This window comes from Drosophila simulans, chromosome X, assembly GCF_016746395.2.
Source record: "Drosophila simulans strain w501 chromosome X, Prin_Dsim_3.1, whole genome shotgun sequence".
Lineage (NCBI taxonomy): Eukaryota > Metazoa > Arthropoda > Insecta > Diptera > Drosophilidae > Drosophila > Drosophila simulans.
Genome location: NC_052525.2, coordinates 8,324,457 through 9,452,569, shown reverse-complemented (window position 1 = coordinate 9,452,569; position 1,128,113 = coordinate 8,324,457). Strand labels below are relative to the sequence as shown.

The 1,128,113-nt window shown below is 42.5% G+C and overlaps 107 protein-coding genes, 5 long non-coding RNA genes and 1 pseudogene across 227 annotated transcripts in view; 61 read left to right on the top strand and 52 right to left on the bottom strand.

Annotated features, from left to right (window-relative positions):
* Nucleotides 1-1,395, bottom strand: part of LOC120285309 (tyrosine-protein phosphatase non-receptor type 9-like) — a 2,411-nt gene extending 1,016 nt beyond the window's left edge. The window contains exons 1-3 of the mRNA XM_039297057.2: nt 445-1,395; nt 223-383; nt 1-157 (exon numbers count right to left, since the gene is read on the bottom strand). The exon at nt 1-157 is cut by the window's left edge and continues 73 nt beyond it. Coding sequence (XP_039152991.1) covers nt 1-157; nt 223-383; nt 445-1,097 — 971 coding nt within the window. The 5' untranslated portion in view covers nt 1,098-1,395. The remainder of the gene's footprint in view (nt 158-222; nt 384-444) is intronic.
* Nucleotides 1,396-1,857: 462 nt separating this feature from the next.
* LOC6740534 lies at nt 1,858-2,532 on the bottom strand. The gene has a single exon (XM_002077324.4). It carries the CDS (start codon nt 2,435-2,437, stop codon nt 1,949-1,951), a length of 489 nt encoding a protein of 162 aa, XP_002077360.1. The 5' UTR covers nt 2,438-2,532; the 3' UTR covers nt 1,858-1,948.
* A 573-nt stretch (nt 2,533-3,105) lies between these two features.
* LOC6740692 (bromo and FHA domain-containing protein DDB_G0267958) lies at nt 3,106-4,057 on the bottom strand. Its single transcript, XM_002077456.3, has 2 exons — nt 3,748-4,057; nt 3,106-3,628 (listed from the first exon to the last, which is right to left on the bottom strand). Exons 1-2 carry the CDS (start codon nt 3,998-4,000, stop codon nt 3,207-3,209), a joined length of 675 nt encoding a protein of 224 aa, XP_002077492.2. The 5' UTR covers nt 4,001-4,057; the 3' UTR covers nt 3,106-3,206.
* A 1,681-nt stretch (nt 4,058-5,738) lies between these two features.
* Nucleotides 5,739-7,952, top strand: LOC6740049. The gene is made up of 2 exons (XM_002076900.4): nt 5,739-7,605; nt 7,704-7,952. The coding sequence occupies exons 1-2, from the start codon at nt 6,606-6,608 to the stop codon at nt 7,766-7,768; spliced, it is 1,065 nt and encodes a 354-aa protein (XP_002076936.1). The 5' UTR covers nt 5,739-6,605; the 3' UTR covers nt 7,769-7,952.
* Nucleotides 7,953-8,419: 467 nt separating this feature from the next.
* LOC6740051 lies at nt 8,420-8,862 on the top strand. The gene is made up of 2 exons (XM_002076899.4): nt 8,420-8,717; nt 8,781-8,862. The coding sequence occupies exons 1-2, from the start codon at nt 8,487-8,489 to the stop codon at nt 8,787-8,789; spliced, it is 240 nt and encodes a 79-aa protein (XP_002076935.1). The 5' UTR covers nt 8,420-8,486; the 3' UTR covers nt 8,790-8,862.
* Nucleotides 8,863-10,259: 1,397 nt separating this feature from the next.
* On the top strand, nt 10,260-11,366 carry LOC6740050. The gene is made up of 2 exons (XM_016180847.3): nt 10,260-11,108; nt 11,221-11,366. The coding sequence occupies exons 1-2, from the start codon at nt 10,889-10,891 to the stop codon at nt 11,235-11,237; spliced, it is 237 nt and encodes a 78-aa protein (XP_016038715.1). The 5' UTR covers nt 10,260-10,888; the 3' UTR covers nt 11,238-11,366.
* Nucleotides 11,367-13,819: 2,453 nt separating this feature from the next.
* On the top strand, nt 13,820-14,650 carry LOC27206571. Its single transcript, XM_016180848.3, has one exon. The coding sequence runs from the start codon at nt 14,025-14,027 to the stop codon at nt 14,253-14,255; it is 231 nt and encodes a 76-aa protein (XP_016038714.1). The 5' UTR covers nt 13,820-14,024; the 3' UTR covers nt 14,256-14,650.
* Nucleotides 14,651-15,315: 665 nt separating this feature from the next.
* LOC27208586 (serine protease easter) lies at nt 15,316-17,268 on the bottom strand. The gene is made up of 3 exons (XM_016184157.3): nt 17,084-17,268; nt 16,874-17,022; nt 15,316-16,436 (listed from the first exon to the last, which is right to left on the bottom strand). The coding sequence occupies exons 1-3, from the start codon at nt 17,142-17,144 to the stop codon at nt 15,453-15,455; spliced, it is 1,194 nt and encodes a 397-aa protein (XP_016038713.1). The 5' UTR covers nt 17,145-17,268; the 3' UTR covers nt 15,316-15,452.
* Nucleotides 17,269-26,975: 9,707 nt separating this feature from the next.
* On the bottom strand, nt 26,976-88,169 carry LOC6725567 (carbonic anhydrase-related protein 10). Of its 2 annotated transcripts, none has more exons than XM_016173672.2 (9): nt 87,848-88,169; nt 72,713-73,091; nt 50,030-50,080; nt 46,226-46,362; nt 45,915-46,127; nt 36,146-36,241; nt 35,814-36,035; nt 33,376-33,559; nt 26,976-33,229 (listed from the first exon to the last, which is right to left on the bottom strand). In XM_016173672.2, exons 2-9 carry the CDS (start codon nt 72,768-72,770, stop codon nt 33,207-33,209), a joined length of 984 nt encoding a protein of 327 aa, XP_016038712.1. In that variant the 5' UTR covers nt 72,771-73,091; nt 87,848-88,169; the 3' UTR covers nt 26,976-33,206. The 2 variants fall into 2 exon arrangements, with proteins under 2 accessions (XP_016038712.1, XP_016038711.1); XM_016173671.3 differs by lacking the exon at nt 87,848-88,169 and adding an exon at nt 81,520-81,923.
* A 6,312-nt stretch (nt 88,170-94,481) lies between these two features.
* On the bottom strand, nt 94,482-97,667 carry LOC6740047 (obg-like ATPase 1). Of its 3 annotated transcripts, none has more exons than XM_016181064.3 (6): nt 97,547-97,667; nt 97,445-97,489; nt 97,112-97,302; nt 96,096-96,156; nt 95,510-95,891; nt 94,482-95,243 (listed from the first exon to the last, which is right to left on the bottom strand). In XM_016181064.3, the coding sequence occupies exons 3-6, from the start codon at nt 97,290-97,292 to the stop codon at nt 94,674-94,676; spliced, it is 1,194 nt and encodes a 397-aa protein (XP_016038707.1). In that variant the 5' UTR covers nt 97,293-97,302; nt 97,445-97,489; nt 97,547-97,667; the 3' UTR covers nt 94,482-94,673. The 3 variants fall into 3 exon arrangements, with proteins under 3 accessions (XP_016038707.1, XP_016038708.1, XP_016038709.1); XM_016181065.3 differs by having other exon boundaries at nt 97,557-97,647; XM_016181066.3 differs by having other exon boundaries at nt 97,362-97,489; nt 97,547-97,595.
* A 6,993-nt stretch (nt 97,668-104,660) lies between these two features.
* Nucleotides 104,661-106,112, top strand: LOC123327346. Its single transcript, XR_006542047.1, has 2 exons — nt 104,661-105,710; nt 105,768-106,112. It is a non-coding gene; the product is annotated as an uncharacterized LOC123327346 (long non-coding RNA).
* Nucleotides 106,113-120,623: 14,511 nt separating this feature from the next.
* LOC6725566 (transcription factor Sp9) lies at nt 120,624-146,787 on the bottom strand. Of its 2 annotated transcripts, XM_016173668.3 has the most exons (4): nt 146,523-146,787; nt 145,755-146,134; nt 123,450-123,769; nt 120,624-123,223 (listed from the first exon to the last, which is right to left on the bottom strand). In XM_016173668.3, exons 2-4 carry the CDS (start codon nt 145,866-145,868, stop codon nt 121,525-121,527), a joined length of 2,133 nt encoding a protein of 710 aa, XP_016038704.1. In that variant the 5' UTR covers nt 145,869-146,134; nt 146,523-146,787; the 3' UTR covers nt 120,624-121,524. The 2 variants fall into 2 exon arrangements, with proteins under 2 accessions (XP_016038704.1, XP_016038705.1); XM_016173669.3 differs by having other exon boundaries at nt 120,624-123,208; nt 145,755-146,787.
* A 30,626-nt stretch (nt 146,788-177,413) lies between these two features.
* LOC27206391 (transcription factor btd) lies at nt 177,414-180,796 on the bottom strand. Its single transcript, XM_039296955.2, has 2 exons — nt 179,546-180,796; nt 177,414-179,143 (listed from the first exon to the last, which is right to left on the bottom strand). The coding sequence occupies exons 1-2, from the start codon at nt 180,280-180,282 to the stop codon at nt 177,946-177,948; spliced, it is 1,935 nt and encodes a 644-aa protein (XP_039152889.1). The 5' UTR covers nt 180,283-180,796; the 3' UTR covers nt 177,414-177,945.
* Nucleotides 180,797-187,334: 6,538 nt separating this feature from the next.
* Nucleotides 187,335-191,901, top strand: LOC27206353. 5 transcript variants are annotated; one of them, XM_016172793.2, is made up of 2 exons: nt 187,335-187,485; nt 190,345-191,901. In XM_016172793.2, exon 2 carries the CDS (start codon nt 190,839-190,841, stop codon nt 191,547-191,549), a length of 711 nt encoding a protein of 236 aa, XP_016038700.1. In that variant the 5' UTR covers nt 187,335-187,485; nt 190,345-190,838; the 3' UTR covers nt 191,550-191,901. The 5 variants fall into 5 exon arrangements, with proteins under 5 accessions (XP_016038700.1, XP_039153261.1, XP_016038702.1 ...); XM_039297327.2 differs by lacking the exon at nt 187,335-187,485 and adding an exon at nt 187,732-187,833; XM_016172795.3 differs by lacking the exon at nt 187,335-187,485 and adding an exon at nt 188,587-188,977.
* Nucleotides 191,825-208,658, top strand: LOC6725563 (histone acetyltransferase p300). 4 transcript variants are annotated; one of them, XM_039297320.2, is made up of 13 exons: nt 191,825-191,966; nt 192,245-192,829; nt 192,942-193,310; nt 193,393-197,448; nt 197,514-197,803; nt 197,878-198,035; nt 199,611-199,691; nt 200,083-201,031; nt 201,167-201,397; nt 201,467-201,697; nt 201,768-202,165; nt 202,239-203,721; nt 203,997-208,658. In XM_039297320.2, the coding sequence occupies exons 1-13, from the start codon at nt 191,912-191,914 to the stop codon at nt 204,888-204,890; spliced, it is 9,780 nt and encodes a 3,259-aa protein (XP_039153254.1). In that variant the 5' UTR covers nt 191,825-191,911; the 3' UTR covers nt 204,891-208,658. The 4 variants fall into 4 exon arrangements, with proteins under 4 accessions (XP_039153254.1, XP_039153252.1, XP_039153253.1 ...); XM_039297318.2 differs by having other exon boundaries at nt 199,581-199,691; XM_039297319.2 differs by having other exon boundaries at nt 193,375-197,448.
* A 2,979-nt stretch (nt 208,659-211,637) lies between these two features.
* On the top strand, nt 211,638-215,319 carry LOC6740045 (nose resistant to fluoxetine protein 6). Its single transcript, XM_039297325.2, has 6 exons — nt 211,638-212,046; nt 213,010-213,412; nt 213,487-213,560; nt 213,626-214,155; nt 214,229-214,885; nt 214,950-215,319. The coding sequence occupies exons 1-6, from the start codon at nt 211,761-211,763 to the stop codon at nt 215,223-215,225; spliced, it is 2,226 nt and encodes a 741-aa protein (XP_039153259.1). The 5' UTR covers nt 211,638-211,760; the 3' UTR covers nt 215,226-215,319.
* A 172-nt stretch (nt 215,320-215,491) lies between these two features.
* On the top strand, nt 215,492-249,318 carry LOC6725561 (tyrosine-protein phosphatase non-receptor type 9). 4 transcript variants are annotated; one of them, XM_039297323.2, is made up of 8 exons: nt 215,492-215,594; nt 231,556-231,972; nt 232,042-232,272; nt 244,460-245,358; nt 245,420-245,580; nt 245,646-245,875; nt 245,939-246,146; nt 246,210-249,318. In XM_039297323.2, exons 1-8 carry the CDS (start codon nt 215,571-215,573, stop codon nt 246,434-246,436), a joined length of 2,397 nt encoding a protein of 798 aa, XP_039153257.1. In that variant the 5' UTR covers nt 215,492-215,570; the 3' UTR covers nt 246,437-249,318. The 4 variants fall into 4 exon arrangements, with proteins under 4 accessions (XP_039153257.1, XP_039153255.1, XP_039153256.1 ...); XM_039297321.2 differs by lacking the exon at nt 215,492-215,594 and adding an exon at nt 224,938-225,226; XM_039297322.2 differs by lacking the exon at nt 215,492-215,594 and adding an exon at nt 229,807-230,033.
* A 2,406-nt stretch (nt 249,319-251,724) lies between these two features.
* On the bottom strand, nt 251,725-253,672 carry LOC120285335 (cubilin homolog). The gene is made up of 3 exons (XM_039297326.1): nt 252,983-253,672; nt 252,239-252,914; nt 251,725-252,180 (listed from the first exon to the last, which is right to left on the bottom strand). Exons 1-3 carry the CDS (start codon nt 253,568-253,570, stop codon nt 251,927-251,929), a joined length of 1,518 nt encoding a protein of 505 aa, XP_039153260.1. The 5' UTR covers nt 253,571-253,672; the 3' UTR covers nt 251,725-251,926.
* An 830-nt stretch (nt 253,673-254,502) lies between these two features.
* LOC6725552 (E3 ubiquitin-protein ligase HECW2) lies at nt 254,503-268,749 on the bottom strand. 3 transcript variants are annotated; one of them, XM_016173664.3, is made up of 5 exons: nt 267,971-268,749; nt 265,426-267,911; nt 265,189-265,355; nt 257,217-257,405; nt 254,503-257,155 (listed from the first exon to the last, which is right to left on the bottom strand). In XM_016173664.3, the coding sequence occupies exons 1-5, from the start codon at nt 268,359-268,361 to the stop codon at nt 256,081-256,083; spliced, it is 4,308 nt and encodes a 1,435-aa protein (XP_016038695.1). In that variant the 5' UTR covers nt 268,362-268,749; the 3' UTR covers nt 254,503-256,080. The 3 variants fall into 3 exon arrangements, with proteins under 3 accessions (XP_016038695.1, XP_016038694.1, XP_016038696.1); XM_016173663.3 differs by lacking the exons at nt 265,189-265,355; nt 265,426-267,911; nt 267,971-268,749 and adding an exon at nt 261,063-261,586; XM_016173665.3 differs by lacking the exons at nt 265,189-265,355; nt 265,426-267,911; nt 267,971-268,749 and adding an exon at nt 259,567-259,716.
* A 37-nt stretch (nt 268,750-268,786) lies between these two features.
* LOC6725554 (lysine--tRNA ligase) lies at nt 268,787-271,293 on the top strand. Of its 2 annotated transcripts, XM_016172799.3 has the most exons (5): nt 268,814-268,944; nt 269,008-269,240; nt 269,367-270,030; nt 270,088-271,035; nt 271,100-271,293. In XM_016172799.3, exons 2-5 carry the CDS (start codon nt 269,110-269,112, stop codon nt 271,178-271,180), a joined length of 1,824 nt encoding a protein of 607 aa, XP_016038692.1. In that variant the 5' UTR covers nt 268,814-268,944; nt 269,008-269,109; the 3' UTR covers nt 271,181-271,293. The 2 variants fall into 2 exon arrangements, with proteins under 2 accessions (XP_016038693.1, XP_016038692.1); XM_016172800.3 differs by lacking the exon at nt 269,008-269,240 and having other exon boundaries at nt 268,787-268,944.
* A 348-nt stretch (nt 271,294-271,641) lies between these two features.
* Nucleotides 271,642-273,437, top strand: LOC6725553 (protein LST8 homolog). Its single transcript, XM_002106528.4, has 2 exons — nt 271,642-271,879; nt 271,936-273,437. Exons 1-2 carry the CDS (start codon nt 271,766-271,768, stop codon nt 272,761-272,763), a joined length of 942 nt encoding a protein of 313 aa, XP_002106564.1. The 5' UTR covers nt 271,642-271,765; the 3' UTR covers nt 272,764-273,437.
* On the bottom strand, nt 273,285-276,480 carry LOC27208613 (ADP-ribosylation factor-binding protein GGA2). Its single transcript, XM_039297965.2, has 5 exons — nt 276,324-276,480; nt 276,089-276,246; nt 274,915-275,509; nt 273,845-274,845; nt 273,285-273,768 (listed from the first exon to the last, which is right to left on the bottom strand). Exons 1-5 carry the CDS (start codon nt 276,358-276,360, stop codon nt 273,556-273,558), a joined length of 2,004 nt encoding a protein of 667 aa, XP_039153899.1. The 5' UTR covers nt 276,361-276,480; the 3' UTR covers nt 273,285-273,555.
* Nucleotides 276,481-288,428: 11,948 nt separating this feature from the next.
* On the bottom strand, nt 288,429-291,842 carry LOC27206589 (hexokinase type 2). Its single transcript, XM_016181063.3, has one exon. The coding sequence runs from the start codon at nt 291,471-291,473 to the stop codon at nt 289,848-289,850; it is 1,626 nt and encodes a 541-aa protein (XP_016038690.1). The 5' UTR covers nt 291,474-291,842; the 3' UTR covers nt 288,429-289,847.
* A 5,740-nt stretch (nt 291,843-297,582) lies between these two features.
* LOC6725550 (lysophosphatidylcholine acyltransferase) lies at nt 297,583-305,991 on the top strand. The gene is made up of 8 exons (XM_016172802.3): nt 297,583-298,118; nt 302,547-302,692; nt 302,763-303,248; nt 303,325-303,462; nt 303,726-304,002; nt 304,075-304,176; nt 304,247-304,388; nt 304,455-305,991. Exons 1-8 carry the CDS (start codon nt 297,918-297,920, stop codon nt 304,562-304,564), a joined length of 1,602 nt encoding a protein of 533 aa, XP_016038688.2. The 5' UTR covers nt 297,583-297,917; the 3' UTR covers nt 304,565-305,991.
* LOC27206354 (transmembrane protein 256 homolog) lies at nt 299,399-302,451 on the top strand. The gene has a single exon (XM_016172801.3). The coding sequence runs from the start codon at nt 301,740-301,742 to the stop codon at nt 302,283-302,285; it is 546 nt and encodes a 181-aa protein (XP_016038689.1). The 5' UTR covers nt 299,399-301,739; the 3' UTR covers nt 302,286-302,451.
* A 97-nt stretch (nt 305,992-306,088) lies between the features above and the next one.
* Nucleotides 306,089-319,035, top strand: LOC6725549 (cubilin homolog). Its single transcript, XM_039298002.2, has 15 exons — nt 306,089-306,305; nt 306,365-306,640; nt 306,845-307,028; nt 307,313-308,065; nt 308,131-308,883; nt 308,950-309,642; nt 309,719-311,455; nt 311,521-311,683; nt 311,863-312,227; nt 312,296-312,977; nt 313,036-315,362; nt 315,431-315,928; nt 315,984-317,777; nt 317,846-318,521; nt 318,580-319,035. The coding sequence occupies exons 1-15, from the start codon at nt 306,211-306,213 to the stop codon at nt 318,831-318,833; spliced, it is 11,250 nt and encodes a 3,749-aa protein (XP_039153936.1). The 5' UTR covers nt 306,089-306,210; the 3' UTR covers nt 318,834-319,035.
* LOC27206640 lies at nt 319,033-319,791 on the bottom strand. The gene is made up of 3 exons (XM_039298012.2): nt 319,463-319,791; nt 319,358-319,399; nt 319,033-319,294 (listed from the first exon to the last, which is right to left on the bottom strand). The coding sequence occupies exons 1-3, from the start codon at nt 319,607-319,609 to the stop codon at nt 319,160-319,162; spliced, it is 324 nt and encodes a 107-aa protein (XP_039153946.1). The 5' UTR covers nt 319,610-319,791; the 3' UTR covers nt 319,033-319,159.
* Nucleotides 319,792-320,365: 574 nt separating this feature from the next.
* Nucleotides 320,366-321,954, top strand: LOC27208196 (annotated as a pseudogene).
* A 365-nt stretch (nt 321,955-322,319) lies between these two features.
* On the top strand, nt 322,320-323,347 carry LOC6725558. The gene is made up of 3 exons (XM_002106533.4): nt 322,320-322,595; nt 322,650-322,721; nt 322,781-323,347. The coding sequence occupies exons 1-3, from the start codon at nt 322,420-322,422 to the stop codon at nt 323,112-323,114; spliced, it is 582 nt and encodes a 193-aa protein (XP_002106569.1). The 5' UTR covers nt 322,320-322,419; the 3' UTR covers nt 323,115-323,347.
* Nucleotides 323,348-323,780: 433 nt separating this feature from the next.
* On the bottom strand, nt 323,781-324,281 carry LOC6725559 (40S ribosomal protein S28). The gene is made up of 2 exons (XM_016172798.3): nt 324,063-324,281; nt 323,781-323,995 (listed from the first exon to the last, which is right to left on the bottom strand). Exon 1 carries the CDS (start codon nt 324,279-324,281, stop codon nt 324,084-324,086), a length of 198 nt encoding a protein of 65 aa, XP_016038685.1. The 3' UTR covers nt 323,781-323,995; nt 324,063-324,083.
* On the bottom strand, nt 324,181-325,542 carry LOC120285383. Its single transcript, XM_039298011.2, has 2 exons — nt 325,223-325,542; nt 324,181-324,465 (listed from the first exon to the last, which is right to left on the bottom strand). The coding sequence occupies exons 1-2, from the start codon at nt 325,540-325,542 to the stop codon at nt 324,429-324,431; spliced, it is 357 nt and encodes a 118-aa protein (XP_039153945.1). The 3' UTR covers nt 324,181-324,428.
* Nucleotides 325,427-327,846, top strand: LOC6725560 (translocon-associated protein subunit alpha). The gene is made up of 2 exons (XM_016173666.3): nt 325,427-325,559; nt 326,228-327,846. Exons 1-2 carry the CDS (start codon nt 325,496-325,498, stop codon nt 327,070-327,072), a joined length of 909 nt encoding a protein of 302 aa, XP_016038684.1. The 5' UTR covers nt 325,427-325,495; the 3' UTR covers nt 327,073-327,846.
* Nucleotides 327,847-328,126: 280 nt separating this feature from the next.
* Nucleotides 328,127-381,481, top strand: LOC6725548. 2 transcript variants are annotated; one of them, XM_016172805.3, is made up of 4 exons: nt 328,127-328,553; nt 377,365-377,867; nt 379,217-380,276; nt 381,422-381,481. In XM_016172805.3, exons 2-3 carry the CDS (start codon nt 377,395-377,397, stop codon nt 379,398-379,400), a joined length of 657 nt encoding a protein of 218 aa, XP_016038682.1. In that variant the 5' UTR covers nt 328,127-328,553; nt 377,365-377,394; the 3' UTR covers nt 379,401-380,276; nt 381,422-381,481. The 2 variants fall into 2 exon arrangements, with proteins under 2 accessions (XP_016038682.1, XP_044779618.1); XM_044923683.1 differs by having other exon boundaries at nt 380,335-381,481.
* LOC120285382 lies at nt 344,251-352,578 on the top strand. Its single transcript, XM_039298010.2, has 2 exons — nt 344,251-344,287; nt 351,480-352,578. The coding sequence occupies exon 2, from the start codon at nt 351,501-351,503 to the stop codon at nt 352,410-352,412; it is 912 nt and encodes a 303-aa protein (XP_039153944.1). The 5' UTR covers nt 344,251-344,287; nt 351,480-351,500; the 3' UTR covers nt 352,413-352,578.
* Nucleotides 347,553-350,698, top strand: LOC123327334. The gene is made up of 4 exons (XM_044923553.1): nt 347,553-347,763; nt 348,343-348,443; nt 348,576-350,509; nt 350,662-350,698. The coding sequence occupies exons 1-4, from the start codon at nt 347,553-347,555 to the stop codon at nt 350,696-350,698; spliced, it is 2,283 nt and encodes a 760-aa protein (XP_044779488.1).
* LOC6740043 lies at nt 354,375-354,901 on the bottom strand. Its single transcript, XM_002076891.4, has 2 exons — nt 354,661-354,901; nt 354,375-354,595 (listed from the first exon to the last, which is right to left on the bottom strand). Exons 1-2 carry the CDS (start codon nt 354,838-354,840, stop codon nt 354,422-354,424), a joined length of 354 nt encoding a protein of 117 aa, XP_002076927.1. The 5' UTR covers nt 354,841-354,901; the 3' UTR covers nt 354,375-354,421.
* Nucleotides 375,205-376,574, bottom strand: LOC27209427. The gene is made up of 2 exons (XM_016184862.3): nt 376,450-376,574; nt 375,205-376,382 (listed from the first exon to the last, which is right to left on the bottom strand). Exons 1-2 carry the CDS (start codon nt 376,531-376,533, stop codon nt 375,897-375,899), a joined length of 570 nt encoding a protein of 189 aa, XP_016038683.1. The 5' UTR covers nt 376,534-376,574; the 3' UTR covers nt 375,205-375,896.
* Nucleotides 381,482-386,084: 4,603 nt separating the features above from the next.
* On the top strand, nt 386,085-533,751 carry LOC6739860 (low-density lipoprotein receptor-related protein 2). 5 transcript variants are annotated; one of them, XM_039297999.2, is made up of 15 exons: nt 386,085-386,495; nt 421,129-422,345; nt 510,196-510,354; nt 510,796-510,927; nt 517,830-518,102; nt 518,225-518,479; nt 519,622-521,940; nt 522,024-527,681; nt 527,744-527,955; nt 528,015-528,421; nt 528,484-529,988; nt 530,074-530,386; nt 530,448-532,634; nt 532,713-532,960; nt 533,032-533,751. In XM_039297999.2, exons 2-15 carry the CDS (start codon nt 421,934-421,936, stop codon nt 533,250-533,252), a joined length of 14,301 nt encoding a protein of 4,766 aa, XP_039153933.1. In that variant the 5' UTR covers nt 386,085-386,495; nt 421,129-421,933; the 3' UTR covers nt 533,253-533,751. The 5 variants fall into 5 exon arrangements, with proteins under 5 accessions (XP_039153933.1, XP_039153935.1, XP_044779617.1 ...); XM_039298001.2 differs by having other exon boundaries at nt 386,086-386,495; nt 421,707-422,345; XM_044923682.1 differs by having other exon boundaries at nt 386,086-386,495; nt 421,704-422,345.
* On the top strand, nt 447,347-448,965 carry LOC27208089. The gene is given in 2 exon segments (XM_016183719.3): nt 447,347-447,847; nt 447,850-448,965. Coding segments are annotated over 2 exon segments (348 nt in total). The 5' UTR covers nt 447,347-447,762; the 3' UTR covers nt 448,113-448,965.
* A 1,203-nt stretch (nt 533,752-534,954) lies between the features above and the next one.
* Nucleotides 534,955-536,963, bottom strand: LOC6739862 (B-cell CLL/lymphoma 7 protein family member A). Its single transcript, XM_016180959.3, has 2 exons — nt 536,311-536,963; nt 534,955-536,004 (listed from the first exon to the last, which is right to left on the bottom strand). The coding sequence occupies exons 1-2, from the start codon at nt 536,654-536,656 to the stop codon at nt 535,886-535,888; spliced, it is 465 nt and encodes a 154-aa protein (XP_016038679.1). The 5' UTR covers nt 536,657-536,963; the 3' UTR covers nt 534,955-535,885.
* Nucleotides 536,964-537,111: 148 nt separating this feature from the next.
* On the top strand, nt 537,112-538,520 carry LOC27207817. 5 transcript variants are annotated; one of them, XR_001600580.3, is made up of 2 exons: nt 537,112-537,362; nt 538,438-538,520. It is a non-coding gene; the product is annotated as an uncharacterized LOC27207817 (long non-coding RNA). The 5 variants fall into 5 exon arrangements; XR_005544687.2 differs by having other exon boundaries at nt 537,112-537,491; XR_001600579.3 differs by having other exon boundaries at nt 537,112-537,577; nt 538,441-538,520.
* A 221-nt stretch (nt 538,521-538,741) lies between these two features.
* On the top strand, nt 538,742-566,567 carry LOC6725539 (palmitoyltransferase app). Of its 7 annotated transcripts, none has more exons than XM_039298006.2 (10): nt 538,742-539,138; nt 554,735-554,853; nt 554,933-555,075; nt 555,141-555,313; nt 555,482-555,676; nt 556,080-556,323; nt 559,548-559,786; nt 560,452-560,697; nt 564,546-564,784; nt 564,851-566,567. In XM_039298006.2, exons 1-10 carry the CDS (start codon nt 539,047-539,049, stop codon nt 565,861-565,863), a joined length of 2,703 nt encoding a protein of 900 aa, XP_039153940.1. In that variant the 5' UTR covers nt 538,742-539,046; the 3' UTR covers nt 565,864-566,567. The 7 variants fall into 7 exon arrangements, 6 of the variants coding, with proteins under 6 accessions (XP_039153940.1, XP_039153938.1, XP_039153939.1 ...); XM_039298004.2 differs by having other exon boundaries at nt 556,080-556,392; XM_039298005.2 differs by having other exon boundaries at nt 554,918-555,075.
* LOC27208242 lies at nt 545,865-552,052 on the bottom strand. Its single transcript, XR_006542094.1, has 3 exons — nt 551,845-552,052; nt 551,582-551,785; nt 545,865-546,545 (listed from the first exon to the last, which is right to left on the bottom strand). It is a non-coding gene; the product is annotated as an uncharacterized LOC27208242 (long non-coding RNA).
* On the top strand, nt 562,567-564,116 carry LOC27208497. Its single transcript, XM_016184048.3, has one exon. The coding sequence runs from the start codon at nt 562,889-562,891 to the stop codon at nt 564,014-564,016; it is 1,128 nt and encodes a 375-aa protein (XP_016038678.1). The 5' UTR covers nt 562,567-562,888; the 3' UTR covers nt 564,017-564,116.
* Nucleotides 566,568-568,643: 2,076 nt separating the features above from the next.
* On the bottom strand, nt 568,644-573,912 carry LOC6740042 (von Willebrand factor A domain-containing protein 8). The gene is made up of 7 exons (XM_016181062.3): nt 573,530-573,912; nt 572,595-573,022; nt 572,200-572,520; nt 571,570-572,141; nt 569,400-571,511; nt 568,912-569,346; nt 568,644-568,845 (listed from the first exon to the last, which is right to left on the bottom strand). Exons 1-7 carry the CDS (start codon nt 573,720-573,722, stop codon nt 568,746-568,748), a joined length of 4,161 nt encoding a protein of 1,386 aa, XP_016038677.1. The 5' UTR covers nt 573,723-573,912; the 3' UTR covers nt 568,644-568,745.
* A 31-nt stretch (nt 573,913-573,943) lies between these two features.
* LOC6739861 (protein CWC15 homolog) lies at nt 573,944-575,289 on the top strand. Its single transcript, XM_002076717.4, has 2 exons — nt 573,944-574,201; nt 574,264-575,289. The coding sequence occupies exons 1-2, from the start codon at nt 574,071-574,073 to the stop codon at nt 574,910-574,912; spliced, it is 780 nt and encodes a 259-aa protein (XP_002076753.1). The 5' UTR covers nt 573,944-574,070; the 3' UTR covers nt 574,913-575,289.
* Nucleotides 575,290-589,291: 14,002 nt separating this feature from the next.
* On the bottom strand, nt 589,292-607,607 carry LOC6725537 (protein lozenge). 2 transcript variants are annotated; one of them, XM_039296930.2, is made up of 6 exons: nt 607,386-607,607; nt 605,407-606,388; nt 603,678-603,917; nt 598,424-598,537; nt 596,771-597,127; nt 589,292-590,956 (listed from the first exon to the last, which is right to left on the bottom strand). In XM_039296930.2, exons 2-6 carry the CDS (start codon nt 606,254-606,256, stop codon nt 590,061-590,063), a joined length of 2,457 nt encoding a protein of 818 aa, XP_039152864.1. In that variant the 5' UTR covers nt 606,257-606,388; nt 607,386-607,607; the 3' UTR covers nt 589,292-590,060. The 2 variants fall into 2 exon arrangements, with proteins under 2 accessions (XP_039152864.1, XP_016038676.2); XM_016173662.3 differs by having other exon boundaries at nt 589,292-590,959; nt 607,386-607,606.
* Nucleotides 607,608-609,211: 1,604 nt separating this feature from the next.
* Nucleotides 609,212-616,676, top strand: LOC6725536 (maestro heat-like repeat-containing protein family member 1). The gene is made up of 9 exons (XM_016172806.2): nt 609,212-609,542; nt 610,705-610,882; nt 610,946-613,377; nt 613,428-614,073; nt 614,136-614,610; nt 614,667-614,870; nt 614,935-615,825; nt 615,888-615,990; nt 616,052-616,676. The coding sequence occupies exons 1-9, from the start codon at nt 609,386-609,388 to the stop codon at nt 616,192-616,194; spliced, it is 5,229 nt and encodes a 1,742-aa protein (XP_016038674.1). The 5' UTR covers nt 609,212-609,385; the 3' UTR covers nt 616,195-616,676.
* A 264-nt stretch (nt 616,677-616,940) lies between these two features.
* Nucleotides 616,941-618,895, bottom strand: LOC6725535 (aladin). The gene is made up of 4 exons (XM_016173661.3): nt 618,378-618,895; nt 618,033-618,317; nt 617,599-617,975; nt 616,941-617,362 (listed from the first exon to the last, which is right to left on the bottom strand). The coding sequence occupies exons 1-4, from the start codon at nt 618,773-618,775 to the stop codon at nt 617,022-617,024; spliced, it is 1,401 nt and encodes a 466-aa protein (XP_016038673.1). The 5' UTR covers nt 618,776-618,895; the 3' UTR covers nt 616,941-617,021.
* A 362-nt stretch (nt 618,896-619,257) lies between these two features.
* On the top strand, nt 619,258-621,573 carry LOC6725534 (CXXC-type zinc finger protein 1). Of its 2 annotated transcripts, XM_016172808.3 has the most exons (4): nt 619,258-619,412; nt 619,473-619,606; nt 619,669-620,356; nt 620,423-621,573. In XM_016172808.3, exons 1-4 carry the CDS (start codon nt 619,383-619,385, stop codon nt 621,515-621,517), a joined length of 1,947 nt encoding a protein of 648 aa, XP_016038672.2. In that variant the 5' UTR covers nt 619,258-619,382; the 3' UTR covers nt 621,518-621,573. The 2 variants fall into 2 exon arrangements, with proteins under 2 accessions (XP_016038672.2, XP_039152804.1); XM_039296870.2 differs by having other exon boundaries at nt 619,274-619,606.
* Nucleotides 621,574-621,714: 141 nt separating this feature from the next.
* Nucleotides 621,715-625,450, top strand: LOC120284213 (CXXC-type zinc finger protein 1). 3 transcript variants are annotated; one of them, XM_016172809.3, is made up of 5 exons: nt 621,715-621,969; nt 622,030-622,163; nt 622,226-622,775; nt 622,842-623,300; nt 625,233-625,450. In XM_016172809.3, the coding sequence occupies exons 1-4, from the start codon at nt 621,952-621,954 to the stop codon at nt 623,241-623,243; spliced, it is 1,104 nt and encodes a 367-aa protein (XP_016038671.1). In that variant the 5' UTR covers nt 621,715-621,951; the 3' UTR covers nt 623,244-623,300; nt 625,233-625,450. The 3 variants fall into 3 exon arrangements, with proteins under 3 accessions (XP_016038671.1, XP_044779692.1, XP_039152808.1); XM_044923757.1 differs by having other exon boundaries at nt 622,018-622,163; XM_039296874.2 differs by lacking the exon at nt 625,233-625,450 and having other exon boundaries at nt 622,018-622,163; nt 622,842-623,518.
* Nucleotides 623,660-625,450, top strand: LOC6725532 (CXXC-type zinc finger protein 1-like). 2 transcript variants are annotated; one of them, XM_039296873.2, is made up of 4 exons: nt 623,660-623,914; nt 623,972-624,105; nt 624,168-624,717; nt 624,784-625,450. In XM_039296873.2, the coding sequence occupies exons 1-4, from the start codon at nt 623,897-623,899 to the stop codon at nt 625,183-625,185; spliced, it is 1,104 nt and encodes a 367-aa protein (XP_039152807.1). In that variant the 5' UTR covers nt 623,660-623,896; the 3' UTR covers nt 625,186-625,450. The 2 variants fall into 2 exon arrangements, with proteins under 2 accessions (XP_039152807.1, XP_039152806.1); XM_039296872.2 differs by having other exon boundaries at nt 623,960-624,105.
* A 734-nt stretch (nt 625,451-626,184) lies between these two features.
* LOC6725527 (extracellular signal-regulated kinase 7) lies at nt 626,185-632,446 on the top strand. Of its 3 annotated transcripts, none has more exons than XM_016172812.3 (9): nt 626,185-626,709; nt 626,772-626,962; nt 628,338-628,598; nt 628,693-628,883; nt 628,950-629,156; nt 629,240-629,380; nt 629,445-629,541; nt 629,613-630,064; nt 630,793-632,446. In XM_016172812.3, the coding sequence occupies exons 3-9, from the start codon at nt 628,512-628,514 to the stop codon at nt 632,384-632,386; spliced, it is 2,769 nt and encodes a 922-aa protein (XP_016038670.1). In that variant the 5' UTR covers nt 626,185-626,709; nt 626,772-626,962; nt 628,338-628,511; the 3' UTR covers nt 632,387-632,446. The 3 variants fall into 3 exon arrangements, with proteins under 3 accessions (XP_016038670.1, XP_016038668.1, XP_044779691.1); XM_016172810.3 differs by lacking the exon at nt 630,793-632,446 and adding an exon at nt 630,201-630,575 and having other exon boundaries at nt 626,191-626,709; XM_044923756.1 differs by lacking the exons at nt 626,185-626,709; nt 626,772-626,962 and adding an exon at nt 627,224-627,279.
* Nucleotides 626,800-627,192, bottom strand: LOC123327376. Its single transcript, XR_006542112.1, has 2 exons — nt 627,108-627,192; nt 626,800-627,039 (listed from the first exon to the last, which is right to left on the bottom strand). It is a non-coding gene; the product is annotated as an uncharacterized LOC123327376 (long non-coding RNA).
* Nucleotides 632,447-634,431: 1,985 nt separating the features above from the next.
* On the top strand, nt 634,432-638,796 carry LOC120285294 (calponin homology domain-containing protein DDB_G0272472-like). Of its 3 annotated transcripts, none has more exons than XM_039296869.2 (2): nt 634,432-635,428; nt 636,713-638,796. In XM_039296869.2, exons 1-2 carry the CDS (start codon nt 634,558-634,560, stop codon nt 638,731-638,733), a joined length of 2,892 nt encoding a protein of 963 aa, XP_039152803.1. In that variant the 5' UTR covers nt 634,432-634,557; the 3' UTR covers nt 638,734-638,796. The 3 variants fall into 3 exon arrangements, with proteins under 3 accessions (XP_039152803.1, XP_039152801.1, XP_039152800.1); XM_039296867.2 differs by having other exon boundaries at nt 634,434-636,639; nt 636,970-638,796; XM_039296866.2 differs by having other exon boundaries at nt 634,435-638,796.
* A 185-nt stretch (nt 638,797-638,981) lies between these two features.
* LOC6725531 (synembryn) lies at nt 638,982-642,066 on the bottom strand. The gene is made up of 2 exons (XM_039296871.2): nt 641,832-642,066; nt 638,982-641,766 (listed from the first exon to the last, which is right to left on the bottom strand). Exons 1-2 carry the CDS (start codon nt 641,910-641,912, stop codon nt 640,126-640,128), a joined length of 1,722 nt encoding a protein of 573 aa, XP_039152805.1. The 5' UTR covers nt 641,913-642,066; the 3' UTR covers nt 638,982-640,125.
* Nucleotides 642,067-642,246: 180 nt separating this feature from the next.
* LOC6725530 (kelch-like protein 5) lies at nt 642,247-647,873 on the bottom strand. 2 transcript variants are annotated; one of them, XM_016173658.3, is made up of 6 exons: nt 647,159-647,873; nt 644,620-645,663; nt 644,342-644,549; nt 644,161-644,283; nt 643,855-644,091; nt 642,247-642,572 (listed from the first exon to the last, which is right to left on the bottom strand). In XM_016173658.3, the coding sequence occupies exons 1-6, from the start codon at nt 647,416-647,418 to the stop codon at nt 642,480-642,482; spliced, it is 1,965 nt and encodes a 654-aa protein (XP_016038665.1). In that variant the 5' UTR covers nt 647,419-647,873; the 3' UTR covers nt 642,247-642,479. The 2 variants fall into 2 exon arrangements, with proteins under 2 accessions (XP_016038665.1, XP_016038666.1); XM_016173659.3 differs by lacking the exon at nt 642,247-642,572 and having other exon boundaries at nt 642,636-644,091.
* A 352-nt stretch (nt 647,874-648,225) lies between these two features.
* LOC6725528 (dual specificity mitogen-activated protein kinase kinase dSOR1) lies at nt 648,226-650,884 on the bottom strand. Of its 2 annotated transcripts, none has more exons than XM_016173657.3 (4): nt 650,327-650,884; nt 649,076-649,715; nt 648,556-648,882; nt 648,226-648,484 (listed from the first exon to the last, which is right to left on the bottom strand). In XM_016173657.3, the coding sequence occupies exons 1-4, from the start codon at nt 650,434-650,436 to the stop codon at nt 648,371-648,373; spliced, it is 1,191 nt and encodes a 396-aa protein (XP_016038664.1). In that variant the 5' UTR covers nt 650,437-650,884; the 3' UTR covers nt 648,226-648,370. The 2 variants fall into 2 exon arrangements, with proteins under 2 accessions (XP_016038664.1, XP_016038663.1); XM_016173656.3 differs by having other exon boundaries at nt 649,076-649,706.
* A 165-nt stretch (nt 650,885-651,049) lies between these two features.
* On the top strand, nt 651,050-652,253 carry LOC6740040 (TM2 domain-containing protein almondex). Its single transcript, XM_002076889.4, has one exon. It carries the CDS (start codon nt 651,074-651,076, stop codon nt 652,028-652,030), a length of 957 nt encoding a protein of 318 aa, XP_002076925.2. The 5' UTR covers nt 651,050-651,073; the 3' UTR covers nt 652,031-652,253.
* An 86-nt stretch (nt 652,254-652,339) lies between these two features.
* LOC27206588 (la-related protein 7) lies at nt 652,340-654,544 on the bottom strand. Its single transcript, XM_016181061.3, has 2 exons — nt 654,153-654,544; nt 652,340-654,092 (listed from the first exon to the last, which is right to left on the bottom strand). Exons 1-2 carry the CDS (start codon nt 654,421-654,423, stop codon nt 652,576-652,578), a joined length of 1,788 nt encoding a protein of 595 aa, XP_016038662.1. The 5' UTR covers nt 654,424-654,544; the 3' UTR covers nt 652,340-652,575.
* Nucleotides 654,545-654,780: 236 nt separating this feature from the next.
* LOC27209433 (titin) lies at nt 654,781-661,448 on the top strand. Its single transcript, XM_039296865.2, has 7 exons — nt 654,781-655,149; nt 655,208-655,375; nt 655,435-655,609; nt 655,679-655,979; nt 656,084-660,020; nt 660,083-660,782; nt 660,872-661,448. The coding sequence occupies exons 1-7, from the start codon at nt 655,104-655,106 to the stop codon at nt 661,023-661,025; spliced, it is 5,481 nt and encodes a 1,826-aa protein (XP_039152799.1). The 5' UTR covers nt 654,781-655,103; the 3' UTR covers nt 661,026-661,448.
* A 170-nt stretch (nt 661,449-661,618) lies between these two features.
* Nucleotides 661,619-671,088, top strand: LOC6725524. The gene is made up of 14 exons (XM_044923552.1): nt 661,619-661,722; nt 661,782-661,931; nt 662,048-662,433; nt 663,596-663,775; nt 663,846-665,869; nt 666,269-666,302; nt 666,375-666,590; nt 666,664-666,774; nt 666,836-666,981; nt 667,043-667,850; nt 669,139-669,189; nt 669,248-669,381; nt 669,443-669,710; nt 670,032-671,088. Exons 1-14 carry the CDS (start codon nt 661,656-661,658, stop codon nt 670,617-670,619), a joined length of 5,163 nt encoding a protein of 1,720 aa, XP_044779487.1. The 5' UTR covers nt 661,619-661,655; the 3' UTR covers nt 670,620-671,088.
* A 106-nt stretch (nt 671,089-671,194) lies between these two features.
* LOC6725523 (gustatory receptor 8a) lies at nt 671,195-672,595 on the bottom strand. Its single transcript, XM_002106500.4, has 4 exons — nt 671,750-672,595; nt 671,537-671,688; nt 671,388-671,477; nt 671,195-671,330 (listed from the first exon to the last, which is right to left on the bottom strand). The coding sequence occupies exons 1-4, from the start codon at nt 672,588-672,590 to the stop codon at nt 671,256-671,258; spliced, it is 1,158 nt and encodes a 385-aa protein (XP_002106536.1). The 5' UTR covers nt 672,591-672,595; the 3' UTR covers nt 671,195-671,255.
* Nucleotides 672,596-673,100: 505 nt separating this feature from the next.
* Nucleotides 673,101-674,609, bottom strand: LOC6725522 (polycomb group protein Pc). The gene has a single exon (XM_002106499.4). The coding sequence runs from the start codon at nt 674,390-674,392 to the stop codon at nt 673,292-673,294; it is 1,101 nt and encodes a 366-aa protein (XP_002106535.1). The 5' UTR covers nt 674,393-674,609; the 3' UTR covers nt 673,101-673,291.
* A 1,968-nt stretch (nt 674,610-676,577) lies between these two features.
* LOC6725521 lies at nt 676,578-681,775 on the top strand. 2 transcript variants are annotated; one of them, XM_002106498.4, is made up of 8 exons: nt 676,578-676,883; nt 678,348-678,441; nt 678,544-678,647; nt 680,504-680,614; nt 680,680-680,914; nt 680,982-681,102; nt 681,172-681,288; nt 681,357-681,775. In XM_002106498.4, exons 1-8 carry the CDS (start codon nt 676,797-676,799, stop codon nt 681,649-681,651), a joined length of 1,164 nt encoding a protein of 387 aa, XP_002106534.1. In that variant the 5' UTR covers nt 676,578-676,796; the 3' UTR covers nt 681,652-681,775. The 2 variants fall into 2 exon arrangements, with proteins under 2 accessions (XP_002106534.1, XP_039152705.1); XM_039296771.1 differs by lacking the exons at nt 676,578-676,883; nt 678,348-678,441; nt 678,544-678,647 and adding an exon at nt 679,873-679,932.
* Nucleotides 681,776-682,898: 1,123 nt separating this feature from the next.
* LOC6725520 (sarcocystatin-A) lies at nt 682,899-683,406 on the bottom strand. The gene is made up of 2 exons (XM_002106497.3): nt 683,185-683,406; nt 682,899-683,128 (listed from the first exon to the last, which is right to left on the bottom strand). The coding sequence occupies exons 1-2, from the start codon at nt 683,352-683,354 to the stop codon at nt 682,930-682,932; spliced, it is 369 nt and encodes a 122-aa protein (XP_002106533.1). The 5' UTR covers nt 683,355-683,406; the 3' UTR covers nt 682,899-682,929.
* Nucleotides 683,407-683,742: 336 nt separating this feature from the next.
* Nucleotides 683,743-684,489, bottom strand: LOC6725519 (zinc finger A20 and AN1 domain-containing stress-associated protein 6). The gene has a single exon (XM_002106496.4). The coding sequence runs from the start codon at nt 684,375-684,377 to the stop codon at nt 683,907-683,909; it is 471 nt and encodes a 156-aa protein (XP_002106532.1). The 5' UTR covers nt 684,378-684,489; the 3' UTR covers nt 683,743-683,906.
* Nucleotides 684,490-684,549: 60 nt separating this feature from the next.
* Nucleotides 684,550-685,432, bottom strand: LOC6725518. The gene is made up of 2 exons (XM_002106495.4): nt 685,331-685,432; nt 684,550-685,082 (listed from the first exon to the last, which is right to left on the bottom strand). Exons 1-2 carry the CDS (start codon nt 685,361-685,363, stop codon nt 684,636-684,638), a joined length of 480 nt encoding a protein of 159 aa, XP_002106531.1. The 5' UTR covers nt 685,364-685,432; the 3' UTR covers nt 684,550-684,635.
* A 4,242-nt stretch (nt 685,433-689,674) lies between these two features.
* Nucleotides 689,675-694,000, top strand: LOC6725517 (SET domain-containing protein SmydA-8). Its single transcript, XM_002106494.4, has 2 exons — nt 689,675-690,822; nt 693,104-694,000. Exons 1-2 carry the CDS (start codon nt 689,971-689,973, stop codon nt 693,743-693,745), a joined length of 1,494 nt encoding a protein of 497 aa, XP_002106530.1. The 5' UTR covers nt 689,675-689,970; the 3' UTR covers nt 693,746-694,000.
* A 7,828-nt stretch (nt 694,001-701,828) lies between these two features.
* On the top strand, nt 701,829-706,763 carry LOC6725516 (dihydropyrimidine dehydrogenase [NADP(+)]). Its single transcript, XM_039296790.2, has 5 exons — nt 701,829-702,036; nt 703,378-703,441; nt 703,501-706,305; nt 706,364-706,521; nt 706,592-706,763. The coding sequence occupies exons 2-5, from the start codon at nt 703,397-703,399 to the stop codon at nt 706,677-706,679; spliced, it is 3,096 nt and encodes a 1,031-aa protein (XP_039152724.1). The 5' UTR covers nt 701,829-702,036; nt 703,378-703,396; the 3' UTR covers nt 706,680-706,763.
* Nucleotides 706,764-707,163: 400 nt separating this feature from the next.
* LOC6725515 lies at nt 707,164-708,863 on the top strand. 2 transcript variants are annotated; one of them, XM_016172816.2, is made up of 3 exons: nt 707,164-707,385; nt 707,443-708,028; nt 708,390-708,863. In XM_016172816.2, exons 2-3 carry the CDS (start codon nt 707,477-707,479, stop codon nt 708,690-708,692), a joined length of 855 nt encoding a protein of 284 aa, XP_016038657.1. In that variant the 5' UTR covers nt 707,164-707,385; nt 707,443-707,476; the 3' UTR covers nt 708,693-708,863. The 2 variants fall into 2 exon arrangements, with proteins under 2 accessions (XP_016038657.1, XP_016038656.1); XM_016172815.3 differs by having other exon boundaries at nt 707,165-707,385; nt 707,460-708,028.
* Nucleotides 708,863-709,709, bottom strand: LOC6725514 (COMM domain-containing protein 3). Its single transcript, XM_002106491.4, has 2 exons — nt 709,401-709,709; nt 708,863-709,339 (listed from the first exon to the last, which is right to left on the bottom strand). Exons 1-2 carry the CDS (start codon nt 709,570-709,572, stop codon nt 708,876-708,878), a joined length of 636 nt encoding a protein of 211 aa, XP_002106527.1. The 5' UTR covers nt 709,573-709,709; the 3' UTR covers nt 708,863-708,875.
* Nucleotides 709,710-709,956: 247 nt separating this feature from the next.
* On the bottom strand, nt 709,957-710,949 carry LOC27209326 (neuferricin homolog). The gene has a single exon (XM_039296834.2). It carries the CDS (start codon nt 710,902-710,904, stop codon nt 710,041-710,043), a length of 864 nt encoding a protein of 287 aa, XP_039152768.1. The 5' UTR covers nt 710,905-710,949; the 3' UTR covers nt 709,957-710,040.
* Nucleotides 710,950-711,148: 199 nt separating this feature from the next.
* LOC6725513 lies at nt 711,149-711,908 on the bottom strand. The gene has a single exon (XM_002106490.4). The coding sequence runs from the start codon at nt 711,867-711,869 to the stop codon at nt 711,210-711,212; it is 660 nt and encodes a 219-aa protein (XP_002106526.2). The 5' UTR covers nt 711,870-711,908; the 3' UTR covers nt 711,149-711,209.
* A 914-nt stretch (nt 711,909-712,822) lies between these two features.
* LOC27207087 lies at nt 712,823-714,097 on the top strand. The gene is made up of 2 exons (XM_016182838.3): nt 712,823-712,938; nt 713,311-714,097. The coding sequence occupies exons 1-2, from the start codon at nt 712,897-712,899 to the stop codon at nt 714,052-714,054; spliced, it is 786 nt and encodes a 261-aa protein (XP_016038654.2). The 5' UTR covers nt 712,823-712,896; the 3' UTR covers nt 714,055-714,097.
* A 1,049-nt stretch (nt 714,098-715,146) lies between these two features.
* On the bottom strand, nt 715,147-739,909 carry LOC6725512 (E3 ubiquitin-protein ligase TRIM33). 7 transcript variants are annotated; one of them, XM_039296831.2, is made up of 9 exons: nt 739,798-739,882; nt 738,825-738,910; nt 736,635-737,400; nt 735,999-736,496; nt 733,729-735,839; nt 733,015-733,534; nt 732,781-732,944; nt 732,480-732,712; nt 715,147-732,307 (listed from the first exon to the last, which is right to left on the bottom strand). In XM_039296831.2, exons 4-9 carry the CDS (start codon nt 736,490-736,492, stop codon nt 732,203-732,205), a joined length of 3,627 nt encoding a protein of 1,208 aa, XP_039152765.1. In that variant the 5' UTR covers nt 736,493-736,496; nt 736,635-737,400; nt 738,825-738,910; nt 739,798-739,882; the 3' UTR covers nt 715,147-732,202. The 7 variants fall into 7 exon arrangements, with proteins under 7 accessions (XP_039152765.1, XP_039152761.1, XP_039152766.1 ...); XM_039296827.2 differs by lacking the exon at nt 738,825-738,910 and having other exon boundaries at nt 739,798-739,909; XM_039296832.2 differs by lacking the exon at nt 738,825-738,910 and having other exon boundaries at nt 733,015-733,483; nt 739,798-739,909.
* A 91-nt stretch (nt 739,910-740,000) lies between these two features.
* On the bottom strand, nt 740,001-740,922 carry LOC27206713. Its single transcript, XM_016182525.3, has 2 exons — nt 740,771-740,922; nt 740,001-740,674 (listed from the first exon to the last, which is right to left on the bottom strand). Exon 2 carries the CDS (start codon nt 740,563-740,565, stop codon nt 740,014-740,016), a length of 552 nt encoding a protein of 183 aa, XP_016038652.1. The 5' UTR covers nt 740,566-740,674; nt 740,771-740,922; the 3' UTR covers nt 740,001-740,013.
* Nucleotides 740,923-740,949: 27 nt separating this feature from the next.
* Nucleotides 740,950-742,708, top strand: LOC6725511 (zinc finger protein ZPR1). Its single transcript, XM_002106488.4, has 2 exons — nt 740,950-741,769; nt 741,883-742,708. The coding sequence occupies exons 1-2, from the start codon at nt 741,088-741,090 to the stop codon at nt 742,581-742,583; spliced, it is 1,383 nt and encodes a 460-aa protein (XP_002106524.2). The 5' UTR covers nt 740,950-741,087; the 3' UTR covers nt 742,584-742,708.
* A 345-nt stretch (nt 742,709-743,053) lies between these two features.
* Nucleotides 743,054-743,614, top strand: LOC6725510. The gene is made up of 2 exons (XM_016172817.2): nt 743,054-743,219; nt 743,280-743,614. Exon 2 carries the CDS (start codon nt 743,289-743,291, stop codon nt 743,520-743,522), a length of 234 nt encoding a protein of 77 aa, XP_016038651.1. The 5' UTR covers nt 743,054-743,219; nt 743,280-743,288; the 3' UTR covers nt 743,523-743,614.
* A 134-nt stretch (nt 743,615-743,748) lies between these two features.
* Nucleotides 743,749-744,641, bottom strand: LOC6725509. The gene is made up of 2 exons (XM_002106486.4): nt 744,106-744,641; nt 743,749-744,046 (listed from the first exon to the last, which is right to left on the bottom strand). The coding sequence occupies exons 1-2, from the start codon at nt 744,503-744,505 to the stop codon at nt 743,910-743,912; spliced, it is 537 nt and encodes a 178-aa protein (XP_002106522.1). The 5' UTR covers nt 744,506-744,641; the 3' UTR covers nt 743,749-743,909.
* Nucleotides 744,642-744,661: 20 nt separating this feature from the next.
* LOC6725508 (dolichyl-diphosphooligosaccharide--protein glycosyltransferase 48 kDa subunit) lies at nt 744,662-746,196 on the top strand. The gene is made up of 2 exons (XM_002106485.4): nt 744,662-744,886; nt 744,961-746,196. The coding sequence occupies exons 1-2, from the start codon at nt 744,745-744,747 to the stop codon at nt 746,166-746,168; spliced, it is 1,350 nt and encodes a 449-aa protein (XP_002106521.1). The 5' UTR covers nt 744,662-744,744; the 3' UTR covers nt 746,169-746,196.
* A 242-nt stretch (nt 746,197-746,438) lies between these two features.
* Nucleotides 746,439-750,603, top strand: LOC27207833 (histone H3.3A). Of its 2 annotated transcripts, XM_016183480.3 has the most exons (3): nt 746,439-746,590; nt 748,432-748,741; nt 748,897-750,603. In XM_016183480.3, exons 2-3 carry the CDS (start codon nt 748,460-748,462, stop codon nt 749,023-749,025), a joined length of 411 nt encoding a protein of 136 aa, XP_016038650.1. In that variant the 5' UTR covers nt 746,439-746,590; nt 748,432-748,459; the 3' UTR covers nt 749,026-750,603. The 2 variants fall into 2 exon arrangements, with proteins under 2 accessions (XP_016038650.1, XP_039152770.1); XM_039296836.2 differs by lacking the exon at nt 746,439-746,590 and having other exon boundaries at nt 748,420-748,741.
* A 716-nt stretch (nt 750,604-751,319) lies between these two features.
* Nucleotides 751,320-754,044, bottom strand: LOC27206389 (formin-like protein 5). Its single transcript, XM_039296833.2, has one exon. The coding sequence runs from the start codon at nt 753,898-753,900 to the stop codon at nt 751,645-751,647; it is 2,256 nt and encodes a 751-aa protein (XP_039152767.1). The 5' UTR covers nt 753,901-754,044; the 3' UTR covers nt 751,320-751,644.
* Nucleotides 754,045-754,193: 149 nt separating this feature from the next.
* Nucleotides 754,194-754,991, top strand: LOC6725505 (frataxin homolog, mitochondrial). Its single transcript, XM_002106483.4, has 2 exons — nt 754,194-754,621; nt 754,688-754,991. Exons 1-2 carry the CDS (start codon nt 754,304-754,306, stop codon nt 754,940-754,942), a joined length of 573 nt encoding a protein of 190 aa, XP_002106519.2. The 5' UTR covers nt 754,194-754,303; the 3' UTR covers nt 754,943-754,991.
* Nucleotides 754,992-755,355: 364 nt separating this feature from the next.
* LOC6725504 (uncharacterized protein CG7065) lies at nt 755,356-760,662 on the bottom strand. The gene is made up of 3 exons (XM_016173652.2): nt 760,315-760,662; nt 758,139-760,240; nt 755,356-757,170 (listed from the first exon to the last, which is right to left on the bottom strand). The coding sequence occupies exons 2-3, from the start codon at nt 760,222-760,224 to the stop codon at nt 755,621-755,623; spliced, it is 3,636 nt and encodes a 1,211-aa protein (XP_016038647.1). The 5' UTR covers nt 760,225-760,240; nt 760,315-760,662; the 3' UTR covers nt 755,356-755,620.
* Nucleotides 760,663-767,321: 6,659 nt separating this feature from the next.
* On the top strand, nt 767,322-778,703 carry LOC6740037 (transmembrane protein fend). Its single transcript, XM_016180853.3, has 4 exons — nt 767,322-768,465; nt 775,168-775,215; nt 775,911-776,153; nt 776,579-778,703. The coding sequence occupies exons 1-4, from the start codon at nt 768,202-768,204 to the stop codon at nt 776,990-776,992; spliced, it is 969 nt and encodes a 322-aa protein (XP_016038646.1). The 5' UTR covers nt 767,322-768,201; the 3' UTR covers nt 776,993-778,703.
* Nucleotides 778,704-784,461: 5,758 nt separating this feature from the next.
* LOC6725502 (AP-1 complex subunit gamma-1) lies at nt 784,462-793,288 on the bottom strand. 7 transcript variants are annotated; one of them, XM_016173647.3, is made up of 16 exons: nt 792,198-792,544; nt 791,070-791,258; nt 790,932-790,993; nt 790,563-790,704; nt 790,311-790,499; nt 790,006-790,244; nt 789,858-789,934; nt 789,344-789,361; nt 788,272-788,528; nt 787,614-788,209; nt 787,412-787,550; nt 787,058-787,346; nt 786,480-786,995; nt 786,281-786,424; nt 786,111-786,218; nt 784,462-786,046 (listed from the first exon to the last, which is right to left on the bottom strand). In XM_016173647.3, exons 2-16 carry the CDS (start codon nt 791,084-791,086, stop codon nt 785,930-785,932), a joined length of 2,910 nt encoding a protein of 969 aa, XP_016038641.1. In that variant the 5' UTR covers nt 791,087-791,258; nt 792,198-792,544; the 3' UTR covers nt 784,462-785,929. The 7 variants fall into 7 exon arrangements, with proteins under 7 accessions (XP_016038641.1, XP_016038640.1, XP_016038643.1 ...); XM_016173646.3 differs by having other exon boundaries at nt 792,324-792,544; XM_016173649.3 differs by having other exon boundaries at nt 792,386-792,544.
* A 490-nt stretch (nt 793,289-793,778) lies between these two features.
* LOC6740038 (ADP-ribosylation factor-related protein 1) lies at nt 793,779-795,200 on the bottom strand. The gene is made up of 3 exons (XM_002076886.3): nt 795,012-795,200; nt 794,692-794,944; nt 793,779-794,558 (listed from the first exon to the last, which is right to left on the bottom strand). Exons 1-3 carry the CDS (start codon nt 795,102-795,104, stop codon nt 794,302-794,304), a joined length of 603 nt encoding a protein of 200 aa, XP_002076922.1. The 5' UTR covers nt 795,105-795,200; the 3' UTR covers nt 793,779-794,301.
* A 533-nt stretch (nt 795,201-795,733) lies between these two features.
* LOC6740039 (puff-specific protein Bx42) lies at nt 795,734-797,978 on the top strand. Its single transcript, XM_002076885.3, has 3 exons — nt 795,734-796,106; nt 796,340-796,900; nt 796,967-797,978. Exons 1-3 carry the CDS (start codon nt 795,884-795,886, stop codon nt 797,824-797,826), a joined length of 1,644 nt encoding a protein of 547 aa, XP_002076921.1. The 5' UTR covers nt 795,734-795,883; the 3' UTR covers nt 797,827-797,978.
* A 549-nt stretch (nt 797,979-798,527) lies between these two features.
* LOC27208971 (probable phosphorylase b kinase regulatory subunit alpha) lies at nt 798,528-808,500 on the top strand. 15 transcript variants are annotated; one of them, XM_016184506.3, is made up of 13 exons: nt 798,528-798,864; nt 799,233-799,838; nt 800,109-800,776; nt 800,974-801,297; nt 802,830-802,977; nt 803,942-804,271; nt 804,345-804,596; nt 804,869-804,973; nt 805,434-805,493; nt 806,201-806,775; nt 806,837-807,104; nt 807,162-807,759; nt 807,821-808,500. In XM_016184506.3, the coding sequence occupies exons 2-13, from the start codon at nt 799,262-799,264 to the stop codon at nt 807,924-807,926; spliced, it is 4,011 nt and encodes a 1,336-aa protein (XP_016038633.1). In that variant the 5' UTR covers nt 798,528-798,864; nt 799,233-799,261; the 3' UTR covers nt 807,927-808,500. The 15 variants fall into 15 exon arrangements, with proteins under 15 accessions (XP_016038633.1, XP_016038627.1, XP_039153931.1 ...); XM_016184500.3 differs by having other exon boundaries at nt 804,815-804,973; XM_039297997.2 differs by having other exon boundaries at nt 804,809-804,973; nt 806,345-806,775.
* Nucleotides 808,501-809,426: 926 nt separating this feature from the next.
* Nucleotides 809,427-812,941, bottom strand: LOC6740036 (T-complex protein 1 subunit beta). Its single transcript, XM_016181060.3, has 4 exons — nt 812,790-812,941; nt 811,081-811,770; nt 810,212-810,839; nt 809,427-810,136 (listed from the first exon to the last, which is right to left on the bottom strand). Exons 1-4 carry the CDS (start codon nt 812,790-812,792, stop codon nt 809,850-809,852), a joined length of 1,608 nt encoding a protein of 535 aa, XP_016038626.1. The 5' UTR covers nt 812,793-812,941; the 3' UTR covers nt 809,427-809,849.
* Nucleotides 812,942-813,057: 116 nt separating this feature from the next.
* LOC27206913 (pre-rRNA-processing protein esf2) lies at nt 813,058-814,041 on the bottom strand. Its single transcript, XM_016182692.3, has 2 exons — nt 813,542-814,041; nt 813,058-813,473 (listed from the first exon to the last, which is right to left on the bottom strand). Exons 1-2 carry the CDS (start codon nt 813,819-813,821, stop codon nt 813,169-813,171), a joined length of 585 nt encoding a protein of 194 aa, XP_016038625.1. The 5' UTR covers nt 813,822-814,041; the 3' UTR covers nt 813,058-813,168.
* Nucleotides 814,042-814,158: 117 nt separating this feature from the next.
* On the bottom strand, nt 814,159-815,103 carry LOC6725501 (pre-rRNA-processing protein esf2). The gene is made up of 2 exons (XM_002106479.4): nt 814,695-815,103; nt 814,159-814,621 (listed from the first exon to the last, which is right to left on the bottom strand). The coding sequence occupies exons 1-2, from the start codon at nt 815,026-815,028 to the stop codon at nt 814,236-814,238; spliced, it is 720 nt and encodes a 239-aa protein (XP_002106515.2). The 5' UTR covers nt 815,029-815,103; the 3' UTR covers nt 814,159-814,235.
* A 167-nt stretch (nt 815,104-815,270) lies between these two features.
* On the bottom strand, nt 815,271-818,088 carry LOC6725500 (anaphase-promoting complex subunit 4). Of its 2 annotated transcripts, none has more exons than XM_016173645.3 (6): nt 817,846-818,088; nt 817,528-817,770; nt 817,070-817,469; nt 816,845-817,015; nt 816,615-816,777; nt 815,271-816,553 (listed from the first exon to the last, which is right to left on the bottom strand). In XM_016173645.3, the coding sequence occupies exons 1-6, from the start codon at nt 817,955-817,957 to the stop codon at nt 815,321-815,323; spliced, it is 2,322 nt and encodes a 773-aa protein (XP_016038624.1). In that variant the 5' UTR covers nt 817,958-818,088; the 3' UTR covers nt 815,271-815,320. The 2 variants fall into 2 exon arrangements, with proteins under 2 accessions (XP_016038624.1, XP_002106514.2); XM_002106478.4 differs by having other exon boundaries at nt 816,839-817,015; nt 817,846-818,087.
* Nucleotides 818,089-818,675: 587 nt separating this feature from the next.
* LOC6725499 (chromobox protein homolog 1) lies at nt 818,676-819,830 on the bottom strand. The gene has a single exon (XM_002106477.4). It carries the CDS (start codon nt 819,705-819,707, stop codon nt 818,985-818,987), a length of 723 nt encoding a protein of 240 aa, XP_002106513.1. The 5' UTR covers nt 819,708-819,830; the 3' UTR covers nt 818,676-818,984.
* A 161-nt stretch (nt 819,831-819,991) lies between these two features.
* Nucleotides 819,992-822,229, top strand: LOC6725498 (U3 small nucleolar RNA-associated protein 6 homolog). Its single transcript, XM_016172818.3, has 4 exons — nt 819,992-820,208; nt 820,266-820,569; nt 820,629-821,813; nt 821,885-822,229. The coding sequence occupies exons 1-4, from the start codon at nt 820,117-820,119 to the stop codon at nt 822,110-822,112; spliced, it is 1,809 nt and encodes a 602-aa protein (XP_016038623.1). The 5' UTR covers nt 819,992-820,116; the 3' UTR covers nt 822,113-822,229.
* A 294-nt stretch (nt 822,230-822,523) lies between these two features.
* LOC6725497 lies at nt 822,524-829,758 on the top strand. Its single transcript, XM_016172819.3, has 3 exons — nt 822,524-822,708; nt 829,084-829,201; nt 829,274-829,758. The coding sequence occupies exons 1-3, from the start codon at nt 822,667-822,669 to the stop codon at nt 829,489-829,491; spliced, it is 378 nt and encodes a 125-aa protein (XP_016038622.2). The 5' UTR covers nt 822,524-822,666; the 3' UTR covers nt 829,492-829,758.
* Nucleotides 822,717-828,094, top strand: LOC120284224. The gene is made up of 2 exons (XM_039296310.2): nt 822,717-827,574; nt 827,632-828,094. The coding sequence occupies exons 1-2, from the start codon at nt 827,538-827,540 to the stop codon at nt 827,847-827,849; spliced, it is 255 nt and encodes an 84-aa protein (XP_039152244.1). The 5' UTR covers nt 822,717-827,537; the 3' UTR covers nt 827,850-828,094.
* A 595-nt stretch (nt 829,759-830,353) lies between the features above and the next one.
* Nucleotides 830,354-831,394, top strand: LOC6725496 (acylphosphatase-1). The gene has a single exon (XM_002106474.4). It carries the CDS (start codon nt 830,927-830,929, stop codon nt 831,236-831,238), a length of 312 nt encoding a protein of 103 aa, XP_002106510.1. The 5' UTR covers nt 830,354-830,926; the 3' UTR covers nt 831,239-831,394.
* Nucleotides 831,395-832,993: 1,599 nt separating this feature from the next.
* On the top strand, nt 832,994-846,092 carry LOC6725494 (mediator of RNA polymerase II transcription subunit 15). 2 transcript variants are annotated; one of them, XM_039296901.2, is made up of 7 exons: nt 832,994-833,481; nt 842,670-843,291; nt 843,401-843,740; nt 843,949-844,081; nt 844,145-844,307; nt 844,389-844,706; nt 844,766-846,092. In XM_039296901.2, the coding sequence occupies exons 2-7, from the start codon at nt 842,689-842,691 to the stop codon at nt 845,663-845,665; spliced, it is 2,457 nt and encodes an 818-aa protein (XP_039152835.1). In that variant the 5' UTR covers nt 832,994-833,481; nt 842,670-842,688; the 3' UTR covers nt 845,666-846,092. The 2 variants fall into 2 exon arrangements, with proteins under 2 accessions (XP_039152835.1, XP_039152836.1); XM_039296902.2 differs by having other exon boundaries at nt 832,995-833,481; nt 844,145-844,286; nt 844,766-846,091.
* A 94-nt stretch (nt 846,093-846,186) lies between these two features.
* LOC6725493 (nostrin) lies at nt 846,187-871,502 on the bottom strand. Of its 5 annotated transcripts, XM_016173644.3 has the most exons (8): nt 870,831-871,502; nt 861,526-861,804; nt 849,649-851,334; nt 849,464-849,549; nt 849,176-849,401; nt 848,366-849,115; nt 848,196-848,306; nt 846,187-848,133 (listed from the first exon to the last, which is right to left on the bottom strand). In XM_016173644.3, the coding sequence occupies exons 1-8, from the start codon at nt 870,855-870,857 to the stop codon at nt 847,321-847,323; spliced, it is 3,978 nt and encodes a 1,325-aa protein (XP_016038620.1). In that variant the 5' UTR covers nt 870,858-871,502; the 3' UTR covers nt 846,187-847,320. The 5 variants fall into 5 exon arrangements, with proteins under 5 accessions (XP_016038620.1, XP_016038619.1, XP_016038616.1 ...); XM_016173643.3 differs by lacking the exon at nt 849,649-851,334 and having other exon boundaries at nt 870,831-871,500; XM_016173640.3 differs by lacking the exons at nt 861,526-861,804; nt 870,831-871,502 and adding an exon at nt 859,180-859,369.
* On the top strand, nt 851,659-970,078 carry LOC27209327. 6 transcript variants are annotated; one of them, XR_006542064.1, is made up of 6 exons: nt 851,659-851,795; nt 851,856-852,171; nt 947,113-948,250; nt 968,714-969,096; nt 969,150-969,422; nt 969,529-970,078. It is a non-coding gene; the product is annotated as an uncharacterized LOC27209327 (long non-coding RNA). The 6 variants fall into 6 exon arrangements; XR_006542063.1 differs by having other exon boundaries at nt 947,118-948,250; nt 968,714-969,422; XR_006542061.1 differs by having other exon boundaries at nt 968,714-969,422.
* Nucleotides 872,260-983,078, bottom strand: LOC6725491 (eye-specific diacylglycerol kinase). Of its 19 annotated transcripts, XM_039296897.2 has the most exons (18): nt 982,353-983,078; nt 981,857-982,113; nt 973,190-973,195; nt 886,312-886,450; nt 884,963-885,166; nt 883,487-883,631; nt 881,692-882,079; nt 881,437-881,617; nt 880,379-880,788; nt 880,027-880,320; nt 879,724-879,950; nt 879,447-879,668; nt 878,338-878,389; nt 877,877-877,930; nt 877,527-877,590; nt 877,258-877,415; nt 876,913-877,076; nt 872,260-876,553 (listed from the first exon to the last, which is right to left on the bottom strand). In XM_039296897.2, exons 1-18 carry the CDS (start codon nt 982,380-982,382, stop codon nt 876,510-876,512), a joined length of 3,039 nt encoding a protein of 1,012 aa, XP_039152831.1. In that variant the 5' UTR covers nt 982,383-983,078; the 3' UTR covers nt 872,260-876,509. The 19 variants fall into 19 exon arrangements, 18 of the variants coding, with proteins under 18 accessions (XP_039152831.1, XP_039152830.1, XP_039152832.1 ...); XM_039296896.2 differs by having other exon boundaries at nt 872,260-877,076; nt 880,379-880,803; nt 886,312-886,453; XM_039296898.2 differs by lacking the exon at nt 877,877-877,930 and having other exon boundaries at nt 982,353-983,077.
* On the bottom strand, nt 901,543-966,332 carry LOC27208307. The gene is made up of 2 exons (XM_016183908.3): nt 964,515-966,332; nt 901,543-901,719 (listed from the first exon to the last, which is right to left on the bottom strand). The coding sequence occupies exon 1, from the start codon at nt 966,240-966,242 to the stop codon at nt 965,826-965,828; it is 417 nt and encodes a 138-aa protein (XP_016038611.1). The 5' UTR covers nt 966,243-966,332; the 3' UTR covers nt 901,543-901,719; nt 964,515-965,825.
* LOC27206355 lies at nt 916,608-917,699 on the top strand. Its single transcript, XM_044923624.1, has 2 exons — nt 916,608-916,699; nt 916,792-917,699. The coding sequence occupies exons 1-2, from the start codon at nt 916,634-916,636 to the stop codon at nt 917,314-917,316; spliced, it is 591 nt and encodes a 196-aa protein (XP_044779559.1). The 5' UTR covers nt 916,608-916,633; the 3' UTR covers nt 917,317-917,699.
* Nucleotides 926,336-927,459, top strand: LOC6725488 (farnesol dehydrogenase). The gene is made up of 2 exons (XM_002106468.4): nt 926,336-926,966; nt 927,188-927,459. The coding sequence occupies exons 1-2, from the start codon at nt 926,394-926,396 to the stop codon at nt 927,362-927,364; spliced, it is 750 nt and encodes a 249-aa protein (XP_002106504.1). The 5' UTR covers nt 926,336-926,393; the 3' UTR covers nt 927,365-927,459.
* Nucleotides 966,498-967,041, top strand: LOC27206356 (protein FAM136A). Its single transcript, XM_039296904.2, has one exon. It carries the CDS (start codon nt 966,599-966,601, stop codon nt 966,992-966,994), a length of 396 nt encoding a protein of 131 aa, XP_039152838.1. The 5' UTR covers nt 966,498-966,598; the 3' UTR covers nt 966,995-967,041.
* An 800-nt stretch (nt 983,079-983,878) lies between the features above and the next one.
* Nucleotides 983,879-985,755, top strand: LOC27206345 (protein enhancer of rudimentary). Of its 2 annotated transcripts, XM_016172544.3 has the most exons (3): nt 983,882-984,046; nt 984,518-984,603; nt 984,715-985,755. In XM_016172544.3, exon 3 carries the CDS (start codon nt 984,721-984,723, stop codon nt 985,033-985,035), a length of 315 nt encoding a protein of 104 aa, XP_016038609.1. In that variant the 5' UTR covers nt 983,882-984,046; nt 984,518-984,603; nt 984,715-984,720; the 3' UTR covers nt 985,036-985,755. The 2 variants fall into 2 exon arrangements, with proteins under 2 accessions (XP_039152839.1, XP_016038609.1); XM_039296905.2 differs by lacking the exon at nt 984,518-984,603 and having other exon boundaries at nt 983,879-984,046.
* A 943-nt stretch (nt 985,756-986,698) lies between these two features.
* Nucleotides 986,699-988,431, bottom strand: LOC6740034 (protein MAK16 homolog). Its single transcript, XM_016181058.3, has 4 exons — nt 988,297-988,431; nt 988,179-988,225; nt 987,303-988,113; nt 986,699-986,894 (listed from the first exon to the last, which is right to left on the bottom strand). The coding sequence occupies exons 1-4, from the start codon at nt 988,309-988,311 to the stop codon at nt 986,739-986,741; spliced, it is 1,029 nt and encodes a 342-aa protein (XP_016038607.1). The 5' UTR covers nt 988,312-988,431; the 3' UTR covers nt 986,699-986,738.
* Nucleotides 988,432-989,832: 1,401 nt separating this feature from the next.
* On the top strand, nt 989,833-991,317 carry LOC27207325 (uroporphyrinogen-III synthase). Its single transcript, XM_039298016.2, has one exon. It carries the CDS (start codon nt 990,050-990,052, stop codon nt 990,881-990,883), a length of 834 nt encoding a protein of 277 aa, XP_039153950.1. The 5' UTR covers nt 989,833-990,049; the 3' UTR covers nt 990,884-991,317.
* A 385-nt stretch (nt 991,318-991,702) lies between these two features.
* LOC6725483 (moesin/ezrin/radixin homolog 1) lies at nt 991,703-1,016,130 on the top strand. Of its 12 annotated transcripts, XM_039298013.2 has the most exons (10): nt 998,224-998,242; nt 998,356-998,417; nt 1,009,349-1,009,457; nt 1,012,837-1,013,016; nt 1,013,130-1,013,261; nt 1,013,478-1,013,504; nt 1,013,666-1,014,432; nt 1,014,607-1,015,003; nt 1,015,101-1,015,313; nt 1,015,381-1,016,130. In XM_039298013.2, exons 3-10 carry the CDS (start codon nt 1,009,443-1,009,445, stop codon nt 1,015,543-1,015,545), a joined length of 1,896 nt encoding a protein of 631 aa, XP_039153947.1. In that variant the 5' UTR covers nt 998,224-998,242; nt 998,356-998,417; nt 1,009,349-1,009,442; the 3' UTR covers nt 1,015,546-1,016,130. The 12 variants fall into 12 exon arrangements, with proteins under 12 accessions (XP_016038594.1, XP_016038604.1, XP_016038600.1 ...); XM_016172825.3 differs by lacking the exons at nt 998,224-998,242; nt 998,356-998,417 and adding an exon at nt 991,703-991,860; XM_016172835.3 differs by lacking the exons at nt 998,224-998,242; nt 998,356-998,417 and adding an exon at nt 992,179-992,200.
* A 571-nt stretch (nt 1,016,131-1,016,701) lies between these two features.
* On the bottom strand, nt 1,016,702-1,025,129 carry LOC6725482 (zinc finger CCCH domain-containing protein 13). The gene is made up of 5 exons (XM_016173637.3): nt 1,024,969-1,025,129; nt 1,021,472-1,021,780; nt 1,021,073-1,021,299; nt 1,019,460-1,020,154; nt 1,016,702-1,019,394 (listed from the first exon to the last, which is right to left on the bottom strand). The coding sequence occupies exons 2-5, from the start codon at nt 1,021,664-1,021,666 to the stop codon at nt 1,017,512-1,017,514; spliced, it is 3,000 nt and encodes a 999-aa protein (XP_016038591.2). The 5' UTR covers nt 1,021,667-1,021,780; nt 1,024,969-1,025,129; the 3' UTR covers nt 1,016,702-1,017,511.
* Nucleotides 1,025,130-1,080,984: 55,855 nt separating this feature from the next.
* On the top strand, nt 1,080,985-1,127,642 carry LOC6725480 (LIM/homeobox protein Lhx1). Of its 3 annotated transcripts, XM_039296469.2 has the most exons (7): nt 1,080,985-1,081,848; nt 1,097,534-1,097,729; nt 1,098,563-1,098,789; nt 1,116,844-1,117,034; nt 1,117,506-1,117,724; nt 1,126,560-1,126,821; nt 1,126,992-1,127,642. In XM_039296469.2, the coding sequence occupies exons 1-7, from the start codon at nt 1,081,806-1,081,808 to the stop codon at nt 1,127,366-1,127,368; spliced, it is 1,515 nt and encodes a 504-aa protein (XP_039152403.1). In that variant the 5' UTR covers nt 1,080,985-1,081,805; the 3' UTR covers nt 1,127,369-1,127,642. The 3 variants fall into 3 exon arrangements, with proteins under 3 accessions (XP_039152403.1, XP_039152404.1, XP_039152405.1); XM_039296471.2 differs by lacking the exons at nt 1,080,985-1,081,848; nt 1,097,534-1,097,729; nt 1,098,563-1,098,789 and adding exons at nt 1,100,945-1,100,961; nt 1,101,063-1,101,163 and having other exon boundaries at nt 1,126,992-1,127,640; XM_039296470.2 differs by lacking the exons at nt 1,080,985-1,081,848; nt 1,097,534-1,097,729; nt 1,098,563-1,098,789 and adding an exon at nt 1,100,851-1,101,163 and having other exon boundaries at nt 1,126,992-1,127,640.
* Nucleotides 1,127,643-1,128,113: the final 471 nt, after the last annotated feature.

Sequence of the window (1,128,113 nt, the reverse complement as noted above, 5' to 3'; positions counted from 1 at the left end):
TAGTCGCCAAACTCTAAGGAACCTTCTTCAGTCGGCTCCCAGTACTGGACGCATTTCACACATCCGCGCTCCACCACGCGCATCGTCATCACTATAAGTAAACAATGTTGTTCCCAGATCATGCGCCAAAAGTCCTTGCATGTGTTTGGTAATGGACCTGGCGGAGTTAACTCCATTAGCATATAGTTTATGCATATGATTTAGTGTGTCATCATCGCTTACCTTGAGTTGTTATATAGGCACTATTTTCTTTGTAGCCATCGACGAAGTTCGCATTTATGTAATCCGACGCCTCGTCGCCGTCTTCGTGTGTCAGAACCACTCGATTTTGATCGTAGCAGAGGACGTCTGCGAAGCGATTCTTGGTCAGATTGGCATGCATTCTGCGAGAATATAGGAACGTTAATTATCAGTGCTCTAGAATGAAGATTTCATTTGACCTACCTTGAATGCCAGAAGGTGCCCTCGGGCGGCCTATTCCGAATGACCGCGTACTCCTCAAACAGACCACGGAGTCCGCCCTGCTTCACCATCTGGACAATCTGATGAATGGACTTGGAATCGCCCTCCTGACCATCGAGACTATCATCGATACTCATGTCGGATGAGGAGCTGCTGGGCGGGTTCAAAAACTGTCTGCCCCCATTGGTGGTGGCGCCGTTAGCTGCTCCAGCGGCTGTGGTGGCGTACGTGATGGTTCTGTTGTTGTCCGCGGTATTATTATCGCCCAACTGGTGGACGGCGCTGATTATCCTGGTTTTTTGATTGTTGGACACAATTTCTGATCCAATTTCTGAACTGGATCCGGATCCATCGCTCACATCCATGATATTGGCCAGCAGCTTGTCCTCACGATTCATCATCGATTGGCGGCAGCTGAGCAACAATGTGTCGTGATCGACCTCCAGCGTGCCACCCAAGTGAAGGGGCAGCGTCTTGCGCGGCACGTGCAGCGCCAATTGAGGCACCGATCCAGTGAACACTCGCTCGCGCAGCTTCTTTCGCACGAATAGACGCAGGATCTTAATGAGTGCTTTGAACCACAGTGGCGCTGTCACGATCAGGACCTTCTTCAGACGCGCTGTATAACCGGCCATCAAGAATCAAAAAATTTAGACAGGTTTTTTTCTGTGGCAGCTACGATTTCTAACTAGCTCACTTTGTAACGTCTCAATAAAGAAGTATTGTTTTGACAGTTCATATATGGCAGGTGAAAATGTTCCTTAGATCTGAATTTTTTAGAATTTCAGTCGACTACTTTACAATCTGCATACGAAATCGAATTAAAGCGTTATCCTTTGAACAATTACTACTTCATTTACCGCCCCTATAATTATAAATAAAAATTTGTGAAGCTTTTACTTTAAAACCTTAATTACCTTAATTATTTATAAAATGCGTATTTATTTTCGAGGGGTTCCCACCATAACTTGGCTAAAAATGCTCATAAAGAAGAAAGAATAACTGTTTTGAGCAGCTAATTACCAGTGCTAACAATCCCTATCATTTTTTGAAGAATTTAGGAAAATTAATTTTTGGGTCAATTTTTACATTTTTTGTAAGGGGTAACATCATTAAAATTTGCAAAAAATTGACAAAAAAATGAATTTTCATTTGTGGATACAGTTCGATTGGAAATTTAAATACGAGCTCAACAAGGTATTGCAGTCTAGATTTGGACTTTTATTTTATAAGTTGTAGCTTAAAAAACCTATCAAATACCTAAAAAATCAAATTTAATTGGGTATTTCATTAATAACTCAACGCAGTATGGCACAGTTTATTTGGAGCATTTTTTGCAATGCTTTGTCCAAAACACTTTAAATTCACATACCACGAACTAAAGACTTTTCCACATTTGTATTTTTACTTTCCATTTTTATTTACACAAAAAAAAAATCATAAAAAAACTTAAGTGTTAACGGGAGGGGGTAGGACTCTTTAGGGACTATTTCCTCAACTTGCTGCAGTTGCCCAAGGCATCCAGAATGTGTCCATGCCCACACTGCTGCTCGCCCTTGAGGATGTCCGGATTGATAATCTCTACGTTGGCCAGGAAGCCGCGATCCTTGCTCATCTCCTCGGCGGAATCCTTGGCCAGCTTGTCGCGGAAGTCGTCGAAGCGATCCTTGAGATCGCTACCCAAGACCTTGGCCTTCTCGCCCAGCTTCTGGGCGCCCTCTTTGAGTTCCGTGCCCAAGTCCTTGGCCTTCTCGCCCAGCTTCTTGGCTCCCTCCTTGATGTGGCACCCCACGTTCTTGAAGAAGTCGCGCACCTCGTGCTCCGAACTGCTACTGCTGCCCGTAATCTCCGATATCTTATCGGTCACATCTCCAAGTCCGGGTATCTTGTCCTCGCAATCGAAGAGTCCCGCCTGACTTTGAAGAAAAACTCCGGCGAGCAGCAGGAGGACCAGCGATCCTTGCAAGCTATTCATCTTGATATATTCGGTTCCTTTGGCTTTATCCACAAAAACCAGACTGAACGTTGACTCCACTGATACTGGACTGACCTGGGGCGCTTCGATTTCCACCCATTTTATTCGTATCGCCGTCGCCTTTGTGTGTCACTTGCTTCGCATTTTCTTTAATTCAATTGGCGAACGGCAACAATCATCGCAATTGTGCGCTGATTTAAGCACAACTCGACAAAGATACAAATACACAATGATATGGATGGAGATACAGCTGCAGGCCGATGATTCCGTGATGGTCATCCAGATAATGTTGCCCTTTTAAATATATATCCCAGTATCGCTACGAATTCCCAAATAAATACGATTATTTCCTCGTTAAGCCGGAAGCTGTGACAAATATGGCATATAAATAGACCATATAGTATATATACTAGACGAGATCCGTTCAATTGGTATTTACACTCGACTCAGGCGACACAAATCTGGAAGTGACCTACAATGGCACGAGCTACTAGTGATTATATAACAATTGGCGAGGCCAGAACATTCTCGAAAACTGCAAATATTTGAGGGAGATGCGTAAAACTGATAAACTGATACTGAGTGTTCTAAAAAAAGTTTCCGATTTTTTGCAGGATTTTGTATAACATCAAAAAGTTACTATGTCAACCCTCGAAAAGGCATTTATGTAGCATTACATTATGTATTGCCATTTTATTGATGTTCAATTGAGTCAACAGATGAAATCGAATTGCAATTACCCCGATCATTTGCTGCTTTTCATTTGGATCTAATTCCAGGTTCCGTCATCATGAGCCCCAATTGAGTGGATTTTGCTATCGTAAGTGCCATCTATAGAGGCGTCATCCTCCTGATCCTCCTGATCCTCCTGATCTTCCTGATCTTCTTGATCCTCCTGATCCTCAATGTCCTCTTCATCGTCATCTAACAATTTGATGTCTTCATCTGAACTTGGTGCGTCTGTGGGTTCAGTTGTGACTTCGGGTGCCTTGGGGGAGGTGGTGGTTCTGAGAGTGGTTGTGGGAAGGTTGGTGGTTGTGGTGGGGTTGGTGGTTGTGGTGGGGTTGGTGGTTGTGGTGGGGTTGGTGGCTGTGGTGGGGTTGGCGGTTGTGGTGGGTTTGGTGGTTGTTGTGGGGTTGGTAGTAGTGGGTGGCGCGATAGGGGCCTCGGGATTCTTCACTAAATCTTCACCTAATATAGAGAAATCATTTTGTTTATGAAATGCTACGATGCTCGCCAGTAAAATTTGCGTAAAATCTAATTTCATGAGTGAATTGCAATTATGCAAAACTTGTTGTCTTGTTTCTTACACTCCGGACGGCTTGGATCGAAGTCACAGCGTATCCTCCAGTCGAATTCGTCCTCATCGAGCGGGACAACCACCTTCTTGGGCCGCCTTACGTAGAACACGTCCTTCACCTCTATAATTTCGAGATCGGGATCGTCGGGTGATGTGCGTCTGCGTATAAATCTTAGTTTTTTCCGCTCCGGGAGAGAGCGAGCCTGAAGAATCTCCAGGCAGGAGATTCCCAATAAAACAATAAGAAACAGGGATCTGCTCATCGCGTTGTCTGCAGCTCAACTATTTTGGAAGAGCTTCTCTTGCAAGCTTCTCGAATGGAATTAAAACTGTGTGGAAGCTTATCAAATTTGATAACCTTCAGACCTTGGACCCAAGAGTGGTCTGGAGGGGTTGTGTGTGGAAGAATGTTGGATGTGGCATACTTTCGGTCCGCTTCGCATAATTGCGGCTCACGCCTCGTGACGATGCATCAATGTCCGCATAAATTAGATTTCCTCCACGGACGCGCAACAAATTAGCCGCAAACATAATTGCCTCGAGCTTGGCTAAAAGCCCAACCCCCTCTCCACCCCCGCCTTTAAAAGTGGCACGCCATGGGAAGGAGACGAGAATCTGCGACAGATGGCGGAAATTGGTCGAGCAGTAAGACGCCTGTTTTCTTGGGCATATCGCAATCAGCGAGGCACATAATTAATAAATAAACAAATGTGTGGAACTATTATTGTAAGTCCAACCAAATATTCAGTTCGCTTCTGTGGTAAAAAATTGGAGACCGGCTGGAAGAAAACGGATATCCTAGAAATTGTAAGCCCTAGTGACACTGAAAAATAAAAATTATTTCTTTCGATTGTGAGAGATTATAACTGCACACTTGCACTCAGCTCTTTATCTTAACTTAGTCAACAGGCATAGGTTTACAAATGTATCTTACCTTAAATTGATGTGCTCTCGATCCGCTTCCTTGATCTCCGAATTTCCGAGCAGCTGACTCATCCGCAAGTGTCAGGACCTCGCACATCGATATGCTCGGCGAACTGATGAAAAATATGTGAAGAGTCATTTTCCCCAAACATATTTGCCCCATTCGCCTCACTTTCCCATCGTTTCTTGATGCCACTTTTTCATTTTGCCCCTGTTTGTTTGTCATTTTTCAATGGCAAAATGTTGGTGGGGCTGGCGAGGGCAGGGCGGTGCAAATTAGCCGAGCAACGGCGGCCACATATGTTTCAGTCATTTCCCAATAACATAACAGAATACTGTGTGTGTTTCCCTCGCCTCGAAATGTGGGCGGCCGCGGGGCGTGGCACGGGATAGATAAACAAAAGTGCTGCGTAGCAGCACACTGAAAATATTCATACGCTACACATTTAAGAGGCATTATCACTTTGATCTATGGTCGGTGACATCTTAAAAAAATATTCTTTAATTATTAATCGGTGACATGTTTTGTGAGATTTGTCGGATTGGTCTTGTCAAAATGTTGGAAGAACAGTCGTGTTAGGGAGAAACACTTTTCTGAGAAATATTACTTTTCTAATGCCTCATAGTTTTACTCTGATCTAAATTGGGATTCTAATCAAGTAACTGCTGTGCCTGGCAATGCAAATAAGCAATTTACAATGAAATTTATTTTAATTAACAAATAAATCTTATTCAAATTGTCATTGAGAAGATAGATAGTTAATTTCTTTGTAACTATGTTAGAATAACTTGATGTCTACCGTTGAATACTTTTTAAAAACCACGTTTCTATTTTATATTTTATCAGCTATGCAGCTTATCTGATTTTTCTTAATTTAAAAATTATATTTAAAATTATGAAACTGATCTGCTAGGGTATTCATATTGATATATCCTGATCTTTTACCAAAATGTTTTCCTTGTGAGAGCGTGAAATATGCAAATTGCCAGTGGGTCTGCCAGCGGGTAAGGGGGAGGGGCGGTTGCGTTTTCCCCGCTGCGGAAGGGGGCTGTGTGGGCGGGGCAGGGGCGGCTTTCTCGGCCCACTAGATGCGGCCAAGACGAACAGTTGGCTACGAGGCACGTTGGCGGGCGGAACACAACGCGATCGCAGCTGATCGCCGGTCATAGAAACGAGCGGGACGGCAGACGCGAGTCGGAGCGAGACGGCGAGCTTGGGAGCTGGGGAGCCCCAAGGGTGTGAGCGAGAGACAGCATTGGCACGTATATAATTGACTGTGGAAAATATCGCTCTGTTTTCCCACTCTGTTTTTGTTTGCCAGGCCATAAAACTCAGTTTTTGTGTGGTGTGTTCTTGGAACTTGTGGCACACTGTGTCCCACTCAAGTGTCACCATTGCGCGCGGGGTGAGGGGGAAAAGTTGAGGAAAATTGGGAAAGCGTTCGGGAACGCCTTTTGGGAGCGGATCAACTATAAATAGCAGAACATAAAAGAGAGAGAATACCGACAAAAAGAAGCCAAAAATAATTGAAGCGTGGGCAGCATTCAAAGGACAGTCAAGCCAGGCTACAGTGAACATGGAACAAACAAAACAAGTTGTAAGCTAAAAAAAACGCAAATAAGAATGAGAAATGCATATAAATACCAAAGAAATAGTAATAAAATTAAAGTCAAAGACCTTTTAGCGAGTGTCACCTATACAGACATAGTTGAGATAAACAATAAATTGGCCAAAGGCCAAAGCAGCAACCAAAAAACAAGAAGAAGCAGAAGATCAGCCGTGAATGAAGAAGAAGCAGCAGCAGATAAAGGCAGATCAAACAAGCGAACAACGGACAACCAACAGGTGGAAGGAAACAAAGACCCAAAAAGATCAAAAACCCATAGAGCAACCCCTGATCTTTAAATCCAAATTAAAAAGGGTGCCACAGCTGATGTGCCGCCATGTCCCAAGAAGCTGCAGAAGACGATGAGGCTCTGCAGGAGGAGGAGGAGGAGGAAGCGGAGCAGGAGGATGATCCGCTGGCCAATTTGCTGAGCTTGAAGCTGAAGAAACCACCCCACTGGAACTGGGAGCTGAGCACCTCTCGCAGCTGCAGTAATATTGCTCTGCCCAGGATCTTGTTATACGATCACACGGGCAATCTGCTGGTGGATGCCGATGGCCAGAAGGAGGAGATCTACACATCCAGGGATTCGCAGACGCGTCGCAAGCGCTCGGCCACCGCAAATTTGGAGCGCAATTTCCATGGCCTTCGAATAGCAGAGGCCACGCCCACTCCCACGCCCACCGTAACGCCCAGCGAGGCCACGCCCAGTTCGAGTCGGGAAAGTGGGCGGCGAAAAACGCATGGCAGCTGCATTGACTTCAGCACCCACGAACTGCCCAACTGGGAGCCATCGGTGAGTTCGCGGCGCTCCAGTTCGCTGCGTGGAGTTCGCTTCCAGGAGACGGAAGACCTGCCCGTTTATCCCACGCCCCCCTCCACATCCACACTGAATTCGTCGAGCTCGGGACCCAGGGAGAAGCGACGCTACCGCCGCTCGCAAAGCTCCATCCTGGAGAGATTCAGTCTCTCGAAGGGCCGCCACTCATCGCCGGAGTTCGCCCAGGAGGAGGATGTGGTCAATGCGCCGCGTTACTACCTGCGAACCAGCAAGGCGGGAACCCTGGTGATTCGCGAGGAGAGCTTCAGTTCCCAGAAGATGAGACATCGCCGCCGTCGTCCGCCGAAGCACTCCTCCAGTGAGAATATCCTGCAGGAGCAGGAGAAGGAACCGCCAGCCACCAGTGTCGTGCAGGCCACGACTCGCAGGAGAGCGCAGGAAAGGACACTCTCTACGTCGGAGGAGGATGTGCGGAATGCGGCGCAGGAGACACGAAGATCCAGGGGCAGGCCCAGGAACACAAGCCAACGCAGCTGCGGCAAGGATGCGGCTCAGGGTAAGTTTAATAAAATTGATTATTTGATCAAAATAAATATAAAAAATATATAAATATATCCATATTCTCAACCTTAAACTTTTATCATCCACTTGTAGAGCTCATCACCGTGGATCCCGATAATTGTGTATATCGAGCAGCGCCGGGCGCCACCGCACGATAGAAGAAGAGAAGCTACAAGACCCCTCCGAAACCAATGAAAGCCACCCAAGACGACGGGATTTGGTCTAGAAAACTGGACAAAATGCCTGGAAATGCAGGCAGTTCGAGAACAGATAACCCTAGAGTTCCTCCATGTGATGTAAGACGATTAAACATATGAAAATAAAACCAATGCCTAAAACTCAGCAGCAGCAGTAATTTTTTGCTACACGTTGCCGCAATCACATTAATTAAGGTGAACATATAATGAGCACACTATTAAATTGGTTTGTTGGTGCCAGAATATAATTTTATCAAAACCCATTTGCGAAAAGCTCTTACATTGTCATACTTTGACATTTGTCCCATTAAGCTGTTGAACATTTTTAAAAGTAGGTTGCCAAAAAGGTCTGTCAGCCTTTCGATCATTAAATATATAAATAAACTTAAGTGAGACTATTTAAAAAACATTAAAATATAATTTTTTCTTATGTTTGAGCTCATTTAAATCATAGTATAGCACGGCACCGAATTCGCAAATAGCCGAGACAGCCTAGAAGTATGCAGCAATTTTGCTCGCATACAGATTGAGATGATTTCGATGTGAGATTGCAGAGTGTCCAGTGCGACACTTAGCCACTCGTGGCTCCCAGTAAACAAGCTAATCAGCAAGTGATAAGCTGGTCGTCGGGCCAGTTTTAAATCAGTGAAAACAGTGCGACTGAAACCCTTGGAACGAGATGCGATCTGTACTGCCGTCGGTGGGATTTCTGCTGCTCCTGGCTCTGCTGCTCGGCTCCTCGTGCACTGAATCCGGCAGGGTGATATATTTCAATCAACTGAACACCACCCAAGCCCAGGAGGCGGCCAATAACAACACCCATGCCCTGGGCAAGGGAATGCTCCTCGATGTGCGGGGAAATCGCTGCCCACGCGGATTCGTTCGCGATCATCATGGGCGTTGCAGAAGGGTGAGTGCTCTACCGATCTCAATTAAGTTTATTTTGCTAATTCCAACTTGTTTACCCACTTAGCGTGTCTAAAATTGGACTCCCCCACTGGGCAAAGTTAAATTTAAATGCGTGTTTATTTTTAAGTCTGTTTGCCTCGCCAGATTAAAACTGTCTACGGATCTTGTAAAAACGATATGACAGATAACAGCAAATAGTATTTGTTTTTGCTTGGCAACAGCATCTTAAGATAAGATTATAGCTTCGTTCATATGGCTACTTTCTTAAATGTATAAGTAATTGGACAGAAAACCAATAATTAATTTAATATTTAATCCTTTATAGCAATATACAAATACGAACACATAATATAATCGTTAAGAAAAGTAGTTGTTCTGAACAGACTGCGTTCTAAGGGCTCACGGCTTTGCTAAAACTATGTTGGCCAATTGCATAAGTATGTTTCACATGTAGAAATCCCCAGATGGTACGATCCTAATGGACATTAACCCTTTCGCTCCGTCATGAAATCGAAACTACGTCACATCACGTGTCGTCGATCACGAAAAGTATGATGAAATACTGCGCTCTATGGGTTTCTGCAGATACAACGCAGATACAAGATACAAGATACTATACACAGAGCACTAGACCCAACAACTCCGGCGTCAATAAGATAACGATGAGTCGAGGAACGCTTCTGACTCAGCGCTATAATAATAAGTCAGTTGCTCTGGCAAAGACCATTATTCGGTCACATTTTCGGGAAATTTCAGCGGGTGTGCGGTGCGATAACGAGGGTAAATATGTTGGATCTGTGACGTCTCTCGTTCCGTAATTGCCGTTAAATGCTCAATGGGTTGTCGCGTGGTCAAAACACCCACCAACACCCCCTTCGCTTTTCCAGAAAGCCCCGATGATTGGCCAAAATATAATTTTACGCGGAATTTCGCATGGCTCACTTTGTCACGATCGTTGCGAAGCTAAATTGATACCGAGGATTCTTTTTGTCAAAGTTCAAAAAGCTTTGGGAAATGTGTGTGCTATCTATTCGAAATCAGATAGATAGTTATTATGGCTAACTCATCAAAAATACGGGGAGCACAAGCCAATTAACCAATGTTCTTACTCAGCTCTAAAAATAAGGGTTATCTATGTCAATGGGGTTTGTGTTCAGGGAAGTTTGGTTGCTCAATCGTTTAGTGATTGGTTTTACTCCGTGCTAATCTCGGCCGAAGGAGGGGCTTTTATTTATTTAGATAAGACATTTGGCGCCTTAAGTATTATATTTACCCATCAGTATATTTGGTTGTCAAATCCCAAAATTGTTTAAAAAAATATTTAGGCTGCTGCTCTATAAGAAATTTTGGTTTTCTTCTCAGCATTTTACTTCGTATATAATCCAATTTATATTCGTTAATTGTTTTTGTTAAATGCATATTTTTTTAATATTTTTCTGTCTCGTTTTTGCGTAATTTTAAGTTTGCATTTGTTTTTTTTTTACCTTATTTGAAAACCCTGGTTTTTCTAGTCCCTAAATCTATAGTTGATAGATATGCTGGTTCGGGTAAATCAAAGAAAATTCTGAGAAGAGTGGCGAAAATCCCCTATTCTATCTTCCGCAGAGAACCCCAAGAAATCGACTCGAAAAGAGTGTTGAGTATGGCCACGTCGAATGCAAATACAAGAAGCTCAACCATGACGATATTATCGGGTCCGTGTTGGAGTACATACGGTTATGAGAACGGGTCCCCGTGTCTTTAGATACCGCTATTCAACGCGCTCCCTAGGCAACCGCTCTATTTCGCATCGGGCGGGAATTGAAATCAGTGCTGGGCAAGCGAAGCACTCAATTACACAGATTGCAAATGGCATGGAGGCCCAGATAAGATTTTCCCCTGGTACCCCTTCGCGAAGAACAGGGTGATGTACTGCCAGCCGGGGAAATCTATGTGCCCTCGTACCGAAGGAGGGGCTAGAACACCCTGTTGCCAGTTTATCAACTCAATGAAAAGACAAGCGGGCAGAGCACTTAAGAAGTGCTACCCGAAACTTGTATAAAATCAGTTAACTGCCGGCACTGGAACAAGCCACTTGGTTAGCTCAACTTTTTGTTTACGCGCCCTTCGGAGATACGTTTATTTATATATATATATACAATATAAATATAACCCCGTTTAACGAGAGAAAAGATGTCGATGCACCAGCTGCTTCTGTACTCACTTTGCCTTTGGGCCGTGGTCGTGTTTTGTGCCCCAACTCCCAGTGAATCCCGTCGCGTGATCTTCCTGAAGCCGAATGGCATTCATCGCGGCCAGATCCTGGCCACCCATGGCATGGAGAAGTCCTGCCCCAAATGCCACATGCTGGACCATCGTGGCAATTGCCGGCGCATCATAGCTTACAATGCAGGTGGGTGTTGGATGTGGACGGATATCGCGGATACGCATTACGTATACGCCCCGTAAACGCCTTAGTCACGTTAAGGAGTGAAATATACTAATCTGTGCTGTGTGTTTTGCAGATGGCGTGCGCTGCTGAAGTGATCCGAAGTGAATCCAATCATCGAACGAATCTCGCACTCTCTCAACAAACCCTATTTATTTATCCTATTTATCTGCCTCGCACGCTACACAATTTAATAATAAAACGACATCCACCGTTTAGTAAGAGTGTTTATTTATTTTTTTCATGTGTCTGGTGTGAATTGCAGAATTCAATTTCAATTTATGGTCAGTCAACAAGAGTGTATGCATTCCAAGGATAAGCGGTTATAGTAAAGGGCTTTCGGCACTCTTTAGGCCTCCACTCTGTTCTCTTATCATTTAAATATGCATTGCGCTGGGAACTTCTTAGATTGCGTATATGATATCAGCCCCTCGAGTGGAATCGGAAATATTTGATTTAACAATTATAATGCCGACTTGACGCAAAACGCTTTGGTTGACTAATTATCAAGCATTAATCGTACTCACCTGCAACAGGTGGTGGCCAATCATTATTTTTCCCACAATGTATATCACCGTAATCGTACCAGCCGTAATTGTATCAGGAGGGAATTTTAGGATTCATAGGTGTCGTAAATTTGCGGAGAAACGTACTTTTTTTTATTCCAAAAACAGTTTCCAAGATTTTCTGTGAAAAAAATAATCGCTATTTTGATCAAAACATTGAAAATAATGACCCAAATATGGAATGTTATACCTCGTTGAGTTCGTAATTAAATTTCCAATCAAACTGTGTTCAAAAAGGCAAATTCTATTTTTTTGCCATTTTTTGCAAATTTTGATGATGTTACCCCTTACAAAAAATGCGAAAATTGACCCAAAAATTGATTTTCCTATATTCTTCAAAAAGTGATAGGGATCGTTAGCATTGGTAATTAGCTGCTCAAAACAGTTATTCTTTCGTCTATATGACAATTTTCAGCGAAGTTATGACGAAAATTCCGTTTGTAAATATCAAGTTTTTGGCAAATGTCGTGTTTCTGAATTTCGGTAGTCAAATAATCAGTTTTTTTTTGCCACAACTTTAAAAATAATAGCCTGAATATGGAATGTTATACCTCGTTGAGTTCGTAATTAAATTTCCAATCAAACTGTGTTCAAAAATGCAAATTCTATTTTTTCGCCATTTTTTGCAAATTTTGATGATGTTACCCCTTACAAAAAATGCGAAAATTGACCCAAAAATTAATATTCCTAAATTCTTCAAAAAGTGATAGGGGTCGTTATCACTGGTAATTACCTGCTCAAAAATGCTATTCCTTCATCTTTATGAGTATTTTTAGCCAAGTTATGACAAAAATTTCGTTTGAAAATATCAAGTTTTTCTAGATACCCGAGTTGTATTCTGTTTTTGCTTCCTAAGTCAACCTCATTAACAAAAATAGACCTCATCGATTCTCCAAATACCCCGATCATTTAATGCGAATAAACGTACTTTTTCATGCGTCAGAGACGTCGACCATCTATCGATCACTCGAATGTGCCAAAAGGCTCGTCAAGATCGGAAAAAGGTTTCACATACGTAGGTATTACGCCTTGTTATGTATGTATGTAGGTACACACGTTGTGAAGATCGGGTACCAAGGGCCGCTGGTCAGACGTCCACCCGACTTTGCACCACTACGTCAGTTGGGGGAGGGGCTGGCATCTTATCAGGTATCAGATGGCGCGGCCATCGGTCCGCAGGTGATTCGGCTTCGATTTAGATTCATCAAGCGCGCTATCGACATGTCAGCAGGTTAGGACTTAATTACTGAATGAAATACCGATTTCACAACTGACCACATATAATTTGCACTTGACCAACACTGAACGGTTTTAGTTTCGTAATGGGGAGATCGAAAAATAGGAGTGCAATAAATATACTTGATCGATTTCCCATCATAGCGATGCAATAATGTAGGCTATATATATCTAGCATGCCTCTTTAGACTATTTGGCTTAAACAAGCCTAGAATCCACAGTTGATACATTTTATACACTTATGTATATTTCTACCATTTTAAAGAGGTCTTAATTATCTTTTACTTGTCACTGTCCGATAAAAATGTACACTGGCTGTAAAGAATACTTGACAAGTCGAAAGGCCTCGAATTCTGATTTCTACATCATTCTAGACGGAAGACACCAAAAGGCACTGCATAATTTCAGGCTGTACCAGGAACGTTCCCTACCCTACCATAGATCCATAGATCACACCGGATGGGGCGTCACCGATAAGAGCGGTGGTCAGTGATCCACCCGATGACGAAGTGTCCCGGGACAATAACTCCCGAGTGCTGTCGCTTAGGGGGCGCCGACGCATGACGGTGGAATTTTACTACATCGACCGGCGGAGCACTCGTAAATTCCCCTGCGCTTTCGTCATGGCGAGGATCGAAAATAGCAGCCAATGGTGTTGGAGTACCATAGTAGCGTAGTACCAGGGGCAGCCCACACGAACCGCAGACCGCAGACAATAGGTATAGGTATAGGTATAGGTATAGGTACATATATGAATATGTATACAAATACTTATGGGCCCGAGGGTTGCGGCTATAGTGAAAATATCTTATCGCGTGCCAGCGGAATACCTTTGCGACTTATCTTATCAATATGCGGGCCGGCGGTCGCCGTCTTTGGCTATCGGCGTTGAATATCGGCAGGCACAAGCCCGGAGAGCAACGGCAGTCATAAAAGCGACTCCCAAGCGGATCGAACACCCACGAAAAATATAAAATCGCGACGAAAACTACCAACTAACTTCAACGAAAATTCATAGAGCAAGCAGAAATAGCAAGCGGAATACATTTTACAAAACACCAGCGAACATCTTAGTAAAATGCAAGTCCAGCGTCTGCTCATCCTGACCTTTGTCGTTCTGGCCATGATCTTAGCCCAAAGCCCCCGGATAACGGAAGCCCGCCGCCTGATCTTCTACAATCCGCATACCAAGCCACTCACCAGTCAGCTCCTCGTGTCCCGCAGGCTCACGAAACCCTGTCCCGCCGGAAAAATGAGGGATCACCGGGATCGGTGTCGTCGCGCCGTAATCTTTGGACGCAGCACCTGAACACCAAGCAGAAAAATCTCCCTTTTTTAGTAGTAGACATTTTTTTTTTTTGACCTAGTCGTAAACTAACTTATTTTAGTCGTAGTTACGTCACAATGTGACCGTCGAAGTATTTATTACAATATTTATTTTGTAGCTAGTAATAATGATAAGTAATAAACCGATGTCGATAAAGATAAAAAACCATGGTGTCGCCTCAATTGCGCAAAATGTTTGCTTAAACGTATTACATTACGAAAGTTTGCCGTGGCATAAGAAAAGATATTTATTCAATAAATAGATTGCAGAGAGAAAATTCTGTATAAGCTGCAAAAAAGTGACCAAGAAGTTGCAAAAAAATTGTGTAAAATGGCGTGCAAATTGCCTAATGTAAAGGGAATACAGTAAATTCTAAATATTCGAAATTCTAATGAATTCAGACTACCTTTCCACGTTACAAGTGTCTTTTATGTAGAATAACCTTATTTAATTCTAACTTAAAAGAAAAAAGGTAAAAGTTATGCCAAGGGAATTCCTAAGATGACTGGTTAATTTCCTGTAAAATTTCTTTGAATCCTATGATTCACTTGGAAGAGCAGAGTACGTTTAAATTAGTAATAGTCAGTTGTAAAAGAAAATCCAACGCTTTCAAAGTACACTTCATATGTCACCAGTATATTTTCGCTAAAAATCAGAGCAATCTGCAGTTACTGTGGGTACGAGCTCACCAACATCATCATCATTTTAAGCGTTTCGGTGTCATGGGCAAACAGTTTAATCTAGACCCAAATCGAGATTGTAGGCGATAGGTTGACATGTTTAGTAAATTGCACGCCGGAAATCAGTGACGTCAGTGATATGACGACCCGCAAAACGAGACAAATAAAAAGAGAGGGAAAACCTTCCTGGGGGAAACCCCTGTGGTAGCTGCTTTAGCATTTCATACGCACCGTTGCCAATAAGTCATATGCTCCCGAACGTCAAATACACTGTCTGCACAATTAAACAAGGGATTTCGAATGCTTTGGACACTATGGGATTTTTTTAGCTGGAAAAACAAATTTAAAAAAAGTCATTGCGCTTCATGTAAAAAAAACATATAATAAATATTGTATGTATTTTAAAAAAATTGCTTTTAATGTCATTGAAGGTCACAATGAGCTTGACTTTGCGTTATGGATGCCAAAAATGGGAACCGGAAACGGGAACGAAAGTATCTTAAATGCGATTGGCTCGAATGGTGCTTTCTATCCAGTCCATGTAGCTGCTGACCCGGGTGTAAATTCCGGAAAACAACGCCGTGCCACAGTGCTTCCGTCCAATGGAGACCACTCCGGCCAGATAGACATACCGATTGCCGCTCGCCGTGTTCGCCTCCACGGTCAGTGGTCCGCCGGAGTCACCACTGCAGGAGTCCACGCCAATCTCGCCGCCGGCACACATCTGACTATCGGCGAGCGTAATATTGGTGTCCTTGTAGAACGCCTCCTGGCACTGATCCTGCGGCTGGATGTGCAGCATCGCCTTTTGCTTGATCTTGCTGCTGCCGCTGGACTCGGTTTTGCCCCAGCCGGAAACATCGGCGGCTGAGCCGGCCAGCTGATTGGCATACCTGCCCCTCTGCGGTGGCAAACAGACGGGCTCCAGATACTGCATCTGCAGCCAGTTTACTGGACGTGATAAGCGCAGCAGGGCTATATCGTTTCTATAGTTCAATTCCGAGTACTGCGCATGCGGCAGTATCCGATCGATGGCCACCCGGATATGTGGCGGAGCACATTCGCGTACGCCATTCAGATCATTCTCGCAATCCGGATCGGTGTCCCGGTTCCATTCGCCCAGAATGGCTGCGGTAAGATTCCTGCCCATTGTATGGATGCAGTGGGCGGCCGTTAAGAGCCATCTCTGGCCGATAAAAGATGCGCCGCATGCATAGTCCTTGCCACCGCCCACTGTATCGTACTCCAGCAGAGTGGTCCACGGGAACTCGAAGAGTCCGGTATTATGACCACCGACCAGGCGGAACGAGAACGCGGAGCCGCAATACGGATGCTGGGGCAGCTGGTCGACACCGCTGGGTGGGCGTGGCGTGGTGCGGGGCAGCAGTTTCAGCGTGGTGGTGCTGCTCGTGACATTGGTGGTCTCATTACTGATCCTGAGTGCCAATGGCGGTATGATATTCGTCTCGCGTGGGCAGCAAACCTAATGGAAAACAAATAAGAATTATAAATTGTTGTATATTATTTATATAAACATTTTTGGAAAATAAAAACTATAAACTGAAGTGAAGATTGGGTTGTTTTATTATTTTGGGGCAAATAAGTCATTCCTATGGAGACGTTTTTGTTTTTTAATAGCTCTCTTATTTCCGCTTAAATCAAAAAATGCATTAGAAACATTTATGTACAAGTCGCAAAGTAATTTTTACTCATTAAGTTGAGAAGCACACGATTTTCTTTGCCTGCTCAGTAAGACGTAAATAAACGTGAGGCCAATACATTTTTAGTTAGCTGTTAATGCTAATAAATAGCATTATTCAGGTGAAGAAGATCTCCACGGAGCGTGGAAAACTGGTTGATGGTGGGAAACGTGTTTGCTGAACATCGGGCGAATCTATATATACTATATATACCACTTACCAGATCGGGTCGCTGGCGGGAGAAGCACTCTTGTTTGCTGGCCAATTCCATAAGCTTATCAACGGCATAAAAGTCGCAGTCCTTCTTCTCGATGCAGGTCCCCCTACCGAATTCCACCGAGTTGCAGTTGCCAAAATGCATGATAGCTTCTAAAAGATTGAAAATGGGTTAGGAAAGCTCCAAGATGCGGTGGCTTTGTGGAGAACTCACTGCCAAATTGCTGGGCCTCAGCCCCCAAAAGGGCCAGGAAAAGCGCTATCAGCAGGAGCATTTTGCGAGGTTTTCCTATTTCCTAATTCCTATCAATTTTAAATTTTCCTATTTTCCGCTCCGATTGATTCTCGAGTCGCTGGCAAAGCTGCGTCCCCGGTGGCTGGCAATCAACTACTGATCTCTGGCGATCGGCAATCTCAATCCGCGACCCTCGGAAGCTTTTGAATCTCGGAGATTGGCTTTTGATTTGGCTTTTCCATCGTCGCGGCTGCATTGATTAGCTGCGATCGGATCGATTCTCATTGATTGCGGCTGGGCGGGAAAACCCGTTGCCGCCTTCCAAACGCTCTTCCAGTCGCTCAATAAATTTAATAATATACTCGTAATTATATTCACCTACGTGTGCCATTTAACTCGCACCGCAAAAAGCCACAGCTTTTCGTTGCATATTTCTGTTTTTAGTTATCAGGTCGTAAAGCCGGGAAGTGTGAGCATTCGTACGAGTATTAGTAATTGCAGAATGACCGATTCTCTTTGTGTTTATTTAAAAAACAAACAAAAAATTGCAGTACAGTCGCTTGATAAGGCGGGTTAATGAAAAAACCTTAATGCAAATATTTCAAGAGCGAGATGAAAAGAAGAATTTCATATATTGATTTGTTTATACACTTGCTTTTATTATTTAATTGTAATTCTCAATACATAGCAAATAAATATTTTTGCATAGTTTGCTTGATTTATTCTATCTCTCTTGCTGTGCAACATATAACAAAGTAGGAAGAAAAATCATATTTAAATACACATTGATTTATTATTTGCCTGTTTAAATATATTGGCTGCTAAATCAGGTTTGATAACTGTTCCGAATAGATTAATTGGTGATCATGAATTAGTGATAGCTGCCTGGGAATCTCTTATTCTGGTTTTCCCAAGTCGGAGTCTTACCCCAGGAGACTTCTGGAGAAAACCCGGATTGGATGCAAAACCCAGACGAATCAATGCAGTTACCATTTAATGATATTGCTGCGGTTTTTAGGTCTACGAGGCAGCTACAAATATTACTAATTCGACTTTCGCTTTTAGCCAAGAGCGAATATTACTGCGTTCAGTCAAAATAAATTCGCTAAAATGTATTTCAAGTAAAATTCTGGACTATTTCCCTCCTTTCCACCCGCCACACTTTCCCCCGCAGACTCACAGCGAAATCTACGAAAATGTCACAGCAAAAACCGCATGCAGCACCAAAGTTGCAACTTTTAGCCCAGTGGGCGTGGCAGATGGCGCCTTCTCCTTCGGCTATTCTGCTTCTTCTTGGTCCACAGCAAGCTGTGCTCTATTAGAATCTTCTTTTTGTCTGCTGCCTTTTGCATAAATGCAAAATTGTCAAGGCTCAAACTGTGCCAGCTATGAAAATCTGTCTGGGAAAATGGGGAAAACCGGGGCGATATGTCCGCACGCAGGATACGAAATTTGAAATGTTGCAGCTGCATGGTCAACAGCAACAATAATTTAAAACTCTTCGGGGATACGCCACTTGTGCTACCTCTTTATAAGTCAGCAAAATATTTACCAATGTATATACATATATATATATATATATATTTATATTCAGTTAGCATTACATATACTTTCGAATGAGCCCTAAAATGTACAAATCGCCCTCAAAGTAGCTACACATTTTTCATCCTTTTCAATTCACGTTTGCATGCTATTTCCTGCTAATACACAGACAGATTAATTTCATATTTATTGGCCGGCTTTCGGAACCCACGACCGTATTCCATTGGATCCTTCCACTTGATTGCAGTTGCCAATTTCCAGGCCACAACTCGAAACGGAAGTTTTCCTGCCCACCGAGATGCGTCTGTCTGTCTGTGCCTTGGATTTTCTTTCCTGCGAACTGTTTTGTAGTCCTGCTCGTCCTTTATTATTATTTTTTCACAGCACGCAAAACTTTGTCCAGAGCTGTGACTTAAAAGTGGGCGGGCTTGGCTCCATTGGGCACTACGTGCGATGCGGGTGGGCGTGGCAGGCTAGGTGGTGTGGAATGGCGCTTGGGTGGCAGGAAGCCAAACTTGAGGCAGAGCAGAAGTATCTGTTGCAATGTCACCGACTTGAAATGGCCAAAAGCAGCGGGGGCTGCACGAAGGGGGCGGGGCAGCTGGTAAACGATAATGAATAATGTTGCTGGCGATAATGTTGCCGCCTCTGTCAGCAACATGAAAGTATTCGAGGCGCCAAGAGATGAAATCGTGAGTTGCACGAAGAGTGCATTAAAGTTGGGTCTAGTTACTTTTAGATAGCAAGTGAAATACTTTAGATCTAGCTAAACATTTATATATCTACGCATAAGAAAGAAAGCAGAACGGTTAATGTGTTTTAAATATTTTCTAAATTCTATATTTATTCTCAAAACTCGACGTGATTAAATATCCTTATCACGAAGGAAGTTCTGGAAGAAGCACGCACGGCAGCACCCACAACAACTCCTCGCCCCTGGAAGCCTAACCCTTGCGGGGCCAAAGTTCAAGAGAATACTGATAACATTTCAGTAGAATAATTTCAGCTACAATGACTGTCACTTGGCCAGACACCCTTCGCTTCCAAAACCCCTTCTGGACTTTGGACTTTCAGCATTGATTCATGGCCCGGCAGCGTGCTTATGAATAACCATTCAGAAATGTCTCCCCTGCCCACTGCCCCCTGCCCACCGCCCAACGAACACCGCATTCAAAGTTTTTTTTAATTGAAAATTCAAGTCGTCATCGTTTGCTGGGAATGTGCAAAATGGGTCGAAAGGGGGAAACACTTTTATCACCGCATAAACAAAAATCGAACAAAACGCGCCAAATGCGACAGCATAAATAGAATAAAATAAGAATGCGCAAAGTAAATAAATAAAAGTTTCCAATTCACTTGAAATCAACGTGTAATATTTATGCGCCAGTAAACAGGGGCACTGCACACTGAATACTCGGGTACTTGGGTACTTGGTGGGTACGTCTGGGATATATGCCCGTTTATGGCAAAATCGGTGGCAACATAAAGAAAACGCACAAAGAAAGCGAGCGAATGTTTATCGCACGCTAATCACAAATCGCGAATCGGAAATGCGATTATTTTCGCATAGGCAACTTCGTAATCGAGGGGGAGGGAGGGGGTTTTTGAAAGGACGACTTTTTTGTGGGTGGGGTGGCGTCAGGCAGAAGGTCACACATTTGCACGGTTGGATCACCTGGCGATGCAGTGGAAAGTCAAAAGGGGAACAAACTGCATGTATTGTAACATATTTGAGAACTTAAAAAACGAAAATAGTTATGATATATTTTCTTTGTGGCTCTGAAGCCTTGAGATAAAGTACTTGAAAGTCCGATTTCCGCAATTCGCTAAGCCACTCGTATGCGTATTATCATAATTTAATATTTACCATGGAGGAGCAAGGCCGCCGCTTAATCGAATCCCCCTTGAAACGACGCCTCTGGCCGCCGTTAAGCAGTTCAAACACGAGCGCACACACACAGAACATTTCAATTGTCAACAATGTGCTCAAATGTGAATGCATCAGCTACTGAAACCACTTCAGTCCGCTGCCCCCGCACCACTTGCCATTTGAGTGGGCACTGCGGGTGGGAGGGGTGTGGGTGCCAGTGCCAGTGGTGGGTATGTGGTGGGGATTCAATGGTGAGAGGGGGTTTCGGCGGAAACGAAAGGTTAAGCTCACTTCATGCGCGCTTTTTATGTTTGCCTTGTGCATAAAACGCGAGTCCCGAAATTGATTTCGCTTCGATTTAAATAGACACGACTCCCCGCTGATTCCGAATCCCAATCTAGGGGGTAAGCACCACCACCACCCAACCACCTGGTAAGGAGGTCCTGCATGACGCACACAAGTGTGTCCCCTCACACACCCATGCACGACGTGGAGACACAAAGGCAATTGTTGGGCCAAGTAAAAGTGAAAGTGTGCATAAAACGACGGCAGCTAAGGCGAAATAAATAAGCCAAATAAACAAGGAAAAATACGTCGGTTCAAGGGGCCAACAGGGTGTGAAGCGGGGGTCACCCCCCTTATTTTTTTTTTGGCTGGGTTGTTGACAATCGAGGCGGAACGCAAAATGTCTCACGGAGCTCATTTAACGGCCTCCCATCCAAGCAAACGATATTTATGTGCTTTCTACGCGTGTGAGTGGGTGTCTCTAGCCCCCAAACCAAAGACCCCCCACAGAAAGTACACCTTTGTGCGAGGTGTGCGTGTGTAAAATAATGAGTCATAAAATTAAATTTCACTTTCAGCGCAAACTTCGATTTTCGTCTCTTACATGGGGCTTTCCTCCAGGGAAAAGATCTCTGTGAAAAACTCATATTCTCTCCTGTTTCTGTTCTTCGAAATTTTCCTCCTTAACAGAAATGCAATTTCTTTTTTTTGTGCCAGGCCCTAATTGTCACACGCATCGATTATCGCTGCTTGGCCTGGCAAATAAACACATCAACCTATTGACACGCACCTTTGGCCAAGCAGCAGCTTTTCCGGCTTTTCCTCCTGCTTCCTCGCTTCATCCGCCGACTTTTCCCCACCCTTGGGCTTTCTTTTTGTCTTTGCTCATATTTCGAGGTGTGACAAAATGAATATGTTAACTGCGTCGGCGAACTCATAACAACCAACACTCCTTTGCACGTTGGGAAAGCAAAGGAAAGCTCCCCTTTTTCCCCCTTCCCCCCAAAAAAAAACGACTGTGTGCGCGTGCTTCTTTTGAGTGGGTGGGGTAGGGGCGGAAAAGTGTTTAGTAGGCCTTAAACTTTTGCCGTTTTTAATGAGCCGCCCCCAGTGGAAAAGCGGAAAGGAAAGTCAAAGCGACAATTGACATGCAACGAAGGGAGCTCAACCGAAGAAATTGAGATGACAGTTGAGAGCTCAGCTCAAGATTATTTAAAAACAAATCTTGGTGTTGATCCGATCCATATATGTAGTAAGTTTGTATAAGCAGCTACAAGTCTGTAACTTAATTAGTAATAAAACGTATGACAAATTGACAATAGTTGTTTTTTAATATATACAAATATTTAAATACTTTTATGCAAATTGTCGTATATTTAATTTACATTTTCATTTCATCACGTTGCCATCTCTATCGGTGCATCGACTTGGCCTGTTTATGCCCTCTTCGCTCCATTTCCTGCGTCAATTTGCGTTTGAGTAAGTGGCAGACAGTTCGGAGGACTCAGGATACAGGATACAGCTTAGGGGGTTAGCTAGCAAAGGTCATAATCAAATTTTATGGCAAACACTTGAACCAAAATAAGTGGAACGGGCTGAGAATTGAGGGAGACAAGTGACTTTGGCCTTTGCATACTTTGTGGCATCCAAGCGATTGCCAATTGCATAAAAGCCAATTTGCCATGGCTGCAAAATAGCCGCAAGTGGCAATTTATTAACACATTCGACACAAGCACTAGCACACCGATGCACCCGATGCTCACACACACACACACACGCACACACACCTACACACACAACCACATGCTCAGATATGAAGGATTTTTGCATCAATTGCAAGATGGCAACGCAGCTCGATCGAAACAATTTTATCTGGGAACGTAGAACGAAGAACCGCAACCCGAGCTGACTTCTCCATTTTCCAGGTGGCAGGCAGCATGTGCCAGGCTTTTCCTTAAGATACAACCCCATCCCCCCGCCCCATCACCAACACTCCTGATTTCCCCACCTACCCATCCGATTATAATAAACGCTCACCTGCCGCACACAAAATGAGCTATGCAACTCAGACGTGGCTGCTGCTTCTTCACCTGCCACCTGAACCCCTGGGGACGCAAGAGGGTTAAGCGGAGGCGACACCAGCAAGGGGTTAAAGTGGCTGTCGGGGGCGGGTGGGGGCGTGGCACCCGAGACTGGCCCCTCGTCTATATGAAATAAGCAAAACTAATATTTCAGCGCCATAAATTATAAAAAGAAATAGAAATTGCTGCAGCCATGGACTGTTTCTCCAATGGAACGCAGGCAGCGGGTTGCGGGGAATGTGCAGCAAAAGGGGGCGGGGCTACTCACCTGAAAATAGCTGCAGTCGTTCCATAGCCAAACAGTGACACTAGGCTACACGAAATGTACGATATTGATTTCTATAAAATAATTTTCAATACTTAGTTTAACTGCAAGCATAGAAGTTAGGGTTTCTATAGGTTTTTATACACACTTAAATAGTATCCCGTTTACGCCTTCGAGTATCCACTGTACCACAGCACGCTGGATTTGAACCTGAACCTTTCCTTGCTCGACTTCTGCCCCTCGGCATTCCAGGTGGGCGGTGCGAGCGTAGACGAGGGGATGGTGAGGGGGCGCGTTGGGTGGCAACCGGGTCACTTGTTCATTGTCATAAGTGCAGTTTACATTCAATCTAAACACTCACCACACTCCTCCTCCATCCACCCACATAGTTCAATCGATTTCTATCTGGCAGCGCATAAATCGCTTTGCCACATGCCCCTGGTCGGCCGCCTTAACCCTTGGCTGGCCCACTGTGTCGAAACGACCGAACATCGCAACATCGGAACATCGAGCACCGAGCATGTGCATAAATCGTGGCGGAATCTGGATTCCATATATATGTACATATAGCGACGGGGTGCAAGGTGGTCGTTTCCGTAAGGAAATTGTATTTGTGGTTCAATTTAATGCCAGTGTCTCAAGTGTTGCGAAAACTGAGAGTTCGACGGGGGAATATTATGTTTTATCGCTCTTTTGACTGCACATTTATTTTTAAATATAACTTATATAAAATACTATTGTGTCGGTAAACTTCTTTGAAAATCTGAAAATATAAACGGAACATTTATACATGATAGAATATCCATAATGCTTGGAAGACCAAACGTTTATGTGGTTAATTTGCACACTGGAAATATGTGCAGTTGTTCCAATCCGCATCACGGAAGTCAAGGAGCACCTCCTGCCCAGCCACCCATCCCCCCTTTTCAGCGACCAACACACCGCCACTGATTAGCCGGCAACGTGACCGTTAGGCGGAGGAGGGCTGAATGGTTATGGTGCAGCAGCTCGAGGCAATGACTTTTGGCCAACCCTCCTGCGAACCGAACCGTCGGCATTATTTACTGCTAGTAGTTCCCACGGGGCAGGGCACAGAAACGGCAAACAGCGATTCCTGAGTACCGATGCCCGACCCCTGACCCGTAACCCATAGCTCGGAGTCCATAACCCGTAAACCGTAACCCGTAACCGAATCGAGCGTGGCCGAATCCGAATGTCCCAATGTCCGAATGTCCGAGATTTGCATATTTTGATGATACATGACTCTCTCGCTCCGCTGATGCTTCGCAACCAAAAAGTGGGCGGCGAAGTGTACGCCCCTGAATTTATGCAAAAGCGGGGGCCCAAAAAACGCGCGCGAAAATTCAAAACGCGCGGTTTTCGGTCTGCATATTTTAATTTCCTCTTTTGTTTGGCTGGCCAGCAAATTCCCCGTTACCCTGCATGCGCCCGGATTTTTTGGCCACTTCCTGCTGCAACTGCAGCTGCTGGCCGTTAACATCCGGCTTGCCAGCCAGGAGCTATCCTGGTAGCCAGGCTTTGGCTCTGATTTTGATTCTGATTCTGCGTTTGCTCCTGGTTTCGGTTCGGCTTCTGGTGCCTACCTGACTGCCACCTGCCCGCCGCCTGAGTTCGATCGGTTTGTTGATTCGCCCCTCCGTCCGCCAGTTTGCCGTTTTCATATTTCCAATTTGCCGGCCACGCGCTTGACAGCCCCGTGGAGCAAAACTGGGGTCCATTTGCTTTGTGGTCCCCAAAGGAAGTCCGTCCTGATCGAAAGTGGAATGTGGTAGTGCGGACTAAAATGGCAATACCACAAACTAATCACCCAAGAAAAACCAAATCAGGCCTACGATAACTTGTTGCCACTCCTAATTGCAAATTGCTCGTATGTGGTTTAGGTTTTAATTTATTTTAAAATTGTCAGAGTACAAAAGCAATCTCTTTCGCTTGCCCATGACGATGTCTTTTCGACTTTAAAGTATGCGGGATTTCAATTCGCAAAGAAAAGCTAAAAAAAATTAAATAAATATTCGCTTAAAACTAGTTAAATCTTTACCAATAGTGTAATATAATATAATATAATCATATAATTTCCATATCTTTCAATATAAAACTACGCCTTTAACATAACTCCTTGCAACAAGTTGTCCTGCCCCATAGGTAATCTGATGCAAGTGCATTCACTAGTTTGGCTGCCCCAAAAATTGTTCGCCGGCCGACGACGAGTTTCGTTTTGATTCTGTGGCGCTTTTTAGTATCGAAATTGAAAATGCAGCTGGGCAGGATTCGTTTGTGTTTGTTTTTTCCGGAGGGTCTCTTCCTTTAATCTCGGCCTGCTTCTTTTTTGTTTTGCATGTGTAATCCGATTGCAGGCGAGGAAAAGTGAAATGTCTGGGAACGTCATCATCAAGCGAAGAGCACCACACTGGCTTCTCCCAATTTTTTGTTTTTCTCTTGTTTTTTGTTGGTTTTTGTGTTTGCCCGTGAAATTGAAAACGGCAGCCGCAAATTAGAGGGAGAAATCGAAGCGCGGGAAAATAATCGATAGGACGCCGAAATGGCCATTGAACCCGGAGGTCGGACTGGGAAAAAATCCAGCAAATCTATTAAAGCCAAGACTTAGGATCTCTAGGACTTAGGGGGCGTTTGTTTAACAAATTTGCTCGCTGCCCATTAACACGGCTGTTGCTGTCGCATCCTGGGGGCTCCAAAAAAAAAAAACTGAAACAGAAACGGGAGGAAGCAGCGCGCCAGAGCCAGGATATCCGGCATTTATTTCGTCCTCGTCGCTCTTCCGTTTTTTATGCCTTGATAAGACACCCTGATAACAGCCTCCCCGCGGACCCCGCCATCCGTACAAAACAAAAAAACCAGAAACATATGCCAGCAAATTCAAATGGGAAATGAAAGAGATTTTTATCGTCCGGCAGCACAACGCATAAACTCGGCCAACACGAAAATCCATTTTATCATCTTATTATTATTTTTATATTTATTTATTTTCCTGCCGACCGTCTTTTGTCCAGAGCAAACTATTAAATAAAATGTTGTTTGGCCTGCTCATCGCTTTTGATTATACGCCAGAGTCCTGGGATTTCAATGGGCCCAGTTGCATACTTTTGGGGGCTCGTTCTGGGATATGGATTACACAATACGATTCTGGGATTTTTGGCGGTGTAAATGCCAGTCAAAAACAATTATATGGTGATCCCAAGAATATGGATACTTTCATTGTTTATTGATTAAAATTACTAATATAAAAATTAAAACATATCGAGAAGGACACAAGTGTATTTTTGCAAGCTGCTGTAAATGTAAGCTCACTTACCTTTTATTTATAATAAAAATCGAAAATAAATTGATCTTTGTTATATATTTTTTGGCACCTAACCAGAGTATTCAGCAGTGTCCTTCTTTTTCCCTCGACATCATTTTTAATTTGTGCCCCTTATGGGGACGACAAAACAGCGTAAGTTTATTGTTGTTTGGTGGGCGTGGCGGAAATTAGTTTTTTTTAGGCAACAGCATGTGCCACGCCCCCGGATCTCCATTATCCTGCGCCTCCGTGGGCTCTTTTGTCGTTAAAGCGGCGAAAGCGAGAGGTGAAGGCTTTCGGAAATAAGTAATTGTTCTGCTGTTACAGGTAATTTCCTCCCTGGCCAAGGATTAGCCCCCGAGCAGAGACAAAAAACGGAATGCTTCTATATATACTCGTATATTTGTTGTCCTCATATACACACATATATATATACTCAGATATATATATATATATATCGCTTTAGGGATGTATGTATATAATTATATATAATTTGTGGCCTGCAAATCTTTTTACACATGTCAGTATATAGCACTATATTCGAGGGATTTCAACACACAACAATGGGGCAAGCTGATTTCTGGGAGTTATATATATATGTATATCTATATATATATATATATATACTTTTGCTATAATATTTAGCTGTCCTTTTTTTACACTACACACTTGGTGTTCGCCTTGGTTTCGCTACTTAATTCGTTAAACATACAAAGCATTTAGTTTGGTTTTCACTATGTGATGAATATATATATCATATTCGTATTGGTTTAATTACGCTATATGTTACTATATATAGGATTATTCGGTGGAGTTTCTGCTGCTCCAAAAAAATTTACATTACTACGCCGCTAAGTGAACTATTTTTGTTGCTTCATTGTTCATTATACATACATAAATCTTACAGCGAATATGTGTGTGCTTTTCTGCTTAGTTACATTAGGATATCGTCTAGTTCGATAGCTTATCATTGTTTATTGGATGCTTGACCCAAATTAATTCTTTTCCGGCTCGTTTGTGTGTTTGTGTGTGGATGTGGGTGTGCTGCTGGTTTGTTTCGGGGCCCATGAGTAAACAAGAAATCAACAAAATTTGCCCAACAATCAGCGAGTTGTGAGCACAACTCGAACCAAATTTGTTTGTGCAAATTAAACAGTTTTTTCTTTCCAAATTGAAATCCAAAAATGGGCGACCCTTCGCTCCTTTCGAAAGTCTATTATTTATTTACGTGTGAAATGGAAGCCAAACTCTTCGTACACTTTTCCGTCGACCCTCTGTTTACTGACCCTTGGTCTAGACTACACAGTAGATAATATGTTGTGAGCATTATTAATAAATTAAAATGTAACTAAAATCTATGAAGATAGGGATAGCAAAAGAAAATATAAGCACTGCTCACTTTATCTCTCTTTAATCACTTTAATTATTCGAATCGTATGGACTTGAATTCCTATGGTCTGCCTTCATTAGCTTGGCATTTTGTTGCCGTGTATGCCAAATATTTGATTTGGCAATCAGGCGCAAATACAACAAATTTGCCACAGAGTGGGTGGTGGGCGGTGGTTGCTGGGCAATTGCCTTGTCCAGTTCCTGTGTCAAATGCATGTCTCACACAAACACACACACACACGTGGACAAATGCCCAAAGTGTGAAATGAAAACACGGCAGCAACCGAAACGCGTTACAAAATGTTAATTTGCAGTGACATTGGCGGGCAGTCGGCGATGCGATGGGTGGTGGGTGGAGGTCGGAGGTCGGATGGCAGCGGGTGGTTGGTAATGGGGTGGTGGCATTGCGGCAGGTGCCTCACTTGACCACAAGGCAGCAGCTTTGTGCTCTACAGGCATTAACAAACAGCACCAGCAACAACAATTGCAGCAACATTTGCAATCAGTCGCCGAACGGCAGCAGCAACAACAACAAGCAGTTTGATGATGACGATGACGAGCAACCGCTAACACCAACCGAGCTGCAACCAAATGACCAATGAGCCAACCACTGCCCACACACACTCACATACTCAGCCACCCACACACACATGCACATGGATGGATGGACAGAGACAGATGGACAGGCAGACAGAGAGGGAGAGATTGAGAGTCGACCATGTGTCAGGGCAAGCTTGTCGCTCGTTATGCCCCTTTGGGAAAGTAAAAAAATAGGGTATAAGCGACTGTGGAAAATCGAAAAAATTATGATGCATATAAGTAATTTTTCCAATTGAAAAGAAGTACAAGTGTACTTCGGTTTAGCCATCTACAAAGTACCATTGCATATTCCTAGGCATTTGAAGTGGAAATTGTATGTGAGTTTGTTATTAAATAGCCAACGAAAATGGTTAAGACTTTAAGCATACAATAGGTTATGGTGCACCGGTTACTTGTACAGGGTATCAGTGACTGCCATCACAATTGCCAGCGATTGCAGCTGGATGTTGCTGTCGTTGGGTCAATGTTGATGCTGATAAGTAGCAAAACATGAGGTCGCCTGTAATTATGCGAGTGTTGCAAGTTAATTGCAATTGTGTGCAACTGACGGTAGCGAGATTAATTAAATTCATCCCATGCACGACACTCGCACTCGCAATTGCTGTTGCATCTGCAGTTGCTGCCGCTGTTGTTGCTGCTGCTGCTGCTGCCCCGCAGCAATATCGCTGCCCAACGGCAACAACCTCCTGTTGGCTGGCATCACTCAATGCCAGGACAAGGCAATGGGGACAGTCTATCTGTTTATTTGCTTATCCAGCCCAACTTAACCCATTGATGCACCCATCCTGACACTTACACCCACACACACGCACACACACTCGCAATCACACGCGCATTGTTTAAAGTTTACTAATTTCATGCATATTGCTGCTCTGGCGCATTTGTGTTAGTTAAGTGATTTATTGTCGCAAAATTGTCATTATTAAAAATTAATGATGTCATAATTAAGTGAGTTGCTGCCGTTGTTGCTGCTGCTGCTGCATGTTGCTGCTGCTGCGCTGTGCGTTTTATTGTGAAATGATTTACATGGCGTCACGGCCGAAGGGGCGAAACATTAGCTGCTCCGGACATTTTAGCAGCGCAAATTTATGAACTGCAAACAACAAATATGCTCGATTCAATTTAATTTCCATAATTTAATTAGTCTTGTGTGGACAGCAGCGATAGCCCCAAAGGGAAGTGGGGTTGGGCTGTGTTATTTAAGGTTCAAATGGTCAGGGGATTGGTTGGGCTGGGGATTGGACTGCGGATTGGGATTGCGATTGGGGTTTTGACCACCCCCTGTACTTGGGGCCATTTGCATAACTGGTCGGAAAAGTGGTTTGGCCTTGCTCATCTGCCGGTTCGGTTTCGAGTTATTAAAAACAACAACGAGATATGGTAATATGCCTCAAGGAAATCTGATCGGTCGGGAACTATCTATAGATAGATATATATCTTTTCTCATAGAATATTGTTACATCACTAGCTCACTTTCCCATTCATCGGATTGCTGCCTTAATCGGCTGACACTGCAATTTCCAATCGCTTGATGGCTGCTCATAAAAATTTTGCAACACTTTACACTTTTTTTATGCTGGAAACTGGAAATAGTAAATGGTGAAAATTGCCAATTCATGAAAATATTCCTTTTTTCTAGTTGTTATATCTACTAATGCTATGCATATGTTAATATAAGATAAAACATAAAAAATCAAATATTATTAACAAAATAATAATACCCAAGGTGTACACACATATAGCTAATTAGTAGTTTATATAAATATTTTAACAGGGCACTACATAGTCGGCACCCTAATTTGCTTGAAAGCTCACGCACACAGAAAAATGAATGGCTGCGAATTTGTCACTTTGTCAAATTGCAATATTTGCAGGTTCGTTCCGAATGGTTTTGCCCTCCTCTCGACTGTCATGATCGATGTTGTCTTTTATCTGAGTCCGAAATGCACACCAATGGAAACTCCATGCCACCCACAATTTCAATGTATTAAAAATAATCACCAAAATGGCCAATAGTCGAAATGGCCAACTGCAATCGCATATAGCGCATACAGCATGTACAGCATATTCATGAAAATGAAATGATGTAAAAAGAAGTACTTCTACCCCGTACATAAATCATCCAGCCACAATTTTTGGGGTGGCGATAAAATGGTAGTTCACGCTGAATAAGAAAGATCGCAGCATGAAACGGAGTGCATACCCTGTAAATTACGTGAATTTGATTAAAAATTACTGATTTCAAAAGGCGCATTCATTTAAGAGGCTTAACTGCATGTAATCCAGAAATAAGTAAATACTGCTACACCTGCACTTTGCATCCACTCACTCGTTTCCTGTCAATATACAAATGTGTCGGGTTAGCCCCATCTGTCCAGTGGTCAGCCACGCCCCCCGCCTCCACGCCCACTTGTGCTGCAGTTATGCAGCATCGTGCAGAACTCACCGCAAATCAGTTTGGCCAGAGTTGCCCCGCCTCGCCCAAACCATTTGATTGATTGAAAGTCAGCCAAAGTTGGAATTGAGTTTGCTGCAAATAAACTGATGGACTGCGTAATTCCCTGGCCAGGCTAATTAGGTCACTGCACTGGCTAAGTGATGGTATTTGCAAATACCATGTAAATACAGAAGTGTGCGAATAATCAAAAGAGAGAAGTTGGTTTTTGGTTGACACTTTAAAAACTAAGCTATACAAACTTGTCTTAAGTCTTTTGAACTGCGTTAAATATAATTGATTTTTGTAATTGTTTTTCTACCATTTAAAAACCTTAATCAAAGACAAAGTGTTTCCAAAACATTGCAGGGTATCAGCTTGAGGCAGAAGCTGCCGCTTGATTCACTCAAATAAATTGCACTTGCCATGTATTAATTTAAGTCATAATTTCCCATTGGCAAATCCCTCGATGCACAGCCAAAACAAAAAAGTACAGAATAAAATGGAAAAAAAAACAAATAACAATGCATAAACTGAAAACCAACTAAATGAAACAAAGAGCTCAAAAAGTTTCAGTCGAATGCCGACGAACAAAAACAAAACTGCAAAATGTCAACTTGTGCAAATAATGCAAATGTTTATACAAATTATTATGTGATTTTGCAAAAGGGGTATTTAGAGCTAGCCAGCAATACTAAAGCAAAAAACACACAAAAGTTGTACAGCTTTGGCCAGCTTTCGGCGACGCGGCGTATACGTAATCATTTTCCTTTCGGCCATTAAAAAGTTGATTTTTATACTGGATACTGGCCGAAAAACCCAAACGAAGCGAGAGACAGCCAGCACTTTCGTATTTAAACGTGATTTTAAATAACCGCAACAGATTTTGTGGTTTCATGTTGCATTTGCCGTTCGATAAGCGACAGCCCGACATTCCCGGGTGGTTTTTGGATGGGGCACGGTGGGGGCAGGGTGGTGCAGGGTGGCATCTGGGTGCTCGAGGATGATGCAGGATGCCGGGTGAGTTGGCTCGATAAGGTCCCCGGTTACACAAGCCGGTGGGGAACTGGCGGAACAGTGAATGCTCTGCGGTCAAGTGCATTTAAAATGCAAAATGCACGCGTTTGTGGCGACACTGCAACGTTAGTGGTGCCTCCACTTCGGAATTACGTATTAAAAATGCCCAAAATCATAATTTTAAAATTGCAATTAAATGTGCAAGTAAAGTCCTCAATGGATGTCTGCATTGCCCCGTGGGACCCTTTTTAAGCCCATAAAATTGGCCAATATATTAGTAGTTCGTCACGTTTTACTGATCGAATTTGAAAACAAATACGTATGAATTTAGACACTGAAATAATAAGCTGAAGCATTAAGTTAATGTAAAAAAAAGACAAAGGTAAATAATTATATTTTTCAATAATCCAAAAAAAAAAATGTTATTAAAGTACAGGATTAAATCTTAAAATATGAACCGCAAATTGTGAAAATATCAGACTATAAAAATTAATAGCATTGTGGTAGTTTTTTTTCGCATTGATGTACTCTCGCTCATAAAGATTAACACTTGATTATTGTTAATGTTATTACCTAATGTCCACAAACACACACGCACACACACAAAGTCCGCTCTATACACATTTAGGGGGCATAAACAGACTGTTTTCATACATCCAACGGTATGGGTATGGATTTAGGGTCTGTTCTTTGGGTGGGTTTTGCATAATGCCTGCCATAACACTTTGCCAACTATCGATACTCGTATTTTGTATGCTGTATATATTATTTTGATCTTTTCACGTTGTCCGGCCTAACTTAAAATATACAATAGTATTTGGTTTTATGGATTACGTTAATGGTTATGTCGGTAATTATGATTACTAGTCATCGCTGTTTTTTGTTTTTGATCGTTATTGTACTTACGCTATGCACACACAAAAAAAAGTAACCTCTGACTGCAATCAAGGTCTGATTGATTTTCGTTTCGGGGGAGACAAAAAAAATGCACATTTAATGCTAATTATCGTAATCGTAATCGCTATCCATATTATTCCTTTGCCTATTTATATTTATAGATGTGTGTATTTCCAATCGCCATTTTTTTTGGCCGCTGCTGCACTGATTCCTTTGTGATCCTCTACCCCACTCCTTGTCCCTTCCCTCTTCCATCTGAATCCTTCCGGTCCGTGTCCTTTTCCCTCGGCATCGCCTTGTTTATATGTATGTTTAGTGGAAGCTCCTGTTGCACGCCGCTCGCTACTTACGTCATACGCTTACGCTTACGATACGTTACGTTACGCCATCACGTCGCTGACTTCTAGTTCTGTTTCCAACTGGTCGCTGCAAAAGATATAGTAAATTGATAAGGTAAAAGATTCTACAATTTTAAAAACACTAAAACGAAAATGGAGATTTATCCTATGAAAAACTGATTTGGCAGTGTTTTGTTGTGCAGACCATATGTTCTTTAGTATCTATTCCATTACCTTTATAGTAGACCTCGCGGTACATGGTGGGGCAGGCGGCCTTGCCGTTCGACTTCGTCGTCTTGAAATCAATATTGGTGCGAATGGGCCGGTGCAGGAGCGGCTGGGGTGGCCGGTAATTGTTGCCCAGGGGCGCTTTCGGGTGGTCTGGGCTGCCCTGCATCAGGCGTCGCAGGGCGTGCAACTGTAAGGAAATAAATGAAATCTTATCAATGGCTACATCAATTACTTCAATCAAATTTACTTTCCCAACCGTACAGAATAAATACAAAACTTAATTAACTGAACCTTCTTAAGCTGCTCAAAACGCTTAAAATAATTACTGCCAACATTGCGTATGAGTAATGACTGAAAAATAAGTTTTCTGACCTCGCTTAGCTGCTATGCATTCATTACTATGATAACTATGTGTTCTTAGTTGGACAAAGTAAACGACAAACAGCAAAACTTAAAGCTTATCATGAGCCAATAATTCATTGATTTGGCTTTAAAGCAAACATAATTTCTGTAGTGCTTTCATCAGCATCGAGACACGGAAGTAGATCAACAATGGCTCGACAATAAGCCAAGCAGCCGATGGAGATAAGCCGGAGAGCCCATCGAACCGATTTTAACCGTCTGTCGAGCGTTTAACGTGCATAATTATAAACTTTTGCCCACACACAACATCATCGATCCGCACTTTGGCAAAAAAATCAAGCTTGACACAAATTGCTAATCCTAAAAATAAGCGCTTGCTGAACAAAAAACTGCAAAAAGGAAACACTAAGGACCCACACATACAGAGAGGGAAAGAGAGAGAGAAAAGCATCGATGAGACGACAGGAGCAACAACAACAACAACAACATCAACAACAACCACGACAACGAGTCAATAACACTTAATCTACTCAATCTGTTTATCAATTGACTTCCGTCAAAATCGCTTTTCACGACAACGTGGCCGGGTTGATATTGATTGAGGAGAGCGCGGGCTGCCGAGGGTTAAGGGTTCCGATTCGCCCCCCCAGTGCCCGTTCAAGTGTGAATTAAGTTGGGTATACGTGTATGCGCGCGTGTATGTGTGCCTGTGTGTGTGTGAAAGTCCCGAAAGTATGCAACACTAAATGGCACTCAAGGATTAAAGCCCGTTTCCGGTTGGATTGTATTGTGGTTTTAAACTGAAGGGGATTTCTTATAAACATGGAGTTATGGCCAAAAACATATGAAATACCGAACATAACTTTAGTACCTTTATCTCTAATCTCTTTGAAATTAGTAGTATGAACAACTACTGTCTGTGACTTTCCAGCGATCTGTGACTCGGCTTAACCCTTTGGACGCTAACGTTTTCCCTTTCCGCCTGTGACAGAGAGCGCACGTTAATGGGTTAATTGCAATTTCAGCTCATGTCTCGCAGCTTCCTGTGCTTTCGGCTACACCCTCCCCCCTCGCCAGGCCACTCTTCTCACCGGTGTTACTTTAATTTGGTAAATTATGTTTTGCCAGCAAGGTGCTGTCTTCTGCTCTCTCTTTCTGCCACACCTGTGCCATCTCTTTCTTCGCGTGCGAGTGTGTGAGTGTGTGAGATTGTGAGTGTGCGGTGCAGCCAGTAAATTACGTTGCTGGGAGACTCGTGGACCGGAGTCCTCCATGGCTGCCACAAGTTGTAATCATGTGCCCATGGGTGCCATTGAGCTTGTTGAAGTTTTTATGAGTCTGCCTGCTGCAGTCGCATGTGCATGTGTGTGTGGGAGTGTGTGTGCGAGTTCTCGTGAGTGTTGGTGTCTCTCTGCCTCTCTTTCCTGCCCGCCCTGTTTACATTGTTTACACGTATGCCGCTGGCCACCATTCAACCGCTCCAGAAAACCACTCATCCCCCGCCACCCATCGCCCACCGCTGGCGTCTTTATTACAGCGCTGCACTTAATAAACATTTGTGTTAAATTTTTTCTCCCTCTGTTTTCAACTGAACGCGTGTGTGTGTGTGTGCAGCTCGCTTTTCGCTGGTCGCCATTCCTTTGAGTTATGGACGCTATCCACTTTGTTGCTCCTCCAGCAGCAGAAGCACCAGCAGCAGCAACTCAATTTAAAACTTAAATGAAATTAGCTAATAAAACAGAAGAAGCCGGGGACCAGCGGACATCGTAGTACTGTATACTAATTAACAAACATTAAGGTGCTCATCGCTCAAAATGTTTTTTTTTTTATTTGGGGGGAACGGAGATTGGGCAAAATGGTGGAGCGACCAGAGCAACTTGATGAATTCGTTTGGAAAAAAATTATTCTCTTGACTTATTCACTTTGCGCTGGCAATTGTTGCTGACTGGGGTGAGCTTTATGTGGGTATTGTATTATTAAACAATTTTCAAAAAACAGAAAACTAGCAAGAGTAATGTTTTTTAAGGTACTTTACTTATCTAATATATTTTAAGTGGTAAATGTGATTTGGAACATACCTGTTGCTTTGTGATGTAGATGGGCTTGTTGAGCACCACCCAGGTGACTGTTTCGTGGCAGGCAGGTGCCGTTGTGGATCCATCGTAGGTCATATAGTGATCCGTGTCCGGGAGCAGTCCGCGGATGGAGAGACGCTTTACAAACGCCTCATCGCCGCCATAGCGAATGCGCTCCAGCTGATCGGTGAGCATGCGCAGCTCCGCATTCGAGAGATCTCCAAGCTATAGAATACAATATAATTGGAAGATCATTCAGATACATTATCCATAAGCTAGGTAGTTTATATCTAAAGAGGATTGCTCATCATTTTTGAGCACCTTGGGGAACTCACTTGCAGCAGAATGGAGACGCCCACGATGCCCTGGGCGCGATTGAGGGCATCTGAGAAATTTGCATACAGCTGGGAATTGTAGCCGAATATTTGTATCTGGAAACACAGAGAAGAAATGAAGAGTCAGCAAGAGAGTATGTGTATGGAGATAAAGACAGAGGGAGATATGGTTAAGGACTAGGGAACTCTTCTACTTTCTTTCCTTTTGGGTTGTCGCTTCTGTCTCCATTCTTTATTTCTTGTGTGCTGTGTGGCCAAAACTTTATTGTTGCTCAATTTAAGCCCAAATGCATACAGGGGCGGTGACAGCCAGCACACAACAGTGGGGCGTGGCATGGGTCAACGAAAGCTTTCGCCTTGTTTCGCATAAATTGCCCCAAAATAATCCCAACTATCAACAAAATGCACACAAATACAAACACAAACACTAGAACACGTGGGCAAAAACACACACACATACACATACGCACACAAACATTTATAGTTTGGAGAGAAGATCAAGCAACAAAAACAGCAAATATTTTGCTTTCAGCCAAGACACCAAAAGGGCCAAGATTTTTACTTACCACCCACCATGACACATACACATATACATACACATACAGCCTCATGTGCATTTGCACTTTTGTTTCATTTCGGCAACAAAACGCCTACAGTTGAAGAAGAAGTTGAAAGGGGTAAGCAGGAGTCGACACCACAAAATGAATGGTTAAAGCGAGGGTAGCTCGATGTATATTGAAAATTCGGCAAAATAAGTTACTTGCGATTAAAAACTTTCTCATAAAGTGTGCAGTTAAAATTGCAGAAAAAATTAACAGAAAACTTTTAGACTCTTATATTTCGTTTTACATTTCTAGAGACATTATAAAATTGTACTTCCTTTTTTTAAATGTTTGTAAATAGCATGCATAACTTAATCATTGCACTTTAAAATTTATTAGGCAATCTTTCGCACTAAAAATTCCTTTGAGTTTACTTTTCAGGCATCCTCTGCTATTTTTTGTGAGCTTGTGTAACATGTATACATAGATTTTCGGGGGGATTTGGGTCTGGGATATATTTGTTTCTCGGCCTGAATGTGTGTGTGTGTGTCCGTGTATGAGAGAGAGTTCCGTGTGTGTGTGCGTTGGTAAATGGCATAGGTGTGAGTGCATGCGCTGGCTGACCAGACCAGACGCACCGAGCGGAAGGAAATGCTGCAGACAATAGTGAAAATAATAATAATAATAGCAGAGAGCACACACTGATGGCCAGTGGGCGTGGCCGTAGGCGCTGGACAGTTAATAGTAGTAGTCCTGCCAGCTGAACTCCGTTCGCCCCCCTTCCCACAGGACTCCCCACATGCCCTGTGCCGACTTTTAACTCTTCTTTTTCCCTGGGAATTGCACGGACCGAAAGGAGAATGAATCGCTGGAAGGAGCAGGGAACGGAACAGGACGAATTGAAGGGCGGCGTTGGGGCGACGAGGCGTGCATTTAAATATTAAAAAACTACATGCTGCAATTTTAATGTGTGCCCAGCAAGGCAAATAAAAATTAAATTAAATTAAAATTTCCCAAAGTTCCTTTTCCCGAGTGTTTGGTGAAGTTGCAATTGCTGGAGCAGCGGAAACTGGGCGGCATGGGGGTGGCAAAAATGGCAACTAATGCAAATAGAACTGAAGTTTCTATCAAAACGAGGAGAACTCGACTGCAAACAGTGCGTTTCGCAAGTACACATCCACTTTCAAAGTGCTATATATATTAATATGGCTACACTATATAGTATATTTCATGCCCGAATGTATAGATCCGTTTCGTTTTTGGCAAATATTTGATGGTAAAGAAATCAGCAAAAACTCTTCACTTGCGAAACGCACTGTCCCTGCATGGGAATGTTCATATACTTAAGTATATTTGGTAGTGCTGCAGCAAATGAAAATTTGACGAGACCATGGCAAACTGAAGATGGGAAAGTCCTTGTGGCACCACCCTCTCATTTTCAACTTGAGCAGTGGCCACAGTCCGAGCAGAAGCTATACTCATTCGCACAAAAAAGGCTTCCTGCTCAGACACCCAAAATATGGGCAGATTCTGGGCGTTAACTGCATGAGAAAACCGAACAACTAAATAAGCCAGCAGCTTTGCCACTTGAACGCCAGATGGCGCACTTTTGGTTGGTAATTAAAAATTTAAGATAAAAAACTAGTTACCAAACTATAGTTTGTTGCTGCAGACGATTTAAGCTGCACCATCGTAGAATAAACAAATATTTAATAATTTATATGTGAGAAATAAAATCACATCAAATATCAATTCAAATAAACGCCTTCTTCGATTTGATTTTGGTTTGTTTAAAGCTAAACAGGCTTTTAACTGTTGACTTTTATCCTCCCTTAATCGGCCTCGAAATACGATTAGTTAATTGAATAAAACGTAACCTGTAAATAGACTGAGCCTGGGCGGTTACCCACACTGTCGACCCAATTAAATCTTCAGTTTTATAAATAGTCTTTAAATCACATTAAAATCTTTCTGACCAAAACAAATAAATCGCATTTCGTAATGCGTAAGCCCCGACCCTTACCCGTCTCCATTTCCAATGCCTTCACACCTTCGGCCTAATATCTATGAAATTGAATCATAAAGGCAATGAATTACCCCATCTATTCCTTTTGTGTGCTCAGTGGCAACAATGGGGCTGGTTGGGGCTGAGGCAAAATTATACAATATTTGACCGCAAACTAAAATGTTATATTTCCGTTTCATTAAACAGTCAAAGCCTGTGGCAAAGCAAATAAATACGAGCAGTGTGTCTGGACAGCAACAACAAATACGATACATGCGGATAAAGACAACCAGCAACAAAAATGGCAATAGCAACAACAACAGCAACAAGGGCAAATAGTGTAAGTACCAGCAAATAGCCGGACAACAAGCCGGCCAAAACGCAAAGAGCCAAAAGCCTAAGCGGTGTTGGGGGATGCCCCTTTCCCACTACTATTTGTTTGAACAAAGCCAGCTCCTCTGGCATATTTCTTGGCCAGCACATGCACATATATACAAACACACACACACACGCAGGCAGAAACGCTGGCCAACACACACACACATACAGGAATACCCACACGCAGAGCAAAGGCAACTTAATCAGATCAATTACACATGTTTTCACTGCATGGATTCCACAGAGCGGAGAGCCCCAGACTCAGAGTCAGGCCTAGTCGGTAGTCCTGTGTCGTCCTGTAGTCCTTGCTGTAACCCCCTGCCCACTTTAACCCCACAGCAGGAGCAGGAGTCAAAGCGACCAGCGCGACGCCAGCTGCTGAAACTTTGCCTGGCCAGCACAGTGGGTCCTTCTGCCTCATAAACCCCATCACACAGCCCCATCTGCAGTCAATAAGCTGGCCCGCACAGTGGGGTGAATCGCAAAAATATTCGTGCGTCCTTTCAACAAATTGTAGTATGTTCTCAACTATATCGATTTCTTTGATTTGCAGAGTACAAGTTTCCAAGTTATCCTAATTTAAAATTTATTAATTCGTATTAAATTGAAAAAAAAACTAATCGCGTAGTTAGATTTTAAGCTTAAAATCAAAATCTTTAGTACTAGTAGCTATAACCTTTCTATAAAAATACCAATACCCCACTGTGCATAAATATTTTCCCTAGCAGAGGTAGCAGTGGGCTTATTGGTTTGGCTGGGGGATGTTGATGTAGCTGCGGGGTGGAGATGGATATGGAAGGACTCAGGACGAGGTGGAGCAACATTCTTGGCCCTTCAGCCGCTTGACTTGGCTTTCGTGCTGCACTGACCGGGCACGATAATATTGGCCATGGCCAACAGAAGCAGAAGCAGAGGCTTGGTGGTTTAGGCCGAGAACATGGCCTCATGTCAACACTTTGCCGCCTATGTATGGTCTGCCCCATCCTCCTTTTGCTCTGTGTCAGTTTTCTAGACAAATGAAGCAAATTAGCTTAACAACGCACTGGGGACATTGTCAAACACGCACACCAACGGCCAAAAACAGAGGAGAGCCGAGGAAGGAGCCGATTTACCGGACCTACATCGCTCCATTTCTGGCCGCAGTTTGTCATGGTTGTCTGGAAACCCCTTCCTGAAGCACTTTTCCGATGCACTTGTAGCACTTTCGGCTAATTATGCCCTGCACTAGGGCAAAAGATAAAGAAGAGCAACTGGAAAACATGGAAATGAGCAGACCAACGCGATTTGCTGGCGTTGAAAACGCGACCAAATGGAAATGCTGAGAGTGCAAAGCTGGTCCAGCAGGATATGAAGGCAACTTGAGATGGCGACTGTAGTGAAATCAGTTAATATACCATAATGATCTTAAAACTAAAAGTAAGCAAAGAATTTTATCCAATATGAAAAGCCTTACAATAAATCTCATTCTTGTAATCAGACTATATTCAGCTTTTTCGTCCAAGCACTATCAGTTTTTTTCCGAATTTCGGTCTCAAATAATCAGTTTTTCGGCCATAACTTTAAAAAAATTCGCATGAATATTGAATGACATATCTCGTTGAGCTCGTATTTAAATTCCCAATCGAACTGTATCCACAAATGGAAATTCTATTTTTTGGTCATTTTTTGCAAATTTTGATGATGTTACCCCTTTCCAAAAATGCGAAAATTGACCCAAAAATTGATTTTCCTAAATTCTTCAAAAAGTGCTAGGGATCGTTAGCATTGGTAATTAGCTGTTCAAAACAGTTATTCTTTCATCTATATGACCATTTTCAGCGAAGTTATGACGAAAATTCCGTTTGTAAATATCAAGTTTTTGGCAAGAGCCGTGTTTCCAAATTTCGTACATAATAATCCGTTTTTTTGCCACAACTTTAAAAATAATAGCCTGAATATGGAATGTTATACCTTGTTGAGTTCGTAATTAAATTTCCAATCAAACTGTGCTCAAAAATGCAAATTCTATTTTTTCGCCATTTTTTGCAAATTTTGATGATGTTACCCCTTTCCAAAAATGCAAAAATTGACCCAAAAATTAATTTTTCTAAATTCTTTAAAAAGTGATAGGGATAGTTAGCACTGGTAATTAGCTGTTCAAAACAGTTATTCTTTCGTCTATATGACCATTTTCAGCGAAGTTATGACGAAAATTCCGTTTGTAAATATCAAGTTTTTGGCAAGAGCCGTGTTTCCAAATTTCGTACATCAAATAATCCGTTTTTTTGCCACAACTTTTAAAATAATAGCCTGAATATGGAATGTTATACCTCGTTGAGTTCGTAATTAAATTTCCAATCAAACTGTGTTCAAAAATGCAAATTCTATTTTTTCGCCATTTTTTGCAAATTTTTATGATGTTACCCCTTACAAAAAATGCGAAAATTGGCTCAAAAATAAATTTTTCTAAATTCTTCAAAAAGTGATAGGGATCATTAGCACTGGTAATAAGCTGCTCAAAACAGTTATTCTTTCTTCTTTATGATCATTTTTACCCAAGTTATGAAAAAAATTCCATTCGTAAATATCTAGTTTTACGCATTACCAAATTTCCATCATCAAATAATCCGTTTTTTGGCTTAAAAAATAATATTACAATTCTGGAATGCCATACCTTGCCGAGCTCGAATTGAATTTTCAAATAAACTGCGTTCGAAAATGCAAACTAAAATTTGTTGTAATTTTTTTCAAATTTTGATGATGTTACAAAAAATGGTAGAATTGGCCCAAGAATTAATTTTCTTAAAATTAGCTGCAAAAAGCTGTCATTCTTTTGCTGGGCGAGTGCATGTTATGGTTAAATAATCGCAACATCGAATGTCGTAGCAAAATATAAAACGAGCTTTAATCAACCGCCATGTAAGTACCTTATAGTTGAGCCAGCTAGACACGGAAGCCACTTGCGAAATTCTCTTAGCCAGCCGCTTTAAACACCGTCTGGGCACCTGACTTACCCGGCATCATAATCCAATCAAGAACTTCACCGAACTCATTACCCGCCCGCTGAAAATCCACTCAGTCCCCATTAACGACTTAGTAGCGTTTTAAAAGGTGGAAAAAACGTGCTTTAATCGCTGCCTGCTTGCTGGTTTGGTTATCCTTTAAACGGATTTTCCAAAAGGGGTTGTACTACGACATTTTCCGGGGGCGGACGGGGCTGTGGCTGCGGGAGGGGGGGACTGCTAAAATTACAGCACGACCTCATTAGCAGCAAATATTTTGGCGTTCGTTCGTGCTCAGTCACTCAGGCACACAGATAGAGATACAGATACATTTGTATATTTAAGTACTTCATGGTTAGCGCGTAAATTAATGGTTAAGCCATTGCCGGTTGTTGGTCGTTTGGGTTGTGTTGCCCGTGGTTTCCAACCGCAGTCAGGGGTCAGTGGGGGGTTAAGAGGGCTGGCTCCAAGCTGACCATAACGAAGGGGGTTAAGTGGGTTAAGGGGGACGAATCACAATCCATTAGATCGCCTACCGATGGGCACGTGTCTGCCGGATGGTAAATCGCACGCAGTGTGCGGTAAAAATCTGCTGCCAAATCACGAAGCAAATTATCTACACCGCTGTCGATAGTTTTGTTGCCTCACGCGGCCATCGCTAAATCACAACCACCGCGTGCCGAAAACCGAAAACCCCTGGTGATTAAATTTTAGCCACAAGACAAGTGCTAAATTACCGCGGCCCAAAACAAATCAAAATCAGGCAACTGTGCATTGCAAATAGAAATAACGCATATCTGGTTCCCACTTTCGGAAAAGCCCCCACCCACCGCCGGAAAACTACACCACCCACCCCCCTGCTGCCATTCCATTCGGCACACCTTTCAGGTGTATGCCACTGGCATCCAATGACAACAGGCTACCGAAATCCAAGACACGGCTGCAATCTTGTGCGGATTTCATGGGGATTAATTAAAATTGCCAATTACGAATTCATTAAGGCAGATCAAATTCCGAGGCGGGGCCCATTAAGGCGGCTTTCGTTACGGCCGGAAAATGCCTTACATTGGCCGGAGACTGCCGGCTTCCGGGGAACTGGGAAACGGGATCCCTTGGCTGCTTTGGCCATATTTCGGCGATGATTTAATTGAGCAACATTGCAACATGGTTTATATACTCGGACATGGCTCTGGAATTATTCGAGAGTGTACTTTTAGGAGCAATTTCGGGCTGCATCAAAAAATTTGTAAGCTAAAAAATCTCACTAAGCCAGAATTGATTGCTGATAGTTTATTTTAAGATTTCTTTTTCTGTTTATTGTCAGGCCCTTTTAAAAACACTTTCAAGTGCCTTCTAGTTTGCTTTTCAATCTCCCATTTCAGTTTGCCAATTGTTTGTCACTTTGGGCCTAAATCAAGCTGACAGACAGGCAGACTGCGTTTTAATCACCCGATTGTTTACACGAGAGAACAATTTGTGGGCTGTTGTCGAATTCTCGAGGTCCCGAGGCGGGGAAATTAGAGTCTGCGATTCCTTGGCAGTCGAAGTAATTTAAGCGAAATACAGGGCGTACTTTGTCAATCGCAAAAGAGTAACAACTTCTGCCCCGCGGCGGAATTCAAATTAATTCACACTGACATTGGTAGTCGTTGACAGTTGGTAGTCGCAGTCAAAAGTCGGCCGTGAGGGGTTAAAGGTTGTTACCAACTGCTGACATGCAACAGATTTATAACGTTATTTGCGTGTCGTCTGCAGTCGACGGTCTGCAGTTTGATGTGGCAGCTGCGGCTCACTTTTTGATTGCCTAGCAGCGAAAAGGAAAATCTGCTGGAAAATCGGGCGGAAAAGCAGACAAAAGCGCCGCACGACCGAAACGGCAAATGGAAATGGAAATGGGACTGCAAAAATGAAAATGAAAACTGTGTCGCACATCACTCAGGAAATCGCAACTCAACCCAACGCGACTCAACTGCTCTCGTCTCGTCTCAACTCAACTCAAGTCAAGTCAAGTGGCCAAGGATCAGACAGACGCACGACAGGATTAACCCTCGGGAGCGGAGGACTCTTTGCCAGCAGAGAGGTTCTTAAAAAAGCGGCAAGGAGTGTTCGTGATTTCGGGAAGACCTAATACTTACAACTTATAGCCATTATTAACTCTTTTCTTCTATTGCCGCGATATTTGCTTCTAGCATATGTAATTGCTGTTTCTCACGTTCAATGGAAATCAATGATATCATAGCTAGTTATAAATTTGATGAAGCCATTACGAAAGTAAACAAAGTGGTTGGGCTAATAAATCGCTCGATGTAGTTCCCCACCATCTAAGGTCAAACAAAAGTGATGGGTTCATTAACCATAGACAATAACTAATTTGTAACAGCAACAGCTGGTCCGCCAGAAGAAATGTGTTTTAATTAATGAACATCTGGCCAGTGAAATTTGTCAGAGATTACGGATTCCATCCACATACTCCAAAAGTCATTGAGTCAATGGGACAACACCACCACTTTGTTATAAATCTGGGGCAATAAATAACCAGCTAAGAACCGGCTGAAGACGGCGGTGGCAAACAGAAAGCCTTTGTTGAAAGTCGTGGGTGTTTACATATTTTTAATAACGTACTCGCAAATCAAGTGAAGCGAGCCTGTGTGTGAACTTGACATCAAAATGAACAAAACACGGTCTCCGCGAGGTTAAATCATATTTGACAAACAGCAAACAAGGGGGCGAGAGCACGCATGTGTATATTCCAGAAAATGCAGGGAGGGGGCAAAAGAGTGTGGGAAAAGTCAGGCAGAGCTGGGGCTCAAAGCGCAGACAAGGTGTCTGCGAGTCGCAACAACGCCTGCCATGTGACACATAAATATGTCCCTCCTGCTTCCCCAAAAACAATGTACAAATAAAACAATACAAAATCATCAGCCATCAGGAGCAGGCTGTGAAAAGCCAGGAGAAACGCGCTCATGCAAATCATTCACTCTCGTTAACTTTGGAATATTTCACAGTTTTCGCCATGTCCTCAATACGTTTTCGATGATCATATATATTATCTATTAAGCATCGATTTTTAATACACATTTTTCAACTTTAAAACAACATTTTTTGTGCCAAATCAAGCAATATTTCTATTTAAACAAATAGGTAACCTGAGCTGAGCTACCTTTGTGGAAATTCCGCCCCGCAAGAGTGTGAATGACGCGTCCGTGGGGGCGGCAAAGCGGAAAAGTGGAAAAGCGGAGGCTGGGGCTTCAAATCAAAGCGGCAGACAAGCGAGTTTCCAACATGTTGAACCTGGCGACGACGTCGTCGCGTTGATGATAACGTCGTCAAGAACTGCAGACAAAGACGTCGAGCTCTTGGCTTTTTTGACTTTGTTATTTATTTTATTTGCCCCATCTTATGTTTTATTTTTTTTCTGAGCTTTTTGTTTTTTGTCAGCGACAAATCGACATTTGCTGCATTAAATGCTGATCAAATACACTTCCGCTCGTTTATCTGTGTAAATATTTGAGCGGGCGGGCTAACAAGTTTACAGCCAGTGGCGTAGGGCCACAATGGATGTCAGGATGGTGGGATGGCAATGAAATGACGCAAGAAAAGTTGAGAAACTCCCCCACTCCTTGGCATACCATTGCCCAGAAGGAACACAGGAGGCAGCAACAGAAACAGACACAATTGAATTGTTAAAGAGGGAAATCTGTTGACAGGCAAAAGAACCGAAATAGAATCCATTGGAGGCCTTGAGCCCCAGCAAGTGTCAAAGTGTCCCATGCTAAATTTAGGCCTCACCCTGCACCGGAAATTGAGAGTGACACCAGTGGAAAAACAGCATAAGTAGGCAGACATGGGTATATGTATCTCACCTCCGCCGGGAACGTGTAGCCCTCGACACTGTGCTCCGATCCGAATTGGTCGTTCAATCCGTAGTGCATGTGGATCTCGTGGAAGCGGTAGCGGTACGACAGCGGTCCGCCCGAGATATTCACCGGCGTCTGCATACCGTCGTAGTTGGCCACCGTATCATTGCCGGCCGTGAAGATGACGCTGTGTCCCGTATTAGTGATCAGTCCGGATATCTGACGAAAATAGAGAATATAAAGAATACATGTTATCCAAGGAAACATATATTATCTTAAATGTTTGTTTTCATTCCCCAGCGGGCATTTCGACTCACCCTGTGCTTGTCTATGTGCATGGGCCTCAAGTTGGGATCAAATAGCAGGCGTTGGGGCTCCAGATTGACCGGCGACTGGCGACGACCCTTGTTGCAGAGCGACCACTCCGGATTGATGAGGCCCCAAAAGGCAGGTCCTGAAACGAAGAGTGAGTATGCTTTATTGGACAGTCCATCCAATCGATCCATGCCCAAAAACGGGCGGTGGTGGCAAGAAGATTTATGAACCCAGTTCGCCTCAAACTGTTTTCAAAGTTTCCTTGCCGACCACAATTGTGGGTTGTGCTGCGAAAACCTGCCACAAATTGCATAATGGCAAAGGGGGGAGGTGGCGGCAAAAAGTCATGGGGGCCAGAGGCCATTACAATATTTGTCTGCATCTGCATAGGTGTTGGCCTGCGTTGGTTTGGTTTTTGTTCATTTTTCCCTTTTTCTGGTTGGTTTTGCGTCTGTTTGATTCTGGCCACACAACTAAGCCATCTAGCCCTGCTGCCCAAAAAGCCCCCTGACTTGTTTAATTTCGTGCGGTTTACTTAGTTTTCCTACCCCCAATCACCAGTCCCATTTTTATAACCACCCCCAGCACCACCCAGTGTAACAGTAAAATTGCAGCTTTATCTGGCGTCTCCCTCGTCTATGTGCTGCTATCTCCCTTGCTCCTGGCTTTGACCAACTTTATCTGGCAGCTCGGGCAGCTTAATTTATGGCAATATGAAATCAAGCCGAGCTGAATCCGAAAAAACAATAGGCCAGCTTTTTTGTTGCCAGTTCCCAGGGCAAGTCAGTCGGTTCGGTCAGTTTGTTGCTATTGTTGAGTTGATATAATCTATGGTCCTTGTATTTTCAGCAATTGAAAGTGTTTCATTTTCAGTTTTGGGTGTGAATACCTTAAATCCTCCACGAAACGAACCGAGTCGAATCTATGATTCTAAATTCTTGCAATTGGATATTTGATGTTCTGTTATGCATTTTACTGCTTGTTTTCTGATGCAGTCTAACAAGTTTTAATCCATGTTGTTAAATATAACCAACTGCCAGGTGTTTCATTTCATTTAATATCATGAAGTTACGGCTGCAGTGCCTTAATTGAGTTTATGGTTTTTATTTATATTCCTCGCTTATCCTTTCATTCCACCCTAGTTTTTCGCTTGCTTTCTCAAGGATCAACCAATTATTAAAACCTCTTCTAGGGTGTTCCATTCGAGTCCGTTCCGTTCCAGCCACTTGTAATCCCATTTATGGCACACATTCCGAAACTTTTCCCCCACCACTCCTCTCCTCAGCACTCTGCATTCTCTGACGTATCCATAAAAATGCTTCGCCTGCAGTCGCATTGCGTATACGACACGTAGTACGTACGTCTGGCTGACTGGCTAGCTGCCTGGCAGGGGCGGCGTGAAAAGGGGGGTCCATGGGAATCAACACGTTCGCTGCGAGGCCGCAATCAGGAGCTTCAATCATAGATATGCCACGTACTCGCGTTTAAGCGATTGTTGACCTCAACGACGCCATCGCATTAGCCAAAAAGAAAAGCCAAAGGAAAAGCGGATAAAAAATAAAGGATGAGGAACGGGGCGAAAATAATCCCCAGAGTGGAAAGAGTAACCTGATGAAAAACTGGAGATGCTACGGGCATTAAATGGGTTAGGCAATTAACTCTCTAGAGCGTGGCGATCTTATAATTTTCATTTTTTTCTATTCGCTTAAAAAGATATGTTAAAATGCGGAAATACGGCTAAATTAGAGAAGAATAATTCCAGATTGTTATAGGACTTAGGTTTTTATTTGGTATAGCTAAATTAAAGTTATTCATTTAATTATTTATGGCTTTTCTATTGAAAGCTTTCCAAATAAGTTTATGATCAATATTTATCATTTTTATGCCAGTATTTTCGTCAGCAAATTGTTTCATCCATTCGCACGCATCCACTAAAACAATGAGAATTTAAGGACTCTTCACTCGTGTCACGTGCTCATCACCAGAGCATTGCGCCAAGAAGGATAAGTAAAATCGGTGGATACAAGTTGAAGACTTCAGATAACGCCGCGGAGGATGTTGCAGTCTCGAGTCTATTAAATTTCGGTCTGGAGTCGAGTCAATGAGGCAATTGCCAAACGATTTTAGCAGCCATTAACAACATTAGTGGCTTGGCTGACTGGATCCGGGATCTGGATGCATGGGCTGTTGGCCCAGTGGGTGGGTGGCATTCTCTTTTTTTTTGCCAAATAGCTCGGTGGTTGGGTGGTGCCAAAGGCAAAAGATGGTGGCATGAAGCACGCTTCGTTTGATTCCGTTTGGCCGCCTTTATTTGGCTCGTTGGGAGTGCAAATCACGTTAAACAAGTGGCACGTTGCAGCTGCAACTGCAGCTGAGGCTAAGCCGTCTTTTCGGGGCAACCTTTTGCCAATTCGAAAGCACCACCCCCCCCCCACCCCCCCTTTTTTTGGCAATTCCATAGCCCCTCTTACCCAACCCCTGGAGCCACACTCAGTGGTGCTCCCCTGACGAGGGATTTGAAGTTCTCCAGCCGACATGCATGCAATGCTTATGTAAATTTATTTATGCCAAAAGAGACACAAAGTTCGCCTCGGATTTCGGTTACAATTTGTTGACAACACGTGTTACAAGATACCCCTGTTTCCAGGCTTTTACACGGCGAGAAATGGGTAACTTCATGTTTAATACAGATCGACTGGGGCCACAGTCTATGCAACACATTTAAAATGCATCTTGAAAGGCATGTCCTGTATTAAATTCTTCAATTTATGAAAATCATCACTTTTTCTTTCAATCACGAAATTTTTCTGCTCGGCTTTCTTGACTTTAAGCTTGATTTTTTGCGATCTATCTTGCGCTATCCATTTATTTTTCTCCCGCTCGCCAAATTCAATTCAAAATTCAAAGCACTTGAACTTATTTATGCATTTGTCTTGTGCAAATGGCGTCGCCGTTGTGTCTCTAATAAGATTAAGAAAGATGCTTCCACCGAAGGCAGAATGCAGCAAGGGCGACGGCAGAGGCGGTGGGCGGGGCTGGGAGTGAGGGAGACGGAGCAACGCTTATCGGCTGTCTGCTGTCCTGTCTGGACATAATCTCCATGGACCTTTGCCCCGATTTCGCCGCCAGTAGTGACACATGGCGAACTGTTTTCCATTTCGGAGCTCCAATTCCCATCTCCTTCTGCTCTTCATATGCCCCTCTCTTTCGCTCACTGCTAGCGCCCTCTCTTTCCTCGTCTGGGCGGCTGCTTATCACGTTTCAACGCCAGACAATGGTGCTCAGAAAAAAAAGGAAAGTTCGCTCTCTTTCTCTGCCTGGGTTCTTTGAATACTTTGTCTGCCTTTCCATTTGACAGCTGCAAATCGGCTTCGTCTCTGCTTTTCCCCCTTCCCCTCCCCACCACACACCGACCATTTCCCTCTTCTCGTTTTCCCACCACCCATCAACCTCCCAAACCATTTTCCTTTGCCGCTTTTCCATGCATTTCACGCGTGCAGCTTCAGTCGCTGAGAAAATCGTTTTACACCAGCAGCAACAACAGCAAATGGCAATCGCCCTGGCTTTTCCGCGACCCTCGAGCAGGTGAAAAATATACCCGCGCTCCCCTGAATTTTCCCACCATTTGCCCCAACCAACTTTGTTGCTGGAGCGACGCGTGCTGCTCGTTGCCTGAAATTTTACTTTCCGCTTCCGTCCGTGGTTATTGTTGAGCTTTGATTAAAATTTACTTTGTTGTTGGTATTTATGAAACTTAAACGAAGGCGGTGAAATGGGGGCGGGCCGGATCAGGCGGAAAAGCTTACCTGAGATGCCATCGTATGTCCACCAATCCTCCCAGCTGACAGCAAGCAGAACTGCAAAGAGAAGGCGAGGGAAAGTGCATCAGATTTCGATTTTTGAGTAGATGAATATAAGCCGCGAAAATGTCAAAGATCTGATTGGGTCAATATATACCGAGCTTTAATACCTTATAATGTTTTTCGGCGGAAAAGCGCACATGCATGTACTTAAATATATGCTACGAAAATGTCACAAAGATTGTAGGGGATTTTATATTTTAATCACATATATACGGACCAGAGAACTGCAGCCCGCCACTCGCACTCTACGTCCACCCGATAAACACTCGGTACTCTAGGCACCCCGTTTTTTTTGACACCCTACTTGCGGCAACACAAAATACTCGAGTGTTTTACCGACGTTGTGTTTTTGTTACGAGTAAAAAAACCACCCGAGGCCTGCTGCGCAAGAGCCGTTTGGGTGAGTGGACGCACAGTCAACGATCGGCCGCACGTCATTTTTTGTATGCGGGCTGCAGTTCTCTGGTCATTTTTTGTACGCCTAAAATTTGTATGGGTGGAAGCGTGACGGGTATAAGAAATGAAGGGTAAAAGGGAATACCCAAGAAAAATTTCGTGCTCACGTCTTTGATGGACTCAATGGGTGCCACCCGTTTCGAATCATTCCGTTATTAATTTTTCACACGTCGCTACCTGAATACTCTAATGACAAATATTCTTATATAAAGTTATTTTTGAAATGAATTTTGTGACATTATGACTATAATCTATATTTAAATAATAATAACGTTAATAATATATATAATATATAATAATATATAATATAATATATATATATATATATATATATTATATTAATAATATATAATATAATAAAATATAATATAATATATATAATTATAATAATATATAATAATAAGATGAAGGGCATATTTTACAAAGTATTCGACAAAGTCTAGAGCCACGCCGAAAGAATAGTGTGTAAACGTATGGAGTGTAAAACGCATGGAGTTACGCATCTTGTCTGTGACTCGACTACCTACGAGACCACTCGAGTATTTTTGGAAACACCCGAGTATTTTTGGAAACACCCATGTGTTTAACGGTATACCCACAAGTGTTTTTGTCACTCATCCCTTTTTAGGCAGTGTGTGATCGGCACCCGCGACGCAGAGCACCGTATTTATTCGGGTGCGCGCACAACGGGGTGTCTTGTCTGCATGTTCAGATTTATACTGTGTGTTTGTAAGTACCCGCGATGTGCGTGGCGGGTAGCACCCGCACACAAAATTGTAGGGTGTGAGTCGAGTGGTAAAAAAGTGCCACCCTTGCAGTTCTCTGATACGGACACCAGTCGCATTCATATCAAATGCATTCTTATATATCCCAGTATTTATACATGAAACTTGATTTTAAAACCTTTTGATTTTAAAACTTAATACAGAAAATAAGTATAATTCCTATACTAAATCAAAAGACTTGTAGTGATTTTTCGCGTCAATCATTAACCACATTTCGCTTTTATAATTTATAATTTTGTCGTAAATGGAATATAATCCTGATTCAATGAATTATTCACAATAAAATGTTATTTTTATATTTTTGAGCTCGTTTTTAGTGCAGTTTTGCTGTTACAATGATAGAGCATCAACAGTTTGGCTTCGAGCTTTTTTGGCAGGTCCTTCGTGTCCTGCACTTTGTGAAAATGATTTTTGCTTACTTGCCTTTTAATTTTTTCGTGTTCGAGTTGGTTTTCGCTTTTTGTTCGCCGGTTCGTTGGCTCGTTTTTGTTTTGCGGCTGCTTTGCTCTTTTTGCTCGCCCCGTAAATTCACTTCCGTCACTTGTTAACTTTAACATTCATCGACACTTTTTGCCTTTTGGCCCTCTTTTTTTTTTTTTGTTCTACCTCACTTTTTTCTGGCTTGGCGAAGGGAATGCAGCTGAAGCACTTTGTTATTTTGACAGCCGACAAAAAGCGGGCCAATGCCTTTTGGCCAGAAGCAACCCCTTTTCGACCAGCAACCTGCACTCATTCTTTCCTTCCGCGACTCGAATCAAAGTCAAGAAATGTTGAGTCATTAAAACGCGTTACCAGCCCTCTGAACCCCGCATACCCCATCATCCACCGGCTTCCCCACAAAGTGCAGTGCGAAATGCACTGTAGTTTCCGGCAAGGAGTTCCTCAGACACGGCGAAAAACCTCAACGAACTCAAGTTCCTCTTCAGATATTCTTTTGAAAGTTGGCAAGGCGTGTTATCAGGTAAAATGGGGTATATTTATTAGGGAGTCTTTGGGAAAATTATTATAAATTACTGAAAAAATTATACATCATTGCAGAAATAAGTGCTAAAATCTAAACTTTTCCTGTGAATTTTCCCACGTAACTATTTCGCCAAACCAAACTTTGGGTCAAAACAACCCAGAGTTCTCTGCTTTTTGTTTCACCCCTTTGAAATACTTTATAAAAAGTGCAAAAAGTCGCGACAAAAAAAAACCTTGAAAATTTGTGACGTGGGAAAAGCGAAAAGTAAAAGGCAACGACAAGAGCAACATCAACGAGAGTAATAACAATAATAATAATAATAATGCTAAGTCATGGGCAATGATTGAAATTAATGGATTTCTAAATGCTCAGCGTCATTGCAGTCGCCCATACCCGGCTCTTAACCCTTTGGCAGCTGTAGGGGTTCAAGGAAAACAGGGCGACTTAACCCGCTGTCGACAAATTGTGGCTTTGGCTGAATGTTGCTCACTGCGCGATTCATGGAATCCCCATGCCCCCAATTTATAAGTTTTGCAACGCACTTGAAGATTTATTTAAACAGCACAGCTTAAAATAGAGATTATATTAAAATTATCAAAAAATAGTTACAAATTTCCTGTCAGTTTTCCATTGAACCACTTAGATTTGTTTTAATATTTACATGCTTTTAAGTACCCAAAAGCTAAGTTTACCTAATCACCTTATCTCGAATATCCCGTTAAGCTTTGGATGTTCTTATTCTCTCAATTTTACACACAAGTTTCTTTAAGCTATTTTCCGAAAAAAAAATAATAATAAGAGAAAACATCTCGAATAATTTCTATTCAATTTTCTAGTTCTCCTCCCGCCCTTCGTCGGTTTTGTTTGTTCATTGAATTCTATTTATAAATTTTCACCTGGCTGCACGCCCCGCCCCTTTTACACCTGATCCTTCCGTTGGCTTCTTCTTGGCCCTCTGCCATTCCTCCTTGGTCTCGCATTCGCAATCATAAAAGGCAACAAAATGTTGAACAAATTTTTATGGCTGCACAAAGCAACAGCGAGTGACAAAGCGAGAGAGCAGGGCAAAAAGTCGCCAGTTCAGGATGCACAGAAAGAAATAGTTAGTTTAAATAACAAAAATCATAGCAAAACATAATATTCTACGCATGTTGACATGTTAGTTAAACTGACTTATTAATTGATTATTAAACTGATTATTTACTTTAAGAACTCTTTTTTATTTGCATTTAACTAAAATTGCCTCTATAAATTAGATTTGTTGTAACTTAACTTTATCACTTGACATCATTTTGAGGTAGTTTCATTTTTTTTGCGTACTTTTCTCTCAGTGTAGGCAATGTCATGGCAGCATAGTCGTCGGAACGCCCCCGCCATCCCCCCCTCATCGCTCGTTTGTCGGCTTGTGGTTGTCGCTTTTGTGGCTGCCTGCCATTTTCCGTCCCGCCTAAAATTTTCTCTCCCTGTTTTCGCCGTCGCGCCTTTTAGTATTAATTACAAATGAAATTTTCTTATCATTTCTGTTGCCGTTGACAACTTTCTGTCTGCTGGCCCGTCTGGGTCACCATACCCCTCGCCAATTTGCCCCCGCATCCCGCCACGCAGGACCTCCTCTAGTTTAGGGCCAATAAGCAAAAATAGTTGCTGCTAATTGTTGTTTGCCGTTTATTGTTATGGCCAATGCGTGCTAATTGTCAGCAGCCATCTCCTCGGGCTTCCGTTTCGGCGTTTTCAATTTCAGCTTCGATGCTGAGCTCCCATTTGGAATTTCGTATTTCGTATTTCGCATTTCGTATTTCGTACTTTGTGTTTTGTATTGAGTTTCCTGCAGGAAATTAATGGCGACACTTTAGTTGCGCTCGATATTGTTTGACTTTCCCATCAGCGGAATCTTTTTCAGGCATGTTTAAGTGATAAATACTTAAACTTAAATAGTTGCCATTTAAAATGTATTTCTTCTAACCAATCCGTATTGATTTGTTGATAGGTATATTATTAACTCAAAATGTATTATAAAGGTTTAGGAATGGGAAGTTTAATATGACTGGTTTTAAGATAAGTCGAAATGATGGAAAATCTTCAATTCCAATTTTAGTTTAATTAAAACTGTTTTACTGTTAAAAAATGAGAATGATCTAATTTGACAGAAGTTCCTCATAAAAATGCCTTTTTTTTGAGAATGGCTGTTTAAAGAGTTTCAAGATCTTCGATCCATGTAATATATCCCTATTTTTCGGCTCCTTTTTATCGTATGTTTTCTTTGCTTTTTGTTCGCTTTGCTTTCCTTTTTTTTGCGCCACTTTCTATTTGTTTGCTGTCGTCGTAGTCGCTTGTCTATTTAAAAAGCACGTAAACATAGCCGACTTCTGGCGCGCCCAAATCAACAACAACAACAACAACAACAAAATGTTAAACAATAACAACAAAAAATTTTGAAAGGACAAAGAGGTGGGGATAATGGGTGAGGGGAATGTGGAGTAAAAATATAGGGGGGAAGAGGGAAAAAGGATTGACGTGCGCATTTTAGTCACGCTGTCGCGGCTTTTTTGCCTTTTTGCCATTTTAGCTGATTGTTTTTGTTGTTGTTCTTGTCCGGAGCAGGAGCACATTTGTTGTAGTTGTAGTTGTAAGCGAAAGGATATATGAATGTAAGCACGACATGTGTGAGGGACACGAGCATATCAGGACATCGAGACATCGGGACATCAGCGTGCAAAACTCTGCCCGCGGGTAACTTAATATTTTGTTGATGTTTGCCCAACTTGATTATATCTATCACTATCATAATATATGTGCCACACCGCCCGCCAAGCGGCTAGCACTCCCAGTTTCCGAGACATATGCAAATTTTCCCGAAAAAACAAAACAGCCCCAAAAAACAAGTGTCAACACAGCAGATTGGACGAAAAGGATATGCTTACAAAACGGAATTATATGACGAGTGATATGATGAACATGTATCTGTGTAAATTTCCCGCATGATTCGTGTGAATTATTTAATTGGTAATTTTTACCGGGGAATTGTTTTACGCATTTCGATACAAACCAATTTATAAATTCAATAAAATATAAAGTATACGTGCCGTTGCCGAAAACGATCATTAGGATATCACGTATACGCAGTGTTGACTATTTAATACAATGCACTATGGTCCAGAATTCGTTTTTTTTGGCATAAAGTCTAAATTTTTATGTCAATATATCGTCCTCTAGCAATTATTTTCTAATAGAAAATTGATCATATAAATAAAAACAAAAAACAAAATTGACCGAAAGCTTTACTAAATCGTTTTATGAGCTTTTAAAGTTGAAGTGTTAAAAAGCTGATTGAGAGAATGCAATTTCCGCAAAATTACTTGCTTACTTTTGCATGTGGTATGATCGTTAATACGCATCCAAAAATTATAGTAAAATATGGAAAATAAATGCCAAGGTATGATGTTTTTAACTTATGTAGGTAATATATGTATAGTTGTACTGTTTTTATGTTGTGTGACATCCAATTTATGTGTATTTTAACAGAAAATTCTAACGTGTCCCCTGTGTTTCGTGGAGTATAACTAATTTTCTGACAATTTCTGACAAAAGTTAAAAACGTCAGTTTGTACCTTTAACTATTGCCTTTCACGGTAAAGTAATATCTTTTGCCCATTTTTGCTCGTTTTCTTAAAAATTTGATTTTATATAGGCAATTTTGAGTTCAGACATAGCGACCTCCTGGACATTTGGAGGCGTAACAATAGGCAAAAAAGTTATGTTTCAAATTACGTTTATTCCGCAATCAACAACAATAATCAGGAATCGAAAAAGACAGAAGAGATTGACAAAAAATAGTACATTTTGAATTATTTATTAAAAAAAAACTGCCCGAGTGTAACAGACAACTAGACCGATTTATTTTCAAGCATACCAAGTAGATGGCGTCAAAGATAACAATTCTTGTTAGTGATTTTGAAAACTCCAAGACACCGAACCAAATGGGACGCCGAAACTTATCTTACCAAAATGAAGGAGAAAGATTAAAAAGGAAACTGAAAATACGAGTGAAGCCCGGAATAAGCTTTACAAAAGGGACCGACTATCACATGCAAAAAAAGATATTCGGATCAATAGGATGAGTGATATTTTCCACAGAGCGATTGATACATCGGACCTACTATTATCAACAATTAGTTTAAAAGAACGAGAGAGAAAAAATAGGAAAAACCACTTCCGAAGGCAGTAATAAGTCTTTTGGAAATACAGTCTAATTTTAAACCTGATCCATGAGACAAAATATTGGATTCACAATCTGATTCTGATTCGAATTCAGATTCGGAAATTTAAAATGTAGAACTAGAAAAAGAAAAGGGGGATTATTTTTAAAACAACAATATACACGACTTTAAAAAAAAAAAAAAAAAATTATATTTCGTTGACTCCTGAGCCATACCAGTAGTTAATATGGGAGGCAAGAGAGGGCGTGGTCGCACAGACTTCAAATTTTCTGTGCAAACTATTTGTGATTTAACAACAAAATGTACAAAGTTTCAAGTCTGTAGCTCAATTTTTAGACTTTATGCCAAAAAAATCGAATTCTGGACCACAGTGCAATGTGTGTAATACCTTAAATTTCAAAGGCAAATTGATAAATAATGCAGATCAATGTGTAATGATTCAGGTGTTTGTTGTAATTTCAGGCATTGTTTGCATATTTAAAAGGAATAGTTCATTTGTATTTTAATTGATTGTACCAAATGTCCCCCTGACTACCGCTGCACTTTGCTGCCCCGCCGCTTCTAATTCATTTGATTTTTATGAACCAAGGTAACGAGGACAGGAGTAGAATAGTAATATGCAAATAGCCCAAGGCGTGTTCACTGAAATCAGGAGCAAAAAGTCGAAGGATATGGTGAAACATCGTCGGTGTGGTGGGGGGGGTGTAGCACAGAGAGATCTGAAGGAACAAGGAACGTTGGTTCCGTTTTTAAAAGCGCAAGCAAGTGAAAGCTTTCAATCAATGTCGTTCGCTCGTCAGGCGACCCTGCCCCACCCACTTTTCGCCACCACCGTCCGAGCATTTAATACCCCTCCTACAGCTGAGCTTACACGCCTCTGTTTTTGTGTCCAGCTTTGGCTTTTAATTTCTATCGCTACGATTTCATTTTTTAGTTCCGTTCAGTTCGGTTTGGTTTGGCTTGCCTTGTCGGGAGCTCAAGTAACCATTTCCATTTGCTGCGACCCCCACCCGTCCGCCGCCACCCACTTGCCACCCCTTTTTGACACAGCCCACCACCGCCCCCCTTCCCACTTGGCCTCGCACAACAGAGCCACACCTCGTTCTTTGATTTTTATTAAGTTTTGTCGACTCGGTTTTTTGCTTTTGTGTGTCCGGGTCGTCGTGTCCGTTTGTCCATATCCTGTCCGCTGCCACGCCTTGCTACGCCCCCGTTACCTCTGACCCCCTCCCTCCTCGGCTGCCACTCCCATTGCCCTTCGCCTGGCTAATGGTAAATGCCATTTCAATTACGTACACAGTACTGAAATTTTATGCGGCCAGTCAACGTTGTTCGTCTGTTTTTTGCTTTGTCGATTTCCATTTGCGCTTTAAGTGCATTTGCACAATGCGAGGGGTGGATTTTCGTTGGGGTGTTGGGGTGTTGGGGGCCATGGGGTTGGTATATGAGGGGTGCGGCCATAATCAAACATCAATCGGACGCTATAGAGGCCGTTTTTCATGGTAAAACCACTAACTGAATGGCTCAAAGAAATTATGAAAAGTGGGGCGAAGATATTTAGTTTAAAAATGGAGTCCTTTAAATAGTTTTCAGCGCTTAGTTGTTGCCGTGAAAAATACGCTGATTTTTGTTCCGTTTAAGAAAATTTTGCAGAAACCAGAACAAAACCTTGGAAAAGAATACGCATTCACCAAAGAAAACAAATCAGAATTCATCTCTATTTTTTTGGATTTTTTTCTGGGCCTCATGAAATACCTGTTTTGTCTTTTTCATTTTTTTTTCCGCTTCCAAGTGACACCTGCACCTTTTGAGAATGTGTGTGTGTGTGTGTTGGAAACAAATGGCACGCAAAACACCTGTCAAAAAAACAAAAACAAGACAGAAAACTACGAAAAAAAGCGAAAACTTTGTGAGCTCATTTCGTTACCCGTTGCTTTCAACACTTTTCTTGCCTCTTTTTGCTTTTGTCACTACTCAAACTGCCAATAGGCGCGCCAGAAAGTCAAAAAGTCACCAGCGACGACAACGGCAATAGTAACAATAACCGAACACGAAAGGAACTTCGACGAAAAAATGTTGGCTTTGCAATGAACGACTTTGAAAATACCTTTAGCATTAAATCAAAATGTCAATCAAAATCAAAATAAATACAAAATAAATAAATAAATACATACTACATATTTTCACACTGCAACAATAGATATAAACATACTAGTAATTTAATGAACTAAATATATTTAATATACTATAGAAATATATTACGACAATCTTAAATATCCTAGTATGATCGATTTTCTGATTGTTTTCTAGGTGAGAAATGATATGAAATGTTCGTATCATTTCTATTGAATTCTGTTTTCATAGAGCTACCCAAAAACAGAGTATGAGAAACGGAATCGACTCAGATAAATCGTGCTGGGCTCAGCTTTTCGTGCACTCAGCTGTTACGTGCATTTGTAACCCTACCCCGCTACACCTCGCTTTTCCAGCCCCATTTTCCCCTCACTTTTTCGATCGAGAAGCAAGTATTGCAGCGAGGAACCGCAGTCACTTTGGCTTTGCATTTTTTGTGAGCTTGGCTTTTCCGGGGGCTCCTCTGTAAAAGTGTGTGTGTGTGTGTGTTGATGGAGGAAAGTTGTAGTTGCATGGGAAACTGCGAGAAATCGGGAGGAATGGAGCTGCCATTTGGCAACAGGTGGTGAGGCTTAGTCTTTGGGGATCTGTTCTCCGCCAGAGTTTCTCATTCGCTAAGCCCTCAAATAAACAAAACAAACGTCCGAAAAAAAAAACAGAAAATATAACAGCGGCCAAAGAAAACGCACCTCAGACGAAGAAAAGCTTAGAGAAAATGAATAGCCAAAAAAGGTTGCACTTAACTATTAGCAAAAGTTTGGCCGTCGCCACTAGAAAGAAAGAGTAAGAAACAGGAGCAGAGAGAGAGAAAGGGAAGACCGTCAGGTTAAAGCGTAAATTTTCCACTGACACTGATTTGTTGCCTTTGGTCACAGAGGAAAATGTTTGTAGGCAGATGTGGAAAAAAATAGAAAATTATGAAAATTAAAACCAAAAATATTCTATAATATTCGGAAACATTCAGAGCTTTTTCATTCTGTATATTTTATTCATAATTATTTAATTTCCATAGTACTTAAGTTGCTGCCTTAATTTTTCCAGTGCTCAAAAATAGCTGAACAACTGACTGACATTGCTTGTTTGCTTCCGAGAGCAGTAACTTGGCATCCTGCCGCCCCAGGACCTCCTCACTTGGCCCACCTTTCTTGCACTTAAACTTCGGCAAGTATTTGTTGCTGCTGCTGTTACTGCTGGTGCACTCATTATTGTCAAGTTGCCTTTTACACATTCTACTCATTTGGGTTACACAACTACACACACAGACACAACCACACGGGGAAAAGGACAATGAAAATCCCCTGGAAAATGAAGCTTTTGCTGCTAGTGGTGGTGGGTGGTGGTGGTACTGCTGCTGCCTACCTGCCTGCCTAAAAATGTTGTGCTGCATACTTGGGGGGAGCCTGCATCCATAGATGTGCCCCAAATCTGTGGATATAGCAGTTACTCCCCAAAAACGATCCAGTCCCCAACTTCTGGCAGGTGGGAAAGGCACTCAAATTGCCACTGCCAAATGGCCAGCAAAAGAGCAAGCAGTGAAAAGTTAAGCGGGCTCATTTCTGGTGTCATTTTCCCAACGTTCCCACTTTCCCGGACTTTTAATGATGTTGCTCGACTGTCTCCGGCTTCACTTGCAGCTGCACCGCTGAGTGACCGGATGACCGCAGCATCAGCAGGGAGAAAGTACCAGGAGAAAGCAGCAGCTAGCTCTAGCGAAGAGCATCTAATTCCATTGCTCTCATTTCGGTTGGCAAAAGAAGAAATCTAACAAAAAAATTATTTGCATTAATAAAAAAGGTTTTTTTAGTTTATACAATCTTTTAGTTATTTTGTTTTTAAATATAATAGCTGCAATAATAATACTAATATAAATAAAGTCTTTAAAAATCACAATAATAATTAAGGTATAAAAAGTATATTTGCTGTTTTTTTATTAAGGACCAATGTAAGCCTTATTCTCAGGGGAAGAAAACTGAGAGCTGGGCTCAACCACAATTTTTGCAACATTTTTGCCCTGGTGCACTTTTGATAGCCGGAAATTCCGACGGACGGACGGACAGAAGAACGAACGGACAAGCGGACAGCGGGACGGACGGACAGGGAGGGCAGAATGGCAGCAGCCAAGTGACGGCGCAGTTAATTAGTCTAAGTGGAACTGGGTGCACAAACTTCAAGCACTCCCCACTATCCATTGTTGCCCCAATTGCTACTTTCACTAGCTGCTCTTCTGCTTTCTCCGCCAGCTTCTCCACCCCTCCCCCTCCCCTTCACAGCACTTCTGTTTCCATTTTGTGAAGCCTCTCCTGAATTGGTGGCTGCTGCCAATTGCTGTTCACTTTTCGGCTGTTGCCATTTAAAATGGGCAGTGAGCGTGTTGCAGCTTCAAATTTTCACAGGGTAACTGAAATCGGTAGATCCTATGATTTTGTCAACCAAAGATGTTAGGATTACAAAAATTAATTTTAAAACAAAATAGGTTGGTAAATTGAATGCTGATTTAAGAAAAGTACGCATAATAAGAACCTTTAAGAAACCTTCATTTATTTTAAATCGCCTATCATCAATCTTTATAAAAATTAGTTTCTTAGACTTTTAAATACAAGATATGCAGCAGACTATTTCCATTCCTGGACATCTTCTCTACCAGTACTTATCCTTTATTATCCTCAACTTTGATTCAGACACTGAAGAGTATTGAAGAACAACTCTCGAGGGCTCCACAGCTGAAGGATCCAAGCTGGGTGTATTCATTTGTATTCATTAGAGTCGCCTTGCAAGTGAGTGTTCATAGAGGCAAAGAAATCCGGAAGGATTCAAAAAGAGCTCATGAATTTGCCTCTAGCTTTCAAACATTGCATTTTGTGCGATAAAAATATTGTATATTTATCACGAAATATATGATATGATATTTTCTGGGTTCTAAGACTAGTCTTTTACCGCTTTCACGAATTATTATTCACTTGTTACGTGGGTATTCAAATCACATTTTATACACAGACACACACATGCCATCGCTTCGATTTAAGCTAATGTTTTCCGAATGAATTTTCACTTTGCACTGCAAGCGGATTTTCCTTTCACCTTGAGGGGCCACTCATAATGCAGTTAACTTTCATCCCCCACACCCAGTAACAAAAAATAAAAACGAATGTGAATAAGCAGCGGGTGTGGAATGAATGAAAAAGAGGGGTTTTTGAGGGGAGACCTTGAATATCTCCCAACGGGAGACCCACAAACTGTTGGCCAAACATTTGCAATTCTTTCGAAATCATCATTACGCCAGGGACGGGGTGCTTAAATGGTTTTGGGGCGGCAAGGGGTTAAGGGTGCCCTTTTGTGGTTGGGTGGTGTCGGTGGTTCAGTGGGTGGTGTCAGGATGGTGGTGCAAAGTTTCCCGCAGCGTCGTCGAAGAACACACATTCTTCATTAGCCGCGCGGCACATTTTTCTCCGAGGTTTTTTCCTGCGGCAACCGCTGCAAAGTATGCTACCGTTTTCAAGGGCCTAAAGGGGCAACTGTATGCGTGTGCATGTGTGCTTGTGTATGTAAGCCAGTAGTGTGTTTCTGAGTGTGTGTGTGCATGTGTTGGCCATGATAAATGAGCCATTGGCATTTATTTTCGTTTCAGTTTCACTTCGTTTGGTTTGCTACCCAAGAAATCGATGTCTGCTGATTTTTCAGCCAGCCCGCTGAAAATTACATTTCGCATTTTCCGGAAGAAAGGAAAACGAAAGCGTCTGCTAGTTCATCTAAGCGCATACAGGTGGCGCTAATGTAGCCACAGCGCCTTGAACACTCTTGATTTGTTGCCGAGCCAAAGGAAATTATGCCAATTTTTTGTACCATTCCATCGGCGTGTGATTGTGTGTTGGCCAAAGCCACGACCTTGTGGCTTATTTATTTCACACAAAGACGGTTGGGATCTGCAGGTTTTGGCTCAACGATGTGGGAATTAAATGTGGGCTTAAAATTTAAGGTAAAAATAAAGTTTATAAGGTATACGAGTATAAGCCCTATTTCAAAATAATTATAAAAATATTATTGCTATCTTCAATGTGCAATTTGAGTTCAGGGATGCCTTAGCATTTAATTTCGTTTTGTTTGGGGACTGGCCTGTCATCACTTTTTATGTGCATTTACAGCAGAATCGCCCTCGCAATCGGAATCAGAATCCAGGAATCAGAGGCACTGAAGACACTTGGAAATCAAATCGCATTGCTATTAAATTTGACCAGCCAAGCATATCTTGGCCAGGAGGCAAAAAATCAGAAAAAAAAATAACAGAAAACACTAAAAAGACTTGACCAAAGTGGCCAATGACGATGACGTTGGCACGTCCACATTCGACCGAAGGAAAAGCCAAGGGAAAAGCTGGGAGGAAAAACACCCAACCCTTTTTTCGGTCAGTCGATGCTTCAATTTTACACATGTTTTGCATGCGAATCTCACCAAACAAACACGGAAACTTCTACAAATACTACAACATCTCGACTTCGTTCGTGCCGGAAGTTGGAAATTTTCTCAAGCAAATTTTTGGCATTTTTACAAAACGTACTTGGGCCAATTTTATTAGGCAGCCTTTCGCCTGTTTTCTTTTATTTTCCTCTTTTTTTTTGCCCTTTTTCTTCTGTCTTTTTTTGGGGGCACACGCAAAGCAGCAACATCGTCAACGTGCAGTCGAAAAGTTGTAATTTTAATTTAGCCTCTAACTGCTTCAAAGACACACTCACACACACGCACACACAGGGAAAATTGGAAAATGGGCGGCAGATTTAGAGGTCCAAGGCGTTGAAAAGCCACAAAGTTGCACGTTCGCCTGAGGGGCTGGAAAATGAGGAAAACTTTGACTCCTGCTCTCGTCACGCATGCCACTGCACCTGCAACCGAGTGTTGTGTGTGTTGGATGGAAGCAGGAAAAAGGGAAAAGCGAGTGGGTTTTTTGTCAAACGGCTGTAGAATTAGGTAGCCCAAATTAAATAAACGAATTTCATTTGCATTTTGGCTTCGTTTATGCTCGCCCACCGGCAGAAAATTAAATTCAAAGAATCCAATGGAAATGGGGATATACACAACGATAAGCCTTTGATAAGATGGTTTTACAACCTATGAACTTACCGAGGCATATAGAAATGCAAAAGTTCTTAGAAAATGTTACGATATTACCTTTGCAAGAATTGCGAAAGTAATCTAGAAAAACTTAATTAATTTGGTCTATACAAATAAAATATGCACAGAAATGTTAGCGCTCTTTTTAAACATCCTATGCACAGACTTGTAAGAAAACATAAAAAGCACAAAATAAAACACGTAATAAAATCTTCAACAAATTTGTCGAAAATCTGCATGTTTACCCAATTTGGTGAGCTGGCCAACAAAACCTGAACCTTTAACCGCTTTAAATATTTTAGAAATAGTTTTCTTCCGAATTTTCTTCAACACATTTTCGGCCAATCTGGAGAGAGTGCAAACTTTGTTTTTCTTACTTGTACTTTTTTTTTTTGTTTTGTCCGACTTCTTTCAATCGCCTGCCAATCTCAGACGCCTTACCCCTGATTTTTCTTCGCCCTTTTTCCGAATTTTCCAAGCTTTTCCGCCCCTCCAAGACCTCCATCCCTCCGGCTGTCTGCTCAATAATTTGTTGGGTCTGGAAATCAAAGCGAGCCTTTGCTGATCCCCTTTGAGTGATTTGCTTGCTCGCCTCACGGACATTTGAAATGGAGCGCAGGAAGAAAAGAAGCAGGGAAAACAGCAGCGAAATTGAAGGGTTGTAGAGGGGGGGAGCGTCGACAGGTGAGGAAAAGCGAGTGAAACTCAGCCGGCAATTAAGGGGCAAATCGTTTTTGTTTCCACACACCACGAATAATTAATGGCCCGCCTGATGGCCGGCTGCAGTAGTGCTCACTTAATAATTGAATCGGTTAATAATGCAGCATAATGCTGCATAAATGATGGCCCTAACAAATCGTAATTGGCCTGCAAATGAAAACCAGCCAGCAGAGAGCAATAAGGTTAAGATAAAATTGCATAAATACAAAATTCAAATTTCAATTCAAATTCAGCTGCAAAAAACAAAACACGAGAGCATGCATTTTTTACATCCACAATAAATGGCATGAAGTTTTAAATTTTTTGTGTTGGTTTTCCTCTTGGAATTGATTAAGCAACATTTTAGTGGAAATTTAAAATTATTTGTTTTCTCGAGGAAAACATAGATAAATGTATCGTGAAAAATGTTCGTGAAGTACCATTTAAGCGAACACACTTGATAGTAAAATGTAATTTTTACTTCACTTTAATGTTCTTAGCTTGCCGTACTAATTTTTCCGGTTAGTCTGCGGTTTTTCCAGCTCGCTTTGTGGGGATATTTTTATGGGCGGCAGCATTATTTAATGGTCGGTTTAAATGCTTACTCCATGACCAGCCACATACGCTGAAATTTGTCCCCTTGAGTTGACTTGGTTTGGCTTGGCACTCGTGTTTGACCTGCCAGCACTTTTCCTCTCTAGCTTTCCCGCTCTGCATAGCTTTTCCCACCGCTTTTCCCGTTGTGTGCCATTGTGCCAGTGTGCCGTGTCAAAGTCACACATTCCCACACACATTCCCACTCACACACACACACACACACACACACTTGGGATGCAAGTGCATTTGGGTTGGAAAACTGAGAGGGGCGGGCTGCCCATGGGCAAGGTCAAAGGGCCAACGGGCGGTGGGCGTGGCCGGTGGTGCAGATGGACCGCCATGTGTGCGTGCGAGCGTATTGTCAGGTTAATCACTCGTTTTGTTGGCAATTACCGTTATGGCCCCAACGAGAGAACAACAATAAAGTCGCAGTTTTGGGCGGAGAATCGGAGTGTGGCGATGGTGCGCGGCGGGGCGGGGCAAAGCCACTTGACCTTTTGTTGTTGCCAGCGAATATCAATGAGTCCATTATGTATGAATGTCAATGATTATGGCCGCCTGACATGACACAGTGGAAATGTGGAAATTCCGAAATTCCGTAAGGGACGTCGATGAGGGAGGCCCCCAAATGACAGTTGACAGCGTTTGGCATTTTGGCACTTTTCCGCCCTCTAAGGACGAAGGACCAAGGAGACGACGTCGCCCGTTGACAATAACAGCATCAATTTGCCGTCACCTGGGCGGCCCATTTCCCAGCGGAAAGCTTCGCGAGGGGGGAGTGGAAAATCCGGGGGGGTTTCGGGCGCCTGGTAAGTGCGCCTGGCCCACATCATAAAATTTTAGCAGCACGCACCGGCGAGGTATCAATGTCAGCATGCCAGATTCCTTATTCTATGCACATTGGGACGAAAAGCTGAGTAATATATTTAAAAAAGTTTAGCTTCACCTTTAACCAAATTTAATTATGCCTTATAAGACTCAAAATGTGTCATGTGTGATATAATTTTAGCTAAAGAAAAATAACTATACACACTTTAAAAGATACTTATATCCGTTGTCATTTTCTTAGATATCTACGACCAACTCAGCTAAGAACTTAAACAATTTTCGCGTGGCTCAGTTCCACTGTACTATTACGACGGACTTGTTTAGGGTCGTTAAACGACGAGGGGTTACTGTACAGGGGAGCCACTTCAGACTGTCTCTCACATTTTGTTATGATTATTGTTATGATTGTTGCTGCTGTTTTTTTCCAGCTGAAGTGCTTTTGTGAGCTTGACTGTGAGTTGAAAAATGTGTAGGCCGCTTTTAGGGTCACACACACGCATACTAATGCCTGAAAACCCACACAAATCGACAGAGACACACACACGTATACAACAGGTGTCTTGGGCGAAATGTTATCAATGCCAAATTAAGCGTAAAATGCTGTCGCACTTTTAAAGGCAAATTAGCCCCAAAGCCCAAGGCAAAGGCCAAATGAGGCGTGAATAATGCACATGTGTGTTTGTATGTGTGTGTGTGTGTATGGATCCCATACATAGCATGGCTCACACATACACACACATTTGCAGGCTAATGGGGAGTTGGGAAAATTATTATGTCTGGCCGGGATCATTTATTAGCCAAGTTTTTCAGGGCTCTTTCATTTCTCTGCACACTCTAACCTCACCCCTTCCCCATCATTCTCTTCTCCCATCGATGAGGCGTAAAAGAATTATGCAGGCTTCATAGCCACGCCCCCGCACCTCCGCACAAGCGCCCACTTCCGGCAGCCATTGTTGCCATGCCATTGTTCCAACCATTGGGAACAATTAAGCGAGCTTAGAACTCAACTGGAAACTCTCGGCCAGCAAACTGCCAACTGCCAATTGCAGCTGCCATTCAATAAAATTTAAACGTCAAAGCGGCATCGGGCCAATTATTTGTGACCGCACTGGACCCAAAACAGAAAGACAGCAAAATACAAAAAAAAAAAGAATCAAAAATTCCGGGGCAGTGTGGGGTTAAAAAAAAAAAAAAGAGAGGAGTACAAAAAAATGGGGAATAAAAGCGTCAAGAAGAGAAAGAAAGAAGCGTCCTGGCGGGTCTTTGTCTCTGCGATTCCTTTGTTTCAGCACGAGAAGATGACGCTGGTTCCGCGGGGAAATGGGAAAAAAAAACTATAGGAAAAACTGGGGAAAGCGGCGAAATGGCGGGGAAAAGCCCAAGGGGAGAGTTGGAAAAGCTACGGAGAGCTGGGGCATTGTGCAAATTAAAACTGCACTTGATTATTTCTCCTGCTAATTTTCATTGTTCAACCCGAATAAAAAAAATACCAAATGATGAAGAAAGCAAAGAAATAAGCAAGACTCCATTGAAGAAAAGTCCGGCCACAATATGCCCTTGATGCCCACATGACCTAACAACTAATGGGCTAAATGCGTGAGGTGATCGCGGGATACGGAATGATATTTTTAAAGACATTTATTAAATTATATAAATTCAAATGTTCAGATCAAATAACTTGCAGATAAAGAAGATCTGAAGAATTGATCTTGTCCAACAGTACTGAAATTCTGCTTAAAACTGACTATCTGCCTAAAACCCTTAACAATGGATTATTGTTAGCCAACTCCACATTGAAGTGGCAATACCTCGATAAAAAGCGAAATGCCATCCGTGGACAACAACTGGCAGTAGCTTATCATTAGCGCTCAAGGCGTGGCAACTTTGGCGATTTGTGGAGCAAAAGTAGAGGGGGGGGCGCTGGGTCAGAGGTCAGAGGACAGGGGGCAGGTCGTCTTGAAGGGTTGTTTTCTCTTTCAATTCTGGCCACAAATTGAAAGCAAAATGCCAACGATGAGGCTGATGATGATGACCGACAGGCCAAGCGACAGTAACAACAGAAGCAGAAAAACAACGACTTTTCGGCAACAATGAAACAAAAGGGGAAAAAAAACGGCAAAGGGGGGGTGTGGTCCCGCGGGGGCGGGCTGGAGTCGGAAAAGTCGGAAGGAAGGAAGATCGAAAGACAGCAGAAACAGATTGAAATCAGTTTGAAAACAAGCGAAGCGGAAAAATGCATGACCCGCTTGGACTTCGACCGAGGCCAGAAACCGGATGAGAGGACAAAGGGGAGGTGGCTCGGTTCGAGGGGGTGGAAAATGTCACCGAATGGCGGAAAGGGGGGTGGAAAAGGCGGTGGCGACGGGGTTCAACAGTTCAGCAGTTGGCCATGGTTAAGTGCTGGAAATTATGTTATGCTCGTCGGCCATTGTTTTATGTCTCCATTCGAGGATTATTGGTCATGCATGAGGAGTCAGCCTCCTCTCAACCATCACCACCACATTCACCCCGCCCCTGCACCCCGCATACTCCCTGATTAACTCAATAAATAAACAATTTCGATAGTGAAGAGGAATATCTGGACATTGTTTGGGCAGCAATTGAATTGCCACAACGAGAAGAATTTTTCGGAACTCCTACAGCTAAAAAAATGTTAAAAGATAAAAGACACGAAAGAGCAATGCACACAGTGAGAAAATATTGGTTATATGCAATCGATGCGTATACGTAATCTGTATGCAAAATGTGACCATTCACTAATTGAATCCATTATCTTTGCATTTATGTAAAAAGATGCTGTAATACAATCTAATAACGTACAAATCATGTAAACATTGAATTCAATTGTCTACACGGCGGCTACGTAATATTGCGTATACGATCCCCACGGAAGTATGCTACAAAAATTGTAATTTAGTTCCAGACTTCTAACAAGCATAGAAATGCCCGGAAAAATCAAGAAAAATTAAAACAATTGAATATGCAACAGCAATTATAATGTTTCTAAGTATAGTTTTTAAAACACTTCCCACCGTGTAGAACATTTTGCAATCATATTTCCATCTGCTATTTTGAAGTCTGCCCAACACACACACACACTCGCAAATAGCAAATCAAAACGATTTTCAAATGCAACACACACACCCACTAAAAAAGCAGGAAAATCTGAAGTAAGGCCAAAAAACAGGAACCACTGGCTGGGAGAGAATAACAAACAAGCAACAACAACTATAACAATGCGAAAATAAGTGAAGAAAAAGTATAATTTCCATTTCAAATTGAATTTTCATTTGCACAAAAGCAGAATGGAAATGAAAAAGAAGCAGCACATATACATAAGTCTGTATATATAGATATATATATATATATGAGGAGAAGGAGAAGCTTACCATGCACAGATAAGGAGCAGAGCTGGCTAAATATTGGGCAAAAGCGAAAATCAATGTCCTGACGCGGCCAGTTTAATGTTTTTGGGATTACAGCCTGCCGGTGGTCGAGCATACAAGCCGGAGCCACCCACCGATATTCCCATTTTCCGAAAAACCAACCTCTCTCAGACACACACACACAAATACGTAGAGAACACCCTATATGTTTCGACGTGCAGCAACTTAATTTAGCATTAACACACACACACACACGCTCACAGAGAAGCAAACACACAGACAGGGGTAGCAATGTTAGTGACGTTGTTGTTGTTGTTGTTGCTATAGCCATTGCACAGGAGCTAACAAACTTTGGAGCCTACCTTCATCCCCCCTTCCCCCCTGAACGACCAAAGATCCATTCCCCTGCTTGCTGCTACGTGCCACATTACGTAGCCGACTGGTGAGCCAGACTCCCAAAAAAAAAAAAGAGCAAAAATTTATAGGACTACAGAATAAGCCAAAAAAGACCAGGTAAGCTGCACTAAAAGAAGCAACTATCTCGTGTTGCTTATATTTATAGTCAAGCGACAATAAGTTATAGTAAGCAAAGGCGGCATTGAGTCATAACTTTCTAGGCAATTCCGAAGCACTTAAGGGTTAAAACTGGCTCAATAACCACAAATTACTAACAGATGGGCTAACCTTTAAGCAACATAGAAACAAAGTTTGCTCTTTTTACAATTAATATGCAAAATGCTAATAAATTAGTAATAGATTTAAGACTTATGAAAATTTTTCCATCCTTTTGTCTTATGAACTTATAGTATGGGCTTGACCAACATTTGTGCATCATAAATTCGATAGCGCATTCTTAAGCACCGCCTTACACTGCCGTAACGCACTGTAACGGGCATTCAACTTTTCGCTGGCAGCTTGTTGCCACTTTGGAATTTTGTTTATTTCCGACACGAACCGACAGCGGCAGCTGCGACCCAAGCAAAAATCATTTTAGAACTTGTTCTTTCAATTTCGCGTTTGCCATTTGATTTTCGCGGAAATTCAGCAGGAGGGGGGAGGGGGGTTGGAGTGGGGTCGCAAGAGGGGCTTAAGCTCAGTAAATTGCCCAATGAAGGGTATTATTTAGATGCATCTCGCTGAGAGCGAATTAATTTATTAAGCCTTAAGGGGATGCTGCAACTGCAAGAGATTCCATCTCTTTTTGCCTGTCTGGCTGCACTCTTTTGATTTCCCACACGTGCCAGGGGGGAGGGGGGCTGTAAGGGGCTAAGCCACCAACCTTTTTTCCAATGGCAAGGGAGGGGCAGCGGCAGGTTGCTAGCTGCAAGCTGCAGGTGCAACTGTCCCAACGCTCACGGCTGATTTATCGTCCATTAAATTTATGTTTAGTTTAATCGAATGGGGCAAACAAAAATTGTGCAGAGAGCGGCCTGCTTATCGCTGGCCAGCCGAGTTCGCCCAGCCGCCCAGCCGCCCATTCACCCATCCACCCAACACCACCCCCCTTTGGGCACCACCACCATCCTGCTAGGATGGAAAAGTTTACTTAAGCACAGGAGGTGCTGCAAAATTAAGCAGCAGCAGGAACCACTCAACTCAAAGTCGGATGGTTGGGCTGTGCGGGCGCGAGTGCGGAGGGGTGGCTTTATTTTTTAGGGGGCTGGTCGGGCTTAAGGGGTCCTCTTGCCACCCATCCCCCCCCCCTTTCCCCTTTTTATTTCCTCAAGCCGCCGCTGCGCTCTTCCTCTTCTCCTCGAGCGTTTACTGCTGCAACTCGCAGACGCAACTATTGCAAAATTTCAACGTGAATTTATTGCATGAACATTTCTTTTTCCCTCCTGTTTTTTGCATTTTTTTCGTCTTCCTCATCTTCGTGATATTTTCGTTTTTCCTATATATGTATATATATATATATATACTTATAGTATATATAGTTTTTTTTCTTTTTTTTTTTTTGTTGGGCCATCCTAGCTCTCATGCCGCTTTCAACGTGCTGAATTTTCGTGCGGCCGTCGGCTATATAGTTGTCTATATATCGTACGAGTATGAAATGCAGCGCACCTATATAGTATAGTATAGTAAATGTATGTCTGCGGCGGGCCTTAAAGTCGGTTCACGGTTATAAAGGCCTCTGGAAGTAAATATTTAGCAGCTGCAACTTTTATTAGTGTCGGTTGCGAGTCTGTAGGTCATAGCCAATGGTTTGAACTCTAAATCACCTTTTGAGCAGGCACAGTGCGATATTTATCACAAGTATGGTTACAATATATTATTGTAAGTGCCTATTGCTGAACGAGTTGCATAATTTGTCTGCTCATTCCAATTTATGATTTGCCAAAGCCATATTACCATAGCCTTCAAGTTCAGTGTTTAACCACCAATTGCCATTCACTAGCCACCCATTCATTTGATTTCAAATTTGATCAAATTTGAAACGGAATCTGATTTCATTTTTTTTATTGGCGACCGTTAAAACTTTTACGCATTTGCATCTATCGATTTGAGTTTCAAAATGCAAATGAAGATGGCCCTGTCGCCCGAGAAACCCTCTGATTTCCTCTTGCAACTTGGCCTAAGTAGCCTCGATTAATGTGCAAACTTTTTGGCCACTTGCATCCGCTTCTGGTAATTTGGGGGCTGGCTTCTCCGAATTTTAGCTGCAATTTATTTATTTATTCTGTTGCTCATTATCTGTGCCAAGGGGACTGAGGGCCGGGCTTTGGCCCACCGCTTCGCAATTAATGTTAAATTTACGATGACAGATCTGTGGCATTGATAAGACAGCAGGCGGCACTCCCAGGCCACAGAAACTAACCTCAAGTGCACAGGAAGCTTATCGGAGGACGTGACTGCAAGTTGATGCACTGCGCGAAAATGTGGAAGCCAGGGACAACGCTTCAAGTTAACAACAGCAAGACATGCGGGGGAACATAAGGGTATGTATCGAACTTTTAGATAAATAAAATCAAATTCTAGAGAATCTGGAGAATGCAACACTTGTAGACACATTTTGCAGTGTTTGATGTATGTTGTGTATTTTTTTCACTATTTTCTGGCAGTGCATTAATGTTGTTATTGCTACTGCTCATGCCGATGTTGTTCTACTTGTTGTTTGCCCAACTTGCAGTGTTGCAAGTTATGCAAGCTCGTGTCAGGTTGATGTGGAAAATTTGCATATCGCATATCGTTGACACGGTTGACACTGACCCCAAAGGGGCGTGGCAGCTGGGCGGATGGCAGGATGGTAGACGGTAGAATGGTTGGCATAGTTGGAATGGGTGCGAATTATTCAATTTTTGACTAGATCAAAGCGGATGCGCTGACAGCGGGCAAATATTAACCAAATGGCAGGGTACATGTCATGCTGCCATGAAGAAATAGACTACAGAACTGAGGACTGAGCACTGGAGAACTGAGGGCTCAGGACCCAGAACTCAGGACTCGGGAGTTGGACTCACCTTGCATCCGGGCCAAAAGCAGGAGCAGCGTACAGCAAAGGGCCTGCAGCAGCTCCATATTTCATCAGCTCTGAGTTATGCCAGTTGCGCCAGCGACAAGGCGACTCCGGCGAAACTTGGCCCGTAACTTACTGCCACTGTCAGTGGCACTTCTTCTCCACCTCACCTCGCCTGCTTAACGTTCGTCGTTTTTCCGCTTTTCCGCGCTTTTCCGCCTTTCCGCTTCTCAGCTCTACGCCACTCCACTCCACTCCACTCCAGTCCAGTTCAGTCCAATCCGCTCTGCTTCAGTACGCACTGCTCGCACTCCTCCTCAGATCGCCGAACAATATGCAACTTAAAAGGCAAACGGCATTCTGCGTAATTGCACGGCCAAGTACTGCAAAGAAAACCAGAAGAGCGATGGAAAATGAGTGAACGGTGCCTAGATTGCGGGGAGGAACTTAAATTAATTAGAACAACATGGCCACGAGCACTTTCGAGTGGTGTTGCGGCCAAGGGTGTACCCTGTAAAGGGCAACGATGTAAATTCAGGCTTTATGTGGCGTGAATAATTGCTAGAAGTCATTAAAAATACAAGTAATATAGAAATAGAAACTGCTTTCATTACATGGATTTTTATGTTATAATTTATATATTTTTCCCCTTAACCACAACTATCAAGTATTTGGCGCAGGGTATGCGGCAGATCTTGTATTGGCCATTAAATGGCGCAGGATGCGAGGTGCGGGGTCTAGTCCTTCGGGGGCATTACGTCAGAGATGGAATGCACTCGCTGCAAATGTTATTAACAAACACAATGCCGTAAATACACTACTCGCACACACACATGCACACGTGAGTGGGTGGGCGGGTGATAGATGGTGGGTGGTGTGGCAGCAAGGACACGGCAAACAACAACCAGAACAACAATGGCTTCAATGGCCACGGCTGAGTGACCTTTCTGGTCGTCAAGTAATCGCATTCGCAACGGTAGCCCCGACAACTTCGCATTTTTATGGCAACAAACGTCAGCCATAAACATTTTTATAACGCTGCAAGGCGGCGACCGATGGAAAAATGCGGAAAAGTGGGCGTGGCCGGCGTGGCAGCAAGGAAAGCGCATAAACCACAAGCAAAATGAATTGTGTTTTCACTTTTTGTAATTAGCCTGCACTAAAGTGCTCGAAAGAGAGCGCAGCGCAGTGTGAGTGAGATAGAAACGCCAATGGTCGTAGTATCCCTACACCGAACTCCGAAGTTCCTCAACGTCCGGATCTAAATCATGATAAATACACTCGGCTGGGCGGTGGAAAGTACGGAAAACTACGGCAAAGTACGCTGCCCCTAGAAACTTGGTCGTGGAAAACTTTACAGCAGCTGCTAATCGAAATGGGAAAAGGTGAGGACTGCAATCGATCAGCGATTAAGAATTTCCGTACAAAAAACTACGATTTCCGGATGAGGTTGCGGAACAACAAAAGAAGTTTTTCAGACTCCAATGCGATTTTACATTCATAGCAAAAAAAAGGAAAATCAACATGCATATTAATATTGAAAGATTTAAATACCAGCGAGAAACTATATATGCGTATCAAAACAGTGATTTTCTCGGACATCTGACCGGTTTTAGTCAAGTTTTTGTACAAACAGTTCGCATATAATGCATTTCTTTCAAAAATGAATTTTTGTGATTTTTCATCCTAAAATAATCAGTCTTTTGGCCACAACTTTAAAAATAATTGTCTAAATATGAAATGCCATACCTTGTTGGGCTCGTAATTAAATTTTCAATCGAACAGTATCCACAAATGGAAATTCTATTTTTTGGCCATTTTTTGCAAATTTTGATGATGTTACCCCTTCCAAAAACTGCGAAAATTGACCCAAAAATTAATTTTCCTAAATTCTTCAAAAAGTGGTAGGGATCGTTAGCATTGGTAATTAGCTGTTCAAAACAGTTATTCTTTCATCTATATGACAATTTTTAGCGAAGTTATTACGAAAATTCCGTTTGTAAATATCAAGTTTTTGGCTAAAAGCCGTGTTTCCAAATTTCGTACATCAAATAATCCGTTTTTTTGCCACAACTTTAAAAATAATAGCCTGAATATGGAATGTTATACCTCGTTGAGTTCGTAATTAAATTTCCAATCAAACTGTGTTTAAAAATGCAAATTCTATTTTTTCGCCATTTTTTGCAAATTTTGATGATGTTACCCCTTACAAAAAATTCGAAAATTGACCCAAAAATTAATTTTCCTAAATTCTTCAAAAAGTGGTAGGGATCGTTAGTATTGGTAATAAGCTTTTTAAAATTGTCATTTATTTTGCTTTATCACCATTTGCAGTCGAGTTATGATGAAAATCCCTTTAGAAAATATTGCATTGCCTCCAAATGAAAAAAAAACCTTTTTCCCACATTCCAGAACATCACCTAGCTGCAGTTAATTTTAAATGTCGGTTAGTTTTATTAGCATGTGCTTAACTTGTTCGGCTTGCTGAAAGTGTAATAAGCAGACACTTTAATTAAGCTCAGACTGCCGGCAGAAGTCGAAATATTTTCGGAAACCTCAAATTTGGTTTGGCTTGAAGTTACTTCATGGAGTCGAAAGTGAACTTGAAACTATTCTGGCATCGGAATTATTTACTCGAAAAGTCGACTTTGGGCGGTGGAAAAACATGGCAACAAGTTCTCTCTCCTCGTTTTTGTTTTTTTTTTTATATATATTTTTGTCCATTTTGTTTTTTGGCGAATGGAGCAATTTGGAGTCCGAGTTCGTAGTGCTTGTCCTATTCCGAATGTCCGCCTTTAAGTTATTTGTATTCAAAATATTCATTTCGTGCTAGCCACGTTCCACAGAGCCGTTGCGACAATTTGTAAACTAGGCCTGAATAAAACATGAAAATGGAAAACAACGGGGCAACGGCAGCGGGACATGTGACCGCTCTTTCTCCCGGACAAAACTGCACGGTTACATAAACAGGATAATAAGGCACTTAACATGCACTCGTCGCTGTTGGCCAACACACACACACGCACACATAGGCACAAACACATAAAGAGGCAAAAGACCACATAGACATGGCTGGGAAAACCTCGAGCAGCAAATGGCGAATGTTGAATGCCAGGAATGCCGGAATGGCTTCGTTGTAGGCGTAACAATAAGGCGACCAGCCAGTCCAACAACTCCAAACAGGACCTCCACTTATGTCAGAGCAAATCAAGCGTTACACCCCCCTTTGCCCATCACTGTTTTGACCGGGCTTTTAGACGTTCCGGCCTTAATTTACGTCATGTCACGGGCGTAATTGAAATTTTCCCTAGCTCCCAGAAGTTTGCGTATGGGCACCAAGTTAATTCCAGATCGAAGCTAATGAAGCCATTGTCCGAAATTATAAAAAAAAAACCAGTTTCAATTATAATAATTAAGAAAATAGCTCACTTGGAAATCAAATAATACGCTTGTATTAAATAGCAAAGATATCCAGTCTCTAACAACCATTTATTCAATAATAATGCTATCATTAAATAACAAAAAATTTATTAGAAAAAAATCGATTAAACAAATCAACTTAAAAGGAAAGTGAAAAAGAAATATTTAGGCAAACCAATTTTGTAAATTTGAAATGTATGGCAAATAAATAAAAATGTTTTAGTTCTGAATACATTTTATGAATAAAATAAAAATCGACAACAGTCGAAATTCATAAAGTGCAACGAAAACAAATTAAAAGTAAAGGTCTTTATTGAACAACTTGCTGTTGAAATTATTTCGTCAGATTGCCATTTTCACCAAACAAAACAAAACAAAACACTCTGCATTCCATTTGATCCGGCTCTTACGATAAGTGAAATTCATTTGGCCAACTATTGCTCAACGATTTCGCACACCAAAACTTGTAGGCCAAAAATTAAACTGCACTTCTCAATTCACTTTTTGTGCAAAAAACAACACAAAAAAAAAACTCGAAGACACACGAAGACGCACAACAACGGCAGCAGATTATGCAATTTGAATGCAGACTTATCTAGCATTTCAGGCATTTGTCGCACAGTTTACACATTTTATTTGAATTTTAATAAGTTGCTCGTGTGCCAGAGAAACGAATTTAAAATCCCCAGAATTAAAGCGCAATCGAGCTGCATTTATTCCATAAATAATTGAGATGTTTGCTGGAGTTGGCGACTTAAATGTATCGCTCTTTTTGGGGCTTTAAGACTACGCAGCATATGCACGAGTATGTTTTTTTAATCGAGCTATAAATATGTATATATTTTATAAATATATATATATATGTTTCAATAAAAACAATGGGTTTTTGACCTTTTTCTTGGCCTCGAATGATTGGGCCGACAGCAGACGCCACGATGAAAGCCCTAAATTATTGAAAACATTTAATTTCGGATTACTGACAATTGGGCTTAACTTGTAAATGGAACTTAATCCCCAGGGATATCTGCATGTGTCCGATTAGCCGCAGGCCGAAGGACGCAGGACACAGGTCCTCCGAACTCCAAGCTGGGTGGACACAAATCATTCGCAGGCCATTGGATCCTTAATTTGCTTTAAATAAATTTTATTGGCATCGCCATGCAGCTGAGCAGCTGCAGAATCTCCAGACCCATTTTTCCCCGCAACTAAATGACATTTATTGTCAGCTTGGCAAAAGGTTCGGAAAAATTGGTGGGCAGGAAAATGGTGGAGCGGGCGGATTGGGGCGATACGTTAACCGAAAATGTCTTTTCATATTTTTCATGCACAATTTCAGCCTTGTATGCGTTGCATTTTCATCCGCCTGTAGTCGGGGCATTTATATGTATATCTATATATATATATATACATATATATTTTACTTTTGCATATTTATTTATTGACCAGGTCGAGAGCCTTTCCATTCCATTCCATTCCAGTTTCATTTGCGGCCCGCGAAGAAGAATATTGCAATGGCTGACAAATTTATTTCGTTTGCCGCCGGCGGTTTTTCTTTTCCCCCTGCCCCCGCTTGGTTTTTCCGATCCCCACCATACCCACACACCCCGGGAAAATCCACCACCCCCATCCCCCCTGGCCCCACAGCTTTTGTTCTTTTCATTTTCGCAATGTGTCGGGCCCTGCCATGCATATTAAAATGTTCAAAAAACACACACACTGTGAAAACCACCTCTCGCTGGCCATTTACTGTTGCATATTCATTATTGAAAAGTTTTTCTGTCCCCGCCGCCTACAACTCATAATAAAAATGATAAGCAAATGTTTTAAAATCTACAATATATATAGTGGATTTATATATATATATATAGTTGTATAAATATATATATATGCATTACACTGGCTATACATGCCGATTTCCTTGAGGGATCAAATAAGTGCTGTATTTTATTCCATTGCATTGGATTTCATTTATTTGTTCGCCCGCACCGCACGCAATTATTTCAGTTTGAAATCAATTTATTTGCAAATTAGTCGACCAGAAGACCATTGTCCGCAAGGACGGCCTAAAGAGATCGTACTTTTAGTTGCAAATAGAGATTACAATGCTATATGGCAAATACAAATTGTTCATTTGCTTTTTTTGCCGAGCCGAAAGCAAGCTATTATAACTAAGAGCCTTATTTGTTGGATAGTTTTGTGAATAGTTGCTTAGGGATTAATTAAGATTATTCCTCTTGTTTTTCGAGATTATTTGCATGGGATATTTGTGAATGTTTATAAAATAATTTGGGATTAAATTATTTTGGTAGAGCATTCAATGCATGCAATAAATTTGTATGTATATTCTGCAAAAAAACGAGAAATTTCCCAGCAAATCTGTAGTTAAACTTTTAAAACTGAATCCTTTACTCCTCGGTTTCTCCCGATTTTTCGCAACTAATTACTTTTTCCGACGGCAGCCGTAGAACTTCGCTTTCCGGCCAAGTTGAGCCAACTAATTCGTTGGCTTCGCTTCAACTTACTTTTGGCCATTTTACGCTGGATTTACCACTTGGCCACAGATCGTCCAGATGATGCGCAATAAAATCGGCCACCTTAACAGTTGTAAAACTAAGCATTAAATATCGAGTTGACGCATTCCCGAAAAGTAAATGAAATGAAATAAATAAATAAATATAGCTACATAGCGCACATGGCGTGTGCGTTACGAGCTTTTTTTGGCGTAACAGTTGCGTGAAGCATTACGACAAATTCCTGGCGATACGTAAACCTAAACGACTGCTAATTGAAATATTAACACCTAAACGGACGAAATGACGATGACGACGACGATGTCACCACAAAATCCTCATGTGTGTGTGTGCGTGTGTGTGTTAGTAAATGTGTGTGTGAGTGTGTGCAATTAAACGAAATGCGCATAACAATTGGCCAACCACGATATGCGACCTCAAAAACATAAACAACCGCAAACGTTGCGTCATGAACACGCAAATGGCCAAAAAAGAGGACAAAAGCGGCGAAGAGGGTAAAAAGGTGGCATTTTGCCATAGAAGTACATTTGTAATATAGCCCGAAATTATCACAGCGGGCCGAATGGGTCGAATCGAAAGCACTCCAATTCCAGTTGGGCAAATAAATTTGATCCCTTCTGTGGCTGCAGAATTTAATTTGATAAATTGCAATTTTAGTTGAAATTTTCAATCAAGCTTCATTCCTACAAAAATATTTGATTTATAAACATTAAATCTCAACGAAAGCCGAAAAACAAAAAACGCATTAAATACAAATAAGGCTTTAGCTGAGTAAAAAAAAAAGTCAACAAAATTGTATTGATAAATATAAAGTAGGTTTCATTTAGAAAATATCAAATAATTTGATAATTCACACATTGTTTTAAATTGATCAATTTCACACACGTTTCCCATTTACATGCATTTTAATTAGGCTAAACAAAAAATAGTATTCCACTTGATACTTAGGTTATTAAGTTGAATTTAATATTTTACAAAATGAAGGAAAATTGTTTACCACCACTTGAGCCCAAATTGACCAAATAACTCACACAGAAGAAGTTGGCCAAAAGAAGTTGGCCAATTTCTTGTGCATATTTCTTGGCAAAAATCAGAGTTCAACCGCAAAATGTAAATCCTATTAAAACGTCCAACTCACAACCATTAACTTCTGCAAAAAAAAACTACAAATAAACTCTGAACTCGATTGGCGCTCAGAAATGGCATCCAAGTGCTGTATTTCCGAGGAGCTCAGTCGGTACAAAGGACTCCTAAGCCTGTGCCACCGATGCAGGATTCGGTGCTCCTGGTGAATGCAACTTGATTGGCGACTCCGGCGACAGACAAAAGAGCTTCAATTCGACGGAAGGATGACGGAGGCAGCAGGATGCCGTTCAGTGAGTTCTACATGCGCGCGCCAAAAATTGTTATGAAAATTCTTTTTATTAATTTCGTTTTGATTTCGTTTGGCTATTTTCGGAGTGTGAGCGTCATGGAAAACATGGAAAAAATCCCAAAATAAATTGCCAGCTTGATTTTATTGTCGGCAGACTGATGATGTTGATGGCGACGCTGTTCGGCGAAATTGTTGGCAAATATTTGTGCAAATTTTTTTTTTGTTTCCTGTTGTACCAAAATTGCTCCTCCCATGTGTGTGTGTGAGGAAAACGAGACTGTTGTTTGCTCAAAAATTGGCCATTTGATTGATGAAAATTTGATGGAATATATTTGCCATAAATATTCGCATGAAGAGCACCCCACCGCCGCTTTTCATTGATTACAATACCGCCGAGCGAACTAATCCGCGTCAATAAAACCATTACTTTGGCCATCAACGGAACTCGCGGCTCGGCCGCTTATCGTAATCACTCGTAATTAAGGCACTCATTTATATATTATAATTATTAAATTAAACCTCAAGTGTCGTGGCACTTATCAAGATGCATTTGTCCGATTCTGGCTAATCGAATTGGAATGTCAAATAAACGCGACTCCTAAGTAGTAACTACGATTATGTTATTAAAACATCAACTGTTTGTTTTGTTTATTTGCTACTGAATTTACTGAAATTTTTACAAATTATGGAATAACATTTCAAATTTAGCTAGCTATATTTTAAGCTACATTTTCTTAAGCTTTCTGATAGATCTTTTAGTGCATATTTTATTTAAAGTTATTAGCCCAACTATATACAAAACCTAGAACTGCAAATAAATCTAATTCCTTCTAAACCGTTTTAAAAACACGTCTTGATTTTATGAATTGCATAATTAATCCAAACTTAACTCATGCAAAATCCGCATATATAGATGACAGCATTAAGTATGTCAACGCAGAGGAAACACTTGAAACATTCACTTCACATCAAACAAACACTCTGGGCAGCGGAAATCTTGGATTTGAATCCTAGTTGCTGGAGCTGAGAAAGTGGCGGAGTTTGCGGGGTGACTGCACATCCGTTTCCGGCCACTCGAAGTTTCCCATTTAAAATGCAATCGAGAAACGATTAGTCAACAAACGTTTGGCTTTGTCTTCGATTTCCTGGCATTGGGAGAATCGCAATGGCTATGTCTGCACTACATCGAAATATATACATATGTATGTATGTGTGTTTCGAGAGCTGAAAAGTGGGCGTTAAGTTGGCTAATGAAAATTGCCAGGCAACGCTGAAAAGCATGTGAGTTTGTTTTGCCTGCTTGATTATAATGAGCACAAATTACGTTGATTCGGTGCCTTTTTGGCTTCGCTTTGATTCGGTTGCGGTTGCAATTTGTTTTTGACACAAGCCCCCCGCTTTTTCTCTCTGTGTGTGTGTGTGTGTGTGTGTTTGTGTTTTTGTGGGGCCTCTCATTAGTTGGTCGAGGAATTTCATTGGCTTTACCTTTTAATTTGATTAATTCAGCCGCCCGACTTGCCCTTCTCCTTCGCTTAATTCTGAATTTATTTTCTATTTTGTATTAATGCCGGCACGCAACAAAAACAACAAAAATCATTAATAAATCGGTTGAATTGGGTGCTTTGTTTTTTCCTTATTTTGTTGGTATTTCTGGAGGAGGCAGCACTTGAGACTTTATTCAATTGGATTCGATTCGATTCGATTCGATTCGCTTCGATTGCTGACTGACTGACGTGCACTTTTGCAATAAGTATATTTATTTCGCGCTACGCGAAAGTCAGCGAGTCCTTTCACAAAAGTTGGACAATATTCGGGTAGCAGGACCAAGGACGAGTGACTACCGCACGTGTTGACGCTTCAAACAAAACTGTTGCGCGGCTGAAGAAGACGCCACAACAAAGTCGAATCCTTGCCAGGTCTTGGCAGGCGGCCCTCGGCTCCGATGGCCACAGAGCAGCCGAAGGGTCCTTCGGCTGGCAATCGGATCCTTCAGGACTGCCGTTGGCTGTGGAACAGTCCGGCGGCCCTTGCTTTCGCATCCTGTTTACAAAACTGGCCATCGGCGCCTGCGCCCCTTCGACAATTTCCTGCCCGAAGGCCAGCCGAATGCCCGAAAGGACTCTAGCCGAATGAAAACGATTGCCAGCCGAACCGAAGCCCGAATGCTCATCCACCTCGTGGTGGATTTTCCCTTAGCCGGCGTTGAAGAGAGTTTGTTTACGTTTTGTGTTTACATTCCAGGCAAAACTGGAAACACGTGGCTGCCTTGGAGGAGGCAATGAAAAAAGTACGAGAAAGGACGAGGGATGGGGCTACGCCAGGAGTTCAATCCAGGAGTTCGTTGAATCCCAGCGTCGTTAGACGGAAATGGAATGTTGGCAAGTGCCATTGAGAAGCTGATTTTATTGACTGCCAGCCGAAAAGGGAGTTTCAAAACAAAAGATTAAATTCTAAGGATTCACAAGAAGTGGCTTTCCCCAAATATCCTTAAAATCGAAATCAATTTAATAATAGTACGTATAACCGTGCAATAGTATAGATAGAACTATTTTGCTTGTGGAATTAAAATAATTTAAATATTTATAATAAACATATATTTTAAAAACTGAAACCAACATTTTCATTGTTAGTACAACAAAATCACACCTATATACTTTTAAATAAAATCTAAGCCCCATTAAACTCGCACCCCAACAGCTTAAGACTCTGCTGAACTTTTTTTGCCAGCTCCTTCCGTATCCGGAAAATGCAAAAGTATCTGGCAGATGCAACCTCAGTCCGGGGTCCTGCTGCCCAAGCTTAGACTCCTGAGTCCTGAGTTCTGAGTCTCGGCTTCCGTTCTGCCTGCATTTCGTGCGCATTTTTCCATCTGATTTGACATTTGTGCTAGGTAAACACAAGAATGCCAGCAACTTTTAATAAGACCAAGTAAGTGGACGGTTTGGGGAGGTGTCGAGTGGAGTACCGAGTGCCGAGCGCCGAGATTCTGGCCAGTCTTGGCCAGAAACGCTTTTAAGTTGCCACACTGTGTGTGTGTGTGTGTGTGTGAGTGTTTGTTCGTGTGCCCCTGTTGGCTCTTTTGAGCAATTTAGTTTGCTGCCATTTGCCACAAGTGAAATTCGCTTTTTGGGCCGCCACGGCGTATGCGTCATGTGTTTGCACTCCACTTGTTCTCTGTGGCGGAGGATGAGTTCTGAAGAACTCCCCATTCCCCCGTACAAAAGCTACAAAAACCGAACTTAACTGAACTGAACTGAACTGGTCTAACTAGCTGGCCGTCGAATGTTTGTTTGTTTGCTCAATTTTAATTAAATTTTTAGCATTGCTCGTGTTTTGTTTGGCACGAAAATTAAAGCAAATTAATTGGCGCCCAATAACAGAGAAATCAAGTGAAATGTTTGCCAGTCGGTAAGTAATTTTAATTAATTTCCCGCGCCCCTTCTGCTCGGCCAATAGCTAAAATTGCAATTGCAATCAATGCGAAATCAAGTCAAAAGCCCAATCAAGTTGTTTTAATAGTGGGGCAATGGGTGAGTAGTTGGGTGGCTGAGTGGTGCGACCTGCAGGTGTTGGGCCCTTGAAAAAATGGTGTGGAATCGGAGGTACCCTGTAGATTGCAGTTTACGTAAAGTAGGAAATAAATCAATGATGAATGTAAAGAAAAAGATATATCGCTTGCAATTCAATTAAATAAATGTATATATTATAAACATAAAAGGAAACATATCACCTATAGAAACCTAATTGATTGAATATTGATATACGTTGTTTGAAAAGGCTTCCCCACTGTGCCCACATACCCCGGCTACCCTGGAAAATGGCACACGTGAGACAGGAAACGGCCTTCAGCCCCACATGTCCAAAAGTTCTTTATTACCTTCGTAGCTGGATTATTAAAATTTCATCGAATTACGTGCGAATAATACCAAATTGCCCTGGCACTCCATACGTCGCCCTGGCTTTATCTTCCGCTTTTCTATTTTCCTCCTCGCTGCCAGTCAGTGTACAATTAAGTTTAGCAGCCAAGAAGAGGAAAGCTAAGACAAAACCAGAAATCGGTGAACGAAACTTATCAATATTTTATTGCATTCCCGTGCCGAATTAAGTTCGCTCAAGGTTGCACTTTCCACCTTGGCAAAGCAAAAATTAATAAAAAAAAGAAAAACCAGCCACAAATACATGTAGAACTACCTACATAGAGATATAGCGAATATAGAATGCTATGGCATTCCTGCAGCTTCAATGATGATGATGCTGATGATGATGAGTGGGCTGCCCCACAATAAAGCAAAACTTTTTTGATTACTTTATGCTAACGGCAGCTGCGTCGTCGCGTTCACATTTAGTTTTAGGCTTTGGCCACAAAGTAATTGCAGGACCAGCACTGAAAAAAAAAATACCAACAACCCAAGCACGAGGGGCAGGGAAATGGCCAACCAACCGACAGATGTCTGTACATGGTCTGCCATGCGGCGACTTTCGGAGCACCCAGCTCCACATATTGAGAGCGTTATGAAACTGGGTAGCAAAAAATTGCATTTGATTTTTTTGGGTCTCAAGTGGAGCTCACAAATACCCTGTACTGTGAAAAATTCCCAATTTTATCCATATAGGATGCAGTTTTGAACATAACATTGAACTGAAATAGTATAACTAAGAAGCAAAATATAATTATAATTATAACATATAATATAATTATAACGAAAAATCATATTAAAAATAAAAAAAAAACAAATAACCTTTCAAAAAACAAATAAAAGCACGGCTCACATATACTCTTATCATATTTGGACAGGGTATTCAGCTAGGCGAATCGAATGTGCGGCAAATGTAATTAAACGAAAGACGCTTGAAATGCGCGAGCTTGACCGCTCATAAAACTTTGACAATGCTGACCAACGACGCCTCCTTCCGGGGAAGCTCCCCCACCTCCGCCTCTTCACTGTTATTCCGGCCCAGTGAATGACCGCTTTATTAGCCAAGTGACATTTGAATCCTGGCTAGCAGAGGCAAGGAGCAAAAAAACCGAAGGAAAATAACAAAAAAAGTGGCCTAAAAGTATATGCATTTACTCATACGACATTCTGTCGTTAGTCAGAAATTACATTTACCAAGCGCCAGCTGAAGCGACAGGTCGAGATTGGGATTGGGATTGAGATTGGGTTGGATTGGGTTGGTTCGGGTTTGGGCTTGGGTTGGATAGGGGTTATTCATGGGATATGTAGGATTCCGGATCGGAGCAACTGGATCGGAGCTGCTGGCCCAGAAAATGGAACTGGACTTGCCACAGTTGATTGGTTAGCACTAAGCGGGAAATTTGCTGGCCATAAATGTCGGTTTGACTCCAGCAGCCTTATGCCACATTCATTTTCTTTTTTTTTGTGTTTTGCCCCCTTGTGCTGCCCCTGTTTTTCCTGCCCCACAAAAATTTACATGCGCTCAAATTTTTCGCTGCCGCTTTTTTTCTGTTCTTTTGCCAGCCGCTGGTCATTGCCTGTTAAATATATATATATATATATATGTATATCATATATTTAGGGCCCCAAATGTATGTGTATGTGTGTGTGTGTGCAGTGTTAACTTGGCTAGCCAAAAATGTTCAGAGACGGCTAAAGTTTCGCCAGCTTCTCTGGCAGCTTCGTCTGATGCCCGAACCACCCCGTTTTTCCAGCCCTCTGCTTGCATATGTGCCGGTTAAGTGGTTTTTGTGGCTGAAAAGCAGAAAACTCATTAAAGTTTATTTCAAACAGCAACAACAACAGCACCAAATGGGGGGTTTTTAGCAAAGTTCGGTCAAAAATTAAGACATATGCTCAGGCTGAAACCGAAACTGAAACAGAAACAGAACAGCAACGAACTTCACAGTCCTTGTCCATATCTATCTAACTATATACATATCTATACAGTTATGCATGTCTCCGACTTGACACTTGAATATACAAATATATGTATATATATATATGTGTGTGTGTGCATAACGACATGCACTTCGATGGGTGTGTTTGCAAGGAGTATGGAAAATGAGTGAAGTAGAGGCGGTTCGAGGCTTGGGCCACTTTTGCTGCGGTTTTCTGGCCCCAAAAACTTTGCCAAGTGCAGCGAGTTTCGACGGCATGTGGAGCCCTATATCGCCAGGGGGAAATCGGTTGGGCCCACGAGGAGAGCCGCCAAAGAACAACAAAACTCCCATTGAGCGCAACCCACGAGGGTCAATTTACTCAATTCCGGAATTTCCACTGCCAGTGGAAAACAGAGAAAAAGATATTCACATAACTCATATCTTCGAATTTCTACTAGTATATTTTCTCTTAATTCTTAAATTTCTTTAAACCCAGCTGCATAAAACCATGTAGCTATGGTTATATTTTATAGTGCACATAGCCCCACGCTCAGGGACACCAATACAGACACAAACGTGTACAAGGAGCGCAGGACCTGCGTTAAATATGACATTATATTTCCTGTGTCGCAGCATGTGTTTGGTTAGTTGGTCATTTGGTCAGTGGGCTGGACTGCTTTGTAATGCCATTGCCGCCGCACTCGGCACAAATTAAACAATCTGTTGACAACTATTGGCCACAAAATCTTTGTTAATTGCCTTTTTGTCTGGCCTCAAGGCGGGTGTGTGTAACTAATGGACCACCCACAGTTTGCTAATTGCTTTGACCCCGCCCGCCCCTTTCGTGTGCTTGTGTTTTCTGTTTCTGTTTTTGGTAGCGCTGCAATGATATGCAATTAATATAATCGGCTGCTGTTTAAATTGCCATTTGGTGAATTTAAGTACACTTCAACCGCACACTGCCAACCAATTGCACACACATCAACCATTCGAGCGTTCTTTGTTCTCGAAATTAACTTAGAGAAGCATTCAAGCAAGCATGAAAACATATGCATATTGCAATGGGAAACATAATGAAAAGTTTAAAATGAAAAATATACATAATGCAAATGATAGTGCGGATTATGAAATAAACAAATACTTGTTATAAAACTTTGCAATCATAAAGATTACAGGCTGTTATCTCATCGGAGATCAAAGGTCAATCGAGCTACGAGACACAACTTAATGCACAAGTCCAACACAGTCACAGTAGGGACACTGAAATGAAAACATTGAGAAAAGAAACAATCTAATTTAAAGTTGCGAGCCAAACAACAAATGTACACAGCCCAGAAAGTGAAAGAGACGACGCGATGCAGAAGGGAGGGCGGTAGACAAGGAGAGCAAGGGATATGGCGAGGCGGAAACGACTTGCAACATGCAATTTGTTATCTCAAGTATGCAAAATTATGAAAGTTTATTTAAAAGTTATGCCACGGCCCGCTCTTTTGGCTGCCAGGAAAGCCAGCCAACCGAGCAGGATAATAATTGTGCCGCCTCCAACAGCAGACGCAGATACTTTTCCCACACAGATACTTTACCCACACAGACACTTGCCGCGCGCACACACACATACATATAAGCCGAGAGTCCTTCTCACACATTATTCAAGTTAGCGGCGACAATTTATTAGTTTTACAATACAACTTGGCAAATTGGTGTATAAATCTTGGTGCCTCGTGAGGCCACTTCTTTCTACACTCCTTTCAAAATGCTCCTCCGATCTTGGCTAGAGCTTCCAGAAAGAGGCTTTGGTCCTTCGAGGCGGATCATGGAGTGACATGGAGTGACCAATTGTAGATAATACGTCAAATAAATGTTACTAATATGCGATAAAACTTTAGAGCAGAAGAATCGTCGTGAAAATAAAGTAGAATCGTGTCACCATTACAAATAGACTGACATCTTGATGAAGTAGAAGATCGAGCTTACTTATAAAAACTGTACTGTAGACTTCAATTTATTAGCTTAGCACTTTAGCTTTCAGCACTTTGCACTTTTATTGTTTTATTCATCGGTTCGATATCAGATCTCGGAGTTGTTCTTCGAGGAGCACTTGGTAAACGTCCCTCCCATTTCCTAGTTGTGGCTTGGCTACCCAATGCAATGAAAAGTACTGGACTAGTAAAATTTTGGAGCTCGATAGGCTGTGTGTCTTGTCCAGCCATCCGTGCCAAGATAACCACAAAACTGATAACAAAGAATCCCAGACGCGATACGTGCATATTGAGAGATGAAAGTCGAGAGACTACGAATGCATTATCAATTAATTCGCCTCACAAGCGTTTCAAAAGTACGCAATCAATAAAAATATACTAAGAAAAAGGTCAAAACGAAAGATTATATGGTAAATCATTTTTTCATATAAATATATGTTTCTATAAGTACATTGCTATAAAGCCTTATTGCTTATTTTCCGATCTCGTATTGCTGAACTCGATTAACACTCGGAAAAGTGGGTTCTTGTTTCCTTATCTTTCCTACATAACAAAGTTTGTGATGCTCTCGATTTCTTAACGAAAACAACAACCACTTGCACAGTGGGCTAATTACAAAGATTTCAACTCATAAAATTTGACTTGAAAACTATACTATATGTCAGGTTCAGTTCCTTATGAATTTTACTCGGGATTAATTTCAAGCACACCCTCTATAAGCATATCATTGTTATTCGTTCTTTTCGAAGAACCCTAATATGGGGACGAACATCAGACGGCGGCGGCAGCTTGCGCTTTATGATTTAATAACGTTGCATGGGTGTGCGACCCCCGCCCCACCCCCTTTTTTTCCAGCCCCCTCTGCCGCCCATGCACATTACCAACAACAACGTGGTCGTTTGCTGGGCGCTGAATTGGTTGCACTGTGAAAAATTAACATCATGTATCAGGGAAAATGTAATAAAAATTTAAAGAGTATAAAACTTAAGGTAAAAACTTTTAAAATGAACTTAAAGATAGAAACCATTTTTTTATCTTCATTTAGAATTGCAGTCTTATTTTTGCCAGTGTTTTTTTTGAGCTGGTTTTTTTGGTCGGGGCGTTGTTTTCGTCTTGGGCCTCGTCGGGCGCTCACATTATCTGGCTCTGGTGCATGTCATCGCTGGGAAAAGTTGTCTCCGTTCGCCCTTCCGCATGCCCCCGCTTTTCCCGCCGCCTATCCCGCCGCTTTTCCCTCGCTTTTCCGCACAGTGTCATCTCCCGTTGTCCCTGTCGTCATCGTCGGGCCATATTAAATTGTGTTAAAACACTTGCGCCATGCATGTCACACGGCACCTGCCCCCCGTCCTTGTGAAATTCGCCGCCCCCTTTGGCCGCCCACCGCCCCCTGCTACCCTCTTTGTGTGCAATGGCGCGTGTTTTGCCATGTAACTCGTCTTGTCTCCCAGCTCCTTTGCTCCTTTTCTCGGCGTTTCTTTTTATATTTTTTTTATATTTTTTTCTTTTTTTTTTTTTGGGTGAGGTAGCTTTTTTATGCCCGCTTCATTTCCGGCAAATTAAAACGCATACGGCGCCACACGAGTAACATTCTGGTAGATCGCTGAGAAGTGAGCAAAAAAAATTGTACAAAATATATAAAGTAAAATAAAATAAACACTAATTTTGCAGTCGTGACACTCGAAGTTCTTCGTTTATTTTATTCTTTTTTTTTGGGACATTTTTCGCAGTATAGCCTCTAGAGTCACATAATTTCTGGTTCAGTTTTGCCCACTTTCCAATTTATTTGTTTGCCAGGGGACTTGCAGTCAGCACTATTCACTCCTGCACTCGCCTATATGTTTTTTATTTTTGCACTCTTTATTTGTATGTTGTTGTAATATATACACATTTTTCTGTTTGCACCTCGCCTCATAATTAAAAGCTGCACTACGAATTTTTCAATAACAGCAATAAATCAGGCATATGGAAGCCCAGGGAGTTGGCCATAAATAAACTTTACAGCCAAACACATTGGCCGACAAAGCGAAACGGCACAAACGACCCAAACGGTGGGCGGTGGGCGGTGCAGGACAGAAGTTGGGGGCGTGGCCGAGCGGACTCCACATCGATGGCCCAGTCAAGCATGAAAAGCCCCCACTTGGCTCCTTATTAGTCATGCCTCAGATCATCCGACGACACTCGCGGTAAATGCAATCGAAAGTCGAGGAAAGCGAATTAAAGCAGGGGAAAATTATGATATTAACGATGGAAATGGAAAAGCTTTAAAATAGTCATTGAAATACTGAAGAACTTTTTGCTAACTAGACAGCATCTGTTGGCATTGACATAGTAATTTAACACTTAAGCAAGCAGCACGATATCTATACTTCAAATTATTGTACTGCTGAGTTGTGGATTGATTTATTGTTGTAATGTCTCCTATCATATAAATAAGCAACGTACGGCTTCTCATGCCACATGTATGCATATCATGCAGCCTTAATAAGTTATCGAGTTACTTCGTTCTAGGCCAAATTGCATTGTTTCCATTATTCCCATTTCTCGGTACCTGTGCTGCTTTTAATTATGGGCTCCTAACCCACAAACATTACACATGATATGTACATAGACGTAGACGGGTGGTGTGGAGGGGGTCATAAGTATAGATTGCGGTTGCCGTACTACCCCTTTATTCTATAGGTTGCATATGTATAAGAGGAAATTAAAAATATATGCTGCATTTGGGCAGCTCTCTTTCGTTTGGCTGTGTGTGTGTGTGTGGGCTAGGATGTGTTGCCTACTTTTTGGCATTCGCCAGGCTCTTTTTGTCTGCTCACTTGTTGGTTGGGTTTTGTTTGCTTGTTTGCTTTGTTTTCCACATGGGCCACATTATTATGATGTCTCTTCTCTTTTCGCCTGAATGAAGTGCATCGCACATAAGGGAGTCAAGTGTGTGGGTGTGTGTGTGTGTCTGCAAGTCCTAGGGATGGCAAACTATTGCAACTCATTAGGGAATGGCTTATTGTTATAATAAACCCAAAGTGGCACAAAAATACATTTGAATATAATATATATAATATAACATATATATTTTTAATATATAATATTAGTAGGAAAAATGCATGCAAACAGGAATTACATTATTTGACTCATTGGTAACTATGACTTTGTTTATTATTCCGCATAAACGTATACAAAGTGTAACTTTGTCTCTAACCAACTGATTTAAGTTAAAGTATCGGTTAAGTATCGGTTGACCCTATTGCCCATCGTGTCACGCAGCCATCGCCGAGGACACACACGTTTCGGAGGTCGACTGGCAGCGTCAGCTTCGCGATTTTTCATCAAAGTCACGGCGGGCAAAAGTTGGCGAGATGCTGCCCCATTGTTGCTTCTGACACTGACACCGGAAATGAACACATTTTCCGGTGCCATACGTGTGCGCCTCTCCGTGTGTGTGTGTGTGTGTGTGTGTGCGAGTCTGTTTGCACTCAAACACACACACTCACACAGCCAGAGAAGCACGCACACTGAGAACAGACTGAGACCACCCACTGGGAGATTGAAAGTCGCTTAATGTATTGTTTTTCAGCGCTGACTCTCGCCTTTCAGCTTTTGCCTCTCGGATTTTAGCGTTCAGATTTCAGATTTCGGTTCCCAGAAGGCCAACGAAAATACTCGCAGACCACGGCATGATATCCCGCTTATTAGTGTTAAAGGCAAAGTCGAGAATCGGGAGCATCGGAAACCAACTTCCGCCCAGCGAATTTAATTACTCGAGAGAAGGTGTTGATGAAATTGCTCCGCTTGCAGCGACTTTGTCAAAACGAAGGCACCGGTAAATTCAAGTGAACTAAAATCGTGACAGCCCTGGTGGAGAACTTTTAACTTAACCCATCAGATCTTTTATTTAATGTACCATGCCTGCAAATGTTTATGATCAATTGAACTACCTGCTGCATTTAAAATAGTTCGATTTTATGTGGCAAAAATGTGAAGCTGCTGATGGCTCTAATCGTTGTTATATTATACTTTAATTTGGTCAAGTTTTTCCTAATCTTGAGTTGAATCTTTTTGATTTAGCTGCCATTGTTTCCCCTCACTCCCTTTCTCTAACCCAACAGCTTTCTCTACTTTCTCTAACCATTTTCCTGTGTCTGATGGCTTCTTAATTAGCTGTTAAAACGTTTCGGCAGCTGCCAAAACAATTACACGCTTTATTTCCATGAACGGCACGTTTTACCTTCGTTGCAACGCCAGTTAGTCCTGACCCCTGACCCCAATCCCCCAACCCATCTGGGTTGACCCCATACCCATACCCATACCCATTCCCATTCCCACACCCACTGGAAACTCCTGTTGCTGCAGCTGGGAATCTAATCCCGGGGACTCAAATCGTTTTACGCTGTCGCCGCATGTGGGCATTAAGTTAAATGCCGGCGTAGACGACAGGAACAATGATGATGGGTCCTGCCCATGATAATGATGATAATAAGGGGGATGCGGATACGTGATTATGACGATAAGGTTCCGGATTCCGGAGGAGCCCATCGAGTGAGTGAGTGCGGCGCAATCTGCTGATTTATATTATTGTCACGTTTATGGCCAGATTGGGATTGAAATTGAGACGATGGGTGGGCTTAAAAGTGGGTGGCACAGCTAACGGTGCAATGCACTTTTTACAAGCAATTAAAGGTAGTCGGAATAGATATATATATATATATCAGATCGTCGAATGTCTAGAGACAGCTGTAAATGAATAATGAACGCCAATTCAGCGAAAAATATATTCAATTCAATTTCGATGCGTCACTCCGGATTCGTCGCTCATTAATTTATGACAGTCATTTTTAACGCTTTGCTGCCCACGATGCCCTGCAAGTGACAGTTGATGCTGACGGCGTGCCACGCCCACCCCCTACGCTCTAACGCCCACCCATTTTGCATGCGTCAAATATTCAAGCGCCATTTTTCAATTGAATTGAATGAATTTCTGAATTGAGTGCATGAATGACGATGCCGCTGCGACTAGTTGGCTTTGTTATCGTTAGCATGGCAGGATCGGGCTACTTTTCTATTACATGGATGTTGCATGTTGCATGTTGCAACATTGCTGTCTCCTTTCAACATTAAGTGTCTAAGAGTATGCAACAAAAAAGAACGAAAGTGAATCCTTGGAGTATACAAATTAGACATATATATTGCTGCATACACCAGCAAGATCCATTGAAGATTCAAATTTACATACGTATAGGGTATTTTTCTATTCGCTCACCTGAAAGTCGTTCCCATCATTCCGAATTGTTCTATTCCGAATGATTTGTGTTTGGCCCCTTTGTTGGCGAACGTCGAGGACAGAGCGGCTCCACGGCGAACGGGCCATTTGGCCGGACTCTAAAGTGGCCATATTTCACGCTCCTCTGATGGGCCTTGTCAACGTGGGCACCCCGATGGCTGCAGCTCATGCTGCAAGTCCTTCGCTGGATGTGTAGCCATTCCTGGGGCAGGACATTACACTTTAATTAACTACACAGCCGGGGCAATTGGATTTCTCCAACTCCAACTCCAACTGCCACGCCCACTCCTTGGCTAGTTTGGTTGCTAATAAAACATTCAAAATATTTTTGTCGGCTCGTTTCTTGGACCGGAGGAGTGTGTAATTTTGCATTTCATATGAAAAGTTGTCGAGCTCACGCAAAAAACTTTTGCAGCCAACACACACAAGAATGCAATGCAGTTGCGCACAGTGGTAACATTAAACAAATTGCATATTTAATTTATTTTAAAAATAGATCAAGAATAAATTCACTTATATGTATATTTTTTATTGAGTTGATAAAGATATTTAAATATTTTGAGGCATACTTCTTGCACTCAAAATGTATAGAACATTTTCGAAGCTTTTCCTTACTTTCATTGCGAACTTTTGAATTATGCAACCCATTTCGAAGCTCGTCACACGGTGCACAAGAAAAGTTTCTTTTGGCAAAGATTAACAGAACCCAGAAGCAACCGAAAAAGGGTTTGAGATTGGGATTTAGGGGGAATGTGCGTGTTTCTGGCGGCGCATGTTTGGCAATGCGGTAAACCAAATTATGTGCTTAGCAAGTTGCCGCTGCGACCAGAGTCAGTGGAACCAGCCAACCAGCCAACCAACCAGCCAGCCACCTCAACCGCCCGATCCTTTGTGTACTGGATGCAGCTGCATTTGCACAGAGCAACCACCGCACAGCACTGCGCCTGCTCCCTCCTTTGAGTCTTTGTGGCACCGCTCCTTGCACTTGGCCGCTTTTCCTGGTGGCTCTGGTGGCAAAGAGGTTTGCACAGGTGTTTCGAGCAGCAACTTTGCCAGCATGATTAAAAAGTTTTGCAACGGCGCAGCAATAGAAATCTGAGACTTCGGTTACCAGAATGTCAATGCCTGACAAGGGATATGTCATTGCTTATTGTTTGCTGCTAGCAAGGAGCAAAGGGATAGCAACACAATACTAGCACTTTCCGAATCTCCAACCTGATTTTATTACTTGCATGTGTCAAAATCTTTTACCCATGGCTAATGACCATATAGCCACATAGATATTCAAGTATCACTGTAGCTTCAAATGGTGTTCAAGATAACCCGCCTGTTACCATAACAAACAACGACTGGGTTTGTGTGTCACAAGCGTGTTTACATAGCGTACAAAAAAAAGGAAATTCAAAATGCATTTTCAGGCCTCGAACATGAGAGTGAGGGATGTGGTAATGAGGAGCTAGCCTCTGGCGAAGCGAAACATCTGGGAGTACAAGATCAAGTTAATGTACAGAACGGTGGACATGGCGATGATCATGGCCAAACGGTATCATTTCTTCTTGGCATCCTTGAGGCCAGCTCCGGCGTTGAACTTAAAGAAGATGATGTCGCCGTCCTCGACGGTGTAGTTGCGTCCCTGTTGGCGATACTTGCCAGCGGCCTTGGCATTCGCCTCACTGCCCTCCGCCTTGAAGTCCTCGAAGTGCATCACTTCGGCCATAATGAAGCCCTTCTCGAAGTCGGTGTGAATGCGTCCGGCGGCCTGGGGAGCCTTGGTGCCCTTCTGGATGGTCCAGGCCTTCACTTCATCCGGTCCGGCGGTGAAGAAGTACTCTAGCTGCAGGCCCTTGTAGCCCGTCACAACGATCTTCTCCAGCATGCTCTTGCACTTGGTCTCCGTCTCGTAGGCCTTGCGCTCCAGCTCGTCCTTTTCGGTTAGCTGGTGCTCGAAGGCGCCGGAGAAGGGAATGAGCAGTGCTCCGGGATCGTTCTTGTCGATCCATTCCTTGATCTTCGGCAGCCACTTGTTCTTCTTGCGGATGAAGTCCTTGTCCGAGAGGTTCACCAGGTAGATGACCGGTTTGGAGGTCAGGAACAGATACTTGTTCAAGGCCTCAATCTGAAAGAGCAAAGTAGTGGTAGCGTCAATAAGAACGGGAGGGAAAATCACAAGGTCAAACGAAAAAATCCACAGATTTCGCTGTTTTGTTGGCAAACAAATAGGGACGATAATAACAACAAGGAATGAAAGCACGAATACAAATGCATACTTAATTAACAAATTTAGAATACAATATTTTATGGATATACTACTCTTTTTAAATGGTAAGGAATAACAAGAAGCGTTAATGCCACCTAGCGGATGTGGATTGTTTTCGTACTTACATCATGGGCATTCCAGTCCTCGAAGCGCAGATGTCGCTTTTGGTCGATGAGAATCTCCTTGATCTTCAGCATCGAATCGTATTCGGGCTTGAGCTTCTTGTCGCCGCCGCGGGCCACCACCTTCTCCAGTTTGTCCAAGTTCTTGAGCAGATTCTCCTCGTCCTTGAGGCGCAGCTCCTCGGAGATGATCTCCAGATCGCGCACCGGATCCACCTCGCCCTCCACGTGGGTCACATCCGGATCCTCGAAGGCGCGGCACAAGTGGAAAATGGCATCGCAGGCGCTGATGTGCGAGAGGAAGTCGTTTCCAAGTCCCTGACCCTCGGCGGCTCCCTTCACCAAGCCAGCAATGTCCACGACGTTCAGATATGCAGGAACCACACTAGTTTTTAAATATTTATTATTTTCGATTGTGCAGAACTTTTCTATTTAACTTAATAAGCAATTGGCAAGCATATAATGAAAACAACAAGTTCCGCAACTTGTTACGCGTTTTAAATGTGTTTCATGACGCAGGTTCATGATTTTCTTACAAGCAATGACAAACTAAAATTTTGATGAAAGGGATTTGTATGCTCCAACTCACCTGGCCGGCTTGTGGTACTCCACCAGGTAATCGAAACGCTCATCGGGCACCGGAACACGACGTGTGGGTAAGGCAAAAGCCATCGGCGGCAGCATCAGCAGGAGCAGATGAAAAGAAGAGGTGAGACGCATGTTAGTCGGGCTGACTTGGCTGGGCGCAGAAATGCAAAATACAAGAATATGAAAAACAAAAACGATTGGCAGCCCGGCAGCATCGGCGGCCAATCATGGCAATTTTCTATAATTTTGCGCCATCCGCAAAGGGGCAGCGAAACCAAAATGAAGTCGCTCACAAATAAAAAGCGCAGGGAAATGAAACCGAAGCTAACCGAAGGCGGGGGCAATTTGCATATTGGAAACTGGATCTGATAAAATTGCTAAGGCCGCGACACGCCCCCAACGCGAAGGACAGTGGAGCATGGTTAGCTCAACTGTTAAAGATGGCTTAAATGAATAGAAAAAAGGTTTCCTAGCTAATTTATAGAGTTCAGTGCAAGATGAAACTAAGAAACTATCTGTTACTCCTATAGTCCAAAAGGAATGGATACGTGAGAACACTCTGTATGAGATACTTAGTAAGGATAATCTAAGAAATAAATGGTTTTAGCTTAAAGTTTGCTAAAGTTAAGTTTTCGAGCTTTAAAATGGATCGGAATTATCTACAATTCAAGACTATTACCATAATTCATGGCCATAGCATGAAGATTGTCTAGATCTCAATTCCTGATACATAGAATGCCCTACTTAGCTGCGAATCTCAGAGATGTGTGTTCCCTATCGATGCTCCACTGTGGCTATTTTAGAAGGTCCAGTCGAGAGAGCAATTTGGAATTAGAAGCGGCGGCGGTTGCTCCTGGAGGCCATTGCTGCATCGCCGGCATAAAAATTATATTCCACGAGATGATTACAATGATCGAGGAAATTGCCACCGCCCGCAGGTTCGCCTGGTAATTGGCCAGATATATGTATATATATAAAGATATATATATGTATATGTATATGTTGGGGAATACTTATTCTCATTCGGCTTGATGGTGCAGAAAGGGAAGTTCTCCGCGGGGGCGGCACTTTGGGTCAGAACGTTGAAAAAAGTGGACTTGCCCACGTTGGGAACGCCAACGATTCCGATTCTCAGATTCGTTCCAATTCTGCCGATCAGCGGCTTGCGCTCCGGTTCGTCGTGCTTCTTGGGCGGCATCTTCGTTGATCTGCGGTGATATGGCAAGTCGTTAGAAACATATATCCGATTAATTAGGAATGTAAATACATATATATGCATTCATTCAAATAGATGGCAACTATTTTTATATGCTGCCGGACATAACCTCACTTTGCCGGCTGCTAACGCACCTTTTCACTAAACGCGTGGATGCTGTCCGCTGAACTCAGCTCCAGCTGTGGATGGAGTTTAGGTTAGTTATTGCCAAATGAACTTTAGCCCTTGTTATTTACAAATATTTACGAAAATTTAAGCGTCCGCTGGTTTTTGCGGCTGACGGCGTGGAAGGAAAGAGAGCGAGCGAGATGGGTATACATCAGTCAGCTGTTGTCGCGCAGGGTTGCATGGCGCCTAGCGCCCCCGGGCGGGGGAAATAAGCGACTCAGCTTGGCACCGCAGGCGGTAGGGGGCGCCAGCGGGCAGGGCGCGTAATTTGAATTTCGCTCGAGGGCTATGTTATTATCGTACTGGAATTTCAGCATTTTTCAACAGGTTTGACGTCTTCTACTATAATCATTGTGCGGGCATAAGTTTACTTGTGAAACTGCTTTACTCAAAGCGAATTGGTTAATAAGGGAATCCTATTTAATGCCTTTATATTATTATATTGCTTCCTTCAAGTCCTTCAAATTATACCAAATATATTGTTGTTATAATATTGTACCCTATTTTATGGAGAACTATGCAATAACTGACAAGCCTCTCAAGCAATGTGATCAATTTGATGGTTTAATTTTGTCTAGATATACTGGTCGTGTTCCTCTTTCCAACGCCTTTAATTTTAGACCAGGTTTTCAGGTAAAAGCGATCGAGTTAACTGTCAAGGTCGTCGGGCCGAGGCACGTACACGCAATTTGGCGGTTTAGTGAAAAGCCCGCAATAATCAATAATTTCGCATAATTAGCGAACCGATCGGCGGATCGATTCCCTGGCTTTATGGCCAACTGAAACGCAATCCGCGCGATGGGTAGAAAAACGAAAAGGCGTCGTGAGGGAAGACCAAGGGTGGTTTGGGGGATCAGGTTTGTTGATCTTTCGCGATTGTTGGCAATCGATTTGGATCGTTGGTCGATGCGCTTTGATTGATTCCCTGGTCCGCGTTTATGGCCCTAATTAAAAGATCCGTTATGCGTGATCGGTCTACCTTTCAGTATTCGAATATCATGTGCGTGCTAGAAAACTTACTTATAATTTCACGCTGTCTTGCCTCCTCGTCCAGTTTCTTTATTCAAGGCATCTCTTTGCGGTTGTCCGACCGTTTAAAAATCCATTTGCAACTGACCCTGGACAACTGTTTTTCGTATTTATTTTCTTTCTTTTTTGTCCACTGGAGCATGTAATACCTTTGTAATGTTTGTCCACAAAACCGCAGGAGGAGAGTTCCTTGCGGTCCACGCCTGCTGACGATTGAAAGTTTTTCGATCGATTTGTGGTTTTATGCTCTTATAAACAACCTGCATTCTGATCCTCAAATACTATCTTATTGGTTGTGTATGTTTATTGAAATATCAATGAAGCAACGATTTTAACAAAAATCAACAATTAAGATTACATACTTTCTTATATTAGATTACAAATAAAACACAAGAATGAAATCGACATATAAAAAGTATTCAACAATACGCAGCAAAGTTCCATTTTCACACATTTCCCAGAAATTCATTTTGAAATATATACTTTCGAAACAATTCCAAGGACTCTGCGCTGCGCCCAAAAGTTATTCAATTTCCAGCATGATTATTTAACGCTAAGCCGGCTTATTTTGCATATTGTTTGTTGTTTGGGTTAATTAAGCTGACTTTTAATTGCCTTTTATTGCACTTAATTATTGGAGTCGGGTAGAAAATGGTGCCCGCATAAGGTCGCTGGCGAAAGAACGTGGTTGGGGCACGTAGCGGGGGCCTCATAAATTTGTATACATATGACTGGCTAATTGCGGTTCCCGCGGAATTAGCCCAACGAGCCACCACGCATCTCGATTTCCACTCCCATTCGCACCCACATTACGCGCTGGGCGTGGCCACAAAAAAAAATGTGAAAGAAGGGGGCCAGGGCATTGGGGGGCGTGGCCGCGGGAGCAGGTGGAAACGGACGCCACCAAACAGAAATGAACTGAATGCATACAAAACATCGGCAGCGAGTTTCAATGAGCCAAGCTCATTCGTTTCCAGCTTGTTGCTCCAATTAAAAAAGTGGTAACAGAAAAAAAAAAAAAAACAACTGGAAATGTGGCAAAAACAAATACAACAACCAACAACAGCAAGCTATTCATATTCATAACCATTTGGCGGTTGGTTTTTTTATTGCCTTTAATTATAACGTGGCCCGTATTCAAATTGTTCTGGCTTGGAAAATTTTCAGAAGCAAACAAAAGACTTAGGAAACGAACTCGACTGATCTTTAAGCAACATTTGGTGGGTGGAGAAGTTCAATTGGGTGGAAAGGGATAAATATAACATTTTAATCTAGACAAGCCCGAAAAAACATACTAAGAAATATTTTTAAATAAAAGGTAAATTCTATTGTTATATATAAGTTATGTACATACTTTGTTTATACAAATGAAAGAAACAAAAATGAATTTAAAGTATTCGATTTTAACTACATTTCTTTTTACATACATTTTACAATTTATTTGTAATTTCTCTATTTTATAATTCGCTCTCCGATCAAACTTAATAAATCTGTTAACTTAACTTATCTTCAGTTATCTTCGGCATCGGATTGCTTCTTTGATCCTCCCCCATTCTCCATGTTTCACTCTCCTCGACCCACACTTATATTTTATCCAGACCATTTGCATAACGATCTTAACTAACTGGGGGTATCCATATTCACATCCATATCCATATCGGAGGCAACGTCAAGTGCATCCTCCCTAATAGCCGCGACCGTCATGCAAATTGCAACTGCTGCAAGACTTATAACGATGTGCCATCAATGCATCAGCTGCCAAATTACATGTTGCAGGCCACCGAGAGAAATTATGAATTATTACGGAAAATAAGAAAATAAGAAAAGCAAAGGAGGGAAAATGCATGCATGGAAACTAAGACAAGGATCTGCATGAGGATGGCATAGAGTTCAAAGGATGGGGTATAAATTTGGGGTATAAATTAGAGGAAGTGAAAAGGTGCCGCAAAGAGGGTCGATCGTGTGTCATTGTTATAGAAAAAGCCTGACACCGGAACGGACAAAAAATATGTATATATATTCGTTTATTTTTTTTTATTCCGAACATATGAAATATATAAATGGGGCGTTTCCCTGGCCACGCCTCCAGCCACACGGTCCGAAAATGGAAATCGTAATAAACGCAATAATAATCATGAGCTGGGAAAACAACAATGCGCTAAGGCAGAAATAAAAAATATATTTATATGACGACGAACCCAATGGATATGGTAAACGAAAGCCACCCTTATTATTTGATTTACTCAGCACCACCTCCGCCGGATAACCGAATTATAAACACATAGGTGCACCACCATATAGCATCCAGCACGAGATGCCCTTCCTGGCGTTTTCCTCTTTTTTTTTTTAGTTTTTGGCTCCTCTGAGTGCTCCTCCTGCTGCTGCCCTAGTCCTTCAGCCATTTCCCCGTTGTTGTATTAAGCGATTATCACCGCAGGACACTAATCGAATCGAATCGAAATCGGAATCGGAGGCGGGGTAATAGTGGAGCGTGCTTGGCCCTAAGTTATCGTCTCTTTTCTTCCCGTATTTTTCCGGCAGCTGCCATCTGAATGGCATTTCCCGGCTTCAATAGCGATCATTGGTTGGAAAGGAGTGGAAATCAATTGCCATTGATTCGCAAATGTCAGAAGATAAGCTCAAGAAAACGTTTGCACTTGGGGCACATTTCGATGCGCAAGAACAAGATGGAAAATCTTTGCACAAAGTGGGTAAGGAAATTTAGGCTTTTGGCTATTGAACATTGTTTTCCATTACGAAATAGAATATTCCTGAATAACTGCTATGTTTATATAGAAATAAAAGTACAAATAATATTGCATTTTCGGGGCTTGCTGTTCCTAACTTTTAAAAGGTTGTTGTTAATTCTGTAGGCAAACTTTATATTCGTAATTATTATTCAATGAAATAAACCATTCATTATTCATTAGAATGAAGAGTGCATCTGCTGCTTAGGAATGATTTTATAGCAGAGCTTTGCCGATTGTATTATAGATAAGTAAAGTTCAACTGGTTTATAAAGAAATTCCAGCAGATCTGGCGAATCTGCAGAGGCAACTACACTTCACTGAGAAACCCGCCTTATCTCCTGGGGGCAAATGGCGCATAATTTCCATTTGGAACGGCCATTTTTGCAACAGCAATTACTTTGGTAGCCTGAACCTGTCCCGGGGAAACCCCCTGCTCCCCGAACAATTTTCAGCGAACGCATTGCATTCGGTGTAGTTTTTGTTGTGCGAAAAAAAAGCGGCAATAAAAATTAAGTTGAAGTTGAATTTGAAATTCAGATGACGACGGCGACGGACGACGACGACTTGCCCAATTATTATTAATAATAGCAACAACAGCAGCAGCGGCAGCAACTTGAAGAAGCAGCAGCAGCAAGTTTCAGCAGGAAAAAAAGTGCAGAGGAAAAAAGTTAATAGGACCGCATTCATTAAATCCATTTAATGCACAGAGAGGCAAATTATTGCGCTAAAAGAAAAGCAACAACACACTTTGAAAAAAAGGCCAGCAGAAAAAACGAAATAATTGCAGTTGGCTGAACACCCCAAATGGCCAAGAAGAAGCAGAAGAACTACGAAACGGCGACGTTCGGTCGGCGGCCATTAAAATGGCCAACGAATTGGCCAAAAGTGGGTTGGAAAGGGGCATGGGAAGGGGGCGGGTGGAGTTGCCAAGTCCAACTGGCCATGTAAACTGGCTTCGCGGCCTGTGCGAGCGAGAGAGACGGACAGACGCGAATAGAGCGAGACCGAAAACCGGTAGCTCCACTTTAATGAGCGCCAAACGCAAAGAAACAAAAATTCCAGCCAAAGGAGCAGCAGCCCCCCAAAAAAAAAACATAGGGTACTCCAAGGGGGTATTCCTCAAGGTCTTTTCTAGATCCATCAACAAAACATCGTTAAATCGGTTTCACCAAAACTTATTCATAGCAAAAACACAGATTGAAGTTAAATACAATTGAATAAAATGGCTTTTTAATAGTAAGATTCGAAGTCTATTATTAATTTTCTTTAAAATTTTAAAATAATTATTTTTCAGTAAAAAAGTTTCTAGAATAATAGATTAACAGGGTACATCATGTTTCGGATCCCCGGAAAAATCGTAATATTTGTGCTACCCGCATTAATTACTTTCCGGGAAAACACGCGCGCCATTTTGGTTTGATGGATCTAGGGGGGCATTTCCTTCAGTCCATTTAAATTGTAATTTTCATTGACTTTCCTTTTGTGTATTTGTACCATTTTTTTTTTTTTGCTTTTCGTTAGCCCCAAAAGATTCGCCATCTCTTTCTTAATCGTCAAACAATTTGCAAATCGCATGCAATTTTCCTGCCTTCTGACTTTTCCTCGTTACTGCCTTCGTGCTGTTGCATTTCCTGTCGCCAGCTGAGCCCCCCTTTTCCCGCCGCCACTGACCGACCATACCCGCATACGTTTTGTATATTACATGATCATTAATGAACTGCTCCAATTATAGAGAGCGAGGAGAAAAATTACAGACAAAAAAGTACGTGAGGAATAAAAACATACTTCCATATCTGGATTTCCATATTGCAAGAGGGTTGGGGCTTCTGGGGAGGCGCCTTGGTCATTTAAATTGTTGTTTTGCATGTGAACTCCACATTTTCCACACCTTTTAATTGACGGGCCCAAGCGAATCCATTCGGAATAGGACGAATGGCCAACCAGCGCGAGATGGTAAAAGGAAAATGGGAAATGGACTGGGGAAATGGAAAGGGGAAATAGGAAAATGGCTGAGCGGAAAGCCCCAGCTGCCCGTAGCAATTTCTGAGACTTTCCGCCGCGTTTCCGCCGCCAACTGGGCCACGTCATCGGATTCAATTGTCCAACGGAACCACGTGGATCCGATAGACAGATTGGGTATCTGTATCTGTATCTGTACTTCGAGCACCTAGGAGAGGTTTTCAAAATAAATCTGTTGTCATTGGAAAAGCAAGTGGTAAATTACTTGAATTTAAACGAATCTTTCGCAAGCTAAAAATTGTTTTGAGCAGATAATTACCAATGCTAAACATTCCTATCACTTTTTACGGATTTTGGAAAATTAATTTTGAACACAGTTTGATTGGAAATTTAATTACGAGGCTTTTCTTTCCAGATTTGGAATGTTGGATGGAACATAAAAAATGTTGTACCTAAAAAACAGATTATTTGATGACGGAAATTCGGCAATTCGTAAATCTATGTAAATTAAAATTGTTACTCTTCTCCAAACGGAAGCTGTGTTTACGTTAAGTTTGTGCTGGCAAAGGCAATGACAAAAACAAAGACAAAGGAAATGCCGACGAGATGAAGAATTGAAATTGGTTTATAAACTGTGGAAGGGAGCTATGTTCATGGGTTGGATAACATGTATATTATTTACGAATTTAATTTTTTCATAACATGGGTAAAAATAGACGTAGAGATGCAAGAATAACTGTTTTGAGCAGCTAATTATCACTGCTAACGATCTCTATCACTTCTTAAAAAATTTAGGAAAATTAATTTTTGGGTCAATTTTCGAATTTTTGTAAGGGGTAACATCATTAAAAGTTGCAAAAAATTGACAAAAAATAGAATTTTCATTTGTGGATACAGTTCGATTGGAAATTTAAATACGAATACAACGAGATATGGCATTTCATATTTGGATAATTATTTTTAAAGTTGTGTCAGAAAAACTGATTATTTGACTACCGAAATTCGGAAAAACAGCTTTTGCCAAAAACTTGATACTTACAAATGGAATTATCGTCATAAAATCGCTAAAAATTGTCATATAGATAAATGAATAACTGTTTTGAGCAGCTATATATCACTGCTAACGATCTCTATCACTTCTTGAAGAATTTAGGAAAATTAATTCTTGGGTCAATTTTCGCATTTTTTGTAAGGGGTTACATCATTAAAATTTGCAAAAAATTGACAAAAAATAGAATTTTCATTTGTGGATACAGTTCGATTGGAAATTTAAATACGAACTTATCGCGGTATTGCATTCCATATTCAGGCAATCATTTTTTAAGTTGTGTCTAAAAAACTAATTATTTTATGACCAAAATCCGGACAAGCGGACTTTGCGGACTTTAATCATAACATAGCGGCTTTAAAAGCTCATAAAGATGAGACACAATTCAAACGGAAATTAAATATCGAGCTCAACGGGCTTTTACCAAATGTTTTGGTCAAAATAGTGATTATTTTGGGGAAAAATGTATACAAATTATTGCCGAGTTCCCAGAGGGCGTTACTTGGAAAATTCTTGTCAATCACTGCGGAGCTCTGGAATAAACCCACTGGCGCAACAAATTGGAAGGAGAGCGTTATGTAAGCCCAAGTCAGTAGCAGGTTATATTCGTTCGATTGGCACTCAATCAGCCGCCTGAAATATATCTGCCAGATCTAAAATCCCAACCGAACGACCCAATGAATAAAACGCATTCCGTCACGTAAGACGCGATTGGCACCTGCGTGGAGAGTCAATGAAATCGATGGAATCGACTTAATATTGGCCCGAATCGAATAGCCGGGCTAAGAGCGAACTAACGGTTAGCGGGCCATTTCGCAGGTAAGTTAATAATGCCCAGAGCCCCGCGGGAAATTGCAGAGAACGAAAAGCCAGCGCATTCGTAATTGAGCTTATTATTATTTTTTTTGTTTGTGTGTGTGTGTTGCTTGTATGATTACGTTTTAGCAGCTTTCTTTTCGCTCGAAATGACGCATTTTGTGCCGGCCAGCAAAATGGCAACAATCGCGGGAATCGCAAAATCGCGCGTCAGAAAGAGATGGCTGGCTGGCTAAAGCGGCGGCGTTTCGCGATTGGATTGGAAGAAACTGAACAGAAAATACAAAAAAAAATAACAAAAAACCCGCTGGCGCACACACATTCGCACAAACAGCAACATCCACAGCAACCAGCAACATGCACACCAGCAACTAGCAACTAGCAACATGCAGCAGAAGCAGCCGCAGCAGCAACACGCGGACAACGCCTTCCAACGTGACTGATTGCCACTTGGCACGCAAGCCAAAGGAAGCCAGAGCCACGTTGCCAAAGTTACTGCAGTCAGTGGTTTGGCTAAAAAAAAGAAAAAGCCCCCCACCTCCCCGCCTTCAGCGCAGCCCCTGTGAAAGCCGCGCCATTGTGGCCAAAAGCAATGGCCGTCAAAAGCCGCTGTTGTTTACCATTTTGTGCGTGTGTGCTGCGTTTTATTTGCTGCTGGCATGCAAACTCAAGCCCCCTTTTTTTCAGCCACACCCGATCCTCAGCTCTCTTGGGCGAAAAAAACAAAATAAAAGGAAAACTGGTTAGATAGCAGGAGTACACCGCCCCACGCCCCCCTTTTTGAGGGGGGAAAACTCGTTGGATGCTCCGCCAAGATGATTGACTTCTGCTGTTACACTTTAAGCAGCAGCCATCGCTGCCGATGGGTACTATATGCACGTGGATCGGCCAATTATATAGGTTGACTATCTACGGAAAGTGTGCAAAATGAAGCTTACTTTCAAGGTGTGAAATTAAAACTTTTCAAATAATATATACAAATAAATGCTTAGGAGTTAGGTAGCAAACGCAATTTGTGTGCACCTATTAATATTCAGAATATTCACAATTCATTTATAATATTTTAAAACTGCGCTTGATATCTAGTAATTATTTGTAGTACAGCTTTAATGATTATCCTGTGTGTTTTTAAGCAGTCGTAAGTAACTTTTATACCATAAACAGTTAACGATCATGATTTGATCTCTTTGTGGCAACAACTTTGGCTAAGAATATACTTTTCCCAGATCTGTCAAATTCTAGGGTATCAGCCGCTTCGTCTTGGCCAAGTTTTGATCGCCCTGGCTAGTGTGGCTTTTTGTCTCTGCCCGATGCCCGATCAAGTCAGAATCTCTGGGCCGACTGCAACTGGGGATCAAAATGCTGCCGTTGTTATTGTAATTTTTTATGATAATTTGCGGAATTTGTTTGCTGCCGTTGAGCGTGATTACAAGCATTGGACTCTTGGCCATCGGGCTGGTGTTGTTGTTGTTCTTTTCCTTTTTTTTCTTTTTTGGCCCGAAGGCACTGGGATCCGAATCGCAGGGGCCAGTTTCCAGACTTGGGGCCATCGAAGCATTGTTATTAGGCGCATCTTATCGACAGGAAGCGATCATCGCACATTGGAATGGCTTCGGTTTCGCAGCAAGACCTTTTCCCCCCCTCGCCGCGCTGAATGGCCGTGGTATTGGGAAAAACCCCCTTTATTAACCCCCTTTTTATGACTGCCACTGATTGCTGGCTGTGCACTTGTTGTTGCAGTTAGCTGCCGTTGCCATTTGCAGTTGCTTATTAAATGGATTTCGTTGTATTATTAAGTTCTCTGGCATTCGTGGAAATTGTTACTTAGCCAGCAACTGGTTGTGGTTGTTGTGCTACTGCATTGCAGTGATACTCGCAATTTTCCATCTCGATTTGGCATTGTTCGTGCCCGAGCAGCACCATCCACAATCCGGCAATCCGGCTAACCGACAAATCCAGCAATTCAACTGGGCCACAACAGATGCCCAGATACATTTAGTGGCTTTGTTTCCTTGGCTCCCCCGCCAAAGTGTGAATAAATGCATATTAATCTGGCGCTGTTTTGCCTTAATTATTTATCATTACTTGGTTTAGGCCAAGTAATTGCCAACTGCAAGTTTCCCTTTTTTTTTTGGTTTTTTTTATTTTTTCTCTGCACCAGCTGGCAAAATGGCAAATAGAGACGTTAGATTTGGACCAGAGATTTCGTTGGAAATCATAGAGGAAAGTTGCAACTCAATTTTAGCTTGACTGCGTTGCCTTACCCACTTTTTGAACACAATTAAGGTGCATTTTGCATTTTAAATTGTGTGAATCGAAATTTGAACTTTCATTAGGTATTATTAGGATTTTCTTGGCATCATAAGCTACTGGAATATATGAGTCTTTGAATTCTCGCCTTTCCAATATTAATTTCTACGTCGTAGGTCAGCCAAGATAAATCTGGAAAAATATGTTCCTCAAATTCTGGGTACCTTTCCATTATGACAGCGCCATTAGATCAATCATTCAACTATTTGCACACAGCTTGAGTTGAGGGAATTACGCTGAAGGACCGACCTCCTGACGACCTGAGAGGTCCTAGCACGTGCTCCTTGCCATGCCCCCTCCAGGGTAATCAATCTTTCAATTACTCAAACAGCGCGCGAAAATTACGCTTTTCATTTTTGGCAACCAGCCAGGATATATAATAATTTTCAATGTTTTTTTTTTTTGAAATCAAATTATTCGCCAACTGGTAACTGTTATTCCGGGCAGCTGCAGCAAGGACATCGAGGACATGGAGGACTCGGGACAGGATGCTTGAAAAACGATACTCGAGCGCATTGTTGCCGATAATTATATAGTGCGTCGATGTCGATCCAGCACCCAGATTCCGAATTCAGATGCCGAGGAGCGATTGGTGCGGCTCCTGCGCAATCCATCAGGAAATCGGTGAATCACCCAGTCGCAAGCACATGGCTTCCGCTCGCCAGGACACTCGAGTCGCTCGCAGCACCAAGTTTCTATGATGGCACACATTCCCGGCACCCCGGGCTCCGATTTTTTTCCCTTTTGGGTGCTGTGAAAGCGCTTCCGGCCGGGCTCTATAATTATATTAGTGCGGAATTCAATGCCCGAAAAGGGTGCACTACTCACATACAACACGAGCTGGCGAGTCCTGCGTCGAAAGTCCTGCGTAATTACGACAAATCACAGACAGCGTAATAGAATTCAAGAGCTAGTGCCAGATTTTACACTAGGAGAAATATATATTTATTTAATTCATTAGTTAGTTGAACAGCGTGCTTAATTAATCCGTAACCCCAATGATTTAAATATAATACATGATTGCTTGCTTAAATCAGTATGAATGCAAGTATTAAACAAAATATTTATAATATTACATTAAGATCAAGAATGGTTCAATATTTGCCGGCAGAAAACATGTCGTTTGTTTTTTATAAATATATTTACATGTTTAAATCCCTAAAGGATCTCTGAAGGACGACACTTCCGGTTTGCCCTAGAAATGATCTAATTCCTATTTGTTTTTGGTACTGAAGAGCGTAAAATCGCTGCACTTAGGCAATTGGCAATTGGCTCACCCTAAATCCATATTGCAGCAGTGTATTATTTGCCTTTGGTTTTCGCATACTTCCGGTTTGACATGTGACAGGCAGCGTGTCCTTGCCCCCCGCTCTCTCCACCTTCCTCGCCCGTTGCCCATGTGCCGAGTGGGCGTGTCACGCCCGCCCGTCAAATGAATCGCTGCTCTCCACCTCCTCTTCGGGATGCAAAAACAACAAAAAAGGAGGAAGGGAAAAAAAAGCAAAATGAAAGCAGGAGCAAAAAATAATAATGAAAACCCGCGCCAGAAATGGGCCGGCTGTCGAAGGTCCTGGCCGGGCTACTGCAGCTCTTTGGGGGCGTGGCAGGATCCGGGGTTTTGCACCTCGTCATCGTCCCGCTCCTGTTTTCCTGCTCCTGCTGCTGCTGCATTTTTAAAGGAGCTCGCTCGCGTTTGTCGCTCGTCGCACAATTGGCACGCCCGTCCCGCCTTCGCCGCCGCCTCCTATTCGACTCTCTGCATCTCGCTGCCCAGCATCGGGAATGTCCTTTGTCCTTTGGCCAGGTCCTGTTAATGGCCCGGTCCTTTGGCTGCACAGCAAGAAAATATCAGCACAAGCAAAGGACTCTATTCACTTTACTGCATTTTTAAAACATCTTATAAGTAAATATATTTAAAATCCAAGTTATAAATTAAAATTACAATAGATAAAACTGCTTTAAAATTTTAAAAAATAATACATCTAACAGCTAAAACAAATATTTGCATTTTGAAGGTTAGAAGCTGATTAAATTATAGGTTTATATTTAGGTACTTTAGGTGTACTTTCATTTGATGATCTTATTCCACGATTTACTTTCAATTGACTAACTGAAAAGTTTACCACATTTATTCCAGTGTATCCACACAAAATCACACGAAGTGAAGTACGCACAAGCGATGCCTGGAACGTGTCGACCTAATCAGCTGCGCGTCGTCCTCGTAATCCTTTTTGTGCATGAATACATATGGATATGGAATGAAATCATAATGCTGCACTCCCGTTCCGCCCATTTGGCCTTCTATTCGGGGGCGTGGCCAGTTGGCTGCATAATTGTGTGGGCGCTGATACACTTAAAAATTTTACTGGAAACCCATTTGACAATCTCTTCCGCATTCGCAGCTAATGCGGATCAGATCCTTAACAGCAATGCGTCCTGGGGAGGAGTTTCCATTGTGGGTGGGTCCCAGTTATGACAGCCTAATATGAAGGATTATTGGGGGATTCGCCGGAAATCTTTTACGAATTGGTTTACGATGGCATTTGGGTATTAACATTAAATGGCTGGTAGTTTGGTACTTAGAAAAGCGGGGGAGGAGCGAAAGGGGTGTGCTAATGCTGTTTCTGAGAGCTCTTAAATATGCTTTGCAATTTTTGTAATTATATGCATAAATCCTATTCAAAATAAAATACATTATGTTCCCACAAATTAGATCTTATTTGCACTTATCACAATCACTTATCACTAACTAAGCAGGTTTTAGTAATAAATCGTCTTTAAATTTAGTTCCCACAAAAATGAATAATTTCCAAAATTGAAAAAGCATGCCGAAATCCCAACAAATATTATTTTCTTTTAGTAAATATTTTTAATGTAAAACCTTTATTTTTTTTTTAAAGATAACTGACTGTTAAATAGAATCCAGAGCGCGAAACTGAGGCCATCTGGGGAAATGATGCATCCCCTTGAATCGATTCAGTGACTGCGGCATTTGGGCCAAGTTTTGTGGCCAATGGTTTCGACCTGGCCTGTACTTATCGCAATTACACGGTGGCAACTTGCCACAGCAAGTGGCACGTTGCACAGAAAAGTGCGTGTGTGTCGCAGCATTAAAAGTAGACAAATAGAACAAAAATATATTAAATGGTAAATGGTTAAAAAAAGGTAGAAAAAGGGTTGCCAGGTGCGTGACAACGAGATGAGAATGAAAATGCTCGTCTGCCCGTTGACGTTTTTCCATTGCACGCATATGGCGGTTATTATACTAGTTTACTACTTTTTTTTCGTACCGCACTCGAAATGCGTTTTTCAATTTGCAGTTAAATGGCAGTTAGAAAAGTACACGCGAACCCTGAGATACAGCCGCTTTTGACTTCTCCGTTGACCGCAAAGGCGATTACCAAGGTCCATCAAGCATGGAAAAAATGGAAAACAAAAAAAATAGTTTAAAAAAACTGGTCTAAAAAATAGTAGGCAATGGGGAGGCAGATGGCCAAACAGATTGGTGGGCCAAGAAAAAGAAGCCGAGCTAAGTGAAGCCAATCGGCGGTCGTTGTTTGCCACAACAAACAATCGTTGGTTGGCCAGCGGAGGGTTAAGCCATCTGCTCTCTCTCTCGCACCCTCGGCTAGGCCATCTCTTTCGCACACGGTCTCCAACTATGCGTATCATCCATGGGACTCTTGGTTGAAAAGAAAAAAAAAAAACAAAACGAAATATATAGATAGATAGATATATAAACTGATTATTAACTTTAACCGCGTAATTACAGGAGGAGGCGGTCCGGGGGCGTGGCACTCGTTCCGTTGACAGTTTTTTCTTCTATTTTTTCCCCATTTGTATCTCCAGTCAGTCATTGTCATATGGTTGGCTATATATATACTATATCTGAAAAAAGCCACTCATTGTCCCATTCGCATTTTTCACATTTTCCATTATAATTTTTGTATTCCTTTTTTTTTTTTTGTTTGGTTCGTTTCGTTTATTTGCCATAATCACATATGCGACGAGCAATGTTTATTTAATTTCGCTCATTGTTGTCTGTTTATTATTATTTTTTGTGCGCTATGCCTGTAATATAATCAGGGGGCCGTGGCACGCCCACTTTGGTCAGCGTTTTGTCGAACATTTTGCACACAAACGCTTAATTTTTTTTCGTATTTCTTTTGTTATTCGATTTGTTATGGTTTTTTTTTATTGCGATGTTTGCACAAATTATATGTTGTAAACAAATCAAACAAAAAGTAATACAAGCCTGCATTGGTCGTTTGTATATTTAAGGGTTTAACTAAACCTGTAATCAAAAAACATGGAAGAAGTCTTAGAACTTGGTATAAAAAGAAAATAGTCAGAGATGATTCAATTTTTATATATGATTATTCCAATAATGCTTCATAATTAAGTATTTAGATAATGAATATATGTGCATCATTTTCCTAAGCTTTTTCCTATGCTCACTTAATTTTAATAATAAATAAATATCCCAAGCTCGCTATTATAATTTTTTAATTATGCATAATGTTGCCAAAGTTTGGGCCACTCAGGCGATTCGCTTTGCATGCCAACAAAATCGAATTATGAATTATGCAAAAAATGAATAAAAAAAACTATAAGTTATAGAAAAGGGGAACGTCCGAATCAGTCAAGTGTTCATAATGCGTCGGTTTATTCAGGGGAAGTCGATTGAAAACGATGGATAAATGCCAATTGTGCTGAAAGTTCGTTAAGCAATTAAAAAGTTTGACAAAACACAACGAAATTAACGCACAAACACATCAGGCGCGATTTTCAATTTAAGCATTTGTGTTTATATCCTTTTCTGCATATTAAATAACCCCCCGGTTAAGTTTTTGGTTAAATTGTTTTGTTTGCATTTATAGGTTTCGGTTTTTGTGTACAGCGAACGAAGGACATTGAATGCATATGTGGGTACCACATGCTGTGCGTGCTCCTTTGTTTGCCACCGATCCTTTTCGGCCAGGACACTTCTGCGGTTAGCCAGGGGGGGAAAGGAGATGAGGAAGTAGCAGCAGCAGCAGCAGCAGCAAAGGATCGCAATCCGAGGGATGCAGCATCATGCCAACTGCAATCTGGCCGATCGATTCGATCGATCAGACAAATGCCAGGCGACCGAAAACTGACAGCCATTATCATCGTTTATGGGGATTTACGAGCCTCACTCAGCCATCGGCAATTGTGTGTCCGGAAAATGGGAAATGGGAAATGCACAAATGGGCAGAGGGGCAGGAGGGGAGGAGGGCAGGAGAGCCCGGCCAGAAATTTGTCACTGTGAAAATTTGTCAGCGCATGTCGCGTAATTAGAAGGCCTCGCACACAACAACTGCAAAAACGGAGTTTTGGTAATTCGGAATTTTCCTTTAATTGATAAATTGTGTCGCATGCTGCGTTGTCCTCGACGCCGACCGCACGGCCATTGTGCTGCTGGAGTCGGGAGACAGGGGGACGGGGATTCTGGATTCAGGATACAGGACTACGGGTTCCGAACTACGAACTCCGAACTCCGGAGACTCTCATTGTCAGTTGCGTAAAGTTGACATTTATGCGTGTTATTGTCTGTCCCCTCGACGATTGAGCGTATCAATTACTTGGGCAAACACAATCGAGTCCGCAGCCTTCATAAAGGACTTTGACTCCTGTGTGCCAGTTTGTCTGCCATTTGTCCTTTTTGTAACTTTTTATTATTCTCATCTTTGGCACTTTTTGCCTGGCCATTTATGGCCATGTCTATTGTGCGGCCAGCAGAGGAGAATCTGTATGTCCTTTTTAATATTTCTTTTCTTTTCTTTTTTTTCGATTTGCCCACCGGTAACTACTTCCTGGAAGTCTCTATTACACCGAAAACTTACTGTCTGGTCCACAAGCGGCTCCTTTGAGGGCATCTGCGAAATAAGAGTGGTCAGGTCGAACAAAAGGCTAAACAAACTTTGCCTCAAGTTGCAGCAGTTAACTGCAAAATCTAGACATTGAGTCAACAATTAAATTAACCAATTAAATGCATACAAAGTCCACTAATTACTGTGGAAAATAAAAACAAATAATATGTAAGATTTGAGTAAACATTTTATATTGATATAAAATATGAGTTACAGACATTAATTAGAGACAGCAAATATTATTATAAAAAAAGAAAACAAGAAAACCATTCATAGATAATTTTTAATATAGCCTTAAAAACCATTGTTAACAAGCACAACTCTTTAATGAAAGCCTACGAATCAATATTAGGCCATAAAAAGCCACAAAAAAAGCGTTTAAAATGACTTTTGAATAAATACGTGTGTGTATTTATTAGAATTTTCCACTATTATCATTTTCAGCAGAGCTGTGCATGTGTGGATAGTGGTTGGCCATTGTTGGATAGTTAGATACCAAGTTTCTCGCATGCGGGGACATTTGTACGGCGGCCTTTGGCAAATTGCAAGGCAAGTCCAATCGTATCGAATCGAATGGAATGGAATGGAAACGAATCGAATTCGATTTAACTACTGCCAGTGCACACAAAACGACAATTGCCGATCATTTTCTAATTAAATCATTAAACTTAATAACCACTTGTCTCAGAGGCGAGTGGTCGACCAGAATGCCAACGACATGACATGTTTAGAATGTCTAGAAAGGGAGTTTAAAACGTTGAGAAAGGGTTGTGAATAGTCCTTTTCGAGCACCCAGGACACTGGTCAACTGTATGTCCAGGTAGTTACACCCTTCTCGCCCCTTCCTCGCCAGATTTGTGCTTCTGATTAATGCTAAATGGATTATGTCAAATTGCGTAAATGCCACGGGGTTTCTTTTTTTCCCCTGCGGCTCTCATTGTCCTCTGTGTGACTGGCAAAATTCAATTACTGCAGTTTCAACCGGTCCATCGTTATGGTATTTTGAACTTTTCTTTAAATTAGCTGCTCGCTGGCACCACAAAATAGTTGACAGTCAGGGCACAGATTTCCGGCGCAAATTATTCTGCTCGAACGGCCAACGACAAATGATTTTCATTAGGATTGCAGAGTGGGGGAATGGGGAAGTTTTCCAAAAAGGAATCTAGAAGGTAGTCAGGGGTTATTGATTTTGAAATGGTAATGGTTAGGACATTTCAAGCAATACTGAAGGATCAACTAGATATCAAGATATAATTTTGAAGCGAAATGAAATCATATCAGTCAGAGTTATGAAAGATATTAAGTAGAAATATTCTAAGAAACTTTCCGTTTCCCATAATCAGCTAATTTGGCTGCTTTTTCCGATTGCACGATTTCTTAGACCTTAATGACACCACCACTACCAACTGAAATCAGGTGACCAGGTGGGCGGATTGGATTTTTCCAAGGGCTTTCCACCGGTCGGCAATTTGTTGCACAATTCTATTTACGTAAGCAGAGCCGATGACTGCAGGCGAGGATCGACACGCGATGCAGTGCAGCAGTGGAACCCACACATCTGTTGACACAACATACACACTGCCGGAATTACAGGGACTGCGATTGGGAATCGGACAACTGGCCAGGTTCCCCAGCTCAAAGGAGCAGACAATTGACGAGGAGCTGAAAAGCCGAAGCGGCATCGAAAACTTTTGCAGCTCTATAATTTCCACATGAAGGAAACAGAAAAATAATTATTAATGCGGCACATTTTTTATATATAGTATACAAGTATATATATATATATTTTTTTATTGTGGCACCTCGTTGAGGCCATCGAATCCTGTTGAATAATTGAGAATGTCCTGCGGCGTTGGTGCGAAAGGCATGTGCGATATGATTTAAAATTTCCCAGGACACTCTTTTTCAAGCGGAGTACTCGTATTTTTGTGATGGAAAATATTTCATAAACAAATGGAGGATAAGAAAAAGAAAGGAATAATCTCTTAAATCAACTACTTTCTTTGAAATAACTTTTTAGCCTAACCTTTATTATCCTTGCCTTGTTTAAAAAATATCATTAAATATCATTCCCTACTTAGATTCTTGCTATAAATTTACGCAAATACTCCCAATATTAGTTAGGGTATCAAAGGATATCCGATTGTTAAGACACCGAATGTTCACCTCAGTTGTTAACCACATTTACTTTTTTACTGTATTTTTGTTACCAACTTTTCTTTAGTGTTTTACCATAATTGTTGTTGGTCTTAACAAGCTACACGACAGCAGCGTCAAACCGCAAAATGTTCATGAGGACACATCACATGTAAAACAAAAAAAAACACAAGGACTACAATGAGATACCCGGAAAACTATAAAAAAAAAAACCAAACTAATTGTAATACCTTTCATTTGAAAAATATTAATTATAAAGCACGGAAATTTTTAACTGCCAGCTGTGGACATGTGGAATTTCTGATCCGCTTTTCCACTTTTTTTTCGGTTTAGAGTACTAATTTCTTTTGGGTTTTCACGAATGCAATGTTGACAAGTGGGCGTGACTCGATATGGGAAAAATAAGAGTAGAAAATGGAAACGGGGCTAATTGTGAGAATTCGGACAAGTTGTGCGCGGGGAAATCTGATAAAAACATATCCACAAAAAAACACATGTTGCCAACAACCTTTTTGTATTTTGTCCATATTTTCTCCTTTTTTTTTTTTGGTTTTTTTGAAACCGAAGACTTATATTAGCAAGGAATGGCATTGGGAATCATCATCTAATGTGCGGATGATGGATGATAAGCCGACAAAATAGCTCGACACTCTCGCACTTCCTGTGCTCCTTTTATTTTGGCATTCCCATCTCGCAGCGCTCGTCTCCCGTTTCATCAATGGAAACTATATTATTGCAGCGTGGGAGCTCCAGGATCCCGGGCAGGATCAGGACCTGCACCCAGACGAATGTACCCACTACTCACTATATGAATGAAGATTCGCCCTGACACACGATACTACTTCAAATGGCAAGGAGCAGAGAACGAAACGAAAAAATGAAAAGGAAGGAAAGGAAGGGAAAGGACAGGACAGGAGACACTCACTCGGGTGCAGAAAAAGGATAATAACGAGGCTAATAGACGGTATCGAATTTAACTCTAGCAGATAATCATCTCGGGCCAAGGTAATTGTCTAAAGATACTTGACGCTGTGCCGGCAAGTGTTCTCCGCCGAGGTTAAGGAACTCCCAGCTCCTTCTCAACTCTTTGTATATCCTTTGAAACTTGGGTGCCGGGTCCTTTGTCCTCTGGCCTTGCGTGTCCTTCGGCTCCTCGTCCTCACTCCTTCCTGCCAGTTGGCTGCAATGAACCGGAGCAGATCCAATCTGACGTAATTAAATGCAACTATCTGCCATCGATGGAGGCGCAGCTAGCAGGATCCTTTACTAATATCCTTTCCGCGATTGCGTGCCACAATTAAATGGCATTTGGAGTTTTGAAAATACGCGCTCAATTAGTTACACACAGAAGTATAAAGTAAAGATCAACTAAATTATTAAAAATATAACAAATATAGAATGTACTGATTCATACAAAAGAAATTGCTCAAGTATATCCTTAAAATATTCAAGATATTTGCTGAGTTTGGTGACCCCGATCTTGGTACGTTATGTATTCCTTTCTGTTCCGTCCCCTCAAGCCTAGCCCCACTGTACTTGCAGTTTCTCAGCCGAAAACCCGCCAAGTGCGACTGACAGGACTGGGAACTCAACCCTTTCGGAACTTCCGCTCAAACGCACGCAGTCCAAAATGATAGGTTCGTCAATTGGAGACGCAGTCGAAATTAAATATTACCATTCGAAGAGTTGTTAACGAACTTATTAGGAGCGAGGGGAGTGCCATGCCGAATAAGTAACTATATACATATATGTATGTATATATTATATATGGAATACTGCGGCATATTCGTGTTTCTAACTAAAGCCAACTAAAGTAGCTGAACTTTCCGTCGAATAGATAGGTACACTTCTCGAGTACATTAAATAATTGCCTTATGAGTGGAATGAGTTGGTGAAGGGGTAAAGGGGTGAAGGGGTGTGGGGTAAAGGGGTTCAAAAAGGGGGCGGACTGGGCTGAGGGGGGTGTGGCTACGGTCCGATCCAGGCTATGGCTATGTCATGTGGCTGGGCCAAGCGACTAATTGAGCAATTAGTGGCTAAAAAGGCAACAATTGAGGCCATTTGCTGGGAAACCTGCGGGGAATTCGTAATGACTGCAAATGAATGGGAGAAGCCTTTTCGAGCACACCTTAAAGGTCGAGAAGTTTTGTCGGGAAAGCGGCAGTGGTAATATAATATAACCATTTTAAACTCTTAGATAATCACAGTTTCAGAAGCTTCAAGTTAGTGGTGATCCTATTGTCAATATTTCGAAAAGGCTTCAAGATGGCATATCATGCTACATGTAGAACGTGTAGATGAACCTGATCTAGGATTTTCTATTTCGAAACTTAACCTATGCAGATAACCAGATACAGATACAGTCATTCGACATCTCTCACCGTGAAAAATAGAAACCGCAGGATAACAAATGCAATTTGCTTGAATGTTATTGCAGCCACAACAACACAACATTTGTAATCAGAGGTCACAAAAAGTCTATATGTATATATATGGGAATATAGACGAAGGGAAAGAGCGTCGAAATCGCGTCGACAGTTAATGAGATTAAAACACCCAGCGGGTATCCTTTTGGTCTTGGTCGGTTATCCTGGCCCAGCGGGATATAACCGAATTGCGCAGTGCCAGACCAAAATTGAGAAGTCAAATCGAGGAGTGTGGGTCAGAAGGAAGGAAGCGCGGGGAAGAGTCGAAAAAAGGAACCCGGAGGGAAGTAGGGAATGCCAGGAATCCGAGACGAGAGCGCTGCATAAATCACTGCCATAAATTAGTTGGCTTTTAATTACGATTATTATGCTGATAATAGGGCGCATTTAACGCGCGATAAACATAAATAATCGTGTCAAATGCAAACAGATGTCGAAACAAGATGACAACGGAGATGCTCCAAACAACTTCAGCAACTCCAAATCACGGAGTCTCCATTCAGGCGACGACTAAAGATTCGAAAACATAAAGACGAATACTATCGACTCCTCTAATGCCCTGTAATGTTTTAATGTTCCAAAAAGTCAATGGGATTTTAGAAATAAAATTTTGCGATGTTATTATTAATTTATAATTTGTTCCTTAATTTATAAATAGTCTTTCAATTTGAATATATTTAAATAATAAGTAACATTGCTAAGTTTCTAATCTGGTTATATATATTTAAAGATAATAACTTTCTTAAGTATCTTAAAGTATTTCTTGAGAGGAGAAATACAACTCAACACTATGATAAAAACGATGTTTTAAAAATCGGCATACTTCATTTGATCGAGTATTGCCTACAGGGTATGCAAATATTTTCTGTGCGCGGTTCATTTTTTTGCTTAATGAAAACAATGTGTGAACAAGATTTGTGAACGGGGGCAGTCGGGGGCGTGGCAACCATTAAATGATTCCGGGGATGCCTTAAACATCTCGACGTTGACACTGTCTTGGAGTTTTGGGGATTGGATACCCTCGGATACGAGGGATCTGGATATGGCAGTGGGAATGGGAATGGGAATCGGAATGGGAATGGCAATGGGTGTGGAACTGATGAGGATCTCGTTTCTGGCGCCTAACTCAGCTCAAATGTGTGAAAATCATATTTTAATTAAAGTTCGCTGCTAATGATTTTGTCAGCGCCGCAGTGTCGCTCGTTTATCATCGTCGCCAATCCTTTGGCCCCACTCAACTGCAGGTCTACCTTGGTCTTTTCTGATTTATTCAGTTCCAACTCTGCTCCTTTGCCACTATATATGTATATATATGTATGCATATATAGTATATACAGACAGCCCATGTCCTTTGCAAGGCGATGCCAAACGCATGTCCTGTCCTTTGTTTTATGTCGTTAGCTATCTCTTTTTTCACATGCCCCCTCCTTTTGTGTTTGTATTTTTCATTATTTTAATTTACAACTTGCTCTGGCACTCTTTTGAAATCCGAATCCTGCAGAGTGGGAGTGGGAGTGGTAGTGGGTGAGCATGAGCATGAGCATGAGGATGAGGATATGGTGCCCAGCAGGATGCGGCTACCATGTGACACACAATACCCAGAAAACAGGAGTCAAGGATTTCGAAAAGGAAGAGAGAGTTGCCTCATTTCAATTCACCACACTTGAGATTCCTTCGTGGAACACTTACCAAACGTTGCGTATGATTTATGCCACGAATACAAAACCTTTTTAACAAATTTGGGCAGATTATTAGAACATTGTGTCGTTTTAAAAGTGAAATACATAACATATAAATAGTTAAACAACAGCAGTAACTAAACACATTTAGCAGTCATTTTTCCATAAGTACCAAACCAGTAACAGTCCGACATTAATTCTTGATGGCTTTAAGTGAGCAGCCAGAGCTTTCCATTAATGCCCCGTAATGTGGAGAGCACTCATCGCCCAGTTTGCCCATCTCGGCCAGAACGTTATTCATTTGAATCTTGAATTCATTGCCCTGGCAAATTGTTTTTGGCCCCCGGGCGACCACACCCCCACCGAGGATGTCAAAACACCAGCGGGAAAAATAACTGCGCAGCTTAATCCACTTCTGAATGAAAAGGGGGATGATCGGAGCGATAGAAACAATCTGCACCCACTTGACGGGTGAGAATCTGTTCCAGCGGATTGCGAGGGTGCCTTTTAGCCACGGTAATAAAATTTAAATCACCCACACACATCAGGATATCAGGACATCAGGGCACCCAGGGTCGACCTTTTAGCCCCCGCACATCCTTCCATTCAGATTGAGAGCGTTAAAAGTCGTTAACGACCAGATGAATCGGCATGAGGAGATTTTGGAGGACAGGAAGTCCAGCAGTTCGGTAGCATCCCCAAAAAATCAAAACCGAGGGTAAACCACCCTCAATCAGATAAACATATTTTACGCTTATTCGCAGATACAAAGATTGATTTACCAAATTGATTCTGCCCATCCATGTCCACATATTCAGATACTTTCCCAGCCCACCCACTTTCGTCCCTCCCCTTTTTTTTCACTGACAAATAAATGGGAATCGCAGCGTTTTGTTGTACATTTATTTTGAATGAAATTTAAATAGTTTATTCGTATTTTAAATAATTAATTTACATAGACAAAAAAAAGTAATCGAAGATGATAAATTGCTGATGCGGCCCACGTTTCGCAGGACTGGCCAAATCCTTTTTGCATCCGTGCTTCATTTTTTATTTATTTATTTGTTTTTTTTTTTGTTTTTGTTGTGTGGTGCTAAGTATCTAAGTATCTGCTCTAAGCCTAGTTCAAATAAAACAACAAAACACATTTAGTTAAGGTTTAGCTTGGGCTCTCCGCCGGTTTTCCTTCCATCATTTGTTTTAGTTTTAGTTGGGATCGATTAAAGCACTAGCGTCTAAGATATCCTCGTTTCGATGGGGTTAGCAAAAATAAATGAGGGACATATGCTAATTTACAAGGGCTAGAGTTTAAGTTCCCCCCCTGCGTTTCCTCCTCCGTTTTTATTTTCTCTTTACAATTTTGGTTCGCTCACACTTCATAATTGGACTAGAAATATATTTATGATGTTCCCCCCGTTCAATATCCATATATATTTTATATCAATATTATTTTGTTTTAGGTGTCTTCGTTTAGAATTGCATAATGGTTCTTATCTCATGTTTTTATAGGGATTTTGTTTTTGTGGTGCTCGAAGCTTTTCTCTTGGTTAATGTCGTATATAATGCTTAGAACCTATGAAAAAAATTACATATCCATAGGGCTAGTAAAAAAAATAAAAAAAAAACATCGCTCTCCTTTATCCTTCAGTGTTGATAACTAGATAGTCTAGAAAATGGCTTAGTCTACAAATAGGCTATAAGCAATATATTTATATTTATATTTATATCTTGTAATATTTTACTTTCAGTTTTAGTTTAGTGCTGGGATTAGCGCAATAGACACATAGAGCGGGCGTTTCTTTTCAAATATATTTACAGACATCTGCTGGCTATATGTACAACCGCAAGATAGCTTCAAATCAAAATGATATCGATTTTATATAAATGTATTTATATACGTAGCACGTGGTACGTAGTATCTATGGTGTGGAACCCTTGCACTGCTTTAGTTGGTGAACAGGAAGGGTCCCAGCGACCCTCAAACCATTGGTGGCTTTATATCCACGAGGGAGCTGGGATCCAGACCGGGTGAGCCACCGGTGGCCAGGTGGTGCGAGTGGTGGGCATGGTGGTGCAGGTGATGGGCATGGGGATGCTGCTGCTGGCCAAATTGCTGGTGATGATGCTGCTGCTGTTGCTGGTGGTGTTGCTGCTGCTGCTGTTGCTGCTGATGTTGCTGCTGCTGTTGCTGTTGATGCTGCTGCTGCTGCTGTTGCTGCTGATGTTGCTGCTGCTGCTGGTGAAGCATCACCGGCGAACCGCCCGCGGCGACCATCTGGTGCGGCGTGGCCAGGTGCAGACCGCCGCCCAGCAGGCTGCTGGACGTGCCATTGGCGCTGTGCGCGTGCAGCGAGGTCGGGGTGCCGGGATGGCTGCCAGAACCGGATACGGAACCGCTAACGGAACCGTTTGAGCCACCGGAATTGGAATTGGAATTGGAGCTACCCGTACCGGATCCAGCTCCCGCTCCGGTGGTCACCGATCCCGATACCGCTAACGTACCAGCACCAGTTCCCGAACTAGCGCCACCCCCGCCGCCACCGGCCCCGCCCGTCTGTGGGCCACTGCCCACGCCGCCCAGCCCGTTGGACTCGCCCGACTGGTTGGCGGCCTCCTCCGAGTCGCTACACGACTCCGAGGAGCCCTTCTTCAGCCCACCATTGTGGCCATTGGCCTGGTGATTGGCCGTGCCATTGTGCGTCTTCACGTGCTTGGCCAAATGGTCGCTGCGCATAAAGCGCTTGTTGCACACGGGGCATGCAAAGCGCTTCTCGCCGGTGTGCGTCCTCAAATGCCGTTGCAGCTCGTCGGAGCGTGTGAAACGCTTGCCGCAGAACAGCCAGTTGCACACAAAGGGACGCTCGCCGGTGTGCCACCGCAGGTGAGCCTTCAGATGCGACGTCTTTCCATACACCTTGCCACAGCCCGGTATGTGACACGAATGGATGTTCTTCTTGCGCAGATGAACGCCAGCGGGACCCAGGCGTTCCGCCTCCTGGCAATTCGGGCAATCGCAGGTGGCCCGTCCGGCATAACGCCTCTGGGATCTGGGTGATGGTGTCGATGGTGAACCACCCTGCGGGGAGCCACCCGCCGCCGCTGCCGCTGTGGCCGCAGCTGCTGCCGCCGCCGATGGAGAACTGTGGGGCAGGGAGAAGCCACCCATGCCCACGCCCACACCAACGCCCACACCCTGGCCGGGCAACATGCTCTTGTAGGTGTCCTGCAGCAAATGCTGTCCCGATCCCAACAGCGAATGACTCAATGCGGAACTATAGTTCTCACTCGCATAATTGGCCATTGTGGAGTGCATGCCCGCACCACCCATATCCAGCCAGGATCCGGCGGCACTGTGCATGTCCCACCAGCCGGAATTCACGCTGGCGGCCTCCTTGTGGGTCACTGCATTGAAGGGCCAATCGTACGGATGACGCGAGTAGACACCGCCAAACGCAGCCGCGCCGGCCTCAACTTTACCCAGGAGGCCCTGATGCATGTGATGGTTGTCCATGTTCGAGGTGGAGGTGTTCGGAAAGTACAGATCACCGCCGTAGGCCGCTGCCACCGCAGATGCCGTGGAGGATGACTGTGATCCAGAGGCGGAGGAGGAGGAGCCGGTGGAACCCCCGCCCACCGCCGCGCAGGAGGAGGTCAGGGGGCGACTGTAAGGATAGATGCTGAAATTACTCGCGAGTCGTATAGGGCCAGCTGCTGCGGCTGTCCGCGCACAGCGCTCCAAGGGATCACCCCCCACAAAAGTGGTCAGCTGGTGGTGGGTGGATGGATGTCTAGTAAATAGAATATAGTAAACTCTAAACATTCCTAACCACCAGAAACCCCCATCCAACCACCGTCCACTGGGGCAATCCCTGCTGGATCGCTGTGCGCCGCCTGTCTGCTTACCTAGCTGTGATGTTCACCATGGTGCTGGCGCTGGAGGAGAGACTCCTGGAGGACTGTCCTCCGCTCGATCCGCTCGAGCTGGACGAGCTGGCCGCTGAGATGGCGCAGGGCGAGTGCTGACCGGCGCTACTGCCACCGCCGCCGCCACCTCCGCCGGAGGAGCCACTGGATCCGGCTGCCGGCGAATTGGGACTCCTCTTCCACGGATGGAAGCCCTTGCCCACAGCGGCGTCGGCCAGCGGGGGCGGTGATTTGTTGGAGAGCTTGTTGCACTGGGCGGCCAGCATGGCCAGCGGAGTTCCTCTCAAGCTGGGATGATCCTGAAAGGATACAAACGGATTATATTTATCACCTATTTATGTTACTTTGAATCATAAAACATAGTAAGTATATAAACATATTTTCCATTGATTATATGCACTTTATATCACGCAGATTGAAACCCACACACTTTGGTTAAATATTTCCCATGGGAATGCTTGCATTTCTTAATTAACTGCCGTTCGCGCGAATTTGCAAATTACTTAAATGCGAATTAGTCGAGCTCAATTTCGCTTCCTGCCCGATTTTGCCCTTTGTTTTTTTGCGGCCAACGGTTTCTAATGTCTGTCTGCTGAAAGAGGGCCAAAAGGGCAGGCCGAGAGGGCCAAGAAGCGAACAGCAACCCACAAAATTAATTCGCCACGTAAATCAAAACTGAAATTCCCTTTTAGCGCTGCGAATGAGCCGCGATTTTATGGTCTCTGGCGTTCTGGGGATACTCTTTTGGCACGAAAGGGTTGAGACGACTGCAGAAAGACCTATAATAAACTTTTAAAAATAATAACAAAATAATTGATAATTACAAAAAATCAATTCGATGCGTTATCAATGCAAATTGAACAACAATACTTTGTAAACATATTGTAAAATAGCATATTGTTGTAATAAATGTTGTAAGAACTTAAAAGAAGCTTAAAGGACTTTCAGCAGATACAAGCCTATTATTATAGATTTAATATCATTACAAATAAGAGTATTGATACTTATATTTGTCCAGAGTATTACACATTCGGCTATACGATGTATCCCTTTTCCCACAGACATTTATAATCGAGAGCTGCGTTTTTTGAGAGGAAGTCATTAAAAGTCGGCTCGATTCGGGGGTAGTCCTTGGTCAAAACTAATTTTCAATTCCGCTTTTTGTCTAGCGGCGAATGCGGCACTTGTTTTCGCCTTTTCTCCACTCGAAAATTGCTGCCTGATTGACGAAGGTCGAAGGATTTCTCTAGAGAAGGATTCTCACCCAATCTGTGGTCCCTGCGGATTGGATCCTCGTCAAACACATTTCATGCCTGCCAGCTGCTTGAGTTGTTGCTGCTGAATGCAACTTGGCCAAAACAACCGAGATGCCAACAATAACAACAACAAAGAAACAACAGCCAGAATTGTCAACAACAAGTTGAACAACTTTGGCAATACGGTAAAAGTTGTTCAATCAAGCGCCTCGATATATTCGCACATATATACACTGATCCGAAATTAATCGGCGATCCATCGATTACCTGGGAAATGAGTCTATTTGAATTTCCCCCCTGCGCTAAGTGCAACTTGTTCTTTGGCCGACACTTGTTTATTATTGGCTTTAATGCGAGCAAAACGAGTTAAGTTATGGGAATTATCAGATAGTAGGCAAGATTATATTTCCATAATATATTATAATAAATATTTATTACTGTGGAAAATGTGAGCAGTAATATATGAACTGTAATCAGAGTTAAATTGTTTTTTGGAAAGCACAAGTTCGCGCTTTTTTCAATCAATTATTTGTTCGAGTGCATTGTGGCCATTGCCCAGTAGTCGTGGCCTCGTCGAGTTGTCCAAAAAAATTAAGTTAATAGTTTACTGACTCGAGTCGGCCGATTTACAGTTGCCTAGTTTCGAGCTTTTACCGTTTTCGTTGGCCATTTTCATGTGGAGGGGGTGGGTGGTGCCGTGGTGCTGTGGTGCTGTGGTGCAGTGGTGCAGTCGTTTTTATGGTGGTTCAGCGGATTGCTTTGGCAACCAGCAATCAGCCGGAGATCGGGATCAGAGAGCCTCCGCGGAAGCTGCTATTTTGGCCAGTAATTGGCCACTCCAGAAATTGAGAGGAAAGGCAACTCTGGGGAATCCCCCTTACAACCGCCCACCTAACCATGCATACATATGTATATACTACACCTACATACATACATGCATACATATTGCATTTCCTGACTTTCTGCGGATCTGTTTTTGTGGCACGTTTATGTCGCTGCCGCTTTTTCAATTGCAAGTCTGCTCATCTCCTGCATCGGACAGGTGCTTTGGCAGCCTAATGACATCACCCATTCGAATCGTGAGGTTCCTGGATCTTCTGGATATCTGGATATCCAGCCACCGAACTACTTTGGCCCCTTAGTCGAACAAAAAAAAAAAACCAAGCCAAGCCGAAAAAAGCACACACTTAATTGGAGCAATTTCAACGTCGTGCAACTGCGCGTATGAGTAATGGCTGTTGTGCCAGTGTGTATGAGTGTGTGTGTGTGTGTGTATATATGTTGGATAAATTATACAAAATGATATCGGGGCAGGCAAGTCAGTTAGTTAGTTAGTCAGTTGGTCAGCTAGTCAGTCAGGAGAGTCTGGGGCAAATTAAAATGCAACTCGATTTGATTAATCGATCAGACTTTTGATTGAAGTGGCTGAAATAGGCATCAAAACAAATGATTGAGTCAGGCGATCATCTGTTGTATAAAATAATATCACTATAATTCTTTACGAATTTAAAGTCTTTCTTTTAATTGATTGATAATGTTTTCATGTTGCAGGAAATAAAGTTGGAATATATTGCTTATGGTTCTTCAATATTTGCGGAACATAAAATTATAATAACTTCATTAATTGGAAACTTCCTTTGACTCCTTTTTTCATGATTACCTCGGACGGATTTTACTACCACATTTTTTCTTGGCCACCTTAGGAGGGCTTGAAGTTGGCCTAATTAAAACAGTCGAATGTCATTTCCCGAAGGTGAAAACGGAATCGGGAATCTCGGCACCAGAAAGGGGATAACTTCAAAAGGCGCGAGCTAAACAAATTTGGCCAACGCAGCAGGTGATGTCCACGGCAGTGGAGGAGGGGAAGGGGGTGCCTTTTATCCCAGTGACCAATTCCCAGTTCCCCGTTCCCAGGTCCTCAGTTTTCGGATTCGGATACAGATACAGATTCCCCCGGACGAATTCACAGCGGGCGCTATCAGCAAATGGCGCTGCAGGTTCCTCACCTTTTATCTACCTCAGCTCCCGACCCCGATCTACCATCTCGCTTGCACCCGCTATGGCCATCTCCCTCCCGCCGATATCGCCCATCTCTTTCGGCGGCAACAAGTTGGGCACATCGATCGGAGGCGGTGTCATAATTTTCACAGCAGGTGTCGTCGCTAATGATTTACAATGAGCCAGGGAAAAATGGATAGAATCGGAGAATCAGAGAAATGGAGAGACAGAGACAGCGGGATAGTGTTAGAGAGAGAGAGGGGGAAATGCACTCCGTTTCATCGCCGTGTCGGCAAACAACAATAAAAATGTGAAAAATCTAAATTCGTTGTGGTCGACGTCGCTCTCCGTTTGAAGTCCACTCCAAAGACCAATTCATTATTCATCGGTTTGCATTGTATGCTGTATATATGTATGTGTGTATATATAGGGTCGACTCCTCATGGGTGGGGCGTTGCAGTGGCTAATTTGCCGCTGGGATCGATGGGTTTTCGACCCGAAGAAGGTACGCCGACTGGCGCCAAGTGGCGCCCCCTGGGGTGCCAGAGTGCCAAACAAATTGTTAACTATTGTGATCCGATTCGATTTGGAGTCGGTGGATCAAGGCGGTTTTTTGGATAGATGTGTCCCCGATCTGCATTCCTAATACCTCAGACCTAATACCTATGATCTATTGCGTTGCTTTAGCTTAACATTTTACTGTGATTTTAGAAAACTAATCTGCGCGATGTAATTATTTTTAAAGAGCTGTTTGTTGATTAGTACCTAAGGCAGGCTAAATATCTATTACAACATGGTTCAATATGGATCCTTACAATGGCAAATGGGAATGCCAAAATGGGCAGTTAAAACTTTAGAGTCCATCAAAATATGCCTATTAAATTTTGAATATTCCACACTTTTTGAATAACGAGCACACAGTGGAGGTAAATGGACTTTCAGTCTTTTCCAATTATCGCTGCCGTTTACATTGCTGATGAGTTTTCTCCGCCATAAAAGAGTGGACTCCTAAAAAAATCAACTATCGATGCCGACAATTATCGCCATCCATCAACGGGAATCAATCTCAGCTAATCCGTCGGAACGGCTAATCCCCAAACTTTGTGGCACAGTGTGTGAAAGGCAACAAAAACACACTCCTCATCAGCCAAAATATTTAACTTCAGCAAAAATGAGAAAATCAACTTCAAAACTCCGGCGCCAAAATGCAAATAAAACAAGAAACGCGAGGCAAAAACAAAAAACGCATAAAACGGCGCAACGCGAATATAAAAGATACTTTTAAATTGCAGTAGGCCTGCGCCGAAGTGAAGAGGAAGGAGCTACCGAATACGCTGGAGCATCGGCTGAAGGAAGAATCGCAAGGAGCAACGATGCAGATACAATTTTCATAGGCAATTAAAAAAAGTTCATTGGTTTTGATTTTATTTTCGACTGCAGAGAACTCTCAGCCATTCAGAAGCCACAACGCGCGGAGCTCGAGGCATTCGACTTCTTTGAAAACCAAAAGGATGGATGGCAGGCCATACAGAGCAGAGCGGACCAAACCAGACCATGTATCTATATATGTATGAGTGTGTACATATACCCAACAGAACCAGCCGGGACCCTCATCCTTCCATTAGCATGTAAAGTGTAAACTAATGGCTTTGATTCTGATTCTGAAGGAGAGCGAAAGAGTCTTGCAAATTAAAAGCAGCGTGGGAACCAAGTCGCTTCTGTCCCAGAAGTTTATTAAAAAAAACGCCTGGCCCCCAAGTAGTAGCATCGGTCAACTTTGTCTTCATCGGCTGGGAGTTCCTTGGAACTGGTCTTATGATGGTCGGTATGGTCCTCCGGTCCACTGTTCGGTCCTCTCACTTGAGGATCTGGACTACGCCTGGACGTGGACGTGGACCTGCACCTAAAACCAAAGACCCATAAGTAAGCCATACACGAAAACTCATTAACAATGACGCTCCAAAAACGGCGGTGCAGAAGTAGCCGGGTAAAAATTAATGGAGTTTCCAAAGCTCCAGACTTTTTCATCATAATTTTTATTATTATTTTTTCATCCTTCTTCGCTTGTGTGTTTCTGTTTCATCCTTATCTCTGCTGCCTCGTTGCTGTTCTTTTTATTATTTATTATATTTTTGAGAAATTTCAGAAAGATATAATAAAACCAAAAGTAGAGAGAAGACGGAAGGTGCTTTCAGGCCTAAGTGATCTATAAATACTCTATGATATTGTGTTCAGAAGAATCTTATAATATGCTATAATAATGGCAATACCATCGATAAAATCACCATTTGCACTTACTTTTAATTATTTGATTTGAAAGCAGCGAGGCACTGGACCACTTATAGGGTATGTTTTAGTCTATATAAGCGTTGATTTTCGGCTCGGCCCGATAATTACGAACTGAGAGATTCGTTCGATGGCGAAGTGGAGTCATAACCCAAATTGATGAAGTGCATTAAAGTGTCTTTAATGTGCGGCAATAAGAGAGAGGGCGAAAGAAGGGGCGCGAGGTGGCGTGAAAGAGACGAAGTTAGTGGGATGAAAAGAGAGAGATTGCTTATAAGATTTTAATTTAGGAAATGCTTTAATTCGATGTTCCTCCCATTTGCTGCTCATTTGGCTCTGGTGTTTGTTATCAACCCCCCCACCAGACCACATTTGTAACCCTTGGCGCTTTCAAGGGCGAATTGTCACGCCTCCCAAAAAACCCCACCCCTTTCTCCCTTGCTTCTTAAATATCATGATTAACTGACCGCTCATTAGAGCCACATGACATTCTCGAAGGCTAAAGGAGCCCCCCTTTCGAAACGGGTCACATTTAATGGGCCTCGGATTGCAATTAATTTGAACCCGAACTTCTGGCGAGTGCTTTGGCCTGTTTGGGTGTTTAAGTTCAGGCAGCAGACTTTGTGTTCCAGTAATTGGGGTTGATTATGTTTTCAATTTCGGAGGATTGGTTGGCAAGTTGGCCAAGAGGGAAAGGGCTAAACAGAAGGAGCAGGGTGCACAATAGACGCCATAAAAGCAAAAAGTGTGAAAATTTATAAAACTGTTCTGTTGTGTTGAAAAATCTCATCAAAAATAATTGGAAATACTAATCCTTTATTTCTGCTGCTTATTGTAGAGTATTTTGTTTGGCTTGACTATAAAATTCAACAAAATTAGCTTATTAAATTCACTCCCGCCATTCCTTAGCCTCTTGCCTTGAACCCCTTCCCTCTTGGCTTTGTTTTGTCGACATTAACCCACCACATCCTTGACTCCTTCACACATTTCCTCAACCCGAACCGCAGCACTTCCCCCCTGTTGACGTGTTCAACTCGCATTACACTTAGAGCCTGCTTAAAACTTCATAAAACTCACAACTTTCAGCACATTGGGGGGATTATTTGGTGAGGTGTGGGGAAGGGGGATGCATGGGGGTTACTTCAAACAAAATAAACGCTGACAGGCAACAGCAACAACATTGGCCACAAATTCGCAACGTCATTAGCCGGCAAAAAGCAACAATAAAAGATATTTGCCAAAAGCGGTGAGCTCACATTTTTAACCCCTTTTGCACAAAAAACAGTGGAGTTTTTTGTTCAACAATTTTTTTTTGATTTTTTTTAGAAGGGGTACTAAATTGGGGTGGAGCTGCCAATTGGATAGCATATTTAGGAACATAAATCCGCGTTTAATCCCCCACTCTATGGCACCATAAAAATGCCGTAATGCATCTAGAATATTTAGCTGAATATGGGTACTTTTTATGTGGTCGTTTAATTGCCGGTGCATTGCTCATTTCGTGGGTAATTTATGCAATTTATGCGCCGCTTTCATTGCGGCAATTAAATCAAATTAATTGAATTATGTGTGCAGCTCGCTAAGGTGTTGTTCCTGCAGTTGTTGTTTTTTTACCATTTTATTGAGAGCCCCCATAAGGTTTGCATGTCTGCCCATGTCTGCGGGCTAATTTGCAAAGAATAAAAAAAAATGAGCAACATAAAATAACAGAAAAACCTAAAAAAACAACACACCACGGAATAAAGACAAAACATTTGCCACAGGCCACAAAAGCAGCAGCACATTTAAGCACCACAGACAAAACACATTAAAAATGCAAACAAAATTTGTTTCTAAGCCGATTAATCAATCGGGCGTAGTCGAATACAAGATACTCTCAAATTGGTTAGCTAAAAAGCCTTTGAAAACTGTATTTTTCATTGCTAAACTGCAAAATGTAATGACAATATATATCAAGCCATCGCTGATAGCTTGTCACCACTTAATCGCAAACAAACGTATATAATTTTATCACTATGATCACATAGCCACCTCATGTGAAATCAGTGATCACCGCAATCAAACTGACAAATTAGCAAGCCCAACACAATGGCGATAGCTTTTTCTGCTCCCAAGTTATGGCATCTGATCTCTAATGATCACTCGTAGGGTAATCGCTTAAATCAAATAAAATTACCAACTATTAGACTAATCGTTGTCAGCTATAACTATCGCGGATCTATGGCATCAATCAGCCGTTGAGCTATATATACTATATATCCATATGGATCATGGCTGACAGCAAAGTGGATGGACCAGGGGGTTCAAGGTACCAAAAAAAAGGCAAAAAAAAAAGAAAAGATCGCTAAAAGATACGAAAATTACAATTTTTGAAACTTTTCAGTTGAAAGCTTAATTTTAACAAATATTTACACGAACAGATAGAATCTTCAGCTCATTTTGTTTATAGTATGAACAAATTTAAACGTCGCCGCAAGCTGTCGATGTTCATGTCGATGGTCAGGCATTGGCGATCATCATCACGATGATGACGTTGTACCCACCAGGGGACTGGTTGGTTAGTCGGTTAGTTCGATGTATCGATGGATGTATGGATGGATGGATGGATGGTTGGATGGTTGGATGAATGGCTGGTTGGATGGTTAAGCAGCCCCAGAGCAAGTTGGTCGAGAGTCAAGTCGTTGCGATCACAAGTCGGTATCGATTCACTCACTCACTTAGTCATCCACCGATCGTTTGCATCTGTATCTGTATCTGTGCGAAGTATCTGTGTGTAGGCGTGTGCAGCTGTGTGTCTTCATTAGCATAATGAGTTTGATTGAAAGCCAACTTGATATTGATATTGATATTTATGGCGAGACAATTGATTCAGCCTGTCTCCCTCGCTTCGGAATATATTATATAGATTTGTTTTATTGTCATTTGAGTTTTTATATTATTATTCTGAAAATATTAAAACTTTATTTTCTGACTTTTCTGGCAGATCTGTGAGTATTTAAAAGACGTTTTTGCGATGACTGTACTTTTATATCCCCGACTTCCTCTCACTCGCACATTAAGAGAGACAGAGACAGATACCTTAGAGGGGTGGATTAAAAGAGATGGGTTGATGGACTAAGTGCCGCTAAATGCTCGAAATGGCGCAGTAGGAGACGAAGGTCAAAGGGCAAGGCCGCCAGTGAATGAATGAAAGACAGAGAGAGGGAGAGAGGGAGAGAGGAGCGAAAGGGAGGGAGAAAAAGAGGAGGCAACTGCCAAATGGCGGTGATGGATGGGCCGAAATAAAAAAATTGGAAAGAGGGGATGCTGATGGGAAAAGGGACCGACCGACTGACACGGATTCTCGACCCCATGGCGCGAACATCGAAATGTGCAATTTTTGTAACAAATTAGCGGTCTACGGGAAACAGGGAGAGAGAGAGAGAGGCTGATCCTGTGATCCTGCCAGCGATTATCGCCGCAGGATGTCACAAGGAGAGAGCGAGCGAGCAAAAGAGAGAGCGAGTGAGATAGAGAGAAGGAGCGCTAGAGAGCTGACTGAAATCCAGCAGTTGATCCTGCAAATCCTTTAATGCCAGCACAGAGCGCCTGATTTAAGGCAAAAGAAAACACAACACACAACACTTATGCCAAATACAGGACTCTCCTTCTGCCACTCGTTTCGATCGAAACAAAGGACATTTGCTCTAAATCTGCGCTCTAATGAGAGAGTTCTTGTAAAAACAAGACACGGCGATCTGCATTGTCCTTTGCTGCACTTGACCACACAAAACAATGGCAGACAAAAGCTGACTGTCCTCGGGCCAACACAATATTTCCACTTGATTCCGAAACTATGCCAAGAATATACATACTTGTAGTAGGCCTAAAACAACATGAACCCAAAAGGGAAGTGGAACACAAAAAAAAAAAAATAATAAATGAAGAAAATACTAGATAAGTCCTTCGAGCGTTTTTCACTCGAAATTTTCGCGCATTTTCTGTGTGCAGACACACTTAAAAGCTAGTTTCCTGCCACGCCCCCTACGCCTATGCAGTGGATAGCCCCCTTTTGACACAGCTCCCCACACCCATGCGTTATCATTAAAACCACGCGAAAAGTGTTCTAATTGCAAAACTTTTGCCATGCAATGTTGCTGCCGCTGGTTTTCTGCGCCGCGTGTTTGTGGTAATTGCAAATTGCAGTGGCATGCAGCTGCAGCCCCCCGGAAAACCCCATGGAAAACTTTATGGTGGGCGATAGGATGGGGGGTTGGGCGCAGAGGGGTGTCTATACATATATGATGGTGCACACAACCCGACCAAATAGTCAGGTAGGACTTGGCCAACAACTCTCTGGAACAGGCGGCGACTTTTAATTAAAAGTGACGAGTGTTTAATAAGTGATGGTCTACACAAAAAACCACACTTCTTCGTTATTCTACACTATGCAAATGAATAGAAGTTCGCTGGTCTAGATACTCAAATCGATTTCGGTGTAACTGCATGATTGAGAAACTAAATTAGTAAATGAAATTATTTGTTCCGTTGAATTTTGTATATTTAATTTACTTAAAAAAGAAGCAATAGCAAAAAACTTAATGCACCTTTGTCATGTGGAAAGCCATTTGGTCAAGCCTCCAGTTGACGTGACTCGTTTAATGGTTGTACAATGTGCAATCAGATTTGTTTTACAGCTCCAATTCCCACTATATGAGTATATATATACATATATTTATATACTATAGCTAAATAGGGGCGATCGGGCGATATTTAAGTGGGACAGACGATGCCATTATCTGCGTCTGTTCTGCTCAGTTTAGCCAAGCAAATAAGCTGGCAAAAAAGAACAGCTAAATAACAATGGCTAAATAAATAGACAAAAATGCGGTTCGTGTCAATGGCAAATAAATCTATTAGTAACTATACTGCACATCCGCCTATTTAACCGTCCGTCCACATATAGATAGATATCCCCTTTTCGTAACGCCATTGTGGCCTTTGTTGTGCTGCTAAAGTGCGACAATTTGTGTTAAACAAAAGACTTGGACAGCAACAGTGGCGAAATCCACAAGAACAAGGATCTGGGTCCGGATGGGTTCGATTGGAGTGGTTGGAGGGTCCAACTCCTACGGAATGTGTTTATAATTGGTTATGCAAATCAATTTGTTGTTGCTGCCGCCGCCTACCCGAAATGTTTGATAAATTGCAAGACACATCCCATAAAATCGCTCTCAGCCGTTCGCTTTGCTTGGATGATGACATTTAAATACTCTATCGATTCGATTGCATTTGAAAAAGAATCTCATTCAAAAAGAGTGATAAATATATATGTATATATGTAGGTTAAATCCAATCATTTATAGTTGATATAAAAGCCTTGATGCGGATAATTTGCAGGGTATCCCCCATTCGCTTTTCCGCCACTTCATCTTCATCGCCGCTTGTTTGCAGCTCATTTAAATTAGCTAAATAAGAGCGAATGGGGCCTGGTTTGGACTGGCCCCCTGACCCTCCTACGGACCAACCTCCTCCATATCCATGCCCATACCCATACCCATACCCATATCCATATGGCCGCATCCGCTATCCCGCTGTGAAGAGGGCTTGTCCAGCTGTCTGGGCAGCAGCTCCAAAATGCTGCCGGTTTTTGTTCGTTCCCCCTGATTTTATATTTATTTATTCTCGCAGCCCGGCTCTTTTGCATATTCATTTCGAATGGCACTCGAAGGAGTCGAAGATGGCCGGAGATCGCAGATCTGAATGCTAAAAACTGAAAACTGAATGCTGAATACTGAAAAACTGTAGACGGGAGACAGAAGACAGAAGACCGGTAGCCAATTGCTTTGGCAGTTAAGGTTGCACCAATTCGTTTAATAATAAATAATGAAAATGCCCATGTCCGTAGCTGGCAATTTGACTTATTGATTTCTTTATTCGGCGGCAGTTTATTTTTTGTATTTTAGTTTTGTATTTTTTTTTTTTTTTCGCCGCCTTCGGTTGACAGTGGTGGACATTGAAATGCGACGATACGTCCAGACGAAGATTACCAAAAACGCCATGGGGCTGACTTTGATTAATGATGGCTAGTCTCGAACTAGTGATTCCCCGCGCCCCGCCACTCTCTCACCATCGATTAGTGTCTTTATAAATTTTAATTTCATAATCTGGCGAGCTGAAGATGTAACCAGCTATGCGGACTAGCATTGAACATATGTGTATATTCGTTTTGATAAATTGATTTGACTGGCGGGCATTCTGTATGGATTTAGAGTCTTAACCCCTCGCTACTAAGTGTAAACTAGACATTTGTGGGGGAAAAGGTGTTAAGCTTCTGCTGCGGCTAGAGAGAAAATTATAAAAATCATCCGCATAATCAATCAAAACGCCCAAAGTTATTTAAATAATGTTTACAAACATTTGGCATTCTCTCCTAGGCATTTTGGTTTGTTTCGTTTTTTCTAGTCGCATAAAAAATGAGGATCGGCGACTTGGCAACGCTTTTTTCCCTTTGGTGTTTATGGCTTTTTATAGTGGCTGCTAAACAAGAAAATTATGATTATTATTTAATGACTCAATAAATCAGAGATCGTGTTGTGACTCTGATTTTGAATCGGATTCTGGCTAATGGCCATTGCCATTGTTATTGTTATTGTTTTTACTGCCGCCTGGTTTTATTGGGCATTAAATGGCTAATTAACAAAACGCAACAAACACCCAAAGATCGTATCGCAGAGCTTATTATATGATTAGGAATTGATAGCACTACACGTAGCTAAGTATATGCATTATGGCGCTTTTTTTTCGATCTCGATTTCGGTGGCCTTTATGAGCAGTTAACAAGTCCCCCATGGAAATCCATAGACATACATAACACGATCGACTCTTGAAAGGTTTTCCTCAAACGATATTCCCCGATTTTTCCCCCGCTTTCGCTTCGTTTCGTTTCGTTTCGTTTTTCAGGCGCAAAGTAGAAAATTACAACCTGCACACACGCTAATGTTAACCGGGCGAAGGTAACCCCGAAAATTACCCACAATTTTCAGCCAGACAACCGGAGTCTGGCGTTTGACTTGCTGGCCCTCGGGGCCATTTTCTCAGTTCGGCTTTCCCCTCAGACATTTTCCCACTTTTCCCTCAGTCCATCCATCCATTGGCGGTCTGACGAATGTGGGAAAAACTCTCTGCAGCGTCGACTGGATTTTGAGTTTTCAATTTGATGTTGATAAACGCTTTCGATGGCCGAGCGTAACCGAGACTTGGCTCAAAATTCATTTAACTAATTGCATTTGTTGGACAAGCGACTGCATCCACACAAATTTGTCAAGTTAACAGGGCACAGTGGGCAAATGACCAACAAAAACTGGGGGAAAATAAAACCGACATAAATAATACTAAAAAGTACTTTCTATCAGATTGCGGGGTCAGCGAAGTACTGCCACCAAAGCACATCAATGAAGGTTATCACATTTAATGGGTTAAGTTCAAATAAGTAACTTGAGATTCTTGTTAAAAAATGATGCTTTTAGCATCATTTAATTGGCCAAGTTTGTGGGCTTTTCCATCCAATGTTGCTGCGGCAGCTTCTAGTTGCTGTTGCTGCTGATTCTGTTGCTGCTGTCAAGACAACTTGACAAACAACCCAGATGGTCAAAGGTGAGCCTGGTGATTTTCATCAATGGAAAACCCCGCTGCCAGCATTTTGCCATTGAGAAAATTGTGTGCACTGGAATTTAATTCATTGCATACAAATTGCTGCTGCCGTTGATGTTGCAGTGGCAATTGCTGCTGCCGCTGCTGCTGCTGCTGAATTTTCTTTGAGTTTTGCTGCTGCTGCTGCTGTTGCTATTTGCATGCAACTTATTTGTCAAGCGGCAACAATTTTCGCGTACACATTTCAATTGGGAAATTGTTGTGTGGCAGTTCCGCAATAAAAATAAAATCGAAGCGAAAAAATGTAAAAATAAATACTTGAACTGCATCCGAGTTGCAGTAGGCGTTGCACAATTTTCGTTGCGTTTCAATTGCATTTCGGGGCTTTTGCATTTGCATTTGCTTTGCTTCGGCTTGCTTTGCATATTTTGTCGCCATGTTCAGATAGTTTTTGGCACGCCAGCGCAACAAGAACGCCCACTTTTGGCTGACGCGAAAAACAAAAAAAAAATTAAAAATAAGAAAATAAAAATACAAATAAAATTAAATAAAATAAAATGGGTGGGCTGGCGAGGGAAACGAAGTAAAAATGCCTTTAAAATGAAATTGAAACTGAAACGAGTTTGCAACGTGGCCAAACGTCTTTGGCTCAGCTTCGTGCCGTGGCAAATCAATCAATTTGTGGCATATTTTTACAGCCCGTGTTGCTGTTGCTGTTGCTGTTGCATTTGTTGTTGTTGTCGGTGGGGATAATCGTTGCGCTTCATCAAGCCACAAACATGAAACATGAACATCATCAACGCCATTTCAACGCGCGCCTCGGCGCAAAGTTATAAACCCAATTTCGGACTGGGACTCCAGAGACTGAAGCGAAACTTGCAACTTGCAACCCGCAAGCCGCGATGTTGCACAAGGACAAGATGGCATAAAAAAAGCATATAAAATGCTTAAGTACACGCTCGCCTGGTGGTAATCACAGCAGATACATCTTAAGCAGGCAGCGCAGCGGCCACAAAAAGCAGCAACAGCAACAGCAACTCATGTTGCATGTTGCTGGCGGGCCTAACAACAGCAACATTGTTTCCCCGGAATATGTGTGTGTGTGTCGCGCGCTTTTAAGCACGAACCGCTTGCAGCGCTTAAGCATAATGTTGCTGCGCTACACTCAGACAAAAACGTGCCACAAATATGTTCCAGAATCATCAAGTTATGCCATAAATGTCTAATAGCTTGAATACGTTTTTCGGTAGCTTGCATTCAAATTTGAATAGCTTTATAATTAAGTGCTTGCAACTTAACAAAATCAATTGGTGATTTTTTCGAGTGTCGAAGTTATTGCAGATTTTCTTGCCGCTTCAGCGTTGATAATACGCGCAGTTTGACCTTATGACTAGAAGACCCCCAAAACAGTTTGACTTTGAGCAGCTGCAGCAACAGCAAAGGCAACACTTGTTGTAACAGCATTGGTGCACACAATACGGGCAAGGTAAATATTGGAAAATACAAAGAAAAGAACTTGGAAAGGCTTTTCCCCCAGCCCCTTGATTGCTAATTGCCACAGTGGAGAACAGTGGTATAAAATCGGAATGAAGCATTTGCCAATTGCATGGCAACTTACACGCAACAGCAACAGCAGCAACAGAAGTGGCAGCAACATCTCCGCACGGCGGCAACATGCGACTTTTACTAGCTATGAATAATGAGGCGGTATGCGCAAATGCGGCAGCCGAAAAGTGTTTTGCATGCATTTGTCAATTTAGCATGCCATCAAACATCCTTTCAATTCCTTTTGACAACAGCCGACTGAAGTCATGGCCCGTGATTTTGATGCGCCAGATTGCCAAGCAGCCAAAAAGTGGGAGGAGTCGTCATCCGAGTTCCCCAGTGAAAAAGGCCACCTCACTTGTCAACGCGACTGACTAACGAGTGCATCATTAAACGATTTTAACGACTTCATTTAATGTTTAACACAATATTTACAGCTGGGTCTCTGTGCGGCTGAGATTTTCCTTGGGGAAGTGCTGACAGAAAGACGGGTGAAAAACACACCAAAGAGTGGGAGCTATCAAAGGAAAGATCAGGGGGCGCAAACACTTTTGACTTTCATATGATATACCCAATTTAACAGCATTTTTCAGAGACTAAATGAAGTTATTTAGGTGTGCAAATATTATAGTAATGTCATCTTGCTTACTGACCATCGACTTAAGGACACAATCTCTGCATAAGGGACTGCAGTTACGGACAAGCGACTACAAATCCCAAAGGTTCTGGCTTAATTCAATTGGAAGTCCGGGAGTTGCTTACCCAACCCCTTCCCCTCCTCGTAAATCACCACCTACAACATAAATCAGGCGAAAGCGGGAAAATGAGCTGAGTTTTAGTGGGCTGCCCCTTTGACATTCGATGAGATATTCGCTTGGCGAGTGTAAAAACTAACGGCAATTAAACATGCCGAGGAGTTGAAGCGTTTTACGGCTCGGCGCTCGTTTCCTGTCATTCGAAGGGCCCCCCAACATATCCCAACCTAAAACAAAAAGAAAAAACAAGACAAGAAAATATCCCAAACATCCGAACTTGGGATGTCAGTCAGGCACACTTCAGCACTTGCAAGAAATATGACCACATAAAAAGTTGTGAAATGCACAGCAAACACAGAGGATTTTTGTCTCCTCTTTTTTTTTCGTTATGAGGAATGGGTAGGATAAATCCTCTGTGGCATTTCAGTCCTAAGCCGCCTAAGCAAATAAACCAAAAACCGAGGCGCTTGAGCAGGCCAAAGCACTAAATAGCCGTAACGAAAACAAACTGCATACCAGATACTCGTACATATATAGATAGATATATGTGGCATACATCATCGTCATCATCATCATCATCACCACCGTCGTCGTCGTCGTCGTCGTCGGCCACACATTGTTGTGCCTTGTTAAGTTGCCCCTGAGCCGAAAATCTCCTGACAAATCTGAGCGCTCTGCGCCTTTCTTTCTTCATAATTCCGTGTGTGTCGGAATTATCTCCGCTTTGGTCTCCTTTCATTGTCCTCGTTCTTTTCTCCTGCCTTTTTTCCCCGTTTTTGTTGAGAAATTAACAAAAATCTTTGTTATGCAGAATGCATAGTCGTAGGGGAATTAGACTAAGTGATACTCAGCTGGAAAGGGACTCATGTGTGTAAGGTGAACAAGTCAAAAAGGTCCTAGACAACACACATGTGAAGTAACAAGATGGAGACTAATATGGGTAGATGCAAATATAGATATAGGCAAAGTCGCTAAGGAAATTAGTTTCGAAAGAAAACATTTTCACAAACTATTGTAGAACATTTGTATAATATATGTTATAGTATACTTGGTATATTTTTCACATATTTCGAGAGTCAAAATTTCATAAATCCCTCTACCATTCGGCTGGCCGAAATTAAATCTTTTATGCATTTTAGACACGCATCTCTCCAACTTATATGGCTGCCTCTTCAGCCGCTCCCTTAACCCTTTGCAGCGCCCGATTTCTGTATCGATTCCAGGCCAAAAATAAGGAGACGCAACAACAAAAAAAAAACAAAAAAAACGCCAAAATAGCAAGGGACGAGAGCGAGAAATACATATCTGCGAATGCGAACTGCGCCCGAACCTTTTCGGTATGATTATCACAATTATCTGTAATTCAGACCATAAATCATTTCATTCTGCAAGCGCACAAAACTTTTAAACGTAACCCAATCTTGTGGCTCGGCTCAGCCGCCGTTGCTCGTTGCTGTTTTTTTCTTCGCTTTTTCCGTTTTTTTTTTTTTATCAAGTTATACAAGGCTTTATAAAAAATACATATAAATAAATAATGTCTTGCCCCGACTCCGGCGTCCGTATAAGGCCAGTTTTGCGAGCCTCGACTCCGGAGTCGGCCATCGCCGTCACCAAGTTGGAAAATACTTGGGTACGAGCAGAAATTTACAACACGATCAAACAATTCGATGCTGTTTTCGAGGCGAGGCGAGGCTGGATCGATTGATTGCTTAAGGAGGGTAGCTGCCTCGGGCAGGGGGGGTTGGTGGTAGAAAGGCGGTACGGCTATACTCGTACTATACTATGGTGTAGTAAGTATCTGGCGGCGATCGACGTGATCGGGTCCCAAACTTGTTGCCTGGTGTGCCGGGCATTAAAATTGATTAACTCATGAACTTGCATTCAAATCAACGCTGCTCGAAACGCTTTGACTTCGTGTCAACAAAATTTATAACAAGTTATTGTCGGCGGCCAGTGTGCAAAATCGCGAAAAGCAGATGAAAACTGAGCTCTGCGATTATAACAAAAATGTCCAAAGTTAATAAGCAGAAACTGTATAATCAGAGTTGTAGGAAGAAAATCATCATCTAGCTATCCTAGTAATGAAATGCAAGTGATTATCATACATCCGCATTACAAGTGATGATCATTAATTGACAGTACTCCATTTGATTACAAAAAATGCAGACCTGGTTGAAGTTAAACCATTTCGATAAATGTGGTTATAACCGAGGGTTGTAGTGGGCGTATCCCCACCGAAAGTTCCCTACCGATTGTCAGCGGTTGTCACCTGCAGTGTATTCGATGTCAGTTCAAATTAGTAGTGAATAATAGAACAGAGACACCGCGACGACGAGGGTGCCATTGGAGCCGCCGCATTTCACCTGGGAATGTTCAGAGAGTAAGGTGTAAAGCGAACACAACGCACACAGGCACACAACACACACGTCCCGTCCACCCTCCACCCCCGCCGCCGCACAACTCATTAGAAGCGCATTCAGACCATTCAGCATTGAGTGATTGCTGTTGTTGCTGGCGCTGTTGCAGGTAATTGCCGGGCCATCTAATATGCACTTGGCCCGGTAGTCAGTCATACTGTCAGCCAGTCAGTCAGTCCATCAGTCCATCAGTCCACCAGTTCAGTTCAGCTCAGTCCAGTCCAGTCAATCACTCCGCGGGGCTCCTGGGTATTCAAATTCATATTCATATTCATTAGAAACGAACCGAACCAAACCGAACCCATTGGAATGCCAGAGAAAGGGGTAATATTCGCGTTTAGCCATTTTATATCTATACATAAGTGCTTATATATATATAAATATGTATATATATAAATTCAATTAGTATTTGCATTTTTTAAACATTTCTAGAGAGCAGCAAATTAGCATAAATTCTATTTGGCATTTAAATTGTTTATTACACTGGCGGCGGGCTTATGAAAAGGGGGAGCGGTACTTGACTGGCAGTTAACACGTGTTGTAATCTCAATTATCCAGCCAGAACCCTGAGGGGCGTTTAAAGTTTACTCTAGAAGGGTTACCCACCGGTAAAATATGGTTTTAAAAGCGTTTAAAATAGGAGTCAGTAGTAGGCAGTTTGTCACCTGACACTCGATGCCATTCAAATGCATTGGTGCATATTGATGTGATTATTGAATTATTTGTCAAGCAATCGCTGATCTGAAATTTCGGTCAGGGTCTGTTCCAGTTTTTCTCATTTTGGCATGCAAATTTCGAGCTTGTCGCTGCGAGCGTTGCGTATACGCGGCGTGTTCTAACCACAGTTTTTCTTTATGGCCATGTTATATAAACTGCAAGTCAGAATGGCAGATATACTCATATGCATTTTTGGTGCGTGGTCTGTGTAATTGAAAATAAAAAAAAATGATAAAAGTCGGGGTAAAAAGGAAAAACCGAATTGAAAAAGGCTTTTCAAGCGGCACTTTTGAAGCGGCAGCGACCTTGTGCCGCTCGCACACCCCCTCCCTGGCGGCGGTTACCTTCTGGACTCCCTACTTTTTTTGCAGCATCATGCCAACTAATTTTCCAAATGACGCAAGTTAATTGCGACGGGCTCAGCCTTTGTCAAAGGTGAAAAATGCTCAGACTAGAAAAGAGGGGAAAAGAATGAAATGGAATGGCTACAATGTAGCAAAGGGGCAGACACAAAAGCCAAGGCGCATTCATTAAGCCAAATCATATTAAGTAAATATGTCGAGCAGCCAGAAGGAGGTGAGTGCACTGGCAAAATAATCGTGCTTGTAACTACATTTAAGGAATATCTCTGATCTTCCAATCGTATCTTCAAAGGAAGTCCCTTCATGAAGTTCCTTAAAGAAGTAAAGAAGTAATAATTAAAAATAGCAAATCTCGTCTAATTTGCAATGCTTAGTCAATCTGCTTTATAAAACGGCTTTGCTATTTTCTTAAGGAGACCATCTGGTCGTAGGGTCAGTTAAATTTCTCCGAGTGTACGATCTATGGGGCGCCTGTCACGGCTACCGCTGGCCACTCCCTACCTTTCAAGATCTCTGGCGCCTTCTTAACGGAGTGGAGAAAGATGCCGGAGAACCACAAACAAATTAGTCAATGACGCGGCGATCTTCTCCACAGTGTATTTTCATTAATATTTTATTGCTTAATTCCTTTTGTTATGCTGATTATGCCGACGCAGAGCGCTCACACTGAACAAATGAGGCTGCGGTTCATGGGAAAAACGCGCGGATCGTTGCATGATTTTCAATAATTTAACAGCGGCTTTCAATATATGTATAGTATACCATAGTATAGTATAATCCCTTCAACTCTGAGCTGAGCTTTTCTGTGATCTGCTAGCCACACGGCTGTCTCTTTGTTTCCCGGCACAAATGTTAATTTCAGTTTGTCTCGGTAATTTATCATCTTTCCTCTGCGCCTGCTGTTCATTTTTTTCCCTCTATGATGTCTTTAAACGCTTTTAATTAAAACCAATGCGCATGTGTAACTTTCTTAAGCAGGCCCCAAAGACGTAGTCAGTTTTATATATATATATATATATTTATATGGTTTTTTTCTTTTTGGTCTAGTCGCAGCCGTCGCTTTGAACTTGGCCGACAGGCGCGTTTGTTAAATGATTGATGTGGTATTAATTTTAATAAACGTTTCTCGTTCCTCGCTGCTCCATCAATATGCAGATCCGTTGGAGAACGAGAACGAGACCGAAAGACCAAGAGACCAGGCCAGTTTATAGGAGCCAGCTCGTTTCGTTATGCGGTTCTTGGCAAATACATTTATACATTTTTATGGGCACACGCAATTGCGTGGCGTCTGCACTTTGGTTCATAAAAAAAAGGTGAAAAAATCGGTGAAAAATAAACGTGGAAAAATGGGGGCGGGGCAGGGGCAGCAGATTGCCAGTGCCTCAATCACATTGCGCCCATTTGGCGTTGCTGACTCTATTAAAAGTGTCATGCGATTCGGGCTAATCCTTCAGAAAAGAGGTAATATATCTAAAGTACAACTAATGCTAATTTATTTAAAAAATTAAATAAATGTACATGGGTAAATTGTTTTAATTATTCCTTTTGCTAAACTTTAAAAGTATTCATTTCAGAACACTATATTCTTCTTGAAATACTTTGCAAACTCTTCTGATTATGATTTATATCACTTCTGGTGATTATTATTTTTAGCCAACTGATCTAGCCGCTGACCTTTGGCTGTGAATTACAGGGTTTTGAACCAATATCATATGATGTGGGGCAAGCGCGATGGGCTTGCATAATCAGCTAACTGAAATTCGAATTGAAATCGAGAGCAAAAGCCCGGAGGAGCCGTACAAAACGATCATTAGCGGAAATCTGTCTTAGTTTTTCGGGCCAGATCAAAGGCCGGACGAGATTGATGAGCGAATTTCGGATCGGGGCCAAAAGATCATTATGAGCGGCGGCCTGATGCGTTTTAGCCTTTAAGTGTTTGCTTCCGCCGTGCGATAAGCGATACGAGTCGAAAAGTCAGCGTGGAAATACGATCTCTACAGATTTGCCAAAACCCCAAAAGAAACAAAAAAAAAAAACAAAAAAAAATGATTTTAAGTAGACCCAGGAATGATTCCATCGTTAGCTTCACACCTCAAGTGAGCCTGAATAATTGATTTTGGGAGCGAGAAACGAGAAACGGCAAACGGCGCCTACCTGGTACCTCAGTATCTCAGCCTATCAATAGTATCTGTATCTGCAGCTATGTATCTGCGGCGCATACCGTGAAATTCGTTGGCACACAGAAAACAGTGAAAAAATCCGGGGCTGAACAAGCCGCGTCCAATCGATTTGTATACCGTTCCCCGGCATTAGATACTCCCAAACACTCCCGATGAGTTCCAATCATCATCGCCTCACAAAAGGATTCCAGCTGAGCCGCTGACAAAACGTGTGCGCTACTGTGAATTCCTCGGATGCGAAATCGTATCCGTAACTGAATACACATCGGAATCCGCGGCGTCTGTTGTCATTGTTTGTTTATGGCTGTTTATTGTCAATGCTAATGCCGTGTAAGTGGCTGATTTGTCCGATTACTGTACGTACATATATTTATTCGCGACAATTGGTAAGGATATTGGCAGCCGCATCTGTGAGATACTTGCTGCCACAAATACTTGCCGTAAAGCAACTTGACTTCTCTGCACGAATGATTTATGTCGAAGTGCACGAGTGTCTGCGGGAGGCATTCATCAAATCATGACTAAGTCGGCAAATGCCTGCCAGTCACTTGTCCGCAGTGAGCCCACATATGTATCTATGAGATACTTCGGGCTAAATTCTGCAGCGATATCTATGAAATGTTTAGCGAAGTGAATAGTGGGTGTAATAAATAGCTCTTAGTACCTTGTTTTTTTTTGTTTTTGAGTGCAGAAAAGACTAGTTTTTCTAGAACAGTTGGTTAAGACCCAATTATGTTTGTGGTATTACTGTGTACTACAAATATTCTTTTTCAGGATAAATTACATTACATTGGATGACAATAGTATCTAAAGTGATTGTATATTAATTGGCATAATTGTATAATTTCTTATACAGATAGATACGTTTGTATCTCAACACCCTGTAATTGTATCTATGTAATAGAATCTACTACTTTCCGGCTATGATGTCGATAGTTTTCTATTCGATGGATGGCAATTGTGTGTAAAGTGACGGTAAGTGTGCATAATTGAGGACCAGTGTTAAAAGAGATGCACTTCGATAGGAACGCTCTGACCAAATCGCATCTGGAGTGACCTATCTTGCAGATACATATCTCGAAGTGCGGTTTTGGGATCTTCGGATTTTGGATTTGAGATTTGAGATTACGGCTTACCGGATTAACTTGTGGCTTCTGCAAGTGTGTGGCGATGTTGCTGATGTTCATGCCCATGGCCGGAATCTGGGATCCGTAGAGCTGACCGGCGGTCGGTGTCATGTCCGTTAGCATGGTTGCTGTGGATGTTGCTTCTGCGGCTCCTGCTGCTGCTGATGTTGCTGCTGCTGCTGCAGTGGCAGTGGCAGTTGTCGTTGCTGCTGCGGCTGCTGCGGCTGCTGCTGATGTCAATTTGAGGCGCACAATGATGCTGTCTGTTTTGCTTTTGCTTTGTTTTGCGGCCACTTGGGTTTAAGGTTCGATTTTGTTTTCTTTTCTTTGCTCAACTCAGCTACTTTTTTTCTTTGTTGCGACTATTGTTGCAGGCCAGGCTCACTGATCTTGGAGAGTAAGGGAAAAAGATGTAAAGGACATGGACAAATGGATTGGCAAGCACAGCACAGCACAGCACAAGCACACACGCACTCAGAAAAAAAGCAAAGTGGGCTAAATCGCTAGAGAGGATTATGGCCCAGCTAATAGCCCAGATATGTATAATCCGTATCTGTATCTGTATCTTTTCTCGAGTCCGTCGGCGTTGCACTTTTCTTCACTCGGCCGTCGGCTGATGTTTGCTGCTGAGAGTTGCAATGTTTGACTGCTCTTATTGTCACTGGGATTTTGTGCCTATATATGGGTATATTTTTTCTTATTTATAGACTTTTTCTCTAAGGAACACAGGCAAAAAAAAATGAAATGTAAGCGATGGAAATTAAAGGAAACTCGAACCAAAAATGCACACAGTTGTTTTGTTTAGCTTGGCTGCTTGTTGGCTTGTTTATGTTTGTTTGTTTGCTTGTTGGTTTATTGTTTATTTATTTGCTTGTTTGTTTTTATGTTTATTTGTTTATTTGTTTGTTTGGTGACAGGAGGCGCCTGCCAACGAAAAAAAAGTGTCGCTGCTGTATCCGCGCCAAAAGTAACGCCGTCGTCGCTGATCGTTCAAAGGCTTGCAACTGTTTCACGCGAACAAAAAGCTTGTCTAAATGTCGCCGCTGCCACCAACGCTGCCACAGTCGCTGCCTCGGCCGGCGTAGCTGCCGCAGCGGTGCGAGTGGGATAGCACACGGTCGTAAATTCACTCCGGCCACCCGAAATTCAACGGGGGGAGCCAACGATGCCATCAGTGCAAGCGAGACGATCGTACAGACAATCCAAAAGCAACGACAACAAAAAATAAAACAACACACACCACTCTCTGAAGTGGTGCGAATGGATGCCAGGGGTAAAGATATATATGCATTCGTATTCGTATTTCGGTGGTGTGTGCGCCTTTCCCTTCCAGTTTCATTCATAAAAACCCCGGCTGCTTTGGGTAAAACCAGTTCCCAGAGCTCAGCCCCCTCTATATGAACGCTTTGGCCAATGGCAGATCGGACGGGCCTAACCTATAATTAGAGCGATGGCCGCTGTGCGAGCGAGATGGCACGCACACGGACACGTGCCCCTCGTGCCGTCTCTCTCGCCAGTCCTGCGGCCCTCTCTTTCATCGCGTGCCTGCGTGAAAAACTGAAAAAAAAAATGCAGCCAGGCAACACAACTACTATTGCGTTCAATTAAATGTTCGCCAATGTTGTTTTCCCAGAACTGAAAATCGTAGGAAAAAAAGGGTATACGATATATATGTATGGAATGGAAATGAAAATCCACGCAAGATGACAAATCGTTTTCCATTTCGACTTTTCGTTCCTATCGGGGTTTCAGCGAAAGGGAGTTTTGTGGGGGAAATGTTCGTGTTTTTACCTCGAAAACAACTAAATTAAAGAAAAGGAAATTTGGTCAGCTATTTGGAAAAGACCAGCGAGACTTGTATTGCAACAGCTTTGCCCCCAAAAGTAGACTAACTGTAAAGTGCAGCTTTAAAAGGTCTTAGCTTGAGCAAAATCACAGCTCTTAGAAATGGAAAATATTTTAAAACATATATATGTATATAGTTAAGAATGTTGGAAAATAATGTAAAATACTTGGATGGTTTTCCGATTTGTAAGGCTGCAGAAAAGGGTTTCACAATTGGAATTTATATGACATCTATGAAAATTCTGTTTCAGAAAATGCATCGAATTTGAAGTATTTAGCAAGTTATTTTAGTAATTTTTTTGGAAAACTAAAAACAATGTACTTATGTACTTAGGCTCTGATTCGGAAGATCCCACCAAGTCGTGATTTATTGGAACCAAATCCAGATTAACCCGTGCCAGTTAGGCCTCCCACAGCTGGAAGCTGCCGGTCGAGCTGTTGCATTTCAGGGCTGCAGCTGAGAAACGGGCTAATTGAACCACACCCCCTGTACCGCCCCGCCTCTCGGCGCCCCACCCCTCCGGCCTTTCTATGCAAACAAAACGCCCAGGCAACCGAAAAACGCCAGCCCCTGTGAGAAAAGCTGAAAAGTCCAAAAACCAGCTACGGACTGTCGATGGAGGTGGATGATGTGGCAGTGGAGATATGGAAGTGTGCCCAGCACAAGTCGCCTGGCCGCGGGAAATTCTCTGCACAGCGGGAAAATTGAGGAAAAATCGTATAGATTTTATTACACAAAGAGAACTTGGCTTGTGCCAATCAGTCTGCAATTGAACATAATAACTTGCTAATGAAATCACTTTTAAAGATAATCAACCCCTATTATTAGTTTTAATATAATTAAAAATAAAATAAATATTTTTCCAGTGTTAACTAGGGCTTTCCAATTCTGGTTTCTTGCAGTGACTGTAGTGCTTCCCAACTTCGAATCACGACCGTGCTGCAGGACAAATGCAACACATTAAGTGGTGGCGTTTGGTGGGTGGGTGTTCGGCGGAGTGGGTGGGTCCAAGGGGTGTGCCCAAAGTCGCAGGCAAGGCCAAGCCACTTCCTGACTCCTCATGGCCATGGAGTTGCGGTTGAACCTCATCAGCTGGGCAAACTGATAACGCTGACTGATTGCACGACGGCATCCCCGCTTTTCCCCACTACACTTTCCACCAGTCCCCTGCCCGTGGAAAACTGTCGGTTTTCATCTCTTTCGCTGAGATTTGTACGGCGAATCAGCTTTCTGCACTGCGTCGCTCTGTCTCACCGCCACTACCTGTCTCTTTTCCGCCCGCCGAGGGTGGGCTGCCACGCATTTTCCCGCCGCTTTTTCCCCCATTTTACCATTTGAGTGGGTGGTTACCTCTCGGCATTGTTGCCATTTTTGAGTGGCTCCGATTTCCTCACATCAAGTCGATACAGTTGTAAAGTGAAACAGTGCCACAAGTAATTTTTCGGACTTTCCGCCAAAAATTATTTAGTTTTTTTGTTCCTACATTAAAAATATTGGGCCAAATATAATGTGTCATACCTTCCTAAGCTCGTTATTAAATTTCCAATCAATCTGTACTCAAGAATAAAAATTTTATATTTTTGCCATTTTTTGCAAATTTTGATGATGTTACCCCTTACAAAAAATGCGAAAATTGACCCAAAAATTAATTTTCCTAAATTCTTCAAAAAGTGATAGGGATCGTTAGCATTGGTAATTAGCTGCTCAAAACAGTTATTCTTTCGTCTATATGACAATTTTCAGCGAAGTTATGACGAAAATTCCGTTTGTAAATATCAAGTTTTTGCCAAAGGCCGTGTTTCTGAATTTCGTAAATCAAATAATCCGTTTTTTTGACACAACTTTAAAAATAATAGCCTGAATATGGAATGTTATACATCGTTGAGCTCGTAATTAAATTTCCAATCAAATTGTGTTCAAAAATGGATATTCAAATTTTTTGCCATTTTTTGCAAATTTTAATGATGTTATCCCTTACAAAAAATGCAAAAATTGACCCAAAAATTAATTTTCCTAAGTTCTTCAAAAACTGAAAAGCATCGTTAGCACTGGTTATTAGATGCTTAAAACAGTTATTTATTCATCTATATGACCATTTTTAGCCAAGTTATGATGGAAATTCCCCTGGGATACATCGACTTTTAAGAAAAGTCGAGTTTCCATAATAAAATAATCAGTTTTTTGGGCATAACTTTAATAATACATAACTAAATATGGAATGCCATATCTCGTTGAGTTCGTAATTAAATTTCTAAGCGAGCTGTGTTCAAAAGTGGGATTCGAAATTTTTTGATATTTTTTACATATTTTGATGATGTTAAAAAAAATGAAAAAATTTACCCAAAAAATTTGTTACCCAAAATCTTCCAGAAACAGTTGAGGTTGCTTAGCATTGTTAATTAGCTGCTTAAATCAGCTGTTCTTTTAGTTTTTTGAACACTTCTGAACAAATTATTAGGAAAAAAACCTTAAGAAAATTAGTAAATTAGCCGAAATTTTTCCAAATACCACTTAGCACATTTCGTGGAATCCTTTTCAGTTGTCTAGTGCATTTTCGCCTTTATTTCACTGGCTTTTCCCTGTTCGTTGGCATTCCCATTTAGCTTCGAGCACGACTTTATTTACGATTTCATTAATTCAGTGCACGCACCGCTCGAAATCGTCTGCGTTATATTTCTCCTCCGTGTTCCTAACTCCCTCGCCAATTTTCCAACTTCATTTGGGGCGTGGCCCATTTTGCGGACGAGGTCCTCGACGAGGACGAGAACGAGAACGAGGGCGCCAAGGTCCTGGCGATGATTTGCACTTTCCTTCATTGTGCCTGTCAACAATTATAATGACACTCTTATTGTCAGCCATTCGAGACTTTCAGCTTTCTGCTTCGCTTAATTAAACCATTTTGCAATTTCGCTAAAGTTCTGCGCTGCCACGCCCCCGCGTCGCCTGAATGGCCCTCGAAATCATCATCGCCGTCATCATCATTGATGATAATCATCGTGGTAGTCGTCGCGAGTTTTATGCATTTAATTAAAAATTAAATTTTTAATTGCACTCAGTTGCGGACGATTTTGCTCCCTGTTCGCTAGCATTTATTGCGCTTTTTAATTAAATTGTTTGCAACACCCACAAGTGACAGGCGACGACAGGCAGGAGCATTCGAAATGATGATGATCATCACACGATTATGTTGATTTTAGTTTTAAGTTTCACTCAACTGCTGATGTTGCTCAATTAAAAATCGGTCAAATTGATTAGCGCATTGCCGATGATATAAGTCGTGGGTATAAATTAGGCGGCAATTGCCAAAAACTGATCCAAATTGCCTGATTTATGTGTTGCGAACGAAGGCATATTAATTTAAATTTATTTAGGTTTCGTTGAGTCACAAGTTTAAGTTTTCAAATGATTTATGGCCTTCATTCGAGGCATATGTTTAAAAAGGGCTATAAAATCGATTACTAACTAACTTTCCTTTGCAATCACTACCATTTCCCCTCCCCTTCTAATTGGATCCTTTAAAAGAAAACTCTTTGGGAAATTACACCATTAGTGAGTCCGCTCTATTCGGCGACTATTTATTTGGTGGTTGACTTTCTGGCCAAGTGAATTGGTATTCATTGCGAACGTATTGCGGGCATAAAATAAAAGTAACCCCCGAATGCACAAACTAAAACTACTCGAGGCTATTTTACGGATATCAAAATACGATTCAGACAAATCCAGTGGGGTGGCAAAGCAGGGGGGAGTTGGGGTTATGGGGTGGTATGGGGCGTGGGGCACCCAGACCCCAGGGCTCATGAATGCGAATGTAAATGTTGTTGGCAACGCGGTTAAAGTTGTGGTTGTTGCCGTTTGTCTCTCTGCTGCTTGAGTAAAAGTACAAGTTATGCGTCAAAACAACGAAAGCAGCCAAGAGCAAGCGGACATTGAGGGGGTGAAGTGGGGTGTCAGTGGGGGGAGCTGGGGTAGCAGGATTGGAAGGAAGAGGTTGAGGAGTCCAAGTTCGTTCCTCTAAATTGCTAGGCGAGGGCGTGGCCCAGAATCGTAAATCACTTTGAAGTGGGTCGTAGACGTCCGAGCTGCGTTCCAGACAACAAAAAGCAACAGCAGCAGCAGCAGACACTCAACCACTATTCCCCTTTACCCCCTTAAACCTTACCCTCCTTTAAAGCCCCCTTTTGGCAAACCCACTGGTACATCCCCTCCCCCATGTATCCTATATTTTTTTCGAAGCCCCGCGGCGACAGGAAAAAGCACGCTAGGCGCTGCCAAAGCTGCTTATCCTGCCACACGGTAGCCGTTAAGTGTCCAAGTTAAAAAACGGAAGAAGAATAAAAAAACAACAGGCAGCGGAAGGAAGAAAACGAAGATAATACCTTTCGTTCGTGAATCGATCGGGGTTGGCAGGCAAATCAATCAGCAAATTTATTGATATCACTCATCACCCCAAAGAAAACGGAAGAAAAAAAACCAAAAAAAAAACAGTTTTCGGTTTTCTGCGTGGCCCAGCCCATTTAATAACAATAATTATTCAGTAAATTAAGCCGCACGCATCCTGAAAGTGCAGGCTATCCGGGGGCTCGATGAACCATGATCATGTCGAATCTCCTGGCCAATCGATCTTGATCTGCAACGTTTCGGTGTTGATGAGTTGTCTTAGCCAAAGACGGCTGCCCCGGGCGACTCTTGGCCACTTCGTTGATGTTCTGGCCAATTTGGCTGTAACGTTGAGTGAGATGTGCCAAAAGTGCTTGAGCGGATATACCATATCAACCGGCGTTATAGATCAGTACAATATCTACACTGGCTTTAGATATATTATGTAGCTAGCCAATCAACTTATAGATCAGGTTTTTCAAGAATCATTAAAGATCTTAGTAATAAACATAAAACTCACCAAATAGTAAGAGATGTCGTAACCAAATCAAAATGTATCTCTAAGATTGCCAAGATCAGCGAACTGTTAATCAAAAACCCAAGGCATGTCATGCTTAGTGATCTTTCCACCGTAAACGATTGTCTTAGATGAGATTTAATTTGCGGGCGATTTAATAGAGCTATCAAAGTGAAATCCCCAAAAACCTGCAGCATTTCGATGGAGGGAAGAAATGCGCAATCAACGCCAGCATATTGTATACAATGCTATACATAAATTCCAGGGTATGGCCCAACTTACCATATAATGACTACCTACCTTGATTACACACTCCTTTGGTGTTGAGGGTGTTGCTTAAGCTCTCTACAGCCAACGTTGATGCCACCGATGCGCTCCTGGAACGATGCTGCATGCCCCAAAACTCAAGCTGAAACCTGTGTTTAAGCTGAAGAGGGTGCCAACATGCGGCGGCGACCCAGGAAACCCAAGGAACCGCTGAGGAACCCCAGAAGATACCAAAAAGGAAACCCATACGAAAAACCATGGTGCAAAAAAAGCTGCGTGCCAACTGACGACGCCTGATTGCTCTGGCTGCTGCTGCTGCTGCTGCTGCTTGATGCTGCTTCATTGCACTTAATTATTGTTATTTATTATTTTTATATTGTTTTGATGAGATGTTCAGCAGCATGTTGACGAAATGTCGAATTTGCAAATTGTTTAAATCAACTGCCGGCGCTGTTGGCTGGCCGTATAATTGATCGATTGCAGGCTCAGGGCGTTTTACGTGTGAAATTATCATAATTAGACTAAATGCTGGGCTACCGATGATGATGCTGCATGCCACATGCATACATACATACATGTCTGCCCATCCTTTTTTGACACTTGCCTCTCTCTCTCACACTCTTTTATCGATGGCGCCCGAGCAGGGAGCGAAACATATTTAGCAGATTTGTCGCCGTCATTTCGCATTTAATTGCATAATTGCTGTTAATTATATGGCAATATGATGTAGAGCAAATCGTTAATAAATGCAATCGATTTCAGTTGATTAAGTTGAAAATTAAGCGCATCATTTGTTGCTTTAGCCCAGCATGTCATTTTCACATTTTCCCATTTCCCATTTAACCAATTACAATGCGAATGCGAAATTCAAATTTAAACGTCGCCTATCACTTTACATTCCGTATGCATATGTACATATATTTTGGAAGACATTTAAGCCAACAGTAGCTGCAAGTGTCAGGGAAAACTAATGGAAATTGCTGTGGTCAAACCCGTTTTTGTCCCTCTCAGTTTGGCTCCAGTAATTTCTGTTTCTGTTTTTATTTCTCATTTGGTTTCCCAATGCCTTTAGTTTCTTTTTCTTTTTTTCCTTTTGGTTTTGGCGCGTCCACACAATTAATTACACAAAAAAGTCGGCAAAAGTCCGGGACGAGGCCATAAAAACATATATACGTGAATATCTAGAGAGTTGGGGATGCGAAGAGAAACATATTTTTCTTCTTACAGCGCAACCTGTAATTATCGTTCGATACAAATCGAAAAGCGAGAGACACAAAACAATTTATTATTGTGAATTAATAAATTTTATTTTTCATTTCGGCCTCTGCTTCCTACCATTTTCCTTTTTGCCTTTTCATTTCATATTTTTTCACTCATTTTTTTTTTCTTTTTTGTTTACGTTTTTGTATATGTATGTGTGTGCTTGTGGGTCTGACAAGGCGCATATATCTTGGGCATTATCTTGTCATACGATCTGGCAGCGGCATTAAAACGCTAAAATGCTAAAATGCAAAAAACCGAAAGAAACACAAAAAAAAAATAAACGAAAAACGAGAAACGACAAAAAGTGGCAAAGGCAAAAATTAGCAAATGCATTTTGAGCTCAACTGCAATAAAAGAGAAATTTTTACGTAATTCTTTCGTTGGGTTTTCCTTTTTTGTGCACATTTCTAATTCGCGCATAAAAAAAGTTTTAAGTTCACTTTAATCGCCCATTAGAAAAAAAACTAGTTAACGTTTTTTCCGCGAAAGTCTTTATGTGCGGCTTGCCCGTTTAAGCCAAGGCAAGCAGTTTCCACTAGCACTTTGCCCAAATTCAACATTTTTATCAGCGGAAATTCATTACAAAGATTACGCATACGCCGTGTTGAGCGCTTGCAGGGAGCTCTGTTTATCCTGTTAAAATCCAAATGGGGCGTGGTCGCGTGGTTTTTTTTTTTGCTTTTATGGCAACAACAAAAGGGAAACATTTAATGAAGTTTCAATAAAAACGAGAGAAAACAAGCAGATAAAAATAAACCGTAAGGAAAAAAGAAAACGGGGGGAAATAAAAAATCAAATAAAGAAATCAAGCAACAAACAACAAGGAGCGTTTGCTGATGACAATGACAAAATAAAAATGGGAAATGTGGAAATGGTAGATGGTAGATGGTAAATGGTAAATGGAAAATGAAAGAAAGGGGGGCGACTTGCTAGGAAGAGTTTCCCCCTTTCCCTCCTCACGGCTTTTCCCACCAGCCGCCTCGATTGAAATTAACGCAAAAAAGGCGTGGCCTTTGCCGTTGTGACAACAACAACTACAACAACAGCTGGGTGGTGGGTGGGTGGTGTGCCCAGGGCGAAGCAACACAACCGCCGATGTGCAATAAACAAACAGGCAAGACAACAACAACAACAACAACAACAACAACAGCAAAGGGGTTGGGCGGTGTGTGGTGGGTGGTGTGTGTTTTGTGGGGTTTTTAGCGCTGCCTTTGACTGCCACTCAATTAGTTTTTATTGCGCTGTCAGCAAACTAAGCCTGACAAAAAGAAAAAAAAGAGAAAAAGAAGGGAAACAAAACAAAAACCAGAAACGAGAAAGGAAAAAAGAGAAATGGGGCATGGCAAGGAGTACGGATCTACCTCGTTTTGTCAGCTCATAAAAATGTCACAGCAGCCAATTAAACGGAATGAGAAAAGATGCTGCCCTGTGTTGTGACAGCTGCCCGATAAAAGTTTGACAAACAGCTCGAAACAGAAAGCCCCAGCAAGATGGAAAACGATGGGCGATTGAAAAGCGTTAGACAAGATCCAAAATCCGATGATTGACAGCCAAAAACCTGACACCGATCGCATGCCCAGCAACATGGAGCAGGAACACCCATTTTCCCAACCCACCAGCTAATCACCTGTTTCGAGTGTTGCGCAAATTGATTTTCATTAGCGTCCGACTAATTAATTGGCCCAAACGAACGAGCCGCACCGGCCCCACTGATTAATTTGCATGTCGATGGGGCTAATACATACACACGGCGAAAAAAAATAAAACTAGTTCGATAGATCAGGGTAATAATAGAAAGAAATCTGTTGGATAAAAATTGATATTAAGGAAATTTTATGAATTATATTATAACCACACAAGTTTAGCTCATTCTAATTAATATATCTATTTAAAACTCTTAAGATTTAAAAACAATACAAAATATATAGAAAAAAACTGCTGTAAAGATATTACAAAGATAGAAAAACTAATACATTTCTATTATACATTTAAATTAATATTTTTTCGGGAAACTTGAACTTTTGAACCTATTTGTATGTAAATGGCACTTGTTCAAATTTGTTACTAACAAACTTATTTAGTTTCGCATGATCCAATTATCGAGTTTCGCTAAGATGTTCAACGAAGTTTTAGGCCGGCTTTCAATTTGGCCAAGTTGCCGCTTACTCATTAGCCAATAGCAATTATACTTAACATATATAGCGAAAAGTGGGCGTGTCGCTAGCCCAGTTGAGCGCAAAAAAGAGAGCTCAAAAAGCGAGAAAAATCCAATGCAGAACCATTAACGAATAAATGAATTATTTCTTTGCCTTTTTTTGATAATGCTTGTGCTCTTTTTCACTTTTCCACCTCTCCAATTTTTCCGCGTATTTTTTGGGTTGTGAAATTTAAATCTTGGCCGAGTGAAATTTCCATGTCAAAAGCGGCCTGGCCTCCACCCCATTGGCCATGCTAAATTTTCGTGATGCTGCGAAAGTCAAATAAAAGCCCAAAAAAGAAAAAAACACAAAAATAATAAAAATAATAAAAAAAAAGACAGCAGAAAACTTCAAAACGAAAAATGCCGACAAAAAAAATAATTTTGAGGGGAAAATATGCTAAAGAAAAGAAGCCATGGCAAAACGGGGTAAAAAAGAATGTAAAAGCCGAAACATTTTCGCAACGCTCTCGAAAAAAAAAAAAAAAAAACGAAAAGACGACGGCATTATCCAATGTCCAAATGGCCAAAAAACGGGGCCGAAAGGGGTAAAAGATGCAAGAGGCGGTGGTCGGTCTCACCTGCCTCAATCCGCAATCCTCGATTCCAGGCATCTGCATCTTTAACCTCGACGACTTGACGACTTTGACTTTTGTTATGGCAGCGCCAGAGTTTCTGATTTTCAGTGTCTCAATGTTTCGGAGTTCCAGAGAGTTTCCAGCACTCCATGGATGAGATGGCATGGCCCACGGGTACCGAGATACCGGCGCGTTGAAGATTTTGTGCCAACCCACTTTTTTCTTTCGCGTCCCCGAGTCCCCAAGCTCCAAGTCCCTAGCCTCTTTGGCAGACATGGGGCAGACCAGACCTCAAGGAGGCATTCTCCGGCTGAAAACTGCAAAGCTCCAAGCTCGAACTTCGGCCATTCGCTCGCTTTCTGCGCTCATTTATTTAACGTTGCCATGAGAATTATTAAAAATTTTATTCGCATAATTTGTGAATTATTTTCTGTCTGGTTTTAAGGTTTTCGGTTTTTTCTCTTTTTTTTTGGTTTTGGTTTTGGCTTTGGTTGTTGCTTTCGGTTTGGTTCTGCGCCTTCAACGCCAACGTTGTCATGGGGGCACCACCTCCTCCTCTTCGGTGGAACCTAAGCAAAAAAAAAAAATGGAAAAGAAACAGTCAAGATTTGCACTTGCCAAAGCTTAACCCTTATTATTAACCCGCAAATGACTGCGACAAGTTGTTATTTCATTTTGACTATTATCAAGCAAAAAAAGAACTAAATACTTGAGGCAAAACTTTATATGTTATCCTTTTAATCAGGATCTATTTTGCCCCTTAAGAAGCCTCTTAAGTTTTCTCACTTTATTATGGTTAACTGTTATGCAAACGGTATACAATGTTATGAACCTAAAATCTGCCTCAGATTGACTTTAGTGACCCCTAATCCCGATTAAGGGTTAAAAGATCATGACGACCCTCCCAGATTTCCCCCACCGTTTGAATGCCAGCCCACACAAAAAATCGCGGCGAAATCTCGTTGAGAAAGGGAGTTTGTTTAACCACGCGATAAACATTTTTTTAATGCATAATAATGGCGCAAAACTAATTAAATTGTTCAGTTAGAGCTGAAAAGCGGCAAAAGCGGATCGTGGCTATAATTTCTCTTTCTGGCGAATAAAGCAAAACAAACCTTTTTTGCTCGCAAGCGTGTTGAAAGTCGATCAACCTATTTGATATCTGCTTTGAATGAGCTAAAATAAGTGCATATTTGCATATTTTAAATAACCTGTACATCATATTGAGCCTAGTATATGGTGTTTTTCTTTTTCTTGTACTCACATTTATCATTTAAAGAGAAACCGATGGACTTCTTGGTCAGGTTTTTCAAGCTGCCTACTAATGCATAATTAGGGTGCTCGATTTGACATCATTTGCCAAAAATTGTTCAGCTGCCCGAAATCGGAATCGAAAATGGATCATAGAGCTGCGAACTGCAGGTGACCAGGTGACCAGACTTTGAAGGTGGCCGAAAAGTGCAGCTCATTAGCCGGTTGAAATTCGGTTGCAGTTCTTGGAATCGCACGGGCAAAAAAACCAAAAAAAAAGAAGAAAGAAAGGGAAAAACTGAAATGAACTGAAATGTCAGAAAGAGGAGCCGAGTATTCCGAGACTGCGAAAGGAAACACGAGCAAATTCATTCAGCAATTGCACTAATTACACAGTCAAGTGGCGCGGCAGTCGGCAGGTCAGTTCATTCATAGTACCGAATCCATTTATCACCCGATGCCTGCTGCGTTTAATTAGCCTTTAGAGGCAAAAAATAAAGGGGCAGGAGCAGCAGGAGCAGGAGCAGGAGCCGGAGTACCAAAAGGACCACGAAGGACGAGGCCCAGGGACGCACACACATACATGGCAACAATTGCTATGACAAATTGATCCGGGCTGACTGCAATTTGCTGCTGCTGCTGTTGCTGCAACAATTTTGTAATGAAATTAATTGAACTCCGGCACGGCTTGCTTGCTCCAATTTTGGGCGTACGCCCACCTAGCGAACCCGAAATAAAACAAAAAATAAATAGCCCAAGAAAATCTAATAAATGTTGTGCAGCCTTGGCCCCGGCAGACGGGCCACCTTTTGACACCTGTTTGTCCTGCGGTCTCAAGGACTCCGGCAGGAGTGGAGTTTTAAAGTTTTGAGTGGCCCGGAGAAACTGTCTACAAATCATTCATCATCGGTCTCCTCATCCTCTGCCCCAGCAACATTAACTTGGAACTTCTCACTCGCTCTGGATCCTTTTGCAACTTCACTTTGCTCATCTTTCATATAAATGATTTCTTCGTTTCGTGGTCCTTTTTTTCTTCGTTCTGTTTCTCTTACTGCCCGCTAACCCATAATTATGCGTCTTATGAAAAGCAATACCAAAAAAGTAGAAATGGGCAAAAGAATGAAAGAAAAAAAACTACATAAAAGGGGCAAGTATTAAATAAAAAGGGGCTGCACTTTAGCATTGGCTGTTGCTCCAAAAAATACTCGGAATTTTCAGAACCATATATATCACTGTGCCGAGCTCGTCCCAAGGATATTTTTTAGCCCATGTCAGGAGGCCAAAAAAAAAAACGGAGCAAATGATCTGTCTTCCTTCAGTCTTTGCCCACAGGTGCAATTCTTCTAATGCAAGTCTTCGATCGTCGAAAGACTATCTTCGTTGTCTTCTTCGTGGGAAAAGTTCTGCAGTCTTGGGGGTTGGATTCTCGAGCATCCCCTGACAGATATCATAAGTCAGGCTTTTATGCTTAAAGTAAAATATTATAATATTAATATAAGAAAAACAATCTCGGATTTTAACCGCGTTATATGGATTATTTCCTTATTTAGAAAACCTATGTAATAACCATAAAGTTATTGGCCAAATAAAGTGAATGTTCACTGACGTCGTGTGAAAATGTTGCGGGATACTATGGTCTAGATTTAATTATAATTGATTTTGGTTGCAGCCTCCGTTCGGCAGAGAGTGAAAATCGATTAATGAAGCCCGAAGGAAATTAATAAAACCCATTTTTCGTGCCACAGACTCTCGATTCTCAGTTGGCCATTGAGCGAGGGGATCGAAGATGTTGGCGCCACTTTGGTCCGGCGCATAATTAACCAAACAAAGAGCCGCACAAGCCGTTAAAGTGTCGAAGTTGAAGTTGAAGCTGGGCTCGAAAAGTCAGTCGTCAGACAAAAGACCTGGCCGGAAAAAATATTAAAAAAAAGGCAGAGAAAAAATCACTATTTTGAGAGCCGAAACAAAAAACCAATTCAAAAATGCGGCAAACTACAAAGTCGAAGGAGAGCATGAGGATTGGAAACTGTAACGAAACGACTGTGTGTGTGTGTGTGTGTGTGTGGTTGTGTGTGTTAACCACCTACGTACCGAAATACAAAAATAACAAAATTGATCAGAGGCCAAAATGCTGACGATGATGATGATGACGAAGGGCCGAGAAAGGCTCACAGGGTTCAGAAATCATTAAGCGTGATTAAAATGCGCGAAAGGATGAAATGTTTTCCCTCTTTTAGACGAAGGTGAAAGAGCCAACCAACCAACCAACCAACCAAACCAGAAACTCAATCAATATATCGCATAATATATTTCACTTTTGTTTTCAAGTCCTAAAAACTGTGTGGGAAATGAACAAATTTGCCCATTTGACGAGGGTTGGTGAAATGAGCCAGGATCTCAAAGGTTTGACGCCTTTTTTCGCATCTACTATAATTCAAAGAACTAGCGGAAAAGCTATTGTGTGGGAATTTGTTAAGCGAAATACACTGGAATTTAATTAAAACATTCGCTCAGATGATCTCTGATTGCAGTTTAAATGATGTCAAAATACTGAATACTATAATTATGCATTTTATGAGCTTAACAATTCTGGGGCAATTCTGTGAGCGGCTGGTTAACTGATTTTTTCGTTAGCTAGTTTTTAATGAATATTAAATGTGAAGTACGAGTAGCACCCCTCCCTTCCCCTAATATACCTCTCTCTATCTATCTCTATCACTCTCTGTGCCCCTCGCACACTCCTTGTTTTGCACTTGGGACAAATGCAAATAAAGCAGCAACTTAAATATATCATTTCTTTGGTTGTTGCTGTCGTTGTCGTTCTGTTCCTGTGCCCGTTGTTGTTGCCACTGGCAGCCTGTAATTAGCCGCAGACGTTGCCTGCCATTTGCCTTCATCTCTGGACCCTCTAAACAGCCCCGCCCCCTGCCAGAGCAGCTCCCCTTTTCGCCCCCACCCACCGCCGCCGCGCCACTGCCTGTGCTCTTTATTTATTTTTTTCCCCCCTGAATTTTGGCATCTACAGCTGCCGGCGCAAGTTTCTAAGTTTTCAAATCCAAGTCAAGACTTTGGGCCAAAAACTCAAGTCCATGGCCAAAAGTAGTTGTTGTTCTTGTGGCTCTTTTTTTTGTTTCTTTTTGGTTTTGTGGCGTTCTTGGGCTCGTCGCAACGTATTTGACGTTGCCCGTTTGACCTGCCAACTAAAAGTCCGGACAGGCTGCAGTTCTTGTTTCCCCAATGTTTTCTTTTTTATAATTCTTTTTTTTTCATTTTGTTATTTTTTTCCTTTTTTTTTGGTTTTGTAGGCGCAACTCGTAAAAGTCTAGACGTGATTGTATCACGATTTCTATCGCCATTTTTGTTGTATTTTCCCCATCTTCTTGTTCGCGTTTTGCCTCGATTCTTGGCCGATTCCTTTTTTTTATTTTATTTTTCTGCCAAGACTTGCGCCTGCGAAAGATTCCTGGGAATTCTTCTTTCGGCCGCCGAACACAAAATTTATATATAAATTTCTCATTAGCCAAACTTTATTCCAATGCGTGGGTCTTGTCGGCCAGGAGAAAAGGAGAGCTCCAGATCTTAATGAGTTTGTATGAAATATTAGTATGCCAGGAAACATCTGAAATTCAAACGGTAAATATTCGATTTTTGGTCTTTTAAAAAATTTCCCATGCCACTTAAACATACTACCATTTAATCAAACAATCAAATTTGTGTATAGATTTGTAAGCCCTTTGAAAACGTTTTCGATTTTCCATTTGACAAATTATTTATGATAGAAAATACCCTCGAGAATGCACATAGAACATATTCGATTTACGAATAGACGTATGTGAACTATTATTAAGCATACGCCATGGGGACCCAATTAGTGACCCAAACCCTTTTTTTGGTTCGAAAAATATATACATACATGCATAGATATGCACAATCGAATTTCCCATAATTAAAGGCTTCGATAAAATGTAAATTTAGAAAAATTCACAAGAGGCAAACGGAACCATTTTGATTGAGTTGTCACGGAAAGCGAAAAAGGGGTTCGAGGTTGGCCCAGAGGCCAAAGTAATCATTAATCAATAAGCCCGGTTCGGTCCGAAGCCCAGGCAACTTAACCCCTTGGCGGCCATCGCAGAAAAGCATGGCGCCCGAATGCATATACTTTAATTTATACAAATGACAAAATAATTAAAATTACCCAGCCGGTCGGCTCGAGCGTCAACTAGGCCATATATCATTAGCTTAACTACGATGGACAGTCAGTCAGTCAGTCAGTTAGTTTAGCAGAAACGAGGCATGAGCACGAAGGCCCCCGCACCTGGAAATAAATATATACATATATATTCATATATAGTAGTCAAGTACACCCCTCTCTATAGTGGTGTTTCTGTTTCCCAACCCCCGGGTGACAATTTCCATTATTGACAAATTAATTGTCACCTTTTAACAAAATGCAGCCAAGCGGCCACATCGGGGATCTCCAGTTCAGTTTTGCCGCCGAGGGGGCTCATTTCAATAAAAATTACAGTACAAAAGGAACACTTTCTTGGCCATTGTGGCATGGAGTGGCAAAGAAATCACATAATTATGATTAGATTGTCTAGATAGAAGTTCGTAGGTTGCAAGGAAAGTGGAAAGAAGCGGGGAAAACGACGTGGTAATACCCTGCAGTGGGAGAGTTCATTTTGCATGGGCTCATTACAGAAGGGGTTCATTTTAGAATTCTTCATTTTAATTATTAATTCATTTTATTTATTAATTCATTTCAACTAACTGTGGTATTTACAACCGATAAACGTTATAACTGTAAACAAATCAGTGTCGATTCGATTTCGATTTTCCGATTCACATATCACTACTCAAAACTGTCGTACAATCCGAAACTAACCTTCTGCATACCCTGCTCATTTTTCTTCCGCCTATTTTCTGAGCACAAAAAGCGTAAACGCCGAACACGTAAAACTTAGATTAGCGCCTTTTGTCGGCCCACAAGTGTCATTAGTTAGCACAGGATACGCTATATATACAGGCTATATGTATGTATATATGTGGAACAAGAGGTCGCGAAAGGAAGCCCGAGTGGAGTTCTAATTAAATAGACACGACAATGGCACGAACCGCAAAGTTAATCATATTTTAATGTTCCATCCAACCCCGAGAAACGCGATGGGTGGGCTTTTCCGTACCTTTGGAACCCCTTGGCTAATTACAATAACAAGGCCGTGGAACAGCCAACGATGGCGAGGTATTGTCATTAGCCAGGACTGTCAGGACTTCGATAGCCATCGATGGCTCCTTGCCATTCCAACTTTGACCCCAAGTTCTTTCACTCAATAATTGAACAGCAAACAGGACAAGCGAAGCAAAGCTGGAATGTAATTTATCTAATGCAGTCATTAATTTCGTATTAACAAGGTGTGGATGGTAAATTAAGCTAGCCGAGGCATGGATCTACATATAGGGAGAAGGGATAATGGAGTGGTAAAAGAAATGAGTAAATTGGAAAGGGGTGAATCCTTCAAGCAACATTCGATGTTTTCCAAGGGTATTTTCATCATAACTTGACTAAAAATGGTCATATAAACATAAGACACAGTTTGATTGGAAATTTAATGATGAGCTAGGCAAGGTACGACATTCCAGATTTGGAATATTATTTTTTAAGTTGTCGCCAAAAAACTGATTATTTTATGACGGAAATTCTGCAATTCGTAAAACTATATATTTACAATTGGAATTTTGTTCATAACTTGAGTTAAAACTGGCACAGGGATGCAAGAACAACTGTTTTGAGTAGCTAATTACCAGTGCTAACGATCCCAATCACTTTTTAAAGAATTTAGGAAAATGAATTTTTGGGTCTATTTTCGCATTTTTTGTAAGGGGTAACATCATCAAAATTTGCAAAAAATGGCGAAAAAATAGAATTTGCATTTTTGAACACAGTTTGATTGGAAATTTAATTACGAGCTCAGCGAGGTATAACATTCCATATTCAGGCTATTATTTTTTAAGTTGTGGCAAAAAAACGGATTATTTGATGTACGAAATTTGGAAACACGGCTTTTGCCAAAAACTTGATATTTACAAACGGAATTTTCGTCATAACTTCGCTGAAAAATGGCATATAGATAAAAAAATAACTGTTTTGAGTAGCTAATTACCAGTGCTAACGATCCCTATCACTTTTTGAAGAATTTAGGAAAATCAATTTTTGGGTCAATTTTGCATTTTTTGTAAGGGGTAACATCATCAAAATTTGCAAAAAATGGCAAAAAATTTAAATATCCATTTTTGAATACAGTTTGATTGGAAATTTAATTACGAGCACAACTATGTATGGCATTCCATATTCAGGCAATTATTTTTTAAGTTGTGGCCAGAAAACTGATTATTTCTTAAAGAAATATAAGAAAACCCGATTTTTGAAGAGAATGGTTATCTTGGCATAACTTTATCTAAGCTCCAGGATAAGATGTTAATAAAAACTCTTATTTTCCTCACTATATAGCGAGTAAAGAAGCCTGCCAGAAGTATTTAATTTCTGGGGAAAAATTAGCCTCGTTAAGGATAAGAGAGGACTTTTTGATCCCCAGTGTTAGTTCGGATTACTGACTCTTCCCCGGACTCTCCGTTTTCAATCATTAACGCCGGGCGCCAGTGGGTTTCAAGTTCAATTGTCCTTGGGTTGCACTGGCTGCGACCACACCCCTAGAAACACCCATCGCCGCCCAGTAACCACCCAGTAACCACCCAGTAACCACCCATGTAACAACCCAGTGCCACCCATGTACCACCCATGCACTCCAGTCTCATCTCACACTTTCGATGAGAGCTGAGCTGAAAGATAAATCTACAAATGTCGCAAACGAATGCCACGTGACCTTTGACACATTAGTGTCAGTTGTGTGGGTGGCTATGCGTGCGTGGGGAGGGGATTTTAAAAACAGAAAACCAGAGCAAGAAATCCCAGTCAAAGGACAAACAGCATGACGAGGCAATTTACACAATTGTTGTCAAATTAAAGTGCATCCGCTTCGTTGGTCATTTAAAGCCAAAAGTCGTGAATGGCTTGGGGTATTTATGGCCAACCCCCGATATCTAATGAGATCGCCACTCCTGCCATCATGTACGCTTCTCAAAAACAGTTTCAGCCTGATTTAGCCAAAACGAAAGAAATTGAAAAGGAAAAGGGAAGAAAAAGGGAGCCAGCCCAGCAGCAACAATGTTGACGTTAATAAATTATAAAATGAAACTAATGACAAAACACATAAGTAAAGACAGAGGCGGCGGATGGATGTGGATGAGGACGCGGGATTGGTTCCGGGTGGTTTCATCGACTGCTGCTGGGGAACTTTAAAATATCCTGGCACGGGGGGGTGAGTGAAAGTTGAAGTTGAAAGCAATTTCAACCGCGTAACGAGCGCAAATTGTTTGCCTCCTGGGAGGCTGTAAAGCTATCTACGAAGGACACGTGACCGAGCTGGAAAACATATTCAATGCACCACCCCCCCGTATACAACACCAACCACAGCCGCCCCCAGCCCCTTTTTTGTTGCTCTTTTCACTGATTATTGCTTTCAACTTTTCACTTACATATATGCGCCTGGGTCATCAGGCTGCTTTTTAGCGATTTTCCGAGGAAAAGTGTCAAGTCAACAGCAAAGTTAATTAGTTGTCTGGGTCTCGGTATCACGTTGTCCCTTAAAAATTATGTTTTGATACTCGCATCAAGTTTGTTAGCTCAAATACTTGTTATTTATCCAACTTTTTCCCCCGATAAGCTCTGAAGTTCTGAACATCCTGCTCAGTGTTCGCGCCTCTCTGCACCGCTCCTCATTTCTTACCCAAGCTAGGCAATGATTTAATATTACTCATACGCCATGTAAGTTAATTAAAAATTCTTTCGAACATGAAATTAATTTTTGCCGGCGCGTAGCGCATTGCCTCACCTGGCCAGTTGATCTTTCTAGTTGGCTGGCACACCTGCAAGTGTCAGGGCTGCAATGGAGCCCCTTTCTGCGCTTACGGAGGAGACGTCGCGACGTCGTCGAGATCCACACAATTCGATAGTGCAAAGTGTGCCGCAAACACACACACACCGTGCACAGCACTCGCAAAATCAAGAAATCAAGCAAAAATATTTTACAACGCAGCAAGAGCTGGAGAAAAAAAAGCAAGAGAAAAATTATTAAAAAATAATTTCCAGAAATTGCTTGTGCCTTCCCTCTCTTTCATTCGGCTCTCGCCGTCTTTCTCTGTTGCCGGCGCACTTTATTAGATTTTTATCGGGCCCATGTTTAAAATGACTTGAGGTCTTTGGTATGTGCCCAGCGCCTGTGAGGAACCTGAACGAAAAAAAAAAAAAACGAACAAAAATAAAAACAGAAATATAAAAGAAAAAAGTACAAAACAGAAACTTGCAACTGCATCAGAAAACATGGCCTCAACTTAGCCGAGGTGTGGCCGAAAAGTTATCACACAAAAAAAGAAACGATTCGATTGTGGAATATCCTTGCACTTTCCCATTTCCATGATCGTCAAGTTATGATATAGTCAAGATGACCCAAAAAGTGACTATGGTGTACATAATTATAATGGTAAATATTTCCATAATAGACACTGCTCCAGTTTCTGGCAGTGATCCGAGGACCTCCTTTCTCCCAGAACCTCTTTTGGTGGATCAAACCTTGGCTCCCACCCGCTGGACCGTTATTATTATCCGGTCGAGGTGCATTTATAAGGCATAAAGCGGCGCAAACGCTCGACAAATTGCATTTAAAATGCGAAGAAGCCCAGCGGCCTCATCGACTCGTCGTAATCTACGACTCATCCAATTTGCTGACACCCATCAATCAAAGCATCAAGCTCAAATCGCTGAGTGCTCGGTGGGCGGAGGGGGCGGTACTGGGGGAGGGCGCTGTACAAAATGATCGCCAGTTCATGCGCTCAATTGAGCATTCAATCAATGCGCACGCCCCAACGCCCAGAGAGAGTTTTTTTTTGTATTGTTGTTGTTGCTTTTGTATTTTTCTCGGTTGTTGGACTCTGTGGCTTTGGTTTGGTTTTTTTTTCGGCTATCCAGCAGCTGGCACAGTAGTCAGGCCTAGAGATGTGCACGTGACAGGCTCGTGAGGGGATTGTAAATGATTGATTTGTGAAAAATATAAACCTCATTGGACTTAGTATGTTCTCTAAATTAAACATTACACTTTAAACTTTAATTCCTGCAAGCTTAGCTGCTTAGCTACTTAGCTGCTGTTCGCGAACTACCACAAGCTGTTGCTTGTGCCACAAACATTTGGCGCCCAACGTGACGAGATCGATACTTCAGCCGCCCTTCGTGTCACGCGTGCAGCGCAAGCTGCTGATTTCCTATGGCGGCACCACCATCTGACATTCAATTAAGCCGCACGAAGAAAGCGACGGCTGCCAGCAATCTAAAAGATCTCCGGTGGGTGTTGCACTTCAGTGGTTCGATGGTGCGCCGCTTCGGTGGCTCAATGGCCCGGTGCACCGGGTGGTTTGCTGGATCGCTGGCTGCTGCACCGCACTGCACCTGTACGTAATTTGCCTATTCATGTATCGACGGCGTCGGCGGCTTTTGAAATCAAATTAACAGCCGCAATAACAGCAAAGATTTCTTGGAGAAATCCCACCGTTTTCTGTCCGGTCATCTTTACATCAGCAGTTTTGATGCGCGAAACTTAAAAGCATTTTGAGTGCGTCTTTAACAGAAGCCCGGTCGCCGCGCCGTTGATTGATGTCAAGTTAAAAGTAGCAAAAGCCACATCCAGGCGGCACCTTATCTCTTTAAAGATCGGCGATGCCGTCATCGTACAGGATTTGTTCCCAAGAAATTTTCCGAGCTACAGTCAAGGTCGCCATGGATTTGTTCGGTGAAGAACACAAGCATACTAAAAGGGACTCGTTTTAGGTAACAATGTTTAATAATAATCTCTGGCATATACATAATATGGTCAACAATTGAATTAAATTGATATGCAAGCATATTACTAGTTTCTTATGTTTTACATGATTTCCAAACTATCATTTTAAGTTGAGTACGGAATGGTCTCGAAAATTCGCATGTGGTCTACAGTGAACCCCTGCAAATCCGTCTGGCTGTGGCTGGCTGGCCCGGCAAATGAACAAGGGCCTCCTGGCCGCAGCTACTTATTTCTAAGAAATAAAAACCGCCTGGGCGTGTCGCCTCCGCCTGAACCGCCCAAGAATCCAGAATCCAGCCCCGGAATATCCACGAAGTCGCAAAGTTGAGGAATCGAGGGGTCTGAGTTGAAAAAATGGGACCTGGACTCTCGGTTGGCTGGCATCGCTCAACTGAGCTCGCTTTGATAGGCCTTTTGTGGCCCTTTGGCACTCATGCGCGCCACTTTCAATAAAACACCCACTTTTCAGGGTCGATCCCTCCCCCAATGTCTTGTATATTTTGGCAACAGCTATCCAAAAATGTTCACCGCAAATCAGTGGGAAGAACTGAAAGAGCAAAAAAAAAAGAAGAAAAAAATGGCACAGTGAATGAGCAACAGAGCAACCCTTTTTAAATTAACTGCCTGCTTACGCACTTGGCCAAGATGTGGGCGGCAAAGTCTCAGCTTTCGCTTTCGTTTCCCAAGGAAAACGAATGGGATATACCCTATACCCAAACAATTTTTAAGAAGCCAAACATCCATAAATTATTGAAACCTAGTTAGCTTAACCAACTTTTCAAATTTGAAAGTAAAACAAAGGGCTTGGCAACCACTACTTCCGTAGAACTTTTGCAACAATCCTGTGAAAATTATCAGATATCCATGCGACCCCTTCTTGTATCCTTTCCTTCTAGCATATTGCCAGTGTCTGAGGGATCCCTTTGAATCCACGATGGAGCGTGTGTGTGTGTGTGTGTGTGTCAAGTGAGTTGAAAAATGGGTGTCAACGCATGAAACGCAACAAACAGTCATTTTGTGTGCGGAGCCAGGATTATAAAAATAAAGGGGGGTGTGGGAGATGGCACAGGACTTCAAAGAGTTGGCAAACTCAAATAACCCATCGCAGGACCAAAAAAGGGTTCACGAAATTGCCGGGCGACGGCGTCCATTCATTTGAATGCACAGACGTTCGACTGATTTTGCGTTTTGTGTTCCAGGATGTGCGTGAGCAAAAAAGGATTCAATGGCTGGGGCCGGGCATGGACTCGCACCCAACTCCTCCCTCTCTAATGCTAATGCGAGAATGCAGGCAATTGGAAAATTTATTCAATTGCTGGCAATTCAACTAAATCACTCATTGGCTTTATTATGTGCGCCTAATTTAAATACACGCGCTGTGCTCTCTGACTTTGTCGCAATCAAACGCCCAACCACCCAACGTCTCCCAGTGGAAATGCCACCCAAAAACCACCCACACATTAGCATCGTGCCTTCAGCGTTTTCAGCTTTGGTGGAAATAATTCGAAAATTGAAATTACTTTGCGGCTTCGGCGGCTTGATTAAAGGCATATTGCGCCATCGTCAGCCAAGCCAAGTCGAAAGGAGTCTGCTGAGTCAGCCAAGCCAAGCCATTCAGACATTTCACAAAATTATTTCGAGGACGAGGGACCCGTTCAAATGGTTAATTCGGGCACAAAGAAGCAAAACTGAAGTCGTTTACTTCAGGTAGAAAGATGTATATGCAAATATCTTTGTATTAAACGCTTTAAATATCCCTGGCCAGCACTATTTGCTCTTCGTTAATACGAAATTCATTTACCCATACTGTTTAAAAAATAAATTAAATTAACTGCTACCTTAGTAAGTCTCAATTGTTTATATCAATTTGTACAAGTGGTTTAGGCGTAATTTGTTTTAACTTTAAAATTTGGTATAGCATTAACCAACACTGTTTTGAGGGATTGTCTCTTAATATTATTATTTATTTTTGTTCGCTTGCCCCATGCTCTGCTCACATTTCAATGTCCAAACAGCAGCCCATGGAAGACACATGAGAACCGAAGAGGCCGCGCCGAAAACCGGAGTGGGAACCCTTTTTCACATGTCGGTTATAATTCTCGGGCTCTGACTAATGCCGGACACAGAAGTTAAGAAGTTAAGACGCTGCGTTCTCTTACGAATGGGGGCAAGAGCAATGCTAAAAATATTTCAAATACGATAAATCAGTTGCCATTACACAGGCGGCCCGGGTCCAAGTAATCAGCCCGGGGGCATGAAATATTTCAACTTAATATTTTCTTTTCCTACATTTTTTTGCCTCGACTGTTGCTGCTGCTGCTGCTGCTGCTGCTGCTGCTTTGCTGCTGCTCGATAATTATAGACTACAGTTAACAGGCCACATAAAGCATAAAATGGCATTTCATATGCGAGTTATATGCGGCAGACGATCGGGCGGGCAGCTGGGCTAAGACTTCTTTTTCTGCCATGTCAATTGATATGAAATATAACAAAATAACAAAGCAACTAAAAAGAAACGAGAAATGGAAAGGGAGTGGATCCTTGAACTAAGGTTCTTGGAGTACCTGGGTAAGCCGAAACCGAGAACACTTCCCGTCAGGTGTCGCAGCGAAATCCGATCGGTCGTTTGCTTCGGTTCGGCGGGGCTAATCAATGCCAGAAACGATGCCAGATTGCAATGCAATCGCAATCGCATCAAATGTATCTGTATTCCGCAAGTGCGATACATAATACAATGCGACATGCGGCATACGGCGCACAGGATGTGTCAAGGATATCCGCTGACGCATAAGTCTCTCATATTCAACGCTATTTTTCCTCACTGTTTGCATTTAATTTTTCCGCTCCGGCAAGATGATAAATGCGATCCCATTCGATCCGAAACGCCGAAATCGCATACAATATTTATTCATTGCATCAGGGGGGAGGTGTCGCCGTACAGGAAGCCCAAGCTTGACACATGAAACGTCCTGCTCAATGAGGGGAAAAGGACTAAGGAGAAACAATTGCAGAAATGACATTATCATACGAATTTCGTATGCCCTTTCAGGGCTCATTTGGCTTGCTAAATTGGTCTTTATAGAAATTTCAGTCCTGTAATCATATTTTTTTTTATTATTATTTTAATTTTAGTTCTGCATTTAAAAATTATATTAACACTCAACAATTTCTGTTGCTAATTCAGCTAATTGGCTCCATTCGGCGCTGGCAAAAGTAATCGGAAAGTTGGAAAACTCTGCGCGCCCAGCGAAGCGGCGAAGCTCGATGATGTATACTGGTCCTTATCCGATTTCCCCATTGTTTGCCAATTGTTTGGCGTTGCGATTCACATTTTTATGCATTTTTTATGTATTTCGGAGTACATGATTGTGTTGCTGTTCGACAAGTTCATAAAAAATGCAAACACGCTGCTTCAACGGGAATGTTTGTCCGCCTGTCCGTCCGTCTGTCCGTTTGTCCGTGATTTATGCCTTCGCGTAGCGTGGCTCTCTTTTTGGCCCATTGTTGTTGGACTGTTGGACTGCCGGACCCGGCTATTGGCGCCAAGTTCGCAGTTCTGGATGCCCGATGCCCGGATTCCTGATTTCTGAATCCTGATTGCCGATTCCCGAGCTTATCGAACACCACTACCACTACTGACCGCGCGGCATCCATTTCCATTTCCGCTTCCGCTGGCCATGTTTTCCACTGCCTCTTGACGTTTTTTTTTTAGCTTTTTTTTTTGTTGCGGCAAGCGCATATAAAAAAGCTTATGCAAATTTTTTGCTGTTTACTCAGTCAGCTCTTTGTGGTCGTTGTAGCCGGTTGTTCAAGTGTCGATTTCGAGTGGCAAACAAAAATCTGGGATGGGTAGCATAAGTACTTCGAGAGCCAGCTACATATGTATGTACATGCATACACTATACAAAATACAATTTACATATATGTATGTATGTTGGGGTGGAAAAACCCAAGCCAGATTTTTGTTTTTAGTTTTAAATGGGGTGGAGCATTTTGTTCGTGAGCTCATCATTGGGTTCATTAGTTGAAAGTAAAGAGCAATCAAGTGGATAATAATTTAAAAATGGTAAAAGTTTAAATTTTGCAATATGAGTGTAACAAGCAATTGTCCAAAGCCACAAAAGCTTATGCAACTTCAGGGCTACCAATAAATAAATGTAAATATCCTAACAAAAACTTTTACAAATATTCATGGGAAAGTTTAGTAAAACGCAGAAAGGGTTTGAAATTAACAAAAGCTGCCCCATCTCGTAAATTATTAAAATTATTGGACAAGCTAATTTAAATTAAATACACTAGATTTTTAAGCCCTTATTCGAGACCGGGTTGAGCGAATTTCTATATTTATATACAGACCTTGTTTATTGTGTGCTATAAATAATAGAAATTGCACACTAGAAATCCATTGTTCGGCATCGTCGTTTGGTGTTTCTATTTTGTATTTCACACATTGTTGTTAGGTCGGTAGGAGATCTGAGGTGAACCTCTGGGTTCCAGATCCCAGATCCCAGACCCCAGACCAGAACAAAACCGAACCGGACTTCATGGGCCACACACTTTGTAAGTGTTTTGCGGTCGTAAATAATCTCGAATAGTTCGCATTCGTTGCTGAAGTTTGTTACATGGCATAAATCAAATTCTTGATTTATAATAATTGCAAAAACACTCACTCAAACCGGTGGAGCGACGGTAACTTGGAACTGTCCCACACATGTCACACCGAATCTGGCTTGCAGGAGGTGCCAAGGGGAGTAGGGATACTATATATTCGTAATTGTTGCCACACACGTCAGAGCCAGACCCACAAGTCAAAAAAAACAAACTTATACTATAACGAGGAAAATTGTGTAAAGAAATATGTGAAATATTTCTGGGAAAATTGCCAATAAGTAATGCGTATGTTAACAAATCATTATATTGTAAATAAATTATTTAAAAAATACAAGGAGTCGAAGTTGTGTTGCATATACCATATTTTATCTGATGTTAACGTTTTTTATTTATTAAAAAGGTACTAGGCACAAAATCAGAAGTCTATTTAGGAGTTATCCGGCTAATGACGCCCATATCCCTGCCGCTTTTGATACCCTGTATAAACGGAAATCACACCGAAAAGCAGGCGCAGCAAATCGATTTATGCCCTCCAAAGGGGAAATTCGGTAAAGAGGGAAATGGGAAAAACTTAATCAATTCGCAACGCTTTTTCGTGGTCATAATGCGGCATTCATACACATATACAACTCCCCTTCTGGGCTCAAGTGTGGGCGTGGCAGGTTGGTAGTGGGGGGGCGCTACACGGTGCAGACATTTAAATGCATTTTAATAGATTTTCCACTTTTCCTTTAATTTTTTTCTATGCGCACCAGGAAACGGAAAACAAAACACACACGCGTATTAGTTGGTGTGCGTGTGTGTGTGTGGGCGGAAATGGGGGCGGTGTGTAGTGTGGGGCAGTGGGCGTGCCCCATATCGATAAACCGCAGCAAACCGAAAGAAACATTCTTTGACACAAACAAATAGGCGAAGCGCGAACAATAAAATCAAATTAAATGCAGCAGAAAAGGAGCAATTTAGTCGAGTCCTTTTCTCTTGGAGTCCTTTACTTCATTTTTTTCCTTTGTGCCACTGTGAATTAAATGCGCCTGGTCATTGTGGAGCCATTAGCGGTGCTCGAGCGCCCCTGTCCCGGTTTTCCTTTTCGTATATTTTTTTTTCTGTGCTGTCAGCATGAAAAGTGGAAAATTTATTGACTGCACATATGTCGCACTTTTTCCATTGGCTCCTGCCACACATCAGTTGTTGTTGTTGTTGTTGTTGTTGTTGTTGTGTCCTTAATGTTTGCCCTCGCCTAATGCACACACATAAATATTTTAATTTGTATGCCGCAGATGCCGTTGGCCCGATTGAGTTGTCCTTCGATGGCCAGCGATGAGGTCCTTATCCCTTTTGGCCACTTTAGTGGTCGAATCGAATCGAATTGAATCGTATCGTATCGTACCGAATCCCCAATCCTTCACATATCCTTAACGATTGTCACGGTCTGATGTGAGCGACAGTGATTGGGTCACGTGCCGAAATCGACAAAGGACTCCTCTGATAGCAGTTCATCGATTGAATTCAACGCTGCTCATCAGGTACTTGATGGGTGGTATTCAATTGATATTCAAATGTGGTGAACCTGCACATAGTACCTGTCTCAATTCGGAGTTCATATATTTACTAATAAGCGCAATGAAACAATCTGTATACTTTTTCTTTTGCTCGATCGGCGCTCATAATAGGTGGCATAAATGAAGACGTCCGTATCTGCATTATAATAGCCAGCTGAAGGCAATCCATCGCTGAGCTGTTTATCTTGTACCTTTTGGCAATCGGTATGGCGATCTTGTAGCGCGATTATCCTTTAAACACATGTCATCTTAGCCCCCAGCCACTGAAAACTTGTATTTGTAGTCCTGCCGAGATCTGCACCCGCATCAAGCCAAAATACCAGGCCATATGCCGCAACACAACGATCTTGGGCCAGAACACAAAAGGCAATAGAACCCACACACACACACACACACAGGGAGAACTCGTCGGTGGTTTCGACCGCAGGACACAACCGAAATTTATAATCACCGATGACCATGTCAAGCACGCCCACCGCCAACGCCCCTCCCCCAAAAAAAGGAACCCGGAAAAAAACAGAGAGTATAATAGGGGTAAATGTGAAAAGTGAAAAGTAGAAACTAATAAATACCAAGTGCCGATGAAACATAAAACATTTTCTAGTTAAGTCATGTTCGATCATCTCGGCCGCAGGACCTTTTCTTTTTGGACACGCTTGCTTAGCGCAGGCAGTGAGATAATCTCAACTCAATTTGCTGTCCTCTCGAAGGACGAAGGCAAGTGCGGAGCACAAGGATCGCTCCTGCGTTGCTGCGAGCGCCGAAGATCAAAACATCGATTCTGTGGAAATGTCAAGCCAACCAAGGCGAGTCAAGTGGCCAAAGCAGGCCGATATTATTTATAGCTCCGATTAAAATTAGAACGATATCTGGTTACCCCAAAAACATCGACAGCGCCACTTGAGAATCTGAGATCCTTGAGGAGCGTGCCCAGAAGTCCCAGTTACTTGAGTCGAGTATGTGTGACAACACTTTCGGTTTACCATCGCTATTTCATATATGCAGCTTATAAATTTTTTATTTTTTTAAGTGGCCATAGGTGTGGTGTCAGCTAGCCACAAATTCTGGGAACTTCGCGGCTGCTGATCTAATTTTCTGTCGCTTTCCTAAGTGGTTAGTCATGTCGCAATATCGGGTTATGACTTCATTTTTGTGATGTGATTTCATAATTTGTTTAATTTGTGTTTGTCTAACAGGTTTTTGGACAAACAATCTTCGTCTTAGCCCACTGTATTGACCCTTGAAGAACTATGAAATCTCGAAAGATTGCTACGAAACATTATGAATTATTGTATTATATTTAAAAATATCGTTATGAATTATCTGTTTTACCTCCCTCGATTGCTGTTACTATTACTACTAACTTATTATTATTACAAACTGTTTGAATGAATTGAACTAAATAAGTCTCGCAATTAATCTCACATTATTTAGGTTTAAGTTCTGGCGATTTCGTGCATTCGACCTGAAGAGAAAATACAAAAGGCGAAATCATTTAAATAGTTCCTAAACAACTAACATTTCCAGCAATTCTGTAACCCATACTTAAAATTACACTTTCCCCCTGAACGAGAGTTGGTCGAGAGCACTTTTCGAGCCATTAAACCGACCAAAACAGAAAAGACGTATACCTCATGTTCGAGTTAACTCCTCTACGCAATAAAACAAAATATCTTAAGGGGGGATGGGGTAGCGGGGGTGGGGGGGGGGGGGGTAAAAACGAAGAGACGCGAAGAAAAATTAACAAATCATAACATCATCATTTATCATCATTAAGCTGCGAGATTTTATATTTTGTATTTCTTGTTGTACTCTTTTTATTTTGTGAACTTTTCCCTTTTGGTTATGTTTTATTTTCCCTGGCTGACCGCAGACTTCAGTTATAAATCAATCAGATTTTGTTTGCCATTTAGTGGAGCGCCCCGAAAAAAAATCAAGGTGGTGGTTGAGGGTGGGGCAAAAAGGGTTTTTGGGCGCTTGAGGTTTGGCATTCGGCGTCTTAACGCGGCCAACGCGGCGTATGATTAACGTGCGTGTGAAGTTGTCGGGCTGCCCCATCACACCCTCCTCCTCCTTCTCCTCCTTCTCCTCATTCTCCTCCTCCTCATCCGCCTCCTTCCCCATAGAAAAGTTTCTTTCCCCATTTTTGGTTTCATATTACTACGGCTCTACCAATCCGAAAGCAAGCGAGGTTGTCAACCGCTTCTTGCACCATTGCATCGGGCATCCAAAGATGGTGAAGACTTTGGTTGAGTCCAAGAGTTGGGGTCCCCATTGGAAGGGGGGCGTGGCACGTTCGGGGGCTTGGCGCTCACTCAACTTGAAAATTGATTGATGCCCGGGCTGGGCAGCATAAATCAATATTTTATATTGGCCGCAATCGATCTGCATCGCTATCTCTCGCATCGCTTGGCGGCGGATCGAATTGGATCGAACTCTTCTCTTTCTCTCTCTGGCGATTCGATTGCCAATCTTCACGCCATCATTGTATTTTTATTATTAGTTTTTTTTCCCTCCCTTATTCTGCTGGGACAAAATGTTTCCCGTTTAATTATAAACTCTGTGTTGGGCAATTCATTTTGGGCTGGCCAAAGTGGGATAGTCGCTCGAGCTAAATTGACTCTCATTGGTTGCCTAAAGATTGAATATGTGCCCCTTCTGAGTTATGATCCCCAGTTGAACTAAGGGGGGGTGGGGGCTGGGATGCTGGGATTAAATTAATTTCGCAGCTAGGAAAAGGACCGGGGATCTCGAATCTCAAAAGGATCTAGAAGTGGTAAACCGCTTTTAGTGAGAAAAACTACTATTAAATCACACCCGATTGTTATGAAATTCAACAACTATGTGTATCTTGACTAAATAAATCATTGTACATATATATACGTATCACATTCGTACCTATATTTATGCACACTTTAAAGGAAAGCAATCTATAGATAAAGTAGATCTCCCAAGCTAACAATGCTTTTGCAGCTTTAAAGCGATGGCCGACGTTGATGAAATTATAACTAGAAATGCAGACAGCTATAATGATTGCTATTGAAAAAGTTTCTATTATTATCCAAATACCGCCAAAGGTCAGCACCCAAAAGCAGATCAAGTTCGCCGGAAGTCGGGAAGCTTCCTGGATCCCTCGATTTATATGCAAGAAAGCAACCCCTGGAGGAGATCAAACAACCCTGAAATATAATCAAGCAAGGAACCCATAAACAAGGGTGCGTCGGGATCGGAGAGAATAATAAAAACTGGATTCGCTTTGTTTTCCGATATTATTTTGTTCGTTTTTTTTTATTGATAGGATTTCAGTGTGGGGATTTTGTCGCCTTGGATTTTTCTCTTTTTGTTGTTGTATATAATTTATCTTAAAGACAATTAACAATTATTATGGTACACAACTAGATGGTTTCTCTCATTCTATATGGTATGGCTTAAAAAGAACGCTATATATGTTTGTATGTACAGACATGCAAAAAAAAATGCCTTAGCTACTAGATTGGGGAAAAAAAATGAAAAAAATTCAAGTTCTAGTCTCTACATGTATAGTTAATATATGTGTATGTATATATATATATATTTATATAATATTATATAATGCCTTATACGGTATTTTGTGAATTCACATTTTTTTTCGATTTTCACAATTTTATATCAACAATAAACACTGAAAAAAAACACACACTAGATTTTCGTTCTACGCTTGCTTTGTTGCCTTTCTGGGTTTTGGGACATTATGGCATTTGTTTCATCAACTTTCAACTGTAACAATTTGGGAAGGATCAGGGGCATCCTAGGCGGTGGCATGTGGATGATAGGCCGCTGCCCACGCATTGTGATGGTGCGGATGTGGATGCGGATAGCCGTAACTGGCTGTTCCCGCACCAAAATCAGCCGGATAACTGGCCGCATACTCGGACTTCATGTGGCAACTGGAGCTGGAATCCTGGCTAGCTCCGCTGGCCAATCCGCTCATGGTTAGCCCATACTCCGCCGCCAGCTGGGACTCACTTTGCATGGCCAGCGCGGCATAATGATGCTGGGCCAGCGCCGTGGCTGATGCGGCTGGGGAAGATGCAGATCCGATGGCAGAAACGACCGCTGCCGCTGGGGAACTGGCGCTGGATGATGAGGATGAACTGGCTGAGGTAGTGGCTGGTTGTATGGAACGGCTGCTGCTACTGCTCCAGGGCTGCTCCACAAAGCTGGCCGCCGACGATGTTGTCGTTGTCATCTGCTGCTGGAAGAGCGGCGGCGGTGGCGGCGGAGGATTCACACTCGATCCCGCGGATGTGGAATGCTGGTAGAGATTGGCATAGGGCGCATAGTTGACCAGCGGTGTCGTATCCGGCTGCTCCTGCTTGAATTCCACGGGTGGCGTCAGTGGCTTACCCGACTTCTTCTCCTTCTTCTCCAGCTTTATCGCCGCAGCCGCCTGCTCCTTGGCCTCGGCGGCCAGTACCTTCTTGCTCTTCTTGTCCTTGAAATGGGTCTTCTTGTGCTTGCTGAGGTGATCGCTGCGCGAGAACTTCTTGGAGCAAATGGGGCAGGCATACGGGCGGTAATTGGTGTGCGTACGTCCGTGCCGCTGCAGCTCATCCGATCGGGAGAAACGCTTGCCGCACGTGAGGCACAGGAAGGGCCGCTCGCCGGTGTGCCAGCGCAGGTGGGTCTTCAGATGCGACGCCTTGCCGTATAGCCGTTCGCAGCCCGGAATGTGGCAGATGTGCTGCTTGCGTCCGCGCTCATCCGGACCCACAATCGGTGGCAGGCCGCTCATCTCGTTGGTGCAATTGGGGCACGTGCAGCGAACGGAGCGGCGTTGCAATTGCGTCTGGAAGGCGATGTCATCGAAGTTGAAGCCCGGATAGCTCTGTGAACTCCATGGCTGATAGAGGCGCTCCTGATGCGAGAACCAAGCGGCCGAAGAGGACATGCCCACCGCATTGCCGTAGTAATCGGAGGCGTACTGGGCATATGGGAACTGACTTCTAGATGGAGAAAAGAATTGAAGACAGAGAATGGTTAATTCGGTTTTTTAATCATTTATTTAATGGATACACCTGCTATCTGAATACTAATAAGTTTATGTGATTATTTGTATGCTAATCCATTTCAATCTTCGGGATAACGTGATTAATATATTCCCATGTACTAAACTGTATAATTTGCGAAAGATATATGACATTATCTCGCTCATGATCGAAATACAATCAGCCTGTAGTTATTTTATTAAGAGAAGATCAAATTCAGATCGAAATTAGTGTATCCCTAATAACCACAAATTTGAAGATCTATAAGCTTTGATCCATTGATCCCTAGCATTTTAAAGTTTCTGTCTTGCGAATGATTCCCAAGTCAACTTCTGTAATCCTATATATAGGGATATTTACCTCGGTGGCCCCAATCCGGAGTAGGCGGTATTCCAGCCGTAGGCGGCACTGGCGACCGCCGCTGCTCCAAGGTCCGCTGCTGCCGCCGCAGCTGCTGCCGCCGCCGCTGCAGCCGATGCAGCTGACGAGGATGGTGAGGAGGATGTGGGTGATCCCGCTAGGGCGCCCGCTGCCGCCGTTGTAGGTGGCGCCAAGGTCGTGGTGGGCGTGGATGGACTGGCCGAAATGGAGGCGAATGACTGGGCAGGTGATGGGAAGATGCTGGGCGACACGGAGGCCGATGATGGCGCCGATTGTATGCTGGAGTTGGGCGATGCAGTGCCCGTGGATGAGGCCTGTGGATACGGCAGTTCCAGCTTCATTGGCGGCTTTCCATACAGCGGAGAACTGCCGGAGCTGGAGCCGGAACTCGAGCCGGAGAGGGATGGGGGGGCGGACAGCAGGGTGGCGGCGCTGAGGAAGTCATGTTGCTGCTGTTGCGGCTGTTGTTGTTGCTGCTGCTGCTGTTGCTGCTGCTGCTGTTGTTGTTGCTGCTGCTGCTGCTGTTGCTGTGTCAAGTGTTGCATGTGCTGCTGTTGCGCCTGCTGATGGGACAAGTGCAGATGATGTTGCGCATGCTGCATGTGCAGATGATGTTGCTGCTGTTGCGCGTGTTGCTGCTGTTGCGCGTGTTGCTGCTGCTGCGCCTGATGCTGTTGCGCATAGGGATTTAAGTAATTGCAGGCCGCATCGATCATGTTGAAAACGCTTGCGATTTGAATGTTGCGCCGAGATTTGTTTGGATCCTACTGCTGCGATTGCTGCTGCGTTTTGCTGCTCCTGGTTGCTACTGCGTTCGTTAGCAATTTTCGCACATTGCTCTTGCACTTATTGATATTCGTTCGTGTAATTATGGCACGCTTTTCACTTTAGTTTTATAATTATAGTCTTTTTCTGCCGCGCACGTAATTGCGAGCACGCGGAGGAGAACACGGAAAAAACACAAACAAATTAAACGCGGCCGAAAATTCGCCAATGCTGCGTGCAAATATATATATATATCCCTCTATATATGCATATATATATATAGATCCGAAAACGAGCGAGTTTCTCTGCTGCCACTGCGGCTGGCTCTTCTGCTTCTTCTTCTTTCGTTCGTAGTGCTGCTGCTGCTGCGCGTGATGTGATGTGATACAACCACCGGTAATTATCGTCGATTGTCGACTGAATTCCAAAACGCGGCGAGAGAGTCTAACAACGTACAAAACGAATCCACTTGGCTGCGGGCAGAGGCGCGGGCAGAGGGCAGCGGCAGCGCTGCTGCTGCTCGTGCTGTCACATTCTCGCACTCGTCTATCGCCACTGAGCGCTCACCCAGCTCTCGCTCTCTCTCGCTCTCGGCACCATCATGGTGGTTGTTTTTGGCCGCAACGGTGTGCCTTCGGGGCAACTCTCTTCGTCTCGCTTGCACGTGTGGCGCAGAAGTGTCACTCCCGGCAGCAGCAGCCACTCTCCGTAGCTAGCTCACTCTCTCTCTCTCTTTCGCTCTTGCGGTATGGTGCTCTCTCTCCACGTTGCTGTTGCAGTGTTGTTTTTGCTGGCGGTGCTGCCGCAGGCGTTTTGTTTTAATTTCTATGTGTGGGTTTGTGTGTCAAAGCAATTGGGTGAGCATGCGTTTTGTTGTTGCTGTTGTTGTTGTCGTTTCAGCTAGTGCTCATATTGCTTATATTTGTTGTTATTGTTGGTTAAATCTAAACTTTAAGCCAAAAATGTTGGCTTAAATTTAATGCAAAGCTTGGATTTATGAATATGTGTAAATAATTTACATTATTAGCATTTTTAGAGAAGTATTTGAAATATTATATTAGTGAAGTATTTGAAATATTTTATTATTTAGTTGGTTGAACTGTATATTCCATAATTTATGTTTATGTTAACCCTATCCACACCTTAAAAATATTGTATATCAAATAAATAACGTATTCACGTACGTATCCTTTGCAATTCAAAACATAGAGCTTAGCAAATATTTTAGAAAAATTCAATATAAACATTAAGCACATACAAAACATAGGTATTTTTATATCCGAGCGATTATTAATGCCCATAAATTACTCGACATTTTACACATTTCAAGTACCGTCATTAAAAGCACGAATATCTGCTTAAATTCTCATTATCCCCTTGCCCACTCAGACCATCAATTTGTTTCGATGAAAGTAAGCAGACAGAGAAAAGTATGGCTCATCACTTTAATTAAATTAAAATTTCTGTTTAATGGCATTTTTCTCCAGAGGATCCCAATGATAAAAAGTAACGTTAGATGAGGCAGAGGGAGCGGGCATAATTCAAATATCAATACAATAACAATAAAAACTAATAAATGTGTGGTCGCGGCCCAATGAAATAACTGTATTTAAAGGGGCGTTGACCAAACACCACCACAAAAGAGACAGCAGCTCTCTCCTTCGCTCTCTCTCTCGCGCATGGCCTGCGCCCGTTTCGTGTGTGCGTGTGCTTGTGTATGCTTGTGTGCCGCATATTAATCACAATTGCTGTTGCTGTTGTTGTTTTCGCTCCCTTTTTATTACGCGGCGTCTTTTTTATTACGCATACGCAACGTGGGTCTGAGCCACAAATTTTACGACTTGCTGCTGCTGTGAAAAGATAATGATGACTCCCAAAACGGAACGAGCTCACGGAAGTGGATCTCGACTCTTAAGCTACCCTTTGTTAAGATGAAAATCAATATGTAGGAGATTTATTGGGATAATATGAGATTTAATGTTTAACCAACTGATATGAAACTTCTTAAACAGTTTAGTTATGACTAAATACTATTGCACCCCAAGTATTTCTGAGTTTCAGATATTACTACTAAGTGGTTTAAATAAAAGAAAAAGTTGTTGTTCCTGATTTGTCAGTATTATTCGTAAGTGAATAAGTAGCTTGTTACAATACAAACAATTGGAATATTAACTAAATATTTTAGAATACATAAAAGTCGATTATGCCCAACTTGGGCTTTACAGGGTACCAGCCGCACTTCTGGGCAACATGTAATGAAACGGAAGATACAATTATATTGAGGCAAGCAGGGCAACAACGAGGAGCCTGTCTCGTACTGGCAGTCTCCTCCTTGTCCCGATTCCCTCCTCCCTCCGCCCTTTGGCTCCTCTGCCCCTTTTGGCTACCGAAGATTTATGACAATGCTGAAGTCAACTAGACTCGAAGACCGTCTGCCCAGCCCAGACCCTCCCCTTGCTGTCCCACCCTCCCCCGTTCCCATCGCCGAACTAGCCTCCTTTGCAGAAACAATCCCCTTGCGCCTCCTGGCCCTTAGAGTCCGTGTCCTTGCTCTTGTTCTGGTTCTTGTCCTTGGGCCACAACGTCGCCGCATAATCAATTAGCAAAAAGTCGGCAGCAACAGCAAGGAAAGTTCCCACTATACCCATATCTACTCGACGCCCACGCAAAGTCACGCCCACTTTTTTGCACCACTAGGTCATGTCAAGTTGGAAAATCGCAATGGAAGAAAAGCCGGCAGTTTTTATGGGCCACATAAGGTTTTGATGTAAAGTAAATGGAGCCCAAAATATGTCTAGATATATAAACAAAAAGACATTCAATAAAAATGTTACCAATTATAAGATTTACCAAAGCCGCTTTTTAATGATATATGCACATTCCAATAAATCGGAAGCAGTGAACTGAATGTCGCCTGGATGTTTGCAAATCTCTCCAAATATTGTGAAAATTGAAGACTAATCTATTTTGAGGAAGTGACTCCAGCTAAGAGATCTCAACCAACTCGATCCATTCCCAACCGATCCGTGGCGATAATCAATTGATTAGCCGCGACGAGCCCACCAAACAAGGCGTGGGATCAGCGGATCTGCAGATCAGCGATGTCAGGTAGATCATGGAGTAGCAACTAAGCTGGGCTTAAGCTGGAAAAGTTTTGACTTCGCCGCATCAAAGCTCCTCATCCGCGGGATTTCTCGCTGGATCGCCACTAATCCCGAAGGGCGGACGAAGAAGGGCTCGGAGTCAGGATTACACCGTTTTGTTTTGCTACCTAGCCCCCGACTCGGTTACGCCTGAATCGTAATTATTGATTCTTGATCCTGATCGCGGTCCTTTGGCGGATTAATGCGACATCTCTTCGCTGCACTGAGAGAAGCCAGAGTGGCTTTTGGTTTCTATAAATTTTTACTTAATTTGTATTAGCAATGTTTTTTAAAGTAATCTATTCTATTTAAAGTGTTAATAAATAGTTGAATTAAATATATAAGAGTTTCCCTTCCTATTTGATTATCATTACATTCTTGCAATGCCGAACCCACTGCTACTTTCTCGCAGTGCAGCTATATGGCCATCCCATCGGTTTTTGGTGGTCTCGGATTAAACCGCACCCTCTGACCAAAGGTCCTGTGGGTTAGGCCTTCGGTTGGCCGGTGGTTGAGTGGGTGGCTGGGTGGTTTCCACGCTGCCGCGGGGTGCCATAAATGCATAATCCACGTTTTACGATCGCTTAGCAGGAAAAGTCAAGGGATCGTCTGCGGTAATCCGAAGGAGAGAGAAAGTCAGATATATGAATATATGTACATACATATATCTATATGCAAATCGGCGTTGGCCAGGTAGTGAGCGATCGAGAAGTATTCAATTGAAATTGCTGGGTGCACGGCATGGGCCTCGTAATCCTTTAGCCTAAACCTTAACCCGTTATGCAGATTTGTGTTAATTGGATTTATGGGGATTTTCGCATCTAAATCCTTTCACTGTCTGCAAATATTTTGGCCTTTCTAGCGTCTTCGGCCCGTTCTTCGTCGCAGATTAGATTAATCTCCGGGGTTTTTTCGCCAATTGACTTTGTATATCTCTTCTTGTATCTGAACCCCTACCTATCGCTAACTATCTATGACTTCTGCACAATCGCAGACTTTTGTTTTATGGCATTTAACCTTTGGTCTTCAAAATAGTTTGATTTTGAATACAGGAATTGCAATTCAAATGCAGTGCAATCATTTTTCATTGACCATCCGTTCCATATCCCATATATGTATCTTTTTGCTGGCATTATCCACGAGATGCAACAGATGGTGAAGAAATTCATCTGAGCATATCCACGAAACGCCCCCGATTTTCTTTACCCTTCTCATCCACACATATCCAAATTTATAACCAACTGAATCGATCGACAGATTGCGCAATACTCAGGTCACATTGCAAGGTCGTGCCACGCCCCCTTTGACCTTTACGCGGCGCACTTGTAGCCATCTCTCGGGATCTCGAGATCTCTGGACGACTTCCACTGAATTCTCTAATCAAGCGGCAACGATGCAAAAAAAACACACACAGTCGAACTGAGAAAAAACAATAGCACCAAACAATAAATTTTAATTTCAATAATAAATATTTCCCTCCCCTGTGTGTGTGTGGTGTTCCTTTTCTACTCTTCGTGTTTTTTGTGTGCTCTTTTAAGAAGCGTGTGTCGCAGAGGGGTTACAACCGCGAACAAGATATTAGAGATCTCCTCGGAAACCATTTTGCACTAAAAATGTCAACAGCCTCAATTTACAGCCCCTAAATAGGGGCAGAAATTGTGTGTGTGTGTGTGTGTGTGTGTGCGGGGGTGGGGGGGTGGTGAAGAAAGAGTGCCGAAACAAGGGGATCCTAACACTTCCCTGGAAATCACTTGGCCGAACCGAAGAAATATCCAGATATCTGAACTCGAGCCACTTGTTGCAACACTCGAAAAAATAGTCCAGAAATGCGGAATGTGGAAAATAATTAAAAGAAATATTACTGAAAATATTAGAAGGGTAAAATGAAAAGATTACAAACTAGAGTATAATAATACATATATATAATATATATATTATAATAATATATATATATATATATATATATTATATACATATATATAATAATGTTTAATAATAATATATATACAATAAATTTGGAACGCGAACATATATGCATCGTTTTTCTAGCAGTGTATGGATACAGTAGCGGGCCAAATGGAACCGAAGGACGCCGCATAAATGGGGTGTCGAAATGATCATCAGTTGAGGGCGCCCCGCGGCGGGCCGCTCCTCTGATCTTTGCACCGCACGCCCCGCTGCGCTCTTTCCACGGTTCAAAAGTGGGTAGAGAAAACCATCGAAAAGGATCCTCTACTCCGAAACAGGACCCGCAATGGCCAACGAAAAAACAGTGGCAAATGGGCCATGGTCCATGGGAAAAAAACGATATTTGCGAAATCCAGGCGACAAAGGTGCCAGCACAAAGGACAACTAATTGGTTCGATTCCAAATTGAGCGTTCGCTGTTCTTTTTTCTTTGGTGTCCTTAGATCCTGCCGCTACTCCATTGTCCTTTGGTTTAGTCGGTGGAAATACAAATATTTATTTAATATCTAACAAAGCGGATCGCAGTTGCTTACTGAAATACAGAAATAATGTTTTGTATGCCGATTAAAATAAATCGAATTTGTTTATGAATTTCAAGTTTAGTTTTAATTCTATGCACAACTTACCTCACTTTTTGGATTCTGGGATATTTTTCGAATATATTTGCGTTTCAGCGCATGAGAATCCAGTAACCAGTTCCTCCATATAGATTATTGCGCGGTCTCGTGACACTTTAACAGGTAGCGTATATTTCACTTTCATAGATTTTTGTAATGTTCCTTTTTTTTTTTAGTTGGTTTTCCTCATTTGATTTTCGTGTTTTCTTTTTTATTCTAAATTTTCTAAAAGTAGGACTGAGGTTTTTGCTTGTGGGTCGGGTCTCTTGTGATTAAAATTATGTTCGATGCCTACTTTGTAAAAATAAATCAAATCAAAATACCGAAGCACACTTTGTTGTTTTTCATTTATACAAATTGTCTTACATTAAATCTAAAATATTATTTGTGTGCGCAGCTTTAAACAGCGAATACAATAACCCAAAGAGCGAATAGCCATGACACCTACCCATATCTTATAGCTTTATCAACACCATCTAGCGGGAAGTTATGCAACTAAAGGCAACTGTTTCTCTTTTCTTAACCTAGGTGGCGCCAATTCTATTTCACAGAGAGCTTAGGCGCTACACCGAAAGAAATCAGTAGATGATCGATGATATAAAAAATAAAATAAATGTATTGCCTCAATAGGTAAATTTTGCATTGTATTTATTTATTAGAACGTTGTAGACAAGAGCTTAAATTATATAGATATCGGCTTTAGCTGCTGGGGCTTTCAGCCGGACTTCTACAATATTATGGACGTATTTAGTTACAATATTATTTCAAATTATTTACATTGTATTACTCAACTGACCTTATTGGAATATCTCAGATAGGTTTTAAAGCAAATAAACTACGTTAATGTAGGATAATTTTTTATAAAGTGCATACGCACTTCTACAAATATAGCTATTTCTTTACGCCTACATATGCGTAACCTGAACCTGAAAATTATGATTATGTTCCACTTGTAAACAGCAAATAGTATGCAAAATAGGCGTATTGCTCATTTTTCTAAATTGTACAACCAAAATTTGTGTTCCAATTAAGTATTTTGATTTGGACTGTTTTCTAATCTATGTTATAATCCACTTACAATAGAGATTTATCAAATTGTAAAACTAAACTTTATATTCCAATTATTTTGCAGTTTTGAATCTCTCCAGTTCTTCTTTCTGCATTGTTATTATAGCACGTTTTTATCCATATAAATACACAAGATTAAAGGCAAATGACAATAATATCCGAAAAGATAGCTAGATAATAAATAATTGCGCTTTTTAGCTACACAGCGGCCACAATGACAGCACTGTTCCGCGTACGAATGCTAGCGTTAAGAAGAGGAAGAGACGAGCGGTGCTGGGTTGAAAAAAACTGGAAAAGGGGGGAAATTGGCGCAAATTGTGCACGCGAGGCGCAGCAGGGACGTCGGATCTTAACTATCGGTTTGTGTTGCTTACTTTGCGGCAAATTTAATGAAACCAATTGCCGATATACTGAGAAAAATAGCATAATTAAATAACCAGATCCAACGCATCTAGTGTAAAAAGTCGGGCATTATTCCCAATCGCAAAAGAGAGAGAATCGGAATCACTCGCTGACCCGTCTCGTTCGAGTCTTAATCGCGGTATCTCGCTTGCACTCACATACCGGCCGCCAGCCATTCATATAGCCATCCCGTTCATTTCGGTGACAACGTGTCGGTGTGTGTGCATCAGTGTGCCAGAGTGCAAGCTTATATGTGTGCGCTGTGTATGTGCAACAAACAACGGCGGCCGCTAACAAAAAAAATTGTAAATAAATACGCTGCCGTTCGACAGCGCGCGAAAATCGAAAAAGTGCTCGAAAAGTCAACGAAAGAGCGCCCCCAAAAGAAAATCAAAAATTCCGCTAGCGAAAAGGGGGGGAAAATAAGAAGCAAGTGGGACATTTATTGAACAATTTGAAAATTAATTTGTTCTGTGCGTTGTTTGCATGACCACCGGTTCGTCGGACAAGGACAACGATAGTGTATCCTTCGGCGGCTGATTTTTCGGCTTGCCCCTTTCTCACTCACGTTCTCTTTGTCTCTCGCGGCAAGAGCGAACGGAAAACACGCTCACACTGGGCCCACCAGAGATGCGCAAATCCAATGACTTGATTACTTACGTGATCCTCTGTAAATAGTTTTTTCATTTTTTTTTGAAGAACTTTGAACTACATTTTTACAATGGACAAACATTTTAAAAATTAATGTCTACAAATACTTCTTAAAACAAAATATTTTAAACAACTGCACCCATTCAAGATGTTGATTTATTAATTCATATTAAACATCTTTTTAGAAAACCTATTCGATCTCAAAAACGCTGCAAAGAATATTCATTTCACAATGATGTTGGTCTCCAACCAAAGATGTTTCTTACAAAACTTCTTTGTGCGCATTTTCAAGTGACCGCATAAAAGTATCGGCGAATGTGTCACCGTCATCATGTGGTCATCTCTGGACTCGCTGGTTCGTTATCTGGCGCGCCATATGTGTGCGCGTGTGTGCGTATCGGCTCTTAGGGAGCGCATGGCGTGAGCGGGCTCGCCGACGCAGAGAGCGAGGGGCTAGAGCAAAACAGTGTTCGGACAGCGGCTAACAGCTGTTACGGGGCCAACAGACTGCTAGCAGAGGCATTTATATGGATTTCGGGTCGTAACAGTACGTCAACAGCGGCCCAACAGCACGCGAGAGCGACGAGAGCCCACTCGCGTGTTGTGTTAAACAGTCAATTTTAGTGTATTTCCGAGCTCGGTGGTGTATTTCAACGGCTAGCCGCGGTCACACTGAAGCAAAAACATTTTTGGCTCGGAGAACGATTAACACAAGCGGACTGAAATTTTTTTGTTTTAGTGTTGCGAAAAAGTTTGTGGGATTTTTATAAAATCGCCGGAAAATGTGAAAAATATATGGTATAAAACCGAAATTCGGCAAAATTGCAAAGTATAGTTAGAAATTTAGTGCGTGGCAATCGGTGACTGTGGAAAAATAAAAATACCGGCCAAAATCGGGCTGAAATTTTTTTCAAATTTTCTACGGCATTTTCTTGAATTTCGTATTTTCGCCAATTATTTTTGCGATTTTTGTGTGGGCCGGGAAAAATGAAAAACGCTCTGACGGAGACAACACAAAAAATTTCTGCAATAGAAACTTTGAAACGACGTGAAGAAGAAAACGAAACGAAAACGACGAGCGAACACAGAAAAAAAATGGAATATATTTCTGTCGTCTGTTTTTCTTTCTTTTTCCAATGCTCCTCGCACTCGTTGCCGTTTACCGTCGTGTGTATATTGCACACTAATGCCGCTTGGCACTAATACCATCGCACGCTTTCTCTCTCGGACTCGTGCTCGCTCTTGCACGAACTGGCTGTTTTCGAAGTGTGCGTGTGTGTAACTGTGTGGTGAAAACGGCGTTGGCGTCGCTGTGAGAATTCTGTACGCGCGCCCCAAACCCCAAATGTGTGTGTGCGTGAGTGTGTGAAAGCTTTTGTCAGCCAGCCCCACTGCACTCTAGTGTCATCCCGCTCGCACCCCACTCGCCACTCGCCGCCCCAACAAATTGAATTTCATATGATGGCCGCTCGAATGCGGAAGCAAAACCAAAATACGGCCACTTTTTCGGCCATTTAATTTATAAACTAGACTATAGAGCACAGCCGCAACTGGCTGATACTTCAATTAATTCTTTTAAGCAGTGCTCTGCCTTTTATTACCTGCAAAGGTGTGCAATTTTGTTTCTAAAAATTTATTTGTCATACAAATTTGAAGCATGTTTCAAAGTATATTTTTGCCAACGACGGCACTTGTTTTCCATATTTTTTCGGGGACTGGCGGCAAAATGAAATTATTATTTTCATTTTCGTGGTGTGCGCCGAAAGAGCGAGAAGCCAATACACACGTCTGCGAGTAAAATAGCGAGTACAGCGCTGGTAGTATTGGCGAATAAAATTGCGAGGCAAGAACAGACAAGAGAGAGAGAGAGAGAGTGAGTGGTCGTCAAGCGGCACACAGATGAGTGCAACGAGACCGAGAGAATTCTCGGTACCGTTCTCGTTGTACTCTTCCCTTTTCGCCCCGTTTTCGGCACGTCTCGTCGCATTTTAGTTTCGTTTTGTTTCCATTTTCCCCTCGGTTTCACTGTCCACTCGCGCGCGGCTAAATTACAAAAAAAGAAAGAAGAAAATAAATAAATATTGCTTTCGATTTGTGTGCGGTGTGTGTTCGTCCATTCAACATAATCTAATAGGCTGCGTATTATTCTTCTTGTGCATTTGCAGTTAATGTGTAATGCTAGAGCGGCAAACGTCGGCAGCAGCAGCAGCAGCAGCAGCAACAAAATCAGCATCGACAAAAACAACAGCAGCGCGCCAGCAACAGAAACAAACCGAAACACAACAAACCCAACAACAACAGCCAACAATGTGAATTGCTTTTTTTTTCCTTATTAATTGTAAACGATAACCGAATCAAGTGCAATCAAAATTAAACACAAACATATATAATATATGGTCAAAATATCTATATATATATATATATATATATTTATTTATGTGTAACAAAAAGCCGCCAAAAACAGATCACGTAAAATATGTAAGATAGCGGAAAAAAAAGGCAGAAAGAAAAGGAAGAGAAAGAGGAGAGAGCCAAAGCAAGAACCGTTATTTTTCTCTCAGTGGAGGCAGGCAGGCAACAACAGACAAACAAACAAACAATAACAAGAGCCGCCCAGCCAAGGTCAACTTTTGGTGTTTTTGGGGCCCAACAACACAAAATGCACGCGTGTGTCTGCTGCTGTTCGACAAACAACAATTGCAACAACAAGAACAACGACGGCAGCAGCAGCAGCAGTAACCACAACAACGACGACAGCAGAATCAGCAGCAGCAACAACAATAAATTGCAGCTAAGAAAGCGCAGGACAGAAGTTGAAGAAGAAGAAGAAGAGGTACTGGTCAAGTGGACGCAGGATAAGAACAAGCATCAAGAGGAGCAGAAGGAGCACCAGGCGGTGGAAAAGTTGTCTGCTGGCCAAAGCGCCAGTGGCGGCGACAACGATCTCAACGGCGCCGCAACGAGAAGGCGGTGGTGGCTGCGCGATCCTCCAGGATCAGCGGAAGCGGCAGAAGGAGAGAGAAAAGGCGAAGGAGTGGAAGTGGGTGTGGGTGTGGGAGCAGCAGGATCAGCGGGCACAGGTCCGACGACGTGGTGGTGGTCAGCTCCATCCGTTGACGTTGCGGTGACGATAGCGCCGGCTACGTTGTTGCTGTCGTTGCAGCGGCAATTAGCAAAGGAATTATCTAAACCAACAAGAACAACTGCAACAAGAACAACAACAGAAGCCACATCCCTAGCAATAAAAAGCGGAACAGCAGCGTTAATATCATCATTAAGTGCAAGCATCGCCAACATCATCGATTACAAGATCCCAAAACACCAACAATACCAAAACCAAATCCCAATCCTCGCCAGCCACGCCTTTTGAGTGCCTCTTTGTGTGTTGTGTATTGTGCGTGCATGCGTGTGTTGCAAAGTGTCCAAACTAATCAAGAAATCTACAACTTAAAACACTAAACACTTAACCAATCAAACAACCTGTGCAACAATTGTCAAAGTGCTAGGTGACAAAAGATTAAGATTTGACAAGTTCCAATAACGAGAATCAGTACACAATCGAGCTCCAACATAGACGGAGCTCGGAGAAGGGAAAAAAGTGAAAAACAAAAAAAAACCAAAAATCAGAAAAACTTTATAAACTCAGATTTTCCGAAAATTTTTCGTCTGGGTTTTTGTTTTTTTCTTTTGGATTCGAGTGCGTCCGAAACGGAAGAATCAAACTAATTCTATATGATGGCCGATCACTTAGACGAACCGCCCCAAAAGCGGGTTAAAATGGATCCAAGTGAGTACCGAAACCAAAATATTCGATTTCCAATTGTTTTTTTTTTTTTTTTGTGAATAACAACTTTTACTTTTACGATAAATTTATAAATTTCTTACGGATATAATTTTTTTTTTTAATCATTCTATTTATTTTGGTTCCAAAAGGAATCAATTCACTCAATTCCTCTGAACTTAACCTAATGTGTGTATAAAGGTATATGAGACCGAGTGGTTTCTTAATTATTTACGGATTTCAAAAAGCCTTACTAAAAACAATTCGGTTGTATCTTCCTCCAGCGGACATCTCTTACTTTCTGGAGGAGAACCTGCCCGATGAGCTGGTGTCCTCGAACAGTGGTTGGTCGGATCAGCTGACCGGCGGAGCAGGCGGTGGCAATGGAGGTGGCGGCGCCTCCGGTGTAACCACAAACCCCACATCCGGCCCAAATCCCGGTGGAGGACCCAACAAGCCGGCAGCCCAAGGACCCGGCTCTGGCACAGGCGGAGTCGGTGTTGGAGTCAATGTGGGTGTCGGCGGTGTTGTTGGCGTCGGCGTTGTGCCTTCCCAGATGAACGGAGCCGGCGGCGGCAACGGATCCGGAACGGGTGGCGACGACGGCAGTGGCAACGGCTCAGGAGCGGGCAACAGAATCAGTCAAATGCAGCACCAGCAACTGCAGCACCTACTCCAGCAACAGCAGCAGGGCCAAAAGGGCGCCATGGTGGTGCCCGGGATGCAGCAGCTGGGCAGCAAGTCGCCCAACCTGCAGTCACCCAACCAGGGTGGCATGCAGCAGGTGGTGGGCACTCAGATGGGTATGGTCAACTCAATGCCCATGTCAATATCGAATAATGGCAACAATGGCATGAACGCCATACCAGGTGAGTAATCGTTCCTCCTTGTAATTTGATATCCAAGGTTATCCAAGCAATGCAAGTAAATTTATATAGCAACAATTATCTAAAAACCCCAATTTTGTTATATCTTCCGCAGGCATGAACACCATTGCGCAGGGCAATCTGGGAAACATGGTGCTGACCAACAGCGTTGGCGGCGGCATGGGCGGCATGGTTAATCATCTTAAGCAGCAGCCTGGCGGCGGCGGCGGTGGAATGATCAATGCCGTTTCAGTACCCGGAGGTCCTGGAGCAGGAGCTGGAGGCGTTGGAGCTGGCGGCGGAGGAGCCGTTACCGCAAACCAAGGCATGCATATGCAGAACGGCCCAATGATGGGACGCATGGTGGGGCAACAGCATATGCTTCGTGGCCCGCATCTCATGGGTGCCTCTGGAGGAGCTGGTGGGCCAGGAAACGGGCCTGGTGGCGGAGGACCACGCATGCAGAATCCGAACATGCAAATGAGTGAGTTTCTAGTTCCAGATCTCGTGCATTCCCAGCATGGAATTGAATCGATGGCTAATGTAAGATTTCCGTCCGTTTGCAGCTCAACTCAACAGTCTGCCCTACGGAGTGGGTCAGTATGGTGGTCCAGGCGGTGGCAACAATCCTCAGCAACAGCAGCAGCAACAGCAGCAACAACTTCTCGCCCAGCAGATGGCCCAAAGAGGCGGCGTCGTACCGGGCATGCCGCAGGGTAATCGGCCCGTTGGCACAGTGGTGCCCATGTCCACACTCGGCGGCGATGGATCAGGGCCCACGGGGCAGCTGGTAAGCGGGAATCCTCAGCAGCAACAGATGCTGGCGCAGCAGCAAACCGGAGCCATGGGCCCGCGTCCTCCGCAACCAAACCAGTTGCTCGGTCATCCCGGCCAGCAGCAGCAGCAACAGCAGCCTGGCACCTCGCAGCAGCAGCAACAGCAGCAGGGAGTCGGAATCGGAGGAGCAGGCGTTGTGGCCAATGCAGGAACCGTTGCTGGCGTGCCGGCAGTGGCAGGCGGCGGAGCCGGTGGCGCCGTGCAATCTAGCGGCCCTGGTGGCGCCAATCGCGATGTGCCCGACGACCGTAAGCGACAGATCCAGCAGCAACTGATGCTGCTCCTCCATGCACACAAATGCAATCGCAGGGAGAACCTGAATCCGAACAGGGAAGTGTGCAACGTCAACTACTGCAAGGCGATGAAATCCGTGCTGGCCCACATGGGCACTTGCAAACAGAGCAAGGACTGCACCATGCAGCATTGTGCCTCCTCGCGCCAAATCCTATTGCATTACAAAACGTGCACAAACAGTGGCTGCGTCATTTGCTATCCCTTCCGGCAGAATCATTCGGTTTTTCAAAATGCGAATGTGCCGCCAGGAGGCGGACCGGCAGGAATTGGAGGTGCGCCTCCAGGTGCCGGCGGAGCGGGTGGTGGAGCGGCTGGAGCAGGCGGTAATCTTCAGCAGCAACAGCAGCAGCAGCAACAACAACAGCAGCAGCAGAACCAGCAGCCCAATCTGACGGGTCTGGTGGTGGATGGCAAGCAGGGACAGCAGGTTGCACCGGGAGGTGGCCAAAATACTGCCATAGTTCTTCCCCAGCAGCAGGGAGCGGGCGGTGCACCGGGTGCGCCGAAAACGCCTGCGGATATGGTGCAACAATTGACCCAACAGCAGCAGCAACAGCAGGTGCACCAGCAGCAGGTTCAGCAGCAAGAACTCCGTCGATTCGATGGCATGGGCCAAGTTGGACTATCGCCGGTGCCAGCAGGTGGTATGCAACAGCAGCAGCAGCAGGGTTTGGCTCCTGTGATTCGCATTCAAGGCGCTCAGCCGGCCGTCAGGGTCCTGGGACCAGGTGGTCCCGGCGGCCCAAGTGGACCAAATGTTCTGCCGAACGATGTTAACAGCCTGCATCAACAACAGCAACAAATGCTGCAACAGCAGCAGCAACAAGGCCAGAATCGACGACGCGGTGGCCTTGCCACCATGGTGGAGCAACAACAGCAGCATCAACAACAACAGCAGCAACCCAATCCCGCCCAGCTGGGTGGCAACATTCCAGCACCACTCTCTGTCAACGTCGGTGGCTTTGGCAATACCAATTTCGGTGGTGCAGCAGCCGGCGGAGCCGTGGGAGCCAACGATAAGCAGCAACTGAAGGTGGCCCAAGTGCATCCGCAGAGCCATGGCGTAGGAGCGGGCGGAGCATCAGCGGGCGCCGGAGCGAGTGGTGGTCAAGTGGCAGCCGGTTCCAGTGTCCTGATGCCAGCCGATACCACGGGCAGTGGTAATGCGGTCAATCCCAGCCAGAATGCCGGCGGTGGAGCTGGAGGTGCCGGCGGTGGCAATGGCGGAAACTCTGGACCTCCGGGCGACAATGAGAAAGACTGGCGGGAATCGGTGACCGCCGATCTGCGCAACCACCTCGTCCACAAACTGGTGCAGGCCATCTTCCCCACCTCGGATCCCACGACCATGCAGGACAAACGGATGCATAATCTCGTTTCATACGCGGAAAAGGTCGAGAAGGACATGTACGAAATGGCCAAGTCCAGATCGGAGTACTATCACCTGCTGGCCGAGAAGATCTACAAGATTCAAAAGGAGCTGGAGGAGAAGCGTCTGAAGCGTAAGGAACAGCACCAGCAGATGATGCTGCAGCAGCAGGGCGTTGCGAATCCAGTGGCTGGAGGAGCGGCTGGCGGAGCAGGCAGTGCAGCTGGCGTAGCGGGCGGTGTTGTCTTGCCCCAGCAGCAACAGCAGCAGCAACAACAGCAGCAGCAGGGTCAGCAGCCTCTGCAGAGCTGTATCCATCCCAGCATCAGTCCAATGGGCGGTGTGATGCCGCCGCAGCAGCTGCGTCCACAAGGACCACCTGGGATATTGGGCCAGCAGACGGCAGCAGGCCTGGGCGTCGGCGTGGGAGTGACCAACAACATGGTTACCATGCGCAGTCATTCGCCCGGTGGCAACATGCTCGCCCTGCAGCAACAACAGCGCATGCAGTTCCCGCAACAACAGCAGCAACAACCACCCGGGTCTGGAGCCGGCAAAATACTGGTCGGTCCACCAGGACCCAGTCCCGGTGGCATGGTGGTCAATCCCGCGCTCTCGCCTTACCAGACGACCAATGTGCTCACCAGTCCGGTGCCAGGACAGCAGCAACAGCAGCAGTTCATTAATGCGAACGGCGGCACTGGCGCCAATCCTCAGCTGAGCGAGATCATGAAGCAACGACATATTCACCAGCAGCAGCAGCAACAACAGCAACAGCAGCAGCAGCAAGGAATGTTGTTGCCGCAGTCGCCATTTAGCAATGCCACACCTCTACAACAACAGCAGCAGCAGCAGGCGACTAGCAACAGCTTTAGCTCACCAATGCAGCAGCAACAGCAGCAGCAAGGTCAGCAACAGCAACAACAGAAGCCTGGCAGTGTGCTGAATAATATGCCGCCCACGCCCACGAGTCTGGAAGCCCTGAATGCGGGGGCTGGAGCGCCGGGAGCTGGAGGATCCGCCTCCAATGTGACGGTTTCAGCTCCGAGCCCATCACCTGGCTTCCTGTCCAACGGCCCGTCGATTGGCACGCCCTCCAACAATAATAATAGTAGTAGTGCTAACAACAACCCGCCCTCGGTGAGCAGCCTAATGCAACAGCCGCTGAGCAATCGGCCGGGTACGCCTCCTTACATACCCGCCTCCCCAGTGCCGGCGACAAGTGCGTCCGGATTAGCGGCTAGCAGTACGCCCGCATCAGCAGCAGCCACCTGTGCGAGTAGTGGCAGTGGCAGCAATAGCAGCAGTGGAGCAACTGCAGCGGGTGCAAGTTCCACGTCATCATCTTCCTCGGCGGGCTCGGGTACACCACTCAGCTCGGTATCGACTCCTACATCGGCCACGATGGCCACCAGCAGCGGTGGTGGTGGCAATGCAGGAGGCGGATCATCCACTACGCCCGCTAGCAATCCACTGCTCCTCATGTCTGGAGGAACGGCAGGAGGCGGAACGGGAGCGACGACCACCACATCGACATCCTCGAGCAGTCGCATGATGAGCAGCTCCAGCAGTCTCTCCTCTCAGATGGCTGCCCTGGAGGCTGCGGCGCGAGACAACGATGATGAGACGCCCTCGCCATCCGGCGAGAATACAAACGGCAGTGGTGGCAGTGGAAATGCCGGCGGTATGGCCTCTAAGGGCAAACTGGACTCCATTAAGCAAGATGACGATATCAAGAAGGAGTTTATGGATGACAGCTGTGGCGGAAATAACGATAGCTCGCAGATGGATTGCTCGACGGGTGGTGGCAAGGGCAAGAATGTGAACAACGACGGAACCAGCATGATCAAAATGGAGATCAAGACGGAGGAGGGACTCGATGGCGAGGTGAAGATCAAAACGGAAGCCATGGATGTGGACGAGGCTGGAGGATCGACAGCCGGAGAGCATCATGGCGAAGGTGGCGGCGGCAGTGGTGTTGGCGGCGGCAAGGACAACATCAATGGTGCGCACGATAGCGGAGCGACAGGCGGTGCTGTGGACATAAAACCCAAGACGGATACGAAACCACTCGTACCGGAGCCACTGGCACCGAATGCGGGTGACAAGAAAAAGAAGTGCCGTAAGTACAAGTTTTTCGCAGTGAAAGGAATTCACATTTTAATATTCTCTTACTCTTTCATACAGAATTCAATCCCGAGGAACTGCGCACCGCTCTCCTGCCTACGCTAGAGAAGCTCTACAGGCAGGAGCCCGAATCCGTGCCCTTTCGCTACCCAGTTGATCCCCAGGCGCTGGGCATTCCCGATTACTTTGAGATCGTTAAGAAGCCCATGGACCTGGGCACCATACGCACCAACATCCAGAATGGAAAGTACAGTGATCCCTGGGAGTATGTGGACGACGTTTGGCTGATGTTCGACAATGCCTGGCTGTATAATCGCAAAACATCGCGGGTCTATCGCTATTGCACAAAGGTAAGAGCGCTGTCATACGACAAGATCCCCAAAGGATTCATAGTATGTATCTTTTCCACCTATCCACCCATTAGCTTTCCGAAGTCTTTGAGGCGGAGATTGATCCTGTGATGCAGGCACTGGGATATTGCTGCGGCAGGAAGTACACATTTAATCCACAGGTGCTCTGCTGCTACGGCAAGCAGCTCTGCACGATTCCGCGGGATGCCAAGTACTACAGCTACCAGAACAGGTATGTGTTGATCTGATTCGATTCGATACGATCCGATGATCCTCCATTCGAGACCCACATATTCTCCAGTCGAGGATCTTTGCTTGGCTCCGTTTCGTTTCGTTTCGTTTCTGTTTCTCTGTTTGATGTAAAATGTAATTTAGTTAAACCGCTTGCTCGTTTACGAATGTTCCCATTCAGCGAGTCCTTCAAAGTATTGAAAAATCAGAGGACTGTTTCGGCCTTTTTCAGACGAAATTCAGGCTCGTATTGAAATTGTGTAAAAAAATAAAAAGCCAGAACAACAGGTCCTGTGATTTAGTTATGAACTGCTTGCTCTTAATTACCGATCCAATATCAATGTTCGATGGCTGCTTTTAGTATCTTTACCGTATAAAAAGTCAGTTTTGTGCACTAATTTCATGGATTTGATTCCTGATCCTTAATCCTCCTGTCTATCCCTCCTTTCTCCACTGTGTTTTCTATGTGTGATTTAATGCAAATGTTTCTGTGTAAAATTAGATAAAATCACGCTGCACAAGGAAAATTTGTAATAATATCTTTAGATATTTAACTAAAACAAATAAGCACATACTCTTATTATCCCTTGAAATCGCCGCTTTTGCTGAGGCTTTTTGCATTTCCTGATCTCCTACATGGCCATTAAATAGTTTTGATTCAATCCATCGCAATGCGACTTAAGGTTTAACATTGCACATTTTTCGAATAGTCGGAACCGAGCCAAACGAAACAAAAACAGGGAATTTATTCATGAGATTAAATATCCCGAACATGGAAAACAGTTTTTGGGATATTTTTTTTCTCCTGGTATTTAAAATGCAAGATCTGTTTTAAAGTCCAAACTAGAACTAGAGAGAGATCCAATCTTATAGAAGTAAAACAATCTTATAGATATTGATATATTACCCGATGCATATTTGTATGTACATACAAAAAATGTAGTAAAACAGATCGTGTATAGTAAAATTGCTTAGAATATATCCCGATTTGTCTATGTAATTAATAATCGTAATACTCGAGGGATTTTAGAGCCTCTATATTGATATTGATTGTACCCCTTAAATGTTGTATTAATGTGACAAAAATTCTAATCCAAATCACTTTTTGTTTCTCTTCCTTTCTTTCTCTTTTCTTTTATTTTGATTTCTTTTCTCCCCCGGCGACAACTGCAACAAAAACAAAAATAATAATATAATACCTGTTAATATGTGTCACCTCATAACTGTATTATTGCGTGTCTTTATTAAATTGTAAATCTCTGTGTGTGTGTGTGTGTGTGACAACAAAAACATGGACAAACAAAAAAAATAAACCACCCACACACTCTCGCAATTGACTAAATGCATATAACCATCTCGCTTGCACGCACACTTGTACATCCGTACATCCGAACACCTGTACACCCATACACCTGTACACACGCCTGTGTTGTTGTGTTCCCTTTTTGGCTGCCATCTTCAAAATTCGCCCATAAATGAACTAAAATCGTAAACAAAAAACAAAATAAAAACAAACGCAATCGAACAATCGAACAAAAATCAACAGTCTAAAGGAATACGGTGTCGCCTCAAATAGATACACCTACTGCCAAAAGTGCTTTAACGACATCCAGGGCGATACGGTCACACTGGGCGACGATCCACTGCAATCGCAAACGTGAGTACCAAACCGATGAATATACCATTTTTAGTTAAGATTTTTATATAATAAAAGAGGGAAGTTGATACATAAGATAATTAAGTACATTATCATAGTATTGATGAGTTTAATTGTATGTTCTCCCAGATACAAAAGTTCTTAAAACTTGCTCATAAGTAAATCATCATAATTTGATGAGCGTAAAGATTCCATACATAAACTTCTTGAGAATTATATTATATTTGAATTTCGTTTTAATATTTTGTAAACATTCAAACCTGGTTTTAATTGATTATAAACCCAGAAGATGATATTCAAAGCGGGCCATTTATGAAAATGGGTTTCAATAGATTAGTAAGATGAATAAGATTATAAATGATGCAAAACCCATTACCATTCCCTTATCCAGCCAAATCAAAAAGGATCAGTTCAAGGAGATGAAGAACGATCATCTCGAACTGGAGCCGTTTGTCGATTGCCAGGAGTGCGGACGCAAACAGCACCAGATCTGCGTGCTCTGGCTGGATTCAATTTGGCCCGGTGGCTTCGTGTGCGATAACTGCCTGAAAAAGAAGAACTCAAAGCGGAAGGAGAACAAGTTCAATGCGAAACGCCTGCCCACCACCAAGCTGGGCGTGTACATAGAGACGCGGGTGAATAATTTCCTCAAGAAGAAGGAGGCTGGTGCCGGCGAGGTGCACATTCGTGTGGTCAGCTCATCGGACAAGTGTGTAGAGGTGAAGCCCGGCATGCGTCGACGATTCGTCGAGCAGGGCGAGATGATGAACGAGTTCCCATATCGCGCCAAAGCCCTCTTTGCCTTCGAGGAGGTGGACGGCATCGATGTGTGCTTCTTTGGCATGCACGTTCAGGAGTATGGATCCGAGTGCCCGGCGCCGAATACGCGGCGTGTTTACATTGCCTATTTGGATTCCGTTCATTTCTTCCGGCCAAGACAGTACCGTACAGCGGTATATCACGAAATTCTGCTCGGCTACATGGACTACGTGAAACAGCTGGGCTACACAATGGCCCATATCTGGGCCTGTCCGCCATCCGAGGGGGATGACTACATCTTCCACTGCCATCCCACGGACCAGAAGATACCCAAGCCCAAGCGCCTGCAGGAGTGGTACAAAAAGATGCTTGACAAGGGCATGATCGAGCGCATCATACAGGACTACAAGGATATCCTGAAGCAGGCGATGGAGGACAAACTGGGCTCTGCCGCAGAGCTGCCCTACTTTGAGGGCGACTTCTGGCCCAATGTGCTGGAGGAGAGCATCAAGGAACTGGACCAGGAGGAGGAGGAGAAGCGCAAGCAGGCCGAGGCCGCGGAAGCAGCAGCTGCGGCAAATGTAAGTTGTTAAACGGGAATAATTTGCCTATTATTGCAATTGGCTTGCGTGTTCCTTATAATCATGCAAATTACTGCATAGTTGTAGTTCAAGCTGTTTTTCAAATCTAACGTAATCTCTTCTTAACTCCTGCAGCTTTTCTCAATCGAGGAGAACGAAGTCAGCGGCGATGGCAAAAAGAAGGGCCAGAAGAAGGCCAAAAAGTCGAACAAATCGAAAGCGGCGCAGCGTAAGAACAGCAAAAAGTCCAACGAACATCAGTCGGGCAACGATCTCTCCGCCAAGATATATGCGACCATGGAGAAGCACAAGGAGGTCTTCTTCGTCATCCGTCTGCATTCGGCGCAGTCGGCAGCTAGTTTAGCGGTAAGTGTGCATGACTTCATTCCTGAGGATCCTTGGGTAGCTTGACTAACTTGCCATTGAATTTTACAGCCCATCCAGGATCCCGATCCGCTGCTCACATGCGATCTGATGGATGGACGCGATGCCTTCCTCACCCTCGCCCGCGACAAGCACTTTGAGTTCTCGTCGCTGCGGCGCGCACAGTTCTCCACTCTGTCCATGTTGTATGAGCTGCATAACCAGGGTCAGGACAAGTTCGTTTACACCTGCAACCACTGCAAGACGGCCGTGGAGACGCGCTACCACTGTACTGTTTGTGATGTGAGTATTGGACACAAAGAAGCATTTCTGTACAATATTTAAATTGACGCTGTTTTCCTCCACTCCGCAGGACTTCGATCTGTGTATCGTGTGCAAGGAGAAGGTTGGCCATCAGCACAAGATGGAGAAGCTCGGCTTCGACATCGACGACGGCTCTGCGCTGGCGGATCACAAGCAGGCTAATCCGCAGGAGGCCCGCAAGCAATCCGTCCAGCGTTGCATCCAATCGCTGGTGCACGCCTGCCAGTGTCGCGATGCCAACTGCCGCCTGCCATCGTGCCAGAAGATGAAGCGCGTCGTCCAGCACACGAAGAACTGCAAACGCAAGCCCAACGGAGGATGCCCCATCTGCAAGCAGCTTATCGCACTCTGTTGCTACCACGCCAAGAACTGTGAGGAGCCGAAGTGCCCCGTGCCGTTCTGTCCCAACATCAAGCACAAGCTCAAGCAGCAGCAGTCCCAGCAGAAGTAAGTTTGCATGGATTAACAGTTTTATTTATGTCAATCTTAACCGTCTCTCCTCTCTCTTTCTCCTACCCAGATTCCAGCAGCAGCAGTTGCTGCGTCGCCGTGTGGCGCTCATGTCGCGTACATCTACAGCTCCAGCGGCTCTGCAAGGCCCAGCTGCAGTAAGCGGTCCGACCGTCGTCTCTGGAGGAGTGCCCGTGGTGGGCATGTCCGGTGTGACAGTTAGCCAACCGGTTATCCCCGGCCAGGCGGGTATACTACCTCCAGGGGCGGGTGGCATGTCGCCATCTACAGTGGCAGTTCCATCGCCTGTTTCAGGAGGAGCGGGAGTCGGTGGAATGGGTGGAATGACATCACCACATCCGCATCAACCAGGCATAGGTATGAAACCAGGTGGCGGTCACTCGCCGTCGCCAAATGTCCTACAAGTGGTGAAGCAGGTCCAGGAAGAGGCAGCTCGTCAGCAGGTTTCGCATGGCGGTGGCTTCGGCAAGGGCGTACCCATGGCGCCGCCCGTAATGAATCGTCCAATGGGCGGCGCAGGACCCAACCAAAATGTTAATCAACTTGGTGGCATGGGCGTTGGAGTTGGAGGTGTCGGTGGTGTTGGCGTCGGAGGCGTTGGTGGAGTGGGTGTTAATCAACTGAATTCGGGTGGTGGCAATACACCGGGTGCCCCCATTTCCGGTCCCGGAATGAATGTGAATCATCTGATGTCCATGGATCAGTGGGGCGGTGGCGGAGCCGGCGGCGGAGGTGCCAATCCCGGCGGAGGCAACCCACAAGCCCGCTATGCCAACAATACCGGCGGCATGCGCCAGCCCACACAGGTGATGCAAACGAATCTGATACCGCCGCAGCAACAGCAACAGATGATGGGCGGACTGGGCGGACCCAACCAACTGGGAGGTGGTCAAATGCCAGTCGGCGGACAGCACGGAGGAATGGGAATGGGCATGGGAGCCCCGCCAATGGCCGGAACTGTTGGCGGGGTGCGTCCATCTCCCGGAGCAGGAGGTGGAGGTGGAAGTGCAACTGGGGGCGGTCTAAATACCCAACAACTCGCCCAGATTATGCAGAAGATTAAGAACAATCCCACCAACGAGAGCAACCAGCACATCCTTGCCATACTGAAACAGAATCCGCAGATCATGGCGGCGATCATCAAGCAGCGCCAGCAGTCGCAGATCAATGCGGGCGGAGGAGCTCCTGGCCCCGGTGGAGCCTTACAGCAGCAGCAGGCTGGTAACGGACCGCAAAATCCTCAACAGCAGCAGCAGCAGCAACAACAGCAGCAGCAGCAACAGGTGATGCAGCAACAGCAGATGCAGCACATGATGAACCAGCAGCAGGGCGCCGGCGGTCCCCAGCAGATGAATCCCAACCAGCAGCAGCAACAGCAGCAGGTTAATCTCATGCAGCAACAGCAACAAGGTGGACCCGGAGGACCAGGTTCTGGACTTCCCACGCGCATGCCCAACATGCCCAATGCCTTGGGCATGCTGCAAAGTCTTCCGCCCAACATGTCGCCAGGCGTTTCCACTCAGGGAGGAATGGTAAGTGCCCAGAAACAATAGTCCCTGAATGAGCCTTTTTATTTTAAAACTTTAATTCTAAATTATATTCTCTGTTTAAGCAATTTTAAATCTAAAGTGATATGGTCAAGTCTTTAAGTTAACCAATTTTTAGTAGTCTTATTTTATTACCATTTGCATTATTATTTGTCTTATTATTTGTTATTATTTTTTACATTTGTTATTACTTTTATTATTATTTGTTAGCCCTGTGATTATCCATTTTATACTGAGAAAACATTCCACCCTCAACACAGGTGCCCAACCAAAACTGGAACAAGATGCGTTACATGCAAATGAGCCAGTACCCGCCACCGTATCCGCAGCGCCAGCGTGGTCCGCACATGGGCGGAGCGGGACCTGGCCCCGGCCAGCAACAGTTCCCCGGTGGCGGAGGTGGAGCGGGCAACTTCAATGCAGGTGGTGCTGGTGGTGCAGGCGGCGTTGTCGGTGTGGGCGGAGTGCCCGGAGGAGCCGGCACGGTGCCCGGCGGCGATCAGTACTCGATGGCGAATGCGGCCGCTGCCTCCAATATGCTGCAACAGCAGCAGGGCCAGGTGGGCGTCGGAGTGGGTGTGGGCGTGAAACCAGGACCCGGCCAACAGCAACAGCAGATGGGCGTTGGCATGCCGCCGGGTATGCAGCAGCAACAGCAGCAACAGCAACCGCTGCAGCAGCAGATGATGCAGGTGGCGATGCCAAATGCGAATGCCCAGAATCCGTCGGCGGTGGTGGGCGGACCCAATGCTCAGGTGATGGGTCCGCCGACGCCGCACTCTCTGCAGCAGCAGCTGATGCAATCGGCCCGCTCATCGCCGCCCATTCGCTCCCCGCAGCCAACGCCATCGCCACGTTCGGCTCCATCGCCACGTGCTGCTCCCTCCGCCTCGCCTAGGGCACAGCCCTCGCCGCATCATGTGATGAGCAGTCACTCGCCGGCGCCGCAGGGACCACCGCATGACGGCATGCACAATCATGGCATGCATCATCAGTCGCCACTGCCAGGAGTGCCGCAGGATGTTGGCGTCGGAGTCGGTGTCGGTGTCGGTGTTGGCGTTAACGTTAACGTCGGCAACGTGGGTGTCGGCAATGCCGGAGGAGCCCTGCCCGACGCCTCCGACCAGCTGACCAAGTTTGTGGAGCGACTCTAGTGCAGCAACAACAGCAGCAGCACCAGCTACAATGGTTGGTAGCCGCCGTGGCTAGAGGGCTAGGGCTAGACTGAATGAATGAATGAGTGTCCAGTAGCCGCAGACAGGATGACGACGAAGACCAACCGGCAGGGATAACCAGTGTGTGTTAAACGAATTAACAACTATTAATAACATATATCTTTTTTTTTTTTGAAAACCACGGCACCACAAATAATTGTATATTATTATAATTAAAACAACAACTATCGCGCCTAATGTGTACTGTAGATTAAGATGACCCACCATTACAATTTGGACAGAGCATTATGATTCGATTTCCATTTTATGTCCGCGATTTAGCAAATATATAATATCATATATTTCATATGTCCCTAAAACACACACACACCATGTATTAATGAATGCGATTCCTTCGATTCCACTAAGCAGATATAGGAAAAAAAGCATAGGGATCGGGATTAGGAGAAGGAGCTACAGATAGACATCTCGATGTGACGACGTTTAAAACGTTGAGCGAAAGCTAAAAACCTTTCCTTAGTGACTTACATCGGAATGTTTAGTTAAGTAACATTATTTATTTCGTGACTCCGCCACTAGAAAGCAAACGCAACTCGCAAATCTGTTGAAAGTCTGTCATGATTGTGAGACAGACCAGACCAGATATAGCATGTTGTAAAGTTGAATTAAGTTTTTTGTACCCTTGTAGTGTTGTAAGCCAGTTGACCGATGGCGACAACAACAAACACAACAACGACGCGACCCAAATCTCCCGACCATTCGCATCTGCATCCGCATCCGCACAAGAAATATATAGCCTATAGTGAACATGTGCCTGTTGGCGATCGGAAGTTGATTAAGTGCTCCTTATAGGAGCTTCAAATTGGGAACACGCATAGAGTAAATACATATTTTTATACACAGATCGAACAGCAGAATAAGAATCTGAATCTAAATCTAAATCTGAATCGGAATCGGAATCGAAATCGAACTCGAAATTGAAATTGATAACGGGAATTCTCATACTTATGCCTAACCTCATCTGAGCCCAAAATCGAAATCCAAATCCAAAAATCACTTCCAATTGACAGACAACAATAAGTATAAATGATGGGGCGAGGAGTTCGATGACGAGAACGAGAATGACAAGGAGAAGGAGAACGCAATTAGGAGAATCAAGAATCAGGATACGATAGTAGCAAACAAAACACCAAACAGATGAGCAGAGGAGTAGGATGGACGGGTTAGCGATACGAAAGAGGAGTATGATGATTAACAAGTGCAACAAAATAGCAATAGCCAAAATGCTTTGAAAACAGTTTTAGGGTACTTGAACTAATTAAGGAACTAACATTTACAACATATATGCATACGTAGGACAACAAATTAGTGTTGTAATTTCTAACAAATTGTTCACGATTGATTGTTTATATTGTTTAAGGACGATTTTAGCCTAAGGACCCCGCCCCCTGTTTGTGTGTGTGTGAGTGCGTGCGTGCGTGCGAGTGTGTCTGTGCGCGTTCCTAATTCTTCGATTATTACATTCATTTAATTTTCGATCTATGTGTACATAACTTGACGTTTTACTTAGTATTTGATTTTGTGATAGCGAAAAGTAAAGGATATAGGGGAGCGCCAGGAACCCCATTTGTCTCAAAAGCAGGAAGCAGCAGGATATTTAACGGGGTACGCAGGATTGATTGCTATTTATTAACGCTAAAATAAAACAAATACCATCTAGGCTATAGACTTTTAGGCTTAAACGAGATTTAGGTTTATCACTATTTATTAGACGTAGCCTGTAGTTTTTAACTGGGTTTATTTTATTAATCGGATATATCATTTTTGTTTTGTGTCGTACATCTAAGATGGTATGTGGAAGCTATTGTTTTCGTTTTCAAACTGTTTTCATTCTACCAGTTGCCGCCGCCCAAGAAACAGAAAGAGACAGGAGACAGCAAGAGAGCGAGACAGTAGATGAGCAGGAGAGGATTTTGTAAATTTTAGATACTAGGATACTTATTCACTGCGCATAAAAATGCCTTCAATTGCGACATCAGCAAGTAACTAACATAACTGTAAATACCCAACACACACAAACATACGAATACAAGTAAACACAATATAAATATATATATATATATATATATATATATATATATATATACATATTAATAATAGTATATATATATTTACCGATTACTTACTGATAGGTGTAGTAGGTCACTCGTACGCGAAAGTTGGTAAAATCCAATGCCTAGTTCGTAAGCCGAGCATATTCATATATCGTAACAATCGGTTATATCGTTTATATAAGGATCGATCTACACCGCGACACACACACACACATATGGCAAATAAATACATATATATATATCGGGATATATACTTTTAGTTAGTGTTTTTAAACGAAACGCGCAGAGTTTCCTTAGCTAAGCGAAAGACAAAAACAAAAAAATGGGAAAACCAACTAAAAAAGCTGCGCCTGCCAACGATAAAACCGATAACAAAAAATATAAGGACGAGAAGGATGCGAAACCCACGCTGCGCTGCACACAATCAAAAAACAAAAAAAAACATTAAACAGACACCAAAAAACAAAAACTTAAAATAAAGCAACTTTAAATATATATTATTATATAGAAACGAAAACATACTCAAGTCACTGGGCTCTGCCGCCGAATGCCTTTGTACTTTTAACGTATGGAACAATGATCGGTAATTGATTATCGACAATCGTTGATCGGTAATTTTGCGATAACAAGACGCTGCCTTCAAAACGCAGTCGCCGCGTGCTGGTGCAAAATTTATAAATCACAAAAAATAACGGAAAATATGTTATCGGCTTAGCGGGCGCAGCGTTTAATTATTTATTAAGCCCACGATAGTAACCAAAAATAAGAAGGATCATGATAGAGCGAGGGAGAGAAAGAGCTGCTTGCCGTCTCTTTTCTGCAAATTGTTTTTGTTTTTTTTAAGCCCCACACAGTCAACAGCAATGAACAAAGTTATGTGTGTGAAAGAGAGCGAGAGAGAGAGTGAGTGTGCGAGTGCGAGTGGCAAAGACACATCAATTATCGTTTTTTAACCGTTTTGTGTGTGAGAGCGAAGGAAACAGCGAACGAAAGAGAGAGCATATTCCAAAACTATTTGTGATTACAATTATATATGAAGATGATGATGAAGAGGAAGAAAGCGGAAGTAAAAACGCCGAAAGCCAGAAAACTTAGAAGCAACACAAAACGCATTAACCGGATGATACCTAGACTTTAAGCCTTAGTCTAAAACCCGCGCTATATACACATTTATATACATATATAGGTACGATCGATCACACGAGAGCGGGAAATATATATATACATATATATATATATATATATATATATAACATAGTTAAGCCAACACTTGTAAATTATAAATGAACATTTATTCTTAATGCAAAGGAAATGCAAAAAAGAAACAAAAACCACAAGATAAAAACATTAACCGAAGACGAAGCACTTTGCTAAACGCGTTTATTATTATGCATACAAAATGTTATTTCTTATAACAAAAACACAGAAAACCCACAAAAAAAGAACTCGAGAGGGGAAATAAGAAAATGAATAACAAATACGAAAACGAAAAGAAAAACAAAAACACAAAGGATGCGAAGGATAGATAAGTCAAGTGTAAAGTAAACCAAGCCTTAGTAAAAACTAGTTCTAACACAACAACCACAACAAAAACAAAAAATCAAGAGAAAAGAAATGAAATGGTAAAACAAAACGAAAGAAAACGATTGATACTAATAACTAATATTAATAATAATGAGTACGATAATGTTTATGCTAATGATTACGATAACGATAAATGATAATGATAAACCGTTATGACATAATACCTACTTGTAAAATAGTGCGAAAGGTAAGCTAATAAGATGACTTTAACTTTTCTATCAGATTTCATTAATTTAATACCCCCCACCCCCAAGTTCCCAAAAAACACACACACTCGTGCACATCCATTGCACGGGTGTATGATTAAACGTATATATATAAATATTTTTTTTACTATTATTACGATGATTATAAATATTAATATTATTATTGTTTTCTACCAATCTCTATTTCCTACATTATTTCCCCTCTGTTTTTGTCGTATTGATCCAAAATCACAGCAAACCAAGCGAAACAAAAACAACAAAATAAAAAACCAACAACATTGTAATTAACTAAATACTTTGCTTGAAAGTGTAAAATAAATTAATTTAAATAAAAATTATGAAATTAAAATGAATGACCATTGGGGTTGATTTTTTATGGGCAAAAAGGTATAAGTGGATCTGAATACCACAAGTGGGTCCTTCATTTCTAACTAATCATCGATGATTATATAAATTGCCGGAATGCCCGATCATTGTCCAAAAATAATGCTCTATAATCGCAATATACTATGCATTTTTTCCACAAATTTAAATATAACCCAATGGAATCGTAGTTGCTGATAAGGCAGCAGGTGCGTCTATGTTTGGGGAATTCAGAATCGAGAGCACCATTGAATTATTGGGTCGATATGATTCACATTCGTTGAAGGATTTATAGCCCCTTAAGCTACGATTCTCTTAACTGGAACATAGCAGTTATATCGCCAGGCGGAAATCGGGAGAACCACGGCTGTTTGGGTGCGAAGTCCGTACCGCTCTTCCTACATATATGTACATATGGTGCGCTTTAGGGAATTATCCGTTATTATCAACCAGTGCCATCGTCACCTGGAAGATCTATAAATAATGTGTCGAAAACAGTTTCAAGTGCCGGCCAATTGACGTGCTAAGTCCGAGGGATATATGTACATATGTGTGTGGTGATCGCATCGAATCAAATCGAATAGATTTTGATCTCTGATATCCCCATCTAAGGTGGACCAAAGTTAGTTTTATGGAATCTAAGAAAATATAATCAATCAAATGCTAATTGGTTAATGAAGTTAAAAGTTTCAATTCCGTACTCTGATTTAACATATAGAATATCCATTAGATTTGACAGGTGTTTGGTGAAAGCAACGGAAGGTCCACCCTGAGTAGTACGAAAGACCTTCAGTGGGGGGTCGCAAAGTCCAAATCAAGGCAATAGAAAAGGAAAACTTACGATGTTCATAGCTACAATTGCATGGGCATTTGAGAGACTTACCCCCTTTAGATAATGTTGCCACAGATTTCAGTGATTCGTGACTTTATTTCAAAGATCTTTAGAAATATGATTACCTTAAATCAAAAGGTAACCATATTTTGTCATAAAGTGTAAGATTTTGTAATCTTTATGGGCTACACGAAAACTGAAGTTCTTTTCTTCATGATTTTCCCCGGTAACCGAATCCAGTGATTCATTCATATTCATTCATCGGACTCAAATTGGCAGTTTACCGCTCCAGATTTTGCCCCGCAGACGAGCTTATCAAATAATTTATGTTACTGAGATTTGATTCCTTTCAGGTGGAATAGTTTTGGTACACTTGCTTTACAATGATTTCCTGTGACGGTAAATTACGAGAGCAAGCCAGCTGGTCAAAAGGTAGTGAGTGAATTGGGTAATCTGCAAGCGGCAGATAAGATTCGGATTGGCAAGTTTAGGTGACAAGTACCCACCCAGTTATGAGTGTTTGCCGTTCAGGGTGCTCCCACACCAAGCAAACCAATTTTGGTTCCGCACTCCATCTGAAGTGAGTGTCATCCAATCCAAACGAATGCCACCAATCGATCTCAATAGACACGGGCAAGTGGCCTCTCTGATTGTAGATACGATTACCTGATATGGTAAATTAAATAAGGCTGATTATGCTCCTTCATCGGGTTTATCGACTCTTTTTTGTTTACCTCCTTTAAATGTGGCGGCCGTGTGCCTCGATTGTGATTATTCAAATTCTAGGAAGTGTTTAGACCATTTCTTCTGGGAAATCAGTTTACCACCTACCTATCTCAACAATTAAAATATATTTTCCTGAATTTCTGTAATTTTTTTTTCGGATTTCATTATATCATCACTAAACTAAAGTTACGTTTCATGCCTTATTTGAATCCTGATCAATTCACCATAATACCATTTTAATCTGTAACCTATTAGCCATTAATATTATATTTATTAAATCCAGTTTATAAAGACAGAAAGCCTCATCGGCATTCTTTTACATATCTATTGTTGTCCTTGGGAATCGCTTATCCAAATCGACCTTGACTTTCTGTACAGATTGAAATGATCGTATAATTGTCTGTGTCAGGTGTGCTGCTCGTGGAACCAAAGTCCATGGGCTTTGGGTAATTTAATTAAAGCAAATCTAACTTTTTTCATTGATAGTGGCATGATGAACTGTCTGTAATCTTGACCACAGTGCTGTGACTACTATTTTTTGTCTTTGACATGGATTTATGGACGGCGGACTGCGTTCACAAATCCGTTTGGAGAATCCAGCTCGCTTATATGAGGTAACCGAGTGGGTATTGGGCTGGATCGGATTGGGGGATTGGGCCAGATAAGACACACGCGGCGATAAGGTGTGCAATGCAAGCCATTTGATTAGCAGACGCTGGAGGCGACGAGGAGAGGTTACCCCTTATCGGGGGTTTCCAAGACCAGTAGCTACCAATATTTATAGACTCCAGGGGCGGGCGTTGCTTGGTCATCGCTAGCGCTGCCCACTCAAGTGCCCACTCCAGTCGGTCCTAAAACGGAATGGAACGGAACCCAAGCGAAAACAAAAAGAAACACTAGCCTATAAAAGGCAGGCGATCTTTGCGATCGGCCACTCAGTAACACAAACCACCCTCAGGTGGCCGCGGCGCGCACTCCAGATCCCTAGATCACTATACCCACCGACGATCCACGCAAAGGATTTATGATGGAGCATTTCGGTGTCCTGGCAGTCGCGCTGCTGATCGCGACTGTCGGTGCCCAGGATACTTCGTCCAACTACCTGCTCACCGGTCACTCCACTCCGCTGGCCAGCAGCTTTGCCCACCAGTTCTTCACCTTGGCCTCACAAAGCGCCGAGCTCGCCAATAGGACGAACACCCAGGTGATTCAGACCTACGAGGATCGCACCTACGACGATGAGCTCTGCGATCGGGATATCAACCTTATCAGGGATTCAATCAACAACTTGGAGGAGTGGGCTCTGGAATGTAAGCATGTTTGGAAGTGGTGTAGTTAAGTTTTTTTACGTGTTTAGTTATAGAGTGATCCCTATGCCAACTTTAGAAGTGATCGTTCCAATTAAGATTATTCCGAACCTATATTTAATTAAGTTGCCATCAATTTTACAATCAATTACAATCAGTATAATTCAAGCCTCACTCCCAATCTTCGCTTCACATTTCCCTGGTTCATAATCATAATCATCATTTCCCTGGTGCATAAATCCAATTTAGCCTTGATTTCACTTTTATGTGGGCCATAAATTTAATTGCAAATCAATTTCTATCGATTCAATTTCGCTGCTGAATTGGCTGCGATAAGATCTGGCTAATACCTGCGAAAATTCCCACATGATAATAGCATGGGAACATTTGTTATAATTTATTAAAAAGATTAGGAGATTAGGAACGAGACTGATCCGGCCACTTGATCTTTTGGTTCTCACGTTTCATTTTCTATATTATTTTATAAAAATCCCGTGAACTTTGATTGTGTTATTATTGCCCATTAATGGCGTTATCTACCCTGGCATTTCGCAATTCCATTCATAAGTGGAGTGCAATTTACGACACTCATATATCAAACCGGAATATCAAAAGTGAACGAGGGCAGCGACAAACAATAAAGACCATATCATATCGAGCCCCCTTAATCTGTATGCTTATCTGTGCTGCAAATCCCCAGCATAAAGCCTGCAGGTGGGGACTCGAAAATCTCTAGCTCTTCAAAAGTTCTTATCTGCGAAGAGTGGTTTCTTTTAGAACGCACTTCGGCACTTCTTCAAGCTAATACAAGTACTTGAAAACTCGAAAGTGGCTACTCCAATTTGATGGACTGTTATTAGATTGTCAATACCAACAATAGAAAGTGGTCCCTCGATCAGGATATCCACTTAACAGCTCTGTGACTTTATGTTTCCTTTACATTTACACTTGCACTTTTCCTTTCAGTTCCCGACACATGGGGTCGTTTGCCCATGGGTCTCTTCTGGGGACACACCATCAGCATGGGTCAGTACGAGGAGTGCGTAGCAGCAAGCTCTACCCACACCACGGAGATCCGTGGACAGTACTGCTTGGCTAGTTTGAACATAACCACGTTTTATCAATCGGTTAAGAAGCGCGGCGAAGAGTTCTCCCGTATTAGCTACAAGCAAACAGATCCGGAGGTCTTTGAGCTTGGCATTTGTGTTCCCAAGACATGCAGTGCTGCAAAGACCGAAAAATTGCTCAAGTACGCCATCACCCACTTTTATGGACAGGATGTGATGGAATCAGACTACACAATGGTGACGGAAGCGCGCTGCAAGTACGATGCACCCATCGAGCTGCGCGGCATTGACATATTCGCGATGTGAGTATGATCCTTTTTTCCTTTGATCAATCAATCAATTTACTGGAATATTACTTACTCAATGTTTTTCACAGCATTTTCTTCTCGCTGATCATCTTCTTCATGGTTGCGAGCAGTGTGTACGATTATATTCAGACCCGCAAAGGAGGTAAGTTAAGGATACTTCAGCCCCCAAGAACATAATCTAATGATATCCCTCTTTTTTTTGCGTAGCCCCCAAAAAACCCCTGCTGATTGCGTTTTCTGTTCTAACAAATGCCCCCAAGATTTTCACCGTGAAGAAGGTGAACAATCCCAATGTGATTCACTGCCTAAATGGACTACGTTGCTTCAGCATGATGTGGGTGGTATTTGGCCACGGCTACATGACCTTCTACGATCTGCCACACATCAACAAGAACAAGTTCTACACCTGGGTGCAGACCCCCTATTCGATGTTGGTCCAGAACGGCTCTCTCTGCGTGGACACCTTCTTCTTCATGTCCGGTCTGCTGATGTGCTGGGGTGCCTTCCGCGAAATGGAGCGCACCAAGGGCAAGCTAAACATCCCGATGATGTATTTCCATCGCTACATTCGACTTACGCCGGTGGTGGCCGTCGTCGTTCTGTACATTATGTCGCTGTATAAGTACTCGGGCGCCGGACCCATGTGGTTCAAGCTGGGCACCCAGGATAAGAGGTGTGCCGACACCTGGTGGGCTACACTGATCTACGTCCAGAACTATGCCTTCCCCTACAGCATTGTAAGTGGTTGTTGGTCCTTCAAGCCGAGCTTCCAAACTAACGAATCCTAACATCTCGTCCTCTTATCCTTAGTGCATATCTCAATCGTGGTATTTGGCCGTAGACACCCAGCTGTACTTCCTTTCGCCTCTGTTCCTCATTCCGCTGTGGAAATGGGGCAAGAAGGCCTTGGTGCCCATCGTGATCGTATTGATCTTGTGCTTGGGTGGAACCTTCGCCACCTTTATGTTGAATGACTTTACGCTTTTCCGCGTGCAGGACGATCATGTGGATTTGCGACAGCGGTTGACTTACTATCCAACGCACACTCGAATTCCCACTTGGTTGATTGGCGTGATCTTTGGCTACTTCCTGTTTACCCGTAACCGTGGACGCCAAATTCCGATGTCCAAGCCACTGGTCCTGACCGGCTGGTTCGTGGCCTTCGGAACGATGTTGGCCTGCATGTGGGGACCCTACTGGCGCATCCTGCCGGATACTCCCGACTCGCCCCTGATCGAAGGCGCATTCTTTGAGCCCCTGAGCAGAACGTCGTGGGCTCTGGCCATCGGCTGGATTGTTTGGGCCTGCTACAATGGTCACGGCGGTCTGGTCAATGACTTCTTGTCCTGGGGCTTCTTCACGGGCTTCAGCCGACTGTGTTACTGTATGTACGTCATTCATCGCATTGTCCAGCTGGTCAACGCCGCTCGTCTGCAGACAGACACCCACTTCTCCAACTACGATGCGGTATGTAATGAAATTGATATTGCTACTTGATGGGCTAATCGAAATGCTTGAACTTCCATTTCAGATCCTCCGCTGGTGGCACGACTTTGGCATCACCCTCACCGCCTCGATCTTCGCCACGTTGGCCTTCGAGGCACCCATTTTGGGCATCGAGAAGGCCATATTCGGCAAGCCGGCGCCCAAGAAGCCGTCTCCCGGAGAGCTGGCCAAGGCTGCCCCGGTGGCAGCTACTTCTGCTTCCCCTGAACCGGAACCGGAAGCCAAGCCCGAGCCCGTCGAGGGGACCAAGACGGAAATAGCGCCCGTTCCCACCAACGAAGAGAATCCATCCAAGGCCTAGACTCTGCAGCCTCAGAACGATTTTTTTTTTCACAATGCGAACCAATTTTTTGTGTGTAGTTAGTTTAATTTATTAAAAATTTTAAACAATCAAACGATTCATGTATTTATTTCAAATTTTAAGCCCACTGTTAAAAGCCCTGTAGCGTAACATCTCTGTTAAGGAAAGCGCCAATGCGGCGGAACGGGGAACTTTGCCATGTGTAACCAAAGCGCCACCTAGATAGTAACTCGATGAATCGCTTAGCATCGATAGCGACCGAGAACTTCGAAAGGTATCGACCCCACAAAAGTCATCGGTGCCCGATGCATCGATGGTTATTCACATCACTAGCTCTACGGTAAAATGGAGGCAGAACAACAAGAATTCGTAAGTTCCGTTCTCAAAGTAAACCAAACAAACACATAAATATTGTTTATACGCGTTACTGTGCCGCCTTGCCGACTGGCACGACTCGCACATTTACAAGTGCGTTATGGTGATCGTCATGGGTTAAGCAAAACAGGACTTGCAACGGGAAAACCTTAATAACAGAAAGGCTTAACGAAACGTTTACCGAAATTTTGCGTGCGTGTTTCAACCTGTATTCGTATGGCAGTGTGCTTGTGTGTTTTTCTTTATGCGAGATTACCTGTGTGTGAGTGCTGTTGGGCAAACTTTTTGTGTGGCGGTATTTGTGCGTTTGTTCCGCAATTGCAATGTTTGTATGCATGCATGTTTGTGCACTGCAAGTGTGTGTTTGTGCGTGTTTATGTCGGTTAACACGTGCCGTCCCAGCCCCTCTGCTAATCGTTCCGTCTCCTTTCCTCTCGCGCATTCCGTTGCAGCTCTCTTATCACTGCAACAACAACAAGAGCGCCTGCTTGTGCGTGTTACGTGTGTGTGTATGTGTATGTGGGTTCGCTTCATTAGGGAAAGTGATTTCCGGAGTGCAGTTGTTTTTCTTGTTGTTGTTACTGTTGCTCTTGCAAAAGGGTCAAAACCCGGTTTAGTTGCAAGCGCAATAGGAAAAACGCTTTCCCTTCGTTAAAATAGCAGCTTTTTTTTTACTTTTTTTTAAGTCGGCCAATTTTGCATTGCACAAATCTTTGCTCCCAATACCACTGTAAAACACACACACTGGTGCACAATTGTACTGCCATTGTTTGTTTAATCACTTAAAGGGGTGTGGGAGAGATGGAGGAGTGACAAGAAGAAGAGCGGAGCGACTGAGAGATCGTGTAAATATATTAATTTAATTGGGATTTTTAATTCCTCTTTAAAATGCGCTTGGTAATTTTTCAAAATATTCCATACGATTTTACGAATTAAAAATCACCGAAAAATAAACATTATTCTGTCTTTAAGCAATTCTAAAAAAAGGTAATATTTTATAAAATATAGTAAATATATAAATATATTTATCTTACATTTGGATAACCATTTTTCTACGGACACAGTTGTAAAACGTATTCAACTACATTTATAGCTTAAAAAAAATTTCAAATTGGCTAAAAATTTCTTTGAAATTTATTCTCAATTCTTGCATTAATGGATTCAATAATTTCTACAACGAAATTCTTTTGTAGTCGCCAGTTTTTCCAAATTTTCCTTTGCATTTTCCCCACGCCAATCGGAAGTAGCGTTGTTTATGTGCTTTCTCGATAATTTATTTATTTTTTTCTCGAGATTTCCCCATCCATCGGCATCGTAAATTCGTATTTCTTTGGAAATCTTATTTTGGGGTTTTCAAAATTGCTTTAAGGCGAAATTTTCATTCATGCAAAACGTATCGTTGTTGTTGTTGTTGTTGTTGTTGCACGTGGTAGTCATGAAGTGGGAAAAAGAAGAGAGAAGGTCAATTTGTGGTTTATTTTCTGATTTGCCATCCATATCACGCGATCTTACTTTGGATTGAAAATCCTATGTACATATAGAAATTGTTCTGTAAATGTAAATATGCACAAATGTACACATATGGGTATACAAATTCTAATCACTTAACTATCGACGCAGTGTTATAATTATTTATAATTAATCAGTTCTTTGTGCAATTGCCGTGGATTCTATTGAATGTGAGGCAGACTAACAAGCGAACTTCATATCCCAATTAAACTAATTGATACATTTCAAATATTATTGAATTCATTGGAAGCGAAATGAAAAATTCCCAGGACTCGGAATTCGATTGATGGATGGATGGGATAATCCTGACAGCGACTTCTCCTGCTGGCATCCTTTGATTGCTTACACCGCTTTCTCCCACACATTTTTTTTTCACGCAATTGATTTCACTTGAATTGACATTACTAACTACAAATTGTTGCGTTCTCATTGTTGCACATGTACTTTTGCCAGCCAGTCAGTTTGTCTGTCTGTTCGATGCATAAATCAAATTGCTCATAAAAGGGGCAGACAGTCGGGCAACAACAATGACAACACTTCAGCCGCCTCTCTGGTTCCTGGGTTCCTCCATTGCACTATGGGGCATTTGGCCTGTTTTTTTTACAAAAATTAATAACTCCTAAACTATGGGAGATATTTGGATGAATTTTTTTGTATGTGTTACATATGCCCCCAGGAATATTTTGGAAAAGTGGGCGTGCCCCCAACTCCGCCCCAATTTTTTATTTTTATTTTTTTTTTAATATTATATTTTTAAAGTTAATTTTTTATTTCAATATTGTATACAAATTCATAATCGTCTTCGTCTTTACAACCAATAGAGTCTGAAGAATCGGTGTCAGGTTCAAATTCGCCAGCTAACATTTGAAATTCAAATTTTGAATGACTTCTGGTGGAAGAGATAGTGGCTTATGTTTTCGAACGCGCCTCTTTATATTTATTGATGATATTATGGGATATTATTTATATTTGCCTTGGCTGGGTTCAAAAAAAGAATTTTAAGTATGTCTGCAAGATCCAGGAGGCCGCGCTTCCGTGCAGCTAGCATTGCAGCTTGACCCAAAAGACGTTCGTTGTGGTTCTGCGCCCATACGAGTTCATCTACTTGCTGTCTTCTGCCACTCAAACTTTTAAAATAATATTACGTTTTCGGGAATCCAGCTAATTGCCTTTCCTTTTTATTTTTCTCTTTTACCTTCAGGACTAGGTGTTCTTCTAACCACTTTGAAAAAACTTTCGAAAATTCATATATTTTTCGATTGCATTTTCTCCAATTTCGCAAAAGATTGACTGAAAACATTCGTTATTATTACTATTCGTTAATCATTCATTAAAGTCTAGCTTGCTATCAGAAAAATGCCCACTAATAAAAGTGCAAAAAGAATTTTCCTTTTGACGAACACCCTTTTGCTTGCGCCACACTTCCAGCAGGGCAGCATTGGCAATCGAGATGTTGTTCCCTAAAAAATGAAATTTCTCAAAAAACCGCAAAAAACGCACATAGAGACTACCTGATATGAGTTAGGAATTGAACACACTACAACATGGATATAAGCACATACTGAACAAATTTGAACAAATTTTTATAGCTCTATTCAAAGTTGAAATTTTTTTCTAACAGCTACATGTTGACACCACTTGCTAAATGTACAAATTGTTAGAAATAGACGCACACAATAAACAATATATTAATATATATACATAATACAAACCTGAAAATTGATTATCTATTTCAAATTTTACTCTTTTACGATCTTCTTTTAAAATTTTAACACTTTGAAAGTTAAGCTAAATTTTGCGCGTTTTGCAGCCACCTGGTATATGCTCGCAACAGCCGACTTTAACAGCTGTTATTATAACAGTACACTGTTAAAATTACTTTTGCCGGCTAAAACATAATAGTCTAACGTATTTCCAATGTATTAATACTAAAATACTTCAATTTTGCATACTTGTGAAAAACACATTTTTGCAAAAAAAACAGGCCAAATGCCCCATAGTGCATTGGGTTCCATGTCCACAAATACATTTATTTGTGCATTAAATTCGACAGTGGCGCGCTGTTTTCTGCTTTTGAAAAGGGGAATTCGTAATATTGGTTTTAGCGAATATTATGGAATATTTCCACTTATGGAAATAAAAGTGTATTAAAAGTATCATGACTTCCAAGCGCACAACATTTAACAATTATCCGTTGATTCCTTAGGCGCTTTAGCTACCCCCCACCCCCTTCAAATGCAATCCCCAAAACGAATTTTGTACGAACCCTTTGTGGAATTTTTTTAAACTCAACCTCTGCGCTGCGAGCGCTTACAAAGTTATGAAATATTTGTGTCCCATTGCAGTTGACTGCTCGTCCTTTTCATTCCCGCCGCAACTTGGCTTCCTTTTCTTCCTTTCCTGCCAACATCATCATCATTCTGCCCTTTTCGGTTGCCCTGGATTTATTATGGCATCCTTGTGCCGGGATTTTGAACCCAGACCAGCCCAAAGTACAATAACCCAGGGCAGAGCAGCCACAGCCGAAGGATGAAGATGTGGATGAGGATGAGGATTGGGGATTGTAGATGTGGGAATGTGGATGTGGTGGTGGTGGTGGTGGTGGTGGTGGTGGCGTCAGCGGCAGCCTGTTGCTATGCCTGTTCTTGATTTGACTGGGCTTCCTCATTTGCGTTGATTAAGCCGCGAGGGCTGTGCCACAGATAGCGGCCACAATAACTTTCATTAAAAGCGAAAAAGCGGAGAATATAAATAAAATGGAAAATAAACACTAGAACGTTGTGCAACTGGGCCCATGTGTGTTCGCTCGTTGGAAATGGGTCAGGCCCAGTAGTAGTCCTCGCCCATGCCCATGCCCAATCCTAGTGCTCTTTCTCTTATCATAGCCCATAGCCCAAGAACCAAGCCCACAATCCAGCCAAAGTGGAACAGCCGCCCGGACCGAAATCAAAACTGGAACGCTGTTTGGTTGGATTGGATAAGGGGTGGTGTCTGCAGCCTTTTTCTTTCCCGCCCATTTTCTGGGAGCCCCGAGCGCCTAGCTAAAATAATATTCCAAAAATAAACAAGCTGGCGAAGTAAAAAAAAATAATAATAATTATGAAGCGAAGAGCTAAGACAGGCTAACAAATGCGCAAAAAACTAGAAAAGGTGTGGACTACACACAGAATACCTTTAGAACCTAATGTCTGCCTGGCTTTAACCCACTAAACTCTAACTAAATAGCACTAAATATATTCAAACAACTATCTCAGAAAACGAAATAAAGACGCCAAGCAACCTAATCTCCTTGGGCAAACTAAATACTTCGCAACTCGCCGCCAAACTTTTGCGCTTCTCAACTCAAATGCTGGGGAAATGGAAAGCGTGTTAGCATATGGAAAATTCTGTTGCGCAATTTCTGCGATTACTGCTATACACTTGCCTGCGGATATTTATGGTATATATACATACATATATAAACATATAGGCAAGAATCTGATTGTTCGCGTATATTTCATTGATACTCGACTCGTATGGGTGCAAGTGGATTGTTTTGAATAGTTTGCGCTACCAACTTGTATATTATTCTAAATGTTATGAATATGTGCTCATTTTTTATATCTAAATATAGTTTAGGCTGTTTACCAGACGCTGAGCTTAGTTTATGTCGTATTGCTGGATTCTCGTCTCGAATTTAATTGGATAATATCTTGCATTAGAACAAAAGTCTTATTTTAAGAACTATTAATTGTGGCTTAGCCGTAATCTGCAACCTATTTGCCTGTGTAGCCCATGTACATATATCCCAGCAATTGACCATTAATCTCCGAGCTTACTGCATTGTTAACCCTTCGATTGTTTGCCAACCAATTGCTCCTCATCTCCGGGGATGTGTTTGCCACCAAAGTGGGTCAATGGATGGATGCAGTCTGGCTATCTGAGTGCGGCCATTTTAATCGTGGCCAGATTCCAGGTCCGAGGTTTATTACGATTTTCCATTTACTTATGGATAATTGGAACTATTGCGATTGCTTGCCAGCGCTTCTCCGGCCGCCAATGGTGAGGAGTAGAACTTGGTGTGCAGCTAGGGCATTGTGTTTCGCTTTTTGTTGTTCGCCTCCGTGCCATGCCTCCATGCCAATCATGCAGGTTGTTGAACTCCCTCGACTCGCACACTCGCATGTGACCGACCGGGTGAGTGGCTCTCAGAGACCAGAGGCACAGCTCTTCGGCTCCGTCGCTAGTTTATTCTGATTCTGATTCTGGATCCGAATCCCAATCTGGCGCTGATGATGCTCCTCCTCGGAGCTTTAGATGCTGGCGTGGATTTGGCCTGTGCTGTTGCTTCCGCAAAGATTTCTTCGCTAGTACAGTGGTAATTGTATAATGTAGTCTAGCTAAACGCAAAATTTGTAAGGAAAGATATTTGAAGTAGTCTTAGAATAATAATAATATTGTTTATATATGTACATCGCATATAGAGAAAGCTATCATTTCTTTTGTCTTCTAAAAATTGAAGGCATGTTGAAACTTATATGAATTTTAAAGTAGAAACAAACATTTTAGATCTTTTAAGAACTAAATTAGGTGCTTATCTTTACTATTCACTATTGTTAGGACTATCAATCAGGCTAAGCTAGGTTTGATTTATAGAGAATTTACTGTAGTGTATCTGATTTTTTTGGCCTTTCCTATATCCCTCTTTATTTCTTAGGCTCTTCTCAGTTCTTCGGCTTTCTTTTGCACAATTACCAGCATAGTTTGTGGCCTCGCTTTGCTTTACTTTTGCCTGCTGTTGGCTCTTTACACAAATATATAGTTTCTAATGCGAGGGCTCCCATTGTCTGAGTCTCCATTTCCGCTGCTCTTCACCAAGCCCCTCTCCGCGCCCCTTCTCTCTTCACCCTTCTTCGTCCACCCGAGCGCATTGTGTCGTGCTCAAGTCTTCATTGCGATATATTCTCAATTGCATTTGGACCACGGCCTGACAATGACATGTGTCCCCATCTCGTCGTCCGTATCTTTAATTTTCCATCTCTCATCTCTTGACTCCGAACTTGTCTTGATCCTATCCTCGACACTTTCGAATGCCGCGGGCTTTTAGCCATTTCTAACAAAAATCAAAACTAAAGGTACACGGAGAAAAATATTCAGATTTTCTTGACTTGCGAAAGTTAATTCAAAAGGTTTATTTAACTTATAGCTACGTTTTTGAAGTGAACGATTGTTAAGTTTATTTATTAGATGCTGACGTATCGTAGCGATACTTATATTTTCATATTTCATTTTTACACGTGTAAAATCTAGAAGAAAACGCAGAATCCAAGTTGAAAGAACTCTTAGGGGGCATTGTTGCTCTTTTTTCGCTTTTGATTGGTTTGACCGATTTACATTGTGCAAAAGAAATGAGTTTTTGGGGGAGGTACATATGTACATATGTATTTACGTGTGGAGGTATAGAGCGACAAATGCGAGGACCGAGGGGGCTTTTCATTTGTTTGGCCTACATAGGGCTCCAAAACACGTTTGCTGTTGGTTTCTCCCACATTTGGCTCTCCTGTTCAGAAGTTTTTAGCCATTTCTGATAATTAAAAAGGCAACATTTCATTTGTTTTGTTTGCCCATTTGCTACTCTAAAGCTGTTATGCTCCTCCCTTGGCAGTTTGCCCATCGGCTGTGCCAAAAACGAAATGGACAGGAGGGGAATGGACTGGATACATGTCAGACTTTATTGTGGACTCGGTCTGGAGTGGAGGGGGTACTAATAGGGGGGAATCTCACAGGGCTACCAAATACACTTACAGTTTATTTATTCTACTGTGGAATTCCAGATTTACCCTTAAACATTTGATATTAGTTTATAGTTATTTAATACTATGTTACTCCTTTATGGAACTGTTCACTTAAATAATCTCCAAAACTGTATCTAGTAACTTTTTGTTTAGTTGAAAATAAGCAAAGTAATATTGTCAAAGTACCGCGAATCTTGCAAGCACTTTCTTTGGACATATGTACATCTTGAATTTAAATTACTAACTTCGTAATAAAGCAGTTTTAAGTTGGAAGCATGACATAAGAAGTCTTCAGCTGGAGAAATGGAGAATGAGAAATGCTTTCAATTGCTCAGCTTAGTCACGTTCCACGGCCAACTGGAGAAATATGTCGCATCATCGAAGGCAGTTACCAGGTTTTTTTTTTTGTTCGTTGTTTTTCGGGGGGTTCCGAATCTCGCTCCATTGCGCAATCGTATAGATACTGATAATGAGGGAGGGTGGTGGTGGGGGGTGCGGGGTTATGATAATGCCCCTAATCCCATTTGTGATCACTTTCTATGAGGAATGAGGTCAACAGCAGTGGCTAATTTGTGGATCAAACTCGTTTTGAGGGCGCCAAACACAGTCGCAATACGCTAAATAGACGAAGCTAGCTAAAATTAAAAATATTATTGGGTAGAGCACTGAATTTAGTAAATTAAGCAACTTAACCAACTAGTCAGAGCTATACTTACTGCTGAGCCGTTGCCCTTACTGATGTCCCACTGTAGCAATCAGATCGATCCATTGGTATTAACATATGTGTGTTTAAGCTGCGGTGATTTCTTTTCGATGCGGATTTGTGTATAAAAACGCATTGAAAAGAAAGTTTTCTGCTCTACAGCTGCCACAACAATAGTAGTTATAATAGTTATAATATTATTATAACAACAACACCAACAGCGAAGCGTGATGCTTGAGGCCTTTGTCTTGTCTCAATGTCACGCCCCTCGGTTGAAGAAAGGGGGGAGGGGACCCCGTTTGGAGGTACAGAGACAGAGTTAAGCGAGCGTTTTGTTTAAATAATCGAGAGACAGGCGCGCGCAAACACAAGAAAGCGTAATAATAATGAAAAATAATAACAATAATCATGCGCAAATGGTAGAAAACAAAACGCACTCGCATATGCACATACTATGTATACATATGTACATATGTATGTATGTGATTCGTACGCGAAGCAAGTGAAATTTTAACCAGCGACACTCGAAACTGGCGAAATTTCTTAACACTTTCATAAGAAGTCATGAGCAGCGGCCAAGAAAATAAATTAAATTAAGCACAAAAGCCGCTCAGCGAGCCGTGCCTTTTGGCATTAAGATTTAAGCTTGATTTAGTTATTTTCCTCACATTTGATGTCCCCCATTTCCATTGTCGGTTGCCAGCTGAGCTCGCTGCGCACTTATGTTAGAATGCAGTGGGACCTCGCTGTGGAAGAAGGAATGATTACATTGATTTTTTTCATTCAAAAGTTATTATTAAACTACTCGCAGAATTCATAAGCTGATTTAGAACCATCATTTCAAGTCAGACTTTTAATAAAGAATGTTATTATTACGAGAGGTTGGGTTTTGGGCTTTTTTACTGTACTTGTTGGCAATTAACAGATCATGATCACTGTTAATGGGCATCCTTTTAATCTTAACATGGGCTCCCGTTTTCTCCTCTCTCTCTCTCTCTTATTCTCTCTCGCTCTTCCGCCGGCTGACATTGAACTGTGTCAGTGGCAGCGACAACGCCTTGTAATGGGGCGGACTGCGCAGCTCCACTCGCTCAGCCTCTCTTCGCAGCACAGTGGGCAAAGTGGTCTTTCAGATGGAATACGTTTTTATTAGGTAGTAATTCATACTTTTGAAAATGGCAAATATCTTTGCGTCTTAATCTTAAATGTGGAATTTGGTAAATGGTAAACAACTAGATTACCTGTTTGACCCACTGTGCGCTCCTCTTTCTCTTCTGCGCATGCGCAGCAGCTCTGCCGACGCCGACAGAGGCTGCTGGCTGCGTTTCTCGCTGTTTCGCCGTTTGCTGTTCATTGTTTGTTGTCAGTCGACGCGCGTTCATCTCATCTCATCCGCCTTGTGCGCTCGCGTCTGTTCGCTGTGATGTGGAATTAAATTATTATTATTATTTATTTATTTGTTTTTGTGCGTGTGTGTGCAATATAGTGTTTGTTCCAGCGTGTGGGTGTGTGAAAAATGCCGTAAAATGCAGCAAACGCAATGGAATAAGGACAGGCAGGAGGATAGGAACAACAATAGCGGCAGCACGAGCGAGCAGGATAGCGGCTGTCATCGGCGTCTCTTCCTGTGTATTGCCAAGGTGTGTGTCAGTGTGTGCGTGTGTGTGTGCGCACTTCCATCTCATTCTTACATATGACTTTGATTTTTAATTTCTAAGCTTTGCTTTATTTTTCTCTCACCTCAGGAGAGGTTCTGCTCTCTTTTTGCGTGGTTCTCTCTCTAGCACACCAAAAAAAAATGATATAAATTAAAGAAAGAATGAACTTAGTCAGATTACCCTATAATGTTGGGTTCTATTAAGTTTAAAGTTTTTTTTTGTCAAGCGAAATGCACATTAAAGTTACTTAAATTCTCTCAATATTATATATTTACTGCCAATGTCTTTTCCTCCTGTGTAGTCTCTCTCTTCTTGCATCGTTTTTTCTTTTCCTGCGCTATTTATAGATAGTTTTTCTTGCCTTTTTGGCTCCTTCTGTTCCTTTTCAACTTGTTGCGCTCTCTCAAGCTTCAAGATGTGTTCTTCTGCTGTTCTTTCTTCTCTAGTTCATTAGCATCGAACAAAGACTTCTGCGAAGTTGGTTTCTTTCCACCTGAAAATTACCGGGAAAGCGAGATGAACACACTCACTCACTTATCTCAGATGCTGTATTTGTCTTAAGAGAGAAAGAATGGATCCATTTGAGTTATACGAAGTAGCTATCTTATCTCAACTGGTGTTAAAAAAATCGAGTATCTAATTGCCTAATACCGAGAAACAAGAGAGTCAGATCTACGAAATTAAGATATGGCTAATGGTATTTTTTTCACTAGCCATTAAATTAGAAAAATGTTCAAGTACAACCATTTTCTATCAATTGCCCCTTTAATACTATATTTCATCAAGTTCAGTCAGAGTTGGCTTACTCATTCAAAGCCCTATGGAATTTGTTGTTATTACAAAACACCTACACCTTGCGTTTCCGTATGTTGCACTTAAAAATTCTAATTACTCATACGTTTCTTCCCATGAAATATGCTTACAGATAGTTTCGAAAATTCAAAGCAGTTGTTGTTTTTGGTAGTATGAAATCATGTTCCATTAGCTTTTTTAGCCGCGTAATCCAACAGCTGGTTTCTGTTTTTTCCACCTCGCATTTCTTTTGCTATTGGCCAAGTTCCGTTTGGAACTCGGATTCGAACCCATATGTAACACATCTCATCGCACAAGAAACCCAAGAAACATGAGGCGAACGGGGGACTCGACATCAATTCGCATGCAAATGAAATTTCGCCGCTTCTTCGTTGGATTTCTTTCTAAAAGCATTTGTTCATATGCAAATGGGCGTGGCGAAAGGGGGGGCTAGCTAAGAGGGGGGGCTCTGAGGATAGACAATGAAGATAAACCGTTTGAAAAGCATAGTTGTTGTTCTTGAATGAAGTCTTGGTTTTAATGAATCTTGAAATTGGAATTTATTTGTAATAGAATGTCTCTAATAACATAATATTTTCTTTCAAACAAAATTTGTATAGTCTTATGCGACTATTACTGAGTGGTTCGCCTTAGAGAGGTCATACTGTAGCGGCAACATATGAACTGAGCGGTCTTTTGTCCAGCTCCAAGTTGCCACCATCCGCCATGGGGTCAGCTCTTCTCCGCTCCGCTTGTCATCCCACAAACCCCACCATATCACGCCCCGTAAACCAATTTGCGACTGCGCATTCAGCGGAAGCATAATAAATGCGCTTTAGCAGAGCATTTCGAATCAATTGCGAAAGTGTGAAAGGAAGTAGCCCCTCCTGCGAAAAACCCCTTCGTTGTCCGTCCTTTCCTGCTGGAAACTGTGCAATATTCTCAGACAACAATCTGTCAGCAATATCCTGCATCCTGTGAAAGGAAATCGTCGAAAGGAGCCGGAATGAAGCCATAAATAATGGCGAAAGCCTCGTTTGATGATCCTGTGGGAGGGTCTGGTGCATTCACTTAATGGGGGTTAATATCCGAACTCGCTGAATGGCTACAGTAAGGGAAATGGAAATTCAAAACAAAGCGAAAGGGGTAGGTGTGATAAAGATGGACTTTTGTTTAAATTCTACTCTAAGCAATCTGTACGTGGCTTTGAAGTGTAGCAATTTAACTTTGCGGATGGTTAAATAGTTAATAATATACGGATTCTAAAGCTGTGTTTCCCCTTTTTCTCGTGACCGACCAACTGTTGTCAACTCACTGACCAAGTGCAATTCAGCGTTAAATATATATGTACATATTCTGATTTAATGCTCCATTTGCTACAGAGCAATTGTTTACGACCAGATTAGTCAGCAATGAAATCATAAATGATGAGTGATCTGTGCGCGGTAACTGCCATGTTGATCAGACAGATAGATATGGCTGCTGCTCGATGGTAGTTAGTTTCTCCAACCAATCTGCATGGTGTTTGGTCTATGGGCTTCAGTTTTTCCCCAAGCGAATCTAACTAACTATCTGGCTGACTGAGAGTTTTCCGATCGCTGATCGTTGGCTGATTTTCAGAACAAGCAGCAACCAGTGGCTTTCATGCTCAGAGTCCGTTAACAGAAGAGTCTTCTCCAGAGATCGGAGACACCGATTTAGCCATGGCCCCAAGCGGTTTTACAGTTTCCAGGTAGAACCGAACTAACCGAACGATCCGAACGAAACGGATTGGAACAGTTTTGCCAGGTCTGTCGCTTTTACTTTGCATGCAAACAGTTAAGAAGACTGGTCGTAGTTGTTGGTTCGTTGGTTGGTTGTTGCTCTATTAACTGGCTCTGGCCAAAAGATTTACGTTGACTGTAATCATAACCATAACCAGAACTCAAACTCGAACTGTGCACCGAAACCGGAAGTGAGTGAACCGCCTTCCGTCTTCACGAGCTGCTTTCTAGATTTCTTTCTTTAGCATCAGGCTAATTGACAAACAATCTTTTGTTTATGCTGATGCTTTAAGCGATATGTTAAGAAGTTATTCCTGCACCCGTACTTTATCCATTTTTAATAACAATAGGTTAAAAAATTTAAAAAATTAAGATTAATTATTCGTTTTCTTCAACATATTAAAAGCTCCTCCAGAACAAAACAAACTAATGATCTTCTGTAAGCGTTTCTCACTTGATTGATTGAGATATTTTCATGGAAATCAGCAGCATACACATCACGTATGTATGTCCACCCCCTGCTGACCCATTCCATTGAACTTAGTCACAAATCCGGGGCATTCGGGCGACTCTCTCCGATAAACCTTTTTGATTTCCAGTCCGGCCCCGCCCGCTCCGCTGCGCCCCCGTGATCCCCGCGTGCCAAAAGTGAAAGTAGCGCCCGCGGGGCCATTAGCGGGTATCCAAAATTAGACACGACTTGGTGACCTGTTGGCCTAGGCCAGCTACTAACTGCAAGTAAACAACAAACCCACAACCGACGGATGACACATCATAAACAAACACTGCATACCCACTTCCACTCAGTATGTGTGTTTGTTTTTTTTTTTTTTTGCTTTGCTTTGCTTTGCAAAGTAAATAGTCCAATTACGGATCAAAGGACTTGAATTTCGACTCCTGAATGGATTTATTTAGTCATTTCCCTCGAAACGAATGAATTGAATATCTTATGTCATAACAGGGGCTTAATGTTCCAGACTCCGTTGCGATAATGTATTCGTAGAAAGAGGCGAGATAAACAAACGTGATCGCTGTGAAAGAGGTGAGGATCATAAATACGATGACGCATAGCATCGCTCACCTCTCTTTTGGGTCCACATCATCCGAATCCGTTTCAAAGGAATCCCTGGACCCGCACAGTGGGAAAAATTAGATGCTAAAAACGGAATTACTTAAAAATTTGTAATGATTATGATATAAGTAATCCATTATCTTTAGCAAGAAAACATTTTCTACGAAAACATCATTTCAGTAACGGCCTTCGGTTTTCTCGTAAAAAAAAGCTTGCAAATTCCATTGCAAAAATTAATGACTATTTTCCAATATTTGTCGTGAACTTGCACTTTTTTTTCGTGTTGCAAAAAATACAAATTAATTGGTGACAATTCGCACGAGTACGTGAGCTGCTAGAGTAATTCATGCTAATTGATAGGCTGCGTTTCATTGAATGGGAACTTCTGCGAACTCTTCGCGCAGATAAAAAGCTCGAGTTCTCACGAACACAATTTGCTAGATAACTTATCGCTAGCCGCAGCACTAATCAAACATCGATGTTATCGCCGATCTGGCCCACTGTTCACCGGTCGAAGGGTGACATATGGTGGCTCCGGTTCCGTCTCTGTCTCCGCCGGCGACTCCCGCATGACTCAAATTGTTGGTATGCCTCCGCTGGCGCCGCCCGCGTCTCCGCTTCCGAGAAAACGCTCAACGTGTGCTCTGCCCCTGCAGTTCGTTAACCGCAGCAGCGCAGCGGCGGAGCACTTAGCGAAAAATTCTAGGAGTCTTCTTTAAATAAAATTTTCCTCCCAGCAAATTGTAAGCATCATGCTAGGATTCCATTTTGAACCGAAATGACTCACTGAAAAACCTGTTGGTCTTAACACAAGACGTGCGTTTCTCCCGGTGTAACCGCTATCAGTCAGTCGATGACGATGACGACGCCGACAGCGCTGTTTTCCGCTCTGCCCGACGATCGAATCCAAGTGGTCGCGACTGTTTGCAGTTTTCAGTATCCAAGAAACTTCGGACGCGGCGTGTCGCGAAAAGGGAAGTGCGAAGTGGCCAATAGTGAAGATCGATCAGGAGGGACTCCATATCTATTTCGGTGCCCAAAGGATATATCCTATTTTTGTTCAGGTGTCTTGATAGTGCGAATGATCTATATGTGATTTGAGTTGAACACTAACAGACAGACCATGGTGCATCTGTATCAACGACGTCGCAACCGCGAACAGGTGGGTTATGATCCGTTCCAATGGGCTCCAAACGGTACCATTCAGTTCCGTTCTACGTTTTGTAATGTATATATAGATACACATTGCTCGTGGTCGTGTCTGGCATATGGATTGTCTAATTAGTTGGTGCAGAAAATCGCTAGCATAGGGAAGACGCAGCTATTGTTTGTATTAAATGAATCAATTTTCAGTCGATGAAATTCGCACCTGTTCAATGGCAAGCAAAAAAGAAGCGGCGTACAAAAAACATTGGAAATCCGATAACAAGAGAGTCAGATAAAGAAATAATGCCTCAATTGGTTCCCCAATAATGACGAATTGCTTTAATTGAGCAATTCTCACAAGCGAATAATGTTTTAATTTCGTTGATCCGATACTTTCGTGGCGTGTATCGAATTGCATTAACCTTGATGGGAAACGGGGTCAAAAGACCTCCCTCCCCAGAATAACGATTGACCCATTAAGAAGCGAATGAAACTTGCACTTTTCACTAGGAGTACAAATGTATGTACACTGTACACCCAAAGATATAAAAACATTGCCGATTACTTGCGGAAATTGCCAGAGACAGAAGATTATTCGACTGAAAGCGGAAAAGCCAAAAGGTGGCACATCTGTTGATATTTCCCATTTACACACTTAATCTCGCCCCATTTCGAGGCAGATAAGGTGGGCCACAGTGCAATAGCACTGCACAATGTGCATACTGTATACATAGTGCAGTATATATATATATATATGTACATATATAAATATACGGCAGCATTATAGCCAATGATGTGATCATAGGCGTGAGGCATTAGCTTAAAATGAAGGATGATCACCGTGTTTAATTGCACAGCATCACGAAGTCGTGAGAACACAGAGTTTGCATCACTCCATAAACTGCACAAATTTACGATCCGCGGGCTCTGAACTAGTTCCGCTGATCATAAAGTCGGCGGTTTTATTGATCTGCACGCCGTTGGCAATCCTATTTAATGCCAATGCCCATGAATCAAATGGGCAATGGCAAAGCGGAAACCAGTTGACCACTTTATGTGTGTCAGAGTGACAGAACTAGTTCCGTAATTTAACCAATTGTCGTAAATTCACTTGGTTATGATGGAGGTCCCATCGAAGTTTAACCCGTTCTCTTACTGCAGATGCATTTAACGAGGCTATCTTTTCAGATCTCCAAGATATTTGCGAAGATACTGAATTTATGCGATAAACTTGCACTGTCATAGTAGTAGTAGTTATTTCCATAAATTCGTAATGTAATGGAATCGAATTAAAAATCGGTGTGTTTTTTTTTTAAATACTCATGTGGTAATTCCTTTTGATTTCCATTCTGGAAACTATTAATTCATTTTTTCGTGGAACATATGCAAAAATATTTATAGTATTCCTAGCTTTTCTCAGAAAACTTATTTATTAGAGGTCGTAATTACTACGCAACCTAATCAATTCACTAGAAGTGTATTTTGATAAAATTGATTTAGGACTCATAAACAATTAATATGTATATTTTTGCTTTCAGGCTGTGAAACAATTCATTGATCTCTGCAACAATCTAGGTGCTAACTGCAGCACGACGACAACCACATCCCCGTCAACTTCCTCCTCTTCAGCCAGCAGCACGCAGAACTTAATAGCAGTAGTGCCGCCACAGTTGCAGCAGCTTCAGGTGCAATTACCGGCGCCAGGTGGAGGTGGAGGTGGAGGAGGAGGAGCAGGTGCAGGAGGAGGTGGCGGTGGGGGAGCGGCGCCTGTGAGGCGCCACATCTCGCATACGACAGCCGTGAAGTTTCTGTACGCCCGTAAATTCGATATACCGCGAGCTGTCTCGCTGTACGAACAGCATGAACAGATCCGCCTGAAGGAGTATCTGTATAACATCGATCCGGATGTGGAGCCCTTGCGCTCCGAGTTGCAGACCGGCAAGTTCACAATCCTGGTGAGTGGTGACATATTTCCGCATCTACTCCAGGAATGCGTTGATAATCATTTCCGTTTCTGATTTCAGCCCGCACGCACTTCCAGTGGCGCTGCCATCGCCCTTTTCACCGCCAATCGACACAGTCCGCTGAGCGTTTCGCACACAACCACGCTGCAGGGCATCGTCTATCAGCTGGACAGTGCGCTCCAGGATTCGGAGACGCAGCGTGCCGGTCTCGTATTTATCTACGACATGAGCGGCTCCAAGTATTCCAACTTCGACTACGACCTCTCCCAGAAGATTCTCACACTGCTCAAGGTGAGTTTCGATCGGCCAGCGTGGCATACTTTTGGGCAGCCAGCGCGAAATTGCTAGAGGGATCAAGAAACTATATAAAAAGTGAATCTTTACTATGCATAGAGCTTCGAGGATGCAATCGCTAACTAGTTTTTAATTGAATGTCGATTTTAAATGACCATAGTTATCGGGTATCTACTTTTAGGATCTTTCAATGGTAGCTTTATACTAGCAGTTGGTTGGTTCCAAAAAAAGAATATGAATGAGTTCAGCTTAAGATTAACGGCTTATCTGTAATTTTTACTGTCAAACTATAGTTATCTGATTTCATGTAGAAGATGTTCTCAAATATTTTACGATTATGCGAGACTAGTTTCATGTACTTGTTGTTTAAGAACTGAGTCATTAGCCTTATATTATGGAGAATCCGACACATTTCCAGGTGGCTCGCATGTCATCACAGTGCCTGCCCCCTGCAGTTTTGCCCCATTGTGTCGCACTTCCGGCTCGTGGCAAGTCAAAAGTCAACGCAACCCAATCCCAGCTTGCCCCACAAAGGCACGAAGCGTGGCACACGGTGGTCTCTGAAATTAAAATATTAAACATGCCTCTATTAATGCAAAAGATATTTCCCATTTGGTATGTGCTTTTTTCGTGTGCCATATGCGGATTTTTTTTTTGTTTTTTTCTGCCATTTTTGTCGTATCTGTGAATCAGTATACGCGCATCCAACTATCCGTGGTTTCTGTGCCAAGTGGCCTGTGGATTCTCTATCAACGGAATGGAGGAAAAATGTCTTCAAGCTGAAAATTTCTGTCTCGTTTCGTTGGCTTTTCATGTCATGCGTCAAATGTATTTCTTGTTTTTTTTTTTTTTCATATTTACTTTGTGGTTCACGTTGATTGAAGGAAAGTGGGAGGGATCCATGAAGTGGGTATTGGGCAAGTTCCTAATTTATTTGGCTCTTTATTTTCGGCTGGTTTCTCAACAGTCTTTGTTTTATAGTTGAAAACAGAGGGAGCTTACAACACAACAATCATTTTATAAGTGAGCTTGATATCAGCTCAATAATAGATGCTATTATTTAATAGAGTAATGTAAATTATAGATTGTGTAAAAATAAAAAGGTATGACCCCTCTCTATAGGAATTTATTTTTTTTAATTGCTTTGAAAACTGTAAAGTGTGGGCCCTTTGAGTGCTGTTGTGGCGTTCTCTATTATTCTGCTTTTCCGCCCATAAAAGTTAGTTATTCGCATTGTTTTTTTACATGAACTCCCATAAAATATTACTGTCGTACCTGACTCGGAAATCCTTGTTGGAGGAAGAAGTTGAGTGCACACAATCAGCGCTGCAACAAAAAAACTAGAAACCTACTCTATATACACATACCCACGCACACACACGCACAAGGTAGAGATGAGTAGTTGCTGGTGGGCGGTGGTCCTGAGCGTGGGCGTGGCAGTCGCAGCATGACCGCGTGGGCGGAAGCATTCGTCTGCCCACGCAAATGAATGAAAGCAACTACGCCGGCTAAGTCACACACACAAAGTAAGACGTAATTTTGATTGGGGACAGCCCACTGTCACCAGCCCCTTTTCAACTATTTGCATTAAATAAATAAAACAACAACAGGTAGCTATCATCATCCCTGTTTTCCTTCCTTTTTTCCTTTTCTTTTATTGTTGCTGCTGTCGCTGCCTTGTTTTCCATTTCATTTGCGTTCCGTTTGCTCGAGTCCCACATTTTTGTGCTCTTTGCTGTTTTGATGTTTGTCTTGAAATTGCGTTCTACTTGTCGTCCAACTGGCTATGTACAGTTAACAGAGATCGTACCTCGAACGAAAGTATATATATAGATATATATATACGGTATATTTGTAAGTGTTATGGGGACCCAGAGAAATCGCCGGCCGGCATTGAAAGTCCGCGGACATTGCAGTCTCTCGACATATTTCGCTAAATTTGCCAAAAGGCCTCTTCAGGTGTATATGTATGAATAAACATTTACATTGGTGTTTATCTACCTACCCATATTTGTATACATAATCTTCCCACTCAGATGTACAGACTGCGTTAGACAAATGTCAATCGTTATTGGCTATCTAATATTATCTCATAATATTTTCATTAGAATTTCGTTATGATATTTTCATTAGAAGTGTATCTATCTTTATAATCCTTGATAAAGGTTATTACGATTTTGGGAGAAAATAACAACTATTACAAAAGATGCTTTCAAAAGTATATAAAAGTATACAACCCACGCTATATACAATAATTCATTTTAAAATGATGCTATTGTGGCGCTATTTTTCTGGACTCAACTGTTTAAATACATATCCATCTATATATATATGAATTCCATTCTGCCACGAAAATCAAAACGCACAAAATAAAGTTAACAATGAAAACGATTCGGCGTGGGCGAGCTCTTCCCTCGCAAATGGAACGCCACTGGTCAGAGGGAGATGGTTGAATGGTTGGAGAGGAGAGGAAGTGCGGGAGAATGAGAGTGTCCAATAAGCGTTCTCTTTGACGCGTGTCTAAGGCATTTTTTTTCGTTATTTCATTTTTGGGCTTAAGAGAGAGCGGGCGGAAGATAAGTTGCGTTGGCGGCAAGCCCGAATGCCGTGACGTCATGGGTACGGAAAGAGACGAGGAAAAGCGCGGCAACTCTGTCGTGTACCAAGGCGCGTATGCGCAATATTTTTAGGGCCATCACGCATACGCAGCGTTGTCCCAATGTGAAGATGGAAGCGATCGTGGCACGCACACACACCCACACTCGTGCAGAGAGTGGAATGTGCCCACGCGTTTTCACTCTCACTTTTACACAGAGAGTGTGGAAGTGTGAGAGAGACGGTGTTTATGCGTAGCACTGTTTATGAAACAAAAAATCATAAAAAAAAGGAAAATATTTTATATTTTAAACGTGGGACTTACAACGCCCAACTTTGATTTAGATATGTATGTCCGAACATGTGAATATGACAAATCCACAATGTTGATATTTAATAATTCATGAAATTTATGGCATAAACCTGGTGTGAGAGATATAGAGAGAGCACGTAGAGAGCAAAGCTTTAAAGCGCGCTCTTTTTCACTGTGTCGCTGGTGGCTATCTTACGCTTTTGCTTGATTAACTAATTCAGTTGGCGTGTTCTAGTCGAACGTTATAGATTGTATCCAAAAGCACCCACTATCCCAAAGAAATACAAACGGAAAAGAGCGGTTAAAATGTGCGTACACCTGGAAAAGTCATTTCCCATTTTCGATGCACGCGCGCTAAAGTTTTCGTGTTTAATTTAGTTTTTTTTTTTTTTTTTTTTGTAACATTTTTGTTGCCCCCGTTTTGTTATTGGCTGCTGCACTTGGCCCACAAACACTTGATCAAACAGTGATTGACGGCGGGATAATTTGGTCGTATTTATAGATCACATCGTTCGCAAGAAAATCGGCGGGCAGTTCATTCATTCAGTTGGGTTAAATGCGATGACGCCGTCGATATGTTAACGCTATTGTTATTGTTGGCCGCTCGGCTGGCTGACTGGCTAGCTGCTGTTTTGTGTTATTTTTACAACGTGCTTTTTGTTGCCACAGCCGTTCGACATTGACGCAAATGTTTAGACCAGATTCGAGCGTCTAAATGCAAATTTATACACCAGAAACTAGAGAATTGTACGCCCTCGGAACGTGGATTACTCTATTTCCGCATTACAAGAGTGGTTCCGGAAAATCCAAACAAAAATTCGCCAAAAAAAAATAGTTGATATAGTTCTAGTTAAAAGTAGTATGCCTTTAAACTTGGAAGTTGATTTCTGATTTATTAATTCTTTCAATGACAACATTTTAATACATATTAACTGACATTATTGCGTAATTCATATTTTTGGACTGTTTATAAAGAAAATACCTTCATTTCCAAAAGCCGTGCTATGGCTAGAGTAAAATGAACTTAAAGAACTTATCTTATCTAAGCAATTAGTATTTTTGGTTGATTTATGATAGCTATTTCCTTCTTTTTAGTCGGGTAATGAGTCCAAAGTGAACTTACTTAATCTGAAAACGAACGTCGGAGAATTCCGAAGGCACAGTCATCAATGCATAGGTCATTTTTGTGAGCATTTTTTTTTTTTTTTTTTTTGTTTTGTGACTTGAAGCACCTCTCCATATAAAGTGAAACGTATTTTGTTTAATCTTTGATGACTTAAACTCTTTATTTGGCAAACTACATCAATATGAAACGATGAAGACATTTAGACAAACTCAGAATTGTTTTCAAACTCTATCCTTTTTTAGTTGGAAAGTCTGTACATTACTTTTCGATATCACTTCCAAATGGACCTAATTTTATTGAGTGGTCTGAGGCTTCAAATATCCCTGCTTTCTAAGCGGGGCTGGCAACCCTGTTTGCCGACTTTAACCACTTGAGCCACCCACTCGCGAGCAATCGACAGCTGCATCGCATGCAACCTTGCACTCGCAAAACCACCCTTAGCGCTACTACGGCTCTCACCTTCGCTCTCGCGCTTCCTTTCTCCCTCGTCCCTCGCTCTCCCAACAACCCCCTGGTGTCCACCAGGGTTGCCAGAGAGAGGGCGAGCGCTGCCCACCGACCCGCTCGTCCGCTCTTTTCCGCCGATGGTGGTGGCAAAAGAAAGAGAGCGCGTGCGCCGAGAACGCAGCCGCAAAATAGCGAACGGGGAAAAAAAATAGCTGAAAAAACCAAAACGAAGCGAAAAAAATAAAATAAAGCAGCCGCAGCAGTCAGACGTAGTTCAGCTTTCCACGACGACGCGCAACAAACAAACGACATAAAGAAAAGCGAGAAAATCCAATGAAACGCAGCGGCCAAGAAGAGACAACTCAGAGGCGTAGGAAAATCGAAATATTGAAAAACTGAACTGACGATAAAAAGCCAACGAAATGCTTTCCAAATTGTTGCTCAATCGGAAAACCTTTTGCTAAAGTGCTTAAACATTCTTATCTTTTTTTCCAAGTGCAAAGAAAAGTGGAAAACTCTCGGTGCGTGAGTGTGCGTTTGTGTGTGTATGTGTGTATCTGAAATCAGCTTTAGTTTGTTGAATGTTCCACACGCAATTTGCAGCAACAAATTCGCGGATTGCAACCGGGTGAAAAACCTCGCAGAAATCTCGAAAAGTGTAGGGCATAAATTGACAACTGAATAATCAACTGAAATCCCTGGTTAACTTAGAAAATAAAACCCGATCTCAAATGCGTATTTTTGTTTTGTTTTTTCCCTGTTGAAACCCCAACAATCCCAACCCAACCCCCGTGTGTCTGCCGTTTAACCCAAAAGAAGATAGAGAGAGGATGTGCATCCATCCCATTGTGTAATGTGACAAATCGGCGAGAATCAACACGAAAAACAAAAAAGATATAGAAACGCAAGCAAAAAAGTTATGTAAAATTGTTCAATTGAAAGTGCACGCAATTAGCATTTAATTGTGCGAACCAAACTATATATTACAATAAAAATCTGAATAATTAGACAGCGGCGGTTGCGGCAACAACAATAGCAACAACGCGGCAATCAACAACAATCCATAACAACGCCAACGCGCGACTCAGGTACACGATTATACAGATACAGATACAGCCGAGCTGTATATACATACATATATGCACGTATATACATATATATATATATATACTGGGGATATGGACAGATATATGAACAATGATATATATGTACTTGTCGCCTATATGGACAGAGAGTCGCCCCCTGAATGATTTGTAAAGACCTCGCCAAAAAATGTATATTTGTTGTTTTCGCTGTCTTTTGTTTTCAAGGAAATCTATTTTTTTGTTTCTCTGGCTATTTGTAGACAGCAAACATTTAATTTTAATTTGAATTTTGCTTGTGATTCATTAGACTGGGCTTTCACAGTGAATCACGTTTTAAGCTGATCGCGGTGCTTAGGTAAATCACGGCTACTCCATCGTTATTAATCAATAAGCGGCTGAAATCTCGCGGCTTGAGCCCTTGTGCCATTCAATTAGCTAATGCCAAATGCTTTCGAATAGGGGTCGTTGTGTCAAAGTAGGTCACCTAATTGGGTTGGCCCGGCTGGGTGCGAAAATACTGTTGACAGGGGATACTTCCATTCACGAGGCCATGAAAACTAAATAGGGAAATCCAGCATGAGATAGCCAAGATGTATTTATAGTTTACAAATTGATAAAAGCGTGAATAGCTGGTTTATCTATTAAAAATCGAAAATATCGATGTTACCTATCGAACTAATCGTGTTATCTACTTCAAAAGAATGCTATTTAGCTTAGCCAGTTGTTGTTGAACACATTTGTTGATTGGCACTAAAGTTAATCGCTTAGCCAATTTATAGAAAGATATCTTTGGGGTTCTTGGTCGACCATCAATGGCAGGTGATATGCGACTTTTGTTTTCTTTGCGCTTACCTGTCCTCTCCGCTGTTTTCTTTGGCGCAACAAAAGCTGCTGCGGCTGTCATTCGCAGAGCTTGACAAAAATCAACAACAACAATGGCAAATATGCCAATAATACAGGGGCTAAAGCGGTAGAACTGGGTGGAGTACGACGAACGAGGAGGAACAAGTGGAGGCAATCAAATACAGCTGTTGGCGTTCGTTCCACGGCGCGTATACATTTTTTTTTTTGTGCTGCCACTTTTTACTTCTTACCTTTTGATTTATATCCCCCGATGTCTGCTCATATTTGAATGTGTGTACATGTCACAGAGAAAGAGACCCCCTTACAGTGCGTATCAGAATTTTAAGACAGTTGTTCATGCAATGAATAAAATAATTAGAATTGAGGACCTTTATGGATTAGAATTTCATGTTTCAATTGGGACCAGTAATCTGTAGTATACTGAATATATAAAGCTTTAATTATTGTTATGAAGTTATTTAGGAAGCGTATTATCTGAACTATCGATCTTATTTATCGATTGTTATATTTGGTTATTCAACTATCATTAATATTATACGCTTTTTTTTAACCACAAAGAAATTTCTTCGATGAATGACAAACTAGACTGCTTGCACACATGATGATAAATAGTACATTTATTGCATCGATTGCAACCCTTCGACCTTACTATGACAAATGTTTTAAGTATTTATGCCGTGTCTCGAAGGGATTTTCAATTGATTGGTTTGCGGCCTTATAAGCAAATAAGCCTCGCTTCGGTTGGGGTCTCCCACAAGTGTGTGTGTGTGGTGGTCTCCCTGCGTGTGCTTGTGTGTGTGTGAGTTAGTGCCGTCAGTCAATCAGCGTGAAGAGCTCTCCAATTAGCATGGCTTAGCCTGAGCTATCCAATATTGATTCCCCTTACGGATATCTTTGACTTCTCTTCAGTGATTGTTCCACCTGCAGCCGAATAATATTTATTATTTATTTTGTGTACGGCTTAAGCTTTTTTGTCATTTTGTGCCTTTCTACTTGGAAACCTTTTCATCGTAAAGATTTCTGGCTTGGCTGGTTTTTTTTTTTTTTTTTTTGTTTTTTAGCTGTACTTTATGATGAAAAAAAGTGTTAAAAATATATACGAATTTTATTCTTCAATTAGATAATTGAATAACGCTGATTAATCATAACTTATCGATGGCCATTTCCCATGATCTTTTGGCCCCACGTTCGCTTATTCATTTGTCTTTAAGTCTCTTCCTCCCTTTGCTTGCGTCTCTTTGCCTGCTGGTTTATCGGTTTGTTTGCTGTGCGTGCCGCTTTCGCCTTATTCGGCCAACGCCGACGACAAATTCGTTTCATGCCCAAAGACGGGAACAAGCTTAAAACGCATTACCAATTTTGGCCATGGCTAATTTCACATATTTATTTATTGTTTCGCCCCCTTTGAATATGTGGAATATGGCTGAGAAATGGAATGGGCAGAGAAAAGACGTTGTTTCTACTATACTATTTGTTGGGACCGCGTGGCGTATGCTTGATAACATTTTGAACTTTACGCGCGTCGATTCCGCAGAAATTTATGGCTAATTGGCTTCCTTGTGAGTCCCCCTTGACATTTGTATAGATTGCAATTAAATGCCATTGCATGGATTCATTGGAATATGTGCCATACGCCATTTCGGGAATTTCCAAAAGGCGTGGCTAAAATCGACGTCCGATCGCGTAATTCAAGGGATGTTACTTAATAAGCCAGCTTATTTCCATAATTCTCAGTACAGATTGAAAGTGGATTTTGGCACTCGAGCTGAGCTGTTATACACTAAAGTCAATTTTGTGGAAATCGATTTTTTCCACGTTACCCAGATGGTGTTGGAAAGTTCTGTTGCATCCAATGGTGACCAGGCTAATGTTATAGTGTTAACAAATTAAGATGCATACATTTGAAGATCAAATACCTGCACCGTACTACTTATTACTATTAATTTATTTCCGTGCATCTCGGTACCGCCAAAGTTACTAATTTTAGCCTTAGCCCGGAATAAACTTCATATAACAATATACAATTTCTCCGGCATCCCACACACTTTGGCAGCCACGTAACGAGTATGGGAGGCATAAGGACACAGCAGACATGTCGGGATGAATCGGGAGTGAAGCGCATGCCAAGGCACGTTAAGTTGCCCACTTGAGTCCCATCAGGAAAATTTCTCCTGTGTTGTTAGTGCCTCTTTCGGCTTGCCTACCCTAGACGACGGGGGCGTGGCATGTCGGCGGAGGGTGAAGCGGAATAGAAAGGGTGAATCCGGAGACGCGAAGGTGGATGCTTCAAGTTTGTCCCAAGTTTCGTTCAACTTTTGCGCAGACTTTTTGGCCCTCAGGGCAAATAATCTGGCCAAGAACAGCAGCAGTATGTTCACGGTGCTACCTATGCACCATTCCAATATATTTTTTTTTCTTTTTTGTTATTAGTATTTTCCGTATGCTGTGTTTGTCAATTAAATGTGTGCATGGATGGTGGGGCGGCTGACTGAACATTGTGATTGTTATTATTAGATTGCCTGCTATCTCAGCGCCGCCAGCCCCCCAATTGGATTCTAATTGGATGTGGGAACAGTCTCCTCAAGGGGGGGGGGGGGGGGATTCGGAAAAGCGGAAGGGCGCGGGGTGAACAGCTGGGCTTGTGACCCTGAAATGCCAGGCGACAAGTTCGATTTTTGTGCGTTCTTGGTTTTGGTTTCAGTATACATTTCAATATAATATTGTACGACACAAGAAATGAAAACAATCCAAATGCCCAATTATGACTCATAAGCACCCCCCAAAGTTCACATGCGAGAAAAGAATATGAAATGAAATGCTATACAATATTTCCTTATTACTTTTTGTTAGCCATTCAAACTTCTTGAAGGCACGCACCTTGGGCCATTTATTTTTTATTTTATTTATTTATTTATTTATTGCCTCTATTGAGTACCGCTGAAATGCAAATTTTACAAGTTCGGGACATGGGAACTACTTTCCCCTTGATAGACTGCCAAAGTAATGGTAATAAATAGTGTTGCTTACTTTTGAGTAATTAGGCACAAGCATTACTAATACTATATATGTATGGATTAGTTTTTGATTGCTTACTAACGAGCATGGGATTACTTTCATTACTTTTACCTGTGCCTTGTAGCGTAGCCTTGTAGATTATTTATGGAATTTATTGAATTTACTTATTATTCAATATGCAAATTGCGCCACCGAAGGACATGGGATAATATGATAGAATGGCACCTGATCCTTAAGGACAGAAATGAAACAATGATGAAAAGCGAGGCATGGTGATTATTACTGCAAGTATTGAATTAAGAACTTCAAGGGTCTATCGAAATAAGACAATCAAAAGGGAGATTTAAATGTCAGGTTAGAAATAAACTAAAGTTAAAGGCTTCAATTGGTATTATTTGTGTTCTTAGTCCTTCCTACAAGGAGCATTCATAATCTCAGATGTGTGTGTGTGCTGGGATCAAAGTGAAAGTGCACATGCTAACAAACCTAAATGCAAAACAAGAGCATAAAAAGCGAGAGAACGAGGGTTTGAGGAATGAACATGAATATGAAGGTAAAAATTGAGAAGGAAAAGCGGTAGATGAAAGGAAATGCCATTTCTTATACAGTTTTGTATAGGATGTCCGATACGATGCTTCGATGTTTCACCGGATATCCGACATGAAGTCAATTAAATCACAACTTTTTCGAGTCACATGACAATTGACATTCCCAACTGCAGGAAGGAGCTCAACTTCTTTATGTTTGCGTGTGTGTGTGTGCTGTTGTGTAAGATTTGATGATGCAATTCCCGTAGCCATAGAAGAAGAGAAAGAAATTCCACGAAAAAAGGGGTCAGAAGGGGGTGGGGTCAGCCGATGTAATTGAATATGCTGCCAATTAGGGCTTTAAACGGAATTTATTGAGCCAACAGCAGATGCACAAAGCGAAACAATGGGGGGAAAGCGGATAAACGCAGGAGAAAAGACAATATTTTTTAGGTAAACTGCGGGATGAACTTTTAATTAAATTTTCCACAAAAACACATGGATGTGTGTGTGTGTGCGTGTGCCTATATTGGTTGTGATTGTGCGTTTAATTAAAGTGCATTTGCTGTTCTTGTTGTTGTCGGTTGGTTGTAACGCATTTCGGTTGGATATACACATGTACACGTACTTTTTGCCCACTGTGCTTGCTGACCTTAATCTGCTTGCTGCACTGCTTTTGAGGCCAATAAACTAAATAATGATGGCATGGATGATATACATACCTATATACGTGTGTGCACATACTCCGAAAAGCAGAAATACATCGGGAAATAACGAGGAGCCACCCACAGCCCCTTTCTCTCCACCCATCTCTGTCTCATAACTATCTTTCTCGCTCTTGCGCTGGGAAATCACATTTCACCTTTGAGTGAAGCCAAGTTTTCCACTTGTTGTTTTTGCTCTATCTCAATGTGCCATCGACGAAAAATGCCGCAATGAAATTTTCTCAACATTTTCCCAACTGGGTGAAGGTTGCCGGTGCTTTTGCCCCAACAGCCAACCACCATCACCCACTTTTCCTTCTTGCCCACCGAACCGTTGTATGTTGACGCAGTTTTCTTTTAGCCACTTTACCTGGCGGCTTTTCAACTTCATCAAAGCTGCAGCAGTTAGCCAAAAAAAAAATGCACATTTAATCGGTCCTCGAGATAAATGTCCTAATGTATAAAATGTTAGCTTAATATACCATATGTGTTACTTAAGCTGGTTCAGGAAAGTTATAAGCCAATAACCATCAAATATTTACTATTTTAAATTGCTTTCATTTCACCTTAAATTCAATTGAGTGTAGAATGATTGAAAGCATCGTGAAAGGTTTCTCGATTTTTCCAAGAAGTGCGTATCTCTATGTATTCCAGAGCAAGTAATGATGGCTAGCTAAAACTAGAGCATTTCATTGGGGTTGCGTGTTAATTAATAAATGCAAAGTTTTTTAGCCAGAACTCCAACTTGCTTTATCTCACAAGGTTTCCCTGGAAACTGGGTCCCCATACGAACGTGGCCCAATTACAAATATCTCTGGGCTGTGCTATGCGTGGACTTTTGCATCCAGCCAACCCTCGTTTTGGGTCCAATGCACAGCAGTATGCAATATACGATTCCTGGAAAAAAGCTACTATTCAGATTTTAGGTGGACTAGAAACATTCATTAACAAGGGTGGGGAGGGGGGTGTGTGTGGGGTGGAGCAGTGGCGTTAGCTTAACAAAATCTAAAATCGCAATTCCGAATGCAAAATCTCAGCTGCCCAGTTTGGGGTAAAAGTGCAAGGGTCGAAACTGAATATTAAGCAAAAATGTCAACTGCCACAAATTGATTCTCAGTAAAATGAAATACGAGGGGTTTTCCGTCGACATACATACATACAATATACTTATATATTTGAAAACTTCCTGGAAAATTGCTGCATGCTCCTCTAATTGGTTGCTTACAGCTCGATGTACATTAATCTTACTTTTAATCATGCCGTTCGTGTGTCAATTAGTAAATGAAGTCAATAATAATTGCACGAAACTAATTAAAAATATACCGAGAACCATGGCCATTGAGAGATGGACTAGTTAGCAATTGCTCAAAGGATAGCGATTTAATTCCGAAATTCTGAAAAAATATCCATTTTGGGTTTATTTTAAACTAGAGATTATACTGCCAAAAAAATTTTTACACATTTAAGAGCCAAGTTCTAATCATCAAAACATTCTTTGATCCTTGCAGGGCGGCTATCCAGCGCGTCTGAAGAAGGTCCTGATCGTGACGGCGCCACTGTGGTTCAAGGCACCCTTCAAGATCCTGCGTCTGTTCGTGCGCGAGAAGCTGCGCGAGCGAGTGTTCACTGTATCGGTGCCTCAATTGGCGCTGCACGTGCCGCGCAAGGCGCTGCCCATTCACTTGGGTGGCACGCTGGAGGTCGATCACGCCACATGGTTGCTCAGCTGCCGCCAATCGATGACGAATCGTGAGGACGAGCTGCTGGCCAATATCGTGGGTGTGGGCGGTGGATCCGGATCCGGTTCAGCAGCTGGATCAGCAGTTGTGTCCACCAATGGCACGGAAACCGAGGCCGCAACAACGGCAGCCACGATAATCAGCGCCGTCCACCAGTTGGGCGATAACAATACCACCGTGGTGACGGTCAGCAATGGCGTCGGTCCAGCTGGATCGGCAGCTGGCGGAGCAACGGCAGCAGCGACGACGGCGACGGAACCCAACGAAAATATCACCATCAACGGACTGAGTCCAAGCCACCGGCAGGTGGCGAATCACAGCAGTAGCAGCAGCAGCAGTGCAGCCACAGTGGCCAATCCCCTCAAGCTCAGCACAAGTGGCTCCGCGGACAACAATAGTACCATCACGAACGCCACCACAGCTTCTGGAGCAGCCGGAGCAGCTGCTGGCACCACCACCAATGGCGGCGGCGAGTTCTGGTCAGAGAATCCGCCCAGCAGCGCCTCATCCGGCTTCAGTGATGATGATAGTCTCGCCGGTCAGGAGGGCGATCCCAAGCCCATTGATCAGATTGTTCAGATGGTGAAGCAGCGCGGACGCCATGGTCTGATTAAGGAGTACGCGGACATTCGGAATAGGGCGCCCGAGGGCACCTTCCTGCATGCGAGGTAGGTCAAATGAAATCCTAATTCTACATATCAGATAATAAACGTTCCCATATCCTTGCAGAATGCGGGCCAATTTGACCAAGAATCGCTACACAGACGTCCTCTGCTACGATCACAGTCGAGTGGTTCTGGCACACGAAGACGGCGACGAGCCGTCGGATTACATAAATGCGAATTTCGTCGATGGCTACAAACAAAAGAATGCCTATATTTCAACTCAAGGTAAGCGATGATGACACACTTAATCATATGTATAAACTGTATGCTAATGGAGTTCACGCCGCCAGGTCCATTACCAAAGACATCCCAGGACTTTTGGCGCATGATCTGGGAACAACATTGTTTAGTAATAGTGATGACGACGCGCGTGATGGAGCGCGGACGCGTGAAATGCGGCCAGTACTGGGAGCCGACTGAAGAAAGTTCCTTAGAGTTTGGCGACTACCATGTGCGAACAATTAGCGTTGAGTGCAATGAGGACTATATGGTTGCCTCGTTAGAATTGAGAAACATAAAGGTGAAGCTCTCTAAATAGGGCAACGATAGCGAATATTATAATCACTTGTAATTTTGCCAACAGACTGACGAAATTCGCAATGTCTCACATTGGCAGTTCACCAGCTGGCCAGACTATGGCGTTCCCAGCTCGGCCATGGCCATGCTGAACTTCCTGCAGAAGGTGCGTGAGAAGCAGGCGCAGCTCGTCCAAGGACTGGGCGACACCTGGGCGGGTCATCCCCGTGGACCGCCCATTGTGGTGCACTGCAGTGCAGGCATTGGACGCACAGGTGAGTCGCCAACATTGTAGACAATCCACGTCAGATTTACTGACTATTAAGAACTCTGCACAGGTACATTCATAACCCTGGACATTTGCATATCGCGCCTGGAGGACGTGGGCACGGCGGACATTCGTGGCACCGTTGAGAAGATCCGGTCGCAGCGAGCCTACTCCATTCAGATGCCCGATCAGTACGTGTTCTGTCACCTGGCCCTCATCGAATACGCATATTCGCGTGGAATGCTACAGACGGTCGATCTGGCTGGCTTCGATGAGCGCGAACCGGACTCGGAGTAGGCTAATACTATCAACACAGTCCTTGGACCGGAAAAGGGACGAGGAAACAACTTGTATACAGAATAATTTTATGTTTTACCATTGGAGTTGTAACTTTCTTCGACTAGATGCTCGTCCTGATATGATATAATATGGTATATATGATACGAGAGAAACGATCGGAAGCATAGATAGATTCCGAGACACGGACGAGGGAGATGATGTTGTAGAGAGTAGAGTAAACAATTTACGTTAATCTATTATTTTTTTTTAAATACTATTACACACCAAGCTATAGTTGTATAGCAAAAACATCTATATATAAACATTATTTAAATTAAATTTAAAGTAAATGAAAAACAAATAGCTAAAAATAAAGAAACAAAAACAAAACCAGCAGCATTAGCAAAACAAACAAAAGGCTAAACAAAAGCAAAAAAAAAAACCGAAATTAACAGCGAAGAGTGTTTAACCATGACAAAGTTAACTAGAGTCCGATAAAGTACGGAGTACAACGAAGGCATAAAAGATGAGGATGAGGATAAGGACGACGACCAGGAAGAGCGGGACTAGAGGCCACTCGTGGCGAGCAAACCAAACAAACCGTCCGGCGGACTGTCAAAATCGTAGACGGACCCGAGGCGGAGCGGACAAATTTTGTGCGTTTTCCCCCATCTCAACCGTGTAATCAGATGCAGCGGGCTGCGAATTTCCTAAACGCAACTAAGCAGCTGAAGATGGAGCAGCAGGAGCGGCAGCATCAGCGGCGCATCAGCCAACTAGTTACATAAAATTTATAGCATATGCCTAGATCTACGTACCGCATATAGGAATATGGAATATGTATAACGATTATAAAAATACCAGAAGAAATCAGATTTAAGCACTGTTCAATGTTGTTGCATACGAAAATAGACCAAAATGAACAAGAGAGATTCATCTTCGCCAGCCCAGTCTCCTGGCCGCATCTCCTCCAGATGTGACCGAATCTGATGCCCGAACACCCCCACCCACAAAGCTCTCTTCGCCCCCCTAAGCTGTTAAATGTGTCATTTTGTTTTGTTTTTTACCCTTTTTTTCTAATATTTATACATAGAGCGTAATTAAGTGTATCGAGCAGGAAGTCGTAGTGAATTTTACTAAAAATTATTTTACCAACTAGACGTGAATAGTTGAAAAGCGCAGAAAGCGAGTATTAAAGAGAAATGATTAAGAAACATATATCTAACATGCCTTCTTACCTACATTTTTCATATATGCCAAGCGAATCTAAAACGGAATAATAATCGTAAAGAAAATAAATGAAGGAAAACCAGACATATTTTGTATTACTTTTTTAAAATAACAAGGAGATCTATATTCAATTATGAATCAAGTCAAGAATGGCAGCTTTCTCGAACAGAAGTAAACAGAAAAAGAAGTAAACAGAAGTAAAATGAAAACATAAACGAAATCTTAAGTGTAACAACTATGTGTATGTAATGTCGGTCAGAATGCATTTTCTTCGTGCATCTTTGCGAAAGTATTATAAATATTTACATATAAAACAAATTAAGTGCACATACTGCAACACATCTGCTAAAAAAAAATAAGAAAGATAAATACGTTTTTTTGTCTCATCATGTTTGTATGCATGTAAATATAATACCTACGATATATATAGTATTTTTGGTGCTAACTTAAGAGTTGCCCGCACCGTGCTCCAAACACACAACCCATACACACTCTACCACTCACACGTATATATCATTAGAATTGTAAAAGCTGTGATCAAACCCGAATGAAAGATGCAAGTCGAAATTGGAGCCACAGACTCTCCTCGCACAGCCAGTCAGTCAGTCAGTCAGTCAGACCAGACCACTGAAGTCATACACTCCCTATACTATTTAATCACAGAACAGAACAGAACAGAACCATTTTCAATTCTTTCAAAGGCCTTTTCCTAGAGAAACAAAGAACAAAAAGCAAAAAAAAAAACCTTACCAGATTGCATGATGAATACTACTCACCTCCCAGATCAGATCGATGGATGCTCTATTTTTATAACGCTTGACACTCGGATCATACTGCATATAATCCAAAACCAATCCAAAATTGGGAAGACGCAAAATAATGCCGCGCAGATAACTATAAATATTTTTTGTAGTCTCCAGGCTCGGAGTGAAGGAAAGAATTTATTTAAAAACAAAAAAACAAATTATATATATATATATATACATATATACATATATATCTATATGTAATAACACATGTATGAAAATTAGCAAAATTTCTTCAAGTGTAATGTAAAATTAGCTAGAGTCACAAGCCTTTGTTTTCCGTTCAAACGAAGTGTAAAGAAAATTACTTAGTATGAGTACGCAAAATGTTGCATGTGTCACGATTGCTTTCAGAAAGCTTTGCAGCGCACAACATGCACCTAAAATCAAAACTTAAAAACAACAACAAAAAACCATTTACCAGATGATTGATCGATCGATCCAGCCCACCCTTAACCAACTCTTGACTAAATCTATCCACTAACACCTACTCCCCGCATATTGAATATTGAATACTCGCATTTGTCGCACTTGGATAAGCCACCACTAACCGACCGGAAGACCACTAGCCTCCACCAATCCACTAATCTCCACCCAATCCAGCTCAAAACCACAGGGAGACACTGTACATACACGCGGCAGGACGCCCGTCCGGCAAACCAGTCCACGATCCACACCCGAAACATGGAGATCTTAGTCTAGAGAAATGGTCGCATAATATTTAAGGACATATAAGTATGTGTTATCATTTCATAAGGAGAATCGAGAAACCAAAATACAACTTGATGTAAAAGCAAAATGCATTTTGCAGTTTAAAAAAAAAGCAAATAAAACGTAACAAATGAAAATTGTGTATAAAATGTATGGAAAACGGAATGCTTTTTGTTTAATTTAGTGGTGATTATCATTTTTTCCAGGACAAACTACCAATGGATCGTGACCTTTTGGAATGACCTTTTGGGTAGTAGCTTGGTAGTAGTAGCCTGGTAGCTTAAAAATAAAGTTAAATTTCCAATCAAACTATGTTCAAAAATGGGAACTCTATTTTTGTATGTGCAGTTAGCACTGAATTAACTGCTCAAAACAGATTCTTACATCTATATGACAATTTTCAGCGAAGTTATGTCGAAAATTCCGTTTGTAAATATCAAGTTTTTGGCAAAAGCCGTTCTTTCGAATTTCGTACATCAAATAATCCGTTTTTTTGCCACAACTTTAAAAATAATAGCCTGAATAAGGAATGTTATATCTCGTTGAGTTCGTAATTAAATTTCCAATCAAACTGTGTTCAAAAATGAAAATTCTATTTTTTCGCCATTTTTTGCCAATTTTGATGATGTTACCCCTTACAAAAAATGAAAAAATTGACCCAAAAATGAATTTCCCAAAATCCGTCCAAAAGTGATAGGAGTCGTAAGTATTGGTTATTAGCTGCTCAAAACAGTTATTCTTTCAGGATGCGAATTCGCCGGCGTCGTTTTGATCAAATCTAACTTTATTCCATCTAGTTGGCGTGGGGCTTGCCGTACACGTATACAGCTAGCAATTCGGTTTTTCGAACCCCATTCGTTACTTGGCACAGTTGTAAGACACATCACATTATTTAAAATTCTTACACGGCAAAAGCCGTGTTTCCAAATTTCGTACATTAAATAATCGGTTTTTTTGCCTTAACTATAAAAATAAAAGCCTGAATTTGGAATGTTATACCTTGTCGAGCGTCATGCGTTGCCCCCTGAAGGCCTTCTGCGCCACCATGTCTCTTGTCCGCCGCATGAACACGATGATCAAGCAGGGCGCCGCCCTGCCCTTCAACACCTCCTCCTGCTACGTCAATGCTACCAAGAGGTAGTCGACGGCTGCAACGCCTTCGTGCCCAACATCAATACCAGTATCGCCATCATGACATAAGCGCTTCCAAAAAATGGTAATAAAACCATGAAATTATAAGCAAAGCAGATGCTGTTTTATCAAGAAAACATACTGCTCTAGCAGTATCAATGGGGCTGGACACCAACAAAACCAAAAAGTAGAATCTGAAGTGCAAGGATTACAGATCACTTCAACCAACACCCATTTTGTCCAAGGTCACAACACCTAGTTAAGCACGTTACTCGTAGAGTAAAAGGGTATACTAGATTCGTTGAAAATGATGTAACTTAGTCTCCGACCATATAAAGTGTACAACACGTCGATACGATTCGACCAAAATTTCTTAGCCACACCGAGTTAATTAGCGCGGCGGCTAGAAATTTAAATAAGCTGAATATTAATATTTAATTTAATATGATGAACTTACCACACCGCCACCGGCAAAGGAAAACATGGGGGCGTACCCACCTAACAGAAGGATGTTTCCCAGGATGCGAATCCGCCGGCGTCGTTTTGATCAAATCTAACTTTATTCCATCTAGTTGGCGTGGGGTTTGCCGTACACGTATACAGCTATCAATTCGGTTTTTCGAACCCCATTCGTTACTTGGGACAGCTGTAAGACACATCAATTTGATAAAATAATCTAAAATAATCTATCTAAACAAAAAAAAAATGCATTCAGTAAATCCGTTTTTCCAATATGTAGCTACATTCCGTAAGGAACATCAAGAACTTAAAAATCAAAGTGTAATCGCACAAAGAGCTAGGGATTCTTGGAATCTTTTAACTACACAAGAGAAAAATATCTACCGCGAACAGGTACGTATTCATTTTTTAATTGAAAATTCATATTATGGAGATTATTAATTTGTATCATTTCAGGCGCGCGATGAACAAAATCGGCGTCGGAGAGTGGCAGTACAGGTACGCATTCATTTTTTAATTGAAAATTCATATTATGGAGATTATTAATTTGTATCATTTCAGGCGCGCGATGAACAAAATCGGCGTCGGAGAGTGGCAGTAATGCCAGCGATGCCGTGCCAACAATGCCGTTATTACAAATTAGCATTTTTTGCAGTGATATCGTTTGGTTTTCTTTTTTTGGTTTGGAAATTATCATCCTATGTATTCCCAATCGAAAACCGGGGAAAACCGATAATGGCAGTAATGCCGGGCCAACGATGCCGTTATACCAAATTAGCATTTTCTGCACTGCTTTTGTTTGGTGTTGTTTTTTTGGTTTGGAAATTATCATCCTATGTCTTTTAAGTGAACAAAATAATCAGTTTTTTGTCAGAACATTGCAAATTTTGAAGTTATCCCCACAAAATATGCGAAAAATTACCCAAAAATTAATTTCCATAAATCTTTAAAAAATGATAGGGATCGTTATTCGTTTAGGGCTGAACACTTTTATTGTCGGTTGATTAAAACCTAAAATCTGAACTAATCTTGACAGAATTATAGACATCTTGATCTTTAAAGGTGAGAAGTTGTCCTTACTTAGATGTATTTATTGCAATAAAAATGATTTAATTTTAGGAATTTGATTTCAAGCTTCCTAATACCGATGGCGGCTGAAGAGGAGAGGCGGTTAGGAACCGCTCAACAGGTATCTGGGTATCTGATGGTCGGAGTAGACACCGGCAAAGCGGATCACCCAACCGATACCGTCGTAGTTGACGGTCTTGTGGAAGCGGACGAGCACCTGGCTGCGCTGGCTCTTGTAGTACTTTGGATTGTCCTCGCCACAGAAGCGTCTCATTTCGCGCTCTTCGCCGGTTCCGTCCTGCTCCAGGATTTGCAGGTAGTCCGTGTGACAGGTGGTCTTGGAGCCCAGATTGAAGACTAAACGAGGAACGGATAATTATTAAATGCCATCGTTGTACAATTGGTTCCAACTCACCTTCAAATGTAAGGAATACAACGTTGTTGCTCGGCACGCGGACGATCCACTGACACTCGGAGTTATTGCGCACATTGTTCGGATAGAAGGGATTGGAGAAGATGCCCTCAGTGTTGTAGAACTGACCACCGCAACCAGGACCCTTCTCCACCGGACTGGCCAGATAGGTGAGATCCAGCGAGGTCAAGAACGAGCCAGTCTTCATCTGCAGCCGCAGTTCATTTGCATTGCTGAACAGACTCTTGCCCATGTCCACAAAGGAGCAGACGCGCTGCAGCGATCGATTCGTCCTGTCGAACACCTCCAAATTCTCCATTTCGCAGTCATAGGTGCCGAATATCAACTCGGTGTAGTACAAACTTAAGGTGTAATTAGGTGGTGCCCGGATAATGATGTTGCAATCGGCCGACTGTGATAAATGCACTCTGCCCTGCAGTCCATCGTAGTGGCGCTCTCGGTTGGAGTTCAGGGCGACCTGCAACTGGAATCCGCCACGCTGCTCCAACCACTTTGACCGGAACTTCAGATACACCTCGCTGGACTGGCCATAATAGATGTCCGGCTTCACATTGCCGCAGTACACATGCTCCGTGGCAAAGCCGAGACCGTTCTGTCTGGAGGTCTGGCCATTGAATACCAGATCGGTACCCAATCCCTGCTCCAACAGTGGTGCATCCTGGATAGGGGAAAATATGAGATAATTTAAATTAAAGATACAAATTAAACAAGACTTGTTCAATTCACCTCACTATTGTAGATTTTCAAATAGTCATCCACGCAGCTACCATTTTGATTCGGTCCGTGGAGATCAAAGTTGATGAACTGCACCCTCAGCAGGGAATCGCCCTTAATTTTCCAGAAGCACGACACTCCATTGGGGTAATTGCCACCTGGCGTCCTTGCCGGAGAATTAATGGTGACCTCCGTTGTGCCATCCGCACTCAACGTAATCTCTGAACTGCCGCATAGTCGGGGAATAGCATTGATGGTCACCTGGAAACCCGTATCCGTCACCTCATTATCGGTGACAAAGCGCATGTAGAGCGTATGCCTGGTGGATCTCAAAGTGGGCGGTTGATTCTGGCCACAAAAACGCCCGATGATGTCGGCAAAGGTTCCGCCACCATCGCGCAACTCCACATAATCACTGCGGCATCCGTCCGAGTCTTGGACATGGAAATTACTAAACTCCACGCTTATCTGCTGATCAGGATTCACCCGAAATACTATTTGGCAGTCCAAATCGTTTTGATAACCGCCAGCGTTGTTGAATTTGCTATAGACATAACGCGATGATCCGTTCAGCGAGATCTTCTCATCGCAATTTGGCATTACGCGCACCAAGGCACGGAATCCCCTCGAAGGATCCCGGTCATCCGAGAAGCTGTGTATGATGCCCCGCTCTTGCGAAAATTGACCCAAAAATTGATTTTCCTAAATTCTTCAAAAAGTGATAGGGATTGTTAGCACTGGCAATTAGCTGTTCAAAACAGTTACTCTTACATATATATGACTATTTTTAGCGAAGTTATGATGAAAATTCCGATTGTAAATATCAAGTTTTCGACAAAAGCCGTTTTTCCGAATTTCGGTCATTAAATAATCCGTTTTTTTGCCTCAACTTTAAAAATAATTGTTTAAATATGGAATGCCCTATCTCGTTGTGCTCGTATTAAAATTCCCCATCGAACTGTATCCACAAATGGAAATTCTATTTTTTGGCCATTTTTTGCAAATTTTGATATCCAAAAATTCGAAAATTGACCCAAAAATTAATTTTCCTAAATTCTTTAAAAAGTGATAGGGATAGTTTGCAATGGAAATTAGCTGTCCAAAACAGTTATTCTTTCGTCTATATGACAATTTTCAGCGAAGTTATGACGAAAATTCCGTTTGTAAATATCAAGTTTTTGGCAAGAGCCGTGTTTCCAAATTTCGTACATCAAATAATCCGTTTTCTTGCAACAACTTTAAAAATAATAGCCTGAATATGAAATGTTATACCTCGTTGAGCTCGTAATTAAATTTCCAATCAAACTGTGTTCAAAAATGAAAATTCTATTTTTTCGCCATTTTTTGCAAATTTTGATGATGTTACCCCTTACAAAAAATCCGAAAATTGACCAAAAAGTTAATTTTCCTAAATTCTTCAAAAAGGAATAGGGATCGTTATTCTTACATATATATGACCATTTTTAGCCAAGTTATGGTGGAAGCCCGTCGAATATATATATCCATTTTATAAATAATTGATACGATCAAGGTTTTGCTTTTGAAGTAAAAGGCTCACATTTATTTATTTGTAATTATAATTAATTTGTTCATAAATACACGCACATTAATAGTTCATTAAAACAATCTTCATTTATCAATAAGTAGTTCAAAAAGCGTTTTCTTTCTTTCTCTGTCTCTTTCACTGCCTTTAGCTCTGTCTCTCTCCATCTCCGTCGCTTTCCGTATTAACTAATGCCAAAAATACATGTAAACAAATCACCATTTAGTTACATTTTCGTTTCGTTCTTGCTTTCGATAAATACTTATCATAAAAATTTGTTTTCTTTTTTATTTGTTTTTGCTTTTGGTATTCAATTAATTAGCTATGTTGGAAATTTTGTGTTTTCGTTAAATATAATTCATATTATCGTTAATTGTATGCGCCGAAAAAACCAATAAAGCCGAAGCAACGCACTGGACCAATTCGTAATCGTTGGCAAAACAGCAGCCAAGTTTTGTATATATAAGCCCGATCGCAGCTGCCATGTGCAGCCTGTCCTGGCCAGAGTCAAGTCAGTTGGTCAAGTGGCAGGCGGGGATGCACACGAAAGCATCCACATGGGCCGGTTGTTAAGGGGTTTGTAAATTCAAAAATAATTTACATAGTTTTTGGGTAAAAGGAGAGGGGTAAATATAAATATATATACATACATATATATATTTATCTATATATGTTATAATAACTGACATCCACAATGCGCTTATTTAGAATGTGTGTTCAAATTTGAGTTTGAATTCGAGTTTAGGCTCAAACAACATTATAAGCTAATTAAGTATTGGCGTAGAGTTGCTCTGCTCTCTTTCTTTGGGAACTGCTTAACTGGATCTGGAGCAGCGTTTACGCGTCGTAAATTTCTCTAGAGGCAGTTGGCATCGTTTCGAGTGTGTAAATCAGGCAGAGTCAAGCGAAGGATACTTAGGCTTAGAAGTTATCCGGGGGCGTGTAGATCTTAGGACTAATGACTGGCGGCGCTGGCAAGCCGTTTTGCTCTTGAGGTAACTTCCATTCAGTGAACGGCAAACGAAGGCGAAGGCAAATTGTCTACGAACTAGTGGGATGCCATGCCTAAAGTAGCAAGTAGTAGTCTATGGCTAGGCTTTTAAGTATTGGCTTTACAAAATTGTTCATTTTGGAAGGGGGGCGGGTAACCTACGTATATAAATAACTACAGTACAATTATGAGTTTTGCAGAAATCCCAGTGGATTTTAATAGCATTTAGGAGCCTAGAAATAGCTAACAAATTCGAAGATTTATTACCTAAATGTATTCGTAACAAGTGCTATTTTTAAGAATAATCATCGGAAATTAAAATAATCAATAACGGTTAAGATTTAAAAAAAAGTGGACTGTAACTTTAAACCTAATTTACAAAGAATTCATTGCTATTTTTTAAAAACACCAACTTTTGGTTTCCAAATCCCTAGGATTTCTGCACAGCTCTCGAATTTCTAGACTTAGGCAAGTCATAAAAACTTCTAAAATCGAAATAAAGCGTTTAGGGGTGTGTTCTGTGTATGTGTATGTGTATGAGTGTGTGTGTTTGTGTGTGGGTTCCATATCACGTGTCTACTCAATGCCGAACGTGTTGGTCTCCTCGACGGCCAGCAGCAGCTTCTCGTACAGCAGTTCGGGTGTTGGATAGGGCGGCAGATCCAGCCGATTGAAGCAAGTGTGGGCACGAGGCAGTGCATTTGGCTTGCCCCACTTCTCGATGCAGAAGCGCCTCGGGCCAGTCGATCCGCGCAATGCCGAGAATCCTTCGTACGGGATGCTTGAGGTGCCAGTCACAAACTGAAGCAGACGAAGGCGCTGCTCGTTGCTGAAGCGCTCGATAACCTGCCAGAACCACACGATTACCTGGTGGTTATCGTGGTAGCCAGAACGATACTCTGTGTTCAGGCGCCAATCGTTTGTGTCTATTTCCGCAGTGCCGGCAATAACCAGTTCCAACTCCCGAGCATCAAAGACGGAAACGAGGCGCGAGTCGATCACCTCGTAAAAGCCGCGCACCAGCGACTCGGTCTGCTCCTGAACACCGCGCTCCAGACGCCACTTGATCATGCGCTCCAAGTACTCCTTTTTGTTCTTCTCGTTGATGATGATATTCTTGCCACCGGGCTTCAGTTCCCTGTCCACCACACTGCCAAGCAGTTCCTCTGTGACACAGAACGTTAGTCCAAGATCCACGCCCGTGCCGATGTCATTGTCGCGTATCCACTGGAGCGACTGATGGAACTCATTGTCCAGCGACTCCAAGTCACTGAGAGCCACGGACAGGCGCAGCAGCGCCTTATAAAAGGGACGCGTGAAGAAAGCGTCCAGTAGATACTGATGTACCAGTGCCAATCCCAGAACTCGTCCACTAAAGCGGAACCAATCGTGGCAGTTATCCACGAAGGCCGACAACGGCGACACCTGCACGGTGTACGTATCGTTGGCGGAGTACTCGAACAGTCCGTAGTACGGATTGAACAGCTCGCGCGAGAGTAGGAAGAAGAACTCGCGTGAGGGTCCGCCGTAGTCCAGGCCCTCCTCCGTATCCCAGAGCACGGCGAGTCGGCCGCGTTGCAGGTCCTTCTTGTTGGCGGACATGATGCGGCGGAAGGCGTCCTCCAGCAAATGGCTGCGACGAATGTGTAGTCTTCAAAATGATAACGCAGATTAGTATGGCTTAGTCAACAGTTTGGTAATGCGATTCTTACTTAAGCTTGTGTGGTCCTTGTCCGTAGCCTTTGGACTCTAGTTTTCGATAGAAACTGCGCAGCTTGGCCTCGAAATCCCTGCGAAATGGTGGCGGCGCACGCTGTGGCATCCGGGAGTTCAGGACCGGCGATCCCTGCGGACTGCGCTCTTCAATAGGAACAAAGCCCATGATCTCCTGCTCGAACAGGCTGTGTGAAACATAGAAATTCAAATTAGTTGTACTCGTCGCACACAGCGGTTAACTAACTCCGCTGATTGGTCATAAATCTACGGCTAGAACACTCCGCTATCGGTGGCGTCACTTTCGCCCCAGCGGCCCCAGGCGGTGCTATTGATGCTTCATGGCTAATCCGGCAATTGATTAGCCCACGCGGCAGAGCAATAGCACATCCGACAGGCCGGAAAGGACGCCAATCCGCATACGGAATGTGGGTTGATAGCGGATTAAGGAGATAAATGCGCTTTTGACTTGGGACTTGAGCATATGGGATAACTGAGAGAAAATCCAAGATCATTGCAATTTCTCTGAGTAAAGCCAATAAGACTATATTTTCGATACTGACGTGTCAAATCTTTAAGAACTCAATGAAGGAAGTCATAAAATGACAATCAATTAAAATTCAAGAACTAATTGATCTGCATAATTATGGCAACATTTGTAGCTTCGCATATGAATGTATATAAACACTTGTTCAGGCTGAAAAATCATGCGATTGCAGCTGGCTGATACGTCACTCGACGCGACATATAGAACCGATTCTGGTGTCGACCCATTTGCATCGAATTTAGCGGTGATGAAATCAGACCACAGATGAAAAGATGAAAAGGTCAGCGGGGCAAGTGATTTGTCATGGGCATTAATATGCGACTTGAATACATGCGACTGAAGAGCGATCGATTCATTATTCCGCCCCTGGATGGCCACGCCCACGGCCACGCCCCTAGGCATAGGCCAAAAGACCGTCAAAGTTTTCTCACCGCCAGGCGGAAGAATCGCTCGATTTCCAATCAATGCAATCGATTAGGTCAAAAATGCGACCTTCGCCCAAAAGCCAGAACACACTTTTCCTTCCCCGTTTGTTTTTGTTGTTTAGTTCGTTAGTTAGACCAATCGAATATTAACTATTCCGATTCTAAGTAGTTAATCCATAATTTAAATTGATATTTGGTTGCGCCTTTTGCTTTTGCTCCGCCGGCCTTCAACTTGAAATTGAAAATTGGCCAATTAATAAGGCAAATTATGGCGGTCAACCGCACTTGCGGCTAGGTGCTATATACACATATATAAATAAATATATATAAATATATATTTTCAGGGGATCGGATCGGTTTAGATTGCCTGCGGTCGAACGGATAGTGACAACAGTTTCGGCTGCAATTATCGCCCGCTCGGAAGTGACTAATTCCCCAATTGAAACTGGGCTCATTAGCAATACTTTTTGGCACTTTTGCGCAGATGGAAATGGAAACGGATCAATTAACGGGGCTGTACTGTACACATGCCGTGTCAAATTACTTTCAAATTGATTAAAATTCTTGCAAAATTATTGGAACAACAGGAAGCGGCAATTAACGCATATTAAAATTTAAATTAAACGCAAAACAAAAGTGACACCCAATCGCGCCCAACAAAGAATCACACAAATGCCATTGTGCGATGTGCCACCGAGCGATGCGATATGCGTATATGCCTATGTACATATGTGGGCGTTTTGGTCTAGGGGGCGTGGCTGGTACGTAGTAATATTTATAAACACTTAATGCAATCGCTTCAGACAGTCGGTCGTTGACTTGGTTTCCAAAGAAAGTCAACAAAAGTGCGGAAATGCTGAGGGATTGCCTTTGATAAAGTCATTATCTAAAGAATAACTTTCTTTGGCTTTGAGAATCTTTACAATATCATTACTCTATTGGATATAATGTAAATAGAATTGAATATAATCTATATAATATACATATATATATATATAAAATAAGCTAAATTGTATGGGTCGTTCGTTTGAAAATCCCCCACTTTGGCAAAAATAATTCGGTTTATGCGGGAAGGGAACTACAGTTCCCTCTTCACTTTCCACTCCACTATCATCCAGCAGACTTATGTCTTATGCATATTTAATAACCAATTTACGAATGCACCACACTCTCACTTCACTTCACCCACATTATGCCAGGCGACAACATAGGAAATTATTCGCTAAATATTCGGAATTGCCGCGAACTCATATGAAATATGATATGAAGGGGAAGTGCTTTTATGCTGGTCGATGGATCCATCAGTAGTCAGTTGGAATAAAGCAAATATTTACATAGGTTAGCGCAAGAAACCAGAATCTCTGGCGACTCACTCACTTTGCCCTGTTGTGGAAGGCTTGGAGTAACTTGGAAAATATATCCATTTGAAGGCTTGTAAATCCGAAATGGATTCTCAATTAGCAGCGCACTAAATCCACATAGAACCGAGCACCGAAAAAAAAAATTAATCACAAACTGCGGATATCGAGTCACAACAAAAAACTTTGGAATGGGTAAAACGATTCACAGTCGAACTTAAACAAACGGCCAACTGATTTGGATTTCCAGTTCACTTCGTACCCAAGCTGCAGCACCTGGTGCATTGGGTGGGGGCAAAAGGAAGGGGGCCACCGATACCACTCATAAGCTGATAAGACTGCTGGCGATAATGGAGCCTTAACCCATTTGTGTTTTTTCTTTTTCGGCTGATTATTGGATGAGTTTTTGGGGTTGATATGTATATAATTTGAGGATTGTTATATTTTGTCCCAGGAATAAAAAAAGTCCGCATCTTATAGTCCTTAACAAAAGATTTATAGCGAGCATTCTCAAAAAAAACTTTGGGACACTTGAAATCTAATCCGAAATAATTGAAATTACAACACTCGACGATTGACCAACCTGGCAGTTGGTAAAATCTACGCCAGATAAGCTATAAACAAAGTGCCCAACCGATCAACCACCAATCAATTGGGTAATATAAACAAACCACTTGAGTGGCGCGCATATCCTTGAGGTTTTCCGTCTCGCATAACATGGATCTCTGCAATTGGACACTCGGCATAGTAGAAGCAATGGGTTCCCACATACCCCAACAATAAATTACTCATAATTTGTGCTAACTGTTTACTTGGCATTCCGCAGCATTCCTGCAAACGAAGGGAACCGGAGTGGCATCCAGATCGTAATGCTGTAACGTGGGAATGGAATGGGAGCCGGCGATTGCAATCGGAGATCTCTATGCCACGGATAGGATAAGTGCCGGGCCGGCGGGGCGGAATGGTAAACAAAATCGGATGCAACTGGGGGACAGGATGTGATCTCGTTTTGCATGCGCTGCACTTTCGAGCGCTTTTTGCGGAAAGTGCATGGGAAACGGGAGACTGGTCACTGGATGAGATGAGTAAACACTTCTTGGGATGACTCAAAAACAAGATATAGAATGTTGCGAAATAGCAAAATAGTGCTTGAGTTTAGACATTAATCAGTTAGGTGAGGAGCTTAAATCACTCTCTTTTTAAAATGGTAAAAAAATGAAATATGGTGAAAAGGAAGCTTAACCATTAAAATATCTATAAAATAATGTAACTAATAGTCTTTCTACAAATCTTGATAACGATATCCTTTCTGTTCATTTTCTATATTTTTATTCTATTTCCTTTAAATATTTAAAGCCTAATGATTGACCAAGAAAAAGTACCCGAAACTGATTGATTGGTAATCGAAGGGTACTTCACCGCCAATCGATGAGTAAAGGTGGTAACTTAGCCCTTGCCGTGGGGATTTACTGGTTACTAAGATTACGAGGTTCGGTTAGCGATTGATCTACTTACACAGCCCACACGATGTAGGCAGCCTTCGATAGAAAGCCCATTTTGTTGTGCGTCCCAAGTCTTGAGCACCAAATAGTTAACCATCACTGAGATCACTCCGTGCCGTTAGAATATTCCGCTAACCGATACGGCAAAAAAAAAGGCTCGAAACGGTTGCGTATCGGGTGGTATCGGTTATCAAGCGGATAAACAAAAACAAAAAGCACATAAACGATAGACTGTGTGCTCACGCTCCGGCTGTTGAAATGCTTCTGGTGATAGAAGCTCACTATCCGACGAACGGAACGAAGTCGCAACAGATGCGACAGAAGCGGTAGTAGCGGTTGGAACGGTTGAAGCGGCAGCAGCGTCCAAACGAACGGAACGAAGCCGGCGGAGTCAACGATAAACAATAATGAAATAGTTTCACAAAGCAAAGCTTCCCAAAACAGGGTGGATTCGGATATATTCCTTGTCGATTCCTATATACAGCATATAGCTAATAGCTAATAGCATATAGCTGCTACCCGAATGACCGACGAATGCAGAATGCTGGCGTTTGTCTAGCCGCCCAGCCGATAAGTATGAATTTCGTTTCGATTCAATTTAAGCGGCAAAGGAAATTATTTAATTACTCGCTGGTTTTGTTTTCGATCGGCTTTTCGTATCGCCGCGTACCGCTGGAGTTCTGTTTTCAGCTCTTTGCCGTTCGCCGTGCAAGGCGGCGTCGCTCGGGACGGTGCAGCGCTGCTCCAAACGACGCCGCCGATGAGCCAGCAGAATCCGCCGACGCACAGTGGTCACGAGTGGGGTTGCAGATCAGGAATTTGCTTATAAGTGGACAGGGATTATTGAGAACTCGACTTGGGGGACTGAAAGTGATGGAACTAAAGAGAACTTCTAATATCTAGTGAAAGTATGTTCCAAACTTATGATATTCCCAAAGGATAAAATATGTTACAAACTGGTTGTCTTTAGACATAATAATAATGTATATATATAATATATAATGTATGTATAATATAATATAATAATGTATGTATACATAATAATGTATAATTCAATATTCGAAAGTTATGTGCTTGATTGGTAACGAAATAAGTACCTATTTTTAACCTAAGAAACTATATCTTTAGACCTCCTTGATTACTATAACTTCCTAGTTACAAACAAAAGATCTCGTTTATATTAGAATTCTTCTAAAATCCGAAAACTCTGCTCCACTGTACCGGCAGTCAGCTGTTGCCGGCATGACTACGGCTTCGTTTTGGGTTCGGGTATTGTATTTAGGTTTGGGACTGCGATTGAGTCACCCCCACGAGGAGTGCACTTCAAACGATCGACGACAGCCCCATCCCCATTGCATTACCCATACCCATGCCCATTCCCATTCCCATCGCAATCCATGGCATGTGGATGGGTGAGTGTGTGGCGTTGGTCATGGTTATAATTGCCCGCTCATCACTCCACCGCGACAACCACTCCCACTTCCACTTCCACACTCCGTTTTCAACTGGAGCTAACATTCATATGCCACGCCCTTTAGCACGCCCCAAAACGGAAGCCAGCCACAACAAACCGCAAACAGACGCCGGCCACTGTTTGGGTGTCTCCATGACTGCCGCCTGCCCCAACGTTGCCATGTTTCCATGTTCCACCGCCTCAATGCTCCACTGCTTGAATGCCTCAATGCCTCGATCATCCCATGTCCCAATCGAACTGCACGCAAGCGCAGCCGCCCAAAAGCCCAATGAACTGTAAACGAGCAGCAAACAATTGAGAAAAAAGCGAATGTTCCCTTCTACGGGTCAAATTTAAACGGCAAACAGCAGTTAGGCCAACTCCGCCGCCAACTTCCTGCTTCCAAAAATAGTAGATGAATATGCCAATACCCTGCTGAAAATATATATATATCTATAAATTCAAGCAGTTCTTGACCTGCTCAATCGGCCGACATCTATTTGAACTACTTTTGGGTAATCCACGTTTCTAAAACTATACTACTTTTTTTTGGTGTCTAAAGAACGTATGGCAAATTCTTTATACAATAGCGTCCATCTATTTCCCTAGGAAAACTAGATATACCCCCAGGAAGAGCACCCAAGAGACCAACTGCAAACTTGTCAATGCCTCGACGACAGCGAACGATGAAGTTCAACTCTGCGAGGGTGCCGATGATAATGATAATGATTATGAGGTAGTACAACTTGCTGATGACGATGACGACACACGGCCACACCCCCGCTGGAAAAATGAAGAACTGGGAAAAAAAACTTAGGATCGGACGGGACTCGAAATTCAAAATTGGAGTTGCTATATGCTATGTGCTATAAATTATGCTTGATTTGGAATTGGGTTAAATTGTGAACCGGGCGCGGGGAATTAGCGGATTAGTGGGGCGGCTGCGGAATTTATGGGGCAGCTGCTGCTAAAGCTTTAGGGCGTTGCCCTGCCACCGAAAGGGAGGCGTGGCTGCTGCGAAATCGGAATGCCCCAAGATCGCTCAATAAATATATACGCGATATATGTATGTACATATATATTTTAAAGCCACTCAGCTATTTATAATTCACCGGCAAAAGCATTTAGGCATTTAGCCAACTGTCGAAATGTGTAGATAAGTAAACGCGTGTATTTGTAGACTCTTGGTGGGCATATTAATTGCACTGGGCGGCGGGGTGTTGTCTCATCGCCACTTGGATGACTAATGGCCAAGTCCAGATTGTCTGAGGCTGCGGCGGATACCGATCTCAGCCCGCTCGGAAGCGGAGTTGTGCACTCTTAATTTCCAAGATTGTGTAAATACTTTCGCTAACAAGATCGTACGGGTGTCACTCTGCGCAATACAATATGCTTTAAATGAACCTACAAATTAACTTATTCGTTTCGTTTTAACAAACGTGTTGAACTAACGAACAAAACGGCAATTAATCAAACTTACTTATTTCTTGACTCTTTCTTTGCCAAAAGTTCTATTGAACGATTTCCTTGTTTCAAGTGGATTTAATTTAGGTGAAAAAATATACAATCAAATTATGGTTAGCTAAGTTATAACTTTTTGGCCTTGGTAGCCTTGATTTCCAGAAAGGCCTATAATTCAACCTATTAAAAGATCTAAATCATGCGTCAAAGTTTCGCAGGATTCTTCCAAATTCTTTCAAGTTTATCAACCAAACCAGATGTGCATAGTATACCCAGTCGAATAAATACGTTTGCATTGTAAAAACTCCCACGACTCGTTTGCCAATGAAGCGCGACAATTTGGCTAATTGAAATGCAATCAAATGGCTCAATCGGAATGGGAATCAGAATGGTTGGTGGCCAGCATGGCGGAGTAATCGACAGCGCAGTTTGGGAGAATGAGTGGCGGGGCGACTTAATCTCTCGACATCGATTTCCATTTTGCTGCCGCCGAGATTGGGATTAAGATTAAGGTCAGCGCAATGTGCATGCGGATTGACGTGCTGCAGTGCAGTTCCTCAATTTTTGTGGCAAATGTACATTGATTTCGTTGTGTTATGTCTCGCAGAAACACGGTCAATTAGACAATAAGCAATGGGATTAGAAGCCAAGACGATGGCGATGGCGAAGTGCTAGCCTTGCCTTGCCGTTGGTAGGTGGCTAGTCCGCTTGCATTGTTGGACGCGTTTGGCGTTTTGGAAAATTAGCCAGCGACCTTCGACACGATTTTCAAAAACAATTAAACCCACTAGCAGCACTCATATGCGGCGCACTCAACCAGGACCGCCGCCAAAATCGATTGAAGCCAACCGAACCAGCCAGCAGCTACAAATCAAAGCCGAAGCCAAAACCAAAACTAATTCGAGCCAAGAAAATGACGCAGCAATGCACTTTCAGGCCAGATGGATTCGGCCTGGCCTGGTGTGGAACCTTCGTCAAGTGCAGGTGGAGCCATTGGCTGACGGCCACCGGTGCGTCATGTGAGCGGGACTATATGGCAGTGGGTTCATTAGCACCTCGCCAGTTCCGAGGGCTCACCTCCACCTGTCTGGCTGGCGGAACAATTCGAGTATTACACTTAGCAAAAGAACAACAATTGGATATAGACGGTACACACGATCTATAATCTCCGGTACGGTCCATAGTCATGTTAAGTAACTATTTCTATTGCAATCAGGTCACTCACCTCAGCAAAATGGTCAGTTGTAGGTCATGGCCCAATCTCTCGAGAGCGGGAACACCCTCCACCCGCAGTATATTGATTTTCTCACGCAGCTGGCGGGACATTGTGTGCTGGCCCTGGCGCTCTCGCAGGATCTCCAGGATGTTCGGCTGGCGCAGGAAGGCAATAACCTGGAAACAAAGATGTGTAATCAATGGAAAGTTCAAGCTTTTATATTTGAAGACCGAACGCGAAACGCACCTTTTCGTTGTAGGCGATGGGCACATCTTCGTACCCGGCTGCAGTGGCGCCCCCGCCGGCCATTCCAGCGGCACCATACGCGGAACGATCGGCGTTGAGGGCACAGGAGATGGCTGCCGTTGTGGTGCAGTTGTGGCCATGTCCATGGTTACTTCTGGACGAAGAGGACGACGATGAGGGCCTCGGCGGAGGCAAGGGCGGCACACCGGACACCGAAGATGCTGGACTGGCGTTTATATGCCCACTGGTGGCGGACAGGCAGTTGCCATCCACCAGATCCGGATAGTAGTAGCCCACACCGGACTGTTGCTGCGGATGCTGTTGGCGATGGCGCACCACACGAGGACACTCCACGGGCAGACGAGGATCCATGAACGAGGTGCGACGGTGCTGGTGGTCAATAAAGAACTGCTTGCCCGATTGATCCAGCTTGGTCTCCCAGCACGAGGGCAGTTCCCTGCTCATCTGGGCGAATGTATTAACTAGCGCCACCAGATCCTTGTTGTACTGATACCGCTGGAAGCACTGCGGATCGCGTCGGATGCGCATGACCATGTGCTTCAGTGCGGCATTGCGATTGTAGATGGCCAATGCAGCTTCGTTGGTGTGCAGCAGAGAGTAGAAATCCGCGCGGCAGAGCATCAGGATGGCTGGATGTATAGCCGTGGCGGGCGGAGGAGGGACTGGAGCTGTGGAATTGGCATTACTATTCGCAGAGGTTGGCAGGTTGTAAAGCTGCGCAGCTCTACTCTCATTGGTAATGGTGCGTCGTATGCTTTGATACCGCCTATCCAGCTGCTGGCGATGGTGTTGTTCTCTGCCTGCTGGTCCTCCACTTGGCGCCGCTCCTGGTCGTTGCCAGGAGGTTGTTCGCGTTGTGTGATCGATGTAGAAGATGCGTCCGTGGCTGTCCATACGCGCCTCCCAAGCGGGTGGCAATGGTGGTTCTCCAGCGGCTCCAGCTCCACTAGACCCGGATACCGTACCCGATCCGGGTTCCATGAGAGCGGCTCCAGCTGCTGCTGCTGCCGCCGCCGCTGCTGCGGCTGCACTGCGTTCTGGAATGGAGGGCAGGCGGGTGCTGCTTATGTGCACAACTTCGTCTGGCTGCTCCTGACCCTGCTCCTGGCCACCATCTTGCAGATAGATGTAATCCAATTGACTAGAGACGGCTGGAGGATCCGAGGGGATCGCCCCTCCGCTGGCGAGGCTGGAATTGGCAGTGACGGCTTGGAGGCGGGCATGCCGCCGGGCATGGTGAGTAGGTGTTGGTGGACATACCAATGGCGATCCGGTTGCTCCTCCCGTAACACCAGCTCCTGCTCCGCCGCCTACACGTTTGAGCAGCCGCTGCTGCGGTCGCTGACCATGGAATGTTGGAGTTCCGGGCGGCACCACATCCTGCAGAGCTCCACCCACTCCTCTGCCTCTGGTGGGCGAGTGCTGCTCTGGACTCAGGCTGATATCCAATGGAGAGGCACTGCGCGTGGAACAGCCCGAAGGAGGACTTCGCGGACGTTTTGGAGAGAGCAGAAGGCGTGGCGAGGCTTGCTCCTCCGATGAACTGGCCTTGCCATTGGAAAGGGCACGGGTGAGCGGACGGTGCTGGCGCAGATACGGAAATTGCAGACTATTCGGCGACGAAGACGACGATCCAACTGCCGAGGAACTTGGGAAGGTGGGGAACTCATAGCTCTGGTGGACCGGCACCTTTTGTGTGCTAATTGTGTTGATGTAGCTATCGGGTCCGATCTTTTTCTTCAGCAGCGGCTTAAAGCGCACAGGCGGCGTGGCCAGGGGTGAATTGTTCGAGCTTCCACTGCCCTGAGCCATCTCCTCGGCCAGTCGCTCGTCCGTGTCCAGGATGTCGAACTGAAAGACATCGCCCTGAAGCTTCAGATCCCGACCAACAGCACGCGGCGGCCAAGAGCGTTCCAGCGGACGATGCTGTGGTGGCGAGGGCTGTCGAAGATGGTGATGCTGCTGCTGTTGCTTCTGCTGCTGCTGCTGACGGCGCTGCACATGGGCACTGGCCTGGAGGGCAGCAGCGGCTCCCAGAAGACTCTCCACGGCAGCCGCCTCCTCGTCCTCCTCCTCATCCACCTCCTCGTCCACTTCAGCCATGCTCAGAGTATCCACCATTTCAGCGGGCACTGTTTCGAAGCATTCGCGTGCTACCCACAGATTAAAACCGTCTCCATTAGCATTGGACAGTGTTGTGGTTGGCGCACCCGCCTTGGTCTTCTTCTTGGCTCCGCTCAGGGGCGTGGAGCCACCGCTTTGGGGCGACAGGGTCCAGGACTTGCGACGGGCGCCACCGCCCACACTGCTGCCGCCGTCACTGCCAATGCTGCCATTGTAGGAGTTGGTCGGCGAGAGCGTGGCATTGTTGGCCGGCGTCTCGCAGGATTTGGTGGAAAGCAGCGTCTGGTGGTGGCGCGGTTCCCTGGGCTCCTTTGAGCCTGAGGGCATTTCTTCTTTCGGAGCTGTTAGAGAAGCAAGTGGATGAGTGGATGAACTCGCTCGTCAGTCTCAAGTTACTTACAGGCTTCACTGGGCTGCGACAGTGCGCAGGCGCCCAGCTGCTGCTGCTGCTCCTCCTCCTCTGCCACGTCCTGATTTCGCGATGCCAAGGGCGGTTCCTGTTCCTCCACTTCGCTGACACTCACCTGGACATCGTTGGTCAGAGTAAGGGCACTCTGGAAGGCCTGTTCCAGCTCGTCACTTTCGTTGCCGTTGCGCGCCTCGTAGAAGGCCTCCTCATCTTTGGGATCATCATCATCGTCCTCCTCTTCCTCCTCCTCGTCATCTTCCTCTGCCTGCTCCTCCTGCTGCAGCAGCCTGACTGCAATGGGATCCACTGGACTCCTGTCTGCCAGGCAGGCGGAAGATGCTGCCAGTGGCTGTAAGGGTACCGGTGCAGCTGGTGGCTCCATTGGCTCGTTTGCCTCCTGGTCTCAAGATGTGCTCTTCCTCTTTCCCAGGACCCTTGCTCTTCTTCTTCCTGGTCCACTACCACCACTGCCACCCCGCCCCCGCTCCCCGCCCAGGGTTAACAGTTACAGTTACAGCTGCAGTTGCTCTACTTTGGCGTTCTGATGCTTGCTGCCTTCCGACCGGAGCATTTCGCGTCCTCCAGCCATTGAGTCCAGTTCTGGTCCGTGCTGTGCTGTGCTCACTGCCCGCAAGGCCGTGGCGCACACTTTAGTTGATCAATTGTTAATTTAAGGATTGCAAAAGCTAAATAAAATATATATTTCGGGTCTAGTGCAATGTGACCAGATGCCAATGGCATAACAATGCCCGCGCGCCAGACTGGCCATCTATCTGGTGCCGCAAAGCCAGTTGCATCGATTTCAGCCCATCTGGCAGCGCTGGCCGTGTACTTTTTTTTACCTTTGTGGCGCTTTCGCATTCGCATTTCTTTTGGGTTTCCATCGCTTCTGAGACCCCCGGATTAACCAGCGAACAACGCAACCGCATCAGCATGGCCGCTGCAAGTGGAGAACTGTCCAAGAAGTAAGTGCCGTCGGCTCCAAAGCGTATCCATTTGACCGCAACCATTAAATCCGGCCAACGTAGCTGACCATTTGTAGGTTAGGGCGAAGCGGCAACGTTCCAGTTCGCATTATTTATGTTGCATGTGTGCAGCTCTGCTGATGAAATACGCTGCTTAAAATAAGCATGTTCGCCCACTGCGCCCTTAGAACCGTGCAGGGGGCGTGGCACCGATGCAGATACACCGGAATTCGGCCACTGGCCGCCGGTTTCCACGTGAGCGCCCCGCAAATGGAGCCAAGCAAGCAGACCAAACTGTGGGTTACTCATACGCACCGTTGGCCAGGCTGGATATATGCATATATATCCATGCGTGGTTAGAACAGCCTTGTGGCAACATCTCCATTGTCGGCTAATACCCAACTGTTTCTCTTCTCCAACAGTGAGCTAAAGCGTCGCCTGAAGGCCGAGCAAAAGGCCAAGGAGAAGGCTGAGAAGGCGGCCGCTGCGCCGGCTGAAGGTGCTGCTGGCAAGAAGAAGAGCAGCGCTGCAGAGGAGGAGGAGATCTCGCCGAATGAATACTTTAAGCTGCGCTCCGCCGCCGTCCAGGAGCTGAAGCGTTCGCCCGCAACGGATCCCTATCCACACAAGTTCCATGTGAGCAGCTCGCTGGAAGACTTCATTGCCAAGTACGAGAGCAGCCTCAAGGAGGGCGAGACCCTAGAGAATGTGAAACTGAGCGTGGCTGGGCGTGTGCATGCCATACGCGAGTCGGGCGCCAAGCTCATCTTCTACGATCTGCGCGGCGAGGGCGTCAAGGTGCAGGTGATGGCCAGCGCTAAGTCCTACAAGTCGGAGGCGGATTTCGAGACCGATACCTCCAAACTGCGACGTGGCGATATCATCGGCGTGGTCGGACATCCCGGAAAAACCAAGAAGGGTGAACTGTCTGTGATGCCCAGCGAGATCAAGCTGCTATCGCCCTGTCTACACATGCTGCCCCATCTGCATTTCGGGTTAAAGGATAAGGAGACGCGCTACCGCCAGCGCTACCTTGATCTCATTCTCAACAACAAAGTGCGAGAGAACTTCCAGATCCGTGCCAAGGTATGAATTGAACTAAGGAGTTCAAGCTGAATAACAAACTACTCCCGTTGCCCGCAGATCATCTCTTACGTGCGCCAGTTCCTGGATCGTCTGGGTTTCCTGGAGATTGAGACGCCCATGATGAACATGATCGCCGGTGGAGCCACTGCCAAGCCCTTCGTGACGCATCACAATGACCTGAAGATGGATCTGTTCATGCGCATTGCTCCCGAGCTGTACCACAAGATGCTGGTGGTGGGTGGACTCGATCGTGTGTACGAGATCGGACGGCAGTTCCGCAACGAGGGCATCGACCTCACCCACAATCCCGAATTCACCACGTGCGAGTTCTACATGGCGTATGCCGACTACGCCGACATTATGGACATCACCGAGCAGCTGGTCTCGGGAATGGTGAAGGCGATCCGTGGCTCCTACAAGATCATCTATCATCCGGAGGGTCCAGAGGGACCTGAGCAAGAACTTGACTTTACGCCGCCCTTCAAGCGAGTATCCATGATCAAAACGCTGGAAGAGAAGCTGCAGGTGAAGTTCCCCGCGGCCGACACCTTTAATTCGCCAGAGACGAATCAGTTTCTGTCCCAGCTGTGCGCCAAGCACCAGGTCGAGTGCCCAGCACCGCGCACCACTGCCCGCCTGCTGGACAAGCTCGTCGGCGAATTCATCGAGGAGTTTTGCGTGAATCCAACGTTCATCTGTGAGCATCCGCAGATCATGTCGCCGTTGGCCAAGTACCATCGCAGTATTCCCGGCCTGACGGAACGCTTCGAACTGTTTGTGGCCAAGAAGGAGATCTGCAATGCGTACACCGAGTTGAACGATCCGGTTGTGCAGCGCGAGCGTTTCGAGCAGCAGGCCAGCGACAAGGCGGCCGGTGATGACGAGGCCCAGCTGGTCGACGAGAACTTCTGCACGTCCCTGGAGTACGGACTGCCGCCCACCGGTGGTTTTGGCATGGGCATCGATCGCCTGGCCATGTTCCTCACGGACTCCAACAACATCAAGGTGGGTCTACACTTGGGCTTTAACTTATTGCAAGCTTTGCTAAATGAGGTTTCATTTTTTGTAGGAGGTTCTGCTGTTCCCCGCCATGAAACCGGAGGATGCCAATCGCACGGCAGCGGAAACTGCTCCCGCCGCCCAGCAGTAGATGGCCACCGCCGCTCACTCCACTCAGACCCAATCCTTGTACGTTACGCTGGTCCCGGACTAGTCCCAGTTGCTAAGTTATTCAACCAATAAACATTTTTTCCAATAACCAAAGCTGAGTCAGTTCTTTTTTTATTTGCTGCTTATTTCCGAGTTTTGGGATAATAAATATTATTAAGGTTATTCTATAATACTTTATATAGAATATATCTCAATGATCAAAATTTTTGAGTTAACATTTTTATGATTTGAAATAAGTTTTGTGTTATAGCATGATCTAATGATTATCTATGCGGATCAAATAAAGAATTTATATGTTTATCACTACCATGAATTTTTTGTAATAAAACTTAAAATAATACCGATACCTGATATCAACTAATAGTGTTTTTTTGAAAATCATTTTGTTGCGACGTTTTAGGTTTTATTCTAATAAGAATATATTTTCACGCTTACCAGCACCGCCACACTTATCGATAAGTGCGATAGGCAGGCATCGAGGACCAACGGACCGATAGGCTTGGTCAAATGAAAACATTTGGCGAGAAAAACGCGGAAATTGTCAATTAATCCGTGCAATCACAGGATGGGGGACCAACAGCAGCTGATCCTGGCCACCGGTGGTTATGACCACACCATAAAGGTGTGGCAGGCGCACACGGGCAACTGCATAAAGACGATGAGATTCGTGGAGACCTCGGTAGGATTAAACCGATTCGTGCATTTTCCGGTTAAAGAACATAATTTAACTTGCAGCAAGTGAATGCGCTAGACAGGACACCGGATAAGACGCGACTGGCGGCGTGCGGATACCAGTGCATCCGGCTGTACGACCTCGAGTCCAACTGCACCGCACCGGTGATCAATTTCGATGGCGTGCAAAAGAATGTGACGCGACTGGGCTTCCAGGAGGACGGAAATTGGATGTTCACCGCCGGCGAGGATCATCACGTGCGTATCTGGGACATGATCGCCGCACCGCCACACTGTTCCCGGGTCTTCGATTGTGAGGCGCCGGTGAATGCCGCCTGTTTGCATCCCAACCAGGTGGAAATCGCCATGGGCTCACAGAATGGCAGCGTCTTTCTGTGGGACGTCAAGTCGGAGCGGCACGAACGCATCGTGCCCGAGGTGGACGCGTCCATTCAGGATGTGGCCATCTCGCCGGATGGCAGATACTTGGCGGCGGCCAATAACAAGGGCAACTGCTACATATGGTCGCTGACCAGTCAGGATCAGAAGATGAGCACGCTGCACCCGACGAAGAAGATTCAGGCCCACTCGCGATACATACTGCGCTGCAAATTCAGTCCCGATTCCAGGCTACTGCTGACGACCTCCGGCGATGGCACTGTGTGCATTTGGAAGACGGATGACTTTAGCAAATGGCGCGAGCTGCGCATCGAGAACTATTGGGTGTGGGATGCCGCCTTTAGCGCCGATTCCAAATGGCTGTTCACCGCCTCATCCGACGGCATTGCACGACTGTGGAAGCTGCAAACGAAGAGTACCATCAGGGACTATACCGGTCACACCAAGGCCATCACTGCCTTGTCCTTCAAGGACGAGATCGTGGGCAAATAGCATTAGTTGTAGTAGTAGTAGAAGCTAGCGTCTAGAGTATAGGCACATTGTAAGTGGCTCCTGGTGGCGGATTTTCATTTGGCTTTCCCCAAAGATTGGCCTACTAATTTCAGTCATTCTACCAATTAGCTGGCTAAAATCCACACAAAATTGATGGCAATTTTAATGTTTGTGAAGCAACGCGGTTTTAGTTCTGCTTAAGTTTCCAATTGGGTGCACATTTATAAAATGCTAATTCATAGTCTCAAAATTTATATCCAAAATGTTTGAAAAACTGCCAGCAGTGCTCATTAAATCACTTCCGAACCTATTACGATCTATCTTAAGCCAGTTATATCGACAATTATCTCAAATGTACAATTATCCGCAAACCGCCAACCCAGCGAGACAATCCGCCAGGAACAAATAATGTGGCATTTTTTTAAAGCTGTGGGGAAAGTAGCAACACGACAACTGAACTGAACTGAAGCATCAACTAAAACAACATCCACAACAATTGAACCGATTAATGAGAATACCTCTGAAAATGCGCGCTTGGCTTTTGTAGCGACTTTTTCATAATTTATAAACCTTTGATACATAATTATATTACGACTAAATCGTTTGTACGCAAAATGCAATTTGAATAAAAATCTTACCAGCGTACATATACATACAATACAGAAATTGAAAAAGCAAGTGTATCTTTAAGATAAAACATAGATGCGGAAAATTGACTGTCTTTCGTTCTTTTCATTTTCATCCTGCGCTTTCAGTGGACGGGAGCGGGTGATGCTTGGATGCCGGGGTATTTTAGTCCACATAGTCAATGCCTTTGGCCACAATCGATTCCTTGATGGGATCCGGATCGTCGCCCAGCTTGTAGCCCACAATGCATGTTACGTCCACGGCCTTGCCCGTCGGATTCAGCAGGAGCATCACCTGGTTGATGGGCGTGGCCGGGCGGAAGGGCTTGTGAGGCGGCATCTGGCTGTCCGTCGGCGGCAGCAGGCGCACCTTGCAGGGCTGCGGAATAGAATGATAGCTTGTTAGTCCGGTCCCCTCGATGACCAGTAATCTTATCCAGCTCTGACTCGCTCACCTTCTTTACGCTGGCCTCGAACTGAAAGTCGCGCACTGGCTGACGACTCTTGTTCTGAGCCGATATCACAATCACCGACACACGATGGCCGGGCCGATCGCTGGTGAAGTTCAGACTGAGCTGCATGTCGTCGTCGTCGAGAACGATGCGCTGCTCCCCGGTGGCCTGTATGTTGTCCAGTTCCACATTGATTTCGCTTAGCGGCTTGGCCGGCGGTACAACTGTCACTGGAGCTACGACGGCTTCATCCTTTTTTTCCGCATCATCGCTGAGTAAAGGAACATCGTCTATGGAATCAGCAGTAGCTGTAGCAGTGGCAGTAGCAGGAGCACTATCAGAAGCTGGATCATTAGCTGTCTTTGGCTCCTCTGGCTCGTTCATGTGCATTCGTTCGCGTGCCAAGTCATTTAGCGTGATCTTCTCTGGTTCCCGTTTGAAGCTGGGCATCCGATCCTGGGTGGGCAGGATCTGCTGGAACAGCTCCTCGCTGAGCATATCGATTTGCGGCATCTTTCTGATTGTTTCCGGCACATTGCTGGCGCTGCCTCCGTTGCCATTGGCCAAAGTCTCGGTTGTGGTGCGCTGACTAATGACCTGCGGCTCCAGCAGCGTGGTGGCATTCTGGAATGGCTGGCTCTGCTGCTTCGCTTCGCTTTCGGCCAGAGCGCTGCTGAAGATGTCACTTAAATCGGCCAGCGGATTCGCCCCGATGGCTGCGGCATTGGAACTACTGCTGGCGGTATTTGGTAGGCTTGTGGTGGCTGTAGTGGTAGCTTCGTTGCTTCCGTCGATGAGCAAATCGCCAAGCAGTTCGTTTAGCAACTGGGCGTTATTGGAGCTAGTGGTGGCTGTGGTCGAGTTGGCCGTGGACTTCGCTGAACCAGCTACTGTTGGAGCACTCGTGGTCAAGGCAGAAGCGGTGTTCCTTGTGGACGATGGCACCAGAAGCTTGTAGCGCTGCATGGTGGCCAGTAGAGCGCCATTGGCATCCAGAGTGTCAGCTGCGAAGGGAGGTAGACGTGTTATATAAAGAGCTAAATGGTGAACCATTCAAAAGGGACCACACCCACCTACGAGCTGCGCATCGGAGTCATCCAGCAGCTGCGGAAGATGCTGAAAGATGGGCTTGTGCTTCTTGCAGCTCTTGTACAGCTCGTGCAGCGTTTCGCTGACGTCCTGGTTGGAGGGATCGTAGGTGTCCAGCATCTGGTTGAGCAGCTGCATCGTCTCCTGCACCTCGCAAAGGACCAGACGATGCTGGGCCAGCAGATCGTTGCGACGCGCCTCCTGCGCCATCCGATACTGCAGCAGTAGATTGGCCCGCTTGAAGTTCTCGGGATTATTGCTCTTGATCAGCTTAGCGAACATGGCCTCGTCAATGGTGCCCAGTACGCTCTCCCTTTTGGCCACCGCGGCCTCCGTGGTGCCGTGTTCGATGTCCCCCTCCTTGCGCAACATGTCGTAGGCATCGCGTATCTTCTGGCGCTGCGGGAACTCGGTGGTCCACAGCAGTAGGCACTCCATGATCCGCTGTTTCACTTCATGTGGCGTCTCGGCGCCCTTGTACTTCTTCGACACCAGGCGTATCAGTTCGTTGAGAAAGCGGAATTTGGACGCCTCGTCCTGGAAGTCGTCGCCGCACTGCGTCATGCACTCCTCCAGCAGCTGCAAGCGGTTAATGGGTTAAGTCAACATTTACTTTAATTTAGATTAGTCATGTTCTAATGGGATTTTACTAATACTAGTGTTTGGATTACTAATGGATGTCACTTTCTATTCATTTAAGTAATCAAGTAATGTAATGTATTTAAAAAAAAACCAAAGATAAAAGATTAGGAAAACTGACAAGTGCAAGCGAAAAACTAAAATAAGCACAATAATAATACTAAGCAAATTAGTAACAAAGCGAGTTAATTTATGTTTTGAAAGTTGACCGCTTCCAAAAATGCAAATACCGCTAACTGTTGCATGTTGTTTTAGCTGCTTTTGCGCCCAGTTGGGCAGACAAGCGCAATTTCCATCGCAATTGTTAACAATTGATAACGAAATTATTGTTGCTAATTCAAACGCAGCCACAAAAGAGCGTGCGTATGTGTGCGCTTTTCGCCCACTGTGCAGCTGCGTGTGTGTGTGTACATACATGTGTAACACATACCCCTTTACCGTTAGTTGGTGTGGGTGGTATTGGGGAGGTGGGGTTCGATGCGAGAAAATGGGGTGAAAAGTGCAAATATAATGGTTTACCGAAATCGCTCGCGTCGCCTCCGTCACGTTTGTGGATCGCACCTTGGCCACAATCATCTCCTGCGCCTTGTGCACCAATTGGGCGTTGCTTTTGACCACAATGCAGAACATTTGCACGCCCAGTTCGTCGATTTTCTGTGCCGGATTTGTTGCTCTCTCTGCGTTGCGGGCGAAATGCCGCAAAAATGCGCTTAGTTATGCTAGTTCCGGCGGGCGAATTGGCAGCAGCACTCACCCAGCATCTCCTCCATTATGCTCTCGTCGGTTGTCATTGTGCAGTCTCAATTATATTAACTGGGGGATAAACAATATTTGCGTTGATTTTGAACATCAGACATATTGTTGTTGTCCTTCCGTCGACGCTATCGATAATTTGGCGAGCTATCGAGCTTTGCTATCGATATATTATGGCCGGTCAGTCGCCGTGTGGCTGAGAATGTCAATCCTACTGCAAAAAAAATACCAACAAGTGATGCCACCTTTGCAAGAGCACACGACGTTGCCACTTAGTTTTTATGGACTAACCGTTAAATTTAAAAAGTTAACTTATTGAAGAAATAAGCATTACATACGAAATGTTCGTGTATATCCATAAAAATAATCGAACAGCTTTGCAACTGATTGAAAAATGTGTAGTATATGAGGTTCTGCAACCGCATACACCTGTGTAGTGACCCTTTTTCGTTTCATTCATTTCTAGCACCATTGCATGTACAAGACCATCTTATGTAAGTATGTACATATATGTAAACACGTGGGCTGGCTGTGTGTGCGTGGGCAGCAACCTGTGGCCATTTCACCTTAAGTTAACCTTTCGCCAGGACATCGCGCAGGCGTATGAAATTGGATGGCTATAATTAGAAGCACTTGCATCATCATCTCGACGGGGAACTGGAATTCGGTGCCCCAAACGGTTCACGTAGTGGTGGGGTCATGGTGGTTTCATACCCATTAGCCGTGGTGTAGTACAGGTATACTCGACAGTTCAAATGGAATTGTATCCAAAGTTGCCACATAGTTAATAAAAACGCATTTAGGCGACGTTCTCCTTTCTCTAAGTGTATTTTATGTGCTGCAAAGTGTGCTACAATATATTTTCAGGATATAATTTCACGCTATATTTACTCTGGCTATTTAACACTATATTTTCCAATTAAGATGAAAAAGTTTGGTTGAATATATACCATTTAATATGGCTCCATAAAAAGTAAGCCTTAAGCTAGGCAGCACAACTTGTTGGCGGGTATCTCAAGGTCGTGGCACCCGACTATTGCGTTCTTTGTTTTTTTTATCGTGTTTTCTGTGTTTGGCAACACGTGCGGCACTTACACACACACACTCGCGTAGGAGGCTCGTCGCCGGCCTGCGCATGTGTGTTGGTGTGTCGGTGTGGGACCACTCTCTCACGCGCTCTCTCAATCTCAATCGGTCTGGCTAAAACTGTTATACCAAAACCAGTTTACATGCGCCGACGCGTATAACAAAAGCCTCTGTCGACGCCGCCGCTTCTGCTCAAAAAGGACAAACTCAAGGGCAAAACTCAAACGCACACTGAGGTTTAGAAGACCAGCGAGCAACAACAATTACGGCGTGTGCCTTGTAGCAATTTCGTTCGGCTGACTTTGATAAGTTCGCCTTGATTACCATACTCGGACATATGCATATAAGTATGTATACATATGCTCATGGGTTTTACGTAGTGGACTGGACCCTATACTATTTGATTACACAATCGTTCCCGGTTTTTCATTCTATCAACTTATTCCGTTGCCACTCCCACGCCATTTGTTGTTGTGAGAGGATTCCGCGCGTGTGCTTGTGTGTGTGAGTGTGCCCACTGACACACTTTTTGTCCTCCCATCTCGCACATTTCCATTTCTCCAACACTCTCTTCCTAATCTCCTCCTCTCTCTATCTCCCCAACTCTGTCTCTGTCCCCCTCTCTGTCTACTTAGGCGCGTGGGCGTGTTTGAGCTTGCCCTTTGAGGTTATGTCCGCTGATTGCATATTTGAGCAACTTCCATTGATTAGCCATCAACGGGTTGCTAGAATAACCAGCGCAGTAAAACTGCGTATCTCTATCTGTCGCCTGGCCCTTTGTTAGGTGCCATTATTGATATTGATTGACATCGACGACGACGCGGCCAAACTTTTCCACGCACGCAAAAACAGCTGGCGTCTACCGTTATCTCTGGCAAACAAAATGCCGTAAGCAATAGTTTTGTACCGTTGTTGTAGCCAAACAAATACTTAGCCGATACATTCAAGCTTACCGTTGGATGGCTTACTGTTACCCGAATGGCGAATGTCTACCCGATACGATGCACTTAATTGCTTATGTCATGCATCGTGGTACTTTAATTATTATATGGGTGATCAATAAAAAAGGCTATAACGGGTAACTTTGGTTGAGCCTTAGGAATGTGATACCCAGAATAGCCCATTGCACCCCCGCTGAGGTGAGGTACTTGAGATCGAGATCCGAAGGTCACTGCCATTATCTCGCCACCTTTGAACGCCAATCGCATTTCTTATTGCACTGCTGGGCCGTAAAATATTGCCACATCCGGAGTCTGGAACGTAGATCTTATCGGACGGGGGGCAAAAAACAATCGCATTCCGTTCGATAGGGAAAGTTCTTGGCAAACGATTGATTAATGCAATGGCGCCGATATTCTACACCTCGGTTTCTATTTCTTACACTTTTCGCCATTTGTATTTGTTTATTGCAAATTGATAAGTGCCCCGTCGAGGAATATGCGATGAAGGTACTTGACAAACAGAATGCCAATAATTTCGGAGCCAATCGTACATAAGACCCCCCTCCTTGAACCAGTGGCTTTATCAATAGCGGGCCCGAAATAGTAAATCCACTCAGTGCTGAGCCAAAAAAAAAAAAAGACAGATTTAGATAGATATTAGAACGGATGAGATAGTACTACAGAAAATAAAATGGCAAACATGAATTAATTACTGTTTGACAATAGGGGCTCTTTACTACACTTAGTTGCCTTATATCCCCATGTCGGTGTACGCGCACGTAAAATGCTTATCAGCTTTGGGGCTGTGGAGGCGTATTATCTCCGAACTGGCTTTTGCACTTTTACTTTCGTCTATCGGACTCGATCGGGAATCACGTCGATTGAGGTGAATTGACTTTATCGAACAGCCAGATCTTTCAGCACTACAATGTTTCGCGAAGGGTAGATAAATATGAAGTATATCAGCTTTGTTCACCTGTTGGGAAAACTTATTATGTAGCACCTAAAGTTACGTCAGAGTTTGATATCGAAACTTAGTATCCAAGTATCACTTATGAGCTTGGTAGGTATTCTGATTTTATAATATGGATTGCATGCCAATTACAATGTTTTCGCAAAAAAAAACGGGCTTAATATCATTACATGGCCAAAAATAGTCGTATAACCAAAGGAATCACCGTTTTGAACAGCAAATTGTCAGTGCTAACGATCCCTATCACTTTTTGAAGAATTTAGGAAAATTAATTTTTGGGTCAATTTTCGCATTTTTTGTAAGGGGTAACATCATCAAAATTGGCAAAAAATGGCGAAAAATAGAATTTGCATTTTTGAACACAATTTGATTGGAAATTTAATTACGAACTCAACGAGGTATAACATTCCATATTCAGGCTATTATTTTTAAAGTTGTGGCAAAAAAACTGATTATTTGATGTACGAAATTTGGAAACACGGCTTTTCCCAAAAAACGTGTTAATTACAAACGGAATTTTTGTCATATCTTCGCTGAAAATTGTCATATAGATGAAAGAATAACTGTTTTGAGCAGCTAATTACCAATGCTAACGATCCCTATCACTTTTTGAAGAATTTAGGAAAATCAATTTTTGGGTCAATTTTCGCATTTTTTGTAAGGGGTAACATCATCAAAATTTGCCAAAAATGGCGAAAAAATAGAATTTTCATTTTTGAACACAGTTGGATTGGAAATTTAATTACGAGCTTAACGAGGTATAACATTCCATATTCAGCCAATTATTTTTAAAGTTGTGCCAAAAAAACTGATTATTTGATGACAAAAATCGGAAAAACCGCCGAAATCCGGACAGACATGGCTATCCTTAGTACTTTTACCTTCAGCATACTATCGAACGAATCGAGCATACCCTTTAACTCTACGAGTTGGTATATTTAAAAGAGGATTATCTTAAGGTGGTGGGCACTATTTCATCATCAACAATTACAAGTCAAGTTTTCGTATGAATCAACCGCATCTAAAACTTAATCTTATAATATATGAGTCAACTAACTAGTTCAATAAAAAGCCATTATGGTTGAGCCTTTAGTCGCATGAGAAGTACATAGTAAATTTTCGCTATTAATCAAAGGGACCGATTTCCTAGAGCGCCCCAATCAATAAAACTAAACTATAGGCGTCCATTCATTGGGGTCCCAGCATAAGGCGCAGAAACTTGTTGAGCAAAGCATTACCATTTGAATTCGCTTATCAGTCAAGTGGGGTATGAACAGAACTAACGTTAATGATCTTATGCTGGCAATCTATATAAAACTTGGAAAAAGATATCTTCCACTTGGGGGAGCGACGAGTACTGCGTATTTATAACTGCTTGCTTTTGGAACTTGGGATCTAAAAGTGGGAAACGCTCTTTACTTTAATCAGATTTCCGTGACTTATTTATAGTTTTTTTTTTAAACTTAGTTCCCCAGTTTCTTAGTGCTATCTACATTGCTTTCGTTTCGTAGTAGTCATAATAATGATGCTTACTACGTAATCATAGCATTGACCTTCCATTAACCTTCTGAACGATATCGATCAAGAGTATTCGCTCCTCCGCTTGGATCCACTGCCCATTTTGGGTGTTTATTTGATGTGTGTGGGCTTATCAAGTTGAGGTTCGGCAACAATTCTAATTATACTGCCAATGTGCTTGACATGGGACCACCCAGTGGTTCAGCCACCCTAAATTCCCACTTCCATTCAATGCCGGATAGAACGAAAATTCGCGCAAATTCCATTGTCGAGTTTGGGTCGGTTTTATTCCATATGAGCGATCATAAATATGTTTATTGTTTATAATCGTAAACAAATAACGCAGAAAAAATAGCTTGCGTATTCCATATATGTATATAATATTTGACTAAATCTACAGATTGCTTTGCCACTTGAACTGCTCTTATCGGGTATAATAACTTGAATAACTTTTCTATAAACCATATACAACCCTCATTATTCCTAAGGTTTAGCCAATTAAACTCGCAACGCCAGAATATTCCAATCCCCAGTCAATCTAATTCCAATATATCTCTCGATTTCCATTTGATTCTTATGCAATCGCATTTGAATTGCGTTTTACGGCAATTGAATAGCGGAAGACAACAAGATCCAGTTCGAGATCGAATTGCATTCGTTTTGTTTGTTTTCGTTTTGCTAACATGCCCGTACATTTTTCAGGTAATTATCATAGTATATACGGCCCTGGCTGAATAGTTGCTAAATGAGTGGGCCCAGTGCACAGTGTTTTGTTGGCAAATGAATGAATGAACCAATCTAGGGGGTGTAGAAGTGCGCCCTCTACTTCGGTTCAAAGTGCCAGCATGGGTCACACTAGTCTGCTTAGTCACCTGCAATCGAAGTCATAGCAATAAATAATATCATTGTATAGCTAACTCAGCGAAATCGCAAGCTTTCATATCATAACTTGTCAGCAGTTTTAGCTTTATGATTGTGAGTTCAAAAGGTAAAAAAGGTAATAAGTAGGGGATACCACCTGTGGCTACAAAGTGCCAACAGCTTGCACATGCCTCCCATAGGTGGCGCTTTAGTAGAGTATTACAGAAAACTCTGATTTTTAGTGCAATATTTTCACTACTTCATCGCCACTTCTAATATTTAAAAATAAACGACACTTTGTTTGGAAAAAAAGGTATTAGCCTTATCAAAATACCTTATACCGTGAATATATGTGACTATATTCCCACCCCTTATCACTGCGCTTTCCAAGAAGTATAGATATACGATCCGTAACGTAAGTTTCGAAACCGCAGCAAATTTCCAGGGTTCGGATTTCGGGAGGGGGTTCGAACGTTGGAACGGCTCGGATTCGGGGTGTAGGGTGCTTGGGCCGCATGAGAAATGCAGAAACGTGATCTATTCCATGTTGTCCTACTGGCATTCTCTGCGGTTATCAGCCGAGCTGTGTGTGTTCCATTTGCACCCAAATTGGCCAGTTGTTGTTTACGTTTGCCGCTATTGGTGTGTTATTTGTGTGTTTTTTGTTTTGCTCCGATTTGTTTTTTGCCAGCAGCTCTCGGATTCTCGTTGTTATTGTTTATAGCGCACCAGAAAGGTGTTTTATTTATACCCCACACGTCCATCCACCCACATTTCGCACACGATCGATCCCACAGAATGGCGATTTATTGGCTTCGAATTCCCGTTCTTCTATAAACAACACCTTATGTTAATAATCAATACTTCATTTTTCATTTAAGCGTAATGATCCATGGGTTTTGACCACGGGTTACCGGAGCAAGCTTTTCATAATCGTTTGAATAAGTTAAACAATCATTATAATGTAACAAGTCGCTTGTATAATAATATTATTGATATATTATATTTGCAAGCTGAATCGCAGTTCACGTAATAGTTGAGTATTTTAACCGGATGTTAGGACCACAAAAGATCCATCTCAATCGGGTTTCGTAATAAGATTCTTAAGCATTATTGTCTAACTTAACTAGCGATTATATAAATGGCAATTCCCCCCTTAATTTTCGCTTCAATCATCTGCGTTCTTTCAACGATGCCTCTCCATTTGCCACATCATCAATTCCTTTCATTAATAGATCATTTCGCTGACCAAACAAATTCGAAAGAACTGCTAACCAAAGTCTCGTGCTTCTCCGTCTGCCAATTGACTCAAGTGTCTGGATCAAATAAATTTGTATGCCCAGCAAGTTCCTCAACAGACAGTCGTCCATTAATTGAGACGAGAATACACGTAGTACCGAAGTACCCGTAGTACCCACATCTATAGTATACCCGTAATGCCCGCCAGAGTCGGTTTCTGGCGGTTTGTTCCGCCGAGAGAGGCGCTCAATTGGTTTGCATTTGGGCTCGTTTAGCGATTACAGACGGACCGAGTCGAGTCCAGTCGAGTCGTCGCACTTTCATTCAATCATTCACTTACATCATCAATTGAGTGGCCCTGACCATCGTAGGGTCTCGCCGGAGGCAACTGTACCGGTTTTGGCCTTGGCCACTACAACGATTCTTTTTCCATAGACTTGACCGCCGCTTCGGGGGCCCTTGAAATCCGGATGCGGTCAGCTGTTCTCATTGAGAATCCCAAGACAGCTCCCAAGATCAGCAATTTGGGTTTTTCTAAACAAAAAAACACTTTTTTGCACTATCAATTTCAAGGCTCAACGATAGATTTCCCAATTAATATTTATTGTTTGGCATATGGCAAGTTTTGGATCGGTTAGAAGTGTTTACGTAACCTGAGAAAAGCGTAATAATATTGGTGAGACAATTTCTAAAACCTCCTAGGTAGACCAAGTGTTTTTTGTAGATTAGCTCGAATGACTTTTATTATAGTTTATGAAAATTGCCTGTTTTTGTTTGCGGTTGGTGGGGTCTGAAATGAATGCACATTACTTGGGCTCTGTTGTGCAAGATTCTTGAAAAAAAAATCTGGCTTTAATTATCATTGCTCCATTATTATTAATTATTATTGTCTCTCAGTTATTTTACGGCTTTCGAGTAATTCAAAAGTGACTGTGTGACAATCCTGTGATGGATGATCTGCTTTCCCATATAATCTTCATCTTAATTACAAGTATTATATCAACTCAATTAATTTCATCTTGTTGTCGCTGCCTTTTTATTGTGATTTCCTTGTTTTTTTTTAATTACTCACTTTTTCTGGCCTTTTTGTTTAGTGATAATCAGTTGTATTTTCAGTTAAATTGAAATGTAATTAAAGCAAATCATCAGCAGATTAATTGTCTAAAGTTCCCAGCAAGGCACACGAACACCGATGATCGCAGACACTGGCACTCAAAAGTATTCACCAGCTGAAAACAAAAAGAGCCAGAGCAATTAGGCAAACCAAATTATATCATGGCGCGGAAAACAAAAGAGTTATAAACTAATAACCCCAATTATCCGCTGAAAACAACAGCAATAAAACAAGATCGCCAAAGGAAATGACGGCAACCATCCGTGGATTATTGTTGATTGTGGTCTTTGAATGTCGAACCCAATGGTGAATTTACTTGTATTAGTTACCTTTTTTGCTGGATTAAATTAAATTTTCTACTACACTCTCGGAACCAAAGTTGATCAAAGATGGAACTATATATTACATTTTGTCAAATCTTATAAGTTAAAGCTGTTGGTATAAACTCTTCTCTATCTTGACTTTTCAATTACCTCATATCAAGCGATATGATTTTATATCTGGGCAATTGTTAAATATTGCAATTGTCAAGTCAAAGCTACCGAGTGCGGAATCAAAGGTTTTATCACGATGCCAAACGATAAGATTTGATATCAGAGAGAGATATGGCATTTATAGGAAATGTAAGAGAATGTCAAAGAATGTCAAACCAGAAATAAAACCGATTATAGTCTTTGTTTTTTCATTTTTTTTTGTTGCATTTAAAGTTATTGGCACCGATTTCCACAGCTCTATAAGTCTTACAACAATACTTCAGCTTTAAATTGGCCAGTGCGAAATTAGTTTTCCGGGAAAACTGACCACCCCTTTTCACTCTCCAAACTTTCTCATCGATTGTGCTCTTTCCTGTCATTTGATGTTGCTCCTATGATTATAGGTGAATTGCATGTGTCTAAACTGGTTTAAGTTTGCAGTCGATATCCGCAAGTGAAAGCTTCATTCACAAATCACGAATGAAGGCAAGTATGGGATAAATATTTGCACAGCATTTGAAAAAGTTGAACATTTTTACAATCATTAGGCTTTCCTTATAATTCGTTTAGAAGTGTGACCATGCTACGTATATATTGTCGTTATTTAAATCAAGCGTCAAGGTCACACTGCTCCGTTTCTGTCGCAAAAATGACTATTTTACTGAGTATATATATATTTATATATATAAGTAAATATATTTTAGATCAAGCCACAAGACTTTACAAAAGCACTGTATTTTCCTGTAAATTGTGGAAAAATAATACGACAATGTCAGAAAAGAAAAAAAAAACATACGTAGAACATTGCGAGTAGAAATATTGAACATGTTTACATAGGCGAGACGCAATTGTTGTTGCTTGGCACTCACATGATTGTTGCCTTTTTTCGCCATTCGCTTTTGCATTTCCATTTCACACTTTCGAAAATTGCATTTTGCTGTCGTTTGAAATGCTTTTTAGCATTTGCATAACAACAAAACCATCACTGAAAGGTGCGAGCGGTGCAGCGGATGTGGGAAAGAGCCAGCGATGGTTACAGATCAAGTGAGCAAATTTGCCAGACGCCAAATTCAGCAACGTTTCTTTATATCTTTTGATTATTGCGTATTTGGTTTTCGATGCTCGGAAACTATGTATTTTATCAACAAAATATGCTCGATACATATACATAGTGCCTGGCGTACCGAAAATACTAAGCATATTTTCTAAAATTGCCGCGAAATTAAGTTGAAAATGTGCGACAACAACAAAAAGCTGTCAGAGCTCTTAAAAACGAAATGTGGAAAAGAATTTTCTTGTCTCGCCAATCGTCCAATGATAAATCTTTTTCAACTTACGTAGGAGGGGGCGGCTACTTGCGCTGGGGCGTGGTCAACGCCCACCTAATTCGGGGACTCGGTGACGTATACGCAATATTTTGATAAATTATTTAACTTCTGTGCTGTATGATTTTCTTTGAGAGGAAATATACTCGGGGTGAAAGATCTGAAAAGGTATTCAAATACTTGATTAATATAAAAAAAATTGAATGGATGGAAAGCAACTGAAATTCAAAGTAAAAAAATTGAGCATACGCAACGTTGTTCAAAAACGTAAAATTGTTTTTTTGAGAATGAATACATTGACTTTCCATGAAACAGAGTAAGATTGAAATTAAAAGCCATTAAGTACTAACAAATTGCATAAGTACATAATTGATATCAAATTGCGCATACGCAGCGTTGTTCGCGAGAAGTTTCTGAAGTTTCTTTAGCTGAAATCGCAATAAAGTGAAACTAAAACTAACAAATACTGCTTAGGTGGGAGTGTCGTCAATCGGCGTTTCCAGAAAAGTCACAACCTTATCACTGACCGATGCACTGCGATTGCATCGAGAGTGCGTGAGCTGCTGATAAGCTGCAAGTGGCAGCTAAGGCAGATAAGACTAGCCGGGTGGCATTCAGGGGGTGTAATTGCCACAATCAAGGGCATCAGGTGTTAAGTGGGGCCAAGTGGGGTTGCAATACCGTTGGGCAGGGTTAGGGTGATTGCAATGCGACTTGAAGTGCACTCATAACTGAAAAGCTATAAATATAACGGTTGAACAATGATTTTTACTTTGACTAAGATAAACGATTTTATACTTAACAGCTGTCCCTTAAAAAGGTGTAGCCATAAAAATTAACAGTCAATCAATTTGAGAAGCAAAATCATCTATCAAATTTCGTTTTGAATACTGCAGTAAAATCTTTTCAATCATCAAGATTGACAGAAAAACTAACAAGGTGCATAAAAGTATGCAATATTTCGTTACTAATCCACTTATTGCATATGATTCAATGATTCAACAATTTGTTGCATATGGATATTGTTGAATATATTATTTTTGTTGTGTAATCATCTCACTTTCGATCGGGTTAATACCCAAAGGGTATCTCCAAATTGGGATTCCCGATGCGGTCGACGAGTCGAAATCGCTGTCAGCATTTAAAAGTGGAAATTTGCATTCAAGATATTTAAATTGGGTTTGTGCCGCAGTAAAACGTGATCGCCACTTGGCTGAGATTGCAGTGTATCGCCATTTCGTTTCGCCGCTCGCGGTTTCACGAGAATCGTTTTCATTTCAAATTCTATAAACAACTTTCGCGGAACTCGAGCTCTGTGAGGTTTTATAATAGAAAAAATAAGCACTTTTTGCCCCCCTTCAGCGCGAATCGATCGGCTTTCGTGGAGTGACTTTGGTGTTTATCGAACGCTCGCCTAACCGCCGCCTCATCAGTCGTACCGCCCGCCCCGCCCCCAAATTCGTCGCCCCTTTTACGATCAATGGCTCAATCAAGCCTTTTGTCTGCTGTGGATCGCAGCACTTGTAATTCAAATGCGTCAAACGAAAACCCGACTGCAAATGATTCAATTTAAAATGGACTACAAAAGCGGCGAAAACTACGTAAGACTCAAGTGCAACGACTGATGCGGCACTGGAAATACCCTACAATGTAAACGGGGATACGCAATGTGCACTATTTTTAGCTCAGTAAAGTTAAGTGGATTCCAAGTAATTCCTAGCAAAATACCCAAATATGTCATAATGCGTTTAATACAAAGAGATGAATGCCCTACTATATGATGAAAATTATCCAAAAATATATATCATAACAAAAACACACAGCTGAGCAAATAAATGGGAATAACGCCTTTTGCGTAGGGTATTCGAGTAATATAAATAACAAAATTGAGCTAGCTAAGTGCTGACTGATTGTTATTGCCTCTGATGATGTATAATTTTAGTCTGCAACAACGATAGCAATAAAACGAGAATAAAGTTTTAAATAAATATACACCGTAATGTGTTAGGCCCAAAAGAACACGTATCACGTTTTGATTTGCTTCTCTGTTGTTTGGTTCAATCGTCTTTATTTCGCTTCACTGTTGACAAACATTCCATTTGTTTATATCATTTACTAAATTCATCTCATCTGCATTTTCAAGCCTTCGATTTGTGTTTGTTTGTTCTTAGCAATTTATGTTTGAATCGTCTTTTGATAACGAGAGTTTTTAATTGGTTTTCAATTTTCTTTTTAACATGGGCTAAGTTTATATTACATTCTTCTTGTTTTTGGTTTCCTTTTTTCTTGAAAAATAGAAACACTGGTTCGCTGCTCCCACATTCATTATAACATATCTCTTAGGTTAGGCTCATCCTCCGCTTAGTGTTAGACCAAAAAAATGTATCTTCGTTTTGCCTCAATTGCGAATTGTTTAAGTTTTTGTTGACTGAGCATGCCGGCCAGCAGCTGCAAAAATGATCAAATGATACCGGTCATATCGAAAACAGATCTAATCATACTGAAATCAATCTGGAAAAAACCTAATCACTTTGGAAAACCAATAAATTGGGAAAAATAAGTAACAACTACTTGTGTATGAATTAAGAACAAATTTTATTTGCTTTCCATTTTGCTTATTTGCCTTTTAGCTTCTCGCATTCTCTTCGCTTGTTGTTCGTAAACAATAATTAAATATAATTAAGGGCTCCGTGGGTTGGGTTTTTTTTAGGGGGTGGGGTTGTATTGCTGGCTTCTTCGACGACATTTAGAAACTAAGATAAGAACTAAACACTAAACTAGGTCAAATGTACAATTACATAAATAATAGCTCACAAAGTGCGTTTCTATATCAAAAGGAAAAAAAACAGTTTATTTTTGTTTAGAGTTTACCTGCTTAAGTGTTAACAACAAACAAATTCACTAAACAAAGACAAGCAATACATTACAAAAAAAAATCAGTAATATAGTGGCTAAATATATCATATTTATATTTATATATATGTAAATATATATGTATGCAGTATTATCATATAACGCTTCGTAATAGGTTCTATATAAACATTTACAATTACAGAAAGGACACCGTAGCATTACCTAGTAGTCCTCTCTCTCTTTCTCTCGCTCGCTCGCTCTCTCTCTCTCTCTCTTCCTTTCCATCCCTCTGTTTCTGTCTCTTCTGTAGCGGCTTGTTTTTTGTTGCTTTTCTCGTTTTTGTTTTTGCTTTAACAATGTGCGGTTTTACAGTTTTTCTTTCCGTTGTCCTGCAGGATATGCTAGAATGCTTGTAGCACAGTAGTATAACAGTTTCTTTTCTCACTTGCTCTTAAGTATCTCTGTTTTTTTAGGGGGTTTTAGGGGCAGGGTTTAGGTTTTAGGGGTCTTTTGGGCAGGGAATTACCAAAAAAATGTGTTGTTTCAATCGAAATCGAAAAGAAATTCGCTTCACAAATTGTACTATATATACCCAAACATATACATTATGTTTTTAGTGTGTGTATATTATGTTTTCTTGTAAAATATATATATATATAATAGCATAACAAATTTTCAACAAAAATCGAAAATCGATCCATAATCATTAAGCATAGTGTTTTTTTTCTTCTTTGTTTTCTTTAACTAGGAGAGAAAGAGATAGAATGCCACAGATCTTCTGTCTCTTAGTGGGGGTTTTCTGTTACGCTTGTGTTTGTAGTTAAAAACCTGGTTTTTGCCTAATTAAAATACTAAAGCCAAGTCGCGCCAACTCGCAAATGCCCTACGTATGCATATAGAGGTTTTTCGTGGGCTTTTCGATTACTTTTCGTCGTGGCAGCTTCATTTTTTTTATATCTTTTGGCTATAGGGCTTTTGTGAGTTAGCGTGGCTCTACTGCAATTATTACGCATACGCCACCGTGGCCGTTTACTAGGTGTTTCTCATTTGCTCTGCTGTTTCTGTGGTTGTGTATCTCTTAGGACTGCTCCAGCTGCTCCAGCGGCTCCTCCTCCTGGTTCATATCCAGCTCCCTATCCACCCTACTTCTTGCCATTGAGTATGTCCTCGCGACAGGCGACGGCTGCCACCAGGGCAGCTCCACGACCGGAACCGTCCTCGGACAGCATCAGATCGAAGGTGATGCCCGGCTTGATCAGCTGCGAGATCTTCTCGACCATCAGGTTATGGAACTTGGGATGGAAGCGGTACACACTGCCATCGACGCCCACCGTCACCGTTGGCTCGTCCATTTTGTTGATCAGCGTGGCAATGCCGGCGGACACCAGGTGGGCAGCCCGTTTCGAGACGCACTCGCAGATGTACCGTACATTGGCGCAGTCCCCGTCGGTGGCATTGGTCAGACCGAGCTCCTCCAGCACCAGGCGGCAATTGGTGAAGTTGCCTGGCTCGTCCGCTTCAATTTCGCTCACATACTTGGTAAAGAACAGTCCGCGGGTGTTCAGCACTTCGGAATCCTGTCCATTGAACAGTATACCCGCCTGGGTCATCTTCACCAGCACCAGACGCACCAGCTCGCCCATATACATGCCCGATATCATCTTCTCGAACGTCTGCTTGCCCGGATTGATGCTGTGCACATCGATGTCTCGATCGAATTCGGTGCGCACAAAGTCCAGTGCGCCATTGTCGCCGAATGCGCCCCATTCCGTGTTGATCAGGACGTGCTTCTTGCGTGGATCCTCGGCGGCGAAGAGCTCCGCCTCCTCCACCCGCTCCATATAGCAGGCATTTGCACCGGTGCCGACAATCAGACCGATCTTGCAGTTGTGATTCTTCCAGGCGCAGCTCATCAGCGTGCCAGTGGTGTCATTGAGTATGGCACACACATCGATCTGGACATCGCCGCGCCGTGCGATGGCATCCTTCAGCAGCTGGACAACATCCTCGTTGACGACGCCGGCGCAGTTGAAGCCCTTGGTCCAGGTCTCCAGCAGGCCCTTGGTCAGACCCAATTGGCGCAGCGGGAACGAGAAGGTGAAACCGAGTGGCAAACGCTCCTTGTACACATTGTGCTCGGCCATAAAGTTGGACAGACATTCGGCGATGTGATCGAATAGCTGCGTACCCGATCCAATCATAATGTGCTGCGGTATGGCATAGATGCGGGACTCCATTTGGAAATCGTTGTTCTCCTGCAGGTGGATGAGCAGCACCCGGAAGTTGGTGCCACCAAGATCCAAGGCCAGGAACTTGCCACGCTCATTGCCATTGGGTAGATCCTGCACATATGTTACGAAGCACTTGACATTCGCCTTGGGATGCGTATCCTTGGCCAGGCCGCGGCGCAGCTCGTGCAGGATGCGGTAGCACAGCTCCTGCACCTGTTCGTCCGTTAGAAGCAGCTGCTGACATAACTCGTGCACCATCTTACTTTTCTCTGCAGCGGATAAGAGTGCAATTTGCTGCGGGCTGTGAGTTGTAAGATTTGTGGTTGTGGCTGTTGCTGTGGTTGCATTTGTGGTCGCTGTCGCTGATTTTGTAGCTGCCGCCGTCGTTGTTGTTATTTTCTCTGTTGCACTCAGTGCCGCCCCCTGTGCCACGCCCACGCGGTCCGTTTCATCTAGCCCGCCACCGTTATTGTGACCATTCAGTTGGGCGCTATTTATGGACACGCTCTTCATCGCCCCGTTCAGCTCCCGATCCATTATTATGTTGGTGTTTTCCTGCGGTTTTTTTTGCTTTTTTCTTTTTTGGTTCTCTCTGCCTTTTTTCGGTTCTTTTTCGCTCTGGCTGTTTTTCTTCGATCTTATGCGCTTGCACTCACACGGCAAAAAAAAAGCGTTTACAATTTTCGTAATCGATTTGCACACTCGCGTTGGCTTTTCTACTTGGGCATTTGCAGTGCAACCTTTTCGAGTTGGTTTCAATTTTGAGTCTTTGAGTGTCCACACACACGATTCTCGCTCTCGACGTGTTTTATTTTCGTCCGCTGCACGCGTCCAAACGCTCGGAACGTTTTTTACAAAATTGAATTCACTCGCCGACTGGTGCTCACTTTTCGCTGCCGCTGCTGCTGCGCTGCCGGCGCCGACCGCGACTGCGAGCCGCGCTCTCACTCTCACTCTCTCTCTCGCTCGCCGTGAAGGAACCTTGAAGGTCAAAAACTGAAAATCGGTTTTGGGGCGGCATGGTTGGAGATATGGCGCGTATATGTGCGACGCTGAGGGGTCCACAAATGGCATATTGATAGGGTGCGCGTGAGAGAGGGGGCGAGAGAGTGGCTATGAATGAGAATGAGTCAAACGCGCGTTTATGCGGAAACAGCTAAGAGTCGCGTACGCAATATCGTGATCACGTATTTGATAAACATTTTAATTTGTCATCTCAAATATTGTCAATTTATTTCAGGCTTTTCTCTTCAAACAAAAATAATTATTTTTTATGTTGTTAATGGTTTTGCATTTATTTGAAAAATTCAATTGATTGCCTATTACCATTGTGTTAAATTTGTATTGATATTAATTACGCTCTTAGCTAACTAATTTACAACATTTTTAAGAAATATCTCATTCTTATCGTGCCATAAACGCAGAACTACAGGGCCTGGCGGCGACGCTCTCTCTTTTTGCTTCCGCTTATGAGAGAGCCGCCTTTTGTCGTCGTCAGCAATTTGGCTGATATTGACACCCTACAAACTGTGGGGTGCAATGGAATTTCTGTGACACACATATGTTTTTCTGTTCACCAATTTTTATCATATTAGAAAATACAGTTTTCCTTACTTTACCTAGAAAACAAGTTATTAGAAAATATTCAGTATACGTTTATTACTCATACGCCACCTAGGCCCAATAAATTATCTCTTTTGTATTAAGCTCAAGCTAAAAATGTAGACTGTCTTCATTTTGAATATTAAATTGTGTAAGGATGAAGGTTAAAAGTAGGACCACAGTTTACTTATACTATATTTACCATTACGGGTCGACAGTTAGTAGGCAACACTTTTTTATTTGATAGAGATAAATGTATTTATATCCATTTAATGATGGTAGCGCATTTGAAAGTCGCCAATCGGATTTTATTTGCTGCCTGCGTATTGGCTTCGTTCCTTGAACCCCCTGTTCGACACCGAGCCCCTCCAACCGCCTTCCCACTCTCAGCGATCTCGCTCTTCCTCTGCATCGGTGTTAGTATAACAGTGCCTTTTCAGATGAGAAAGAGCAAGGTTTACCCAGAAAAATGGGAGAGCCAGTTTACGTAGCTGTTGACAGCTACATTCCCCTCCCCAACTCCGCAACCACCTTCGTCTCACCCGTTTTTACCGCTTCTTGGAATTCTCAAGTTCTGGCGACGCGTCAACATCCTCAAATACATATATCTTTGCATTTGTATGTATTTTTGTTCAGTGCCGTGGGGCTCGTCTCCCCGCCCCGCCCTCTTTTGTGTGTGTACGTGCCGCCCAGTTTGAAGTTCCGCTCCCTCCCTCCCTCTCTCAAAACCTCTCTCTCTCTTCCTCTCTATTTCGCTCTTTTTGGCTCTCCATTCAATGGAATTTTGTTGTTTCATATTATTGCAGCTAGATTTCATGTGCAATTTCCATTCGGTGCTGCGTTTTTGCATTGTTGTTTATGTCTTGTGATCTTTTTTGTTTTCCAGCATTTTTCCCAAAGAGGCTCGTCCGTAATTGCAGCAACAACGAGTAAAGCGTTTCCAACTACAAGTGAGAGTGCATGTGCACATACAGGCATGCGAACGTATGTCTGTAGGTATATGTATCCATATGTTTGTAGGAATGTATGTGAGAGGGCATGTCTGCAAACGTGTGTGCTGGCATGTGGCCTCATAACTGTTATACAAGACCAGACATCAACAGTCGGGGGCCAGAAACTAGCACCCAGAAGTCAGATGGTCATCAGTTTTCAAGAATTAAGAGATATATTTAATAGAGAATAATAAAAATGTTTAGCCCGCTTAGGCTCCTCCAACTAACCCCGTGTAACCACATTTTCTCACAGCGTTGCTTATATCTTGCCCCTTGTTGTGCTCCTATTCCATTCACTCACACGCCCCCCGCCGGAAACTGTTGGTATGAAGAGGAAGAGGGCAAGAGTGCGATGACGTTTAGCTTAAAGCAGCTACAACTACAACTCCCTCCGCCTCACGCTCTCTCAACCCTTCACCATCTCTCTCCCACACATTCTGCTGCACGTGTCTTGCGAAATTATTTCGCCACAATAACAAAATCCATTAGTTGTTTACGCCAGTTTAGCGCAATAAAGCTCCAAAAATCGCACAGTGCAAAGTGCATTAAAAATTCAATGACTTTTGACGATTTCAAAAAGTTATTTTTTTAAAGAGACGCTCCCCCTTCTCTTTTCAACCCATGTGTGTGTGGGTGTGTGCTATCATAGGTGTGTCGAAGTGCATGTGTGTGGGTGTGTGTTCTAGCTGGTGCGACAGAATTGATTAATTGTTTATCTGGCTCGCTTACACGTTCCGTTACTCAGGAACCAACAGACGTCAATAAATAAAAAATTGATACCACACATGTGCAAATATTCAAAAAACGAAGTGGTTAATACTCTTGAAGATCTTAAAGCATCCATAGGATGCACTTAATAAAATTTGATTAGCTTAGGAATTGTCATAGGTTATTTTCTTACAATATTACAACTATTCATTTTTATTGAAATATGCATTTTAAAGCCGCAATTATTTCTGCATTTGAAGTGATCTACTTATATTAAATCATATAAATATCTGAATATTTTTTTAAGAGTGTTTAATGCAATAAGTTTATAGGGCCTTGCAAACAGTGTGCGAAAATGTTAATCGCCTTAAAGATACACTTGCAAATACAAATGTACATATATAAAGTCTAATAGATTATAATGGCAAACGAGACAAGGAGTGGTTCTAGTAGTTGTTTCTTTTTCTTATCTACAGTTACGGAAATTGCTATAAGCGAATGCGAAAGAGGATGGTGGTTGGGGGAAGGGGGCCGGGGATCAGTTTAAGGAGGCAGAAAATGAGGCCAAGTCACTTGAGAGGGGGTCTAAAGAAGGGGCGTGTCATTGAGTATGTATAAGTATAAGTATAAGGGAAACACATATATATACATATATATATGGAACCTATGAGTCAGCTTATTATCGCCGAGATAATGAAAAGATCCTATTCATTTTGAAATGATAGAAATACATTCTGAATAGTCTGACTGATTAGTCCGAAAAAGCATAAGTTTTACATTTAAACTGAGAGTAATTTAAATCTGAATAGATGTAAGATATTATTCATTATTCTACGCATGTAACAAATGTGTATGCAAATTGTTCACATTGAATACCTTACCACCACTTGATAAATCCCAAGGAGTTGCATACTATTGGAAAAATTGGCTCAGGGAATTTCCATTTACATTGTAGCTTTCGAATTTCATAACAGGTTCTTTGAAGTAAAATCCCTTTGTCAACAGAACCAGATAAATACCAAAAATCAACTGGTTCCAGATGGGTTTTTATAACCTTTTGGGTGAAGTGGCTTAACCCGCCCAACCACGCCTTGCATTCCACCGATTTCGTCATCCAACGTTGGGATTACAGAACTGTTATACATGTCCTATCGCCAGGGTCTCCAGTGTCACCTTCAACTGTTATACCTGCGAAGTCTTCTTTCGCTTGTAGCACACTTTCGGGAATCCAGTTTTGGGGGCTCGCCCCATGGCACACACACACACTGAAAGCTCTCCGCGGTGTGTGTGTGTGTATGTGTGTGTGTGGGTATTTCTGTGATTGTATTTGGGGGTTTGCCCGTGTGCGCTTGCTCATCGCTTCTGTGTTGTATATACAAAATAATCGATTTTTTACAACATTTTATCGTATGATATTAGCTTTTCATTTGTATTTCGACTGTGACGTCAATGATGATGACGTCGACCGCTGGCATGCCATCTCGCTCTGACTATGACATCTCGCTCGCACTTGATGGGGTCAATGCAGAAGGCAATGAAACCGCATGGAAAATTTGTGAAAATCGCCGGCCTTCGTTTTATAAACAAAAGTCATTAATTATAATACGTTTTTGGCAACTGTAAATAACTTCACGAGACGCTTGGCCAAAAGCCGGAAAATTCATTTGACAGAAAAACGGCGAAAAAAGACACACATCAGGCGGGCAAACAGATAAAAACGAAATTAGCGGCAAAAAAACTCATAAAAAATGTTAAAAATTGTCACAGAAATATTTACTGAAAAATATACAAAACAATAAAGAAATAAACGCACATGTTATACGTTACAGTCCAATAAGTTTAGCATATAAATTAAAGGGGATAAAGCACAAGCACTTAGAATAGTGAAATCTATTTTTATCATAATAACACTTTCGTTTTAGAAATAGTTTGTTGTTTGCTACTATTAAAATATATATATGTATATACATATATATAAATAAATTATTCGCGGTATAATAAAAAGTAGAGAAAAACAAATAAACGCCACATGTGAGCAGACACATAACAGTATAATAAATAAAATAATATAATGTCGAAGTATAATATATAAGAACTAAAAAAATACAATCAAAATCATAGGAATTATCTTAAAAATAGCAAAACAAGGTCAAAACGAAACTTAAGCTAACTATAATAAAAAACACATAAGGTATCCTCAGTTTGAGATTTTGATATAGTTTCCTTTATAAACGTGTCTCATTCATAACGGATATGCTAATGAATAGGAAATATTTGTTAATGCATATATATTAATTAAGTCAATACATGGTTGGGTAATTTGGCTGAACAAAAATCGCAGTACTTTAAAATATAGAATTCCAGTGGCAGTCATTAAAAATCGCATTTTTGGCCTTGGAAGCGGTTGGCTGATTATGCGTTGGGCGTCGAAAAAGGGGGGCTTGGTCAACCAGAAATAGTTCCACCATAAGTACATATGTATGTACATACTACTGCCGTGTGTATGAATTCCCCTGATCAGGAACTCCTTTCGCTTTCGTGCAGAATGGAGTCGCGTTGGGCAAGGTCACGGGGTAAAGGGCGGCGAATAAACTTCGTCAAGGTCACCGACGTATAACAGTTAATGCCGCCTTTGAAAAAAGAAAAAACGAAAACTTAAGATTGCAGGTGATCATCGCAGTGGCGAATAACCCGTTTTATCTCGAAAAACTAACCATCCGACGCAACGGAATAAAACTGGTTGGATTGGTCGGCGTTTCTCAACCGTTGATAAAGCTACATATATATATTGCCTAGACATATGTATGTTTGCCAGCTAACTAGGTGTCTTGCCTTGGAAACGTTTTCGATTAAGATCGCGTAAAGTATGATATTTGTTTTTGGGACAAAACCAAACACGTTTCAGACACATGAGATGACTGGGCCGTGAACCGTGGGTCTGCTGCCAGAAATTAAGATTAGGATTAGACCCGTGCCATAAAACTAATCGATGGCGCGATGCTGTGTCTGCGAAGCACGTGAAGCGGTCAAACGGTCAAACGTTTTAAAGGGGAACTCTGTTTTTGAAATTCAAATTTTTCGCGCGCTTACTTCCGGAGCGTTGCCAGATCTTTGCATAATGTATATACGAAATAGTGTTAGCTGAACTAGGGCAACACAACTAAGAGTACTAATAGTTAACATGAATTAGTTTAATTTTCTTTAATAATGCACTAATACTTAAAAAAGACCGAAGCATTGCGTTTACTAACACGCAGTATAGAATGCCTGATCTTCAAAAATTAATGTGAGTATTTCCAACGTTATTTTTTTGGTATCTATCGCCCGACCATGCAGTGCTGCACAACGTGGCGGCAAAAGTGTTGCGAAACTGCGCATCCAAGAGTTTGCAAAACGTATTTTGTTGTTGTGTCGCTCACCAGCGAATCCAATAACTATACTATGCGATCTGAGTTTGCGGTATAAAATACAAAAATTGCCACTCAAAAACGGTGGGCGAAAACGCGAAAGGCAGCGCTTGAAAGCCAGTGAAGTCGTGGACAGTCAGGAGATAACACTGATTGTTGTTATTATTTATATATTTTTTACATATTTTTTAACCGCTGTGCGGGGAGTGCGTGGTGTGGATAGCAAAGTGAGAGAAAGAAGTGTGCGAGAAGCAAAGGAGTAACTGGGGGCAATGACAACGTCGACAATTAAGCCAACGGGCGGCGAGGAAGTTCCGCCGGCGGGGGTGGTGGGCGATGTCGCTGATGTGGGAGTGGCCGCCAGTTTGACGAAACGGGACTCCGAGGAGGATACGTGGGCATCCAAGGGGTACAACTACATAAATCCGTTTGTCCATCGCATCGAAATCGACAGTCACATAGAAGTGGCCAAGGTGAGTCTCCCCCCCCTCCGCCCCTTTCGTTCCATTCTCTTCCTATCCCACGCCCCTGTTTCCTCCGTTTCCCGCTAGCCATCTCACTCTGTCATTCATGCAAATCGGGCACATGTGCGATCTCCAGGCGCGCATCCAAAGGGGGGCTCTCTGAGCTCTTCCTTCTTAAAATATATGCAAAATACCCGTTAAGCTACATTTCAATATAAATTAAATTTCATCCCTTTGCCAGCTTCTGCACACCCGCCCCTGCCGATCTTAACTAGAGAGTGAGAGAGAGAGCGGGAGGAGTTTGTAGGAGCCCAAAGAACTTTCTTTTGCCCCATCTCTCTCCTTCACATTGCACTTGACATGCATTTGCCGTTACATTTTGGTCAATGTTCTTGTTCTGGCTCGCAGTGTTTTTGTTACACTCTTTGCTTTTTTTCTACCGCCTCTTCCTTCTGATTTTTTTTATCTGTCTCTGCCGACGGCTCTGCCTACGTCAGCGTTTTCTTTTTTTTTGCCAGCGGCAGCGAGAATCGTATGATTTTCTTGTTCTCTTTGTTGTTGGCAGGCCAACAACTTAGGGGGCTTGTTGTTGTGCATTTTGTTGCTATTGCTATTGCTAATGCTGCTGCGACGCCGGTTCTTTTGGCTCGTGTGCCGTTATTGTTGTTATACATCGTTGTTGTTGTTATTATTGGTATTGGTTATTCAATCCATCTCGCTCGCACTCGCCATGTCAATGGGCGCTTAGTTCCGCTTTATTACCGTTTTCTTTGACCATTTTAAGCGGGTGCTCGAAAGAGATGGGAGAATATATTGGGATAAAATGATATAGGGGCTCTTTAAAGACTAAATTATTTTGAAGTGTACAGAGTAAACCGACCAAACATTTAAGACAAAGGTATAAACGAAACCATATAGCGATAAATAAAATCTAGACAACTTAATCTTAAATCTACATAAATCCTAATATTTATCAAATTAGGGGTACTTGTTGTACGTCGTGGCGTTCTTTTCCAAATGCCAATGACCCCATGATTTTATCAGGCCAAAAATGTTATCTTTTAAATACGATAAAGAACTACAAATTAATAATAAAATAATATATTCATTGGGTGTCTTGTGTAGCAGATTTGCTTAAATAAGCGCCCAATTTTACCCTGTCCATTGCAATTTGTAACATTTATTTATAGAAATGAATCCCAAGCAGTCAATACTATTAGTAAGCTTGCACAAAGTTCCTTTGCGAAAATATATTATTTATTATATTATATTATTCGTATACTACCAAGAATCATTGTGGTCAGTAAAATAATGTCTTGACTCATTTTTGCTAACTATATTTGTTATGCCATAAGTCTCTCGGGTTTCAAGTTCCATGCCTACATACATATTATACATACTTACCACCCTGAATTGCTCAAAAGCAGAATATCACCCCACCAGCTAACGCGACACTTTATCACGAACTTCCATTGCAATGTCAGGTGTTTTACTGCCCCATAATCGGACAATCGGCGAAACGGTTCGAGTTTCTCACACGTGGGCTAATGGGAGAATTTGCCATTTTAGGTATCCTATAGTATTTCCATGCCCCATCCCATAATTCCCATATTTTGGTAAACCTCGCCCGCCATATGTATATAAGTATGTAAGTATGTATGTACTTGGCACTAATTGCTCCGAGTGGCAATAACACAATAATAAACAAAAGCAAATACAAGTGTTTTTTGCCTTGTTTACGGATCAGTGCAGATTTGCCCGGGAATTGGTATAATTTCCGTTAATCGTTGCACACAGAACAAAATTCATAATATTGTTATATTAAAGAAATACTGGATAGAAACTATCTACATAGGTCAAAAGATTACACTATATAACATATTTAAATTGCAGGATATTAGTATTTAATCTAGAAATAGCTATACTTTACCATTCTTTATACCAAGAATTAAGCTGATAAATTATTTTCCATATCCATATCCATATTCCATTTTGACACCTGTAGACGTAATTAAAAGTCAAACACCCACATTTTCTTTCACCTATGATTAATTGTTTGGCTGATTCACGGCGAATATGGCGTGTTTCCAATGACTTGTAGCGATTGCTTAAGGGATTTAAAGGTATTCTTCTTCCATTATTGAATAATACTTGCCTTTTCAAAGTTTATTTGAAAAAGGAGAAGCTAGAAGTAGTTTTTAAAGTTCCCATTAACCCATATATTGGAATCACGCGAGGTAAACAAATACTATATAAACAAAACGATCCCCATGTGACGCATCCGAGTTGCGCTATCGCTGAGTCAAGTTTCAAAGTCTTGAATAATAAATGATAATTGTTGCAAAAGCAGCAACAAAATTGATAACTGCAGTGGGGCGTACAAATTGTATTTAGTATAGTATAATATAGTATAGTAACACACGGCCTGAGATCAACTGGGGAGATGGAAGCGATGCACCTATTGAGCCATTGACCCACTAAAATAATATATGAATAAATATAAAGCTCGATGGTTGGTTGAAAATCAAGGGGGGTTTGGGTGAAGGGGGTTCCCCATTGCGTGCAGAAAACAAAAACCCGTTTCGCTTTCATTTCGCTTCCGACCAAAGTTCAAGGCACTTTAAAATGGCCCTGAAATTGTTGTTATGTACTTCCCATCAAGTTGGCATGCAGCTCATTTGGTTATATGCTAACCGACATTCGAATAATTGGATTTTTAATGATTAACTAGGAAATGTATAGTTTAGTTTTAGTTTACTTATAGCATAAGTGCTATATAAGCGATATATAGCTACTATTTAGCTGCACTTAGCTGTAATTTTCAAATGTTTATGCACATCATTCGATTTTTTATAAATAGATATTCAAATGAGATTTTGGCGTGCCGAAAAGTACAAATTCGAATCTGATCCCAAAAGCATAATGTGGATTAGGAGATAACCCCCACGGCTTTCAATATAGCCTGCCTCAGACATTTTGTGGTCTTCCGGGCTATTTCCATGCGATTTCTTGGAAGCGATTTTTATCAAGAGGGCCGGCCTGATCGACGGGCAAAGTTCTGTGCGTTAACCGGCGGGCCTCCACTCGACTGATAAGTTTGCCATATATCAATATGCCAGCGATTAGCTGCTGGCTGGCTATTGGCAGTTGGAAAATGTAAACATGGGGCATACATTTGGTTAGTTGCCAATCCATTGATTTGTGGGGTCTATATTAATAGGCGTCTGCTTGCATAAATTAATTTGCACATTTTCGCCTTCAATCCGATAAGCGATACGTGTATTTGATGTACTGTACTTATCGTACTCCCATCAAGTGCGAATGTACCCCAAATGATTAAGGATAGTAATATATGAAAGTATATACACATATACAATATCTGTTAAGTACTCCAATTTGCTAAGATCTACATACATGTTAGTTCTTTGTTTCAAATGTCACCGAAATGAGTATCGATGTTTTCAACTGAAAATCATTTAAAATCGATTGCACTTGACAACGATGTTTTTGCAGCTCTAGCAAATATATAGTTATTCGCCCTATAGAAGTTCCACTGTCCACCTATACGTATGTACATTTTTGGCATTACGTCAAAATTATTGTGGCAAAAGTTGGCAAGACAATCACACAATGTCAATGGCCGAAACGCTGGACTATCTCATCCTGGGCAATCCATTCAGTCAGATTGTCATCGCGTCGGCGAACGCCGTCTTGGAGAGCATCGGACTGGAGGATTGGAAAATGCCAGTGGAGGATTCCGTCGTGGCACTGCATCCTTCGGCGCAATCGTATATGCGTTCGCATAGCTCACTGTACTGCCTCGCCGGATATCATTACCATTTTATGCGGCTAGCCGGGATCGGCGGCGCATCGGCCATCTTTATGAGTGCCTACTGCAAGTATGTGCTGCGGGACATCGAAAGCATCAGGGAGCAACTGGACTCGCAGGCGTTTGCCGATGTGGCCAATCGCATCCACTTCCTGCACTCCTTTGCACTGATGGCCATGCCCCTGGCCCATTATCCATTCCTCACCGGCACCCTGATGATCACCGGGACCCTCGCCTTCAGCGGCTCCATGTACTATCGCGCCCTAACGGGTGAGAAATGGATGCAGCCGTATGCCACACTGGGAGGATTCTGCCTGATGGCCGCCTGGTTGTCATTGGTGCTATAGAAGTCAAGTCGATCTCAATCCACCACTAGTAAATATAGTCAGTCCTAAAAGTGAAGTCTAGCAGGGCTGGGCAGCCGGTGGAAGACACTTTTATGATATATGTATATTGCTATGATCTGTTTTGCCCAATATAAATCAAATAAACAATAAATAATAGACGACAGTACCATTTAAGAGGCTTTTACTTTTTTCATTGAATGTCTCAGAGTTTCCAGTTTCACATGCATGCCTCCTACTACTCCTACTAATTCCATTTTCCAGATCTATGTGCTGACAGTTCTGCTCCTGCCCATCCGTGTGGTGGGCTGCGTCCTCTCCCTAATCTCCGCGTGGATGTTCGCCTGCATTGGACTCTATGGAATGACCCTGGATGATCTCAAAGCGAAACCCCTCACCGGCTGGCGGAAGTGAGCTAATATAACACTCCATTGCAAGCCACTCTGGCTAATTAACATAATCACTCTTCACACCTTTCAGACAAATGCAATGCATGACGGCCCGTGGGATGCGCATGGTGTACACCTTCGGATCGTTCCACTATGTGACCATGAAGGGTCGAGCGGCGACGGCGAAGGAGGCACCCATTCTGGTGGTGGCACCGCACTCCTCCTACGTGGACTCCATCCTGGTCGTGGCCAGTGGCCCGCCCTCGATAGTGGCCAAGCGGGAGACGGCGGACATACCGCTGCTCGGAAAGATCATCAACTATGCCCAGCCCATCTATGTGCAGCGCGAGGATCCCAATTCGCGCCAGAACACCATACGTGACATTGTCGACCGAGCCCGCTCCACAGACGACTGGCCACAGGTGGTCATCTTCGCCGAGGGCACCTGCACCAATCGCACGGCTCTGATTAAGTTCAAACCGGGCGCATTCTATCCGGGTGTGCCCGTCCAGCCGGTGCTCCTTAAGTATCCAAATAAATATGACACTTTCACCTGGACCTGGGACGGACCGGGAGTGTGAGTAACCAACAGGGGCAATCAACTGGGTTTCAGGTCAAATACTAATGTTATTTGAATTCCGTGCTTAATTTAGATTACGCCTTCTCTGGCTGACGATGACGCAGTTCTATAACCGCTGCGAGATCGAATATCTGCCTGTGTACACACCATCGGAGGACGAGGTGGCTGATGCCAATCTGTATGCCAACAATGTGCGCGAGGTGATGGCCAAGTAAGTGGGGCAATAGCCGATTGAATGGCCGGAAATGGAAATTGGAAATTGTGCAAAAACATAATTTGTACAAATGAAATAGGCCATTTGCTTTGCCATTCCTACTATTTATAGCATTTAAATTCTAGTTTATGCTCTATATCAAAGCATTTAGTTCGATTGAGAGGTAAACAAATATTGCTTAAAATAAGTTTTAAAGGCGCTTGATTGCTTTCAAGATAGCGAGCTTGTTCCAATACCTACTAAGTATGCAACTTTTCTAGGGCCTTGGGTGTGCCCACCTCGGATTATTCGTTCGAGGATGTGATTGTGATGAGTCGTGCCCGCGACATGAAGATTCCCTTTCCTGGCGACATCGTCGAGATCGAGCGCACCATGGAGAAGCTGGGCCTGATCGAGAGCCAACGGGACGCGGAGCTGTGCAAGGGCTTCCTTCGTTTAGCCAACACGGATAGGTTGGACATCATCACGTTTGGCGAGCTGCTCCAGGTGGATCTAAAGAACACCCATCTGCACAAGCTGTTTGCCCTGCTCGATCACGTAAGTCTATGATGGAATATCTCTTGTGCTGTCTCTTTCTAATTGGTCTATTGTCTATTTCACTCATTTTAGCGACGGGCGGGCACAGTGAGTTTAAAAAGCTTCCTGCTTTGCTCCCTCTTCTGCAAACTGAAGAATTCCGATCTTCTGACCTTCCTGCGTGCCCTCATCCATGTAATATAATATATATATATGCTGTACAATACTGTGATTTTTTTAAATTTTATTTATTTGCAATTAATAGCTCTACAGCGAATCCAGTCAGCAAATCGACAGGGAAAGCTTTGTGCGATTAATGAGACACGCTGGCGGCAAGCTAAATGAACAAAAGGCCCAGGCGCTCTTCTATGCTCTGGATACCGACAACCTGGGCTACGTATCCTTCGGTGGGTATTTCGTCATTAGGCTAAAATCGAAATCAATCAATCTAATCGATCTAAACGAAACAACAGATTCCTTTGTGGAGCTCACGGAGAAGCAGAAATCGAGCTTTAAATTCCTGTATCACAAATCGGAGCACATACGGCGACCGAAGGCAGTCGTCACAACGGCCGAGAACTGAAGATCCGGGGCACGTTTTTGTGTTTCACAGGAAATGGTGTCAAGCTGGAGGACGTGGAGTTGTAACCAAGAGAAATACCCAACCTAAGCAGATTGTTCAACTGTCGAGTGTTTATTTTTAATATTTATTTATATCGTGTAGCGCGTGTCCTGGCACCCATATATTGTAATTAATATAATTTCTATTATTATTATTACCATAGTTTCATGTGAACAAATGCTCACAGCTCATAGATCCGGATCTGATTGCGCCCAGCTTTGTTATTATTTATACTCGGACTCCAAACGCAAGTCATTTCATCTTTGTGATTCTTATTATACACGCCTACGTTATATATACACAACAAAAACTTAGAGGATATATAAACAAGTATGTATCTCATGTAGAGGCAGGCAAATCAACCATCAAGCCCTTAAATCTTTCCTATTTCCACGGCCAAAAAGAGAAACCACAAAGAATTGTATGGCAAGACCTAGGTATAAGACATAGCAGAAGACCCAACCAACGAAGCTCTCCTTCGATCACACTCACCAAACACCACCAAGACCAAAACAGAACAATGGAACTGCGATCGCAAGCGATCATAAACACCACTAACCAAGTAAAACTGAACCACCACCAAGCACACCAAAAGAAAATCTATTATAAAACGAGCTGTATTCAATAATTGATCAAAATTCTCAATTTAAACAAGATAGATAACTGAACAGGTAATAGCTTTGTAAAATGACCTAAACCCAACTAGATTTAACGTACCATCTTGCTTAAAACTTTGCAACCTTTTAACAAATTGATTGTATTTGCTATTTAACAGGACGATTGTAATATTTTGAATATCTTCTTTATTTCAATATTGCTGAATTTGAATTTAAGGATCTCCGATCTGTTGTTAGTCATCAGACCCTCAGATCTATAAATCCTCAGAGCAAATGGTATGCCATTTGGTTATCGAACATTTCTTGTGCATTTGTAACCCACACGACGGCTAACTTAACTAGACTTCAGACCAGCACCTGGCACGGAGAGCAGAGATCTAAGCAGAGCACAGCCTGTACTTAAGTCAAGCATCTTGGGCACTCCCCAATCTCTCACACAGTCTGTTCTATATATGTTATAAATTGCAAAAAAAAAAAAAAGTGACACACACACTGAGAAGCACCTGTAATTGCGTAATTGTAAAGAATATCTGCAATAGGAAAAGTGCTCTTTCGAAATGATTATGGTTTCGAGAGGGCAAACAGGAGGACTCCCTCCTCTGTAGTTTTTACATTTTAAAAGAAACTAACCCTAAGCTAAACGATCTAATTTATGTGCTATTGTAATAGATATTATTAGCGCCCTAAGCCAGCACCGAGAGCAAATCCAAATCGGCCGAGAAATCTGCTCAAAAAAAAGAAAATATATATATATATGTGTGTACGATTTTAGATCCAGTCTGCTTATCTATTTGATGATGGTTACGAATGGGTTTGATGGGCGTTTTCCCGAAAACGCCCCCGCGCTCCATGGTGAGTTGATCTGGAACGTAAAGATCGACGGGAGCAGCACAGTTGGTCATCGAATATCCAGCGGAACGGATCTTATTTTTTTTTCTGGTGTTTTTAATGTTCAGTGGAAGTGCTCCTTTCTAAAAAAAAAGTGACAAAATGGGAGGAGCTGCGAGGAGCAGACTCTTGTTGTGTTGGACACTCCTTGCGATCATCACAGATACTTGGCCCTTTGCCGAGGGTTTTGTCAACTCGTAAGGACTCGACTCGATGGAATATAGTGTATACTGGCTAATATCACAACTGCTTCTAGGCCAAAAATTATAAGCAAAGATGGCAATTTGATTTTTGAATCCGGTGCAAATCGCAATATTAGCTTTCGACTGAGCGGAAATTCGCGGCTTACCATCAACGAGGAGTTGGATGTTATGGAGCTCTTGCTGGCCACCGGTGGCTCCAAGAAGCGTTCCGGTGGCAAGGATGATGATTTCGTGGATGCACGCGAGCTGGCGGATCAGCTGGCTGATTTCAATAGGCGCGCCTTTGGAGCGAATGGCTTGAGTGCAATGCTGCGAGTGCAGCAAAACAGGTGAGCATTACCAGAGGTATAACCTATTCCGATCTGTGCAACTATGGAAGTGGGATCATCGAAAATGGGGATGCACCCTAATGTGCTTATCCTTATGTATCCTAAATCGTATAGGTCAAAAATAACAATAAGTAAAAGCTTAATAACTATATATATTTCATGTAATATGTATGAGGTTGGTTTTTTATTTTTCCTTTGGGACAGGACCCGGGGATCGATGGCTCTGATGCGGCGTTTTCAGACGCGACTCAGAGCGGTGGAGAACCGGGTGGACCGGATGAAGACCCAGTTGGAGGCGAACAGCTGTGCAAGTGGACCCTGCGAGAATGGAGGCACCTGCTACAACACCTACACCGGATTCCGTTGCCAGTGTCGATCGGCATTCGAGGTGGGTATACACGAATATAAAGCAATCGAATCCTCATGATAGTCCAGTAAAAAGGGGAGTATTTATGGGCGTCTAAGGTGGTAACAGAACAAATTCTATATACCACGGAATGAGATTACTAAGCTGACTATTACGATGACTATTGCAAATAACCTTATATTATAATAAATAACGAGAATTCTTTAGAAAAAGATTACCGACTTGAAAACTGTAAATGGATATGAATTCTTAATTTTTTTTTTAATTTATATTTATATTGCTTTAATATTTAATATATAATGCAGGGCACCAAGTGCGAGCTGGACGTCAACGAGTGCGCACTGTACGAGGGCACCGATCTGGGTTGCCAGAATGGAGGACAATGTCAGAATCAGTTCGGCACGTACAGTTGCCTGTGCCAGCCGGGTTGGCATGGGATGCACTGCACCCAGCGCAAGGCGGATTGCTCGCAGTCCAGTACCTGGGAGCTGTGTGGCCATGGATCTTGTGTGCCCAGTGCAGACGATGCTGGCTATCGTTGCATCTGCGAACCGGGTTGGAAGTCCAATGGCCTGACTCCCATTTGTGGCGAGGATGTGGACGAGTGCAGCGATTCGGCCGCCCACAAGCCCTGCTCCACCAGCTGCATTAATCTGCCGGGCAGCTTCACCTGTGCTCCCTGTCCCGCCGGCTTGACCGGGAATGGAGTCAGCTGCCGTGACTTGGACGAATGCCAGACGAACAACGGTGGATGCAGTCTTAGTCCCAAAGTAGATTGCATAAATACCTATGGCTCGTATCATTGCGGCGAGTGTCCCGTTGGCTGGACCGGCGATGGGCGAAAGTGCGAGAGAAGCCCCCAGGACTTTGACATCCCAGCTGGACAGACGCCAAGAACTTGTCCGGCGGGCAACAATCCCTGCTATCCGACGGCCAGCTGCTTTTTGATCTCCGGCACCACATCCTGCAGATGTCCAATGGGAATGGTGGGAACGGGATACGGTCCGAATGGCTGTGTCAATGGCACGACCACAAACTGCCTGGGAAATCCCTGCCTGGTAAGTTGCTTTCTAGGTATTCTCTTAAGATCTCATTATAACCCACATTTTGAATGCTCTATTAGAATGATGGCATTTGCCTGGACGCCGGACCCTCGAACTACACCTGCCTGTGTCCAATTGGCTTCCGTCCGCCCATCTGTGAGCCACAGCCGAGTCCGTGCGATCAGCATCCCTGCAAGAATGGAGGACGTTGCCGTTCCACCACCAGTGGGGATCTATTCGTCTGCCAGTGTCTACCGGGCTACCGTGGTCGACTTTGCGAGACGCGCTTCAGCAGCTGCAATGGAATGCTGAGTGCCCAGAGTGGCAGGCTTAGGTATCCGCCGGAGGGCACTGGATACGAGCACAATGCCCAGTGCGCTTGGGTGATTCGCACCAACGAATCGCTGGTGGTAAATGTCACGTTCAACAGCTTCGATGTGGAGGATTCCACGGAATGCCGCTTCGATTGGCTGCAGATCAACGATGGCCGTTCGGCGGCTGCCCAGATCATTGGACGCTATTGTGGTAACCATTTACCACATGGCGGGAATATCGTATCCTCCGGCAATCAACTCTATCTATGGTTCCGATCCGATAACTCGACGGCCAAAGAGGGATTCGATCTCACGTGGAACTCGATGCAGCCGCAGTGCGGCGGTCAATTGAATTTCGAGACACATGGCACACTCGCGTCGCCGGGATCGCCCGGAAATTATCCCAAGAATCGGGACTGTCGATGGCAACTAGTGGCGCCCACCACCAAACGCATCAAGCTGACCTTCTTCAGTTTGCAACTGGAGCAGCACGCAAATTGCAATTTTGATTATGTCCTGGTGAGTTTACCTGCAATTTATAGGGGTTTCTCCCTTGCTAATCCTTAATTACCTTACTTCTTTCAGATCAAGGACAGCATTTCCGGACGTGAGCTGGCCAAATATTGCACCACCGGAGCGCCAGCACCGCTGCTTTTGCCCACCCATCTGGCTGAGATCCACTTCCATTCGGATGCCGAGGGCAGCGATACTGGCTTCCAGCTGCACTATTCCGTGGAGGAGCGTGTGCCCGGCTGCGGTGGTGTCTACACCGCCCAGGAGGGCATCATTTCTGAATCATCCACAGCCAATGACGAACCAGGAGGTGTCTCCTGCGAATACGAAATCCATTTGGCCGTGGGCGAGCAGGTTGTCATTCAGTTTGTGAGTCTGGAGCTGGATGCACTTGACTGCCTGGAGGTGCTAGATATCACAGACGAGGGTAGTAGCATTCTGCAGGAGAAGATCTGCGGATCTGACGCGGCGCGTTTAAATCCTCCTACCTTCACTTCGCAATTCAATCGGCTGAAGATTAAGTTTTATGCCCGGGCCGGCAGCTTCCAGTTGAACTACCGGATGGCCTGCGATTATAAACTGGACAGTGAGCAGGGAATTATTACCTCACCCGGTTATCCCAATCTTACAAGTTCGGATCGTGTCTGCACCTATACGATTAGTACGGCCACCAACACGGTGATCAGTCTGAAGAGGATCGACTTTCAGTTGACCACGCACCAGTTCAATTATGACGACAACGAATGTCTGACCACCAGCTTGAGAGTGAGTTCCGAAACGAACGCATACCTACCTATTCCATATTACCTTTATTGTAACTTCCATTTCTTTTCCTGCACAGATCAACGATGGACTAAACCGCCAGATCCTGGGACCCTATTGCGACAAGAATCAGCCGGATGAGAACTTTGTCAGCGAAACCAACTACCTGAAGCTTCACCTGACCACGAATATAGACAGCATAGGGCGTGGCTTCAAGTTCGAGTATCGAGCCCTGGCCACCGGAAACGATAAGTGCGGTGGTGTCCACACCCGTTCCGGCGATCACATCCATCTGCCGGTGGAAGGCGACTCCTATGCCGGCGAAGCCACCTGTTACTGGGTGATAATGGCGCCGGCGAACAAGGCCATCCGCCTCCACTGGAACAGCTTCAGTTTGGAGAGTTCAGTGGACTGCGGCTATGACTATTTAGAGATCTATGATAGCCTGGGTGCCCAGGTCAACGACGAGAAGAGCAAGCCGATGGCCAAATACTGTGGTTTAAGAGTGCCGGAGGATCTGATCAGCCACTCGCGTCAGCTGGTCCTCAAGTTCGTGTCGGACTACAGCGAATCGGAAGGAGGCTTTGATTTAACCTACACCTTCGAGGATCGAGCCCAGTGCGGTGGTCACATCCATGCGTCCAGTGGTGAGCTAACTTCACCGGAATATCCGGCCAACTACTCGGCCGGCTTGGACTGCGATTGGCATCTGACCGGTACGATTGGTCACCTGCTGGAGATTCAGCTGGAGAACTTTGACCTGGAACAGTCGCCGAACTGCTCAGGCGATTATCTGGAAGTGAGGAATGGAGGCGACACTGATTCCCCACTGATCGGACGCTTCTGCGGACGGGATATACCCGCTCGGATACCAGGTTTTAGCCACGAGATGAGGGTGATCCTTCATACGGATTCGGCGATCAATGGTCGTGGATTCCGGCTGCGCTGGCGAATCTTTGCCTTCGGATGCGGCGGAAGCCTGCTTTCGAATATGGGCGCCATTTCGTCGCCCAGATACCCGAACTCCTATCCCAACATGGCGCACTGTGAGTGGCGAATTAACTTGCATCCCGGGTCGGGTATTTCACTCCTCATCGAGGACATGGAACTGGAGGGGTTGGGCAATTGCTACTACGACAGCGTGAAGATCTACTCGGGCATTAGGCTGCCCAATCAGAACCCCGACAAAGTACTCTGCACGGACGAAGATCTGCAAAATCCGCGCATTCAGCTGGATAATAATAAGGGCACCATTGTCTTTGATTCTGATACGTCCAACACATTCCGCGGCTTTCGAATATCCTACAAGGCGAATTGCATTCGAAACCTGACGGCCACGACGGGAACCATTGAGAGTCTGAACTACATGGAACCATTCTGGGAGACCATACCCATCAATTGTAGCTGGACCATTCGTGCGCCCAAGGGCAATCGCGTTCAACTGGAAGTCTCGCATTTGGCGAGGCACGAGCAGCACGTCCCGACTGCCACCATACCCGGCGGATTGTACATTGTGGACGGCAGGAATGTCCAGGAAATAGTCACCCCACAAGCGGTGAACATCAGCGGCGAAGTGCTGACCGTCGTCCACAATGCCAGCAATGTGAACTTCCAGCTGGACTATCGCATCGATGGCTGCATGGAGGAGCTGCGCGGCGCGTCCGGATCCTTTCAATCGCCCAATTATCCGAAAATGTATCCCAACAACCTGGAGTGCTACTGGCTGATCACCGTCGAGCAGAATAGCGCCGTCGAGCTTACGATCAACAACATAGATCTCGAGGAGAGTCCCAATTGCACCAAGGATGCGCTGACGGTGAGCTTGGGGTTTCCTCCACATGGGGTTCTCAAAATTTGAAATACTAATCAAATGTTTTTCAGGTTTCCAACCATAAGAATTCGGTGGCAGTCCACGAACGACATTGCGGTTCCACGACCAAATTGGTGATCACCAGTTCTGGTCACAGGCTGCACGTGCGTTTCATCTCGGACAATTCGCACAATGGACTCGGTTTTGAGGCCACCTATAGAACTGTGAAAGCAAGTGAGTAATATATATTTCATAAAAATACCTGTAAGTTATCACTTAAGCTTCGAGATCACATGTAAATGCAGCAGAGCACGAACTGAAATTAACCTCTCTGCTGAAATTAGAGGCTGAAAATAAAGTGTTGCATACTCTTGTGCACCTTTTTGAGTGATTATTAACCTTTCTATCCACAGCTTGTGGTGGCAAACTGACGGCGAGAAACGGGGTGATCGAATCGCCAAATTATCCGCTCAATTATCCAGCTCACAGTCGCTGCGAGTGGCAGGTGGAGGTCTCCCAGCACCACCAGATCGTTTTCGAGATGGAGGATCTTAATCTTGAGTCGGGCTACGACTGCAACTGGGATTATCTGGAGGCCTACGATCTGGCGGAGGACGATTCGGAGGGTGAAAAGCTGTTCAAGATCTGCGGCGACGAGGCGGAAGATGACAAACTGCTTTCTTCCTCATCCAATATGGCTGTGGTGCGATTCATCAGCGATGATTCCGTCTCGAAAAAGGGCTTCCGGCTGCACTTCCACGAGTCCTGTGGCCAAACGGTGAAACACTCCGGCACCTCCAAACATCCAAAGATCATGTTATAAATTCTCAATTTTCTATTCCCCAGATAATCGTCGATGAAACAATGTTTGATTACATCCAAATGTCCAGGCAGGCGGCGCGAAACGAGAGCTGCTTATGGGTATTCCAAGCCGTAGAGCCCAACAAGCGCATCATCTTCACCCCCACCCATGTGAAGCTGCGCGAGGATGCCAACCAGCAATATCCCACGGAGGGCGATTGCCTCAATGTGGGCGTTAAGATCTACGAGGGTACGGAGCCGCAGGGAACACCGCGTCTCAAGTTCTGTCGCTCGCATCCGCCGGCCTTGATCTCCAACGGCCAGGCTCTGACCGTTAGTGTGCCGCTCCAGCTGGTGGAGGAGTTCCAAGGACACTACATGACCATGGACACGTCCTGTGGCAGTGTTTACAATGCTCTGTCCGGCAAATTCACTACGCCCTATTACCCCGCCTCGTATCCGCCAAACATTGAGTGCGTGTGGTTCCTGGAAGCCAGCATGGGTAACTCCCTCAGTCTCACGCTGGAGTCGATGGACTTGGAGAAGTCGGAGGGCTGCAATCGGGATTATCTGGAGGTGCGCGAGGAATCGGAGAGGGGAGAAATGCTCGGCGTTTACTGTGGCAATGAAGTGCCCGGCGTGATTCACTCGCGCGGTGCCATCTGGATGAAGTTCAAGAGTGACGACGACAATGTGGGCGAGGGATTTATGGCCTCCTATAACTACGGTAAGTGTATATCCTCATTTTTAGGGTTTTCATTTAATTAAAAGTCCTCCTTACATAGAGCACCATAACGAGCTGAATGGCACTGAAGGCACTATTGAATCGCCACACTTTCCGAGCAAGTTCCAGGATCCGGTGCCGTACAGCTGGCGCATTACGGTGGACAAGGAGTACGTGGTGGCGATATCCCTGTCCTATCTGAGGGATCTGGACCAACCGCATTTAAATTTCTACGACGGCTATTCAGACATTGGAGCTCGTATCGAGGTGACAGATCCCGACAAAACCATCATCTCCAGCACGAATGTGGTTTACTTAACGAGCAGTCGAGGTCCTTTCAAGTTAAATTGGAATCGATTATCCAAGGAGGCGCTACGTTCGAATCGTACGGCGGAGGAGCGGACACGCCAGTGTGGCAACCAGTTGATTACAATCGACCGATCGGTGATCGGATTTCATTCGCCTGGCTATCCCAATGGCTACGAGCAGGATCTCAATTGCTTCTGGACTTTGGTGCCCTCGAATCCGGCCATGCATGCCGTCCTCACACTGTCCCAAATCGATCTGGAGGTATTTAGCGAAGATTGCATTGCGGACTATGTTAAGATTTTTAGTGGGAGCGATCTCCAGAACTGGTCGGAGCTAAGAACACTGTGCTCCCTGCCCACGGAGTCTAGTGACCGAGTCTTCCACGGAACGCCCTATCTTAGGGTGGAATTCGTGACGGATCCAAGTGTGAATAAGACGGGATTCAATGGCATTGTGCGCACGGCTTGCGGTTCGGAAATTACTGCCTCTAAGGGTCTGGTTAACATTACGGAGATCATGAAGGTCATTCCGCGGCCAAACCAGGATTGTGTGTGGACCATAAAAGTGCGCCAGGGCCGTAGGATCAAGATCGATTTTCCCGACTTCCAGTTGCAGAACAACGTGGCCACCGGGTCAAGTGATTGCCGAAATTATCTTCTACTCCGCAATGGAAACGATGAAGATTCGCCCTTCTTGGGCCATGGCAAGTACTGTGAGGATGTCGTGCACGAAGTCCTGAACACCACCTCGAATAAGGCCTATATAAAGTTCCACTTTGCGAGTCCACCGCGCTTCCAGTTGTCCTTCCGCTTCGAGGAACTGCGTTACACCCACTCCGGCCGTATCCAATTGTCCACCTCCGGAAAGGAGCAGTTCATTAGCTCACCGTATTACCCACATCTTCCGCATCCCCATTCCGAGTGCATTTGGATCGTTGAAGCCCCACCAGAACACCGCATAATGCTCCACTTTCAAGGCGGATTCGATCTGTTGGACGCCACCGGGGAGCCTGAGGAGTGCCAACGGGAATTTGTTTTGGTCAACGATGGCAGTACGGAGCTAAGACCGGAGATTGGTCGCTATTGTGGCAATCGTAAGCCGAATACGATCTACTCCACCGGTAACCAGCTGAGGATTCGCTACTTCACCGATGTCTCGGAGCCACATATGGGCTTCTCTGCCAGTTTGAGTGTGGCCCGATGCGGTGGCTCCTTCCATAGTCCGGAGGGCATGATAGCCTCGCCGTCGAGGGACCTCCTTATGATTCACGAGGAAGGCAAGCAGCTGCAGGAGTGTGTGTACACCATCGAACTGGAGAAGGGCAGCACCATTGATCTGACTAGCGAATATCTGCAGATACCCACGCTGCGGAACGGTAGCTGCTCGCAGCGAAATCACTTGATGCTCGAGGAGATGGATGCCTTTGGATTGGACGGTGAGGAGAATATCGTGGACACCCTAATGCTCTGCGGTGAGGAAGACAAACACCTGATAAGTGAGACGAACAAGATCGTGTTTCGATATCGCTTCCTGGATGGCATTCCGGCGGAGAATCAGGGCTTCCGTTTTAAGTACACCTCTCTGGGCTCCCGATGCGGCGAGACCATCTACGCGTCCGTGGGAGTTCTTCAAACACCCGGTTATCCCTTAGGAGTACCCCATCCCATGCACTGCGTGTGGCACGTGGAAGTGCCCAAGGGCAGGAGGGTGCGTCTGGAGATTCTCGACTTTAACACCGGCACGAATGTGGAGCTCAGAGGAAGGATTGGCTTCCGGGGTCGCCTTACCGTGGCCAACGATTTCAAAATGCAGTCCATCCTGGGTCGCTACAACGTCGATCCCCCTGCGGAGGTGCTTTCCTCAGACAATACAATGGGCATCGATGCCTTTCTACTGCCCATTTTTCAGAATCATGGAATCAAGCTGCGGTTTAGTTCCTATGGCTCCAGTAGCTGCCCGCGATTCACGCTGCTAATGAATGAGGTCGCGGATATCCAGTTCCAGCGGCTTAATATTAGCAGTCCGCTTCACTGCAGCTATAAAGTCGTCCCACCGTCCAATAGTACCGTCCTGATTCGGGTAGGTTATTCATCGCAAATGAACTGTTCATTTGAGGGATAAACAAATGAATTTTGATCCTTTTTCAGGTAAAGGAGTACAACACCACCTCCGTGATGATGGGGAATACACATCTGTGCGCATTGCTCTCTCCGCTTAAGTTTAACCGCTTGGAGCAGGAGGAGCAGCTCATGCAGCGCATTCTCTGCGATTACCAGTCCCCCGCTCCTGGCAAGCCCCAGCCCTCCATCCGGGTGCCTTTCCCCATTCAATTGGTCGTCTCGGCATCAGCCCGCAACGCACTGACCAACCTCGTCCTGAGCTATAGCACACAGTGGTGCGGCGGAGTCTTTATCCTGGAGCCGGGTGATAATACAACAGTGCACCAGCCGTTGGAAATGGAGTCGGCAGCAGGACCCATTGACTGTGCCTGGGCCATTGGACCCTATACGGATGCCAGTGGCGAGGACGAGGTCCTGGTGCCCCAGGACATCCAGCTGGAGGTGTCGGTATATAACGTCAACCTGCCAGCACCGAGCCCGTCCACACAATCTCCGGCAGCCCCATGTCTGCATCACTATCTTAAGGTAAGGTATCTTTTTGGACACGATATGCATATATAATACATTGCTTTTGATTTAGGTGTACAATGGACCCGATCAGAACTCACCATCGTTGGGACTGTTTTGCAATCAGGCCACTGCCGTAAACATGGTGGTGGAGCGAGGTCTTTTCCTGGAATACCACTCCGATAATTTCTCAGCCAATGCCACCTTCAATGTGTCCATCAAGTATGGATCTGGATGCGGTGGCAAGTTGGTTTATCCCTATAGGGCCATCGACTTCTCGGAGCAGTACAAAAACAATGTGGAGTGCATCTGGGAGGTCGAGGCGGCAATGGGCTACCACATCGGTCTAACATTCCAAGGACGCTTTTACATCGAGGACAGCCCCGGTTGCACCAAGGATTACCTGCTCGTCCAGCAGCGCAACGAGACCACTGGCAATTGGACCGACCTTCAGAGGATTTGCGGCCGTGTTGCGCCGGAGATGATAAACACTACTTCACCGTATCTCCGGCTTATCTTCCGCTCCGATGGCGATGTGGTGGCCGATGGTTTCTTGGCCAAGTTCGAGAGGAATTGCGGTGGCCTGCTGTACGCCGACAGCAATGAACAAGAGCTGGCCAGTCCGGGCTATCCGAACGGCTATGAGAAGTATTTGCAATGCAACTGGACGATAGTGCCCAGGAATCCTTCGATGGCCGGAGTCCTGGTCAGCTTTGTCAATTTCGATCTGGAACAGGCGCCCATATCGGTTTGCCTCTACGACAATCTCACAGTGACCACAAAGGACAAGGGCAAGGATCCGCAAAGTACCATTCTGTGCGGCGTAAAGCATAACCACGAGTATCGGGGCAAGGAATACGTTAATCTACTGCTCCGAACGGATGGCAGTTACTCCGGTCGCGGATTCACATTGCTCTATACCAGCCGCCTTTGCGGTGGAATTATCACGCGAACATCAATGGTGGAATCACCCATACAGCATACGGATAATACCCTGCCACCTGGCAGTGATTGCTATTGGAATCTAACCGCCCCGGCGGGTTACAAGTTCAACATTAAGTTCCTATTCATCGACTTTGAGGCGAATAGCAATTGTGCCTACGATGGCGTCGAGGTATTCTCCGGATCCATCCCGGACGAGCGATACAGGTGGGGACGCTTCTGCGGTCGCATTAACGAGGATCTGCCACTGATCAGTATTCCCCAAGAGCGGGGCATCATACACAGCTTCTCGGATGACCGGGATCCTTCGAGGGGATTCCGTGCCTTGGTGCGCGTAATGCCAAATTGCGATGAGAAGATCTCGCTGAACGGATCATCGCGTTATGTCTATAGCAAATTCAACAACGCTGGCGGTTATCAAAACGATTTGGACTGCCAAATAGTATTTCGGGTGAATCCTGATCAGCAGATAAGCGTGGAGTTTAGTAATTTCCATGTCCAAGACTCGGACGGATGCCGCAGTGATTATGTGGAGTTGCGCGATGGTGGCGGAACCTTTGCCGACATCATCGGGCGTTTTTGTGGCCAGAATCAACCGCCCACTTTGAGATCCACCAGGCATACGCTCTACATGCGCTTTGTCACCGATAATGAGGTGACGGATACGGGTTTCCAGGTGACCATCAATGCTATTCCCCGACTATGCGGCAGTTCAGAGATTACGTTGAGTGCGGATGGCACACCGGAGGTCACCATTAATTCTCCGGCAAGGACGCCAGGTGGCAATTACCCCAATGGAGTGTCGTGCTTCTGGAAAATTAAGGGCGATTCCCTGCTGAGGGTGCAGTTCATCAACTTTGATCTCCACGGACCGAATCAAAATGGTAGCTGCGTGGATGACTATTTGAAAATCTACAATAGTGAGGTGAATTGAACAAGTCTTGTTTAATTTGTATCTTTAATTTAAATTATCTCATATTTTCCCCTATCCAGGATGCACCACTGTTGGAGCAGGGATTGGGTACCGATCTGGTATTCAATGGCCAGACCTCCAGACAGAACGGTCTCGGCTTTGCCACGGAGCATGTGTACTGCGGCAATGTGAAGCCGGACATCTATTATGGCCAGTCCAGCGAGGTGTATCTGAAGTTCCGGTCAAAGTGGTTGGAGCAGCGTGGCGGATTCCAGTTGCAGGTCGCCCTGAACTCCAACCGAGAGCGCCACTACGATGGACTGCAGGGCAGAGTGCATTTATCACAGTCGGCCGATTGCAACATCATTATCCGGGCACCACCTAATTACACCTTAAGTTTGTACTACACCGAGTTGATATTCGGCACCTATGACTGCGAAATGGAGAATTTGGAGGTGTTCGACAGGACGAATCGATCGCTGCAGCGCGTCTGCTCCTTTGTGGACATGGGCAAGAGTCTGTTCAGCAATGCAAATGAACTGCGGCTGCAGATGAAGACTGGCTCGTTCTTGACCTCGCTGGATCTCACCTATCTGGCCAGTCCGGTGGAGAAGGGTCCTGGTTGCGGTGGTCAGTTCTACAACACTGAGGGCATCTTCTCCAATCCCTTCTATCCGAACAATGTGCGCAATAACTCCGAGTGTCAGTGGATCGTCCGCGTGCCGAGCAACAACGTTGTATTCCTTACATTTGAAGGTGAGTTGGAACCAATTGTACAACGATGGCATTTAATAATTATCCGTTCCTCGTTTAGTCTTCAATCTGGGCTCCAAGACCACCTGTCACACGGACTACCTGCAAATCCTGGAGCAGGACGGAACCGGCGAAGAGCGCGAAATGAGACGCTTCTGTGGCGAGGACAATCCAAAGTACTACAAGAGCCAGCGCAGCCAGGTGCTCGTCCGCTTCCACAAGACCGTCAACTACGACGGTATCGGTTGGGTGATCCGCTTTGCCGGTGTCTACTCCGACCATCAGATACCCAGATACCTGTTGAGCGGTTCCTAACCGCCTCTCCTCTTCAGCCGCCATCGGTATTAGGAAGCTTGAAATCAAATTCCTAAAATTAAATCATTTTTATTGCAATAAATACATCTAAGTAAGGACAACTTCTCACCTTTAAAGATCAAGATGTCTATAATTCTGTCAAGATTAGTTCAGATTTTAGGTTTTAATCAACCGACAATAAAAGTGTTCAGCCCTAAACGAATAACGATCCCTATCATTTTTTAAAGATTTATGGAAATTAATTTTTGGGTAATTTTTCGCATATTTTGTGGGGATAACTTCAACTATGGTAACTGTTCTGACAAAAAACTGATTATTTTGTTCACTTAAAAGACAAACCAAACCAAAACAACACCAAACAAAAGCAGTGCAGAAAATGCCAATTTGTAATAACGGCATTGTTGGCACGGCATCGCTGGCATTACTGCCACTCTCCGACGCCGATTTTGTTCATCGCGCGCCTGAAATGATACAAATTAATAATCTCCATAATATGAATTTTCAATTAAAAAATGAATGCGTACCTGTACTGCCACTCTCCGACGCCGATTTTGTTCATCGCGCGCCTGAAATGATACAAATTAATAATCTCCATAATATGAATTTTCAATTAAAAAATGAATGCGTACCTGTTCGCGGTAGATATTTTTCTCCTGTGTAGTTAGGGAATACCATGAATCGCTAGCTCTTTTTGCGATAACGCGTTGATCTCTTAGCTCTCGATGCTCCCTACGGAATTTAGCTACATATTCAAAAAAGGGATTTACCGAAGGCATATTATTTTTTTCTATAGATTGTTGTAGATTATTTTATCAAATTGATGTGTCTTACAGCTGTCCCAAGTAACGAATGGGGTTCGAAAAACCGAATTGCTAGCTGTATACGTGTACGGCAAACCCCACGCCAACTAGATGGAATAAAGTTAGATTTGATCAAAACGACGCCGGCGGATTCGCATCCCCCATGTTTTCCTTTGCCGTTGGCGGTGTGGTAAGTTCATCATATTAAATTAAATATTAATATTCAGCTTATTTAAATTTCTAGCCGCCGCGCTAATTAACTCGGTGTGGCTAAGAAATTTTGGTCGAATCGTATCGACGTGTTGTACACTTTATATGGTCGGAGACTAAGTTACATCATTTTCAACGAATCTAGTATACCCTTTTACTCTACGAGTAACGTGCTTAACTAGGTGTTGTGACCTTGGACAAAATGGGTGTTGGTTGAAGTGATCTGTAATCCTTGCACTTCAGATTCTACTTTTTGGTTTTGTTGGTGTCCAGCCCCATTGATACTGCTAGAGCAGTATGTTTTCTTGATAAAACAGCATCTGCTTTGCTTATAATTTCATGGTTTTATTACCATTTTTTGGAAGCGCTTATGTGATGCTGGCGATGCAGGTATTGATGTTGGGCACGAAGGCGTTGCAGCCGTCGACTACCTTCTTGGTAGCATTGACGTAGCAGGAGGAGGTGTTGAAGGGCAGGGCGGCGCCCTGCTTGATCATCGTGTTCATGCGGCGGACAAGAGACATGGTGGCGCAGAAGGCCTTCAGGGGGCAACGCATGACGCTCGACAAGGTATAACATTCCAAATTCAGGCTTTTATTTTTATAGTTAAGGCAAAAAAACTGATTACTTTATGACCGAAATTCGGAAAATCGTCTTTTGCCAAAAATTTGATATTTACAATCGGAATTTTCATCATAACTTCGCTAAAAATAGTCATATAGATGTAAGAATAACTGTTTTGAGCAGCTAATTACCAATGCTAACGATCCCTATCACTTTTTGAAGAATTTAGGAAAATCAATTTTTGGGTAAATTTTCGCATATTTTGTAAGGGGTAACATCATCAAAATTTGCAAAAAATGGCGAAAAAATAGAATTTTCATTTTTGAACACAGTTTGATTGGAAATTAAATTACGAACTCAACGAGATATAACATTCCTTATTCAGGCTATTATTTTTAAAGTTGTGGCAAAAAAACGGATTATTTGAAGTACGAAATTTAGAAACATGGCTTTTGCCAAAAACTTGATATTGACAAACGGAATTTTCGTCATACCTTCGCAAAAGTTATGACTTCGTCATAAAGATGAAAGAAGAACTGTTTTTGGCTGCTAATTACCATTGCTAACGATCCCTTTCATTTTTTGAAGGTTTTAAGGTGGAAATTTAATTCTTGTGACTGGCGTCTCCTTTCCGCAATAAAATTGTGTTTGGGTACTCTTAACCTAAATGTAAAATCCATTTTCAAAGGTGACTAGATGAGTTTAACAAAAAGAAAAACCCAAAATATGAAAAACTAGATCTAGTTGGCCGAAAAATTAACTGTCATTTTTTCTTTGGAATAAAGTTGTATTTCGACCTTCAGGATAGAGAAATTTCAATTGCCTTCGAGTCGAGCTACAAGCCGGTCGCATTTTTCTAACAAGTTACAAAAATGTTTCAAAATTTTTACAGTTAAAAAAGTGAGTATGAAGAAAATACACTAAAAGTACAGTCACCTCAAAGCGCGTACACATCGTTACAGCTACAGTGCCGACGAAATGTCGGCACAGGCTTGGGTCCTCGCCCGATTCCGAGGAATCCAAACTAGGAAACGAATTTGATAATGATTCGATAATATTACTCACTACTCATGAACACGATGCTCCATAACTGCCGGATGAGCACCAGACGGCGACCCAGTTCCGGAGGATCATCCAGACTGTAAAAGTACATTCCCCCCAAAGCGCATACACATTGTTACATCTACAGTGCACAAGGCTTGGTTCATCGCCCGAATCCGAGGAATCAAAGCCAGGAATCGACGTTGATTATGACTCGCCACATGGACTCTATTTCTCACTACTCATGAACACGATACTTTAAATACGTTTCTATTGCGATTTACAATTAGTTTTGCCAGTTCATACAATCTTTGATTATTGTAAGCTAAGTAAATATGATAACACAGGAATTAACACTACCTACATTCACAGGCTAATACCAAAAGAAATCAGAATTTGAAAGCGACTAGAAGTAACACTACACAGAAGCGTACACTGAAGACACCAAATGTTGTAACAAATGCACTGAAGACACAATAAAATATTGTGTGGCGCATCCCAAAGAATAAAAACATCGATTATTTGAGCTAAAAATGGGCTTTATTGCTATCTTTATTCGTTTTTGTATGAGTACAGTTTTCAAAATTTGTGTTTAATTCATAGTGCATCAGAAGATGCATGGAGTACAGTAGTCAATGCCTAAATGGTCGAACAAAGCTCAAAGCTTTGATAAAACTCGGTTGTTTTCAGGAAACTGATTTTTTTTGACGAAAATTCGACAAAACAGTTTTTCAGTAGAATTCTCATTGTTAAGCAAAGTACGATTGAAAATTTCAATAGGAGCTTATTTTTAAAAATAAATTGACAAAAAATGATTATTTTTGAGCAAAAATATAAAGTTTGTGCGATAAATATCGTTCTGGAGTCGATGGCCAGCTCCTCCATGTGCCGATAACTTTTCGTGTTATCGATGGCTGTTGCAAAATATAACAAATTCCCTCAATTTACCTAAATTTTACTGCATTTTTGCGATGCTATTGCCAGCGGACCGCTTGGAGCAATACAAAGCGAGCTTGGAGCAGCAGCTAAAGCACTTGGCCACCAGCATAAGGAGCTATCTATGCCTTAAGTCTGCGACGACGCCTGAATTGTCGAATAAAGCGAATCGGTTGTGGGAATTGGGCCAACGTTATCAACTGGTCAAGGGGTAAAAACTTAATTTAATGAATGAAAACAATGCTAATTTGCCACTTTGTTGCAGTTCCAATCAAGCTGCCACAGTTGCGCTACTTTCGGTGTGCCAGGATGTTTACCGTAGCCTGCAGGACAGCATGTAAGTGGCCTAATCCTAGCAAGAAACTTCTCTGATTTGCCTTGCCATCCAATTCATAGATCGAAACTGGTTTCTGAGCTAGGGCAGATATCCGCCCATGTAATTGACTTCGAGATTGAGTGCCTTCACCTAAATAATGAGCAGCAGCAAACCAAAATACCTGCGGCATTGATGGAATTCAGAAATTTCCTGGAGGAATCGCTGAAACTGCTGCAGAACCAGGTCAAATACCTAGAGCTTCATCTTAGTCAGCTGCAACCCAAGTTTTCCGCACCCGAATCCTCTTTGGAGGCCTTCAAATCCGATCTCCACCTGTCGGAACCTGCAGAAGCACGCATTACCCTTGGATTAGCCAAAATCGAGAGACTGGCCATCTTTCCGCTGACTTTGTAGGGAAAACCAGGCATATTCCTTAAGGAACATAGAAACATATGCATCTCAGTGGTTTTAAATGATAAGTTGCTAAACGATGTTGTATATTAACTAACTGAGCTATTGACTTTTATTCTAAATATTTTACGTATATTTTCATTGCAGCTCCAGCAGTTTAAATATTTAAGCTATTTTTTATACAAAAAATAATGCGCATTGATTAAAACAAAATTAGTACTCTTCTATACAAAATACTTGTATTGAAATTGTTTTGTCATTTGTGAAATGTGATTGGACTAATCACTCGGTTGGCCTCTCTTTAAAATATCTTTTCGCGAACGAAAAAGTAAAACATTTCTGCTAGATGTCAACGTGTCCAGAACTCCTGAGCATTGATTTTAACAGAAAAAAACTTTGCGTTTATAAGGAAATCAACGAAACCCATATTTTTAATAAAGCTGTCCATGTGTTTTTAACAACTGGAGAATCTCGACGATTCTTTCTATTTGCATTTCGTCTGCATACATATTTCTTTGTTGATTTCCGAGTAGGCAAAGGTTTCTGCTAAATGCAAATACAGATTGTTAAAGGAAGTGGCTGGGAGACCACATTTCATTGGCAATTTTCACTGGGCACTCAAAAAAAACACAAAAACAAAAAGGGAATGAAACCAAAACACAGGCTTGATTGGTTTTCTTTTCGTACAAAGGCGGTCCAATGCTCTCGAGATTTATTTAAAACACATTTTGGCTGATTTTCTGGCAAATTAGGTGTGTATTTTCATTTGTTTATAACGAATATGCAGCAGCCTCGCTCGGATTTCTTGCCATCCGCTTCTTCTTCTCCGCGAAAATAACAAGGCGCGTGCGAAAAACAGTTTGTGTATGTGTGTGTAAAAAGGTCTGCGGAATAAATAGAAGGTGTGTTAGGACAGGTGTTCACTGTGGCCAGTATTCCAGGCGCGCTTACCTTCTCGAGCTTGGTCGCCAATTAGCGCAGCCTCCTGGCTTCACGTTCGGATTCCAAAAGGGTCAGGATGTCGCCCTCGCGAACTGGTCCCTTCACGTTGCGGATGATCTGGCGGTTCTGCTCGCCCAGGAACTCGACCTTCACCTGGGTACACTGACCCTGGGAGCCGGTGCGGCCCAGAACCTTCATGACGCGTGCCCACACAACTGGTTTGTCCATGTTAGATCTCTAAAAATGCTAAATTCGCAGAGAATTCACGTGCAAGATGCGCTTCAATTGACAGCCGCAAGCAAAAAGGAAGTTGAGCGGTTATCGGCACAGCGACGTGAAGTTGGCTGCGTTGCGCAGGTCTATCGATAGCTGCGATTAACGTCGCCGCTCACTATCGATTGCGCGAGAGTGGCTAGAAAATAGCCAACAAAATAATTTTACTACTTACTAAAAATTGGTTTTTACCTTCCATATGCCTAGTTTTTTTTAAATGGTTCGTGTTCTTAAAAGTTTTATTCATATTTAATTGAATTTTTCTTTGTCGTTCTACCAGTAAGCGAACTTTTATTGATCACACAGAAGCAATACAAAACTGTGTTCATTTATTTATTATTGATTTAAACAAAAAAAAAATATTTGTAATATATAATTGCTACATATGAATTTGACCGTTCAATGTTGTTTTATATTATTCCTAATATACATTCAATGTAATATTAATATTGTCAACAGAATATATTCTAGCTAATAAATAGCCAGATAATAGCGTCTTAATAGCCAAGTTGGCAGCACTGTAACGATGGCCAAATAGTGCTGTAAAATATTTTTAGTATATTTTTTACCTCCGTCAAAAAATGGTGTTTGGTATAAAAAATAAACCAATTTTGAATTTTATAATTGCATAAAATATTATGTTTACCCAAAGTTTTAAGTTATAAACACGAAAAAACACGAGAGATGACAGTTGCGGCGTTTGGCATCACTACTTGTCTCGCTAGAGTTGTCGGTGCACTCAAATGTCAATAAAATAAAGCAACATTTAATTTTATAGATTATTTTAGATATGAGAAAATGTTTTTAGTAGTAATTAAATAAATGTTTAATAGATGCCTAGGAAGAATTCCTACTCTGAGTAAGCTAAGTAGCTGAAAACTGAGTATTTAACTTACCGATCGAGAGGCCCTTGCAACCCTAGACGTGGCACCACGTAGACATTTGTCAGTGAAAGTCGTGTCTCGGCTTCGTGTCCACTTCGTGCGTTGTCGGCTTCTGTTTTCGCCGCTATATCACCGCAGCCCGTCACTTCTTCATTTTCACTCGATCGCGAAGGTTGTTTGTGCGTGCGTTTTTCCCTCAGCCGATTTCCCAGCCAAATTTCCGTGTGTGCGCCGCGCATTCGATTGCATTTGGAGCCCCGAAGACATTGTAAAACAGCCAACAAGATGAGGCATCTGATGTTCCTAATGCTGATGGTCCTGCCCATCGTCATCTGCACCTTCTCGGCGCGTAAGTAGAGCCTCTACCCACTGTGAACCCTCGCCGACAAATAACAATCGCTCGGTGGGCGGGGGTGTTCCCATCCGTATACGTGGCATTTTGCCGACGCATCTGCTACGTGGATTATGCTTTATGGGACTGCCAATCAATGCACACCGTACACTAGCATCGTATTTCGGTGATTTTCATTCATCTTCGGTGGTCGAATTTTTATCATACGGTCAAAACTGTTGAGTTGGCATGAGCCCTATCGACCTCTCGCTCTGACTCGTGAGCTGGCTCGTCTGAGATGGCTATAAATTCGTTTAGTTTCCAAGATCAAGGCTTCAAAGACAAAGTGTGGACACAAAGGTGTTTTTTAAGGATTCTCGATATATATCATAGTTTCACATTGATTGGGTGGACATATCCCAAGTTTGCAGACAAGCTCAGAGCTAGTTTGCTAGGTTGTGAACTATATACCAAGTATAAGGTACCCAAATGCAAGCTAAATGACCCCGTTACAATAGTTATTAAAATGGGTGAACCTGCAAATATAACCTGCCAAGAAAACCAACCTAAATATATCATATCTCTGATTAGTTTCAAAGAGTATGCGAAGTTAGTTCCGTGCACTTGAATTTAATATGCCTTCAATTCTTCAGCACTCATCATAACACTTTATCTTCAATTTACAGCCAACAAGTTTGGAGCCTACGCCGCCGAGCCCGTGGAGGACGACCTGGTGGACGTGGAAGGCGAGGAGGGTGCCGTTACTGGCGAGGATGCTGAAGCGGACGAGGATAGCGACACGGGCAGCAGCAGTTCGCCGAATGCGGACACCTATCTGTTATTCACGAAACCCCTGTACACACCTGGCCAGCAGCTGGATCTGCCCGGCGGCAAGCCCGTGGAGTTCCTGATTGGATTCACCAACAAGGGAGCCGAGGAATTCGTTATCGAGACGGTGGAGGCCTCCTTCCGCTATCCCATGGACTTCAACTACTTCATCCAGAACTTCTCGGCGGTGGCCTACAACCGTGAGGTGAAGCCCGGCTTTGAGTCGACCGTGTCGTACACCTTCCTGCCCTCGGATCAGTTTGCCGGCCGTCCATTTGGACTGAACATTGCTCTGGCCTACCGCGATGCCAATGGCATTCAGTACAACGAGGCCGTGTTCAACGAGACCGTTCTGATTTCGGAGGTCGATGAGGGTCTGGATGGCGAGACCTTCTTCCTGTACGTCCTGCTGGCGGGCATTGTGGTCCTGCTACTGGTCATCGGACAGCAATATCTGCTCGGCAGCTCAGGCAAGAGGAAGCGTGCCGCTGCCAAGAAGGTGATCGAAACCGGCACGGCCAACGACAGCACCATCGACTACGATTGGGTGCCACAGGAGACGCTGCGTGCGCTGCAGAAGTCGCCGCCCAAGTCCAAAACGCCCAAGACCTCGCCCAAGCCCACAAAGCCGGCCAGTCCCAAGGCGGCCAGCCAGCAGAGTCCCAAGCAGCGCAAGGTCAAGCGTTCCGCTGGCGATGATTAAGTTCAAATCCGCTCAAGACTGCACATATCCCAAACACCATCGAGAGCGGTAGCCACAACATCGGCTGCCGAAAGAGCAGTAATAGCAAGATCCCACTCCCTCCCGTCATTTTCATCCTGTAGGGAGAAAAGCAAAAAGTTTCGTAATTAATTAGTTATGTACATCATGTTCGATCATTTCTAAAGATCATACTATCATAATTTTTTTTTCGTCTATCGAGATTGTTAGTCTTTAAACGAATACCGAACCAACGTTTTCACAGATTTGTTTTAGAAATTTGAACTTTGAAATGCCCAAAACTGCACTTACTCCAAACTCAACAACAACAACAATAACATCCACAAACAACATATGAAAATGAAACCAACAAAAACTGAAACCTTGCGAACTTGTCTTCGTTTGTTGAAGACACATTAGAGAAAGAGGAGTAGCAGCTTAGAGAATGAGTCGAGTCGTCCAAAACTGAAATATCGAACTTAAATAGAAGGCAGACCGATCGATCGCGTTGTAAGACAAGAAAGCCTTCCAATTGTACGATATGTTTAAATTAGTCCTACTATTACAATTGATTGCCCCTCGTGTTTATGTTTCGTCTCACCCCCCCCAAAACACACATTCCGATTTGGAGTGTGTAATTCTTTTTCTGTTAAGACCAAAATATGTTGAAGTGAGTTTTTTTTTAGCTAGAAAAGTCGCAGGAAGTCAGTCGACTGATGAATAATGAAAAGATTTTCTTACAATAAAACAAAATGAGAAAAAAACGAAAATAAAATTAAAAAAAAAAAGATAAAACTGCGATGTTTTTATGTATGTATGTTGGGCAAATTAGAAAAATATTTTTTAAATTTACTAGATTGTATCGAAAGTATTATACTAGCATAAACTTGCTCTGCACCGCCATCTGTTGGCGACCACTCGAAGTTTCTTTGAAATTGCATCGGCTAAGCTTTCAGTTTAGCAGAGCTTGCAGCGCTGTTAAGGTGCTCCCACTCCACAGTGTCCGTTTGCAGCGCTGTTAAGGACACGGCAACTTGTTGTCTTCCCGCTGTTAGCGATTCGCATCGTCCATTGTAACTCATTCGTCAACAGACTCTCGTGCGGTTCGGTTCTCAGCCTCAGCTTTTGAATTCAGCATACTCACATCACATTCGCAAGTCACTGGTCACTGGTCACAGTTCGCAGTCACGCAGTTACTACTTTTGCCCGGTTTTCGAGTTTTCGAAAGATATTCGAAAGTGCTGAACATACATTATTTTTTTTTGGTTTTTGTGCTAAGCTAAGAAATTGAGTATATATACATAAATATATGATACACATAAAGTGAAAAAGCGTTCTGAATACCATTTTTCAATTCGAATACAAACGACCGAGCCGAAGTGAAAGAGTGTGTGTGGCAAATATTTAAATCCCATTTGCGTTCCGATTCGGAGGAGGATTTGGCGGAGAAAGCTTGAGACACAGAGAACACACCGCAGTCAAAGGTGAGTGAAGTGCTTGACAAATGTAAATATGGTCAGTTCCATTGTGACAAGGACTCAAATTCCGACCGGGAGACCCATTTGCAAGTCCGGAATTGGGGCTATGTTTGCCAAAACCAAACGGAATGAATTGGGTACCACGGTTTTGATAGAGACGTAAAATGGGCTTTCGAACTTTCGGATTCAGTGGAATATCGAAATTTAAGATTTGTACCAAAACATTCAAGAATGAAGAAATGAATGATGGATGAATAAAATGAATCGGAAAACTGTAGAATTGAAAGAAGGAAGAAATGATATGAAGAAAAGCATGATAAATGAATGAAATGAAATGAATCAGATAATTGTAATTGTACGAATGAAACAATGAATAATGAATGAATGAAATGAATCAGAAAATTGAGATACACTTAAAGTTGATTTTAAAATATACCTAATAATACCTTTAATAACTATATTTGGAATATTTAATAGCCACTTATAAAACTGTAGTTAACAAAAGAAAACAACTTGTCAAAAAACCTAATGAATTGCATAGCGGAAAATCTTTTCTAAATGAACTGTTTTATTATAACGGTAATCGTAAACGTGATGAATTAATGGCATTGATTAAATTACCTAAAAGTCCTTGGGAAATGTAAATAATTTTCCCATTTACAAAGCACTGCTCCTCCTAGCACATTAGAGCTCCAGCCAAATTTCTGAGCAATTACGACTTTGGATAAAATCTTAAAAGAAATATTTGAAATATCCCTGGCGTAATGTAAGCAATGAATTCATGAATGTCCTAGCAGGTGCCCATGTGCACATGTTTGCTTATTTGGCCCACCATTTGTTTGTCTGTCAACAAAATGGTTGACTTGAATCGAGTCGAGTCGAGTTGAGTCGAGTTTGGTTTGGTTTTCAGTCAACTTTGCTGGGGAAGAAAATGAAGTGAATTAATTACCTCTTCGGGCTTGAATTCGTAATTAATTCACTCTTGTTCCATGCCCGTCGTGTGGCTCCTTCTAATTCGACTTATAAATCATGTTGGATGAGCGCTGGAATTGGGGAACCGAAGGGCAGGTGAGTTACCTTCTACGCAATGGTTACCATTGCAAAAGCAAAGACATTTTAAAGTCGTCGGAAATCTGAACAAATATATATAATTGCTGAAAGTGTATGGTGTCTTAAAGTTCAACTAATATACAATATTTGTTTGGTTACAAATGTGAAAATTCGATTTTTGTTTGGGGAATTATCGTGTTTTGCACAACTTTTGTCTGTTAACTTTTTAACGAATGTGAAATAGTTTTGCGTCAAAAACTTTGCGCTTAATTGGAATTTGGTTTCGCCGTAATTCGTAAAATACTTTTCTATAGATAAGCTGTTTTTAATGCGAGAATGTAGTATCCAAATGAATAGTGGGAAACTAAATCGAAAGTTGTGTTGATTTCTAAAGGTTTAACATGTTCATAAGCTTTAGTTAATAAATGGTAAAAAACAGTGTGAATTTTAGGAATTTACTAAATTACAAGTTATTTGAAAGTTTCCGTTTATAGAAAATGAAATAATAAACTTACTTATATTTTATATGTTTATATTATTATGATTAATTACTTTTGAACTGACACACTAACCTAGTTCTCTAATTTTTTGGAATTGTCTAAGAGATTTGCTGTCATTTGCGTATATTTTGGTTTTGCTTCTATTTGGCATTTTCCCTATCCGGTTAGGGGGTGCAAATAATTTTCAAGCAATTTTACTTAATTGCCTTTTGCAGATAATAAATCATTTTCTTTGCAATTTGCGCCGACATCAAAAACCCGCACTTAAGCGGAGGTCCCCGCAGAATTCAGCCACCTCCCATTTTTGCTGGCCTTCATTCCAGTTAACCCCTTTCACCCCCCGCCGCCCCGCTTTCATTCCATCCCCCTTCAGTCACTTTCACCCACTTTCACTCGCTGCTCAATCAGACCTTAAGATGGCCTTAGTTGGTTGCTCCTTTTTTGTGTGACGCTATCTGCTTTTTGCTAATTAACTTGGCTTGTTGCCTGTTGCCACAAATACAAATACAAATACGCACACACTTGCAGAGAGAAAGAAAGTGTGCCCCACACACACACACACACACGCACACATAGAACAAGTTGAATAAGCTACGTTTTGAATTTCTTTGGAATTCGAAAATCTCATTAAAATGTTCGCCGAGTCTCAAGGAAATGGGAAATATCGAGCGGGGAAAACTCCTTCAGAAAGGTGTGTCCTGCCCAAAAAATTGATTGTAGTTGACATTTTATTATTTTCTCATATTTTATCACTTTGTTGAACAACAAAGCTAAAAATAAGTAAGCCAATATATAAAGAATAAAATTATTTAAAATTAACGTTGCTTTGTATCAAAATTATGTTATGTTTTTTTGCATATGCAAGCAGTAAAAGTTAAGAAGAAAGTGCCAAAAAGTGATTGAGACATGATTAGCAGAGAAATAAAAAAGAAACATCGATTGAGGGAACGCAAAAGAAAACGCAATGTCAAAAGAAAATTTGGAAAGTATAGGAAATCGAAAAATGACAAGCAAAAGGCAACTGGAAGAAGGGAAGTGAATACAAATTATGAGATAACAAGGAAATTTGAAAGCACCAGAAGAAAATTGGATAAGAAATCGGGCAAGAGGCGCAAAAATAAAAGTAAAATTGCAGCAGCAAAAAAGTGCATTTCAAAATTCACAAAGATGACAAAAAAAAAAATCAGAAAAGTATGCAACCACACAATTTGATTGTTTTCTTTTTAACTTTCCCCATTTCCACCGCTGGATTTTAACATAATGTACCGCACTGTAGCCGAAATATCAAATTATAATTGCATTTGCATCCTGGGCGGTCAACAAGATGGTCAAAAATACCACTTAAACCCCTCTTTCACCTATGACCCCGAAAATACCAATGCTCCACAAACATGTGCGATGACAACATTTTCCACACCCAACCCGAAACAAGAATGAAAAATTATAATTAAATAACAACCAACAGAGGGGCAAATGGAAAAAGCGAGCAAATGCCGGAAAAACAAGGTGCGAGCCGAGGGTTAAGGACTGAGCTTGAAAATTTCTGGGCAACACTCGTCGGGGATAAGAGGACAAACACAGTGGAAAACTATTTTCGAAAGTGATAGGAAATAGTTTCAAAACTATAGAACTACCAAAGCCTTAACTTGATAGTTCATTACTTGAATACTAGTAATCTTCTAGTTTTTGTTTCATAACAAAAAGTCTTTTCCTAAAAGATTTCATATTCGAGTTGATAAAAACTTAGATTCCCAACAACTTAGCTGGCAATTTAACAATGACATTGTTTTATGTACTTTCCAGTGTGATAAACGGGGCGATGGCGGGTTAAGGCTGGAAAGGGGGGAGGTTGGGTGTTAAGGGGGCTTTGCCAGAAGACCTACACGTAAAGTGGAGTAAGGCAGCGTAAAGTTAAGCAGAGACGACAACTTTTTTGTGCATGATAACGACAATAACACAACACTAATGGCCATGTATGTATGGCATGCCATTCTACACGTGTGCCTGTCTGTGTGGCTTTCCTTCTGCACACATGTGTGTGGGCTTCCCCCCCACACCCCCGTTGCACATGTGTGTGTGACAGGCGGCTGTCATTTGTAATGCGCTACGCAACAAGAAAAAGGAAAAAGGGGGCGGCAAGCCGGGAAAGGAGTGGCAAAGAACGAACGAAGGGGAAACTATTTCCCGACATTCGGATTCCTCGTCAGCGGAAAAGCAGAAAAACCTCTAATGATACGAACACGGACAACTGGAATAGTTCAAAACAACAATTAGGTGTTGAGCAAGCGAAAGGAAAGCCAAGACATTCGAGTATAAAACAACTTTTGACATTCTCAACAAATTGGATTGGCTTCTTTCTAAGTTAGTTCAAAGTAAATGTTTGATTCTAACTTTTAATTGAATATGAGTTTTAAATTTTGACAAAAAAACCTTGAAATCAAAAAGCCAATGCAGATAAGTTAAGTTGCGAAGTATATTCGGTAATTGGGTTTATTTCTAGTGACTTAAATACTATCTTTAATTGTAAAAAAGTGCAGCAAAAAACTACTTCAAAAGCCTTTTAATTATGTTATATATAAACATGCATCTGCGTCAGGGTCTGGATATACCCTGTTGAATTCCATATCAAAACAGTAAAATATCATGTCTCGGAACAATAACTCACACACACACACTCACAGACACACACACACGCGTACACACAGAGAAAAGCGGGTAAACAATGCCATTGCTTGAACAATTCGAAAGCCGAATGGCGAAGAGATGCGGGGGCCAAAGGGAATTTTCGTTTGTCACCGCTGCTTTTGCTGGGCGCGAGCAATATTCATAAATTTTTGAAATAAATGTTTACAGACACTTTGCAGCATTTCCCACCTTTTTTCCTCTTCTTGTTGTTGTATTTTTTTTACTACATATGTTGTTGTTGTTCTCTTTCGTCCTTTGTTGTTGCGCAACGCACTTGATGCAGATGAGATATATCGCTGAATGGCGGGAAAAATAGCAGTAGCCATGCGATTGCGATTGCGAGTCTAGCTCATCTGCATGGGTGAGTGAGTGTTTAAGTGTTGCCAGGATGGCAGATATATAGTAGTTCACTCACTTATTCATGCCCGTTCATTTGCATCGAATGCGGCTTGTGCTTGTATTTGCCAGAGTTTCCACACTTTACCCACTTTTCACCGCTGTCACGTCGAATCGCAATGAGTTCCGCAATTCGACATGAAATTAAGTCGTCAACTTGGCAGATTGCTAACTTGACATTGACTTTGGTAATTGCCGTTTAAGCTGCTTTCAAGTTTGGCTTTTAAGTACTCTATGCAGTGAAGAACCAATAAAAGGCATCGAAGAGCATATTGTACACCTTTTCGAGAGCTGCATAGGTAAATTTGTAACTCGAAACTTCATTTTTCGAATTAGAAAACATGGTTGCCTTTTTAGAAACCGCAGTATAATTATTATACATAAACCAGCAAATGTTCAAGTTTGCTTATTCTCCCCAGTTTCCTTTTTCTATTTCCCAAAACCAACACCAACAAATTTTTAATGTAATTTTGTTTGTTTGTTACGGTTTTCTAAATTGAGCTTGGCCCCTCACTTTACTCATTTCGCTCGCTCTAATCTCTGGTACTTTTTGTGGAAATTGAGATATGGATAGTGAGAGTTGCAAAGCTCAAAGGGAATTTCTGGGCGAGTCCGGTGCATTTTTTTAAAATTAATCACTTTTCTCCCATGGCTAACACAAAAATAAAAACGAAAAATAAAAATAGCCAGGGGAAAAGCGGGAAAACAGCAGCCCGACGGGTAATAAAATATTTACAAAAAATAAAAGTGCCGGACAGCAAAGTGAGCGTTTCTCTCTCTATCGTTAAACGAAAGAGAACGAGGATGGGCGAGAAAGGGACGGCGCCACTTGCCGAAGTGCCCATTGCCAGCGGGGGTGCGAAAGAGACGGGGGCAAGGGAGACAGAGAGGGAGAGAGAGGAAGAGAAAGAGAGAGGGAATCAATGTTCAAGTGGACTGAGCTGCATAAGTGCATCCGTTGAGCACAGCTCCTTGAACATTTTTTAGCTGATTCGTTTATGCTATTTACCCGACTTCTATTGCCAAGTGCACAATTTTGTTCCGCTTTTGATACCCCGTAATTGTGCACTAAACGGAGAGGATATGGCCCATTTTTCAGCTGTAATCTTAAACAATAATAATAATAAATATAATAATTAAATAAAATATATAGCATAGGATTTTCGTGCTACACTTCTTCTGAATTAAGCTTAAGTGCAAAAATACCAAAAAAAAAAAAAAAACGCAAATAAATAATAAATATTTATGCCATTTCAAGCTTCAGGTTAACAGCCAACTAGACGGTATCAACTGATCTATAGACCAACCTATATCGATGCCTTTTTGGCCAAACGGGGGCCGAAGCTAATTCGATTAGTTGAAGGAAAGCGAGTAGCTGCAGGAAATGCAATCCATTTGTAGCCAACATTTTCTTTTTTTCGCCGGCCTCATTACAGTAACATTTACATTGGGGCTTTCTGCTTGATGGAAAACCCAAACTTGATTTATGCCTACATTTTTGGGGGCCACACTTGATTTGTAGCCGAGCTGGAATACGATTTTTGTGGCAATCTCTGGCTTGCCATGGTTAACACAACCCCCTTCCACCCCCACAGAGTTTACCATTTACCGCACATCCGATTTTGTTCAGATTCCTTTATGGGCTTTAAGTGGCCATTAGTTTTCATTTGCAAATCCGGTTTTTTTTTTCCTGTATGTGCTTCGACTGGACATGTGTATCAGAGAACTGCAGCCCGCCACTCGCCTTCTTCGTCCACCCGATAAACACTCGGTCTCTAGGCACCCCGTGTTTTTTGACACCCTACTTGCGGCAACAGAAAATATTCGAGTGTTTTACCAACGTGGTGTTTTTGTGACGAGTAAAAAAACCACCCGAGGCCTGCTGCGCAAGAGCCGTTTGGGTGAGTGGACGCACAGTCAACGATCGGCCGCAGGTCATTTTTTGTACGTCTAAAATTTGTATGGGTGGAAGCGCGACGGGTATAAGAAATGAAGGGTAAAAGGGAATACCCAAGAAAAATTTCGTGCTCATGTCTTTGCTTTTTGATGGACTCAATGGGTGCCACCCGTTTCGAATCATTCCCTTATTAATTTTTCACACGTCGCTACCTGAATACTCTAATGACAAATATTCTTATATAAAGTCATTTTTGAAATAAATTTTGTGACATTATGTACTATTATTTTTACTATAATCTATATTTAAATAATAATAACGTTAATAATATATATAATATATAATAATATATAATATATAATATAATATATATATATATATATATATATATATATATATAATATAATAATTAAATTACATATATATATATATATTAATAATATATAATATAATAAAATATAATATAATATATATAATTATAATAATATATAATAATAAGATGAAGGGCATATTTTACAAAGTATTTGACAAAGTCTAGAGCCACGCCGAAAGAATAGTGTGTAAACGTATGGAGTGTAAAACGTATGGAGTTACGCATCTTGTCTGTGACTCAGATAGTCGACCACCAGACAAGACCACCCGAGTATTTTTAGAAACACCCGAGTATTTTTGGAAACACCCATGTGTTTAACGGTAAACCCATAAGTGTTTTTGTCACTCATCCCTTTTTAGGCATTTGTCTTTTTCTGACTGTTTGTCTTCTCTACCCTCCGTTATGGGTGCCGAGTATGATCGGCACCCGCGACGCAGGGCACCGTATTGATTCGGGTGCACGCACAACGGGGTGTCTTGTCTGCATGTGCAGACGTATACTGTGTGTTTGTAAGTACCCGCGATGTGCGTGGCGGGTAGCACCCGCACACAAAATTGTTGGGTGTGAGTCGAGTGGCTAAAAATGCCACCTTTGCAGTTCTCTGATGTGTATGTGTGGATATGTTTAGGGCCAGCCCGCAGTTATTTGCTTAACTTCAAACGAAGTCCTGTCTGCAAGGACACCAATTAGCCGACGAAGAGGTCGTGAAAAATGGGCGGAGTTTGGGCCTAATTTGACGCTCTGTATTTTTCTTTTTCCTCCTTTTTTTTCTTTTGCGTTCGCCTGACCTTTTTTTAATTACACAATGCGTGTGTCAGTGTATGTGTGTGTGTGTGGCAGAGAGTCCTTGTGTGGCTGGCCAAATATTTTACGCTTGATGTGGCAGCAACAAAGGCAATAACTAGACCCGCATCCAGTGCTTTTTGGCAACAAACTAGCAGAGAAATGAAGAAAAATGGTTATGGAAATGATCGGAGATAGGGCTCATTTCTAGCCTAAATTGAATACGTTTATCAACATATTCGCACTGTTTATTTGTCAATAGAAGCTATAATTTCTACGCCCGTATAATTACAGCGTTTAATGGCAATAAATTCAATTTAAATTCGAGTGTTTTTCCGCTTTTTTTTGTATAACTTGCCTTTTTATTATGTGTTTATTATACACTTTTAACCTTAAAGCTCAAGTGAGTGTAAGCAAGTACTGTTCTACCTTTTCATCTTCAGTTGAAGTGCAATTAAGTTCAAAGGTAGCTTAACTTGAGTATTTTGAACTTTTTATTTAATTAGAGCACCATGTTCTCTTTCCTTTTATATACAATTAATTGAGTTAAATTTTGTGTTGTGCCTTTGGTTAGTTTCCTAATGTTTTCATTATTTTCCCAGCCTTTTTTTTGGGTTTTAAAGTATCTTTGGTTTTCTTTCAGTGTTCCTTATGAAAGGACTTTACAGAGCGTTCGCAGATGGGACCTTGATCATTTTTGACCTCGAAATTCCACAGCAGCAACTAGTTTTCCCTCCCAGTTTTCATTTTTTTTTAGAACTCGTTAAGCAGGGGGCATGACACATCGCTCAACGGAATCAACTTTTATGTGATTGTGATTTTTTAATTGCATTGTTTGGCTGCCGAAAAAAACGGGGGTTTTTTTGGTGTTAGAAGGGAAGAAAAATGGAAAATAAAGGCTTAAATTGTTCGGTTGTCAGTATAAAGTTGATTTTGTTTTAACATCCATTGTTATGCGTGCAGCAGATAATCAGCTTATTACAATTCATGTTCAGTACGTTTGTTTTTCTTTCGTTTATTTTTGTTCCTTTTTTTTTTGCATTCGCATCCACAAACAATGGTCTAAATTGATTTTAACCCCCTGCAGCCCCACGGAGGGGGGGGGGGATGGGGTGGTGCTGGCCCGTTCCACCCACAATCAAGGCTCTGCAAATATCAACTTGCAACTTGTTTGTTCGAAACTTTCATTGAACATTGCATACTTATGGCAGGCGCATTGATTGGCCCTAGTTGTGCCGTTGAGCCACCCACTTTTTGCTTTTCTCACTCTCTCTCCCTCTCTCTCTCTCCCTCTCTCTTTCTCTCTCTGTGGTGGGAAAAGCAATTTCAATGCGGGGGAAATTGCACAATGTTTTAGTCTCGGCGGGCCAATGCGGCGTATGCTTGATGCTCACTACTACTACTTGAAGTTACTACATATCAAGCATACGCCTCGTGGACATTAAACATATCAAGGTTAGCGGATATCAGCCGTATTAGCTACTAACAAATATTTATATTTTCTTTAATTTTTTAACAAAAGTACTTTAATTCCATTAAAGTTGCATTTACCTTTATACAATTTATTTTAAATTGAAGCAGAAACTTTAAATTAAATTCACCTTTTCGAAAGGGAAGGCAACTTTTTCAGTAAAAGTGTAGAGAGAAAGGCGCAAATGTCCTGCGTTATGGGCCCAAAAATTTGCAGTTCGCTTTTGTTCCGCCGAGTGCATTGAAAATCTCTCTGGTTGCCGTCAGTCCATTGCTTTTACCCAAATCCCTTCATCGTCCTTTTGCTCCTTTAACATCCGCTGCATCCCATTGTCCACTTTCTCCTTTGCCTGCCAGCTAAACGAATTTCATGACTAGGCTTCCGGTTCCCTCAATTCTTTTTTTTTGTTTTTTTTAACAAACTTTTGAGAGGGGCGGAAATAAAGAATTGAAAGAAACTAGTTTTAAATTGTATTATGCACAGCTTAGTGCTACTTAGCTAACTCGGAAAATTATATAATTGGATTAAAAGTTTTCATAGAGGGGGAATCTTGATTGTCTATTGACACATTTGAAAAGCAATATTGTTATAATAAAAGTATAAAATTGTAGTATAAAGTTAATAAGATGAATAAATAAATTTAAAGAAAGGAAAACCAAAATTGTTGTTATTAAAAACTATACAGCTTGGTTATATAGCACGTGACTTTCTTGATAATTATAAAAGAAAAAGTTTCGAAATTGCAAAGATTGTATATTTCAGGTTTAATGGCTCGAAAGTTTGAGCATTATTCTTTTTTATGGCTTAAGAATTTATAACTATCGCCGATAGGAGACTCACTTCTCAGTTGCTCCCCCAGGTGGACCAGCACTCCTATTTTATTGCCCCTGGGATCATTACACCACAGGGGGGCGAGCTAAAAATTGGCAAAATATATTGAGTGCCTTGTGGAAGCATCTGCGGTCTGTTCGAATGATTTATGGACTGCATATAGCTCATTCAGGTCAAAGAAGAGGTCACAGGGGCGGTGGGTGCAACGCTGAAGCCCAAAAAAGAACAAAAACAAAAAAAAAACAGGGAGCATTTTCCAGGAAGGCAACGTGAAAGGAAGTGACCGACAGGCAGCCAGGAAAATGGCACACAAAAAATTGGAGTCAAGCAACAATATTTTCACTGCATCCTCAATGCAGGCAAAATGCTCCACCAGTGTGTGTGTGTGTGTGTGTGTTAGTCGCATAACTAAGGCTTTAAAACTTGCAAATATGAAACGCCTACATTTTGATATATATTATTCCAAGTATAGGTAGGTCCTTGTTCGTATTCTCAGCTGTCGGGGTAACTTTGGTGCAATTTTCAGGCGATTATACATAATTCAGATGTGCACGAATACACACACTCATGATGGCCGCGATGGCGAGGTCCGGTTTCCGTTTCCTGTCCGCTGGCGTTTCCATTATGATTTCTATTATTCGCAAACTCGGCACAAAAATTGCGCTGAAAATGAAATGAAATAAAGATTCAGCTTAGGAGCAATGACGCTGACTTTGGGGATGATGATGATGATAACGATGATGATGACGGTGATGCCAGGACATTGGGGACCCGCACATCTGGAGTATTTATGGGCGCGGTGTGTGTATGCGAGGCCATAAAGCGCACATGGCCCCCAGGAGTAAGTGGTCAGCTCGGAACCTCGCCAGCTCGGAACTTCGGTTGCTGGCAACCTCGGAAAATAACGAAATAGAGGAGCAGTCTGACAGGTGACGAGAGCTGAAGGATATGGGTGATGGGCGGTGGATGGTGGTTGGTGGGTGGTGTTTTGGTGGGCAGTGGTTGGCCCGTAACCTTCCTTAACCCATGACTGCGAGCAGCCACTACGGTTATGAAGATTCGCAAAGGGATCCCCGCACCCGCTGGCTGTCAATTAATGACCCATTTGGCCAGCCAAGGGTTAAGGGCTGCACTCGCTGGCTTGGTGGATGTTTCTATTTCAGGAATTGCTTATTTATTTTTTCCACCCATTCAACGTGCTCAAACACACACACACGCAAGCTGGGGAAAGAAGCTGAGAGTCAAGCGGTCCAGAAATTGGTATACCCATTATTTTAGTTGCCTTAGCTTTTAGCTATAAACAAATACTAAAAAATATATGTACAGATAAACTGGCAAAACGTTTGATTAATAAAACTAGATTAAATGGTACATTTGTCCCAGGAAAAGTTCGAAAAAGTGCGAAAAAGTGCTGGCATATAAAGAATGAAATTACTGCTCACTGGATAGTTGGGATTGCGTTGGAGTTTCTGCCCTCTGACCTGCCTGGGGCTGCACTTCTGAGTCGTGTGCCACAAGTGTCAAAAAGTGTGCGCACTCCAAGCTTTTACAGGGGGCGCCTTGCTCTTTGTTCGAGTTCCCCTTTCTTTTTTTCTTCTTTTTTTTAGTTTTGCTTAACCCGTGACCAGGACACTCGTCAGCACTTGTCCGCCTCCTTAACAGGACTCTTCAGTGGCAAGTGCCGAAGTGAGCAGGGAGAATGTTACAGGTTACAGATGAAATGATCAACTTGACGCACCTCTTTGGCTAGCAATTAGGATATCTGCGGAAAATATAAATATGTTCTTAAGAAATTAGTGAATTTTAAATGTTAAATTAAATCTTGTGCTGGCACACGATTATTCAATCTATTTGCTGTGCAAGCAAAAGTGTTTTGCAAATGCCAGCATTTTTCTACGTTTGATTCACCTCAAATGTCGAAAGTTAAATGTGCGCAATTTAAGTGCTGAGGCAGCAGAAAATAACCATTATAATCTAAACAACAGTTTGATTTTACATACTTTGTGGCTTCTCTGATTTAAGCCGTAAAATTCAGCACCAAGGAAACCACCGAGCAGTGAGCAACTGCAATTTCGTCTGCCTTTCTTCAATTTGAGGAATCTCAAGGCGAAATGCTCAGTGAATTTTCTGCCCGTGTGCTTGTGTGTGTGTGCGCCCCTGTGTGTGTGTATGGTTGAGGTCCTGAACCGCCAGAGGCTCCTCCCCCTTTTTCCAACCACGCCTCTGTTTGCCTTTTCCTTTTCAACTCCCCTCGCTCTCTAATTGAATATGCATATTTAGCTGTCAGTCATTTTGATTGCGTAACAAACCGAAATGAAACGAAATATGAAGCCCCAAAGAGGCAAACAGTCTGTCCAAGGCCCCCAGAAACACGACCACCCCCCTATATAAAACGGGCCGACCTTCAGTCTGCCCAGCTACCCAAATATCCCAAAAATAACATCAGTCGTCTAAACGCTTTGCATTTGAGTGGCTTGACGACAAATCATTGCCATCATCTTCAGCAGCGTCATTATCATTATCGTTGGTCGAATTTCAATATTTCGGCGATGCAGTCATCAATAACCACAAATGCACTGTGACAAAAAACCGATGAAAAATGTGTAAAAATTTGTTTCATAACCACAAAAGAGTTCCTCCTTAAAATTTCTTATTTTAAAAGCTCAAGTTTGTTAGATATTTTTAAGAAATCGAATTGATTTGTTTTTTCTGGTTAAGTCGCCATAAAAGGTTCGATAACAATAACTGAGCACTCTCCTGGCATATGCCAATTAACATGGATAATTGAGCATTTCTGTAGCATACATTTCGGAGCACCAGACAATTGACAGTTGATAATGCATTTTAATTGCGGGAATATGAATGGATTGCCAGATGTCCACTGCGTGTGGATGGCGACAGGATGGATAGCATGATTATGCGCACGCAAATCCATTTCATTTTCCATGGGGTGTGGCATTGGAGAAAACTAATTATGGTAAGTCAGGTGAATGGAAAACTAATTGAGATATTAGCAGTTAATTGAATCGCAACATAGAGTGGTGCTCATTTTTTATATTCTCATGATGGTAATTCAATAAAATATCCAAACATTTGGCCGCACAGCCTTTATTATTCTTTAATCGACTCGCTGTAATTTCCCTTTTATTTACTTAGCAAGCTTATCTATCCAAATCGCATTGTGTCCACCACGTTCGAAGGACCGACAGTTAATTGAAATGGCAATTTCCCATTTTCCCCCGCGCTCAAGTTTTCCACCACTTGTTGTTTTCATTTTGGTTGCCGTTTGCTGTAATTATCATTGGCAATTTGCGAATTCAATTGACTGCAATAATGCCGGCTACCACCGAAAAATCGCTATCAATAATGCAACGAGAATTGAATTGCGTATTCATTCAATTAGAGAGCGGATGCAAATGCGGATGCGAACTGAAGAAGCACAATCGCACATAGAAAACCCGTATAGAATCATCCAGTGAAACGAAGCCATCAACGGGTACTGCATCCTTTGCGATTGGCAATAAAATTGTAATTTCATGCAATTAATTTAAATAAAAGTGTTGGCAACAAACAGCAAGCCGGATAGCTAGCCATCTTATTGCTTTATTGCCACTTGAGTGTCGAAAGTAAAGGGGTTGCTCCTGAGTGGGGAAAAGTGTGGCAATTTTGTTGGCATTTAAGCCCTAAACGCCCCAATGGAACTTCTCGAGTAATCAACTTAGAAGACATATCTTCGCCAGAGCCCTGAGAATTCAATTATTGTGGCATATCGGTTCGGGATTTTTGCAACAAAATTGTTGGCTTTGTTTCTAACTACGCTTATCTGCCGGATTGCATTGGTAGTTATTACGAATTGGTTAAGATGATTGGATTGCAGCGATTGGAGTGGGAAAGTGATTAAATTACAACTCTGTTGGGGGCAACAATATTGCGTTTTTTATACTATAGTCTCGAAATGTGTAATTCTTATTTATAGATATTTTTAAGCTGTTGCTTAATAATAATATAGATAACGCCAAGAAATTACAATGAAATGTATCTTTAATGCCTCCCATTGAAAGCATTATTTGTTGCTGCGCTTAGGACCAAGAAATTATCGGCTCAAATAACTTTGGCCACAATAAGTACGTGTAAGTACAAAAGTCACGAGTGTAACACCTTTGGGCCGAACCCTTTAATCCGGTTAGAGCCAGCTACATGCACATGCATACATCATAAATAATTGAGTTATCCTTCGATGTTTTTACCTCGCTCTCTTTCTCTTTTTCTGGCTTTCCCTCCTTTCTGTTCTTCTTTTTTTTGTTGTTTTTTCCTTTTTGGTTGGACAACATGACAAATTTATCCTAAAGTTAATTCCCCCACTCAGAACAGAAGCCCCTGCGCCTGTGGCTGCTGACCCCTTTGCCCTGTCTCATGAACTTTGGCCTGTCAGTACGATGGCGGGCACAAAAATAGCGCTTATCTTTGTCTTCTTTTTTAGGCATCCAAATAACTGAGCATCTTTGTACGACAATTAATTTAAACGTAGAATTTTTCACTTTGCTATTATTTAATTTGTAAAATGTGTAAGCTAATTGAATTATTGCCTCGTATTAATGGTGCTGCACATAAAAAATTCTGCATTAAACTACTTCAAAGCCTTTGGCTTTTATATTGTAAAAAAAACCGTTGCCACTTATATTGCAAATAAGAGTTGCGGCTTATATTTAGTGCAATTTTTTGTCGTCTGCTGTACTTTGTTTGTGTCTGTTGGGATGTTGTTCATTTTGTTGGCCACGTCCTCGACTGGGCGCAATTCGTATACATATTGATGAATATGTATAAATAAATTTCTATTGATTTTTCATTATTTATATTTAATAATAAATAAAGCAAACAGCTGCCCTCTCGCTCGCTCCGCTGCGATTGCACGACTGGCTTTTTTCCGAAAGTGTTGACACACCTAAGTTTGAAATTGAGTCGTTGGAGCACATTGATTGAGTTGCTTTTTTATATGTACATATATATATTCTTCTTTTTTTTGGGGATACACACGGCTTACACAAAATTTCCGCCTTGTTGCGCAGCTCAGCAACATTTTAAATTCCCCCCACAGGATTTTGTGGGCTTTACCGACATCTTTTTTTTTTTTTTTTCCTATTTTGTGTACCACCAGCGTGTTTGCGCTAAAAATAATTAAATTCAATTGCAATTCAGTTATCGTGCGACAGCCATAAAATAAAAAAAACGCTGAACAAATTGTGATAGAAAATTCAAAATGTCTACTCCTCCCATCGCCCATTTTCCGTTTTTATTATTTTTTTTTGTGGCGAGTAGGGAAAATATTGAAAATTTATTTATAGCCAAATACGCTACGCTGCACCTGTGTGTGTGTTCACGCCAGAAGGGCGCAAACAGTTGAGCGGCAGTGTAAGCGGCCAATGCTTTTACTCGAAGCTCCTCCACGGCTCGCAAGCACCGCTGCTCGCGCTCTCCTTCTCTTCTCTCGCTCTCCTCCCTTCCCGCAAGGTATTCACCACTCCGCGGTCCCGCGGTATTGCTACTGTTAATGTTAAGGTAGTCTTAAGTTACAAGTGCGCGAATAAAGACCGGAATTCTCGTGAAGTCGATCCCGAGTGTTTCATTACAGGGAAAAAAATCAGCAGCAACCGCAGCAACCCACACCCAGGATTTTTCCGCCCACTCCATTTCATGGTCCTTCGAGCCGGATGAGCTCTGATCCTGCCAGCGCTCCTTGCGGAAAATTCAAGATAAGTACGGCTTTAAATTCTATTCCGTCCGTGGTCGCCATTTTCGTTTTTCCAACGGCGTTTATTCTTTCCGTCCATCCGTATCAAGTGAAAAGTGAAAATATATAAGTACATGCGCCCAGCCACCGTGATTACTTTTTTTTTTAAGTGCATAAACAAGCACTTTGCCAATACCGGCCTCCTAATTACGGTGCTCCGCTGATATCCAAGCGCATGTACACACATATATACACTGTCCAAAATTCACTGTTATCGTCCGCTGCTAAACTGCTGTTTTTTTTTGTGTGTGCCTCAATAAAATATACAACCCAATACAAATAAAACTAAATTAAATTAAATATACACATATATATTAAATATATAATTATTGTAAATTAAATATAAACATACATATATTCACCCAATATATTCACATACAAAATATTCCAAATAAAGTTCACATCCACACAAATACCCATAGCCATATACACATACATTACGACATATCCATTGTCAGACCTAGCTTCCAACGATATTGACATACACACAGTCGCGACTTACGCAGACTTTCCAAGTGCAAGTTCTTTCGTCTCCTCTTTGTTCGTTATTGCCCTGACAAAAACCAGCGCATAGCGACGAGAGAATACCCTATTGTCGAGACATAAAATAAAATAAAAAAAAGTCCGACGATAAAATTTAAAAATAAATAATTTAATAAAAAAAAAAAAGGGAAATAAACGACTGTTTTAATTATTGTTATTATTGATTATTATTTAATAATTATTATTTAATAATTATTTAACCCAAATAATAATTTTTTTTTTTTTTTACAAGCTATTTCTGGCTCCCATTTCTGGTTCCTAAATTAAAATAATAAAATTGTGGTCCTAAATCCGGTAGCTATTTTTATAAATTTAAACTTGAATTTTCTAGCTATTTTCCATATATTAGCTATTTTTTTTTTCGGGATTTCCAGTCGATAGCGATTTTTTATAAATCCTTGGCTATTTTCCAGACTCCAGCCGGTAGCTATTTTTATAAATTTAAACTTGAATTTTCTAGCTATAGCTAGCTATTAACTAGCCAATTTCTAGCTATTTTCTAGCTATTTTCTAGCTATTTTCTATATATTAGCTATTTTTTTGGGATTTCCAGTCGATAGTGATTTTTTTTATAAATCCTTGGCTATTTTCCAGACTCCAGCTGGTAGCAATTTTTTAGCGATTTTTTCAGAAACGTCAATTCATAGTTTTTGTTTTTATATAAATTTGAGCTATTGTTTTTCTGGACCACCAATATAGCTATATCTTCTTGTGGACTTCACTCTAGCTGTTGGTTTTCTTTTGTGAATCCTCCTAGCTATTTTTTTTTCACACTGAATTTTAGCTATATTGTGCTTCATTTAAGCTTTTTTCAAGTTGATTGAAGATCTATTGGGCCTTATTTCACAAAGACTGCGATTTTTGTTTCTTTCGTGCTCCAATCTCCAGATCCCAATTGCAACTTTCTCCCGAATTCCGACGGGATCCTTTGTCTATCCAGATTTTGGTGCCCTCCGTATCTGGTTCTTTTTTTCTCAATTCCACATTTTTTTTTTTTTGTTTGCGGCGTGCAGGCCTTCTTGACTTCCTTCTCTTTGGGCATAGCTGAGCATGCCCCTAGAGGGAGACAAGAAAAAGACCACCGCACCTGGAAAAGAACAAAAGTTCAACCCGCAATCTCCGCTATCCACTCGCGGTAAGCCAGCACCCAAGTCCGTTAGTCCTAGGGTCAAACCCGCGACTCCCACTCCGAAAGCAAAGGGTTCGCCATCGACCAGTTCGAAGACAACTCCTAGGTTGGTCATTTCCCGACCAGTGACGCGAGCGTCTAGTGAGTCTTCTCTATCGAGAAAATCCGAGAGTCCCTCCGCTGTCGGGACTGATTTCCTCCGCGTCACACGCTCTAACACAAGAAAAATGGCATCCTCTGAGCAGCCAACGCCCGCAAACGCAGCGTTGCATAAATTCATCGCCGTCAGCGATCGCGTAAGCCTTTTCGAAGCGAAGATCAACACTCCTGATCAAGCCTCTCCGTCCCTACACACGTTACAAGTCCGTCTGCAACAGGTGCGAGCCTTATGGGACAAAGTGGAAAGAGAGTACGAAACATGCTCTGACCTAATGGCCCAAGAAGGATCCCTCGACACAGTGCCTATTCTCCAGGCCAAATATGACTACTGCTACTCAGTATACGAGTCATGTGCAGCACAAATTGGCGAAACAATCGACAGAGCAACGCCTCAAGTCGCGCAAGCACCCTCTCAGCCGCTAATTTCGTCCGGCTGCCGCTTACCTCCATGCGACACGGAAGTCTTCGATGGCGACTACCTCCGATGGCCCACTTTCCGGGACCTATTCACGGCAATTTACGTAAACAACCCCAGGTTGACTCCGGTCGAGAAGCTATTCCACCTCCTTACCAAAACAAGTGGCGAAGCAAAAGCCATCGTGGCGAAATCTCCTCTCACGAATGATGGTTTTGCTTCGGCGTGGGAGGCGCTTCGAGATCGGTTCCAAAATAAGCGACTTTTAGTCAACAGCCAGCTCAAGCTTCTTTTTAACTTGAGCTCAATTTCGCAAGAATCTGGTCATGCTCTAAAAGAGCTACAATCCACGATTCAGGGGTGTTTAACAGCACTAGAGCATTCCCAGGTATCCACAGAAAACTGGGATTGTATCTTGGTTTTCCTTTGCGCGAGCAAACTGCCCAAGCAGACCCTGTCCTTATGGGAACAGTCGCTAACTGCTAAATCCGAGATCCCAGCTTGGGAAGAAATGAATGCCTTCCTGAGCGAAAGGTATCGGACATTGGAAGCCATCGAAGATATGAAACCGACTCAGGCAGTTCCAAAAAGGCTTCAATCCTTCGAGACAAAGGTCAGCACCAAACAGAAAGGGTGTGACTTATGTTCGAAGGAGAACCATCCGGTAAGATTGTGCCCGCGTTTTCTTCAAATGTCTGTTGACTCGCGCTCCGGGTATATCAAAAAGAAGCAGCTATGTCTGAATTGTTTTGCCAGAGGTCATCAGCTACGTGACTGCACAAGCACGCACAGCTGCTTTACATGTAAGGGCAGGCACCATACGCTGCTGCATCGCAGCCCCCCAAATTCCGAAAATGCGAGTTTCTCAACCTCGCCCCCTACACAGCAACTTCCGAGACCCTCTAGCAGAAATGCATCGGCAAGCACCTCAGCGGTGCAAACTTTTTTCGCGTCCGGCACTTCAGCCGTCCTACTGAGCACAGCGATGATTGACGTGTGCCATTTGGGGATGAGCTACCGAGCCCGAGCCTTAATCGACTCGGGATCCGAGGCGACGTTCATTTCAGAACGCCTGTTCAACCTCATCAAGTTGCCATTCCGCAACACCCAGACCCAAGTCTCCGGGTTAAATCATTCAGTCTCCGCGAAGTCCTCGAAGCTGTGTCACTTCGGGATTCGCTCTCCTACTAAGCCAGGTCTACAGTTAGACACTGAAGCTTACGTCCTTCCGGAGCTCTCAGGCAAACTGCCCTCCTATCCGATCCCTCGGAATTCTTTGAAGGACCTGCCCGCACTCCGCTGGGCAGATCCTACCTTTTTTGAGAGCTCTCAAATTGATGTATTGATCGGGGCTGACATTCTACCATCCATAATGATGGATGGCACCCGACAAAATATTTGCGGCTCGCTCCTGGGCCAAGAAACTATTTTCGGGTGGGTGCTAACGGGGCCGATTTCCAAGGGCAAGCCGAAACGGGTCGCATCCTTCACGACCCAGGTGCATGAAATAGGCGACCCTGATACGCTCGACACGCTTCTCAGCAAGTTCTGGGAGGTGGAGGATCTACCAGTAAAGATGGTAAAAGAGTCGGACTCCTATTGTGAAAGGAACTTCCTCCAAACAACGACAAAAGACGCAAGCGGGAGATACGTGGTGACGCTCCCGTTCCGGGATCCCGAGAATATCGGATCCGATTTAGGATATTCAAGGTCCATTGCGCTAGCTCAGTTTCTTAGAAACGAAAATCGTTTAAAAAGAGACTTTCCATTAAAAGAGCAATATGACAGCGTGATCCAGGAGTACCTGGATCTGGGTCATATGAAAGAAGTTCCGCCGACTCACAATTCTCCATCGTATCATCTTCCTCATCACGCGGTAGTTAAGCCCGAAAGCACCACTACAAAGCTTCGCGTTGTATTCAACGCTTCAAGTCCGTCGGCAAATGGGACCAGCTTAAATGATATTCTTCATGCTGGTCCAGTCCTACAATCCGATCTAACGATCCAGGTCCTGAAATGGCGTTATTTTCAATACGTCTTCAGTGCAGACATCACGAAAATGTATCGTCAGATCTGGGTCGATCCGAAACATACCCCGTTTCAGAGAATTCTGTTCCGAAACAAGGAAGGAGATATCCGAGACTTCGAATTAAAAACAGTTACCTTCGGGGTCAACTGCGCCCCCTTCCTCGCCATTCGAGTCTTGCAACAGCTGGCAGAGGATATCCAAGTGCCATTTCCAAATGCCAGCCGCATCATCCAGCAGCACATGTACGTCGACGACGTTCTGGCAGGGGCGAATTCCGTAATCGAAGCCCAAAGTTCAATTCGAGAGTTGCAAGCAGCCCTAAGTGCCTCCGGGTTTCCGCTGAGAAAGTGGACCTCGAACAACAAAGGCGTCCTTAAAGACGTCCCGGCCGAACACCTCCTTCATAGCGAGTTCCTCGACATCGATGCCGAAAGCACGGCCAAGACGCTCGGTATTCGGTGGAGGGCAAAGTCCGACGAATTCTATTTCGTTCCTCCAGACATAGTTGTGGAACCCTCCTATACAAAGCGAGAAGTTTTGTCCCAAATCGCTAGGTTGTTCGATCCTGCCGGGTGGCTCGCGCCGTTCATAATCCGTTCAAAAATGTTCATGCAGGAGATTTGGTTGCAAAACTTAGGCTGGGACGATAAGCTTCCCACTGAAATGTGTCAGCGGTGGCAATCGTTTTTAGCCGAGTATTCCGACCTCAACCAGATCCGCGTTCCGAGATGGATCTGGTACCAGCCTGAGGTAATCATAGAGCACCACGGTTTCTGTGACGCGTCCCAGAGAGCCTATGGAGCGGCGATATACATCCGCGTCGAGGTGGGGCAAAAGATCCTGACTCGCCTGCTTACAGCCAAAACACGAGTGGCCCCGGTAAAAACCGTCTCCCTTCCTCGGCTAGAGCTCTGTGGTGCCGTGCTGTTAACCGAAATGGTGACAGCAATCCTCCCGCACATGCCCTCCGCCAGTTCAAATATCCGCTGCTGGACAGATTCCACAATCGTCTTAGCCTGGCTACGAAAGCCTGCGTGCAACTGGACCACATTTGTGGCCAACAGAGTTGCCAAGATCACGCAGGCGACGCCAGTCGACTGTTGGGCACACGTTCGCTCAGAACAAAACTCCGCCGATCTAGCCAGTCGAGGCGTATCCTTACATGAATTGGCAGATAACCATCTCTGGTGGCACGGACCAGAGTGGCTGCAAGGGCCACGAGAGCTATGGCCAGCACAAAGTGACACTCTTCCAGTGACCGAGCTAGAGCAGCGCGCGGTCAAAGTGCATTTTGTCAAGGCCCCGTCCATCGACTTTCTCGAGCGTTTCTCCAAGTTGGACAAGGCCCTGCGAGTTCTGGTCTATGTTCAACGCTTCCTTAAACGCTGCCGCAAAGGTTCGTTCTTGCCCAACTCACGCCCTACAAGTGAAGAGATCCGAGGGGCAGAACGAACTCTGACCTCCATTGCGCAGCGCAGAGCATATGGCCAAGAGCTTCAGCATCTGACCGAGAAAAGGCCTCTTCCAGTGTCAAGTCCGTTGGTGAATTTGTTCCCGTTCATTGACCAACACGGCCTGTTAAGGGCGTGCGGCCGTCTCACTGCCTCCAAAACCCTGCAATATGATGAACGTCATCCGATTATTCTCCCCTATAACTGTAGACTGTCGCGCCTTGTCGTCCAATTTACTCACCAGATTACTCTTCATGGCGGTAGTCAATTGATCGTACGCCTGATCCGATCGAAGTATTGGATTCCTAAAATCAAGAATCTGGTGAAGGCTGTGGTCAATCCTTGTAAGATTTGCACGATTTACAAGAAGAGACTCCAAACACAGCTGATGGGCGATTTCCCGACAGATAGAGTCTCCTTCTCTAGGGCGTTCACCTACACGGGTATCGACTATGCCGGCCCGTTCGAAATAAAAAACTATACAGGGAGAGCGTGTCTCATAACGAAGGGATATGTTTGTGTGTTTGTGTGCTTTTCCACGAAGGCTATCCATTTGGAACCCACTTCCGATCTAACAACCGAGAAATTTCTAGCGGCCTTCGCTCGTTTCGTAGCGAGGCGCGGTTGTCCTCAACGGGTCCATTCGGATAATGGTAAGACCTTTGTGGGGGCGGCAACTTTGATTTCCAGGGACTTTCTCCAAGCCATCAAAGAGTCCGTGACTGATGCATATAGCCATCAGGGACTCGTATGGCGATTCATCCCACCCGGGGCTCCACATATGGGGGGTTTGTGGGAAGCAGGGGTGAAAAGTTTCAAAACCCTGTTCCTTAAATCGACGTCAGCCCGCAAATATACATTTGAGGAGCTGGCGACACTTCTCGCTAAGATTGAGGCTTGCCTCAACTCTAGACCCCTCTCCCCTATGTCCGAAGATCCCTCAGATTTGCTGGCCCTCACACCAGGCCATTTCCTTATTGGAGGGCCGTTGCTTTCCACGGCGGAACCCGAGATAAAGGGCGAAGCCAAGTCGATAATAAATCGATGGCAACACCTCAAGGCACAACATCAGCAGTTTAGTGCACGGTGGAAAGAGGAGTATCTTAAGGAACTCCATAAACGAAGCAAATGGCAATTTCCGACCAGGAATCTCCAAGCCGACGATATGGTAGTTGTCAAGGAGGACAATCTACCACCGCACGAATGGCGGCTCGGCAGAATCGTTTCTGCCTTTCCAGGAGCCGACGACCGCATTCGAGTCGTCGAGATCCGTACGTCTCGCGGCACCATAAAACGCCCTGTCCACAAGGTTATTCTGCTACCGATGGAGGACAAAGAGTCCTCCGTTCCTAGGGATTAGGGCACTTCCCCCATTCCGGGGCCAAAAGAGTAGTCGGCTCATACTAAGCTTCTTCATTTCTTTTATTGGCAGACTTACTCACTTCCTCCAATAATGGCTCCGCGACCTCGTGCCACCCAGTCGTTGGAAAGCAGACGTACTCGAGGTATCAAATCCTACCGCTGCCGAGTCTGCTCTGGAATCCATGCACTTCGGAAGTGCAAGAGGTTCCACAAACTGAGCGCTGAAAAGCGCCTTCGGGCAGTACTTATTAATAAGTACTGCTCGAACTGCCTCGCCCATCAGCACTCAGGAGGAGACTGCCGAAGCCAAGAGGGATGCAAGAAGTGTGGAGGAAACCACCACACTCTACTCCACATGCACGAGGTCCGTCCCGCTCCGTCCCCAGCAGCGCTACCAGCTCCGACGCGCAGAGAGCGCCATCCCGCTGCACCTCGTCCGGTCCGGATTTCCCGCATTCCGCCACCAGCCCCAGTCGCCAACAATCAACGGCGTCCGAAGGTCTCCGTCGCGTCTCCGGCGGTGGCAACGGGGCAGCAGAAGGCTGTTCCCATTCTGCCTACAGCCATCGTCGTGCTGGACACGGGCTCGAAGACCTTCGAGACCGGGGCCATGATCGACCCATGCATGCCGGTGAGCAGCATCGACCGGTCGTTGGCGGCTGCGTTCCGGCTGCCCATCGCCCGGCTGGGAGGCAACGAGGTCTGCTCGGTGACACTCCGGTCCCGAACAAGCACCTTCCGACTCAACGTCGTCCTGAAGGTCGAACCCAGCCTAAGGATCCGGACACCCATCCAAGCTCTGAGCGACGCCGCCAGGGCCAAGTTTGACGGTGTTCGTCTCGCGGACGAGCGCTTCCACCGGCCGGCCTCCATCTCCCTCGTGTTGGGATCAGATGTATATGCCAACTTGATCCAACCGGGGTTCCTAAAAATTGATGATGGCTTGCCCGTCGCGCAGAACACGGTGTTCGGATGGACCGTTTCTGGAGCGTGCACGGAATGAAGAGGCCGATCCTGATGTCTAGCCGGCCAGGGATACCTTTGCCTACGCAAGGGGGGGGAGAATGTTCACGCCAGAAGGGCGCAAACAGTTGAGCGGCAGTGTAAGCGGCCAATGCTTTTACTCGAAGCTCCTCCACGGCTCGCAAGCACCGCTGCTCGCGCTCTCCTTCTCTTCTCTCGCTCTCCTCCCTTCCCGCAAGGTATTCACCACTCCGCGGTCCCGCGGTATTGCTACTGTTAATGTTAAGGTAGTCTTAAGTTACAAGTGCGCGAATAAAGACCGGAATTCTCGTGAAGTCGATCCCGAGTGTTTCATTACAGGGAAAAAAATCAGCAGCAACCGCAGCAACCCACACCCAGGATTTTTCCGCCCACTCCATTTCAGTGTGTATGCGTCCTATCAACAAGTCCAAGTGTGTGTGTATGCGTGTCTGTACACAACAAATCCTCGCCGGTGTTCGAGTGTGCGCCTGTGTGTGTGCATAGTCGGGTGTAAAAATGATTGAGTGTTTGAACTGAACTTTTGTGTCGTTGCCATCGTCGTCATCAGTGGCGGTGGCATAGGGAAGTGGTGGCGGGAAGGCGGGGGAAAACCACCCACCGCCATTCAGCATCAGCATCCCTCAAACAAAAATCCCCTTCAGGTACATTACAAATATATTCTGAATAATGTGACAAACTGCAATAAATAGTTTGAATTCGATATGAGATACTCGGCTAAGTATTAACACATAGCTAAATATAGCTAAATAAAGAATTGTTTTGAGGATGTCTTGCACTTCGCATTTTTGTTAAATTTTAGTCAAAAATTTGCAAAAAAATGGCAAAACATAGAATTCCCATTTTTAAACACAGTTTAATTGCAAACTTAAATACGAACCGAACGGTATATAACAATACATATTCAGAAAACTATTTTTATAGTTGTTGCCAAAAAAACCGATTATATTATGACGGAAATTCGTAAAAACGGCGTTTGCCAAAAATTCGAAATATACAATGGGGATTTTCATCATAACTTGGTTAAAAATTGTCGTATAGATACGAAAACAACTGTCTTAAGCAGCTAATTACCAGTGCTAACGATCCGTATCACTTTTTAAAGAAATTAGAAAAATTAATTTTTGGGTCAATTTTCGCATTTTTTGTAATCAATTTTTTTGTAATCAAAATTAGCAAAAAATGGCGAAAAAATAGAATTTGCATTTGTGGATACAGTTCGATTGGGAATTTAAATACAAACACAACGAGGTATGGCATTACATATTCCGACAATTATTTTTAAAGTTGTGGCAAAAAAACTGATTATTTGACTACCGAAATTCGGAAAAATAGCTTTTGCCAAAAACTTGATATTTACGAACGGAATTTTCGTCATAACTTCGCTGAAAATAGTCATATAGACGAAAGAATAACTGTTTTGAGCAGCTAATTACCATTGCTAACTATCCCTATCACTTTTTAAAGAATTTAGGAAAATGAATTTTTGGGTCAATTTTCGCATTTTTTGTAAGGGGTAACATCATCAAAATTTGCGAAAAATGCCAAAAAAATAGAATTTGCATTTTTGAACACAGTTTGATTGGAAATTTAATTACGAACTCAACGAGGTATAACAATCCATATTCAGGCTATTATTTTTAAAGTTGTGGAAGAAATTTGCGAAGGCTTGGCTAAAAATTATCATATACATTGAGGGTATTTCAACTGCGACTCACTTTTGCTATATATTTAATCGCTTTTATTGTTATCTCTGTTGGTGTGTTTGATTTGCTCGTTTTTACTTTCTGCGCCCTATGTCAAAGTCAATGTAACCTCGTGAGCACTGAGAGAAAATATAAAGACTTTTTAATCAGAGCAAACTAATACCTATTGAAGGCATAAAAATAATCAATATTTTAGAAATTAGGCACTTCACTTGCATCAAAAAAAAAGAACACAAATTCGTTTGTTTGATTTGCATTGCGTTGCGTTATTTATATATAATGAATGCCACATTCCTAAGAGTATTTAACGACCCCATATTTCCACGGTATCCTTGATGCCGTAACCTCGTTCCGAAGTGAACTTAATAGTTGCTCCTTTGGATCCAGGACCTCCACTGACCAGTACAGCAGTTGCTCCGTGACTCTTCTTTTTGTCGGTAATCTTAATTGCCGTAATGGTCAGCGCATTTAGGTTGTCCTGTTAATTGGAAAATGTGTATGAAATTCAATTTTAAATAGATGCCTTGCATCATTCACACACACCGACTGCTTGAATACGTATTTTTTGGTCTGCACCAGACCAACGAAAAACGCCTTCGAAACGGTATCCTTGGCCAATTTGTAATCGTTTGCACCAACTTCGCCCCACAGGTAGTCATTTGCGGCGAATGTTGGCAAAACGAATGCGGCTAGCGCAAATAAAATAATTGTGGTATATTTCATAGTATTTGATAACTATTTCGCTATGACAAAACACTTTCAACTGATTTGGAAAACAATTCGTTCCCAGTTTATATTGCGAAGCCCGATATCTACAAGTACTTACTTAATTAAAAAATGATATTACGTTCAACATCTTAATCAGTTAAGTCCCTTTATCTTCTCCCAGTTGTCTATTTCGATTTTCATTCAATAGCGCGTTACTCACTTTTTCATTTAACCACCTGGGGTCGTCTGTTGATAATCAAAACGTTTTTTTAATCGAATATCTCTGAAATTTTTGCTATTTAAAAATTGTTTCCTATTTTTATATGTAGTGCATAGATAATAGCTTAATTTCAATATAATCGTAACTTATATGAATTTTTTTATGGTGAAAGTTTGATAAACATTTGATATTTTGTGTATCCAATATTATATTTTAGATCGTGTTTTCTTTCAGTGCATTTCTGGCTATGGTTTTAAATTGTATTTAAGGTGGCTTCGACTCCAGCGGCTTTATCTACTTTAGCTGCCACTTCTTCTTTATCTGCTACCGCTTTTGTTGTTGTTACACAGGAAAATTACCAGCGACAAGCGTCGACCTTGGGCGCGGGGGGTGGGGGTGGCTGCGAGGGAGGATGGAAAAGGAAGGAAGGAGGGAGGCTGTGGACGGGGGCGGGAAAAGTCTAAGGGGGCAGTGTCAACAGTTTTCCCTGCGGCTGAACGAGCTGCCGACGGGCATGTTTGTTTGTATGCACTTCAATAAAAATTTAGCATACGCTTCACTTCACTTCACTTGCCACACGCACCGTCGCCACACACACACACACAAAGACACACACAGGTGTACAGAGGGGGTCAATGAAATAGTACATTTATCGGTAGGTTAAAGAATTTATATACATTTCATATTTAATTTTGAATAATTTGACTAGCATACTTAATGTTACATTGTAAAAAGAAATGTTAAAGTGCATATACCTTAAAATACATATGTAATATTAGCATTTAATAATATTTGTTATATTCACAAGCAAATTACATTATTTATTATTTAAGCTTATTTCCTTGCATAAACAAAAAATGGAATTTATCAGTAGTACTATTAACTTGCCCGCAACTGGGCAAATACACACCTGTAACGCCCCCTGGCGGCAGGTACATGAAAACATTGCTTTGTATCATTTCCCCTTGGCAAAGCATTTTTCGATTATATGTTGCCTTTGCTTTTTGGCTCGTTTTTCAATCTAAATGTCAGCACATGTGCGTGTGTGTGTCAAAATGGCTGCCAGCTGTGCGTGCGTGCGTTAGTATGTGTGTGGCTGTGGGTGTGGGTGTACAAGTGTGCAAGGCTGCGTGTGTGTGTGTATGTGTGTGAGTGCGCGTGTCGTGGCAAATTACTCGAGTGAAGTGCGCACTTCAAGAATGAAATAGCCAGAGCAACCGACACGGCTCCCAAAAAAACAAAACTTCATCCTTGCCAGCCTCCTTTATCCGGCCACGCCCACCGCCTCCCATCGCCGCTTTTCCCCAGCTGAAAAACTCCGGAAAAGCGCGTGCATGTGTGTGTGTGTGTGTGCGAGAGCGAATTTCCTTTCTAATTTGCTTAACGCAACTTGCTCAAGTCTTGTTACGTTATTGTTCATCCATTCAGTGCCAGCCAGCTGCAACTGCTTGCTCAACCTCTTGTGAAATGGAAAACACAACATATGAACCTCGAAATACCCATTAAAAGGGACTGAAGTCATATTGGGCTTAAACGTTATCAGAGTTTTCTTAGAATCCATTACAGTGTTGAAAAAAATAAATACCTTACTGCTTAATAGTTAACTTTAAAAATATTGTTATAGCAACTTCAGTGCTAGGCAACCCCTTGCTACCCATTAACATTTGACTCTTAACGTGTGCATATAAAAATGCGAAATGGAAACTTTGAAGTTGAAAATTAAGGAAGCATAACAACAATTTATTTCAAAACGAACATTAAGAGGCAAGCGAAAAAGGACTCATCTAAAATTATTTGCAGCTGTCACAACTGTGGCTACAATTTTTAACTTTTGGCCCAGCACAATCCGTCGTATACTTGATATTTACTTTTCCCCTTTTTCGATTCATTTGTCAGCTGGTGTGTGCCATTTTATTTTATTTCTACTCTGGCCTTTATAAGTTGGACTTACCATCCTATTAGCTAATTGTCAGGCAGTCGAATGAAGCGAGCCCACTTAGTCCACACATTTAATATGCATTTTCAACCATTTTGGGCGACATCAAAGGCAAGCAACTCGAAGGCCGGAGCTTAGGCGACCTGCTTATCCTGGCTGCCATTCCTTTTCGCCTTTCTCGCTCACTTCCGGCCGCAGGAAGTGGAGGAAGTCAAGGTCCTCATCCGCATTTACATGGCCCGTAATGCGATACGCTACCAATTGATGGACTATGTTTTATGCATGGCTATTTTACAGGAAACTGCGTAATTTATACGCCAATGTTTTATTAATCATTTTCTGAGGAAATCAGTTTAAAAATAGCCATTTCAATTAATTAGTCTCCTGGTTATGGGCCCCATTTTGTTGTGCATTGAGTAAATAAATTAAGCCTGATATATATATACATTTTAATTAATAACTCAATTTTGTTTTTATTTTTTAGGTAAGGATACCATATAACAATTTCAATATTTCACTTTGACGCTGTTTAATTGTAAGTGATTTAAAATTACCTTATATTTGCGTTACGCTTAATATAAGAGCTAACATATTTTCTTAATTATATTGAACTATAACAAATATGTATCATTCCCAATTGGACTGCATTATTCAATGCAAATATAGTTTTCACATTATTGCGCCACCGTTTAATTAATCATTATGAAGCGATGTGAAAAGAGCTAGTTAAATTAATTAGTTTTATGGCTAAGGGTCACATGCTGAATATAAATTACACACACATCCCATATTGTACAACCAAATGGCGTTTAATTAAGTTTTTAAGCCGGCGAATCGAACTAAAGTCGCAGTGAAATATTGTAATAAATTCGTCTGGCTGATTGTTTGTTCGGGTAAATTTAATCAATAAATAAAATGTAAATTTCTCCACGATTCGCAAAGTAAGTTTCAACCTTCGCCATTATATTCGTTGTATTCTTCTTATTCTTTTTTTTTTTTTTTGGTTTCCTGGCCTAGCGGCTGTTGACCTTGCTCGGTTTCTTTTTGGTGGGGTCAACCGCATCAGAAAGCAAATAAAATAAATGCCCAGAAGAAGAAAAACCGAAGAAAAGTTGGGCTGTGCGGCAAGAAAAGGCCGGGAATTCAAGTCACGACATTCGCACCTGGGGCGAATGGCGTTTAAAATTCAGAAAAAAGGTCAACAAATGCCCAGGTAACTGGCTCGGTCAGCTACGCAATAACGCAGAATATATATGTATATATATATAGGCATATTTCTATACAGTTATCTTCGAATAATTACGTACAGTGCGCGACAAGAAAGTAGTGCTCCATTCGGCTATTGTGTTAAGGTGTCTAAAAGTGTAATAAATGGTTTTTGAAAAGAAATCGCTGTGCTACTGGACTTGAAATGCATTGTTGCATATTTTTAGACATATTTTTATTTAATTATAAACATTTTGTGATAATTTTACAGCCGTAAAACGCACTTTCTGCGTACAGTTTCTGTGTGCTCGCTTGTAAATCGACCATTCAAGAAGTCTCGCTTCAATTACTTTGAGTTCTGCAAACCTTTTCAGTCGTTCACATTTTTTCTTTTTGTTATTTTGTTCCTCTCTTTTTGCCTTTTGTATTGTGCCACTTTCTCCGGCTTCTGCTTACCGTCCTTCCATATTTTGCAGTTACCCTTGTTGCCGTATTTTCAAATGAAAGGTGACGCCGTATATTTGAATTTTGAATGGGGAGTGCTGATGGATGTGGGTGAGAGGGGGAGGAGAGGAGGAGGTGAGGAGGTCCTGGCGGGTGGGCAGCGTCACCCGGGCATTATATCCTGCTATACGGCGTCAGTTTTTATTAAAAAACTCATTATATCTCGCTCAGCAGGACGAAACGGTCTATGATGCTGGCGCTTTTGACGCCGGGGAGCATTAACATTTATTTAAGTTTTTTGCACAATAATCATGCTCAATTTACTTGACACAAACTATTGTCTAACTTAAGTTTACAAAGTATACTATGCAGCTTAGATGCGGTTTTAATTCATTTATCTTCATTATTTGCTGTTTGAGGTGGGCAAACACTTGCGAAAGTCGATTACCCATGAAGATTTCTCATTTCTCAATAGCTTCGTTTTATTTTCTCACCTAATTTCCCCTAGTTTCTTTGAATTTCCGCTGCGAAGTTAATTTTCCGTCGGATTGTACTGTTAAGTTGCCTTCGAGTGCCAACGAATTTCCCATATTAAATTTCCTCGGCTCCAGCGTTAAGATTTTCCAGCCGGAAAAAGCGTTGTTAGCCATCTTAGTCATCTATTTTTAGTGCTGTACAATTTTTTGTTTGCCATTTCTCCTTAAGTAATTTGTTTTCTCCTCGCCACGTTTTCAAGGGTATTTGTGTGTGTGTGTATATTTACTTTCTTCCACGGGTAAAAATCCAACAGAGTGTAAAACGAAAAATGAAAACTATTTTGCGACACAATCCTTCCGGTTCCTTCGCCCACTTTGCGATGGGGAAAGTTTTAATTTTAGCCTGGCCAAAAGGGGCGAGGGGGGCTGGGAAAATAAATAGTGCGAGTGTGGTGGGGGAAAACTTTTCAATAAACTATCGCATCGCACACATGCCACACATCCGCTTGCCAACTGCTGCCAACTGTTGAGTTATTTTTTATATTGTTAGAGCAATCCGCTCTATATATCCTTTTTCCTTTCTTTTTGCAACCATTCTGCCGGCTTTTCTTCATTTCTCTCCAGTCCTATCACCCCTTTCTCCGTTCGCCATTGATAAGCTGCGAATGCCTCGAACGCCATTTGCCAGTAGATTTGTTCACTCCAAAGCTTGCTGGACTATTTGTTTGCTCGGGAGAAAAGTTAGTGGACTTACAGTGGGGCCTGACTATGAACTATATTTTTTACATAAAAAAAATAATAATTTTGGTAGATTCACTTCTTGCCTTTTACGCAGAAATGAAATGCATTTTTAAGTGGATTTTCATAAATATGTTGCCGCTTCAAAGTAATTCCTTAAATGTTCTTAAGTTTCTTTCATCACTTACGATTGCTAACTTTAACTTGTTGTTGCAGCACTTGCCTTTCTTCGTCTGTTATTTGTTTTTCGCAGGGCTTTTCACCCAGCGCCTTCTGTCGCTCCCTGTCTTACTATAAAAGTTAAATTGCAATTTCGAAAAAGTATTTAATATGACAGTTGCGCCAGGAGGGGCAAAGCAGGAAAACTCGGGAAAGTGCGATAAGGAGGGGAGGGGGTTGGGGGTGTGAACGGGTGAAGGAAGTATTGGTTGCGTCAGGAGGCAAAAAGAAAAGTAACGATGAAAACAAGAACTGGCAGCAGCCTCTGCAGAAAATCTCGGCTTCGGTATGCTGTCAACGCAGTTGTTGCAGTTTTCCCAGTGAATTTTCACTCGTTTGGTTTTGCCTCATCCCCCCCCCCCCCTCCCCCCCTCTCTTACCACTCTGTTTTGGGGACAGTGAAAATCGCTTAAGCAACAAAAACCTGACAACGCATCCAGTTTTGCTAAATGTCACTGCCAACCATTTTGACGACCAAAAGACTTGTGCTAATCGCATCAGGGGCGACAATTGAAGATGATTAAATGGCCGGGTGAGCGGAAAACTCACAGGTGTGGATAATGTTTCAACCTTCTAAGCTGTTCATTTTATTCGACTTCACCCTAAATTTACCGAGCAATTAGCAGAAGGGATAATTTGACTAATGGCCAAAGGAAACAGGAACTCGGGCAGTCAAGAATAACCATTTCCTTTATTAAGGACTTTAAGAACTAAAGTATACGGATTTTAGAAGCGTAGATGGATACGCATATTTTAAAGTTTATATATACATATATATTGATATACCCAACATAATATTCATTTTGGAAAAGCTTTTAACCTCTATGCTCCAGAAATCGGTGCGAAATCCTCGTGGGATTATGAGCCTATGGATTTATTCAAGGCCCAATCGACCCTAGAGAAATCTCCAATCCCAATCTCATATACACAAAGCTAATGCATAGAGTAAGACCTTCGAGACGAGTAGATGGATCCTTGTCCTTGACCTTGGCCCCGATGGCGTATACGCAATTTATGGAAAAATATGTGAAAACAAAAATGAGCTCAGAGCGCATGTAAATGATATTTGCCATCCGATGCGGAAAAAATTCATGGGCGACAATCGACAAAGAAAATATTCGATGGCTGGAATTTTTCAGTAAAATTTGTGAATGCTCATAAATATTCTAATAAATTAAGCGAAAATATTGTCGAAAAAGCCGCAGATGCCATAATGAAATATTGCCAGAAAATGTGTTTCAAAAATCAGCAGCCAAGGCCAATTTTGTATCCGTCAGATATGCATACGAATATGTACATATGTATGTACGTATTTGTATTCGTTCCCACACGTACATATGTATATAAAGCAGCCAAAATTGGGTTCAATAAAATGAGAGAACCTCACGCATTTTACGACAAAAGAATGAATCTAAATCTTGGCCATAAAAAAGGGCAACATGAAACCAAATGTAAATCGAAACCAATGTCAGAAAAGGCACGTTCCGATTTCAAAATGAAGAGTTTTCGAATGCGATGGAATTAAATTTGGGCTGTCGTTTCGTTTCATTTCATTTGCCCCCACACTTCGTGTGTATTTTTAGTCAAGGTATTTGGGCGTTTAATGAACTGAGTGGCTTTAAACGCCATTTATATGTTAAGCATATTCCTGATTCATTTCAAGCGGGCCTTTTAAGTCGAAGGCTTTATTGTCTGCTTTAATATTGTCGAAATTACATTATAATTATATTTTTGGTTTCGTGTCTAAGTGGTGTGTTATTATATAGAATAAAACTTGTGCTGGCAACGCCCACAAAGTTGCCACAAAACGATAAACAATTCAAATTGAATTTCGCCGACTAAATGATGGCCAAAAGCGAACAGGTTAGTTAAGGTCGAAGGTTAAGAGAAATGAAAATAAAATGTGAAATAATCAAAGCGCATGTGATTTGCATAATTTGTAATGTGGAATTTCCGCTCACATGGCTCTCATTTCCTGTTACACACTCACCGCCCACTTTTCCCCACTCCTTTTTCCATCGCTTCCCAGCCAGATTTCCCGGCAGCTCTTCCATTCCGCTTGGATAACTGTTTAATATGCATAAACTTCACTGGGAAATGTGGGCGGCGGTGGGCGGTGGGCGGTGGGCGGTGGGTGTGCCATACACACCCCAACCCCAACGCCGAAAAGGGAGATTTTCGGATGGTGTATCCTTCCGTTCGGTTAGCAAGCCAAAATCTGCCTTCGGGGAAATTTTTGGAGGGTGAGTTGTGTGTTGTTTTGGCCTAATTGGTTGCCGCTACTCAGCGACGAACTTTATCTACCAGTTTTGTTACCATCTTCCTGCTTTAAAACACTCATCGCTCACTTTTCATTTTTTGTTCTTCTGCTCTGTTCCGCCAAAGTTTTCGTCTTTTTGCCATTTTTATGGGATTTATTTTATTTGCTTTATGGCGCAAAACTTTAAAAGGCTAATTGGGCGTGTCTTTATGGGTTCCGATTTCAACATAAATCGAGTAGTTTTCTCTCGGCTAATGAAGGGTACCTCCTCTTATTGATCAGCTCTTTGGGTTGATATTATTTAAAAAAAATGTCAACAAAGTTGGAAAACATTCTCGATTTTCACTGTGCCGCCTTTTGTCGATTTTGTGCAATAAATGTGGTAAATTTTCTACATAAAAATGATTTTTTCCAAGGTTATTAGTAAATTCTTGGGAAATTTGCGATTTATTTACTGTTATTTTCAAGCTTTGTCTGCTACAAAAAAAAAGTCGAAGAGAAAAAGTTTGAATATTATTCTGTTTGTCTACATTTATTTAATTTCAATTTCGTCCTTCGATAGATTCATTTGGCTTGGAAATATTGTCAATGGCTTATCTAACCGACTTTTTGCCAGCTTTTAATGTCGTTCCCATTTTCCCAACATCGGCAGAAAAGTTTCCCATATATCACTCGTTACACATCCCTTTGGTGCCCGCATAAAACTTTTCGCATCGCACACTTTCCGTTTTATATTCAAACTGTTTTATTTCGACCTGATTTTTACACATGAATTAGTAAAAAACACTCATTATAACCTTCGTCCCCTTTGCATGTCTACATTTTGCAGTTTTATTTCGGTCTTCTTTTTGTGTGTGTGTGTTTTTTTTTGCAGTTTGGCGTCCTTGTTGTGGCTTAGTTCTCATGGCGGCCTCCGGTGCGTATGAGCAATGTGAAATGTAAGCCAGTTTGCGGCACATTTGCATATATGGCAAAGGGTTTTTCCAACGCGCGCGAAGGAAGCTAATTTGCATTCGAGGGTCCCTGTAAACCAGACAGACATTGATGTGTGTGTGTGTGTGAGTGTGGGTGTGTGTGTGTGCGTGAGTGAAGAATGGGTAGGGGGCGATGGTTTTGGATGGTGCGATTATATCCTGGCCGCCTTTTGTGGTTGAGTTTTCACTGGCTTTTCTTTTTCGACGCTTTTTATGGGAAATACTTTGTGCGGCCGCAGCCGTATTTCGTATTTTATGTTATTTACCAGTGCTTTGCATACTTTGGGGCGTCTTTAAAGTTGCATTTTGAATACGTTTTAAATGCCCCTTTGTGTGTGTGTTCGGTGGCATCATAAAATGTTTTTGAGTTTTGTATTTTTGGGGCCAAAGGCTTGCGGTTTTTTACGGTCCCCTGGAAACCTTTTTTGGATTTTTGTGTTCTTGTTATTTTGAAGAGAGCACTCTCTTGTCCCTTTGGTTTTCGGCGTGTGTGCAATTAAAAAAGGGTTTACTTGCCTTTTTGCTCATTTCATTTGCATATACCGCCCAGCTTTTCCCTTCGGCGGCAGCAGCGTCAAATTGATTTCCAACCTTGGCAAAATCCCCTCGACGGTCGGCAGTCGCATTATGAAATCAAATATTCAGAATTTCCCATAGGAATGGAAAGTTACGACATAGAACATATATTTATAATGTATTTACTTTTAAGCTACTCATTTATTATTACAGCTTAATTGTTACTTTAAGGTTTATGAAACTTTTAAATATTTATTAAAGATACAATATTTTTTTTGAACAAAGTATGTTGCACATGTATTTATTTTCCGGTGTCTGCTGTTGATATCGTTGTGGTTTCCGGACGAACTCAATGGCCGGGAGGCAACTTAATTAACGCGTGTCAAATTCATTTCGTTGGCCACACTAAAACAAATGTCATCCTCGGAGGACACGCAAGTTATTTCATTGCCAGAAAACGTCTCAAAGTCAAAAGGATACGTGATGGAATGTACGGGGGTCCTGGGAACAACATTTTCATCCCAGAAGATAAACAATTGAAACGGGGAAAAACAAGATGCGGCACAGACAGATAAACTTCTTGAGTCAATATCACAACAATAGATATACTAACAAAGATAAAAGGAGAAAATATAATGTAGCTATAAAAGAGGTTTAAGGTTTTTTATTAATCCGAAATGTCCAACATTTTTAATATATAATTTTGCGTTTTAAGCGAAAGGACCCTCAACTTTTTAGGGTATATGAGAGCCATTTGAAAGTTTTTCTGTACGCCAACTGCTTCTCTTTTATGATTTCAAAATGTCTAAACAACAATTGAGATACAACATAAAGAAGAACAATAAGCAGCGGAGTACAGCAGTAGCAACAACTATAATATTAAATGAAATTTATTTTATTGCAGACAACAGACGCCAAGTTTTGTTTTTCCCCGTCGACTCATTCTCTCATTCCGCTAGCCTTCACTTTCACTTTCGCTCCCACTGGCTTTCACTTTCGGCCCCAAAAAGTATGCTTTAGAAATTATCAAAGCAGAAACTGGCGAAATAAAAGGCAGGCGGAGATGTGGGGGCAAATCGGACAGGTAAAACCCAAAATGGACACCTGGCCTCAAGTGTTTTCGTGCACACACACACACACACACATTTATACTCAAGCGCACAAAGGACTCGGCAAACACATAAAACATAATTGCAAATTAACCTTTTTCTGATTTTCTCCACTCTCCTTCACACGCACACACACACACACATACATATAAACAGGAGCAAGCCAAGAGAGCTCAAATAACTGTAATTTCATTTGGAGGGTGCCCGAAAAGCTACATTGCAATACACTGAGCGGAAATCTCTTACTTGAGATCATTTATCCGAATTACAAGTGCATATAATGTTGTTCTACACTATCATTTTCCCTAATCTTGCGACTTATCTCGAGAACTCGTTGTGATATTTTGTTTAAGTTTATTGTTAGATATTTATTAAAGTATATATTTTTTTTAAGTGCGTCGAGCGTGGCGGCAATGACAACTCCTACCTGTTGATGGGCATACAAAGGAGAACTGTACATTAAGTAGGCGAAATTATTGAGTTTACTGTAATGCCGAAATAAACACAAGGAAAAGCGCCGGAAAAGTGGGCGGGGTGGCAAAGTGGGCGGACCATTAACACAATTGCCTGGCTGGCTGCTCTCGCTCGTTGTCAGGCGTCTTTGGGTTAATGATTTTTATGTGCATTTTAATGTGCCAACAGTTTTTGCCCCGCTTTGCTGCGTGTAAAATGAGCTAAATATAATGAAAAAAGCGCCTTGAAGCTGTGAAATGTCGCGAATGACACACTCACACACACACACACGCACACAGGGGTATTACTTAACTACAATAACATAAACTTAAGCGGGGGGTGGTGGGCGGTGCGAAAGGGACAGCGACACATGTGCGCTGCGGGGTAGTAAAGTTGATTGCCTTGACAACTTGTGTCGCCAAGTTTTCCGCCCTGCGAAAACTCCTCGCAGCAATTACAAACTTCAATTATAATGAAAAAACATTATCTTGTAATTTTAAGGCTGGTGCGTTGGAGCTGTGGAGATTGATTTTCCATGGGACCTCCTGTTGTTTAAGGATTTAATTAATTGCCGCATGCGATTTCCGAGAAGTGGCTGAAATGAACACTATGACTATATATATCTTTCACCAAAGTCCTTTTTAAGCTGCTGGGTATCAAGTTCATAAATATATATAGATATAGTTTTTTCTAAACTAAAAAATAAAACAGAAAAGAGTCTTGAAGTTTGTTGCCCTTTTTGTTTGGTCAGCTTTTCTTTCGATTTGATTGAAGGAGTTTGAGTTTCGACTGCTTGCCACAAATGTGGACATTTGAAAGGTGGCTGTTCCCAATTTCTATTTGGACTTTCCATATACATAGTTCCGTCGCATTATTTGTGTAAAGTTTTGCGTATATTTTTTTCGGTTGTTGGAAAATTGAACTGTCAACAGCATAAACCGATTGCCCAGCAGGCTGAAAAGTACAAATTGTGGAAAAAGCAGCACAGGTACGCCATATAACAAGCCGAGTGGAATGCGAAAAGAAAGAAAGTTTCTTACTTGCACCTTTCCCTCTCGTTCTCGGCATTTCTTTAGCTTTCTCCTTTTCTTATTCGCCGCCCGGGGACAGAAAAAATGTGAGCTGAAAAAAAAATAAGATAAGCAGTGAAAAGTTGTAAATGTTGAAATTAGCGAAGTCAGTATACCACTGAAAACTACTACAATTTATTATGGATTAAAGGAACGCAGTGAGAGTTCTGAAAGAATAGAGAACTATAACTTTAAACTGTAAAACGTTATTTTGAAATTAATTACCGTTCTGCTTGCATACATGCTGTTAGCATCAGCTGTGCACAATCATTTCATTGCCATTTTATTGGCGGGCTATATTCGCTTGGCCATGGCTGTATGTTTGCTTATGCGGCGAGTCCATGGAGAACGGCAGTCAACTGTTGATTGAACATCTGCGTTGCCTTTTCATTTGCATATTTATATTCTTGTTGATTTTTCCTCGTCCGCTTTTCCTTTCGCTACGCTTTCCTTTCGAACCCCCCACCCCCCACACCGGATTTTCCAAACGCCCGTGCCATTTTGATAATTTTTCTTATTTTTTTTTTATTTTATTGCTGTCTTAGACAAAGTTTTCCAATTGTTTTGCCACTCGATTTGCATATAAAAATCGACACAAATAAATATTGTCACCGCAAAAGTTTCAGCTGTTATTTATTGCGATTTGAATTCGATTCGAATCTTTGATTCGCCACGCCAAGTGAGGAAATTAATTAGCGGACATTATACAATTTTCGTGAATAAATTTCCCTTTTGGCATATTTCCATTTTCCAAGCAATTAGCAGGTCGCTCTGCGCCTTTGAAGCGCCATGAAAACTTTCTCCTGACTTTATGCCCATGGCCATGGGAGAATTCTCCAGTATTTTGTGGGCATGTGTGCGGGTATCGTTTTCCGCACACACACACACACACCCCATTTGCCCATAATGTGCTTATCTAATTTATGGCTTCATAAAGCGGCAATTATCGAATTTCTGTATAAAGGTGCTTCTCTGGTTTTCATGGAGAAAATTCATTGTGCAGCCAAAGAATAACTAAGAGTACACACAAAGTATACTTAAATCTTTGTGAACATATAAATTTAGTACATTTTATGAACATTTAATATTCGCATTTCTCTGAAAAGGCGAATTTTTTTCTATAAAAATAGAACTTTTTAATTTTCTAGTAGACATTCTCTTGAGCTGTTTAAGAAAAACACCAAACTTTATAAATTGTTTAGATTTCCTTACAAATTTCGCGTCAACTCTGAGCTTTTGGAAAACGGGAAGAAAAGCTTTAAAAGTCAACAACTGCCATCGTTTTCCTTCACCGTTATTCACCCTGCCTTCTCGCAATTTTTTTTTTAGTACGCACCGAAAAACCGTAGTCAAAGTCTAAGGATATCTCTTTCTCGCTTTTTGTGGCTTTAAGACAAATGACAAAAATACATACACATTCTAACACACATACACTCGCATGACAACCTGGTAGGCAACGTGAATTCTCGATACCCTACTTAGAGGTATCTCTATTTCTTGAGAGGACGATAAAAATTAATTAACATACTATTCAAATTCATTTACATATTCGTTCGTATGTAAATCATTTCCTTTGGGAATTCACTTAAATATACATGTAAATATAAATTTAAAGTAGAGTAGTTAAGCCTTGGTTTCCGTATTCATTTTTCTGGGTTATCGGCGGACGAGGACAACAAAAACAGCCAGGAGCAAGCGATGTCCTCGTCACGGCCTGTCCTCCAAGAAAGTTGGGCGCTGGCAATATTTATTAAGCTTTTATTCCAGCCATCAGGCATTAGGGATAACGATGTGTCGTTGCAGCAGCGCCAGCAACAGATTCCGGGGAAAATCTTTGCCCACGATGCCCCGCCCCCCCACACACCGCCCCCGGATATTTCAAAGGCTTAAGCAGAGGCGTAGGCAAAGGGATGAGAAGGAAGCCTATGGAAAAGGGCCGCACTTCCTGCGCCAAGTGAAAATGAAAATATAGTCGACTTATTTGGGTCCCGAGACCAATTGGACATTAAGTATACGCCGCGTTCGCCGTGGAGGTTCTCCAATAAAATGGTCTCCAAATGGGCAGCACATCTGTTCAGGGCTTCGTAGGATAACACTCTATATTTAAATGTAATGTGGGATTTTGAATCGAAATCTTGTTTCTTGAATTGCCAGTGCTGGGATTACCCTGCGTTTTCTTTTGCTGAATTTATCCTTCTTAGTTTAGTTCCTGTTCTTAGAACGTACAATCGTATTAGGAAATGAATGAAACAAGCAAAACGTGTTTATAAACTTTTCATTACAAAACAGAGACTAGGCGAGATGAAAGCTAAAGACAATCTTGACAGAGAAGCATTTAGTTTCAAGAGCTTGCATTTTTCCACCCATTTGCATGCAGACATTTTCATTTATATATATTCATTATATATGTACGAATTTCACTACCGAAAACTAAAAATCCATTAAAATGCACTTGAGAGTGCCACAGGATGCAGGCGGAAAATCTCCGAAAAGGACGATGGGAAGTGGGGTGGGAAATCAGAGAATTCAATTTGAGCAATTTCCTGTTTTTCAAAAGGTGCTCGTCGGGTGTCGGCCAAAATTAAAATGTGCTAAGCAGGACACAGCAAAAAAAAAAGAAAAGAACGAAAAAATTTTGATGAGAAAACGATGGAAATGGAATTGGAAGGCTCTTGAAAGTCACTCAGAATAAAAGGAGACCCCGAGTAAACACTTTTCCACCTCCGATGCCGCCGTTTCTTTTCACTTTCCCACCGCGAACTTTCAATTGAATTTTTCAATTCAAATTGAAATTAATATTCACTTTGAGCATATCAATATACACGGCTATATATACACATATACATTCTGGATTGGGATTAGTCTCCTGCGGGCTACAGAACGCAAAAAAAAAAAGAAAAAAAATCGATAACGTTGCGGGAAAACCCCGGGCAGAAATTGTTTTGATGAGCTGGAATTAATGGAAAATTCAAATAAAGCACAACTTTATCGATTTGCGAGCGATGAGCAAACGAACTCGTATTTCGGGTGAATTAAGATAAACAAAATAGGATTTATATGGAGCCCCAATAAAAAAGATGCCAGACATTTACGACAACCATTTGATTTACTCAAATGAGGACAATGTCAAAGCCAAATTGTAAATTGACAATGGGCCATAAAAAAGGGAAAACTCGAAGCCCAGTGAAATGAAATGGAAAGCGAAATGGAAATGGAAATGAAAACGAGAAGCATAACGCATGAGTTAAAAGGAACCTGCTCATCCAATACGTGTAATATTCGTCGAAAATAATTTATATTATAATGAACCAGATGAAAGGGGATATTCTTTTAATACTCCAAAGGATAAATTCAAACAGGCTGTTTTAAATTATACAATAGAATGTTTTTTACACTACTTTACATGAAACTTCGCACAGTAATTTCGTTCATGAAAGTAAATCATCAACAGAAAATCCCAATTAGATTTCCATTTGCCAACAGGGTAATTGAAATTGATGGGAAATAGTTGGGGGGTTGCAAATCAAACAAAGAAATTCTGAATGCTGACACTCTCTGCAGTTTTCCAATTTTTGGCGCAATAATTGAAGGCGGCAAACCAACTGCAGGCATTGGCATTGGGCAAACGAGCTCGAGATAAACGAAAAACTTTCGGCACTCAAAAACTTGTTTTGTTGTCCTCGCCTCCTGTCAAGTTCGTTGTAAAGCCTCGAGAGTCCTGGGCTCAGAACTCATTACAAGAGTCCTGCGGAGGCACAAAAACTTTCCGACTAATCCGTGATTAAATACTCAGTCCCGACCCGTCGACTTTGTCATTCGGTTGGGTGCGGTTCAATCATGGCCGCCCGAAAGCCACTGAGCTTCACTTCTCTTGCCCTCCGCTGCCACCGGAAGTGCCCGGGAACCCATTTTGACCCTTTTAAAGTCCTGCACTTCCGGTTGGGAGCCAGGGTCCGTGCCCCTAATGCTGCAAAATTCTCCCGTGCTGATGGGTATCAAATTGATGTCGGCAGCTCGGAGTGATTCAATTTCTGGGTATTATACACAAAATGAGTAAATGTGTAAACATTTACATACCTCGCATCTGAAATGGTTACTACACGAATTATGAAATTAGTTAGATAAAATCAGTCTTGATATTTTAATGTAAACTTGCATTACGCTCAAGTAAGCAAGTATATAATTATACTTGCTAGGGAATGTGTATACATTATTTACGGGGTATTAACATGTCTGTGTCAGTTTTCACTTATCGTATACGTTTAGTGGAGTTCATATTTGGAAAACATTGGACATTTTGTTGCCTGTTGCTGCCGCCTGCATTTGAAATCAATAAAAGTCGACACGAGCACATTTGCTCCTCATTCACAGCCGAGGAAAATCTTTGGGCCCGAAATAAAAATATGACGGAAAAGCTTTCGACGTTGACTGGAAATTTTCATTCCGCATTTATGATTTCCACACACTTTGGGAGTCATTTGCACCGCCATCACGTGCCGACAATCACGCAAAATCATTGCGCCGTCATTTATTAGCAGGACAAAGGGCGGAAAATGGGAAAAACGCCTTATGGAGTTGCCACTTCCGCTTTGCCCTGACGCAGGTCCAATGTCACTGCCATGGAATTTCCCGACTCCCAACCAACGCCATCCATATCCCCTTGGTTAGGTCAGCAAATTGTTTTGGGTCTGCGTTAGATGAAGATATGAAATTTGAAGAGCTCAATTTATCATTTCCCAAGAAGAGTAGCACTTGGAAAAATATCAGCTAACCCGAAAATAATATTGATTGAATAGTGCATGTAAAAACATAGTATTCACTAGTATTCATTAAAATATTAATGCATCATTGTTTATAATTCTTTGAAATGCTAAATATAACTTTTATTTTTTTTAGTGTTTACTTGAAGTTCTTACATTTTTGTTTGAATTCTTTAAAGAAGATCGTATCTGCATCTTCCAAGAATATTCTAGCGCAACAAGTCCATCATCATAAATTGAAAATAAATTAATGGCACCTGTGATTCGGGTTTGGTGACCTCTAGACCCTTGACCGTTCAACTCAAGCCTTGTCATTCAATTTAGATTTACTGTTGTAATATGGCCAGTAGCTAAACATTTTTCTCGTTGACACACTTGGTCATTTATTTATTTCGGGAGCAAAAGACTTTCGCCCATTTATCTTAATCAATGTAAAAATGGCCATTTATCGTTGTGGTTTGCTAAAATTAAATACAAATGTATCTATGAATGTTTTTGTTTTTTTTTTTATCTAGATTTCTGTTTACATTGGCTAACAGCTACAATTATCTCATGCCATTGATCAAAGCAACTAACCCGGAATAATTAGCCAATGTAATATTTATTATGTATTTAGAAGGCAAACAAATGCCTGCATTACACATTTTGAATGCAAACCTAAATGACAATATCTGCACGCCTCAACAAATGCAATTTAATATTTAGACAACCTGTTGGCCGGTTTTTGTTAGTGAATTAATTTTGCATAATAATTGCTGCCAGCATTTGAACATTTTTTTGGAAAGAGAATAAATGAATAGCAGTCATTTGTTGCCTCATTTTGGGCATAATTAATACAAAACAATTACTAAATGTTAAAAGTATTCTCTCATGCGTGGATACTAAGTTGTTGAAGTTGTCATATCCTAAAGTTCATTGTAATTTTAACATCATATTTGAAAAGAACACTTAAGTCCGTCAATTTAAGTGGTCTTCTAGACCTGCCAAATGTCACAGAATTTACAATTTTCAGAGAAGTTATGACGAAAATTCCGTTTGCAAATATCAAGTTTTTGGCAAAATCCGTTTTTACGAATTTCTGCCATCAAATAATCAGTATTTTGGCCATAACTTTAAAAATAATTGCCTGAATACAGAATATCATACCTCATTGAGCTCGTAATTAAATTTCCAATCAAACTGTGTTCAAAAATACAAATTCTATTTTTTCGCCATTTTTTGCAAATTTTGATGATGTTACCCCTGCAAAAAATGCAAAAATTTACCCAAAAATAAATTTTTCTAAATTCTTCAAAAAGTGATAAGGATAGTTAGCAATGGTAATTAGCTGCTCAAAACAGTTATTCTTTCGTCTATATGACAATTTTCAGCGAAGTTATGACGAAAATTCCGTTTTTAAATATCAATTTTTTGGCAAAAGCCGCGTTTCTGAATTTCGGCCATCAAATAATCAGTTTTTTGGCCACAACTTTAAAAATATTCGCCTGAATATGAAATGTTATACCTCATTGAGCTCGTAATTAAATTTCCAATTAAACTGTATTTAAAAACGCAAATTCTATTTTTTCGCCTTTTTTTGCAAATTTTTATGATGTTACCCCTTACAAAAAATGCGAAAATTTACCAAAAAATTAATTTTCCCAAATCCATTAAAAAGTGATAGAAATTATTAGCATGGTTATAAAACTGCTATTCTTTCGCATCTATGACAATTTTTGGACAAGTTATGATTAAAAATTCTCTTCGTTAATTGGCTAATTCTCTAATTAGCCAATTATCATTTGGGTACATTTTTTTGGAAGTGTAAAAAGTACGTATTGTGGTCTGATTTCTGTTCGTTTCCGATTGTCCGTATCACCTAAAATTTCTGTTTCGCATTCAAGGGTCACGATTTAGGTTTTGTTCGATACTGTTCTGTTCTAATTAAACCATTTTGAAGTTGATTGCGTTTTCAGCGGGCGGCTGTTAGCTGCCGCTTTTCGTCGATAAATCAAATTTAAATGTTTGAGTGCTACTCAAACTGACTACTGCTCCCCATAGTACTTCCTCCCACTCCGGCACCCAAAAAATAAAGCCGAAAACCCGAATCGAACACACGCCACGCAAAAATGTCGGGTGCCTCGCGGGGAATTCGCATTGGAATTGGTCTTTGTATTCCGCTTTTTTTTTTTTGTTTTTATCGAATCCTCAGCTTGTTGTGCTTTGTGAGTATTTTTAATGTTATTTAAATACATAATAAATCCGTTATTTAAAATCTTTTTTGTGTGGCCCTGAGGGAGGGCGATGCTCGGAGTAAACCAATCAAATCAGTTTACTTCACTCCCTTGTTGTTTTTTGTTGCCTCAAAGTGTAAATACTGCAGTTTATTATTAATTATACTACAAAATATATGATTTAACAAAACTAGATGACAGCATTTATTTATATTGAAATCACTATTTTAATACATATATAATAGTTGTTTAAGAACATTTTTCAATAACAAATGCCCTTGCGTAACTAACCATCAACATAATCACAATGCATGGGATAATATTTAATTATGCATAAGCCGGTTGGCTTTTCTCATTCCCTTAATTAGTGCTTTTTCAGAGCAGTAATGGAATGCCAGCCCCTAACTTTCCTAATCGCATTAAAGTTCCCGAACAAGCCGCCCCTCCAAAAACCGATGCTGTGACCTTGCTGCCTCAAATCAATTCGAAAAGGGACTACAAATCGGGGTGGTATATATCATAATTGAGCCACTCGATTGCCTCGCCTTGCGCGCCATTGTAGTTGCCGTAGTCAGCAGAACTTTTCACCCATTTCCACCGACTTTTCCCCACTCGCATTTTCTTTACCCCCTTCCGATTTTCATCAGTCGCTCGTGGGTCTATCTGTCAGCTCACACGATGAGTACTTAGCAGGGGCGAAATAAAAAGCGATTTGAATTTTTTGGCAGCCTCTGACTTAACCCCTAACAACCTATATCCGTTGCTCTGCTCGAAAGAGAGAGACGCCTGTATTGCGCTAGAGAGAGACGCACTGAGCGATGGCTGTCAATTTTCATTTTCATTGCGAGCGCGCCAAAAAGAGAAATTTAAATGAGGCTATCTTTCGGTTTTCTTTTTTTTTTTTTTTGTATTTATTGTCCGTGTGTGTGTGTTCGTTTATTTGCGTTGTTTATCAGGCTTAAAGGCGTACGTGTGTGTGAGTTGGCTCTTTTGCTAATTACTTGCTGTTTAGCAGTGAAGCTGGGTCAAAGGTTATGCCAGAACTCAATTCGCAATCGAAATCGAATCGAATCACATCGCTGCAAATCGTCGTCGCTCTTCGCTATTAATAGACGCTCATTATTGGCATTTTTGGCATTGGCCAAAGTGAGACTCACACGTGCCGGGGTGTTTTCCTATTTTCCTTGTTTTTCCGGCAATTGGCAGCTCTTTGGCGCCAGTGAAGTCAGCCGAATCACAGGGACGAAGATGCTAAAGGTCTTTCTCGAAAGCAGCTTAAAATATATATAGAAAGTTATAGTTGTGAAAATTAAATTCAATTATATTTTGAAGTTATGTTTAAATTTTACATATTTTTCTTAATTCTTTGTATACATTCGATTCCCAAGTCATTACTTTTTGCCCTGTTTAGCTTGATAAATAAGCAGAGCTTTAAAGAAATGTCACCACCATAAATCCTGCGATAAGGAAATCAGGCAATTTTTTAACTTCCAAACAAGTCGACTTGTCAGGATCGCTCAAGGACTCATCCCTGGTCCTTGAGTCCTCGAATTAAGCCGGCGTCTTGTTGCCTACACACGAATCGGATTCCTTTCCCTTTTGTGATGCTGATGGTCCTAATGCTTAATAACAATTTCATTTACATTTTCGGCACATTGCGCATCGGCTTTTGGGCCACGTGGCGTATGCGCAATGTCCCGAAGCCGAAAGGTATTTATTCCTTTTCATTTTTTTTTTTTTGTTTCGTTTCGTTTTTGGTTGGCATCCATTGTTTTGCGACCTAGAAAGGGTTTTGCTTATATATACATTTTGTATGATTGTTTCTGCGCTCCCTCACAGCCTCCATTATGAATTCAATTCAATTAATTGAGACATTTTCGTTTTGGCAACTGTATTTTTTTTTTTAATTTCGTTTCGCTGTGGGATTTGCTCCGCCCACTGGCCACGCCCCCCCGGGGGGATATATATTCGCTTTGTCCTGACGCCCCCGCAATTTCCGGTACGCTTGGCGGCACTGCAACGCAATTATAATGCACAAAGGCTAATTAAAGCGCAAACGAGGGAATAAAGTTGAACAATGTACGAGTATTGGTTCTCGGATTTGCGGTAAAAATACAAGGTAACAATGTCGCATTTTTTTTATTGAAATTTGTTTGCTTGATACAGTGTACTTTAATTACCAATAGGGACTGTACTGTCAAGTGCCTATTGTGCCACAAAATTGCAGATTCTTAGTGGGGTCGGGGTATTTGCGGCAATGTCACGGTGTCCATTAATGTTAAACCACTTTTATCGGCTTATTTTAATAGGCTTTTTCCAATACCATTTATGCGGCAGAGTAAATAGTTTATCTTAATTGCTTGATACGCCTTTACAGTTTATAAAATAACAGAAAATACGTAAGTGATAATGCGGATTATGATGCATTAACCAAGACTAAAATCGATGCTGTCGATTTTAGCTAATTGCATTGCAGCTCAGAAGGTTTTCTGCGTCACTTCGACGAGTGCCTCAAAAAAGAGCTCAATCAATCCGAAGGATTTCATTTCGAATTTGTAAATGCCATCGGGCAGATAAGTGGGAAATCCATCGGCGCTCAAAACACACTTGTTGTACGTAAATTTCTGAGCTGCAATCAGTTCGAGTTTGTCCTTGAATTGAGGAAAATTGGAACAATTGGCCGCGGATGGCATGATCATGTCCTTGTAGAAGGTGTTCATCGTTTGGTAGACTCCTGTACGCGGTACCGAATAGGGTTCGAGCTTATAGGTGGCGCCACCGTCGTTGCTGCGATAGATATTAACCTCGCCCTCAAGATCCTTGGGAACGTCCACGTTGAAGTACAAGTAACCACTCATCGTGTATTCGCCGCGACCTTCGCGATCCAGATGCGTTTCACCACCGGCCACCGATTCATTGTTGGTCGCGAATCTGGTCGATATGATTCGATATGTCCACGTTTGCTATTTTTAATATATTTATTTGCGATAAATGTTCTATTTTCAAATTGAACTAGTGAAGCATGCTCACTTTACTTCGGATGAGGCCACCCATTATGGAATCGCAGCACATCACAAGTATGAGTATTGGCAGAATTCGCAATTTTCTGCCCATTGTTGGTTGTTTTCACTGCTCCAAATCTATTCAAACTCAATTTATATTTATATGAATGTTTTGTGACTAATTCGCTACAGGTTTCCGGTTGAAAAAAAAATAGAGCGTTAACACATTTCAATTGAATAGATAGCAATTATTTAAACATTACACCCCCATGTCGCGCACAGATTAATCAATTTGAAAACGTTTGTTGGTGCTTGTATTTATTTAATTAAAAGCGAAACACCAAAAGAGATTATATTCAGGGAAAGGCGAACAAAAGCTGATGCTGATATAAACCGATCATCCAGCATGTCTCGCTTAATATTTTAATACAAGTATTCATATGCAAAGCCACAATTCATAGCTACTGACCGACCCATGAATATTTCAATAATCCAGTTCAGCTTTATGGAGTGACAAATTGATTTGGTGTTCATCTGACACTTTCAATGTTTTCATTATTTGCCATTCTTTATGTCTTTAGGCCCCATTTCCATGCCACATTTACCACCAACAGCATCGAATCGAATTTACCCAACGCCTTCGTGGACAATTCAACAATCAAAGTAAACAAAAGTTGGCGCCGCAAAAATCAAGCTCAGCTGTGGCAAACTTTTGCAGTTGATTTAAATTTTTGCTAACCGAATTTGATTGTTGGAAAGTTGCCGCCTGTGCACAGTGACCGCAAAATGTCAACAGCACTTCTCTGCTTTTTAAGCTGCACTCACAAAAACAATCGAGTAGGCAATGCAAAAGGGAACTTCATTGAAAACTGTGAAAACCATGTCAATGTCAATTTCAGTGTCAATAGTCAAATAATATTTATTCCATTCTCGTCAATTGCAGAGTAAAACGCAAGAAATTCAAGCAGCCAAAATGCGTCGCTCCTCGTTCACGCCCGTCTTCAACTTGAGCACCCAGGAGCCGCTGATCGTGGTGGAGGAATCGCACACCGCCGAGGATGGCGATGACTTGGAGGGTGCCGCCGGTGGCTGTGATCCCACTGCGGCCGGCACACGCCGCTCCAACAGCGATGACTCCGAACCGGACTCGCCGGTGAATCCCTACCTGCTCTGCCCCTTTCCCGATATGCAGCAGCGGCGCAAGCATTCGCTGCCCTCGCTTCAAATTACCGAGGGCATCACCGCCAGCCAGGTGCGTCGATTGTCGGAGGTGGGCGGCGAGACTGGCGGGCTCAGTCCCAAGGAGGTCGAGTTCCTGGCCACGCTCTCGCAGAAGGCCAATCCCACGGCCGGCGGACGCAGGCACTCGGTGGTCACCATATCGGCGGTGCCGCCAACGCTCTTCGGACGCAATCGCCGCGAGTCCATTTCCGGCGTATCCTTCAGGTAAGAACGATTCGCCATTAGCTATTAACCATTGGCCAGCGGAAGTGCGGGGGTTTCGCACAGCAGGACACGCAACCGCAGGACCTTTGGTAATCAGTACACTGAAGAAAAGTATAACCAAGTGGGAGTGTCAGAAGGAAAATTGATTCAAGTAGAAATAGATAACTAGAAACCATATTAATACAATTTATCTTAGCTTGAAAATAATGATTTAAAGTTTGAGTCTCAGTCTTATTTTAAACATAAATTAATGATTTTTCTCTCTGTGCACTTCTGGATAGCTCTTGCCCTTTTGCTATCTGCGACTCTATGTACCGGGCCTAATTGAATTGCGCCGCCGGCTGTTTTCGAGCTTTTCTGCTGTGACAGCAACATTTTGATACCCTAATGGGCGACGGGGGCGCGTTGCAGGAAGTGGGCGTGGCCAGGGCGTGGAATAGCCAAAGGGCATAATGAGATTGTCATAAACGGCGACCGGTCATTGCCGTACGATGAGGCAAAATAATGAGTATAGCTATCAATGCGGTAGACGCAATAAAATCCTAGGCATTTCGAAAAGTTTGTAGCATACTTTGTGGGGCATCATCCTCAAGCGATTTATGGTTGATAAGCTATGCAGTAAAAGTTTACTAATTATTATTATAACTATTAATTATTGCTTTAAGCTAACACATAATACATTGATTAATTGGGTTTTTTTATTTAAACAATTCATTAACGATTTTAAGGTTTAATTTCCCCTCTTTTTCTTAAAACATAGAGCAACTTGTATCCGACTTGGCTGGCACAAAATCTAGTGACCACACTCACATTGCTTTTGCCCCTGACTTTGTCCAAGTTGTGTGGTGGCCATTTAAATTGCATTCCACCCATCTCGGCTAGCCAAACTCCCAACCCCTCCTCCTGCCACGATTTTCCCCCGTGTCGCGTGTCCATTAAACGACCAACGCACTTTACGATCCCAAGTTGGCGGCTGTGGGAGTGGTGCGTGTGCAGGCTATGAGGCTGGGAGGAGCGCCAACGGGGCGTATAATTTATGCTAAAGTGATAACCGCAGACCCATCAACCACTTACTATCGGTTCACATGAATGTGAATGTGGAAATAGCCACGGCAGTAAAATAAAAACTGTAACAGCCTCAGCTAAAATGCCAAATTGTTACGCTTTCTGCCATATCTAGACACCTCAACAAAAAGATAAATTAGGATTAGACCAGCAAAGATATAAATAAAAAATACACAGGGAAAAGAACAGGTGAAAGCATATATAAAAGATTTTAATAAATATAAAATAATTATTTTAAATGATTTTTTAGAATTCATTTAATAGCCACTTCTTTTTTATTGCAGTGGCAGTCGCCGTGGCAGCGTCATCGCCGGACCGCCGTTGACCGATCACCGCGGCAGCGTGCACAACTTGCAGTTGGACATCATGGACGGTATCGTCCAGCAGAGGAAGACGCGAAGCGGAAGCGGCGTCTGGACAGCGCCCGTCCTGCAGGAGGCCGATAGCAATGTGCCTGTGCAGACATAAGCGGCTGAAGGTCACGCAGGGTAGCTGGGGGCGGAAAGGACGAAAAATGGATGCATGGACGAATGTGGAGAAGGATGGATGGATGAATGGATGGCTGGATGGGATTTCTTCGACAGATGAACGGATGAATTGGGTTGGACACTGGGCAATACAAACAACCAAATGCCTGGAAACTCCGCCAACTCGAACTGCAACTGGACCTTTATTAACATTTCGTGCTTTCCCCCCAACACAGAAAAAAAAACCCTCACACTCTGCCCCCCTCCGATTTTCCACCGGGAAATTGCTTTTCGCGGCTGCCGCATAAAGCAAACAAACAAACCACAAAAACCGCACGAAACAAAAAATAATAAAAGAATCGCATGGAAAATGGCAAAGAATGGTAGGTGGAAACTGAAAATAAAAAAAAGAAACACACACAGAAAAAAACAGGAAAATATAAAACTTCGAAAATGAAAAACTGCAGTTAAACAAAGAACGAGATGGCAAGACCAATTTAAGATGAAAAGAATGGGTGGAAAACGAGACAAGGCGGACAAACAAAGCAAAACGAACGTGAAAGAGAACCAAACAGGCGGTGAAAAGCAACTGAGAAAAAACACCGTGACCATTTTGATTGCCAGCAATTTTGGTTAACACCTGTGCCATGTGCCATGTGCCACGCCCACAACTGTCGCCCGCTCCCCGAACACACATCGCCCACAATTACGACTTAAAAATGGACACATCCCCCATGCAAGGATAATTGCAAATAATATTTAATTGGAGTGTTAAGGACGAAGGACAAGGCAAGCAAGAATAGCGCAACACTCGAAACCCTTCCTCGAAATTATTATAATTCCCAAGTGGTCAGAAAACAGAACACTTACCCAAAAAGTAAGTGGTATTTGCCAGAATTTTATCTCGATTCACTTTAATTTCACATTATTTTTAGCACTATTGCTTGATTTTGTGTACCTTTTTTCAGTTGCATAAGTTTTTACCGAAATTTTCCATAATTTGCGGCACAAATTATTCAAAACCCTTGTGAAAACGGGGTCCTTTATTTGCAGACGTACGAAGTGCTCGAGTGAAACCTAAGTTGTGCTAAAATTATAGTTTCGCTCAGTTTTTATGTTTACATTTTTCGTTTTTGTCGTATTTGTAACATTTTATTTTTGACATTTGTCAATGGGCTGTGTGCATTTTTAATAATCCCACTGCCGGGCAGCTAAACATAAAAAACACACACACACGCACATAATGAAATGCAGCTTTGGCCCAAGGACACTAAAGTGAAAAGGGGTGGGTGGAGTGAAATGGGGGCCAAGGACGCGTCAAGGCTATTGCCGCATAACCCTGAACCCAGCATCTTTCTGATGCGGCCAACGTGGCGTATGAGTAATGTTCCGCACGCAGCAACAACTGCACCAATGACAATGGCAATGCCAATGCCATGGAGCAAGGATCATCTTCCTCGTGTTTTTAATGGCCTGTCCAAGCCCCGGACCACCTCCATGGCCACGCCCACACCCCAGTCCGCTCAATAAGGCTAATTTAATGTGGGCATCGTTTAATTGAAACGCGTGTTAGTTTGCATTCCCATCCGGGCCACTTGGCGGGCGCCCCGGCAAACTAATTATAGAAAATCAAAATGCAATTGCCATTGCCAACGGAACGACGTTAAGCTGACTGCCGGCGGCCATTTGGTTTGCAAAATGTGCGGGGCAAACAAACATCAGTTGGTCCTCGCTAAGCACCATGATCATAATCATGTAGGGCAAAATTAATGGTCTGAAATTACCGAGTGTCCTTTAGCAGAGTGAGCACAGTTTCTGAAAGCTGCCCGTTAACGATTTATATCTGCAATTAACTGGGTGCACAGATTTTAGATTCTATAATTTAAATGATGAATTGAAACACTTATCACTTTCGATTTGCAATTATGAGTTTACACATTTTTAATATTTTTTCCTAAATAAAAAGCCTAATAATAATAATAATAATCACCTAAGATATTAAAATCTACTTTTTCTCCACAGGTTCCATTATAAATCGATTTCAAGTGAACACGCAACTCAATGTAATCGGTTTATAAAATACAAAATAAAAACACATGAAATTAAATCTATATATTGTATATTCAGGAATTGATATATTAGTGAATAACTAGCGAGAACGAAAAAAAAGGTGGAAAAAGAGCGACTTAAAAATAGCTATTTACTTAGTACCTAGTTACTCCTCATTTTTTTTGGATGTTGTGTAGATTCGTGAACCACCGCATGAAAGAAAACCACCAAAATAAAAAACTAACTAATATACAATCCCACAGACTATTTACCTATAGAACAGAATCCAATGCAATTAGAAAGTGGAAATCCTCAGGTGCTTTTCGAACTAGCTCGTTTTTCCATTTACCAGTTACCATTTAACCCTGATTGCTTCAATCAACCAGTGCAATCAAAATTGAAGAGAGTTTACAAATATACCATGTACCTAAAAACAAAAAAAAAAAAAAAAACAAGCAAAAATTCAACATTAAAACTTTAGTGGAAAAGTGAAAAATATAACAATGAAAATGATACCTAGGCTAAGAGCAAAACGATTTATCGCCAAACCAGCAATAAAACGAAGTGGAAATTCAACTATTTTTGAACTGGGCCGGCTGCTTGCCCAGCCCAGCAGGTCAGCCAGCCTTTAGTTCGAGTAGCCAGACCCGAAATCCGAAGCCCCAATTAATAATAATACTACACACATGACGAACAACTTGAGAATTTGAGGATTTCTTCAATTTTATTTTGGCTTTGTGTGGGGTAACGTAGTGAAATTCGATGAAATCGAATATTTGGAAAATCTGTATCGGTTAGAAATCATCTGAAAGCATTCCCAAAAGTATTCATTCATATTTTGCAAACAGTACTCGTTTCTTCTTATATTTAGTAAACAAATAATTGGATTTTTAATTTGCTAATATTTCCTCATTTGTTTTATTTTCTTCTCTAAACATTATAGGAAAAATGTAATTAATTTAGTTTTATATTTACAAAAGATTAAGGCATTATTTTGGCACCCTTGATTAAGAATGGAAATATGAATTGAAGAGGTCGCCGCACTCTCAAGTCGTTGGAGTTTTCTTTTATATAAGTCTCGATGTTGTTGTTTCTCATAGAGTGTACACATAAACATAGGATAATACATCCTCGTCATAAATATATTTAGAATGTACATAACAAAATACTCGAATATTTAATTTACTCTCTGTGTTCCTCTGTTCGAACCGGAAACGAGTTTGCGCCTTCTTAGCACTCCAGGAAAATGAAGGAAATTCCCCAATATTCAATATGCTTTAGGGGGAGAATTAAGGAGACCCCTAACAAAAATTTCCCTTTTCCTCTAATTTGACCTGAGAAAATGTCGCTGGACGACGAAGGAAAAATACAAAAGACGTGTGTAAAACAAAACTAGAGAATTTTTTTATTATTAAACATAGTCAAGGATAATCAACACGAGATGATGGAGAATTTGGCCGATGCTGGCAAAAATAATGATGAAAAAGCAAGGATGTAAAAGATATATTTATAGAAATGAGCTATATGTATACATACTGACAGATTAATTATATGATTATATAGTAACTTATTGTCACAACGCAAGAGCAATCAATGTTTAACTTTATTAAATGTTACAAAGAGTTTTAAATATTAAATATACTTAATGAAATATATACAGATATACCTATATATTGCAGATTATATTCTATACATATAATTTGTAGGTGAAGCTGAGATGAATAAAATACTAGTCGTACTCGTAGTTCGCCATTATGTTTGCCAAAAATCGTAGATAAATGTAAGAAAAGTTGTGTCAGCCATTACAGAAGTTCGAGGGAAATTATTAAGCAAAAGGTTTTCCAGAATCTCATAAAAATCCATTTGTAAATCTATTGTACCCGCCAAATAAATAATCGTGAACAACAATCCTTATATTCAAAATAAACAAACCAAAAAAAGAAAGAAATTTTGGAAAGGCAAAAATAAAACAACAAATGAAAAAAAAAAATTACCGGGCTGGCACTCTTTCTAATTTTTTTGTTAGCATTTATTTCAAAATCGTTATTTCTTGTGTCTTAGCAATAATAATATAATTAAAATGTGTGTGTCGCTCTGTAACTGTCTCTATTGTGTTTGAGATTACTCGTATCTTATAATGAATATTATTACTAAACTAAAGCAAAGGAAACAAAAAAAAAAGAAAAGTAAGAAAGCAAAAACGCAGGAGACGCGGAATGGAATCCACAACAGAAATTAAAATTACTAATTAAAACGATTACTTACAGTAGACTTAAGAATACAAAGATTAAATAAAGAAAACGATTTCCTTACATTAACATTGGTGTAACATTTTTCGGAAAAGCTCTTTTGGCTTAACAGAACTTTTCAAAGAAAATATAACAGCTTTTAACGGCCACTTACCCAATTCACAGTTACATTGCTTTCTGAAAAAGCTTAAAGCTTTAAAGAGTTAGCTTTTCGAAGTGGTAAAAGTCGATATTATAGGTTTATTTTGGCTTAAACCAATAAACTAGAGTAAAATGCTGGCTAAAAGCTGTTTGGTCGTTTAAGCTTTCGTTTTAAACGGATTTCCGTTTTTTTTGTGCTAAATAAAGGTTTTTTTTACGTTCATAGACCCTTTCCCCTGGGTTACGTGAAAAATTGCTGGTTGAAAAACTATAACATCAGTTAACCAACTTTTGTGTCGTGTTAACCTGTCAAACTTTTCCAATTACTCACATGCACTTGGGCTCACCCAAATAATTTACCTTATATCATATCCGTTGCATCCAGTTACATATCCGGAACAATAGTTAAACCAATTTCGAGATCAACTACACGATTAGTAAGTATAGTTAATATACACGTAATTTCTGATTGTTCAATAAATAACTTAGGAACTGTTTTATTTTATGCTTGGTTGGGAATTTCTTGAAATAAAAGCATTGATTAGTATTTTTGTTATAATATTTAAAAATACTTGCCAAAATGATGCATTGCCTTATGTTAATAACTACGCATATAATTTGTGTAAGCCAGTCATTTATTAGCAGACAAATCGAGCTAAATTGCGATCAAGTGTGCGACCTTGGCGCACTGCCACTCGAGAACATGCTCAACGGCTGGTTAAACTTTGGATGGTTAATAAATTTATTTTGATTATTTTCGGGCGGGTCACGCTTTCCCCAATGACCCTGGTCTTAAAACGCGCGAGAATCTGTGCCTAAATAAATATAAGAACTGCACGCTTTGGTTTTGTGCATGAAAAGTTTGCATCGCATTTCGGTTTCTGCCAATTGTTTTTCTTGGCCCTATCACCTTTCGCTGCGAAATATGTCTGAACGAGAATGTTTTCGAATCCATTAAGACGCAATAGAGAATTTCCCTATAGCTCGTAGCGTTCGGTGATGTCTCCGCAGTGGATTGGACTGGATTGGAAATGTATATATCTTTCTACTTGGCCACCTGATAGGCGAAACAGCTTTTCCCATTCGAAAAAACTCAAATTGTCCAATTCCCCCTTCCAAGAATGCGGAACGCCAGCAGGCGATCGAGGAAAAGTTTTTAGCAGCCGAAACAGCTGTTCATTTGCTGACTGACTTGCCGGCAATTACAGCGATTTTTCGCGGAAGAAGGGCCTGTTCGAATAGTTTGGGTGCACTCGAATTCTTTTAGGTAAATATTCAAGAACTTCTACAAAATTCTCCTGCTCGTTTCTAAAACTAAACAATGGGATTTACTTAGGTTCCGTTTCATATGTGTGCAAGCTTGTACTTGAGAACAAGTGCGTTTATTTTTAGCCGAGTATTGGATTAATTTTCTCGTAAGACTTGTAAGAGCTTCCATTATTTTCCTAGAGCAGCACCCTAGCAACCTGTTGAAGGGGCTTGCAACTCGAGCCGCGTTCGCTGCCAGCATCGAGCACGTTGCACGTGGCAAGCACCGATTGTTTACTCAATATTCTCGGCGTGCCGCAGATTGTGCCTTCAGAAAGCAAAATAAACACAAGTTCCATGAAAAGGTATCATTTGTCAAGCGACAGCCGACAAATGAATACACATACGTGTGTATGTTTGTATGTGCATGTGGTCCTATGTACCCAACGACTTAGCGGCTTAAGTAGCTGCTCTAAATAATAAATTCAATTGTAATCAGAATCGTTTATGTAAATATTCAAATCGTCAATTTGCCCGGACAGAGAGTGAGACAGAAAGAGTGCGAGAGTGAGAGGGGGTGGGGAATTGTCCTCCAATAATCCGCGAGGCAAGCAAAAGTGGCGGCGGGGCAGGTTCAGATAAGCACCCCCATTAAGACAACAATAAACTCAACAAGTTGTTCTGGAAAACTGTCAATTAGAACCACCACGCACTGGTGGCAGCAACAATTGTTCGAATGAAAACACAACATGCAGCATGCTGCACGCTCGAACATGTCTGTGCCATGGAATCGCTGTTGCATCAGAGGTGTAGACGGGGGCTAATAGGAAATGCAGCGTAAATAAATAGTATTTAAACTATAGCAGACAACAAAGAAAAGTACACTTCGAAGCTAGCATTTTAGAAGTACTCTTATTTATAATATATACTAAGTATATACAATAATCTCAATAATAAGAACTAAATAATAATAATGAATTGGTTCGATGATGAAAAGTTCCTTGATTAAACTAAAAGCTGCGCCTCTGTTCGACGTCGCACTGCCTGGAGTCGCGACTGCAACGCAACATGTTCGATGGTTCGAAGGTTCGAAGGTTCGATGCCTTCGGTTTTGGTTGGGCGGCGAGTGGGCTGCGCTGGCATCCGCTGGTCAGTCGCTCGCGGAGCGTCGTCGTGAACGGTCAGCCAGCGCGGCTAATAAGTAACCAACTGTAGTGACAGTGCGATAGTGACTCTGATCCGAACCCGAATCCCAGGCCCACAACAGATACGTCCAGCGTGTGGGCAGCCAGAACAGAGTGACAAGAATATCGGAGCCGACAACAACAGCAAACTGAAAGATAGAAAGAAAGAAAGAAAGGCCAACCTGCCGATTAAATTCCAATTGAGTGTTTCGAGTTTTTTTTCGAGTGAGTGCGGCGGTAAATATTTCGATCTTCTCCCTTCTTTTTTTTTGCTGTGCCACCAGAAACCGAAAAATGCAAAAATTAAAAACCAATCAGTGAAAATCGCAATTGCCAAAATATCAAATAGAAAAATATGGAAAATAGTTGAATCGAAGAAACGCAGGCCGCAAAAATTATTAGAAAGAAAACAAAAAAAAACACACACACACACACAAAAATCGAAAAACAAAAGGGGCAGACAGAAAGAAAGCGCTTTTATTATTTTATTTAACGATTTTTCTTCTTGCAATTTTTATTTTGCACACTTTGTTGTTGGGTCAGTCAGTTGGCGGCTTTCGCCACTTTACGAGCAACTTCCTTTTTTGGCCGGAGAAAAACCAGTCTGGCCAAGAGACCAAAAGACCCCTGGCCAAAAGACGTCGGTCGGTGGGCTCCAAACACTGCGAATGTAAACAAAACAGCAGCAAACCGTATTTGTTTATGACTCGGCTTGGCCAGGATAAAACCCAGAGACTTTGAGAGCCCAGACCAACTAAATCCACACCCCCACCGCCCACGCCCTCGCCAAAAATATGATTTGCTACGACTTCCCATTCCCCGGCCGAGATTCTCAAGTGCGAGTTGCAAAAAAAAAAAAAAAAAAAATAGTCCCCGCTCCCCCTTTATTGCTCCACCGCGTTGAAACGACACCCGGTGAAAGTTTCCCAGTCGCAACTTAGAACTCTCTTCATTTTCGGGTTTCTTTATTTTTTGCTTGATAAATGAGTCGCTGGCATAGCCCCCGGGGCGGTAAATCATCTCTGCTTGTGGCACTGACAATTTCACAAATTTATATATTTGCCACAACAACCGACCGAAACACTCACAGTCGAAAGTTTTCCACTTCGAGTGCAAATTTGGCTGGCTTGCAAAAGTCCAGGCGAGCAAATTGGCCAGAGGTGTTGCCAACAAAAAAAATAAAAAAAATGGTAAAGATAACAATTGACGAAATCGGAAGTGACAGCATGATAGTTCAAGTTCAAACACGCATGATAACTTCATTGAAAACTGTTATTGAGAGTAAACAATAGTTTTCAAAGATTTCACGAAGTGTTAGCCAAAAGTGTGTCTTCAGTTCAGAATATTATATATATTCAAATACGCTTTAAAATTGCTAGTTTAGTAGTTAAATATATTAACAGCTGATGTGATAATAGCTATGAAATTGTTGGTTTCTGGAACTTGAAAGATTCGCAAATTCTAGTAGCCAGGTTGTTAATGCATATATGTAAATACGAGACATCGAGCGATTTCGAAGATATTCCACGCCAGTTATCCCCCCCGCAACTGGAGGCCAGCTCTAGCTCCCATTTTTAACTGGTTACCCCCGCTCGAGAATTCACCATGTCGGCTCTCGGTTTTTTCCTCCGCTTTTCGCTTACTCCACACAACTCGAATTGAATGGCAATCTGGAATATGCCAGGCAGATCCAATTGCATGCCACATATGCAGATGTAATGGGAGAGTTGGCCCACTCGCCACCCCCTTGTAAGCCCCCATCGAAAACCCCCTCCCCCCTTACGAAAATAAAGCCCCCTTAGCCGCCCCGCTAACTGTACCGCTGATCTGCTTGCCTCATTGCCGGTTAGAAAGCCAATGGAACGAGTTTCGTTGAGTGTGCAACTAATTTTCTAAATTGTTGTCGCTGCTGATCGTTGAGCGTGGCAAAAATAAAAAATACACACATTATTTATATAGCCAACGTCGCACAAAGAAAATATCTGTCACCAACATTGGTCATCAATTTTGATGGGTTTTCGGCGTCTAGAAAAACGCTTTTATCACTGACGTTTTAATCAGATCTCGTCTAGAAGTATACAAAATCACGGTATGATCTTGCTTGAAGATGATTTCATTTTGCTAAAACGTGTTTTAATTTACTTTTAAATCATGAATCATAAATATATGTATTTATGTGACTATTTTATATAGGGTAATACGATAATACAAAATCGTATATACATACATACGTACTTTTGCAAAATAAAATAAATAAAAACGGAATAATAAAATGTATATTTATGGAAATTTTCGAGCGATGGCATATTTAAATAGATACATGATTATGAGAGTGCGGGTGATAAGGCAAAGATTTTAGATTCAAAACCATCCATTCATCATTGCGAAGATCGAACTGTCATTTGGGCGATTGATTGATTGAATTTTAATAAAAGTCTTTGAAGTCGGATTTATTTATTTTTTTTATTGGGTTTTTCTTCTCTTGCGAGTGCGTCGTCATCATTTAATGGTGAAGATAGAAGAAGAATTACCCGAACCCATAGAAGGCGAAGAAGAAGAAGACAGGGCTAAAGAGACAGAGTGGGAAAGAGAGTAGGAGAGAGGGAGAGAGGGATAGAGAAATGTTAATGGATTAGGAAGCGAGCTCAAAAGGCAGCGAAGAAGAAGAATCGAATCTCGGCTACTTGCGACATTAGCCCTCTCCCTCCCACTCCCACCCGAAGAAGGCGGTGGAGAAAGAGAGGGGGAGAGTGGGAGAGCGAGAGCGGAATTGAATGGCCAAAGGAAAGGTGAAAAGAGGCAACTTGGCTTAGACGATGATGATGACTGTTTCTTCTGTTTGTGTACGTGTGTGTGTGTGCGGACAAACAGGTATCACGCACACACCTACAGACACACTCACACCTGTGCGGAATAACTAAGCAGCGACCCGATTTTTAACAGAGAGCCAGAGAGAGATAAGGAGAGAAGAAACAGAGCCAAGAATCCGATCCATGCCATGCGCCTTAAACTATTACAAATCTATAACAAATCTACCACGAATCTACAAACCACAAGAGATCTTTTCACAGATCAATTTTAATGGGATTATTCAAAAATTCCAGTTTCTGTAGTGTGGTGATTAAAGGAACCTGCATAAATGTTAAACGTTTTAAGTCGTGTAATAATAACAGACCAATTCTTTTTTTTAACCTTTTTTTTTAATATTTTAAATCACATTTCTTGTGACACGTGTAACTTCAAAGATCATCCATTCATCCATGTCAATTTTTTGATAACTTATCTTTTTCATTAGGCAATGAAATTAATTAAGTTCCTTTAACATGAGTTGAAACTCCAACGATTTTATGGCTACGTTTTCATTTTGAATAGATAAAAGTGCTGCTGGTGGCTTTCTGATTCTCCTAATTAGTTATTTCAAATCCGATTGATGGAGTTCTATTCTTAGGTTCAGCGCAAGTTATCCAAACCCTGCATACATAGTATAGCTCTAAGCTATATAGGCCGAAAGCCGATATGCAAAAACCAGAAACAAGTAGTCTTCATATGTAAAACTCTGTTCTCATTAAGTTCTGGACAGGTCATAATGATGTTTCGCCCCGTGTCGTTCCATCGCTCGCTCTGTCTCTTGTGTACTTGGATAAAATAAGATTTTTTTTTGTGATTTTGCCGGTTGCCACACCTGAAATTCAGCTCTCTCTCTCCCTCTCTCTCTCTCGCTTGCGCCAACGCAGCAGCAGCAAGAACAAGAACGACCAAAACGAAAGACTTAAACGACATACGTGTCTCGCGCTGACGTCGCCGCTCTCTCTCTCGCTCTTTCTCTCATCCTCTCTCGCTCTCTGATTGCTGTGTTTTTTTTTTCAGTTGGTTTCCAAAGGCGCGCCGTCGCAGTTCGAAAACCGCGGCTCTCGCCAGCAAAATAAAAAACAACAGCAATTTAATTTAAATAATTACAAAAGAGTCTATTTAAGAAAAAACCTTCTCGAAGAAAGGCAAGAAGAAAAATGGCGCGCGTTCAACAAAGAGAAAATTAGAAACGAAAACGATTTTTTTTCAAGTGCTGACAAAGTTTGTGTTTTGTTTTCTTTATTTTCTGTTTTTGTGTTTGCCCTTTTGCCTGTTTCGTTTTCGGTGTTTCTGTTTTGGTTCTGTTTTTCCCATATTTTCTCTATTTTACCTGTTGTCTTGGCCTGCCACCAACAACAACAAGAAGAATGCAACAACAAAAGGATCTATTAAGAAAATTTTAAAGAAAAGTGCCAGCACAAGGATTTTTGCTCTCTCTCGCACGCTGCTGCTCTCTCGCTCACGCTCGTTCTCTCGCTCACTGTCTGGATTACGCTCTTCTTTTTGCCAGCGACAGGTAAGCAAAAACAATAACAACCAGAAAATCAGAAAAAGAAAAACAATTTTCTTGTAATTTTAATTGGAAAACGTGTTACGTTGCACACACAAAAATGTGGAAAACCACCGAAGAAAATCGTTTGAAATTTTTTTAGGCAAACGAAGACATGTGAACCAGAAAAAGAAGAAGCTGTCTCTTGCCGGTCGAGCGGTAAATTAAGTTGTCCCAACCCCCCACACACGACCCCCCGCCCCCCTCCAACAGCACTAACTGGCACTCTCTGGTATTTTCTGTACCATCTGTAACTCGGGCTCTGAACGTATTCAATTAGCCAGTTTTGGTATGCAGTATTTTTCAGAGCTACCGAATATATAAACACTGTGCTTCTTAAGAAAAAAACTCTTTTTAAAGCTATCCAACTCGAATTTTCCACATGGAACTGGTCAAGGCTAAATATATTAATGAGTACCGAATACTAATCAGTAAATATTTTTCACACCAATACAAGATTTTATTAACAGCTGTAGAACGATTTCCAGAAGCCATTTATAATGGGTAGATTTTTAAGCTTCTGGATATGCGTATCCTTTAAATCCTTTCAAATATTTAACATCTTATAGTATAAAGGTATCCCAAAGTCGCTTCTTAAAGGCTCTTTCTAATATGTGGTTGTCTTCTTGCTGAGTTTTGTTCTTCTTGTAACTTTAGTGGGATTCCCCTTGCGCTCATCAACTAGCTTGTTGTTGGACTGCGTTTTCTGCGCTTTCCACTTTGGCCACCCCCTACGGGTTTTCCGACCCTTTGACGCCGCCAGGAACTAACTGATTTTCCCCCTTTCGTTCTGTATCATTGCCTTTGCTTGTTTCGCCGTCCCTTTCCGATGGCAATGCATTTAGAACCAGATCTTACAGCATTTTTTTCGGGGGGAGCCAGCATCTTGCTGTCCTCCTTTGATATCTGCCCTTTCGTTCGCACTATGCGCATGTGTGTGTGTGAAATGTTTTTGTTGTTTGTTGCCGCTGATTAAATTGTTTGAGAACTTTCGTTTATAATTTGATGTACCATCTACCGCCCCACCCGCTTGAAAAGTCGCCACCCACACGGCGACTTTCGCCCGGAAAATTTCACCCACCACCCACCGCCCGCCGTATTTAGTTTCATTTCTGTGTGCAATTAGGCAGCATTTATCTCGTTTAAATTTGCGGCAGTTTACGAAGCTCAGCGGGTCCCGCTTATCACAAAAACCCAAACAAAGCACAAAAGATACGTCGACGGGGTACACAAAGCCAAAATTGGAAACGTTCTTAGATTGAAATGCATATTAAATATGCAAACCTAAAACTTGAACAATCTGGAAATAATAATATATTTATATAGTTGATATTTTCTTAGCTGTGTAAAAGAAATAATTCTTTGCAACAATAGGCTGTAACTGTAAGGTTCGACAATATTTTCTCAGTGCAGGGAGGCTGGAGACTGATGAATGCCTGGCTAAATTTAACTTAGAACTTTTCGGAGTCTCTGGAAAATTCAGATCTGAAGAGGAGATGTGTGCGAGGTGGAAGAGATTAAGAAAGATGAAGGAGAAACGAACGACTTTTTAACAAGGGACGTGGCCATAATATTCAACGAGCAAACTTTAAAAGGAGATGTATAAAATGAAACCAAGAAATATTTGCTATGGTGAAGAGCAACATTTTTGGAATATTATTAATGATCAGGGGATGCAATTAATTTGACACAATGGATAATTACTCTGTTCCGGAAGCCTTACACAAAGACCCAGAACCAGGCAGCCCATCTTTGTATATCGAATGGGTCTCCATAACAGACCTACTTACTCAATTGTTTCTCGCTCACTTCACATGGCAGGAGTCACGGCCCCTTTTTGGGGCCGGAAAAGCTGCCGGGAAGTACCTGCAGCCACCAAGCTTCGAAGGAGGCTCAGCCTTCTCGATTCTAATGCATTTCCAAACCCTGATGGCAATTGAAATGCTGCTGCAGTGGAAGAAGCAGAAGGAGCTGCAGCACCAGGAGCATCATCATCGTCTCCTCTTGTTGTTCCGTGTGGCATGTCATCATTAGGATGTCGTCTGTGCACCATAAACTCGGCTATTACCCTGTTGAAAGTGATAGGGGGGCATATTGGTAAGATTCCATTGTCTGGCAACTCTATTAAGCTATGTCATTTCTGTTTTTGAAAATTCAAGAAAGTTGGCAAATTTGTGAGGCATTTAAAGTATGTGTCAATAAATCTAAAGTCTAAAATTCTAAAAGGCTAAAGTCTTTGCCATCTAAATAATATTTCTCAATTAATGGGTACCTTTCGTTTGCTAAAGTTGCATTGTAACCCAGCTACTTGTTGTATTTGGTCCTACGAGCCGGATACCCTCAATACACCGATTTCGCCCGCACCCCGACCCCTGACCCCTCGTACTCTCGTGCTGCTCTTCTGTTTCTGCGGCGGCTCTAATGCATTTTTCATGCATACATTTAGCAAACGTTCGCCAATCAGACGATGCCGCTACTTGATGCCTGCCTGTCTCACTTGGAGCCCCACTCCGCCCCATACTATTCCACCTGTCCTTTTGTCCGTCCGGAACTCAACTCGACTGCAGTTTTTTGGTATTTGTCATGTTGACAAATTGCAATGCCAACCAACATATGTGGAACTATTCGGGATAACCGAAGGATATCGGGGGGTCTTGGGGGGTGCCGATTGAGGGGCTGCCGCTCACAAGTCCCAAATCCATATGCAAATGCCATTGACAGGTGGGCAGGCGCAGGTAATCTGCATGAAAGTCTTTTTTTTTTTTAGTCCTGTTTGCATTGGCTAAATGCACCTAGAGAAATAGAGAAATCCGATCAATAATTGGCATCGCTGCACGATAATATGTACTTTGAATAAATGGCCTAATTAATTCGATTTAATTGGACATTAGCGTCGTTAAAGGGGTAATTGATTTGTTTGCGCACGGAGAGAGTTGCACATAATGCTCTTGTGGTGATATGACATTTATTATCATTCCTAAGCTCGCTTTTGCTTTTGTAAAATCCCAAATAAGAAGACTTTACTCGTTGAGTTTTTGTAAGAAAACTGATTTTATTTGGAAATATCTTCGGTTTAACTAGGTGACATGAGAATCGCATCTTAAAGTAAATGGCCTACGCAGAGGCCTAAGTAAATAGTCCCCGCCTTATCGAGGTCCCACGCTCGGGCACATCTGCCTATCTTGAGCGGCGAGGACCTTATCTGTGGTCTCCCACTAAGGGACTATTTTAGGAGGCGGGGAACGATCTCAAGTGACTGACTCATGTAGTGTGCACTTAAATTACATGTTTTTGAGCAATGCACCCATGTCGCCTTAGATAACAAAATCCTAAATATAATTTATCGCTCTCGATTCATTTACATAAGATATGAACGGAGCCCAAAATTGTAAGTCTTTAAATATATTCGTGTTCATGTGTGAACATTCTGCCAAAGGGCCAGCAAAGCTGAGATGTACATTAGTATATTAGTTGCATTTATAACAGCAGTGGACTGTATTTATTTGATATATGTTCATTTATTTTGCAACTAAGATTTCAATGGGCCTAGTTTTTCTGGCTTTTAATTTTATTGGATTACAATTATGGTTTATATTATTTTTAATTCAACAATTTGTACTCAATTAACTTATTTTAAACATTTTGCTTTTTCTATGTAGAAGTACATTTTCTATTAAACAACGATATAGTGGACTGTATATTTTTATTTGTTATATTATTTTATTGTTTATTTACTATTGATATTTATAGTACTGGCAACGGACCTGCAAAGGTTATTGCTTGCATTCTTTGTTGCACAGCACATTTCCGTATGAAATATATTATTAATACTATCATTAGTATTAAAGCAATAATTAATCCAGCATGTCCGGAAGTATGATGGAAATGTAAATCTTTCAATTTTTGATGGTTCTCTTTCATAAATTTAATTTCATTATTCAATCGTTCAAATTCCTCAGTATGATTTAATATTGATAGTTTCAGCGGATCCCAAATAATCTTCGGCACTTCACTAACTTCTCCTATATAAGGTGTTGATAATAATTCTTCACTTTCGGACTGAATGTTATGGTGGGCAACTAGAATTTTATCGTCGGTTCTTGCCGTGCAATATGGCGCAATGCTTAAAACTCCTTGCTGAGGCAAATCAAACAATTCAATTTGAGAGCCAGTACATTGCAGACGGACTTTTGAATTCTCAGGAACCTTAAACAACCAACTACTTTTCTTTTCTAACTCTACCCAGTAACTTTTAGAGTCGACTACTGTTTTATAGATGCAGTTCGCCGCTTTATCTGGCTTTAGAGGCTGAATCTCACATGCATTATCATTCGCTGAATTCCAGGGCCAACTTCCTTTGCATATTCTCTTATTTAATTGCCATTTCTGACATTGATTTAATGTGGCTTCCGTCATTATGTGATAGGAATCTATCTCAAAATTATAAATTAAATATTCGGACGTTGTATGCACCATTATTATCCGATCTTCATTTCGAATTGGCACCGGAATAAGCCTGAACAATTTGGATGGATGCCTGCTAAACAGAGGCACTTTTGCACTAATGATCAATTTATCGTCGATGAATAAACCCCTGGCTGTTAACATTTTAAAATATGGATCCATTTTATAATAGATAACCAAATTCCAAGAAGTACTCACAATCTCAACATCTCCTAGCGGGTCTAGATATATTGCTGAGGTTTTATTTATTTTGTCTATAGAATATCTTGGTGCTATATCTTTAGGTAATGCGCTAGAAACTTGACAACTTAACACAAACAACAACATTGCCATAATGATTCCGATCTTGGACATTCCCGATGTCGCTCTAGTTCGTCTTTTTGGCTCTTGGTCAGCCTCATTTTTGTCAACAGACTTTATTCCTTCCAAGGGACAAATTTTAGTAATGGGTCTAGTGATATATCCTTCCTGCATCTTTACTTTAGCCACTCGGACCTTATCATCATTCCCCTTATGCACCTTTTCCACCTTTCCTAAAGGCCATCTTGCAGGATGACAATTCTCATCCTTTAATAAAACTATTTGCCCTTCTTCTATATTAGGAATTTCCTTTTTCCATTTATTCCTTTGCTGGAGCGTATGCAAATATTCACTTTTCCACTTAACCCAGAAATCTTTCTTCATTTTTTGGATAAGTCTCCACCTATCCAAATTTCCGATTTTTTCATCTTCCATTGGTTCGACTATTTCTAAAGGTGGTCTTCCAATTAAAAAATGACCTGGTGTTAAAACTTCTTGTTGGTCCTTCTCACTAACTATAGTGTATAATGGCCTTGAATTTAAGCATGCTTCTATTTGACATAAAAGAGTTGACATTTCTTCGTAAGTCAAAATAGTGTCGCCGATTATACGCTTTAAATGGTATTTCATTGACTTAACTCCAGCTTCCCAAATACCTCCGAAGTGAGGTCCTGCCGGGGGAATAAAATGCCAATCAATCCTGTCCTTTTCAAGCTGCGCTGCAATCGTTATATTTTCTTGTATTGCATTAAATAACTCTTGATCTAATTTTCTTGCAGCTCCTACAAAATTTGTTCCGTTGTCTGAATAGATATTGGAACATTTTCCCCGTCTAGCAATAAATCTTCTGAGTGCTGCTAAAAATGCGTCTGAAGTTAGATCGCTTACCATTTCTAAGTGTATGGCTTTGGTGGCCATGCAAACGAATACAGCAACGTATCCTTTAAATGTTTTTTGGCCACGATTTTTTGAACATTTAACATAATAAGGACCTGCGTAATCTATTCCAGTATTAAGAAACGGGAATGTCATCGTCACTCTATATTTTGGCAAGTTACCCATTATTTGCTGAGCTGTATTTTGTTTATACCTTGCACACGTTACACATTCTCTTAAATACTTTTTCAACGAATTTTTCAACCCGAAAATCCAATACTTTCTTTGGATATAGTTTCGCATTAGGTTTATCCCTCCATGCAATGTTTCCTTATGAGCATTTTTTATTAATAAGCTTGTTAGGTGGCATTTTTCTAAAATGATTGGATGTTTAACATTAAATTCTGCATTGGAATTTTGCAATCTTCCTCCAACTCTTAGAACCCCATCCTTGTCCAAAAATGGATTCAATGACAATATTTTATTATTTGTCTTGATTTCCTTTTTGATTTTAAGGCACTTTATCTCTTGCCTAAACTGGTATTCTTGTTGTTTCTTAATAACAACTGTTTCCGCTATTCTTATCTCCTTTACTGAAATAATTGATGAATAGGCTTTATTTCTTGTTTTCATCTGCACGAATCTATTTATGTATGCTATTATACGTATAAGTTTTTCTATACTGGAATACCTTTCTATTAATTCGTAAATAGGATCATCTATTTTGTCATTTAATACCGTATTTATTAAGACAGGTTCTTCTACAGACTGCTGCCGAGGCCAAAGTTCTTTTGGGTCTGCTAGCCATTTCGGACCTTTCCACCAAAAATCACAGTTGATCAACTGGTTAGAATCCACTCCCCTGGATGCTAAATCTGCTGGATTATCCTCTGACTTAACATGATTCCATTCAGTATTTTTTAATTTCCGAATGTCATCCGTTCTTCTTTTTATAAATTTGATCTTACTTTGACCACTGTTAATCCATGCTAAGGTAATCGTGGAATCACTCCAAGCATAGATCTCCATTATATTGTCAATTGATCCTTTTAGTCTTTGGATTAATTCACTAAGCAGGTGAGCTGCACACAGCTCGAGTTTGGGAATTGTCTTCCTATTTTTTATAGGGTTGACTCTACTTTTGCTAGCTATTATATTAACATGAGGTCCTACTTTAGCATAGACTACTGCAGCATATGCTTTTTCGGAGGCGTCCGCAAATCCGTGAATCTGAATGACTGAAGAACTGTTTGAATTAATCCACCTTGGGATTCGAATATTCTCTAACAATAATAAATTTTCTTTATATTTTTCCCAATAATTTTTATCTTCTATGGATAATTCCTGATCCCATTCACTTTTATTTATCCAAAGTTTTTGAATAAAAAGTTTTCCTGAAACCGTGACTGGTGCCAACCATCCTAACGGATCAAATATTTTTGCTAGCGTTGATAACACAACGCGCTTATTTATATTTTTTGATTCATCATTACAATTTACGCTGAACTTAAATAAATCATTTTGAGGTTCCCATTTTAGTCCTAAAGTTTTAACACATTCATTTTCGATAATATTGAGAACCTTATTGTCCCCTGTGTCCTCCACAGTGGTTAATATTTTGGAATTGTTGGAAATCCATTTCCTTAAGTTGAATCCAACTTTCTGCAATTCATGGAGAATTAATGTTATTAATTTATTAGCTTCTTCTACCGAATCAGCTCCAGTCATTAGGTCATCCATATAGAAATCATTCCTAATTATTGCACTAATAACTTGGTTTTTACATTTATCTGCAATATCTACCAGAACCCTGGTAGCCAAATATGGTGCAGATGCAGTTCCGTAAGTGACTGTGGTTAATTTATATGTTTTAATTTTTTCTTTTGGAGAATTTCTCCATAAAATATATTGATATTTTTGATCATTATTATCTATTTTAATTTGTCGGTACATCTTTTCAATGTCTGCCGAAACAACAAATTCCCATTTTCTCCATTTAATAATAATGTCAAAAATATCTTTTTGAACTCGTGGCCCAACCCACATTATGTCGTTCAAACTTTTGTTATTCGTAGTTTTTGCTGAAGCATCAAAAACTACTCTCAATTTGGTCGTAAGGCTTGAATCTCTAATCACTGCCTGGTGCGGTAAAAAATATTTGCCTTCATCACTCACTTCAATCATGTGTCCTAAATCCATGTATTCATTCATGAATTTAGTGTAGTCAACCTTAAGTTTTTCATTTCTTTTTAGTTTTTTCTCCAGATTCATGTAACGAGCTATCGCTTGTTTCTTTGAATCTCCTAAGGTGACATCCTCCTTGAATGGAATTGACACAATGTATCGCCCATCTGAATCTTTTTTTGTCGTTTTGATAAATTTATTTTCACAGATTTCAGACTCGATATCATCTTTTTCTTCTTCTTCCACTTCCCAGTAGCGATCTAACTCTTTTATTTCTATTGTTGTGGCTACAATGGTTTCTTTTCCTTTGGATTTTTTACATCCAGAAACTATCCACCCGAAATCAGTTTTTTGCCCAAGGAGACCGTCTATTTTTATAACTCCATTTTGCAGAATGTGAGTATATACGTCTGCTCCAATGATTAGATCAATGCGACCCGGTTTATTAAAATCGGGGTCGGCTAATTTAAAGTTCTTCCATTTTTTCTGATCAACATTAATCGTGTTGACTGGAAGTGCCTTCATAAGTTTTGGGAGAATAATTGCTTCAATTTCTAAATTTTTCGGAGAATTTCTTATCGAAATAACCGCTTTGTGCTTGGAGATGCACGTTCCTGTGGAAGATACTCCACTTATTTCAGTATGAGACCGAAATTTTTTCAATTTTAGAATCTGTGCAGACTCTTCTGAAATAATTGTGCTTTGAGAGCCACTATCAATCAATGCTCTTAATTGTTCAAAGCCTCCATACCTCGACTTTACTTGAATCAAGGCCGTGGCCAACAAGGCTTGACCTGTTGTTCTACACGTATTCACTTTTTCTGGATTATGACCTGCAAAGTGAAGTAACGTGTGGTGAGGTTTACGACAAGTCGAACAAAGCTGCTCGCTTATACATTTTTTACCAAACGGATGCCTCAGACATCTTAGGCAAATCCCATTTTTTCTTACCCAGTCAGACCGTTCTGCTGGATTCATTATTTTAAATTTATGGCATTGAATTAAATAATGCCCTGGTAGTTTGCAATATGCACAATTGTCACTATAATTTTTATTCTTGTTATTATTAATCATTTTCTTTACAGGTTTTACTTCCTGTGAGAATGATGATATAGAATTGAGCCTTTGCTCTAAAAAGTCCATGACATCAGAAAGTGCCTGTATTTCTTTTGTCTTTTTAACATGGCTTTCATATAAATTGAGTGATTCTTTATTGAATTTCCGAAGAATTATGTGAGCGAAAATTGCATCCACATCTTCTGGTAATTGTGCCTTTAATTTTATAATATAAATTGACTCGTTAATCGTGTCAATAAATGTCTTTATTTGCTTATTGGATTCTAAATTTAAATTTGGCATATCCATAAGCCTATTCATATGATCTGAGAATATGTTTCTTTTATTCTCATATCGCTTGGTCAAAAACTCCCAAGTGGCTTCATAATTTTCTCCAGAGCCGAGCAGTAAATGAGTAACCACATTTCTGGCTTCTCCTTTTAATGCTGACTTTAGATAATTAAATTTGAGAGAAGGACTGAGATCCTCTCTCACATGTATGAGCTCTGTAAAGAGTTCATTAAAAAGATCCCATTCTTTGGAATCACCAAAGAAAGTGGGAATCTGTATTTTAGGCAGGGTTGGTAACTCCTCCGCCTTAACAACCGTCGACATTTCAGCTTTATTTATTGTGCCACTGAGTCGACTATTAATGGCTGTAAGAATATTTTGTTTGTCAAATTCAAGTTCGCTAATTTCTTCTTCGAATAGCGAGCTCTCAAAATGACTATTCACCTGTTCAATCAGGTTATCTATTTTATGCCATAAAAATTCAATTTTATTTTTCCTTATTTTAAGGAAATCTGGACTACTGTCTATTAGTTTAGACGTATCTTCTAGATATACTCGAAATTGGCCAACATTATTTCGAAATGCCTGCTCTACTTTTAAAGCGTTGTTTTGTGCTATACCCTCTTTTTCAGGGTGACCACACATTTCAAGGTTTAATGTAGGGGGAGGGTTTGATTTAGGGACAGTGTTTGATTTAGGGAAAGTGTTTTCTACCGACTCGCCCTTAATTTTTTCATTTTTATTTTTAATTTTTTCTAACACCATCATTATTAAATCATACTGCTTCGCGTTAAAATATTCATGATCGACAACGCCGATCTTTAACAAATTGCTATGATTAGCAATGAAACATTTTTGAAGCTCATTTAATTTTAGAATTTCTACATCTGTTAATGTTGGTTTTACTTCCAACTTTCTAATTTCCAAAATAATTTCGGACTGCTTCTTAAGGAATTGAATAGTCTTTTCTGACATCATTTTGAAAATTTTTTGTAATTTCTTAATATATATAGTACGTGTATATGTATTATATATATGTGTGTTTGGATAAACAGAAAATTCTTGTTTTGACTTAGCTGATGTCGTTGTTGTTGCTGCTGCTGTTGCTGCTGTTGTTGCTGCTGTTGCTACTGCTGTTGCTGCTTCTGCTGCTGCTGTTGTTGCTGCTTCTGCTGCTGGTAGAGGCTCCTTTGAATTTGACTTCCTTCTCTTCTTTAAGGCTCCGTCGATGTTTAAAGATGATTTTTTTTTTTTTATTTGGCACGTTTTATTATTTTTGTAGTCCAGTCAGATTTTTTGTTTTTTAGCCATTTATTTCGGCATTTATGCTCTTTTGGCATATACACTGCACTCTATTTATGAGCTGATTTAATGCTATTAGAGCATTTATAAGGCACTGTTTTCAGGCACTTTTTATTTAATTTATGCTCTTATGGCATATACACTGCACTCTATTTATGAGCTGATTTAATGCTATTAGAGCATTTATAAGGCACTTTTGTTATGCACTTTTTAATTTCACAATTGCTGATGTATGGCCTCAAGCACGCCTTACCACAATTTATAATGGTACACAAAGCAACCTTTAGCTATAGACTATAAGGTGCTTGTTTTAAAACATAAAAGATTCTTTTGTATCTTTTTGCTTTTTATATTTATACTCTGTTCCTTACCTTTGGTAGGGGGAAACAAGAGTCACTTATTTTTGCTACCTTTAGCTGTAAGATGCTTAAAGGAGCTGGCCTTTCTCTGAGTTCCTTACCTTTGGTAGGGGGAAACTGCAGAGTCGATTAAAGGCTCGATTGACCAAATGTAAAATCCCAAATAAGAAGACTTTACTCGTTGAGTTTTTGTAAGAAAACTGATTTTATTTGGAAATATCTTCGGTTTAACTAGGTGACATGAGAATCGCATCTTAAAGTAAATGGCCTACGCAGAGGCCTAAGTAAATAGTCCCCGCCTTATCGAGGTCCCACGCTCGGGCACATCTGCCTATCTTGAGCGGCGAGGACCTTATCTGTGGTCTCCCACTAAGGGACTATTTTAGGAGGCGGGGAACGATCTCAAGTGACTGACTCATGTAGTGTGCACTTAAATTACATGTTTTTGAGCAATGCACCCATGTCGCCTTAGATAACAAAATCCTAAATATAATTTATCGCTCTCGATTCATTTACATAAGATATGAACGGAGCCCAAAATTGTAAGTCTTTAAATATATTCGTGTTCATGTGTGAACAGCTTTTGTTTCAAGTGTATTACAGAAGTGAAAAAAAAAAAAAAAATGTAAACCGTCATTGGGCATAGAAATGCACCGATTCAAACCAATTCAAACTCGATTGTGCTGTGGAATTTTTTGTTTAGTACGGGTGTGTCGAATCGCTCTTGAACAATTGCATTTTAATTGCAGTTACAATTGCAACACTGTCGCAGCCATATCTGCACCAATGCCTGCGATGATTTGGGCACCAAAAATGCTAATCAAGTTTGGGCCGCTTTCCGCTTCCGTAGCTGATTTCCATCGGTTAATCAACGGCACAGCAACAGCACATCGCTTAAATTTCAGTTTACGAGAACGTGCTGATTTTTGTGTATTGCAATTATCGGCGATATGTTTCGTGTCTTATTTTTTTATTTTATTTATTTATTTATCTTGCGGTTTGTGCTTAGGCCTTGAATTCGATGAGATCATAGCCCAAGCTTTCGGTCGTACCGAAATTAAACAGAGCTCTTGTTTGTTTTTCCAAGGAACAGGAGAGTTCCATTCGGCTTGGGTTTTTTTTTGTTTTTTTGGGGGAAAAATAAATAAGCAAGAGAAATTTGAAAACAAATTGCCGAAACGTGAGCGACATTTTCAAGCAGACAGATACCGGAGATAATTTTCGAGAAAGCCCCCCTTTTTTCGTTTTCGTAGTGAAAAATAATTATGAGGACGTACCGAAAAGATTAGCAAGATTAATTTGAAACATTCATAATTGAAAGGTACGAGTTATTTGCTTTCAATCTTCTGACCTCGAACTTGGGCAACATTTTATTTTGCAAACGAAATTTGATTTATGTTCAAATTGTCTGTATTTCTTGTGGTGTCTTATATTCTCTCCATTTTTGCTTGTGACCCTGAAATGCCGGAATAAAGGTTATAATTCAGACTAGTGCGCTGGCCAAACTTTTATTTTAAAAATGAATATTGCGATGAAAATATTATTGACAAAGCTAGGAGGAACTAAAAATTGCAACTGCGCTTTCAACACATTGGTCAACCAATTCGAATGACCCCAGTCAACGATAATTTATTTTCTATTAAAAAGCCAGTTCCGTTTGAATAATATAACTTCTCAAGGGGCAGCAGATAATTAAGTTTTTTTATTAATTAACAACTGCACTCGGGGTGATGATGATCAGATACTCACGTGAAGTATCCGTCAGATTGTTTTCGTGGAATACTCTATTCTATACCGATAATTTATTTGCTAATTATTAAAAGCCACAATTTGCAAATAATGTTGATACAATCGAATCCCATATATACCTTTATGTATGTATAGATGCTTAGATGCTTAAGTAGAAATTCCCCCGAGCCCAGAATTATTCCAGTTTTTCCCTCTTTGCCCTCCATTTGGTCATTTTGCGGGGGGTGCCCAGGTTCCATAAAAACAGGTCTCGAGGCTTCAGAAACAAAGAAAAAAAAAAAATAAAAAACAGATATAAAAAGTTGAGAGAAAAAATCCAAGCACTACGGCAAACTTAATTAGAAACAACACCAACAACTGCGGCGAGGCAAATAAAAATTAGAAATCTTGAAATGTTGCTAAAGTTGTTGAGCATCTGTAGTGGATACGTGGCTTTGACGCTTGTTGTTATTCTTATTTCTTATTCCCCTGCAAAAAAAAAAAAAAAAGTTTACAAAAAAAAAAAGAGAAGCGGCTTCGAACCCAGTCATGTGAATGGCTTATGCTAATTTTATTTCATTTCGCCGTGGCTTTAATTGTTGGCGGCCCGCGAAGTTGGGCCAAATACTTCTAATGGAAATGATAATTCGGGTATAATTATTTTCGGCTATCCCACAAGCTCCAATCGATAAAAAGAAAAGAAATTGTGAGTCTTTGATGTGTCAAAGTCGAGATCTTCCCAGAAATCAATAGATTCTATTGTTTTTTTTTGCTAGCAAAGTCAATAATGATATCATTATCAGAGGCTGTGAGTTCTCAAAAGATGACTAATGCGTTTTGCTAGTTGAGAGATTTCAGTAGCAGTTTTCAAGTCAGCCTTAATCAATCAATAGTCTCGCTTTAAATCTAGTGTCTTATTGGCCAGATTGGTTTTAATGCCAATAGGCTATCATTAGTTTTTCAATAAGTCAATGGCATTGTTTGTGGGTTAATGAAAACTGCCAATCAATTGATGGTTGCGTTGGTTAACTTGAGTTCAATGAGAAGCGTAAGTTAATAACATAAATGAAAATCGAGGTGTACAAAAAATATTGTTAATAGATGTACAGCCAACATATATCATTAAACAAACGAGTTCAATTGAACTGCAAATCTTTTACTATAAGCCGAATAGTGTTTGTTTAAGCCAAATTTCCAACGAAAGTTTATGCAATCGAAACTTTTTTGTAAGTCGCAAAGCCACAGTTGCATTGTCACCTGTTATCGGATCTATCGATGCAACTTTAACCCCTATCCACCGATTTTAATTAGAACCCTTTGCCTTGTTAGCACATTTTCGATGTCACAAACTTTGTGGAGCTTGTAATTGAATATATTTTCCGGTCGGACGCCACGCTATATAGTACTTATTACATACACGTACGTGTTTTCGGGGGTGAGAGACACAATCTGAACTATGGTGGCTTGCCATTTGGATTTGAATTACTGTCCGATGGAATAATGGAAACGAGCAGGGAAGACGAGACTTGGAAACCTTTGCGCAAGTTAATGAATGAGCTGACATTTGGGTTCGCTTCGGTACGGTTCGCTTTCGGCTCAGAGCCATGGCAAAAGTTCAAATATTGGTTTGCATCGGTTTACACACAAATTAAAAGTACCGAAAAGCAGAAAGTAACATGCCAAAACAGAGTGGGACAGCAATGTCGTACCCAAAAAGTTGGTCAACTAAAAGTTTCACCGTTCGCAATGCTTTTGCGGGTCCCTGGAAATGCCCTTGCCATTAAAAAGAAAAAATAAAGTATATGATGGGTGAAAATAATCGAATATTATTTACCTGCTACTTAGACATATTTTGTTTTGCAAGTTCTTTTCGAGCGACTGGCACGTTCTCAGATTAAATAGTCCGAACGTGATTTAATGAAAATTGAAAGTTTATGATTTTGTGTAAATATTTACTGCTGCAAACCAATAGAACCTCTTATTTGTATTGTTTTCAAGTTATTTGTCATAGGATAATTTCATAAATAACGTTGAATTCTATATTCTATACAAGCAAGCGCTGCAATCGATAGCATTTTGCATAAACATGTGACCAAATCCTAACTTATCAAGCAGAAATGGTCACCACACTCATTAGTCACATCTTGCAACCGTCTGGGGCACAGAACACCCACAATTTTCTGCTGCTGATAGGTACTCAAAATAGTACTGGGCAAACTTATAGACATAATCACAACTGTGGCTGATACCAGAGAGTGCAGCAACAATGGCAACAAATTTGTGTGTGCAACAACATGGAGGCGTGGAGCGAAGAGCCAACTAACCACAATGAACTTTGGCAAACTTGCTGGGGCGAAAAACCCCCGAAAAACGCAACAACAAAAATGTCAAAAGCCAGAAAGCGAAGAAGCTCGAAAGCTGCAAACTGGAAACTGGAAGCCTGTAAACAGCTAACTGAAAACGAGAGGCGAGAAGCGAGAAGCGAGGCGGCGACCTTGCCCCGAGTGCCAAATAAAAGTCGATCATAAATATTTGCCTAAACAAGAAAGCCGGGGCCAGCGAATAAAGCAAACTTAAATTAGCCATCAGCTTCAGTTGGTCGTCGAGCTAAAAAATTTGTGTGCCATAAAATGTAAATAACGGTGCTGGCGCAGGACCTCGAGCAGCTGCAGGACCTCCAGATGTTCCAGCGCTCCCTAAAAAAAAAGAAACCTACCAAAATAACAAAAAAATAAAACCAAAGAAGGAAGTTAAATGAAGATATTTGTTACAGTCAGTGCACCTTGAAATTGTTCTGCACCAACCCCCCGAAAATTCAGCCAAACAAAACCGAAGACGACGAACCCCACTAACTATATATATATATATATATATGATCGGGTGTGGCAGACAACGGAGTCACCTGCGATAAGGTGAGCAGATTTATTGGCCCGACTTGCAATGGGGCAAAAAGCTGCTTCGAATTGAGTGCTGCAAGCAGCTTAACTTTGTTGTATCCCCAACTTTTTTCTTTTTTTTTTTTTTATCAACCAACCACCCCAGTTATTTGTAGAGTGCTAGGTGAGCTTATTTTTGCATATCTGGGGATCAATCAATTTGCAGGTTTTGAGTTCTCCTGAGTATTATGCTGGGATTTATTGAAGGGTTCCCTGCGAGTAAGTGCGATTAGTCTCTTTAAAAAATAAGGGATACGATTCCATCGATTTCTGTGCTAATTTCGAAAGTCCATCCATTTCACATGAATTTTTGTTTAATAAAAGAAATAAAAATAAATATTTATCGACGCATGATACTCCCTCTTGCTGACTTATTATTTGTATAATCGTATGTTATGTACACATTTCCATTTACTACAGCTTATTTAAAAAAAAAAGAAGCGTGATTTGAAAGCTGATTCATGCGAAGGGCATCAAGCAGTCGTGCTAAATGGATAATTCTATTTGCTCGCGAATCTTGTGTATTATTCGAGCTTATTTCGCCCGTTGCTTGGATATCTTTTATAGTCATATCCTGCTGTTTCTGCCTCTTCCACCGCTTCCACCGCTTCCTCCGCTTGTGCCACTGCCACTGGTCTTGGACCCGCTCCTGGAGATCCTGTTGGGGATGAGGAGGCGGTGGCCAGAGTGGAGTGCCAGAGACAGATTATCATCAGTGGGCAACTTTATTAGTGTCATTAGATGCAGTCAAAGCGCACGGCATGGAGCAGAAAATGCTGGCCATGCGATGCCTGAAAACTCTACTTTATGTTCTCTTCAGAACGAAAGCCCCCACCAAACAACCCACCATCCCCCCTCTTCCAGCAAAACATCATTTTCTCCGCCGCTTTTCCTTCGTCTTCTGCTGGTTTTCCCAGCAACAGCTACTCCGTTTTGTGCTATTTTGTCTCTGTTGTTGTTGCGAAACGACTAACTGCAAATTAGTAGCTACTTCTAGCAATTTATCTGAGCATTGTATGGCGCACATACATGGGCGCTGTGAAGAAGGGGGCACGGAGGGGCGGCCGGGTTTTCACGGGGGCCAACGAGGGTATAACAACCGTCAGATTGGAGTCTCATTATGAATACGCGTTTGCAGTTTGGACAGTGACGGACAGGCTTTGGGTTGGAGAGGGGCGGTGGGGAGTGGGGGGTAAGCTAGGGGTCTCTCTACCATCATCATCGCAGTCATCATCCTTATTACGGGTAGCATCTTCCTCTGCTGCTGCAACTGCTGCAATTGTATCTGGCCGAAACCGAAAACTAGAAACGTTTCAAATGCCAGGCCGTGTGCAATGCCTCAAAGATGCACTGCGAGAAATGGGGAGCGGGAAGATACATCAACAAATACTCTTTCACAAGTCTGACAGATCTTAGGTGTTGCTATCTCAAGTACTAAGCCATAGTCTCAATAATTGTTAAACACGTTTGTTTTTGCTTAATATTTTATATATTTGCACCCAATTGTTTGCCGTGTATTTGTCGTAACTCTTGTCATATCAGCGCACATCCCCCTTCATCGCCGCATTCATCTTTGCTTGGTGGTGGTGTGCATGTGTTTCATAAATTTTGTATGCTCATTATTTTCGGCTATGCGAGAGCTATGGCAAAAAAGGTGCGGGTCCCGTACTCGAACCTTGCACCCCGGTGCCTCCTGTAGTATCCCTAGCTACTTGCACCCACAACTCCTCCTCCTCCTCCTGCTCCTCCTCACTCTCGTTCACATCCTCATCCTGCTGCCCCGATCTACCGTTATTGTTTGGTGGCCGCTCTCCTTCGTCTGGCATCCAAAAATTTTCAAGTGACTCAAAGTTTGCCATGTGTGTGTGTTTGAGTATCTGTGTGTGTGTTTCAGAGTATCTGTGTGTGTGTTTCAGAGTATCTGTGTGTGTTTCAGGCTATCTGTGTGTGTTTCACAGTATCCGAGTGTGTGTGTGTGTCTGGTGGCAACCTAATTTTTTGGTTTACGTTCAGTTTTAATGGGCTTGGGAGCCCGTCAACGTAACTCTCCCTTCGTTTTCTTGTTGTTTTTAATGTTGTTGCCGCTGTGGTTGTTGTTGTTGTTGTTGCTGGCAGCATCCTCATCAACAACAAACGTAGGTAGCTAAATTATAGCAACAACAAAAAGTGAAGAAACGGAAAAAGATAGAGGAGTTAGCAGCGAGCCACGACACTGAGAGAATATATGACCAAAAACTCAACCAAATTTATGAAAATAAGCTTTCTAAATTTAACATTATTTTTCGAAACATTGAATACACATAAACACTTTTAAGTTTCTCTGAGAAATAAAACAATTTATTAACTATTCACTAATTTCCATTCTAAGGCTGAAATATTTATTGTGCTGGTTTTATTTATTTAGTGTCGCCAAGTTATATTTCAAAAATTGCAGTTAATTTTAAAATGTTAGTAACGATTTTTTGCGAAGTGGTATGTTTCTCCCTTTTTTTTAACTCTCTCTCTCTCTCTTCATTTGCTAAAAAACAATTGTTTCTTGTTTATGGCCTGAAGGCAAACATTTTAAATTTGGCTCTGTTTTTTTGGTTGCCGGATTACGTTTCGGTTTTGCTTTGGTTTTCATCATATTGCCGCTTTTGCTTTGTTTCTGCAAATGTTTTTTTCCTAAACGCAATTAAGGTAACTAAAATAGGGCATCAAGAAAATATTAACTTTTTCTCCGCAAAAGTTCCTTTTAACATTTTTTCCCTTATTTGATTTCGAGTGGCACCTGTACATACAAAAAAAAAAAAAAAAAAACCGTCTCTTCAAATTCCAACAAGTTTCCCCTTTCTTTTGTAGTTTTACGAACTTTATAACTGCAGGATTTCCTTTATTTTCCACTTGTTGGGCATAGTTTTATGATTTTATAAATTGGATTGCTCTTGCCGCTTTCATCTCAAGCTGTTGATGTTGCTCTTGTGCACATATGTTGCTGATGGTAGTCGTCTTGCTGCAGTTGCTGTTGCTGCTGCTGCAGTTGCAGTTGCTGTTGCTGCAGTTGCAGTTGCTGTTGCTGTTGCTGCAGTTGCAGTTGCTGCTGCTGCCTGTTGCTGTTGTAAGTGTTACTGGCGTTGTTACTGCTGCTAATTGCGTTTTGCTGCTGCTGTTCCTAATGCTGTTTGCACTGATGTTGCTGCTGCTGCTGTTGCTGTTGCTGTTGCTGCTGCGATGTTGCTGCTTCTTTCTCCTTGCCACTGGGGCTCCATATGGAGTTGAAACTTTTTGTGTTGCCGCCGGCCAGTTGCTGCTGCTCCTTCTGCTGCTGCTCGCATTAATAGTCAGTTAGTATGCATGGTAAACGCTCGCGGTCTCGCAAAAAAATATAAAAAATATAGAATAAAGTGCCGGGGAAGCCCAAAAGTTTTTAATGTTTCAAATAGTTTGAAACTTTTTTTTTAAATGCTTTTTGGGTGGCCAAATCAAATGCAATTAATTAATGAACAACTAAAACGCAGCATGTGGAAAATCAAACGGAAGATAAGCTCTGGTTTGAATGATTTTTTTTTTATTTTTTTGCTGCCATTCCTGTCAAAACTTTTCGCATAAAAGAGATATGTTCGAAATTTTTGAGACGTAAATTATGAAAAATGCTTGCATTTGACCACTGTTCATATTGCGCGTACTCTTTCCCTCTAGCAGTTTCTATCTCTGTCTAACGCATTTGGCTGACACCGACACACAGACACTTACAAAACGATTTCCGTTTCCTGTGTTCATTAAACTGTCCGAAAAAAGAAAGCGTCGACCGCACGGATACATGAGTGCCAGGCGGCAGATACCCAGATACTTAGATACGCTGGGCACAATTACGAATTCCCCCAAAAAAAAAAAACTAGGCAAAATAAGCGTGTGGCATAGGAAGGAATGGAAATAAAGCAGACACGAAGCTGGGGATTAAATTACTTTGGTTATTGTGTGGCTATTAAGTAAAACTAGGCTTATGTGTAGATACATGTGATAAAGTCAGCAAACACCTTGCATCATATATAAGATTATTCTGCGACTAAACTATCGAAAAGTGCAACTTAAATAAATTTATAAAGATAAACAAGAAGACTTTCCACATGGTAATCTCGCGAAGTATCTTCTGTTTTGTAGGGCCATTTGAGCGTATCTGCATCTGAAGTGATTTGCTTGACGAGCTTTCATTACACAATTCGCTATTTCTAGCGGCCATCGAACATCACATCTTTTTGCACATGTTTGGCTTGAAAAAAAGAAAAGCCAAGAAGAAATAGTCGCTTGTATTTTGTTGTTACCTATTTTTCAGCACCGTTTGCTTTCGGGTTGTCTCTGTATTTTTTCCGCCAGAGTCGCTAATGTATTCAAAAGATATCGTTGAAAACAAACGTGGACACAGATACAGATACACAGATACAGATACTTGACTCGGCCGCATTGTTGCTGTTTGTCTCGCCTGTTGCTTTGAAGCCAGCCCGATATATCCGCTACTGTGGTACATTGTGCCCCCTCTTAAGCCCCCCACTAAGCCCCCTCCCCCCCACTACTAGGTACTACCCACAAACCGGCCAAAACCCCACCCCCTCTTTTTAACCCAGCCTGAAATGGGGGGCCACGCACACCGCAATGTGAATGACCCTTTTGTCGTCTTCGCATTCGCCTTCTCCGTCGCCGTCTCCTTCGCACTGTGTTGGTTTTTCTCTTTGTGTATTTTTTCCTGTTTTTTTTTCTGTTATTTGGTTGTTGTGCGGTTACACAGATTTTCTAAGCTCTGCGCGTGTGTGTGTGTGTTTGGCCAGGGAAAATAATGGAAATGGAAAATAGTTGAAAATTACGAAGTGCGCCAGCGTATGTAAACCGAAACCTCACATTAGCCCGCGAGGGGCAAATCACAAAAAAAAAACATAAAAAACAGGAAAAAAGACCGGCTAACTGGGCAACAGGTTGGAAAACCAAAATAAAAACACAAACAGTAAGCGTTTGAGGGTGATCTATTAAAATAATTATCGATGCAGTTGGCCTGCAATCATTTTCTATGGCTTCTCATTTTGCATTTCGCAGAAAATCTTTATGTTTGCATGTGTGAGCCCCAAAGTAACCCTGCAAAAGTGGTGGCAACAGATGGGTTAAGGGGTGATTACAAGCCCCCCCTGGTAATGTAATTTGAAATTTGTTAGGGACATGCACTCAAATCGGAAAGTTCAATGTACATAGCGGACACGGCTTTCAAGTTGAACGCTTTTTGAAGTTGTGACACTCATGATATAGGGGTAAAATACTTAAACCAATTAAAGTGCATTTTGGTATGTCCCATTAAATTGATCCAATGAAGATATAAACCAAAATTTAGGGCTCCCAATAGAGGCGTTTTAGATAAAGGCACAGCTTTGATACGATTTCTTGATTTGCAGCTACTTCAATTTTGCTCAAAATTGGTGGTGTATAATTTCTTATAAGACTCGCGTGATTTTTATATGAATGCCAGCTGTGTTTTTTTAAGAGTCCGCCAAAATGGGTTAAGCTCGGCGGCTAATTATATCAATTCCCATCGGAAACGAGCCACTCCCATCCCCCATGCCTTCCTCTCGTCTTTTCTCCTCTTTTTGGGGCCATTGGAAGTCGCAAAATGTGCAAAAGACAAAGCAAATAAGCGAACGTGACTGGAAATTATAAAATTAACACCAATATGTTCATGTTTATTTCTGTTTTTGGTCATTTGCGAATGATTTTTATTGGATGGTCCTCTCCTTTATATACATTATATCAATACATATCGTACATGGTAAATGCATTGAGATGAATGAGTAAGTAAATATGCAAAGCCGACACAGACAGGTAGAAAAAAACTTACTAAAATGTAAAAAAAAATAGCAAGAAATACGAATGCAATCGTAAACAAACAAAAATGCTCTGCGATCATGTGACGATTTAATAAATTGCTTTTATTGCCTCCATTTCATGTTTGCTCTTTGCCAATGAATTGCACTGCCATTGAAGTAAGGCTATTTCCACTAACCAGTGAATATGCAGTCTTTTATAAACTTTAAGCCAAACTATAAATAAAATTCGATAATCGATAATGTTTATTTATTTTTTTTATATTTATTGCTGGCTCCCCAAGAACGAAAATTATTTTTAGCACGCTCTGCAGAAATCTTGCACTGAAATGCGATACCATCCGTTCTAAGATATTTATGACTAACTCAAGAAACTGATACCCAGTCGTGTTTTCTTTCCGCATAAGTGTAATCAAAGGTATTGAATAACCGAACTGCGTGCAGAGTATTCCGATATCGGCGGAAATAATTTACACACATTTGCTGAGTCTGAGGTTGAACATCTGGATATATATTTCAATGAAACATGTGGAGGGCAAATTGTTTCCACTGTCTTTTTTTACTTCTCTTATTTTTTTTTTGCCGAGAAGCGCCAAGCCGTGATTAATTGCTGGCGGATTTCACATAAAAACATGAGGCTTTTGGTTGGCCCTCCCATATTTATTTGTGGGCGTGGCAGTTGCCCTCGACAATGTGCGACCATCAAATCGCATTAGTTTGGCAGGAATAACGATTGGCAACGTAAAAGTGCAACAATCTAATTGCATTCGCACGCATTTTTATCAAATCGTTTTTGGCATGGCATTCTAATGGATTTGATTTGATTTTCCTTATACCGGGTTTGCGCTTTTTTCCCGTTGTTGTGTTGGCCAACAAAAATTTTGATTGGATTTGGTTGTAAGAGCATAAAATCCAGATTTCTGGCTATATATATGTGCGTTGTCTATATATTTTCGATATGGGGCCAAACAACAGCCATTCAAGTTCAATGTTGCCACACAAAATCGAGCAAACAAATGGCGAAAAAGCTAAAAAAAAAATAATACCTCTCGACAAGTTTGTTTGTCGAATCGAAACGATTCGGAGACTCTCCAACAGTGGTTTCAAATCCCATTTTTTTAAAACTCTTAAATTTATTTCAGAACATGTGTGGCTTATTGGGGAAATTCGAGATTTTGTCTGCAGAGTGAAACATTTTATTTGAATTATTAGAGATTTATCAAGTGAGATACTTTCGCTAAAGTGGCTCTTTCAATTGTGATTTATGGGCGACAATTTATTAAGTGGTATCAGAACAACATACTCGAATTTTCCCACAATAACATCTGATGTTTTATTTAGAAATAGGAAAGGGAACACATGTTTCTGGTATAGATATGCGATACAAATATTATTCTCTATTTGATTTATTTATGCTGAGCTATCAGATGTAATTCAATAATTATTATCTGAGCATTAAATTTAATGGCACTATAACTATAAATTCAATTATAGTTAGAAATCTTTAAAATTATTAATGGGCTTAGAAATGTTTATCTTATTAAGACATATAAATAGATACAATAGTGCAGTTAAGTGAGGTGTTATAATGTAGAACCTGATTGCATTTCATTTTTATTACTTTCAATAATTTTGCCCCACTATTTTGCTTGGTAGCGAAAAACCTTTTCCCCCGATTCCAAGCGACATCTATCAGATATAAACTCACATCTTCAGTTGAGTTCTTTGCTTCAGCTTTTTTGTTTTTTGTTTAGAGTTTGACTTGACTTTAGATGCCATCCATGGTCAGCTGAGCAATAGATCGTCATCTCTGCTCCTTGAAAATTCCCCCGATTCAATCAGTTGGCTCCCCTTTTGCTACCCATCTTTTTTTTTTTTTCTTGCTTTTCTGCAACATTTTTATTATTGAAAATTGTTATTTTGCCAGCGAGTGGAAAGCGGCGGAGAAGTTGAAATTGAAATTGGGCGCAGCTGGCTGGAACTGTAACTGCTCCTCCCCATTTTGGCTTGGGTTTTCCATTGCCTCTATTTTTTTGTTCCACCTTTTTCCTCGACTTTTTTTTGCAGACTCCACTGTAGCATATTTCCGCCTTGGCTACTGTCTATCTTCATTGGGATTTTTTAAGGTGTGTCGCCTGTGTCGCACCTCTACAAATCCCAAGAACAACAAGCGTGTGTGGGGCAGGGGGGGTGTTGGGGCTCGGAAAAATCTGGTGAAAATCAGGAAAATGTACAACAACATTCGACACTTCAGATGGGCGCCGGCTGTCAAGTCAAGTCATCTTGACTCCAAGTCAAGTCCATTTCATTCCATCACTCTCGACTGCAGTTGGGTTTTCTGTGTGCCTATCTATTGGCTTCAGCTTTGGCTTTGGTTTTGGCTTTGGCTTTGGCCGGGGCTATATGGCAATGGCTTTCACTTTGAGCGCAGATTTTTTTCCCATTTTCCGCTCACTAATTTTTCCGGATGCAGTTCGTCGTCCCTCTGTCGCTCCCTCAATTTTCCATTAGTATCGTCGTCGACTCTGGAGGCCCGCATCAATGCAACTTCCTTTAAAAAAAAAAAGAAAATTGGAGAGGTCGAAATTGACCTTTGTCTAGCGCCAAAATAGGGCTGCACTTGCAGAAAATGTTGAGTTAAAAAACTTCTAATGAAACTCAGAAAACTATTCTGAAATCTTACAATATTATTTTCGAATTTCAAAGTAATATTATTATTATATTATTCACTTTAATATATCTTATAATTTGTATGCTTTCTTAATGCGGGCAAATTGAAAGTAATTCTTTTCACTGTAATCACTTCGCCGCCCCTGAATATCTTTTTGTCATTTTGCCATTCCATTTGAACATTAATTATGCTAGTTGGTGCGTAAATTTCCGCTTCAGTTTTTGGAAAATAAGACCGAACGGAAAATGGAATAAAACTATCCCACCCACACCCGTTATTTGTAAGTCTTTTGATGTTTTTTTTTTTTATTTCTATTGTTGGGTGGTTAAATAAATCTTTAAATGACAGTTGAGCTATTATTCCCATTATTATTATTATTGGCACTAATCTGGTCGTTGTTTGGCATGATTTGGCTCCTTTAACCGATTGCTGATTGTGATTAATGGCATCGGATTTTGAATTGTGGATAGTGGGGCTCGAACTACAGATTTCGATGTGGTTCGCTGGACTCGGACTCTCTCCACTCGACCCTCGAGGGCTTCGGATCTATTATTCGTTTGGTTTTAATTTATGGCGAGACATCACATATGTGGGATATAGGGTTTATATAGCATCGATACCGATGCCGTGTGAAAACAAAAGCGAAACTCTATAGCTTAAGGCTGGAAAGCCATTTAATGCCAGACACCAGCGTTGTGCTGTCACTCACTCACTCAGTCCGCCAGTCAGTCAGTCAGTCAGGCAGTCAGTCAGTCAGTGAGTCACTCATTCATTCAGTCAGTCAGATAGTCAGTTGGTGGGCAAAAGTTCAAAGGGCATAAGCACCTCAGCGGATTCCCCACTCCAGTATTTTCACCAACAAATTGAGTGCACAGAAAAGGGATAATCGTGCCGAAAAGCCCCGAAAGGTTTTCCACCATCTCAACCAAAAGCCAACCCCCCCACCCCTCCTCCAATAAAGAAAAAAAAGAACAGAGGAAATCTTCGATTTCTGTTACGAATTTTTCGCTTTTCGTTTGCCAGTGCTCAAAGGCGAGTTAAATGCAGAGTCTATTCGAAGAATTTTGGTGTTTGTACAACCGAAAAGAAAGTAAAACACCCGGAAACAGACAGGCACAAGAATGGATAGTAAACTATAGACCATTAAAGTACCCTTGGCTAACAGTTGAAAACTAAGTGAAAGTTATTAAAAAAAACCCTATATATTTAACATGATATTTCAAAACTGAAAAATGTTTTAAAACTAATTGTTATTATTTGTACATATTTCTGTTAAACGATGCATTATACATATACCCTTTGGATTGTAGGGAACCATATAAATATCAGTTGGATATATAACTGCTTGTGTGTGGCAAGCGAAAAATGGCAATGTCCAAAAGTGGCAAAAGGGATTTTTTGGCTGGCTGTTGGCAGTTCCCCTTCGTCACTACGCTTTTCCTTTTGCCATTCTTTTTTTTTTCTTTTTTTTTTTTGCCAATCTGCCCTTGGGCCCGAAAATTGAAATCGAAGCCGTAAAGCAGCGGCAAAGGGATCGGAATTGGGATCGGGGTGCCTGGAAAACGAGCTCAGCCCAAACACCAAGGAAATACAATAAAAATATTTACCAGTGTCCTCGTTGCGCAGGTGAGGCGATGCGGTGGTGCAAGTGAAAGGGGTTAAGAGAGGGGCTAACTGGGGTTAAGCTAAGGGTAGTGGTTGAGGGGGGAGGGGAGGGGAAACTCTACTTGAATGGCCAACGAAAAAACAACGTAATAAATAAATGAAAATGACGAGGGCAATTGATTTATGTTGCTGTTGCATAACTTTTATGCAGCACTGTGTGCGAATGGAGCCAAGGAATTAGATTTATTTCGGGCTCGCTCCCTTTATCCTTTCAAGCTGAATTACCTTAATGTTATCAGCAAAAATACTTTACTGCAGGCAAATGGTTTTTTATTCGATGTTTGATATAAAATATTGGATGTTCTGACTTTATCAAATTAGTGCCTGCATTGTGCTGATTTTTCATGGGTTCAAATATATATAGTTATGAGCTACTACTATTTTTGCTGTTTTATTTGCGATTGACTCTTCCGCTCGTTTTCTGCCGCGTTGACCAAAAACTTTTGACCAACTGCAAGCGCAGCTAGAAAAATTGCGAGCCAATTACACACATATGGCTAAATGCAGATATATATACATACATATAAACTTCACCCATTAACACAGTTTTCACTCGGATATTTAACCCAAATACTAGAAACCCAGAGAGACAGAAAGCATAAGACTGAAGACGAAAGAATGAGGAAAAGCCAAAGAATGAAACAGCAAAAGTCGTCACAACATTAAGAAAAACGAATGAGCCGAAGAAAGAAGAACTTCTTGGAGCTTGCAAAAAAAAAAAAAGAAAACAAAATATCTGTCTTAAAAGAAGACCAGGTAAAGAAGATCCCAAAGGGGCGAAAAAAGGGGCTGATTCAAGTAAAATGCGGCGCCGCAAAGTCACTTTACCTGTTTTTTTACACTGTGAAAAAATGCTGAATAATATTTTAAGGTTGTATAAGTCATATGCGTGCATAAGCACATTTTTAGGGCTTAAAATAAGTACTATAAGTACTAATATTATATAAAAGAAATATTTTAATGGAATATCAACATTAAATTAGTTTCTTTATTTGTTTTTCATGATAAATACGAATGTTGAAAATTATTAAATACATACAATACCTTGACAATTTTTTCTCTTAAATTTTCTACGAAATTCTTGGAATTTTTGCACTCTGCATATCCAGAACGTCTCTCAACTTCCCTGACACCTTTTTATCTCCTATCGGTGCATGCAAAAACGTTGGAAACCCATTGAATTTTTACCCCCGATTTGTCAAAAGCAGAGCCAACTAAAAAATAAAAGAAAAAGCCCGCTTTTCATACATAGTCCCCTGTTTTTCCACCATTCGCAAATCGCAAATCTCGCAATGAAAGCATATCAAAGCCAGAACACACGAAACAATGATGAATCAAGGTGAGAACCGGGCGGTAAAAAAAAAATAAAAAAAAACGAGAAGATGGAAAAATGGGGCGGTGGAAAATTGCTGACTAGTTGCTGCCCAGCTGGAGGAAAACTCAATGCTCGACGAGATCGGGGGGTCAGGAGCTGAGTCTTGTGACGTATCAACCTCCATCAACATTTAGTTGACAATGGCAGGAGGTCAAAGAAAAGCAAGGAAAAAAGCGACAAATTTGGGGAATGGGAAATTGGTCGGTTTTTTTTTTGTTATTTCCAATTGAATATGTATTTCAATTTATGTGCGGCATACAAAAGAGAAGGAAAATGTTTTGCCTTTGAGCGTTGGGAAATAAAAGCAAAAGCTTTATAAAAAAAAAAAAATAACAAATGTGGGTAGTGTTTGAAATTTTATTCATGTGCATTTTTCAAGTTTAATTGTTTATCTGGCCGAGTGCAAAAATATTTTTGCGTATGAAAGTTATTCAAAGAGAAAATATTTACTATCGGATATATATTTTGTATTTATAAAATAATACGAAATATTAAATTCCACAATGTTTTTTTTAGCTGTGATGAAAATTAAATAATACAGAGAACATAATATTTATTAAACAAGGTATTTTTCAATTACTGCACGTTCTTGATTACTTCTTAAGTAACCAGAAGAATTCATTCATTTTACTTCGTTCAATTTTCGTTGCGAAAAGCTTTTCTTTTTTCGCCCAGACTCTTCCTCAATTTGTCATTTATTTTCCAGTTTATTTCCCCTCCTATAAATACCTTTCGTTAATGTAAAACAAAATTTAAATATTTCAATTGGGATTCCCTTGTTGTTGGCAACATTTCCCTACTTTGGAGTATATTTTATGGCATTATTTTTATTTATTATTGGCTCGTCTGTGTGGCCGCCTCTCCTTTTCGATTGTTGTAAATTTTTATTTATATTTATATTGTGTTTTCATTTTCATTTTTTTTTTTGTCTGGTTTTTCTTATCATATTTCACATTCCTGACATAATGCGCACCTGATGCCCAAAACCGCGTGTGGCCAATTGGCCCAAAACATTTTGAGGTGCCGTCTTTGGATATCTTATGCCACCCATCCTTCGCTTTCCCATTTCCCTCCTTCATTCCATTCTCTTTTTTTTTTTGTGATTTTCCCTGAGAGCTTTTCAGCGCGAACATTAGCGGGATTCTGGTGTTTCTTCTGAGCGGAGGGTAGAGTGCAATAAATCCAGATCCGAAATGATTTTCTGGGGGGTTACTGGGCTTAGAGATGGTCGCGTGATTGGATCGTTAGGCCCAGGTCCCCCTTACCCCCTTACCCCCTGCCCATTTCAATTTCAAGTTATGACGGTGTCCTAGTAGTACCCATTACCCTCCTCCCCCGCCCCGCTTTTCTCATTTTCCAACCCACTCCACCCAACGCGACTCGCTTCTGCGGCCATTTTCGAAAATGGCTTTGGCAATTTCTTGACTGCCGCCGCGTAATGAAAACGGACAGGTGTGCACGGCCTGGCCAAAAAGAAAAAAAAATGCCACAAAACCGAAAAACCACCCAATCCCACTCCCATCTCCGCCCCCTCGCTCCATACTCCATCAATACGCCCCACCTTCCATCAACACACAACGCTCCCTGCGGCTGCGACTGCCGCTGATTCGCGTAACTTTTCATTTGCGCAGCGAAATGTCGCAGATGACGATGGGCCATGGGCTAAATACTGATACTGATGTCGATGATAGGCAGCCGCCCCACCACCCAACCACCCAACTACCGCCCACTGTCCACCGCCCATCGGCAATGTTGGATTTTCTCTGAAAAATTTTCCATGCATTTCCCCCATTGACTTGCAGAAAGCAGAAAAGGCGATGTGCAAGTGATTTTTCAATGGAGCCGCGAGTTGAATTGGAAATAGAAATGTTTCTCGGTTTTCTAGATTTTCACGGACCACTACGGTGTCATAACAACAAATTAAGACACAATTATAGTTTAGGTATAGTTAGGTATAATTAAATAAATTATTTAAATGGCCTATATATAAATATAGTATTTAATTCCATTAAAATATTTAGTTGAGTTGCTTCGCATTCATTTATATATCAAGCCTTGCGAACTGTAGTAAAAAGTTATAAAAGAAAAAGTATTTATTTAACCAATTTAACTCATTTAAAAATACCTTTATGTACATATTTTTCCGCCTTATTAAAATTTCCCGGAGTTGTTGACAATTTATATAATGTTTTTCCTTCCTTTTCTTTTCTGCTGTTCGAGTGCATTTCATATTTGACCCCAACTTTTGCGCTGTGTTTTTGCATTGGATTTTCCTCTTTTGTTTTTCCATTTTCTCTGTGCCATTTTCTCATTTCGCTTTTTTGCAAAAAAAAATTTTTTTTTTCGTTTTTCCTTTTCCTTTTTTGTTTTTTTTTTTGCAATTTTGTGCGCCTAAGCTTGGCGTGCGTGAGCTTTTGTGTGTGAAAACAGGTTTCACTGATTTTCAATTTCAATTGTCTAATACCAGCAGGGCATCTGTGTGTGTGTGCGTGTGTACTGCTTTTTTTGTGCCATTTTTATTTGCGCACATTAGCAATTTCTTTTGTTGACTCGTTGGCATCGTCGGGCCTACTACTCGCTCTGACCTAACCGCATGAGCCACCCACTAACCACCACCCACTTATTGTTATTGTGTCTGCCAAGCCGCCCACCGCCCACCGCCCACCACCGCCTTGTTCGGTTTTCTGAGACGATGTGCGTGATTTTCCACTTGTGTGTGCAGCCATCTCCGATCTGCCAACTCCCCGAAACCAAAACTAAGCCGAATCCACCCATATTTATGATCTCAGCCAGCTATTGTGTTTGATTGTTGCTCATGTTTTTTTTTTTTTATAATACATTTCGCATCCACGTTTTCCAGCTCACTTTTTTTCTCTGCCTGTATCTCTGGGCATCATATTTTTCTTCGCTTTCGCTTCGTCAAGCAATTCATTTGTGCTTTAATTTAATGTAATCTGCTCAATGTTCTATTTTCTTCCTCGTTTCCACGCCGCTTTCTTCCTCTTTCGCTTTCGATGCGGTAATGCCACTTGATTCCAAGTCGGAGTCTTCAAATCGCACTAAAAGATAATGGTCGGTGGTATGTAGAGGTATTATTGCAAAAGAAATTGCATAATAATTTTTAAAAGAAAGTATTAGAACATTTGCATAATCGCCATAGAAGTGTCCAATAAATCGAAATAGTCAACACTTTTATTACATAACGAAAAGTTCTTTTTTTAAATATATTTTTACTCAAAGCGTTCCCCTTAAAACTATTTCTTAATGATTTCCTTGGAAATTTACCAGCATATTGCTATTGCAAATTCTTGATTAACAACTTTCCACAAACTAATCGCACTGCACTTAATAATTGGAAAATAGTCTGGATCAACATTGTGCTAACTTTTCGCCCACAATTTTCTACTTGCAGGATTGCAGTGCAAAAAACGAAGGAGCTCAGTGAAAAACTCCGAGGGATATGCAATTTCCTTACCAAACGAAAGAGCCAACAACAACAAGCGACAAGATGCCATCTCCGTCTCCCTCACACCATATTAATTTTTATTTTTCAAGTGTCTGAAGTACAACAATCGACAAAATACAAAAAAAAAAAAAAACCGAAGAAAAATTGTATAAAAATAAATACGAAAAAGAAAATCGCGGGGAAAAGGAGAAAAGTTTAAAGACGCCGAAGGCAAAAGTTCACATAAAGCAGCCGAAAAAAGTTTTTCAATTATTGTAAAAAGTGTTAAAAAGATAGGGCCAAACGCCAGCAAGTGAGCGAGAGAGAGAGACGAGGCTAGAGTGCGAGCGAGGCAGCCAGCAATTATCTTTCATAAGCAAAAAAGTTTAGCAGGCAAAAGAGCAAACGGAATAAGACGAGCGGGCCAAAACGAGGGGGGAGTTAAATTTAATTAATTGCTCTCTCAAGTGCCCCCCGGCCACGCCCCCTAATAATAAATTAGAAATATTAAACGCGTTAATTTTCCGCTTATTTCATTAAAGCAGCCCATCAAAAGAAAAAAATAAATATCCCAAAAAGTAAAACGCAACAAAGCCAGAGGAGCGGGCAACCCTAAAAAGACAGAAGTGCGGTGGGCAGAGAAGAGGTCACCGGAGGGTCACCAGAAACCGAAACGAACAAAACCCAAATCCGAATCGAGGATTCCCACAGAAACCGAACAAGCAAAGGAGAAAGGAGCGGAGCAGCAAGCGAAGCGCCCGACGAACCAAAAATGAATCCGACGCCCGTGGGCATTGGATTCGGATTTGGTCGCAAGCCGCCCAGCAAGGCCAGAATGCGTTCTCGCTGGCGACCACCATCAGCGACAGCCCTGCTGACCCCTGACCCCGCCGACGGCGACAGCCACACGGCCGCCGATCCGCTGCAGGTCACTGAGGCCGCCCCCTCGGGCCCACCATCATCTTCATCATCCTCGCCCATCGGCGACCGCCATTCACAGCACCACAGCAGCAGCGCCATCGATCGGAGGCTGCAGCAGCACCACCAACCACCGCAGCAACACCGCCAGCGCGGCCAGTTGACAACCCTGGCGCTGCTGCTACTGGCCCTTGTGGCCATCAGCAACCTGGAAACCCTGCTCGCCGTGCGCACCGAAGGACCGCGCAACCGCCATGGATCTCCAGGTGAGTCGAGCTGTCTTAAAATTCCTAAAAATGCCCACAAATATTGCTATAAATATTACTTGAATTTAAAAGCTAAGCTAGAAAATTTACTGTGGAAATTTATTCACATTTTATGTTTCAGCAGGCAGCTGCAGCTCAGTTTTTATTTCAATTCAGTTTTCTCTACTGCCATTTATTATGTTTAAATACTTAATTTCGTCACGTGGCTTTAATTTATAATTCGAAACATTTGACCATTCCATTCTTAAGTCGCCGATGAAAATGTCATTGATCCCCATGCATTCCTCCCTCTGGAATTTCCCGGCATGCTTGACTTATAAATTGGGGGGACTTTGTGACTTTTTCCGCTCCCGCGCCCCCCTCTCAAACGGCCGCAGCCTGTGGAAATTGCATTTCCTTAATATGCTGCTGCCTCCATATATTGATTAGCACTTCACACCAGCAAATTAATGCACAAAGCGGTCTGTTTGTGTGTGCGTGTGCGGCGGTAACTGCTCGTGTCACTTGAAAATCTTGCCCGCAGCATGACCAACATTTCAACCCACACCCACACCCTCCCCACCCTCGATTCCCAAACGAAAATTATGAATGCCACAAGGCGGGCGGGGATGGGGTTGGTTGTGGGGTGAATCCCGACAAGACAATCGAAAGAAATCAGAGTCAGCCCGCAAAGCCAAACCAAATGTACACAAAAAGATTCCGCTGGGCTGCGCGAAACAAAAAATTAAGAAAATTACAAAAATCGTTACACACCGAAAACAAAAGCCAGACAACAACGAAAATAAAAAGGAGAGTTTAAGTAAAAAAAAAAAAATGAGGAAAAATGAAATAAGTGGGAAGTGAGAGCAAAGCAAATCCCTTACCACATTCCCCGCAAATTTTTCGCGGCCAAGTCGGTGGCTTTTGCTTTCTGATTTTGGCGGATGAATTACAGGGTATCGGATAAGGGAATTATGTCATTTAAGTTCCGGAAAATAGATAAATCGTGTGACGAATGTTATTCGCACTTTAGAGCCTTAGAACTAGGGTCGTAAAAATGGTTAATACATTATTTGAATTTATGTTTTTGAATAACAATGCAAAGTGACTGGAAATAAGTTTAGTGTGAGTGCTTCTCTAAACCTTAAGAATTCGCGTTGTAAAATGGCTAATATTTTATACGAATGATTTAGCTGGAAATATATTATTTTGCAACAATTTATGCAAAACGGATAACAAGTCACAACAGTCAGATAATTTATTAACATTTTTATTGGCCCTTTCTACTAATATTTGTATTATTCCGCTTAACAATGTATTTAAAGCTGTCGCTATAAAAATCAAACGGCATAAGCCCTTTTCAAAGCCTAATAAAAGTTGGCTATATAAAATGCCAATTACTTTCAACCCGTTCTTATATTTAAGCACAGGGTATTTCCCATTCGTTACGACGCCTTTAAGCACTTGTCTATAGTTGTCATTGCTGTTGTTGTTGCTAGTGCTGCCAGAAATTATGAATCAGGAAGTCTTAATAAGCGCAATTTCAAGTCGTTAGTCACACAAAGTAGAAAAAATGCTGGAAGCTCTCGAGCCACGTCTTTGCCACTGCTCTGAATTCTTATATTCTTACATTTTTTTTCTCCTTCGTGTTTTTTCAACGCTCTCACACGAACGAACACGCTCACATCGCACTATTAGCGCCTGTATATATATGTATGTATATATATATACATATTTATTTATATAGGGGGATGCCATACTTTATATATGGGGGCGGTCATTTTGCAGTCGTTTTTGTTGCTGTGTTCCTGTGTTGCCGTTGATTTTAATTAAGTGAAACGTTTTAATGTGCGCCACAGATTTTCAGATTTTCTGCCCTTGATGCAGGCTGTTCTGGAATGGGAATGGGAATGGGAATGAGAATGGGAATGAGAATGAGAATGGACTTTCATGGGCAAACTACTACTACGAGTGTTCACTGTGTGTGTAGAAGCGAAGAGCCGAGAAGGAAGAGAAATGTGTAAACAGTAAATGTCAAGACAAGCGATCAAATTGCTTATTAAAGCAAATGAAAAATGAGCTGGAAAATGAGTTGTGAAAGTGATGATAAGGGTGGACTTGGGGGTGTGTGATAACGTTGATAAATGTCCAAGCAAGCGCTATTTTAAGCCTAACTGTGATGTTACTTTGAAGCGGAAAAACGCATAAGCCCACGGGAATTAAGCAAATGTCAAACAATTCACAAGATAATCCGTTTAAAAGAAACAAAACATTTTTCAACGCTTTTCGGCCGCCTGCCCGCCTGTCAGCCAGTTGTCAGTTTTATGCTTTATGATTTGCTGCTAGCCAAATCGATTATTGTGGCATAAGCTTTTAAATATATGAATATTACATGGCCAGCGCGAGCGGCGGTCACTTTAAATCAGTTTAAATGTTAGTAAAAAATATTTGGAATTCTATGATAATAATACAATGAAATATATATATATATATTTTTATATTTACTGAATAAGGAGGTCCAAGTTCAATTCGTATGACGGATATGACGAACCCGTTCTCCTTTCTTTCACTTTTCTCAATTTGTGTCTTCTGCTCCGATAAAGCTGTTCGCTATATATCCAAACTTATATGTATGGTATACATCAAAGATATATCACTGGGAGAGCCAACAATTGCAATACAAAGTCATTTAATGCAATTTGCTGATTGCGCTTGATGTTGCTGCTGCAGTTGCTGTTGCAGTTGCTGCTGCTGCTGCTGCTGCTGATGTTGCTGCTACAGTTGCTGCTGCTGATGTTGTTGCTCGTGTCGTTCTTGTTGCTGATGTACCTTTTGACATTTGAGCAGCGCTGCTTTCTGCTGACAATGCAACTCTCCCACAGTGTGACGCACACTTCCGTGTACCCCGAGATTCCCCTAAATATCGCCTGCAGTTGCCATTCAAAGAGCAAAAGCCAAAGGCTGAAGAAATGGCTTTAATGGCATTTAATAAACATGGCACAAACAACATTTGCCTCAGCATTCCGGGGAGGGGGGGTTGCCAGTCGGGGGGTCTTTTGCAAAAGAAGGGAGCTTCATAACAGCCGACAACCGGATTCAAATTCCAGTTTCAATATGACGCTGATGTTGCTGCTGCTGCTGTTGTTGATGAGCCAGCGAGAGAATGCCGCATTTTGAAGGAGTCGCTTGCCCCATCATCATAATCATCGTAATCAGCCCCATGATCAGCCCCATCCTCACCATCATCGCCATCGCCATCATCATCATCATCATCATCATTATGATTATGCATTATCATTATCGCGAATGTGCTAGTTACAGAGTGACACCCATTTCAATGCAATGAAATGCAATGCAACGCGCTGCAAGCCAAAGGCAATGCAGTTGACAACGTTGATACCCTGTAATTTGGGCAGGGTTCCTCAGAACTTTGATTATGATGCATCAACTTGAAAGATTTTCATAATTATTTAAGCACCGAAATTGAGTGCAGTTGTTTTGCTATGCCAGTTTAATTAGGTATAAAAATCATAACAAAATCATCGAAGGCATATACCATTCGCTTATCCTTGAAACTCGCAGCTGCAGCTTGTTTTTGGCCGCTTGTTGCTGCTGTCATTTGGCCTTTAATCACAGACGACGGCAGCAACATCAGCTGCAGTCGCAACAACAACACGAGCAACATCAGCGGCAACCGCAGCATCAGCTTCTTCTTTCCACTCACTCACCAATACACTGACTAGCATGCACACGCACACACAAAGGCAGTTGGCCAGTGGGTGGCTGTTGACCGCAAAGTTAATTGCAGTGTGTGTTGCAGTTGCCTTTTGTTGCTGCTGTTGCTGTTGCTGTTGCTGCAGTTGCTTCTGCCGCCTGACGCTGCTGCTGTTGCGGTCGCTTGGCCCGTTGCGGGCAAATAACTTTGCTAATACTTTGACCAACCCAAAAGGCTCTTGGCAAACTTTGCCACCAAAGGCAAACACACACAAGCTTACACTGCAAACAATGAAAATAGAGAAGGGTCTCAGCAATATTAAATTTATAAACACATAGTACCTTTACTTATTTAAGAAAAAAATAATTACATTTATTTTCATAAAAACCAGATAATTATCATTATATGATATTTGAACATTACATCAGAGTATTTTTTGCATTACCTCACCTATTATGCTGACCGCTGCTGTTAACTTTCGCCCAAGCATTTGGCAAACGTTCAATGCGCAACTGTCGCGGCCATTTAAATTGCATGCCAATGCCAATAAATATGCTCATTGGTGTATATTCCGGCCTCCAGCGATCTCGGTCGCCAAGGCGATCTGAAATCCCAGTCAGTTTCTAGGCAAATCTAGCGGCTTTTCGCTACCCTCTTCTTTCGACCCGCTTTCCGCCGAGTTGACAAGCTCAGGTGAAAACCAGTTCAAACTGCAATCGCTGTTGCAGTTGCATTCGCAGCCGCTGCCTCACGCTTGACTGCCTTGTTTTTTTATTTATATATTTTTTTTTTTGTCTGGCTAGCCGGCCGGCTCTAATTGTTGCTGCGGCAACCAGGGTTGCCAACTAGTCCAAGAAAATATTGAGGCAAATTGAAAATTGCAATAAATCTTAATTTATTCAATTTTCAAACTTGCTTAACTTAAGTTGCATACATATTGTGGGAAAGTCTCATAATTATTTCTATTAATAATATTAAGTTCGCAGCTTGAATCCTTTGATTTGAAAATATGCTCAATAATGTAGCTTATTGAAAATGATAACATATGTAATTTTTGAATTAATATAAAAATGTATGTAGAAATCTGTTTCTTTTATCCAGTTTATTTTCATTTTTTTATCATCACGATTTTTTGCTTTTGTTTTTGTTGCATTTACCTCTTCCACTTTCGTCTCCCTTCGCAGAGCGAGAATGAGCGAGATGGCGAGACTGAGATGATCGCCGGTAATAGCATCATAGGTCAGCCGGTCGCTTTTTCGATTTTTGTTGTTCTCTTTATTTTAATTTTATTGTCTCTGCCCTCTCCCCCGCCATCGGCTTGCCGCCTCTTTCCCACAAGAGGTATTTTTCAGCTATAAACAATTTTTTTCCATTTTGTTGTTGTTTTTGCTCTTCACTCTCATTGTCTTTGTTGTTTTTGTTGTTGGTTTCTTTATTGCTCGCCGTTTTGTTGTTGCCTTTTGCTGTGTATTTCTTTCTTTCATTTATTTATTTTCATCTTGCCTCTCTGTCGCGCCCCGCCTCGCTGCGTCTCCCTGCCACTCACGTGCAGCATTCGGTACCAGGCACCGGCGATCACCGTTCCAGCAACAACAACAAGGGCAACAATGACAGCAACAACAATTACAGCAACGGACAGACAGACAGCAAAACACACAGGCAAACACAATCGTTGCTCTCAGTGCATGTGCACGAGAGAACTGCAGCAAGCCACTGGCACTCTGGCGAAGTAGATGGCAACTGGGGAGAGGTAAAGAGAGGCTAGAGTGGACCAAAAGAGGACTATTTGGCTGAATTCCTATAAATTAAAATAATATTATTTACTATAAAAACTACTTCAGATTATGTTGAAAATTTCAGGTGCGGCAACAGTGCGTATTAAATTACTCATACGCAGTGTTGGCACTGCACATAAACATTGCCGCAACTTCTTATATTAATGCCAGTAAATTTGACTTAAATCTGTATTTTATTTAAAATAGTATATTATTTAAGCATTAACACGCAACAGGTCCACCCTGTTAGATAATTCGTACAGAAGTATGAGAAGAATGCGCAGATCAAAAGTAGATAACTTGGCAGCAAAATCTCGTCATCTTTGTGCAATTTAGTGGCAGAAGCATTCGGATGCGCTGATTAAAAAGTATAATGCCATGAAGTGGATTTATTGATAGGGACTCAAATCGGCAAAGTAAACGGGTTTTTTATATTTTTGTTTTATATCGAACTTATTCAAGAATAAACAAGCATTTCTTATCGGTATACGGTAGTGAGAACAAAACGGTAAAAAGTGAAAAACTAGCGGGTGTTCATTTCAATCAATAACGGTTAAGATGTGCTATCGAGATTATTCCTTCAGGTATGTATGTATGTATGTACATGCATAAACATGTACAAAGATAGGTGTTTTTTCTATTTCTCATTTGAACAAGAGTTTCAAGTTCTTGGCTGGCCAATTTACGTACTTTTGGCCAGCAGTTTATTCCCCTGAACGCTTTTCGATTCATTTTCTCAGTATTTTCAACGATTCATTTGAGGCTTTAATTGCAAAGCATTCAAATCCCAACCAATTAAGCCCTAGTCAAAGTGAATGAAATGAAAATTCCGGGGAACCGACGGCGTAAAATGGAAACTCGTTTTAAATTCTCCTTTTCAATTTGGCCAGAGATTAAGTTACCTATTTATTAGTTTATTTGTTTCGGCTTTTAGAGGCGAGTGGGATTTTTCCAAAATGTTGCACAAAGTTCACTTAATTTGTGTGTGGCTCATAAATTCTTTACGAAATATTTTCGGTTTGCTTTTGGCCTGGTTTTTTCCACATTTACGAGTGTGTGTGCAGCGCGCATCTAAATGGAAAATTTTCTTTAATTTTTTTTTTGCGCAGCAGTTCGTGGGTTTTTGTTAGATTTTTTTATAATATTTTGTCATTTGGGGGAACACCTGCAAACGATTTTGAATTTTGTAGTTTCACTGCATTTAATTTAAATAAATACTGCATTCGGATCGATAACGTTTCAATTATGGCAGATGCAAGGGGGAAAAGAAGCCAAAACATGTGGGTATTAACGTTTTTGGCAACACCGGATATCAACCGCACGGCCATTGGCCATGCAATTTTAAACATTTTTTCCATCAATTTTCCAATCATTTTTCCGCATTCGCTGGTCGCAGTAATTCCCTTCTAATTGACAAGCAAATCGGCCTCGACTTCAAGTCGATCCTTGTCCATATGTATGTATGTATATTCATTTGTACATATACATACATATAAACCTCAACGGAACGAATCCATTCGCAAATCGTTGTAATAATAAATAAATACTTGGAATCGCATTACAGTCGCCACAAAAGCGAAAGCCAGACGTACACAATAACGAAACATGTTTAATAAATAAATAAATAAGTTGACTAATCAAACAGTGAAGTCGGGCAACTCGGGACGAAAGCCTTAAATATTCTGCTCGAAATTAAATATATGTACATATGTATATATACTCGATTATTACGCAATCCGGTTTGCCTTGGTATTTTAGGAAGCAAAGTAAGCTTTAAATAGGATTTAAGTAACGGGATGATTCGCTTAAGAAAATCATTCACACTGGCATTGTAATTTTAAATACATAATGAGTTCTTTAAATAGTTATTTTTTCGGAGTTTGACCTTGCTGCGCATTTCATTTAACTATTTGAATGGTTTTTTTCATCGCAGTAGTTGCGAAATGTAAACTCTTCATTATATCACTCTTTTTTGTTTTTAGGTGAATAGTTGTAACATAACTGGCTTGTTTAGCTGCGAACTATTTTAATTGAAATTTAAACAAATTTTTGGCAGTTTTCATTCAACTTTCTCCGGTGCGAAAAGGGCGGGCTGGAAAATGGGCGGAAAAGTGGGGGCTTAATTCAGCGAATAGACTCTGTCTATATGCAAACAATATGGCCACATGCATACCTTTACTGCCCTCGCACACACACACACACACACGCGCAGACTCTGCCAAACGTCGCATATTTTATGCATTCTAACTGTGCTTTCTAATGCCTGCCCTCGGTGTGTGCTGGTATGTGTGTGTGCATAGGTGTGCCGGCTGGCAAAGTTAATTGTTTTTGAATAATTAATTACACACAGCGCGCCAAGAACAGCAACAACAATGCGAATTTATGTAACCAACCAACAATGATGATACAAAAATGGGAGTGGCAAAGGGCGACAGGGCGGATCGATGGGGCTATGTGCCCCCCTCCCCCTTCATCCCCTTCACACACCGCAAAAATATACAAAACAACAACAGGCTAACGATTGTAAGCCGCCATCAATGTCAATAATGAGGTTTTGATTGGAGTTTTGATGGACATTTTTCAATTGGAAAGTTTTCGTCATAATCGATAAGCATATTGAAAAGTCGGATATTAAGCGCGTTTGACAATGACGCCACTTTCAATGTAACATTATTAAAAATAAGTGCTGTAATTACACATTTAACTTATTGTTCACGCCAAAAATTTAACGCCACTTGCAGTTTTCATACGTTTGCATTGAATTACACTTATTGGGTGTGAAACATTGGATTTTGAGCCACTGAATTTTATTAAATACACATTTTCTACACATTTTTTCCAATGGCCACATTTCGCGAACTTTTGAGACCTTTTTCCAATTTAATTGATAGCAACCCGATTAAGCCGGCACTCGCGACCCTTTGCCATTTGATATTCCGCCATATCCCCAAACATTATTAAGTTTTAAAATATTCCCTTTCATGTTGCTGCGCACAGAGTGTATACAATATAGTCTACTTTTTACCTTTATTGTCGATGGGCGGCGCTGAGCAAATAGTTCGTGGAAAGCCTTTGGGGCCAAAGTATGGGGGATTAAATCGATTTTCAGACCTCGGGCTTTCGTTGTTTATTATTATTTTTTAATCAACCATTAAATTGGGTCCTGCGCCCAAAATGGAACGAATTTAATTTGTCAAAAAATTCTAGGTTTTCCCCACCATCGTTTTTCTGATCATTTTATAGGGAACGTGCAGTTTTCCATCTATTAATTGGGTACAAATGGAAAATTGATTAGCGACAGGCGGCTATTGAAACACCTGTGGATTTGCTTTTGTATAGATTTTTATATAATATATTTGTGCCCTTTATTGTATTTCCCAATCTATTTTCCGGATCAACTATATATGTGTTTATGCATTTTTGTCATTTTACAGTAAGTAACGTTTCAAAGCTGGCAAGTCAACTATTTTGGAATAGATAAATGATGTGACGTAATATAATTAGGCTTTCTTGATGTTTGTTTATAACCCATATCGTACCTTTGCTGCTCAATCACATTTCAAATGCAATTTGCCGCCTTTCGAAAGTTTTTGCATTTTCGCGTTACGCACTGTTGCGAAACGCACTGTATTGCCAAACAGCAGCAAAATTAATTGAATGGCACAATTTTCTGGGTGAAAAGCGCAAAAAAGCATGCCAACCCATAGGCATCAGCACCCGTGTACTTTTTGGTCGAGAGGAAAAACCATTTGGGCCGTGATTTTTTATGATTACTTTTTCGCATCTCCCTCTCCGCGCCGCTTCACCATTATATTTTTATTTTCATTTTTATTCTTCTTTTTTTTTATTCGGCTTGCATAAACGAATTTGCATCGTCGAGGCGCTGAAATAAATGCGAGAATTTATACATTTAACGTTATTTTTGCATCTCCTACGAATCGGATCGGCCACGCCCCCTGCGCCCCTTAATGCTCTTAGCGGTGCCATCGCCAAAAAAAAATGAGATCCCACGAAATGCAAAAGCATAAAAAACCCCAAATAGCTGGACGCAATTTAAATTTGCATACGAGTCGAATGGCGGTTACTTAAAAATTAAAATGGCAGCCGTTAGAACGACTTTTCCAGCATAACTTGGCTAAAAGGGTAACACGAAACGAACGCTTTATAAAAGTTTGAAAGTATTAGAGCATTTCTTTTTGACCACAATTTAATGGAGAATTTTTTAACGATTATTTATTATTTTTAGTGTCTTGGCCAAAAAACTTAAAAATTCATAATGGAAATTCAAAAAACAGGTTTTGGCAATAACTCGAAATGTTCAAATAGTATTTATCTCATAACTTGGCTAAAAATGATCATATAAATGAAAGAATAACTGTTTTGAGCAGATCATCAAAATTTGCCAAAAAGGGTCAAAAAATAGAATTTCCATTTTTGAATACAGTTTGGTTGGAAATTTAATTACGAGCTCAACGATGTATGACATTCTATATTCTGGCCATTATTTTTAAAATTGTGGCAAAAAAATTGTTTACTTTATGATCGAAATATGGAAAAACGGTCTTTGCCAAAAAACTGATATTTACAAACGGAATTTTCGTCATAACTTCACTGAAAATTGTCATATAAGTGAAAGAATAGCTGTTTTGAGCAGCTAATTACCAGTGCTAACAACCCCTATAACTTTTTTAAGAATTTAGGAAAATTAATTTTTGGGTCAATTTTTGATTTTTTGTAAGGGGTAACATCATCAAAATTTGCAAAAATTTTCAAAAAAATTTAATTTGAATTTTCGAGCACAGTTTGATTGGAAATTTAATTACGAGCTCAACGAGGCATGACATTCTATATTCAGGCGAATATTTTTTAAGTTATGTCCAAAATACTGATTATTTATGTCATAAGCCGACTTTTAATGTCGTTATCCTTACGCTAACTTATTTAATGCTTAAGTTTCGAAATATTTAGGCACACCAATAATTCGTTAGAGAATTTCATGTTTCTTGTCCATGTTTTCCCAAAATGTTTTTTCCAAGAGTTCCTTTATAAATGCAAAAAGGGACTGACTCTCCAACGCTGTATTGAATTAGTACTGTGCTCCACTGCAATTGCTTGATTAGCTCCTAAAAAACACAGGTAACAAACAGGGGGCGGTAGTAGGTGGGCGTGGCACGAAGGTGTTGTGGCATGCGAGCAATATTTGTGTGTCACAGTCACAGGAGGGGACAAGTCAATGACCATAAAAGTCAACACTCACTCGACACACGCAACGCGAAAGAGATGGCGTGCTATGCAGCGAAAGAAAGGGAAGGCGAGTGCACTATGGCGACATCTAGCGGCGGCATTTTCGCCTTCCGGCCAAACCTGAAAACACACAAAAAAAAAGGCAAAAAAAATATACGAAAATAGTAAAAGAGGGTACAACTTAGCAATGCAAATTTCAAGTAGCTACAGTCCTTTCCTCTCTTTGCCGACATGTGACACATTTAAACGGAGTGCAGTTTAGTTAGTCAAGGTGTGTGCACTGCAAGAAAAATGTCAATAAACCAAAAATAAATATTTAAGAAAACTTTCAAATAAGATGACGCTTAAATTGAAGCTTTATGAAATATTTGTGCTGCATCTCCTTTTTTTTTTGCTGATCGCAGTGTAGTCGACATTCAAATGGCGGACAATAAAAAAAGGTGGGCAAAAGCCAAGAGATGATAATGATGATGATGGCAGAACCAGTTGCTCCGTTAAAGCCTGGCCATAACCATTAGCCGGCTTCATTCACAGATTCCAAAGGCACACACGAACATACGAACGGCGACGATGAGATGGAATCACTGTGGCACGCCGAGTTTGTTGCAGAAAACTAGCTGCATGGGGCATGGGGTATATGGATATAGCAAAGCCAAACCATGTGCTATAGGCCAAAGCTCTTGACCAAAACTCGGCAAAAATCTTCTCCATGGGAGAACCCAGCCTTGGAGTTGCTCAATCACAGATTCGGCTGCCAAATGCAAAATGCCAATTGCAAAATGCCAAAGCCCCTGTGGGAAGTCATTGGCACAATTGCCAGCACTTGTGTGCATAAATGTTCTGGTATTGAAATCTATTACGAGTAGATGGTGAATCTATAAGGGGCCCCATTAAAAATCCCATTTTTCTAGTAAACTTGCACCTTCGCCGTTTGGCCGGACAAATTGCTAAACTCTGTCGGGGTTTTTTTTTTCCACCGCCCGTTTTGTGACGCCAGAAAAGTTTTTAATTACTTGCGAGACTTTGGATTGAAATCCCCCTTTTCCGGGGAAGCCACTTCAATGATTGATTACACACTGATAGCCCAGTCAAGGTGACTTCGGGATATCATCTTGCACTTCATCTGCCACTTATTCTCCACGCTTCTATTGCAACTTCATCCTCTGGCCGGGATTTCAACTTGCTCCTCCTGGCGCCCATCGGATGAGGATGCCCCACCTGCTCGCCCTGCCGTTGTAGTCCCTTAAGTATCTTCAGTGTTTATAAATTAACTTGGCTTCACATTCCATCCGATGCAGTCGCCATCACCTTTGCCTTCACTTTTATACTTTTGCCGCTGCCTTTGCCGGTAGTTTCACCTTGCCGGGAAAACACGCGAAACCCACCGTTAATCACCTGCGCACCTCCCGCACGGCGCTCCACACCCCCCTCCCTCCCATCAATGCCACGCCCCCTTTTTGCAGCTGCCCCAGTTGCCTTTGGGGCAGGCAAGAATAAAGAGTAGGGTATTACAATTATGACCAGCAAAACGGCAGCGAGTGTGGGAGCCAATTAAATATAATATTACATTTCATTTAAACAAAGCTTGTATTTGTGCCGGAAAAAAGGGGCTAGAAATAAAATATTTAAGGCGGGTATGCAAGGTGTTTTTTTAAATTATCAAAAATGGCTACGAATTTTCTGGTTGCAGTTGCAAAAATGTTAATACAGCTGGCTGAGTATGAGAAACGCCTTGCTAAAGCTTAAAAGTAATATAAAACAGTCGTTATAATATAGTATAATATAATATAATAATATTCATTTAAACTTATCTTATTCTCTTCTTCTTTGCAGGTAATTACATTTTTGAAACTGTAGGACAATCCAGATTTTACACCATAAAAGTAAGCATATAAGAAACTACCTTAAGAAAAATGGAATGATTATTGACAAAATTTGAGTAACTATAGTATATAGTATAGTATAATTTGGCTGAGCAGGGTATCATAGCTTCGAACCCAGCCTGCGGGAAATTCCAGATGGCTTTCCCATTTTTTTTTTGTTCCGGGATTTGGGTTCTTTTGGTGCCGCTGCACTTGCCATCTGCCGCCCACTCATTAAGATTCCAAGCTGGAAGCTTCTCGTCCGAGTTTTCCATCCTTTTTACAAGCGAACCCACCAGACAACCCAACCACCCACATTTTTTTTTTTTTTTTTGCTGTGCTTTTTTTTCAACCCATGGCACTTCCTTTTGACTTTGTTGCTGGAGTTGTTTTTCACAAAAATGTCCACTCAAATGGCGTTTAGCGTGCAATTATGAGCTTCTCTTCGCCTTCTGTTTTATTTCGCCATCCCCTTTTGTTTTGCTTAATTTTTTATGCTTAAGTACTGCCTAAATGAAGCTGGCGGGGAAAATTGGTGGGGCGATTAATGAAATGATAATGCCGAGTAACGATTTATGCATTTAGCTTAACAAAATTGTAGAGGAATTTAAAAGGAAAACGTTTTCAATCGAAAAGAATCTCAAAATCTAGACCTTTAATTAATAACAATAACCTTTGATTAGTTTGAAAAATCTGCTGGATTTAAGATCAAATGTTTTTCACTGGAGCTACTACTGCAGGCTATTTTCTAGTCGAACATTATACCTAATTTGGCTTTCCCGCATTTTCCTGCGTTTTTTTTTTTTGGCAGCAGCCTCATCTGATTGTGTCTCATTTGCAATTGAGAATGTCAGCCATTTACTTTTTTTTATTTTATAAATTTTTTTTGCTCTCGTCTCAAAGCGAAGACTCCGGCATTAATTGCTGTCACATTTTTTGTTTTTGTTGTTTATTTAATTTTTGTTCACTGTTTCCAGTGCTGTTGTTGTTTGCCTTTGTTTTGATTCTATTCCCCCGCATTTTTGGGGGCGGTGGGTCGTTGGGAAAATAAGGGGCGTGCCGGCATTGAGGCGGAACAAAGCTGACTTAATGACTCCGGCCGCCCGCAGATGTAAAAAAAAAGAAGAAAAATGCCAGAACAAAAAGTAGAAGTAGAAAGTAGAAAAAAAAAAAGAAAACGGGCCAACACAAAAGAAGAAACAAATTAAAAAATACTTTAAAAAATGCCGAGGAATCTAAATCAAATTTAAGGCTGGTGCTTAAATCTTTAATGATGATTTCGTTTGCTCCTTGAGTGTTGATAAGGAAGGAAGTCGGCTGAGCTTAGTGCTCGTTGCTCCTTGACATTGACGGAGATATCTGTGACCTGTGACCTTTTGCGGGTCTGTGAATGTGACTTTCAGTGACATTAGATGGCGACTGCTTATTAATTTACGTCAATTAGACGCAACTGAAAACATTTATTCATTTTACTTTTTCATTTTTCCTTTGTCCGCCCGCTGATCTAATCAAGCTGGGGGTCCAAACAACCCCCGACCCCGCTTTAACCCCCTGCCCACAGCGCCCCCATCCCCCCACCTAATTGATATTCATTGTCTTGTCTAGATTCTGTTTTTTTTTTTTTTCAGATACGTATTTCGCTCTTTTTTTTTTTTTGCTTGGGGATCATAAATCTTTAATTTGATTGAGGCCCTCGCTGCGATGAGGGTTTTGTTTAAGGCGGATTCAATTTATTTCTCTTACATTCAATTAAAATGTTTTCTATTTTTCCATTTGCCCGGTTAATAAATTATCAAAAGCACTCGCTGACAGCTTCATTCGAGCAGTTGAGTTCTCTACAAAGTAACAATTTTGCATAGATTTCTAGCATTAAGTTGAAGACACCAAATTGCCGTGATGCCAATTTATTCACCTGTGCCAAATCAAAAGTCAAATCTCTGTGCCGAAAAAGTTTTTGTGCGGGTTGTGTGGGGGGTGGGGGGTGGGGGGTGGTGACAAAGTTTTTGGGCTTTTAGAGAGTTGGTTAAAAAGCATGCTGGCCACGTAGATTTCGCATATTGTTGGCAACACGCGCCTATTAATTAGCCAAAAGTCAGTCGAACTAAATGGGGCACAAAAACACGCTAACGAACTATTTTCGGTTTGGACGGCTGATGCTGGCCCTGCTTTTCGAAAATTATATAAGCCGCCTAATTAAGGGCGTGGCCGCGTGGGGCTGCATTTAAATGCTGGCAATTTTCGGCTATTTAAACAGCACAAAAATACAAAATTAAAGGGGGGCCATGGGTGGGGAATATTGGGGATTTCTGAAAGCAACCCCCCCGCCCCCTTTTTCGACCCACTGAAAAGAGAATTTTACAAATTTTTTGATTTGTGGCCAGTTGTTGTTTGTTGCCGGTTGTTGTTGCCACAGTTGTGTAGTTGTTGTCCGGTGCCGGTCACCAACTGTAGCCGATTGTATCGCAATGCACCCCTTCCCTCCCACTGTCCGCATTTTTATACCACAGTGAAATAATTCTTGATGGCATTATATTTATTTATTTGTGATTTTTATATGCCTCATTTTGAATAATACACACTAGTACAGTAAATTTAAATTTTTATTAATTAATTATTATTTTAATAATATTTATTTTTAATTTTTATATCATATTAATTGATTATATTACAAATGTTACATATTTTGATAAGAATTCTCATTTAAAACATAGCCAGAATCTCCAATAATATTTATAGGCAATTTTTCGAGTGCTTAGTGCATCATCGAGTCTCCACTGTAGTTGTCATCCGTGCCTGTGGTCAAGAGGAAGTGGGTGGGGCTGTGGACTGTGTTGGACTGGGGGACTGTGGACTGCGGGGTGGTGGGCTGTTCGACGCCATTGACCACGAAAATTGCTCATGCATGGCCAAAAAAGGCGTACGGCGGAGCGGTGGGAAAATGGGGGCGTGGCACTGTGGCGGTTGTGGATCGAGTGCGTGCGCTTTTCGTGTTAATAATAATTGACATTATCGTTGCTATTTGTTGCTGGTCGGTCGGTGCAGTTGTTTTTGTTTTTATTGTTGCCGTTGCCATTGTCACTGTTTTGCTCTATTTATGGTCCCCCCGAATCTGTGTTGTTCCTTTCTGTGTGTTTTCGGCCTTTGTTTGGGTATTTGTCCACAAACATTCTAATCAAAGTTTATTAATTCACAAATTGCTACACTTAACTAGTGCGTTGGCGTTGTGGAGAGCAAGATGTGGAAAATATGGAAATAGAGACAGTAAAATATGGAAATTCACAAACGGGGTTTCGAAAATTATTCAATTAATTTTGAAAGTGGTGGCTATACGAAATCTATCTTAAAAATAAATTAAAAAAATTATAGACAAATTTTGAAAAGTTTTTAACCATACCTATGTACATGCCCATACTTTCATCATTTTTTCCATGGAATTATGCACATTTTTATCTGAACTTTGCCACCGCAAAAATGGAAATATTTTTATTGTTTCGAAAGCCATTATAATCAATAGGCAACTCCTCCTCCTCCCCCCTTGCCACCCGCGCATCGACCGACCGCAAATAATAAGTGGGAATTTTTCATCATGCAGCGCCGTAATATTCATTAAAATTATTTTCTTTTTTTCCCGCTGTCACTTAATTTTCTTGTTTTTGCAATTTTCATTTTGGCATTTCTCTGTGCCATTTCCATGCCGATTTTGTTGATTTGACGACAATTTGCATGCAACAATTTATTGTTGACGGTCAATTGTCAGTCGAAGTTGAATGTCAATCAATGTTGACAATGTCGCCATGGACGGTGGGTGGTTTTTTTTATTCCGAAGGGGGCTGGGTCGCCGGCTGACGTAATCAAATTGTAAAATGGCACAAAATAAAGGAACTCGAAAGAGCCGATTGATAAAAGCGAAACTCAATTATTTGAGATGCGTCGTCACCTTGAATAATTGAATCAACATTTTCGACAACTTCCCGTCTCTTTCTATCTTACCCTCCCCACCCTCAATCAGGTGGTGGGGAAAATGGCGGAAGGGGGGGAGGGGGAGGTTGAGGAAAAGGGGGCGGACAATTGGACAATTGAATTACGAATGTCGAGCATCGAGTATCGAAGTCGAATGTCAGTGGCGATTGAATATAGGGGGCAAAATGGAAATGCAATTAAAATCAAAGATGTCCCAGTGCCAGACTGTAGATAGAGATGGCTGCAAAAAGATAGAAAGAGAGAGAGAGAGCGCCAGACAGACGAAACTCTATTAGCCTGGCTTTCCTAATGGAAATTTGATTGAGTAACAATGGCAAGACGGGTTTATGGATGTTGGCGGATTTATGGCATTAATAAAGTACTTTTCCTAAAGCGAAATTTAAGTGCTGTACTTAAATGTTACTTTGTCTAAATAGGGGATGTTAATAGGTAACTGAAGATTTTTAATTTTTAGATTTTCCAACACTTAAGTTCCTTTTATAATTCTTATTAAATATTATACCATTAATAACACATTTTAACTAGATGCAAAACTTATGGAAATATAAATACTAATGATCTACACCGATCGATTATCCAAAAATACCATTAAAAATCTCTCTTTCAACTTTAATTGGCCCGCTTGAAAAGTCCATTTATCATGCGGAAATCGCGCTGATTTAGTCATGTGAACTACTTACCCATTCGGAAACGAATTAATTTGCCATAACTAAACTTTTTCGCCGGCCATAAAACAATTTCGGGATTTTGTTCTCTTTTATGGTTTTGCTGATTTCGCCATGCTTATTGTTTTTCAAATAATTAAGTACCCGAATTAAATGCTCATTAAATACTAAAATGTTTTCTTCTATTTTTGTACCGACAAAGAAAATAAGCAAATGATAAGGGAATAAAGAAAAGTAAATATTAAATGCAAATTTTCGGATAAGATAAGATGGTGAAGCGCTGTATAAAGTTCTGGCCCCCTCTCTTTCTACGGTAACCAGAGTGTGTGGGTTTTGCGAGTGCAAATATTTGAGTGTCGCCTATTTGTCAATTTTCTCATGCTTTTCGTTTACGTATCAATGACCCAAGGCGACCACATGCAGATGGCGAAAGAGACGGCATTACTGGGGAGCGAAAGAGACAGGGATGGGCAATGGGCGATGGCAGTTGGCAGATGGCCCATTCATTGACTTTACGGTCTTCTATTTGCTTAGTTTCGGAAATTGGAAGTTTTCAGGGTGGCAAAAATTCCCAGAGGGCGAAAAATAGTAGAAAAAGTGAGCTTTTATCGGCTGTAATTCCATTAAGTCCTTAAAAATTCTTTTGTCTGCTTCTTCGCCCGAATATGAGTAAATATGAGAATATATTTCAATAGTTTTTGCTACTTGAAAAACATTTTCGAAAAGTAGTTTTTCCTAAATATATTCAATTTGTTTATCCATTTCCCAATAATTCATAAACATTCTTTGCATTTTTAATCATTTACTATTTCCGCTCTTAAAGCAGTGAAAACAATGCTGAACAGGAAATGTAATTATTTACATGAATTCCTAATTGTTTTATAAACGTTAAGCTCTTTAAATTCCATTTGACGACAGTGGAGCAAATTTGGTAATTAGCTGATCAAAAGTACAAAAATCTCGGAATATTGCAACGTTTTTAAACAGCAAACATAAGCCGCAGAATCTACAAATTTTAACGCATTGATATACGCAATAAAAATTAATTTGGAAATGTATTTAACCCCATAGTGCCGGAATATTTCATGCATAAAATGCCTTTCGGGCTTCGGCTTTTAATTGCAATTTCATGTAGCCAAACGTTGTTGCTGCTCTTGTATTTCTCTGTTTGGCACACAAATATTTAGCCCACTCAAAGGCCACTGGAGAGCAGCAAATAATAATTATAAAATTAACAACAATGGCAAATACTGTGAATTATTTTTAATAATAAATGCCAATAATCAACGCAATTAACAAATTCATCGAGCTCAATTGGACAAAGTCAACGACTCACAATGCGAATATAACAATAATAATCTTGGGCATATTATATGCCATTTCATTTCAATGAATGTCTCTCTCTATTTTTCTATATTTTTCTTAGAAAAATTTGTAAGTAATACAAATCGTAAGTGAAAAATGACATAGCAGCAATATTATCAAATGTTTGGCCAATTAACAACTATTTAAATATATTTCATTGGTTTGTTCACAACGAAAACACTTGACTTACTTTGATTTTAAAAGGCCTATTTAAATTGAAAATGATCCAATTCCAAAACGCCGATAAGTAACTTTTCAAGTTGACCTACGGCGCCAATTTTTCTGCTCCACTTCGAGTGTAGTTCAAGTGCAATAAATTCGCCCCCAGCCCCACGAAGTGGGCGTGGCAAGTGGGCGTGCATGCGGTGGCTGATGGATGCTTGGAAAAATGGCGGATGGCAGGATGTAGCCGAAATCCAAACGAAACGAAAGGATGGAAAACGGAGGCCCAGTGCGGTTGCAAGGCATTGAAACCAATTAACGAACAATCAACCCGGGCAACCGCAAAATCCAAATTGTTCAGCGTTACGAGTGACTCGCGGGTTTGAGAGTTCAGTTTCAGTTAATAATGTGTACACATGGACATATATGTACATATGGTCGGATGTATAGTAAATCAAGTTGGGGGCGAAACGCAGCTGACCAGATTTACAGGCGTGTGCACAACAGCATGCAAAAACCAATTTCAAATGGCGACTTTTTCGAAGGGGGGAAAAAGTGCAATTGTACTCATTTTCCATACAGTGGGGATCCTGTAATGCAAACCAATTCAACATCATCTTTTCCTAAGCCAAAACGAAAAATAATAAATATACTGAGAAAATCTACCTTTTTCCAACTAAAGAGTAACTTAGAAGTAGATACAAACCGAGTTGCAAACAAAACCCATTTAAATCACAGCGGATAAAAATTGAACATGATTGCTGTATTAATTTTCCTTTCTGTCTTTGCTTGCTCACATTTTTTTTTTCATATAATTTGCCGCAATTTTAGTGAAAACATGCAACAAATAAAAACAATAAACATTTTAATTAAACTACAACAATAATCAGCAGAAGGTAAACGAGACACTGGGTAAAATTAAAATAAAAAAATAATAAAAAATGAAACGAAAGGAAAAACAATGCAAACGCACGCACATTTAATAAATCATTTTCCATTTAACTGGCAAATCAAATTATATTTAAATATGCTCAAATTGAGCAAACACAGCCGGCGGATAATTCACCGAGAATTTCGCATTCGAGATAGTAATATCCACAGAGAGTTGAAATAAACATAAACAAATCCGCAGACAAACAAAGCTAATCAACAGAAGTTTTCTGCGTCCTGTGTGTGTGAAATCAATCAAATTAGCATGCAAATTGGAATGCCTGCAAGGAAAACGAAGAACGAAGCATTTTGTCTTTTTTTTGTTTTAAATTGCCAACTAAAATAGTCTTTAATGCATAATTGGAGGATTTCCTATTGGATTTGCCTTCATATTGTGACATTACACCACACATGTAATCGAAATCGATATGCAGTGGATTTAATTATTAATATCAATAATCACTGAATACGCTTTTCATTTTGGTAGTTAATTTGGAAACATTTTTTTGGTAATTGAACATGAGGCCCACAGAATTGTAATCTAATATGTTTGGTGTGAATTTGTTAATTAAAATAAAACCAAATGTTTATTACACGGGTAGTTATTTATATTCTAAAGTATTTAACACAATGGTTTGCAAAATTGAATAAACTAATGCGATGGTCTTAATTGCATAAAACCTAATTAAAGTAATAATACGATTTTTGGCATATCTTTGCAATGTGAAATAAATAATAATTGTGAAAAGGATAAAATCGGTTTAAAATTCGACGTATATTTATAAATATTGCAAGTCATATTTAAATACCTTAAATATATTTAAGCAACCTTGTGTGACCGATAAAAAGAAGTCTGTAATCAGAGCCGTGAAAATTTAAGTCTTTAAATATGTAGCCAAAAAAAAAGTGGCAGACGAAAATGCGCAAACAAACGTTAATACAAGAAAAAAAACATTACAAAAATGTATGAATGAACCAAAACAATGTGGGAAAGAAAGAGAGAGAGGGAGAGTGGCGGCGGTGGGAGGGAGACAGAGAGTTGCCAGCACTTGGCGGTCATTGTTCCAATTTCTAACCATTTTTTACTTTTTTATTTCGTGTATGTGTGTGTGAGTTGTGTGTTGTGGGGATTTTATTTCTTCTTCTACGTTTTCCAAGTGTTGTTGTTAATTTGTTTGGCTGTGGCGCGCATTTTTCACACACTACTAAACAGGGGGAAAATGGAAAATCCAGCCCCTCCAGCCCCGAAGGCCCCCCCGTCATCCCGCAGCCATCCTTGTCTTGTGACTCTGGTTTTGTGCATTAAAGCCTGCAGCTACCAAATACACCACAATTTAAGCATTTGTATTCGTGCCCGTGGCTCACATGTCAGGTTGACCGCCCAACAAAAATAGCAGGAAAACAAGCCAGCAACAACATCGAGAAAATGTAGATAGTGGAAAAACCGGAAAAACAAAAACTTAAGCAAGCCAAAAAGGGACAGACAACAAGTGGAGGACTTAGAAAAGGGCAAAGATATTCAATCTTGACACAAAGCTGCCGGCAAGAGAATATAATTCCAATTCACAGATAAATTTATTAAAGTTTTTAATTCCTTAAGGTGGAAAAATAAGTCAGCAAGAATGCTGCAATCCAATATTTAGAATTGTTAAATAGGAAGACGAGTTACTATGATTATTACTTTCAGCCCGAATGCACATGTTTGTATATGTATATATTTGTGCCGAAAATGTAGCAGAAATGTGTAGGTAAATTACGGTTTTGCCAACGAAACACAACTTTGAACTTAAAACCAAAATAACCGCTGACAGTTTTGAGTGATTTGGCGGTTCAACGAGTCGTATGCGTGATATGTATGTGACACATCCAATTTGCAATGCTGCCCAATGCAGATATAAATCATAATTAGACGAGAGTAACCAAGGGACTGAAATCAAAACAATGGTCACATGATACTTTGCTAATAAGCCTGTTTAGCCCGGCGTATACCTAATTTTCAATGTAATAATCAAAATCACATTTCGTCATCTGAAATAGATGTGAAAAGAACAATGTAATTACACTTTCACATGGTTGGGATTTCACTACGCGATTAAAACAAATAGAACGGCTTTCCTATTTGAATTTCGCAAACATATTCAAGAATGCCATCCAAATCCTAACTAACTAACTTTATTAAAGCGGAAACAGGACCTTTTCAGGGGCGGAAAACGAGAGGGGTGGCAACTCTGGTTGGGGGGAGATCCACAAAGGGAATATGCACTAGACAATATGCAATGTTAGTTTGCTGCCGCTACACCATTTTTTATTTCTGTTCCCGTCCAGCGATTAAAAGCACCACTACACACAAACATCCAAACACACACCCATGCACTCACACACACACACGCGCGTACACCCACGCATGCATCACAAAATAGATAAAACCAAACACATACCCTTGCCGATAGAGAGAGACGGCTGGCGCGGGCGGGAAGGAGAGGGGACGACTGACAGCTGCCGTCGGCTTAAATGGCGCTTACAGCAAACGCAAAAATTCGCGCCAAACAAAAACAAAATCCAGAGGATAGAAACAACAAGCAAAGAAACATCAACAAAATCTAGAAAACATAAAACATACATGGGTAGACATGGATACGGGTGGCATTCAATATAGGAAACGTGTTTTAAATTCGTACTTAATATCTAAACATTACTCGTATAATTAAAATAGAAAAGTGTACGTGAAATTCCAGCAAAAAGCTCGCGAATTCTTTGCACACATTTCTTTATCATATTATCTTTACCTAATGTAATTAGTTTTACAGAATTTTCAGAAATATGCGTTTAGTTTCTTTCCATTTTTTTTAAATTGTTCCCATGTTTTTGCTACCAAATACCTGCTGTGGCTTGGAAAATGGAATTACCGTTCTCATAATTGAGCGCAAAAATTGTAACTAATAAAAGAGCAAAGTAAAAAAATGCAACAAATTCAATTAAAGCCGCAGTGCCAAGAAGAAGCATATCCAAAATCACTCCCCACACACACACACACGCACACATACAGTCAAACAAAGGCAGGCACACACGCACAAAGTGAGTGTGAAAATTAAATTTGCCATGCTATTAGCATTTGTCTACGCAGCGAGTGGGAAAGAGACAGCAGGGGGCGGTGGGAAAGAGACGGGCTGAAGCGTGACTGATGCGAAGCGAATGTTATATATCTATATATGTATGTATGTATGCATATACACATACCACATATATGGGGTGTTTTTTTTTTTTGGGAGTTTGGGGCACATTTTGATGGATAGTTGAAGAAGATTCTCTTGTCAGACACGTGTTCGACTGCTTGCTAAGCAGTGTTAATGTGACACTTTGCTACCAAATAGGGGGGGTGGAGGATGAGGGGCTGTTTCGGAAATGTTAGGGGGGCTCTGCAACTCTGATTCTTCGGTTTTCATCCGGCAAATTGCTAAATAATTCAGGGTAGCTCGTAAAAGTACAGGTTGCGGTCTCCATTTGGCACCTCCGCTGCTTCTTGCACAATGCGTTTTTATCCGCTCGAGTGACTTTTGTGGCCCACTGTTTGTGCAGTCAAATGTTTTATGAACAATTGAACAGTTTAATTGACTTTAAATTGAGTTGCCTTCCACCGAAATTCAAAGTCATGCTCACAACAAAGTCGATTTAATTGCTAGTTGCTTTTTACCAAAAATGTTAAGACTGCCATTTTTGGAACTGCTCGAGTGCAGTTACTTTCGGCATACAAATTTACAAAAGTTTAATGTTATATTGTTTGTATTTTGAAAAGTGTTCCATTTCAAACCGTGCACATAACCATAAACAAATAGGGAGTTCTATGAATGCGTTGACCCATTTTTTGGCGTCCTTTGCGCTGCAAAATCATTCATCTTTGTCGTCTCAAATCGAATTTATCAAAGTCGTTGATAAAATAATTTGACCAATATTGCATATGGCTGTGCATACAGCCATTGTGCACACACATATACATCTGCACATATGTGTGTACACTGTACATGTGTGTGTGTGTGTGTGTGTGTGGCTTAAAGGAGTCAATGATCGGGGTGGTCATTCAACTTTGGGCTTTTCACACTTGCCCGCACTGTTCTTTCGATTTAAAGTGTCAATTTTTCGGGGTGCTTTCTGCTTTCTGATTTGATTTTCGTACGCTAATTCAATTAGATTTATGTGCACCATTTGACATGCTCCCCTCTCGCTCGCACGCCGGTCACGCCGTCCCGCTCGCTCGCTCGTATGCCTTCTGTTTGCAGTCGTATGTTTATTTATTTCTGGACATGTCGCTAAATGGGTTTTCTTGTTTGTTCAAAATCAGATCATGGCCAATAAATCAACACTCAATTCGATTTCGTGTGAGTGGGTGCTGTGCGGTTGTCAAGCAAATTGATTTGTCCATTTCTTCGAGGGGTTAAGCAAATAGAAATGGCACTGGCATTACCAATACCAATACCAATATTAAGAGAAATATGAATATGTGGATAGATGGAAATAGAAGAGCCGGCCAGCAGGTTATGCAAATCCAACAGGAAGGGGCGGTTCGGGTTTTCCGTTCGCCAACTTAATAACCGAATCGCCTTAAAAGAAAAGCCCAAGCCAAAACCAAAAACCAGCCCAAGGAGTCACAGTCAAAGTCAAGAAAAACTTGTTTTTCCACCGCCAAACAGCGGAAATTGTCGGGTTATTATGGTTTTTTTTTACTCTTTTTTTTTTCGTTTGCTTGCCTGGCTTTTAAGCTAAACCAAGTCAAAGACTCATAATTGATACGCAGAAAGAAAGGGGGAAAATGCGATAGATAGGCGGATAGAGAGGTGTGTTCGCTGCGAACCAGTTGGAAAAGTGATAATGAATTCGAGGAAAACTGTGTCACGGAAAACACAGGAAAATGCAACTGGGAAACCGAGAAAAATGCGAAATTTTTTAAAATATAATCAATTTATATGAAAAATAGTTTCTATTATAATTTAATATAAAAGCAATTAACGAGTATAAAATTTCGTATGAGGACAAAATGGTGATTTACTCATTTTCCATAAAATCAAATATACGCCCTGTGGGCTTTGGAATCCCAAAATTGAGCTGGTTACTCACCCTTTGCATTTAATTATCTTTTTTTTTGCGCACATCTTGTACGATCCTCCACAATCAATTAAATTTCGCTTTTTGGAAAATACTTAGTATTTGACACTTTGGCTTATTGAAATAATTGAATTTGGAACGAGATCGAATGTTCGATCGTCCGCTTGGATCGCAGTTGCAGTCGACCTTATAAAGTGGGTTGTGGGTGGGGCTGGGGATGGGGAGGGGGTTGATATGAGGCGGTGGATGCTGAGGCTGATTTAATTAGGCACTCGAATTGAGACTTTTGCTCATTTTCAGCACGTACCGAAGCCAACGGCCGATGTCCAATGGAAAATGCAACTGGCTCGCATTGAGCCCGGTTATGACCGACCCGCCGAGCACAGTGGTTCAAGGTCCATTTGCGGCGGTGTAAATGGCAAAAAACCGGTGTAAAATGAATGAATGCCTGCGTTTGCTCACATATTTGTACATTTTTCTTTTAAGACTCTATGCCGCACCCCTTTCAACTTATTAACGTGTAATTGAGATGAGAGCATTATCTAAGCTTCATAGCGACTGATTATTATTGGTTATATGTTTTACATATTTGAGAATATGTTCCACATAATGTCCTCTTGATTTAAGTCAATTTGACCCAGTATGCGGGAAGTCTCTGCAATTTTCTGCAACCTGGCGCTTTTGTCTGGAGTCCCATTGTCAATATGGCAGCTATTGGGTCTCCAGTCGGCGGTCTTCGGTCGCCGGTAGTCTCTGTTCGTCTCCTGGAGTCTCCGGTCCCTGGTCTCTGGTCTGTGGTCCCTGGTCATTCACATTATCGTTGCATGTGCCGAGAGGTAACCCCGCATGGGTGTGTTCGTTCATCTTTATTTCTTGTGCGTGCAAAAATTCAACAATTGCAGAAATTGAAACTTTTGCCTCTTGCCGTTGTTGCCACACACAGAAACATTGAAAGAAAACTTTCAGACATGAAAATCGTAAAAATAAAATGAAATAAAATAAAATGTGCACACGTTTGCCTGTTTCTGTTTTCAGTTTTCAGTTTTGCTGCTTTCTGTTTCTGTTTGAGTTGGAGTTTGTGCCCTGCAGACAGACGCTTAATATGCCAATGCACTTTTTCCGACGGGACGGAGTGCTTTTCCAGATCCGGATCCCATATGCCCCTTTCCCTATGCCCCATTCACTTCGCCCCGTGTTCTGACTCACATTTGTGTTTATTTAATCTTTCACCGGCAAAATTGATATGCCCAAGTAATAAACAAACATCGCTGGGCAAAGAGAAAAAATATGAAAATAACACAAATTGAAATTTATGTTTCAATATTTGCTTAATGTCTCAAGAAGCGGTTTCTCTGTGGCAAGTGGCTGTTTGTGCTACACAACTCAAATCGATTAAATTTTAAAGGGTGCTAAGTGCTCGCTGTTAGCAGATTCATTCAGCTGCTTTTGAACTATAAAGTTGAAGTTACTTTATACTTAACAAAATGGGTTTTGGTTTGTATTGAGGTGATATCCATAGCTTATTTAATTAGCTTTACATGTATTTGCTTGTTGTATAAAATAACTGGCTGATCTATCAATTGTCATTTCTTTAGCTCAATAATCAAATAATGCATTATCTCCATGCCTCGAATAATATTTAAACGCTTCTTGTTAAACTCTCTTTCTCATCATTAATTTCGTGTTTATACTATGCTTTCACATATCAAGTATACGCCGTGTGGTGCATTATGTGGAATATACTGCCTTTCGCTGACTCATTGTGAGCTGCTCTTTCAGTGAATTTCTGTTGCCTTGCCACATTTTATTTGGTTTTACTTGGTTGCCCTTTTGTTTGCTTATTTATTTATTCTTTATATATATATATATGTATATGTATATATTTGTTGCCCCACTCTGGCCATATTATTTTTTTTGTTTACTTTTTTATGTAATTTGCGCACAATTTGCAGTTCATTGTTTTTAAAAGCGAGAGAACGAGGGAAAGGAAGAGTAACCGAAGTGTGCCTCATCAGGACATGGGTTAACCCACTCTAGCAGCCATTTTTTGTGCCGAGAGAAGGGAGCACTTTAACCCATGTTGCCAACTACCCTACTTCTTTTCGCCCCTTTCTCCGCATTTTTCTTCCTTTCTCTAGGGGCTTTTCTGCCCAGAGTTTCATTCTTGGGCTCCTCATTTGTCTGTTGTCTATTTTTCAGCCTCAAATGAGTCTGTTTTATATATTCTATGTTATATACAAATAAACGTATACATATTTTCTACATAAGTCCATGTAGAGTGTGTGCGTGGGAACAAGGACAAGTTGCGGCTTCTGCGGGGCAATTTCTCTGCTACTTTCTCAAATAATCATTTCAATGCAATTTTTATATAATTTTTCCCTCCACTCTCTCGCTTTGCTAATCCACTGTTGACATGCAATTTGATTCAATTATCATGATTTTGTTTGAGTGTGTGCAGTCTCCTCCCCTCAGTTTTCTTTTTTTTCTGTCGCAGTTTTTCCTCGGCTCTTTTTTTTGTTGTTGTTGTTTTCTTCTTTCAAGAAGCGTGGGAAATTTAACAAGCTTTTGGCTGATTTTTCCCTATTTTTTCTCCTGTTGTGTGTGTAACTCATGCAATTATTCAATTTGTGGCCAGCCATTAGGGCAACAGAACAGAGAAAAAATAAACGTTAGCAAAATTTGTAATTTTCCCTGGGTGCCACTAATTAGTTTCGATTACCCAAGATTTATGTTGTTTTCCACCAAAATAAAGGGCTTCTTTCCTAACTGGTTTTCACTGTACCAAATGGATTTACAACTAAGCGATGCGTGAATACGAAATTAAAATCAAATTTTAATGCCTTTTTGTCGTAATTTTTTGAGCAATTAATCGTTTCACTCTTAATGATTATGCTCAATAGCTGTCTCTCTCATTATCTGTGCAGCCATCTCGCTTACGCACTCGCTTGTTTGTTGCATTAATTAATCATTGCTGACATCACGCATACGCAACGTCTGCTGCATATGCAACTTTTGGGCGGGGGAAATTGCAAACACGAATGGCAAAAAAAAAACAGAAAAGCCAAATCAAATTAAATTCAAAAGAATTGGAAATTGAACAATAAATATTAAAACTCTATTGAAAGTATTCAAAAAATCCAGTATTTTAATTCTATTAGATATTTTAAATAACAAAAAAAAAAATTTATAATTTACTGATCCAAATTTTACTCTAAGTTTTTGTTTCTAATTAAGTCAGAATAATTTACGCTGTGCCTCAAACAGATTTCGCATAAGATTGAAAGCTCTGCCTGTATTATCCCTCTCTTTCTTTCGTAATGTCCCCCTCTCATTCTGGCCAAAAATTGCTTTGGCGTCGCATAATCGCCGCAGTGTTGCAACAAGAATAACAGCGAAAATCCCATTTCCCCAGTAAAAGTAATTTCTATGCAAGGCCAACAACAGCAGCCGCAGCAAGTGCGAGCGAGATGGATGCGGCGAGGAAGTGAGATGGTGAGAGGTAGAGTGACAAAACGGCGCTTTTGGGCGAGCATATTTATGATGTGTGCGAGTGAGTAAGAGAGCAGAGAAACCTTTGCATGTGTATCAAATAATTTAAAAGGCAAAAAAGAAGCAAACAACTAGGAATCTAATAGAAATCCGTACAAAAAAATGGTAAAAGAGAACGCAGAGATGGAAAAGATCAAAAGGGGTCAAAGGACCCATTATGCTCATGAAAAGAGGATTTTGTCTAATTGAAAATGAAATTATGCAGCTAAGCTTTATTAGAAACTAGTAACTATTTAAATATTTAATAGATATGTATATAATTACTAAGTGCCATAATACCTTAATGTACTTTTATGCGAGGAATCGATTTAGACTCAAAGAGCATAACTTTAACCTGGCAGGACACTTGAGATCGCTTGCTGTTTTCGACAAAATCCCGCTATCACATTTCTTTGCGCCAGCGAAAGGAAAAAGAGAAAGGAAAATGTATTCGACCATCAAATGACGCTGCACATTGCAGATTCGCTTTTCCGCAAAACGCACACACACACACACACTCCAAATTTAGTATCGCATAAAAATTGCAGAGAAATACACACGGAAAACATGACAGGACGAGCACGAAGGAACTGCAAAAGGAGCGGATAAAACGAGGACAACAAAGTGAACACTGAATGGACAACGCTCTTGACCACTTTCCAGCACATGGGTGGTGGGAGGTGGTGGTAAGGGTGAAGCGGGAGGACGACTGTGGGTCCCAAAGCAGCTTAACAACTCAAACATCCTTGGGAAACCCGAAAAACGCCCAGCACAGCCCACCACCACCCACAAACCCAATAACTTTGGGGCCAGTCAAAGTCGAGGCGTTTGTCGCCGAAACGAATTTGTGTGTCACTCAGCAAATAAGTCGCACACACAACACTCAAAGTGTGTGTGTGTGTGTGTGTAGGGTTGTAAGGTGGCCAAAAGAGGGGGCTGTTAAGGGGTTGACAAGAGGGTAGGGTATCAGGAGGTGTTGACATTGCCCAACTCAATGCGTTGTTGTCCAAACGAAGAGACCACCACATTTTCCCTCAATGCGGTTCAATCGAAAATGGCTTGCACAACAAATGGAGTAGAAAAATAAAATGAAATTGAAAATAAGGGGTTAAATTTACCTGATTGTTATGCCTTTTCTCACCAAGTAATGGAATCCATAGACTGACTGACTGGAACTCCATCCACTTTAATGCTGATCTCTACATCTTTAAAACTTATATGTGTTTGTATGAATAGCCCTATTTGGAAATACTTATTCCCTTTAGGAAGTGTTGCAATTTTTACTGTAATAAACTAAATAATAAAATAGAAACATTGCTGCACTATTCACCTAAGCAAACAGGATAAGTCATCCGATAAAAGAGCTTAGCCAGCTCATAGCCCACTTTTTTTTTGTTAAACTTAAGCATTTGCAATACCCCAGACAGTTGTGGCCAGAGCAAATGCCTTTTGGCCTCGTTTTTATTCCCAACATTTATACATTTGGCAAATCCCTAAACCGAAGTCGAAAATTATTCGATTATTTGCACGAAGGGGGGAGGAAAAAAAAGAGCTCTATCGATTTGAATAGTCAATGTCTCGGCGGAATTTGCAAGCTGAATATTTGCATCTGATATTAAGCATTAATATAGATTTCTGTGTGAATGAACTTCATTTTGTGTGAGCTGTGCTGTGAATTCCACCGGGATGGTCGTCGTCCCATTTCTGTATGTTTTCTTCCTGTTATCCTTTCGTCTCGAGTATCAAGGATATGTCCGAAGTCAAAAACATTTAGTTGCAGAGTGCTGTAGACCGCAAATTAAATGGAAATAAAATGCATTCCCTCTCGGCGCTGGCAAGTAAATAAAAATGTGTATATATACATAAGTAGAGGTGCATTTATTTATACTCGTATGGAGTGACAGGCGGGCGAAAAGATCCACTCCATCTCTCCGTTCCTTTTCGGCCGATATATGTATGTATGTGTGCATGCATACAGTCGTGCATAGATATATGTGACACACATAGACGAGTGGAGAAGTTTCGAGCAATTCTTTTTAAGCGTTTTTCCTTGTTTGTGTATATTTACCTTTGGGATTTATGAGATTAGTTGCAGACGCACACACAGATGCACACGCACGGTGACTGCAAATGAAAAGCAGTTTGCAATTGCTTTGAATGCAAGCAGAAAAATATTTAATACAGCTCACAGCACTCACACAGGCACACCGGCACACACTGACACACGGACACGCAGACACACAGACACACAGACGAGGCGGAAAGGACACGAAGACATTGCACAAAGGACACGCGCACACACACACGTAGGCACACAGACACACACTGACAGCCAGACGCATCGGCACACAGACAACTTCATTTCAAGTGCAGCGAAGCGCGCCTTTTTAGTCGCAGACAAATGTCCATGTGGGTACAGTGAGCACAAGCAGTTGGCGAACCGAAAATTTATTTATAAAAAGAAACAAACCGAATGATTTTAGCTTATGTTAGCTTGCAATTTCACTTGTTTATTGTCGCCTAAACTTGGGCTCTACTGTCAATTGTAGGCAGACCCCTCTGTGACCACATTCTGTGCACATTTTCCTGGCTATGACAGAGCAACAGTGAAACATAAACGCTCAGGAGTAAATTCTATGACAATTTGTGCAGTCCGTTCTCTATTTCACTTATTGTTCTCCTTCGATTTTTCATTGCCCAATTTCTCTGGTTCTCAGTTCCCTGCTCCCTACTCCCTGTTCCCACCGGTGCTGTGAGCCCGAAAATCGAAGATTACACTTGGATTCCCATTGTTTCTGGTGCTCTGTGTGAGAAAACTAATTAGGTTTATGCAAAAGGAGGGACGGACAAAATCGATTTAATTCCCTACAGTCTAAAAATCGTACGCAAATTGCACATTATTGCTTAGAAATGGTCGGAATTACTAGCAAGCGAATTCCATTAACAATCACCATTTGCTCGCAAACACATAAACCGTAATTACTTTGATATTCATGCATTAATTAAACCAAATATTCATACATATGTTATCCTTTTCATTGCAGGTAAAAAATCTTTACATAACGAATCTAACTATTTCCAATTAAGAACACAAATACTACACATGGGTGTGTGTGTGTGTGTGAGTTTATTTGCTTTGATAGGTAAGTTAAAACCATTTGCATATTTTGCCACTTTGAGCAAGTCATTCGATATGGATATCGAACAAATCGAACGAAAATCCTGTTCGACAGTGTAATCGAACACAATTTAGTGCACCCATACCCCTCTCTTTCTATTACTAACGATTCTCCCTTTCGCACTTCTGCGCGGAAAATTTTAATTAAGCCAAAAAAAAAGGGAAAGGCAATCCTTGCTCACTTTCACAAAAATTTGCGAAATTGGGAAGAACTTTTGCCAACTGATACTTATTAGGAAAAAAAACTATATAGCAAAATCTATTTTTTTTTTTTTTTACATCGGATAGCAGTATTTTTATCTGTTCGATTTCCAAAGTGCTTTGGTTTTTTTCTGATTCCTAAGCACTTTTTTTCTGCAAGTGCACAATCGAGTGCGAAATTTGCTTAGCACCAACAGTGACGACGGCGACTGGAAGTCAAAGAGGAGTCAACAAAAGCGGTTGACTTACTTTGACATTAGCACTAGGCGTTTGGGAAGGACTCGAAGCAGGCGAAAGAGAGGGCACGATGGCGTGCGACAGAGTGCGCACTAGTGATTTCGATGGCACGTCAAAGTCAATGGCAGAAGGAAAAGGACTGAATTCATTTCGCTTCAAGGATGACGGACGTTTAGCTGTCCAAGGCGAAACATATAAATAAACTGCAAATTGAATTGACCGAAAATTGAGTAAGCCGAGAAATATGGGAACTCGGTTCTTGTAAGGAACTAAAATCGATCTTTTGCGAATTCGAAAAGGGTTTGAGCAATTCATCATGGTTGTTGAATAAATGTAATGTTTTATTGTTTACTACATTATGTTACACTTTTAACACGTATAAATGGTTTCAGTGTAAGACTTACTGACCTCTTTGATGGCGTTTAAAGTGACTCCTAAATTAAATGTTACTTGATTCTCCTTTTTTTACCGGAAAGTCGATCCTTTGGCTAGAAAAAATCGTTTTTCTTCTTGGGCTGGATTTTTGTTTGGCCTTTGTCTCTCTGCCAATTTGCCGTAATTGCTCGAATTCATTGCATATTTTTATTTACTTGTGCAAATGTGATTCGCCCTTAAACTTTTACCGACCGAAACGATTTCCCAAGTATTTTCCTTCCCGAGGACTTCTTCCGACTTTCGTCCTGCCTTTTTTGTCTGCTCCTGTCAGCTGCTTTGTCTTTGCCATTTGCCATTTGCCATCTACACATTTCGACTGAAATCAAAGTGCAATTTATACAGACCGGCCACGCCCCCTCTGCCATCGAAGGAGCTTTGGCAGTAGAAGATTATGGCCGGCCTGTTCGTCATCCGGTGGGCCCGGATTCATTTGTTGCATTAACACAATTGCCAATTAATAATGACCAGGACTAAGAGGATATGAAAGGGGATTTGCGGGCGAAAATCGTTGCCTACTTGGGGGCGCCTCGCCGTGTGACAGGCCCGAAATCCATTTCGGTTATTATTACATTGCCTTTTGCACCTGCCAGCCAACAGCTGCTATTGTTGTTCTTGTCCGCTCTGACAAGTAAATTAAAATTCAAAACAATTTTGTCTATGGCAAATTCCATTTTATGACCATCAAAATTTATGCAATAAATATAAACCAAAATTTGTTGCCAACAATGTGACTGAGATGCCCGAACGCAAACAGAAAGAGAGAGTCTGAGGAGTGTGACAGAGTTAACAGCCAAAGTGAATGGCCAACGTGCACTGAGGAAAGAGAAAACAAAAATAATAATAGATTAGTGCGTGCTAAAAAATAGAAAATTATTCAAAGATAATATGAAATGTATGGTAATATGATGGCTAGATTTTAATTAATTATGTTAATATTTAATATGAGCTTAAAGCTCTGCCAATATAATTTTTATCCTAAATCCCTTTCATTATTTGTATGGCCATCCAATTGAATAATCAATAAGGTGTAAAGTTGTAAATTGACTTCAGAATTATTTAAAAAAAATCATGATTAAAATAATCATTTCTCATTTTTTGTTAAATAATTGCAGCTTATAAATATGGTATTATATTATTAAGCAGCGTTTCAGTTGCAGCGAGTATTAAATTATATATATATATATATATATATATATATATATATTATACCATCCACTGTGCAAAGGGTGAAAGTGTAAATAATGCGATTTAAAAAAGAAAAGACTTGCAAAAAAGAGAGGGCATGTTTTACGAGCAATTGATAACATTTTTTTCTGTGCAAACTGCACACACATTGGGTAAAGTAGCAAGCAAAGCAGCAACAACATATGCATAACCTGTGCTCCGTCTCTTTCTACCGATCCGCCCTCCATCCCCTTCGCACCCCTTCGCCACCTCTCTTTCTGCTGCATTGAGAGGCGTGTGCAAGCAGATAACGTTGGCATTACGTCAGGATAACGTTGAAATTACATTTTTCACACAAGGACTGTCAGCTGTTCTGGCTTTTTCGTCGAGTGGGCCGATTTGGGAAGTGGGCGGTAGGCGGTGGGCGGTGGCGGGCAAAACGAAAAGGGGGCGGAAGTTGGGTGCAGTGCGGCATTGTACAGCTGACGACTGACCGTTCCACATGCAAATTTACTTGCAGTTGCAGCAAAAACACATAACTGTTAAAGTTAAGCCACGTCCAACTGGTTTCTCGCCTCGTAATAGGAGCGAGAAGGAAAGAAGCGCAGGCAATGTGACCAGACTGGCAAAAGTGATGTGACCAAGGCCACATAAGAGGCAAACGTTTACATTTGCTACCACGGATTTCATCTTTTCAATTTACTAATTAATTTAATATTAAATAACCTAATAAACAAACGTGACAGTTTTGTAGCGAACATAACGTTTTGTATTGCTTTTATCGTATTTTAATGTTTTGTTGATATTTAAATGAAATTTCCGTTATTGTTATTCTTTTTTGGCATTATTTTATGCAATCACTCTATGTTAAATATTTAAATTCATCACATATTAATTCATGGCTTTTCGGTCATACTGCCAACCAGACCGCAAGAAAGGATGGAAGTGTCTGCTTGGGCCGCCGCAACGAACATGTCCAGAAGTACAGCACAATATGCTGAGCACACGCTGCAACGCACACACACATATACACTTACATATCCTTTTTGGTCCTGCGACGCCCTTGGCTTTGGCTCTCGCCTCGTTTAGGGCTTTTTTGCTTTACGAGGGGATCGGGAGCGGAATTGAAATGGAGTTTAAAAGCTGGTGTTCTGGACTCCGTCGACCTGTGGCTCTCTGTGTGGCACATAAAGTGCATATTATTTCTATAATAATTTCACCTTTTTTGCCCGGCTTGTGCGCCCGGCTTCAGGAGCAGAGATGCTTTCAAGGATTTGCAGTCAGGACTCGTTTGGGCTCACCGTTGCCTTCTTCCATTTCTCTTTTTTCACCTATGCCAACTTTTGTTTTGGCGCTGCTCTTCTCCGACTCTTTTGCATGCCAAACCATAAATGTGCGAATTAAAATATAAAATGCAATTTACTTTCCATGTGGCTGTGCACCTGTGCGGCTTTTCTCTACGCCCCCGCCTTTTACCGGGCTCACGGGGCGTATGTGGAATGCGCCTGAGGCTTTGGCTAGACTTTGGCGAATAGTTTTGTGAAAACATTCTTCGGAAGTTTGTTGCACATTTCCCAAAAGTTTGCCCGAGTGGGCAGTAAAATTTGAATTTCCTCTAAATGATCAAAAGTATTAAATATGATGGTGTACATTATTTATATAATTTCTAAACTTTGAATGCACTTCCAAGCAATTTTCAAGTCCCTGGAGATTATCCATTTATTTATTTTATTATTCTTATTATTTTTGTGTTTCTTTCATATCTGTTTAATGTTTTCTTCTTGAATGCTTGTCAACTTTTCTCTGCCTACTTTTTGGGCAACCTTCTGCCATCCACTTTCTGGCTTTAATTCAATTGATGGAATTATATTAATGAATTGATTGATGGCCATTTGAATGCTGAAAAAGGTCAAGAGGACGCCTGACTTCCTTCACTTTTCTGACGCTTTCCTTCGGACGAAATCCCAAGAAATAATGAAAATCATTCAACAGCTATTTCAACTTCATAAACTTGAAGACGCCACAAAAGGCTCATCTGTCGGGAAGGAAATCTCTTCAGTCACTTGCAATTAATTCGATTAAAAGCCTACGCAAAAAAAGGACGTTGATTCGCATATTTGCCTAGGATTCAGTTCAATGAGGTCGATTTGAGTGAGGGATTTCGCTGAGCCATCGCAAAATATTCGCAATACATCAGCAGAAATGTGGACGCACTTGGCTCAACCTTTTCGCTCATTTGCGACGCGACTGCGGTCAAAGTTCACTGAAGCAAACGCTCTTAACAACAACAACAACAGCGCGGCCAACAGCTGCCGCGTCAGCAGCGAAAGAGACAGCCTGAGGCGCTGCGAAAGAGACGGGGCTAGTGGCTAGAGCGGGAGACACAAACCGATTATCTACCACAAATATGGCCGCTTCCGTAAAAATTGGCATGAAAAGGATTTCCGCTTGTCTGAGCAGACGGGCATTTTCTTTTTTCTTCTCTAGTTCGTCTTTTGTATACCTGATCGTTAGTGCACTGAAAGAATATTATTTAGTGTCACAATAGTAACGAAACTAATATCACACATATATCAGCATATTAAGTAATCAATTTAATCGAAGACTTTACTAATAGTATGAGTAAACATTACCTTCTTACATTCCATCTTTTCAACTTACTCAAAAAACTATCACACAGTTTTTCGTTAGAACTCGTTGAGTGGTTTTGCATTTTGATTTAGTCATTTTCCTTTCAATTCAAATCCAAACCAATCGCAGTCCCAGCACAAACCAATTTGCTATGAAAATTTCTCCGCTCTTCGATTTCTGTTTATTAGCAAAACTGTCTGCTGCGCCCTTTCATTCCCAATTTTCCTACTCTTTTATTTGTGACCATCTATTCTTACTTCCTCCGTGGGCATTTCCCTTTTTTTCCAATATTTTTAAGGAGGCGGATTGAAAACTTCTGCATTTGCTTTTCTCATTTGTTTTTCCATTGTTTGGGCCGCTTTAAAATTGACTTTGCCAACATATCGAATGGATGTATATATATATTTTTCTACTCTGATTCCTTCGATGCCTCGGTTTCCCCACCTATTTGTCTATTATCGATAACTTTAAATGGTTTTGTGGGAATTTCTTTGGCTAAATAGAAAATTGCTGCGGACGTACAATTCTCGCAAATGAAACTTTTGCTCGACTGGCCAGTGGAAAGAGATAGCCTGCGGGCTGTGCGGCTATCGGAGGGGGAGGGACGATGGACATATGTGGCAGGACTCGAACTCAACTTCAATTTCAACGTCATTTTGTATCAATTACCTTTTAACAAGTTTCTATGGGCAGAAGCCCGCTCCTTTCAAATTTGAAGGGGTTTTCCCTGCACGCACATTTCAAATATTTTAGTGCATTTTTACTGGATTTCAGCTTTCGTTTCTATGCTTTTTTTTTCTTTTTTTTCGTTCTATTTTTCTCGTTTTTGGCTGAAACGGAAACGGCAGCAGCAGCAAAACTTTTATCACGTATTGACGGTTGAGTGCCCCAAACGCTTTGACCCCCCCAATGACCTATGCCCCAAACTCCTGTTGGTTGGCACAGTGAGTGCTGACTTAGCTGGACTCATTCGGATTTTAATATTGGGATTTTAGGTGCTTTAAGGCTATTAACTTGTGCCACTTTATGATGAACACATCACAAGCTCAATAGAAGTGAAGTATAGTTAAACATTAAAATTCTCTTTTTAAAACACTATATTCTTAAGAAATGTTAGCATTAGTGAGTAACGACTGTGGCTTAAGGTCCAATCTGCGCTTAATGTATCTTCTCGAACTTAGATTCTGTTCTTGGAGTGTACAGTAGAGATTAAAAATGGATTATAGTATGGATTATTAATAGTAGTTATACAAATGCTGAGTAATTTTTAGTTTTCTACATTTTTTATAGTTGCTTTCACACTGAGAGTTGCTCCTTATCTCTACTTAACTGTTCGCCCTTATTTGCTCCCATTTTATTCACTTCAACGAGTGCTCACTGTGCATAGGTGAACGGGAGTTTTCAAGTGCATAAACGGTTAGATTGCTGTGAAAAGTTTTGGGTGCCCTCGTGACCCCCCTTTTCCTGCACTTCCTTTTTCCGAAGGGGGGCGGCATGGGGCGTCGGAAAAAGTTTTTTTTTTGTTGGAAACGTTTTCAGCTTGAGCGGCAATGCGGCCGGCGTCAACGACTCCTTAGCCTAAGCTGCCCCGCCCACCGACCTCCAGCCCCTTTTTTTCCACTAGTCACCTTTAGCTCTAAGCCCTGCTTCTCCGAAAAACTAACGCCCCATTTTTCCAACCCACTTTTGTGCTCGGTGAAAAGAAGTTTGCGAAGGCAAGCGTCCATTAAGTGTTGCCATCCCTGTCGCACACTCTGTTGCCCTCTCTTTCTGCAGTTAGTTTGGCCAAGGAAAGCGTTTAAATGAAATGAATTTCCAAGTTGTTGTTTGTCTGCTTTCCCAGCTTAGCAGCGCAGGAAAGTAAGCTATGGAAATTAGGAATACCCTTAAAAACGGATTTTATCTCTCCTCAGCGCATATATTATGCATATTCCCGATCAGCTTTGCTGGAAAAATGGATAACTTTAAAAAAGCTATTTATATTTCATTGTGGCAATAATATTTAGACTGCAAATAAACGTATTTTAAATACTTAAATGTCAGAAAAACTTGATATTTGTTGATATAGTCCCCTCAGATCTTAAAAATAGTTGCCAAGGACATCCAGGATCCAGGGTATCTCTGAAAAGAGTCCCTTTGGCGGAGAATGGTCACTTGTTTCTGTTCGTCTTTGTTTGCCGACTTTGTTTATGTATTTTAACTATGCTGCCTGGCAATTATTTCAATTAGTTCATTATGTTGCCTGATTGACTTGCACTTGCCTCCAGTACACACAACTATGTGTGGCAACGGCAACAGGGAGCAACTTGGACATGAAGGAGGCGGCCACTGGGCGGAGTCCTCGGGCTACTGGGAAAAACTTTCTCCATTGCCTGCTCTTCAGTCCCTGGTCCACACGGAATCCCTTACGGGACACGCACCAAAGCCCAAAAGTTCTTTGTTAACAAGCACAATGTGTTAATTTAATTACAAGAACAATAAACATGAACGCAAAATAAAATAGATTGCAATAAAGTCGAGTAAAATGCGAATAAACAGAAGAAAAAAAACTATCCTATAAAACTTAGCTAATTAAAGCGATTGGCTAAGTGAAAAAGGAAAATGGGTTTGCTTTTAACTATGGCAAAAAAGGAATATACGTATTGCGTATTAATCACAAAATGCTTAGATAAAAGCTTATTTAACGAATTTTTAAATCTAATGAAAATCCTTGATAGAGAATCCTTTAAAATTGACAACTGAAAAAATGCATCAGTAAATTGGCACACAATTTTTTTGCTTTGCTTTTCAATCGTTTTTATTTCTCTATTCTGCATGCATTTATTTTAGGCACATTTTAGTTACGCCTGAACAATTCAAATACTCGTTTTCCTTCTCGTTCTCTCTGTGATTCCCTGTAATTATCAATTTGTCCATTTGAAAATTTCCCTTAATTGGTGGCAATTAATTTCCACGCTAATTAAAATGTGACCAGCACACACACATACACACCCACACTCATTTGCACACAAAAAAGAAATGCAAATGTAAGGGAAAATTAAAAATAAAAAAAATAGGGAGAAACTGTGAGCAGTGAAATTTGAAAATCAAATCGGGAAAGCTGTTGCTGCTGATGACGATGGCGGTTCTGATTGCTGGCGGCATTTAACTGCAACAATTACGCCAGCAACATGCAACATTAGCGCTGCCCGGCGGCAATTACACTGCCTTACCATCCCCAGCATGCTCAGCATCCTGAACATCCTGAGCATCCTTAGCATCGTGAGCATCCTTCTGGCAGCCCCGAAAATAATTCGTGCTCAGCCCGCAACCCACATCCTCTAGCCTTTTTATGATTATTTGCATTATTATGTGCCCCGCACAGCCTCCACGGAAAATTGCCACGCCAACCACATGGGCGCACCGCCAGCACCACTTGCCCTTCGCCCTTCGCCGTTCGTCCTTCCTCCCCCTGAACCCTGAGCACCTACCCAGCCAGAACCACCCAATGGAGCCACCCAAAGCCACCCAATCCAACGCCCCAATTGGCAACGCTTGGCTAATTTTCATGTAAGGCAGCCGCCTTGTTGATGTTGTTATTGCCGCTGCCTTGCAAGGACATCGCACAGTGGTGCCGCTTATTGCGATCACTAAATATTTTTAAGATATTAATTATAAGAAAAGTATGTTCCAATGTTGTTTCAATGCCAACTTGTCTTAACTTCATCTAATATTAATTGCTTATAATTTGTTCACTATTTGTACCACTGTTTCTTGCCCCTCTTCCTAGCCTTTGCCCCACTATGTGTATCTTCTCCTACTTCTTGTTGTTCTTTCTTTGGCTTCCGCTCCTCGTTGTTGCGTGTTGCTGCTGTTGCTGTTGCTGCTGCTGCTGCTACAGTTGCTGTTGTCCTGGCTCATGTGCAATGCCTTTGTAATCACGCTAATAACTTGACTTTCGAAAGTAATTAGCCACATAGCGCAGTGAGTGAAAGAGACGGGTGGCGAGGCCAGAAGGAGACGGAGAATTGCCTGTCATGTTGCTGTTGCTGCTGCTGCTGCTGCTGTTGGTGTTGCCGCTGCCTGCCTGCCTTCATGTTCTTGTCCCGCCCGATTCACATTTGCTATTTTTGGTAATTTGACTAGCAAAACCAAACAACCAGGCCCAGCTCCGCTTCGGTTTTGGCTTTTGGGCCTGGGTCCTTGGTCCTGAGCCTGAGCCTTGGCCCATTTGCCAGCTTCCGCCCACGGAACAGCACCCACCAAAACACCAAAACACCCACCCACCAACACAGCAACCCACCGCAGACCGCCAAGCCAAGTGGGACGAGTGCAACACCAACAATTATTCCAAAATGGCCAACACTTGCCAGGAACATGACAAGTAACAAATGCATAAAGTACACACACAAACAAGCAAATCCACACACACACACTCAAATTTCCAGAAGGCTGTTAAGATTTTTGTGAGTTGCCTACTTGTGTGGTCACCGAAAATATGTCTGCCTTTCGCAAATAGCAACGCTGTTGTGTGTTGTGTGTGTTCGTTTATTCGACAATTTCAAAGATTTTTGCAGATATTTTGCACCTGACTTGATGCACAAATAGCTAGATAAATTGAGGAAACTTCATGGCAGTCAAGCTAAACCGAAGAAAGAGAACAAGATACGAGTTAGCTTAGGCATCGTTGACAGCAGCAGCATTTGATAAAAATGCAATTCAAGTGACGAGTGAGGAAAGCAAAATTAAATTGCAGCGATAATAACATAATAACAAGCAGCAGCTGATATTGTTAACAATATTGGTAACAATATTGCTAAATATATTGCTAAATTTATTAACAATTAAATGCAAGGACACATCGATGCGCTTTGATTAATTGAATCGCTGGAATTGGAAGTAAAAGTCCTAATTACATCTATTAATCTCCCACTCGAAGTTGGTTGACAAATTCCTGTGTTACTTTTGTCGCCACTCTATCATCGGGATCGCACTTGACTGACAGATAATTAATTTTTCATCTGCTTGCACCTCTTCCCCTCACCATTACCCCTACCCCTACCCACTGAGCATTATTTTTCCGCATTTTCATTTGAGCTTAGGTCGGCTTACAGACATTTTCCGACTCCCTTGCTCCCAGCTTTGCTGCCTTGTCGGCTTTTCCTTCTGGCCAAGAAAGATGATTTGCCAGATTTGCCGAGATTGATTGCTCTGTGCCTACTAATTAAATTTCCGTTTCTCACATTTATATATGTAAAAGGTATTGATTTTATGTGCTTATATGTATATGCTGTACTCAATTGTGGCGCAACACAAAAGAGGCCTGTGATTTAATCATTTAAAATATAAGCAAACTTTTTGAAGTCAATTTTTCTACTAATGGCCCGCTTGGGCTGTCTTTATCGCCCATTTCTCTCGGGGATTTGCACTTGGGGGCACTTGAACTGCTTTCGCTGGGCTGTTTAAGACCTGGCGGATTTGGGCTCTTATCACGCGGCCCCAAAAGATGGACAGCGGACATTTGGGGCGGCATTATAATGAAGCATTAATAATGGGTGGGTGGGCGTGGTGGCAGTGTTGCAGCAACATCGTCGTTATCAACGTCATTATCGGCGTTATCAGCATCATCATTATCGGCTTAATCGCCAGGATTCGTCGGCAGGAGGACGGAAAGAGCAATAGTGCCACATTATATGTATATGACACACACGGGGCCGAACCGAGATCGAGCTATGCAGTGTGGCGGCCACACCTGTGCCATTTTCCATTTCCATTTACCAGGCTTTCCCAGCCATCGCAGCTTTCCCGGCTTTCCCTCTCTGTCGCTCACCTTTGACCTGTTACCGGGAAATGGCCGCTTCACTTTATTACTGAACACTGAACACTGACTTCTGTCTCGTCTAGGCCGCAAAACTTAATTGCGCTTTAAATTTGTCTGTCTGTCGAGGGATATACAATATATGTACACTGCATACCTATATAAAATACCGGGCATATATCCGAGAATATATTTATGTCCTATCCCCTGGTTTGTTTGTTTGTTTGTGTGTGTTTGCTGGCGTTTGGTTAAAGCATTTTAAAATAAACGAGCAAAAAGCACATTCAACAACAGGCGCTATGAAATCTATGCCGCAAGCTAAAGTGGCACAAAAAATATATAAACTAGATCGAAGGGGAAATATGTAATACCCTGAAAAATATATATTGTATAGGTAACTCTATATTTTAAATTCCAAGATACATTCCTAGCCGATAAGCTTGCTATCGATGTGTGGAGCATGCAAAAATAATGCACTCATTAAATATAAGCCATTCGAACTGGCAATTGGAATCGTCAACTTGGAATCCTGTGCAAACCTTGGCCAGGAATCTACAATCCTGGGAAAATTACGTAGGATCCGGGATCCATTTGTAGGCCGAGCAACCACAGCAAACTTCGCCTGGCCGTTGGGAATTCGATGTTGCCTCTGTTGACTGTCAACTCATACGTACATATGTATGTGGTGTGGCATGCGTGTATGTTTGTGTGTCGCTGCAAGTGTGTTAGTATGCTGCTGCTGTTGCAGGTTGCTGCTGTTGCTGTTGCTGCTGCTGCTGTTGCTGCCACTGACGATGATACTCGCATTTAAATTAACATTATTTGCATGCGGCGCTTACAGCATAAATTTCAGAGCTCTCCCCATCCCGCTCGCACAGCCCATGTGAGTGTGTGTGTATGAGTGTGCGTAAGTGTGCGAAGTGTGTGTATGTGTGCTTGTGCATTGTTTGCGTTGCATATCATTCACACACCGCCACTCAATGGCAAAGTAAATTGCTTAAATATGGCACCCGGCGACAAGAACAAAAGCGAAATAAGAAAAACGCACACCCGAATTCGGCTGCTTCGTAGTGAAGTTTGGCAACCCTGGCAGGCAGAACGGACACTGTTTATTAGCTACTCTGTAGGGTTAAGCCCTCTGGGCTGCCTCCCATTTTAATCCCCAGATAAGGCAGACATAAAGGTAAATTTAAGGCGCTGCAGCGTTGCCAAAATTCATTTTGCGTTCAATAAGCTGAACTCAATTGGCTGTAGGCTAGAAAGAGTGCCTGGGAGTAATTCATTTCTGAATGGCAACTAGGATAATTGACTAATAAATTTCTTGATTTAAATAAATCTGCTGTATCTTGAACTTTACCCTGAACCCATCTAGAGACGACGGATATGTAGGAACATCTCACTTTAGTGCAAACTCCATATCGAATTCCATCAGGGCTTAACAAAAGCTCCTGTTGGATCAGGCTACATTGAACACAGTAATTTTTCGCATTTCTCGCATTTTCCGCATTTTTTCTTTGTGTTGCAACAAACATTTTTCATTCCTCTGCAAACGATTAATTTTTACAAATATTATTCAGCAGTGAATGCACTCCATTAATGGAATCCAATTATGGAAAGGGATTCTGTGTACAAAAAACGGTTCAAGAGGTGGTTGGTTGGGCAATATAATTATAATAACTTAATCAGGTGGCGCTAGGGCAATAAACATTAAAAACATGCAAAAGCCCGCAGGAGTGGCGAAACACCAGGTGTGGGCGAAAGACAGTTTACTGCATCATAATTTAGCCTGGCAACCCTTTTTTCTACCATCACCCCCTGCCCCGCTTTTGCACCAATGCAGTTTTATTGCCCACACTTTTTGCAGCTCGTTGGCGGAAAATATCATTATTAAATGCACTTGCTTCGCCTATAAATATAATTCTTATCGCATTACGTGGCCCAATATCCGCAGTGTTTTATCTCACCACCCTTGGCAACCCTGGCAGCAACAACATACCACCCCCTGCTTATTTATGGCAATAATAAAGTTGTTGGCAACATTTTATGTGTTTTGCTTGCAAAAAGGAGTCAACAGATTTGCTTGTAATTAAAAATTTGTGTTTGGTACATGACCACGGCAACTCTGGTTTATGAATGGTTTAAAAAGCACACACAAGCAGTTGTGACAATTATTTAATGGTATTTCCCTTAGCACACAAATGTTTTTTAGGGAAACAGGGGGGGGGGGGGGGGGGGACATTAGATGCAAATATATACAACCTATTTTTATGTACCTCGGCATGGTATATATTTTTCTGCAAAAATATATTAATATTATTATATCTAAGAACATTCTTAATTCAATTTCAAAGTGAAAACTGTTCGCAACGTTCATTTACTTTGGGGCCATGTATGTGCCTTAGTGGTGTGCGTCTGTGATCCTTTGAATTTGACTGACAACGACTTTCTGCTTTAGAAAAGTCTCTTTGGCGAGAAAGTGGCCAACGGGATAAGCCAGAACCATTGGAGAATGGAGCTGGCTTAAGCTTGTAAGCCAAAAATAAACTGATTTGGTCACAGACGCACACACAGGCTTTGACTCTGGCAGACATTCTCAGAATTGCCCTATGAGATGCATCGGAGGATATTTTCATATTGAAAAATATGCAAACGTTGCAAAAGCACATTTCCCTTTGAAGGCAGCATCTAAGGGTTAAGGATTAGGTGGTCAGGGGCCAAGGGGTTAAGGGGCTAGGGGGCAACACTTTAACGCATCAGCGCCCATTGAGGAGGGTAGGTCATGGCTTTCACCTTTCCACCTGCAACATTCCCGTCCGTCTCCCCACAAACGAGAAGTATCTGTCGGTTATCTCAAGCGAAGATATTTAATTGGCATGGGAGAAGTACACCAATCCACTCGAGAGTCTTTAAGTGCATTTAATGTACGATAAACAGATAAATAAGCATGCTTAAAACAGATTAAAAGCTTAAATAAACATTTAATGAGGAGTATGCTAAGTATGGGTAATTACCAATGCTTTGCGCCATGGCGAACCATTTTGATTCAGTGGAAAATAAAATTATTCGCACAATGGTTTGAGTTATTTACGAAATAATAAGTCCATCAATAACAACAATTTATGCTGCACTAATTTATGCTGTCGTAAAATAATTATGAAGTATTGATATAAATTGAATGTTTTAAATGCTCCAATGTAGATTTAATTTTATGCCACTTATCTATTTGAGCTTAAGGTTGTTAGAATGGTATTTTATTCAGTTTTGACGTACTCGGTAAATATCAAAGCTTGTAGCTTTCTTATTTCCATTTATTTGTGATTATTTCTTTTGTATTTTTTGTTATTTTCTTGGCAATTGCGGCGGCTCAACATGTTCGCAATGTTCGCACGCCTGCGGCGGGTCAGCAAAAGGCAAAAAGGGGTAGGGCTGTGGAAAATGTGGAAAATGGAGGGAAATCCTTTCGTCTCCGCCGCCCCCATCGAATCGCATCTTGGCAAATGCTCACAAAGGCACGCAGATTGGCTGGGAGTAGTAGACCCCATACATATGTACATATAGATATAGACCCCCGCTTGACTTGGCTAACATGTTTTTGGCTCACCACTTGGCCGCATGTTGCCCCCTGTCACGCCCCCTTCAACCGCCTTTTCACCCCCCAGCCATTCCCTCGTCGGTCTGCTGCCAATTCTGGAATATTCTTGGCAGCGATTTTGGCCACAATTACAACATCTTAATAGGAACAAGGCTGGCAAAAAAAAACGAGTTGAAGGGGAGTTGGCTGGGAAAGCTGTCTGGCCTCCCATTTCTGGCAGTGTAGGCGGTGAGTTGAAGGTCTTTGCCCTCGCGTTTGATTAGCTGCGAATGATTCTGTGGATTTGGGCTTGTTTTCTGGCGCTTGCATTGGTTCTTCTCCTTGATGATCTAGAAGATTTAAGATTGAGTAAATCTAATATAAATGACATGTCATATTAACAAATTTTGTTGATTTCATATCCATTAATAAATTGGTTTTCTTTCCGTTTCTTTGCAGGTAAATACACTCTCACATTTTTGCAAGAAACCAAAGTTCTGAGTAAGAATAAATATTATCTAAGCTATTTAATTTTTAAGATTTTACAATAACTATTTTATAGAACTATGATGTAGGGAACTTGTAGGACTTTATTCTGCTTCAATTTGTAACATTCCATATTGGCGCCCAACCATTTTTTTGTATTTCTCTGCTGCATACGTTTTTTGGCAGCATCATTAAAGGAACGCGAAATATTTACGCTATCTGGCCAATATATGAACGGATATGCGATTGATGCTGCAAGGGAAGTTCGAGTGGCTCAAAGAGAAGGGGTTGCGGATACCGTTGTTAAATGCCTTTGGCTTATTTGGCAAACTTTTTTCTACCCGTTTGAATTTGGCTGCGAATAAAACGAACAGGGGAAATGTATAAATAAAAAAAAAAGATGGGGAAAACACCTTCAAGGTCTGTTGCCAGATGAGCGGGGGGAAAGCGAGTGCGAATTGAGTTTTGAAGAACTTTTGAAAAAGCGCTTTAGCGTGAAAACGGTCGTTCAGGTATAAGGCAAAAGCAGAATTTTCCCTCTACCAATTTTAAATGCTCGAGGAGCAGCGAAAGTTTTTCCCGCGCGCAAAGTGTAATTTCCTTGTAGTCAACTTGAAATGCTCTCAAAATGCATTTGCATGCCGCCCCCTGCGCGGTTGCCATGGCGTATGCGTAATATTAGTTTTGGTGTGCGAAAAGATCTCATGGCAAGTGCCAGGAAAATAAAAAGGAAAATCAAATAGAAAACTTGTTTCGGAGAAAAAAAATGAACCACAGGCAGCAGGGGCAAGCGGGTAAACAAGCCAAAACAAAAGCCCAGCTGGTATAAAAATGCTGGCGAAAAATGTAATTAAAACTTATGATTCGTGAAATGAAGTAGATACATTTAATTTTATGGAAAGGAGCTTCAACTTAATTGGAAAGTGTGGAAAGGACACACAGTAAATAGCGGTGCTAAAATGTTTACCTCAAATGATTTATACTCACTATAGACAACATTTCTAATAGCTTTTTGATCGCTCGATCCACATCCTTTTACATCTCAATTCACTTTCTTTGCGCTTTCGCAGTTTCGCCCTTTTTCCATGTTAACCCTTTCGGACAGCTGTGGCCAATTCCCTGTTATTCAGCAGTTCGAGTTGATAAATTTGTCTGATTTGTGGCCGCCTTTCTGCCCTTTTTGTTTTCTTTTCTATTACCAACTCCCTGGGCTGCCAACTCATGCTCGCCCTCCTCATTTCCCCCAGCAAACACTTAACTCATTCGCAATATGCTGCCAAAATCTCAGTTGGCAAGCCACTAACTCATCTGCTCCCTCCGCGCTTTTCCGCCCATTTTCCTCATCTTGTTTTTTCCCAATTTGATGCTGACGACGTGGAAAAATGTTTGGTAATTATTCCGAATTTGGATAATTACAATGGCGCATGCTAAAATGTTACAAATGATGTAGCCCGAAAATATCTTAAATTTTTGGCCAACGTTTTCATTTCGTTTTCTTTTTTTGGGGGAATGACAATGACAATGGAGCATTAGAATGTGGAGCGGGTGGGGATCTAAGCTCCATGCAGACGCATAATTTTGCGGTATTCTCAGTTAGAAATTAGAGATGGACGAAGTCTCAGAAAGTTCATGATTAATTTTAAGCGTAAAATGGGTAAAAAATATCACAAAGCTAAAAGAACAACGGTTTTCTGCAGATGATCAACAATCCTAACGACCCGTATAGGTTTTAGAGGGATTTAGGAAAATTAATTTTTGGGTTCATTTTTGCATTTTTGGTAAGGGGTAACATCATCAAAATTTGCAAAAAATGGCCAAAAAATATAAATCCCATTTTTTAACACAATTAGATTGGAAATTGAATTACGAGCTCAACGATGTATCACACTCTATATTCAGGCGAATATTTTTAAAATTGTGGCAAAAAAACTGTTTACTTTATGATCGAAATATGGAAAAACGGTCTTTGCCAAAAAACTGATATTTACAAACGGAATTTTCGTCATAACTTCACTGAAAATTGTCATATAGATGAAAGAATACCTGTTTTGAGCAGCTAATTACCAATGCTAACAACCCCTATAACTTTTTTAAGAATTTAGGAAAATTAATTTTTTGGTACATTTTCGCATTTTTGGTAAGGGGTAACATCATCAAAATTTGCAAAAAATGCCAAAAAATAGAATTTCAATTTTTGAACACAGTTTGATTGGAAATTTGATAACGAGCTCAACGAGGTATGTCATTTTATATTTGGTCCAATATTTTAGATGTTATGGCCAAAAAAGGGTTTTTTCTTAAATGCGATATTAGCGTTATCCAATTGTTTCAGTTAGGCATCTCAACATAATTGTCTTGACACTCATTTCTCGTTACTTTTCCTCCGCCTTAGTTGCAATATCCTTTTAGTCATATCTTCGTCATCATCTCCAGTTGGAGTACCAGTGGATTGCACAACGGACTCACTGAGTCCCATCATCCTGGAGCTGGTCGTTTCCATTCCTATCCTATTCCCAACCCATTCCCATTCCCATCTCGCATTTCAATTGTCCGCCGGGCGATTCACTCGCCTGTGGCCGTGAGTGTGTGTGTGTGCGGTTTAAGCCTCATTTCCTTGCACTTCCGTTTCTGGCATATGAGCACTGAGATAGTGGCTTAACCCATGCCAACCAAGCCCAAACCTTAACCCCGCACATTCAGAATGGCAATGGTAAACTGCTCTTTGGGTTGTTTGGCTCTTTTGGCCTGCTGAAAAATGCAAAACTTTCATTTGCACTCGGTGCTTGTTAGCGAAAGAGACGGAGCTAGAGCACAAGTGGCTAGAAAGAGATGGCGACATTGGGCAGGAGTAGGAGGATAGATAGAGAGGGCCTCTGGTCGTAGTCCTGGCCTTTAACTCGGTTAGAGCCTGGTTAGGAGCTTGGCCATCCCGTTTAGCATTGCCCAGCAATTTATTAGAGTTTTGTTTTGTTTTCCTGCCTTTGTACAGCATGTATACGTATGGTAGGTAGGTTAGGTATGTCTGTCTGTCTGTCTGTATATATATATATATAGATGTATATATTCTTGGCCCCCCTTTGCCTTCCCTTTTCCCTCTTCTAATTCCGTCTTCTTTTTTGTTAAACTCTCTCGAATTGCATAAGTAAATAACGCACGTAAATGCATTTCTGCACAACAAAAAACAACAGAAGCAAAGGGAAGATTTTCTGGTAGCGTTTCGTTTTGTTTCGTTTCGGGTGAGTTAGATGGAAATTCACTAAAAACTGTAAATTAAACAACAGCAAAAATTCGGAGGAAAATTCTAGGAGAGCGTTGCGAAAATAAGGTGGCACTGCAACAGCTGGGGAAATACACTAAAGTGCGAAGGGCGCCAAGGAAAATATTGAATATTTTGCAAGGGTTTTTTGGGCGCTATGTGCTAGGGGAAAAACAGTTGATTCGCATTCCTAAAGCAACAATATTAAGTGCTATACATTGCAGAATTAATAAAAAAGAAAAGTAAATGTGTGGGCCATTCGATGCGTCACAGATTTGTTTCCAGTATTGCATTGTTATTCCAGGAATAATTGTTTTTGTGGTCACACAAGCCGAATTCCCCCCAAAAACCGACAACCCTGGCAACCCTCTTCCAGGTGTCCTTCTGCCCAAATCCACCGCTCCAAACTTCCTTGCAAACTCTAAGCCTCTACGGGGTGCAGAACTTGCAGAGGTTTGCTCGCATTTTCCCAGCCCGGCCGCAAAACAATTTTACAAAATATATTTAATACACAAGTTTGCTCAGTTCTGTGTCTCTTTTACTTTTTTCTCTACTGCTTTTGCTGAAGGGTTTTCTGTTTTCAGCTGGGGAACTAAACATGCAACATGAAGGACGACACATATAAAAGTTCTTCTCGTTTTGTCGACTTTTTTCCTTGGACTTTAAAGTTTTGCATGTGCCATAAAACACCTGCTCCCCCACCTGCTGGTATTTCGGTTTCTTTCGTTTTCACCTGGTGTTTTCTTACCTGCCTGCCTGCCTTCCTTCCTTCCTATCTTCATTTTCCCCCCCAATTTTTTTTTGTGTGACATTTACGTTTACATGCTGGCAAAACAATGTGGCGGAAAAGCGGGGAAAGTGCATTTCACATGCAAAACTTTGCCATTTTTTGGCCGCCTCCTTCGTTTTTCCTTTTTTTTTGGCTTAGTTTTTGTCGGAGGCGTTTGGCATACTTTTAGGCGGAAACTAGACTTAATTGATTTGCAAAGTGGAACGCAAAGCGAGCGGCGATCAAATAGGAAAATGTAACAAACAGGATAGAACGAAAGGAAAATCGCATTGAAAGCGGCAGCATCCATGGGAAATTTGTGTCGCAATTTGAATTTCCCTCTTGTTTTTAATTTTTTTTCCTATCATTTTTTTTTTCTTGCCGGGCCCGTCTTTTTCACTCATCTTTTGCGTTGTTTTGTGTCTCTGGCGAGCAGACAATGCAGGTATGCAAACTATGGCTGGCAAAATGTTGGCAAAACGGTTCGGTTCAGTGGTTCAGCTCACCCATTTCTCCACCGCTTTTGGCCAAATAATCAATATTTCTTCGCATGTGACTCAAATTAACAAGGGACTTCTTTTTCCCATTTTCCCAGACGCTTCAATTTAAAGTGGTTCGGTTCAGTGGTTCGTTTTCAGTGGGTGTCTTTCTTTTTGGGTTTTTGTGAGTAATTATTTGATTTTTTAACTCACAAGAGAAATGCATATATGCATAAAGTGTAGAGATATCAACAGTTTCTTTAAATTACCTCAAATTCAAGCCTAATGTAATTGCAATTTTCGGGCCTTGTTAATCCATCTAACTGCTGTGTGTTTTCCGAGATTAAAAGCCCTCCCGAAGCGAACTGATTTTCCCCCATTTTTCTTAGTGGCTGATAGGAAGCCCAATCAAATGACCATTGCATGGCCCACAATTCTCGATCATCACTCAGTACTTGCGGTTCAGTGGCTCAGTGTTCCGGTTCAGTACCAGTTCGATTCGGCCGCCTCGGCCCCTGAATCTGAATCTGAATCAGAATCCGAATCCGTATCCGAATCCATCAATCGAAGGAATCCCCCATTTTGCCACACAACAAGAGCAGAAAAAGCAAGGCAAAAACTAAAAAAAAAAAAGGGAATCGCCACAGAAACTGAACCAGGGATGTCTGCACGCCCCCCCGTCTAGTTTTCCCACCCCCTGCATAATTTTGTGGCATGCAAAATGCAACAGCAACAGCAACAATTCTAATGCCGCTCGGTTCGTCGGTGGAAAAGCGCAAGGTGGGACGAGGTGCTGGGAAAATCGAGCGGGACTGGGAAAGCAATCTGCAAATGCTTTGTTGCCAAAGCATTATTAAACTGGCATTTTCATTTCTGCCCCACACACACACACACACACACACACACAGATAAGCAAGCATATTTTGGTCCTGCAGGAAGTTGGGTAAGGGGAAAGGGAAATAGGGGTAACACCCTCCGTTTTCCTATTTTCTCCGCCTCGCTACTCCTCATCTCTGGGGGGAAATCCTGCTTTCCACATTTGAATTTGGAGTACTCGGCGTCGGGCGGCTCTCAGTCAGTCAGATTCACTTTTTACAGGCTTACACACATCAAATTGCATTTGCCGCCCTTTCTGCAAAAACCTGTCAAATATCTTTACCTCAACCGAAAATAGCAACCGAATTTACAAGTTGTAGCCCCACAAATTCTTTGAGTTTCTTTGTATATAAGAAAAACATTTTTCAAAAGCTGTAGATTTTTATGAGCAACACTAAAAAGAAAATAATAAAAATAATAATAAGAGCTTAAATTGTGAAGCTTAGAAGTATTTCATAAATTACAAAATGTTTAATAATATTATTCAAATTTATTCAGTAAGGGTATCAAGAAACAGTCAAGCCACACAAATAACTAACAACAAAAAAAGAGGGTTAAAATCGAAAAATGTTTCAGCGGCGACAACAAAAAGGGCGCATCCACGTCATTATGGAGTTGTGCACGGCTATATGGAGCTATATAGGTATGCTACAGATGCAGAGATACAGATATGGCGGCGATATAGCGATGGCTCTTCATCATGCCGAGACTGCAGTGGAAAAAAGCAGAAAGGCACCAGAGAAATAATAATAATGCGCTCGAGTGGAAAACGTAGCCCAGCAACAAAGTAGAATTTCCTTTACATTTCTTTGTCGCTGTGCTGCAGATGAGTATGTGGCTATATCGCCCCTATAGCCCCGCCACCTTCCCCTCTGTACTCACTGCATAGACCGACCCAAAAACTCCAACCCCAACCCCGCCCCCACAGTTTTCCGTGTGATGAGCGCTATTGATAATGTTATATACCCACCCAGCGCATCCTTGGCTGCTCTTTTATTGTTGCCTGCAGCATTCCAGCTTCGTTGTTCGTTGTTCGCTGTTCGTTGTCCTTATTGTTGCCATTTTTTGTTGTCATCCTGCTGCGTCCCCTGCTGCACTGCGACAACATCGCAGCAACAACAGCAGCAGCAACATCATATGCAAAATATGGTTTTGTCTTTCGCCCTAAGAGCATAATCACAACGAGATACTTATATCTGCATCGCAATGTTCTGGACGAAATATCCAATTTAATTTAATAAAGAAATGCACTTTCACCTTATCAGATTAGCAGTAAACTGGGGATTAAAAAGGTGAAGCAGAGAGCAGAAATATAAGGGGTATTTTCACGTTATATAATGGATCTTAGATGCAAGAATAACTTGCAAATGGATGTGTCTTAATAATGATAATATCAAATGATATATGAGATATGCACTTAGTGCACTGAAACCGTTTTTGAAATTGTCTTTCCATTTCTTTTCGAATTTCGTGGCATTCTTGTGGCCAAAGTGATTACTTTTCTGGCTCTTGAAAAAAAAAGAGAAAAAACGATAAATCCTGTAATCGTTTTGCGCTTTTCCACCCACGCAAAAGGAGTAAACAAAAAGTTTGCTCATAATCAACGCGTAATATTCAAAACCCTATTTTTTCGCCCATTTCTTTTTTCTTTGCTTAGTCCTGACCAGATTTAGCGTTATCCACGGTTGACTCTTTGGCTGCTTTCTTTCGCATTTTCCGATTTTCCTTGCCTGCTTTTCCCGTCAGCTGAGGTTTTCTTTTTTCCCCTATTTTTACAACACTTTTGTTCTACTATTTTTCATTTCTCTTCTCCGCTGGTCCCCATTATTTTGTATTTTGTATTCCCTTGCGCTCGATTTGTGTGCATCCAAAAAGGAGGCGTGGCGGGCGGAAAAGGGGGCGTGTGTGTGTGTTAGCATAATACGCTTTATCAAACAGAGAAAACTGAGAGCAACTGGCAACGTCGTCAACTGGCGGAAATGTCTTGGTCTCCCAGCCAAAGATATATATAAATATATAATATATATATATATATGTGTGTATATGCTTGCATTGATGATGGACGGGCAGTGGAAATGCGGAGTGATTTTAATATACATATACTTCACTCTTTTTATTGTGCCATTTTAATTGGCTCACATTCGCGATCTGGTTTCCCATCTTGGTGGATTGAAATGCATCGCCGGAAATGGCTTGGGTGCCATGTTGTATCCTTCAAGATTGGCATAAATTTTAATTAAGCCTCAAGGAAACCGTCACCCACAAAACCAACTTCCGCCAGTTGGTCAAACCGAAGTGAAGTGGCTGCCAAGTGGAAAAGTGGAGCGCTGCGGCGATGGATGTAGCATTTCCATTGCCCATTGCCCATTCCCTTCCCTTCAATTTCGCGCGCAAAAAAAAGGGCATTGTGCAAGGAAAGCCGATGAGCAAACAATGAATTGCAATTTAAACCGCCGACGCTGGAGGACAACAACAATTATTATCGATGCGGATTTAATCAGCACGCCAGAGTTGCCAAGCCTTCGAATTAAGATCGACAAAGTTGCCGCGTATTATAATTATTTTTGTCGGCCATTCAATTTTGCAATGCAATTACTACAGATAGAGTAAAAATTGTTGCTGTGTGCAAGGGATTAAAGAAGAAAACACAACTTTTTCATCACGGCTTTCAATTTTCAATTCCACCTACAAATTAAAAAAAAAAAGGAACCTATCAAAAAAGTTGACAAAATCCGCAGAAAAGCGGAAAACTTATAGAAAAATATCGAACTCGACGAAAATTGCGGCCACAATGTTAAAAGACAGCCCCACGAATCCCTACCCTAAATATTCATTTAAAATGTTGCGTAAGTCGGTGGGCGGAATGAAAGGGGTGGGCCGCCGTTTTTTGGGTTCACGTTCGCGAGGTAAAAACGTTTTACGATGAACTCGAATTGATATTTTTTCAGCAAAACGAATTTTGGAATGTGCTTCGCTACCTTCCGCCAGCCCTTAACCCACGACAGCCCCCCGCATCATCAGCCATCTCATTGATAGTATCGCACAGTGGGCTAAGAGCTAATTTGAATCGGAAATGGGAACATACTGAGCAAATAATGACAAAAATATTCTTCAAAGGCAAGTGCTTTCAGTTAGCAAGTCGTGTGAAAGTGATTCATATTGTAGTAGAGAAAAGATGGGAATACCCATCTATTTTGCCCCACTGTGCGAATTCACTAGCACGTGATGGCGAAGCCGAGTGCGATGCCTCAAAAAACCTGGAGGGAGCGATGGGCGGGAGTGGATGGAATGGGGGGCGTGGAGAAAGGTAAGAGGCGGCGACGACGTCGATAAGGACGCACCTGCTCCGCCTGCGGCTTTCTCCGCTCTCGATTGAATTTCCAGCGCTTCAGCCTTTCGCCGAAAAGGGGCGTGGCAGCCGTCGAGTCGCGTCGCCATCATTTTGGTAACAGCTGCCAGGCAATTTTTAATTTAAGGCTGTGAATGAAAAAAAAAAGTTGAAGGTTGGGGGTTGGGGGTTGAAAGAGATAAAGAGCGAAATGCAGGGCAGACTTTAAGGATTTCATGCGCTGCATGTGCAACACGCGTATGCGTATGCGTAATATAATTTTAAGCACTCGCCACCCGTTCAACACTTTTCACTAAATGCTTTCCCGCTTCTCTCTCTCTCTCTCTCTCTCGCACTCTCATTGCAGGTAAATATTGGCAGCAAATATTTGAGCTACGTTCTTGTCTCCGGCACAATCGACTGAGGAAACTGTCACGCCCAGATTGAAAACTCCTCCCGCCCGGCGTTCCCCAATTCCCCGTTCCCAGCATTTTGTAGCCCAACCCGGGCGAACCCCGCATTCAACTGCAATCGCCGGGGCTTATTCACTTGTGAGTAAAAGTTGGCCAGAGCCAAAAGCAAACTTGCCCCACCCGCTGGCAAAGAAATGAGGGATAATGTTAGATGGAGCATGCCATGCCACATATACTCGTACCATCTACCATGGACGGAATGGGCGGAGCGGAAGGGGTCTCTGTTTTCTGTTCAAACAGCAGAGACATTGAAAAGGATTAGAAATATGTCATCCGGCGGGTGTGCGTGATGCTTTTGGTGAGCAGGAAGCGGCTTGTTTTATTTTAAAACAAAGTGACCAAGTCTCTGGGCTGCAATCCATTCCATTGTGAGCATGTTGAAAATTGCTGGTCAAAAGGGTGCACGTAAAAGATGCATGTAACGTGAATGCACGAAGAAAAATCACCATAAAAGTGATTAAGGGTTTATAAGCAATTTATAGGCAGCAGTATATTAAATCGATGAACAAACTATCATGGGACAAAATCATCATGATTTCGAAATCACATAACATTTTAAGGCAAATACATTTACCAGTGGATTAAACAATGAAGAGAGCACCGTAGTTACTCCTCTTTTTTTACCCCATTTTCCGAATGCCCAATATTTCCCATCAAATTTGTTCTTGCACTTTTCAACTTGATGGTTCGAGTGTTTGCCATTTTTTGCCCCTCACCCAGAACCCTTATGTCTTCGGGCCAAGAGCGCATCAACTTCTTCGACTTGTCAACATGGGCTTCGATTTAGTACTCCCTTTTCTTTAGCCCGTTCTTGTTTCATTGCCCTTTATCTCGGCCTTGTTGTGCCCATCCGTTTTTTTTCCCGCTTTGCATGCGGCACAAAAAAAAGGAGTGAAATGCGAAAGAACTGGAGGAAGCACCTCCTCAAGTGCTCAGTCAAAGGGATGGGGGGAGGTGGGTTTGCGGGGGCGTGTGTCAATAGCAAAGGTTCCACCTCATCAAACAGTCGGTGGCTCTGCGGCAATAGTGGTCGTGGTATTGGTAGTACTGCTAGTATATCCTTGTAGTTGCAGTGAAGGTGGTGCTGACCCATATCCCACGGTGCGCTCATGTCCTGATTGAGAGCATAAAAAGCCCACTGCACAGCCGGGGGGTTAAGCTCTGCCGGTCGCAAGGCCTGAACAGCTGAACAGCTGCCATGGGTTAAACGCAGGGCAGGAAGGACAGCGTGTAAGTGTCAAATTCGATTGCCTTTGAAAGCACTGGCAGGCATTTTGGGTATTCTAGTGATAAAAACATAAGCGAATATATAATTCATAAGATTACTATTTAATTAATATTCTTGATAGCCTGGCAAAGATCTCTTGCAGTATGATCATTCTTTATTCTTCACTCATTAACTGCATAAATTGCAGATTTTAAATCTATTGTGATTTTCACCACATTGCATGACAGACAGATTTGAGTTTGCATAATATTTAAAAATAAATTAACCAATTGAAAGTGACAATACTTTTTGAACGTGTAGACCCAAAAAAAAAAATGAAAAAACTACGTCTGCAACTCTCGCTCTCTTTCAACATCTTTCACCTGACAGAAAGTTTTCTTTTGCCTTGCCGCGCTTTTCCCGTTTCTCCTCTTCCTGGGCAAATAAAAGTCCTTCAAATGCCACAATGCGGTGCACCTGAGACAGAGATACAAATGGAGAAGGCAGAAAGAGACAAGAAACCACCGTGACACTTGTTACGCGATGGGCTACGTGTTAAACGCATTTCCGCCACTTGAAAGTTTCTCTAGTGATAACCAAAAAAAAAAAAAAGAAAAAAGAAAGAGGTGAAAAAGGAATAGAAAGAAGAATGGAGGAGAAGAGATGGGAAGAGAAGAACGTAGCAGGGATTTCGAATAGATGGCAAGCGAATCCTTCGGGCTTTTGGCCCAAAGTGCATGTGGGATTTTAACTTTGATGCAGTTGCCTGTGATGCACTGATTGCCGGCTTTATTGAGTTGTGGTCACCAAAAAAAAAAAAAAAAAAAAATGGGTGGAGAACATGGCGAACGAGAGAGAAAGCGGATCCAATTCCCCGGAGAACAGTCAATTCAAGCTGACTACAGTCAACCGAAATGAGTCCCAATGGAGCATGTAACCCAAACATAAATTTTACTGGCTAAATAAATTGGTTAACCATATTCAGTTGCCTTTAAGTGGGCAATTAAAAGCATTTTAGCCAGCTAAAATATAACTGAGTAGTAAATATATATTTAAATAGTAGTTAAAAGAGCATTTTAAATAAGTCAAAGGGTCGCACGCATTTCAATAGGTTTTCATTTTAGGTATTTAACATAATTTCCACTTAGTAACATCCACTGTATCCACGTTAAGCACTCAAGTTATGCCACAAAATTACCCCAACTCATTTCGCAACTCATTCCTGGCCACATTACGCATACGCCGCGTGTGCCCCCCCGTTAAACATTACTCTTTTCTTTTAACCCGTTACGTCGGAACGTTACGTGGCACTTTAAAACTGCTGATACCGAGCGCAAAAAGAAAAAACCAACTTAATTATATTTAACGAAGGAATAAAAAATGCGCTTAAGCCAATGGGAAAGTCGGCCGGCGAAAGGTCCCGTTAAGCAAACGCGAAGCGGGCCAAAAGAATCAATATTTGCGGCCATAAATACTGGTAACTGGTTGCTGGCAACTTGCAACTGGCAACTGGTTACCAACGGCTGAAACTGCCAGTAACTGCAGCTGGGCAACTGAAACTGCGGTTTGCTGCACGCATTTACTGCCGATGATCCGCCGTGCGGTTCGTTTACGGATCCAAAAAGAACGTTTTTTTTTTTTTTTTTTTTTCTGACGCCGCCCTCGAATTCGATACGAATCCACGGGCTCTGTCCATTTCCCTTTGACGGAATCGCAATTGCCGGCCATTGAGTAGTGTTAGCCAAGAATTTTCCCCATGAATCAGCAGGGATTTTCAAGCCTGAAAAATGCACAGGTCCCAAGGGAATTTCTAAAGTACACTTAGCTCGTTTATTTCAGAAACGCAGTGAACGGTAAAGTCCATTTGAAAACTTCTTATTTATTTTCCAAAAAAAGAAATGAGTTTTCTCTTAAAATGCTAACTAGTTTAAACTGAATTATACACTGACACCTTTAGCGTCATTTATAGTGAGAATAAATTCTTATTTACCATAAAAGCTTAAACATTTGCCATACTTATTATATTTTACCCACTTGGCTTTTGTGCACTTTGTGTTCCTGTTTCGCCGTGCTGCGCTTGGTAATCAATTAAAAGAAATATTTAAATATGAAAATAAAAATAATAAAGCCGGCGAGTCATGAAACTGCAGACACCGTTGGCAATTTCCCGGCCATTCCTTTTGGCCTGTTTATCCGCCGCAGCCGCCATCGTCGCCATTTCTTTATTTTCTGTTTTGGCCACGTGGCGTATACGCATTATTGTTGCCATATTTCTGTTGCCTCCCCAAAGGGGGGTGGGGGGGAGTGTGGCATGCCTCATACCTGACGTGACTCAACGTGTGGGCTGGAATGACAAAAAGGCAGTTGTTATTGTTGCACTTGCTGTAGCGAGTTGCATGCTGCTGCGATGTTGCTGTTGCAGCTAGCCGCTGTTGCTGATGTTGCTGCCACACAAAAAGGGATGTGGTGTTGCTGCTACCTCTGCTGCTGCAGCCTTTTTGTGCTGCTGTTATTGTTGCCACTGTTGCTGCAGTTAACTGATGTTGCTGCTGTGCTCTGTGTTGCTTTTGTGCTGCTGCATCTGATGCTGCTGCTGATGTTGCTGTTGTCCTTGCTGCGGTTGCTGCTGCTGCTCCATTGTTGCTGCTTATGCTGCTGCTGTTGCGTCGGCAACAGTTTTTGCCACCTTTTCCCCAGTGCCCATGTTTTTATGATAATTTTCATGTTATTATGCGCAACTTTATTATATTGTTGCCTGCTTATTTAGCCGAGAGATGGCGCTCGCTAGCCATGAATTTTAGCCAGCTATTTTCGCTTTTAATTGCGGTTCCAGCTAAACGGTTCAATCCACCCATTAAATATACTTTTAATTAGTATTTTATTGAAAGTTGCCGCTGGCAACGATTTGCCTGTTACCGAAAGTGATTAAACAATTTCATTAACTTTATGCCCCACCAGCTGCCCCCCCACCCCGCCGCTGCCGCCGCCTATCTGTAAAGTCAAATATTATTAAAATTTATGAGCGAACCGCCGCAGACTTGGCCAAATGCCTTGCCTTGCCCTGCCTTTGGGGGAAAGTTTTCCCGACTGGAATGGCCCTTGAGACGAACTGCTTGCCTTAATGGTGCAAAAAAGTTCCACAACAACAGAGGCAGCAGAAGCAGCAGCAGTAGCAGCAGTTTCCCTATAAAAGGCATTTGTCAGCATCCCCAGAAGGAGAGAGAGAGGGGGGGCAGGCATTTGGGGTCAAAAATGAGTGGTATAGGAAAGGGTGGGGGCAGGGGGGTGAAGGTCGTTGAGGTGAGAAAGGCGGGAAAGAGGCAGCTGCCAGGCCAAAGTGCACTCCGAACCTAAAAGCATAAGCCTTGAAGAGTTGAAAAATACAAGTAAGAACAAAAAACCCACCAACCAATTCTCCAGCTATGCAGGTGTGCGTGCGTGTGTGTGTGTGTGCGTGCTGGGGGCGGCTGAGGGCCAGGGGGCGTGGCCAACAAAGGGAAATTGTTAAATTAAGTGCTTGCCTGAGCTGTGGGCGTGCCTAAAAAGTTGCAAGTGCAAGGAGCTGCCCACAAAGGAGAACGACTTAAAAAACTATCCTGGGAAATTCGCCACGAGTATCAATGGCATAAATACCCTTTCAAAGAAAAACATTATGAAACAAAAAAAATATGTAGCTTTTAATAATTGGCGGGCAAACTTTTGCCAAAGGCGTCGATATAAGCATATCTGAAAAATATATGACTATATGGTAGTTAAATTTCCATAATTTTAGTTTGAAAGGGTATCTAAACAATTTAGCTAGCAAAGAGAAAGCAGTGAAAGTTTTTAATTTGCACAGACACAATGGCACAAGCTAATCCGCACAGAGAACCCAATAAATCAGCTCAATCAAGTGTTTAATATTTACATATTTTATGAATTTAATCAATTAAAAACAAATACACATATACGTACAATTTTTTGATTTTATTGAATTTTAAGAGTCAGAATTTTGAATTTATATTGTATATACAGTTTTTTCACTGACTCAACATTGCCTTTTTTGCTCAATTGCCTACTTTTAAGCAGCATTGGCAGCAGCTACGCTTTGGTTTTTGTAATCAACGCATGCCAGCTGCATTCGCGCCGTCTCTTTCCATTCGCCAGCAGCCATCTCTTTCGCCGGCGCTGCGAGCATCGCTGCATTCGTGTGGAAAATTAAATTCACTTGACTATCTGACTGACTGCGGCTGTTTTAGTGTTCCAGTGTTCCAGTGTTTAAGTGCTCGAGGTCGTTTTGGGTTTTAGACATTCGGTTCTGGGTTCGCTTGGGGTTAAGGTTTCTGCTGCGATTTCGTTTGACTGCAGATCGTCTCTTAATTCAGTCGCATTTTGCACTGCTTACAGGAACGAGTAACTTGATTTCGACAGGCATTTTAATACAACCTTAAACTTAAAGATTAGACTTTGCCCGGCTGTAGTTCTATTATTTGCATTTCAAGTACCAGCAATTTTGTTTATTGCGCTTGCTTTCAGTTTCTTTATCCCCTAAACTCCCCTAACAATTTTTAGTGATCGGTTTCCCCGAGTCCTGTCAATTTCAGCTCCCTGCTCGCCCATTCAATCTCCATTCTCTTCCTGCCTCTTTGCCATTCATTCATTTTTTTGTGATTTTTTTTCTGCCCGTCTGCCACTTAATTTCCGCCAAAGTTGGTAATTTGCTCGTTTCTGCCTGTAAAAGAATGGGGATTAAGGATTTGACGTGGAGGGAAAACACAAAATAGGGAAAAATAGGGGATGGGGGGGTTGTCTATAACAAAGTATTTGCCGTTTATAGGAAGCGATTGGTAAGAGCAGAAAAAGGCAAGGGCTTCTGGACCAGGGGGGGCAGTGGGGAAAATGCTCGAAAATGAGGTGGAGAGCTGCTGGAAAATCCTGTCAGGAGGCGGTAAAAAATCCAAGTTCCTTCACAGACGCTGACGTCGCCAAATTGAATTGTCATCCTTGTGTGTGTGTGTGTGTGTGTGTGTGTTGAGGTGTGTGAAACGGAAACGGAAGTTTGTTGGAATGCAGTTCGCACAGTTCCTCTTCCTCTTCCACTTCCACTTCCGCCCCTGCCACGCCCACCGATCAACGCCCCCGAGAACGTGGCCCATTATGAGGGTAAAGCCAAAAATGCCAGCGAAGCGCACAAAATCACTTCCGATGAGATTTCAATTTAGCGATTACTTAATTGACACTCAACGTAATGGAACTTTGCCAAAATTCCAGCACAAAAAAGGAAACGCACAAGGGGCGTGGCAGGTGTTTTTCTTCTTCAAGTCGCCAAGTTGGCTTTTTTCTATTAATTAAATTTTGCCGTAATTGAATTTACTCGTTTTTACTCGAGGCGAACAAAAGCTTTGGCTTGCTACTTAGAAAATTGGATTTTCCTTTTTATGCATTTAATTAAATATTTTAATATACATGCATACTTTACAAATAATCATAGACTGAGTGCAAAAAATGACATTTATTAAAAGTTTACAAGTGCCATTCGAAAAGTTGCTGAAGTAAGGTGTTGTAAATCGTTTATTTTTTGGTTAAACCCCATGCCCCTTTTGCTAAATCGACTGAAAATTAAATATACAAAACGTGTGTGAGTTTATATGTGCGGCCGAGTAATAAAAACAATAATGTAGCGCAAATTGTGCGCGAATGAATAAAACAAAACGGAAGTAGGACCATAAAAACTGCGTTTAAACTCGCCAAACTCACGCACACCGCAAACGGAAGAAGCGAGAAAGAGACAGGCGGGGTAGACCTCGGCCGAGAGAGAGGGCAATAGCGATGCCAGATAGAGATAGCCGAATACATCGGCTAAATATGCAGCGTCCCAGTTCAGGATGTATAACATTTTATGGGGACAACGGAAAACTCAGCGGCTTCCTTCCGGCACACTTTTTCCACCAACTTTGTTTTTTGGCCATCAGATTCCGTTGCCGCATTTTGACCTCCATTGTTGTTGCCGTTTGAGATGATGGCGTGACACGATGGGGAAAATTAAAACTATAAACCAGCGAGAATGGCTGACTAGGTGGGTTTTCATTTGGCCAAATCGCTGAAGCGCCTAATGAAGATTTGATCATTTAATATGATGCCATTAAATTCCTAATCTATAATCTACGGCAAAGGTAACATAACTTGCATGGCACTTTGCTGCAAATCGGATGGATTTCTTTGATCTTGTTCCTAGATTGTAGATTGTCTTTGAGTCGATTGCCTCTATTTTCCCGCCACCGCTGTCATCCTTTCACCCATTGTGCTCCTTTAACGTGTTCGCGCAGGACTAATTTCGATGGCTCTCGGCCCGGGGCTTACCTGATGTTTGCCTTTAATTGACATGAACGTCGCTCGTGGAAGCCAAAGGATATGGTGTGGCTTACATGGGGTGTGGCGTGAAAAGGGAGGGGCGGGGGCTGCTACGCATGATAGTTCTGCCAACTATTGTGATTGACGAGCACTCGACTTGTTGCTGACAAAGTTGGGGCCATGGCTTAAGGACAATCTGCATTCAACGAGACTCGCAGCACAAAAGGAAATCCGACACGGTCAAGTTGGGCTTATGGAATCTGTTGGCAATATATACTGGCTGTTTCCCCCAACACTCGAAACAAAAATATTTAAAGCTGACTACAACTGTTGCAATTTATTAAGTAAAGCTAAGCTGGTAATCCATCTCGAATTTGGTTCAAATTTTAATTGGGTATTTTCTACTCTTGAACTATATAAGCCAGTCTAAAATGCTACGATGTCTTTAAGCTCTTAAAACGGAAAGAGATAGCTACATGGCTGGGGAGTGAGACAGCAGGTTACAGATGATAGCATATACTAGTAGCGTGCGATTGGCTTTAAGTTCCTACCGTTTGACAAAAGCTAAAGTGGTAAACACGTCGACACGACAAATTGATGAAATTGTCAATTTATTCTCACGTCGTTTGTTCATTTTTTTTTTTACCAGGCATCTTCCTTCTTTTTTTTGCTAAGCCATTTCAAAGAACAAGGGCGAAAACCGATACAGATATACAGTTAGAGCTACAGATAAAGATACAGATATACGAATACAAATAGACAGAGACCGAGCTTCAGATAGAGGGCAATAACAATAACAGAGCGTTTACCACTCGAATCGAGGACGAGAAAATCCTGGCAGCCAATTTAGACGTAATGGCAACAAATGTCGCTGGGGAGTGGAAAAGGCTTTTCCACCGCCGCTCCAGTGGCGCTCCAGTGGCGCTCCAGTGGTGCTCCAGTGGCGCTCCGGTGCCGGTCAATTGCTAGTTTTTCCACTTGTTTTTCACCACTTTCCACATCGCTTTTCAAACGGTTCAATTCATTCGCCTTTTGATTTCGCCTGAACGACTCTTTCTCTCACACAGAGAGAATGTCAGAGCAGGAACAATAAAGGAAAAAAAAAGAGAACGAAATGCCACTGAAGTTTTCCTCCTTCACTTTTCCCAGCTGCCTTTTGGCTGGCCATCGCAAGAACACACTAGCGGAAATCGCAGGCGACAGGATACAACAAGGATGTGTCCCATTGACATGAAAACATGAAAGCGAACCAAACGGACGAGTTCAGCGGAGAAAACTTTGGCCCATGGCCGTAATTATTTCATCCACAAAAATTGGCAACGGAAGATCAAATAAAAATTCCTTAAAAATCATAAAAAGGAAATATTATTTGCATATACTTGCTACTCGTTTTTAGTAAATTCCTTAAAAATGCTAAAAACTAAATACGTAAAATTTAGATAGCTCCCTTACCCGCAAAAAATAAATATCTGATATACATTGAGTAATAACATTTGCCATAAAATGAGAGAATTTCGTACATTTAGCAGACAGAGGAAAAGTTGAAAATGGTTGGAGACTCTCGGGAAATTTTCCCGCTGGGGTATAACGGTAATTCTCAAGGAGCCGTAGGAGGCGAAAAAACAATTTTCGAGCCTGTTAAAGCGATTTGTTATTGTTGCTGCCGTGCTGCCACTTGGAGTGCCACGGTGCGTATGAATAATGACAACTGCCAGTCGAAATGGCCGGTAAAGTGGGGCGCCAGATGATGATGATGATGAGAATGGGGGTGTGCGGGGGGATATAATGGGAAATAGGAGAGAGAGAGAGAGAGAGCGAGCGAGAGACAGAGAAGGAGTTATGTACCTGGACCTAAGCCCAAGGAAAAGTGTTTACAGTTTCGGCTCGTGTCCTTTTGTGGGAAAATTCAGTTTGCCTCTTGTTGCTTCGGGCTTTTTCGATGTTTTCAAATACCCTGTAATAAACGGGTTGCTATTCTTCTACTTTTTATATTCATGATATATTAAAAAAGAGTTATATTTCACAATGAAATCTTACACATACATATCTTTCACGCATTTCCTGATACAAATTGTAAATTATACCTTTATTAAATATATGGTATAGGTACAATTTATTTTTACTAGTATTCTTATATATTTATATTAAATTTACCACCTAGTTTATTTGTATAGGTAATTTGAATGGTCCTCACTTGAGGCTGTCATAACTGCTTTCACTTACGTTCTCCGCTTTTTTGGGCTCTTTTGTAAGCCGCTCGAGCGAGGACTCTTTCTGACATTGGCCATGTGGCCCCGCCCCCTAGGCCCCATCCTCCCCACTTCTCCCCACTCCCACCACTCCCCTTGCGCCCCCTTTCGTTGATTGCATGTGATGATGGCGTTGATGCTACCATGCAATGTCACGCTCATGTCAACTGTCGGATTGTTATTGCACACACAGACAGACAAACAGAGACGGGGAGAGAGTGGCGGAGAAAGGCGGAGAAAGAGAGAGGAGCGGAAACGGAGAAAGGAAAGAAAAGGAGAGACGCATACAAAAGAACCTTTTGTTCGCCATTCGCACCTTGGAATTGTATTTTTATTAATTTTTAATCTCCACTTTCCTTACACGCAAAATTCTATGGAAATTCTTTTCTTATTCACCTTTCCTTTAAAGACCCAACGAAAATTGCCCACAAATTTCAACTTAAAGCGCACCAAAGAAAAAAGAAAATATAAATACATATGTTCCAAATCTGGAAACAGAAGCAAAAAAAATGTAAGCAAATAAAAGTTGACCTACCCAAAAACAAAGTTCGATTTAGACAAACCATTCAACATCTCTTCGTTGCCCCTTTTGCAAAACATGCTAAAACATTCCCCCCCCCCTCAATCAACGCCCCCCCCCCCTTTTCCCCACCGCCCCCCTGCGATGACCACTCCTGCACAGCAACAAAAACAACAAAAGCAAGAGAGGCAGCAAAGTGGAAGCTTTTATAGCTGACAGTTGGCCAGTTTGAAGTCTGTGCAGTAAATTTTGGCCACCAAAAAAGGAAAATAAAAAAAAAACAGAACAAAAAATGGGAAATGCTGCAATATGAGTAACGGGGCAAAATGGTAAACGCTCGTTTTTTTGTCAAAAAATTTATTGAGCAACATTTTTGGGACATTTTATGCTCGTCGGCAGACGAACAGTCGACACTAGTTTGAGCCCCATTCGTCCAAAAGGGGTTAAGCTTCCAGCCAAAAAAAAGGAAAATAAAGTATTGAGAACTTTAGCGGGATTTAAAATATTTTCCATTTTGAAAAGTCTCTTCGATTTCGCTTACTGATGTACCAAATCAAAAAAATCCTTGACATAAAAGCATTCAAACTAATCTTAAATCAACCTGGATAATATTTTAAAGAATCCTCGAAGCTTGTGTTACCTTTAAAACAATATATAGAATTTTCTTGTTTTTCGAATTCCAAATATTTATGTAGCAAAATAGGCATATTTTTTTCAATTTTTTCCTTTCTAAAACACTTTTGAAGTTTCACTTTTTTTACGATTGTGTTATTGATGTCGCTGGTATTTTTATCAAATGTAACTTGTGTTTTGTGACTGTATCAATTTTTATTTAGTGTTTTTGTGGTTGCCGCTGGCGTTGTTAGTGTCGCATTTGAAATGTCAAATTTTTTATGACCCACAGCGACGTTGCAGCAACAGCAGCAATAACACCGATAGATTGACATTATTGACAAGCGTCGAGCGTGGAACGAACAGTTTTGTGTTCATCAACAGGACTCCACCGACATCCTTTCGCCTGGCGCTCCTCCCCTGACAGTAAATTTTCCAATTGAATTTATGGTTTTTTTGGGGGGCTTTCGTGGGGCTTGGGGCCAAAGTGGCTCCGGAGTCCACTGTGTCTGTCTGCCCCTTTTCATACTGGCTTCGTGTATTTATGTTTATTTCAATTTTTGGCCCCATGCACTAGCGCCCGTTTTTATTTTATGAATCGCACGTGGTTCATTGAACCAACTTGATTAGGAAACTTTCGGGCCTTCCATTTTCCGGGGGATTTAAGATTTTTGATGGCCTGCGTAAAAGCGAGCGAGCGAGGAAATTGGAACAGGTGGAAATAGTGGAGAGCCTGGGAAAATATCCTTGCCTTTCGCCTAAATAAGCCATTTGTCAGGCTTACGAACCAAAACCAGGCAACACCCCCCGCTTTCCCCGCCACCCACGTTTCTGTTAATTACGAAACTCTCTGACTATTCGAGGGGCTTAAAGGCGGGGGGCGGCTGGTTAAAAGGGGCGTGGCAGAGGCAGGGGACGGGTGGCGAAGTGGAGGGGCCCTTCAAAAATGAAAAACAAAGCGAAATCGCAGCCTTTAACACAGCAAACATTCATTTCAATTGCCCCGAGTGGCCAAAACGAATCATTTCACAGCCCTTTCTCCACCCTTTCACTGCCCTTTGGCCCCTGACCCCTTTGCTATTAAAACTGGCGCGTTGCTGCATAAAAATTACACACACACACAGGAAGAGGAAGAGAGCTCCACGGGGAAAAGACACGAAAATATCCCTCCATAAAAAAAAAAAATAGCACAGGAAACGACCATTAACTTTATAAAAAATAACTTTAAATTGCCATGTAGTTTTTAAGTTTGAGCTAAGAAACGAAAGTGAAATACCCAGATTTCCATAAGTTTTACTTCTTTACTTTAACACTCATGAAAACAAATAGTTTAATGTCCATTTAAGCCACAAAGACTTCATAGTTTATTATGTATTTATTAACTATGCAACACAGTAGTGCACATTTCTTACTTAAAAAGCCAAAAAATACCGCATAAGCCATATGCAAGGCGAGCATACCCGGCAGATACCCTAGGCCGCAGGCTGTTCGGTGGAAGGGGTGCAATAAAAAATTGTAAAATATTTCACAACATATTTTTGTTGGTCGCACAGTCGTCTCCACTTGATGGCCATGGTCAGTGTTGGGCGTTTTAAGCAATCCACATGACCATAAATCCAGGAGCCCCCTCTCCTCCCTCCTACCACCTACCCCCCACCATTTCCCCCACAGTGGTCTTGTTTTTATTTAAAATTTTCCTTTCCTTTTGCGGGCAAGGGTTAAAGGGGTGCACCGCTTTTATGACGCATCCCAACGAACAACTTTTGACCACTTCGCCAGACCGCGACATTTTCATTTCCACGCCGCGTAAGGGGGCTGAAAATTTGGGGGGGGGGGGTGATGAGGGGGTGGCAAGGAATCCCCCTTTGCCCCTGCCCTGGATGTTGTGCAGTTTTTGCAAACGCCTAAAAGTATTCCCAACTCTGGTTTCGGCTTTGGCATTGCCTTCACTTGGCATTCCAACAGTTTTCCGACCTATTTTTTGTGGCCAAAGATTTGCCCCGTCCCATCCCTTTTTTTTCCGCTTTTTTGCCTGATGTTTTTCGTTTCGACATAACTCACAGCATACCCCATGTCCATGTCCTTGGGCTAGAGTAGATCCTCTTTGGATGGCGGAAAAAATACTTTTAGTTTGTCGAAACGGGCCAAAACGTAATACTCTTAGGGGTCGTAATAGTGGGCAAATTTAAATGGAGGTTCGAACCCTTAAAATTGCTTATTTCTGGACATATGAAGATCAGATAAAAATGTATTTGTAAATCAACAAATATATAATGCTAAAAGCTTTTAAGTACATTACAAACATAAGTGGCATAGATTGCAGGGTAATCCCTCAGTCGTTGAATATTTCGCTTGCCTGCGGCTTCTTTGAGGTGAACCGAAAACTTTTTCCAGCTTGGGGCCTGTTTTGAAGCGCTTTCCTCGGCTTTTCCAGGGACATTCCCGCACCCCCACCTCACCTCACCGCCCCCCTGGGGGCATTCCGCTTTGCATGCCAAACACTTTCGCTACGTAGTTCTTTTTTTTTTCGTATTTTGCCCGAAAATGTTTACACAAAATGAGATTTTATGCGGCAAATTATTATTTATTGCCAGGCGAGGCAAGGACTTTATCTATGCCGATAATTTCGATAAAAATATGTCGTAAATTGCGGTTTTTCCACTGTTTTCCGTTTTCCACAGCCCTCCGGGGGCAATGTGCAATAATAAAAAAGCGTCTGAAAGCTGTTAAAGTATGCAAAACGTTTTGCATATTTCAGTGCTTCGGCTCGGACGCCTTGAGTTATGCAACAGAAATATGTTTAACTCTAATGAGAAATGCCCGAAAGCGCAAGCGAGATGTACAGATAGCTAGGCTGGATAGATAGAGATGGATAGAGTCGCGTTAATTACAAAATGAACTGACAAACTGACAAAAGCGGCATTCATCATACATCATGGGCCTACCCTAGATATTGCCTTTTTTGACACATTTCACGGACCATTTAACACGCGCCCCCCCACCAGCAGCAAATTTAATTTACAACTGTCAGTGGGTTAAGATGGGCAGGCGGATGGGTTAATGGGGATGGGGGTTAACGAGCGGCGGGGCCAGTGTTGTAATTGACCAACTCGGCACCGGCTGGCCACGATTGACATTTATTTGCATTTAATTAATCTGACATTTTAAATTAACTGCACACCATTTGGGCAGGTCGCTCGCTTGCATCTGTCTTGTTTAATTTTGATTTGCAACACATTAACCGTCAGCATTGTTGCAGTAATGCACTCCATCCTTCCCAACTTCCCCAAAGTCCTTCCTTCCCTTCCCCACCCCATCCTGGCAGCCCCGCATCCTTGAGGCCGTTGTGCCGGCAATTTCATTCAATTGCACGTGCCCGGGACAGGACGAGGCCCAATCTAGGCTGTCACTCAAAGGCACTGCTCCTGGCGGCGTGTGGACTCGCCTTTGGTTAGAGCCAGGACATTGCAGGCCAGCCGAATGCACTCGGAGAAAATACCAGTTTAATTAGTTGATTTTGTTTTTTAAATTTAATGCCTCTTACCTACCATAATTATTATGATTATTAGTTTAGCTCAAATTAGTACTCATTTCGTAGTAAAATGGCATGTTGCGCAGCATTTCTGCCAGTGCAGTCGGGGCATGTTTAATAAAGTCAAACAGACACACTTCAGGCCACACGTTGCACGTGCATTGCTCGCGCCATCTCTTTTGCACCGCCTATGGCCGTCTCTTTCGCTTTCTCTGTGTGTGATGGCGAGACAAAGTAAACTTTGGCGCGCAGACACGCGTAATTAAATGCAACAACAGAGCCGAGGTGGCAATACACCCGCTCCCTACTTCCAACATTTTCCGCACCCTTACTACCCCACCCATGTGTGTGTGTGTGTGTGTGTGACAATTTGCAACAAATCGTTGCGACATGCTGAATGCAGCCAACCAAGCGGGCCACGCCCACAACTGAGGGCGGAAGTTCAGGGGCGGCGAAAAGGGGCAGGCGCTGGGCGGTTTGGTGACCCCCAGCAGTGGGCAGCCACAAACACATAGACACACGCACCCCCAGCACATTTACACTCACACTCACACACACACACACACACACTTACTTAGGCAACAGACAGACACACATATGCCTCTAATGCGCTTTTGTCGTGCATTGTTAACATGCTGCGAAAAGAGAGAAGCGGGGTGGTGGGAAATGGCTGGGATTATAGGGGGTGGGGGGTGGTGTTTTCTGTCCAGGAGGGGCTGGTAGAATCTCCAGCAGGCAGGGACACATCATCATCATCATCATCATAGCTGTCAACACGTTGACAAAACTCAGAGCAGAGACAGGTAGAGTGGAATAGGAATTTCCCAAGCCCTTTTTCCCAAGCCCACTCCCCCCTTTCATCCATGCGCCCCACCACCCCCACAGACGCCCTGTGCCTTTTCCTGGTCACAGATGTGCTGCCACATTGACAAAGTTGTTGGCAGTTGCCAGGAGATTGAGTTCAGAAAAGACCCTGGCAAAATGGGGGCGGAGATGGAAGATGAGTGGTAGGTGGCCGGGGGGGGTGGCTGTGCGAGGGGGGCGGGGGCTGGAAAAGCAGCTGCTTTGCATGCATTTTCCTTAGCTTCCGCAAGTGCCCCCCATTCGTCGCGCCGCTGTCTTTGCTGCAAATGTGTTGCTTCCGTCAATTTGCAAACCTTATCAGAGGTTCTCCAAAAGACAGCACCTTAAGCCACTGCACTGAGAGAAAAGTTTGAGTGCATTATCATAAGGAAAAATGCGTAGATAGCTATAAGAAAAGCATCATATGTGTAATGACTGAATGGTAGCATACATTAGCGGGCATACATTATTAATATTACGCATTTAAATTGGCCTAGTCATTTCTCTCAGTGTCATTACACACTGGCACAAACTCCGCTTGGCAGCCTGATCCTTTTGGCTGTCGCATTCGTGTCGAGGTTTTGTACAATTTCATGTTTAATTTCCATAATTTATTTATGTGTCCTACGGTGTATTGGATTCTGGGTGTCACTGTGTGTGTGTGTTTTTGGGGGGTTTGGTGGTGGGCGGTGGCAGGTGTGAGTGTGTGGACCTAATGCCTAATCACAACTACCATCATCATCTAACGGAGATGCAGATAGATGCTTAGTCACTCTGTCTATCTAAGTACGCACACATTTAAATGCAGGCGCTTGGGTATCGCTCTGTGTGTGTGCGTGTGTGTGTGTCCATAGGTGTGAGTATCCCTGTTCTGGTGTCCCTGTGTGTGCGTGTGTAATTGGCACTCACGTAGCCATTGATTGGCAAGATTTGTTGAAAGCTCCCTGAAAACCCCCCAAAAACCAAATTGAACCCGAAACCAAAGTTGGACAACCATTTATGTGGGCGGGCATGTGTGTGTGTGAGTGTTTTGCGGCTATATCCATCTATATATGCATGTGTGCGTGTGGATGTTCTTTTGATGGCAAATTAGTCGAATGAGTATGCCATTTGCCGAAAAGAAAATCAAACGAGACAGTTACTTAGCGTCAGGTAAACTGTTTGCATTCAGCTAGCTGGAAAATCCGAAATTTTATTGGCTTAAAATGTTTACATTTCCGATTTATTTCCATGAAATGTTATTATTTCTGAGTTTCTTTTAATTTTATTTAAATGTGTGTTAATTCAATTTCATTTTCAATAGCTCGCTGTTTTATGAGACAACAGCAAATGGCCAACGCTGCGTATGCGTGATATTTGTGACATATTTCCCTGCAACTTCAGAGTTTCTTGAATTCTATTTAGTTTATTCTTTCTTTAAGAAATTTAATTTAAATTAGCGTGTGATATCTTGAAATTCCACACCAACTTCTGCATATATTCCAGTAGTCTTTATCTCACTTGTACGATGTTTTTGTGCCATTTTTGCTTTCATTTCATTTCGTTGCTTTCGTTTTCCGTGCTTTTCGGTGGAATTTGCATGCATAAATATTTCAAAAGCGCGCTACAATCTCGGCCAGCAAAACAAAACGTTTGCACTTGGACTCCTTACAACAATTGCCACGCCCACTGGAGAAAGGGGCGGGCGAAAAGCAGGGGGGGCATAGGAGTGCACAAGCATTGCCCACACACCTCTAATATGGCATTTGATGAGGGGTTTTCGCGGAAAGCCGGGCGGAGTGGAAAGGCCAGAGACTCGCTTAAAAATGCCCGACAAATGCGGGCACAAATGAAATGAAGGTTCAAGCAAAATGAAATTTCACAACACGCACACACACACACACACACATTTGGCTTGTGCGAATTTTCAATTATTTTTTACAATGCAAACTTTGCACCAACAATGAGCGAAAAAAGTGGAGGCGGGGTGGTGCGGGAGACACCGGAAGGCGGCAAAAACATAACATGCACTTATAGTCACGGCACGGACTGTTAATTGGCTTTCGGCTTCCGGTGGAGTGGGCGGAGTTACACGAACCACTGGATTAGGGCCATTTTCCACGGCAATCCAGCAATTCAAAATCGGGGCAATTGTGCTCGCCATCAGTCAAAATCGTAGCTAGAATACAAAGATATCTTATTTGTTTTCGATTCCGTAATGTAGTACTTATTTAGCCCTTTAATTTTATTTTGCAATGCACAAATGGTCTTAAAGTTGAATGAACCTAAGCCTGCGCTTTCTAAATTATTTAAATAAAACAAATAGCTTGCTGTCGATGAAGCTGTAAAGTCCTGCTAGGGCTCAAACTATTTTAAATATTTTTAAATTCTTTAGCGCTTTTCCCTTTTTCGCCATTCTTAACACTAAGCCCTTTGGGGGAGGGGGCGTGTCTTATAAATACCGCCCTAAATGCGCTCACATCCGGTCCTCGACAAGCTGAAAAGAGGGGCAGGTGTTTTGAGTGGTGAGGAAAATCCCCCTGGCAAATCCCCTCTAGCGACCTGAAAAGCCTTTTGCTTCAGCTCGATCCGGAGTTGGGTGTCAGAAATGTGTTATTTCCAACACTATTTAATAGCGCGGCAACAACAGCAAAAGCAATTTCAAAACACCTCCCCCTCCCCCTGCACGACACTTTTCCCGCCGTTTTCCCATCATTCCCATGCAAGAAAATTGAATTCAATTTTTCCCCTTGCTCCTGCTTAATGCGTTCGTTTGCTATTAACTTGGCCAACAGCTCCTTGTTCTTGTTTTTGTTGCTCGTGTAGTTCGGCGTGTGACATCATATGCCAACAACTGCAGCAACAACAAAACAAAATCAAGAACTCGAGACTTAAAAGCACTTGGTAATACCTGTTCTTTACATGCTCGGATTAGACGGCAACTGATTAAAATTCAGCAAAGCCATTTATTAAAGTTCTCCCCGGGAAAAATCAGATTTTTGTCAATTTACTTTGAACAAAGAGTCCAAATATGGAATGGCATACCTCGTTGAACTCGTAATTGAATTCCAAATAGATTTGGGTCCGAATTGGGCAACTTAATTTTTTTGCAAATTTTTGCAAACCCCTTTTTTGACCCCTTATAAAAAATGCGAAAATTGACCAAAAAATTAATTTTCCTTAATTCTTCAAAAAGTGATAGGGATAGTTAGCACTGGTAATTAGCTGCTCAAAACAGTTATCCTTTCATCTACATGACAATTTTCAGCGATGTTATGACGAAAATTCCGTTTTTAAATATCAAGTTTTTGGCAAAAACTGTTTTTTTCTGAATTTCGGTCATCAAATAATCAGTACTTTTTGCACAACTTGAAAAATATTCGCCTGAATATTGAATGTCATACCTCGTTTTGCTCGTAATTAAATTTCCAATCAAACTGTGTTCAAAAATGCCAATTCTATTTTTTTGTCATTTTTTGCAAATTTTGATGATGTTACCCCTTACAAAAAATGCGAAAATTTACCGAAAAATTAATTTTCCTAAATTCGTCAAAAAGTGAAAGGGATCGTTAGCACTGGTAATTAGCTGCTCAGAACAGGTATTCTTTCATCAATATGACAATTTTTGGCGGAGTTATGACAAAACTTCCGTTTGTAAATATCAATTTTATGGCAAAAGCCGTTTTTCTGAATTTCTGTCATCAAATAATCGGCTTTTTACACAACTTTAAAAATATTCACCTGAATATAGAATGTCATACCTCGCTGAGCTTGTAATTGAATTTCGAATCAATCTGTGTTCAAAATTGGGAATTTTATTTTTTCTCAATTTTTCGCAAATTTTAGAATTAAAAAAAAAAAAACGAATATTTGCCCAAAAATGAATTTTCCCAAATCCGTTAAAAAGTGATAGGGTTCGTTAGCACTGGTAATTAACTGTATAAAACATGTTTTTTTTTAGCTAAGAGACCATTTTCAGACAACCTATTTTGAAAATACCCTTTACAACTGTTGTTTGCTACTTATTGAATTACATATATTTTTACCTGCCGAGACGAACCAAGCATACCCTTGAATGACCACAGGTGTAGGGTGTGAAACAAGAAACTCATTTGCCGTCGCTCACTTCCTCCACTTCACACTAGAAAGGAACGAGAGGCAAAGAGCACGAACTGAAAGTTTCTAGACCCGCGTCCCAGCTTTCTCCACGCCCCCACGCCTCCTTTCTCCACGCCTTTCTCCACTCATTTCCCCAGAAACAGCAACAATCGCGACTTTCATTGCATTCTGTGTCAAGGATCTCTCTGCTCCATTTTGTTCTTGTTTTGTCTTTAGTTTTTCCGCCCACACTTACTTCACTGTCTCCCGCCTCTTTTGCACGCCGCCCAGCTCTCTGATTTTCCTCCTCAGTTTTGCATTTAAAGTAAAAATTGTTTTGTTTTAAACAAAACAAAGCGCAGAGAAATCGGGACATTATCATGAACTGGGCAGTGAAATTTAAGAGTATTCCGTTGGAACGCACTAGCGATTATTGGGTGCACTGAGGAAAAAGCTGAGGAACTTTAGATTAAGTACTTAAATTTAAACTTCAAATATTAAAAACTATATGGTTAAATGTTTATAAACTAAATAACATAGGAACATAGTGTACATGATAATTTTATTCCATAAAGTAATTTTCTTTTACATATAGTGATTATGATGCCATATAGAGAGTGCGTTTACCATAATGTCTTAACCCACTAGGTGCACTGTCATACCTTAACCCACTTACCATTACTGTTGTGAGTACTGTTGTTGTTGTTGTTGTTGTTGGAGCTATTATGACCGTGCCATAAATATGCATAAAAATGTCGGCTCGAGTTTGAGTTTTGTTATTGCATTCCGCATTCTGCAGTGAGCCACAAATGGAACTTAACTTTTATTGCACGGTGCCATCCATCCCCATGACCCCCGTCCCCTTTGGGCACCCCAAAAGTAGTCCTGGGAAAACAGGGCGCATTTCCCACACCCCAAACTAATGTTTCCATTTAGTTTTGCCCATGTGTTCAGATAGAATCGTTGCCATATTATGATGTTATGCATTGAAATGCAGTCAAACTGGGGGGGTTTTCGTGGGTCCTTGGTAATGGGAATGCGAATCGGGGGACCTAGCACATATAGCATATAGTATAATTTGGTGGCCAACAAAAGGGTGGTTGTCATTTGACTATAGTTAAGTGGGAAAGCTGGGGAAAATAGGGAATATAGGGAAAATACCAAAGCTAGTGCAAATAGGGAAAACGGAGAAAATAGAGAAATGCGGCTAAGGAGACGCCTGGAGCACATTGCATGACAAACGGAGCGACACATGAAAAGTGGCTGCTAGTCAGTAAACTTGGCAGAAAATTTGGAGGGAAAGCGTTTAGCGGTTAGCGGGAAAAGGTAAGGGTAAAGGCAACGGTAAAGGTAAAGGTAAACCGCTCTCGATTTGCATGCAAACAAACTCAGGTAAAAGGCGACGGACGAAGTGCATAAGTTTGCAATTTACTCGAAAGTTTATGAACTGCCTCGGGGCAATCGCCAGCCCTTGCCCCGATTTTCCCGCTTTTCCGCTTGCCCCTCGTTTATGTGTGTGTGTGTGTGTCTTGCATATTTATAGATAACGATACAGAAAAATTCCAAAAATTTCTATATGCTTTTGCTTTTCTTACCCCTTTGTTCATTTGCATTTGGTTTGCACAGCTCAGTAAATATCAATACTGCAGTGGAGAAAACAAATGAAAATCGACGAGGAAAAAGATTGTTTAAAAGAAATATTTTATTACCGAACAGAACAATAGCTAATTAAAATATCCCTTACAGAAAAATTATTTACATTTTTGTTATTTGGTAAATCATTTTAATAAAATTCTGTCAGTTGCAAGAAAATACATTTGTGTGCTTACAATACGCAAAAAATACTTCATATCTGCAACATATTTACTTGGTAAACCGATGACAGCCCTTACTATTCCAATCAATTATCGAATGAAAAAGCCAAATTGAAAACGCTTTTCGGCCAGAGCATTTCGGCACTTGTGAAAGTCCTGAGCTTCCTCTTTTCGCTCTTCTGCATTCAAAAATATTCCAATTAATATTTTAAGAAGCATTTCTCCGGCAATCAAATAATTCAATTCAGTTTTCCTGCCCTGCCTGCTGGCCGCTTTTCTTGGCCCTTCAATTCAATATTTTCATTTTCATTTCGTTTTGTGACATTTTACAAATGGCCACAAGATGGCGCTGCATCAAGATGGAAAGCCAGCAAGAAGAAGAAATAGTGACTGTGTGTGTGTGTGTGTGGAAAACTAAAAGCGCAATTTAAGTGGAATTTTGTTATTATTTTCAGCTTTTGTATCCTCTTTTTTTCTTTTTATTTATTTTTTTTTTTTTTTTGATTATTCGGTATGGGCCAGGATTAAAGGGAAGGAGATTGCCATTGTCACAGAAAATTTCTTAAATGTTTTGAATATTTTATGATGGCAAAATCTGCAACCGGCAGAGCAGAGCAGAGCAACAATGGCCATAACCGAAAACAATGGCCAAAGGACTGTAAATCCTTTTCTCCCCTCTCGGTATGTTGCTGTTTGTTGCTGGGGTTTAAGCTTACAGTTTTCAGTTTTCAGTTTTCGGGGGCCTCAACAAAATATTCATGGGAATAATATGCTTTTAATTAAGGCATTCTTTTTCTACTTCACCCAACGCTCTGAGCCATTTCATTTTATTTCCATTTAATTCTCGTTTGTTTATTTGGATCGCCTGCAATTGACATTCGTCCAGGAGTTGCCATAGGGTTTTCCCAACTCCAAAAGTGGGCTTACCCATTTGCATATCAAGGGTGCGGAATTATCATGAAGATTTTAAGGGAAATAAAAAACAAATATTGGGCCGTAAAGGGTTTTCATCGGGGCTCATAAGCCCAAAAGCCTGCTTTTAATGAATTTTAATTACTCTCGATGGCTAAGATTCTTAATAATTTCGTATATTTTGTTCATTCTCTTTGCAGGTAAACACAATTCAACCACAAAAAGTACTTCCTATACAGTTGGTATTGCAAAAGCCATTAAAAATAAACTGCCAGGTGAACTGCCAACATTTCACAAACTCAATTTTACCATAGAAAAATTATTCTCTATAAATTAAAGACCTAGATTATTTTTGAAATGCAAATTTAAAGGTTTCCTCGCAGTTTTTCACTACCGCAAAATCACTCATTCCATCGCGATTAATGCTTTGCTTTATGTCACCGGACTTTGAAGGAGTGGGTTTTTCGGCTGCCATTTGGCAGGTGGGCAGGACGAAACCTCGATGACTGATCGGCGGCCATTTCCACTAGCGGAAGTGAAAAATAATGCATGGTGCGGCAAAGTGGCGCATTTAATATTTCCGCACCACTAAGCCAAGTCGCCGCCACCCACACAAAGCCACCAGCTATGCATTCAGCTAGCCCTCTTTAAAGTACCCGTGCACCACGGCGTATACGCAACATTTTGTTAGGGTGGCCTGAAAGTATGCTTTAAAATGTTGAATATGTTCAAGCCTACTTTTTTACATCCTTAAGGGAACTTTCACAACTCATAGGGTGGGAAGATCGAAATATAGCAAAGATATACCTATTTTTTTCAAGTGTAAGTACTTTTGTTTCGGGTCTGACTCGTGGGGTATTTTGCGGCCGAACGCATTCCAACTTTGGCCGTGTGCTGCTGACCCTAAATCACTGGCCACGACTGTGCGGCCAGCGACACTTGCCGGCAATTGTTGACCCCCTTTCCCGGAAACACCCCCCCGCCCTAGCCCTTCGACTCTGCTGCAGTCATCGATTATTAACAGCGAAAGGCGTTGAGAAAGGGGAGGCCTCGAATGGGTTAAAGGAGGTAATGGGCAGAGTAGTGAAGGGTTAACGCATCCACATTTGGCTGCGATTGACCAACGACACCCGAGGGGCTTGCGCCATCCCCTTAACCACTGTTTTCCACCCACGTCCATGTCGTATGGGGGTTTTTCTCCTTTAAAGTTTAAAGGTCTCCCTTTAGACCATCAATTGCTGGCAATTAAAAGCCGAATTGCATTTTCCAATAATGCTGGCATGCAACGCGATTCGGGAACCCTTAACCCTTCACCGCCAGTCCTTAACCCCAAGACCCCTCGCTTCCACACTGTCCATTGTTTTTTCGGGGGCGGTGGTGGTGGTGGGGAGGGGTGAGGCACAAAACGCCGGCGAAATTGTTTGGCATCGTTTGGCCTAATGCTAATTTCGCGCCGCCTGCCACCATAAACAACATCAGGGCTGGTCACACCGAGTGCCCCTTAACCCGCTGACCCCTTGACCCCATCGCCACTGTAACCTCTTAACCCCCCGACGGCCAGCCCACTTTTTGTGCCCTCTGGTTCGGAGTGCGCGTGATTTCATTTTGAACGCGCTTCAAATTCAAATTAATGCGACACAAATGTTGCACAGCAGGGAAATGGCCAGTTGAAAAGCGGGACAAGCAGGAAAAGCAGAGAGAAAATTAAAAAATAAATAAACTAAACTATGGAAATGATCCAAAATGAAAATATTTCTCCTTACCTTTAATGTTATTAAAAGACCGCAAGCTCATGTTGAATCTAAAAAGCTATTTAACAAACTTTTTAAATTATAATTACCCATGGGGAGCACATGAAATTCGATTTTCCTTTTTATGTTCCTCTGCCTTCCTCATTTTCCTTGCCACATAAAGAGAATCCCTCAATTTGCAATTACTTTTGTTCTCCATTACATGACAACAGACCCTTATTTTCAAGGTCATTAAGCATTATCCACATCAAGATCAGAGCGGCGTGCTTATGGCCACTTAAAGTTACTCCAGCATTTTCTTGAATTCCTCTGCATTTTGTATGCCAGGTTGCATTCAACTCCGATTCGAGTCAATGCCATTGTCCTTTGGGCCAGGACAAAAGGATTTTCACTAACAACAAGGCAGCCAGAGGATGGCAAAGCGAAAGAAAGCCATAATAAAGCCCCACAACGACACGAAAAGGAAGAAAAGCAAAAACCGAGCGTGGAAAAATCCTTTTGTGTCAATTTTAAAGCTGAGCCAGGGTTGCAAAACAAGCTGGTGTTAAAGAATGTAATTTAATTCGACTAAAGTATTACCCTAAAATATATTCAGTTGGAAAGGAAGTAATTTTTTAAGCGTATGTTGATAATATTATATAGATTATATGTTTAAATTATTCAAATGAGATCACAATCCCCCGACAGATAGTTTGAAATTGAATTTCCTTGTAAACATTACGTATACGCCCTGTTACGTCGGAGCATATTGCCCTTAAAGCTTATCCTCATTTAATGAATCGCATTCGAAAACACGTTTAAAAGTCTAACTACTCAGGAGTGAGACGACAACCTGAGTACTTCCATCTCTCTCGTTCCTTTTCTTCTTCTCTGTCGCACATTAAAGTTGTGGCAAAGTTTTGGGTTTTTTTTTCTTGTTTTTGTTGCATAAAATCTCAGTAGCTGAGTTTTCTTTGATTTTTCTCATTTTTGTTTGGCTGTTTTGCTGTTAGCACGTTATTCCCAATCCCTGTCTCTTTTCCACCCATCCTGCCTCTCGCTCTATTTGTTTGGGGAACGTGCCGAGAAGTAGACAGAGACAGGTTGAGCGGGGCTGAAAGAGAAGACATGAAAAAAGAAAGCAGGCTGCCGCGCATTTTGGCAGGCATTAATTTCTCCCGTGTGTCACATAGCGGGAATTCCCCTTCTTCCACATGCATTTTTTGTTGCTTCTAGAGATGGCAGCTATAACAAAAAAAAAAGGCTAAACGAAAATGTTATTATTTTAATAAATAAAAGAAAAATCAACTGTTACAATAAATATGCATAAAATATACAAAGCAGTTCTGTTTCAAATTACAAGAATTACTTTTAAACAATGCTAGTTCTTAGAAGATAAATAGACATTTTTGAAGTCTATCTCTCTGGCTATTTTATAGCCAAGTGAGCACCTCTAACCGTTGTTGCTGCCTATCAGTTTATGCCAGAGTTTAAATTTGCTTGTTGTTTTTCCTCGCTTTGGTTATTGGTGTTTTTGGTTGCACGACGTGTTTATGGAGTCACTTCTCTTAGTTTCTCAGTTTCCCGGATTGGCTGCAATGTCACGTACATATCTTTCACCCGACATTTCCCGCCCACTTTTCCGCCTCCTTGGGATCTTCTTCTCCCCTTTATTATCACTATTGACAAGCAAATTAAGCCGCCATTGTTAGAGATATTCTATGAATCAATTTTCAATGAATTATTTTGAATTACTTCGCTTTCATTATTTCATATTCTATGCGTGTTAAAGATGATCTTATTAGTTCAATAAATTAATATTAATATTAAGTAGTGTAGGTCATGATTTACTCTGCCTTCCACTTCCACTGCAACTGAATACTTAAATGTCCTTGCATTGTCCTGCAGCTTTAAAGGTTCCAAATTTATGTACTGCTCGTTTGTATGCCATTAATTATGCCAGCTTTTCGGATCGTGGGGATTATTATTAATATGTGCACTGGTCGTGTTCCCGGAAACGGTCCGCTGGATCCAGGATCCTGGATGCTGTTGAATCCCTCCTGAAAGTAGAGTCCTTTGAAGTGCTTTTCGCTCTTGTTTTGCTCATTGAATGTGCGTAAGGTCATCAAATATAAATTGCGTGTGTCTGCGTCTTTCCGTGTGTGTGTGTTTGTGTTGTTGACCTGCAGTTGAAAGTTGTAGATGCGAGGGCTGGTTGAAAAGTTATGAACTTTATACTTTTAGATTGATGTACATTACACGCTGTTTAAAGCTATAAATAATACTCTCCAACTTAAAATTCATATTAAACTTATTATTATGAATTCTTATTTTGAATGTAAGCTTTTCGATTCCCCCGCCCGTCCGTGGGCTGTTTACTTTGCCCGCCGTCTGTGTCGTCGACGTCAACGTCATCGTCCGCATCGGTGGGCCACACGTCATGGAACCGGGAAGCGGGGTGAAGAGAACTGGAGGGGGGTGGTAGGTGAGGATGCCGCGGTGCAGGATCCACGGGATCTATCCATTGGCTTGTTGCCGCGGTCGCATTAACCCTTCACAGCCGTTGCGGGTCGACATTGGCGTCGTCGCCCACGTCAGCGCTAAAAATAATAGGCCGCCTGTGTGCATACAAATGAGTCCCAGGACAGGCAGCCCCCTACACTGGAAAAAAACCCTTAATAATAAATATATGATTACAATTAACTAACTTTTTTGTTATGTTATATAAACAGTTTTACTTAGCTGTTCCTTAGGCAACCACAAATTTCGCTAAAAATCAGTGAAACTCTTAAAGCTCACAGCTATAGGAAAATGTTTTAAAAATTCTTTCTTAAATGCACGTTTTTCACAATATTTAATCTTAGTACGCCCTAAAATTTAAGCAAATAACTTTTCCTCGCTCAGAATTTGAATTTGATGAGGTATTCCCTTTGAAAACGCTTTTTCCTCTGTGTGATTTTTGGGTGGGCTTGGCGTTTCGCTGGAGTGGAGGGGTGGGGGGATGGGGTATGGCTTCGAGCATGCAATTATGCCAGCTGCCCCGCCCCTGCCCCCAACTCCCTGTCCGTTCTCCAATCCCCCCGAACGACCCCCCAAAATGCACGCCCTTTTCTTTTATGGCCATGCTCTGGCGCCTGTGTGTCTGAGTTTTTGCCTTTTTTATTGCAACTATTTGCATGACAGCGTATAATAATTTACTCGTTAAAAAAAGGATCTCACTTTGGTGGCATAATTAACGGCATCTCTGCTGAAACCCCCCATATTTTCCATTTTTTTTTTCCTTTTCACTTTGTTTGTTGTATTTTGTTTGGCCAAGTTGCATTTGGTTGTTGGCCCATTTCGCTGTTGTCTGTGTGTTCTTGTCCTCCAGCTTTCCACTTTTGATGCAATATTTATTTGCTTATTTATATAGTTGTATTTATTTAATTTCTTTTGCTCCTTGGCCTTTGTTTGCCGGCCAGGTTATGTTGCATAAATATTTAATTTATTTCCATTTATGCGCCTCATACGGAAATAAATTATTATTATGCTGCATCGTTTACTTGCTCTTTTTTTTTGCAACAAACATGCATTGATATTTATTTTGATTTTTTTTTATATTTACCACTTCGCTGTTGCATTTTCAAATTTATCACATTTAATACTGGAAAATTTGTCATGTGATTTAGTGTCACGAATTTATTTATAAGTTAATGCCGGAATATGGATTTTATGGCGCATTTTGCAGCGCTATTAATTATTTAAATAAAATTATAAATTAATCACAGGCGGCCACGCCCTCCAGCGGCCTCCCGTATCCACATGCATTCGCATCGAATCACGTACGAAATCACATTACTGGTCATCAGTGGGTTAAGCGGCTGCGGTCATCGATACATGGTCATTTGGTTGGGCAGAAACTGGGGGGGATTATCTATGGGTGGTTGGAATATCTCAGTGAATGTAAAATAATGTTTTTTCTGAAGAAAGCAAACCTTTAAGACTTATTTTAAACTCAATTAATTGGCGTAACATTTACTTAAGCGACATTAGCATAAGTAAATTTTCGTTAAGTACCGAAATCGATCCATTAAAATCCCACCTCCAGAAATGTGCCAGAGTCCTGCCAAGGAATTTTAAAACCCTGAATGGGAAATCAAAGGCAAACATTGTAAACTGAGACGTGCCCCGATGCGAAATGCCCGCAACAATTTGCCGGACATTATGACGCGGCTTCATCGCTTTCGCATTACATTTGCCCTTTTCCATTTTCCGGCTGAATGTTGCGGCTCTTTGGAGTTTTCATTTCCGGTTGCCATATCGCGGCATATTAGCTAAAGGGGAAAGTTCGTACATTTGTATTTACTACCTTTAGATTTTGGTATATAAGTATCATAATGAATTTTCCAAAAGTAAGACAACATAATTGAACTTTCTTTATTTATTCCCTAATTTAATTAGTTAACTGTTATATATTTTTGTAGGGCATTTTAAAGGTCGGCTGTTCATTTTTTCTCCTACCAATATATTATTCTCTTTGGCTTCGTCTGCTTTTTTGGCTTCGCTTCCTTTATGACTGCCAAATGCACTCTCCACATGACCAAACTGCCTTAAACCCCTACAACATGCCCCAGCCATTATTCAAAAAGAACCCCCCCTCACCCCACACTCCTTCCAAAAAAAAAAGGGGAAAGACTACTCAAAAAAAAAGGGGCGGGGCAGGGGAGAGAGAGAAAGAATCGTTTGGAGTTTGAAAAGCTGTTGCCAGTTATTGTCTGGCCCTCAAATGTATGCTATGTTTTTGCGGCTGTGTGCGACTGGAGATGAATACACTGGGTAGTATCCATATCCATAACGCCCGCACTGTCTCCACAACCCCGCTCCCCTCTCCCCACCCCCTGTTGCAGGCATTCCATTCCCAGGGGTTCTCTTTTAGCCAGTGGCAGAGCCATCAATAAATAATAAATTGCCTATAAAAACTGATAAATTCATTGATGAATCTTCGAGAGAGTCGGAGCAGAGCTTTGCTCGGCAGTTCCCATAACGCGTTTGTCTGACTGCCATATTTGCGGCCACGCCCCCATAATCCCCGACCAGCGCCCCCAACGATTTTCCCCTCTTTAAGTGAGTAATGGAAATTCGTGGTAATAAATGTATGGCAAGCCTGGCAAAAGGGATGCTTCCAAATACGGCATGCACTTTTTGGTGGCATCAGTCTGGGAATCCCCTCTGCCGTTCGTTTTAACCCACTAAAGGCATGGTCATGGGCACTGGATGCACCCAGCGAAATGTACCACATATATAGTATTTTATGTGGGGAATTTAAGGAAAGAAAATATAATTTAAAATATAAGTATTGCTAAAAAATGGTTTTATCAACTTAATAATTCATGTTTTATAATTAGGCATGGAATATTTCTCTGTGTAGAGTCCGATTTTTATGGGGTGAGAGGGCGCGGAAAAATTGTGAACAATCTATTCATGACATACTCAGAATGGAAATATGTATTTCCATTTTGATTTGGCCCAAATCCTTTTTGTTCTGTCACAACCTAAACATTGATTTATGCTTATTTCTGGGAAATTCAGCAAAACACAAGCCTTAGGAAATCGTAGCAGGAGCCAGTGCTTCAGTCAAACTAAATGTTTGGGGCTAAGCTGGATTGGGGATATTTAGTTTGAAAATCTGAAATTGAAAATGGGCCGGCGGAACAAAGGATTGGCTGAAAATGAACACTTTTTATTGGGCCAACACAAATGCATGCTCCTGTTCGAGCTTAAGAAGATTACAAATCGGTTTTAAGCTACTCAAAGTTCAATGAAAAATCTATGCGAAAAGGTATTTCGATCTGCTTAGGAAAAACACTTGCCACATAGGCAACTTGTTGTGCAATTTTAGATAGTTTTTTTCTTTTTTTTTTTAGCAGGCAGATTAAAAACTGGAAAGTTTGTTACCAACAAGCTGATGTTAGCTTTTCCAATATTTCCCTTGATTATTATGATTTTCCGTATATTAAAGTGTATTTCTCCCTTGCCTATTTAATCTTCTTTGTTTGTGATGCGTGGGAAATGTCTGGACCATCCATCCATCTATTCGTCCTGCCAACCATTCATCTATTTTTGATTTACCCCGCAGAAACATAACTGCAAAGGAAAATCACAGACAAACATCATTTCCTGGCCGTTCCCTTTTGTTTGGCTATTTTTTGCTTGCTTTCTCCTTTCCTATTTTTTGTTTTTTTGTTAAATGTAATTTTAAGTGACGTCGCCAAAGTTGAGACGTGACAAAATTACAAAATATTTTGTAAGCTCTTAAAACCGTTGACGCTGCTGGCAGGAAAATGGGATCGGAAAATGGTGAGGGGAGGCAAGGACGAGGGGCAAGGACGAGGGGCAGGACATGGCCATAACATGGCCCATAACAATAAAAACAAATAGAAGCAGCAACAGCAACATAATACTTAATAACGTGCATTTTGATGTTGTCGCGGTTGATGGGAGGACAGGAATTTCCAGAGTTGGAGTTGGATTTGGGTTCGGATCAGGCGGCGGAAATCGGGTGGCTGAAAATCCGGAAGGGCAGACGGAGCCAACCCCCCCTCTGTCATTATCCGCCATTGGTGGCCAACTTTGGTGCGGCCACATCAAAGGCAAGGCAGTTGCCACTCGTTTTTTCGGAACTTGGGCACCGAAATAGTTTCGCTGGCAGCCGGAAACTATTCCAAGAGGCTTTTTCTCCACAACAAAGTGGCAAGCAAACGAAGTAAGAAAAGTTTCTAAAAACAGATGCGGGCCGAGTCCTTGGACAGTGGTGCAAAAACCAGGGAAAACGGGGGGAAAACAATGTAAGACAAAAATTTTTTGGGAAGAGCAAATGTTACTAATTAAGATCAAGTAAACTTCTTTCAGCAATTTGAAACCATTTCACTGGCAAAACTACAAGATGTACAATTACTTTGCAGCTAATGTGATGCATTTTCCATTTAATTTTGGATTTTCCTTGGCATATGCGCAATTATTAATATCATTTTGAGCTGCACAATGCGTGAATGAAAGGATTCTGCTGGCACAATTATTTGGGGGGGTAATCCCCCCGCGAACTGCGCATGTGAATTATCCGCTGTGATAAAACATGACTCCGTTTTCATTCTGTGGCAAGGCATGCGTACTTAAATTCGCAATGAATTGCATGACATGGCGGCATGGTGGCAAAAGCAGGGGCGCCGGGCAAAGGGGGGGCCTCAACTCCGGTTGTCGTCTGCGGTTTGGCTCTTATTATGGCACGGAAGCGGCAAAAATAATTTCGGCATGAATTGCCAAACGGAGAATGCACTCACTAATTAGATGCATAATTAGACATGAACTTTTCGGGGTTATTTCAAAGGTGGGCTTTTGGACGGCTGCGGCGGAGGTGGTGAAGTGCCGGAAGTGGCGCCCAACTTCGGTGGTTTGAGTGGCTAACGTATTTGTGGCACATTAATTGGAAATGTTTCACAAGAAAGTTGAATTGAAGCCCGGAAAATGCATTACTCGTACAATTACTCGCATTTTGAAGGCTGCAAGTTAAATCGAATTTGGTTTACTCGTATTATTAATTTAAAAGTCCGTGCTTAAGCTGCAACGAAAGTTGGAAATTATTTTCGATTCACCCCATTATCCTGAAAGCCTTTTTCTTTATTCGATTTCTATTGTTATTTGACAGCTTCCTTGTGCATTTCCCACTCTGCGCACTCCATTCAGTTTCAATTCTTGGCTTCAGTTTGCGCCAATTCGGTTAACTTCACTTCGCATCGGGCTTAATTGAAGTTCGGTTTCAACTACCATCGACGATGCGGAATTGGAAGTTGCAGTTGCAGTTGTAGCAGGTGCACCCGGAGAAAAAATGGGGACAACAGTGGGGCAACTTCACGCCGCCTTTCTCCACTTTCTCTCAGTTGGCCGCAAAAAGTCGGGCACGTGCAGAGTGCACGTAGCCGGAAACAAATGACATTGTCAGCGCCCTGGCCCCAAAAACTGAACAGTCGACCCCATGCGCCATTTTCCCCACCCATTTTCCAACGGTTTCCCAGCACCCTGCTGCCTGCTCCCTGCTCTCAGCTCCCCGCTCCCTGCTCCATTTTCCCCGTCGAGAAGAAATCCCAGCTAAGCATTTCCGGTCGCGTTCTGACTTCCCTGCTCCGTTTTCCTTGGCCTCTGCTATTGCAGTTTTTCCTGCACTTTTCCCCCATGTGTGTGCCCGTTGCTAGTGCTTGTAAGTGTGTTAGTGTTTGTGTGCCAGTGTGTGTCTGTGTGTGTGTGTGTGTGTGTGACAAGGCCATTAGCCGCGGCGGCTTTGGCAGCCACAAAAGTTGAGGCGCATCCTTGCAGCTGCCATTTTATGACAGTCTTTTGTTGTCGGCAGCCAGAATTCCCTTTGCCTTTCCTTTGCCCAGCTCCCTCTTTTTTGGAACACTCGAAAAAAGTGCATTCTCAGCTTGTTAATTAGTAGGAAAGCATTTGTAATTCAAATAAGTATGGGTATACAAAAAAAAAACAGCTTAAATGTGGCAAGCATTCGCATTGCTAGACTTTTTAAAGGCATATTTTTCCCAAGTAATAATAATAATATTTTAAGTACTATAAATACATACTTAATAGTTAGTTTAAGATTATCATTTTTTTTGTTTTCACTATTACTTTCAAGTGCTAATTGGCCCGTTTGGCAGTTTGTTTATTGGCACCGCATTGGTTATTAGCAAAGTTTCGCAACGACTTGCGGATAAGTCGACTGACAAAGCGGCAGTCACATGCCAATTAGTGCGACAAGAAGAGCCCTCACTGATTTTCCGCTTTTGCCGGGACATTTTCCTTCCATTTTCCAGGTGGCAGCCTGGCCAGCACAGGTGGCAGCAGCAGTGGCATCAACGCGGAGTGTCCAACGGACTCGTTTCGGTGCAACAACGGCAAGTGCATCTCGCACCACTGGGTCTGCAATTACCAAAAGGACTGCGACGATGGCGAGGATGAGATGCAGTCGTGCCGTAAGTACCGTACCAATAAGTTGCTGACCATGTGGATTCCATTCGGGAAAATCAAATTTAAAAAATATGACATTATAGACAGTAATTAAGTGGGGCCGCCCAGCGAAACCAAGGAAGTATTCAAGTGCTCTGCGGTGGCGATTCGTTGAATGGTTTCGTGATGAATTGAATTTCAATCCAGCTCTTATGCGCCGGAATTTCCGGAATTAATTAATTTGAACGCGTGCCCACTGAAGATCTGATTGATGCAGAAGGCACTTAATGAAAATGCACTCAAGCTATATATTAATTTTATTTTTTTGTAATTAACCCAAGATAAGCCTATGCCAAATACTATATTTTGAACAGCAGCTGCTTGGTGTGAGCCTTTTAAAATCAAGTTTATTAAAATACCATTATTTATATGTTTTGTAATATATATTTTTTAAATCCATTTCACAGCTCCACCTGAATGCGAAACGCCGCAGCTGAATTGCGGGCAGTACACGTTCAACAAGACCTACTGCATCCCTCCGCATTATCGCTGCGATATGATCGAGGATTGCGAGGATAAATCGGATGAGGCGCAGTGCAGTGAGTAACCCTAGATACATATATTCAATATATATACTATCTAAAGAAGACCCGGGAGCGGAAAAGCCCATTCAATTCGAAGGATTCCGTGCCTTTTCTCACTTGCAATGTAAATTTGTTGACTCCACAAATATTGGCTAGGCGCTCGCTTCCTCATCCTAAGGATGAATCCTTTCGAGAATGGGTGGTGCTATAACAATTTGCTTAGCAAAATGTTTACATTTTATTATGCCAATTTTATTTATGCAAATTTTGGAACACTGAGATGTAACCGAAGACCGCAGTTCTTGTTTTCCCAACTAAATTACACAAGCGTGCAAAATATTTACAGACATAAGCCTGTATATACATACATATATATACCAGCTTGTATATATGTATAAATGGTAAGAGAGAAATATCTATGAAATCCCCAAGGTAAAGGCCGCAAATTAGCGAGGAAAAGTCGAGGCGAACAGAAATGGATCAATTTGATGTGCGGCCATAAATCTTATTTGTGGGCCAGGGGTTAGGGGTGAAAGGTGAAAGGTTAACCCTTTAGCTAGTGGAATTGATGATGGTCGGCCAAAGTTGTTTCTGTTGAGAGGTTCATGGATGGAATCGCAAATGAAGTTCGGTGAAAGTTAGTTTCGTAGAGGGCAAAAGCGATGAAAAGTAAGCAATCCTCGGAGCAAAACTCAAAACTCCACTGGGACCAAGTGTGTGTTTCAAATTAAGTGGAATGCCACGCCACGAAGTCATTTCGATAATTTATTCTCAAGAAATAAGAAACATAGTTAAATAACTGCATAGGGTTTACATATTTTTTCATAAATATTTTGGGGCATACATCTTACCTAATACCATATTGCCACCAATAAATCCTGGCTCTTGGCATTTTGGGATTATATCTATATCGCCGAGGACTTTAGTAATCCACGGACCCATCACTAGCCCACTTTTTCAGCACCTCAACTTGAAAGTCTGTTGTCTGCTCGTTGAGCAAAGAATTTAATGCATTTTCAACAGCTTTCGCTCGGTTGGACTTTGTATGGCGGAGAGCCGTGTACACCACCCCTCTCTTTCGTCGACTTATCGGGCCCTCTCTTTCCCGCCACCCTGGATTCTAGATTTTCCCCGGACTTTCCTTTTGGCATAAAGTTCAAGTGCATTCAGCCAGCAGACTGTGAGCCGCACATTTTGATTAAAAGTTTGCCGAGTGAGAATCCAAAGAAAGGGAGTCATGTCCTGCGAGAAAGAGACGGAAACAAGAGCGGGATGGCAGCATGTCCATGCAAATCGCCGAAAAGTGCCCAAGACTTGTAGAGCATTTATTGCTTGTTATTTAAGATTTATGCACCCGCACACACCGACATTCGCGCACACACCAACACACAAACACACACACTGAGTCGCAGCGACAGGCAAACAAATATTTAAATATCTTTGAGGCGACCAATTTCCAAGTGTCCCGCTTTTCCTCTTTTCCGCTTTTCCCGCCTCTCGCTTTTCCGGCATCCTTTTGTGCAACTTCAGCTGGCAGCTTTGACGACTCCCGCTTCGTGAAGAGCGCGGGGGAAAATGTGGAAAACGGCTAGACAAACGCCCTCACAACTTTGTCCTGCGTGCGCCGTCTCTTTCGCACCGCCGCATGCCGCCTCGCTCGCACACCTAAGCCGAGCTAGAAGGCCAATTTGTCCGCTCAAAATGGCTCTGCTCCAGTTGGCTATTCAACTAGACACAATTTAAATAATATATTTGTTTAATACTTTACTTTGTGAATGCATACTATTGAAATGAATTCTTTTATTTTCCCTATATCGATTGTAAAAAATATATTATAATTAATATATTTACTATTTTTAGCTATTTTATAGATACTCTTCACAACTCTGATGCCGAAAAGTAGAAAAGCTCGGTTGGCAGTCGCTCCTTTCTGGCGCAGAAAGTTGTGCCGGCACAAGATCAAGTTTAAATTTCATTTTAATTTAATAAGACGTTGCCGTAATACGAGTGCATTGCCTCTCTTTTCCGCCCGCTGTCGCTGTCTCTTTTCCCGCCCATGCTGCTGTCCTTGTCGCACTTTGTTGCACAATAATTTATCGCGCTTAAATGGCGACAAAATGTTCACTCTTATTGCGTTCTTAACAAATTTATTTTGCGTACGTGTCAACGCGTCGTCTTCTTCAGTCAGGGTGACAGTAGCCCCCTGCCCCCTCTTTTCCATCACTCCCTTTTCCCTTTCCGCTTTCCCTTTTCCCAACGCCCATGGGCCACGCCCCCTCCGCCTTAAACTAGCAAGCATGTGGGTGTGTGCGTATCTGTGTTTGTTTGCCTTCGTTCGCCTTTGTTTGCTTAATTTATGGCATATAAATATTAGAGCGGGCTTATTTCAACTATTTAATTACTTCAGGTGTTGTGCGAGCAGGGAGATGGATGAGGATGAGGATGGGGATGAGGATGTGGATGGGGATGTGGATGTGGCAAGATGGGGTCTTAGCCATGTAGATAGTCCACACACAGGAGTATCTGGGGAGTCAGCGTAGTCATAGCAATGAACATTTCATATATATATATATATTTGGATATATATATACATCCCCAGATGTGTGCAATTAAAATCAGGGGATGTGGTTGTCACCTCAAAACAGATTGTTTGCCTGCGAATTAGAATTTTCGGCTTTAGATTAAGTCAACAGCTGAATTTCGAGAGCACTTGTTTACTGCATTGTGAAAACACGTTTAAAGACGATATTAAAACGGAAATCATAAAACATTAGCTAGATAATTAGCATTCATTTCTAGTTACCTTGTACAAAATATATATAATCTAGTTTATTTGTTCTGGGTGTAATTTTAATTTAAGAACACCTCGAACGCAACTAATAACTGTGAGAACAAAAAGCAGACATCTGCTGCAAAGTTACCTTGTCTAACAGCGCAGTCACCGCGCCCACTTTCTCTCCCACTTTCGCCAACTTTCGCCCACTTCCGCCCGATTATTTTCGCTTCCGTTTCGCCGGCGTTGCGGTCGCAAGTCAACAAGCTGAAACTGAAGCATAAATAGAGGCTGAAGCACTCGCACTCGTTTACGGCTAAAACGAGGGGGTGGTGTGGGTGGTGTGAGGTTACGGCGAAATTTCCCGTCGGACATTACGCATTTCGCTTTTAATTGCAGGCAGCATCTAATGAGGCAGATATGGCTGCGTAAAAAAGTGCGTAAAACTTGGAAGAGCGAAGAGCTTAAATTGTCATTACCAGAAGCCGTCGAGTTTTCCCAGCACCAGGAAAAACAACACCCCTTTTAGTACCTGTCCGCAGAACTTAGGGGTTATAGTCACCTCCATTTCAGTTGAGTGCCTCATCCAGTGATGGCGTCTGTCAATGAAACAAATATAAAGCTGAATCAAGTTGGGAAATCTACTTGTTTTACCTAAAATATACTATATAAAAATAAATAACCATTATTTATTATAGTCGCAAATCAGTAAAAATGTCTAAAGCTTCAAGTTATCTGCCAAATTTCCATTTGCCAAGCGGATGAATTTATTAACTAGACTTTACTAAGTAAGCACTGATTTATTAAATAGAATATACTTTACTTTAAAGCGTTACAGTAAATAACAAGAATTCTGTTATAATTTTTAGTAGTTTTTTGACCCTGTTTCGGTGCCCTCAAGCTGACCTCTATGGTTATCCAATTTTGGCGGTGGAAAAGCCAAGTTTTCAGCACTGTTAACTGTCTCATAAACTGTCATCGCCTGCCTCCACCCCCATCCCCATTTCGGCACCCCTTTCTCCCCTTCCACCCCCACCACAGACCTTCTTCCGCACTCCTTCCCCCTTTTCTCCAACTTTCTCTGAGTGGCGACGATTGCAGCTGACGTTTATTTGACTGCAGCTAAACGTGACGCGACTGAGGGGCGGTAGTTCGGGCTGGAGGCGTGGCACTTGTCGCGCGTAATTACACAGCCCTTCAGAAACACCCCGCCAACCCGCCGCCACGCGGAAAAACCCTCTTGGCCTTAGTACACGCATAAAAGTCTTGGCTTGCAATAAAAGTTAATGCTGAGAAAACAGCGAGCGAAAGAACCAGAGAACCCAATTAGAAAGTGTTTGGCTTACAAAAAAGAAATAAATAAGAGAGAGAGCGGCAGCAGTGGGTGTATTTGTTGTTTGTAAATGCAGAAAAAAAACCCTGCTTTTTGGTTAAACCTTAGGGCCAAAAGTTTTGCAGCCAAAACGGAAGAAAGTTCTAAATAAAAAAAAGGAAAATTAAGTGGGTAAAAAATTAAGAAAAATGCACGATAAAATACGGTTGAACTCTACAAATAGTTTTCATAAAAAAAAGAACTTTTCTGGCTTCCATTTTGATTGCATTGCGAAGTTGCACAACTTGCCCCGCCCCTCGTTTGTCATTATGATTTGGCTTTAATGCAATGCAAAAGTGCAGCTAACGAATTTGTAACAAATTGCGTGGCGTAAATCATTTGGCCAGGCCAGGCCACGCCCACAAATTGTATTAACTGAAACACATAAATGCCACAAAGTCGGGGAGAAATGGCCAACAGAAGGGCGGATGCATGATGGAGCACGAAGGGGGTGGGGAGAGGGGTGTATGGGGCTGCCCCGAGTGCGTGACACATTTTTATGATCACCGGAGTCGGAGGTGCACAAAGTTTTCCTTCCGCTGCTCCACTTTGTCAATAGAAAAAGCAGGGAGCCAGCAAAATAGATAGTTACACAACAACAAATGAAAGTGGAGAATTATTTGAGTTAAATACACGAGGCAGTCACAAACTAAAAATTTTAGAGGGTCCACCATGGCGTATACTTGATATTTTGCATTTCAAAGTAATTCAATGCATAAAATATATTGCGTTTTCATTTAGTTTAATTTTGATCAATTGAAAATGCTTAATTTAATTGACGGCAAAAATCCATAATTGTGTTTAAAATATTTAAAGTCAACTTAGTTCTTCACACACACACTCACCTGTTAAATGTTTGTTTAATATATATGTATATAATTTTTTCCTGCGCTGCTCGTACCTGCACTCACACACACACAGACACACGCACACTTGCACATTCAGGACACACACAGACAGGGACACTTACACAGACGCAGCGCAGGATACGCATTCCATTGTTTTGCTTGGAGAAAGTTTTGCGCTGTCGGGGAATATTTATACAACTTGGCTTGTTTAACTTGCACTAATTAAGTTTGCCCTGCCACACTCGGATGCTCCCGTCGGGGTCCTGTTGGGGGTCCTCCGGTGGCCCCCAGTTCCACGCAAATGTTCCGGGAGTTAATCGAGGGGATTGGGAATGAGCTGAGTGAGAGGATGGATAGCCATTGGCATGGGCATGGGCATGAAGCGAATCCTGGCCAGGGAATGCGGCTTAAGAAGCGGGAGACATGCATAAAATACTCGTTGCCAAGTTTATGATGTCCAGAGCTGGGGAGCAGGCATAGATCAACGGGGAGTCCGCAACGCTGGCCAGGATTAAGGCAAAGCCCAGATACAAGTACAGTGGAAATGTCCCGGCGGGGAAAGTATAAACTATAAACTTTATTGTACGTGGTTTGTTATTATTTAGGTACGACTTTATTTATATCCTAGCTGTTTAGCTGTTTTAACAGCATTATTTATTTAATATTTTTAGTATTAGATTTCTAAAAGTATGCTAACTTTCTACATCTGTGTGTATCTGTCTGGTGTTTAATATTTTTTGCATGCCACAAGTTCACCCTAATGTCGGTGGACATATGTCCCTGTCAAAGGCACATATATCATCTTAAAGCTCCGATTCGCCAGCAGTTGCTCTAATTTAGTCATTCAAATGCACGACTTTGCCTGCTACCTCTTTCTTGTTAACGGAACCCTTGACAGACACACACCCTCCGTTTCCTGCCGATACCCTGTATATTCATATTTAGGGAATTGGTTACGCAGCTATTAAGCCAAAATGAAGAAATAGAGTCGAGGAATTATATATATTGGAACATACAGTTTAATTATGAATAATTAATTTAACGAACATGTGATTTAAGCCACCTAATAATTTCATTTATGCATTGTTTGTACACTTAAGACTACAAATCGATTCAAGTACTGGGTATTCTTGGTACCCTTCTCCCTGCTGTAAGCGTCCCTTTTTTGTATGGCTTTCGGGAGGAGGGCTCTGCAACCAACTACTCGATAATTTATAGCACTTTTGCCTGCCGACACACACAACTCAAGTGCACAATCCGGGGCAGATGGACGGGCGGACAAACGGACGGACAGATAAACGAACGGACGAGCGGACAGACAATCACGCCCGGCACTGGTACAGCGACCATGCATTATGTATACGCCATGCGTGCCCGACCCGATACCCCAAAACCCCGAAAGCCAGCACTCCACCCGCAATGTCTGGCATCAAAATTTAATGTCTTTGGCAGCACAAATAGTTTTGGCCTGCCATTTTTAAGGACCACCTCCGTCGTCTACCCATTAAAATAGTGTATGGTTGATGAGCCGAGAAGCGGCATCTGTCTTGGACAATGGGGTCGGGCATCGAGGGAAACCCCCCCACTGAGCCATTCAGTGGCCGCTCCAAAACATCTATGGATCGGTTCCGAGCCGTACACTCAATGCAAATGCAATTAATCACAATAGAGGGGCACAAAATGAGCCATAATTGAGTGCAGTCATGTACAGATTATTAACTTTGGGGGTTACTTGGCTGAAATTCGTAAGAGCAGGTCAGCGAATATTTATGTAATTAAAGTAAAGTAATGGGTAGTAATAGGTAATATGAAGTCTGGCATTCAATCTTAAGGAAATATTCCAACAATTCTTTGAATATAAAATATATATTTATTCCATATATGATAAATTAATTATTTTTGTGATTGTCTTGATCTTATCTAGCGTACCGCAAGTGCCAGCACACGGACTTGTTCTGCAACACGCCCACTGGAGCCCCCGCGGAGGGCGCCCGCCTCACCGGACCCTGTGTGCCCAAGGAGAAGCGCTGCGATGGCTACTTGGACTGCCGCACCGGGCGGGACGAGGTCGGCTGCAGCGGCGTGGCCTGTCGCCTGGACCAGTTCCGCTGTGCCAACGGACTCAAGTGCATCGACGCCGCCCTGAAGTGCAATCACCGCGACGATTGTGGCGACAACTCCGACGAGCAGGGATGCAGTAAGTAGTCGTTATGATAGAAATTCACGTTCCTTTATTTATTTACTACATTTAATATCTAAAGAAAAACAAGTTTCGGTTGCTTAGTGCTTATACTTATTTACTTCCTATATTTACTTTAGACTTCCCGCCCTGCCACCACGCCCAGTTCCGTTGCACGAACGCACTGTGCATCCCGTACAACTTCCACTGCGATGGCTACCACGACTGCGCCGACAAGAGCGACGAGGCCAACTGCACGGCCATCGCCTGTCCGGACAACAAGCACCTCTGTCCACGTGGCGGCGCCAGCGGCACGCCCAAGTGCATCCTGAAGTCGCAACTCTGCGACGGCAAGCGGGACTGCGAGGATGGAAGCGATGAGGAGACCAACTGCTGTGAGTATCCAAGTGGTCACCATCTAACCCTCCTAAAGCATTACAGCTTACCACAGTTTTTTGGGCAAGCTATGTGAAAAAAATGGTCCAAACATGTAATGGCATACCTCGTTGAACTCGCAATCGAATTCCTAATCGATTTGGGTCCGAATTTGGCAATTTTATATTTATGCCATTTTTTGCAAATTTTGATGATGTTACCCCTTACAAAAAATGCAAAAATTGACCCAAAACAAAATTTTTCTAAATTCTTTAAAAAGTGATAGGGATCGTTAGCATTGGTAATAAGCTGCTCAAAACAGTTATTTTTTCGTCTATATGACAATTTTCAGCGAAGTTATAACGAAAATTCCGTTTGTAAATATCAAGTTTTTGGCAAAAGCCGTGTTTCCGAATTTCGGTCATCAAATAATCAGTTTTTTTGGCACAACTTTATAAATAATTGCCTGAATATGGATTGCCATACCTTGATGAGCTCATAATGAAATTTCCAATTGAACTGTATTCAAAAATGAGTATTCTATTTTTTGACCATTTTTTGCAAATTTTGATGATGTTACCCCTTACAAAAAATGCGAAAATTTACCGAAAAATTAATTTTCCTAAATTCGTCAAAAAGTGAAAGGGATCGTTAGCACTGGTAATTAGCTGCTCAAAACAGGTATTCTTTCATCAATATGACAATTTTTGGCGGAGGTATGACAAAAATTCCGTTTGAAAATATCAATTTTTTGGCAAAGCCGTGTTTCCGAATTTCGCTCATCAAATAATCGGTTCTTTTGGCACAACTTTAAAAATAATAGCCTGAATATGGAATGTTATACCTCGTTGAGCTCGTAATTAAATTTCCAATTAAACTGTGTTCAAACATGGGAATTTTATTTTTTCGCCATTTTTTGCAAATTTTGATGAGATTGAAAATTGAACATTTTGCAAAAAATTTAAATTCACAAAACCTTTTATAAAGTTATAGGGCTCGTTAGTATGGGTAATTAGCTTCTGAAAACAGTTATTCTTTTATGGATATGTCCATTTTTAGCCACGTTATGTTAATTAACCCTTAAAAAATTAATCAAGTTAACCCCACATGTACATATTTGTATTACCTGACCCACGATATCCGTTTTCTCGCCCATCTCCAGCTATTGCCTCGTGCCCCGCCCTGAGCTGTGAGTTCAAGTGCGGACCTTCGCTGACAGGTGGAGTGTGCTACTGTAAGCCGGGCCAGTCGCTGGCTCCGGACAATCGGACCTGTGTCGACCTGGACGAGTGCGCGGAGTGGGGTCACTGCGACCAGCTGTGCACCAACACACTCGGATCGTACACGTGCCAGTGCGCCCAGGGCTACACGCTCATCAACGACTCCAAGTGCATTGCTCCGGATGCGAATAACTTGCAACTGATATTCGCCCACGATCGGGCCATCATGCGAATGCTGCCGCATGGCAGTGAGCCCAAGGTTTTGGCCAATGCAACAGCCGCGGCGGGTGTGACCTTCCATTATGCCCGGAACACCCTTTACTGGTCGGACATCAAGACGAGGAAGGTGCAATCGCTGCCCCTGGATGCGCAGAACAAGGCTGTCTCGCCCTTCGATCAGACCCTTCCCGGCACCTGGGCGCCCGTCGCCCTGGCCGTCGACTGGGTGGGCGATAAGATATATGTGGCGGATTTGGTGGGTCAGAAGATCGATGTCTTCGAGCTGAGTGGACAATGGCATGCTGTTGTTCTGGGCTCTAATCTCACCTCACCCGCCGATCTGGCGCTGGATCCCACGGCTGGTCTGATGTTCGTGGCGGATGGCGGTCAGGTGCTCCGTGCCCATATGGATGGCACACATGCCAGGTCGATTGTCTCGGAGGCAGCCTACAAGGCCAGCGGTGTGACGGTGGACATTATCAGCAAGCGTGTCTTCTGGTGCGACTCCCTGCTGGACTACATCGAATCCGTGGACTATGAGGGTGCTCATCGGGTGATGGTGCTCAGGGGTCAACAGGTTCCTAGTCCCTCGCGATTGGCCCTGTTCGAGAATCGAATCTACTGGACGGATGCCACCAAGCAGGGCATCATGTCGGTGGACAAGTTCGAGGGTCCCACCTCCATTCAGGTTACGTACAAGGCCAAGGACATCAGGGAGCCGAAAGGCATCATTGCTGTCCATGCGCTCAGCCAGCCCAGGGTATCGAATCCCTGCGGCAACAACAACGGTGGCTGCAATCACATGTGCATTGTGACCGCCGTGAAGGGAGCACCCACTGGCCTGGGATTCCGATGTGCCTGCTCCACGGGCTACCAGCTGGAAACGGATCTGAAGCTGTGCAAGCCGGTCAGCGAATTCCTCATGTACTCGCAGCAAAGATTCATCAAGGGCAAGGTGTTGGAACCGGTCATTGAAGGATTTAGTGATGCCATCATGCCGGTGGTTTCGAGGCGGGCTCGTTTCGTCGGTCTGGATTTTGATGCTCGCGATGAATTCATCTACTACTCGGATGTGCTGCAGGATGTGATCTACAGGGTGCACCGGAACGGAACTGGCCGGGAGATCGTCTTGGCCTCCCAGAATGAAGGCGTTGAGGGACTGGCCGTCGATTGGGCCTCCAAGAATCTGTACTACATCGATTCGCGCAAGGGCACCTTGAACGTCCTATCCACCCGAAATGTGACGCACAGAAGAACCCTACTGAAAAACCTGAAACGTCCCAGGGCCATTGTGGTCCATCCGAATCGTGGTTTCATCTTCTTCTCCGAATGGGACCGTCCCGCGAATATCACCAGAGCAAACACAGATGGTAGTGGTCTGCTGGTGTTCAAAAATGTAACCCTTGGCTGGCCAAATGGACTCTCCATCGACTTCAAGGAGGATCGTGTCTACTGGTGCGATGCTCTATTGGATCACGTTCAGCACGCCAACTTGGATGGCACGGACATTAAGACGGTGAACTCCCGACTGGTGCGACATCCTTTCTCCATTGTCATTCACAACGATTGGATGTATATCACGGACTGGCGCCTGGATGCCATTATCCGTTTGCACAAGCTTACGGGTGAGCAGGAGGAGATGATGGTCAGAGAACCGCAAACCAATAGACTGTACGGCGTTAAGGTGTACAGTCATGAGGTCCAGAGGATCGCGGACACGCAACCTTGTCACAGGAACAATGGTGGATGCCAGAAGATCTGTTTCGCTGTTCCCATTGGAGCATCAAATGGTACTGATGGGGTGACCACTTCGTCGCCCTCGTTCGGACGCCTACAGTCGCGCTGCTCGTGTCCCTATGGCGAACGATTGGCCGACGACCAGGTGAGCTGTATTCCCGATCCGAGTGCCGAGCCACCAGTGCAACCCTGCCCGAACTCATGGGACTTTACCTGCAACAATCAGAGGTGTATTCCCAAGTCGTGGCTCTGCGACGGTGATGATGACTGTCTGGATAACAGTGATGAGGAGCAGAACTGCACAAGTAAGTACAAGGATCTCGCAAGTCAGGGGACTTCCCACTATAATACCCTGTTTCTCTTTCTTCTCTTTTCTCTGCACTTAAAGAGCCCACTTGCGGATCCAACGAGTTCCAGTGCCGATCGGGTCGCTGTATTCCGCAGAACTTCCGCTGTGACCAGGAGAACGACTGCGGCGACAACTCCGATGAGCAGGAGTGCGGCAATGTGACCTGTGGAACCTCCCAGTTTGCCTGTGCCAATGGACGCTGCATTCCCAATATGTGGAAGTGCGATAGCGAGAACGACTGTGGGGACAGCAGTGATGAGGGTGACTTCTGTGCCGAAAAGACCTGCGCCTACTTCCAGTTCACGTGCCCGAGAACGGGTCACTGTATTCCCCAGAGTTGGGTTTGTGACGGCGACGATGATTGCTTTGACAAGCAGGACGAGAAGGATTGTCCACCGATATCCTGTCTGGCAAATCAATTCAAGTGCGCGGATCTGAGGCAATGTGTGGAGGAGTCCTACAAATGTGATGGCATACCGGACTGTAATGATGGCTCCGATGAGGTGGGCTGTCCTTCCATGGGACCGAATCAGTGTAACCTGGAGAAGCACTTCCGCTGCAAGTCCACTGGCTTCTGTATTCCGATCGCCTGGCACTGTGATGGCTCCAACGATTGCTCGGATCATTCGGATGAGCAGGATTGTGGTCAGATCACCTGTGCCCAGAACTTCTTCAAGTGCAACAACACGAACTGTGTGTTCAAGGCGTACATTTGCGATGGCAAGGACGATTGCGGTGATAATTCGGATGAGGGAGCTGAGCACGCATGTGTCCCACCCCCGTTCAAGTGTCCCCATGGTCAGTGGCAATGTCCTGGAGTTTCCGAGAGATGCGTGAACATCACATCTGTCTGTGATGATACTCCCGACTGTCCCAATGGTTCGGATGAGGGTGAGGGCTGCGATTTGGCCGAGTGCGAACATCAGGCGGGTCAGTGCTCCAGCTTCTGTCAGAAGACCCCCAACGGAGCGTTGTGTGTGTGTCCCCCTGGATCGGAGATCGGCGAAGATGGCTTCACCTGCGTAGATAGCAACGAGTGCGATCCACCGGGTCTCTGCTCCCAGCAATGTACCAACACCAAGGGCTCCTACTTCTGCTCCTGCACAGATGGCTATGTTCTCGAGCCAAATAAGCACACTTGCAAGGCAGTAAACCACACCGCCGCCTTCCTGATCATCTCAAATCGGCACTCCATTCTTGTGGCGGATCTCAAGGAACAGGGACTCGAGAGGGTACCCATCATAGTGGAAAATGTGGTGGCCACTGCTTCCAATATGCACACAGGCACTATCTTCTGGAGCGACATGAAACTGAAGAAGATCTCCCGATTAGATCGCGGTATGGAGCCACAGGAAATCATCAACACGGGCCTGGACTTGGTCGAGGGCCTGGCCTATGATTGGATTGCCCAGAATCTCTACTGGCTGGACAGCAAACTGAACACCATCGAAGTGTCCGCGGAGAACGGTTCCAATCGTCTGGTTTTGGTCAGGGAAAACATCACCCAACCCAGAGGCATGTGCATCGATCCCAGTCCCGGAGCAAGATGGATCTTCTGGACCGACTGGGGAGAGAACCCAAGAGTGGAGAGGATTGGCATGGATGGAACTATGAGAAAGACGATCATCAACACCAAGATCTACTGGCCCAATGGCTTGACTTTGGATATAGCAACCAAGAGGGTCTACTTTGCCGACTCCAAGCTGGACTTTATTGATTTCTGCTACTACAACGGCACCGGAAGACAGCAAGTCCTGGCCAGCAGCCACTATCTGCTGCATCCTCACTCGTTGTCCTTGTTCGAGGATACGCTCTACTGGACCGACAGGCAATTGAATCGAGTGTTGTCCGCCAACAAGTTCCGTGGCAAGAATCAGACTGTCGTGTCCCACCTGATAAGTCAACCCTTGTCCATCCACGTCCATCACGCTTCCCTGCAGCCCATGACTCCGAATCCCTGCGCCGGATCACGCTGCCAGCACTTGTGTCTTCTGAGCCCCAGTGCCCCGGAGGGTTACTCCTGTAAATGCAAGCCGGGCTTCAAGCTCCTGAGCGAAGGTCGTTGCATCGAGGAGGAGAATCCCTTCCTCATGGTCGTCAAAGGTACACAAATTGTGGATCTTCCTTTGAATGGTGGCGATGCGAGAGCCGGAGCTCTGGCCCCAGTTATTGGAATCGAAAGCAGCACGGGCTTGGACTTTGATCGCAAAGGAGAGACGCTCTACTGGGTGCAGGGCAGGGAGGATGATGATGAGAACTGCACCATCTATACGACACCATATGGAGGTGGCAATAAGACACTTTTCCTGGGCATCGAAAATGGAATTGTGGGTGCCCCCTACACCATTGCATTCGATTGGCTGGGCAGAAATCTTTACATTGGCAACCGGGTGGCCAGCAACATTGAAGCCGTGCGAGTGGATGGCAAGCAAAAGTATCGCACCATAATCCTGGCCAACGATGGCTATCCCAACTCCGTTTCACGGCCCAAGCAAATTGCACTAGATCCCACCGACGGAAAGCTCTTCTGGATCGACGAAGGAGTTCTGGAAGTGCCCATTAAAATTGGCAGAGTTGATATGAATGGACAGAACCCCATTGTGGTCTTCCAGGATGTTTCCCATCCCGAATCGTTGGCCGTGGACACGGAGAAGAAAATGGTGTACTACAGTGCCAGCAATCCCGCGGTGATCGGTGTCATGGACTACAATGGTGACGATCACACACTGATCTTGATGAAGGACTCGCATCCGATGGCCAAGCCCAGGAGCTTGGGCATCCTAGACCACAGGCTTTACTACCTGGATCCGTTGTACGAGCGTATTGTAAGGATTGATCTGCCGCACGGTGATAATCCCAAGACCATTGTCGACAACGAGTCCGATCTGCGGTCCATGATGATCTACAAGAAGCGCGCCCTGATGCAACATCCCTGCCAGACGAACAACGGTGGCTGCAAGCACCTTTGCATTCCCGGACCTGGTGCAACCAGAACCTGTGCCTGCGGCATTGGATACAGAAAGGAAAACGAGATCAACTGCGTGGCCTATAAGATCTTTGCCGTGGTCTCCCAACTGGACATGATCAGGGGCTATAGCTTGAGCGATAGCTCCGAGGCGATGGTTCCGATAAGCGGACCTGGTCACCACATTCTCCATGTGGATGTGATGTACCGCGAGCAATGGATCTACTGGGCGGAGTACAATCGTGGTTACTGGAATGGCATATTCAGGTCGCGACCCAATGGCACCGATCTGCAGCATGTGGTCAAAGATGGCATCGGCAGTAATGGCATTAGGGGTTTGACCATCGATTGGGTGGCCGGCAATATGTACTTCACCAACGTCTATCCCCATGAGAATTATGTGGAGGTTTGCTGGCTGGATGGTAGCAACAGGAAGGTGTTGGTGAAGACAACCACAGATGCACCACGCGAATTGGCCGTGAATCCCATCAAGAGGCTGCTCTATTGGATCGACTATGGCCAGCATCCTAGGATTGGAAAAGCCCTCTTGGACGGCAGCAAGTGGACACCACTGGTGACATCGGGCATTTCGTTGCCTCGCGATCTCACCATTGATATGCAGACCCATGACATCTACTGGGTGGACTCGAAACTGGACACCATTCAGAAGATCTCCTATAATGGCGCCAATCGCAAGGTAATCCGCAGAGATCTGCCCAACCCCATGGGCATTGCTGTATATCTAAACGATGTCTACTGGGTGGATAGAAACCTGATGACCGTGTTCAAGGCCTCCAAGCATAGTGCCAATGAAACTGCCACCAGCGTAAGAACGAATCTGGAAAAGCTTAGGGACATCGCCATATACAACATCAACAATCAGCCGCAGGACGATACCAATCCCTGTGCTCATTTAGGAAACGGTGGCTGTGATCAGTTGTGCTTCAGTTTTCCACCAGATGGCGGGGCCTCCGGTAACTCCGGCAGGAATTTCCGTTGCGAATGTGCCACTGGAAAACTGAGTGCCGATGAAAGAAAATGTGAGGTGGTCAACGAGTACCTAGTCTTCGCCACAAGAACTGAGATTCGAGCTGTCAATCTCGATCCGCATTCCACGGAAGTGCCCTTCACTCCACTGACAAATCTCACGAATGTCGTGGGTCTGGACTTTGACTTTGCCCACAACCGTATGCTGTACACCCAAATCCGTCCGTGGGCGAAGATTGCGTATACCAAGGCGAATAAGCCAGGGCACGATGACATCACTGTGGTTCTGAACAAGGGCATTAATCCCGAGGGCATTGCCTACGATTGGACCCAGCAGAAAATCTACTGGACTGATAGCTCCAACAACTCGATCTATGCCATGAATCTGGATGGAAGCGAACTGGTGATGATTGCCCGCGTGGAAAGACCGCGAGCTATTGTCCTCGATCCTTGCAACGGCACGCTATTCTTCACGGATTGGGGCAGGTTCGGTACCTCCGGAAAGATTTTCCGCACCACCATGGCGGGATCTCTGAAGAGAGCCATTGTGGACAAGGATCTCTCGCAGCCCAGTGGCTTGGCTATCGATTATGATGAGAGACGCCTATACTGGACGGATGCGGTTAGAGAGAAGATCGAGAGATCCGATCTGGACGGTCAGAACAGAGAGCTCCTGGTGGCAGCCACCATCTATCCCTTCGCCATAACCGTGTTCAGGAACTACATCTACTGGACGGATCTTCAGTTAAGAGGTGTCTATAGGGCTGAGAAGCACACTGGCGCCAACATGGTGGAGATGGTGAAGCGACTGGAGGATTCTCCGCGAGACATTCGCATCTACAGCTCCGATCGCCAGAAGTGCAATGTGAATCCGTGCAGGATCAACAACGGCGGATGTGCCCAGAGCTGTCATCCTGCCCCGAACGGCAAGGCCGAGTGCAAGTGCGACGATAGCACCAAGGTGGTGAACGAGGGAAGGATGTGTGCCCCGCGAAACAACACTTGCGAGGCCAGCAAGTTCTACTGCAAGAACGGCAGATGCATCTCGAGGATGTGGTCCTGCGATGGCGACGACGACTGTGGCGACAACTCCGACGAGGATCCCAACTACTGTGCCTATCACTCCTGCTCACCCAACGAGTTCCGCTGCAACAACGGACGCTGCATCTTCAAGTCCTGGAAGTGTGATCACGAGAACGACTGCAAGGATGGTTCCGATGAGCTGGGCTGCATCTATCCACCTTGTGTGGATGGCGAGTTCACTTGCGCCAATGGACGGTGTATTCCACAGGCTCAGGTGTGCAATGGTGTGAATGACTGCAAGGATAATGCCACATCGGATGAAACGCACGAACGGTGTCCCATGAACACCACTTGTCCGGCGAATCACCTGAAGTGCGAGAAGACCAACATCTGCGTGGAACCCTATTGGTTGTGCGATGGCGACAACGATTGTGGTGACAACTCCGACGAGGATCCCCTGCATTGTGGCCAACGCACCTGTCCAACCAACAGTTTCCGCTGTCCCAACCACCGCTGCATTCCAGCCACCTGGTACTGTGATGGTGATGATGACTGTGGCGATGGAGCCGATGAACCACCAGATTACTGCAAATCGGAAGGACGCACCTGCTTCGGGGATCTGTTCACCTGCGACAATGGCAACTGCATACCAAGGATCTACATCTGCGATGGTGACAACGATTGTTTGGACAACAGTGATGAAGATAACCGGCACCAGTGCAGTAAGTATCTTGGTTGAGTCCCTTATAGAACACCCATCTTATTTATCAACCTGCTTTCTTAGATGACCGTAAGTGTGATGAGGAGACGGAGTTCACTTGTGTGGAGAACAAGTCCTGGCAGCGTGCCCAGTGCATCCCCAAGAAATGGATCTGCGATGGTGATCCGGATTGCGTTGACGGAGCCGATGAGAATACCACTCTGCACAACTGTGCCACCCAGCAGCCCTGTGGCGAGGACATGTTCACCTGTGGCAATGGACGTTGCATCAATAAGGTGAGCTTAAAGAACCTACATATATCCCAAAGTAAATATTAACAAATATCATTTTGAAGGGATGGATCTGCGACCATGACAACGATTGCGGCGATGGCACCGATGAGGGCAAATTCTGTAACTCCAAGTACAAGACCTGTTCGGCCCAAGAGTTCACCTGCCAGAACTTCAAGTGCATCCGGAATCAGTCCCGGTGCGATGGCGAGGACGACTGCGGCGATCACTCGGATGAGGTGGGCTGTGCCAAGGAGAACATCACGTGTCCACAAGGACAGTTCGCCTGTACGAATGGCCAGTGCATCGACTACAATCTGGTGTGCAACAAGTATCCGGATTGTGCCGACGAGTCCGACGAACCTGCTCACTGCAACGTGGACGAGTGTGCCAAGGTGGAGATCAATCAGTGTGGCCACAAGTGCGTGGACACGCTGACAGGTTACTACTGCGACTGCAATGAGGGCTACAAGTAAGATCTCCTCTTGATTGGATTTTAAAAAATATATACCTCATACCTAATTTATTTCATAGACTGCTCGCCGATGGCAAAGCATGTGCGGATGTGGATGAGTGCCTGGAGCAGCCGGGCGCTTGTTCCCAGCACTGTTCCAATACCCCGGGTGGATTCTACTGCAAGTGCGACGAGACCTACTACGAAAGGCAGAACGATGAGCACACGTGCAAGCGAAAGGACAACATCCCACCGTGGCTGATCTTCACCAACAAGTACTACGTGCGCAACATGTCGGTGGATGGACACCAATACAATCTTATGCACCAGGATCTGATGAATGTGGTGGCTCTCGACTTCGATATACGCGAGGAGTACATGTACTTCTGCGATGTCACGGCCAAGACGATCTTCAGGGCAAAGTATGGAGAGGCCGATGACGAGATGCCGCCGGAGAGGGAGGCTGTCATCAGGCACGATTCCCATGGCCTGGAGGGCATCGCCATCGATTGGGTGGGTCGCAAACTGTACTGGCTGGACAGGCACTCCAAGAACCTGGATGTCTCCGAATTGGACGGCACCAAGCGCAAGACACTGAGGAGTGGCGTCGTCGATCCGCGTGCCATTGTCGTGCATCCTGGAATCGGTTACCTGTACTTCACCTCCTGGCATCTGCAAGCCTACATTGCCAAAATGGGCATGGATGGTTCGAACTTCTCAAGAATTCTGAACTGGAACGATGGCATCGCCTGGCCGAATGCCCTGTCCATTGATTACTTCACAGATCGAATTTACTGGGCTGATGCTCACTTGGACTACATAGCATATGCTGATCTGGAGGGCAGACATCGTCATACGGTGCTCTCAGGAAGCAAGGTGCCTCATGTGTTCGCGCTGAGTCTCTTCGACGACTACATCTACTGGAGTGACTGGAATCTGAAGGCGATCGTGAGGGCCAACAAGTTCCATGGCGCAAACTATACGGTGCTGAGGAATACCACCCATCGACCCTATGACCTGCACATCAATCATCCGCTGAGACAGTTGCCCTACACCAATCCTTGTGGCACGAACAATGGCGGTTGCTCACATCTCTGCCTGATTGCTCCGCCGCCGGAATCGACCTATCTGAACATCGAGGGATACATCGAGGAGGGTGCACCGATCTTCAAGTGTGCGTGTCCCAATCAATTCTATTTGGCCAGGGACATGAAGACCTGCGTGGCCAACTGTACGGCCGGGCAGCATTTATGTGGCGGACGGGATGAGAAGTGCATCCCATGGTTCTGGAAGTGCGACGGTGAGAAGGACTGCAAGGATGGCTCCGATGAGCCCGCGACCTGTGCTCCTCGACACTGCCGTGCTGGAACGTTCCAGTGCAAGAACACCAACTGCACACCATCGGCAACCATTTGCGATGGAGTGGATGACTGTGGCGATCGCAGCGATGAACAAAACTGCGATCTACCCTGTCCACTGTCCGATTTCAAGTGCAAGTCCAGCGGCAGATGCATCCTCGATAGCTGGCGCTGCGATGGAGATGCCGACTGCAAGGATGGCAGCGATGAGGATCCAGCCGTCTGCTGTACGTATCAAATGTTTAATTAATTTCTCAAAAGAACAAAGAATATCTAGGTGCTAATTTTGTCCTGGTATATCCACAATTTCAGTCAAGCGCACCTGTGACCCGAAAACCGAGTTCTCCTGCAAGAATGGCCGCTGCATTCCGCAATTGTGGATGTGCGATTTCGACAACGATTGTGGCGACGACTCCGATGAGCCGGCGTACATGTGCCGTCAGAGGAACTGCACTACCGGCTGGCAGAGGTGTCCTGGTCAGTCCAACTACCGCTGCATTCCGAAGTGGCTGTTCTGCGATGGCAAGGACGATTGTCGCGACAACAGCGATGAGCTGCCCGAGAACTGTCCCAAGTGCAATCCGGAAACGGACTTCAAGTGCGGCAACAACCGATGCATACCCAAGTGAGTATTCGAAATGGCCCATCGAGCCGGATTCCAGATTCTAATTTAAACATATTTCCAGGCAATGGATGTGCGATTTTGCGGACGATTGTGGCGATGCCAGTGACGAGAATGAGGCGGTGTGCAAGGGCCGCTACCGGGAGTGCTCCGAATCGGAGTTCCGCTGCGGCAATGGCAAGTGCATATCATCCCGCTGGCAGTGTGACCACGAGGACGACTGTGGCGACAACTCGGACGAGATGCACTGCGAGGGATACCAGTGCAAGAATGGCACCTTCCAGTGCGCTTCCGGTCACTGCATTGCCTCCTACTTCCGTTGCGATGGCGATCGCGACTGCCGCGACATGTCCGATGAGGTGGGCTGTCCGCCAAGATTCCCCGGCGGACGCTATTGTCCAGAATCGCGTTTCCAGTGCAACAACAACCTGTGCGTCTCGCTGTCCGATTTGTGCGACGGCACCGATGATTGCGGCGATGGCAGTGACGAGGATCCCAGCGTTTGCAGTGACTTCAACTGCGACACGCTGCGGCGATTCCAATGCTCCAATCACCGCTGCGTGGCCCGCTATCAGATCTGCGATGGCGTGGACAACTGCGGCGATGGCAGCGATGAGAACAACATGACCCTATGTGCCAGCAAACAGAAGCCCTGCGATCTGTACACCCAGTACCAGTGTGCCAACAAGCACTGCATCGAGCGGTCCCAGGTGTGTGATTTCTCCGACGATTGTGGGGATGCTAGTGATGAGTTGGGATGCCACCACACGAGCAGTTGCTCCGAAGCGAATCGCGGTGGATGCCAGCACCATTGCCACAATCTCACGGATGGTGGATACATCTGCACCTGCTATCCGGGCTACATCATAGCCGCCGACAACAAGAAGAAGTGCTCCGACGTGGACGAATGCCTGACGCGACAGCACACGTGCTCCCACCAATGCCACAATTTGAATGGCACCTACTCGTGCAGTTGTCGCGAAGGATTCCATCTGACGGACGGCGCCAGTGGCGTATGCCGAGCCGAAAAGGAGGATGTCATTCTCGTGTTTGCCAATGGTCAGGAGATTAGAGGTCTGGATCTGCAGAAGCGCGAGGAGTTCGATGTGATAGCAGCGGAGAAGAGGATCGAGGCACTGGACTACGATGCGCAGCAACAGATCGTCTTCTGGGCGGATAGCTATGACAAGACCATCAAGCGATCCTACATGGTCAATGCCATCGATGGCAGGGCCAAGATAGGATTCGCCCAGGACCTGAACATGAAGGGCGGCTCGAAGCCCACTGCTGTGGCTGTGGACTGGCTGGCCTCGAATCTCTACTGGACGGAAATGGACAGGACGGGCTCCAAGCCGCGTGGACGCGTCATGGTGGCCAAGACCGATGGTCGCTATCGTCGTTCGATCGTGAATGCTGGACTCGAGGTACCCACCTCGATTGCCGTGAATCCGCAGCTGGGCAGAATATACTGGTCGGATGCGGGATCAGCTCCCAAGATCGAGGTATCCTGGATGGATGGCTCTAAGCGCCGCCCACTGATCACCGAGCTGATACGACATCCCGCCGGCCTGACCATCGATTACTCGCAGGATCACATCATATACTGGGTGGACACCAAACTGAATGCCATCGAATCGATGAGAGCCGACGGCTCGCGACGAAAGGCCATTGTGCGGGGCGATCAACTGAGGCATCCGGTGTCCCTGGATCTCTTCGAGTCGAACATGTTCTGGATGACCCGGGATACGGGTGAGCTGGTGCGCCAGGATAAGTTCGGGCGCGGAGTGCAGGTGGTGCTGCATCGCAATCTCGTCAATCCGTCCGGCCTGAAGGTGTACCACGACAAGCGGTACAACACCTCGCTGCCCAATCCGTGCGACAACTCCACCTGCTCCCACCTATGCCTGCTGGTGCCGGGCGGCCATCGTTGTGCCTGTCCAGACGCCTCTGGACCGCCGCCCTCGCACCGCAGCACCGCCGAGGTCATCTGCAATGCTGCCGCCGAGCATCCGCGCCCGGCTCCGCGAATCTGCCCCTGCCAGAATGGTGGACTCTGCAAGGAGGACGCCCAGGGTGAACTGGTGTGCGAGTGCCTCTCTGAATTCCGTGGCGAGCACTGCGAGACGAGCACCACGGGAGCCTTTGGCCATGGTGGCGCCAATGTCACCGCCGTCGTGGTGCCCATCATGGTCATCCTGCTGGTGATGATGGCCGCCGCCGGCGCCTGGTACGTCATCCGCAAGCGACCATTGTAAGTACCACCTAAGGATCAGCTGGATATCCGCATCTTAAATACTAATTACCAACTTTTTCTTTCGAATGCTTTCAGTGGCAAACTGGCTCGCATGCCAGCGATGACCTCGTCGCAGAGCGTGACCTTCCGTCACGGTTCGAATGTGGAGTTCAACGAGAGCGGCTTCCCAGGAGCATCTGCGCCGGGAGCTGGCGATGTGGCGCCCATCGAGGGCTACAACCTGCAGACGGTGAACGCGAACAAGGCGCGCGACTTTGCCAATCCCATGTACGATGCAGTCCAATCGGGCACCACCGCCGATCCGGGCATGGGCAATGGTTCGGGTGAGTTCTAGCCTAATGGAGTTATACCATGGATTATAGCTAATCGGGATATCGCTTTCTTTCTTCCATAGGCATCTATGATGTGCCAGGCGAGCCGTCGGCCAAGGGCAAGTCCATGGGCCACCATGCGGGCGGTTCCTTCACGGAGCCCGCCTCGGCGATCATCGCGCCCAGCAGCATTACGCACAAGGCGTCGCCGCAGCTGCAGCTGCGCACCAGGGAGCTGGATCCTTCGGCGGATACCGGCAAGGACACGCAGTTCCTGGTGGAGGAGGATAAGTCCGAGTGCTGATATCAAGCCCGTCAATCGGCTGTCGTTGCGGCGGCAGTTGCGATGGCCAGTTGCCGCCAGCAGCGCCGGCAGCATCAGCAGCAGCAGCAACATCCCGAGAACAGCTATCCGCTGCAGACATAACACATACTGGTCAAGCAGAGGAGGGAGCAGCATCAGAAGCAGCAACATCAACAACATCAGCAGCAGCATCTGCCGGCGCAACAGCAGCATCAGCATCAGCAACATCAGCAGCAGGGACAGGGACGCTCTAGTAGTAAACATCACAAATCCTGGCAGGTAGCCACCGCTGGCAAGGTCACCACCAAGGTCTAGCCGTGACCCCAACAGAAACCACACACCACCCACAGAGAGGAGCAACGCGATCGGGAGGAGAAGATGCAGGAGGAGGAGGAGCAGGAGCAGGTCCTCGGGGACTGGGGACGCCAATAAGCAAACATATCCAAAAATTGATAAACATATGCAACCCCCCACAGGAGAAACCAACTAAAAACAAAAACTGTTGCAATTATTATTAAATAATTACTAAAAACAAAACTATAAATGTACACAAAACACTAAGAGAGCAACACAGCAACTTTTGTAAAGCCAATTTTTGTAGCCCACTGTTCGTTATTTTTTTTTTTTAATTTTTGTGCGAAACCAATGTTTTTTGCTAATCGAGATACTTTTGCGCAAAACAGGAAGATTGTAAAAAGCAAGCAAAAACGATAAACGAAACAAAATTAAGGCAAGAAGTATATTTTTTTGAAAGCTAAATGACAATATTAACTATATATGTATGTAAATCGGAAAACAAAATATCTATATGTATACACAAGGCAATTAGGGGACGATTCCCAGCTAGGATTTCTATATATTTTTCTAAAAAATAACAAACAAAAAAAGCGAGCTAAAAAATATACAACAACAAATTATATATGTATGTATATATATATGTGTGAACCTAAATGTATCGAGCGAAAGAGCAAACACTTTTGTGCTAAATCCAGGATAGAAAACAAGCATTCCCCATTCCCCACACACACATATGTATATCTATTAATTATAATTATAATTATAATTTAATTATTTATTCAAACACACACAGACAGGACAGACAGGAAAGTGCTAATAATCCAGAATACCAGGGGCTTTTCCGCATTTCCAATTCGCAATACATTCCAAAAAGAAAAGATACGTGCAATCCCCTCCCCCCGCCACCCGCCTACACTGTGCAACAAAGAAAAGCGAAGCTTTTCCTTTCTCCCGTTTTTTTTTTTGGTTCTCGCGCAACCCAATCTGCTTTTCTATTTTTCTCTATTTTATTACGTTTTGTGTGTGTAGTTGAAACTTGTCGCGCGTGTTTTTTACACACCATATATAAATATATAAATATTTTATTTTTTAATTATATCATCGATTTATGAATTGTATTATGATTTATGATTTATCTTTCTCTTCGAAAGTCGAAATGTGTGTGCATTTTTTTTCATTTTCGTTCTCTGTGCAAAATCTGTGCTTCCCTTCATTTAAGCGTGTTTTTAGCATAAATTTTAGTGAAAGATGAGAGAAACTAAAGCTGTATACGCCAATCGGGCCATATACAACGCTATATGTGAAGTTAATTGTATATTTAATGTCAAGCTACATAATGGATAACGAAAAAGAAAACCAGAACATAATAAGAGTAAAACTACGAATGAAATGAAAAAAAAAACTATTTGTTGAAAGAATAAAACTTTTTTTTATTATTATACATACGGGGGGAAAATTGTAAGATGAAGAAAACTAAAACATTCAATAAAGAAAAATCATAAAAAAATGTAAAAAAAAAGACACCAAGTGAAACTTCAGCGAACATATAAATAATATTTTTCGCGCCCTGCTGGCAGTTAAATGTTAATGTCACATTTATGTTGGTAAGTGTACTATAAAGAGGTTTACTGGTCGGATGTTCGTTTTCGGTTAATCTTTGTGCATCTATCGCGGGTTCATATTCGTTTTCGGTTGCTTGCTTGATCAATTCGCTAACAAACTATAAGCTTCTATCGTTCGCTTCTAAAAGCTTCGATTTGAAGTCTGTTGCATTCACTGAATGCGTAGAAAAGCGTTTACAAGCGAAATTTACCAGGAAAATCAACTTATAAACGAATACATCAATCGTTTTCGAGCCAGTTTTATAGTGCACAAAAAAAGGGTAGCCTTATGTTAGTTCCGCTAATTTATATACTAGTTGTTGTCTAGAAACGTCTAGAAATCGAAAGTCAAAAAACTTTACACGGTTTACAACATTCAGACTGGCTGTTTTGTATCTTAAGCAGCTATTACAAAATTACATTTCCATTCTACGTTCGTACTCAAATCGATTCGCATGTCTTTCTAATAAATAAGTTGTTACAATTCATCTTAATGCTATGGTATGGACCTATGACCTATCGACCATCAGCTACCCCCGCTTCGATGATGAATAAATGAGGCTTGTGGCGGGAAAGCCTGACAGCCGTAAACTGCTAGTTTAAGGGAAGTGCTTAAGTCTTGGGCTGAGGCAGATACTCTCTCGTCGTCCGGTGCTGTCGGTGCTAACCTAACTTAACTAGGGCTCTTAGTTAGTTGCTGCTGCTGCTGTAGACGCTGTGCCTGCCAATGTTTGGCTAGTCGCTCGTCTTCAATCGCTTCACGGGTCCATCGCTGCCCTGCGAGTTCGAGTCCTCAGAGAAGGGCATACTCGACACGAAGTCGGCGCCCTGGCTGTCGGACACGACGGAGAAACCTGTGTACAAATAGAGATCGCATGAATAAGACAGAGTAAACATGTGTTTTGGAGTGATAAATTGAGCTGAACACAAGAACTGCGAATAGGAAACCAAACGTAAACAATATCGCTAATGCAAAGACAGCAGTTTGATAGCAGCTCCGCAAACTTATGAGACTAAAGGCACCACGTAAAGGTCCTACAATCCATATACTACATCCATAGGTTTTTTGGCACCTAACGCAAAGTTCTTGGAAGACTTAGAAACCCAACGACTAATTTCTAGACAACCAGCATATAGCCATCTAAAGTGTAGATCCTTACAGGTGTTGGAGTCTTCGGCAGTAAGTCCCTGGTAGCTGGGCGTGATTTGCGGCGGCGTGGGCGTGCCCTTCTGAGAGTTCTCCTTATCGCTCTTGCTGCCGCCGACAGGCGTGACGCCCGACCCGGTGGGCGGTCTCCGGACAGCAGCCGATCCCGGTGAGGACTCCAGCTTGGCCTTCTTCTCGCTGGCGGAGGCGATGGGCACCCATTTGTAGATCTTCATGGTGGTGTCGCTGATGGTCACCCACTTCTTCTCCCAGTGGCGGACCTTGTCCACCGCCTGCATAACCCGCTTGATGTCATCCTTCGCCCGGCTGCGTGTCTCCGCCCGCACGCTGCGCGACATGTCTGTGGGTCGATGGGGCCTAGTCCGGCTTTTTTAGCTTTCCTCGCTTTTCCTCCTTAGCCAAAGTCGGCGTCTCACGAAAAGCCGCTAAGTGTTTTCCACGACTTCTGGCTGCTTCACAATGAAACTTCCGTCGTCTGGCTTTTAAGTGGGGTTGTGTCTGGTGATTTTGATTGTTCTCGACTACTTAACCAGTGGATAGTTCAGTTTTTTTTGGCAATTCGCAAAAATACTTTTTAATACAACAAAAATAAACAATCGATAGCAGGCGTGATTTTCAACTGATGTTATCGAATGCTGGCCGTGTATTGACGGGCTGCAGTGTGACCATTGGGTATATATGTGCTACAGTGCGGTAGCTTATCAATTCGTCTATAATTTGTAACTTAATAGCTTTATTTTTGAGCGGAGCTATATTATTAGCCGTTTGTATTTGAATAGCCACAGCCGTTAACTTTGAAAATAGTCATTTTGAACTCGTAGTCCAACGGTTTTTATTATCTGGCAACCCCAATGTTGCCATATGGTATAATCTAGTATATTTTCGCATACCACCGTGAGAGAGATGGGCGAAATATCGATGCGCGATGAGTATCGAGTTGCCGATTCTTAATCATCGACCACCTATCGATATCGCGGTGCTACGATGTCCCATCGATGGCTCGATGGTTTTTCGATGTTTTTCCACCGACCGACGAAATTATGCGTACGCTCCGCTTATTTTTTATTTATTTTTTCGTAATGCGAACCGAACGCTCGCCGCCCATTAGAATGCAATGAAAAGTCGCACAAAGCCGGGAAAAGTGAAGTTATTTACGCGAATTGAAACAGTGCAGTGCGTGCGAGCGAGAGCGATAATTAAGATGAAATTGCAGGCGACGCCGAAATAAAAAACAAAAAAAAAAGCGTTGCAGCAACAACGTGCGTGTGCGAATGTATGTGTGTGCGTGCGTGAATGTGTGTGTGCTGGTACATGTGAAGAGCCAGGCGAGCGAGCGAGAGGGCGATAGGAGGCCGAGGAAGAAAAGAAGAAGAAGCAGCGGTGGAAAAGAGAACGAAGAAAAGTGGGGAAAGACGAAAAAGGCAAAGCGACAAACGCACACGAAATTGAAAATAGTTTTACGAAAATCCGGAGAAAGCCAGCAATCTTATTTTTTTTTCTTCAATTTTCGCCCTGGATAATTGATATCAGAAATGTGTGCGTAAGCTAACACCGATACTAATACAAATGCAAACGCAGGGCAAGAATCGCTCCTCGCCCGAAAGAGAAAAAGAGATAGAGAGAGAGAGAGAGAGGAACGCAAACAAATTGGAATAAATTATAGAAATTTAAAATAAAGTAAACAACTCAAATGGCAGGAATTTAAACAAAAGTAAACAAGGGGAACGAGCGATATAAATTAGTTGAACATTTCGAAATTCAAGTTAGAGCAATTTATGTTAGTGTGATATTATTTCATTCTAGGTTGTCATTTGATCAGTTCCACATTTTACTTAAATGTGAAGCAATATGCTAATCAGCACTAAACATTTTATTTAATGTTCAAAACCTTGAAGTTTTATTTTAAGAAGTTTTTTTTATCATTATTATTCTTTTAAAGTGAGATTTTTGGAATTTAGCAGTAAACATAATACGAATTAATAGCGAATGTATGAAATGCGAGTGTAATGTGTCATTTAAATTGTGATTTTTTTCAAGTGAAAGTCAAGTGAAACATTTTTTTTGAGTGTACCTAATCCGTTTCATTTACAAATTTATTTCTGCAATTTCCCCAAAACAGCAGCCGCTTCAAAAGCCAGAACTTTGAAAAGTCGAAGCTGAATTTTCCCCGATTTTTCCCGATTTTCCGTTTCCCGCGAATCTGAAAGCCGCGCTGCCGGCGTCGCTGCCTCTGCCGCCGTCGAAGTCGTCGATCCCGTTTCACGCGTCGCCGCTTCGTCTCGCCGTCTCGCTTGTTTCCCGCCTCCTCTCTCTCTGCCCCTTGCCCGCCCCCACCACCCGACCATCCTACCAAATCAGCCCCCCCTCCCCCAACATCCTAAAACAAAATATAAAATATACGAAATAAAACAACAAACACACAGAGAGAGAGAGCGAGTGAGATAGATAGATAGAGAGAAAGCCAAGCCAAGAAACGTCATCAAGCGGCAGCAGCAACAACAACAACATCAAACACAACAACTGCAATTGCAACAAAACGGCAAACTCATCAGCGACAGCAGCAGCAACAACAACAAAACGCATTTCATTGCCAAGAAGAAAAAAACGGTCAACGACACTGCAACAACATTGGCCAACAGCAACAACAACAAATCAGCAATACTGAGAGACTGCACTAGCAACAACAACAACAACTGAAACAACAACCAACAAATAGGAAAATAGGAAAATGCCCAAATGCGATGTGAAAACGCGCTACATTCCTGCGACTTTCGCCTGGATTGTGCTGCTTCTGACCACATTTCTCTTCTTCTTCTATCCGTACGTATACATATTAGTAATAAAATAATTTTAAGTTAATAACATTTAAAAATTTAGCTTAGAAGCTAATAGTACTTAGCCAAATACCTTTAAGTTTCGACTGAATTCCATTTCCATTGTCACAAAAGTAGAGCGAACTGCAAGTGGTGCTATATATCACTAAATATATGTGTATGGTTAGTTTGCGAGGGCTTCGCGAGAAGTTCATGAATATTGAATACGCCTTAGGCGGTATTTACTGTAGCCACACACGCGCACTTTCCCCTCCCTCGTGGAGCGGCGTAATCCAAGACGACCCTTCGGCCTTCGTCTGCCACCCAAAACCATAGAAAACCAAACCACCCACACACTCAGCTCTCCACCCACCACCCACCTTTGGCCCCACCCACATTATTTTCTTAGTAGTTTGCAGTTTCGTTGCTGGCACTTTATTTATTTTGCTCGCATTTTCGTGGATTATAACGACGGGCCGTAATGCATTATTATATGTGGGACAGCTGCTTTGTTGTTATCCAGTCTGGCCCCATTTACCACCCCCCGCCCTTCCTAATTTTCCTTGTCTTAGTGATCTCTCAGTTGCCATTTTACCGCCCCACCGCTGGCATACCCCCCCTCCCGCCTCTTGGCACTCAATTTGCAGTTTGCTCTGTGCGGTTTTTTCGCTCCTTTTTGCATTTTGCTGCTTTTTTTGCGCAAATTGTTTTCATGTATTTTGGTCGTAAAAAGAATTTCAGTTTTCAAAATGCCGAGGGGAAAATGGATGAAAAAAAAAATATGATGATGATGCACGTGGCTCGAGGGTCTGGCAGATTTACCGTCTATGCCAGGAATACATATGTCGCGGTAATTAGATGAAAAACTAGCATATGTTCATTATTTCGAATGTATTTCATATTGCAAAAATATATTTCATGAAGCCAATGAAACTTTTCAAAGAGAGCTGATAGGATATGCTCCTTTTGTAATTAATTTGCGGCTTTTGCTGAGCACATTCTAAATTATTCATCAGTTCAAAATTGAGTTACTTCGCAGGCAAATCGTGAAACCTCCGCATGGTATAAACATTTAGGTTTTTTTTGTTTGGAGGCGACTAGAAGGCCAAGGGAGCAACAAATTTGCATAGCATGTGCACAATTAGCACATGAAACGAAACCAAAATAGCAATTAAGCAGCCAGTTTGAGACCCCCGAATGCGTCCCCAATGTCCGCAGACAGTTTTTCCCCCTTTAAGCGGCACACAGTTTTCCATAGGTTTTCCCTAGTTTGCCCGCTTCAAGCTTTTCCTAATGACGAGTTCTTGTGGTCAAGTGCAGTTGCAGTTGCAGCGCTTGGCATTTTCCTCGTTTTTCATCAAATGCAAACCGTTTTTCAAACATCACCTGAGGACAATTTGGTTCTTCTTTATCGTCACCTGCCTTCTATTTGGGTCCTTCCCTTTTTCCAAGTACACCGTGAGAAATTTAAACCCCTTTCTCTACTAATTATAAAGGAATATCTTTGGTTTCGAAGGGCATTTTGATAACATGACTTTATCAATCAGGCATTAAATATTAGTAATTTATTTTAAATATTAATATAATTGCTTAGATATATAATATAATAATATAATTGCTTAGATGGTATAATTTTCTCTCTGTGCACATTTCCGCCACCTTTGTGCTCGTTGTTGCCTTTTTCGGCTTCCCTTTGTTACAGTTATCTATGCTGCTGCTGCTGCTGCTGACTGGCTCTTTGTTTTAGCCAGCTGAGTAATTCGCAGTCACAGGAGAGGTGCCACGCCCCTTGACGCCCGCCCCGCTCCACGCAGCCCGCACTTTTCCATTTTCACATTTTCACTTGACTCTTGCGGCGACACTTGAGTTCTGCACTTTGTTTGCCGCCCCTTCCCTCTCCTCGCCCTCGTCCCTGGTTGCCTGGTTTGGGAATTTGTTTATTTAATTATGCCTTGCCTTTGTGCTTTGTTGTTATCTGGAGTTTTGGGCACGCGGCTGGCGTATTAAATATCGCCTAGGCTCAAAAACCAGCTTAGACCAGCTTCAGTACACCGAGAGAAATGCATTGCAGGTTGCTGAGGTATTCGGGAGTATAAATGGTATATTTCAAGTCACAACAGATAACTAATTATGAAATAAACTGTATTTCCTTCAAATCAATAACATCAGCATTTTTGATGCAACTTCTAGTCAGTATATGTTTCATTATTTTCGCAGTGTACCGCTGCCATAGTTTTCAACGCTTGTTTGATTAGCCGGCGACGTCATCTGATTGTGATATGGGGTGCGGTGTAGGAATTTCGGATAAGGAGGTTCGGGTCGGTTTGGCAAAAGTCCAATTACGGAATATATATGTAATTCTTTATGCCCCGTTTTTTCCCTTTTCGCTTGCCCTCGCTTCTTTTTTATATATGTACATATATAAATAGTTCTTCTTTTTTTTTTTTTTTTTGATTTCCCTCTCAATGCCACAGGTTGCCTTTGTTACTATCACCTACACAAAAAAAAAAGAAACGGAAAAACTACGCTTGACAAAACAAACCGAAACGGGGAAATAAAAAAGAAAATTAAGTAAAACACGACAGGGCAGAAAGCGAAAAAAAAAAATATAAAAAAAAATAACAAGACCAAAACTGTTGCTACATGGCAACAACAAAAAGCCGAAATTAAAGGGAAGCAACGGCGATAAAAACTACGGCAACACAAATGCGTCACAACAACAGCTTGGACAATAGTTTTAGCCACCCACGCAATCCGCCCATGGCCGGCGCCACGCCCACTGCCACCCACAAACGCCCACAGCCCACCGCCTCATTGAAATTCTAGAAGCCGCGCTGCCACTCAGAGTGATGATTATTCCTCGCTGTTTCGCTTTTTTCTGCTTCTGTTTTCTGTTTTTTGTTTCTGTTTGCGTTTGCATTTGCGTTTGCATTTGTTTTTGTCGTTAAGTTTTCAAGCCCCAATGCTCCCCATATCGCCCAATGCCACCCACCTAATCCGCCCGTTTCACACATGGAACAATGAGATTTCTGGCATTTTTAACGCCGCATACGTTTGTGTTGAAACAATAGTTCGTTGTGGTGAAAACCGTAGATTCATTCTGCTCCAATAATTCAGCAGTTTTCATTTGTGCGAAATCCCTTTAAAGAAAAACCCGCCTGAATCGCCATGAATCTTTCCAATTACCCAGAAAATCTACTTAGAAAATAGTCAAGCATTTTCCGCGGCAAAGTAATCACCAAGGAGAAACTAACTTCAAACTCCAACCTAACTGCTTTTTAGTTAAAAGCCAAAGATAAAGTAGAAGCTAGATAATTATAGGAAAAAGGTTGGGAAAAAAGCGAGCAGAAAAGAGTTGAAAGGGGGGGTGGGGTGGTGTTTGCCCAGGGAAAGTGACTTTAATTACACAATTTTCAAGTAATTAAATTTCCGTTTTGTTGCTCTGACAACTTGGATCAAAAGAAAATTCGCAGGTGGCGAAAAACCAAGAGAGAAGAAAAAAAAAGGGGTTGAAAAAGCGGCCGTCGAAGAGATAAACTCGGTTTAGTCTTTCGCAGAATTTGAATATTTTAATAAAATATACAGTCAAAGGAAAGAAAATAAAAAAAATTCAGATGAGATGGCAAAGTAACCGCTTTCGGTCAGCGAAGTTAGGCTAGGAAAACCAAGCAACACCACCACACTCGACCCAATTAAATGTTGTTCGTAATTTGTGTTAAAAGCATTTCAAGGACTACATTTATTTATTTCTATTTTTTGCCCCAAGTTTACTTACTTACTTGTGGAGCTCGGCCGCGCACACATTTTCCTCGACTTTTCCCAGCGGTCGCCCGTGTTTGATTTTCTTCATTCATTTTACTTATTGCTTATTACTGTCACTTACACTGAGCGAACAGCAATTTGCTGCCAAAAATTAATTAATTAATTATTAAACCACATTAACCACCTAGTGAACTACAAATACATACTTTAAATAATACTGAAAAAAATTGTAAATATTACTTTTATTAGAATATTATAAACGAATTGATCTACTTTGTCTGCCAGTGTATTTGGGCCATTTTCCCCCAGTTTGCCTCTATTTTTTCACTCGAATCCACTTGAGATATTCATTTGGTATTGCTTTTGCCTTTTCTCCTTGTGGCTTTTTGGCCCCTCGCCTCTTTTTTTTTTTTTTGATGGAAAGCACCCCTCATTTCGGCGGTTTTTGTGTGTATTTGTCCACTAATTATAATAAACAAAGTTTTTCTTTTCACTAGCAATTAGGCGACACTTGTGATGAGCTATGAGAGGGGCAGGGGTGTAAATGTATTAGGAAAGTGATCATAAGTATCTGTGGTTTATTATTGAAACATGTACAAATGTGTGTAGATTGCGCATATGAACATATTCTCTAATCTGGCAGCGGTTTAAACATGTATTAGCTATTTCTATATTTTTTTGCTTAATAATATCTAATTAATTGCTTAAATAAATATATTCGAGCGAGAGAAATTATGCGACAGCATGTGGTCCAAAGCAATTTACTGGAAACCCATCGCAATTTGGTTTTTTGTTGATCGTTTAATTTTATGCTAATCATGTTACATGAACAAAAACCATTTCCACCTGCCGCACGTGGGTGTGTGTAAACTTTGGTGTGTGTGTGTGCGATTGCACGCAGGTCGTGACCTGGGCCAGCCACGCCCACGCTGTTGATGCCGCCCACTCTTTTTTGACTTTGATGCTGAAGCAGCGGCCTTGGTTCCTTTGATTTTCACCACACCACCCCACCCCCCTCTACACCCGCATGTTTTGATGGCTTTTCAGCATTTTCCATGAGCGTTTTCTAATTGAATCGAATTTGTGGCGACCACGCGATATAAATTATACGTAAATACCAACTTGATTGCAGGTGTGCTGCAGCTGAAAAGCGCCCACACAGGCTCACATTACTACAACTGCACTGGGAGAAATCTTGCTTAAGTTCCAATTATGTGGCATTGCATTTCAAATAATATAAATATATATTTGAACAGGTTGACTAGATTTTAAATCTTATAAACCTCATTACCAATCATTCCAATTAATCCCCCCACTTTTCTTCCTGTGTACATTTAGACATTTTGTGTTTCAACCTTTGCAGCTGCCCACAACATGTTATATATACCATATAACATATATTCAGTAACCTTGATGTTCAAACGCATTTACTGCATATGTATGTAGGTATATATTTATGTAGGGGGCTTAATGTTTATAATCACTTTTGTGGCATAATGTGTTTACCTTTGACATATTTGGGCTGCACTTCATGCAATTACCAGCCAGTTAGTTAGTCGCATTTAATGTGTTGTCTTAGATTAAACGAAATATTTTGCATAACGAAATTTGGAATTTTTTGCTGCACACATTTGTAAGCAAAGATTAAATATTAAATATTTGGCCTATCACATTTGCTGGTAAATTTGTGCAAGTATTCTGGCACTTTAATTGAAATTACGGTCATTCCATAATTAATTCCATTCCATATTAATTCTAAGTATTTCAGAGATTTCTGCAAATCTGCTTAGCATTTCCCTTACGGATTAATTATAAATTTCTGCTTCACAGCAGCAGAAATTTGATGAAAACTAATGACAAATAAACTCGAGTTCCTGGAACTTTTTCCCACACATGACTGGATTTATACTCGTTTATTTATTATTATTATTTTTTTTTTTACTACTCTTCTGCTCAGTTTTCCTTTGTCTGCCGGACTCGAGTTACTTTTTGTTATGGCTTTGGATTTTATTTATTTTTCGTCTGTCCAACTTGTTAATGAAAATAAATTTCTGACGCCGTCGCCGCCCTGATAAATAATAATAATAACAATAATAACAAAAGCATTTGCAGTTCTGCTGCTGTTGATAATATCCGCCGGCCATTGCCATAAAAAGCAATGTGCAAAAAAGCAAATGAAAAGAAAAAAGCAGCCGTGGCAAGAAAAGTACTATAGGGAAAAAGCAAAACTAAGCACAAACAAATGTCGGTATCAGGCAACAAAAAAAGCGAATAAAAAACAGCTAACGGCCAAGAGGCAGAAGCTGCCAAACTAGAAGGAAAAGCAAATTCAGCGAGGTGAGCTGAGCCGAGTGCCATTGCCACGCCCCCTGGAAGCAACACACCCACCGCCCACCGACGCCCTCTTCCTGTTTTCCATTTTTTACACCGCATGCAAACTATGGCTACAAGCCAGGGGCGTACTTTCTCTCGAAAAGGGATCCTGGAAAATGCATCCATATATCAAAAAGCAAGTGTTTCCGATGGAAAAAAGTTAAATGGTTAAAGTTTAGGAAAACGGAAGTAATGTCAAAATATTTAATGGTAGCTAAAGCAAAAGATTCAGCCAAAAACATTCATATTAATATAAATAGAAATATTTATATAAATAGATTAAATACTTAGATCTTATTACATGCACTCAAGAACCATTCATTTGATTACAACCACACTTTACTAGAAGAAATGACTACGCCCCTGACTTTTGAATGTGTGTGTGTGTGGGTGTCATTTGAATGCTGCTAGAAATGGTTGTTGTTCTTGTTGTTATGCCATTTCGTTATTGCCAGCATTGTTGTTGTTCTTGGCTATATCCCACCCTCGACTTGAGCCGGCAAAATGCTTAGATCTACACCTGCACAAAAGCCATGCCACAAAGTTCTTCGGAAATTTTATTGGAAAATGCAGAGAAAGTTATGTCTTAGGTATTAAGGTATTCCAAGTTTTCTATATGAGTTGAATTCTGTGCCACAGACAGGAACATCTGCTGTTTGTTTTCCAGTGTAGCCTTAAAGAGCCCAAGAAATGGTAGCTGCAATTCGTCTCTTTCTACGCGGCACTAGACCTCTCTTTCTTCGGCGTTTTCTTCGGAAAAGAAATCGATAGAATTCAATTGGCAAACGTTGCTTTTAACCATTACTCATTTGCAATTATGCCTGCTCTTAACCCCTTGTCGGCCAATGTCAATGACGCTGGGCATTTTGAGCCGTCTTTGCCTTTTGTTTGCCCTCTTCTTCTGACGTTTTCCATGATTTATTCTCTAATCAGAGCCGCATTTTGCGTACATTTCCCATTAATTTCGAGTCAATTCTGCTCATGGCCAGACGTCAGAGCAACCAGTCAGAAAAGCGTTAATTTTTTTTATCACTCGTCTGTTTATTGAGCGGATTAAGTGGCAATCACGTTGACGAATTTTTTTTTTTATTTGTTCTCAGTCCAATAATTTCCTGTTGAATGTCTATTTCCGTTTCGATTCCGATGCTCTTTATCTACCAAGCCTCCGCCTGTTTGCTTCCACTTTTTTTTTAAATATTAATTTCAATTTTTAATTAGGCACGATTTCACGCAAAGTTTAAGAAAGTTTTTGGCAGAGCGAGTGACGATTGTAGAAGAGCTGAAAATGAAAATGAAAAGTTGGAAATGGGAAAATGTCAACATGGAAATCAGGGGGAGAACAAAGTGAAACTGTTGGCTGTTCGAAAGGGCCAAGTGTATTTTTAGTTGGCAAACAAACGCACACAATTTGTTTGCCACTCGCAGCACAGACAACATATCACGTATACGTATGCACTCAAACATATTACGCATACGCCCTAGAGGCCATCCATCCAAATTTAATTTCATTCGGCCCCTCATAAATACGCACAAAATGCCAAAAAAAAAACAGAGAGCAAAAGAAAAAATATACAAAATATATATACAAAAAGAAACCCAGATTATAGAAGGCAAAAACGTTTGAGTTTCGATTTTATATGCCGAATATTCGGTTTCGTTTCCGAGAATCTCGTTATAAGAAAGGGAAAACGGATATCCGGCGATTTTATCAATGTATCGATTGCACTTACAGAAGTTTCGATTTCAATTTTATCGGGCCAAAAAGTGTACTTGCAACTGGTTTAGAACATATTCCACAAGCTGTAAAGGTATTCGTAATTCTATAATTTTGAAATTGATCAATTTATCAATTACACAAAATCCATTTTAAGATCTCAAATTCTTTTGTTCCTTCCATAATACATTTATTTGATGCCTTGGTTTTGTAACAAACGCACACGTTCTGTCAATGAAAATATACAAAACTTGGAAAATTGGGTTATTGAAGACCCCATGCCAACTTTGGAAATATGCGTGTCTATGCGTCCAAATGAATTTGTTTCACATTTTTCAATGGGCGCAAAACAAAGTTTCTTGACCTTCGCAGACTTGTGTGTATTTTCAACATTTCCAAACCAATTTTGGCCCAAAAACAACATTTTTTTTTTTGGTTTGCCCATCGGGAAAATCAATTTTTTTTGGCTTCCCTCGCCTTTTGGCCTTAGTTACATAAATTCTTTTGACAGGGCGCATGACAAACTGAAGGACTTGCCATAGACAGCTATTAAAAAAAAGAACGAGAGTTGGGCTTTGGGACCTGTCTGCCTTACTTTGCCTGATTATCCCGCTTTGGCCCCAATCTCCTGGTAACTAGAAACCCCCCAGCTCATCCCACCCATCGTTTTTTCTTCTTCTATCTTTTTTCTAGAGGGGGAAAACTTGCGCTAGTCCAAAAAGTTGCGCCAACTTGTTATTACATTTCGTTGGCGCTTTTGTGCTGTGCGGAGTGGGAATTTTCCACCCCACCACCCTCTGTGTCAATTTTCCGACACCAAGCACTCCGCCCCTCCCCACCTGTCGCTCCACACACTCAGTTTTTCTTGAAGATTGCCCAATAATTGCGTATAAAGGCGGCTAAAAGAAGCAAAAACCGAATAAACTGGCACATTTTTATTTTTACCTGTGGATAAATGAGTGCTTAGAGTGTACCGAAATCTGCTGCCCCAGGGGTGAACCAAAAAGGTGTCAATAAATTACATTGCGAATGACAACACATTGGTATATTTAGATTATGAACTCAAATGTTTGCGGCTTTCGTGGGAATGCAGTTGGCAATTAACTGAATTGTGGTTGAAACAATTGTAGTTTAATTGCATTTCACAAAGGGCGTTTACACGATTTAATTAAATGTTTATTCTGGCTGGACAACAAGCCAAAGATGCAATCCCAATCGAATTAATCAGTAAAGCATAATTATGTGCGAAACACTTGTCTTCAAGTTTGCTGTTGAGCAGGCAATTGAAAGCCAACCGGAAAACACCTGCAAATCAAGTATTTTCGTAACAATTACCGTGGAATGATATCGTCATTGAAAAGCCTTTGTTATCGCCGCAGGCAAATGGTCAATTTCCCAGTAAAAGGCAATTGATTCGCTTATTGCTAATTTTGCAGAAAATGGAAATCGCCAGAAAGAGATGCGGCTAAAAAAGACGGAAAGAGAAGGCAGCTGATAAAAGCCGGGGCCGTTTAACCTTCTTCACACCTTTTTATTTTTTTTTCTATGGGGTGGCAAAAACCGAAATGAAATAACGAACCATGGCCCTCATAATGATGTCCGCCCCGCCCCCTTAACCCACTACCGCCCGCTTATCGGTTGGCACCTTTTATCGGGTCGCTTAGGAAAACCTCCGTTTGGAGGCCAACTACACCGCAGGGTGAGACCTTAGCACCACTGACGACTTCCGCACTGTGCACGAGGCCTAGGGCAAGGTCTTGAAAAGCACTGGCAGTTTGCATAAAATAATGACCAAAAGCCTAGAAACAAAAAACAAGGTTAGAAAAGGGAAAAATGCAAAGAATGCAAAAGCACACATTAATTTAAATATAACTATATACTGGTACACAGCTGTTAAACCATTTCATTTAGAATAGAACTTATGACTAGGAATATACTTGTTATATGTATAATATGATTATGATTTTTAAGCGAACTTCTAAGCTGTTTAGCTATTATGATGTTAGCTGTAACTATGCGAATGGGACAGCCCGTCAGCCACATGTGCAATAATAAAAGCTAAAAAAAAATAAACCGAGCGGGTAAAAAAAATAGCCCCCATAGATAAGTCAGAAGCAAAGTCGAGGCGACGGCGGCCCATGGTCGAATCCAATATTTTTTTTTGTTCTTTGTGTCTTTTAGTCTTCTTCCCTATTTTTTATTTTTTTAGCTGGGTCTTCGTACTCGAGTGTTGATGGTGGTGATGACTAATGCTCGGCCGTCGTTTATTTTGCTCGCTTTGGCGATAGTAGGATATTTTTATACCCTGCGAGCGGCGACAGAAGAGCGGAAAGTAGAGTATGAGTTGGGCGCAGAGGGGTTAATGTGACGACAGAGACGATTCGCCGGTTTTCGTCATCATCGCCCAACACTCAGCTACAAAAGTTTCAGTTTTTGTTATCTCCGGCAGAGAATGTGTGAATATATGAAGTGCATGTGCATATGCATGTCTAACTACAGAAATTGCGAAATTTGTAAATCATATGAGGCATAATCACATTCTAAACTTAAAACCTGTTGCACAGTGCTTTCGCTTGACGCATAAAAAGCAATGCCATTTTTTTTGAGTTTTTAATTAATGCAGCTGCCATCGAATGCGAAATTGTCTCGGGCTCTTTCCTATTTTAACCATTTCGTCGCCCGATTTTTATTTTTTTGGCTACCACCAATCTGCTGAGCTGCCTTGCAGCTTACAGTGCGTTTCGCTAGCGTATGGCTGTCCGAAGTTAATCATATTGATAAGCTTTCGTAGGAGTGCGGATTTAATAAGTCAAGGCTAAATGACTAAGCGATTTAATGCAAAATGATTGCAGATAGCGTTACTTCGATGATTCAATAATGTGTATAAATAATTTACGGCTTTAGGAAATGATTAATCCTCTTCTTGGTAATTTGACTAAATTTTCAAATCAGACACAAGGTCGTCCAGCATAATCTATAATTTATGATTTTCTCCCTAACCCAGGACTTTGCATCCTTGACAGCTTTTATTTTAATAAATCGTATGCCTGTGCATGTGAAGGTGCCAATGTGTCAAGTCAATTAATTGGCGATTGAAATCGTTTTTGCGGTTTGCTCTTGGTTGTCCTCTCGATGGCGCGTTCATTTGCCACCCTCCGCCAGTTTCAGTTCAGTTTAGTTCAGTTTCCCTACTCGTAATTGACTTTCCATCTTTATGACACGGTGAAAATGGAGCCGGGTGCTTGCCATCCCCATAAACTTGGCGCATTTCGCCTGAATGTGACAGTTTGCCATTGGGGCTCCCAATATCCTCGCCCCACTGCTGCGCCATCAGGCGTCTGTCTTTGTGGCAACCGCTTAACATAGGAATTCAATTTCCTGCAAGTGTCTCCATGAAATATCCCTGGCCCCCTGGATTCTACCTCTCATCTCAGTCCGCTGGAATTTACCATGAAACCGCCCCCGGCCCCCCGATGGATTTAGCGAAACCCCTCTGTACCGGAAATGCTCTTGAAAAATACTCCAAGTAAAAGTTGTTGGCAGTCTGTTTCTTTACTTTTTTTTATACATTTTTTTTATTCACAGCGGTTAAGCTTTTGTTGGGGGTGGGTAGTGGGCAGTGGGTGCTGTGTTGTCCATCGACCACCCACTGGGTTGCCTTCACCTTGACAATGCCACTGTGATGCAATCGCGTTGGGGGGATGGGGCGAAGATGGAGGTGGCAGCAAGTAAAATATCTCAACTCTGTTGGAATTTAGTCGGGAATTGAAATTGAAATTGACAGGGACGACATTACACCGGGGTATGTCGATTGAAAGGCGATGCGAATTGCTGTGCAATAAGACAATATTCCTCTTAAATAATAAGATAAAAGCACTTACGGCAAAGTAGCAATTTTCTCTGAAATTAAGCTATTTCCCACTTGATAAGATGCACTATTCCGCCAGCGAGATTGATTGAGCCACCCTAGAAAAGCCACATCGCCTCGCTGAAATTATATTTCAATCAATGTTTATTTGTTTTCCTAGGCAATTTGTTTCAATTTGATGGCGCAAAACATTAATTGAAGTCAACCACATCCTGCCTGCCTGCCTACATATATATGTATATATATATATACGATGTGTGCCTATTGTCCTTGTTGCGGTCCCGTCACTAATTTGATTTGCTAGTTTGCCCCAGTTGCTCGGTTGCAACACAGTTCCTTTGGCGCGCCCCCTCCTTTCAGGAAATTGAAATGAATTATTTGTCATAAGAAAGCGGCAAATCCTTGAGCCTGTCGCTCCCTGCCGTACTTTATTTCTTTCCTTTCTTTTTTTTATATTCTTGTCGTTTCTGGGCCAACTCTTTGCACGCCGCCCCCCTTTTCCCGCCTGACTTTGCATAAATGTAAACAGATTTCCCTTCAGAGACTTGGCAAACATTTTTGCTAAATTGAAAAGTAAAGCAAACAAGTGTAATATACCTATAGCTACACCTGTGTATGTGTGGATTATATATGGATGCACCTGACTTGGAATCGGGCATCATCTCGAAGATAAGGGATTGTTGGAGCTCGAAATATTTGTTTGATTATGATTTTCCACTTGATGTAAACTTACTTGCTTGAATATTCATTTCTTGTATCGAAACATTTTGTGACCCAATGGCAATTTGTTCATCTATATCTTCTTCTACTTCTCTATATGTATGTATGCTTCTAACTCTCGAATATGGCACCACCCATTAATTACTTAATGCAATCACGTTGCTAAGTGGATTTTCTATATAAATTCGAGATGGGTTGCCCGCAGGTGGAAGGTGAGCTGTCGTTTTGATATTCGATGCGAGTCGATTAGATTCAGATTCCTGTGCATATACATACATATACAGTGGCTATGGCGTCCGATCATTAAAATTGGCCAATTGTTAGTTCCATTCCGGTGTTTATAGCTCGGCGCCGTAATGGGAATCATGCAAACCAAGTTTTGTTTGGACAGCTGCAACCTTTATTCCATGGTGTAGATAAATAAATATATCGTATTTTCCTTTGTTCGATTTGTAGACGCAAATAATTGAAATCTATGCAGAAAGTGTCGTGTTTGTCCAGCCAACTTTGCCTTTAAGTGTTTGTAAGCAAACTTTGCGTTTTCCAAGAAAAACTTAAAGCACATTTTAGCGATTGAAATTGAAGACGGAAAACTTGCTTTCGACGCAGATTAATTAAGAGTGTGGGAGAAATGACTTAAACTGCATAAGCGAGGAATAAATGAACAGAGTGCGGCTTGCAGTTCATAATAAACGTCGGTTTAATTAATTACCCCAGCGATTCTTGAGGTTTCTCCATCTTCTAAGACCCACTTTTCCCCCACTTGCCACCTCGCCGCATCCCGCCTATTTTTTCATTTTTTTTTGCCCAAGAGCTCTACGTCTCTGAGCGATTAACATAAATCCCTAGCACGTGCTGAGAGTCGCTACGTTCCGGTTTTATTTGCATTCTAAAAATTGTATGCAAATGCCAGTGGATGAGATAGAGCTCTTTGTTTTGTTACAGCTGTAAGGCGTTGGAATAAATGCGATAAGAATGCCGAAATAAATCAAAACCAGAAGCAGCAGAGTCTAACGCACAGATACAGATGCAGATTCCGTTTCACAGTTACAGATACAGATACAGGTACACTTACAGATACAGTTTTATAGATAGTGAGGTGTGAACATTTCTAAGCAATCGCCGTGAGCAGAAAATAGAAAATCTGGACTGTGCTGTACACTGGTTTTCTTTTGCTGCTCGGAAAAAGGAGGAAATCCATTCGACTCCGGGGAAAACTGTCCAGAGAGCCAGTGCGAAACTAACTGGCAGCTAAATAAAAGGCAAAGAAAATGGAAATGGAAATGGATAACTGACAGTCTGAGGTCATTCTGCCAATTATAATGCAGCGAAGGACTGCCGACGATGATGAAGTTAAAGGCATCTGGGAAAGGCGGAAAGTACAAGCTGATGATAATGGAAATAGAAGTGAAAAAGACGGATTGTATTTCACCCTATTCCCCACCAATGAAAACCGAACTTCAATCGCTCGAACCCACTTCGAGTGAAAGTGGATCAGCTACAATATATGTACATATGTTCCGCAAAGGTTTATTATTCATAATGCGATAATAACCAGAAGGCCAAGTACCCCACTGCGTCATCAAATGCGGTAAAGAACCGCAGAAGGTTGAGAACGATGTGCAGATTGATGATGAGCCGGAGAATGATGATGATGATGATGGCTGCATTTCAGATACGTTTATCCATTAGAATTCAACGGCAATCCGGTAAAAGAGAGCCAGCCAGCCGAGCCGGAAGGCGAAGAGCACCGTAATGCAGTGAGAAATGCCGGAAGAAAGTAATACATTCACCTTAAGTAACCCGTTACAAGGAGCTCGTAAACCGAAACCACCACCGGAAAGTTCCGCACATCATTGCAAATGCATCAGAGGTCGTGGAGAGGAAAAGCTGGAGGAGGGAGGGGAAGGCGGAGGATGGAAAAGTTGGGAAGTTCGGGGCGGCGAGGACAGACGGAAATGGAAATGGGCTAAAGGACACGTGTATATCGCCCTTGCAACTTTGCAACATTCATGGCTCTGTGGTTGACTTAACCCCTTGAGCACCTGCGTCAAAACTGTGGCATTTGTGAAGGCAAAACCGGGCGGGCAAACAATAACAGATTTTTATTGCGAAAGTTAAAGCGCGGAAAAACGTCATCTGAATATATATGAGGACATTTAAAGTTCGATCAAATTCTGGTTATAAAATATAATAACTTATAAGTGCGTAGATGGGGTCTTCTCTCGTTTGTTTTAAATTAAAAATTCCTTGTTCTCTGAACTCTAAACAGGGTCGAAGAAACGGGTTAAGGTTCAGCTCACATTCCGTTTGGGCTCGGCTCATTTTGATTCCGATGCGGGTCGAGTTCTTTGGGGTGGCCTATACTCGGTATGTATGTAGAAGCAGGGAAAGTCGGTCGGGTTTGGGATTTCAAAGGGGGAAAACTGGACTGGTTTCAGCCGACGACAAACAGTTCCGGTTCAGTAGACTCTAAAGTGATTGCGGCGACACAACGGGCGTTCCACGTTGGATAACCGTAGCCTGGGGCTCCCCTGGCCTTCTCGACGGACGGACTCCTGGTGTTCCGTTGTACCCGTGGCATACTAATGCCTGGGCATCAAACCACCTGGCTGGCGGCCACCACTTGCTTAATGGTCAACAATGTGGCTGGTCGGATTTTCCAACGAATTTTCGGCCTACTTCACGGCATAGCAACCAGCAACAGCATCAGCCACCTCCACCAAAAATGGCTGATTGCAAAACCATCAAATTTGTCCACACCGTTCTACGGTTGTGGCATTAATCCAACTTCTGGATATGAGGAGGTAGTATCGTTATGAAAGGAATGCCGAGTGTTTTTGAACCACTTTTACTAAGCCAGCTGCATGTGTGTATGTATGCACTACTTTTGAAACCAGTTTGGAGAGCGTTTTTAATTAGGGTTAAAACTAGACGAGCACACTAATCATGTAGTAGTCGACCCACTTTTGGCAATTGGACAGCCCAGAAATGGAACGGTATCCAGACTCAAAAATTCATTAAAAATGCAGTTAGGCTCAAAGGCTTTTAGAGATGGTCAATTGTTAATGATTGGCTCATAAATTTAAGGGCAATATAACCTGTACTTTAAATACTTGTAAACTGTAGTACTAATAAAAACTTAATTTCCATTCGATTTTTGCAGCTGCCAGTTCTATGTGAAGAGCCATCCATGGGTGCTGGCCTACCAGGGCGTGATCACATTCTTCGTGCTGGCCAACTTCACGCTGGCCACATTCATGGACCCGGGCATCATCCCCAAAGGTATGTAGCGTGCTGAGCAGGGGACAAAGCCAGTCGTCACGGCCTAAACTTGACTGCATTCTAGCCTCGCCCGACGAAGACTGCGAGGAGGAGCTGCGCGCCCCGCTCTACAAGAATGCCGAGATCAACGGCATCACCGTCAAGATGAAGTGGTGCGTCACCTGTAAGTTCTACCGCCCGCCACGCTGTTCCCACTGCTCCGTTTGCAATCACTGCATAGAGGTGAGTGCTATCCAACTATAATCTAGAGAAATCTTTAATCTTTACTCAATCCATCATTTCTTTAGACCTTCGATCATCACTGTCCGTGGGTGAACAACTGCATCGGCAGGCGGAACTACAGATTCTTTTTCTTCTTCCTCGTCTCGCTGTCCATTCACATGCTGAGCATCTTCTCGCTGTGCCTGGTCTACGTGCTGAAGATCATGCCCAACATCAAGGACACGGCGCCCATCGTAGCGTATCCTTTTGCCAAAACAAACTACTCTTTTGATACCATATCATACCATTTCTTAAACCTTTTTGAAATTAAAAATATCTAAAATTGTTAAGAATGCTCCTTAAGGGAGCGCAGGCATCTCTTTTATACGCCCCACTTGGTTTGGCTTAACCCTCTTTCCGTATTTAGTATTATCCTGATGGGCCTGGTGACCATTTTGGCGATCCCCATCTTCGGACTGACCGGCTTCCACATGGTACTGGTGTCGCGGGGTCGGACAACCAACGAGCAGGTGACCGGAAAGTTTAAGGGCGGCTACAATCCGTTCTCGCGCGGCTGCTGGCACAACTGCTGCTACACACAGTTCGGACCCCAGTATCCCAGGTGAGTGAGTGGCTAGGCTCTAGCATAGCGGGGGCCCACTGTACCACTTTTGTCCTTTTGTCTCGAGGCGTGCGGAAATTACCATAATAAATGACCAAATTGAACTGCCAATTATGGGCTTCAAATTACATGGCACCCGGGGGAGGCAATTCGACACGAAATTGAAATGATAGTATTGCAGATTGCGAGCCTTCTTGGCTAATAACCAATTATCTTGACTTTTCGCTACGCCTGGGGGTATGTTTTTTATAGAATATCAAAGGATAGTATCATCTGCATAATAAAAATGCTTTTGAAGTGCTATTAAAGAGTGGGATAGTATTCTGGGGTTTATTGATGTATCATTAGGATTTATATATTGCTTTATGAGATTGATCCAACTTGCATATCCGCATCTTTGCAGCCTACTGAACCCGAAGAAGTACGCATCGCGTCGATCTCAGGTGCAGAACCAGGCGATCAGCACCATTTGCAACGACCGGAGCGGCCAGCAGACGGGCGCCGGGGGCGGGGCCGGCGGCAATGGTACCGCCGCGGTGTCCGGCGGCGGCGGTGGAGCGGGCGGCGGGGGCGGTATGCGCGGCACTGCGGTGCAGTACTCACCACGCTCCTTCTACGACGCGAGTCGCGAGAAGCGGGGAATTCAGGTAAAGACATATATGGCCGAGGGCAATGGTTATAATCAACGGTCGGGCAGCACAACGCTTTACAGTAAGGTGGGTAAACAACAAGATTTTGCAATATCACCGAGAAAAGCGAAGCAGTTGCTATGCGAAACTCAGATTCCTATTACATATATCTATGTATCCTATATCTATTTGTATCTAATGTGCCCCTAATAGTGCGCCGCAGGTGGAGAAACAGCAATCTCTCGAATGTCATGTAAAATTCAAAACAATGTATCTAATGTATTGTACAAAATGTTACTATGCTACATTGCAATTAGATTTGCAATATAAGCTAATGTTTATTTTCCTTGGGCGATTGCTGAATCCACCTGTTGTTGTTGTTGCTGTTGTTTGGCTTAGTTAATGTTGTAATTGTAATCGTAATTTGTGTTTACTTAACTGTAATTGTAACCGTTAACCGTTGTTTGTTTATGTTTATGTTTTTGATTTTGTTTTCATTTCCCATCTCGCTTCAATGTAAACAACAGTTTTCCATTTGATTTTCTTGACCTCTTACTTTTTGGTTTCCTTTGGTTTTCAGTTTCCACACTTTTCCTTTGCTCTTTTCGTATGATTTATCATTTGCTGTAATCCCATAATAGACCCTAGACCCCCCGCCCACCCCGAAAAACGCGCCCTTCACCCGCTTAATGCTTTGACTAATTAACTACAAAATCGATATAAATATAAACATATATATGCCATCCATCTACATACATATATATATATATGTATGTATAGCTTTAATAGCTCAGAAATCTGTGAAGTATCTTTGTGTTGTTGTTCTTGTTGTTTCCATCCGTTCTCTGCGTGGGCGAATAAAAGTTTTTCCGCTTTTCCCAGCTGCTCCACAGCACATCCTTCAATCTCATTTTCCCACCCGCTTTTCCCCTCTGCACTGCAAAAACTTTTTTGGCTGCCGCTTTAACTTCTTCTTCTTCTTCGGCTGCATTTACTATTATTATTTTCCTGCTTTTCCTGGCAAAAGAAAGAAGAACAAATAAAACAAAAGAAACAACAAACGGGTTGGTAGGGATACTAGTAAGTTAGTTAGTTAGTTAGTGCCACGCCCGTTTAATTGAAGGACAAGCAAACCAAATGATGCACACCCATTTAGAGAAAGCAACGCTCACCCACTCAAAACTTTTCCATTTTCCCTCCCTCTTTCGTCACCAGCCCCCCGTCCATTGTAATTGGCTTCCACTGTCCTTGACATCTCATAAAAAATACAGTGAAAGCTCCGGCAGACGGACACGCGCGAAGTAGGGGAAAATGTAACTGTGTCACTGTAAATTATTGTGTATCCATTAATAAATGTTTATGTTCCATTATTAATTATTAAATCTTTTTAGTCCGTCGGCAATAATCAAAATCCACTTTAAAGCACTCTATTTATTGCATAGCTTAAATAAACAATAATTGCGAAATTGAAAAAATTCTCTTGAGCGGATTATCAACTTTTCGAAACTCTGAAAGTTGAACAAGAAACCAATTAAAAATAACTTAGCTGCAGATTAAGTTTTGCCAAATGGAATCAACTGAGAAAAGTGGCGGAGGGTTTAATAATTTTCCATTTAAAATCAGAGACTTCGGACTCACCGGAGCGGGTTGTGTGTCCCACTGCTCTCCTAGTTTTCCCCACCTTAGTTTTTTCACCCACTTTCTGGAATCTGGAATCATCTCCGCATTAACCCCACTCTTGCATGCATGCGGCTGGATTTGGTTAGTTGGCGTTTTGAGTTGCTGAATTTTCCCCTATGAATTTTCCACTATGATTTGCGCTGCATTTGCCACTTTTATTGCTATTTAGTTGACTCGTTTCTCACCTTGCTGGGCACCTTAACCCCTTCGATTTCCGTTTTGTATATGCCGCCCAGAGCTGTCGTTATATCAGTATATATATAGAAGTATATAGCATACATACTTATATCGAAAAGAATTGGTCGCATCTCCAAATAAACCAGCAAAAGCTAAAGAAAACAAAACCAAAAACTACACTTACTGCAAGCACCGAGAAAGGTAAAAGACTTTAAAAAACGATATTAAAAACTCTAAAAAAAAAAAATTGAATTCTTTTTTTGTTACGAATCCATTATTTACCGATTGATCTTGAATTGCCCTGGAAATCATTGATTTTAATTTATTGTCCCATTATTATAATTTCCTCTCTGGTCTTCTGACCAAATGTTTTATTTCCACCCATTTTCCGTACAATTTTCTCTTTACTGAATCTTCATCTGTCCAGTTTTCCCTTTCTCTCCACCTGTCTGCCCACACAAACAAATTCGAATGATTACAAATGATTGGAAAATATTTAATTAGTACTTTTGCACAAATCAATTTGACGTTCAGTAAGCATTTATTTATTTTTCTCTATTCCACAAGTAAATCCGTTTTAATTATCAGGATAATTAACTTCAATCTGAAACTCCAACTTGTCGATTTTCATTATAGGATAAGAAACTTTCTTTGCGTTACTCTTTCGTTTTGGAAAATTTATGTCGTTACGCAGTGCTTTTTCAAGTTTTCCTCCCTTTCATCTCTGACTTTCCCGCACTTTTTCCTGCCGACTCCTGATTGTGAAGTTAATTATGCTGCGGAAAGTACTTCCACTTTGGGCTTTCCACTTAGGCCACAGTATGCGTTAAACTACAATTAATTAAAGCAGGGGGTGGCGAGGGGCCAGAAGGAGGAGGCACACCACCCACTCCACTCACCCCACGATCCTCTTTCCCCCACCCAAATAAAAGAACAAGAAACCTTCTCAGTTCCTCAGTTTTCTTTTTTTTTTTTTCATTTATTTTTATTTCGTTCATTATCCGTTACGGTTTTCATTTTCACAGGTTTTATTACTATTTCCAATTTGACAATACTCTTAAAACTAATCATTCCCAAAAGAACACAGTTGTGTGTGCAATTTTATTAAATGTATCTTATGCGTGTTGAAATCCTGCAGTTCGTTGAACTTTTCTTAATCGAACCCCGGATTGAAATGTGTGAAAATGAAACTTTAACCAGTCCAGTTTTTCTCAACTTTCCATTGTTCAATGTTTTCATTTAAATACTTCTTTTTTTTTTGTTGTTACTTTGGAAATGATCGCAACTAAATGTAGGCCTAAGTCTGTGTCGATCTCATCTCTTTTTCGCCTGTTCACCCAAGCCCTTCTAGTCCAAAACTAATCGTCTGATCTTCGATATCGCAGCTTTCGCCCGGACGAGAGTGCTCCGATACGGACCTGGAGCCGCCGCCCGCCTCCCAGAGCCAGGACTGCGAACCGACGCCTCCGCTGCAGCGGCACAACTCCAGCAGCTTCTATCTGCCGCAGGTGAGCGATGGCGGCGGCCTCAACGGCAGCGTTTCCACGGGCGGCGGAGGAGGAGGCGACTCGCCGCGCCACATGCGTCTCTACCATCCGCGTCACAGTCCGCACGCGAGGCCCAGGTGAGCTAATTAGCCATAGCGGTAGCCTTAGCCCCATTAGCAGGAAGTTACACTGCAAGAAAAGAAGCTAGAACTATCAAACTGCAGATAGAAAAGTCTTTGTTGTTAACTTGAACTCATAGGTTTCGCACCTATCATAGTATACCATATCTATGTGTCTGCATAATGCATTGCATTTTCTTTTCGGTGTACTTCCTTTTGGGGTAGTTAGTTGATGGTGCACCCATTACTTGCAGACCATACCCAAAAGTAATTGAATGCTTCACAACGAGGTGGACTAAATAAACATATGCTTGTTTGGAAATAATCACAACTGGCTGTCATACTATTAATTTGAATAGTAGTATTGATTTTCAATATTAAAGTATCCATGGGAAACGAAATATATGTAGATATATGCTCATAGTAGTATGTATGCTCATTTAAACCCTTCAAATATGTTGCGTATACGACCCGTTGCACAGAAGTATTTTCTTGCATTTATTTCAAGCATTTGAAATTTGATATGAAGAGGTGAATAGGTAGCGTGTAGACTACATTGGTCATAGGTTATGAACTTATTATCAATGCTGGGTCATATTTCTCTCGTTTTAAGTTGCCTTATAACATATGTAGTTTTTCAAGCCAAGGATGCTGATGCCACATCATCTCGTTTGTATCCGCAGGGGTCTGGATCCGCAGCGGGGCTACACGAGCGACGCCCTATCGCCGGACCATCCTGTTGGCTATGGCGTCGGCGTCAATGGACCGCAGCAGCAACAGCAGCAGGCGCTGGCGGCGGCAGCAGCGGCGGCGGCGGTGGCAGCACAAAATCAACGCAGCGCGACGACCACGGCCACGCCCACCATGCAGCAGCGGATCAAGCCGCTGGGCGTGGCCACGCCCCTCGTGATGGCGAGTCCAGTGCGAAGGTGAGTGTGCGCCCCCAGATCCAATTATGCGCCATATGTTTTCACGGTCCCCAATTTCCAACCCCCACCGAGTTGACCCCCGCCCCACGCTGTTGTTGTTGTTGTTGTTGATGATGATGTTTTCGTTGTTGTTGTTCTTCCTGCTTTATAGCTTAACCCCTTGACAGCCAAATGGCCGTTTAAAGCTCAAGCTCAGTTAAAAATACAAGTTTACTTAATTGATTACTCTATAGTTTTTCACCAAAAGATTGCGCTACATTTTATTTATTTTTTGTTCTGATATACAATTTTTAATGCTATATTTAACGCTATATTATAAATTGTCAATGCTTAGGAAGATATTACATGAGCTATTTTTATTTCAAGGTAGATAATGTTAGTTTTAAGTATTCTAAGGGGTTAAACTATTCATGTCCGTGAGCAAGTTTTCGTGTAGTTGTATTAGTGCCTGTTTAGTTTCAACGCTTTTGATAAGCCGACACCTCAAGCGTTTGCTTTACCGTTAGTTTGTTTATTTGCTTTATGGGATTACCGCCTATTGTAGTTTCCCAAGGATTCCTATTAATACTAAAAAACAAATATATATATATGTGTATATAAATTCGCTGGGATTATAATCCGTAAATTAGGATACTTCACTCTGTCGCCTTCCCTTTCGCACTCTTGAAAAGTAGAAAGAAAAGGGATAGCTATAGAGGGCGAAAAAGAAAGAGATGCCCTGTGGGTCAATAACCCCGTTGCTATATACATACACCTCCTCTATATCTATGTATATATCTGTTGCACCTATGCGTATCGCTCATCAATTTGGTTTACCACTCATTCCGCAGCCGGCTCCTTTTTACTCCCATCTTATAAACTAATTAATTATTTTTTCCCACTTTTTCTTTTCCTTTTTTCGCGTTATCTATTGATTGATTCGGTCGATGTAGTCAATACTCAAATTCTGAGAACAGTACTAATTCCTAGGCTTAGCTTAAAGAAAAAAAAACCAAAACAAAGAAGTCCAACAAGAAACAACCGAAAGAACCCAAGAAACAAAACTAAAAAATACGAATACCTTATAAGTTTATTAAAAGAGAGAGAATAAATAAAAAAAAAAAAAAATTAATACCAAATAAGCAAAGAAGTCTGTAAGTTAAGCCCGAAACAGGATCAAATGATATCGAAATACAGAGGGGAACAAGAGAGAAAAGTTAACTGAACCGGAAATTGAACCAAAAACCGAACCGTTCCGAACCGTTTTGCACATCTGAGATAAACCCACTTTGTCGTCGTCGTTTCTTCCTTCCGCTCGCTCTTCGCTCTTCTTTCGACCTTCACCCGAACCACTGATCCACTGGCAACCACTTGAACCACTCGAACCACTCTGCAAGTGCACCCTGTAAACCGATCCGATCCGATCCGATATGTCGTTATCCGTAGACCTACATACTTCTACTAAGCACACCTACTTCTACTTTCTTTCTGCCGCGCGAGGTGAGTTTTACTTTCTTTCTTTCGTTTCTTTCGTTCCGTTCCGTTTTCGCTACCATACTTTCGTTTCCGTTTCCGTTCATTTTGGTTGCCGTTTTTGTTTTGCGTCCGCCTTTAACCCTCTCTCACCCCCTCATATTCGCATTTAACCCTCGGTTCAGGTGTTCTTATTCCACACGACTACATTCTTCGACATTTTCTCATATATGTGGTTTTCGTTTGATTAAAGTATGGTGTCTTCTTTGGTCTATGGTCTACATTTTGATTAAGTTACTCTTAACTAATTTTCTGATCTGTCTAACTCACAATTGATAATGGGCATCGATGTAATTGAGGAAATATTTATCAGATAGTAATATACATATATAATCAGTAGGCTTTGAATTTGAAGTTCTCAAACATAAGGTCTACGCCCAAGGTATTGTACACTTAGGACGGAACTCAGAATATAGCTCTCTGAGACACATTCGATATTGGAGAAAATTTCAGAAAATTTGTCGTATACCTTTTGTTCTTTTTCGGCATTCGTCTCGCTAACTTTGTTCCTCTAAGTTCCAAGAAGTAAGCTAGACTCAGGAGTTCGAATCAAATATAAATCAAGAGAATATTTGTTGAAATCTATGAAGTCTGAAGAAATTTAGGAAGATATCGAAAACGTGTAGGGAATCGAGAGCCATCTATAAATTCCTGGTGTTGATAGATCACAGAAGCCACCATGGACAAGGCACCGGGTCAGGACTTAAATCACCGTAAATCTCTGAATCTGCTGGACAAAGCGCTGCCCATTTCGGTGGCCACCGCACCACAGTTGCGATCTCGCCGCCAATTCAGTTTCAATGGCCTGAGGTACGAGATGAATGGGCTGCTACCATTGCCGCCACCGCCGCCCACGCCGCAGGTGCAGCGCTCGAGGCTCAGTGCAGGTGGGGGAGGTGGTGGCTCCCAGGAGAATAAGCAGACTGGTGGCTCCAGCCATTTGCTGACTGCCAAAAATATTGCTGAGACAGCGGGCGGAGATGGTGGTGCATCACGGCCGGATCGAAAGGGAGTAGTGCCCAAGCATGTGACATTGGGTGACAGAGCCTTGCTGATGAACGGAGGTGTGCGCATGCCCAGGAGCAGCGAGGTGGACTTCCCTAAGACAAAACCCTCAGCGAAAAGGTCTTCCTCCCAATTTTCCATCAAAGTCGAAATGCAGGACAAGAAGGTAGAGCGTAAGGATGCTTCGGGACTTATCCAGGATCGAGAAGCCCTCAGACGACAGAAGAAGCATCGACGCAGGCCGCATTCCATGGAATTGCAGGAGATGATGTCCTCACCAGATCAGGGTGACCTGAGCGCTCAGCAGAGCTGGATGTTGGCCCAGACGCTGCTTAAGGCTTACGGAAGCGGACTGGTCCAAACGTCCACCGGTGACGGAGCTTCCTCCAAGATGGACTACATCACTCTGGCCGGATTGGTACTCGGCTGCGTGATCTCCCATGCCCTCATCTTCCTGTGCTGGTACTTCAGTTGGCTGAAGAACCAGGCGATCGGGCTACGAAAACGCTTTCTGGGCAACGCCAATCTCTGGGATTTCTTCGACTTTGAGGACACCACCCGGTACTCAGTGCAGACCAAACTGGTGATGGCGCCGCTGATCCTCCTGTGCGGTCTGCTCTACTGTGTGGTCAACCTGCTGCACCTGGCGGTGCAGGTGGTCCGATCGGATGTGCCGCGCACAGTGGTTGTGTTTGTCCAGCGGGTGGCGAACAGTGGACTCCTGGGCACCATTACCATGGGACTGGCCGGTGGCGGAGGCAGTGCATCCATTCGAGGACGCCACAATCAAGCGATGCGATAATTCTAGTCACCAGTCCGCCGAGGGTACCTCTCTTCTCCACCACACTAGCTAACCTGGTCATTTGCCATGTGCTGGTGGTTTCATAATAAAAGTACAATTTTGGTACAATATACTTAATTTTTTTAATATAGTGGTTAATAATACTTACATGCCATTGGATTTTTGGGCTTTAAAAAGCATATTGGTTGACTGGAACAGTCTGCAAACGATTTTTGTGTGCCAATAACTGTCCTTCTCTGGCTACTAAACGACCCTAACACCAAGCTGTTGTTTTAACCCCTTTTGAAGGCCATTATCTCACCCACATCAGATCGGATCAGCACACCCACTATATATCTGTTCCGCGCTCATCGATCGCTATCGTTTTTCTAACCGTCAGTTAACCGAGAAGTTAAGTTTTAACATCCAGATGTTAACTCTGCAGCAGCTTTTGTGCTCGCGCTCTCAGCATGCTTTACTACTACTAAGATTGCTTCCAGCCACTTAGCTAGTCGTTGACTAATTTTCGGAAATCCTGTTTCCCCAACAGATCTAACCCGGGCACGCCCACTCAACCGAGACGACCCGATTTCATCGGACTGAACGCACAGGCGGTGGCGCAGCAGCAGCAACAGCAGGCAGCTGCGGCGGCTGCAGCAGCGGCCTATTACGAGTATACCAGCGGTCTGCCGCCGCAACATCCGCAGGCGCCCAGCATCCAGCAGCAGCAGCAACAGCTGCTCCTCCAGCAGCAGCGTGTCCTCATGCAGCACCAGCAACAGCAGCAAGGTGAGTGGTAGCTTAATTTAGAGTCCCAACTGAAATCCTTATGCATCTATCCTTGTACCTCCACAGCTCTGCAGCAGCAGCAGCAACAGGCGGCGGTACATGCGGCACATCCGCAACACGCCGCTCTGGCGCAGGCTGCATACGGCGGCAGCCCACAGAGGCGCTTCCTCTCCGAGGGCGAACTGGTGCGCCAGGGTGCCGGAGGAGGCGTTGCCGGCGGAGAGTTGTCCTACGCACGATCCAACAATACGGTGGATAATATACGAGAGCTAGCTGGCAGTCCGCAGCGCGGCGTTTACATGTGGAAGGACACGTCGCCGGGATTCACTAGCAACGTCGGACAGCAGCAACAGCAACAGGCACAACAGGTGGTCAGCAGCGGGATTGGCAGCAGTGCGGGCACGCTGTCCAGCAGCGGAGCAGCCGCCGGAGTGATGCCGCATGCCCAGTACATGACGGCGGGCGGTGGAGCACATCCGCTGATTATGACGCACTCGCGACTCCAGGACTACACCATCCAGCAGCAGCAGCAGCAACAACAGGCGGCGGCTGCGGCAGCAGCCTCATATCATCGCTCCAATCCGACGAGTCCCACCACCATGCCACAGGTGTCCGGAGCTGGCCAGAGCTATATACTACGCTACGGAGGCGGCGGAGCGGCTGGAGCAGCCGGCAGCAGTGGCAGTTTAGCTAGCGTGACAGCCAGTAATCCCGCCACTGGAGGCGGCGGCTATCAGCCGGCATTGCGCGGCGGAGTGGCCGTATTTCCGCCCAATCCGCTGGGAAATCAGGGCGGTGGCAATCTGCAGACGCAGCCCTCGCCACAGATCAAACGGAAACAGACGCCAACGCGACCCATGAGCTTTGTACGAGCGCTGGAGATGGCCGACTCCATGGAGATGCAGTCACTGGAACAGCAGCAAAACGGCGGAATTCCCGGCAGCGGGTCGGTGGGAAACAATCAACAGGCGGGCGGCGGTGGAGGCGCTGGTGGTCACCTAATGCAGAGCAATGCATCCAATTCGGGCACTCCGGATAGAGCCAGCATCTACGACATGAATTACGAGATCTCCGTATAACCCGTGGTGGTGCCTGTGCTCCTGATGCCACCCGCCAGCCAAGCTCCGGGCACAGCAGTCGCTGCTCCAACCGCTGCAGTGGCTCCAGCTGCCATCGCCGGTCCACAGCCGCAGGGGCAGTTTTACAATGCCCAACTGGAGCCGGCTGCCTATGCCTGTGTTCCTGTCTTGCCCCTCAAACCGATAAGCAATGGAGTGGGAACCAATAGTCATCAGCACCATCATCATCATCACCAGCAGCAGCAGCATACGCAGCAGCAGCCGCCTCAGCATCACCAACATCCGCACCAGAACATCCACAATCACAACCAGATTCAGAACCAGAACCAGAACAAACGCAAATTTTCAACCTTCTTTTAGGGAACTAAGGGAACTAGCCCTAGTCCGTGTCCTTTTTTTACCGAATGATTTGAGTGGAGAGCATGTGAGGGTGTATCTATCTAACCAGAGCTATTTACACCAGATGTGTGTGTATATAAGTTGCACTGCTGTTGTAGCAATTGCTAAACTTTAAGTAATTTTATTATGTAATTTTTACGCTTTGTTATTATGATTTTAATTTTTTAATGCACTTTGGAAGACGTTTTACACGATCTGATATCGAAAGAAATTATTTATACGTTTAATGCTTTCTATACATATATGATCGATAACGATGAAGATGAGAATATGAGATAAATTAAACACGAGCATGTGGATACAGATACAGTGCGTTTCATGGGTGCAGGAATAGTAATTGGCGAATAAAGCAATTTGCGCAGCAATTCCCCGAGCTAATGCCACGCACTGTATTCGCCCTGCCGATCTGCTATATCTATTATACATATAGTACACACATATATGGAAACCTTTTGCAATCAACATGAAAATCGCCAAAATTTGTACGTGTTTGTGTGCGTGTGCCTGTCTGTCTGTCTGTGCGTCTGTCATGTGTGTGTTTAACATTAGTCTTTATAAATTTATATCTATTTATGCCATATATTGTATATAGGATATGCTACGTCAGGGCCCAGGTGCAGAGAAACTTTTGTCATTTGTGTACATAGGTGTAGAAGGTGGAGGGAGACGGAGGAGGAACCGATTTGTGCTAAGTATCCAGAGATTATATAATGCGTTGGCGAATTTAGCGAGTGTGTCCGGTCCACGAACTCCAGGATCTGGACGACGTCATATGTCATATGTCTTTGCTACGGGTTGTACGGAGCAACACTCCTAATCTATCATAATCTGTAAATAGAAGCCCGTTTTGTAAGAACTACCTCCCTCCTCTCCATTCCGCAGTCCAGTGAAAAGCGAAAGGTTATGTCTTCGACCCGGGGACAGTGCGTTTCGAGGCTGTATGTGCTTGTTTTAATCCCCATTTATACGCATTCATCAACCTAAGGTTTCATTTGAAGTCATTCTGCAGATTCAGCAATCCACTTAGTTTCTTACTCAGGACCGCGATTAGAACGAACGAATTGGCGTTTGTCACTTTCACCTCTCTTCACCTACAGCGCCGAAACGCACTGTCCCCGGATTGTCAAACGCTCCCAGGCGAGATTTAATGGTTTTTTTTTTTTCCTCATTTACTTAGAATTCGTAAGAGAGCCCTAATCTGGAACCGCGGCTTTCGGCGCGTGTAACTTGAATGTCGTCCACTTTAAATCAGTTCTGATTTTCCTGTACATAAGTGTAATAACGCATGAGAATTCTTCGGTTCGGACTACCAACTACGTATGTGGGTGGGTACGCCTGCTTGCCTTAAATAGGCCCAACTTTGTTGTTATGTTTTTAAGTGAACTTAGCTTTTATACTACCGATCCCCGTTGCCCCCTCTTTCAAGTGTGTTGTTCGCCAAGTGTGTGTGTTCTTGGATCAATTCAATGGCATGTTTCAGCTCGATTGTTTTATTCCTCATTGAATGCATATGCAAATGCAAGTGGCAAATTTCAAGCGATAATATCTGTAAGAAAGTTAGCTATATATACACGACACTCGATCGATCGAACGAGAGAGAGAATTATACATGTGTAAGGCGATCAATCCCCAATCCGAATCCGACCCTCTTCCCTGGCCACATAGATCATGAGAATTGTGCAAGGATCAAAACTTGTATAGACTATGCAGTAAGGTGCGCGACATAAGTGTCTGGAGCAGGCAGTTTCTTCCGTTTTGCTTATTTTTTTAATTAGAACTTCAATTTATCGAATATTAACACTTCCAGTTGCAAGGATTTTGGTGGCTAACTTATACGAGTTATACGAGGCTGTTCCCGTCACGAATTTCGCACACCTTATTTAACGGATCAAGAGTATATATTATACACACGTATATTTAAGCGTTTTTTGCTAACACATTAATTCATGAATTTGCAACAATATTTAATATAAATACAGAAATGCATATACAAACGAAAAAAAAAAGAGAAGAAAAATCATTAAAAAACAAAAGTGTAATGTAAAATGTAATGTGAATGAGATTGAGAAGGGAATGAAATTGTTTTAGATTTTTATACCAAATTTAATTAATGTAAAACCACGAATTGTTTATTTTTTTGTATACCCCGTAATCCCCGTCAGAATGCGAGAAATCCCTGCCAGAGAAATCCTCGAGTTCGAAATTGTTTTTTTTTTTTTTTGTATTGAATACTTATGTAATTTGTAAATTATATGACAAGTAATCAAATAGCAAGCATAAACAGCAAGGCAATTAATAAACAATACAAATAAAAATGCAAACCCAATCGAATTTTTCTTCTAAACGCAACTCCTTTTAAAAACCCAAAGAAACTCACTTTCTGCTAGGCAAAAATATAGATTTATTATAGACTCAATTTAGGCTTAACAATAATTGGAATTATCAACACAGTGTTCAACATAAACCTAATCCTAGAAATTGCACTAAAGCAGCGAGGAGGTGAAGATCTGCTGCAGGATGTGAGGTAGCTTGGTGAGGTCCATGCACACGAAGCTCTGACCAGCCGGCATTTCCGCATTGATTCTGGAAAGGATGGAAAGGATTAGGAATAGTGATAGTAAAGACACAAAGCTTGCAAGTCAAACTTACTCATCCGCCTCCTCGGCCAGACTGCCAATGAAGATGGCATAGCCCTTGACCTTCGGCTCGCCCCGTTTGAGCGCCATAGCCAGATCCTTGGGTGCAATGCCGTAGCGCTGCAGATTGGCATCGCTGAGGACCACAACGATGGCGTTGTCGTAGTCCTGCTCCGCGCCCAGCGTCGAACAGGCCTCCCGTGCCGCCTTCACCGTGGAGTCACCGGACCAGCAGAACTGCGAGTGGGCGTGCATCATGCGGATGGCCTCGAATCGCTCCTTGTCGTTCTTCGGCGGACTGCCCGCGGTCACGAACGGAATCTCCCAGCCCTCGCCGCTGTGGCCGATGATGTCGTAGACGATCTTCTTCTCGAAACCCTCAAAGGCCTCCATCACCATGACCACTGCCTCCAGCTGACGGTCCAGCCGTCCATCGTAACCATTAAACCTGAAAGATGTACGGTTAAATGGGTGTTCCAAGGATATCGCCATCAAGCTTACCTGTACATCGAACCCGATACATCTACGACCAGCTTGAGCCGATTGGGCTTCTCCTGGACATGATCCGCCCAGGGATTGGCCTCCGCCCGTCGCCTATAGATGTTCTTCTCGCCGGTTATGCCCTCAACCAGACGCGTGTCATCCAGATCGCCGTGCGTTTGGTACTTCTGCCACTGGCGCTCCTTGCTCTTCGTTTGCATGGCCTCCAGGACGGCCTTCAGTTGCTGCACCTGCTTGCGATTGGGTTCGCTGAACTGGGCATACAGCTTGTGATCGTGGGCGGACATCTTGATTTCCTTGAGCTTGTCCTCGAACGCCTTGCGATTCATTTCGCGTGCTGCCCGCTTGATCTCCTCGGGCACATCGGCCTTCTCCTCATCGCTCAGCTGATGGACCTTGTGGCCTTTGTCCAGACGGAACGGGCCACCCTTGCCGCCCAGTCCGGCGGTGTCACGACCACCACTGCCACCAGCCCACGTGTTGCCGCCGACATGCGGTTCGTTCTTGGGATCTAACTTGCCGAACTTTGGACCGGAGACGCCCAGTCCACTGTGCCGATTCACGGATGCCTGCAGGATCTTTTGCTTCCTTATGGCCTGGATCTCTTCCTCGGCATAGGATTCGATGCCGTGCTTGGCCAGCACTTGGGTGACCTGCTGAAGTGCCTCCGGTTGATAGCGATCGAAGTCCAGCACATTGCCCACCACCTCGGACATGTTCTCCTCCGGATAGCGTTCCAGATGCTTCACAATGCTCACCACTTCGCGGGTGGAGTACGGATAGTTGAGCATTCCCTCATCAGCGAGCGTTCGCAGTTCACCAAAGGCATTAACCAGGGTGCGTAGCGTTTTGATGGGCACCTTCGGTCCATACTGTTGCAGTAGGAAGATTTCCGATTCCGGATCGGGATTGCTGATGGCGTGGGAGCTGAAGACATCGCCCAGGGCGGCAAAGAAGTCGTTGCCCAGGAAGGGGAAACCCGGACGATTGGCCAGGACTATTAGCCGGAAATCGGGATGGGTTTCAATCGAATTGGGCACCCTACCGCCTTCTCCCGGTGGCACAATCCTCCGGCCATCGGCCAGCACCATCTCGCCACTCTCCACCAAAGTACGCAGTATGCAGGTGACATTCACTGGCGCCTTGTCCGCCTCGTCCACCACAAGAACGTGACCAGTTCGTACAGCTTGGACCAGGGCGCTGTCCTCGTACGACACCTGGCCATCCTTTAGGGTCGCCTGGAGCGTCAGACTGTGCACCGTGGTGTCCCGATGCAGCTGGATGTACTCGCGCGGACGCTGCATCAGTTCCAGCAGGCGATCCACAAGCTTGTTCTTGCCAACTCCCTGGTTGCCAACCAGAAGCAGATGCTCGCCGATGAGGTAGTCCTGCAGCAGACGCTCCAGCAGCTGGACATGCTGCGGCATCTCGTAGAACAAGGTGTGCGGCACCTTGGATAGCTGCGCCTGAGTAGGATTGCCCAGTGGCCAGCGGGTGGAGCCGATCCGCAGCGAGTTATCCTCCACAGCAATTTGATTTTTTTTGCTTTTCAGCCTAATCTCTCGCGGCCTGATGCCCACCTGTTGGATGGCCTGTTCCAAGGCACCCCTCGACAGGGCCGGCATAAATCTGGCCAGGAAAGTGTTCTGCAGCATTTCGTGCACATCGCTGAGCTCACTCTCTGGATAGGCTGCCAAGCGACGGGCCAGCTTGAGTAGTTGCCGGGTGGAGAGGGTGCCTGCCAGTCCCTGGAGTAGAGGATCCTGTGAAGATCTCAGCAGTTGGGCCAGTTTCAGCAGTTGATCCATGCCCGCAGGTAGATCTCCACCACAAAGCTGCGCAAGCAATTCCGCCTCTTCGCTCTGACGCAAGGGCCGCAGTTCCTGGTAGAGAAACAGGCTGAGCAGTTCGGGTGTCAGCCAGCTGGGTTGTCCGCCGCCCAGACGCGGTGGTTCCGCCAAAGCCACCACGCGGAAGGACTCATGCATGGGTAGAAACCCGAGTTTGCCCAGCTCTTGCTCGGAGAATCCCTGCTGCAGCAGTGCCTGGTAGCGATTTGCGCCCAGAAGAGTGGTGCCATCACACAGCTGCAGTTCCCGATCGTGGATGAGGCTGGAAGGGCATATTTTCCATATAATATATCACCTTAATGAAGCTATTTTTAACTTACCGCTGCAGAACGCTGGCCGTGCTCTTGTGTAGACGATGCAGTCCATTTAACACCGCAACAGATCCCGATTTGGCAGCTCGCACCAGTGGTGAGTCCCTCCACACCGTGTCTCCTTGGGGGCTCGTAATACGTTGCTGGACGATATCCCTGCTGGTCATGTCCTCATACAGCATCATGGGCTCTGAGGTTTGTTGCAGGAGGCGGAGGAGTTCCTGGGTCAGCGTGAGCTTGCCCACACCCTTCTCGCCAACGAGACACACATCTCCGACAGCGTAGGCTTGCAGCAGACTGGCGAGAGCTTGCCTCTGATGCGGTAGATCCACAAAGTTGGTAGAAGCCGTAGGAATCTGGCCTCCAGGCAAATTTAGCTGCAGTTCGTCCAGTTTTATGTGGATCAGGGAGTTTTCCTGCGACTGTCCTTCGATTTTTTTGATGCTCGGACTGGGCACCAGTTGGATATCCAGCTTCTTGAGTAGCTCCTCGACACGCTTCTTCTGGTCGGGCTTCAGCATGGCTTGATATGGATAAATACGACTGATGACATCGTGCAGACTCAGCGAGGGATTAGCCGCCTGAAGGAGCAGAAAGAAAAGTAAGTATTTTATACGGAAAGGTAAGGGGTTCACCTACCAGCATCTTGACACCCAAAACTAGATTGTGGATGGGAAAGTCGGGTAGTTGGAGCGCAGGATCCGCCTGCTGCAGGGTCAAGGCGAAGGTGAGCAACTGCTTCAGCTGATCGCCGGGCACGGAAGGCGCCTCCTGCTGCAGTTCCTCGTACAGCTCGCCGTAGGAATATGTGGTCACGTTGCGGGACTGGAATCGGGAGCGCAACGGTGGATCTAGTGGCGTGCCCTTGTACTTGTGGGTGGGCAGACCCAAGGCCACCACTCGGAATTGCTCCGATACGCGTAGCAGACCCCATTCGTCCAGCTGCTCCCGTGAGTGTTTCTAAAAAAAATGAGAATGAGGATTAGCAACGCTCAGAGGACTAGAAACGTATGCACAGGAAACAGGTAATATACCTCTAGAAGCTTATCGTAACGCTCCGGTGACATCAGGAACTTGCCGCTCTCCAGGTGCATTTCGCGATTCTCCAGCAGATTATTTAGTATGGGCAGGACATTGCGTTCCGCGTGCTCCACTCCATCAAGGACGAGGACTCGACCATTGAGCGCCGCTCGTACGGCTCCCTGATCGTGGAAGATGGCCGCCCTGTCGTGGATCTCACGCCGCTGCTTCAGATCGCTCTCGGTGGTGTCCCTGCTGAGGGCCACGTACTCCACCTCGCGCTGCGTCAGCTCCAGGAACTGCATGGCCAGCTGGCGGCGCAGCGGACCCGGTTGTCCCAATAGGAACATGTCCTGACGCAGTGCATCCTTCTGCAGCATCCAGCGCAGATGGTGCAGTGCCGACTGCGACAGCTGAAGGGTGCCATCCGGAGCATATTTCACTATGGGATTGGATGGATACAAGAACGAAAGGTTCGTGTTAAAACATAAAGCAATTGGTTCTCCAAATACGGAGTCTGCTGACGAGGAAGGGAGCCCTCTTGCCCACCACTTTGTAGAACTTGACCCCCATGTGCTTGGCCGCCAGGAGCCACAGATGCTTGTCCACATCTTGAGTAGATTTCGTCGTGTTAAAGAACTTCTTCTCATCGCACAGGTCCGTGCACTTGCCATGTCCACTACGAGCCCACTCCTGCAGCTTTTTTTGGTGCAGCTCATTCATTTTTGATTACTTGTTGAGTCTCATTTCTGTCGTTTAGTCTTTGTTAATTACCATACGTTTATATCAGTGGTCTTTTTGATCCATGATGTGTCTGCTACTCAAAGATGATATAATGACATGATATAATGATAATGATGGAGTGCTTATGCGACGCCAAGATCTTTATGTTGACCTTTGTACTGGCCAGAGATCTTGGCGTCCCACTTCCCGGCATCCCCCTGCTCACCGTATTGCTGCGGCACCAGTTGCGGATCCTTGGGCTTGCGCAGCCGCACGCTTACATCGCCGATGGTCAGGCTGTCCTCCTCCGTCTGATCCTTGCCAGACGTTGTGCTCGCCCAGCTTCGTCGTGGAATTCTAGCATTTCGGAGGCTGTGATGCAACAGGTGGCCGCTGCAGGCACGCAAATTGGCCAGCATTGCCGCCGGTGGGGGATGGGTAGCAGATTGGCTAATCCAAACTTAAAATCGGTCCAAGTTGCCGAAGAGTTTTGTTTTTCAGCAATATTTTTTTGTTGGATAAAACGGCGGTGCTCCGCGCGTGTTTACCGTAACAGTGCTGCCCATTGGTCCGCACAGCTGATGGGCCAGTGGTGCCCAGCGACAGGCGCCCTTATCGGTTGGAGTCCGCACGAAGCGTGTATCGAAAGGCCTATCGGTCAGAGTGACCGTATTGTATTGTTGATACATCAAACAAAGCACGCAGTTCGGAAATTCATTTCACTTTTCGTCCATTTAACAATTAAAAGCATAACTAGCTAGTTGAAAATGACCACAGCAGCGCGCCCGACCTTCGATCCAGCCCGCGGAGGCTCCGGTCGCGGCGAAAAGGATCTGAGTGCACTGAGCAAGCAGTACTCCAGTCGCGATTTGCCAGGCCACACGAAACTGAAATACAGGTAAGGATTAGGAGTAATGCACATAGCAATTCGTGGTCTAAAGAGCTCTTGTGTTTGCGCAGGGAGACGGGCCAGGGCACCAGCGAGGAGAACCGCAACCGCGACTTCCGCAAGGAGCTGGAAGAGCGCGAACGTGATGCGCGCTCCGGAACGGGAGCCACTTCGTCGTCGTCGGGCAAGGCACTGCCCTCCATTGTGCGCAAGGCGATTGAGGCGAACAACGCCGGCGGTGGCAGCAGTGCCGCAAAGCGTGCCAAGCCGGACGCAGGGCAGCAGCAAACGCAGCAGGCGGCGCAGCAGCAGGCCGCCAATATGGACGCCGATGAGCCGCTGGACAACGATAGCTCCGATTCGGACAGCGATTCCGATGACGATGATGCCGCCCTGCTGGCCGAACTGCAGAAGATCAAGCAGGAACGCCTGCAGGAGACGGCGCGTCGCGAGTCGGAGAAGAAGCAGGAGGACGAACGCATACGAATGGAGAACATCCTGTCCGGCAATCCGCTGATGAACTATGAGCCCGGCACCGCCGCCTCTGCAGCGGGACGTGCTTCTGGACTGGGCGGTGATCTAAAGATCAAGCGCCGCTGGGACGATGATGTGGTCTTCAAGAATTGCGCCAGATCTGCGCCCGATAAGAAGACGCACTTCGTCAATGACGCCCTGCGCTCCGATTTCCACAAGAAGTTCATGGACAAGTACATTAAGTAGGCAGCACTGGGACTTGCTTTTAAGTTATAGCCGCTCTTTTTGTGTAATAGTTTAAATACAAAAATTGTCAACCCTCTTTGTCCTTCCGCCCCTCCCCCGCAATCTGTTCATTAAAATTCGCATTTTGTAAGATAACGTGTCTATCCAACAATTGTGATGAATAAGAGTTCATAAACAATATTTTTAAGCTAAATACTGATTGGTTTCGCACGTAGCAAACTGACCATCTTGTAAGCCATTTGCTTTTTAAGTTTTTAACTCATCTTTTGAGCAGTCAATGATAAATTTCTTTGAACGCGAAACATATTTTGTAGTACATATAAGACATTTCTCTTGTAATTAATTTTTGGAATAATTAAATGGAATGCTAGCCAGAATAGTTCCATAGGCGATTGTTTATTGCTTTGTATACTTTGTGTTTGGTTAAAAATCCAAGTAAGAAGCTTCTCATACTTCATATTATTTAGCAATTCGTATTGAGGTCGACTTTATTTGGCGAATAGGCACTTTGGGCCATCTTCCTCCTGCTGGCTGTGACCCAATGACTGGCGGCTGACCGCGAGTGGAAGTCCGAGTGCGAAGGGCAGGAACCTTAACCAAAGTGTGAAACCGCAAAAAACATCGGTAGCCGGTCGAGGGACAACAGCAGCAGCCGCCAGAGGCGGCGGGCCAGGATGTCAAGGGGGGTCAGGGTCAGGAAAAAGGGTAAGCGCTGGAAAGAGGGGCGAGAGGGGAAGCTGCTACGTGAGCGCACGAAGAAATGCCCAAGAAGCGCAGGAAGCCAAATCATCATGGCGATCAGCGCAAGGGCAATTGTCGCTGCTGATGAGGCACGAAGCAAAATCAATTTGCCCCAAGGAGCCGGGCCAAGCAAGCGCAGAATAACTTGGTCAATTACGCCGAGCTACACTGCTCGAAATGCGGGTAAAACACATAAAAGGAATTTTAGCGCAGTGCATAATATCCATCAAATTTGATAGATATTTTTCTTGTTATATATTTTAAAAATCTTAGATGGGCAAGCGCAAGAATATCCCTACAAATTCTAACGTACTCTGTTTAATCTCATTTAAAAGCTCAAAAACGAAGTGGTAATTGTTTCCAGTGCAGCAGAAGCCGCTGCGAATGCAAATCATCCGGTGGGTCTTGATTTCCACGCCTCTTTAATGCCCCGCACGCGGCCTGCGCCATCTGAAGATCTGAACTCCGACTTTGTCAATGAGCCCACGTTCCGCCTGCGACTCCAAATCAGAATCCGAACCTGAATCTTCATCCGACTGGATGCCTCCCCCCTTGGCGCTGGCAGGGATCAGCGACTGGTCGCGACCCCGCTCCCAAAAGTTGACGAACGCTCAATTTTACGCTAATTCGATCAGAATCAAAATCAAACAAAATTAGCCTGCCCATAGCCGGCAAAAGCGATGATGATCCGCGTACACTAGTCAGCAAGGTTAGGAAACGTATGGAATGGACTGAAACTAGGGGTATTTATGATAAAGAACGAAAGGAAAGTTTTGGTAAACTAATTTATACAAATCATTGCCAGTTAATAATAATAATAATAATAGGAACATATATACTTAATACTTATATACTTAAATAATACTAATATTAAGTATATATATATACTTCTAATGCTTAATGATTATATATTCATAAATCATAGATTCATGCTGGTATTCAATGTGCTACTTCTATGCGGGCTTAACTTAACTTTGTTGTCTAGTGTCCTGTCTTATGATGGATGATGATGATTAGCAGTATCGGAATGATGATGCCGCTTATGGTAATCATGATGATTGTTGCTATTACGCTGCCTGCTTCTGATTTTGATTCATATTTCAGATTCTGATTCTCAATCCGTCCGCAGTCCGTTGTCTGGAGTTTTCAGTTTGCAGGTTGCAAGAGTTGCAAGTTGCCAGTTGCACGTTGCCATCCTCCTACGGTGGCAGTGAGGCAACGAATGCCGAATCCCCGACTCCGAGTGAGCGTAATTTATTTCCTGTTTGGCATTATGCATCCCCATTATTTGTGCATTCATCAAAAGAGAGAGACGACGGTCCGTCGAGTTCGTTCAGTTCGGAGCCAATCTGCATTCAAGCTGCCAATGCACTGAGAGAAAATAGTGTGCAGAATATTTCTAAGATATTTCTTAAGTTCTTAAATGGGTTTTAGTACCTACGAAAATACGATTTGTTGAATTCTTCATACTTTCTTTATAGTAGTGAAGGTACATATGCATATATATACATATTATACTAACTTTTCGCTCAGTGTGCCGCGATGTTGCTGCTGCTTTTCGGTAGTCGCCGCGCGCTAAATTGTGGCCACCGAACGGGGGGCAAGCAAGTCAAGACTGGAGGAACCTGGTCCTCCGGCACTGGTCCACTGGCACTGCCACTTCCACGTCCACAGCCATTGCCACTGCCACTGCCATGGCCTATCAATTGTCAGCAATTTCGCAACTGCATAAACTTGAAAAGAGCCAAAAAAAAAAAAAACGAAAAAAAATGGCATAAAACGCGAGTAACTGCATACAGCGACCAACTGCATAAATATGGCGACTGGCCGACGGAAATGGCCGTCGCGGTTGCAAGTGACAAATAGCTGGGCTCAAAAGTGGCGGCAACAATGGGTTAAGGGGCGCGGTAGTGAATGTGGGCGTCACTGAACCGGTTGACCACCAAATAAAGACCGCGAACATATGTTTCTGGCCGGCGAGAATATGGCCAACACCAAAAGGCGGCCGCCCATTTGACCCCGAAAAATTATTGGAAGTTCAATGCGATTGAACAATCTCGTTATCCATATAATAAACATTACAATTCAAATGGTTATAGGTTAGTAGTCTAAAATATAACTCAATATAACTATCTATGCATTTGAATAAGAAGATATCATAAATTTGTTCATACCATGATGGTTTTATAAAAATGTAATTACAAAATTAAGTGTGCTTATTTCTAAAATAAGTATAGTATAGTATTTAAAAATTTTGTAGCTATAACTTCTGATCCTTTAATTTGATATCCTTCTAAACATATAACTTTTCCTGTAAACTAATATATTAGCTTTAAACGCAATGGGCGTCCTGCTAATAGCCAAATTGCCATCCTAACTCCACAAAAGTATGCGATTCAATTTCCATTGCAGACAGGCAGCAACATCGGTTGCACTTGCAGCAACTGCAGCAGCAACATGCAGCAACAACAGTACATGCAACAACAGCAACACGACCCGAGGTGGCGACACTTTATTTAGCTTTAAAATTTTATGGAATGCAAATTTCACTCAGCTGTTGCTCCTGGTGTCGATGGCTTGTCCTGGGACCTGGTCAGAATCAATCGGGGATGAGTTGCGGAACGGAGGACAGAGGACTCGGCTGCAACTGGAACTGCAAACTGCAACTGATGCTGCATAATTTAGTTGACCAATTTACACTGCAACCGTTGGCCACTGAGTGCAACCGGAAATGCAGGCACCGAAAAGGCCAAAGCATTTTTGCGGCCTTTCTGTGTGTGGGTGTGTGTTTTTATTTGCATACTTTTTTCTTTATTTTTTTTTTTAAATTTCGGGCCGACCACCTGCACTTGACATATTTACTCGTAATGGCCATTTGTAAGTCGCGGCTGCATGAAAAGCGTTAAAAGGGACACAGAATCAAAGGACCCAATGTGAATAAAGAAATAAGTATTAGCAACTGAACACTGAACTATATTAAACAATATTTTATTCAAAGACTTATTATGCTAATCGTCTCCACCCATCTAAACCCTGCTTTTACTTGCACCACAACCCTGCGAATCTTGTGTGGTGACCTGGAGTGGTGACCCCATCTCAACAGGGAAATGCAACAGTGCGGTAACCTCGATCTGAGAACTGATCAGGGTTTTGGGCCGCCAATGCAAATGCAGACCAAACTAATTCCAAGTACTGGGCTAACAAGATTAAAAACAAATTTTTGCTGGGTGCACTGGCAAAAATAAGGAACATACAAATAGAAATTTCAACATATCTATTCGAAGAATGGGCATATAGATGAAAGAATAACAGTTTTGAGCAGCTATTTACCAATGCTAACGACTCATATAAGTTTTAGACGGATTTTAGGAAAAAAAAATTTGGGTAAATTTTCGCATTTTTTGTAACATCATCAAAATTTGCAAAAAATGGTCAAAAAATAGAATACTCATTTTTGAACACAGTTCGATTGGAAATTTCATTACGAGCTCATCGAGGTATGACATTCCATATTCAGGCAATTATTTTTAAAGTTGTGGCAAAAAACTGATTATTTTATGACCGAAATTCGGAAAAACGTCTTTCGCTCAAAATTGGATATTTACAAACGGGATTTTTGTCATAATTTCGCTGAAAATTGTCATATAGACGAAAGAATAACTGTTTTGAGCAGCTATTTACCAGTGCTAACTAACGCTTTCACTTTTTGAAAGACTTAGAGAAATAAATTTTTGGGTAAATTTTTGCATTTTTTGTAAGGGGTAACATCATCAAAATTTGCAAAAAATGGCGAAAAAATAGAATTTCCATTTTTGAACACAGTTTGATTGGAAATTTAATTACGAGCTCAACGAGGTATAACATTCCATATTCAGGCTCTTATTTTTTAAGTTGTGGCAAAAAAACTGTTTTTTTATGTCCGAAATTTGGAAACACGGCTCTTGCCAAAAACTTGATATTTACAAACGGAATTTTTGTCATAACTTCGCTGAAAATTGTCATATAGACGAAAGAATAACTGTTTTGAGCAGCTAATTACCAGTGCTAACTATCCCTATTGATTTTTTAAAGAACTTAGAAAAATTAATTTTTGGGTCAATTTTCTCATTTTTTGTAAGGGGTAACATCATTAAAATTTGCAAAAATTGACAAAAAATTTAAGTTTCCAAATTATTGCCCAAACCGATCAGGAATTTGATTACGAGCCTAACAAGGTATGCCATTCCATGTTTTGACCATTATTTTCATTGTTGTAGTTAAAATTCTGCAAAATCATCTTCAGAAATCGGTGTTCGGCGATATATCAAATAAATGTAAATTTTCCAGAAGGAGAAATTAGGCAGGCCAAAACTTCCAATCAATGAGAAGTTATGATCCTATCCTATCATATTTTTCGAGTGCACTCCCGTTACGCACACATGTCGTCATTTGGCGGACGTGTGGCAGACGCATATTTCCGACGGGTGGGAGGCGCTGGACGGAAACCAGGACGAAACTCAAACCCCAACTCGAATGGGAAAACCAGGACATCGATGGGCCATTGACTGGTCGCTAATGCTAATGCTTGAGCAGATCCAGCAACAGTTGGTTGAGTATGTGGATGCAGTGGGTGGATGTGGACCAGGTGAACCAGGTGAACCAGGTTGACCAGGTGGACGGTGGACCGGAAATGCGGACGCACGACAACGCCGCCAGGAGCAAAGGTGAGGAAAAACTAAAAGCTCATTTGCAGCTACTTCCGCTGCTAAATGAAAATGCATTTCCTGCTTGGAAAAGCGTTTAAGGTCACTAATGGTGGGTGGCTGGGTGGTGCCACCCCCGCTTTTCCAGCTTTTCCACCAGGTGGTGCAGCAGCCTCTAACGGCCGGACTCTTGTGTTGTCTGTGACAGCAAATTTTTATGCAAAATGTTGCGACATCTGTAAATGATTTGCTGCCATTAGAAGATGGAGCGCATGGAGATTCCACGCCCTGGATGCCCTGGTCAGTGGTGCACCAGCACCCCATCCATCGCCCACTTTCCGTCGGTTAACTACTTCCTTTGCCTCGGTCACACTTCCGGCCAACGGCAAAAGTCACCAAATGCTGTGGGCATCCTCCTCCGGGGTACTCTTTTCGCCGCCAGGAGATGTAGATGCAGATGAGATGTGTTCCCCAATTGGAGTTGGTGGTTGGGCGGTGGGCGCTGGAGCAGGAGATGGAACCAGAGATTTCGACGGACTCAGATGCAGATGCAGAATCCAGAGGAACCTATGTGCCGGCCGCAAAATGCGTTCCAGTCGCATCTTCCGGACTGAAAAAGGGGGCTCAAGAAAAAATTGCAGAGGCCTATGGAGCTGAGTTTTGGACTAACGACTACTGCATACCCTGCGAACAATGAATGTAAGTACTAAAACTATACTATTTAGCTTAATGGGAAAAATGTATCAATAAATCCCTGACCCATCGTTTCACAAAGTATGCTATAATAATACTTCAAATAATGGTAAATACCATTGAATATAACAATCTTATATCCTTAAAATAGAGTGCAATATTTGGGCACTCTCTTTACTTTGTTAATTTTTCGCAGCCCTAGGCTCTCTGCCAGAAACTCCTGCTCCTTTTTCGAAAACTGGCTTTCCTTCGGCCGGCCGGTCAGTGGCCATTTAGAGTGAGAAATTGACCATTAAAACAGACAGCTACACATGTTGACAAAATGCGAACGCGACTCGGAAGGGTGCCGGAGTTTTTAGGACGGTTCACCGAGTGCCCCAACTCCTGGCCAAGGACCTGAGGTCCTGGCTGCTGGGGCTCCCGGATTCCAGGGCCCAAGTGAATCGTTGTCGTTGCCAAGTGCTGCAATTCTCATTGCGATAATCAAATTGTAGGTTTCGTTGTCTGCACACCTAAACGGAGTTTAAAGATGGGAGGGGAGGTCTGGTTAGAAGGGGGTCGCCACTCCGATGGGTGCAAGTGCAACTGCCGGTGCATCCGGTGCCTTTTTGCATTTCCAAATGGGGGCCACACTTGGGCCGGGAAATTGGCGAAAGGAGCCCCAGATAAGGACAGCAAAAGTCATCGCAGGATGGCAGTGCACTGGGAGAAATCTTCAAGTGAAACTAGAAGAAAAGGAAAAAGTTTCGGTATACAACTTATAAACCTTTAACTACCCAGAATAATTAAAATAAGTTTTTCTATATTTCTTTATTATTGCACTGCATTTTTTCGCAGTGCACCGAATGGAGGAGCTCGTGAGGTGGACAGTGGACCCTTTTGCATCTATTATGTGAGCCAATAAATAGAGGTAGTTAAGAACCTTGCGGTTTTGGGGCTCACTTTTCAATTTGAAAAATGCCCTTCGGCCAATACCGAAAACCCACCTCCTCCCCCTTTTTTCTGCGCCCACCTGCTCTCTTTTGGGATAATAATAGAACACTTACGGCCTGAATTCAAGGAATTCGCACGCTTCCACGAATGTGCGAGCGTAAAAACCTGGCTAACAGTGGGAATTCTGGCCCATCGCAAATAGGCGGAGTCGGGTCAAAAGTTGTGAAAACACCGGCTAATATTCTGTAATTGTGTAATGCAAGTAAATAGTTAGTACTCACCCTAATTAAGCATTCATATCACTCATACGCACTGTTGTCTCTGATTGTATTCATTTGCCCAAATGAACCAACTGCTAATAGGTTAACTTATGCAACTCTCTTAAATTCCCAATTATCGGGTATTTTTGTAGCAGCAATACGCCAGAACAAAAATACCACTCGTTGTAGTTGCTTTTTCCCACCGCCTCGGAGTTGAAAAAAAAACCCCCGATTCGAAATTATTCAGATGACTCAATGTGGCACGCGCAACTGGCAGTGACAGATTTAAGCATATATATATATATATACTGGAACTATATTGAGTGTCCATCGGTTATATCAGGCCGAGGTAGAACTAACCTACCTCTACAGAGAACTCTCCAGCGAATCTTGGCATCCAATCTCCCGGCTAAATCGCATTGCTCTTGGCCCGAATCGAAACGAAACGAATCGTAACGAAACGAACCGGAACCGGTTTTTGTTGGCTTTGATTTATGCTCGTGAATGGGCCAAAATCGCGAGGTGAGAGGCCGCCAAATTGGCAATCTCTGTTTGGCTCCTTCGCGGCTAACCCGGCGATTCCAACGATTCCAACTGGCCAACTCGCCTGCGGTTGCACCAAATATCCTGCGTTAATTGTTAATTTGCATTGTTGCTGCACTGCGAGAAATGCGCACGCACCTTTTCATTTTCTCCCAAATATTTATTTATTTGTAAAACTTAACTTATTTTGTTTATACTTCAATCAATACAATTTGTAAATATAATTCATTTATTAAGTCTTATGTTAACATAGTGCCTACCAATCATGTGGTTCAGTGTTCCACTCTTTGGGCCAACTTTGTTGCCGGCTTTTTCTTCGGACTTTACTACCCATCGATTTGTGGCACCAGGCCGTGCATACAAATGGGAATTTCAGGCCTTGCGAATGGGAGCCAAGTTCGTGGATGGATCTCCGTGGGTTACGTGCACGGGCTCAGATCGCCGGATCGTGCATATATATATGGTTATAGGCATCAGTTCCGACCACTTGGCTGGCAGAGTCGCTGACGCGACTTGGATGATTCACCCGCTCATCGGATTCGAGAATTCAGGGAGGGAAACGAGTGCCTATTGTCGCTATTGATTGCCTGCAGAAAGTGGGGATACATGGTTATGGCTAGAAAAAAATGATTTAATATTACTTACTCTAAAAAAAGTGGTATATTCACTTTAATCTGCTAGCAATTTATGGTAAAAAGGGTTTAACTTAGATTTCAAACTATTGAAGTGTGCATGCATGCCAATTATGTAATATTATAATAATTTAAAAATATTTACACCATCATCGTTTTATGCGATGATTAAACGAAATGTAATCACAATAACATGAATCACGTACATATACTATGTATAGTAATTATTAATGATATTGAAGCATTTGATGTAACTAACATGTTTTTTTTAAATTTTTATATATTTTTTTTATTTGCCTGCTTTTGAATTTAATTATATTTGTACTTATTAATAACACTTGTAGAGTATTTATTGTGCGATTATCGCCCTTTTGTTTATATTCCCCGATTGCGCCATATAAACAAATGAGCTTGGCGCAAAAATAAAGTGTTTACGCCCGGGTTTTACCCAAACGTGCAGCAGATTCTGGCTGATACATCAAGCTAGCTTTCATTCTTTGGCAGTAATATGTCAAAAGGGAGTCTCAATTAAATTCGAATTAAAATTAAAAGAATTAATCAAGCTCATTATGTTTAATAACTATTTCATGGAGCAATAGCCAGTTTTGCTCACAATATTCAATAGAAAAGGCTGAATTTGTCTTGGCCAAATCTGTGAAAACCCCCCAACAATTTTCCCGCCACCCTCACAATCACACTTGCAACCACTTTCACCGCTTTACACACGCACTTACACACACTCACACACACATACGCACTGGCATGGAAAAGGGGAAAAGTCATTTTCATTTTTCAATTAGCCAACAAATAAATTTGTTTATCCCATTGCAGTGCTTTTTGCGCCCAGTTGCCTATTATTTTATTTGCATTGCGTATATTTAATAAGCGGTTTCGAAACCCCAACAAACAACAACAACAATAACATCAAAGCAAATGTGGTTGGGCGCCAAAAACAGAAGGAAAAAATCGAATTATGCCATTTGGTAATTGAAAACGATTGAAATGGGCAGTACCCATTACCTGGTGCTAAGTAAATTGTTGCAGCTTATTATACTATCAGTATTCATATTTATTTATTAACCTTAAACTTAAATTTTTATTAAAGAAGGGAAATATATATTGTGCAACTTCAACAGGAAAACTGGCAGTGATTTGCAGGATTGACAACCTGCCACGTTTCCCGCTCGGCATATAAATACCCCCTGGGTATTTGGGCCAACTGAAACGGCGGCGAAAGCAACGGGCACAACAAATTGGTGCTAAAATAATCAAAAGGCTAATAAAGTAGCTATAATGATGTGGCAGCAGCAGCAGCAACTAGCAATCGCTAATCACTCGACGCGGCTTTTTTGGGGCAATATATGGCGGCAGTGGCAGTGGCAGCGGCTGGAAACCGCTAATCAAGTTCACAGGTATCGGTATCCCAGTAATCCCACCCGTAATCCACCGCCCTTCTGACCCACGGCCTACGACCCCTGACCTCTGAACCCTGACCCCCACCCGCAACCCGCTCGCCATGGGACTGCCATCATCGACGCATCATCGAAAGTTCCTGGCGGTTGACAGCAGCAACAACAACAATAACAACAGATGCCGAGGCCACCGCACTTTTGTCCACATGCACACCCACTACCACACACGCCCACCTCATGACCTTCAGAAGGATGAGTGCAATGCGTGCACTGAAACCAACAATCAATCAAGTAGGTACATTTTGCAATTAATTAAGGAACAACCTGAATTTGATTTCATAAAAAAATAAGAAAAATGCTAACTTAGAAAGAAAGTGCAGGGAAGTTAATTAATCTATGTATATATTTAAGAGTGAGTAACTTAAAATAGATCTGCACAATCGAATCTTTTGTAATGCCCGCGAATAAACCGTGAATCAAGTGGGTATTCGCATTATGCTGGCGTTTTATGAGCCAGCGTTACTGGAATTGATTCATCCGTCCGAAGGTCGCATTCATCTTGGCCAGCAGACAGGGCTATGGATTCATCATCTTCGCTATCTTATTCACTTTGCGTCAGAAGCTATTGGCAAGTTATTTACTCATCGATTGGACTATTTAAATACATTATGCATTTTAGATAGTCACTCAGTTCCGAGAAGCTTGGAAAACATCTTGGAATGAAATCAAAATAGTATGTATTTCAATTGAAATAATTAGTGTTAATAATTTCAGGTTTAATTTGAAATTGCGCTCTGTATTTCAACCCCCAGTTGGCGACTCTTCAGGTGAGTGCGTTGCCCAAAATCCAAATCCAAATGAGCCCGGCTCATTTGACCTCATCCTGTGCCCGTTTTTTGCGCCCAGCCGCCTGTCGCTGCGTTTGATGCGTGTCTGACACATGCCAACACATTAGTCGCCCCGCCCCGCGCCGCCCACCGCCCGGCCACGCCCCTCGTGCCACCATCGCCCCCAAAACTCCTCTATGCTGCTTTTCCTTTTTTCCCCATTTTTCCTTTTTTTTTTGGCCAGCGCAACTAATTTCATTTGGTGCCCAGCAAAAAGTCGAACAAGGCAAATTAGGCAAAGCATCAAATTTACATACGAAATCGACGCTGCAGTTCGATGTGGGGCTACACTGCGAGAATTTATGCACCACACTTGGGTATTGAAAGGATTGCAGCTCACTGGTTTGCTTGTTCGTTTGTACCATTTGTACCATTTTCTACACATCTACTTAACTTGTTATTAATTCATATTTGTCTGGTGTTCCTTCTCGATTAAATACTATTTTTCTCAGTGCACTCATGGGATTTAGCGATTTACTTAGCCCGATGGCCAGGTGTCTTCCACAATTTGGCGCTGAATGTGCAAAAAATCAACGTTTTGGCCAAATGCAGCAGCGTGTGGCGTGCGTGCCGCCAACTTCGACAACTTAATGATGCCCCGATGGCCCCGCCCCCGCATCCCGCCCTCGCCCTCGTCCCTTTGGCGCTCTAACGATCTAGATATAAATGTATCTGCGTATATGGGTTAGAGACCATCGATCGAAATTTACATACATTACTCATACGCGGCGTGTGCCGGCTACGTCAGCGTGACGTCGTTAGGAAAATCCCTTCATCGCCTGGGTTAAATCCAAATCGGAAGTTGGCTAAAAGAGCATTTCATAAACACTAACTGGGTTAACACATCTTAGTCGGTATGGTTTTATGATAAGCCAGGGTCACTGCCTTAATAGCCATTCATATAGAAACATAGTAACGCACTTGTCAACGGCCAAAAACCCAAAGATCGAATGATTCACTTTGGGCCTTTTTACTCCGTTCAGCTGACAATAAAGTTTAGCGGCCAGAAGAGAGGCGCTGAATTTGGAAGAGAGTTTGTTGAAATAAGAGTTATTACCGGGCATCATTATTTATATATATGTAGTAATATTAACTATTTCTAAATGAAAGCCCTTTCAATAATCAAATAAATCTAAGAATTCATAAATATTTCTTATCAAACACACGAAATGAATAAACGACTCTCTTCTGAACAAAGTCTCTTAGTTCACCGTTTCTCTTTGCTTTGCTACCGCCACTCTCTCTCTCTCTCTCTTTCTCTTTTTTGTGGGTGGTTACATTACTGTCGTGCTTACCGTTTATTTTTTGTGTTGTTTTTCTCTTGTCTTTTCCTCTTTTTTTTGTCTGAGTTCATTCGAGTGCTTTTTTTCCTTTGATTTTTGTGTGTTTTGCGCACACTTGTGGGTGGCGCTTAACAGCTCGTTTTCTCGTTGTAGTTGTTGCCGTGCGTTCCGCTTCGTTTGACTTTGTTGTTGCGGAATTCATTTTGGTTTATTTGTGGAAAACACGCACCCCAAAAACAACAGCGAAATAAACTTAATTTCAACCGGTTGTGAAGTGTAGTGAAATTCGCATTGAAAGTAGCACAGTTACCGTTACGCTTACATTTACATATCTATACCGTTAGACTACTTTACGCGTGTCAAAGCGAGACGGCAATCGTAGTTGTATTTTTTGCTTAATTATTTCAGCTTAAAATTCAGTGCAGTGAGGTGGGTGGTTGGGCGTAGAGAGGAGAAGGGGACAGCCTTTTAGTTGCTACTTTCATTTACCATTATTCCACTTCTTTTTTGGTCAAGTCAAAGCTAATGAATAAACTCACAACAAGAATGGGAAAGGTAGAGAGTGAGCGAGAGAGAGAGAGAGAGAGAGAGAGAGAGAGAGAGAGAGAGAGAGAGTTGGGAAAAGTAGTGAGAGAGAGACGGAGAGATGCTGAAAGGCACCGCCTTTCTCGGCGATTCTCATAAGCAGTACGTAAGTTCCCATTGATTTGACTTAATTTATGTGCGTAATGGTCTTACAGATGATTCACATGATTTAATTTAATTCGCTAATTTAAAGGTTAAATGAGTTGGAATCGAAGAAATGTGGCTGATGATATCATTGCAGTGATAATGCATGGAATTTAAGTGGATAATCTTTCTATAACTAGGTCAACATTCTTCACCCACAACTTGGACTATCTTTAGCTCACCTTGCTATTCTGTAACCTAGCTCGATTCATAAGCGCATCCATTCATGAGCAGGCTTCACTTTCCGTCCTCGAAACGCTGGACAGGACCACCCAAGATTCCCATCCACACACGGTAGTTACATCTGCTGGATGTTTTGATGCTGAAACCCGGAGTTAATTAGCCCATGGATCGGGTCGGGCTTCAGCTTCCTCCTCGATGCAGTGGTAATTCAAGTCGCCCATCATAAACTGCTGACAAAGTTACTAGCCTCGCCTTCTGGTTCCCTTTGTTCTGGGCCACCGCAAGATCTGCGAGTGGATCACTTACTATAGCTGCAGCTATATAGTCATGGGATGGGGAGCGAAGGGTCTTCCGAAGATGAGACGTGTGTCGGGCTTCTGCCCGGAGAAGCTTTCGGATATGGAGGGGGCTACTACCAATCAGGCGGTGCTGCGGAGGATGTCTTTAACGCTTGCCTGGATCTGGCTTCTACACTGAAACTGTAAGTACCTTAGGTTATGCGTGATTCTCTAAAATGTTCTATATAAGTATGCTATATCTTAACAGAACTGTGTTTATCTAAGGACCTGTAGATATTTCACTGTATAGCCCTTGAATTTGTGTTCATCTATAAGGTCTCTGTTCCCGTTTTCATTTAATAATTATTCAGAAGCGTTCATTTTCATGAGATCAGTTCATTGGATCGATTATTTGCAGTGGATGGGCTATAGGGTATGGATTATCGATGGAATCCACCTCGGCTCGGGTCTGTTGTCTAGGGTTTCGCTCGTTTCGCAATTGCCGACAATGGAAATGTCTTTTGCAATTTAACACTTGACTGCCCCGTCTTGATTTGCCAGCTCCGGCCGACGGCAACAATGGCGGCACCCAGTAAGCTGTAAGCCAGTTTGAAGAGGGGTTCCGGGGGCTTCTCCAATTTATGTATGCCATGGAGCGACCGCAGAAGAGGTGAAAAAATGAAAAATGAAAAGCGAAAATGAAAATGGAACTAGAGCTGTCGGAGATCGGAGATATTGCAGATTGAAGATCTTCCCGGGGCGGCGGATGGCCTGTGCACACTTTGTGGTTCTGTTTGGCAATAATTTTTAATTTATTATTTACACGCGCATTTCTAAGGCTTCGCACTTAAAAATGCATGATTTTTTTCGCAATTGTTGCGAAGCTCCACCGCCATTGTTGCTTCTAATCTAAAATATGCGCATAATTAACTATTTCTGCATTCTGCGTGTGGTCGGAAAACTTTTCTATGTATTTTAGTTAATATGATGCTTAATAAAGAGATGACCAACAAAATAAAACCAAAATGAGCGAAATAGATAGTCAAACAACCGAGTTACTTGAGATTTATAGTATATAATGATATCTTACCGGCTTTTTTCTGTACGCAATCAACGAATGAGATTTAAATAAATACGATAACTTTATTTATAGTCTTCTCTTCATCGTTCAGATTTTTACTTTCATCATCGAATCCTTTGGCAGATTCCCACACAAAAAGTAACAGAAAAAAAATGTATACATACGTATTTATATATTTATAGATAGTTGTGCGGCTTTATCGAGTATCCTTCAAGACTTAGGGCTAGTAAAAAAAAGTGGTTTGTAGGGATTTGGGTGCTCTATACGCTAGGATTACTGATTAGATTATGTTATGCTTTCATCTTATGCTTAAGCTCTCATTTATTTACACCTCGTTTAATGTGTTTCTTGTACGGGCTTACATCTTTTTCTAGTGTTATATATTATTATAGATTTTCCCATTATGCTGCAGCTGAACTCTTTTGAACTCAAAACTAATTTTGCAAATGATAATATCGAGTATAATGTTAATTAGGCTGAAATGGTAGTATAATTTAAGATAGGAGTTGGGTTTTATTTCATTAGTTTTGAGTTCTTAAAGTTAAGGGCGCCTAATCTCTTAAACATATTCATTACTTTATGTACAACTTGCAGATGTTTTGGGATTACTTAGGCATACGTTATTAACTATCAAAAAAAAAGTGAAAAAAAATTGTACAGTTCTTGTGGTGATCCTGCTGCTCTCCTAGTTCAGTTCGATGTGCAGGTGCAGCGGTGGGTGGCTGGGATTCGGATTTGGATTCGGATTCAGATTCAGATGTGGGTGCAGGTGGAGACCGGTCGGCGCTGACCGCTGGATGATCCGATTGGGTCAATAGGGTCGCCACACCTGCGTGAGATCGCCCACGTCTTCCTCCCTGGCGGATTCCACCCCGCCGGCACCACTGCCACCCACTTCGCCAGCGGATTCCACCTGCTGCTGCTGTGGGTGGTGCACCTGTTGTTGCTGCTGCTGCTGCTGTGCGTGGTGCACCTGCTGGTGGTACTGATCCTGGCCAATTTCGATGCTGGAACGACTGCTGCCCGTCAGAGATCCAATGGTGAGGTGGTCCGCACTAGTGGCCGTGCCCAGATACTGCTCCAGCTTCTCGCTGCTGTGCAGATGCAGGTGGATTTGATTCTGGTTGACCGTGGAGTACAGCTGCGGGCAGAGCACCACCGGCGGAGGAGGTGGTGGCTGTGGGGGCGGCGCCGCCTGAGGACCATACTGGGCGGTGGCCAAACAACTGCCATACTGATAGTTCTGATAGCCATTGGACCACGCCTGATTGTAGCTACCGCCGTAGTCCAGTTCCGATTTGGAGGCACTGCCTCCGCCCGTATTGCCGCCGCCATAGCCGGCCGTCTGGTAGGGATCCGTGGCGAATCCATGGCCATGCATCTCGGGCAGCACCGCCGGCAGATGGGCGGCATACTGGCCCGCCTCCAGCGAGTTGGCCGAGTCGTAGCCTCCGCCGTAGTGGTTCATGCCCATGCCCACACCCACTCCCATGCCCATGCCCATGGTGGCTCCATTGCCGCCCACGCCCACCGAAACGGGTGCCGCTGCGGGGGGCGGCGGCGGCGGTGGCAAGGCCATCTGGTGCTGCAGGTGCGCGTGGGCGTGGTGGGCGTGGTGGGCGTGCGGGTGGTGGGCGTGGCTGTGGTAGTAGGCAGCCGCCGAACTCGAGGATCCATTCGTCCATTCGCCGGCGCCCATCATTTCGGCTGCTGAAAGACAACAAATGGTTTTGGTATAATAAATATTTGAAATCATATAAAGCTAACACAACGAAAGAGGAGGAACAAAATATCATCGTATTATAATATTATTCTTTCAATTCACAAGGGAGCCATCTAAACCTATGACAACACTGGATGCACAAGAGGCCAACAATCGAGAGAGAGAGAAGGTAAATTAGTGCCAGCTGGGAGTCCAATTAACCCTTGATTTGCCCCACCCACGCACTTAACCCCCAAGTGAAATTTCGCCAAGTTGTCAGTCGCAAACGTGGGCGTGGCCGAAGGGATAATTGAAAACATCATTTCATATGCATGGCAACGGAAAGAAGGAGGCATGAGTGTGTGTAGCACCACCCACATACCACCGCCCACCAGCCACCACGCCCCCTTTAAAAACTCGCTGCATGCCAATGGGTTAAGCGTGGAGCTTGGAAAGAAAATTCCAAGACATTGAAAGCGGATTTCCCAGGCAACCAGCGGGTTATCGCAGACCCCGGCCCAATAATCTCGCATATTTCGATTAATTACGCAATACCCAAAGCTAACCCCCCGCTCAAAAATGCCCACCTGCGCCCCTGTGCTGAGCTGCCAAAAAAAGCAGTGGCAAAAATGTCGCTTAATTAATCAAATTCATTAGAAGCGATAAAAGAAAAGCATGAAGCAAATTGATGAAAGGTAAATCTGTGCTCAGGTAGCAAAGCAAAATAGCGAGGGATTACTTAAAAATCCTTAACCCTTTAAAAGTGTTCTAGGAAATATATAGATATTTTTGCAAAAAGCAAGTCATATTATTTCTTATGTAGCAAGAACTCCCCTTAATTGAGCTATTTATCATACAATTTGCTGAAATGACCTGCGTAATTTTCCTGTCACCAGACCAGAGACAATAAAAATACCACCTTAGAGGGCAAATTAGTTACGCACTATGATGAATAATAAACCCAGCTACGCACGTACCACTTATTTCTACCCCACCCCCCCTTTTGGAAAACAGGGGCGGCGACTAATGAAAGGCGGGAGCAATGCAAGTTGCATGCAACTTTTCACCCGGCACTTATCACATTTTAATGTTTCAATTAAGGCGCAAATTGCGTTGCAGCAGCAACAACAACAACAACAATGGGGCAAACTGAAGCCCAAGGCATGGGCGGCGGTTAAAAGGGGGGTCGGTCGTTCGGTGGGCAGGGTGGACCGGACCACCGCAAAACTTAGGCAAATGAGGTTGCAATGAAGCGAAGCGAACAGGATGAAAGCCCGGACTGCGAATCCAGTGGCGGACGAGGAGGGGTCACTACCGTCATTCGGTCATACCTTGTAATTTGCTGTGGGCACGTGGAATTATGCGAGGTTCATTTCCCTGAAATTGCGTATACGCAGTGTTGGCAGGGGAAGGGGAAAAGTGTACATGCAAATTCCAGCCTGAAAAGCACAAGTTTTCCACCATCTAAATGTTTTGCCAAGTTTCTTGCACTTCCAATCGATCCCACGGCTCCACCGGATATCTTCGATTTTGGCCATATATCCGCTCAGCAAAAAGGCAAAAAAGAAAAAAAAAAGGGCTAAAATGCGGATGCAGTCCGATCAATCCATTCGAAGAGAAACCACAAAATGTGCGGATAAGTCAAGTGTCTTCGAGTGGTGGCTTCTGCAAAAGCTGCCAAAAAGTTGGGCACAAAAAATCGAGGAGTTGGAATATTAAATTCATTTCTTTTTGAACTTATGAAAGTTAAATCAAAAACTATTATTTTACATTTTAACATGGCCACAATATTAACAAGAATATAGATAATATTTTGCATAAGAGTAACAATCCAACAGCAATTAAGCCCCATTTTTTCTCTCAGTGCACGAGCAGATAGCTTTCGAGTCTTGAAGTAATTTTAATTAAAGTGCGTCTGACTAAAGTTTCGCCTGTGTTAGTGGCAGTTGCTCTTATTGGTGTGAATGGAGTTCGTTTTTTACATCATTTTTTATAGGTGTTCCCCTTTTTTTTTTTGTTTTTTTGCTCTTTTGGACCCGCAAAATGGCGGCTTAAAGGCACAAAAAAAAGAAGCGGCAAGAAGTACTTGTACATTAACAACAACAACGATGCGAAACGGAAGTGAGTTTGCGGTTTTTTGGGTTCGGGATTGGGCTTTTCGAGAGGGGGTGATGATGTCCCGGGAAGTAAGTGACTGCGGCCATTGGTAGTAAAAATATAAATGCAAACAAAAAAAATATATATACATGCATACGTATGCTCGCATGTATGTATATATACACATATATAAGCCAAACCCAAGTTGGTTCGCCACAGTTGGCCGTTTTATGGGCCAAAGAGATTCCATTTCAATGTGTGCGACATTGTTGTCACTGTTAACCCCCCGGCGGCAGCCGGCACTCTTAACCCACTGATGGCCGCATCTTGCAGCTTGGATCTCCGACTGAAGCTGCAACAGCTGCGCAACCGCATTTGGATTGATTTGTGGCCAGAAGTGGGAACCCGCAACAAAAAATGCCAATACCGATGCCAAAACTAAACCCAAACCCTCGATTCTGTGGCCGAATTTGCATATTTCCCCCCCTTTTAATGGAGCCCAACACGATGGCGTGAGTTTCGGCATTCAGCTTGCACCAGATGCCCCAAATGCACCGAATAATGATGATGATTCTGTATACTGGATGTACACTGGATGCCACAGGTGTGTGGACCACAAACAATTAGAAGGACAACGGCCAGAAGGATAATGCATACGCAAGGTAAGGATTTGATTGGTTACACAACTAGGATTTCTATTGGATACCCAGATTTGATATGAAATGTAATATATTAATGTAATTTAATATTTTTATTGGATTTCTATGCAAATTGTAATGGAATTACAAATTGGAAATACCAAATATGCAGTTTCTAACTTTATAATAATATGTTAGCTTATTTATCTTCTATGTTTTCTTTACTAATATATGAATGGACCTACCCTCCCACTTGTCATCAATTATCATTAGGTGCTCAACTAATTTGCTACCCTCTGCTCCACTTTTTCTGCCACTTACAAATGTATTATTTTCCCCTTATTTTTTTTGCCATAATCTCAACCCGAATTCTTTGAATTTCGCAACGATTTCCGCTGAGTGCCCGCTCGATTGCCTTTTGTAAATTAACAGCTTAAGCGCCACATTTAAATATTTATGACTTAACAGCAGCAGCAGCAACAACAAAAGCGAGTCGAGTGTTTTCCCCATAGAGGCATCGATTCCAATTCCGATTCAGATTGAGATACAGATACGGATTCGAATTCAGATTCAACGTGGATTTCTCGCTTCGATTCGGGCATTTCCGGTTCCAGCTTGTCGAAAATGAAAGAAAACAAAGCGAAAACATATTGCATTGTGCTATTGTTGTTGCTGCTCTTTTGGCCGCCTTTGCTTTTGGCTAATTGAAAGAAGACGATGTGTCACCATTGACAATACGTTTACGCGTTTATTTCGACTTCAACTGCCCCCGCCTCTGAATTAAGTGATCGCAAAGAAGGCGGTGGTAGTGGACGCTTTTGATACCCTAGGAAACTGAATAAGATCTAAAACTAAAAGTAATAAAATATCTGGCTAATTAGGGCACAAATTCATTCATCAGTTAATGTTAAAGAATTTAAGTTTAACAATTTAGTGAAATTTTACCATTTCGTAGAAATCTTTCTGTAACTTTAAATCGTATCTAATACCGAAATCAAGCGACCCCCCAAGCGGAAAGGGTAATCGAAGACGAAACATTTATAAATTAATTAGCATAAGCAAAATGCTTAAGTCTGGACCTAACACGGCGATTTGCGGCTCAGATTCGTCTAGTTCCAAACTGGCCACTGACTCATTGGCATCCGAATCCACATCCATCCGTGACTCAGTGGCCGGTTCCAGTTACGCTCGCTATATATCCAAAATTCCCCCGCTCCGCACCAAAGCCCCCAAAATTTTGATAAGATTTTACAGAGCCGAAGCGAAATCAATGCAAATTGAATGAAAACAGAAGGGAAATTTTCCACTGTCTGCGAGGGGCGCCATGGCAACCCGAAAATAGCAATACCCACATGATAATAGATCGGAGATATAGCCATATATATCTATCTATATAGCAGATGGTTCGGTCTGAACTGGTTATAGCCGCGTTCGAGCGCGTGCTCTTGGCCAAGCCTCTGAAATGGCTAAAATTAGTGGCGATCGGGAAAGGGTGGAAACGGGGTGACTTGCCAACTCTGGGGAGGATCGACCGAATATCCCACATAAGGTCTCTCACATGCGGTTGCCAAATAGGGGCGTGGCATGTGGTTTAAGTGTGGTGCAAAGTGAACACTTTATTATCAAAGTCTGCAAAGATTTCCTGGATATAAAGCTTGATTATTTTAGAGGCCTATCTCTTCCAGTGGAAACTGAATAAATAATGTTATTGTACCAAAAGTCTGGATTATTATGGCAAGAAAATGAGCATAATTAATCTAAAAACGGTCACAAAGCCAAAAGAATTACTGTTTTTTATAGCCAATGATCTTATCTAACCATACCTATAACTTTTCTGCTAATTTTCAAAAAAATATTTTTTGTCAAATTTCCGCATTTTTGTAAGGGGTAACATCATCAAAATTTGCAAAAAATGGCCGAAAAATAATATTTCCTTTTTTGAACACAGTTTGATTGGAAATTTAATTACGAGCTCAACGAGGTATGACATTCCATATTTGGACCATTATTTGGAATGTTCTGATAAAAAAACGGATTATTTTTTTCACAAAAAAGACACAGATAGATTTTTTGAAAAAAGTCAATATTTCCGATTCGTTTTTTATGTATAACTTGCCTAAAAATGGTCAGAAAGCTCTTATAATTATCGTTTTTTACTCGTAATTACCAATACTAACTATCCATAACATTTTTTGACGGACTTTGTAAAATTATTTTTTGGCCAAAATTTCGCATTTTTTGTAAGGGGTAACATCATCAAAATTTGCAAAAAATTGCCAAAAAATAGAATTTCCTTTTTTGAACACAGTTCGATTGAAAATTTAATTACGAGCTCAATGAGGTATGGCATTCCATATTTGGACCATTATTTTCCATTTTATGATAAAAATATTGACTATTCTAGACGAAATATCACAAAAAAAGCCATTTCCTTAAAGTAGCATATTTTCAATTGATTTTTACATTATTCAAAAATGTTGAGACAGCCAGAAGAGTGACTGTTCTGTACATCCATTATCAACATAAGGAGTTATCTGGAGAGGGTTTTTCCAAATTCTGATTTCACTCTTTATTTCAAAGCGAGAAACTTTTAGAGGCATGCGCGGATATATGTCTGCATATATACAATATATATAGCCTGCGGCTGTGAACTATTTTTAAGCTGGGCTTTGAGAAAATAAATAAATTAGCGAGCGCCTGCCAAACACAAAGCGAGCCATAAAAATACCAAAAATAAATCAAGATGAGGTGTATGGCAGGTTGATTAACTCAATTAAAGCGTTTAGGCAGCCTGGTGCCAGTCAACGAAGCTGCACAGACATCAGAAGTCCCAGACGTCGGCCACAAGTTGCCCAGTTCCCGAATTCCAAAGCGTGGCTGGCTTTCATCGCTAACAACTTCATTGAAAGGGTTAATGTGGCAAAAGGGGGAGGGGGAATCGCTAGCTGCACTGAGAACATTCTTTGGGTATACCATATAATGTCATATGAATAATATTATATTTATAATCCCTGATCCGTATAGAAACCATCTAGTTTATGCAACTATTTTCCAATATTTTCGTACAGTGCACTGGCAACTTACCTTGTATGTGCGGCGCATTCGGCTTGTAGACCTGGCAGTCCGAGTTGATTGTACTATTCGGCGATGAGTAATTGCTGCTCAATTGCTGCACCAGTCCAGCGCCCGCTCCGCCAGCCACGCCCCCAGCTCCGCCGCCGCCCCCCGTTGGAGTGACCGCCACAGCGGCTGCGGCCGCCGCCACCGCATTGGCCGCCGATGCCGCTGTGGCAGCCGCCGCCGCTGCCGTCGTAACCGCTGCCACCTTGGCGGACCGCCGGAGCGTCTCCAGCTCGTGGAGCGCCTTCGTCGAGGGGAAGCCATCGATGTAGGGACGCTGGCCCAGACCCAGAGCTCGGTAGTGCGGACCACCCGTCGGACCTGTCAAGGATTAAGCAATGGGTAAGTGAACCTATAGGGTGTGGAGCCCAAATACTAAGTTAAGCTACGCACCAAGTCATCCTTCAAATATTACAAAACTATGCTGCTTTTCAAGTCCCACAAAGAAGTTAAAAGCAACTAAAAGCAACTTTCTATTAATTTAAACAAATAAACACTTTATAATAAGAGTCCATTTTGCATGAATTTAACTCAAGGTAAACTCAAGCTGCACTTTATATACTCAGAAGTATATGTACATACATATACATATATGCATATATAGTATTACCTTCCCTGCAGCGAAGACTTAAAAATGCATTAACGAAATATCAAGAGGAAAAAATTAATTCATATATGCATTACACGAACTAAAAACACGTTGCAAAAAAACAAAAAAAAAAAATGAGCTAAAAACAGAACAAGAAACGTAGGGAGGGTGATCAAAAAAGGTTTTCTTTGCAAACCGCAAAATTTTCAGAAACCGTAAGTAGCAGCAGCGTTTCCCTCCATCCACCAAAAAGTCGGCTAAAACCGGCTGCACTTTTCAAACACCTTCCCGAATGACAGAACATCGCAAAATGGCGGTCATCGGATGTCACACACGATCCTTGACAGCAGGCGAAAGGATCTCAAGAAGTGGTGCACGGAAAGGAACATTTTGAGTACTTTAAAGATATCAAAGAGGATTTTTTATCAGAACTTGATGTTCTGTGATCACTTGGATGTATTTTGAATAAGATGCAGCTTAGTTTTGGCAATGAAAATGATATAATGATTCATTACAATAGAATGGATATCAAGGAATATCAAGGAATCTCTAGAACTGTGCGACTTGGAAAGTGGGGATTAGGGATTATGGACGATTAGGGGCAATTGTGCAGATCGGCTTAGCTGTTGGCCCGGCTTAAACACTTGTCCAAGTGCTGGCTGGATATACGGTTACGATGTCAGGCGGGAAAAGCGGACATGGCCACATGTTGCAATAGGAAACCCAAAACGCAGCGGGACGGCTTTCCATCAGTTTTTCCCCGCTTTTCCTTTGTTGTCCGTTGTTGTGGCAAGCGATAATTGCTAATTGGCAAAACAATGCAGCCACTTATGTACATATGACTGCTTGTAATATTTACACCTTTGAGAAGGGTAAGGGTGCTGCTGCTGCACAGAAAGAAAAAACTACCACCATCCTACTAAAACTTCAACTGTACGGCATTCCTTGCGATGCCAAACAACCAATCACACAGCTAATGGCTAATTCTAAACCCATATTTCCAGGATTATACGATCTGCAACACTTACTTGTCTTGGAGCGGGGCTCGCGCGGTCCATCGACGGTCACCTTGATGGCTTTGGCGTAGGTTGCCACCTGTGGCGGACTCGTGGCCACCGTGATGGTCAGCGTGAAGCTCTTCCCTGCAAAAAAATAAGCATCAGAAGCGGCACGTCATTAGAGAACGGTGCAAATTCGAGAATTTAGTCGTAAATGTCTGGCGAGGATTTATGCGACGACCTCACTGGGCTACCGAATCAATTTGCGATTCCAAAATTACCAAAAGCCCAGTCCCAGGCCAGGCAACACGCGTCAACGTTCGTGCCTCAGCGCGTCTACCCCTTTAATGGCTGCACTTCTTATGGTTTTTGGGCGAAAGTGTGAGCTTGTGGTCTGAGTGAACTCGGTAACCCCTTGAGCTATTATTATGAATTTTGGTATGTGGTCGATACTACGCGTATAGATGCTTCATATACAGGGTAGAACTCGATACGGTTAAGATATCGCAAGGGAAATGAGTTTATTTGGCAAACAAAATTGGGTGAAAAGTGTTAGTTTGCGGTCTTAAAAGTTCGTAACATAAAATAGCATTTAGGACATCGCGCAGTTCGATTAACCCTTGAAAGCCCCGACTGTCGGCGGTGCAGTTTGTTCGAACTACTGACATAAATTTGGTTTATCCCGCCTTAATGACTACCGCCAAAGTCTTTAAAGTGCACATAAAATAAGGAAATGTTGCAACCTGTCTTTCGCTCGGCCACGCCCCTCATTTCACTGCCCCCCTTTGCACATTTGCATCCCGAGGAACGGGCAACATTGTGGCCAAAAAGAGTTATACCAGCCTTTTTTCTGGGCTTGACCGAATGTTTACACTATTTATGGCCATTAAACTAGACACCGTTTGAAGCGGCTGCAAACTGCAACTGCGAGCCATCGGCAGCTTTTATCGATTGGGAAAATGTGAAATGAATTTCGGTTTTTTACTTCGATATTTTAGCTTTCCGTCCCTCTATCTGTCTGGTCAGTAAAACTGGCAATGCAAATACATACATCGACACCGACATATGTACATATAATAAAACACCAACAAAGCGACATTGTTGTTGCGGGACCAGGACGGGGTCCAAAAGCCCGGAGACAGAGACCCATCCAATCTGACCGCAGAAACCTCAGTCGCATCACCCCAAACCCAAAACTCCGAACCGGAGACCCAAACCCCATCGATAAAGTCCATTTCTATCTTTCCGCTCCGGATGACTGAGGGTTCCACCTCCAGGTGGGCGGCTGGGTTTGTGACCAGACATTGCGAGCGAGTCCTACTTGTTTGGAAATTGCATTAAACTTTTAATTAGGAACTGCAAACGGTGAAAGAGCGACTCCTTTGGGGGAAAATTGGGAGCAAGGTAAAATTAGCTATACAAAAAGTAACTTCTTATAATACCCAGCATTATTCTTCAAGGATCAAGAGGATATATAATATGGTTGAATATTTACATCATTTTATGAATTAAGCAAGGTCATGAATAAGCAAAGTAACCGAAGGACTTGTGATTCACTTGACCTAACAATACAATTGAACGAATAATCGTTGTTTTTTTAAATACGCGACAATAAAGAAATTGTTATTATGTAGAAAGAAAGAAAGATTATAAATATGTTATTGTTTAGTTTTTCGACTTGAAAGTTCAGCCTTTCGGGTCGTTGTCATAAATAATAGAAATGCAGCAATGGATCCCCGATGGAATGGAAAACCCTCAAAACTAGACACAATGAAGGACTGACTGGTCGAGATAATTGAAGATTTGATGGGTTCATTAACCGAAACCACGAATGGCCATCAGTTAGAAAGCGTTTTGGGCCCCTCGAAATCGCTCGAAATCTCAATCTGGAACTCAATCCCGAAATGTCTTCATTATAGCCCACAAACGAAAATGAAGCAACGTGCGTGTTGGACATATTTCGTATTACATACGCGTAGTTGAAAGAAAGATCCAACCTGAGACTCCAAACTCCAGCTCAAATTAATCAAGTGGAGCAGAAGCTGCGGACCGAAAGAAACTGTTAAATAGGCCTGGCTCCTTTTCGGGGCGCTCATTTTTCAAATGGCCGCAAAATGTGGAGCATCCATCGTATGTAAAAGTTCGTTAGAGTAATTGGAAAATGTTATTGCCCCTTTGTCTTTGGCGCACTGGCCAACTGGCAACTGGCAACTGGCACAACATATCGGAGTACTAAAGACCCCGAAATGGGAGCAATAACGCTCATAATGGAGATGGAAGTTGAAGGGATCCCGCGATTGGTATCTCCACAAATTAGTCATCATCAATGAACAATGACCATACGAATCGGAGTATCGGCGCACGCACTTGGACATTCAGTCAGTCAGTCAGTCAGTGGCATCCGTAATCTTCATTCTATATGTGAACATAACATTTGTGGGGACACGTCTAAATATACACATCCACATCCACGGAACGCGGCGAACATCCATCCACCCAATGAGCCATCGCCTTTGTGGGGCGATAAGACTAGGCAAGACTCCTACTCATGACGAGACTCTGTGGGAACCGCGTTCGCCGAACTACACTGCGATAAACCCCATGGCGATATCACACGGAACACGGATATATGTATGTATGTATGTATGTATGATGGTTACATCACTACTATTACTTCAGTACAATGGCACAAGCTCTTTGGGCTGGGAACTTCTGGGTGCGAAATTCCAGATCCTTCGCCGATAGGGTATAAAAACAATGTGTACTATATAAGTAGGAGTTCCCAAGCTGATTAGAAATGCTATATTTGCGAACTTGAATGTGCTTGAATGGAAAATAGGCTTATTTTATCTGACAGATTTTAAAGGAACTGGATTTAACATGCTATTTAATATGAAAGATAACACATATATCTCATACATTCACTATCTCCTTAGACACTCCAATTATATTCTAATTAATTATATTTTTCGTAGTAACCCTTTACAGAAGACTCCAATGCAACAGTCCACTTAATTGAGGTGTTCCTGCCTAAATAACTATGATTTAATGAACAAATTCCGTGGAAAAGTGCCTGCCCCAGTTGCCAAAACATTCCAAACATTCATCCTATTAACCTTTCCGCCGCTTGAACCGCCCATGCGACCACTAAGTCGGATCAGGAGACCTGTTCAAGTTTATCGGGCATCTGGGTCTCAGCCAGGACATCAGTTTCCCTTTCCAACCCTTTACTGTTTTCTCTCTCTCTCTCTCTTTTTTTGCATGGAAATAAATCCTGCGATGCGACTTATGAATTCCTGGTGGCGCGTGTCCTTCATTTGCTTTGTTTTTCGAATTTAATCCTGTCGCCGGCGAGAAGTCAAGTCCTTTGATATGATAGATGATGATGGTAATGTCGCTGCTGATGTACGGCTGATGTAATTAAGCGGTCCTCAAATGAGGATGATAAACGTATTTGGATGTCCGAATCAGATGGAGATGCGTATTTAGATTGCGATTTGACGGCGGACTGTGGGGCAAATTAAAAACATGTCGACGCATGCCATGTCCAGGATAAAAAGGCGATAAACTGCCACGCCCCCAGAACCCATTTGAGCCCCCCCGGCCACTTAAAATGCCAAAAAACGAAAGGGCATCAATGGAAAAGGCAAAACGGTAGCTATTTTTACTGGCTGTTTGCTATGCTAGAAAATAATACACACAAATAATAATAGTTGCTTATCGTATTATTTAGTAAAAATATGTTAGTTTTAACCGCCTTAAGGTTTATAGGATCTTTTGATTTTTTCATTTTTTTCCAGGGTATCCCTGCGTTCGCTTACGTACTGCATTCCCCTGGATTTTTGTGCATTTCGTGCCCCTTGACATGCTGATGGTTTCGCTTCCATCTGTTTTCGTTCGCTTTGTCATCTAATCAGAAATCGCTGCATGATGTCCGCGATTTTCATGCCCCACCCCCCTCAACCCACGGCCAAAAGGTCAGTGTGGCGGGCGGTTTGGGGTCGCGAGGTCGTGAGGGGGGCGTGGCCATTAAGTGAAGTGAACTGTTGCTGTTGCCTGCCGTTGACAATTTGGTCAGCGTTTATGTTCTTACATCATTAGCTTGTTATTTGCATGCCCTTTGCCATGGCTGTAATTATTTTTTTATTTTATACATACATACGTATACGTATGTAGTATATATTTCTTGGCCCTTTTGCGGCACGAGCCTTCAATTTGCAAAGATGAGGAGCAGGAGGAGGAAGTGGTGGGCCTGGCCAGAGGTTGACTTAGGGTCAAAAGCGGCGGCAACAGTTGCAGCTAATTAGCCAACTGCCAACTGCTGCTGCCAATTCTATGCAACACAATACACATGCACATTAATTGTGGGTTCAAATCGATTACCAGAACCAAAAAGGCTCGAACATTGCGTGATCAGCCTGCCTGCCCAGCCGATCCTGTCCAGCGCATTTCCATATCCCATATATACCATCCCATATCCCATATCCCGTGTACAATGTACCATGTCCGACATGGAGAAGTTCGGGGATCTGCTGGGAACAACGTTGTGTTGCACATTGCATGTTGCATGTGGCATGTTGCCCCGAGGACAGCGCCAACTTGCTGCCTAATGTGACGACTGCTGTACCATTGATCCTTTTCGCAGGCGGCATTAGTCACTCCAGAACTTCTGGCTTGTCACTCAATCAATGCACTTCCGATGCATTCATTACCTATTTTCGGGTGCACAAAAAGAAAGTTCCTTTGCCAACCAAATATTACATACAACTTAATAGCAAGTTATGGATTCCTTCTTTAAGTTACTACTTTTGTTGGAGTTTTATCAAGTATAAACGTGAGTTACAGAAGTGACTCTCAAAGAAATGAAAACCTTATTTAGCTAATTATGCATAAATAATTGAACGTATTACGCATGCTTTTCATGCAGTGTAGTTTGAAGCGAGTTTGAAAGGATAAACCTACAGCTTCCGCTCATTTGAAGTTGTGGGAAGCCCTCTTTGGGCTCCCAATAATCGGCATTTGGCAAAGGAAGTGCTGATTGCAGAGCTCGAGGAAGTCTTCAATTTCCACAATGTTATATGGTAAACTAAAACACAAAGGTGCTTTAAAGTGATATATAAGTCATATATTAGAAATGACTACATATTATCCTGATCTTTCGCTTAGATTCACAGAAGATAGGAAGCCAACTCCTTCTTTTTTCCTACCGCCCACAGCTCGTACTTTTTCTCTCTATTTTAGCTTACAATTCCCAAATGGCCGTTCGGACAGCACTGCAACTCACCTCTTCCGCTGCGTCCCACGAAACGCAGATCGTTGAACTTGGCCACGTCGTTCTTCATCTGGGTGGTGAAGTTGCGCAGCTCCGCGCAGCAGTTCTCGTCGTTTCCCGCCCGGATGGTGACGTAGGTGCCATCGCCCACTTCCGCCAGAGCGACGACCTTGAAGGCCATCGGCAGCGTCTTGTTGGAGCGCCAATGGGCGGGCAGGGCGGAGCACAGGAAGTACGGATTGCTCGTGCGCACTGGAAAATGAAGGAGGTGAGGAAAAAATCAGGATAAATCAGGTTGGTTTTAATTAGCCAAGGGTTCGCTGATTAAAATCACATTTTCACGGCCATCAAAAATATTCAATTATTTATAGTTTCGTGTCGGTCCATAAATATCAATCATCGCGGATACTGAATGCTGGATGCAGGATACTGGGTCCTTCGACCACCGACTCGCCATCCGGCGGTGCATAATTAATTAATGAGCGGGGAGATGTCAAACGGAACGTACCGGACCGGACCGGAAGGGGTTATCGGTTATCAGATGACGTTTGACTGTTGACCTGGTGTCGAAAGTGGAGCAAAGTGTGGAGAGCTGGCGAATAAATGATTTATTTACTCGCTACTGGCGCGCAAAATAGACCGAAATATCGAAATCTAATTGCTGATAATCATTAAATTTAATTTGTGACACCGCTGTAGGTGGAAATCATGTTTTACACAGGTGTCAGGAATCAAATGTGCGCTGCCCTGAAAACCAAATATAAACTCTAATAGTCTAGGAACACCCAGATCCTGATTGAATCCCATATGTAGGAAATGTATGGAATATAAATATTACTTTAAGACAAGATTCTTAAGTCTGCTAGTTGCAATTCGATATCAGGGCGATTCATTGAGCACAAGTTATGAAAGGACTCAGAAGTGAAACAAGAAAAAATCATATAGGATAACCAGTTTGTGGGTTGCCCAGCTAATTTTACGACTGGGGGAGCGATGAGCTGAGATTTCATTAGCAGCTTTCGCTCTGGGTCATTGATATCATCGATATCGGGAGGAAAGTTCAACGGGCAGCAAGGAATAACAAAAAAAAGTGGCATCAACAAAATAAAAAAGGGGAACGACTCGTGCGTTGATATCAATAACAATTATTGATATCAATTTACGCATATTCCGACGCCGTTGCCAGTCCCATCTTCATTGGTATCACCATCATCATCATCATCGCCATCGGTATCATCATTACGATCATCATCCCCATGGAATCCGATAAGGCTGCGTCCGATGATCGTGATTGCCACGATGGGGAAGCCCCAGAAGTGCATTGTGCAAGGATGTGGCAAGAATGTGCGCTCCACCTTTGGGGATCGGGTTATCGAACAGCCCTGCAAAGCATCCACAGATCCCCACGATCTTGCCACGGACACGAGCTAAAGGTGCGGATTCCTTGTGAATGGAAGAGAAGGATCCGCAGAGGCTTGCTTTGATATATAACTATCTACAAGGAATTGGCTGGGTCCCAGACCCATGAGATAAATGATATCAGGATCAGGAGCATAGATCATATTGGGAATCTAGTAGCTTAGAACTTGCTAGTTACAGCTAGTAAGCTAAGACCAATACTGTTGATAGGAAATTACAAATCCAGTTAGACTATAATTACTTTGATTCTTAAAGGCATGAAGGTAGCTATTAACCCTTAACCCTTTTGCAGACTATAGGCAATATCCCACCCACAACTCACCCAATTCGCCGGGATGTTCCTGCTGTCGCTTCTGTACCAATCGCTCCATCCACAATAGATCCTGGTGAACGGCGTTGTTATTGTTGCTATTGTTGGCACCGTTGTTGTTGCTGTTGCTGGCGGTGCTACTGCTGTGACCGCCGGTGTGTCCACTATGCCCACTGTGGGCTGTACCATTGCTGGCGCCACCTGTGGGCGAGCTGCTGCCAACACTGGCACTACTCGAAACGGCCAAAACCTCAGCGGCTGTGGCGCCCGTGGATGCAGTGGCGCCCTGGGTGGCACCACCTGCGCCGCCGCCAGTGGCCGTCGCCACCGCCGTGATGCCCTTGAAGTCGCCAGTGGAGCTGCTCCAGCCGTTGCCCGTCGGCGATGTGGAGGACGAGGTGACCATGGCCGGCGGATGTGGTCCTGCCGGCGGATACGGGTACGGTGGGTGGTGGTGGTGGTGGGGCGCGTGCGGATGCGGTGGGTGGTAGGGGTGGGCGTGGTGGTACGGTGCGTAGTGGTGGTGCAGGTGGTGGTGGTGGTGGCTGCCGCCGCTGCCGTTGATGCTGCGACCCAGGCGGCCGGGACCGGCAACGCTGACGGGCGCCACAGTGGTGCAGTGGTCCGCCACCAATTCCTGGCCCAGTCCCAATCCCAAACCCAGTCCCAATCCGAGTCCGAGTCCGTATCCGGAAGCCAACGGCAAGCCCAGCTGCAAGTGCGATTCCGTTTGCGATGCCAAGTCCAATTGCGCCTCCCCAGCAGCGCCCGTATGCCCAGATGGAGATGCTGATGGAGTTGGAGTTGGATTTGGAGATGGAGATGGAGGCGTCTGCTCTGCCGCCAGGAGATGCAAATGCATTCGTCGACGGCGGTGACCTTTGATCCGCTCGTTGCCCCTTTTTTCTTGCAGTGTGTGCGGGTCGCAGGTCAACCGCTTATCACACTTCGCTCCGGCGGTGTCTTTTGTTCACTCATCAATAAACTCTAATCTCTAAACGGATTCACAGAAAAAAAAACATACTTAACAATTGTTTGCAATTGCACTTACGATACAAAAAAGTTTCGTGTTTAATTGAAAACTTAAAATGTCGATCTATTCATTAAAATATCAAATACATAAAGAAAAAGTTCACTGGCGTACATTTAAATAAATAATAATAATAATAGCAAAAAACAAATATATTTAAAAAATATTAAAAACATGTTTTTGATTCGAGTAGGCCATTCTGAATATATATTAAATAACTTTATGTACTTTCACTTTGATAAACCAAACGACGATCGACATTTTCGTTTGCAAGTTCGCACTTTGATAAATTAGTCACAGGAATTAGCGGTGCATTTGTTGCTATTGTTGTTTTTTTCGAGCATGCCTTTGCCAGATGATTTCTGAACTTAATTTGATTTGATATTGTTATTGTTTGCACTTCACTCGGCTAATTAGTAATACTCTATGTTTAACTCCCGATACGCAGACGAGCCTCCTTTTCTCGATTGTAATTTTGATGAGATTTCTGGGAATCGGTGTAAAAACAATGCAGTACGATTTTAAAATCAATAAACATTTAATGTTCGCAACTGATCTCCCGAAGTAATCATATATGGTTGTAAATGAAGCAGTTATTTGTTTATTCAAACAATGTATAGAAGCTTTTAGAATTACTATATTATTTGTTTGAGAACAAGCAACAAAGTAAACAAATGTAGTTCACAGTCGGAAAATAAAGTCTTAAAAAATATGAACTTAAGTTTTTGTCATTAAAAACACTGCCTAAATATGTTTGTGTCACTATTTATCACTTTTATTTTGTTACTAATTGCACTAGATATCACTTTTGTTTGTGTTTAGTTTAATGTGAAACTGTTTGTTTCTGGCGAAACTGTGTCGCCTTTTTGTTTAAATTTAGTTTGTGGCGAAAAAAACTAAACTAACTAAAAATTAGGAGATTTTGGCGCGCTTTTTGTGCACTACTCTGTTTAACACTTACACACACTGCTAGTTTACTTTCTCCGGTATTTGCTTAAGTGACTTAAGCACAAGTTACAAAAAAAAGGGTTAACACGTAAGCGAGGTGTTATTTTCTTGTGTTTCTTTCAGTCAATTAAAAACTTCGCTAACAATGGAAACAATAATGCTCGCGCGTCGTACTCCAAAACATAACTGAAACTGACTTTTAACTTTTGACTGCGCCGCTTGAATTTCGCGAGGCGATTGAGCTCGGCTCTGAGTCGAATCCAATCGTTTTTCCACTTGCCTCGCGAGCCAATTGGAACGAGAACGGCTCTCTTTGGCCGGGGCGTTTTGGGTCTCTTAAGTTGCTCGCTCTCTCTCTCTCTCTCTCTCTCTTGCTCTTCTGCAAATGCATGGCTAGTATGTGCATTGTGGCAAGTCACCATTCCACGCAGTGCTGTTGCATCAAATTTTTAATAAATTTCGCTAAAAATAATAGAATTTAAATGCTTAATCAAATAAACAGTTGATCTCCCTCTCGCTCGCTCCTGCGTTTCCCTTGCACTTGGCACCGCCCCCGGATTCTGATTGGGCAGGTGGACATGGCATTTGAGGCGCGCCATTGGTGGACACATTTTCATCCACCGCCGGCTGCAACCACTTCCAATTGGAATCGCCGCGCTCTCTTCATTCAGCTGAGAGCGTGACGACTTAAGAGCGGCGCTCTTGTTGAGTCGGGAAATTTCGAAAATATTTAAGAGTTTACCTTTTTACCTAATAACTGAATATTATTCGATTTTCATAAGAAAATAAATAAGTTATGTTTTTTTTAACATATACATATATATATAAGTCGCACTTATGGAAAATTATATTTATATAGATACTTTTTGGTTATTAGAGATAATAATCAGAGAATCTACTTTAAAACTGCAACTTAACATGCTTATCAAATCTGCTTTTATCGCAAAAAGTTTTAATTAAAAACTGGTGTTGTTGCTAGCGCAAAGAAAACAAGGATTCCAAATGACATGTGTTCTTTTTAGCGAAGGAAAGGCGTGATAAGAGACTATCATTGGGCCATATTTTGTGGTTCAGCCTTGGTTTGTGGTCGAAATACTGATATCGAATTAAAATAACAACGCAGAGGCCTTACCATTTTAAAAAGTGTTTATTTTAAATTTACCTCCGACTTATCACATCGAAGGGAAATAGTTCTTATCGCTGGGAATATAGCGTGAGAAGAACGTCAGCTTATCTGCGAGGGCAGAAATTGCGAGAAAATCATATGGCTATGCTATTTAATTTCAAAAGAGCTATCATGTGATTAAAATTTATTTTAGGCATTTCAATTGCTCTTGAATACTTTCAAAACTACCTCAAAAACGTTGTTTCGTCTAATTTTCTATTAGTTTGCTGTACTACCTGTTTACTTTAATTTAAAATACTTAAATGAAACCAGGAATTATCATTACTTGTTACTTAATTGCTAATTCCGTATAATGAAACGAGACGCATAACTATTATTTATACACAGAAGATTTGAATTTCATTTTCATAGCCAATTGATGCCCTTCTATGGTTTGCGCCACCACTGAACAGCGAGGACACGCGCAATGGTTGGAATCCCTGCTAATCCCTGGCGTCGATAATAACGTCCTAAAATTGCCACTAAATTGCAACAGCGAGGACATACGCCGTGGTTGGAAGCCCTGCTAGTCCAGGGCGTTGATAAGACGTACTAAAATTGCCACCGCCGCCTATGGTTTGCGCCACCACTGGAAAGCGAGGACACACACCATGGTTGGAAGCCTTACTAGTGCATGGCGATGATAAAAACGTACTAAATTTGCCACTGCCGTTTTTCCGCAATGTAAGTGCAGCCACCCGTTTTAAACACAAACAATTTCGCAACGCAGTGAATCTGTTGTTTTTCCGAGTTTTTCCGCGATCGCGAAGTGCGCGTTAGAATTAATCGCTGTTTGAAATCCCGTTAAGCTGGAGAAGTGGAAGAGAACGCGCAATTCCACCAAGAAGATGGACGGGCGAGGGGTTGGCGGCGGCGGTGGTGGTGCTGCCACAGGGGGAGGATCCACCAACAACAAATCAGCTGCTGGAAATAGCGCCGCCACTGGAAATGCCGATGCATCTACCGCCGTAGCGGCGCCCGTTGATAAGCCAACGATTCTGGAAGGTAAGCAAACGAAAATGCAAATGAAAATGAAAACAAAGGGAACACTGCCTAATTCCATAGATAAAGACACAGATAAAGACAAAGATGGGCCCATTAGAAAGCACACACACACACACAAGTACAAGTGCTGAGAGCGCTTTAGCGTGAAATGGGCGTTTTGGCCGCCACCACCCCACCCACTCCAATTGGGATTTGTGATTAGGCGAAGCGCAGTCTTTTGTCCCGTTCTAAAAATAGAACTACGCATTAGGCACAACGCACACATGAGCGCCCAAAAGTAACGGGGAATCCTTTGAGCGAAAGGGAGAGCAGCTGAATAACTCTATTTTCGTATCTATGTACGTGTGTATTATGGGGACCTGTTGAGTGTGTGAAGCCCTAAAAAAACCATCTACAACAACGAGTTTATGAGAATGACAAATCAATACAACAACATTTCACAATTACACCCACAAATTGCACTCAATTCGATTTGATTAATCATCTGCATGCGTGTGTGTGTGCGCTTTTTTTTTTTGTTTTACAGCTAATTGTTGGAATAAGAACAAAAATAACATTGCATTGCGAAAAGTCCTCTAGAGTATCGCTAGTCCAGTCCAATAAGACTTTTGTATCTCTGGGATGACGTGTATTTTTGACCAATCCCTATCAGCTGATTCCAGCATTATTTCGTTTGGTTTTTGCCATTTTCTGGCCTATTTCATTTTATTGATAGACGCTTATATGATGTGAAGCTCTTTAATTTATGCGAATGTGTCAGACAATTTGAATTCTTATCAGAATGTAAGTATTGAAAGTGCCCACAGTTGTGCTCAATCAAATAGGGGTATGCGTATTTCAATGTTTTAAAATGGCTCATATAATGTAATTCGAAAACAACATATCATCATCCATGTAAATCCGTGAATCAATGTGGTTTGTGCCACTTCTGCTACCCTTGCAGTTTGTTCACTTATGTAAATACGGCTCTAGTGTTAACTTGACTTTGATCTAGTTACTCGTGTTACTGACTGCAGTCCATTGTTCTGCTATTTGCTAGCACTAACTAAAATTAGTTACTTATTTTAGCTTTGACTTAACTAAAACCATCTAAATTTTAGATTATATTCCATATGATATGATTTAAGAAACCAAATTTAAAAAATTTCTTGCCCATTTGCAGGCGTTCTCCACAACATCTTCGATGGGCTGATGGACAAGGAGGAGCAGGTGCGGATTGCCATGCAGCAGGCGATCGTGAAAATCTTGGAGACCCATCCGGAGCGGGCTGCAGAGATCCTCAGCGAACATCGATCGCAGCAGCCTAAGATGACCGATCAAACAGTGGCCATGTTGTTGGAGTAAGTTTCCCTAGGAGATCAGCAATGAACAGCTTCTCTAATCCGTTCCTTTCCATATTTCAGTTGCATTCGTCGCGTGGTGGGTGCGGAAACTCCTCTGCCGCCGGTTGCCAATCAGAAACTTATTGCTCTGGCACTGCAGGAACTCACCAAGAATCCCGAGCACGTGCCCCTCATACAGAATCCCGCCCAGCGCATCCTGGTAGCCATCGGACGGAGCAGCCCAGAGAGTTGTGAGCAGGTGATGGACGCGCTTCAGGAGAAGGGAACAAGTACAGAAGGTGTGGCTCACTTCATGCTGATGCAGTGCCTCGGTCTGCTGGCCACTGAGAATCCGGCAGGGGTGGTGCCCCACATAAAGGCCATATTGAGCCGTAGTCAGCCACATCTAGTCGGGATACGGCAGGATCACATCAAGCAGGCACATGCCTATGCCATCGGTAGATTCAGTGAGGCTCTACTGGAGGAGAGCGGCAAGAAGGAGGAGGAGAACTGCTCCACGGAGATCAGTGTGGCCTACGATGTGCTCTTCAATCAATGGCTGCACTCGCGGGAGCCAAAGGTTTGCGTGGAGATACTGCAGGCCCTGTCCAGCATGTATCCACTGCTGCCAAAGGACCGGATTCAGGATCAGGCCGCCCGATTGGTTCCCCAGATTCTGGCGCTCTACCGACGCAGTGTGGACAGGAATGCCGTGACGCAGTTCCTCTGCTCCGTGTTGAAAACGAATCTGGCCTTGAATGCCACAGTCTTGGATGGCATAATTGACGTGTTGGTCAATCATTTGTTCGACCTGGTCTGCGTTTATCCGGACTATGAGAAACCGCAGACGGTGAAGGGTCACTACGAGGTGCTGCGTTGCTTCCACCTCCTGGCCGGTCATCATCCCTACTCCACGCGCATTATGGACACCCTGCTGATCCATCTGCGGAACAATAGCGAACGTGAGAGGATGAAGTCCCTGCTAATACTCACGCACCTACTAAACTCCTGTGCAGCGAATATAGAAAACCGGATTCCAGCCACCATTGAGTGCCTGAAGCAACTGATCCTCAGCGAAAGGGGGATCAAAATGAAGCTAACGCTGCTAAAAACCATTGTGGCTCTCGCCCAAAAGTCCCACATACGGGAGAAGGAGTTTGTGTGGTTCGTGGTGAGGCACAGTTGCCGATACTCAAAGCCGAGTCAGGAGCACGGCAGCCAGGAGGAGCACGCCAATCTGGTGCTGAGCTGTGAGAACACCCTGTATATGCTGGCCTCCACGGTGGGCACCTTGGATGAGTTGCTCAAGAGGGAGCTGCTGAACTACTTGATCCTACTGGACTACACGGATATTTGCGGGAATCTCGCCAAGTGCCTGGCCAGTTTGTTTGCCAAATCTCCGCACATAGAGTACGATATTGCGGGAGACGATGCCGTCACGGAGCAAGCCACACCGGAGAGTATGGGCGCTGCTGGCGAAGATCGCAGTGTGATCAAGCGCGGAAAGGTTATGGTCCCTGGAGCCGAGACGATTTACGCAAGATGTCTGGCACTCCTGGGCAATCAGCATTGCATTAAACGATGCTCGAATATTCTGAGTTTTCTGCGTTACTACCATCCTCAGGTGAATCCCGCCCTGGAGGAGCTGTGGGAACGAAAGATACCCGATCTCCTGTTGCAAATCAATAGGGAGAGTGCCTATCGCCAGCTACTTCACGATTTTGTGCTGGAAACGAATGAATTTCTGGGCGGATTGGATGAGAACTTTGCGCAACGGCTGGCCAGTAAGTTGGCGGACCAGATGTACTTGTACCCCATGCAACTACCCCCCTCCGAGTGGCAATTGCCTGACCTCAGTGCCGAGCGAGGCATGCTGCTGCAGGCGGTGGCTCTCACCCTTCTCCAGGTGACCGATGTGGCCTGCATCCACACCAAGATCGATCTCATTGTGACAACTGCCAGGCAAGAAAGATTGGACAAGCACGTTAAGCATGCGGACTACGAAAAGCGCATTGAACCCTGTGCCAGAGCCTTGGGCTACATTTCCCGCCAACACTTGGGACATCTGATCAAAAAGCTGACCGAACTGGCCCAAGTCGGTGGGCGAAAGCACTCCACCGGTTTCTTTAGCAATCTCCACTTCATCAAGGATACCCACAAGGAGCTAGAGAACTACAAGAGCAACCTGCTCGTCGTCAAGGCTTTTGGTCGCATCATGGACGAAGCCGATCCGTTACAATCCATTCAACACCTGGACGAAGATGACACATTGCTGGGCTTCCTCATCCAACAGCTGGCCGTGCACAAGGACCAAACAATCATGTCGGCTATCCTGCAGACGCTGCTCAGCATCTGCAACCAGTTGATAGCCACCAAGGAGCAGCTGCCGGCTCCTCTGCGTCATCGAAAGCAGATCATGGAGACGGTCTTCAACATCCCCATCGAGGCGCCCTTCCACGACCTTCCCCTTCTGCCCACCATTCTTAAACTGGGCACGGACTTTATACGTATAGGTAAGGATTAACTAGATGAAAATCTATCTTAACCCTTTCATTATATGTAGGTGGACCCGATACCGAGGAGTGTGTGGACGGCGGGGTGATCTTCGAGATCGCGTGCCGCAACTTCTTCGGCTGTGCCCAGCAGCTCAAGATGAAGTTCGACTCTCAGGAGGAGGATGAGCGCAACAGCTTCCTGGCAAAACATCTCAATGAATCGCTGCCGCAGTTGAATGCGCTGGTGAGGGCCATCGTTGAACTGGACGCTTCGCCGGCCACGCTGGATCTGATTATTGGCATCCTAGAGGGCTGGACAAGGGATCGCAACTCCGAGGTGCGAATCTGTGCCAGCCACGTGTTCAACAACACCCTCGATGTCTACATCAAGTCCATGAAAATTGGCTGCGAGGCCCCGTCGAAGTTCAATCAGACTGGTCAGATGCTAGGCAAGATTGTGCCCAGGTGCATCGATTCGAATGGCACGGTGCGGCAGGTGTCCGTGGAGATCCTGCAGAAGACGCTGGAGATCGCGTGCATCTACGAAACCCTGACGATAGCCAGCATCGACAGCACTGCCGACTGGCTGAAGGAGATCGAGGCCATCAAGGAGCACATAATCACCGACGAGCCCAAGCAAATCTACAATCTGGCCGGCGACATCGCCAAGATTATTGCACTGCGTATCTCCAGCTTTCAGTACCTGCAGTTCTGGTAAGGATTAGTCCGATCTACATTTGTGCGTATATATGTAACCTGTTTAAATCTCTTCACAGCAAAACTCTACTTCATTCGCTGCGTGATCCTGAGCAGAGTTCCACCATAGGCGCCAGTGTTGTGCTCAAGTTCTTTATCCAGCTGAAGGGTTCTGAGCTGTTCCACGCCATTCCCGACCTGGTTCGCGACAGTTTGTTGGCGTTGCAGGTGTGCGAGGTGCCCAGGGCGAAGTCCGGAGTGCTCAAAGCTCTGGTGGCCCTCACCAAGCACCATCCCAAGTTGGTGTGTGCGGAAATGCTGTCGCAGCCGCTGCCGTACGACGCCAATCTGGTGGAGTACTGGCACCTAGTGTGCAACGACCCGGAGTTGACGGGCCTCACGCTGGACAACTTCCTGCAGCTGCTAAGTGGTGCTTCCCTCCAGGAAGGCGGTCAGGAGGCATATCTTTCCGAACGCCAGAAATTAGCCAGCGGACAGCCGTTTGCCATTTTCTGCGCTCTGCACGAGATGCTGCCGTGCAAGGATATCAAGGGGGTGAGTACTTGAAGGGACTTCGTTGCATTTTCACACTAATGGCTTTCTCTTTTTAGCAACTGGAAACAAGGTTTGCGGACATGTTCTGCATGCTGCTCACTTCGCTGAGCAGCTACACCAACTTGGCTGCACCGAATCCTGTGAACAATGCCTCTCTAAGTCCCAACCAGACGCAATCGGGCAAAACTAAATTCGGTTTCGTGCCCAACAAGGAGCTGATCAAGCTCAATCCCTGCCAAATAGCACTGGAAACTTTTCAGGTCGGTTCCAACACCATAAAATACTCTATAATCCTCTATAATAGCCAATTGCCTTAATTTTTAGGCCTTCCTGACCAATCTAGAAATGGAGCAAATTGCCAGCGTGCTGACTGTGAATACACAACTGGCGAGCAGCGCGGATTGGCACAACTACATCGAATTGCTGACACCGATGGCCATCGGTCTGGGTCAACAGCTGCAGCTGGGAAGTCCGCAGATGAGGCAACTGGTCAACTCGCTGAGCAAATATGTGGCTTCACCATACGATGGTCAAAGAGTGGCCGCCGTGGGTCTTTTCTCACGATTGGTACCACTGAAACCCACCGGTGAGCTAGCTGCGTCCATACTGCTCCACCTCGGAGCCGCGCTATCCGATCCCAATGCGGTGGTGCGAGGTCTCAGCATCCAGGGCATGGGTTACGTGGGCCAGTTGGGAGAAAAGGAGGCGAAGCGCTACTCGGAAACTGCCATTGGTGCTCTGTTGAAGGGAGTCGACGACCCGGTGGGCGATTGCCTAATCAACATTCCGCTGGAGAGCATGCGCGGTCTGTCTGGAATACTGCGAGCATTGCCCAGCGAGCGGGTGGAGTCATTCCACGTCTCCCTCGCCATCCGGATTCGACCGTTCCTCGGCAACTATGCGCTGGAGATGCGAGAGGCGGCCATCCAACTGTTTGGCGACATATGCGAGGGCAAGCACGATGACGGCAGCAGTTCACCCACATCCTCGATGGAGGCATTGAGAGAGCAGCTCATCGCCAATCTCTTTCCGTTGCTACTGCATCTCAGCGAGAGCGAAGTGGCTATTGCCTCGGCCTGTCGCGGAACACTGCAGCGGGTTTGTCGTCTCCTAACAGCTCCAAGGGTCGTGGAGATGGCGGATCGGCAGTTGGGCGAGGAACGAGGTCACCAGCTCAACTACAGCAGCTTTGTGCTGGAATTTGTCAAGACAATAGTGAGTTTATAATGTTGTCAACGGGACAAAACAGTATTTCTAACATCCATTTATTCCTTTAGGCACTGGAGCTGACGGATCACATCCAGGACTTCATCGATTCGTGCCTGCCGCAGTTGCGTAGTCAGTGGCCCGAGGTGCGAGGCAGTGCAGCCATCGTAATTGGTAAGTGTTCGGGTGATCCCCAAGAATCCTTGAAGTAAATTCAATCGATCTCCTTGCCTAGGCATCCTGCACAACTTCCTCAGCGAGAGAAACGTCCAAACGGAGACTGTGGCCAGCAAGATTGCCGTGCTGCTCAAGGACGAACAGGCGCTGGTGCGGATGAGGGCAGCCACCGCTCTGGGTTACTTTTTTGGGGACATCTAGAGCATCCAGGGGACCAACTCGATTAATTAGATGTGCAGTTTTGTTGTGTGTGTGTTTGTAAATTATGACTTAGTATTGCTCCAAGTGTGATCCCTTTGCCTCAGCAATCGTTCCCTTATTATGTTTGATATTTAACTCTTTGTTTTGTTATGTAATCGAAAGTCACGTTATATACTATACTATCTGTATACACACAGCATTATTTATATATTTATATCCATGTTTATGCGGAGCGTTTTGCAGCTTTAAGACAGTTGGAAGTTATAGGAACTCGTATTCGACAGAAGACTTTGTTACGGACAATAATTACTTCATATTATACTGAGTCTATTCGAAATTACCTCGTCTTTTTGAGGTTCATAAAAATGAAAGAAAAACTACTATGATTCCACAGCAAATGTGATTCTATACGTTCTGTTTATTGTATTCCATTAAGGAAGTGGTATTTTATTAAAAATATTAATAAATCCTTATAAACGTAATCAGATATTTTATTTTATTCTTTATATAAATTGCAAACAATTGTTGGACCAATTTTAAGAAAAAATTAATTAGGGATTGTTCTCGAATTAATTCAATTACCTTAAAGGTGTAAAACGCTTTGTACATTTCAATCGAATCTGTAAAAGAGATAAATATAGGGGTGTGGCAATGGAACTGTTTGCTTGTAACAGTACAGTACAGCCACAGGCTCACTCCTTTGGATTTATCTCAATCCCCTACCATTGTTGGATTCCAAATTAGGCTTAACCTGTTTAACTGTGTATTAACGCTTACAAAAACCAAATCAAATAATTTATTACAATGAAAAACACTAAGCTTTAAGATCAGTCGAAGGCATAGTACTGGATGCGGCCCGACGACCAGGCGATCGTCAGCACGGAGCGATCGTTATCCTCGTAGAGTGGCTGGAAGCAGATGAAGTTCGGGTGCTCCGCCGCCGTCTCGCCGCTCAGATAGTAAGCCGCCGAGATCTGCAGATCGAATTTCTGTATGAAGGTGCGGAAGACGGCGATGCAGTTGGTCGCCTTGAATGTGACCACCAGGTAGTTGCCATGCGGATCCCAAGCAAGCTGCTGGGCGGGACCACCTACAAGCGTGCGATTTGCATCAATGCTGCAAGCATTTAGATCTGCAATAGGCAGGATTTCCTTCTCATCCGCCGAAGCTTCAAGGGGATACAAAAACGGAATAAGTGAAAAGTCAACTAGTAAACTGGTGCCGGTTTTTGTTTTTGTAGTCAGCATTATACAGGCGGTCTGTAAGCTGCAAGAGCCGCCAACCTGTTCCTGACTGTTTTGATCTGGGGCAGCCCCAAATCGCACCCTTGTATCTGACCACCATTTCAGTTCAGACACTGGGAGCAGACTGCCCTGAATTCGTACTTAAAGCTTCCGTACTTACAGGATAGCAGACTCTGTTGAACGAACTGCAGGCGGTAGAGAATCGGTTCGGCACTGCTGACGAAGAGCAGGAAGCGACCGCAGGGCGACCAACAGGCTGTTTGGATATAGCCTCCGGGACCGCACACCCATCGCTCGGTGGTCCATTGCTGGTGGCAGTTCCACACGCGGAACACCCGATCCACGGTGGCTGCGAACAGCCAGTCGTTATCCGGAGACCACTTCAGCAGTGAGCCCGGCGGACCCAGACGCTTTAGTGGGTGCATCATTCCGGTGTCCGGCTGCCAGATAATGATGGAACGATCTCCTATGGACGCGGTGGCCAAGTGGGTGCCATCCTTGTTCCACTGCATCGAGGTTATTGGCAGATTGTTGGGGCTAAAAGGGAAAATAAGTTATGTACTTATCAACTAACGATCAACTTTCAATACTGACTATTTAAAAATCTGGCTGGGTGCATTTGTGCGTCCCAAGTGCAAAGTGTTGTCCACTTCCCAGAAACAAAGACCCTGCCGACAACCTATCACGATCTCGGAAGCGCAGAGTGGACGCCACGCCATGCAGGTGATCTGCGTTTGGGAAGGACTCTTTAAAACAGTGGCAGTGGCCGCGCTGGAACTCTTTGTGTAGATGCGCACCACATCGTCTACACCGGCTACGGCTAAGCAAAAGAAGTGCTGATTCCAGGCAAGATAGCGCACATCGCTGTTGATCCAATCCCTGAATGAATGGGACAGAAAGGTTTAGGTATTATTGGTCAGTTGTCTGCACCCTACCCACCTGGTCTCCACGAACTGAGCAATACGTTCTGCACTAAGCTGCTGGGTGTGCGGGAGGATCCTCAGGCTGGTGGCCAGGCCCAGAAATTGTGCGATTAAATCACCCGCTTGGGCAATAAGCGGCGCCTGCTCCCTAGTCTTTGGGCTGCGTGCCTCCTCCAGCGTCTTCCAGAATCCGCCATTAAAGAAGCTGCGAGCTATGCGCTTTAGGACACCCTCATTCACAAACACGAAGCTCTGTCCGGCGTAGTATCGCTGACCAGCCGGATTAGCCAGAAGTTCGCTGTTCAGGTTTATTTGCGGATAGCGTTCCAGCTCTGGGATGTGATTGTGCCGCAGCGCCAGATCCGGCAGCGTGGAGAACGGTGGACACTGTTTTAGGTTGCTCAGGGCCGCCATAATAACAGACTAATCACATTCAATTCAGTTCAGTTGAAAAAAATATGCTAACGAAATACAAAGAAAAAACCGCGCGGTTATTAGAGGTGAGAAAAATCCCACAATGCCAGTAATTATTCGATTTTTTTCTATCGAAGTTTAAATATCGAAAAATACATATATGTTTATATAATGAAACATTCTTGGGAAGTTTTTTTAATCACATTGTTTCTCTTTCAAGATCTCTATTCAAACTCATAGATCTCGAGCACATTATCGTTTGTTCTTAAGACTATGGAATTAGTTCTATCGATTTTAGTGTTAAATAGTATTTATATTTATACACAATTTACAATAAATACCTAAAATTGTTTTTATTGTATTATTATATATATATTATTATATATGTTTTATTATATTATATATTATTGTATAATTAAAATCCACATCGTAGTTTTATGTTAAATATTTTTTTTATTAGACCACAATCTATCGATTTCTATCTGAATACATTTCTAGTAGGCTATCGATATTCTTTCATACACCATCACCATCGCGAAAAATATTCCATGAAACTTAATTGACGGATTTAGAGTTGGACTCGAGTTGTCGGGAAGATTGGTGCGAGATGACGGACAAGCGCAAATATAAGAAGACCGTAAGTTTCACCCGTTGCACGGTAATCATATTTTTAACTACAAAGGAAGTTACCAAACAGAAAGAGGAAATCAGGCGGGAGATCGCACGGGAATTCGATTTGCCGGAGCGCAAGTCCAAGATAGCCACCATTCTAAAGCAGGAAGACCAGGCGTACTGCATATGCCGCTCCTCCGACTGCTCCAGGTTCATGATGTGAGTTTATTAGCCCTTAAGATCTAGATCCCGCCTAACCGCTTGTCCGCATCGCTTTCCAGAGGCTGCGATGGTTGCGAGGAGTGGTACCACGGTGACTGTATAGGGATCACCGAGAAGGAGGCTAAGCACATCAAACAGTACTACTGCCGGCGATGCAAAAAGGAGAATCCCGAACTGCAGACCATATTCCGCCTGGTGGCCACCGAACGGGCAGCCGCATCGAACGCCGCCTCTACAAGTCTCAATGCCCCAGGCGTAGGTCCATCGAGCGCTGCCCCTGCTGCTGCACCGGTGGCGCCCGCAACAACCAGCCAGCAAGCGCCGCCACCGACCACTGCGGCAGCAAAGCGCAAGAACAGCAACGCCCGAGAACCAAAGATGGGCAAACGTTGTGGTTCCTGCGAGGGATGCCGGCGTCCCAATTGCAACCAGTGCGACGCGTGCCGCGTTCGCGTGGGCCACAAGCCGCGCTGTATATTCCGCACCTGCGTTGTCCAGGCGGCGACGGCCTTAAAGGAGTCGCAGCCGACTCAAGCAGGCCCAAGTAGGAAGCGGGAGAAGGCGGCACCCAAGACTCGCAATGTCCAGGTGGGCCCGCGGGCGGCCAGTCCGGAGATATACCTCAACCCGGAGCTACAAGGCATCCGTCAGTGCTACGGACCCAATTGCTGCTCCCATGCGAGGCCGCAGAGCAAGTACTGCAGCGATAAGTGTGGCTTCAATCTGGCCACCAAACGCATCTTCCAGGTTAGTATATTTTTTTGGCCAGACTATGAGACCCCAAATAAACACCAAAGTCCTTTACACTCTCAGGTTCTGCCGCAACGATTGCAAGAGTGGAATCTTACGCCCAGCCGCGCAGCCGAGGAAACACGCAAGCATCTTGATAACATTCGTCATAAGCAGTCCCTGGTGCGTTTCGCACTTGCCGAGCTAGAGAAACGCTCCGAAGAGCTCAATATGGTGGTGGAACGAGCCAATCGAAGCTCTATTGATACATTGGGGTCACAAGACACCGCCGACATGGAGGACGAACAAAGCATGTACTGCATCACCTGTGGCCACGAGATTCACTCGCGCACGGCCATCAAGCACATGGAGAAGTGCTTCAACAAATACGAATCGCAGGCTAGCTTCGGGAGCATATTCAAAACGCGAATGGAGGGCAACAATATGTTTTGTGATTTCTACAATCCGGCAAGTAAGACTTACTGTAAGAGATTGAGAGTATTGTGTCCGGAGCACAGCAAGGATCCGAAAGTGAACGATACGGATGTGTGCGGTTCGCCCTTGGTGAACAACGTCTTCAATCCCACGGGCGAGTTTTGTCGTGCGCCAAAGAAGAATTGCTTCAAGCACTACGCCTGGGAGAAGATCCGGCGGGCTGAGATCGATCTGGAGCGTGTGCGTCAATGGCTCAAGATGGACGACCTGATGGAGCAGGAGCGCTTGATGCGGCAGCAGCTCACCTCGCGAGCGAACCTGCTCGGCCTGATGCTACACTCCACCTACAACCACGAGGTGATGGACGAGCTGGTGCGCAAGCAGCAGGAGCATCTGGCGGAGTTCGAAAAGCAAAGGCGACGCCTGGCTCACCAGCAACAGATACAGACACAGCAGAAGCAGTACCAGGAAAAGCAGAAGCTAATGTTGCAGCAACAACAGCAGCAGCAACAACAACAGCAGCAACAACAGCAGCAACAACAGCAGCAACAACAGCAGCAACAACAGCAGCAGCAAGAACAGCAGCAGCAAAAACAGCAGGAGCAGCAGCAACTGCAATTAAAGCCACATCATCTGCAGCAACTTCAACTGCAGCTGTTGCAGAAACAGCAGTTGCACCAGCAGCAGAAGAATGCCCAAATCCCACAGAAAACTCAAATTATCTACCTGCAGAAAAAGCCATAGATTTGTAGTCCTCTAATCATAGCAAAAACTAACAATAAACTGACATGCAAGAAATATTTTTGTACGACAATCCAGTAATCTTGACTGACCCCGCCCCGCAAAGTTTATAGTGTCGCATTTCTACTGGCAACCGCATTGGAAATGTCAGGACTTTGAAAAAGATGGAAGCTATGGAGTAAAGTGGTGGGCAAGACATCAAAACGGATTTTAAGCGAGTCTGAGAGAATCCGGCTACCTGGGCAATCAAGTAGTCCTGGCGATTTGTGACAGTCGCCCCAGACGAACTGTCAATGCCAGTCGTTGTCCGGAACTTATCGATATCACACTTGACCTTCTGATTCCAAGCCATACCATCTCCATCGCAAAAAAAATTCCCTAAAACTTAATTGACAGATTTGGAGTTGGACTCGAGTTGTCGGAAAGATTGTTGCGAGATGACGGACAAGAAGACCGTAAGTTTCACCCGTTGCACGGCAATCATATTTTTAACTGCAAAGAAGGTTTCCAAACAGGATGAGGAAATCAGGCGGGAGATCGCACGGGAATTCGATTTGCCGGAGCGCAAGTCCAAGATAGCCACCATTCTAAAGCAGGAAGGGCAGGCGTACTGCATATGCCGCTCCTCCGACTGCTCCAGGTTCATGATGTGAGTTGAATGGCCCTTTAGGTCTAGATCCTGCCTATACACTTGTCCCCTTCGCTTTCCAGAGGCTGCGATGGTTGCGAGGAGTGGTACCACGGCGACTGTATAGGGATCACCGAGAAGGATGCTGAGCACATCAAAAAGTACTACTGCCGGCGATGCAAAAAGGAGAATCCCGAACTGCAGACCATATTCCGCCTGGTGGACACCGAACGGGCAGCCGCATCGAACGCCGCCTCTACTAGTCTCAATGCCCCAGGCGTAAGTCCATCGGGCGCTGCGCCTGCTGCTGCACCGGTGGCGCCCGCAACAACCAGCCAGCAAGCGCCGCCACCGACCACTGTGGCTGCGATGCGCAAAAACAACAGCGCCCGAGAACCAAAGGAGTCGGGGCCGACTGAAGTACGCCCACGTAGGAAGCGGAAGAAGGCGACACCCAAGACTCGCAATATCCAGGTGGGCCCGCGGGAGGCCAGTCCGGAGATATTCCTTAATCCGGAGCTACAGGGCATCCGGCAGTGCCACGGACCCAATTGCTGCTCCGAAGCGAGGCCGCAGAGCGAGTACTGCAGCGATGAGTGTAACGCCAATTTTGCCGTCGAAGGCCTCTTTCAGGTTAGTATAATTTTTTTGCCAGACTATGAGTCCCCAAATAAACATCAAAGTCCTTTACACTCTCAGGCTCTGCCGCAACAAATGCAAGATTGGAATATTACGCCCAGCCAGGCCGCCGAGGCAACACGCAAGCTTCTTGCCGATGCAGAAGAGCCCGACATGGACGAGCGAGTGAGAAAACAGCAGGAGCAACTGGCGGAGGTAGAGAAGCAGAGGCAACTGATACAGACACAGGTGAAACAGTACCAGGAGAAGCAGAAGCTATGGTTGCAGCAACAACCACAGCACCTGCAACAACAACACCAGCAGCAGCAGCAAAAAGAGCAGGAGCTACAACAACAGCGGGAGCAGCAGCAACAAGAGTTTCTGCAGCAACTGCATTTGGAGCCACATCATGTGCAGCAAGTGCAAGAGAAAATGCAGCTGTTGCAGCAGAAGTTTTGGCTGCAGCAGCAGTTGCAAGAGTAGCAGAAGACGGCCCCATTCCCACAGAAAACACAAGCCAAGGACTAGCAATAAACGGACATGCAGCAGCAACAACAGTTGCTGCGTCTACTGCACTTGAAGCCACATCATTTGCAGCAACTGAAACTGCAGCTGTTGCAGAAACAGCAGTTGCACCAGCAGCAGAAGAATGCCCAAATCCCACAGAAAACTCAAATTATCTACCTGCAGAAAAAGCCATAGATTTGTAGTCCTCTAATCATAGCAAAAACTAACAATAAACTGACATGCAAGAAATATTTTTGTACGACAATCCAGTAATCTTGACTGACCCCGCCCCGCAAAGTTTATAGTGTCGCATTTCTACTGGCAACCGCATTGGAAATGTCAGGACTTTGAAAAAGATGGAAGCTATGGAGTAAAGTGGTGGGCAAGACATCAAAACGGATTTTAAGCGAGTCTGAGAGAATCCGGCTACCTGGGCAATCAAGTAGTCCTGGCGATTTGTGACAGTCGCCCCAGACGAACTGTCAATGCCAGTCGTTGTCCGGAACTTATCGATATCACACTTGACCTTCTGATTCCAAGCCATACCATCTCCATCGCAAAAAAAATTTCCTAAAACTTAATTGACAGATTTGGAGTTGGACTCGAGTTGTCGGAAAGATTGTTGCGAGATGACGGACAAGAAGACCGTAAGTTTTACCCGTTGCACGGCAATCATATTTTTAACTACAAAGGTTTCCAAACAGGATGAGGAAATCAGGCGGGAGATCGCACGGGAATTCGATTTGCCGGAGCGCAAGTCCAAGATAGCCACCATTCTAAAGCAGGAAGGGCAGGCGTACTGCATATGCCGCTCCTCCGACTGCTCCAGGTTCATGATGTGAGTTGAATGGCCCTTTAGGTCTAGATCCTGCCTATACACTTGTCCCCTTCGCTTTCCAGAGGCTGCGATGGTTGCGAGGAGTGGTACCACGGCGACTGTATAGGGATCACCGAGAAGGATGCTGAGCACATCAAAAAGTACTACTGCCGGCGATGCAAAAAGGAGAATCCCGAACTGCAGACCATATTCCGCCTGGTGGACACCGAACGGGCAGCCGCATCGAACGCCGCCTCTACTAGTCTCAATGCCCCAGGCGTAAGTCCATCGGGCGCTGCGCCTGCTGCTGCACCGGTGGCGCCCGCAACAACCAGCCAGCAAGCGCCGCCACCGACCACTGTGGCTGCGATGCGCAAAAACAACAGCGCCCGAGAACCAAAGGAGTCGGGGCCGACTGAAGTACGCCCACGTAGGAAGCGGAAGAAGGCGACACCCAAGACTCGCAATATCCAGGTGGGCCCGCGGGAGGCCAGTCCGGAGATATTCCTTAATCCGGAGCTACAGGGCATCCGGCAGTGCCACGGACCCAATTGCTGCTCCGAAGCGAGGCCGCAGAGCGAGTACTGCAGCGATGAGTGTAACGCCAATTTTGCCGTCGAAGGCCTCTTTCAGGTTAGTATAATTTTTTTGCCAGACTATGAGTCCCCAAATAAACATCAAAGTCCTTTACACTCTCAGGCTCTGCCGCAACAAATGCAAGATTGGAATATTACGCCCAGCCAGGCCGCCGAGGCAACACGCAAGCTTCTTGCCGATGCAGAAGAGCCCGACATGGACGAGCGAGTGAGAAAACAGCAGGAGCAACTGGCGGAGGTAGAGAAGCAGAGGCAACTGATACAGACACAGGTGAAACAGTACCAGGAGAAGCAGAAGCTATGGTTGCAGCAACAACCACAGCACCTGCAACAACAACACCAGCAGCAGCAGCAAAAAGAGCAGGAGCTGCAACAACAGCGGGAGCAGCAGCAACAAGAGTTTCTGCAGCAACTGCATTTGGAGCCACATCATGTGCAGCAAGTGCAAGAGCAAATGCAGCTGTTGCAGCAGAAGTTTTGGCTGCAGCAGCAGTTGCAAGAGTAGCAGAATTCCCACAGAAAACACAAGCCAAGGACTATCAATAAACTGACATGCAGCAGCAACAACAGTTGCTGCGTCTACTGCACTTGAAGCCACATCATTTGCAGCAACTGAAACTGCAGCTTTTGCAGAAACAGCAGTTGCACCAGCAGTAGAAGAATGCCCAAATCCCACAGAAAACTCAAACTATCTACCTGCAGAAAAAGCCATAGATTTGTAGTCCTCTAATCATAGCAAAAACTAACAATAAACTGACATGCAAGAAATATTTTTGTACGACAATCCAGTAATCTTGACTGACCCCGCCCCGCAAAGTTTCTAGTGTCGCGTTTCTCCTGGCAACCGCATAACACGCTCGCCGGCTGTTGAGTCCCCTTCCCGGCCAGAAGGAGGTTGCTACGCGCCGGGATCGTGGGTACGCCCATGTTTGTTATTGAAAACTAAGCATCAAATATGCATTTATTGACAGCAACCTGTCCGTAAAGGGGTATAGGCTACATTGGGCCAGCTCAACCGTGGATATCATTTACACGGATTACATCAGCATTAAATAATCTAGAAAAGTAGTTAGTTTATTAAATACATTTTCTTATGCAGCTTCCATAGCTATAGGCTTTTTTTAAGATGAAGATAAAGTATTACATTTAGATAGGTTAATATTACTATATACATTACATTACATTATACTCAACATATTTTCAAGATCATATAGGAATAGGCCACCGAGTCCGGATGTTAATATCCGAAACAATGGTTCTGGGTAAATGATATGCACGGCTCACCCGCAGGACTTTGCCGAAGAGCGGGGGGCAACCATTGGAAACGGCAGGACTTTGAAAACGATGGAAGCTATGGAGTAGAGTGGGCATGCAGTAGTGGGGAGCAAGACACCACAAGGGATGTCAGGACACACAAGTGCAGTCGAAATTTCAAGCGAGTCTGAACGAATCCGGCTACCCGGGCAATCAAGTAGTCATGGCTATTTGTGACAGTCGCCCCAGACGAACTGTCGACAATGCCAGTAGTTGTCCGGAACTTTTCTACATCACACACGACCTTCTGATTCCAAGCCAGGAACGTACACTCGTTTTTTCTATTCGATTCCGAATCTTTTATTTTGTAAAATCGTAACGGGAGCGTGAACGCCGGAGTGCCGAAAGATAACAGGATACGATCCATCGCCATATGGACTCGTCTTCCTCCGATACGCATCTACATTCGGTGATCTAATATATGCTTGTAATTCCAATTCCAAAACTGTGCAAATTGAAACGCGCGTGGTCTGCGAGTGAAACATACAAATTGTCAAGTCGCGGCCGCTGATCCTAAGCTAAGTCGGCAGGATAAAATCCACAAGAGCCGAAAAAAAATTTAAGGACTACTTCATGAGTTGGCAGTGGGAAGCCCTGAACGGACGAAGTAGTATAGATATTGTGTTCGGTGGAGCCCAACACCGGAACGGGATCAAGTAAAGATATTTTTTTTCGAGTTTCGTTTCGTGTTCAAGGTCCTGGACTGTACCTACAGGTTGGTGGTTCAAAGCGATATATATATATATATTTATACAATTAATGTGAAACATCCCACAGTTCCGGTTGCATCTTTTGATTCGCGTTGCGTTCGTTACTATATAGTTATTTTTTCTATTTTTATTGTGCAAATTGCCAGTTTACATTCAAGCCACACACACTCACATAACCATCCGACAAGTTGCCGTGCCTCTTCGTCTCCTAGTTAGCCACCATTCTACATATCCTGCGAATCCTGCCTCCTTTTACGGGTAAGTGACGTGCTCCACTTGAAAACTTTTGTGCCAAATTCAATCGCTCCGATTTGGCTGTTGTTTTTGATGCTACACTGGCAGACATAATGTAGATTTTAACCTTTCTCAGTCTATTTGATTTATTAATATATTATATATTTACTAGTTTAAATCATGTGCGCTTGCGCACACTTATGCGCCAGGGTTGCATTTCAAACATTCCAGCGCAAAACTGGAATTCCTTGGAATAACGGCTCCATTCGAGATCAGATTCTTGCGAATTTCGATTTCGAACTCGATTTTTGTTGAACTGTGCTGGCCTTTGCCATATGAGTGTACTTGTGCCTATTTATTTGTTAAACAAATTCATTTGCCATGCTTTGTTGCTGGTTTTCGTTCAGTCAGATTGCATGCCACGTATTTCCATTTGATTGTTTTGCGGCGTTTCTTGCAGCAACAATAATAAAAAGCAACAATAGCTGAAGTAGGCGCAGTAACAGTAATACAGTAGGCATCCCAAAGAGTGGATGTTCGGGAAGATTTGGTGTTAAGCTTTTTATTAACAGTAATAACTATTTTAGAACATATTGGTTTATAGTGATACAAATAATCTGTAAATAATCGCGTTATAAATGAGAGTTTGAAACATCACGAGCTTTACGCATAGTTCTCTGCAGCGAGTGCTCACTGTACAGCCGAGCATTCTTACATGACGTTGCCGTGGGCACTTGAGGGTCCACTGTAGGCATTGCCAGGCCATCCAATTGGGGTCTCGTTTTCGCTTTCGCCTTCTGCCCGATCGATCTAACAATAATTCGGTTTCAATCAGGTCCGCCTCGCGATTTATTTATTCGTTTGCTATTTTTTCCCCGCTTTTTATTTGTGCTCCCGTTATGGCCGTTGTTCCGTTTCCGGTGCACTCGCATGCAGAGAGAGAAAAAGCCATGATCCCTTCTCACAATGATCGAAAAATCTTTGTTAGTAGAGGAGAGTACATACGTGCATATGTACTTTGGCTAATTATAAGCTTTAATCAAAAAGTAATACAGAAATGTTTCAAATATTGAATATCTTAAATACTGAATCTGTTGAATAATTAAGATTTCCTATGCTGTGTGCTTTTAGTTCATTAACTTTATCTCACACATTTCGATTTCATTCTTTCACTGTGGAGTTTTGCACTGTTATTGTTGGCGTTTCATTTTATTTTACATACTTGATGCCGTTTGCATATGGGAGCAAGCACGCGAGGACGAGGGCCCCAGATGCTCCAGTTGGAGCCGCAAAACAACTTGGGCGCGACTGCCACTGCCACTGCCACGCGCAACAGCAACAGTGCCACAGTGAATGCCTGCTAACTGATAACTCTCGCACTCCATCTGATCGTCCACAGTGAAGCTGCCAAGTGGGGCTGGAGTTCTCGTGGCTCTGCCAGAGTCGCAACCAGGCCAACCAGAAACCAACTGCCGGTTACTCAATTAGCAAAAGCGGCCACAAGGATAAGGGGCAAGGATTGGGATAGGGATAGGGATAAGCAAAGGGTACAGGAGAAAGGGAGCACGCTACGATGGCCAACTATCAAGCTGCCCACGCTCAAGAGCGACGCATCCAAGAGCTGGACCAAACTGTGGAAAGCATCTTCGATGTGCGAAAGGTAAGTCAAAAAATTCGTTCTACGGAAAATTATACTAAAATAAAGTCAAGTGATCATGGGTCGAAACGATTAATAACTTCATTGTCTATGCCAGCGCATGGGTAAGGGTGCCTATGGCATCGTCTGGAAGGCCACCGACAGGCGTACAAAGAACACGGTGGCCCTGAAGAAGGTCTTCGATGCCTTCCGCGACGAAACCGATGCCCAGCGCACCTACCGTGAGGTGATATTCTTGCGGGCCTTTCGCTGCCATCCCAACATCGTCCGGCTGTTAGATATCTTCAAGTAAGTTCTTTCCATATGGTATTCTATAATGCGCGTATATATGTTATTCCCGTGCATTTACTCCAGGGCCTCCAACAACTTGGACTTTTATTTGGTGTTCGAGTTCATGGAGAGCGATCTGCACAACGTGATCAAGCGGGGCAATGTCCTGAAGGACGTTCACAAACGATTCGTTATGTACCAGCTAATCAATGCGATTAAGTTTATTCACTCGGGCAACGTCATCCACAGGGACCTCAAGCCCAGCAACATCCTGATCGATAGTAAATGCAGGTAATATTCCACTGACAGCAGCATTCAGTATCATCAGTGGACAGTGGACACCATCTCCATCTATGACATTGCCCTATTTGCAGGCTCAAAGTGGCTGACTTCGGCCTGGCCAGAACCCTCTCCTCGAGACGCATCTATGATGATTTGGAACAGGACGGCATGCTGACTGATTATGTTGCCACGCGTTGGTATCGCGCCCCCGAAATTCTGGTGGCCAGTCGGAAGTGGGTACTTTGTTTAGCTTGCATGAACTTACTGAGACTAGCATGTCCTTTTGCCCTTTACCAGCTACACCAAGGGCATCGATATGTGGGGCCTGGGCTGCATCCTGGGCGAGATGATCAGGCAGAAGCCCCTATTCCAAGGCACTAGCACTGTCAATCAGGTAGCAGAGTATCTATACCACTTCATAGTTATATGTACGTTGCAATATACATTCATATATATTTGCCTCAGATTGAGAAGATCGTGACTTCGCTGCCGAATGTGACAAAGCTGGACATCGCTTCGATTGGACCCAGCTTCGGCAGCGTCCTGCTGAGCAGGAATATCCAACGCGATCGCCGCTATTCGCTGGACGAAATGATGAAGAACTGCTGCGACGACGGTATTTCGCTGGTGAAGGCCCTGCTGGTGCTGAATCCGCATAACCGGCTGACAGCCAAGGCGGCCATAAGGCATCCTTATGTGAGTCGCTTCCAATACGCGTCGGCAGAGATGGATTTCCACATGGACATCGTGCCGCCGCTGAAAGATCATATGCGCTATGACGTAGACCAGTACCGCAACAGTCTGTACGAACTGATTGACCGGGAGACGAGTGGCAGTGCCCGCACGGTCAGCAATTCCACGTCATCCAGCAATCGAGACGAGTTAGCGAAACCCGTGCGAGTCACGAAGCAAACCAGGTGAGCTGCTCTCGAGGATCTTTGGGGGCTTGGGCTGGGCCGGTTGTTGGGAGGAATGGGGGGATGGAGGGCTGGTCTAGTCGTTTGTGGGCCGGCCAGTGGAGGAGCTTTTCTAGCTGCTCGTCTCCTCTTTCAGATTGCGCCGGGCCACCTCCAAAGCCACCAGCACATCCAATCACCGACAGCAGGACACATTCAAGGAGCGGAAGGACTCTTTGGAATCCAGGACAGTTCAGCGCCCAGTGAAGGAGCGACTGCATCGTTCCACGCACCGAAAGGCACATCGCATGCGCCTCAATAAAGGAGATAGCCAATAGAATACTAAGCTTAATCGTCCTCTAAAAACTCATCAATTCCAAGGATCTCTTTGTTTGTGAACCCTATTTATATGTAAAGATATAGGTGTATCTCAGTCAGTATTCATCATTTCTAGCCACAAATTTCATTTAATCATTCATTTAATAGTTTAAATTGAAAATAAATTAGCAGTAAATATGTCTTAAGAAACATATTACATTAATATTATTATTATTAGGTTAACAACATATTCCTGTTTGTGTGGTATGAGGATGTGAATATTCAAAACTGTAAGTGTGCCTTTAGTTAAGTGTAATATTAGTTCCATGAGGGCAGGCCCACTAAACCCAGCCCAACCATACATACTAACATAATTAACAAAACTGCCTGCCGAATCACCAGTGTTCAACTCATCCAAATCCCTCCCCCAGGACAATCAGTGCCAAACAATCGACCACGAGCCCGGTGGAAAGGAAGAAGGAGCCATCTTCCGTCGAGGTGACCCAGTCGCGCAGGAACATTAAGCTGCTGGGCTCCGCACATAAGGCGAAGTCGACGGAGATCAACCGCACGGAGTCTGCAGTTACGCAAGCCTATATTGCTTCTACTCCTGCGGCAGCTGCTCCTCCTGCTGCTGCTGCTGCTTCTGCTGCTACTGCTCCTGGTGCAGGGCGAAAATCTGGTGAAAAATCTGTGCACAAATGCCGACACAACAATGCGGCGATCCAACGGGAATTGGCCGCCGTGGCGGCCGCGGCAGCCGTGGTTCGCCGGAAGAAAAGCACATGGCAACCGCAGGCAAAGTCTCAAGGCAAATTCCACACCGAAGCGAAGGCCCATGCTCAGAATACGATTCAGACCCATAAGGACAACATGAAAGATAGCCCCCCGAGGATGATGCAAAAGTCCCAGAGCCAAATGGATGCTAAGGAGCCAATTCCACAGCATCGGTACTCAAACAAGCTGTGCCAAGAGAAGAAATCCAAAGAGAAACACCACATGCTCTGCATCACAAGAGATACGTTTCCCTCAGATGCGAAGCATCGCCAACACATGGAGATTCTTCAGAGGGAGGAAAGGCGGCAAATGAAACGGGAGCTCGAGCTAAAGGACAACCAGCGCCGCCGCATTGAGGCGGAGAACGATCCCTTGAAGGAGACAACTGAACAGGAGTCCATGACAATCAAGGAGATAAAGCGAAAGGTGTGTGAGCATACTGAGAAGAAGGCGGATGAATCGTTGTCCAAGGGTCAGCATAATAATTCGACCACCTTTGGCACATGCGTCCGCGAACGGATCCATCACCTGGAGCTAGAGATGGAGAAGTGCACGGAGGAGTTGGTGGACTTTGTCGAGTTGAATGCGGATGTGCTTAACTATGCGAACTTAAGTTCGCACCTGAAAAAGCTGCAGCGGTCAAAGGAGAATAATGAGAAGGATGAGGATGACAGAAGACTTCTGCCGGAGGGCATTTGTGGTCCCGGCTCCCAAAACTACAAGATCTTTCGCCAGGAGCAAGAAAAGGAGCGCCAGCGCCAGGTGCAGGAGTTCTTGGCCCGCGACGAGACCAATGAGTACGATAATCTCGATCTGGACCACGCCTACAGAGCTAAGTACTATACAGCATATAAGGAAATAGGGAAAGAACTCAACCCGGCACCGGACAGTGGGGGACGCGATTCCGGATCGGAGCACTCCCCGGGGCGGGACAACGACAGCAAGTATGCCGACTACCTTCTCAAATCAACCCCCCCGAAGCAGATTTGGAAAGATCTGGAGCGAGGGAATGAACTCAATCGGGGGCACAACCGCATATACGAGTTGTTTTGGTTGGAGGAGCGCAGGGAGGAGGAAAAATATCGCCGGATGTTGGCCCAGAATGACCAAGAAGAACTCCCAGTTCACCGCCTCGGGCCGTGCCGCCATCGCCACCACAAACCCAACCAACCAAATGCTCGCTTTGATAACTTGAGGCCCGCGGAGGACGACATTCAGGAGGCGGACTCATCGCCGGAGAGCAACTGATATGTCCTTGAATATTTGTCCCAGTCTTGACGCAATATACATACATATATTTTGAAACGGGAATGCAATGAGTGAAGATTTTCTTTGTCGTAGAACGTTTCTATCTATCTTGTATCTTCTTTTGGGTTTATAAAGACAGAACGTTTCTTCGTACAAAAAGCCGCCTTGAGGTCGGCCTTTATCACTCTGGCTCAATATTAATAGGTAACATTTAGTTTCAAAGGACTGCGAATAGGAAACTAGGTGGCTTGGTTGGTTTAGCAAGACCTTGATTGATTTATTTTATTGTTAAGCTTAGGATAGCCGTACATTTAGACTCGCACACACATCAACGACACAAAATATTACTATGTTTTGATGCATATAAGTTGATCTACTAGTATCATCGCTATAGCAAATTGAACACAATAAAGCTCTATATAGGATTTCTTGTATATAGATCAAAGACAGGTAACTTTTACAAAGTTTTGGAATTATTCCTTTACCCTATTATGCGGAATTTACAACATAGATTAGACATGGACATGACAATGTGAGGATGGGTGTGTGGTTGCATGGTCGTGTCGATATCCAAAACTTGAAGGCTCCTCAAGTGCTCCTCACTGGCTTCTCAATTACATAACAATCACATGTAACAAATAGGATTTAAGATTAGGGTCAGCTTCTGCGGACCCTTGTCAAAGGAGATCGGGTAATGAGATCCCTCGGTTGCGTTCTATTGAGCCTCCTTGGTGGGCGAGATCTGTTTAGAGCGCTGGCCAGCCGATTTCTGTGGCGCTCCAGCCTGTCATGGTATCTGCTCGAGTGCTGGTTAATTTCATCAAAAATCGAGTAGCGAGTTTCAGGTCTCTGTGCAGAGTGGTGTTTCGAACAAACCACTCGCAGCCGGTGATAAGTCTTGCTACCTTATTTTGAATGGCCTGGATTCTTTTGATTTGGCTGTCGCATGCCAAGCCCCAGATTTGGCACCCATACTTCCAGTTTGGTGCTAAGATCTGTTTGTAAATGGTCAGCTTGTTGGATAGCGACAATTTACTTCGCGAACAAAGTAGCCAGTAGTGCTTCGCCACCTTAGCACGTAGGCGTGTTCTGATGTCGGTCACATGCTTGGAAAATGTGAGTCTGCGATCCAGAAGCACTCCAAGGTACTTTGCTGCGTTCGGCTGTGGTACGGGGGCTTCCTCGATGTAGACGGGCGGTGGCGTTCTCCGCTTTAAAGGTATGCAAAGTCCTGGATACCATCGGCTGCGTCCGAGAACCGGTATGCAAAGTCCTGGATAACATCGGCTGCGTCGTGCTCGCATCGGGACCTGTAGGTGACGCACACGTCATCGGCAAATGTGGTCAACATAGATTTCCCGTAAAGGCTTACATCCGGCTGCGGCATGTCGTGGCTATACAGGCAGTAGAGCAGGGGGCCGAGGACACTACCTTGTGGAACACCAGCTGCCACGTTGTGCTCGGTGGAAATTGCTGAATGAAAGCGCACGGCGAACCTCCTTCCTTCCAGGTACGATTTTAGCAACCCAAAATATGGGATGACGTCATGTCCTGGTGCTTTGTTGTTACTCTGGCGCACAATGACTTCGGCTACCTCGCAGGGTTCAAACGGCGTGATTGGCAGATCCATTTGAAGCGCTTGGTTCTGCTGGTCCTGAGTTTCTTCAACCTGTTGCAGGCTGGCAAGCTTGAATGGTTGAAATCGCTCGGCGAGTCTATTAAAATGAAAAGTCGTCCTAGTTTATAGTGTGGGCGTGTATATAAAAGAATTCAGATTTGGTTTACGTTCGCCTGTGTTCATCTGCTCCGTACTTCCAGAAATTGGAAGACCCCGATCGATTTGGAGGCGGTATCTCAGTCAGTATTCATCATTTCTAGCCACAAATTTCATTTAATCACAATAGTTTAAATTGAAAATAAACTAGCAGTAAATATGTCTTAAGAAACATATTATATTAATATTATTATTATTAGGTTAACAACATATTCCTGTTTGTGTGGTATGAGGATGTGAAAATTCAAAATTGTAAGTGTGCCTTTAGTTAAGTGTAATATTAGTTTCATAAGGGCAGGCCCAATAAGCCCAGCCCAACCATACATACTAACATAATTAACATAACTGCCTGGCGAATCACCAGTGGTCAACTCATCCACATCCCTTCCCCATTACAATGAGTGCCAGACTGACCTATTACCCGGTGGAAAAAAGGAAGAAGGAGCCATTTTCCGTCGAGGTGACCCAGTCGCGCAGAAACATTAAGCCGCTAGGCTCCGCACATAAGGCGAAGTCGAAGGAGATCAACGGACCAGATCCTATTGCTTCTGCTCCTCCTGCAGCTGCTCCTCCTGCTGCTGCTCCTGCTCCTGGTGCACAACGAAAATCTGTGCACAAATGCCGACACAACAATGCGGCGATCCAACGGGAATTGGATGCCGTGGCGACCGCGGCCGCGGCAGCCGTGAGTCGCTGGAAGAAAAGCCCCGGGCAACCGCAGGCACAGTCTCAAGGCAAATTCCACACCGATGCGAAGGCCCATGCTCAGACTGCGATTCAGACCCAGAAAGACAACATCAAAGATAGCCCCCCGAGGATGATGCAAAAGTCCAAGAGCCAAATACCGATTGCACAGAATCGGTTCTCAAGCAAGATTTGCCAAGAGAAGAAATCCAAAGAGAAACACCACAGCATGCTCTGCATCACAAGAGATACGTTTCCCTCAGATGCGAAGCATCGCCAACAGATGGAGATTCTTCAGAGGGAGGAAGGTCGGCAGATGAAACAGGAGCTCGAGCTACAGGACACCCAGCGCCGCCGCATTGAGGCGGAGAACGATCCCTTGAAGGAGACAACTGAACAGGAGTCCATGACGATCAAGGAAATAGAACGAAAGGTGTGTGAGCATACTGAGAAGAAGGCGGATGAATCGTTGTCCAAGGGTCAGCATAATGATTCGACCACCTATGCGAACGTTAGCTTCCACTCTAAAAAGCTGATCGGATCGGCGCATTCTTCCATTCAGACCCAGAAGGACAACATCAAAGATAGCCCCCCCAGGATGAGGCAAAAGTCCAAGAGCCAGATGGATGCTAAAGCGCCTATTCCACAGAATCGGTTCTCAAACAAGATGTGCCAAGAGAAGAAATCCAAAGAGAAACACCACAGCATGCTCTGCATCACAAGAGATACGTTTCCCTCAGATGCGAAGCATCGCCAACAGATGGAGATTCTTCAGAGGGAGGAAGGTCGGCAGATGAAACAGGAGCTCGAGCTACAGGACAACCAGCGCCGCCGCATTGAGGCGGAGAACGATCCCTTGAAGGAGACAACTGAACAGGAGTCCATGACGATCAAGGAAATAGAACGAAAGGTGTGTGAGCATACTGAGAAGAAGGCGGATGAATCGTTGTCCAAGGGTCAGCAAAATAATTCGACAACCTATGCGAACGTTAGCTTCCACTCTAAAAAGCTGATCGGATCGGCGCATTCTTTCATTCAGACCCAGAAGGACAACATCAAAGATAGCCCCCCCAGGATGAGGCAAAAGTCCAAGAGCCAGATGGATGCTAAAGCGCCTATTCCACGGAATCGGTTCTCAAGCAAGATTTGCCAAGAGAAGAAATCCAAAGAGAAACACCACAGCATGCTCTGCATCACACGAGATACGTTTCCCTCAGATGCGAAGCATCGCCAACAGATGGAGATTCTTCAGAGGGAGGAAGGTCGGCAGATGAAACAGGAGCTCGAGCTACAGGACAACCAGCGCCGCCGCATTGAGGCGGAGAACGATCCCTTGAAGGAGACAACTGAACAGGAGTCCATGACGATCAAGGAAATAGAACGAAAGGTGTGTGAGCATACTGAGAAGAAGGCGGATGAATCGTTGTCCAAGGGTCAGCAAAATAATTCGACAACCTATGCGAACGTTAGCTTCCACTCTAAAAAGCTGATCGGATCGGCGCATTCTTCCATTCAGACCCAGAAGGACAACATCAAAGATAGCCCCCCCAGGATGAGGCAAAAGTCCAAGAGCCAGATGGATGCTAAAGCGCCTATTCCACAGAATCGGTTCTCAAACAAGATGTGCCAAGAGAAGAAATCCAAAGAGAAACACCACAGCATGCTCTGCATCACAAGAGATACGTTTCCCTCAGATGCGAAGCCTCGCCAACAGATGGAGATTCTTCAGAGGGAGGAAGGTCGGCAGATGAAACAGGAGCTCGAGCTACAGGACACCCAGCGCCGCCGCATTGAGGCGGAGAGCGATCCGAAAAAGCTGATCGGATCGGCGCATTCTTCCATTCAGACCCAGAAGGACAACATCAAAGATAGCCCCCCCAGGATGAGGCAAAAGTCCAAGAGCCAGATGGATGCTAAAGCGCCTATTCCACAGAATCGGTTCTCAAACAAGATGTGCCAAGAGAAGAAATCCAAAGAGAAACACCACAGCATGCTCTGCATCACAAGAGATACGTTTCCCTCAGATGCGAAGCATCGCCAACAGATGGAGATTCTTCAGAGGGAGGAAGGTCGGCAGATGAAACAGGAGCTCGAGCTACAGGACACCCAGCGCCGCCGCATTGAGGCGGAGAACGATCCCTTGAAGGAGACAACTGAACAGGAGTCCATGACGATCAAGGAAATAGAACGAAAGGTGTGTGAGCATACTGAGAAGAAGGCGGATGAATCGTTGTCCAAGGGTCAGCATAATGATTCGACCACCTATGCGAACGTTAGCTTCCACTCTAAAAAGCTGATCGGATCGGCGCATTCTTCCATTCAGACCCAGAAGGACAACATCAAAGATAGTCCCCCGAGGATGAGGCAAAAGTCCCAGAGCCAGATGGATGCTAAAGCGCCTATTCCACGGAATCGGTACTCAAACAAGATGTGCCAAGAGAAGAAATCCAAAGAGAAACACCACAGCATGATCTCCATCACAAGGGATACGTTTCCCTTAGATGCGATGTATCGCCTACAGATGGAGCTTCTTCAGAGGGAGGAAAGGCGCCAAATGCAACGGGAGCTCGAGCTAAAGGACAACCAGCGCCGCCGCATTGAGGCGGAGAACGATCCCTTGAAGGGGACAACTGAACAGGAGTCCATGACGATCAAGGAAATAGAACGAAAGGTGTGTGAGCATACTGAGAAGAAGGCGGATGAATCGTTGTCCAAGGGTCAGCATAATGATTCGACCACCTATGCGAAAATTAGCTCAGATGAGAAGCATCGCATTCAGATGGAGATTCTTCAGAGGGCGGAAAGGTGGCAAATGCAACGGGAGCTCGAGCTAAAGGACAACCAGCGCCGCCGCATTGAGGCGGAGAACGATCCCTTGAAGGAGACAACTGAACAGGAGTCCATGACGATCAAGGAAATAAAACGAAAGGTGTGTGAGCATACTGAGAAGAAGGCGGATGAATCGTTGTCCAAGGGTCAGCATAATGATTCTACCACCTATGCGAAAATTAGCTCAGATGAGAAGCATCGCCTACAGATGATGATTCTTCAGAGGGCGGAAAGGTGGCAAATGCAACGGGAGCTCGAGCTAAAGGACAACCAGCGCCGCCGCATTGAGGCGGAGAACGATCCCTTGAAGGAGACAACTGAACAGGAGTCCATGACGATCAAGGAAATAGAACGAAAGGTGTGTGAGCATACTGAGAGGAAGGCGGATGAATCGTTGTCCAAGGGTCAGCATAATGATTCGACCACCTATGCGAAAATTAGCTCAGATGAGAAGCATCGCCTACAGATGATGATTCTTCAGAGGGCGGAAAGTTGGCAAATGCAACGGGAGCTCGAGCTAAAGGACAACCAGCGCCGCCGCATTGAGGCGGAGAACGATCCCTTGAAGGAGACAACTGAACAGGAGTCCATGACGATCAAGGAAATAGAACGAAAGGTGTGTGAGCATACTGAGAAGAAGGCGGATGAATCGTTGTCCAAGGGTCAGCATAATGATTCGACCACCTATGCGAACGATAGCTTCCACTCAAAAAAGCTGATCGGATTGGAGCATGCCCCGGGACAGGACAACGACAGCAAGATTGCCGACTACTTTCTCAAATACACCCCCCCGAAGCAGATTTGTGAAGATCTGGAGCGAGCGAATGAACTTAATCGGGGGCACGACCGCATATACGAGTTGTTTTGGTTGGATGAGCGAAGGGAGGAGGAAAAATATCGCCGGATGTTGGCCCAAGATGTCCAAGAAGAACTCCCAGTTCACAGCTGCGAGTCGTGCCGCCATCGCCACCATAAACACAACCACAATGCTCGCTTTGATAACTTGAGGCCCACGGAGGACGACATTCAGGAGGCGGACTCATCGCCGGAGAGCAACTGATATGTCCTTGAATATTTGTCCCAGTCTTGACGCAATATACATACATATATTTTGAAACGCGAATGCAATGAGTGAAGATTTTCTTTGTCGTAGAACGTTTCTATCTATCTTGTATCTTCTATTGGGTTTATAAAGACAGAACGTTTCTTCGTACAAAAAGCCGCCTTGAGGTCGGCCTTTATCACTCTGGCTCAATATTAATAGGTAACATTTAGTTTCAAAGGACTGCGAATAGGAAACTAGGTGGCTTGGTTGGTTTAGCAAGACCTTGATTGATTTATTTTATTGTTAAGCTTAGGATAGCCGTACATTTAGACTCGCACACACATCAACGACACAAAATATTACTATGTTTTGATGCATATAAGTTGATCTACTAGTATCATCGCTATAGCAAATTGAACACAATAAAGCTCTATATAGGATTTCTTGTATATAGATCAAAGACAGGTAACTTTTACAAAGTTTTGGAATTATTCCTTTACCCTATTATGCGGAATTTACAACATAGATTAGACATGGACATGACAATGTGAGGATGGGTGTGTGGTTGCATGGTCGTGTCGATATCCAAAACTTGAAGGCTCCTCACTGGCGTCTGTCATAGATAGACTTTGTAGTTCGTTTAGTTAGATTCTAGAGCTATAGTTAGTGTTACACACATGCAACATCATTTGTAATAGAAAACTGGAAATCGGAATAAGAGCCTTCATTTGAGTTCATTCCTAGATTCTAAGTGTATAATTGGAATTTTATAAATACATACATGCACTTAACTATTAAAATGAAAAGTCGTCCTAGTTTATAGTGTTGGCGTGTATATAAAGAATTCAGATTTGGTATACGTTCGCCTGTGTTCATCTGCTCCCTACTTCCTGAAATTGGAAGACCCCAACGATTGTTTTGCATTTAGTTATTTGTTCAAGCCGTACGTTATGGGATGCCATGGTATCAACTCTAAAAGTGAGAACAATTCGCGGGACAACAAAACAACAAGGAAGTGCATAATAACTTAATAAGAAAAACGTCCTACTCATGGTTAAAGAAATTCTGTAAAAGTTGGGAAACCGAACTTATCTACGAATTGAAGCTAATTGGATCGATTATAATTATTTAAGCTAAATGGCATTTAGACAAAAGCTGATCACTAAAATCAAAGCCAGATTAAATCGTTTTTGGTTAACAAGTTGTAGGATATAATGAGATGTTCTCGAATATGTGGTATAAAATATATAAATTATGTAAAAAAACAATCCTAAGCCAATCTGCTTTTTGAACACATTCGAAGCTACATTCGACAGTAAGCTTATGGAATAAATGCAGAGTTTAGGGTGATTTTTTGGTAGCTATTTGGAAGTTGTGCCATAGCAGATCCCGCAATACATTTGTGGCTTAGGTTTTCCGCTTCTGGTCGAGCTGCTGCTGCGGAAGCTCCTCCTGCAGCTGAAGGATGTGTTCCAGCGGCTGCGGGCGCCCGTCCTTGTCGATCATCGCCGGCTTTACGATCCCGCCCTGACGCAGCTGTTCGATGAGATTGACCAGCTGCATAGCCTCGTATTCCTTCTGCTCTTCGCTAATGTCGTCTAGATGCGACTTGCTGCGCGGCTCCACGCAGCCAAGGACTGGATTGATGCCCTGCTGCTGCTGCTTGTACTCCTCGGTGTCGCTGTCCTCGCTGTCGGAGGAGTAGTCGGTGCCCTCCACTCGCCGGCAGTCGAGTATGCCCCGCTTGGCAAAGAGCCCGGCTGCGTTGCCATAGCCCGTATATTTGATCATCCTGCCGACATTTTCTTTGCACAGTACGAACAGCAGCTCGGCGGACAGATCTCGCAGGATCATCGCGGGCAGTGTAAGGAACCGGCACAGATGATTGCGCAGCTCCTGACCAACCTCAGGTCGTTGACTAACGTCCCTCAGCGGCGGCAGAATCTCCTGGCGCAAATAGTGACGCATAACTCGATCGCTGCGCGCACATTTCACCAGCACGGTCAGCACTGGGGAAAGCAACTCATGCGAGCTAGCCTCGGCCTCCTGTTGGGCCAGAGATTGCCGTAAGTAGCGGAGCAGCACGTCCAGACTCCGAACATTGCGCTTTGCGAAGCACTGGGAGCAGCACTCACGGGGTTTGGCTCCCGCTCCAGCTTCTGTATCTTTTTCCTTCTCGTTGTCCTGCTCTCTTTCCTTGTGCGACTCCAACTCGGCATTGGAGCAGCGCAGGGTGAGTTCTGTCAGGCAGCTGCCGGAGATGTTTGTCAGCAGATTGATGGCGTGTGTGACGACGGCGCGATCCTTTTCAGTGGCCAAGTCGCCGAAACGCAGGAGCAGCTCCCTCAGCACTCCCGTCAAATGCAAGCTTTGAATTTCGTATTCGTTGGGACTCTTGTCCGGAGCACTGGTCACGTTGAACATCACCTTGAGCAGTTCGCAGATGATGTTCAGCTGCTCCTCGCCAACGGACTCTTCGACCAGCTTGTCGTCCAGCCACTTGGTCATGTAGGTGAGGCCATTCAGATCGATTTGGAGGCGAGAGCGCGCCGCCGGCTCCAATGCAGTAAGCAGGAAGAGGAGCTTCATGTCATAGTACTCCAACGCACAGGGATGTCGCATTGAGGACGCCACCCTCTTCAGGATTGCATCCAGGCAGTGTTGCCGCAGGCACTGACGTCTGCAGTCAGAGCTCTGGTAGACCAGGTTGCACAGGCACTTGAGTGCTTCGGCAATCACTTCCGATTGGGCCTGGCTGGGCTCCAGCTGGGGCTCCTTGCTTTCCTGCTGTTTAAGCTCGTCCGGTGTGGCTGGCAGCTTCAGTGAGCCGGCTTCAATCCTAGCCAGCTTCAGCAGGGTGTTAACCTCCTGTTCGATGTAGTTTGTCTGCAGGCTGAACTCGTCACGCGTTAGAATCCTCACCGTGTTTAGACACTGCGTATGCAGATGACTAAGCCGCTGGTCGTCTAATATGCCAAAGATGGCCAGCCAGAGTTCGTGCCACAGGTTGTCCGTGCGGAAACTGTCGAAGACCAGCAGATCCGCATTCTAGGGCGGAAGGAAGGGTATTTATTCTGGCTGAATCTTCGGGAGAAACCGCAGGCAGTGCTCACCTTCGTGTTGAATTCGTCCAGGATGGCGGGAATGTGGTCCGCCTCCTTGGCCTCTAGTCGTTTTAGGTGCTCCGCTTCCATGTCGCCAACGGTGGCCGTTCAAAGCTCTCGTTGAGTTCGCTTTTTAGGTCGTTTAAGTTAATTTAATTAATTTTTATAATTTTCGCCAATGTGACCGCGCCTTGGCCGTTCTAATATACTACGCGGCGTTGCCAGATATCTCAACCATCGAAGGCCAACTATCGGTACGCCCTTACCACTAATATTCTAAAAAAACAAATCGTTTTCCAATCAGAAAGTTTGAAAATTTAAATATATTATTTCAAATTTTTGAAATACCTATTAAAAAGAACAATCTCCGCTAAACCGCCAAAAGAGTATTATTTGATATGTTCGATTTATCAAATACAGCGAATAACCGTTTAATTTTCGATTTTATTAGAAAAAATACATATCCAGTGTATACATTTCGCAGTGTATGTTTTGTGTAAAAATATATATATGTGTAAATATAAAATAATACGTAATATTTGGATTGTTTTTTTTTTTTTTGTTTTTTAACAAGTTTTCTTATGTTTTTTTTTTTTTTTTGTAGCTTGGCTTAAATGTTTATAGTTTGCTTTGTTTGTTGTCTTGTCTGTCTAGCATTTACATGTTATAGTAGTCGACAAACTCGACAGATCTGGGACGCCTATTATAGCAGATTGGATCCAATCTCACTGGCTTCCACTTCTTCTTTTTCTTTATTTTTTAAATGCAATCGAAGGGAAAGGGAAAAGAAAGAAATAAAAACATAATAAACAATTAGAAATGAATGCTCGCTGTACGCACACACACATCTAGTATTTACTAAAAATAATATCGGTACAAAATGACGATGCAAAAGTCGAAATTAATCATTCCATGGGATAAGTATTTACTAACTAAAACTAAGCAATTGCAGTTGTCTTTTTGATTGTTTTCGTTCGTTTTTTTGTTTGTTTTGTTTTTCTAATGGTTTCGCACACTTCACATGCAAAAATGAGCAATTTTGGTTTTTTGAATTTTGGCTTGGCGCAGTCTTGTCTAGGATATAAGTATGTGTATACGATTTATGCATATGGAATGTGTGGGCCCGTCACCAGTGCGAGCGAGATGGCGTGCAGTGTGTGAAGCGTACGACACCATGGGGTGTGAGTGGGATGGAGAATTTTAGAAACTAGGGTATCGTGTAAAATACGTTGGTTAATTACAGCTAGGGATCGATTTTAGATTGGAACTGGAAGCCTCGCAACATGCACTTCTTAAATCCTATGAGATTTCACAGATTTGTCTTTTTTTATTTACTAATTTGTAGATTTAAGCCGAAAAGTGCAGAGTTATGGGGGGAATACTGGGTTGGGGTGTGTGCCGAAAGTGGGTGAGTTCTGGGTGTATGCCATACCACAGGGAATCATGTCAGAACACAGACGAGAGCGAGGCGAGGCGAGGTGAGCTGCAGTTTCAAACTTGCCGGGTTAGGGAACACGAGCAACAACCACGAGCAGCTCACAGCAACAGTAACAACAACTACTATAGAACGGGGGCAGTGTTCTCTCGCTAAGTGTATCGCTTTCAGACCACGCTACCTATAAAACTACTTTTGATTATAGCCTTCTAAAGTCTCTTACTATCTACAAGTAAATGGAAATGCTTTATACATGAACTAGTAAATTTGGGAAAATAACTTTTCTAAATGTGGAATGTTTGGATTTTTAAGATTAATGCAAGAAAGGTATAAATCTACAGTTTGTGTGCAGCATTAACTGTTGAGCGAAACATCTTGACAAATTTACTAGCATTAAATGCAATTTATAAAGCTCTACCCAAATAATGGGTATCAAATAGGAATTTCGGTACATCTACGATCAAATACAATACAGTATAAATTTGGCTGGGTGGTAAATGCAAATCGTTTCCAAAAAGCTGGCCCTTCTATCCGAAATAAGCGATGCAATTAACGAGCCTACACTGCAACCGAAAGTGGATTGGGTTTAGACTAAACTGTAGCACTGGGCGGCGGCTGTTGAGCCGCCGGCGGTATGACATTCGGGATCGCCACCACACAGGCGCCGGCCCTTGCGAAAGCCATAGGCGCCAGCTCGTTCCATCCATTCCGCACCGGGTCGTACTCCTCGACGCTCTTCAGCGCATGATTGCCATCGTAGCCGCCGACGACGATCAGGCGATCGCCCAGCAGGGCACAGCCGATCGCGTCCCGGCCCAAGGCCAGTGAGCAGATCTGTGGAATGAGATGACATCGATTAGAAGTGAGGAGATGAGCCAACCCCATAACCCAATCCCAGCTCACCAGAGTCCAGGTATCGGTGGCTGGGTCGTAGCGCTCCACCGTCTCCGTGCGGCAGACCATTGGATTGCTGGCCGGACAGTCGTGGCCACCCAAGGCGTACAGGAAACCATTGGCCACCGTCACCTGGTAGGGCTGGTTATTAAGAGAAAGGCCATTAAGGATATGCACACATGGTACTCACGCCCACGCCGCCGCGTCTCCTGTTCATCGGCGCCAGTAGGCTCCATTTGTTCGTGTGCGGATCGTAGCACTCGATGGAGCGATGACAGACGGAACCATCACGTCCGCCCACCGCATACAGGCGACCGCCCAGGACAGCCACGCCGGCGGTGGAACGCATCGAGGACATGGGCGCCACATAGCTCCAAGTGCGCGCAATAGGATCCCATCTGGAAAATGTTTACTCAGTTGCACAATTATACAAATATGTACATATCCATCAATTCATTGCCCTCTCACCTCTCCACGGTGTTCAGGTAGCTCCAGCCGTCGTGTCCGCCCACCGCATACAGTGGACCCTCCAGCACCGCCACGCCCAGTCCATGACGGGGCGTGGCCATGGCATTGAGCGGTGCCCAGGCCATTGTATTCAGGTCCAAACTCTCTACGGTGTTCAGGGTCTTTAGCCCGTCACGTCCGCCCACTAGGATCAGTTTATCCTCCATGACAGCAGCGCCGAATTGCAGGCGACGACCGGTCATGTGCTTCCACGGTGTCCACTTGTCCAAACGCGGGCAATAGCTTTCGATGCTGATGGCGCCCTTGTGGGCATCCATGCCGCCGACGGCCAGGAGACGACCCACCGTGGATTTGCGCGGCGTTGTTCGCTCCGTGGCTATCCGGGATCGGCGCTCGGGCATCAGGTGCCACTTGAAGGCCTCCATAACCAGCTGCTGGCACTCGTTGGCATTGCACACGTTCTCCACGTGGTCCATGATGAACGCTGGCTGCAGTAGGGGCAGTCGCACCAGGGCCAACAGCTCCGGTATGTGCTGCTCACGGGCAGCGGAATCGTGGCGCACCCACGACATCAGACTGTGAAAGACATCCTGCTCCGAGGGCACATTGAGATCATCGCTGCTCAGCAGCTTGCCCAACTGATCGGCGTTCAACTGGAAGAACTCCTGATTCTGGCACACCTGCATGAAGTACTGACAGGTGTAGGCCTGCGCCAGACGCAGCAGCGTCGTGCAGCTCTGTTGCTCCGCAAAGAAGGCGAACCCAAGGCAGTTGGATGGATGCAGCTGACGGGCCAGGAAGTTGCAGCAGGCGGTCACCACGGCGTTCAGCTGCAGCAGACAGGCGGTGGCCAGCAGCGTCTCCACGGTGTCCTCGCGCATCTCAATGAATCCGGTGTAGCAGTACTGGACCAGCAGATGCAGTGCATCGCCGTGCACCTCGCCGAGGGTCACCTCCTGCTCCTTGGTCTCGCGCAGCGATCCCGTAAACATGGCCGAGAAGTAGGCGCTCGACGCCGATAGCACCAGGCGGTGGGCGGGCACCCTGAAAGAGCAAAGTGAAATCGTTGAATTGTGAACACTTTCGCAAGAGTTAACCCAAAGAAACATTAGCTCGTGGTGTCACTACTTTCGTGACCGCAACTGTGGCCGCTCGTGGGTTCTTTTCCCTTTGTTTACCATGGCACAGATCGACAGGTTTTCACGATCCAAAACCGGTTGAGTGCAGCGAAATCAAATAGAGCTGCAACTACTGCACTCGGATCGCGAATCGTTGTATCTGTATCTTTCCATGCTGCAGTTGTTGTCTTTGTTTCTTGAGACGGTTACTTCCCTCTCAGTTGCGTTGCATCGCCATTGTTCCACGAACAAAAACAAAATCTACATAATGGGGACCCTCTGTTTCTCTTTCTCACTCTTTGGAGCTCGAAATTGGGAGCTCTTTTGCTCCGTCTTTCTCTTCCTCTGCACCGTTGCAATAATGCGCACAGCAGCGGTCACAAGAGAAGGACATTCGGTGTGTAGATCAAGGATATTTCACTAGTTTCTTAGAAACGGATAAATGCAAGTAATTTGCTATTTTTTCACTTAGCCAAGTTTACTTCCAATTAAGTTTATCCAAATCGATATCATTATTGATGTAATAAACAAATGGTCTGCTTATCGGCACATTTGCTGATAAGCAAAACAAATTTTGAACGGCCCAGACATAAACTATAGTGTAATTCCAAACAATGCAAAAATAAACGATGAGAAGTTTAAAACTCGATCGATTGTCAAAATATTTCCAACAACTGAGCATAGAGTATTAGCCAATCCTTCTGGATCGGTTTAAACTTTGAAATCTAAAGCGTACTCTTATAGATGGACAGCTAATTCTGTAGATATGCAGTTACTGTCAAAATAATAAAATTCACTAAATTAACTTTGTGCATGCTCACTGAGATAAGTGAATTTAAGCCGACCTAAAATGAGCAATTGTGCAAATAGAAATTAAGTATGCACTCAAAAGTGAAAACCAGATGTGTTAAACTTTTTTCCTTGCAATTATTTGTAAAGCAGCTGTATTTTAATTTCTTGGTTGCTATTATTGTGCCCGCAGCTGCATTTCCTGGTGGTGCGTGGTGCTACTATCTTGCGTGTGAGTGTGCACTGTTGGAATTGCGTTGGGGACAACACAAGACAACACAACCACAACAACAAAAAGCAAAGAGAGCAGACAAAGAACCCAAGTGAAGGTCAGCTGGGGCAGGAGGAGGGGAGGGCGGAGGTGGGTTAGGTGGTGGACGGGATGAAGGGAAAGCGGGAGGAAATCGCTAATGAACTTTCCAATTTGAAATGCCATATTCCATTCCTTTGTCTCCGTGGAAAGGGCATGGGAAATTGGCATTGGAAACTAGAGGTTCCATGATCCCGATCCCCGCTGCTTACCGACCATCGTTTCCAGCGATTGGAAAGCCGAAAAGCCGAGTTCGAACATCGATCGTAGTGAAGGAACACCAGGAATCGTAGTTCCAGGATCAGAATTAGAGTGCTCTCACCTCTTTCCATCGATGCCAGCGATTAGGACCACATCGCACAGCTGCTGGCTATCCACGTAGAGCTGCATCCGTTTGAGTATGTTGTCTGCATGGTCGCGGCACCGAAAGAACTCATCCTGGCTGCCCGCCGAGTTCAAGCTTCCCAGGCTGTAGTCCCGCGACAGCGATTCCAATGTGTTGTCCGCCAGCATCGAGATGTGCCCGGATGTGGAGGCTGTCGAGTCCCGGCTGGGACTCTCCTTCTGGTTCACCGCCGACATGGTTCTTCTTCTGTTCTCGCTTTGCGCTCCTTTTCAGCGAGACGTCTGCATCGGATCACTCGCTGGAAGCAACTGGCTGGCGGCGGATGGCAGAAGGCGGATCGTGGATCGCGGATCGGTGGGGCCGATGGAGGGGGTGGCGCTGAAAGGTGGCTGCAACGGTAATTTGCAACAAAGAACGCTGCCTCTTGCCACAGTGCGCGTTCGTGTTTGTCTGGTGTGTTGGTGTCGCCTCTGCTCTATTCCACTCGCGATCTTTAAATCGTTTCAATTGACCGCGAATTGCGTGCTGGATCTGTAACTGTAAATCGCTTATCAAGCTGCCCGAGCGCCCGTATCTGTGTGTTTTTTTTTGCGTTTAGTTTATGTGTTTATATACAAATTTCACAGCTGTTGTGACACACTCTGGCAACACTGAGTTGATATATTTATTTTCTCACAGTGTGACCAAAATGCATTCACATCCAAAAATACCTTCAGTATATTTTGTTTCAAATATTTTTTTGAGGGGATTCCCATTTAATTTAGATCGGTTAAATAAATATTTTTCAATTAATGTATTTCAAAAATTGGAGTAAAGTCTAAATAAAATAAATCTATTTTACAAAATTTAATTGAGATACAAATAATTCGCTTATTTATACAACCTTTTGCAAGATAAGTAATAACACGTCATTTTATGCATTATCTTAATAATAAAGATATTCCTTTTGTTTAATCAATCTTGACGAAGATGCACATATTTCCATTACGCAACCATATCTATAAAATAAACCCACCAATGCAAATAATAAGAACATTACATCGTACATGGTATGACTTCGATTTATTTATTTTCGATTTAATAATAATAATAGTTCAGTTGTTTTGCCCAGCGTCAACGCTCTGTCGAACAAAGAGCAAGTGTGGATATGGGAGGATAGAGAAAATGGGGGCCGGAACGCAGAGGCATCTAGTTGGGCGACGTATTACGCTTTGGCGTCGACGGCGGCAGATCCATTGTCTTGCACACCCAGCCGGATATATCCACCTCCTCCTTTTCCGCCTTGCCTATCCACGGATGAATCTGCCAAAGAACACATAAAACAGCTTGATTATATATATATCTGCAGAAATTGCGACGTTGCGTTTGCTTACCAGCAGGGTCTTGAGATCTGCCCGCTCGTCGGGCTGTTTCTTCAGGCATATGTCCACGAAGTCCTTGAACTCGGTGGAGAAGATCTTGTGCTCTAGCTTGGGCGGCGGTTCGTTCACAATGTAATCCAGCAGCTCGAAGATGGCCATTGCCCTGGGCTCGTCCGTCGGCTGTCCGGTCTCCTCCGCATTGTCGGCGAATATCGACTCCAGGGTGGCGGTGTTTGGCGGCGGGATGGGGTACATGCCGATGGCCATCTCCACCAGCGACAGGCCCAACGACCAGATGTCCGACTGCACGGAGTAGTGGGTGCCTTGCAGTCGCTCCGGCTGAAACAAAGAAGACATTAGCATGTGAGTTATATAGATCACTTATAGTTGGCTATTTTTAGCATCTGTGCATAGATGAGTTCCTTGTTTCGCTATTGCAATGTTCTTTTTCAAATACTTTCGCCGATTTCATCAACCTTCCGTAGTTTAATACACTAAATTATAGATTTTGATCAGCTTTCCAGTTACTTACCGACATATAGCTTCGGGTGCCCACAAAGGAGTTGGCCATCGAGTCGATCAGTTGGCCAGAGACGCCGAAATCACAGATCTTGATCTCGCCGCTGCTGTTGACGAGGATATTGCTCGGCTTGACGTCACGGTGGATGATGGCGTGTTTTTCTCGCAGATAGCTCAAGCCCTTAAGCACGGCCAGCGTGATCCTGCCAAGGATGGACTCCGGTATTCGACCGGCCCGCTTGAGGATCAGGTCAAGTGATCCACCGTCCATATACTCCATGCAGATACTGATCTCGCCGTCGCTGTAAAAGGCGCCGTAGAAACCGACAATGTGCGGGAAATTACATTCGTGCAGGACTTTCAGTTCGCGCAGGATCTGTTTCTTGATCGCCGGCTTCACCTCCAGATGGATCAGTTTCCTGGCCATGATCAGGTGTGTGTGCGTGTGCCGGACCTTCATCACCACGCCGCCATTGCCCGATCCCAGCTCGCCCAGCTTCTCCAGATCCTCGTCGGACAGCTCGCCGATCTTCTCCTTCTGGCTGAGGAAGACCTTGATCCGCTTGCGTTCCGTGTCGCCCATGTCCAGACCCTCCAGCGTCTCTGTCAGCGCATCGATGCTCGTCTTGGGCTTCCCCAGCAAACTGTGTGTGCTTTAATTTAACCTCTTAATGAATTTTTGCGATCCAAAACGAAAATGTAAAATGTGCAGGCAATGGATGGGATTTGAAAGTAGGGGATGGGATTGGACGAGGGGCGGGTCCCAGTTTCCCTAATGATAAGAAATGCATGTGTTACGTTATGTTGCCTACATTTTGGTGCTCAGAAAAAAAACGATAAAGGTAGCACAAAGTGTTAGAGATATTAAATTATAAATTGTATTTTTCTTCGAATCTGACTTTGTCATCTAATTAATTAATCCAAAAAGCACTAAAACAGTTTACTGTATTTACTCAGTAAGTTTTTTTCTCGCTGTGTACATGTGCGTCACACGACAGGAGCACCACCCACACCTACAAACAAAGAGAGAGTACGTGCTCTTTCTCTCCGACTGTCTCTTTCTTCCAGCTGGATGGATTTCCTCGAACCAATTGATGGATGTTAATTACCCACCTGACTCGCAAAACAACAGGATTATCTTACCACTGAGTGAGAAATCGAAAACGGGGAAAGGAAGGGGAAACAGCGAGGGGGCGGGAGGTGTTATGGGAATGGGTGGCCAAAAAACCAGTCAGTTATTAAGGATATTATGTATAATATTTACTCTGTGCCCGAGGGGGTTTTGAACGGCGGCGTCGGCGCCACTGTGGCGGCGGCAACAGTTGCCTCCGTATTTACCGGCGGTAGCACCAGATTCAGCTTGTTCTTCGACATCTTACTATATATACTATATATCTTTCGATTCCGTTATCCGTTACCGATAAGTGTAAGCACACAACAATAACAACAACAACAAAAAAACTAATAACTGAAACAATACAAATAGAGAGTGCTTCAGGGGAAACAACAACAAAACGCACGACGAACAGCGGCGTCCGACGAACGGCTGAGGGGTGTGAGGGGCGAGGGGCGTCGGCGAGGGGGCGTGCGGAGGGAGGCCAAGTGCGAAAGTTCCGTTTTGTGTGTCCAGCCGCTGGTAAATTTGCACTAATTCCTCGCGTTGCGCTTTACTTTAGCACACCCGAACCGAGCACACGAACAGCAAACGGATAGTTAATATTATTTTTGCAATAATCAGCCAAAATCGGCGACTTTTGGGTTTTTTTCGCAGACGGTGCGGTGTGGCCAGATGTCGCGATTACGAAATACCGTTAATACACTCCTACGACTGAAGAGGCCAATGAACACAAATTAAAAGGAAAGGTAATATCTAATTTGTTAAGAAGAGGGAAGAGGGATACTTATCTGTTTATCCAATGTAATTGAGCCAAATCATATTTATAAACTATTCGATACGCTTTTTAAGGAAATAAGAACAAATTTCTCCTACGCATTCGCGGTTGATATTTTCATGCCACACGTTTACGGTCACACTCTCCCACCCCCACTCATTTTCTTGAAGGGAAAAACAATAACATTTCCGGCGTATTCCCCGCTCCATTTGACAAAAATGAGGCTCCGACGGCAGTGCATTGTGGTCAACATGCGATCGGCCATTGTCCTGATCATGATCTTCGTACTGACGGGGATCAGGAACAGTGAAACGGCCAGCGGTGGCAACCAGATGGACTTATCGGACTCAAAAGGCGATCACAAGGACAACAGCAATGCGAGCAATGGCAATGGAAATGGAAATGCCAACGATAACGAGGTGTATGTGCCGCCCCTGGTGACCAACATGGTGGCCAAGAGCGGGGGAGGAGCCGGTGGACTCCTGGACAACATAACCGCCTACAGCAGCAGCAGCAGCAGTAGCAGCAATGGAAACAACAACATGCTGTGCCCGTACGATAAGGAAACGCCCTGTGATCGCCTGCAGTTTCCCTGCATCCGTTGCAACTACAACCATGGATGCATCTACGGCCGGGACTTGAATGTCACCTGCGAGGTGATCAACAATGTCCAGTGCCTGGGCGAACGGAGTTTCCAGCGACAAATGAATTGTCGATACTGCTACCAAACGGAAATGTGGCAACAGAGCTGTGGCCAGCGCTCCAGTTGCAACTCGGCGACGGATAAGCTATTCCGTACCAACTGCACCGTGCACCATGATGTGCTCTGCCTGGGCAATCGATCCTTTACCCGCAATCTGCGCTGCAACTGGACGCAGGGCTATCGCTGGAGCACAGCCCTGCTGATTAGCCTCACACTGGGCGGCTTTGGAGCGGATCGATTTTACTTGGGCCACTGGCAGGAAGGGATTGGGAAGCTGTTCAGCTTTGGCGGCCTCGGCGTCTGGACCATCATCGATGTCCTGCTCATCTCCATGCATTATTTGGGGCCAGCGGATGGTTCACTTTACATATAGTTTAGTTTTACAGGGGTTAATAGGTCATAAGCTAACTTTTCCATTACAGTGTACATAATTACGAATGCAAATATGCAACCACCATTAGATATAGCAAGATCTTCTCAAAAACGTGTACATAAATAATTAGAAAATGTATTTTATTAACTACGCCAAAAGTTATTTTTTGTATATTTTATCTAGCACAATTCTTTGATCGTATCAATAAATAAGTGAAAGAGAACATATAACCATCTCTTTCTTGTTCCTGTAAGATCGAACGATGTGAAAATATCATAAAACCTATGAGTAATTTGTAGGAATAGACGGTTTGGTTTAATCAGAAGATTTATTTCAATTTCAATACGAAGTTTCTTTTAAAAATTCAAATTGTTTTTACAGTATTACTCAATAATGAGGAAATCTTGTGCTAGAATCGTATACACACAATTCTTTTTTACAACTTCGCTTACATTTATAAATGTATACAGCTTATATTATAATATAATATTTATATAGAGTTTCCTGAAATGAAATCCAGACTCACCCCGCAACTGAAAGTGGACTCAGTCCATAACGGCCCCCTGCACTTCATCATCGCCATCTTCAAACTTAATGTGCTTGCCCAGCATTTTGCCCACTTTCTCGCGACCGCGTTTTTGCTGCACGCGAACTTTTTTCGAGAGTTTCGCCTCGCGATCCTGCTCGATTTTGCGCCAATAGAGCGTCTCCTGCTGCCCAGAGAGCACTTTCAGCTGCCTCTCAGGGCAGTTGCCCTGGCGTACCAGTTCCTCGGCTGCGGCAGGCGTGCCCAAACGTAGTAGGGCCACTTGTTCGCCCTCCTTAATATCCACATATTTAATATCCGGATATTGGCGCATGTCAGCCTTAAACTCTTTAATATTGGTGCACGGTTCTAGCAGAGAGCACTCCACAATCAGACCGGGTTCGTATTTGAAGAGCGGCGTGCGTTCCTGCGAAGGTTCTTCGGATTTGGTTGATTCCACGCCGCCGGCGCCGTAGAAATTCATGTTCATCTTGTGCACCGCCTTGCGACGCTTGGCTGGCACAGGCGCTGCTTCTACGGCACCTTCACCGCCATCGCTAAGGACCTCGCCTCCGGTTTCCTCCTCTTTGGCTGCCTCGGGCAGTTGCGAAGGTTTTGGATGGTTTGGGTGGCTGTGCTGCTGGTGATGAGGGTGCTGCTGATTTTGTGGGTGATTTTCACGCCACAGCTTGCTCTTTGCCTCACTGACGAGGCGACGCTGTAGATTCAAGTACTTATTGCGCATACTGCTCCAACTGGTCTTGGGTAGCACCTTAAGCTCCAGGGCACTGGGCTCAATGTTTGGCTTGTCCACAATCGCCTTCTTCTTGCGCTTGCGACGGCGCTTTTTGGCAGCCTCATCGCCATCGGTTGCCTCTGTTTTGCCCTCCTCATCGGAGCCTTCGGCTGTAGCTTCCGCATCCGTTTCACTCGCTGTTTCCCCAGCTGTAGAGGTCTCGCTGGGCTGACCCTCCTCCAACTTGACCCGTTTCACTTCGTGTACCTCCTCGCGATCCTTGTCGGTGGCCTCCCTTTTTAGATTTCTCTTTGGCAACTCAACCTGTTCAGCCTCTGACTGCGTCTGCTCCGCTTTCTGTTGCGACTGCTGCTGTTGCTGAAAGGAGCGCACACTGGCCAAATCGCTGGGATCGGTTTCTACGGACAAAACGCCCTGTATCTGGGCAAAAGCCTTCACAGCCTTCTCCAAGGACCCGCTCTTTTCAAACTCGATAAAGGCAAATTCCTTAATCTTTTTTGTGCCCGGATAGTGGGGCAGGGACACGTAGGCCACCGCTCCATAGCGACTGAATACCTCCTTCAGCCAATCGTGAGTGGCATTTGCAGGAAGGGCCTCTACATACAAGGTTTTGTCGTTGACATCGCGTTGATCTGGCAGCTTAGTACGTCGCTTGACCTTTAGCTTGGTCTCATCCAGCTCCAGGAGCTGGGAGTTGCTTAGTGCCTTGGCTATCTGCTGCACATCCTGTGTGAGCGTCTTTATCTTATTAAAAGTGAGAAAGATTTCCAAAGGCACATCTGTAAAAGAATAACATGATCAGCGGTTTGTTGACTGGGGCGCTAACCTAAGCTACTCACATGGATCCTGCTCTACGTAGCGCCTAAGGAAGCGATCCTTGCTCAAGTTGGCGTCACCGAAGTAGAATTCCATTTGGCCGCGAATCGAATTGAACAAATGCCTTTTCCTTTTACGTCCACCATCCTTTTTATCCGGCGTTGTGTCTTCCGGCGCCAGTTCCTTGGAATTTTCCTCAGCTGGTTCAGTGGGTGCGGCTGGATCGGGTTTCTCCGCTGACGTCGCGGGCTCCAGACCCTCGCCCTTCTCCTTCTCCGTGCTCTTGGCAGCCATTGAGTGTCAGTTAACCAGCAATCTAAGTCACTGGAATAAAATAGTGCACTTGGTTTTAGCGTTCTACTCCATTTGGCAACGCCGTCTAGTTGTGAATAGCTGGGATGTCAGGTATTTGCAGCATTCCCATATCGATAGTTTAACGAATATCGTATTCTAAGTACTGTAACGTACGTATAAAAACGGATTAAAGCAAGACAATCAAAGCAATAAAAATTAATTTTTTTTAAGCTAAAGATACGTTTTTTTCTTGCCCTTTTTCTATGCTGTAATTATTACTATTTTTCCTACGTTCCTAATAAGGCTTGGCATCCAAGCGCAAGCAACGGGACTATATCGATAGTTCGGCGCTGTGGCAACCCTGCTGCGTTGTTTTGGCGGGCGGCAAAAAAAAACACAGATGCTATGCTAACCTATGTGTGTTGTACAGTGCGCCGCTCAAATCGGCAACAACAAAACGAAAATAGGCGAATAGGCGAGAAAATGTGTTTATTCTCTCTCGAATTAAAGCGCTGATTCAATTCCGACTAACTATTGAGTGCTTAAACGTGCAACAGTCAATAATCAGGCATTACACGCGCGTTCGGTAAAACTAAATTCTTGCAAGCGAAAAAAAAGGAAAGGAAAAGCGAAAAGCGAGTGGATGGTGGTGACGCTTTGCTGAGTCGGAAAGTCCAGCCATGGAGTCGATTGTCCTGCATTCGGACGTGGCTCGCTTGGTCCTGGGTAGGTTTTCCCTGGACGCTTTCCTAGCTCGCGATATTTATGCTGTTCCATTTTGTAGGCTACCTAGTCAACCAGAATCTAAAAAGGGCCGCACACACTCTGTGTCGCACATCGCCTCACCTGCGCCATGAGTTCCTGGCCCTTAAACAGGGCCTGCAGACGCACAACTTCCTTAACGGGGGTCTGGAGGAGATCATCTGCGAGCATGTCAAGATCACAAGCTTGGGTAAGTTAGCACGCTCCCTGCGCTTTTTTCTGCGGCTGACCGAAAATGTTTCTTTTCAGTGGCCGGTGCCGTGCAGAAGCTGCCGCTGGATACGCGTATGCAGCTGCAGCAGATGAAGCTGTCCGAACGGGTCAGCGAACTGATAGCCGCCGGTGAAAGGAGTAGCTATACCAATGAAAGCAGCACCCCAGGCGAGCCCACCATATCGCAGTCGCATCGCAAGAGAAGGCGCTTGTAATTATAGATTTTTCCTTGACACAACCACATCGGAATTCTCATTGCTCTCTTACCCCTGTTCCCCAGACGCACCCATTCTCCCGTGAACAGCATTTCTTCGCCTTCGTTTAGCAAGCGACCGCGTCTGCTGCCGCCACACTTCTACTGCAGCATTAACCGCGACAAGGTCAGGCAGAGTTTCCTAGGCAGCCAGGATGACCGCGAGGCGGAACTGGACGAGGACGATGGCGGTAGCACAACGGCAACCGAGGACTTGGCGGAGGAGGACTTACTTCCGGCAAATGGTCCTGGTCCGCGCAACAATTCCACGCCGCGCCAAGGTCACACCGAGCTCAATCCACTTCTGCTCACGCCGCAAAGCATGCCTGTAAGTTCAAAGATATGCTTAATGCATATCTGCTTAACTTACCAATAGTGCATCTATCATGTATTCCTAAAAAATATCACTCATCCGATTTACGTTGATTTCAGGAACTGGCATGCGCGATAATTAAAAATCAAGACTTCCAGGAGACGCTGGTAAAGAATATTAACGTAGCGCTGCAGACGGTGACTGTTAACAATCCGTCGGTAAGCTGTGACGCCATGTTGGACGGTCTAGTGAAGAACATACTCGAAGCCACCGAGAAGGATCCCTCGTTCGATCGCATCATACAGGAAGTGGTGATCGGAGATGAACCACCGCCAAATGAGGAGGACCCTGGTGTGTCGCCTGCCTCTGATGCAGCTGGGGCTGCTGTTGTTCCAGCTGCTGCTGGAGATGTGCTGCCGACAGAACAGCCTGTGGATCCCGTGCCGCCGCAAACACCGCTTATCATTCGCACCGCCGTTGCAGCCACCGCAGGAACTAATGCGGATCCCAACTTCTCCATCTCCAAGCTTATCGTACTGAACTCCAACGAGAGTGTCCAAAAAATGGTTGCTGGCTTGGATACGTCCAATATCAGCTTTACAAGCGAAGGCCTTAATCTAAATTTCGCCGATCCAGCGTCAATGCTCAGCGAGGTGGAGGCGACAGCTGCTGGTCAGGTTTGTGTGGACGCCACCACCGGGCAGCTGACGTTTCCCATGTACCTTTCGAACGGTGGACTGCTGTCGCATCTTCCATTCCTGGTGAACAACGAGTGGGTAGCCCAGCAACTTGGGCCGGATGCCTTTGCCAACATTGATGACTCGCACATAGAGATATCGCTGCCGGAGCCGATTACTCTGTCTGCCAATCAGCTGCCCCCCAATTCCATTATCATAAGCAGCGCCCAGAAACAACCACCTCCCCAAAGCGTGGAGCCTCCAGTCCAGTTGATAAAAGAAGCAGCCAAAGTGGACAACAAGGCGGCCAAGGGAACGGCGGCAAATGAGCAACCGATAGATCAACTGGAGGAGGAGCAGCGAAAGCTTCCACCCGCATCCCTGGATTCATCAAGACAAGTCATGGAAAGAGTGACACCCTCGACGTCGGGAATAATCAACGTAAAGGCCTTTCGTAGCTTATCCACTCCCCGAAAGAGAACCTCACATGTACGAACATTAACTTTTTCCCCTAAGGTTCCTCCTGGTGGCGTCCTGCATTCCAATACGCCGCTCTCCACTAGGCGACCTGGTTTGCTGGCCAAAGCCCAAGAGAAGCCAATTATCAACCATGTGGAGATCATCCAGGCCGCCTGCGACCTCAGCTCAAACGAGGGCCTTGGAGGAGTGCCACCACTCTTTGCCATGGAGGAGTGCAGCAATCAGACGGTGATCAGGGCCCATCCTCCAGCTGCCGCTCCGTCAGTAGCTCCGGCTCCTCCGTTGGCGGCCACGCCAAAAAGAAAACAGAAGCGTCAAGCAGCGGTCAAGGCCTGCAAGCGAATCATATCCCAGGCGGAATCGGAAAGCAAGACGGACAAGGATCAAAAGAAAATTATGCCCAACAATAATTCTGTTTGCAGCGCATCGTCGTCCGCTCACGATGACAGCGCCGAGGCCAGCAAAGAGAATCTCCAGGAGCAGCAGAAGATAGAGAGAAAGGCAGATGTAGGCTCCACTTCCAGAGGAGACGCAGTTGTAGATAACGATATGGCCGCCTGGCAGCGCCAGTTACATGGTTCCAATTCTGACCTTGAAAATCGTCTGCGTGAGATCAACTCCAAGCGCGAGGATGTAAAGGCTTCCGGTCGCTCGAGGCGTTCAAAGAAGAAAGATACACCCACTTCAGCTTCATCGAGATCACGAAAAGCTCCAATGGTCAAAGCGAAGGCGGAGTCCAAGAATTCGGCGAAGAAGGATTCCACCGAGAAGATAAACATCAAGATTATCACTCCTCAGAAACCAAAGCTCCTGAAGAAGAAGAAGGTGTTTGAGACAAAAGAGGAAATCATAGACGAAACCATAGAAGAAACCATAGACGAAACCCAAGCGGAGGTCGAGGAGAAGGATCAGAAGAAGAAAAGTGAACTACGAGGCAATCATGCAAAGGATCAGGAGCAAGCAAAGGCCTTAGCGGCAGAACTGTCGCGACCCAACATGGCCATGCTTCTGGACACTCCGTTTAAAGCATCTCCCATTGGAGCAGGAGCAAGCGGAGCCGTAAAAGATGACACCACATCAAAGGCAGCAGATGTTGGTGGAGCCGCTATCATCCCACCCACGCCAGGAATGGCCATTCCACCTCTGGACACGCCATATGGCAAGTTGCCCAGTAGCAGCTTTCTCTTTGGTTCGGATACCAAAAGTATTTTGGATACGCCCCAGTTGAGCGCCATAACACCCGGATTTCGCTTGACACCTTTTGGACAGATGCCCGGTACTCCGATAGGCAGTGCTGCCAAGACTGAGTACTCTTCAGGCAGTTCCTATTATCGTCCGGATGAAGCGGAACACACCGATGCGAATGCGCAGTGCGCAATACAACAGTGGTGTGATCCGCAGGAGAAAGAACAACCCAAGGTTCGGTCAACGCCAAAGAAGAAAAAGGTAGAGGCAGAGGATGAGCTTTCGCCACAGAAGAATCAAGAGCTAATAGAAATTGAGCGTTCAAAGAAAGACCTTCATCCGGAGGACAAACATGCTGAGGACAATAAGAAAACACCGAAAAGACCAGAGAAGCGGGTTGATGAACATCTGGAGGAAACTGAAAACGATGGTGAAAAGAAGGAAGTGGTTTTAGAAAAGACACCAGAGACTGTGAAGCAACCCGTTGTCCTGTCCTTGGAGCCCACCGTCCTTCGGCGCGTTCGATCCTTTGGCAGTGAGGCGGTGGATAATGCGGAATCCGCTGCCGCTGGCTCTTTTCCCTCCGATCAACAGCAGCTTCCGCACTATAAACTTTTGCCTGGCCTGCCCGAGGCAATCATTGAAGGATCTAGTAATTCTAGCTCCTCGGCAACCAGTTCATCGTCCTCATCCAGTTCGAGCTCAAGCTCCTCCAGTAGTTCATCATCGAGTTCCTCAAGTTCCTCGCCAAGTTCTCACAGCGGAAAGGACGAAGATGCAAATGGCGAGAATGTCGACGAAAAGTGCAAGGAAAAGGAGGTGCTACTAAACATAGACAACCTATCGAACATAAGCAGCACGGAAGACGAAGAGTGGCTGAAGGCAGCCGGTTCTGAGGATGCAGTTCTGCCAATGTTTGCTATCGACAGTCAGCCAGGTCAGTTAGTTAGCCAGGATGGGGAGGTCCGCTATCCTATCCGGAATTGGCTGACACCAAGCAAAGAGCAGGCCCAGGAGGCGGATACCAGTGGAGAACAGCAAACAAAACCTGCACCTCCTAAACCGGTGGCGGCTCCTGTTCCGCCTCCGCCGCTTCCTCTAACTCCGCCAGCTGCTACTCCGCCGCCTCCACCGCCTCCGCCAAATACATTCGATCCTTCATGCGTCGCTCCTCCAACGGCCTCGCCAAGCCGTCAGGAACACCAACGCCAGCAGCTGGACGAAAAGCGCCAACGTGTAGTGGCCAAGTTTAAGGAGCAACCCTTACCGATCAAAGGTCAAGGGAGAAAAACTACAAACAAGAAGCTCACTGCAATGCGTGAAAATGCCAAATTGGCCAATCCAAGCAGTCAAAAATCTCCAAAAAAGCGAAAGCACATCGAGCCACTGAAAACAAAAGCAGCTAAAAAGTATATAGAACCAAATCCGAAAGATATGTCCACAGAGGCTCCTGGTCCGCCAGTCGATGCGGCCAAAGATGCGCCAGCAGATCCGCCAGCCAGCAAATTGGATCCCGCTCTGCTCATGGCCCTGAATCTATCTGCGAAAAAACAGGAATCATTACCGACTGTAGTCAAACCAAAAGTAAATCGAGCAGCGGTTGAAATTGCGGCACAGCCTGCCCCTGGAAAACGTGGACGCCCCAAAAAGGCCCAGAACGGGGAGCCAGCCAAGATCTGTATGCGTCGATCCTCGCGCCTATTCGAAAATAAAAGTAAGTAGTTAAGATCTAATCAAATGGCTTTTGAAACTAATATATTGTCTTTGCAAAACTAGCTCCTGCTCCGGAAGATCTGCCCAAACCCATTGAAGGACCGAAGACTAAGACCCAAACCAAGGCAAATACCAAGAAACCTGCCAAGAAACGTGTCGAGGCAAGGGTGCCCTCCTCCAAAACGGATGCTCCGGCACTGCCCATAGTAGCGGAGGCGGAATCCACCCAAAAATCTCCAAAGCAAAAGCCGCAAAGTCAGCAACCAATACCAGAACCCAAACAGGATCCACCGCCGTCGAAATGCGATTCGGAGCCCGATGACAGTGACTTCGAGCAGGACATGTGCCTGAGCAGCAGCCAGGAGCGTTTTACCTATAACTTCACATATGCGGACAACGGACCCAAGTCCAGCAATCCGATGATACGTCAGCCATCGAGCTATTTCAATAGCTATCAGATGCGCTTGATGACCGATGACGAACAGCTGCATACGCTGCGCATAGCCAGCGCCCAGGTGCTCTGTCTGGGCCAACCGGTGGCCAGCGCCATTCGCAATATACCCAAGAAGCGGATTCGCCGCATGACTAGCAATAGTGGCGGGACTGCGTCAACAGGGGGAAGTGCAAGTGTAAGTGGAAGTAGAACGGGAGCGGAAGTTGCTGCTGCTGGCGAACAGCCTTCGGCCACGTCTACGCCGCTGGTGGAGAAGCCCCCATCCAGGAGTGGGCCGCAAGATGAGGAAGATCTGGAGGTGGCCACCATGTAAGTGGTGAACATATGGATTTTATTTTTGTATACTTATCAATGATAATTAGTTCCCATATAATAATACCGTTCTTTCATCCATGCAGCAATTCAGCCCCGATAGCAGCGAACACCAGCAGCGGAGTTGGCGGCGAGGAGACCCCGGAGAACTCTGCGCAGCAGAAGGAGCTGCAGAGCGAGAACCACATCGTGGAGATCGAGGACATCGAGTCGATCCTCTCGCATCTGCACGGCACCTGATTCCAGCTCCCTTGAAGTTGTTATCGTTTACATATGTACATCTAGAACCATTTGTTGGCATCTCTCAGTTTTTTAAGGAGAACATTTTGAAGTGAATTTAATTACTATGTGAACCAAGGAACGTTATTACTAAAGTATTTATTTTTTTCGCTGTAAGCTAAGACGGAGCAGCACCACCTGCTCACACAACATTCACAAGAGAATCCCAGAAGAATCACTAATTTATGTTTCATTATTCACATTCGTACATATATATAAATATATATATATATATGTATATATATACACATATTGATAGCCAGTTGATTTATTTGTTAATAGCCGTTTTTTTTTCGTATAACTAAGGCCCTGCCCGAACAAAAAATTATGATTTGATTTTGTACTTTGTCGCATAAGGAGAATATAAGGAATTAACCAAGCCAATCCCTTTGACTTTCCGTGGGAATGGCACTCAAGCTGTCGCATACTGTCAATTCCATCTGCTGAAATATGCATATTGATGGGCACAATGATGGGCACAGCACGCCATCATATAATTGGGATAATTGGACAGCAATTGTGGCTGTTGTCCGATTTTGCGACATCGCCAGGACTTAAATCCCGGCGAGAACTCTCTGCAATCGGTTGGCCATGGAGCTGCTACTGCTGGTACTGCTGCTCGCACTTCGCTTCGGTGGCTCGGAAGTACTCAAGATAAGTGGGTGTTCTTGGAAATTCGCCTCGATCGGTAGCTAAATTTCTGATTACTCCTAAAAGCCTTTTGGATTGAGCCCGTTCAGCGGGCGGAATTCGATACCGATATAGCGGTGGTACTCAAGGAGTTGGATGCACTGCGTCTGGATGTTAAGGTGGACGATACCACCTTGACTCTGACCCGGTCGGAAGATGGCTTGGACATGCAGCGGTGTAAGTACTGTGGCTGAAAGTCGTTGGCATTAAGGTGGGGTTTTGTAAGCACCTAAAAAGGTGCCAATATCACATTATATAATTCAGAATTTTCTCAACCAATTGTCCTTGTGCAGTTTGTGAAATTCTGTCCACTGCCGGTGCAAGTGCCGTGATCGACCTCACCTACAGCCACTGGGAGGAGGGCTATAACCTGGTCCGCACCCTGGGTATTGGCTATGTGCGTCTGGAGCGGATTATGCGTCCCTTCCTGGACATGTTCGGTGACTTTATGCGCCAGAAGCGAGCCAACAACGTGGCAATGGTGTTCATGAATGCCCGCGATGCCGGCGAAGCCATGCAACAGATGCTAATCGGCTATCCCTTTCGAACACTCATCATGGACGCCAGTCAGACCGATCCTGGCCAGCATTTTCTCGAGCGCATCCGATCGCTGCGTCCGGCGCCAACTTATATAGCCATATTCGCACGCGCGGCCGCCATGAACGGCATTTTCGAAAAGGTGAGCCAGTGTCCCAGTGGTCAAAACCCATACGGAAAAGGGATTTTTCCGATTTTCCGTCTTAGAAGGGCACATTTGTTGACCAAAACATTGGATAAAATGATCCAAATATGAAGTGTTATACCTCGTTGAGCTCGTAATTAAATTTCCAATCGAACTGTGTTCAAAAAATGAAATTCTATTTTTTGTCATTTTTTTGCAAATTTTGATGATGTTACCCCTTACAAAAAATGCGAAAATTTGGCCAAAAATTATTTTTACAAAGGCCGTGAAAAAATTATATAGATAGTTAGTATTGATAATTAGGAGTAAAAAGCGGTAATTTAATCTGCTTTCTGACTATTTTTAGCCAGGTTATACAGAAAAAACGAATCGGAAATATTGACTTTTTTCAAAAAGTGTTTTTTTTGTGAAAAAAATAATCCGTTTTTTTATCAGAACATTCAAAAAAATTGTCCAAATATGGAATGTCATACCTCGTTGAGCTCGTAATTAAATTTCCAATCGAACTGTGTTCAAAAAAGGAAATTCTATTTTTTGTCAATTTTTTGCAAATTTTGATGATGTTACCCCTTACAAAAAATGCGAAAATTTGGCTAAAAATGAATTTTCCTAAATCCGTCAAAAAGTGATACGGATAGTTAGCAGTGGTAATAAGGAGTAAAAAGCGATAACTATAAGAGCTTTCTGACCATTTTTAGCGAAGTTATACAGAAAAAACGAATCGGAAATATTGACTTTTTTCAAAAAATCGATCCTGTGTTTTTTTTGTGAAAAAAATAATCCGTTTTTTTATCAGAACATTCAAAAAAATTGTCCAAATATGGAATGTCATACCTCGTTGAGCTCGTAATTAAATTTCCAATCGAGCTGTGTTCAAAAAAGGAAATTCTATTTTTTGTCCATTTTTTGCAAATTTTGATGATGTTACCCCTTACAAAAAATGCGAAAATTTGACTAAAAATTAATTTTCCTAAATCCGTCAAAAAGTGATACGGATAGTTAGTAGTGGTAATTAGCTGCTCAAAACAGTTATTCTTTCATCTATATGACAATTTTTAGCAAAGTAGTGATGAAAATCCTCTGCAGGGAATCTAATTCCTGTAAAAAGAATGATATGAATGTAGAAAGGAATGAATGAATGTTTTCCTCCAATTGACAGGTTCAAAAGGCTGGACTCTTTCAACGGCCGCTGGAGTGGCACTTTGTGTTCTTGGACACTCGGGATCGGGTATTTAAGTACAGGCGCCAGGCGGAACTGTGCACCCGGTTCACATTGAGTCCTCGAGCGATCTGCCGATCGATGCCCATGCCGGATCTTTACTGCGGAAGTGGATTTACGGTGTGTAGAGAGTGCTCTCACATTGAATCATATATCAAATTTGGATTCCCTACCTTCTAATCCCCACCAGATGCAACGTGCCATGCTGCTGAATGTGCTGCGCAGCCTGATAAACGCCGCCCAGGTGAGTCCCGGTTATCCGACGGCCATTTACCAGGACTGTAATGCCACCGCCTCGTCGTCGGAGGTGGGGGATCCGTTGGAGAAGGACGACTACAACTGGCTGGACATGGTGCACTGGAGTAACTTTCTCGCGTACGCCACGCCTTCGCCTCAGATCCAGGGTCAATTCCAAAGACCAGTGCCGGGTCTCACCTTTGCGGTGAACATATCCGCCGGATACTACAGTTCTGAGCACGAGGCAAAGACAGATCTGGCCGCCTGGTCGTCGGTGGGCGAGATGCGGCTCCTGAACGAGACGATCAGTCCGGCACGTCGGTTCTTCCGGATCGGCACCGCCGAGAGCATTCCTTGGAGCTATCTGCGTCGGGAGGAACGCACCGGTGAGCTGATACGGGATCGCAGTGGTTCGCCCATTTGGGAGGGCTATTGCATCGACTTCATCATTAGGCTCTCGCAAAAGCTGAACTTCGAGTTCGAGATCGTGGCCCCCGAGGTGGGACACATGGGTGAGCTGAACGAGCTGGGCGAGTGGGATGGCGTGGTGGGTGATCTGGTCCGTGGCGAGACAGACTTCGCCATTGCCGCACTGAAGATGTACTCGGAGCGGGAGGAGGTGATCGACTTCCTGCCGCCATACTACGAGCAAACGGGCATATCGATCGCGATTCGGAAGCCAGTGCGCCGCACATCGCTGTTCAAGTTCATGACCGTGCTCCGACTGGAGGTCTGGCTGAGCATAGTGGCCGCCTTGGTCGGTACGGCCATCATGATCTGGTTCATGGACAAGTACTCGCCGTACAGCTCGCGGAACAATCGGCAGGCATATCCGTATGCCTGCCGAGAGTTCACCCTGCGGGAGAGCTTCTGGTTCGCCCTTACGTCGTTCACGCCGCAGGGCGGAGGAGAAGCACCCAAGGCCATTTCCGGACGGATGCTGGTGGCCGCCTATTGGCTGTTTGTCGTGCTCATGCTGGCCACATTCACGGCAAATCTGGCTGCTTTCCTCACCGTGGAGCGCATGCAGACGCCGGTCCAGTCGCTGGAGCAACTGGCTCGACAGTCAAGGATAAACTACACCGTGGTGAAGGACTCCGATACTCATCAATACTTCGTGAACATGAAGTTCGCCGAGGACACGCTGTACCGGATGTGGAAGGAGCTGGCCCTCAATGCTAGCAAGGATTTCAAGAAGTTCCGCATCTGGGACTATCCGATCAAGGAGCAGTATGGCCATATACTGTTGGCCATCAATAGCTCTCAGCCGGTGGCGGATGCCAAGGAGGGATTCGCCAATGTGGATGCTCACGAGAATGCCGACTATGCATTCATCCACGATTCGGCGGAGATCAAGTACGAGATCACGAGGAACTGTAATCTCACCGAGGTGGGCGAGGTGTTCGCCGAGCAGCCGTATGCCGTGGCCGTCCAGCAGGGCAGTCATCTGGGTGACGAGCTGAGCTACGCGATTCTGGAGCTGCAGAAGGATCGTTTCTTTGAGGAGCTGAAGGCCAAGTACTGGAACCAATCGAATCTGCGTAACTGCCCGCTGTCGGAGGACCAGGAAGGCATTACCCTGGAAAGCTTGGGCGGCGTCTTTATAGCCACCCTCTTTGGCCTCGTCCTCGCCATGATGACCCTCGGCATGGAGGTGCTCTACTACAAGAAGAAGCAAAACGCACTGGAAATAACCCAGGTGCGTCCGGTGGATGATTCGTCGGGGTCCGGAGGCAATTCTTCAACAGCTCCCCCCACTGCAACTAGCACCACGAAGCAGGCATGGCACATCCCTGTGCTTCAGGCGGAGGAGAAGCCAGCCAAGGTATCGCCACCGCCCTCCTTCGAAGCAGCCACTTTCAGGGGCAAGAAGCTGCCGGCCAGAATCACCCTGGGTGATGGCAAATTCAAGCCGCGTCAGGGACTGTACGCAAGGAGGAATCTCGGTGCCTCCGATTCCCACAGTGGCTACATGGAGTGAGGACGTATGGTCGAGAACACAAACAATTGTTATTACTTGCCGCACCTTATTAACAAGCGAAAACTGGGCGTTAAATAAATAATCGTTTTCTGTTTCATAACTTGTTTGCAACGTTTTCAAATAAACAATATCGCAACCAAATAAAGTATTAATTTCATCTGATATTTTCAAGATCTTTAATGGCTAATGTAGTTTGATTTTAAACTATTAGATTGTGTTCTAAAATTTGAATTCCCGCCTAACGTTGTTTTTGGACTAAAATTTAACGGGGAAAAGGCTGTGGTGGCAACAGTGTGACCCACTCGTGTGGTATTTTTAAATCGATAGGTCCGGTCAAATAACACATGCTGATATCGAAGAACGATAGACTTCGATAGCTCACCTTTTTCCCCCAGCGAAAAAGTAAAATTCTTTGGGGTTTTTATCAAGGTGAGGTGTGAATAATAGGAACTGTGACGGCGGTCGCGGCAAATCGATTGCCGCATCTTGGATTGCACCTAGCGCGGAACTCTGCGCCGGAACGTTCCGCCCGGAATCGCGGATCAAAAGTGCCACGAGACGTCGCCGATAGAACAGAAGCGGAAAATTTGGGGAAAATACGGAAATATGTGGGCTCCCGGCGGGGATGTTAAATCAATAGTGGTGCTGGCGGCACTAGCGGCGCTTCTCTGGGCCCCACTTGAGGTCCTTGGGCGGAAGCACCACCTGGAAGTGAGGGTAAGTTGGAGGCACCCTTGCCAGCCTGGAGCAACTGACTCATAGTTTACCATGATTCCTCACTTACATGCAGAACGACCGTCGCCAGTACATCGCACTCAGCACCTTTGGATTCTACACTAATGGCCATTTAGATGTGCAGCTCAGCAAGTTGACTTTTGACAATGAACAGCTTACAGATTTGGTAGGTTAAGCCGGCTATGGCATCCACCAGTAACTCCCCTGACCGGCTTTCTTTCTTGCAGATGGGTCTGTCGCTGGACAAGACCACTATTGACCAGCTGAATCCCTACTTGGACTCGCATCAAAACAAATGCATCCTCGAGGAATCACCTAAATCCCAGATCAGCGGACCCATTCTCTTCTTCGTGCTGGACCTCAAGGAACTGAAGTAAGTAGATTCTCTTGTTTTTTGTGTAGATCCATCTCATTTGGCACTTCTTTTCCTGCAGAGTTCGTGTTAAGTGCTCCCCCGAATGGCACAACATGCACATCTACAACCAAATCCCGTCCAGAACCAAGCGGCACTCCCATATGGCCAAAGTCAGCGATTCGGTCCTGTTTCGGCAGACCCGCGCTGCCCAAGATTTCTCCGCCGAGGGTCCAGATGAGTCCATGGAGGATCCCTTGGAGCAGGAACCGGCGGACTTAAAGTCTTCCTCGCCTGCTGCGGTTGCAGGCAAAATTGAGCTGCCCAAAGATGAAGGTGCACCCAAGGTAGATGCTCCTGCCCAGAATGTTGATGCTGTCAAAGAAGAGTCTGTTCCCAAGCCACCAGTGGCTGCCAATCAGAATATTTCTGACAAGCAGGAACTGCCTCCCCCACCAAATGCCGCGCCTAAATTAGAGGAAGCCGTTAAGAGTGAACAGAAGCAGGAGAAAGCCCCCGCTAAAAAGGATGAAACCCCGGCCAAACAGGAGGAAACCCCAGCAAAGCAAGTACCCGTAGAAGAGCCAAAAGTCGCAGCCCCACCACCGGCCGTAAATAGCCCAGCAGCTGCTCCGTCCCTAGATGATACTCAAGTTAACAAAAAAAATGAAGACACCGATACGGACGCAGCTCCCGGAAACCCCTTCCCGCACGAGGACGATTCCGAAGAAGATTCATATGGACCCGACTCGTTTAAGCAATCGCAAGAAAACCTGTGCAAGGATTCGACCATGCCGCTGGTCAGGGAGACCATCAACAATGTACACTACTACAGCTTTAACTTCTCTATGATGGTGGCCACGCCCAGTGACGAGGGCTTGTACAACCTTTACCAGGTGTACAAGTATGGAATGTCGGTTCGAACATATAGATGTCTCGCAAACGTAAATATTTATCGATTGTCATAAAACTTTGACCGTGTGAAGTGTCAACCTTGACTGTCAAACCACCATAGTTTGGCGCAAATTGAGCGTCATAATTGTTTACTCTCAGTGCAGTCAACATGTCGAGTTTCGTGCCGAATAAAGAGCAAACGCGGACAGTATTAATTTTCTGTTTTCATTTGAAGAAAACAGCTGCGGAATCGCACCGAATGCTTGTTGAAGCCTTTGGCGAACAAGTACCAACTGTGAAAACGTGTGAACGGTGGTTTCAACGCTTCAAAAGTGGTGATTTTGACGTCGACGACAAAGAGCACGGAAAACCACCAAAAAGGTACGAAGACGCCGAACTGCAAGCATTATTGGATGAAGACGATGCTCAAACGCAAAAACAACTCGCAGAGCAGTTGGAAGTAAGTCAACAAGCAGTTTCCAATCGCTTGCGAGAGATGGGAAAGATTCAGAAGGTCGGTAGATGGGTGCCACATGAGTTGAACGAGAGGCAGATGGAGAGGCGCAAAAACACATGCGAAATTTTGCTTTCACGATACAAAAGGAAGTCGTTTTTGCATCGTATCGTTACTGGCGATGAAAAATGGATCTTTTTTGTTAATCCTAAACGTAAAAAGTCATACGTTGATCCTGGACAACCGGCCACATCGACTGCTCGACCGAATCGCTTTGGCAAGAAGACGATGCTCTGTGTTTGGTGGGATCAGAGCGGTGTCATTTACTATGAGCTCTTGAAACCCGGCGAAACGGTGAATACGGCACGCTACCAACAACAATTGATCAATTTGAACCGTGCGCTTCAGAGAAAACGACCGGAATATCAAAAAAGACAACACAAGGTCATTTTTCTCCATGACAACGCTCCATCACATACGGCAAGAGCGGTTCGCGACACGTTGGAAACACTCAATTGGGAAGTGCTTCCGCATGCGGCTTACTCACCAGACCTGGCCCCATCCGATTACCACCTATTCGCTTCGATGGGACACGCACTCGCTGAGCAGCGCTTCGATTCTTACGAAAGTGTGAAAAAATGGCTCGATGAATGGTTCGCCGCAAAAGACGATGAGTTCTACTGGCGTGGAATCCACAAATTGCCCGAGAGATGGGAAAAATGTGTAGCTAGCGACGGCAAATACTTTGAATAAATGATTTTTTCTTTTTCCACAAAATTTAACGTGTTTTTTGATTTAAAAAAAACGACATTTCATACTTGTACACCTGATACTTCCACGCCTGTCCCAATTATCACACCTCAAAAATAATGTCCTTCAATGTGAGTACCAGCAACTATTCCACTTGGATCTTATCTAATGTCCCTGCCCTTCTTTTAGGTGGACATCGAGGAGAACAACAATGGCAACTACTTGTCGGCTGGAGAAATGCCCCTGCCCGCCTTGTATTTCATGATGAGTCTGCTCTTCTTTCTCTCCGGCCTCTTTTGGGTTTTCATTTTGAAGAAGAGCAAGTGAGTTGAATTGGTTTGTCTGGGAATTGCGAAAATAATAATTGTATTTTCTCTGTGGCAGGCACACTGTGTACAAAATCCATTATTTGATGGCCGTTCTGGTCTTCCTCAAGTCCCTCTCGCTGATGTTCCACTCGATCAACTATCACTTCATCGAAAAGCGGGGCGAACACGTGGAGACCTGGGCCATCCTTTACTACATTGCCCACCTGTTGAAGGGCGCCGTGCTCTTCATCACTATCGTTCTGATTGGCACCGGCTGGACTTTTATTAAGCACATTCTCTCTGACAAGGACAAGAAGATTTTCATGATCGTGATTCCACTGCAGGTGAATTATTATTTGTTATAAGTTAAAACCGAAAACGCACAGACCCTGGAACAGTTCTAATTAGTCATCAGCAATCAAAATATTGTATTGAAAGTTAGTTTTATTGCGAGGCACTCATGGCTGATTTCGTCACGTTCACGGTGAATTAAGAATTGTTTGTCCAAAGAGTAAATAACGTAATTCCTACAATCTAAAGCTTTGGTGATTGTGTTTGATAAATGGCTCACAAAAGGCGAAGTTCGAAGAACGTTTTGTTTGTTTATATCTAAATACTAAAAACCGTAAACAATATAACTCATATTCACTATTTTTCGCCTGCAGGTTCTGGCCAACGTGGCCCAGATCATTACAGACGAGTCTGATCAGAGCGACGCCGAGTTCCGTACCTGGCACAACATATTCTTCTTCGTGGATCTGCTGTGCTGCGGCGCCATCCTGTTTCCAATCGTATGGTCCATCCGACATCTGCATGAGGCCTCTGCGACAGATGGCAAGGCGGCGATCAATTTGCGCAAGCTGAAGCTGTTCCGTCAGTTCTACATCATGATCGTGTGCTATATCTACTTCACGCGGATCATCGTCGATCTGCTGCAGATGACGGTGGTGTTCCAGTACGCCTGGCTAGACGAGATGTTCCGTGAGATGGCCACCTATGTGTTCTTCGTGCTGACTGGTTACAAGTTCCGTCCAGTATCCTCGCATCCGTACTTCACCGTGCCGGACGAAGACGAGGACGACGACGAGGTGGAGGTGCTTACCGAATCTGGTCTCACGGAGACGGTGCACCGTGTGAAGCAGCTAAACCGGAACCACGGAAGCGGCTTGGGCGGAATCACCATCATCGAGGGCAACGATGATGAGCGCGAGAACCTGATTGCAAAGCGGGAATCAAGCCATGAGTACGATTAGGCCCCATAACTCGAGGCCAATTGATCTGCATCACCAATATTCCCTGCATTAGTCCATAGTCTGTAGTCCCCGGAGTCTTGGATATGATGACTCAAATTCTGAGCTAGTACTTTACTTTAATATATTTGTTTTATGTTCAGCGCATCTTACGAGAAATCAATAAGAAAATCAAAAGCAAACGCGATGGCAATGGCAATGGAGGGGAAAATCTCAGCATATAAACTTGTATAGGGCAACGTCGGCACAACGTTTGGTGGGCACCAACGGCTCCTCCACCACCTCCTCCAGTGCCCGTCCAGTCGCCAGCCAAGGAACCCTTGTAAATATATAATGAATCCGCTTAACGGAATACTGAACGCTTGTGACACCCAGGCCCTATCCTTGGTTTAAGATATACATATAAATAAATACACTTATGTAATTACCTATAATTTTATGAATATAACAAAGCTTTAATATGTAAACCCAAGATCTAATCTGATTTGAACTGTGGCTGAAACTTGTAGAGCTTAAAACCCACACAGAGAAATGCCAGTTGATGAATCTCTAGAGGTTTCAAGGACAACTTCAAAAGCATTTGCTATGTGGTACATATGATCCTCACCATTATGTTGACCTAATCGTTTAAAGGATGTCCTACATATAGGTATTGCTGAACTTCGGTATAAACTGGATGGTGTAGATCATGTAGGTGCCCACGGAACAGGCCATCTGGAAGGACAGTGGTTAAATGAGAAACCATTACTCATAGAGAGAGTCCACACCCACCCGAGTTAGAAGACTGCAATCCAGGATGGTCAGGCCGAGGCAATCGATTCGTACCGGCTGATGCAGGAGTTGCAGCGAAAAGTTCTGAATCTGCCAAGGATCAAGAATGGAAGAGTGAGTCACGACAGCAAGATACCATGGCAGCCCACCTGCAGGGAGAGATCGGGACAGCTGCAGCAGCCGGAATCGGTGACTATATTATGCAGCTGATGGGCGATCCTGGGCACCACGACCATGCAGCTTTGCGAAGCGTATATGAAGGCGGGAATCTCGAGCAAGGCGGGCACGATTAGGTAGTAATCTGTAAGATGATACTCCACATATACTACATGATGTACTTAAATGATAGATCCCCAAGTTACCGTTGTTAATCACATTGTTGTAGATGCTGTAGTACATGAAGTAGCAGTCCACGGCGATGCGGATGTTGATGGTCAGCAGGACGGCGAGGATGGAGAAGTTGAAGGCACCCTGGAAACATTTGAGCATGTCATACACATGGCTATAGATGCGCTGCTTCTGCACCAGTCGCCGGCGCAGGAAACTCTCGAATCCAGGAAAACTTCGGCCCGTTTCGCTGGCGAATCGCGAGTACTCCGCCAGCAGACCCATTTCGCGTTCCAAGCCAGTCAGCTGCTCCCTGAGCAGCTCCAAGTGCAGCACGAACTGCAGATTGCGCAGGTACGTCAGCCACACGAGCGGCTCATAGGTGCTCCAAAAGAGCAACATGTGATGGGTGAGCGCTTGGAACTGCCACAATCCCAAATGGATCGCCACTTCGGCGCCCATCATGGCGTACAGGAATATCAGATAGCGGCGAAACTGCAGGAACTCACTACGCAGGCTCACCAAGCCCACTTTTTGGCCGCCCAACTTGAAGTGCAGCCACCAGAAGTTGGCCAAATGCCGCTGGCTGCTCAGCGTCTCCAGATATATGGCCAGCACGGCCAACTCGGCGAATACGTATTTTAGGGCGTCATTGGCACAGCCGAACATGTCGCCGCGATAGAGGAACTCATCGCCGCTGAAGAGGCACGTCAGTACGAGGGCACTCAGCGAAATGAGCAGGAACAGGCTCCATGCCATCAGGCGCCTCCTGGTCCTGGTCGGATTCCCATCGCCCGGCAGCGGCAGCCCATGGAAGCCGAGCACCTGGTAGAGCCGCAGGTGGAACTGCAGGACCCGACCCAGACGGCCGCTCATCGTTGACTGCTCGGAAGCGAAACCCTTTTGGATGGACAGGTCTTATCCCTGCGGCAGATCTACCTTTAAATGGGCCACCAAACAACTGGCAAATCCATTAGCCTAAGTGACTTCCTCAAAAACACTGAGAACAGCAATCCAACTCGATTTCCGTATTTAAAATAATAATAAACAATTAGAAACTAAAGAATGCTTGTAAATATGTTATACGTTTTATAGATATAATCAAGGCTTAGGATAATTGCATTAAGTAGTATACTTAAGTTCCCATTGCCAAGTGAACCGGTATTATCCAAAGTTGAAGTCAATAACAAAAATGAGTGCATTTTACTCTTGCACCATTAGAATATTAGATTTTAGTGTTTAAATAAACTAATTTGCGAATTCAAGATCATAATTTGTATACTAATTAGACAGTCTCTTTTTTTTAATACTTCAACTATTCAGATTTGCGTTTTATTACCTTATAATTTTCAAGTGGTCTTGGTGCTTTCCAACTGCTAGGATTGTGTTGAGACATAGACATAAACAAATAAGTTTAGCTAACAACTTGATTCTTAGAAATCGAATAACATTTCTTTGAGTGTTTACAAACATTTCTTTATTTATCGCTTAAATCTTAAAACTGATACTATCGACTTACGAAGCTACGAAAAAAAATGCAATAAATAGATCTTAGATTAGACGGGGTGTTGGGACACCTACAGGTAGGGCCCACTGTACTGGTGGTAGCTACTGGATCCGTAGCCCTGAACATGACCCACGTTGTAGCTATCGACGCCACTGTATGTTTCCGACGCGGCACTGTTGAATCCGTTGGCCTCGGGCCAATCCACCAGGGACTGCGATGGCCGGCGACGCCTTGTGGCCGTGAGCGGTGGTCCATAGGTGTCCGCCGGTTCCTCCTCGCCGTACGGGTCACTGGATGGCACCTGTACGGATGGCCGGAAGTCAGTGCTACTTCCGGCCGAGGGTCGCGAGTATTCGTATCCGAAGGAGGATTCCTGTGGAGCCTCCAGGGTGTACGCTGGCGCTCTGGTTTGCTTGGAGCTCCGCTGGGCCTGACCGTGGCTGGGCGGGATGTAGGCGTGACTGGGTGGCGAGTACTTATAGCCCGTATCCGGCTCCTGGTCGATGTGCTCCTCCACGGGTGCGGGCTCCGCATAGGCGCCAGTCTGATGATGATGATGATGATGCTTTCCCCCGCTCGGATAGTGATAGCCGAAATCGTCGTCCAACTCCTCCTCCTCCACCGGATGGTGAGTATGAGTGTGATGATGGTGCGGCTGCTTGGGTCGCGACTCAATCACTCGATACGTCTCCACACTGGGCTCATGGTGATCCTCGTAGTCGTAGCCATGTGGTCTGTGCTGCTCCTCAATGATTGTATAGGTGTTGACCTTCTTCTTGGGCGGCGGCGGAGGAGGTGCCTTCTTGGCATACGTCTCCGTGAGGTGGTCGGCCAGCTCCTTGGCGTGATTCAGATAGTCCGCATGCTCGCTCATGTGCAGCGGCTTGTCCAGATCCGAGAGGATTACGCTCTCCAGCAGTGGACTGGGCTTGGGACGGACTCGTCCCCGACTGCGGTATAACTGATGCGGATGCGGATGGTGATGGTAGTGGTGGATCACCTTGTGCGGCGACTCCTCCGCCGTTGACTCCTCCTTGGGCACATGCACCTTGATGTGCACATACTCGTTGCCGAAGCCCGCGACCAGCGGTATCAACAGCACCGAGATCACAGGCACCAGCAGGTGGGAACGGCAGCTAATCCATGCCATGTCGTCGCGTCGAGTGGTCATCACCTTATGGCCGCCGCCTTGCCAAAATTGGTTTAAACCGAAGTCTTTCTTTTGTCAAAATTTATATACAACAGCCAATGCTGGCGACGACAAGCATCTTGACCTACGGAGCCCTCGGGTGAAATAGATGCCACCTTGCCCTGCGCCGACCTTCAAATGCCCTTTGTGCGCGAATACCTTTCTTTTGCAAATTAATAATGGATTTCTTTTTTCATTATTACCTTATTCTTCAATTAATTTGTTTATCTTAAAAGAACTTACATAAAAGCTATCTGCATGAGTTCTTGTAAACTGATAAAATGAACATAAAGTTTCCATTCTGTTACACAGTGTGGAATCTTCCACTTTGTATAATTTCTTTGGTTTCTTTCTAAAAACATTAATAAATAACTTCGCATTTTTATCAGTTTCTGACGTCTCCGGCCCCTAGTACTGATATCCCAAAGAAAAGAGTGATTATAATATTCCATATTTTTATATAATAATTAACAGTAATGTCATATAAAATAAGGATATCGTAGTATATGATACCAAGGATTATTAATTCGCGAATGTATGAGTAATACATTGTATTTCTAGTTTTTTCGATGGAGCTCTGCAAACGCTGTTACAAATTCGACATGCCCCAAAACGCAGGTGAGTGTAGGGTGTTTGGGGGCAACTGTAAAATGTCATTTTCTTGCAATCACCGTTCGACGGAATCTCACTATCCCGCTCTATCCACACAAGCCCCCCTCCTCGCCCTTTCTCCTTCGCACCGAAACTAGCGGTTGTTTTTGTGAGTTTTATTTGTTTTAACTTTTGTTTTCATTATTATTGAAATGCGATGCATACATTTTTCTAGCCGCCAGCCAGACGACAACAACGAACGAAAGTTAATACAAATTGAATAATGAAAGCGACCTGATCTGTTCGCAGCTATCGAAATTATCGGGGAAATTACCGTGTTCATTCATACCTAATCGATATTCTCACTTATATAATATCGGCGCATATCGCCAATACTAATGTTTTCGGTTTCGCGCTACGAAATTAATAAAAACATTTAATTGTGATGCTAATGGGGGGGAAAAAAAATAAACTGAGAAAGTTGCTCTGCGACATCATTATCACGATCATCATTTTCAGTATCATTATCATCGCGATTGTAGGCCACTTGGAAATCTCTCTCTCACAGATAGCAAGCAAAATACAACGAAAAACAATACAATAAATATGCAAGTGGCATCTGGATTGATTATATTTTGAGAACTAAAATGTTGCTTAAATATTAATTTATTCGCATTTTATTTGCCTGCTCCGAAGTCTAACAAATTCAGAACTGAAAACCAAAACCAATGTATAATTCGCTAATGAATTATTAAGTTCGCGGTTCACACGCTTTTCCATTTGGCGTGAAAATTAAGCAGAAAATCGGGGAATGCAAAATCCAACCCAGTTAAAAAGCAATAAATGGAAAGAAAAGAAAACGGCGAAACAATCGAAAACGTGTTTATATGATCGGCAAACAAAAGCGAAAATATTCATGGTCAGTTGTTGGTCGAAAGAGGGGGTAGTATCGGGGTATGCCGGGTATTTCCAGCACTCATATTACGTATACGCAAGGAAAAGGGGTAACACAATGAGGCGAAAACCGTTCCATTAAGCCGCAAAGCCTATTAGACGACGACTAATTGACTTACCAGCCGAAAGCATTCTAATATCTAGATTTTTGGACGCAGTCAACAACGGCTAATAAGTAGGCTGAGTAATCTGTGGTTTATGGAATCTGAAAGTTCTAAGCGACCCTTAACCCTAGATGGTTGTTTGGATGTTTTATGTTACACTATAAAATTAAGTTAAAAATTTACATTTGTTCCTAACCTCGGAGGCTGCACTTTGAAACTAAAATAAACGATTGGGGTCAGTAAACTTGATTCTAAAATAATAGATATGTATATATATATGTATATATTCCCAACTGATCTCTGGACTTGCTAAAAAGCCGAGTATGAAGTCATAGTTATAACTGCAAAATTGCATCAGCCCCTCTAACGAACTTAACCCAAGATACACAACGTGTATCTCGGTCATTAGTGGGTTAACTAACGGTCGGTAATCGATAACGCCGCCGTCGCCGCCGCCGCCGCCGCTGCAGCAGCGCTCTCTGCCGACGCCTGCCTTCTGCGGCGCGAAAACAAAACAAATCAGTTTGAATTCTGCCTTCAAGCGCTCTAGAACAAATCAGCTGGCATTCTGATTGGAATACTAACTATATTTTTTTTGTTTTGTTTACAACTCCACATTTTGTTATCATCAACAGACGCGTCTTATTCTTGATTACCTTTTATATTTTGCAAAGAGCTTTCCACTGCTAAAAAAAAAAGAGTTATTCCCAACGCCGAACTCCGAATAGATCTCCAAGATGTCCTCCGGAAAGATCCTGCCACGTCGCCAGGCGGTGCCAGTGCTCTACACCAGGGGCACCCACTACGAAGTTGGCTTCGATATGGTAAGTTATATCTTTACCTTTCTGTACATATGTATGTATGTACTCCCCCTACCAAAACTCACACGACCTTTAAGAACTCAGCTTGTGTCACGCAATCTAAACTTTTAATGGCTCTCAGTTTATTATTAGAAGTTTATTTGGGGAAGAGCGGGTAACTTTGCAAAGATAAAAAGCAGACAAACCATTTATTTCTATGATATATTCCTTAAAGTACCCATCATGTTTTTTACCAGAAAAGTTATTACCATATTGCCAACTATATCTTGAAAAAACTACTTTAAGTTCTAACGTTTGTTTTTTCAATCTGATAGTTATAACAATATAACAATATAATATAAATATCCATAAAAAATATCTAATTGGTTTTTGAATGCTTTGTGTTACGATGCTTTACTTTCTATAGAACATAATAAAATAATATAATAATAATATTTCAAATATATCAAGTTAAACTCTAGAATGGGCCAACTGCCAGACAGAACTTAAAGTACCCAAAAGTAATGTTAATAACAATTAAAGGGTAACTAGTTGCATTAACCATAAACAGAACAGCCTTATCTGAACCCAATTACTATAGATTAAGATGAAGATATAGGTATGGTGTGCAAAAGTGTGCAAAATATATAGGAATTTGGCACCATGCATGTATCTTTTGGACTCCACCTGATAACCCACATTTTTATCTGGATTGCGGTCGCAATAAACTAAAGCTGGTTGGGCTTTATCTTAATGGCCGGGCCACCCGGAGACCTCGATTCGTTTGACAACTCCCGGACCCAGACGCTATTTACAAATGCAGATTCGTGATTCTCGTGGCTTTGTCCAACTGTCTTTTTCCCGTGCCAAACGGGCCAAGAATATTGGCTACACTTGCAAAACAATTAAGCAATTAAGTGTCGATGTCTTCATTTTAAATATTAGATTTCACTGTATTTAAATATGAAAATGTGCAAGAACTCAAATGATTGTAAAGTATGTATGTTTAAATGCAAATATTATTTTCAATATATTTTTTGAGTGACAAGTAAATTTTAAAAGTATAAGTACACCTACAAATATCAGCAGATTGATTTCATATTTTCATATTTATTTTATTCCCCTGTAATTAATAAATAAATGACCATTATCCGTTGATGGAAGTGCGTTCGCATCCGTGTCCAAGCGGGGACCCACCCAAAAGGTTAACCCATGTCAAGCTCCAAACACTTTGTATTGATTACTATATTGTACAATTTGTATAATTATTCATATTTTTTGTGCCTTAGTTGGTGGCTTTGTTTACACTGCGATCGGTCGTGATCGATTATGTTTCTGTTTCTGATTCTGTTTCTGTTGTCTTCCATTAAACAAACACCCCGAGCTATTTGGCGAATCGATTTGAGATCGTGTCCAAATGGGAAAGCATTTAATCGTTTAAATGTTACGTATTATAAACAAATGGTAATAAAGCATTGTCAATTGCAGGGCCGCACATTTGGGTCCATGATCAAGAACTTTCTGATCTTATCGAAGCCCCTCAACGAGACCTACTTGCCGCTCTACCAGTCGCCCAAAGGCAGTGAGTATCGCCGTAGGATGGACCTGGATCTGGATCTGGAGTGCCATCCATGTGGTTGGTGGTGTTCTACATTCGACTTTCGGTTTCCATTTCCATTCGCAGGGCAGATCTACAACGAGACCCTGGGATCGGTGAAGGACAGCTTCCCGCAATATGTGCGCGAACTGGAGGGCGTGGCCGATGGTGCGGAGGTGGAATTCCATAAGGTGAGTCAGCTAATTAGCGGCCAATCATCATTTTAGCAAATAAGCATTCTAGCATTAGAATATAATGCAATACAATTAAATGGCCATTAAAACGAATACACATAATTGCCACGAGTCTGGCTCAAATATTGTAATTGAATAATAATAATTATCGCACAACAAGGCCCGACGTCGTGGGAGTGGATTTCGGATTTGTATTCGGATTTGGATTCGCATTCTAGTGTTCCATGTTCTATAGGGTTCTAACGGTACGGCGGGCTTATGGGCTCAAGTGGCACCCGATTCCGAAAACCATAAGTTTCGTGTTGCGTGTTGCCAAGTTGTAGTTGCAGTTGCCAGTTGCACTTGCCGATTGTAGGCCCCCAATGACAGCATTAAATGCAATTTGCGAGTGCAGTGCCCCGCGTAGTACAGTGCTAATTGGCTACGGTGCATGCTATTCCATATTCATGGCTTCGATCGCCTCTTATCTAATCAGCCGCTGGATGAGCAGTGCAATTAGGTTTTGCGCCTTTGATATCGCTTCTAATTAACACGATTGACACGAATCGATTCGCTAACCGTTAGCAGGTTGCTGCCAGCCAGGGCCCACTGTGCGCAAAAGCACAACTCGATATGGTGACCGTGCAGAGCGCAGACATTGAACTAGTTCCGTTTGCTGGGGTCTTGAGAATGATGTGATATGTGATAGACAGCCGGTCTTTTTGCCAGGCGACTAGCTACCTACCAGTTACCCTTTCACGGGATCACAGCACTTGGCCAACGGAAACGATTGTTTTCTATTCAATATTTAAAAGCCTAAGTGATCTTGACATCAACTGGCCTTTCTATTTTCTTAACACTTAGATTAATGTCTATAATCTAGAAGTTAATCCGTTTTCGGAGGGGTCATAATGATATAAATTTATCTTAACTAGAAATCTTAAAAATATATGAAAACTTCTCTTAACAAGAAAAGAGTATTCAAAGGCTTTAATGACCATGTTCACCTTTTTCGTAAGCCAATTTGTCATTGGTCATGGCGCACACATGAATAAAAAGCCGTCAAGAGAAGCCGGCGAAAGACGGTGAAGAACCCTTGAATGGCTTCATTGAATTTGAATCTAAATTCAACGTGGGATTGGGACACGAATTGGTATTGGAGGCTGAAAATGGGAATGGGAAGTGAGAAGTGAAAGTCAGCCATTAGATTAGACGGTCTCATTTGCATGGTCAAGTGGCTCGATGAAGATCGTATCGTATGGGAACGCATTGCATCGGATCGTCTTGGATGGGATGGGAATGGGTGGGTAGGAGCTGGTATGGACCGCATGGCCGCCTCGATAATGTGTTATAATTTCTGCGTTCGCGACTCCGATGCCAATTAATTGCACGCAAAAATCGCACCGACCTTGGCCAAGTCTACATAGAATATGTGTCTATTTCTATGGCTATGGTCATGGTGCGTCGCCTTCGTCTTGCTTGGACTGATCACCATGGCGCCCAGCTCAGGTGGCACTGCTGATGGTGGCGATGGGGGCGATGGTGGTGATGGAAGGCGAGGAGGTGGTGGCGATGGCATTTTATAATTCAAATTAGTCGCATTATGAGTGCATTAAAACTGACGATTTTACGAGCCATATTATTATTGTATTTAGCGATCGCACTAGTTTAGCCTCATTAGCAGCTTGGATTGGCTAAGCCAGGGGTGTATATAAGTGCTTGATTAACTTTAAGTGAGCTCTGGTTTAAATTAACTAATGAGCCCGTTAGAACACAATGTCTGTTCGATAGTCAGTTATCTATAGCTATGCCCATATTATATAACTATATATACAGGCTATATAGCAATCTCTCTTGATTTTCTCATATTTCAGCTATTTTTGCTGCATCTGGATGAGATTCTACCGCAGGCATTGAAGCACCAACCACGTAGCAAAAACCAACCCACCGGCTGTTCCACCATCATTGTTAACCAAAAGAATTGCGTGAGTGGATGGGATGGCATTAATCTGAATTGGTCATTAAATATCGCATCTTATATCTCATTTAGCGCCTTTTGGGCCACACGGAGGATGCGCTGACGGAGACCCTGAATCACTACTACTTCGTGGTGGCGCACATCATCAGCGACAAGCCGCAGGGCAAGTACAACGTCAAGGAGGAGCACTTCATGTCCCTCTGCTACGCCGGCCATCTGCCCGGATACACCATGAGCCAGAATCACCATGGACTGGTCTTCAGCATCAACACCATCAGTGCGGAGCTCTTGCGCAGCGGCAAAACACGTAAGTACATATATCCAAAGAGAGCAACAATAGTTAACATATTTTATTGAATTTACTTCTCCACCAGCGCGCCACTTCATCACCCGGGCTCTGTTGGCCACCAGCAACGTGGACGATGCCTTCCGCGTGCTCAAGGATGCGGGAGTGGGAGCAGCGGATGCCTGCTCCATCAACTTTACCTTCCTGGCGTACGTTTTAAGGGGTATAAACCGATTGAGCAGTTTCATTAATCCGTGCCTCTTGGCAATGCCCAACAGGGATCCCCGCCAGATGTGCTACAATGTGGAGATGGCACCATCGCCGGAGCGCAAGAATGAGTCCCATTTGAACATCAAGGAGGTGCCGCTGGGCGAGCACAACTACCATGTCAATCAGTGAGTGGATGGAATGTTTGATAGATGTGTTGAAATAGTTATGTAATCTGCGCACTGTGATATTACAGATTCGATCGCATCCGGCAGGATCAGGCCAACGATCTGATGATTAGCTCGAGCATCTCGAGGATGCAAACCTTTGGATCGTACAATCCGCCGATGAGCGAGCAGGATGTGCGCCACATGCTGGGCGACGTGTCCGGCGGAGTCTACTGCGTCTGGCGGGAGAACAACAGCTGCGACGAGGTGGTCAAGACCATTGCCGTGGGCATCTTCGATCTCAGTGCCAGGACGATCTCCCTGTACTCCGACAATCCCAGCGAGACGGAGCCACACTGCCGCCTGCCGCTGCTCTACAAGTAGAGGATCCGCAATCCGTAGTGGAAGCCATGGCATTCAGCGCGTCTTTACTTAAACATTCTCAAATGACTATAACATAATATCAATCTATGATCTATCTATCAGATACAGGTATTGCCTATAATTAGGGCCTCTTTCAAAAACAGTTCTCGTACTGGGATACGATTTCAGTATGCTCTACTTTTGATTTCGCCATATATGCGCATATATATTTTATACAATATTCATACGAATTGTTCACACATGAACACGAATATATTTAAAGACTTACAATTTTGGGCTCCGTTCATATCTTATGTAAATGAATCGAGAGCGATAAATTATATTTAGGATTTTGTTATCTAAGGCGACATGGGTGCATTGCTCAAAAACATGTGCACACTACATGAGTCAGTCACTTGAGATCGTTCCCCGCCTCCTAAAATAGTCCCTTAGCGGGAGACCACAGATAAGGTCCTCGCCGCTCAAGATAGGCAGATGTGCCCGAGCGTGGGACCTCGATAAGGCGGGGACTATTTACTTAGGCCTCTGCGTAGGCCATTTACTTTAAGATGCGATTCTCATGTCACCTAGTTAAACCGAAGATATTTCCAAATAAAATCAGTTTCTTACAAAAACTCAACGAGTAAAGTCTTTTTATTTGGGATTTTACACGAATTGTAACCATCTATATCAATTTATCAGTATATTAACATTTTTAAACATTTTTTAAACCAAAAATAGTTTAAATGTTTTTTTTTACCTTAAAAATTACTCAAAAGAAGTTCAATTTCCGCTCTTTGGCTCATTCTAAATTTACAATTGTGACAAAAGTAAATTGAATTTAAACCTAATCATTACTTTGTGACATCGAAGTTCTCCTTTTATGGTTGAAAAGTATATAATGATTTTTACGGAATCTGATATAAATATATATATATATTAATATGTTTTTAATAAATAAACAATATTGTTTTATAAAAATATTTGAATATCTAACCGTTTTCACTTGAGTGGACCATCTAAAAATCGAGTGAAACTATCTTACAGCCCTTACCTTCCACAAATCGTAATCTAACAAACTAGATTAAAGTGCGGATCATGACCTATTCATCATCCTGATAAGCATAATCAGTTCCCTGCCCCCATTTAAATATCAGTAGCAATTGACCCCCGGTTATCAATGCATCTGACTAAGAGTAAAATTTCTTGATTTATGTTTGCCAATATGTAAAGTCTAGGTTTCGCTACCGATGAACAAACATACTAAGTTTTAGAATTGAATCCAACAATAATTTTTATTTAAGCATCGTGCCTCCTGACCAGCTCAGGTTCATTGGGGCAGTTGAAGGTCACCTGGATGCCACCGGGAAGCCACGGTTGCGACCAGATGTCCACATGGCACACCTTGGTAGCACCCTGGTTGTCGATCAGCTCCACGGAGTAATCATTCCTCACGCCAGAGACCACCTGGGACGTTGCCGAAAGGACCTTGGAGAGGCTACAAGTACATAATGAGAAGTTGCTCCCTAGAAGATCTATAGACCTATTGCCTACCGATAGTGGGGTCCATCGCCAGCAGCCAACTTGGTCAAGGATGCCTCAAGCCTTTGCTGGGCATTGGCCAGGTCCTGGCCTTCGAGATTCCTTGGTGCTCCGAATCCAGCCGGACTGGCACTGACCAGGACGCAGGCGGTGCACAGGATTAGGATCTTGGCGAGAAACATTTTTATAGATGACTTTGCTTGTGACGAACCAAGCAAAACTGATGGCTCCGCCGACATCGGCCTGCTCTTTTATAGAAGAATCCCGATTAGCGTCAGCCAGAGCTTAATGCTCATATTATATTATATTAAATTTATAGTATATTACTTGTATATTTCGTGGTATCTCATAGCGACTGGGTCATATTAAGCGCCCTTTTCCGGTTGATAAGACAGCCGATTTCACTGATCCCAAATTACAATGCCAAGGCCACAAAGTACGTATCATTCTAATCTATCGATCATCGCCCCCAAGTCAGAAAGTTCATTTAAACATACACAAACATATAGAATCATATAGAACCATCTGTTCTCAGACAGCTGATTCAACGAAAATTATAGAAGAAAGGACTTTTTCCCGCACAAATGCGGTGTGTTGATATATTTAATTTTTTTTGTTATTTTGCCAACCGTTCTAAATGTAAATCTAAAACCAAACCAACCAAGGTTATTTATTTATTCTCTACTGAAAAGAAGAAGCTTGAATGGTTGCCCCTCCCTTTTGGTCTGGTTTGGCTAGAGCTTTCGGAGTTTGCTGGCGACAACGACGGGATTGTCACGCCGGATTTGGTCGGCGCCCATTTGGCGATAGTCGAAATTGCATTCATGGCGGTCACTGTAGCGGTGGACGGCGCAATAGGTGCCACCACATCGACAGGGGAATCCGCCGGTGAGGCCGAGCTTCTTGCCGCACTTGTCGCACCGTTTTTTTGTGGTATCCTGGGCCTGATTCACATCTGGATCCTGGCCGGAATCGGCGGTCGTGTCCTGATTGGCGGCACCATCCTTGCTGTTAACAGCCCTCGAATCCTGCTCCTCCGTCGGCGGTTGATCCTGCTGCGGTTTCTGCTGCTGCTGCTGTGTGTCTACATGATCCCTCTGCTCCAGATGGTGGCTCAACCCATGCAGCTGGATGGTCATCGCCGACTGGGTGCCAGCATCACTGCCGCTCCAGATGATGATATTCGGTACGCTTACGCTTCGCATATTTCCTGGTTTTCTGAATCTCGCACACAGGCTCCGAAATGCTGTCTATTGTAGCATATTTGTTAATTTAGCATCTGTGGCCTACTTTAGAGTTATCGTAAAAATCAAAAATGGTTCTTGACTTTTAAAACCAAGCTCATAACCATTTTCTATACACTTACTTCGCTTGTGATCCATTCTATCCATGTGTTCTTACAACTTTTATTCATTTGCCTATATATTTGTATATCACAATATCTAGATTTGCATATGTATATTCTAGGCATTCCCATTGATGACATCGGACATGTGGCGCTTGTACCACTCACCGACTGGAGTGGCCAGCACGCAGACAAAGGCCCGGAAACACCAGTCGACCACTGTCTGCGTGCCCGATCCTCTAGAGCTCGTTTTCGCATTGCACCCGTTAATGGCTGGCAGAGCCTGCTCCACATTGAGACGCCTCTCGCCACCAAAACTCTGGACGATGCGCTGCGCCTGGAATCCGGTCTCATCCAGCCAGAGCTGCAGCCGCGACCAGAAGCAATGGAGATAGTGGCGCACATGGGCAGCATCCTCGAACTGCATCCTGTCCAGCTGGAGACGCTGGGCGGCAGTCAGCTCCCTGCCGCACTGATCCCGAGCTCGCAGTAGAGCTAGCGATTGGGAGGATCGCATGGGCACCGGAATAGCAGGGGGCGTCATTTCCACCAGCAGCAGCAGCAGCTGGAAATAGGTGATCCAATATTGTAAGTGGCACTTGACCCAACTTTAGGGTGGGCTGGAATCGCAAATCCTCTGGGAATTTTCTATATTATTCTCTACTATTATGTAACCTTTGCTTTGCATACAACAATGAGCTGAACAATCTGACATGGTCGCAGATGCATGGACCCATTTGTGTGGTTCCCTTAGAGTCCAATTGCAACCGGTTTGTTTGCCGCGAATGGGGGCCATAAATCACATTTACTCACCCTGAGCAACCAGATCTGTGATCTCCGCATCATTCCCACGGCGATGTCATCCGGAGCACTGGCAAAGCTGGACTAAGTTCTAAAAGGAAAGTTCCAGTGGATCGTCGCTAATCCGATTGACATGGTAATGGCTCCTGACCTACGATAACTTGAACTGTTCTCATAGGAAAACTGCAGTATTACACGTACGTCGGTTACTGTACAGATCTTAATTATTATTTAATGGCATGTAGAGCTTTTCAAAACTATTCTAATATGTAGTAAAATGTAGTAAGTAAGTGCCAGTTCAGTTGAGCATTTTTCCCGCATCTGTTTTTGGAAAATTCAAAATTCTCGCAGCACTTGGTCCAAATCGATATTGGCCTTTTCGAGTTTTGTTTTTGATGCGAAATTGGCAGTCACAGCTGCCGTTCGTCATCTGTTTTATGTTAGCACATAAGTCGCGGATATATGTATATACATGCATAGATGGATATAGATCACGATCATCCGCAGATCATGTGCATATGGAATGGAACGCAGCAACATTTTCGATTTCGTAACATTCCACGCCCGCAATTAGCTTGTAAACAAGTTCATATATATTTTTTTCTGTTTTTGGTTTTTGCCTGCCACATCTCATCTCATCTCGGTCTCGTCTCGATCGGATACTTCAGGTGTGGACCCAAGGAATCGGTGTCCATGACCAGGCCAAATCCGCATCCACAACCACATCCACATCCACAGTGGCCAGAAAACATGGCGCGTTCAAAAGCAAATCAAATTGAATTCGATTCGACAGGCGCAACCGCAACGAGAGCAATAAAATTGATTGCGTTTAAGTGTAGGAAAAATCAAATGCGAAATTTGCCAAAATGAGTATCTGGCGGTGGGTGGGTTGGATTTGGTTGGATTTGGTTGGACTTTGGGTGCTTTGAAAATGTCCATGCCGTGTAATTGGCATTGAGGTGAATGAAGTTTGGCATTCCCCTGATGGCCACCATCTGCATGGCTGGGGGAAACTATTCAGCGGGCAGTCCAGATTTATACCAAAATCGTAGCCAACGCTGCGGATTCGGTTCACAAAGATCTGGGAAAATATTTGAAAATATTTGAAAATATTCCATACACGATTAATAGAATAGAATTAAGATGTTTGTAAGTATCTGTCTACTTAAAAGTTCTTTTGAATAATTTAGTCACTTGTCTTAAACTGCAATCTATATTACCTTTAGTTGATAGTAACATTTCCTACTAAGCTTACTTAGCTTTAAGCCCAAAAGTATGCTATAAAAATGTTGCAGCACTTAAGTTACCTACTTCTGATTACAAAACTTAGTTACCATCTTAATATATTTCTTTCTTCTTCCTTAAACTCATCATATTATGCAGTTATCCTCCTAAAATTTGAATAACTATCATTTTGGTTCTTAGAAATAAGCATTTTCCACTCAAGGGCAAAATCACAATTTGGAAAACTCATTATTTGGCCACCAAACATTTTTTTGATTGCCTCGTGTCTGGGTTTCTAGAAAGCAATCCAATTGAAATCGAGTGCGTTATGAGGTAAACAACCCGTTTCCATTCATGGCTGCTCATCCATGTCCATAAATTTCAGCATTATATATATATATTCTCTATACCTGTGCTGTATATATGTACATATGTATCCACATCTCCAATCAGCAGCTTTATCCTTCCATGGCGAAATCTTCACGCTTGCAGTGATCTCGTTGCACTTTATATCTAAAGATACTCATATCTCTGGTGGTACGTGGTTCATTCAGCGGCAAATTTGTCGCCATTAGAAAAGATCTCGCCTCAACCCCCCCATGCCACGCCCCTTGCGCCCACACCGCCCCTTTTTGTTTGCCAATGTGACAAAGTCGCGCAAAAATTTTAATTGCAACTTTTTTTCCCTGTCGGGCTCGTCGTCGCATTGCATTTTGGCCTACCCTAAAATTATAAGTAAAATTAACAAATTTTAATTGACTCTGAAAATTAGAGGAGGAGGAAGAAGCCAGAGAGAGAGAGCTGCAACAATTACAAGAAAAGCGCGAAAAATGGCATACATTCGCTAATTTTGTTAGAATATTTTGGTGGTGCATATGCTAGAGGGTAGCAATGGGGTATGATGGTATCATTTGGAATTGGAAAAATTATAAAAAAAGAATGCATAAACATAGCAAATATTCTAGGAACTGCAATCAAACAACAAATGTGTTCAAAGACAACATGGCGTATAATTAATTTATTACGCATACGCTTACAAATCAATCATACGCAGCGTAATCCGTTCAATAAAGGATATCATTCGGATAAACAGTTTTTTGTATTCCTCGTTGTGTCATGCATATAAATAATATTATTTTAATATATGTTGAATATGCATCACTGCGTGAGATTTTCATCTCGATTAACTTGTAATTAGCTGGCAGCTTGCAGCGCATTTTCCATTTTCCATTTTCCACTTCCACGTTTTTTTTCCCCAAAACGCAGGAAGTGCAGGTGCGAAAAGTCAACCGCGAACTGGCAGTCTGGAGTGCACTCACCTGGCAACAAAATAATTATGTTTCACCTATATACATATATATTTTTTTGGATCAGAACGGATGGGATATTCCGCGGTGGCAACTTTGTGACACGACATGGCCACTGGTGGCGCCAAATTCCCCATTGCCAGCGGAGCGGAGCAAAAACGCGTCAAAGCGCCAATAAATTGTTTTTTTTTTTAAATTTTTTTAGTTGCATTTATACGTATGTACTTATTCTTTTTTGTATGGCATATGCATATTTTGCAATCCATTTGCATACATCGAATTTTATTATAATATTTTAGTTTGGGTTTTGGCGTTTTTTTTCGACTTTTTTGTTTTGCGTTTTTGTGCTGCTTGATTTGCTTGGCATTATTTTGCATTTCATTAAATTAAAGTTGCTGCTGTCGGAAGGCGAAATGCGGAATGGTTGGCCAAATCGCGATGCATTCGATGCACGTGAGGCGTCTTCGTCATCGCTGCCATCCGGCGGGGGGATCCGGGGGCGGTCTATCTAGCATCTAGCATCTAGCATCTAGCATCTTAAATCTGAAATATAAAATCTGAAATCTGCAATCTGCAATCTGCAAATCCGAAAGCTAACATGAGCAAATGCTGAGGTGGCGAAGGCAGTGGCCAATTTGCAGTTTGTCGAATTCATTAAGTTGCTTTCGCTGGCACTTGCCCGACGCATGATCAAAACATTTCGAATGCAAACAGAAACTAAAATAATAATATTTATTCCGCTGGGGAAAAAACAACTGTCCTCAGACAGTCAATTAAATATTACAAATCGGTTGCATTTCGCAGCCTTGAAAGAATCTTACCAAAAAAAAGTAAGTTTCTTTGGAAAACTTAGTGTTAGGAATATCCAAAGATAGAATGAAGTCTCATTTGATTTTGTAACTACATGAACTTATTCGAATATGTATGTGATTTATGCGATTTTGATATATCCGGAATTTATTCAGGCTACGGAGGACATTGCTCGGTACTTCCGTGGGCGGATTAATCAAGTGCCGAACGTGGGGCGCAGTCAAGTGATTTAAGCCACACCAAGAGGGTGATGTCCATCGCCCTCCGCCTCCATGTCCATCCATCCCATCTCGGCCAGAAACTCTGTGCGCCGGCGGAGATCGTTCATCATCCGCTGATGGGGCGGCATTCTTGGCGCAACTCCAGAGCGCTGTCAGAGATGCACAAATCCATGCCGATTCCGATCCGTGTGTGTGCCGACAATTTTGAACACTCGTTTCGGATGTGCGGATATCTGTACATCCGCCGCCCGACAAGCATCCATCCATCCATTCGTCCGTACATTCAACTGCACTGCGCGAAAAACATTACATTCATACAGAAAATATTGTAATATTTTAATAACAATTTATAGCATTTTATATAAACTACATGACATTACTTATGATTAAATAATACATATTACAATGTTACTAAAATATATTACTTATTATAATAATTTATTTAAGTACCTATGTAATTTCTTCAAGTGTTCCTGTCAAAACAGACAGACAGCAACAATGCGCTGTTCATCAATCCATCCGAGTGGACAACAGGATTTCCCTGGTACATGGGATTGTCTGGGCTCCTGCTCCCAATCCCGCTGCCCTCTTTTCGCTTTGCCCAAGCATCCAATACCCATCGTCCCGATCCGCCAACGTCGTCCAAGAAATCGGGAATCGCATCGCCGTGTGGCAAAATGCTGAGAAGCCCACCAGCGATTATCGTGAATCTTCGTATGGCGTTCGTTTCTGGCGAACTGGCGATCGTCGACAGCTTGCCGAATTTTCAGCTTTTCGCCGACTTTTCACATAAAAATCATGTAAGGCTGGAAAACGGCGACAGTTTACTCACGGCAGTCGCGAAATAAACGCTGCAGGCGAACCAATCCGTTCCCCCGAAAGATTTCAAGACTAGAGACTTAACCAGAGATCGGTGGCGAGATCCTCGAGAATAAACTAAAGAGTTAACTAATTTCAATTGGTGGAGATACAAATCGGAAATCATAAATCAGGAATCGAGAGATTCCGCCCAGTGACTTACTTTTTGTTCAAGTGCCGCTTTACATTTTTTGTGTGATCTGCGCGAAGCAGCGATCCTTGATCCCCCACCATGATCTGCCCGAAACGCACCTCGGAGCTGCTGGATCTGCACCTGGCGCCGTTTAAGGACAAGGATCCGGCCTGGGAGATTGGCGTCTCGAAGATCGCCGGACGCGGAGTGGTGGCCACAAGGAGTCTCAAGCGTGGCGAGATCATCTTCCGCGACAGTCCGCTGCTAATAGGACTGGCCGCCCACGAGGAGGACTCCCTGAATGCGTGCAGTGTGTGCCTGAAGATGCTGCCGGACACGAGATTCATGTGCCGCCAGGGATGCGGTTTGCCCGTGTGCTCCCTGTGCGCCAAGAAGAAGCAGCACAAGAGCGACTGCGATCTGTTCAAGTCGTGGGGACCGAATGAGCCGGACGTGGCCAATTCGGTGATCATCCGGCTGCTCTGCGTCGCCAGGGCCATCAATCTGAGCAAGGAGCAGCGGGATCTGATCTACTGCCTGCAGGCCAATCTGGATAACAATCATCGCACCGAGGTGCGCAATGCGGCCAAGTGCTTCAAGAACTTCCCCACCGACAAGAAGCTCATCGAGATCATGAATCGCACCGTCGCCGTTCTGCGGACCAATGGATTCGACAAGACCACGGACCGAACGAACGACAATCAGGAGTTCAACTACCGGGCACTGTATCCACTCTTCGGCGTCGTCAACCACGACTGCATTCCCAACGCCTACTACACCTTCGAGGAGAAGACCAACAACATGATCGTCCGCGCCGCCGTCGACATACCCGAGGGATTCGAGGTGACCACCACCTACACCAAGCTCTTCACCGGCAACATCGCCCGCCACCTCTTCCTCAAGATGAAGAAGAGCTTCACCTGCAAATGCTCACGCTGCTCCGATCCCACGGTGAGTTTATGGTTTCTGTGACTTCACACGGATGAAGTAGCCGCAGATTGTCCACTGAAAGAAGGCAACTTTAACATTCCTTACCAGTTTATTAGATCGAAGTTTAGCCTTTAATGTGCAATGTTTCTATTCTTTTGGTAATTACCTCAGTGAGCACTTTTAATTTGCGTATTTTTCTGGAGGAGAATCATCGATGATGAGCCCCGAGAGAAAAACCCCCAGTGATGATCGATGGGCCAGCTGAATAAACTATTTAACCAATTGACCGAAGAAATAATCAAACATCTTTATAGTTCTTTGCGGTTTGAAGTACGTGCTTGCAAGAGATTTTCCAATTTTTTTTTGATTCGTCGATTGCCTATTTTTCGAATGATGATCCATCAAAGAAGACAATTTTCCAAGTTTGCTGGCCTTAATTTTTTTTATTTCGCCGCAATTGTTTCGGGTGCGAAATGCTTTCATTTCGGATTTCCTGTGCCCATCAAAATCCATCCGAAAACAATTACAGACTCGCGGCCAGATCGATTTGGACCGCTATTATTACAAGTTGTGGATTTGTGTTGTTCTTGGCCATCGATTGATTTCCATTCCGCTGCCCTGTCTTTCCCAGCGGTTTTCCCATTTTCCAGGCGCAACAAGTGGCGGCAAGTGGCCACAATAACAAAGCCTGGCCATAAACAACTTTGTTTATTTTTAAAGGGGCGAAAACAATTCAATTAAATCACAAATAAATAGATGGATTCCAAAAAGCTTTTTAATTCGCTGCCAGTCTTTTCGAAATTCCTGCATAAATTGCAAAAAAAAAAAAAAAATTAGAAGGGAAGGGGAACATTATCAAAATCACAATTCCTGCTGTTTTCTATATCTTTTATATCTGCTGGCATTTGGTTTTCTTCTGGCATTTCGCTGCTCATATTGATTTGATTTTGATTTCTTACGTTCTCGCCGCTCATTTGAAATTTTGTCACATTTTTGCCATGTTATCCGATGGATATTTTTTATTCGCCTCGCATCGGTTGTTGTTCTTTTTGTTCTCATGTGCATATAGAAACAGATTTTCTTGGCCATGGCCACACATATAGCGCCTCGGATCATAATTCCCCCCATTTGACATTCGCCGAGAATGCGAGGCAGGCGCAACTCAGAGGCCAAATAATGAAAGCTACACGAAAAACCCTTGGAATCAGATTAATATAACCATAAAGAGACTATAGTAGAAGTCGTTTCGAAGATGATGACTAGAAATAGTTTAGTATGCAAACATCTAACATCTATGCAAACATCATTTGTTGCCAATATGAGTCTCTAATTTATTTTAGCATTCTTTGATTGCCCCTTTGTTGAAAATAGCCCGACTGTTGCTAGTCGCCTGCCCTTGAGTGTGTGGCACGTGTTGGTATAACTATAAAACATATAATCTGAACTATGGTTCAGCGAACTCCCGCAAATGGAATTTTATTTATATGTATATAGTATATGGCTTCCTCCGATCCGAGTGCTCATCATTCGCCATCCGTTTCGATCTTTATCCCAATTACAAGTTTATTGTTCTAAACACAAAATATTGAGTAACAGGCTTCGTATACTATTGTGAATCCAAAATTGAAGAGATTTTCCTGTCTATAGTGCAGTCTGCGGATCGGAACCATTAATTATCCAACTTAATTTACGACCAAGCAAATTGGCCAAACGAATCGGATTCAGAATTTTATGGATATGACGTGGCATCCTTAACAAACCTGTGTGTGGATATGGATATTTATCGATCGCACGAGCGAATATTAAAACGCACACGTAGCGACAAGTTTTTCTTTTATTAATATTATTAATAATTTATATATGTCAATCTGGCGAATCGTATACATATGTACATAGGTATGCAGCATGCCCATGTCGCAGATACACGGCGAGATCACTTGTTCAATCCGATTTGGGATTATTTTTAGCTGGAAACGGAATCGCAATCGGAATCCCAGAAATGTGAAAGCGCTTTTCATTAGCCGAGACATTTGGCCCCAATGATTCACCGCCCCAAAAATCCCCAATGTGCTGCTGTGCCACTTTGCAAAAGTGATCGATGGGCTGGCAAGTGTGGCGATAACCAATTACCGATTGAATAGATAATGAACTGTCGATCATCAGATAATGTGGCCATAAATTTACAGCCATATCCCACAGTTCATAGCCCCAGCTTAGATACTTAGATACTTTAGTTATGAAGTTAAGCGTATCCTTTGTACTAGTCCTCCCACCTCTAACTATGAATCCTTTTGCTTCGCAGGAGAAAGGCGCCTTCATCTCGGGCCTCTACTGCCGCGACACGAACTGCACGGGTCTGGTGGTGCCGGAGATCTCCGGGCTGCCGCATCCCAACTGGAACTGCCTGGAGTGCAAGCAGAAGTCCACGCATGCGCAGATGATGAAGTCGCAGGACTTCGCCAGCGGCGCCATCAATGCCAAGGTCAATTCGAATTCGCTGAGAACACTGGTGCAGTACCTGAACGAGAAGAGCGACAGCTTCATACCCAGCTCCAACTACGTGGTCATCGATGCCAAGATGTCCGTGCTGCAGCGGCTCCAGCAGGGACGCGAGGACTGCTCCGAGGAGCTGGCGCACAACACGCGCCTTCGCTACAGCCGCGACATCACCCAGCTGATGGACAAACTGGGCCTGGGCGACAGCCTGCTCCGCACCCACCTGGAGGAGCTGCTGCGGCGCGAGGAGGAGCGCCGCGCCAAGCGGCTGGCGGATGAGGCCGAGAAGCAGCGCAAGCTGGCCGAGCTACAGGACAAGGCCGCCGAGGCTGACAAGCTGCTCGAGGTCCTGGAGAAGGAGCAGGCGGAGCAGGCCGAGCCAGCGGGCACAGCTGATCCTGGCACGGCTCCTGCTCCGCCGCCGGTGGCCACCGCCGAGTTGGCTTAGATAGCCGCCGTATGCAGTCACCTATTTCGGGACTCGAGTACCTGGCTGAGTGGATTCTGGGATTTCTCCCAAAAGGATGTTGAATATGCAGCTTGGAGAAACCCAATACTCGACTCCTGAAAATCGACGCGTCGTTCCCCAACAGTCCTTTTGGCCATCTCTCCTAGTTCTGTGTTGTGCGTACTAAACTAAATAATCGTATCTGTATCTGTATTTGTATTTATTTATTTATAATAAATTAAAAACCATACTCGACGAGTGCTGCTAATTCCTTGCGAGAGTGTGCCAATGAACTGTCTGCTTTGGGGCTTTGGAAACGTTTTGTCAAAACGCTTTTTAATCCGTCTAGCTTGAAATATTTTTGAATTTAAAGATAATATATAGGAGAAAGAATATGTATAGCAACTTTGTGCCGCTCGTGATCATGTGAATGTTTCAATACTGGACATGGGATGTAGGGCCATTTAAAAGTGCAAGCTTGTAATTACTCAGCAGGCGACATTTATGCGATCATTACTGTTTAAGGATCGTGAAAAAGCAATTCCGGAATAAATGCCGGATGGCAAGTAATTTTGTGGGCAAACTGGGGAAACTATTCACCAACTTTGTGCGCTTTATTCATAAATTTCTTGCCATTTAATTCGATTTTTCCGCCTGGCATTTGTTTTATTTGCCATTAAAAGTTGCAGTCGACTTTGGGCGACCGTTAAAACTGGCGGCCGTATCTATTTTAGATCGCCTTCACAACCGCCTCCCGCCGCTTTACGATCGACTATATATATATATATATTTATATATGCATATATAGCCAGATTCAGATTGAGATTCATAAGTAGGTGTGCGGGAACATAAAGAAATACGCGGTACTACTGGTAATGCGAATTGGCCATTTGCCGCATTCAATATTCAATTCAATTCGATTCGATTTGATTTGATTCAGTTCAGTTTTGCCCCAGTAAACTGCTCATTAAATCGAATATCGTGTACATGAAATTAATAAAATAAATCTTTCGCCGCCCCAACGGCATTATTCGTATCCTATGGATATAGATATACATTCTTGCTCAGTTCGGCTCCACCTGTCTCATCAATTTGTTCGAGAGTCCTCCCCTATGGGCGATGTCATCGTGTGATCTTAATAGATGGCCGCGCGAAAAGATATAGTAAGCCGATATATACTGTGTAGTGTGGCTGCAAATATTTGTAGTCGCATCTGTATCTAAATCTGCAATAACAAAAAAGGATCACCGAAAGCGGAGCACATTCAAACAAATTTGAAAACACAGCAATCATAAATAAAGCCATAATAAAAATGCTAATAAATTATGCTGCATATAGCCGAAAATAATGACCGACCGACGTGTATCTATCCGTCGATCCAGCTCTCTATCTGGCCGACTATCTAAATATCTGTCGCAGTATCAGCTCTCTGTATCTGTATCTGCATCTGTATATGTATCTGTATCCGTTCCGACTTGTCGCCAAATGAAAGGAGCTTGTCGCATGTGGCTGTTCTAATCACAAATTGCTTTTAGCCACCCTGCCAGCTTCTGAGATCTGATGGGATGCTTAGTGAGTTGGATGGGTGGGTGGGGTGCATGGGCAGTAGGTGCCACATTGATTAATTGCACGCGTTTTCCATTCCCAAACACGACATTTGTCTGCACCAGAAATACCCTATAGAAAGAGTTGAATGAGAGCATGGTGGAACTGGGGCTGGTCTGATCTCAAAATTGTATCTGAGCCTTTTCAGGAAGTAAATAGTTTGGGTTCGAGTTGAACGACTGTTCAAAAGAATCAAAATTTCAAGATCAAAATTTGCAAAAAATGCCCGCTTTTTTGGCTATAACTTGACTAAAAATGGTCAGAGAGCAAAAAAGAGTACCATTTTGTACTCCTTACAACCAATACTAACAACCCCTTTCACTTTTAAGCTGATTTTGTGAAATTAATTTTTGGCCAAATTTTCGCTTTTTTTGTAAGGGGTACCATCATCAAAATTTGCAAAGAAATGAAACCTCCTAGAATTCCAAAACCGCTTCCGTAAAATTCTTTATCTGTTTCTTGTTTGATTTTTCGGTTTAAATTACCAGGCGAACAGGAATTCCAGAAGGTGACCAACGATCAGTTGGTTTTCAGTATACACCTGTTACTGATTATGATCACTTGGTACCAAAAATCCAAAAATCTAACAAATTCGGCACAAAAACGCGTATTTTGTAATGCAAATTGTTTGATTTTTCGGTTTAAATTACCAGGCGAACAGGAATTCCAGAAGGTGACCAACGATCAGTTGGTTTTCAGTATACACCTGTTACTGATTATGATCACTTGGTACCAAAAATCCAAAAATCTAACAAATTCGGCACAAAAACGCGTATTTTGTAATGCAAATTGTTTGATTTTTCGGTTTAAATTACCAGGCGAACAGGAATTCCAGAAGGTGACCAACGATCAGTTGGTTTTCAGTATACACCTGTTACTGATTATGATCACTTGGTACCAAAAATCCAAAAATCTAACAAATTCGGCACAAAAACGCGTATTTTGTAATTGCAAATTGTTTGATTTTTCGGTTTAAATTACCAGGCGAACAGGAATTCCAGAAGGTGACCAACGATCAGTTGGTTTTCAGTATACACCTGTTACTGATTATGATCACTTGGTACCAAAAATCCAAAAATCTAACAAATTCGGCACAAAAACGCGTATTTTGTAATGCAAATTGTTTGATTTTTCGGTTTAAATTACCAGGCGAACAGGAATTCCAGAAGGTGACCAACGATCAGTTGGTTTTCAGTATACACCTGTTACTGATTATGATCACTTGGTACCAAAAATCCAAAAATCTAACAAATTCGGCACAAAAACGCGTATTTTGTAATGCAAATTGTTTGATTTTTCGGTTTAAATTACCAGGCGAACAGGAATTCCAGAAGGTGACCAACGATCAGTTGGTTTTCAGTATACACCTGTTACTGATTATGATCACTTGGTACCAAAAATCCAAAAATCTAACAAATTCGGCACAAAAACGCGTATTTTGTAATGCAAATTGTTTGATTTTTCGGTTTAAATTACCAGGCGAACAGGAATTCCAGAAGGTGACCAACGATCAGTTGGTTTTCAGTATACACCTGTTACTGATTATGATCACTTGGTACCAAAAATCCAAAAATCTAACAAATTCGGCACAAAAACGCGTATTTTGTAATGCAAATTGTTTGATTTTTCGGTTTAAATTACCAGGCGAACAGGAATTCCAGAAGGTGACCAACGATCAGTTGGTTTTCAGTATACACCTGTTACTGATTATGATCACTTGGTACCAAAAATCCAAAAATCTAACAAATTCAGCACAAAAACGCGTATTTTGTAATGCAAATTGTTTGATTTTTCGGTTTAAATTACCAGGCGAACAGGAATTCCAGAAGGTGACCAACGATCAGTTGGTTTTCAGTATACACCTGTTACTGATTATGATCACTTGGTACCAAAAATCCAAAAATCTAACAAATTCGGCACAAAAACGCGTATTTTGTAATGCAAATTGTTTGATTTTTCGGTTTAAATTACCAGGCGAACAGGAATTCCAGAAGGTGACCAACGATCAGTTGGTTTTCAGTATACACCTGTTACTGATTATGATCACTTGGTACCAAAAATCCAAAAATCTAACAAATTCGGCACAAAAACGCGTATTTTGTAATGCAAATTGTTTGATTTTTCGGTTTAAATTACCAGGCGAACAGGAATTCCAGAAGGTGACCAACGATCAGTTGGTTTTCAGTATACACCTGTTACTGATTATGATCACTTGGTACCAAAAATCCAAAAATCTAACAAATTCGGCACAAAAACGCGTATTTTGTAATGCAAATTGTTTGATTTTTCGGTTTAAATTACCAGGCGAACAGGAATTCCAGAAGGTGACCAACGATCAGTTGGTTTTCAGTATACACCTGTTACTGATTATGATCACTTGGTACCAAAAATCCAAAAATCTAACAAATTCGGCACAAAAACGCGTATTTTGTAATGCAAATTGTTTGATTTTTCGGTTTAAATTACCAGGCGAACAGGAATTCCAGAAGGTGACCAACGATCAGTTGGTTTTCAGTATACACCTGTTACTGATTATGATCACTTGGTACCAAAAATCCAAAAATCTAACAAATTCGGCACAAAAACGCGTATTTTGTAATGCAAATTGTTTGATTTTTCGGTTTAAATTACCAGGCGAACAGGAATTCCAGAAGGTGACCAACGATCAGTTGGTTTTCAGTATACACCTGTTACTGATTATGATCACTTGGTACCAAAAATCCAAAAATCTAACAAATTCGGCACAAAAACGCGTATTTTGTAATGCAAATTGTTTGATTTTTCGGTTTAAATTACCAGGCGAACAGAAATTCCAGAAGGTGACCAACGATCAGTTGGTTTTCAGTATACACCTGTTACTGATTATGATCACTTGGTACCAAAAATCCAAAAATCTAACAAATTCGGCACAAAAACGCGTATTTTGTAATGCAAATTGTTTGATTTTTCGGTTTAAATTACCAGGCGAACAGGAATTCCAGAAGGTGACCAACGTTCAGTTGGTTTTCAGTATACACCTGTTACTGATTATGATCACTTGGTACCAAAAATCCAAAAATCTAACAAATTCGGCACAAAAACGCGTATTTTGTAATGCAAATTGTTTGATTTTTCGGTTTAAATTACCAGGCGAACAGGAATTCCAGAAGGTGACCAACGATCAGTTGGTTTTCAGTATACACCTGTTACTGATTATGATCACTTGGTACCAAAAATCCAAAAATCTAACAAATTCGGCACAAAAACGCGTATTTTGTAATGCAAATTGTTTGATTTTTCGGTTTAAATTACCAGGCGAACAGAAATTCCAGAAGGTGACCAACTCTCAGTTGGTTTTCAGTATACACCTGTTACTGATTATGATCACTTGGTACCAAAAATCCAAAAATCTAACAAATTCGGCACAAAAACGCGTATTTTGTAATGCAAATTGTTTGATTTTTCGGTTTAAATTACCAGGCGAACAGGAATTCCAGAAGGTGACCAACGATCAGTTGGTTTTCAGTATACACCTGTTACTGATTATGATCACTTGGTACCAAAAATCCAAAAATCTAACAAATTCGGCACAAAAACGCGTATTTTGTAATGCAAATTGTTTGATTTTTCGGTTTAAATTACCAGGCGAACAGGAATTCCAGAAGGTGACCAACGATCAGTTGGTTTTCAGTATACACCTGTTACTGATTATGATCACTTGGTACCAAAAATCCAAAAATCTAACAAATTCGGCACAAAAACGCGTATTTTGTAATGCAAATTGTTTGATTTTTCGGTTTAAATTACCAGGCGAACAGGAATTCCAGAAGGTGACCAACGATCAGTTGGTTTTCAGTATACACCTGTTACTGATTATGATCACTTGGTACCAAAAATCCAAAAATCTAACAAATTCGGCACAAAAACGCGTATTTTGTAATGCAAATTGTTTGATTTTTCGGTTTAAATTACCAGGCGAACAGGAATTCTAGAAGGTGACCAACGATCAGTTGGTTTTCAGTATACACCTGTTACTGATTATGATCACTTGGTACCAAAAATCCAAAAATCTAACAAATTCGGCACAAAAACGCGTATTTTGTAATGCAAATTGTTTGATTTTTCGGTTTAAATTACCAGGCGAACAGGAATTCCAGAAGGTGACCAACGATCAGTTGGTTTTCAGTATACACCTGTTACTGATTATGATCACTTGGTACCAAAAATCCAAAAATCTAACAAATTCGGCACAAAAACGCGTATTTTGTAATGCAAATTGTTTGATTTTTCGGTTTAAATTACCAGGCGAACAGGAATTCCAGAAGGTGACCAACGATCAGTTGGTTTTCAGTATACACCTGTTACTGATTATGATCACTTGGTACCAAAAATCCAAAAATCTAACAAATTCGGCACAAAAACGCGTATTTTGTAATGCAAATTGTTTGATTTTTCGGTTTAAATTACCAGGCGAACAGAAATTCCAGAAGGTGACCAACGATCAGTTGGTTTTCAGTATACACCTGTTACTGATTATGATCACTTGGTACCATCATCAAAATTTGCAAAAAATTGACAAAAAATAGAACTTCCTTTTTTGAACACAGTTCGATTGGAAATTTAATTACGAGCTCAACGAGATATTACATTCCATATTTGGACCATTTTTTTAATGTTCTGATAAAAAAAAACGGATGTAGTGATCAGTATTGTGAAGCTACTGGGTATCTGGCCAATCGGCCCCTGTTTTCCTAAAAAAAGTAGTTGCGATGGCGCCATCACTCTCAGATCTCCGGCCCTCAGACGGAATTATACCAAAGTCTGGGATGCCACCCAAATGGGGAATGAGCGATGTGACGATGGAACTGACAAGCTGTCCGGCCGAATCCTAATCCCTGTGAAAAGTGGGGAAAGTGAATGGTGGAATCCGGCAGTGAACACGTTCCGCCGAGACGAAACGCATTTGAATTTCGGCATGCATTTTGAAAGTAATTTATTAACCCGCCTGCATTGTGTATTAATTAAGCGTTCTGATTTACTACGCACGGAGTGGGGGTAATCTCTGGCCCCCTGCATTCCGAATTATTTATTTCACTTTAATGGGCAGCCAGTAGGGGCTAGTGGCGCCTTTCCGGGGATTTGGATTAGAAGAAGCTACTGCAAACATCTCATCCATCTGGCCATTCAGCTAGAGATTATCTCAAGTTGATGGCCAATGTCACGGGCCAGTGCCAATGGAACTTGGCACTCAGCAGAATGTCTGATAGTTAATGGCCGAAATGATTACACTTTAATGGCAGATAAGTCAAGAAACCCCAATGCTCATGGCCAAAAATAAATGCTAGGAAACACAACACACTTGTATATATTTTATAATAAGATTTAAAAAAAACTATTTGTGTTCTTTTTGTTAAGCACAACACTTTAGAAAAGCATTTAAACTATTGCATACTTCTCGGCGAAAGTTTATGTAAAAGTTTATGTAGATAAAAGTCCAAAAAGTAAAGTGTCAAAATGCGAACTTCAATTTGATTTGATTTCAAAAACGAACCGAATGACGCTTATAAATGTTTAGCTTTTCAGCTGTAATTTAACAAATATGCTAGTATATTTTTTAAAAGTTATAATAGAAGAGCGATATATATATAATACAAATCCCCTAAACTAGCATTCTTTTGGGCTGTGAATATATGAATGAAATGATGTAATGTGCTACAGTAAACTCTCCTAAGTGAAACTACCTGATATTCAACAAATTAATATGTATTTACAAAGTACTAGCATTCTTCAAAATGTTACATCTTATCAGGCATTAAATAATCTTTATCTGAGATAAGAAAACTGAACAAATAATATTCATATTTTCATAATTCGTACCATCGCAATTATAACAGCATTTATTTGAAATTCTGTAGGGGTACGCTCTACTGAATATTCACTGTAGCAAATTGTAAAGTTGATTCAAGCGAAACTGAGAGCAAAGAGTGTACAAACAAAACTAAGGCGATCGAATAGCACGCCCTGAAATACATTATCTACACTAAGAAAAGTTCGGAAAGATACTATCTTAGAGATAAAATAGAGATAGTGATAAAATTATAACACCAAATGCAACATATTAGTGTTTGATATAAATAAACCTCATAGATACTTTTACGAAATTGACTTTTAAATTCAAAATAGATAACGCTATGATAATGCGTGTTTTTCTAAGTGTTCAACAACGTAAACAAACAACTTTTGCAAAGACATACATAGACTGGAACTAGATATATATCAGAATTATTCAAGAAAATATTAAAGATATACTATTATTAAGACTAATACTTATTAGCACAGCCACTTAACTTCATATTGTGATATCATTGCGATTCTAATGTTGTTGTGGGTAAAATTTGGTGGAATCCCCCTTTGGGAACTAGGCTACGCCCCTGTGTAATGGGAAGATCGAACAGCGACGTCGGCAGCGACGCCGACTGCGACGCAAAACCGAGTTAACGACGATTTGGAAATCGTTCTGCAAGAGCATTTTCAATTGGGCGTTTCCAGTGTGAAGACCAATTCGAATTTTTCGTGTTTTTTTCGCCAAACTGTGTCAGCCGATTTCCTCTAGCAGCTAGTGAATAGCTATTATTTTTTTTGCTGTGCTAATCTAAAGATTCTAATAAAAAGTGCTCATAAATTAGCTAATAACGTTCCTTCGATCGGTATGTATTGCGGCCACTAATTTTGGCTAAATGACCAAAAAGAAAAAAAAACATCTAACAATCAAACGAAATGAAACCCAATTTAAGCATAAGCATCTCGAATTCTGAACTTGTTTTTCGCATTTCGCCATTAGCATATAAAATATATATACCTACGTATAATGAAAACATATTCAAAAACTTGCCGGACCACGAAGCCAAACTGATAATGAACAAACAGCAGCTGGGGGCTTCAACTATTATGTCAAAAATAACAAAATACATCTATAAAAATTCTTAATCAGAGCGCTAGAGTGTGCGCGAGAGCGAGAGGGCGCGCGGCGCCGAGGGAGATAGCGCGTGTTACAAAATATTAAATGAATTGAATTCGATTGAAGGTCTCTGTAAAGCAAACGCTCCACGTTTGTGTGATTAAATGGGTGCTATTCACAAAAAGGCTAGTAACTGCTAATGTGAGAAAAATTAATTCATTTAAAACAACTTTATTATCGTTTATAATTAGGCAAATAGCACCACTCGGTTTACTTACCAATAATTCACTGTGCTCATAGATAATGAAGATAATACCAGCGATCTGTTTACTTTGTATTAGGCACATGCTTTAAAGATACAGCTAAAGGCATACAAAACAACTTCCGCCTTCGATTTGCAACGGTGACAGTTTTTTTTAAATGCGTATTACTTTACAAAGTTTGTTCATAATATTTGTGCTAATTCTCAAAGTTAAAAGGGAAAGCAACAATAGAGCATGTATTTCGAAATTAATTTATGACTTCTTCTAAGTTGAGATACATTTAATAGATACATTTATGCTAGCATGAGATACTTAACCTAATAGATTCATAAATGAAATTGACTTCTTCTACACAAAAAAGTGCGTAGAGTGCTTGCCCCATTATCGCGAAACGGGCCCCCCTGATCGTAACCTTCGCCGGTTCCTAATCTTTCCTCTTCGTGGGGTGGCACCATTTATTTTGGGGTCTGAAACTGTTGGAGGAAAAACAGCAGAAACAGAAGCGTATAAAAAACCGGGTGGTGCCAATATGCGTTCCATCATAAAGCCATCATAATCTCCGCCGGCCGTCGCAGCCTTGACTGATAAATGATAACGCCCTCATACATAGATGATAAGGCCAATGGTGTGGCACTAGTGCACTTAGATACAGCGTCTTGTCCAGGATCGGTTGGATTTCGAGTGGGGCAGCGATAAGACGACTGGGAGTCGCGATTCGCGATTAGGGTATTCTGGCTGCGATGCGATAGGGATAGGGTAGTTCGCCGATCTGCACGTGGTCACCAACCGCAGCCTGTAATCCAAGTGTTTCGCTTCTTCATTACCAGGTGAAACAGTGCCAGCAAGATGAGTCCGCCCCAACTTTTGAGCAAGGACTCCCCAGACATTGAGGTAGGTCCTGGGTCATGATTCCCTTACGTTGATAGTGAAACCATTTTCGTAATTCCTAGGATCTGCTGTCGCTAAATCCGCGCGTGAAGACGCAGTGCTCCGTGGTGCCCACCAAGCAGACGAAGGAGAACAAGAAGCACTGGAAGCGCAATGCGGACCATGCTGCTCCGCCGTGCACCACGCTGGCCAACGACTTCTCGGACATCAAGCACACCACATTGTCGGAGCGCGGAGCTCTGGAGGAGGCGGCCAGGTGCCTCAAGTGCGCCGATGCTCCGTGCCAGAAGTCCTGTCCCACGCAGCTGGACATCAAGAGCTTCATCACGAGCATTGCCAATAAGAATTTCTACGGCGCCGCCAAGGCGATCTTCTCGGATAATCCGCTGGGCCTGACCTGCGGCATGGTCTGTCCCACCAGCGATCTCTGCGTGGGCGGATGCAATCTGCAGGCCTCCGAGGCGGGACCGATTAACATTGGTGGCCTTCAGCAGTTCGCCACCGAGGTGTTCAAGAAGATGGGCGTGAGGCAGCGGAGGACACCGCAGGCGGAGGCCAATCCGCTGTCCCAAAAGATCGCCCTTGTGGGCGGCGGACCGGCATCGCTGTCGTGCGCCACCTTCCTGGCCCGTCTGGGCTATCGGGATGTGACCATCTACGAGCGGAGAAGCTATCTGGGTGGCCTGAGTGCCGCTGAGATTCCCCAGTATCGTCTGCCCATCGATGCGGTTAACTTCGAGATCGATTTGGTTCGCGATCTGGGCGTACGCATCGAAACGGGTCGCTCGCTGGCCACCAAGGATCTGACCATCCAGGGACTCCTGTCCTCCGGCCATGATGCCGTCTTTGTGGGCATTGGCCTGCCGGAACCGAAGCTGAATCCCATCTTCGCTGGCCTTCAGCCCAGCAATGGTTTCTACACCTCGAAGAACTTCCTGCCCTTGGTGTCGGATGGCTCGAAACCGGGCTTGTGCGCCTGCAAGGCAGCCGCCGGCTTGCCCAAGCTCCATGGCAATGTCATCGTTCTGGGTGCCGGAGATACGGCCTTCGATTGCGCCACCTCGGCGCTGAGATGTGGTGCTAGGCGTGTGTTCGTCGTCTTCCGGAAGGGATCCTCCGGCATTCGTGCTGTGCCCGAAGAGGTGGAGCTGGCGCGTGACGAACGCTGTGAGCTGTTGCCATACCTGAGTCCACGCAAAGTGATCGTCAAGGATGGCCTGATCACCGCCATGGAGTTCTGTCGCACGGAGCAGAACGAAAACGATGAGTGGGTGGAGGATGAGGAGCAGACGCAGCGCTTGAAGGCTAACTTTGTGATCTCTGCCTTTGGATCTGGCCTGGAGGACCAGGATGTCAAGGCGGCACTAGCGCCGCTGCAATTCCGAGGCGAATTGCCCGTGGTGGACAGGGTGACGATGCAGAGCAGTGTGAAGCAGGTGTTCCTCGGAGGAGATCTCGCTGGAGTGGCCAACACCACGGTGGAGTCGGTCAATGACGGCAAGGTGGCCGCCTGGAGCATTCATTGCCAACTGCAGGGCCTGCCACTGGACACGCCGGCTGCACTGCCGCTCTTCTACACGGACATCGATGCCGTGGACATATCGGTGGAGATGTGCGGCATCCGGTTCGAGAATCCCTTTGGCCTGGCCTCCGCACCGCCCACCACCAGCACGGCCATGATCCGGCGCGCCTTCGAGCAGGGCTGGGGCTTTGTGGTGACCAAGACCTTCGGTCTGGACAAGGATCTGGTCACGAACGTCTCGCCGCGCATCGTCAGGGGCACCACGTCGGGCTACAAGTATGGACCGCAGCAGGGCTGCTTCCTGAACATCGAACTGATCTCGGAGAAGCGGGCCGAGTACTGGCTGAAATCGATTGGAGAACTGAAGCGTGACTTCCCCGAGAAGATCGTGATAGCCAGCATTATGTGCAGCTTCAACGAGGACGACTGGACGGAGCTGGCCATCAAGGCGGAGCAGTCGGGTGCCGATGCCCTCGAGCTGAATCTATCGTGTCCCCATGGCATGGGCGAGCGAGGAATGGGCTTGGCCTGCGGCCAGGATCCCGAGCTGGTGGAGCAGATCTCTCGCTGGGTGCGAAAGGCGGTCAAGCTGCCCTTCTTCATCAAACTAACGCCAAACATCACGGACATCGTTTCCATTGCGGCGGCCGCGAAGCGAGGAGGAGCCGATGGCGGATCGGCCATCAACACCGTTCAGGGACTGATGGGCCTCAAGGCGGACTCCACCGCCTGGCCGGCGATTGGCAAGGAGCAGCGCACCACCTACGGCGGCGTCTCCGGCAATGCCACTCGGCCGATGGCTCTGAAGGCCATCTCCGACATTGCCAACCGTGTGCCGGGATTCCCCATTCTCGGCATCGGTGGCATCGATTCCGGCGAGGTTGCGCTGCAGTTCATTCATGCGGGCGCCACTGTTCTGCAGATCTGCTCCTCCGTACAGAACCAGGACTTCACCGTCATCGAGGACTACTGCACGGCACTGAAGGCCCTGCTCTACCTGAAGGCCAATCCGCCACCAGTCGATGGTCCCTTCTGGGATGGCCAGTCACCACCCACTCCGGTCCACCAGAAGGGCAAGCCCGTTGTCCGTTTGACCGGCGAGGGCAAAGCCACGCTGGGTTTCTTTGGTCCCTACCAGCGGCAGCGCGACATCAAGATGGCCGAGCTGCGAAGCCAGAAGGGAGCTCTTTGGGATGCCGAGCAGGTGAAGGGCACTCCTCCGGCGGTCAATGGAGCACCCAACCCGGCGCCGAGAATCAAGGATGTGATCGGAGCGGCGCTAGACAAGATCGGGTCATACAACAAGCTGGATAACAAACAGCAGAAGGTGGCGCTCATCGATGATGTAAGTTCTGAGTTATCATCAAAGTATCCAAATCTCTAATTGCATCCTTGCTTTCCAGGACATGTGCATAAACTGCGGAAAGTGCTATATGACCTGCGCCGATTCCGGCTACCAGGCCATCGAATTCGACAAGGACACTCACATTCCGCACGTGAACGACGATTGCACGGGCTGCACACTCTGCGTCTCCGTTTGTCCCATCATCGACTGCATCACGTGAGTTCCCCAAAGTCACCAGCATCATATACTGGTTAACTAACTATATTATGTATTCATATATTTTCAGCATGGTGCCCAAGAAGATTCCGCACGTGATCAAGCGAGGAGTCGAGGAGAAGACCTTCTACACCCACGCTCTCAGCCAGTGCCAGTAAAAGTCCCTAGTTCTACGCGAAATACTGATAGTAAATTCCATCTATGTAATTCAATTAAATAAAAAAAACATGTTTCAAAAGCAACATATGGGTTTTACTTGGTAAAAAATATGAAAGCCGTTGTAGCGAAAATAACTGAAAAACTATTTTGGTACGATGTTCCTTAATGTCTATTATATATAAAAAACCAATCAACGTATTTTATAATCATTTTGAATTGAAATTCGAATTTGAAATTGGCGCGCAACTCAAGCTTTTCCAACCTTTATCGATATCTATCAGCTGATTGTCGAGACCAATTTGTTTAACAAAAAAAGCAAAAAATCGATAAATAAATATTATCTGCGAAATGAACGAACAGTTAGGCCAATGCCGCAACAACGAAATTTACTTTAATGTTTCGAAATATATATATAACATTAATTATTTACCATGTTATTTTTCTCATCCCTAACATAGACGATACTATCGAATGTGATCAGCTGTTCGTCGATATTGACAAGTTTAGTTTAGAAAAACAACGGAACGGCGTAGAAATCAAGCAGCAGCTGTGCCCCCAAAAAACTAGTCGTCTTTACTTTCAAATAGGCAATAGATCCAGTCTGAACACAAAATTCAACGTAAAATTCTAAAGCCACAGAAAATCCGGCATTATTTGAAAGCGTCCGCAGTGCACAGCGCTCCAAATCCAGTTCCACCATCCAAGGTAAGCACCCAACGTCGCATTGCATCTCGCATCCAAAATAGCACTGATTGCCAGCAGATTCTACGCATTTGCAGAAGCCTATGATATAATAATGTCTCGATCATTGAGTCGCGTATTGGGTACCAACTGGGCGCCATCCCTGTCCTTTTCACATCCCATATATCGGGGAACCAACACACTGAACGATCTACTGCGCACCAAGGTGTCCACCACGACCATCATTCCGGTGGCTACATACTCCAAGCGTAATGGCCCACCGTCGGATGCCGGCGGATTCTTCAAAACCGTTAAGTCGCGGGACCTCGACGACGACGATGAGCTGAATAGTTTGGAGAGCGAGCCCAACTGGGAACTGACCGCCGAAAGGGGCAATCGCTTCTATCTGCCAAATGGCGTAGGGCCTGCCTGGCAGGGCGACAGCACCACCGTCGGTCTGGTCGAGCCGCTTGGCCACCTGGTCAACTTTTTCAAGGGTCCCAATACGGACAAATCGCGCCTGGAATTCACCTGCCAAAATTGTCCCTTGCTTATCCGCTTGCCGCTCTTGGAGCTCTTCCCGGTACCCGTCGTCGCACAGCAGTGCACAAACATCACCATGCTTGTTCTCAGCCACGAAGGAGACATCGAAATGGGCGCCGCCAAGGTGAGAAATCAGTTTTATTCACGCATCCGGACTGTAGCGGGAAATCACACTGCAGTGTATTTGGATGAGGAATGACCTCGTTATTGCCCTGATCATTTGTTTACATGCAATCAAACCAGTTTCGCACGTTGAAAGCTCGGTGGTTGACCTTCCTTAAGTTTGGGACCCAAATTTAAATAAGCCATAATATTTTCAATAATTTGTTATTAGTTTTAGATTTAGCTAATTAGTTTAGAATTGGGTAAGCATGTTGTTGATGAATGAGAATGCAGAAAAGTTAGTTTGTTGGAATTTACTTATCATCAACACGAGTATATCTACAATACACCACATACATAACTAATGCAGACTCCCTTTGCAGTTTGTGCTGGCAGCGCGTGAGATGTGCGATCGCCTGCTATCGTACGGCTACTGGGCGGACTTCATCAATCCGTTTAGCGGACGGCCTTATTTTCTACCGCGGGAAGGGGTTAATCTGTACAGGCAGGACTCGCGCTTCCGTGGTCTAAACATGCGGATGTCGGAACAGAACCGTTGCACAGTGATTTCCGCTGAGGAGAACGACAGCACCCGCTTCTCGGGCACCATCTACACCACAGCGCCGAATCACTATGGGCAGCTGCTGAAGCTGATTTTGCCGCAGTCGCACAAGGCTGCCCAATGACGCGGATGGTCGACGAAGTGGATGCCATTGGAGTTAGACTCCAAATAATGATGCCGTAGCCTTTTAAGCGATGATGACTGTGTTAACTGTTTAGGTTTCCCGTTTCGACACTGTATATAGCCGACAATGCTGGTGTTATATGCTGCGAAATATAATCGATAAGAATGTTAAGAGCTTGTTTCCCTAGACCACGGCCATCTGTTGGCAGTGCCGCTCGATCTCCTTGAGACGATTGATCAGCGACTGTAGCTCCTCGGCGTTGCAGACAAACTCAACGATGGTCACCCGCTCGCCGCTGCTCTGCCGGAAGTGGCCCAGATTGATGTGGAAGCAGGCCGCGCCCGTGCTGCAGTCAGAGGTGGAGGACTTCACGTCGCACACGATGCGCCACTGGATGTCGGTAATGTGCGGAAAACTATGGCCTATTTGCAGTTGGCGGAGAATCAGATCTTTGCGGCTGTCCTCGTACACGCGACTCAGCTCGTCCACGGCAGCTGCATCGAGGTTGAGTTGCTCCAGCTGCTGGCGCAGTTGGAGGCCATCCCAGCCGTGCTTGGTGCCCAGGGCAAAGAGGGTGACCACCGCGTACTCGCTCTGTTTGGCGCAGGCGGCATTCTTGGCATACAGCTCGGGCACGGGAGCAATGGCTGTGGGGGTGTACAAATGGATTAGGTCATGGACTACAAGAAGCACCAACTTCCAACTCACTGGCATCTGGATGGAGCGTCAGTTTCAAGGAGTTGGCAATGAGCAGTTTGGTGAGTGGCAGCGAAATGATGGCACCCAGGTTCTTTAAGCCGGCCACCACAGTGGGGGAAATCAGGGCAGTTTGCTCATCGTCTGTGTTCAGGGCGGAGGAACTTCCTGGCGACGCGTCCATGTGTAATAGCTTAAATTCCTTGGCTATTTATTAAAACAAAGCAATATTTATAAAATTTAACCGGTTGTAAACAAGAAACGCGCCTAACAGCACAGCTAACGGTCTTAACAGCAGCTTTTAAGAGTGCACAACAGCGATGTTACTGTCAAGGCAGTGCGCCCTCGCTAAAGTTGAAAAAGAACCAAGTCCCATTTATTAGTATGTCTATAAGAGGTAATTTATATGCAGATACAACAAATAATAAGTTGAGCTCTTGATAGCAAATAAATGGTTTGATTTTACAGATATAAATAATTGTGCTTAAGTATTTAGCTTGAATGTAAACATTTCCCAATTGTTGTTGTCGTGGTAACAGCTAACAACTTAACAGAAGAGAACCGGAACTAGTTTCACGAGCCATGTTAACTCCACCTAATAATTTATTGATCCAAATGCACTATTTACTATTTACAAATCCAGACCCTGCTGCTACACCCTGTAGAAGCACTCCCTGGCCTGTGGCTCGCAATTGTCGTAGGGTTTCAGCATGGCATCACCGCGAGCCACCTTGCCGCCGGCATCGATCTCGTCCAGCTCCGCATCGGGCACACAGGCGCACTGGAAACTCTTGTTGCCGCGACTGTACAGCTTGCGGGGATAACCGATCCAGGAGCGCTCCTTGCCATCGCCGCTGGTCGTGGTGCACCAGACGCGAGTGCCGCGCTCCTCGCTCCACTCGATATTGCAGCCGGGATACCGGGCGCGCAGTTCCTCCACCTGTCGCTTGGCATCTCGCGCCTGCTCCAGCAGTTGCAGGAACTTATGATGATAGGTGGTCAGGGCGCCCTTCTCATCGTAGAAGCGCCCAATTACCCGTCCCTTGTAGACGTAGTCCTTTTGGTAGAAGTCCCGCCATCCGGCCAAGCCAATCAGGTCGTCCGGCTTTAGGGTCAACACATCGTCGGCCGTTTCCGGATCGTATGTCTCAAAGTCACCGGAAATGAAGGACACGGAGGCGTCGCGACCCACGAAGAAGTTGTAGCTGCAACCGGATCCGTAGTGCTTGATCCCGCGGCTCACGTCGAAGACGGAACCGAGGAGAGCCAGGTAAAGCGGACGACCCTCTTCCTCGCCATTGAATTTGGCCAGCTCGGCCGGTGTGAAGAGCGTGCCGACATCGTCGGCAGCTTGGAATGCCAGGGGAATCCTCGCATCCTGTCCAGCTTGGTCCAGGTAGTTGTCCGTTTGGCGACGCAGGAACTGCCTAATCTCTGTGTGGTAAATTCCGCCCAGAACGGCCGCCACAACGAAAAGAAATTGAAATTTGAACAGGTGTCGCAGCAATCCGAACATCTTGCCGTTTCACAGTGCGGAACCGAAACTGGTTCCACTTGAAATTGAAACTAGCGTACGGCTAAGGTGACCATGCCAGGTAAAAGACCGGTAAACCGGTTTGAATTTAAAATGTTGTGTTTTACATTTATGTATAGTAATTTTAGTTTTTCGATTAACTCAATTATTTATTAATAATTTTGTACACAAAAACATTTGTGAATGTTATAAGCACTGCAACTCAAAAAAAAAAAAAAAACTAAAATTTGGCACAGAACATGCTTAATTTTTATTTGCAAAATCCAGGTAAATGAGTTTCAGATCACCTAGCGACGACGAGAGACGCAGGCGTCGATGTGGTTGTTGACCTCCTGGAGGCCGAGCACCGCCTGCGAGGATGCGGAGTGGGTGCACACATTGCCATCGGCGAAGACGGCGGGAATGCGTTCGCTGGTCGACTGACGGATGGTCTTGATGGAGGAGCGCGCACTGACCAGATAGACGGTGGCCTGGACATAGAACTTGGCCATGCAGGTCTGCTTCAGCACGGAGTTCTTGTACGAGTTGCACTTGTTGTAGGTGCTGCCCAGGCTGTAGCCACCAAAGACCAGTTGCTGGGTGGCGGCATTCACATCGGAGGCAATTTCGGCGGATGTGTGGGCAGCCACAACGCCGCAGGCGTGCAGATCCTCATGGGCGGCATTCACGATGCGGGTGATCTCCTCATCCTCGGCGGCCACGCACTCGGGACTCTCCTCTCGGCGCGACTCCACCTGCTCGACGGCTGCCTCCAACTCGTGCTGCGGCTCCAGGACGATCTCATCGTACTGCTGCACCAGTGCCTCGCCGGTCGACTTGCCAATGCTGGCCATCTCATCCACCACGCTGCGCACCTCGGCGTCCAGCTGGCTGGGCATGTCCAGTGGTTGGGTCCATCCGCTGGCCACGAAAAGGGTCAGGATAATGGCAACGGCGTATTGCTTCATGTTTGATACTCTTGCTTCTATTGATGGGGAATTTCAGCACAAATCGTATTTATACCCCGGGCATCCAGGAATGGATTATTCGCAGACGGTAATCTGAATTGGTGGCCATAAATTTATTGTAGCCATTGTAAATCACTCACGGCTTGGTTGGATTAGTGAACTTTACATTCGGACGCTATTCATAGAGTTAGCGTATTTGGATTTAGATTAAAATTGGTGCGATCAAACAAAGAATCTCAAAAACATCATAACAATGACTTGTTTGGGAATATATATCACTTAATGGATGGAAAGGGTAGAAAAGAGTTTGACCCACAATTAAATTTATAAATAAAATTTTATTTATTATATTTGGTAATTTAATTTTAATTATTTGGTTTTTAAACATAGCATAATAAATTGATCCTTTCATAGTATTCCACTTGTTTATTTGGCAAAAGAAATCAAAGGAAAATCCAGCAAGATATCAAATATATATATATATATAAATCGGGGAACTGGGAACACCCAATGTGTGTCTAATGTCTCAAGTGATTCCATAGATTGGATTGCCACTGTTTTTTTTTTCTTTCCTGACTTCGCAATGACTTTTAATCGAGGGCATATGAGCAGGCCCATAAATTATATGACATTATCTTCTATAATTATGGCATTATTTAGATGCTTCGATTAGTGCGATTTTGAAGTGGCGAATCCAGTAATAGATGTTTCCTATCGCTCAACGCAAAATAATATAATTTGTGATCTTATCGAAAGTCTCCCTCTCTTTTCAGCCCACTTTCTCTCTCTCTCTCTCTCTCTCTGGAGGCGTTAGGAAAAAGAAAAAAATCAGACGGAAATTATTCCGATTAAAGTAAGCCAAATAATGGGAAATATACCAATTGGCCGATAAAAACGAACTCTTGAATATATTTTAATTAACTGGGGGCACCGATATGGCAATCTGAATGCGCACCAAGTGAGTCTTCCAGCCATATATAAGGTGATTTCGCTGCGAGATCCCGGCTAAATCCAATAAAAACCAACAATGAGGAGTATTATTTTGGTGTTGGCATTCGCCTTGGCGGCTGTGAGTAGAAAATGAAAGATATATACTATGTAAAATACAATAATAATAGTAGGGTTCTAAAAGTAAAACAAAATTAAGAGAATAGGATTCATTTTATCAAGCCTATTCTAATATCAGATCAACAGTGCGTATGCGCGATATCTGATAAAAACTTATCGTATTATTCGTTTGAAAAATATTTCAAAAATACTGATACTACTTATCGAATATATTTTAAATGCTAACATTAAACTTACTTAAAAATGTATAGTTGTCATAGAAAATTTTTAAAGTTGGTCCACAGTGCGTATGATTAATGTTATTTGCCATAGTTAGCATACAATTGGAATCCACCAGATATAACAAATCAAATGAAATGCACATGATTTTCAGGTCTCAGCCTTGCAACTGGAGGAGCCGGTTGAACAGGATGTTTCTCTGCAGGAATTGGCCAAGCAGCTGGGACTCGAACTGAACCTGGACTTCGACCTGAACCTGGGATACAACTTAGAGGACGAGCTGCCCGAGGAGGGCATCGTGGATGTGGACGAGTTCGCCATCCTGGACCGCATGTTGCGCTTGCTCATCGCCGAATCGAAGGCTCTGGCCAAGGAGATCATCCTGCTGACGGAGCGCCAGCTGCTGAAAATCTTCCTATGGCCCATTAGGGAGCTGGAGAAGCTGGCGGAGGACGTGGAGAGGCGGGCATTGGACGCGGGCGAGTGTGCCATCAATGTGACCAGCAGTTCGGCCGATATGGTGGCGTCCACCACACTGGACTTCCTGGGCTGCGCACGCGATGCCGCTGTCACGTCGATCAATCTGGTGCTGGACACCAAGAAGGCGGTGCTCCAACTGACCCTCGATGGCTATCAGCTGTATCAGCTGAGAAGGGAATGCAAGAGCCACAAGACCAGCATTCGAAAGAAGACGTGCAACGCCTTGTTCACCGCCAAGGGCGTCTTGTACGTCGCCAATGGACAGGCCTCGCTGCGCCACCTGATCAGACTGCGCAAGAGCGTTCCCGCCGTGGCCACCGATGCGACCAGCTGCACCACCAAGTCCACCGAGAACGCCATCCACGGATTCGACGAGCTCAACGCCGCCATCGATGCCTGTGCCGCCAATTTTAAGTGAATGGAATGGTTGACAAGATATGTTGAATAAAATGTGAAATGCATCGCGTTGTTTTTGGTTTTTTGAGTTATTAGTTTTATTTAAATTTGGTTTCATTATCGTTCATCTTTTTTTAAATACAATAAATAAACATTTAAACTATTTAGTGGTATGTATATATATGTATATATATAAATCGTTTGTTTTTTTGTTAAATATTTTAAATAAGTGTATATATATTGTATTTCATGGGGTCTTCGCCATCATCATTTTCATTCGTACTTCGCCCATCAACTTTTGCCGCGATTACATAATTGTTCTTCGTATTTCGTACCAAAACTTTTGCATTTTTCGGAATTGGTTTGTTTTGGTTTTTCGTTTTTAGTTTTTAAAGAAACTTGGTTTGGTTTGGTTTGTTATATAAGTAAATTGCTGTGTTCGGGCTTACGGTCGTCAAATGTCTCCTATATATTTGTATATATAAATATATATGTATATATATATACTATATATTTACATATATATCGTACTATATACCACACACAGTTGCGTGTAAGTAAAAGTAGCTTGTTGCATAAATACTAATGTATAAATTGTCGGTTTTTGGTTTCTAATCTCTACTCAAGTATGATCCCACATACAAATACAACTAGGTTTTGCATGTACTGGTATATCTGTATATGTATATGTGTCTGTGTGTGGGTGTGGCTGTTGGTGTGTGAGTGTAAGTGTCGGCTGTACATATGTAGAATGTATGTACCGTTATCAATAATTAGTTAAACTGTAGCTAGTATATGTATTTGCCATATGTTGCTCAACAATTTCTTGTACCTCCCGCATTTTACGATTATTTTATTGGAGTTTTTCATTTTCGATTGCAGATTTCTCGTGATTTTCAATTATATATGTTTTGTTTTTTTTTTCATTAGTCACAGATGTTTTTAGGCGCGCTTGTATGCTTTAATGAATTCAGCGTGTGTTGTATATTATTAATAATTCAATTTGTTATAGTAGAAAAAAAAATATAAGTAAAAGGCAATTTCTTAGTATTTTTCAATTTTTTGTTGGTTTTTTTTTCTGAAAAAATTTGTGCTTAATTTTGTAGAGATTTTCTTTCATTGCCTGCATTCTATTCGTTTAAAACAAAAAATGTTAAGATATTTTTTAGTTAAGGTTTTCGTGTTTTTTTTCTTTAATTTTAATAATGTATAATATTTAGTTCAATAAATTCGTTACGACACATGGACTAAGACACAGCAAAAAATATTCATGCTTAATTTAGATTCAGTTTGTGTGATTTCTTTTTTTGTTTTTTTTTTTTTGTATTTTTCGTATTCATCTCGCATTTGATTTGTTATAATTGGTATTATGGCTTCAATTGCATATTATACTTCACATTTTGCGTCCTAAATGCGCTTGTAAATATTTGTCAATAATAAATGATGAAACAGCTTAAGAACTCGAGTTTTCTTTTCTTTTTTTTTTTGCTATAATTTATGTTTATGTTTTCATTCGCGAATATTTTGCAAGACACCTACCGGTACCTAGTTTATCTGCCAGCTTCCAAATTTATAGTTATTTTCGAAATTCTTTGCTTTTGGGGCTAAACGTTCAACGGTTTTACGCTCACTGATAACATCCAATCGGTAGTTGGTAATCGTTAATTGGTAATCGGTAATTGGTAATCGGTATCGGTAATTTATAGATAATTTCGTATTTTCCGTATTCTCGTATGCGGTATTCGGTTTTGATATGTTCGCTTCAAATGCGTGTCATGAAAATACATTTGCTTTGCTGATTCTGCAATACAACTTCATTTAATAAAAATATACAGTAGAACCAGGCTACTACATAAGTACATAGTTAATTTTTTTTATCTATATGTATGTCTGTTGACTAAATTGGGCAAATATTTATGTTTTTACTTTAATTTGTCATTGGGCGTTGTAATTCCGTATTCGTTCGTAAGTGCAAAAACTTCATTTTTGAAACTGCATTTCATCTTCGATTTTCCATATCCATTTTCTACCGTTTTGGTTTTTTTTTTTCAATATTATTATTACAATAGTGTGGCCAAAGCTTATTGTCGGAAGCGTTATGCATTTTAGGTTTAGTTTTTCATTATTTATTCGGTTTTCTAACTTTTTTAATGTTTTGTAAAAATATTTTCGTTACTCGTCAATTTCGTGTTGGAATAATGGAACTTTAAAATAAAATGGGAAAAAATGAAACGCAAAATGTAAAAGTTATCGAGTTTTTTCTTTTTGGAAAACATGGTAAGGCTATTTTCGTAGTGTTGTTTGCTGTCATTTTCTCCAAACTTGAGTTATTTGCGTTTTGAAAAATGAATATTTCATTTTGGTTCTTTGCTTACATTAATCACTAAAATTTATATTTGTTGTATATATTTTTCCTTCGATAAATGTATATAAATTTTTTTGTTCTGGTTTTCATTTCTTTTGGCGTAACTTTGTGTGAGCTGTGATTTTTTTTTCGTTTTTTTATGGTTTTTTTTTCTGCCCATTCTTAGTTTTTCGTAAAGAAAATGTTTCAAAAAATGTTTAACAAACAATTCAATAGGCTTTACACGAAAAATGATGTGGCATTTACTTATACGTTATATAAATCAATTGTAAAATATATATATTCATATACTCGCTTGTTTGTTCTATGTTAGTTTTGTTGTATAATTAAATATTGCATTTGGTTTCGTTGAACGTCTGGACAATTTTTCATCTTCGCCGATTCGTCGATTTTTCCCCCGATTTCGCATCTACTTAGTGACATAAAGTTACAACTAGTAATAGTATATAGCTGTACGTATTTAAATATGAGTGTTTCATTTCCTTATATTCATTCCATTTCATCATTTCATTTAATTTCCTTGCCTTTGTTTCTGTTCCTTGTGTCGTGATTTTTTGGCCCAAGGACGCGGGGGTTTCATTGCCCTGCTAAGTATGCTACAGAAATGTTCGAATAAACGAATAAGGATCGAATACAAATATTCACTCGCCGATTGAACGCTAGTTCCTATAAACCATTTATCATAATATCTTCGGTTGTTCTAGTTTGTTTCTCTATCCCTTTGACGAAAACCATTCCTTGCTTTTGTTTTATATAATTTACAAAAATTTTGATTTCAGTACCTGATTGCAATGGGTTTTTTTTTCGTTTTTTTTTCTCTTCTTTTGTTTTTGGTTTTGCTTAAAAAAAATACAGACACTTGTAATTGTTGTTGTTGTTGTTGTTGCTTGCTTTAGACATAATTTGAAGTACAATTCATATGTATACATATAGGTATATATTTTGTTCTAGTTTCATATTTAGGCCATAATTTGTGTTTTGGTTTGAATACGAAAACGCTTTCAAAAATTCTACAGGACATCGTAACTTTCTCCCACTGCCGCTGGCTGTTGTAAACTTTAATATGTAAATACACACAATTAGCTATGTTTTATGTTTAAATATTTGGTTTCCGCTACACTAACGCATCTGGAACCCAATGAGCAAAAGTATCTAAGACATATCCTGCGTTCTGGAAAATTGTTTCGCATTCCTACATCCGTTTTAGCACTACAATACAATTGGTTTCGGTTATTGTTGCTTTGTAAATATAGTCGATATATGTGTATAATTATGATCATTGGTTACAAGTACAAGACATTAAAGGAGGGCACACGAATCGAATTTGCTAACAATTGTTATTCCTATTTTCTCAGAGTGTCTAAGGGTTCAAAGTGCGACCGAGTTGGCTGAGATCGAAATGAAGAATTGAGGAATTGGTCTAATTTGTTAGCCCTTTTTTTTCGTTCACAACCATGTAAAGAAGTTGGAGGGGAAGCAAGTTGACCAGGATAAAAGGTCCATTAAAGCCAAACAAAAAGAAAAGACTCTACGGGTGCTACACTCGAAAAAATCAACCTAGTATAGAATATTTCAAAAGTTTTGAATACACAAAAATCCTACTTAAAAACAATATTCAAACAATTTGACTTTAGATTCTAGGACGCCATAGTTTTGCTGATTTTCGAAAATGTTTTCGAGTGTGTTAAGAGCTAATTAAAAATGTTTCAAAACTATTTGGAAACCGACATAATTCTCCATAGTTCTTATATCCCCGCAATTCCTGAACTATTCGCTGAATATAAAGGAGAAGATTGGAAGTAAGGGCTTTATACTTTCTGGATTTCTGGCAAGGATTCTCTAGATGTGTGTGTGTGTGTGTACGAGTATATGTATGTGTGTTGACTGACTTCTTCAATTTTATTGCTGTTTACGATTAAAGTAGTATCTCGATTCTGTCAATTGTTATTGCTTGTGTAATTGTAATTGTAATTGTAATTGTTATGGTTTCGCTCCCATCGATTTTCTTTGTTAAATTAAGAATGAAAACTCAAACTTTTGTTCTCAAGGTTCAGGTAATCAATTTCTAGTCTTATCTGTTGCACTGAGTAGTCTGCGATTTTCCTCATTTTCATTTGCAATTTCATGTTCATGTTCTTGTTCTTGTTCTTGTTGTTATACTCATTAAAGGTATGTATACATATATAGGCATATGTGCGTGTGTATATATAATTTGTCAAATTTATTTACGTCATTAGTTGGATATAATAATTCGAACTATAAATATAATTACGCTTTCGTTCGTGTCAAAATGAAAACTCAGAACGATCAACAGATGATAATGGAACCCAGATACGGTTCGATGCTTATAGATAATGTCTTGAGTTGAGTTGAGTTGAGTTTGTAGTTGAGTTTGTAGTTGGTAGTTGGTAGTTGGTAGTTCGAGTTGAGTTGCTGCAAACTATAGGATAAGTTTAGGGTCTATAAGTACCGTAGGTTGTTGTATTAGTTTCAGTTGCAGTTGCCAAGTTTAGTTAGTTTAGGTAAATTTGTGGCTGGATGAAACAGGTTGTTCTGCGTGAGTTGATTCGGTTTTTGTTTATGTTATTTAGCTTAGATTGGAGTTCAATAGCTTTCCCATCTTATTGTAGTTTGTCAATGTTACTAGGTTCTTAGGTTGTTTTTTGTTTTTCCTTTTTGGCTGCTGCAGTGCTAAAGTTAACTCTTTGGTTTTTCCGTTCATATTTTCATTTTCATTTTTCCATCGAAGCTTTGATTTACCTCTCAATTGCTTTTGGTTTTCACTATAGTTTTGGTCAAGCGGTTTCGATCAATTGTTTCTATCATTTTGTTGTTTGTTGTTTTGCTTAATTGATTCAAAGGGAAGACATAACATTCTAGAAAAAGGTTCCTAACTGATTTCGGTTTCTCGTATCCTCGTAAATATATATAAGTGTATATTGTATATATTTTGTTCTGAGTATAATTTAAAGCATTCTTATATAGTTAAGTTTATATATATATATATATATATATATATATATATAAGTATATATATGTATATATATGTTTTTGTTGTTAGACGCGCTTACTTCCATTTTTTCTTTTCTTGATGTGTAAATATCAATAACCGTTTTCTACAATAAGACATTACATATTTCTTGGTGCCACTATATTATATAGTCATACGTATGTATATATATAAATATCCAAGTGAGTGGGTGTGAGTGTGTGTGTGTGTGTGTATAGCTGGCCGAAGGACACCCATCTGCCGCTCCTTCGTCCTTCGTCCTAGGCAGAAAGTATTCCCCATTTTTCAAGGGGGTGGTTTTCGATTATTACTGGGCAAGTGTTTGGAGGGTGCTAAAGTGCCTGTGCCTTTGGAGGTTGAGCCCTATGTTTAGAAACTTTTGTACCAGGCCTTCGAAAACTCGAAAACTCGAACTCGTTTGAACGAACCCTTGGGAAAGGACTTTCAACATTTTCGTGTAAAAAGCACAACGAAACAAATGTTTGTTCTACCCACAATCTGCTTAAATACGCTTCTTACTTATTGTGTTTTTGGTTTTTCTTGCTGTTGTTGTTGTTTTAGGAATGACACGCCCTTAACTTACATATCCATATATACTATAATATATTTTCATATATAATTTGTTTGTATTAGTTTTTATAAGACAACATTCAAACACTTAAGATGCTTCATCAAGTTAATAAATATTTTTTTCTTGTTTTTTTTTTGTTCGTTTTGTTTTTTTTTTTATCGTTTGTTAAAATATCAAAAGTGGATGGAATTATGTGATTCTAGTTATTACACGCACTATTTATGTATATATATACATATATAATTTATATATATATATATGTCGTTCCTTGATAATACAATTCATTTGTCATGCTGCCTGAAAAAATTCGGACCAAATTTCGGTTTTTTTTGGGGATCTTGAAGTTTCTCACGTGCTTGTTAAATATACAAAAATATCTGTAGATACTTTTTGCCGTAAAATGGTGTGTAGATATAATTGTTAAATGAAACCATTTTTGCAAAAAAATTACAAAATCAGGATTTCTCATTTTGGGGGGATGGATAGCTAGCTGAATGCTAAAAATTCAATTGAATATAGTTCATTCGCTTCATGGCACAATATTCAATAAAATATTGTCAGCTCGAAAATTGATATTCGATGAAGATTGCTGCTGGCAGATTGAATCGTAATTCGAATCGAATTCGAAATCGAAATCAGAATCCAAAGCCAAATCCATATCCAAATCCAAATCAATACTTCAGAGTTATCTATCGTATGAGTTTCGTTAAAGGTACTGTTACCATTTAGAATGCTATCTTTGTTCTTATAATGCTTTATTGTATAATTGGTTCAAAAGTTCGCTCAGTGTAGGCATGTGTGTGTTCGTTATTCCAATGCTGCGGGTAAATCGGGGTCACCAAACGCAGGAATTGGGGTCACAAGCAGCTCTCGCTTCAAATAACGCCAAACACATTCAATTTCAACTATTCTGCCAATTAATTAAACAAAAAAGAAGGATATGTCGTTGGTTTTTTGTTCGTTTGGGGTTTGCTTGAATTTCTAGCAATTTTCGAATTTAGTTTTTAACTAGCGCAAAAAATTGCTCAAACTGCAGCTATTGGCTACTTTGCCTTTTGACTAATGTTGGAAAAAGCGCCTAAACAACTAAATTGACAGCAACATAAAGATATGTCTAAGGTTTTTCGGGTGTACGGCTCAACAAATGAATATTGTCAATATTTGTTTTTACTATCCACGCTTGCTTCTCAAAATTTGTATAATATTTGTAAACGCTAAGTTGTATATTTTATAAATAATTCAATACGTACATATATGTAAAGCATATCAAAGCAAAACACACACACGCGCGCATCGAAACTAGTTGTGAGAAGTAGGGGTTTTCAAAATCAAACAAATTAGTTACATATATGTATGTATATATCATCGATTCAAGACTATCACAGGCGGGAGGGGGCTGGGTTCTATCCGAGGGTTTGATGGACTGTTGGGGTTCTATATAAATCCAGGAGTCACCTGCTCCGAACAATTCAAACTTATTCTTGTGGCTCCATATATGCAGGTATATAGGGTGCTGCCACAGAGTCTATATCTTGTCTACCATATCCGAATATACATATATGTATGTATATCTGAGTTGTGTTCGAGTTGGAGTTTGAGTTTTGAGTTAGAGTTTTGAGTTAGAGTTTTGAGTTTGAGTGTGTGGCATGCAAGAGTTTTACTTATCGTTCGTTAAATAGTCTGCCGTTTGCGAGTAAAATGGTAAAAGGTGTAAAAAGCCTAAGGAGTACAGTCAGCAAAAATGGTATAAGTTGGTTTCTGTAGTTCACATAGTTATAAGTATGTAAATAGTTTAAATCTGCGCCATCCCGTTCGCTAAATACTATATATGTATGTATATGTGTATATATTATTAAATGTGTAAAGTTTGCCTAGCACAAATCAGAGTCGATTGAAAAGGTCACAAGGGTCGGTCAGATGTGGATAGACGAACAATTTCGATTAGCTTGGTTCTAGAGGAACATTTTCATATGCCTTTGCCATAGGCTTTCATTTAAAACTTCACACTTTGCTGTTTAATTAAATCGCATTAATCATTATTGGTGTTTGTCCTTAACCCTTGTGCTACAAACTAAATGCTGCCCTACAAAAGAAACGAGAATACAAATACACATGTTTCTTGTAAATTTGTTTAAATCATTTGTTTTTTGGTGTTGTCTTTAGTTTCGCTTTCGCTTCCGCTTTCCTTTCACTTCATTCCCGTTTCCGGTTTGCGTTCTTGGTAAAATTCCATTTGTTCGAGTTGCAATATATACACAGTGGCTACTTTTTTTGGCGCCCACTGTCCATATGAAATATATATGTGTATATATAATCGCTTAGTAAATTTTAAGTTAATTCAATTTTTACTTCTGAGGCAGCTTTTTTTAGTTTTCTGTTTGTTTTGTCGGTCGTCGATTCTCAAAGTAAATTCAAAAATCCTTGTTGAATACGAGTAGTATTGAGTAAACATATATATATATATATATCGCTTCGAACCGCTCGAAAAAAATGTTTGCTGTGCCTTAAGTTTGCTCTTTTCTTAAATTTTTTTGTTTTTTTGTCGTTTTTGTTTTTTATTGTATTGCACTCTGTATGTTTTTAGTTTCATTAAAATGCCCAACAATTGTAATTTGTTATCGCTTTGGTTGCTTAAAGGGAGATTGTTTTGGTTTGTTATGCTTTCGTTTTTAACTATACAACATCAAAAATAACTCACATAAAATTCATTCAACATCTTATCGTTTAGGCTAATTTACACATGTATATGTCATGTATATATCATGTATATAAGGTGTATATAATTCATAAAACATTCTAATGGTAATATGTTTGTAAGTTTTGGGTTTGCATCATATCATATTTCATATATCATACTTTTCATCGATTCATCAATTGATTTTCATCGTCATACGTAGTCGTAGTCCTATATAGGTAGTATATGTATAAATATCGTTATCGTATTCGTAATCGTAATGCAATACAATAAGTTGACTGTATATTTGGTGCCCAAAAATATTGTTGTGTTCCTGCACTCGACCCCAAAAATGTTTCCCTATATTTTTTTGTTTTTTTGTTCTTTCGCACACTTTGCTTAGCTGACAAAATATCTGCTTATGGTTTACAAATCGTATCTGATTTTCGGGTTTTCCACTAATCATTTTACATTGTTTATTCGCATTATTCATTTGCATCATTCGCAATCGCATTTTTGTTTAAAGCCATTTGACAACACAGGGAATTTGTTTATTGGGTTTTGCATTACGTTTGCTTGAAATGTCGATTATTTGTTCTCTATGGGGACTGGATAATCTATGCGTATTTGCTTTTGGGATTGGGTTTTGCTAGCACACCTCGTTGTCTGGTTTATCTGTCTTAGTGGTGTGGCAAAGTTTCTTGCAGTGTAGCTCGCTCCGATCTGGATACTCCTGCCCTCTAAATTGGTATCTATACACTAATATATATATATGTATATATATATATGTATATATATGTTACTTAAAAATTTGCCAAGGCGCGGAAAAGTTTTCGGTTTCTATTGGTTTTTTTTTTGTTTTGGTCATATCTTAATTCGAATATACATGTATATATATATAATTTGTTATTATTATCGAGCTATGTATAATTGTGTTGTTTATTGTTAATTGTGTAAATTTTGTTTTCCATAATATTCGCTACACATAAAAATGTTGGTTTCATTTGCATTTCTCGTCGGCTTGCTGAACGCATCCTTACTATTTTTTTTTTTTTGAACAACCCCAGAGACAATTTATTTTGAATCGGCATTACTTGCTATGTTTTTTATTGCTCTATGGTTCTAAGACTAGTACTTATATCGGATATATCGGATATATCGATATATACCCACAATGCCATCTTGTTTTTCGCTACTAGTTAGTGTTAGTTTGTTAATTTAAGTTGTTTGGTTTCGTTTGCGCTGAGAGAAATTAGGAAGTTGGTTTTTCATGTTCATTAGCTTTAGTTTCTGGTTTCCTAGCTGTTCGGCTTTTGGTTTTGGTTTTGGTTTTTCGGTTTTAAAATTCTAGAAAAATAAAAGCTTTCTAATTGCTTCTGTTTTCATATGGTATCCTGCCGCTTAGCTCCTTCTCACATCCCGATCATATTCGCGATCCTAGCTTCCATCTGGCCCAAACACGAAAAGCTTTTATTCGTTATCATTTTCGTTTTGTATTGCAATTTGTTGTTACTAACTTGGTTTTGGTTTTTGGTTCGCTATAAACTAGTAAATATGCATGTATATAATTTTTGTATCCATTACTTGGTTTTGTTTGGTTTGGTTGTCAAAAAAGGACTCACTAAATGTTACAGCACATCAATAAACAATTCATCCTTACTATCCTTATCGTTTTTCAATTGTCTATCATGAATCATGGCACTATAGTTTTAGTTTCTGTGTGATGTTTCCTCTATAAGACATATGCGCTTAGTAATAATATATTCAAAAACACTACACTCCCATTCGCACGCACCGAACATACACTGACAAAAAAAAATGGTGAGCAACAATCGATCGAAGAAAACCATATTGGTGGTGTGTAAAACCGAAATCGAAAAACCAATCCCCATTATGGTGTATAAATATCCGGCACAGTGTGTAAACATTATGCAAAAAATTCACATTTCTCATTTTGTTTTTGGTTTTTTTTTTTTGTTTGTTTTTTCGTTCGTTCGTTTGTTTGGTTTTTTGGTAGCATAGTGTAAATAATTCCCAGTGATATGTACGCAAATTTAACACAACAACTCGACCAGGGAGTTTTTTTTACATTGTTAGCCTCTCTTTTGGTTTTTTTGACATTTTTTTTTTTTTTTTGGTTTGGGAATCTACATATTTTCTAAACATTAAGATCAAGCGAAAAGCATTAAATGGTCGATGACTTAAATGCAATATCTGAACAGAGATTTTTTTCAGGCAAGAGATATAAATGCTTAGAAGTTAAAAGAAAAATCAAGGGTTTAATGTTCAGTATATTGTTTCATAAATTCTTTTTGGCTCGTTTTTATTTCTGGAGTTTTACAAAGTAATAAGGGGCGTACAAATTTCCAGATTTCCACACTAAATTACTTTTCAATCCCTGGTTTTCACTATATTTTAATTTACCTACATATTAATATATCGTTCACATAATTCACATAAGCTGAACACAACTCAATATTATCAACAATTGTTTCGTGAGTGTTAAGTTATTACACAAAAATGCTACGATGCTAAAGTGAAATTATAGTAACTTAAGCGTAAAACAAAAGTGTTTAAATACATAAATCATAAAATTGAGGAACTTGTTTGCTTTTCTCTCTTCATAGCAGGCAAATCATCAAATAGTTTAGTTTAGTTTTTAGTTTTTACTATTAGTATTAGGTAAAATGTTTTACTTGTCGAATTGCTAGATCGATTTTTAAAAGTGTTTAATTGATTTGCTTGCTTTAAGTTTCCAGTTTCTTTGTTTTTATCTTCAATATTATTCTGTTGTTTTTCATTTTTGATAATGTTCGGTTGTTTGTGTTCTGTTTTTGGTTTTTAGTTTTTGTTTTTAGTTTTAGTTGTCGTGTGTGTATTGTAAACTTGCTTTTGATTACATATTGGTTGTGGTTGCTGTTGGTTTTCGTTCAGTTTCCATCGCTTAATGTTATTTATGATTTATCCGTATAATATATAATTCATTTTGTTTTTTTTTTTTTTTGGTAATTGATTGCTTGTCGTTTAGTGTTTCATTTTTTGTTATTTCTTATCAACTTGACATGTGATCTCCGTTCTACGCCCGCAAATAAATCCCGAAAAATTCTTCTGCTTTGATTTAAAAAGTGTTGTTTTTTAGTTTTGGTTTTGGTTTTGACCTACTGGAAGCCGAGTTACATAACTCCACTCGGTTTCAACTAACTCTTTACCTCGAATTTCGGTTTCCCATCGTTTCCGTTTTGTTTGTCTATAATAAGGCGAAAAATATCATCAAAAAATTGACGTACACTAGATTGTATTTCTGTTGTTCATTTTTTTTGTTTCTATCAATTATTGTTTTACATATATGTAAGTATATGTACGCATGTATAAATAATTTAGTAAATTTGTTTTGTTTTTTTGTTTTCATCGAACGTCTCCGCTTTTTGAATTGGGGACTGTCTATATAGGTTGAGTTTCTTTTATTTGAATTAGTTCTCTGGGGGGGCAGAGACACCTTAAAAAATGTACTTCGCTTTAACTAAAATACGTAATATATTTGTTGTTGGTTTTGTATATGTCTGCTTGTATATGTATATATAGATATATGTCTTGTTATACATTTATATTAAAATAATTTGATGTATAAAGCGTTTGTTTGGGTTGTTTTTTTTTCCTCTTGTGGTTTTGTTTTTTTTTTTCTTTTCATTTCATGCTTTCATTACCTTCGATTTATGTTAGTTACTTGTGGCTCTTGTCTCGGAATTGAACTAAATGCAAGTATGATACAAGTCGAATTACGATTTACTGAACTGGGCAAACCATGAGGGGCGGGGTGGGGTGTTTGAAGGTGTTTGGAGGTGTTTGAAGGTGTTTGGAGGTGTTTGAAGGTGCCTGTGGGTGGTGACTGATGGCGGGGTGGATGGAGTGGGTGGTGGAGCAGGAGGCGTTGTGTGCTCGTTGTGGTGTGTGTGTTGTGTGTGGTGTTTAGTGTGTAGTTAGCTAAGCCATCGTGACCTTGACTCATTTGATTGTAGACATATACTCGAATCTATATATCTGCACGTTCAATATGCATATCGTATATGCATGTCTAGTGGTTTATGTCTTACATCCGCACGAAGTGTGTGTGTTTTGTTTAAGCGTCGCATCGAGGAACAAAATCAGCCAACAAATTCAGCTTCAAATACTTCGATATACATAATCGTTAATTGTTTATCGGTTATCGTGAATCCTGAATCCATAGCAAGTACATTTTTTTACATTTACTGGCTTGGCTTTTGAGCAAAAGTCTCAAAAATATCTCGCTTTTGTTTGCATTTCGTTTCATTTATTTTGACCACAAAAAAAAAAGAGTAACAAAATTAATACACTTGACCGAACTAATCAAATAATTATCGTAAAAATAAGGTGGACAATATTCAATATGCTACTTTCGTAATAAATCTAAATGGTTTTTCCGCTCTTCGAATTTTCCACATCGATTGTATAAAAAATCTTTGGCAGCATCTTTATCAAAAGGTTCGTCCTTCATTCGCTTGATTTCTCGATTTGATCTCGCCAGTTATCGACAATATATGTATGTATATAGAGTTTCATAATCATAATTATAATAATAATCATAATAATATGCGTGTGTCGATTGGGAATTAAAATAACTACAAGTATATCGAGTGATTGAGAAACATGTGTGGTGTTCTGTTTTGTCTGTGTAAATTTGGATACTTCCTAATTAGTTGTTCAGGTTTTACTTTCGTTTTACTGAGTTCGCTGAGTTGCAATAGAGTGAAGTAAAACCATAAAGTACGGGGAATACGAATCGAAAATTAATGTATATATACTCGTAATATTCGATACAAATGTTGTTAAACTATTGATGTATAGAGTTGAGGTGGAAAGCTTTCACTTTGTCACAATTTGCAGCGCGTAGGCAACTTAGAAAATTCTCATTCCTCACTTTCATTTGTGGTTTTTTTTATTGCTTTTTATGCAGCTTCGGCATTGAAAACTAGAGCGCAGTGGGTGGCGGGGGTAGGCGGAGAAGGGGGTGGGAGGGCGGCCTTGGTCAATATTTGTCAGTCGGTATTAGTTGTTAAATGTTAAATGTTAAATGTTACATGGCAATTTGTCCAAATCTGCGTCCAATCCTTGTGCTGCTAATTACTATTGCATCGGCTTGGGTTTCGTTTCCATTCAATTCGATTTGGGTTTCATAATTGGTAATAATTAATTAGTAATTAGTATTTGTCGCTGACTAGTGGTAGTACCGCCCCTCTCCTGGCCACGCCCCCCTTCTGGGCCATTCGCTAATCGTACATAACTGTATACATAATACAAATATATACAGGTGTGTAAATATATATATGTATATATATGTATGTATATATTTTCGCTAGAAATCCTATAGTTTATACGTAGTTAGTAAAATGTTATCGTCGTTAAGTTGCGTAATCTCAACTAAATTGTAAATTTGATTTAAACTTAAGCACATTTATGTTTATTTGGTTTTTTCATTTTTAAAATTTGTATGCCATAGGAAATAAATTTGTTGTTTTCTTCTTCGTTTTGTGTGTTTGGTGTGGAAAAGTTGTTTGTTTGTTTGTTTTTTGTTTTTTGTTTTAAAAATCATATACAATTTCACATAATATCATTTGCTTATCCAACCTAAAACTTAAATTAAAATTCATAATTCATAATTTTCGTTAAAGCAACAATTGACTTTTTCCATTTTGTGGTTTCAACAAAGAGAGAGGAAATAAAAATAAAACACAAAATTAATATAGTAAATGTAACCTCTTTATGTTGTGATCGTTTTAGTTTGTAAAATAAAAGCGCGTGGAATTACAATTTCATTTGAGGGCTTTCCATAAAAACTATAAACAAATGTAAAATGGTATTTTCATTGGATTTTGTTTTTCCTTTGTTGTTTTTTGTTTCGTATTTCTATAACAGTTTTCGAGTTTGGTTTTGCTTGATTAGGTGTTCGCAGAAATTCAGAAAATTCTGCTGACTAAGACAAAGATAAGGACAATCAATTGGGAAACATGAAGTTTAAATCGAAATTAAACACAATCAAGTAAAAAGTTAAAGGTAAACATACATATACAATACAAATACGATTAGGATTAAAAACAATTCTTTTGGTATACTTTGCATTTGAGTGTTTCCATTGTCTTTAGCAAAATGTTTCATCTTAATACTTCCGTAGTTAATGCAGCGCGACAAGATTAAAAGTATTTATGCGAAAATGGAAAGGAAGTTCAGGTGGTTTAAGGAAAGGAAATCCTGGCGATTTCGCGGTAAATTCAATTCACAATCTATAACATTTGTATTGGGGCCTAAGTTGTAATAAACGAAATGCGAAAACGTAATTAAATTAAAAATTATATATTTCAACAGCCAAATTGTTTCACAAAAAATTGCATTTTTTACCCTCTCTCTCTATCTATCTCTCTCTCTCGCTCGCTCTTTTTCTTTCTCTCTCTCTCTCTCTCTCTTTCGCTCTTGCTTGGTATCATTTCGCATTTGTAAGATCCTCTCGTCTACCATCAACAACTTTGGGGTACATAGTGTTTAAATATAATGTGTATAGTAAAATGATCATAATTTCAGTGGTATAACATAAACAGAAGCGTTTCACATTGGCTCTCGCAGTTTGTTGTTATCTATATAGATTACACTAGACCATAATGATGTAAACAGAATTGTGTGTGTAGCCTCACAATGTAACAACGTAAAAACTAAACAATAATAATAATTTATAATAATGACAATAGTAAATGATGGTTAATGCAAATGGTGTGATACTTCACGATCGACCACAGTCCATTTGCTTGGTATTTAGTACAACTCAACATTTAACATAAACCAAACACGCTTTTTGTTTAAAATAGGCTTAAACTAGCAATTAAAATTAGAAAAATGACAAGAATTAAAACAGTTTTTAGCTCCGCGCCGCATTGTGGTACACAAATGCCAATGATGGGATTAACATAGATTATTGCTGTTTAAAACATTTAAAAAAGGAATCGAAAATAGTTTCGAACACAACTAACAAATAACAGGACATTCACAATACAAAGGATTCGTTTCGTTGTTATGCTTAATGTATGGGTGAGTATGGGTGTATGTGTGTGTGTGTGTGTGGGTGTCACATATTAATGTAGATGTACACGTTGTGGATGTATATGTATATAATAAATGTGGTTGTTACAGCCTATAAAAAATAAGTTGCTTGCTTCGCTTTGCTTTCTCGCCCAACTTCGTTTAAATTAATCGCCACTTGTTGTTCTACCTAACGCCTCTCACATGATAAAATTCACACAATTAAAAAATGTTATTTTGTATATAGATAAATAATAATGTCTTGGGAGTAAACCAGCCTTATATTGTATTACAACGGGAAAGAAATGTTGCATGTATCCGTACACATATATATATTTATATATATATATATCATCTTAAATGGTTGTCTATATCGTCTATATAAATCGTGAGTGTTTTTGGGTGTTGTTTTGTGGTGTATGTGAGTGTGTTTGTTTGTGTATTGCATTTGTTGTTTGTTTATAAGCAAAAGGAATATCGTTTGTTTTTTTTTTTTTTGTGTGTTTTGCTTCTTTAACAATGTATATAAGAACTTAACAGATACGCGTATTTCATCTCTGTAGGTTTAATCAAATCTGATGTATTAGTTATTATAGTTGTTGGCCTAATGCGATCTGCATTCGTTTTGTTTGGTTTTTTTTTTTTTTGCTTACAGATTAATTTGTATGTTGAGTTCTTGTCTGTAGTTCATGTCGGATCTCTGTCGTGAAGAACGCACTTAGTTGATACATATCGAATGTATTCTCTGGATCTATGAATCTCTAGATCTCTGGGTCTCTGGGTATCATATCTGTCGTGTGGTGTGGTGTGTATTGCCTCCATTCGTTCCGTCATCCTCCGTCCCTCGCTATCCCTATATGCCTAACTCCCTACGCTTCTCGTCCTGCTTTGTATATTATATGGCAAAGTCATATAGTCATAGGATTTCACATATATGTTTAAGATATATATAGTTTGTTTTGTTTTTTGTTTTGTTTTGTTTTCATATACTCATATAGATTTATATATAAATAGATATCACCTTATATAAGCAGCGTAAGGAAAAACCTAAACAGTTTTTGTTATTTTCTGAAATTGTATCTTAGTGTTTTGGTTTCAGTTTGAAATCGAAATAAACTACTTAGATTTCATCTTCTTCTATAATTATTGCCTGTACGCGACCTCTGATGACGCCCTCAACAAATTGTTTACTTCCTTATTTGTTAGCAAAAACCTGTGCACAAAAGTTGCACATTTTGCTAGATATACATAGATGTTGTATACTAGGTGTAGATATATATATGCGTGTTTCGTTTTTTTTTTTCTTGTTTTCGTTTTTTAGAAAAAGATTCTGGAAGGGTATGCACAAAAAAGCTAATCGGTCGATATAACAATATATATGTCTATATAGATAATAAGTAACATGTAAAGTAGTTGTGTTTGTGTGAGTGTGGCGTGTGTGTGTGTGAGTCTGAGTGTGTTATGACAATTTTAACAAGAACAAAAATTCAATTAAAAAGGAATACAATCAAAAACAATATAAAACGAGTTTTTTGTTTTTATAAACGTTTTGAAAATATCCGAAGTTTTCATGTCGATTCTTCTTGTTTTTCCACTTTTTTTTTGTTGTTATTCGTTACACTAAGTATTTTGTTTTGTTTTTCCTTGTTACATTTGTTGATGTTTGTTTTTTTTTAGTAGTAGCGCTAATTGTTTTTAAATTAGAGATCAAAAATAGTATTTGTTGCATTTTGTTTATCATCTGTTATTGGTTTGTTGATTTGTTTTATACGGTTGCAGCGGCAACGTTTCTTGTGTTTCTTGTGTTTAAACAAAATGTGTTTCAAGTCGCATTCAACGCATTGCATTTGCATCCAACTGCACTGCACATATAGCGACTGGGTGCAGCCGCAGATTCGACCAGCTTTAAGAATTCGAACGTTGATAGGGGACAGATATACAGATAAACGAAAAAAATAGGAGCTCGACCTTTTCATTTTCACGTATTCGTAGTTATTCGTTCGTATTTAGTCTATTAGCATTCCCCAAATACACATATAACATTTTGTTTTATACATATATGCCCATTTGGATAGTTGCATCTGCTATCTGCATCTGTTGATAGTGTCAATGTCTTAGTTTATCCTAATTCTTGCTATTAGATGACTGACGTTGTTGTAGTCAGTGGTTGATTGATGTTGCTGTTGCTGTTGCTGTCGATGAGGCAAATGTTGCTCATGCTACTTATCCTGCTTATCTTGTCCATTTGACTGTTGCCATTGCAGTGTACGGTGTGTTGACTCCTTGCCAAGTTGTTTAGGTTGCTATTGCTGTTACTGTTGCTGTTGCTGTTGCATATGGTGTTGCTATTGCTGCTGTTTGTTGATTGCTGCTGCCGTCGACATCCGTATATCTTGCCCGACGAGTATTTGTAGTTATATTTGTTCATATCGACTGATGGACGATTGTTGCGCGCTTTGATTTGCAATCAGTGAACATAGAGGGTGTTCAGGACTAGAACATGATGATTGTTCTTTGCCAGCGTAACCACATAGCCCTCGGATGTGATTTTTAGTCCGCAGCAGCGGGAAACCTGCAAATGTATCATTGTTAGCGTATTACTCCGCACAGCATTCGGTTCGAAACCACATCAAATCAAGACTGCTGCGGAATTCCAAATCAATTATGCAAAATTCAAAATATCTGCAACATTCATTTACCTACTAAGCTACGGCTAACTACCTTCCATATAGCTATATACTCACCTTTACATGTGGACACTCGAACTCGGACTGAAGGGCGCCCTCGCGCGAGTAGCAGGCGACGTGGAAGCGATTGCCGTGCGAGTCGCCGATGAGCACGTCCCCGGCATTCGATATATCAATGCCATTGGGGAAGCAAGTGACCTTCTCGTTGCCAATGCGATAGAGGAATGTGCCGTCGTCCTGGAAAACGGCCACGCAATGGCCTTTAAAGTCGCACACGTAAAAGTCGTTGTCTGGTGGGAAAATCAACAGCGTTGAATTATTTGATGAACTAATCCTCGGGATGGAGTAAGTTGCTCACCTCGTATGGCGATGTCGGAGGGCTCGCGCATATAGTCGCTGCAGTCGAACCAGCGTACCAATTCGCCCTCCTCGGAGATCACAAAGACGGTGGGCGACACGCTATCCACAGCCACGATGTGACCCTTTGCTGTGACAGCCAAGCCAGCAACGATATCAATGTATCTGCGGATGAATGCAAATTTGTGTTATTAACTTAGTTCCCTAATTGTTTAGATTTTATATTTATATTTACCTGATAGCTATCTTGCGCATAAAGTGTCCGCACTTGGAGAAGATTTGCATGCGAGAACGCTCGTTTCCACGATCGCAAACCACAAATTTGCCATTGTTATGCATCACGGCCACCTTGCGCGGATACCAGAGCTGGCCCTCCTCCTTGCCGGCCACACCGAACTGGAACTTAAGGGCACCCATCTTGTCGAAGACCTCGATGCGATGGTTGTTCGTGTCCGCCACGATGATCTCCTCGTCGACGCCCAGGCAAAATCCATGGGGTGAATTAAACTGGCCCTTGGCGGTGCCCAGTGAACCGAATTTGCAACGGATCTGCATCGGAGTGGCCTTGTTCCGGCCGGTGACCACACTGGTGGTGCCCGGCGCAGCCACGGCATGGAAGTTATTGAGTCCCATGTCCTCCACGCCACCAACGATTGGATTGAGGGACTGCAGGCTGGGCGATGTGGCCGGTGGCATGCAGAAATCTGATAAAAAATCAATTTCCGTTGAGGATCCGTCTAACAAAAGCCCATCATCTGTGAGTTGGTTGTGGGATTTCGTGTGTTGTAGGTTGGTATTGGTAGAGGTTTTGGTGTTGTGGGTGTGGGGTATGCATTTGGTGCAAGCAGGAAAAAAGAAAAAAACAAAAAACAACTTAAAGATGTAAGCAAACCGAAAAGCAAAACAAAACGAAAAGAAAGCTTAATCTATTGGCTTTCAAGAAACTCACCATTATTGTTGAGTCCCAACTTGGCCAGCGCCTGGAGATTGTTAAGCGCCCGCTGGTCGCCCGATAGGATGTCAGCCAAGGTAATTGGCTGCGTGGGAGTGACCGCCGATGCCGGCATTACGGCCTGCGATTGCTGTTGATGCGCATGCGATGCTCCCACAACGGCTCCACCAGTCACGGCCGAACCACCCGGCACTTGGGCCACAACATTCGGAACGGGTCCGGCTGCTCCTCCTCCAACAGCCAGTGCATCGTTGAGAGTATCTGGCATTGTTTCCGTCAAGCTGGCCAGTCGTGAGATGTTGTATTCCAGCATGCTAAAACTAGGTGGCGGACCACCGGCGCCCAGGCCATTGATGGATATATTCGGGCCGGGACCAGCGTTGAGATTGACATGTCCAGCCTGCTGGACAATTCCCTGCGGTGCAACGAGCTGCCCCAACTGCTGCGGCATGGACTGGGCCGATGTTGGCTGGTGCAGCCCCTGTTGCTGTTGCTGCTGCTGCACTTGGTGCTGCTGGTGCTTCTGCTGCTGTTGCACCTGCTGCAGCACCACCGCCGCCTGTTGCTGCTGCTGCTGCTGTTGCTGCTGCTGCTGAGACTGCTGCTGGGCAGATGGCAATTGCTGTTGCGATGATGGCTGCGGCGGCGAGTCCATCATGGAGAAATTGGTCATCACCGAGTTGGTGTCGCCATCGAAGGAACTCTGCAGCGAGGAGGGCAGCGAGATGGGGCTGAATACAGCTGAGGTCAGGCGCCCTTGGACAGAGGAGCTGCCCCGATGGCCGACAATCAAATTGTTCGAGTTGTGTTGATGCTGCTGTTGTTGCTGCAACTGAAGCTTTTGCTGCTGCTGTTGGTGCTGCACCTGTTGTTGTTGTTGCTGCTGCTGCTGTTGCTGCTGATGCTGCTGTTGCTGTTGCACCTGGTGCTGGTGCTGATGTTGTTGCTGTTGCACCTGCTGCTGCTGTTGCTGTTGCAGCTGCTGGGTCATCCCCAGCTTCTTGGGACTAGAGTCAATGTGATCCGTTTGAAATTTGCCAAACATCTCCCTGGCGAATTGCTCGAACATCTCTGGCTTCGAGTCAAACTGCAGCTGATAGTTGACATCGCACTTGGGCGTCTGCTCCATGAGATTCAAGCACTGGGCACTGATGATGGGCTTCAGCAGCAGAAACTCAATGGAATTGGCCTTTTCGACAGCCCGCTGGCCGAACTGGGCAGCGTGCTGCAGCTTTCCCATCGTGTTTTCCATGCTCTGCATCAGATCCATGATCTTTAGCTCGCGTTCCGAGTGCAGGCGTCCCAGCTCGTTAAGCATCTGATCCTTGATCGATTCTAGCATACGCTTGTAGGACTTGTAGGCATCCTCGATTTGCTGCCGCACTGTATCGTGCTGTGACTGGAGTTCGGTGAGGGCACTGCCCAGATTGCTACCCGCATCGTTGCAGTAGTCGGCCTTCTTGAGCGTATCACTCAGAGTTTCCTCGAGATCGGCTCGCACCGCCTGCTCCGCCACCGTGGCCGTCTCATAATGATGGTCGCTGCCCTTGTGATCGCTCAGCAGGCAATCATTGCACGTGGGCACCTGGCAGGTGAAGCAATAGTACTTGAGATTCTCGCTTACGTGCTGGCGGCAGAACACTGGCTTATGGATGATCAGCTTGTCGTGGACGTTCTTGGTTAGATCCTCGATGCGCACAACATGGTGATTTTCGAAGCAACGCATATACTTATGGGCGTTATCGCAGCCATTGCACAGAAAGTTGGCGCAGTCGTTGCAACGCGAAATGGCCTCCTCTTTGCTCTTGCACGACGTGCACACAATGTGCTCGGACTCCAAATTGGAGAGGTCCAGTATATTGGTCACGATATAGTCGCAGGGTAGTGCCTTGATCCCCTTGGGTCCCAGCGGTGTCTCCTGCTTGCACACGGGGCACTCGATGAGCAGAGCGGACAGACGGTGGTGGTGCTCACTGCCATCGAACGAAGACGAGGAGCAGCTGTTGGGCGAGCTGGCCGCCATCGTGTCCTTCGATACCACTGACTGCAGGCAGTCCTCACAGAATACGTGCAGGCAAGACAAGATGCGCGGCATCACGAGGCGTAAGCTGTGGGCAAACAAGTAAACCGGTTGATCAGCTTTAAAATGCCATCACAAATTCAGGATTTACATTCATAATAATAAAATCTTCAATTGCGTTTAGAGCAACTTAATTGGAATTCAGTTTAGGAGATGCTACTTATGATCTAATGATCAACCCTCTCACCTGCACAGCTTGCATAGCTTATCCCCATCCTTGATCATTAGGCCGCTGCACGAGTCCTCCAGCGAGTCCAGCTCGGTGACGCCGTGGCTGCTTAGCTCCTGGCTGCTCCCGTTGCTATCCACATCCACCACCAGGCCCAGTCCGGATGAGTTCGAATCGTCTAGCAAAGCGGATGGTCCTGCAATGGCTGTGGAGCCCGTCGATGAGATGGAGGTCTCCGAGCCAATGCTCGAAGAGCTGGTCACATCCAGACTGCCGACATTACTGCTGCCCTTGCCGGTGTCCGTATCGGTGCCCGATCCAGAGCAGGAACCAGAGCTGGAGCTGGAGCTGCTAGAACTGGAGCTACTGCTGCTCGTGTTGCTCACATCGATGTCCTCCAGCACCGATGAGTTCGAGGCATCGTCGCTGAGAACGGTTTTCAGATTGGGAATCCCCGGAGGACACGGATCGACCGTGTCAACCGCCTGGACAGGCTCCTCCACAGTAGTCATTGTCCTACAAACGAATTAACTTTGATTGATCAGGAAAACCAGTACAGTCGGGAAGCGCAATGGCACATTTTGCAGCGAATATTATTCTTGAATGGCTAATCAATTAAGAACATATTCATTCAGCATGTAGTAAACTACTCACCTTTCTTTTGGCGCTTCTCTGATACAACAAGTTCTTGTCTTTTGTCTATTCAATGGATTCCTTTTGTTTTGTTGTCTTGGGCTGCTTTTCCTGTTTCCTGATTCCTGATTGCTATTCCGTATTTCCTATTTCCTGGCTCCTAAATCCTGGTCGCTGCTTCCTTTTCTAGTCCTTTGCGCTAGCTTGCATTTATTGCTGATCCTATTCCTAATCCTGATCCTAATCCTGCTGCTGCTGCTGCTGCTGCTGCTCCCTAATGTCCCTACGCTCTCCCAACAGGGCCATTCCAATTGAGGTCCCTTCTATCGCCGCAAAAAAAGGCCAACAGTAGTTCGTTTCGCCGGGGTAAAAGTGAGCGAAGGACCTTCAATCCACGCGCACGCACACACACACACACACTGACGCACAACAAACACCCCTTCTTCTCTTCCGCTTCCTTAAAATGTATTGCAAATTTGTAAAAATTTGCGAGCCTCCTTCGACTTTCGGCTTATCTTAGTTTTTTGGTTTTTGTTTGGTGTTTTCGATTGTTGTTGCTGATTCGCTGCTTGTCTTACTTTTCTAGATATTTAGATATTGCCGAATAATTTTTAAAGCATTTGGAAACTATGTATTGCGGTGATCCTCCAGGTTAATGTGGCTTTTCTTTTGCTTCTTCTTGTTCTTCTTGTTGCACAAGGACGAAATAAAATTAAGGACGAACGAGGAGACGACAACAAACACTGACGAAGAACACGGCGATGCAAATTGGACGACAGCGCCGCTCCTATGGGTATTTTACAAAATAGATACAAAAATCACGTTAATCGTTGGCTAGAAATTTACAAAAATGTATAAATAAATAAATATAAAGCCGAAACAAAATATTAGTTCTGCAACGCAGAGCCAAAGTAAACAAACTAGCAAATATAGACGAACCTAACTGACATTAAATCAAATGAGCCATTTGTTTTTTACCCAATGTATACCCTTTCCATACGCAGGACAACCCCCTTTGACAACGCATCTGGCTTATGCAACAGCACACACACACACACACACTGCTGCATACTTTCCGGATGTTAGCAAAGTATCTTGGCCCTTTTTTCAGATAAATTCTATCTGCAATAAAAAAACCTACTTCAAGATTCGGAATAATTAACGTTACTCAACAAGAATTAAAAGTCAGATTCCTATTGATATATAATAGGTAATACTTTTGCTATTCATTTTGAAGTCCTAAGTCAGTTAAGAAAAAAAAATATAAAAATATGATTCATTTTGAAAACTTGTTGATTCCCAAAATTTCATTATATAGTGAAATATCTATATTTTTATGTCATCATCTGCCAATAAGAATTGTTGCTTCCTTCCAATTTGACTGCGACGCGACCTTAGGCGTAGAACGCTGTGTATATTTGTATAACGCTTTCCCATGAAGTCTAATTGGAATTAATATAGCCGGCAAGAGTTTCCAGGATGGAATGGAATAATGCCGTTTGAGAGTTCAATGGAAAAAAAAAGAATAACAACTACCAACATTGATTTCGTGCTATGAATTTGTTTATCCGATCGTCCGTTATCCAATTAATTTCTATGTTAGAACATTAATGGAATGAGGGGGGGAGGAGATAGTATTATCGGTTTCATTTTGCGTTAAGTTTACGTTACGTTGTTCGCCGTTATGTGTAGCTATGCGCCACACACACACACACACACGTCAAGTTCTTCTTTACTCCTTCTTACTGTTTTTGCTACCCGTTCACGCAGGCGCGTTCATAGTGATGACCTTTCTAGCCATTTATCCGCTAGTTGCGCAAAAAAAAAAATAGCTGCCCTAACAAGGACAAGCTGGGCCACAAAGTCCTTGAACCAACTAATTCAATTGGGGCAAGGCCTAATTCCCTAAATAAATACGTTTAAATCAGCGGAAGTGAGCGGTAGTTTAAAATCTACTTTAGTTTTGTGCCCCCTCCAAACACACGCAACCAAACACCCACATGCCGAATCAGCTGCATACACACAGACACAAGCGACCACAAGCGAACACACGTGGTAAACGGAATTTAGTGCCGCTGCTTTGCCCCTTTTTTTTCACTGTTCTGGTTTATTTTGCTTTACTTTATCGGACCTGGATGATTTTGTTGGTCCCCCTATCGACTTTGTCAATTCTGCGCCGCAGCTGATATTTTCTTGTCCATTTCCACGTACTTTTTGATTTATTTCACTTTCAAATGTGTGCCGCTCTCTCTCTTGCTGCTCGCAAACGGTTATTTTCGAGTGCAGCGCTGGCTGGGCTGCGAAAGAGATAGAGGAGGAGCGATAAGCGAGTGAGGGAGAGCGAAAAATCGGTTCTGCGAAGAAAAGTTCTCAATTTCGTTCGTATTGGTGTGCGCAAGCTCACTCAACGCGGCAAAAAACGAAATACGAAGAAAAACGGCACCCACACGTACAGAATACAAGAAAAAAAAACACACTAACACACACCATGTGAAATTAAAACTGAATTCCCTTTTTTTCGGATTTCGGAATAAACACAATTCTTGACTGACCAGACAAACTGTCGTCGATTTGAAAGTAATAGTTGGTGGGCGGGGTGGTGGTCAGGACAACACTCGATGGGGTCGCGGGGTGACAATCGAAAAGGGGGGGAGGCGGGGGCGGCGGCACTGCCGTTGTCCTTGAACGCAAAATTTCCACTTGACTACCGCCCAGGTGGTCGTGGTCAAAAGGCACTCAAACACACACGCCCGCACATGCATACACACACACTCTCACACACCGAACAGCAGACAGGAGGCGAAAAAGGTCCTTGAAATGCCTGAACATTTCGCTGTCTGTTCGGCGTTGTCAGCTTTTAGTGTCTAATTCAAAGCGCTAACTGCCTTTTTCGCAACTGTCACCACCTTATAGTAGTTTTCGTTTTCACGTTTTTTTTTTTTTTGTTCTTTTTGTTTTTTGCTGCTCTCTTTTGCTTGTTACGTTACGATTTTATATTTGCCCGTCACACACAAACGCCTACACGCAGGAACACAAGAGAACACTATACACCACAGGCAGTTATAGCTACAGTTACCGTTATTCACTGATTCAGCGAATTTAGCACGCTGTGGGACATTAAAAACAACCAGAAGACCGCCAATTTGATTGGAGTCAATAATTATTGGATTAAACAAATAATTACTTTACTGCTCCCGTCGAACTTTTGTATGCAGTGCAGCTAGGGATGCTAGATATATATTTCAGCACAGCCACATATCGATAGTGAAAAGTCTGGCCCAGCGATGCCCTGACATCGATATCTGAACACGCTTATTGTTCGCTAAATATTTATTTTAAGTTTCCATTTTGCCCACATCCTTAATAAGTAAATAACATAACGTACGCTTTATTATTACATTTACATGTCTGTTTGATTCATTTCCGCATGCATTTTTTTCATTAGTGTTAAATAGGGTAAAATGATCGGGTTAATCCCATTCCTTGTCACGCGTTCCAAATTTTTTATAATTTCCTCAATTCTGCCCATAGATTTCCGCTGCTCTTTAAGTTTAGAATCGAACTCAGCGTCAGAATTCTGCGGCGATGTGGCCACGTGTTTAGTATCCTTTTCCAATGGGTGCACGTTTTCGGTATCATCTTCTATTGTGGGCAGTTTCTGAATGAATTCTCCTATATATGAAACTATTAAAGTCATTATTTTTTCAAAGAAGTTGCTTTTAAAATATGTATGTTCCATTTGCGTCTTTTCGTTGCGAGTTTTAATAGTCTTTTCCCCATCGTTAAATGCATTCCACAAAAGTTGCAATTTGCATAGTCGCCCTTCAAAATATCCAAGTTTAGATTTCCGTTGAGCCGAATCCTTTTTATAATTGCGAATGAGGCTCTGAATTTCCTCGCCCAACCTCATTTGCTCGGCCAACAGCGCATTAATGCTCGACGATCCGGCCATCTTGATTGAAAGTCTCTTGAATTGGTAGCAGGAATATAAGCAACAACTCTAAGCTTGGTTCTTTTTGTACTTTTGCACTTGTCGCTCTACAAAAAGACTCCAGTTATTTCTGAAAGCAGGTAATTTTAGGAAGAACGCGGGTCAGGTAAGTGGTATTCCCAAATTAATATGCAGATGCCAATCAGTTATTGTTTTAGGGCCTTACCGTGTGGTGGCAAATACGCTGCAGGTAAGCTCTTGAATTTATTTGTGCACGTTTTTATTCCGTTATGAATTCTGTAACGAACCTGAGAACATTCGCGACCGTTTAAGACCAACGCGCCGAGCACACTTCTGGGCATTTAAGGATATTTAAGCATATGCAAGACGGTCACACTACGAATTCTATCGGTGACCGATAGGCTTATGTACACTTATCGCCAGCGTCTATCGATTAAACTTGCACGTTTCGCCCCAAACATATACATTTAATTTAAAAAAGCACACTTAAACAGCAACTTTCGAGTGAATAGCAAACAAATCATGTCCACCGTGAGCGCCGCCAGCAGTAACAATGACACCAGTCCGCCGGAGAGCGCGGGGAACGTTCGGCCGGAGCCCATTTTCCGGGAGATCAATGCGGAGCAGACCGACGAGATTGTGGAGATCGAGTCCGCCTGCATGAACTGCTTCGAAACGGGAGTAACTCGGCTGCTGCCCACCAAGATACCCTTTTTCCGCGAGGTAGTGCTTATGTCCTTCAAGTGCGACCACTGCGGCCACATCAACAACGAGATGCAGTCGGCATCGGAGATCCAAAAGTCCGGCATTCGCATCGAACTGGTGGTGCAATCCGTGGCCGATCTCAATAGGCGCGTGGTGCGCTCGGATAACTCCAGCATCAGCATACCGGAGGTGGAACTGGAGATTCCGGTGCAGTCGCAGAAGGGCGAGGTGACCACTGTCGAAGGCATCATCGAACGGACAATAGCCGGCTTGTCGCAGGATCAGGAGAAACGGCGCATCGATCATCCGGAGACAGCTGCTTCAATTGAAAGGTACATCGAGCGATTGCACCGCTTAAAGGAGGTGACAACGCCCTTTCACCTGCTCCTCGAGGACATATCCGGCAATAGTTTCGTCGAGAATCCGCTGGCACCTGCCGCCGATCCGCAGCTAAAGACTTCGTACTTCACACGCAGCCAGCAGCAGAACGAGCAATTGGGTGAGGCCTCATTGTAACATTAGAAACTTAACCAGTGGGATAGCCAAAAAAACCATAGAGTCACATAATTCGTAATGTTCCCCTTATAAGCACACACCTGTATTCCTTTCCAGGCCTGTACGAGCAGAATCACGAGGATCAGCACCTGCTGAAGCCCATTGCCGAGGACTCGTGGCCCATTGAGAATCTGCACGGCGAGGTGCTCCAGTTCCCCACCAATTGTCCCAGCTGCCAGGCGCCCTGCGAGACGAACATGAAGCTGACAAACATACCGCACTTCAAGGAGGTGGTGATCATGGCAACCGTTTGCGGTGCCTGTGGCCACAAGACGAACGAAGTGAAGTCCGGCGGCGGAGTGGAGGCGCAGGGTGTACGCTTTCGCGTCCAGATTGCCAGCAAGGAGGATCTGACGCGCGATGTCCTCAAGTCGGAGACGTGCAGCTTGTCCATCCCAGAGCTGGACCTCGAGGTGGGTCCGCATGCCCTGTGCGGGCGATTCACTACCGTGGAGGGTCTGCTGGTGGCCATGCGGGATCAGTTGGACGGCACGCTCTTCCACGACTCCGCCGACGTCGCGACCAAGCAGCAGATGCAGCGATTCCTTGACACCTTCGAGGATGTCATGAATCTGAAGCGAGTCATTACGCTGGTGCTGGAGGATCCAGCCGGAAATACCTATGTGCAATCACTGAGCGATGACGACTCGGAGCCGGATGACAAGCTCACTGTGGAGCGGTACGATCGCTCCTACGAGGACAACGAGGATCTGGGCCTCAATGACATGAAGACCGAGGGCTACGAGCAGAAGGCGTGATGAAGTCCTGCATTCGCAATTATGGCAATTAATTCATAATCAGACCAGTTTTTTTATAATTATACCCGTTTCTCGTTAAGCAAAATTGTAAACTGAATTCGTTGAAGAGTAAAAAATAGGCAACCGGAAAAGTTTTCGACCATATAAAGTATATATATTCTTGATCAGAACGTCGAGTCTCGATCTCAGTAATTATAACAGCTGGAATGTTAAGATTACAGATTCTAGTTTTGAGCGGTTTGTGGGCGTGGCAACATTTGAAAACAAACGGATAGGGTCAGATCGACTCAGCTATTGATACTAATCAAGAATATATATACTTTACATGGTCGGAAACTATTCCTATTGCCTGTTTTGTACGTTTCAACGAACACTTTTACTCGATCCTAAGCAGCAAATAAACAAAATTCGAACAAATGTCCACACAGCATTGAAAATATTACATCTAGTTGCAGTTCTAAAATAAATCATTTCTCACAAGGATAATTCAAAAAGCTTTTTTTCAATATTCAGTCTATCGAAATTTCGTCACCTGCAGCTGTGCGGCGATAGCAAGTATCGATAGCCAGCAGGCCAGCTCTAATCAGCTGTTTGGTTTGTTCGTTGTGTAACTTAACTGAACGCGTTGAATTTTTGGTAAATATGCTTAAATGGTATATTTGATGCTCCCAGTAAACTAACACCCCCATCCCGTAGAGCACCAAGATGTCCGCATCCGCTGCCCGAGGCACTACATCGCTGCTGAAGCGCGCATGGAACGAGATTCCGGACATCGTCGGCGGATCCGCCTTGGCCCTCGCCGGAATCGTTATGGCCACCATCGGAGTGGCCAACTACTATGCCAAGGACGGCGATAACCGGCGCTACAAGCTCGGCTACGTTGTCTACCGCCACGACGATCCGCGCGCCCTGAAGGTGCGCAACGACGAGGATGACTAGAGGACTTCGACCCTTCGGAAAAATCCTGTCGGCTCTCATCTTTGATTTTTTTTGTTTACTCTAAAGCTAAGTAAAACAAACATCCAAATGTACAGAAGCCAGTGTTCAGTGGTTCAACTATAGCGGGTAATAGTTTTCCAGGTTTTTCGTGTTTCATGCATACACAAATCCACTCCATATTCCTACAATTGCAACGTTTTTTGTTTGAAAATCCAAAAGAACGCACTTGTTCTATAAAAAGAAGAAATATTTATATATATATTCCTAATTCAAAACCTACATAGTTACAAATTTCACAAAAGATTTATGCACTTAAAACCAAATCACAAGGAAGGGAAAAAACACGGAAAAAAGACAGTGTAAAATATGTTAAAACACCAAAGATCTTTAAAGATCCTTGTGCGAGAACTTTAAGTGGAATTTGCAGGCCTTCTCCGTGTAAAAACATTCGCTGCAGATGCCGCACTTGAAGGCCGGTATGGAGTCGCTGCTGGAGTTGGCCTCGGTGGTGGGAGGAGCAGTTGCTGGGGAAGATTGAGAAGTTTAAAATCTACCTAGCTAGATAAGCAAAATGTGCACTTACCTCTTTTGGTCGACACTGCTTCCGCCAACACCGTGGGCAACTGCTCATTCCTCGGCTCCACCGGATGAGTTTGGGTCTGCGTGTGCGACTGGGATTTCCTGGCCTGGCTGCGCCTTCTGCGCTGCTCGAACTTTAGGGCCACGTTAAACTCGCCGTGGGCGCACAGCCACTGGTGGCTGAACTCGTAGGCCATCGACAGCTTCTTCACGCAGATGCGGCAGATCTGCTTGGGATAGTCGTCCTCTGGATCCAGTGGAGGCAAGGAGACGGGCAGGCAGGACGCTAGCATATCCGCAATGGGCACCATCTTGTCCAGCACTAGGGCACTCTCATCGTAAATGGACAACGATTCCAGGCACTCGTTCCCGCACGTGCGACAGAAGCTCTCGAAGATGTCCATTATGGTTGTTGATAACGAATGTTATTAACAATCTAAAATTTGAATTTAAATGTTTTGTTTATAAATTGGCTAGTAAATGTAATCGATAATTAATGAAGTCATCGATTTTTTATAATTCTTTAAAATCCTTCTGGTATTTTCGTATATTTTGGCACACTCTGCCAGTATTTGGCCACACTGCCAGTCAGTCATTTTTTTCAAGAAAAGCCGGAGAGAATTTTGTGTTTTAGTTGGATAAAATGATGTGGAAGGCTCTACTGATCGCCGTTTTGGCGATTGCCCACTGTCAGGCGGTACTGGAAACGGACGCCAACACTTTGGTCCTGCTGGACAACCTGGCCATCCGGGAAACCCACTCGATCTTCTTCAAATCGCTGCAGGGTGAGTGAAAATGCCGGCTAACCTCTGACGTGGACAATGAAATGTGTTGATAATTGGTTATCTTTGGGCTACAGATCGCGGATTCAAGCTCACCTACAAACTGGCGGATGACTCCAGCCTGCTGCTGTCCAAATACGGCGAATATCTGTACAAGAACGTCATCATATTCGCACCAAGTGTCGAGGAATTCGGCGGCGATGTGAGCGTGGAGCGTTTGGCCCAGTTCGTCGACGATGGCGGCAATGTTCTGGTGGCGGGCAGCGAGAAATCCGGCGACGCGCTTAGGGAATTCGCCTCCGAGTGCGGCTTCGAGCTGGACGAGGAGAATGCGGCGGTCATTGACCATCTGCACTACGATGTCAGCGATGCTGGCGAGCACACAACCATCCTGACATCCGCCAAGAATCTAATCCAGGCCGACACCATCGTGGGCAAGGCCAACCGACAGGCGGATGCCGCACCGCTGCTCTATCGCGGCACAGGACTGATTGCCGACAAGGAGAACCCGCTGGTACTCAAGCTGCTGACCGCCGAGAGCACCGCCTATAGCTACAATCCCGAGGCCAGTGTCTCCGACTATCCGCATGCCGTTGGCCGAGGCACCCTGCTAATCGCCGCCCTGCAGGCGAGGAACAATGCCCGCGTAGTCTTCTCCGGCTCGCTGCTCTTCTTCTCCGACGAGAGCTTCACCACGGCCGTGCAGTACGCGCAGAGCGGTGTGTTCCACAAGCTGGCCGGCAATCGCGACGTGGCCGAGTCCATTAGCAAGTGGGTATTTGGGGAGACTGGCCGCCTGCGCGTGGCATCCGTGCAGCATCACAAGGAGGGCGAGCTGCTGCCACCGGATCAGGCGTACACCATCACCGACCCGGTCGTCTACACCATCGGCATCGAGGAGCTGGTGCAGGGCGAGTGGCGCGCCTTCAAGGCCAGCGACATTCAACTGGAGTTCGTGCGCATCGATCCCTTCGTGCGCACCTATCTGAAGCAAACGAACACGGGCGCCTACCAGGCCAAATTCAAGATACCCGACGTCTACGGCGTTTATCAGTTCAAGGTGGACTACGATCGCGTGGGCTACACGCATCTGTACAGCACCACCCAGGTGTCGGTGCGTCCGCTGGAGCACACGCAGTACGAGCGCTTCATCCCGAGCGCATTCCCCTACTACACCAGCGCCTTCTCCATGATGATCGGCGTGTTTGTCTTCTCGTTCGTGTTCCTTCACTTCAAGGATGAGCCCGTGGGCAGGGCCGCCAAGGAGGACAAGAAGTCGCAGTAGTCTGCACGTTCATTCAACTCAAATGTAATACACAATGCACTAAAATAAAGTTTCCCGCAGAGAGAAACCCACAATCCATCAAAAAACTTGGCTTTTAGTAACTATATGACATGCCAAGGTTGGCTTAATGAAGCTTACTTTGCCTTAAAATTATAATCATTTTTAATCTCTAAGTTACAAAATTTAAAAGTTTTAAAAATTCAATTAGCAAAGAACAGAACCAAACTATTTGTCGTGCACGGTCTTACTTCTCAGACAATCGAGTGTAATCGAATACAATCGAAGAAGATTTTCTCCTTCTCGGCTACCACCTATAGCTCTCAACGAAACGAAATCATTGTGAAAATTTCTCTCGTCCGAATTTGTTCGTCTCGTATTGAAAGTGACAATTTGTGAAGAGTAATCTTATTCCGTGTTTAACGGTGAGTTTTTTTTTATTGCTAAATACTTCTAATACTAAGTGTGGTTCTTACAACTCACGTGCTTGTGGCCGCTGAATATGTGCGTGTGTGCGCTGTTTTCCAAATTTTTTTTTTCGTTGTGAATCGCCTGAGTTATTGTTTTGCCGTTTTTGGGGCTCCGCCGGCCGTCCAGCGGAGCCCTATTTTTCACCGCACATACACAGGCGCACAGTCGCTGGTGGATACATACACAAATGCACGAAGATGTGAGAGGTCTCGTATTCGCACGACTGTTGGTTGCATTGTTGTTGTAGTTGTAATGGTGAGGTGCGCTGCTTTTTTTTTTCCAAAATGGCCGCCAAGCAGGAGAATAGTAAAAAATAAAAAGTTGCAGTCGTTGATGAAATTGGCCAAAAGAATAAGAAAAAAAAAAAAAAGAAAAAAAACAATTTGCCAATGTGCGAGAACTGGCGCCAAAAAGTATGAGTAATCGTATTTATGCTGGTTGGCATAAACATACAAAAGCAATTTATTTATTTCTTAAGTGGCACGCGTTTGGATGTGTGTGTATACTTAACACGCACATTGGTGAACAAATGCAAATGTGCATCTCTTCGCATGTCATGCGCAGTGTGTGCCATCTCTCTTTCCCACCGCCAGCTTTTCCCGCATGTTATTGCATAATTGCTTTTTATTTTCTTTTTCCTTTGGCATTCTCTTTTCTGAGGATGTGCAGCTGTCACATCTACACGCACACACATGCTTTCTAGCGGAGAAACGACGCAATTAACTGCTGGCACACCTCCCTTCTCTTTCTAACGCGAACGTGCCCCTATAGGCATCTCCCTCCGACTTGCCGCCTTTAAATGCGCGCCAAGTTTTTACCGCTTGATTTTCCTTCCTTTTGTTTATGTTTACTCTTTTGGCGCTACCATTCGAAGATTTTTTTCCTTTTCTTTGGCTTCCTTTTATTTGATATTTTCCTCTTGCCTGCACAAGAAGTAATTATAAATTGAAAACTACAACTCATTACTTCAGCGTGATTGATTCCGCATAAAGCGCAAAAAAAAAACTCAAGAGGTTGTACATAAAAAGAAGGGGAACACAAAAAACAGCGACTCACGATGTTTGCCCGCGAAGAAAAGAAATGAGATTTTCAAGTGGTCCTCCATCGTGGAACATTTACACAGCGAGAAAAGCAGATGTAATACAATTATACCACCAATGGAGAATAAGATGTATTCCTATTGCTATTTAGAAGGGATTAATTCTGTAAGATTTTTAATTATAGGTTAGGCAAGAACTTCGTCTTAGCTAAGCTTCATTTGCACACCAATATAAATATGAATCACACCATTATTTTTCTGTATGTATTGCTGCCGAGGCACGATTTTTTCCTTTGCCACTCAAGTGGAAGTTTCTCGAGTGCCTCGTTCCCAGAAGAAGATGGGAAAATATTTGAAATGGGGGGCAAGAAGGAAAAGCAGGCAGCTGCCTCAAAAAAATTTCACCTTCAACCCTCGTTATCGTTGTGACGACGAACCAAAGTTCCTCGTCAGTTGGCCGCCAGCGCTTCGGCGCTGTGCATCGGTCCAAACTTTGGCTCCCCGCCATATCCATCCGTGTATATCCGTCAAGAGTATCGTATCCTGGCCAATTGCATCGTGCACTGCGCCTGTGCCGGACGAAAAGTTTAGAGTTTGTGCCCAGTTCCTGGCCGCCGAGTTGCCTATCTCATCTGGCGAGGATCAGCGTGTTTACTTTGGGTAGCAACCAAACAGTGATTGTAGAAGTGCTTTTAACTAATGTGAATCTGGAACGCACACAATCTAACTTAGCTTTTTCAATTCCCTTCATTGCAGTTCAAAAAAAGAAGAAAGCTAAGAAAAGATGGCTCGTACTAAGCAGACTGCCCGTAAGTCGACCGGAGGAAAGGCTCCTCGTAAGCAGCTGGCCACCAAGGCTGCCCGTAAATCGGCGCCATCCACCGGCGGAGTAAAGAAGCCCCATCGTTATCGTCCCGGAACTGTGGCTCTTCGTGAGATCCGTCGTTACCAGAAGTCGACCGAGTTGCTCATCCGCAAGCTGCCCTTCCAGCGTCTGGTTCGTGAAATCGCTCAGGATTTCAAGACCGATCTGCGTTTCCAGTCGGCTGCCATCGGTGCCTTGCAGGTGAGAATTATGCTCTCCAAAGCAATGAATTATTGTGGTTTAACTTAACTAAGAATGCTAGGATTCATGGGATTATGACTAGTCGAAGTGGGGGGATACCAATGTTTTAAAGAAACTTGATTATCCAACTCATTTGAATTTCTCTTGAATTACAGGAAGCATCTGAGGCGTACCTTGTGGGTCTCTTCGAGGACACCAACTTGTGCGCTATCCACGCCAAGCGCGTGACAATCATGCCCAAGGACATCCAGTTGGCGCGCCGCATCCGTGGCGAGCGTGCTTAAGCTGGATCAGCCGGAACGCCGGATTCGATCACTGTCGTCCAGTCCCGAACAGCAGACCGTTCACGTAACATTGTGGAAGAGGTGCTCGCCGAGGAGCTATACCATCGACACATTGATCCAATCTATCATTCATATTTACATGTATACATTTATCATCCCTTTGTTGTTCAATCGAATCGACAGCATGACGTTCTCGATGAGAAAAACACCACACACAAAACAACACACAACATTACTGTAATGCTTAAAACTTATTTGTAACTCTTATTATTACTATTATCAATTAGTTTTTAAGTTTTTTTTCTCGCCTGTGCGTCGACGGTGGCACCGTGTACGTTGCGTCGTGCTCCTTCTCCTTCAAATCCGGGTCCACCTCTTCGATTTGGAAGGAGGGAATACCACCGGGCGGCCGTTGTTGCCTGTCCGCCTGCAACATCCGCCACCAACCACTCCAACAACTGTCCAGCTGGCGGGCTTCGGTTTCCAGGTAATCCGTGATCTTTAAGGCGCCTGCCTCGCCTTTATCGCTTCGATTGAGAAGAGGTCCACCATCTGGCTGCCGGGATGTGCGGAGCGTGGAGATCGGGGCCAACCTAACGCCGGCTGGGCGTGGCAAGGCGGACAGACGGTTGCGGACCGCCTGGCGGTGGTTCCCGGATCTCTGGATGGGCGGCGAGGGCATGGCCGTCTGGCGATGCCACTGACGGCACGCGGCTTTTATGAAGATAATATCCATATATAACACCGAAGACCGAATCGAGTACACTTAACTTTACACTTACGTATATGCATATATATACATAAATACATACATATATATAAATATAAAACTATACGGAAGGAAAAGAACTAGATATAAATACTCTTTCTTCTGTTCACTTTTCGTTACTGCAAATCATAATCAGAGCATTATATATATATATATAGAAGTTATATATATATATGTATGTATACATATAACGAAGGGATGGGCGTGACAGAGTTAGTTGATTAAATAAGATTTTAGATTTACATGCATTTTATACGTTTAGGCGGACGATGTCGAAGTAGAAGAATGATGATGATTCTTCGGGAGATGAGAAAAGATATAAAGATGATTCAGCAATCAGATAAACTTACACATCTATAGATTTGGAAGAGCATCGAATAAAAATAACCAAGACAAAAATCACATAACAATACAAAATAAAAGCAAAAGCGCCGAGCAGAGCATTGAATATTTCCCAATATTTATATGTAGTTTGAAACACATGCAAAATAATCAATTGTAAACGCCCATAAACATGCATATATATATATATATAAATATACATATAGCTGTAAATTGGTGTCGATAACTAGTTTCACATTGAACATTTAAACAAATCGGACTAAATATGTGTCTATATCGTATCGTCGTAGCTTACAAGAACCAATATGAAAACCGAAAACAGAAAACGAACCCCCACAAAACACAAAAACAATTTACAACAACAAATCAGTGACAGCAAGAGCAAAAATAACTGGAAACATCAGCAAAAAAAAAAAGAAAATAAAAAATAAACGGTTTTTTCTATAGAAGAAACCAAAAAAACCCAACACCAACGAATTGTTGTATTTTCTGCGAAAGCGAGACGGGAATAGTGTGTTCGAGAGGGGGGGTGGGGTGGAGAGAGGTGGCGATGGTACAGTTGACTCCAAAAATCGAAACCAAACGTCATTCGTTTTGTTTACGTGTGTTAATCTCGGTGCGTGCATGTGTGTGTGTTACTCTTGTTCGTTTCTGTGTGTGCAAGCTTGGCTAGCTGCATCTGTATGTGTGTGGGTGGCTTTGGCGCTGCCCCCTTTTTTTGTTTGTCTTTGATTTGCTTTTTCAAGGCTGCCATTAAGTGGCGCCACCTAGCGGTGGTTCTGTGCCACGGGCGCTCAATAAGGGTTAACGAACCACTTTGTTCGTAAGCTGAGACGCCCAATAGGGGTTAACGGTTAAACTTTGTAATTAAATGCTAATATTTATAATAATGTACATTAAAACAAATTTTTATTTAGTTTAAATTACCAATATTTTCCTTCTTTTTGTCAGTGTATATATCGTTATAACTCAAGCATACCCATTTAAATTGCAAATTGAACGCAAGATTTAAACATTCCATTTACATATAAACGTACATTTAATTTATTTGCATATTTAGCATACAGTCCAGAATGCGACGCACACTCAGTTATTAAAATATTATTTTTGTCAGTGTATATATCGTTATAACTCAAGCATACCCATTTAAATTGCAAATTGAACGCAAGATTTAAACATTCCATTTACATATAAACGTACATTTAATTTATTTGCATATTTAGCATACAGTCCAGAATGCGACGCACACTCAGTTATTAAAATATTAAAATTAGGCTTCGCGAAAAAAAAGTGAGTTAAACTAAATTGAGAATGGGATTGATGTGGAGTTCTTAGGGGCGGCGCCTAAATAGGGATTTCAAGTTAAGAGCATTCCGGTTGATTTCCTTCCGGTGCACAGCGAACAGGGGCGAAGTTCCGGGAGGGGACAGCTATGTTACAACACAGGGATCGATGCTTGTATAAGTTAGGGACTACAACTAGGATCTGGGTGGTGGGATTCCTTGTCCTTAGTCCGCCTCGTGCTTCTCCGCTTCTGGATGCTTGCCAGGTGCCGTTGCCGGTGGCGGAGCTACACCCCCAGCTACGGCGGCCTCGCCCAGCGGTGCTCCTCCAGCTGCCGGTGGTGCTCCTGGTCCCGCTCCTGCCCCGGGCGTGGGATACACTCCGGCTCCGGGCGCAGCTGCTGCCGCCGCTCCAGCTCCACCGCCTGGGGCTCCGGGTCCGGGTCCGCCAGCGTTCGGTTCGTGCAGGTGACCTGGTGGCGGTTGTTGTTGCTGCTGCTGCTGCTGCTGTGGTGGCGGTGGATTGCTTCCATGCTCCGGCGCATACGGATGCCCGGGATTGCCATTGTGCTGCGGCGGCGGCGGACGCGGGGACATGTAGTGCGAGCCGGGTGGCGGGCCATAGGACTGCTGATACGGCGAGAACGGTGCGTAGTAGGGCTGTGGCGTGGGATGTCCGCCGTACTGGGGCTGGTAATAGGGTCGTGCTGGTCCACCGGGTGGTCCAGGCGGCGGGCCATGTGGTGGTCCGCCGTAGTTGGCATAACCCGTGTGCGGAGGTGGCGGCGGCAGACCAGGCATTCCCGGCGGCGGCTGATGCGGCCCCATGTGCGGTGGCATCAAGGAATGTCCGGGTGGCGGATGGCCGGGATGTGGATGCATCTGCGGCATGCCGGGCGGTGGTGCTGGGCCGCCCTGTTGCTGCGGCAGTGGCACCTGCTGTGGCACCGGCGGCGGCGTTGGTGTCGTCGTCGTTGTGGTCGCTGCCGCAGTTGCTCCGGCCGCTGGAGCCACCTCAGGCGGCGGTGTGGGTGTCGGCACCGGAGTGGGCACCTTGCCGGGCTGGGCCACCACTTTGGCGGGTTCCGTTTTTGGTGGCTCGACTAGCGTTGACTGCGGAGGCAGGGCAGCGGCCATCTCCAGCTTCTCTGGCTTGATGGGTGGCGGCGGCACCGATGGCTTCGGTGGTGGCTCAATGTCCATGGGCTCGGGATCCGTTTTGCTGGCAGTTTCGTGCACGTGCACCGCTGGCGCCGGCGTGGGCGTCGAACTCGGTGTGGTATTGAGTGTAGCGGGCTTCACAGCCGGCGGTGTCTCCTTGGGCGGGGCTGCTGGCGCTGGTACCGCCGCCGCCGGCTCTTGGCTAGCGGGCGTAGCAGCGGGCTGACCCGGCTGCGTTGGCGGCTTGACTGCCTCCTCGCTCCTTGTCACTGGGGCGGCGGCAGCAGTAGCGGCAGCGGCAGCAGGATTCGCTGCGCTATTCGCATTCGCATTCGGCTCATCCAATCGCTGGCGATCGCGCTTGATGTCCTCGTACATGCGATGCACCATCTTCTGGAACGTGTCCTCGTCGACGGCCGGCTTGCAGTGGCGCTTCAGCTCCTCCTGGAAGGCCTCGCTGGACTCCACCATGCGCTGCTTCTTGGCCTCGAACTTCTCCTCCATCTGCTGCAGTTCCGCCTCAAGTTTGGTCTGGTGCATCGTCAACGAGCTGACCTGCCGCTTGAGCACCTGCATCCGCGTGGTGGTCACCACTGAGCGCACATCTGGTACAACGGCCTCCGAGAAGATCTCGTTAATCAGCCGATGGTTGTGCAGGTAGCGGGCGTAGGCCAAGTGCTTGGTCGTATACCCTTCGTCCTGGTCATCCTCGTCCTCCGCCGGCTGAATGTCGATGCGTCGCTCGTGCTGCGACTTACTGCCGCCACCGCGTGACGGTGTCTCGTGCATGTCCACGTCGGTCTTCACCTTGCTCTTGGCCGACATGTAGGCCTGATAGGCGGGCGTCTGGTGGTAGGCCTTCAGCGATTTCTCGTACTCCAGCTTCTCCGCCTCGTACTCGTCAATGAACTCCGTCTTCTCATCCTCGGGCAGCAGCTTCCACATGGCACCGATCTTCTTGCCCAGCTCCCACAGCTTCAGCTCCGGATGCTTCGCCTTGACGCTATCCCAGACGCGTTTCGAGTACCGCATGTAGGGCAAAATGGGCTTCTCCGGCGGCTTTGGTGGCTTGGGTAGCCGTGATTCGTTCTGGTTCTTGCTGCTCGACGACTTGGTCACCTTCTGTGGCGTGAATGCCGGATTCCCATAGTTGCTGTGCGTGAAGATGGGCGTCTGATCCTTGTTGCGATCGCCACCACCTCCGCCGCCGGATGAACGCGACCGGCTGCCGCCGCCGGAGCCACCGCCGCCGCCCTGGAGTGGTGTGGCCGATCCCTGGCCGCCAACGGCTATCTGCTTGTAGTTGCTGGGCAGGGCCATCTTTGCGCAATTCGCTGGTCAAATTAGTGTGGATTTTCCAAGAGAAATAACAATTTTCAGGCGGACGCCATTTTCTGTCGGCGTTGGTGGAGGTGTGACCGTATGTGATTCTAAGAAAAATCATATGAACCGGGAATTTGCAAATATAGCGACTGTAATAAGGAAATAATAACTGCCAGGGAATATAGAACATTTTAGTTACCTAAAACTAGCAGAACACTTTAGCTGAATTGCTGCAACTTATAATAAAAACTTGTAGCTTGTCATTTTTATTCAGCTTTATAGAAATCAAAAATTATACCACACTAGAATCAAGAAAATACCAACGGCACATCACTTTCCATTAAGTTGGCAGTCCCGCAACTGCGATTTGTAAAATATAAACAAATCGAAATCAACTAAAATGCTTGCCGGTCGCTTGTTCGTCCGTTCGATCGTAAGTCGGGCATGCTTGGCCACCATGGGCATCCGTTCAAAGCCCCAAGCACACGCCAGCCCAGTGATCCTGCCCAGCACACCAGCAACAACCGCAGTTGCGATTCAATGCGAAGAATCCACCAGCAATCGGCGATTTTTTAGCAGTCAAATTGAGACGGAATCCACGTTGGACGGCGCCACCTACGAGCGTGTGTGCTCCGACACCCTGGACGCACTGTGCGACTACTTCGAGGAGCTGACGGAGAACGCCTCCGAGCTGCAGGGCACGGATGTGGCTTACAGCGTAGGTGACATCCGCCTATTACATCATTCCATTGACCTAATCCGCGAGCTCTTTCCGCTTTCACAGGATGGCGTGCTCACCGTGAACCTGGGAGGCCAGCACGGCACCTATGTGATCAACCGACAGACGCCCAACAAGCAGATCTGGCTCAGTTCGCCCACCAGCGGTCCCAAGCGATACGATTTCGTCGGCACTGTGGCGGCGGGCAGATGGATCTACAAGCATAGTGGTCAGTCGCTGCACGAGCTGCTGCAGCAGGAGATACCCGGCATACTGAAGTCGGAGTCCGTGGACTTTCTACGCCTGCCCTACTGTAGTTAATTCCGTGATTAGTTTAAATGCTCCTCCATAAAAAGTCGGTTGAAACGTTCGATTTGATATATTTATTGTTGTTCATCTGAAGGCACAGTGGTCACTCGATACATAACCTGCTGCTGCTGGAGATGATGCTTCCCTGGAGCTCTGAAGCTAAGCTTCTGGTATAAATGCTTTGCATTTTGAAATTTGTTGTTTTGAGAGGTATAAACATAAAAATCAATTGGTTAATGTATAAATCGAATAATTTACCTTTGGTTTTTCAATGTTCTGGCTGATATTCCACCATTAAAGAACGTTATCTGTAGCTATAAATATTTTATTTGTCACTCGTATGTTCCATTTATTTATTTCAATACACAAATTCAGAACTCAAAGCTCCCCCAAGCTAGTAATTCCAAACGAAAGTCGGGTCAAAGTTGATTTCCGGAATTATTGTGTATGTTTATTCACGTGCTCTTCAGATTTATGTTTTCTGAATTCTATTGTTGTTCGGTGTTTTATAAACAAAAGAAGGTAGTGATACGTTTTTTCCTTTTTTTGGCAGCAGCACACGTGTATGAAAAAAAAAATATAATAAAAATCACTTGCCAACTAGCGGATACACGGGCACTTCAAAGGGTTTCTACATTACGTTTAACTTGCATTACGTTTAATAGTATGAATATCTAAGGCTACGACGTTCTAGTGACGTCCACCGAACATGTTGTTATAGTGCGGCTGCTGGGCGCCCATAAAGTTTTGGGGCATCTGGTTGAAGGGCGGCTGTGGCGGCACATTGCTGGCCCACGGATTAACGGGCGGACCCACGTAGCCACCTGGCCCTGGTGGTACCATGCCGCCGTAGTTCTGCTGCACGCCATTGCCCGCAAACGGATGATAGCCGCCGTAGCCCTGTTGATTCGGATAGTGATTGGCATTCGGTCCGCCGCTCATCAGTGGCTGTGCTTCCTGGCCAAAGTTACGGCCATGCTGCTGCTGCTGCTGCTGCCCTGGATAGCCCGCATTGGAGTAGCCCGCTCCAGGCTGCTTTTGGCCTGGATTCTGACCCAAATTCGGCGCATTCTGCGCATTTGGCGCACCATGCTGCTGGTTCATCATATAGTTGCGATTGCCACCCACGGGTGAGCCTCCGGAACTGCCGTTCTTGCTTAAAGTGCCCATTAGATTGGCTATTATGTTCTCGGTGTCTTTGAGCGAAATCTTGGTCGCAGCTGCTGGCTTGAAAGTGAGCGCATTTGGCGATGATTCCACGGGTACAATGGGCGGCCCTCCTGGCGCATTGTGTACACCAGCACCAGCGGCACCACCACCACCACTACCACTGCCATTCGAATCGCAGGCCTTCATCACCAAATCGTCAAAGTTGTAATCATCATCCTCCTCGTCATCGTCATCGAGCATGATACCGGGCGTATTCCGGCCGCGTCGCTGCTTATTGATGGGCACACTGGACAGATCGCGATCCCGCTCACGATCCAAACTGTTGCGCTGGGCGCTCAGCATGGAGTGACCGGCTTTCGTAGCCGAGATGCTGGCGGCCAAGGCGGAGGAGGTCCTGCCACCCATTAACGAAGTCTTCGACTTAGTAGTCGGTTTCGCCTTGCTTGGCCCACCAATATTCACCACGCGCGCCAGGAAATCACTGCAGGACTCGCCATCCCCTCGGAGCTCCACCAGATTCACATACTTGCGCAGGCGATCGACGCGCGATGGCTCCTGTACCTCCAACTTGCGCAGATGGCCAATGAGATGCACCTGCTCCTCGTTCGACAGGAACTTGAAGTTCTGGAGTAGGGTCTGGAGATCTGAATCCGTTAGCGATTCCATGCCACTGACTGTATCGGCTTGTATCTTGGTCGGTGCTCCCGCTGGGGCGTTCACCATATCGACGGACTCCTTGTTCAGCTGGTGCTCCACCTCCTTCATCAGCTCGTCCAGATCGTAGCCCATGTCATCGGGCGATGGCTTATTTTGCAGTCCCAGCTTTGCCTTTATCTCCTCGAACTTCAGTCCGTTGTTCTTGTCCAGCTGGCGGCGCTGCTTGTCCATCTTCACCAGCAGCGTTAGCAGGTGGAGCAGATTGTTCATATCGCCGGTGGTCACATTGTTGTATCCCTTGAGTACCAAGGCATTGGCCAACTTGGGCGCCACCAAGTTGCGATCGAAGGGCAGCTGTATGGGCGCCGGATTGGCATTTGCCTTAACCTTGTCATCGACGGCATCGGTGGTACCTAGATCATCCGATTACGGGTGGTTTGGGGGAGGGAACAACACAAAAGAAATCAATCAGTTAGGATTTACAGGAGAGTGTGTTTCTGTTTCAGATCCCGGATAACGTTTATACTTATGGATGGTGTGGATGGCGATTGGACTGCTCACGGTTGGTTTCTTCACACTTGGTTCACACACCCAGCAAAAATAAGGGAAAGCTGACCGAAAAACGATTGGAAACGATATCACCAGCGATTTGACCGAAAGTCTAACCAAATGTACGATATAACTTTTATAATAAATACAGCATGGAAAGAAAGATCTTAAGACCTTTTTTGAACCCAAAGTAGAGGTCTTAAAAATATGTTTTTTTTAAAATGCCAGATACACTCTACATTTCTTAGACGCGATAAGTTCGAAAAATCCTACGAATTGCTGAAAAAAGACCAGCAATTCGGAAAACGCTTTATATATACTTATAATATTTTTCAAAAATGATTATAACACGCAGCGCGATGTTGTAATATTTCAAAAATACTCGCCCAGATATCGTTTAAGATTTAGTGAGAAAGAACAAATTTAAAATGGGATTGAGATCCCAATTCATACCACAGCAGTCAAGATTCTTTATTTCGTAAGGTGCTAAACTTAAAACAGAGGTTAGTAGACGAAAGTGGGAGTATCTAACGTACATATATTTCTTTATCACCAGCACATAAAGAGGTAACTTTCGAAAACGATAATAGATATATTTCGAATGAAGAATCTAAAGGTATTCCACCGAATGGCACAAAAACTCACAATAAACTCTGCAACTTCGCATAAAAAGCCGGCAAAAACGCGCAAAAAAGTAACGATTGTTCCGATTGGAAAACCCTTTTTTTGATTTGATTTGTTTGGTTTACTTACCTCCGGATTTCTAACCGCGACCGCGAAATAGAGCGAGAGAGACGGATACGGATTGAGCTGGATTGGGGGTGGTACTTACCTTTGACGGTCGCCTGAAAGATGACGGCTGCTATGTTCGTGATTAGTTTCTTGACCACGCGCACCTTTTGCGGATCGTCCAGTACCTCGGCAATGAGAATGCCCTTGAGCTTCTCCTTTGTGGTCTCGAGGAACACACAGTTGTCCTCGTTTAGCAGCAAATCCTCGGCCGAATTTGGCTTCACCATCTCCATGGCCAGTGCCTTGCTAAGCAGATTGAGCGCCTTGGGTCCCAGGCTGCCCAGATGCTCCTCGACGGCGGACAGCATGCGCAACACACTGACCACAGTCAGTGGTCCCTCCTCAACGGGCTCCGATGCCTCCTTCTCCTTCTCCTTGTTGGACGAAACGGTCGGCGAAATCGATCTCGCCTTGGTCATACTGTACTCGGGATACACGCGGGAATCCAGCACGCGGAACGTCTCCACAGGCTCATAGCCGCGCGATGATCGAGCATAGCCCTCGTTGCGGGGATAGTACTCCGAGGAGCGTTCGCGATCACGCTGCAAACTGCGACGATCTCCGAAATCCCTGGACGACGAGCCGCGCTCTTTGGATGTTGGAGTACGACCATGACCACGGCCACGGTAGTGGGGCGGCGAGCGAGACCGGCGTCGCTGGCTGCGCGAACGCGAGCGTGAAGATCCACGCTTATAGCTGCGATGCGGCGAACGACTGCGTGAGCGCCGCACGGCACGACGTCCGCCGCGCTTGGGCGACAACGAGCGAGAGATGGAGCGGCGATTGAGGGAGGCACGACCACGAGATGGAGGAGTGTCAACATCATCATCGCTGATATCGATGACGGCGTCGGCTAGCTTGCTTACCGCACCAATCGGACGATTGCTGCGGAAGTTTGGCTTCGGCTTGCGACCATTGTCGGCATTGGTGGTGGCAGACGCCCTACGCGGACTGGCCACACGGATCTTGTAGCGCTCCATTAGCTCCTTGGTCTTCTCTTCGTCCTCGTCGCCCAGCTTGAACTTCTCTTTGAGCTCCTTCTTTATTTTATTCACCGCAATGTCGAACAGTACGATGCGTCGATCCTTCCAGTAGCTAATCCACTCCGGCTTATAGTCGTATAGATTCGGATCGAACTTCTTCTCCTCCTGCAGCTGCTTGTAGCGTCGATTCCAGAACTGTTTCCACTCATCCGGATAGTCGGGATGTTTCTCGGGATTTGATTCGTACATCTCTGTATCACTGCGCAGCTGCTTGAGCTGAAGTTCCAGCATGCAGCGGAACTTCTCCCACTTGTAGCGCTCCTGTGAAATTATAGATGCCTGAATGGCCAGCTCCTTGGGCGTGGGCAAATGCTGCGTTTTGGTCGCGCCACCTGGAGGTGGTGGCGATTGGTTTTTACTACGCCCGCCGGCATCTTCGGACGAATTATTCGTCTGTCGCCCCTTTGGCACCGCGTCAACCGGACCTGTTGACCCGCCAAAGTTCTCATCATCACTGGATATGGCATCCAAGGCAATTATATTTCCATCCTCATGCTGCTTGTTGCTGCCCCCGGTTGCGTCGACGTTCATCTTCAAGCTGCTCTTGATGGACTCATCCGGTTTCAGCTCGCGGATCACGCGCTGAGCTTCTTCGGAAAAATCTGACCCGGCACACTCATCGAAATGAAAGCTATCCCGCACCTGGCTGCACATTTTGGAGCGATAGCGGCGGAAATCATCACCAGTTGCAGTTATTAGATTGCGTGACCTGCCGAAATGCTTCTCAATGCACTTCACCAAATTCCCAGTGGCAGTCACCAGGTCACCAGAGCTGTTGGGCGTGCGCTTCAGCTTCTGCAGCTCTCTGTGGGCCTTCTGGAAGTGGGTTTGCAGGTACTTGGTGCGATGCGCCTGCGATGTCCAGTGTGCAAAGACGTTGCGTCCATCCGTGCACGTTTGGCACAGCACACAGAAGTAATTCGGACGCAGTTGGGCCGGCTCGTGCAGCTCGATGGTGTATTCGGTGCCGATCAGTGGTCCGGCGGTGTAGTTCTCGATCTGCTTTTGTATGACCGCCGTGCGGGTCACGTCGTCGTCCTCCTCGAAACCGGGCGGTACCGGCTCGCCCGGCAGGAAGCTCATCGTTAATCCTCAATTCCTGCAGATGGGGATGGGCATCAGGCCAAAAGAAGAGAACGCCAATGCACGGAAATGGCCAGGATCAGTACATACCTTGGTCTCCCTCTCTCTTTCTTTATTTCCGCATCCGCGAACAAACTCCTGATTTTCTTGTTCACTTTTTTGCGCCCGCGAGTGTTTCGCATTCACGTTCACTTATCGAAAAAAGGGGGCGGCTTGCGCCCGCGTGTTTACCGTTACTTACTATGTCAGTGTATATGTAAGTTAGATTATTTAACTGCGCCTTTGTCTTCCCCCTGCTTCGCCGTTCATTTGTTATGAAAATTGAATCCTCAAGACGAAGCCTTTTTCCCAATTTTCTTTTAACAGCTTTCCAGTGTGACCGTGCGCCGTTCGGGCGATAACACTGCCAACGATAGCTGGATATATCGAATGTATGCCAGTACTTTTTAAAAAGCAAAACAACCGAAATTAATTCTTTTTTATGGTAATTAAAAGACTATTTACATCCATGTACAGAGTATTGTTGTTTTTGTTAGAGCGCTGTAATGGAATTATGGTTCTAATCGTGCTTTCTCATCAACTGCCAATGCTTATAACAATTTTATTTTATGCACTTATTTTATACCAATTTCCGTTTGGTTGCATTTAAAATATTAAAAATGGTATAAAATTCGAACTGATTCTAACTGAAAATGGTTATTCCTTGGTTCTACCAAGCATTTAATAAGGCATATAAGGCCAATAATATTTTGTTAATGGTAATATATTGATTTCTTTTAGAATTTTTACTTAAAAAGTTATTTTGAAAATTTCTAATAATCAAATTTGAAGCCTTTAGGCTTAGGCATATATTTCCTTAAGATTTAATGGATTTTTATTTCGAATATTTGCTTATATTTTCTAACTTGAGTGTGACATGGAAAACATGCCTCCGTCATTTGGGCCAATATAAAAAAAAAAACACAATTCTTGTGTTTCTGCCGATGAGCCCATAAATATTTACATATGTGGAGTCATTATCTTTCACCCGAAACATAATCTCCGGCCGAGTGCAAATTGTTCTCGCCTCCGCACCAGAATGATGGACTTCTATGGATTGGATGTGCGTTGTGGGATGTTCAATGTTGGATGTGTTTCTGATGGCGTCTCCGCAGCTGGCTTAAATCAATCCCAGCTCGCATTCATTATTTTTTATTCACTGTATGCGCCGTATGTATGTAGGTATTTTCCAGCTGGAGCGGGAGCATTAATATCATTGGGTCCCCAAGGGATTGGCCACATGTGCAGTTTGCCGGCCGCCGAGGACAAATGTCAGCGAACGGGACGCGGTTTTTCACATTTTCAGCGATTTCCACGAACCGAGCCCACATCCCAACCGCCCTGGGCTGTGCAGTGGAACCAGCCTAATGTGAACCATCCCTTTGTAAAGTCAGGGAATGCTACAGCTAGCTAGCTTTCAAATATCCCATCAACTATTGTATCTTTGTATCTTTTTAGTTGCCTGCATACTTCTGAACACCTGTATGTAGCTACAATTCCATGAATTTCTTACCAGATGGCTGGTGATTTCCACTCTAGCGAGGCCGCACTGTGCGCGATGTGTGTGATAGATGTAACACGTATCTGCGAGTGGATGAAGGGCGCATTAATCGCCGCACTATGAGCACGCTGATATGGCTGTCGCAGATGATAATGGCAATACAACTGACTGCACAATGAGCTGACCATATGCGCACATAGACAATAAAATACGAATGCGAATGCGAATGCGACTGCGAGTGGGCCACCCCCTTTTGAAGGCCGCCCCGGTGCATTTGACAGTGGGCGAAGTTGCGCTGCATGTGGATGCGGATGTAGCCAAGGACGAGGAGTGGGAGTGGGAGTGGGAGTGGTAGTGGTAGTGGGATGTGGCAAGTAGTAGGCACTGGACAAACGTAGCACATTTAATGAACATGCCGACATGAGTTATGGCTCGTTTGTTCGCCTTTTCTTTTTTCTTTTTTTTTCCTTTTTTTTTTTTTTGGTCAGTAGTTGAGTAGTTGAGCTACCCTTGAAGTGGGCATATGTACATAAACAATTCAGGCGATTTGATTTTATTCACCAGATCGAATTACGGGTGGAAAAACTTCAGTGGTTGGTTTCGAACATGCGTGTGGGGTTTCAAAACTGCGTATGCCAGTTTCGAAACAAACGTTTTTGAAGCATCTGATTGATAGATAGATGATACCAATATCCCAGAAGCTGTCTAAAAGTAGACTTTAAATTCGCAGTGAGTGCATAGTTCATTCGAAATGCATTCGTGCTGGTGCTTAATTGCCCCTTGTTCTTTTTGACAGCGAAATATGGCGAATCGGGCGCACAGCTGCTGGTTGATATCCCATTTGGCGATCTATGTATCTGCACGCTGCGCATGCAAATGATATTTCGCATTAACTTTGATGGAGATGAGCGAATTCCGATTGCGGCAGCACCAGACACAGCCTGAGATACCGACACCCCAATCGCAGTATCAGACATTCGGAATCTTCGGTGTGGTTCCATCCTGCAGCCAAGAGCCCAGCCCCTTGGTAGTAGACACAAAGTGCCAAGTCAGACGGATGCAGACGTACATACGTATCTCTCATTTAGCATACCGTACTTTGCAGCTCATCTTTATTTCTTGGCAACTTGTGTGCAATTCATTAAAAGCGAAATCTGCTCGAATGCGAATAATGCAAATTGCTCTATTTTCATTCACAACGCCTGGTATTTTCTGCAGTGCAAGGTGGTGCAGGGGGGGGGGGGGGGGGGGTTGCTGGTGTTGGGGGTTCGCCTGTGGCAGTTGCAACAATCTGCCACTGCGAGTCGACGACAAATTTATTTGTGGCGCATGCAGCCGCCAGGAGGAGCATCAATGAAAATGCTGTTCAAGCAGTTGTCTCGCAGGCATTTTGCACTAAAAGTTCAAAAATTCCATTAATTATTCTTGGCGAAGAGTTCGCCTGCTGGCTTCGCTTTCTTCTCCGCTGCGCATCGCTGTATTCTTCACTTCTGTTGCACTGCTAATTTTTCAAGAATTTCAAATTTCTTAATGGCCCCCAAGTTGGGAATGGGGGAATACTCTGCTGCCCGTTTGTCTGGGCCATCTAACCAACAGCTGCACTCGAACAAAATCCACAGATGGCTGTAACAAATGGCTGGCAATATGTCTTTTGAGTTTCTAGGATCGAATGCAAGGTATTTGAGAGGAAAATTGTGCTAATCCAACTCATTGAGATGTTGAAAAGCGAGGAAAAGCCAAGATTTGTATTACTTTCTTTGGCACTTTTGAAGCACCAAGATATTCGGGTGTAAATATGATTGCATCAATTACAATGAATGTTTTGAATAATCTACATTTTCATTTTCCTGCTCTACGACGAGTGCATTGATTCATTTTCCCGTAGTGTAGGCTTACCCCTATCGCTATTAACTGCCCCTTCCACCGCCCACCCCCCGCTAAAACAAGGCCGGATGTGCTCATTGTGCTTCGTTTTCATTTCTACTTACATGTCTCCCGTCTTCCATCGGCCGACGACGCCCCACTTCGCGCCCCAAACCCCTCATTAATGCTGCGCCGGAAGCGCCCAGCTGCTGCCGGACTTTGGATTTATCGGGCCGAAAGGGGAGAGGGGAGGGGAGGGGAGGAGGAGGCGGGGGATGGCGGCGCTGGGGATGGGGGCCGTTGGTCAAAGACGCTTCGGAAAAGTTTTACCCCATTCCCAAAGTTTGGTCGTGATTTCAAAAGTGCGTTACGCAGTGCGTAAATCAAAACTCGGTCTGAAAGAAAAAATGCAGGTGATTCTCTCGACCTGCACATACCCATTGATATACATTCCACCTGTTGATCATTTTCTGATACGAAGCACTATAATATCACTTTTTCGATGAGTTTTTCTTCATCACTGGGCTGAAAATGTTCATACGCCTAAGAGAATAACTGTTTTTTGCTCTTTATAATCAATACTAAATATCCCTATCACTTTTTGAAGGATTTAGGGAATTTCATTTTTGGGTCAATTTTCGCATTTTTGGTAAGGGGTAACATCATCAAAATTTGCAAAAAATTGACAAAAAATAGAATTTCCTTTTTTGAACACAGTTCGATTGGAAATTTAATTACGAGCTCAACGAGGTATGACATTCCATATTTGGAATTCTTTTTTGAATGTTCTAATAAAAAAACGTATTATTTTTTTTCACAAAAAAGACACAGATCGATTTTTTGAAAAAAGTCAATATTTCCGATTGGTTTTTTCTGTATAACTTGGCTAAAAATGTCAAAAAGCTCTTATAATTATCACTTTTTACTCGTAATTACCAATACTAACTATCCATAACATTTTTTGACGGACTTAGTAAAATTAATTTTTGGCCAAATTTTCGCATTTTTTGTAAGGGGTAACATCATCAAAATTTGCAAAAAATGGACAAAAAATAGAATTTCCTTTTTTGAACACAGTTCGATTGGAAATTTAATTACGAGCTCAACGAGGCATAACATAAGATATTTGGATTATTATTTCAAAAGTTATGATAAAAAAACTGAGAAAATCAAGCGAATAATAACTAAAAGTCAATATTTCCGATTTCTTTTTTCTGTATAACAAGTGTACATACTTTTCATCGAATGCATTATACCCTTTAAGGTAAAGGGAATCAGGCTAGTTCAATGCGGGATTGTGTGAAGCATAGCTTTTACACTGTAAGAATATTTAGAAAGAAATAATATGTGGAAACTGTTGGTGCAAAAGTGAAATACAAAAAGCTTTATCATATTAATTCGAAACTCAGTTTCTGGAAGTCCTGTGGAGTTCTACTTTTTATATTAAATGAGAATTCATTGAAATTGATTGCTAAAGTACGTGATTTTTTTTTCGGTGCATTCAGCTGACTGCTTGTTCTTCCCTAATTAGCTTCTCTCTGGCGATCATTTCGACAGTTCACCGTTATGTTGCGACAGGGCTAACGGTTTTTTTCGCGTTCTCGTTGCGGCCCTTTTTATTTATTGGCTGGCAACAACAAAAACCGCAAAATGAAAATGGAAATTCGAAGAGCGGCGGAATGAAATGGAAAATGGCCGTGTGGTGGGAAAGTCAAAGGGGACGGTGTGGTGGGGTTAGAGGGGAGTTTCGGGGGGCTTAAGTAAACGGGAGTTTGTACCAAAAAGTTGAGCACTGCAAATGGCTCGCCATGGGCGCATAAATTTCCAAGCCACCTTGTCTGTTTTTTTGTTTATTTATTATTTTGTTTTTTTTTTTTTTTGTATGCTTTCTGTCGCTATGGTGGGTTGCTGCTTTCTTTGCGGGCATTTCATTTCATATTTTTTTTTAGTTTTATTTGTATTTTCTTTTTTGGCAATATCCAACATGCAACATGTTGCACTGGAGTCAAGCCGAAACCCAAAACTTTTCCCGGGACTCCCGAAAAAGAAAAAAAGTTGGGCAAAAAATGTTTTTTCGCCTCGCTTCCACTTCCACTTCCTCTTCACGTTTTCGTTTAAACAGTGCAACATCGTATACCAAATTAAACAAATACATACATTTACATACATACCATACAGGTTTCAATATTTCAAAATTTCTAAAATTCTGAAAAGCTTGTTTCTGAAAATATGTCGCAGTAGCCAATTGTTGAATATCCTTTTCGATTTTCAAATTTGCAGATATCCACGTTGGACTGTACTTTTTAGGTTTTTTAATATTATTTTTTGAGAACGGGTTCTTCTCTAGCTTTATTAACGTTTTTGGCGTTGCTGGGGGATGGGTCCGTGGAAGGGGAGGGTTGATAGTAGGGGGTTTTGATATTGTTTGCTGGCAGGCAGCGCAGTCTGTAATATTTTTGCCGCATAAAAGTCAAAATATGCAAATAAACTTGAAGTAGGGGCGATGACTGGGATGGGGGGATTGGGGGCACAGTGGAATACGGGTGGGGCGGCTAATACGGTGAAACAGACATAGGAAAACAGACTAAAACAATGGGCAGCCGGCTGGAAGGGGGCGGGGTCTGCACTCTGCAGAGGCAGCGCGGCTTAAATAATAAATGTAGTACACGCTTTGAAAGAATTTACTATACTTTGGCAAATGGAGGTTATAAAAATCTCCACACACGCTCACACACACACACACACACGCAGGGCTGCGCGGGGTCTGGTGTCCGTACTGTCCGTATTGTCCGTGGTCTGTAGTTCGGGGTCCGTGGTCAGGAGTCCTTGGTCCGGGATGCGGATTCAGTGTGTAGCCGCCGATTTTATGATGTTTTTGAGCAGCGGTGAGTTGTGGATCTACAGGGTGGGTATAAATAAACAATGCCCCTATAAGGTGGTCAATAGGGGGTTAAGGGTAGCGGCATTTCATATTGTTGCTATAATCAGCGGCCGCTTTGATTCATCTGCATGTCCGCAGTGGCGTGCGATGAAGTGGTGTGGAGTGGAGTGGAGAGAGGAGAACCTTTGGTTTTGGCTTTATGCTCTGCCACCCCAGAATCATCAAAGAGCTAACCCGGGAGCTAGCTCCCCCGTCCCCATCCAATCCAACCCAAGAGGCCGAGCCCAAGGCAACCGATTGCAACCTTAGCCCCACGAAACCCAAGCCCGAACACCATCCCTACCCATCCAACCAACAACAGCAACAAGAACACAAAACACCACAGTGGGTACTTCACACAGACTCCACTTGCAACCTGTCCAGTTACAGTTCCGAACATGTTCGCTGCTCGAGTTCGATGCTCGGTGTCTAATAGGAATGCTCGAGAACTAGGCCAAAAACTAGCTAGATAGCTGTCTTTCACCCGCTAAACTAAGATATTTAAACATTTAAATATTTAACAGTTGAAGGAATTCTTCAATATATAGTAACACTGCATGTTATGAACATGTTATATATATTTATGTAAGGAAGAAAGTAATAAAAAAAAACTGAGTACTCACATTAATCCAATATTTTGGGTCCGCAGCACTCACCCTTCGCCGTTCTAGCCAAATCTAGCTATAGCTAACTGGGCTGCTCGCACTGCAGTAGTTGTTGCCGCTTGTTGTAGTTGCCAGCGATGTTGCTGTTGTTGCTTTTATCTCTGTTTCGAATTCGGTTCTCGCGTGCTCTCTGTTTTCGTTGGTTTCGTTCAGAGCAGCATTAACCCTCGACGGCGACGCTCGTTTTTCGGTTGTTCGGCTCCTGAAATCGAAATTGTAATTTCGCACAGCGTATACATTAGATTTTTCCTCCTTTACGTGTCGCGCGTGTGCTATTCTTGTTATTGTCCCGTCGTCGCCTTTTTTTTCGGGTGTATACTTAACAAAATCGTTACAAATAACCGTTTTTTTTCACATGTGTTACTGTTACTACTGCTTGGTACTCAAAAGCACAAAAGTCAAAGCAAATAAAGCACGTTAAAGAGAACACCGAAAAAAGAATAACAATAACAAATACAAATACAAATACAAGTAAGCTAGCTTGTTGTTGGTGTCGCGCAGCATGTGGAGTTACAGTTAACTGTAACAGTTAACGGGCAGCAAAGCGGCAGGCGGAGAAAGAGGTGTGTAGGAGCAGTGGGCGAAGCACAAGGAGCAGCAGAAGCGAAAAGAGAGGTAGAGAGAGTAGGATTTACTGCTTCTTCGCTTCACTAAATGCAGTCGACGCTGCGATTATTATGTGCCAGCTCCAATAACAACAAGCGCAGCAGCAGCAAAAAACCGCCGCAGCAGCAGCAGCAACAACAACAACAGCACCACCACTTGATACGAAAATAAACAAACAAAATCAATCAATTAATCAATCTGCTGAGCACACCGCTCTCCACGCCCACACACACACGCGCAACAACACACAACAACAACAACACACACGAGTGCAAGTCAACGCCCACGCCCATTGGAGAAAAAGGAGGGAGTGGCAGGACGACAACAAGCAAAGGAGTCGTAGGAGAAAGGAGGAGGAGGCAAACCACGAGGACGAAGACAACATGTTCCACTCACTTGTTTTGATGGCCTGCGCCCTTGCCGCCCTCTCCGTCGCCCAGGGGGCGGGGTTCGCTCGATCCAAATCGCTGCCGTTATCGCTATCGCTATCGGTATCGGTATCCTCGTCATTGGCATCGGCATCCAGTCCAGGAGCTGCTGCTGACCCAACAGCCGCCGTCACCGTCGCCGCGACCGCCCCCACCCCCGCAAGTGCTCCATTTGCCGGCAAACAGCTAAACAGATGCCGTCAAAGTTGCTATCAGCAGGTAAGAATCCAAGTGTATACATATACGCAAGAGTAAAACTAAGAATCCCAATTGAAGCACCAGAAACCCCAGACGCATAAACCCCCAGACTCAGACTCAGAGCTCAGGGAACCCGAGATAAGACCTCGGATCGGATCGTATCGGATCCGTTTCGAACCCAGTCCGTTTGATGGACAGTTGTATGCCCAGTTGAGCGGCCATATAACCGATAGGGCATTCGCTGTGTACACAGCGAAAAATAATATATGACTGACATAAAGTCGGAGGATCGATGTAGATTTTGGATTGGCAAGTGCAGATTAGGGAACAGCTGGATTTCTAATAATATGCGAAGGGTTTTCAGGGGTGAATACCCAATTTGCATATGGTATACATATATGAAATCTATATATGTTACATAATATGTGATACCCACATATGAAACTTACAATTCTCAAATCTTTATGTAACTACAGCTTTGCTTTCCATTCAAACATCATTTTCAACCCTTGATTCATACATACATGTATGTATGCACGCATCATTGACTTCTCCATGTGGACATGTATCTTCAAATTCTCATGTTAATTAACAATCCGTGAATTTGCATGTTTCTGTTATTTTTCATTTCCTTCAAATCGTATTTACGGGCGGCATCTGGTTTTCCTAATTTATTCATAGTTCCGAAAACCGCATTTTCCAAAAATGGCCGCCCAGGCGAATGGGAATAGGGTTGAATAACTTCCTTGGACTTTTTGATCCATGTTGAATTTACGTTTGCGGTAAAAACTCGTCTAAGATTCCAGGGGATACTTCGCTAGAAACGCTCGAGGAAAATAGTTTTCCCAACACACAGACACATTTTCCCCGTCACTTCTCAAGTGCATCGCTGTGCCGTCCGTCAGGTTCTCCAGCTAATGCGATTAAGATTGCCCTAATTGAGGTCATGCCGAATTGCCCTCCGGCTGCCCGCCCCGTTTTTTCTCACCGTGTAGGGAACAGTTGTGCCCTGGACGACACCGACCTTCAAGGTTCGGAGACGCGGACACAGACGTCGATGACAATGACAATGGGCTCGGTTTTCGGGACCTGAACAACTGGAGAGCCCGGCAAACTGGCGAACTGGAGGACTGAAAGACCTGAGGAACTCGAGAAGGCGACGTCATTTTTTATGGCCGCTCGCTGGGTCTTTTATCTTTTATCTACGGGTTGACATCGCAGCTATTGCCGCTGCTGCTTCTGTTGCCGGTTATTATTGCTGTTGTTGTTGTTGTTGTCGCTGGCATACCGCTTACCGCTCAGGTAGTCACCGCCGGTCGCTAGAAAGATGTCAACTGGGTGGTCGAGCGTCGCTAATAGAGATCGGGAATTCAATTTGATCCGTCCATAGACAATGGCTAAAAAAAAAAAAAGAAAAAAAAAATGGACAAATAAAAGCCAGACAATCCGCGCAGGAATAAAAGCTCTCGGATCGAATTTGTACAAAGCTGTCACAGATGGATGGTCAGAAGTTGGGCTGAAAGGGAACCTTTACCTTTTCGAAAATAGAGAGCAGGTGGGCAGAACAAAGGGGAATACAGAAGACGAAACTTTGAGAAATCACCGCGAAAAATCAGAAACAATTGGGAAGGTGAATCCAAATGGGGATAACTTATGGCCAAGTGTTATGCAGTGACTTCGGATTAAATACTCCATCATTTACAAAATTAGTCTTGGAAAACGCCCACTTATCAGTTTCTCGAAAGCAAATAGAATATTCCATTTAATTGAACTCACCGCTATTTCGAAGCTGAGCAAATAAATACACAAAACTGAAGCCCAACTAATCAATATGAATAACAAAGTTTTCCAACCAACAAATCCAAGTTGAAATTTTGTCGAACTACTGAATCAGAGAACTCACACACACCACCCCCGAAATTTCAAAATTTAGTACGCTGAGTTGACACTTTCTTGTGTTTTTCCCCTAAAAACAAACTTTGGGTCCCCGGGGATTGGGTTTCCCCTCCGCACCGCTGCATGTAACCGATCCCCAGCGAAATAATTTCGAATACGTATTTGTCCCCTCGATGTGCGAGTATTGAAATCAAGACGCAGCGCTGAAGTAGAAGTTTCCCACCCAAGCAACCAGTTGATTTCTAAATGCGTGACTTCCTGGAACCGCGCTGATCTGTCAGCGATATCGGAAACAGAGGATGGAGGTGGCTGACAACTGTGGACTGTTAATAAATTTCAATCAAATGAAATCAAATGAAATCAAATTTTCATATCGATTCGGTCCGAGGAACTCCCCGCCAAGTGCACATGCATAAATCAAGTGGGAAAGACACAAGAGTATAAATATCATCTCCGATTTCCAAGTAAGTCGTGCTCTCTGCGGCAACACGGCATGGGATTTAGATTGGTATATGGAATTGGAGTTGGAATTAGAGTTGGAATTGGAATTGGAATTGGGTTTTCCATTCGAGTGGGGAAACAAGGCAGCGAGAAACCGACGAGCTGATATTCCGAACCGGGCAGAACGAGGCAGTCAACCCAATTGACTCCACGAGGAGTGCTCATGAGTGCTGTGGCGACACTTACAATGAAACATGGGATGAAACTCGAGAGGCCAAGACACTCGGACCGTCTGGGGCACTCGAGATCGTTCTAGGGAAACGCCACAATGCCACAATGCCACATCCAGTACGACCAAGTCCAAATATAGAGCCAAAGTTTATTTGTCCACATATATGTATGTATGTAGTATGTATGTAGTCCGGTGGCACTTTGATATCAGCACATTATACGACTTAAGCATCCATGAGTCGCCAAAATAATGTGAGTGTAACCTACGATTAAATTCCATAGCCATGACTAATCGGGTTATTCAGATATTATGTTATGTTATTCCAACTAACTGTATGTCCAATCACTTCACAACACTGTAAAATATGAAATATTTAGCCATTGCTTAACTATAGTAACCTAATATAACCTATAACCTAAGGTTACTATAAAAAGATTACCAAATAGACAAGTTCATTTATATCGTACATAACATAAGTTAATCTTCACTGATTATTCAGACTGAAATGGCAGATGTTCGCCATAAATTTCCAGCACTCAACTTTCTTGTTTAGCCTTAAATGTGGCCAGGCTTTTCGGCTTTAGTTATGCCAATCTTTGCTGATTATTTAGTCCGAAATTGCAGATTTCAGGCACGAAATACTTAAGCTTTCGCCTGTGTGCTGTCTGCATTCCTGATCACCGTCATCATCTCCATCCGATATGCCCTTTGAAGTTCGCTCAAGAGTTTTGGATGGGATGGATGGGGTGGTGGTGGTCGAGGTGGTGGAGTTGCTGAAGGTGGTGGTGATGGTGGTGATGGTAATGCAGGATGCCTCGCCTCGCAGAAAGTCAAAAGTTCTTAGGGGTTGCAGGCTGGGCTAATTTCATGCTCGGTTCGCAGGACTAACTGGAACTAATCCACCCATCCATTCATCCGTCCATCCGTCCGACCGTCCATCCAACCCCCAAAACTGAGAATCGGTTACTGAGAACAGGAGAATCCAAAGAACGGGGAATGCGATTCCGAATCCAAATGCGAATGCGTTGCTCAATCAGCGCCAAATTAACACCATGAAAGACTTTTCCTCCTTCACTTTGGATATGTGCTGGGTGGTTGGGCGTTTGGGTGGTTGGGTGGGTTAGATGGGTGGTGCGATGGGTGCGCTCGGGTGCTCCAGTTGGCTGCGTGGCATTCGGCATTTTTTGTTCCGGGTGCTGCGGTGGCCGGAAGATTCGATCTTGATGTATATGCAAGGCACGTAGTTCGGCCGCTGCTGGTGGTGGAATCATCGAATATATCTACGTACGTATCTGCGTACGTGTCTCATAAAAGCCGCTCAAAAAACTGACTGACTGACCCAACTTCGGTAATTTATGTGGCCAGAAGGGAGTCATGTGCCCATGGTTGCCACACTTGTCGAAACAAAAACTAGTTCAATAGCTCAACAAAGTTAGCATATGTAAGAGAAAAGTGCCATCTTCTAGTAATTTTACTATAATACTAATATAAGCATTAGAAATAACAGAATAATAGTGTTGTAAAAGTAAAACAATAATCGTATTAACTGTAACCCTTCAAAAGAATGCAAATAGAGAGTACAAATTGCAGGATTAACTGTCGCTTACCTGAATTGGGAAAATCTTGTTTCCCCCACGTACATACATATGTACATGCGAACATCAAAGGGAATTTTCATACTCTTAGGTGGGAGTTTTCACACTTTTCTTCAAGTGCATTTGTGCCGAGGGTGTAAATACCAGGGCAATTGCATGTAAAAGTTGTCGCTGCCTGCGTTTAATTTATTTGGCCCAGACACATTTTCGGCCAGGTAGTAGGCAGTTGTCCATGGACTCCAGACTCGAGACTGTGGAAAGTGGAAAGTGGAAAGTGGGAAAAGGAAAATGCGAGCTGTGGAACTGGGAAAATCGGGCAAAGATTTGCCAGTTCAGCGTTTTCATTCAGTCATTCGGTCATTCATTCGTTTATTCATTCATTCTGAACGCCTTATTGTTGTTACTTATCGCCCAAGTTGTTTCAGGTTCAGGCCCTCATTCGCATCCACATCCACATCCTTGTCCTCATCCTTGTCCACAATTTCAGTTGGAAACGCAATCCTCCCCTCATCAACTACATCGTCTACATCTTCAGAGGCCAAAAATTCAATTGAGCGGAAAATATGTTGTCTTTGCGATTTTCCTTTTGGCATTCGTCGTTTTTATCTGCCACAACTGCTTGGTTTTGGTCCTGCTCCTCCTGCCACTCCTGCCACTCTTGCTCCTCCTGCTCATTTTCCCTTTCCGTTTTCCCGGATTTTACTGATTTTCCTGCCTTATTGTGTAATGATGACAAAGTGCCGCCGTCAAAGTTGGCCCAAAAGGTGATGGCAGCCATTGTCCGTCGGTTTTTTCCTTTCCTTTGCCCAGGATGATGGATGATCGATCCAGATGCAAGTAGTTGCTGTGCTACATTTGCACAAAGTACGGATGCATTTAAGGGCTTAGTGAGTGAGCTGGATGTGCTGGATAGCATCGGAGTGGCAGTGGCTTAAGGTTGCCAAGGGGAGCGATTGAGCCAGCGAGATAGTATCGGGAATAGCTTTAGTTTCGAAATATAAAAAAAAAAACGATTTAGCTGCACGGGAAGTAGCATTAGTAGTAAGAAAGGTTAATTGTTTGAAAAAAGCACCTTGACTTTATTTTATATTTACCCAATGCATTAAAATTAAATATTATGAGTACAGGTGCTCACGAAGCTCGTCGAATGTCAATTAAGCGATTATAATAGGTTGCTTATTTTGATAAGGCTTAATTTGACACATGTTCATGTTAAACAAACATTAAGGTGCAAGTGTTGGCAGCTATTATTATTAATATTGATTTTTACTAAAGCCAACCAATGTGTGTTGGCTTAGCAAGTTTGCTTTATTAAATAAAAAAATAAAAATTAGAGAGTCTCACATTCTATATGAATAACTTGATAAAATCAAGCTAACATTTCAATCATGGACCGAAATTAACTAGTATAACGAATCGGGCGAGACTGTAGATAAAGATTTTGGAAACTCAATGCCGGCGAATGCAATAATCATAAATCTGGATTGCAGCGAACATTAGGGTTACTTCAACTTAACCCAATCCTCCCCGAAATCGAAACCGAAAACGAATGCCCAATGAATTGAGAATCCGCCTCGTTTGATTTTTTTAATATTGTAAATTCCGAGTCATAACAATTTGTCACGCACCCATCTCTAATGACTCGTTCCCATTGCCATTTCCTCATTCAGCTGTCCGTTTCTCTGCCTGCTCATTCATAAAAGGACTGCGGACAGACGTCAAAGAAGCAGGAGTAGGGGGAGGAGGAGGAGTTGGGGTGGGGTTACTGGTCCTAGGTCCTAAGTCCCGTGTCCTGCGCCCTGGAACTCCGTACTCCGTACTGCCCGCTGTTCCATTTTGTTGCGTTCAGTTCAGCTGTTTTGAGACTAAGGCGACAGTTGACAAAGGCTAAGCAGGCAGTCCGGTTTGATCCCGATCCTCCTGCTCTCTCTATCATCCGCATCCTCATCCTCATCCTCATCCTCAACCTCATCGTCCTGTCACGGCAATCCTCCTCATTATCCTCATTGCCGGCAGCGTGAAATTTTCAATTCGCCATAGACGAACACAAACGTTTGTGGTCATTTACTTGTGCACAGAAACGGCCAGAAGAATAGCAAACGGATTAGCAAAATTGCCCAAAACAACTAAACAATTAGGCAAAGCGTGCGATTCTCTATCACTTAATGGTTCTATTGATTTCAATATTGGGATTAGTTTATGCTGGAAACTGCAAATTTAGCACTCCTCGTTTAGGGTTCATTCCATTAGAGCACTATTTTCCTGACCGCTCCTGTATATCTACATAGACTCTTTATTTTTTCTTTATTTTTTTCTTTTTTTTTTGCTGGCTGCCTGGCTTGCCTTTTATTACGAGTTACAAATTTGCGTCTATTGTTGGGGCCATGAGATTGGTGGGAGGGGGTGGGGGGTATGGGGCCAAAAGGAGGCTGCTGATGACTCCTTGTTGTTTGTCCTGGCAGCCCGGGGTCTTGGGCCTGATTACTTTTTGCTAGCTTACTTAAAATTCGATTAGGCCACGCCCACTAACTAACTTTGTCCTGTCGTCTCTGCTTGCAGCTTTCCAAGGACTGGCATTATTGTAAGGATTCCGTTGATTGCACAAACGTAAGTATCTCCATTCATGTTTGTCTTTTGTGCGACAGCCTAACGATGTCATTAACCCATTAATGCCGGCTCAAAACAGCCAAAAAAAAAAAAACTCTGAGCAACTGAATTATAATCGAATGATAATTTAGTGGAGCATTTGATCAAATCACAAAAAAATCACTCAACTTTTGAAGTGTAGCGTAAAAAACCGTTTAAATTTCAATCATTTTCATTGCAAGCATTCCATTTTATTTGCCATGCCGACTTTAATTTTTGTTAGAAATTTGTGCAATTTTGTAAATTTCTCTGGAGAAGCATCTTTTTAAATGCCCGAAATTAAATCTACATTTATTATCGCAAGCCGGCTGAAAAAGGGTTGTTTCTGTTGCCTTTGCCACTGTCAAATTGCCGTGCGTAAACATTTTTAGGCACTTACACGGCAGGGACATGAATTATGCCAAACGAAACAGCCAGGCCTTAATGGGTTAAACGTTGTCGCCCGGGGGCGAAAAGTGGCAACCGAAGGATGAACAAATTTCATTGCCTACCTGCGGGCGCGCCACATAATTACAAGAAATAATTGACAAATAGCTAACTTTACCATCCTCTTCTCCCTTTTCAACCGTACCTGTGTGTCCTGCCCGGGGCGTTGTCCTTGTGCTCCACCGCATCGTTGGCAATCCTCGAATCCTGCATACTACGCACCACCACAGTGCTGCCAAAAGCTGATGGCACCCTTCGAGCTGCGCATCCTGAAGGCCCAGCGCCAGGAGTCGCTCGTCCTCACGGACATCGGCTGGGATGAGATGATAGCGAATGCCTCGCGCCAGTGCCTCATCACCTGGGAGGTGTCCGGCGGCGGGCTCATCGGCAATCTGCTGACGGACACCGCCCGGGCGGAACTCTCCTTGTGGCCGGACACCGTCTACAACATCCAGGTCAAGTGCAAGCACAGGGTGAGTCCACTCATTAAGTTTGATATCTAGAGATAAGAAGAACATGGTACAAAATTAGGCACTGGGTTTAATAGTTAAGATCTTAGTAACATATGATATATGGCGTACTATCCATTTGATGGTAAATGGTAGTAATGAGGCGGCTAAATAAAAGAAATTTCACTCGAAACTAGTTTAAACTAAGGATTAACCCAATGCGGGTTAAGTATACAAGATGCTTTCTTATCAACAACTTCTTATCTAATCTATAAAGAGATTTCGGGCACAAGCAAAGCAAATAAGTTTTTATGATTGCTTATAGAAGTTAAGAAGAAATGATCTTTAAAGTATAGGTTTTTTACGATCTTAAACCGCCTGTCTATTACATTCTTCCACATCCAACGACTATATATGCTATATGCTTTCTTCCGATTTCAATTGAATAGCTCACGGGTCTGATGCGGCGTTCGATCAAGCTGAATGTGGACACCAGCCAGTTGGTGGGCACGACAACGACCACCACGACGACCAGTAAATCGAGGACCCAGATGCAGCACGCGGAGCAGCCAGTGGACCATGCCGATGCCTTGGAGCACTCGCAGCACATTCGCCTTCCACATCCCACGGATCGTGTGTATATAATCAGTGCGCTGCCCACGCCCAGCGAACTGGGCGGTGTGGTCTATCCGGCCTTCGGGGCGCTGGCCTTCTTCCTGGCCCTGCTGGTCATGTTCCTCTTCCTGCGTCCGCAGCGCAAGCGATTCCCTCTGGATGCGGACAGTGCGGACACGGCCACGTTGATAGGTCGCAGCTCGAGCAGCTCGAGGAACTCACTGGACGCCTCCACGCTGCATGTCTAAGGCGGAGGTTGCCCGGAGAACTTGTAGTCGTATATATATAGATGTCTGACTATGTGATATTCTGCACCCCAAAAACAAAAACAAAAACAAATGAACAAAGGACGCGAAGAGAACTGTGTACATACCCCTTGCCGCGTTAGTTAGTCCTTTCCTATCCAAAATATTAAATCCTGGATTTTGATTCGATATGATAGATCAGATTCGATTCGAATTGAATTGAGTTGGAGAGTCAAGCAAATTTCGCTCAACTAAGTTAAGTTTTATCCTCTGCCATTCGTAGATCCCAATGCCAAACCAGCGCAGTCATATACATATACACGCATGATTAACATACATACATAGCTCTATATACATATACCAACTATATTATACATTTAACGCATTTACTATATACATGCATATACATATATCATAGTTATACAAGCAGGAGCAGCAAGAGATCAAGATAAAGATACAGATGCAGATGCGTTAACGGTTACGGTTACGGATACAAATATATATAGATATATATATATATATACTATATTATTATATACTATATATATTATATTATATTATATAATAGACTAGGGGCCAGCGGCCAACCAACTACATACACCAAACTAAATGCAACAAATTGCTACAAATTTTTTGTCAATCGTCGTCGCTCGCTTGCAAACATACAAACAATATAAATTTGTTTTTATCTCAGGTTAAAAACAAATAAATACCAATTAATACAAATACAAAATATCATGCATCTCTTTTCCATTTTTCGTCGTCTTAAAACTTAAATGAAACATAGTGCATAAAAAGCTAAAGGAAAAGAAAAAGGAATTACAAATTAACAAAAACGCAACTTAAATCAGAAGTAAATATTTTTCAAAATTTTTAAATGTTTATACCTAGACAAACTCAATTGAATTAACAACAAAGTAAACTATTATAAATGACTTACTGTACTTGAGCATGTAAAAACAAAGTAACAAAGTAACTAACTAAAGTAAACTAAACTAAACTATGGTTAAATGGTTAATACGGTTAACTAAAGATCTAAGCTGAGAAAACATAACTTCGCTACGCAAAATGCCTGTACATATTTTAGCCCTAATTTATTTATATTTAAACAATCCATTGTTTTGTTAACCTATGATTTTAAGGATGTGGAACGTTTTCCAGGGGCAAGAAGATGGTGTGTCTCCCAACCTGAGGGAAAGTTCTACTTAAGATTTCGAAGAAAGAGCGAACAACCTAATCTAATTAATTGAGTGTTCCTGCTTTCGATGAAACATAAGTTTCGTATGTTTTTAGTGTCTCTGCTCCAATGGTTGTAGTATCAATTAGTGAATTTCGATTAAATCAAAAAAGAAAATAAGAAAGACCCAACCAATCTTCTTTCCCCAAAATGGAATCTCCGGAGTGATGAGAACCTTGTGTAGTGTGAACCCATTGCCATATACAATGCAGTCCTAGTTTAATTTTAGTTAGTTTAGTTAAGCGATCCAAATGTGTTACCTCTTATTTTTTTTTTTTTTTTTTTTGTGTGGCAGAGACTCGTTAAGACTAAATACGAAATATGCCAATCACATTTTAGATATATACATATTTATATATATACTGTGTATGAATAAATTCGGACGAGAAGGATGGTAGCGGATGTGCGGCACCCTTTCAACATTTATCCTTTATTCGTTTATTATGTAAATATAATTTGATTTGTTATTGCAGCTCATTTTTGGCTACTTTTATTTGTTGCGGGTTGGCATGGGAATATACATACATGCATGTGTATAAACCCCCCTCTTTGTAATCAAAAAACTAAGCCATCGATTTTTGTGGCTCCCCTGTCTTCTGCTTCCTCCCCCCTCCTCCTCCTCATCCTCATCCTCCTTTTGTCCTCGTCCTCGCACTTATCATATAAATTAGAGTTGGGATATGCAAATGCATTCCGTGGGACGTGGGGGGTTGATTGTGTAAAGGGGTCTCGTCGGTGTCGATTATGAGAAACTTCTTCTTTGGCTAGATGAAATGGAAAAATTCCTTTGCCGCGGCCGAAAAAGTATTCTCTAAAGAATTTCCGATTAAACTTTTCCTTTCCTCGCCGCTTTTCTGCGAAAAACTCGCTTTTCGTCGGCTTGGGAAACTTTTTCGTTCGCCTCTCTGCTGCTTTCTATATATATTTTTTTTAAATTTTTTTACTTTTTTAATTTAATTTTTTTTTTTTGTGTTAGCCTTTCCTATGTTTTTGGATTAGCAAAAAGGGGGTTGGCTTTGGCGGCCACTTGGCTGCCATTAGATCCGCATCCCCATCATCCCCCTTTCGCTTCAGCTGTTGTTTGCTCGGCCACTTCAGCATCCCCCGCTCCGCCACGCACTCCACATTCTCAAGCACTTTTTATAAACCAAATTAAATTTATATGCCCCTACAGCTAAAGCAGCCCCCGCAGCCCCCTCAGTACCGCCTCTTAACCCATGCTCGCCTGCCGATGTCTGTGTTGTGTTTTTTTTTTTTTTTTTTTTGTGGGCCAAGCCAATCCCAGGCTCTCGACGCTGTCAACTGCCAATTAGCTGAGCATTTTTCAACATTTTAAATTGTCTTCCCAGAGTGCGTGGTGCCCCAGCCCATTTCCGAAGGGGTCTCTTCCAAGGCGGGGGGATTAGGTCTGGGCGACACTTGAGTGAGACGTCCGAGCGATTTTGCTTTTATAACCCCAATACCCATTGGTGAACAAGGGCATGTCCACTGGCAATACCCCTTGCTAGAATAGTCGAGCATGCTCTGCCTATCATGGAAACAAACAGTAGTATTATTCAGTCCAAATTTAATATTTTTTATTTTTTTTTTTTTTTTTTGGGTTTTCCTGTACTTGAAGCTCCATGCCTTTGTTTCCAGTTAATCAACTAAACTCTTCCAAATAAATACTTATATTTAAAGCGTATATATAATATTCTTTGATAAGAAACAAAGAATGCAACCTAAGTGTGGACTGAAAAACGTGTTAAACTTGGATTCCTTTGAATGTACATTTCAATCTTTTCCTATTTTTTATATCACTTATTTCTGAACGTTTTCAAATGAATGTATAAAAAAATATATAAAATTAGCTGTACGTATTTATAACCAATACAAATGTTAATTGATAAAGAAAACATTTTGAACTTAGAACAAAAACAAACATAACCAAATAAACTTCTTCCTGATAAGCTAAGCATATTTATATATATAAATATCAAAAAAATATATGAAAATATATAAAATACTTTGTTATTTTTATTTGCTTTTTTGATAACTGATAAATACTTGAACTTTGAATTAAGTGAAGCATGTTATGAAATAAAGATAATGATAATCGTTTCTCAAATCATTTTTTCACTTAACAGTTTTAGCTGCAATCAAAACGATTTTTGTTGCATCTCTTGATCAAAGACAAATTTCTAATGTTAACAAATAGTGACTAAGTAAATTCCCATATATAAAATATTTAAGAATCCAAAGTGCTTTGTTTCATTTTTTTCTAACGTGCGAGAAATATTTCGAATCCACTTGGACTTGGACGCGCTTCCAATTAGGCGTCCAATTGGACTTCCAATTGCTTTTGATCTTGCCGGAGAGAAATTAGAGGGTAGCACTGGTGCGAGAGCATTGCTCTTCCGCTTGCTTGCGCTGTTTGTTTTAGTTGTTGCTTTTGTTGTTCGGCTGTCAGTTGTGCAGCGCGTGCTTCATTTATCAAAAAGCAATTACAATGTTATTTCGATAAAGATGCTCCAATGCTCCCAATGGACACGCCCACACTCACGCCCCCGCCTCTCCACACACACACACACACACAGGCGCACCCAAACAAACAAATACAAAAGAAATGAAATTCAGCGGTAGAGAGAGCAAGAAAGCAGAAGAAGAGGGAGAGGGAGAGCACGAGGAGAGGGGCCCACCTGCCAAATCCAAATCATTTGCCAAAATCCACCTCTCTCTCCGCTTAACCCTTAGCCACCACCACCCTTAACCCCTACTCTCGCCCCAACCTTGTTTGGCTTTTTGATTTTTATTTTGTAATATAAATTATCAAACAAACAAAAGTAAGCAAGAAGGCAACCAAAAAAACGCTATGAAAACAAAAGCAATTACAGCTGATGTCAAAATAGTAGCAGTGGGATTTCTTTGTGTTTTCTTCGAAATTCGTCAGCCAAAAAAACGCTTAACTTAAGGTAAGATATCGATGAAAATTTAAATTACATTTTTCTACCATAAACTGATGAACGAATGTCTCCAAAGTCTTAATCCGATTTTAATCAAGGACCTGCTGCTATTATCTTGACCTCAGCTGTACACATATAGAGGACCTACAAACATATTGTATTACAACACGATGGAGATGAAAAAAAAAGAAGTATAAACAACAAAAATTATTAATTCTAAGTAGACAAAAGATAGAAGTGGACGAAGATAAAGGAGAAGGAGGAGCAGATGAAGCGCAAAGCAAACCAAATAAAATTAGACTACGACTAAAAGGCAAACGAGAAGAGAACAGAAGAGATAACTTGGCTTTTTGGGTGACTGGGTGGTTGGGTGGCGAAGGGCGGCCGGCGGGAAAAGTGGGCGGGGGTGGGTGGAAAAGCGAGCATGTGTTTGTGCCATAAAAGGTTTCTCATTACAATTTTGTTGTTGTTCCCGCTGTTGTTTTTCTTTTTCTGTTTTGTGTCTTTTCGTTTTTTTTTTTTATTTTGGCCAAGGGTCGTCGCATCGTTGCACAAAATTACTTTTTTCCTTTCCTCCAAAAAGTGCCAGCGGGCAAAGGGAGCGAGGGAGGGGCGGGGATGATTTTTCCGGGGGTGGGGAGATAGGCCAAGGGAATAAAGCAACTACAACAGCATCGGCAACACACTGCGAGGAAAAGAGGGGTTTTTAATTTAGAAATCTCTTGAAAATATCTCCAGTGTTCGAAAACAACTAGAAAATAATTTTTTCTTAACAAAAGTTGTGTAAAATTATTTGCACTTTAATTTATTTACGATTAAAATATAATGTTAAGGCTAATATATTTTCATTCCGTCTTGTAACTGATACCCTCAATTTATTTTGGGTAATTGCACATTATTTTACCAATCAATGGAGTAATTGGTGGGGAAACTTTGACAGTGAGTTAAAGTGTGCGCGAAATGTGCTCATTATATTATCATTGCTGGCAAAACTTGTCATGAAAGGAAATTCAAAACTTTGCCTTCCGCTGGTAATTTACCTTTCCTCTTAATTGGCATCAGATTCGCCGCCCTTTTGGCCCCAATTGTTTTTTCAGTGCAGCAGCAGCAGCAGCCGAAGGGCGATTGCTGTTGCTGTTCAAGGCAGTTCGCCGGGTAGAAGGGCAATTGTAGTTCCCCGGGGGCTGTGGGGGGTGGAAACAAGGGGGGTTCGAAGTGGGCGCCAAGGCGGCCAAGGCTGTGCCGGAAAATTGATAAATTTCTGTGGCAAATTTCCACAAATATCAAAAGATTAGAGCAACTTTTCAATTAAGAAATGGAAACTAATCTCAATCATTGCAGAGACAGGCGGCACTGGAGCTACTTCATTGGCCCCAAAAAGTTCCCCTTTTTGGTGGCATCCAGTGGGTGTACAGTTCTACTTGGCTAATCCCTACTAACAATGGAACTTAGAAGTTAGTTCTTTTTGCTGTGGGATATGTAACTAGCCGATAAAGTATTCATTCTTTAAGAAAATTACAAATAAATATTCATAACTAACTCGTTAATGCATCTAACTGCTAAAAACAGTGCTATGAAAAAACACGTACTGTTTCGAAACATTGAAGGAATATCAAGAAAACAATAAAACTATCTAAAAAATATAGCACTTACCAATCCTTGGAGTACTCCCTGCGAGGCTTCACTGTACCCGACGTCGGCAGAGGCGAAAGCAGAGCGGCTGCATCTGATACTAATACTGATGGAGCTGCTGAATCAGTTTGATTTTGATACGGAGATATGCTCTCACACCCACACACACTCACACACACTATTGCACGCACACAGATGCTCGTGCTGTTTATAGCCAGAGCACACCCACGTGGAAGTGAAAAGTGGGAGTAGTGGGTGGTGCAGAGGGGGTGGGAAGGGAAAAGGGAAGGAGAGCGAAACGGACAGGTTGCATGCAACACGTTCGAGTTGGCTGCAAGGGATAACGGTATCCAGATATCCCTATATCCCATTTTCCTGCCAATGCGTCGGCGCCTCGCCCCCCAACTCCGCCTGCCACGCCCCCCCACTCAACACGCCCCTTTTGGCGTGGCACAATTCGCGGGTTCCGCTGCTCACATTTAACCTTACCAAAGGTTACAATGCGTCGCGGGAGCGCAGAGCGGAGAGAGGAGAGCGCGCCAGTGGAAGAAAGGAGCGCCCAAAAGGAGTGCTGCCAAAATCGGCGAACGAAGGAGAGAGAGAGCGAGCAAAAAGGAGGGGAAGTGGGAGAGAAAAAGCAAAAGGGGGAGCAGCAACAACAAAAAGAAAAACAACAACGGGTGACAGCTGCACCAGAGATGCCAAAAAAAAAAAAAACGAATCAGTGGCTAAGGAGCTAGAAAAGCAAGGACGTGCACTGAAAAAAAAACAGTATATGTAAGTATAATATTTATATCGGTAAGTTATTTGCTCTTTGCTGATATTTGGGATCGGCAATATCAGCGCAAAAGAAAACGATGCCCACAAGCTTACCAATGGACAGCCGGTGTATCTCCTTTTCCCGTGAACTCAGGAACACATCACACTGCTCCTGTGGGAATAGAACTCCCTGCAGGCTTGCTGATCCACTATGTCCACTGCTGAACTGAGAAGGGTCTGGGATTTCGCTTGCTGCGGTGCAATTTGGTCCTTGGCCAGCCGGAAACCAAGACGGCGTATCCACCACTGGTCACATTATTCGGACTGGCTATATCGTTGGCTACTGATTCGAATTTCTTGATTACTATCACAAAGAAATATGTAAATCTAGAGCTAAATACTCCATTTGAGCAATAAAAGTTAGACTGCCACCACTGAGAGGCCAGAACATCCAGGATGAGAGTGGAAGGAAGCAGCGGACACCAGCTGACAGCCGTGAGACGTCTTGATGCCGAGCATTATCCTCGATGATTTCCATTGTTCGCCGACACTTGTCTGCGGAGATTCGTCGAGGATTAGGATTACGACGATTGGAGGATGATGCAGAGTTTAGGTAACACAACGCCTGTCACTTCTCTGATTTGATTCAGTCAGTCACGTGTATTGATACAATGGGATTGTGAGCATTTCATAGTATACTTTCGAGGGCAGGAGTGGGTATCTCTGTGGGAAAACTCTTTATTGTTTTATCCCAATTAGATTGTGGGAGTCAAATTGGCGTGTTCTAGGAACTACTCATTAAGAAGTTTAAAAATAGATTTTAAAACCACTCAGGCATGATTTAATCATCAATCGATATCCATCTTTAAGGATCATCGATGAGAAGTAGAATCTTTAGCATGTGTAGTCCTTCGATAAAACGAAATCGTTTGTTTATTTCGGCTCAAAAGGTTTGTGGAATATAAGTAGATATAAAAGGAAATGATAATAATACAAAAATAATAATATATTGTACAATATGTTAATGTTATTATTTTCTTATCTCTCTCCCTCTCTTTCCTTCTCATACAGCTGCGCCATTCATTTATAATCGTAATAATAATAATAATAGTTAATGGATTTTCTTTGCTTCTCGATGCCCCCCATCTTCATTTCCATCTCATCTCATCTCATCTCGGCGACGGCAACTAATCAGTTAATATATAGTTCTAAGCTGCGTCCTCCTCAGTTACAATTATATTTATCATAGATATTATCTAGTTTTCCACAGTGCTAGCTGATTTGTGTTTTCTTTTTTTCATCGATTTCATTTCATTTTTATTTCTTAGACTTTCTCTGGTTGCTGCTGATTTTCCGCTTTAAGTACGTGCGCACAGGAAATAACAATACATCATTTAATATATATATATCCGCGTGGTGGTGGTCGTGTTTTTGTGTTTTTCGGTGTCTTTGTATATGTATTTATATATATATATTTATATTATGAACGTGTTTAGCGTTGTAAGTAAAAAAGGAATATCAGGGGCTGGCCAACAGAAGCCGGGAACCGATCAAAAAGACTCAGGACGGGACAAAAAAAACAAACAAACACTCATTACATATAGAAATAACAAATAAACTGCGCGAAATGGCATCAAACATCGTTCGATTCGCTCTCCATTTCGATTCCATTAAAATGCTAAGCTTTTTAAATGCTTCTGCTAAATAATTTCACAATCGGTTTTAATACATATCTTAACTCTTCCTTTCCTTTCGTTTCCTTCTTTGCCATTGTTAGTTGCCATTTAATTAATGGGGAATAGTGGGTTTGACTTTTATTGTCTTAACTTAAAACTGAAAGTTGTCTTTTACACACAAGAGTTTACACACCATTTAAAATGAGAGAGTTATTAATAATAAAACAAGGCGAACGTAAATATTGATTTGACAAGTAGTGTGTTTATATATATATATATGTATAGATATAAATTAGGGAAAATATATAAGTTAACTGCTTTTGGGCGGGTCGTAACCACCCGACCGCCCTCATTTTTTTTTCTCAGCTATCCAGCTCCAACTGGAGACTAACCCGGCTAAAAAAAAAACAAACAAACAGTCTGAGTCTGAACAACGCTGTGCGCCGATTTGGAAAATGCTCTGATCTAGATGCGATTGCGTGGGTGTCTCTGTGTTTCACCGTCTGTGTGTGATAACTTATTTTACAATAAATGTGTGACAACCACAGTGTGTGTGTGTGTGTGTGTTTCCTTAGTGTTGCTGCTGTTCTTGATGCTGCTGCTCCTGCTCCTGCTGCTGCTGCGCAAGTTTCCCGTGTGTTGAATTATTTCCGATATTAGGCTAATCTGGTTTCGCTTTAATACAATTGCAGTTCTACTCTGCGGCCGCCGGCGCCGGCTGCTGCTCGGGGAATCCACTGACCTCCGTCTGCTCCACCTGCTGCTGGCCATCGAGCACGTACTGTATGCGCAGACGCATCCGCAGTGTCGCCTGAAAATGTTGCGACAATTAGCAATTGATTGAAGTATGAAGATAGCCGCCAATCGCTACTCACATTCGACGTGGCCACCACGCGCATCTCCTGCGTTATAACTCCGCCGGGCGGCAGCACGGAACCGGATGGCGTCAGCATCTGCAGCTGGAAACTCCTTTGCACAGCCGCCTGAAATTCATTCAAAAATGTAAATCATTTGAAATAAAAGCATATAAGGCAATCCTTTTCACCTGCAGCAAGTACTGATCCAGGGTATTGTCTGAGTTATTCGTGGTCGTCATATAGATGCGCATGCAGTCGCTGCCCCTGACCGAAACCAGTTGCACGAGTAACCCATCCTTGTCCAGCGCCGTCAGCCTGGGACCCTGTGGAGGCTACATGAAAATGAAGATTAACATGGGGCTAGCGAATGGAAATGGTTACACCCACCACTGCTACATTGTTGGAGGCAGCCGTGGGATTCAGATCGGCCAGCAGACTGCCGGCATGGCCATCGATGAGGTTGCCAACGGAAGCTGGAGCCGCCAGAGGCGCTGATGCAGCCGGTGGGGCTCCCAGGCCACCCAGCATGCTGGCCAAATCGTTGCCGTTTGTGGGTATGCTGGCAGAGCTGTCCAGACCAGATCCAAAGCCGCCCAAGTCCAGGCCACCGAGCATGTTATTCATGTTTGCCGCACTGCTCTGGTTATTATCGCCGACCAGAGCCACAATGCCACCGCCTCCTCCTCCGCCCGCCGGCGCACCCGTCGTCGTGGACGACGGCGCGGATAGATCCAGATCGAGCAGATCCAACAGATCCTGGTTATTGGAAACGGGCGCCGCCACATCGTTGGCATTGCGCGAGTTCTTTTTATGCACGGCATTCGAGAGATCCGTGGCTGCCACCAAATCACCAGCGCCTCCCGCCGAGAGATCCGTGCTGCCCAGCAGATCCAGCAAAATGTTCTGTAAGAGATGGGGGTAGTGCCTATGAAAAGCAGCTCGATAGGATGCATTACGCAACATACCGTATTGTCACCAAGGGTGTTCATATTGCTTTCGATAAGTGAGTGTCCGCCACCGCCGCCTCCCTCCACGCCATTTTCGATGACATCGGGACTGTTGTCGTCGAAGGAGCCACCGCCGCTCTCGCCGTTCTGCGAGCTAATCCTGCTGATCTGCATAGCCGGCATCTTCTCCAGCAGCGGTGGGCGCAGATGCTTGTAATGGCCAAAGAGCTGCGTGAACTCCACGCCTCGCTGCTGCAGATCCACATTCAGATGGCTGCCAAAGGACGTGATCAGTGCCTGGATTTCCCTGTGATGAATACAGATTGCATGAGTTGGGCTATCATCGTGGATGTGGGCAGTGATGGTACTTACTCCACGCACTGTTGCAAACGCGTGCTTAGCTTGGCTAGGGAGACCAGAGCATATTGCTTGCTTGTGGTCGAGACTTGAGCAGAGGTTAAAAACTTATAATACACAGCGATCAGATCACTCTCAGTGGGCCGTTCAAACTCTGCGAGTTGGAGACGAGGATTAGCAAACGGATTGGGGCTAGGAGATTAGCGAGAGTACTTACCATCCTCGTTGGCGCCGTACATGAAGAGATCGCCGTACTCGCCTATGGCCCAGACGGCAACCTGCAGCAGCGGCTGCTTGTCCTCGCAATGATTGGCCACCTGCAGCGACTCCCAGAAACGGTTCGTGATGTACGTCTGCTCCGGGACGGGACTGCTGGACACCAGCTGGATGGTGGAGGAGACGACGTCGTCGCGCACATAGTTCCCCGCGGCAATCAGCACGCTCAGCTGCGTGTCCAGATGCCAGCGCGTGGTCGGGGAGTATCGCTCGGCGGCCAGGATCATGCCCGAGCTGCACTGCGCCTTGAACTCGGCGTCCGCCTTCTCGAGGAAGAGCAGCAGCTCCTTGGTCATTGTACGTATGTTTTGTGCATTGATCAGCGCAAACGATAGCTCCATCGCCCGCCGACGGATCGAGACGTCCGGATCCTTGAGGCACTCCAGAATGGTGGTGCGATGCCGCTGCACCGCCGACGTGTCCGCGTGCACCGTTCGCAGCAGCGTGTTCAGCGCCACGTACCTAATGTTCTTGTCCGAGTTGAGCAGGAATCGTCCCAGTATATTGACGGCCAGGACGCGCAGTCCACCCTCCGAGCTGTCGGCAAAATACAATCACTTAGTATGCAAAAAAACCCAAGAAAGAATCAAGCCACTCACCGTATGTCCATGATGGAGAGCACGGTCTCGTAGAGGATGGTGTTGCCCACATTCTTGCTCGTCTCCGTGTTGGTGGCCACCTGGGCCAGTATGTCGTTCATCGCCTCCGAGGCGTCCGGATCGTTGTGGCCCAGGATGCGCAGCAGTCGCAGGATCTTCACCTGCAGGAACGGATCGCTAACGCCGCTGACATCGTGCTCCGGCGAATAGCCGCCCAGGATCAGGTTCTTCAGGATGCGCACCAAGTTCGGCACAATCTGGAGGGGGTCATTTACACAAAGCCATTAAACAATGCCGAATGTTAGAGACTCTAACTTAAGGCGGGAAATACGGAAAAGTTTGTGACAGTGAGCGGTATAATAAAGGGTGTGCAATTTTGTTCAGTGTGCGTTGTTTGGTGTGAAGGACAAAGAACTTTAAGAACTGCAAGTGTGCAAATGAAACGAGAAAGTTCTAAGGCCCGGCTCAAAAAACTCTTGAGACATGGCCATCTACGGAAAAAAACCCTTTATGTACAGGTCAGGTGTGTGTGAGTGTGTGTGTGTGAAGGAAATCCTAGCAAAAATTTGGTGTAGATCGAAAACTCTTGGCCAAAAGTGAACTTCCGCCGGCCATGATTATGTATATGTCTGTGCAAGCGAAATGGTTGTATGGATCACAGGATTTATACAAAAAGCAGGATATTACTTAAGGCATATATACATTATATGATACTTCATATTCAAATTGAATTGAAACGCTTTTCAAATGACATTTTTTAATGTCTTAGATAACCGAACAAGCTGCTACCGATAAGATAAATATACTATCAGCATCTTGTTATCAGAAATAGTTTATAGTTGCTATCATGATGAGCTAGATAACCAAGCATTTGAAATTATTTTTGATTATATTTTAAATGTTAGTACTAGTACTGGCACTAGATATCGCTGGCTTAGACATATACATAGGCAACACAGCAAGAAACTCTTACAAAATTCGACTTTTTACATAATTATACATAGTGTAGGGTATTAAGGTAAATATAGAAGGCGTTACAGGTATATTTTCTAGTTAGGCGCAACAATCATACCTCTCGATTTCCGCTATCCTGGCAAGCAAATTACAACAAATTTCATTTTGTGTTTTGCGCGGTATTCGAATTCGATCAAAAACAAACAAGCGTTAAAATATCGTAAGTATACAGGTCGATCGAAACGATAAGGAGTGTGGGTGGGGTGTGTTTCAAAAATCGGCAAAGTAAACGAAAAGATACGTTTTTATTCTTCAGGGTTATATATACATATAATATATAAAACGGGCAAAATGGGTGATAGCGGGATAAAAATATGGTTGATAATTATGGCATATCGACTACGGCTAAATGGGCAAATGGGCGCGATAATTGTACACAAAAATTGCTTTGGTTTGGAACCCGCTTTTTGGGGGCGTTTGCCTTTTTTTTTTTTCTTTCAATTTCTAGAGCGCCACATTAATGAGTAGGATTAAAACCAGATGCAGCCGGAGCAGCAGCAGTGGCAGTTGATGAAGTAGAAGGCCACCGATTCCGAGGACTTGACTCCGCCGCCGGCACCATGTCAACTTACCTTCTTGAAATGCATCAGCGTGTCCGAACTGTTCTCGCACATCTCCGTGATCAGCGTAACGCCAGTGATCAAAATTCCTGATGAGCAGATGATATTGAAAATTAGTTTGATTATATCAATGCACTCATTTTAGTGTAGGTATGCTTACCATGATTCTTCTCGCTGAGCAGGGAACGCGTGGCCGGCAAGAAGATCTCCATCAGCTCGGGCACACGACGGATGACGCGAAAGGCGCACAGCGTCGCCTTCTTGCGAATGTACGTGTTCGGGGACTTCATCAGACGCTCCACCTCGCTGGCCAGATCCCGGGCCATTTCCGGCGAGGCGATCGCACCCAGAGTGCACAGGGCCAAGCCCACGACGAACTGCGTCGAGCTGTTCAAGTCGCTGCAATCGAGATTGGGTTTTAAGTTAGTGAGTTAGGTGCAAAATTAGACCGCCCACACAGCTTACTTCTTCAAGCAGTTGGTGATGAGCAGGTGGACATCCTGCCGCTCATCCAGCAGCAGCATGGCGCCCAGGTAGCCGATCCGCTTGTCTGTGAACCGCGTGCTGGCCGTCAGCTTAAGGCACTCCAGTTGGCCAAAGTGAGCCGGATAGCCGAGCATGTGTATGTACAGCAGCTTGGCAATGTTGCGACAGCTGTGGGCGAATATATATATAGTATCCTCATATGTATATTGCAATCGGGTGGAGATGACTCACCGCCAGACGGAGTCCTCCTCGCGGAACGTGCTCCGTATGTAGGCGCACTCTTTGTTGACCACCGCCCGCTCCTCGGCGGCGGTTCTGGCGGCGCGAATCTGTCGGATGAGGTCGCGCAGGCGTGTGGGCGTAGGCATTCTGACTGTGGGCGAGAAGTGGATGTGAATATGTTAATTAATCGGGTTTCTGGCTGTCTGGCCGCTGATCTCTCTCTTAACCCCTGCCTGTATCCTGCGTTTCAGGTCATCAATATCTATCTATGAATTAGAAGTGCAGCATACTTGTAGCCACCTTTTGGGTGATCACAAGCACACGATGCTCTTCTTATTGGAGCAATCTACCAAGTGGGGTTCACTGCCTTGGACTTACCTCTCTCCACCGCCTCTGTGAATGCTTGCCGTATGGTGGCCATATTGAAGGCTGGATTAAATCTGCCGGAGGAAGAGGTTAAATGGGTTTATATGGGCATAATTCTGGAGATGTGGGCACTGCTGTTTAGGATCCTACCCATGCTCGGAGTTCATTGTGGCGGCGAGAAACGTTGAATCACTTGTGTGGCAGCCTTTTTTCCGCTCCTTCTTCAACTTGTATTCGTATTTTTATTTATATTTTTGTTATTATTATTATTATATTCTATTACGTCTGGTTTTGTTAACTATTTGCCGGCTTATGTGCTCTTCTGTTATCTTTTTGTTGCTGTAGCGGCGGTGCAACAACACAAATTAGCGAAACGAACTAACGGTTTTTCCTCTGCAGATCTTCCGCGCACACACCTGCACTCCCACACAAATGCACACCAGCAAACACACACACACACACAGGGAATAACAGCCGGCCGCTATTTTGTTGCACTTGCTCTCCTACTCTCTCTCCCTCTCACGCTAGCTCTCTTTCCAAGCTAATGGAATTGGAAAAAATAAGCTGAATAGTTTAAATAAAAGCAGGTACAATTACCGCTGACATAAAGCAGATCGCTGTTGTTATGAAACTGACATCTCAGATGCGTGCCTGCGTGTGGGTGTGTGTGAGTTGGCTCAAACAAATACGTTTGATCTCTCTTTCTGGCCAAGGCAACAACAAATTACTGTGCTTTATTCACTTTAGTTGGGAGCGCAATGCAAATTGATTAAATGATTAATGCACACACACACACACATTAATAGAGACATTCATACGCGCGCAAAGGGTTTCCAATTGGAAAAGGAGGAAGCAGTAAGGCCGAAAAATCCAACTTGTTTACTGATGTCCACTTAATATTTGATTAAGTGAACTGGACAAAAAACGAAAACAGCTGCCAGCGATAGCATAACTGACATACATACATATCGATTGCATTAAAAAGTCATGAAATAACGTCACTCCTATATACCATATAGTATATATTTAACACGTAGGGTTTTTTTTCTTGCGAGCTTTCCTCGTTTGTTTTCAATGTGATTTTTCGCCTGCTAATTTATGCGATTCGCTGGAAGGCCTACACACACTTGCTCACACACACACACACACACACACATAAATACACACATGCATGCCTTTTGGGCCAACAAGAAAAGGGCAGGAAAATCTATGGCACACTTTTCAACGGGCACTTCCGTTTTAACAAATTTAATGCATTCGCGCACTTGGAGGCGTTACGTTTTTTTTGTTAATGAATGGCCAGGAAACGCGTCAGCTTTTTTGAAATACAGAATTTAACAACGCGACAAAAACTAAAAAAAATTTCAACACACACGGCCCGTCGTCGCAAGTACACGCACACACCTTTGCTTTTAACTGGAATGATTCTGCAATTGAATAAATGCCTATTCTAGCACTGCATTTACGCTTTAGCACATGTTCGCTGGGCCAACTTGGCGCTGGTTAATCGCTATTTTAAACGCCACAAAATCAACGTAACAAGTAAAAAAAAATGTTTCGTCGAGAATATGTTGATGATGAGCGCAACAGTGGTAGTGGGTGCGAGCGAGAGCGCGATATTTACAAGCAGTGTGCCCAAAAGGCACTAACGCCTCGAACTGATAGGCGTTAGTGCGTTTGGTGGTACAGTGGGTGTCAAGGAAAAAGATTTGGAGTAAAAACTTGATCAACTGCATCACACATGTTTTAAATATACAGTTTTGTTGCATCCATGGGTAGGTATTTAATGTTTCATCGACCAGACAAATATTTATACGGAAAAGACCAAGGCTGAGGCATAAAACAGTAATAGTTTGAGTTTATAAGTCAGTTAATTTGATTGTCTTATCAAAGTAAAAGAATGCACTCATGGCATTGCATTCTAACCGCAACAACTCACATGGAATGCCAGTAGAGCAGTGGCAGTTTTACCAAAATAAAAGAGATAATAGGGGGACAATAAATTGCATTTAAATTAGCATTCGCAGTTAACACGGGGTGATTCAACGTTTTTCTTTTGCCACACCACAGCACGAATAAAAAAAAATACCGCTATGCAGAGCGGTCAATGGACGGTCACATTGCGATAACGTCATTTTTGAAAAACACTTTCAAAAGTCTCATTTTCTAAAGATCGACTGGCGAATCTTTGAGGGTATGAACGAGCAGCGGGCGGGATTTCATCTCACCTGCGATTGTTCTCCGGCGGCAGAACGCTCCAGTCCTGCTCGTAATACGGATACATGGTGGCTTCTCACTGGAGCACGGAACTAAACCGACTGGAATGGGAGCGGGAGTGCGTTCGGGTATGGGAATGGCAGCGATAAGCGGCGAGTGCTCCACATAGGCCTTATCTAATGTACACTAATAGTTAACAGGTAACGCTCTGCTTTTCTCTAGCTCTGGCTCGAGGTCTAGCTATCTAGCCCTTGCTGGCGGCCGATCATTTCCAGTCCGAGCGGTGGTAACTCCTGCGGAAGACTGACGATTCCAGTGCCACTCACCAGGTGTTGTTTTTATTTCATTTTCATTTTCCTCCGCCTTTGCTTTTTGGTGGCACACACAGCACTTATCTATCGGACTGATAATGGTAATAATAATGCTCCCCGCGCCGTGAGAACACCGCAATCCCGGCTGTTTGCTGGTTGTTTCTTTCGGCGCTTCGGTGTCGTTCGTTTCGGATAAGCGGAGCCCCATTGACAACCGCCATATCGAGGTGTACTACGAGTGCAGTGCTGTTAGATAAAGCCGCGACTCTCCCGATTTTGGTGGACCTCGAATCGCCCACACACTTTGTGGCTAACGATTAACCATGACAGCTGCGAATGGATTCAGTTTTATTACATTTTTGGCATCCAAATACCCAAGTATCTGGGTTATCAATCGAAATTTGCAATAACTATAAACGAGATTTTAATAAATAGATCATATGTAATCGAATGTTACATATTCTAGAACAAAGTACTTCTTCTTCAAAGGGTTAGCTACACATATAAAATACGCTATATTTACAAAGTAAATTACGAATTCTTGCACTTGTTTGGCTAATAAGCATTGCGTTCTCTGCTATTCTAACAATAGTATTTGTAATTCGTTGTCCTATGCAGAAGTCTCACAGCATTCTAACATTGTTTTCCTCATTTACAAGCAGTACTTAACCGAAAAGGAAGGTCTTAAGGTCTTTGCAGATAATGACGACGCATTTATACAATTGGTATCTCACAATCTCGCACAGCTAATTACAAATAAGCGTTATCCTAAGCCCCTAACTTACAAAAGTACAAGTCTAATTAAAGCCAGTGGAGGGCCGACTACCAGGCCCGGATGTCTTCTCCTTGATCTTTTAATCGTTTTCCCGCGGCGGCCGGACCACCGCATGTCGTTTGATGGCCTCCACCAGCCACTTAATGCCCTCGTCCACGCCCTCGCCGTGCAGCGCGGATACGGGAATGGTGAGGCAATCTCGTCGCCCGATTAAAGCACCCGCCTGCTGGAAAACTGGCTTGATCTCCCGCACGCCCATCACATCGGGCAGATCCTGTTTGTTGGCCAGGATGAGCAAAGGCACTCCGGACAGCAGTTCGTTCTTGATCATCTTGTCTGTGGGAAGACAGAATAATACATTTTATGTGAATCCCTTTCCTTGTATGGCTAATACAAGAGATCATCTTAGACAAAATAGATCAAAACGAGTATTGTTCAAGGGATTAGTTCGACGACTGCTTTCGCTTACCAAAGATCGTCTTGGACTCTTCCATGCGCTCCCTGTCGTTGGAATCAATCACGTAGATGACGCCATGCGACTCCTGGTAGTACTTATCCCACAGAGATTGCAGCTCCTGCTGGCCACCAAGATCCCAGAAGTTGAGGCGTACGCCCTGCACGTCGATGGTGCCGATGTTGAGGCCCACCGTCGTCGTGATCTTGCTGGGATTGAGGCCCTTGTAGTTACGCGTAAACGTGGTCTTGGCGGCCTCCAGGTAAGTCTACGTGGGCACAGGTGTTAGTTTCCGATTGGACATGAGGCTTTCATTGGATGATTCAGCTGCCTACCGTTTTGCCAGCATTGTCCAGGCCCAGGATTACCACGCAATAGTCGTCCTTCTGAGTCATGTATTTGTAGAAGCCGTGCATCAATGTGTACATTGTATTGTGTCCTTGGCCAACAAAAACAAAAACTTAAATTGTTGACTGCACTGCTAGCGATGGCACTGCCAGCGGCTAGGGCGGTGCGATAGTATCGATTGGGCAAGCGTAGCGGGAAATTAGCTAGATTTCTACTGTCATTTATAGCTTTCTAGTGATTAGGGGGCTATCTATAAATTATATCATTAAGATTCAAATTTATATAGTATATAAGTATATCTTTAAATATTTTGATAAGAACATTCGAAATAATGGTCAAAATATGGAATGTCATACCTCGTTGAGCTCGTAATTAAATTTCCAATCGAACTGTGTTCAAAAAAGTAAGTTCAATTTTTGGTCCATTTTTTGCAAATTTTGATGATGTTACCCCTTACAAAAAATGAAAAAATTTGGCGAAAAATTAATTTTACTAAGTCCGTCAAAAAACGATATGGATAGTTAGTATTGGTAATTAGTACTAAAAAACGATACTTATATGAGCTTTCTGACCGTTTTTAGCCAAGTTATACAAAACAAACGAAGCAAAAGTATTGACTTACTGAAAAAATGGATCCCCTGTCTTAAGAAAAACGCAATTTATGCAATCCATCCCTAAAAGTGACCACACTCGATAACATTTTCTTATTAGCAGTCTGGCAACCCTACCACCGTACGCTTGTGTGTGTCCGTGTGCGTGCGTGTTTTTTTTCCACTTTTCTATTGTAGTTTTTGTGGCTTGCAAATTGAAAAAAGTGATTTTACATAGGAATTGATTCGCCAAAAATATCACATCAGCTATGTCGCTATCGAGCCTGCTGCCCACGCCGACGAACGCGATCTGGGATCGGGAGGACGAGCGTCGCCTGGTCGCCCGCGGAGCACCAAAGATCGGAGCCCTGGTCTCCGCCAAAATCGCTGCTCCGCCGTACGGACAGCGCAAGGATTGGGTACCGCAGACGGATGCGGACTATGGCGATGGCGGCGCCTTCCCGGAAATCCATGTGGCGCAGTATCCACTAGGTGGGTTCCCATTCGTGCTAATTCCACTTTCTCTGTGCTTGCAAACGATGTCGTTGTGGTTTTTTCGTTGGTAATGGTGTCCTCGTAAAGGAAATAACCATTAGCTTCATATATGTGGCTGATCGTACAGCTAGAAGGCTTCAATTTCCACCACATTATGTTATAATTTTGCTGTAGGATATTGTATTTCTGTATTTATGTAAACAATTCCTGCGTCTTCTTCTTCTCGACAGGTCTGGGAGCACCAGGAAATGTTGGCAAGAAATCGGATGCTCTGGCCGTTCGCCTGGACGACAAGGGAAAGGTTAAATACGATGCCATAGCGCGCCAAGGACATGGCAAGGACAAGATTGTGTACTCGTCCATTTCGCAACTGCTGCCAGCGGAGGTGTTGGCCGAAGATGCGGATGAACTACAGCGCCCGGACGAGGAAACGGTGATGGAGACGACGGAGGAGACGCGCCTGGCGCTGGAGAAGCTGACCAACCAGAAGATCACCTCAGCGCTGCCCGTGCGCCATGCCCAGAAGGCGGGTCCCGCCCAGTATATTCGGTACACGCCATCGCAGCAGGGCGATACCTTCAATTCGGGCGCCAAGCAGCGTGTCATCCGGATGGTGGAGGCGCAGCTCGATCCGATGGAGCCGCCCAAGTTCCGCATTAACAAAAAGATTCCACGAGGTCCACCATCGCCGCCGGCACCTGTCCTCCACTCACCATCGCGCAAGGTGACGGTCAAGGAGCAAAAGGAGTGGAAGATCCCGCCCTGCATATCGAACTGGAAGAACGCCAAAGGTGCGAGCTAATATAGTAACTTGAATCCTCTTCATTATCCTAATTGAAACTTTGCCTCGATATCAGGTTACACCATTCCACTGGACAAGCGTCTGGCAGCCGATGGACGTGGTCTGCAGCAGGTGCACATCAACGAGAAGTTCGCCAAGATGGCCGAGGCGCTGTACATAGCCGATCGCAAGGCGCGCGAGGCGGTGGAGGCACGCTCCCAGCTGGAAAAGAAGCTGGCCCAAAAGGAGAAGGAGAAGAAGGAGGATATGCTGCGAATGATGGCGCAGCGGGCTCGCGAAGAGCGAGCGGGACTACGCAATCCGGAGGCAGCCGAGACATCCGGTTCCGGAGCTGCAGGAGCCGAGGTGCGGGAACGCAACGACTTGCGGGCGGAGCGGCAAAGGGAGCGCCAGCGGGATAGAAACCTGCAGCGGGCGGCTCCCGAAAAGCGGTCGAAACTGCAGAAGGAGAGGGAGCGTGACATTTCCGAGCAGATCGCTTTGGGTCTGCCCGCCAAGAGTGCCGGCAACGGTGAGACGCTCTTCGATCAGCGTCTCTTCAACACCACCAAGGGCATGGACTCCGGTTACGGCGATGACGAAGCGTACAATGTGTACGACAAGCCGTGGCGCGATTCCAATACACTGGGCGCTCACATCTACCGACCCAGCAAGCAGGCGGATAGCGATAACTACGGCGGTGATCTGGATGCCATTGTAAATACCAAGCGTTTCGTGCCAGACAAGCAGTTCTCCGGTGCCTCCAAGGAGGCGGCCGCTGGCCAGAGGAGTGGACCCGTTGAGTTCGAGAAGGAGGAGGATCCCTTCGGTCTCGATCAGTTCTTGAACATGGCCAAAAAGGCGCCCAAGCGTGCCGAGGACAAGAACAACGAGCGCAGCAGCCATTCGGATCGCAAGCGCAGCAAGCGCGATTAGACAAAAGCTTTAGCGTGAGGATCACCAATCATCGTTGTATCGTCATCATCATCGCAAACACTATTCACCATTCACCAACCAAACAAACTTTTTTTAACTACTCCAACAACTTGGCGAGAATTTCAATAATAATCACAGGATCTTGACATAAACATGAATGTGTAATTACGGGTTATTTGGCATAAGTCCGCTTGGAGGAACCTCCATCGGCTCGCATCCGATCCAGAATCACAGATTGGCCAGTGAAAGATCAGTGGTGTGACCACATACGATGGGCGATGGTTTGATTGCTCTCCACGTGCGCATCCATGCGGGAGAAGGTATAAGCCGAGGAAGCAGGGTACTTGCTTTCAGATCTAGAATATAATACAAAATAAGCAATAGTATGATATAAACTTTTAGAAAATTAAAGGCCATCTTTTTGGCGCCTATAATCAAATAATAAAGTGACCATCTTTTGCCAATAAGCTATCTAACGGACTTTTATCGTAGTATGTTGTACCACTCCATTGAATTCCGTTAAATTAATAGGTTACAATGGATCGCAATTAATGCATTTAAAAAATAACTAATTCTAAAGTTCTTAATTAAATGTAACAGTAATTGAATGTCGCTCTGCCTACATAAATTATTCCAAATTATGTTTTCTTATACTTGCAAATTTGTTCACTAGCCAAAAATATAAAAGAAAAACAGTATTTCGACAGTATTTTTAGAGCAGCTTTATCGTCTGCACGCGCGCTGGTCACACTGTGTGACATTGAGTTGACTTTAGTTGCATTAGTTTAATTGCAATTTTATTCGATTTATTCGCAAATAAGTGAGCAGCCCAACGACGAAACTCGAACGGCAACGGTCCACACCGCCATCCGCCGCATCCCGGAGAGAATGCGCTGTCCTCGCGGCGAATTCCACGGATTCAACGGCTTCTAGCGGCCGCGAGGTGTTCCGAGGAGCTCTGGGATTCTAGCACCACCTCCTCCACTCCGCCGAACCACAACAAACGATCCACAGCGATCCCAACCGATCCGATATTATGTAAGTTGAGCGTGCCCGCGTCGTGGATGGTAAACAACAATCATATCATCGAAGGCCCCTCTATTCCATACGCCCAAGCAGCAGTAATCCCATATTATATAGCCCTCGCAGCTGACCTTTCCTAGAACCAAAATAAACTCTAATAACCAACGTTGTAAACAAATATGTATGTATGTATGTCGATAAGCAAGGGAATCAAGATCATATGTATGATTGTCAGCTAAAGTATTGCTATAGATTCTATAGAAACGTTGGAAATCCAAGATTGATAATACCTGTATGTATATAATAGAACATAAATCAGTAGAATTTGTATCTGTATCTGTATCTGTTGTATCTGTACTTACATGTATACCTATCATTTCCAGAACTTACCGGCAAGGTATCCACATTCACGATGCGTTCTCGCAGCAATTCGGGTGTCCGTTTGGACTACTACCAGCGCATCGTGCATCGTCTGATCCTGGCCCACCAGGAACCGGTCACCGGTCTGTTTCCCGCCTCGAATGTTAACTCGCACGCCTGGATCAGGGACAATGTGTACTGCATCCTGGCCGTTTGGGGCTTGTCCATGGCGTACAAAAAGATTGCCGATCAGGACGAGGATCGAGCCAAGTGCTACGAGCTGGAGCAGAGCTGTGTGAAGCTGATGCGCGGCCTGCTCATGGCCATGATGAACCAGAAGGACAAGGTGGAGAAGTTCAAGATGACCCAGAGCCCCTACGATTCGCTGCACGCCAAGTATTCCAGCAAGAACGGCTTGCCCGTGGTCGCCGACAATGAGTGGGGTCATCTGCAGATCGATGCCGTGTCCCTGTACCTGCTGATCCTGGCCCAGATGACGGCCTCCGGCCTGCAGATCGTCTTCTCCCTGGACGAGGTGTCGTTCATCCAGAATCTGGTCTTCTACATCGAGTCAGCCTACTCGATTCCCGACTATGGCATTTGGGAGCGCGGCGACAAAACCAATCATGGTGAGCATATGTTATTTATAAGTAAATATTGTATAGTGCGCTAAAGAAATGGATTGTGATTTAGCAATATTTTTGTATACATTCTTATCTTTCATATTGTTAGCTACCATTTCAATTGAATTTTAATCAAATGAATGAAATAGTAACGCAAAATTAATATTAACAAGCTCATTATCTTATCTCTCGCATAAAGTATTGAAATCAGCATAATCACATTTTGCAATTAAATAAATCTGATTAGATAAACATTAATGTATGTGCATATTCCAGGTGAACCCGAGCTGAATGCCAGCTCCATTGGCATGGCCAAGGCGGCGCTGGAGGCCATGAACGAGCTGGATCTGTTCGGAGCCCGTGGCGGTCCGGCCAGTGTCATCCATGTGCTGGCCGACGAGGCCCACAAATGCCAGGCGGTGCTGCAGTCGATGCTGCCGCGCGAGTCCAACAGCAAGGAATTGGATTCCGGACTGCTGTGCGTCATCGGTTTTCCCGCCTTTGCTGTGGACGATGCCCAGCTGATACACAACACCAAGGATGCCATTCTGTCCCGTCTGCAGGGCAAGTACGGCTGCAAGAGATTCTTGCGCGATGGCTATCGCACACCGAAGGAGGATCCCTCGAGGCTGTACTACGAGCGCTGGGAGCTGCGCATGTTCGAAAACATCGAGTGCGAGTGGCCGCTGTTCTACTGCTACCTAATCCTGTTCCACGCCTTCCAGAGCGACAAGCGCGCGGTGGAGGAGTACGCCAGCCGGCTGGAGAAGATCATGGTGCGCTCGGAAGATGGCATTCTACTCGTTCCCGAGAGCTATGCAGTGCCGCAGGATCTGGTGGGCTTCGAGTATCAGAAGCCGGGATCGCAGGTCCGCGAAGTGGTCGGTCGGTGTCCCTTCCTGTGGGGCCAGTCCCTATTCATCCTCGGCAGATTGCTGCAGGAGGTGAGCATTCCTATTGCTGTAGTTCTCAGCTAAAGATAGATGGACGCATTGGCGACCCTGTAAAGTATTTTTATCGATCTAGTTTGGTGTGTTTAGATGCACAGCTGAGGGCATTCGATTAGGCCACGAAATTGCATATAAAATTACAATACTTATCTTTGATTGTATTTTAATTAAACTTTTTATTATTTGCTTAGGGTTTCCTGGCTGTGGGCGAATTGGATCCATTGAATCGTCGCCTGGGCGCTCAAAAGAAGCCGGACGTCGTCGTCCAAGTGGTCATCATTGCCGAGGACAACGAGATACGCGACAAGCTGGCCGAGCACGATCTGCACGTGCAGACGATCGCAGAGGTGGCGCCCATTGAGGTGCAGCCAGCCCGAGTCCTCAGTCACCTGTACACCTATCTGGGACGCAATCGGAAACTGGGTTTGAGCGGCAGAAAGTCCCGCGATGTGGGCATCCTCAGCACCAGTAAGCTTTATTCGCTGAAGGATCGCATTTTTGCCTTCACGCCGCAGGTGAGTGTGAATGGAGTGCAGTTGGCCCTCTCGGATTAGCCAAACAACCCGGCCAGCCCCACCCCAAATCCCCCAGACTTCCCCCATGCCCACATGCTCTATGTTTTTATATATTTTTCACTGTATTTTCGGTCAGGGATGCAAACCGCTCTAGACATTGGAATCGTAATGGCTTGGGTTTTAAGCAGTACTTATATATATTAACAATTGTAGCTTTGAAAACAGCTTATTAAACAATTAACTATATATAATTTGATAACCATGGATGAAGAATATTGAAAAAGATCGATAAAGAGGGTGTTACTATTTAAGTCCAAAACCCAAGTTTATGTTTTAGATCGGTTTGCATCCAGTGACTGCACGATTGACTTATGATTTCTACCGTTTATTACGCATCAGTTCGCCGACCTGTCGCGCTTCTATATCGCCTCCGATAACGAACTCATGATCGACATCCTCAAGGGCGAGATCAATTTCCTCAAGTCCGCTTGGGATCTGCTGGGTCGTCCGCTGGTCACCCTGGTGCTGAAGCGCATCCATCTAGGTCGGTCAACGGAGAGAGAGAGCCGTGCATCGTTTATTTCACTCCATGTCTTTATTTTACTACTATTTTTTTTTTGTTTTTACTTTTGATTTATCTATTGTTTATTGTGCGCGGGTTTTTTAATGCTCCACCTCCCCCCTCCACCGACTGTTTTATATATATCTTTTTTGTGAATTGCTTTGTTGAATTGAATTAATTTGCAAGGGTTTGCTTTTGGTATTGGTATTGTTATCAATTAATTGACACGCACACTCGAAACACACAAATGCACACACACTCGCGTCTCGTTAACTCAATTTGAACGGAATTGGTTGCTCAAGATCTGCAATTTTGGGACTCTTCAAATGCTTTGTTTTTCGAAAACAAATTGGAAATTGTTTAATTGTTCTTGATCTTAAGTTTATTGCCGGTTTTGGGCAGCTGCTTCTGGAAATTAGTTACTTTACTGTCCGCTTTTTAGTTGTTTATTGCTTTTAGTTAGCTTTAGTTTGGTTATGGTAATATTACGCACATAATCGACCATATATACTATATGCTATATACTATATGCTATGTAATATATGCTATATATGCTACATACTATATGTCATATACCATATAAAGTTAATCACACATATTTGACCATAAATATCTTGTACATACAATTGCGGTCTGAATACTAGTACTTTTAAACATTCCAATTGATTGTTTAAACCGTGATATATTATTTTTTTTGGTTAAATGTAGCTTTAGTTTAGCCAATTTATTTATCAACGCTCTGCTCTGGACTTGTATTACCCTATAATTTCCATACCCATGCCCCCGAAATTCCCGAAAATTGGCCAATGAAATGTCGAAAGAAAATTGAGAATGAAAATCAAAACCAAAAAACATCCTTTCTTCTCTTTATTTTATCCCAAATAAATATAATAAATATACACAACAACAACAACTGCAACTGCAACACCAACAACAAACAACAACAACAACAACAACCATACATACACAGCATATCGACTATGAAGAATATTATACAACACGCGATCCCGATTTGCTTGCCAGCAATTTTACCACAAATTTAGCATTCTTGACCAACAATTGGCGTCACATGTTGGGCAGGCCGACAATCACACTAATGGCAACCCACTATATGCTAGGTAACTACCCGAAATCAACAAAAAAACAACAAAAAAATAATAAAAACTTATAAGAAAAAAGTAAAAACCAAACCACCCAGCTCGATTCTGCATTGCCACCCAAAAATTACCCGATCCCAAATCGAAATCCGATCCCCCCACTTTGCACCCAAAAATGGCAATTAAACACTCGATTCCAAGAAATCCACTGCATTCCCGCTCACACACAACAATAAAAAAAGCCAAACAATTGATATTTACGATCTGTGATCTTTGATCTGTGACCTGTGACCCCTGCTTGTGTCTGCTTCGTAAATGGCCTGACTGCTTTCGCTCTTTCTGCTCGCTTTTCTCAGTGTACAAACTATCCTCTACTTTACACACCCTACACACTCCTATATGCAACCATATCTTGTGAAAGTCATCTACGAATTGAGTTTTTTTGCGTAGAACAACACCTTTAGTTGAAAACACATTATAAAGATTGCAATCTTCCATTAGATTTCGATCACTTTCTTCAAGATATAACCATTTTGGCTGCTAAGCTATCCTGGGATTTCTGGACTTCCAAACTAGCTATACACTTTACGCCACAGACCGAAAACGACATATTCTCCCAAAAAGTACTGCTCAAAAGCTAATGACTTCAGAGAAATACAGAATACTACTTTGCGTAAATAACCACTCACTTGTTAATAAAACGTTTCCTTAAGTATTTGCACTGCATTTGGCTTGCACCTAACTGAAAATGCGAAACGCAGACTAATTGCCAACTGGTGGCTGGAATCGTGTGCTTCTATCTATCGGTTACTATGTTGTAGTTTATGTGACTAACCCGTAGTTCTTAAGCGGCGCTCCTAATCCAATCCACAACCGAGCATCCCAACCAGATCATGATCCACATACTCATTGCTATGAACCGAACACAATGTGACAAACCGAATAGCTAACACAATTCCATTGGATGCGCTGCGGAATTTCACAGATCAGGACAAGATCCCGCTGGCCATGATCCAGACGATGAGGAAACTCAAGTCGGGCTACATCAATGGCACGCGCGTGATGCTGGGCAGCCTGAAGGACTTCCTCAACACCTCGGCCATCACGGATCTGAGCTTTCTGGGCAGCACCGAGGACGGCTATCCGGACCGCCTGCATCCGGATGTGCAGACCTATCTGGATGAGCATCTGCTGCGCTCGTTCAGCAATCGCAGCACCATGAATCTACGCGGCGGACAACTGCGTCCGCGAACATTGAGGCGACGCATGTCCTGCAAGGGAGCCATCAAAAAGACGCGCTCCATCAACGTGGACTGTGAGTGATTGATTGCCTTTGATAGCAGCACATCGTACTACTGAATACTAATGCCGTTTGTATCGTATTTCAGCTGATAACCTGGGCATGGAGGGACCTTCGCCGCTGACGGAACGTCGCCTGTCCTCGATTGTGCCACCACCATGGCTGCAGGCCAACAAGCAGAGCCACGTCAGTGTGTTCGCCACGACGCCGGAGGAGGGACCCACCAGCTCACCGCTGAGTCTGGGCAACGAGCTCATCCGGGAGAACATCTATCCGGTGGATCCGCATCATAGTCGCTCGGCGATCGACAGACGCAGCGAGTTTGTGCGCCAGCAAGAGAGTTAGTCTGCCTTTATAGTTAAACTTAGGTTTTAATGTATTTTAATTATAATTGCAATCAATTTAGTTAGTTTAGTTTAGTTGAGTTAATATTTTCTCTTGATTTCTATACTTTTGCTAATTTTTCGTTCTGGCTCCTGCCTTCTGTTTTCATTCATTTTTTATGTATAATTTCGATTGGCCCATCTTCGTTCCGAATTGCGATTTTGATAGTAACAGTGCCAAAAATTCTAATACAACGCCATCGTGCCGAAACAAATTTCGCGGACACAGAAGTGGAGGAGCTGATTGCGATGCTGCGCGAAACGGAGAATCTCGAGGAGCAGGGCGACATCCTACAGTACCTGGTGGACACTCAGGGTCTGGACTTCAATACGGGTAAGCTTGAATTTCAAATCAACGCTGCCACATTCCACTTTTAAAAACTAGGTTCTGGGGCAGCTTTGCTTCGCAATTGGAGGTTCTTTTTTGAGCCTGTATTTAGTTAACATTATACACACAACTGCTCAACAATTGCCACAAAAAGAAAAAGCACACGCACTTGCCAAAAATACACGCTCTCACCTTTAAACACTCGGTTAACTTTAAACCCGAAGCTTAAAACTGCAACAGTTAAGAAAGTATTATTATTTAAAACAGGGGGTTTCCTCTTAACTGTGGCAGTAGATCTTAAGTGATAGGTAACTGGAGCTAAATGTGGGCATTGTACCATTTATTTGGCATTTACTGTACTCACTGCGTTGTTTCTACCCCGTACTCCTGTCGTTTTTGTCTCGTGCATCGTCCTCCGTATCCGTAATCGTACCGTACCGCACTCCTGCTGCTCGGCGCCTAACAGCCGGCCTGGGATTCAAGAATAAGTCGGAGGAGAATGCCACTCCGAATGCGAATAACGCCGGTAAGTCCGTCGATTCGTCGTTGTGTTGAATGTTGTTGTTGTGCGGGCTACATACATGTATCCATTGAAATCCCCCACGGTATCCCACGGTTACCTTCCACTTTCCACATCCTACTCCCTACTCCCTTCTCCATACACTTGTATACTCCCTAGATCCCACTGATTGGCATTGGAATCGATTACCCCACCCATGGTATCCACTCTTTGTTTCTTTGCTGTTCTATTTTTATGGTGTGACATGTGCCATTTTCGAAACTGACATGCCATCTGAATTGCATCATCGCTTTGCTTTGGGTTATTGCTTTTATACTTTATGATTTCGAAACTGTGGTTTCAGTACAGTGGAACTTCTTCGTTGTATTGCTTGCATTCATTCAAAATGATTAAATATTCAATTGCCAGAAGTTCCACCTTATTTAAACACACTAGTCGCTTTGCTTTAAGTTATGTCTTAGCCTAGCATTATTAATCTCACATTTTGGCCATGTTTTTCTAACGTACTTTAATTCTTTAACATTTTATTTTACTTTCTTCGACCGACCACGCATCTAACGCCACATGAAACACACATATATTCCGCATGATCCTCGCGCTCACAACTGACACTAACCCAAAATACAAACAAATACCCAATCAAACTCAAAACCCAATCCTAACCCGACTAACCAACCAATCCATTCAAACAAAAAAATGGAATAAAACTAAAGAGCTCGAGCAAGCGTTTGTGGATGATGTGGTGCTGGAACTGGCTGGTGGTGGTGGTGGCGCAGGTGGAGGTGATGGGGCCAAGAAGAGCCCAACGATTGTCCTGCCCACGGTGATCATCGATGCTGCTACTATTCCAGCCGGCACCGGCACCGGCACCGATCCGGATAATGCCGCCCATCCGAGTTCCGCCACCGCCAACAGCAATAATAGCCATTGCATCGGCAACACTAGCAACATTAGCAGCAGCAGCAGCAACATCAGCAATCACAACAACATGAGCCCACATGAGAATAACCACGATTCTTCCCAATCCGAAGGCATGCTCGAAGAGGGACGCGTGGTGACCGTGCGGGATCTGCTGAAGGGACTCTACGAGAAGGCGTGCCAGCAGAAGCTCTGGGGACTCGTCCGTCACACGGCCGGCATGCTGGGCAAACGGGTGGAGGATTTGGCCAAAGCGGTCACTGATCTGCTCGTCCGACAGAAGCAGGTCACCGTGGGAATGCCACCAAATAATGAGCACACCATAACGGCGCCGCTGCCGGAAGTCGAGCTGCGTCAGCTCATTCACGATGTGAGTAATCCAATGTGATATGGAAGTTATCGACTGACTAGTGTGCTTACATACCAATCAGGCCTATGGCGACGATGAGAGTACGGCGATGCTGACGCAGGAGTTGATGGTCTACCTGGCCATGTTCATACGCACCGAGCCGCAGCTGTTCCACGAGATGCTACGCCTGCGCGTCGGCCTGATCATCCAGGTGATGGCCAAGGAGCTGTCCCGCACCCTCAACTGCGACGGCGAGGCGGCGTCGGAGCATTTACTTAACCTCTCGCCCTTCGAGATGAAAAATCTCCTGTATCACATACTCAGCGGCAAGGAGTTTGCTGTTAGTAGCGGTGCGTAGCTGGCATAGTCCAAAAAAATTCCACACTTACTATTTATTTGTATTGCAGTCGCCCGTGGCAATCTGTCCATTGTGAGCTGCAAGAGCAGCCGCGTTAGCAAGAAGAGTCAGATTGGCTTGGGTGATCCGGAGGGCGAAGATGCGCTCATAGCCACCATTGACGACCGGCAGGGTCAGTGGCTGCGCCGGCGACGGCTGGACGGCGCCCTCAATCGCGTGCCCCGCGATTTCTATTCGCGCGTGTGGACCGTACTGGAGAAGTGCCAGGGTCTGGCCATCGAGGGACGTGTCCTGCAGCAGAGTCTCACGCAGGAGATGACGCCGGGCGAACTGAAGTTTGCGCTGGAGGTGGAGACGGCCCTCAACCAGATACCGCAGCCCGAGTACCGGCAGCTGGTGGTCGAGGCTCTGATGGTGCTCACACTCGTCACCGAGCACAATATGGTGCCCTCGCTGGGTGGCGTCATCTACGTGGAGCATCTGGTGCACAAGGCCAATCAGTTGTTCCTCGAGGATCAGCGCAAGGTGCAGGGCGATGCAACGCTGTGCTGCGCCAAGATCAAGGACGGCAAGGAGCAGCAGCAGGCCGCCTCCGGGATGCTACTCTGCGGCGGTGCCGCCTACATATGCCAGCATCTCTACGACAGGTGAGTCGAGCCTTCTAAACTGATAGGTTCTTCTACTAATCCTTGACCATTTGCATTGCAGTGCTCCCAGCGGCAGCTATGGCACCATGACCTACATGTCCCGGGCGGTGGCCCTTGTGCTCGACTGTGTGCCCAAGCATGGCGAGATGGAGTGCGCCATCTCCTAAAGCGGCGGCCGTACACCTAATCACTTAATTGTAATGCCAAAATCTCTGCAACACTGGATACGTCCGTTCTCGTTCTCGTTCCCGCTCGCTCGCACACAGCTAAGCGCCCTCGCTCCGTCTCTCTCTACATCGATCGATCCTGCCTCTATCTGCTGTCTCCTTCTTTCTGACCTCTGACCCCCCAGCCCAACGATAATTTTAGTCAGCAGACGCATGTATATATTTTTTTGACCACCCTCCCCAAAAAAAACTTTGTTAACGTATTCGTTTTGTTTCGATTGCAAATGAAGTGCAAGCCAATTCAAAATGGTATTAGCCCACATATGGATGTACGTATGAATGGGATTTACTACACCCAAAAACCGATCCTAACCCGTTTAGTGAGCCAACCCATGCTGCTCGATACAGATTTGTGTTTTGTACTGGCGGCTGTCTTACAGCGACAACACTTTTGATTGTTTTAACTTTTGTATATTTAAAATGACCTTATTTTATATATATATTACTATTATACGTTTGAATTGTAAAGTTGAACGCGCAGCAAGTTTTACAATAAAAATGTGTTTGCAATGTTTGACAAGTCTATCAATCTGCCATTATTTGGAGCAAACTGCGTGTTTTTCCAATTTCATGAAATATTCCAGCATCAAATCAGCTCGTATTTGAAGCCAATTGAACTTGGCTTAAAAATGGGAACTCTATTTTTTCAAAACAGCTATTCTTTAATCGTTATGATCATTTTTAGCCAAAAATTGATTTAAATTTTAGGCAAAATCCGTTTTTCCGAATTTCCGTCTAAAAATGTTCAGTTTTTTTGCCACAATTTTAAAAATAATTGCCTGAATACAAAATGTCATACCTCGTTAATCTCGTAGTAAAATTTCCAATCGAACTGAGTTCAAAAATGCAAATTCTATTTTTTTGTAATTTTTTGCAAATTTTGATGATGTTACCCCTTACAAAAAATGCGAAAATTTGGCCAAAAATAAATTTTATTAAGTCCGTCAAAAAATGTTATGTATAGTTAGTATTGGTAATTAGGAGTAAAAAACGATAATTATAAGAGCTTTCTGACCATTTTTAGCCAAGTTATACAGAAAATACCAATCGGAAATATGGCCTTTTTTCAAAAAATCGATCTGTGTCTTTTTTGTGAAAAAAATAATCCGTTTTTTTATCAGAACATTAGAAAAAATGGTCCAAATATGGAATGTCATACCTCGTTGAGCTCGTTATTAAATTTTCAATCGAACTGTGTTCAAAAAAGAAAATTCTATTTTTCGTCCATTTTTTGCAAATTTTGATGATGTTACCCCTTACAAAAAATGAGAAATTTGACCCAAAAATTAATTTTCCCAAATCGGCTGAAAAGTGATGGGATTGAAAACATTGGTTCTCCAGTGCTCAGAAATGCTACTCTTTTCGCATTCTGACCATTTTTAGCCAAGTTATGATAAAAAATTCGGGAAATAATTGTAGTCCAAATAAGAACGCAGTTTGTTTAGTTTTGTTAAGCATAAATATATGATTTATCATTTATTCCTTTTTTTTTCTGTTTAATGGTCTTCAATTTGCGCACATCAAATGTTTACAACAAATGTATTCATTTACAAGTTTGTTTAGTTGTTGGTTTTGATGGAGTTTTAGACATTTTTGAAATGTTTTGGTTTGATCGCACTCATCCTCGAATCAAAAGCTCAGCTTGCAACACATCAATTTGTTTCACAATTAATTAGAAGGATTACACGACGGGGACAAATTTAGCGAGTAAGTGTGCGACTTTGAGAGTGGGCGTGTGATATAATTGCTAATGTGTTGTGTGTGGGTTATTAGTGTAAACAGAACGTGTAAGGTTAGCGATGATGGTAAACGAGAGTTCATAATTAAAAAAAATAGGATCCTAGAACAAGAATACTTAAGCGCCTAGCAGTAGCCCCTGTCGGGAACGCGTCGGCGTGGAGCGCAGCGAATGATGTTGTCCACGCGCAGGATCATCTCGGCAGCCTCGGAGGCGGACATCAGAACTTGGCGCTTGACGGCGAACGACTCGGTGATGCCCAGTTCACGGACATCGGCCACCTTGCCCAGCTCCATGTCCAGACCCAGAGTCTTATTGCCCTGGGCGTGGCCGGCGCGCAGCTCCGACACCAGTTGGGCTGAATCGTAGCCAGCATTGTCGGCAATGGCCGTGGGCAGGGACAGCAGAGCGCCTGTAATACGAATAACAAAAGCGTTTCATTAGGAACCAGCCCCTGCATATGATGTGGATGATTTCAGCGACTTACGGGCAAAGGCCTCGATGGCGATGGCCTCCTTGCCGGGTGTCTCGGCCGCCTTCTTCAGCACGGCGGTGGCCATTAGAGCCTCGGAGCAGCCGCCGCCGTAAATGATGCGCGACTCCTTGATGGTGGCCGCCAGCACGCAGAGGGCGTCGTGCAGGGAACGATCAGCCTCGTCCAAAATCTGTTGGGTAGCACCGCGGATCACGATGGTGCAGGCCTCGCCCAGCTTCACGCCGCTGAAACGCATCAGCGTATCCTCGCCGATCATCACCTGTTCGATGACATCGCATTCGCCAAGCTTCACCAGCGAGGGATTCTCAAAGGTGGAGACAATCTCGCCGCCGGTGCAATAGGCCAGACGCTCGATGCCATCGAAATCGGCATGCTCGATGGACATCACACGGGCATCGGCAAACAGCTGCTCCGGATAGTTGTAGATCAATTGCCGGTTGATGAACACGTTGCACTTGTGCTTCAGGATCTTGTCCACCTTTTCCTTCATCTTCTCCTTCTCGGCCATCTCCAGGTCGGCGATCTTGGCCAGCGAATCGACCTTGATGCTGCTGCCGAACACCTTAATCTTATCGGTGTCCATGGGCGTGTTGGCAATCAGGATTCTGGCATTCTCAATCTGCGATGGAGAAGAGCAGCCATGTATGGTCCATGTATGAGATCACGAGATTCTGTTATTTGGTCTTGAAAATTCACTTGCACGCACGACTTTTCACGTTGATGAGGCTGGCTGCCCAACAAACTCGTCAAAATGGCTGTGATATGAAGTCAAATCCACATAGCTCACAGTCATTTTGACGCGTTGATAGACAGCAGAGGCAGACGATGGGTAGCACGATGGAACTGGAAACATTACTTACACGCTGTGGCTGGTGCACGCCGGGCTTCTTGTCCAGCAGGAAGCCCTCGTCCAGGAAGGAGTCTCCCAGAGTGCCGCCCGACTTCTTGATGATCTGTATGGACTTGAGCTCACCGGAGCCCTTCAGACGCATCACGGCATCCACAGCCAGATTGGCGAAGAAGTCCTTGTGCTGGTGCAAGATCTTCGAGGAGAGCGTGGTGCGGGCAATGTTCAGCAGGTCATTGCGGAACTTCTCGTTATTGGACGAGTTGTCCTGAGCGGCGGCGGTGAGCGCCTCCAGTGCCACCTGGGTGGCCTGACGCCAGCCAGAGACGATGATCTGTGGGTGCAGTTTCTGTTCGACTAGTTTCTCCGCCTCGCGCAGCAGTTCCGAGGCCAGAACGGTGACCGAGGTGGTGCCATCGCCCACTTCCTCGTCCTGCACACGCGACATATCGACCAGAATCTTGGCGGCCGGATTGTCCACACCGACGGCACGCAGAATGGTGGCACCATCGTTGGTCACCTCAACCTGACCGGCGTTGCGTCCGGTGGCCACCAGGATCTTGTCCATACCCTTCGGACCCAGCGTACTCTTCACCAGATCACCAATGGCGATGGCGCCAATGAACGAGGACAGACGGGCCATCTCGGCCTTCTCCTCCTGCGCCTCATTCTTGAGCACGCGCACGGGATTCAAGGACATCTCCTGCAAGACGAAACGTGATCAATTGGTGTGAATTATTTCGATTGAAACCTCCAATAATTCTTAAGTGTATAAATTTTCTAACAAGGCAACATCTCTTGAGACTTAATTTAATTACAAAACTGCGTACTAATAACACTTAGATCTCATGGAGGATTAATCATCAGAAGCAAGTAAAGCTAATTCGTAATTACTATGTATGCCTACAGGAAATTATATCCTATACCATTTTTAAGACTTCTATTAGATCAATGAAAAAAATCACACATTTATGACACAAATTTAAAGACGTTTCCAGATTCTAAAACACTCAGTTAAGATGACATCAGTTCGTTGGTTTTTTTTTGCGAAATAAAATTTTTTTAACATTTAATAATTTGGCATGATAAAACAGTGATATGATGCCAAGATGACATTGCAAAACACCATTATGATATTTTCATCGACAGATCAAGAATGCTATCTTGACAATGGCAGGCGGCTGCCCAATATGCTGCAATTTCTGGCGAGGATTGCCTGCTGGCATGGCCAAATCCGAAGTCACTGCAAACCAGATGCGTTTGTGATGCGAAAATATTCAAGATATATATGTATTCTATGTCAGATTGTTATGGTTTTTCGCTCTGTGCAGCCATATCGCCTCGACCTAACCCCAAAAAGTGGCGGACGAGGGAGAGCGGCGCCGAGTGATTCATCGGCAGCAAAAACGGCGTGGAATGCATCTCGAAGGTTCTCCGCCAGCTGCTCGACCCGATCCCGGCCAGCAATCTAGCGATAGGGCCAATTCACCGTGATCCCGTGGACAGCAGGAGAAGGTTCTGGAAGTGGCAGGCGAAATCGGAGTCCATGGCTCACGTGCAAGCCGCCTGTCAAAATGGCTTGCGCTTCGTTCACACACACACCCGGCAAATGAAAACGCCGAATTGGCCACAATTATCAATGAAAATATGGCGAATTCACGCAACGCCAATAGCCCGCACCGTAAACCACTCGAATAACATAGTTGTTCCTTTTAAATTTACCATTTTCTCTGCGTTATTATTCGGTTTATGATCACAGAATTTTCGAATACCACACGGGCGCAACAAAGCGACAAAGAAAATGGAGACAGTCGATGGCTGTTATCGATAACGCGCGGCTATCGGGTGGAAATACCGACAACGGAAAGGTGCTAACGCGTGAACTTAAATACCAAAACTAGTAATGACACAACCCAGCAATCGAAAGTTTTGCAGTTATCGATATGCAATGCTTGGGCGCTAATTTCAAATAATCTTGCGCGCCTAAATATTAAAATTGATTTTATATATTTAATTAAGATATATTTGGCAGTCAGGTAAACATTGGATGCAACAGTCTAGCGTGAACTCAGGCATCCCCGTCGTCCTTGGCCTTCTTCGCTTACTTGGCCTTCTTCGCCTGCTTCTTGATGGGCTCGCTCTCATCCGGATTGTTCAAGGCGGCCCGCTTGCGGGCCTGCGCGCGACGGCGTTTGTACATAAAGTCGAACTCGTACTCCATGCGATCGTGTAGATGGAACCACTTGAAGCGCGGCAGGAACTTCATGTTCCACAGCAAGCCATAGAATGGGGACGATATGTTTCTGGTTATAGGTTTGTTGTTTAGCTCTCGAGCGATTTTTTTGGCCCCACTTTTCGAAATGAATTCCACCCAGCCCTTACGCTGGTTGTTATTTGTCTTGAAACCTAAAGTAATCGAGATTAAAGTATATACTGGGTAATACTCTTATATGTATGCCACTTGGTCCACTTACTTGACAGCTCTTTCGGCTGCACGTAAACTCTGCCGATTAAGCTGTGCATTTGCATGATTTTGTACAGGCGCATGTCGCTCATGTCCTTGGGTACGTTGGATATGGTGATGACGCCCATCTTGTGCATCTTCTCGGGTTTCTCAGCAGGGGCCGATGGCCCATTCGCAGACTTACCTTTCTTTGGTTGCGGCTTATCAGAGCGAGCCTTCCCCACTTCCATGGGAGTGGGCTTGAGGCTTGGCTTTGGCTTTGGCTTTGATTTATTTTCTATTTTCATCATTTTAGTTTTCGTTCTCGCCGATCAAATAAATTTTTGTAGTGCACGCACTCAGGGATGACAGTTGACAGGCGATGTCAGTGTACGTTTTTATCGAAGAGCTATTGATGTGTTGGTACCCTTTAATTAGAAAAGCATATCGCTTTATAGCACTTTGTAATCATTTGATTTATTCAGCCCTATTTTAAGAGAGCCCCTTGAAGGCGGCGCCATCGACTATGTCATGGATGCTTTGCGACATAGTGGCCTCCTTCAGCTTGAAGTAGCATTGACACGCACACACAATCGATGAAATTATCGATATGCAGGGGCGCTAATTTCAAATAATTTAATTATATGATTTAATTTAATTATATTTATTTAATTTAAGTATATTTGCAGTCAGGTAAACATTGGATGCAACAGTCTAGCGCGAACTCAGGCATCGCTGTCGCTCTTGGCAGCCAGAGCCTTTTCCGCTTTCTTGGCCTTTTTCGCCTGCTTCTTGATGAACTCGCTCTTGTCGAGATTGTTCTGGAAGAAGGTGGTCTCCTTGCGGGCCTGCGAGACCTCAGTGTGTAGGCGTTGCTTGTGCACCGCCTGCTCGTAGTTCATGCGCTCGGTTAGATGGACCCACTTGAAGCGCGGCAGGTACTTCATGCTCCACAGCGAGTCATAGAATTGGGACGTCTTGCGCCCGGATATCTGCTTGTTGTTCAGCAGTGGAACGATCTGTTTGGCCACACGTTTCGACTTGAATTCCACCCAGCCCTCGGTGAAGTGGATATTATAACGCTTACGCTTGTTCTTTTTCGCTTTGGCACCTAAAGTAATTGAGATTAAAGAATATACTGGGTAATCAGTGGGTTTTATATGTATGCCACTTGGTCCACTTACTTGACAGCTTCTCCGGCTGCAGGTAAACTCTGCCGATGGTGCCGTACTCGCCCAAGATTTCCCGCAGGCGGGTCACATTCATGTGCTTGGGTATATTGGATATGTAGATGATGCCCATCTTGCGTTTCTTCACGGGGGCCGAGGAACTGGAGGTGGCTTTGAAGTTGGCCAGCTCCATTTCATCGTCGTCATCCGAGGGATTTGCCTCCCCATTTGCAGACTCACCTTCCTCTGGCTGCGGCTCATCCGAGCGCGCCTCCTCTAGCTCAGTCTCCTCCACTTCCATAGAAATGGGCTTGCTCTTTGGCTTTGATTTATTTTTTATTTTCTTCATTGTAGTTTTCGTTTCGCACGCTATCAGAGATGACACTTGACAAGCGATGTCAGTGTACGTTTTTATCGAAGAGCTATCGATGTGTTGGTACCCTTTAATTAGAAAAGCATATCGCTTTAAAAGCACTTTGTAACAGATCATTTGATTTATTCAGCCCTATTTTAATGGAGAAATCGTGGGTAAAAGAATCTTAACCATTATTACCATATGATCACCAAGAAGAATTGTAAATTGGAAACATCTTAAGTTATCACACAACAATCCATTTAATTTAAATTCAAAAGATTAAAGACTACGCCTCCTGTTTCTCCGCATCGGGAACGCCAGCCAGCACCGACTCCTTGCTGATGTCCAGAAACGAGGCCTGCGACATCTCCGTGTCGTCCTCCTCCTCCTCGATTTCCATCTCGAAAATGGTCATCTTGCGCTTGCGATCTGAGAGAACGGTGGCCACCTTCCTGCTGCCCGAGACGGCCAACATGTCGCTAAATCCGTCCAGTCCCTTGAAGGCGGCGCCATCGACTATGTCATGGATGCTTTGCGACATAGTAGTCTCGCTCAGCTTGACCAGAGGTCCCATTCGGTGCTGTGTGCTGTAATTCAGCGCCGCGGTCAGTGAGAATTGTATAAAGAAGCTATGCGGTCGCACGCCAGGTCCCGCATTTATGGACTGGGCCAGTATCGATAGCGAAGATTCATTGTAGAACTGCAGGTCGACGAAGCGCAGGTAACAGAAATCTTCGGGCACGGATGTTGTAAATAATCCTGGCTCCAGTGTAATTCTAGTGCAGCGCACGCTGTCATCGCCCGCTCGACTAAACTCGAGTATCATGGCCTCCTGCCCGCTGATAGTGCAGGCCAACATGTCGCTCCTGGCCGCTTCGTTAACGTAGTAGCTGCAGGTGACGATATCCTTGTCCCTGAGGTCCTCGCCGGGCTCCATGGGCGGCAGGTCGTTGCATATCACCGTCGAGGAGACCTTGAAACTTCCGCTTATGCTCTCCGTTGGCTTGTGGAATACGGCATCGATGGCATTGAACATCTTGTCGCGCTGCTGCACAAGCGACAGGTTCGTGTCGTGGGGCACAAACAGTTTGCAGTGGCTGAGGCATTCGTTTTCGGCTACCATCTCCTCCCACAGCTGCATTGGATCCCTGGGATAGGGCTGTGTGAGGTAGGCATTGTCCAGATACTGGCCCACCCGTTCCAAATTGAATTTGCTGCGCGCGGGCGGTGGCGTTTCGGATTGCGAATCCAGTTCATCCTCATCATCGCTGCGATCGTCCAATTCCGGTTCCATGGCGCAGATGAAGTCGGCCATGGCAATGTTCTCCTCCTCGGTTAGCACCAGGTCATCGGGAATCTCCTGATGCGACAGCCGGAGTATTGTGAATATCATCCAGGCGTGAAAGAGCTTCATGTCGTACGCCAACGTGTCGATTGTTCGCTGCAGCTCGTGCACTTTGAGCACAAATGCTCCACAAGCTCGCATCGCTTCGTTGGCCACATCCGGAGAGATTAGGGACTAGAAAGGATGCCTAATGATTAGTTACAATTAATGGAAAACCAGCAAAGCCTCAACTAACCTCAAAGAAGTGCGACATGCGACCGAATCCCGCAATTGTGTTGAGGAAATAGAACATGTTGATGGCGGCTCCATTCAGTTGCTTGAACACTAGGCTCTGCAGATTGCTTAGACTGAGGTCCACCGAGTTGGCAATCTTCTTAAACCCCTTCTCGGAAAGAGTCCTGAGAAATGAACATGTCGATATGATGAGCATGAGGATCGACCAATACATTAGTCACTCACTCGAACAAAAACTCCTCTACCTCGAAGGTAGCGAATCCAAAGACGTGCAGCTCCAAAAAATGCGCAGATATCACTCCGTACGGCTGGGAATTGGCGTACCTGGTCAGCTTATTGTCCATTTCCAACTGCACGGTCTCCCAGGCCTCCGTCAAACATTGTTGCGTGTCATTAATATAGCTGTGCGCCAAGCAATGGTTAGTAACATAACTTATTGGCAAATAAATGCATTACTTCTTCGTTTCCAGGATGTGGGCACAATGCGTTGCCAGCTCCAGCATGGGTGCCATGCAATCCTGCAGCACCTGGTTTTGAAAGTGCAGCAATATCAGCTCCTGACCGTCCCGCAAAAGCGCATAAATGGCATTACAGTCTCCGTTCATCCTCACATCGTACACATCGAACTCCTGCGGATGCAGAATGTGCTGGGTGAGATCGATGCTGCCCGCCTGCAGGGCTCCTAGAAGCAGTAGGTGCACTTTGCCGCTGCGCATTATCACCACCAGAAAGCAAGGCGATCCCTTTGGAAAGGACTTTTGGTCCAGGGTTTTCAGGCACGGATCAATATTGGTCATTGGCTGCAGCTTGGGCAGGAACTTTCGGTGTTTATCCTTGACATTACATGTGTACGTTCCTGGAATCGTTTATAAGACAATCAAATCCCTATAGTTTATTCCTCATCGCTGGCTTACCTAGGTTCTCCTTCGAGTTAATGGCCTTGCTGAAGTAGACCTTCTTGATGTCGTCCTCGTAAATGAGGCCTGATATGATTGTCCCGCTCTCGGCGTCCAGTAGCGCCACCTTGCCGTTGCTGTAGCCAACCGCCAGTAGTGTCTCGTCCATTTGCCAGCTGAGCGAACGCACCCGCACATCCTCGCCGGGCGTGGGAAATGTGACAATCTTCTGCCAGTTCAGACGCTGGATGACCACCTCACCTATCAACATGAAAGGGATAAGCCCACTGGCAGCTTATTTGGTGATTCTTGGCCATTTCGAAGGCAGACGCTTACCCTTTTCCGTTCCATAGGCAATTAGATCCATCTTGTTGTTCCACTCCATGCGCTCCACAATGCAGGACATGTTGCGGGCGCCCAGCAACTTCATGGAGCTCGTTTGTGCCATCTTTCCACGCTAGAATTGGCAAGCGGCGTCTCTACTGTGCCTCAAATATTTCAATATAATATTTTAGTTTACACTTTGCCGGCTCCTTTCGCAGTGTATCGATAAATAATCCGGCTATCGATCAGAGATGAGCGGAAATAGTAGCTATTACAAATTGGTTTCTCCAATTCTTCAGTCATTTTTGACACTTAATTTGATTTTTGTCAAATGTTTAATACAATTTTTGTATTAAAACTTAGTGGCAGCGAGAAAGAATCTGTATATATGATTAAAACTCCTTAAATATTGTACTTATGCACCATGGCAAATTATTGCACTGCACAATTTCGTTTTATTCGTATAAATACTTTAGTCTTAGAAACCTACATAGTTTTAAATGCTTTTGTTTGCTGGCTGCGCAGGGTAACACATAATGATTTGCGAAACAATGGAAAAATAGGGAATATCTTATTTAAAGGATCTTAATTGCCTGTGTTAAGAAAAAAATCTCAAATTCTGGCTAAAAATTGGTGGGCAATACCAAATTTTGACGGAAAGGTGTTGAACATAATAACTGGAACGAAATCTCGTTTTAAAAATTTAACGGACGTATTTCACCGATCCATTGCAAGTGCACCAATTCTACAAAAATGCAGCTCTCAAGCTTTATTATTTGACTTTATGCCAACCAAAAAAGGGAATCTTGCCCAGTGTTCAGTGGTCAAATACTGGATAATTGTTAAGATAGAAAGGTGGTCCTTCAGTCTGAGTCGTTTCTCATATGTTAGGCCAATTGTATTTAACACTAGATGTTGTGCTTATAAAACATTTATGTGGGTCAAAAGTAAGGGTAAAGAGGTTTAAAAAATTTTACAATTCAACTTATAGATTAAGTATATACTACCGCTGACTGCCGCCAGAACTTCAGTTTGTCCATTTCATTTATCTTAAGGGCTACGCTACGAAACATATATATCGCATAAAGCCGGTGTGTATGTATCCACATAAGCGGGTGAATCCGGAACAGTCATCTGTGTCTGCCACTCAACTAGTCATCCGCATCCGGCTGTCCGTTGTCCAGCTCACTACTCTCGTCCGGCTTGATATTCTCGTCCTGATTGATGCTGCCAATGGGGCTGGCCGGTTCGGGATCCTCCTCGTCTCCGCCGTCTACATTGCTACCGCCGCCGGTGGTGCCAACGCTGCCGGGAGCAGTATCATCGCCGGCCCCACTGCCGCCGACGGAGCCCAGGCCACCGGATGATCCCAAATTGACGGAATTCGTATTACCATTACCATTGCCGCTGCCCGTGTGCCAGGTGAGGCGCTCCTCATAGAACTGAATGACCACCTGGGGGCATCGAGTGTTGGCTAGCTTGGCGGGCACGAGGTCGGCGTGATCGCTGCCCTTCCACTTCATGAGGAACATCAGGTGACCGGATGAGTCGGTGGCGCCCAGTATCTTTGATGCCTCCAGACCGCGCTCGAAGCCGATCAGCTTCTTCTGCTCCTCGGTATCGTCCTCCAGGAAGCTCTTGCGCTTGCTGCGTATGGATTCGGGCGTGGAGGAGGTGGACAGGCGTTTCTTCGTCTCCTTCTTGTTGTTCTTCAGCGACTCCTCGAAGTTGGCTATGAGGTCTGGACAGTCGAGATTCTCCACCGGCTCCCAGGTGTTTTCGCTGCGCGGATAGCCCTTCCACTTTAAATAGTATTCCGTTCGTCCGTTCACCGTCCGCTTGTCCTCTACGCGTTCCACTGAGAATTCGGCCATTGTGCTTTTGTGCTAATTTTGTTATTCCAACAGCGAATTTTGTTATTTTCTTGGCGTCCAAAACTTATTTATACGTGCGATTATAGAGATTGAAGAAGAAGAAGAAACCAAGATGGCAACTCCATGGTCGCTCCAGCTATCGGCAACTATCGCTCTCTTGTCCGGTAAATTCATTTTAAATAAAAAGCTGAAACTCTAAAAACTTTACAATTGTAATTTCAATCAATATCTCGTGACCATTTATACTTTTTGCCATATATTTTTTTAAATTACCCTTTTTACCATCCCTGTCAGCGATAACTATCCAGAAATTGGACAATCGATAACCGGCCGTTGCGTTGCACGTGCGCTAGTTTTTAAAGAAATAAACAATATTACTTAGTACGATTAAGAAGAAAACTAAGCAAATATGGCCGAGTTCATAGCTGAGATGCAGGAGCGCCTGCTGCCGGAGTACGAGCAGATGAAGAACTACAGCGTATTCACGGCGGATCAGGTCAGGTGAGAAATCCAACCGAATTCGGAGTCTGTGCCCCCATTTCATCCGTATTCTTGCAGAGAAATCGTTAGCAGGCGGGAACGCCTGTTCCTGAAGATCAACAAGAGCCACCAGAGCATCACCGACTACCTGGACTTCATACTGTACGAGAAGCACATGCACATGACCATCGTGGACAAGGAGAAGAAGATGCACGTTAAACTGACCGGTCTGAAGGCCTCCATAGCCACGCGGATCATGCGCCTGTACAGAGAGGCCCTGGCCAAGTTCAACCACGACAGACGGCTGTGGAGCAACTGGATCAAGTTCAGCAAGAAGTCAAATCCCGTCGAGGTGGCGGGCATATACGAGAAGATGCTGCTGGTTAGTATTTGCCATTCTGCTCACTTTCATTGATTACTTATCCATTGTTCTTAATGCAGTACCATGGCGACTCGCCGGATCTTTGGGTGGACGCTGCCTTATGGCTGTACGAGTTTAATCGGCTCAACATCGATCGAGTCAAGGACATCCTGCTGCGCGGTTTGCAGAGACATCCGGATTCCGAGGCACTTAACAAGTGCTTCTTTGACATTATGCTGAAAGAGGCTGCCCTGGCCAACAACGAACGCAATCTAGCCGAGAACACGCTCTCGGAACAGGACATCAAACTGGAACGCGTGGAGGCGGTCTACCGCAACAGCATGGCCAATATTACCCAATTGGACTACTTCGTTAAGCTTCTAGAAAGCTGTGAGGATCATCAGGAGCTGACGGGCAAGCTGCAGCGCATGATAATCGATGATATGCAGGAGAAGTTTCCGCGGGAGCCGGGCTTGTGGGATTTGCTTGCCCAGCGAGAGCTGCGCGGCTTTCATCTGGGCGACCTGGAGGAAGAGGACTTGGATACCAGTGACGAAGAGCCGGCCAGCAAGAAATCCCGCTCCGTAAATGGCCGCTCTCTCAAGCGACGCATTCAACTCTGCGTGACTGTATACAAATCGGCGGTGGAGGAGCTGCAAACGACAGAAATGTGGAATATGTATTTGGATGCCATGCTGGCCCTCAATAGCGATGGCAAGACGGAGCGTATCCTAAAGCAACAGTGCCTAGCGGATGCCCTGCAGGCCGGTCATCGCTCTCAGTTGATGGGCGTGAAACACTATGCCACACTGAGAAAGATGCTCTGCACTGCTCCGAGTGGAAGGGAGGCAGCTGTCACCATACTCACGGAAGCCCTGAAGAACGATTCTTCGGTGGAGATGCACGAGCTTCTTCTGGCCACGCACATTCAAAGCGACAGTGAGCCATTGATCTATGAGCTATTCAACAAGATCCAGAAGAGCATGGGCAGTGAGGCGTTGCCGCTGTGGCGCAGTGTCATTCTGTATTATCGCACTCGGCAGGACAGCTTGGGCGCACGCCGGCTGGATGAGATCTACGGCCTGGCCTGCAAGGCTGCGTGGCCGGAGTTTGGCGAGCTGCGCTCCGATTACTTGCGCTATCTGTGGCAGGAGCGGTCCGTCGAGGAAGCACGGAAGGAGTACGCCAAGCTGGCCGTTCTACCGCCCATGTCGCTGGCGCTGCACCGCCAAATGGTTCAGCTGGAGTCCAGTGCGGCAGCTTGCGTATGTTTTGATATCTTTGCTACTTTGACACGCAAATGCGACATGCAACTAATTTACTTTATCTCTTGCAGGACCAGGCCAGCCTGAAATACTGGCGCATGTGCTACGACTTTATGGCCTGCTACTTCGGCAAGACACAGCCGCGCGTTTGGGTGGAGTACCTCGCCTTCGAGCGGGATCACGGCGAGGCGAAGAACATCTCCCTGCTCACCCAGCGGGCCCTCAGCACCCTAGAGCCGCAATATGTCGCCGCGTTTGAGGCTGAGCGGGCACTGGCCTATGTGGGCGCCTCGATATAGTTAATTTCTGCTTCTGTTTTTTTTTTAACTTAATTCCTAAGTCGATCTTTCGGACTGTCTATAGTGATTCGATTCTAAAATAAGGACTTGTGAATATACAGCTTATAAGATAATTTATGAAATCGGATTTTTCCTTTGGCAATATGCAGGTGTGAATTCAAAGTACAATCATATGGAAAGTTCTCTTTTAACCATCCTATTGTTAAAATGTCCTTGCAAAGCGGTTAAATTATGAGTAATGCTATACGAGAATATCCTTTAACCTCTTCTGTCGACGGATGTGCTCATAAATCCGAGCTAATTGCGTTTTCCGAAGGTAAACAAAACATGGGCATTAACTTTGCCTGCCCGACGCCGCTACCGCTGCCGCCGCCGACATCGCCGCCGACGTCGACGCCACTGGAGCTTTGAAAGCGAGTGGCGGCAGAGCAGTTGGCCAGTTCACTTGCGTACGCCGTGGCATCAACACGCACCAGCAAAAACCAGCGCATCAGCCGACCTGATCCAGTTCCATTCCATAAAAGCCAACGAAAGCGAAATCTCAACCGAGCGCCATGGAGTTCAACAATCGCCTCTTGCTGAAGATCATCGAGCTGGTGAGTAATTGGATTTAGACTAGCTCCGAAGGACACCTTATTATCTTAGTGTTAACAACGCAGTATTAACTTTGTAATGTTGCAAAAGCTATTTGAAGTGGATTTTGTTTAAAAAGTAATTGAATTGCTGTGCCATAAAAATATTGATAGAAATATTGAAATATTTCATATTATTTTAAAAAAAAAAGAGAGCTTTTATAATATAATGTTTTTATGAGTAAATTTCAAATCTCAAGGCACTTAAATATTCACTAAAAACTTGTAGTTTTCAATTCTGACTTCTAACATTTATTTATTATATTCATTTGGCTAACTGGCAAGCGCTTGTACATATATGAATATGGTTATTAAAATCAAATTGAGTTTGTGGCAGCTGCGAATTGGAGTTGAAAATGCCGCGACTGTATAGAATGTGTGTGTCTTTATTCTTTGTGAGCGTCTGCTTTTCCCCCAACCCCGATTTCAAGCCATTTCCTGTTGCGTCTCTAGAGTTTCTGTTCTTGTTTTTTTATTTTTTTGTATTTTGTGGCAGAGGAACAACCGGTTTTTTTGGACCACAACAAAAGCACTCACTATGACTATGACTTCACTGTTTCTGTTTTTATTTATTTCACAGTAGGTTTCTTCGTTTTTTTCATGTTTTTTTTTTTTTTTTTTGGGTGCGTAGGTCTGGGATTAATGCGTGCTCTTGGCTCAATGATGTCATGACCCCGCCGCCGCCCAAATTGAATTTATTTTCGGGGTTCCCAGCGGCATATTACGTGCCACGAAAGTGAACAAAAGCCCAACTTAGATCATTCTTTTCAATAGAATTTCGTTTTGCCAAGTGCGTTTTTTTTTTTAAACGATGGGTAATTGAATGGCAAATTGTTAAAGCAACTTGCATGTCGAAATTGGTTTTATTTCATTTTTAAGGGATATATGTGTGTCAGTTGTCCATTTATTGTATTTGTGTCTTAATAAAGCGCATATAAACCTGGGTTTATTTTTGATCCCAGCCGCATATGACATCATTTGTGCGAATCTGTGAGCTTGGAAGAGAGCAAATCGGTAGATAGAGCTGGAGTGACTAATATATAGCTAGTATGTATATAGAGCAAAAAAGATTCGCAGCTTGAAATACCTGGAATTTGTTATCGATTTGGAGAAAGATACATATAAGCCAATTTATCATAATTAGTTGTATTGCCAATGGCTGACTTGCAGACTTAATTAATTGAACGAGCCCAAAGATAATTATACATATATTTTGTATTTAAAATGATTGCCCATATGTAGGTAATGAAAACGAGAGCATAGTAAAATATGCATATATATTGTGCAGAATTATCTGTGACTCGTAATTTGTTATTGAAACCAGATGATTGCAAATGCAAGATTGTTTATTTATAAATATTTACATATTCGCTCTGCGGAGACATCTGGCTCAACTCGGGTTTGCTTATTTAATAACTTATCAGCACACCGATCAATCCTACGAATGTATCTCAAAAAGTGGTGCTTTTGATAGCTATTTTGCAATTGAATTGAATTGTTTTGCTTCGCTGTGTTAGCAAATATGAATCAACAAGCTTGTAATTTCCTCAACTTCAAATCTTATTCACAAAAGCATTGTTTATTTAAAGTCGCCAAGGAGCAGTCTTATTTTCACCACTTGCTCTCAAGTGGATGGGTGTGTTTTTTTTTTTGAGGCATATAGTATTTTGTTCGTGATCAGCATTGGGCAATGTGCGAGCTATTGAGTGATCTTGGAGCTCGGATCCCGGCAAGTGAGTCAACTGCCAGCTATTCCGCCGATTACATCACTGCACTGGCGACCCACTTGCCGCTTGGCCACTCGATATACTCGCAAAGTGGTGTATTATAATGCGGATCATGTCCGTTCCGATCCGTTCCGAGCGACCCATCCGATCTGGGCGGACCACACCCGCCTCTCCATCGGAGCAGGCGTGCAATCACGTTCGCCAAGTGCACTCACCAGTCAAAATCCAACTACACCGAAAACAATTCAAGCCTTTGAATTTTTTTTTTTTTTTTTTCAAAACCAATGAGCAAGTAACCGAAAGAAGCGGCTCAATTTAAAATTCAATTGTATGGAATTGCGAATGAAAGGTACATGTTTTCCAATTCAATCAACATCCGGTGGAAAGAGTGGCTAGTTTTTTGCGGTGCAGCCAGATACAGCAGCTACCACGCTGACATCATCGTGCACATGGCCAAAAAAAAAAAAAAAAAAAAAAAAAAGAAAAAAAAATGCTGAGAAATCTGGCACGCATTACGCATACGCCATGTGCGCCATCGCCGAAAGGTCGATTGTTGCATTGAGTAAACAATGAAATGCCGGCGGAATGGTTAATTGGTCTCTAGCTGTTCCTTGATTATCTTTGCTATTTTCTTCTTATTAGCTTCGTTTTTTTTTATTATTATTTTTTTTTTTTTTTAATTTTTTTCTTTTGTTAAGCGTTTTGCTCTGAGTGAACATCAATTGGGCAAATAGTACGTACTGCTCAAATATTTGTCGCCAAGTCTCCGCGTTGTGAGTGCAAATAGAATGGTCGAAAGATAAGAACAACCAACCGACCGACCGACCCATTGTTTGCTTTCATCGAATTTCTCCGGCAACTTGATCGTAAATATTTTTACGGGCTAATAAATGCTTTAACTGCAAATCAGGGAGGCGCATTTTGTGTTTATTTTATTGTTCTGCCATTTCCACCGTTCTCTCGAAAATTTATTTAATTGATTTGTGCGTTTTCCCCCAACAAACCCCCCCCACCAACCAACACCCCCTTAAAAAGTCAATGGCATGTCAGGTGGGCATATAATGAATGGCCCATACTAACAATATCAATTGAAAATAAAATTGATCTACGGCTTTTGGTGTTTTTTTTGTTTTTTTTTTTGTGGCTCGTTTCTGTCAGAGTGTGACTATTTTTTAAGTACGTATTTTTGCGGGGGCATTTGCAACAAATTACGAAATTAAACTCGCTGCGAATATAGTTTGTAAATAATAAAACCAGGCATCCCAGAAGTAAACAAGTCTTAGTCATACGGAAGCACATTTCATAGTTCAGATAATTCGTGGAAAACTAAAATACTAAAAACCACGAAAGGATTTGCAGAAAAAGAAGGTTGGCCCAAAGCTCTCTTAAATATATTTTATTTAAGGTTAATATTAATATAGAAGTAAATTTAAAGTTGGAAAATTGCCTGTTTTCTTCGTTTTTAATCAAGTGAAATTGACAAATAACCAGCAATTTATCTCCACTTTAAGATTTCGCTTACTGAATGGCTAAAATAACATAAAACAGTCTATTAATCAATTACGCATAAATAGTTTGTTCAGCATTTGCCCAATGCTAATGGCACACGAACAATGCCGCTCCCCAAATAAATGCGTAGTTAATGCGATTTCGCCATTATTTTTGGTGTTAATGTCGTTTTCGGGTTTATTTTGCCCATTTCCGATTTTTTTTTATTTTGGGCGTGACAATTAAACAACAAAGAGGCCGCACATAAACATACATATAGATAAATATTGGCTTCAGAAATAAATGGCGAATGACAACAACAAGCGGTAATTATTGACACAGGAAGCGGTGGCCCCCCACTGAAATATATACAAACATATATGTATGTAATCCGCAGTTCTATAAACAAATTATATTCGATGGATGTGGATGTGCCATTTGTTTACTTTAGCTTTACCATCCCGGAACCCTAATGACCTAATGACCCATTAGTCGTGGCCTTACTGCATTACAATGTCCACAGGGCTTGGTCCTCCTGCATCCTGGTGAACCCAATTAGCGAACGCCACCCGCCTAATTGATTGATTGCCCGCGGGTGTGTCGCACTTAGCGATGGCCCACTGTCACATTGTCACATTGTCCGCCTGTATTGCCACTCGATGGCCCGTCAATTTATCGCCATAAAACCCCATATCTGTCGCCCGGCAATATCGGAATAATTTTCACATTTGATAAGTGAATGGGTGGATGGGTTCGCATTCTAATTCCGCGACTTTTCACCCGCCCATTTCCATGGCGATAAATGTGAAGTGAGTGGCTTCTGGTGGCTCAAAATGTGACAAGCCCATTAAATTATGCAGTTTATTTATGACTTCGATTGAAGATCGATGCGAATTTCAGCAAAGCAAAAGTTTATCGGTTTAATCGGTTTACAAGTAATCTTTACACTGTTGTGGGTTTAATTTTTTGTAAATTTAAAGATCTAAAATTTATATTTCCACTTGACCTGTTTGATGCAAAAATGGCTGGACTTTTACTGCGGAACTTCCGCGTTTTTTTTTTCAGCAGACAGCCAAAAACAGAATGAAAAAGCAGAAGCATATGGTCTGAAATTAAGGCCATTAAGCACACGACGTGGTTAAAATTATCAGCCCGCCTTTTCCGACAGCTTTTGGTGTTGGCCAAAAGTGATTAATTTTGGTTTGATAGGATAGAGGCAGAATTGAAGAAGAGTGTTCGCTAACTACCTATAACTTTTAGGTGAAAGTTTTTATATTCTGGTATAAACACAGTGAGCTCCTTTCTACTACATTTAGTGATTCCTCTATGGAATGCAACTCTCTAGAAGATCTATCCCAACTTTTGACTTTTCAGCTTGTCTGTCTGTCCGTTTTATGTGTCCGTTAGTTTGTCCGTAAGTTTGTCCGTGAGTTTGTCCGTCTGTGAACTTGTCCATCTCAAGATTTTGAGCATCGAGTCCTTAACTCGCAGGTCTTCATCGTGACGAGCATTATCCTGATCGAGAGCATTTCGGACCTGACTTTCATACGGCAGGCGTTGTTGGTCCATGGCACCTTGATGGGCTATCTAATCACCTGCTTTGTGATAGCAACAGGTAAATCACCGGGTGCATCCAATCTGGCTTCCGTTTATGAGGTGGATATGTTTTCAGGTCATGTGAGCGGCACTGCGGTGGACAAGCGCCTCGATATCCTCTTCTCGATCGGTGGCTTCTTCCTCTTCGGGGCCGCTGGCACCATTATCCTGGCCCAGTGGCTGGGCTACTGCAAGTCGCAGGAGGAGAGGGAGGTGCTGCTGGCCTCCGGGATTTTGAGTCTGGCCAATGGCGCCATCTTCGTGGGCGACATTTTCGTTGTGTTGGCTTCCTAGCACTAATAAAATTTAATAAAATTCAAACTTAAATTGTGCCAAGGGTTACATTCATTTGTGGAAGCTTCAAACATGTGCAGAAAATAATAAATGTATCAACCATAAATCCATTTGTGTTAAAATAGCTTCTAAGTTTCGAATCTTGGGATTCCCAGATTTTGGTTAATAATAATCAGTATTTTGTCTATAAAATTGGAAATAATTGTCCAAGTATGGAATGTTATACCTCGTTAAGTTTGTTTTTTAAACCCAAATTGATTTGCATTCAAATTTGAGAATTTTAAATTTTTGACCTTTTTTGCTAATTTTGATTACAAATGCAAAAAATGCGAAAATTGACCGAAAAATTAATTTTTCTAGTTCCTTCGAAAAGTGATAGGGATGGTTAGCATTGGTAATTAGCTGCTCAAAACAGTTATTCTTTCAGCTATAGGACCATTTTTAGCCAAGTTATGAAGAAAGTCCTTTTTGTAAATATAGCATTTTGCGAAAAGGCGAATTTCAGTCATAAAATATTCAGTTTTTTTGCCACAACTTTAAAAGTACTTGTCTGAATATGGAATGTTATATATGGTTGAATTTGTAATTAAATTCTAAATCGAACTGTATTCAAAAATGGAAATTTTATTTTTTTGCCATTTTTTGCAAATTTTGATGATGTTACCCCTTACAAAAAATGCGAAAATTGACGCAAAAATCGTTTTCCCAAAATTATCCAAAAAGTTATAGGGATGGTTAGTATTGGTTATTAGCTGTTCAAAACTGCTATTAATTTATGTTTATGATCATTTTTGGCCAAGTTATGATGAAAATCATAACCGTCCAAAACCGTTTTTCCAAAGTTCCGCCCTAAAATAACCAGTTTTTTGGGTATAATTTAAAAAATAATTGTCTGAGTACGAAATGAGGTATATCATTGAAATCGTATTTAAATTCCCAATCGAACTGAGTTAAAAAATTGAAATTCAATTTTTCAGCCATTTTTTGCAAATTTTTATCCCTTAAAAAATATGCATAAATTCTTTCAAAAATTAATTTTTCCAAATCCGTCAAAATGTCATAGGTATAGTTGGTATTTATAATTAGCTGCGTAAAAAAATTATTCTTCTAGCTTTGTGGCCATTTTTATTCGAATAAGAGCAAAAAAGCTTCAAAAAACTTTTGAGTTATAGATTTCCTTACTATAAAGATTAACAAACCTGCTAATGATATCCTATGATCTTTCATCCTCCAGGCCATCGCCATCGCCTGCATTGTGCTGTACGAGACGGTTGGAAACTTGTCCCTCCATCCGGTGATTGTGGCCGGCACCGTTGGTGGCTACACCGTCATCTGCGGCGTTCTGCTGATCGGTGAGTAGTAGTAACTAACTATAGATATGTCCTAGATATATGCTAACCAACTGATTCCTGATTCCTTGGCAGGCCATGTGCTCAACTCGCTGGTGGAGAAGCGACTGAACGCCCTGTTCTCGCTGATCGGCTGCCTGCTGTTCGTGGCCTCCGGAGCTCTGGTGATCGATGAGTGGCACGGCGGACTCCTGAACACGGACAGGAAGCGCCAGGCCATCGGCGCCGGATCCCTGATGATCATCAATGCGGCCGTCTTCCTTCTGGACACCCTCTGCATCTGCCGGACGTAAAGATTCCGTTCCGTCGTATATGTACTCCATATCCGTTCTATTTTTTTTTTTGCAAATCGAATAACTCGTGTTGATAAACATAATGAAACAAGAATCTATTGTAAATGTTAACGTACCACCTTTTTTTTTATGTAGCTGTGTGTACGAGCGTTTTATATGTATTTATACGTGTCTTAAGCTAATCTCAGATATGCGCACGCAGATTATTTACAGGAAAATCCATTAAATATATATGTATACACATACACAACATATATGTACATTCCAGCTATCTGTGGTTATAATATGCTAAACTCACAATATCTGCCCATGTCTTACATCACCATAATTGCCATTCCGCTCCCGGGATAATGGGCCATAATTGCCCGAGGGCCAAGTTTCTGGGAAAGCGAAAAACTGAAAAACTCACGGCCCTGACGTCACGTGCCGGCAACTGTTGCAAAATCCAATGGACTGCGATTCCAATTCAAATTCCAACTGCGACCTCACCTCAAATGGTGGTCAACTCCTTCGCTTTTGCCAATCCATTGATAGCCATGGTTATAAACTTCTAAGAATCAGGGATTAGCGCTTCAATTAACTAGACAAACGCTTCGTTGATTTAACTAGAGTGTTGCAACTTTTTCAATAATAAGCTTACAACTTAAATACTTAATCTATTGCTTTGAAACCTTACGTTGTTTATATGTCGCCTATTTATTTAAAAGATACTTCTTTGCATATATAAATTGGGAAATTGCTGCGTATATGTTGTATCTATTAAAGGGTATCGCGCCATTCGTTGCTTTTGCCTGATGCCAACTTTCCTTCGTTCTGCTGCTGTGTTGTTGTCGTGCCGCAAGCTTATTATAATTAAGCAATTTATATAATTTCTAATTATTTCTTATCATCCGCATGACAACTCTGTGAAAAAATGTACATAAATGTACATATGTGCAGACGGCAGGAGGTGCCCGTTTTGGTGGAGGAGTCGAGGAAAAATAAAGTCGAGATAGATCGCTTTTAGAGATGCAAAGCAGAGATACGGAGCCGCTGAGATACAAAGATACAAAGATACAAAGATTCGGATGCACACACAAAACGCCAAAGACTTGAAACCGCCTTGTGATTTATATATTTACTTTTGTTTATACTTTGTATGTTTTTTCTCTCCCCCCTTTTTGTTTTTATGCTATTTACCCATTTTTGTTTTGTTGTTTAACTAATAACTTGCGCTAAGTTTACAAGAGGGTTTGTTTGTTTGTTTTTTGCTGGGAATGTAACCTGCTGCCGCTGATTTCTTGTGGCGATTATGGGTGGTGCACGATAATTGGAGGCAATTTACGATCGGATCTGGAGGTTCAAAGTCAGGGTCACAGAGCGCTGAGACTTTGCCATCAAGTCAATCCGAGTTTTGTGTACACCCTGCTTTTTGGCAAATTCAATCCTAGTTGAGATGGCCGGCCAAAAGGAGGAGATCTTGGGCTGTGACTTTGAGGTGCGTGGCAAGTTGCCCAAGGAAGCCTTCGAGCTGTTTGCAGTGGTCCAGGCCAATACACTGGGACTCCGGGGATTCATCACCCAGGTGTCCGAGGAGAAGTTCAAGGGTCGTCTGGAGGGCGAGGGCAAGGTGATCGATGCCTTCAAGAAGTTCATCCTGGCCGCCTCCGAGTTCGTGCAGGCCATCAAGGAGTTCATCATCAAGAACCTGAAAGTCATCAAGGAATACACCTACAAGACCTTCGAAATCAAGGTGGAACGGAAATGATCAAAGGAATAGCTCCAATTCTGCCAAAATATTTCCAATGCATAAATTTGATTAAAACGGCTATCATTATGATTCTATCCATTATGATTTGCCTAATATGTTTGTTGTATGGATGTAACAAGGTATTTTCCGAATAAAATTGCACAGATTCAACACTGATTTTTCCGAGTTTCCTAAACAAGCAATTTCCCAAAGAGAAAACGAACCTGTATGAATGCCAAACTTTTCATGTGGCTCATTATGAATTGAATGATTGTTGCGATTGCTGGATCCATGCAATTCCCGAAATGACCCATGGATTCCACTTACGAGTACTCCACCGTTCTAGGTTCTAGGGCCGATTGCGATCGTGACGAATGAGCTAATGATGTCCATGGTCCGTGGGAGGGGATAACCTTGTGGCCATCGCCGGCGATCGGATATCAAATCGAATCGCATGCCTCGGATGCATATAGTCGTAGCTAGCCAGCGATGTTCCCGGCTGCTTGGCATGCAAATCGGAGAATCGGAATCTGATCGCCACCTCGATCGACACGATGAAGGTGTACCACTGGACAACAGCGAACATACAGCCACGGATGGTTATTTATGCGTTCGCGGATACAACTGCCGATTCACCGAGTTCCAGACTTCTCAACCAGAGATAGCACTGGTCAACAGGCCACTGAGAACTAGTAGGTGGGTGCGTAGGTTTGGACCTTTGAAGCTGAGTTTTTATACAAAACGAAGATGATCACCTAAGTCGGCTAAGTACCATCTTAAGTTCAGATTCTGAACACACTGCACATCTGGGGGAATTATCAAAGTGCTCTTTTGTAGGCCAGTGTCGTGTATCTGCAGTGATATATGGACAGCTAAACTATCTTGGCTCAAGCAACGTTACAATTTTATGGGTCAATTTGCGGACGGCCATTACTAGAATTTGTGTGTGTGTGTATGTGTGTGTGCAACAGGTAGCTAAGTAAGTTTTACACAGAGGAAATTGGCCTTTAAAAAATCCACAGTAATACATGCTTCCTCCTGAAATATCTAAAGGTTCAAATATATTACATTGAAGAAACTAACAAATTATTGTAAATATTACAATACTATTAAATATTTTTCAGATTTATTTGTAAGTAATACGATTTTCTCGCCGTGTATCTATGAATGTAAGCAATGAACCTATATGCGAAAAGCCACAAAATTGAGGAAAATTAGCCTAGGCGGCGACTGCGACTTGGTCTACTGCGGTTGCCTCGAATATATATGCTTATACATATGTATGGATAGCAAGTCTGGATCCGAATCGGTATCCAAAATCAGAATTAGCCGCTTAATTGCAGCGCTGTGGCAACGCCAGCAAACCGGAAAGAACGGCGACAATGATTGCCAATCTGATTTGCAAGCAATCAGTGCTGACTGTACTTCATAACACCAATAGAAACATAATTAGTATAATTATAAGTAATACAAGTAAATAGCTAAAAGATAAAATCTTTCTCATATATTTATTATATTTTGGAAAATATCCTTATGAAAGTGAATATGAATATGCATGAATATCTTAACTGCAAGCTATATTCTTTAATTTCCAATTAAATCTTAACCACATAACCATATGCAATCAAATTAACGTGGTATCTCTAACACTGCTTAAGTATTTCCAAGATGCCTCTTTCCTCTTTTTTTTAAGAGCTTTTGAAAAAAGCTAAGCTCTCATCTCTGATCGCCGGCGCACCGCAGTCGCGTCGCAGTCGCCATTCGCTGCTTCCAATTCTGGCGCTTCGCAGCTCAGTTTGCTTTGAGCGCTGGAACGCGAAAGTCGTCGACGGAGAGCCAACGGTGCGGATGAAAGTTTCGAAGCGAACTGGGAAGATTTTTGAAAAGCGCAGGCGTGCAACGGTTTTTTTTTTTGTTTAGTTTTTTTTGGGGGCTTGGGCTACGCTTCGTGGCGAACGGTGAATGGCAGCCTTTTTTTTCGAGTGTGGTGGCTGAGTGCAATTCAAAACGCATTTCGTGCATAATTTGTGGAATTTTACGCGTTGTAAAATCAATTTCATTGTGCAAATTTGAATTATTGCCTGCTTTCCGTTGGCTTGCAGCGGCAACAGCTGAAATATAATGCAGCCACATCGAGCGGGCAAGCAATAAACAAATATCCCAAAAAAATCAAGAAAATTTACAAAAAAAAAAATCCAAGAAACACACACACATTTGAAGAGTCAACAGCAATTACAAGGCACTAAAAACCGGAGGAAGAGGTGAGCAAATATTTCCATTCATTTGTTGTTCTTTCGTTGGGCTTAAAATATTTTTGTATTTTTTTTTTGTTGTTGCTGGCTGATTTTCCGTTTATTTTGTTTCGCTGATTTTTGTTTCGGCATTGCAACTCGAGTCTAAATCGAATGGAGTACACAGAAAACAAAAGAATATGTTTGAAGTTGTAAGATTCAAATAGTTTAATATAAAAATATATATTAATATTAATATTAAATAAGTTGATATTGAATTTGATCTGCCTTGCTTGATCAGAACAAAGAAACTCGAAGTGCATGCTCTTTTCGCTCAGTGTGCCTATCCCAGCTGGCTCACACACACACACACAGGCACACAACCTCTTTAAAGTTGTCGCTGTTGTTGTTGTCCTCATTTATCTGGACTCAAAGAGCTGAAGTTCGAAGTCGCGGACTCAAAAACTCTGAGCCGTCTTCGATTATTGAGCCGTTTGACTTTTTTTTGCCAACTTCCAGCGAACCTGTTGGCCCCACAGGCAAAAAACAAAAACTACAGCAAATATATATATACGAAACTGGTGAAAAAAGTAGATATATATACGTATATATCTATATATATGAAAAAAAGATGAAAAAGATGCTCTGGTCAGCCTCTAGAAATAAGCGAGTATCTGTCTTTGAGCTCTTTTCTCTTCTCAATCTTTTGCCTTTTTTTTACACTCGTAAAGCCCATAAAGTGCCGCATATACTTGACCTATCCGAAACTGCGGGTTCTACCGGGCGGAATGGATAATGGGCAATGGATAATGGTCAGCAAACTGGCCGAGTTGCTTACTGGGTTGGGTTGGCCAGTTGCACTTGGCCTTAAATCGCTTTATTTACCTGGAAAACCTCTAATTCGTTCAGACGGAATTGAGCGATTTTATGTTTGAAATGTCAAGTGCAGAAAAATAAAGTGGTTCTAATAAATATTCAAGTGAAATGCACACTATCACTAACAATAAACTAGATACCTTCTAAAAAACCATCTTTTGAATATACTTCACATATAAGTTGTTAAGTTTTGAATATCCTTGGTGCTATTTGCATATAAAAATACCCAAATAATTTGATAAATACCTGATTTTTTGTTCACCGTGCATTCTGCTTTTGGGTTGAGAGCAATTTTCGTTTGGTTTTGGCCCCTCCTCGAGGCCCCTTTAAAAATGATTATTATTACTCTGCCGCATCATTATCGCCGCGCTTGAAATCTAATTTCTGGCCCGGCCACAATTTGCCACACGATTTTGTTTAGTTGTGTTTTGTCTTATTTCATTTTCTTTGTTGCGAGCCCCAAAGGAATTGAAAGTGCGCGCGCATGCGCAATTAAGGCCAAGTGCGCGCAAAAAATATATATGTACAAAAAAAACATACAAACGTCAACTGGCAGGAAAAAATGAAAAACAAAAAAAAAAGAAAAAATTAAAAAAAAAAAAATAACATAAAAACGAGGGTTTGTCGGCGGAGGAGGGAGGCTGAAGGCTAAAGAGCAGAAATTCACTTTTTAGTTTCGTGAAAAAACACATCTTGCAGAACCCAGAAGAGAGTACCACATCCCCCCCTCAAAAAAAAAAAAAAAGTAAAAAAAAAGCAGCCAGTTGGTGAAAATCCAGCGCATACAGGTTATAAAGATTTATGATCACTTTTGATACCGTCCGCCGTCCACTCGGCCTTCCAATGTAGGTGAAGCTCAAGTGAAAGAAGATAACGTGGCTTAGTGGAGATGGAGCTGGAGATGAAGCTGGCTCGGAGCGACTGGGCCACGAATGTGGCCACAACGCCATATAGCCATATAGCCAACTATGCCCACTTAGATTCAGGTCATCAACGCCGGCGGGCCATTGAGAAAATCGCGATTTCTTCGAGGAAATCCAACTGAAAGAGAGCATCGATAAATGTAATAATTAATAAGAATAATGGCAAATCAGTTAAGATTTAATGAAATTTAAGTACAATCTTAGTTTGGCTATTTGCACTGATCGCTTCTTTGCAAATAATTAAAAGTGTCCCATTAAGGCCTCAATCAACACTTCAGATTTTTGACAATGATTGATGGGCCGAATTGCTTGAGGAATGGGGTCAAAACTATTGATTTAACAACATGTGCGTTACATTCATTTTATTTGCTGTTTTCTTTTTTTTTTGTAATTATGTATGCGCAATTAGGTAATATATGTCATAAAGTATAGATAAATAAACCTAACCTTTTTCGATTGAAATATTTTACACCCTTGTTATACAAATATATATATTGCTCATAAAGGTCACTCTCCTGTTGTTTTATTGCCCGCGCAATCTGCTTTTTATATAGCCACTTTTACACATAGTTATCTATCGTGATTCATTTGATTGAATCGTGTTGCAATCATTATGCATTCAAACAAATAGTTTCCACTTTGTATGCAACAGTTAGCCAATAGATCGCTTAATGGCTTCTTAATTGGCAGTTAACGCGAAATTGGCATCAAAAGTAGAAGTACGAGTGTGTGTTTTAGATTCAATCTTGACTTGTTCTATCAAAAACTCAACCAATTTGGCGTTTATTCACACAAATTCACTGAGTTAACAGCGTACTTCATTTGAATATAAAGCGTGTATTCAGTTTCTGCTTCACTCATTAGCTGAAATATAAATTATATTAGATTCCAACTGCTATTAAACATTTGTTTGCCTCTTCCAGCCAACTGTAAATCCTCACTCTTTCACTCACTGCACATTCATTAAGTTGAACTTCTTATCGCATTGCATTTAATTACTCACTTCGCTTACGGATTTTCTCACCATTCATTTGCTGCATTAATTCATGTTTTTGCATTTCCCCTCTTAAAAACAATATATATACATATAAGTTGAAAGCGAGAAAGGCAAAAAAAAAAAATAATAATAATAATAACAATTACCAAGGCAGATAACTCATTAATAACTTGCATGGCAAAAGGTATTTTTAATTTTGTTGCCGAGCATTTTTTGTTACGGTTAATGTTGGAATAACTATTCATGAGACTTAAACGGGTTACTGCTGCTCCGCTCGTTGCTTTCTACCAACGAACAAATGAACAAAACCATACAAAAATATCACAAATACACCCACAGCGAAAAGTCCAAATACAAATCCAAATCCAAGACCATCCATCCAACCATTCAACTATCCATCTATAAGTTTTTGGATCTTTCGAGTGTTTTTTGAATGGCCCGTGAATGCGGGCTGCCAAATATCGTGAAAAAATAACACAAAAAATTAACTCGAAGAATGGTTATTTGGAGCTCTTTCTCTATATATAGCAAACAGTCGGCTTTGTAGGCCCAATTGACCTTAAATTATTGCCCTGGCGTTGGCGTAATGTTTCAAAATTCTCGCATAATACACATATATTTAAGGTGAATACTTCGGCCCAGCATGTTTATTTGGCTTTTGACCACATTTGGCCACTGGCCAATGGAAAAAACATGCAAATCGGGTTTTTATGATACATACACTGTGCTGTTGCCTTTCGCGCTTTTTTCGCTCAATTAACCTGCGATATCCGGCCAGAAAGCAACCCGGGCAATTACAAATGCAGAGCAGCTCCAGCTCCAGCTCCAGCTCCACATCCAAGTGGTCGTCGTCATGCCACATGCCACTTGCCACATGCCGCATGCGAGCTTTCACTGATCCAGCCAAGCACAACTGGGCAGTTTGGATCGGACTCTGATCCTAGATCCAAGATCGCACAATAAAAATCCAAAAAGAAGTAAAAAAAAAAAAAAAAAAACGTGGGCGAACTTTCCCACATTCAAAGATTGCGGAGCAGCTGCACAGTGCGAAAAATGGGGGTTAGAAGCATTCAAAAATATGTATCTTTTTACATAGTATTACAAAGCTGTCCAATATAGCTCTTATATAGTTCTAACATTATAAAAATAAAAAATAAAAACATTTTTGCAATAATATAATCAAACCGACGACTTTCTTTGAAATGAAGAAAACTGTTGGTCTGCTAGAAAAGCAATGTCTTCTTTCACTTAGTGTGTATTTAAAACAACCAAATGTTTTTTCCTGCACAACAAAGCTTCGTCACGCTCCGATGTGTTGATTTGGCAAAAAAAAAAAAGAGTAAAAAAAAAAATACAGCAAATACACAAAAAGCCCAGGCAGATACACAAATTTCACAAATATCAATTGATGTGTGGCGGCGGCGTTACTTCAGCATGTTGCTCCCGGGTGCGAATCAGCAGCATCTGAATCTGAAACTGAAACATCACAGGCATCCCAAACATCACAGACTTCAAAAACATCAGCAGCATCAGCGGAAAAAATTGCCCTGGGGGCCAAATCTCAACGCGAATCGAAATGGAACCTGAGATCCGAAAAGTGCTGGAATGGCGGGTACCAGGCTCCGGAGCCTCGCCAAAATGTTCTCAGCTCAGAAACGCGACTGCACCTTTCACTTGGAGCGGAAGTACACGGAGAGAAATCGTGGCTGTTGAAGCTGAAGAAAATAATATACTACATATTTGTCATGGTTTAGAAGTTTTGCTAGATGAAATGTTAGGGAAGCATATATAAATTATATTTTGTAAAATTTTGAATAATAAACATACATTTATGGAAGTAAGTTTTATGTACTCTTTTTTCTGTCTGCACGTACTTCATGGGATTTTTCTACGGGGGATTGGCAACAAGAACCGAGTGTTTAGGCTTCATAAATGGCGGGGGTGTGGCAGAAAAAAATAATAATAAAAACAAAAAGGGGGAACGAAGCTTAGAACAGTGTTTTCCCACTATAAAAAAAAAGTTGAGTCAACTCGGGGGAAAAGAGTTGTACAATAGATAAGTATATTTACGTGATCGGAGCTGCGTTTGCTGTTTGCCCGAAATTTCCTGCTCATAAGCACGGCTCAAGGTCATTGGATACACTATTATTTCTATTTGTGGACCACACCCGTGACCAAGAGACAAAAGCTTTTTAATGGAAATGCCGTTTTGGGTGTAGGATTTTTGAATTCAATTTCGATTTCAATTTCGAATTCGATTTGGTGGCATGGGGGGATCCAGTTTGCATGCAACATACCCCCCCGTCAACTGAACAATACAAATATTAAATAATATATCGTAATCGAAATGCATCGCTGACTGACCTTTTGCAATAATCGAAAGTGAACGATGCGATGCCGAAAGAAAACCGAAATTTCCCAATCGAAAAAGACTTAAAAAATCGAAATGCGAGGGGGGAGGAAAAACCTGAAATGCATATCGGTCTCACTTGGATTGCGTCTAAATGAAAAACTTTATAATAATAGCCGCCTGGAAAAAAAAGATGATGAAGAAAAGAAAAGTTAAGTTAGGCTTTCGTCACGCTTATACAATTTTTTTTGTTTATTTATTTTCGGTTTTCAGATATCAGTCTTCAGTTTTCGGCATCGTCTTGCTGTTGCGACTGCGCAACGTATTGAAAACCCTAGGTCCCCAAGTTTAGCTCCTTCCACTATCAACTTCGATTCCGTTTCCAGCTTCGATTGCAATTATCTCGCTCGGCTGTTGTCTAAATGAATTCAATTAAAAATTCACAATCGACAATAAATAACCCCAGCTTGGCGGCATTTTCACTGAATACTCATACTTCGCCGGACTTTGAGATACTCGAGCGAATGCAAAAAGCCAGCAAAATGCCAGGAAAAAAATTGCCAAGCGAAAAGTAAACAAAAACACAGCTCAAATGGCATTGCACAGTGGGCTGAAAATGATCAAAAAGTGATGCAGATGATTCATGAGTTCTAGAGCAAGTGCACTGCGTCACTTGGTTCTAGTAAACTTACTACTTTGTTTAAAATTCTGGTTATTTTTTAAACTAGATAACATAGCTCCATGCTGATAAGATTCTTAGCAAGTAAATGAAATTCCTGTGTCTTCCGGAAAGACTTTCCATCTAAGTTGCCCAATGACCCAAAAACTGATCATTTGGGGAACTTGGTAAACAATATCGATTGTAATGCCCACCAGTGACACTATTTCAGCCACTCGAAACGCTATCTTATCGCCGAGTGCATTCAACTTGGCTGCACTTTTGGCCACTGTACCTACGTGTATATAAACAAATATACGTATATGCGATATATTTGAACCGAAGGTAGTTAGCACTCAGTATGCATAAAACTGCGAACTGGCGAGCGTGGGAAAAAGCATTGGCTAATCTCGGACTGGCCAAGTTTGACCAGTTCGTTGGCGGATTCGGTTTCGGTTTTGGTTTTGCCTTTGGATTTTGGTTTTTGGCTATGGATGTCGGTCTTCGATTTGGGATGGCGACTTCCCCCTTGCAACGCACATTACTCATACGCCGCGTGGCCAAGCTCGAGTAGGGTCAAGATACTTGCCTTTCGGCCGGCGAAGAATATCGATGGCGAATCGATATGCGGATCTCTGCTATTATGATCCGGTCCAACTTCTAAAGACTTTCATTCATAGAAACTTTCAAAAAACAAAAAAAAAAGCATGAAGAGACAATAAAACAAAAATAACACAAAATAACTTCCAAACTAACTGACCATCAAGAACTGGCCGCGAAAACGGGTTTCTTCTGGCTTTTGGGTTTTGGCCATAATTTTTTCGTATTTCTCCGCACCCTGTCAGAATACAATTTTTTTTGTTTTTTGTTGCAGATACATTTCGCAGGCAATCTAACAGTTGGCTGCTAATGTGATTTGTGAATGTTTCGACGTGTATTTCGCAAGGCGAAGTAAATAAATTACATTGGCAGTTTAACGACGTCGTCTTGCCGTTGGAAATTGTCGCCGATTGGCGGCGGCTTTTGTTTGAGTCTAAGATTTCCAGCCCGGTTGCAGCAGGGCCCAAAGCCCCCCGCCCTCCGCAAATTGCTGGCCATTTAACAAGCCAATAGATACAAAGCCCAGACACACAATGGTCACACAAGATACAAAAACGAAACAATGGCACGCAAGCAACAGCTGCGGGCACAAAAGTAGCAGTTAAAGGGGAATCTATAAATCTTTTTACCATGTAACTGCTGAAATCAGTAAGTTGCTAGTAAAAATTTAAAAATAGTTAATATTGAAACTAATCTATGTTCTAAGCCTTAAGATATATTAGAAGAATGACATGCTATTAGAATGACTCCGAGTGCACTGCGTATACGTGGTCATATTCGATACAGATACATGCACGGGCATAGATACAGATACAGATACAGATACACTACCTGCTGCCGATGAGCTTCAATGGTTAGCGATCGCTTGATTGACAGTTAGCTAACCGTTTCGACTTAATACAAGTGTTTAACAGTTAGTCGGCGTGGAAATGTAGTGAGAGATACTTGCCGCCAAGGAAATGCCATCATATGTATGCACTTACTGTTGCTCCATGGGAAACCGATGTCGTTGCTTGGCCATTGTACAAACAGCACTTATCTGCCGATAACTGGAGCAATGGAACCTGTTCTTACACTGATAAAACAACTAACATACAACTGACAATGGCAACAGTCTGCGATTCCGGGAAGCAGGAAACTTGTAATGATCGCGGGAAGTTTAATGGATCCATTGAGGTCTTCTGATTCTAGCTCATGGATTCATTAAAGCGAATTATTCGTGGAAATGAAATCTTGTATGTGAACGAGTTAGATTGGTAAAGGTTTTTTGAAAATATATCTTTCACCTTGTCAAGTTAAATAGCCACTAAAATATCTAATGACTTGTAACCTTAGTTGTTACTCACATTTTAAGCAAATTCCAGCGGTGTTTGCAAAACATTTGAGTGATTTCGAAACGTGCGAACCTTCAACCCTCAACCCAAAGATGTGTAAACTTAGTTGGCCGTAATTCACTGCATGTCCCACGAAGTCGCACTTCAAAATAACAGCCAACAGTTTGCGAAAATCCCCTGCCATAAATAAGGAGCGAAGCCTCTGCCCTCAAAAGGGGACACATTTCGCTGACCTTAACCTTAGCCCCAATCTCTTCTTTTTTTTTTGAGGAAATCTGATAGGAGATATGCACATACATATATATACGAAACTGAGTGGCAGGCATCTGTGGAAAATACAGAAAACCAGTTGCTGCAGAACCTTACAAGTGAGTCGCGATCTTGGCCTGAACGAGTTGGCCAGTTGGACAGATGGAAATTGTTGTTAAAATATGGGTCGTGCGACAAGAAATGAGAAAGTGCCAGTGAGCCAAACGGCTCAGACCGTTAGAATCGACTTTATGAATGCAAGTCTTGGGCTTGGCCAGCACACAAATCGAAGAGCCACTAATGGCAGCTGGTTTTTTTCCAGGGGGGTCTCCATCACCATCACTCCATCGCCATAGCCATCGCCATCTCCGTCTCCTTGGCCATCGTGGACCACCAAAAAAGCACTCGAACCGCTAGCGAGTAGCGTGCGAAAATGGAACGAACCCAGAAAATATAGCCCCAGGGAATATGCCCGCTGCTTTCAGAAGAATCGAGAACGAGTGAAAGAGCTAGCTAGAAAGACCGAGAAGAAAGAGCACGAAATTCTAGCAGAAGGAAGCGGGCGATAGCTACATGCATTCAAACGTGTTTACAGCCGTTTTCAAAACTAATTTAAAATAATGTCCACATTTAGGAGGTTGTCATTAGGAAAGGAGTTTTAAAAATAGCCTTGTAGTATGTGAGAAGAATCGAGAAGAAGCCGGGGAAAGGTCTGGAAGACTGTGAAAAGAAAACAGTAGAATCTTCAACAAAGAGTTGCAAAATGCATTGCAAATAATGGAAAATCTTCTTTATTTTTAAGAAAGCTCATAAAATCTAATCAAGGGATTTTGGAGAAGATTTCCAAAATAAGCAGACCAAATTCTAAAGATATGATTTTATGATTCTTTCCTATAGTTAGCTCTATTTGGTCAGCATCATTAGCTGATAAATTGGACACCATTAATTTATTCATTCGCCCATTTCGCTTTTGTCTTATTAATTGGCTTGCATGCTCGAAACTGTCAATGAGGCAAGGTCACCGATCGGTTAAGGAAACGAGTGGCGATGTGAGAACTCTTAAGATCTCCAAGCTAAATAGGAGAGCGACTGGTCGAAAGGTGACCTAGACAAGTGGAAACCCCGCTTAGAGCGTGAAGTAGAAGAGGAAATGAGATCCAATGGAATATTTTCAGTTTTAGAGTAACTATCTAATCCCCACTAACCTGTGTTCCATTTGTATGCTTTTCAGGGATCTCTTCGGGATCAGGATGTCGGCTGCCACGCACATGGCCATGCCGGCTCACGCCGTCGTCCCGCCGCCCGGCACACCGCCTGTGCTGGGGGGCAGTGGGTGCTCCAATCTCAGTCTGCCGTCGGGCAAGCGTGGCCACAAGCGCAGCGTCTCGCTGGAGAATAATGCACCACTGGCACTGCGCAGCACTCCCAGCATGGGCCAATCCTCGCTGGGCTCGCCGCTGCTGCAGTTTGGCCAGGCGCAGGGGCAAGGACACGCGCAGGGTTTCCACACGGGCACATTGAAGTCGCGCCAGGAGCAGCGCCGTCTGAGCCAGAAGTTCGGGAGTCACAGCAACTTGGATGACGAGGGTGTGGGCATTGGTGTGGGCATGGGCATGGGCCTGCAGATGCGCAGCAAGTTCCAGAACATACGGCAAATGTTCGAGCTGAGTCGCAGTTGTGTGGGCGGCGGGGGCGGCGATGGCAGAGGGGGCGCGGCCGAGGAGGAGGCAATGCAATCTCTGCCAGCAACATTGCCGCAGCAGCAGCAGCAGCAGCAGCAGCAGAGGCGCACCACGCCCATTGCCGGCGGAAGTCGCCAGCAGCAACAGCAACAAATGGGCGAGGCGGAACAGGTGAGGCTCGCAGCTACACTGAAAATAAAAGTACTAATTAATTATGCTTCACCAACACTTTGACCCCATTTGAGTTTGGGTTTCCAACTAATCGATTTGCCTTTCCCAGACCAGCGGCAACTTTCTGCGACCCATTGCCTTCAAGCCCATTCCGTTTGAGCCGGACTACCGCATCGCCTGCCAGCAGCAGCAGCAGCACCAGCAGCAGCTGCAGTTGCAACAACAGCAGCAGCAGCAGCAACAGTTGCAGCTGCAACACCAACAGCATCAGCAGCAGCAGCAGCATCAACAGCAACATCAACAGCAGCAGCAGCAGCAGCAACAACATCAGGCGCTGCAGCTGTCGACGGATGGCGGGCAGGCGGGGGGCGTGGCGGCCGAGCGGTACGGCTACGGATCGACGCCGTCACTTGCCCCGCTGCCCACCGCATCGGCCCAGAAATTTGGCAGTGAGTAGCAGTTAACATTCCGCTCTATCTAGATTAAATACTCACTTGACATTGGGGCCATTTGCAAGCCATAAATTATAAATTATCTACGTGAAGTTAAGTTAAACTGGACAAGACTTAAACTGGGCTAGAATTAAAGAGAGAAATAGATATAGAAACTACTCAAAATAATTAAATATATAAATAACTCAAATACTTAACCTTAAAGGTACCACTGATCTACGACACTTGGCCGCTCGACGTCGCAATCATCGCCTGCTGCAGCGCTCCAGTAACGAGGACTCCCTGACCCTTGACCTCCTGAGCACGGGCAGCCACGACAGACCCGATGGAGCCAGCAGGTTGGCTATATGCAGTATCTTTAAGTCTCACATCTAATATCTGCTTACCAATTGATTGGACAGCAAGAGCAGCGGCACTGTGGTCGGCAGCAGCGACCTGACGCCCTCACCGTCGGATTCTGGGATCTCGGAACTGGAGGCGGCGCTGAAGGATCGCGACTCGGAGCTCTCGTACCTGCGACAGGCCATGGAGCACAATGAGAAAGTAATTTTCCAAGTTCAAAAGGTTAAGCAGGCAGTCGCCCGCCCATGGAAGTCATGTTTTTAATACCCTTTCCTATATTGCCACATGTGTACTTTCGTTTAGGACAAGGAGGTGTACTGGGAGCACGAGACGCAGCGTTTGCGGCTCTTCTACGAGGGTCAGCAGCGGGAGTGCCAGCTGAAGCTGCGCAAGATGGAGCAGCTACTCGGACTGCAGCAGTTCCAGCTGAAGCAGCACAAGCTGCGCCAATCGGAGCAGGTCAACCGGCTGCAGCAGCAGCTCGATTTGGCCAGGGACTCCAGCCAGGGGCTGCAGCAGCAGGTGGACGCACTGCGTCACCAGCTGGAGGACAGCGAGTGGCGCGTCTGCGAGCGCAACGGGGAAATAGCTTTACTCAAGACGCAGCTCAAGGAGGCGCATGTATGTTAATAATTAATAGTTAATAAGTAAAAATTTATTAATTATTTACATTTTTGCAGCTGGAAATCAACATGAAGGATCATGCGATTGTCAGCCTGAAGCACAGCAGCAACAGGAGCAGCAGCAACAGCAACAGCAGCAGCAGCAAGTCCTGTGACACAAACACAAGCCAAAGTCAACCAAAGCAGCAGGCGAAGGAGGAGCAGCAGCAACAGCAGCCAGAGTTGCAGCAACATCAGCAGCAGCAACAGCAGCAACGACAGCAGCAGCAGCAACATCAACAGCAACAGCATCAGCAACTGCAGCAGCAGCAACAGCAGCAGCAACAACAGCAACTGAAGCAACAACATCAGCCCGACCAGCAGCAACTGCAGAAGATCATCACGCTGAAGGATCAGGTGATTGGAGCGCTGACCAGCGAGCTGGCCAAGTTGCGCAAGGAGCTCTCCGATCTGGCCATTGCCCATGAGTACGGCGAGGAGCCCTGCGGCCGATACACTCGCCTCAAGCAGCAGCTGGACAACCTGAACGAGATCTGCCAGAAGACACGAAAGTACACAACAAGATCCGCATCCCCAACAGCAGTAGCTCCGCCAGCAGCACAAGTGGCACCACCAGCAGCACACGTAGCACCAAGCTGTGCCCAGGAGCTGCCCAAGTTGGATGTGCTGGTGCAGCGATTGCAATTGGACCAGGGACAGGGTACGCAGCAAACGCTGGACACGCTCATCGAGGAGTCCACCACGTATGCGGAGGATATAGCCAAGCTGCGCCAGAAACTGGACGACTTTCGCCTGAATCTCGAGCTGGAGAAGCGTCAGTGGAGCGCCGAGAAGGACAAGGTGCTGGGCTACCAGAAGCAGCTGCAGGCCCACTACATCCACATGTACCAGAAGCTGCGCTGCCTGGACAGCGCTGGAGCAGCAGCTGGCCAGGTGGAGGCCACCAGTGGCAACTGAGCGGAGCTGGGAACTGCAGGCAATGGTGCTATCGTCGCTGGGCTAACAAACTTAGGAACCAAGTGGAAAACTTTCTTCCTTGCAACTGAACAATATAATGTTTTTAAAATATAAACATATTTGAATACTATTTATACTTTTGCTATAAAAATGGATTCTTTAAATTGTCAGCTCTTATTTTTAATGTTAACTTTTATTAAAAATAAAAGTTAATGGCACTCAAAACCAGTGAGTTTGAAACATTTTCCTCCCCCGGCGATAAATAATACACGATTTTCGATATTACTAGAGTTGATGTACACATAACTCTGATGAATATTTATACAAGATATGCGTAATGAATTTTTTGTTTTTAATATTTTACAAATATATATATATATGTATGTGTACTTTTAATTTATTAAATGTAATTATAAACGAGAAAAAAAAACATTTGTGATTTCGCATGTTGAATATAATAATATATATTTATACATATGTATGTCGTTCCATTATGCATATGCAATAAAAAATGATAATAATGAAATAACAATATTTTTGCTTTATTGATGAGGACCAGCGCTACAATTAATGTGCAGGATCGATAAATGGTAAATGACTCAACTGGAGGCTAAACATAAACTGTAATTGGTAGTTAACATAATAAAAAAAATATATAAAATTAATACAATCGTTACTCGTAGATTACATAGTATGCTTAATGCAAAGGCCTGTCCTTGGGATCAGCATTTAGTCAAGAGCAGGGTAACTAACTTCGTAACACTAAAGTGGATCGATTTGTTTGATATAAAACTAAACGATTAAAATAAAACCATAAAGCCAATCAGGGCATAAATAAAAGAAAATAATATAGAGTGGCTATCAAATTAAAAACGGTTTTGTGGCGAAAAATATAAAAAGTACTGATTAATCGGTCAAATGTTAAAAAAAAATTAAAAATATTTACACTCCTTGCAAAAAATTTCAATATTCTTCTCTCAGTTTTCAATTAAGTTTTGGTTTTTGTTTGACTTAACTTGTCTACCAAGAAAATGGACCATTATATAAGCAAAACAAAATATTTTCATTTTTACAAAAAGATTGTTCTAACAAAAATGAAGTATTTGCTTTCTCGATTTTGTTCGTTTTCAATGAAGTTAAGTGATTAATTCTTAATGTTTTCTTTTAAAGTGAAAAATTAGTGCTGATTGCACGAAAACGTAAATATTTGTTGTTCTTCGCTTGCTTACAGCTTTTTTTTAAAGATATTTTCTGAAGTTTAGGTTATAAGTTTTTGTTCACAAAAAATATGCAGTACATTTTTCCGCTTTTAGGGAAAACAAAAAGAATTAAACTTCTTTAAAGTGTAACTATTCTTAATTTTTTAGTTGAGTTTAAATGATCTCTTTTAAAAATAAATCTATGCTTTTCATTTGTCAATAAAGAACCATATTAGCGTTCAAATAGAATTTAGAGTGAATTTAATATAACATTTGATGCTGCAACTATTCCTGAATCGCCTTTGGATTTAAGTAATCCTCCTTCAGTGGTTTCATGTCAAACAAATCGCTCCACAAGGCAAACACACACTCCTCTGGCAGTCGCACACACTCATTCGCACTTTTTCTTTTATAGCTATGGAGGGAAGCTGGAAGGGCGATCCCCAACTAGAACTACTAGGCGCACTCCTCCACATAGGTGGCCGGAAAGATGCCGATGTGGTTGCGCAGGGCGCCCAGCCACCAGCCGTCGTCCTGCTTGGCATGCACCTCGATGATGTCGCCGGGACTCAGTTCCAGCTCGTCGTAGAGCTTCGGGGTGTAGCTATAAAGTGCCTTGCAGCGGCCCAGTTTTGGAGCGGATCCGTTCTTCTGGCCCTTCTGCAGTTCCTGCGCATTCTGATAGAAATGCTGCGTCTGCACTTGGCCATTGATGGTTGGGTTTTGCAGCAACGTCTGCTGTTGCTGCTGCTGCGGCGGTTGCGGCAGTTGCGGCGGCTGCTGCGGCTCGTCGTCCTCGTCCTGCGAGCTGAACTCATCGAAATCAGAGTCCTGCTGATTGGATCCACCATCCGCCTGGCCACGATCGCTATGATGATGATTATGGTGCTGGTGGTTAATGTGATGGCCATCCTGCAGATTGGCCAGGGTTTTGGACTTAACGGACGCGGCAACCGCGGCATTCGTCGTCGAGATTATCTTTGGTTGGCTGGTGAAATTGGTCTCGATGTTGCTCTTGCTTCGGTTGAACGGCTTCACCACCGAACTGACGTCTGTGCAGGAGCCGTTGCTATTATTGTTGCTATGGCTGCTGCTGTGCAGGTGGGAGCAGTTCTCGTCGGGGAGCTCATCCTCGTGGTTAGTGGTTATGTCGGTGATGTCGTGGGCCAGCATACTGGTCGATTGCAGCGTCTGCGACTTGTCGTTGTTCTTCAGCCAGTTGGGCACCTTCAGGATGCTCTGCTGCAATCCAGTGCGATCACGGGTGACCTGTGGGTTAAGCAAAGACGTTAAAACCATTTAAGTTCCTTAAGTTATCAATAATAACCCACATGAATGTGCTGGGCCAGTGGGTGAGTGGCCCTGGGCTTGTGGTCCAGCTCCAAGAGGGCAGAGTGCAGCTTGAGGCGGGCGCCCTCCAAATAGGTCAGCATGGAACGGATCTAGAATGAACCATATTCAATGAAATCTCCTACCGATTCATACAAGGTGATAAACCTACGTGGTACAGCTTATCGGTGATGTTCTGGTGCTCCTGATGGTTGAGCGATTGCGACAGTCCCCTCAATCCGTCGCGGGATCGTCGCTCCCGCTCCAGATCGGTCTTGACCAGCTGCAGCAGCTTGATCAGAGCGTGCTTGCGACGCTCCCGATTCATGGCCAGCGTGGTGTGTTCGCAGTAAAAGTCCGGAAGGAGTTGCTCACTGGGTCCCTCCGAATTGCGGCGGATGTGGCGCACCACTTGCATGTCCTTGGCCACATTGCAAGCATCGAGCTGCGGCTGCAGGCGAGTGCTCAGGCCGCCAAGGATCGGATTCATGTCCGAGATGAGGCGTGCATACTGCTGGGCAAAGTTGTGCATATTGCCCAGTCGCTGCTGTTCGCTGCTCTGCAGTTGGGCACTTCCCCGGAGCACGGCCATCTCCCAGTCCACGCGGGCTCGCTCCGAACGCACGCACAGGGTGTAGTATTCCACATCCGCACGCTTCACCGCCTCCTCGGCCTTCTTACGCTTGTTGTCCAACTTGACGCAATCCTTCTCCGCCGACTTTAGCTCCTTTTCAGCGGCTTGCTTGTTGGGTCCCTGGTGGAGCAGGGCAATCGATGGTGACTTCTGGATGCGCACATCCAGCATCGCGTCCTGCAGCTTCTCGTTCTCGCGTGCCGCCGTATGGGAGGCCTTCTTGGCTTTCGCTTCGCTAGCTCGCCATTCGCCCAGTACTCGCGCCGCCTTGTCCACGTTGCTCTCCACCTGAGGATTGGGAATATTGCTTAGAGTTATTTATCTAGCTGGATTTTTAATTGTACCTACCGCCTTGCGCGCCTTGTGATGCCCTTCGACGACGGTCTTGAGCGGCTTGACCAGCTCATCCGTTAGCGAGGCCGCCAACTGGCGATGGATGTCGCTGCGGCTCTCCATCTCCGTAGCCACTCCACGCCAGGCGTCGGCCACGCTTCCGGGGATTTCCCTGCCTGCTTTGTTCAGCTTGTTGGCCAGCTTCGATAGCGACTTGGAGTAGATCAGCTCCGAATCGGCTCTGTAAGGTTTAAAAATATTATTTGGATCAATCAAACAAACTTAATTTGATCTTTGACTCACCTCTCCTGCAGGACAAAGATGAGCTCCTTGCTGAAATCACCGCCCTGCTTCACATATCGCCGGAGTTCCTCGAAGCCGTTCTGTCCCTGTTTAGAATAGCAATAATGTCATTAGTATACAGTTTAGCCCAATACACCCATCCCATGGAGCAACCCCAGACCAACAACAAGCGGCTAGACCTGTACCTCATCCTTGAACCGCTTGGCATGCGGCGACAGATCCTCTTCGCTGTTTCGGTGCGACATGGACGACTCCATTTCGGTGCGTTCGGTGACATCCTCGCAGCTCTCGGTTACATCGCGATGAGTGCGTTCCGGCGACATTGACTGGCGACTGGCATCCGCAGTTGACTGGTTGAGATTGCTCCGTGATTGGGCCAGACGCTTGAGGGGCGTCTGCTGGCGCACTGCCTCCTTGATCTTGGAGCCCTCCTCGCCCAGCCAGTGCTTCATGCCGTGCCAGCCCTTACGCAGCTTCTCCTTGTTGTGATTGAAGTTGATCAGCGTTTGGTTCTTGTTCTTCAGCAGGGTGATCCTGCGCTCGCTGGGTCTCAACTGATCGCGATGCGCGCAGTACTCCAGATCGATCTCCTTGCCAAAGTCCTCCGTTTCGTTGATCTGCCGCGTTAGCTCCTGCAGTTCGTCAATCGAAACGAACAGATTCTGGGCATTCAGGCTCTGATAGCTCACCGACTTCAGATCAAAGTCGTATTCCCCATTGCTGCTGCTGCAGGCCAAGCTTTGGCGGGAACTCTGCTGGGAGCTCTGATGCGAATGGGTGCGGGTGTTCAGGTGGAACGAGTCTAGGCTCTTGAAATGGGGCTGCTGGGCCATGAAGCCACCATTTGGTATGGGCGATCGCTCGGCGGATGGCTTCACCGCTGGCAGATTTTCCTTATTATCACTGGCCGCCAAACTGAGCTCGCTGGCTCCATAGAGTTCCGGCAACTCGGGCAGATTCAAGTCCAAGCATAGCTTTGCCGGAGCCGTGGCATTCATGTCCAGCGCCATCGAATTGGACTTGTGCAGGTAGACCTTCAGTTCGCTGCGATGCAGATTCTGAACGGATTGCGATTGCCTTGGCTGGCGGGCAATACGTGGTCGTCTGATTGGGGGATCTATGGCAATGGGTATGGGCACTATGGGGCGCTTCACTTCCTGTTGGGCAGCCAGCAACTTTTCCTCCACCTCGTGTGTGGGCGTCTCAAATTGTTCTGGCTTGTCCAGGTCGTCTAGATATTTTAAGTCCCCCAGCTCCTCTTCACGATGTGGCTCCTTAGGAAACTGACATTGAAGCCCATTCTGATCGCGATCGTTCTTCTCGCCCTGATCATCAGCAATTTGCAGATCCTCATCCCTTTCCATTTGCTGCGGACTGCTCCTGGCGTCCACAAACTCCTCCTCATCCGAACTCCTGGGCGTCAGGGTTCTCACTATACTGGAGGTCTGGGCTATACCACCGCCAATCTGTTTGAGTCTCGCCTCCGTGACATCGAAACGATCGGTGTCCAATGTTGTAGTTGATATTAAAATCGGAGCTCCGATTTCCAGGCGATGATCATCGGAATGGCTACCGGTCATATTGTAGCTTCCAGTATGGAGTTTGGTGGGCGAAACGGAATTATCCACGATATTATTCGGCGGATTCAGATTCATACTGCCGAGATTGCGACGTCCCAGTTTATTTCCCAGCACCGAGTAGCGCTTGATCCTGCCCAGAAATCCTTTCGCTCCGCCTTTTTGATTATTATTGCTTTCGACATCATTGTTATTATTGGTAGTGTTTTCCGATTGGGGCAAATCGGCCATGGCGGCATTATCTTTGCCGCCCAGCTTGAATTTGTGCACCCGCAGGTGGTTCATCTTTGACGGCTGTTCGATTTATGGACACAAAAACATTACAAAAATTCCAATTCCTAAACTTGCACTCTCGTTCGTGCGTCTGTGTGTGTGTGTGTGCGTGCGTGAGAGAGGTAAAGCAACAACAAATGCAACGCAGCGAAAGGAACGGCGAAAAGGGGGAGAGCAAAGAGAGAGCGCCAAAAGAGGAGAGCGAGAGTCGACCTGGAAGTGACGCTTGTCGATGGGAAAGCATCCGTTTTTATTTTGGAAGGAATCAGATCGATCAAAGTGCTGTCATAATCGTTAATCCAGTTCGCAAATTCTTTTCTACGGAGTGCTAACGTGTAAATGTGATACGGGAAATAACAAATATTCGTTTTATTCAATCGAGACACATTATTTTAATACGTTCGTGCACAAGAAATCGTATCGCAAAACAGATGAATTTAACAGTGTTTGTTCACTTGTAGTTAAATTCAAAAATGTAGTGGGTATGCACTTGCATGCATTTACAGTTATCACTAATAACTATTAACTGTTTGTTATTTTAGATATGCCGAACTGTACACCTGTCGTTGCAGAAGAAACGCGAGCAAGTGAGGCACTGAAAGAAATGTAAAAGCTTTTAACTCCCTAATTTAGTTCACATGAAAAGTGGCAGCCATGGCCTAAGGCAATCTAAATTCCACTGGAAGCCCATTTTCACCCATAAATGGTTAATCCGAAATAGCCAACCGTTATACCCGTAATACCCTGTAGCAAGTAACATAAGCAGGCAATGTTTCACCTACATAACAAAGTACACAGATAACATAAACACACCGAACAGAACAGGAAAACAAGGAGGAGCCAAAGGAAAAGGAATGGGTAAGTGACTTAAGAACGGTGCTAAGAATAGGGAGAAATGTAAGGAAAAGGCCGCTCCCTTCTTCACCTTCTGGCGACCCCTAGCCCTCTCTGTCCACCGTGCTCTCACCTTTCCCCCCTCTGTGAAGCACCCGATTCCCTTCCTCTGTGCTCCAGTTTTCGATGCAGGTAGAGATTACAAATCGGTTTTGTGCTGAAGAGTGAGGGTAGGTGGGGGGTGCGGGGGCAGAAGGAAGGCATGGGACGCGAGAGAGGTGGGAAGAGATACGGGGAAATAGAAGCAGACGCACAAATCGCTGCGTTGGCCACTGCACTGTGGTCCAGAATTCGATTTTTTTGGCATAAAGTCTAAAAATTGAGCTACAGACTTGAAACTTTGTACATTTTGTTGTTAAATCACAAATAGTTTGCACAGAAAATTTGAAGTCTGTGCGACCACGCCCTCTCTTGCCTCCCATATTAACGACTAGTATGACTCAGGAGTCAACGAAATATCATGTTTTTTTTTTTTTTTTTTTTTTTTTTAAAGTCGTGTATATTGTTGTTTTAAAAATAATCCCCCTTTTCTTTTTCTAGTTCTACATTTTAAATTTCCGAATCTAAACTCGAATCAGAATCAGATTGTGAATCCAATATTTTGTCTCATGGATCAGGTTTAAAATTAGACTGTATTTCCAAAAGACTTATTACTGCCTTCGGAAGTGGTTTTTCCTATTTTTTCTCTCTCTTTCTTTTAAACTAATTGTTGATAATAGTGGGTCCGAGTTATCAATCGCTCTGTGGAAAATATCACTCATCCTATTGATCCGACTATCTTTTTTTGCATGTGATAGTCGGTCCCTTTTGTAAAGCTTATTCCGGGCTTCACTCGTATTTTCAGTTTCCTTTTTAATCTTTCTCCTGCATTTTGGTAAGATAAGTTTCGGCGTCCCATTTGCTTCGGTGTCTTGGAGTTTTCAAAATCACTAACAAGAATTGTTATCTTTGACGCCATCCACTTGGTATGCTTGGAAATAAATCGGTCTAATTGTCTGTTACACTCGAGCAGTTTTTTTTAATAAATAATTCAAAATTTACTATTTTTTTGTCAATCTCTTCTGTCGTTTTCGATTCCTGATTATTGTTGTTGATTGCGGAATAAACGTAATCTGAAACATAACTTTTTTGCCTATTGTTACGCCTCCAAATGTCCATGAGGTCGCTATGTCTGAACTCGAAATTGCCTATATAAAATCAAATTTTTAAGAAAACGAGCAAAAATGGGCAAAAGATATTACTTTACCGTGAAAGACAATAGTTAAAGGTACAAACTGACGTTTTTAACTTTTGTCAGAAATTGTCAGAAAATTAGTTATACTCCACGAAACACAGGGGACACGTTAGAATTTTCTGTAAAAATACACATAAATTGGATGTCACACAACATAAAAACAGTACAACTTCACATATATTACCTACATACGTTAAAAACATCATACCTTGGCATTTATTTTCCATATTTTACTATAATTTATGGATGCGTATTAACGATCATACCACATGCAAAAGTAAGAAAGGTAATTTTTCGGAAATTGCATTCTCTCAATCAGCTTTTTAACACTTCAACTTTAAAAGCTCATAAAACGATTTAGTGAAGCTTTCGGTCAATTTTGTTTTTTGTTTTTATTTATATGATCAATTTTCTATTAGAAAATAATTGCTAGAGGACGATATATTGACATAAAAATTTAGACTTTATGCCAAAAAAAACGAATTCTGGACCATAGTGCACTGGAATAAATGGAATAACAAAACCAAGCCAGCGACTGCAAAGTCGCCGCCCGTGGCGCCCCCATCGACAGCGACGCCGACTGCGACGGTGGCAGCGACGTCTGTCTGTCTCCTTTTCTGTTTTGTGTCTGGCCGATCAAGTGTGGATCCACAGCAACGATCAAGCAAATAGGATCACTTTGAAAATAAATCAATTCATATACTATAAAATATAAGCCAACCCAATATAATTTCCCATATTATTTTTAATCTTGACTTAACTTTATAAATATGTATGTAAGCTAAAAAAAAGTAAATAGAGATAGACAATTTTACAATATTTCTTCGTTCAGAGATTACCAATCAAATTTCTTAACCCCTATTGTGCCTGTTTTACGATCACTTCGTTCCGCTGCTGTTCGTCTTCTTCTTTCTGCCTCTCTATCCACCGTCATTCCGTGTTGGTAATTATATAAATCATTTATTTATGAACTATTTACTTTCGAGTTAAGTCAGATAATGGTTATTCTCAACGATTTCTCTCCCTCGCCGCCTCCCTTTTCCAATTTCCTTTACTTCGCTTGAATGAAATGCAAATTGTTTTCTCATTTTCCCTGGGCAGAGTTAGTTTTCTAATTACAAATGAGCATATAACGCGGGTAAACTCCGATTTCTGTTGTTGCAATTGCATCCCAAAGTGGAGCAATGGGATGGGGGAAGTAAGGAGAAAGAGAAGAAGAACTGGGGACAAGCGACGATCATTAAGCACCCAGTTGTTGTTATAACTGTAATGTGATGTAAGGTTCGTGCTAAATTTCTACAAATGCATATATTCCACAGTGAAGACTCGGAAACGAGAATATAACTACTATCTATAGACGGTTCCTAACAAAATTACATTAGCTTAGTCATTCAGTCCCTTAGTAAAATAGAATTTACATATCAGGCTTGGTTAATCGAAAAGAAGAACCACAATCTCGTTTACCCAGTGACCACTGTACTCGTAGGTCTGTAGATATCTGGGTTGCCTTTGTTACACTTTTCGCGATTCAAATGGCCGACGTGCGAAACCGTAGTAAGTAAAACAATTTAATTACATTTTGCACTTGTTTGTTGTTGCGGCTAATAGCATTTGCATCGAGCAAGAAGCAGCCAAAGAGGATGCGCAACAAGGGTGGGAGCGAGAGGGGTTAATCGCACCGTCTGCGATATGTCACGTTTCGCGGAGGCAGGTGGAGTGCAATAAAGTGGAGTGTGTGACAAGTCAAAAGACAATTCAACTAATGAGCGAGCTTAGCTTTAGCTGAAAAGCCGCACAAGCAGTTGCAAGGGAGTTTAGTAAGCAGTGCTACACTGGGACAGAAATCTGGGTTTACACCAATTGATCCATCCCAATATTTGCTTTAAAAAATGATAAATAAATTTTCTTGCTCGTTGCAAATCTGATTAAAAATAAAGAATCATATATTTATAAAGATTCAATTCATATTTCCTTTACTACTGGAAAACAAAAATCCCAGCTGATGAACAATTTGGGGAAGTGCAAAAAGGTGGAGCCACAAAAGATGCGAGGGGGAACCCAAGGGGAACCTGCAATTATGGGAAGCCTTCTGCCGACATCGCAGTTCAGGTTTAAAAGTCAAATAACATAAATTATGGCCAGACGGACGGAAGATCATATTGGGGGTAAGACCCACGAAGATAAACAGTGGAATAACTCTGTCCGTGGGCCTTTTGGACTCTATAAATAGAGTTGCCAACTGCGGCAATTGCAGCCACCGACAATTGCGAGTCGTCCCTTTTGGCTGGTTCCCTTCTTTTATGGCAATTTATGATTAATAAAAGGAATTAATCGCACACAATGCCAGCCGAGTGGCCATAATTGGTGGCACCGACTCCTGTAAGCATCCACGGATCGCACTCAAGGTCATCTCAAGGCCATATAAGGTCATAAGGGAGCACCGTCTATTACCCACTTCCATGCCATGTTTGCTTTTTCTGATTTCTTAAGTTTCCATTTTCTAATTCACTTCCAAGCTGCAACTTCAACAGTGATTGACTGATTTATAGTTCAGTTGAAGTTTAGTTTTTATACCAATTAGAAGTTGTGCCGCCAGTGCACTGAGAACAATTTCTTCAAAATGGAAATAGAAAAATATAGATATTTATTCACAATAACTTTGCTATATTCTCTGAGTGTGCAATATTCATGCCCCTTAATGCCAGGCACTAAACTTTTGCCTCTGTCGTCGCCATTGTATATAGAAATTAATTCCCATAAACAAAAAGTGCGAACACCTGAATACAGTAAACTTTTTCATTAAAAAAGGCTCATTCTGCTGTGGTACGAATACCTTGAACTAATGTCATCCTGCGCTGAATTCTTGTTAATAATACATATGTAACATGTATATAGTGTGCTGCGTTTGATATAGGTATAGATGTTATGCGACTATTTACTTGGCATTAATCTCATTCCACTGCTGTATCCAGGCAGTGGTTTATGGTGCGCATTTATCTCATTTAATGTCTAGAACAATAAACAAAACGTGTAGTTGTAGTTGCCAAAAAAAATACTGAAAAACTGATTTTCCTGCCCTTTACACTTGGCTTCGTGTGCGATCGGCTGATCTTTCGATCTCTCTGCGCCACCCAAAAATAGAGAATGAAAATGGGGTAGATAGAGCCAAGTCGAAAAAGATACGAAAAAAAAAAACCTTATAGACAATGTTTGCATGTCGACGCTTTCTGTTTCACTTACGCAAATATTTTCACAACTTATCGCGGGATGTTGCGCCAAATGCGCAAGGTCTGCGCCCCGAATGCAAAAATAATTCTCTTAATGAGGCAATTCAATGGCGAACCACTCTGTTTGCCTTTCCCCGCATTTCTCGAATGCCATTCAAATGGTTAAAACTCTTGTTCACCCCGGCTCGTCTTTTATCTCACAGATCTAATCAGATCCGAACCGATCCCATCCGATCCGATCCGACCACCTGATTCGTGTAGGTCACGTTCGCCGGGGTGTCGAGATGATGTGAGATGATGGTGCGGATACTCAACCTAGCTAGATAAACGGATTAAGGAAGTTGGCGAAAACGCTCTTATCAATGGATTCCGTAGAGAAGAAGAAACTGCTATGTAATCGCCAAATGCGATAAGGTGGTTATACAAGTGTACTTGAAAGTTCTTTTTTCTCGGAAGAAATTATGATGTATGTATCTGCAATCTAAGCTTTGAAAGTAAGATAGTTCTGTGCACGTATCTATGAATAAATACAAATAACATTAGATATATTAAGCACGAGTGAGATAGGAGTTCCTTTTCTGAGAGCACCATTCCCATATAATTCTTTTAATGATAGACATAATTTGACTTGATTTTAAAGTAGTCTATCATTAAGTTAATGGAAAACCCCATTTAACTGGGAAGAAGAAGCCAACTCCTAAAGTTCTTCCTCATGTGATTCTGTTTTTCTGTCTTGCTGCTGCACTCGGTTCATGTGGGTGTCAGGGGTTAACGCAATTAACCCGTTTCGCGGTGCCGCCTCAATCAATTTTTCTTAAATGTCATTGACATGCCGAGCATGCAACCGAGTGTTGCAGCAGGCAGCAAATGACGGGGACGCGATTTGAAGAGCTTTTATATAGTTTTTTTAGTTTTTTTTTTTTGTATATTTTATTTGTAGTTTTTTGCCTCGATTCTTCTGCCTATTGCCGTTAGGCAGTGTGTGCTGGCCATCTCAGTCGCTCATTTGCTTTGAATGCCTGTCAATCTTGTTAGAAATGCGTTTGTTCTTCCAAGACGATGGCGGAGGGGGGGATGGAAGAATGAGGGGAGATGAGAAGGGCCCCGAAGACTGAAGACTAAGCAGAAGACCCAGAAGAAGCAGCCGAAGAAGCGGCTGCATTTATTTTTATTCGACATTCGGTCATTTTGGGCTTATGCTTTGTTTTTCGTCATTGTGTTTGTCTGTGGAATCCGTTGAATATGGTGCCAGTGGCTAATTAACTATCGAATTACAGTCAAGCTTCGCTAGCTGAAACTCTAGGCATAAGCTGAATTCCAAGTCCAACCAATTCTAGACGTCAAATGAGTTTTGAATCGTAAAATACAGAAGAGTACATATGATTTTGAAAGACTCTTCAACAGGTGACAATAGTTCAGGCTAGCGAGGTTCATCTGTGGAGCTTTCGATCAACACCTAACGGTTAATCGTTATTCAGAAACTAAAGTTCCACCAAAAGGCCCCCAACAATTGCTGGGCCATAAATAATTATGCTAATCGCTATCTAAACCAAAGAACCGGCCATCAAAAGAGAACATTCATGTAAAGATCACATAATATCTATAAATACGTACATATACACCGCAGATATTGGACAGATATATGTATGTATGGTATATATATGTGTATGAACGGATGCGTAGACATGGTCTATGGTCCATGGTTTTTATTGTGTTCTATTTGGGAATTGTACAAAAATAATTGGCACATTTTCAAGATGTTTAGACTTTGGTTTTTCGGCCATTCGGTCTAAGTGTGCATGGAAAATCTACGCTGAATGCGATTTAGCCAAGGAAATTTCGGCAAATTTATGGCGAGCGAAGATACAGATTCTTTTTGGTGCATCTGACAGATGCGCTTGTCATTTGTCACGCCGCGCAAACTTGAGCTCATTTTGGAATTGGCAACAAGGTCGGCAGATAGCGAAAATTGAAAGAACTTCAAACGACACTATTTGATTTGTTAAAGAAAGTAGAAGATACAAGATGCACTTGTATCTGATGCACTAGAAAAAATGGTCATAAAAAAAAAGTCGTAAACAGTATGTGTTTTTAATATTTTAAGACTAAAGGTCTATTTATTCAATACATATTTCCAACCGGCTATGTCTAACTATCTGCTTGGTGATTTCTTTTCATTCTGTACGGATGCAGAAATTCGTTGCAGGGGGCATTGACTGTAGCGGTCTCTTAAAATAAGATTACCACTGTTTATCTAAGGCTCCTGAGTTTCTGGGGGATTTGAGAAGTCACACGAAAACAATTCTCATTCGATTCCAAATCAAATCAATCAAAACACAAAAACCCAAATTCACTGCATTATGGCATTGTTGTTGTTTCTTCGCACGTTTCGCACTCACACACACACATACACACTGGAAAAAACAATTAGCTAATTTGTGTTGCTGTTATGCAAACAACAAAGTATGTACCGAGTATACAATAAGTATATGGAACTGGTGCAAAATTTACCGAAAATAAATAAAACTGTAATTATTGTTGCTGTTATTATTGTTATTTGTCGACGGCGGCAGCGGCGACATTTACAGAAACGCGTCGGTGACTAAATTTAGAACAGCGACGGGAGAGCAACGTCGTCGACGATGCGACGTCAACAACGCGCGGCAGCAGACTGAGCTCTGCTCTGCCTGTGCAGCGCTGTCAGAATGCGAGTGAGAAAGAGAGGGGGAGAGAGCGAGAGTGAGAGCGCGAGTGTAGAATGAGAGAGTGCGAAGAGAGCGGCAATAGTTCGTTGCATTGATGCTGCACCTGTTCTCACTCTCATTCTCCCCCCTCTCGCTCTCATCCGCTAGCCGGCTCTCATGCTCCTGCTGCGCTGTTATTGTTTTTGCATTTGATTTTGTTATTGTTATAGTCGTTGACAACGCGTAGGCCAAAATATTTGAATGGAAGAAGAAGAGGCTGATCCGCCGACTTACGGTACACCGCAGGCAGCCGGCGCGCAGTCGCAGCCGCCGCGCAGCATGCAAAGCGGTACTCACTGATTGGCCCGCCAATGTACCGTTGCACAGTGGGCCTCGATTGACGCGTGGCTTGATTAATTAATTGTGCAGTTAATTGCTAAGTGGCAAAAATTAGTGAGACATGCTGTTAAGACAGGTCGAGTGTAAACTTTTAAAAGTCTCGCATAAATTGTATGTGTTAATAGATCGGCAAAGATTATTTATCATACATTCGGATTCTTTGGGTGCAGGAATTTCACTTTGAGGTGTTAACAAACATTTTTTGTGATAAATGACTTGTTCATTTCATAATCTTTATATTTTCCATATCCAATTGTGATGTTCTTAGTCTCGGTTGTGTTTCGTTTTCAGTTTTAATTCCTCTGCTCTTTGTAGTTCTTTAAATTCTTCTTTACATTGATTTATATTTTGCTTATCTTGGTCCCACTGTGCACCATAGGCGACGTCTGCGGAGTGATACAATAAATTTAAGCAGCTAAATGCACGTGCTGAGTGAGGCGACGCCGTTGACAAGTACCGGTATTATGGATCTTCGGATCGTCGGGTTCCGTTCCCGGTTGCATAACCATAACGATAGGCATGCGCTTCAGATTTATGCATCTTCGGTTTGTCGGTTAGAAGGGGGGTGCTGGGGGGGTCGATTATAATCGGAATCGGAATCGGTGGAAACCGCTCACATGAACGCTGCACTTGCCGCTTGACCGACATTCGAGTACGAAAGAAACCCGAAGTTCGGGTTTCTTCTCTATTTGCGGAAATTTTTTGTTTGCTGTTTTTTCCTTTTGTTTTTGGTGTCTGAAAATGTTAATTAACCCGAGTTGTGACATTTATCAAACTTACTTGTCATTGTTGTTGGTCTGAGAGTTTGCGAGTTGAGGAGAAAAATTAACTTTAGACGGATTACCGTTGCAGCGGTGCTTACCTGCAGGTGAGAAAAATATAGAACATAGTTTGTACATAAATTAGTCGGAGGTTAAGTTAAGTTGGGCTGGGGTTAATGAGCGACTGAAGTTTAATGGAGTAACCAGCACCGATTCATAATTAATTAATTTCTAGCCTTTAATTTAAACTGACACCACGAAGCGGAAAGTGGGAAGTTTTGCAAGTTTCGTTTGAAAATATTTGTAGCTTTTCCATTTGCTTAGCCAGTTCCAGCACCATTGCTTAGCTTAGCTGCAAACCTCAGTCAGGTTTCACACCTTAACCTGTCGCCGAAAAGTATGCAATACTTTATTCGTGCTTAGATATTTGAAATCTCTGGAGATTTATTTATAGTATAATAAAGTATTTTTACGATATTCGAAGACTTGTTAAGGCTATAAACAAAATTGCCAAAATTTTATGGTTTTTATCATGGCTTAGTGCTTTGGCAACTTAATTTTATACCTTTTCAGTAGTAAAATCAATCATATCTGAAGAGTATACTCAAGTTTTTGTTCTATATTCGGTACAGAGGGTTTATTTGCCTGGTACTCGTTAGCTACTGCTCGTCTATATGATTTGTACTGCTGAACAACTTGCACTTGGCTGCTAAATGCCATTGGACAAACGGGTTTAACAATCGCAACCAATTCACACCGAAAAGTGGGGTTTTAATGGGGGTGGTATAGTGAAGGGCGGGCACGTAATAAATTTAATTTCAACTCTCGATTGTCTTGCTAAACAAATGAGATTATAAACGCTCCAATGGGTTGATGTCACCGATCCGTAGATCTGAAATCTGGGATCTGTTTAGTTCGGTTTTTTTTTTGTTTGTTGGATGGGATGCAATGGAGCCGGATGCAGATGGAACTGGAGGTCTGGAGCTGAGTTCCGGGGTTTTGGGTCCGCTTACCTGTGCATTACCCATTAGAGCATCGACTTCGGATCCGGTTTCCGGTTCTAAATGGATCGGTATAACCTCGTCCACGTTCGCATAGATCGGCTGATCCTCACTGACACTCTGTCTGAGTATTTTCTTATCCTGCCTCTTCTTCTCGGGATGACCTTCCTCCAGCTTCTGCTGCTTCTTCAGATGGGCATTGAGATTAATGGCCGACTTGGATTTGGCCTTGGCATAACGTGCCGAGCTCCTCAAACTCTTCAAAACGCCGTACGATCGCGCATTGGCGAGCTTTTCTCCAGAGCGAGAGAGACAGAGATTTGGAGAATATAGACCAACAGAGAAAGAGAGAGAGAGAGAGAGAGAGGGAGAGAGGGAGAGGGGGAGAAAGCGTGGTCGGTTGAGGGGCAGAGGGATTTTGCATTGTTAGGTTTACTCGCTAAATAATCGCTTAAATAACAATGGATAATTACAATATGGGACAGCAGCTTACACACAGTTTTTGGTCAAAATTATTGGCACAAACAAAAATATTGCTAAATAGTTAACAACAAAGGTTATTTATTGTTTTGTTCATATCTTCTTCAAGTTTGCAGTTCTAATCGTTTTCTCTATGGAACAGTATTCACGTTTGTTATGGCACTTATTTATGACACATTTCTACTTATATCTCAAAAACAATTAGAAACCGAACTAGCGATGAATCAATGACTAAGTGAAAAAAGCTTTTACCTTCAACAAATGCCATTTGCATTCTACATATCAATTACTCTGCTCATCAGCGAGCTTTCCTCTGCGAGATTTGTAGTGCCATTAATTTGACCGCAACTGTAAGCCGCAATTACAAATACATATACACATTTAGATGGTCCAAGTACCAGGTGAAATAGTGCGAGGTGAGGAGGGGCTGTGGGTAGTGGGTTAGGTTCGCTTTTGGGCCTGTCCACTTTCTATTAACTACGTGATGGCATGCCCATATACGATCACGAATTGGCCAGGTCCAAAAGCACTATGGCTGCGCCAACTTCCGGCAAAAAAAAAAGAAAAAAATGTTGGAAAAACGTCCGGCGTTTTGGCCAAGACTGAAAAACAAGTGCCAACTTGAGGATGATTCAAGGCGCGTTAATGCATCGGGTCTATATATAGCCTATACACTCATGACCGAAGTCAATGTCTGTAGATAAAACCATTGAACTAAGTAGCAGTTAATGACAGTAAATAAATGTTGCACTGCGGAAAAAAGCGAAGTAGCCACCTATTGATAAGATATACTTTCGTAAATATTGGAAAAGTCAGAAAGACATATATACTAACTAGTATGATATGAATCAAATGCTAAGGTGGCTCTTTCTTAAAAAGATAATATAATAATTATAATAATATGGTAATTATCTCTATGGAATAGTTCTCTAAGCTACATAATAGTTTTTTCTCTGTCGAATTGCTGCGCAGTTGCGGCTGGCATTGCGTTGCAACTTGCAAGTGTTCAATCTCACAAACAAATCACCGACAATTGCTACACCGGCATTGCGCATACGCCCCGTGGCCGCTCATATAGATGTAGATGAGTGCTTGAGCACGAAGTGGGCCACCACCACGTTGGTGGAAAAACTGATAAACTGAAAAACAGAATAAAGCAACAAACCCGATTCTCGACGATTGCCGAAAGAAAGTTGACATGTTCGCGTAGAACAAGTCTAACCAGTCAAGAGTAGCTCAGCTGTAGTAATAAACAATTGGCAGTTGGCAATTAAATACTACTGGTAACAACACCCCCTGCAAACGCTAAGCTGCAAATCGGCTAAAACCTTTAACAAAGGCCCAAACAAAAACTGGCCCAATGCGGAACCAAGTTCGCCGATATTCAGGCTAGGTTGCCACACAAGTTCACCGCCAACAAGTTGGATGAGTCTTGCCCAAGCGATCTTAAAATGAGAACTGGAAATGAGAACTGGCCAAGGTCTTGTGTTGCGAAAACTGAAGGCTCTGAAAGCCGAAGGAAAGTTCTACATTTTAGCGAGATATTCAGCAAGATACATATATGTCTCTTTAAACTGGTATCGGGAGCTATTAATAAGTAAGTGACGTTCTCTTGTTTTTGGGTGGGTTGAACTTGAACTGGGTTGGGTTGGGTTTATATGACTAGGCAAATACAATTACCATATATAAGCTGGAATGTGAGTGCTAGAGGAAATTTTACAATTTACACAGAACGAATAATAGGGGATTACCGAATTTTCTCGGCAGATGTTATTTCACTGAACTCAACGATCCGCCCTCGCTAGGATGCCTTCGTTATTAGCTGAATTCGCATTTAGTTACACGCTTCGCAGCCCATTCACAATGCACATCAATGCAATGCAGTGGCGGAGCAAGGTTGCATCAGGAAGTGTCCGAGCTGAATGCGATTGGACCACCCAATTCCCACTGCCAGCCGGCTAATGAAAGTCTAGCTATTTGGGCCGACAATCGATGGCATTATCATTATCGCAATCCAGCGATTCCGTCTCAAGTTCATCGAACTGTCGCCGAACCAGTGAGTGGCACAAGGAGAACGACCAGGGGCCAATTAAATCGATCAGTTCGATCATACAATTTGTTATAATTATTTTCAAAACACACACGGACGTGGTATTACAAAGGAATTTAACCGGGCCAAACTTAACTTAACTTATTTATGGCGTTCAAAGGCATCTTTATCTAGTAGGTCTCAAGGAAATGGCTTATCAGACATTCATCTTTGGGTTTATTGTTATAAAACAAAACCCAGGCATATTATAGGTGTATTTTCGGCATAACTTGGGTAAAAAGTATCAAATATATAAACTAATAACTGTTTTGATCAGCTAATTAACAGTGCTTTCACTTTTAGAAGGACTTCGAATAATTATTTTTTCGTAAAATTTATGCATTTTTTGGTAAGGGGTAATATCATCAAAATTTGCAAAAAATTGACAAAAAATAGAATTTCCTTTTTTGAACACAGTTCGATTGGAAATTTAATTACGAACTCAACAAGGTATGACATTCCATATTTGGACCATTATTTGGAATGTTTTGATAAAAAAACGGATTATTTTTTTCACAAAAAAGACAGATCGATTTTTTGAAAAAAGTCAATATTTCCGATTCGTTTTTTCTGTATAACTTGGCTAAAAATGGTCAGAAAGCTCTTATAATTATCGATTTTTACTCCTTATTACCAATACTAACGATACCTATAACTTTCAGAGGGATTTTGAAAAAATTAATTTTTGGGCAAAATTTTGCATTTTTGGTAAGGGGTAACATCATCAAAATTTGCAAAAAATGGCAAAAAAATATAATTCTAATTTTTAAACACAGTTCGATTGGAAATTTAAATAGAATTTTAATGAGGTATGACATTCCACATTCAGGCAATTATTTTGCAAGTTTTGACCAAAAAACCAATTGGAAAAAATGTTTTTTTGCGAAAATCTAACTATTTTTGATAACCATTTCAATTCATAGCTAAAAATTTTTATCAAGCTAAAAGAGTAGTTTGTTTTATTTATTTTTGTAATCCTACTTAACGAATACATACCCTTTTACCCCATTATTAGTTTACGCTCTTTTCAAGATCCAAATAATACAATTAAATGTAATTGCTATTGTTACAAAATAGCCTCGTTGCAGAATAACAATTATCTAGCTATTATTGCAAAATGTTCATTCAATGTTGTAAATTAATGATTCCATATATTGACTGACTTAACGGGCTTACTGCCACGCATCAAAACAATGTATAGTATTTATAGAAAACACAAAGTTGTTTGGTTTCGGGTTTTATTCATTGATTGTGAAATATAGAATATAAATTCGAAATTTCGTCAGCAGAAATCCCATCCATTTTTGAGTCACTCCAATATTTGTGGATAATTTATTTTTACAATCTTTTGTTTTGGCCACTGACTAATTTCAGCGTTTATCGCTTATCAGTGAACTCGTCGAACATTTGCGAAATGGTCTTATCGAAGTGCAACCTTCACCACCTTCGAAGCAACGAATGTGATCGAGAATTATTCATTATTTTCGCAATCATGTAGGTCAGTGTTGCAGTCGACAACGCCCCTTTTGTGTTTCATTTGCCCAGTGACAAATGTTTATCGCTAATTTTTTTGTTTTGTTTTGTATTCTTCGACGCATTTCCACATTCAGGTAAATTGTTTATCTATCACCGTTCGCCGACAACAATTAGTGGCATTCAACAGAATGAAGCTCTGAATGCGGATGTGTGTGTGTGAATGGTAATGAGTGAGTCGGGTCTGAATGCGAATATCCAGCGAATTTGTGTGGGTGCTGTGACTCCCACTGAACTGAAGCGAAAGGTCTCTGGTAAAAAATGGTGAAAAAGGTGAAGAAAGCTGGGCTAAATTCGAAAATACCCAGCATTTTGTACTGCATGTGGAAATATAATTCCAGCGTGAGATTAAGTTCTCTAAAGTTCATTATAACTACGGAAAATACAATAAATATGAAGAATAAGTAAGAAGTTGGCAATCAACAGCTATTCATCACATTTTATGACACACAAATGTGGAGTTGCTTGCTGTTTTTTTTCTAAAAAGAAACCAACATTTTTCCATAAACTAGTTTTGCAAGCATTTGACAGATATAATATATATTGCACAGCTTGCAGCAAATAATTGTGAGCTATGATCAGTTTGTAACTCAATAAATATAAAATATAGGGTAGCAACTATAGAGGGTATGAAAGAAACGGAATCATTTCGAATTCGAGATGGCGGAGAAAGGGAATGTCTCCATTTGAGGCATTTGAATACTTTCCAACCGCCGCGAAATGAGAAATGAGAACAGTTCTTCGCCCGTTCCCCTTTGTTTGGCGTATCTGAAAGATACAGATACAGATACACTTGTCGCTGTCTTGTAGATACGCTTGGTGCTCTTAACGAGGCCAGATCCCCTAGGCCGAAACCAAAGTCTGAGCACGTTTTTGTTACCAATTTCGATGTGTGTTTCTCTTCTGTTTTGCTGCGTTTTTTCTATATTTTTTTTTTTTGTATTTTTTTTTGTATTTCGTATTATTCGTCGCTGAGTTTTCTTTGGCTTCTCGAATCGGTCACAGCACTCTGAGTTGAAAATCAATTACCGTTAATGCTGGCCCACATATGTGCATTTGTACAATGTGGGTTAGCATTGAACGTGACTTGGCTGGCAGCAAATAGACTTTCGGCCCGATCTTCAAGCCAAAATCCTCCACTCCATTCAAGGTCAGCGCCCAACCTTTGGAGAGGCTTTTAGTTTTAAGTTTTAGCCCAAGTTTTCTAAGCTCTGTGTGCACTACTATACACGGTTTAGTGTGGCAAAAAAAGCAGCAGTAAAATCTGTACAAATATAATTAAAAATGCAGAGTGGCAAACAAAGGCGAATGGAGAGCGAAAAGTGATGATTATTTTGAACACAGTTTGCGCGCCCGAGTTTATCATCATCTCTGCCATCCATCTTTCTGGCCATATTTCCCAACTCTTTTCTATTAAATCTGTCATATCACCAACTAGCAGCAGTGCAAACAAAAACAAATAAACTGAAAAAACAGAAAAATATGGCAGCAATAATAACAAGTCGGGGTAATAACTAATGCCACAACGATCCATTTTAAGCGACTTTCACTGTTTAATTGTCGCAAAATTTCCTTTTTTCGCCAGTAATTTCTGCGTTTGGTCAGCGGTAACAATCAAAAAATATGTATCTACGTATCTTTTCATGTGCAAGGTACTTTGAAATTTGTTTAACTCTTGCCAACTAAATCTCACTTACATAAGCCAGCAAAAGCGTATTTTTTTAAGGCTTTTATGGCTGGCGAATAAACATTAAAAGAAATCTTGAACTTTCTTTCGTTTAATTCTAGCTAATTATACTTCACAGATAGTTGGTAATTTTATATTGCTTCATTAAAGATGCGTGTACAAATATTTTCGTGTGATTGAATAACCGTTCAAGCGATAATTTTAGGGAGTTTTCCTGGTTTTCGGTTAAAATATCTTCATTATTTTTGTTTTAAGGCGAAAATCCCATTTTTTGCCATAAAACTATTAGTTTTTTGGTCACAACTTTAAAAATAGGTGTCTGATAATAGAATGCTATATCTTATTAAACTCGTAATTAAATTCCAAAACAAACAGTGTTAAAAAATGGTAGTTCAAAATTTTTGCCATTTTTTGCAAATTTTAATGATGTTACCCCTTACAAAAAATGCGAAAAATTGAACCAAAAATTATTTTTTCGAAATCCGTCAAAAAGTGATTGGAATCGTTAGCAGTGATAATAAACTGTTTAAAACAGTAATTCTTTCATCTATATGACCATTTTTAGCCAAGTTATGATAAAAATTCTTTTAGTAAATAGCGACATTTTGGAAAAAGTGTTTTTGATGATTTTTCGACTAAAAATGCTACAATTTTTCCAGTAACTTGTGAAGTTTTGTCCAAATATGAAAAGGCATATCTCTTTGAATTCATAATTTAATTTCCAATTGATTTGCATTCAAAATGGAACCAATTTTTTTTGACCACTTTTCCCAACATTTTATAATAAATACGTTTTTAATGTGGTTTTACCATTTTCCAGCCTATGCATATGTAAAATGTTGTCTGAAAAATGGGCCTAAAGACACAAAGCACAGAAAGTACAACAAATTTGCAACTGCTGGCAAAAATCTAATCATTGCACTGCAATCCGCTTAGGTATTAGCCAGAAATCGTATTTACAGCACACTTATTCATAATTTGGCAACCAGTTTTCGGCTGGCAATCCCACGAAAATCAACGAGGGAAGCCAATCTGCAAATCTTCAATTGAAATCTAATCTGCTGCTGGGGAAATGGAGGGTTTTGCTCATAAAAAAAAAGGAAAAAAAACAAAGAGTCGATTGTTCCGCAGCAAATTGGGCAGGCATTAAATTGCATATGATCACGGAGAGCTAAGAAACTTTTCCTCCTTTGAAAATTTCGTTTATTTTCCTTCCGCGAACCTCATTTGAATGAGGTTTGTGCCCCCTTTTCTTTTCTCCATGTGTTTCTTTTGCGAAACGAGTCTTTGGGGTAATTAAAAGTTCATTGTCGTCGACGGCCTTCCAACTTGTTGTGGAAATTATTTTGCAATGTCTGCCCAAAAACGCAGCTTCCATGAATAAAAAAATAAAAGCGAGCCTCCACACGACTTCCCCATCGTTTAGGTATTTTTTTCTTTTTTTGGATCTTTTGCAGAGGCGAGAGATTTTCCCACATGAAAAACGATGACAAAATGTGCAGGAGGCACACATCGTCATCGTCAGCTTGCCGGTGAGTGAAAGTTGCTGATGACCAACATGGACGTGGATTCGGATATGGTTGTGGTTGTGGCTATGGATGTGAATCCATGGCCAATGCCTTCACGACAATCTGAAGTAATTGAACTTGAAGCTGCCACCAGGAAGCAGACATCAGCCGCCAGACATTGGATGTGCAGGTGCAGCATCCCAATCCGTATCCGAATCCCAATCCCAGTCCGAATCTCAATCTTAGCCAGAAGAAGATGATAATCGTTGGCGCGACGTCAGTCACGACATTTGCGCAATCGACTTGGGCCAGGCCAACTGGTTTTCCTCTTATTTTACTGGATTTTGAATTGGTTTTACGAATGTTTTTGGTTTTGTTGCCAGACGAGGGAGCGCCTTGGGTGTGGGTGTCCACAGACCTTATCAAAAAACAAAAAACTGCCAAAAAGCTGGCGCATTTTAATGGATCATAATGCGATTACAGTTACGCAGATACGCCGATAACGCATCCACATTCATAAACAACAAAAATACAGCGAAACAAAACAAAGGCTTCTAAAAAAATAAAAGAGAGTGATTCTACGGGAAATTCCTGTGGCGCAAAGGTTCTCCTATTTATTTTATATGCCTCTATTTACTAGAATACATACAGTATCTTGTTATCAACAAGTTATGGCTTTAGATAGCTCTTTTCGCTCAGTGCAACCCTATCTGTTTGTTTTCCCAGTTTTTTAACTCTTGAAGAAACAAAAGAAAGCTCCGTCGACATTCAAATGCATTTGCTGTAGAAAAAGGTTGCTTCAGGTGTGGAAATAATGTTTGATCTAGATTGCATGCAGAAATTGAGTTGGAAAATTTCTCGGAAAATGTAGGTGTGTGTTTTTGTCTTTGAAACAACTTGAGATAAAAAAAGGCCGAGCATTAAGCCAATTGCGGCTTAAACCGAAAGTCAGAAAACATATAGAGAAACTAAATCGAATTTAAACTAATTGCAAAAAAGTTTAGTAATATTTCATCTCTTAAGTAGTGAATCCATATCTCTAAATACAAAGTATTGATAATTGCCTACTTTACTTAACCCCAATTTTGCATATCTCGCAATACCACTTGCCGCAGTAGTTTTTTTTCTTCACCATCTTGGCCAGATAATTCGCAGATAAATCGTTCGAGATAAACGAGTTGCACAGCACTTCCAATCTATAAATTTCACCCCATGCCTGTCAACGTTGCCGATTGACCCGCTTAACCTGCGTGTTTTGCATCGCACTAATTTATTCAAAAACTGTTCGACTTTCGTTCGCCAAAGCGCGACGCACTGCCATTAAAACAAAAAAAAAATTAAAATTAAAAAACCAACCGATTTGATTAGGTTATTTCGAGTGACCCCGACACCGTTATTTCGCTGATAAAGCCAAGGTAACTCGCTGCATGCGAAGCTTCGGAAGCTGTCAAAATTCTCAGTCCCAAGTCAATTGCCAGTCGGCACAAATGCAAATGCACTCGAAAAAAAAGAGCATACTAATGTTTCTTTTTTATAGAAATATAAGTAGGATCATGAAAGTATATAGACCAATTTTTGTAACTTTCTTAACCTTAAAAGCAGTTTAAGGTAATAAGCAATCAAAGGAACTAGTGAATGTATCTCAAATACTAGAAATTTCCCTAATTACCCACTTTGATTGCCAGTGCAATTCCCAATCGATGGATCGCACTTGGCGAGCTGCGAAATTTTTGAAAAAATCGGGTCAGGCCGAGAGATGCATGGGGCCAATTGGCCAATCGGTTTACAGATGGCCACACAGGTTAATTAACGATTTGGACCAATTAAGAAGATGTCGAAAGGGGGGAGGGGGGTTTCGCGTAAGGGGCATTGGGCAATGGGACAGGGGGAGATAATTGTGCAATTTGGGTTAGTTTCGAGTGCAGGATAGAGTGCGAGTATCTCGTGGATACGTGCAGTAGTTAGTCGGTAATTAGTGCCAATCTCAAGCCGAACCGAACTGAACTCGATCGCAACTCACCCATGAATTATCGCGGAATTGTGACATATTTCGGCCAGCCGCGGGGGGAGGATGCGGGGAGGGTATTATGATGCGTTATCGTGAACTATATGTTCTTTCTATGTAAATTGTATAATTTAAGTTTTAGGCACTGTTTACTTTCAGTTTCAGCTCGCTTTTCCTTCGTGTATATTTCGTTTGTGTAACTTTTTTTTCTTTTCTTTGATTCGCGAATTTCACAGTTTTTGCTTAATTTATCTAACCAATTTGTTAGCTAAGCTAAGCGCACACACACACACACACCGGCACTTCGATACACTCACACACACGACGAGTCAGCTGAGCGTAACGCATGTGTTCGAGATACTTTTGTATCTTGTATCTGCGTTTTTTTTTTCGGCTGCTTTCTGAGGCGTAACTGCCAGCACGATTACGTGCGACAATTGTAGCACTCGCCAGCAAAAGGCAGATGCACTACTCAACAACGGAGCACTTCAGTTCAGGCCCAGCAAAACGTTTGCAGGTAGAAAGAAACAATAAACAATAAAAAAATGCAATAAAAATATTAATAGCAGTACACAGGTCGCAGAAGTTGGTGTGTTGCGGTTGGAAAAACCGCGCTGGAAATGCCGCACGCGCGCTCGTCGCTCTTCAACGAAACGGCGAACTAAACGAGTCGAGTCTGCGCCGCCAACTGAATCTGGCTTTCAGCTTTTGACTCCGACTCCGCGATCCACGCTCCCCAATCCCAAACCCAATGGCAATCGCAATCGCAATCGGCGCTCACCGCTCGCCGCTCTCCATGAGCGACGTCAATTGCAATCGCAAGCCGGTCGCTAGCGCTTTCTAAACGCTCTCCGCTCAACGCTGAACGCTCTTCGTCGAGCGGTACAGTGGGTACAGTGGGCTGATTTACTGGTTTATGTGGTTAAAAAATTGAAAAACATTCTTTAAAAAAACTCAGGGTCGCTTTCGACCAACCTCCACTCAGTGGATAGAATATGATCACCAAAATTTTAAATATTTTTTTGTAAAAAATGCATAAAAAACAAGTTGAGTAGGTTGCTTTTGCCCCAACTTGAACTGATTGAAGCCAGCTGACTTTCAGACAATTTTAGCTAAAAAGATTTAATTTTAAACTATTTATTCATTGTTAAATAAAATATGCAGCCCCTTGTACTAGCTTCGTGTTCATTTTAAAGCTCGTTTAAGCTTCGCTTACGAATGACTTCAAAGTTGTGGAATGCAGATGCATACACTTGTATCTTTCAAACTTACCCTGATGACTTATTTCCATTTCCGACTATATGCTGTGATTATAATATTCTAATAAAGTACTTAATTTCCTGATAATACGTGACTCACCGGAATTTGCCTTTACTTGTAGCTGAGAAAGCCCAAAAGTATGTGAATATTTTTATGCAAGCCCGCCCGAAAGAAAAACGCAATGTTTTTGAGTTTGAAATACCAAAAAAAATTTTTATTTTCCCTTAGGAGAGAGTCAGAAAATTCATATTATAAGCAATTTTGTGGATGATTTCGATCGTTTGTCCAAATATTTTTGGGATTCGCTAGCGTAAAGTGTTATTTTATTTTTTTTTACAATTCTTTGAAAGTTGCACTTGGAAACAGAAACAGAAACTCGTAGCTGAGCGTTGGGGTTCATTTTTTTTGCGGTTCCGAAAATTACAATTTTGGTTGAGAGCTTAACAGGATAGACTATGGCTTAAAGGATCGATGCGAATGAGTCTATATAACTATTGTACATCTATTTAATATTCGTATGTGTGTGTGTGTGTTTGTGTGTTGTGTGTATCTGTGAGTTCGGGTATCTAAGTATATAACATACGAATGCTGCATAGCCAATCCAGATGCTAAACGTTCTCGACTTTCCCACACAATTGCCTCAAGCGAATACAGTTTTTTTTGTTTGTCGGTATTTCTCTTCCGATGTAGCTCGAAAAATTAATATTAAATTTTTAATTATTATCCCAGAAAGTGGAGATTCTCTTATTTAATTCTGTTTTTTTTTTGTTTTTTTTTTTTTTTTGATTTTCCGTTAGGTTTGCTAAATGCTATTTCAATTTCTCTTTTCGTTTGTCTTAAGTAAAATTGAATCAAATTCCTCAGTGCTTGCAGTGCATATCGTACTTAGTAATTCATGTTGTCTATGCTTAGTGACTAATTCAAAAAAAGTAGATATATATATATATATTTAATAGGCATATACATACAGTAATGGGGATGGTTATCAATAGTGTGTGGGACTTTCTTACATCTATAAATATAGTTTATAGGATCTGTGAGTGGTTGTAATTCGGTATATGTATGTACACTTTACAGTTAAGCAGTTTAGAACTCTTCGATAGAAATACTTTCAGACTTGCGTAAGTTAATAATTAAATGTATATATATGTATATATATAGTGTATATCCAGGTGGAAGGGAGAATCCAAAGTCGTTGTCTGTTCAAAGTTTCGGATTGGGCGAGGATCGAAATGAAACGCGGGAGTTTGGGAATCGGTAGAAAACTGAATTTGTGTATTTACAGGGGTGTTGTTGGTGTAAATAAATAGATTACTTTTACACATATATTCCGCTTTATTACGTTATCAATATATATATATTCAGTATGCTTACTATCGTACAGTTAGGCATTGTTTTAGGTATATCGTTCCTCCATCCATTTCTGTATCTTGACCTTTACAATTTTGGTTTGCCTTACTTGCTAGGATTTCATAAGACTTGCGTTTCATTTTTCCATATTTTGTTCAAAAGTTTCACTTAAACAATTCGAAAAAAATATATACTATATATGTATGTCTATATATATGTGTATATATACTCGCATATATATATAGCATCTATGTTGTTCCTATGTACACATCATGCAGTAAGTGTTTCCATTTAGTGTTATCCTGTTTCTCTGTTTCTCTGTGTGTGTGTGTGTGTGGCGTGTATCCTTGTGTTTTTCAGTGTCTTGTGGATATTCAACTTCTACAAAATGCACGAAAATATATCCATAGTTTTGGCTTGGACCCGGTTGTTCTCCGAACAGCTGTGACACTTGGCTAGCCATTTTCTGCATTTTAGCCCTCGTCGGTATTAACTTTCTACTAATTCTTCATCTCTCACCATTTAGCATTTAGTCCGTCTAGATCGATAGATAGCACTCTCCTCGGTGACACTTAACTTATTCCGCCTTCCCGCTTAAATCCTTCAACTACAATTTCACTTTGAAGCTTTTTTCTATATAGCAAATTGCGAAAACTAACCAAATCGTTTTGGTTTTACTTTGAATTTCTTATTGATTATCGGGTTTCTCAGAGTTTTGTTTTGTTTTTTTTTTAAGTTTTGGTTCATAGTGAATGGTTTTAGGGGGGATAGCAAACGCTTCATCGGCCTTCTGCTCGGCTCATTTGCTATAAAATCTCTAGATTGTCAATTGCTAAATATTCCTTACTCAATTCTGCTCTACTGCATATGGATTTCCAGCTGCGATCGCCATTGTGGCGTGTGTTTAAAAAGTATTACAATTTTCAATAATAAAAGTAAAAAGTAAATAAACGAACAAGTAAAATGTTTAACTTGAATGAAGAAATTAAACAAGATATACAATATACAATAATATGTTCAAAGTTAAATTAGCACTAAGGTTTGTAGTTTCGTATAAATCTTTTCATAATTTTCAAAGCTAGTTATAATGCAATATAATTTCCTTTATTTTTGAAATAAACAATCGCCTGATATTTTGACCGCAGCTGAAGAATTCATTAGTTGCCGCAGGCGGTGTGGATTGGTGTTACGATTTTGGATTCCGGTTGCCCAATGGGTGGCACGTCTTATGGGGCGTAAAGGCAGCATGCCCGAGATCCCGCAAAGCCCGAATCGAAAATCGTGGTTTGCGACACTTCGACACCAGCTGCGACAGTCTACGATGTGGATGTGTGTGTGTGGGTGTGGGGGTGTGTGCTGTGTAGTTAACACTAATTTTTGCTCGTGTGTGCAATCCAAAACATGATTACCCACGCCGGAGGCGCACCTCCGTGACCGGAAGTGGCTCTGGGGGCGGGATGGGTGGAATGCTGGCGATGGCCCCCGATGGCTCCCGATGGATCCAAACCGACTACGGAGATCCGAAAGCCAGAGCCATGGTTTTCCAGGAACTGAGCCGCGATTGCGATTGGTCGGGCGGGGGCGCAGGGCTGCATTCGGCCCAGCCTCGTAAAGGTGATCGATACTTAATCGCTCTTGGGTGCCTTATAAATCGATTGTGAGATTTATCATTCATCGTTTTCGTTTTATCGCTACAATCGTTAAGTTTAGCTAAGCCGTAAAAATGTTTTAAGGGAATCGCGGTAAACGTAATTGACTCGACACTGTTGATTATAATTATTTTCAAAATTTGGAATCTGAGAAAAAAAAATCGAATATAAATGAATAGAAAAAATAGAATATCCCTCTACTGTACATAGCATACATATATGGTTTGATTAAAGGCTATATAATATTGTGGTTTTACATTAATCTTTAGCTGATAAAATATGCATGTGTCTACATATATTAAGTGTGATTCGTATTACGTACGCCACAAGTGCTCGTGTTCATTGTTCCATTGTTGCTTTGTGTTACGAGGGTTTAAAGTTAAGGAGTTCGGAATATAGTAGTAGTAGTATATAGGATAGTTAAGATAGTCTTTGTGGCTGCCTGACCCCGTCCTAAAATCTATTATTTTTTGGTTTTTTTTCTCTCTTTTTTTCCCGGGGCAGGTTACCTAGTTTTTGGGGGGTGGACGCCATTGATCGGCCCAAGTCTTTCGGTTTGAAACGCTGAGGGTTTTGTTTTTGCTTTGGGGTGAAGGTAAAGTGGGTGGTATATCTATGGGGGTTGTGCATCCTAGTCTGTGCATCGGGACTGAGTGTGTGTGTGTGTCTGCGTGTTTGTGTGTGTGTGTGCCTCTGTCTGAGCGAGAGAGCCATAGCCGCTTGGGGTCTAGTGCGTCTCTCTTCTAATCGTGCTGCTGCTCTGCCGTTTTCAATCATTTTTCATTTGACAAGAGTATTCAAGTTTTCACTTAGCCTAGTTTGAATTCCAAAAGAAGTACATTTAATTAAATATATATATATAATATATAGACTATATATTTGCTTAGTGTGTCTCTCTGTGTGTGTGTTTTTGCTTGCTTCTTTTTTTCGTTTTCAACTTTTTTGCTTCAGTTAGTATTACAGCAAATGCCCTTTGCTAATATCAATTTCTATTTGCTCTCGTTCTCGCTCTCTAGTCCAATACGTTAATTAATTTAGATATCACAATATAATCATTTATCGTTAATCAATCGGTAAGAGAAACAAATGAATTTCGAATTTCCGTTTGCATTCGCTGCATTAAACGTATATACTATGTATTTTTTTGTTCGTTCTATCGAAAGTTAATTAAAATTGAAATTTCGGACAAATGTTGCCTATCGTTTTGCTAGCTTTTCATTACAATAAATTAATTAATTCCATACCATCTGATCTCTCCCACTTACGCGCTAAAAATGTGTTGAGTGTTTGTCTGTGTATGTGTATTTTCCTTGCTTAGTTTAAATTAGATTTCTCTCGTACATGCTAACACAAAAAAAAAGGTTGCAAAAAAAAGCCATTATCATTATGCATTAATATTATTTCGTATGGTGAATGCTTCCGCTGAATGCTCCACTTAGATCCGGGTCTGCTTCTCCAGATGCATAAAACGCTCTTGACCTAAGCGGCATCGCATTTGAGTTTCGTGGAATGTTGATTTGATTTGATATTTGTTCGTTTCAGTTATTTACAAGACATTATCCATTTTGTAGGTTTTTGTTTTTTTGTTTTGTTCGATTGGCATAGAAAGGAGAAATTTGCAATGTTAAAATTACGTTCTTGTTTTTCGGATTACTGATTTACTGATATTGTGATATTGTGACTATCGGGTTTTTCTTTTTTCATTTAAATGTCTGATGTTTGAATAAGTAAGCTTGTCTAGCGATTGCTCTACTTGGAGAGGGGACCTGCGGCGATTTGTGATGGTTGATTCGTCTAGTCGTCCAGCCAGCCGTCGACGGGCTGCGTCCCCTGCTTACTTTCCAAATAGGTGGCTATCTCGTTGGCGTTCTTGTTGAAGGCCACCATCATGGGCGTATTTCCGCCGGAGTCAAGGGTGTCCAAATGGGCGCCGGCGGCAACCAGCATCACGCAGATGTCGCGGCGATTCTGCTCGGCGGCAATGTGAAGCGCCGTCTGTCCACTTAAAGAGATAAGAAATTGAGTTCCTTAAATTGTCGTAATAGGGTTGCAACTTAGGGGGAACTTCACTAAAGCTCTGTACTGATATACCGAAAGGTGGTGACCCCAAACCACAAGAATGCATTACTTTAAAAGTATATATCTTGAGGTTACAAATGAGAAGGGCAACTTGATGGACTTACAGCTCCTTGTCGGCCATGTTGATGAGGCGTCGTGTGGCGCTCGCTATGATATATTTGACAATGTCCCTGTGGTTGTATTTGCAGGCGAAGTGCAGCGCCGTCTGTCCGTTCTTGTTCACTGACTGTAGTGAGTATCCTTGTTCATGTAGTGCACGTAACTGGAAGAAAGTGTTGCAAATGCGCGTGTTAACAAAGCCACTTAATATCCAATTGAGTGTTTAGCTAAGGGTTAACTATATAATCATATTTTGTTGGAAGAGTTAAGCTACCATATTGAGATCGCCGCTCTGGGCTGCTAGTAGTATGGCATCGGAAGTTTGCTCCAGTATAGGGCTATTATTTAAACGTTTCGAGTGTGTTTGTGTGTGTGTGAGAAATAGCGTTTTGGCATGTGTGTTGGTGTGTTTGTGTGTGCATGGAAAAGTAGAGAAAATAAAAAGAAAATTCAAGCATCAGTTCGGTTTAAGATTTATTCGATCAATTCAAATGTCGATGATACGAGAGATAAAGACGGAAAAAAAGGACAGACAAATTTAAATAGAGAGAGAGAGACAGACAGAGATAGCCATAACAGACAGTCTAGTGAGTAAAGAAAGAGACGGATAGTTATACGGAATACCTGAATCCACAACCAAAAACATCTTCGTTGAAACTGAATAAACGATCTTTGTTGCTGCATGCAAAAGTTATACCACATTGTACAGAAATTAGGATAATTATAAAATTATTTCAATTAAATTAAGAAGAAGAGGGAAAGATGCTGAGAATAGAGAGAGAGAGAGATAGGGCGAGTGTGTGAAAGATGGAGGATATACCGTGGACCATGAAAAAAGCGTGTGAAAGAGAGAGAGAGCAAGCAAGCGAAAACGTATTACCAAACGAGCAAGACAGCTGCGAAAAAAGCCAATTGGCAGATGGAAAGAAAGAGAGAGATATATATAGAGAGAGAGATCGCTCCATGTGAACAAAAATTTTGAATTACTAATGCCGTCTCGCTCGGTTCGGCCACAGCTATTGGTCTCTTTTCTTCGCATGGAGTCTGAATGAAATGCTGAACGAATTGGGGGGACGCTTTTTTACCTCTTCCACTTCATCACTTTTATGGGCTTGGAGCCAATTTGCAAATCCTCATCTTTGTGTGTTTTTAGTATGTTTCAATTTGTAGTGTGTTTTATATATATATATATATGTGTGTATATATGTATATATTTGTTGTGTGTAAATTCGAAAAGAGATTCACATATTGTTAGTAAGCAATCGAAGTAAGTGGATCACAACTAAAGTAACTATAAATCAAGTACACAACAAGTACAAACTACCAGAGCACAATTTGCATGGCATCAAACCTACCCGCATATATTTTCAGTGTTTTTCGGTATATTTGTATTATTTGGTTGGTTGTTTGGTTGGTTGGTTAGTTGCTAGTTTGGTTGTTTGGGATGGATGGGATCGTAACGAATACGGTTTGGTCCTTGCTACGGTTAACTGTTGATGTAAGCCGGGATTATATACCAGATAGTTGCAGGAGTGCTCGTATTTAATGCTCTACTCACATGCGATCGTGGCAAGGACTAAGCTGTATTCGGCTCCTCGCAATTAAAGACTTGCAATTTTAGCGGATGTGTGTTTATGTGGTTGTACGTAGGTGTGATGCGCACAGTTGCGGTCAAAATAATAGCACAGAACTAGCTTCTTTTTAATTATTATTGTTTTAAAAACATTGAATTCACATTTGTAGCTAATATTTATATTTATAACATATTTTGAGTGCATTACTTAAACCGCAACTGCATTTCTCAGCGTGTTAATGTTAGTGACTAGACATGCAAGACACAATTAACCATAAACAAAATGCAATGCAACGAAAAAAAAGGTGGCCCGACTGCAACTGGCACCCCTCCACTCCGCTCCCCCCTCGAATTTGGATTGGGATTGTTGGGTGTTCTGTGGGTGGGTTAATGGTGGTAGGATTCGGGTGGTTTCCAAGATCGATGGAAATCAGATCTCGACGCGACGCTTGCGGAAGTGGAGGTGAAGGAACATGCGCCTATCTTGGTACGGCAGCTGCTCGGCCACCTGCTGCTGGTAGAGCGTTAGGCGCTCCTGGAGCGGCAGCTCGTCAGTGGTACGAGCGGTACGATTGGCCAGTCCCGCCCCCGGTGGCCAGCAGCCAGCTAACAGGATCCTACCGGTGCTGCCCGGGCCGCGGCCCTGGGCCTGATCCATTTGGCGCCGCTCGTTCTGCGCCTGCCGCTGCGAGAAGGCTGCAAAGGAGCGCTCCTGGTCCGGAGTCTGCGGCATGGTGGCCGCCTCGTGGTCCAGGATGTACAGCTCATCGATGGCAATGTCGCAGATGTAGTGCAGGTGCTCCTGGGCACGATCGATCCGGAAGTAGTGCTCAGCGGTGCAGGCTAAAAGGGATTGCATTGAATAAACATATCAAGGATTATGGTAAGTATAACTCACAGTCGATGAAGCACCAATCCTGTGAGACCTTTGGATAGGAGATGGATTCCTCGAACTTGGTGTTGAGCATGTTGCGCACATGCTCCAGATCGCACTGAGATTCGATTTCGATTTGGCCCAGCTTATTGGCCAATTTGCGGAGCATCTCCTTGTCATAGTGATACTGCTCGTACTGTTGCATGGTCACGCGCAAGATGTGCAGCTGCATCTTCTCCAGGGGATTCACTCTGCAATTAAGTGCATAGAAAATTCAAGTTGGTTAGTAGTTCGTGGGTAATATATAATCCCGCAGCGAACACTCACTGAACATCGCCGCGTCCGTGCTTCCTTTTGGAGAGCATCAGTGCCTTGTTGAGCAGCTCGATCTCGATCACCGATGGCTTGACGCGACATGCCTCTCCATCCACCTGCATCGGAATGGTGCGCTTGGTGATGATCCTGGCCTTGCGGCACTGGCAAATGCAGGTGCCATGCATGCCAGCCTGTAGCATGGGCAGCTGGTAGGTGGTCAGGCCAACAACCTCCATCAGTCCGTCATCAATCGATGGCTTGGAGGCGCCAAAGGAGTCGTTCCATGGATGGGTGCCACCGCCATAGCTGCAAGGATAATGAGTTAGTTTGAAATCACTTACTTCGATTTTAAGTTGGTACCCACCTGGGAATGTTTAGGAAGAGCACGGCATGGCAGCCGGCATCGCGCAGTTTTCCGGTAAAATCCTGTCCATCGCACTCGAGCGTCACCCACTGGGAGAGGTTGCGGTACTGGCGCAGGATCAGATCCTTGCCGCCCATCTGGCCGTAGTACATCTTGTTGCGCAGGCGCGAATTGAAGCGCTCCGGATGGGCCTCACGTGCCTCGTGGAATTCCAGGGCGATGTGCGCGTCCACGCCGAAGGAGAAATAGTTGTTGATGACGTTCAATGGGACATTGGGCTTGCTGCGATCGACATGGTCATCGGTGACGTCATCGTTGGGCGTGACCTTCACCCGCCAGCGATCCATTAGCACGCACTGGGACATCCCGATCTCGCGCAGTATCTTCCCGATCGGTTCGTCCGTGTAGCCCTGAAAGAAAATAGACTTTAAAATTATTGAGGCTTTTATGTGAAATGATTCAAAGCAATATTAGGTCTAAATTACAGTAACTACAAATGAATACGAGTTAAATAACTAAATGCCGTCAAAATTTCTACAATCGCTGAAGAGTATTTAATATTTAATACTAGTAAGTAATAGAGACAAGCGTTTTTCTACTCAAAGATTTTTGTAAGCATATATGATTTTTTACGGTATGGTTTTTTAATACAAGTATACTACTTTTACCATAAAAGAAAGCTTATACTTACAGTTGCACACGGCATTTTAATCGGAATTATTTGTATAAACCAGAAATGGTTCTAACAATTTATCGTATCAATCTTTTAAGAACACTTTTGACCCAGTATGTTTTTATTGTTTTACCATTATTTTATTCTACTCAAGAATTTAGGCTTTCACGAGTTGTGGCCAACGCGGCGTATGAGTATTTTTTACGATTCGAAATAATATTGCTCATACGCACGGTTGGCAGAACCAAAAATGTAAAATTTACAACTAACTAGTTTCTTAATATTTCAAATTCAATTGAATTGTTACTTCTTTCTGCTCAAGTATCAATTAAATTTGAAATGTGGTAAAGGGTATCATGTTTGGGTAGCATAAAAGATTACTCACCCCTCCCCATCCGAGAGCGCGAGCGAGATCGTTTCCAGTGCCCAGCGGCAGGACACCGACCGCCGGAGCTGGCTGGAGCGGCGGTTGGATTTGATCCAGGACGGAAAGGACCCAGCCGACGGTGCCGTCGCCACCGCAAGCCAGCACCCGCAGATTGGGCGCCTTGCGGAACATGTCCAGGCTGCAAGGAAATAGAGGAAAATATTGAAAAATATTGAAAAATATATACAAATATTTATTTATATATATACTCACCCCATTTTGGGCCCGCCTTGCGTAAGATCGAAAACCTGGCGCGGATTGAGCAGATGCTGGAACTTTCCCAGCAGCTTGTGGCCCTGATTGCCGCCCGATTTGGGATTAATAAACACAATGACCGGGATTACCTCCGGCGATGGAATGGGCTTCACAATGAACGCTCGCGGCTCCTTCTTCTCCTCCTTGCCCTTCTGTCGCCGCTGCGTCTGCTTCTTGCTCTTGCCCCCACCACCACCACCGCCTCCGGCACCGCCACCAGCACCGCCACCTCCTGATCCCGATGCGGCATTGTTCTTGTTGCTCACGCGTATCGAGGACTTGAAGTTGCCCTTGGTTGGCAGCTTCACAATCCACGATGGCGGCACAATGATGGGCGCATAGTTGCCTGCGAAGGATAAACAGAGGGTTGAGTTTGGATTTTGCACTGGCAGACGAGTATATAAGGTTATTCCATTATTCCCAAGAATATTTGTTGATGCTCCTATGAGACAAAAAACATCGGTAACAATAAACTCACTTATTTTTCGAAAAATGTTACTTTTACGCTCCTTTTAACCCAGTTTGCACATAATAGATGACCAGGTTTTCTGGCTACCAAGGCCAATTGTGTGTGCAAAGTGTTTAAGAATTGCCAGGCGACTAAATTTAATTTGCCACCTTCGAAGGGGCGGGTGGGTGTAAATCGGATGGGAGAAATTGAAGCCCCAACATAACCGGCATACCAAAGAGCAATTATGAGTGCCGCAACTTGGCCAAAGGCAGCTCAAAAGGATGCGAGCCCAGTTCAGGCAGACAAAGGACCTCAAACCCAACGGCCGTCGCCCCCTCGTAATTCTATTTCGTAGTGTCTTGTGTCCTCATCTCCGGTCTGCGTCCTCCGTCTATGTCCATGTCCTGTCTATGTCCTTTTCTCGGGGCGTATACGTAATGGTGTCTGTGGCAGGGAGAGTGTGTTAACAAGATGCTCATTGAGACACTTTACAAAAACGTGAACAGGAAGCGGTTAACTTGCCCCAGCTGCCACACTGCCACACGGCCATCATTGTCATAGTTGCACACAGTTGTCAGGAGAGGAATTTCTATCTAACTTTGTATTTTCACATTTATTTCTTTTTTTACATAAACATCAGCAGTGGCTGAGGTGGCACGTTGGCACTTGCTGCAATTACATTAATTGCAAATAGCTTAGCTCCCTGGATATTTGAGGCGACTATTTGTGGCATAAGATGTTGCAAAACGCAACTATTTTTATGGAATACAAAGTAAACGTTGCTCAACCGGAACTTAAACTTGAGACTCTCAACTGTTGGCAAGTTTTTAATCTGCTGAGTTGCTAAAGTTTTGATTAATGTCATCCAGCCATTAATCGAACTTTGTACAGCATTTGAAATGATATTTTTCTCGAACTTGCTTTTCAAAATATTATTTGAATGCTGCTGTCAACGATTTGTTTTCTAAACTAATTTGTATCTGCTGATGGTGATCCCTGTTGACTTTTCCCTTCAAAAACAAAGTATTTACACAGAACGAAATAAAAGGTTGACCCTTGAGGGATTCCTGAAACTATGCCACAATTTGTTTAGCCACCAAACCAAACGAATGGAAAACGAATGGAAAATGAAAGGACATGCAAAGGAAGGACCTCAAGAGGTCTAAAGGGTTCGGTTTTAATGCACAAATCTTAATTAAGTTAACGGACCGCAATTTATTTGCATGCACGTCACGTAATTAATCAAGAAAAAAAGGGCAGGGGATGGATGGGATGGATGGTAATGGGGGACAGACGACTCACCCAGACGACATTCCTCGCCGATTTTGGCCTGGTTAAAACAGGCCTCCTTGTTGTGGTAGATCTCGTGGCACCACGCACAGGCCAACGCCACAATCTCCTTCGACCCGAATAGCTTGCTTTGCACCGCCTGCTTCATAGGAAAGAACTAAAGGGATAAGTGCATAACACGTAATAATATAATAATGTCCTAGTTCCAGAATCACTCTATATATATTTGTCACACAGAAGACGAACAAACTGATGTGTCGCTAAGAAATTCAAAACTTAATTCAATCAATTGCGTTTACCGAAATCATTTAACAAACTGAATGTAACATTATTGGAAAATAAATTTTAATTTTAAAATTAAGCATGCACACCAAAAAAAAATCAAACAATTCAAAGTGTGAAATCGTTTTCGTGTATACCCGTTACTCTTTTTTGTCAAACTTTAAAAATAATGGTCCAAAAATGGAATGCCATATCTCGTTGAGTTCGTATTTAAATTCCCAAACGAACTGTGTTCGAAAATGGGAATTCTATTTTTTGAAGATATTTTGCGAATTTTAATGATGTTACCCCTTACCAAAAATGCGAAAATTTGGCCAAAAATGAATTTTACTAAGTCCGTCAAAAAATGTTATGGATAGTTAGTATTGGGTATTAGCTGCTCAAAACAGTTATTCTTTCATCTTTATGACAATTTTTAGCGAAGTTATGACGAAATTACCGTTTCTAAAATCAAGTTTTTACCAAAAGCCTTTTTTCAAATTTCGGTTATAAAATCATCAGTTTTTAGGCCAGAACTTAAAAAATAATTGTCTGAATATGGAATGTTATACATCGTTGAATTCGTAATTAAATTCTGAATCGAACTGTATTCAAAAATGGAAATTTTATTTTTTTGCCATTTTTTGCAAATTTTGATGATGTTACCCCTTACCCAATCTTTTATGTTTATGATAATTTTTGGCCAAGTTATGATTAAAATACCCCTTCAAAAACGATGTTTTTGCGATTTTCCGTCCTAAAATAATCAGTTTTTTGGTAACAATTTCAAAAATAATTGGCTCAATATGGAAATAAACCTAAACTTTTAATTTATTATTGAAACAGAGTAACGGGTATCTGTGTTTTGTGATCGATGTTATTCTATTGGTTTTGTTTCTAGTTATTAAGAACTCTGACTGTCTGATTTTTAGTATATTTTATGTATTGGATTGTGACAAATAGGGAAATATTTTTAATTTCTCTCGATTTCTGGAATGTATATGTGTTCTATATTTGAGTATTTAAATATGTAAAACTAATTTTAAGCTCCGTTTGTAGAAAACCTATAGAAAAAACCTCGCAAATCAACGGAGCTGCTATACATTTGTATCTGATTATGTAATGTATTTTGTACTGAAAAACTAATGATATTTAAGTACAAAAGAGTTAAGAAGAAAAGAACACACGTAGTAACTGGTGTAGTGGGTGTATTGTTGGCCAACCTACCTTGCCGCACTGCTTGCACTTGCCCTTCTCCAGCTTGCGATGCACCCAGTGGTGGTGGGTGGTGGTCTGCTCCCGGTACTGCCGGATGCCCACATCCCGATAGGTGGGCTTGCAGGCCAGGGTGCTCTTCTCGTTGACGAACGGAATGCAGTTGTGGTGGGCAACCAGTTGGCAGGCGGAGCACTTCATCCGTTGGCCGCTTTTCTGGAATAGCACAGAAATGCAGGGATTATATGGTGGGTGGATGCTGGCTGCTGTGGTTTTCGCAATTGAAACTCCTTTACGGGTTAAATGATGAAGGACCCTGACCATATGGCTTCTGGGTATAACCCCTTTGTATATATGGCGTCATGTAATTAATTTCGCGGCGCTTCGGCTTTTGTTTGCGCTAATTAGCAAACTCGCGCATTTCGACAAAACCGCGCTCAAATGACGATGGTGCTGCAACTGCCGCTTGCATTCTCGAAAATGCAAACTTTGACAATTAATTGCTGAGGTTGTTGCGGTTTGACAGGTGAAAACGGATTCCCGCCAAGGATGCACAGCCTCAGGTGTCTGAAAGTTGTGTTATCCTTGCGAGAACTAAAGAAAAACCTTGTGCTAGTTGGCTTCACTTTTGCCGAAACTGCATCGCTAGCTGTTGCCTGTATCTGTATGTGCATCCGTATCTGTATCTGTATTTGTATCTGTATCTGTATCTGTTTTTGTTTAATTGTTTTCGTTTCAACTTTAAATAGGATACGCTTGAGCTGGCCACTTTTGCAGATTGCCAAGCGTACGCAGATTAAACTGGCAATTAAAGATGCTTTCTGAAATGGTAGTTTAGCCATATTCTCATAGTTTCTCTGCTAACCTGAATAGGGGAGGTGCTCTCGACTTTTTACCTTACCCCGCCACCTTAATTTATGGCTGCAAATAGATTGAGATAAGACAGGACTGGCTTGCTTGCCACAGTTGCTGGTCTGCCGCCCCATGTGACTTATATTCCTTCGCTTTTATACCCCTGCCCCGCTCACTTGACAATGAGCCTGATAAAGTACACATACTGTTGCTTTTGGCTGGTCGCTGCCCCAAAGTGATGACACGCCCATCGTTCTTGTCAAAAAAAAAAACAAAGGAGATGGTAAAAACCCTAGCATTTTTTCGCCTTTATTGCGTGAATGTTGGACAGACACGCAATAAATAAATTACGCTCACATGCATGCAACCTGCCCCTCACATTCACATCGAGCTTCTTTTGTGTTAATTGAATTGAAGGAATGCTTTTTGGGGGGCGGGCGATTTCAATTGCGTTTGCGAGTGCAGGGTTCATCCATCTATGGCATCTATAGCTACTAGTATTCACTCACAATGCACTCCTCATTCAGGCAGCAGAGATCGCCGGAGGCGGAGGTGGGCTTCCAGTAGTGCTCGCCCTGCACGGCATTCTCCGTCCAATCGGGCACAATCCGTATCGGTCTGCGGGAGTTGCTGGCCGAAGCGGTACGCCTGCTTGGGTAAAAAGAATAATACAATATAATAAATAATATAATAATATAATATATATGGTATTTGAAATCGATAAGCACTGGAAACTATTGGCCCTAAAGTCCAAAGTTTGTGGTTTTTAGTTTAAGGTAAACTTTAAAGTTTCTCCCCCAGTTTGATGGACGCATTCGCATTAATTTTAAATATGCTTCACTCTTCTTCTTTTATTTTGCAAATAAAAGCGTGGGGGATTCCCCCTGCTGAATATCAGGGACTCACCTCTTCCGGCGCCACGCCCCCAAAGAGTCGAGCTTCCGCTGGCGGAAGGCCGACTTCCGTTGCATACCGATTGAGGAGCGGCGAAAGCGTCGCACTCCGCCCGCTCCCGTTGCCCCACCGCCGGCCACGCCCCCCGCCACACCGCCCCCAACGGAACCGAAACTATCGCTGCGCTGAAGTCGACGTCGTGGCTGCGGCAGCGACGGCGACAGAGGCTGCGATGCGGTGGAGTTGCTGCCATCGCTGCTGCAGCTGCAGCTGATGCTGTTGCTGCTACTGCTGCTGCAACTGCTGATGCTGCTCCTGTGCAGCGCGTTTTCCTCATCGTCCACCTCGGCCTCGTACTCATCCTCCGTTTGGAACTCCTCGCGAACAGCGTGCAGCAATCGCTCCATTCCGAAAATTGCTGCGGGTGTGTTGCTGCTGCTGCTGTTGTTGCTGTTGCTGCTGCTGCAGGGGCAATTGCTGTTGCTGCTGCTGCTGCTGCAGTTGATTTTGTTGCAAATATTGCAATTACAGTTGCAACTTTGTGTGCCCGCACCGTGGCTACAGTTGCAATCGCTGCTGTTGCTGCTAGTTCCAAGCTGACTGTTGCTGCTGCTGCTGCAACTGATATTGTTGCAACTGCAGTTGGTAACTATGTTGTTGCTGCTGCTAGTTGCACACTTCTCTTCGCTGCAGCCGTCGATATTGCAGTTGCAACAGATGTTGCTGCTGCAAGTTGTCGCGTTGCTGTCGCTGGTTTCTGTGCTGATGTTGCTGGTGCTGCTGCTGCAATTCAAGTTGTTGCAAGTATCACTATTGTTGCTGCTGCTGCAGTTGCTGTTGTAGTTGCAGCTGCTGCTGCTGCTGTTGTTGTTGTTGCTGTGGCTGCTGGCATCACAGTTCAAATAAGATATGAACATGGTTTATACAGTGACTTATTTTTTCCACATCCGTTCCCCTTTTTCCTTTCGCTTTTTCTACCTTGCTTTCTCGCTTTGCACGCTTTACATTTCACTTCCACTTCATTACACATTCGCCGTAGTCTGAACACTCTTTTTTTTCGGTTTTCTTTTTCTTTTTTTTTTCAGTTGCTTATTTGCATTCAGCTCCCAATCTCGCCATTCCGATTCCGATGCGGATTTCGATTTTGGTGACTCTGTTTCTGATTCTGAATCCGATTCCGAATCCGATTCGGTTGGTGCCTCCACTGCTGCTGCTGTCCGTTCTCGTGTCTGCGGCTGTCATTATGGCGCAAAAAGATTGCCCAGAGATTCTGTTTTTGGGTTCGGCTTGTTATTATACGCTATTATACGTTTTTATACACTATATCCAGTAATTAGCTCATAAGTTGCATATATGTATATGGGATAGTATGGAATACTCAGGCATTTGGACATTCTTTAGAAACGAAATTTAAATGCTAATTTCTTATATATTATATATTATATATATTATTTTTACAAAATTCCCCATTCTTCCTCTAATTTTATAATTCAATAAGTACATCTCACATTTTATTTCAATAATTTAAAGAGTACAGCAAATTCGCCAGGTTTGTAGTTAAAACAGTAAACCTTATTTGGATATCAAACTGCCCCCTCTCGCTCACACCCCCGCCGCCTGCTGTCTCGCTCTAGCGCACAGCTAGTACTATTAGTGTGCGTGTGTGCTTAATACATTTGTATACATTTTGTTTATGTGCATTGTAATTAAATTCTTATCAGATGGAAATACATACAGAAAAATGTGACTCGATTTTCTAGGCACTTTTTTTCTGTTTTTTTCTGTTTTTTTATTTATTTATTTTTTTTTTTTATTTTTCCCCTGTCTGCGTACTAATCTCTTTTTCAGCGTGGGCGTTTTATTGGCCTGACAAATTGTTGGTTTTGCCGATTTTCCATGTCAATTGTCAAAGTTTTCCACGGCTTTCTGCCTTATATCCTTTTTATTTTCAGTTTTTTGTCGTCGCTCCTTTGGGCGCGTTTTATGCGCGAATTGCGAGCGTTTTGTGCGCGATTTGTGTGCGTTTTGTGTTCTGTTTTTGACGCGCTACTCAAATTTTGGCGTCCACGCTTGATTTACCGTTAAATGTAGCGTGTCCGTGTGTACGGATATTTGTGTGGGTGTGTGTACACCCAACACACACGTACTGAAATTTCCATAGAACTTTTACATGGTTTTTGTGGCATTTTTTAAAAACATTGAAAAACATATAAAAATCCCTTTAATTACTTGGGCAACTAGACATATATTTGCAATTCATTTAACTCTTTCAACGATGCGAAGAATTCAGCAAGAAACTGGTTCTAAGTAAATGAAGAAAGGACAAGAAATTGTGTGGGGGCTTTTTGTAGAGTTGCAAAATTGAATTGCAAATCAATTTGCCGACTGCAGTCTTAATATATCACAATGGACGCTTTTCCTTGGACAGAAATTTTCATGGGGGAAAGTGCAGAGGGGGGGTTTCAAATCGACTTGAAATGGAAATCAATGTTGAGATGGCTTTGTGCTAATAGTTCATCAAATAACTTGGCAAAATCATTGGAAATTCCATTCCATTTCGCCTGCGCTCCGAAGTGTTCGTTAAATTTTCTATACGCAAATATACAGAACTTTAAGTTTTATATTCAATGACAAAATTGTGCAATGAGTATGATATTTATGAGCACTCTTGCACTTTGTCGGCTTTACTTAGTGGTATTTAGTACTTCACTGCATGACAACTAATTATATGCAGCTACTCGAATTAGTCATTGCAGTCTTCAATGTCTAAATAGAATCATCTAACAACCCATTGATATGCTGGACATTCCCCCGAAAAAGAGGCAATCATCCCCAATTAGAATCGTTTGATACCAAATATGAGTGACCACCAGCAGCAGCAAAACCGAAAGCAGCGAAAGCACAGACAAACCGAATAAAACGAAGCCAAGCACAAGACGTAACAAAACTTGAAACGCAATTTCAATTCAAATGTGATTAATTTCGATGTCGACTGCCTTTGAAGAGGTTTTGGACTTTGCGGCAAGGAAGGGAGGTGGAAAACCAATGGGTGTGGGTGGGAAAAGCGGCGGGAAAAGCGGGGAAAAGCGGGCAAGCGCTCGGCTAATGAAAGGCAAACTGTCGTCAATGGTCCGGACTTGGTAATGGGATTGAGATTCCGGGGAGGAGACAGCTCCACCACCTCCTCCTCCACCTCCTCCTTCGCCTCCTCTGGCCAGCTTTTGCCATCTTTTGCAGTGCGGCCCCATTGACAAAATCGATAAAAACCTTGAAATATCTTTGCGTATTTCAATAATGACACTTTGCATTTGCCGGCGAGCCATTTGACTTTGACATAATAAAATCGAAAATAAAAATGCACAAATAAATAAATATTCAAAAGTGCTGCATGAGAGGAGAGCATCATCAAAACCGCATAAAAAAATATATATAGATGCCTTTAACCCCCAAAAAAGGAATTTCAGTCTCTCAGCTGGCCATTAATTATCGCCCACGAATGGATCCTGTAGCGATCCTTCCGATATATATATGTATATATATATATATAGCCAACGAATACATCATCCATTCATTTGCACATTTAAGCCAATGAGAAATCCATTTGAGCTGGCCCAAATGAAAAATTATCTGCACGTCCTGGCCATCGTTTTCGTCCTGTTCTCTTCTCCTTCATTTTGAGATTGCGATTAATGCCCTGGCATCGGAATTGAAAACGTGGCAACAACTTTCGAGCATCTCCTTCCCAAAAAAAAAAACTCGGATTGTAAGAAATGGGGGTTCTGGCTGGAGTGGCAGCTCCTGTTCCTGAGCTGCGAAATGGCAACAACTCGAGAAAAGGATTTAAAGCTAATGAATATTAACAATAGCCCGGCCACTTAGGGCTGCACTGCGAGAAATTGGTTAGTCTATTCTCGAAAAAGCACGAGAAAATGGATGGCTTGCTAGATAATATAGATTTGAATTTCAGCACACATTTTGATTTCTTTCCGTGTAAACATTGTGGAAAAGTAGTGCATCCGGCAAATGGTCAGAGATTGGGCTCCCAAAAGCGAAGGGGCTGCGGGGCTGGGGCGGAGGAGTAGTAGGTCGAGCCGGACTAAACGAGACCGGGCTGCAAATGAAATTAATATTCTTAATTGGCATTAAGCGTTTGGCCTGCCGGTGAGGTGTTTTCCTGCGGGCCAAGTGGGTGGACTCCCCTTGATAACAAGGCCAGCAGGCAGGGACGCAAAACATTTCAATAAGCGGAGAGCAACAGGACCTGCAAAATATGCATGGCAACGGAGGCGGAGGAGGGGGAGCAGGAGGAGGAGTAGCAGTCGCAGGACTAAGGACGAATCTCTAGAGAAAACTTTGCAGACGGATACGGATACGGATGCGAAGAGACCCTGATCCAGATGCTGATGTTCACCCTGGCATTTCTATTCAGGCCCCAGGGCCCTCAGTGTCTGTGTCAAAAAGTTTTGCCAACAATTAATAAACTTAAAGAGGAATCAAAGAATTTTACAACTCGGCAAAAGCTCTCAAGCAGCAATAGAAAATGGAGAAATATTCAAGACAATTTTAGTGCGTTTTTATAAGCTAGCAAAAAACAAAAAAAAAACTGGTGCTTCTTTCTTATCAGGAAAAAAAAAAAACATGACAGAGAAAAGATTTAAATGTATTTTTTTCTTAATTTTTGTAGTGCAGAGTGCCTTGAACCCCCATATCTGGCTCATATCTCAACTGTTTATATTCCGCTTCCGTTTCGCAACACTTTTGACCAAAACTGGTAGCTGCTTGCCTAATCTATTGCACAATCTGAAATTATCTGGGTCTACTAAAATTTATGAATGAATTTAAGCGGCTGGCAAACAAACAAAGGCTCCACGAAAACGAATCTCTTAAAAACAAGGCAAAACATCTGATTGCTTAATAAAAGAAAAGAAAATAATAAAAAAAGAGTATTAAGACGTCACATGTTTCTCGGAAAAGACAGACAATTTAAAGGGTTATTAATAGGTTCCACTAGTTTAGAAAATTATGACGAATCTGATTAAAATGTAATACATTTCCATTTTCCCTTCTCTTTCTTCAACAATTTAATTGAAATACTTTGTGCGCTTTGTTTGCCAGGCAAAAGACGACAACGACATTATATTTTCCCATTTTTTTTTACTTTTTTTTGCTAAAAATACTTAAGTTAATTATGAGAACAGGCAGCGGGCAAGTCAAACATTTCAAATCTAAAACATGTGTGTGACTTGATATTTATTTTTAAATCAGCAATTATATGTGTGTTTTTCTCGATTTTCACCGCACTACATGCGGCAGGTGGAAAATGCGGGTGGCGGAGGAGGAAGGGGTGGAAGTCACCCCATCCCCCTGAATTTAAGTGTAAAATTTAATGCCGGCATAAATTACGACTGGAAATTAGTTGCCGATAATATTGCCATACGCTTCGATGAAGATGCATATGCGCGGCTTCTCGATGAATGCGAGTATTTCGTTAATTTGAATAATTATTTTTAAACCGCCGGCTCACGTGGCGTATGCGCAATCTGCCGACCCCTCCCCGCCCATTCGCCGCCAATTGCCAGTCGAAAATTTCGTGGGCGTGGCCAGGCGGGCTCCTTGATTTGTGTCTTGTGATGTTTTTGGCTGGGCGCAGCTGGCACAACAAGCCAAACCAAAGCGTAAAAATGAGGGAAAAGAGGAAAATAACAGCAGCAAATCGACAATAAATCAAATCAAATAAACGAAATGCGACGTACTTTGACTCCCCGCCCCGCGATTTCCTCAGCCACAAAGCCGAAAGCCCATAGCCCATAGTTTTCGCCATAGTTTTCGCTGATAAATGAGTGCGAAATTCTCGAAATGTCATGGCTGGCAGGCAGTTGGCCTTTGGGTTCAAGATGCCGCCGCAAGCAGTAAGAACATTTAGACACCATGTGTGCATGCCCGTAGTAAAAGTGGAAGTCGGCCAAGAAGTGGACCAGCGCAGCTCGATAAATGGCGAGGTGTTGGTCGAGCAATTACCGGATCGAAAAGATTTTGGCAACGATCTCCAAGTATTGCAATGTTGCTGGCGCTCACTTGAGTTTCGTCTGCGGTTCAGCGCAAAAATATCTAGATACAAATCTGAAAGGAGCCCTGAGTGCCGGCTAAAATCATATTCTTACATTGCAGTTGCTAATATGTATTTATTATTGCTATTTTACGCATTATGTTTGAGAGAAATGTACTCAAAATCGTAGCCATCATTGTGGAAAATTCAAACATGTGTACACATTGATTTTCTGCCAAGATATCGTGTAATACTTAATAATTTCTGATTGGACCAAAGTCCAAAGAACCAAATTGACGGCTTGCCAAGCAAGTATGCCATACTATCCAATATATATATCGCATATATATAGTACATATATGATCTATCGGCGATTCTGCGTTTAAAAATTAACAGCTCGCTCAGCATTGAACTCCCGATGACCCCTGACTTTAGCATTTAATTGTTTATATGTTGCTACGGTTTTCTGCTTTTCAAGTTCATCGGTTAATTGAATTGAAATTGTTGAATTTCCGCCGCTTTCGATTCAATTAAGACACACTGAACGTATTTCGGTTATTCGATTGGTTATTATTTTTAGGCCCAATTGACAGCGTTTTGACCCTTTGCGCACTTTGTTTTGATTTATTTTTTTTGATTTATTTTATTATTTCTTTACACACTTTGTTGCACTTTGCTGGCACTTTTTAATTATAGCGACACGCGCGCACCGTGCGTTATTTTATTAATTATTCTATTCATTTTTGGGGCTAGAATTTTCCGCCAGATTTTCCGCTATACCCATTCTATATTCTTTTCGGTTCTTTTGCTGGCGGCAGCATCCAACCGCACAAGGCAACTGAGCGGCGGGCGAGCGAACCGAAAGCGAGCAAGAGCGGCGACTGCGACGCCGGCAGCGACGGTAGCTGCGGCAGCGGCGGCACACCAGTTGGCACTTTGTCACCTCAAATGCTGCCGCTTTTCGCCATTTCACTAGACGCCGCCACAGCGTGGTGAATTTTCCACGATCAGTGCCGAGCATGTGGCTATAAAATAGCTGGCAAATAAGCCGATCTTCAAAGTAATATTTTCCTTATAAGTAAAGTATTTTTGAAAGCTATCCTAGAGTTTACAATTCTATATATACATTTCTTGAAGCGATCACATCATTCTATGCCAAGTAAAACCATTGACCATCTTGAGTTACAAGAATTAAGTTATTTAAATGAACAATTCCTAGCTAGTTTGTAGAAACAATTTATTTTAATAAATCCAATATGTATAAATTATATGAAATTTTCTCTTTGTTTAGAATTTTTAAACTTTTAATTTTCTTTAAATTTTTGTTTTAATTTTTTCTTTTTTAAATTTGTCTCCTATATTGATTGGCATCACTGCTAGCGATCTCTTTTTGATTTTTTTTCGGCTGTTGCTTTTTTTTCGCCAGCGATTTCCATTTGGATCGTGATGGTGACATTTTCTAGCTCTGCCGCCGTCGCAGTCGGCGTCACAATTTCTGACGTTTTCGCTGCGGTCGCTGCTTTGTCTCGCGCTTTGATTGTTCAGTTTCGCTTGGCATATTTTCGCTTTGTGCCTTTCAATTTGCATTTCAATTTCGCCTCCATGCGCCCAGCCTCACCTACGCCCTTGCCACCGCCGCCGCCGCCGCCACGCCCCCCTTGCACCGCACAACGCCCCCCTTTAAGTGCTGACGTAGTTGTGGCAAAGGAAAAACGCGAGAAAAAGGCGATAACAGAACGCAAAAAAAAAGAGCCAAACAAATGTTTCATAAAACTTAATTGTAGACGAGTGTTGTTACTGCTGCTGCTGCTTCTGCTGCATGTGTTGCATGCCGCCTGCGTCAGCAGCAGCAGCAAAATGCGGAACTGCGCCAAGAAATAAAAGCCAAAAGAAAGGAACCGAATAAAATAATAGCACAAGTGCAGACTGAAGACAGACAGGCAATGCATTTATCATCTTCTGTTTCTGTTTTTCTTGCTTCAAGATTTTTATTGTCTTGTTCTAAATTTGTAGCTTGGCTCCCGGAGTTTTAAATTGGATTTTTTGGTACAACACTCGTGGTCTTACAAAGTGTTTTCGATGTTAAGAAAATGGGAAAAGATTTGTTCAAAAATTAGCATTTAAGACAAAATTATCAGTAAAGCTAAACGAATGACTGTTTAATGCAGGTAACAAGCTCAGTTCCTATCCATTTTGAAGTGATAGGAAAAACTTAATTTGTTTAACAAATTGTCTCATTAAATCATAATCATTAAAATTTGCAAAATTTGACAAAAAATATAAAATTCTACCCTTTCAATGCAGTTCGTTTTAAAATTTAGATACGAACTCAACGATATTTGGCATTTCATATTCCGACAATTATTTTGAAAGTTATAGCAAAAAAAAAACTGAATATTTAAGACGAAAATTTGGCTTATGCCAAAATTCTATATTTACGAACCGGATTTTTACCACAATGTGGCTAAAAATGGTCCTATAGCTGTGGGAATAACTGTTTTGAACAGCTAATTACCAATACTAACTATCCATATCATTTTTTGACGGACTTTGTAAAATTTATTTTTTGGCAAATTTTTTCATTTTTTTTTGCAAAAAATTGACGAAAAATAGAATTTCCATTTTTTAACTCAGTTCAATTGGAAATTTAATCACGAGCTCAACGAGGTATGACATTCCATATTTGGACAATTTTTTGGAATGTTGTGATAATAAAACGGATTATTTTTTCACAAAAAAGACACAGGATCGATTTTTTGAAAAAAGTCAATATTTCCGATTCGTTTTTTCTGTATAACTTGGCTAAAAATTGTCAGAAAGCTATTATAATTATCGTTTTTTACTCCTAATTACCAATACTAACTATTCATAACATTTTTTGACGGACTTTGTAAAATTAATTTTTGGCCAAATTTTCGCATTTTTTGTAAGGGGTCAAAATTTGCAAAAAATGGAAAAAAATAGAATTCTAATTTTTAAACACAGTTCGATTGTAAATTGAATGACGAGCTCAACGTGGTATAAAAAACCATTTTTGGTCCAATATTTTTACTTTTATGATCAAAATACTTCTGGAAATTGAGATATTGTTGTTTAATGTGAAAACTTCCGTCCTATATTGTTCCTAATTTTGTTACAACTCAGATAATCTTGCAAATCTCTTTAAATACCATGCTTGATAAGCAAAATAAATATCTATGTTTCAAGCATGCATGAATGGTTGTCACAGAACAGTTAGCTCAATCAGGGAATAAAGCGAATTTGGAACACAATCGCATATCCCCCGAGTTTTGTATGCTAATTTCGTGTATGCAAAACTTTTCAATCCCCACCGGTCCTCTTTCGAACCGCCAAATCGAAAGGTTCCGTGGAATATATGTATGTACATAAGTATATGTATGTATAGTTCCCCTCGGGGGAGTATTTTCATAAAATTATTTGCCCCATTGTCATAAAAGTTAAGTTAACTTTTTGTTTCGCCATGTTCGATGGCTGGTAGCAGCTACTTCTGTTGTTGTTGCTGTTCTCGGGTTTGTTTCGTTGTTATTGTTGTTGTGGGCGGTCTGGTGGTTAAAAGGGGGGCGGGGTGGGTAGGGGTGTGAAAAAGGCGGAAAATCCAGCGGAATGTCTGAGGACCCAAAGTCGCATGAATGAACCGCACACGCCCCGGGGACAAACAGAGGAAACCAAAGAAAGACGCACGAACGGTTGACGTCGTGCACTGCGAGAAATTTGTGCCTACTTCAAATTAAAATTAATTACATTTAAAGCATTTCACGAAAATTAAGTAAGCTAAGTAAGTCAGCAATAATAGTTCTCTTGCGGAACCGTTTTAATTCGATCGAAATATAGTTGAGCACATTATTTCTCTGAGTGTATGCCTCTGAAGTTCCGAGTCAAAACTGAAGTGTAGGCCGCATTCAAAAGCCAAAACGAATGACTGCAGTGTCCGGCATGCGCCGCATGATTGAATGATTCTATAATATTTGCCATCTTAGCGAGCAAAAGGGTCCAAAGCATTTTTGGCAGTGGCAGTGGCAGAAAATTAAACATATCAGTCAGTGTTGGTCATTGCCTTTGAATGCCCTGAATGGGAGATAATAACGTGTCACGCTTCGGTATCGTAAATCAGCAAATCCAACTTTATGAGTGGGGTGCCCCCAAAAAACCCAACATAAGCACCCACTAATGGAGAGACCCCCCCGAGGAGAGATTTTAATGGGTATTTTCGTATGCTAGGGAAAATAAGTGGTCATAAATCGGAACAACATGAATCGGAAATTAAAAAAGATTAAAAAAAAAAGGGAAACTCCAGCACAAATTGCTGAACGCAGGGCGCATTTCAATATTAATTCATTTTCATTTCCAGTACTTATCTTTTGAGTGCATATGGGGCAGTCAAGGGTTAACCAATATGTCTGCATATGTGTGTATATATTTACGTACCTGCAAGTAAAAGAGCGATAATAAAAATTATTCATTGGGGAAAATATTTACTTATTTTCGAGTGCAGAACGAATGCCTCAGCAGTTTATGGATTGCCAGCATTGAGAGTTCACTTGAATTTTTAATGAATATGCGCATGAAATTCAATCCAATTAAAGTAAAGCAAATATTTGACTACATAAGCTCATATCCTGTGAATCCATAAGTCAGGATCCATAAGTTGTAGTCCTTTGTGATTTATTTGAATAAATACTTTTCTGTGCTGCCTACGATAAACCCGCGCACACACTAAGCTAATTAATTTTCCGCGAAACGGAATCGAGTTTCCCGCCACGGAAAAGCACACACGCAGAGTTCCTAATCTATCCAATCCATCAGAGGAGAGTTCTGAATTATCCATACTGCCATATCGGTGCCATCGAAAGGGCCAACGACTTCTGTGGGCGGCTGCAGCTCCTGGTGGTTCGGCTGATCCTGGTGGAGGTGCCGGCAAACAAATTGGCCGCAAGTGGTTCGTCAGCCTCACACCTCAAAAATTTTGGACACGCAGTCGAGTCGCCTTCTTGTCATTCTGGGCAATGGGATACGCGGACAACGGACAAAGGACAACGGACACGGGACACTTTGTTTGAATATTATTTATGAGCGGCTTTTGTTGTAACTCAAGGAAATCGGTTCGCTGAGCCAATTTTGCCACACTGACAGTGGGTATACTGATTTATATAATGGGTAACAAAAAATATTATTTCAAATTAAAGTAAACAAATAATAATATTAATATGTTGGTACAATAAGGATTCCAAATATAACTCAAAACCTATTCAATGATCCGCAAAACAATTATATTGAAGATTAATGCAAGCTACGAAGAATTTCCAACACTGGTGGGCCCATTTTTTTTTATCATTGGTCTAAAGTGGCAAGAAAAGATTTATATACTCCCTAATTCCTCAGTATTAAAGTCCAATGATTTATTTTGAGGGCATTTAAAGTATCTGTGCGGTGTTTTTTCCGACTTCTTGTTTGGCTTATTTTTTTCGTGCGGGCCCCCATAATTTATTCAAGCCGAGGGTTGGCATACGGCACGTTGTACTCCACGTCCGGAGTGGCGAGAATTATGAATTGCCAGTGGCCAAGCGGAGGATGCAGTGAGCAGGGAACGAAAGCCTTTGTTTCTAATTAGGCTTAAGTCGACGGTTTTTGGCCCACTGACGGACACAAACGGACACCTAACGGACATCTAATGTGTCACCTTGGATGGCGCACGTGTCACACACGCCGGTCAAGTAGGATGCGGGATACGGGATACGAGATCCATTCTGGGTCCAAGTCTAAAATTGATCCAAGGCCCGGAAAACAGACACAATTATGGCCCGGTCCGTTGGCCGTGATCCCAAAATCCTAACCAGAGCCACGTGTTAAGCTTGTTTTAATGAGTCAATTTAAAAGTTTGAAGCTCTAAAAATAGCCACCCAACTTAGAAGTGGATTTGCTGTGAATGTTGGGCGGAACCTTGAATCTCTGGGCAAAGTCAAGGCGAAAGTAAACAATGAAGGTTGGCCCAACCAGGGATTTCCCACATTGGGGTTTTCCTTCTCGAAATTGGTGTACGTCAGGTATGTCGGCTTTAAACAGTTGGGTGAACTCTAATACACACTTTTCGTTCACAGATTTGACAATTTGCATAGGGATGTGAAATGGGGTATAGAAATAAGAATATACCAAATAAAATTGTTAACCATTTTAAACTATTGCAAAGAATATAGAAAAAATGTATCTTGTTCCGCATCAATGGTACATACCCGTCTGCGTAGGTGACAGTGGATCCGGTCATGGACAAAGCCTTGTATCTGGCTTGCTCGTCAGTTGGTAGCACGATGTCCACGGATCGCGATCGAGTTGCATTTATATTCGGCACGGTAAGGAAGCAACCATCGGCACTTGGTTGCAGCTCCTCCGTTTTGGCATTCGACGAGAGCTTGGAGAAGCACGAATCCACGGAGGCGGCGCGATCTCGCTTCAAATCCGGTACCATTAGGTAAATATCCCGCACCACAAAGGCGTTATGATGACTGGAGGAGGCACCACTGCCACCGGCGGCTCCGGGTGAGCCACACGTGGCCATTGTCGAGGCCTCGTCCAGTGAATCAGCCGTGTCCACCGATGACTTGGTGTTGCTATTGTCCACCTCCTCGTGCGAAACGTTCTCCAGTGAGTTTCCAGTGGGCTCCACGAATATCGCCTCCTGTCGCGAAATCGAGCGACGTCTTGCTCGGACGGGCAAGCCCATAGCTGCACCAGCATCATCGGCATCCGCCGAGGAACAGGGCGTGGAAATGGTCGGTGCCAGAGCTGGCAATCTTCCCGAATTGGAGGAGCAGGGCGAAATGGGCGGCGAGCCGGGATCCAAGGGGAGATGCGGCGGCGAAGGATAATCCCCATTGGTGGGACTTAGCGTGAAGGTTATGCCACAAGGTGTTGTCGGCTGTGGTGGCAACAAGGTGTTGCCGAAATGCGGCGAACCATTGTCTGAGCCCTCCAAGCCCTCATCCTCGGAGGCCGAGGTGACCGAGCTGCTACCGATGGTGTGGCGCCGCATTTGTCGCGGCAGGCGGGCGCGCGACTCCTCGATGCTGCTGCCTTGGCTCATGTTGCCAATGCGGATGTCCATCTCTAATGCGGCATCGTCATCCGGATCGTGATCGTGCTCGGACTCAACCTCGGTGCGGGGATCTTCATCCGCCTCCTCGGTAGCCGCCTCAGTTGTCTCCTCCTCAGCATCCTCGATGGCCGCACTGCCCTCCTCCTCTTCCTCCGCGTTATGGCCCTCCACTTCATCCTCATCCTCGCTCGCCTCCGAACTGGTATTGCTGTAGCTCAAAGCTGTTAGCTCGCGATGATCGATAAAGTAACGCTGCTCGGCGGTCATACGACGCTCATACTCCTCCAGATAGTGACAATGGATGCAAGGCGGCGGAGTCTTGGTGGACGAACTGCGCCGAGCCTTCAGACGTCTGGGCACCTCCAAAAAGGTGCCCGAGTCATCGCTGCCCGCCGACGCAGTTGCCGAGTCGAAGCTATGGGATCTTTGCTGATGGGCCGCCAATGGAACCTGCAGGAAGCCAGCCTCCGAGGAGCGTTCGTCCGCCGAGGCCGATGATGAGGACTGCTGCTTGAGCAGACTGGAGGAGGCACGCTGCGACTCCAGTTGCATCTCGTCGAAGGAGGCTGAGCGCACCTGCAACAAGTGATGGGGTGATCACAGCGGTCAACGAGGTATCTCTAGATTTCCATCGAAAGTAACACATGCAAAACGCAATATAAACGCCACAACTTTCCACATTTATCGATCATCAAACAAAATTCTCATAAAGGTAGAGTGAAGTAGGTTTTGAAAAAGGAAAACATAACATCATGCGAAACACACAATTGCAGGAACAACAGAGTTCAGTAGAATGTTTTAAACATAAAAACAAACACAGCACAACAACGAAAACACAAAAGCAGGCCAAATAAAAGAGTGAATCCCGTAGTTGAGCTTTGCAATTGTGGCGCCCAACGTGGGGCCTCAGATTTTCAACTGCAACAGCGATTAGAACTAAGTAAAACAAAAAGCACATATATCTTCATATCGAACTAAAACCAACGACACTCCCAATTTTCATGCTGCAGGCAACAACAATATCGGAATTAACGAGTATCCACCTTTTTTACCTGCTTGGGCACCTCCAGACTATTCTGCATCTTCATTTCCGCACCTGTGGGAGTGCGGGATCGCGTGAAGGTTGTTCGCAGGCGTTGCATGGTGGCTGCCGTTGTTGCTTGTAGTTGCTGGTGGAAGTTGTTGCCAGACGTTGTCGTTGTCGATGTGGTTGCTGCTGCAATTGTCGGCTTAGTTGTTGCCGAATTGCTGGTCGAGGCTGTGGGCTCGGGCAGCTGGTCGATGGACGGTTGTTGCTGCTGCTGCATTTCGCGTTGTTGTTGCCGCAAAGTGGTTGCAAGTTGCTGCTGCTAGTGCTGCACTTATGGTTGCTCCTGTTGCCTCTGTTGTTGCTGCTGACAATTGGTTGTTGTCTGTGGATGTTCTTGCTGCTGTTGCAATCGTTGTTATATAGTTGTCACTGTTGATGTCTGGGTTGTTGTTGTTGTCGTCGTTGGACTGAATGTTGCAGTTGCAGCTACTATCGGTGATTAGTTTTTTGCTATTGCTGGTGCGAATGTTGCTGGTATTGCTGTTGTAGTTGTTTTTGTAGCGAGCTAACTGCGGATTGACAATTCTGATGGCCAATTCCATTTCGATGTTGATTTTCTGTTGAAGTTAAATTCCTTTTCCTATTTCCTTTTCTATGTTTTATTTCCGGTTTGTTTAGCTTCCTGTAGGAAAGTTTTTTTCTTTTGCGGCTGAGTTCAGGACTCTCGTTGTTGTTGTTGTTGTCGATTCCTGTGGCCGTTGTGGGACACCAGAAGCCAGAAGTTCTTGGTCGGCTCTCTGGGTTTTTTGTTTTACTTTTAATTAATCAAAAGTTTCGCGCTGTGAATTGCAATTTGCAAAGAAGCGAGAAAAGAGCAAGGGAGAGAGAGAGAGAAATGGGAGAATTGATTACGTTAGTTAAATGATTAAAAAGCATTTTCCGCAGTTTTCCTTTCCCCCACGAAACTTAAACAATGGCTGCAAAAAAAAAGGAAAAAAACTGCTCAATTTACACGCCAAACAAATTTTTGCTGACCAATTTCGTGAGTCTCAAACGCACAAGCACACACACACTCGCACACATACACACACAAAAGCCCTCGCATCGAAGGTTTTCGCAAATTGAAAAATCCTTTTATCGCCACCGGTGCTAAAATTGTTTGTTTGAAGTATTTTTGAAAACTGCTGCCAGTTGCATGGCTGAAAAATGCAGGGGCCAACACAACGACGACCTTTGTCATCGTTTCCATAAATGGGTATTCGCTTACGCATAATTGAAATGGAAAATTAGGTAAATCTAAAAGAGTATTTAATAATTAAAAATAACACTAAGAAATTTCTTTTTTTTTCATAAATAGGTAGAATGTGATAAGTGTGTGAAATATTAAAAACAAATGCCGCGAGGGCAATCAGATTCGTGGTCGTGATGTTGCCCTTTGACCTGGTCATGGATATTCTTGTTTGCCATTTGAAGCGATGTGCAGTTTTCCCCCTTCTTTTGTTGTATTTTAAAACTTTTTTCTTTTGCCCCCTGTTTTGCTTTCTATTCCCTTTCAATCCATTCCAAAAACACACCGGGCCACGTGTGTGTTTAGTTGAAAGTGCTAAATTGACGGGCGATGCGGTTCGCTACGGTTCGGCTTGATTCCGGGCTGGGAAATGGATGAGACTGGGGGAAATGGGGCGAGAGGCGGTTTCGTTTTACAGACAATAGGTGGCTGAAGGAAAACAACGGCAAAAAAAAAAAAAGAAAAAAATCCATTATGGCATACCTTTGGCATGTGCCGCGAGTCCTCTGGTGGCGCGGGGTCACCACTCGATGAAAAGGGGGTCACCATGGGCAAAACGGGGTGGTGGGGTCTCAAATGCGAATACGAATGCGAGTGTGAGCTTGTGGGCTAAAAAAGGGATGCGGCCGGACAAAGAGCGATCCTTTCCCCCCTCCGCTTTCTTTTCCCTGTTTGTGTGGGTCGCAAATTGAAAGCGTGAAATTAAATGAAAATGATATAGCTTTGAAATTGAATTCCATAGAAATGCCGAAAGTTTGCCAGGTGACAGCATGGAATGACTTTGCGAGTCGCAAAGAATTTGTTAGAGTGCGTAATTAGAAAAGCTGCCGGGGCATCTGACCTTCGTCGAGTTACCCAGATTTAATTGGAAATGCGGGAGAAGCAGGTGCATTCATAGGTGCATAGCCCATTTTCGCACTGAGTTTGTTCGCTAGCGATTGCCTACTTTTCGGCATTTTTCAAAACAATATTCTTGCTACAAATAAATCGAGCAAAATTAAGCAGTTAACCCATTAAAGTCACAACAAAGGCATAGCTTTTAAATACCCTTTTAGCAGGAGGTTAAGAAGCCAAAACTTTCAAGCAAAGTTTCTTAAACAATTGCCCTGATTTATGCCACTTTACTTGGGGGGGATACTTTGTAATTAAGTAAATTTCCGGCCAAGTAAAATGCCCATAAATCTTGGACATTGTTCGCCACTCAGTTAATTAGTCGGGAACTGACAGATTGTGCTTTGCAGCGATAAGCCAGCAATTCGAATGGGAAACCATTTTCAATTGACCAGCACATTTTCCCCCTTAACTTTCTGCATCGTTTAAGGGGCCAAATCAAATATACACACACATATACACACATATTTATACATATATATTTATATATGTATGGAGCCTGGCTCATTACAAACACGTTATTTATTTGCCGACCCCTTGACTTGACCCCGCTGCCCTTTGCCCTTTGCCGTTTGCCCTCCACTTCCCTGATGGCCTCGTAATTGTTCAGCGCCCGCGTGGCACTAAGTAAAAAGTTTTGTATAATTTTTCATAAAGGCACACAGCCCGACAAGGAGCCACAACAACAATATGAAATATATATTTATATATATATATATATATATTTCAAAGCGCTGCAAGTGGAGCAACTGGGGAATCGGTGGCGTATGAGGAATTTCCTTATTATGTGACTGAGCAAACCGAACTCCCATATCCTCGGATTCACTTCGCTCTGGCTGGGAATTGGGTATATAAACCCCCCCACCCCCTGGGCTGTGTGCGCCCCTGCCCTTTTAGTCTGGCTCATTAAAGGTGCCACAAAAATGAAAGCGCTTCACTTACAGGCCATAAACAATTTGGTGAAATTAATTCGGACTCCGCTTTCAACCTGCACTTTGCACACAAATGTAGCAAGAAATTAAACTGAAACATACATCAAAATTTGTGCAGAGAAAATTAGAAAGTACTTCACCTTTCCAACTAGAAAGCGAAAATTTATTGAAATAAAGCAATTTGCGAACTTTTGGCAAGAATTTAATTGGTCCGAGTGGCTGACTTCCCCCCTTTTTTTCGCATTTTCCTGGCCCAGACGCTGAAAATTAATCCGCGGCATTTTAATTTTTCCGGCGGAGTAAAGCTCGTGGAAATTGAGTTAGTCAGGCGTGGATCTGCGGTCAAGAAGGGGTTGGGGTTCGGGAAGTTGTCTCAAATAAAAGAAGAAAAATATGTTAATTTCAATTAATTGTTGGCAGCAGGGAAAGTTCTCGCTCACAGAAAATACGAATAAAAAAAAAAGAAAAAGAAAACCAAAAACGAAAAGAAAAATTGGTTAAAATGGAGAAGAGTTTACGCTTGATGGGGTAAGGGTTTCCAATTTTCTTTTGGGTTTGGGGTTGGGTTTTGGATCTTCTTCCTTTTGTCAGAATAACTTGGTAGCAGCATCATAATTTGCTGCCATTTGTCGCTGCCACAAAAAAGAAGCAGACAAGACGAGAAGTGTGTTTTTGTTGCACTTAATGACTGTTGGGGAAATTTTATAACGCGTGGCGTTTTTGGGCGCCACGAACTTTATCGAAAGGTGGTGGCGTGGGGGGGTGAGGCCAAAAGTGTTCCCGGAAATTCAGTAGAATATTTAAATAAATTTTTGACAGAGTAAAACTCGGCAAACAAAACAAAAAGTGAATGGAAAAACTTTTTCAGCAACCCCCCAACCCCAAAAACCCAGCCCATTTTCATTTTCTCTCTGGCTTAATTTTCTCCTCGTTTTTTTCGCTCTGTTTTTTTTTTTTTTGCAAACTGGGCTGACTGGAGTTGTTGCACGTGTCCGGGGGATCCAAGGATGCGATCGAAGGTCTAAGGACGTGCCCGATGATTTGGCATATTTATCAATGGCATCGGAATGCGGAGACAAACTGCCGGCAAGAGTTTGAAATGTGAGCACAGGGTTTTTGCCTGGCGTTTATCTTTGGAGAAAAAGAAAAGAAAGCAGAAGTTTGGCTACATCAAAAAAAAAACAAACCAAAAAGAAATATAAATAACATTTATAGCACATTTAAAGCCTCTTTCTTCTAAATTATGCTAATATTTAACATCTGCACTCAAAACAGAATATTTAGCTTGAAATGCATTTTGAGAGAAACCCCAAAACTATGTGACATTTTTGCGCAGTGCATCTTCATCTTTGGCATCTCAGTTGGTTGGCACTTTGAATGCGAATTCAATTCGGCCTGCAAGTGGGTCAATAGTGACGTCAGCAGGTGGCAAAAATAAAAAAAATGGAAAAAATAAAGGAAAAAGAAAAAGAAAAAAGGAAAAGCCTCCTACACACATACAAACAAGGAAAGGGTTTCCAACTTGAGCGATTGCTTCCACTTGAGAAGCCGTTTTTTGTTCGCTTCTCGACGGCTTTTCTCACAGTTTTCCTCGCATTTCCCCAGCAATCTCAATCGATGCCAAGTTGGGCTGCAAGTGGAGCAGGTTAAGTGCAAATCCTTGTAAGGATATGCCATCGATAGTCCCGTGCACGTACATACACCTACATATATACATATATCTATATATATATATATACATTTATAGAAGTATATGTACACACTTACCATATCGAATGTTTGAAAATCGCGCTCAACTCGCGTGTAAAACGCGTCATGCAATTATCAAAAGTGACAGACAAGTAATGAGAAAGAACGAAAGCAACGAAATTGATGGGCAGCCTGAAAAATGTGTGGAATTGCACAGTAAATTTGGGGAAAATGTTTCAAAATGACCCCGCCAAATTATAGTGAATTATGTGGAATAAATAAATACATAAATACCACGATTTTTGTCCAATTAAAATGCTTCAATCGAAGGTTGAATGTATTTTTTTCCATACCTTTCTTTTGATTATGGTTACGGGTAAATAAAATCCACATTTTTGGCATCATTGATTTCGAATGTGATTTTCATAGTTTTTTCTCCTCTTCTTCTGATTCACAAAGTCCACCGCATACATAAAATAAAATCGCGTGGCTTTTCCACTTTTCCCCAACATGACCTGACCCCCCTGATCCCCTGACCTCCTGACCTGACATTTTTGACACTCTATTGAAATGGATTTTTGAGTATTTCACAGGACTCGTTTCGTTTCGATTCGATTCGATTCGATTTGTGTGTGCCATTGGTAATGTGTGGTGACTTCTGAACACTGCCACCCACTAATGCCACCGCAATGACCTTGATGCCACGCCCATGTCATGCCGCCTGCCCCTGACAGCCTCTCGAAACGAAACGAACGGCATTAGCCATAGGAATCGAAGGGGCAATATTTGATATCCACTTGCAATTATGTCAGCACACACTGACAGGCCACAGCTCGTTGACTTTTCCAAAAGCGTAGGCCCACTGTCGCATAAGAGGTAATGAGCGGGGGGAGGGGGTTGTTCTGGAAGGGGGAGGGAGGGTAGTGTGTGGGGAAGGGGTGAGATATAATGCCCGACTCTGGCCAAATCGCACCGAGGTGCTAAGGCAACGTCAGACCCACTCAAAGTCAACATAAAGTGGCCGGGAAATTAGGGCATTTAACATGCGGCTGGTAAAAAGAGCGGTTGGGGCGAAAAAAAAAAAATAAGAAGAGAGCAAACAAGGCCGAAATGCGCTAAATACTTGGCTCAATAAACGAGATTGTTGTGCAGCTTGTCTGGCGATCAACGGGCAGCTAACTACCCTGGAAAAATACCAATATACATACAAAATACCCTCTAAAAGGAACAGTCTACATTTCACTTTTGTGGAAGCTATACTAGTAAAACTATATGTAAGACCAAGTTTTTGCATAATGAACATAGGAAAATGTATCTTAAAGATGAAAGTAGCAAAAATGTAAATAAATGTAAATTAAACAAATATATTAAATCATTTTTAATTGCATTTTTAGTAGTTAGCTCATACAGTTTACGCAAATCCGCAGAAGCCTTAAATTGCCAATCAAGCATTGAAAAATCCACAACAACCTGGAAACTAATCATCGTCAATGGATGAATGGATTTTCTTTCAATGCGGACATGACCAAAAGCCACCTCTTCCCCAACTTTTTTTTTTTTTTTATTTTTTTTAGGCCCTAAAAGTAAAATAGAATAAGTGCTAAATGGCTGAGCACATAACAACAAGTTGGGGATAATACGGCAAATGGGAAATGCTGAAATCAGCGAGGGCAGTTAGACGCCTCTTGGTAATTTGAAACTTGTTATGGGCCAGGTGCTAATCAATTTTTAAGCAGCTTCAACAACAAACAACAGAGCCCGCCCCCCTCCCACCGCATTTCCCTTGATTTCTTCGACGAAATGGATGGCAAGTGAAGAAATTTCCATTCGCTTAGTTTAGAAATCGAGTTCAGTTGTTCGTCAATTTCCAACTCGAGCGGTTCGACAAGCATAGGAAATAGTTTTCAAACCTTTTTTTTAAAGTGCCCTTTTGAGTGTTTTGAAAGTTCGCTCCTCGTTAGACAAATAATGAATTTGGCAAGATGTCGGAATAGCTGAGAGCACAGCGGATCGAGCCTCTTATCGTCCGAAAAAATGTGATTATTTTTGAAAAGCGGCTATGCCTCATCTAGTCAATTGCATTACTTTGACGCTATCAACGTTGGAGGATAAGAAAAAAGTTATTTGTAGTGATAAATGTGTGATGGTTTTGTAAGTAGCTTATGTAGTTTACAGTCTAAGGATTTAATCCTCCCAATCAAACGCCATTTTCAGCTCATAATATTTGATAATTACTCCTCATCCGGCGGAGAATTCAATTGTGCGGCAGCTTATTAGTGAAATTAATGCAGGACATGTTGGAACATAGGGTCTATTTTGAAGGGGATTTGCTTAGCATAATGCTCATTAGGCTCATTACATGCCAGCCAAGATGATTACAATGGAAGTGGCAAACAGTATGGGATAAACACCGGATTGCGCCCACACCGATTGCACTTTCACAGGATTTGTGGGTGGCGCAAGGATCCGTTATCTCATCAGCTCTCGCTCCTCAGTCCTGAGCCCTGAGCTCTGAGCTCTGGGTTCTCGGCCCTACGCACAACAATGGACTGCAGTTTATTGTAATATCCATTGAAAGAGCTCTCTGGACTGCAGTTTATTGTAATATCCATTGAAAGAGCCAACAGCGAATGCAATCAACATCCGTCTGGGGCCTTCTAACTTTTTCCATTAACACACAAAAGAAACTCCCCCCCTCTCCCACTCTCTTATGTGTATTCGGATATATCCTGGATAAATACTATATATAGTAATGAGTGCTTGACAGGAGAGGAGCCTTAGTTGCCATAAGTTTTCGGCACACATCTAGCAGCACAGTGCGTTGTTCATCGCCTCAAACTTGATGGCGTAATCTCTGTGTCCCCACTAATTAGCCAAGTCTCTTTCAATTGCGAAAGTTTTCAGTTAGCTCGGATAAAGCCAAGATGAATGTTGACGTTTGGCTCAAAGATATATATATATATATATATGCTAAACACTAAACTAAGGGGGAGAAAGGTGTGGGTTTAAACACTCTATTAATAAAGCCAGGCCAAAAAGTTCATGGAACTTCCATAATTGGCTAATCTAGAGCACAGTTGCATTTACTTAGTATTGAAATTCTATTTAAATAAGTTGGATTTTTAGTGACTAAATTTCCTATATTCAACATCTGCGCCAAAGAAATTTATACACAACACCATCAATGATTTTCTCATTCGCCATGGGTTTAGCATTTCAATTTCGGGAGCAAACAAGCTGGCCCATTGATAGCCCATCGGATCTGATATCTGATTAACTTGTCCCAAAACAGAATGTCAGCAAACACTTTCAACGTTCTCTGCTGTTTGTTTGTTTGTTTGTTTGTCGCCAAGTGTGGGAATTTCCCCAACTCCTTACCTCCCCGCCTGCCTCGAAAAACACCGACATGCAATAACAGGCGAAACAATAACACCAGAAACAGCAGAAACACCAGAAGCAGCCATCCTGGCCAGATGACAAGTAACCCGGGCCAAAGCGAAAGGCAAACAACAATTAAGCGCATAAACTGGGGGATAATCCTGCCATGGGGCCAACTATGGAGTACTGAATGCTGGGATCTGGGCACTGGGAAAAGCTGAAGGAAAACAATTTCCATAAACATTAACAAAACCGTTTCGGTAGCATAATCAAGTTCAGCATCGAGTTTCCAAGTCTCCGGCAGACACAATCTAATTGTAAATTATGTGGGACAGTGTGCAAGTGCGGTAGAAATGAAAGTAATAATACAATATAATATAAACAATGAAATATTAAGTGTAGTTACTACTCGTTATTATCATATTTTAATTGGCTATGAAATATAACAATCATCCAAAAGAAAGGCATATTAGCCTCTAGAAATTATTGTAATACATTTTAATTACAGCGAATGGAGAGTTAAATTCCCAGCGCTATTCACGCGGCCGCCACTGTATGTGTACACTGCTGCAAAAACTTTGTCCGGCACGGCACGGCACAAAAGTCCGAAATTGATCGGCATTATTCAATGGGATTTATGTATGCAGCCCCGAGTGGCCGAAAAACTTTTATTTATTTACAATTTGTTGCCATTTGTTTCAGTTGGCCAACTTTCGCAAATGTCCCTGGGACAGTGGCTGCAAAAAGTTAGCTGACTAAACACTAAACACGCCGCAAATTTATGCCGCTCAACTTGGGCAGCAACTTTTCAGTTTCCATTTCAGTTTTCCGATTCAGTTTCCGTTGCCGTTTTATTATTTTTATTTCTATATATATATATACATTTTTTTTGTGCCTCAACGTGTTATTTATTTTCACCACTTGAATAAATGTATCAGTTACACATGTGTGAGTGGGTACGGCCTTGACTGAAAGTGGGTGAATGTGGGTGAAAGTGGGTGAAAGCAGGGCAGGAGCAACAGGCGAATGAATCATGGGTGACACATGAGTGTGGCGCCGCAATTGAGTTGTAATTCATTTGCGAATGGATGCAAAGTTCTCGGTGCGAATGAGCAATTGAATGGCAAATAATTCTCGCCGCTTCTCGGGATTATTCATTTCAAGGATTTGCCGGGGTTCAAAAGGTGCCAAGTACTGTGCCACAGGACTAACAGCTGAGTTATGCGACCTATAAATATGCAACATTTGTTTGCGGCTCTCGGTTAGATGAGACATTATTCACTTAAATTCCTGATTATTTGTGTGCAAAAAATCATTTAAACTCCTTTTTTCAAACAATTGATATTTACAAAGGGTTGTTTTTATTATAACTTGGCCAAAAATGATCATAAACATAAAAGATTGGCATTTTTTAGCAGCTAATAACCAATACTAACCATCCCTATAACTTTTTGAAGGATCTTGAAAAATTAATTTTTGGGTCAATTTTCGCATTTTTGGTAAGGGGTAACATCATCAAAATTTGCAAAAAATGGCAAAAAAATAGAATTTCCATTTCTGAATACAGTTCGATTCAGAATTTAATTACGAACTCAACGATATATAACATTCCATATTCAGACAACTATTTTTTAAGTTGTGGCCAAAAAATTGATGATTTTATAACCGAAATTTGGAAAAAAGGCTTTTAGCAAAAAATTGATTTTAGAAACGGAACTTTCGTCATAACTTCGCTAAAAATGTTCATAAAGATGAAAGAATAACTGTTTTGAGCAGCTAATAACCAATACTAATTATTCGTATTACTTTTAGAAGGATTTAGGGACATTTATTTTTTGATCAATTTTCGCATTTTTGGTAAGGGGTAACATCATCAAAATTTGCAAAAAATTTCAAAAAATGGAATTTTGATGTTTTAACACAGTTCGATTCAGAATTTAATTACGAACTCAACGATATATAACATTCCATATTCAGACAATTATTTTTTAAGTTGTTGCAAAAAAATTGATGATTTTATGACAGAAATTCCGAAAAACTGATAATTTATAAAATTATTAGTGATATGGATAATAGAAAAACAGTTTTGAGTTAATGATTAACCCAATGCAAATTGCTTATTGCATTACTTCCACAAATTACTTAAATATTAAACAATAATCTGCAATTAAAGTCCCCTTTTTGTCCTCGAATCAAATTAACAATGCAATGCAATATTTTACTACGAATGTACGTTCAGTTGCGTAATTAAATATTAATTGCTTAATAAACAAATTGAAATACGTAAACTGCAGTCGCTGGAGTACTTGAAATGCAGCAAAAACTGAATAATCGATGAGTGACTCGCTGGGCAAACAATTTGTTGCTCAAATATGTTAATGGACAGGATGGTGGAGTAGTATTGGGTTATAGGTTTTTCGTCCGAAATTACCGACCCAATGAAATCTACGCTCATCCGGTTGTCAGCAAATGTCCAAATCGCTGGAAAATTGTGCTCCAAATTAGGTTTATGGTTCCCACATTTAATGGCCAGCGCCCGAGAGTATACAATATTCATGGGGGGCACTAAAAGCTTCGAGATCCCAGGGAATATATCGTATGAAACTGGCTGAGTGTTCGGTAATTATAATGAATTAATAATAAACATAACGCATAATGCGACACAAAAGCGGCAAACGGAATGCCGTCTGTAAAATGAAAAAGCCGGCAAAAGTCCAAACGACAATTGCACTTTTAATTTGTGTCAATTATTCAGCGCACTCATTTCGCTGGCAGGCAGCACAGAAAACATTCAACAAATCGACTTTTCGTTATTTTATACCCGCTGACCGCGATGCACACACTTTTTCACACTCAAAGAAAGGCGTTTTTCCAATTATTGCTAATTTAATTAATTTGATCAAGCAGCTAAAAATATAACTATTTTTTATTAATAATCCGTTTGAGCAACAAATGAAATTAACTGTCCTTTCAAATTATTTCTGGTTGAATTAAAGTTTTGTAAAATAATGTTGGTTGTCACGGCATTATTAAGCCAAATGCCCACGAATATCATTTTAGCTTGATTAAATATTTTCCCTGAAATGATTTTCATAAGATGCAGTCACAAATGAAATAAAATGTCCGCATCAATTATTTCAGCTTCAATAGATATAAAAGTCAATAAATTTAAAGAATTGTTTTTCAACACTGCAAATGAACTGCAATATTGAATGAAAGTTATAAGTAAATTTGGGATTTCTTATTCCAAAAGTAGACAGATTATATAATATATAATCGATATATACATTTTATATTAAATATTAAACTCCTTTAACGTGTTGGTCTATTTTTAGAAACCTTTTTCGTTCATTTTCCTGTTTACTTGCCAGCGATTTCTCGCTACTCTCGCTTCTCTCGCTACTTGGAATCAGCGTTAACCCATAATTTTGCCCACGGCTGTCTGATTCCGTTAATGCCGGGGTTGAGTACTCGTACCCGTACTTGTTCTCCGGCTAATTAAAGTCACGGCCGGACTCACTCGGTCCCCGGACAGTGGCTGCTGTTCCTGTTCCTGTCCCGCTGCTCGTTGCAATTAATTCCAACATAAATTTGCACTTCTCATCACAGATGTGTGTGTGGGTGTGTGTGTGTGTGTGGGTTTCTGTTTTCCCCAACCGCCTTACCCTAACAGCAACTAGGATTCCCCATAAAACCGCACTCCCATGCCACCGTGCTGCTCTCCATTTCACACATCTGAGTGACCTTGGGCGTGTCAGCGCCTCCGCCTCCGCTTCCGTTTCCGTTCCGCTCCCGTTCCCGTTATTGTGCCAAACCCCAACTGTTGCACCTCGTTGTTATTATTGCCGTTGACCCAATTTGCCACCTCTTCCTGCCGCATCACTCGCAGTGCCAATAAATTTTCATACGAAACAACACGGAATATATGTATGTATGCATGCATGAAAGACAAAGGTACGAGGGCCGACAATTTAATGGCCACGTGCACGTCGGTCCTTCTGGAGTTTAATATTTTCTCTGCTCTTCCAATTTTTTTTATTTTTGTGGCATACTACATCATAGTCCCGAGTTCAGGGTGATTAAATGAAATTTACGAGTACTTCGTAACAACGGTTTGGGGCTTTTGCATAGGTTCGAGCAGCGAACTCTGTCAGAGATTGATGTGTTGTTCTGTGTTTTGTCCTGACATTTGGTCAAGGGAATTTCGTCCATTATTAACTGGCCTACGCTGCGTGTGCGTAATATGCGGCGATACTAGTACTGGATAATTGTCGGATCGCCAGATGTTCGTAGTGGATTATGAACGCGCGAAATATGCATGTCCGTGTAATTTGGCCAGCTGTCTATTAACTGGATCACATGGCGTATGCGCAATGTGTAAGTAGCATATGCAAATTCCAGTGGATTCATACAAAAAAGAGTCGGAATTTCGCAAATCATTAATCAGCAAATCGATGTCCAGTGTCTGGATTCGTAAGCAGCCAGGATTAGTGAACAGTAAATGTATTCAGAGATATTCTGTCCAAAGCTTTTGTGCTTATTGCGAATTCAATAAAACGCTTTCATTAAATTTCCTACGAAGAATTTCAATTAGTTGGTCTAGATGTAAGCTACTTAAAGGCTTGAAATTCCATATTTTAGCATAAGGAGCAGACAATTTTGAGACTTTTGTAGTCAATCTCCATTAAATATCCTTGAGTATAATTAACTTCATAATATACTTCTTGCCCGTCCAAAGATATTTAGTTATTAATTTGACAATGGAAACCTCAATCGTAAGCTCATACTTTCCCATGGATTACCATACATTCACAGGCACCTAACTCATCGGAAAAGCCCCAGCTGTAGTCCATCGGACTTTTGCTGCTTTTGCCGGCTGTCGAGTCCTGTCGATGCGATGTTATTCAAAATCCAATAATAAGCCCAACAATTATGCAGGACAGGCAATAAAGTGCAAAGCAGCGTGTTCCCCACAGAAAATACAACGCCAGTGAAATGGCGACGAAATAAATGTGATGCGATAGTCCAAAACTACAACTGACAGCACGATGGGCTGCGGAGTTGGGGAGGGGGTTTTGGGGAAATTCAGGGAAAATTCAGTGAGGAAAATAGAGGAAAATGAAGAAAGGGGAGCCTGGTACCATGTTTATGAGCTGCAATGGCGACGCGTTGACAGCTTTTGGTCAGGACATCGTTTCGTATCCCCAATGTCCTGGGGGCTTTCCTCACATTTTCCACTTCTCATTTTCCTCTTTTTTTCCTCTCTTTTAGTGCTCCTGTTTTTTACGAGTGGGCATACGAGTGTGTGTGTGTGTGTTTTTACGACGAGCAGCCAGTTTATTGCAAGTGTCGGCCTCGTCTGGGGTTATTAAAGTTTCAGCCAAGCATTTGGTGTGAAGTCGCATTGCGAATTGGTCTTCATGGCGGCGTTGCATCCACAATTCCCACTCGTTATTTTATTGCTGAAAAGTGCAATCATAAAACGTTCAAGGCCCCCAATGCAGTGCAGCGATGGGGGACACGATCAGGAATAGAAGCTAACTGGCAAACGGGGAGCAAATATCTGAGAAATTGGTCATCACTTAGCTATTTTTCGCCATATCCAAAGAACATGGCGCTAAGTCTAGAGGGAGGTTTATTAAATAAATACAAAGAAAATATAATAAACCTAAGCAAACATAAGCATGAGGGTTTTAACAATAAAATATACAAAATAAAGAAAGCGACGGGATATTTTTGATACAATAAACAATCTTTTACCTCTGTGCATGAAAACCCAAACCAAGAAAAGCTGTAGAGAGAAATGCTTGGCAAATGGGCTTGTTTTTCCCCAATGTGTGTGCACATTAAAGCTGCCATTTCTGTAGCCACAAACAAAAAACTCCCTGTTCAGCCTTCTCAAATAGCTTTGTGCATTTGAAATGTGCACTTGTTTAGAATATTTGTACTCTCCTTTTTTCCAGGCAAAAAGTGGAGGTCAGCAAAATAATGTTCGGACTCGCCAATCGTCCAACTAAAAGCCCATAAAAGCCTATTGACACAATTCAAAGAACAAAATCTAAAAACAAAACGAACAACCGAAACAGGCCAAGGATGAGGGAAACAAGAGATATAGATAAACTCTACACTTCTAAATGGCTTTTTCGACCATTTCCAGCCAAGTCTGAAAGTCAGCCACCACGAATGAAGTTCTAGTGGCCATTTGAAAATTAAGGGGAAAGCGCAGAGGAAAAGCGATAAAATGTTCAATGGCTAATAGGAATAGATAAAAAAAAATCGCTTTGGTGTTTGAAAGTGACAAGCGAAACGGTATTTTTAATGGCGAGTTAAGTGGAACGGTTTTTTTCTAGTTTGCCAGTTTAGCGAGTGTCAAGAAAATCTGTAAAATTGGGTACAGTGTGCATAAGTTATTATTAACTTGGGATTCATCAAATTATTGGCAATGGAACAAGGAAAAGCCTTCAATCGTTGAGTATGTGTATAAATGTTTCATTTGCAGCTCATTATCGGTGTGCGCACAGTAATATGATTACGTTCAGCTTTAATTAAGCCATTAATATAATTAAGTTAGCTGCAAGAGTATTGGCAGACAATGGCTATCACAGATGAAATGACCGTCGTGAGGGGAATCGCAATCGCAATCGCAAACGAGACGGTTACACAAAGCCGATAGAGAATGAAGCCTGATGGACAAGTCGTCTCCCCCAACGCCACTCAAATCGATGTGAAGCCGAAGTGATGCGATTGATGTGGATGCGTGGCGGTGGGAAAGCGCGAAAACGCCTCAAAATTCCTGGAAAATTTGTTTGAGCAGCGAGAAAAGCCAATGTCATGCAAATATTTGCCGGGGAAATAACTGAAAATGTAAATATGAGAAGTGAATCGAGGCGGGACAAAAGGAAGTGACAGCCTGATGTTCTCGAGGTATGGTGGAAATCTGTGGTGGAAAGTGCGGAAAGTGGATTTCAATGCATTGTTCGGTCCATTGATGTCGTGCAGGCGGCAAGGACAAGCAAACAAATAAGCCGGAAACGAATCGGGGAAATGTATACACCACCAGACCCTTTTATATGCTGGAAAAGTGTAACGGAAAGCCGTCCCCAGATGGTGGAAATATCAGAAGCTAAAGCTGCATAAAGGACAAGCCATCGACGCAAAATGCAATTTACCAACACTATAACTTTAAACATAAATGAAAGCATAACAGCCTAAACAAACACTGGTCCAAAAATGTTGACATTTCTATTAAACATTAAAAAAAAAAAAAAAAACAACCGCTTTGCTAACGTTTTCTGGTTACCAATTTGAGGTCTCTGCTGATAATATGTTTTATTTATTTGGTTAGGCACTTGTTTTGGCGGTCAAGCCGAAATGTTTAGACTCCCATAATTCCCACAACTCGGTTTGAACAATTATTTGGCAATTAACCCGTAATTTCAATCGCATTGATACAATTGAGGTGTGACAAATCACGGGAATAATCATTAGCTGCAATGACTAAATCACTTTGCTAACGCGTATTATTTCGTTATTTATTCGTTCAGTTGCTTTTTATACGTTTGCCGTGCTGCAAATATGGGATTTTATCGGAATTTATTGGGCTTCATAACTCTTTTTGGTTTCCTGCAATTAACAAAGCAGGTGCGCAGAAAAAGCAATCAAATAAATTTAAAATTAAACAGTTTGTATAAAGTAGTTTATACAGCCAAATTTATAATTGATTTCTATCATAGCATTGCTACATGATGAAATTGGTGGGCGCAAAGTCGTGGGACACGCCCAACTATGGCCTCAAGCTCAACATGTTCGAGAAGAACAACTCGATGTCCTCGGTGACCACTGTGCGGCAGGACGTGGCCATACCACTGTGGCATCTCGTCCTTTTGCAGCATCCGCGCAAGCGGAGCTCCGCATCCGCACCGCGAGCGGAACTTCCGCGTACGCTGTACAATGGCACGACGAAAACGTGCGACTTCTGGAAATACATACGCCACGTGTCCGCCTGGAACAATGTGGCCAAGCTAATACTCTCGAAGGGTGCCAGCAATATGAGTCTCGGCTGTCCACTGAAAACGGGCGTTTACGTAATGAATCGCATCCAAGTGCCGCCGGAAACGGCGATCCTCAAGTTCATGTACCATCCGAACACACTGTACACCCTGGAGGGCACGGTCTACTCGCTGAATCCCAAAGACAAGGTCACCAAGAAGGCTTTGTGCTATTACGAGGTCAATGCCACCATCTACAAATCTTGTTGATGAACTTTGATGATGCAGTGCTCTTTTAAATAATTTTTTTTTTTTTTTTAATATTAGTTTGTTATTTTTTTCATTGTTTGTTAGCATAATAATAATGGGACCCTGAAATCTCTAGTTCTTCTATGAGATTTGAACAAATCTTTGGTGTTATAAGTTACCATTTTTTAACTGATTACAGTTATTGTAGATTTCTAGTTTAATTAGTAATTAAAGTGGAAAACAAATGTTTCTGCATGATTTTCCCCTCTTGAGTTGTAAATGTTGTGCTCTTCAATTGTCAGAGGGTCTGGTCGCGATTGAGGTTGAACTGGGGTTAAGGCGGTTGAAAGCCGTGCGTGTCGCACGTCAGCGAAGGATTTTTAATTAAGTGCGAAATAAAAATGGAAGGGAAAATTTATACCAGCAACGAGCGACCGTAAGTATATATTTATATACGAGTGTATGTGGCAAACCAAGTGGCAGAAACCACAAATCAGCAGAAGGAAAGATATTTATTCGCGTTGCAGTCGTGCTTGCAACACTGGTATTAAGTTGCATGGAACATTTTTTTTTTTTTTTTTTGAATTTAAAGAGCTCGCTTTCGGTTATTCATTTACTGATTGCAGTAAAAAAGTTGGAGTTATACGATACTTAGGTGCACACTTTGAATGCCAAATTCAAATTGTTTGTGATTAAATGCAAATGTAAATAATAATGTAAATTAACGCACATTTTCGTTGATATTCAATATGCTCGACAGCGTTTCGCATTTTAATTTTCAATTTAATGTGCCACGCCTCAAATATTTATTCAACCGTCCAACATTTGACCAGTTTGATCGTGGGAATGGGCGACTGGTCACAAAATTGCGGCAATCTTATTGCATATTTGCATTTGCATTTTGCATGACCGCACGCACTGGCCCGTTTCGATTGAAAATTTGAAAAAGTGCAACTATGTGCATATGTATGTCCCAATTTTCCATGCGAATTTGTAATCAATTTTCGGTGCGTGTGCTAATTATTGTGTGTTCAGGTCCGCAAAATGGCACTATTAAATTTTTAAATCATTTCGAGAAGGAATATCAAATTCAGAGCGGGAGTAAGTTATTTTTTCGCCCGTGGCTAAGAAAACAATTGGGTTAAAAATAAACAGCCCAGGACACGAACCTCAAGTGAACCGACTGAATGACTGACTGAATGAATGACTAACTGACTAAATGACTCCAGGTGGGACGGCCCCAAGCTTTTCCTGCCTGATTCACCTGGAATCCAAAGCCCTCATCCCCGCAGTCCTCCATCAATTGGCATAAAATATGCGGCGCTTGCATGCCAGAGACTTATTATTAAAACATAAAATTTGCATGCAAGCCGCAAAGCCATGGCGACCTAACCTATATTGTATATATATTTTAAACAGTTGCGGTTGGCATGATAGTGGCTAACAAATATTAATTCGAAAGTAGAGAAAACTGACAAAAAAACATTGAAGGCTTAACAAATGCAAGCTATTTAAAAATTTATTTAAACATAATGGTCTAGTTTATAATTTAATTTGCATACTCTAAAATGGTAGAACGCTACTTTTTTGAGTTTAAAACTCCTTTGCAACACTGTTTCAGACTCCCCACTTCCATTACTATAATTGTGACTCCAACTGTCTGCATAAACGCCACAGAATAAGAAAGAGGAGCACGCCCTTTTTGGGGCGGGGGAGATGGCAAGATATATAAATACGTGCCTGTTTGTACATTTATGTGGCGTTTGGCAATTTGAACTCGTGAATTATGCACGGAGCAGTCAGCAAAGACAATGCCCCAAAAAGGGAGTTCCCCATGGCTCGTGAAGTGGGAATGGGAGTGGGAATTCGGCGCTGGGAGTTCGCATTAGACAAATTTGGCCAGTTTATTTACGGGCAGCAGTTAAGGGGCCAGTCACAGATGCTAACACTCAGTAGATTGGAAGCGATTCGGGGGCGGAGCTGTCTCCGAGCGGTGATTTGTTAGATACCACTTAATGGGGGTCCAGTGTTGGTAAGTGCCAATTGAAGTTCAAATTAGCCACAGCCTTTGAAGTTATTCGATACAAATTACTGTACAAACGAATAATGCAAATTTCTTTATCTAAAATCATTAAATTATTTGTAACCTTTTAAAGCACTGAACATATTTGCTGTTAAACAATTATTTTACTCATGTAATTTCCATGCCCACATACGTTTCCTAATAAGGCAATTAGTTCGGCTCATTGGTAATGACTTTTGGCAAAACGGCGTGTTTGATTGCTCGAATTCGTTGTAATGGCGACTTAATTACGATTCGAACTCTTTTCAGGCTGCAAATGCACCTAGTCACTGCAGAGGATGCCATGGCAACCACGCCTAAAATGGCAACTGGCACAGGAAACTGGCTATTAAAAAGCATCCAGCGAAAATAGATGTCAGGGGTCCGAGAAAAGTTGACTGCAGGGCTCAAAAAGTCAGTTTGATTTGCAGGACTGCTTGCTGAACAAGTTTCTGTCGAGTTTCTTTCAGACATTTTACAGCAGTAATCAGCATATTAAACAGACGACTGCAATCACGGAATAAATTACTTGGGAATTAATACTAAATTGTCAGAGTAAGAACGGAACTACAGACAATAAAATATGAAGTGAATGCACAACTGTGATAAAGAACCGGATATCTCGTAGTTTTGACATTTTGGTTTAAGAACAATCTACTATTTTGATCATAACAATAGAAATAGTGGTCCAAAAATGGAATGTCATATCTCGTTGAGTTCGTATTTTAATTCCTAAACGAACTGTGTTCAAAAATGGAAATTATATTTTTAAAGATTTTTTGCGAATTTTAATGATGTTACCCCTTACAAAAAATGCAAAAATTGAACCAAAAATTAATATTCCTAAATCCGTCAAAAAGTGATAGGGATATTTAGTATTGGTTATTAGCTGCTCAAAACAGTTATTCTCTCATCTTTATGACAATTTTTAGCGAAGTTATGACGAAAATTCCATTTCTAAAACCAAGTATTTGCAAAAAGCTGTTTTTTTTAAATTTCGGTTATAACATCATCAGTTTTTTGGCCATAACTTAAAAAATATTTGTCTGAATATGGAATGCTATACATCGTTGATTTTGTAATTGAATTCTGAATCGAACTGTGTTCAAAAATGGAAATTCTATTTTTTTTTACCATTTTTTGCAAATTTTGATGATGTTACCCCTTACCAAAAATGCAAAAACTGACCCAAAAACTAAATTTTAGTGGTTATAACTTTTTAGTTGAAAACCGTAGGTGGAGTGCCTTCAAATGGAAACTGAAGCTCACACGCAGTTGTCACATCAATTACTTGCCGCTGGAAATTACTTCATAAAATTTAAATGTAAGCAAATACATTTGCGTTTGTCTTTAGCTGCTGTCAAAATGCTATCATAGTATTTATTAATACAACTTTCCTTTCATTGTGCACGTTCATTGTAGCAGACGTCACTTTGCCTAATCGAAATCGAAACGAATTCAACGTTTGTTTAACCCACGTCGCAGTGATAATTCTGCCAACTTACATTCAACCGCCCACAATTTTAGCACCCACATATTGCGAGTGGGCGGATTGTGGATGGCACCGCCCAGCAGGAGCAGCAGATGCAGTAGTAACGAAACGCTATTAACCGGAAGTGACGACAACAACGGACAATGCCTAAAAGCATACTGCGGAATTTTATTTCTTTATTTGTTACGCTTGCCTGATTTTATTTTTAATTATCCGGCGCAGGCTGTGAAAATTAATTCCACGAATGGCAAACCAACTATAAAGAAATGCGAAGTCAGCCAAAGCGTATGTGAGCGGATCAAGCACAAAAAAAAAAAATAAATAATAATAATATATGAAATTTAAATATTGGAAAAAAGTCACTGACATATTGATATGTATTTACCTTCCTGATGAGCAGTCGTTAGCTTTAATCTGTCATTTACGAAACGAAACGGTAAATAAGTACCATCTTTAACCCTTTGACGACGGTCATTAGGCATCTGGTAGAATCGTCGCCAATTAATTGTACATTTAATAGTCACCATCATTAGGCAAGGGCTTTCAGTACATACATACGTATATTTTCACATAAGTATCCCAGGCACAAGCTGTGATAATTTACCAGCCATCTGCAGTCCACCTGTTCGTCACTGATTGAATAATAAAATTCCGCCAGTGATGAGAAGTGCTAGTTGATGAACTAACCAGAAAATTCAATACTCCATTGACATATAAAATGATTCGAATTCGATGTAACAACACTGGACAAAGCGTTGGTAGAGATTCTATTACAAAGGATTCCATTTTAGGCATCACTGATGGACGCGTAGGTGGAATTTTAATAATCCAATATGTGGGAAATGGACATCGTAGTCCGGGTTCTCTAGACCATCGTTCGGATCGGTTATATTCGTCGGAAAATTCTCGACGGGCCTGCGGCTGGATGTTGCGGATTCAATTCGCTTGACAAGTGAAAAGCATAAACCTACACACACACAGAGTCGCCCCTTATTCTATTTTTTTTTTTTTTCGTTCTTTTGGCAGTTTCCTTTCTGGGCATTTTCTGGTAATTAGAGTTTCATGTTGCGCAGCACAAAAACAGGCAGCGGAAGTTGCTAGCCAACAAAACAGGCTAGGTGGAAAATGAGAACGTGTTGCTTAATTACACGCATTACCAAATATCACACATACGCCATGTGGCCGCAAGCGAAACCTTCAAAGCACAAACAACACAGAAGAAATGAAAATGAAACATTTTTACACGACGTGCAGCCTTAGATTTCTTAAATGCCCTTTAATATTTTGATAGTTAATGGGCTTTTTTCTGGAATATTTAATGGGAGTAGTTCTTATATAAACTTAAGGATATAAAAGTAAACATTATAAAATATTTCCTATCTTACTTTTTGAGCGCTCCTTACGTAAATGAGCCGAAAATTAAATACCTTTTGATAAATTATCAAAGTAAGGCTTAGCTCGATATTAACTACCTGAACCTAACTAGAATTCCAGCTAAAAATCATCGAGGGTGAGGCTCCAAAGTCGATAACCCTAAATGGCCAAAAGCAAATGCAATTTGGCTAAAGGAAGTGAAAGGAGCTCGCTGACTTAGTACTTAGCGGTGCAGGCGAGTCACGGCCATATTCAGATTACACGATACCAACCGACGCCACGCCCACTCTCCGGAGGGAGTAGCCCCCCTCTGGGGGCGGAAGGTGCTGGGTATCCCTCAGCACGTCTCACATTAATGGCCCTACAAAAAAAAAAAATAAAAGAAAAAAAGAATGGCAGGAGAAAAAAGAGCGAGCCGGCACAAAATAATTGTTTTCCGTTAAGCAATAATTTTCTATACCTTTCGTTTCCCCACGCCATTTGCCCCCAATAAAGCTTGTCAGTGGGCGTGGCCGTGCAGTGTACTTTATTTGGCCCAGCAAATTGAGTTAAGTGTAAAAGGCAAAACAAAACAAAAAAAAATATTAGAAAAATGCCAAAATGCAAGAAAGGATAAGCAGAAGGGCCAAGCCCAAGCAAACTGCGCTAAAACTGGGTGAAAATGTCTGAAAAGCGGAAGTGGAACACTTGCCTGCTTGTCCACCTTTTTTTTAGCCAAAGGATGGGTTAATTAACCCATCGTCCAGCGGCCAACTAATCTAAATGATTTGTGGGGCGAGGCAAAGCAAAGGAAGGAGTTTTAAAAGTAAATTTAAGCGAGTAAAAGGTATAAAAATAGTAAAGAAACCGTATTCATTTCATATTAACTCATTTACTTTTCTCTAAACTTTCATTAATCTCTAGTTGGTAGCGTAATTTGTCTATTAGGATTTTAATGACAGGATTGCATATACAATGATGTAATTTTAATGCCACCAACCAGGCGATATCTTAACGGTCATTATTTGTTAAGTTGCCCTACCACCACCACTCATTTTCTTGGCTAACACACACACACACACACACATATACGGATTAATGAGGCCACAAAATGAGCTTCTAAATGACCAACGAAAGGAGGAAAAACCAATGAAATGGCAGTCAGAAAAAGAAAAGCTAACACGGTGAAAAAAACCGAAAAACATTGTTGCCGCAATTGTCTTGTCCTGTGAGTAGATTTCCCTGTTATTGTTTGGCCTTTGCTGCTTCACTTTACTTCACTTCCCTGTACTCAGCTCAGCATTCATTACACACACAAAAGGGTGTTCGAGGAAAATGAATGGAAAATGGGTGGAAAATGTTGGGCCGACATTGTTGCATCCAGGAGTCCGCCTTATTCAGCGTTAATTTTATGGATCCTGTTCAACTAAAGCAGCACATGAATCTCGTCCGCCCATTCCGCCGCCACCGGGATGCTTCATCATACCCACTAATGGCTGGAAGGTCTTGGAAAAACCAAACAACGCTTTTCACCCACCATTTCCACCGCATTCACAATGCAAACTGAATGAAAGAAATAAAAACAGCAACATCTTAAAGCGCAGCGCCAACGCCAAACTCCTTTTAAGCACAAGAATTATTATCCTGTTGGCCTTCGAAGGTTCCTTTATTTTCCATGGAGTTTTCCACACTGCGCTGTAAATCCACTGCAAGTGTAAACTCGTTTTTTTTCGTATGAAAAAGGAAAAGCAAAACTGGCTATGAAAAGTCTGGGGCCCAAAGGGAATCGTTCAGGGGATTTGCAGACCAACGATGTTTGGTCATAGGTTTAGCTTTGATTTCGGTTTGATTCTCTAAGCGGTTTTATGCCCAAAAAAAGAAAACCAGAATATCAAAGAGCACAGGAAAAGGGCCAAAAGGGAATTAAAGGATTCAAATTGTTGATGTTCTCAATGGATGAATCAAAATAAAAGCATTTCATAACCAAATTAATACACTATTGCACTATTTTATTATTAAATAAGAAACCAACTGAAGAATGTATTTACACTTTTGTATTCAATTATATTCTCAAATTCCATTTAGTAATTAAATAACCTAACTTACCTACTTCAATACAAAGTGGGAAATTAACTTAAGAAATGTAAAACCATTTTTAGCCAAGAAAAGCGTTTATTAATGGGGAAAACTGAAGCCAGGTGAAAACTAATTTGCTAACTGGATAACCCTTTTTGCGATAAGTGAGGTGCAAAAGCCACAAATGAAAACAAATGCTTTTGGTTATTAAATCAAATTAATTGCTGCTAAAAAATATTTGCCAACCCTTTCCATTTGTAAATACCTGCAACTGGCATTTGAAAACGATTTGTCCATTTTATTACTACATTTACAATAATACCAGCGGCCTGTGAAATCCATTTAATGCCCCTTTCGCCTGCAGTCAATATTTATTTTTAATTTGACTTGTTTTCATTTCAACTATGTTGTCATCGACAGCAAAGCATTTAGTGGAAAGCCAGCCAAGAGTGTTTCAATTTCAGTCCATTGGTTTATCCTAGTGCAGCTACTATTATTTAGTTTGTTTTTTTAGTTTTTCTAACGTTCTTTTGACAGCTCATTTAAACATTTTAAACAACCAGCGTGTCATTGTTTTTTTATGTTTAATTGAAGATGTATGATGGAATCCTATAGTTGAGCCTACATATGTAAACAATGAACTCTTCAATCATTTTGTTTAAATAAATTATGCTGTAAAATTTAAAGCATCGAAAAAAGTTCCTAAAAATCAGGTAGCTAAAGGTGAAGACATTCGCCTAACGATTTGCACGTTTCGATTTAAATTGAGCCAAGTGAGCGGGAAAAATTGTAACAAATTGTATGGGTGTATGGTATTTGGTATGGAAAAATCCAAACAAATTGCTTGGCATCAATTTAATGGTGCATGCTGTATTGATGAGCCACTCAGATGGATGGTTAATCAGAATTGCTGGCGGAATGGACAATTTGTGTGTGTCCTTAGACGATGGATTTGGTGCCACGTTTATGGCATAGTTTGTTTTGCCCAAGCTCTTGCTGTCATCATTTGCGTGAGTAATTGCATGATAAAGTGCTGGCAAAATGGCCACAGTTGTGATTTGATGGGCATTGGCACTTGCAACATGTTGCAACTGGATGCGGCACACGGAGCCAAAGCGGGCATATCCCTTTTGTTGCCTTATTGTTGCCATTTAAGCATCTCTTGAATGTTACGAGCGGACATAAAAAAAAAGCCAGCGGTGCTGCACAAAAATATGTCAAGCGTGTGTGCGGGCGATAAACCCGTCACACACACACACACACACACACTGATACCCTCGCACTTACACACACATGCCGCTGCAGTATTGCACATGTGTGTGTGTATCTGTGTGGGCCATAACTTGAGGCGCCATTTAACTGCATTGCGTGCTGGCCTCTTTAATGGTCCGTCTTAAATGCATGGGAAAACGAAACGAGGCGAGGGGGCGGGGGGTAGCGGCTAAAAAAAAACTCCTGATGAAAACTGCAAGGCCCTAAAAACAAGAAATCTAAAGGCAGTGCTCAAAATAAAAGTTATAAACAGACTATTACGCAAGCCATTGAAATCCGCCCTTAATCTCGATATAATATTGTCATATTTTTTATATATAATATTATTATATTATATCATTATCACTTTTATATATATTTCAATCTATGTTTTTAAGTTTTTACAATATGAACAAACATTTCTTAAGACCTTGAATGATTGGTTATCATATTGAATTCATTGGGGTTGATAGGCCGAAACAACATCTGTTGTCAGCAGCCCCACTGATCGGATGGTCTGTTCCAAGGAACGAAAGACACGTCATGCAAACAACGTTTACATGCCATTGAAAGTACACTCAGAAAAAAACTTTACTACAAAATAAAAAATGTATTCTTTGAATAGAGCCTTAAAAGATGTGATAAGTGTAAGCATTTTATTTGCTTACTTATATGTATACTTTTAGTTTAGACTTCATACCGCATATACATGATTTTATTCAGAATTATCATAGAAATTTCTCTCGGTGCACAAAGAGAGAGCTATCACAAGAGAGCGGCGCTGCGATAAGCCCCACCGAATGCATATATAACCCGATCATAGGCTGTACTCCGGACTCAGTTGATTGCCGGAATTCGTAAGCAATGGATCGTTGGCAGAATCGCGTGGCCGTAATCAGTGGCGCCAGTTCCGGAATCGGAGCAGCCTGTGCCCGGCTTTTGGTGGCCGCCGGTCTCCAAGTCGTGGGCCTGGCCAGACGTACCGATCGCCTCGAGCAGCTGCGCCAATCCTTGCCGGAGGAGCAGCGGAAACGCTTCCATCAGCACAAATGCGATGTGTCGCAGGAGTTGCAGGTGGACACTGCCTTCGAGTGGATCGAAAAGGAGCTGGGCGGCATCGATGTGCTGATCAACAATGCGGGCATCGTGCTGGGTGGCCAGCTGATCGATATGCCCACCAAGGACATCAACAACATCCTGCAGACGAATCTCATGGGCAGCATTTACTGCACCAAGTTGGCCGCCGGCAGCATGAGACGCCGCCAAGTGGCTGGACACCTGATCTTCGTGAATAGCACGGCCGGAGTGGCTGGCTATAAGCCGGATCCGGCGGATGAGAGCCTCAACGCGTACACGCCCAGCAAATTTGCCCTGACTGCCGTCCAGGAGATCTGCAGACAGGAGCTGATCAATCAAGGATCAAAGATCAAGACCACGGTGAGCAAAAGGAACCTCAAATCAAGGTCAACACTAAAACCATTTAGCAGCTATGATCTCCGCAAAAGGTTGTGAAAATCCATAAATAATAAACATAAACTATAATGTCGATAAGCACAGCTGCTTTAGTACAGTATTACCTCCTTATAAAGGCTTTCCCAAATCGAATTTAATATAACGAATGAGTAAATAATATTTGGACACATTTCCCAATCCTGCAGAGCATCAATCCCGGCTGGGTGGCCACCGAGATCGTTCCGGACGAGACGAAGGCCAAGCTGGGCGAGGTGATCCTCCAGGCGGACGACGTGGCCCAGGCTGTACTGTACGCCCTATCCACGCCGCCGCACACACAGGTGGAGCAGATAACGCTGAGGGCGGTGGGCGAGTACTTCTGATAGCCCGACAACACAACGCAGCCCCAGAGATTAGGCCATCGACTTGCAGTGGAACAGTAAAAATCAAATAAAGGCGAACGACCCGACACACATGACACACAGCGAGATACTCACAGCCCCCATTTGGTTAACCACAAACTGTTTGCACTCACCTCGTTACGTTTTATTTTTATTATTGTGTTCAGTTACTACGTAGTATATGTAAAATAAATAATTCAGTTTTGTGAACTAACAATGCATTGGTAAGAATCGATTGTATTTAAATCGATTGGTTAAAAATTTATATAGACCACCACCAGCAAATTGGTCTCTATAATGACAACGATAGAGTCATCGAACGGGAGTTCTTAATAATGGGCGGCACTTTTAACTTCCGGTTATTAAAAATGCAGTAATTTCCTGTAATTTCCTGCACACCCGTCAAAAATGTTAGCTTAAAATATCATTCTGAATGCCATTCTTAGCGGCATCTATTATTTATATGTGTATCATTGGTCAAAGCCAAGTGGAAATGCGTTGTTTGCTAAATTAACATCATAAATATTTCAGTCGCTATGGCTTTTTTCGCTTTTTTAATTAAATTGAATGCCACAAAATGCCCTTGACTCTTCAGTTTAAAAGTGAAACGAATTGTTAACAAACGATTGCGTATTCCCAAGCAGTTTTAAGCCAACTTTGTTTAATCCATTTATGACATTGACTTAAATTTGGTTTCATGTGATTAAATTAAGTCATGTGTCCACGAATCGATAAAAAAAAAAACGCAAACTTTGAGATATGCTCTTAGTTGTGGCCAAAATAGTTTGGCCAGACAAACTTTTGTGTGTGTGTGTGAAAGTTGTTAGTTGCCACAGCCGCATAATCAAGGAATTAATTTTCAAATATATTTGCTTTCTGGCAATTGTGCGAATAAATTCTCGAAAAATCTACGCAAATAGAGACGACCAACCAGCCATCCTGCCATCCAAACATCCGGATGAATAGCCACTTGGGCTTAGTCGAGTTGCGTATTACGTATACGCACATTACGTATACGCATCGTTTCGCGACACGATTTGGTACTTAGGAGCACAGCCTCAGTGGGGCATGTAATTGCACTCGCTTTCGAGGCTAACGAAAAATTAACAAATTTTCCAACATTAGGGCCGCAAACTTTCACGAGTTTGTGGTCCGCGCGGATGGGGACTTAAGTCAAAAATTCGGGGCAAGGCATCATGTACAGCATCCATATTATCTCAGCGTAATTATTTTATTTCATTTAAGCGCTGAGCGCGCAGCAAAACTTTTTCGACACAGTCCCTTAATTTAAATGCTCATATTTCAGCGGAGAAGGGTAAACTTTTTTTTTTCTTTTTTTGGCAACCTTTTAATGACAGAATAACATCACATGTGTGCTCTTTGCTAAACTCTGTTGGCTTTTTTCGCGATTATTTCTAGCGAAGTTAAATTAAATTAAAATTTCCGCTAATTCAAAAGTGAATAGAATTTTGTATTTGGTTTAGGAAAATATTTGTTAATCAAGCTTATATATTCTAAATTTCCGTACAATCTATTATAGATATAAAAGAACCACGTTGTCCTTGTATTTCAAGGAAGGATTTGCGTTGCCAAATTCGCTGACTGCCAGTTCGGAAGTTCCTTTTTGTTTGACACATAACCCTCCACTTCACTCATTTCCGGCATTTTGTTTTAATTAAATTTATAACAAATGTCATATAGCACAGAAGTTTTCCTGCCAACCAGAATGTGAATTATTTTTCCCACATTCGCCGTCGCAGTCGCATTTTCCTTAGACTTTGGAAACCAACTGACTAGATTTCATATAGCTTTTCAGCAGATTAAAAGATATTTATGCACAATATTTATTGGAAAAATTCAATCTGATTTTGCAGAGCGAAATACCCTTTGGTATTTTAAACTCCACTTTCCCTTCGAATACAAGATTCCTAATTCAACATTATATTTTGGGCAAATATTTTCATTGGATCCCCAGTTTATTTGGACCTTTTTTGTTTTTCGTTTTTAGCCAAGAACGCCATCGAAGACTTAAATGCAATTTAAACATGTAGAGGGCTTTTGAGGGCGGAAATGTTTTCCCTGGCTTAACCCGTTTAAGTGAAATTCACTTTTGGCCAGACTCGCAGTTGAGATGCATGGGGTTTTTCGTTGGCGCAATCCCACAACAATATGCAACATGTTTATGGCATTTTTGCCCTTGGCCCTCCAGTTCTTGTTTTTGTGTGTTTGAAACCGCCCACTTGGCCCGCTGGAAAATCTAACCCCCCCCCCTTCGCCACCTGGAATTTTTGGACCAGGTCCAGTGGATTTTGCCAGGTCCGCCACCCACCTACTTCTACATTTCTGCAGTGCGGAAGCTGCTGTGGTTGCCGGCTAGTTTTGGTGTTTTGAGCTGCTGCTCCCTGCTATCGACATTTACTTTATGACACAGAACGCCCACAGGCACTCCCGGCATTCTGTTTGGGACAGTTGTGGCAAATGTGTGTGCTGACCTTTGGGTCCGTGGACGGGTTTGCATTCGAGGTGAATTCCCAGAAATTAAAACCGGGCATCCATCAAAAGCCAATTCTGGCCTACGCCACTCCATCCTTGGAGCGGTAACAAAATTTGGAATCCGTTTTGCGGGCTGCAAGGGACTTGATTGAAATTTGCGGTGGCTCTTTATTAGCAATCGAATGGATATCATTTTGTACATTTTCTTTGACAACTGTCACATTGATGAATACGTAGAAAAATAATAACCATTAATATTTGAGCTCGGTTTCCATCGAAATGAGTTATTTGGAAACCGCAAAGCAAGTGAATTGCTTGGAATTGCACCAAGAAAGGTGCCTAAAAGTATGCAGCCATATTTTACGAAGCGACGAGCACGATATTAAAGTTAGTGTAAATTCCACTTAATCGGTGGCCTTGCCAACTTTAATCGCCCTTAATCAACTGCAATTAGGAGCATATACTTTTCGTGATTGCCCTTTCGTTGGATGTCAATCAAAATTGATCCACATGGAGCGTCAATTGGATGGTGGTAATGGGTGTGGGTGTGTGTGTGTGTGCATTTTCCGACCTCATTCGGGTGAAAATTCGGTCATGCTCGAAGTGCTCAGCCATCATCGTCATTGTCAGGCAATTTGCAAGCTAAACAAAGGCAAACAATAAGTGCCAAGAAAATTGCCAAACAGTGTCCCATCATCATCATCATCATCAGGCTGCAGTCCGTATTTCAGATTTTCTGATTGATGAGGTTTTTAGCTCAAGCCCTAGAAAGGCAATCCCCGATTGCACTTTCAACTTTCAACGACCCAAGCCGGATGGTGGTGGTAAAAATTTAATAAAATCCATACACACACGTTGCAAATAGTTCAAATCGTACGACTCCAACTGCTCGAGACAATCAAACTGCACAAATATTACAACAAGGAGACAGAATCTGTAGTTTTGCATGCCTGCAAAAACATTGACAATCCGGATGGCAAACACGTTCCGTTTACTTTGCATTTGCATTTAATGAAGCAAAAACATAGCCGCTGGATGATTTCAATTCACTTTGTAATGCCATTCATTCGGAGTTGTATTGTACCACTAATCGGCAATTCGGCATTAATTGGCACAGCATTATTATGCCCCAAGCTTTCGGAATGATTTGTAAGCGAAATATGCATACTCAATGGATATCAAAACTTATGTATCATGATGCGTTTTGGCATAAACTAAATATTTCCCAATCGATTGTTCTAAATATTTCACAGCTAGATAGAATAAAAAAAAATACACTGAAAACAACATTGCTTATATGCAGTATGTAATCTATGCTTTTCATTGACTTCATTTTAATAATAGTACTATATTTTTCTCTCAGTGCAAAGTGCATTCGTTGCTATTGAATAACACTCGTGCCCACACATGCATGCACTCCTGCGTCTGCGGCAAAAAAAAAGGGCGGAAAATATAGAATCCGGAAGAAGGGAGTCCTGCCGGAGAACCAGGCAACCAGGAGGACCCGGATCCGGATCCGCACCACGCCAGTTGGGATGCACAATGATGATGATGATGATGACGGCGCGTGCGGCATATTAGCTTTTTGCCCTTGCACATAAATTGCAGCATAACGTTTCGTTTACATGATTAAGAACTTTTCACTTTTCACTTTTCTTCTCGGCTGCTTTGTGCACAGCACCGCGAACTAAACGAATAAAATGAGCGGGTTAAGGTTCATCAAGGGCGAAACTTGTAGCTCTTCGGTTGAATTGTAAGCTCGCTGGGCAAAAATACTCCACAAAGTACCAAAATAACAGAGAGAGAGATGAAGTGAAAGCCCAAAGTTTTCCAGCCTTTTCCCATTATAATCAGGCTCTTTTTTTCCATAAAGTTTTCCCGCCTACCAACGCTTTTGTGTGCTATTTCATTTGCTTTTCGGTGTTAGTCAAGAACCCTTAGTTTTTTGCTTTTTTGTTTTTTGGCCCCCTTGGCGTGTGTTTTTAAGCAGCCACGCCCCCCGCAGCCCAAAAACTCGCACAACAACTTTGCATATTTAAGTCAAATATGTTAATGGCAATGGGTATTTGGTTAGGCTGAATGAGCGGAAATAAGCGGAAGAAAATTCACAAGTCCACAGGGGATATATATTTTTAAGCTTCAAATTTAATAAGGTAATTTATTTGAAACTGTTTCGGTAGCTAGTTCAAAAAAGAAGACATGCTATTTGCCTTAATTTCATTAAATGTCGTTTGACAATAACCACTCAAGTAACTCAAATAGAACTGCATTTGCTGCGCTTCTCTGTGAGCACATTTGCCAAATTAAATGCATCTCCTTGAGCCCGCACTAAAGTTGATCCTTAGACTTGAGATGGGATGGCGAGATGGAGTGGGTTTTTCCAACAGTTTTCAGATGATTCTAAGCCGCTTAGTGGCGACACAAAAGTCACCAGCACGAATGTGTGGACATAACAAAGAGAAATGTTGGAGTGACGGCGGCCCAGCTTCCGTTTCCGCTTTCTGCAGTCGCTTCCGCTGCTCGAGGCTTTTGCGGCAAAGACGATATCCCTTTTAAAGCATAATACACTTTAAACACTTTGTGCTCGGCTCTACTTCATGGATTTTGTTTTTGCCACTCCCATGTTGATTTTCCGCATTTTTATTTTTATTTTTATGCTATCGTCTTCGGTAGTCACAGGCAATGTGACACATGCAGCAATAAAAATTACGTATACGCCATCGATTACCGAACAATTATTGAGGGCTCGTCTTTCGTTCACCTTCCCTCGGTCTGACACTCAAATTCACACCGAACAATTTTAAAAAAGACCCTTTACGGCAGCTACGAATTAAAAAATATATATTTGCATGACTTTCTACCATTAATTGGTATTTTTTATTCAATGTGCAATATGATATTCAAATTGATTGTAGTATTTGGTCAGCAATAAAATTCAACAACTGTTTGAATTCTCATATATATTGCTGAAAATGCTTTTCATGTTGCATAAAAAAGTTAAGCAAATAGAAAAAATGTTGAATAAAATTATATAAAAACCAGAAGGGCTCCTTTATTTTTAAACGTACTTAATGAAGATATTACTTTTCATTATAGACCGTAGAGCTTTATTTGTTCAGAAGTCATGCACATGGGATTATTTGTAGACCGGAAAAAATAAATATATTTATTTTCTCACATATATACAAGTAGAAGTGCAAATAGGTGCCCGGCCTAGTTATAAATACACTTTTTGTGGGTGTCTCCTTTGGGTTTGTTATATCCTTTTAAACTAGTTTAAGCCATGCCCACTGCACTTTTAAATGCTGGTGCACAAAGGAACCCGCATTTTGCGATGGAAAAAAGCAGAATGGGATTGGGTGTAATGGCATGATTCCAAGTGGGCAGAAAAGAGCCTTGAGCAAGTGATTTGCATGCCAAATTGATGATAGTTTGTTGATAGTCTGTTGATTTTTCCCTGTTTCTGGTCCTTGTTCCTTTTATTTTTTTTTATTTTATTTTTTTTTTACAACCATTAAGCTGATTTGATGCGAGCCCTGTGTGGCAGTCTATTTGTATAAGTATAATCGATTTATCGGAATGCAATGATAAATATGAAAATGCTTTTAGCTTTAATGAAATGCATAAAAGCCTTTGCTTTTTCACGACGACGTGCTTCAATTAACCTTTGATTTGCAAGTTAAACTGCATATTTGAATAGCAGCAGTGGAAAAAAAATAGAGCTCGAGCTGATTGCGATTTAATTAATTTATTTAAGATTTATGCCAGTAGTGCATTTTTGAATAAGTACTCATGTATATGGTAATTTGACCACATTTTCTGGTCACCTGGTCATGTAGAAAATTCGTTGAAATTTTCCGGACAAAAGATAAAGTTACTCAACTTATCAGCCTATCATTTTCGATCACAGCGGGTTCAAAAGGTCGCAAGGCGGGGCCAAACTCGTAGCAAAGTTTTTAATTTCTAATAACGATACTCCGTTACTGCCTCTCAACTAAATTGCCAAAAGTGCAAAGCGTAAGGCAATAAAAACAAAGCCAGGCTAATTGCAAGTGCGTTGAGTGAGTGCACTTATAGGTTGGGTCAACTTTTGATCGAAGCTATTTGCACTAATTAAAAATCCATCACGTAATGAAGCCAAAGTTGGTTGCATGCAACCGGATACCTTGCGGCCACAAAACCAATTTTGTCAATTCAAAATGTGGCCATCAATTAATTAGACAAATAGTCGACAAATATCAAGACCACTGCTAAAAAGTTATTGAGATTGTTAAGACAAGATGATCATTCAAAATATTCAAAAAAAAATATAGTGTTGTATTCACAAATTATGCTTATCAATAAAACAAAAAGAGAATACAGAAAATGCATTTCATTTAAATGACACCTTTTGCACAAATTAACATTGATACAGACAAAGAGTTAATGGCAATGATAAGAACTTTTCGTGATAGTTATATGATGATTAATTGTGCTCATAACATTGTAAATAAGTGGCTTGGGAATTGGACAATTGGAATGAATGATATGTGAGGGATTTAAGTAGGAATTGTTGAGGGAATCGTTATTAAACAGGGTAAATTTGATAAATTCAGTAACAATACTAATGCCGTAGTCTCAAGCTCAATCGCAAATTCTGTTGATATTTCGTTGCAAATTCTATTAGTTTATGGATTGACGGACAAACAAATTGAACAAATTTTGACAACAAACAAATTGATTATGTAGCACTCCATGGCAGCCATTTGCAGACGAATGCGTATATAAATATATATACATAAATACATATTTATTCGCCTTGGGCATGAAAAGGACCATTCAAAAATTGTCGAAGCATGGCGAACGATGAATGGGGAAAATGCGGAAAATCGACTTGAGTGGGGGAAAAACCATTTTGTGGACCCACTAGACGAAATTAGCTAGAGAAACGCTTAGTAATGGCAATTTCATAAATTTATCTTCGTAAATGCGTATTTCTATTAGCATATTTTGTCGAAATCATTCGCTGGTGAATACAACGTTACAATTCAAATATTTGGCCGGCCATTGTTTTTGAAACATTTTTCATTTATTTATTTAAATTTTTCATTCATTCATTTGACGTCACTGCATTTCGTTTCGTTTTCGTTTTCATTTTCATTTCCCGGTTGCTTTTCTCTATATCTCTCTTCACATTTTGTCGCCTCATTTCCCCCCGTCGTTTTTCCGCCCGTTTTTCTTTTGTTTTTTATTGATTACGCACATTTGAAAATCAATCAGCGAGCCAATCGCTCGGGGGCCCATTGACTGAAGTTTTGTTTATTTGTTCATTTTCCAGTCACTTTTTTCTGAGTGCGCCCGATTCTTTAATGTTTTTGGCCTGGCCAAGCACTTTGCTCCTAATGGCCGAAAAATCGAGGGGCTAAATTGCCACAAAAAATGCTTTACGACGTCTTGAGATACTGAGGTCATATATAAATATATATGTATGTGTTTTTGCTTGCGAACACAGCACTTGTTGTACATTTCTCATTAACATTGAATGATGTCTTAGAAATAGATTAGCTATTTGTATTTAGCTGGTTATTGCCAACAAATGCATATATTTAACTCCATTTATTTCGTTGATGATGCCAAATTCATATTTGGCAAATCGAAATGAATCGAATTGAATTTGCATGCCACAATGTAGACATTGCATTTGCAACTCGAGAGAAATAACGAAAGCACGTATACTTGATAAGTTTTCCCATGACAGCATCAGCCAATGTTCCTGCTCTCGTACAAGATTGTTTACTCCATTTGGATTTGTTTATTTTTATTCCTTTGTTCAACCCACAAAAGGGCAACGCATCCTTGGCGTGTGTCCTGTCTGCTGGGCAAACATACATCTCTTTTATGCTTGTTTTAGGGAATGCGCCTGGGAATCTCGCTGCGTATCCAGCAAAGGGATTCGAATCTCGTTTCTCCTCTAACTGCAGGCAATTTTTCTATTTTCCACATCATTAGTTTTCAATGAATATCATCCATTGTTGCTGTAGTTTTCCTTCGGCTGGGTTAAGTGCCCCGCTCCATTGTGATTCCCTGGCATAAGCAAATAAACTTATAAATTGGCCAGGACCAAAACACAATCGAAGCAAAATCGCCCGGCGAGCAGGAGCAGCAAGTTCAATAGCAGTCATAAATCAAAAACACTGCCATGGGAAATGAGACGAGGGAAAGCGAGCGCTTTTCTTGCTTTTCTTGCTCTTCCTTCGGCTTTTCCACAGATTTCTGTTTGGTTGAAGACGGGCGTGTGTGTTTTGCCCAAGGCAATTGTAATAGAATTAGTTTATTTTCTCGTATTTGACTTTTTGTCGCACGTTGTTAAATAAGCAATATGAACAGCGTTTTCGATTTCCGCACAAAATTCATGCACGAGCGGCATTCGCAAATCATTTGAAGTCACTGCAAATGCCCTGCGGTCGACAACATCTTCATTATCGCCTTCAATTATCACTATCATCATCAGCATTGGCAAAAACAAGAAAATATTAGAGGGAAAAAAACATGGCAAACAGAAAACATAAATATATTTCGAGCAAATCAAGCAAATCAAAATCAAAGTAAATACCCAGAACAGGAAAAAATAAAAGCCAGAGGGCTTGGCTTCTTAACGGACATTTATTTTCGACCATTCAATAAAATCAAATGCTCATATTTTTTTTTTTCCTGTCGCTAACTTCTATTTGATATTTGTACCGATGGTCGATGGAAAAATATTTTCCCATAATTACATGGTAGTTGAAAAACAGAATGGGAAACGAGCGCAATTTGGCCACATTTTTATCAGAACTTTAATTTGCCCGTTTTGGCCCAAAAGTGATCAATAAAACGCCCACTTTTGTGGTAAATGACTGTGTCATCAGTTTTTAAACCACAAATTGTACACTTCAATGGGAAATCAAATGGAAATAGCACAGAAAAGGCGTTTCTTTTCGTACCGAAAAGTATACACGAATATTGCATTTTTAATGAAACGGAAAGGTTGATTCCAAGCTATCAAATAATAAACAATTTTCTCTAATAAAATAAGATTTGCTATTCGCACTATTTGCAATGCATTCATTTATTTCAATATTATCATTTGTTGCCATTTAATTGCATGGTGTTCTTTCTAGCTTCAAGGTATTTACAATTTACCATTTACTATTTGTTATTTGTTATTTGCATTTACATTACTTTGACTAATTACATGGATTGTGTTTTTAACAGGCAATGCGAACAAAGGCCGTGCTGATGAAGCCGATGGAAATTGTGGTGGGAAAATTAATTCTCATGACATGTAATTAACCGATTTACATTAGGAGGAGAACAAAGAAGAAACAGGATCGAAAAGGGTAGAGAATCACACACACACACACACACACACATTCATGTAGATGACCGCATTTCACAATAAAATGTCCTTGTGTTTCTGGCATACTTTTGTGGGCAAGGTGGAAAAACCACAGTTCAGACTTGCCTTCTTCCTTTGAACGGGAAATGAGCTACATTTACTTGACAGGTTCTGGTTTTCTTTGGCCATGAGGACATCAAATAAATGTTAAAAATACATTATTATTAAAATAAGCATTAGAACCACATTGCAAAACAGCCAATAAGAGGAAAACCCCATACAAAATTACAAGCAATAAACGAATAATAGAGGCTTTTCCAACACAACGAACCCTCGTCGTCTTGCATTTGGTAAATTGGAAAATTGGAATGCGTTGGCGGACTTTCGGAAAATTGTTGCGGCCAACTGTCAACTGACAAAGTCAGTTTGATTCGGTTTAAAGCCTTTTTATAGATTTATGTTGCTATCAATAGCCAGCTAAAATCACATTCAATGTTTTGGCCCATTTAACTAATGAAATTTTGTGTAGTGAAATGGCAATTGAAACGATGTAACGATTGAAAACGAAATGCTCAAACATTTTAATTTGGTATTTTGGCATTTTTCTTGAACTTCATTATTACTTGCGCTAACTAAGCTCGGTTATATAAAATATTCTTAAAATGCACAATCTCTTGAATATTTGACAGCATTCTACAAAAACTTGAAGGTGTTCAACAACGCAATTCGTTCAAGCCTTTAAGTTTATATCGATTTCAATGCTTGTGAATTCTGGGAAATGTAATGGACTTTATTCCGCACGTACTGAGTGAATTTGGGAATGCTTCTTACTTTTTTTTTTTAGACAAAGTGACAACGATGCAAAATACTCAAATGAATTGGAATTGCGGACGAGGCCCAAAATGCTTCTATTCTTGGGCCAAAGTTTTGCCTTCTAATATTTTATTTATATTTCATTAAATATAAATGCGTTTGCCTTCCAGTTAAGTGGAGTTTCAGTTTCTGTTGCTCGGCTCGTTCAATTCCCCATCCATTTGGGCCAACCAACCAACAAGTTGCCAGTGAAATTATTTTATTTTTATTTATTTTTTTTTTTTATTTGGCCCAGTCTGGCCTGGCATTTTTCTGCCGGTTTTCAACCCTTGGCCGACAGCGTCTGGGTAAACAAAACAGAATAAAAATACATGGACTACAAAGGAAAAGGACTGCGAAATGAGCAGGCGAGGCTGAAGGCAGCCACATCCACAGCCACAGCCACATCGGCAATTATAAAATAACAAAAATGTGGCCAGAATGGCAAAACAAAGGGGCCATTGACTCTGGCTGTGGCTTAAAGTTGCCGAGAGTTGAGTTCATTTTGGGTCACAGGGATTTTGGACTCAACGAGTTGGATTTTCATTTCATAAATATCGCCAATGTCTCGAACAACAGGCAGAAAATCGATCTAAATTGGTTTGCCACCCCGGAAACGGTTGAAAGTCCAGCACAGTTGAGGCCAGTTGGTTTAGTTAAGTTCAGTTTAGTTTGGGCCAAGAGTTCAACGACACGCCATTAGAAGGGGGCGGTGGGCTATATTGGCCAAGTAGGTGTATTGCGTGCCATTTATTAAGCCATTTCTTGAGCACCATTTGACACCTTGGCCCCGATAAGTTGAGCAATTTATGTTACATGGCAGACGCTTAAATTTGTCATCAGAAAGTTTGCACAGCGATCTGCTGATGGGTTGATAAGGGGCGGGATAAGTTGTTAGACCGCCAGCAATAATTTATTAGATCCAAAACATTGATAAATCGTTTTGAAGTGGGCTCAAATAATTAATTAGTCGCTTAGAGTGTACGTATACACAATTTGATACTATACACTTTACAAAAAGTTAGAAGTACATGTCTAATAATTTATTTGTAAATTTGAGAGCTATTCATTTTGCGAAGTTACTTTTCTAACATCATAGTTATTTTGTGCATTTTACGCCATGTTGAAGCCCCACGTTGGGCGCCATATGTTGCTTTGAATGTTTATGAGGCCTTCTTCTACGTGTGGTTTCTGACGGTGCCCGTCATTAATTATTGCTTCACGTCAGCGTATTTATATTATTACAAGGCGTTGAAATTAATTACCCACTTTGACAATCGATTGGCTACCGTTTTAACAACGATCGCCAAGTAATCTTGGTCGAAAATTGTTTAGCCGAACGTTTCGTGTTTGCGTTTCGGTTTACGCCTTTTGGCCACCGCTGACCACAGAACTTTTTTTGATTAATTTATTGGTTCGTGTTCTCATTCTCTGCTTATAGCTTAATTTTGCTGTTGTTGTTGGTCTCTGTGTGCGCTTCATTGTTTACTTGTAACAATCGACAAATAATGATTTATGCATAGTCAGCACTTTAACGTTAGGCTGCCTCTAAAGTTTACCCGTCACGCTAGCCCACGAAAATCGGGGAAAAAAATGGAAAAGGTTTAGGAAAATTACACAGAAACTTGGTTAATTCCGATGCCCGAAATCAAATGGCCGAGGCAACATTTACCGAAAAATCAATTGAATTATTCAACAAGGTGAATAGTGCCCGGGTGACTTTAGTGAATGGCAAATTTGGCCGCTAGCTTATCGAGTTTCGGACGCCATTAGGATTGGCAGCAGGCTTCGTCGAGGGTGGTGCATGAGGATAATTATTGATTGGATCAGCGTTTTCGGCGTGCAAGGAAGTGCAGCGATGTGTGCAATGCGAGAGCCTTTCCCCGATGCGACAAGCAGCCGTTAGGCGGGACCACCGACTAATTATAGCCCGGCATGCAGCAGGATACGGCCATCGCCTGATGGCCCCAACCATCCCAACCCGTTCCCACATCCATCCATCCTTTGAGTGGCTCCTGCGGTCCTGTGTGGGCGCCTTTCTAGGTATGGCATTACCATCACCACATGCCATGCCCACAATGTGCAGCAGTGGGCGGCTTCCTCCCCGAACCACACATGTAATTGTTGCTGAAAGCATATTTAATTGAAACTTATTTCATGTGGCCAACACTTTTCGAACGCAACATAAGTTCAAACTAAGTACAGTTTTGGCTAATAAAAATGGTACGGAAAACTTGCCACAACAGATTGCAACACTATTGATTTTAAACGCATTTTAAGCCAAAACTAAATTGGCAGTGCAATTTTGTAACTAACAATTAAGAATAATAATAATCGAATCATAGATTGAAATGCCTAATTTGGGCATCTAACTGAGTTATCAATCGTTTGGCGTTCAAATTTGGAATTCAAATTTTTCGTGTATTTTTGACCCTTTTTTTATGACTTTCCGTCATAAAACAATCAGTATTTTGGCCATAACTTTAAAAACAATGGTCGGAATATGGAATGTTATATATCGTAATGTTTGTATTAAAATTCCCAATCGAACTGTGTCGAAAAATAAAAATTTTATTTTTTTGAGATTTTTTTTACCAAATTTTGATGTTACAAAAAATGCAAAAATTGGGCAAAAAAACAAATTTTTGCAAATCCGTCCAAAAGTGATATGGGTCATTAGAATGACTAATTAGCTCTTTAAAAATGTTATTCTTTTAGTTTTATGTCAATTTTTAGCCAAGTTATGAAAAAAACTCTTTTAGCGATTATCAAATTTTCGCAAAAATCGGTTTTTACAAATTTTCATCACAAAATTTTTAGATTTTCGGCTATTACATTAAAAATAATGGTCTAAATATGGAATGCCAGTTTACATTTTACAAAATCTGTAAAATTGTTACTATTTGAAATCCGGAATCGTTAGTTTGGACCATAAGTAGCTCAATGTAATTATTAACTTTCTCCCCAAGTTATGGCAAAAAAGAGAGTTTCTTAGAATTTTGTATTACTTTCCACTTAGCTGTGAATGGTTCTGAATCGTAATTAATGAATTGACACGGAATATCCAGTCATAATCCATAAATTCAGATTAAATGGGGTTCAGTCGTGGGCTTTTTTTTCAGAAGGTGTTACTGAGCTGAAACCGACGTGAAGTCCATAAATTCAAATGAAAATGGAACGGCTGTAAATTGTTGCACACTTTTCACTGTTTTTCACTGTTTTCTTGTTGTAAAAAACTACAGAAGACTTTTCGTGCTAATTGGCTGATGGCTTTGGATCGTTGCTACATAAAAGCCAATCATCGGCCTTAATGAACGATTTTAACAGCCCTGTGCCAAAAGATTCCTTACGCTGGCAATTAAAACAAAGCATCATCATCATCATCATCATTGGCATCGCCAGGCTTTGCATATTAAAAAAGCTGACCGAGCTCTGGCGATAAATTAAATTGAGTAGCAAAACCAATACAAAGGCATCATTTCATTTATGATACGCCCACTCGATCTGCCCACCCATCCATTTGCCCACTTGCCCACTTGTCCACCGCCCACCACCGGCAACCACCCACTTTTCCGCCCAGCTCAAGGCTGTTGGGCCAGCTGCTGCTGTTCTCGCTGTTGGTTTTTGAGGTTCGCTTCGTTACTCCTCGGTTTATTTTCATCCTGTTCATCATGCCCTCGATTCAATTTTTACCATGATAATTATGTTTTTTACTCTCGATGTATCTTCTTTTTTTCGTTTCGGTATTTTTCTTTTTTTTCTTGTATATCCTGACAGCACTTAATTCATTTAAATGCCTCACAAAGTGAAATATACGCGGCTTCCTTCGCGTTCGGTTTCAGTGCGGTTTGTGCGCGTTTTTAAACGCATCGTAAATTTGTGCTCATTATGTCGAGAAGCGAAGGAGAGGAGAGGAAAAGCATTCGCTTTGGCTTGACTTAATTAGTTCCACGGGATATGTCCCCCCTTGTATAATACTTATAATAGTTTCCTTTTTTCGTAACCCATTTCGATGCCCCATCAGACTAATTAGCCACAACATTCAACACTCGTAATGCGGGGGATAATTAGCTTAAAATATTCTAAAGAAAAGGGGTAAATGCTATTGGGTTATATTAACCTCTTTCAAATTTCTAGTTTGCAGCCCACTTGTTAAGTCGGTTCATTAAAATAAAATAGTTGACATTTAATGACATTTTTTCTCCTTGAAAATAAAAGGTAAAAACATGTCAGATATTTGAATCGTTACAGGATTTAAAAAGTGTCCTTCGATTTTAAATTATCTTGCAAGCATATTCGGCGGCCAAATCAAGTTAAAAGTTTATCAGACCGCAACAGGTGCCACGCCCACTCGAGCGTCGTCGCCCATCGCCAAACTGTTACCATAATGGACAAATTAGTGGACTTTCCTGCCAAAAATCCCTGTTACCTTTTCCCCATTTTTTTTTTTCTGTGGCTGCATGTGGGCGTAATCAAATGGGCGTGGATCAAAAAAAAAAAAAAGGAACGAATTTACTGCCAGACAAGCAAAACAACATCGTGAAAAGTCAACAGGCAACGAGCATGCGGCAGATTCAAAAATGAATTTCCAGGAACCTTTCACCGCTTCACAGGATATCAGACGGCTAAATTCGGAAGGTAGTGCCTGCCTTTGAGGCATTTCTGGTATTTTTTCCAATTTTTTTTCTTTTTTTTTTCCTTCTGGTTTCTGTTTTTGGTCGAGCGACATACACACGATAACCAAATATGGGTTTCCGCAACTTAATGTCCTTTTAAAGTTCGCAAAGGAATTTGAGGACCGAAATTGGAATCTCATTTTATATGGATTTTTTTCTGATTTAAATGGTATTATTGAGTATTACAAACTATTTACAAGAAAGCTTTATACATTTTAATAACAATTATAGTAAATTGAGCTCTGTTCTGCGAGATACAATCGCACATCAGCATTTTTGTTTTCCACTGAAGCCTTTGCAAAACATGGGATAATTAGGACTCTCACTTGCCGACAAGTTAAATACCTAATTTAATTTAATCCTTGAATCCTCCCCCCGTTAAAATGACTTTCGTTTTGGATAAGTGATTAATTCTGCTGTCTACTGAATTGCAAAAATATGTAAAAGCACTTAAAGCCATTTATTAAATAATATTTTTTCTGTGGTATAAGAGTATCGGAAGTTTCCTGCCCGACTTTTGTCACCTTGTTTGCGTTTCGGTTGCCCTTTTATTTTTTTTGTAAATTTTTGTTATGCCATTTTTTCGCTTACTTTGCTTTTGTTGCTTTTATTTACAGGTAATTTTTATGCCATTTTCCCGCTCGCATTTTTTGTCATATTATTGTACTTTCCTGTGCTTTGTTGTGTTCTTGTTTTTCCGGGAGTTTTCCCCCAATTTACAAAAAAAAAACTTTGCCGCTTGTTGCGTTGACTTCGCCAGAAGTTGCCGACTTTAAGTCTAACTTTAAGATGTGCAAATGCCGCCGCTGCTCACTCACATGCTGAAAAGTTGGTCGGAAAATTGTAGTTGGCACTGGGGGGACAATGTACGTTTCATTCATTGCGCGCTGTAGGAGTGTAGATTTTTGTGAAAAACACACACACACACACCCATGCAATGTGCAATTTTCCTTCAGCTCAAAATATAGAACAAAAAAGAAAGAGAGTATGGATAAAAAAACAAACCCCACTGGCGAAATTTTTGCCCTTCCATGCGTTGTCGAGCTATGCCGTCAGACAAAAGTTATTAAAAAGTCCGACTGAAGGTTTATATAGTATGTATATAGCATATATACGGGGTGCACAAGTTGGGGAAAAGGGCCGACAAGTATAAAAACAAAAGGAGCGCAAATCCAGGGAAACCTTGAAAGTAATTTTGCTTCCTATTTCCCACAGGATTCACTTTCATTCATCTTTCTTCTACGCCGGCGAGCTTTAATTTTGCTCCAGATTTTTTCTTTGTGCGGCATTAAGTTCACTTTAAAGTATATTTAAATATATTCTTTGTTTAAAATTGGCTTAATGCCCTGAACGTTAGTAGCTCCATTTTTCTGAAGTCTTGAATTCTTTTTGGACCACAATAAATTCCCAACTCTATATTCAACTATTTTTCTTTGTGCAGACAACTCTTTTCCATTCAGGAACCCAGACTCTGCTGCCAATTATTTTCAAAAGATACTTGAATGGTGGAAAAGTTTGAAAAACTCCTAGTTTATTTGCTCTCAACTTGCACATATTTTCTTAACTACTTCAAATTGAGGCACCAATTATTTGAAAGCCCCCTTTTAAGGATCTCCACAAGTTGTTGTTCACAAGGACCTTTTTCGTTTTTGTAGCAGAAGAAGATATTTAATATAATTTAATTTAAATTTATAACTATAATTTTTAAATAACAAAATAACCCGTGGGAAATATTGTTTCAAGTGCAAAAAGTCTGCTGCTAACTTGTTGCACAAAATGAATTATCATAAGAAAAACAATGTGAAAAAAACGTGGGCCACACACAAGGAAGCTTGTTAAACTTGCAGCGGCGAGTGAAAAATAAACTTAACCGAAAAACTTGGCAACCATAAATCACAATCACGACCATTCTAGCTGCAGTTGGCTAAAAATTGATAGAATTTTAAATTTCATCGTGAAACTTATTTGTCGTCTATTTTCGTTCACAATTGTTCGAGGCCCCCTAGTCAACGCTTTTCGATCCAAAACCAGATCCAGAACGAAAAATGGTGGCTATGATGGTTATGGGTTTGGGCGGAATATGGGTGAAATATGGGATGGAAAACTGGCTGGCGGCAAGTTTTCGCTTTGAAATGGAAATTGTGCAAAATGTTGGGCGGCTGTCTGGCCAGGACATTGAATGAAAACAAAAGTGCTGGCAAAAGTTTGAACAGCAGCTGACTGCCACCCCTTTCAACTTGCCATCATTTTTGCACAGCGAACGGAAGAAGAATGAGAGGCGACAGCTGAGGTCACACAAATAGCGCAGAAACTGCAAAAGTCTAAGCTAAAAAAAAATACTAAAACTCCTTACATAAAACACATATTTTCGCTAAAACATTTTTAACATTAACTTATAATTCTAAGTGGAAGCTAATAGAAAAGTTAAGTTTAAAGCTATTAGAAGTAAAAAATTCTTTTTAACTGTTAACAACACTTAAGTGTAGTGTTTGATTCAACTATTTTAAATCAATTTTAAAAATACATTTACACGTTAGCCAGTGTTGTCGCACCAAAAAGGGGAAAAAGAGAATGAAACGAAGTCAGATGTGATTGTGCACGAGGCGACAATGCATCAAGAAGGGTCCTGGTTGAAGCAAATAAAGGACGAAAAAAAACAGCCACACACTCCCACAGTTGCACCTACACAAATACCAGCTCAACAATCACACACAGATACAGGCACACACACACACACTCGCACAATAAGGAGGAATCAAATAAGCTCTTGGCAGCTATTTGAGAAGCGTTTTATTTCCTTTGGCCAACAAAAGGAGTGCTTTGCACTGAATTTAGAACATCACAGGGAGTAGAACAAATAAAAAATGAAATGTAACTTTAGCCACGTAAAGTTTCAAGCTGCATAACGCTTCGACTCAAAGCCCAACTTAAATTGCAGGCAAAACTCATATTTCATTTGAAAGTTTCGTCCTTATCTTGTATTTACCCCAAATAACATAAATTCAGCATATTGCTATTGAAATATTCCATTAGTAAATTAGTTGGCAAATTTAACTAGAATGAACTGCTGGTTGTTCACCTGCTGTATTTTATAATTCATAAGACACATTACCCGTAGATCAAGAAACCTGACTTTTATTCACAACATTCTCTTTTTTGGTGACAATAGGGCCAAGCAGAGTGCGCGAAAGAGACGCCAATATGGTGTGGTAGAGGAAGAGGGAGAAGGAAGGACAACAGATGTGGGTGGCAGACAACATTTGGTATTAGCAAAGGAAATTAAAGTACAAATCCCTTTGGTGACACTAACGGCAACCGTGATGCAGACAAAACAAACGAGAGAGACGGCAATATGCAACGGCACGAAAGAGACGGCATGTGGAACGCGCGAGGGAGATGGGACGACCGCAGACTATAGCTAGCAGTTCAGCGACTGCGGTTGACATAAATAACATAAATTAAAATACAATAAAATAGACAACGAACCGTTGTTCCCACCACATTTCAGCAAGCAGCTATTTCTTCCCAGAAATCCTCGTTTCTGGCATTGATTGCCTCCGTGCGAGTTCGTTGCTCATTTGACTTGCCAGGCGAACTAGAGTGAATGACTTCTAAATTGCGAAAAATAAGACAAAGTGCTGGCATTACTATGCACACACAAGCTTACAACGTGGAAAAACGTGGGAAATCCGTCTGACACTCGAAGAAAAACCTGTTGCAAAATATATCTTTGTTTGAGAAATATTTTGGAATATACGAATAAGGATAGGGATAAATTACGAAAGGATTTTGGTAGGTATGTTTCTAACACTACTTTTTTTCCAGTGAATACACATGTTTTTATCGCAGCATTTAGCCCGCGGATATTTTGCAATTTGCTGCACTCCATCATTCCACTTTGCCATTTTTGCATGGAGCCATTAGCAAAAAAAAAAAAAACCCGAGCCAAAGGAAAAACAAACAAATTTGAAAAGCTCTCGGAAAAGTGAGTGTGTGCGGAATATAAGATACTGGTTTATAAATGTAACTTTTGGCGATGTTCGAGGATGCTTGGCAGCGCATTTAAGTACTTTTTATTTACCTTGAGACCGGGTGAGAGTGCCTGGCAACTTTTGGCAACTCGGCTGGGGAAGAAATAGCCCCAGTTGGGTAGAGGGTATTAAAAGGGTTTCTTTAGCTGGCAGCGAGGCAAAAATGTGCTCATTTAAAAGCCATAAACAGAAAGACAAAACACCTTACGTGATCTTGGCCCCGAATAAAAATAAAAACAGAAGGAGCTTTTCGGAATATTTCGAAGTGTCCTCTTTTTTAGCTTGGGAATATTTTTATTTATGCACTTTTTTTTTTTGCAGCGCAGACAGACACGAAATAACAATGAAACTAAAAACTTAAAACTGTCTGTCAACTTGCCAGGATATCAGCAGACATTTTAAGGACTCCCAGGGAGCACCAAAGGCCAAAGATAAATGCTCGTGTTTGGAGGGACGAGGAGTGCGCAAATCGCTTTAAGGGGCTCCTTTGTCACTTATCGGGTCAAATGGACAACGAGGTCCCTATCCTGGGCATCAACATGTCACTCTTGACCCCTTTCGACTGGACGGGGCGGACCGACCATCGGCGGCAAATGAACTCTGATCTGAACAAATGAACTTTCAACTCAATCAATTAGGAGACTTTGGACGATTTAATCGAAAAATCGAAATGGCTACCAAGTACGTACTTGGGCTAACTACTATCCACATCAATGGCGTTGTAATAGGGCTTTAATAAGGACTACATTTTCTTACATTGCATTTAAGACCGCCAGAGAATATATACCCAAATGTATTTCACCCGAAATTCGTATTGAATTAATAGCTGAAAGTCAAAAATGATGTTAAGCCATTTTCCAAGGAAAATCTTCCAGCCTGCTGGTGGAAAAGAGGAAAATCAAATTTGGCATTTAACCAGGCATTACCGAGATATGCGTTCGACTAGCAGCAACTCCGGTGTTAAGGACAAACTTTCAGCGAACAATTTAAGCCAACCACGTTCACGGCCATCACATTGGGAATACCCATCGAAAAGAAGGGTTCTATGTTCCTGACTTTCAAAACTCCCAGGAGTTGGGTGATGGCGGGGGTTAAAATGAGTTTTCAACTTTCTGGCGGCGTCATATATTCGCTGGAAACGTGACTTCTTAACCCGTGCGTTCACCTGAAGACAGTGAGCCACCGTGAACCCACCATGATATATATGAGCCTTGGAATTGCATTGGCAAAGCCACCTACTACCGACTACTGCATTCATCTTCATCTGGGCCCGTTTCCTCACATTTCTTCCCCCCCAAAGAAGTTGTGCTACTTCTCTGAATAAATGATGCCACAAGCCGCAAAGAGACTTCACTTCGACTTATCACCAAACACGTGTATGAATATTTTTAGGGCCAAGCTCCTAATTGCTTAGTCCGAGCACACGAAAACAATTGAACTTCGGCAGCATTAAGTTCTTGTAAGTATCAAAGGTGTTTAAAATCATGCAACAGTAGATACTTAATCCGGCATCCCTCTTGTTGCGCACTTATGGGCATCTTAACAAGTGATTTGAAAACCCCTAATCACTTGTGCTACCGAGAAATCCTAAATATGGTGTGTAAAACTCAAGTGATGGATTAGAAATTCTACGCAGTTGAGTTCCCATTCAACCGAATTTCCAAACTGAAACTTCAAGTGCGAGCGTAGTGGCAACTAATTGCTAAAGGCCAAAAACCGAAGGACTTGTGTTTGCTGCACAGCATTAATTGCAAGTGTTTTCCGCAATTGCACACTTACCGAAAACCTTGGGTTATTTGCCACGGGTGAATGCGCTTTTTGACCTCATGGAGTTACAGCTTCTTAATGGGGATCGGAGATGGGGCAATCCCAGCCACTTGACACGTGTGCTCCTTCAAAATAGAGGAAGTGAAAGTGGTTGGGCGGATTGGGACTGGGATTGGGCGTTTGGCATCCGGGTGGATGCTGATGGCTTGGAAATAATCAGGGAACGTGCCCCAGATTTCCGGCATGCGGAGAGTGCTCCTTGTGCGTTTCGGCACACAGATATATATCCCATTTTCCATCATTGATGATTAATCAGACATCAGCTGGTCGTAAGCGTTGGCAAACGCAGCCTCCCTTCAAGATTTTCCTGCCTCCCGCTGCCACTGCGATCATAATGATGATGCGGAATGGTGATGCCAGCCCTCCGCTGCCTTGGTAGTAAATCTGTTTCGGTTGCTTCATTAAAAATTAAACAGTGCGGCAATTTGAAGCTGCCAAACGATGGCAAAAGGGGGCGGGGCCATTTGCATTAACATCAAATCAAAGCCGAAAGCAAAGAGTGTTGCGTACTTTAGGGCTTTTAATAAACTCAACTCGACGCAAGTCGGCAGACAACGCGACACAGACAAACGACTACCGAAAATTTTAATAAAGTCTTCTTGGGTCTCCAGTCTAAGTCTCAGTCGGTTTCCCTTTCCCTTTCCTTCTCCTTCTTGCCCTCTGCCACGCCCACTGCGGCTGTCTGGGCCGCCCTGCTCTACTTCATTTGCAGTGTTGCATAGTATAGTTTAAAGCGTCTACTCATAAAAAGCAGTCAGGATTCATATTTACAAATAAAAAGTCGAAATCAGCGAAGCTTAAATAAAATAAACTTTTTTGCTACTCTCTCTTGGGATTTTAATGTACAAAGTTTAACATTAATTATGGGAATATTGATTTTTTTAAATATGTAGCTGAAAAATGCGAAGTATAATTAAATGTGCAATTTAAATATTATTCAAAGCTGATAGATTATCAAAAGAAGAACATAATATTAAGTGTTTCCAGTAATATAAAAAACAGATTTATGATCAATCAAATAGACCAATCAATTAAATATTCATTATAGATGAATGCATCTCAAAAATAAGAATAAATCTAGATATCAACAAACATGAATGCCTACTAGTGGCTCATCCATCACAACATATTCATAATACCCGGCGATTATAGTTAAGCGAAAAATGCTTACACAAAATTCATTGGAGCATTAAGTGCTCGAGCTAAAAGGAAGCGGCGAAGAAGAGGAAGATTTCCGCCGAAATGTATACACAAGGCACACACATACACACAAATAGAAAATTATATATGCACATTACAGCGCAGATTTTGCCACTTGACACAGCAGGCAAAATCGTCTTTATTCTTTGTGTCCTTTGTTTTTGGCAGCTACTGCTTATTTTTTTCTAGATGTATATATTTACTTGTATTTATTTTTTACTTTTTTTTTGCTGCTTGGAATCTTCACCTTCATCTCCATAAATAATTCAGCTAGCCGAGCAGAAAGTGACAAGACAAAATCTTAGACCTTTGGTCATAGTTTTTTCGTTCATCTTCTTCGAATTTTCCCGACAAAAATGACGTGGCCACAGGACGCGGCCAAAAAGCGTCTATCACAGTGGGCCAATTGCCTAAGGTCGAGCCGAAAAAAAAAAATCCCCCAATGAGTTGTTAACATATTAAGGAGATTTCACTTAAGTACGCACAACAACCAACATCTTATTATGTGAAGCCCCAGCAAAAGTTAATGAGGAGTAACCCCCCGAAAAAGTAGGCAACACATTATACTACGACGTTGTTTTTGCCAGTCGAAGGCGAAGGCTGGGCCACATGAAATGTGTTTCAAATTGCCCATAAAAGTGTGTCAAAAAAAAGAAAGGGGAGACCAGAAGGCACGACATGTGTGCACATTAGAGGGTATTTTAATAAAGTTCATTAGTTGCCTTCAATGGCGACAATATTGCGAAAACTGCCGTAGAATAAATAAACAAGGATACAAACTTCCGAGTAGGTAGAATTTAGTTTTTCCCAGCAAATTCGTTGTTTTTTTCTTAATAAACGTATGTTTTTAATAGTTAAAGAGTCAAAAATCCCCACAGAATAGAGTACTATTTAATTATCCTGGCTTCGTTGTGCCAAATTGACTGTGTGTAAATTAGCCTCGGAAAATATGTTCAGCTTAATGGCAACAGTTCTATTAGAAATGATTTATGAACTGAGCAGGACCCACGCACAAATCACTCGAGGATTCGCGCATCCTTAACCCCTTTTTTTTTGAGCTTTTTTCTGGAAAGGTGAAGGACATGAGTTTGCGAATTTCCGGCAAAAACGAAGGCATGTGTCTGTGAATTTGCGTTCATTTGTGCACAACGAGTGCGTGCTCTTTGGGGCGTGGCTGTCAAAGCGGATGGAACGCACTTACACCTTATACCCACTATATACTAATACCATATAAAGTACACCCTAGTAAAATAAAGAAAAGAATATACAACCACACACATGAGTTGGCAGCTGAATGGGCATATTTTCGGCATGATTTAACACTTAATTAGCAACGTTTTTGACTCGAGTGTCGCCCCATCATCATTGTCAGTGGCTTGTGGCACACGGGGCGTATGAGTAATCGCCATAAATGTTATAATCAAGCATAAACACACATAAGCGTTACTACCCAACACTGGTGCACCGGAAAACTAAGCTCAAGCTTAAGAAAACTAAAATGGAAATGCTTCGAAAGTAAAGGTTTTCATAATTTCTGTAATCTTATAAGTGCTGTTTATTACATGAACTTTATGTTGTTATTTTGTGGGTTTTTTTTCGTAGTTATCTACTATTTTCGTTTATTTCCAGCTAATTATGACGCACTTTTTCTCAGTGCACGCATCCCTTTTTCCGGAGCCAGCTGTGTGAATTATTAAATAAGCAACATGGCGGACAGCAGAGAAATAATGAAAAATAAAACCCAAATGTTGCATACTTCTCAGGCTGAAGGGATTTCTACCCCTCTCTCTCTCTCTCTTTGTGCCTGAGTGTGAGTGAGTATTTATGTAAAAAGGTGTAGGTGAGTGTGTGCGTGTGTTTTTGTGTTTGTGAACGGATTTTGTTTTCGGTTAACGCTTTTGCAAGCGGTTCCCGGCAAGTAATCGGTTCTTGATGGCCAAAAGCTGTCGGTGAGCAGAGATTTGTTCTTGAATTTATGAGAACGTACAGTACTGAATTTTGGTAAAGAAATGAGCCAGTAACTTGGCACAAATTCACTGGCAAATCATTAAGTTTAACTATAATTTCTCTTACTTACTACAACACTCTTCGTTTTGGCATATCTTTTGCTTCTTGTGCAATTAAATGAACAGGAAAATTAAAAAATCTCTGCAAACGGAAATGGAAAGTTTCTAACGGAAATGCCAAGGCACACACACACACACAAGCACACACACACACACACACCCATTCCAAATGCAGGCAAATGTGCAGGAAAAGCTCTCTGTGCGCCGATGCTCACTAATTAGCCAAGAATTTCCATCTGAAATTGAAATCTCATCCCCCTTCGGCAGACGCACTCTCCAAAGTAGCCGGAATATTGCTTAAATATTTATAATAAATGCATGTTGTATAACATTATATTCCTTTTATTTTTATTCACTCCAATTCCGCCCCTCGCCCCGTTCCCTCCACCCCACAATCCTGTATGCAAAATAAATAATTTCATTTGACTTGCAAATGCTGGCTGGCTGCCACGCAATGCCAAGCTACTCTCAGCTGAGACCCAGGGAGCTCAGGCACTGAGCCGACCCATAATGCCAGGCATCAGCTATATGGCCATAGCTATAGCAGCTATAGCAGCTATGGATGGCTTCGGTAGCGGCAACAACAATCCGGCCAAAGGAAAACAATGCCAAGAACAGTGCAAACAGAGTGGTAGCAACAACGCATATGAATCGAGGGAACAACAGCAGCCAAAGGGGCAAAAGGAAAATCCAAGGCAAAGGCACAGCCTCAAATACCCTTTAGCAGGGATTTTTCAAAATTAAAAATTAAAAAAAAAATAACAAAATATAGCAGTGGTAAGCAGGAAGTTCTCTCCTCGATTTTTGAAATGAATTTTCCAGCATGTGCAATGCTTTTCTTCTCCCACCATAAGACCTCCTTTGAAGGGTATCGCTTGACAAACAAAAAACGCTGCCACACTTTTCCGCACTTTTCCCCACTTTTCCGCACTTTTCCCCCTCCCCTCGCTCGCTCGCTTCCCGTGTGCCGTCTTTTGGCCCTCAAGTGCAACACACTCGAAAGCGTTGGCACTCAGAGTGTTGCCTACTTTTAGGCCACGAGGCAGGACGGAAATGGCGGGCTTTTAAAGAACGCAAAAGCCAGCTAACTATAAAAAATAAGTGCAAAAAAAGGGAAAAAAAGAAATAATTAACATAGCATAAGGCCAGCGCGAACGCTGTGTGGCGAGAGTGCGATAGCTTTCAATGCATTTTCAATATATATTCATTAAAAATTAATTAACGCCAACCAACTCCATCCGCTGCATGACCTCAAGTAATGTCATTTTAATTTGATATTTACAGCCGGCGGTAAGGGCACTTTGCTTGGGCATACAGGGCACCGAAGGGCGGAATGACTGCAATTTGTTTACATTCTATATATTTTTAATGTAATTAACACACCGAACATTACACTCTATCAACAACAACAAACAGTTGCGGCGGCGGGGGGCGTTAAAAAACGCACCCGAAACGCACTCAAACCGCAAGCTTTTAATTAGTCGCGCCAAGGCAACGTTCGGCATCAAGTCAGCAAGTTTTTAATGACACAGGAAAATGGTCGCTGCATTTTGCCATCTACCCTCATTTTCACTAAACGCTGACCACGAAGATCTGGCCAAGGCTGGCGGTGCAAATCGCAGCATTCGCAGCAGGCGAATAATTTGCTCAAGTTGACATTTTTGCCGCCAAAGATAAATCGGAGAGCTGAGCGCTGAGAGCTGAGAGCTGTGTGGGTGCTAAGCGACGCAAGGATAATTAGATAGTCACGCGGAAAAGTTGGAAACTCAAATGGGATCCGGGTAAAGGCGTTTATTTATAGGAATTTTGCAGTTTAACTGTGTGACAGAAATACGACAAGTTCTTGTCGAAAAAGTTTGTTCGCAAAGTGTGCAGAAATGATTTAAATTGCTTCCTAAGCCGACGTGGCAACCCTTAATACGCTCTATTCTGTCGCCATTTATTTGATTTATCCTAATGATAACAACTTTATGTAACGCTTAAGCCATCAACCATAAAACTATCAAATGCTTTACGCTAAAACATGACAACCCTGCGAGACTGACTGAAATCCACCGAGGGACAGCTAAGCGCAAGCGACTGAAAGCCTTGTGAATTCCACCATTAGAGCGCGTGGCAACCCTAATGCATTCTGAAGTATTTGCGGTTCACTTTTGGCGATGGCGATGTCGCATTCGTCAGCGTCAACTTAACGCCATTTTCCTTCCACCGCGCCGGATTCGTCGGCATATTCGCCGTACAAACTGTGCTACTACCACACTATATGTACTATTGTTGGTCTTGGCGTTATCCTTATCCTTATGCTTATCCTTGCCACCGTGGCGGCTGTCGCCGCTGTTATCCAGGCTGTCATATTTGCGGCTCAAGTGCTGCACTTTGTTATTTTTAGCATCGTCGTCAACGCCGTCTCGGCCACGCCCCCACCAATGGTCCGCCCCCAGTGCTTCTGCTGGCAACTTTCTCGCTTTTCTGTTTATTGACGACGCAGCAAAATTGATGATGCAAATATTTGTAACAAGCATTGTTGTGCCAACCCCCCTCGTGGGCCCAGCAATCAATCCAAAAGGAGAAACTTCAAGAAAAACAGCAGATCAAAGTGAGGAAATTGCACTTTGAGATACATAGATTAGTGCAGATACATTTTATATAACTGAATTCTATTCATTTTTGTTTCAAGTGTAGCATTTCTGGCCATCTCCAACCATTTGCAGTTATTGCACTTTGTCTGTTTGGCTTTGGATGTTGTGATTAACAAGTAAGCTCGTGGCTTTCAATGCCTTTTCCATCGCCATACTTTCCCCGCACTTTTTCCCCCGCTCCGCCCCTCCCCACCCCCCTCGCCGGCAGCAGACGGAAAAACAAAAACAATAACAAGTACAAGAACAAGGGTAGCAATTTGTGGCAACAATGAGTCTGGGAAACTTGGGATCACTGTGCACAGTACAGTAAGCCCTGTCTTGTCTCTTAATTCTATTTGCCGAATGGCAAGTTGTACTCTGTTTGAACAATCAACAATGCGACACGACGACACTTTAAATAATAATAAACAATCCCAGAGATTGCCAGCTAATTGGACCAGATTTAGTATTGTTTGCCCATTTTTGCTGATAATAGCGATTGGCTTTTTCATTTACCTCAAGCCATTGGAATTTTCGGTAGCGAATGCAATATTCGAATGTGGCGAGAAAATGGAAAATGTTCGATAAATATTGACAAATCAAAGAGGCGGGCGAAGGAATAAATTATAAATATTATTCTACACAGCCAGCAATTACAATACATCTTGGGGTGAAATATTTTTGCTTGCGCGATTTGGCAATTATTTTGCCAAACGAAAGAAAATTCCGCAATGCCATATAATTTATCATTTTTTATTATGGCCAAATTTATGCCTTAGCTGTTATTAATTGAGAATCGTTTTAACGCTAATTTGTCAATGTTAAATGTTCACTTATTTTCCAATTGTTTTGGAATATTATTCATATTAAATAGGTTTTAAAATAGAGCTACGTTTATAATGGTTTCAAATCGTGTTATTTTCAGCAGCCTTTAATTAGAGTAATGTTTTTTGGTGGAAAATAATTGTGCTGATTCGATTTTCTCGTTTGATTTTGGCAATTAATCCGCAATCTTTTTTCCCCACCGAATGAAAACATTCCCGCAATGCGATTTTGTTATTCCGAATTATTGATCCAATAACAATTAATGCCGCTCACAAGACGTCACACATTTGCCGCCGCCCTCAATCCGTTTGCCTTCGCATTTTCCGATATATTTTCCCCCCATTTTCATCATTTTCATTTCCATCGTCATGGCAGGCAGTTGCCCCACCAATCCAGCAATCGAGCAATCCACCAATCGACCAATCCATCCATCATCCATCATCTAGCCGCAATCGAAGCGATCTGTCTGCATTGTTTTGCCTAAAAATAAACATCTTGGCTCCCCTCGAATGTGATCTTTTAAGAGCCATAATACGAGTATAGTTATAGTATAGCCATACTATAGACATCGTACAAACTGTTTGGCATTCCGTGTTTATCTATCTGTGTTTCGGATCTAATCACGTCACATTTTAAACACCTGGCGGCGTTGTTTTGCGACCAATTTCGCAAAGATATTCGTGTTTGGTTTTCAATTTAAATTCGATTCGATGCTGCCCTGCAGTTGTGTTTATTAATTTAAAATTATTTCTCCAAGCCCTATTTTTTTTATTATATATTTTTTATTTTTTTTTGCCAGCTTTGTCATTTTTGCATATTTGTAATACTTTGCTCTTTTACTAATCAATTGCAGACGAGAATTTGTGCCTTGCATAATATTTAATTGGATTTTTGTCACTGAAGCGTTTTTCGCAATTTCGGGTTTTCAATTTTCGTACGTTTTTCGTGTAGCCAGGGAAAAAACATGCGAAAGTTGAGAAAAGCGAGCGATTTTCGTGCCAATTTATTGAGCGTGCGAAGATTAAAGGCAACAAGTTCTCACAAATCTCGCTGCAATTTCCTACCAACCAAACCAACCCCCCCACCCCCCTCGCTGCTCCCACAAACGATAATTAATGTCGATTTTAACACACATGGGCATTTCGGGCATTTAATAGACCCCAGGCGTCATTAAAACAATTTAACTATGTGCATATAGCCTGGTCCGCAAAACGATTACAAACTATCCAAATGGAAAAGTTCAAACGGTCAAATGGTCAACGGCAAGTTGATAGATTACAAGCTATGCTAAATAAATACTAATTTTATAATAAAAACAACGCAAAAAAAATGGAAATAAAGCCTCATTAATGTCTTATTAAAAGTAAAAAATATTTTGAATTAAAATTCAAAAAATCACATAAAATTTTCTGATGCAATTTTTTATTGCATCAAAGCACTAAAATAACATATGTAAGCTGACTTAAGCTGTTTGCTCACATAACATCTAAGTGACTTTGAGTGTATGTAAGCAAATAACCATTTTCATTTCGAGCTTTTGCTAGTTATTAAATTCGAATATCAGTCGATCCCAAACCAATCAAAGTTTGCTACCAAGACAAATATGTATGTATGTGGCCAACAGAAATGCACTTTGTCAACTTGGAGTCTTTTAATTAGAAAAAGTTGCCGCAGGCACCAGCAACCTTGCAACCTTGCAACCTTACAGCCTTGCAAGTTTTCCATGCCGCATTTTCAATTTACCAAAGAGCAGATAGGGATCAACAAAATTCGAGCGTGGCAACAAAAATGTCATTAGACAAACGTAAATCAGGACAAAAGTTTGCCACATCTGCATATAAACATCTATGGTTATATTGAAGCCCATTGAGGCATATATAAATTTTCATTGAGAGCTCGCCAAGTGCTCATCATAATCATTAATTTGCATACTTTTTTCGTTTGTGGGTCGTGCAACATGTCGTATGAGCAATGTTTTGCCAGACTCAAAACGGCGGTCAATGAACGCAGCTCATCATCATCATCATCAGCATCATCGTGATGCTCAGCATGACGCCCCCGAATGTTACACACATTAAAATAAAACTCACATTTGTCATTATTTTCTTTTGCCTTGGCATTGACAATGGTCCACAGCCCGAGTTTTCCCCACATTTTCCCCCTTCTCTTCTATATTTTCCCTTTTTTTTCCCCCGCTTTTCTTTTTCCGTCGAAAAGGATGCCCCAAAGTTCAACTGAACTATTTGGCGAACAAAGTTGGCATCGGGTAACAGTCGTAAAAAGGGAATTGAATGCCTCTCCCACCCAACAACTTGCTGTTTATTTTTATGTTTCAATTTGTTTTTACACATTTTATTTGGGTTCGGGCTAGATGAAAGTGCTCAATTTGGATGCAGGGGAGAAGGTGCTTGCCTAGATTTTTGCGGTCAAAAAATAAACGATTTAAATTGAAATCAAAACCTATTGGCATTGGATCCAAAATGTGGTTCTATGAAATATTAGCTATGAATTGGTAATTGTAATGAAAAAAAAACCACAAAATATATCCGATTATCATAATATTAGCTCATATTTAAATATAATTTGATTTGAACAAAAAGCACTTCATGTACTTAACAAGCATAGCTGTTATTAGTAATATTATATCAAAAACCGAGTGTTGTTTCATAGGCGAAAATAAATCAAATCATCAACTGTGTTGCCATTAGAAAAGCAAACGTCCAGCCAAATAAAAAAAAATAATCTTGCGACAGATAAGAGGAGAAAAATAAAACCGAGAGCAAAAAGTGAAAAAGAACGAGTTCAATGCCTCGTAAATCTTTTTCGCTTTATATGCGACGACCACCCACTAAGCCAAGTGCCACGCCCCCTCTGTTAGGGCTGTTAGCCCGGCCTTAATAGTGGCTAGCTGGTAAAACAACTGCAAAAGTAAACAGCAGTCACAGCTGTCCTCCAGTTAGCGTCCTTTGATAGATGGCCAAAAAAAAACGGGCAGAAAGGAATCGAATCGAAGCGAATTTGTGACGACATTAAGTGGGAGAAATGCTGGACGAGTGTGACTAAGCTTTAGCCTATTTATGGCCAGATTTATGAAATGTGTCCTTGGGAATTGGGTGGAGGAAAAATCCATTTTCCCACACTGATCGTTGAATGCGTCTGCTGTTGCAATTGCAACTTGAACGAACTCGGGCTGCAAATTTAAGTGGCTTCTGCTGCTCAAGAAATAAAAATAAACAAGTGCTGTGTAAATAATAAAGCTAGTGAATGAAAAGTTCAACGAAAGATATTGAATAAGTTTGGTCGGAAAATGCGGCCCCCTGCATCGATATGAATATTCATGCTGAAACTTGGCCCTTAAAGTTATTTGCATAAAAAAATTGTTGCGTTATTTAAGCCACAGCAAAAGGTTATGGAATAATTAAAAATTACAGGCGGCAAGTTTCATGTTTTTTTTTGTTTTTGTTATTCAATATTATTTTAACCCCTTTTCGAACTTTAAATCAATTTGCAAACAAGCTAATAAAACACTTTCAAACTTTTCGCATCAAATTATGTGAACTACAATTTATTTCGTTGCCTCTTGCATTTGTTAAAGCGGAAAGGAAAATTTCTTAAACCAATTCAAGTAAATTGCAATGCAATATGCATCTGCATTACGACTAATTAGCAAAGTTCCGGCCTGACAAAAGGGTATGAAGGAGGGGGTGGGGTGGAAGGGTGGGTGGTCAAGGCCGGACAGGGAAAATCGGAAAAGCAGAAGTTGAAGCGGAATGCGAGAAGCAGCCGAAAGCAGAGAACAGAGAACAGAAAACAGTCTTATCTGGCTAAGCAGTTTATATGCAAATTTTATGAGCTGTCAACGTGGCCAAGTGTCTCGTCGTGTGCTTAAGCCCCATGCAAGGAGATCTCACTGCGTTGGACAACAAGGGTTAAGCCAGGAGCACGAGCACATGGTCTGCAACTGGACCATGGACGCAGCGCACAGTGCTGGGCAAGCAAATAGAGCCAAGAAAAAAAAAAAAGAAATGGTTTGCCCCAATACTAAGCGTAAAATACCTGCTTTTTTTTATTTATAATTAATTTATAAATTTATTATTTTTTATTTTGTAATTTTCAGCTTCAAATCATATTCACTAATTAATTTAGCATTCTTTAGGGCACATTTCCTGATTAAACTCCACTGTACACTTCTACTTCAATTATTCATGCCATCTAAGCAAAGAAGCAAAGGTCAAGTGTGCGTATGTGTTTGTATGAGTGTGTGAGTGTGCGTGTGTCTATGTGTGTGTGTGCTGATGTGAACGTGTGAGTATGGCCATGCAATTAAGACCCCTATGCACGACGACAGAGCGCCAAAGACATGGGACACATGTGCATAGAAATTGCTTTGATGAAAATATGCAAAAATCCCGACACATTTTCGCATTTTCGTTTGTTTCGTCTGCCATCGAAGCTGCAGATGCTACCATTTACCTTCCACCAATCATTTTCAGCTCCCAACCCCACTGACTTTCACATCAATGGAGGTCGGTCGATCCATCATCCTTTTTCATGCGGATTTTCATGCGTGAAAATCGTTTGGTGGTAATAAAATAAAAACAACTTAAAGACGTTTAGTGCTCAATTCAGTTGAATTTTATATGTTGCAGTGATTTAAAATGAAACCTTTAACAAGCAACCACAGCCTTTGTAGTAAAGTATTTGAAAGCTTTAACATGGAGTAACCACATTTATCAGTATTTGATATCGTGTTCTTTTGCCTGGAAACTTTCGTGAAAGTTTATTAAAAATCTATTCTTCAATTTGAATAACCCTTTGTGTGCTGAGTTGCCTGCGAACCGCAAGTGGCCCCCATTTACAACGCACAAATGGGCAAATAAAAGCCCCGAATAGTTGGCTTTATTAGTTCGGACTTTCCCAACCCATTTTCCCCGAACAAATTTCCACATTTTCTTGGGTCAGAAACCACAAAAAGAACAACGCGGCGCGTGTCAATGACTCCAGTGTAAATAACAATAACAATAAAATGGGGATAGTGGGTGGTGCCTTATTTTATTTCACTTTTTCCCGCCCCTTTTTTGGTTCTTGCGGCTTCCACAGTTGCTTTCAGTTGCTTTTAGCCACTGCAGTTTGTCAAAATTTCAGTGAGTTCGGGTGTTTTGTGGCTTTTGTTTGTTGTCTGCTAACCGAAACCAAAAGCGTTGACAGCTGTCGTGGTGGAAATGAAGCACCTTTTTCCACTGGGAAACTTGCTCCGTGGGTTCGCAACAAGAAATGTTTGCACTCGCAACAATGTTTGGCAATCGTTTGAGCAGCGCCGATTAGTGGATTCACTCAATCAGTTGCAGATTGCAGTCGAGATTCGAGCAGCAAGCTGTTGGATGCTAGATGCGAGATGCTCCAGCATCGAACACATGGCGTATGCGTAATGTCGCCCACATCCCTCCCAGGTCCTTTGATTTTGCGAATAGCCCCTATATGTCTGCACCTATTTGCATTTATCATTGGCAGGCAGTTGGGGATACAACAACACCAGTCGTTACAGTGACAACACTTCTGCATGCAAATATATCAGACGTCAGCCCCATGCTGGCAGTTAAGCACATGTGCCGTGTCGTCCTGGTTCGCCTGGATATCTCCGCCCCCGTCCTTCAGCTCCTTAGAACCTCCTCCTCCACCCGCTTGAGGGGTTTCCTGTCCCTGTTGTGGATGACTCCTCTTCGCCAGCTGCTTAGCGGATGAACAGTGAATGGCAAGTGAATAAGGTGTACTCGCCATTTATAGTGAAGTATTAAGGGCAAAAATGTACGAGTACTGAGATAAAGCTTCCAAAATTAAGGAAATAAGTAAGATATAGATTTCATTATCACATTTGATAATACTTTATATTTGTAACTTCAATATGTGAGCATGTTTCAAGCGATTTCAAAACTAAATGCACTTTGCTACCTTGAATGTGAGGCACTTCCTTTAGTTGAAACAACTTGTAATCCCCAAGCGTTGGACGATATATGATTGATGGCACTTTCGGCTGTTTGGTACCACTGTGCAGGGTGCACCAGTGGGCGCCATAAAGCGCACAAGTGCCAAATTGCTTAGGCAAACTACGTTAGTTATTACGGGCGACGGTTGCTATGTTTCAGGCGACTTGGTTACTTTGGGCCCCGTTCGCTACGATTCGATCCTTTGGCTGTTGCCGTTGGCACTGCTGTTGCTATTAATGCTGTTGCCATGGCCTGTTAAAGACTCATAACTTGGCTTTAATGTTGCGCATACGTATCGAGCATACGCCATGTGTGCCGCCGCCGCCGCCGCCGTCTTGACAAGAACATAAATAGCCAGGCCGAAAACTGGGGGGCGGTATACTACTATTTGGCCGAATGTTTACCCACCGACAACTGTCAGTTCTCCGACTGTCTCTCTGTCTGTCTGTCTGTCTGTTTTCTTCGGAGCAGCAGCAGCATAAGACCAACGATGGATAAACAAAAGAGCGAAAAACAAAACCCCAATTGGCCGGAGACTCAGCTCCCTGACAGGCTAAAAGCTCAGCCAGCTAAAACACAGAAGCAGCAATCACTTAACTCTTGCCCCGAACGCACACGAAAAGCCCCTTGATTTTCCACCTGCAATGCCAACACTTCAACATTGGATTCCACGCCCCCAATTTATCCCTTCTCCGGCAAAATGAAAAAAAAAAGAAAGAAAAAAAGCAGAAAAAAGCAGAAAAAGTACGAAAACCAACCAAGAACCAACAATGGGTTAAACTTGAGATGTGAAAGCAAGCAAAGTAGGGATAAAGTGGCTGCCATGTTTGGACTGTCAGCATCGTATTCAAATTCTAGTTAATCACATTTTGTGTACACCATCCTGAAACAGAGCTGCTGTCTTAAAAATGGAAGTACGTACTAACCCCAATCAAGGTAATTTCATCTTTTTGTTTGCTTAGCTAAAACAATTTTGGCACTATCGCATTGAACTTTATAAAAACATTAAGGCAAGAAGTTGGCATGGTTTAAACTCTTTTAAACGAAAGCCAAGCTGCAGGATTAGCTTTCAAAAATTTTGATTAATAGCATCGCACTCGAAGTAATCCCGATGGATTCGCATATAAAACCGTATCGGCGATACGATAACAATGCAACTGATCCAACTGGAATCTAGATGCGTGCGGCAACATTGTTTTCCACTTAAAATGCCATCAGGTAGGACTTCATTCCACCGCTGTCGTTCTGATATTTTCCATCATAATATTTATTTAGCCAAATGCCCCCCAAAGCCATGTTATCAATACACCTCCCCCACCAAAGCTGCCACACAGAACAATGATTGATGGTGGAAATTTGTGGGGGTTAAAACGGTGAATAAATTACCACACTGGTTGGGTAATTGGGTTGCAATGCAATTCCCATTCGATATCGAAATCCCCAAAAATGTTCAAATGGCAATTTCTATTAATTAACACGGTGCTTTTGGCAAAAGGAAACACCTTTACAATGGATATACAATCTGCAATCAAAATGCGATGCATACGTGGGTTTCCCCCACTCTTTGCTGTCAAATAGCCCGCGGTATCTTTTCATTCTCTTTTTTTCCTTTTTTTTTTATTTTGTTTTCAATTTTTATGTGTATTTTTATTGGATTTTATATGCGCAGCACCCCTGGCTCACGAATAAAAAAGCGACAAGGAATGAAAATTGAATATTTTATGTGAAGTGAGGCAAACAAGAGCAAACAAAAAAAAATAAAAATATGGATCAACAATTGAAACATCGCATTTTTATATGTACGCAAGACAAATGGGGAGCAATTTCTTTATTTCAGAAACAAACAAAGTCGCAAAAAAAATCTTTAAACAATTTCAAAGCACACACATTTATTATTACAAATATGCGCGCAGTCTTCATGTTTATACTTTGGTGATTTAAAATGTACATTTTTTCGTATTGGTTATAAAAATGAATTTAAAGTTTCCTTGCTGAAATTTAAATTGTATATTTACTTGGTTACCGCGACGAAGTGCCTTCGTTGAATGCAAACTTTTGAGGACAACAAATGTGCGGAAGCACAAACAGGAATGCCACGTATACGCCACGTTGTCTGGCATTTTCCTGTTGCCGGGGAAATGGGAAATCAAAGATTGCCGACCGCACAAGAGTGCCGCCTTTCGTCATTACGTTATTTTCGCCATTTCGCGCTCTTATGTCAGAGAAAAGCCGGTCACGCGCCAATACAAGAGCTGCAACATCCTCCAGCATGCAGTTCCTTAAACGCAGCGATTAGCAAAAGGACACGTACGAAGGATGCGTGTGCGGATGTCGGTGCGGATGCCAGCGCGGATGCCAGTGCGGATGCGAATGTGGCAACAAGTTCGGCTAACGAGGCTGGCCGCCGACAAGAGAACCCAAAATCCTCAAACAGAGTGGCCTAAAAACCTAAACCGCTCGCTGTGGCCAGCAATTTTCAATGAATGGCATCGTTTAATACAATTCAAGCCAACACGGCGTATGCGTAACGAGTTTGTTTTGCCGTGCGATCACACAAAAAAAAACGAATTTCGACCCGAAATTGCAGACGATTTTTCATTAAATCATCTTATTGGCACACAGACATTCGAAGTGAGGGACACTCAGAGACAATGGGAATGTTGGTAATTGAATTTAAACTGAATGAAAAGCGTAGCGAAACATTGCAGGAATTTTATTCAAAATTACTCATTGTTGCACAGACATTTTTGGAGCTCCAGCTCTACCATTTTCAAATAATTCCTGTTTTAAACTCAAATATATAATAATATATTCAAGCATCACATCAGTGGAATCTTGAAACTTTTTATAAACTACAAAATGCAATTCTAATTTAAGATATTCCAAAAAAAACTCATCAAATTCAACACAACAAGCTCAGAAACGAATTCTCGATAATTTCCATTTTAGATTCTATTAACTGAAGCATACAAAATTCTGTGAAGCTTTTCCTAAACTACGAATATTTGCCCAAATTTTAGCTAAAACTTTAAATAAATCTGGGAATCCCCATTTGAAGACTAAATATAAAAACGTTTCCTGAAAACCACAACACAAACACGCTCACAATCACACGACAAATAAACTCTCACCATCACGAAATTAATCAACAAATTTTCCTAGGAAATTTTTCAATGAATTTGAATAAGTCATTTCATATTTACCGCTTCGGTTTACCGCTTCAGTTTTTCATTTCAATGGAACGCACTTTTCAGTCGTTCGAGTCAAGTGAAAATTTCGTGCACATTTTTGCGTGCTTTTACACGTTAACAGTTAGGATTCAAAAAGCACAAAAACGGGATCTTAGTTTTACAGTTAGTTTTGAGTTTGTATCGTAGCTTATTTATCAAGTATTGTGTAAATACTTTGGAATATCTTTGAATATTTTCGAATATTTGTACAAGTTAATATAGTTTTAGCACAACACTTAGAAGCACAATCAAAAAAATAGTTACTTTATATTTAGATATTGTAAGTTTTTCAGTATGTTTATGTTTTTCTTATGGTATGGGATGTTTTTGTTGTGTTTTGGGCGATGTCGGTGTTTTTGAAGAACTTGGGAGTTCCAGAGAGTTTGGTATTTTGCTTTGAAATGTTTGGCCAGCTTGGGCTGTTCTGCTATTTAAATGAGTTATTTCTTCCTAGCACAACGCGCCTCGTCGACCGTTCAAATGAAACTGATGCGAAGGCGACGCATTGCCAGGAATATAAAGCGACCGGGAGCGAGAGGGCGCTATTGAGCATACGCAGGGGAGCGAGCGAGAGGCCAGCACTCGGCCGGCAACTTCGGCTGCGGTCGGCAAAAGCCGAAGTACTATAAACACCTGTAAGCAGCCCTCGATGCCGGCGAGAGAGCGAGAGGGAGGGAGGGAGAGAGAGCGAGAGCGAGCGAGCGAGCGAGTGGCCGTATCGTTCTCACTCCCTCACCCTTTGCCACCCACCGCCCACACACTCCCGCTCGCCCCGTCTCTGTCTCACACCCTCTCTCGCTCTCGCTCTCTCTCTCTTTCGCGCTCGCATTCGGAAGCGGAAGGAAACTCAACAGTTGGCACATTACTGAGTGGAGAGAGGAGCGGAGAAAGTAGAGCGGAGAAATGGCGAGAACTGCGGAGAAAGCGCGGGCGGCAGCGCTACTCTTTGTTGTTGTCGTTGTTTGTTGCCATCAAATTTATGGCAATCATTTGTGCGGTGTTTTAAGTTGGTCCAACACAAGTGCCCAAAACTATCGATAATTATCGGGAGGGTGATGGCGGGGAGGGGGTGGAAGGAAGTGAGGGATTAGAATAATCCAAACGATTATCCTAATGACATTGTTAGCTATTAGCAATCAGATTGTTTGCAATATCTAAAATAATTTAAATAAACGATTTTATGGCATTCATTTACTACCTTTTTATCGGTTTAATCGGCAATATTGTTATGGAACGTTAGAATAATATCATCAATATCATTCCGAACAACAGAAACAAAGCTGCTTATATTTTGTTGAAAAAAACTAAATCGAAGAAATCTTCAAGGAAGTCCTTGGTCTCATGTTCGCTGTCCACCTCGTCGAGTAACTTCTTTAATCTTCGTAACAGATCCTTGTCCTTTTCGAGGGTATCCAACAGTCGTTCAGCATCGCTTTTTAATAAGCCCAATTTACGTAGTAAACGTATCACACGCCTTTCAAATGGTGTGAAGGACTGACGTTTGAATCGGTTATATCTCTGTGGCTGCTTCAAGGATATCTTGTGTTGTACAAATTCCATAGAATCCCATTTATTTTCAATATTCGTTAGCTGCCCAACATGCTCCTTAGATATCCCGTAAAATTCCCTATCACGACGTTCAAGGGTTGATCCATAAGCGGCCAAAAAGACCAAGAGCCCAAAGATATGCAAGTATTGCATTTTTAAACACTGCAAGTGTACGTTGTCCAACTTCTACTTATATACACTTTCAGTAGTGCACTTATCAGCAAAAACAAATTAACTCAAACCCAATTAGAGATAGCTTCACACTGATTTATGTCAAAGCCGTGACTTTAGTTTAAAAATTTGCCTAAGAAAAGCCAAGAACATGACCTAACTTACTCAACACTGCGAGTTCCCCATTTCCTGCTCATATATTATTTACATGGAAAAAACTATAGAAATGATAAATCAAAGTAGCATTGCGTTTTGCGTAACTCAAATAAAGCAGTCACAAAACTGTAACGAGAATTACAACCGACTTTTATATTTTCCATACAATTTATACTATCGAGATGGATTGTGACAATCCGAATTCGGAGGAGACGCGCGAACGCGTTGACAACGCAATTCTGACCGCCATGGAGGATCTGGATCGGGACTATCTGCGCAAGTTGCAGATCGAGATGCACAGGTGTGCGACCGCCTGTTGTGCGGATGCGGATGCGAATGCGGAGGCGGTGGAGCGATGCGTGGACCGCTGCCAGATCCGTTTGACACGAGCCCGCTGCTTCGTGCAGCAGGGTGTATCCGACTTTGAGAATCGCCTGGAGAAGTGCATCCAGCAGTGCCGCCTCAGTGGATCCGATTATGGCATGGAACGTTGCACCAGCAACTGCGTGGATAGCCATGTGGGATTGTTGCCCGAAATGTTCAGGGCTATGCGAGATACCCTGGAAAAGGGTGTTTAACAGAGGACACTTATGTTTTGATTAATTTAAAATTATATTCGTTCGATTAAAACAAAAATTTTTTGATATATCATTATGTTTAATTTATTATTCAAAAATTCATTTGAAAATATTGCCTTAAACGCCATCAAACACCACTTAGTTGCTAACTAGCGACTTAATTAATGCCAAACGGTAATTAGTAGTCTAACACTAGTTGCCAATCGGCCGAGGAAATGTTTATTGATTTGTTTACTAATTTAATCGATTATGCTGCAATTTTTGGTGACCCAAAAACATGCTTTTTATAAAGCAATTACGAGACCCCTTGCCATCGAAGGGGGACCACCCCGTTTAGCCCACAAGCAATACAGTCCACAAATTATTCATACGAACATGTTCCATATGGTCTGTGATTTATTCAGCAACATAGAGAAAAACGTGCCGCATGTAAATGCTACCAATTGATACGACAATAGCAATAATCTCCTCGTCACGGGCAATGTGGCATACTTTCAGGCGAGGCACATCAAAGTTTGGGCACAAAAGCGGCGCACAAATGCAGCAGTGGAAGGACCCCCAGAAAACGGCAGACACAAGGAGGTCTTCAAATTGGATTGAAAAAGGCATCTACGACCTGTCCGACAATGAGTGCGCTGCAAGCACCGCCAATTGGAATACTTACGAGGAAATTGGTCAGCGTTGCATCTGCCTATGCAATCGATAACCAATTGTGAAAACTGTAAAATTATCGTAATAATCGATTTTCATAAATAGTAAACTGTTTATTCAATTGACGGCACCATCTAGTTACTTAAATGAGGGAGTTATTAAGTTAGCCATATTTCATCTATATTTTATATCTATCGACAAGCAAATATCAAACGCATCGATACTACCGATAGCAGCTTTGTGATTCAATTCTTTTTGCAGTTTCCCCGCATGTTCATCAGTCCAAGGACTCCGGTCTGTGAAGCGGTATCGACCCATCGACGATTGCCGATGACCAAATGTACCCACTGCCTCCCCCTGAACTGAACTGAGCTGAACTGAACTGAGCTGAGCTGAGCTGAACTCTCCTGTCCATCAAGGGGCAATCAGACTCGAGTGTACGGAGGTGTGTTTGACAGATATAGGTGTGCAGACAAAAGCAATCGGCATGTCAGTTGAGCAGTTTAAAGAGCACAGGAGGCAGGCATCGTCGTCGGGCGGTTGGCGTTTTGGGTGGAAATTATGGGCTGCTAGACAATGGCAGCGGGCGTCTAGCGCAATGTTTTCGCATTATTCAAATGAAATGCTCTTTATTGTCTGCCAGTCGTATCGTACCAGCAATTGCACCACCAACAACAACAAAAAACAACAACAGCAACAGCAATCAAACAAATCAGAAAGAAAACGCAGGCGGGGGTTCCCCGGCTCAATGGAAACAAAAAAAACAAATGTCCATGGAGGATAATACAAAAAAACAAGAAATATTATTACCTGCATTCAACGAGAACAATGAATCATTTCTTACAAAAAAAATGCGATTAGAAGGAGCAACATTGAATCCCAAATCGGATTGGCTTTTTGTATCTTTTTCTTGAGCAGTAACTTCAGAAAATTGGCGAGCTCTTGATAAATATTAAATTAAAGACTTTTTTAGGAAACTACTTGGACTTCTTAGACTATTTTTGTAACTTTTCAGCACATTTGAACATGACCAATAGCTGAATATTGATTTTTTGATATTTTTTATAGGGTTTTTCGAGTGCACACATCGCCACTCAATCGGACATTGATTAGAACAAAGGAGCCGCCGAGGAATTGCAGGAATTGCAAGTTGCAAACTTCGTCCAGCTTATCGTCCTATGTCGAAATGAAATGGCTGAATGCGTGGGCTCAAATGTGCATATAGATATATATATATCCAACATATACAACAAACATCCACATCGTATCTGATGTAAAGACAGCCTACAAATGCACTTTCGCACATCTAAATTCCCAGAATGAGAACTTGCTGCATGAAGTTAAATTGCTTTTCTTCGAACGAAGTACTCCAAAATTCTGATAACAATATACACAGAATATTTAAGTTTAAATTTTAATATGTGTAGCCAATCAACTTTAGACATCTTTAGGTAATTTGATGAATTTTCATGTAATGTATGCAAAAGCTCTTAATATTTTAAAGATCTTCAAACTTTTAATGTTGCTGCTCGCCGCGAAAAAGGCCCAATCGAGATTCATCGTTCTTTTTTTTTTCGCCGACAATTTCGCGAAAATTGGTTCACCCCGCATGACATTCAGAATATTTCAGAGACAGCGTCAAAAACGCGATATGAAGCATGACGAGCGAAAAGGAGAGCGAAGCGCCACAGAACTTGACTGCAACGCCATCCAAATGGTTGGCAGTCAATGAGGCATCGCCTAGGCCTATTTGGATTGCACAGTGGCGGTCACAAAAGTAGGTTCTCCTTAGTCAAAAGTAAATGCTGTAAATATTGAAAATAGCTATCTAATATCATGTAGAAAAAGCTCTTAAATTAATATTTACAATTTTCTTTTTATAGAACTGATGGCTTGCCGCCATCTGTTTGACAAATACTGACTAAGAGGCCATGGGGACGCATCTCAAAGTGGCAAGTCAAGCGGAGAAGGTGCAGAGGAGCCAAGGACGCTGCGGCCTGTGTGATATGTTAATTTGGCCTAAACTACACACTACACACACCAACGGAAAATGGCAAACTGCGGATGGGAAAACGCAAAACGAAAAGGAAAGCGAGTGCGAGTGCGAAACGCGTCCTTCGCCTGCAAATCCCAAAGGCGAAATGTGTCATACATTCGCCAGTTGGCTACGGATTTTAAAGAAACACGCCAAAGAAGCAGTATTTTCTTATTTTTCCAACGCTTCTGGCAGCTTTCGGTTGCACGGACATGGGGCAGTTTTGATTTATGCCACAAGATGCGACAGCTTCGTGGAGTATATGATAATAAATCAGTTTGGCACATATTTTAAGGTTTAATGGTGTAACAGAAAAGAAGAAAAATCACTAATGTCAAAGTGGGTTTGGTGCATTGATGTATAAATAATAAAAATATACGCCAAATATTGATATGTTATTTAAAGTTTAAATACCAATAAATACATTTTGCAAGCAACTTATAATTTCTTTTTAAATACCTTATAAAACAGGGTATCAAGTGATTTAGTCTATTATAGATTTGGCCAAAGGATTCTTTGCGGATGCCGTAATGAAAGTTGGTCCATTGTGGCGCCCACCAGGACGCAATCCCGCCCACTTTCCCAAAACGCCGCTCAATTGACACGTTTTCCCAGAGACACGATTCTCCCTGAATACATACATATATATATATATATGTATCCATTCTGCCCTGAAAATCCCACACCTCACTGTCAAATTTAATGCGGTTCGCTGTTTATTAGATTTGCACAAATGGCATTTTCGGCAGTAGGTTGCGCCACCGAAAATGGAATGGGTGTTGTGATATCCTTGCTGGTGTAAAGGTCCTTTCTAGGCGTTAAGTGCTTGTTGGTGGTGCTTTGCCAACCTAACAGCAGCAACAACAACAACTCTATCGGCTGCCAAAAAACCGACAGCGAAATTATTGAAAATTCATTTAAATGTCAGCTCCAAAGCTCTGGAAAAAAAAAGTTGGCGCAACATGTCGTATGCGCAATATTAAATATTAAAACGCTTACATTATTAACAAACAAACAGCGAAGACAGGCGGAAGGAGCAGAGACTTGCACAGCAGATGAAATTAAATTTCATCTTTGCAGCCCAGCCAAATCAGCATATTCATGAATGGTGTTTCGAATGCCGGAGAGCATTCACTCAATTCGATTGTAAATTAGAAGGCCAACATGTCCGAAAAAGACAACAACGTCGCTCGATTGGACAAAGGGAAAATTAAATCAACGCCGCCATCATTCCGTTGGCATTTTCCACGGCATCCGTCCAAACAGATTGCATCCTAAAACTGCAGCCAGAACTAAAATCCGGAAAATGTCAACCGAATTTGGATTGCACCATTTCACGGCCCGAATTTTTGGCCGTATTTTAAAATCCACTTTCAATGCAGAGAAACTATCGTTGGAAATGTGAACAACTAATAGAGTAACTTTCCTTTTAGGTAAATATATACAGAAGTATAAAACATAATGTATCGTTTGTAATGTAACAAAACTGCAAGATAATAAATAACTAAATAGAAATAAATATTCCTAAATAAGTGTGGGTACTAGGATCAATTGTAAACTTTCTGAACTAGGTTAGCATACAATAGATAGCTTGGAACCCACTATGGATGCCCCTTCTTCACTACGCCCCAGCTGGCGGATGCATCTATGCTCCCGATGACAGCGGAAATCCTGTGCGATTCGTTTTGATCCGATCCGATCCATTTCCCTGGCCATTCGCAATTCGAATGCGAATTCGAATACGAGACCCTCTGAATCCGCTAACAAACTGTCGTAAAAATCTGCGTATGCATTCGCTCCGCACATCCACATCCACATCCACATCCACTTGGCAGAAGAAGTCCGCGTTTAAAAAAATTCATTTCAGTGTCATGTTTAAGGCTCGTAAAATCAACTCTCATCGTTGGGTTTTTCGTTTCGTTTCGCTGCGATTCGACTCCCTTTCGATTCGATTCATTGCGGGACAACATTGCATAATATCAATATCAATTTCACATTTTCCCCACCACCACCCAACAACCAAGCAACCAACCCACCAACCAACCAAGCCCTTCAGTTCATTGTTGTTCTTTTGTATGGATATTGCCCGAAATGCTCCTTCATTCCCGTTCATAAGAGCACAATCTACTTCTTCATCGGCACCCGTTCCCATTCAATCACTCAATCACTCCACTCATTCTCTGATTTCCTTCATTTTGCGCACAATGGCGTTCAACAGGGCGTATGCGTAACGCGCATAGAAAGCCATCATACATACATAATATGTATGTACATATATAGCAACAAACAAATCCAAAAGGGGTTTAAAAGTCCAGGGCGTAAGTGTAATTATTGATTGAGAATTTTGATTGAAATGTTATGAAGATTGGCAGAACTGCAGCTTATCGTTTATGGGCATGTTGATCTTAAGCTGTAATATTCGCAATCATTTTGATTATTTATACAAAATATGAGCTCGCATTCGGCGTAGAACTTTAATGCTGTTAAAAGTGTTTTTTTTTTTCAAGCTCTTCTAGTGGAATCTCGAATTGGTTGCTCCTGTTAAATTTGCTTGCGGCACAGAACGTGCTTTCTCCCCGCTTTCCACACTTTCCTTTCATCCCCCGGTTAACTGCTGTTGGAAATATGATTACAATGGTTGACAGACAAAACGTCGTGCCAGGTGGGAAGGTTGTCAAAACGAATACATGTCCGACCGATGCGTGCGATTACCGCGGCTTGCGAATGGTGAAAGGTGAAAGGGGAGTGTAGAGTGGAGAGTGGAGAGCGGAGAAAGGCGAAAGAAGAGCGAAGAAGGGGGAGCAAGGCGAGCAAGGACAAATAGGATGGTTTGTCTGTGACATTGAACATGTTTAAAGTGCCAGTCGAAAGATTTCTGAATTCGAAAAAATCCTTTTTCCAAACAAAATTCATTTTCTCAGAGAAAAAATATATATGTTTGGTTGTTATTTCGATACTTGAATTAGCAGTGAAAGTAAAGTAAATATAATTAAAATATAATAATTGTATCACCACTGTGTGTGCTGCGAAATTCAATTACAATAACGTAATTAAGTAAGCATTACTACAAATTATTTTTTAAACGCGCCACTGGATAATTTATTCATACAAGCCACAGCTGCATATCAACTGACTTTTTTTTACTTTCTGTTATCCATTTAATAGTGCAATTGATTTTAGTTTCAATTTAATAATCACAAAATCCCAACCGATTTGTGTAATGCTTTATTAATCACCCGCAAAACTAAACATCCTTTTTTTTTTAACTTTGTTAACTTTGTTTGGAGCATACGCATTGGATTTTAAAGTCGTTAAATCCAGCAATAAAGTTAGCAAGTAAAAACGTATATCACAAACGCATTACGCTGCATTAATCTTGTCGGAATGGTAAATACCTGATGTAATGTGAATGTTTGTGGTTTTATGTACGTGCGCAGATATTTTCGCTGGTCGCCTTTTGTTTTCAGGCTGCTTAACGACAGGTTCGTAAAAATTTTGGCTGTACTCACGTATCACTGCAACGAGAAAAGAGAAAAGAAACTGGTTAAATATGTGGCTAATAAAACGGGAAAATCGATATTAAAGTAGATGGGTTATTACTTTACATGCCTAGTGTTCAACTAAATGCGTCTAACCATTAAAAAGATGAAAGAAATGCAATGAAAACCAAACTAAAATCACACAAATGGCTCCTTTTTTTCCAATCATTTTTTTGTACCAAAGTTTCCATTTTCATCTCGAATTTTATATATATTTTTTTTTTTGGGTCACAACTCAGTCGATCGGATTGCGAGTTCATTTCGGTTTGAGCATAAATATTTGTGGCTTTACACTTGACCAAGGACTGCACTTGAAAAACGCATAGCTGAGTTTATCCACCCATCCATTTGATTTTTAAGTGCCCTGGTCACATTACACACGACATGGCACTCATAGTTTTATTTTCCTGTCCTCTGCCATTGGACAATTTGACCGAAAAAAGAGAATGTTATTTGGCAAATGTGCCGCGTTGCTTTATATGGGTGCACTTTCGGTGCTTTATCCCCAAAAATGGGGATCGTCTGGGCTGGTATGCTCGTCATATATATACCTAGAATTTTGTGTGAGCGTGTGTAATAAGCATAACAGCTTGGCAACCCTGCTTCTACTCTGGCTAAAACGACGCCACGGGCATCGCATATTTCTGCAAGCCACTAAAATGCGCGATTCGAGGGACGCCAACTACGCCAGTCCCCCCTTCCCCCCACAGCCCCCCAAAAAAGGCTCTGCAATAAAAGCAAACTCACAGATACTCCCACACACACAGATACTGTCGAGCGACACGCAAGTGTGGGTGAGGTAAAATGCATGGGGATAAGACTGCTCTCCCCAAACTATCATAACTCCGCATTCTGCCCATACCCTCACCCAAAAATGGGGCCTATAATAGTATCATATGCTTTTACAATTATAAAATAAACATGTCGAGCAAAATAATTAATTAAACTAAACTAGCTAAATTATCAACAAATTGCAAATGAAATTGCATTTACATTTTGCAATTGAATTAGTTGTGCTGCACGCGAAGTCTGCTTAATAAATATATGCACTTCATAATTTTGTTACAAATATTTGGAATAATTTCGCTTTGTACGCGTTTTTCTACCAAATTTTGTTGGCCTGCTTTTTTTTTTTGGCCCAGAAGAATGCGGCAAGTGTATGTGAAGACAGCGATGCCTGACTGCTGAATTTGAACTTGAATGTTTTAAACAATTTGCAAGCACACATTTTGCTGGCAACATGCAGAGAGCAGAAATTTCCTTGCTCCTTGTTGGTCGCCAGCTTTTGTGGCATATTTGCGTCCGAATTTTTTCCTTTTTATTTTTTTTTGCGCCCCTGTTTTGTGGCGCATAGAAAGGATTTTCAGGACCTGCAGCAACAGGAGCAAAACCAGAAAATCCCAACAGATGCTGCAAATTTCCCCAGCATTAAAGCCAGTCGGGCTGCAACTTTTTGACAGGCGGGAAAACAGCAGGAAAGTGGGCAAAGGGGGCGGGGCGCGTTGCACACATCACTTGCAACTGGAAAAGTTGTCCAATGTTTTATGAGTTTTGTGGCATGCCAGGAGGGGATTGGGGCAGTTGGGGGGGTCTCCAATGACGTTAGATGAGTGCCGAGGCAGCCGCACTCCTTTGTGCACTTACTCAAAATGTTTATTCATATTTTATTCCGTTATCTTGGCCCAGGTCAAAGGTCGACCCCTCACCCTGCGTACTTATCGCACAAAGCAAATTTATATGCTGCAAGAATGGCAAAAACTTTCGCCATTTCATTTGCATTCGTAAACAAATGATTAATTGCCGCAAATTGTAATTGTAAGGGTTAATAAACTTGAGCAGTTAGTAAATATATAAATATATAAATCACATTGAAATCGATTTAATTCATTTGGCACAATCTTCATTAGCGATAGCAACCTGTCATATTTTCTGCACAATTAACTAACTTGAAATGTAACCAAACATTGTAAATATTTTCAGACCCTCAAGGCCACCGAAAGTGGGCGAAAGTGGGTGGAATGGGTGGGCTGATCCAGGTAATGGTTGACACCTCCGTCAAAAGGATAAAAAGCCAACGTACTTCATTAATTTTAATTAAGCGCCCACAGCATGACAAAAACGTGAGACCAAAAAAGGCGAGACCAAAACGACGGCGGCGTCAGAAACAACGGGGATCCCCTTGACGAAAACGGGGGGGTGGTGTGTTCGGTCGGAAAAGTCGGGGGGAAATGTGAAAAGCGGGGTGTAGCCGAAATAGGAACTGCAAGCAAATACCTAGAGATGAACATTTGGGCGAATTCCGCACATATTCGCGCGCATTCAGGAATTAAATAATCTCACATTGAAGTGAAATCCTCTACGCGTGGAAATTCGAATTGAAGAAGGTGTGTGCCACGAAAATCTCTTGGAAAATCCACAATTCTAGTGTGCAAAAGTATGCAGCAGAATGGAAAACATTGCTGCATACCTTTCAAGTGCATTTCAAACTGCATGCGCAATAATTCGATATTTAATTGGTAATATTCCACAGAAATAAATATCTTAATAACATTATGTTTGTCTGTGAAAAAACAGCTTTTCAGCTGCTGGAAAATTTAACGCAACATTCTTTCGTATTTTTTTTTATTTATTTTTATTTGCCACTTCGCCGTTTTTGCTGCTCGTTGGCCTTGAGAGTTTTCCGAGAATATGAAATAGATTTTAGTGCGCTCACTATTTTCGCCCAGCTTTTCACCTCCATTTTGGATTTTCAGCTTCCGACAAGGCGAAAAAGCCTTATAAATTTCTAAACACGCAGACTGAGCGCGGCAGCCAACATTCATTATTTCGATTTTCTGGCCAAAGCAAAGCGAACCGCAGAACTTGAAACATTTCAATTCGCCAGCAGCGGCCCCGTTTTGTAGGCTATGAAATAATAAAAGCCCATTTTTTTTTGGCCCGTTTAGCCGAAGTGTCTTGTCTGCTGTGGGTAGTGGGGTTAAAGGTCAGAGTGCAGGGCCAACAGGTTATGACATTAAGACGTAAAATACCCAATTGAGTGAACTAATGTGCATTTAAGGATTATTGCCCAAGTTTTGCTCTGCCAGTTGACAAAAATATATATTGAATATCTATTGAATATATATTGAATATCTATTGAATATATATTGAGAATATATAGTGAATATCTATTGAATATATATTAAAATTGAATATATATATAGTGAATAGAAACAAACAAACAAAAAGGGATAATTGGTACAATTGATACTTTAATTAGGCTGAACAACTTTACATTTATGTTTGCATTACAAGAATGTGCAAATATTTTGTACCTTTGCTAATAATGATTTAATTTATGCCAATTATAATGTATTTTACATTTGTTCAACCAAACATAACTATTTAATTTCCCAACTATTTCGCCTTTTCAATGAGCCTTCGCTAATGATGACCTAACATGTTACCATGTTACTCTATCTCCTTGCATTTTGTAAACACCATTAGTTTGCAAACAACACAATGCGTGATTTCACTATGCTGCAAATCCAATTACGGTGTAGATTCTATGCATTTTCCATTTTCCATTTCCCATGCGAGTAGCACATAATTCCAGGAAAGAAGCCCCCCAAAAAAAAAAGCTGGCAACAACTAATCGAATTATGAGTGCGAACCCCCCCGCCATCAATGCGCAGTACTCACTAATCCAGCATTTCGATATCCTCGTCGCTGTCCTCCTCGCCATCGTCCTCCAATCGCTGCTCCTCATCGTCATAGAAGCGGGCTTCATCGGCGGCATTGGTGCTACCAAAACGCTCCCTGCTCCTTTCCCTTTCCCGCTCCCGTTCCCGCTCCCTTCCGCGATTTTGGATGCCATTGGTGGCATTGCGAGCACGCGAGGCGGCCGGGGAATCGGAGGCACCGCGTCGATTCCGGCGACTCCGGGTGGACAGACCCACGCCCTGCTCCAGTTCCTCCTCCTCCTCGTCGCTCTCGATCTCGATCTCGTCGAGATCCCGCTGACTGATGCTGCGCTCCGGCATTTTAACGATTTGTTTTTTCTTTTTTTTTTGTTTTTGGCTTTCAATTCCAATACAAATCACTTGCAAAAAAAAAAAGTTCGGTTTATTCGATTTTCGTCACACACACGAAATTTAGTGTAGATTTGTTTGGACTTTTGTTTGGCCACCTAAGTTAGACTTGCACCGAACGCACTCGAAACTGCAATTGGCGATGAAAGCGCGCTGCTTTCTCAGCGATTGGCAATTGGCACAGAAGTCCGAAGACTCGATGGGGCTTCACATCGCGAGACCTTAGCCAGAGGTGCTGGCCACGTCTCCAAATGGCTAATTCAATTAGGGTCTGTGCGGAATCGAAGCGACGCAAAGTAACGACCATTCCAATGCCCTCTAATATATATTTTTTTATTTTTTTATGAAGTGAAGAATCCGTACATCATAATATTGTATCTTAAGTTCACAGGATGGAGAAATATTCTTAAGAATTATCAAAATAAGTGAAGTAGAGCCCTCTAATAATTGGAAATCTTTTAAATAAGTGCGTAAAAGTATGCAGCAATAAAGTAATTCATCATATTTCCCATTGAAAAGAAACTGTAGCATACTTTCAGATGCCACAAAAGTACCATTAGCATTTAAATAATATTGTTGCCTACACTTAGAGACCTTTGAAAGTTATTTCCCCTTATTTTTCACCTTGTTACAAACTGAACGTAAAACCGGTTAGCTTTTTCAAATGTTAGCTAACACGGTAGCACTGCGATGGTCACTCCAAGAACATTTTCCACATTGTCCATTCGATTTGCTCTATCCACATTTGTGCCTTCGCAGAGCAGCAAATAATGCTGAAATGGGTCAGCGATTTTCGGGGGCGACATTGTGACGATAGGAAGGAAGCCCTTCGCACGTGCTGCTCACCTTTGATAAATCGAATTGTGGGGGGGTGGGGAGGTGGGGCATTGGTCATAGGTGATTTTGCCACGTCGACAGGAAACGCCTTACTCAATTGAGGTAATCAAGTGCTCGTATTACCCAAATTGTGATTAAAACTATTTCCTGTGATTTGGTCATTTTTCCATTCGATTGGCCATTCGATGCTGTGATTGCTTACTTTTGGCTCTTCAACGTTGTTATTTTATCGTTTTTCAAAGCTAGCTTGTTTCTATCTTATCGCATCCTATCAAATTATAAGTTAACAATTATTGGCTTAGCTGCTTGGCTGCGTTTCCGCAAAATGCACCGCAACCCGCCCGTTTTTGTGCCATCTTTCCCATTTGTTTTTCACTCAGCTCATAAAACCATAAAAAAATAAAATTTAAATGAGCTAAGCCCGCAACGAGCGCGATTTAATGAGCCATTTCAATGCCGCGGAGCCTCTGGAATTGTTTCCCAACCCAAAACTGGCGCGGAGTATCAACATTTTTTATGCATTTATCCGAACATTTGTTTTTAATAATGTTGTAAAATAAACAAAGCGAAAAATAAGGAAAGGTTTGTTTTTTTTTTTTGCATATGCGAGGCAAAACATTTCGTTTTAAAACCCAGCCGTAAACATTTTTTACACAAATTATTATAATTAATTTAAGTGGAACAAATCTCCATTGTTTGAAATCCATCAGCGAGGCGACGGTAAGATATAAGTTTTAAAAGCTATCGAAATAATAAGTTACACAATATCATAATAATATTTAACTATAAGTCTGCCAGCAAGACAAATTGCCAGGCGAATAATTAAGTCTCTGATTAGTTAAAAAAAGGTGCATTATTAAAAGGTCTTAAATTCTGTTTCTCGACTTGCAATAATAAATCTTCCACTTCCACAAAAGTTACAATAACAACAAAAATAAATAAATAAAAAACAGGGGTCAAACTGCCAATTATTTAAGTGCACCTTAATTGAAGTCGTTGCACTAACGATAATTTGAAATTCGAGTAAGCAAAAAAGAAAAAAATAATAAAAAAAAGAAGAAAAAACCAGAAACGTGTGTATGCTGATGAATTGCTTTTTGCGGAGCATGTGGACGACGGTCATTGCCAAGGGCGCGATACTTTTGCCGGCAACTGTGACGAAAACAGCGGCAATTAAAAAAAAAAAGGAAAAATATGAAATATTTATGTACATATGTATGTCTATATATGTATGTATGCCAACGAAAAGGTGTCAACTCAGACAACCTTCAGACAACAATAAAAATCGGCGACCAAAGAAACCAGAAACAATTGGCCAAAAAAGCAATCGGAAGAAGCGAGAAAATCAAAATCAATCTCAATGGCAACGAATTTTTGATGCTCTTTAAAATAAGTAGTAGAATATAATAGAATAAGTAGTATTATTACCTTATTAATATCTAAAATATTAAGAATCTGTCAGTTAGCTTCGCAGAAACAAAGCTCTCAAAAACCTTTTGCCAAAATGCTATAAACCCTTAAAAAACCCCGAGTTTCTTAGTTAACCCAACCTTTTCGCACTAAAACTTTGATGTACACTGATTCTTATCAGTTGAATGACCGCCTGCGAGTTTGGTTATAAAGTTTTTTTATGTTGGGCCAAAAGGCAACGACCAAGTCGACGAGCTTTTTTCGAGGCGGCAAATTCCTAATGCAGAATAAATAACGCATAAATACAAATCCACGATATCAGCCAAATGCGGTAGCACGATAAAATAAAACAATAATCATAGCCCAGGCGGTCGTGTGTTAACCGCCAGTAGAAATGCGAAACAATTACGCCAAATGTGGACAAACACAAAACGAGCAAGCAAAACGCTCGTAAAACGTAGCAACGAAAAAAGAACAACAGAACTAGAACACTGTAGAATAACAGATACCCATTGTTCTGTTCATATAATTAAAAATGAACTATTTCAATCAATAATTGTTTCCAAAATTTGAATGCAAATCGATTGGGATTTAAGAAACAAACTCAACGAGGTATTACATTCCAAATTTGGGTTATTATTTTTAATGTTTTGATCAAAATACAAAAAATTTAATTCACAAAAATCTGGAAAACAATTTTTGGCAAAAAAATGAAATTTTAAATTGGCTTTTTTGCCTATAACTTGACTAAAAATGGTCACAGAGCAAAAAGGAGTACCATTTTGTACTCCTTACAACCAATACTAACAACCCTTTTCACTTTTAAACTGATTTTGTAAAATTAATTTTTGGCCAAATTTTCGCATTTTTTGTAAGGGGTAACATCATTAAAATTTGCGAAAAATGGCAAAAAATTACAATTTCGAAGTTTGAATACAGTTCGCCAGGAAATTTTGTTACGAGTTCAACGAGATGCCATTATTTTCAATGTTATGCTCAAAATACCGATTATTTATTTTACAAAAAATCAGGGAAACGATTTTTTGCAAAAAACTAAATTTTCATGTTCGCTTTTTTGGCTATAACTTGACTAAAAATGGCCACACAGTCAAAAAAATTACCGTTTTGTGCTCCTAATTACCAATACTAACCATCCCTATTACTTTTGGAAGGACTTTGAAAAATTAATTTTCGGCCAAATTTTCGCATTTTTTGTAAGGGGTAACATCATCAAAATTTTCAAAAAATGGACGAAAAATAGAATTTAGTTTTTTGAACACAGCTCAATTGGAAATTTAATTACGAGCTCAACGAGGTATGACATTCCATATTTGGACAATTTTTTTTCATGTTCTGATAATAAAACGGATTATTTATTTCACAAAAAAGACAAGGATCGATTTTTTGAAAAGAGTCAATATTTCATATTCGTTTTTTCTGTATAACTTGGCTAAAAATGGTCAGAGAGCTCTTATAAATATCGTTTTTTACTCCTAATCACCAATACTATCTATCCATAACATTTTTTGACGGACTTAGTAAAATTAATTTTTGACCAAATTTTCGCATTTTTTGTAAGGGGTAACATTATCAAAATTTGCAAAAAATGGACGAAAAATAGAATTTAGTTTTTTGAACACAGTTCAATTGGAAATTTAATTACGAGCTCAACGAGGTATGACAATCCATATTTGGAGCAATTAAACCGAATGAATTGTAAAAATAACAGATATAAGAATGATTGTTTAAAACATGGGTATTGTTTAACTGTCATTATAAATATAAAACTATCTGGTTGTTAAAAAATGTTTATTTCCCATCCGGGTTGTGGGAAATTAGCGACGCACCTTAAAACAAATAACAATACGCCTACAAACAAAGTCGTTTATAATAGATACACAGCTTTTGCACACTTTTGACGATAAAAACGATGATGTTTCAACACATCAGGGGCGCCCACGTTCTTATCAGTTGAGAATGTTCTTTACTTATCGGCGCCGTAAAGCAAACACTTTTCAAAAACGAGCGTTAAACAAGACAAATTATTACAGATGCCTAGATTCGATAATTGTAACCTAATTGTTTAAATTAAAATACAAATCCCAGTTTGAAAGCACAAAATTGAAATGAAGTCGATTTCTCCATTTACAAAAGCTTGAAATCTCCATTTGGAAATTCTAATTGGTTTGCTCTCCATCTTTCCTGCTCCCCCCACTCTCTTTCACTTCCAATTGGGAATGGGGACTAACAAAATGGAATCAAGTTCAAGGCCACGATCGATTGATTGCCATCTCTGTCGCACTCGTTGAATGTGACTCACCTGCTGATTGGAATGAAGCTGCGCTGCTCCTCCTCTGCCGGCGTTGCCTCCTCGTCGACGTTGGCAGATTCAGCGACCTCTGACGTCACGGGGCGGTAGATCAAAGGCTTCACGTTGCGTTCGAAATCGTCGAGAAAAACGACATCGTGCACGGGAATGATGCGGTGATCGGTGACGTTAAAGTGCAAATCCCGAAAGGGGCCATTGAAGAGGCAGCGCAGCGGTGACGTCACCAGCACAGCATCCTCCGGAGGTAACTGTAAAATAATATGTATACAAGTAAAGAATTTACCGATATAGTTTTATATCAAATCAAATACACCGCTACAAATCTCGTGCAAACATCAGATAAGATATAGATAATTATCGCATAATATTTAAACAAACCGCAGTCAAGTGAAACATAGAATGACTAATCAATTTGATAATAACAACTAACAAAAAATAAAACACCATTTAGTAAGTTTAGAAAACTAGTAGTGCGCACATTTTTTACCTTGATTTTGCCATTGGTCGCCGAGAACATTGAGATTTCGAGATTTCAGCGATAAGAGATGAGCAACAAAATCAAATGAAATGCAAGAAGCAACGCAGATACAACACCCACACATGAATGATCGTGCAACGGTGTGCGCAGAACAGAGAAGACGAAGCAGAGAGACGAAGCAGAGGCGACAAATTGGACACGCGTGCGTCGCGTTGGTTGGATTTTGTGTTTTCTTATTCGACTACAGCTACTGCTTTTGGTGCTACTTTAACGGTGCTTCCCATTTCGCAGCCTTTATTATCTTCTTTTCGCAGGGCTTCGCTTTCAATTTACTGCCTGGTTTCATTTAACTTCGCTGCTCTTCTACTTCATTCATTATTTGATTTGTTTACGTTGCTATTTCCCAATTTGTTTGCTTCTTTTCACTTCATTTTCTTTCAATTAGGACGCACACAAGCACACAGGAAAAAAAAAACGAGAGACACGAACGAACGCCACTTGCACAATTGAAAATAACAACAAATTAATGGGAACGCGCGAAACACGGGCTGCTGCGGCTGCGCCTTCACTTTTCACTAAAACAAAAAGCACGTAAATAAAATTGAGACGAGATTTTGCTTTTTGTTGTTGATTTCTTTGCCGATCGCTCTGCCGCCGACCGACTGCGCTGCCCGCGACGCCGCGCTCTTCCAATTGGTCCAATTGAGATCAAACAGCTGGTGGGCACTCGGATCGCCGATTGCCGCTGTCTGGCAGCACTGGGCCGTGAGCAAAGTGGCCAGACTGCGAGAGCTGGCGATGGGCGATAGTTTTATTTCATTTACAGTAACTTTAGACTTAATATTAAATAAAACACTAAATAAAGTACAGATATGCTTTTAAATATGCACGGTAAGTCAAAGTGATTTTACATTAAGTATACTTTATAAAGACAATAATTTGTTGATGGGCGTTAGTTTTATTCTAAATAAAATAAATTTAATACCTTATGTTTATACATAACAACAAAATAAAATGCAAAAAATTTTCAAAAAAAAAATTAATTTTTCAGAATTTTGCATAATTCACTTTAAATTGACATTATAATTATAATTTTATTATATAAAATAATTTCTGTAGACATTGTAATATTATTTTGATTTAAAATGAACTGAAGACTATATATTGCATGATTTACGCCAAATTAAATAAAAATAAGCATTGAAAAACATGCTTTCTACTAAAAGGCATTATATAAATAACGTGTGACTATATATAAAAAATAACATAATAATAACAAATAATGAACATACAATGTTGACGGCCTATACATCTATGTTACTTTAGAAAGCTGAAGACATGATATTGAATCAAATACACCAAATGATATGCAAGTACAAATGCAATGCAAATACATTGATAGAATTAAGTATAAATTGTTAAGTACTCTATGAGTGGTATATGGGTCACACTTGTCATTTACTTTGGTAAATATTATTTAACAGAGGATATTAAATAAAAGATTTTATTACTAATCGATATCTTTCGATTACTTTGTCACGGAGAGTCACGCCGCGCAGAGCTCATCTCTAGCTTCAGCCTCCTCTTCGAACCGATAGAACTGGCAAAATTACAAAAAAAAAACGAAGCAAGCGCTGATTTTACTGAATCTCCTCACTGAATCGGCATAATATCATACTCAATATAGTTCGGCGCCTGAAGGGGTAAGTTGAACACTGAACGGGAGACATAGGAATTATTTAAAATTCGAGAAAAATCGGGAAAATTTAAGAAAAACAAGTGATTGCATACAGTTAGTTACACACACGCGGCGGCCGTTATACACCTTGTACATGTGTGTGTTCGCGCTTCCGAATGTTTGTGTTTTAGTGTAGCGGCATAAGCGTGCATTAACTTGTACAAATACGCATTTCTCCATCGCTTCGCACTCAAAGTACCCGCTTTCCATGCTGGAAGTGCCATCTTAGTCTATTTCCCAGTTGCGAATTGGAAAATCAAAGAGCGTTTTGCTGACCAGCATGTGTGCGCTTGTATTGGTGTATTGGCGGCGAGTGCGAGCGAGATGGGGCGATGCGTTGCACGCAGCAGCATAGCTTCCTTCTCTTTCGTTTTTGTTTTTTTGTTGCTGACAGCTCTATTTATGCTTCTAATAAATATTTATGCAATTTTTGCAGAGCTGGCGAAGTAAACATCAACTTCGAGAGTCTCGGAATCTTTCGGACTTTGCTATAGGAAAAAAGCGCTTGATAAGAAAAAGGATGTAAGTGATGAAGATGAGCAATGAAACGCACACACTAGTAACCCACGGCCAGCATACATATATACACTCCTCCATAGACAGATCACCAATGTTCCCATCTTTGCCTTGCAGATCACCATGTCGCACACCATCCTACTGGTTCAGCCGGGTGCTCGTCCGGAGACCCGCACCTACTGCGACTACGAGAGCGTCAACGAGTGCATGGAGGGCGTGTGCAAGATCTACGAGGAGCACCTGAAGCGCCGCAATCCGAACACGCCGACCATCACGTACGACATTAGCCAGCTGTTCGATTTCATCGACACAATGGTGGACATCAGCTGCATGGTGTACCAGAAGAGCACCAATACCTATGCGCCCTACAACAAGGATTGGATCAAGGAGAAGATCTATGTGCTGCTCCGCCAGGCGGCATTCAGTTCCAATACCTAAGGGGCGACGACGCGACGAGAAAGATACATACATCAACCAAATAACACGATGATGCATGCACCAATGCGTGCAACAACACCAACCACAACAACACGTTGATGCATGCAGCAACGCGTGCAATACCACAACAACACGAGGATACATGCAACAAAGCGGGAAACAGCAACCGCAACAACACTAGGATACATGCAACAACACGAGGATACATGCAACAGCGCTGAACACAGCATCCAGGATTGTCAACGCCCACAACACCATAACACCAATAACACCAACAACACCAATAAGATGAAGAAGGAGGAGGAGATGTGGGTGGGGCTTCGACTCCATTGGGAAATGCTGCTATCGACTAGATCGCCAAATGACAGCAACGTTTTTGCAACAAAACGCAATGCAAAAAAGGAAGGAAAAAAAAGTAACACAAAGAGAACGATAAACTGTATAACTTAGAAATGGAAAACTTACTTTTAACGTACTAATATATATATATATATACACATATATATATATAGTCATATATGTATATACACCCAACTGACAACTGTGTGTTTCTGATTTTTAAGGTTGTTCTTATCGATAGCGAACTGTTTGTTTGTTTGTCTGTCTGTTTGTTTGTTTGTAAACCGAATGGCATTTGCAAGTGTGCATTTTTTTTTCGTGTGTGCTAGCTTAAGTCTGCAATCTGTCGAATAATAAACCAACACAACAGGACACACTGAACATATATGCATACATATTTGTACACCACTGCTACCCTGTTAAATACTCGATTTCAAGTTAGTTAAACAAAGCGCACAGTTGAAAGGTTTTCAACAACTTTTAGCCACCTTTGCCGATTTTGCACACCGTTGACTTTGCGGCGTTTTAACGGCCTGTTTAAGCAAAACAGAACCTTTGGCCGCGGATGCCAAATGACCTTGAGTTGCAGGGGGCGGGGAAGGGGAGGGGGATGGGGCTGCTCCGCCAGATATCCAATCCCCCATACGATCGGATAACGAACTTGGGTCGCTGAATCGCTTGGCCGCACTGCATTGAACTTGGCGTGCGATATTTAATTAGCTCCGCGACAGCATTTTGTTAAATATATAGTATATATATATATGCACATTTAGTGGCGACTTGTGGATGCTGCTTACTATTGAAATATTGCCACGCGTTAACCAGCAATAAACATAGTGTTTATAGTTAGCCATTATATTTGCTGAATATTAATGATCACTAGATGCTAGATAAGCTCATTATTCAGACAAATATATTGGCTAAAAAATGAGCATTTGTTTATGACTACAAAACCACAAAAATATGTAATATATATATATATATGTATATATTTAATGTTTGATTGAGAAAAAAAAAGATTATCGCCTATAATTTCTCCTATTTAAAGTAAGTCGCTTTTTACAGGGTATGCAATAACTGCAGCTGTGTCGAAAACGTTGCCTAGTTTTTATAGAATATTTTTCAAAACTGGTTTTATGCATTGCCCACTTTCAATGTCAGTGTTGTTAGCCAAACCCAACTTTTTTGGCCAGAAAGCAAAGCGAGTGGAAAACATGATGAACTGCATCCTGCAACCAATTTTTTTGTGTTTTCCTTTTTATGTAAAATACTATTCCTAACCGACGTTACAAATGTAGTTGGCTAAACAATAAGCGTTAACAGCTAAGTGGATGAGCATGGGGGAATATTTATTGTGGACCTGGCTAATGGCGCATCTGCCGCTGTGCCTCCTTCTCCACCTCATACTCGTACTCCAGATCCAGTTTGGGCTTGGAGCGGCTGCGTCGACTGCTGGCCGCCGGCGATTTCTTGTCCTTCTTCGCCTTGCTGGCGGATTTCTTGGCCGGCACTTTGGTGTCCTGTTAGATGCAATGGTTCGTTTTAAGTTCGTTCGGCAATTTGAATTTAGTTTCTATTTTTCTTTTGGCAATTTTCTGGAGCTGTTTGTTAGCGCGCACTGAATGGAAACCGTCGCAACTGAATGAAAAGCGGCGCAACGACGCTCGAAAGCTCTCCCACAGCCAACTCGGTGTTCTAAGCTCCCAGCGGGCAGAACTCGTTTGCTATTACTAATTATGGTAATTTCGAAAGGTGGCAGGATTTTCGAATAACGTGTGCAACTATTTGCAAGCTCAAAATAGTAATATTACTAATATACAAGAAATATATCTCAATATTATGAGAAATTCATTGAAAAAGGATTTAGAAATACCAGAAAATTGCCAAAAAATTAGAAAAAAACCCTGATACATGACCGGAAACACTACCTCAATATCATCAGCATCCGCATCGTCATCCTCGTCGGACTCCTCGAAATCGCTGCCCACCTCGACCTCTTCCCGCTTGCCGGAATCGCTGTCGTAGTCGTCGTCCTCATCCTCGTCGTCATCATCCTCATCCTCATCCTCCTCATCGTCCGTATCGGCCTCGACGAACTCCTCGTCGAGCAGGGATCTCTGCACTTCGTCAGCTTCGCGTGAATCGTCGGCGTCCACCTCCATTTCGCGCTCCAGCTGCTCATCCTCGTCCTCGTCGTCGAGCTCCTCCTCATCCTCGTCCACGCGTTCCGCCTCCAGAGCCTTGTTGAAAGCGGTCTGCGAGAAGTTGTAGATGTCGCGATAGGTGCCATTCTTCAGACGATCCATCAGCGCCTTCTCGATGTGATTGTCGATCTTGGCGGCCACCAAGGCCTTCTCCTCGCGCCGCGCCTCCCGTCGCTCGATCTTCGTGGACAGGGGCACAATGAGCTTCTGGCGGCGCAGCTTCAGGCGACGCATACGGATCAGATATTGGGTGATCTTGAGGAAACGCTGCTTGTTCTTGGCGATCATGTATTTGGGCCAGAACACCAGATTCTCGTTGATCTGTTCGATGGCCTTCTCGAAGTTTCTGGACAACTTGATCCTCTCCCACAATTTGCTGGGCATGTGCGCCCTCTCCGCCGTCTTGATGAACAAATAGATGATGCCCTTCTCCTCGCGAACGGTGGCATATTGCGAATTGGCCAGCGGACAGGTTCTGCGGGTGCACAGACCCGTGAGATTGTACTCATGGCGGCAGAAGGTGCGTGTGTCGGTCCTGTATTATATAGATTGCATTAATTACACATATTTCTACACATTTATTGACCGCATTTAACTCACTTCACTTTGTGCGAGCAGAAGGACTTGTTGATGATGCTCCAAACCACCTGGCAAATGGATAAATGATAATTCTGATTAGCCCACCAGCTCGCTGCGTATTCATACACCTGCTACTCACATCGTCGTGCTGCATGGCGCCGTTTTGTTATCAAATAAATGCCTCCAATCGAATAAAACAACCAACTTATTTTGGAACACGTGCAAATTCAACTGACAATATTGCGCTATCGATAGTTGTGTGCCGCCGGGTTGGCCTTATCGATAGCACCGCTGACAGTGCAATCGCCAGGGTGGCCAGATGGCAAAGAATTCAAATCATTCCTTATATCCCAATTTCCAATTAATTTTGAGCAAAAAAACTCACTTTTGTGCGTTACTAGCTTATAAAATTAGTACAAGTTCTTTATTTTCTTTATACATTATTTAAGTATCTTCATCCAGCTGGCAAATGAAATACAATTTGTTATTACAATCAAATTCGGACATATATTGGCGATCCACCACAACGCACGATTTGCTGTGATTGGTTTTGAAATTATGTCTTTGGAATATTGCTGATGGCTTTCCCGAGGCCAGGGATACGAACTTCTTGGTTTTCAAATCATTTATACCCGTCCAGTACCACCAGTACTTCAATCTCGCCTGAATGGTATTAAGTTCCTCTTGGTTTTGAAAAGCCGCCAAGAAACCGCCGAATTCGCGACATGCAGCTGCCGCATCAGTCCAGGACTTTTCCACATTATTTTCTATATAGAATGATCGCTTGCCAATCAGCTCAAACTTCTGCGGCAGAGGCTTCACTGTAGTGCTGGAATATATCTCAAACATGCTTTCGATTTTGTTACTGGAAATTTGAAATTGGTTTTTCATTCTATTCCGAATGGCTTCCAGTTCGGCATTTTTTTTGCTGTGCAACTTCATTTGCTGGCTGTATAAATCCGTTTCTTTGTGTGAAATCGATAATATTCTATCCAATTTCAAATTGATTTCACTTATTAAATCAATCATCGAAAGCTGATTGGCCAGACAGGTTTCTTTATCCAGTGGCTTGCCCAAGGATCCACGCAAAATCAGTGCAATTAATATCACAAAACATGAAAGCTTCAGCATTTTAAGCACCACTGAAGTAAAACTTTTAAATACTATGTAAATAATAAACTTTTAAGTGAAAATGTATTATTACTCTGCGTTGTCGCATTGATCAAATCTAAAATAGTTCTGAAGTACTCCGATGTATATTCTGCTCGAAATCCGTAAAAACTCTTGATTCATTGGAAAAATATCTGATAAGGAATTCGAGAAAATACCCATGAATAAGTTAAGTACTCATGATTAATTTGTATTAATATGTGTGAGAAGATATTCTTACTGTTATTCTTACTGGCTTTCAATAAAGCGAATGTACAACTGAATAAATGTTGCAATCAAATGAAATATTTTAAATATAACAACGATGTGGCCACTCTTGCACAGTCGCCAAAACAGCTGATTATAAAAAACAGCATATAATGAGTAGAAATAAAAAAAATAAATAAAGCGAATAAGTTTTCTTATTTTTTTTTCTTTTCTACAACTTCAAAACAAAAATTTAGTTAAATTTAAAAATATCTCCCGCACAGTAATGCCGCTAGCCCGACGATCTGGCAGCCCTGCGGACAGCCGGCAAGACAGCTGATTAGAGCGAGACAGCACGAGGCCTGCTGTTGCACAAAATTCGACTCTTATTTATATATTTTTATTTTCGCAATAAAAGGCGCAGCGAAGGCGGCCGCGGTGGGCGGGGCAAGTAAGCGCAGGCGAGAAACTCGACAAAGGAAAATTCAGCCCACAGTGCGCCAGAGCCAAGTGAACAACGGGGAACAGCAAGCGAGATGACGAGTCGCCAGCGAACTGTGATCATATTCAAATCGGAGTCGGAAAGCAGCGATGTGTACGCGGAAACGCTGGAGAAGCACGATTTCAATCCTGTCTTCGTGCCCACACTGAGCTTTGGCTTCAAGAATCTGGAGGAGCTGCGCGCCAAGCTCCAGAATCCGGACAAGTATGCCGGCATCATATTCACATCGCCGCGCTGCGTGGAGGCGGTGGCTGAATCCCTCAATCTCGGCGAGCTGCCCGGCGGTTGGAAGATGTTGCATAACTATGCCGTCGGCGAGGTGACCCACAATCTGGCGCTGAGCACCTTGGACCAGCTATTCACCCACGGCAAACAGACGGGCAATGCCCGGGCACTGGGCGACTACATAGTGGACACGTTCGATGGATCGCGGGCCCTGCCGCTGCTGCTGCCGTGCGGCAATCTGGCCACCGATACGCTGCTCTCCAAGCTGGCCGAGAATGGCTTCTCCGTGGACGCGTGCGAGGTGTACGAGACGCGCTGCCATCCCGAACTGGGCGCCAATGTGGAGCGGGCACTGGAGATCTACGGCGAGTCGATCGAATTCCTTGCCTTCTTCTCGCCATCGGGCGTCAATTGTGCGCAGCAGTACTTCACCAGCCGCCAGCTGTCGATGGACAAGTGGAAGCTGGTGGCCATCGGGCCGAGCACACGGCGTGCCCTCGAATCGCTGGGCCAGAAGGTCTACTGCACCGCCGAGCGGCCGACGGTGGAGCATCTGGTCAAGGTGCTGCTCAATCCGCAGGATAGCCGGGAGCGGCTGCTCAAGGAGCGCGAGCGGATGGCCGCCCTCGAGAATAACAATTAAGATAAGATTCCTCAAGCCTGCGCAGCTCCATCAGCTAATGGAACCCGACACATCCAGCATCCAAGTGGAGATCTTATGAGCTGAATCTTGTAGTAACTATGATCCCACACAATCTGTAATTTCCTTTTATAACCACGATTAAGCATAAGATTTTCTATCATCATAACAAATCCCATTTCAAATTTTTAACAAGTTATGTAGAAAATTCAGAGCAAATTGGAAGGGTTATCTTTATAATTTCTACTTCGATTTGAAATCCAAGGATGGGTAATTAGTTTCCTGATCGAAACGTAAAAAAAGACTCATGGTTTGTTTGTTTTTTTTTTTCGATTGACCTCCGAGCGAGTACAAAATTAGCGGCATGAAATGCCGACGTCTTTATTTTCTGTTTACTATTGGATTAAGCTGAATAAATTGTTTCTTTTCTAAATTTAGTTGGTCGTCTTTGTGGGTCAAATAGGAGGTGGCAGCGAAGTAGAGTAGACTTAAGCAATTACATTTAAATTTAAGCAATTTGCTTTGGAGTTTTCAATTGAATCTATAAATGCACTTTTCAATTTTTTTGTATTTTTTTGTTACTTTGCTAGCAAAAAAGGACTTTAAAAAGAATCTTTTTATTTTCTAGAATTATTATTGTTAAATAATTTGTTATTTACAGATATTGATTAAATATAAAAGGAAAAAAGGAATAAAAGGTTTTTTCAAATTCAATAATAAATATTTAAAAATAATTCGACTTTTAAAACTGTGCAAACCGTGGCAACGCTTGGCTTGAAGATTTACACGGCGCTGCCAGATCGACCATTTGCGAAGCGGCAACCTTCAACGCGATAGTATCGATTAAGGTTCCATCTCCTTTTGTTTTTCGTTTTGGCTCTTTTTTTTGCGTTTATTTGATTTTTCCTTTCGTTTGCGAAGCAACAGGAAAACAAAGAAAGCACCCGAAAAACACGCGGCAATTGGATAAGAAACGAAATGTAAGTGGAAACCGAAATAAAACTACGAAATTCCAAGACACAAGATAAAAGCGCAACAAGCGCACACACACACACTGGCACGCGGCTCTCTTTCACACACACACACGCATACTTCCACACACCGGCAAAAGTTGAGCGTTGGAAAAAAAACGGTTTTTATTGTCCGCTTTTTTTTTTATTCGTGTTGCGATTTGCTTAACGACGAGAACTCAATTTTTTTACGTGTGTGTGCAAAAATAAAACTAAAAGGAAAACCCACGAAAAAGGCAGAAAAATAATAAAAACATAAGTTTTCCTTTTGCCGGCAAGCAAAAACAAAAAGTGCTCTGCATGTGTGTGTGTGAGTTTTGCATACTTTAACTGTCTTCTTTTCATAATTTGTACTCTAAATAATAAGTAAGAATTGTGAAACAAGCGAAGAAAGAGTGTAAAGCAAACGCTGAAATACCGGTATGTGGCAGTGTGTGTGCGAAAGAGAGGGGAAGAGTGATTGGAGTGTGAGTCATTAACCGGCATTAAAAAACAGCTAAAATAAATAGCAGCTTTTCAAATTAAATGTCAATACAACAAAGTTACAAATGAGTAGTAAATTCATTTAGCTTGCCTCACTCTCGCACGCACACTAAAAGCCTCTGAAAGTCGGTTAAATAGTAATACGGCGTTAGAGCGAGAAAGCGCTAGAATTTTGGGAGTGAATTTTTAATTTTTCGGGCAGCTGCTTAAAGTCAAAATGCGTGTGCGATTGGGTGTGTGTGTGTGTGTGTGTTTAAAGCGTGTGAAAATTGCAGCCGCCACTCCAACCACCGTTTTTCCCAAAGTTTTTCACCTTTGTCTCGCCCTTGTCTACTCCCCTTCGCTCCATCCCTTTCGCACACTTATCCCATTAGCATGAAGTCGCATTTTCCAGTTAGAATATCGCGCTTCCAGTTGGAACTGCGTTAGGCGCTTTTTCTTCCAACCAGATTAACTGGCGATCGGAGATGGCTACTAAAGTAGCTAGAAAATAGCTGGTATATTTTGCAAAAACAAAAAAACACTTTTCCAGATTTATTTGTAATTTTTAAATAGAATTTAAGATAACAGAAATAAATATTTTTATGAGTTATATCATTTAAAAGTATTTTTATTGACTCAAGTAATCATAGGACTATATATAACTTGTGTGCGTGCAGTCACGTTTTGTGGACCCATCACTACTCTGATATCATGACTAACTGGGGATCCACAGCTCATCGCTATCGAAGCAGTTTGATGGCCCGTTTTTAATACGGGTTCGAAGAGCTGTTAGAATTTCCCGCTCTGCCACCCCCCCTCCCCCTCGTATCTATAACGTGCTTGATTATTTATTATTATTGAACCGGGACACTTTAAGGCTGTTTTCATGCCTCTTCGATTCCGATGTCTGCTTTCTTTTGTGATTTGTCACATAAACTGACTCAGCCGATTTGTACCATGAGCAAGATGGCAGATTCAAGATCAGCTGCACATTGAAAATACATAAAAAGCTACGAAAAAAATAATCGTTTTCAAATCATTGATGAAAATATGTAAAAATGGAAATGAAAAGTGTGATCTCTTAATAACTAGCCGTATATTGATCATATATCTTTGCCTGCCCCTCTTTATCGGCGTCTCTCTCTTCTTCTCACATTCCCCGGGCAATTTGTAACGGTTTTGTGTGGCACTGAGAAAGCGACAAAGTTGTCAGCTTCTTCATTTCTCAAATGAATGCTGTTCAATGCGCCGAAACAAGTTGCTGGGAATCGATCGAGTCCAACAAGCAGGCATAGAAATTTGCATGCTCAAGCTAATGCGACTAACGAATACCCTAGAATTGGCAGTAATCCAATAGCAATGGAAAAAGTTGGTTCACATGCTAAAGAGTATATAATGTTTAGAAGCAGTTCGAATAAATGATTAACCACTGGGTGGGCAATATACCCCTGATACCCATTAAACCCACTGGCGTAACTAGGCTAACGACTGTCTCGCTCGCACCCACACACAGCCATTGGCAGCGGATGCTGTCCGCCTTATTTTTTGTTTACACTCCTCTCTTTCTGGCACTTGGATTTGCTGCTGCGCGGCCATTCATTATTTGATTTATAGTTTGGAAAATGGTCAACTCTTTCTCCATGAGCTCAATTAGCACATTTGTAGTTGACTGGAAATGTGTGTGTCTGTTTTTAATTTTTTTTTCTACGTTTGCATATTTTTTGATGCGCTCACAAAATGAAATAAGAGAAAAATCGTTGAACACGAAAGTAAAACCGGTTTCAGCCCGCCTGTGTTGCCATTTTGGTTAGTAGCTTCTCCTCCTTTGCCAACCTCCTTTCTCGATTCGCCCAGGCAGGTAAAAAGCACCCAAACTTTTCGATCTAAAGATGGTAGCGTGAGGATCTTGGAGATCAGCAAATGAATCACTGAGTGAATCATGCAGTTGGGAGCAAAACAGACTCGTTTTATTGCCTAATGATTTACTTTTAATGATTGACTGGATTTAGAATGTTCGAGTTTAAAGTCTAATAACGGGTATGAGTAAGTCACTCAAGTGATCAATCGGTGTAGAAACGATTCATAACCGATGCGTTGTAGAACCGATTCATAACCGATACGTTGTACGTGTTACAGAACCGATTCGTTTTAAATCCGATTCAGCAAAAGCTGATTAATGCATTACACGAATTTGCAATTCGAGATCCACGTGACATAGTTGACTGACTTTTCCATCCCTAAATGGCACCCACAATTGTCTGGCTGGGGCTTTTTTTGTTGTATGTTTTTGTTTTTGGGGATTGGGAATGGCTGTTGGCCGTGTTTCGGGCCATGGATTTTGACATTGAATACACAAAATTTGCAACGAACACAAAAGGCGAAATGCGCGCGAGACACCGAAAGCGCCTGACGTCATGGTTGCGTCTGTTTATACCTATTTATTCACGAAAACAGAAGGGCACAGACCAAATTGCCATCGAGGTACCGCGATCTTTGAGTACTACAGGAAATTTCAGGAAATTAAAGGACATGTGAGAATATAAATTATACAAAACTTGGGAATCATTGTATATAAAACCTATTAAAATATGTTAGATTCCAGTTAAATAAATACGGCAGTGTTGAATAATATCGAACATTCCATTCCTCGGTTACTTACTGTCTCTTAAAACATTTGCTTATTTTTGCAATTCGCTTGCAGTTCTTTTTTTCTTTAGCTGTCTGCGAACTTGAAATTTTGCGATAAAAGGAAAGGATCTCCCCTCTCTTTCCGTCCACTCGCTGCCCGTCTCTTTCACCAAATCTCCCGCTCTCTGGAAATGCTCTCTTCTGTTTGCTCAGGCGTCGGCTTTTCATTTTTCGTTCATTTATTTATTTTCCTCTCCAGTTTTTTTTTTTTGTTTTTTTTTTTTGGGTGCAACAAGTGTGCGGCGCTTTGTTGTTTTTGTACCGTTTTTTATGTTAATTAACCAAAACGAGTTGTTGTTCGTGTGTTTGCTATGCTTGACTAGTTAAGCGCGTAGAGAGCAAAAGAGATGGAGAGAGAGCGAACGAAAGAGAGAGGGAGAAAGATCATTACGTAATGGGGAAAACGTTGCTTTCAAATTCTCCAGTGTTGCCACCCTATCAAATTGACACTTGTTACGCTTCGCGATCTTGAATGGCGACCCCTTTTTAACCCTTTTCCTTTGCTTATTTAAAAATTTAAATTCAACTTTTATTTATGAAAATTTCAAAAGTTCTTCTAATCACCTTTTTGATGGTCGAATTGGCAATACTGGTTGTTAAGCCGCGTGACTCGTTTTTGTTTTTTTTGACCGCACATAAAATTCAAATTTTTGTTGTTTGTTTACCGATCATCTTGCATTCTCTCGCTCGCTTTTATTTCTCTCCGTTTGCATTTCGTTTTGACTCCTTCTTTTGGCCTTACTCATTTGAATTCGGACGCTTGATACGTGCACTTTTCGCAGCAATCGCTTCGAGAGAAGAGAGCAAGGAGATGAAGTGACCGAAAGAGAGAGTCAAAAGAGAGTAGACTTTTCTCTAGAAACTATGATGCCTTTTAATAAATCATAGTTTTCCAAGTGAGTAATTTTAACCCGCCCTTCACCCAATTATCCAAAGGCAGCGGCGCGAGAAAAATTAATAAATGCAATGAGTCAGAAGAGAATGCTGCGAGAAACGTCTGAAGAATAAGATAAATATGGGAGGACCGGATATTTACTGGGTCATTCAAAGATGGTAGTTTCAGAACTTGTTGGGAAATCTCGGGATCTGCAACAGCTAGACCACTCATTTTTGGGATGGCAACTGCTGCGGTCATCCGCTTCAATTTGTTAATTTTAAAATTAATACCACTCACCAAAAACTCGGGATCATTCAGAATGTTCTTTCAACGTTAAAGTTAAACGCTAGCAAAGTTAAGTACCATTGAGAAGAGTATCTGTTAGTTGAAAGCTCCCACTTTGGCATTCTGGATAGTTGTATTTTACTGCCGGCGACCTCCGGACCTCTCGCACTCCATTTAAGCATTTTCATATCTTATCTTTCTCTTTTTCACTTGCACAACACTGCGTGGGCTTTTACTTTTCTTCTTCGCGTCTCTGCTGCTTTTTTGTGTGTTGTTTAAGTGCTTTTGAAAGTGAAAGAGGCCTCGAAAAATAAAAATATAAATAAAAAAGACCATCAAGGAGTTGTCGCTTTTGTTAGCACTGAGAAAAGTCTGAGAAAGAATTCTGGAAAGTTCATAGCCGTTTCTCATTGTTGACCAGTTAAAGATTTTAGGAGTGATTCATTAACATTCTGAGCAGTTTACTGATGGGATTAGCCATATAAAGATAACGAGTAATTCAACCCCTTTTGTAATCGCTTTTATTGTTTTTGTGAGGCTTACTAATTTCGTTCAGTAAAACGATCTTAGGGATAAGATTGATTATAAATAGCATTTCATTTCGCTAAACATTTTTCTTTTAAGTCATTGTGAACGTTGGTTAAATTTTTTGCCTTTTTTATTTTGCTTACGCGCCAACTTGAGTGATAACACAAACTTATGTTTGTACAGTTTTGCCGTATTTGGTGCTTCGTTTTATCAATTCTCACGTTGATAAACTATTTTTCTTTTTTGTCAAGCATGTTCCGCGTTTCAGGAACTACGTAATGTCTAATTTTGGTTCTGAGAGCATTGTTGATATCCCAAAAATGAAGATGATAGAATGGATAGCATTTTAATGAAGTTTGTTGGCGCATACTTTTGGTCTGAGTAATCAAATCATAAATACCGTTTAAGAATTTAACATTTTTAACTATTTTTTTGAAAAACTTCGATAGTGAGTTTCAGAGAGACCTCATCGATAGCATTATCGATTATTCTGTAAATAAAGAAAAAAGTTCTTATATCCGCCCACTTGAGGGTTCACTGTACTCGGCTAAGCCCTGGAGTGTGTTATTGGCGATATGCTCATATCGCACTTCTCTGTAGGTTTGTAAGTACATATGTTGGTTGGCATGTAGGCTTGCGATCGCCGGAATGTTGGAACCAAGGTCTTGACGTCTGATATCGGTTACACTTGGTACTCGGGAACGCGATCCGCTGGCTCTGACTCGATGTTTGCCAACTTCTTAGCACTGCTTACAATTCTATTTCCATTTCTATTGCGTGGGATCGACTTACTATATCACGAAAGCGACGTTAACCAGGCGGTCAGTGTCGCAGATTGCAACAATGAACGTGTGGATCCGCAACACAATGCAACCATTATGAGGTTCTTTCAATAACCTGTAGCCCAAGTGACCTGAATTGATTACGAGAGTTGATAATGTCCTCAGAGTAGCTTTACTGGAATTATGTTTTGTATACCTTAAATATCACCATCCTTAAGTCCGCAGACCTATTTCTAAGTAATTATTGTGAACAAACACAGAATAGTAGAGTTGTCTGTATTCGACTTTTCAATTAAAATGTTGTTCTTTAGTTATTGCTCCCACTGTGGGGTATGTACGTTTTTTTTAATATTATCGCAATCTTTTTTATATAATTTATATAAATTTGAAAATACATTTGTATTTGTTATTTAAAAATAGATCTATTTGATAGTAATTTCTGCCAGTGTATGGGAGCACATTTCACATTTTACAGGGTATCCCGCAGTCGAACAAAGCTCTGCGCTTTGCTGCTGCTGAGCCATTATAAAATTTTGCTCAACTTGCTTACGCAGGCAGAGGTGGCGAGAGAGTAAGAGAGCAGAGAGAAGAGAGAGTCCGCAACGCCGCTGCCGGCAGCGACGCGGCTGCCAAGCGCGGCTGCGAAAAAACTGAGACAGTCGCGACGGCGCGCTCGTTTCAAACAGACGTTACTTTCTCTCTCTGAGCAGTCACTGATTACCGTTGTGTGCGTTGTGCCGCTGTTGCTAATGCTGTTGTTATTGTTGTCGTTGTGATACACACACTCTCTCTCCTTGTCGCTCCCGCAATTTTTGACGTTTTTTTTCGTGTGTTCTTTAGTGTTGATCCAACGCGAGGAAGAAGAAGAATCGTGAAGCAAGAAGAAGCGAAAACAAACTGCGGTTGGTATTCTCAACATTCAAACACAAGTTTTTTTTAAGTCCAAAAACTAAAGTTAAGCGCACCTGCACACAGGTGTGCGTGCGTATGTGTGTGTGTGTGTGAAGCTGTGTCTTTCGCGCGCCTGTGTGAGTGTCGGTGTGTGTGTGCCAGTGTGAGTGACCAGAGGTGGACAGTCAACGGCTTTTCTAAATTGACATACTTTCTAAAAGGCAGAAACAAAAGCGCAGAGAAGCAGCAAAATCTCTGACCAGCAGCTAAAGCGTCAGCAAGTACAGTGATAACTAGACAAAGGCGATGCCAGTGTGATGAATTTAAGAACATTTATGCCTTCAAGAATATCGAATTAAATGTTGTGACTTTTTGAGCCGGTAACACTTGGGGTTTCTTATAAAAGCCGGCTACATCCTTTTGGTTTTTGAGGCAATTTACGCATAAGTAGCAATGTAAGTAGAGTCCGCCAAGAGATGGTCATCACTGTAGTGCCACACACACATGGCAGCGGGTTAACACCCCATTCCCATCTCCCCATCCGCCTCCCCTTTTGGCACCCCGCTCATAAGCAAGTTGAAAGACTGGTGGACAGTGTAAATGACCAAAACCAAGACCAAAACCGAAACTAACTGCTATTTGCGATGGCGGAAAGTCGGAAAAGTCGACAGGAAAGAGATCCAACCGCCTCTATATGTGGATTGTCGTGAAATGCAATCGATGCCAAATTAGTGGTAAAATGGAAGTCGATCGGGGGGAACAACTTCCTCTTGCATAAGGTTTTACCGAGAAATCGATGGGAGGAGTGGGGATGCCAACATAATTGGCCATTACACGAATCGATTATGATGTTTTCGAAAGCGTTTTCGAATCATTCAGCCAGGTACTAGGAAGCAGATTTTGACTTGAAGATTATTCAAACTTGATATCCCAATATTGAAGTATTCAGTTGGCAGCAATAGTATTCAAATAACACTACAAAAGCTATGATTATTGCATTAAAACCATCTCAATTCCATGATGGGTCTATTTTTATGGGAGGGGTGGGGGTTGAAAGGGGGGGAGGGGATGCCCCTGACATGCGATGATCGCTGGCAACTTGCGCGCGTGTCTCAATGCATTTAAATTCGCTTTTTAATTTCTCAAATGATAGACTAGTGCACATTAACGTACATTTTCAGCATTTTATTAAGCCATTTTTTATATTTTCGGAGTTTGCTTTTGCCACTCTGTGTGTGTTTGTGTGTGTGTGTATATAAATGAAATGTTTTATCAGGTGCATAAGCTTACTTTTATCTACACCCGACCGCTGACCGCGTGCTCAAAAGTTGAAATACAGTCGTTGTCCAATACTTAAAAACGCCGTATTTAAGGTCATTTTGAATTAGATGAAAATGAGTGGACTTCTTCGTACCCATAGTTTGTATATTTATTAAAATTATGCCTAACTCAAACTACAAATTGCTGCATTTCTTAGCGAAGCATGTATTTTTTTTAGTAACTAATTGCATTGTGAGTAGTTAGTTGACTGCAAAGTCAAAACTCGTTTAGCAAATCCACCTGAAATCCAAAGGCCACCTGTTGAGTGATAATGGTAGATTTAAGCTGGAGGAAAAGCGGTTTGTTTGCTGTCTAGCTGGCTTTTTCACTTGGTGGGGAGGAGGGAGCGGGTGATGAAGGAGGAGGCGGAGGGCGAGATCATTGGCCATCCATAGTTGGCCGCATTGCTAAAATTCCGCAGCTTTCTTTTGTTGTCGCTCAGCCTCCAAAAGTTGTTAATTTTGGTTTGTTTTTCTACTGGCCGCACCCAAGTTAAATTTAAATAGCCAACTGAATGGTAGAATTCTCAGTGAAGGTCAGCTAACTGTGGAGAAGAGAGTTCTAAAAACAATTCGATGACGCTTCATTGATTTTCAACAACTTCAACTCATTTGCATTATAAGCCCGAAAAATGTAAAATCAAAAAACAAAATACATTCGCGTTTGTAGTTCTCATTAGCACGAAATTCATGCTGAAAATGTCAAAAGGTTGGGGTGAAAAATAAAGAACAGGTTGATTTTAGGGTATTAATGGGTTGTCTCAAGCATAAAGCTATATTAATTGAAATATTTCTGATATCTAGATACAACTGACAGAGAAACTGAATTTAGAAACATTTAAATTGCCATTAAAGCCTCGTTTATCCAAAAAATATCTCCAAGATACAATTCTATCTTAAAGATGCGGTTTTTCGCGTGCAGGGTAGTCGCTGCTTCTTAACCCCTTACTGCCGTGTTTTCGAGTTGTTCTTTTTGCTGTTCACAAAATGCACACATATTCAAAAAACTGAAAGACAAGCTTAGGCAGCATCTGCTTCTTCTTCTGCTTTTCATACCTCGTCGTCTTTTGTTTTTTTCCCCGTTTGTGTTTTTTATTATTACGTCTTTTTTTGCTGAACTTCGAATACTTCAATTACATGTGCCCCTGTGTGCGAGGGTTTTGTCTGGTTGCTGGGCATGTATGGGCACGTTTCCACGTACGACGAAGGTGAGGAGGCGTGGCAGGGGGCGGGCCTTATAGGGGGTATACCTGAAAGATCGCCAGACATATTGCACTCGAGCTTCAAGTTAAACGACGACGTCGACTGCGACAGCGAAGCTTTCGTGTTGCGTCAAAGTTCAAGGTGTAAAATTTGTTGCTATTAAAAATACGATAAATTTCTCATGGTGTACACTGCAAACAATTGTAGTTGGTATTTTTGGTAGTATGCCATTTTTATAGTAAATTATCAGGAATATATTACGATATTATTGACTTTTCCAACACCAATTTGCAAGTTTATGATGAGTTAAATTTAAAACATGATGAAAAGAGTTTTTTCCAATGCTGTGTGTGTTTGAGTTACCTGCGATAATAGCTTTATGTGCTGCCTTTTTTGAAATTGTTTAAACCTGAGCTCACTCGCCGTCATCGTCAAAGTCAATATCAATACAGACAGAGTGAACCTCATAATCGTCATCATTGGCGGCTTTATCATTGAGACTGGCGCACAGTTAAAAATAGTGAATTATTAATTGAAGAAATGACTAATTGTGCAATTGATTGTTTGCTTTGCTCTCTGATTTGTTTTTGCTTCTACCACACTCGATTTCAATTTGCCAAGGCAAAAATGCGGTTGTGGGACTGCGTCGAATCAAATTTAACGCCAATTGAAATATCTATGACTCAGGTGTCGGGCGGTGTCAAGATTTTACCAAGAAACGCAACCAATTGAGGGAAAACCTAAAGGTGAAACAAAGTGTTGTGGGTAAAAATTAAATGCAAATATAAGTGAGAAGCAAAGATAATTGAGTCTCATGTGGCACTTATGCACACATATTTTTTTTGGCACTGAAAATAATTGGGAATGAAGCAATGAAGGTGAAACATTGAATGTTTCGAACTCTATTTACGAACACTGGTGTTCAATTCGATTTTTGAAAATGTGTGGAATGCCACATGCATTTTAATTAAAAAAGATACTATTAGATTAGAAAAATTGTTTAATTGATTGAAAAATCTAATGGCTTCTATATATACATTTAGAAATGTGCACCTAAACGTATTATTTTCTATTATCGGATGATTATCTAACAACGGATGTGCTGCAATTAATCAACACTTCCGCGCCTAAGCTCTTTACAACACTGCTGCACACACCTGCATTGTCACCTGAGCCCTGTGTGTGAGTGTGTGTGTTTACCTTGTCATTGAGCTATCTTCCGTCTCTGTCGCACTTCCCTCGGTTTTTTTTTTTATCGAAATGTAATCATCTCCAGCGGCGACTTGGAAAACAAAAAGTAGAAAAATTTAGTTGCCATGGCTGTTTGTTTTACTTTTTAATGTTGTTTTAATGGCAGCTGTGTGTGTGTGATGCTGAGTGCGACTGTTTGCCTGTGTGCACATTTTCATTAACGCTTATTTGTTAATGGCCTGTGTGTTTTTTCTGGGTTTTTTTCTCCTTCGTGCTTTGCGGACTGCATATAAATCACTCTGGAAAAATATTGGTCAATGGGGAATTGGGCACTTTGATGTATTTCTGGCAGCTTTGTCATCAATTTATCACCATCAGAATTCTAGAATTTATATACCCTACAAAAGGTATATATTTACTACGGCAATAGTTTTGTTTAAATACTTCAATCCATTTAAAATAAAAATGTAAACAAATATTAAATATTTGTTAAATAGCACTTGACTAATAAATTGAGTCACCTAATTTGCATAATGATGGAATGTGAGTCATTTGTTAACCAAAATAAATGGCAATCAACTTTTCGGAAAGTCGGCTATCAAAGCATTTTTTGCAACTGACTCACTAAACCAGGTTAAATTAATCGCTTGACTCAGAGATTAGAAATTTCTATGAATTTATTAGTTTCGTATTTAATTTTTCCGTTTAATGTACACTTTTTTCCTTTTTTTTTGTTATCTCATTGTCGGCAAACTAATAAAGTCAAGACAACAATTGAAGTTGGGGCTGCTGCACATTAACGTATGCATAACCTCAAAACCCAATGTCACGCATATTATTTACTCCTCAGCCTTTAGTGGCTGTCTCCATCTATCTGTACCTCCATATCATCGCTATCGCCATAGCTATTGTTTGCAATATTTGCACGAGTGTTTGAGTCTCGAGCTGCGGAGCCGAAATCAACTGGAATAAACTGAAATGAAATGAAATTAGCTAACAAGCCAAGCCAAGTCGAGCCGAGCCGATCCAGCGACAGTCTCGTTGTCAGTCATAAATAAGTTGCAAATAATATGCGGACGACGGACATAAAAATAACTAATGGCAGATGGAGCCATCCACCTGTCGCCCCTCTCTATCTATTAGCTGGCTTGGTTGCATCATAAACCACCATGCCTCGTCGCACAGTGCATGCAAATTGTCAGCGTTTCATAACACTCCACGCACTATCTATGTGTATATATGGCGAAAAAGAAACCGAAAATGAAACCTCTTTATCCATCCCAACCATTTGACAATTGTCGAGCATATTGTCTTTCAAATAATAATTGCCGAACTGCAAACGAAGGCATTAGCCATGGCAAATAGTCGTAAATGGCACAGAGCAACAAGTGGGCGCAGCTTTGGCCTAATAAAAATAAAACACAGGCAACGGGGCGGATGAGTAACGTGTTAGCATACTCGTGCGGTGACTGTACCTGATTTTCGGGTACATGCTCAAGTACCTACCTGAGTGTACCCCCTGTTGAAGAATCTCTGAGTGTTTTGTTGCCTGGTAACTGGTTAGTTATTTGTTTATTTTGTGACTGGTAGTTTGGGAATTTAGCGATGAATAATAATCCATTTGTAACTTGTGGAATGTCAAGTGCTCAGTGTTACAGGTTTTGTAGCCCGATAATTGTGGTACTTTAAAATTTGTTGCGGCTAATTGACACTTTTACCACTTGTTGGCTAATTTGTTTATTTTTAAAACCAATTTTGTGTTTATATTTGGCATAATAGCTTTTGTTTTGATAATTTGTTTGTGTCAATACTTAAGTCTTGTATTTATCTCAAAGAGTGAGTGGCACAGTGTTGGTAAACGTTTTATGTTTTTGTCATTTCTAGCATCTTTTGAGTTGGACAATTCAGTTCTAAAGGAAATTTCTTGATAGCTGTCCCTGCGAAAAACCGTAAATGATAATCGGTGTTTGGAAATCCTTTTTATTGTGCCATGTGCCAAACAACCTGTTATTTATCAATTTCGATTCGATGAGGTTGATTATTGCTGATGATGTCTTGTCAACATGCGACCCAATTGTGTATGTCTGAGGCTCCATTCAATTTTTTATTTGCCCATTTTTCATAGTGTTTATTTTGTTGCTATTTTTCCTGTTTTTTTTTTTGTTTGTGTGGGCTAATGACATGATATCCCGCCACTTTTATCAGGAGTTGGTTCCGTTTTGGGTCTCTATTTGCCAATTCCTAATTGTTTTCCCCCTCAATTTTTCCGCACCGCTCTTGTCTAGCCGTTTTTTCTGTTCGGTGAGGCAAATAAAATATTTTTAGGCCAATTGCCCTGCGTATAAGAGTGCGAGTGTGTTTGTGAAGTTAGATAAGATATGCACATGATTTCATTGTAAACGTTGTTGGGTCGCTATGAGTCGCTGTTGTTACCTCAAGCGGAAGTGGCTTTGACAACATTAACTTGATTTTATTACCATTTTTACCAGTTTATTCTACGTGTTGTAAAACACACACGACAAAGAGCACAAATCGTGTGCACTTTAATTTGATTGCCTTGACTCGGCAGAAGCCGAAAGTCATTAACCAATTTCTTTGATCCAACACAACTCACGTACTTTGTACATTATGCACTAAAGTAGATAAATAAAATCAGAGGTTTAGGAATGCATTTTGATTGGTGTACGTGTGACGGGAATTACTTTGTTCGATACTGGCTTCATAACTTATGTACTTAGTTACTATTATTAAAATAAATCCAAATAATATTTTATGATGGTACAAATTCAAAAGTGTTTGAACAATGACATATTCGAATTCGAACGTGCTCAATGTCCGGCTCCATTATAATTGGTATCGTTCGTCGGCCAGTGCTGATAAGCTCCCATGTCCCTTATGTAATTTGACCCAATTAAGATTATCGATTCGAATAACAATGAAAATTTCAGGGTTGCCCCATACACACACCACACAAGCACAATTCGATATGAATTAGCATTGGCATATTACTTCGCGCAAAAACTTTCCATTGATTGACTTGTCGCATTCAGTTGCCTTCCCCGAAAATCGGGGGCCAAATTTGTCAGCTAGATAAACCAACAATCCAACAAATGGCCGACCATGTATCTGTTTGCGTGTGTTTTGCATGCGATACGTTGACAATTGACAAAAACAATTAACGGCAATCTATCCATCAAATAGTGGGTGGGGATTGGGTGGTTGGCTGGTTGCATAACGGTGCTTGGCCTCATGGAGTGGAAACAGCTCATCATCCAATGGACGATAGTCATGCATTACCTTGATCTCGGAGAGTAGTTAACATTAAAACTGAAACCGATTGTAAGTTTAAATAACCGACAGATTTTGATTGAAAGCATTGGCGTTCACTCACCAATTCCAGTGTTGGTAAACTCTTTTGCAAACACCGTAGTCATTCGTTCATTAATAATCCCCAATAAAGTAGCAAAGCAAATAAATCCCCCAAACAAAAGAACTAATTGTTCTTGTGAGTTGGCAGTTTCAAAAAAAAAAAAAAGGGGGGAACTAAAAAACAGACATGACAGAAAGCCATGGACAGTGGGCCTCGTGGGCACGGACAGTGGGACGAAACAGTCGGGGGGAACCGTGTGTGGCTAATGTATTTGCGTGCTGTGTTAATTGTGGCATCGCTGATGTTTTCATTTCCCCCTTCGTGAGGTGTCTCATTTTCCGCCCCCTATACCCTGTAATTCCCGCCTTTGGGGACTTCCATGTGGGCTTTTGTTATTGTTGTTCCTTTTGCCCGCTGTCATATATTTTCTTTACGTGCGCGATTTTGTTTGCTCTTTGCTATCTAGAACATTTAAGCCTAATTTGCTTCATTAAATCGTCACATTTGTTATTATGTCTTCTGTCTCATTTTTGTTGTAGTTGAATTTTTCACATTTTTTACCTATTGTTTCTGGAGGCAAAATTGACGTCAAGTTGATGGGTTCCAGCTTTGGACAAGGGTATACTAGTTTTAGAGCACTAGTCCCACCATAAACTGTGATTACGTATCAGAAATTTTATGCGGGATTTTATGGTATATATCGGTTAACAAACTTTGATAAGAGCACTGAACGCATTACGAAGTGAGAATACTTTAATCTTGCCAAATGCCCAATGAAATATTGCGAGCCAAGAATGTTAGTATACCCCAAACTTGGGGTTTAATTTGCGAGGTATCTGTTATTTCAGACCCTACAATGTTGTTCTTTTAATTCATTTTCAAGAGAAACTGCCGCCAAGTTGATGAATTGCTTTGTTCCCTGCTCTATTTGTTTGCTGGAGCTGTTTTAGCATTTAATGAACAGCTGTGAGGGCTTAAATTAATGAGTAGACCTAAAACTAAATTCTAATGTAATTAAGAATTGCCTGCTGCTTCTCGATTTGTGTTTACTCGCTTTGTTTTGCCGCCCATTTCGAAATCCATTCATAAAACAGCGCTGCGTATATATCCTATATAGTTTACTTGGTCAGTTTGCTTTGGCTGATCGCTTGATTGCCTTCGGTTGCGCATTTAATGATTGGGGAGGGAAAATCAACTCGCCATGAAAAGAGAAGAGAGAAAAAGACAAATAATTGTTGAAATTAAAAGTGCTCTCCGCCGGGCAGACATCATTTTATTTAAAGCTCATTATTATGGGTTTTTTATTTTTTTTTTATTTTGAGAAACGTGAAGAAAAGTAAAAGCGACAAGTTGCGGGAGGAGTGCGCTTCTTTTCCCCTCTTTTGACTTCATTTTATTTGATGGATCTTAAAATGCGTTGCGCATACGCAATAACAGTTTTTCCCTCTCATTAAGTGTGTGGTGTGTGTTTGCTTGTGTATTATATTTTTTTTTATTCCGTGTGGTTCCGGTGGTCAAACAATAAACGTGATTTTTGCCGTCTCTACTTTGACTCGATTTTTCAACATTTTGGTTTGGTTTTTTGTTCAACTCATTAATGTAGTTAATGGATATTAAACATAAACAAAACAATGCTCTCTATCCAAGGGGGATTCTCTAGAGCTCGTCTCCGAAAAGGGAAACTTATGTTATGTAAACGCAAAGGTTTGCTTTTAAACTGAGTTAATGATTGTGGGAAGAGTCCAAGAATAATGACTGCAAGTCTATTCATAACAATTGTGATGCGATTTTGGTAGCAATCCAAATACATAGTCTTTAAATAATGAATAAATTCTTAAATATATGCAACTAGCCTGTTGAAATATAATAAAAACACGTTTTATCACAAGAAAACCTGCTAAAAAAAGAGTAATTTAGGCGTTTGAATATTTTGTGTGCGTCAGTGTGTGTGGCTGTTACACCGGCTTTTGAATTAAAGTTGTAAACGTTTTTCTGTATAAATTACAGATAAATTTGCCAAATCATTTCCGCCACAGCGGCAAACGATCAAAGTAGTGTGTAGTTCGTATTATGTACCTTTGCGAGAGCTTTTGCTCTGGGGAAAAAAAATCTAAATTAAATAAAATAAAATCGCAATCAGAGGAAGTGACGCTGTGCGTTCTATTCATTCATAAAGGCAGAAAAAGCTGAAATGTGCAAAAAGAAAGAAGGCAGAGAAAAAGAGGCAGGATGCACTTAATTACCGATTCTGATTCAGTTGGCGACGCGATTGCGCTCGATTCAGATATCAGGCGAAAGGAAATCGAGGGCGTTGATTAGCAGAGTCAACAGAGCCAAAAACTCGAATAAAAAAGAAACCAACCGACCACCGACCCATTCACCACAAACACCAAGCACACAGAAGCATGAGCTCATTCCATTTTTCGAGGAGCCCTCTTCAAGTTCACGCAGTGGCGATAATAAATGTGGCATGATGTCATAATTTGTGCAAACCGAACCACATTCAACTCGAATAATATTTTTAACCAAAAACCAGAGGGGAGAAGCGAGGGGTCGCCATCCCAAGGGATCCAGCTAACGATACCCTAGGAGATAGCTAATGGCGATTTGGGCAGCTAATAGAAGTGTTCAGATGCGACAAACCAGAAAAATTCAAAAGAGTCTAGCTTAAATTGATCGAAATTATCGATATTTATCGATACTATACTTTCGAAACCAGTATTGAATAGTTGTAATAGTACTTTGTCTACCAAATTGTACAGCCAAACTGATGTAGCCAACATATATAGAGTATCTAAAAGAACAAATATCTTTTGCAGCTAATGATTATTTATTTGCATTTCCTGAGAAATATCCAACGTCAGAGAACAGAAGATACGTGGAAAAAGCAAAGCCGAAGCAAAACTATTTCGATTCCATTGACGTCATCGCTTGTCACGTGAACCGCCGAACTCGCTGCCCCCTGACCTCGTCACCTTCCCCTCGAGGGGGGAAGCAGTCAGTTCAAATGTCAATTGTGTCAAATTTAATTGGATATTCATACTTGGGGCGGCCGGCAGCCTTCCATGCTCTCAAAATAGCTAGCTTTTCGCCATTCGTTAATGTGAATATCAAGTGCACACCAAATGGGGAAGCAAACACTTTGCTTTAAAGCCAAATTATGGCTGACAAATTTGTGAAGAGCAAACTTTTAGACTTGAACCTTAAGTGTTTGGTTCCACGCAGTGGAAAAAAGTTAATTATCAAATGTAAACATGCCTATTTCCAAAGTCAAAGATCGTTTGCCCAGCATATGTAATTCTTAGTTATTTTCTATCTGTGAATAAGACTCAGTTACTGCTTTAAACTGCATTATAGAACACTGTTCCAAATGAATCATATACTATATAATTTATTGACTGGCTGTGTTTTTATTCTGGTGAATCAGACTTTGTCCATCTATAAACACGACCATTTCCGTTTGGCCATTAGGAAGTTATCCAGCTGAGATACACTATATCAATTAAGTGACCAGCGACGTATAAATATGGACACCAATGTGTATCTGTATCTCAATGTTTATGGTGCTCAGCGTCGGTTGCAGTTTGTTGTCAAACTGCCAGGTGAAATCATAAATACTTATAAATCTATACCAGATATAAACACATGGTCGCGCTGCGATATATGTTAGTTGGTTTCTATTATTGTATCTATGTGTTTGCAAATCATACAAAGAGTGGCAATTGTGCAAGAAATTTTGCATTCACAACGTGATCTTTCGATTTGCAGGTTTTAGATAATCAATATATAGTGCTAAATTGCTGCTAAATAAGTGGAATGTGACTTTATTTTAATATTTTTTAATTCCTATATTTTGCAGATTGCAGCACAAAAACAATAAAGTGTGAAGACGATAATATCCTGGAAGGAAAACATTTCGTTTCGATAAGTACGACAAGACACGAAGCTACAAAATGTCTCCAAAAGCGGTAAGTTAGCTATAATATATAAATAATAAATAATTAGTACTGATTAGACAGCATTATAATATGGCCGAAATATTCCACTATAATGGTAACCATATATCACTGAAAGAAAGAAACCACAAACGAATCTGATAAAACGAATGTTTTGCACTAGCCTAGTAAATTATTAAAGATTAGTTATTAAATCACAACGAAAAGAGGTTGTCAGCTATCAGCTATCGGAAATTGTGTTCTTATCAAGAGAGCACTTGAACTACAATTGTCGTCAATTGCGGAGTTGGGATCGCATCTTTTAATAATCGAACTTTTTTCCTGGGGGATGGCCAATGGCGAAGACGTCATATTGGCGCAACTGTTGACGTTGGTAATTGTATTTGATTCTTGGACATTTGCCAAATAAATTTCATCAGATACACGGACGTGGAAGAAAAGTGGATTAGAAGTGTACGTCATTGATATGACATATGAGTTAGACCGTTATTTTCACTCGACATTTGCCAATTTCTTTTTGGCAAGTTGTGATTTCTTTTTGGCAAACGTCAAAAGTTCTTATCAACCAGCAATGGTCGTCTAATGACATTTTTGCGGCAACTTAAATGTTTGATGGATGTATTGTGTTATAGGTTCATCATGACAATCACGTGTTTGAGTGATTTAATAATACAATTTGCATGATTGAAAGGTGATGTTTGCTCGAACTTTAAGAAGCCGTTTCCCTTTTAGGGAAATTTCTCTGGCCAGTGCAGTCGTCGCTGCACATCGTGCTTGAATGGTTTCTCCATAACTTTCCCTTTTTTCGCTATAGTTTTTCCCATCCATACCTAGATGTTTATTGGTGTGTTTGAATAGCTTGATATCTGAGGGGCGAGGGGAGGGGGTTAATTGCTATTTGAGGCCCGAAGCGGCACCAATAAAACAGAATTGACAGCCAACGCGTCGTATGATTGACGCTGATTTGTTTGCCTACCTTGGGGCGGCGTTTCTACACAGCGCTGGCCAAATGAATAGTGACCAAACTAAGTATTAGCTAACTAATCAACTAATTTAAACAATAATTCATTTAGGGAATTGCTTGTGCCTTGACTTATATATATATATTTTAAATATATTTGACCATATTGCACTATTCGCTTGACCTCCATTGCATTCACATACTCCTCTCGTTCTGCAGACCTATTTGACCTCTGGTCAGTTCTTTTTTATGGTCGCGGCTGTCCAATTTTAGATGCATAATTAACATGCAATTTATATTAACTTGACAACGAATGACTCGTACAAAAAAATTTCCCATTTTCTTGGGCAGAAATTAAGTTCACTTTTGTTGTGTTCCCTTGGCTTTTCTTTTGCGTTCTGCCGCCGTCGCTTTCCCAGTGTTGTTGTTTTTCTTTTGCTTCTTCTACCATTTATTTTCCTTTTGCGCTTGCCTTTCTTCCCATTTGGCGACTTAAAAACGTGCCGTGACTTTTCCATTTTCCTCAGTTGCCGCTGGACAACAGAATCGAATCGTCGCTTTTCCGCTTTTATTAAACGTCGTGTCGCGTTGCTCGCTTGGTTTTCCCGCTGGAGTGTGCTCCTCAAGAATATATATTTCCCAGCCGGAGATTTGCATTGAAAAGGCGTAATAATTCAAAAGCTACTGCGCAACCCGTTTTCGGTGCCCAAAATGGTCGTCGTCTCCGACAGCCGCGTTCGTTTGCCGCGTTACGGCGGAGTTAGCGTCAAACGGAAAACGGTACACTACTCACTATTTTCCACGCTTTTCCTTCTGAGCTGGAAAAGCGCTTCCCCCCTTTTCACATTTTTTTTTTTAATGTGCTGCACTTTTGTGGTTTCAAGTCAAAAACAAATTTTTTTTGAAAAACTGGTTATTATGCTCCCAACTTCCGTTGTTGTTTTTCATTCTCGGCGGTCAGGGAAAAAAAAAAACAGAAACCACGGTGGTTGCATTAACCCAAAAACGTTAATTGGATTGAAATGAAAAACGTTTTCAATTTCCTAACATTGTGTCACGTTTGATTTGCATTCAGCAGCAGAAAGCGAAAACAAAACAATAAGCCCTCGGACTGAAAAGCCAAACACAATGATGAAATTTGCGTCAGGGGAAGTCAAAAATTTCGAATTTTTTGGGTCTACTCATTGTTTTTCCCATGCCCTGAAAATGGTAACAAAAAGAGGGCCTTTAAAATGCAGCTGGTTCAATAAATCTTAAAAGATAATGATTAGGAAATTAAATAGTTTGAAGGTATAGGAACTGATTTAACTTCTAAGCAACTGCTTCGTATGTTTTAATATAGTAAAGGAATATTTTTAAATAAGAATGGTTTTTAAGTAAGGCTTTCATTTGTTGGCCATGTTGCAAAATAGCGATCTGAATAGTTAGTTATATAGATAGGATGCATATTAACCCCGAACTCTGATCTATGATCGCAGTTACTTTGACCCAAATTGGGCGATTGCGCAATGGCAAGCTGCAGTTAGTACAGTTGACATGTGCATTGGTTATATGTCCGCCGTTGGGTGGCGATGTGGGTGGAATTTCCCTCGCTTTTCCGCCATTTCACATTGGAAGTTGGTCAAGTGACACGCGCAGTGGGATAGATAGCGCCGTAGCTCTCTCTCTCTCTCTTGTATAACCACCGATTACCACTGACTGCCCATCCGGTCTGTATTCCCATACACACACACACACACCTCACACCCTGTGTGTGTTTTCCCCCACTTGTTTCCACTATCTAGAGCTGCTGGTCATTTCCAGCTTGTTGCTATTGTCATGCCTGATTGATTTTTGCTTTGCTGTTTTCCAAGCGTGATTTTTCACTGCGGCCCGCTTTCATTTTCCCTCTTTCTCTTCATTTTCCCCCCATTTTTCAAGCATTTTTCACCCATTCGAAACGTGTGTGTGTGTGTGTGTGCGTTTAAGTCGAAAGCCCGACTTATGCAAGTCGTGGCAATCGAATCCAATCCTCTAAAGCGAAACGGGAGCTCTTGGCACGTGCCCTGCTCACATGTCGGTCCGTTCCAATCCCGTTAATCCATCGACCCCTAAACAAATCGTGGGGATTCCCCTCTGCACGCCACGTTCTTCGATAGGTGTCAATTTTTCTATTTTTTTCCTTTTGGCCCAGCTGGATTGTATGCCATTCCACGATCTAGTTAGCTTTCCATGTCATGGATGGCACTTTTAACTTAAAAATGCAGCAAAAGAAACAAATAAGTTACACTTAATTAATAAAAACTTCTGTTAAGATGATTCATTCGTTTCAATCGCAATTCTTTACATTCTAAAGGCAAAGCTTTGTTCTTTTAGATAATTAAATTTAAAGTACTTAATTGAAATTCCTCGGAAACGTAGTAAGCATTGTTCTATCTCCACTAATTTCAGCTAAATGTGCGCGTCACGACAATGGACGCGGAACTGGAGTTCGCCATCCAGTCGACGACGACGGGCAAACAATTGTTTGACCAGGTGGTGAAGACGATCGGCCTGCGAGAGGTTTGGTTCTTTGGACTCCAGTACACCGACTCCAAGGGCGACTCCACATGGATCAAGCTGTACAAAAAGGTAAATTTGCTTCTAATATAATAGTAAAATAAGTGTTAAACTCAAAAGAATATATTTAGAATATTTACTAAGATTGCATGTACATAATATTTATAAAATATAATATAATATAGCCCGAATCGCCGGCCATAAAGACCATAAAATATTTAAAGCGTGTGAAGAAGTATGTGGACAAAAAGACAGCCGACAGCAATGGAGTAAATCATTCAGAGACGAGCGAAGAGGATGACGACGCCGATGATATGGTGGGCAGAGATCGAGAACATATGTAGCATATATGCCAAACCAGCGAACCAAAAAGTCCCAGCTAGATAATAAACCGAAAATACCCTGTAAAATGTCAATTGTAATATAGATTTATCGCCTCGCCTCCGAATCCCTAGCTTAAGTTAATTTAACTAATTGATTAACTAATAAATGCAATCTCTGTATATGATTTAATGCTGCACTACAACAAACAGACTGGATCAATGCCGTTTTCGACATGGGTAACACTCAGACGCATGCACTTTCTATGAAATTATGTTTATTATTTAATTATTGAAAATCGGGAAAAACAAACGTTTATTTTCGTATACAAATCCATTTGCAGTTCGTAAACTCTACCGTGTATTCGCATCTAATAGTGACATGTTTTTCCTTTCCACAGGTGATGAACCAGGACGTGAAGAAGGAGAACCCCTTGCAGTTTAGGTTCCGTGCCAAATTCTATCCCGAGGATGTGGCCGAGGAGCTGATCCAGGACATTACCCTGCGTCTGTTCTACCTGCAGGTGAAGAATGCCATACTGACCGACGAGATCTACTGTCCGCCAGAGACATCCGTGCTGCTCGCCTCGTACGCCGTCCAGGCGCGTCATGGTGACCACAATAAGACCACCCACACAGCCGGCTTCCTGGCCAACGATCGCCTGCTGCCGCAGCGCGTCATCGACCAGCACAAGATGTCCAAGGACGAGTGGGAGCAGTCGATCATGACCTGGTGGCAGGAGCACCGCAGCATGCTGCGCGAGGATGCCATGATGGAGTATCTGAAGATCGCCCAGGATCTGGAGATGTACGGCGTCAACTACTTTGAGATCCGCAACAAGAAGGGCACGGATCTTTGGCTGGGCGTGGACGCACTGGGTCTGAACATTTACGAGCAGGACGACAGGTTGACGCCCAAGATTGGTTTCCCATGGTCCGAGATTCGCAACATTTCGTTCTCGGAGAAGAAGTTCATCATCAAGCCGATCGACAAGAAGGCCCCGGACTTTATGTTCTTTGCGCCACGTGTCCGCATCAACAAGCGCATCCTGGCCCTCTGCATGGGCAACCACGAGCTGTACATGCGTCGCCGCAAGCCGGACACCATCGATGTGCAGCAGATGAAGGCGCAGGCGCGCGAGGAGAAGAATGCCAAACAGCAGGAACGGTTAGTACGGATTTCCAGTCTTGTCTGTATGAATGAAACTCCGGGAATTTCTCGATACAACGTTTCAATGACCCGAAACATAATGATTCATATAATTTCCATGACTGATTCATGCAGGACTGTAATCTGCAAGCATTCCCCTTCTTATATTCGGTGTTCTTCCGTTTTTTGCAGTGAGAAGCTGCAGCTGGCGCTGGCCGCACGCGAACGTGCTGAAAAGAAGCAGCAGGAGTACGAGGATCGGCTAAAGCAGATGCAGGAGGACATGGAGCGTTCGCAGCGCGACCTGCTTGAGGCGCAGGACATGATCCGCCGTCTGGAGGAGCAGCTGAAGCAGCTGCAGGCCGCCAAGGATGAGCTGGAGCTGCGCCAGAAGGAGCTGCAGGCGATGCTGCAGCGCCTCGAGGAGGCCAAGAACATGGAGGCCGTCGAGAAGCTGAAGCTCGAGGAGGAGATCATGGCCAAGCAGATGGAGGTGCAGCGCATCCAGGACGAGGTCAACGCCAAGGACGAGGAGACAAAGCGTCTGCAGGACGAAGTGGAAGACGCCCGACGCAAGCAGGTCATTGCGGTATACTTTTTACTATTTGTTGGCACCGAAAACCAACCAATATAGTCTTGATACCATTTTGTGTCCATCTGTATACTGAACATTATCGTTTTTGTAGGCCGAAGCCGCTGCCGCTCTGCTGGCCGCGTCGACAACGCCGCAGCACCACCACGTGGCCGAGGATGAGAACGAGAACGAGGAGGAGCTGACGAACGGCGACGCCGGTGGCGATGTGTCGCGCGACCTGGACACCGACGAGCATATCAAGGACCCCATCGAGGACAGACGCACGCTGGCCGAGCGCAACGAGCGCTTGCACGATCAGCTCAAGGTGGGTTCGAAATCGAGTTCCTTGAGGATCTCCCTAACTAACAATATCAATTTGATCTATATTCTAGGCTCTGAAACAAGATCTGGCGCAGTCTCGTGACGAGACGAAAGAGACGGCAAACGATAAGATCCATCGCGAGAACGTTCGCCAGGGACGTGACAAGTACAAGACGCTCCGCGAGATCCGCAAGGGCAACACAAAGCGTCGCGTCGATCAGTTCGAGAACATGTAAAGCTATTGCCTTTCGGACGGGCCGGATCACAGATCGATAGTGCGAGAGAGATGGAGAGGGAGCGGAGTCTCCAGAAAGAAAAAGAAAAAGATATAACTACAGCATAATAATGATGATGATAACGAAGATGATGATGATGATGATGAAGAAGCAACAAATATAATTCCGGTCGCTGGCACAGCCTATTGCTACTATCCCCCCAGCGACGACCCTTTTCCACCCATAAGAACTTCCTGCCTCCTAAGTGAATTGAAATGAAATCTACACTTTGTTTGACCGCCGTTTTGTCTCGCAGCTTTTGTATAGAAGAATCAAGAAGCAAGAAAAAAAAGTAATAATAAATCAATGGAAAACAATTCAGCCAGACACAAAACACACTCATCCATATGAATAACATGAGAAACGGTTGGGAAGAAGGACCACATCTATATGGACAATCAGCAAATGAAAGGATCAAGCTATCGGAAAATATGTCTAAATCCAAGCAGAAGCAATAGAAAATATACATTTCTCCTTTTCCCAATGGATTCATAGAGAAAACGGAACGAATAGTAATAGATATTGAAAAGCAACAATTAAACAACAGCAACAACAACAACAAGAACAGCTACTACAACAAAACAAACAACTATTTGCATTTTCCCCCGTTATAATTATTATTTTTATTATTATATAATTACTATTTTTTTTTAAATTTGTATAATTAAATAAGAACTTGATTAATTGTTTCTTAAATTAACTTGAGAGAGAGCAACAAACAAAAAGAGAAAAAATATATTATATAAAATATTTTTCTTTAATCTATTTTTGTTTTGAAAGAAAAAAGATTCTTAAAAAATGAGAAAACAAACAACAAAAACTATTGTGAAAAAACCAAACAAAAAGTTTTTAAATTAAACAATAAAAATGTAAAACAACAAAATGCCACGTTTTTATTATACATATGTAATATACATAGATTTTTTTCGACATGTATAAAAAATACTACTTTTACATGTCAAATTCGTTCGAAAAATTCAATTTTACTTCTACATTTACATGAAACTCAGTACGTCAAAGTTATTCTACTTTCTACATGAAAAAGTAATTACTTCTTTAAAAATCGTACTTTGTTTAAATATTAGCCCATTTCCCAGCCAAATAAGTATATGACGTATATTTTTACTAGCGCTTTATTAATGCAAATATCAAGTTGATAACAATAGATACATCAGCTATGCGTATGTTTTATGTAGTATGTATATATTTATCTATATTATATGCTTACAGATATCAGATATCATGACATATGTGGACTGTATAGCAAAAAAAAAGAAGGTGAATAACCAACCAACCGCGCAACTTAAGGTAGCAAAAAAACAAAAAAAAAATGGTAAGAAATCCAAACCGATTCTTGTTTCGTTGGCTTTTAGATAACATTAGATACATATACAATATAATCGTAGGCTAAATCAGTATTATGCATATAATAAAAACACGATTTCTCTCTTTCTGAAGGCACATAATTACAGGGGCTGGCGCCTTTCTCTACCATCCGATCTCCCATCCCCAATCCCTCAAGTCGGGGCAGGAATGAGTGGATATATATAGTTGAGAGGCCATACTTTGCTATAGCAATTGAGTATATGAATTATACGTGATAGTTAGCAAAGTGCTTACTCTTTTTGGAGTCGTCGTAAGCAGTAGCCACTGTTGTTTCTTCTTAGACTTAATGTTTACATGGATATTTGTTTTATTTTTTGTTAGTCGAGTGTCGCATAAATCTCTGTATTTAAAATGTTTGTAGATCTCAAAAGTATGAATTTAGATTCTAAACAAAAAAAGATTTTCTTTTAATTTCCTTTGAGATTTTGGCGACACCCCCATTCGATTAGTTTGGACTTCGTTGCACGGTTTTCACTTTTGGTCAGGGGTGCTCCTATTCCAAGAGCAAGAACCACACTTAATGGCTAAGTTCGGATCCTTCTCAATAGGGATTAACTGCCGCCAGACCAACTCGTCCGCCGGTCCTGGCGAAAACGGGCTCCGCATAGCTGTGCCTATAGCCCTTGGGCATTTGGGTCAGTGGCTTGCCCGAATTTCCACCGGAAGAAGCACCACCACCACCGCCGCCACCACCACCACCACCTCCGCCTACATCTCCAGATCTTATGGGCGTGGCTGCTGGTGAGGGATATCGCTCCATGTGGCCACGACCCGAACCCGTCGTCGATGAATTCTTGGTTTCCACGCTCTGCAGGAATTCCCGGGAGTGTGCGCGTCCACCGGGTCTTTCACGCTCCCGCTCATGCCGATAGGGATCCCGGGACTGGTCTCGATTGTAGTCCCGATCTCTATCCCGCTCTCTGTCCCGCACGCTGCGCTCCAAGTGCCTGGGTGGCTCCGGTTCCCATTCGCCGCGGGATCTGGCTCGGGATCGGTTTAGGTCACGTGGATTGGACTTTTCGCTGACCACCGGCGGTTCCTCCTCCTCGCTCCACTGCTCGTACGTGCTAGGTGGCTCGACGGAACCGCGGCGCCGGCGCGATGACGACCGATACGGATCCCGGTGCGGTGTGTCGCGCTCATCCACGTCCGGATAGCGATTTACCGCCGGACGCTGTTCCATGGCCCGGAACTTGTCCTTGGCATCGTGGAAGCGATCGCGTTGGGAACTCTGCGGGACCGGTGGCTCCCTGAAGTCCCGGTCACGATCTCGCTCCCTCTCCCGCTCCCGCTCCCGCTCCCTGGTCTTGGGAGTAGCTTCTGCGTAACGCATGCCCGTGGACTTCATCATCTTCTCCATGCTCTGTATGTAGGGCAGGCTCTCAGCCTCCCTGTATGGATTGCGATCCCGGGAATGCTCCCTCTCGCGTTCGTGATCCCTTCGCCGTTCGCGTTCTGCATCCCTGGGATGATCTCGGTCACCCCGATCCCTGTCATGTCGACGTTCCGTGGTCCTCTGACCCAGATCCGTGCCCCTGTGCACGGCGGCGTATTTGTTGTGACCCGCCGAGCCACCCGTGGATGTGGGCACTCCACCAGTGGGATGATCGAAGGGCAGATGCTCCGTCGTGGACTCCACATAGCGCTGGCGATAGCGCTGCTCCTCGCCAGCGCCGTAATTCTTGAGCAGCTGCTGCTTCTTGCTGGTATACTCCATGAACTTTTGCTTGTCGGTGAGGTTCTCCTTGCGCTGATGGTGATGCACTGGTGGCCCCTGCGGCTGTTGGTGGTGCAGCGGCAGTGACTCACTGCCCGGATCCGAGTCCTCGAAGTCATCGTGGTTATCATCCAGACGAGAGCGTGACTTCCGATCCCGTGGCTCGTGGGCCAGCTTCTTGTTCAGCAGACGATTGATCTCGTTGTACTTATCCGTGTCCCTCAATTTGGCCGGCTGATGATTGACGGCGGATTGCTGCTGCTCCTGCTGCATCACCCGATTGAACTTGGCATCGTAGTCGGCCGGACGCATTATGATCGGCTTGATCTCATCCTCGCGACTCCAGGACTTGTTCGAAATGGAAGCCGGAGTCTTGGTGCGCTCGCGATCTCGTTCTCGTTCTCGATCCCGGTCGCGCTCACGGTCACGTTCCCGCTCCCTTTCTCTGTTCCTCTCGAGCTCTCGGTCTCGATCTCGCTCCCTCTCCCGTTCACGCTCCCTGTTCCTCTCCAGCTCCCGCTCCCGCTCCAGCTCCCTTTCGCTGGGACGCGGCTGATATGGTTTGGCTGGCAAATCCCGGAGATAGCTATCCTCCGGCGGCTGGACGGCGCTCTTCCGCTTCAGTTGCGCGTGATGAGGCAATGCAATTTGTGACGGCTTCAGAGCAATCACCGAGTTGTCCGCCTCGTTTGACCAGTGCTCGTCATCTGGAGGTAAAGGTTGCAAATTCTATATAATACTATATTTCAGATTGTAGGTAATAGCCACTTACCACTGGAACTGTTGAGCTCCTGCCGCTCGGGACTTGGTGCCAGATCGGATCCGATGCCCGAGGATCCGCGCGAGGAAACCTGCTTGCCATTGGCGGTGGCCACCGCTCCGCCGGCCACATTGGCCACACCCGGCACCTGACCCTTCGGCGATCCGCCCACAATCAGTGCGTTCCGACAGCGCCGCAGCTCGATGGCCGTCAGGTTGCCCTTGGATCGGTGCACCGTATCGTAATCCCTTGGCGGGAGTAGCAATGGCGGCCCATTACCATTCAACTTGGCCCTCAGCTCGGCGGCCAGGGAGTCGAAGAGGTCGCTATTCTGCTGCGGCGTCAGCGGCGGATGGTGCAGCGGATGTGGCGGATGATGTGGATGGGCATGCGGATGGGACTTGGAGTTGCCGTGCGGCGGCGAGCGGGAAACGGGCGAGGAGCCACCCGCAACCAGGCCGTGCTCCTCGCTGCACTCCGATTCCCGGGTGCTGTTGCCCGTATCGCTGCCCAGCGAGCTGCTGAATCTCTTCGGGGACGAGGTCTCGTGGCGGCGACCCTCACGATATCCACCCGATGGTTGTGACTGCAGTTGGTGATGGTGGTGCGATCCCGGTCCTGCTCCGCCGGAGGACGAGGACTTGCCATTCGACTCGTGCCGCTTCTCGTTGCTGCCGTTCATGGGAATCGGCGGCAGGATGCCCAATCTGCAAAGGTAAGTTCTAGTTAGTACTCACGATTTGTTTTGAAGAGGAATTAAGATTTAGCCACCGTTAGCTACCAGAATTTTCAGAATATTTTTCCACTTTGCCAGCCAGCTTTTCCACTTTTATCGATGGTGACAGCCTGGCTAGGCGGCACTTTTCAAAGCAGAATTTCCGCGAAGCCATCGAGTGAGCTTCTCGAGGCATTTAAGACATTTAAACTCGTGGATGTGGATGTGATCTTGGTTGTGGATGTGGATGTGGGTGCAGCGTGGGCGATGGCGAATCGCTGGGCTGTCGTGTGGTGGGAATGCGGCAGTCGGTGAAGATTGCCCATGCAATTACTTTGGGAACTGGGACCACGCTGGGAGTCCAAGAGCCCCCCACTATCATCATCATCATCATCTGCATCCACATCCACATCCCCAGCGGGGCGATTATCGCGATCGCTCGTCATGTGTTTGGGTGAGTGTGTCTAATGGAGTGACTAAGTGGCCCGGCTGCCACTGCTTCTGCTTCCTGCTCGCTGCCAAAGTTGGCGGCACAATTAATTAAACGTTGCATAACAAAACTCCACAGCAGTCGCAAAAAAATACAAAAAAAAAAATAGAAAAACGAATGCTGCAAATGCCCAATTTGCATTATAATGTGCAACTGTGCTTAAAGTTATAGAGGTGTTTTCCTGATGAAAAATTAACTATCCAATTAAATGAAATATAAAAAAACATTGCTTGCTACTTTGTAGAATAGTGTTGGAAACACATAAACATAGCAGCTGCCAGTAATGGGTAACTATTCATCATTCTTAGTACAAAGTACATTTTCCTATTATTCAATGAAGGGAGAGTCACTCCCATCCTGCTCTTCTTTCCAAGTACAAAAAACCTATTTGAAGAAAAGGTAATTAAATTTATGGCCCACCTGGTCTCCAGCTCCTCGAAACGCTTCTGGTTTTCGGGCCGGTTGATGAGGATCTGCAGCTGGAGATGCAGTGCCTCCGCCGTCGTCTCCGAGTCGCAGCGGTAGGCGTGGACGTGGAGCGGGCACTTGGTGGCCGGATTGTAGAGCAGCAGGACGCAGGCGACGATGTCGTCCGTCTGCACCGAGCTGGTTATGGCACTGTGTGGAATCAGATGCTTCGAGGCACCCTGCGGATGAACGAGAACAGGAATTAATGGTTGCGCCGCACAGCGGGGATTCCCCGTCAGGATAAAATCCAACTAAGTCTAAAGTCCATTGAATAACTACATTTATTAACATAATAAATATAATCATATTTGTTCCATTTAATTACAGCATTTCTTAGTGGCCCCCACTCACCTGGACGATTTTGATGCCCTTGTGGGAGACCTGGAGCGTGACCTTGAGCGGCTCCTGGCCGCGCGACCTGTCCACCAAATAGGGCAGGACCGAGTTTATGACGCGGGCGCCACGCAGCCCCTTCGCCTCCTCGGCGCCCAGGAACCACACATAGTAGGAGGCCTTCTGCACGTCGCGACGCAGGCGCAGCGCCATCTTCAGGACGGAATGTGCAACTCAGGCACACTCTAAGAAAATGTGGCAACTATTCGAAAGGCTTTTGGTGATTCTCGACGGTTGGGTGTAAATGCAAACTGGCATTTAGATAATCTGAAATAAATTAACTTATATTTATTGCATATTGCATAAGAAAACACAATATATATTTAATAAAATTTAAAGTTAGTAGTTCTGCCTTAGAAAGCCTAACGCTTAATTCCATATAAAGAACGTTATGAATATTGACAACTTTTCTGTATAATTAAAAACGAAGTCAAGGCAAAAAAAATCGTTAATGACAAATCGCTTATTGAAATCGCAATATTTGCATACGCTTGAAAATCGAATTAGACGTTTTTAGTAATCAAACCCGAATGGCAATAAAAATCTGTAATTCAAAAACGGGTTTGTCTGAAAAACTGTCTTGTGTTGGAATTCCTAATGGATGATTACATAAAGCGCTGACAGGCACGGCAATTTGTAAAATACTGGTAATTTACTTTAAAAACTAGAGTTTTATTTTAATTGTTTTGGGTATTATTATGATATAATTAACAAATGATAAACATGGCACATGGAATTCGTCTAAAGTAGAACAGTTTTACTTCAGTAAACAAAAAGAAGACATAAAACCATTTGATTCGTCAGCATAACTAACAGTTATTTCCTCCAAAGAAGCATCTGAAAATCGGTAAACAGAATAATCCCGATAAACGTAATCCCAATGAAAGAAAAGTGCCTGCTGCCCACGTATATAAAAGATATTGTATCTCGACAATCCCAAATCAGTTCTTAATGTCAAAGAGGAAACTTTTCAGCACTGGTGATTTCAATTTGATCGACTGGAATGCAAATCGTTCGCCGAGGCAACTGTTTTTTTTCGATAGTCGGCGTTGAAGATGGCGGGTAACGGCAAACCAGATGGATTCAAATGCAATCTCGTCATGTGTCATAATTCTGTGAAATCAAGAAAACCAGAAAGCCATCCGTGGAGGAACATCAAAACTGGGGCCAAAAAAAAAGAAAAAAAAAACACCGACCAAAATCGAACCGGCCAAACGAGCAAACGGTATTAACCCGTCACACAGGTGTTGGATGCCATTCAAATGCACTGGAAGAAATGTTGCACTTGTTTTAATATTTTACGGAAAAAAAAGAATTGGTACATTTCAAATGCGTTACATAACAATCAAGCTCTTTTTAATAGTCCTTTAGTATTGGTATTTCATACAATCATATATTTTTGGATAGTTTCTCTAATAAGATATCGATATTTCAAGATCCCTTTTTATATAATAATGTGGGTCTAAAGATATTTTCTCTGTGCATCGCTCTCTGTACGAGATTCTTCCCAAATAACGTTTATAATCGATGATTATGTGCGACTTGTTGTTCGCCACCGCGTAGGCCAAAAGAATCTTGTTTTTTCAGTTATGCATTCGGCTCAATAACAAGGCAAATAAAAACCGCAGAGAAGGAGACGCTTTATTGTGAGCTTAAAAAATTTACATACGACATATATATGTAGATATATGATATATGTATGTATATATATCTGAAGCTGACTGCCCACAAACGATATTATTAACCTCAAAATGGTTCTAAATATATAAAATTTTTGGAGAATGCATTATAATGGCGCAAAAAACAAGCAAACCTGACTGAATGTGAAAAACACACCTGGTTCTAGAGAATGTGATTAAAATAGATAAATTTGGCAGTACGTGATTTTTGGCAGCTTTGTATTTACCCAGCTAAAATGTGAGATTTTGAATTTGAAACAACATTGTTTGTGAAATTTCCTAGTGTTGCAAATTGTAAATTACCATTCGTGGAAGTAAACAATTTTCTATTCGTTTCGATTGGCAATATTTTTGAGTATGTTTCAGGAAGTCTAGCTGGTTAAGTCATAGCAAAAATGTGGCTTTGTGCAATTATCAGCGTATTTTTGTGGTCAAAACTTGTTTCAAAAGAGTTCGTTGTGTGGGAACTTTGATTGATGACCCATTGTTTTGGTACTCACATAAACCCGAAAATCGCGATGATATTCAGTTGGATATCATATAACTATAAACCTAGAGCTCTTAGGTCACAAAAAAGTTTAATCTCTTTATTGATGGGATTTAAAAACTATTGCAAATTTATTAATTGTTCTAAACTTAGCGAAATATTCAGTTAACCAGTTCGAAGCTAGGAACTCCCTATAAAAACAAGAAAAAACCCCAATAGATTTCCATTTTTAAGCGAATGTGATGAAAGAGCCACGTTCGTACAGCAGTTAAAGATATTAGCATAAACAATCCGTTTGCTGATCACCCAAGCAGCAAATAAACAATTTGCAAAGAGATCTTTTGTTATGCCGGATTGTATCTGACTGAGGGTCTGTATATATATACGCTATATCAACAGCAATCTGTAGAATCGTCTGTTCATAATAGCGCAAGTTTCATGTCTTGCTTAATTTTTCATACCTGCGATTTAGAATTTTTGTTTAGAATACCTAAAAGCTTACATTTCGTTTATAAAATGTATCTTATGTATTTAAAATAATATTTAATTTTTATAAAAATATTTTAACAGCCTTATTTCCATTTTGAACTAAATCAAGATGTTTTAGTTTGACTAATATACTTTTGCACAGAAAACTTGTCAATATTATAACAGATATTTTAACAGAATATTTAAATTTAGTAGTCCAGGTGTTAGTTTTTGAAGCAAGATAAATGTATCTTATATTTCAAGAGTTCTTTCGAGAGTATCTTTTAGAACCGTTTTGTATCTGTGCATGCAAATCAAGAGTTCTTTGGGCGTTAGTTGCGTATTCTTTTTGTACAATTGTCTATTGTTGCTGGCCTTTTTTGGCCATTTATTGGATTCGTATTGCCATTTTTGTTGTTCGCCGTGGTTCGGTTTATTTCTTGTGGCTAATAAATGGGTTAAGCGCATTTTCTGCCGTCTTCTGCCGATGGGAATTGGTAACAACACAGTCGTGTGCACACACAAAGCTACACAGATACATAGATACACTTTGGCACTTGCACTATTTGTTTGCTCGTTTTGTTTTGTTGTTTGTTGTTTTTCGTTTGGTATTTATTCTTTCTACGCTTTTGCTCCATTTCCGAGCTGAACTCGATCAATGAACCGTTTAAAGCTCTCACACAGATACGCACGCACACACTCACGCCGAAGTGGAGCGTTTAAATTTCTAAAAAAACTTATTTGATTAACGGTAATGGCCAAGAGAGTCTTCTTTCTCTTCCATGCTCACACACACACACACACACACCAGCAGTACACACCTCAGTATCTCGATGAGTGGTTGGAGGTTTAAATAAAAAAAAGTTAACAAAAAGAGTTCGCTTCACTCGCGCCCAGTTTTTTTTATTCAGCCGCGAACAGACGTCTCAACGCTTCGACCGCCAGCAATCGACTGACTTGGCTGACTGCCTCGAAAACCGCTCGGAGCCCACAGCTCTCGACCGAGCCGTAACCCCCAACCCCCCAAGCACCGTCCGCAAAGCCGATCCCGCCACATCGGACCCCAGACCGTGCACTGCAAAAAACTAGCAGTGAGTATTATTGACGAACTAAAATGCAGCTGTATTTTTAAATCAAATTTCTTGTGCAGCATCCATCCATTCAGTTGAGTTCGAGTTCTAGCTAAATTTAAATAAATCTAAATAAATTATTTATATTCCCATTTAAACAACTTTCTAGCTGAGTATAGAAGAAAGAAAAAATTATTTAATGTATAGCTAATTTGACAGTTTCTTTTCCAGTGTAGATCGCACCAACGGAGCCGAGCCCAAACTTGTTTTTTGGCTTAGGCCGCAAAGAAAGTCAAGTAGTAGTACCCACACTGCTATATATCGCACCCTGGGCCAGGTGATCTTGAAACCAGATCAATTCAGGTGAAATTCAGTGCTAAAGAATTGCATTAAATGTGCAATACCAAATGAGATGCATAGCAAATTCAAGTGAATAAAATAGATTTAATTGCATAGCTGCATAAAATATTAAAATCTCTGCTTTTTTTTTGCATTCTAAAAGTTTTTCTATTTGGGTCCATGTCTTATCTTATCGATCGCTGATCATTCGATTCGACTGCTATTTGCGCATGTTTGGAACCACTGTGCGGTTGTCTTGACTGTGGAGACTTGTGCTGGAATGTGTTGAAATTAAAAGTTGTTGGGTTTTTGGGCGCAGCAGCGTCAACTTCGCGGCCCTGGCCAAAGTGTTGTTGTTCTCGTTGTTGCCGCCGTTGCCGACTTCTTTGCTTTTGTTTTTGGCTTAGACAGGTGTACAGACGCTATTGTTGTTGCCACTGGTTGTGGTGCTATTGATATAGCATTGAGCACTTTTTGAAAAGCCGTCGTGCATTCTACAAGTTTTCCAGCCACCAACTACCACCACTACTTGGCCAACTTTGATTGTGGTTGCAAAAAAAAAAAAGAAAAAACAATACCAGATGAAAAAAAAAAAACAAAACTAAGAAATAAAGTAGGAAAAGACTCGACAAAAAATGAAAAACTTGGCATTTAACTTGGGCTTTTGGCCGGGCCAGTGAAATCCGCGTTTTCAAAACGGAAATGCTCAAATTTAGCCAAGGTGTCGATTCGGCTTTTGGCCCAGTTCTCGAATCTTGTTTTCGAATATTTCCTATGTTTGATGGATGGATAAATTGATGGCAGTGCGGCGGCTCAATTTGATTGATGTTCTAATCTGATGGATTTGCGATAAATATGGCCAATTTATGGGGCAGTCTGCCAAAGTTGATGTGGAATATTTTTAGTATTAATTTATATTTTATCTTAAATATATTAATACATTTTTCTCAATTGGGTTTTCTTGTTTAACTAATTAATGGCATCACTTTAAAAGTGGAAATCTCTATCTCGATCGAGTAATAACTTCATTTGCGGCTAAACTTCCTCGGTATAATCTCCCATTTCCAAATGAACCCTCATATCTGTTTATCTTCATCTGTAGATTTTCCATTACTTCACCGAAATGAACTTATAACAAGGTGTGGTGCGTTTTATTTCCTTCTAAACCACCGAAAACCATCAGTATTTCCTCAATTATCTGAAGAAATTGCTCCATAAAAATGATTGTAATGCATTTTGGTCAAACAATGCTTGGGGCCACAACTACAGAATGATGGGGCATAATTCGTTGGACGCACAGAAACGACCTTTTTCGTATCGTTAGCACTTGGGTGATTTTTTACTCGAAAATTTGGATCATTGGCAATTCGGCATTTCGGAGGGTGAGATAAAAATTAAGTAAATGCCAATGCGAACTCGTGACAAAATTCATGAGTTTACATGCCACATCTTCGCACATTGTAAAAAGGCCAAAAAAAAAAAAAAACAAACACAATGATAACAATTTAATGACCTTGTACGCTGGCATTTTTGAGGGGCCCATAAATGCAGTTTCGGCACGTTTTTCAGCCAGAGATTTCACCAGCCATTCAGTTGTTTTGTTTTGCCTTTTTTTTTGCCTTTTTTTTTGACAAATCCCTGCTAACCTGCTGACATGAAATGGGAAGAGAGGGAGAGAAAGAAAGACAGGCATCCAAAAAAAAAAAAAAACAATTGCCAAATGGAATTTCACTTTTCATCGACGATGGAAACCTAAAAAAAAAAAATACACATGATACGAGACATGATAATTTGCAATTAAATTCAGCTGGCAACTGGTTGCTCAAATATTTATTCCCATGTATATATATTTTTGGGAGAAATCCACGGACAAATATGGCCAAGGCCAAGGAAGAAGCCGATCTCGATGTCCAGCAGACCAACTGTCAGCCACGCCCCGAGCTCTAGTAACTGATTTGTATGGCAGCCAGTGGCTTTCTTTTGGGTGCGACGACACAACGGGTTGTCTGGTGGTTAAGCGTTTTTAATTGAATCGCAATGAGGCGGACGAGAAGTGCAGAGGCGAAATGTGTACACCGAGAAAAAAAATGATTCAGATCGATCAGTATCTTTTAATGCATTCAGTGGCAAGTAGAAGATTCTCATCACAGAATCTTTCCATGTTTATACCATTATAATCTATGATATAGTGATGATATAAACGCTTAGAAATTTCTCAGTTTCGCTCAGTGTACCTGTAGGCAGTGCATAAAGTGTCCGAGAGTCGAGAAACGCGTTAAACCGCTTTTGATTTTTATATGTTCCCGGTAAAAGTGGGTAATCATCATTAGCGGAGGCAAAACCAATCACTATGCCATCTCTCCGCCGAGATGCCCCCATACCAACTCCACCATCTCGCCACATCCATCCCCATCGAGATCCCCATGCCATCCCGATACCATCCACCTGCAGATTAGGCCTCGGTGAGAGTGCGACACAGAGTCTGTGGAAATGGAAATGAAAATGGAAAGATACAAATTAAAACATTGCCAGCCATGTGGTCATGTGGCCATACGACCCACTCGATTGGATTGCCTATTTTTTTTTATTTTTTTTTGGAGAGCAGTGAAATTCACCTGACAAGCTGGTAAGCTTCTAAGCCGAGCTCTGAATTTGTCACCGAAACTTTCAATTACCGATCGGAAAGTGAATTTCTCCCAGATATGCTTTTTATTTGTATTTTATCTGCGCCTCCTTAAATCCAAATGTATCTAGTGTCTCAAATTCAATTGCTTGATTTCTTAAAGTGATTTTCTCCCAGTCAATTTCACTTCTTTAAATTGCCAAATGTGTAGCTCATTGGTTTAATTTGAAAAAAAGATGCCTTAATATAACATGTAATTAATATAACATTTTCTAATGCGTTTAATAAAAGTTCATTTTTGTTATTTGCTCTGGTAAATTACATTTTAGCTTACAATTTGCTAGCTCATTGCATTTTTTTTTTTAAATTTTATTTCTCCGATAAAAAAACAATTATTTCTGTGCGCCTTTTTCCAAATTTCGCCACGTAAATGCCCCCGATTGTTATCCTACTTGGCTGACGGCTTCTCGAGCAACTTTGCAACACTTTTGCCACAACAAGTGAAACTCGAAACTCAAGCTGGGAGCTCCTCGAAGCGCCAATTCCGAATCTTTGGATCCGAAGTGGAACCGCTCTCTTGTCATCATCATTCGTCTCTCGCCCTCCAAAATATCCCCACAGTCGCGACGAGAGCCGACAAAAGAAATTTGATCTATTTCACGTGATTAGCGCAATATAAATTGCTTTCGAGGCTGGCTGTTGAAGCCGGAGAAACGGAGAGAAGACAGTGGAGAGATGACGACGGAGATTCGCTGGCGGCATCCATCGATTGAAGATTGGGTGAAAACGTATTTTTGGGTGTGCCGTAGAACATCAAGTCGCTCATAAAAATAGCTGGAAATCGAAATCAAAGCAAAAGTCGAAGGCGTGCCAACAACAGCTGCCTGGACATGTCGATGAATCCAAGTGATTGAAATGACTACGAAATTAATTTGGGGAGTTCGAAGCGCATAAAAGACGAATGAATCACTATGAATGAAATTTAATTGATCATAGAGAAATGGAAGAGGTGGTGATTGCAATCTCAAAAGATTTCTAGGAAATTTCGAGTAAGCATGTAATGCTTAATTAAACCATTGCAATTTACCACCAAAACTGATGTTACATTATTAATAATCAATAATAAGCAATGGATATATGGGCAAGATAGCTGATTAATTGCCCGATAAAGCGAAACACATCAATCTCTTGACCAACTCCTTTGATTTCCTCACATGCGGGTTCGCACCGATAGGGGGCGCTTTACATAAGCAATAGCCCAAGAAATAAAAGCCCCCAAAAAAAGGCCGAAAACCCAATTTCAGGCCCAGTTCCGATCCCACTATCATACAATCAATTTGGACAATCTTTACGCGGTGTTAACGCTTCGTAACTTTGCAATTACAATCGCAGCGAGATGGCGGCTCTTTCGATGCGGGCACCTGTAGTTTAACTGCTCCTCCACATAACCGAAATTAAATGATATAATTACTGGCGTACTGTTCCAACGACCGCTATACAATTTTTTTCTTTCAAGCTCCCCATCCCCGGTTTATGGTATTTTCTCTGTCTTGCTTCAAGAACTTTTTCGGACGCGTGTCTTTATTTTTTATTTTCTTGGATTTAATCCCTTTATTTTCGTAAGTTCTTTCTCTTTTAGCTTGTGGAACACCCATTAATTTTGGCCTGAGTGAACTTCTTCGGTTCAAGCGAATTCTAGGAAAATCCACAGCATTTTGAGCACAAGCCAAGCCTAAATAAACGAAAAAAGTTGCATAGAAATTGAAGGAGGTAAATTTAATTTAATTAATTTATAATTGCGTTGGGACACTTTGCATGATTCAACGCCACCCTTTCTCCCTTTCGCAAAGTCCAGCATACATTTCTATTTACATTAAAAATGATGAAGTGAAAGTGCAGCGGTCAGTCACTCGATCGGGCAAACAGAAGGCGAAATCAATTACTTGTCAAAACGTACGTAAATGCGAACATTTATTTGTTTATTTACCCCGCCCAGGCCAAGGCAACCACTCGCACCCATCTCGGTTGCCATATTTATCGATTCATTACACATTATTTACCCAGCACTTGTGCTTGTTTTTCGTGAGTGTTCGCTGTCGCGGCTGCTGCATTGTATAATAAACAACAATAATAATTATTATAATTTCCCCCCTCCTAATGACAGTGTATAATGTGTAAATAATTGTTGGCCAAAGCAGACACATCAAATCTAATAAAAAGGCATGCGCAAAATAACGATTTAGCAATCATGAGTATGGCTAAAGTGTCAGAAGTGATTACAACGAAATTTCAAAAATAAAGCAATTAGTTGGGAAAATTTAAAGAATTGATTATAAGTCTTGTATGAATATTTTATCAATCAAAAAACCCAACCACTTGAATCGTTGATAAGTCCAATCAAAAACATTTCTGGTTTTAAAAGAGCTCTCTTTTGTTTTCATTAAGTAACGAATAGAAAAATGTGCATTAGATTGACTTGTAAATTCCTCAGCGCTCGTGCTGGCTCATCTACTATATTTAGTCGGACATTTATCTCAATTATAATGCTTTCGCTGCTCAATTCGAAATGCTAATGTCGGTGTGAGATCATTAAGAATCCCCGATAACTCACTGCCTGCCAACTCTTTTTTCTTTTTTATATATTTTTTACTCCAACCAAAACTTGTTTCTGCCAATCGATTTAGCTATTCCCATCGATTTGCCTCCTTCGATGTGCGGCCATGTGTGTATATTACATCATGGGGCATATTATGCACAAGCCCATAAAGAAAGAGCTGGAATAAAAAAATAAAAAAAAAACGAAACCTAATCAACATGTGAACATTGAGCCGCCAGAGGAGGGCTGCTTTTTGCTAGGGTTTGGCTTTGCCTTTTTTGTTTGCTTCCTGATTGCAACTCAGCCCCTGACAGGTGCTGATTAACCCACAACTCTTGCGTTGCACTCGACTCGCCTGCATTTGGCGCAATTTAAATGCCAAAACATTTTTTATTCGCATTTCACTCGCTCCTTTACTGCGTTTGCACAAACGGGCTGCATTTTGTCATTCTCTGGGTGCGTGTGCCATAAATAACTTGGGAATTGGTACCGCTCGCGGTCTCAGCATCTTGGGCTTATGTAAGTTTCGGCGGCGAACGAACAAAAAAAAAAAAAAAAAAAAAAAACGAAAGACTTAAGACGCGAACTTTTTGCTTTCCTGGTTTCTTTTCTGATTTCGTGTTGATGTCTTTTTCGGAACATTGCTGCCCTCTCCGTGGGCATTACACTTTCTAGACATTTGGATAATAATACGTAAATATTTCATACTTTTTATATTAAAAACTTAATGCAAGCGAAAGAATGGATATATATTTGCTTAGATTTTGAATGGGCTGTATACAATGCAAGAGTATGCAACTCGTCGGCTTCTTTCGGCTGCCTGACTTCTTGTAACTGTTGTTGTGCGCTGCTTCTACCCATTTCCTATTAATTTATGTTAATTATTTTTAAAAGAAAAAGCCACACCATGCCCCTCTGCTCTTCTGAGGGTTTTGGGTTGCTGTGTTGCTGCCACTGCCTGCTCTTTTCCCTTTGTGTAGCTGCTTTTTTTTTCTCAGCTGGGCACACACAAGTTCACTGACTTGTTGACAATGAATTGACAAAAGCCTGGCCCGAAGCCCACCCCCCTCTTCTTCCCCCTCAATCTTCGCCCCATTTCCGAGCGGCGACAGAAGATAGCGGTTGAGAAAGAGCTTTGCGATGAGGAAGCGACAGTGGGAAGAGGCCTCCACAATGGAGATGATACCACAGAATGCCGGGCCGTAAGCACATTACACATCTAACACACATGGCTGCCGGGTGTGCACGCGAGTGTGTGGTGTGGCAAGAACACTTTGCACAGGTGAAAGAAATCGCAGCCGGAGGAGGGTCAAGTTGGCGATGGTTCGCCGGAATGGAAAGTTCCTTTCTCATTGCGGAACATAATACCTGATTTCCTTTTGAATCCCTTGCTTTATTGTTTTTAATATTCACATCGATATCTAATGAATACCTTTAAGTGCTCAATCGACCCTCGCACTTACAGTCATGCTGCCAAATTAAGACGATTTACTGGCAGACGGACGACGAATTGAAGATTCTTATATTTTGCGTAGATTCTTTTAGCCTGCGGCATCCACAAATTAAAAGCGTGTATTTTATTTTTTATTTCGCTTGGAAATTGATGCCGATAATGGTGATGATGATGATCGTGGTTATTGGTTAGATGGCTGATGTCATGGCAGGATTTTTTGAGCCGGTTTTAAATTTGCTTCTTGTCGGGTAATTAAAATATCTTTGCGCCACTCGAATGCGGGAACCAGCACAAAAAATCAGCGCTGAATTGAGGTCAGCACTTTAAAAATAAACCGACATTAAATTGTTTATATATAGAATACAATTAAATTCTTTTTATTGTGCGGAAAGTTTTTTAAAATCAAATGATTTGTTTCGCAATTTAAATAATCACCGCCATCAAATACGTTTTATACTTATTATATTTAATTCACCAAAAACTTAATCGTAATCAAATATTTTATTGCCATTGAGTATAAATATGTCGTAAGATGTGTTGGAGCGTGTCTCATTACTTATTTGTACACTCTACGCCCCTTTTTCAGCTCTTTTTGGCCATTTTGCTCTACCAATTTGGCCGGCAAACTGTAAAGTGGCAAAAGTCTCTGACCATTTCCGCTAAAAAGCAGAACTTTGGCACAACACCTGCTCGACGAAGTGAGGGAGTGGAAGCTTGGCTGCCGAAATCTAAATCGTATATAGGTATATACACCTACTTTTCTGAACTTCTTGCCCTCAATTGAAAGGCGAGTTGAGCACTCGAAATGACTTCATTTGCACGACTCTCGTTGAGCCGCAAGTCTTGGTGTTACTTCTATCTGTTTTTGCCTTGTTATTTTCCTTTGTTTTGCTTATTGGCCAGCTCGCACAAATCAAGGTTAATAGCGGACGTCTGGCCCCTCTCCTTCTCCATATGCGTGTAAATACGTACGTAGATAGTTTACCATATAGTATATGGTCAATATATATATCTGAGGTGCGTGCGCCTGCGCACACCTTTCCAATCAGCCGGCACGTCAATCAATCAGGCCACAAATTTGTTGTCATGCACGCGATTTGCATAGGCCAAGCTAACTGTAATTGTCGACAGTAACTGGCCAAGATGGCTCGAACCCCCAGCAAACTGAAAGCCCCACAAAACGTAGCCCCAACTATTGGTAACGGTCACGAACCGTTTGCCTCGCCCACGGTTCAAATTTCGAATGTCTTCGAGTTTTGGCCAGCATACCATATATTGTCACTTCGACATGTTCACTGGGTTTTCAAGTCTTAAACTACTCGAAAAGACAGCTAAGGAGATTTTCAGGAAGTATAATGCTCGAGACATAATCTGATTTGGCAAGCAATTGAGAATTTTGTATAGCAAAAATAGCTACAAATTAGTTTTTTAAAGTAGGTACAATTTAATTAATAATATCATCCTAATGACTTAAAACTGATTTCAGTCGCTTTAAAAGTAAATCAATCTCCACGGCTGCTTTAGTCTAACATGTCTCAAATTGAAATCTCTTTTATGTACATTAAGCTCGAAATGTGATTACCTTTTCCGATGGCTAACCCAGCTAATGAAGTCAATTTATTAGGCAAATTAGCGACAAGTGTCGGCGCAGGTACAAAAAAAATAGTAAAAAATAGATGAAAAAACCCGCAGAGAACCCGAGTGAATTGTGTGTCAGCCACCTTAACTTTCCTCTCATGTCTGCCCAATTATTTGTATTTCTTTTCATTCAATTGCATTTTAACCTTCAGCATTTCTCAATGGATGCGATGTTGTGCAAAAAAATAAGCAAGTGCAAATAAAAAGTGTCGGTGGATGGCGTTTTTGATTGACATCGGTTGGCTGGCTGGCGATATTTGGTAGCCTCTCCTCCATGGGAGTTTTTGCTTATTTTTTTTATAAATTTTTGTTGTGCCGCATTGGTGAAAGTTGTTGCCTGTCAACTCAAACATTTGAATGTTTAATTGTTAATTGTACTTCGTTTGCATTTCGCTGGCTCAGCCTCTGACCTTTTGCACAAACGTCCTTCAGACTCGACTTCAAGATTCGGTTTCAGATTCAGATGTGTGGAGGAAAATCAGGCAGTCAGCAGGTGAGCCAGCACCACAGGCTCGTTCGCCTTTCTCCGCTCCGCGTTTTGGCCAAGTGCTCGATGGTCTTTTGTTGCCGTTTTTGGCATGATTATGCGAACATGCGAAATCGACGCGACTTTGTGACTTTCATTGATCTCCCCCCTCGCCACGAAATATGTGAAAAACAAACAAACGTGCGCTCGTAGATAAAGAAAAACCAGATAGCCAAAAAACTAGCTAAAAAAAGGTGACTAAACCGAATATCCATCGCGACAATTTCACTTTTCATTGTCTTGTCAACAGGGTTTGGGTTAAGATTTCGCTTGGGCCAATTGTCTTTTTTGGTCCTGAAAAAAAAGAAACATCGCTGATTGGGAATTACCTGTGCCTAGGACCAACTGTCCTTTTAAGGCAAACGACTTTCCAAATCACAGAGAGTCTGGATTTTAATCAGGGCTTTAAAAAAGCGTGGCAATAATTTATTGGATTGTTAATGGATTATGTATACATATTAAGTGATATTTCCTCTTTATCGCATTTATAGCAATCACAAAGCGTATGCACCAGTTTATGATCATTCAAATGCAAAGTGCATTGTCTTTTGGCTTAAATTGCTATTATGCATTATGACTTTCCGCGGATGCACACATATGCCACTTTGTGGCGATATGTCTTTTAGTATTCACTTAGTGGAAATTTGTGTTGTGGCTTTTTGGTTCATTAACATTTAGCTTTCTACTGGCGGCAAATTAACGACCAAAATATTTGTACGTGATTTCGAATGCGGCCTTTTGTTCAAGAAAATTGTGTTGCTTTTGTCAAATGCATTTTGTGGGAAAGTGGACTGAAGAAAAAGGAAAATATTCAAACGTGACAATGGCACAATTTATGCAAAATGCATATAAATATTTGTAGTTTCTTTTATGCTGTGACATTTAATAAATCTACGTATTTGTTGAATGAACTCTGAGTTATTTGCAGCAGAAGGAAATGAATTCGTTGCATAATCGGTGGAAGGGAAATAAATTGAATACTTACCGACATGAAAAAACTAATGATTGCAACTGAAATATTTTAAATATTCAAATATTTCCACTGCTCGGATGGTAACTGCAATGAAAATTGTAATTTGTTAATAACAAACAAACAAATGCCAGACAATCGCTCAAATGGCACTCCAAAAAAATGTCATAACAAGCCCACGAAAAGCAAATGACAGGCAAAACAAATACAATAAAATCGCAATTGAAATGCCACAGCTAAATGGCAACGACATAAAAGTCTAGAAAAAACTAAAAAAAAAATAAAAACAAAGAAGAGATGAATGGCTTTGAGAAAAGATACTTTGGCGATACCCTTGTTAAAGGGTCAATAACTAACTTTAAATGTCAGATTTGTGCGGTTAAGATTAAGATACTTTGGGGCATGATATGTTGTCACAGCATTCGAAGTAGTTATTAAAATAAATCAAATACATATATAAAAAAAACTCTAAGAACTCAGAGAAAAATGTCATTATAGGGTATGCAGAAATAGTACCACTTGCGGATAACTGTGACAAAAATATTTGAAAATCAGTCAGAAAAGCAAGCAAATTCTACAAAGCCTCAGACAACTAGGCTGCTGTGACCCACAAAGAAAAAACGAGAAAAATACAAATAGAAAAAAGAAAATCCAAAATGTGTCTTTTGGTTTTTGGGGATTTTTTTTGTTTTTTTTTTTGCTTTGCTTCTTTTTGCTGGTTTTGCTGCGGATAATTGCGGCATTTTAAAAGCGCCTGCATTGTTTTCCAAGCTGGTGGCGGATTATGCAATTGCAGGCCGCTTACCCGACCTCAGCCGCTCCCCCTGCCCGCTGCCCGCCCCCGCAGCCTCCCCCCGCCGCCGCTCACTTGGCGGTGGCAAACATGGAAAAACAGTTATCTGTGAAATTGCATCGACAAACGTGATGAACGTTACCCCAATACACATTTTGAGGCTTGCGAGTCGCAAATGGCGAATAGAGCTTTACACGGTGAGAAAAACTGGCATAACTCAAAGTGTTACTCAAGCGAAAATGGTTCTTAGTGAATTTCACAATGAATTAAATGCTCAACTAATAATATAGGTAATTAATACTATAAATTCACTTAAAACTTGAGCATTTGGTTTAGTAGCCCTAATATTTTCTTGTGCAGAAACGCAGACCATGTCTTCTCGTATTTGGCACAGGCCAGCAGACTTGGCTCTTCCGACTCGAGTGCGCTTGGCTGCCTAATTCTCATGTCATGTCTCAGACAATGCCCACCAGCCCCCCCGTGCAGCATCTCCATCGCCATCTAGAGTTGCAACTGCAACTGCAACGGCAGCCCCATTGTCGTGGTTCTCGTTTTCGTGGGACGATGCGGGAAGATGCGCCCTGCAAAGTGCACACTATGCCATACTGTGCACTGCACTTTTACCTGCCCATTTTCCCGCTGGCGAAACACACCCACAATGAGCAGAAAACAGTGGCCCCTCCTCCCGCCACGACTTCAATCCATGTCCGCAGATGACACAGTCTCTCACACTGAAGAGCAGTCCCGAAAACCAAGCGAAGGCAGCTCGAAAAGTTTAGCAACTAGAATATCCGGATTATGAGCATATGATTTAATCTTAAATAAATGGATATTCCATTTAAAAAACAACAGACATTTAGCCATACTAGCGTATTGAAGCCACACACTAATATAAGGCAATCATTTAAAATTAATGATCTAAGAACAGGAAGCTTTGCTATAATTAGTACTTTCATAATGATGATATGCTGTTGCTGAAGATTATCTTCGTATACTGAGTTAATTAATTTATAATTATATCGCAGGAAAAACAGTCGTTTAATTGATGATGCATATATGTGTGTATTAATTATTATGAGGCTAGTAAAGGAACATTTATTTTTTGTATTTCCTTACTTCTTGTAAATAAACGAAATAGTTCAATATTTAGCATGAGTTTTTTGTGTATAAATTGACTAAAAATGCACACACCGCTAAAAGAATTATATTTTTTTACTCCCAATTACCAATACTCAACGTGCCTATCATTTTTTGACAGATTTTGGGAAATTTATTTTTTAGCCAATTTTCGCATTTTTTGTAAGGGGTAACATCATCAAAATTTGCAAAAAATGGCAAAAAAATAAAATTCTCCTTTTTGAACACAGTTCGATTGGAAATTCAATTACGAGTTCAACAAGATATAACATTCCATATTTGAACCATTGTTACGAATGTTCTGATAAAAATACTGATTTTACACTGAGGAAAACTTTGATGGCTGCTCTCGAGTGTGTTGGGAATTTGTGTTAACATTAAAGTTGCCCCTTCTCGGGTAATTACATCTCCGTCAGCAGCGGCGAAACTAACTAAGAGATACACACACACTCACACGCCACACACACAAAATTCACAGTTGCAGTTTAATGGGCCTAATGAGCGGTTTGTTCTGTAACAACGACAACAACTAACAACTAACAGCAGCAGCAGCAACAACAACAACAATGGCGACAACAATGCGAGCAACTAATTCGCCCAACTTATTGTTGTTGTTGCCATTGCTGCTGGTGTGCCACATTTTTTCTCTCTCTTTACATCACTTGTCTTGGGGGCAAGTTCGTTTCCTTAGTCTTTTGTTTTGCTAGCTGGCGTGGGTAAATAAAAAAAAACACTATACACGAAAAACACACGAAATAAAATCAGACGAAGCCGAGTAAGAAATCAACACGACCAAAGTCGAAATAAAACTGATTTCTATTGCCAGTGCCACGCCCCCTCGATCAAATTAAACTGTGTTTGTGATTTTTATTCATCGGCGAAACAAACAGAAATTTGTTCATAGGAAAATTATTCGATTATGACATTGATTATGAAATCCTCAAGTGGGGGAGAGAAGTGAAATCTTTAATGCGAATCCATATCAATGCGGTTTGTTTGTTTTTTTTTTTTTTTTTTTATTATTTCTTTCAACTATTGACCAAGTCACGCTTTCATTGAATTTGGATTTCATGTGTGTTGGCTTGGATTTTTATTGGGCACATTTTTGCACTAATTAATAGACGAGTGCTAATTTGAAATCGTCAAGGGTGTCCATTGGCCGCAGACACTAACTAATTTGGTTTGGTAAGACATTGAAAATGGAAAATGTGTGTAACACAAATTAAAGCTAGCTCAAAGTTTTTTGTTTTTGTTTTTTTGTTAAAAATATATAGTAAAATAAAGGTATGTCATTCCATTCAATGCTGTAGTTCCAATAAGTAATAAGGAAGTACTTTTGTAAAGTTAATTGGTAATGAAATGCACATGCAGCAGAGGTCTTAGTTAAATTTCGTAAAGAAAGTCTAAAGTCCTTGCCTTTTTGCACGCTTTAAATTTGCAACAAAACGGTAAACTAGTTGTGGCTTGATTACAATCAGTGTAGAAATCACAAAATACAAAGTTTGAAACCTTTTGCGGATGCAAAATGCAAGTTTGGTGTTAAGTGAGTGCACTGCAAGAAATTGCAGCTTAATCTTACAATTAAATTTAAAAATTTGTATTTGAAATGTTTGGAATGCTCATTAAATATTATTATTTATTTTGTATTTTGATTTCAGTGTGCTTTTTTCTTGGTAGTTTTTTTTGGAAGTCCGAATAGGTGGACTTTCGCTTCGAATTCGACCATCGCATTTTGGTGTCTTTTCGCCTTTTTGGCTGCTATCTCCCACAAATTGATTTGACTAGTACATGCGAGGTTCGTTAGTCGTTTTATTGCTAAACAACGCGTTGATGGCTGGACATAAAGTTGGGCGAAAAACGCAGAAAATCAAAAGGAAGCGATCGGTGTGGCTACAAATTAAGCAAAAAGTCGCTGCTTGATGATTACGTAGCAGTGGAAAAAGTGGGCGGGGCATGGGCCGGTTGCATCATCATATCTCGTCATTATAATCGAAGACCCACAAAAGACAATGGGTAGCGGTGTACCCCTGTCTATAGGGTCTCGACACCTTTTTTTTTTGTTTTTCTTGTTTTTCCTTTAGTTGTATTTCTTTCCACAATTTTTGCGTTTTTGCCGAGGGTTGCACGCCCAACTGGGAAACGCTTGAATGGAGCCATGTGATAGCCATGAGCTTGCAACTGGAACCGACTGACTGACTGACTGAATGAGTGGACGCGAGTGTACTCAAGTGGGTTTCGCCTGACTTCGCATTCAACGCTACCTACTCCACTCCGATTGTCGACGTCGAGATTGCAATTAAGGTTTTGCTGCCTCGCTTGGCCGCATATCATATCAAATCATATCATATCGTATCTAGCCCCATGTAGGCATGCACTTTATGAAGACGAAAGCGAATTGCATTACTTATAGGAAGCCTTGATACCCTGTACAAGGTTTAAAATAAAAAGAAGGCTTATGTGAAGTTTATAGAAATAATATAATATTTTGTGGAGCTCCTTATAATTATATGCTTCAGATTTTAGTTCCAAGCTAATGCATTTAAATAATATAAAAATATAATATAATATATTATAAATAGAATAGCAGTTTAAATAGTGTTTTAACCATTTTCAATTTCAATTTGGTTGAATTAGAAAAATATTTACATATATTTTCCCATTAAATACGCATTTCCCAAAATGTAAATATTTAATGGTCACAGTGCGACTTCCTTATGACTGCTGCCCAACCCTCTCCAGATTTTACAAACACCCTCGACACAGCAAATGGGGGAAGTGCTGGTAATCGATAGCCAAGTAGCAGGTACTACGGATACCCATAAGATATACCCTCTCATCGCAGCCATAATGCCATAAATGTCTGGCATTAGTCGCTGCATTCAACCGCAGACACATTTGCTTCGATTCCCGCCTTCAAGACCCCGTAGTAAATCCCCTTTGGAAGCCCATTGGATTCGAATTCGCCCGGTGCGTGTTATTATGTCACACTTTTGCTTTTCGCTTCCTGATGATGATCGACGCAGCTCATCCATTTGGATGAGCCGAGGTCCATTCGATTTGATGTGTGGTCAATAATTGAGAAATAATCGCTCCCTAATCAGCTAGCTTTTTGGTCTTCCCCCTTTGAATTAATCTCGGTTTTGGTTTTGGGTGGGATGGCGGCTCACGAAGATTTCCAATTAATTTGGGTTCACCCCAATGATTACACACCTTCAGTGGACGCATGGAAAATTTCATGGGAAAAGTCTTGAAACGAAAGTGGTAGCCCGTCCAATTATGTAGCATTATTGACGTTTAAATGGCACTGATACGATAGTAGCACCTTTTTGTATTATTACTAGCATCCGATGCCATTAAAGCTTTGGTTTTTTATTCGATTTAAAAGGTGGTATCGACATTATAGCTTTATTTGATTGTTACTTATGGAATTTGTTTAGAGTTGAGCTAAAATACTTTGGTGTAAAAATACATGCTTGTTAATATTAGCTTAGGCGCATAATTTCTTAATTTTGTGTTGCTTTCACAGTTAATTAATTTACTTTGGTTAAAATACCGCAAAAATCCAACTTTATAAAGCTATACATCACTTTTATGGAAAGCAACTTAAATTGTGGTCTTCGAAAGAGAAATAATAGTGATTTCCTTTTTTAATTACTTGCAATGATTAACGATTTCGGGTGATTGGAAAGCAAATACTTTTGTATCTATATACTTTGTATGAATTTCAAGATACACTTTCCTGCAGAAATGTTTAATTGTTGCGAGTGATTTGTCAAGAGCTGATGGGCAAAGTCGTCTTTCATCTGCAATCCGAGTGGAGAGTGATTACTATCGTAATGTCTAGGCATTTATATCTGTCATACCATTGAAGTTAAATATTTCTTTTATTTTTTTGGTGCCTCGCACGCGTATTTCTTCACTTATTCCACTTATTTATCGAGCTTGTTTTCATTTGTTATTATGTTTTTTCTGTTTTTTTTTTATAAATTTCAGATGATTGTACTTAAATCTCAACGAGTTCGAGCTGCTGCCTGACCTTCGTGCAGCTGTTTTTCGGCTTGACAAAATATTTCTTTCGGTGCACCCTTCGGAAGGCATTGAAAGGTTTCGCCTTGAAAATGCATTCGAAGCGGGAAATGATTTTGTGCTTTTTGTTTTATATTTTGTTGTAGCTGTTGCTGTTTCATCGTTATCCATAAATATAATGTAGATACTTTTCGGGTTTCTCTGGGAATTATTTTTTGGGGGCCAAGGTGACGCGTAAGCGCTGCTAAAACAACACGAAAATCGACGACAACTGGTTCTATAAATCACAATTATCACAGTTACTCTGTGTCCACATATAATCAAGGATATTATCCAGCTTATCAATTAAAATTAATGAGATATAGCTTCTTGTACGTACATATCAGAAACATTAAATAAGGAAGTTGTGCTACAAATTGAACGGAAAACGCCGCCATGAATTTTAGTTGTTAAATATTGACATTACTATTCCCACATTTATTAAAAACCCATTTGTGTACTCTGCACAGCGCTTTATATCAATTTCCTATTTGTAGTATATAATGTATATTGTTTGTCTATTTGCTAGCCACTCACAATTAGTTGGCACTTGTTATGAAAAATATAAATAAACAAAAACGACAGAAAAAACGCTAATCACGTTTATTAAATCATGCTGCTGCTGGCTCAAATTTTTCATAGATTTCGAATTGCGGAAGTAGGAAATCGTGGCATGAAAAGCGCCGCCAAAAACAAATTCGACCATACGAGAGCACATGACAATTATTAATGGTTTTAACTTGGCTCGTATGCCCGGCCAATATGGAGCATGCCAAATGCAAAATCAAGTTTTCAATTGAGTGAAGCAAACAGCATAAATTCAAAAATATATCAAAGTGCAAGAAAAAAACAAAATTAATAGCCAGCGATTCGATTCTTCGAGCCAACCGAGTCAGTGGGTCATTGGTAAAACTATTCGAATGGCAAAGAGCAAACTATCAACAATAAGTCAATCTTTTTTCCAAAACGCTTCAACAAAAGTGCAAATCAAAGGCCAAACACAAACAGATATTCGAGGCTCATTGGAATGAAAAGAATAATTACAGGAGGTCAATATGTTTTCAATGTATCCGTAAGATATGTAAATTGAAGCCAAGATAGCTTCAATATCTGAAATCTGCCTGAAAGCCACAAGGTCGTTCAATCTTTGGCATGTGAAATTTTCTCTTTGACTGTGCGGAAAATCTGACTTCTGCTCATATGAACTACTTACAAATAGCCACCCAATTGCATTTGGATTGTGGGATATTCTGAGTTAAAGTAGAGCAAGCTCAGTCATCAAACTATTGTGGGAAAATGATGATTGCCCGGCGAAATAATGAGGCATGTGGAGAGAAACTGCAATGTGAATGCAAGTAGTAATGCATTCCGTGGATAAGTATAAGTATTTTCCCAATTTTATGAATGAGAAAATAGCAGCTATGCTGTGGTAAGTAAGTATTTAATAAATATAATAAATTTCCATGAAACGCGTGTATATATATATATATAGACTTACATTTATGTCGGACAAGTCCAGCAATGCTGTGAACCTTGTGCCTTAATTAAGTTTTAATGACGGCCACTTTCGGTTTCGGTGTTCACAGCACATAGCACTACTACTCACCATCAAACGAGGGCGTCTTTCTTTTATTTTTTATATTTTTTGGTTTTTTTATATGTATATCTGGGTGTGTTTCACTTTTGTTTTCATTAAATAGCCAAGATTTCGCTGCTAAGGTTGTTTGGTTTGGTTTGTTTTATTTTTTTTTGGTGGCGACAATTGAAAGTGTTGTCAATTTTTGCGACTCGCCGGCGACTTTTCACTTTTTCCTGAAAACCACTGTCCAGTTTTGGCTCAGATTTCCGTCATGATTGTCATGCGACATTAATCTCTGTCTCGTTACTGGGACTTGTATCGTTATTACGATTATTATTTCGCATTGTCTTGTGTTTTGTTTTGTTGTCTGTTTTTTTTTTTTTCTCAGTTTATTTTTTAGTGCCCCTTTTGGCGGTCAGTCGTCTTGGGTATTAACTTAAAACGCGACTAGGGCGAACCAGTTGACCCCAGACGAACGGACAGGACCGACCAGATCGCTTATGATGGGATTTTCGCCGACGTCGTTTTCATTTTCATTTCGCCAGTGTTTTTACTTTGTCCACTTGCCATATGAAAAACGGGTTTCGATTTCAGCAAAAATAATAAAGAAAATAACGTGTACTTGTTTTCATCCGAAAGGTGCGCAAAAAATTGGGTCCTACATGGGTGCAGTATTTGCGAATTAAATACCCCGAAAATGCCTTAACAAAATAACTCATTGCATAACTCGAATATTAAGTGAGTTTTTGTGGTTGGCAATTTAATGAAAGCGCTATAAAATTGAATGTGTATTGAATGGGAATATTTAAATAAATATTTAAAGGTAACTACTTTTCATTTTGCTACATTTTAGCATATGATTATATATATATTTTTTTGTTATATTTATAAAATGCATCCATATCTTATCAGCAACTTCCCACTTCATCACTTTCATTTCTCATTTCCACGCGCCGTTTTTCTTTTCCTCCTCCTTTTTTGCGACTTTGAAATTAATAAAAAACTCATTTATTTTTATGCAACACATAAATATATATAATTAATTGCACAATTGCTCATAATATTCAATTTCTGAATTTCGAATTGGCAAATAAATTTGGCAAGTTTATGACAGGACACATTTTGTGCAACTTGTTTTTATTTTTTATTTATTTGTTTTTTTTGGGTTTTGTCTTAGGCGCCGCTGGCATCAACCCCAAAAGTTATTGCAAATGAAAAACAGATTTTTGTGGCTTGGCCATATTTTATTTCTTTCGGGATTTTTATTTTTCGGTTTCGTCCGTATTTTTTGTGGGTTTTTTGTTTTTACTCGGAGCGTGCATCATTAGAAAGTGAATTGCTCACGTGTGTTTGTTGTTTTGGGCCAAGTTGTTGGTGGTGTTGTTGTATTGGCTGGTGCTGTAGTTGTTACTGGTTTGTCCGACTGATCAGCATCGCCTTTCTCCTAACGAGAGAGCCAGACACCGGCCAAAAACAGCAAGAAATGCTTCAAAATCGTGGCTCAAATCGATTTGGTGCGGTTCGAAACTTCGCCGGCGACTTTGCCACACAGCGAGAAAAAGGGGTAAAGAACAGCATAGTTTTTGTCCGCATCGAATTGTGATTAAACATAGTGCATTTAAGCTTTGTTTTAATTATGTAATGTAATAACAATTATTCTTAAAACAAAACTAACTACTTAAATTTCGTATATAATTTTTTCAGTGGCAAGGAAAAGTGGCAAGCAGGCGACACTGCGGGAAATGGGGGAATCTTTATCCAGCGAGACTCGCTTGCCCAGCGGCAACGGTAGCAATGGACAATTTATGGCGGGCACCTGAGCCTGGACCTGTGCTCCTCAGCCTCCGATCATTTTTATGGGCATTACTTGTTGTTTTTGCCATCGAAAATAAATTAAATGCAAATTAACAACAATCGATTGTCGTCGCGAAACATAAATAAAAGTGAAAAGCGCGCCGGGAATGAAGATTGCTGTTGGCCAGGAGTTCAACGTCATCTACTCAGGTGGTCCCCTGGTTGCTTTTTATAGATTTATAAATCATTTAAAAGTGCTTAGAAGCTTAAGCTAACTGTATTTAAAACAGGAGTGCCTTGTCTATCAGCTAATCAATTGCTTCCACCCGCCAAATGTGGCTAACTTCCTGGCCAATTTCACTGGTAAGCCATATGCCAAGAGTCGCTTTTGCCCGCCAATGCCTATGCATGTACAGTAGACACTCTGTAAAGGGAAATCACAAACTGGTTGCACGAACGCTGGTGGATGGCTTTTCGGCGCGTTTTTCGTTATCATTTGGATGACTTATAGGTGAAAATTGTCGCGTAGTCGTGAGTTATGAATGGGAGTTGTTGCTGCTGTTGCAAAAACCACGCCGCGAAGGTCAAGAAACTTGAAGTTGCTGCAACTAACTCACTCTCAATGTTGTTCGGCATTTGCTGGCATTTAATTAATTAAAGTAAATCACATTTCGGCCGGCACAGCGCCGCACTGGCAGACATCATTAATCATTGAAAAATTAGCGCACATTTCCGTTCACCTTCAATAAATTAGATTCGTTATGAAAGCAAACTGAAACCGAGAGCAAAGGGCCCCCAACCCTATCAAAAATCCATTGCAGGAAGGGGGTCAAGCTCCACGAGTTTTTCGACTTCAGGAATACAAAGAGTTTTTCGGTGGAGAAGAATTATTTCTTTAGCTATATGTAAATGCTACTTAAATACTAAAGAAAATGCTATAAATTATGCATTTAATGATATCATAAAAATATTTTAAGATAGCTGTTAATCTTCTGCAAAAAACGCAACGTTTAACTGCGTTGCATTTAATTTAAATTTCTCAATTCGTTGCTATTTTTTTCTTATTTTTTTCTAGCCATTTCATCAACTAACTAACTTGTAGCAAACGTGCTGAGTGTCCACAATGTTGTGTGGTTGCAAAAACCCGTGATTTGTGTGCTGATAATGTTGTACACCTGTTGAACAAAACAGGTGCTGATCGTTTGTATGATGAATTTGCATATGTTGTCAGCTGCAGGCAGCTTAATGTGCAACATCGAGTGTTTCACAAGGTATACAAAAATGGCTGGACATAACTTTAAATACTTGTTTAGTTTTCTAACTAGGAAACTGCTTCCAAAAATTCCCAAAAATAAACCCAATCAATCCAACCAAATAGCCAGCGATTTTCTCTTCCACTTTGCATTTAAAAGACCTTATAGACCTGTTTTTAGTGGAATCCATCAACTCTTTCAAAGACCCATCCCCGCCGGTTATCTCGTCTCAAAATTCAAATGCCATACAGAAAATATAAAAAACAATCATTTAATTAACAGACAACAGCAAAAACGCAAAGGGAGTTGGGAATTCGGAATTGGGGACGCCAAAGCTTCCGCACGCCATAAAAAATAATTTCTCAAATTAGTTGTCGCCTCTGAAGAACTATATCCCACTCTTTCTTTCTTTCGTTTTTTATCTCGCCCCCACACACACACACACACATACACACTCAGCTGGGTGTTAACTTTCTAAGCTCTCGAGATTTATTTTAATTTTTACCTTTATGTTTTCGAGTGTGCACATAGATTTCCATATAGAAAGTAAATGGAATTTCGCAGTATTGCCGACGTACTTGCTAATCATTTGTATGCCAAGACCCACATACACATACCCATTCTTGTGTGTGTGTGTGTGTGTGCGTGTTAGTGTGTGTAAGTACGACCTACGAGCAGCCACATCGCATTGTCAACGGGCAATCAGTGAAAGTTAAATCGAACAATGCATTTGCCTTTGTCGGTCCCCAAAGCTCCTCCCCCCATCAGTGCCTCCCCCCTCTTCACCGCTCCCTCTCTCTCCCCTTGGGGCAGCTGTCAGTCGCACCTGTGTGTTGGATGTGGCTGCTGCAGGTGCCATTGTTGTATCTTCACACTCCCGAGAAGAAAGTGAAAAGAATCTCGCCGAGCAGGGAAAAAACACGAAACATAACTTAAAAGCGTACGCTCACGCACAAGAGCCAGTCGAATAAAGAAAATACGAAAATAAGAAGAGATTTCTGACGAAAAATGGCAAAGGGCGTGGTAACAGATAGTCGATTTAATTAAGGCGCGTGTGAATTAGGCGACCAGCAGCCACACACCATCGACCCGGAGGCCTTTTTCAACATTCCAACCAAACGAATTAGCTGTGCAAAATACATCTTTCTATTATAGCCAAAATAGTCAACTTGAAATTTCAGTTTTTTGCCAAAAATATTTTCCCAGATTTTTTGTGAAAAAAATATTTGGTTTTTTGATCAAAACATTCAAAATAATTACCCAAATATGGAATGTCATACCTCTTTGAGTTTGTTTCTTAAATCCCAATCGAATTGCATTCAAGTTTTGGAATTCTAGGAGGTTTCAATTTTTTGCAAATTTTGATGATGGTACCCCTTACAAAAAATGCGAAAATTTGGCCAAAAATTAATTTTACAAAATCAGTTTAAAAGTGAAAGGGGTTGTTAGTATTGGTTGTAAGGACTGCAAAATGGCACTCCTTTTTGCTCTGTGACCATTTTTAGTCGAGTTATACCCAAAAAAGCCATCATAAATATTGAATTTTTTGACAAAAATTGTTTCTCTCTGTATTCTGATCAGAACATTCGATAGAATGAACCACATTGGAGCACGCGGAGTCAATTATAGACTTCAAATCATAAATCTCACTTTTAAAGTCAAGGGCCCATAAAACGTTTATCAAAGTCAGAGTGGCTTGATTGGATAATACGATATAAGTAATTCGTGGTCTGCAATTTGACTTGTACTCACTTTAAACACCATTATCTGCAGTGAGCATTTGCATCTGCATGATTTCGCTTATTGAATTTGTTGCACGACTTAAGAGATCAGGTAAAACTCAGTTGACCGAATGATTTACTTGACATTTTTTCTCGTCTGCAATTGCTCGAGATGACTGCAATGATGAAAATAATAATGCAAATGCATATGGAATATCAGAGGCTGCAATTTTCAGTGTGGCATTAAATTCCAGGCGACTTCAGCGAAGCGCGAAGACAGCAGCCAGATGATATGAGGGAAAATCGGTGCGAGGGGCCAAAGAAAAGCTTAAAATGTTGGAAAACTCGTTTCGTCTCGGCCAAAAGAAAAATGCAGATAAAAATAAATAACGAAAACGAAAACTGAATAAGAAATGGCATCTTCTAGGGCAGCAACGAATATGGATGTACCCTAAATAAGTCATGACACGGTTCGCTTGAAAGCCTTCAAAAGTTACAATTTCAAAGATACTTCTACGCTCTGCAGTTTACCAAGCCGAATAGTTAAATCACATATAATTATATTATAGAAATGAAGTACTTTTAAAGTCATATATTCTCTAAAGAAAGGGTAATTGGTTTATTGCTACCCAAGAGCTGCTAACTCTGGCGAAATAGGTGAGACGAGGAGTTTTTGCGGATGGCAAGTCGAGGCCCCAGCGCGTCCAAGAATTTTCCTAGCCAACATCTTGATTGTGCCTACATCAGCTCTGGGACTGCGGTCCCCTTCGAGCCCCTCGAAACTTGATTTCAGCGTTGTTTATGAATTTGTTGGCCATCAGGAAAGGCAGCAGCCGCGGCATAACACAGCCACTGCAAAACACTTTTGGCCAGGCCGGGACTAAAGCCCCGTAGCTGAATGCTAAGACCTGCCTGATGATTCTGAGCCTGGGTGAATGGTCAAGTCATAAATAAAAGATCTCCGGCCAGCATTCTGCAGATGTTGTCTCTTTAATTACCCCCAGCACATATCGCAGGTTCTTGCGAGCGGTGAGCACACACGTTTAATAGACCAAACCTAATGTGCAGCCTGATGATGACGGCTCTTTCCCAACGTCTTCCGCTTTTGGTCCCAAATTCAGGCCAAAACCAACTTAATCTGCCTTTCTATGCGATTCTCACAGAGCTTAGCTAATTAGATCTCAGAATCTCTTCAGATTGCATGGATTTGCTAAGGGGACTTCGCGAGCACCATGTCATAAAGGTTTTGGTTTACTATCAATCTTAAGATGTTTTTTTTTCCAGTTCTAAGAACTCATGCTGCACTTTGATAGCATTTCAAAATAAACCCAATTGTCTTTGGGTTCCACCATGTTTAGCATCTTTTCACATATTTTCACCTGTTATTCTACACAATTTCCCTCACACTTGGTGACCTTCCATCCGGCCCACTGCCCCCCAGCTGCACTTTCATCTCAAGGGTGACCCACACTCACTCTCTGAAAGAAAGCTCTCTCACGTGCTGGTATAAAACATTCAGATCGCGCTCATCTTTTCATAGGCCACAAATTGGCCTGGCCAAAATATATGCGAGCTGTGTTTAATTTGCCGTTAACTTACCTCAAAATAATGTGCTTATATTTTAATGTCTCGTTCAAAAAGTTATGAAAATAGGCTAGTCGTTGGCCAGCACTTTTGTTTGATTTTAACAGAAAAAAAAACACTGAAAAGGGACTGTTTATTACGATTGTTAAGTGGTTAAAACAACCAACTTCTTTGAAAGACGCGCATAAACTAAAAATTAATAACAAAAACAAATACACGCGGGAGAAAGAGGAGAAAATAAATGTGTTGATTGGGGCATAAAGAGGGATCGTCTGAAACCGGTTTTGTTAAGCTTTTATGAGCTTTTCACAAATTGTAGCTTGTTTTTTAGAGCAACTAAATAAAAACATTTTCGAAAATGTACAACTTAGTCGGGACACAGCCCCGGAAACAAAAACTGAACGAAGTCTTCGTTAAGTTAGCACGCAAGAAATCCGCTTTTAGTACAATAGCCAAGACATAAACCACGATGCATTAGTTAAGACACCAACCGGTACACAAAATATGGCTAAGCAATTTTAAATTTAACTGGTAACAGAAAAAATAAATAAAATAAAATTAACTTTGATTTTTTTAAATAAAAAAAAAATCTACAATAAAATTAAATCATTTTTATTCTGTATAAAATCTTTTTGAAACTGGGAAAACCATTTTTTATTGTTGTGCTTCTCATTACAGCTTGCTTCTTTATTTTTATTGTCATCGGATAGTATTGTGTTTCTATTTGCTTATTTAATTTTACATTTGCACTTGCATTTCGAAGTTTGAAATTGAAATTATGATTTCATTTCGAGCTTTCCCTCCCATGTTCTCGTGCAAAAATATTTTCGTTTTTAACATTTTTAACTTTCTGCCATGAAAATGATAAAAGTTAGTCAATTTTTTGTGCGCGATTGCAAGGATTGTGTGCCTGAGGATGCTTCGCTTGAAAGTTTCGAATGGCACACAGATACTCGCACAGATACGCACGCACTCACACATACACATACAAAAAATACCCGCGGCTTAGCGCTGCGCAAAGCCAACCAAAAACTATGAAATTTCTATCTGGGATATATGCATGCATGCCAAGTACAGTGCAGCCTTGAAGTTGAAACACATATTCTGCAAATCTTTATGCTTAATTTTGTATTCAACACATTTTGTTTTTATCTATAAAAAATCTATAAAAAATTTAGGGAATGTTATCTTAAAAAAACACACACTTACCTGTTCGTTTTCGGAAATTCTACTGTATTTTTTTTGTGAGGCCATTTGTGCGTTTCAAGTGAGGCTCCGCAAACGAATGCCGGAAGTTGCCTTTCGAATGCAAAATGCAAATTTAAGGAAAAGGAGCACCGTATCAACTTTATGGAGGCGGGGGGTGTGGTGTGCGATAAGGACACGCTGATAAACGAACTTGAACATTTTTTGACAGTTGTGCGTATAAATCTTGAAATGTTTTAATTTGCTTGCGAATCGATTTAAAGCGCACAGCACCGAAGTGCAAAAAACGCAGCGAAAAATGGCAAGACAAAAAATGGTTAAAAAACGCAAAGAAGCGTAGAGCAAATGGCAACGTAGTCCAATGCGGCAAGCAACATCGTTGCGTATGATTTATGAATGACATTTCAGCTCTTCAATGCCCTGCAACCAACGGGCAATGGTGAATTGATGATGCAGCTTGATGATTTAGAAATAAAAAGGTTCCACAAGATTATTTAAGAATAGGTTTAGTGCAAGCATTGCATGATTTTATGTGTTTCCAAAACAAGCTGTTTAATATTTTTTTTTTACTCTAAGTTTCATTTTAAGCTAGTGCTTAAATTTAAAGAATTTTGTAAAATCTCAAAATATTAGGGTATTCTAGTGCTCGGCCAACTGCTAAGCATTTTTTGTCGTTGTGTGTGGAGCATCGCGAATTAGCCAAAAGCCGTTGCCAATCTCAGTGTCCAGTGCCCAGTGTCCACTGTCCCGCTGTCCATATGTCCGGTTTTTGGTCATGGTATTGGAGCTGGAGCTGGAGCAGGAGCAGGAGCAGGAGTTGGGGTGTTTACCTTTAAAGCGTTGCTGCTGGCTCGCCATTTTTTGCCTGGTTCTTCTGATTTTGATTTCGGCCTCGCTTTTGTTTTCATTTTTCCACTTGCGGCTCTGCTTCAGCGCGCTGTCGCTTTTTTAGTGGACCAGTCAGAGTCACCAGCCCAATCTCAATCGCAGTCCCAGTCCCAATCCAAATCCGAATCGCAATCGCAATAGCAATCCCAATCTCAGCCAGTCCCCAATACCAGAGATCCCGATCCAGGGCCAGGCAATTCCATATCATATTTTTGCATTGACCCCGGTCCGCAGTCGGTTTTTTGCTCTTGGCGTTTATAGATTGAGTACTTTATCAAAAAAACGAGACATCAAAGCGTATATCATGTCAGCTGCAGACGCTGGGCCAGGGATCCCCCTTCCTATTTTCTTTTTCCCCTTTTTTATTTTTTGCCTTTTTTGTGTGTGTTTTTTGTATTTTTTTTTTTGTGAGCCTGGGGATTGCATTTGCATTCCGCCTTTGTCCCTCTGCCGGGAACCATAACTTAGCCAATGGCCCGGCTTGGGCGCCATTTTGTTTATGTTTGTCGCAAAGGAGTCGATTCCCCACAAAGTTGGTCAAACTAAGGACCAGACTGGAGTTACACACAAAGATATATCCGCAGGAAGTTGAAGCTTGAAGTAGAATTGATAGCTTGGCTTTATGTCCGCGTTCTAAGATATGTCACATTATATGGAGATGGGTTTTGAAAAGAACGATATATTTATATATATATTTATTTATATATTTATATATTTATTTACTTAATGAAAGAGTATTTCCATTGCAGCCGCACTACCATCACACCATGCCCTGGAATCCTATCCTATCGATCGGCGGGCATCGCCAGTGACTCAGTTTCTGCCTCGACGACTGCTCCCAAAACGATTCTCGTTCCGCCGATTCCGATCTCTTGTGATCATGGTACATTGGGTTTCGGTTTCCCAAATGAGTTGCAGCGGGCGAGTGGCGATGAATGGATCGTCAGAGCGTTCGAATCGCTGCTGCTGCCATGAATGGACCGCTTTTGTGTGCGGCTACAGTGGGCACACGCAGCTAACGAACACGCAATGAATTGTATGTTATTTTTTTAAGTAAATCAGAAAGTTTCAAGCAAGTTATTCGATTTTTTAGGCAAACTAAAACGTGTAAGAAATATTTTCAAAGATTTATGCAACATATTTCTGAGGGGTTCCACTTTATGGAGGCTTCTGCCACTCGTAGGCGTCGAAATCGCTTGCCAGTCATCGAGTGGGATCGTTTTCTCCACTCTCCCAGACTTTTTCCAGTTTTGTTCTATCAAGCGTGTGGGTGGCATAAAATGGGGTGGAGCAATGTTCCTGTAAATTAAGTGGAGTTTGCTTAGATTTCTGATGAATTCATTTTTGCAGCCTGCATGGAAAATGTCATTTGATGCTCACTAATATTATGATATTATCAAATATCCAAATAAAGAAACCGCTGCATACTTAAAGTCGATCGGCACAAATATGGTGTCCGTTGATTAAGCCTGATTTATTGGATGAACCGAAAGCGTTTGCACATTTGTTAACTTTGACGAGCAGCCAAACAAATCGCTCTATGCAAATGATGAACGTCGAGCGGAAACGGAAAACGAAGTGCAGGCCAAAATGAGAAATGCCACAGATGGAATGAATTGGAGTGGACCTGAACCCAGAACCGAATATGTATCTGCATCTGTAGCTGAGCACGAACATGGACCTCAACTAAAAACTGATGGCACCGAATCACATCAGACAGTTCCAGCCAGCCAGCCAGTCAGCCAATTAATATTTTGTTAATTTCGTTTTAGGTTCCGTGGCTCGTGTCTGCATTTAAAGGTATTTTTGTTTGCATAAATAAGCGGACGGACGGCGAAGAACTGGCAAACGTCAAAACTTTTAAAATTTCAATTTCCGGTGCAACGGCAAAACGGCCAAGATGAAGATGGTGATGGTGATGGTGATGGGACGAGGCCCGATTTCATTCATAAAAGGGATCTGAATCGGATCTTGGACCTCGAAACACGAACCTCTGACGCTCTGGTCGCCAAATGAAGTAGTATGAGGATCCTTCGCCGGACGACGGGGGAAATTAATTTTATTTTGATATTTGCGCAACAAATTCGCTGGCGAAATTATCACAACAAGTTATTTCTCAGTCGCAGCAAACAAAAAGCGTCAAATTTATCAAAAGTGACAGGCGTGAGGAAGGGTTTCGAAATCGCATAGGTGGCATATATATATATGTATATATAACATATACCCTTTATGCATATGTCAGTTGCGATATAGCCTTGGCTGGCTGTATTTGCATTCGCTCGAAATTAATCAGAAAACTTCGCGATTTGCAGGTCCAGTTTCTCGCCTTGAGTTCTTCGTTTCTGATTTCGATTTCCTGCTGCGTGAACTGAAAGGCTCATGAGGATGTGTTGATTTGGCGGATTGGAGTGGAATCAAGTGGTTACTTTGACAAAAAAATAAGCAAGGTAATATGTATTTGTAATATATCATTGCGTACATGCTGCACTTTAAATCAGTCGATTTAATTTGGACGCCATCTAATCGCTGCTTTTTATTTGACAGTTGTTTTTGTTAATCATTTATTGCAGTTCCTTTAGCCTTCCGCTGCTTTTCCATTTCCTGTAATTTCACGAAACACATCTGTATACTATATATTTTATGCATTTAAATTCATATTTTTTTTTTGTCCAACCAAACTCCACACATTCGCCTGTTTCTGTTTCAAATGCGGCGTACGCAGAAATTATTTTAATTTTCAATAAAAATGCAAATATTTTATTTATAATTTTGTGCAAAAAAAAAGAAAACAAATACGCATATATATGCGTATGTAGATTTCCATCATCAATATTGTGCGAAACCCACACACACGGAATAGATATTTTCCGAAACACAGCGAGCTTTTTCCCAGCGCTAATTTTTCCCACATCATATCTCAAAACATATTGGGGCAAATGTTTTCTGGGTTGCCTACCGTTGATGTGGCGACAATTTGGCGGCTGCTGTAGTCGGGGAAAAAAAAATTAAAAATCCGGGGGAAAAAAAACGTCGGAAAATGGAAAAGTGACAGGCCGTCAAACTGACAAACTGACGAAACAGAAGCATTGACTGCAGCCTTGTTAAACATATTTCCACTGTCACCCGAGGTCAGGCTTCTGATTCGTGTTTTCCGATCGACTTCCGGGTATATCAGTTATCTAGTCTAGTTACTATACTATACATAGTTTACAGGTGATTGAAACATTGAAATTCATTCATTTAGCATTTAAATATTAGCGTTTTTGAGATACAAGTCATGGCTAAGAATTGATTAAAGCAACTTTAACTATTTTTTTACATTTTATAATTCTAAATGTTCTCCGCTCATTACAAAATGATCATCTAGACAAACATGCCATAAACTTTACGTTCAAATCTTCTACATTTAAGAAAGATTCTCACAGCTGAAAATTATTGTTAGAGCATTTTTGAGTCATAAGGGATTTTGGTGGACTTTTTCACTTCTGTCATGAAATGCATTTGATGTGCATATTTAATAATATTTGTTTATTTATTTTTGACTGGCTCTCATTTAGTTTTGGTTTGGGTTTTTCCGGGGACCTGGCTGATTGTGAAATTTTTACGCTCACTAAACTGTCAACTGCAGTTTTGGTTTCGCTTTCAGGCTTTTGTACGTCCGCATACAGGATATTATCAAAATGCAATTTTCAATTAAATGCAAGAAAAAAGCACATCAAAAATAACAAAAAAAAAAAAACAAGTGAAATTCAGTACGCTAACAGTAAAAAATTAAATTGTTAAGAACACATAACTTTAACTGCTAACATAATAATTTGTTTGCGTGCTCAATTTGTATTAAAACTAGATGTCAAAGGCAATATAATCAAAAGGTATAGAACGATTTAAAAACGCTTTAATCAATTGTTTGCGATTTGAAAACATATGATAACCAAATTGGTTTGTACCCTTAATTTATTTAAGTTATTTAACAAAAAATAAACAAAAAGTTATAGGCCTGCCATTCAACTACTTTAGATCATCTCATTTACAATCCCCACTGGCATTTCTGTGGACAAACAAATTGCCAACAATAAGTCAGCGAAATTGAGCAACAAAAGCGGCTAAAGCGAATGAAAATAGGTGGAAGAGGCAAGGGGGGGCACAGGTAGACGAGCAGACGAGGTGAGATTGAGGTGAGGCCCGGCTTAAAGAGCTCGTTGCACATGTAGGATATGTGGCATGTACATACATACATATGTATCTGCATAATGGAAGCGAGGGCGGCAGCAGTTGTGATTTAAGATAAGCATCGCTGCGACAAACTGACAGGCGGACGGACTGGCGGCTTGATGGGTTGACAAACTGACAAACTGACAGCCCGCACTTGCCACTGGAACGCGACACTTTCCACTCGGGGACAACCTGACAAATGATGATGAGATGGGACGCAATGGGCTGCGATGACGATCGAGGGTAGCAAGCGCACCCAGCATCCCAATCTCTATCTCAATCCGCAACTGAATCGGAATTGGAATCGGATTCAGAAGCTGCAAATGCAACTGCAACTGCAACTGCAACAGAATCGAAAAAAGGCACATTGGAACATGCAAATTTTTGTGGGCTGCCGTTGACACTTCACAGCTGCAGCCGCACAACTGCGGTCGTAAAAATAGCAACTGTTCTGTGCTAAGTAAATGCGCTGAAAAAGCATTGCTCAAAGAAGCAACATTTGATTTTGAAAGTGTATTCAAATATGATAAATACGTTAATTAACATTATCAATTTAGAACCTACCAGCTTGCCCGCTGCTGTGCACAGGGGCACAGGTAAGGCCGCAGTTGCAGCTACAGATACATCCTCCGATTCTGATTCCGATTCAGATGCGGCGGATACAAAGTGCGACCTCAACAGATGGACCTCACACTAAGCCGTCGGCTTTGCCAGCAAATCCACTCGGCATTCAGCGGTCGCACTTCTCGCCCCTTTGTCACCGATTCGGATACGGATCGAGGGACATATTCAGGTGCACTGTCTATATGTATATATGTACATATGCATATGTGTTGTGTATCGGTTTCGTTTTCAGTTGGGCACTTCATCTGCGGCTTTGGCCGGTGCTTAGTGCGCCCTTTGTTTTCGCCCACTTTCCAGGGCCCCGGCCCGTTCCAAACCCGGACATTTTCGCACCTCGCCAGTGAGGAGGAGGAGGAGGAAAGGGCTCAATGGAAAACGTGGAAAACCCTTGCGAGGTGACTTTTATGGCCGGCACTCTGCGAGCGGACGAGGAAAATAGCCCCGGCTGTTTACGTTTTTAGCGCGTATTTAGCACTTCATTAAATTAATCGACTCTCCATTGCAAGCTGAAGAAGAATAGTTCTAAAATGTTACGTTCTTAATTTATTCAGCAACCTTTTTCTAGATTTACTTAAATCATTGAACTAAAATCGAATCTTTTCTGAGGTCACAAATCTCGGCGATCTGAAAAGTTAATCACATTTGGAATATTCCATATGGCTAGATGGAGCTAATCTCGCAGCCCAGGGCAGAAAAAGGAGCAGATGAACAGGGATGAGATCCTTGGAATCGTAGGTATATCCCCCAAGAAGCTGGCAACAACATACAACACCAACAGGACGAAGTGAGCACGCATCAACGCACTTGAGACTGCCAGTGAGTTAGACAAGGACGCGTGAGGAGGAGCATGACACTTTGACCTGCGGGGGATGCTGCGTGCTGCGGGTGGAGCAGGGGGAAGGGGGGTTGCGGGGTCGTGTGTGTCAAGTGTCAAGTGTCGACGGCTGACGGACGCAAGTGTCAGCCATCTGGAGGAGCGACAGAGAGCGAGTGAAGCCATTGGGAGCCCTTCGAATGTCTCCTATTTCACTGCAAAAAATTAGGTGCTATTCTGCTGAACTTGCAACTTGCTAAATAAATAATAAATAAATAATAAATATTGAATAGTAAATAATAGTTGCGAATAAAAAGATAGTCATTGCTTTAGATATTTTCATCTATTGCAGAGTTAGATGGTATAATTTTCTAAAACTTAAACGAGTTCGTTTGCATTTTTTGCAGTGTGCCTGGGCAGCTCCTTCGCCTCCTGGTGCGGTGTCTGTGCTCCTTCGTCCGTGTGTCTGTTTCCGTCTCCTGGCGAAGTCACAGGTCACCGCCCATTGTGGGCGGGCTGTCGGGGTTGTCCTGCGGGGTTGGGATTCGGATTGGGATTGGGATTGGAATTGGGATTGGGATAGGGATTGGGGGGTTTTCGGGCTGCGTTTAGATGGCTGCCGCTGCTGACCATGGCAACCGAAATGGCGATGGCCACGCACACGAGCACAAGTAATCATAATAAAGGACCAAAGAGGAGCTTTTCCCGCAGTAGCTGTGTGTGTGTCTGCGTGTGTGTGTGTGTTGGAAAATCTTATTTCACGCTGCAAACCACAAGGGAACGTGCCAAACACCGCAAGCAATAAATGAGACGATGGCGACGAGCAGAAAAATTGCCACCGAGCGGCAGGACAACGAAAATGACAACGACAACGACGACGACAGGCGAAACATGGTGACATTGTAATAATTATGCCAAAGATTATCCTTAGACCCGCCGTACGCACACACACACAGACACACACACATGCGCGTACACACGCAGGGAGAAACTCGAGGAGGGATATTCGAGGTGTGAGGGCGGCGACTGTTGTGCCGCAGGATATAAGGATATAAGCGGCAGGACAACGACAACGACACCGAGGACGAGGACGAAAACGAGAAGGACAACTACGACGACAGCTCGACGATGTTGCCAGCCGCGAGCAAGCGCGTTAAGTAGATGAGCTTCAATTTGTGTACCGCCCCCAACGCCCACTTCCATAATGCACTCCGAAAAAAAACGTGGGTGGTGTTGTAAAATATATTTTATATATTTAACTTGTTATATACATATATATTATAATATATTTATCCTAAAAAATACACAGCTTAAATTAAGGTTAAATTAATCTATTCGAATCTACACACTGCTGACATTTTCTTATTTATTTTGAGTACATTCCTTTTTCTTCGAGTGTACATGGCCTCTGCACTTCCTCACCTCTCGTTTTGCCTGCTTTCCTGCGGTCCCTTGCGTTGGGCGGATATCCTGTAACCAGATTTGCCCTATGTGATTAAGTAAGTCATTGAGATGGTCTCGGCCTCGATAAGCCGGGTTGACCTGACCCCTAACCACTTTATCCTTACCCCCACCCCTGCTGTTGTTGCTGTTGTTGTTGTTGTTATTGTTGCCGTTGTCACGCTTGTAAATTGTTGTTGCCCGATGATGACGATGACGATGATGTCGCCTCCTTCAGCCTTTTATCGCCGCCTGCATCTTAAAGTTTTCAAAACAAATGCGAAAAGCGGGCGGCTACGAAAAAATACTAAAATAGCTTTAAGTTTTTTTTTTTTTTTATAACTTTTCGTTGCCAAGGCTAATTAACGCGGCAGCCCAAAGGAAAGTTTATAAAATACAAGCAAAAAATGGTATTATTTCTATGCCTTTATTGTGTTCTTCGGCAGCTAAAAGCTGCTTGTTTTAGTAAAATATTCTAGCAAAGGTGATTCAATTTGTAGACCTGTGCATTTACTCCCTTAAATAAGGCGGAAAATAAATTCTACGTTTTAGTATACTACTCCTGCAATCCGCAGCGTCGAAACCAATTTCGCGACATTGTGGGCGTGTCAGCCAAAAGCTCGTGACAAAAAGATGGACAGCCATTGCAAACAAATGTCAGACGGGCAGGACCAAAAGGGCCACCCCGATACTCAAAACGGAGGAGGCGTGGCAGGTTGGGGAAAACAGTCTAGAGCAACACGGAAAGAAATATAACTACTGATTCAGCAAAAACTAACGTTCTTCTAAAATTGCAATATTTAATATTCGTTTTTTCTGTATAACTTGGCCAAAAAGGAAGCCACAGCAAAAATAATTACCACTTTTTAATCCTAATTAACAAAACTAACTATCCCTATCAGTTTTTAACGGACTTTGTAAAATTAATTTTTGACCAAATTTTCGCATTTTTGGTAAGGGGTAACATCATCAAAATTTGCAAAAAATGGCAAAAATTTTGATTTCCAACTTTTGAATACAGTTCGATTTAAAATTTAAATACAAACTCAGCGATGTATGACATTCTACATTCAGGCACTTATTTTTAAAGTTGTGGCCAAAAAACCATTTATTTAATGACGAAAATTAAAAAAAAACTACTTTTGGCAAAAATTAAAATATTTTTGATGGGCATTTTAATCATAACTTGGCTGAAAATCATCATAAACATGAAAGAATAGTAGTTTTGAGCAGCTTATTATCAGCACTAAATAACCCTGTCACTTTTTTATGGACATTGTAAAATTAATTTTTGACCAAATTTTTGCATTTTTTTTAAGGGGTAACATCATTAAAATTTGCAAAAAATTGACAAAAAATAGAATTTCCATTTGTGGATACAAATCGATTGGAAATTTAAATACGAATACAACGAGATATGACATTCCATATTTAAACAATTATTTTTAAAGTTGTGGCAAAAAAACGGATTATTTAATGTACGAAATTTGGAAACACGGCTTTTGCCAAAAACGTGATATTTACAAACGGAATTTTCGTCATAACTTCGCTGAAAATTGTCATATAGACGAAAGAATAACTGTTTTGAGCAGCTAATTACCAATGCTAACGATCCCTATCACTTTTTAAAAAATTTAGGAAAATCAATTTTTGGGTCAATTTTCGCATTTTTTGTAAGGGGTAACATCATTAAAATTTGCAAAAAATGGCGAAAAAATAGAATTCCCATTTTTGAACACAGTTCGATTGGAAATTTAATAACGAATAGAACGAGGTATGACATTCGTGATTTGGACCATTTTTTGCCAAGTTTGGACCAAAAAACTGATAGTTCTGAGCCAAATGCCGCGGAAAGGACATGTAGTTATTCTCAGTGCTTAGTTGTCGCGATGTAGGCGGCAGTTAGTTGGTTCGGCTGGTTGGCCTGGTTGGAGTGTCAGCGGTTATGCCATGGCCATAGTTTGTCTGTCTCTCTGTTGGTTTGCTTGTTGATTTGTTTGTTTGGGGCCCCAGCCCGTCGCCTCGATGCCCGAATTTTGCGATGGCCAAGCCGCCAAGTGAAAATACAGGGCAAAAAACAAGGAAAAAATGTGAAACGAAAAAAAAAAAAGAAGCGAAGTGAACTGAGTGACATGGACACGAAACTAAACTGACACTTCAAACGACAACAGCAGCGGCGGCAGCGTCGGAAAATGGGAAATGCCAGAGATATGAGCCACGGGAAAATGAAGCGGAAAAACTCATCAACATCAAATTCAAAGCAAAAGTCAACTCAAGTCACCAAATAACATACACCGAAATTCCTAAGCCACAAAAAACTCATTTGTATATTTTTTTCGTAGGAAAATTGAATTTCCTTTCTCCCATTCCGTTTGCCGCCTAATTAACTTGCTAGAACAAAACTAATTTGTTCTTCATGGACACCATTTTGAAATCGAACAATTTTTACATTTTTTTTTTACCATATTCATAGCTTAATTATTCCGTCGGCATAAATCTGAAATTAAAATGATCAAAAACATAAGGATTGCTGGCATACTAAGCGCCCATCAGATGCTAAAAAATAAAATCTCACAATGCAATTCGAATTTTAAATAGTCCTATTAATTCGAGTTTTGAGTAGCGCAACAACATAGTATCGTATTTATGCCAAATTAAAGACTCTCATCACAACTTGACTTTGCAGCGAATTTAACTGAATTTTAACTGAACAATTAATCTCGCATAAAGAATTAGTGATAGTGATTATTTTCCATTAAGCGTGCAAGATGTTTTGCGTTTATGTTTTTGATTAATGACTTAAGTGCAACGCGGATTGTTGCCATCTTTTCGTATAAATCATGTTTTCGTACACCGTTTTCGTTATCCTTCTCTTTTTGTGTTGGCTTGACATATATCAAGGCGTTGCCACGCCCCCTTTGGCCAACCAGTTGGCAGTTGGCTTCTGTTTTGTTACTCAATTTTGCCCGTTTTCTCGTCTCTCGCCTTGATATTTGCAGCCGTTTTTATTTTGGCATTTAATTACAGGGCCAGTGGCAGTAACCTTGGTCCGGCCAGTAGCAGGTATTATCCCTGTGGAAAGCCCCCTTCACCCCCTTCACCCCCTTTCTTGCCTTTGCAACATCTTGGCATCGTTCGCGTGCCGCAGCGATTAGATGCATCCGAAAGATACGCGCACGTTTATTAGATTCCATTAACTGATTGCAGGCCCCCAGTCGCCGAGTGAATGCCATAAATATACATATCTACATATATATGTTTTGTATGTGCATATATAGCATATGCATATATGCATATTTCAGCTTGCCACGCCCCATTGTTGTCGTCTGGTTTTCGCACCCGTCAACGCCCACAAGCGCTTGGCCTATCGAAATCTATTCAATTAAAATGCAAAAGTCATAAATCTCGTAAATTATTGCATTTTAAATGGCCTCCATTTTTAGTTTGCAGCTTAGGCGTTTGCAATTTATGTACATTTTCGCCTGATCGATCGTCCATCGATTAATTGTGTCCATTATGTCCGCATAGTTTTCGCACTGCTTATCGCCAGCAACTAATTGACAATGTATTTCAAAACTATCAGCATGTTAGCAGAATATTGCAATTTATGCGCATAGCCCATTAAATGGGGCTGTAATTGCCCCAATTAGTTCGATTTTTGGCCAATTCAGTAGCTAACTAGTAAGTATTTCGGATGTATTTAAGTTACTAATACTTTCTTTAAGAATATCACTTTATTGTTATGCCTTAAAAAAATATTGTAAAATTAAATATGCAATCGAAAATAATCATATTTTTTGGGGAAATAATTCTGCAACAAATTGGCAACTTTGTTGAAACATTGTGGCCACAAATTGTGCAATAATTCATATATATATAAAAAGTCATATTAAAATTAAAGTAAAGCAGCAGACAAAAAAGCGTTTAATAACTTTAGCAGCATGAACGGTTTTGTTATTAAGTAATATAGTAATTACAATTTAATCCCAAGCGTTTGAGCACACGAACATTATGTTTTCTATATACAATTGCAATGGTGTGTAGATGTGTGTGTGTGAATTACATATGGCATTTACATATTTTGCACGTTATAGGGTTAAAATTCCCCTACGCTTTCCACAGCATATGTAAACTCAACTTTTTGCAGTGTTTTTTGCGATAGAATTGAAACCCAGAAACCACTAAATAATCTTGGTAATGAATGCAATACTCAGTTACAATTTAAGTTATTTTCTTAAATTCAGTTTCTGTAAAAATTGTTTTAAGCAGCGCAAATATCATCAGCATGCTCGAATAAATTCGATGCTCATATATGCATATGCTTAAAAATCCAAATATTTACTGAGTCACGCGCAGCGTAAAATTATTATTATTATTATTATTGTAAATGTGCAATGTTCGGAGCAGCGGGCAAAAATGAAATAAGAATAATTGCAATGCCCAAATGGCTGAAACGTGATTATACGAACAAAGTGTACCTTCTAAATTAAAATTATAATTCAATAATTAGTATCAATAGCAGTTAACTTACTAATACTGTAACTGAGTATTAATTAAAAAAATACAGGGTAACCAAAGTATTGTTAATTGTATTTAACTATATTACAGCTACATTTAAGCCACGAGTCCACATTCCCAAGTCGAGTTAATCCTTTTGACGAGCCATCAGATAAATTCCAGGATATGAAAAAACACAAAAACAGCTACAAAGTTGCATTGAAAAAACATGGCAAAAACATGTAACATGCATAAATATGTTTTTGTTTGCCAATGCTTTTTTTCCCGCTCGTTCGCCGCCTTTTTTTTTATTATTATTATTATTATTATAATGGTTGTAGTTGCTGTTGTTGTCGACACCATCGACAACAAAAAGAGTTGGCCATTGTCGCCAGTTGTCGTTAATTCAAATATTTTCGCATACACATTTTTTTGTAACCAGTGCGCGCATTTCCACTTTTTTTTAATGGCCATAATGACAAAATATACTTTTGCCCATCAACACGATGCAGTTAAAGAAGACAAAAAATTGTATTAAAATTGCTGCAAATATTGGATAGGTGCACACGCCTGTGTAGTTATAATAAATATTGTATATAATCGACGTGGCCAGCGGATATGGTGAAATGCAAATATTTTATAGGAAAAAGTAAACACGCTCGAAATTATTGCAATCATTTACGTTTGACGAGGTTTTTGTCCAATAGCCCAGGTCAGAGTTGATTGATTTGGTTGAACAACACAACAATCTTGAATGGGGTTAACTTTAAACTTAACTCAACTCACCTGAAATTGGTTACTACTAGTGCTTTTATTTTGGCCAACAATTAGCTTATACCTTTCGGAAATCGAGTACATTTTGTGTTGGCTTACTTTGATCCGTGAATTAAATTGATCGATTTGCGCAAATGGCGCTTGACTTCCACCATCATCATCAGCATAATGCATGAATGAATGGATCATGTTCGGCTTTCAGGTTTCTCGGTGCCATATGACCATAGCTCTGGCTTTAGCCGATGTTTCCTTCTGATTTTCCCGATCCGCACAACATCGAAGAGGAGGCAACACTCCACTGACATAATCGAGACAACGACCAGGAGTTGTTTGCTGCTGCTCCAGCTCCTTGGACCATTGCAATTTCGTTTATAAAAGAAAAATTAACGTGAATTATAAAAAATAACTTGAAAACGAAGCGGCGAGGAGTTGAGCGTAGTGCAACCGGCAGAACAACAACAAATAATTGGTAATCTTGCAGATATAATGATAATCACAACAGCAGCGGCAGCAGCCAGTTCCCGGCAGCCACTTCAAAAAAAAAAAATAAATAAAAAAAAAACAAACTAAAAATAAAAGCAAAAATCCAGCAGAAAAGGAAAATAAGCGAAAAAAAAATCTAAAAAAAAAAAAGGAACCGAACCGAACTGAACTCAACGTGCACTGAATGTCCTCATTGAAGTGAAGGTAAAACAAAATCGCAAAATACAACCAGAAGGATAATTCCGTTTGGCCAAAACCCAGCGGCAAATACACTATTCGAAAAAAGCAAAACATCGCATTTTTTATGAGATAAAATATAGAAAAAATGTTAAAAAATGCAATTAAGGAAACCTTAAACCATTTAAATAGCTGGAAATAAATCTACTATTTTTAAACAATAAAAAACGGAAAGATGATTTGCTATTTAAGTCTAATGCGGACATATTATATATATATATATATATATATATAGATATTATTATTAAATTATATTAGTAATTTTAATTCCTACTCGGCTTGACAAACTTTGCCTTTTAGAGGGTATCGAAAATATAACTAAAATGTAGCGGAAGAGAAAATGGCAACGGCCATTGAACAGCAGCGGCAAAGCAAACGAAGCTGCAACTTGCAACGTGCCCGGTCTGCTGGTACACTGAAAGAAACTGGCATAGCATATGAAAATAACAAGAAAATATAGCCATTAAATATCTAGATATTAAAATGGAATAGATCAGCTTTTTATATATTTTTCCAATGTAAATCTCTTGCTGCTGCTTTTTGCAGTGCACCGCGAATTGGACCAGGAACCTGGAGCCAGGAGCTTGGGAGCTATGGACCAGGCTTATGCCCACACCCACCACCTTACCCCATCTGCCCTCTCTTTCGGGCCGGCTCTATCTGTCTCTATCTCGCGTTGCGACCGCGTTGCTACGTGAGCTGCACACGCGGCGCGATTACCAAAGTCCGGCGGTCGAGAATCGAGAATAGAGGTTGAGGTTGCGGTTGCACCTGAAAGCCGGCCACTCGCAGCAAAATGTGGCAAGGAGAAATAATTGAAAGGGCGTTTAAACTCAGCAATACCATGCGATTTTTTCATTTTAAAGCGAAAATATATTGAGAGTAATTCTACTTTTAATTAAATTTATCTAAAAAATAATTAGTATTTAATTCGAATCTTCGAAATATAAAGTGGCATAGCTTGTGGCAAGTATATATTTGAAGTCTGTACAAACTGCCCGCGAATAATATATGCTATCGCATACCCTTTAATGGAGATTCAGAAAAATGTGCTGCCGTTGAGGTGGAAGATGCCTGGCAACAAGAAGAACAACTGCAGCAATTGCAACTTTGTGGCGTATAGAAGAAGTGCAATTCAAATGCCCCTCCCCCTGCGGTACGCCCCGGCAGCCCAAGGCCCCTCTGCCCCCCCAAAACCCCTCTCCCCCCCTATTATAACCCCGAAGAAACTTGCAGCCATTGAGGAGGCCACAGCAGCCATAAACATAATTTCATATCTGGCAAGCCCAGCAGCATATAAACTATATACGTATATATGCTCATATATATACCTGAGCACCCCGCCCCTTCACCGCCCCCTTTTTCCTTTTTGTTCTTTATTTTTTATTAGTATTTTTTTTTTTTTTTGCTGCGGGGGGAGTGGCGCGAAATCAAAATAAAACGATGGGCGTTTATCGTTATGCGAGCTGAATAACTTCTGGAAGTTTGTTTTCTATCCCCGTGAACACTCCAGTTCCTTTGCCCTGGTCATCGGATTCGGATTCGGATGCGGGCTGGGAATGGGATTTCGGCTTGGGATTGCAACTTGAGATTGGCCGGAGCGCTGTGGCTCCGACTTTTCTGGCCCACAACTTCCAACTCTTTTGGCCCAAAAGCTGCCTTGTGATTTCTTGCTTTGTTGGTGCTGCTCTATGCATATATATTTTTAAGATTCAGTGCTGCAGTTTTGCCATCATTTATGCAAAGATACTTTTTTATTCAAGTACCATATCTTAAGTTTTCTCCTTTTGACTAGCCCCCTATTTTTCGACCATGGTTTTATTTCCAGCTGACCCTACTAAAAAGTCCTCATTGTGTGCTAAAGATCGCAGGAGAACATCGGCGTGCAATTTGTACGGCTTGGCTATTTATGCTTTTTATGTTTTTTATGTTTTTTGGGTCATTATGCGAACTGCGAACGGCATATGACGGCAGCGATGGACGATAAGGAGGGGATCCCTCGGTGTTAACCTGTAACCACCTCGGCGGGGGACGGACGGACTTTTCATTGCCTTCTGGCGGCGTTCGGCGTTTTGCCTAATTAGCTTTTCGGTGCGTGCGCCATTTGGCAGGTTGCCAGCCAGTGTATTTTATATTTTTCTGTATATATATATATATATATATACGTATATTTTTTTTTTTTATTTTTAAGTATTTTTCTTTCATTTCTTGCTGCCGGTCTAATGAATTTTCAATTGTTAGTGCCTCGTTTACGAGGTGTCCCGTGGCGTCGTCGAGCACTTTGTTGCGTAACCCGGAGCAGGGGTTCTCGGGACGGGGTTTCTTCGCTAACTGGCCCGGCCGACGACGACTGGCTGGCCAAAACTCTAATTACAAATCACAAATGGCTAAAACGCTGCGAAATGGCCCATAAAAACGGTAGCCAGTCGAGCGCATTACGCAAAACGTGGAGCGGGGAAACCAACAACACTAGGCCACTGAAGAAAATAAAAAACAAAACCTTTTTTTTACATATGCAAAGAGTAAAAAACAAAAAAAAAAAAAAGAGGGAGGGGGGAACATAAGCGGAAAATTGAAAAACCTACGGGCGATCGGCAGTTCCCTAGTTCGCATTGTTAAGTATTACTATTAAATGCTACTGATTCACATTTAAGTTCAAAAGCAAAAGCACAAATGTTAATTGGCAAATTTGTGGATTTTTTTAAAAATTTTATACTTCTTACAACTCAATTCAAATATAGGTAATTAAACTATTTATTTTATCAGTCTGCGTTTCTTAAGTCAACTTATGCAGTTTCTTATACTGCATATATTGTTATGAGCAGAACTTGTAAGATTATATAATATATCCCTGAAATTGGATGCTCATAACTAGATGATATTACGTTGTTGTTCGCTTATTACGCATACGCCACGGTGGTGCTGCAGTTGCTGCTGTTTTGGATGTTGCTGCTGCTGTTGCTGCTGCTGTTGTTGCTGCTGCTGCTGCTGTTGTTGCTGCTTCCGCTGTTGCTGCCCCGACACGACGACGCGTCGGCATCAAATCACAAATGGCGCCAGTCCGACACAGCAGCAGCTGTCGGGATGAAAGAGTGAGAGGGAGAGAGAGAGAGAGAGGGCAACACTGGCGGCCAGGAGCGTCGACAAAGGGGGAGCACAATGCGGGAGGGGGGAGGCACAGCAGCAGCAGCAGCATTTCACATCACATCACTTCGCACGTGACCGACGGGTTGGGGCGCAGCTTTTGGTCAAGTTGAAATGCAAATTGCAACTTCCGTTAAATTGCAGCAGCTGTACAGCTGTGTAGGCTGCACCGAGAGAAAAAATGGGTATTAAAATCCAAACAAGTGCGTGCTAAAACTAAGCTAAATCATACTAAAAATTACTAACTTTAAATTCAAGCTGAAATACTTTAGAGCTACGCTAAACTGCAAAAGACTGTAAGATTTTATAATTATATATTTTATAATTATTTTTTGCAGTGCACAATATCGAAGGCGAAAGACAGAGGCAGACATTCATTGAGCTCGGTTTTACTGGCTTGGATTTGGGTTTTTCAGTTCTGGTTGTGGCATTCGGTTTCAGTTTCGGTCTCGGCCAGTGGCGGTGGCAAATGGCGTTGAGTTGCACCTTCAACCTTTGGTCAGCCCCTCAATCCTCCCCCCCGCCCCTTCTGGATCCACCACTTCGTTGCCCCAATGCAAGCGATTCACCTGGCAGTCAATCACACGTAGGCAGCTTCTGCTCGTCAGGCCCGTTGATGAATTATGGCCATGGAGCTCCGAGCTCCAAGCTGCAAGCTCGTCTCTTTGTGGCCTTTGTGCCTCCGTTTGGAGATGGCGATGGTATTGCCGATGGAATTGCAGTTGGAGATGGGGCTGGAGTTGGAGCTGGAGTTGGAGTTGGAGCTGGAGCTGGAGCCTTCGATACCCTTTAGTTCGCATCTCTTTTGGGCTCTGGGGTCGCGAAAAAGGAAAAGGCAGCTGTGAATGGAAAAGCAATTACCGCAGAAATAGATTCCATGGGTGTCTTGTCTGCCATGGATGAAGTGAATGCAAATTAAGTGGGATATGATGTATCATACTTGGGTGCTTTGTGCCTGAGACTCGGGCAACAATGCCTAAAAATGCATCTTAAAAATAAGTAAAAAAAAAATGATTGCATAGCGGAAATTATTACTTGCATTAAATCCGAACCGAAGTTTTTTTTTTAACCATCGAAAGTGGTGTATTTACATCGGTAGACAGTCATATCTATAAAGATTTATGGACTTGTTGAGATTTTTAATGCCACGTTGAAGCTATTAATGTCCTTGAATATAAGCTCCTGTGTATTTTTGCTACGTACTGGTTTGCCGCTTGATTTATAGAAAAAGTTGCAGCCAATAAATGTCAACATAAACTTGTGCTATCCCCACAATGTTCCGTCTCTTTCGCCATGCGGCCATTCGCCGTCTCGCTCTGGTCGAGTTTCAGTGGTAAGCAACATTTTCTAATTACAAAACTAACATTTACAATGTAACTCGAAACAAGAAGGACGAGAGCGAGAGTCGCCGGCGATGAGAGCGGTTAAATGCAACAAGTTGCATACACAATTAGCACAAGGATACAGCAGCACTCACACACATGCACAGTGCAGGAGCGCACACAGATACAGTTGGCAGAACACACACACACGCACACACACACACACACACTCTGACAACGGAAAATCCCTTTGGGCCGTGGAAGCGTCTGTTTAACTTTCAAGTGGCGTTCTACGATACTCATAAAATTTCCTCCAGGTAATTTTCTGTCATGTTTCGGCTGCATGCGTGTGTGTGTGCGCATTGTTTCGCTGGACTTTCCACTCACACACACACCACACACAGGACTCTCACACGCACACTGGCTTCCTTTGACTGCTGACAATCCTTCCCGCCCCTTTGGCCTTAGCCAACTTCAATCACATTGCACTTTTGGCCACTTAAAGCTCGCCATGCTGCTGCTGCTGCCAAAATACCCTAACTTTGTGGCAGGATAATGCTGATCGGGCAGAAGGATATTAAAGGATATATTTCAATTTTTAGGGCATTTAAATGGAAATAAATAATTAATGTACTACTTCTTTTAGCATCTTGTTTTTTTGATATTAATATACTCCTACTGTGCCATTGTAGGGCATTAAAAATTCGTGCTTAAAATTATTTTTTTTCCGCTTCCGTGTTGTTGGCTTGTTTGTTGCTGTTTGTTTGTTGTTGATTTTACTGCATTTAATGAACGCTGTCCGCTGGCGCCTGCAAGTATGCAGCTTGAATTTTGTCAAACGCATTAAAACATTATTAAGAGCCACCTCGCCTCGCACTCTACCGTCCATGTATGTGTGTGTGTTTGTGCCTTAAATATTTAATTATATTTAGCTGCCTAAAGTACTTACAGTTTTGCGCTCATAGGGACATCCGTGCGGACAACATGGCGTATGATTAACATGTGTGTTTTTGCCGCCGGCAGCTAAATTTTGTGGCTGCTAATCGCTTACGCAAGACTACTCACCATAATGGCCGAAAGACAAATTGCCAAAAAACCAACGTATCCGACAGATACAGATACAAATACTGATTCAGATGTACATACTAACACAAGTGCGCCCTATGCTCAGCAGCAACAGCAATTTTTCCATAAATAATTTCCATAAAAACTTGTTAAAGTTCAAGACAAGTAAATAAATAAATGGAGTGAGCGGGCGCACACCAGAATATCCATATGTTCGTGGAGGATATGGATACGGATGTGGCGAGGAGGGCGGGGGCGGGCAATGGCGGGATTGGGGAACAAGATATGTCCATGCAGTCGACTTTATGCCCCGGAGCACAAAGTAAACACTTTTTGGTGTCTCCCTCTCGCTGACTGTGTGCGTGCATCCTGGTTATTTAAATACCCCACACTGATACAGCCGGGTACATGGATTTTTGGGAGGCTTCATCAATGGCTGCTCCATTATGGGAATGATGTTAAAATATTTAAAAAAAATTGCAATAAGAAATTTAAAAAAAAGGAAAAATATGTAAATGATCCTTTGAAAATGGTCTTCGAATTAAAATTACCTATGCTTAAAACACTCATTCAAACTATTCATTTAAATGTATTTATTTTAAATGTATTAATATGAAACCCTACTTTGCAGTATAGAATATTTGTGTATTGTAGCATCTGAAGAGGCACAGATTTTCCTTGAAAGCTCGCCATTCCCTTTCACGTTTTCCCCGACTCACTTTTTCTTTGTATATTTTTTCTCCGATTTTTCTTGTCCATTTTTTTTCGTGTTCTTCTCGGTGCCGTAGTTTTTCGCTGGTTTTTCCCCGTTTTGTTTGGCAACTTTTCGTGGCTATAAACACGTACGCGTTGCCATCGCAGTTTCAGCTTTTCCTCACACACACACTCACACATATGCGGGAATATAAAAAAATAACACATGAAAAGATCGTTTGCTGTTGTTGTTGTTGTTGGGAAAACTCAATTTAGCTTTTTGCAACCTTCACAGAAAAAATAAGAAGAAAAAAGAACGCAGAGTAGCTGCAGAAGAAAAGGGAAAAATCCGGGAGAAATGCGGAAGATGCAGGCGAACAAAAAATGAATTCCTTTTCTTTTTTCTGCAGCCATCTCGCTCTTATTCGTTTTATCTCGCTCGCTCGCTCGCTCTACTTTATTCATGTCAAACGAGAAAAATCCACTAGAACACACACACACACACACACACACACACACAGGGAAAACAACAACAATAGAGCCCCTGTCAACGTTTTCGCCCCCCCCCCCCCCCCTGCAGGAAAATAGGGAAAAAGAGTAAATAGAGGGGGAAAAAATAGGAAAACAAGAGCCTTCCAAAAACTGAGAGGAATCTTTTGACTAGAAATGGACTGCATGTCCTTCCCCGCCTGCCACGCCCCCGCTTTTCAAGCCGCCCCTGCGCGCCTGTGTGTGTGTGTGTGTGTGGTACGTGCCTCGCTTGCCGCTTATTAGAAATCAAATCCCATAAAAGCCACACTGAGCCACCAGAGCAAGAGGCGCCCGGAAAAACCGGGAGGAATGGGAAGAAAAATGTGGGGGGGCGAGGACGGAAAAATTGGGGAAAAGCAAAGAGCACTAGATGATAGCGCCGAAGGGCACTGGAAAACGCAGCGCCAGTTATTCCACCACATTTTGGTCTTATTCTTTAAAATGTTGTATTTAACTTTGCATTTATTTATGTCAAACGAGTGTCATTGGTCATACGTGTCGTATACGCAATGTTTACTTGATATTATTCTATTTTAACATACTTTTTCCCTTATGCGTTTGAAATATATATTTTTTTTAATTTATATAAATTTTTAAATATTTTTGAATTCATACAAATCAAATAGATAATTCTACTATATGTATAAATATCTTAAATATTCTTGAATTCATACAAATCAAATAAATAATTCCACTAGTTGTATAAATATCTTAAATATTGTCGAATTCCTACAAACAAAATAGATAATTGCACTAGTCGTATACTTGATATTTGACTTTATTTTTTTTTTTCAGTTTCCCAACAGTTTCTTTTATTTCTTTTGATTTTCCCAACTGATTTTCCCACCGTTCAAAGCGCTCGAATGCTCCAAATTCGCACTGGATCGCAATTTTGGCTGCTGGGGCCGGAGGCCACCAGAAAACAGAAATAGTTAGTCAGCCCGGTTATCTGTGGCTTTGTCAAATACACACAGGTTTTTATATATATGTACATATATTATATACATAAATAAATTCCTCTGACTTTGCGGTTGGCTTAACATTGTTTGCCTTCTACCTGAAAACCGAAAAAAAAAAAAAAAAATGCCATCAAAGATTTCGATGGCTGATGAGATGGTAAAACCTTTGGCCCTCTTGTTCTTTTCAACGGCAGAGTCTTAAATTCGAAATCACTTTCGATATATTTAATATAATAGCGAATAAATATTAGAGTTTGTTGTCTGCTTTCGTCGCAACTTGATTTCCTTTTGATAACCACATTTTACGCTTGCAGAAACTTCCATATCCAAAGTTGATTTTTTGATTTCGACTGCTTGTAAATCGGGAATATTATCTTTGCCATGGCAAGGACATGCACATGGGCGGCGGTTGGGCAGGGTGGGGAGGGGTTGCAAAATGCTGACACTGCACACAGTTGCCACTTAAAACCGAAACCGACACACCCGGGAGGCGTGGCATCCAATGGGGGCGTTGGGCGGCGAAGAAGAAGAGCGACAGTGACGAGGACGAAGGGGACAAAAGCTGACAGACAATCCGCACTGTCCCACCTCCGAAAAGCCCCCCTGCCACTGACCCCCATGAGCCCCAAGCCCACTGCTTTCAGTGACCCCACACCCCCGCTGCCATCGTTCTTCTCATACAGAGAAAAAAAATGCTTTTGTTAAAGTTATGAAAAGAGTTCGGAGGATAAAGCATTTTTATTGGTATAATATTTAATAAGCATGCGTCTTGGCTAAATGAAATGTTGATTCTCTATTTAATTTATTCAAATATAAAATGCGTACTTATTTGTTTCAGTGCACCAGTCCCCCTTTTTCCTGACCGTTTGTCCACCGGCCTTCGTTTGTGTCTGTGAATCGCACAAATCCCCAAGTGCCCTCAGAAATGAATGGGGGTTCGAAAGGGGTTGCGGGAGCGGTGGGTAGCGGGGGCTCTCAGTGGTCAAGGGGCGGCGGTTACAGCGGGGGGCTTGGGGGGTTTATACTGTGCGACAGACGACAGTTGCCATTGCCTTTGGTCTGCTTGATATTTTGTCATTTGTGTCACGTTCGCCATTCATGATGATTTCGTTCTCGTTCTCGTTTTGTTGGTATCCTTCTCGCTCTGTGTGGGTTTTCCTGCCCCCCCTCCCCCCACCGAAATCCCCTTTGGCCTGACGTTGCCGGCCCATTCATTCAAGTTACCCCTTCCGCCAGCCGCCTCTCTCTCTGTCTCTATCCCTATCTCTCCCTCTCTCTCAGTGGCATTTTGTGCGCCATTTTGCCGTTTTTATTTATGGAATGCAGCTACTCTCTGGCGTTGTCCTTGTTGTTGTTGTTGCTCGTGCCGAACCTCTCCCCCCTGAAATCCCCCCCGCCCCTGCTCGAGAATCCCCCTCGCCGAGTGTCCCTGTGGTACGTGTGTTATCCTTCTGCGTTCATCCATTTCGAGTATTCCGCCTGCCACAATAATTCCCACGTACACTACGCTGTTGCACTGAAAGAAAATGTTTCAGTTTTAATATATTCAATGATTTTAATCGAAATTATGATTTTCCATATTCAACTGACATTTTTGGATTTATTAATGTTAGCTTATATGGCTATATTTCGCATATAAGGAATTGTTATCATTAATTTCTTTCGGTGCAGCTTCCAACTTCAATTTCCCACTGCAAGCCGAAACTTTAGGCTCTCACTGTCTCTTGCTCTATAAATGTATCCACTTTCAGCATTTTTCTCTGCCACACCACCACCACCCCCCCCCTCGACTTCCCCCCCTCCCCCCTGCTTTTCTTTAGCCACCTTTCTCCGTATTTTTTGTGTCAGTGCAGAGCATAAATTTCCAGCATTTTTCTTGTTGCCGCCTGTTTGGCAAAGAGAAAAGTAGGGACCAATCCCCCAAATCGGATGAGGGGGAGAGGGGAAGGGGAAGGGCACAGGGATAAGCGCAGATAACGTCCGGCGATTTTCTATAACATGAGTGGTTTAAGAAGTTTCCGAGAAGTAAATATAGTATAAATCTATAAAAAATAAAAACTATTAAGTTTAGTGCAATTCAGAACTCAGAAAGCTCTCAAAACAAAATCTTATTTTATTCTATTTATATATATAATTATTTAGCAACAGTGTTTTTCGTGTATTCTTTTTTATATAATGTTGAATATAAATTTGTATACTTAATATATTTAAATATATTGCATATATATTTACATGCAGGTATAACTAACATTTTGAGCCACCTCCTTTGTGACTGCCATTGCATAGTTTGCTTTTCTATTTTTTCGTTTTTGGTTATTTGTGGTTGGGTCCCTTACTCGTTTACTTTTCCATTTTTTTGGTTCCAGGTTTTGTGATAGTTAAGCCGGATTTTTTTTCTGTTCTTGAGTGGGAGAACCTTCCATATTCCCCGATACTACGAAAACGTTGTCAAGTCTGCAAGGGATTTGCATTTTATTTGCACAACCGAAATTTATAAAACAACACAGGAAGATGGTTTCATATTTTCGAATGAAACTTAAAGATACCCTTTAATAAAGGAGATACTCTCTCAAAAACTAAAGTTGTTAGAAATGCTTGAAATCTATTCAGCAAATGCTCTATTATCAGTAATCAGTATGCTACTAATAGGAAATAACGAATTTAGTAGCCAAATTCAAGCATAAAATCTGCCGCAAAGGACTCAAAAATTGCAATCGTATGGGGAACACAAATGCTGGGCAGGACATGTATTTGACATAATATTTCAGTTATTTACATTCGGTTTTAGTTTCTTTTTGTCCGCTTCACGTTTTTCGGACACCTAACGGACGTCAACTTTTAGGCTAACAAGCAGACAAAACCAGAAAACATAAATCTTGGCCACATTTAGGTGGCTGCAACACCTTCCACAATGCCAAGCCCATTTTACCACCCAAAAAAATAAAAATAATAATAAAAAAAAAAGAACACAAGTCCCGAAAGCAACTTTTTCAGGTCCTGTTTTCCCCAGCGATGGCCGGCAAAAACCCAATGAAACTTTATGCATATTAAACTTTTTACATTATTTTTTGTGGCCATCGCCGAAAGTTGGAACAACCGAGTAACAACAGCAACAACAAAAAGGGAAGAAAATCCCAAACACCCAAAAAATATATAAAAAGGATGAAAATAAAAAGAAATTATGTGAAATGGAGGGCGCTAAGCCACGAAATATTTTTTACTTTATTGTTTATTTTTGTTGGCCAAAAGGTGAGAAGCTTAAAAGCGGCAGAAATTTAACCGAACAGAAGGTGCCGTGAAATAAATGCAAAATTATGAAAATAGTTGGTAAACTTTTGGTGAACTAAGTGGAAATTTTCTTTTAATAAACGCGTAAATTGTTTTTATTTACTTTATATTGGCAGAGATATCGAAGCATATTAAAGTTATAAGCATATTGAGACAGGAGCACAAAGTGATGTATTCACATAAAGTTTGTAGTTAAACTCTCAAACCTATCTGAAAACGAAACAATAAATTTGAGCCAAGATCAGATTGAAATAACCCTAAATATACAAGTGTCCACAGGACCTGCTGCTGCAAATTATTTACAACGATTTATATTTCCAAATCAAATTTAACGCAGTCAGCCGGAGAAGTCCGCAAAAATTCCTAGACACAAGACGAGTCACAAATCACACACAGATACAAATGCACGAACACTTGTGTGCACAGAGTTTAAATTAACAAAGCAGCCAGCAGATGCAAAGATACAAAGATACAAAGATACACAAAAGATACTTCATTGGGAAGAGTAGGGGTTTTCGGTTATTATTGGGGCTGGGGGTATGTAAATGATATGAAAGATGCGAAAGATACCGAAGACAACCAAAACTGCAATATGATATAATACAACACACAGCACACTCGCACACACGCTTGCATGCCGAAAATATCTTCAAATGGCAAAGGGAAGATCTGAAACAAACCCAAGTTGAGTTTTTGGAAAATTCGTGGTCTACTCCGGAGGCACATTGTTGCGGCAACCAAATAAATTGCAGGGAAAAAGGTCAACCAAGAAATACAAACATTGCACAGTGGAATACTGCATTTATGCTTACTATATACAAAAATAGTGTGACCATGCGTTCTTCAATGCAAGCGTAGAGGTACCATGAGCTTCTTTGTTTCGTCTTGTTTTATATTATTATAGAGGGCTAATAACCATGCAGTAGCAAGGTAACCCATTCCTTTCTTTGCAGGAAAACATTATAAAAATTCGTCTTGATTGGGGTTACAGACTTTCTTACGTGGAAAAAAGAAAAATTTCAACTAGCTATATGCAAAACTGAATCAAAAACAACACGAAAACATCAGGTTTTAGGGGCGGGCGTTAAACTAACAACTGGGGGATGGGAAATCAGTTCACATGCATGTCACAAAGAGCACAGAGAAAAACTTGAAACTTGTCTGACATTACGTGAAGTTGACAACATGTCAAAAAACGAGAAAAGATATCCCCCGAAAGGAGGGGCCGTGACAGCCAATGGGGGGAGTGGAAAACTACAAGAACTTGGCAAAAACCAAGTGACAACATTCATGTTGCCAACGCAAACAAACAGCAAGTGCAAAAAAAAAAAGGAGGAAAAATAATAGAAAAAAGGGCGGAGAAGCGGGTGAAATAGGGGAGGATAGCTAGGTACCAACTACATTGCCCTTTGCTAAATCAGAAGCCCCATAATATTTGAATAAAATACGAGGGAAAAAATGCAAACAAATAAATCCAAATAAAATGCAGGCCAAGATAAAACCAAGCATGTTGGATAGAATATTCCCCAACTAGCAAGAGGTGCAAGCGAGACAGATGATGGTTGTCTCACCCACACACGGGGGGTGGTGAAACCCCTTTTGAAGAACAAATAAGAAAGAAAATACGAAACTTTCTTCGAAAATGCAATGGGGGAATCTCGTTTTCTTTATAACTACAGGCAAGGGGATTGTGATTTTTGTATCAATAAGGAAGTGTGGTATAATATCTCATATTGGGAAACAAACAATCACTTATAAACTATATTTCTCACAATTTAAATAAAATAACAAAAATTCAATAATTTGTTAAATACTTTTTGTTTTTCTGCAATTTCCACATACCCCACCGCTGCTAAAAAATTTATTTTTCCGCAACAAACAAGCAAAAGTGACACCGAACATCAGATTATGAGTTGGTTTTTTTTTGCCAGTGTTGTAAACACACACACACACTGGCATAAATGTGCACTAGGGCGTGGCAACCAACGACCGCCCACTTGGAACGGCGATTTACTTTAGCACAGCGTTCGCCTTTGGGTTTGATTTTAGGTTTACTACATTCCATATCTTTTTTTTTGCAATGCGATTTTCTTTGTTCTAGTCGGTGATTTGCGGAAAATGTGGGAGTAGTGGGTGGCTTTTCGATGGTTTTCGCTTGTGCATATCAATGCAATGCGATCGACCTCATTTTCTGCTAATATATTTTAGGAGACACACTCTCTAAAAAATATAACATGGCATAATATGTTCCCCTGTATTTTAATACTTAAACTTAATTTATTGCTGGTTCTTAGCTTTTTTTCCATATTTTTCAAAGAGCATCTCTATGCACATTCTTATTTTTTTTGATTCGCCTCTCGTTTTCTCTTCATGTCGCTCCCCTCCTTGTAAATCCTCTTTCTTTTCGTGACATGGCGACGTCCGTTTGCTGTTTGTTCAGTTCGTGACTGGTCGCATTTAGGGGGCGGAATGGGAGGGGCAAGTGGGCGTGGCGGGGCAACCACTTGACTCCCAAAACTTGGGAGCCGCGTCCTTCGTTGTTGTCAGAATCCAAATCATTTTTGGCAATAAATAAATAGTAATGTACGAGGAATCAAAATTATCATAAAACTTATAATGCACAGATATCGAAATATCCAAAAACAATGTATTAACAATATTTTCACAAATTCTTACAATTTGTAAGTTTTTTTTTTTATTTCAGCCACTATTCTCTTGACCGCAGCTGTACACCCCGGCCCCCAAAAATATCGCCTGCCAAAAGTTTATGGCGCGTCGCGAAGTTCGTCGCGCTTTTCTTGCCTTTCATGATTTTCTTGCTTTTATTGTTGATTTTGTTGTGGCCATCGACCTGCCACCCCCACTGCCGCCCCATTTAGGTGGGCGGTGCTGTTTCTGCCGTGTGGGCGTGGCAGTTAGCTGCGGCTTATCACGGCCTGGCCAACATTTTCTTACCGCTACTTGTTTGTTTTCGGTCGAGCAGTCGTTTTTTTTTTTGCAATTCCCTTACCAAAAGTACGTAAATTTTGATACCTGGGCAGATTTAAAATATTTATTTTTCCTATAATCAGTCAGTAATCAGTCGATATGAGCCGGTATCGAAAGTATATAATAGCGACTGTGGCTTGGATTTCAGATTTTAGAAAGAGTATCCAAAAACAATGTTTTAAAACTGTTGTGCTCCTGCTTGTTTTTCGTTGCTACTGCGATTTTTTGATAACTGACATTTGTTGGAAAAGGTGGAAGGAAGGAGGTGGGTTAAGTGGAGATGAGGACAGGACGCCCAGTGGAGCTAGAGGGGATGCAATAAGGAAGCAGAGGAACCTAAGCAGTTACAGAAGCCAAAGGTAAAGGTAATGTTAAGGCGAAGCCAAAGGTAACGAGCGCGGCTGAATGAGATGACAGATTAGGGATCACAATGTGCTGTGGGTGGATCCCCAGCTTGGCTCTTATCTCCTATTCCTTATGCCCAACAAATTCTCCTTCTCCTTGTGCTCTTTTTGGGGTCTTGAATGTAAATAACTTGTTGCTTGCCAAAAAGTGTATTATATTTATCTTATTCTTCGAGAGTAGTTAAGTGTTTTTGCATCAATATCCTTTTTATTCCTCTTCCTATTATGTCCTCATCCCTTTTTAACTGAATTTGGGGCAACGCAGTTTTCAAGGCCGTCAAAGATCAACTGATTTCGATAACTTTTCGATAGCGAAGAACAAGTGAAAAGTGACACGCACACACAAAAACAAAAAGCAAGCACTTCACAGCTTAACACCCTAATGTGCAATATTTTTGACTACCCCACTTCCACGCACACAGCAAACGGTGCTGCCCACCGCAGCCCCCCTCATTTTGTGTCGAACATCTTCTTCTTCCTATCGAAGTGTGAGTGAGAGGGAGAACGTCAGGGAGTGAGTGAGAGCGGGAGCCTCCTCCCCGACCTTTATATTGCGTTCTCTTTTACTCTTACTTATTTTATGCATTTTTTATCTTATCTAGTTTCGTATTTTCTTTTTGTTTGTTTAGATCTTTGGCCTTTTACAGTTTGAATCGTATATTATTTCTTTTATTTTTTATTGGTTTTTTACGATAAGTGTTTTGCTATTTATCTAGATCAAAATCTTTTTTAAATTGCATTTGTTAAAGAAAAAGAAACACACATAATATTTTGCACAATTTGAAATGTTTTTTTTTTTCTACTCATTTTTGTTACTTGCAATTTTTCTAACACTTTTTCTTTGCATTTTTTTCTTCGCCTCCTTTCTTTTTTTCTTGCTGTCTCCAGTGCGTTAAAACGCCAAAGGGGCGTCCCTCTCCTGCTAACGCCCCCACCACCCCCCGCCACTAGTGCTCTCCCTTTCGCACTGCTAACGACAAGTGACAAACACAAGTTGCAGAAGAGGCAGCCGAACAAAAACAACAACTAAAAATAAAAAGAAGGAAAGAAAAAAGTTTTTGCGACCAACAGTTGACAGTCGAAAAGCATTTGACATTTTACCTTGGCACGCACACAAGCACCGCCAAGTGCGAAAGGGACAAAACGCGGGCAAATGTCACTTTGAAAAATGCCATTGGCCCGGCCAGCGAGTGTGAGCGAGAGGGCGCGACGGCCGGAGAGCGTGAGAGCGAGAGAGCGCCATTTTGCGCATCTCTCAATGAAGCAACAATAAAAAAACCAGTTGCTTAGCAACGCCCCCTCTAACCGCAAAAAAGAGAGCTGGAGAGCAGGAGAGCCAGTGTTGCAACAACAATGGGCAAAATGGAAGGGCAACAACAGCAACAAAAACCAAAAATATCCTTACAGGAACAACGCCAGCAGCAATCGTGGAGAGAGGATCAAAAGCAGAAGATCAACAGAAAAATGTGTGTAAGAATTAAAAAAAATGCGTATTTTTTTATTTTCAAAATCTTACGAATCTATCGAACATCCAGTAATGATAACTAAATATATAATTATCATGCTAAATACGTAAAAATTTTTAAAGGTCTTATATTGTATATTGTTCGGTCTAAATTAAATCTTAAAAATAAAGAGAAAAACTTAAACTTAAACTTAACTTCTAATTGTTATATAATTTTTATCTACTTATCTGAAATCTTTTCAATAAGTTTGCCTATAGCGATTCATAATACATTTTTTAATAATATTTTTTTCATTTTTTTTAGAAAATGTTTTGAAAAACAATTTTTTTATTAAAAAATAAAATATTTCTTCATGCCCAACACGAGAGAGCCAGGAGAAGCGACGGAAGCGAGAGCGAGAGAGCCTGCGACTCCATTGCAGCGCCGCCAGCAGCGCAGTCGGCGTCGCAGCAGCCCCAGCTCAACATTCGCTGCATCTCGCTCTGGCGCAGGCGAAGTATGCGAGCACTGCTTGCCGCATTCGGTAGCACGAGTGCGAGCGATGCGCCTGCCAGCATCTCGCTCGCACCCAGGCGCGCCATTCGTCGCCGCTTCGGCTCACCGTTCGTGTGTGTGCGTGTGCGCTCGGCTAGCAGCAATCGGTAATCGGGCTGTCCGCTTTGCCGTCGCGTTTGCCGTTTTCCGTTTTCAGTTTTTGTTTGACGTTCGCGTGAAGCGCCCGCAAAACGCAAAGCGCACGAGGCAACGCTCGAAAAAGGAGCCAACGCAGCCGTTTACCGTTAGTCAGCTGTTTACCGTTCCGCCGCGAGATCGAAAACCGAGAATTTTTGCCGTTGTTCAAATTTTTTTGCAAGTGAGAATCTTGAACAACAAGAAGAATACAACACATAAATACAACAAAACCAAGGAATCGCCGAAAAGCCGATAGTGCAAAGTGCTCAAAAAGAAAAGAATCAATTTCATATACAACAACTAAAGAAATACTGGAATACAAGGCATAATAGAAGCGAGAAGAAGTTGCTTCAATTCAAAGAGGAGCGGAATTTCGCGCTTTGTTTTTGTTTTGCCAAATTTGCCGCCGGCACACACGTGCTATCCCCCTCTCGCTCGCACCTTGCCACCCAGTCTTTATGTGCGTTAACCGTTAAGTGTGCAGTTGGGGCCCGCTCCTATCTTTCTCTCCCTCTCTCTCTCTCTCTTGCTTCCGCACCCGCACACACACATATCCACACCCACGCGCGCCTCGTTTACACACGCACACACACGCGGGACTTAACCCACTGTCGGCCCCCCAAAAAAGCAGTCACTCTTAACCCCCCCCGAAAAAAAGAAAAACTCCATCCCCCCGGCATCAAGATATTCGACAACAAAATTCTCACCGAGGCCTCAAAAGCGCCCCTGAGGGCCGTCGCACTGGCGTCATATCTGGGCGACGGGTTCGCCGCCCTCGGTAGCCGCGCCCCCCCGCCCAAGGACCATCTGATGGCGTTCGGGGCGGTACTACACACCAGCCAGCACAATATCGGTAAGTGATCGTTTTGGGGAATTTAGGCATTAAGCGGTTAAGGGTGCTGGAAAACATAGAAAATCTGGGGGGTTAACAGTGAGAGTCCTAAATAGGGTTAAGGAAAGTTCGAAATCGAATCATTTCATCCTAGAATCAGCACTTGTTCAAGATCCAATGGGTATAACTCTTCGAGTTGTGCTTGTAACAGATCCAAAATAGATGTTGTTTACATCTGATCTAGATGGAGTAATATTCATGATGTCCTCTATCGAAATAGATTGTCGAATAATAGATCAAATGAATGAAAACACCTGTTTGTAGGCTTCCTTTAATATATAAATTGCTTATAAAGTCTGTAGTGGATATATGTAACAATATTTCAAAAATACTTCTAAATTAGTTTGTGAGTTAAAAAGTGCATTTTCGAAACATGTACTGACAAAAAAGTGGAATCTATTAAAAATGTCTTGATCGCTTTGCCGACGGGATGTGTGCTTAGATTTTCAACTGGTGTTACAAAGACATAAGAAAAGTAGGGTCGACTGCGGTCGAGAGTCCTTGAAAGGAAGTCAACCCCCTGAAGGATCGGAGAAATGCGATCCCTAGATGGGTGGGTTAATACAATACCGCTTGCCCGCAATGGGTTAAGATGGCCAAAGAGGTTTTTAATGGCGACGGCTGGGCAGCAGCAAAGTTTTTGCACTTTTGAACTTGTTTCCCGTTTTTAGGGGACCGCCGGCGAGGAGGGGAGGGGCGTCTAATGCCCCTACCGCCTACCCTTATCACTCCCTACCCCTACCCCATCGTCCATCTGCCGTCTTTTTTCCGCATTCCCATTTTGTATGCTTTTGAAGTTCTTGTTCATCTGTTTTTGTTTCGGTTTTGTTTTTCCTCCTCTTGTTTTCCCGTTCGTTTTTGGACTGAAAAACTTTTGCGCAGTTGTCAAAGTTTTTCAGCTGCTTCTTCTTCTTCTTCTACAGTTCTTCCTTTACCCCATCTCGTTTTTTTTTGGCTTTTGTTTTATTTCATTTGCTCTCTGTCAAATTTTCACTTTTGCTGACTGTTTAATGTCAGGAATAAAAAGAAACTAGGAAAAAGGGAGCAAAAAGTTCAGAAATGAAGGCTCCCCTCTAGTTTTGTATTTTGTGATTAGTTGGTGAGGAATATTTCGTTTATATGTTGCACCCCGTCGATTTGAATAACTATAAAAAACATTCCTAGACTACAAAATTAAGAATCTGCAGAGATTTAGAGACCCTACTCTCTTTTCAAATAAATTTTGGATACTTATCCAAAGAAATGGAGTAAATAGAACATTAGAAAAAAGATAGTTTCGTATATAGTAAGGTATTTTATATCTCAATTAATTTTTCAAAAATATTTTAAAATTCTCAATAGCTTCGTTTTCGAACTAGAGAACTTCGATGCAAGTTGCAACTGCAAATTCTCCAGTTAACTTGTTGACATTGGACATACAGCGGCCGACACCTTCCTTCCCCATAAATTGGCTAGAGAACTGTTCGGGGTTTTTGGGCTTGGGGCCTGCAGCTCGGGGGCGGTTCAAGTCAAAAGCTGTCGACATTTGACTGGAAAATGGATGTTCAGGAAGCCGTAGACCCGCACAGTGGGCCTCCTTACGACGGCCGACTGATGCCAAGTGGAGTCGTAAAGCTGCCAAGCTTTCTTCTTCCTGCTTCTACTGTTTCTCGGTTGCGTTTTTTTTTTTATTTCTCGCTCATAGACATACCCATTAGCTAATGACTAAGTGTTGGCAGTTATGAACTTAAGTTGCATTTAGTTGGGGAAAACTACAAAGTAAAGTAGCACTGAATAGTACTCGGCTTAATGAAGATAACTTTTCCACGCGGTAGCTGTATCTTTTTGAAAGTTCTTAAAGTAATTTGGAATCAGGAAAGATATCCAATTTTTTATGGTAAAGTTAAGGTTTTGAAATGGATGGAAATAATCTATTGGAAATACTTAAGATATGATACCAATTTAGGTGTTTGAATCTTTGTGTCAGTTGGTATTGCGTTTATTTTTGGGAATTTAGTTTTCAAAACTTAAATGCATTCTAACGCATTTGATTTCTTCGAGGGTAACCCCTCGTCGTTCAATTGCCAATATCTTCGGCCATTTCTCTGGTCGACTGCTCATTTTTCTTCGCATATATCTTGGTGGCAGCATCTTTTCAATTTTTATGTTGCTGCTAGCGAACACGGCAGCAACATGCAGCAACAGCAACGTGCAACAGCAGCAACGTGCAACAGCAGCAGCAACAAAAGCTCAGACCGGCAACGCCTTCGACAAAAGTTTGCGCTGCTGTTCATCAACATTTATGACTGGCCACAAAGGAAGATCATTACGATCCCGAAGATTACGATTATGGGGTGTAGTAGAGGCTCATACATATAGTCGAATGTATGTAGGCGCAGGATGGGATCGTGGGGTCCGTGGCTCCTCTGTTTCTGTGCAACAATATTTCCGTGGAAGCTTTTGTCCAAGGAAATGTGATTTTTCTAGTCGTTCTTAGCCCTGTGCTGTCGGACATTTACGACGACAGCAACGTGGACTCAACTGCAGCTTCAACTTGTCCATCAACGGCTCTATGGATCCTTTCGTTGATTTATGGGGCAAGAAGCAAGAAGCGTAGACACGGCAGCCGCGCTTATGCAGCTGCCGCATTTAGCAACTCCAACTGCAAGTCGACAGTGAGGGGTTAAGGTCTAGTTCCAGGGCGTGGCACGGCCCATAAATTGCCATGCATAATGAGGCGTTGAGACCCTCTCTTCTTGTCAATATATTGTGCGATTTTCACTGCCTTCTCCGGTGGTCGGTCGGTCGCCAAACTATCTCGCTGGCTGGAACAAAGAAACACACACAAAATGGGATCTAGAAACCCGTTTCTCGATCAACGCCACTTTCAAATTAAAAGTCATTACAATAAAGTCGCTCGATCCAAGACGCAGATTGGCGGAAGTCAGCCGAAGAGTCTAATAAAACCAAATCGAGGCGGTTTTAGAACTTTGTAGAGCAACTAACTAAATTCTACATTTTTATATGAAAGTTTAGTTTAGGCTTAAACTGATAACTTGGCTTTGTTGGGAAATTGCAAAGCCTTTATTTGAATATGGACAACATGAAATCCTTTAGCATAGTCCATTTGATCGCACCCTCTCGCTCTTGTCGCCGCTCTCCATCTCTGTCTGACGGCTGTCGCCGTCTCTGTCTCCGTGTCTGTTCCTGTCTTCTGTCCCTGTCTTCTGTCCCGTGCTATGAGAGTTATGAGGGGCCCCCCAACTGTTGGGAACTTTTCAATTTCTGCAATCCGGGGCTTGGCCCAAACCAAACCAAACCGAACCGAGCCGAGTCAGAAACTGAAACTGAAACTTGGCCGAGGGTATAAGGCAAAAAAGGCAACGTCGTCGCCTGTCCCCTTTTGCAGCACTGCCCCCTTGCAGCGCCACCCCTGCAAAGAGGAGCCCCTGCCCCCCACCATTCGTCCCTTTTTTCCCCGCCTGGGAGCGCTTTTGGGTCGAAAACTGAAATAGTAATTCACATTCATGGACTTCGGTGTCTGGGCCATGGTTTTCTGGGCTTTCTGGTTCTGCCTTGGACTCGCTTCACTGTATTTTCGCGTTTTGTTTCTGCCGTTTTTTATGGATTTCTTGGGCCATTTTACGATTATTTTAGAGCTGTCAATAGTCCGGCAACGTGTGAGATAATTTATATGCCATAAATTTCATTTGGCAAACTTCTGCGGCCCCACTTCCTTCGGCCGCCGAGCCTCCCCTCCTTTTTTTCCCTTTTCTTTCTCTCTCCTCAGCTTTTTTTTTACTATTCTTTTTTTTTTTTGCTTTCTTAATTTTTTTTTTCTAGCATTTTGGTGCCGTGTTGTTTCGGTGGCTTATCGCCTTCTTGGGGCTTTGATTTACAGCCCGGCACTCAACAGGTTAAGTCGCCTAACCCTAAAAGGCTCTTTCTCTTTCTAATTATAATTTACTATTACACCGAAATTCTGGCCAAACTTTTTCCCGTACTGGCAGCAGTATTGGCCAAAAGGCAACTCAAAAACAAGAAGAAAACGGTAGCCGAAGCCTCGGGGATTGATTTATAACCGAGAGATTGCGAAAAGCCCAGCGCAAATGGAGGAGAAGATGATGGAGCAGCCAAGATGATGCGAAGCAGCAGCCGTGGAAAAATAAAATTGACCAGCGGCTACACGGCAAATAAAACTGGTGACCAACGATAGAAGGATCAGTTTTGTAAAATATACCATTAAATGGTTAATGGGAATATGTATGATTTAATATCTAATGCAAAGTAAGCAGCATGCAAGATATTCAGATCATTGTGCAACCGCGTTTCGTGCAGTGCATCATAAGTCGAGGCGACTTTGGTTGAGTTAGCAATTGAGCCACTTGATGCTCTCACGCAGCAAGTTCTTTGTGGCCCAGGGGGGTAGGCGGGAAAGGGGCAGGCAAGGGGGCGTGGTCGCCGATGGAGGCGTAGGGGCAGGCAGCCAGAGGTGGAGTAGTGCCCCGGCTGACCTTTAACCCGCTGAACCCGCGCGGGAAAGAGACCGTCGCAGGTCGAGTTCGTTCGGCTTCGGCTGGAACCAAAGGAAAACGATCGCGGACCAGATGACCGCATCGAACGTCGATTCGTTCCAAGTGCTCCAGCAGTTCCAGCAGCAGAAGAGCCAAAGCGGCAGAGGTTACAGCAGCATTTGCGGCTGCACAGCACACACGGTTTTCAAAATCGTTTTTCAGACTTTGGAAATTAGGTATGGCATTCTGTGGCATGGATTAAGCCATCGAAAATTTAGTGAAAAAAGAAAATATTACATAAATGGCATTCTAATGGACATCAGTTGTGGTATTCCCCAACTTTGAATTCAAACTTTTAAAGAAGAATCTACATTTATATATTTGTATTTAATAGTGATTCCCGTTCTTTTGTTGGTTGTTTCCATTTTCGTGCGTGGGTGTGTATGAGCTGTGTCCCCATATCATCAGTAATCGTGGGTAAAAATATAGGGAAAGATCGGCATAATGATCCGTGTAATGCTGCTGCTGCTTCGACTGCCCTAGCTAGCCATCTCTTTCGCCGTCCCTATGCCCATCTCTTTCTACGCGGTGTGTCTCCAACTTCTTCACTCATCATCGTCATTATAATCACTATCATCATCATCGCCATTGCCATCGCCTCGCATCAATTTGTTATGCATTTTTATTGTTCGTTTATTAATTTGATTATACGGCTGCATTATAAAATGCTCTGCCGCCGTCGCTGCCGCTGCCGCTGCCTCAGTCGACGTCGGCGGCGCGGGCGCCAAGAAATTAACGCAGCTCTTACTTTTTATTGCTCGTATGCAAATTAATTAATCAAAATCCGACGCTCCGCACACACTTGCCAAGTCTCCTCTTTATGGCCTTTGTTGGTCTCCTTCCTTCGTTGCCCCCCATTATTTTCTCTTATTTTTTTCAGATCGTTTTCTCGATTTTTTACTCGACTTTTGTTATGGCCGGTGTTTGGCAAATCATTTGCGGCAACATCAAAACGCAGCAGGAGCGGCTAAGTCTTATCAATGGGGCCCCAAACGCAAACGAACCGCGCATTTCGGCCCAACCGGAACCAATCGAAACGGTTACGAGCCGAAGCGGTTAAGTATTGGCGGTATATTTTCAAGTGTATCTTAGAGTATGACTACTATTGCTGTTAAAAAGTATTTATTACTTATTACACTTAATCTCTTGAATACTGGTTTTATTTCAAATCGATTGTGTTTACCAACAGTTAATGGCGGCATCTAATTGCATTAGTATTCAACCGAAATCTGTTGAATAAGCTTCTTTACGAAATGCTTTAACACGCCGAATGTAACCCGGTCATTAAATGTTGTCCCAGTGGTTTTTAAGCTCTCGCAGAAATTAAATCGCTTAACATATAAAGCGGCACTTGCTGGAAAATCGAAATCAGGCTACACAGCAGAGGGAAAAACTGACAAATGCCCACCCCATGATGCTCGGTTTTTCTTATCGCCGAAACAGACGGCCCCCCTTAAAACGGATTTCTTTCCGTTTTTCACTGGCACGTTCACCCCTGTCGCCGGTCCTTCGTCCTGCGTCATTCACCCCCCGCACAGGAGTGGCAACCCAGCCAACCCATCGCCGCCCCTTTTTTTTTGGGTGCGTGTCCTCAGCTGCTCCTGATGCTGGTCCACTGATAAGCCTTGTCAAAAGTTGACTTTCCACCAGGGGGTGGATGATAATGGCGCAAGTACGGGCGACTCCCGGCTACGTGCACTCGCATTCAAGGTTAAACTGAGAAAAGATTGCGATAAAACGATAAAAGAATTTCATGTTTATGTTTCGGCGGCGCGAATGGCCGGGGTAAAGGGCATAAATTTTGAGCTTATCGCTTGGCAGGCCCAGATAAACTCGCCCCCGGAATGCTAACCGCAAAATCCTGACCACCCCAAGTGCGCAAAGGAAGTGTATTTATCGATAGTCAAATCAATGTGAGTGATATTTGATATTTTAGCCAGAATTTCCTGTGCAATCATACCTCATTCATCAAGTGATCATTTTGGAGTGACATTTGATATTTAAGCTAACTGTAGAACGTTGTAGCTAACGCTTTCGATAGATAAAATCGATAAAATCGATCCTTGATATTTTGGTGTATTTCGATTAAAGTGAATCCTACTTGCCGTTATCAACGGGCAATGAACGTTATTTCGAAGATCCTTTTAATGCAAATATTTATCCATAAATATGTCGATCAATTAGAAATGTGAACAAATCGATGTTATTTCCTCTGCCGAAACTAGTGCAGTTTTAATTATTATTTTGCTAACTCAATCGCTTGATAATTGTATTGAGTTGCATCCCAGTTAATTACAGCTTATTATAAAATCAATATTTGGGATCTTCCTCAATGTTAGCCGCTTGTAGAATATGCCATTTTGGGCTACTGAAAGCGGCGTAATTTAATTTGCAGCTGCCTTAAATTTGCGAAAGGTCCTAACCTAAGCACCTAAAACAATATCTCATCGATATATTGATACGACTTTGGGCGGCCTTAATGTGGGTTTCTTCGAATTGTTATTGCTGCCGAGACGGTGCCAAGATTGTTTATTATTAATTGCATTTTGGGCTGGCAAATGCAAATGCAAATGCAAATGCGAATGCGAATGAAAATGCAGCAGGACTCGCACGGCAAAGCGCCGAGCACAAAGCGCAATAAATTCTGCAAAATTAATGCGCAAAACCAATTAAAGGACAATTTGTGCCATGTGGCAAGCAGCTACGGCCGAATGTCCTTGCTGCTGATCATTATAATATGCATAATATTATGCTTGTCTTGGCCCACAAAATGGGCACTGGCTAAAAAGTTTGCCAACTTTGGCCAGGCTTCGAGCTAAATTTTGCCAATCAAAGCAGAAATTTTGCAGCAGACCACTGAGCGTTTCGGGGGTTGGAAAATTGCATACGCTTTATTTGGCACAAAACTTTAAACCTTTAATCGCATTAAGCGAACCGACTAAAGTCAGTCGGGGAGAAAGGAAATCGCTTTCCCCCACACATTTCGATGCCCAAAAAGGAAAATACAGATAGCGAGTGCAAAGACACAAAGACACATTCGCACATTTATGAGCCACGCCCACGCCCACGGCCCCGCCCGCATTAAATATTGAAAAATGCAAATTTACAAATACATCAATTTTCAATGAATCGCCAACACCAAAAGCATTTAAAATCAATCAATGGCCAGCAGCGCAAAAAACAAAGGCCTTGCGGCTGGGTGTTATTTTTTGGGGAGTTGGGAAAACTGGGCTGGCTACTAGTCTGGCTGGCACTGGGTTGGTTTTTCCAGGCAGTGGGTGGTAAATACCACATCAAATGAGCCCGGCCAGGTAACCGCTGAACTTAGCCGGCGAGCGGAGCGGAGCAGAGTGTCGCAATATTAACAAAATAAACAGAGAGCAAAACCCCGAACAGAAACCTGAACCAAAATCCCCCAACAGCCGACCGCAATGTGATGCACTTCATGTCCTTGCGGCCAAAACCTGCAGGACTGCAGGACGTCGGAAGGATGGCAGGATGGCAGGATGTCAGGTGGGGCGGTGAAACGGGGCCAACGGGGCGGTTACAGTGCCTGGTCTTTAAACAAAAATTCATTTTAGCTGGTCGAGCAGAAATGCCGAAACAAAAGGTGGCTCCATAGCACATAATGTATTGAATTATATCAGCATTTAATATTCAAATATTAATGACCAATTAGTATAGCTCTCTAAATTCGATGTTATATTAAATGATACAAAGTTTATCAGGACATAGTAATAAATACGGCACATTTATTGAATCTACTGAATTATTGCAAACTACATATACCATTTACTTTATTTTATAAATGCTGCAAATTTTCATGCATTTTCTATTTACTGCCAAAGCGCAATTCCTGAACTTTGCTGGCAGTACATACGAATATATACATATATATATACATATATATATATGGGTTCTATCACCCAAAACCCCCTTGCTCGTTCGATAGATATATTTTCCCCCATTTTTTTTTCGTTTTGCTGAAATGCCATCGGCATTCGCTGGGCCTGACTTAGAAACCACTCCTGGGGGTTGTTGTTGTGTGTGCAGTGCAGCCAGCATATCAAATAGGAAAACCTCGGCAAAATATGGAATAAAAAATTGGGAGAACCCCCGGACGAAGCCAGGGGGGGTGGGGAAATGGGGTGTCTGGGGGAGGTTGTTGTCCCGTTGGCTCGTGTTTGTGTCCATGGCACATCACTCATACGCTAAGGCTTATCATTGGCTATCTGTCTGCTGACAACAAACAAGAGCAGCAACAGCAACAAACCTCCCAGGGGGGTTGGTGGTTCGCCGGTGGTTGGGGTAGTTTGGGGGTGGTTGGGGGTAGCCAGGGTGGTGCGAAGAAGAAGAACCTGAACTTACGAGCCACCCCAAACTGTTGCCATCTCGCTTCCCATCGAGCGCCCCATCTCACTCAGTCCTTTTGGCCAAGAAGTGTGATTTTTATGGGGCGACAAAAGGAGGCAAAAAAAAAAGAAAAAAAAAAGAGGAAAATATATACACATACAGCACAGCGGAGAGAGGAGAGCGGAGTGAAGAAACGGCTGAAGAATCTCCCTTTGGGGGGGCCTATAAAAATCTCTGCAACTGACGACAATGTTGATGATGACGACTATGAAAATGGAGATGAAGATGAAGATGGAGATGGCGATGGCGATGACTATGAAAATGGTTGATGAGATTGAAATTGAGATTGGGTATCTTGAGTGGCAGCGCAGAGAGTTAACTTAAGAGGTTCCCTTAAAGACCGGGCCATAAATATTGACTAATTGGGTGAAGTTAATGTCGAGCGCTGTTATAACGAAAACGATGGCTTCATATATCGATATATCAACAAAAATGCATCATTAATATATATGTATATAAAAAAAATACAGTTTGAACTGAAACATTTAATAGGAACTTTATTGATAGAAGTTTTAAGAATATTACAAATGTAAGACTTGTGAGTTAATTTTAAGTATTGTATATCGCTATTTGATTATCAACTATCGGTTCTCAGTTTTGGCCAACTTATTTGCTTTCCTGCTCCTCTCGGCCATTTTTGTCATGTAAATTTTTGAGCTCATGTTTTCCTTCGTATTTATATTTTTGCAACACAGACAAGCGAGAGGAGAGAGTGGGTCTGCGAAAGGAATACGCCTCCTTTTCTGTAACTCATGCATATAAAGTATCTGCTAGATACACAGACGTGAAGCCAGCGAATCGATGGGCCTGCGAGGAGGAGGGGGAGGGTGGGGGGCCGGGCCTTTTTGGGGTCTGAGGTGAGGCTTTTGGATGTAGATAGGCGGCAGCCCAGAAGCCATCGTCTCGCATCATGAAATTGTTTACTTTGCCATTATATTCCATCCACCCCCGGCCCCCCAAAAACCGGAAAACTAAGGGAAGTGGGGAGGGTGCCGGCAGGGGAAACAAAAACCAGAGGCGGCTGAAAGAAGGAGCCCCCCTTGCTCGTCATTCATCGAATCCTGGCCAATATCGAAGGTACTAGCCCTTAACTTCATTTTGTGTGCCTTTTCCTCTTTTGCTTTTTCGAATTTTTATTTATTGTTTTTTTGGTTTTTGTTTTTTTGAAACTGCATGCTGGCCTCTTTCATATCTGCTTGTGTCCATCGACTTTGTTTCTGCTTTTCTTGGTATTAAAATTCAGAGGCTGAGAGGAAAGGACATGGGGATGAGGGAAATGACGATGGGTATATTTAAATGGCACATCCTTTTATCGGGAAAAACGGTGCAAGGAGCTTAAAGGGTTAATCTCTTGCGGTGAACCTGCTTGAATTGCTCTAGTTTTTTACAGGATATTCAATGGCGCGATTAGCAATTGTTTACCAAAGTTTACGGAATAAATATACAGAGTTTTTCATTCCCTTCCCAATGTTATAGTTTCTATTTTAGAGCTTCTTCTCCCCATATGTACATATCCGTATCTTCGCCCATCCTACCCCTAGTTTTCCACCTTCTCCAGACCCATTTAGCTATTTTTAATGCAATTCGTTGCGCCTGATTTGACAATTTTGATTGCATTTTCCACTCGTTCCCTTCGGTGGCTCGCTTAACCCATGTCTGCCCACGCTTTTGCGCCCCTCGCAGCCTTTCGTATATGCATGTAAATTATTCGGAAATATCAAAATCCATAAAGAATATTAAATGTTGCGTTTGCTTCGAGGCTAAAGTTCAACCGCTTCGTTGCGGCTGTCTCTTTTTTTTTTTATATATATATTTTCCTTTTTTTCTGATATGCTTGAAATATTAATATAAAGCTTAACACCTATTTCTGTAGGTTTTGTTGTTGTCATCGATCCGCGCTCGCACAAATTGCTCGCGTTGAACTTGTTAACATTTTAATTACATAATTAGGGCAAGAAACCAGCAAAAAATTAAAATAAATAAGACACGACAAAAAAGAAAAAGTATAAAAAACAGAATATTAATGAGATTTTATGGCACAAAATATGGGTTGGGTACAAAGAAACCTGAACAAGCGTAGTGGGAAGATTTCACGCTTGTGACTCCGGAATAGCTGCAAAAATGTTGTCAGGGGTTAAGAAAAAAAAGAAAAAGTGTTAAAAAGTAAAGTACTGCCTGAGATCTATATGTGATATATGTGAAATATCAGATAATAGATACGATTTTCCCACTAATACGATATCAGTCGATGTTTTTTTTTTATCCCACACTCCCCGCTTTTCTTTATCTCAGCATTTTCCCATTTCCATTCCACTTTAGCCATTTGTTTGGCTTTTTCCTTCTTTGGCTGCTGCATTTCCATTTGGATTTTTGCATAAGATTTGCCAGCATCCATCCGCAAAAGGAGGAGAAAAACATGGCTTGAAGTAGAAACAGCAGCTGGAAAAAAATGATTGCGATTGAGCGACGGTTGCTGCTGCTGCTGCTGCTGCTGCTGCTGCTGGTTTGGATTTTCTTTTCTTTCCCGTGGCTTTAACATTTTAGTCACGTTTTCAGCTGGGCCGTGGGGCGGGGGGCGGTGGGCGTGTCGGCGGGGGGATGCAAGAGGCGGGACAGGGGGCGTAACCAACATGGCGCAGCAAGTGCTTTGGCAAAAAGTTGAAGCTGATTTTTATTATTTCTCCTTTTTTTCTCGTTTTTTTTTATTTTATTTAACTTTTTTTTTGTAGCTCTGCGTTGATGTCGAACGAATTTTTCACAGTTTGTGGCGCAGACGACAATGGTCAAAAGTTTGTTGTGGTTGCTTCTGTGGCCATTGTGCACAGTGGGGCAAATAATTGAAAGAAGTGCGAATGCGGCGTTCAAAGTGGAAATAAAATGGAAAATCTGTTGTAATTTTAGCGCTTCTAGAATTAAACAATTCCATTGATAATCATATCATTATTACAATACAAGCATAATATTTGCTGGCCTTTTTTTTTTAGTATTTTCTTGTTGATGCCGATCTGTAAGCCAACTGTGCGTGGCTTCACTGTACTTTTTGTGGTCGAGCTGCAACATCAACAGCAGCTGGGTAGCCGAGTTCAGTTCATTTGTTATTTTTCTCCAGCCCCATCCTTATATTTCTTTTCCTTATTTTTTTTTTTTTTTTTTGGGCTGGTCTTTTGGGTGTTGCCAGGAACGGCCCAGCGAGCCATGAAGAAGCTGCTGCATTATAAATGCAGTTAGTCTGTGGATTGCGGAGAAGCTGGAACACAATTATATAGCTACACAGTGTGTGTCTATGTGTGTGTGTGTGTGTGAGCGCGGAGAATGTTGTGCAAAATGCTTTGTACGTGCTTCGGCAGCAACTTTGCACTTTTCTCTCCGTTTTTTGCGCTGCGGTCAATGGCTGCCATACAGATCAAAAAAAAAAATAATGTACAGCGAAAAAAAATATAAAGTATCACTATGCTTAGTTATAGTACAAAACAAAAAGAAGTGCTCATAATATGGATATCATTTGTATTTAAATCTTTGGCTACAGTCGACTTGCCAGTTATTTCGCCATGAAAATCAGCTTAAAATCCCCCATATATTTTCTTTCTCTGCCGGGAAACTGGGAAAGTGGAGAAAAGAAGAGCGGAAAATCCGGGGAAGAGAGTGAGTGAGCGCCTAGAGCCGAGACATTTCGCTTCGTTCCAGTAGCAGGGCAATTTTTCACATCGTTACATAAATTTCAGCGCAAAATAAATGGCCAACGGTAGCCAAAAGTGCACTCAACAATATTTAAATTGCGACACTTAAGCGGCAACAACAACGCCACAAACAACACCAACAGCAACAGCAACAACGTTGTCGGCGTCTGCAAACAACAATTTGTCGCTTTTTAAAAACGCGCCAGAAGGCACGAAAAATAAAGTCCAGAGAGCCGTCAAGGTGCCGGACACAACTGACAGACCAGACGGTCAAAAAAAAAATATGTATATATATATGTATATATATATATTTAAAAATTGAAGAGGAGCCTGAATAAAAGCGCCGAAAAATTGGCAAAAGACAGCGGAAAACACAAATTGCTGATAGGCTCGGGCGGCTTAAATACCACAGAACTTTGCAGGAAACAAATCTATTAAGATTTAGTCTCAATCTTAGTGTAAAACTTTGTACTTGCTACTAAGTAAGGCTAGTGATCAGTGATCAGGGAACTTGCCACAACTTGCAACATGCACATGAGCAGCAGCACGCAGAACATTTAACCCATGCTTGCAACTTGCAACTTGCAATGCTTTTCGCTTTTTTGCGTTTAGTTCATTGAGCCTCGAACTTAAAACCTGAAGACAATCGCCCTCTTCCTCTGCTTCTTCAACCTCCGCCTCCTTCTGCAGCAAATGCCCCGCGTCCCGCCCATTTCGTTCCGTCTATAAACGTCTATAACCTTCATTAAAAATTGTCTGCAGCGGCATGAAATGATTGATAACATCCGTCAATTTTGACATATGCGGCAAGGTCTGGACTTGAAACTTGCAACTTGCCACTTGCGATGATGTTGCCTGCTTCTGCTGTTGCTGTTGCTTTTGCTTTTGCTCATGATTTGCTTGTGCTCGTGCTTTTCTGCTGCTTTTGCTTTTGCTGGCGGATTCGATGCGATGGATGTTCGTTATAATTCTTTGCTGTTCTTCGGGCTCCCCTTTATGTTTTGGGGGGCTTTCTGTTAGCGAAAATGAGTCAATTCGTCAATCAATCAGTGTGTCAGTTGCTCATTTATAATGGCCAAGCATGCCCGTGTTATTTTTTTTATTTATTTATTTTTTCTTACCAACTCATCCATCCACCGGGTTCATTCATTCATTTGGCCCGGGTTTTATCAGTTCGCTCGAGGCATTGGCTACTGTCGGCTCGGTTGCACGGGGCGTATGAGCAACAGAAGGTATAAAAAAAAATTAAGAAAAAAACGTGAGGAATGGTTTGGCATAGCAGCTCCCTAAGCTTTATTAATGTGGGTCATTGTGGGTGCGGAGGGATGGGCATGGAGGAGGTGGGAACTTTTCGGGAGGCTGCGGAATATGATATATCCGCACAAAAATCCAGTTCGTCATCCACCTCAATTTGTCTTCTGGCTTTCGTTTTCCTCTTCCTTAACATAGCTTCATCATTCGAGTTCCTTAAATATTTATGTATTTGTTTTTGGCAGCTTGATTGTTAAATACCTTACATTTTTGTTATATAAACTTGCATTTTCGTAGACTTTTATTTGATCTGGAAAGTGCAGTGTTTTTTGAACTCGCTTCTTTTTCTGCACTTGCCTATCGAGTTTGCCCATCTTCTTCGTTTCTGGTCGGCAACCCTCCCACTTCCTTTCGCCATTCATATTGCCTTCCCCTTCCCCTTCCTTCTTCCTCTTTTTCTCACCTTCACCGCCTCTTTCGCCCCTTGCTCTTCGAAAACTTTTTGAATGAAAACAACATTTTCACACACAAGTTTGCGTTTTATTTGGACTCTCCGCTGCTTTGGCAGCGTCCTAAAATTTTTTTTTATTTCTGTTTTAAGGTTCTTCCCCCTTGTGTTTATATATGTTTTGTGCCTGGTCACGCCCCCCAAATCGGCCCCACCTGCAAATGTTCCACAAACGAAGACAAACGTTGTTGCGTCGTTTGGGAAATATATTTTTTTAAACGATATTTTTTTAGCCTCTTGCAACTCCATTGACTGATTGACTGCGAAAGGAGGCTGTTTTTTCTGCTCCTTGTTCACGGGCTTCTCCTCCTTTATCCACTGCTCCTCCTACTCTCCACTCCACTCCACTTCTTGCCCCTACCACTCATTCGCCCTCCCTCTTTTTTTGCGACTCAAGTTTCTCAGGCCTCGGGGCTCCATTTTAGCCTGGCCTCTATCATTATTCGGTTGCAGTTCGCTCGATTCGCACACAAATTTGTATATATCATATATTATATAGGTATAACTAAATATGTATACCAATATGCGTGTGCCACGCCCCCACAAACGCCCTTTTGTGGCAGAACTAACGAGGCTGAAGATCTCTACAAAAAAATATAAGTAGACTTTAATCAGAAGAAGCTAGATCTAGATAATAAACTATTGAAATACTCGAATGTCATAGTGAGTTAAAGATCGTTTAGTACGTAGATACATAATACGCTAGTGAAAAGGGTTAATGAGCTTGGGCCAATGGAAACACAGAGTGATGGAAAGTGGTCAAAGGGGGAAAATAGTTGGAAAAACCGGATGTTGCCATTCCCCGCGGGCAGTTGCCAAATTTATCTAAGTGCGAAATGCAAAGTGCAAATTGTAAATCCTCAAATGTTTGCATCCGTCCAAGGCCACGCACCTGGGAATTGCTCATTTACAGGTGTGCTACCTGTGGTGGGTGGTGAGGGGAGGTGGTGCGTGGTGTGGCAGTGTGTAGATGTGCCCCACACACATGTGCAAACTTAATGAGGCCAGCAGAGCGAGGTGCTAATTTGCGCCTCGAAGGATTTTCCGACGCACAGTTGAGTGCGCCCACATGCCCCCGCTCTCCCACCGGTTTTCCACTTGAACTGACCGTCCAACGCCAACCAGAATTTCCACAATTAAAAGGTCACGCGAGGTCAGGTCACTAATTGTTTGGGATATAAATTTGTTATATTTACACAAATAGATTTTAATGTTTTTTGCCTTTTTCTTCCCCCAAAAACCAGGTCGCAGTGAACCGCCGGTGGGCGTGGGCGATCCCTGTGCCGGATGCAACAAACCCATCCTGGACAAGTTCCTGCTGAATGTCCTGGAACGCGCCTGGCACGCCTCCTGCGTCCGCTGCTGTGAATGCCTCCAACCGCTCACCGACAAATGCTTCAGCCGCGAGTCGAAGCTCTACTGTCGCAACGATTTCTTCAGGTGAGTTGGAATAACCAATTACAAATGAATGCTAAGGAATTCGCGTTTGTCAGAGACTTCAATCCCGTGCTCGCCTAGGCGTATATAAATAAATTCCCAGAAAAATTGACTAATCTTTACATGCACCAACCCTCCTGTCAATTTAAATCCACCGGATTCCAGCCGGAATCGCTTAAAAGACTAGAGCTCAAAGCCAGAAACAGAAATAGAAACAAAGACGTGGGCAAATCAAAACCGAAGCAATTAAGTCAAGTTGGCAGTCGCGACTTTTGTGTTCCATTTGATTTCATTCCGTCAGCTAATTGAAAAAGAAAAATCGAGGAAATGGCGAAAAAATCTCGAGAATGGCTGGCGAAAGCAATTAACATGCAAAATACCTGGGCAAATCAAAACGAAATCAAATCCCGTGTGGCCCCCTTGCAGTTCCTTGATACGCTGCAAAAGGGTGAAAAGTCAAGGGGGCAGCGTGTGTCCCTAGGTGTGCCCCATCAATCAGCGCCAGTTGGAAAAGGTTAACAAGTGACGGCGATAGACAAAAGCCATCCATAAGCTAAGAATGGTTCGAAAAGGGGGGCAGCAAATGGAATGGATCGGGCTTGAAAGGCATTCGAGAGTGGCACAATAAATGGAAAAGAAATGGAAGGACTATTGTCAACTATAAGCAAGCGATGAGGCTTTGATTTAAAAAAAAATAGGATTTTGTGGGGGATAAGTGTTGGAAAAGGTGAACATCTATAGGAAATAGCCGAATGCTCTGTTTATGACTTTTCTATCCTTTGCACTCTTTCTTTGAAATTACATAATTATGATTCCTTTACTTTTCCCGCCCACAGACGTTACGGCACCAAGTGCAGTGGGTGTGGCCAGGGTATCGCGCCGTCGGATCTGGTGCGAAAGCCCAGGGACAAGGTCTTCCATCTGAACTGCTTCACCTGCTGCATCTGCCGCAAGCAACTGAGCACAGGTGAGCAGCTCTACGTGCTGGACGACAATAAGTTCATCTGCAAGGACGACTATCTGCTGGGCAAGGCGCCATCCTGCGGCCACAATTCGCTGAGCGGTAAGTCCTGGCAATAAGCATGTGTATAAAATAACGTGGTTTTAAACCACTAAGTATGGTTACATTTCAAACTTAGTAGATTTTTTTTTTGGGCCACTACTTGGCTTAAATGTATGGGGATTGCAGAGGAGTCCTGCCTAATCAGGGCACCATAAATTTTCCGGACATCCCAATTGGGGCTCATCTTTGCTAATGAGAGCCACACCATGGGCCCAACCACTCTGGCCATTTATATTGCAGCATGGAACCTAAAGCCCCTCACGTATCTGCAATTCCATCAGCAATAAATACAAAATTACGCATACGACACGTGGAACGCTTTTGGGTATATTTAGGCGCAATTTGTGCCACGCGTGCTTCTGCCCAAAAATATTTTAATTTCTGACGCAGTTTGTCTATTTGTTTGCACTAATTGTTTATCGTTTGCCATAGAAATATTTGCCATTCAAATTACCGTGGGAATAAAAGAAAATGTTGCCATTGTTTTGGATGCCAGCTGTTGTTGCTGTAAATGTCGTTGTTGCTGATTGTTGATTTTTCAAGCGCAGCTTTTTGTTAGGACGTTTTTTTTCTATTTGTTTGCATATTTTTTTTTTTTTTGTGTTGTATTTGGTAATCCCGGAAAAGATATATTTTCTGCATTTTTGCGGCGCCCAAGAAAAGCGTGCAAAAGTCATGGGCTAAATGCTTGGCAAATATTGACACAAATCGCATAAATAAAACAAAGGCATGCATAAGATAATAGTACACATGAAGGGGGGTTATGTTGGGAAAACGGAAGTTGCGGAGGGAAATTAAATTTGGGGAAATGTGCTCTCAGAATTGTATATTAATTTTTTTTTGGCTGAATGCAAAATACAATTGATATGATAACTCAGTCGGTGTTGAATACGCAAGGAATGTTTTTTCTTCCTGCATTTCCTGATAATTTAAAAATTCCGTTCCAGCAAAACATTTCCTTTAAAGGTTTTCCTACCATAATTCCCACATTCCTTGTGTGGCCGAAAAATTCAGCAAAATGGCGAGGAAAAGGAAAAACTGGAAACGCATTAAAGCCAAAAGCAGCTGCAAAATGGAGCCCCTGCCTCTTCGCCTTTGTTTACCCTTTTCACTCGACGGGCAAAGTTTTAAAGGATGTGTGTATATATGTGTGTGAGTGTGTGTGTTTGAGTGCGAGCAAGGGTTAAGCTTTAAAGTTGGCAGGATAATTATTTGACATTCGCCAAGTTTTTACTGGCCAAAAGCGGCAATTAAAGCCTTAAAGTGGTTGTCATTAAATTTGTATCATGCAAGCACTTTTCTACATACAAAATTCAGAGCCTCTAATGCTTTGAGAATTTGAACACAACTTTTGGACTTCTTAGCTTCCTTCTTCATTTTCCTTTTTTTTAATGGGCTGAACTTTTATTTTTACCATCATTTTCGTTCAGCTAAAGTAACGAAAGCAATAAATACGTGGAAATATGTTCGCTTGTTGCGAAAGATATTTTCGTAGCATACTTAGCGGCGTTAAATATTTCAACGCTGCCATTTTCTCTCCCTTTCCCCGGAGAAAGAGAGCAACGCGTTGGGGTTGAGAGAAGTGGCGAAAGACGGAGAGCGGCGGCGGCGAATGAGAGAGCGTCTTCTCATCGCAGCTGCGCATTTGCGGTGGGCGCTAGAGCGAGATGCACGATGCCAAAGTGACGTCGTGCTGTCGACGTCGACGCAGGCAGAACAAAATGGCCGCGAGCCCCAAAAAGTAGGCAAGCATTTTCACCCGCTTTTCCGAACGCTCCTTCTCGCTCTCTTTTCGGCACCATTCATAAATGCTTGCCACTGCGCGAAGTTGTTATCCAGCCAATAAATTCAACAATAATTATTATTTATTTCGGTTGGAATTTTTCTCAACAATTTCTAAAAGCCACCAAAAAAATGCAGAATAATGAACGAAAATTCAGGGGAAAACTCTGCTTGTCTGCTGCCTGAATGGCTGCAGCGACGTCGACCGCTCTGCTGCGCCGCAGTCGGCAGCGACGTCGGTCCAAAAGGAGCGCAGGTCATTAATGTTTTGATTTTAATTGCGTTAATTACGTGCAACGGATTTTTCACTTAGCCACAACACGAGTCCCACACAGTTTATGCAACTATTTTTTTTCCGTCAAAAAAATAGAAGAAGTGTCAACACATCAAGTATACGCCACTTTGAAAACTCCACTGCAGATCAAAAGACGAATGAAACACAACAGTTTGTAAAAGGAAACGTGTGACTCTTTTTATTTTTTTTTTTTTAGCCGCTTCGACGCGTCAATTTATTGCTTGTCATATAAATTAAACTGTTTGCTGTGTGATAAACAACAACAATGAATGGCCGGGCAGCGGCGGCGTAACTGAGGTAATAAATCAAGCAAGAAATAAAAAACATTACGAAAAAATTCGCAAGGAAGCGGGGAACACAAAGTGCAATGAAGTTGAAACTTTTGAGATAAAAAGAACGAAATGGGTTCTAAAAAGCAGAAAAAATAGCAAATAGACCTAATTACCAAGTGTTTGCAAGTTCCCGGTTCATAAACCCAGTTAAATAATCGTTTTGAAAGCTTCAAGGCTAAAATCTTTAGATTTGTTGAAAAAAGATAACTACTGTTGACAAGTTAAATAAAAGCGGAAAAATTAAGCAAATTTTAAGAGTTATTTAAACCACAATTTCAAGCAATTAGTTTGCAATATTGAATTAGCCAACTTTTCGGCATTTTCGCCCACTCTGTAAGCCCTAAACTTTGTGAGTTATCATCAACACTTCGAGTGACTTACGGCACTCGAACATAAACATTTGGGAGTCCTTATATATAGCGATACTCGTGGGTGTGTGTGTATGTGTGTGTTGCGTACTTAATGACCCTTAAACGACCTTAACTCAGACTTGGCCTGTTGTTTTTGAGGGATTCTGTTGTTATTTTTATGACGGCTGAAAACAAAATTTTTATGAACCCACACACAAAAACACACGTTCTGCTGCTTCTTTGCCCTTTTATGCCTCCTGCTTTATTGTCCTGTTTGCTTTTGTGGTTGTTGCCGCTTTTGTTGCCATCTTACGCCTACTTTTTTCCGCCTTTGTTTTGCTGGCCGAAAAGGGTCAAACGCATATGGCCAAAAGTCTCTAAAGTTCATCGCATCTCCCACTGTTTATCTTTATCTTCTTCGCAGCGATAAACAGCTGTTGTTGTTGGCCCTTTTTTTTGGTTAAAGCCAACATTTAAAATTAAAGTTGTACCCAAAGTACGACCTCTTAGCCAAATGTTTGTCTTTTTACAGGGTGCCAACGTGGCGTATTAGTAATTGCATATTTTCGTGTCCAAATGAAGCCACCAATTTAAACTGAAATTTGCCTCAGATCTTTTGGGTTATATTTCAAATAAAATTACATTTATTATCAACTATCTGATTGTCTGAGGAAACACACTTTATTCGAATGGGGGTAATGGGTAATATTATATACCATAAACCTTGGTAACCTCAACCATTTTACTCCCTTGAAGTCCGTGCGACCACATGAAATATACCGCAGATTTACGGTTGTCATTTTGCCGGCTGGTCACGTAATATAGTACTCTTATTCTCGATGGGCCCCCGTTGGTAAATCGCTGGCTTCAGCTACGCCCTTGGCCCCTTGCCACGCCCCCAACCGGCGCAACCCCCTTGATACGCCAACAGCCTTGCGGTTGCTACTTCTTCTCTAGGAGTTTTTATTATTTTTATTTTTATTTGCAGTTTCAGTTTTTGCAGCGGTGGCAGTTTTTGTTCAGTCAGTTCGGTTACATGACTTCTATATGTATATATTCGTACACAGCAAAAATTTATAATAAAATCAAATGCAAATATTATGCAAGTAGATTTTTAGAATGAAATTTTAAAAAAGAGTTTCTTTAATATCCTTTATATCCAGCACTACGTTCAATAGTTTTCAGTTTTTTGAGCTTATACATTGTGTTTCACTCCGTTTCTTTGGGTGTACATATATTTACACACCAGCTATATAAGTATTTATATGTACTTTAATTTTTTTTTTGGCCTGGGGCTTTGCAGCTCGAAAAGTTTATGGCTTTGGCTGCTGCGGCTGCCTGTGGTCCAATCTGTTTTCCGAAGAGAGAAAAAAAGGGAAAGAACCGAAGGAAAAAAGTAAAACCGTTAAAGTTTATTTGACATTTACTTGGGCTATTTTTTATTTTTATGACTCTCTGGGTTTTTACTTTTTGTTATATACACGAGAGTGACCACAGCCCCCTCCTTTTTTCAACACCGGACTTTCGCTGCCTCCACTTTTTTTTTTGCCTTTTAATGTTTTTTCTCTCACTGTATGGACGTTGGGATAATAAATTTGCGGCTATTTTGGGGCCACGAATTTAATACTTTACCGATGTGCGATAAAAAAATAAAATGCCCGTGTACCCACAGCGAACCAAAAAACTGGTACCTTCCTCTTCTAACGCCTTTTCAACGCCTTCGTAAATCATTTGGCCAAGTGCGTATGTGTTGCCAACTATTTTCCATAAAACGCGGCATTGATTTGTGGCGACCACAGGAAAAATCCAAATAAAAATCCAAATTTATAACGCCCAAAAGGTGGAAAGGCCAGTAGACTTTTGGCACTCACTGTGGCGGAAGTGTCGCCATTTTAGGCGGAAACAGTGTTGAAAAAAGTTCGGGCCAAGTTCATAAATCACGACCATAATAAATCAAAGGTATTATTGCTGGATGTGGATAAAAATAAATGCCTAAATGTGCCGAGGGATAAATATAGAAGTTAATTGGATGGCAATGCCTTAAATGCACAATTTATAGTATTTAAGTTAAGTAATTTGGTTTAGTTCCTTTAATAAACTATGAAATTCTTACCGACGGTTTTTCTGATTCGAAAGAATCTCTTCTTTTCTGCCACCTATCTTCTATCCACCTTAATCGATTTCTAATTCAAATGTTCAACCTGTCGCCGGACTTGTAACTCCTCAAACACCCCCCTTTTCTGGGTAATAACTCTTCCCCACACTCACACACACACATTCACTTGTTATTGTTTATTGTTTATGGGGCATTTGTTGAACGACTTGCGCGCCTTAATGACAAAACTCGTAAGGCTACGAAATAAAATGAAAACGAGGCACAGACGCTCTGCAAGGAAAGGTTGGGGGGAAATAAATAAAAAGGGTCTTCTCGCTCAGCGTTTTCAGCATTTTAATGTCTAACTAAAGCGAGCCCGGGGGCCAGTAGAGGGTTAAGGGGCAGTCATTTGATGATGTGTCGGGGCAAATTACGAGAGGCGTTAAAACTAGAGCAAAGTCTTTTTGACTCGAGTGAACTTTAGTGCCGAAAGCGGACTCGTAACTTGTCCCATAAATCTCCAATCAAAAATTGAGTGTCTCTTGCTTTTTAGGGGGCTAACTTGATGAGCAAACAAAATCAAGTCCCCTGATAATGACAATGAGAGAAGTTCAGTTTCGGTTTCAGTCTCCAGTTTCCAGTTTCCAGTTACCAGTTTGCCAGCCAGTCAGTTTCCACTTGGCTTTTGTTTTTCAGATTTTTCCTTATTTGGCTCATTTGGTGGATCTCCATAAAAGAGCTTTAAGTGCGGCACTTTAAGGAGCTAATTTTCCAAACTCTCAGCTCTAAACAACTGAGATTTACGAGCCGACGAGTTAGTACACGGAGAAAATTTGATTTGGTTACCAACAGATCGTGTTATTGCTATTAAAATAAATAAGTTGTTTCTTTTCTATATATATATCTTCACATATTTTTTATTTGATATGTTCTTGCGCTTCCCACTACGCTTTTTCCCATGTGTACTTAGAGCCCCCAACTTCTTGTAATCGTGTCATATTTCAAGCTTGGCCAAACATTTTCACCAGTCAAAAAATAGAGTCGGAAAAGCGCAGAGCAAAAAAAAGAGGAAAAACCTTTCCCAAGCCCCCTTATCACCCCCATTAAAAAAGGGGGCTTTGGAGGGGGTGGTTGGGTGGCAGAGATAAGCGTCGACTGCGTCGCTGGCAGCACACACAAAAAACGGGGGGAGAAAAAAAGAAAGGCGGGCCTCGGGCCAAAAACCAAAGGAGATGGCAACAAACGAAATGGCCAAAAGAGGGATGGCAATAGCAGGAGCGAAAGCCAAAAGATGGTGAAGTGGGGCTGGCGGCAGTGGCTGGTGTTAGTGGGTGTCTGGGCTGGGTGGCGCTTTTGGGGGTGGCTTGCTTTGGCGGATTTCGCGTTGGCGGCTGACTAAAGAAAACAGCAGCCGCAAAAAGCGAAGAAAAACGAAACAAAAGGCGAGAGGAAGCTGCAAGCGAAAAGGGGCGAAGCGATGAGGGGGAGAAGGATGTGGGTGGAGCAGGAGAGAGTGGGCGGGGTGGGGCGTTCGAGAAGGACTTTATTCTGAGGTCGCACAGCACAAATCCAACTGTCGAAACCAAAAGCACGCAAAGCTTCACAAAAACTGCTGCAGGTGGCATTTGCCAAGGAAAGAGACAGCCGCCAAGAGTCTGGGGGCGCTAGAACGAGAGGGCGACAGCATTGGGGGTTGGCATCTAAGGGTGGCCATGCCAAAATGTGAATTGAGGTTATGTATACAAAACGGAAACGGAAATGTGCAGAGCTTTGTGTGCAAAATGATGTCTGCCAAAGGAGCGGCAGGCGGGCGAAAAAGAAAGAAAATGTGGAAAGGCGCTTGGGTTTTTCATACAACCACTACTACATACATATATAACACCACTGGCTTAAGGCCCCTTGGAAAAGCTTAGAACGGCGAAAGACTCCCAGCACTCGAAATACACGAAATCGATTTCGATTCTCTCGTTTATTTTATTTCCCCTCCGCCAACTCGACTCGCAAATAAAACACAATGCCATACAAACACCGAAAATGGCTGGCTCTTTAAGCTTAAAGTTTCCTCGCATACCCAGTGAAATTTTTTCCGAAGGGGTGGCTTTTCCTTATCTCGCTTCGCAGATCTTTTGCCATTGGCTGCGTTCTTCCTTCCCGCTCCCTTCCTTTCATTTTGCACACTCATAATTCATATTTGTATAAATATGTATGATATATGTGGGCATATGTTCAGGGAAGATAACTGACTGAGTGGCAATGTATGTTGTGTATGGTTCACGAAGAGTTTTTGTGGCTGTTTAAAGTAAGAGATACTCGATGTATCTTTACACAATTGGTTTTCCATCTGACGAATATTCGGTACATAAGCGCAGGTACCCACCCATAAGTCGAGTCACTCACGGATCGATCGATAGAACCGATCTTCGGTAACCCAGATACAAAGCACCTGTAACCGCTGAGGCGAAACCATTGCAGCATAGATAAATTCCGAAACCGAAACCCGAGCCCACTTGTCGGGGTCACCATGCCGCCCCGTCTCCAAACCCTTCGCTTCGAACCTGTTCCCAATCTCGAGTATTTTTACGAGTACTCCCAATTCGAGGCATGTTTCTGTTTCTGTTCTGTTTCAGTTTTAGGTTTTAAGTTTTCTATCTCAAAAGCCCGCACTTGGGCAGCAGTTAATGTTTATTTTATTTTTAGTTTGGCTTTATTTTTTACAGCCACTTCGGTGCTAGTTTTAATGGCCTTTTACTGCCGAAGCACTTTTTGGAGCCTGACTTTGGAGTCACAGTTGTTGCGCCGCGTCTCTTTTCTCTGCGCTTTTTATTTTTTTGTTCTCTTTTTTTTTAGTTTTTTTTTTGTTTTGCGCGCGTTTTGCGTAATGCGCGTGAAAATAAAGTTTTTCGCTTGAAAAAACGTTAAATAGGCGGCTATAAATGACATAACAAAACGGCTACAGCTCAGGACCCCGAAGTTTTCCACTTTTCCACGCCTGACTCACGATTGCCAATGAAAATGACTCAGTTTTCAAGCGGCGGCGATTGCAATGATCCATCGGATCTCAGTGACTCAGTTTTGGCTAAATGGCAAAGTACAACAAATGGAGTATATATATATATAGAAATATGTGTGGGCCAGGTGAAAAGGGCGGGGCAGTGGGCCACAAAATGTGGGTCAGGCGAAAATGCATTTTCCGCCTAGAGAGAATTTTCGCCTTTATATTTCAAATGGCTGAAATGCGAGATCAAGTGTAGATTGCGTCTGGGGAGTAGGTGCTAAAAAGATGAATGAACCGCGAAACGCTGGAACTAATGAATCACTTGAAATATGACTTTTGAGATCGCTGGAACTGGGCTTGCTACGAAGATTTATGGAGCGCTGACCTTAAAGATAAATTACCAGAAAAAAATCTAGCATTTCATAGAAGTGTCATAACGAAATTGTATCTGAACAATCAGATGTGGGCTATTTCTAAATGCAAAGGAAGTTAAACTAGCAGCCTGATTTCCCACCAAATCTAGTTTGCATTAGCTATATCTCATCACCTGCTGTTTGCGTTTTAGCTCCCCTTTTTTTGTGGCAACTTTTTAGATGGGCGCCCACTCTGCTCCTTTTTTTTTATTTATTCTGCCAACTGCAGGCCGACATCAAATGCACAATTCATTTGCGCATAAATTTGCGCAGATTTTTACAGCTGCAGATTGCGACTGGCTTTGGGGGGGCAATAAAAAGGGGCAAGCAGTGACAATTTCTCGGGCTCCCCCAGATTCGCCAGTTTTCTCGGATGCCCCAACCACGGTTTTTGGCCCACGCCGGCGCTATGCAAATGTCACGAATGATAAACGCAATAAGCATAAATAAATAAAGGTTCCGCATATCCCATAAAGTATCCCCGAGGAAGATGGAGTGCGTTTAAAAATGTTTAAAAATCGGGCGAGGAACGAAAGGGTGAAGGGGAAAAGGATAATGCAGGCGGTCTTTTGTTGCTGCCTTATTTATTAGTGTCACAAATCGTTGGAGTTAATGCCCGTTTTTCGTTTTATATGTGTTAATCGATTTGTTGTTACTCTTGTTTACGGCGAGCATAAATTTATTTTCTTGTTCGCCACTTCCAACAAATTTGAGTGTGATTTATAATTTTGAACTTTGCTCGTTTTTCGGCATTTTCTGCATGCAATCCATCAAAAGTTATAACAAAACCCGGGCTACAAAAAAAAGGCAACAAGAAACACAAGATACGTGGATGGCGGGCAAAAGAAAAACATGTCAGAAATCTAGCAAAGAAAACAAAAGCAGAAATGCTGACAGACAATTTATGGACAAACAAATAAAACAACACAGGGACACATAGAAAGAGATGGCCAGCATGCCGCAGAGCGAGATAGCAATAGCCGGTCCGGAGGAAAATTCGCTTTGAAATTGATATGTTTGACAGCGGGGCCGAAACCGAAATAGTAATAACAAAATACGGTTGGGAAAACAAACAGAAAGGGAAATCCAACTATAACAACATGAAAATCTGGGAGAGTCGGCCGCGAAAAAGGGAAAGTTGTCGAGGGGGAAAATTTGGCAAATTTTTGGATAGACTCAATGTTATGCGAACTAATTTGCGATTTTATTTTACATGTTTGTAGATTAAAGTGAAGTAGCGAAATGGAAACGCAAACGCAATTATGGCAATCTTTAAGTTATATTTCCAAAGTATTTTCATTGGAACTTAATGCAAAAATCCATTAAATATTTATTATTCAGCACAATCTCACTTTTCCATTAATTTATCGTACTCAACCAACCCAACTATCCATCAACTTCTTATTACCTGGAAAAATCACCGAAATTACTCCAATTAAGGCAAATATTGTGTTGGCCCACCAGCGACTCATTTACTTTCACTTTCTGCGGTCTTAAGCCATTGACCCCGCCTCCCGCCTCCAAAAAACAAAAAAAAAAATCCAAATGTTTCCCCCTTCTTAATAGCATCCAAAACCTAAATCGTTTTACGGAAGTTCTCTGCGAGATTGGAGACGCAGATGTGGATTGGTTTTGTTGCTCGTGTCTTAAGCTCAATAATCAGGCCATAAACTTGTGCACAGTGAGAAAATATATGTCCTTAACTTATACATTTTTGTAAAGCTGACTTTGCATGTGAAACCCACAGTTTTCAGTAGCTTAATATCCAACTATAGTTGTCTGCAAGTCATGAAATATATATAATTCTTCTATGCTGTACATTTTCACCCGCTTTAAGCATTTGCATACCAATTTTTCTCACAGTGTGTCTGCGGGCCTTTTGTCATAACCGCAGAATCCACCGCCACCGCTGCTGTGGCTTCGCCACTAATCCGTAAAAAGATCTGTTTTACAAATCCCCCGACGGATGCCTGACTGGCATAATAATCTAGGCGCGCTGATCTCTGATCTGCCCTCTCCCCTCCCTCTCCCTCACCCAACACCACGACTATATGGTATATATATATATTCGATCGCGTGGGCAGGTAGACAAAGTTGTTATTGTCCCATTCGTCAATGATCCGACAGCAGAACGCGATCTGGGGATCGTCTGGGGTATTTTCGGGCCTGAAAACTGAATCTCGAACTGAAACTGAACCTGAATTTGTATCTGTATCCGTAGCTCTAGCTCTCGCTGTATCTGTATCTGAAACTGCGGCTTAGGCTCGCTTTTCGACACTTTGTTTGGCACGGCTTTAAGCCAATTGTTAATCGCGATGGCTGTGCTCCTTTTTTCCGGGCCACAATAACCAGCTGAATCCGGGGTATGAGCGAATGGGCATAATCCCAATCCCAATTGACAAAAGTCAACAAAGCGCATCAATTCATTTGCAATTCCCATTCCACAGAAGAGCATATACATATGTGTGGTCCTTTGGTTCCTTAGGGTTCCTTTCAGTTCCCTTCCTTTCGGTTCCTCGCTCGTGTTGCGATGTCAACATATTTGTCATCTGTGTGGGCATGGTCCATAGGGTCCATAGGGTCTACTGATCTCGAGATCAGCTAGCTGTAGTTTCTGTTTATTTTAGTTTTCCCGCCTGGTTGCGGATGGGTTTGAGCTGGATTTAATAATAATAATAATATTAAATAATATTTTAATAATAATATATGTGTATCTTGTGCTTAACATTCGTTCTCTTTAAGAACTCTTCAAAGTAAGCACTCGCATGTAATTGAGCAAAAGTAAAAGGGGCATGGCAGAAACATCCTGCGAGTCCTTAACTTCCATTACTTCCGCTCGTCGCATTTTGGTGGCTCAAAGCGACGCCATTTTGTTTATGGCAATTGTCCTTGTGTTGTTCCTGCTGTTGTTTTTATTATTGTTATTCCTGTCAGTTGGTTCGTCGCTCGCCAAAAAGGAGTTCACCTTTGCTTGGCCCGGCCCTCTTCCTTAAATTCCCTCTTGTTTTATTTTTCATTTTTTTTTGTATTTTTCCCGAACGAGAGGCGCGTTGAAATGAAAGAATAACACTACAACGTACGCAATAACAATAAAAACAAAACGGTTTCTTTTTTTTTGTTTTTTTTTTGGCAAGGATACTGAGCCCGAACATCATTGGTATCAATTTCCGAGCGAAAGACATGTATATGTACAACTGTATATAGAAAATGTTAAATGCCAAGAGGGAAAACGGAGTGGGGTGCAAAAGCGAAGGGTAAGGCAAATCCTTTTTGGCACAGCTCAACGCGTTCCAAGGGAAAACGCGAGCCTCGCAATCCTGTTGCTTTAGGCGGAGTAGCAACATCCTGACAGCAGCATCACCAAACACTTGAAACAAAACTAAATTCCAATTCAATCCATATAGGTTTACCTCTTTAAGTGGGAGAAAGAGACTCTAAAACTAAAACACGTTTTTAGGATATTAAATTATGGAAAATATAATGGTTTGTAATTAATGCAATATTATTGTTCTTTCGTTCATTTACTTAAATTTAGTTGTGACCACAATACTTGTGCTGTAACTATGCTTAACCCTCTGTAACCTTACTCCTTGTGGGCTAGAATTTTTCACAGTGCAGCCACAGCGATTTAAACATGCGCTGAAAACAAAAGGGAGAAAGGTCCTTTGGTCCTTTCGTTGCCTGTTCGTCTGGCTGTAAAACCAACAGCATGGCAAAAAAGGGATCACTTTACAAATGCCCACAAAATGCGGCCGGTTCTTGTTGTTTTGTTGTTTTTTCCCTATTGTTGTTGTTGTTGTAGATTGTCGCTTGTGGCACTGCCACAAAATGCTTGAAATAACAAAAGCAACAAACAGCGGTGGACAGGCCACATTTGGCACAACAACAAGCCGAAGGCAGTTGCCCAAAAAGGTAACAGAGCGTACTCACTTTTCTGACTGTTGTTGCTCCTCGCTAACCGCTTTCCAGTTTCCACTTTCCGTTTTCCCGTTTTCGGTTTTTCCACCCAGCAACCCCTTTTCTCGATTCCTTGAGCATTTGTAAGAAACACACATAGTAGTGCTATTGTGCCCGTAATGCCAATCAAAACAAAGATGCCCGGTTGGCAAAATGGGGTTTTTGCAACAGGAGATATTCAAGGAGGCCAAAATGTTTCTATTCGCTTGGAAATTAATGGTAGCGAAAGATTTTAGGCAAGTTTCTCAAGCCAGTTTAGTTGAAATATAAATCTGCATAAAAGTGGTTAATTTGAGCCTATACTATAGTAGAGATTGTTATATATGATTTTGGGCCAAATTTGTGCTAAAGGATTCGTAAGGATTCAACACTTGACAGTTTGCTTGCTGCCCTGCTTTTCGTTTTACCCTTCATGTTTGCCCCTTTTCATTCGCAGAAGAACTTCAAGTTTATTGTTTGCAGCAAAGTGTCAAACAAAACGAAGTTCGAACTGAGCCAACTTGTCTGATTTTCCCCCGCATTGCCCCTTCGTTTTCCACATAAAGTTGAGGCGCTCAAAACATCATCAAAAGTCAAAGTCACAAAGGCTCAAAAACTGTTTCTGACACTTTGAGCGGCGGCCACGAATTTCGAGACAGATATGGCTGCAAAACTTTGAACTGAAAGCCAAAGCCACGGCAACGACAAATGAATTAAACAAATGTTGTGCACTGGCAAAAAATGGGGGTGACTTGTGCTAACTTGGCTACCAAATTATTATAATTTTAAATTCTTGCAATTACTATTATAAGTCCATTGAAATGGGCTGCCATATGTCTTCTGGATCATTGGATCATCTCGATTTCTCTCAGTGCAACTGCGTGTGTGTGTTTGCTTGTCTATGGGTGTATTTGTGAGTGTGTGCAACTATTTGCGAGGGTGCAACGGCAACAACAAATACCACAACAATTTGTAATGCCGCATCAAAGCGTGAAGAACGTGAACCAGTCAACAGAAGGAGCAATTTCCACCAAGGTGCCTGGAATGGGAATGGATGTGGGAATGGGGATGGAATGACGATGAGGATGGGGTATGGGTATGGGGGTATGGTGGATTCGCCACTGCTTGTGGGTGGGGCAGCAACTTCATTTAGCCGTCGAGGGGGTGGCACTACACTTTCCACTTGACTGAGCATGCCAAGTGGCTAAATCGGAAGAGCGGGGGAGACGAGCGAGCACAAGGAATTTCCCAGTGCCCCGCCCCACCCACGCAGCCCACATTTCGGAAAGGGGCAGACGACTGCTGTTTGTCTATAAATTTTAAATGTTTGTGCACGCAACACACAAACAGAAATTAAGTGCAAACTGCCCGGGCAGCAACTTGAACAGTTTCCCCAACTTGGCCAACTTTGGACACTCATTACCAATGACCCAAGGCTCCAACCGTATATGTGTATATATATATATACATGTGTATTTATATCCGTGCGGGTGTGTGACCTTGACATGACGTTGGTCAGTTTGTCGCTCAAGTGGCACTAAATGCCAACAGACGACGACGCCCGGCAAATTGATGACTCCGACGGAAGGAGGGAAAAACCCGAATGAAGCCAAAGTGCAGGAAAGAAAGTAAAAAATTAGTCTGTCAATGACACGAGATATAAAAACAAGGGGGTTGGGAAATGGGCAAATTGGTCTAGTTCCTTGTAAATCCAATTTGGGACTTAAAGGCCAACTGTGGCACTTCTTCGTTGAGTGACAGATTCTAATAGAATATCCAGTTGTAAGTTCAAAGTTTTCCCTTTCTTTAAATTCCCTTCGAAACTAAAACTAGAACCTCTTGGCTTTAAAGCCACCGAATATATTACTGAAATCAAAACGTTGGCAGCTTTTATCGCCCATCGGCAATCGGCTATCGGATCCCAGCTGGGGATTGCATAACATTTGCCAACTCACTCGATTTGACACTTTTCTTGCGTAACTGTCACATGTGGAAAAGAGTAAAAGACGCAAAGGAAAATATAAACCCCGAGAAAAAGCGAAAGAGCAGAAGTATACATACAGATATACATACATGCATGCATGTAGGATGAGGATGAGAGTCAGACAGTCAGGGGATTAGAGTCGTCGTCACTAAGCCGCGATCGGAATGGGTCTTGTCGGGGGTTAAGAGGGGTTCCACCGCTGACTACTGGGGGCCATGAGGAGCGTGGAGTTGCTGCTGGGGGGTTTGGAGGAGGAGACGTCAGCGAACGTCAATGCGAATGGCACTCAAAGTGCGAGTAAATCCCATGCCAAAGAGTACGAAGCCGAGAACCAGGTGCCAAGTGTATGCACTGCGACAAAAATGTGTAAATTGAATGCCGCTGCTAGTTTATCGTTAGTTCAACTGATGATTATATAGCTGCCTTAACTCCTTTCTAATGCACTCGAGTCCATATGGCGGCAAACACCTCACAAGCGGAACCACATGGTAGATTAGCAGGTGTTCATTACTTTATTGTTATTACGAACATACCAGTGTATATATCCCCTCTTCTGTGACAATTCAAATCAGCAACGCACTGACAGGAATTAACCTAATTTTACAGCCAGCAAACGCGGGACTCCCCTCGGATTTCATCCGATGAATGGAGAATGGGAACCCAGAACCCAAGAGCCCAAGAACCCCGAACACCGAACTGGGAATCGAGAATCCAGAATGACTATATAGTATATGGCCATGTCTGCTGCTCGGCGGTGAGGCGAACGACTTTCAGAATGCGCTCATGTAGAAAATCCAGCGATCTGTTCCACGTCCATGCCGCATTTTTCATGCCGCACTACGTTGTGCACTTAATAGTTGCCCATAAACACGAACCGAGAAAAAAGAAAACACACACAGGATGGCCAGAGTGGCAGAAAAACCAGCTGAAAATGCTGGGGAGCTTGGGCATTCGTTCAGCGGAGTTGGGTGAAAGGGGAGGGTGGGGTGGCAATGGGGGAAGGGAACGGAGAGGAAAACCCCCCTCGATTTTTCTGCATCGTGAACCACATGATGCAAAACTAATTCGAAATTAATGTGTGTGCGCTTTGTCTACGTCGATTGGTGGTGGCTGCTGCTGCTGCGGCTGCTTTCTCCATCCTTCGCTCGATTTTGAGTCCTTGGGGTGGCACAACCCACCCCCAGCGCCACCCACTCGACTCGACCCCACGTTTTTGCTCCCTTCGGAGCCGGATGCGGCAATGACAGGTAGATATTCGATGTCCTGACAAAACTATTTACGTGGAGCAATAAAGTTTTCGGGGGAATTTCGATTTTCACCGAACATGATATGGGTTATTTCAGTTTTTTTTTTTTCGTTTCTCGTTGAAGGGGAAAAATCGTTTAAGGTGCCTGGACATGACCTGAATTCGAATGATTTTGCAGCAAGTCCGCCGGGATTTTGCACTAATTTAGTGTATTCAAATTTTTAGCTTCACCCGCTGTGACTATAAATTACTTGCAACATAATACTTTCCTTTTTAACGTGGCTCTAAGATTCTAAGACGGCCTTCAGCCGCTGATCCACTCAAAGTGAGCCACCACCCAACGAACAGGTGACATCACAACTCAACACACCCACCCACCCACTCAACCTTTTTCGAGATCTTCTGCAAAGATGGGCGAAATCTATTCAGGACTTGGAAACTGGAAACTGTTGCACTTGACTATGCAAACAGGCCACGGAGTGGAAAAGGAAAATCGAGGGGTGGCACATTGATGGATTCATGCCACCAGGCGGCGGCGCCTGTTGTTTATTTATGTGCCTGTCCTGCTTGTTTGCCCAATGATTCAGCTCTCAAGGATCTCGGCACTTGTTCGGCATCCTCGACGGCGGATGTGGATGCGGATGAGGATGCGGATGTTTGCCAAAGAAAAACATCAGGCATGGAGTGGGGTATTGGGGGCTTGGGCAAAATTCAGAAGGCCACGAGGTTACTGGAAATATTTTTCTAAGCGCGAAATGAGTGTTTGAACTTTTATGGCTGCCGAGGGTTGCTTCAATGGTATAATTGCTATTGCTACAACAACAATTACAAACAACAACTGCCGCAGGGTCAGGGGGCGGTTTTGGGTAGTGGGGTGGTTTCCCAGTTTCCCGGTTTCCCTGTTTTTTTTTTTGGTTTCCACCAACGTTTTCTGTGGCAATCAAATGAAGTGTTCCTGAATGGTTTTCAAAGTTAATTTGAGTGATGCTCGAGCCAGTTGTTGTTGTAGTCCTTACTGGTACTGACAACCCTCGGCGTGTTTATTAACATGTGTTTACAACAACTTAAAGCGCCCATATGGAATCGAATCGTAGGTAGGAACACCGAAGCACCAAAACCGTTGACCAGGGATCTTTTGGGCTTTAAACCACCACCACCATCGCCACCCGCCACCCACTTGAGCCACGCGAAGCATTCGAGGCATTCGGAGTATTCAGAGCAGCATTCAAAGCATTCGAGGCATTCGAACCATTTGAACCACCCAGTAAACGATGCTGGTAAACACTTGAGATTTCCGTACCGTTGGCTCTGTCTGCGGGTCAATTGTTGAAGGACTTTTATGGCATCCTGCGACACTCGACCAAACGCTCGGAACACTCCTCGAACTGATTAAGATCTCCTGGGTTTTGTGTGGCTTAATCGGGGGCAACCAGATGGTGGGAAGTTCGTAGATGAAAGGATTTTACTAACAGACTAAACTGGAGATACCAAAACTATACTGCTTGGCATAATAATAATACATGATAGTGATATGTGTAAGAAAAGAGAAAAAACTGCAGCTTGTCAGCTCTTTTTCTTTACCTTCATGGCTATCTAATTCGAAAGCTACCCCCCATCGACTAACCAACTCATTCGGAGACGTCTGGCGATGATTTCGCATTTGAATCGCTGGAATCTCATCATCATCTCCACTCATCCCATCAGGCCGACTTGCATTCATCTCGGGATGAGTTAAGCTCTTCTTCTCCAGATTCAGTCGATGTGACAGGTGCCAGATGAGACCATACCAAACCAGACTAGACCAGACCAGGCCAACCCAGGCGAGACCACGACAGACCGGACTGAAATCGCAGAATCACAGAATCGCAGTCACAGAGCTCTGATCGTTGGACAGGACAACCCCCTTGGGTTGCATCTGGTGCGGATTAGATTATGCATAATAAAGTGTAATTTATTTCTGGCAACTGTCCCTCGGGGAAACGCTCTCAGTGCCCTCCTGTCAGGTCAGGTGCTCCCCGAGGGTTACCGCACAGATTTACCAAATCCTCGAAACTTCCAGACCGAAAACCATTCAAAACGCGAGCGTTGTTTCCATTGAGTGACACGTTTCGAAGCTCGTTTTCTCGCTTATCTCGAATGGAACACAGCGACGCTGGGACACTGGGACACTGGGAAAGCGATGAAACTCGAACGCGTGTCAGCATTTTGCATGGCCCAGAGCTTAACAGTCAGCACCAGAGAACTCAACTGAGAGATAAGACCCCCTTTCCCCCCCTGCCACTCCAGCGACCTAATCAACTTATATAGAAATCAGCGAGCAACAACTGCAGTTGACACGTGACCCGAACACCGAACGCCAGTTAAGGGAAAGACCAGCTACTTAGAGCATGAAATGGCGACACGTGACCCAGTCAGCCAAATAAACCCAATCCAAACGCGATTCCAGCGTCGTTTTGGGCTTAGCCCAGCGCAAATATTATTTATTGCAATTGTATTTTAAGTGGAATGCCCTACAATCTACAGCCCAGCAATTTGTTCAAGCTGTGCTAGTAACCACCGCCCCCCCGCCTTCTATTTAGAAAACCTCACACTACTATATATCTCGATATATCTCCGATTCTTACAGATTCATTAATGGGTTCGGCGAGCGAAGACGATGACGACGATGATCCGCCGCATTTGCGGGCCACCGCACTCGGATTGGGCGTACTGGGGCCCAACGGACCCGACTCAGCGGGCGGACCTCTGGGCACATCGGATATATCAGTACAAAGCATGAGCACCGATAGCAAAAATACCCATGACGATTCCGATCAGGTAAGATCGTTGCCGAAGGTGCATCATTAACTTGTTTTCCACGTTTTTCACTCGAGTAATGAATGGAGTGGCTACCCTGTTGTTTGGAAACTCGGAGAGTTTACTGGTTTTCAAAAGGATGCCTAAACTACAGTTTTGATTCAGACTGAAAGCATTGTAATCCTTGTGTAGCTTATTAGTCATCTCTAACATCAAGATTAATATCATATTTGGGTTAACTACTTATCCAATTTTTAAGTAAACACTCAATTGAAAGGGTATTTGTGTAATCACCCGAACAAAGCGGACAATATAGGCTTTGATGACCGTTCGGTTAGGTGGCATTGTTGGGGTCTCCCATACCCCGGACTCGACACTCCTCCACATCCACACTCGTTTTGATTAATGATTGGCAAACGATTATGAGGCCCGGCATTGTGTGCACTATATGGACAGCACATAACCATACCCCACCTTCTCTCTTCAATTCAGGGCTCCTTGGACGGCGATCCGGATGGACGTGGCGATTCCCAGGCGGAGAACAAAAGTCCCGACGATGCCAACGGATCGAAGCGACGCGGTCCGCGCACCACCATCAAGGCCAAACAGCTGGAGGTGCTCAAGACGGCCTTCAATCAGACGCCGAAGCCGACACGCCACATCAGGGAGCAACTGGCCAAGGAGACCGGGCTGCCCATGCGAGTCATACAGGTGAGTGCCATCTGCTGCTATAGTATATAAGGTGCTGGGATCTTGGGTTAATATATATCGAAAGACCCTTAGAAACTCCGACTGCGATATGAAACAAAGGATCTATGATCTAAAAAGTACCCAACAAGCTTTAGCAGTGCATAATCATATGGAATTTCCTTATTTCCTTATTATAACCCGTACATATATGTACCATCTGAGAAACGCATAAAAGCCGGCCAGAAATGAATTTTAATTGGTGAACCCATGGATTTGCCGCCTTCCGTTGAAAAAGGCAAGTGCAACCCGAAGCGGAAGAGACCGAGATGTTTTGGGTTCGAGCTTTACTTTAACGATTCCATTTGCTCGATAGCTGGCGACTTTGTGTTCATCGTGATGGTGGTAGTGGTAGTAGTAGTTCCACCAGCGACCTCCAAGTCTTTGGGCTTTGGCTTGGGCTTGGGTTTCTCGAGTGGCGTGGAGCGGCCCGTCTGCGTTTCATCAGCATAAAAAAGGCATAAATTAAGCGCGCTTTGACTGGCAAATGTTTAAACTAAAGCAAACGCGGTCATCGCCGCAGCCCCCCCGCTCCACGAAGTCAAAGAAAAAATAATAATAAAACAAAAAGAGAGAATGAAAAAAAATCATAAAAAATAGTCGGACGCGATTTTTCAACGTTGCCGTTGCCGCCTTGCAACGCTTCATTGCCTGGCCAGTAAAACCAACAACAAACCAAATACAATAAAACTTAAATTAATGTCGGAACGAGGGCGGACGCAGTCGCATGTGGGCGTGGCAGCGCATTAAAAACGGAAGTTCAATGCGCTTGGAAAAAAGAAAATAGCCAGCGAAGAGCAATTTGCCAAAAACGAACAAGTTTAATGTGCAAAAATTCCAGAACGGCCATCCCTTGCAGAAATGAAAAGCGCTGAGAAAGGCTTAAAAATGTTAACTAACATGCAATATTGCGATTACAGGAAAATCAGGGCTAGAAGCCTACATAATGGGATTAGAAAAATTGCTTACAAATTGAGCACATTAGCTGGGCAGGCAGAAAGTGGATAAGCATTATATCTCAGAGACCTTGGTTTAATTGAGGAAGTGTTGCCAAAGCAGAAACTTAATTGCAGCTTAGTCGATGCACTTAATGTTTGAAGTCCACCGATCGTGAGTAATAGGATTTCATATGATTGTGAACTAGGGAAACTAGTAAACATTAAGTGTTGTTGAAAGTGTGCTCATAAATCAAAGTCTTTTAGAGCACTTCAATTGTGGCAAACGGTTTCAATAAAACTTAAATAACTACTTAACTATACCATCACCTTTCCAATCCAAATTCCTTGCTGACAGATCTCTAAGTTGAAGTTCCTCCCAGTTTTTTTGGTTTTTTCTTTTTAAGGGTGCCATCATCACCTTTCGAATCCTTTTCCCATCGTTAGGCAGCTGTTCGTTTGACCTGTCAAGGATATCCGCAGCATATGTTCTCCACGATCTGACCGCAACAACATCATTATGCCGACTTTTCTTTCGCCTCGCTGCGGCACCTTGCTCGCATTTTCATCAGGTTACTAGAGCTACAAATTTTCCGTACCCTCCTTCGGCGGGCTTCCCATTGTTTTCCTGAACTCCACGCGATCGGAGGCACTCGAAATACCCAAATTCCGATCCCATGAGCACTTAACGGGGACTTAAAGACGGGCACGGGTTCGATTCGGTGCGGTTCGGTTCGGATGGGTTGGGTTGGTTCGGGATCGTGAGCACTGGGCTCTATACTCGGGGTTTCGGGCGCTGGCCTTTGATGTGTCATTGGTTACAGTTAAAGGATATTTAGGCGGCGTTCGTTTCTTGTCGCTCCTCCGGATTCCATGCGCTCTTTCTCTTGAGGCGACAAGTGTGACACAATCAACACCTCTTTGGGGTCCCTCTTCACAACTAAACGAAAGTGACAAATGCCAACAAGTTGAAGAGGAGGCACAGCAAACAAATCTTAATCTGCTCGAGAGAATCGGGAGTATCGCCGCCGGAGGTGGTGGAGAGGGACAGGGAGGGGGACATCTGTGGGCTGTCAGCGGCAGTTGGAGATACATTTGCATCTTCATTAAGGCTGCACTCTTTTTTTTGTTTCATTTCACCAATATCAAGCGTATCATATGTCTGTGGCGGCATACAGATATATCAACATAGATATAGGCAGCTTCCAGCTGATTTTCTGGGGAAACAGCTTTGAGTAACTCGATCCCCATCAAAGCGTTGACTTCGGGAGTTCGTCAGCTCATCAAGAGCCGCGGGATGGGCATGGGCATGCGTATGGCTACAGGAATGGGTTTTCGATGTGGATTCGGTTGGTATTCGGAATGGGAATGGGGGAATCTCCTCCTTCACCCCGCCACAGATGTCAACGAGAAAATTTGTACAACTTTAGGGGGCCGGGCAGCATCTTTCTCTTGAGCGCCCGCCCGCTGCGAGTTTTATAATAAATTTTACAACAACAGCAGCAGCAGCAACCTGAGGGCATGACACAAAAACTTCTTAAGAACTTTTGCCGACACACAGACGGTGGACGGCTGAGGCGGGGGGGCGGGGCAATGGCCGCGCCACGGGACAGAAGTTGGGCCCCACGTTGGGCGCCAATACAAACAGTATGCCCCGACTTCATTCGCCATACCCTCCATTCTTGGCGTGTCTTGAACTTTGACATAAAAGCACTGAACTCGCAGGCAAAGCAGCAAAGCGTATCCAGATCGAAATAGATCAGAAACTTGACCAGACCCAACTGACAAGTTTCGAAATACATATAATATAATATAATTACAAAATCGTATGGCATTTAAATAATGCATCAGTAATCTCACATTTGAGAAGATAAATGTAATTTCATGTTAAGCAATTCATTATAGGACTTTGAGTTCAGCATCTGAGAAACCCACTGCAAATCATTCCCATGAGAAAGGCCATAAAGCATTTGTTTAAATGATAGATAGGTGGATATTTCAGCATATCTAAACAACATAACTACCATAGGCAGACATAAAACCAAATGCGTTTCGAAGAGTTATGGCCACAAATGTCGTATGGGAAGTGGCCGAGACAGATATTCCGGGGCAGAAAGAAGTCAACCTGTTTTGCGGGGGACTCGAGATTAAGAAGGGGTAACTCTAGGGTTAGAGGCGGCGGATCTGTGCTTTTTTTTTTTGTTTTTTTTTGGGTTTCTTTCGCTCCATTTAAGCTTTGAAAAATTATAAACAAATAAACGAGTGGAGACCGGGGGGCAAAATCACACAGTCGACGAAGCGCGAGCGGCAGCTAAACAAAAATTTTAATGTGGCATGCGCTGAGCTTGGCGCCACTGACTTGGAGATACAAAGATTCAAAGATACTCGAATGCCCAGATACGCAGATACCCAGATGCCCAGATGCGGATGCGAGGAGCCGGACATTTGTCAAGTGATGTCGCGCCGCCGTGCAGAGGCGTTTATTTGTCAACAGAAAACATATTCGAGAGCATTTCCAGTCGTGATTTGCATTTTTTTGTTTTAAGATTTATACTTCTTATATATTTTATTCGGTATCTCTTGCGGCCGTCGGAAGTTGACAAATTTAGGTGGCTCCGTATAGAGTTTTCGTTTTCTCGTGCTTTATGGACAACTAATTAGTCAAAGATGTGAGCTGTGCTTTTATTAATTGAGCGGAAATTGTTTTGATTTCGATGGGCCAACAAATGCAGGGGTTTCGGCAACCGCAGAACTTGAAAAGAAAAGAAAACCGATCTTCAGTTTCGGAGATTGAACCATTCACAAGGGGCTAATTTAACGCATTTATTCCAACATGAATTGGTAGTTCAACTCGGGGCGCCCTCTTGCCCATGACTCGGCAAATGATTCCGATTCGGATGGGGCTGGCTGGGGGAGGTAAAATTATAATTTCAACAACTCATCAAGTTGCTATTAATTTCGATTGAGGCGCCGGAGCTACCAAAAAAAAAAAAAAGGAAAAGGAACAACTGGAAAAGTGACCGAAAGAGAAATATATAACCCGAAATCGAAACGCACAAAACTAAAACTGCCGGGTCATGCAAGGAGCTCTCCTCTTTCAGTAACACCTACTAAACTATGGGAAACAAAAACACAAAGGCCCGGAGCGAACGACGATCCACCTGAGATACAGATGGAAAAAAGAAGAAGTTAATTATCTGTTAACTCTTACTCGAGGCCAATTCACGCCTCACCAAATCGGTAAAATCGGTAGAAAAAGCAGCCGAAACACACTGAAAAACAAGAGGGAAAACGAGCGGTAGTCATCGATATGTTGACTCGAGGGCGTGACGACAGCCCCCCTCTTCGTTCGATAAATGCAAATCATCGGCGAGTGCTTGAGGTCATCATCGTAATCATCCTAATCGCCATCGGAGGTCCCTTGTCTGCAAAGGATTGTCGGCGCTTCTAACATATCTACCGAACCCACAGCTCGGGTATCCATTACACGGCATTTGCCTGGCTAATAACCATATATCATATGCTATATGAGAATATGGAATCGTTTGTTAATCAGATTCATATTTATGGTTAGAACAAGATGGATCACAAGTCTAGTATTTCGAAATAATATTTTAGCAGCACAGACTTTTTGAAGGGGTTACGTTTTTGGGCAGCCGTAAGATTACAATAATCGCAAAGGTTACCGCAAAATTCCAGGAAATCCCTCCGATCTTAGATTATTTTCGGTTTTCTTGAGCCCAAAACATTTCACGTCTTGAATGCCGCCGTTGATTAGCTTTAGAAATGCTTATTGCCGACTTCGTTTGCTACCATTGTGGCATAAAAAGCCAACCGAAGTTGCCCCATTGTTTTTGGCAATTAAGCGGCGAGTAGCGGCAACAACAAGCAACAAAACAACATGAAAAGGCAATCCAAACAAAATAACAAACAAATCTTGCCGCATCATAGCAAACTAATTTAACAAAATAGCCAACGAACAAAAAAAAAAAAATGGGCGGCTAGAAAATGGTAGCCGCCAAACAATGGGCTAATACCGAATGGGATTTGGTATCAAAGTCGGATGGATCGTATCACAATCACAAACACATCTCATATCTCAAATCGCAAATCGCACCACAACCAATCATATCAATCAAAGGCAACCAGAAACGTGACACACATTTGGCTGCCCCTTTTTTTTCGGAGGATCGCATTAAGATGGTATGGCTTGTATATATATATAGGTATTATATATGACCCCATCGCTCAATCGGCGAAATGAGCAACGAAAAAAAAAGGGGGAGGGGCAGGTGGGAGGCCAAACGCGCTGCCGTTTAACATAATTTGCTATAATTTCCAACACAATGCAGATGGACGTCGAGGAAGGTAGGAGAGCACACCTCGGTTAACTTAACCCTCTAAAGGCCGAGGAGCTCCCTGTTCCACACTGAGAGAAAATAAACTAGCTACAGGGATTAAATGGGTTACAAAAGAATCAGTGCAGGGAAGATAAATTAGGATCAAACTGGCAAGATATACTTAAATCTGATTGAAAACAGATCTAAATTTCTCAACGACCGCATTCCCATTTCGCGCAGTGTATGGCTCCGGCTCCACTCAATGCAATAATCATTTTGTTATGTGAGGGATTCGGTTCTCGGGGGCCGACCCCTTGTGATTGCTACCATGGGCCATTATGCTACGTTGTTTGCCCTTTTATGTCAGAGCCTAACCTATAATTTAACTAAATGTTCAAATGTTGCTGGCCGCGTGTTCAACTTAGTTCAGTTTAAGTCCAACCCCTCATCCCCCCCTCCCCTTGCTGTTCCCCATTCCGCGAGTCGGAAATTTGTTGAAAGCTCCAAATTGGAAACAAATTTCGGCTGCCCAAGTGCGGAAATAAAATATTAGCCGTACATTTTTCAAAATTGCCAACAATTTGGAGTGGGCAAATGTGTATGTTCCGATGATAAACGTAAATGATGCGATTTTGATATATCATAATATCCGATGATATCCACATAATAATAAGCCAGAGGGCAAAACGCGAAAAAGCGAGCGAATCGAGTTGCTAAAACTAAAATTAAAATACACACGAGCGCTAACGAAAATAAATATATATACGTATGTACATATATGCGTGTGTGTTTTGGCAACAGAGAAAAATATATGAAAGCCCCAAATCAAAGGCAGAGGAAAATATTTTTCTCAAATTTATTGCGGAAAAAGAGCTTTTCACGCCCATTTGCTGTGCGCCAACAAAATTGTTGCGCTGAGTAAACTGGAATTTTGATTGCCAGATTTTGGCGTGCACAGGAGTTTAGAAAAGTTAAATAATATTTCTTCTATTTTTTAGGTTTACAAATAAAACATATGCTTTGATTATGTTCGAAATAAATGTGCTTATTTCATAAAAACATCCACTTCCTTGGCATTTCATTCGGTTTCATTTCGATTCCCAACCTTACACCATAAATGCCCAGCCCCTTTTCGCGCAGTGTAACGCCCACATGCAATTCGCATTCTGCGTTTTATTTTTCCACCGCTATTTCCATTTTGTTGCACTTTTTGTTGCCATTTGTTGCTGTTTTTTTTTTTCTTTGTGCTCGTAACAAAACAATGGCGAAATGCGCCGCAGAGTAAAAAACTCAAAGAATTGGGAAAACTAAGCTGAGCTGAAAGGAGCAAAAAAAGGAGAAAAACACAAGGAAAACAAATTCAAAACTATTGTAAATGCATATTTTAGCTTACTCTGTTTTTTTTCCAACAATTTCCCCCCTCTATTGTTGTTGTTTCTTTTGTTGTTGGTGTGCATATGAAAATGAAAAATTATGTGACCGCAGGGCCCACAGAGGCAAATATCGCATATATGGAAAAATATGGCAAACACTGCGCGCTTACAGTGGAAACGATGCGGTTTTTGTGGGCTGTTCGCGGGTGGTTCTGTGGGGCTCAGGGGGTTCAAAGGGGTTCAAAGGGGTTTCGGGGGGTTCTGGGGGGTCTCACCTTTTATTTATTTCGCTGCAGTGCTACGTGTAATTGAAATGCGGTGGCAGCTTAGCCGCGTGTTCTGCGGATTCTGCACTCTTTGTTGGTTTCCCTTTGTGTGTGCATGCACTAGATGTGTGTGTGTGTGTTTTTTTCCGCCAGTTTCAGTTTACTGCCGGATTGAGTTTTGCCACGTTTACGACGTTATCAAGGTGATTACGCCATGGGTTCCTTACTTGGAGCCACAATTTTGCATATGAAAGGCTCTGCTCCACCTGCATAAGTCGTATGTTTCAATACCAAATGGACATACAAATCTAAGAAGAAGATCTATTAGCTAAGCATAATATGCTAAATGTAGTGTGGTAGTGTGGGAAATCAATTAGATAAATGAAAGATATATGCACTTGGCTTGGCCAATTTGCCTGGCCAGCACAGCTCCCGAGGAGTTGCCATTAGATGATTCCTGTGTTCCCATTTGTGCAACTTCAACTTCTCGCTGCGGATTATCTTCCTGGCTGTCATAAAGTCACACGCTCCGCCGAGAACTCGAGTTGGCTTAGGATTGGGATTCGGTTCGGTGTATATGCGCTATATGTCTGGGCGACTGAGATCCAACTATGCACAGCATGTTACTTCCTTTTGTGTGCATCCTGTTTGCCGACAAGAGATGATGAAAAAAAAAAAATAAATAAAAAAATGAAAGGAAAAAGCTTTGCCTTCTCCTCATTTTGCCATGCTGGTTTCCTTTTGGCGTTCTCAGGCCCCGAAAAAGGCTTTTCTAGCGAAATTCGCTGCGCCGCCGAATGTGTCAGTTTATAAATGTGAAATGTGAAGGGCCCCCCGACTTATATGCATGTCTAGTCTGCCCGGGCGAGTTCATAAATTCAAATGAACTGCAGAACGGCGCTCATCATTAAAATTCACGCTCAAATTGCCTCCTAAGACTTTTGGCCAACAGCTGCACTGGGTCGAAAATACGAAAACAAAACCGAAAAATAAAAAACACCAGAATCTAAGCCCAATTCATTGGAAACTATTTGCCAAAAAAGCGGAATAATAAAATAACCAAAAAAAAAAAAGAAGAGCGCGGCGCGCAAAGACATAAATCAAAAAGTTTCATTGAGAAAAATATATAAAACCAGGAGAAAATCAAAAAAGTTGCAGCAGATCATTAAAAGAGCGTCCCAGATATGAATATTAAAAGAGCCAGGCGAAAAAAAATAAAAAAATAAAGAAAAAAACAAAGGAGAGGAAATAAAAAGGATGAGAATAACAAGCGAGGGACAAAGGATCGGCGGAGAGCGGCCCCAGAAAGGTGCCACTAAAACTTTTGAAATATGTTTTTATTTTATAACTTTGCATGCTGGGCACGGTGCTTCTGGAGCACCCGGAACGTAAGCCAAAGAATCGAACCGCAGAACCCAAGAGCCGAAAACCCACAGCCAGAACGTCGTAAAAATGGCATCGATGTCTGCGAAGACGCGTCTTCTGTCCGCTGTCCGGTGTCCGCTGTCCGCTGTCCGCTGTCTGCTGTCTTCAGTCCTCTCGATTCTGTTCTGTGTTGCGGAGTGAAGAACTGATGTGGTGGAGTGGTGTGGGGAATGGGGCTAATTTTGCGACGGCCGCCCGGTGCGGCGGTAGCATCAATGCAAAAAAGCCACCAGCAGAAACAGAATCTACAGGGCCAGAAGAATCGCGGGGCAGCAACAATTAGGCATGCGCCTCCATAAAGCGATGCACCGAGACATCGCAACCGGATCGCCAAAGAAACCAAATAGGTTGCCCTAAAAACTTGTGCTACAAGTGCTCATTCTATATTTTATTTAATAGTTCGTACATTTTGAAAGGCTTAAACTAAAGTTGTGTCTACTTCCATTCAATCCATTTCCAGGTGTGGTTCCAAAATAAACGGTCGAAGGAGCGACGCATGAAGCAAATCACCAGCATGGGCCGCCCTCCATTCTTCGGTGGCGCCCGGAAAATGAGGGGTTTCCCCATGAACCTCTCGCCCGGCGGACTGGACGACGGACCCGGCTTTCCCTACTTCGCGGCGGACGCCAAGTTCGAGTTCGGCTACGGCGGACCCTTCCACCCGCACGACGGACCCTACTTTCCCGGACATCCCGGCGGACCGATGCCCTTCAATGCGCCAGGTGAGAAAACAAAACAAAGTAAAAGAAGATGGAAAGTAGTTAGTGAAAATAGTTATAGTGTTATATTATCTCTTTTTTGAACTAGTTTACAAAAACTTAAAGTTAAATTATTGCAATATATATAGAAGAATTGAAATCCAACTAACCAGCTACTCTCTTCCAAATCTTAGGTGGCCCCATGGACCACAGCGGACCCATTCCGATGGTGAACGAGTTCGGACTGACGCCGGAGGCGACGTTCCTTGGGCAGGCGGGCGGTCCGCCAATGCAACTGCAGTCGGCCGTCGGACCGCCGCCACCGCCGCCGCCGCCGAGCGCCGAGCACTTGATGGCCGCCGCAGCGGCAGCGGCGCAGCAACAGGCGGCGCAACAGCAGCAGCAGCAGCAACAACAGCAGCAGCAGCAACAGCAGAATGCGCAACAAGCGGCGAATCAGACGCAGCAGCAGCAGCAACAAAATGGCCCCCGCACCAATTCGCCGGAGTTCATGAGCTCGGCGAATTTCAGCGAACCGCAGAATATGCAAAATGAAGGGCTCGTTTGGTAATATACGAAACAGTTGGCAACGCGGCTGCTGCTCTTCGGCAGAGAGCGAGAGCGAGAGCGAGAGAGAGCGGCGCGAGTGGAAGAGTAAATGAGAGGGAAGGAGAGTCAGATGTAGTGCCGTCTCGTTCTGGCCAAAGGCTAAGCCCCACCCCCTCTGCTACGATTTGTTTTTGTTATACTTTTATTATTATTATTAAAACTGTGCTATTTTTTTGTATTTCAATTCGGCGCCAAAATATTTGTAAATTATAAAACAAAAAACACAAAAAAAAAAAAAACAAATAGACAAAGGAAATCTCTCTTAAATGTATAAAAATCAAATAATGGGCGCTGCACATAGTAAACAATTTTTTTTAACAAACGAAAAACATAAAAAACACGAAAGAAAAGCTCTAAAAAAATTAAATTAAACCCAAACACTAAACGTCTTGTCTGTAATTAAAACAAAAATACTATTTATGTGTATCAGTGTATAAAAACAAAATGAAAAACCTGTAGTCTTAAAAAAAGGATCTGCATAAAGAGATTTTTTTTGTAAATTAGCACATTTTATTCGTATCTCTAAAATTTGTTTTCTTTTGCCTGCATTTTTTGACGAAAAACGTTTTTTTTTTATATTATTACACGTAACATATGGATATATATTATAATCGTTGTCTAACAACATAAACGTAACTAGGCATGTACTAGCTCCTAAGTCTACATAAACCAGATATTATATATACAAGAGCTACATACGGCAGCAC

Excerpts from the sequence above, each read along its gene's own strand:
- LOC6740534 (XM_002077324.4), bottom strand. The coding sequence starts at position 2,437 with ATGAATAGCTTGCAAGGATCGCTGGTCCTCCTGCTGCTCGCCGGAGTT.
- LOC6740692 (XM_002077456.3), bottom strand. The coding sequence starts at position 4,000 with ATGAGCAGATCCCTGTTTCTTATTGTTTTATTGGGAATCTCCTGCCTG. Across the intron at positions 3,629-3,747 it reads CGATCCAAGCCGTCCGGAGT|GTGAAGATTTAGTGAAGAAT; the intron begins GTAAGAAACAAG and ends TCTCTATATTAG.
- LOC6740049 (XM_002076900.4), top strand. The coding sequence starts at position 6,606 with ATGTCCCAAGAAGCTGCAGAAGACGATGAGGCTCTGCAGGAGGAGGAG. Across the intron at positions 7,606-7,703 it reads CGGCAAGGATGCGGCTCAGG|AGCTCATCACCGTGGATCCC; the intron begins GTAAGTTTAATA and ends ATCCACTTGTAG.
- LOC6740051 (XM_002076899.4), top strand. The coding sequence starts at position 8,487 with ATGCGATCTGTACTGCCGTCGGTGGGATTTCTGCTGCTCCTGGCTCTG.
- LOC6740050 (XM_016180847.3), top strand. The coding sequence starts at position 10,889 with ATGTCGATGCACCAGCTGCTTCTGTACTCACTTTGCCTTTGGGCCGTG.
- LOC27206571 (XM_016180848.3), top strand. The coding sequence starts at position 14,025 with ATGCAAGTCCAGCGTCTGCTCATCCTGACCTTTGTCGTTCTGGCCATG.
- LOC27208586 (XM_016184157.3), bottom strand. The coding sequence starts at position 17,144 with ATGCTCCTGCTGATAGCGCTTTTCCTGGCCCTTTTGGGGGCTGAGGCC. Across the intron at positions 17,023-17,083 it reads TGAGGCCCAGCAATTTGGCA|AAGCTATCATGCATTTTGGC; the intron begins GTGAGTTCTCCA and ends TCAATCTTTTAG. Across the intron at positions 16,437-16,873 it reads CCCGCCAGCGACCCGATCTG|GTTTGCTGCCCACGCGAGAC; the intron begins GTAAGTGGTATA and ends GTTTTCCATTAG.
- LOC6725567 (XM_016173672.2), bottom strand. The coding sequence starts at position 72,770 with ATGGAGCTGCTGCAGGCCCTTTGCTGTACGCTGCTCCTGCTTTTGGCC. Across the intron at positions 46,363-50,029 it reads GACATACGATGGCATCTCAG|GACCTGCCTTTTGGGGCCTC; the intron begins GTAAGCTTTTCC and ends TCTTCGTTTCAG. Across the intron at positions 46,128-46,225 it reads TGCACATAGACAAGCACAGG|ATATCCGGACTGATCACTAA; the intron begins GTGAGTCGAAAT and ends TATTTTCGTCAG.
- LOC6740047 (XM_016181064.3), bottom strand. The coding sequence starts at position 97,292 with ATGCCGCCCAAGAAGCACGACGAACCGGAGCGCAAGCCGCTGATCGGC. Across the intron at positions 96,157-97,111 it reads CACCATCAAGCCGAATGAGA|GTCGTGTTCCGGTGCCCGAT; the intron begins ATAAGTATTCCC and ends CCTTACCCACAC. Across the intron at positions 95,244-95,509 it reads AGGACTGGAATGCCCATGAT|ATTGAGGCCTTGAACAAGTA; the intron begins GTAAGTACGAAA and ends TTGCTCTTTCAG.
- LOC6725566 (XM_016173668.3), bottom strand. The coding sequence starts at position 145,868 with ATGCTAACGGACATGACACCGACCGCCGGTCAGCTCTACGGATCCCAG. Across the intron at positions 123,770-145,754 it reads AGAAGCCACAAGTTAATCCG|GATCATCCCAGCTTGAGAGG; the intron begins GTAAGCCGTAAT and ends GTATCCTTTCAG. Across the intron at positions 123,224-123,449 it reads ATGGTGAACATCACAGCTAG|CATCTATCCTTACAGTCGCC; the intron begins GTAAGCAGACAG and ends GAGTAATTTCAG.
- LOC27206391 (XM_039296955.2), bottom strand. The coding sequence starts at position 180,282 with ATGATCGATGCGGCCTGCAATTACTTAAATCCCTATGCGCAACAGCAT. Across the intron at positions 179,144-179,545 it reads TCCGGATTGGGGCCACCGAG|AAGTCAGTTCCCATATGCCC; the intron begins GTAAATATCCCT and ends TTCTCCATCTAG.
- LOC27206353 (XM_016172793.2), top strand. The coding sequence starts at position 190,839 with ATGCACGCGTGTGTCTGCTGCTGTTCGACAAACAACAATTGCAACAAC.
- LOC6725563 (XM_039297317.2), top strand. The coding sequence starts at position 191,912 with ATGATGGCCGATCACTTAGACGAACCGCCCCAAAAGCGGGTTAAAATG. Across the intron at positions 191,967-192,244 it reads GCGGGTTAAAATGGATCCAA|CGGACATCTCTTACTTTCTG; the intron begins GTGAGTACCGAA and ends ATCTTCCTCCAG. Across the intron at positions 193,311-193,374 it reads GAATCCGAACATGCAAATGA|ATTTCCGTCCGTTTGCAGCT; the intron begins GTGAGTTTCTAG and ends GGCTAATGTAAG.
- LOC6740045 (XM_039297325.2), top strand. The coding sequence starts at position 211,761 with ATGATGGAGCATTTCGGTGTCCTGGCAGTCGCGCTGCTGATCGCGACT. Across the intron at positions 213,561-213,625 it reads TATTCAGACCCGCAAAGGAG|CCCCCAAAAAACCCCTGCTG; the intron begins GTAAGTTAAGGA and ends TTTTTTGCGTAG. Across the intron at positions 214,886-214,949 it reads ACTTCTCCAACTACGATGCG|ATCCTCCGCTGGTGGCACGA; the intron begins GTATGTAATGAA and ends CTTCCATTTCAG.
- LOC6725561 (XM_039297321.2), top strand. The coding sequence starts at position 225,113 with ATGCAGCAAACGCAATGGAATAAGGACAGGCAGGAGGATAGGAACAAC. Across the intron at positions 231,973-232,041 it reads CCGGCAAGTTCACAATCCTG|CCCGCACGCACTTCCAGTGG; the intron begins GTGAGTGGTGAC and ends TTCTGATTTCAG. Across the intron at positions 232,273-244,459 it reads AGATTCTCACACTGCTCAAG|GGCGGCTATCCAGCGCGTCT; the intron begins GTGAGTTTCGAT and ends TGATCCTTGCAG.
- LOC120285335 (XM_039297326.1), bottom strand. The coding sequence starts at position 253,570 with ATGCCAAATTGCGATGAGAAGATCTCGCTGAACGGATCATCGCGTTAT. Across the intron at positions 252,915-252,982 it reads TGAAAATCTACAATAGTGAG|GATGCACCACTGTTGGAGCA; the intron begins GTGAATTGAACA and ends TCCCCTATCCAG. Across the intron at positions 252,181-252,238 it reads TGTATTCCTTACATTTGAAG|TCTTCAATCTGGGCTCCAAG; the intron begins GTGAGTTGGAAC and ends TTCCTCGTTTAG.
- LOC6725552 (XM_016173664.3), bottom strand. The coding sequence starts at position 268,361 with ATGGAGCCACCAGCTGCACCGGTACCCTTACAGCCACTGGCAGCATCT. Across the intron at positions 267,912-267,970 it reads GTCGCAGCCCAGTGAAGCCT|CTCCGAAAGAAGAAATGCCC; the intron begins GTAAGTAACTTG and ends CTTCTCTAACAG. Across the intron at positions 265,356-265,425 it reads CCATCGCCTACAACGAAAAG|GTTATTGCCTTCCTGCGCCA; the intron begins GTGCGTTTCGCG and ends CTTTGTTTCCAG.
- LOC6725554 (XM_016172799.3), top strand. The coding sequence starts at position 269,110 with ATGTTCGCCCACTGCGCCCTTAGAACCGTGCAGGGGGCGTGGCACCGA. Across the intron at positions 269,241-269,366 it reads CCAAGCAAGCAGACCAAACT|TGAGCTAAAGCGTCGCCTGA; the intron begins GTGGGTTACTCA and ends CTTCTCCAACAG. Across the intron at positions 270,031-270,087 it reads ACTTCCAGATCCGTGCCAAG|ATCATCTCTTACGTGCGCCA; the intron begins GTATGAATTGAA and ends CGTTGCCCGCAG.
- LOC6725553 (XM_002106528.4), top strand. The coding sequence starts at position 271,766 with ATGGGGGACCAACAGCAGCTGATCCTGGCCACCGGTGGTTATGACCAC. Across the intron at positions 271,880-271,935 it reads TGAGATTCGTGGAGACCTCG|CAAGTGAATGCGCTAGACAG; the intron begins GTAGGATTAAAC and ends TTTAACTTGCAG.
- LOC27208613 (XM_039297965.2), bottom strand. The coding sequence starts at position 276,360 with ATGACAACCGACGAGAGCATAATGGAGGAGATGCTGG. Across the intron at positions 275,510-276,088 it reads AGGCGACGCGAGCGATTTCG|CTGCTGGAGGAGTGCATGAC; the intron begins GTAAACCATTAT and ends AACCGCTTGCAG. Across the intron at positions 274,846-274,914 it reads CTCCGATGCGCAGCTCGTAG|CTGACACTCTGGATGCCAAT; the intron begins GTGGGTGTGGTC and ends CTCCCTTCGCAG.
- LOC27206589 (XM_016181063.3), bottom strand. The coding sequence starts at position 291,473 with ATGGATCGGGAGCTGAACGGGGCGATGAAGAGCGTGTCCATAAATAGC.
- LOC6725550 (XM_016172802.3), top strand. The coding sequence starts at position 297,918 with ATGACAACGTCGACAATTAAGCCAACGGGCGGCGAGGAAGTTCCGCCG. Across the intron at positions 303,249-303,324 it reads ACCTGGGACGGACCGGGAGT|ATTACGCCTTCTCTGGCTGA; the intron begins GTGAGTAACCAA and ends TGCTTAATTTAG. Across the intron at positions 304,177-304,246 it reads TCCTGCGTGCCCTCATCCAT|CTCTACAGCGAATCCAGTCA; the intron begins GTAATATAATAT and ends TGCAATTAATAG.
- LOC27206354 (XM_016172801.3), top strand. The coding sequence starts at position 301,740 with ATGTCAATGGCCGAAACGCTGGACTATCTCATCCTGGGCAATCCATTC.
- LOC6725549 (XM_039298002.2), top strand. The coding sequence starts at position 306,211 with ATGGGAGGAGCTGCGAGGAGCAGACTCTTGTTGTGTTGGACACTCCTT. Across the intron at positions 306,641-306,844 it reads CTGCGAGTGCAGCAAAACAG|GACCCGGGGATCGATGGCTC; the intron begins GTGAGCATTACC and ends CCTTTGGGACAG. Across the intron at positions 311,684-311,862 it reads CTATAGAACTGTGAAAGCAA|CTTGTGGTGGCAAACTGACG; the intron begins GTGAGTAATATA and ends TTCTATCCACAG.
- LOC27206640 (XM_039298012.2), bottom strand. The coding sequence starts at position 319,609 with ATGCCTTCGGTAAATCCCTTTTTTGAATATGTAGCTAAATTCCGTAGG. Across the intron at positions 319,400-319,462 it reads AAAATATCTACCGCGAACAG|GCGCGCGATGAACAAAATCG; the intron begins GTACGCATTCAT and ends GTATCATTTCAG. Across the intron at positions 319,295-319,357 it reads GTCGGAGAGTGGCAGTACAG|GCGCGCGATGAACAAAATCG; the intron begins GTACGCATTCAT and ends GTATCATTTCAG.
- LOC6725558 (XM_002106533.4), top strand. The coding sequence starts at position 322,420 with ATGCTATTGCCAGCGGACCGCTTGGAGCAATACAAAGCGAGCTTGGAG. Across the intron at positions 322,596-322,649 it reads CGTTATCAACTGGTCAAGGG|TTCCAATCAAGCTGCCACAG; the intron begins GTAAAAACTTAA and ends ACTTTGTTGCAG. Across the intron at positions 322,722-322,780 it reads CGTAGCCTGCAGGACAGCAT|ATCGAAACTGGTTTCTGAGC; the intron begins GTAAGTGGCCTA and ends TCCAATTCATAG.
- LOC6725559 (XM_016172798.3), bottom strand. The coding sequence starts at position 324,281 with ATGGACAAACCAGTTGTGTGGGCACGCGTCATGAAGGTTCTGGGCCGC.
- LOC6725560 (XM_016173666.3), top strand. The coding sequence starts at position 325,496 with ATGAGGCATCTGATGTTCCTAATGCTGATGGTCCTGCCCATCGTCATC. Across the intron at positions 325,560-326,227 it reads CATCTGCACCTTCTCGGCGC|CCAACAAGTTTGGAGCCTAC; the intron begins GTAAGTAGAGCC and ends TTCAATTTACAG.
- LOC120285383 (XM_039298011.2), bottom strand. The coding sequence starts at position 325,542 with ATGACGATGGGCAGGACCATCAGCATTAGGAACATCAGATGCCTCATC. Across the intron at positions 324,466-325,222 it reads TTGCAAGGGCCTCTCGATCG|CCACTCTCGCGCAATCGATA; the intron begins GTAAGTTAAATA and ends GCTATTTTCTAG.
- LOC123327334 (XM_044923553.1), top strand. The coding sequence starts at position 347,553 with ATGATTGACGTGTGCCATTTGGGGATGAGCTACCGAGCCCGAGCCTTA. Across the intron at positions 348,444-348,575 it reads ATCATCTTCCTCATCACGCG|GTCCTGAAATGGCGTTATTT; the intron begins GTAGTTAAGCCC and ends CTAACGATCCAG. Across the intron at positions 350,510-350,661 it reads GGTATCGACTATGCCGGCCC|CGAGGCGCGGTTGTCCTCAA; the intron begins GTTCGAAATAAA and ends CTCGTTTCGTAG.
- LOC120285382 (XM_039298010.2), top strand. The coding sequence starts at position 351,501 with ATGGCTCCGCGACCTCGTGCCACCCAGTCGTTGGAAAGCAGACGTACT.
- LOC6740043 (XM_002076891.4), bottom strand. The coding sequence starts at position 354,840 with ATGAAATATACCACAATTATTTTATTTGCGCTAGCCGCATTCGTTTTG. Across the intron at positions 354,596-354,660 it reads AATACGTATTCAAGCAGTCG|GACAACCTAAATGCGCTGAC; the intron begins GTGTGTGTGAAT and ends TCCAATTAACAG.
- LOC27209427 (XM_016184862.3), bottom strand. The coding sequence starts at position 376,533 with ATGGGCAGAAAATTGCGAATTCTGCCAATACTCATACTTGTGATGTGC. Across the intron at positions 376,383-376,449 it reads GTGGCCTCATCCGAAGTAAA|CAAACGTGGACATATCGAAT; the intron begins GTGAGCATGCTT and ends TATTAAAAATAG.
- LOC6725548 (XM_016172805.3), top strand. The coding sequence starts at position 377,395 with ATGCGTCGCTCCTCGTTCACGCCCGTCTTCAACTTGAGCACCCAGGAG. Across the intron at positions 377,868-379,216 it reads ATTTCCGGCGTATCCTTCAG|TGGCAGTCGCCGTGGCAGCG; the intron begins GTAAGAACGATT and ends TTTTTATTGCAG.
- LOC6739860 (XM_039297999.2), top strand. The coding sequence starts at position 421,934 with ATGAATCCGACGCCCGTGGGCATTGGATTCGGATTTGGTCGCAAGCCG. Across the intron at positions 422,346-510,195 it reads CAACCGCCATGGATCTCCAG|GTGGCAGCCTGGCCAGCACA; the intron begins GTGAGTCGAGCT and ends TCCATTTTCCAG. Across the intron at positions 529,989-530,073 it reads TGAGGATCCAGCCGTCTGCT|TCAAGCGCACCTGTGACCCG; the intron begins GTACGTATCAAA and ends CCACAATTTCAG.
- LOC6739862 (XM_016180959.3), bottom strand. The coding sequence starts at position 536,656 with ATGTCGCGCAGCGTGCGGGCGGAGACACGCAGCCGGGCGAAGGATGAC. Across the intron at positions 536,005-536,310 it reads TGCCGAAGACTCCAACACCT|GTTTCTCCGTCGTGTCCGAC; the intron begins GTAAGGATCTAC and ends ATTTGTACACAG.
- LOC6725539 (XM_039298003.2), top strand. The coding sequence starts at position 539,047 with ATGCCCAAATGCGATGTGAAAACGCGCTACATTCCTGCGACTTTCGCC. Across the intron at positions 555,314-555,481 it reads GACACGGCGCCCATCGTAGC|TATTATCCTGATGGGCCTGG; the intron begins GTATCCTTTTGC and ends TTCCGTATTTAG. Across the intron at positions 555,677-556,079 it reads TTCGGACCCCAGTATCCCAG|CCTACTGAACCCGAAGAAGT; the intron begins GTGAGTGAGTGG and ends GCATCTTTGCAG.
- LOC27208497 (XM_016184048.3), top strand. The coding sequence starts at position 562,889 with ATGGACAAGGCACCGGGTCAGGACTTAAATCACCGTAAATCTCTGAAT.
- LOC6740042 (XM_016181062.3), bottom strand. The coding sequence starts at position 573,722 with ATGCTGGCCAATTTGCGTGCCTGCAGCGGCCACCTGTTGCATCACAGC. Across the intron at positions 573,023-573,529 it reads ACTGGTGCCGCAGCAATACG|TGAAATATGCTCCGGATGGC; the intron begins GTGAGCAGGGGG and ends CCAATCCCATAG. Across the intron at positions 571,512-571,569 it reads ACGGCCAGCGTTCTGCAGCG|CCTCATCCACGATCGGGAAC; the intron begins GTAAGTTAAAAA and ends ATGCCCTTCCAG.
- LOC6739861 (XM_002076717.4), top strand. The coding sequence starts at position 574,071 with ATGACCACAGCAGCGCGCCCGACCTTCGATCCAGCCCGCGGAGGCTCC. Across the intron at positions 574,202-574,263 it reads CACACGAAACTGAAATACAG|GGAGACGGGCCAGGGCACCA; the intron begins GTAAGGATTAGG and ends GTGTTTGCGCAG.
- LOC6725537 (XM_016173662.3), bottom strand. The coding sequence starts at position 606,256 with ATGCATTTGCATCTCCTGGCGGCAGAGCAGACGCCTCCATCTCCATCT. Across the intron at positions 598,538-603,677 it reads CGTGGGACGCAGCGGAAGAG|GGAAGAGCTTCACGCTGACC; the intron begins GTGAGTTGCAGT and ends ATTTTTTTGCAG. Across the intron at positions 590,960-596,770 it reads GAATGCGCCGCACATACAAG|CAGCCGAAATGATGGGCGCC; the intron begins GTAAGTTGCCAG and ends GTTGTCTTTCAG.
- LOC6725536 (XM_016172806.2), top strand. The coding sequence starts at position 609,386 with ATGGACGGGCGAGGGGTTGGCGGCGGCGGTGGTGGTGCTGCCACAGGG. Across the intron at positions 614,074-614,135 it reads TTTCAGTACCTGCAGTTCTG|CAAAACTCTACTTCATTCGC; the intron begins GTAAGGATTAGT and ends ATCTCTTCACAG. Across the intron at positions 614,871-614,934 it reads TAGCACTGGAAACTTTTCAG|GCCTTCCTGACCAATCTAGA; the intron begins GTCGGTTCCAAC and ends CTTAATTTTTAG.
- LOC6725535 (XM_016173661.3), bottom strand. The coding sequence starts at position 618,775 with ATGGCGGCCCTGAGCAACCTAAAACAGTGTCCACCGTTCTCCACGCTG. Across the intron at positions 618,318-618,377 it reads GCTCAGTTCGTGGAGACCAG|GGATTGGATCAACAGCGATG; the intron begins GTGGGTAGGGTG and ends CCATTCATTCAG. Across the intron at positions 617,976-618,032 it reads CCCAGCCAGATTTTTAAATA|CCCCAACAATCTGCCAATAA; the intron begins GTCAGTATTGAA and ends TTTCCCTTTTAG.
- LOC6725534 (XM_039296870.2), top strand. The coding sequence starts at position 619,383 with ATGACGGACAAGCGCAAATATAAGAAGACCGTAAGTTTCACCCGTTGC. Across the intron at positions 619,607-619,668 it reads GACTGCTCCAGGTTCATGAT|AGGCTGCGATGGTTGCGAGG; the intron begins GTGAGTTTATTA and ends ATCGCTTTCCAG. Across the intron at positions 620,357-620,422 it reads CCACCAAACGCATCTTCCAG|GTTCTGCCGCAACGATTGCA; the intron begins GTTAGTATATTT and ends TTACACTCTCAG.
- LOC120284213 (XM_044923757.1), top strand. Across the intron at positions 622,164-622,225 it reads GACTGCTCCAGGTTCATGAT|AGGCTGCGATGGTTGCGAGG; the intron begins GTGAGTTGAATG and ends TTCGCTTTCCAG. Across the intron at positions 622,776-622,841 it reads CCGTCGAAGGCCTCTTTCAG|GCTCTGCCGCAACAAATGCA; the intron begins GTTAGTATAATT and ends TTACACTCTCAG.
- LOC6725532 (XM_039296872.2), top strand. Across the intron at positions 624,106-624,167 it reads GACTGCTCCAGGTTCATGAT|AGGCTGCGATGGTTGCGAGG; the intron begins GTGAGTTGAATG and ends TTCGCTTTCCAG. Across the intron at positions 624,718-624,783 it reads CCGTCGAAGGCCTCTTTCAG|GCTCTGCCGCAACAAATGCA; the intron begins GTTAGTATAATT and ends TTACACTCTCAG.
- LOC6725527 (XM_016172812.3), top strand. The coding sequence starts at position 628,512 with ATGGCCAACTATCAAGCTGCCCACGCTCAAGAGCGACGCATCCAAGAG. Across the intron at positions 628,599-628,692 it reads GCATCTTCGATGTGCGAAAG|CGCATGGGTAAGGGTGCCTA; the intron begins GTAAGTCAAAAA and ends TGTCTATGCCAG. Across the intron at positions 628,884-628,949 it reads CGGCTGTTAGATATCTTCAA|GGCCTCCAACAACTTGGACT; the intron begins GTAAGTTCTTTC and ends CATTTACTCCAG.
- LOC120285294 (XM_039296866.2), top strand. The coding sequence starts at position 634,558 with ATGAGTGCCAGACTGACCTATTACCCGGTGGAAAAAAGGAAGAAGGAG.
- LOC6725531 (XM_039296871.2), bottom strand. The coding sequence starts at position 641,912 with ATGGAAGCGGAGCACCTAAAACGACTAGAGGCCAAGGAGGCGGACCAC. Across the intron at positions 641,767-641,831 it reads TGGACGAATTCAACACGAAG|AATGCGGATCTGCTGGTCTT; the intron begins GTGAGCACTGCC and ends CTTCCGCCCTAG.
- LOC6725530 (XM_016173658.3), bottom strand. The coding sequence starts at position 647,418 with ATGTCGGCGGTGAACCAGAAGGAGAGTCCCAGCCGGGACTCGACAGCC. Across the intron at positions 644,550-644,619 it reads TACCTGAACACCGTGGAGAG|ATGGGATCCTATTGCGCGCA; the intron begins GTGAGAGGGCAA and ends AACATTTTCCAG. Across the intron at positions 642,573-643,854 it reads AGCCGCCGCCCAGTGCTACA|AAAAAGAAGAAGTGGAAGCC; the intron begins GTTTAGTCTAAA and ends TAAAAAATAAAG.
- LOC6725528 (XM_016173657.3), bottom strand. The coding sequence starts at position 650,436 with ATGTCGAAGAACAAGCTGAATCTGGTGCTACCGCCGGTAAATACGGAG. Across the intron at positions 649,716-650,326 it reads AAAACCCCCTCGGGCACAGA|CACACACAGTTTGCTGGGGA; the intron begins GTAAATATTATA and ends GTTAAATTAAAG. Across the intron at positions 648,485-648,555 it reads CAGATCTCAAGACCCTGCTG|ATTCATCCGTGGATAGGCAA; the intron begins GTAAGCAAACGC and ends GTTCTTTGGCAG.
- LOC6740040 (XM_002076889.4), top strand. The coding sequence starts at position 651,074 with ATGCCACACGTTTACGGTCACACTCTCCCACCCCCACTCATTTTCTTG.
- LOC27206588 (XM_016181061.3), bottom strand. The coding sequence starts at position 654,423 with ATGGCTGCCAAGAGCACGGAGAAGGAGAAGGGCGAGGGTCTGGAGCCC. Across the intron at positions 654,093-654,152 it reads CTACGTAGAGCAGGATCCAT|ATGTGCCTTTGGAAATCTTT; the intron begins GTGAGTAGCTTA and ends ATTCTTTTACAG.
- LOC27209433 (XM_039296865.2), top strand. The coding sequence starts at position 655,104 with ATGGAGTCGATTGTCCTGCATTCGGACGTGGCTCGCTTGGTCCTGG. Across the intron at positions 655,150-655,207 it reads CGTGGCTCGCTTGGTCCTGG|GCTACCTAGTCAACCAGAAT; the intron begins GTAGGTTTTCCC and ends TCCATTTTGTAG. Across the intron at positions 655,376-655,434 it reads TGTCAAGATCACAAGCTTGG|TGGCCGGTGCCGTGCAGAAG; the intron begins GTAAGTTAGCAC and ends GTTTCTTTTCAG.
- LOC6725524 (XM_044923552.1), top strand. The coding sequence starts at position 661,656 with ATGGAGCTGCTACTGCTGGTACTGCTGCTCGCACTTCGCTTCGGTGGC. Across the intron at positions 661,932-662,047 it reads TGGCTTGGACATGCAGCGGT|TTTGTGAAATTCTGTCCACT; the intron begins GTAAGTACTGTG and ends GTCCTTGTGCAG. Across the intron at positions 669,711-670,031 it reads TGATCGTGATTCCACTGCAG|GTTCTGGCCAACGTGGCCCA; the intron begins GTGAATTATTAT and ends TTTCGCCTGCAG.
- LOC6725523 (XM_002106500.4), bottom strand. The coding sequence starts at position 672,590 with ATGAGCGGCCGTCTGGGTCGGGTCCTGCAGTTCCACCTGCGGCTCTAC. Across the intron at positions 671,689-671,749 it reads CAACAATGTGATTAACAACG|ATTACTACCTAATCGTGCCC; the intron begins GTAACTTGGGGA and ends ATCATCTTACAG. Across the intron at positions 671,478-671,536 it reads GTCCCGATCTCTCCCTGCAG|ATTCAGAACTTTTCGCTGCA; the intron begins GTGGGCTGCCAT and ends GATCCTTGGCAG.
- LOC6725522 (XM_002106499.4), bottom strand. The coding sequence starts at position 674,392 with ATGACCACTCGACGCGACGACATGGCATGGATTAGCTGCCGTTCCCAC.
- LOC6725521 (XM_002106498.4), top strand. The coding sequence starts at position 676,797 with ATGTCCTCCGGAAAGATCCTGCCACGTCGCCAGGCGGTGCCAGTGCTC. Across the intron at positions 680,615-680,679 it reads TTGTTAACCAAAAGAATTGC|CGCCTTTTGGGCCACACGGA; the intron begins GTGAGTGGATGG and ends TATCTCATTTAG. Across the intron at positions 680,915-680,981 it reads CTTGCGCAGCGGCAAAACAC|CGCGCCACTTCATCACCCGG; the intron begins GTAAGTACATAT and ends CTTCTCCACCAG.
- LOC6725520 (XM_002106497.3), bottom strand. The coding sequence starts at position 683,354 with ATGTTTCTCGCCAAGATCCTAATCCTGTGCACCGCCTGCGTCCTGGTC. Across the intron at positions 683,129-683,184 it reads GGCGATGGACCCCACTATCG|CCTCTCCAAGGTCCTTTCGG; the intron begins GTAGGCAATAGG and ends ATGTACTTGTAG.
- LOC6725519 (XM_002106496.4), bottom strand. The coding sequence starts at position 684,377 with ATGCGAAGCGTAAGCGTACCGAATATCATCATCTGGAGCGGCAGTGAT.
- LOC6725518 (XM_002106495.4), bottom strand. The coding sequence starts at position 685,363 with ATGATGCGGAGATCACAGATCTGGTTGCTCAGG. Across the intron at positions 685,083-685,330 it reads CACAGATCTGGTTGCTCAGG|CTGCTGCTGCTGCTGGTGGA; the intron begins GTGAGTAAATGT and ends ACCTATTTCCAG.
- LOC6725517 (XM_002106494.4), top strand. The coding sequence starts at position 689,971 with ATGATCTGCCCGAAACGCACCTCGGAGCTGCTGGATCTGCACCTGGCG. Across the intron at positions 690,823-693,103 it reads CACGCTGCTCCGATCCCACG|GAGAAAGGCGCCTTCATCTC; the intron begins GTGAGTTTATGG and ends TTTGCTTCGCAG.
- LOC6725516 (XM_039296790.2), top strand. The coding sequence starts at position 703,397 with ATGAGTCCGCCCCAACTTTTGAGCAAGGACTCCCCAGACATTGAG. Across the intron at positions 703,442-703,500 it reads AGGACTCCCCAGACATTGAG|GATCTGCTGTCGCTAAATCC; the intron begins GTAGGTCCTGGG and ends CGTAATTCCTAG. Across the intron at positions 706,522-706,591 it reads CCCATCATCGACTGCATCAC|CATGGTGCCCAAGAAGATTC; the intron begins GTGAGTTCCCCA and ends ATATATTTTCAG.
- LOC6725515 (XM_016172816.2), top strand. The coding sequence starts at position 707,477 with ATGTCTCGATCATTGAGTCGCGTATTGGGTACCAACTGGGCGCCATCC. Across the intron at positions 708,029-708,389 it reads TCGAAATGGGCGCCGCCAAG|TTTGTGCTGGCAGCGCGTGA; the intron begins GTGAGAAATCAG and ends CTCCCTTTGCAG.
- LOC6725514 (XM_002106491.4), bottom strand. The coding sequence starts at position 709,572 with ATGGACGCGTCGCCAGGAAGTTCCTCCGCCCTGAACACAGACGATGAG. Across the intron at positions 709,340-709,400 it reads GACGCTCCATCCAGATGCCA|CCATTGCTCCCGTGCCCGAG; the intron begins GTGAGTTGGAAG and ends ACACCCCCACAG.
- LOC27209326 (XM_039296834.2), bottom strand. The coding sequence starts at position 710,904 with ATGTTCGGATTGCTGCGACACCTGTTCAAATTTCAATTTCTTTTCGTT.
- LOC6725513 (XM_002106490.4), bottom strand. The coding sequence starts at position 711,869 with ATGAAGCAATACGCCGTTGCCATTATCCTGACCCTTTTCGTGGCCAGC.
- LOC27207087 (XM_016182838.3), top strand. The coding sequence starts at position 712,897 with ATGAGGAGTATTATTTTGGTGTTGGCATTCGCCTTGGCGGCT. Across the intron at positions 712,939-713,310 it reads TGGCATTCGCCTTGGCGGCT|GTCTCAGCCTTGCAACTGGA; the intron begins GTGAGTAGAAAA and ends CATGATTTTCAG.
- LOC6725512 (XM_039296827.2), bottom strand. The coding sequence starts at position 736,492 with ATGACTACTGTGGAGGAGCCTGTCCAGGCGGTTGACACGGTCGATCCG. Across the intron at positions 735,840-735,998 it reads AAGCTATGCAAGCTGTGCAG|CTTACGCCTCGTGATGCCGC; the intron begins GTGAGAGGGTTG and ends GTTTGCCCACAG. Across the intron at positions 733,535-733,728 it reads GTTGGGACTCAACAATAATG|ATGATGGGCTTTTGTTAGAC; the intron begins GTGAGTTTCTTG and ends ACCAACTCACAG.
- LOC27206713 (XM_016182525.3), bottom strand. The coding sequence starts at position 740,565 with ATGGCCGGATCGTCGAGCATTAATGCGCTGTTGGCCGAGCAAATGAGG.
- LOC6725511 (XM_002106488.4), top strand. The coding sequence starts at position 741,088 with ATGTCCACCGTGAGCGCCGCCAGCAGTAACAATGACACCAGTCCGCCG. Across the intron at positions 741,770-741,882 it reads GCAGCAGAACGAGCAATTGG|GCCTGTACGAGCAGAATCAC; the intron begins GTGAGGCCTCAT and ends ATTCCTTTCCAG.
- LOC6725510 (XM_016172817.2), top strand. The coding sequence starts at position 743,289 with ATGTCCGCATCCGCTGCCCGAGGCACTACATCGCTGCTGAAGCGCGCA.
- LOC6725509 (XM_002106486.4), bottom strand. The coding sequence starts at position 744,505 with ATGGACATCTTCGAGAGCTTCTGTCGCACGTGCGGGAACGAGTGCCTG. Across the intron at positions 744,047-744,105 it reads AGCAGTGTCGACCAAAAGAG|CAACTGCTCCTCCCACCACC; the intron begins GTAAGTGCACAT and ends AATCTTCCCCAG.
- LOC6725508 (XM_002106485.4), top strand. The coding sequence starts at position 744,745 with ATGATGTGGAAGGCTCTACTGATCGCCGTTTTGGCGATTGCCCACTGT. Across the intron at positions 744,887-744,960 it reads CTTCTTCAAATCGCTGCAGG|ATCGCGGATTCAAGCTCACC; the intron begins GTGAGTGAAAAT and ends TTTGGGCTACAG.
- LOC27207833 (XM_016183480.3), top strand. The coding sequence starts at position 748,460 with ATGGCTCGTACTAAGCAGACTGCCCGTAAGTCGACCGGAGGAAAGGCT. Across the intron at positions 748,742-748,896 it reads CTGCCATCGGTGCCTTGCAG|GAAGCATCTGAGGCGTACCT; the intron begins GTGAGAATTATG and ends CTTGAATTACAG.
- LOC27206389 (XM_039296833.2), bottom strand. The coding sequence starts at position 753,900 with ATGGCCCTGCCCAGCAACTACAAGCAGATAGCCGTTGGCGGCCAGGGA.
- LOC6725505 (XM_002106483.4), top strand. The coding sequence starts at position 754,304 with ATGCTTGCCGGTCGCTTGTTCGTCCGTTCGATCGTAAGTCGGGCATGC. Across the intron at positions 754,622-754,687 it reads GCACGGATGTGGCTTACAGC|GATGGCGTGCTCACCGTGAA; the intron begins GTAGGTGACATC and ends CCGCTTTCACAG.
- LOC6725504 (XM_016173652.2), bottom strand. The coding sequence starts at position 760,224 with ATGAGCTTCCTGCCGGGCGAGCCGGTACCGCCCGGTTTCGAGGAGGAC. Across the intron at positions 757,171-758,138 it reads CTTTCAGGCGACCGTCAAAG|GTACCACCGATGCCGTCGAT; the intron begins GTAAGTACCACC and ends CGGATGATCTAG.
- LOC6740037 (XM_016180853.3), top strand. The coding sequence starts at position 768,202 with ATGTTCCACTCACTTGTTTTGATGGCCTGCGCCCTTGCCGCCCTCTCC. Across the intron at positions 768,466-775,167 it reads GTCAAAGTTGCTATCAGCAG|CTTTCCAAGGACTGGCATTA; the intron begins GTAAGAATCCAA and ends CTCTGCTTGCAG. Across the intron at positions 776,154-776,578 it reads AGGTCAAGTGCAAGCACAGG|CTCACGGGTCTGATGCGGCG; the intron begins GTGAGTCCACTC and ends TCAATTGAATAG.
- LOC6725502 (XM_016173650.3), bottom strand. The coding sequence starts at position 793,203 with ATGTATCCGTATTACGAGCAGGACTGGAGCGTTCTGCCGCCGGAGAAC. Across the intron at positions 790,705-790,931 it reads CACAGAGGCGGTGGAGAGAG|TCAGAATGCCTACGCCCACA; the intron begins GTAAGTCCAAGG and ends TCTCGCCCACAG. Across the intron at positions 786,047-786,110 it reads GCGTGGTGGCCACGTCGAAT|GCGACACTGCGGATGCGTCT; the intron begins GTGAGTAGCGAT and ends CAACATTTTCAG.
- LOC6740038 (XM_002076886.3), bottom strand. The coding sequence starts at position 795,104 with ATGTACACATTGATGCACGGCTTCTACAAATACATGACTCAGAAGGAC. Across the intron at positions 794,945-795,011 it reads TGGACAATGCTGGCAAAACG|ACTTACCTGGAGGCCGCCAA; the intron begins GTAGGCAGCTGA and ends GTGCCCACGTAG. Across the intron at positions 794,559-794,691 it reads AGAGTCCAAGACGATCTTTG|ACAAGATGATCAAGAACGAA; the intron begins GTAAGCGAAAGC and ends GTCTTCCCACAG.
- LOC6740039 (XM_002076885.3), top strand. The coding sequence starts at position 795,884 with ATGTCGCTATCGAGCCTGCTGCCCACGCCGACGAACGCGATCTGGGAT. Across the intron at positions 796,107-796,339 it reads TGTGGCGCAGTATCCACTAG|GTCTGGGAGCACCAGGAAAT; the intron begins GTGGGTTCCCAT and ends TCTTCTCGACAG. Across the intron at positions 796,901-796,966 it reads GAACTGGAAGAACGCCAAAG|GTTACACCATTCCACTGGAC; the intron begins GTGCGAGCTAAT and ends CCTCGATATCAG.
- LOC27208971 (XM_016184510.3), top strand. The coding sequence starts at position 799,262 with ATGCGTTCTCGCAGCAATTCGGGTGTCCGTTTGGACTACTACCAGCGC. Across the intron at positions 799,839-800,108 it reads CGGCGACAAAACCAATCATG|GTGAACCCGAGCTGAATGCC; the intron begins GTGAGCATATGT and ends TGCATATTCCAG. Across the intron at positions 806,776-806,836 it reads TGCGTCAGCTCATTCACGAT|GCCTATGGCGACGATGAGAG; the intron begins GTGAGTAATCCA and ends CATACCAATCAG.
- LOC6740036 (XM_016181060.3), bottom strand. Across the intron at positions 810,840-811,080 it reads GCGTGCACCAGCCACAGCGT|ATTGAGAATGCCAGAATCCT; the intron begins GTAAGTAATGTT and ends TCTCCATCGCAG. Across the intron at positions 810,137-810,211 it reads CGCCATCGAGGCCTTTGCCC|GCGCTCTGCTGTCCCTGCCC; the intron begins GTAAGTCGCTGA and ends TTCGTATTACAG.
- LOC27206913 (XM_016182692.3), bottom strand. The coding sequence starts at position 813,821 with ATGATGAAAATAGAAAATAAATCAAAGCCAAAGCCAAAGCCAAGCCTC. Across the intron at positions 813,474-813,541 it reads GCAGCCGAAAGAGCTGTCAA|GTTTCAAGACAAATAACAAC; the intron begins GTAAGTGGACCA and ends CGATTACTTTAG.
- LOC6725501 (XM_002106479.4), bottom strand. The coding sequence starts at position 815,028 with ATGAAGAAAATAAAAAATAAATCAAAGCCAAAGAGCAAGCCCATTTCT. Across the intron at positions 814,622-814,694 it reads GCAGCCGGAGAAGCTGTCAA|GTGCCAAAGCGAAAAAGAAC; the intron begins GTAAGTGGACCA and ends CAATTACTTTAG.
- LOC6725500 (XM_002106478.4), bottom strand. The coding sequence starts at position 817,957 with ATGGCACAAACGAGCTCCATGAAGTTGCTGGGCGCCCGCAACATGTCC. Across the intron at positions 817,016-817,069 it reads CACATCCTGGAAACGAAGAA|CTATATTAATGACACGCAAC; the intron begins GTAATGCATTTA and ends CTTGGCGCACAG. Across the intron at positions 816,778-816,838 it reads GTAGAGGAGTTTTTGTTCGA|GACTCTTTCCGAGAAGGGGT; the intron begins GTGAGTGACTAA and ends TTCATTTCTCAG.
- LOC6725499 (XM_002106477.4), bottom strand. The coding sequence starts at position 819,707 with ATGGCCGAATTCTCAGTGGAACGCGTAGAGGACAAGCGGACGGTGAAC.
- LOC6725498 (XM_016172818.3), top strand. The coding sequence starts at position 820,117 with ATGGCCGAGTTCATAGCTGAGATGCAGGAGCGCCTGCTGCCGGAGTAC. Across the intron at positions 820,209-820,265 it reads TTCACGGCGGATCAGGTCAG|AGAAATCGTTAGCAGGCGGG; the intron begins GTGAGAAATCCA and ends GTATTCTTGCAG. Across the intron at positions 820,570-820,628 it reads TATACGAGAAGATGCTGCTG|TACCATGGCGACTCGCCGGA; the intron begins GTTAGTATTTGC and ends TTCTTAATGCAG.
- LOC6725497 (XM_016172819.3), top strand. The coding sequence starts at position 822,667 with ATGGAGTTCAACAATCGCCTCTTGCTGAAGATCATCGAGCTG. Across the intron at positions 822,709-829,083 it reads TGCTGAAGATCATCGAGCTG|GCCATCGCCATCGCCTGCAT; the intron begins GTGAGTAATTGG and ends TTCATCCTCCAG. Across the intron at positions 829,202-829,273 it reads CTGCGGCGTTCTGCTGATCG|GCCATGTGCTCAACTCGCTG; the intron begins GTGAGTAGTAGT and ends ATTCCTTGGCAG.
- LOC120284224 (XM_039296310.2), top strand. The coding sequence starts at position 827,538 with ATGGGCTATCTAATCACCTGCTTTGTGATAGCAACAG. Across the intron at positions 827,575-827,631 it reads CTGCTTTGTGATAGCAACAG|GTCATGTGAGCGGCACTGCG; the intron begins GTAAATCACCGG and ends ATATGTTTTCAG.
- LOC6725496 (XM_002106474.4), top strand. The coding sequence starts at position 830,927 with ATGGCCGGCCAAAAGGAGGAGATCTTGGGCTGTGACTTTGAGGTGCGT.
- LOC6725494 (XM_039296901.2), top strand. The coding sequence starts at position 842,689 with ATGTCGGCTGCCACGCACATGGCCATGCCGGCTCACGCCGTCGTCCCG. Across the intron at positions 844,308-844,388 it reads TAATTTTCCAAGTTCAAAAG|GACAAGGAGGTGTACTGGGA; the intron begins GTTAAGCAGGCA and ends ACTTTCGTTTAG. Across the intron at positions 844,707-844,765 it reads CGCAGCTCAAGGAGGCGCAT|CTGGAAATCAACATGAAGGA; the intron begins GTATGTTAATAA and ends ACATTTTTGCAG.
- LOC6725493 (XM_016173644.3), bottom strand. The coding sequence starts at position 870,857 with ATGTCACAATTCCGCGATAATTCATGG. Across the intron at positions 849,550-849,648 it reads CCAAGCGGTTCAAGGATGAG|GGACAGAACGGCTTCGAGGA; the intron begins GTACAGGTCTAG and ends TATTCTAAACAG. Across the intron at positions 848,307-848,365 it reads TCACCGATAAGCTGTACCAC|ATCCGTTCCATGCTGACCTA; the intron begins GTAGGTTTATCA and ends GGTTCATTCTAG.
- LOC6725491 (XM_039296881.2), bottom strand. The coding sequence starts at position 901,157 with ATGCAGCAGCAGCAACAACCGTCCATCGACCAGCTGCCCGAGCCCACA. Across the intron at positions 880,321-880,378 it reads CTCTTCCTAAACATTCCCAG|CTATGGCGGTGGCACCCATC; the intron begins GTGGGTACCAAC and ends TTATCCTTGCAG. Across the intron at positions 877,931-878,337 it reads AAAGTGATGAAGTGGAAGAG|CAACAAAGATCGTTTATTCA; the intron begins GTAAAAAAGCGT and ends TTTTGCATGCAG.
- LOC27206355 (XM_044923624.1), top strand. The coding sequence starts at position 916,634 with ATGGGATTTTATCGGAATTTATTGGGCTTCATAACTCTTTTTGGTTTC. Across the intron at positions 916,700-916,791 it reads TCCTGCAATTAACAAAGCAG|CATTGCTACATGATGAAATT; the intron begins GTGCGCAGAAAA and ends TTTCTATCATAG.
- LOC6725488 (XM_002106468.4), top strand. The coding sequence starts at position 926,394 with ATGGATCGTTGGCAGAATCGCGTGGCCGTAATCAGTGGCGCCAGTTCC. Across the intron at positions 926,967-927,187 it reads GATCAAAGATCAAGACCACG|AGCATCAATCCCGGCTGGGT; the intron begins GTGAGCAAAAGG and ends CCAATCCTGCAG.
- LOC27208307 (XM_016183908.3), bottom strand. The coding sequence starts at position 966,242 with ATGCAATACTTGCATATCTTTGGGCTCTTGGTCTTTTTGGCCGCTTAT.
- LOC27206356 (XM_039296904.2), top strand. The coding sequence starts at position 966,599 with ATGGATTGTGACAATCCGAATTCGGAGGAGACGCGCGAACGCGTTGAC.
- LOC27206345 (XM_039296905.2), top strand. The coding sequence starts at position 984,721 with ATGTCGCACACCATCCTACTGGTTCAGCCGGGTGCTCGTCCGGAGACC.
- LOC6740034 (XM_016181058.3), bottom strand. Across the intron at positions 988,114-988,178 it reads TTCTGCTCGCACAAAGTGAA|GACCGACACACGCACCTTCT; the intron begins GTGAGTTAAATG and ends TATATAATACAG. Across the intron at positions 986,895-987,302 it reads CGGATGCTGATGATATTGAG|GACACCAAAGTGCCGGCCAA; the intron begins GTAGTGTTTCCG and ends TGCATCTAACAG.
- LOC27207325 (XM_039298016.2), top strand. The coding sequence starts at position 990,050 with ATGACGAGTCGCCAGCGAACTGTGATCATATTCAAATCGGAGTCGGAA.
- LOC6725483 (XM_016172834.3), top strand. The coding sequence starts at position 1,011,118 with ATGGTCGTCGTCTCCGACAGCCGCGTTCGTTTGCCGCGTTACGGCGGA. Across the intron at positions 1,011,187-1,012,836 it reads TTAGCGTCAAACGGAAAACG|CTAAATGTGCGCGTCACGAC; the intron begins GTACACTACTCA and ends CACTAATTTCAG. Across the intron at positions 1,015,314-1,015,380 it reads GCTTGCACGATCAGCTCAAG|GCTCTGAAACAAGATCTGGC; the intron begins GTGGGTTCGAAA and ends TCTATATTCTAG.
- LOC6725482 (XM_016173637.3), bottom strand. The coding sequence starts at position 1,021,666 with ATGGCGCTGCGCCTGCGTCGCGACGTGCAGAAGGCCTCCTACTATGTG. Across the intron at positions 1,021,300-1,021,471 it reads AGGGCATCAAAATCGTCCAG|GGTGCCTCGAAGCATCTGAT; the intron begins GTGAGTGGGGGC and ends GTTCATCCGCAG. Across the intron at positions 1,019,395-1,019,459 it reads GGAGCTCAACAGTTCCAGTG|ATGACGAGCACTGGTCAAAC; the intron begins GTAAGTGGCTAT and ends CTTTACCTCCAG.
- LOC6725480 (XM_039296469.2), top strand. The coding sequence starts at position 1,081,806 with ATGGCGTTCGGGGCGGTACTACACACCAGCCAGCACAATATCG. Across the intron at positions 1,098,790-1,116,843 it reads CGGCCACAATTCGCTGAGCG|ATTCATTAATGGGTTCGGCG; the intron begins GTAAGTCCTGGC and ends CGATTCTTACAG. Across the intron at positions 1,126,822-1,126,991 it reads GATGCCCTTCAATGCGCCAG|GTGGCCCCATGGACCACAGC; the intron begins GTGAGAAAACAA and ends TCCAAATCTTAG.